Source organism: Heteronotia binoei, chromosome 2 (genome assembly GCF_032191835.1).
Source record: "Heteronotia binoei isolate CCM8104 ecotype False Entrance Well chromosome 2, APGP_CSIRO_Hbin_v1, whole genome shotgun sequence".
NCBI lineage: Eukaryota > Metazoa > Chordata > Lepidosauria > Squamata > Gekkonidae > Heteronotia > Heteronotia binoei.
In genome coordinates, this window is record NC_083224.1 from 173086165 (window position 1) to 174239597 (window position 1153433).

Consider the following 1153433-nt stretch of genomic DNA (forward strand, 5'->3'; position numbering starts at 1 on the left):
GTCCACTAAAATCTCTGCATTCAGATTCCATGCACCTTTGATTGCCAAAATCTGGTTGCAAATGACTGGGAATGGCAGTCTCCATCCCGCTCTGTATATATGCTTCACAAAGGCATTATGAGAATAACAACACTGGACTTGTGTCCTTCCAATATTTACTCATATAGTCGAGTTTTGTTGTTCTTGTATTATTTCAGCAGGAGTTCTTAAGCAAGTCCACAAGTTGAATGTAGTTCACTCCTGGAAACTCTCCGATGTGCGCATGAAAACGCCAATGCAAGAAGAACTGGTTTCAGTTCTACAACCTTCTTCAGCTCATGGCTTCACAGCCCAAATTCTGTAGTATTATTCCTGGGAGCAGCAATCCAGATTAGAGTTGACTGAAGTTTTAACATTCACAAAGCTGATATAGCATTTCCAGCCTTGTGACTGTTAGAACTCATATGTTGCATTGTGGGTTCTTATTGTCGCTCTACTCAGCAGACAGCTATTCAAACAGACAGTTAAATTAGTCATGTCATAAAAAACAATGAACAAAATCTTACCCTTTGGTGTTCAGCTAAGAAGTCTTCAGTGATGCTCATGGCTGCTAGTTGGTTGGTTTGAACCTTTGCACACAAGCAGTTTTGCAAAAGCTTGATGCAAACCTGTTCAGCAAGTATTGCAGCTTCTCAGCATGAATTGAAAAGGCTGATTGATTGACTTGTGTCTTACTGACACCTCCGAACATGATAAATTCAGTTATCAAACACATTTTGTTTGGCAACAAAAGGAATCTTTCCAGTCAGAGTTTTTACTAATACTGTTATTGCTCCCTTGCTTCCTAATATGCAGCATGCAAGTTCTAGCCGCCCTGACTCCACTTCTGGAGTGGGCAGGATATAAATCTAAGGTAAATAAATAAAATAAAATACTATTACCTCAGTTGAGAAGGATCCTGCACCACTATGAACAGTAATGACAACACCACAAACTGAAACCAGTATAAGTACACACAAAGATATTCGGTGTGATAGTGGACCTTCTTATCTTGAGAATGCATTTGAAAAGGACTTAATTAAATCCTTCTTGAGCTTACCAGAAGAGGAGCAATCTGAAATAATAAGAAGTCTGGACTGGTTAAAACTGAGCTTTTAAAAACCAAGGAAGCTGAGGCTCTTCAAACGTTCCCCACCTGTCCAGAAAACAATTCAAAGTCAACAAATTTGGCTACAACACCAGCAAATTCTCCAACTGAGAACATAGAGGACAATTCTAAAGGCCTCCAGAGACAATATTCCAGCCAATCATTGAGGCTGGTGGACCCAATCAATCAAGAGATGGTGATCGAGGCTGAGCTCCATCCTTATATGGCCCCAGGCCAGGATAGTCCTATACAACCTAGCGTGCCTAATTCTAGCCAGCATTTGCCTGGTATAGACTCTGGCTTGAACATCATCAATGGCCACATTAATCTTGATATGATCAAATTCCCTGGATCAGCTATTAGAGATTGATTGACAGTCAAGGAAATCTCACTCTCCAACCATGAAGCTGTTATCATGGAACATAGCGGGATGGGACAATAAGAAAATGGACCAAGATTTCTGCTATTTGAGACAATTTGAGATTGTCTTTCTCCAAAAAAACCTGGACAGACTCCATAATTTCCCTCAATGGTTTCTCAGCACATTCCCTGCCCAGCTTCAAGGGCAATTCCCAGGGCTGTTTCCAAGCTGGCTAAACTCTTTTATTCTCCCGACAGTCTAAATATAAAATGCTAGAATTACCTGCATGCAATCCTATTGCTCATGCCTTTCATTGTAGCTTTCAAGATGCTGGGTTTTTTACTATTTGATGGTAAGAATAATAGGACCCAAACTAAATTCATGCTGCTCATCATTCTCTGCAAGCGCTTCCCATAAGCAGATTTCAAGCAGTTGAAAAATGGCCCCAAGTAAATATTGGTGGTGAAAAGTATTATGTCACAACTAACTTATGGCGACCCCTCATGGGGTTTTCAAGGCAAGAGACGTTTCAGTGATAGTTTGCCATTGCCTGCTTCTATGTAGCAACCTTGGACTTCCTTGGTGGTCTCCCATCCAACTACTAATTAGTGCTGAAACTGTTTAGTTTCTGAGATCTGATGAGATCAGGCTAGTCTGGGCCATCCAGGTCAGGGAATATATTAGCTCCTGAAAAAGGCTGCCTTTAATCTCCCAAGTTATGGAAATGTAAACCTGCCTTTAGGATTGCTTTGTAATTTAATATCAGATGAAGAATCCTGATCAATGACCTGAAAAATTGAAAGGACTCTAGCCTTTGGTGTTGTGAGGATAGGTTTGATAATGTGAAAGCAGTGTCGCCAAAGGCTGCAATGTTCAGAAAGTTGGAACATATGAAGCTGCCTTCTGTTGAACCAGGCCCTCAGTCCAACAAAGTCAGTATTGTCTACTCAGACTGGCAACGGCTCTCCAGGGTCTCAAACTGAGGTTTTTCACGCCTACTTGCCTGGACCCTTTTTAGTTGGAGATGCCGGGTTTCTAAATCTCCTGAGTCCTTGATAGTTACCAGCCTGATTCCTCTAACCCTGCTTGCACCATGAGTCATGGAATTATCATATGGAGCAATGAAGGTATGAAAAGAGGCGAGCAACTGGGAAAGGATCAAGAAGGCTTAGCCAAGAAATCCAATAGAGGAGTCTCTCTTCCTATAAAATGCTGAAGGCAGACTATAAAGATAACAATATGGGCAAGGGGACAAACACGGTAGAAGACCATTCTTGTAGTTGGGGATGAATCAGTAAGGCCAGTTTTGATTTCCCATGTTGTCATTTATATTCTGTTTTTGCAGTACACAGCGTCTATATCTGGGAGAGTCAAACTGACAATTGAAAACATGGCACAGAGGAAGAAAACCAGTGGGAAAATAAAAACTCGCACAGGTTCATTTCTCACAAGGGAGTAATGCAACTGAAATGATAATTGGATTGACCCAGACGTCTTCTGAAATTTGAGCTCATCCATCTGTCTGACCCAGTGTCTGCAACTGCTCTGTGTTAATGAAATTCTGCACAAGTATCTGTGGACATCAAGGCACTTGCGGCTGGCCTTCCCGGCACCTACTTCCATCTGCCTCAAAGCAAAGAGCCAATTCCAGGGTGGTCTTTGTGATTCTGGGGCCCTCAGCAGAAATCCAGGATGGGGACCCAGAATCATTGGCCCCACTGGGGCCACCCCAAGTCCAAACAATGGGTAGCTCTTAGACCAGCTGCTGAGGTAGATGCCCCCCGCTGCCATCAACCTGAGTGTTGAGGGGCAAGTACATGCACTGCTGGTGAGCTGGCTGGCAAGGGAATGCCAGTGACCCTTCTGCCCACTCTCAGAAGCAGCAAGCAAGCATGGTGGTGGCAGCCTACTCTCCAGGGCTGCTGTAGCCAGGATTTTAAAAGTCAGGGGGCACCCTTTCCATCCACTGCAGGGCTTGCTGCTTCTCAGAAGCTTTCTGGGGTAGGGGCAAAAGCTCCAGGCTCTGAAAGTAACCAATTTGAGGCAGCCAGCCCTAAAACTTTGGAGTCAAGAAGGGACTGCACCTTGTGTGCAAGTGGGGGGGGGTTCCTTCCACCTCCCTCTCCCCCACACACTTTGTAGCCAGCAGCTCCATCTGTCCTCTCCCCTTCCCTGGCCTATTCCACGTGGCTTCCTCTGCCTCCTACTCCTCCACCTCTACTCTCTTTGCCTACTGCTTTTGCTGCTGCAGTGCATTATGCCCTGCTAAGCTCTCTCAGCTCTGGCTACCACTGATGATGCTTCAGTGGCTCAGCCACGGGAAAAAAATGGGGGGAAGCAGGCTGCCTTTCAGAGGGTAGTCAGGGGGTCATGTCTGGAAGTCAGGGGGCAGTGCCCCCAAAGCCCCTTTGTAGCTACAGGCCTGCTGCTCTCCCTGTTCTTTCACTCTCTGTTTGGGGGCCAGGACCCTGGGCCTCCCAGCCCAGGACCCATGTCAGTTGCCCCAAATGCCCCACGGCTAAGACCAGCCCTGGACAGAAGCTTGCTTTCTCTGCTCTTTTGCCTTCCATTGATGGGATCGAGCATCGAGGCACTGCTGTTGAAGATGCAGCTGCACTGGGCAGGGCATATTTCTAGGATGGAAAACCACCGCCTTCCCAAGATTGCTCTGTATGGCGAACTTTCCACCGGCCATCGAAATAGAGGGGCACCAAAGAAGAGGTACAAGGACTCCTTGAAGAAATCCCTTGGCACCTGTCGCATCAACCATCACCAGTGGTCTGACCTAGCCTCAGATTGCAAAGCATGGAGGCATACCATCCACCAGGCTGTCTCTTCCTTTGAGAACGCACGCATAGCTGGTCTTGAGGACAAAAGGAGATTGAGGAAGAATCGCACTGCTACAGCACCAACCCCAAATCAGACTTTTCCCTGCAGCCACTGTGGCCGGATCTGCCTGTCCCGCATTGGTCTTGTCAGCCACCAGCAAGCCTGCAGCAGATGTGGACTACTGCACCCTTCTTAAATCTTTGTTCGCGAAGTCAAGCCGAGAGAGAGAGAGAGATGGGACAGGGACACGGGCACTTGGGGCTTTGTCCAACCAAGAGTTTGGGGCACCACTTCCTGCTGCTGGACTCCAGCTATGGTAGAAAGTGACAAGATGGATCCTCTTATTGATCAAAATCATCTACAGCAGCTCAGCAGGCACAGAGATTCGTGATTCTTATTTCATTTGGAATTAAACAAATATTGGGGAAACATCAATGATATTCTATTAGAAAACTGGCTAAAGAAATTGTGGGAAATATTGGTCACGCTTCTGCTAAAAATGATTTTGAACTGAAGAGAATCAAAACGTCAACATATTCTGTCTGAAAAGTATACTTTTGCATTGATTGCTCTTTAGCATTGTAGCAAGAGATGGTTAATTGCATTATTAGCATCCTGTATTACTCCCAGGGCCCTGCATGGCTATGAGATCATGAAAACTGGCAGAATATGATTACAGTCCTATGTGTACTTTCTTGGGAGTAAGTTCCATTAAACCTAGTGGGCCTTACTTTTGAGCAAATATGCACTGCAAAGTGAGGTAACTTCCACAGTGACCAATGTCATATGAGAAAAAATCTTGATGCTCTCTATCTTATTCATGAAATCTTGAATGTTTTGATTGATTGACTGACTCACTGACTGATTAAAACATTCATCTCACCTTTCCTCTTGCTTCAAGGTGGCTTACAATAATATGGTACTTGATACAGCACTAAGGAACTTGCATACTCCACGTTCATTGGAGCTCTTTAGAGGTCCTCTGGACACCCACTCAGCTAGACTCTCATCCTGAACAAAATGCAGTAAGTAACAAATGGTGGTTATGGAAATGTCATTAAAATGGCATTGAGTTTGACCTAGGGTTGCCAACTCTGACTCTGAGTACCTGCATGGTATAGTAGCTAAAAATGGTCAACTCTGATCTGAGAACTGAGTTCCATTCCCCACTCCTCTACAGAAAGCCCGCTGGGCAACCTTGGGCCAGCCACAGTTCCCTCAGAACTCTCTCAGCCCCACCACCTCAAAGGGAGTCTGTGGGAAGGGGAAGGGATGCAAGTGCAAGCTGCTATGAAACTCCTTAGGATAGAAAAAAGTGAGGTATAAAAACTTTCTCTCCTTCTTTGAAAATTCCTGGAGATTTAGGAGTGGTGCATGAGGAAAGCTGAGTTTGGGAAGAGGAGAGAGCTCAGCAGGAATGTGATACCATACACTCTGCACTCCAAAGTTGCCATTTCCTCCAAGGGAATTGATCTTTGGAGTGTGGAAATCAGTTGTAATTCTGGGAGAACACATGGCCTCGTCTGGAAGTTAGTATCCCTAGTTAGACTACAATTAAAATGTTAGAAGAAAACGAAACACAGGACCACCAAGGGGGGTTTTTTTGGAGAGGGGGAGGGAATATAATCTAAATGTCACAACCTGATAACTGCTTTAGATTGATATAGCAGTTACAATAAAGCAGTCAGTATTGTTTGTTATTCATACTTCCAGGATAATGTTTAAGAGGAAAAAGCATTAATAAAATTTCAGCTTAAGAAATATATTGAAAAGTGGGGTCTCTTTGCTATGCACTGAAACACCAGACTACGTGTAGCCCTCTGTGTATGTGCGTGTAAGTAGATAGGTAGGTAGATGATAGAGATAGATGAGACAGATGGAAGGAAGGAAGGAAGGAAGGAAGGAAGGAAGGAAGGAAGGAAGGAAGGAAGGAAGGAAGGAAGGAAGGAAGGAAGGAGATAGATGATGATAGATGATAGATAGAGATGGTATGTCTGTGTGAGAGAGAGATCAGATAACATTTGGTTTGCTGATATGATTATTGTTTGCTCGCAATTTCTGTTTTTAAAAGGGGGGGGGCTAAAAATAAGAAGTCTTTTTATAAAATGTTGCAGTGGCATCAGCATCAATTGCACCTTATTACTGAAAGACTGCTACTTGTGGTGCAATTTTTTGATCCCTTTTGATCCCAACATCTGCAGAGTAAAGTGCTTTTCAGAAGAACAGAGGGCCTAACTCCACCCTGAACATGTGGCCAGACCCCCCTCTGTTCCAGGTGGAAGACAGGCCACAAACCAAGGCTGAGGAACGTTTCCCGCCTGCACTAGGCTCTGCAGCCAGTCTGTGACGGCTGCTTTCGTGCCTTCCTGCTCTTGCTCAAGAAGAGTTCAATAAACATTTCTGCAGAAATATTTGTTTCCGAGTGTCATTTTATCATATGAGTGGCAAAGGCCGAGCCAGGCCTATAAATAGAATCCTTCTCTTTGAACACTTTTTCTTTTGGGGGAGGATTTTATGTCTTCAGTCTCTGGGTCAGTCTGAGACAGTGTGCCAAAGACGTTGCCTGGGAAATTCAAAGATTCCAATAGAAGGCAGCCAGGAGAAATGGCTCTCTCAGACAGGGGATCTGGGGTAGCAATCGAAGCAGAAAAATGAGAAGCAGACCAACCTGACCCGTGGGCATTACCCCCTTGGAAGATCTCCTGGGCAAGCCCCACTGGAATAAGTGGGAGCTGCATTACAGTATTACCATGCTCTTTCATGTTTGTTTCCATTAGGTTTTTGTAGAACTTCTTGGTTAGGGTTGCCAGGTCTGACTCAAGAAGTATTTGGGGACTTTGGAAGTGGAGCCGGGAGCAAGGTTGTGACACACATCATTGAACTCCAAAGGGAGTTCCGGCCATCACATATAAAGAGACCATGTTCTTTTTAAATGCCTTCCCTTCATTTTCTTTTTAAATGCCTTCCCTTCATTGGAAATATTCATTCATTCCTTCAGCTAATTTCTATTGATGCAAATGTGTTCACAACAGCAATGGAGTATCCAGGAGGCAGTTTACACCTTAACACATGAAGCTGCCTTATGCTGAGTTAGACCATCTGTCTGTCAGGTTCAGTATAGTTCTATGATATAAGACTTTCACATCACCTACTATGTGATACTTTTAATTTCGGATACTGGGAATTGAGTGTGGGACCTTTGGTGTGCGAGGCAGAAGTTCTGTCACTGAGACATGGCCTCTCCCTCCATTGATTACTTGTCCTTGGACTTTGGACCATAGGTTGTGATTGATAGCAGCAATCAAGAACCTTATGAAATCAAATCTAAGAAAGACAAACCAGCTCTACTGTTTCTCATGGCAAACTCACCACGCTATAATATAAACAGCTTGTCTTGATACACCTTCCAAATAGTACATGTCAGTGATGTCAAACTGCAGCCAACTTAATGGTCAGTGACCCCCATGGAACATTAAGAAATGGTTTGCCATTGTCTGTCCCTGCATAGCAACCCTTAGTGGGTTTCCATGTACTATCCAGGGCCAACCTTACTTGATTTCTGAGATCTGATTAGACTGGGCTAGCCTTAATGTCTGTTGTCCCCTGCTTACATGAAGATGCTACTCCATTGTAGGCCAATGAAAAAAATCTTGCATTGTTTGAGAACATAACTCCAGCACCATGGTTCTTGGAATAAGCAACCAGATAGCCCTGGCAGGACCCCAAGCAGGGTACAGAAGTCAAAGCGTCTCCCACTAGATGTCCCCTTCTAGCAACATTTAGGGCATGTTTGTAACTAAACATGGAGGTTCTGTTTAGGCACCATAGAGGAACTTGTCCTCAATGAACTTGTCTGATTTGTTATGATTCTTAAATTATTTACATAGATTTTATTCCAACATGCAGAATCACTTGCAATTTTCATTGCTTCTCTCCTGCCAAATGCTGAGAGAGACCTTAGTAACCTCTCATTAGAGATGGAGAATTTGAAGCAGGGAGACAGCAGGCATCTTCCCAAGCACTGATAGAAATGCCTTTCAATTTAGTATGCATCACTTTTGAACTTCAGTGATCCTTTGCAGAAAGCCAGTGGAGAAAACCGACCCAAATGGACATCCTAGCTGCAACAGCTTTTAAAAAACACATTGTAAAGCACTTCCACATGGAGGCACTTCTCTTTCCTGCTGTTTCTGTGAATGAGAGCACAGAGGTTATTTTCTGCCTGAGGTACATTCCAGCCCATTTAGGTTTTACATTCATGTTATGGACACAGAGTGCCCCATTGCGCAGAGTGTAAAGCTGCAGTACTGCAGTCCAAGCTCTCTGCTCACGACCTGAGTTTGATCCCGGTTGACTCAGCCTTCCATCCTTCTGAGGTCAGTAAAATGAGTACCCAGCTTGCTGGGGGGAAAGTGTAGATGACTGGGGAAGGCAATGGCAAACCACCCCGTAAAAAGTCTGCCTTGAAAATGTCATGATGTGACATCACCCCAGAGTCGGAAATGACTGGTGCTTGCACAGGGGACTACCTTTACCTTTTTTTTTAATGGACATAGAGGTACAAAAATGTTGATCAAAGCCTTCCATCTAGAAACGACCTTGTGAAAACAAGAAATGTAGAAGTTGGTTGAACACCGCTCATGGCAGTTGGCATCGCAGGGCTTGAGCCTCCCTGGTTTTTCTTGGGGTGGCAATGCCCCCTCTGGGATGTTAATCAATGCCCCTTGCTTTCTTCTAGCTTGGGCTCCCTGAAAGCACACCAGATGCGATCCCAACATCATTTCCCTTTTGGCCTAGAGCCTTTCATTTCCGCCTTTACTGTGTCCAGTCCAATATGAATAATAGTGTCTCTTCTATGGCATTTGTAAAAAAATATCTGTCTTTAAAAAGGGGGAAACCCTCAAAAACTAGCAACTAATAGAATTTTTAAAAAGAAAAAGGGGAAATATAGAGAGACAAAAATAGAACAGTGGTAGCAGATCTACATATAAGTTTACATAAAAGATTTCCAGCTATCTAAAAATAAGTCCATACATAATTGTCATCTATATTCCATGTGCTAAATAATATATTGAAAGAGTTCGAAGGTCCTCAGTCCAATGATTTACTGGAGGTGGGCATTTATCTTTTTAATGTCATAATATGTCTTAGCCTTCAAGAGATAGGAAGAAAATTTAAAAGTGCATAAGCATCCTCAAAAATCAATGAACATTCTAATATAAAATTGATACAAGTAATTACTTCTTCCCAGAAAAACCAAATGACTGGATGCACCTGAAGCAAAGGTTTAAGGGACATGTCCTATGAGTTTCAATGCCAAAAAGTAAGATGCTTGACTCGGTCCTTTGCTAAAGAGTTGCTGTGGTACCCAGTATACCCTAAATATAATTTATTTTGCCAAATAAGTCACAAATCAATGGAGAGAACAAGTATAAACTTTAAGGCCATATCCCATCACTTGGGCAAAACAGGGCAATCAAGCTCCTTATTCCATTCATTCCTAGGCTCTGCATATCACACTTATTAATTGTGTTTTAACAATTTATTAATAACATATGGTTACAATATTTAATTGTCTTTTTCTATACTAACCCATATGATATTTCCGCCCCCCCTCCCTCCAATTGCATATCACACTTATTAATTGATACCAGATATTTATAGACAAATATTGCAGGTTTCATTTTCTACACTTGAGAGAAAGGGCAGGATATAAATCTAAAAATTAAATTAAATACCAGCATATGCTACAATTGTAAATATTGTCATTTATATGGGGCTTTTTTGTAGCAGGAACTCCTTTGCATGTTAGGCTAGACCCCCCCCCCCCCGATGTAGCCAATCCTCCAAGAGCTTATAGAGCTCTTAGTACAGGGCCTACTGTAAGCTCCAAGAGGACTGGCCACATTAGGAGTGTGTGACCTAATATGCAAAGAGTTCCTGCTACAAAAAAAGCCCTGACAGAGGTTGACAATTCATACTAAGACTTCAGCTGAGAAAATGACAAAGACTCATCATCATAGTCTGTCCATTGGTCCAATGTAAAAATCACCTATCAGTCCAACATTTCTTTCCAGTTTTTAGGCTTGGATTGGCCCATAATATTAATTTGGCATGTGAAAATAGCTCAAATTGATATTGTCATGATATTATGCACCACTGTTCTCCACCTGCAGAAATTGTAGGAGGAATAGTATTTTGCATTAATAGATCCTATGCATTCCATAGAGAGGGGCACCAGGCAGGAAGCCTCCAAAAGTGCTGGAGATGGACTGTCTAATAATTAGACAATAATTGCAAGGAGTAATCCCAAAGTTAACAAGTATGTTTTATGATAAAAACTAAGATCAAGGAAACAAGATCCTACTTCATTGAATGGATTTTGCATCCTTTTTAAAGAAATCCAAGGTGGTAAGGATTAATTTTATGAATATATCTTCAAGCTATATAGAGAAGAATTACACAAAAATATAAATAATGCTAGTTATAATATTAATGTTGACTGTATTTACTTTGTCCCATGGAGGAGGAGGAGGAGGATAAGATTGGATTTATACCCCGCCCTTCACTTGGAGTCTCAACCTCCTTTACAACCTCCTTTCCCTTCCCTGACTGACATAAAGTAACATCAGCAGGTGCATGTGGACGAGTGGGGAATAAAACCCAGTTCTCCCAGATTAGAGTCTGTGCTTCCAGTCACTACAACCAACTGGCTCTGGATGAGTTTAGTTGCCCATCTGTTCCAATCCAAAAATATACCAGCAATTACCTTATTAAAACCTAGCATAATCATATGCATAATGTATCTAGGAATCAGTATTCCAAGACAAGTATTGACGTCTGGGTATTGTTGAAAGTGTCCATAGGCAAATGCACTCCATGATAGATTGTCTCAGTGACATCAACTCGGATTTTGCTCAGTTATTCAAATATGCAAACAAATTCAGACTTCTAAAGCTTTTTTAGGTGCTGAAGACAAATTCAGCATTACAGTAAATGAGACTACCTTTGGCATTTCATTAGCTATAAGAAAATGTATGATTATTTAAAGAGTTGATAGCTGGAAATACAGAAAGCTGCCCCCCTGCTCTCTCTTGAAGGACAGCAGCATAGAGTCTGTCAAGAACCTAGAATGAGGAGATATTAAACTGAAGCAATAATGCCAGAGATATAAGCAGCAGGACAAAAACAGAGATTAAAGTCACCAAGTCACAGGTGAAAATAGATTAAAGGATAAATCTTGCATGGACCAGACAAAATCTTAAGATTACAGGTCTGATTCAGTATACGGCAGTTTCATATGTCCATATGTTCTCTAAGGTAAATAAAAGGAATATGCTACAGGGAGAAGCTCATTTCCTTTATCCTTGGGTACTCACAAGCAACCTTTCAATGCTTGTAAAAAAATACCCTTAACTTCTCATCACATGGAATGTCAACACTAAAGCTTTCATAGTGAAAGAATAGATGCCAAGAAACATGGCCCGTAATCACCTTTTAAATAAATCAGCCACATAGATATGTTCAGTGCAAATACTTAAAGCACCAAAATACCCGGCTATGCATCTCCTATGCATTTTCACATGCTGTTACTGTCATGTGTGCCTGAATACTTGCCTGGGGAATATAGTTTCATCCAGTTTCTTTCCTCATGTGTCACCATTTGCTGGGACTTACCAACAGCAGTGCCAGAATGGTATATTTGCCATATGCCTCAAGGAAATAACATTCCTTTTTCTAATCATTTATGAGAGACCCAGATAATTTCCCCCCTCTTTCAGTGGAAGATAGCATCCTGGAAAGGGTAGCTTCTACAGCTGGACTCGGCAAACTTTTGGTCTTCCCTTTGGCAAGCAGGAGGAGAACCAACATCAAGGAAGGAGAAAGGGGGGCTAAAAGACGGGAACTGAAGGTTCATCTCTCCTAGGTATGAGCCTGTTTGCCAGCTGCAGTCCTTATTTGCTGTGCTGACCCCACAACTGTTTGATAACCCCCAGCAGAATCATGGGATGTGGCATCAGTTCTTTTTTCCAGAGGAGGTACGGAGAACATCTATAATTCTCACTTTCAAAAGGCACTGCAAACTAGATTTCAAAAGGCTCTCCCTTCAATTGACTGATGATTAATTTTACAGCATGAGGAACAGGATATATTCCACCTTCACAGGCATGCTGTCAAGCAAGTCAGCTGACCAGGCCTTGGATTCAGCGGGAGCTCACAGGAGCGCAGCTCCTGAACCTTTCTGAGAGTTTCACCTCCTCCTTTCCACCTTGTCCATTGAATAGCAGGTGCAGCTGCATAACAATTCCTGGATGAGCTCTACCACCTATTTTTCTACAAAACGGCCCCTGCAGCTAACTACAGGCATTGCTCTGACAGGGGACTGGCAGTGGCAACACTGTGGAACTAGCCATAAGAGTATCTCTCTTTCACTTTATCGGTACGCTTTAAAGCAGGGCTGGCCCTAGAATGTCTAGCACCGTAGGCAAGGCTAACTTCCGGCACCCCTCTGCACTGATAACATCACCAAGTCACATGGGGGATGCCTAATTTGGCACCCCCAGAAAGCTGGCACCCAAGGCAATTGCCTAGTTTGTCTAGTGGCAGGGCCAGCCCTGCTTTAAAGCAGGCCAGCTAGCCAAACGGCTCATGACCTGTGGTGCTGGTAGATCAAAGTACTGCAGCCACCAATGGCCGAGGAATTTGAGGCACCCTGCAATCAGCGGGAACACGGTTTGACATACAGGAGACCAGGAACAGACAGAGGGCCCAGGAGGAGACTTTCATTTGAGATCATCCAACAAGATCTCCAAGGGAGATTTTATTCCCTTGTAACCCACCCATGTCAGCAGGCTGCTACTGGAGGCACTGCATTGTATCATGGGCGAGGCTACAAGTAGGTCAGGGGAAGGGATGGCAGTGGTGCTAGATAATCCTTATTTTCTTGGAAGCATATTATACAAATCACCCAACACTTTGTGTAAAACAACAAATTAAGCTTTACCGGAGCACTATTTTACAGAGTGATAACTAATATACTACATGGTACAGCATGTAACAGAAGAAGAAAAGCCAGTTAGCTCACAACCGAAAAGAGAATGCTCAGAGATGCAAATTAGCATCCTCAAACTAACCAATAAATAAACAGTACTTCACCTTCGCTATACCTGATGAGCTGTCAACTTGTAAATCCTAATAAGTGGACAGAGAGAGGTTTAGTGGCAGAAGGAAAACAAGTGAGGGGAAGAAGGGATTGTCAAGTTATGCTCATCACTTCTGGTCCTTCTGTCAACAGTGTGGGGCCCTGGTAACCTTGCTGATCCCCTATCAAGCCTAAAAGTGCTGCTTCTGAAGGCTGGGTCAGTTCAAAATGAAGCATCCCTCATCCAGAATTTAGTATTGGATGGGGAGGCTGACCTGGTGTATATACATCACAGAGACCTGATTGGTGATGAGAGATGGGTGGCTCTCTCAGCTGTGTCTCTCTCCACACACACATGCATTTGTGGGTTTTCTGATACAGCATGGCTCTAGGCTTGGTGAACAGGGAGGGGAAATGGCTGTGGTCTAGCAGGCCTTTCTGGAACTCAGCAGGTGCTTTTTTACCCAGAGCTCCAGTTTTGAGTATATATACTGGCAGGGCTTCCCCCCTTTTTTGTAGAAAAGACCCAGCAGGAACTCATTTGCATATTAGGCCACACCCCCTGATGCTAAGCCAGCTGGAAATGCATTCCTGTGCGTTCCTGCTCAAAAAAGCCCTGTGTACTGGATGGTGGGGAAACCCTGAAAGGATTCTGTTGGTGTACCACCCACCATGCTGCCCAACAGTTTTGCAATCTCAGATTTGATGTTGGACCATGAAGTTTACTGCCTCTGGGGGCTTCAACATTCACGAAGAGGTCAAACTGACAGGAACAGCTCAGGATGTTGTGGCCATCATGATAACCATGGGGCTATAGTAGGACATACTTGATTTGGTTTTCTTTAGGGACGACGTGGCAACACCTGGTAACGGCGGAATTTTACGCTTTGCCTTGTCACAAACCAACCAATATCCAGCGAGTTTTAGACTCAAGGAACTTGGAAACTCCACAAGGAGGGTGCTATCAGGTTTTCTGATGTCTCTTGGTGTTTTTCTAGTCAGCATGGTCAGTGCTCCTGTTATAGCCCTAGATGACCTACAGAATGCACAAATGACTTTGGCTGTAGACTCGACCATGCTTCCCTCCTATGGAATTAAGAAGGTTCCTTGGTTTACTGAGGAGCTCGGGATGATGAAAATGCTGGGCAGACAGAGCACAAGTGGAGGAAAACTCAAAGCAAGTTATCAAACACAGGTGCACCATTATTGTGCTCACACTTATTATGCTTCATGCTCACTTCTCTGTTATCCACCATGATTTGAATGCCACTATTAGCAGAATCCCAGTTCTTTCAGGGGTCTCCCCACCATCGAGTACACAGGGCTTTTTTTAAAAGCAGGAACGCACAGGAACACAGTTCCAGCTGGCTTGGTGTTGGGGGTGTGGCCTAATATGCACATGAGTTCCTACTGGGCTTTTTCTACAATGAAGCCCTCTGTGTGGTACAATGGTGATATCGGGGCTGTGGCCTAATATGCAAATGAGTTCCTGCTGGGCTTTTTCTACAATGAAGCCTTCTGTGTGGTACAATGGTGATATCGGGGTGTGGCCTAATATGCAAATGAGTTCCTGCTGGGCTTTTTCCACAATGAAGCCCTCTGTGTGGTACAATGGTGATACGGGGGGTGGCCTAATATGCAAATGAGTTCCTGCTGGGCTTTTCCTACAAAAATGCCCTGCTATTCCTTAGACACCTTGCCTTTAAATGCAAGCTCCTTGATTTGAGCTGACTTTCCTTCCCAAATAAGTAGGCTGAGAATCTGGTGTTTCTAAAGGCCAAAGTCGATCGGAAGCTTTCAAAGAAAGAAGGTTCTCCCTCAGGGCACCTTGGCCAATGTATTTGTGTGTGTGGCCCTGGATTAGCTGCTCTGGAACTACCCATTCCACTGCTGGGGCTCAGAGCCCCTCCTCATTCTCTGAGGCCCAGATTCAAATCCTTTCTCCTCTTCCCCCAGCTGAAGAAAGTCTCTGTCCTTGCTTGCCCTCCCTTGTAATGTCGTTTCCCCTCCCCTCCTGTTTACCCAAGTCTTTCAATAAAAGTTTACCTGCCCGGAACGGAGTGTGTGTGTGGCAGGGGAATACCAACTTCTTTGCCTCCTTTCACCTCTGAACATTTCCCAGCCTCATCACCCCCTCTTCTCCCTCTCTCTCCCCACCCCAACTTTCCAAAAGAAGGAGGAAAATATCCAGGCAGCGCCTGCTGTGTTTTCTTCAATCCCTTCCCTCCAAGTGGCTGATCTGAAAAGGCTTGTACCCTAGAACGGGCCTCCCAGTCTCGCGCTGGCAACCTTTCTCTTGTCTGATTGCCACAGATAGTGCTTGGGAGGGAAGAAAGAAGGGTGTTTTGCTCCCCCCCCCCTCCCCGAAGTTCACGGTGGAGATTTCAAAACAGATTGTAGGGCCTGTGCAGACCCCCTGGCTGGACCAAGGGCAAGAAAGACCTGGCCTTTTCATAAACAAACAAGTCGTTTTCCCTCAAGTCTCTCTCCCTCTCCCCCCCCCCCTCCTTAAATGGGTTGCTTTTGGCAGAGGCGCTGGTTTTTCGTTTGGCACCACGGGTGGGTTTTCGACGCTTTTCTTTTTCTTTTTAAAAACAAAATACAGTGGAGTGTCTCCTCTCAGGGAGGTGATGTGCGCGGGGTAAGTGTGGGACTGGGGAAAGCCAGAGGGCAGCGTCTGCTTTGAAAAGGATTTGCTTGGGGGAAATTTGGCCGTCGTTTACCATTCCTGTCCCTGTCAAAGAGAAGGGATTGCAGATTTTTTTTTGGGGGGGGGCATTCTGAGGCTGGTGCAGTGGGGAGGGGAGGAAGGGGGGGAGCCTTTTGGCTGGCTGCCTCGGTCAATGTAGCAGAAAGGCCCCGACAGGTTATCGAGAGGGGGCTGTTTTCCCTCCTTTTAGGAAGTCAAGCGGGAAGGTTAGAAAGGAGCGGCGGCGGCGGCGGCGGGGTGTGTGTGTGTGTGTGATGTCACAGCTAGAGCTATGGCGGGAGAGAAACCCCAGGCACTGGCTCAAGCACACACAAAAATACACACACCGATTTACTAAACCGCTGGCTAGGAATGTGTGTAACCCCGGCGTTGCAAAAGCTTTGAACCACCAGGACAGACTCCCCGGATTTGGTCGTCTGTCCTTTGAAATCCAGGGCTGGGGGAATAACAGCTGATCTTGGGACCACTGTTCCCTCTAAGCTGAGTTAGCGTGAGCTAGCTCACAGAGTTTTAGCCTCCAGCTCACACATTTTTTAACTCAGGAAGGATGACCCCAGAGCACACTAATCTATGCAGCAGCTCACAACTTTCATGCCAGTAGCTCACAAAGTGGAATTTTTGCTCACCAGACTCTGCAGCTTAGTGGGAACATTGATGAGGACTCCCCCTGATCTGCTCTATATCTGGCTCCACCTATCCATGAATAAACTAACCGGAGCTGGAGTTTTGGTTTTGCTTCTTCTGAAAAAGCTTTCGTTTTGGAGGGGGAGAGAAACGGCTCCCGTTCGCTTACCTCCTCTCTTCCCACCCCCTCCCAGCTTTTCTGCCGCCTCCAGCCCTGAACCTCCCGGCTCCTTTGAAATGGATCCAGGCTTTGGGCCACCTTGCTGCCTTTGGAAACAGTGAGCCGGATTAAAGGGAAGGGAAGAGAGAGCTCGGTTCCCTAGAATGAAACTGGCTAAGGACAACGCCAGGTCAGAAGCCTCTCTGCGCTTCTCTCTTCCCTAAATGAAGATTAAACCCCAGGGACGCCAGAAAGGCTGCTTCTCGCCCGATAAAGGTTTCTGCGCCACCGGGAAGCGGGCTTTCCTGGTCCGGTTGTCACACTGGCTCTGAAGCAGACAGGGGAAAAGTCCTCCCTGGCCGGGGGGGGGGCACTTTCAGCAATGCGGGTGGTACTAACCCGAGCCTGGAGCCCAGCTTTAGCGGGGCTCAAGTGAGTTTGGCACCCACTGGTGCCTGGTACTTGAATGGCGGAGATACTGCAGGCCAGTGGCGGGAATGGGAATCCGCTGGGCAGTAGAGTGAGGTGAGCTGGTGCGCGCCCGTCGTGCAGGCGAAGGCATTGGTAGGGGCCAAAGGCACGACGATTATTAAGTGCAGTATCTGCCGATTTGCTGTTATTCTGTGCAAACTCCCCCCCCCCCCCCTTTTGCAGCGGTACAACCCAGCTAAAGAGGAATTAGCTGCTTGGCACAGGATCATTCTTGTCAGGGGTCATTTTGTAGAAAAATCGGTGGTGGATCTCATCCAGGAAATGTTATGCAACTGCACCTACTATTCAATGGACACGGTAGGTAGGTGGGGAGGAGGAGGGGGAACCCTCAGAAAGGTTCAGGAGCTGCGCTCCTATGAGCTCTTGCTGAATTCAAGACTCGATTCTTGTTAATGGTCATCGGCGGCTGGATCCTCTTGCATCACAGGCCGCAGCTCCGGGTTCTTATTAGCTTAGATACGCAGGATCCTTCCCTAAACAGAAGAGTAATTCCCAGTTCACACAGAGACAAATCATCAAACGCTGGCGTACTCCACCCGGTTGAACGAAGGGGGTGCTTACAAATCTCACGGGGAATGCAGTGCGAGGGGAGGAAGGGCTTGTCTCCCCCCCCCGCCCCATCTCGAAAATATATTTCCCACCTGCGGGGCAACTAACCGGGGTATTTTGATAGATCCAGGTGGGCAGCCGTGTTGGTCTGAAGCAGCGGAACAAAGCAAGAGTCAATTTACACCTTCAAGACCAACAAAGTTTTATTCAGAATGTAAGCTTCCCTGTGCTAGAAGAAGCACACTTAATCAGACAAAAGTATGGAATGGCAAGCAGCTCTAAATATAGGGAAAGTGGGCAGTGAGTAGCGTGCAAGGGAAATACGACCCAATGCACCTCTCTTCGGCTGCTGAACTAGAACCTAAAGCCACCCTTCCAGAGAGGGCTGCCAGCTCTGGGATGGGGAATACCTGGAGATTTTGGAGACAGAGCCCGAAGAAGGCGGGGCTTGGAGAGGGACCTCAGCACAGTACAACGCCATGGAGTCCAGCCCTCCAAAGCAGGGGAGGAACTGATCTCTTTAGTTTGGAAGCCCCTTGCAACAGCGGGAGCTCTCCATGCCCCACCTGGAGGCTGGCAACCGTATAAGTGGCAGTCTCGGGATCACTGGTTTCAGCACACGGGCTTTTGCAGTTGCACCGCTCGGGGGCTCCGTCCTCCCGCGTCTCTCGCCTGGCTTGGCCCCTTCCGCGCGCGGCGGCGGGTTGTTTTGGCGCGTCTGGCTCCTCGTCCCCGCCCCTGTCTCGAGGATGGTACGAGCCATGTCAATTGCAGCTCTCCGGCGGCTGCTCTCGAAGCCGCCTCCAGCAGCAGCTACAGCAGCAGCCGCCGCCGCTCCGATTCTCTCTCTCCCGCCTCCCACCTGCGCTTGGCACACCCCCCCCTCCGCTTCGCCCCCTGCCATCTTCGGCGAGCCGACCTTTTAAGAGGGTCCAGCGCTTGATCACGATCAAACGCCCGAGACCGGTCCGGAAGCAGCAGCAGCAGCGGCGGCAACAATAGTGAAGCCGTGGTGGGGGTGCAACCGCTCCCCCCCCAAAAAAACCCCCCAACTCCATCCCACCCGCGCTAAAGTGGGGATTTGCCAAGGCGAAGCCAGCAAGGGAGGAAACATGAAAGTTTCACCGACCTGCTCCCAAGTTTTTGTTGTTTTTTTAAAAGATGCCTGCAGAATTTGAGCGGGCTTTGCTCTACGGCGAGCAAGCTCTCAGAGCACTATAGCCTGCCCTTCTCCCCTTGCAGCCGTCTGGCCCACTCCCCCGCCCTCCGCCAACGCCAAAAGCTCCCATTCATTGCAAGGGGTCTGGAACCACATCCTTTCCCAGGAGCTGATTCAAAGGACCCTTCCCTTCGAGTTGTACACCTCGACCTTTATTTGGAAGCGGGGTTTCTCTTCCAAATAAAAGTTGCTGTTCCTATGGAGCCGGAATCGGGAGTAAGCGCTAGGAAAGCTGATTCCCCAGTAAACACGACGGGGCTGCACCTGCGCCAAGGGGCGCCGTTTAAGGATGCTCTCTGTCGAGCGCCGTGAGATTCCTTTCCATCCAGGACACCTTAGCGCCACTGATACGGTGTTAAGACGCCAACAGGCTTTCTTGGGAAGCCGCGTTCCAGCTGAAAGAGGTGGCTTCTTAACACGGGGGGGGGGGGGGGGTGGATCTCGATGGCCGGACTTTGCCAGATCCGAATCCCGACCCATTTCCACGGGGAAAGCCCATCCTGATTTCCGCTCCCCTTCCAGATTAGGTAGCCCGACTGAGATGGGTTTGGACGTTCCCGCGAATACCGTAGGGCTTTCTCCTTCTAAGCAGTTAAGGCTGCGACTCGGCAGGGCGATCTTGGGCAGCGGTAAAGCAGCGATACTGGGAAACCAGGTCCCCCGCCCCCCCGGGGATGGACTGGGCAGCAACACGCCAAGGATTGCAACACGGAAGTATGCCCTACACGATGAGTCTGGTCCCTGACTTCCACCGAAGCGTGGGTGGGGATCGGGCCGCGCAACCACGTCTGCCACCTCCCCCGAAGCGCACGGGGAGGAGAAAGCGCGGCTGGAGGGCGGGGGCGGGGGCCGGGCGGCGGAGTGATGCTCAGAATTTATGAGATCGGGCCTCATCAGCATCAGTCCTCCTCCAATAAAGCCGAGAGGGAGAGCGAAAGGCTCTCCAGACCCATGCCCCTCTGCCTGACCGCCTTCGCTGCTCTTTCTCCTTAGGACTCCACCGGGCGCGAAGGGAAAACCCCGCCACGGGCCGCGCATCACCTGCAAGGAACTTGGAGGCACCTCCAGTGGAGCATACGGAGGCCAAGGAAGGGCGGAGGAAGGAGGCTGAGCGCCGGGCGCTAAGCCGCCCTTGAGCTCCAAAAGCGGCTCTTGGGAAAGGGAGAGGAGGCGTTTGCGCCGAGAGGCAGAGAGATCCAGAACGGACCATGAAAGAGGAGCGGCGTCGATGATGCCCCCAGTTGGCCCAAGTGTGGTTGCATAATCTTGCGCTGGGAAAAGGGCGCCCATCGAAGAACCTCGCCGGCAAGAAGATGCCCAGGCGGGTCATCGCTCCTAGGCGTGCTGGGCAGAAGGTGTGGGCGCGCCGTCTAACGTAAAGCGGCCGAGGGCGACCCAGGAGTCGGGGAGCGATCCATGTGAAAGGGGCCGTCGAGGGATCCGAGAGGAGGCGCTCCGAAGCAGTTGCGCGCCGGAGGATGGCCCGCCCGGGCGTGGCGCCGCTGGCCGCCGCTCTGCTGGTGGTGGCCTTGTGCCTGCTGGGGGCCTCCGACTCCGAGGCGTCGTGGAAGAGACAGAGACAGTCCCGGGCGTCGGGCTCCCTCGGCGGCGAGCGCTGCTGGCTCCGCAAGGCGCGATCGGCGGCCGCGCCCCCGCACCACCCCTACGCCAGCTACCCCAGTCCGGCGGTGGGCGCGGCCCGGGGTCCCAGGCCCTTGCGGCCTAGGCGCACTCGGCGCTCGGATGGCGCCAGCAGCGGCAGCGTGGAGGACACGTGGGAAGAGAGCAACGCCTTCCCGCTGCGCCAGCGCGCCAGGGCCGGCCTGTACGCCCAAGCGCCGGGGACTGCGTTCGGCTCCGTGGCCGCCCTCTACTTCTCTGGCGGGAGGGAGCAGCTGCTCTTGCGCCCGGGAGTCGTCGCCGAGCTGCCCCGCGGGGAATTCACCATCGAGGCTTGGGTGAAACCCGAGGGAGGCCAGAGCAACCCGGCCATCGTCGCAGGTAAACGGATCTGGGGGGGGGGGGGCGGCAGTGGCTTTCAAGGGGGCGGACCCGTTGGCCATCGGCACGAAAGGGGCCGAGGTGGGGGGAAGTAGACCACTGGAAAACTTCGTGGTGGATTTTCGACGTGGGGGAAATCCTCCCTCCGTTTCTCTCGAGAACAGGCAGAGAAGGATTGCCTTTAGGGCCTGTGAAGGGGAGGGAAGGGAGTCCTTTTTATTCGCCGTCGCCTTCCTTGTGTGTCCTTACAATACAAGCCTGTGCAGAGTTTAGGGCTGCCAAGTCCAATTCAAGAAATATCTGGGGACTTTGGGGTGGAGCCAGGAGCAAGGTTATGACAAGCGTAATTGAACTCCAAAGGCAGTTCTGGCCACCACATTTAAAGGGACCGCGGTTATTTGAAATGCCTTCCCTCCATTGGAAATAATGAAGGATAGGGACACCTTCTTTTAGGCCTCATAGAATTGGACCCCGTGGTCAAATCTTTTTGAAACTTGGGAGGTATTTTGGGGAGAGGCACTGGATGCTATGCTGCAAATAATCTGCAAGAATTGATCTGCAAATAGTGCCTCTATTTCAAAACACAGCCCCTCCAGAGCTCCAGGTACCCACAGATCAATTCTCCATTATATCCTATGGGGATCGGACTGCCCAGCAGACATTTCCCTCTGCCCCCCCCCCCGCTTTCTGATGACTCTGAAGCTGGTGGAGGGCCCCCAAACCAGGTGATCCCCTGCCCCCACCTGGGGATTGGCAGCCCTAGCAGAGCTACTCTTATCTATGCTAATTAAATTCTGTGGACTGAGACTGGAAAAACTCTGTTGAGGGTAGCACAGTGCTCTCTGTCCTCTCCCCCCCCCCGGCCTTAACACCCCTCCCCCCCAAATATATTATGTACAGGCATATGTGCGTCTACTGAAAAGTTCTTGTTATGCCATGTGGGGTTTGGTGGTAGGAAGAGTGTGAAACTCTGGTAGGTTACGTTCAGAGGTGTTTGGCTGTTGCCTGGCCTTGTGTTGTGACCTTAGACTTCCTTGGTGGTCTCCCATCCAAATAATGACCGGGGCCAACCCTGCTTAGCTTTCAAGATCTGACGCAACTGGGCTAGCCTGGTTCATCAAGGTCAGGAATTCAGTGGGGTTTCTCCCAGGTATATAGGTGCACAGCAAAACATCCTTTGTGTATTACTTTTTGTAACATCACTGGCAATAGGAAAGAGGTACAATAAATGAAGTTTAAGTAACCTATTTAGGAAATCCTATGGAATATTGAGTAAGAATACATCATGTCAAATACCGTACTTAGATTGTTGTGTGTACAGCCATAGAGAGCTCGGGATAATTCAGGTTGTGGTCGAAAACTGATTTTGGCTACGAGGACCAATCAGTCTTGGGAACCAGTTCTCGCGCAGCACAGTTCAGAATGATAGATCTTGGAATGCTGGCATCTCTTACCAAATGCTTTGTGCTTGCTTTAGAGCTTTGGGTTACTGTAGACAGGTCATGGTGGAAGGGAAAAGAAAAAAGAGACAAATCTCAGAATGGCACAGAACTAGAGTGTGATTCTGGACTGCAAGGAAAATGTGTCCCAAATCTGCTTAGAAATGAATCTCAAAATAAGATTGACATCAGTGGGATCAGTCTACCTGTCACCAAGAACACCTGTCCTAGCCTAGGAGTGATGTTTGGTGCTCTAACGCCTTGCTTTTAAAATATTAACTCCTAAAATATGATAGCACTTCAATTCTGCAGGACATTCTTTATTTATGTGTTCTACTTTTATCCTGCCTTTCCCACAAGCAGCTCAGTGTTGTGTGCAGCATGCTCCCCTCTGTTTTTATCCTCACACCAACCCAATTAGGTAGGTTAGGATAAGAGAGGGTGACTGGCCCGAGTTCACCAGCAAGCTGCATAAAAGAGTAAGGTTTTGAACCTGGATCTCCTCCAGATCCTAGTCTAGTACTCTTTAATTCAAGACCACACTGGTGCATGGAGTACATTGGTCTATGTGCGCCCATTTTTTAATCCAGCCAGATGCTTTTCCTGCTATCTCTAGAGCCACAAGAGAATCCCGGAACTAAGTAGCACAATGAAGTCATTTGCACGTATGGTTTTAGTACCCAGGGTCTCTCTCCAAAACGAGCCTGCAGGTTTCAAGCAAGGCAGTCATATGCAAAACTGATCCAATAAAAGCTCACTGAAATCTATGCTCTTAAACTGGATCAATGCTGTTTAGGATTGCATGCTAAGAGCATAATCTATAAGAGTTAGAAATGTGCATTTTTAAAAAAAAGAAAGCGCCCCACTCCCGGTACTGAATATTGTCCTCAATATTAGATTCCATATCCATTGCGTGTGAAGTGTTTCTGACCTCCAAAACATTATCCTGTTGTTAATTTTGCTCACATCTTGCAAACTGAGGACCAGGGGTGGCCAAGCTTCCTTAATGTGAGAAGAATAAATGTCAGATGTTTGAGAGCCGCAAGACATGAACATCAGATGTTTGAGGGAAGAAAGGAAGGAAAATAGAGGGGGAGGGAAAGAGAGAATGTTAACTTTAAATGCATTCGCCAAGCCACATGAGCCAGTGCTTTAAAGAGACAAATGCCTTCTCTAAGCCAGCCAATGGGCAGTGGGGGCTTTGAGAGCCACAACAATATGTGCGAAAGAATCACATGTGGCTCCTAAGCCGCAGTTTGGCCACCCGTGCTGAGGACTGTGGCTCAGTCCATCCATGAGTCCATTGGGTCTTCCTCTTTTCCTGTTGCCTTAAATTCTTCCTTGTGTTGTTGCCTTTTATGTTGAGTCTTGCCTTCTCATAATGTGCCCAAAGTATGATCAGTCTCAGTTTAGTCATTTCAGCTTCTGGGGAGAGTTCCGGCTTGATTTGATCTAAAAGGCACTGATTTGTCTTTTCAGTGGTCCATGGTAGCTGTAAAACCTCCGACACCACGTTTCAAATGAATCAGCTTTCTTCTGGTCAGCTTTCTTCATTGTCCGACTTTCTTACCCATACATAGTAATGGGGAATACTATGGCATGAATTAAATTGATCTTGGTCATGGGCAGTACACCTTTCCACTTAAAGATCTTGTCTAGCTGCTTCATGGCTAGAGTCCCCAGTCTTCATCTCCTTCTGATTTTGTAGTTGAGGTCTCCCTTTTGGCTGATAATGGATCCAAGGAACAGAAAATCTCAAACAGTTTCAGTTTTTTCACCACCAACGTTAAAGTTGTGTAATTTCCCAGTTGTCATTACTTTTGTCTTTTGCTGCAGTTTTGCTGCAAATCTGCTTTGGCACTTTCTACTCTAACGTTCACCAGGTCTTCACTGTTTTCTGTCAGTAATGTGGTGCCATCTGCATCTCTCAAATGTTCCTTCTGCCAGTTTTCACTCCACCTTCATCTGAGGTTGTGATCACACGCACTAAATAATGCATTTTCAATCCACTTTCAATGTACTTTCCAACTGGATTTTACTGTATGAACTGGCAAAATCCAGTTGGAAAGTGCTTTGCGGGTGTATTGAAAGTGCATTATTTACGGTAAGTTTGTGTGATCACAGCCTGAATCTAATCTAGCTTGTTTTAAGAAGTGTTCTGCATGTAGATTGAAGAGACAGGGATATAGTTACCTAGATTCAAAACACATAGCGCTGTTCAGAAGCTCCTAAAACAAACTCTTCTCTACTGTTTTGATAGCCTTTCATTCCTTTCAAAGGATCAGACTGGTTTTCAGAGTTGCATGTCTTGCTCTGGAAAACTTGCTAAATCCATGTCCCAGTTCCTAGCAAGTTTCTGTGTGTGGGGAAGGAGCCTCATGTGAGATTCTGTAGCTCGCCATCCCAGGGCCATAGCCAGTATTTCATGTTTGGTGGGGCCCACAGCAGGCTTGGTTGTTTGGGGGGGGGACTGGGGGCCACCTGGTTTGGCAGTTCTAGGCTCCCGGCACTGTAACCTGCCTTGAGTTCTACAAGGTAAGCCCCCTTCTCCTGGGCAGTTACAGCAGCTTCGCTCCCTCTACCCCTTTCTTATGTGCCCCCTCTAAGTAAGGTGTTTTCCTAATAGTTCCCAAATTATTCAACCACTCCTGATCTAGATGAACAACAGAATCACCCTTCCTCGGAGGATACTGCCTGTCACATTGCTGCATGAGTCATGGCTTTGGACTTGCGTCTGTCCTATAAGGAGGCATGCCCAGAACAGTGACTCATACAGATATGCAAGGGCGAAGGGTTCTCTGTCTGTTTTCAAGTGAAATGCACCTCTGATTTTAATGGGGATGGGATTTGTCTCGCCTGTCAGAAGTGTGAGAAATATTTGTCTGCTAGTTTCCTTGGAAGTGATCTTATAGTTTTTTTAAAAATAATGGTGGTACTTAATTTGCAAAGAGACCAGCAGCAATGCTACATGTTCAGGGTGGTGATGAGCAAAGGGAACAGATTGGGGGCCCTCCAGTGGAGGGGTCATAAAGTTGGAAGGGGAGGTTTTGAAAGAATGGACCTGGCCCCTATCGGACCCCGCTGTAGCTACGGGCCTGTGCCATCCTATTTGGCACTTTGGGATTCTGTGTGAACTGGCCCCAGTGGTATCCTTTTATATATCCAGCCTGAACAGCCTTCCCCATCTTCTGAAATGCAGACTATTAGCCTGCAGACAGTGGAACAAGCCCCCTCCCCGAGACTGTCAGCAGTCCCTGGCTTGGCTCCATGGAGCATTTCTGTGAACAGAAGGGTTTACACACACACCCAGTTACCACAACCCAAAATGTGCCCTGAAATGCTGTTTTTTGAGGGTATTTTTGGCCTGCAGAAGGGTCAGGCTGGGGGAGTTGTGCTCTGCAGGTAGAAATCATTAGATGTGGGGAAATGCCCCAGTGGATCCAAGCTCCTGTGTGGTCATAGGTGGGGCCTTAGGGCCACCAGTGGATGAGTGACCTGCATGGAGTCGTGTGGCGGTGCCAGTTGTATGAACAAATGTCCGGTCCCTGGATTCAAAGTCTGCCTTGGTAAATCTCAAGAGATCAGAACGTGAATATATACATAAATGCTTTGGACCTTGTCTGATCACTACCAAATGTTAAATCAATTCTGAAGGACCTGGAAAATTAGTGATGCCTTCTTCGTACAATCCCCATGTAGCCGCCCTGAGCCTGCTTCGGCGGGGAGGATGGGATATAAATCTAATAACCATAAAAAAACATTAATAAACCAAGATAGCTTAAGAACATAAGAGGAGCATGCCCGATTGACCACCTAGTCCAGTATGTTGTTTAACTCAGCAGCCAGCCAGTTGCTTTGAAGGGCCCAACAAACTGGGCACAGTGACCAAGGTTGTCCTCTGCAGCTGCCTTCCAGCACTGGTATTCAGAGGTCTGTTGCCTCTGTATATGGAGGCTCCCTTCAGGTGCTGTGGCTATTAGCTGTTGATGGACCTCTTCTCCATGAATCTGAACTTGGGCCAGTCACAACTCTCAGCCTAGCCTACAGAACAGAGTTGATGTGAAAATAAATGGAAGAGAATGAAGTAAGCTGCTTTATAACCCCATTGTGGAGGATAGATGGGGTGTGAATGTGGTTAATAAATATAGCTAAAGATGGAGGCAGGAGAAAGGAGGTTGGTTGAAAGAAGGAAGCAGGGAAGGGTGAGGATGTGTGGGCTACCAGGTGTAGGGAGAAAGGAAATAGCATGGGGGAAAAGTACAGGGAGAACTGAGATGCCCATCACAATTCTGCACCATGTAATTGGACCTGGGCCAGATACCAACAAAGTGCATCTTCGCCAGACTTTTTCCAGGGAGAGGTTGCCAGTGATAGAGAAGGAGGGAAACTGAAACTGGGGACGGCGGGGGGGGGGGGGGTTAGAAAGAAAAGGCTGGCTGGTGGGAGGGAAGAGGAAAAAGAAGCAGGAAAGGGAAGAAGCTGTAGGGACTTTCAGGGAAGAGAAAGAGGAAATGGTAGGTGTGGGGAAAATGCCCCCTGCAAATTGTCATGGGTCTTCTATGTGTATGGATATAATTCTACACCCAGGCAGTGTAGATTCTGTGCCAAGAAAATGCTGCAGCCTGAATAAATTATGCAAGTTGAACAGCTCTGCATACTTCCGTCATTTTCTTGTTTTTGTATAATTTATTTTTATTTTGATCAACCTGGGGTTTGAAGCAGGGCCAGGCACTGACATTGTGCTCCCCATCGCTGGGACTCTTATTTACCTACTCTGACATTTTGATGTTTCAGAAAACATTACCCACAACCCTTCCAACAATACCTTTGTAGGCCTAAGTGTGTGTATACACATACATTAAAACATTATACCCTCTTTTTCATCTTGACTTAAGGTGGCTTATAAGCCATAATTAAAACAGTACAAGTTGAAACCAAATAAAATTTAACCCCCCCTCCCAGATATCTACCTCCCAGATATCTACCCACCCCTGAAAGATTCTTTGTGTTCAATCATAACCCATCAAAACCCCTGGCAATCAAGTAAGCCTTGCTGTGCTTTTTAAAGAGCTCCAGCAAAGGGCTCCCCCAACTTACATTCCATGAAGCAGGAGCTTCAATGAGGACTAGAAACTTCTTTATAATTAAAAAGATAATTCTCTGGAAGCTGAATTATGTAGCTACACCACAGGCAGGGCTTTTCCTCCATGCGTTCTCAGTATATTTCTCTTCCCAGTTTACAGCTCAGCACTGCAGATTCACATCTGGAGTGCTTGAAGATGAAACAGCAGGGTAATGGCTAACTTCGCACATCTAACTGCAGTCTCTTCTATACCAGCTGGGAGTTCTGCCCTAAATACCCAATCACAGAAGTGTATAATGATAACCTAAGACAGGGGTGGCCAGTGGTAGCTCTCCAGATGTTTTTTGCCTACAACTCTCATCAGTCTCAGCCATGGCCATGTTGGCTGGGGCTGATGGGAGTTTATTTATTTATTTACATTAGATTTTTATCCCGCCCTCTCCGCAAGCGGACTCAGGGCAGCTTACAACAGTCGCAAAAAGTTGTAGGCAAAAGAACATCTGGAGAGCTACCACTGGCCACCCCTGGCCTAAGAGCCCATTCCCAGGAGAAGTTGCTACTGGTGGAGGGAATTGGAAGTGGAGAGCTGGTGGTGGGGGCTTAAGGTTCTTTAACCCTTTCTCTGCCTGTTCTTTCTCTCTCTCCAGTAACTTTTTGCTTCACTTGCGACTTGTAATCTGGTTTGGGCTTTCCAAGGGAGTCAAGTTGTCATCGACATGTTAGCATAAGACAGTGCAATGCTCAGGATGATTTTGCTAGATAATTTGTGTCGTGTCATTGCATTGTGCTTGCATTTCATCCTGGGTACTATGCCTAGATCCTGTGGAATTACAGTTCATCCTGTTCTCCTCTTTGAACAGTTCCATGGTTTTTGGATCACAGGCCCAGTTGTGATGGCATGTCGAAACTCTGGCTGGTGTTTTGTAAAGTGGACACACCTGGAAGAGAAGCAATAACTGAAAATGCTGGTCTAGCAACCACTGGGTGGCACCCTTGTAGTAGGCAAAAGTTAACCAGGCAAGGCTTTGCTAGCATAATTAGCACAAAGGCATCTTCTTTGCCTGAATCCTGAACAACAGAATAATGAAAAATGTGCAAGGCACCATCTTTTGCTTTTTGAACCTGTGTCTGTCTGTGCAGCAGTGTACAGCTTCTGGGGTGCTGGAAAGGATCTCCACAAAACTGTTCTTTCTGCTGCATTGCTAGTGTAACAAAATCCATTTAGCCCAGGGCATCCCACCAGCCATGGGCCAGCACCCTCTGCATTTTGCAATCCAACCTAAAACTGAAGATTTGGTTAGCTCTCCTTGGGTCCCTGTAGATGACTGGTGAGCTGCCTTTGCCTTTGTGCGTCAAAAGATTTGCCCATTACACATGAGCTCCTTGGTGTCTTTTTTTCTGTGGAACTCCCTTCTCATTTCCCCTTACAACTAATGCAGGGGTGTCAAACATGCAGTCTGGGGGCTGAATCAAGCCCCTGGAGGACTCCTATCAGGCCCCCGAGCAACTGGCAGTCATCTGCTTCCTCCTCCCTATTTCTTGCTTCCTTCTGCATAACAGTTTGCTTTGCAAGGCTTGCTCAAGTGAACAGGAGCTACAGAGCAAAACCTCTGTTTTCTCCATTGGCTGAGGCTCCTCCCTTGGGGAGGAAGGGGGAAACAGCTTGTTTTTCTGGGCTCTCTCAATCGCGTAGCAGAGCAACTGAGCCAAGCCTCTCTTCCTCCTATTAGCTGAGGCTCCTCCCCCTCCCAGTCCCCTGGGGAAGGAAGGAAAGATCCAGAGCTTCCTTTGGCCAGTTCCCTGGATCCCATGGGAGAAATACAAAGAAAGCACCTCTAAGACCAATGAGTGTAAAGGTTTTAAGCTTTTATATATATACAAATATATATATTTGTGTTTGTCTGTATAATTTTTTTTTATAATCTTAAAATTTATAATCTTAAATAAGTACACACATGGCATGGCCTGACATGGCCCAGCCCAACAAGGTCTCATTTATGTCAGATCTGACCCTCATAACAAATGAGTGATGCTCTGTATTCTTGGTGCTTGGGGGGGGGGCAACAGTAGGAGGGCTTCTAGTGTCCTGGCCCGACTGATGGACCTCCTGATGGCACCTGGGTTTTTTTGACCACTGTGTGACACAGAGTGTTGGACTGGATGGGCCATTGGCCTGATCCAACATGGCTTCTCTTATGTTCTCTTATGAGTTCGACACCCCTAAATTACAGGAATGTGAACACACATGAAGCTGCCTGATAGTGAATCAGACCATCAGTCCATCCAAATCAGGATTTACTCAGACTGGCAGTGCTAGGTAGAGGTCTTTCCCATCTATTACCTGATCTTTTTTTAACTGGCAATGCCAGGGATTGAACCTGGGACCTTCTGCATGTCAAGCAGATATGCTCTACTACTAATCCATGAAACCCTCCTTGCTGGGGTGGGGGGGCACCATGTGAGGTGATGGGAAAATTACTCAGATTTTATTGAGAGGTTTTTTAACCTTCTGTTTTTATTACTCCTTTGTTAGTGATTTCCCCCAGCCGGTGTTTGAGACATCAGAATTAATGCTGTCATTCCTAATGCTGCAATCAAATGCAGCAGTGATGCTCTAGGGAGGAAAGACCTGAGGGTCACATAGTCCAAGTCCTGAATGCACATGAGTGTAGGAAGCTGCTTTATGCCAAGCAGGGCTTTTTTTGTAGCAGGAACTCCTTTGCATATTAGGCCACACACACCTGATATAGCCATTTTTATGGGAAGGGCAGGATACAAATCATAGAATATATATATATATATATATATATATATATATATATATATATATATATATATAGCCAATCCTCCTGGAGCTTACAGTAAGCCCTGTACTAAGAGCCCTGTAAGCTCTTGGAGGATTGGCTACATCAGGGATGTGTGGCCTAATATGTGTCCAAACAATTTTATTAGTAACATATGGCAATATATTCAATTTCTTATATCATTAATAACTACTTTTTTTCTCTATCCCATATATTACTTTCTACCCACCCCTCCCCCCGTTTCTTGACCCCCGCCCATGTACTAAACTTAAAATATTAATATTAAAGGTACATTTAATTACTAAGAACCAAAATTCATATCCTCCTCCCACTTATACTTAACCATTATCAAAAATTGTCCAATGTCCTTTTATTTTCCATTCTTTTTCTACATATCTTCTGAACTTCTTCCACTCCATCTTAAATACTTCTAAATCATAGTCTCTTAAAGTTCTTGTTGACTTATCCATTTCACTCCATGTCATAACTTTTACAATCCAATCCCATTTCTCTGGTATTTTTTTCTTACTTCCACAACTGCGCATAAAATGTCCTAGCAGCTGAGAGCAAGTACCAGATTAAAGTTCTATCTTCTTTTGGAAATTTTTCCATTTGTAATCCCAACAGAAAAGTCTCTGCAACTTTGTTGAATTCATATCCCAAGATCTTAGAAATCTCTTGCTGAATCATCTGCCAAAACATTTTAGCTCTTTCACAAGTCCACCACATATGGTAGAAAGAACCTTCATGCTTTTTACATTTCCACCCGTCCGGCATCTTATTATTCATCTTTGACAGCTTTTTAGGAGTCATATACCATCTATACATCATCTTAAAACAGTTTTCTTTAATACTCTGACATGTTGAAACTTTCATAGAGTTCTTCCACAAATAGGCCCAAGTTTCCATCTGTATTTCTTTGTTTACATTAATTGCCCATTTAATCATTTGAGATTTCACTACCTCATCTTCTGTAGACCATTGTAGAAGTAATTTATATACTTTTGAAATTAATTTATCATTGTCTCCAAGCAGAACTTTTTCCATTTCTGTTTGTTCTTTTCTTATTCCTTCAGTTTTAATGTCATTCTCCACCAAGCTCTTTATTTGTTGCATTTGAAACCAATCATATTTATGGTTCTACTCTTCAGCAGTTTTCAATTCTATTTTGCTACTTTGTATTTTTAATAGTTGATTATATGACAACCATTTTTCTTCACCTATTTCAGCCGTTATTTTTATTACTTCAGCTGGCACTATCCATAATGGTCTTCTCTCATCTCCATATTTCTTTTATTTCATCCACGTATTTAGCAAATTATTTCTTATATAATGGTGAGAGAAAAAACCATCCATCTTCTTTTTTCCATAATCAAATATGCGTGCCAGCCAAATTTATTTCCGTGACCTTCCAGCACTAAGAGTTTTTTGTTTAACAGCGTTATCCATTTTTTTATCCACACTAAATAAACTACTTCCTGATATAATTTTAAATTTGGTAGTTGAAATCCACCTCTCTCTTTTGCATCTGTCAAAATTTTCATTTTAATCCTTGGTTTCTTCCCTGCCCACACAAATTCTGAGATTTTTCTTTGCCATTTATCAGATTGTTTGTTATCCTTCACAATAGGAATAGTCTGAAACAAATATATTATTCGTGTGTGGTCTAATATGCAAAAGAAGTTCCTGCTACAAAAAAAAAGAGCCCTGCTGCCAAGTCATACCCCTGGTCTATCAAGGTCAGTATTGGTTAAAACGGATAAAAGGAAGTACTTCTTCACCCAAAGGGTGATTAACATGTGGAATTCACTGCCACAGGAGGTGATGGCGGCCACAAGCATGGCCACCTTCAAGAGGGGTTTAGATAAAAATATGGAGCAGAGGTCCATCAGTGGCTATTAGCCACAGTGTGTGTGTGTATATATATATATATATAAATTTTTTTTGGCCACTGTGTGACACAGAGTGTTGGACTAGATGGGCCATTGGCCTGATCCAACATGGCTTCTCTTATGTTCTTATGTCTACCTGCAGCCAGTGGCTCTCAAAGGCCTTTGCAAAATTCCACAGGCTCAAAAAAGATGGGGATTGTTCCAATCCAATCGGACAGGAAGCACCATTCAAAAACAACTGCCTCCATCATAGGAGGATGTTTGGCTTGCAATATCTGAACATTTTTTATTGGCCCTGGTATCTCATGGCAGCCATTTTGTACTGGGCTCCAGCCTCCCTGGCAGTCATTTTGTGGTGGTGCCTAGTCCCCATTATTAGAAAGCCGAAGCTCACCAAGATGGAGGACTGCTATCACAGAGAGCGCTCCTGGGGACCCTGGTCATACCAAGGCCTCTGCTGAAGATAGGCAGCCATGGTCTAGTCCTTCTTAGTAACTGTTGAGACAGACATGTGGGGAAACAGCTGGCGCAAAAGCCCCTTGGCAAGCTACTACTCAGGAACCATTTGCAGCAACTTATTGAACTTGTCTGCAAGCGAGCCTTCTGTTTTTCCTCAGCCTCAGGCAGATGACCAGCAAATAAAGCTGCTTGGGAGGGGATTTCAGGTCATTATCTCAAAACTCAGGACTTTGCCAGGAAGTGTAAGGGATATCCATCGGTTGTTCATGTTGTACTTCAAAAATTATTTTAGAAATGAAAAGTGAAATAAAGGCTCAGAGTTGTTTACGCTCAAAACTATTCTTGCAAATCTGTGAATTCTGTAAAAAATTGCTTTTTTCATTATGTTAAAGCAGTCTTTCTCCAAGAAAGGAAATATCACCATCGAACTCATTTGTTATGAGGGCCACTTCTGACATAAATGAGACCTTGTTGAGCCAGGCCATGTTGGACTGGGCCTTGTGTCTGCCTATTTAAGATTAGGTAGCAGAGATATAAACTTTATAAAGGACACAGACAAATGCAATAAAAAAACCCTTAGAACATGCTTAAAACATTAGCACTCATTGATCTTAAAGGTGCTTTCTTTGTATCTCTATCATGGGATCCAAGGAACTGGGCAATGGAAGCTCTGGCTCTTTCCTTCCTTCCCCAGGGGACCAGGAGGGAGAGGAGTCTCAGCTAATAGAAGGAAGAGAGGCTTGGCTCAGTAGCTCTGCTGTACAATTGAGAGAGCCTGGCAAAGCAAGCTTTTCCTCCCCGAGAGAGGAGCCTCAGCCAATGGAGAAAATAGAGGCTTTGCTCTGTAGCTCCTGTGCGATTCAGCAAGCCTTGCAAAGCAAGCTGTGATACAGAAGGAAGCAAAAGGGAGGGAGAAGGAAACAGATGACAGCCAGTTGCTTAGGGGCCTGATAGGAGCCATCTGGGGGCCTGATTTGGCCCCTGGGCTGCATGTTTGACACCCTGATCTATCTACTAATAAAACCCTAATAATACCCAGAGCATCCATGGACATCACTGCTGTTGTGTTTCCTGGCTCCTACTTCTGCCCAAAAGCAAACATCCTGGCTTCAGAAGAGCCTTGGAGGCATCATCTTGGTAGTTCCAGGGAGTACCCACTAAACGACAGTTGCCTCTGCCATGGGAGTATACTTGACTTGGAACCGTCTGAGATTTTGTGATTGGTCATGGCCCTTAGTGCAGCCTTGTGGTGGGGGTGGTGGCACCCACCACTAGTTTCTAATATTCCATAGGCTCAAGAAAGAAGGGAACTCTTTGACCTAATAGTCCAATTCAGTTCAATTAGACGTTGGAATCCATGTACTCAGGAATCAGCTAGGGAGTGCATCCTTGTTTTCAGTTGGTTTTTATACCTCACTTTTCTCTACCTTAAGGAGTCTCAAAGCAGCTTATCTCCTGTTTCTGAGGACTCAAGGCAACTTCATGTGGGTCTCCTACCCACTGATGTATGCAGTAATTCTTTGATCTTCTGTCCTTTTTTAAAGGGAGGAGTGTGGCTCAATGGTAAAGGATGTGCTTTGCATGCCAAAGATCCCAGTATCAACCCCAGCACCTCCAGCTAAATGGATAAATGAGTAGGTGTTGTGAAAAATCTTTTAACCTGAGACCCCGGAGAACTGCTGTGGTTCAGAGAAGGCAGTACTGTCCTAGATAGGTCTGACTGGGTAGATGACATATATATATTAACTACCAAGTATGGAAGAGGCAGTCCACGCATAAGCCACTAGCATATAGCTTTGATCAAGGCCCTATCCATATTTATTTCATGTAGACCTCACCTTTCTCTCCAGTGGGCCCCCAAAGTGACTTATAGTGTTTTCTCCTCCTGTTTTTTTTATCTTCACAACAACCCTGTGAGGTAGCTTAGGCAGAAAGCGTATGACTGGCTGAGGATTACAACCTGCGTGGGGTAGTGGTTAAGAGTGGCAGCATCTAATCTGGGGAACTGGGTTTGATTCCCCCCCTCCTCCTCCACATGAAGCCAGCTGGGTGAGCTTGGACCATTCACAGTTCTCTCAGAATGCCCTCAGCCCCACCTACCTCACAAGATGCCTGTTGTAGGGAGAGGAAGGAAAGGTGATTGTAAACTGCTTTACATTGGGACTCTTTGGGTGATAACTGATGGGTGTTTAAAGCCACCCCAGGGATGGAAGGCAGGCGGACCAAAAAAGCGCATCCACATGCACACATCTGCCTCCTGTCCTACCCCCAAGTCGCCCTGAGTTGCTGGAAGCCAGCTCGAAAAGGCACCACTTTGAAAGAGGTGCCTTTTTACTGGGGCGCCTTTGGAAGAGAGGGAGCCACGGATGGGGCCCATGAGCATTCCAGACATTCCCTGGGAGCCCACGGCCTGCCCTTTTTCCAAGCACCATTGGGATACTCCTGTGCGCTCGATTTCCAGCTGGCTCTTTTGGGGGCAGCTTCATGCTGTCCCAAGCCAGCTATCAGTTAAGATCAAGAAAAGTGGGGTATAAAAACTTCTCTTCTCCTGCTTCTTCTCAGCAAGCTTCCCAGTTCCTAGTCTGATACACCACGCAGGCTCTACAAATGTGTATGAGTTCTGTGGCATTTTAGTTGTTCTGGCCTCTACCCCAAAGAAACCTAGTAACTGAGGCTTATTGAAGGGGTGGAGAATCCAGGTATTTTTCTTCCTTACAGGGATACAATTTCTAGTTATCTGGGAAGGACCATTCAGTCACTGTATGTTTTTTAGTGTAGACATGACGGTTGTTTTTACCATTGAGAATGCTTTTCGAGGTTTTGCATTTATTACATAGTTGCTGGAATGCATTTTTTTTTTAAAAAAATTGTACCAGTTTTACAATGCCTGAATGGTATGTTCATTTCAAAATGAAGACAATTTGGCGAGGATAACCTACTTGGAATGGAGTGTAAATGGCCCAGTTGAAAAACAAAGCAAAACTGGATGATGTGAAAGACCTCTGCCAGAAACCTGGATTAGCTACTCCCAGCCAGAGTAGACAAGACTGACATGGATGGCCAAGAGAAGGGACCATAGAGGTCATGCAATCCAACCACAGATTGAGCACAGAAACTCAAAGTATTCCTGAGAGATGGTTGGTGGGTGCTTTTTAGGTGGTTTGTTGGCACTTTTTGCTGCAAAGTAGATGCAAGAGCATAATTCATTTCAGGAGCTGTTCCCTGGTTTGGAACACACAGAGCTTTTTTTTGAGCAGGAATGCAGTTCCGGCTGGCTTGGTGTCAGGGGGTGTGACCTAATATGCAAATGAGTTCCTGCTGGGCTTTTTCTTTAAAAAAAAAGCCCTGAAGAGAGCAATTCTGAACAGGTCTTATTAGAGCCTTGCTCAGGTCTGTTCCCTTGAGTTTACTTTCAGGAAAGTGTTCTGAGGATTGTACTCAGAATAAGCTTCATGGGTTCCAGCGTTTTTCTGGGTTCTTGTTTTTAGCTAATGCATTTATTTTTAGAGGTAAGTTATTTTGAGCAAGTCTTGTTGCACAATTACTTATGGACTCAATGACACGATGGTGTAATAGTAGAACAATGCCATATTTTGTTTCTTAAAAAACCTTCAACATTAACTAGTAGTGTGCCAATTTCCTCCCATTATTTGTTATAGGATCTTAATTTTTAAGGAGTTTATTGTTTTAATATGACATAGTTTTGTTTGGTGTAGTGGTTAAGTGCGCGGACTCTTATATGGGAGAACCGGGTTTGATTCCCCACTTCTCCACTTGCACCTGCTGAGATGGCCTTGGGTCAGTCATAGCTTTCCTAGAAGCTGTCCTTGAAAGGGCAGCTGCTGTAAAAGCACTCTCAGCCCCACCTACCTCACAGGGTGTTTGTTGTGTGTGGGGGGGAGGTAGAGGAGATTGTGACCGCTCTGAGATTCAATGTATAGTGCAGGATATAAATCCAAAATCTTCTTCTTCCTATCTACAGAAGTACAAGAGAACAACTGAGTGTTGTCATCTTTGCTCTCTCTTCCCTTCCCTTCTGTAGTCTAGATATTTTCCACTCCTCCCCAACAAGAACAGTGCAAACTAAAAACACCCTTCAGTTTAAATTAGACTTTTTAGAAGGAAGTGGATCTAAAATAGTAACTCTCGGAGTCCACCAGAACTTGTCAGCAAATTGGCAAATGCAACTCCTTGGGGGAGAGATTTCCAAAAGAGAGGTTGCCATTTCTAGGAAAGCTGAAAATGTCACTGCCCTTATCTGTTCTTCTATGAGTGAGGGCGCCATGAGCACACAAGGGAATATGTGGAAGGAAGCATTCTTTCCGATATCCTGGTCTCGGGTCATTTAGGGGTGCAAAGGTTAAAAAGCGCCTTGAACAGTGCCCAGAAGTATGCAGGCAACTGATGCAAAATGTTTCAGAGCTGTTGTGTTCCCCACAACCAGTCCCAGTCAAGAGCATTTTGTACCAGCTGCAAGTTGTGAATGTCTTTCAAATGCATGTAGAGTATGTTATAAAGGCTTCTCTTGGAAGCTGCCTTCTTTGTGTTTCACAGAGAATCTAGCAACAGCCCTTAGGATGGTAGGACTCTGCTGGCCAGCTGCAAATGGCTGTCTTGGAGGGGCATTCTCAGGTCTTATAGCAACAAGGGAGTGTGTGATTTGGATCAGGGCCATTGTTCTGGGGAAAACGGCTCTCCTGCTTGTGGGGACATATACAGGCACCATGTGGGTACTTGTATGGGCTTGGATTTTCCAGAGCCTTTCCACTGACAAGCCAACGTTTCCCTGTGGAATGTGTCTTTCTTGCTTCTGCACTCCTCTCTGGGTACAGTTCAAGATGCTCCCCACCCTGTGCTGTACTTTTACTTACAGGCATTTGTAGTCCTGGCAGGGGGGTGGGGAGGCAAGAAGCAAGCAAAATCCATTCTTTCTGCAAGCAGAATCCAATCTCTCTGGAAATGTTCAGTTGACACAAGCTGTGCCCCCCCCATGGGGCAAACAGGAGCTTTGGAACATAAGAACATAAGAGAAGCCATGTTAGAACAGGCCAATGGCCCACTTAGTCCAACACTCTGTGTCACACAGTGGCAAATATATATATATATATATATATATACATATATACACACACACACACACACACACACTGTGGCTGATAGCCACTGATGGACCTCTGCTCCATATTTTTATCTAAACACCTCTTGAAGGTGGCTATGCTTGTGGCCACCACCACCTCCCGTGGCAGTGATTTCCACATGTTAATCACCCTTTGGGTAAAGAAGTACTTCCTTTTATCCGTTTTAACCCGTCTGCTCAGCAATTTCATTGAATGCCCATGAGTTCTTGTATTGTGAGAAAGAGAGAAAAGTACTTCTTTCTCTACTTTCTCCATCCCATGCATTATCTTGTAAACCTCTATCATGTCACCCCGCAGTCGATGTGGAGTGCAGCAAGCTTTTGCACCCTTGAAAAAAGTGTTCCTTCCTCCGTATGCTTCAGCCCAATCTGAATCCCCTTCTCCAAATATACACATGGCTCCTCTGTCATTTAAAAGAAAGCAAGCCATCTCTTTAAGGAGCATCTGCTTCCAAGATGGGTTTTGCTCTTTGTGTGAGGGCCAAGTGGTCACTTTCCTTTCCCTTTGTCCCAAAGTAGCCGACTGGAAAGACCGGTGGTGGCAGAGGCCGACTCCACACACCTTTTCCAAATGTGAGAGCATAGTTGTTCTCTTTAGGTGTGCTGAGTTAACCTTAGGGGATCTTCAGTGGCTGATCCTATCTTCTTCTTGTTTCTCTTCATAGGTCAGGGTACTCTGACTTCCTTTGTGTTAGCCCTCTCAGGCTGTCTGGTGCTCCTGTTTGTGTTCCAGTCTTGATGACTTCACCCACGGACTCCCTGACTTTTGGAATTCCTCACTTTTTCCAATCGGTGATGGACTGGAACTGTCTGATCCCAGCTTCATACACATTCCTGGCTATATTCTCAGTTGCTGGCTGGGCTTTTAAAATGGGGTTTCACACAAAGGTTTTGTCTTCTTGAGAACAGTAGCCATTGTGCCACATACCATGGGGAGGGTGGTTCTATCTGATGCAGTGGGAGAGCCAGTTTGGTGTAGTGGTTGAGTGCGCAGACTCTTATCTGGGAGAACCGAGTTTGATTCCCCACTTCTTTGCATGCAACTGCTGGAGTGACCTTGGGTCAGTCATAACTCTGTGAGAGCTGTTGGACCTGTTCTGGACACCTACCTCACAGGGTGTCTGTTGTGGAGAGGGAAAGGGAAAGGAGATTGTAAGCTGCTCTGAGACGCCAAGTAAAGGGTGGGGTATAAATCCAGTTTCGTCTTCTTCCTCTGCTTCTTCTTTTGCTGCTTCTTCTGCTGCTGCATTTTTATTCTAATCTTGCTCCATGGAGCTCTTGTGTGGCTTACATGCTTCTCTCTCTGTTTGTCTTCACAGCAAGCCTGTGAAGAAAGCAAGGCAGAGACACAGAGAGGGAGAGACATGCAGGCTGGCTCAAAGTCCCCTAGCTGGTTTCCGTGGCAGAGTGGGGATTTAAACCTCTAGTTCTAGTCTGACATTCTAGCCAAACGCTATACTACACCTCTCAGGAGACTTATGAGAATCTTGTTGGGAAAGGATGCCATTAGAACAGAGGCGAGACGCCTTTTATAATAAGAGTCAAACCACGTCAGTGTTCCGTGGAGGAGATCAACAAAGAGCCAGTATAAGACATTCCCATTTGCATTAATGAAAATATAGTGGGAAGTGCTGTTAAGTTGCCGCTGATTTATGGCAAACATGTAGCTTAGGGGTGTCAAACTCATTTGTTATGAGGGCCAGATCTGACATAAATGAGACCTTGTTGGGCCGGGCTATGTTGGGTTGGGCCGAGCCATGTCAGGCCAGGTCATGTGTGTACCTATTTAAGATTAGGTAGCAGAGAGATAAATTTTTATAAATAACACAAACACAAATATATATATTTTTTAAATTAAAACATGCTTAAAACGTTAGCACTCATTGGTCTTAAGGATGTTTTCTTTGTATTTCTCTCATGGGATCCAGGGAACTGGGCAAAGGAAGCTCTGACTTTTTCCTTCCTTCCCCAGGGAACTGGGGAGGGGGAGGGGAGCCTCAACCAATAGAAGGAAGAGAGGTTTGGCTCAGTAGCTCTGCTGTGCAATTGAGAGAGCCTGGCAAAGCAAGCTTTTCTTCCCCCCTTCCTCCCCAAAAGAGGAGCCTCAGCCAATGGAGAAAATAGAGGCTTTGCTCTGTAGCTCTTGTGCAATTGAGCAAGCCTTGCAAAGCAAGCTGTTATACAGAATGAAGCAAGACATAGGGAGGAGGGAGCAGATGACAGCCAGTTGCTCGGGGGCCTGATAGAAGTCCTTCGGGGGCCTGATTCAGCCCCCAAACTGCATGTTTGACACCCCTGCTGTAGGGTTTTTAAGGAATGAGATGAGCAAAGGTAATTTGCCATTGGCTGTCTCTGCATGCCAACCAAGTGCTAACCAGGACTGACCCTGCTTAGCTTCCAAGACCTCACAAGATTGGGCCACTCTGGGCCATCCAGGTCAGGGCAACTCTTAATGTTCCTGATAACTGATGTGTGGATTCTTCCATGATGCATCCATGACCCAAATACTGGTTCCCTGTGAATCCTTTATTGTGAATGGGCATTATCTCCCCGCCTCCCACAGGGAGCTGAATTTGGTTGCCCTAGTTGCAAAATGTGTAGGGCAGGGCATTGATACATTCCCCCCTCTCAGTAAGCAACCTGACAGAATGTGTGTCCTGTAGAACAGACAAGGAATAAGCCTGTTTTGGGATATGTAGACTGTGACCAAGAGTGTCTCTCATCTGGGCCGTCTGCAGTGATGCTTCTCTGGGGGTTTCTGTTGCTCAGTCAGCACCAAACTCTCTGGATAGCTCCTTGAGCAGAGAGCAGGACTGACTGCAGGCTGGACAGGGCAGATTCTCATCCCTGACACCATGTGACAAAGGATACTGTGTGTGTGTTTGTGTGCTGGAGTGTGAGCAGTTTGGGAGTGTGTAGTTGCTCTTGCAGGGCCCGATCCAGCAAGGACTTCTGCACCAGCCCAATCAAAATAGACTCGCCTACAACAGCAGTTCCCAAGTTGTGGCCTGGAAGGAAATTAATTAGTGGGAAGTCAAAAGCACACACTCGCTTCTTGTTGTATCTCTGTATACCTCATTGTGCAGTCCTTACACCTTCCAAAGATGAGGCTTCTTGTTGTGTCCCTGTATGATTCATTGTTCTGGCCTTATGTCTTCCAGACTAGCTCTGAGGCTGTTGTTGACTGCTCCTGGGCCAGACTCAGACTCCTCAGAGGATGAACAGGAGGGGGTAGTGATGACTCAGGGGGGAAGAGCGGGGGTATCTGGGGATGCCCAGCAGCACCTATCTAGGCCCAGACCCAGAGCCCCTGGACTCTGAGTTCTTGGCTGAGGAACCTGCTCTTGAAGTTTTAGCTCAAGAAAACTCTGTCAACTTCCCAGACCCCTACCCAGTGGTTGTAGTTGCCCCTCCCATTTCTCCTCTACCCAGTGGGTTTGGTAGAGACAGCAGACCTGTGAGGAGGCAGCTCACTGTTACAGAAGTGTTAGGCTTACTTCCCATGTGGTGAGTAAAGGGAACCTCCATATTAAGAAGCAGTGAAGCTATGAAACCCGGTGGTTGGAAGCAATATCTAGGTAAGGCCTTGGCCTCTGTGCCCTGTTTTTTTCCCTCCAGGGCAACTGGTTGGCCACTGTGTGAAACACAGTGCTGGACAAGAGGGACTCCTGGTCTGATCCAGCAGGGTTCTTCTCATGTTCTTAAAAGAACATGAGACACCAGAGATTTGTGTTAGTGACACCAGAGATTTGTGTAAAAAAGAAAGAATGTCATTGGGGTTGGATCCAGTGATCCATCAGCAGAAGGCAGTAATGGTTGCAGAGCTTTCTTATGCTCCTTCAGCAGTCCTTGTCAACCCTGATAGAAGAGAGGAAGGGCTGCTGAGATGAGGGCGACATAGGAAAGATACACAATCCCTGAATCAAGTGGTTTTGAAGAGGAACCCTTGTGGATACTGTTCATAGTTTGAATTGCACCAGTCTGGGGTGACATCACATCACGTTTTCTTGGCAGACTTTTTATGGGGTGGTTTGCCATTGCCTCCCCACTTCCCCCACAGCAAGCTATACTTTCCCCCCAGCAAGCTGGGTACTCATTTTACCGACCTTGGAAGGATGGAAGGCTGAGTCAACCTTGAGCTGGCTACTTGATCCCAGCTTCCACTGGGATAGAGCTAAGGTTGTGAGCAGAGCTTGGACTGCAGTACTGCAGTTTACCACTCTGCACCACGGGGTTCCTATAACATACAAGGTGCGCTTTATGAGCTACTTCCATCTCCAAGTGATGTTGTTGCAAACTTGTCATCTGAAGAGGAAAAAGATTCAGGTGATCAGCTGGGTGTGAGTGGAGCTTAGGATTCTGGGGGATGGGTAAGGGAGAGAACTGTTACCCTGTACTTTAGGACCTGGGTGACTGGTGCAGGCTAAAAGTCCATTACATTATAGACAGTTTCTCTGTGCCATTTTATTGATAAAGTAGAAAGTTTTCTTACATGCTTCATGAGGCTGTACAGGTGAGATGGGAGTTATGGGAATGTGTAGGAAAGCTGGGGCAGGGGCTGTATTATATTCAAGTTTATAGTGGGCCCAGAGAAATATTGCTTGGGCTATGTGTGTGTAAGACTGGTGTGGTGGTTAGAGTGTCACACGAGGATCTGGAAAACCCAGGTCCAAATCTCCACTCAACCATGAAAGCTTACTGGGTAACCTTGGGCCAGTCACACACTCTCAGCCCAAGCTATCTGTCAAGGTTGCTGTGAGGATAAAATAGAGAAGGGAAGAACAATCCTGTAAGTGCTTTGGGCCTTTGGAGAGAGAAGCAGTGCATAAATGTCTAAATAAATAATACAATCAAATTGACATGTCAGGTTTGTTGGTAGCTGCACTGAAAAGAGGGTAGGCTGGTTGATACTGTTTGTGGTGCAGAACAAAATTTAATTCTGGGTATAAACTTTCATGTGTGTGCATGACTCAAACTTTGTTCTGTTGCTTCAGACCAACACAGCCACCCACCTGAATCTGTTTGTGGTTCTGTCAGTGAACAACTTGGAGTGAAGACTGTGAAGAAATATTTTTTTGAAGGTTTGAATTGAGCAAAACCTTCATTCTGAATTTTAGAAGCTTTCCCCTCTCTGGGCAGAGAACAGGCGGGGAGTGGAGCCTGTTCAATTGCTTTCCTGACTTACCTCAGTCCACCTCCATACAATTGCTAAAAGGCCTAGACAATGGGGTGGTCAGGCTCTCCCCCTTCCAAGCAGGGAACAGAGACTTGGAGGAATTAAGGGTAGAAAGTCTTCAGGAAGAAATTTCTGGAGATGTCAGGAAGAACTTCCTTGACCTAGCCTGACTGAGGCAGTGGTAGGAGAAAGGGAGAAGATAAAACTGGAAGCAAGGAGGAAGGGCTCTTTTTGGTGCTGAGTCCATCAGAGCAGATAGAACTCTTAATAGAGGTCTGGAGGAGGCGGCCATTAACCATGTGCTGGTCTGAAGAGATAGAGGAAGCTTCAAGGCAATGCTGCTCTTAGATATCTGTAACTTCCTGTTCTATATTTCAACATCTGATAAGGCATGTATAGAGAGAGGAATTGCGTTTTACCCATTTCCTTTGAATCCCTTGCTCAATCTGTTACTGTGCTAAAAGTATGCTTGTGAACATTTTATTTTTAATAAATACTTTATAACTTTTGATGCTGGTAGTGTTTCTCTGTACCACGTAGACACCCACCATCTTGGGTACAATATTTTAAAAGGAGTGCCAGGGGGAAGTTGGCAAATGGGTATTCCTCCAGTGGTGCACAAGGCAGTTAATGGTGTATGTGGTAGCCAGGTGCCAGGCAGTGGGAGACACAGAGGCAAGTCTTGAGAACTTGGAAGGGAAGCCCTGACCTTCGCAGCAGGCAATTCTGTTCAAAGGTGGTGGTGGGTTGAGAGAGGGAAAAATTGCTCCGGGTGTTGGGAAAACATTGGAGGGGAGGATGGAACAGGGCTTGCAGGTCAGAGCAGGCCTGTGCCACCGCAGTGACCAACATAGCATTGAAAGTCTTTTTATTGAAGTTTCCATCTGGCTTTTACTATCTCACAGTTTGTGCTACACATGCATGGTCCGTTAGGCCGAATGCCTCTTCAACAATCAGTCTTGTTTCAGACCTTGCTTAGTTAAAAAAAATGAAATTAAAGAAATACATGTCTACAAGGGATGAGCACGAATGGGGAAAATGGAGATTTGTCCCAGTTCTTGCTTTGTGGGGTCTTATGAACTATGACCTTTCGTGAACCTTCCTGTTTACCGAACCAGTTCATTTTGTGAGGTTCATGATAGAACAGCCTCCCTGCAGGTTGGAGATGTGAAACGTGCAGTGAGTTTCCAGCTGACTTTTCTCTTCTACTCCCCCCCCCCCTTTTCCTTCCAACCCTGTGATCCATGACCTCCGGGCCTCCTGGGATCACCCTTTTTGGCCTGGCCTCATCTGCTGGCCTTCCTCTGACAGCCCCATGGGATGGTTTTTGAGAACTCCCACCACTTCTGTCAAAAGGAGATCCCCCTGCTTTTCTTTCTGAACCTGCAATCCTTGACCTCCAGGCCTCCTGGGGTCCCTCTTTTTGTTCTGGCCTCACCTGCCAGCCTCCCTCTGACTGCCCCATGGGCCAGTTTCCCGAAGTTCTTTTCGCTTCTATGAAAAGGAGATCAACTTCCCCTGTCTCCTTCAAGCCTCAGATCTCTGCCTCCTCTTTCTCCTGTGTTGCCAGCATACATCCCTCCTCCACCTCTCCCTTATCTTTTTCTACCCCCAACTGGGCTCTTTCATGCTTTTCTCATGCTCCTATAAGGGCCACTTTTGATTGGTGTTTGGAGGGCTACTGTTGGAGTTCTCAGGGCTGCAGAAAGGCTACAGAAGTCCATCCCCATTGCTTTGCTTTGATGACTGATTGACTGGTGCCACTGTACCTGCCACACAAACCACTGTCACAAACTGCACAGAAAATCCAAGGAGGTTTGTGGGAAGTTATTTGCAGGTGTGATTACACAACCCTCAGCTCATGAACCATGAACTGGGTGATTTTCGTGATGCATTTAGGTTTGTGACAAGGTTTGTGCCCATCCCTACTTTGTACGTGGTGTCTTTTCTGGAGGAAGGTATCCTAAAAGTAGTTTTGAAGCTGCTCTGAAGATTTATGTGTTGGAGTTTGTTTTTTTATGAAAACTATCTGATTGATACCAGGCTGCAAGAACACTTTTGAATAAAACAGGGCTTACACTGAGTAAACATGCTGAGAATCGCTCCCACAATCTGCAGTTGTCTCCTATTCCCACCCCCACCCCTACTTGTAGAACCAGCATTTTTAGATCTTTAGCCTCTTTTCTTGCTTCATGCAAGGATCCATGAATGATCTGTTGGTAGGCATCTTCCCAATGCCCTTTGTTATGAAGATTGTCTGGTAGCATTTTTGCAGGTACAAATTGCAGCGGAGTTAGAAATGTCATATCATGGAAAGCACAGTGGTGGGCTATATGAATTGGCCCTCAATGATGTATACAAAAAATCAATGTATAATGTGTGTGTGCGGGTGGGGGGGAAGCTTGAAAGGACAAATGTATGTCTGTTCTTGACCTACCAAGAAACCTTTATTCCCTTCCCCCCTCCTCGGGAACTGTAGATTGTAGAAGAGATTTAAGACTTCTCACCAAGGCATTGCAGCATTCTCAGCAAACTATAGTCCCCAGGATCCATAGAGGGATGCCCATGACTTTTTTTTTTTGGTAGAAAAAGCCCAGCTGGAACTCCTTTGCATAAACAGGGGTTCCCAATGGTAGCTCACCAGATGTTTTTTGCCTACAACTCCCATCAGCCCCAGCCATTGGCCATGCTGGCTGGGGCTGATGGGAGTTGTAGGCAAAAAACATCTGGAGAGCTACCGTTGGCCACCCCTGGCATATTAGGTCACACCAGGGCTTTTTTTGTAGCAGGAACTCCTTTGCATATTAGGCTCCACCCCCTGATGTAGTCAGTCCTCCTGGAGCTTGCAGTAGGCCGTCTTCTAGGAGCCCTGTAAGCTCTTGGAGGATTGGCTACATCAGAGTATGTGGCCTAATATGCAAAGGAGTTCCTGCTGCAAAAAAAGCCCTAGGTCACACCCCCTGATGTCACCATTGTTTCACACAGGACATTTTTTGTAGAAAAAGCCCAGAGGGAGTTAATTTGCATTTTAGACTACACCCCCTGATGCCAAGCCAGCTGGAACTGCGTTCCTGCTCAGAATAAGCTGTGGGGGATGTCACAGTAGTTGGTTGGCATTCCATTTGATTTAAATATATGTGGTAGCTGCCCTTTAGGTCTGCTGTATTGTTTTAGCTGCTCCTCTTTCAGCACTGAGAGAAGGTTCCCTCCCACCCCCATCTTACCATGTTGCCCTGTCTGTATTTTGCTGTTTTAAAAATCTTCTTCCTTCCTTGTGCAGGTGTGTTTGACAATTGCTCCCACATTGCCAGTGACAAGGGCTGGACTCTGGGCATCCGTTCGCAGGAGAAGCTTGGGAAGAAAGATGCCCGCTTCTTCTTCTCGCTCCGGACAGACCGGGTTAAGAGATCCTCCGCCATATTGGCACACCACCGCTATCAGCTCAATACCTGGACTCACCTCGCTGCCACCTATGATGGCCACCAGATGCTGCTGTACCTCGATGGGGAACGAGTTGCTCGTAGTTCCCAGCAGTCGGGTGCCTTGCACAGCCTCTTCATGGCCTCTTGTCGCACCCTGATTCTAGGCGGAGACAACTCAGAGGACGGGCACAATTTTCGTGGGCACCTAGCCCTGCTCGCCCTTTGGAGTGTTGCTCTGCCACAACAGAAGCTTCAGCGTTCCTTCTTGAGGAAGATCGAAGATAGAGAATCGGCCGTAGTGCTCAGTGCCAGGTTCAGCCGCACGGAGCAGCAGTGGGTGACTTTTAAGGATGGGGCTTATCCGCTGGGAGAATCCTTTCAAGCCCCAGAGCCTCAGGTTCTGTCCCCACTCCTGCCACCTCCTTGTGGGCAGACTGCCTGTGACAACGTGGAGTTGATCTCCCACTACAACAGCCACTGGCCGTTGAGGAACGAAAAAGTGGTGCGCTACCGCGTGGTCAATATCCACGACAACGATGGGTTGCACCCAACCGTTACCCGGGAGCAGATCGCCCATCAACACCAGGCTCTGAGTAAGGCCTTTGGTCCCTATAACATCACTTGGCAGCTGAACATTCACGAGGTGTATAACTCCTCACTCCGCTACCGAGCAATCCTCGTGAACTGCGAACCCGGCAAGATTGGCAATGAGTACTGTGACCCGGAATGCGAGCACCTACTGACCGGCTACGACGGGGGTGACTGCCGTCGGCTGGCGCGCTGCTATGCCTGGGAGCGTAGAGACGGTGTTTGCAACATGGAGTGCAACAATATGCTGAACGATTTTGATGACGGAGACTGCTGCAACCCCAAAGTGACCAATGTAAGGAAGACTTGCTTTGACCCGGATTCTCCACACCGGTAAGCGGGAAGGTCCCGGGGCCAGTTCAAGGCTTTTGGTCACCCTGAATGAGGCATGCCCATCCCCTCCAGGGCCTGTACCACTGCTGGCTGGGTCCAACAGGTTCCTTAGCAGTGGCATACCTCTTAGCTGCTGTGGAGCAATTGAAGGCCAGGGGCTGTTGCTTTCTATGTTGGGTGTCCTCGAAGAGTCTGACTTGTCTCTCTTGGGAACAGAATGTTGGCCTGGATGGACCTATTGGTCTTATCCTGAAGGGTTCCTTGAATATATTCTTACATTAAATAGATAATACGTCTTTATGACACATGTGGGTGTGTGTGCATGTGAGTGAGTTTGTGTATTGCAGAGAAGGAGCCCACCAAAGGATGCCATACAGTTTCTCCGCACCGTGAGGTGTTACACACTGCCATGGGATTCCTTTCTGTGGCAGATGGACCATCCAATGTCATGGGTGGAAGGCAAGTTTGGTCAGTCTTGCAGCCATGTTCTCCTTGGCAAGTGCTGCATTTTCCCTTGTAAGAAACAAATCATAGCCATTTGCTTCAGAAGGGTCATATCAGTGGGTGCTCTAGGGGACCGTTGTGGTAGCATTCTAGGGGCCAGACTATACAGGGTCGTGTTGCTGTCCTGGCCTGTGGACGTTGCCTGTGCTATTTTAAATACTGTGAGGTGGGCTGAAACAGCTATGAGTTTTCCCTTTCAATGTCAGCTGTGCAATGTGTGTGTCTGTGTGCAACCATTGTGGCACTTGGGAAAGTGCAGGAGGGCTTGACTACGACTGGTGATCTCAGCTATCTAGGTCTCAAACTTGGTCTTACTCACAAAGTCGCACACTAAGTTCTGTTTCTTGGTCAGAACAGTGTGATGAACAAGAGCCTCTGTCTGCTTATCAGATATAATGTGTGTGCGTGAGAGAGAGAGAGAGAGAGAAAGAAAAATTGAAACAATATTTTAAAATGCACGCTCATAACTTCATCACTGAGGAAAGCCCTTGCTGTTCTCATACAGGAGATGGGTGAAGCTCAGAAGTATTCAGTTATGGCCACAGGGAGCTTCCTGCCAGGGCCGGCAGGTCTCCCAAATCCACTTCTTTAACTGCTGGATTAAATGAACAAAGTTCAAGTCCAGCGGCACCCTGATGACCAGCAAAGTGTTATTCAAAGTATCAGCTTTCGTGGATAGGCATGCTTCTTCATATTCAAACAACGGAATAAAATCTCCTCAAGTTCTGCTTACAGGAAAAGAGAGAGTGGGGGTCAGCCATTAGGAAGGACCACTCAGAGCCAAGATGTGCTTGCACATGAAAGCTTATACTTTGAATAAAACTTTGCTGGGCTCAGGGCTTTTTCTATAGCAGGAACTCCTTTGCATATTAGGCCACACACTCCTGATGTAGCCAATCTTGCAATAGCTTACAGGACTCTTCTTACAGGGCCTACTGTAAACTCCAGGAGGATTGGCTAACTCAGGGGGTGTGGCTTAATATGCAAAGGAGTTCCTGCTACAAAAAAAAGCCCTGATTGCTCTGTCTTAAAGGTGCCACTGGGCTCAAACCTTGTCTGCTGCTTCAGACCAACATGGCTACCCACATGGATCTGGCTGGATTAAATGACATTTCTTAATTTACGCAGTTTGCAGGCTGCTGTCCTGTGACCCCTTGGTGACAAAGGCTACCTTTCTGAATGCTCAGTCCGCCTGTCAGAGTGGTCCACACTGCCTTAAAGGAGACCATCTCATGCATTGAGAAAGGTGGAAATTGGCCACATTGTTAGAGGGGATCATTGGTAGTTAAAAAAAAAAAGCCCCCCCAAACCCATGCACGTAGCACATAACATCTTTTGCATCTCATAGAAGTGGCACTGTTGAAAGTCACTTGCATAGGAAATGTGCAGTAGAAGAAATTTAAATGAAAAGTGTTGATTTGAGTGGAATAGTAGCTGTGGGCAAATAATGTGTGTTGGAAGTACGGAGGGGAGGGGGGAAGCATAATTTGTGTGGTGGTGGGTTCCCGTTCCGTCTCCCCCGGTTATGCAGCTGCGCACTCTGGTCCCCATTGATCGAAGGTTATAGATTTCAGCTTGCATTCCTCTTTGCATCTAGAGCTGCATCCCCTAGAGCTGGATCAGATACTCTTAATGGTTTTAGCAACACACATCTGTTTTTATTTATTTTATCATGATGTATCAACTTTCTTTTTGATCCAACAGGTTTTCAAAGCAGTAAATAGATGCCTTGCCCCTTTCTGATAAGACGTCAATTATGCATACTGGAAGGATTGCGTGTAGCAAGTTCTTCCCATGCCTATAGTCAGACATAATGATTGTAAAGGGCTATTCTCAGCAGACATTCTTATTGTATTGTATGGTATGGTATTGTATTTATATGTGTGTGTGTGCACCTGGAAGTCACAGCAACCTCTGATGGCTGGCCCCTATTGGGGGCCTGGAGGATATCAGGGAGGTGGCTGAATAAAGCCTGCCCCTGCCTCCCGACTCCTGGTATTCCAAAGAGGTCTCCCATCGAAGTATTTGTCAGAGTTGACCCTGCCTGGCTTCCGAGATCTGACAAGTTCAGGTCAGGGCTCTTTCAGCAGTCATTATGATCAGGCAGTATGCTCCGTTCCTCTGTCTGGGGGAGCCTCATCTCTGTACTAAGTGTCTGGGGTGGCCTATGAACAGTTAGATCCATGTTTTTTGCCTGGTGTTTGGGGAAACCTGTTTTGTGGGATTTCTCCTTGTCTCTCTCTCTCTCTCTCTCTCCCTCCTTCCCTCTCTCTTTCTGAAAGTGCCTATGTAGATGTCCTATACTTCTTTTTATGTCTACATTAACCATTTTATTTAGTGTGAGTTTTAAAAAGTTAATTAACTGAAGCGTTTGTGTGTGTGTTTATATATATATTTTCCCTTGGGTGCCGGGAAGAAAGCAAGAAAGAGGCTTGAGGGATGTCTTTTAATGAGAGTTCTAGAAAGTGGGAGCACCGTTTGTACCAGCCAATCTCACGTTCATTAATGCGGGAACAAGACCCCTCTATCTTCAATCCAGAGGGGACAAGGAAGAATATGTACAAACCTACTTTGGCTGCCACGCATATTGGCATTACTTGTTCAGGAAACTGGAGAAATACATTTTTAAGGATCAAGTATTCTTGCTATGTAGGAACTTAGAAGAGTGATGACAGACAGGCATCCTCCGTGTGATGTGAGCTGATTGAACGCACAATCTCGGTGCAAAAAACAATGCCTTGGATTGCAGCTAATCTGTGTTGAAGCACCTTCCACTGTTTCTGTGGTGTTAAGTCAGTCTTCACATAAACCCAAGCCATATTCAAGGGCTATGAGAATTTGGAAGGTCATAAAAAAAAAACCTCTGCTGCTGCTGTCTTGCATTGACTGATCTTGGGCTGAATTGCTGTTGAGGAAGGCAGCTTCCCTGCCTCTTCCTTCTGACGGCTTCCTTCTTTGCCCTCTGATATAATAATGGTAGGAAAAGTTGCAGGCAGCAGGAAAAGAGGAGGACCCAACATGAGATCCTACAATGGCTTTCCTCTTTCCTTGATGGTCGGAGACAAAGGGTGGCGATTGGGGATGAACTGTCCCGGAGACACACGCTTGATTGCGGAGTGCCTCAAGGGGCGGTGCTTTCCCCGATGTTGTCGGTTCTTTGCTTGGGTCGTCATGGCCCGGGAGGGGAAATCCCTCTGCCAGTTTTTGACGGGGCACCGTTGACAGCGGCGCACAAGGTCAAGAGTTTGGGGGTACTATTGGAGCCTTCACTGACAATGGAGGCTCAGATAGCAGCCACTGCCAAGTCTGCATTTTTTCATCTTAGGCGGGCGAGGCAGTTGGCTCCTTTCCTGGAGCACGACAATCTAGCAATGGTGATTCATGCCATGGTCACCTTGAGGTTGGACTGCTGTAATGCCCTCTACATGGGGCTGCCCCTGTGCCGAACCCGGAAGTTGCAGTTAGTGCAGAACGCTGATGCCTGGCTGTTATTAGGGCTCCCATGATGGGAGCACATTCGGCCGGGGCTTCGGGATCTGCACTGGCTGCCAATAATATACCGAGTCCGGTACAAGGTGCTGGTCATTACCTTTAAAACTCTATATGGCCTAGGACCTGCCTACCTTAGGGACCGTCTCTCCCCACATGTTCCCCAGAGAGTACTGAGATCGGGTTCTCAAAACCTGCTTGTAATCCCCGGGCCAAAGGAGGCACGTCTGAAATCTACCAGGGACCGGGCCTTTTCGGTAACAGCACCTTGCTGGTGGAACCAGCTGCCGGAAGAGGTGAGGGCCCTGCGGGACCTTGGGCAGTTCCGCAGGGCCTGCAAGACAGTCCTCTTCCGGCTGGCTTATAACTAACTGACATTGGAAACTTTATGGAAGGTTGTAGCGTAACATTTTGACAGATCGCTGTCCTATATGTTTTATTATCTTACTGTTTTAAATTGTTGTAAATTGATGTTTTTTAAAGCTAAACTTATGTTAGATTTTATATGTTGTAAGCTGCCCTGAGCTGCTTTGGTGGGAAGGGCGGGATATAAATTGAAATAAACTGAAACTGAAACTGAGATGGAGTGACTCCATCAAGGAAGCCACGGCCCTCACTTTGCAAGATCTGAGCAAGGCTAGGACATTCTGGAGGACATAAGCTCATGGGGATGGCAGAAGTCAAAAGCCACTTGATGGCACTTAACTTACCCAGAACTATATCCTGTGGATATGGAATCTAGTAGCAAGGGCAATTGTCAATTTAGGTTCAAGGGCAACTTAACACACATGCATTTCACATATGATTCCCTCTCCAAAATAGGAGGAGGAGGAGGAGGAGAAGATTGAATTTATACCTCACCCTTCGCTAACCAAAGGAGTCTCAGAGTGGCTTGCAAATCTCCTTTCTCTTCCTCTCCCTACAACAGACACCCTGTGAGGCAGCTGGGGCTGAGAGAGCTCTCCCAGAACTGCTCTTGAGCAGAATAGCCTTGAGAAAACTTGTAGCTGACCCAAGGTCACATCAGCAGCTGTATGTGGAGGAGTGGGGAATCAAACTTGATTCTCCCAGATAACAGTCCATGCACTTAACCACTACACCAAACTGACTCTCTACACCAAACTGTAGCCTGAACAGAGGTACTGAAATTCCAAGGGGTTATGGGAAGAGGAAACAAGAAACCAGATTTTAAATCTGTAGTGTGACTATCCCCCCCAGTGTTGTTTCAAGTTTCCCCCTCCATAAGACAGTGAATGGGGGCACTTTTGAATGGGCGCACTATTGAAAAAGTGTTCACATCAGTGTCTGTGTGTGATCACACAACCCTTTGTGGCTGTACCTTCCAATGCAGATTGTGTGAGAGAAGGCTCATCGCTTAGATTGTTGCTTCCTTTCCCTGGCCCCCAGAGAGGGCATGTTTCTCCCTCCCCCCCTTTAAATGCTGCTCCAGAAATAAAGATGAGTATTAGCAATTGGTGTTTGTGGAATTCCTTTAGGTCCAGCGGAAAGCCTCTCTGGAAGGATTTAGCTAGCATTTTGGTTGGCATGTCCCATTGCAAACTGTTAACGCTGTTTAAAACGAAGACATTGTTTTTAGTTTGCTTTGGCCTGGGCGAGGCCATTATTTTAGGAAATAGGAATTGTTCCTGTTTGGCGGGAGGGAGGGAGGGAGGCAGGCCGGAGGCTGTGGAACCCGGAGGCTCCAAAGCCCTTCAAACAAGCATAAAAAGAGGCCATGGGAGAGAGAATTCCAAGCACCAGGGAACCTCTGCTGCCAAGGGCAACATTGTGGGAGGAGAATTAGTCTTGGAGTTTTAATTTGCTTTTTAAAAAAATGATACAGAGTTTGAAAATGCAATCTTTACATTGCAGATCTCTCCCAGTAAATTATCCCAAGGACCCTCCTGGGTACAAGAGAAAAGGGTAGACCTCTGAGATGTTGCCCTGCGTATACGTTGTTCCAAACCTGGAATGCCAAGATCCTTGGCTCTAAATAGGTACTGGGATTTATATATTTAGAATCTCATAGAATACGTGAAAGTGTATGGGAGAAAGAGCTTTTGCTGCCAGAGATTGCAGCATCTAAACAGAATCCAGAAACAAAGAGACTCCACTCTTGTAGCGAATTAATCACACTAAAGACCTTAGTGAAGGATATAGGAATTTTTGGCTCTCACAGTCAGGAACCACCGGGACTCAAACCAGGAATTTCCGGGTCTGTGCTCTAATCCCTTGTGGTGAGCCGTTCAGGACTGCAGTGCAGTACGTTCTCCGGGCTTAGGCGCCCTCCCACGCTCCAGGGTAAGGTCACCTCTTCAGGCCTGCTTTTGGTTTCCCCCTGACCTGATGGGCCTCTATAGGCTTTTCAGACAGCCAGTGTTGCTTGCCGGGTCATGAAGCTTGCCTGCTGGCTTCCAGTACCAGGAATTTACGCTTTCTGTCCTGCTGGCTCTGTCAGTTACCTGTGGTCAGTCATCCTCCTAACACTCATCAATTTTGGACATGCTTTATGAGGCTGTATCTCGCTGATCGTTTTACGCCTTTCAGCAGATCTCACGGTTCAGATCTCTGCTGGCTTCATTCTGCTAGGTTTAGTATGAGATACAGTTGGCCAAAAAAGAGAGCAAACCTTGGACAGGGCTAGTCCGCACATAACACAAATATTGATTCTGCCGAGCTGTGCAACTGGCTGTTGACGCTCGCTCCATTTGATCGCTGCCAGAAATCGCACAGTGTGGGGTACTAATGGTGTAAGCTCCCCACTGCTTGGATCTGCATGGGAACTACCAGTGTGGTCCTAAGAAGAGTTATGCTCTTTTAAGTACATTGAAGCGTGTGGGTTCAGAAGGGTGTAGCTGTGCATAGGATTGCAGTGCACTTCATGCGTGTCTGTGGAAGAATAAGTGGAAGAAACTTGCATATTGATTCTCCTAGGGAGATCCACACTTGTAACTGGTGTCTGTGTGTATGTCACATGCTAGAGTGGGGAAGCTTGTGCTGAAGTTTAGTGGTAGATCATCTGTTTTGTGTGCAGAAAGTGCCAGGTTCATTCTCCAGCATCTCCAATTAAAAAAAAAAAGTGTCATATGTGGAAGAATGAAAATCCCTCTTCAGTGTGTGCACGGTATTTAAAAGTCTGGGTTTTTTTTTTATTCTAGGTGATTACTGATAATTTACAAACTCTGGATAACTCTCCCCAGCTATCAAACATTATGGAGAAATAGTCCCCCCTTTTAATGACGTGTTTTGCTGCCTGTAGTTCATTAGAAGATACTTCTTTGGTTTGTGACAGTTTTCACCAGGGGTCGTTTTGTAGAATAATAGGTGGTGGAGCTCATCCAGGGATTGTTATGCAGTTGCACATACTATTAAATGGACAAGGTGGAACTCTCAGAAGAAGGAGGTGGAACTCTCAGAAAGGTTCAGGAGCTGTGTTCCTGTGAGCTCCCACTGAGTCTGAGGCCTGGTTTTCACTGTGGTGTGGTGTCAAACTTATTTGATATGAGGACCGGATCTGACATAAATGAGACCTTGTTGGGCTAGGCCATGTCGGGCCGGGCTGTATGTGTAACTATTTAAGATTAGGTAGCAGAGATATAAACTTTATAAAGGACACAGACAAACACAGATTTTTTTTTTAAAAAAACCCTTAAAATAAAACATGCTTAAAACATTAGCACTCATTGGTCTTAAAGGTGCTTTCTTTGTATCTCTCCCATGGGCAAAGGAAGCTCTGGCTCTTTCCTTCCTTTCCCAGAGGACCAGGAGGTAGAAAAGCCTCAGACAATAGAAGGAAGAGAGGCTTGGCTCGGTAGCTGTGCTGTGCAATTCAGAGAGCCTGGCAAAGCAAGCTCCCCCCACCTTACCCAAGGGAGGAGCTTCAGCCAATGGAAAAGATAGAGACTGTAGCTCCTGTGCAATTGACTAAGCCTGGCAAAGCAAGCTGTGATGCAGAAGGAAGCAAGAGAGAGGGAGAAGGAAGCAGATGACAGCCAATTGCTTGGGGGCCTGATAGAAGCCCTCTGAGGACCTGATTTGGCCCCTGGGCTGCATGTTTGACACCCCTTGTATACATGGTTTGGTTCACAATTTTCAGAAATTTTATATTCCTTTTGCAGTATATTGGTGATTTTGATACATATGTACCTACTTTCTCATATATTTATTTCTGTATTATTTTATTGTTGTAATATAATTCATATGCTGCTGACATTTCAAGAAATCAATAGAGATTTAAAGACTGGAAAAAAAATAGTAAGTGATGTGAAAGACTTCAATCTGAGAGTTTGGAGAGCTGCTGCCAGTCAAGAGTAGATGATACTGACCTTGATAGATTAGTGGTTTGGAGCACTTTAATGCTGCGATGTGCCATTGGGTGCCCTCACAGATGTACCTCTGAGCTAAGAAGCTGTCTGTCCACACTGCATGGTTTTGAATGGAATGTGCATTTTGCTTTGCATTGGAATACACATCCTCAGCCTTATGGAACTAATTGTATCTTAACTCTTTGTTTCCATGTGGTTTGTATTATGTGGTTTATGTTGGATTGAGGTCATGCAGGAACAAGGCCCCTCTGTCTTCAGTACTGAATAGGGAAGGCGGCATGGTGTAGCCCGATCTTGTCAGATCTCGGAAGTTCAGCAGGGCCGGTACTTGGAAGGGAGACCACCAAGGAAGGCTCTGCAGAGCAAGGTGATGGCCAACCACCTCTGCTGCTCACTTGCTTTGAAAGCCTTATGCTGGGCTTGCTGTAAGTCGGCTGTGACTTGACGGCATTTTAAACACCCATCGAGCTCCTCTGTGAAAACTGGGTGAGCAGGATGATGTTATAGTTGCAAGGTAGGAAAACAACTAAATGCAGCTGGGACTAGTGTACAACTTTGGCTCAAATGTGTCATTGCCAAGAAAGTGGAAGCCGCTGTTCTCAGGCTGTGGCTATGCTGACTGCATTTCCCCATGATAGAACACAGGCAGCTGGAGTCCTGTCTACCCTTTATTTAGGGTGGTATCTTTTTAGGATTCTGCTCCCTGCGGTTTTTGCAGCAGTCCGTCATTAAAGAGGAGCTCTTTGGGCAAAGCGGACAGGGTATTACAATTCTGTGTGCAATCACAATGGTACACTTACTCATGAGAAAATGCATGTGTCTAGGTGTGTGTAGCTGTTGATTCCAGGGGCTTGCTGTCTTGTCTGTCCATAAGTAAATGCACTTTGCTAGGGCCTCCCTGCTTACGGCTTGAACTAGCCCCATTTTGACTTGCCATTGTGCTGGTCATCCTTTACGATTAGTCTACCAAGTGTTGCCTTTTCTGGACTGCAGACATGCAAAGAGTGGCACAGAAACAGGCAAGGAACACTGGAGAGAATGAGGGACTAATGGAAAAGACTGTGAAAAAGACAATGTATGGCAACAGGTTGACTTTGTTTTCCTCCTCCTCCTCCAATATTTGATGCAGGCAGGACTGCTTCAAGGTATTTTGTCACTCCAAGCAAAGGTACACCTATCTTCCCTGGAATCTGTGTTGCTTTCACTTAGGTCACACAGACGGGGTGGGGGGTGGGGGTTCCAGCCATCTTTGTTACTGCTGAGAGCTGGGAGCAAGCAGAGCATCAGCAGCTTCTTTATTGCGCTATCAACAGTGGTCGTTCAGTTGGCTTGGATCAAGAGCTGGTCCTAGATGCAGCACTGAATTGATTAAGCAGTGATGAAGAGGGAAAGGAAGGAAATCTGGATTTGTGAAGCCTGAGTGTGTTGGCTGTTTCATGACATTTGGAATTTTAGCTCCTTTGGAACTGGACTGAGTGATACCACCAGGCAGACCACTTGTAAGATCTGTGAGAAGTTCTGTTTGGGATGGAGTTTACAGGCTCCTGGTTTCTGTTCCTTCGGTTGGCTCGCCTCCTTTGTATCTTGGAGCAGGGATCCACGTGTCTTCATTGACCCCTTCCTAGACACTTTTGCAGACATTGTGGCAAGTTGTCCATGTCCACGTGTCATGTCCAGGCTCTTCAGAGGACAACTCACAAGGGTTCAGAAACCATTCTGACCACTGCTGCGGTTGTGCCTAGCCACTGCCTCTTCAGGAGCCTCCCTGATGTGCCATCAATCATTTATAGCTGTAGTGGCTCTACTTATAGGAGCTTCACTGTATTTGCCATCCAAAAAAGCAGCATCCTATCCCTTGCCCCACAGAAGTCACCAGTTGGGTAGGAGGTCTCCCTGTTCCTGAACAAGTAGGGCTTTTTTTGAGCAGGAATGCAGAGGAACGCAGTTCCGACTGACTTGGTATCAGGGTGTGTGGCCTAATATGCAAATGAATTCCTGCTGGGCCTTTTCTACAAAGAAAGTCCTGTGTGAAACAATGGTGACATCAGGGGGTGTGGCCTAATGTGCAAATGAGTTCCTGCTGGGCTTTTTCTACAAAAAAGGGCCTGTCAGAACAAGTATCAGGCCCACATCTTAAGTAATATATGTTTAAACCTGGAGGGTATACTGTCCTCTTCATGGTGCCTTAGATCATGGTGGCCCATGCATAAGGCAGAAGGCATTGTTCTGTTGAGAACAAGGATTAGAGTAGATGTCCCTTCCCAGGGCTTTTTTTGTAGCAGGGACTCCTTTGCATATTGGGCCACACATCCCTGATGTAGCCAATCTGTCAAGAGCTTACAGGGCTCTTACTGCAGGGCTTATTGTAAGTTCTTAGAGGATTGGCTACATCAGGGGTGTGTGGCCCAATATGCAAAAGAGTTCCTGCTACAAAAAAAGCCCTGTCGCTTCCCCAAGTTCATTGATCCTGTGGGCTCATTTGGAAGTTTTGAGAACAGAGAATGGGCATAACACCAAAATGGCTGCTGTAGGGAATGGATCCAGTCACAAAATGGCAGCCAGGAGAGCTGGGTCCAATCACAAGTCATTGTGAGGTTCCATGAGATATTAGGAGGTCCTAAGCTAAGTATAGTCCTATGACAGAGGCAGCTGTTTCAATGAATGGATCCAGTCACAAAATGGCAGCCAGGAGAGCTGGGTCCAATCACAAGTCATTGTGAGGTTCCATGAGATATTAAGAGGTCCTAAGCTAAGTATAGTCCTATGACAGAGGCAGCTGTTTCCAAATGTATGCTCCTTGCTGGCACACGGTGATGCCTCCTGAGTTCTTCTGAAGCTCTTCCTACTCCAGTGTAATCGAACAAAAACAGGACTGGCTCTTTGGGGGAACTTAATTTAGGCAAGTGGGTGCCAGGAACCACAGTGATTGGGACCCTTAGGCATCACAATGGAAATCTCTGCATTAGAAATTCAAGTTCCTGACAATTACACCTGGCCTGGCTAATCCTTATTACTATCAGGGGTCATTTAGTAGAAAAAGAGGTGCTGGAGCTCATTAGCACAACTTATTTGCATAACTCATTTGCATATGCCACACATCCCTGAAGGTGTACTAAATTATATCAGCTCAGCATCTACCATAAAATGCTTCTTGAATTATAATTGTTGTAATTATACTTGTCACCTTACTCCCATCATACTTATAAAATTACTTTTATAAGTAATTTTATTATAGATATGGCCACTGTGGCATGATGAAGATTTCCATCTGTCTGCTTTATATGTTTTGATTATTTTCCCATTTTTTTTGTGGGGAAAAATATTAGAAAGTTTGTCAGATCTTAAGACTTCAGCAAAATTCTCGCAGAGGGCTTGAACAATGGAGCCCAGAAGCAATTATCTTGGGAGGGGGGGTCAGAAAGAAAGAACACAATAAAATTTAGAGGTTCTGGAGCTCCACTCCTGTGAGCTCCTGCCCAAAATGAGGCCTGATCACTACCTGCCGGTGGAGCACATCCTTGGTGCCTGAAGAGGATTCTGCAACCTCGTTTCTTGTCTTTCCTAATAACTGGCTAGCTGAACTTCCATTCTCTTCAGACACTTGGATCCCAGGGTCAAGTCTTAGGCTGCCTGACCCCACTTCAATGGGATTGTGAGTGCCCTGTTTTAGTAGAAGAAGAAGACTGCAGATTTATACCCTGCCCTTCTCTCTGACTCAGAGTGGCTTATAATCTCCTATATCTTCTCCCCCCCGCCACGGACACCCTGTGACTGAGAGGGCTGAGGCTGAGAGGCTGTCTCAGAAGCTGCCCTTTCAAGGACAGCTCTGCCAGAGAGCTATGGCTGACCCAAGGCCATTCCAGCAGCTGCAAGTGGAGGAGTGGGGAATCATACCTGGTTCTCCCAGATAAGAGTCTGCACACTTAACCACTACACCAAACTGGCTCTCTCCCACCGATGCCCTGGCTAAAGACATGATATTAAAAGGGGACGTTTTGATGGGAAGTCCCTTTCTGTTTGAAACTGCCAAACTCTCAGTTTTGAAAAAGGAAACAAAACCCACCATGAGAAGCAACAGCACTGGCAAAGGAGACTGGTGCTTTTATATTGGTTTTTCATGGACGGCTACTATGTCCCTGGCTCTTGTCAGCTCTCCAGGGCCTCCAAGCACAATGTGAATCTTTCATTTTGTCACATTTTCTCATGAGTTTATTCAGCCAGTGTAAACGAGTCCACTGTATACATCCAGATGCTATGAATAGCGCACACCTTGTGAAGGCAGCCAGTTCTTATGTGTTTATTTGGGTCGTACAGCTTGGTTTATAATGAAGAAGAAGAAGAAGAAGAAGAAGAGGAAGAAGAGGAAGAGGAAGAAGAGGAAGGGGAGATTGGATTTCTGCCCTGCTCTTCACTTGGAGTCTCAGAGTGGCTTACAATCTCCCTCCCTTCCTCTCCCCACAACAGACACTCAGAGAGGTAGGTGGGGCTGAGAGAGCTGTGAGAGAACAGCTCTGAGAGAACTGTCTGGCCCAAGGTCATCCAGCAGCTGCATGTGAAGGAGTTGGGAATCAAACCCAGTTCTCCCAGATTAGAGTCCATACACTTAACCATTACACCAAACTGGCTCTCAATATAGTTCTGACCATCACTATAGCAGGGTGTCATGAGGCAAAGGGGTTGCTAGGAGAGTTGCAGTTGTGAGAAGCACCCCTTCCTCATTGCTGGAAGTGCCATCTCAATTCTTTTGTCATAGTGTTAGGCATATCTGAGTGAGGTTCTGAATGGCTGGCTTGCAAGCTTCTCCTTGACCACTTCGACAAGACTGCAGGAGAGCCAGTTTGGTGTAGTGGTTAAGTGCACAGATTCTTGTCTGGGAGAACTGGGTTTGATTCCCCATTCCTCCACATGCACCAGCTGGTGTGACTTTGAGTCTGTCATAAGTTCTTGCATAGCTGTTCCTCTCAAGAACCGTTTCTGTCAGAGCTCTCTCAGCTCCACCTACCTCAGAGGGTGTCTGTGGGGAGAGAAGTGCAAGAAGATTGTAAGCCACTCTGAGACTCCTTTGGGTAGTGAAGGGCTAGATATAAATATAATCTCTTCTCTTCTTCACTTGAATGACAAGTCATGTGGTGTCTTGGATTCCCTCCAGAGCCCATGAAACGACATGTATATTTAGAGCATCCCCCCCCCAACTGGAAAAACCATGAGGTCTAGAAACATTCTTTTAAACAGGAAATCTCCAGTTTGTTACTGCTCTCTAGCAGCTACCAGATTGCTCCTTAAAAGAACTGTGCCTAGAATTATTAAGCACATAGAGGAACAAGATTTGTTCTTTAATCAGTAAAGAGGTGAGTGTAGACTGAAAGTGTGAAAGATGGAGGTAAAAAACCAGTGAGTACAAGGCATAAAATTGTCAGGGCTAGGCTGGGAAATGGCCAGAGATTTTGGGGCTGGGAAATAGCTGGAAATAGCCAGAGGAGGTCAGGGTTTGGGGAGGGAAGGGAAGGGAAGGGACTTAGTGGGGTACAATGCCATAGAACCCACGTTCCAAATCATCGATTTTCTCCAGAGGAACTTGATGGGTTAACTGTTGTAGTTATTCCAGTACCCACTAATCAGTTCAGTGGAATACTTTAAGTTACACATGCAGGAGCATCTTTGCACCGGGTATCCAAGCTTAGTTACAAAGTTACAGAGTCACTTATCAGACTATTTAGGAACTACATTCTAGATAGAAAGCTTAGACATAGGATAGGTATTCTAGTTTAACTTACTATGGACGGCTGCAGATGGTGAGAGGGCCATCTGCATCATGGGGCCAAGACGGGGACAGCATGTCCTCCGTCTTGGTGTGTGCAAGAAGTGTATTGTGAGAGAGGATGAATGGAAGGAGAAGCAGTTTCCCTGAGAGTAGCAGTTTGCATCTCAGAGGGACAGTTGCAAAAGGAGAGTAAACCCAGGGAGAAAAGCTTATCCCTCCCCCCCCCCTCCTTCCTTCCCTGTGTTTCTCTAGTGGTCTTTGCATCCCATTCCTTCCTTTCAACCACTTTACTCCCCCCACCTTCATTTCTCCTCCTGGCAGCCTTTGCTTTTCCCCACCCTCTCTGATACACCCTTTCCTTCTCTACCTTACTTTTTCTTTCCCTTGCCTTATCAGTGTCTTCCCCTCCTGTTTCTCTCTTCCCACCCCATCCCATTACTAATTGATAAAAAAATTTAAAAGTCTATGAAATACTTCAATTTACTTGGTTTTATAATTAGAAATGGAAATGGAAATGTATAATATTTTATACTGTGCCCAAGCTGAATTGTATACCTTGAGGGTTTTTTTTAATGCCACGTTACAATTTTTTTTTCTTTTTTTGGATGGGTCTCTGACAGTATTAAACTTGTCTAAACTTGACTTGACCAAGAAATCCTAGTGATAACCAGTTTGGTGTAGTGGTTATCTGGGAGAACTGGGTTTGATTCCCCACTTCTCCACTTGCAGCTGCTGGAATAGCCTTGGGTTAGCCATAGCTCTCACAGAGCTGTCCTTGAAAGGGTAGCTTCTGGGAGAGCTCTCTCAGCCCCACCTACCTCACAGGGTGTCTGTTGTGGGGGGAGGTAAAGGAGGTTGTAAGCCACTCTGAGACTCAGAGTGCAGGGCGGGGTATAAATCCAATATCTTCTTCTTCTTACTCCATTTGCTTCAGGTGGATAGCCATGTTGGCTGCAGCAGAAGGTCAAAATCTGAGTCCACTAGCACTTTAAGGACCAGCAAGGTTATCAGGTTTTGAGAGACAAAGCTGGTAGAGCTTGTCCCCTGGAAATCTTCTTGTCTTTTAAGGTGCGACTGGACCCTAATCTTGCTCTTCTCTTCCATCTGCGAAGGCTCTGTAGGGCACTTACAGCCTGCCCCAGCTTTCTGGGTGATGTCATCCCCCTCAGCCAAGGCAGGGAAGTGGTTGGCTCCCTGCCGGGTGTTCCATTCAGCGTCTCACTCAGACAGGCATGTGAGGTTCTAATGTAAATAGCAAAGGCTCTAATGCTGGAAACTCTCTGTTGTGTTTTTGGAGTGCCTGCCACTTAAAAGGATTTTTACTACCCCCTCTTTTTTTCCCTTTCGATTGGGGTGCATTCACAAACCGTCTGCTGGCGAATCCGCGTGCCAGACTCGAGCAGCTCCTGGGCCATTAAGGTCTAGCGGGTCAATAAACTGCCTTTTCAAAAAATCTATTAAGTTCCATTTGCAAGGGATTACCGCTTGTGTGATTGATTTCGTCTACCAGCTACCATTAAAAAAAACTCAAAAAACCCCCAAACAAAACAAGCCCCAAGGAGCCGGAGCAATAAGATGTAGACCGAACGAGATATATTTGTGGAGGGGGAAAAAAAAGCGATAGCTCGTTATGCGGTTCCAGCTCCAAAGTTCTCTCTTGATTTTGATATTTGGACACACACAATAATTGTTTATCACATTTCGATCAACCCTTCTTCCAAGAAGTTCAAGCCAATGTTACGTGAGTCTTTTACCCACTTGGTCTCATAACAAACCTGGAAGGGAGGAGGGCAAGTTGAGAGAGAGCAGCTGGCTCAGAGACTTTCTGTTCAGTGAGACCAAGCCGGGATTTGAATCCAGGCCTACCTGGCTCAAACTTAACTCTTTCCTGGTCTTTTACAGTGTGTGACCTACCAAGATGAACGCAGCCATGACTGCGTAAGATGGCTGATGGAGGGCTGAACAAATCACCTGTTTGTCAGCCTGTCTGGGGCTTCTCAGAGACCTGGAAGGCCACAGTTTATAGATGACCGGTTGCATTTGTCACAAGAGGAGGAGGAGGAAGAAAAGAGTTGGATTTACACACTGCCCTTCACTCAGAGTGGCTTACAATTTCTTTACCTTCCTCTCCCCACAACAGACACCCTGTGAGGTAGGTGGGGCTGAGAGAGCTCTGAGAGCACTGCTTTTGAAAGAACAGCTCTGAGAGAACAGTGACTGGCCCAAGGTCACCCAGCAGCTGCATGTGAAGGAATGGGGACTCAAACCCAGTTCTCCAGATTAGAGTCCGCCACTCTTAGCCACTACACCAAACTGGCTCTCAAGTAGTACAGATCGGTATTGTTGACTGTCACTATTCATACAGTCTGCCTTACTGAGTCCCAGTGTGGCGTTGTTAATTAACTATGGTCTGGGTTTGAATCCACTCAGCCCTGGAAGCTCTCTGGGTGGCCTTGGGCCAGTCACACATATTCAAACTAACTTGCTGTAGCTGTGAGGAGAAAAAGGAACAGGAGAGAATCATATTATAAGCCACTTTGAATCTCCATCAGGGACAAAAACAGAGTTTAAATATCTAAATAACAAGAATTGCTTTATTCCCTGTATGTTATACAGATGCATGTTTGAATGCTTTCCCACATCAGTGTGGTCTGCCCAGTTGTGAACTTGTATGTCACTGACAGGATTTGGATCTTGCCTTTTCTTAATATGCTGTTTCTGTTTAACATGCATGGAGGTTTTCTTTTTTATGGCAGAGCACTTAAGTCCACAATCCCGTGCCTGCTATCAGATGAATGCCAGGGATGCCATTGTTTTTCAACAATAAATATTTATTGGATGCATAAAACCAAAGAGCTTTCACCTCTGGGTTCCTTTCCTGTGTGGTGTTTCCTTTTACTCTGTAAGGACTCCTGGCCCCTTCCCACTCCTTTGGGCCCAGCAGATGATCACACTTCAGTATACCTGTTGTGTGAAGTTGTCCAGTCCTGGGAAATATGTTCCAAGGGATTTGTCCACATGTACGGGGGTCCACAAACATGTGTATGTGTGTTAAGTGCTGACAATCTGCTTCTGACTTATGGTGACCCTCTGAATTAATGTCCTCCAGAATGTCCTATTCTTAAGAACCTTGCTTAGGTCCTGCAATTGGAGGGCCATGGCTTCTTTTATGCTATAGAGTAGGGGTAGCCAAACTTGCTTAACATAAGAGCCACATAGAATAGATTGCAGATATTTGAGAGCTGCAAGACATGAATGTCAGAATTTGAGGGGAGGGAGGGGAGGAAGGAAGGATAAATGGGGGAGGGAGATGTGGAAAGAAAACAACTTTAACTTTAAATGCATTCTCCAAGGTGCTGGAGAAGTGATTTAAAGAGACAAATGCCTTCTCCAAGCCAGCCATCAGGATGGTGGGGGCTTTGAGAGCCACACAATATGTGTGAAAGAGCCACAGTTTGACCATCCATCCTGTAGAGTCAATCCATCTCATGCTGGGTCTTTTCCTGCTGTCTTCCTTAGCATTATTGTCTTTTCTAGTGACTCTTTGTCTTCTCATAATGTGACCAAAGTATGATAGCCTCAGTTGATGGCCCTGTGACAGAGCATGATGGCCCTGTGACAGAGCATTTGCTCTGCATGTAGAAAACTCTAGGTTCAGTCCCTAGCATCTGCAATAAAAAGGACTGAGTAGTAAGTGATGTGAAAGGACCTCTTGAGACCTTGAATACTGGCTGCCAAAGTAGGTAATATTGTGACCAGAGCTTTTTTTGTAGCAGGAACTTCTTTGCCACACACCCCTGTTGTAGCCAGTCCTCCTGGAGCTTCCTCTAATTCCAAACTGACTCACTCTTTAGATGAGGGAACTCTCATGACTTTTTCCAGCTCAGCCTTCCCTCCCTGTAGCTAGTCCTTTTATTCTTTCCCCCCTGGTCCCACCCCTCTGGTCTGTGCTGGATAAGTGTTTCCCTCCAAAACTGCTGCCCACACAAATCAGACGGACAGACGGGATCCTGGGAAATGTAGGCCTGTAGCTACTCTGTTACAGGCTTCCCTGGAGCCTGTAGGCCTCACTAGGCCTAAGATTATGACAGCCTGTCAGATGGTGGAGGTAATCAAAGTCAGGCCTCCAAAGATGACTGTAGCTTCAGGACAGTCTTCAAGGGCAGCTCCGCACAGAGTACTGCAGTAATCTAATCTAGATGTTACCAGGGCATGCACCACAGTGGCAATATCTTTTCGGTCCAGGAAACCACAGCTGGCTCCCAAGCACTCCTGGCCAGCATTGCCACAGGAGGTCCACATCCAGGAACACCCCTCAAGCTATGAAACTTTAGGTCGAGTGCAACCCCATCTAGTACAGGAGACTATCCATTTCCTGGACCTCTTCCCCTCACCAACAGTAGCACCTCCGTTTTGTCAGGGTTAAGTTTCATCTTGTTGGCTCTCATCCATTCCAAAACTGCCTCCAAACACCTTTGTACATTCTGTTCCCCAGACAGGAAAACATTCTGATATTTCCACAGATCTTTAATTTCCATTCCTGTTAAACTAACCCTTCTCTTTTACTGTCAGCCTCTAACACTCAACTGTCACAACTGACTAAACCACTTTCTGTCACATCTTAGGCAGGGCTCCAATTGACTGGTTTCAGAGCACTTCTCTTGTTGGCTCTTGTTTTGCTGGGCTCTGTCATTTACGCTGCCCATGCTAGGCCAAGGATTTCACTCAGTATAAGGCAGCTTCATATCTCCAGTTTGGTGTAGTGGTTAAGCTTGCGGACTCTTATCTGGGAGAACTGGGTTTGATTCCCCACTCCTCCCCTTACAGCTACTGGAATGGCCTTGGGTGAGCCATAGCTATCGCAGGAGTTGTCCTTGAAAGGGCAGCTGCTGTGAAAGCCCTCTCAGCCCCACCCACCTCGCAGAGTGTCTGTTGTGGGGGGAGAAGATATAGGAGATTGTAAGTCACTCTGAGTCTCTGATTCAGAGAGAAGGGCAGGGTATAAATCTGCAGTCTTCTTCACTCTTTGCCCAGTGACTCTGGGCTCAGTGACAAGACAGTTCTTCCAGGGAAAAGATGAAGCTTCTGGGATTTCCCCTATGTCAGCAGTAGCGCAGGTTGCCTCAAGGAATCCTGGCATGTCTTCATGCCCTCAAGATCATGTCATTGCCCATGTATAGGCAAATAGAGATAAATGCTGTACAGGATCTCACTTCTCCAAGGAGCATGGAGTGGTGGAGACATCTAACACAGGCTGAGTGACTGACCTTCCCATCTAGTTACTAGTACTAAGGGAGATCAAGTATTCAAACCGTTTTTCTCCCAGATCCTACTCAGACACTGTAGCAAGAGTAGCTCCTTGTGAGCTATTAAATGTGAGCCAGCAATTAAATGTGAGCCAACCAATAAATTAAGTAAATAAATAGATTACGAGGCAGTAAATTAGGAAATTTATTGCTACAGTATGTGCTAATGGCCACTGGTTTAGCCACGAAGTGCTGCATTCACACATTAGGCATTTCCTACCTGGAAAGCAGAATGCGGATTGTTACATACGATAATCCTACGTGTGCATATTTCACAGCATGTACATCCAGTGTACTGTGCTTGGAAGCCACAGCGGATTGTGGCTTTTCAGGATGTTGAATGCACAGCAAATGACATGTATATGGAACTTCACTGTATGCTGTCTTGATGTTTTTTCCTGCACAAAGTGCTATCCATGTAGCAAATACTTAAGTGTTTCACTGTTGGTAGTATGCTGCCTCTGCTGATGAGAGGGTTAGGGTGCAGGGTGCAGGCCACTTGCTAGGTTCAGCCAAAACTGTCTGCATCCCATTCATACATAGGCTAGGTGATTCCTGTGGATACGTAGCCTTGGTCACTTTCATACACATCTCTTTGACGCAACCATATTGCGGTTGCACGCTCCCCGAGGACATGCACTGGTTTTCCTGTGTGCCACCCGCTTGCCTTCTTCTCTGCCTGTCATTCCTGGGTGGCTGGAGTCAAAGGTTCTGTCTCACAGCCTTCCTTCTTGGGCAGCATGTCCGGCTCCATTCAGTCCAAAGCCAGCTTGCTCTCCCGCCCCTCCTGGTTGTAACATGTGGCTTTCTCTAGGGGTCAGTTTTGCAAAACAGTAGAATATGATGAGGTGTTCCTGTGTCTGAAAAGGAATCTGCATCTTGAAGTAGCTTTAAGAGATCGAAAAACTTTTAAAAGGTGAGGACTTTCTTTGCATTTCACCCTTCTGACTCATGGAGAGATTCCTTCCAAATGTAGTCGTCTGAGTAATAAGGCATGCAAGCTGCAATTAGAAGTTCTGATGCTGAACACCGTGTGTGTGTGCCACTGAAATCAACAGTTCTGTGCTACATTTTCTTTACTTCTATCTTTGTAATGTTAAAGTAGATGAGCCCATCATGACATATTGCAAGGGAGATATGACATGGGTATCTGCCTAAATGAGAGGGAAGAATTCGGCAGCACTGGAACCTCTAACTTCTGTAATGAGAGCCAATTTGGATAGTGGTTAAGTGCTTGGACGCTAATCTGGGACAACTGGGTTTGATTCCCCACTCCTTCACATGCAGCTGCTGGGTGATCTTGGGTCAGGCACAGTTCTCACAGAGCTGTTCTCTCAAGAGCAGTTCTCTCTGAGCTCTCTCAGCCTCACCTATCTCACTGGGTGTGTATTATGGTGAGAGGATGGGAAGGAGATTGTAAGCTGCTCTGAGGGATGGGCAAGGGGATAAATCCAACTCTCCTCCTCTACTTCCTCCTTCCTTTTGGATTAAAAAAAAATCCTGAAGAATTAACTTGGTGTAACAAGCATTCACTGGCTCTGCATTTGTAATTTTTCATGAGGATTAGAATACCCACGCTGCTAGTAAACCATGCTTCGAAATAGTGGAGAAATGTCAAATCTTTACTACTAAGCTTGATGTGACTATGAAAGGGTGGATAAAAATTAAGTAGGGACTAATCCGGTGAATGCTTTGTTGTCATGTTGGCTCAGGTCTGAATCCCCCTTTTGTCCAGTGTAGCTTTGCTCTTCTCTCTTTTTCTGGTCTAGTTTTGCTCTTCTTTTCTTGCCTACCCTACCACCCCTGCCTGTTCTCTTTCCTGGCCTGCTTTACGGGCTGCCAGCCTTGGTTACAAACTCTTGCTTAGCTTATTGATTGTGACACTTCCTTGATCCCTGAGCAGCTTCTCACCAGATAGAGCTCCCACACCCATTTTTTGATCTCTGACTCATGCCCATTTGTGCTGCCATGTACTGGCCTAGATCCTGACAGCTGGAGACCTATATTTCAGGAGCCCAGGACTGCAACAAGAGGGACAGGCTGGGAGATGCCATCAATTTGATTTTATTGGAGGGTGGGTAGAAACTACCCTGGACTTAATAGTGGAATTGTTCCGAGATCCAAGCACCTGATGAGCATGTAACGCCATCTGTTCCTCGTAAAATGGATCAAAACGTTGGCACAGGGAAGGGTAAGAAAGAAGATAGTATGGGAAGAGAGGCTTTGAGTTGTGGTGAAAGTCTAAGCACAAAAGAGACTGCAGGACATCATTTGGGTGCTGGTGGAAAAGGTGTTTCCCCTGAAACCAGTTTGCATCTGGGAAAAATGGTACATCCTTTCCCACCTTTTCTGGCTTTCAAAGAGCAACCAAAAATTGTTGCCAAGTACTGAAAGAATGAGGGGAAGGAGGTTCCTGGAAGCTGGCTGCTGGCTGGATCCTTTGCCCTCTGTCTCCAGCAGTCTCTGTTATTGGTTCTCTTTCTTGGCTTCCTATATAACCTTTTTTAGACTTCTAATTTTTGTGCACCTGCCACATTTAATTTGGGAGTGCGTGAGCTCCCGATATGCATGGTCACAATTTTGTGTGGTTGTGGCAATGTGCCTGTGTGCCAGATTTGGTACTTGTGCATGAAATTCCAGATTTTGGAGGGTGTGCATTCTTGCGTACCTTATGGCGGGTGTTGGTGGTGGGGGAGAGTATGTCTCTTCTTATTTAGATTTCTTGGTTAGCCCAGGGCTATGTGAGACCTTTATACATTCATGATTCAACTGTCCCTCTTCAATGGTGTTGCTGGGCCTTCTGCTAAGGATCCTTTTTCCAGATCAGTTATTATGTCCCTGCCACCTCCAGTCAGTGAACTCTCTAGCATTGTCCCTATGTGCTCCAGTTTTTGGCTAAAATGGATTATGTTGTGCCTTGACTGTGCTTCCTCTAGTGACATTAGAGCAACGGGGTCATTTCCACTCAGAGGATTCTGATTCTCACCATTTTGTTGCTCGATTTCTAGAGGTTGCAGAGAAATGTCAAAGGGAGGTGTTTTTAGATATGGGTTTCATTTAAGTTTTTTGGTTTTAAGGTTCACGATCTTGGCCTAAGAACTGGGGAGAAGGGAGGGGAATATACGTTTCCCAGTTCACCCTGTCCATACACACAGGTATTAGGAGGATTGTGGGTAGTGTCTGCTTCTGTTATGTGTGGTTAGCATGCCCAGATCAAACATTTGGAAGAGGCTACAGTGATGGGTAATTAAGGGACAGAAGTGCGTGTGTGTTTGGGAGTGGAAAGGTTGTTATTCTCCCTGCTCAGAGAGCATTAATTGGTTTAGTAAATGCAGTTGTAGGGGCAGGTTGTTTCTTCACTTTAGCACAGTGGCTCCTGAATTGTGTTTCAGGAAGTGAACCTCCTGGAAGTTCTCAGCCCTTTTTCCATAACAGGGAACCATTGGTGTGGATTTTCCAGGAAATTTTACACTGGATTTAAATAGCGTTAGCAAAGCTGTGAGCAAAAGATGGCAGATACATTATATACAAACCTGGGCAATGTGCAAAGACTGGGATTTGTCCATGCTTCATATCCCACATTTAGACCATCTATGAAGTTCAGTTTGTGGCACAACAGCCTTAGCAACCTCATATAAACAGACTATATTTACATATGTGGGATGAAGAATTTTCCTTGGAAAATTTTCTGTGGAAATTTTTCTGGCCCCATGAAGAAGAAAAAGAAGAAGATGATATTGGATTTATATCCCACCATATACCCTAAATCTCAGAGTCTCAGAGCAGTCACAATCTCCTTTATCTTCCTCCCACACAACAGACATCCTGTGAGGTAGGTGGGGCTGAGAGAGCTCTTACAGCAGCTGCCCTTTCAAGGATAACTCCTAGGCCATTTTAGCAGCTGCAAGTGGAGAGTGGGGTATCAAACTCGGTTCTCCCAGATTTATACCCCACCCTTCTCTCTGAATCAGAGACTCAAAGCGGCTTACAATCTCATATATCTTCTCCCCCACAACAGACACCCTGTGAGGTAGGTGGGGCTGAGAGAGCTCTTACAGCAGCTGCCCTTTCAAGGATAACTCCTACAAGAGCTATGGCTGACCCAAGGCCATTTTAGCAGCTGCAAGTGGAGGAGTGGGGTATCAAATTCGGTTCTCCCAGATAAGAGTCCGCACACTTAACACTACACCAAACTGGCTCTCTTGAGAAGAACATACTTCTGTGAAAGTTGACCCTGCTCATCAGTACCACTTCTCTGTTTTAGGATGTGCTTTTAGTTCGCATAAAACAACAGCAAGGCTTAATAGATCTGGCCAAAGTTCTGTGTATGCCCCCTAGAACATGCCATCAATTTCTGGGCGATGCTAAGGGATTTAATGACTCACTTTCGCTAAGTCTTCAGTGTATATGTTGATATGGAAAGTGGGGCCTGAAAAGAGAAAACCTGAGATCCACTGGTTTAACATTCTAGCATTTGAAGGAGTAGCCACCAGAGCTGGGAACCAGTAATCCAGGGGAGGGGAACCTTTTTTCTGCCAAGGGCCATATGGATATTTATAACATCATTTGTGGGCCATAAAAAATTATCAACTTAAAAAACAGTGCTCCACCAAGAGAGAATGATTCAGGTCAGCAAAATTAATGCAAATAATTGTTTTTCTATTTGAAGTAATGTGGGGAGAGCCTAATCTGGCACACACATGGCTCGCTGCTCTAGGCAAATGTATAGGTCCAGGGCTTTTTTGTAGAAAAAGCCCAGCAGGAACTCAGTAGCATATTAGACCACATCCCCTACTATTAGCATATTAGGTCACACACTCATTAGCATATTAGGCCACACCATCTGGGATAATTAAGTGCAAACTGAACAATGACAGTAACTTTTCCAAGCCCTGCAGCAATCCTGGCCGGCCAGGCCCCAGGGAGGCTGCCGCACAGTACATCTGGGCCCTGTGATCCCTGCCTGGCCCTGAGGAGGCTGCTGTACAGCACAGCTGGGCCCCATGATCCTCACTGGCCAATCAGGCCTCAGAGAGGCTGCCACAGGGCTTGGTTTGGTCCAGCAATCCCCGAGGGCCACACCAAGTGACCTCGAGGGCCGTTTATGGCCCTTGGGACGGAGGTTCCCCACCCCTGCAGTAATCCTACACTAGGACTGCATCCCACATGGCAGTTTTGCTCTTGTTTTGTGCACAAACTGGAGTGATTTTTTCCCCTTGAACATCCATGTGATGTCTGCCTTAATCCCTGATTTATACCTACTTTGCTATGATCTTTTCCAAACCTAATTTGGCATGACCTTCTGGGAAAGATCATTGTCAAAATGTGTTTGCATGTTGTATGGATGGGAAGGTTTGCATTTTTTCATGCCTTGCCCACATCAGTGCCATTTATAGGGTTAAGCTATAGCAATATGCCAATTATCCTTTAAAAAAAAGCCCTCCAGCAGCTGGGGATGGGTGGGTGGGGAAGTGGCTCCAAGATCTGTGGCAAGGACAGTTCAGGGGAAAACTGCTGTGTTGATGCTTTGATGCAGCTGCAAATGCAGAAACAAGACATGGAAAATTGGTGTCATGTTGTACAGCCAAGTTGCTGGAAGTGTTGAGTCTTTATTGTTTGGTGCCAGTCCTGCTTCAGGGTTATGTCCTGAAGCAAAGGAGGGCATGACTCCTAATGGTAACAAAAAGGGGAGGGGAGTTTGGGCAGGGACAGTTAGTTGTGCAAGGATGAGAAGATGTGCCCTTGTTGACATTTCCTCCTTCAACACTATTGTTTCATCACACAAAAAGCACTGTGGTCCGTTGCATCTGTTCACCTTGCTTTTGCCTTCTCTGCTGAAACACAAGAGCCAGAATCGGGGCTGGAACTCTGGCAGGGAATGAACCAAAATGTTTGCAGCATACTGGGCATAGCAAAGGGAAGGTTTTATCTGAAGGTTTATCTGCCAGACATGGACTTCAGAGCAAAACATCTGCCTTGGAAGTGTGTGCATGCACACACACATCTTGTTGTTTGGTACAGAGGTGAAGCTTGGCTCAGATTTCCAGAAAGGCACATTGCTAACTAGTTCCAGCTGTTCACTCCCTTATTCCCCGAGACAGAAGTAGTATCTAGTACATTGCTTTTGTCAAAATCAAGATTTGATGAGGAGATAAGTCCCGCCTTCCTGGCTCCCTCCTGGTTCCCTCCTGGTTCCCCCTCCCACCCATCAGGGTCTGTCAGGGGTGGGTGGAGCCATCTTCCTTGGGGCCTGGACTTCTGTGAAGAAGGAGGAGGCAAAATGGCAACTGTTGTTGGTGCAAGCTTTATTTCTGGGGGGAGCTGTGCTTTTGTACAGGAGGGGTTTTGGAAAGTGTCCTTTTGTACAATGTGGGGAAAATGTTTAGTGTTTTCTGCAGCTGTATTTTAAAAGGAGAGAGTAGAAATCACAAATTCCTGCCTCACAGACAGAGCAAATGTTTGCAAGGGCTTACAGCAACAGGAGTTCTCTCTTCCTGCTTGCCCCACAGAGGGGCACAGACATTCTAAGACATGGTGTGTGTTGAGAGAGACAGAGGGTGTGTGTGTGAGAGAGATACCCTTTGCCCCTTCAGCCAGCCATAGAATGCTTCAGATCCATTTTAAAATACACAGTTACCCACAGGTTCCTTCAGGATTTTAGTACTTCCCAGGAAAAAAACCCTCCAGCTTCCTAAAGCAGGAGAGAGAGAGACAGAAACTGTAGAGATAGCAAAGTTTTAAGCTGGCTTTCCCATACATTCCTCTGAAACTGGAATGGAGAGGCTTTAATACAGATCCCCCCTTCCCCCGAAAGAGGGCGAGACCCCCGGCTCTTCTCGCTTTCATAGAGCAGGAAGTTTTTAGCATGCAAAGAGTTTTAAGCCATAAGGCAAAAGCTAGCTGCAAGCTTACCAAGCAGACCATTTTCTCCACCTTTTTTTCTAAAAGAAAGCGAATTCCTTTTCAGCAATGTGTATTTCCCGCCAGACGCCCTGCTTACTGATTGCTAGAGTTTCAACACAGCTCGCCAGGCTGAGGAGGAGGGACTAGATAAGCAGGGCTCCAATCAAGATAGCTTACCAGACAGAATTTATCCCGTCTGAAATTGGGGTTTTAGCCAATCAGAAAGCAGGGAATCATGCGGATCTTTTCAGCCAATGGCTGCTGCACCCTTCAACCAGCATTTCTAACGCTGAAGAGGAACCCCCTCATCTCCTCGTTTGCTGCCGTCTCTGACTTGTTAAAATAAAACACACACACACTTTATAAATAATAAGACTGGATTTATATATTGCCCACCGCACAGAGTCTCAGAGCGGCTCACAGTCTCAATCACCTTCCTCCCCCACAATAAACACTCTGTAAGGCAGGTGTGTGTGAGAGAGCCCTCCTAAAAGCTGCCCTTTCAAGGACAAGCTCTGTGAAAACCACGGCTGACCCATGGTCATTCCAACAGCTGCAAGTCGCAGAGTTGGGGAATCAAACCAAAAAAAACGGGCTCTGGATGAAACAATTAAAAAAAACCACGTTTCATAATTTTAAAAGTTTGCATGGTGGCTGTTAGGGTGTTTTTAAAAATAAAAATTAAAGTCTGCATAGAGTTGTGTGGAAAACATTTGGCACAGCTCCCCTGCAGAGCAGGCACAGGGCTGTCTTGGACTGCATAGATAAGAATGGGCGTGAGACAACCACGAGGATAAGAAGGGGGCTTTCAGACAGTTGCATTTTAAACAAGCCTGCAGTTTTTCAGGATTTCTGTGCAACAAAATTTCAGCATGGACTCCCCAAAGCAGCAGCTCTTTGAGGATTCTGAAGGTATGTGTCATAGCCGTTTCAAAAATTTTTAAATGCAAATGGGTGCCAGAGTTCTTTTATTTCTCAGTCCACTTATATTTTCTGTCTACAGACATTCTAAGAGGAGAAATGAACACACGGGGGCCTGTTCACAACATTGTCTATGCTACAGATGCTTTCCAGTTTTCTGCAGAAGACCTATACATCGCTGAGAATGAGAGTATGTGCAGTGTTGCCATCCTCCAGGCAGAGCCAGGAGATCTCCAGCTTCCCTGGAGAAAAAGGGTAGACTCTATGGCTTAGATTCAAAGGATTAATGTCCTTTCTTTTTAACAGTGGAAATGCCAATTTCAGTGGGCAGTGCCAATCTCGAGCAATAGGCTTCTATACCTGGCACAGCTGACCAACATGTGACAGCCGGTTTTGTTCCAGAACAGCTGTGGAACCTGGTAAGAATTTTAAAAGTTCTTAAACAGTTTGGCCATTGTGGGGTAAAGTCTCATAAGTAATTTTTAACAAAATTGTGGCACTTTTATGCAGAGGTTTTTTTTTTTTTAAATGTGGAGAGTGGGACAAGCAGGGATCTCCAGGCAGACCACCATAGGGTAGACTCTATGGCATGGAGTTCAAAGGATTAATTTCCTTTCTTTTTTAACAGTGGAAATGCCAGTTTCAGTGGGCAGTGCCAATCCCCTGCAGGGGACTTCTATTCCTGCCAGACCCCCACAACTACAGACTGCTCATTTGGCAAGGGTCAATCCCCAACAACCATCAGATACCTTCCAGCAAATGGCTTCTATACCTGGTACAGCTGACCCAACACGACAGCCTGGCCTATTCCTGAACCAACTGTGGAACCGGGTAAGATTTTGAAAAGTTCTTGAACAGCTTGACCATTGTGTTTAGGGTAAATAGCCAATTTTTAACACAATTATTGCACTTTTATGTTCTTAAGAACATAAGAACGTAAGAGAAGCCGTGTTGGATCAGGCCAGTGGCCCATCCAGTCCAACACTCTGTATCACACAGTGGCCAAAAATTTATTTATACACACACACACACACACACACACACTGTGGCTAATAGCCACTGATGGACCTCTGCTTCATATTTTTATCTAACTCCCTCTTGAAGCTGGCTATGCTTGTAGCCGCCTCCACCTCCTGTGGCAGTGAATTCCACATGTTAATCACCCTTTGGGTGAAGAACTACCTCCTTTTATCCGTTCTAACCTGACTGCTCAGCAATTTCATTGAATGCCCACGAGTTCTTGTATTGTGAGAAAGGGAGAAAAGTACTTCTTTCTCTACCTTCTCCATCCCATGCATAATCTTGTCAACCTCTATCATGTCACCCCACAGTCGATGTTTCTTGTGTGTCTGGTGCAACCTAAGGAGTCAACCAAAAATGCAGGAGAGGAATAAATTAAAGTTTGTTAAGAACAGCTATGTAGGATGAGGCCTGCATTCTGTGTCACACAGTGGGGCCAGGATACTGGCTTCAAAGCAAACTCCACATGTTTATTCAGTTTCCTTATGAAGCCTGCCACCAACTCCTGCAGCAGTGAATTTCACAGGTCATTGAGTTCTTGTGAGAAAGGGAGAAAAGTACATCTTTCTCTATCCTGCCACCCTCAAGCATCGTTTCTCCAAGTTATAAAGTCTTTTTTGTGGTGTGGTGACCAAAATTATACCTGCATGTGTAGTTGGAGGGGATAAATTAATTTTAGATTTTTAAACTTCTTAAACAGTGGGTGGAAGGGTAAAGTTTCCACTATATATTAGTAAACACGCTTCCCCCCCCCTCCACAGATGTTGTTCCTGGAACCTCTTCCACGCTGATCAACCACAACCCCCAGAAGTGTCCTTTTCCAGACCGTGCCTGGGAGGGTCCTGATCCGAAAAAGCACAAGGAATTTGGCCAAGTGATCTCTGAGTTCATGATGGAGATAAATAACCACGAGAGCGTGATAGACCGAGAGAGTATTGAATTAAGAAAACACATCCTCATGATGGAAACTGAAAAATTTATTTTGGATGCAAAATACCGGAACTACAACCAATTTGTTGAGAATTGTGTTCCCTAAATGAATGAAAAATCTAAGCACGGGGTCCCCGGCGTGCAGGGTGGTGGTGGTGGGGGGGCGGTTCTGCCAGAGAATGCCACTGAGGCACTAAACACCTCCCCACCACCTCCAGAAGGCTCTGTTAACTCTGATGGAGTGAGGGGAGAGGAGGAGGAGGAGTTGGAAGCAGCCTCCCCACCACCTCCAGAAGTCTCTGCTTGCTCTGACGGGTGGTGGTGGGGAGGGGAGGAGACGGTAGCAGCCTCCCCACCACCTCCAAAAGTCTACGTGGAGTGTGTCAGAGGGTGGCAAAGACCCTATGATAGATTCAGATCCCTGGTAATCAGCGAGGAGTTCCGATTTGTCAATTTAGAACATGCGTTCCTTTGCTCAGGCCATTGACGTGTTAACACATGGGCTTCAGGAGGTTTTGGATGAGATAAACAGACGCATAGAGGAGGGTGATTATGTTCAATTGAGGCTTGAGGGTGGGGAACTACAAAATCCGCTCTTTTCATTTAAAAAAAGAAAAAATCAGCTAATTGCTTCTGATTTTCTGGATTTTGTAGTTAATATGCTCCAAAGGTTCTGAGCAACGATACTCTGCGTTTAATCGTGACCATAGCCAAACTTCCCAGAGGTGGTTGTGGTGCACGCCGTAAAATCAAGTCTATTCCTTACAGTTTAATCGTTGACAAAAAACGCAGGTTTTTGGTAGATTATTCCTATTATGACAACAACCTTTGTTTTGCAACAGGGCTAGTGGGTGTTATGAAAAGAGCAGAGAGTCCTACTAATGCAGACGTCTTAGAGGCTGCTAAGAAATTACACACCGAACTGAAGTGGTCTGATCAGAAACAAGTGGGTCTCAATGACATTTCATTTGTTGAGGAGCATTTAAAAGTGAACATCCAGGTGGTAGTGTGTTCAGAAAAGGGGTGGAGCATATTTAAAACGCAGTCCCTGAAATATCCTGAGACCCATTTTATGCTTTTGTATCAAGATCATTATTTAGGCGTATTGAATGTTCAGGGGTTCATGGGATATTGGGATTTCTGTAAGCACTGTCACACCCTGGACCACCACAAGCATGATTGTTCTTTATTTTGCAGAATGTGTGGGACCTCTGAATGTAAAAACATCAGCGGTACTCCCCCGACTGCTGTTTCTACTGTAGCAGCGAATTTTGCTTAAAACGAGGAGTTGGCAGCCAAGGATGAAATTTCCTGTCCCTCCAGGGTTTGGTGTAATGCAGGTCTTATGTCGACATGAACCACCAATATAAAGAGTGCAGGGGGAGGGTCTGTAGACAATGTGGTGGGGTGCTGGAGGAAGGTGAGGATTTTCATGACCTGTGTTACTTAGAGCTTCTGAAAGAGCCGCCTGTTTCAGCAAAATACATATTTTATGATTTTGAATGCACTCAAGATGGTGGGGAGCACAAGCCCAACTACGTTTTTGCTAAAGCTTTTGACCAAGACAAAGAATGGCGCATAGCCAGTCAAAGTTGGGAATTTATGGGTGAAACGCGTGTGTATGAGTTTCTGAAAACAATTACTTCCAAGAAGCAGTTTAGAGAAATTACCTTTATTGCCCATAACTCCAAGGCCTATGAGTCTTACTTTTATTGTTAAACAGCTGATTGAAGAACGGATGGATCCCGAGCTAGTTGCCATAGGGCGGAAGCTGATGTGTGTTGAGTATTAAAAGCCTGGACATAAAGTTCATTGTCTCTTTGAACCATCTCCCCATGGCCGTCTCTAAGCTGCTGAAAGCTCTCGGGTTTGCCCAGAGTAAGGGGTATTTTCCTCATTTTTTCAACACAGAGGAAAATCAGTCTTATGTGGGACCATTACCAGAGGCCAGATACTACGGGGTAGACCAGATGATGCCCAAAGAAAGGGAGGATTTCTTAAAATGGCATGAGGAAAATCATTTTAATATCTTTGATCTCCAAAAAAAACTAGCTTTTTATTACCAGCAAGATGTGAACATTTTGGAACAAGTTTGTACTCTGTACCGTTCTGAGCTTATGAACATGACATCTTAGGACACTCTCTCCATAGATCCCCTGCAATATCTCATCCTAGCGGGGGTCTGTTTAGCCATGTACAGGTTTAATTTTCTGCAGCCTCTCTCTGTGGCCATTGCCCTTCCCGATGGTTATGACAGGCAAACCAAGAGGTTTTCATCTTCTTCAATTCAGTGGTTCTGCTACTTAGAGCACTCTGAAAAGATCCAAATTTGCCATGCACTGAAGGGGGGTGAATTTAAGGTGGGGAAGTATTCCCTAGATGGGTATGCGGTGGTGGATGGTAAAAGAACGGCCTTTGAATTTAACGGATACTTCTGGCACGGCTGCACCCAATGCTATGATCCTTTCAAAATCAACAAGGCAACTGGGGAACCATTTCAATACCTTTATTGTGCCACCAGGCAGAGGAGTAATGACCTTAAAAGAATGGGATTTGAAGTGAGGAGCATCTGGGAACATGAGTGGAATCACTTAAAAAACTCAAATGAGTTTGTGAAAGCCTATTTTAAATCAGCTCAGTTTTCCAAACCTCTGGTTCCTAGAGATGCCCTATTTCAGGGGTGCACTAATGCCATTACCCTCTACTACAAAGCGGTGGAAGGGGAGGAGATCCACTACTATGATTTCACCAGCCTGTACCCCTTTGTGAATGCTAGGAAAACATACCCTCTAGGCCACCCCGAGATCATCCAGAATAATTTTGCACTTCTGATAGGATATTTTGGATTGGCTAAGATCAAAGTCTATCCCCCAAGAGGGCTTTTCTACCTGGTGTTGCCTTCCAAGGTGGACGGGAAGCTGCTTTTTACACTGTGCAGGGCCTGTGCCGAAACAAAACAGCAGGAAACCTGTACCCATACCAAAGAGGAGAGGTTTCTAGTGGGCACGTGGGTTACAGCAGAATTGCAGAGGGCTGTGGAGAAAGGTTATCAGATTGTGAAATCTTTGAGGTCTGACATTTCAAGGACAAATCCAATCAGTTGTTTTCAAAATACATTAAAAGACATCTCAGACAGAAACAGGAATCTTCAGACTACCCCGACTGGTGTGTGACAGAGGATGATAAAGAGAAATACATTGCAGATTTTATAAAAAGGAGGGGATCCTCCTCTGCCCCGAGCATATCCACCCCAACCCCGCAAAGTGTCAGATTGCTAAACTGTTTCTCAATTCTCTGTGGGGTAAATTTGCACAGAAAACAAACTTGCCAACCACTGAAATTGTGAGAGATCCAGACTGTTATTTTGAGTTGCTATTTTCAAACAATTACAAGGCTGCCATGAGCAGTTTTATCAGTGAGGATGCCGCCTGCATGTCTTGGAAACACGCTAAGGAACGTTTCACATCTCCCGGTTACACTAATGTGTACATAGCGGCTTTCACCACCGCTTATGCGCGATTGGAACTCCATGATCTCTTTGAAAGTTTAGGAGAGAGGTGCTTATACTCAGATACCGATTCCATGATCTTTGTGAGCCGCCCTGGTGACTCGAGCCCACCTATGGGAGATTATCTAGGTCAGATGACGAGGGAGGTTCCCGCGGGGCAGTATATGACATTTTGTTTCAGCGAGTCCTAAGACTTATGGATACAAGCTGTCAGGAGGGGAAGTGTGTCTGAAAGTAAAGGGTGTTACTCTGAATGCCGCTAACAGAGAAAAGATCCATTTTGACAGTTTGAAGGATTTGGTTTTTACACACGTTTCCGACTCTGAGCCGGGCAAGATCACGGTGAGTCACCTGGGCATCGTCAGAGACAAACAGAAATTTGTCATTAGAACAAAATTTCTTTAAAAAACTCAGAAGGTGGTTTACGACAAACGGGTCCTCAGGGAGGATTTTAAGAGTTTGCCCTACAGGTACTGAAATGGATGGTGTCACCCTTTCTCAGCCATCCTGGCAGGTCCCAGCAATTGTGGGAAAAGTTATTTTATTAAAAAAATTACTCTTGAATGCAAAATCTATGCTTTCTCTAATGCCTGAAAATATTGTGTGGTTTTATTCATGCTGGCAACCATTGTATGAGGAATTGCTCAAACGCTATGCTTTTATAAAATTTGTAGAGGGTTTGTCGTCCAACTTGAATGATGATGAACTGTTACCTCCTAATAAAATAAACCTGGTTGTTGTGGACGATCTGATGACCTGTGCTTCTGGTAGTGGGGAAATCAAAAGTGCTTTTGCTAAATATGTCCATCACAGAAAGTACATGGTGTTATTTAAAAACCCCAGAGATAAATTACAAATAGCAACTCTGGCCAGGCAGATGTACTCTGGGAAAGCTGCCTTTTTTTATGGAGGCTTATGAAGATGCCACATCAAAGCCCTTCGGGTACCTGGTGGTGGATTTAAACGCAACCATGCTGGACTTTTACAGACTTTGTACAGACCTGTTCCCCCCTGACCTCCCCATGTGCTACTGCAGGGGGGAATTAAAAGGCGCTGACACTCGACTCCCTGGGGTTTTTAAGGAGAGCCTGCCCAACACTGTGGAAGCATGTCAGCATGTTTAAGAAGAAACGGGCTCTTTTGAAACTAGTCTCCAAATCTCTCCCTTGCCTGAAGAAGGCTATTTTGGCTGCTGCTCCCAACGACCTTATCAAGGCCATTGTGGAGATATCTCTAAACGCGCTGAAAGGTGTCATACCCCTCTCTCCACGACAGAAAACAATCCTGCAAAAAAAAAAAGGTCCGTCATTAAATCTCTTAGCAGCTCTAAGATCCCTCTTACAAGGAAGAAGAAGCTGGTGAGACAACAGGGTGACTTTATAGGCTCTCTGCTGGGTTTTGCATTGCCCCTGATTACCAATTTTCTAACCCCTTCCTGATGGAGCATGCGGAGAAGATGTACCTGGCGCTTACCCAGCAATTAGAATGCCTATCTCACCCACGGCCCCTGGAGGTAAAGCCCATCAGGCACACGGCTGTACACTTTCTAGACAGGGAAATGAAAGCCGTTCTAGAATTCGGGGACTTGACAGAATACGATAAGGCCAAACTCTACGGTTCTCTCCTTCAGAAATATCTAACCGACATCAGAATGGGGGAAGAAGAGAAAACAAAGTTGAATCTATATCTCCCCCAATCCGCATTAGCAGTGGGCACCGATGAAAAAAATCCGATCGTTTTTGAAGAGGTGCTAGAGAATATACCCTCGAGATACAGAAACAATGCCCATGTGCTGCTAAAGAAAATTAACCAAAACAAAGAAACTTTTCTTTACAGAGGGGCGCCAGTTGCTGGAAGCACCTGTTGGACTTGGTGAAGGCTATTACTCAGACTAGGCCTCCCTCTTCTGTCTCCCAGCCTAAAGGCATGGGTGTGTTTATGAGGGCCCTGGCCAAACTCAGTGTCCCCTCTTCAGCGGCTGGCACCCCCGCTGCCAGAAAAATGTTGGAAGACCTGAAAAGCCCTCCGTCTCCAGTTTTAAAGCGCACGCCTGTAATTTCTTCTAAAAAACAAAATGTTTCACCCTCCTTATTTCTTCTAAAAGAAAAAAAACCAAGAGTATCAAGGTGGTTGACTAATGAAGAATAAATTTTTAAAAATCAAACCGTTGTCTCTGTTTTTTTGGAAGAAAGACGCGTTAAGATTTCAATAGCTTTTATTAGGGGTTGCTAGAAACACAGGATTGAGCACGGGTAGGGGTTGGGGGAACACATCTTCACGACGCTGTCAAAGGGGGCACCCCTACATCAGTGGTACAGAAAAAACAGACAGTGGTGACCGCATATTGTGGATGTGGGTCCTTGGAGCCTCCTCCAGTGGAAAAGGGTCTTGTTAGAGTTCTTTTTGCAGGGAGCTGATCGCTGGGGAAGATGCCCAAGAAGCTTTTTCGGGTGAGGATTGTCTAGTCAGGCACATGTTAGCTGGACCGTATCCATGTTACATGTAGTCAAAGAGCACGTTGCGGTTTTAGTTGATCTCAATGACGTTGTCAAACATCCCATACATGATCAAATTGGGGAAGTGCTGCCACAAAGCGTATTTCAGCTCTCAGGTTCCCCGTTTTGATCAGGGAGTAGTGGTCAGCACACGCCTGATTGGGAGAGAGGTCAAAGGCAAACAGAGTGTACCCGTTCCGATACTCGTCACGATCTGTTAGGAGGGGTCTATCCTGAAGATGCTTCGCCGTCGTTTGCACCAAGCTCATGTATTCTCTCACGTTGTTCCCCACACCAAAGTCGGGCTGGAAGGGCTTGGGGGGGGGGGATCTGCTCCCCATCCACATATAAGGCTGCAAAGTTAATGTTGTAATCTTTAAAGTGGAAAGGGTTTTTGATGAAATTGCTGCTGAAAACTTCGTTGTCCACCGGACCCATGACCACCATTTTGGGGAGCTGACCCAAAAACAAGTTGTCTTGGTTACTTACATGGGCGCCTGCTGAGATACTGAACGCTTTCATGCTGACATGATCCACAGGGTATTTTGCAGTGGAGGTCAACAGTGCCTCAGCATGGGCCAGACGGGCACCTGGGGATACCCTCACTTTTTTCACAAAGAGAGAGGCTGAATCCCTCTGAAGCTTAAAGCGTGTCCCATCTTCCACACCGCTTATCAAGCAGAAGGTGTCACTGCTGCGGGTTAGTTTGATTTTCACATCCACTCCATTTAGTAGCAGTTTTTCTTGAAAAAATAGGTCTGCATGGAGATGACCTAAAAAGTCTATCACCCTGCTCTCGGTCGTTAGTTCTGCTCTCTTGGCAAACCCTTTGTTGAGGGGATTTGCTAGGATGGTGGACTCGTGTTGTCCCGCCGTATCCTTATAAAAACCACCAGCTGAAAATTGCGTGGCTAGGGTTTCCCCGCTGTAGTTGAGCAGGGTTTCAATCATTGCCCTATAGGGGTAGCAATTATTGCTCTGACTGATCAGATGATCGCTGATGGTCACGTCCAGTTGACTGAAGATGGATGCGATCGGGTAGTTCACCAGCGCCACTCTGGCATTAGCTGGGAAGTCGGCACTGTCTTCTCGAGTAATTTCACATAGAGGAGAGTATTGTGTAAATCAAGGTAATCTTCTCCATTACCAGCTATGCAGAACTCTAGAGGTGCAGATCCTGTGAGGGCTGATAGGGGTGGGACCTCGATATGCAGACTTTTCTCAATGCAGGTGTGCTCCCCATCCACGTAGAGATCACTTGGCCGAATTCCTTGTGCTTTTGGGTGGCCACCCCCACCACTTCACTAAGAACTGCTTCTGTTTCTTGTTTGTCCGGGTTTTTATAATTTTCTCTATTTTGTATGTTCTGTCTTTCCAGTGAGTTACTTTTTGCAACTCCTCCAGGTAAACCCCCCCCCCAGGATCGATTCACCATCAAAATCTACCAGGTGGTACATAGGCCTCTTGCCCCTTCCACCCACCTCTTATATAATAAAGATTTCTTCAGTGAAATTCTGTTCATAACCTTTTTCAAAAGTTCCCTTTGTTCTAGAGACCCTCACATGGTCCCCTTTTCTAAAGAGAGCTCTTGTTTCTTTTTGGGGGGCCCCCAGGACCACACTATACACATGACTCCACACAGTAGGCACTTGACATTGACAGGCCGTGCCTGAATAGCTTTGTGGTAGCTGTGGTTATAGCTTTTGACCAGATTCTGCAACACATCCGTATACTTAAGAGTGCTATTGGCCGTAAAATACCACCACATCTTGGTCTTTAAAGTTATGTTAAATCTCTCCACCATAGAGGCCTTAACTTCATTGTTGGTGACAAAATGGTGAACTCTGTGTTGTTTTAACAGGGCAGCCATTTTTTTTATTGAGAAACTCTTTGCCCCTGTTTGTTCGTAGCTTCTGAGGGACCCTCCCCGACCCCCTAAAAATGCTTTTAAAAGCGGATGCTACCTCTGCTCCTCCTTTATCTTTTAGAGGCACAGCCCATGCATATTTAGACAGGATGTCTATCATCGTTAGAATGTATTTGTAGCCCCTGTTGTAACTGGAATACTGCATCATGTCGACGGGGTCCCTTTGCCACTGTTCATCAAAATCACCCACAATTACCTTGTTTCTTTTGAAATGCACCCTGGCTTGTTTATGCAGAGCATAAGCATCTTGATCATTCAGCCACTCTTTTACCTCTCTTCTGCCCAATCTATGCCCCCTCTTAGTGACGGCCTGAAAGAGTGCTTCGATGCCCCCCAAGCTCCCAGCCTCACCCAGCCAGGGGTATAATAAATCTCATTTAAAATATCCCGGGACTATTTCTTCATCAACTGCTTCTTCTATGCACAGAACCCAACAGCAACAGAAGAGCTGAACACTTTCCTCTTCCATTTTTTCCGGGGTCTGCAGATTCATTGGCACGCTTAAATGTTTCTGGGACACTCCTGAGAAGACCGGGTGCACCTAGGTCTATCTTGCAGGGTCTGGGCCCAAAAAGTTTTCCTACAGAAATTTAAAAACATGCTGTTTTTCATTAAGCCCTACAAAACTGTGGGTTTTCAGGTTTGGGGGTACCCCCCAGCACCCTAAAAACAATACCACAAGGTTTTCCTCCCCCAGAGGCATGTCTAGAGGTGTCACACGGTAGCCCAACATGAATCATGTCTCTCACCTAAGCCTACCTGTCAGGGCTGTCGTGGCTATCACAGAGCTTGTCCTTGAAAGGGCAGCTTTTAGGAGGGCTCTCTTACACCCACCTGCCTCACAGAGTGTTTATTGTGGGGGAGGAAGCTATTGGAAACTGTGAGCCGCTCTGAGACTCTGTGTGGTGGGCAAAATATAAATCCAGTGTCTTACTATTATTTCTAAAGTGTGTGTGTGTTTTTTTTATTTTAACAAATCAGAGATGGTAGCAAACGGGGTGGGAGGGTGGGGGGATTCCTCTTCAGCATTAGAAATGCTGGTTGAAAGGTGCAGCAGCCATTGGCTGAAAAGATCCACATGATTCCCTGCTTTCTAATTGGCTAAAACCTCCATTTCAGACGGGGTAAATTCTGTCTGGTAAGCTACCTTGATTGGAGCCCCGCTTATCTAGTCCCTCCTCCTCAGCCTGGCGCACTGTGTTGAAACTCTAGCAGTCAGTAAGCAGGGCATCTGGTGGGGAATACACATTGCTGAAAAGGAATTCGCTTTCTTTTAGAAAAAAAGATGGGGGAAATGGTCTGCTTGGTAAGCTTGCAGCTAGCTTTTGCTTTATGGCTTAAAACTTTTTGCATGCTAAAAACTTCCTGCTCTATGAGAGGGAGAAGAGCCGGGGGTCTCTCCCTCTTTTGGAGGGAAGGGGGGTGTCTGTATAAAAGCCTCTCCATTCCAGTTTCAGAGGAATGTATGGGAAAGCCAGCTTAAAACTTTGCTATCTCTGCAGTTTCTCTCTATCTGTCCTGCTTTAGGAAGCTGGAGGGTTTTTTTCCTGGGAAGTGCTAAAATCCTGAAGGAACCTGTGTGTAACTGTGTATTTTAAATGGATCCGAAGCATTCTATGGCTGGCTGAAGGGGCAAAGGGTATCTCACACACACACCCTCTGTCTTTCTCTCAGCACACACCATGTCTTAGAATGTCTGTGGCCCTCTGTGGGGCAAGCAGGAAGAGAGAACTCCTGTTGCTCTAAGTCCCTGCAAACATTTGCTCTGTCTGTGAGGCAGGAATTTGTGATTTCTACTCTTAAAATACAGCTGCAAAAAACACTAAACATTTTCCCCACATTGTACAAAAGCACACTTTCCAAAACCCCTTCTGTACAAAAGCACAGTTCCCCCCAAAAATAAAGCTTGCACCAGCAACAGTTGCCATTTTGCCTCCTCCTTCTTCCCAGAAGTCCAGGCCCAAGGGGGATGGCTCCACCCACCCCTGACAGTCCCTGGTGGGTGGGAGGGGGGAGCCAGGAAGACGGGACTTATCTCCTCATCAAATCTTGATTTTGACAAAAGCAATGTACTAGATACTACTGACAGATGTTTGCACTGCTAGGAAGACCTTCCCAGCTGTGCACGGTGCATCTGGAATTGCTGCCTTCCATCAGGAGAAGCTCCCCACCCAGCCTGGCAACAAGTGTAAGGATTACAATCATGTGGGCTTTTTAAAAAAATTCTAATGGAATTAAAAATCATGGGGTGACTTCATCCTCTTATCTGGGCAGGCACCCTGCTAAGCCACTTTGCCATCCTTCATGAAAATCTTACCCCAGTCTTCTGTCTTGCATTAGGAAAACAGTTGCCAAATAAATCTAAACACCATTTCAGAATGCAGATCCCCATTTCTGTATTTCAGAAGCATTGATAGGATTGCAGTGGTGAGTGTGAGTGTTTTATTAGGGAGGGGGCCGCAGTCTTTCTCTGCTCCAAGATGTCTCTTGATGTTGAAAGACAGAAGGGGCAAACATGTGGCAATATGGGTAGGTATGATTTGCACTGTTCTGCTTGCCCCCAAAGTAGGCTTCCCAACCTTCCTGCCCTGGCGGGGGACCCCAGGATTTACAGCCTCTTCCCCCGCTCTCCAAAAAAACGGAAGCGGGGGGGGGGGGGGAAACAGCGCCAAGGAGCGTGGCGAGCCGCCCCATCTCAGAGGAGCAGTTACGGTGAAGCGGAGAAGAGGCGGCAGCAGCGCAGCGGCATCGCGTGCTCCACTCCGCCTCTGAGGTGAAATCAGAGAAGGGGAGGGTGGAGGGAAGGAAGACATTTAAAAAGGTGTGCCGTCCCTTGAAATGCGATGGCCAAAACTCCCGTTGGGGTTCAGTGATGCTTGTCACACCCTTGCTCCTAGCTCCACCCCCAAATTCTCCTGGCTCCACCCCCAAAGTTCCCAGATATTTCTTGAATTGGACTTGGCAACCCTACCCCAAAGACATTTTATCTTTTGTGGTTTCCTTGGTGTAATTTGTTTCTAAATTAATGCATTTGAGGCCTCCTCGCTGGAAAGGTTCCTCCCCCCGTGTCATCTTCAATAATTAAACTGTCTTATAGCCTAGTTCCACAAAAAAATGGTCAAAGGGAGAGTAGTCTGAAGTGGGTAGTAAAGCAGCTAGGCCTTGTTTCATCACCTTGAACTCTGTAGTCTTGGCCGTGAGACTGTCATGGGTATTTGGGTTCGAGGTTCATCATCTGCAGGAGAAAAGTAGTTCTCTGATATTTTCCCAGAGACATTTGTGAGAATGAAAGGCACCCTGCCGATAGGCCCCTCTCAGAAGCCTAGAGAGTTCTGGGCTATTTCCAGCTTTTGAGACCCTTGGTCATATGAAGATGATGCATGATGTGTATAAAAACAAGTTGTAAAAGTCATCAAAGGCCAACAAATTAAATTTGAGATCTAGACCAAATGGCTCTCCTTCCTCCCCCCCCCCCCCCTTTTGATTGGCCTTGCCAGCAATGGACCTCTTCAGCTGATCCAGAATCTTCATAGTTTTGCAAGCATTTAGCCAACATTTAGCCTGTTAAATTCCAGTACACCCCTCCTGCCATCACTAGTACCTATCCAGTGGACTTTAGGAGAACCTCTCTCCCTTTCCTCTCCCTTTCCTATGATTCTTTCTACTGCCTGCCTTTTTCTTTCCTTTACATTCTCTCTCATTTCTCTGCAAGAGAGGCTCATTGAAACGGCTGTATTGATGACAGAGCCCTGAAGTAAGAATGAAAGCAGAAGTCTCTGTGAGTGTTTGAGTTGCACAGAAGTGGAACACAGAGAACACACATGATTACAGACAATTTTTAAAGCTCAAAAATCATAGGAAAATTATTTCCCTTTCAGTTTGAAAGAGAACGCCACAGCATATGTTAAACCACATTGTTTCTCTGTCACATGCCAAACATTCTAACTGAATTAGTGTTATGGACAGAATACACTTTTCTCACTTTTCTTCTTTTTGTTTTTATGTGTCGATCAGCTGAACAGAGATCTATGAGCGCATAAAGCCATGTTGGTGGTATGATTGGGCAGAAAGGCAGGCTATAAACTATGGTAAATAAATAATTGATAGAAACGGTGATGTGGCTGAGATGGAAATTTTGACAGTCAGGATGCAACAAACATGTTATGACATGTACCCATCTTTCAACCACAAGCAAAGAACCTGTTACCAGTAGAAATACTAAGGAAGCCTGAAGAGAGTTTTGGGGTGACAGAGGCTAGCAGAGGCTTTTATGAGATGAGGCTGAGATACCAGCTACAGTTCTCCCTGGAGAAGTTTGACTCAGCCACGGCTATTCAGTTATTGACTAGTGTAAAGCACTCTGAGAAATTCTTTGAAAAAAATCTTTGAAACTTCAGTTAAATGTTTTGCAGCTCCCCCCACCCCCCCACCATTCTATTTCTGGCAGTCTGAACAAAAACAGCCTGCACCTTTCCCCTTAGATCTTCCTAACAAAAAGGGATGCTGACTTCATTTAAAAAGAAAAGGCAAATGGGGAATTCAAAGGAACTAACATTTGAAATAGAAAAAGATACGTGGCAATAGATTGTTATAATGTTATTGTGATACAGCACAATAGCAATTACCATTTTTTAAACAAAAAAGCTTGCAGAGAGCTCTGTGATAGTGTGGCAGGGAATAATGGTGGGGAAATGGTGCCTGCAAAGGATATTGGATGGAAAAATGGTGTGGATTTGAGCGAGACCTTTCCAGGATGAGAAAATGTGTACCTTTCCTTCCAAATGGTGCGCTAACAGGCCTGGACTGCATTACACTATGGCAACCCTTTACCTTTCCTAAATTGTCAACACAGAAATATTCAATTGCAGATGGTTGCCACGGTAGCACAGTATCCAGCTCCATGTTGACGCAGCCCCAGTATTTCTACAGAGGGGGAAGGCTCAAGGGGATAACATTGAGTTGCTGAGGAAGAGACTCTGTCTAACATTGGCACTGATGCTTGTTTATGACAGATGAAAATACCAGTGGAAACACCAGCAAAAGAAGGAGTCCCAGAGTGTTGTCCATTCCAGACTTATTTTGGTCTCTGTTATTTGTTGCTTGGTCCTGTTGGGTAAGGTTCATTATTGGAAGTTGGCAGTTTGCTTTTCCAATGGAGTTAAGGGGACTGGCCTGGCCATCCCCATCCATATTGAGCTTCTCTTTATGTTTTTGGATCAGTGCAAATCTGCTTGTGCCGACTTAATGAAAGAGTGATTTATAATGAAGAGTTAGAGAGAGAGAGAGAATGCACTTTTACTGGTGTCGTGGGACCCACAGGCGGCAGTGAGAAAAAATGTATCCTCTAAAGAAGCCGCGGGAATATCAATGCAAACTTGACTGACTTTAGCCCATGGAATTTGGATGCTTGCAAAGCTTTGGAAAGGGTTTTTTTCCTCTCTGAGATAGACATACTCATAGGTCAAGAACCCAAGTTTATTTTTAAGATTTGTGTCTCCTGAATATTTCTGGAGTGCTGAATGAGTTTCTGCCTAATGTTTTCTGCTTCTGGGAAATTAGTTTTGCGGTTCCTCAAGAGTGCCTTCTCTCTTTATGCTGTATCTAAGGCTAACACGTGTGTACATTTTCATCCCTTGAAGACGGCAATGCCCAGTAATGGCTTTCTTGTGTCTGTGGAGCCATTACAGGTGTAATTTTCACAAGTGGAACTTGTATATTACTATAAAAGAACAATTATTTCCATTTGAGACATTCCTCACATTCATTTGCACTTAAGACCTCAGGGGCATCATCTAGAACTTGCCTGTGGTATGTTCAGTAGTTCAAACCATATCGTGGGTTCTAAACTATGGTTAATATGAGCAATTGTTTGTTTTGGTGTAAAACAGTGATCCCTGAAGTAGTGCCTTTGAGTAACAGATGTGGATCAGCATCTGTCGATGTGTCCTTAAAAGTCTAAAATTGGCCATAGGTTTAACATGGTTGGGGACCCCAATGGAGGAATTGAACTGTAGGTATGTGTGTGTGATTGTGAGTTTGGGCAGGGATGGAAGCAGGTTTGAACTGTACAATTTGTGTCCCAAGAAGCTGAACACAACATGATGACCTGCCTTATTTTCTGAGGTCAGTCCTGCTTTCTGATATCCTTTGTAGAATGGAAATGCTGCGAGGCCTGATGTCCTTCTGCATGCCATGGATATGACCTGCCCTCTGCAACTTTTTATTAACTTTTTGAGCATAAACATATGTGAAGGATATTCTATCACTGTGCTATTAAAATGTCAGTTTGCTTCTTTTCATTGTTGCTTACCTCTCTGTTCTCTCTACCTCACCATCCCTGCAGTGCATACATGAGTGTGAAGGAGCTCAAGGAGGTGCTACAGCTGAACAGCACTCACTTCCTTAATGTCTACTTTGCCAGCTCTGTTCGGGAGGAGCTAGCGGGGGCTGCTACCTGGCCCTGGGACAAGGATGCCCTCAGCCACCTGGGTAAGCCTGTTCTGGGAAGTATGCTTGCATGATACAAGCCATCTGGCTTGAAAGAAACTTTCAGCTGGACCTGCAAATAGATTTAGTATTTTCCTAAATAAAAATATAGAAGCCCAACGCTTATGATGGAGAATAATTCTTTAGCTTAAGAGGTGTTGATTATTTTATGATTGCTATACCCCTCCCTCCCCTTCCCCTCCTCTCTATATTAGGAGGGTTTAATTTGTGACAGGGCTCTATCTGCCATCTACTGTGGATGTTGTACTCCTTGTGCTGTGTGGAGATTGACCGTGGTTCTCAAATGACGAGGGAAAGGCAAGCTTAGAGGAACACTCCAGGCCTTGGCCCTGATGTTAAGATTTTCCTGTAAAATGTTTCTTCTCCTCATGGACTTGGAAAATGTGTGCACAGTTTTTTCTACGACTGTACCTGCTGGAGGCTCAGATAGAGTTCAGTGGAAGCCATAGACAGAGTTTCCATTGGTCAGTGGCCATCAATATTCTTGGTTCTTGTTCCTGATGTCTTAAAATGGAGCTCTCATGAACAAAGTGGGGCAATTGGTGGAAATCATGACCTCCTCTTAAGAGACGGAAGGGCCCTTAATTTTTCTTCCCTTTGTTTTTGGATCAGGCCATTGTTTTTGCCTACTATGGAGAATGAACTTTCAGTTTTGTGGATTCAAAAATTCAGAGCCACCAATCCATCTTATGAAGTAAATTGTTCACTTAAGTACCTGTAGCCTGCTGGGCTTTTGAGAAGGCCTGAATTACTGTGAGGTAAATTCCGTGTTCCTGAGGTGATGCCAAATAATTGGCCTTTGGGTGCTTAGGATGATTATGAGACTCAGATTTTGTTTTGAAAGACAAGGCCTTTGTGAATGCGGTTCACACTGCTAAAAGTTCATATCAGATGTGAAAGTCCTAACCTTAGTGAGGTCACTTACAGTCAAAAGATTTGGGTCAGAAGCTGATTCATATCAATTCCAAAGGTAGAGGACAGTAGTAAGTTTGGGGAGCCAAAATGATGGAGGAATTGAAATAGTGAGACGTTGCTGAATCTTTTCCTGCAAGAGAAGTTTCTGAATCCATTTGGTTCCACTTTTCTAAAAATCCTGGTTTGGTGTCAGTAATGCTTTTAGCCTTGAGCAATCTGCTGAAACTTTCACAAGGGATCCTTTTTCTCCTCAGAGGAAATTTTGTGTCTTCACTTGGTTTGAAAACAAACTGGCAGTTGTCAGTCTTCAAGAAGGGGGATTAGGCACAACGTCATGGCCTCCTCTTTTTTTTGATCCTCACTTTCTTGCTCATATTTTCTCCAGCAGACAGAGTTTCATGTTTCTCTTTGAAAGCGGGAAGAGCTACCATTTGCAGCTAGTGGTTGACACAGTGGGATTACTGCTGGGCTCGAACATCCCATTACCTTAGCTATTAGCAAGTTTTTCTTTCTTCACTCACTTCCATTCCTCTCCTTTGCTTTCAGCAAGGGAGCCTCCTGCCTCAGACTGGGGTTTGGCTGGGAAATCTGTCTCAGTTTTCTTTGCTGTTTTGTTTGTTGACTAAGGACATTTCCATTCAGTGAATTATACTCTCAGACATGCCATTTTACCATATAAAAGGAACATACTTTCCTTGAAAATACAGGTGGCCTGGTCATGGGAATCAGTCAAAAAGTACTTGTTTAGATGGAGGCACATATCTTATATTCTGATAGTCATGAGTGCCCCAGTTGGCAGATATCTAAATTTGTGGTTCAGGGCCACACAGACTGTCAGCAGATATTTGTGCAAAATTAGGAGACCCCTCAGGTTTGTAGAAAAATCTGAAAACTTTTTGAAAAAGCATTGGGAGGTTTAAATCCCCCCCTCCCCAGAATAAAACAGTGGTATCTGTGCGTGCAGAGCTAGTTTTCTTCTGGAGAGAACTGCTGGTGGCAGCATCTGAGAGCACTATTCTGGGTATGGTACCAGAGCCTGGGAGTATTGGGGTAAAGTTTGGGAAAACCTGGTTTTAATACCCACTATTCAATGGCAGTTTGCAGGGTTACCTTCTGAAGACGAAATGGAAGAAAGGAGAATGATGTTGTAAGTCAGTTTCGGTTCCCACTTGGAAGAAAAGCAGGGTATAAATATAAACAATAATTAATGAGTCCTGGACCCAACCATGCCGTTAAGGAAACTTAAGCGTGATCCACTTGGCCTCCTGAAATATTGTTCTGGGTGTGGTGATGGTGGTCAGCAGACCTTCAGTAGCAACCTAGTGAAGATCTGCAGTCAGTGGAAGGGAGGATTAGCAAAAATCAGCATACCTTAAGAAACTTTGGGCATTAAAATGTTCTTAAATGTCATGGGATCCAGGCCAGGGTGTTTGTCCCATGCACTTCTTTTGTGAGGAGGAGTGTCACTGTCCATAGCTCCTGATTGCCTCTCAGAAAGTTTTGCTACTGCCCACAACTGCAAACAACAGCCAAAGGATTAGCTGTCTTTTGGGAGTAGTTTGTGATGCTGTGATGCTGTTTTTGAAGCTATCTGCTGTGATTTCTCCCCAACCAAAGAACACAGCTTGTTGCTGGGACCCATCTTTGGGAGCACAGCTTACTGGGATCCTTCCTACCATTTCATTTTATAAGACCTTCCTATAATGGATTGACTCACAAGTCAACATCCAAGGTTAGCTGGCTGAGAAGGGCTGTTTCAGGTAGCCAGTGCAAACCCTTCCCTCTGCCTGGATTGCTGACCATGCAAGTTGCAACCTCTTATGAATGTTAGCATTTAAATTAGCACAGGATACTGGATTCCCCTGTCTAGATAATATATATCTGGACAATGATTTTGCTTTTGATTTCAGGAGGAGTGGTCCTCAATCCAACATACTATGGTATGCCAGGACATACAAACACCATGATCCATGAAGTAGGACATGTCTTGGGACTCTACCATGTTTTTAAAGGGGTGAACGAAAGGGAGTCCTGTGATGACCCATGTAGAGAGACAACACCGTCTATGGAGACTGGAGACCTTTGTGCAGACACAGCCCCTACACCCAAAAGCAAGCTCTGTCGAGACCCAGAACCTACCAATGATACCTGTGGCCAGACCCACTTCTCTGGAACTCCATTCAACAATTACATGAGCTACACAGGTAATGAATGGGAAAAAAGGATGATGCTTAGCTGACTTAGTTCAACAGCAGGTGACTGTAGGCCATGTTGTCATCCCTGAGGTGCTGAGAATATCTGCTATAGTGTTTATGAAACTGAGGTTGTCGCTCTTTACACTGGAAAATCATGAGAGAATCTGAGCAATCAAAAGGTGAAGGCTTCACATACATTTCATTTACAAATTGCATGGGTTGTTGACTTAAGTTATTTCTTGTTCAAAGGAGTTAAATGATTTCAGTGTGTTAGGGGGTGCCAGTATCAGGGGTCTTGGTCACATTTGCTTGCGAGAAAGCTCAGCTGGAGAAACAGAAGAACTTGCCCACCGTTAACCTTGTGCTTGCAAATGATTCTGTGTATAGGTAAACATGGAAATTGCTTGCAAATCTAAGACCAATTCTTCACTAGCAGGGAAGAGGAACAGAAAAAAATCTGGAGAGCAAAGAGAGGGTACCAGCCAGGATGGAAGCTGTTGCTGTCCTCAACAGAAAGCCTGGTGGAACATCTCTGCCTTATAGGCCCTGCAGAATTGCATAAGATCCCACAGGGCCCTGATGGTATTTGGCAAAGTTCCACCAGGTTGGGGCCAGGACTGAAAAGGCCCTGGTTGAGAATAGCTGGATATCTTTGGGGCCAGGAACCATTAGCAGATCTCTATCCAAGAAGCATAATTCTCTCCCAGAGACATATAGAGGAGAAGTTCACACATTCTCTCAGCCTAGCTAGCCTTCTCATGGTTGTTACGACTAGGGAAGGAAGAAAAGAGAGCCAGTTTGGTGTAGTGATTAAGTGTGTGGACTCTTATCTGGGAGAACTGGGTTTGATTCCCCACTCCTTCACTTGCTTGGGTCAGCCATAGTTCTCACAGAGCTGTCCTTGAAAGGGCAACTTCTGTGAGAGCTCTCTTCTCACTTACCTCACACGTCTGTTGTGGAGAAGGAAGGTAAAGGAGATTGTTAGCCGCTCTGAGATTCAGAGTGAAGGGTGGGGTATAAATCCAATATCATCTTCTTTTTTATTGGAGGAAGGGAGGAGGAGATACACATGTACTAGAAAGATGAGGAGGACTCCTTCGCTTTGGCCACCTGAAATGTTTTGCTTCTGAAGCTGGGAGATAGAGGCGATGGGCTAATGCCAGACTCTGGAAGCTTATAAAAGACCTGCCTTGTCCTGCTTTTCTCACTTGGTATACAGTTATTGCAAGACTGGAGTGGAGGGACAGTCTAGAGTGCTCCTTCACACTTCCTCCACCTTTCATCAGAGCCCGCTGAGGATATGCAAAAGTCCTACCTCAGTTTTGTACAGTTTTCCTGTGAGGGCTGGAGCAGAAAGCCAGATGCCTGGCTCTCTCTAAGGTGGTTCACTTCTGTCTGAGGGGTACCATTTCAGGCTGGAGACAGGAACCCATATGATTAGATGTTCACCCATGTAAAAAAAGAGCCCCAAAGAAGCTTCCAGTCCTCAGCTGCACTGGGGGGTTGCATTACACTGGAACCTTCTGTGATGTGCATACATTTTGAGGGGAGTTCAAGACTGGTGGATGAGGGATATATGTTATAGAACTCTTTCTGTTCTGAGAGCCAGTTTGATGTAGTGGTCAAGTGTGTGGACTCTTTATCTGGGAGAACCGGGTTTGATTCCCCACTTCACCACTTGCAGCTGCTGGAACGGCCTTGGGTCAGCCATAGCTCTTGCAGAGCTGTCCTTGAAAGGGCAGCTTCTGGGAGAGCTCTCTCAGCCCTACCTACCTCACATGGTGTCTGTTGTGGGGGAGGAAAGGTAAAGGAGATTGTGAGCCACTCTGAGATTCAGAATGAAGGGCGGGATCTTAGAATTCTGCTCCCCCCTCCCCCCAGATTTGGATACAGCCCTGTTCTTGAGTTGTTTCACGAGTTGTCCTTTTCTTTCCCACAGATGATGACTGCACAGACAGTTTCACCCCAAACCAAGTGGCTCGGATGCATTGCTATCTGGATTTGGTGTATCAGCAGTGGAGCCAGGGCAGAAAACCCACCCCTATTCCCATGCCACCCCTTGTCATTGGGCAGAGCCAGGACTCCCTCACCATACACTGGTCACCCCCCATTAGTGGGGTGCTTTATGAAAGGTAAGGAGAAGTTGTGTACGTTTGTGTGGATGTGGCTCGGGGTGATAGTGTGGGATAAGAAAGGGATGTCTCTGAACCCTTTGCTGCCTGATCCCTAACCTGCCTTAGTGATGATAGTGCTTGTATGGAAAGCCAGGGCTTTTTTTGTAGCAGGAACTCCTTTGCATATTAGGCCACACACCCCTGATGTTGCCAATCCTGGAATTTACAGTAGGTCCTGTAATAACAGCCCTGTAAGCTCTTGGAGGATTGGCTACATCGGGTGTGTGGCCTAATATGCAAAGGAGTTCCTGCTACAAAAAAAAAAGCTCCGTAGAAAGCCATGTCTTATGCCTGCACTTAATTCATCTTAAGGAGATAAGAGGGAGTGGAATTGCCCCCAGACTGTCGGTAACAAGGTAGCTGTGCCATCTTCTCAAACTGTCCCCAGCCTTTTTTTTTTGTTTGTTCACTGTCTTTCCCACAATGCGTATTTTATATTTTAGTTTATTTTAAAACATTTCTCTTTATCAGCAGCACTCAAAGTAGCTTTATCTTGGGCTAATAAACAAATGTGAAATCAGAGAAAGATAGAAAAGAAACACACCTCATCCTCACTCACAAGCTATCAAAAGCACATTGGAAAAGCTCAGCTTTCTATAACATCTTTGCATGAGTGAGGACTTTCTCAAGTCCTTGGAAAGCCTATTGTGAAATACAGGGAAGCTCCAGCAGAAACAGGCATCGGTGGCCTGAGCGGAGGAACTCATAACACTTCCTGGTGTGATGCTTTGGAACTGCCTTGTGGGCACATGTAGGTGGAGGAGGTCAAGCAGATGTGAGGGTCCCAGGTCATGAAGGACTTTAAAGGTTAGCACCAGTGCCTTGGAATGAGCATAGAAGACATGTTTGTATTGGGCAGCCCAGTTTCAGAACTGCACTTGGCCATGAAGCATACTGGGTGACCATGGGCCAATCACTTCTATCTCCACCTAGCCTACCTTACAAGATTATTGTGAGGTTAGAATGGGGGAGCGGCAAAACGATGGACACTTTCATGAGGTCTGTGGAGGGCAGGTGGAAGAAGAGTTGGTTTTTATGCTCCACCTTTCACTACCTGAAGGAGTCTCAAAGCGGCTCATAGTTGCCTTCTCTTCCTCTCCCCACAGAAGACACCCTGTGAGGTAGGTGGGGCTAAGAAGGCTCTGAGAGAGCTGCTCTTAAGAGAACAGCTCTGAGAAAATTGTGACTGACTCAAGGTCACCCAGGAGGCATCATGTAGAGGAGGAGTGGGAAATGAAACCTGGTTCTCCAGGTTAGAGTCCGCTGCTGTTAACCACTACACCAGACTGGTGGGATAAAAGTATACTAAAATAAATAAAAAACAGCACTTTGAGTTGTGCCCAGAAACAGATGGCCAGATCTTTCAGTGGAGGAATGACAGGATACCTATATCCAGTTGTTTTATGTTTAACCACTCCCCCCACTCATTGCATTTTGCCCTGACATGGCTAGTTCTATCTGGGGGTGTGCACAAAAACCCGTAAACCCCATATTTTTTGGGTTCGGGTATATTGATCCAATTAACATCAGCTTTTTATTTGGGTTCAGCTATATCAGTAGCCGAATCAGATTCTCTAATCTGATTCTGCTCTACAAAACCTGAAAAATACTGGTAAGGTTTTCTTTTTTTGGGGGGGGGGGGGTGGTTCACTTTAGAAAAACTGAATATGCAACCCTAGCTCTATCTTGTCAGAACATGTAAAGCTAAGAAGGGCGGGGCCTGGTTAGTACTTGGATGGGAGACCATCGAGGAAGTCGGGTTGCTGTGCAGAAGCAGGCAATGGCAAAACCCACCTCTGTTGGTCTTTGTCTAGAAAACCCTACAGGGTTGCCGTATGTCAATTGTGACTTGACAGCACTTTCCTCCACCAATGGAATCAAAAATTTGCTTCCGGAAGGAACTCCTTAGTATGGTTCATAGAAAAGCTTGGTCAGGATCGGTACATCTCTTTGTTATAGCAGGATGCACAGGTTTTTTTTTTTTAATGGTTAAAACAAGTTTTCTTGTCTGGAGCAGCGGTCTGCTGCAGATGCCTTTTGTAGACTTACTTTTGACCTTGCACAGTGTGTGTGTGTGTGTGTGTGTGTATGTGTGTGTGGTATTCCTTCTCCCCTGCCTTCTTCTGCACGTACCTTGCTTCAATGGGAGGGCGTTTCTTTGAACATGCGTACCTTAGGAAAGCTGTACTTGGCCTCCAACCCGGGAATTCCAGAAGGCAAAGAAGATGCTGAAGAAGAGCTGGCAATTCCTCCCAGCTGTTTGCCAGTTGGCAAAACCTTTCCTGGGGCTTTATGTGTGAGTTGAGCTGGGCAGCAAATGGTTTATTTGTACAGCTGCTGGTGGGGGGAAACAATCCCAATCCTGATCCTACAGGATTTAGTTCATTGTAGTGTTGAAATGTATAACTGTAGGTCTGGTGTTCTACACTCTGCCATCAAAATTTCCCCTGTGCTGCCACTACTGAAATAAATGTGTGCTCATTTACTGGTTTTTCATGTTTTAGTTTTTGCCAGTGGAGCCCCCAACTGTTGAAATAACTTGATAAGCTCAGGAAGGCTCCCACAAAGGTAGTGCCCCGTAAACTCTGTTGAGGCACCTTGTGAATTCCATAAATTAAGAAATAAATAAAATCTCCGCAGAAGCATCGATGAAGGCAGAGTATCTCTCCCCCTCTTCTCTTTCTCTTTTTAGGGAATCAGGAAATCTCTGTGGAAACTGCGCTGAAGATGGGACGTTCAGCCAGTATGCACATGAAGCGTCTTCCCCTAGGATCTGCGATTCCTCTGGCTACTGGACTCCAGAGGAAGCAGTAGGTAAAGTTCCCTGTCCTTTCTCCCACAATAGGGCTAAATATGTTCCATCAATGGGGGGAAGTTCTTGTGGATTTCATTCCCCTTTTTATTATTATTATTTGCTTATTTATATTTCGCCCATTCCCCCACTGGGGGCTCGGAGCGGAGTACAGCAAAGAGAAATAAAATCACAATAAAATCATAATAAAACCAATTACAACATTCATCAAAGAGCAGCAAGGTGATTCAGCAAGAGGACATGACAGCAAGGTGGTATAGCACAAAATAGTACCGCAATTCAGCATCACAGTACAGTAGTGCAGTAGAGTTGCAGAGTAGCAGTGGGGAGGCCAACCGATCGATAAATAGATGCCCACTGCCTCATCCAAAGACCTGGCGGAACAGCTCCATTTTGCAGGCTCTACGAAAAAGAAATGCATTTGATACTGCATGGAAGAGTGAGGGCCTTTCGGGCTCCCATGTGTAGACTGTTAAAACCAGAGCACTTGCATTTAAAACTGGCTATAGGTGAGCTTACGCATCATCATTATTACAGAACAGTCTCACCATAGGGAAAACGGATCCAGGTGGGCAGCCATGTTGGTCTGAAGCGATAGAACAAAGTTGGAGTCCAGTGGGACCTTTAAGTTTTATACAGGGTGTGAGCTTTCATGTGCCAAGTACCCTTCCTCAGACAGGATGAAATGGAAACAGAATCGTCTATATCTTACATATAGAGGGTGGGTAGGTAGTAAATTACAGGGCTTTTTTTGTAGCAGGAACTCCTTTGCATATTAGGCCACACACCCCTGATGTAGCCAATCCTCCAAGAGCTTACAGGGCTCTTAGTACAGGGTCTACTGTAAGCTCCAGGAGGACTGGCTACATACAAAGTCATACTGAACATTATATGAGCAGGGCTATTCAAATTAATTCCTGAATTCCCAGTTCCTGCAGTTTTCATACTGAGACTTCGGATTTGGGTTTATCATTTTCATTCCCAAATGCTTAGATAAGTGATGTTGGTCACCACAGGAACCTGGAGCTAGTGTGTGTGTGTGTGTGAATATATGTGTCAGCAGGGCCTTTTTTGTAGCAGGAACTCTTTTGCATATTAAGCCACACATCCCTGATGTAGCCAATCCTCCAAGAGTGTACAGGGTTCTTAGTACAGAGTCTACCGTAAGCTTCAGGAGGATTGGCTACATCAGGGGTGTGTGGTTTAATATGCAAAGGAGTTCCTGCTACAAATGAAGCCCTGGTAAATTAGCATACAGAATAATGAAGATGTTTTTAACAGATTCAAAGAATAATAAGCTTAGTTATATGGCTGTTGCCTGTTAAGGTTCAACTGCGGGGAGAGTCAACATCGCAAGGATAGAAATATGTCAGGATTACCGAGTGTGAAAGACCTCCAAGTGGAACCCTGGAAAACTGCTGCCAGTCTGACTAGACAGCACTGACCTTGATGGACCAAGGGTCTGATTTGGTAGAAGGCAGCTTCTTGTGTGTTCATGTTGCATATGCAGGATATAATAGGATTACCCTGTTAGTGAGTACCATGACTGAGGTGGTATTTGGACCAGTGACGTAGACAAAAATGTGCTCTCAAGCTCTTGGTTGCAAATGTGATTGCGTGTGTGTCAGGAGTTGGTTCACATACAGCAGGGGTGGCCAACGGTAGCTCTCCAGATGTTTTTTTGCCTACAACTCCCATCAGCCCCAGCCATTGGCCATGCTGGCTGGGGCTGATGGGAGTTGTAGGCAAAAAACATCTGGAGAGCTACCGTTGGCCACCCCTGACATACAGGATAGAATATCTTACATGCTTCTTAGAACTTAAAGGTAAATGTACGCCTAAGTAAATGCAAGTCTTGAGTTTTTGTAGCATCCTTACTTAATGGACAGATACATTTATTCACTACTGTTGAGAAGATTGTTCTATGGTCGTTGATTTTCTGCCTTGATGGTTAACACAAACTGTTCCAAAACAGCTGCTGAAAACGGTAGGACCTGTTTGCATCAACATTGTCCACATAGATTTCCTCTTGTGTTGCTTCAGCCACCATTCTCTTTTGACTTGAAGTGATCTCAGTAACTTTGAGTGATTTCACAGCACTGAGTAGCCAATAAGATTTTGTTGTACGGTGTTACTGTGGCAAGGTAATTAAGCCTACTAGAGTGAGAAGGTAATGCTTCCAGTTCTAACTGTGAGGGAACCTTCTAAGGATAGAACAGTTTCTGAGCTAGGATTCTAGGTTTGGAAATTCCTGAAGATTTGAGGGCAGAGCTTGGGGAGCTTGGAGGGTTTGCGGGGGGAGGGAGGGGAGAGATCAGTGAGGTGGCAATATTATTCTAGAATTCCATTTTTCTGCCCTCTGAAGCTGTTTTTCTGCTAGGAGATCTCTGTAGTTGTAAGTCAGTTGTAATTCTGGAAGAACTCCCAAGTCCCACCTGGAAGTTGGTAACTTTATTCTCAGCCCTTTTGCCCTAATACCTGAACAGTCATAGAAAGGGGCTCTCCTTTTGCATTCTGACAAAGCTACACTAGTGGTGTAGCGGCAGTGTTCCCTCTAAGCTGAGTTAGTGAGAGATTTTTAGCCTCCAGCTCACACATTTTTGTCGTAGCTCAGGAAAAATGGCCCCAGAACACAATAATTTATGCAGTGGCTCACGAGTCACAACGTTAATGCCAGTAGTTCACAACTTTAATACCAGTAGCTCACAAAGTAGAATTTTTGCTCACAAGACTCTGCAGTTTACAGGGAACATAAGAGCAGCAGACTCTATAATCTGGAGAAATGGATTTGATTCCCACTGTTTTACATGAAGCCTGCTGAGTGACCTTGGGCCAGTCACAGTTCTCTCAGAGCTCTCTCGGCCCCACTACTGCACAAAGGTGGGGCAAGGAAGGAAATGTGTAAGCCACTTTGAGACTTCTTCAGGTAGAGAAAAGTGGGGCATAAAAGCCTGTTCTTTTCTTCTTCTTTGGGGAATCTGTCCCTTATGTTTTGACTCATTGTTAATCCTTGCAAGTGTTCCTGCATACCGAAAAAGGTGTCTTGTGTCCCGTTGCCTCTGCAGGGCCTCCAGATGTGGATCAGCCCTGTGAGCCCAGCCTGCAGGCCTGGAGCCCTGAGTTCAACCTCTTCAACGTGAGCATGACCACCCCTTGCCCCCAGCCACTTGGCTGCATTTTGGAGCTGCATTTCCTGCATCCCGTCTATCCAGACTCTCTAATGGTGTGGACCACCTACTTCTCTACGGACTCCCCTAGGGCACTATCGGACATTGAGATCCTGACGGAGCAGGGAGACTCTGTACGTCTGGGGCCCATGGACACATATTGTGACATCCCTCTCACCATCAAACTCAGCCTCAACAAGAAGGTCTCCGGGGTGAAGATCTACACATTCGATGAGCAGATGGAGATTGATGCCGCCCTCCTGATTTCCATGCCCCAGAGCCCGCTTTGTTCCAACTGCAAACCAGTGAGGTACAGAGTTCTCCGAGATCCACCATTTCTAGATGGCTCCCCAGCGATGGTGACGCAGCCAGGCCAAAAATTTACCGACATGTGAGTGAAGGGATTGGTGCTTGGGAGGAATGCTAGAGACATGCTTGGGAGGGGTTGCAGGATACCAGTCCCCTTAAAGATACTGCAGCTAGGGTTTGTTAATTCAGGACTGGAAAATCCCCTAGAGATTTGGAGGGGGGTTGGAGCCTGGGGAGGGCAGAGTCTGGGAAGTGGAGGGTTCTCACCAGGATTTATACCAGAGAATCCACTCTCCAAAGCAGAGGTGGCCAAACTTACTTAATGTAAGAGCCACATAGAATAAACATCAGATGTTTGAGAGCCACAAGATGAAGGAAGGAAAATAGATGGGGAGGGAAGGAGAGGTGAAAAGAAAGAAACTTTAACTTTATCCCGCCCTCCCTTGGCGGGGAGGGCGGGATATAAATAAAATTTTATTATTATTATTATTAAATGCATTATCCAAGCTGCTGACTGGCTTGGCTTGGCGAAGTGATTTAAAGAGAGAAATGCCTTCTCCAAGCTGGCTGACTGGGAGTGGGGGGTTTGAGAGCCACACAATATGTGTGAAAGAGCCACAATTTGGCCACCCCTGCTCCAAAGAGTCATTTTCTCCATGGGAAACTTATCTTGTATCATCTGGAGATCAGCTGTAATTCTGGGAGATCTCCAGGCCCCACCTGAAGGTTGGCAACCCTGATTCCCTATCTGCCCAAACAGTTACTGGTTGTGATCCTGCATAGGTGAAGATGTGGTTTCTGTTCCTGTTTCCAGATTGCTTTTCTGGTTTGTAATAGAGCTAATCTGAAAGGACTTGAGAATCTGGGCTGTGGCCCATTTTCTGAATTTTGGAGTTGTAAAATTGAAAGCTTCTTCACTTGCCCGGAAGGAGAACCACCTGACGTGGTAGAGTGACGAGTGCAAAGGCTTTTCTCTTCCACAGGGTGGGGTTGTCTTCTTAGTTTTGTCTGGCTTCCCTCCACCCCCAGAGAAAAGATAGTGCTATATTCCTGGTTCTTAGAGTTCTGTGCCTGAAAGTTTTTCTGGAGGAAAGGTGAACAAAATAGATGACTTCCACTTTGACCATTGTAATGCCTCTGTATAGATCGATGGTGTGGCCACATGTGGAATATTGTATACAGTTCTGGTCTTCGTATCTCAAAAAAGAACATCACAGAGCTGGAGAAATTACAGAAGAGGGCAACCAAAGCGATTAGGGGATTTAAAGCACATTCACTGTGAGGAAAGGCTGAAAAATCTGGGACTTTTCAGTTCAGAGAAGTGACAACTAAGGGGGGAACATGATAAAGGTTTATAACATTATGTATGGGGGTAGAGAGACTTGCAAAGAGAACTTTTTCTCCCTCTCCCAAAATTCCAGAACTTGAGGGCATCCAATGAAGCTGATGGGTGGTAAATTCAGGACAAACAAAATACTTTTTTTTACACAGAGGCTGGGATCCCACGCACTACATAATGCGCTTTCTTTTTTTTAAATACATAATTTTTTATTAATTTTTCAAAAATATACAACACAATTACAACTACTATCTTCTTCACAGTTATTTGTCACAGTGGTAATAAACATTTCACACAGGGCGTTTTCGCACTGACCTAACTCCGGAGCGAGGTCCCTCTTCACCGCGCAGCGTCTGCGCCGATTTCGCACCAATTGCTCCGCAGAACCCGGAAGAACCGTAAAGTCCCGCGGCTTTTGCGTCGCAAATGTAAACTGGTTTTTGGCGGTTTACATTTGCGACGCAAAAGCCGCGGGACTTTGCGGCTCTTCCGGGTTCTGCGGAGCAATTGGTGCGAAATCCGCGCAGACGCTGCGCGGTGAAGAGGGACCTCGCTCCGGAGTTAGGTCAGTGCGAAAACGCCCACAGTAAAATCCAGTTGTAAAGTGCATTGAAAGTGGATTGAAAGTGCATTATTTTTAAAAAATGTTTTAAATAATGCACTTTCAATCCACTTTCAATGCACTTTACAACTGGATTTTACTGTGTGAACTTGCAAAATCCAGTTAGGAAGTAGATTGAAAGTGCATTATTCAGTGTGTGTGATCACAGTCAGAGAGTGATTAAAATGTGGAATTCACTGCCAAAGGATGAAGTAATGGTCACAGGAATAAACAGCTTTAAAAGAGGGTTAGATAGATTCATGGAGGAGAGTTCTGTCAGTGGCTCCAGCCATGGTGGCTGAGAGGAATCTCCATATTCTGAGGCCCTAAACCTCTGAATCCCAGAGCCAAGAGGCAACATCAGGGGAAGCTCTCGACCTCTATGCCTTGTTGTTGGCCCTCGAGAGGAACTGGTTGGCCACTGTGCGAGACAGGATGCTAGACTGGATAGGCCATTGGTTTGATTCAGTAGGGCTCTTCTTATTTTCTTACTATAACCACAATTTCAGATTTTTATTCCATCATTTGCCAGTTTGATTCCAAAGAACAGGAAATACTCTGTAAGTGATTCCAGTGGTTCAAATGTTGTGGGCAAGAAGCATGGAAGCTTTCACATTTTTCAACAGGAACAATGGGAAAAAACAGCTTATTCAAATGTGGACAAAGACAACAAAAGCAGTTACAGAGACAGATATTTTGGGTAACTTGGGAAGGATGGTAGACTGATTGTGATGGTTTCATTTCAAACACATGTTATGCCTTAACCAGGAAAGTTATAGGTTAATTTCACACACGTTGTATAATGCGCTTTCAGTGCACTTTAGCAATTGTTTGCAAGTAGATTTTCCTGTTTTGCGCAGGAAAATCCAGCTGCAAGGGATTGCTAAAGCACATTGAAGCTGCATTATCCAATGTGTGCGATATTAGCCGTAGACTAACTCTAGAATCCAGATTCAGTGTCAGTGGATTTGAGTCAGAGCATTTGGTTGCTCCACAAGGTCATTGTTTTTAATGCTTAAGAAAGTAGGCAAGGGGGTGGGGTGGGGAGAGAGTATATCAAAGATGCTATAAAAGCTCTTTAATAACAGTGAGCCAAAATTATCATTATGCACTAAGGGATTGATCAATATACAAATAAACCATATAGGTTGCTTTGGTGGCTTGGGCTGGGTGGGAAAACCTCTGCTTTGCATGCAGAAGGTCTCAAGTTCAGTCCCTGGCAGATCCAGTGAAAAGGATCAGGTAATGGGAAAGATGCTCTGGAGAGCTGCTGCTCGTCTTAGTAGACGACACTGACCTTAATAGACCAATGGTCTGATTCTGTAGAAGGCAGCTTCATGTGTCCGGGTGCACAGACTGAAGCATTGCCCACTGACTTTTTCTCCCTCTGCCTTTGCTTACCAACTGGAGCAATGCTTTTGGGAGCATTCCCACAGCATCATCCTCAACTTCTCAATTTTCAAGGATTTCTTTGTCCTCAGCATACTTTGTGTCAAACCTGATTTTTCTGTAATCTTTGTTTGAAAGAACACAGTCCAGATGTGTGAGCATGTCATCAGGAGTGGAAGGTGCACATTTTCAAAGATTTCACCCACACAGGTGTAATTTCCTTTCTATTTGCCTCTTGCACCCACCATTTTCCTGCCACCAGAGGGCTTTTTCCCCGTTTTTCCTCAAATCGGTAATTGATATAACCAGTTGCTCATGGCTGTCATTCCTACTTATTAGAGCAACATGATGGCTGTTTGATTTTCTTGTACTTTTCTAGGGAAGTCTCGGCAGGCCAGCTGTATCGGTACCAGGTGCAAGCTGTGGCGGGGGCAGCCGTAGGAGAAGCCTCCCCTCCATTGCTTCACATCCATGGCTCTTCTTATTGTGGAGATGGAAGAGTAAGCATGTGAGTACTGGGATCTAAGCAGACCCTTTAAGTCTTGTTTTGAACGAGCCAGCAATTTAGATCTGGTGCATCAGCCTGCTCCTGCTCTCTGTTCAAGTATAGGAGCACCAAAGTATGGAATAATATTGCATTATTGTGGTTGTGTCGAGCCTGAGTCTTTATTTCTGCTGAGTTTTCTGCTTGTCTGCCTGTGGGTTTCAGACCTCAGTGTCTTGGATATCCTTGTTTTTGGAAACTGCTGCTGTCAAATAAGAGATGTGTCTCAGTTGAGACACTGAGAGCCAGTTTGGTGTAGTGGTTAGGAGTGGTGGACTCTAATCTGGAGAATTGGATATGATTACCCCCAAAGTGTGCCCTGACCTGGATAGCTGAGGCAAGCCTGATCTTGTCAGATCTCGGAAGCAAAATATGGCCAATTCTGGCAAGTACTCGGATGGGAGACCTCCTTGGAATATCATAGCTGGGAGAGTAGGGCAAGCTTTATTTAGCCACCCCTCGGAATATCTTCTAAGCTCCTAGTAGGGGTCAGTCACCAGAGGTCGCCATGACTTCCAGGTGCACACATGCACACAAAAATACAAAAAAACCACCCAAAACCAGAATGCCCCAAAGTGCTATGTCAGTGTTTTTCTCTTAGGAGTCTTGAAGAAGAGTGCGATGATGGAGACCAACTAAATGGGGATGGTTGTTCTAGAACCTGTAAAAAAGAACAAGGATTCCACTGTGTTGGTGAGTCCATAAAAAACCAAACCGAACTGTTCAACTGGCTTTCAACGGTTAAGAGGAGGTGGCTATTATTCTACAGCACCGACAATCTCACTGAAACCAATATAATTGAAACCAGACCATCAGAATAACCTGAACATCGACGTGCCTCTTGGACTTTTAATGACAGTAAAATATATGGAAATGATTCTGTTTTTAATATTTTTTGTTGTTTTTAACTATTGTTAGCCGCCCTGAGCCCATCAGGGGAGGGCAGGATATCAATTTGATAAAATAAATAAATAAAGGCCAGCACCCTCTTTTATTAAATTAAAACTATGAAAATGTTATGGTGTGCTATTTTGCACAAACATTTCAGCAGTACTGGCATGGGGAGGGAGGATCCTGTTCTTTGCTGTAATGACCAACTTCTGTAAATAGCCGTGATCAAGTTATCCATGTACATTTTGCACCATCCATTTTCATGCAGTCTTCTGAGGGCGATATTGGCAAGAAGCAAGGGGAGGTACAGATGGAGGGAAGGACCTGTCCACAAATATCCCACCTCTGAATCAGTGTTAAAGACGGACTCGTAAATGCTTCTGCCCAGAAGCAACCAGAGATGTAGTGCCGATTGACAAACAAGTGGCTTAAACTGCTGTGAAATCTCTTTGCATTTGGCATATCCTGAGTTGGGTTTTTTCCCACGAAGTTTTCTTGACTTATGTTTTAACTTTAAAAGTTTCTTTTTTCTTTTCACAAGGTTGGAACAGTTAGAGTCTCACGCAGCATTTTGGCTAGGGCATTTAAAACATTTTGGGCAAAATCCCATATTCCATTAAAGTCTGTGGCATGATTTTTACTGACCAAAATGTGTGGTGTAGTGGGCTGGACCAGGAAGGGCCTGGCTTCAGATCCTCCCCACGGCCATGATCTCTCTTGGTGGACTTTGGAGAGTAATTTCACCTTCCCTGTGTTCAGATCTTCCCTCAGAAGGTTGAAGATCAGATGGATAATTATCCTAAATCACTGATACTTAAAAATAGCATAGGAATTAAGTATAACAGATGTTAATGGTTCCAAATCACAACCCCCCACCACTTTTACTGTTTGCTTAGGATACCAGCAGTAGTAAAACAATAGTTGAAAATTTTCAGTTGCATTTGAACCAACTGAAATGTTACAGAATAATCACTTTTTTGGGCCTAAATATATATATTACACACACACACACACACACACACACACACACACACACATATATATATATATATATATATATGAAGGGATGAAAAGTGAACAAAGGTATTCTAAATTGTAAAGAAAGAGAAATGTTCTGCCTCAGATGGCAGGTGAAAGAGAATTCCAGTTACATGTTAATGAACTGTCAGAAGTACCAGAGGACTTGGTGTGTTTCGATGTTGAAATTGATTTTTAGTTTGTCACAAAATAGTTCCCAGAAACTATTCAGTTTTCATTTTTTTAAAAAACAACAACAAAACTTTGTAGGTGAACCAAGCCTGTGTTACGTCCATGAAGGAGATGGCCTTTGTGAACCATTTGAGATCACCAACAGCATCGAGGACTGTGGACTCTACACTCCCAAGGAGTACATCGATCAGTGGGCCTCAGAGGCCTATGCTTCCCATCAGGACCAAAAAGCCTGCCCAGTTTCCCTGGTGACTGGAGAACCTCTTGTGAGGGTGAGTGAATTCCCCCCTTCCCCCACTCATCTATGAGCCTTGATGTTATTTTTTAGAAGATATACCAGTCTCAGTTCTTCATGATCTTAGTAAGTCTGCTTTTGCTCTGAATTGGGTTCAACCAAGTTCTGCTTGCACAGTCAGTAGAGAATCTCTCCCCCCCCATTTTTCAGTAAATACCAATTGCTGTGGGAGAACATTAGCTAATGAAATGGCATTTTAGGCTCCTATCTAGGGTAACCAGCCTCTGGGTAGGGCCTGGGATTCTCCTCAGATTGCATCTCCAGATTATGGAGATCATTTCCCCTGGAGGAAATGGCAGCTTTGGAGGTAAGGGTTGCCTGGTCCAATTCAAGAAATATCTGGGGACTTTGGGGGTGGAGCCAGGAGCAAGGTTGTAACAAGCATAACTGAACTCCAAAGGGAATTCTGGCCATCACATTTAAAGGGACCGCGCACCTTTTAAATGCCTTCCCGCCATTGGAAATAGTGAAGATAGGGGCACCTACTTTTGAGGCTCATAGAATTGGACCCCCAGTCCAATCTTTTTGAAACATGGAGGGTGTCTTGAGGAGAGACACTGGATGCTATGCTGAAAATTTGGTGCCTCTATCTCAAAAAACAGCCCCCCCCCAGCCCCAGCTACCCATGGATCAATTCTCCATTATACCTCATGGGAATCAGCCTCCATAGGGAATAATGGAGTGCCCAGCAGACATCTTACCCCCCCCCCCGTTTCTGATGACTCTGAAGTGGGGGGAGGGCCTCCAAACCAGGGGATCCCCTCCCCCACCTGAAGATTGGCAACTCTATTTGGAGGGCCAATTCTATGGCATTACACACCCACTGCGCTCTTTCTCCTCCTAACACTCTGCATTATCCAGCACTATTCCCAAATCTCCAGGAATTTCCCAAGCTGGCATTGGCAGCTCTTTGTCTGGCTTGCACCACACCCTCAAAAAACCTTTAAAACTAGATGTTGGAGGGGGAAGGCAGAGAATTTCCTTTTTTTATATAGAGAAGCATTCAGTTGCATGACGCTACATTTTTCTGCAGTGAAGTGTTTGGTTACGTGACACTACTGTAAAACTCAGATGTGGATCTGAATGATGCTATAAGAGAACTGCTTCCAGGCAGTACTAGGGAAGATTAACTGAAGGCTTATTCAATTAACGCTGCCGATGCTGGGGTACAAGATTCTGGGGGCCACGGAACTAGCCAGGGTGTTGCACCAGCTTGCTTGTCCTGATCAAGCATCCTCTGTGTATTCTTCCAGTAAAGGGACTGAGGGAGGGACGGTGGCTCAGTGGTAGAGCATCTGCTTGGGAAGCAGAAGGTCCCAGGTTCAATCCCCGGCATCTCCAAAAAAGGGTCCAGGCAAATAGGCGTGAAAAAACTCAGCTTGAGACCCTGGAGAGCCGCTGCCAGTCTGAGAAGACAATACTGACTTTGATGGACCAAAGGCAGCTTCATATGTTCATAGAGGGACCCAGAGGGAATCCTTGCTAAGGGGCCATTAGTGCCTCTCAGTAGCCTTGGATTCATTATAAGGGGTTCTTTCTCAGCTGGCTTCCCATGAAGATTTCTGACAACCTGCCCTCATTAGTCATGATTCTGCAATTCATAGCAATCATACAGTTGCAAAAAAACGCCCCCCAAAAATCCTCAATGAGTTTTTGGGAGCAGGACATAGACTTAAGGAAATTTACCTGTATTTTTTTTCCAAAACCTTTTCTGTTAGAACGTAACAGGAGAAGTTTCCTTGTTACTTTCTGATGTTCCTGTTTTCTTTCCCCTTCCAATCTGTTTTGCCGATAACTTACATTTTAAAATCTCTACTTTCTAGGTGTGCAAGCCTCATCTTCAAGATACACTGGAGTATCAGCCTCTTCTGGCTTGGTTCCCTTGTACCATCCACGATGTTCTGCAGGATATTGAGAAGGAGAAAACGCTCTCGGATGATAGGATCTGGCAGAAAGTAAGTGCTCTAGCATCCACAGTAGCAAGAACCCATCTAGGAAGGAGGAGTTGGTACTATGTACCATTTCCCACATGTAGGGACGAGCTGAAAGTTTTAATTCTAGTGATGTTCGAAGTCCCTTTGTATCATTCAAATCATCAAACCTTATGTAAATTTCCCTTTGAAAGTCATACTGAACGTTTTGTGAGCAGGGCTATTAAAACTAATCTCTGAATTCCCAGTTCCTTTAGGTTTCATACTGAGATTTGGGTTTATCATTTTCATTCCCAAATTCTTAGAGCTGACGCGTGGGAGTCAGCAAACTAGGTGATTTGCCTAGGGCACCAGCTCCCAGTAGGGGTGGGCGGTGAGCGCCCCCTTACCGCTTGCACCGTCTCTGAGCCTCCGCTGCTCTTTTTGCTAACTTAGACCTGAGCACTTAATCAATTGTAACGTTATCCCAGGCATCATTGTCTTAAGTTTGTCTGGGACAGGAAAGGTCAATAGCAATTATTATGTAAACAGATTGAAGGACAGAGTTTCCACAAACCTATTCATTCAAGCCATGACCTCTTGGTGCTTGGGTGGGGGAGGCACAATGGGAGGGCATCTAGTGTCCTGGCCCCACTGATGGACCTCCTGATGGCACGTGGTATTTCTGGCCACTGTGTGATACAGAGTGTTGGACTGGATGGGCTGTTGGCCTGATCCAACATGGCTTCTCTTATGTTCTAGAGCAAAACTAATTTATGCAGTAGCTCACAACTTTAATGCCGGTAGTTCACAAAGTAGAATTTCTGCTCACAGAACTCCACAGTTTAGAGGGAGCATTGGTGACATGCCAGCATATATCACTGGGTCTCTTTTTGTCTGGTGGTTCACTTAGAAATAAGAACCAATTAAGGAATTTGCAGATGAGGGCAATAGCCGGAAGACTAGTCCTGTTCTACGCTATATATAGAACTTTGGCAAGGACTGTTGAACCCAGGTATAAAAGAGTGAATAGTGTTTTTCTAAAGAGATGTGTACAAGAAACATGAGGACATTGGGGCGGACTTCTTGCAGCTATATGGTTTGCATGGATTGGTGAATTTTTGTACCCCCCCCCCCTGATGGCCAGAGACAAAGATAGTAAAGGTGGACTTAATGGACCTTTAAGAGTCTTGCCTTGTTTGTTGCTCCCCACCCCCCAGCAGGCACATGACCACTCTAAAGTGGAGGTCTCCACCTTTTTGAGCCTGCAAGCACTTTTGGAATTCTGACATAGTGTTTTGAGTTCAGCCAAAAAAACAACTGCCGCATACTGCCTCTGGCCAGTATGAAACACTGATGAGCAAAAGCCCTACCTGATTCCATCCACTTTCTAAAAAGACCTGATGGGCATCAGGAAAGGTTGGGGGGGGGCACGATGCCCATGGGCACCATGTTAGGGAGCCCTGCTCTAAAGCATCAGGACGGGCACAATCCTCCCCATCTGTTGGGCTGCCCACAAGCCCCTCCCCCCCACAGCCGAGAGGTAGGATGGAGCTGTCTACAAGAAATATGAGGTTGTTTAGTTTGGACTTTTTACAGCTGTATGGCTTGGGCTGATTAGTGTGTTTTTATGCCCCCCTTTAATTTTGGAGTTAGATACTTGTTGGAAATTTATGTTGTTTATACTTTTAATATTTTTTTTTAAATGGGGGAAAAGAAAAAAACAAGGCAAGCTGCAGGTAAAGGAGGACAACTCCCAAGTTGTTAACTGGTTTGAAATGAGAATTCTTTCTGCCTAGGTAGCACTCCCCACCATGGGCTATTGTACTTTTCCTAACATTTTTCTCCTTTGCTGTATCCTGGAGCCCAGGTATGCTTCAGCAGACCCAGCGTGGCTACCTCACTGATCGTTTTTCTGGCTTCTGATGGCACATCGGCTGGGGACCAGCCCAAACCTACCATGAACATTCACTTGGGTGACATCAGTGGCCGCAGCCACTTCCTCGGTGAGTGTGCAAGCCACAAAGTGGATCTTCATATGAACTTCTAAGTACTGTAGGCAGCAGTGTTTGATTCTTCCTTTCTTTACAGCATGCTTCTTATAGAGTTCCATGAAGTTAAGGCAGTCTGCAGGTATATATAGAGGGGTAGATATCAAGGATAGATAGATAGATAGATAGATAGATAGATAGATAGATAGATAGATAGATAGATAGATAGATAGATAGATAGATAGATAGATAGATAGATAGATGATAGATAGATAGATAATATTTTTTTCTCTATAGTGCTGAATATGGTTTGAAAGAAAGGTCGTTGTTTATGGCATGATCATGCTTTAGCCTCTGCTAAACAGAGTTGATAGGGCTTTGTTTTGTCTTACTAGCAGAGTAACACCCTTCTACAGCCATTGATTTAACTGGATTTAAAAGGGTGTAGCTCCATTTAGGACTGCGCTGTTAAAACTCTGTGAAATCTTTGTGACAAGCGGCAATAGCAGAATCAAAGAAGTGTGTGTGCACACCAGTGAGAGCAAAGCTAATCAAGGCTGTGTAAGCAGAAGACCCAGGAGATGTGTCTTTTGCTGAGCTCCACCATATCAGGCTGCAATAGTGACTCAAAAGCTTATCAGTCGATTAAAAACATTTAAACGCCCAGTTGTCTAACCTAAAAAGTTCTCGAGGTGCTTGTGTTAGAAGGCTCCCACTGCCCCAAACACTCTTTGCGCCTTCAAAACTAGCGTATGCAAAAAGAAGTCTAGACTGGAATCTTCTCCATGACACATTAATTTTTATGTGCACACAGTATGTAACATATGGGAACATACAGACATTTGATTCCCTCCCTGCAGTCCCTCCTTTGAGCCAGGAAGTTTCTGTTATCCTGTTTCAGATCGTAATTATTTCCTAGCTGGGAGCAGAAGGATTTTCATAAAGAACCTATTACGCTAGTGGCAACCATATATGATCTCCAGTTCCTTCAAAGCACTGGCTTTTATTTTTTTCTGCCTTTGCAGAACTTTTGGTATGTAGGTTTGTTTGCAGCAGAACCCTCTGAACCTCTGCCAGGGAATTCCTGGTTGCACTACAACCAAGTCAGGTGTGCATTCTCAGTGAGAAAGACAACCTGTCAATGAAGTGCCTTGGCCTGGCTTTTTGGGTCTCACTATCAGTCAATTTAGCTATATCATACTGAATTTTCTTCTGCAGCTCTATGTTACTGAGAAAGTGGTATGCAGATTTCTTTTCAGAGAAGTTTGGCAGCCATCACTGATGAAGGAATAAGCTTCTGAAGAACTCCTGGATTTTCTTTGGGATACATTTTAGAAATTTCCACTTCAGAGGAACCAGCTCATGCTACAGATTCATGGGCACTTCAGCATCACCTAAAAGTTCTCTTTTGTTCCTTAATCGCCTTCAGCAACGTACGAGCTGTCGTGTCAACAGAATCCACTGGTTATCAACATAACTGACAGTTTTGCAGTCCACCAAATCAGCTCAGCTGTGTTCAGCTTTTCCTCTCTTTTTGTGGGCATCTCTGCTGTGGCCCTGCGGACACATTCTTCCTCAGACCCTTCTACCCCAAGCAACTGCCTCCCCGAAAGTGAGGGACGCAGCCACGAGAAATACAGGTAATTGAATGTTTTGGATTCACTCACTTATGTGCAGATACTGCTCCAGCTGAAATAAAATTTGGCAGAATTTAGTGAAAAACAAAACATGGGGTGCTTTCACACAGTGACTGTTTGCAAGTCAGTTTTGCTATTCTTACACAGTAAAATCCAATTGCAAGACTCTTTATTTGTGTGAATGCACCCAAAGTGTAACAAGACAGACAATGTGCTTGTTTCCAATCAAAGTAATGCAAAAAAATTAAGAGTCTAAATGATGCATTCCATTTATTTATTATTTGCTGGATTCTACATCTTCATGGATAACATTCAAACCCTTGAAATGTAGCATAGCTTAGGAACTTGAACAACAAATAGAATGTAATTATTCATAAAGTTAATAGTACAACACCGTTTTTAAAAAAAGTTGCTAAAAACAGTAATGCTTCAAAGGTCTAAGAGGATAAGCATGACTGAGGGCCAACCATGTCAGCTGGCCATCCCTGGAGAGGTTTTTTCAAAGGCATAGAGCCATCCCAGAAGAGGCCTTGTCTCAAGTCCATGCTTGCCTCACTGCAGCTGACAGAAATACCTGCAGTTGAGTATTGTGTCAAGGATGTCCAGACTGTTTAGCATGCTTATGTTTTAGAGCAGGGGTGCCCAACCTTTTTCAGCTTGTGGTAGATGCAGCCCCAAAATGGCTGCCACAGGAGGCGGAGCCAACCACAAAATGTCAGGAAGTAAAACTTTGCATAACTCTAATAGTAACTCTTAAATATTTCAGGCAGAACACCTTTTAAAATGAATGTGTTTAAAAATAGTTCACTTTCGGTAACATGGTGAAGATTTTTTGGTCACTATGTGACACAGAATGTTGGACTGGATGAGCCATTGGCCTAATCCAACATGGCGTCTCTTATGTTCTTAAGCCTCTGACAGAAACACCAGCTTGTGAAACTGTTTCTTAAAGATCACTTTATCAAAGAGGCATCCCACATACACCGCCATTCCACAGACCATACTTTTCCAGCACAATTCATGGAGAATTTTCAGTCCCAAAACCAGGCTAGAGCCCTTATTGAAATGGGCTGAAATAATTAGTATATTTCTGGAAACTCTGGAGCTATGTTGCCTGGGATTGTCCGATGAGGACAAGGGAACAAGGCAACTCATCTCTGTGTTATTTGTACACATGTGTGACAGAAAGTGTGTGTGGAGTGGGAAGGAGAGATCTGTGTTGCCACACTTAAAAACCACAGAAGCTAAATGATTTAAGGAATGCAAAACTTTGCCATTTATTTAAGGAAGCAGATGGAAATACAAACCACTGAAAGAATTTTCAGCTGCTATCCTGAAACCATTTCTCACTTCATAAACATATCTATGTCCAAGGAAAAACAACAACATTTCTTATGGTTCTTGACACTCCCCCTTGTTTGCCCCTTCCTATCTAAAACAAAAACTTCTTAAACATGGATTGTTCCATTATGACGGGCAACTGAGCTTGACCCCATTCTGTGTATGGAGTTTCCTTAGAATGACAGTGTTCTTGTCGCAGTCCTAGATCTATAGAATTAATTGAGGCATTATGTGAAATCCTGCTTTCCAAAAAACATAGCTGGCCATGGACGTTTGATAGCAAATTAAGGACTCAAGTCATAGTCTGAGGTTGTACAGGCAAACTGGTTTAGAGTTGCATTTTTCCATCATCTCAGTATGGAGTCACAGGGCTTTTTTGTAGCAGGAACTCCTTTGCATATTAGGCCACACACACCCCGGATGTAGCCAGTCCTCCTGGAGCTTGCAGTAGGCCCTGTACTAAGAGTCCTGTAAATTCTTAGAGGCCTAATATGCAAAGGAGTTCCTGCTACAAAAAAAAGCCCTGGAGTTTCCTAAGTTCACTCCCACCTCCTTGAAGCAGCAACTTTCATGGGCAGAAGTACTGGCCATAGCTACACATGCCAGTTCAAGTGTTATGCCATACTATGGCTAGCAAAAAGCCGTGGTTTGCAAATCTGTTTCAAGCCATGTTTTTGTTGTTAAAAAAATTTCTGGTTTATTGGCTGATCGCAAACCATGGTTTGCCAGTTCAGACTGCACAGTGAACCATTGTTGGGCTTCCTTCACCAGGTAATGCCTGAGTTGAAACATGGGGTTATAACCTGCTCTGTAATATTTATCTCTCTCACCACGTGTTATGCTCTACCACTGAGCCACCGTCCCTCCCCATCTAGTCACTTTACAGAGGGGGGATGGAATGAGTGTTGGAGGGAAGCATAGAGAGAGGCAGTTTAGTTCAGAACTGCCTCAGGGAGAGCACAGTCATAGCTTGGGTCTGGCTCAGCCAGAGCGTGAAAGGGCGGTTTAACTGTGGAGTACCTGGTTGTGAAGCCTGCCTAGTGATGAGCAGACCTTGTGCCATTTACTCTTGGGAAAGGGCAGGCTGGTGTGGGTGGAAAATCCTGTGTGAGTGAAAGGCAGCTAGTCAGTGAAAGCCTGTTGGTACCTGCAAGCATTAAAGAGAATTCAAATCACACTCTGAAGCCATAACTCTGCTATTCTGTTCTTTAAACCCAACCTGTAAATAAATCTTCTTTGTTATTTTCATATAACCCCTGCCTCAGCGATCTCCATGTCCTTTTAACTCACTACAAAACTTACCTCACAGTAGTTAACCCAAAGCTTTGCTGCCCTAAGTATGTCTTGTAACTGAGGGGAAGGTTAAGTTCAAAACAAACCTGGTTCCCCAAAATCATAAGAGCCTGTGTGGCCCTTCAGTTTTAAGAAAGGTTGTGTCACAGTAGACCTTTGGTGTGATCTACATTCCTATTCTCTTAAAATTCTGGGTCTTCTCTTTGTGACTTTTGTTAATGATAGTTTCTCAAACAGCTAATGGACTGTTGCAATGTCTTCCTTTTCATTTAGAAAATCAGTGGTGCAAATAACATATCTTTACTTTGAGGAAAAGGCTTCATTTGATGATTCCCCTCGGCTTTAACTTTGCCATTTTCCTCCCTTCTCGTATCCCTGATATCTTCACTGTTTGTATTATAGTGCAGTTTTCCCTCATAAATAATGTTTTGCCTTCTTTTCTTCTTGTTTGCCCCCTGCAGTCTCTCTGTCTCTGCATACCTTTGTGAAGCCACAAGAGTTATTCAATTCAGTGATGGGTTTATAATTACTTCTGAATTTTGAGGCATAAGCTTTTTATAGCATTCTTTTTTTTTTCTTATGTCAGTTTCCTAGAGTGAGTGGGGGTGAGCTGGTCTTCTCTTTATGACTTATTAATGAGTGTTCATGGGCTGTTATAATCTCTTGCTTTTCATTCCAAAAGTCAATGGTGCAGATAACATTTCTTCAGGATAGTTTGGGGTAAAAGGCTCACTTGGATCTTTGTGAATAACCCACACTTTTAAGGGATGTATGGCATAGGAGAGGGTTGGGGAGAGGGAACATGCCAAGGATCCATCCAACAAAATTCAGAGAAACAGTTTAGGAAACTGCAAGAGCCTACCAGCCTAAGATTAACCAAAACCATTAAAAGGAAATGTGGATTTTAAAGGAGGCAGGAGAGACATAAATCAGTGGCGTTTGGGCAATGACTCATTAATTTATGGAATGGAGATCTGGATTTTTCACCGTGTGTAGTACCTAAGATGTACAGGCCTGACTTGTGGCCTTGTCAGCTCTCCTAGGCAGACAGGAAGCCCAGGAAGTCTGCTGAGCACCACTGGGTTTCATGGCCAAATTTCCTGTTTTGTGTGGATAAAATGGAGGAAGGGAGAATGATGATGTAGTAAGATCTGGGTCCCCAATGGGAAGAAAAATGGAGTATAAATAAATAAAAATTCACGAAGTCCAATCCAAATCTCAGCTAAGGGTGAGTATGAGGCAGGTGGTGGCAGGTATAGCTGAGGCCAGAGATGTAACTTTCACAAGACCTGGGAGCAAGGCGATAAAAAGTGTGAATCATTCAGATTTCTTCTGCTTCTATAGAACGTGAAAAATGGGCCCACAAGAACTATGCCAGACTTTTTGGGGATCCATGCCAGTCTAGTTGTTAGATCAGCAAAATCAGTGCTAGCTGTGTGGGTCCAGCTATTCTGCAAAATACTGACTGATTCCTTGATCAGGATATTCTTTTTCCTCTACTGCTTCATTACAAAATCGACCATGTCATTAGGCTTGCCAGTTCCCAGGTCTGGGCGAAGGATCCCCTGGTTTTGCAGGCTTCTCAACAACCACCTTTAGATCTCAGGCAGATTCAGAAGCTTGCAACTGCTTGTGTTTTGGAAGGTGTGTGTGTGCCTTTAAATGTCAGCAAGTCTGAAGCTGGGGCGGGGGACACACAGGAAGAGCCACATGTGTGTGTGAGATAGAGGAAGCCATAGAGCCCAATCCTTCAGTTCATTTTGCATTCCTTTAAGAAGCTGTGTAGTAAAAGGGATAGTAAAGAGTTAACTAGGACTTCGAGTATAGGATAGAGGGAAACTCAACCCCCCTAGACCTCTTTCTCCATAAGTTGGTTGAAATGCAGCAGATTGTTACATTCAGCAACTCCGGTGAGTAAAAATATCTACAATTGCCACAGGGAGATCACAAAAGTGTGGGCATGAAAACTGATTATTTTGGCTGCGTTGTAAGTGTGTGTGTAAGAGAGCTCACTTTCATTTTAGTGGAAGTGCAGCTGCTTTGGAATCATTTGAATGCAGAAAAAGAAGAGGAAATGAAGACTACTCAGGAGAACTGCACTGCTGTATTTTTATTTATTTATTTTTAGGGAATGGGAAAGTCTCCTGGGTCCACCTCCAATATCTCCTGACCCCATTCCCCAAATCCCTGATATTTATTGAGTTGGACCTGGCAACCCTAGCTGTCGTTGAGCTCCTGTTTTGCCTTAGCAGAACCACAGCGTAATCTTAATGCAGAGTATAATGCATTATACTTAATGCAGTAATTAATTAAGTATAATGCATTATACTTAATGCAGTATACTTTAGGATGGCATTGTTATTCCTTTAAGTGTCAGTTGTGTTTTGTTATGGTGTTGAACAGAATGGAGTTTCTTCTACAATGTAAGAATTTCCGTTTTAGATTCCCTCCTCTTTTCCCTCTCTTTCCCCTACAGTTGCACGCCAAATACCTGCGGAGAGCAAGGCAGCTGTGTGCTGCCATTTATCCATCATTCCTCAGTGGTCAACTGCACCCCTGGCAACCAGGGGCTCACACAGTGCTTTGTTACTTGTGAAAAGGGATATGTCCTCCATGCCAGCCAGGGTCAAATGCTGCGCCCAGGACAGGTGAGTGGATGGAATTATGACAGTGATGTTTGAGATATGCTCCCACCAGCACATAGCTTTAAACTATTGCATCAGATGGGTCTTTCTAATGTCAGCACAACTTTGTCATGTTGTCTTCCCATTGAATATCTTTATTGTTCAGCACTTAAGGGAATTTGTGGTGGGATCAGGGGTGGAATTTCAGCAGGAGCTCCTTTGCATATTAGGTGTATGATGTAGCCAATCCTCCAAGATTTTACAAGGCTCCTTTTTGTAAGCTCTTGGAGGATTGGCTACATCAAGGGGGTGTGGCCTAATATGCAAAGGAGCTCATGCTAGAATTCCACCCCTGGGTGCGGTGTACTGACTATGGTTATGGCAGCAGCGATGAAACCTCTGGTATATACCTGTTGGCTTACCTGATGAGTTTGCGTGGAATGTTCATGAACATTCTGGCTCCTGAGGGACATTGCTAGTAGGAGTAGAATGGTTTGAGTGGCCCAGCTTTGTGAGCGGGTGCCTGTGAAATGGAGGAAAAGTTGTACATGGGTTTAAAGGCAGAAGCAAGTATGTGCCCAAGGGACTGTGCGGAGGAGACCCTGGGAGGTAAGAGATGGACTGCAGTGTTTGGCGTCCTAGACAGCAAATTTTAAGGGAAGGAAAATTGTTATGCTTTGTGGTTGTGAGGATGTGTTGGAACACATGTACATTGCTTGCCCAAGTAAAGTTTTACCAGTACAAGCCCTTTGAAAGGCATGGACTTGGATTGAAGTAATCTCCACAGGATTGCGCTGGTAGCCACATGTTGTTTGCAAACATTCCAGTATTCATTTGTGTAGCTTTGGTGCCCTGCATAGCCATTGCTTCTTCTCTATCATCTCCATTCTTGATTTCCCTCTGTTCCCCCACTTTCCCCCACACATTTCCTCCAGCTGCCACGTCCTTCCTTGCTGAAAATATTTCAGGGTTTGGCAGACACACACACCCCTCCCCAAAATATGAGGGCTAGAATATGGAACAACTTTTGCAAATGATAACTGTATACTGAATAGATTTGGAATGAAGAAATTGGGTTTTCTTTTGTGCCAGATGAAAACATGAAGCTGCCTTGTACTGAGTCAGATGGTTGGTCTATCAAGGTCAACATGGACTATGATTTACAGCAGCTTTCCAGAGTCTTCGGCAGAGGCCTTTCCCATCATGTACAATCAGATCTTTTTAGCTGGAGATATCAGGGATTCAGTCTGGGACCCTTTTGCATGCAAAACTGATCCTCTACTGCTCAGCCCCAGTCCCATTTCTCAGATCTTAGCTCCTTCAGCACTTTTTTGTAGTAATGCACTAGGCCAGATTAGTTCCTGAAGTAACACTAAGCATGCTAGTGGCCCTCTAGAGGAGCTTAAAGAAGAAGAGTTGGATTTATACCCCGTCCTTCACTTGGAGTCTCAGAGCGGTTTACAATCTCCTTCCCTTCCTCTCCCTACAACAGACCCCCTGTGAGGTAGGTGGGGCTGAGAGAGCTCTTTTGAGAACTGCTCTTGAGAGAACAGCTCTGAGAGAACTTGTGACTGACCCAAGGTCACACCAGCATGTGGAGGAGTGGAGAATCAAACCCAGTTCCTCAAATTAGAGTCCATTGCTCTTAACCACGGCACCAAACTGGATCTTTGTTCACAAGACTTTGCTTTATAACGAGCCATACCATCAGTCTGCCAAGGCCAGTATTGTCTACTCTGAGTGGCAGCAACTCTCCAGGGTCTATTACAGGGATCTTTCACATCACCTACAAGCCAACACTTTTAAATGGAGCTGGAGGGGATTGAACCTGGGACCTTCTGTGTATGAAGCAGATGGGTGTCCTTGGGCCAGTTTCACACTCTCAGCATAATCTACTTCATGGAGCTGTTGTGAGGATGAAATGGAGGAGAAGTGTATGATGTAATCTGCTTTGGGGGACCCCTTGGAGAGAAAAACGGGGTGTAAATTAAAAAAAAAAATTACAGAGCTGCATTCCCTTCCAAGTAGTGTATCACAGTGCCTAGGAGACTAGTCAGCAAATTTTGCTTCTGTCTGGTGGCTTCAGGCAAATGACTATTTTTCTCATAGCTGCACCATCTTAGGATGGTAATAAATGGGCTTTTTTTGTATCGGGAACTCTTTTGCATATTAGGCCACACACCCCTGATGTATCCAATCCTCCAGGAGCTTACAGGGCTCTTCTTACAGGGCCTACTGTAAACTCTAGGAGGATTGGCTACATCAGGGGTGTGTGGCCTAATATGCAAAGGAGTTCCTGATAAAAAAAAGCCCTGGTAATAATTAGCATCATACTTTGCATGGCTGTATTTTCAAGATAACAGGCATGCAGTACTTCTGTAGTGCTGTACAGTTACTATGCTAAGCATTGTTATTGATATAGACAATAGATGACATGACTCCTGGTTGATGCTCTCTCCTGCTCTGCCTTGACTTGTATTCATGTTAACTCACAAGCACTACGGGAATACAACATCAGACAGAGTGTCCCAAGGGTCTGTTATGCTAACTTTTTAAAAAAAATATCCATTCATTAATTATCTTGGCGGGGGGGGGGGGAGTGGAGTTATCAGCAAAATGTCAAAATTGTAATTTATAAAATCACTTGTAGTGGCAGAAGGAAGGCATAAGAACAAGCAAAGGCCAGTTAGGACGAAGGGCTAAGGAAAAGCGACAGAGGGTGGATTTTGAACTCCAGACTTCTGGGAGCAGAACTAAACCCCAGCCTTCTGAGCCAGAACTCCTTTACTGGACTCAAGCAGCAGACGCAAAGAGCTTTGCAAGATGTTACCATATTGTATCACCCCTTCTTCTTCTTCAGGATTGGTTTGCGCTTCCTTTCTCTCTGTTGACCTCTCTTTCCTGTGAATGTTGTGACTTTGCAATGAGCTATTTACAGGTGTACTCAGTCCTTTCTCTACTTCACTGTTTCTGTCCTTCTTGGCTGTGCAAGTCTCTCCCCAGGTCTCACCAGTATTGTTTCTTACTTCTATTCATACCTATCCATCTCCGCTGGGTGTATATCTCTGCCTGTCCTGCAAAATCACTCTTTTGATCAAGATACTTTGGCTCATCATTCCTCACTGGAATCCCTCCCCCAATTTCATGTGAAAGATAATGATATTGGGAATCACATGCATGAAAACCCTAGCCCTCGCCGTGGATCTTATCATTTGTTTCTGCTTGCGCTTTCTTCTGTCCATTCCAAATGGGAAACATGTTGGCAGAAAGGGATGGTCAGCTATGAATCCTGCTGTTCATACACCATGCTGTGGAGGCACTGCTAATCTAACAGAGGGGAGCCAGAGGGCTGGGTAGTTGCAAGTACAGTTGGATATTCCCTACTCAAAATGACACCCAAAGCATCCCGTTTCATTTCGCGTTAGAAATACCTGAAACAAACCAAAACATTCCTGAAATTTCAGGACTGCCAGAAATTCTGCTGGGGATGTTTTGACTCGGGATCCTTGGCCCCCTTGTGATTCCCTTGACGCCCTGGTTGATGCCTGGCAAGACCGGCTATCTGGGGCAATCAACGAGATCGCACCCCGACGTCCTCTGCGCCCTCGTTCAAGGCTGGCTCCTTGGTATACCCTGGAGCTACGCCGGTTGAAACAAGGACTCCGACGACTAGAGAGGCAGTGGCGGCGCACTCGTGGCGAAGCGGCGAGAACATCCTACAGAACGCTTATGAGGTCGTATGAGATGGCAGTCAAGGCCGCAAAGAAGAAGTACTTTGCGGCCAAGATTGCGTCTGCAAATTCGCGCCCGGCACAATTATTCAAAATAATTGGACACTTAACTACTCTGCCCCAAGGCAGACCAAACGTAAGAGAATTAGAAATAGGCTGTGAGGCTTTTGCGAAATTTTTTGCAGACAAAATCACGTCGCTCCGCCAGGACCTGCCCATCACCTTAGATACAGTACATGAGCCCGAGGCCCCTTGCCTGTCTTCTGATTTAACTCTGGATCATTTCGACCCGCTCAGCCTGGAGGAAGTTGACGGAATCCTCTCCTCTGCGCGCCCTACAACTTGCGATCTGGACCCATGCCCCTCCTGGCTAATTAAATCTTGCCTGAGGGAGCTTGAATGTCCTTTACGGGACATCATAAATAGATCCCTCTCAGAGGGGCGTTTTCCATCATCCCTGAAAGAGGCTTTGGTCCGACCCCTCCTGAAAAAAACTACAGCAGATCCGGCCGAATTGGCAAACTACCGACCGGTCTCTAATTTACCGTTTTTAGGTAAAATAATTGAGAGGGCAGTGGCGTCGCAGTTGCAGAGCTTTCTGGATGACGCTTCCATCCTAGACCCTTGCCAGTCCGGCTTTCGCCCGGGCTATGGGACGGAGACAGTACTGGTCGCCCTGGTAGACGATCTCCAACGGCATCTGGATCGGGGCGGTGTGGCGGTGCTGATGTTGTTAGACCTGTCGGCCGCGTTCGACACGGTCGACCATCGGCTACTGACCCGCCGCCTCGCCGATATAGGGGTGAGGGGGTCTGCCTTACAATGGCTCTCCTCCTTCCTCGAGGATCGGGGACAAAGGGTGGCAATTGGTGGCGAGCGGTCCCGGAGGCGCACACTGGACTGTGGAGTGCCTCAGGGGGCAGTTCTCTCACCAATATTATTCAATATCTACATGCGCCCTCTTGCCCAGATTGCCAGGAGATACGGACTTGGGTGCCATCAATATGCAGATGACACCCAACTCTATCTGCTAATGGACGGCCGGCCTGGCTGCGTCCCTGAGAATCTAGACCGGGCCCTGCAGGATATGGCAATGTGGTTGAGGAGGAGCGGGCTGAAATTGAACCCAGCGAAGACAGAAGTCCTTTGTCTGGGTCGGGGCGCCCGGGAAGGGGAAACACCTCTTCCGGTCTTCGACGGGGCGCCGCTGAAAGCGGCGCACCGGGTTAGGAGTCTGGGAGTTTTACTGGAGCCTTCATTATCAATGGAGGCCCAGATTGCAGCCACTGCCAAGTCAGCCTTCTTCCACCTGAGGCGGGCAAGGCAGTTGGCTCCCTTCCTAGAGCGCCAAGATCTGGCAACGGTACTTCACGCAACGGTCACCTCGAGACTGGATTACTGTAATGCCCTCTACATGGGGCTGCCTCTGTACCGAACCCGGAAGCTGCAGCTGGTGCAGAACGCAGCGGCCAGGCTACTGTTGGGGCTCCCTAAATGGGAGCACATACAGCCTGGGCTGCGCGAGCTGCACTGGCTGCCAGTTATATACCGGGTTCGTTACAAAGTGCTGGTCATTACCTTTAAAGCCCTATATGGTCGAGGACCTGTCTACCTCAGGGACCGTCTCTCCCTATATGAACCCCAGAGAGCACTGAGGTCAGCTGGAAAAAACTTGCTGACTATCCCCGGACCAAGAGAGGTGAAGTTGCAATGCACCCGCAATCGGGCCTTCTCCTCTGTGGCCCCGAGCTTATGGAACCAACTTCCAGAGGAAATGCGGGCCCTGCGGGATCTTGAACAATTCCGCAGGGCCTGCAAGACTTTCCTCTTCCGACTGGCTTTCGATGATGTAGAAAATTAAGTACTAATGATACCGCCATCATAATAAAGAACAAATAGCAATAGCATTAGCACTTTTATAACTGTAATTAATTTTAAATCTATTAGAATTTTAATGTTGAATGTAACCTTGTTTTTATACAATGGAATGTTACTGTTACTGTTAGCCGCCCTGAGCCTGCCCCGGCGGGGAGGGCGGGATATAAATAAAATTATCTAATCTAATCTAATCTAATCTTCAGACTTTCCAGCTCGTGGGGAGATAGCTGGAGCCCTGCAGCAGCCACCCTACCTATATGTTCAGGCTCTCTCTGGGCCGTGATGCTGTCACAGCTCTTAAAACTACTGAGTTTGACACCGGTCTGGCAGTGGCTGGAGGTGGGACACAACCATCCCCCACAGTCTCTCTCAGGCACTGAGCCCAGCTCTACTAATGGTGGAAAGGACTGGCAATCTCATGTGCACAAGAAACTGCATGAACGGTTGTGTCCTTCATACAGCTGCCAAACCAGTGCCCAGAGTGGGTGTTCAAAGGGCCATGGCAGCCCAGGTGCACTTTACTCTCTCTTCCTCCTCCCTGTCTTCTCCTGCTGCCTCCGCTACCTGTGAGAGAGAGCAGGAACCTTCAGCCCAGCCAGGGCTCCAGCTGGCGCTCCTCTCTTCTCCACCAGGAAGCTCCCCGGACATAAAAACTTTGCCTGAAACAAATCTTTCATATGGTAGTGTGAAATTTTGTGAAACCGAAAATCATGCCATTTAAACATACAAAATGTAGTTAGAAAAAAACTAAAAATAATACTTAAAAAATTCTCCAGTGGCACTGCAGGAAAAATAAATCCTGGAAAAATGTTGCCTATGAGGGGCAGAAAGTGTGATGGGATCCTTCCTGCTACCCCTGAGACCAGTTTTCTGAAGGAAAATGGCCCTGGGGAGAGGTATTTCTCCCTTTTTGCAACTGCAAGTACGCAGAATCTAAATAACCTGAATCTGATTTGTTAGAAATATGTTGTATATAGTTTGTGAATCCATGGGTGGGGCCAGGGGTGGGATTCTAGCAGGAGCTCCTTTGCATATTAGGCCACACACCCCTGATGTAGCAAATCCTCTAAGAGCTTACAGGGCTCTTTTTTGTACGCTCTTGGAGGATTGGCTACATCAGGGGTGTGTGGCCTAATATGCAAAGGAGCTCCTGCTAGAATTCCACCCCTGGGTGGAGCCAACTTTGCCAATCACTCTTCTCCTGTGCAACTCAGAAGTTCGTCCCCTGTTAAAATTAGTTGCTGGCTGAGGGGTTAAGCAAAGTGCAGTTTTCAGATTGCCACAGCGCTCCCGTTGACAGAAACCGAGAGTCTTTTGTTTTGTTTCTCAGAAAGAAATCCTGCTGACTTGCAATTCTGGGCGTTGGGACAGATCTGTGACTTGTGACCCCGTTGACTGCCAGGTGCCTGACCAGTCGAATGTGCTTTATGCAGAGTTCTCATGCCCTAAAGGGACCACCTACCAGAAGCGATGTTTCTTCTCTTGCATCAAGCCATCTAAGCTTCAAGGTATGTCTCTGGCTTTTGAGGAGGAGGAGTCTTTAAGGGTGACTTTGGAGGGCAGCCCAAGCCCTTGAAAATTACACCTGCATTCTGCATCTTACCTTTACATTTACATTTCTCCTCTGATTACCAGCGTATGAGCTATATACACAAGAGAGCCAGCATGGTGTAGTAGATGGAGTGATGTACTAGATGCTGGACTGGACCTCGGGTTTGAATCCCCCACTTCAGCCATGAGGGGTCACTGGGTGAAGCTGGACCTGTCACACACTCTCAGCCTGACCTACCTCACAGAGTAGTTGTTATAGGAAATAGATGAGGGGAGAAAAATGTTCTGAGTTGGTTGGAGTCCCAACTGGAGAAATGATCAGGATTTAAATAAGTATATGCTGGATCCAGACCAGCAGCCTGGGACAGCAGCCTCCCATCCCAGAGTAAGCCAAGAGAAAGAAGCACCCTGGGGGCAGTCAGACTGCACACGGCCTACTGCTAGGACAGGAACAGGCCGCCTGTGCCCCAGAGGAGTGGTCAGACCTCCCAAGTGCTCGAGTAGCACTTCCCAGGTGCTCCCCAGCTGTTCAGACGTCTGGGAAAGGCGGCAGGGAAGCACAGTGGCGATTTGCCACCACATTTGAAATGGTAGCTTTTTCAGACACTCCAATGGGCGCTGGAGGACAGGGTGAGTATGGGAGTGGGACGGTCTCCAGATCTTCACGTCTGGGCTTGATTTTTTAAATCCATCTGAGGGCCATCCCTGTGTCACCTCAAACTGCTGGCCTGGACCCAGCCTCAGAGAAGAAAGTTCCCTATGTAGAGGGAGGCATGAAACTCTAGGATAATGGAAGCAAAAAAGAATATTTTAAAACAAACCAAAGATATCTTGATGCACAGTGATCTTTCTGTGCTCTCAAAAGCTGGAACAATCTCCTTGTATTCAATGATTACATTTGATCATAAGTGTGATAGAGTAGGTATGTCCATAACTTGGATGTAGGTATTTCCTTTGCCTCTGACCTTCTATTTGGGCAGACAGCCACTTTTCCCAGTGACTGTGGCGACAGCAGCTGGCCACTGTCTTGGATGTGAGGGAGGCTTCCATTTGGGCAGATTCGCCAGCCCCAATACCTTTATCCTAGTGGCCCTTATTAGCTTGGTCAAAGGGAGCCTGGTTTTGACCAGGTTGAAAAATTTCAAAGGCAACCTTGAAGTGAAATCTGTGTGGTGAAGCAGGGCTTCTTGAAGGAAGGGGTTTCAGTAGGTAAGAACTGGTACAGGGTTCTCTACTGATGTGTTACCCATTTCTCATCCCAGACTGTGAATGTACATTGCTTCTTACAAGGGACTAACTATACATCGCATCTCTGTGTCAGGTGAAAAAATGTCTCCTGAAGCTCTGCATTTCTCTGGCTTGCCGGGGCCTGATTAGAATTGGTACTGTGGGGAGAAGAGGCTGATGCCTTTCTCTTCCACTCTGTGCTGTTTTGCTTACCTGAAATGGCCCCAGGAAGCTGCTGGGAAATTATAGTGCGTAGCCCATCAGTACATCTTGAGTCCCCAATAGAAGTAGTAACTGCTCAGGGCCATTGCAGTGCAGGAGAATGGGGAATGCACTGCATCTTCCCAATGCATTGTATCAAACGCACCTGGGAATTCCAGAAGACACCTCTTCACCTGACCTGGGGACACCCCTGAGGGAAACATCATGTACTGTTGGGCCCTCAGTTGTGTGACCTTCTAGGAAAGTAGTGTTGTAGCCCACACTCCCCATCTGGCATGGAGAGTTGGGAAATGCAAGTGTGGATGCAGCCCATGGTGGGGCCACATAATTTTGTTTGAATGGGCTCTGTTTCTTTCTCTCTCTCTCTCTCTTGGAGTTAGGAATGAGTCAGTCGCTGACCTGCCTGGAGGACGGCCTCTGGTCGCTCCCTGAAGCTTACTGCAAGTTAGAGTGTGACACTCCACAGCCAGTCCCCAATGCTAAGCTGCTGCTGCCCCGATGCCTGCAAGGGAATCATGATGTTGGTTCTGTCTGCCGGTACAAATGCAAGCCTGGATACCACGTGGCAGAAACCACCGAGGGGAAGTCCAGGAAGTGAGTAAAACAAGCACTTCATTTTCCTTTCCTGTTTCCTCTTCTTTGTCAGCACAAATTTGCATTAAAAAGATAAAGGTAGTCCCCTGTGCAAGCTCCAGTCGTTTTCGACTCTGAGGTGACATTGCTTTCACAACATTTTCACAACAGACTTTTTATGGGGTGGTTTGCCATTGCCTTCCCCAGTCATCTACACTTTCCCCCCAGCAAGCTGGATACTCATTTTACCAACCTCAGAAGGATGGAAGGCTACAAAATTTACGAGGCTAAGATGCCCTTTTAAAACATCGTATCAGCTGCATTCCTTGGAAGGTACCCGGGATGTATACATTGGAGCAGACTGAGGATTCTGTGTTAATCTAGACAGTCACTCCAGTTTAAAGGTAAAAAGGTAAAAGGTATTCCCCTGTGCAAGCACCAGTTGTTTTTGACTCTGGGGTGATGTTGTTTTCACAACGTTTTCACGGCAGACTTTTTGTGGGGTGGTTTGCCATTGCCTTCCCCAGTCATCTACACTTTCCCCCCAGCAAGCTGGGTACTCATTTTACCAACCTTGGAAGGATGGAAGGCTGAGTCAACCTGGACCCAGCTACCTGAACCAGTACTGCAGCTCTACCACTCTGCACCACAGGACTCCAGTTTAGGACATTGCTAAACATGGGGTACATACCCAGGAGATCCATCTGATGTTGGCAGGCCTTGTTTTGGGCAGGAGCTCATAGGAGTGGAGCTCCAGAATTTCTAAATTTTATTCTCCTCTTTCTTTCTTACCCTTCCCCGCCCCGCCCCCCCAAAAAGCTTGCTTCTGGACTCCATTGTTCAAAACCCTCAGTGAGAATTTTGCTGACCTCTAAGATTTGACAAACTTTCTAATATTTTCCCCCACACCAAATGGGAATGTAACCAAAACATATAAAGCAGACAGATAGAAATCTTTATCATGCCACTGTGGCCACATAGGAGAAAGTGATTTAAAAAGTATGATGGGAGTAAGGTTTTATTATGACAATTATAATTCCAGAAGCATTTTAAAGTACGATGTTGAACTGATATAATTTGGTACACCTTCCGGTGATATCAGGGGTGTGTGGCATATGCAAATGAGTTATGCAAATGAATTCTACAAAAATGACCCATGGATGTTGGACAAGTCACAGAGTGAGTCAAGTTTTGTAACCAAAAGGGTGAGCAAAGTTAGTATCAAAGAGAGCCAGTTCGGTATAGTGGTTAAGTGTGTGAACTCTTATCTGGGAGAACCAGGTTTGATTCCCTGCTCCTCCACTTGCAGCTGCTGGAATGGCCTTGGGTCAGCCATAGCTCTGGCAGAGGTTGTCCTTGAAAGGGTAGCTGCTGTGAGAGCCCTCTCAGCCCCACCCACCTCACAGGGTGACTGTTGTGGGGGGAGAAGATATAGGAGATTGTAAGCCGTTTTGAGTCTCTGATTCGGAGAGAAGGGTGGGGTATAAATCTGCAGTCTTCTTCTAAGGAGTGCTTCAGGAGGGCAAGCAGAGAGAAGTAAGGTCAGCTGATATAGTTTGGGCAGACTTCCTAGTGTGGTGAGATGAATGGTAAAGTAAGGGGAGGGGCTGTGGTTCAGTGGTGGAGCATCTGCCAGGCTTAATCCATGGCATTTCCAGTTAAAAGGAATAGGTAAATAAGTGGATGTGGAAGGTCCCTACTTGAGACCCTGGAGAGAGCCACTGACAGTCGGAGTAGACTATCATACCAACCTTGATTTGATGCAATTTCTCTTTGGCTCCTTTTGTGCATGACCATTCTAATGGCCTTTGGCTGTACACAGTAAATGCTGTCTACCTACCGATCAGCCAGCTGACTATGATAAACCAGCAGTCTGAGGATAGGCAGCTTCATGTGTTTATGCATATGCGTGTATCTGCATTGTTGTAAGCCGTGCTTTAACCAGAATGAGAGATGTAATGACTGGCAGGGCTTTTTCGGTAAAAGGAACTCCTTTGCATATTAGTCCACACACCCCTGATGTAGCAATCCTCCAAGAGTTTACGAGACTCTTAGTACAAGACCTACTGTAAGCTCCAGGAGGATTAGCTACATCAGGGGTGTGTGGCCTGATATGCAAAGGAGTTCCTGCTGCAGAAAAAGCCCTGTTGACTGGCAAATGAACTCATCATAGAATTGAGTTATGGGGTGACTGGAGCTTGAAGCTGTAAATAAGGGATTCCTTTAGAGGCAGAAATTGAAGCTCACGAGGTGCACTCTGACAGCGGTTCTGATAGACTTCCGAATAAGGAGCCAAGACCCAGCTGTTCGTTGAAGTACCTGTGATCTAAGGATTCGTGTTTTATGAGTTGTTAATTGGATATTTTTTTTTTAAAAAAAATTGTTTTGATAGTTATATTTAGAGTTTGTATGTAAGTTCCTGCGGTTTTAAATTGGTTTGTAAACGGCCTTGAGTGCATGTCAGGAATGGGGTAAAAATATGATTCTCTTAAAATAAATAAATGCTCCTAAGATTTCAAAGGTTTACATTTGGTTAGAGATTGTTTAGCAAGGACTTCTCTGCACCCAGAGTTCAAGTTCTTTGGCAAGGAAAGACCAGATTCTGTGTTCAGAAATATTATGGAAATTCAATTTGTGTGTATTCACTTGCATACTTCGTTCTAGACTGGATTCAGTGGAGTATTGCTACAGATGGAAGGGATTTTGCCCCACAGAGTGCGACTTTCTTGTCTCTCCCTTCCTTCCCCCCTTTTGCCCAAAATGCCCCTGAGAATGCTGCTCCTGGGGAATGAGAGACCCCCCCCCCTCCGAAATAGTAATTTGTGTGGCATTTTAAGCAGCAACAGGAGTATGGAGGTGAGAAAGCGGCACCTGAATTTCCTTGCTCTTAAGTAATTTATCTTTGGCAATGAAGGTCTGAAAAGGAAGAATAAATTTTGCCTTTTGGCATCATCATTCCCTTTTTAAAAACAAATCTCACTCCTCCCTGATTATGCCAATCACTCCTCTAAACATTTTACTCCCCCTTATTGTACCTGGGGTTCTCATACAGTCAGAACAGCTTGCCTAGAACCACCTTACTGAGTTCATGGCTGTGCTTTTCTGTGCCTGTTATACTTGATGGAAAGGAGAGACTGAATATAGGGGAAAGTTTGTTGAGATAAAATGTCAAGAAGAAGCTTGTTATCACAAATATGCAGAAGATGTGCATTTCTGATATCACTCTGAATTGCATTGTGAAATGTATCATATTTTTCAAACTCCAGGAAATTGCAATTTAAGGTAAGTAATAGGTTTTTATGCCCCCGTCCCAAATTCACTTCAAAATTCAATTTACAGGAATCAAATAGTAAGGCAAATGACAGTTAAAATTTAATCCAAAATTATTTCTGCAGAAGCTGTAGCCAGCACTGATGGAAAGGTGTCTAGCTGCTTCCAGGAGAGAGCCACCATGATGCAGTGGTTAAAGACAGCAAATTCTGGAGAACGTTTGATTCCCCACTCCTCATCCACATGAAGCCAGCTGGTTGACCTTGAGCCAGTCAAGCTTTCACAGAATTCTCTCAGCCTCACCTACCTCATGAGGTGCCTGTTGTGGGGAGAGGAAGGGAAGGTGATTGGAAGCTGCCTTGGGACTCCCTATGGTAGAGAAAATCAGGGTATAAAAACCATCTCCTCCTCCTCCTCGCATATAGAAAGGAAGCATTCTTAGTTGGAGCCGGACCAAGTCATTATGGAGGGGTGTCTGGTTGTTTCATGAGCTCACTCTGGCCTCACAGATGGCAATTGGAAACTGAAAGAAGAGAGGCTGTCTAGATGGATGTTATGGAAGTCTGAGTAAACAAACATATGATTGGGCTGTGAATATTTATTTAAATATTTGCACTCTCTTTTCTCTCCAATGGGAATCCAAAAGGGCGTACTCTCCTCTCCCCCACAGCATCCTCACAACAGCTTCCACAGGCCTGTGAGGCAAGTTAGGCTGAGAGAGAGGGAGGAGCTTCCACAGGCCTGTGAGGAAGGTTAGGCTGAGAGAGAGGGAGGGTCTCCCGGTTCTTAGTCCAACACACTAACTGTCACGTCACATGAGCCACATTTGAAAGAATAAGAAGTTAAAAAGTGGTCTCTTCTTAGTAGGTGAGAAGTCAGGTGTGTTCTGACATTCAGTGTCACAGAGATCATTCATCCTTGTTGTCTTGGGGTCATTTCCATTTGCACGTAGCTGTTAATCTGCTAATATGTCTCCACAGTCCCATTCCTTCCTTCCCTGCTCTAATCCATGTGAAGAAAAAGTTAACTTTTTAGGAAAACGATCAAAACACAGCGCATAATTTATACAAATTTGCATAATTACACTGTCAGACCTTTTTTAAAAAAATAAAAATGTAGAATTCTAGGCTCCCAGTGGTATTGGATGTTTTTCAAAAAAATATTATTTCTGGATAGAAAAAATTTACCGCAATTGTAAAATAGTTTTGTATGAATAAAATTTGCATTATTTGGCAAGCTTGCAGGATATGGCTTTCTTTGTGACAGAATTTTAGCTTTCCCTTTTGCAGCAAAACTGGCATCCCATCTCTAATCCATTTTCTGGCCTAACATTTCTGAATTTTCAGGGAAAAGGGAACAGTGTATTTTCCTTCCACTTTCATTACTAGACTCAACTGTCTGTCTATCCCAGGTCCTTGGAAGGAGATGAGAGAAGGGTGTTGAGAGATATAAACAGGACTCTTATGGCACCTTAAAGTCTAACAACATTTATTCCAGCGTAAACTGCTGTGAACCAGAGCCCACTTCCTTGGATGCTTTAAGTAGATTCTCACTTGTAGGGAGGGTGTGTGGAAAAAACAGAACACCAGGGTCAAGGGGCCATGAAGTGCAGGAAGTAGTTATGCAAAATTCAAACTGAATCAAGAAAAATATAGAGACTATTTTGTAGTTATGCTAAACTAGTTACCCCTGTACTGGTTGGAGAGTTCCAGGTTTTGTTAAGATAATTAACACCTGTAAATGAGTGGGAAATCTCCAGTTTTGGTTCACAGGAAGGAGAAGTTGAACCTATTGGGGACATTCTAGGACACTGCTGACTAGTGCTTGTTTGGTGTAGTAGTTAAGTGTACGGACTCCTATCTGGGAGAACTGAGTTTGATTCCCCACTCCTCTACTTGCAGCTGCTGGAATGACCTTGGGTTAGCCATAGTTATCGCGCAAGTTGTCCTTGAAAGGGCAGCTTCTGTGGGAGCTCTCTCAGCCCCATCCACCTCACAGGGTGTCTGTTGTGGCGGGGAAAGATATAGGAGATTGTAAGCCACTCTGAGTCTCTGATTCAGAGAGAATGGCGGGATATAAATCTGCAGTCTTCTTCTTTTTGTTCTTGTTCTTCTTCCTTCTTCTTCTTCTTGTTCTTCTTTTTCTTGTCTGCTGTCTTTCAGAGGAGCTGCTGTTGTTTTGCATAATAGACAGCTGAGTGCAGTGGAAAGGAAAGAGGGGTCTGTGTCCACTACTCCCCTCCCCCCATCCCTTTCGTTTGTGACTTCTACTTCCCTATCTCCCCTTGTGTTTGTGACTTTTAAGTAATTCGACAAACCCTCAAATGTTTGGGGTTTTTTGCTTTGGAAGAAAAAAACAACAACAACTTGGGAGGTCCCCTGGTATTCTGACCTGGCTTCAGTGGAACGTCTGTCATCCCCTCTGATAATGTTGATAACATAAAAAACTTCTTCTGTATAGATGAGAGACCAGCTTTGCTATTTTGAAATCCATTTTATAAAGACTTGCCACTTCCTGTGCCCAGTTTTTGTAGAGGAAGCAAGCAGATTGAATTGCATAATCTTCAGTCATTTTTGACTTTAATTATTTCTTGGAAAGTAATTTGTGTGCTCTTCGGAGACTTTGGTCATCAACATTTAGGGCCCATGAAAATAAGGAATAGTAGCTGGTGAACTGCCGAAAGTTCATGGAGATGTTTTCTGTTCTTATTTACCTTTTCTGCAAGCACTTGTACAACCTAAAGTAGCCTATTTTGTCCATGTTTTATGAAAAGCAAGTCCTATTGGTATCAGTAGAAAAGAGCAAGGGTCCAATAACAACTTAAAGACTAACATAATTTGTGGCCGATTCGGGTGGGAAGTGTTGATCTGAAGCGACAGAACAAAATTTGCGTGCAGTGGCACCTTTAAGACCAATAAAGTTTTGTTCATTTGTTTATTTATATTCATTCATTCATTTATATCGTGAATAAAAACATTGTGGGTCTTAAAGGTGCCACTGGACTCAAATTTTGTTCTGTAATTTGTGGCCGGGTATGAGAGTTCACGAATCACTGCTCCCTTCTTCAGATAACAAGAACTGAGCAGTGACTCATGAAAGCTCCTACCCTGCCAGAAATTTTGTTAGTTTTTAAGGTGCTGCTGGACTCTTGCTCTTTTCTGCTGCTACAGATCGACTGTCATGGCTACCCATCTTGATCTATTTTCTGGTATCAACAATACAAGATGATAATATTGCAGCCTTTAGATTTATACATTTTAGAGCTCTCTTTGAGTACCTCATAACAACCCTTGAGGTAGGTCGTCATGATTCCCATTATATGGATGAATAGTGGACTCCATCAACAATTCTTGTCCACAGGAAGATAACCTATAGAGCGTGTCGGTGGATTCGACTTGTAGCCATTCATCAGAGAGAGGCATGCATAGGAATCTGGAAATAGTTTGGTATTCTCTTGTCTGAGAACTCAGAATGCTTTCTACATGGAAGTGCTTTGATTAGTCTTCACTTGGAGTATTGTGTTCAGTTTGGAGCACTGCAGTTTAAGAAGGATGTTGACAAACTGGAAAGTATCCAGAGGAGGGCAACCAAAATGTTGAGGGGTCTGGACACCATGTGAGGTTAGTAAAAGTTGAAGGAGCTGAGTATGTTTAGCCTGGAGAGGAGATGACAAAGAGGTGACATGACAGCCATCTTCAAATATTTGAAGGGTTGTCATATAGAGCAGGGGTGGCCAACGGTAGCTCTGCAGATGTTTTTTGCCTACAACTCCCATCAGCCCCTGCCAGATTGGTCAATGGCTGGGGCTGATGGGAGTTGTAGGCAAAAAACATCTGGAGAGCTACCGTTGGCCACACCTGATATAGAGGATGGAGTGGAGTTGTTTTCTGTTGCTTCAGAAGGTCAGATCAGATTCAGTAGATTAAAATTAAATCAATAGAGTTTTGGGGTAAACGTTAGTAAGAACTGCCTGACAGAGCGATCCTCAGTGGAACAGGCTTCCTTGGGAGGTGGTGGGCTCTCTTTTTTTGGAGGTTTTTACACAGAGGCTAGATGGCCATCTGACAGCAATGCTGATTCTGTGCATTTAGGCAGATCAAAAGAGAAAGAGCAGGAAGGGATGAGTCAGTGCTCAGCTCTCGGGGCCATTTCTTACATGCCCCGGGTAATGCCAATCACCACTTTGGTGGAAGGAATTTTCCTCCAGGCCAATTTGGCCAGGGGTCCTGAAGGCTTTTTGCCTCCTCTGGGCAGGGGTATCACTGGGGGAATGGGGGTGGTAGATGGAAGGTAGTTGTGAATTTCCCACATTGTGCAGGATGATGACCCATGAAGTTACTTTCTGTGTTGCAGATGGGACAGCTAGTGATGAAAAACAGATTGTAATTTGCGCATCAGGTATGGCCTGATGCGCAAATTTGCATATTAGGCCACACCCTCTGATGTAGCCAATCCTCCAAGAGCTACAGGGCTCTTAGACAAGGACTATTGTAAGCTCTTGGAGGATTGGCTACATCAAGGGGGTGTAGCCAAATATGCAAAGGAATTCCTGTTACAAAAAAAGTCCAGGCTGGTACTATCCAAAAGCTGATTCTCAACATCTGTGCTTCAGCCACAGGCTGAAAAAGAGAACAACTGGGGAGGAGGCAGATTTGTGTGTGATAAAGATAGTGGGATTGGAAGATGAGAGTAAAGGAACACAGAGTTCCTTTTCCTCTGTCCTGCCTCCACCAACCATCGTAACCACAATACAATAAAGCCCAGTGGTACCGTTAAGACCAACAAGTTTCGTGGCGCTCTGGGGAAGGAAATATCTCTCCCGGCCTTTGACGGTGCCCCGCTGAAGGCGGCGCAACGGGTAAAGAGCTTGGGTGTTTTACTGGAGCCTTCATTATCAATGGCGGCCCAGATAACAGCCACTGCCAAGTCTGCATTTTTCCATCTGAGGCGGGCGAGGCAGTTGGCCCCTTTCCTAGAGCGTCGGGACCTAGCAACGGTGATCCATGCGACGGTCACCTCAAGACTGGACTACTGTAACGCCCTCTACATGGGGCTGCCTCTGTGCCGGACCCGGAAGTTGCAGCTAGTGCAGAATGCGGCGGCCAGGCTGTTGCTTGGTCTCCCAAGATGGGAGCATATACGGCCGGGGCTACGCGAACTGCACTGGCTGCCGATTGTATACAGGGTCCAGTACAAAGTGCTGGTCATCACCTTTAAAGCCCTATATGGCCGAGGACCGACCTACCTGAGGGACTGTCTCTCCCCATACGAGCCCCAGAGAGCACTGAGGTCAGTAGGGAAAAACAGACTGACCATCCCTGGGCCAAAAGAAGTTAAACTTCGAAATACCCGCACACGGGCCTTTTCTGCTGCGGACCCATACCTTTGGAATCAGCTCCCAGAGGAGGTGCGGGCCCTGCGGAGCCTTGATCAGTTCCGCAGGGCCTGCAAGACTACCCTCTTTAAGTTAGCGTTTATGAACAGCTAAACTATAAGTGTACAACACGCTAAAATGGTCCGGCTCAGGGATCTGCTATTGATATGCCAACCGACAGAGATAGTGTCAAACAATAATGTTGCCGCCAGATGTACTGTTAGATTTAGAATTTTTCTAATTAAGTATTGATTGGTTTTAATGTCTTAATGTCTCTACCACTGTGGCGGGGGAGGGCGGGATACAAATAAAATTTTACTTTACTTTACTTACTTCATTTGAGGTATGAGCTTTCATTCAAGCTACTTCTTCAGATAATATGCAAATTGCTACTTCAGATAGAATGCAATGGAAGAAAACCATTCAAACTTGTATAGACAGGGTCGAAAAGCAAATTACAGTGTCAACAGCTGTATGGATCCAATTAAGGGGGAACAACATTTAAAGCAATAAAGGGTGTAAGAGAATCTTTACTAATTGTGGGAAGTTAACTGAGATTAACTGAATGGTTTTCTTCCACTGCATTTTACCTGAAGCAGTGCTTGCACACAAAAGCTCATACCTTGAATAAAACGTTGTTGGTCTTAAAGGTGCCACTGGATTTTATTCTACTGCTGGACTAGTCTATTGCTTCAGACCAACACAGCTACCTACCTGGATGTATCCATAACACATTTGTGTGTGTGCAGGTATACAGGAATGGGTGTTCCTGCTACAAAGGAGTTCCTACTACAAAAAAAAAGCCCTGGTACCAGCCAAGTTTCCCAGAGTTGGGGCACACATGTGGAGTAGGGAGAGATACATATTCTAGGGATCCCAAGGCAGGTTGAATCCTTCCCTACCACCACCAACTTCCTGGGTAAGTTAAATGTCTACTGGCAGAGCACTGACAACAGTGCCGGCTCACCCACTAGGCAAACTAAGCGGTTGCCTAGGGCACCGGGAGATTGGGGGCAGCAGATTGAGCTCTCCCCACCTCCGGTACCCCAGCCAGGCAACCGCCTAGTTTGGATTTCTTCCTTCCCCCCTCCCCGTGCCACCGCTGCTACCGCAGCCGCCGCTAGCACCCTCCGGCCCACCCCTGCCCCCTACAGCTCCCCACTAGCCCCCTCTGGCCCGCCGACACCGCTCTGCTCATTCGCTCGCCGCCTCTCCCCTCTGCCGCTCAGCGTGACAAAAACTAAGGCCTGCCGACTCCTGGTAGCCCACGCCTGTGCATTTTGTTAAGAGACTCTTATCAAAATGCGCAGGCGTGGGCTGCCAGGAGCCGGCAGGCCTTAGTTTTAGTCGCGCTGAGCGGCGGAGGGGAGGGGCGGCAAGCGAGTGAGCAGAGTGGCAGAGGTGCAGGGACGTCGGTGGGCCAGAGGAGGCAGGCCAGAGGGGGCTAGCAGTGGTGGCGGCGGGGGGGGGGAGGGAGGTAAACGGGAAAGGGAGGGAAAAGGGGTGGTGGAGGAGGCGGGTGGCTGCCGCGCCTTGGCGGGGCACCAGGGGGAGTGGGGGGGGGTGGAGCATGGTGTTGCATTACAGCGCTGCGGGGGGCAGCCTGCCTAGGGCACCAGGCACCCACAGGCCAGTGCTGACTGGCATTTGTGGGAAAGGCTTCATTCCCTCTGCCCCAACATCCTGGCCTAATTTGGAAAAAGGGGGCCCAGAAAAGGTGCTTGCATCACTCTGTGGATAATTCTTTGCATGTGGCTTTAGAAGAGAATCAGGTTCCATGTAGTTAAGGAGAGTTAAGTCACATTACATGGAATACAATGATTCTTTCCCTCTGAGGGTTTAGTTCTGTTTTCATATAGATTGTAGCTGCTTTTGTTGTGTTTTCAGGGAGGACACTGGCATGGTGGGAATTCTCCATGTTAAATACTGGGTCCGATGCATGAGGAGGCTCTTGTGTAGTGATTAAAGTTCTTTATTAGTGATTCAGCATGTTTACTAAGTGACTACAAAAACTACTGCTAGGCACCAGAACATGTGGCAATATATATAATTGGGGCAGGAGAAACCCAGCCCCCAAGAAGCAGAAACTCTTCTGTGATTGCGCCCTTTTTGGATCCTTCATTAGAATATGCATCCTCATTGGGAGATCCTAGGGTCCTCTGATACTGCCTCCCGATTGGCCAGTTTGAATTATGCAGCCAATCAGGCTGCAGATCTTTGGATCCTCTCAGTCTATTGTGTTGTGCCTCTAGCTCAGGACACTACACCCAACATGTCCAGGCATGCCTTCTCATACATAGCACTCCCCTTACACCTTTTGCACACTGAAAGTGTTCATGCCAAATGCTTTTTACTTCTCCGTGGGGGAAACTTATATGTACCCTACAGAATGGATAGAAGCAGCTTTTGAATTAGGGGGTATGAATGCCTAATTTTCAGCAGGAAAATAGGCAGTGTTCAACACACACATACTAGTGGGTTGAATAATTCAATATCTGCTACCCCCACATCCCCTACTGCCCCCCCCCCCGCCTTCACCTTTAAATTGTACTTCTGGGCTGCAGTGTGTTTAAAACAGTGGTACTCTTTCTGCAGCTTGTAGTGAGCTACATTCACAGTTACCATCAACCAAAAGAGCCACATTTAATTTCACCCTGCTTTGCAGCTTACCTGTTCTTCTGGCAGCAACTGCTTCAAGGTGGGAACAACCTCTTGGTCACAAGCCCCCCTGGATAAGGGCTTTGCTCCTGTGTTTCAGGAGCCATATTGGAGAACAGTGCTCAGAAGAGTCAAAAGTGGCATGTGAAAGACACACATGTGGCTCCTGAACCACTGAGTGAATATCGCTGTTCTTTAAAAAAGCGTCAGGACACAGAACTCTACCCAGTGCAGCATAGAATTCCATCTTCAGAAAGATGCTGTTTTATTCTTCTGATACCAGTATTTCAACACTGCCCCAGTCTGCATGTACTCAGAACATTTCCCTGTTCACAACATTACAGGTATTGAGTTGCGGTTGAAGACAGAGGGGCGAGCAGTTTAAAAAAATTAAGAAACACTACATTCAAGGGGAATTGCTCATCAGCTGATGAGATTCAGGGCAGCTCTTCAGAGCGGCTCAGGAGGCAGTTGTCTAGCTGTACAAACTACTAGCCCACAATTTTTTTTTTTACTGGCTTGCTTGCTCACTTTATATATATTTTAGATTTTTTTGTGGCATATTTATGGCCTGAGAAGAATAAAAGAAGACACAAATACTTCCTGACCCGGCTGCTAGATGCAATTCTTACTCATCACAGGCAACCAGATATTTACAGTCTTACAAAAAGATCTCCCCAATGCCTTGGATCAATCAACCCCATTATCTCTCTAGCCATTATTTATTTACTTCATTGAAAGTCCTCGTTTCTTGCTGAAATAGCCTGCTTAGCCCAGCTTGTCAGAATTTGGGAGCTAAGCAGGGTTGGGCACGGACAGTATTTGGATGGGAGGACCACCAAAGAAGACTGGGGTTGCTATGTGGAGGAAGGCAATGACAAACCACCTCCACTTGTCTCTTGCCTGGAAACTCCAGGCGATGGGGTCACCAGGAGTCAGTTGCATCTCTCTCTCTCTCTTTCTCTCTCTTGACTGCTTGCCAGACTAATGAGTGAGTTTCTAATTACATCTTATTATAGCCACCTTCTAGAGGGGTTTAGATAAAAATATGGATTACAGGTCCATCAGTGGCTATTAGCCACAGTGTGTGTGTATATATACATTTTTTTGCCACTGTGACACAGAGTGTTGGACTGGATGGGCCGTTGGCCTGATCCAACATGGCTTCTCTTATGTTCTTATGTTCTTAATCTTCATGAAAGTGAGTTTAATTTAATGAATGAAAAAATGAAAAAAAGTGACTGAGAGAGAGGAGAAAATGTGGGATTGGTTGGGGGAGTGTGTGTGTGTGTATGTGTCTGCATGCCAGGCCTGTAGCTTAACCAGGGTCCCACGGGGCCTGCCCCCCCCACAGTTTTTTGGGGGGCCCTCACCTCCTGCCTCCCTCCTGCTTGGTTTAAATCACATGGGAGTGGCATCCAGGAGCAGCTGCTGCACCTCCCATGCCATTTATAGGGCCCAGAAGAAATCAGCTGACCAGCGGGGTCTAAATTATGCAGGACGGGTGGCAGGAGCAGTCACCAGGGGAGGGACAGTGGCTCAGTGGTAGAGCATCTGCTTGGGAAGCAGAAGGTCCCAGGTTCAATCCCTGGCATCTCCAAAAAAGGGTCCAGGCAAATAGGTGTGAGACCCTGGAGAGCTGCTGCCAGTCTGAGTAGACAATACTGACTTTGATGGACCAAGGGTCTGATTCAGTATAAGGCAGCTTCATATGTCCACCAGTTTTCTGTGCAATTTAAAGGACCCCCTTCCCCACGGCCCCCAATGGCCCTCTTCCCCTGCTGTCCCTAGCTACGGGGCAAGTGCATGCACATGCACGCTCATGAGAGAGACAGTGAGAGAGTGGCCACAGGCTGTTCAATAGCATTTTGAAAAAAATTCTATCTGCATCTCTTCCCTTTTTCTTAGAACCCTCCTCACACTCTCTCCTCCCCTTCCTTGGTGAGATCCGTAAGGATGTCTGATCCTTCCCTGGCCCCACTTCCTTCAGTAAAACCCATGTTTGGATAACAGTGGAGCAGATTGAAGTTAGATCATAAAAAAGGTTAAATGTAGGGGGGGGGGGAGGAAATACTCCTCAGGGTGGGAACTGGAAATGCTTCAGAAAGGCCACCGCGGGTGAATGAGGATAGAGCGAGGATGACCAAGAGTGTAGAGTTTGGCCGCAGGCCATCTAACATTAACTGGAAATGTATACAGCCCTGCTAATATTTGTGCACTAAATGAATTCCAGAGCCTATGCCAAGGAAACCCAGGTTTCCCCCCTCTTTTTTTTTGCTTTTGCCCTGTAAACTAAAAAAAAAGTGCTCCTATTAAATTCTGAAGACCATCTTCATGTATTTTTGTGTTTGTTTTTACAAAATAAACTTGCTCAGTTGGCATGCTTTATTTTGAACATGATTATGGGTTGCCAGCTCACAACACACAGATCCTGTTGATCATTTTAAATGTTACTCAACAGAGGGACAGGGCTCATCCACTGTTCTGTCTCTTCTCTGCCTTCTCAAGCAGACTTCAGTTTTACTCTACAGTAGGGAAACTATAAATGTGTATTGTTTTCAGTTTGTGCAGAGTTTCCAACTTCCACCAGTATGAAACCAGGAGATAAAGCACAGGTAAGCAAGCTGTGAAAGGGAGTGTTTAGCTGTAGAAAGAAATAATTAATTACTTTTTTCCAGGGCTTTTTTCGAGGAAAAGGCCCAACGGGAACTCATTTGCATATTAGGCCACACCCCCTGACATCACCATTGTTTTACACAGGGCTTTTTTGTAGAAAAAGCCCAGCAGGTGCTGATTTGCATATTAGGCCACACCCCGTGACACCAAGCCAGCCAGAACTGCGTTCCTATGCATTCCTGCTAACCCCCCCCCTGCTTTTTTCATTGAGGGGTGTGTAGCTGTAGAAGGATGTAGTTAATTAATTCTTAATTAATTGTCCCTTGAAAGCTCATCAACAGCTAACCTGGATCACAAGTTAACATGAATGCACTGCAGTTTGCCAGTCCACAGTAAGATAATGTCCTCTAGCCAGTTGTACAGTTTAACATATGAAACTGCCTTATACTGAACCAGACCCTCGGTCCATCAAAGTCAGTATTGTCTACTCAGACTGGCAGCGACTCTCCAGGGTTTCAAGCTGAGGTTTTTCACGCCTATTTGCCTGGACCCATTTTAGTTAGAGATGCCAGGGATTGAACCTGGAACCTTCTGCTCACCAAGCAGATGCTGTACCACTGAGCCACCGTCCCTGCTGCCCTAATGGTATGGTGGAACTTTCTCCAACACAAGGCCATTTCTGCTTGTGAAAGAAGAGATGTGTTATTTCTGTACATCCCCCCTGCCACAGCAGACTACTTTGCCCCCTTTGGTGTTCTCAAGAAACAAAAAATTCAGAGGGCTAAGTGGTCTTCAACAGCAGGAGAAGAGAGCCCTCCATGAAATCTGCAGATGGTTGGCTACACCCCAGTGGATCTTGGCCTGCTCACCTGGGCTTGTACTCTGTAAAGTACTTAATCTTGGTTATTTATTTGGCCCCAAATATGCCATTAAATAAGGGAAAGCTGCCTTGCTCCAAAAAGCAATGATCTCTCTTGATAAGTTCTCAGGTTCTTACAAGGAAGAATATAAAGTGTGTGTCTGTCTTTTCCACACCCCCCCCCAATGCTTTTCCTGTTTCTGAGGAAACACAAGAGACAAAGGTGTCCCAGTGACCAGTTTTGTTTTTATCCAGTTTACCAGTAAATACCTCTCCTCCTCTTTCCTGCTTAGACTCCTGGAATCTCCTGTTACTGGCATATAATATGAGCATTGGGGCTAATTTATTGCTGTCTTTCTTGGCAACTCAGTCTGGCCGCTGCTAATAGTCAGTGCTCCCCTCCCCACTATATGGATCGTGAGGCTGTCAAGATTGACATGAAGGCTCGGACATCAAAAGCGGCTCTTGCAGGGCCTCATATGCCTTTTTGTGGCTTTCCAATCCTGCCCTTTATAAATGTTGTTGGTGGTTTTTTCTTCCTCTTCTTCATAAACCTCTTGGGGTTTTTTTTGTTTTGTTTTTGTTTTGGCTCTTCTGTTAATCCTAAATAAATGTCAGTTTTGTAGGATCAGAAGAAATAGTAATGGCTGAGTTACAAAAGGAGGTTTCGTGCTCTCTTCTCCCCCCCCCCTCCCCGGCCCAGTTTCCCCCATCCTTCTCTGGTGCCTCTCAGTAAACTGGCAGCTTAGCTGGCCAGGAAAGCTGCTGTTTGACTCCCCCTCCTCCTTCTGTTTCAGGGTTAGGTAAGGACAAGCTTGTTTTTCAGGCACCTGAGGATTTTACTTGAGAGCAGTCTGCTCCCTGTAGTACAGATGTTAAGATGTCCGCTGGGTAGTGGCTCTTTCTTTGAATTGCCAGGCCCTTATATTTACAAGGTGTTTGCAAATGTCCAATGGAGTAGTTAGAGATGCAAAATGTTGATATAAATAAGATTATATATATATATATATATATATATATATATATATATATATATATATATACACACACACACATATATACACACACACACACACACATATATACACACACACACACACACACACACATATATATATATATATATATATATATATATATATATATATATATATATATATATATATATATATATATATATGCAATCCTTTTTTAAGCTGAAGAAGAAGACTGTAGATTTATACCCCACCCTTCTCTCTGAATCAGAGTCTCAGAGTGGCTTACAATCTCCTTTGTCTTCTTTCCCCACAACAGACACCCTGTGAGGTGGGTGGGGTTGAGAGAACTCTTACAGCAGCTGCCCTTTCAAGGACAACTCCCGTGAGAGCTATGGCTAACCCAAGACCATTCCAGCAGCTGCAAGTGGAGGAGTGGGGAATCAAACCCAGGTCTCCCACATAAGAGTCCACACACTTAACCGCTACACCAAACTGGCTTTTAAACTATCTAAAAATTAAGCTACATATGATGCCTTCTACCACTTTAGCAATATAAAATTCATCGTCTGTAGCTTAGCAATGTAATATTGCACTGTTTGGCATAATTGAGGCATTTGAAAGTCTAAAGGCTGCTAGGTGCTGTTGTAAGCAAAGTTACACACCTATAACCCCACTGACTTCAGTAAACTTTGAAGGGTATAACCTGGTTTGGGATTACACTGTTGAATTTTTTGCATGCAAAATTGTAAATAGACCCCACTGAAGATAGAAGAAAACTGGAAACTGCTGTAGTATACACTACATTGGCAAGTGTATCTTAATTTTTGTCATCTGGAAGAAATGAAAAAATAAGACTGAAGATAGAAAACAGAACTTTTAATAAATAGAGAAGAAAGTGTGCCATGTAGTTCAACACAGTCTCCTATAATAATAAAACTAGCAGAATATTTGCAGATTACATTGAACATTATGATACTGAAAGCACAAAAGAAAAACATATTTTCGGTGCTGGTTTACATTTTGTTGTTTTTAGAATACTAATTGCAGACATTAGTCATATATAAACAATAAATATATGCTTGAAAATGTGTTCTGCATGTCTGAAGTACAATACACATGAATATTCATTATCCAATGTTGCAGACTGTCTTGTGTAAAAATGTTCATGCTTGACATTTGGAATGAGTTAAATCTTATTCTTAAAAGTATTTCATTTATTCCGGAGGAGAATATATTTTGCAGGAGCCTCCCCCTCTTCAAATGTTCCAGTTTTTCCATCAGGAAAAAAAAAGTTGAAAAGTCCTCAGTGGCGAAATGCTTTTCCCCATGAATATTTCTGTTGTCCAGGTCTTCAATTTTCAGAGTGGTAGGCTGCTGGAATGGCCGTGGGTCAGCCACAGCTCTCGTAAGAGTTGTCCTTGAAAGGGCAGCTGCTGCAAGAGCTCTCTTAGCCCCATCTACCTCACAGGGTGTCTGTTGTGGGGGGCAGGGAAGGTAAAGGAGATTGTGACCACTCTAAGACTCTGAGATTCAGAGTGTAAGGTGGGATATAAATCCAATTTCTTCTTCTTCTTGGTGTTACATTAAAGACTTGAGCTGCCTTCATGCTCCCTTCTCCCACTGTATAATTTATGTATTTATTTTTAGTCTGTCCAATTGCAGCCAATTTATGGCAACCCCCTGTGGGGTTTTCAAAGCAAGAGACATTCAGAGGTGGCATCCCATTGCCTGGTTCTATGTAGCAACCCGGATCTGCCATCCAAGCAGGGTTGTCAGGTCTTACCTGGCTGCCAGCAGGGGATGCTTTTGCATTTGGGTAAAAACTCTGTGGCACCGTAGAGTTTTTTATCCAAATGCCAGAGCATCCCCCACACAACGTGCCTGGTGCAGTGATGTCATTTTCAAGTGATGAAGAGCTGCTGCCAGACAGAAGGGACAAGACTGACCATGGTAGGCCAATGGCCTAACTCAGTAGAAGGTAACTTTGTGTGTTGTTCTCAATAATAAGGCAGGCATTGACAGCTTGAGAGTCCAAAAGAGCATCCTGGGTTTAGGTAGAAGGAAAGCTGCAGGTCATAGGCTGATACAGAAGGAAGCAGGAACTGCTGGTGTCCGTTCCCTGCGTATTCTGCCTGTTCTTTAGTGGCTGGTTGTTCCTAATGTCACCCCAGAGTTGGAAATGACTGGTGCTTGCACAGAGGACCTTGCCTTTCCTTTTTCTGTCCCTAGGGTGTGTGAAAGGAGGGCTGTTGATTGCTAAGAAGAGAGAAGATAAACAGAGCTGAACAGCAGACAGACAGACAGGCTGTAGAGTCACTTCCAACATTCTCTGCCTGCTTTCTGCGGGGTGAGCTTGTCAGTTCTCAAGGGCAGGACTGGAGTCTTTTCTCATAATGAAGCCTGGGCTTCAGCCATGTTACAGTTCTTGAGAGGAAGCCACATTAGTTTGTTGCAGCAGAAGCAAACCGAAGCCTCCAGGCTTCTTCGAGAATTAAGGTTTAATCTCAGAATAATTTTTTGTGAACTCAGGCCCACTTCATGAGATGCATATAGCACTACAGTGCATTCTAATGCAGCGAGCTCTAGTCCCTGAAAGCTTATGCTGGGGTAAAATCTTATTCTGCCTTGAAGGCTCCACAAATGGCTCATCTGTGTACTTTCTTAGGGAAGCTATGCTGTCATCAGCTGCTTTGGAAAGAGCAACAGTGCCAGCCAGTGGTTGCACCTGTATTCCTAGGGGAGCTGTTTCAAATACATAGTCTCTTCAATTCTGTTAACTTACATTTTTTAAAGTTAGATTTCCACCACCACCACACCCCCCCCGCCATGAAGCTCCTTTCATGCGACTCTCCATGCCCCCACCTCTGCCTCAATTCTTACCATTCTTGCACAGTGATTCCTTTTCTTTACCAGAGACAGATTGTTAAATTGGACAGAGTTCAGAGAAAAGGCCCAGAAATGATAAGAAAGCTTGTAAAGACTGACTCCGTCCTCGGAGGTCCTTTTGCAGAAGCCCAATTTGTATGCCTCAGTGGTCAGGAGGACAAAGGAAGATTGTCATAGTAACTGGCTGTGAGCTCTCATGAGTTTTGAACTAATAATAAAGGGGGGGTGGGGGTGGTCCTCTGCAGGGAAGGAAGGAAACCAGAATGGTTTCCTTATGGGAACATGATATCCCCCAAAAACACAAGATTTATGCAAAGTGAGCCACCACCAGCACTTCCTGGCAAACATGTCAGCGTCTGGATGTAAACAAAGCTGCTCCATGCTAAGTGGCTCTGATTCTGCATCACCAACCCCTCCCCCCCAAAAAAGAACCCCATGAAGTCTTGGACCTACAGAGATTGTACAAGTTGGTGTTAAATTTGCACTGTCTCTTATTTATTCTGAGTGATTTTTAAAAACTTTTTGTGTACTTCATTCTGCTTTTACTAGACACGGAGAAAGGCAAGGATACTTGTAAATGCTCCAGTGTTAAAGGTGTGAAGCTTTAGTGCCCTGAATGATCAAACACTTACACACGCACACGTGTGTTGTTGCATCCTCCTGTCATTCCCTTCTCCATACACAGTACTGTTACCAACTATTCAACTAGTACAGGCTGTTTGTTTAAAATGTGTTTGTGTGTCTCCAAATTCTTCAGCACTGTTTAAGGAGACTCATCAGAAGCCACTTAAATAAATAAAATATGTACTTTGCATTTCTTCCCAACTGGAGACCCAAAGCAGCTTACAGAATTGTTCTCCCCTCCTCCATTTTACTTCACAACAACCCTGAGATAAAGTAGACTGAGGGACTTCCAGAGGATGCAGTAGCCATTTTACCTCAGGCTTTCTGTTGCTTTAACAAGGCCACAGAGGCCCGATTCCACTCAGCACTATGGTGCAGGAGGAGGTGATCCTTCACTGACGTCAGTGGTCTTAGAAGGTCAGTGGTCTTAGGACAGCGCCGTATCTTTTGGTTTTAGAAAGCTTTGGGGAAATAAGGGTAAAATAAGTTTTGTTGGAGCTGTTGTTCTGTGGCATTGTTTTAATTGAATGCTAATACTCTGGTACTTTCCCTGGAAGCAGTATGTCCAAGTTGTACATTTTGCATTTTTTAAGTTACCATAAGCTTCCTCAAGCACCTGGAGAACAAAGGTAAAAATATTATATAGTGATAGGTTTTGCTGCAGCACCTCTCAAAGCTCCCTGGCCTCGTACGGTACAACTGACCTAGCTACCAGCGAATATGCCAGGGTGGAAATGCCCCAAGAAACCTGATAAAATTGATGGGTGTTAGACCTCAAAAGTTTTTCTTCATGGATGACATCTTTACTTTGTAGAATTTGCTGCTGTAAGATGTGAGGATGGCTGCTAATTGAGATGGCTTTTTAAAAAGGGCTAGACAAATTAATGGACAGACGGGCTGTCCGTATGTCTAATAGCTAAGGGCTGGCTCCCAGGTGGATAGACAATTCCACATATTGGGGCCAGTTGTGGGTACCAATTTTATCCTCCTGCAGTGTGGCACTTTTTAATCTTTTATCCCTTTGGAGATGTAGTGATGTAACCAGTTTTCCTTGTGTTTTCTCAAATCTTTCCCCCTAGAAAGTTCCTGAATATTCACTGTCTGGAAAGTGGCTTCTGGGAGGAAGGCAGCTGTGTTCCTGTGCTGTGTAAGCCACCCCCACCAGTCTTTGAAGGGATGTACAATTGCACCAATGGCTTTCAGCTCGACAGTCAATGTGTACTTAGCTGCAGCCCACAGAGTAAGAAGGTGAGGGCCGTTGATTAGTATGATCAGTTCCTCCAGAGTTCCTCTAAAATGTCTGCTAAAAGAAGGATCTAAGAACATTTGGCAATTTCTGCTTCCATTCTGGCTGCCTGCTTTTACCCAGCTTGCTTTCTGTTGGTTTTGTTGTACAGAAGATGAAACTCAGGCAGCTCTGCCACTGCAGCAGTTGGTGCTGTGCTGTTGCCTCATTTTCTCCTTCAAAGGATGTACTCAGAATCACTGGTTTATGGTGTAGACTTGTAGGAACCATACAGACACACATGCATGCATACATATATACATAGAATTCTATTTTTAGCGACTACATTTAGGATTCAAAACTAGCTTTGCAGCAGTTCTAACGGCAAGTGTTTCCTCTTCCCTTTCGGTTTGTAAAATAGAAGTCTGTTTCCGTAAGTGGTGTCTCTTTCTCAAATCCAACACTACAGTACCTCTAAAAGTAGTAAAATTGGTGTGTGTGGGGGTGGGACTTCACGTAGTACATTTGTCCTGTTTAGCCAAGCCCCATGGTTTTCTTGCTCCGTTGAATCAGGAAGCATTACTTGTAGTGAATCCTGCTACAAAGGAGGAGTCAAGTTGCACCTTTAAGACCAAACAATTTTTATTTAGAACATAAGCTTTCGTGTGCTCTTAAGTACACTTCATCAGATGAGGAATCCAGCACAGTGAGCAAAGCCATATATAGCTAAGCAGAGCCATACATAGCTGGTAGGCAGTGGCTACAAAGAGTGAGTTTGAATTCATTGCTCTTCCTGAAGATTTCTGTTTCTCTTCTGCTCCAGGTCCCTATCCTTTGCACGAAAGATGGCTTATGGACTGATGAATTTAAATTGTGTGAAGATCTGCAAGGGGAATGTTCACCACCGCAAGAACTGAATTCAGTAGAGTATAAGTGCGAGCAAGGTTATGGAATTGGTAAGACTGCTGATCTCTGATATGCTCTTTCTTATTGGAATCATAGAGTTGGAAGGAACCTCCAAGGTCATCTAGTCCAATCCCCTGCACAATGCAGGAAATTCACAAGTACCTCCCCGCTCCCACATGCTCCCAGTGACCCCTTTTCCATGTCCAGAAGATGGCAAAAACCCCTCCAGGATCCCTGGCCAAACTGGCCTGGAGAAAATTGCTTCCTGACCCCAAAACAGTGATCCTTCCACTCCCTCGGAAGAGAATTTTCAAGTTAAGGGCAAATGACTTCTGTTGTTCACCAAGAGGATTAGCTCAGTGGTCAGGAATTATTACATTGATAGCACTCTTCAGATTTCTTTGCTGATTTCTGCTGCCTCTGCTTGAAAACCAACATGCTCTGTGCTATGTATTTGTGTGATTTCTTGTAGTTAGAAATGGAGTAAATATTAGCTGAAGCTATCAGAAGCATTGTGTATGTATGTGTGTGATTTGGAAACAATTTCCCCTGTTCCCCTGTTCTGAAAACCTCAAACCCCCCTTTCCAAAAGTTACCCTTTTGAAGAAAGAAAAGAGGGTCTGATAGCAGGGAAGGAATATTCCAGCAGATGTGGCACTGGATGTTCTAAATAACCAACCAGATCTTGAATAGGAGGGCCCTGCTGCAAGCCATCAATACCTTCCTACTAAGGTCTCCTCAGCAGATAGGGCTATCAAGCCCCTGTTGGGAGCAGGGCATCCCATGCCTCCAGGTCCTGTTGCTCGCCACTGCTTGAAGAAAAATTAAAAAGAAAAATAAGATTGTGTCTGTTTACAGGAAGTTCTTACCATAGAATTTCTGGTGATTCCTAGAGCAACATAGAAATGCCAAACGGTAACTCTAGGCATCTCTGAAAACTCTATGGTAGGAACATTTGGCTTTACCACAGTTTCCAGAGATTCGTAGAGCTACTCTTTGTTTTAAAAATGTTTTAAATACCCATTTGCTTTTAAAAAATATTATAAATAAATAAAATCTTTTTAATTTTATCTCTTTTAACTTAGCTAGGATGATTGGAACATGCTGGTGAGCATTTCCATTTTTAAGATGAAGGCAAATTGTAGTGCAGCATAGAGCAGCAATAAGCGGATTGGGGAACCTCTGCTCTGGATTATTAATTCTCATGCAAAGGTTACTGAACAGTGCAGAGATTTTGGACTGTATATTTTGAGTGCATTTTGGCAGCCTTCTCTCTGGTTTGCCCTTTAAAAATTATCCAGAGGGTAAGCTTTAGAGCAATTAATATCTTTGCATACTGGAAAGCCAAGTCCAGCACTATGTGATTTGCAAAGGGACTTTCAGGCCAGAAAGGGCAATTATCATCCTTCAGTCTGACTCTCTGTGGTTTTTGAACCACAGGAATTGTGAGGGTTTGTCGCTGAAATGCCAAGCATTAACAATTGTACCACCACGGACATAAGCAAGTATATAATGGGTGTAGTCCAACCAAAATTGAATGCTTTAAAGTCCAGTTCATTTCAGTAGGAAAAGTAAGCACTTGCTTAACTCCTTCCAGTTGAAAATCGCGCGGCAATAATGCTAAACTTTTTTTCTTTTGGGATCAAATACAGAGTGTGATTTTCTTGCTTCCCTCTTTCTCCTGCCCCACAGCATTAGGGGGTGGATTCTGGGCTGCAGCGGAAGGGGGGAAGTGAGAAAGCCACATTCCAGGGGCAGAAATAATTACATCCATAGAAACAGTCCATTGGATCCATGCCTGTATGTATTTATTGATGCATGTTTAATCTGTTCAAGATTTATATAAATCTGACTATAAATATAAATAAATCGTAAGTTCTTATGCTTTTATCTGGAGCTGAACTTAGAACAGTTTCAAGGGGTACAAAAAACACAGAGAGTCAGACTGCTTACTATACTTCGAAATGCAAAAACTTGTGTGCTTAGTATTTCTTCCCTACTCCAGGTGCTGTGTGCATCCCTTCCTGTCTAATTCCTCTAAGCGATCCTGTGACACTACCTGAAAATGTCACTGTTGGCAGCATGGACCACAGACTACAACCAGTCCAAATCCAGGTAAAGAGGAAGGGAAACTGTTCAAGGCTGAGATAAAAATGCATTGGTTTTAAACCTGTCTACAGCCTAAGGGCCATACTAAACACGATGACATCTTTGTAGCTGCCATGAGGACGGTACCACCATTTAAAAGAGACTTTAAAATACTGCAAGGGCCTGATGCTGATTGGGCCTGCAGCACAGCACTCTTGCTCCCCCTTGTCCCTTTTCAAAGTTCCAAAATAGTGGGGGGTGGGGGGAACCATGCAGCAAGCCCAGTCAGAATCTGGCCCTTGTGGCCTTTTAAGTCCATTGAAATTAGTGAGCTTAGAAAGGTACATCACTGCTGAGAACTGTTCTGCAAAGTATTAAAGTTGATGAAGGAGGCAGCAGTTAAGGGATATGGGAGAAGAGGAGACTGCTGAGAAAGGAGCATCTGGGCAGGTCGAGGTCTCTTAAAAGTTCTTTGTGTTCCCTTCAGACTGTGATACTTTACTAAGATACTGATATCCCATCGCTTTTCTCCCCATGGAGGAGCCAGAGCAACAAAAAGGGCTAGAGTAGATAGGTATATATATGAAAATAAATTTTATTTTATTGAATCTAATCCAGTACAAGGGGAACATAGAGAACATAGGGATCATAGAGAAAATAAATAACAGAGATATAAATCTAACATACAAGAATCCAATTTAATGAAAGCTTGGGACTGGTCAATTGTAGCACTGGATTGCTATAACACTATTGTATTATAGTCATCTGACAGTTACTGCCTTTTTTAAACAAACACCACAAAATCCCACGGGGTGAAAGTGCAGCCATGGAGAACTGAGGCAAGGAAAGAGCAGATGAAAGTGTTGTGTACATTCTCCACTGCCAATGCATATATCTCTGCATCACAACATTAATGAGAGCCACGTGGAGGACAGTTGCTGTGTGGAATAGCCACAGTGTGATGCTACCAGATCTACAAGATTCCCATTGCCTAGGATCACTTGGAGAGGAAAGATGGTGAGGGGGAGGGGAAGCAAAAGCAGCAACTGAAGGGGAGAAAAGTGGGGAATGAGCCACTGTGAACATTTGCAAACAGTCACAAAGAGGGTAGGCATCTTCGGGGGGGGGGGGCGGTGTTCCTCAAATTTCCTAAAATTCCTAATTTTGCTTTTGAGGCAAAAATTGGCCTTGGAAAATATTTGAATGCAGCAAAGGGTAAAATGAAATGTGGAAAGAGTATCAGCCTGAACGCAGCCTTAGATTCCCTATTTTGCCCTGCTAAATTTCTGTTTTCGTGAGATAAACTGTTCTTGATCTCCATCTATGATTTCCAATTTTGGTGCTAACTCCGAGTTCCTCTCTCCAATGGAATGGCTAAAATACCTCATAGATTATGACTCCTTTGTTTTCCATAAATTGGGCCCATCGAGAATAATATTTCTGAAGAATAAAACAGAAGGATGTTGAAGGCTCTGGGAAAAAGAGCAATCAAAGCAGATGATACCAACAGGAGCCAAAGGGCCTATCCAAGGCAGCCCAGCCCCTCCGGGGAACTTTCAGGAAGTTGAAGTCATGCCTTCAGGGTCTACCAGGCATCAGGTTAAATCAGTCCTGTGGCAGATCACAAGAGACAGCTCAGCAAAGGGAAATGGGGCTCCAGACTCTCTAGTTTAGTCCAGGGTGGTACTTGGTGGGTGGGGTGGAAGTGATAATTCTGAATTTGGAAAAAGACTGTCCTACTGTGGGTTCTCAGTAGAACGTTCCTTCATCCAGCTCCAAATTCTCCTATGAAGTGGAGGCATTCGAAGGGGAAGAGGAAGACAAAAGCAAGAGTGTAACATGGGGAGGAGGGCTTGTTGTTAAGAAACAAAATTCTTCCTCTCTTGCCAAGAGCTGTCACTAAAGCACTTGGTTTTTGAAATTCTTTTCTTCATGTTTTTGCTTTCTCTCTCTCTCTCTCTCTCTGTAAGTTTTTGATTTGTGTCTCCTCCCCGTCTGATTTGTCTGCCAAATGTTGTGGCATCATTGGATCAGATCTGTTCCAAGAGGGGCTTGCTGTGCAGAGAGGGGGGAAAACAGTGGAGGCAACTGAGGCTTCAGAGAAAGCTAAACCGGTTGAAAAAAAAATTGTGCCTGAAGTGTCACTAGACAAGTCCTGCAATTCCTATAGCTGCCCTCAGATTTTAGCTTGGATCTGAAAGAACAGTTCTGCTGATGAGGAATTTCCACCATTGGAGCAGAACTTCTTTGACTCTCCCCATCTCACTGTGGCTGAAAATGCAGCACCCCTCTCCATGCTGCTCTTGTAGGACAGAGTACTCTGGGGAATGAATGGCATGATGGAGGAGTTTAAGGGGGAAATAGAGGGAGGGGGGAATAGGTACAAATAGCTTCCTTCCTTGTATCTGGGAATCCTCTGTGGGATCTAACCCTTTGTGGTTTTTTGGGGAGGTGGGTGTGGACACCAGATAGTTTGTTGAGGCAGAAGTTTTTCAAGAAAGAAATGTTTTTATGCATCTTTTCACCTTTTTGAACCACTGTTGGCATCGTTCCTCCAGCCCCGCAGGTGCTGCTTCCTCCATCACATCGTGTAAGCTAATCAGATTTGGCAGTGTGATCAGTATGAGGGCAATACTGAGGGTAACAAGAACAAATGAGCAAATGTTTTCTCCAGAAGTAATGAATGAAACCTTTCTGGAAACGGGAGGGGGATTTTGTTTGTTTGTTTTCAAGTCTTTATGCACTGCTGATAATATTTGAGATAAGTTTTTGCATACTGTGTTCAATGTTCCCTCTGTTTCCCCCCCCTCCCCACACACACAAACACTGAGCAGAGCAGTTCACATTCTGCTATATATCTTACAGTGGGCAGTGCAAGATTCTGGGTGCTCCAGAATGTTGTTGAGGAGAACTTCCTGTGTTAATTAGCCACTCACATACTCAGCTCAGGGAACACTGATCTGTGACCCTAACCCAACTTATGGCATAAACCTACTGGACAACAATGCCCGAACTAACATTAAGTGATGATAGGTTCCTTTGTTCCCACTGGGGTTCCACTGCCATGGGGTTCCACTGCCATGGTTTGCTGTCCTGTTAGCACCTATCACCCTTTTTTAATGTATAGTCTGGTGTAGTGGTTAAGTGCATGGACTCTTATCTGGAAAAACTGAGTTTGATTCCCCACTCCAGTTGCAGCTGCTGGAATGGCCTTGGGTCAGCCATAGCTCTCATAGGAGTTGTCCTTGAAAGGGCAGCTGCTGTAAGAGCTCTTTCAGCTCCACCTACCTCACAAGGTGTCTGTTGTAGGGAGGTGGGGGAGGTAAAGGAGATTGTGACCGCTCTGAGACTCTGGGATTCAGAGTATAGGGCAGGATATAAATCCAATATCATCTTCTTCTACAATAGGATGACTAGAACTCTCTGTAGCCAGGCCTGCAGGCATCCCTGTTGCCACACTGTAGGTTCTGTGGTTTTTTTTAATTTACTATTTAAAATTACTGATGTTTTTTCTCCCAAGAGAACTCAAATTCTTTGTCAAGAAAGGTTCACCTCTGTGCTCAGAACAATAAGTTCACGAATCAAATGAATCTAATCAAATCAAATCAAACGTGTGGAAATGAGGACATTTTTATATCAACATGCTAACTGTGGGGGAGACTAAATCTAGACTTTTACAAAAATTTGAACAATGATATTAGGACAGGAGAAGAAATGGTCCTGCATAAGGAAAAGAGTAACTCTTGGAGGTCTTTTATGTAAATAGGCAAGTCACAAAGTTCTTCCGTTTTTGCCATTATCAATGTATTTTCAAATATATTTCCTCAAACGTAAAATACTACTAGATTGTGTGTGGACTTAATAATTCTTTATGTCAATTTTCTTTAAAGGTCAGCACTGTAGGACTTAGGTGAATAGTTCTTTGGCCATTTCGGAAAAAACGAATTACTGTGACATTTGCTGATACTATTTTTTTCCCTTTCTCTTTCAGAATATTGTGTGCACTGGAAAATTAGAATGGCACCCAGATCCAAAAGCCATTCATTGCATTGATTCTTGCGAGGTGAGCTCTGTGTATATGTGTTTGTGTCTAGAAAGGGGTATTATGAGCCAGCTTATTCTACTTTTGTTGCTGAGTGTCTGTGACATATCGAGTTGGCAACCTTCTCTAGGGGTGTCCAGGAAGATTCTGTTTCTGAAATCTGACTGTTTGTATTTTGGCTAAACATGTCAGGATCTGGTCATAATCTACCTGTATAATGTTACCTAAGTGTAGTAAAAATATTACAACTCTCAGAGATTGTAGACAGCGATGTTTGATCATCCTCTGGGTTGGCTTGCATCCCTCTTGCATTTTATCATTCAGCAGGCTGTTGGGCTGCATCCAAAAAGTCCAGATGTATCTGTTCTCACAATTACAGACTGCTACTTTATAGCTAAAAGGCACATAGTTATAACACAGGAAAAATCCATTAGAGATATTGAGTTGAGACTTCTACTTGTGCCCCTTTGTGCCTGCTCCTGAAAGAAGATAATTTGCAGTAACTTCTTGCAATCATTTCAAGATGGTAGCCACTGATCTCACAGACTCAGAAACCAGGCAGAGTATCTTCTGTGTAGTTATCTAAAGGATGTGTAAAGAGGAAATGAACTGTGAGTGATCTGTGCCATTTAAGCAGGACACTTTAATGACTGGATCATGAACCCTGGGAATCCATGCTGCTTCTCTGGCAGTTGAGAAGTTTTAATTTGTGGCCTGTGCACACACAATAGCAGCTGCAAACTACAACTTATTTGTTTGTTATCACTGAGGCTAAACTTGACCTTGTAGCACAAGTGACTGCTGTGCAAGTGCAGACTGCACTTTTAATTGTACTGGTAGCATCCCTCCTCCCTGTAACTAGCCAGCCAGGTAATGGGTTGATGGGTAATGTCTCTCTCTGTCTTTACCCCATCTGCTTGAACACCTTACATGCTGTTTCTGCTGTATCTTAGAGCACTCCAGTGGCATCTTGGGAAATGTAGTCCTTAGGGCACTTGGCAGTAAATGTGAACGAGAGATTCTCTTCCCAGCCATTCAGTGGCTGGCCAGGTGTCTGTCTGCCCCAAGCACCAGCAACATGCCTGTAAAATATGTGGTGGGGAAGGAGAAGTGAGGAAGGAGGCATCTTTTGGCTAATTCTGAGGTTGGACTTGCAAAAAAAGGCCAAATGGTTTTCTGATTTCATTCATTCATTTGCAAATTGCTTGGCTTTCCTGAGCACTCTACCAATCAGAGTGAGTGAGAGATAACCCTTTCTCTAGTCTGCTCTGACCTTAACTATGGATAGTCTTAACCAGGGTTTGATGCATACTCTGATTAAGAGGGAAGTGATTAATGTTAACCTTTTTTAAAAAATGCTAGTATTGAAATAACTCTCAGCTGTGATTAAGACCATTAGTCGAAGGGCAGAGGAATTAATAACGTGGAAACAGGAAGATGGGAGCTTTGTGAACTTACAGCTTGTTCCTTATCTCTCTGATCATGATTTGAGATATGCATCTTTATATCTATACCAGACCAAAGACTGTTTATAAACAAGCTGGATACCTGGAAACATAACGGTCATTTGCTGCTATTTGAGTAGAACCAATTTGGTTTTTGGCTCCTTCCATTATGTTTGAGTGAATGGCAGTCATATTTTGGCAGCACAGAATTGTTGAAATGTGCTGTTTAAAAGCAACAGAAGGAGAAATTAAAACATTTGCTTTGGCTGACACTGTTCCCCAGCAAAAATGACTACAGTGCCCTGACCCCTGTGGGAATTGAAACTGGATTTATTATTAAAGCATTCGATGAATTTTCAACACACACATGTAGTTGTATCCTTAAAAACTTTCATCTTCACAGATTGATAAATGTGTGTATTTGTTTGGAGCAGTATGTAGTATATATATACATCTGCACCTACCATACATACATCCATATCTGCAAAGATGCAATTAATGAGACCAGAATTGAGATGATATATAAAAATTTTGGCCACTGTGTGACACAGAGTGTTGGACTGGATGGGCCATTGGCCTGATCCAACATGGCTTCTCTTATGTTCTAAGGTAGATTTTTTAAAATGCTTCTCTGTATAAAACATTTCTTTGTAAGAAGACAGTGGGTACATTGGGGAGAAAAGTTCTGTACCAGCTCACTTTCTACTGCATTATTTTTCTGTTTGCAAGGTGCTTTTGATGAAGCTCCAAAAGCATTTGGTGAAGCCTCCAAGAATTCCACCTGAAATGGAAATGGTGCAGTTAATTGTACTGCCACAAGCTACATTACTTCCTTTATATTTTATTGCATGGTTGATCCAACCTGAAATCCTTGTGTTGAACTTTGGACCAAAACATAAGACAACTTTTCATTATTGTATAGGGGTTAGAATAAGTTACAGGAGGTATGTATATATACAAGCAAGAGAGCAGAGTATGCATGTAGGCAGATAATTTCTTTGTGCTTGTGTGTGTGTGTTATAGATATTAGCAGTATATCAGACTATAGTACAGCATATGGCTCAGCATTCCTCAAATTCTCTTTCTCTATGATGCTGCCGTTGTAATTTCTCTCTGTCATGCTCGTTTTATGTATTCCAAACACAATCCTTATAGCCATATTATTATGCCATGTTAACCATCAAGTAAATATAGCCACAGTTTGGCCCAAATAGCACCCCTGCCTTGGGCAATCCCTTGAAACGACCCAAAGACTAGATGGTATGCCTAGAAGTATTTCTTAAAATAATCATCTTCTGCACTACCTAAAAAAAATGGAAAATTTTGCATGCTAATTTTATGCATACATATCCCAAGACTCTCTAGTTTCTAGATAAACATGACATGTAAGTTCCAAATTGTAAAGTTTATACTCGATAGCAAATTCACAAGAAAGGTCTAAAGCTTGGGCAGATATGCGACTAATAGTCAAAACTTAGGACGAGTAATGAACTTCACAGTAGAGGTCAGCTCTAGGTCAGAGCAAGTTAAACCATGCATGGGATGGAGCCCTAGTGGCTTGGAATTCTGTTGTCTCTCCTCACGCTTGAATCAGTATTGTGGTAGGCAGGGAATGGGGGCTTTTCTGTAGCTTCCAGGAATATGCATCTTGCCTGGTTCACATATGCATCAAGATGAGATTGGAGAATGGGCTTTCCCAATGCAGACTGCAAATGGGGGAAATCACATTTAAAAAAAAAATCATTTATCTAAGAACATCCTGCCAATATAAAATTAATACATCAGGGAGAAATGTCCTGCCTTAGTCCTTTGCAAGCTGTGCTTTTTTTTTTTACAGGGAACGTTTCAGGTTAGAGGAACTTTGAAACATGCAATTTCCCACCTTCAATCTGAAAGGTTATTGAAAAGTACTGGGTTCGATGCATGGGGACACTCAAGAGGTAGTGAATTCAGCTCTTTCTAGAGTGATTACAACACAGTGATAAGGAGAACTGAGTTGGCTCACAGGGCCAAGGGCCCTGCTTATATACATGCAAATAACCCCACCCCAAAACCCAACACACTAAACTATAGGTACACAGCTGGCCTGCAGACTCTTGATTGGCCTCCTCCCAGAATCCAGGTGGCTATTCTCATGGAACTATTTTCAAGCTCAGCCAAGTCTCTGATGGTCCCTAAGGGCAAGTATCAGTTTCAATACATAACAGTTATAGTCTGTCCTACCACCTCAGTCCCTTTGCTCACTGCGTTGCCATCCTATTCTGGTGCATGTGCAGACAAGTTCTGCATGTTTACAGGATGCAAGCTTCAGGTGTATACATTTAATACATGCAGTATGTTGAATGAGCTGTTTTTAGGCAACTGTGGAGAAACCTCTCAGGATGCTATAAAATGCACAATCGAAAAGGCAAAAGTTGGGAACAGGAGCACAATGCTGGGCAAGAGCCTTCATTCCTCATGCCTGAAAGCTCAGCAAGCAGGCAGTTGCCAGACCACATCAGGATCATGTCCATCCGGCCCCTTCATTCTGGTCTCCACTATTCTGGTCCCAGCTGTTTGAGAGGACAGCAGTGTCTCCTGTTAATGCTGCTGTGGGCTGGGGCTGACTTCTGCTCTGAAGGCTTGGGTTTAGAACAGAGTTCAATAAGGAAGGGTTGTTTCCAGCTGGCTCTGCCTTCTGCGGCACTCTCCTCAGTTTGCAGCCAATGGCAGCGCTGAGAGGTTGTTGTCCAAGTGAGGATTTTTTTCCTACACAGGAGTGAAATCTGTGTAGAAGAAGAGCAGGAAAAGAACAGTACTTCCAGATGGATGAAACGCAGCAGATAATGTGTACTGCCTGTGGAAATAACTGTAGTCGATGGCATTTTACAACCACACATAAACATCAACTTTATATAAAATCTACTTAAGGCATATAGCTAAGATGATAAAAAGCCTTTTCTTTCTCTCCCTTGATATTAGAACTTGGGCACACTCAGTGAAGTTGATAGGTAATAGGTACAAGAGAGATACAATAAAATAATTCTTTACACAAAAATTAATTAAGACTGGAGACAAGGCTTCCTTTCTTGGTGTCCCAGCTATACAGTTCATTCCCCAAAGACAGTTGCCCAGTACCAAGCTGTTCAGCTTTAGGTGAAAACGTTCTTGTTCTCCCAAACTTTCTGTTGATTACTATTTTTTCTGTTGACTTTTGCTGCTTAGTATTTGATATATAACCTCTGATTCCCCCTGCTCCATGTCAATGTTATGTTGCATCCTGGAAAGATGGGGGTCTTCCTACTTGTTTAAAGGCTGTTTATCACCACATGGTTTCAGAATTGTTGGGTGGCTGTTATATGCTATTTGATCATTACTGTTACATTGGAAATCATCACTTGAGGATTTAGATAGAAGAGGTTGGATATCGTTTTAAATGTTCTTGTTATTAGAAAGGATCAGCTCCCAGAAGTTCAGTAATCCAACTGCTTAGTAAGCAAGCTGCGTTCTGTTTAGTTCTCATGAAATGGACAACTGTCTGTTGAGCAATAACATTTGGTGCAGCCGAACAATTTAATGCCAATATTTGGATCTGTTGGAACCAACTGTGTATCCTATAATGCTGTATTATCCTTGGCCAGCTGACACAGAAATGCAGCAGAAGGGATGTTGTGTTTGCAAGAAGTCCCCTCATGCCCTGGCAAACTTTGTTCCTTTCAGGTAGTGTCAGGGGTCGTTTTGTAGAAAAATAGGTGGTATAGCTCATTAGCATAACTCATTAGCATATGCCCCCACCCCCCTCAGCCAAAAGCAACCTGATACATGAAAAGAGAGCCCCGGATAAGCGATTACAAGTTTTTAAAGGATGACTGAGCAGCAGCTGCCCATAGACGAGGCCAAGATTTTAGCCTTTGAAACTCCAAAATCCACTGGATTCTGACCTTCTAGCAAAGACACCTTTGTTTTCTCCCTTGGATGAAAAGATGCAATGAGATGTTCTTTGAACAAAAAAATTCCCGCCCCGTTTAGCTTTTTCTTCATGACTTATTTGCTTTGACAGAGTCCCAAATACCCTGACCTGGAGAGCCCAGGCTAGCCCAGTTGCATCAGATCTTTAAAGATGAGCAGGGTCGGCCCTGGCTAGTATTTGGATGGGAGATCTCCAAGGTATACCAGGGGCATGATGCAGAGGTAGGCAATGGCAAATCACCTCTGAACGTCTCTTGCCCTGAAAACCCCATGGACTTCCTTTAAGTCAGCTGTGACGGGACAGCACTTTCCACCACCACAGTTCAAGGGCAATCTTTCCTTCCCCACCACAGTGGTAAGCTCTATTCTGGATGCACCTGCTGCAGTATGTTTTGTGGTCATTATGAGATCAAGTCTAAGATAGCCCAGGGTCACAAATAGCTGGCCCTCAGATAATTTATATAAGCATGATTTAATGCTCAGTGATAGGACTACTGTAGGAGATAGGTCTGGGAGGGGGAGAGTTGGTCCCAACCATGCTGATAGTGGTATCTTTGTTGCCTCATCTGTCTTGTTTTAGCTGTCTTGCTTACAGGCTTTCCCCCCCCCCCCCCATTATGTAGATGTGTTTAAAGTTTAATGAGAGTTTTAATAGCCCATTAGTTTGGCTTGATTTTTTAAAATCACAGACTGTTTTCAACAAAGGAGGTACAGATCAAAATTCCATTTTAATCTTCCCTGGTTTATGTTAAAGATTTGCATTAGCAGTTATTGTACTTTGAATTACTAATATTTGAACACACAAGGGTGCCTTTTAGTGAGTTTGATGCTCAGTCTATCAAAGTAAAAGTCATTGTTCAGGCTCTCAGGTAGAAGTTTTTCCCACCGCCTGCTGTCTGATCCCTTTACTGGAAATGCTAGTCATTGAATTTGGGATCTCTACATGATTTCTGATGTTGATGAACAAAGGGACAGAGTAGGGGCAATGTTTAAGGAAACTCCTGGAACACAGGTGAAAGAAGGGTGATTGAACTTTCCTTAACTTGTTTAAGGTGAACTTAACAAAGATGGAAGCTAGCATCTCGTTCACCACCACCAAGTCTTAAACAGCAAGTAGGAATATTTCTGTTGTTCCATTCATTTAGGGAAATGTAGCTTTATGGATGATGGAAGAGCAAACCAAAAAATATTTCGGTGCTTAAGGTAGCATATCCAAATAGCCTTCCTTCCACTGGTGTTCATTACTGTGAATCACCATCTTCCAGGAAGTTCTCCTTTGCAAACCCCGGTTCAACCCACTGATCTCCATGAAATACTGTTCTTGGAAGATAGGAGACCATGGGGAAGAGATACGAGCAGGGGTTTTTTTGTAGCAGGAACTCCTTTGCATATTAGGCCACATACCCCTGATATAGCCAATCCCCCAATAGCTTACAGGGCTCTTAGTTTAGGGCCTGCTATAAGCTCCAGGAGGATTGGCTACATCAGGGGTGTGTGGCCTAATATACAAAGGAGTTCCTACTACAAAAAAAGCCCTGGATACAAGACAAGCCTGTGGCATTAAGGGGAAATTGGTGGAAATTACCAGTTTAGTCTGGACACAATCCTCTGTGTTTTCCCACAGATCCCATCTGGTTCAAATAGTTTTGTGCAAGTGGGCTTCTTAGTGGATTGTGTCCATCACCCATTCTGCCAGTCTTACTAGTAGCTTCTCAAATCTTGCTGCCTCATTCCACTATGGGGCCATTTCTGAACATTACTTTGTTAGAAGAGGCCCTCAGTAGCAAGATTTCCAGAAACGCACATCATCCAAAAGGCACCTGAGGAATTATTTTAAAAAGCACTGAATGATGGGCACTTTAAAGAGGTTTAGTGTAGCTCAAAACCATGAATCTAGCAAGTGCTTCTGAGATCCCGATGTTATCTTTGTCCCTAGAGAGTTCACTTCAAGATCTGCTGACATGTCCAGTGCTGGGAGTCTTGGCATCACACTAGCGGCCTTCCTTTGTCAGTTTATTCTGAAATTTAAGCATGTTTATTGCCCCTTCGTGCATGTCAAGAGGGAAGTGGGAAGAGAAGGGTAAAATGAGAGGCATTCTGCAACTGTTGAACAGCCAAGAAAAATACTGAATTTGAACAATGAATGTGGTCATTTCCTCCCACAGTCTACATTCCCAGTGCTCTTCCAATGGGCAGTCAGAAGCAGCCAAGAAATGCTGGGCTCAGATTGCCTTGCCAGCTCATATAAATGTGTGTGTGTGTGTGTGTGTGTGTGTGTGAGAGAGAGAGAGAGAGAGAGAGAGATGGACAAACATAGACACAAATACTGTAAAAATTGTATTACTAGCAGTTCCCTCCATTCTCTGCCCCTTTCGTCAAACTTCCACCTATACTTCTCTCAGTTTACCTTTCACTGTCTATTTTCTATTTTACTTCTTCCCTCCAGTCATCTACCTTTTCATCTCCCTACCCCTTAATTTATTTTCTCCTTCAATGTCTTGCCAGTAGTCAGCTTTAGGTGGTCTGTGTGATTGTTATCCCAGCTGAACTGACAACTTTTCCCATCCTTCAGATAATCCATTCTGAAAGGTAGGTTTGTTCTGTGTAGCTGGTATGTTGGTGAAATTGTCATCACACCCATTCACCAATCTCTTTCTAAAGCTCCAGTGTGAAATAGTTAGTTTGGATTTTTGCATTTGCATGTATGAACAATGAATTCCAAACCTTTAGAAGCCTGATGATGATCTGTAAGTGACCTTGGTCACAGAGATAGTGGTTACATGATCTCTTCCTTGCTGTCACTTTTAAAAGCACTTGCTGTGTGAACTGGGGCCATACAAACAATTGGCGACTCAGGTGGTGCTAGTATGCTAAGATTCAACCCATGTGGACTGCAGCGCATGGTAAGTGCAACATGAAGGATTCCATTTGGAATACATAAGTCTTTTTGCTGTTTTTCAGCCCTTCATAGGTTTGCTGAAGTTTCTTTCTGGAGCTGTGAAATTAGAGATAACCACTCTTATATTGTGTTTACACAATCACTTCTCCTGGCATGAAAAAGAGGTGAAGCCCAATTTGTCAAGCTGCCAATGTGGTCCTTTTACCATATCAGTTTTGTATGCTAAATGTTATTTGAATGCACCATCATGTGGCAAGAACTGGTATCTACTGTTCCAGAATGATTCTTGCTTTTCATCAGCCAGGAGCTGAATTTTCACCTTCCAAGTTTCCTTCTTTCAATGCATCTGAGCCAGACAGTTTTTCTTCTGGTGTATGCTCAGGCCATTTACTTGTGACACGTATGCCAATGAGGGCTTTGTTTTTCGGGGGGGGGGGGGGGGGGGATGGCGGGGTTGTAATTGAATTAGGCTGGACTTGTGTCCACAATTTAGAAACATATTGCACAACAGATATGCACATGTCTTCGCAAAGGGCTACCCGCTCAAAGATAACATTAATGCGGATCGTATTGATGAAAGTCACCTCATTGTCTGGTGCTTCCAAACAACCACATTTCTCCTTGAATTTTGAAATTTCCTGCACTTGCTTCTGAAGTGGAAATGATGCATTAGGACTTTTCAGGGCTTTTTTTGTAGCAGGAACTCCTTTGCATATTAGACCACACACACCTGATGTAGCCAATCCTCCAAGAGCTTACAGGGCTCTTATTCCAGGACCTACTGTGAGCTCTTGGAGGATTGGCTACATCAGGGGTATGTGCCCTAATATGCAAAGAAGTTCCTGCTACAAAAAAAAGCCTTGGGAATATCCACTGGTCTGTTTTATATTTTCTAATTTTCTACAAAGTATTTTGCATATATGGTTTGCTGCAATTTTTAGTTCTCCCAATCAATGTGGGTCTCATTCCCCCGTAACTATTACATGCACATTGATAAAACACTGCAAATAGGCAATCCTGGTGTGATCATATATGCAACTGTATTAAGTTTTGTGTAGTATTGTATCAGTGTGTAGGCATCTTTGTGTGTATCATCATAACCACACATTTTTTCGAAGCGTTCATATGCACAAACACCCAGTTGCTTTTTTGCAGTGTTTTATCAAGGCATGTGTGCATCTAAAACGCAGATAAGCAAAATCGTGCGAATGAACTGAAATGGCTTTTGCAGCAAATGCCACAAACTAATTTTCCCCAGTATGCTTTAGGCTCTTCCAGCATTCATTGCAATTAACCAGCCCTTATTTTTCTGTCTTATTTTCTTCCATTCTTGCCCTCAGGATAATTTTTAGAATGAGCTGTCATGTTTCTCCAGGGTTGTCATAGAAGCCTGGTATTTGTTTCAGACTTGGGTATGTTTTTGGCAGTTTGGGGGGGTGGGGGGAGGGAAGGAGCAATTAGTGGTCATTTGTATATAGTGAGGACAAACCTTCTCTGCACGTCAGCACCTCCTGCCTAAAGACACTGGTCTGGAAGTCATTTTGGATGGATGCATCTAGGGCAACGGGTGATTGTTTGTAATAATTACATGGAGACTATATAGGAAGTAGATTTTTGATTTTCCCGGTGAGTCAGAATATGAATGAGAAACAAACCCTCTGCCTCATGGAAGAAAGAAAGAAAGAAAGAAAGAAAGAAAGAAAGAAAGAAAGAAAGAAAGAAAGAAAGAAAGAGAGACTAGATAAGTGATACCATTCTCACAAAGTTGTCAGTGGCAACCTGAAAATCACATTAGCAGTGATAATGAATCCAGATTACAGATGCTTTTGAAATTTTCCTCATTATGAGCTCTTTTCAGAGGTTACAGACTCATAGTCCAGGAGTATGTACACGAAGTATGTGCTATCTGGAAGTCTCCCTGTTGTGCGAAGAGGGGTAACATGCATATTTACCAAAGGTGTACAGCCTCAGTATTTGTGAATGTGAACCAGACAAATCCATGGCCAGGTCACACATACTGGAGCTGTATGCACAAAGTAAGTGTGCACATCATCCTTATTCACACAACATGGCAACTGTACCCAGTGGGATTGATCCATTCACAGTGGATAGGTTCCTGATACATGTGTTTGCAACATCTGAAAAGGGATTGACTTTCACCCTGAGTTTTCCAAATTACCCATTTTTGTCTCCAGAATGAAATGATTGCATTTGGGATCCTCCTTTATTCCATTTTAAAAAGATCTACAGTTTGTATAGAGCACTGTGAATGCTGTCTGTGCTGCAGTGTTCAGCTCTTTGCATTGATTCATGCCTTTTCCTTTTCCTCTTTAGCATCAATGAGCATTTGTGCACTTAAAAAGCAATCTTGATTTGATCATAACATTGCGTTTTATCATGATTCTTTTTCTGTGACATTTCACAAGTGCGCATCAGTAAAACACCATGCAAAATGAATCTTGTTGCTTTCCTGCAGTCACACATATAATTGTATCAAAGTGTGATTTTTGCAGTGTTTTATCAATGTGCTCCTTAGTGATGTAAAGGAAGGGAAAGATGCCAAAAGGAGTATAACTTAGTAAATTATGTGTGCTCCAGAATCAAGTTGAGAAAGTAGAATGGAGTGGAATAATGAAGGAACAGAATGGGGAGAATTTGCTCTTCTCTAGTTTGAACACCCCTTAGGCTCATTTAAATAAAAGCTAGTTCTGTTGTGAGTCAGGTTATGAGAATATTTGTTCATCACTAATTAGAATTATTAAGGGTTGCTACAGCATGATGCTAGGAATGTCTTGGTAGTCTGGAGAGTTCCAGACGTTCTACTGGTGAGGACAATTATCCTCAGGGCTTTTTTTTTTATAGCAGGAACTCCTTTGCATATTAGGCCACACACCCCTGATGTAGCCAATCCTCCTGGAGCTTACAGTAGGCCCTGTACTAAGAGCCCTATAAGCTCTTGGAAGATTGGCTACATCAGGGATGTGTGGCCTAATATGTAAAGGAGCTCCTGCTACAAAAAAAAAAGCCCTGATTATCCCAAATCCTCCTTATGAGATTTTTTTTCTTTCAAGAACAAAATATATTGAGGATTTACATTTATAAATATACAAGCTAGCTTGAGAGGAATGAATGGGGGCTAGTTGTGGAGACAGGGCCAGATAACAAATAGGCCAAGTAGTTACTGGCCTATGGGCCCCCATACCTTTAGGGAGCCCAAGCTGGCTTTTCCCTCCAGTTTTCCCTGGTTGCTAATGTTTGTTTTGTGTAATAAAATTGTTTTATTAAAATTGTTGGTTGCAAAAATTAAAACTTATTAGGAGATAATTTGCAAAGGGGGCCCCAAGATTTCGACTGCCTAGGGGCCTCCACAGGGTTTAATCCATCACTGTGTGGAGGGCCTTGTAGAAACTAGTTGGGAGTTGAATCCTCTCTAAGAAATGTGCATCTGGCAGCTCTCCAAATGTGTATCCCTCTGAAAGCAGCGGAATGGCTCGATGGCATCTAAACTAGGAAATGCGTCGCAGCTAAGGATGCTGACCAGAGTCGTAGCTTGGAGAACAAGTTATTGATAACGGCAGCTTACCTGGAGGTCAAGGAGTAGGTTGTGGCTGTAATTGTCCTGCTCTGTTAGTAAGCTTCTCAGGAGTGTCTGATTGGCTGCTGTTAGAAGTAGAGCGCTGGGTTCAGCAGTTCAATGGTGGCTGAAAGGGTGAGATGAAAGTTGGTGGTCTAAAGGTGCCCTTAACCATTAACTAAACAGGTGCCCTTAAAGAATCTCTCCCCTCCCTTCTGTCTGCTATATAGGGGAGTAGTAGTACTGGGCTACTTCAAAAGGCTACCTGAAGGATAATTATGATTCCTAAAGAATAATACAAATACTTTTGTGAAATACCTGATACAAATCACATAACTCTCGTTTGTGTGCTTGGATCTTTTGAAAAGCTGAGTAATCCTCAAAAACATAGATGGCTGATCATAATCCATATGGCATTTAGCATATATCTTCATCAGATTTGGTCTTTGAGCCTGTGTTAAGCTGAAGAATGACTCCCAAGTTATTATTACTGGTTTTCTTCTGAAGCAAAAGATAACTCTGTGTAGGATTGCACTGTAAGTTTCTTGCAAGGAGTTTGGTGCCTTTGTATTCATTGGCAGTTTGAAGCTGAAGTTTGAACATACTGGAGCTCAATGTGGAGTTTGGTTTTGACAAGGATGTATCCAATATTCATTTGATCACACTGGAAATAAATGTATGTCAATCAATGAACATATGTCCATTAACAGAGGAGACAGCAGCTGATATTGGTGGTAGATCAACATCCTGTTTAATTTGGACGCCTAAATGACAAATGTACCATTTGTCTTCTTCAGAATGAACTTTAAGGATCAGGTTCCATTTTTTAAACAGCTGGTCTTGTTGCCATTTTGGCATTTTGTTCCATGTGCATTTATATTTTCAGATAGCATATACAAATCCAAATAATGCCCTCTCTTTGTTTGTATTGATTCTCATTGTCATTGAAAGTTCTTGATACAGCTGGCATGCTGCACCAAAAGTGTTGTTTTAAGTATCCCAAAGGGACCCATTCTTCTGGCACTTTCTATTCACTGAATACTCTCCTCTCTCTCTCTCTCTTTATAGCCTTTCCTAGCTGATGGCTGGTGTGACACTATCAACAACCGAGCCTATTGTCGGTATGATGGGGGTGATTGCTGCTCCTCCACAGTTTCCTCCAGGAAGGTAGGTGAGGTGCTAACTAAACACACTATTTCACAACAGCTTTACATTTAGAGCAGGATCTTCTGGATTCAGGTTCAGATCTTCTTCACTTGATTACATTCTTACAAAGTACCAAATGAGGAGAGAGGTTGTCGGTTTGTAGGTTGCCAGACACATTTGGTCACAATTGGGAATACAGTAGTGGATACAATAGATCAACCTTGAGTGGTCCAGCAAAGACCAGGCCAGCAAAATCCCAACTCATCAAGGAGAATGCTTAACCTTCTCTCTAATATGCCGTCTTCCTGTCAGCAGGAAATATTCCTAGAGGGTGAGGCATTTACTCATGTGCTTATAGTTATGTTGTAATCTATGAGATAGTCATGGAATGCACTAGGACTCATCTGGTCAGTATCAGCAAGATGCTGTTCTCCTCATGCAGAGCCTCTCAACTAATTACCCAGTTTATTGGTGGTACCACCTGGGTTGTGATTGTTCGTAAGGAAAGTGGCTGCTGCATATTGCTAAAATAACACAACATGGTAGTATACATGTCTCTGTCAGACTGTTAAACTGGAGTACTGCTTGGGAACTGGGATGGAAGAGAATCATTTCCTGACTCTTGTTAACATTAACTGCCTGTTTGGAGGAAGTAGGCATTGTTCTTCCCTTCTCTCACACAGAGTTTTACCTGTAATCTCCTGGTCTAAGATCCTGAAACAATGTTGGGATTACTGTTAGACCTCTTCAGGTGTGAGCTACGCAGTTGTGTTATGGTAGTGTGTAATGAAGGTCTAATGGCCTTCTCTTTTTCACAAAGTATGTGGAAGAGCAGGTGATTTGCCTCAGAAAATAGGCAAGCTATTGCTTAATAGGACCACCAGAATATACATCTTCTGAATAAATAAAGAACAGCAGAGGGGGATGGGGACGATACAGGAAAAATAACTCTAGGATCAACAGTGTGGGAAACAATCTTTAATTCCCAGTGTGTTTTGAAGACCGGTCTGTCCCGGGAAAGATTTCATCACAAACAAATAAGACAGTTGAACATCTGCCTTGCATATATTTTTTCAGATTCTTATCAAGTTAAGGTTTTGATTTTTTTTAAAGTTACAGAACTAATCACTGACAGAACATTAGAACAAAGCAGTAGATAAGTGCACCTTTAAGACCAACTAAGTTTTATTCAGAATGTAAGCTTTCTTATGCTCTTAAGCAGACTTCATCAGACATATGGGAATGGACACAGCAATTCTTAACATAAGTGTGCAGTGTGGAATCATGGGAATGTTTTTAGCAGATTAAAAGAATCACAAATAGGATCTGTGTTTGTTAATGTAGGACAAAATGGCTGAAAAAACACCAGGTGATAAAAAGCGGACTGCTGTTGTAGGTGTGAAGTGCCATAAATCTAGGTGACATTCTGGCTTTGTTAGTTTAAATAGAGGGCATGTTTACTCAAGAGATTATAACATCTATATAGTTTGCCATAGGATGGGTTGGTATATGCAATAAGACAAACAGCCAATATCCCCCTTTTGAGTATGTCAATACAAAACAAAAACAAAAAACCCAAATATTCTGATACACTGTTCTAAAAGAAAAATAATATAGGTTAGCTCTTAGAAAAACAGGGTGCATTAAATTATAGTGGAAGGTGGGTTAGTATATGTAATGAGACAAACAGCCCACATCCCTCATTTGAGCATGTCAACATAAAAAAACATTATTCTGATACACTGTTCTAAAAGAGAAATACATTGGAACACTGTGGATGCACAGCTATATTCAGTGAGAGTTGGTTTAGTATCTGTAATGTGATAAAAAACCAATATCCCTGTTCAGTCCTGGGGAGGTATTTGTTCCAAGTTTCATGATAATTTGTAATTCAGCAATTTCTCTCTCCATTCTGTTCTTGAAGTTCCTTTGCAGTAAAACAGCTACTTTGAGGTCACCGATTAAATGCTCAGGAAGGTTAGATTTGTGTCCATTTATGCTTTGGCGTAGGGCTTGTCCTGTTTGCCTTATGTAGAGAACTATGGGGCATTGTTGGCATTTAATGGCATATATAATGTTGGAAGATGAACAAGTGAATGAGGCTGAGATGGTATAGTTAATGCTGTTAGGCCCAGTGACTGTTGTCTGGGTGTATATGGCAGCAAAGTTGGCTTCTGGGTTTATTGCAAGCTCTGGTCCCAGTGTTCCTGCTCAGATGCGATATTATATTGTGGGTGAGGAGTTGTTTGAGATTGGGGGGCTGTCTGTGTGCAAGGAAAGGTTTACCCCCAGTGCTTTTGAAAGAGAGCTGTCACTATCCAATAGGGTTGTAAGTTGTTGATGATACATTGAACTATTTTCAGTTGAGAGTTGCATGTGACCACTAGTGGTGTTTTGTTATTGTCTCTTCGGGGTTTGTCTTGTAACAGATTTTCTCTGGGTATCATTCTGGCTTTGTTAATCTGTTTCTTGACTTCATCAGGTGGGTACTTTAGCTCCAAAAAGGTTTTTTGTAGATCCCTCAGGTGAGAATCTCTGTCAGTAGGACTGGAGCAAATGCAGCTGTAGCGTAGAGCCTGGCTGGATACAATGGATCATTTGAGATGGTAGCTGAAGGCATGCAGGTATGTTTGTCAGTCAGTAGGTTTCCTGTATAAGGTATTGTCTATGTGTCCCTCATGTGTTTATACAGTGGTGTCCAGAAAATGTATTTCTTGATAGACTGGTTCATTGTCAGGTTGATAGTAGGATGAAAGTCATTGAATGCTTGGTGGACTGTGTTGAATGGAAAAGCAGGTCCTACCGCCTTACTCATTTGTGAAGTAATTTTTCCTTTGAGAGAGACTGGATTTTGAAACGCTTCATGTCTGGAACAGCTGGAAAAGTTGCTGGTTTTCCTGTAAGGGAGTGCTTAACCTTTCTGATGCCAGTCCTTTTCACCCCAAATGCTTCCCTTTCCTGCTGTTGTCCTTTTCTCTTGTTTTTCTAACTCATGCTTGCAAAGTAAACATGAAGCTTGAACTCTGCTGGAATGGAAGTTATGTGTGGGGCTCATGGAGAAAGTGGCTGATTTGGAAAGGAGGGGGAGTAAAAAAAAATTGTCTCTTCTTCACAGACCTGATTTTGGGCAGGAGCTCACAGGAGCGGAGCTCCGGAACCTCTAAATTTTATTGTGCTCTTTCTTTCTTACCCCTCCTCCCCAAAAATACTTGCTTCTGGGAGCAAACAGAAAGCACAAGCTTTGTGATAAATGGCATAAAATACATTCTATTATTTGGCCAGAACAAGGGTTACAAATAATATCTGCACAGGTAGATTAGTTCCAGCTTAATGCTGTCTTCTCTCTTCTGTGGCTGCTGGTTAGAGTGAGCTTAGTTCCTGATGAAACTTTCAGAGTTTTCCTCTGAGGCTTTGGTGCTTTTTCTACCTCACCTTTTCCTGATCTCCCCCCCCTTTCAGCAAGATAGGACAATAAGCTTCTTGTTGCCCAGTCTGTGGCTGTATGTGTCACAGTGGTCTGAGGGAGAGCCGAAAAGGTCATCCGCAAAGGAAGAGTCATGTAAAAAAGACAACCAAAGGCATGCAGCTGTTGGGACGCAGTGGAAGCCCTGCATACTCCCCTCATGAAGTGTAGATATTGTTGTAGGTACAGAAATGCATCTTGAATTTAAGAGCTTGTATATGTCTGCAGCATGTCCATGATGTCTTTCTAGAAGAGACAATATTTCATAGGAGTTTTTTTTTCAGTACTCCTTCAGATTTCTGATTTTGTTTCCATTGGAAAAATGGAGGGAAAGCCTTGGGGGGAAATGGAGGGGAACATCCCCCTTCCCAAAATTTTTTTCTGAGCCTTCACATCTCTAGTAGGAACCATATCGATCTAATCTTGGCCCGTCTGCACTGACTTCCAGTCTGTTTCTGGACACAATTCAAGGTGCTGATGTTGAATTTAAAAACCCTATATCAGGGATGTCAAACTCATTTGTTATGAGGGCCAAATCTGACATAAATGAGACCTTGTTGGGCCGGGCCATGTCGGGTTCGGCCGAGCCATGTCAGGCCAGGCCATGTGTGTGCTTATCAAGATTAGGTAGCAGAGATATAAATTTTTATAAAGAACACAGACAAATACAAATATATTTTGAAAGCACTTAAAACATGGTTAAAACAATAGCGATCATTGGTCTTAAAGAATCTTTCTTTGTATTTCGCCCATGGGATCCAGGGAACTGGGCAAAGGAAGCTATGGCCCTTTTTTTCCTTCCCCAGGGGACTGGGGGGGAGGAGCCGCAGTCAATAGAAGGAAGAGAGGCTTGGCTTAGTAGCTCTTCTGTGTGATTGAGAGAGCCTGGCAAAGCAAGCTGTCTCTCCCCCGCCCCTTTCTCCCCAAGGGAGAAGCCTCACCAATGGAGAAAATAGAGGTTTTGCTCTGTAGCTCCTGTGCAATTGAGCAAGCTTTGCAAAGCAAGCTGTTACTCAGAAGGAAGCAGATGACAGCCAGTTGCTCGGGAGCCTGATAGGAGCCCTCTGGGGCCCTGATTCAGCCCCCGAAATGCATGTTTGACACCCCTGCCCTATATGGTTAATCACAGCCTATTCCCTTATGAGCCCCTCCAAGCAATAAAGTTATCTCCCAAGGCCCTGCTTCAGGTGTTCCTGCCTTCTGATATTAGGTGATGGGCACCATCTTAGTGCCAAAGATCTGGAACTGTCTCCCCATGGAGACTTGTCTGTCCCTTGCTCTTGCCATCTTCAGCTAGTTGGTGAACACTTTTGTTTCACTGGGCATTCCCTCAGTGATCCCTCCTTCCTGCCCAGTGTTTTAGTTGTTGTTGCTATGGTTTTGCATTTGATTTTAGTTCTGCTTTTAATTATTTTAATTATGTGTTTATTAGTTTTAATGATTTTTAAGGTGTGATTTTTATTATATGTGGTTTAATTTGTTAGCCACCTTGATAGCCCTTATGAGAGCAGAATAGTGGAGTATAAATTTTGTAAAATTATCCATTCACGAGGGTTCATCTGTTGATTGCAAAGTCCTGGCATTTGTTGGGGAACAACATCAGGACATGATGGAATTTTGTGCCCCCCAAGATGCCCATCAGCTCTTTTCTGTTTGTGACCACTCAGAAGCAGCCGTACCCCTCACCCTCTCTTGCTGTACTTGTGTTCTCAGACTGCCCAATGGAGCTGCTGTTTGCTCTGCTGTGAAACTTACATGTAGCTCTATAACAAACACTAAGACTATGTAATGTGTAGATGAAGCCTCACTATGACTTTTGCAAGAGAGGAGGGACCCACTGAGACTTTGTGAACATGGGGCTGCAGTGTAAGAATCATAGCATCAATCACAGAGTTGGAATGGGCCATACAGGACATCTAGTCCAACCCCCTGCTCAACGCAGGATCAACCTAGTCCCTGACTAGTGTTTGTCCAGCCAGTGCTCTTAAAGACTGCCGGTGAGGGGGGGGGGGCTCACCGTTTCTGTAGGTAGCTGATTCCACTGTTGAACAATTCTTACTGTAAAAACGTTTTTCCTAAAAAAAGCTTTTCTTGAGCCTGTTCGCAGGGAGGGTAGGATACAAATAGAAACAAACAAACAAATAATATCTAGCTGGTACCTGTCAGCCCTTCATTTAAAACCATTATTGTGAATCTTCTCCCCTGCTGCCAGCAGGAACAGCTCCCTGCCCTCCTCTAAGTGACAGCCCTTCAGACACTTATAGAGAGCAATCATGTTCCTTCTCAACCTCCCCTTCTCCAGGCTGAACATTCCCGCATCCCTCAGCCTTTCCTCAGAGGGTTTGGTCTCCAGGCCCCAGATCATCCTTGTTGCTCCCCTCTACACCCGCTCAATTCTGTCCACATCCCTTTTATGGAGAAAAGATTTTTTATTATAAGAAAAATAGATAAACATAGGCAGAAATAGACACAACAACGAGAAACAAGAATAATAAAAACATATACATACACCAAGACACAATCAAAACACAATAACAGTAATACAACACATTTACCCACTCCCACACACTGGGAGATGGAAAGGATAAAATTACAGGTAAGTTTTTATTGCTCCGAATCAAAACCTTTGCTTTTTGCCCAATTATACACGGGTTTCCATTCCTCCTGACATTTTTGCAAATTACCATCCCTTAATCTTGTAGACATTAGATCAGATTCAGCGGTATCTAACAATTTGTTAATAAATTCCTCCCTGTTAGGAGTATTGTTGGTCTTCCAGTATTTGGCGTACAAAATTCTGTCCACATCCCTTTTAAAGTGACGCCTCCAGAACGGCACACAATACTCCAGGTGTGGCCTGACCAATTCAGTGTACTAGTTGGACTATGACATTTTGTGATGTCGTCCCTTAACAGCTTGTCAACTGCTTCAGTGCAAAGAACCTTGAAATTCCATTGGAAAAGAGCCTGCCCCTGAGAGCTGGTGAAGACACCTTGCTTGATTTTTCCACACCTGATTGCAGCTGATAATTGGCTTGGCAGCTGAACTGTATACACCCGGTGGATTTTAACTGATAATTTGATTTCCATTTAATGCTGTAGTTAGCATTTTGATATTTGAGTATAGTGGTAATTTTTGTGCTTTTAATGTGTCGCCTCTGTGCCCTGAAGATCAATGTTACGGCTTGAAAAGCAGGATATAAATGATCTAGTCAATAACATTTTAAAGTAAATTAACTTGTGAGGATGCCTTCCTACCAAGTCAGCCTCGTGGACCACCTAATTCAGCACTATTCACACTGAATGGCACTGGCTCTCCATATTCCCAGGCAGAGAAGGGTCTTTCCCAACACTTCTTACCTGAGATCCTTCAGTTGACAACACCAGAGATTGGGCTAAGGCCTTCTGCATACAAAGCTCTGCCACTGAGCTGTGTCCCCTGAACTGAAGTAAGAATGAGGAGGTCCCACACATTACACACTCTGGAGCTGTCCTCTAATCACACACTTCATTGACATAATTGAAAAGCACTGTGTTTGAGGCAGTGTGAAAGTTCTGTCTGTGTTGATGGGCCCTTTCCCTTCAAGTCGCATTCGTCAAGTGATGGGCATTCACGTGTGAACTGGACCTATTGCCTTGTATATCTCAGATTTCTTGCTAGCACCAGTGGAGTTTTGCCAGCGGAGTTCTAAGCCCTGAATGTTCCTTGAACTCCCAATGCCTTTAGTGTAGATGGTTTCTGCTGTGCTAGAAAATGCATGGAGCAGATGCCTTGTAATATGCCCCAGGATCCTTTCAATGTGTTAGGATCTTGTGATAGCTATACAAAGGATCCTTAGCAGACCAACTGATGTACTAAGGTTTCATTGAGGATAGAGAGCTTGCAATGCCGATATATGGAATATGACTGCTTTCCCTAAATGTTTGATACGTCACCAATAAATTGGTCAATCCATAGTTGTTGATCAAAACATACACCCCTTTTTGAAAGCACATTGTGGGGGGGGGGGCGTCTTCTGTTATTTTTATACTCCCGGAAACCATACCTGATTGGTCTTTTGGGAGTATGGAACTTCACTGCTTCCTCCTTTTGGATTCTCATTTGTTGCTTTCTCTTGCTCAAACAAGACACACAAAACTATTTCGAAATGCGTGAGTCTAGTTCATTTCTTTCTTCCGATGCCTGTGAATCTTGAACCATTTTTCTTTTCATCACTCCGGGGGAGTGGGGGGGAGAGAGAAAGAGCTTGGGAGTGTGGATTTTGGAAAAGAGCTTGGGTGTTGTTTTCCACCTAAAGCTGGGATAACCTGGAGCCCTGGCTGCCCTGAGAACATGCTGTAGGGTGGAACTCATTAATTCCTTGGCGACGGAGCCAGGGGGTTGCTGCATAGCAGGGAGGGGGGGCAGTGGGGAGACATAGCGATGAGGTATCCTCAGGCCAAACCAAACAGGTGTTAAGAACATGCCATTCCATCTCTGCCGTGTAATTAGGTATCATTGCAGAATCCCTAATCGGCCCCTTTTGTTTATGTCAACTGATCCAGGAGAGAGGAAAGAAAGGTTTTCCCTCCCCTCAAAAACTGATCTGACCCTCTTTCATCAGGTTGGATTAAAAAAAAAAAAAGATCTGAAAAGCCTCCAAGCAAACATTCAGTGTCCTGAGTGTGTTTTGCATGAAACTCTGAGCGGAGGGAGTCCTTTCGAAGCCTACCACCACTAGCAGCTCAGTTGCTTGCTTTGCAGACGCAGGCAAGGATCCTGACCTTTGCCAGCGGTGTTGTATTATATCTCTACTTACGTTGATCATACAACAAAGCTTTATCATACCCAGGGCTGGCCCTAGACTGTCTGGCACCCCAGGCAAGGCTAACTTCTGGCACACACACTGATAGCATCACTGAGTCATATGGGGGGTGCCCAATTCAGCGCCCCAGAAGGCTGGCACCCTAGGCAATCACCTAGTTTGCCTAGTGGCAGGACTGGCCCTGATCATACCGCTGGTGCATGTATCTCGGGACTGTTCCCTCTGAGAGGCAGTGGCTGTCAAAAGTGTCAAGCAGAGAGTCGTCTTCTTGAAATTCTGATCCTTGCTACATGAGACATGAAATGTGAGTTGAGTTGGCTGGTTCCCCTGACCTGATTGGCATTAGACGTCTGACCAGAACTCACTTTAAAAAAGTGTCAAAGGGTCCTGAATTGGCTTTGCAGCATAGCCAAGCAGCAGGACGGGCTTCAGCCTTCCCTCCCACTGGTCCCTCCCTTTCCTGCTATTCTGGTAGGGAAAAAAACTGCTGCCGAGTGTGGCTGTTTGTCTTGCTGTTGGTTCCACATGTGGACAGACACGTGGAAGTGGGACAAACTGCTCCCCTTCCACAGCCCCATGCTCCCCCCTGCAATTTTTAAAGTGCGCCCCAATCAGATGTGGAGAGGAAGTTGTATTGGGGAAGACCCCAACCTGACTCATGTCACATGTTCAATTTCCAATCTGGAAACTTCTGCATGCAAAAACACATTTCTGTCCTGAGCAAGAGGAAGCTGCTTTTCACTGGGGTGAAACACCACTGCTAACCACATGGAACCATGGAATCTATGCCACAGAAGCATTATGTGGGTGCCTTCTGTGTCCAGTTGGTTCAGAAAGATTTATCTGTATAGATATAATATGAGAAGTCAGAAGGGGAGGGTACTTCTGCATGGTGGCTCTCCTTGACCTCCTGCAACCTTCTGACTTGATAAATGTTCCCAATCACACAGCGAGTTTCCCTGCCAGATGTTTTTGGAGGAGCCCATTGCTGGTGTGAAAATTGCCCACGTGATCCTGAGGATGCCCTTGGCAGGCCACACTAGACATTACAGCAGAGGGAGGAACATTCCCCCATGAGAAAACAATTTGCCGTAGGAATAAGATAACAAACAGCAGGAAAACATTTTTTATTTTTCCGCACTTACCTCTGGCTTTTCTCTGACTTCTCAATTTTGTGATGCCAGGAGGCAAGCCAGATGTATGTTTTTCATACCAAGAATACATTGTGATGTCATCCCACACGATACAAGAGTGCGTAAGCTGGAGGGTAATTTATCCTGGCATACAGGTCACTCTTTAAAGCCCATTATTATATATCATCAAGGTAAGGTAAGTCACATTCCTGCTTGCATGGATTTTCAAACAGATACTAAAGTGTTTTAAAAATTTATTCTTAGGCAGAAGGATATAATTGGCTCGCCACTTTTTAAAATATTGTTGCTCGTCTTATGCGAACACTCCTCCACCAATACCAGAACACCGTAGTATGACAATCCAGAATATCGGTATATCTAATTCTCAGTGTTACTTCATCTGTGAATATTTAAATCCGGAGATGGCAGCCAATGACAGACAGTTCAGTTCAGTTCAGTTTGCTTTATTACGGTCCATGACCAAATGCACAGCACAATGCAGGCCAAGACATAGCTTCCTAGAAGTGTGAGAAAAACTAGAAGTTTGTAGAACAATCTGAAATCTAGCAGTAAACTTGAGAAGAAGAGAGATTGGATTTATACCTGCCCTTCACTTGGGGCTTAGGAGCGGCTTAAGATCTTTTTTCCCTTCACCTCCCCACAACAGACACCCTGTGAGGTAGGTGGGGCTGAGAGAGCTCTGACAGAAACTGCTCTTGAGAGAACCTGCTGTGTTACATGGATGCTCTGTTGCTGCTGCGAACAACCCCTGCATTTGAAGTAGCAATGTGGGCTGTGTGGTAGCAGTCTATATATACCCCTCCCGCTTTTTCTGACAACAGGTTAGTGAACCATCAAGAGTTCTCAGCAGGGAGCTGCAGGTCTCCTGCCTGCCTCACAGGAGCCATGTCTGGTCTTTGAGCTGGTTTGGTTTTGTATCTTTGTTGAAGACCTGCATTTGTAAAATAGGCATCATATGTTTTCTGGCTGTACATCATCAGCTTTTAGGGCACAGAGTAATAGGCCAATTATCGAACTGCTCTTTTTTTGGGGGGGGGGCTCCATTAACTTAGCCAGGCCTCCATTCCCTAAACAACCCTCTCATCTAAATCCCTTCAGGTGGTTCCGTTTCCTGACGACTGTGACCAGGACGAGTGCAGCTGCCGGGACCCTGCGGCAGAAGAGAATCAATAACAGCAGCCGGAAACAGCTTGTGCTGTCAAGGCCAGAACCTGGAGGAAAATTCAAGGCTTGTGGGGGAGCACAAATGGGAATGGGGAGGGCTGAGAAAAAGGAGCTGGCGTGATCACCAAGGCCTAGCGCTACGAATTGTGGCCCAGAATGAAAGCCACCGGGGGAGGGGGGGGTAAGGAGAGAGCTGGAGGTGTAAGGGGGCAGAAAGAACGTTCTGAAGACACCCCTCCTCAGTTCAACTTCCTTCTGATCATAACTGAAACCCCAGTCAAGGGCCTCTTCCAGACTCATCAGCTCTCTTAGCAACCAGGCTTTGGGGCAGGCTCCTAGGCCCTTTTCATTCTATTACTGTATTGATGGTTTGCTGCCTCACAACCATTTCTCTTTGCTCTGAATTTTGGCTTCCATTTCCCCACCCCACCCCTTTTTACTATCTAGGGCTTGATTTAGCAAGGGGAGGAGGGGAGGAAGAGAAAAGCGACCTGTCTGCAAATATTTAAGCATAATTTTATGACAAATCTATATTATATTTTTTATTTGCTGTTTATTAAGCTGAAAACGTGCTGCTGTGAAATACTGACCTTTAAGAGAAAACAACCACAGGGGTGGTCATGTGGTGAGAGGAATTTCCAGAGACTGAGGTGATGCTGAGGCCAATGTATACAAACAGCAGGACCATTGAGTTCATGTGCGTTTTCCCTAGATTGTACCGTTTTAGGTGACAGGTGCGAGGAGCGTCTTTTAAAAGTCCTCCACCTGAGAACAAACCCTTCCACCCCACTTTCCATTCACACAGATGGTTAGCATGACGGGATCAGACGATAGTTCCCTCCCCCAGCGTGCTTTCTGTGTGCGGAGGCTGCCAGCTCCAACTGGAAAGTTTTACGGCTTCTTATTGTATATGCTGCCCCAAGAAATGCCCTTCAGTGTAATGGGTGCTGCTGCTTCACAATCCCACTCACCACTAAATCCCAAGCAGTGTCTGACCTATCTGAAGGCCAAGGGCTGCAATAGAAATTCTGCACACTTCCTTTAAAAAAAAAAAAAAAGTTCTGCCTTTTAAAGAAGAACCCACGCTGTTCAACACCAAGAAGCCAGGCATCAAGGTAGCCTTGCAAATAAACCCACTGGTTAAGGTTTAGATTTGTCAGATTTGTTTTACAAGCCTATCCTTCCCATGCATGTTACATAGCAGCTGATTGTGTCTGTAAGGGGGGAAAAAATCAATTCCCATGCTTGGTCACGGGCAGGCAGCAACTGAAAAACTTGCAAAACGGCTACCCAGAGATGTTTTAGTGCTGCTGATTTAACATAGTTTGACATAGAGAGCCAGTTTGGTATAGTGGTGAAGTGCGCAGACTCTTATCTGGGAGAACCAGGGGTGATTCCCCACTCCTCCACTTGCACCTGCTGGAATGGCCTTGGGTCAGCCATAGCTCTGGCAGAGGTTGTCCATGAAAGGGCAGCTGCTGTGAGAGTCCTCTCCAGCCCCACCCACCTCACAGGGTGTTTGTTGTGGGGGAGGAAGGTAAAGGAGATTGTGAGCCGCTCTGAGACTCTGAGATTCAGAGTGGAGGGCGGGATATAAATGCAATATCATCATCATTTTCTTCTTCTTAATTAAGCTAATGTGGATTTTCTCCCTGCTGAACACTAGACTGTCCCTGGAGTGCTCTAGACTGTCCTGAATAGATCCGCTGCTCCAGAATGCTCAAGATGTTACTCCAGAGCAGAGATTTTCAAATTGTTCTGGGGAACCCCAGAGCGGGTCTTCCTCAGTGAGAAGATTGGTGATGAAGTACTAGCTTTCCTGAAGAGCTTTGCCCACTATCCTTGGCCAGTCTCTACAGTGTACAGCTATGGGTAGGATGGAAGGTCATGCTGTCCCCTCACAAAGGGCAACTGTGAGGCTTTCTTAGGCTGTGATCAGACACACAAAATAGTGCACTTTCAGTCCACTTTCCAACTGGATTTTGCCAGTTCTCACAGGAAAATTCAGTTGGAAAGTGTACTGAAAGTGGATTGAAGGTGCATTATTTAATGCGTCCGATCTCAGCCTTAGTGTCACAATGAAAAAATGGTGTTGGGAACCTCATATCTGAACCCATTTTGCCCTCACATGGTCTCCTTTTGAGGTCCATTTGTGATCTATTGCTCCAGCTATTCCAGTACAGGCTGTTCCCCTAGAATGATTGGCTGTGGTTTCACGCTGCGCACCAGAGCACAGATCATGAACGGAGAATGTTCTAGCAGCATCAGGATCTTCTGACGTGAACCGCAACTTCCAAGCACTATTAAACGCATTAGATATGAAACCTACTTCCCAGATATAAATTTCTGGGAAATTTAATCTTCAGTTTTTGTCTTCAGATATTAATATGATTCTTCATTATTTATTGCAGTGTGTGGGGGAGGGGTGGGGGGAAACTTAATAGGGGTTAGAATCAATGCATGTAGGGAGGGACTGCTTGTACCAGGCAGCATCTGGAATTAGAATACAGGCTTGACTCTACGTCCACCTGGTCAGGCCAAAGTGAGCTCCACAGCTCCTGCCACAAGTGTACGCTTTTGGGGTTCTTTGTGGCATCCATACCACATGAACACGTGAAAGTGTAAAGCTGCCTTCTACTGAATCAGGCCACGGGTCTTTCAAGGACAGTGGTGTCTACTCAAACTGGCTGTGGGTCTCCAGGAAGATGTCTTTCACGCCACCTGATCCTTTGAATTGGAGATGCCAGGTATGAATTAAACAAGGGCTTTTTTGCATGCCCAGCGGATGCTGTGTCACCAAGCCACAGATGCTTGCCTACCACAGGTCGGCTCCCCATGGGACTTATTCTGTACCGCCATGACATCATTTCATAAGATTTCAGTTTTTTAAAAAAATCCCATCAATGTGTTTTTAGGGGTATTCCTGTAGTCGTGACGCCTAGAACATAATTTCCTGCTTAAGTAGACTGAATGTGGAAATTCCGAAGGCTGCTCAACATGTTGCATTTTTAGATGTTCAACAATTTTAAAAAGAAAATGCAGTGTGTGAATGAAAGTAATGCATGTTCGGAAGCTCATGCTATACGCTCATCAGGGAGCCAGGACTAACTGTAACTCCTTGTTGTGTGTATGCCTAGCTATGCTCTCCCATGTAGAAAATGGCCCTTGGGATTATATAGAGTCCTATTGAGCCTCCAAGCCAAAAGCAGGCCCCCTTGGGTACCACGTGAAACTAGGAGAGAGGCAGGATTGAAGTATCCTAAAGAAATAAAAACCTCCCCCAGCTGCTTCAAAGTGCAGCCAGTCGAAGCAGCTGACGTAAGAAATGAAGAGCTATGGTGGGGTTATTCGCATGTTGGAATAAAAATTTCTTCCCACACTGCACTGTTGTTGTTTTTCCCCTTTGTCTCTGCTCCGGTTGGTGTGGCCTTTGGTTTTCCTTTGCTTGATCAGAACTGAGTTTCAGTTAGTCCAGCATCCTGACATGGAGTGCAGACTGTGGGGGTGATGGCTGAAGCCCAGTTTTAAACCCAGCATTTCCTTCCAAAGGAGATGCCTGAGAGCTGCAAATGGCCAACTTGTGCTCTTCACTCCGTGGCTTGCGTAAAAAGCAGAGTGGGGGTGGGGGAAGAGAAGCATCAGGATACTGTTGTCTTGTTAATACCACTGAATGGGCTACAGAAGGTGCAAGTCCTTTCTGTTCCTCTGCACCAGTGTTACATCCAAAACAGACCCTCCCTGCCTTCTGTTGCTGGGAACTGTGGAGTCTGCCAGCAAAGAGACAGCTTGTGTGTCTCCCAGATGGAAGATGCTGGAGCGTTCAATTGGGATGTTACTTGTGGAGAACAAGAAGCATCCTTAGGTGGTCCTGTGGCCCCAGGAATGAACTTTACTGGGATTGGAAAGGGGGTGGGGGTAGGAGTGGGGGGGATCAGGAATCCTTGTGTGGACTTTGCATGGTCCTTGTGCTAGATCCAAACCTGCACATTTTTCCTCATCAGATATCCATGTAAGAGTTTTTTTTCCCCTCAGAGCATCTGTGCTTGAGAAATAGCCTATCCATGAGAGAAAATAATTGGTGTTGTATTTAAAAGCAATTTAACTAGATGTGACCCAATAAAAATGTCCTGTGTCTTCAGTCCTGTGGCTTCTTGCACCCACAGAGCAACAGAACACATTATTGGAGATTAATCTTCATTGAATTTTTTTGAGGGAAAAGGGTGAGCCACACATTCACACTTTCAAAAATCTGCCGTCTCTCCAACATGTCAACCAATCCCTTTGTGTGAGGCCTCAGGATGGGTTCTCACACTTGAATTTCAGGCCTCCATGGCTTCAAGTGTTGTCATGGAAATATTTCTCATCCACCTGATTATATGATTGCTGTCTACATTTCCCTCAGACAGATGTTCTAGCATTTAGACCATCTCATTCTCCCGAAGCAGGTGTTGAAGGGTGATGAACTGTCTTTCTGTGGGTATGGTATTATGGCTTGTCTTATGAAAAAAGTCTTGTTCCAGTAGTAGAGCTGAAAGAATGCTGGTGTGTGTGTGTGTGGGGGGGGGAAATGTATTTATCATGAATCACTTAGTTCTTTGGCATGGGCATATGGGATCACCTTTAGCAAACGTGGAACATCTTGTCCCCTTTTTGAAGGAGGGTTTTACTGACAATTGAAGCTGCTGCTATTTTAATTTTGTTTTGTATTTGATAATTATTTTTTATAAAAATCTATTAAAATAAATAATCTACCTATATTTGTGATCTTCCTCCTTCTTCCTGCTCACAAACTCAAATTAGAATTATTGTCTATGGGGGGGAGATACTATCAGCTTGGCAACACTGAGATAGGCTCTAGACAAGGGTGGTCTCTGAGCATGTTTTTCTTTATTGCATATGTGAAAATAAATACATACCTGAAGGTTCATTTTCATTCCAGTATCATTGCTCAGCTGCTATGATGTTTGGGTGTCTACTTTAAAAAAAAAAGTCTGTGCAACTTATGAGAAGCAAACCCTGAAGATGCCAAAATGAAGTCAGGGCAGAATGTGGGCTAGGATGGTGATGAGATTTTCAGGGAAGGAGATTATATCTGGTTCTATAGCTGGGGTATATGAAAAGACCTGTTGGGCACACACACACACAACATGGAGGTACCCAACTTAAATGCTCAGGTCAACTTTCCAGTTAAGCCATGTATCAGTAAAATGTCTATCTAAAAATGTGTGGTCACCCTCACTCTCCAAACTTCTTCCTCCTTCCTGCTTCCCGTCTACATTTAATTCTAGCCAGAGATCTTGGCTGCCAGCACAGCTTAATTTGTACTAGTTGGGAAGCCGCTTTGTATGCAACACATCCAGGACCAGTATTAAAGCCATAAATACACTTCCGGTCTCATCTCATCCTCAGCGAGATTCCCATCCACTTCACCCACATCTAGAGAGAGAGTAGGGTGATTTCTCTGGTTCAGGAAAGTATTGGAGATCAGTCGGATGTGTTTTTCCTAGGTCAAAGCAAGGTGTGGAAGATTGTCCTAACCCTCCCCCAACACCAGCTCAGAACTTGGATATGAGCTTTTCCTCACTGTTTTAATAGACCATGGAGCATCTCCAAAGCTCTTCAGTTGTCCAAGGACCCCTGTCCATTGTCCCTGCAGCAAGATCAGGAGCAAGCACATCTTCTGATTGCTTATTAGCCTGAATGAGTTACCCCTTGTTCATAGCTAATGTAAATGCAATGTAATGTACTGTTGGAACTCTCTGACTGGGGCAAGTGACGCTCTGTATTCTTGGTGCTTGGGAGGGGCAACAGTGGGAGGACTTCTAGTGTCCTGGCCTCACCGATGGACCTCCTGATGGCACCTGGGTATTTTGGCCACTGCGTTGGATTGGATGGGCCACTGGCCTGATCCAACATGGCTTCTCTTATGTTCTTAAATCTATGTTGTCTTGATGGACCTGTGCTAGCTATATTAACGGGTGGTATGGTGAAAAGGACTGTTATACAAAACGAATGGAATACATGTGTCGAGTGGGGTGGTATAGCAACAAGCCTGATCAAGTAACCATGGCTCTGCCTCTGTAATGCAGGTCTTTACATTTTGAATGTGTTATCTATATATGGGGTGCATGGCTTTCACTTGGGGCTCTTGGTTAAAGGCTTGAAAGTTCCTACATTGGTTTTTAAAAGATTTTGACTGTTGGCAGGAGCCAAGTAGGAGGGGGGGGGGGAAGTTAGGTGCTTTCAGAGCATCACGTACCTTAAGAATCACCCTGCCAAAGACCATTGAAACTTTACAAAAGCAACTGGCTCCTGCAGCTAGACAAATAAAATGGCTAGATCACACCTTGGTTGAAATTTAGCACATAGAACATGTCAGAGAATTGGGATTAGGAAGGCTAGAGTGTATCTTACTGGGGCCAACAGGAAAGAAGACTCAACCCACAAGGGACTTGACCAGACAAGAGATTAGTTCTCCTGACATGAGAGATGGTGGTCACTTTTGGAAAAATCCATCATGTCGCACAAGACTCCATCTTGGAGAGCAGTCATTAGATAAACACCAGTAGGGTGTATTTACATACACCTTTTCTTTGTATTCTTTGCTCAATCCACTGCTGTGCAAACTATGTGTGTGCACTTTTTCTTTTTAATACATTACTTCTATTATAAATACGAGTACTCATTTTCTGTACCACATACACCTCCACAGCTCAAACACATTATCCAGAAAAGCTGTGGGGGGAGCATTGGTTCAGTACTCTGCTATTCCCACGGGAGTCTGCAAGTGTGGCGTATCATCCCTGAGGTAGCAGGAGATGTTAGCTGAAGTTTTAAACTTACTAGATTGGGCTTGGAAGCAACTAGTTGGGTGAAGGGAGCCCAGAGTGTCAGCCATCCAGGCAAGCAGTTCCTAAAATTGACCATCTGGTAGCAGTAGAAGAAGAAAGATATTGTATTTATATTCCACCCTATACTCTGAATCTCAGGCTGCAATCACACACACTAATTAATGCACTTTCAACCCACCTTCAATGCACTTTCCAACTGGATTTTGCCAATTCATACAGTAAAATCCAGTTGAAAAGTGTATTGAAAATGGATTGAAAGTGCATTATTTAGTGTGTGTGATCAGAGTGGTCACAATCTCCTCTACCTTCCCCTCCACACACATACACACCAGACACCCTGTGAGGTGGGTGGGGTTGAGAGAACTCTTACAGCAGCTGCCCTTTCAAGGACAACTCCTATGAGAGCTATGGCTGCAAGTGGAGGAGTGGGGAATCAAACCCAGTTCTCCCAGATGAGAGTCCACACACTTTACCACTACACCAAACTGGTACTCAGGGCCTACAGAGAAGAGAGGAAAACCATAGGAGAGTTGGGTGGCCTCCCAAGAGCAGCCAGGTTGCCAAGAAGAGACTTGAGATTGCCACTGAATGCTCAGACCCCTAGCAGGGCAAAATAGAATGGGGCTTATAGATTAGTGGGACTGTTCCCCTACTTTTTGGATGAAATTACTCTGCCTCCACACACAACTTTTGGCTGCAGTCCTGCGCATACTTCGTAGTAAATCCCAGTGTGTTTTGGGTTTAATCTTAAGTTAGCTGCAAATGAGTTGCTTGGTTTGATAGATGAAGGCATTTCTTCATTATGGGGAACTAGGGCCCTATGTGAACATCCAGGGCTATGCACCTGTCACTCTTGGGGGGAGGGATCTGAAATCCTACTGGTTAGCCGTTTGACACAAAGAGTGCTTCCTCTTCTTGCCACACATCAAGTGTGATCTTGGCTCTTAAAAGGGGGCTACATTTAATAAGGACTGGGAGTCATGAGTTGAGCTCCTCCCCTGGTTCTGCGCCTTTACTATAGCTGAGCAGCAGAATACAGGCTTTTAAAAAGGGGGCTAAATATGTGGCAACCCTGGATGTTGGACCAGGCTGGGGAATTGCAGACAGAGCATATATTTTCTATGTGGTTTCCCATGCCTCTAGAGCTATATACAGCTGCCAAAAAGCAGGGGTCTAAGGACTACAGGGGCCCTGGCTACTCTAGGGGCCCATGAATCTGGACAATAATTGCATTTCATTATCCTAAAATATTTTGGTTGCATCTGGGTGTGGTCACCCCAGAGCAAATCCTTGTTTGGGGGCTCACTGTGGCTCTTAGTGGACCAGGTATGGAGAAGTGCACGGAGTGGCTGACCTGAGGTGGCAATATGCAGAATGAGAACGCTGGCTTCTTAAAGGGGGGGGGGGAGGGGGGCAGTGAAGGATTTGCTTAACAATCTTGTGAGATGAGGAACTGGAGTTCGCAAGCCAAGCGAGCTACACCCGAAGCATTTTGTATGTCCCTAAGAAGAGGGGGAAAGATGACGTCAGTTGGTCTGAAAATATAAACAAACACTGCAATTTCCCAGCCTCGCAAATTACTAACAGTGCCATTTAATATTCTGTTAAATGGTCATCTGGATTTTACAGAGTGTTACAATTACTTTGAAACCTTTTAAAAAAGAATAAAGAATACTGTTCCCCCCTCCATCTTCGCCGCCAGTCCTGCCCATCGTCTCTCTGCAGTAGCCAAAACGCTGCATTTTAATTTTACGAGTACAGTTAGGAACAAAGAGTAATTAAGCCAGCTGAGGAAAGCAATATATATCGGCCCAACCATCAACAGCACTGTAGTAAATAAACTCACAAATGTGTAAAAAGTAACCATGCTCATTTAACACTACAGCATCTTCAAGGAAAAAAAACAAGAAAGAAGTTCTTCACAGGGCCAAACTAGACATGTTCCAGTCAGGATTTCTTGGACCCCAACTTGGGTTCCCCACAGCCATACACCAGCTGTAAGGAATAGGGGGTTTTTTGGTGGGTGAGAGGTCAGGGCTTTTTGGGTAGAAAAAGCCCAGCATGAACTCATTTGCATATTAGGCCACACCCCCTAATGCCAAGCCAGCCAGAACTGTGTTCCTCCTCAAAAAAAGGAGGGGGTTATTAAAAAAAATACCTCAGTGTGGAATATTATGTGCATGTGGAGCAGCAAAAATGGGAAAATAACTCAACCCCCTCCCCGGCTCACAGCTGGTGAGGAAGGCAGGAGCCTCCCTCCACAGTGGCAGTCCCAGCCCAAATAGGCAGTCCTTTACTTTGAAAAGCTATTCCCCACTAGGGTTGCTAATACCCAGGTGGGGGCAGGGGATCCCCCCAGTTTGGAGGCCACCCCCCCCCCCGCTTCAGGGTCATCAGAAAGGGGGGGGGATGTCTTCTGGGCACTCCATTATTCCCTATGGAGACCAATTCCCATGGGATATAATGAAGAATTGGTCTATGAGTATTCATTATTTCCAATGGAGGGAAAACATTTAAAAGGTGTGTGGTCCCTTTAAATGTGATGGCCAGAACTCCCTTTGAAGTTCAATTATTCTTGTCACAACCTTTCTTCTGGCTCCACCCCCAAAGTCCGCAGATATTTCTTGAATTGGACTTGGCAACCTTATTCCCCACAGCTGCTATGTGGCTGTGGGAAACCCTAGTCAGGTCTTTAAAAACAAACACATCTAGTTTGGCCCATTGTCCCCCCCCCCCCGCCCCACACACACACAATTGCAATGTAAGAGAAGTCAGATAATGGACAAATACACCCCCCCCCCCCAAAAAAAAGACCTATGCCCAACATTACTTTGTTTTACAATACAGCCAATGTAAACTTCTAAGACGTGGTTGTCGGTTGCCATGGCATTTTGTTGCTAATGCAATAAAGATTGATTGAACTTTTAAGGGATAATAACCTAAGACTCATTTGTTACAAAAATTCAGTGCAAAAAATCAGTGTTGGACATTCTCATTCCAACAAATCTTTTTGGGCGAATGCCACCTTTCTGAGCTGTGTTGAACATGCTCATTGGCACAGCCCATGCTTGTGCAAAGAAATCCCGTATGACAGGCCTCATAACTAAGATGGTGGAACTCATGGCTGTCACTCTAAGAAAGGCTTAAGAATGATGCTTGGCTCTGAACTGCTTTCCTAGACATGTGCAGAGAAAGCTCAGTGGCTGTAGTCAGAGGACAGGACGAATAAATGATGGAGCTGGTCTGTGAGAGGGAGGAATGGGGTTGGGAGAGAGTGTAAAGAAGCTGTAGTGTGTGCATCCATGTGTTTGAGGGGCAGTTTGTGGCTGGAAACTCAAGAACCCATAGCACTGAAGATTCAAGATGTTCCAAGGAAAGAAAGTCGCTTTCTTGGTGATGACTGTGGACCCTCAGTTCCATGATAATGGCTGAGTGTTGCTTTTAGGAAGGAAGGCCAGGCCTCTTTTCAGCAATTTGCAGTCTAAGAAACCACGGCATTTGAAAATGAGCTATACAATCCAGTGTGAACTCACCAAAAGAGGACTAAAAATATAGAGGAGTGTGACCGCTTCTTGTTTTGAGGTTCCAAGAAGGTTTCAGAAGGCTTATAAAACATAAGCCAGGCTGGAATACTTTTGAGTGGCAACAGACACAGGATGTAGGGCCTGCTTTTGGACCAAGAACGTTATAAAAGTTCAGCTTCTGCTCAATAAGATAATCGAGCTTGAAAAATCTGGCAAATGGGACCCGCAGTTAGTAACAACAAGAAAAACAACCACATTGGAAATATTCCACCAGCTCAAAGAAGGATCTTTGTATCTTTGAATTCTACATTGAGAGGGTAGGTGGGATTAGATTTCCAAACCTCTACAACCAGGAATTTGATACAAATGAAGTTGTGGGGGGATGTACATTGATCACTCCACTTGGGAGAATAGCCTTGCCAATTTAGGGACAGGGATTCAGGCAGTGAACTACAAAAGAGAAAGCCATAACTCTGGCAGAGGTTGTCCTTGAAAGGGCAACTGCTGTGAGAGCCCTCTCAGCCCCACCCAACTCACAGGGTGTCTGGTGTGGGAAGAGGATAAAGGAGATTGTGAGCTGCTCAGAGTGGAGGGCGGAATATAAATCCAATGTCGTCTTCTTCATAAATGTTTTTTTTTTAAAAAAAATACAAATAAAATGTGCTTAAAAGATTAGCACTCTACAAAGGAAATGTGCTGGGTGAACTTGGTCTGGATACATACTCTCAGCCTAATCCACCTCAGTGGTTTGTTGTTATCCTTATCTAAATAGTTCACATTGCTTTCCTACTGAGAAAGACTGGATCATGAATGCATGAATACAGTGAAAAGAGAGAGGCAAATCCAGTTGTACCTAGAAGAACCCTGGCATAATGAGACAACAAAACACACACACTATCTTTCTCCCTATCTGTAGCAAAGCTCATACCTTGAATAAAACATTGTTGGCCTTAAAGGTGCTTTGTATCCCATGTGATCGAGGGAACTGGGCAAAGGAGACTCCGATTCTCTCCCTCCCTCCCCAGGGTACAAGGAGGGGAAGGAGCCTCAGCCAATAGAGGGAAGAGAGGCTTGGCGCAGTAGCTCTGCCATGTGATTGAGATAGCAGCCCTGGATTGCTCTCCCCCCTTCCTCCCCAAGGGAGGAGCCTTAGCTGATGGAGAAAATAGAGGCTTTGCTCTGTAGCTCCTGTGTGATTGAGCAAGCCTGGCAAAGCACGCTGTGATGCAGAAGGAAGCAAGAGAGAAGGAAAAGGGAGCAGACTTGCTCACAGGCCTGATAGGAGACCTCTGGGGGCCTGATTCAGCTCCTGGGCTGTATGTTTGACACCTCTGCTTTAGAGTGAAAACGAAGGTACTCTGAGCAAACAGTAGAGTTTAAAAAAAAATTATCAATTATTTTTACCACATGCTCATATAAAATCCACATCAACCACTATCTTACAAGAGGCATTTCTTTTCTCTTCCAAAGAAAGGGATGCCTCTTTTAATACAGCACCTGTTGTGAGAAGTACTTGTATTACCTAATCACAAATAATTGTTTCCTTCCAGAACCATTGTTTAATTCATTAGGATAAGCATAAACACTGTAATTGATTCAAACTCACAGAAGTAATAATATCTTTAACTGAGCAAAAAAAAAAAATTCAGAAACTTCTGGGAAGTTTCTCTCCTTGGGCCATGGAATGAATATGACAACAACATAAAAGGCCTCTGCCTTTTTGGCTCAAGCATCTACATGCCACCTTCACCTTTTTGGGCTTTCGAGCCCTGTTTGTTGCACACATTGCTCTGTGCTGACTTTTTCCAGTATCAGGTGCACACACAGAAGACCATGAGCACTCATACACAAGCATTGTTGAGATGACTTATGGAAAAAGCCTTAATTCACATGGGACACAGATTTTGCCATTTTTCCAACTCCTGACCTTGGTGAGACACAGCGGAAATTAGCCCAGGTAGCCAAATGGATCAGAAGAAGATATTGCATTTATATCCCGCCCTATACTTTGAATCTCAAGAGTCTCAGAGTGGTCACAGGTAGCCAAATGGAACAGAAGAAGAAGAAGATATTGCATTTATATCCCGCCCTATAGTTTGAATCTCAAGAGTCTCAGAGTGGTCACAATCTCCTTTACCTCCCCACCCCCAACAGACACCCTGTGAGGTGAGTGGGGCTGAGAGAGCTCTTCCAGAAGCTGCCCTTTCAAGGACAACTGCTGCGAGAGCGATGGCTGACCCAAGGCCATTCCAGCAGCTGCAAGTGGAGGAGTGGGGAATCAAACCCGGTTCTCCCAGATAAGAGTCTGTGCACTTAACCACTACACCAAACTGGCCCACAAACATCATTGTGTACCAGTTGCTTGGGGGGGGGTGGATAGACAATGTAAAAGGCCCTTGCCTTTATATGCTATTTGCAGGTTTTTCTAGAAGCATCTGGAAGCTTTTCTAGAAGCCACTGCAGGAAAGAGAATGCTGGCTTGGAAGAATCATTTGATCCCATCTAGCAGGGCTTCCCTTACAGTTACAGCAAAAGTATGAAGAGCTCAGCAGAAGCTCGGCACACGCCATTATTCCTTTCAGGTGCCCTTTTCTCTCTAAGTTCACTGATCCCAAATTAGTCATCACGCCACACAACAAATCCATCTCCTAACGCTTTTTGTAAAATGCAAAGCCATAGAAACAGAGGGCTGCCCAGGAAGAGAGGATGTTTTCCTCTCTTCCTGCTTTTCCCACTCAAAGTGTTTTTGTCCAAGCCGCTTCTCCACATACAGGGTGGGGTTGGGGAGATGCGGTTCCTGTAATTAATGTTCGTGAAATACAATGCCTTCTCACAATTTGACTGAATCCGATGGCTGAAATCTGAACTGGCAGCTGTGGTGTTGGGTCCTTCTTCTTAACGTGTTTTCTGTGGCAATGCATTGGCAGCACACACATCTCTAGGAAACTGCCTTCTGTGCCCAAAACCATTTTAAAAGAGAATCAATGGATTCTGTTGCTGGAAAAAAAAAGAATCCAGTGTTTTGTCACAAGGTCTCCATATAATTGAATTCCTCTCCCATTCATACCAGATCAAAAGCTTAGCTTACCGGCTGACAAGGGAGAAGCGGCTTCAGTGGCTCAGATGTCTTGCGCAGTTGGAGTTCTGGCCTCCTGCCAGTTCTCATTTCATCACCAGCCAATCAGAAGCCAGGATGAGCCAAAACTGAGCTGAACTCAGCCTTTCCCTGGCAAGAAGAGTTTTAAAGATCTAAAAAGTTTGTTGAAATCAGTAGATAGGTAGAGGCCGAGGGGGGGGGGGATATTTTCTGAGAAGGGGGGAGGGATATGGTGTTTTGCGATGACTTTTTTCTGATGGAAAAACTGGGAAGTGCTGGAAAAAATCATCTTGGGAAAGTTTTCATTTTTTGGAATGAGTGAACGATTTTAAAGACATAAACTTGAGAACCAGCTTTGAGAAATATAGTTCCTTTTCACAATCTACCTGAATGAAATGGCTGAAATCTGAACTGGCATCTGTGGCATTAGGTACTACTACCTTTTTACTCACTCAAAATGTATTATAGGAAACATGTTGGCCTGGGATCTGCTTACCTTCGGGATTGGCTCTCCCCACATGTGCCCCAGAGAGCACTCCGTCTGGGGTCTCAAAACCTCCTTAAGATCCCTGGACCGAAAAAAGAGGCTCGACTCTCCAGCACCAGAGCCAGAGAGTTCTCAGTAATAGTCCCCGCTTTGTGGAACGCCCTCCTCGAAAACATCAGGGCCCTGTGGGACCTGCCACAGTTCAGCAGGGCTTGTAAGACCGAACTATATTAACTTGCTTTTAATGACTGAAGGGAAGTAGCTATTACTCCACGGCACTGATAATCCCACTGGATTATTATAACTGAAGCAAGATCAGAGAAATTAGAAATGCACATCTTGGTTTTAGGACTGTGAATGGTATGAATGATTTTATTGTGTATTTTGCTTTTAAAGTTTATGTGGTTTAATTTGTTGTTGTTAGCTGCCCTGAGCCCGTCAGGGGAGGGCGGGATATAAATTTGATAAAACAAAATAAAATAAAAGTTATGTAGTACAATCAATACCATTGTGGGCGTATAAAGTACTGTCAAGTTGACCCCATAGGGTGAGTGAGAAGCAGAGGTGGTTTGTCATTGCTCCTATGGCAAACCTAGGCAGTAGGTATACCAACAAAAGTCTGTATGGTCAAAGTGATGGTATTCCCAGTGGTAATGTATGGTTGTGAGAGTTGGACCATAAGGAAGGCCGAGTGCAGAAGAATAGATGCTTTCGAGCTGTGGTGCTGGAGAAGAATCTTGAGAGTCCCTTGGACTGCAAGAAGATCAAATCAGTCAGTCTTAAGGGAAATCAACCCTGACTGTTCCCTGGAAGGTCAGATGTTGAAGCTGAAGCTCAAATACTTTGGCCACCAAATGAGAAGGGAGCACTCACTGGAGGAGACCCTGATGCTGGGAAAGACAGAAGGCAAAAGAAGAAGGGGACAGCAGAAGATGAGATGGCTGGATAGCGTTACTGATACAACTAACATGAATTTGAGCAGACTTCAGAGGATGGTGGAAGACAGGAGGGCCTGGCATGACTTGGTCCTTGGGGTCGCAAAGAGTTGGACTTGACCTCTGCAGAGTCCTCCTTGGGGGTCACCCTTCCAAGTATCAACCCTGCTTAGCTTCCAAGATGTGATGAGATCGTGCTCCTGCCTTCCCTCCCCATAAACACCATTAGCTAATGATAAATTCCCATTGAAAATATGAAGGGCAGCAAAACTGTCGAAAAACTGGAAGATAAAACTACCCCTCCTTTCTTCCCAAGGACTTTGAAAAGAATTTTTCTATTGGAAATACTGGGAAACCTGGAGAACGCTGGTGAAGAGGAAACAGAAAATTTGCTATAGGTAAAATGCCTTTTTGGGACAAAGTTTTTGCACACTCAGAATGTGTTGCATGATGATTATATGTAAGCTACAGACATATGCAGAATATTTCCATGGATATGTTTGCAGCTAACATAAGAATTCTGCTATGTGTTTGACAATATATTATTAAAGAATTCAGATTTATAAAGTTTAACTTGATATTCAAATATGTAGTGAGTCTTATTGGGATTGTATGAGACTAGTTCTGCCCCTATTATACACTTTGTTTCAAAGTGTGGTTTTTTTTTCAATTTAACATTAAGTTTTTCCTACCTCTCAGATGAAAACAAATTTAGGAAATACATGCTATGGTAGTATTGTCTGCGACAGTTTGTTGCACTCTCTAAAAGTCCTGATTATACTTGCAATTTTGCATTTCTACTTTAAAACATTTCACCCTTTTAACTTCCATAAATGCGAGCAATAATAATAATAATCTAATAAAATATACCAACTAAATTATGAATGGCAAATTATAAATGCTTCATACTGCATTGTAAAATCGATAACACGAGTTTCAGTTGGATAAGAATGTAAGCATTGCACGCATTTCAATTTGTCACAAAACTTCTAGTAACACCCCCCCCCCCAACACAAAACTCTGGCGGGGGGGGGGCATGAGCAGAGGTTTCTAGCAACATCCCTCTCTAGCTTCATCTCTAGTTGGCCTGCAATGTCCGGTAGCACCTTAAAGACCAGCAAGATTTGCAGGGGATAAGCTTATGAGAATCAAAGCTGCTTTCATCAGATACCAATCCTTGTGTCTGATGAAAGGAGCTTTGACCCTCTTTACATCTCTACACATCAGTAAAAACAGAGATGTAGCTGAATGGGGAGAGAGAGCACAAAGAGAGTCAAACAAGTTCTGCTTTCACGAATCAGAAAATGGGAGAAGAGACAAAACTTTCCCTCTCAAGAGACCATGAGCAACACAATACATGAAAGGGGCTATGAGGGTCCGGTACCCTATGAGAGCTCTGACTCGTGCAGTCAAATTCTTCTTGTCGATGAGTCAAAGGGGCAAGACACCACAGGAGAAATAATTATTGTTCCATTGCTAGTGCGATGGGGAGGGAGATCTGCTGCTCAATAAAACTGAACTGATATATTCGCAAATGAACTACAAGAATGGTGCCTAGAAGTGGTAGAGACTGTAAGGGGGTGGGGGCAGAACCTTCTGATGAAGACACTTACGGGAAGATAGACCGAAGGAGGCACCTGGCTGTGTCTCCTACCCTGGGGGGGGGGTGAAGCTTGCTGGGCATGGGAGTGGAGCTGATAACAGCCTGTCCCTTTCATCTTGGCCTTTCAACTGGAAAACCAGAGATTAAAACCCTGGAATTTGGGGTTAAATCCTGAAATCTGGCAACCTGTAGGAGAAAAAAAAACCCACATTCTTTGATACAGACACTGTAAGCTCTGTAGTGTGGACCTTGGTGATCGCCCTGAAAGCCAAGTCTCAGATTTCCCAATCTCTCCATGCTCAGCCACTTTACATTTCCATGGTTGCACAGGGGCTGCGGTTGTGCAGGCCCACCTGCTTCTCAGCCCTGAATTCACCACGCTGATCAGTTGTGACGTAATGTCTGTATAGATGTCGTACCGTTATTGTCTCGTACACCTTCTGAAAAGGTAAGGGACTGTTGCCTGTTTTCTTTCTCTCGGGAGGCTCACTCAAGCAAGATGCTCGTTCCTCTGCTCCACCCACTCCTGAATGGTGAGCTCACACCATTGCAGCAAACTCCAAATCTGTAAATCCAATACTGTTAGGAGATGCTAACATTTTTTATAGAATCTTGACCATTTGTGATGGAAGGTACCTCCAGGCTCATTTAATCCAGCCTCCTACACAATGCAGGAAAATCACAAATACCTCTCCACCTCCCCCCCAGTGACCCCTGTTCCATGCCCAGAAGATGGCAGAAACCTCCAGGATCTCTGACAAAACTGGCCTGGAGAAAATATTGATTCCTGACACAAAGTGGTGATTGGCATTTCTTTGGGTGTGTGAGAAAGGACCACAAAAATTAAGTACTGATGCAACCCACCCTGGCGTCCCTCTCATGATCTGCTAAGTTCACAGAATCAGCATTGTTGTCAGATGGCCTACTGAATGTTCTGTTTGGCCTTTGGCATAAATGGTACAGAGATTTCAGGATTGCACTCCATATCCATATGGGTAGAAATGTTCTTTAGGGTTAAGTTCACAACATAAATGACAGGCATTTTGCTAATATAATAGTTACCCAATGCATTCATTGAAGGTATTAGGGTAGAACAGCAATTTTCTACAAGCAGAAGGGGAGCTTAAAGGATGTGGACTTTGGGCGAGGAGTAATTTAAGCTGGGAATGGCAGAAAGCAAAATGCAGCTGAACTCAAATGAAATGGACATGAGAATGCCAAGAGAGGACCAGCACAAAACAAAATGCACCTGGAAATGGCGCATTTCATCATCATCATCATCAGAGTTACATTCTGCTAATACTTCTGCTGTCAATTGTCTGGGACGGGTGTAACCAGGGCTTTTTTTGAGCGCTTAGTTTTGAGCAAACTGTCAAACTAAGACTTGTATGATTTATTCTACTGGCATGTGCAGGTAGCAGAATTCACTTTTGTTAGGTGTGGAGGCCAATGGGCCTGGTTGTGTCCATTCACCACGCCGTGGTCTTTGAAACCAGGCGGGTTCCTAGGCCGTATTGTGGATCCTGCCACTCTGTGAGCCCCTGCACTGTTGCAGCAGATCCTGGGGCATCTCAAGGAGGTAATTTTGAGATGCAGGCCATACAGGATGGACGAAGCAGGGCTCGTCCCAATGTCCTCCTATAAATTCTCTCTGCAGTGGCATATGGAGACGGCAGCGCCAGGCAAAAGCTGACACTGTAACAATGTATGAATTCTCTGTGCGAATTCAGAGATTTAGCTAACAGAAACTATTTTAGCATTCCTTTTGAACCTGCCTCTTTTGTTCCTTCTTCCTGTCGCAGAACTGCTCAATTCCAAAAATGAGTATTTTCCTCTTTCCTTGGCGTTAAGTATTCTTTTCTCTTTTGATTTTTACCTGGATATGTGAGGGAGAGCAGCTTGCCACTCTTCCATCCCGTTCTAAAGGAGGATTTTCTTCACGCACACATACACACACACTCACTCACACATAGGCAAATACACCTGTGCCTCTCTGCACAAAGCGAGAGAACTCCTTGGCAACATTGAGAGTGCACTCCCCCTCCCCCATTAACAAATAGCACCTTCCCCCCGCCCGGATCCCACAAACTGTAGAAGGCTGATAGCCACGTTGGGTTATCCATTACAAAGGATACCCTCTTCTTTCCTGGGCGTCTTCAGCCATCTTGAAGAGGAGGCCCCAAAGATCCATGTACAAAACCCCACCCCACCCACACCTACAAACTCCCTCCCCCAATTCTGAGGAAATCCCTGGGGCTTCCTTCCTTCCTTTTGCAAGCCCTCTCAGTTGTCCTTGTCCCCATAGTCGTTGTAGAGGACACTCAGGGTCTGCTCCTCGCACGTCTTCCTGAGGTCCCGACTCAGCTCTGACCAGCTGAACCCGTACGGCTTGATCTCACTGTAGCGGCAGGCGAGGAATTTGAGAGAGGTGCGGTGGAGGCCGATCTTGGGCTCCTGCAAGAGGCCATGACACCAGGTGCTGAGGTCTCCGAGCTGAGAGAGGATGAGGCCGGCTTTTCTGGAGAGGGTGGGAAGGGGCAACGGAAGAGGAGTGGAGAAAAGTCAGAGAGATGGCCAGGTGGATCAAAGCAAAGGTGGAAGACAACACAGGAAAACAGGCTGTTCCTTTCCTTCCTTTTCACCTTCTGCCTCTCCTTTCCTTCCTGCCTGCCTTCCCCCTTCCCTCCTCCCACTCCAATAATAATAAGCAGGCTTTGAATTCAGCAGGAGCTCCTGAATCTTTCTGATGGCCCCCCCTCCTCCTCCCCACCTTGTCCATTGAATAGTAGGTACAGCTGCATAACGATCTCTGGATGAGCTCCACCGCCTATTTTTCTACAAAACGACCCCTGCGAATAACTAATAAATGAGAACTCTTAAGGGAGTGGACTCTTTTTGATCAATGATCATTTTTAACTGGCCGCTCCAGGTAATGTCTTCCCACGCCAGACTTTCTGTTGTTTGTAACTCACTATAAAAAAGCTATTCTTCGGATGAACACTCCCTGCATCAGAAGAAGTGAGCTGTGACTCACAAGAGCTGATGCTGGAATAAATTCTATTAGTCTTTAAGCTGCCACTGGGCTCCACTTTGACTTTGCTGCAATGGACAGACGTGACTGTGTGGTTGTGGTGGGAGTGGTGGAATGCGCGGGAGCACCACAGCCCACTTATGATGACCCCTTGGGATTTTTCAAACAAGAGACAGTCATAGGTGGTTTGCCATTGCCTGCCTCTATGTACCAACCCTGGGCTTCCTTGGTAGTCTCCTGTCATGCCCTGGGGTGCAGGCAGGGAACGAGACCCAGTACCAGACAGGGTATGAGTTGAAGAGCAAAGGGAGCACCTCCAGGGTAAGTCCAAAGCACAGAGTCTAAAGCCAGTCCGAGGTCAGAGCCAACAGAGCAGAGCAGGATAGGAACCAATACAGAACAACATCCAAAACACACAACCAATAGCCAAGTCGTCCGTAGCCAGGAGTTCAGGAGCCAAAGGATCAGATTTCAAAGCCAGCCGGGGTGGATGCACATCACAAGATTAGACACGTTGCTTCCACAGAGAGATCCGCCCAGAGCAGGGGGATAAATGGCTTGCTGCTGCTGTTTCCAATAAATGAGCGGCCAGGCTCCTGTTAGAACTCTCGGCTGAGGGAGCGCCTAGCTCTTGACTGCGCTTCTCGGCACTCAGTGGCCCAATCCTGCTGAAGCCTCTCTCGAAGACGAGTCATCCACAGGGTTCAGTCGGGGGGGGGGGGCTCTGTGCTTGTGGCCACTCAGCTGCAGGGAATGAGGGCGGCAGTGGCCAACTGTCAGTTTTTTCTGAGGGATTGGCTGCTTCCCTTCATCATCGCCCATGACATTTCCCATCCTGGGCATTTCTTTGTATATTAGGCTACACCCCCCCTGATGTAACCAATCCTCCAAGAGCTTACAGTAGGCCTTGTAAGAAGAGCCCAGTAAGCTCTTGGAAGATTGGCTACATCAAGGGGATGTAGCTTAATATGCAAAGGAGTTCCTGCTACAAAAAAAAGCCCTGCTCCCATCCAAGTACTATCTAGGACTGACCCTGCTTAACTTCCAAGATCTGATGTGCCAGCCAGGTCAGTGTCAGAACTTGTAACTTTCCTGTATGCTGTTAGCCTAACTGACTCCATGTTGGAAACAAATACTAACCCAGCACGCTCCATGCCAGGCCACTAACTAAGACAGTATACATTCCAAGCAGCCTGTGATCACTGAAGGGTGGCAGATAGCCTCTGGTCAACATCTGCAGGTGGCCTTTGAAGCCAGCCGCTTAGGACAGCTCAGCAGGGCTCCATCCTCCCTAGCTGATAACAGACCCTGAGAAACAGACAGTTGTCTCTGACAGTGTGAAAGATCGTTTTATTGTTGCTGCTACAACCGCATAAAATGTAACCAATGCTTGCTTCGTTATCAGTGTTATCCTGTACCTTCAGCACTATAGTTCTCAATAAATGCCTATACTTTTGCAACAAAGTCTTGGGCCTCGCTTGAAGTTCTTCCAGTTCTGACAGTCAGGGCCAAAATGGCTACGCATTGAGAATGATTAGAAACACAATCTGTTTCCCTAATCTGCTTCGCATGCTCGTCTGTTTTTCAGGCTTGGAAGTACTTGCTTTACGCCATTCTGTTTGATATTCTAGGTTTTTCTATTATCTGTTTTATAAGGTATTTTGGGGGGAAAACAGAAGTCAGGACTAAACTGGTCTGCCTTGCAGCTCAAACGGTCCTGCTGGGAAATAGCTAATTTTGTGATGCCAGCTCAGGGATCCCCTCTAAGAGACTCTTACCTGGGTCCAAGTTCATCCTCACATCGCCAGGTGAACTCCCCAAAGCTCTCATAGTGCTGGTTGTAGTGATAAAGGACTCGGTGGAGACTCGGAGAGCCCAGGTCCAGCAGTGTGTTGTAGGCAGTTTGCTGTTCCTTCCCGCTAGTGTAGCCGTTGAAGAGGTTGTAGATCTTGTCTGCAATTTCTGGATTTAAAAATAAAATCAGAACACGTGAAATGACTTGCGGGCATGCATGGCAAAGGATATTTTACAGCAGTAATCTTCACTCTTTGCAACATGGGGACCTTTCTTAAATCTTCCTCATTTATTTATATGGTGGTAATTCTGCTGGCATCCTCATGGTCAGCTGGTGATCTAGGGATGTACTGTTGGATATCTGAGAATCCAGATGTAGTTCAAACCACACCCCATTTACTTCATTTCTAGCGCTTTGCTGTCTGGTTTTGTGTCCTCAGGTAATAAGAAGCAGGAGAGATTGAGTTAGTCATGTACATGAAACCCTCTTTTGCCCAATGCTCATACCACCATGGTTACCTTGGGCCTTCACATCATCCACCACTGGACAAGGGGTCTTCACTGTCACGTCACTTGAGCGGGAACGTCTGCCTGTGTTGTCTACACCCCAAAGTGTGAACCTGGTGAGAGAAGAGGGAATAATGTCAGATATGTATGGGGAACCAATACACAAGAGGAAACCGTGCTAGTTAGCAACTCGGCAGACTGGTACTCCAAAGCTGTTTCTCAATGGAGCTTTGTCAGGTGCATACGTGGTATTGACGCAGACTCCAGCGTTTCTTGCATGACGAGGTAAGTCTGGCTGAGCATTCTTCAGATGCCGGCATTTCTTACATGATTCCAAGTAAGCCTGTGATTGTATCATTTGTCTCAATACCACGCAAGTACCTGACAAAGCTCCATTGAGAAATGGCTTTGGAGTACGGTCTGCCGTTGCACTTTTCTTCTACTGGGACATTTGGACTGGGTCCTATATAACTCCATGTGAGCAAAAGAAGATAGAGCTACGTCCTCATGTATTTAAATGAGCTCTTATATGGACTATTCTAAGCTATAGATAGTGTGTATAGTGATATGAACTGCATTGGGGCTCGTTTTTTCAAGTTTGCATATAGTGAATTTAGACTGTCAATGTATAGTGTAGTTATGTGTCTTGGAGAAATTTTATTTTACTGATAGCACTTTACGGAATATTTTCATAAATATATAACACATTTTGCAATATTCAGCCATGAGCTTTGGCTTTTGTTCGAGATATGTATGGGGGGCATCTCCTAGCCAGTTTGGTTCCTGTTGCAAAGTTCAGCCAGACAGTTTGGCTTCCCCTGATTGGCTGATTGCTTTGCAACAACTTCCAAGTCTTACAGAGTTGGGGAGAATTTATTGGCGCTCCCAAGTTTAGTCAATGGATGATTTGGACTAATCAGGTAGCAAATTTTTCTGTAGAATTAAAATTATATTTATTATATTTATAAAAATACAGATGGCAGGTAGCATCATAGTGTTGGAAGAGAAGGACCAGATGCTGACTCTTCGGGTATGTTCACACTACACTAAATAATGCATTTTGCCGCTGGATTTTTGCTATTCTTACACAGTAAAAATCTAGTTGCAAAACACATTATTTGGTGTAGTATGAACATACCCTTAAGCCTCAGCCTCCGGAGAGGGGTCACAAGACAGTCAGACAGATAGACAGCAAAATGTGGGTTTCCTTCCTGTTTACCCTTCTGCCTCTGTCCCTTTGATGCGTAGACCAATACTTCTTAGGGAAACTGCCTTTCTTCTGCTTATTTTTCTCTCTCATACATCTGAAGGAGGAGCACATTTGCTCTCCATATTTGGCATCATGGGTGCAGGATGCATCTGGAGCATCCTAGGTATTTAAAATAGCAAGATCCTGTCTCTCTCATATTTACTGTCTAGAATAGAGTTCCCTAAATAAAGCTTTTTGACTAGTTATGTGTGCATACACATCAGACATGTGCAAAGGTGCATGTGTTTCAACATGCATGAACCCAGGGTATGCCTGCTTTACAACTCTGGTTTTACATTAGTTTAACTATCACAGCTCTCCTCAGGGAATCCTGGGGGTTATAGTCCTGTTTGGATACTGAGCATTCTTTGCCATAGCTTCATTCCCTCCTCACAAAACTGCATTCCCAAGGAGAAAAACTGCATTATATGTGTCAGATGCCTATATGTTGAAAACTGAAGTGAGACAGAAGCAGGGCATTTTTTTGTAGCAGGAACTCCTTTGCATATTAGGCCACACACCCCTTTTCTAGCCAATCCTCCTGGAGCTTACAGTAGGCCCTGTACTAAGAGCCCTGTAAGCTCCAGGAGGATTGGCTGCATCAGGGTATGTGGCAACAAACGTGGTGGTGTAATGACAAGGAGTATTATTGAATGTGAAGAGTTAAACAATATAATGGTTTGAAATTGTAGCTTGGAGAAAGCAGTAATGCGAAACAGGAAGTTTAGACCGGTTATGCTGGTAAGTTGATGGTATTGGAAGAAATTGAGTTACCGGTGCATACAGAGACCTAATCCGGAATTGTTACAAATGGAATATGAATTTTTGATATAAGTAAAGAAATTGAATTTTTCATATTTATTGATGAGAGTATCTTTATTGGACATTTGTGAACATTATTCATTGGAGAAGAGGTATTCTTTACATGGAGCCTGTACTTTTTTGCAAACCTCCTGTCCGTGTGACTTTTTTTCTGCTTTATATTCCCAACCTGGTGGAATCAGCTCCCTATTGAGATCCGGGCCCTACCTGGCTTATTAGCCTTCCGTAGGGCCTGTAAAACGGAGCTGTTCCGCCAGGCTTTTAGCTGAGGCTGCGGGCGTCTATTCTTGATCTGTTGGCCTCTCCGGCCAGCACCGTCATCTGTGCTAGAAATTGGAATAAAAACTGCCATCCCTATGAGATATCATGATGTGAGATGGCTAGGCTGGGCAATATGTGATGTCATGGTAATCTGAGTGCCGTTGAGTTGTCTGTTTTAAAATGTTTTTATTGTATTTTATTGTTTTATTATATGTTGTACTGCACCCTGAGGCCTACGGGGAATGGGCAGAATAGAAATTTACTAAAATAAAAATAAATAAATAAAAAAGCCCTGGATAGAAGGATGCTGTTTTATCAGATAGGGAATGTACCATCATTACTCATTTGTAGTTTCAAGGGATCTTTATCTTTCCCCAGTGAAATCATGAATGCTGTATGGATTGGGGTTTGGAGGAGTGTCATTGCCAACAACTGGCAGGACTGAGTGGATACCTGATTCTGAAGTCGCTTGAAATTTGCACTTCCCAGGAATATGTGACTTGGAACATCTCGCAGACATTACTTAAACATTCAAATGGTTTATTTAAACATAACTAAAATATTTAAATAATCTCTGCAAAATTTTAAGTGATGCGAGCAAAAGATGGCAAACGCACCACGCAAAACCCTGGACCGCGTCCAAGTACTGGGGTTTGTCCCTGCTTCATATCTCACAATTAATCCACCTAACATGATTTAATTGCAGCACAGCAGCCCTGATATAAATAAACACAGGTTACCTTCACATATGTGGGATGGGAAGTTTTCCATGGGGAAAAAAAATACAGCATTGAAAATTTCCTAGGAAACGTCCACTTTGGGAAATTTTCTGCAGAAAATATCCCACTTCCCACCCAACCCCATCAGTACAAACTCCAGTTGCAAGTGCCTCCACCTGGTGGATTTTGCAAGGACTTTTCCCCGTTCCATCTTAACAGAGGCTGCCGACAAAGACACACGGGCTGGGTACAGACAGGCAGCTTTGCACGCACCGGAGGCATCCCAAACTGTGCTGCCCCAAAATAGAGCGGCCAAATCCCGATCAGACGTTCCCATGTGATGCACCGATATATCTCACGGGGGGCGCTTTGGTACATTCACATGGTTGTTGCGCACCATCCCCTTAGCGCAGTTTGGGTTTCTTTTTTCCCTTGCATTTTCATTAGCCGTGTGCACATGTGCTCTGCGAAGTTATTTTTTTAAAAGAATACCAGTGACTGCCTAGAGCAGACTGGCGGGTTCACACTGCCACTCCACCATGCTTGAGTGCTCTCGCGTTCAGACTCCCCAGAAAGACGGATGGAATGAGGCAGTGGTAGCTATTCAATATGTCTCAGAGGCGTCAGAGGACGGGGCGAGTGCAAGAGCGGGGCGGGCAGCAGCTGTGCCTGTCTGACCTTGCCTTTCTCATCTGCCTGGTGGCTGTGCCTACATTGGCTCGAATTGGCTGTCTGAATTCAGCTAGGGTTTACCAACTTGCCTCTGCTCAGAAACATACTCTTTGAATATATAGCTGAAAAGAACATTCGGTGCAATTTGAAAGTGTGCACAATTGCACTGCCCTCACTGTTTGGTCCTAATGAAGTCATCCTCCTACTGGTTAGGTGAGTGCCACAGAATCAGCTGCTGCCACTCACATGTAGGTGGTGTCTGGCTCCAAGCAGCGGATGATCAAGGAGATGGTCATGGAGAGCTTGTCGGGCACCTGGGCTGGCATTGCACAGGGTGACTTGGCCCCAGAGATGATGTCATCCACAAAGCTCAGCACTGTCTCTAGGGAAACAGGAGAGACAGCCGTTATCTGATGATACAGATGGGAGAAGAGCAAGAGAAGCAAGAAGAAAGGGGAAACATGAACCTGAAGCAGAGGTTCTGCATTGGATAAGTGCCTGGATAACACCAGGAATACTAGTGCAAAGAAAAAAGGAAATGGAGGTAGGGATGGGTGAACACCTTGAGAACACCTGATGCTGTCATCAAAACTTCTTTGAGCTTTCCAATTCAACTTCAAATGTGACTTTACATGATAAACCATGAAATGTGTTGGATTCCACGCCCAACCTGAGAATTCCACAACTCCACAAGACATGGGAGATCAGCCAACAGAGCTCTCACCAGGAATATTTTTTTTTTGGGGGGGGGGGAATCATGCACATGGAAGGTCCAGTTTGGATCAGTACTGTAGCACTCATGTGTGTGTTTGTGCAGTTTAGCTTCTGCATCATTTTCCTGACCTGAAAGAGCTCTGTGCTGATATCTGCCCTGCTTAGCCAAACATACTAGTACTGATGGGGGCCCTCGTATATTTGGCCCAGGAGGCAAATAGTGGAATCCTGGAGCAGTTACAGGTTGGGACTGTGATGCAGGGGGAAGGCTTAACCAAGCTTTTTCTCATACCATGGCCCTTATAAGCTGACTCATAAAAGGTAGTAAAGGTAGTCCTCTGTGCAAGCACTGAGTTGTTATCGACCCATGGGGTGACACCACATCAGGACATTTTCTTGGCAGACTTTTTACGTGGCGGTTTGCCATTGCCTTCCCCAGTCATCTACACTTTCCCCCCAGCAAGCTGGGGACTCATTTTACTGACCTCGGAAGAATGGAAGGCTGAGTCAATCTGGGGCTGGCTACCTGAACCCAGCTTCCACCGGGATCGAACTCAGGTCGTGAGCAGAGCTTGGACTGCAGTACTGCAGCTTCCCACTCTGCACCACGGAGCTCTTCCCAAGCTGACTCATAAGAGTTTTTTTTTAAAAAAAAAAATGCCAGGAGCTCTCTTTGTCAAATACCCAGCATCTTGTATAATTTTGCTCTGAGAGTGCCATGTGCGACAATTAAACTATTTGGTCACCCTGACCTGATTAGCCCAGGCAAGCCCAATCTCATTGGATCTTGGCAGCTAAGCAGGGCTGACCCTAGAAAGTACTCGAAAGGGAAACCTCCTTGGAATACCAGCAGTTGGGAGGCGGGGCAGACTTTATTCAGCCACCTCCAGGCTCCCAATAGGGGTCAGTCACTAGAGGCTGCCATTACCGCCAGCTACACACACACACTCACATATGCACATATACATACAAAAATGCCAAAAAAGAAAGAAACTATTAGTCTTACATCTTTACACAGATTGTTTACCAGGAAGTCCATAGAACACACTGAGAAGAGGCACAGGTCCTCTGCCACCTTACAACAGTTCCACCATATTAGAATCAACAGCACTCCTGGTTATCCAGTTGAACAGGACTGGTGAAAAGTAATCAGGAATTGGGGTATTCTTTTCTCTCCCTGCATGGCTTGGAAGGAACTGGGCCTTCAGGTGGCTGCCAGATGTTTATACATCTCTTAGAGAAATATAATAGCTGAAGAGCATTGGGTTCACGATCAGACGAAAGATGCATTTGGTGGAACTGCCCCCAGATCAAAACCTTTTTTGAAAGAAATATTACAAGTGATCTATGTTGTGATGGAATATAATTTACCAGAACGTCTACAAGCCATTGTGTTGTGAGATATTCATCAGGTAGTAAGACAAGAGTGATTTTATTATTATGGAGAGCAAAGATTTGGATGGTGAAACTTTGGAAGGATATTAAAGTTGCTGAGATCGAGTCCCGTGTGAGAAAGCTATGGAAGAATGTCTTTCGGAATGCTTTTTCCAGCGATTATAGGCTTGGATCCTAAACAGTGTGAGCAGAATTGTGTCAGTAAAAGGTACCTCTTCTCAAAGCCTCCTTTGCCTGTCAAAATCTGGCTCTGGATCAGTTGACCAGAAATTATAGCATGCAGGCATTTTAGTAATACTGCACATTGAGATTTGATTTTCCTTATCTATTTTTGTAAAAATTATTAGGGCCATCTTGAGTGGGGGGGGGGAAACAAACAAACGAATGGACTCACCAGTTTCCACCTTGGAATGGTCCAAGCGGTCAGTGACTTTCTCCTGGCGAATGAGGTAATCAACAATCTGCACCCCAATGGGGGGCTCCGAATGCTCCCACTCCAGCACCACCAGTGAGCTGCTGGGCTCATGAACGGTGGACAACCTCAGCCTGCACAAAGAGAGACAGAACCAAAAAAGATGTCGGGCTGAGGGTGACCCTCAGAACTCTGAGTTATGTGCTAGATAGGAACAGAGGCCACCCTGTGCTGATTTACCCTAGTTGAAGCCTACTGATCTCAGTGCATTTGGACTGGACCAACTTGATACAGGACTGCAGTGCAAGAGGTAGATTTTCACAATTATCTATTTCCTTTGCAATCTGGACCCAGCCTAATCCAATGGAACACCTCGTAATATTTTTTTTTTGGGGGGGGGGAGAGGCAGGTTTAGCCCAGAGTCTTGTAAACAGGGCTTTTTTTGTGTGTAGCAGGAGCTCCTTTGCATATTAGGCCACACGCCCCTGATGTAGCCAATCCTCCAAGAGCTTATAATAGGCCCTGTAATAAGAGCCCTGTGAGCTCTTGGAGGGTTGGCTACATCAGGGGTGCATGGCCTAACATGCAAGGGAGTTTCTGCTACAAAAAAACAGCCCTGCTTATAAATGGTAGTCTATGAAGCTTACTGGATGACCTTGGGCCACTCATGAACTGTCCATTGATTCTACCTCACAGGGGCTGCCTGTGGCGTGACTCTGGCAAGGGCAGAGGTGCAAGCCCCGGGAGGGCGCTACAATGGCTGTCCCATCCTTTCCTCCGTGGCAAGGGAAATACTGGTGAAAGTGGCTGTGGGGGAGCCGCACACCTGTGCTGCAGAGCCCACCGCAGGGCTGGCTGTCACTCTGCCAGCTGCATCAGATGCAGGGGTGGAGCTAGGGCAGCCTCATAGCGCACTCTGTGGCAAAGGCACGCGGCTGCTCCTCGCCACTTTCGGAGGGGGCGGGGTGCCCTGCCTAGGGTGTTGTTCTGCCTCGAGCTGTTGCTGGGTGGAGCTTGGGGAGGGGGAGGTTTGGGGGAGGAAGGGTCTCAGTAGGGCATAATGCCATAGAACAGGGATGTCAAACATGCAGTCTGGGGGCTGAATCAGGCCCCTGGAGGGCTTCTATTAGGCCCCTGAGCAACTGGCGGTCATCTGCTTCCTTCTCCCTTGTCTTGCTTCCTTCTGCATAACAGTTTATTTTGCAAAGCTTGCTCAATTGAACAGGAGCTGCAGAGTAAAACCTCTATTTTCTCCATTGGCTGAGGCTCCTCCCTTGGGGAGGAAGGGGGGAAGCAGCTTGTTTTTCTGGGCTCTCTCAATCGCACAGCAGAGCCACTAAGCCAAGCCTCTCTTCCTTCTATTAGCTGAGGCTCCTCCCCCTTCCAGTCCCTTGGGGAAGGATGGAAAGAGCCAGAGCTTCCTTTGCCCAGTTCCCTGGATCCCATGGGGGAAATACAAAGAAAGCACCTCCAAGACCGCCTGCTAAGGTTTTAAGCATGTTTTAAGCTTTTATATATATATATATATATATATATTTGTGTTTGTCTGTGTCCTTTATAAAGTTTGTATCTCCGCTACCTAATCTTAAATAGGTACACACATGGCGTGGCCTTACATTGCCAGGCCCAACAAGGTCTCATTTATGTCAGATCTGGCCCTCATAACAAATGAGTTCGACACCCCTACCATAGAGCCCAATCTCCAAAGCAGCCATTTTTCCCTCAGGGAAACTCATCTTGGTTGTACTAAGGAGATCAACTGTAATAGTAGGAGATCTCCAGGTGCCACCTGGAGGCTGGCAACCCTACAAGGCTTTCTCCAGCTCAAGTGGCTGTCCCATGCAAGAAGCCTTCTGCTGATGAATGACCCACTTCCACTGTTGGAAATCGCCTCGGGCTGGACGAGGGCTTCAAATTTTGCTGAGCAGAGGCAGTGAGATCTAGACCCAGGGTGACTAACAGGTAAATATCTCCCCCCCACAACACACACAAACCTTGGTATTACATTAGGTTTCCAGGCTTACTGTTTACTTATAATAAATGTTCCCCCTTTTGTGGGTGGTGGTATCTGCAGTCTTTTTCATTGTGACATTGCTGCAATATTTATTTTATTGATCCATTTGTTTAATTTGAACATGTGTAGTCGACCTTTCTGCCTGCCAAAGCCCTCAAGGTGGCTTTTGTGGAACGCAGTATCCATAAAACATGCTCATAAAATACCATAAAACCCCATAAAAAGGTCAGCAGTAAAAGTACATTACATAATATAGTCAGCAACAGAGATCCAGAATAACGCTGGGTATGTCCGCCCCCAAAAGGCCTGGTATGACTAAGAAAGATTAGCGGGGCCTTCAAGGGCCCCTGCAGGACTGGAGATAGCACAGCAGTGGACTAAATTCTTCTTTCATGAAAGAAACAGAATGTTCCCAATTTCCTCTCTCCTGATGAAGCTTGCTGATCTCCCTGAAATGCCATTTCCGGGAAGGGTTGCCAGACCCCCCCAGCGGAGGTGCAGCCCCACCCCACTGCTGGGTTCTGCCTCCCAGCCACCAATGAGTTGGCCAATGGGAAGACTTACCTGGAGAAAGAGAAACGCTCAGGCCTCACTGTCCATGTCACATAGGAAGTGACATCATCTCACCAGAGACATCCAGGCAACACTCTGGCATTTGGGCAAAAAACTTTACGGTAGAAAGTTCACCATAGAGTTTTTGCCCACATATCAGAGCATCATGGTGATAGCACAGCATGATGATGTCATTTCCTGTGTGATTTCTGGAAACTACCTCACCCATTCTATGAGTGGAAAGTTTAGCCTGCATCCTACCCAAGGACTGGAGCTGAGCCTCTTCAAGGGACCCGAAATGAGACAGAGTCTGCTTCTAGTCTCAGAAAGGGATGTACAAACCTATTCCTTTAATTCAGTGAAGCATTCTGCTTTTCCATCCCTGGACTTAGATATCCTCAGAAACTCCACGAAGGGCTCAGAGTGCTTCCATGGATTGTGGAGACTAACTGGATGTGCACTGATATGTGCACAGGGTTGCCATCCTCCAGTTGGGGGCTGGAGATCTCCTGGAATGACACCTGGCTACATAAATCACTTATTTGTTTCTTTATTTAAAACATATAGTCCACTTTTTCTGGAGAAAATGGCTGCTCTGGAAGGTGGATTGAATGGCATTATACTCTACTAAGGTCCCTCTCCTCCCTAATCTGCCTATATCTGAACCCAGAGTTGGCAACCTTAATGCACTTCTGAGAAATTTACCACTTTCAGCAGGGTGCTCATTTTGACATTCCATGCACAACCAGAGGTGTAAGCTCTTGGAGGACTGGCTACATCAGGGGTGTGTGGCCTAATATGCAAGGAGCTCCTGCTAGAATTCTACTCCTGGGCACAACTCTTTGTGCTTCTTAACCCTCCCTCCAGTAGCTGATGCAATAATAAAGCATGAAAACTCTCCTTTGCCTAGCTTGCCAAAGAATGTGCACATGCAGCCACCTTGCTGACTTTTCCATGCTGGGAATCACACATTATAAAGTTGGGGATAACTGCCTGCATTAGGGCAGCTACAAAACATGGGGCAGAAGCAGTAGCAACAGTAATAGTAGAAGAAAAGAAGAAGTGCGGAGTCCTACTGTAAGATGGTGTGTGCACTGAAGAGACATTCAGCAAAATCTTAGTTCTGCAAGGAGAAGAGGGGAGGGAGGGACACGTACACGGGGTGTGGGAGGGGTGCACAGGCCGGGAGGCCGTCAGCACCGAAGGCACTTGAGTCGCACCGACACCAGTCCTCGATAACATCCCCACTGCCCGAGCACCACAGGGAACTCATGGTAGCCTCTTGCAAGAGCTGAGAATCAGAGAGAGAGAGAGAGAAAGCACAGCAGGAGTGTCAGGAGCACATAGAAAGGCTGAACCAAAAGACTCCCTGCCTCACCCCCATTTGCGGGCTTATTTGTGGGACCCCTTCCTCTTTCATGGAGAGGAGCTTCCAATAGGGAGAGGTCCATCTGGTGGCCCTCATGGTTGCCCTCGTGGCAGAGGGGACCGTGGTCCCTGCTGCTACTCAGAGCCAGTGTTCCCTCTAAGTCTTGTGAGCGAAAACTCTACTTTGTGAGCTGCTGGCATGAAAGTTGTGAGCGACGGTATAAATCAGTTTGCTCTGGGGCCCTTTTTCCTGAGCTAAGACAAAAATATGTTTAGGAAGGGAATTGAAAACAAATCAGCCAGTATCATAATGCCCCTGTATAAATCGATGGTGCGGTCGCTTTTGGAATACTGTGTACAATTCTGGTCACCGCACCTCAAAAAAGGATATTATAGCACTGGAAGAAGTCCAGAAAAGGGCAACTAGAATGATTAAAGGGCTGGAACACTTTCCCTATGAAGAAAGGTTAAAATGCTCGGAGCTCTTTTGCTTGGAGAAACGTCGACTGCGGGGTGACATGATAGAGGTTTACAAGATTATGCATGAGATGGAGAAAGTAGAGAAAGAAGTACTTTTCTCCCTTTCTCACAATACAAGAACTCGTGGGCATTCACTGAAATTGCTGAGCAGTCAGATTAGAACAGATAAAAGGAAGTATTTCTTCACCCAAAGGGTGATTAACATGTGGAATTCACTGCCACAGGAGGTGGCGGTGGCTACAAGCATAGAGAGCTTCAAGAGGGGATTGGATAAAAACATGGAGAAGAGGTCCGTCAGTGGCTATTAGCCACAGTATATTATCGGAACTCTCTGTCTGGGGCAGTGATGCTCTGTATTCCTGGTGCTTGGGGCGGGGCAAAGTGGAAGGACTTCTAGACCCATGTGAACCTTCTGATGGCACTTGGGAGGTTTTTTTTGGGCCACTGTGTGACACAGAGTGTTGAACTGGATGGGCCACTGGCCTGATCCAACATGGCTTCTCTTATGTAAGCCAGAGGCTAACAAACTGTGACCTAGCTCACACTAGCTCAGCTTAGAGAGAACACTGCTCAGAGTCCAGTTTTTTTCAGTCATCACACCACAGCAGCAGTTCCCCCACAGAGAAGCTTCGAAGGGAGATTACAATGCAAGGTTGTGGAACTTGGATTCCTTAACAAGTTCCATGCTCACACTCTGTCCTCCAGAGCTGAATAGGGACATACCATTCTTATCACATTGCAGGTGTTCGTTTTCTGAACCCTCCACTTCTACATAGTATCTCCCAGCTCTAATCAAGCTAGTTATGTTTGGCATTGCACCTCTGCATCCTCACACCAACTGGCCTTTCCTGGCAACTTCATCTCACCTTTACACCTGGATATAAATACTGATGGATCTGCAGTCTTACCTGTATCAGACCTGTATATGATTTGATTCATGAAAACTTATATTTGAGAAAATGCTGTTGGTCTGTATGGCACTACTGGACACACATTTTGCTTTACTACTCTAGACTAACACACCCAAATCCATACCAGAGTAGGAGCAGAAATCATTGCCCTCGCTCAGGTTTGGCTTAAGAACATAAGAGAAGCCATGTTGGAGCAGGCCAATGGCCCCTCCAGTCCAACACTCAGGGTCACACAGTGGCCAAAAAACCCAGGTGCCATCAGGAGGTCCATCAGTAGGGCCAGAACAAGAGAAGTCCTCACACTGTTGTCCCTCCCAAGCCCCAGGGCTTCAAGGGGATGCCATGCAGCTGCATGAAAATGGTGTGCAACCAAAGTCAGAGGGAGTGGCATTGCCGTGCCACCCCAGAAGAGAGAGAAACAGTGCAGAGCAGTGGCAATTTAGGCTGCCGCTGCAAGAACTGTGGATAGGAAGCACAGAAAAAGCATGCAAGGAGCCTTCCGCAGTTCCTGTCATCCTGCCAGCCTGCCTTCACCCCTGGAATCCTTTCCTTTAGAGCCTTGGGCCCAGTCTTGCTCCTTCCCCAGACTACTTGAGGAAGACTTAGATGTGAAATATTACTCAAGGACAGTCAGGCAGCTCTGCCCTGTCTACTAACCTGAAGCTAATCATCACTCATCCCATGCCTTGGCCTCTAGTCACATCTGCTGAGATTCTGTATTTATAGCTGCCCTCTTGGGGTCAGGAAGTGATTTTCTCCAGGCCAGTTTGGCCAGGGGTCCTGGACAGTTGGTTTTTTTGTTTTGTCTTTGGCCATCATCTGGGCACAGAGCAGGATTGACTGGGGGTCTGCAGGCCGGCACATATTTTCTGGAGGAGGCACCGGGAGGGATGCTAATTTAATTTGAGACACTAATTTAATTTGAGACACCATTAATTAAATTAAGGGAGCTGGAAGAAGCAGCAAGGTTCGGCATACAGGCAGTGCAAAAAAGGGGGAAAAGAAGACATGGGAAAGGAAAAAGAAGAAGAGAGAAGTGGCAGCCACTGGGTGGGAAGGAAGGTGAGCATGAGAACCACTGCCGTCGCCATCAGCCTCCTTCTCCATCCCCAGTGTTGTGGCCCAGGAGGAGGGACCTAGAGGAAATGGCTTTGAGCCATGGCAGGTGAGTGGGTGGTGTGGCGATCCGAGCAGCTGATCCAGTCACTCACCATGCCCACAGGTTGCTTGCCCACAGGGTCTTGGGCTGCTTGGCCAAGCAAGAGGGCAGTGCTGTGATGGCGCAGGGGCTGCCTTCCTTCCTTGGGGAATTGGTGGTGATCTGCCTTGGCATAAATAATTGCCTGACCGGGCTCAGCTCTCCCACACTTCTTGTCCCTTCCCTCCTCCTCCTGAGGTGCTGCTGCCACAGCTGCCTGCCTCCCATTTAAGGGCTTGCTAGAGCAGCTGGAGGAGTCATTCAAGCTGGCGGGCAGTGGGGGTGAGGGGGGGCCAGGGACCAGGAGAGTGTGGCAAATTTGAAAGGGGGTGCTTCCCCCACCTCCCCAGCCTAGTTACAGCCCTGTGTGTGTGGGGGGGGGGGAGGTATTTGTGAATTTCCTGCATTGTGCAGTGGGTTGGACTAGGTGACCCTTCCAACTCTATGATGCTTATTTGCATGTTGTACTGTTTAATATAGTGTTTCTTGTTTACTCTTCCTGAGTCCTCCACACCTCATATTCAGATATCCATCAGGGCATGCTCTGACTGAATAGGGGGTTGTCTGGGCTACAGGGAGGGTGCTTTGGCTTCTCTCCAGTAATGCCCTAGAACCAAAGCCGTGGCAGCCAGTTAAGGCCTTGGCCTGCTCCAGGGCTTAAGGGGGCAGGAAGAAAAGAGGGTATGTGTGGAAGGGATGTCTCATCTGTGGCCATCCTTGAATGGTCCCACCCCTTTCCATGACAGTCTTCAATCCATGGGTCCAGTGGAACTGACAGCGCATTTTCTGAAAATCAGGGAAGCTCCTCTCTATTTCTGAACAGATCAAAGCAGCTTGTGGATTAAAAAAAAATCATTTGTTAACATGGGCTGTTTACAAACTGTTGTATGAGCAGGCAATGCAGATTTGGCTGCTAATTCACTTTGTGGTGTTTTGAGATTCCTGGATCTGTCTTGAGCAAGACACGCATATTCCAAATGTACAGGTATTCTGCAGAAATGTGTTATAAATACCCAGAGATCTCTGCAGAATTACGGAACACCAGCTGTCCCCTTTCAAGTTCGTTCTGTGAGTTGGCTCTACCCTGTGTTCTGTTTTATCAGCCTTCCCATTTAACTTGGGAAATTTCTAAAATTAACTTTGCAATGTCTATGTGTGCAGTTCACTGTAGCTTCAGTTCTTTTCTGTTTTGTTTTACAGAGAAGGCACATAACTCTTCCCCCTGCACTGTCTTCCCTACACAAAATGGCTTCAAGGAGCCCCTATTTGCCCTGTTAGAGAAATTTGTGCATAGCCTCCAGGTCAGGAAGACAGCATACGTGCATGCAAAGGGCTTAAGACCCCTCTACCTGTGTACCATAGTCCCAATCCGAATTGGGCTCCTGGAAATGAAGCTCAACACATGGAATTCCCTGAACATATCCATCAAATAGACATGAGTAGATCTTGAGGACTCTGTAGTCTGTGAATTGTCCCTGAAACTGTGGCAAATGCACAAGCGCAGCAGTCTGAATGAAGGGTAGGCCTTTAGAAAAGCACATTAGTGTCATTTTTCCAAGTCAGGGAATGTGTGGACTCAGAATCCAGGGAGACATTTTTTCTAGGGAGAATTTTATAGACATCCCTCCACAGAATGTAGCATCCAGAATTTGCGGTTTGTTTGTTTTTTTAAAAACCCTCTGTTCCTAGCCCTCATGTTTTAAGAACAAAGCCTGAGAATGTTTCCAATGTCTCCCTACATGCCTCTCCCCTCTTTGCCACACTCAGGCCTTCTCCACAAAATAATCCTGGTTGTATGAAAACCTGTATTATTAAGGAGACATCAGAGTGAGAAAACCTTTTTAGGAGCTCTGACTGATGCTGAAGGTAGAAGCCACCACCACCCCCCAGCTCATTAGCCACTTACCCTCTGGGTCTGATTGTTGGTGACCAGCTCATAGATGGGTGCTGCTTTGGTGACCTCCAGGAGGATGGGCTCAGTGGGAGAATCGGGGCTAGAGGTCACATGGCACAAGGGGCAGGAGGAAGGGCAGCGGCCCCTGCTTTGGCACTCCATGCGCACGCCGGCTGCCATGCGTTTGGTGCCTGATTCAGACAGGCTGGCAATGTATTCGGGGAAAGTGAGGACCCGGGGGTCTCTGTCGCGCTCCTCAGACTCATCCGAGGGGGAATTACCTGCAAGAAGAACAATGGGGAGAATCAATGCACTGGAATGTCATTACCTGACATCTTGGAAAACAGGAATATAAAATGGAAATTGCAACATCTACGAAATCCAATGTGCATTTCAGTTTGGAGCATAATTAATCTACCAGATTGCTTTTATACTGACTTATCTGTCCCAGATTTCCTAGAAATAATTCTGAGATCTGGGAAGGCTCTTCAGCAAATCTCTACTCTCTCTCTCTCTTTTTTTTTTTTTGCCATCAAGTCAAGTTGACTTCTCGTGACCCCTAGTGGGGCTTGGAGGCAAAGGGATGTTCAGAGGTGGCTTTCCATTCCCTGCCTCTGTGTCATGACCCTGGTCTCCCATCCAAATAGTAGCCGGGGCTGGCCCTGCTTAACTTCCAAGATCTGATGAGATCAGGCTTGCCTGGCCTATCCAGGTCAGGGCCCCTACCCTCCTTTTTTGATACCCTTTTACAAAATGTGGAAAACATCAGCCTTATTTTCCTCTTACTTAAAACCCCCCTGTAAACACAACATGTCCAGCTCTTTAACCCCCCTCCGGCACACCCTGCCCGTCAAAGCCTTCTACAACCTAGATTTTTGCAGAGTAACTGTCTTCTTGATATCTTTCCTGGAATGCTACATTTGAAACTCAACCCACTATTACCAACCATTACCAACGCTATTACCAACCAACCAATAATCCATCCTGATAGCCATACAACTCCTTTTCCTTTCAAGCCTTGGTAACTACTCTTCTGTCAATAAAACCTAAAAACAGAACTGGGCTTTCCCATCACACAGTCACATGGTCGGCAAACTGTCTACTGGAACAAAAGAGTGATCTGCCATGAGCACAAACGGGGCTGGTTCAATACATTTTGTCACTTTGAGTGAGGGGCGCCTTTCCCCTTTCTGGCCTGAACCATGGCCAGCCAAGTCTAAGCCTGGTGGTGGTGCAGGCCCCGTAGATGATACCAGCAGGGGTGGACTTTTAGCAGGAGCTTCTTTGCATATTAGGCCACATCCCTCTGATGCAGCCTATCCTCCAAGAGCTTACAAGGCTTTTTTTTGTAAGTTCTTGGAGGATTGGCTACATCAGGGGTGTGTGGCCTAATATGCAAAGGAGCTCCTGGTAGAATTCCACCCCTGGATACCGGTAACTATTCATGCCACTGGTGCCTGGGACATCTGAGCCCGTGAAGCATTGGCATCATCTTCCCTGTCTCACTACAAGCACTCATTTGGATGATTTGGTAGAGAACCAGCCCCGACTAGAATATTCTATGAGCAAAAACCAACCCAAGTACACCTTGCGGTGGATACCTGGCTAAGGATGCTCAAATATCCTTGAATCTTGCTTTTATTCCTCACGCTCTCAGAATATATTTGCCTACACAGATAAAGATCCAAAAGAGGCAGCAAAGTCACTAAATGTCAAATTTGCAGGGATAATGGTTTGGAAAGAGTGGCTTCGGTTTGGCATTTGAAACAAGGTGATTCTGAATGGAGAAATGAAGCCCAAGGGACGCATAACGAGAGTTTGGTTCTGCATTTATAAAGACTGAATGGGGAACAATGTTGAGTTTCAGCAATTATACAAGAATTGTTTGGGTCAGCATTCGGGAAGATGGACCCTGATTAAAGTCACATGGATTCATGTAACACTCTTATCCCCAAGTCAGGCTCCTGGCCTCTCAAGATCAGTCTCTGCCTACTTCAAAATGCCGAGGCTCTCCTGGATCTCAGGCTGAGGTCTTTTGCATCATCTGGTGGTGGGAAGTGCTGTCAAGTCACAGCTAGCTTATGGCAACTCCACAAGGTTTTCAAGGCAAGAGACAAACAGGTGGCTTGCCATTGCCTGCCTCTGCATAGCATCCCTGGACTTCCTTGGTGGTCACCCACTCAAATGCTAACCAGGGCAGATCCAACTTTGCTTCCAAGATCTGATGAGGTTGGGCTAGCCTGGTCAACCAAGTAAAGCCTTCACATCATCTACTTTTAACCGGAGATTCTGGGGTCTAAACCTGGGGCCTTCTGCGCACAAAGCAGATGCTCTGCAGCTAAGCTACAGCCCCTAACTAAGTACCACAGAAATTGATTAAACAAGTCAATTATGAAGAGCAGCTTACTATGGGAGTCAGGGATGATCAGCTTTAGCTGGACTGAGGCTGTGGTGATTCTGAATAAGGAACGATGGGCAACTGTGGCATTTCTTCATGGAATTGTAAGTAACAAATGATGGTTTCTTCATGAAAGGGACAATACTCCCAAAATTCAATTGGTGCTCAAGGAGGAGGAATATAAATAAACCAAGAAATGAAATGGGAATAATACTGCCTATAATCAGGAAACCACTAGATGGTGGTATGGAATCATGGATTGTGACAGGTCAGTGAGTCTGAAATCTCTGACACAGGCCAGATGGGACAATTTTGCTTTTGTCCTCAGTGGCCGTAATGATGTGCCTGTGCATATATCAGAACCCCAAGGTGGATGTGCTGTAGACATGGTTTTCAGACAGCAAAAGAAGGGTGTTCAAATTGGGTCAAATCTCTGGTAACAACAGTGCTTTCTATTATTCCTTCAGTGTTATTTAGCCTAGTCAAATAATACCACATACAGAGTTGTGGTTTTATTTGACAAGATTATTAAACATTGAAGGAGTAATAGAATCTGTCCCTTTAATAACAATATCCCAAACCTGTTCCTTTAATAGCAATACTACAGACAGAAAGGAGGGACGGTGGCTCAGTGATAGAGCAACTGCTTGGTAAGCAGAAGGTCCCAGGTTCAATCCCCGGCATCTCCAACTAAAAAGGGTCCAGGCAAATAGGCATGAAAAACCTCAGCTTGAGACCCTGGAGAGCCGCTGCCTGAGTAGACAATACTGATTTTTGATGGACCGAGGATCTGATTCAGTATAAGGCAGCTTCATATGTTCATATGAAGGGCAGAATCAGGAAAAGGGGAACAAAGGATGACAAAACTGGCCATGACTGAGCTCATTAGCACCTGAATCAAGCCCCTAACCCAGCTGCCTCAGCGTTGTTGCTTAAAGCTTGGCTGGAACACCATATTGCAGGGATGGTCAATAGTAGCTCTCCAGATGCTTTTTGCCTACAACTTCCATCAGCCCCAGCCAGCATGGCCAATGGCTGGGGCTGATGGGAGTTGTAGGCAAAAAACATCTGGAGAGTTACCATTGGCCACCCCTGCCATATTGCATCTGCTTGGTAACCAGTGGTAGTACAAGGACATAGCCAGGCTGTGCTTTGGCAAACAAGCTGCCAACTTTTCAACTGGTCCCTCTAGCTGTCCCTTCAATATCAGTTTGATTTGTGGTAATTGTCAGCTTATTTAGCTGCATGCTGTAAAAAAGCTTTAGCTGCCCATTTCTGCACATTAAGCTTCTATTAAAGGGACAGTGCATCCCACCCCCCCTCCTGGCATGTTGGGAAACCCAATTGTGATGTCCAAATAGCCCTGCAGCAAGCTGAGCTGAGATGTTTGGCTGGGTGGGCCTGTACCTATTCTCAGTACTGCTGCATCTGAAATTGGAGTTGAGTGGCCATTTTGGCCCTGTCAGCACATCAGGGGCTGCTTGTCTCACCTTGTTCCTGGCCTTCAGTGGCTGCCGGGACAGGAAATCCCCCTGAAAGACAAAGAGCCAGTCTGCCCTAGTCAATGGGAGAAACTAGTTGAGAGAAAAGAGGGTAGGAGCTCTCTGGACAAAGTTGTTGGGCACAGGCTTCTGTCCAAGTAAGCCTGACAGTGATCTTGGGGAGACCACTGCTCAGTGCTAGAGCATCTGCCTTGTATGCAGAAGATCCTGGGTTCAGTCCCCGGAATCTCCAGTTAAAGGGATCTGGTAGGATGCAATGTGAAAAACGTCAGCCTGAGACCCTGGATAGCTGCTTCCAGCCAAAGCGGACTGTGCTCAGGGCTTTTTTTTTCTTTCTCGTCTCTGGCCGGCCCAATCCAGCATGCAGCAGCCACATGGCTCCCAGGCCAGGCGGTGTGGCCTAATATGCAAATGAGCTCCCGCTGGGCTTTTTCTACAAAAAAGAGAGCACTGACTGCGCTGACCTTGATTGACCAAGGGCCCAATTCGTCAAACAAACAAAACCAGTGGGCTGCCACTGTCGTGAAATCTGTGACCGCAATCAAACCGCAGGTGGTCGATTGACATCCTCCGACTTTATCTCCCAGCTCTGCCGCTGCATCCTGCAGGGACAGCACTGATTGCCAGCCCCATCCCCCTGCTTAGCTAGTGCCCTTCGCTCATCACATTTCCGTCTTTGCAAAACCGTGCAGTACGCAAAGTCCCACCTATGAGATCCAGGAGGTGGCATGCAAACCAAGCAAATTTCCATTTAAAAAAAATGAACGTATTTACATAATCTTATTAAGTGGGGCAATGTATTTGAAATACGTAAGTTGAGGCTCCCCCGTTTGTAGGCTCTCCCCAGTGCCTATTTTGGCTGGGGCAGAATGTTCACAGGTCCCCTCGAAATCTTCTGAGCCACCCTGTTTGACCCGCCTCCTCCTCATTAATACAAATTGCCTGGCTGAGAGGTCAACGCAGTCTCCGACAGCAGTCTCCAGATACGACTGCTTGGAAATACTTTTGCTGGGCTTCCGAAACAATATTTAAACTTCCCTTGCGATAGCTGGAGGTCATGTGCTTTTTTTTAAAAACACTTAGATTCTTGCTATCCTGAGCATATGTTCTCTTATGTTCGCTTGTTATCTTTTAATTGGTTTCTATTCTAAATTTAATGGCAACTGTTCCCGCTGGCGGTGACGGCGGCTGCAGCTACAGAAGCTAGGATGGTGCCGTGTCAACTTCGGGCCGATGTGTGTGAAGCCTGCATCCCTCTTCCCATTTTCCTCTCTGCTTCCCGACCACTTGCCGGGCCACTTAGGAAGCTCTCCCCACTGCCCCCCTCCCGCTGCCCCCCATCTGGCTAGTTCTTGCCTTTCTATAGTTTTGTAGATCTGTGGAAGTAAAGCTCCCGGAAGAATCTGATTGCACAATAATAGTGGACAACAGGGCTTTTTTTGTAGCAGGAACTCCTTTGCATATTAGGCCACACACCCCTGATAGAGCCAATCCTTCTGGAGCTTACAGGAGACCCTGGATGAAGAGCCCTGTATATCATTTATCCTTCTGGTCTGGAATTAAAGAGGCAGCAGGCTAGCCAGATCTTGTCAGATTTCAGGCGCTAAGCAGGGTCAGTGCAGGTTAGTATGTGGGTGGGGAACCGCCAAGGCTGGGGTTGCTAAGCAGAAACAGGCAATGGCAAAACCCACCTCTGAATGTCTCTTGCCTTGAAAACTTACGAGGTACATTGGATAAAATGATTACCCTGGAGAAGGAAACCTGAGGCCAAATCCCCATTCACAGACAAAGTTCATATGGTGGCCTTGAGACAGATGTCATTCCGTTGCTTGTAGCAGTACTGTGAGAATATAATGTCATGGCCTTACATGTAGCAGGGTTTCACATGCAATGAAAGATAAGAAACCATGGAGCCGGGGTTGGAAGAAGCTCAATTGAAGCTATGCCCTTTTCCAAATCTGTAAGATCCACCTTGATGGGCATTCACAAACAGAAACTTCAACGCTCTGGATGAATAATCCCTGAATTTATCCCCTGTTCTTTTGCTGCTCACAGCAACTGGGTGGTCTTTAACCCTGCATGACTTAAACACAAAATATTGGAAAACTTGCACCAGATTCCTTTTCCTTCTGCATCAAAGCTCCTTGTGCCAGAGGAAAGCAGATCCACAGAATCGGACTTTAGGTAATTAAGGAAAGACCACATTTGCAGCAACTTAACCCTCCAACAACCCTGCAGTTGGTTAACTCAGCTTCCAAATTCAAGCAAATGTCATATGGAATGAATCTCACCCGTTAGAGCCTGCTTGCTAGCCTGAAAAGATGTACGAATACCATGGACGAATCGAGTGCTGCGTTTAGCCACACACAGAGGTTTTTTGTAGTAGGAGCTCCTTTGCATATTAGGCCACACACCCCTGATGTAGCCAATCCTCCAAGAGCTTACAGTAGGCCCTGCTCTAAAAGCCCTGTAAGCTCCAGGAGGATTGGCTCTATCAGGGGTGTGTGGCCTAATATGCAAAAGAGTTCCTGCTACAAAAAAAGCCCTGGTCACACACCTTTCAGTTTGCTCTCTGCCTTTCAGGATTGCAGGGGGCGGGGCTCAGTGGAGTCAAGGGTGGGGCTTGGTGAGCTCAAGAAGACAAAGCAAGGGTAGCCTAGTTCCCTCGTTAGCTTTGAGTCCTGCCCTCCCCACCATCATCCATGTAGCATTACACAAGAAAGGCAGTGCTTGGTGCCTGATCCATCAGCGGCGTGCTTGATTTTCTTCTCTGGCTTTGAACTGGGAGTCTGGCAGATTACTTTCAGCTTTCCAGAGGAAAATGCACCGATGTCGCGGAGTTAGGAGTTTCCTGAATGCTCACACAGCGGGGCACCCTCTCCTCTGCAGGAGAGAAACAGCCATTGTATCCAAGATGAAAAAGGGAAGCTCCGCTTGTCAGTTCTGAGCCTCCAAGCTGCCAGCCACTTTCAACGGAGAAGAGTGGGGAAAATTCTCATTTCAGACGTAGAGCTCTGCTTGCAAATCTGCACAGCGAAGGGATGGCCACTTTGAAGGCTTTTTGTGCATTTGTTTAGGCTGCGGCTGATGGAGGCTCCAGGCAGCTTCTCGCTGTTGCAAACACCTGGCCGTAGTCCTTTTCTTGCTCTCTTAAGGTGTGCAACAGCTGCTCTGCCCTCAGCAATCGCTGAATCGGTAGCTTCCCCCTTGACAACACGGTTACAGAAAGGTCTATGACAGACCATCCCAAGCTCTATAGGCTGCATCCTGCCGCTTCCTAGAGCAGGGGCCACCCACACTGTTCCGCTGCCATATTATTCTTTGCCTTACAAGCAACAGTACAGGGTAGCCCTTTTCTCTGTTGACGTTCATGTATTCTCTGTGTATGAGTTTCTATAAAGGGGCTGATATGGCATTCAGTGTAAGAGCAGCATCATAATCTGGCAAGTCTGATTTCCGATGCAGATGTCACAGGCCCGCTGGCACGCATGTCACCCCTGAACCCTCGTTATTCTTTTCTGCAGGGGGACAAACGTATTGGTGGCTAGATGAGCAAACTCTTGTGCAAGCAATCTGGGATTTAAGAATGACAGTTCTTAAATGTTCATACAGCCAAAAGCGATGGAAGGCACAGGCAGCAATATTCCACCACATGACCATCAGCTTGCAATCTATGGTGGGGAGAAAAGCAGGGTATAAATATCTAAATTAAGTAAATAAATTCCCTGATCTTGATGACCCAGGCTAGCCTGGTCTCATTGGCTGCTAACAGACCAGCACTTTGGGCAAACTCAGAGACGTCTCAGAAATTGACTAGAAAAATCCTTCCAAACACAAACATCTGCCCCCCCACCTCCATCCCGTACTCACCCTGTCCTCCGCCAACCTGAGAGTGCCTCAAAAAGCTACCACTTTTGAAGTGGTAGCTAATTTTTGAGCCGCACGCCAGCTGCCTCCTTGGCGTCTGAAAGTGGAAGGGCACAAGCGAAGTGCCTTGGCAGTGTTAAACCACCAAGCTGCCCCAGGTCACACCCAGCTTTTTTTAAACAAAAAACTGTTTGGAGCGCATTAGCACGTACGTGCACACATTAGTGCATGTGTGCATGCATGCGCATGACCACTAAAAATGTATGGAGGGAAAAAACCAAACTGAGCGACAGGAATGACGTGCAACAGCTGTCTGATCATGCCACGTCACCCCATGGACGGGATGGGGATGACCTTCGGGGGAGTGTGTGGAGTGTTCAGGACGGTTCTCTTTGGATTTGGAACGCCTCCTATCCGCCCCTAAATGCCGATCTGTTATCAGCCATCATATCTTAGAAGCTAAGCAAGGTGGGGTCCTGGTTAGTACTTAGATGGGAGACCACTGAGGAAGTGCAGGGTTGCTATGCAGAGTCAGGCAATGGAAAACCAACTCTGAACAATCACCATAAGTCAGCTGTGGCTTGACAGCCCATTCCACCACTGCCAAGTAAAATAAATACAGTCCAGACAAAGCACTGCCTCCTTGGTGAGAACTAGGTCTTTAGAGATCCATCTGCCCTTTAGAACGGGCTGAAGACTGTTTTAACCTTGGTTAAAGGAAAATTATGACCGGCGCAGTTTTATAAATCTGGACTCCCAATAGGAGATCTCATCTTTGAAGGCAATCTACCACACATGGAGATCTCCTAGCTCAAGAGAAGAAAATATGCCTTGAATTGTAGAAGGATCTGCATTGAATTCTTGCCCTGGCAACTGCTAACAAGATTTCAAGGAGAACTGGCAGCAATTTCTCTTGTGACCTTGGAGAACCACTGCTGGCCAGTGTGGTTCTGAGTTGGACAAACTGATACCTTCATGTATGAGTTCTGGTTTCAGTTTTTTGTTGCTTTTTTTACAGGGGCCACAAGGCCAGACAAACACATAAGCAGCCCAAACACTCTGTTTGGGGCTTGAGTTCCTATGATCAAATCCAACACTCGTGGTATTACACTACAGTTAATTGTCCTAGAAAAACTGACAGAAGAATTTCATGCTAAGGCTACTATCTGCCTGGCTTGACATGACAGTATAACAGCCAGCCGAGATGCCACTTCCCAAGGCACTTTGTGGAACAAGGAGTTGAACAAAGACATAAGGGGCTGACTCACGAATTTTGCTAGTTCAGATTTCATCGCGAGGCTTGTTTTCAGGTGCTTGACAACCACATTTCACCTTCCCCATATACTCCCCTCATGCAGGATGCTGAATAATGGCTCTGCTCCCAAACAAGTCATGGTGATCACTTTCCAGATGAATCTTTACAGAAGTGGGCCTTGTATCAGAAGGCCCAACCGGCACCTTGCAGGCTTCATTTTGGCTTCTGCTGCCCTGATTTTTTCTAGTTCACACTGTATCACACGCTCCTCACAAGAGATTTAAAGGGTATCAGAGGCTTTTACCTGGCAGCTGCCTCAATGTGAGCCAATCTAGAAAGGAGAGAAGTGGGAAAGGGCCTGGAAAGAACTGTGTGTTGCTGCTTAAGATGGCTGTCTCTTTGGGAAACAAGAAGCTGTCCTAGATGATACTGAAAGGAAAGGATGAGAGAAGAAATTGACGCTCCCTGCTTTTGACCTAGTTAAAGCCTGCACAGCAACTAGTGATGACCTAGGACAAAGCATTGTCTGTAAGGCCCTTGTAGAGTAGTGGTTAGAGCCTTTTTGAGCCTGTAGGCACCTCTGGAATTTTGAAAAGGTGTGATGAGTTCCACCTTAAAATGGATGCAGCGGGAGGTGCAACCAAGCAAAAAATGGCTGCTGTGGGAGGCAAAGCCAAACACAATTCCTAACTCCTCACTTTGCAAAAGAATCATAGAAAGGGAATAAAAACAAATGAAAGAAAGCCTGAGGGGAGGAAGGGAGAGGGGAGAAAGAAATTGGGGAATAAAAGAAACAAAGAAAAGCCCAAAGAGGATGAAGGGGGAAAGAGGAAGGATTTTTTAAAAAGGAAAGCCTGAAGAGGGAAGGCTTACCAGTCTTCCTGATACTCCAATGGCCGCTATTGCAGCTGTGGCAAACTCTTCCATTTGAATAGGGGCCACCTGCCTTACAATGGCCCTGCCCACTTTCTTAAAAGCTTGGTGGGTACAAGGAAGTACTGGCTGGCACCATGGCACCCATGGGCACCATGCTGGGGAACCCTTGAGTGACCCTATGAAAGTGTCTTATATTGAGTCAGACCATCAGTCTGCTAAGGTCAGTATTGTCTACTAGGGATGGGCACAGACCCAAAGGTTTTGGGTTCAGTCTGGGATTCAGTCCGGGACTGTCTGGCTTGTGAGCCCTGGACTGGACCAGGATTTTCCAGCCTGTACCCATCACTATTGTCTACTCTTAACTAGAAGCAGCAGGGTCTCAGGCCTTCCTATTACCTATTACCTGATCCTTTCAACTGGGGATGCTGGGAACTGAACCTGGGACCTTCTGCATGTAAAGCCGATGCTCTGCCAGTGAGTTACGGCGCCTCATTTAAGCTGCCCAAGACCACTGTTCTATCAAGGTCAGTACTGTTTATTTTAACCAGAAGTGATTTGTGATTGGAAAGATCCTGTGGTACTTAATAACACTGACTGTGCCAATTATCTCTGTAAACATCTAACCCCACGATCGAAAAGTCTGCAGAAACAAATCGTCTTAAGGACAGTCGAGAGACAAAACCTTTGTGTATAAGTTAATAAGTCCATTTCCCACACAATTTCTGCTGTCCGTGTTTTACAGAGAATGTTTTACAGAGAATACGCAGGTGTGGGTGTCTCAGCTAAGAAACATCCTCAAAGAAAACAAGGTTGTTAAAGGAGGAAGAAGGCACCAAGAAGAGACAGGGCATTTCTTAGCTTCCCCATTGAGATGGAAATGGACCACTTTGGGATGGCTTTGAATTGCTGCTTAGCAGGCTCAGGGGGAAGAAAGCCTCAGCGACAGAGAATCATTTGTCTCTGGCAATTTTTCAATCGATATTAAGCTCTTGACGTGCACTAAAGCTGAGGGGTGGGGGGGAGAAAAGAGAACGAAGCAGAGAACATAGCAGGTGACAGGACGAAAGAGAAGTCAAAAATGAGAGACACGGTGAGAAGAAAAGAGAAAATGCGAGATCTGAAGAAAGACAGAAGTTCTGAATGGTGTTTCCTGAGACATGAAAAAGAGAAAATGCTGGGGTTCAGAAAATGTGTTGCAGCGGCGCTGGAAAGTTTTAATTTTTTTTAAAAGGACAAAGGCAGTTGCTGAATGAATTCTAGCATCCTGTCAAAATTAATTAGGAAGGGATTACAGGCCAAGCTACACCTTACTCTATGGCCACCTGCAATGATTGCCCAAAGGGCAGACCACTGACAAAGGAAGAAGGGGGAAACCAGAGTGTCTGTGATGTCCAGTCCTTTCCCCAAGCCTCTAGAAGAATACATGAAGTTGCCTTATATGGAATCATACTGATGCTCTGTCAGAGTCAGTATTGTCTACACTGACTGGCAAGAGCTCTCCAAGGTTTTGGGGAGAGGTCTTTCCTATCATCTACTATTTGGTCCTTTGAACTGGAGATACTGGAAACTGAAACTGGAACACTGTGCCTACAAAGCAGATGCTCTGTCACTGAAGCTAAATAAAATAAGATGAGGTATCACTGAAGCTAAATAAAACAATAAGGCCAGTGGCACCTTAAAGACTAGCAACACTTATTTCCGGGGCTTTTTTTTCCTGAGGGAATGTGATGGAATGGAATACCAGAACCTCTTAATGGAAACAAAATTTGTGGAAACAACATTCTCAGTGAGGGGCACCTGTGTGTTTCTCCTTAATTTCCCTCTTGAGAGTTCCAGCACTCCTTCACACACACACACCCCTCAAAAAAAAAAAAGGCTCTGCTTATTTCACTATGAGCTTTTGTGGGTTATTCATAGCTAATTTCTTCAGATATGTGAAGAGGGATCATACTCTGAATTCTTCTTTTGGGAAAGATTACAAGGGTAGAGGAAAGAGGATTTGAGGCAGAGAGGTCTGGTGTGAATTCCATCATGAATCTTTCAAGTGTAAATTCTCTTCAAGCTGCCTTATGAAGAGTCAGGCTATTCATCTAGCAAGGTTCTAGCAGAAGACACACAGGGTCTCAGGTAGAGATCATTCACATTATTGGCAACTTGATCCTTTTAACTGGAGATGCCGGGAATCGATCCTGGGACCTCCTGCCTATAAAGCAGAGGTTCTACCACTGAGCCATGCTCTGATCCCAAACATTCTGGTTGCTGACAATTGCATTTTCTCAGAGCCAATGACCAGGCCAGGGAAACAGTGTTCCCACCACATGAAAGACACTGAACTAACCCTTCCAATACTAGATACTGATCTTCTTTAGAGGTCACAGCCTCTCCTTACCTAGTTATCACTGTCAATATGGTCCATGTTCTGTCCCGCAGCTACAAAGAAATTGGAGTGTGTAGGGTGCAAACAGAACAAAGGGAGGGGACTTTCATTCACTTGAACAGAAAGGAAGGTAAGGAGCTACAGTCAGCACATGAGATCAGTTACACCCACTATGCACATTTAAAATGAGTCTCGTGGCACTCTTAAAAACTAACAGGGCTTTACTCTATCATAAGCTTTTATGGCATAGGAGACTAATCTTGTTAGTCTTTATGGTGCCACAGGATTTCTGTTTATCCACCCACCCACCCACATATGTAGCCAAGGGTGGAATTCTAGAAGGAGTTCCTTTGCATATTAGGCCACACACCCCTGATGTAGCTAATCCTCCAAGAGCGTACAAAAAAGAGCCCTGTAAGCTCTTGGAGGATTGGCTACATCAAGGGTATGTGGCCTAATATGCAAAGGAGCTCCTGTTAGAATTCCACCCCTGCATTTAGCTGCCTATAAAGTAGGGCCATCCATCCATATTTGCTAGGTGGGTTAGTAATATTTCTAAGTGGACTGTTGAAGAAACACATGGACAATCAGTGGATGCTTTCACACAGCGATTGTTTGCAAGTGGATTTTGGTATTATTACCAGGGGTCAGTTCATAGAACAAGAGGTGCTAGAGCTCATTAGCACAACTTGTTTGTGTAGCTCACACACTCCTGACATCACCGGAAGATGTACTAATTATATCAGCTCAATATCTACCTTAAAATGCTTCTTGAATTATAATTGTCATAATAAAACCTTACTCCCATCATACTTTTAAAATTACTTTCTCCTAGATGGCCACAGTGGCATGATGAAGATTTCCATTTGTCTGCTTTATACATTTTGGTTATTTTCCCTTTTCGTGTGTGTGGAAAAATATTAGAAAGTTTGTCAAATCTTAAGAGTTCAGCAAAATTCTCACCGGGGGTTTGAACAATGGAGCCCAGAAGCAAATATTTGCAGGGGGGTGGAGTAAGAAAGAGCACAATAAAATTTTGAGGTGCTGGAGCTCCACTCCTGTAAGCTCCTGCCCAAAATGAGGCCTGATTCTTACACAGTAAAAACTCAGTGTGTGTGAATGCGCCCAGCGACAATCAAGAGAAGCATCTGTAATGTTCTTGTGAAGCCCAAGTGCCTTGATTTAATTTTACTTTCATTTTAAGATTTATATTCTGCCCTATCCTGCAAGCGGGCTCAGGGTGTCTTACAATAATAAAACAACAGGGTTAAAATAATATCATAAAAACAGACGTGTATTGATGTGTTTTTATGCCCAACAATTACTCCTTTCAGAAACAAGAAGCTGAATTATAACAGTTCAGGAGCTTCTGTGAAACCTTTTCACAGAGGTGTTTTTCTAACACGAGGAACAAAGGAAAATAATGTATAGGCAATCTGCATATAATGCATATATATCTTTAAAAATTATGTTCCTTTTATCGACGTATAAGGAATGCTTGTCATGAGGGAACCTGTTGCTTTCATAAAGGATGAAACAATCACGGATATCACCCAAAACATGAGTTTTTTAGTAACATCATAAAATCTAATGGAGAGCCAGTTTGGTGTAGTGGTTAAGTGTGAGGACTCTTATCTGAGAGAACCGGGTTTGATTCCCCACTCCTGCACTTGCAGCTGCTGGAATGGCCTTGGGTCAGCCATAGCTCTGGCAGAGATTGTCCTTGAAAGGGCAGCTGCTGTGAGAGCCCTCTCAGCCCCACCCACCTCACAGGGTGTTTGTTGTGGGGGAGGAAGATAAAGGAGATTGTGAGCCGCTCTGAGATTCGGAGTGGAGGGTGGGATATAAATCCAATATCATCATCTTCTTCTACACAATGAACGTCCTTTTGAATTAGGTTCACACCTTCTTTAAAATGTATCTTTTGCCCCTTTAAGTGTCCTGCCTGAATAGTGTTATAGTAGTGAAGGGGAGATTTGTTTCCAGGAGTTCTTCAACAGATGGGTGACCATAATCTTGAAAAATCCATCTTGATCAAGAGGGAATTATGAGCAGCATGACCAAATGGTGGACTTGAGTACATTATAGGTTAGGTGAAGGCATACAGTGGCACTATTTTTGAAAAAAAATATCCTTCCTCCTTGTGGTAATTTCTTCCATGTTATCCTCGCACAGTGCCGGACAGCTCGAGATTTCTCTTGCTGCCCTTCCAAGCACCTCTGTTCTAATAACAAGCTCTCATTCTATGAAGTTTTCAGAGCATAAACCAGAATGTCTATGAATTGGCCCCATCCTGGCTAGTCTTGTCTACAGGGTTAGGCTGGTCTTGGATCTCTACTGTATTTATTTTACTAATGCCCAGAAGTGGAAATGGTGGATCAAATAAAGCTTTAGCAGTGCTGAGGCCAGCGGCAGTACACTTCCCGAGTCTAAGATGGATGATGCTTCTGTTAATAAATTTAGAATGGCACTTTGCCACGGTATCATATTGTTGAATCATGTTCAATTTGTTAGCTGCTATAACCCCTTAAATCCTTCTTGGCAATGCTACTGCCTAACTAGTTCCTCCCCCAGCCCCCCTCCCTTCTGCCTACATGTAATGCTTTACATTGATTTGTCCTTGTTCCAGGATGTCCCTGTGACATCCAGACTCATTGCAATAAGAGGCGTACGGGGGGGGGGGGATAACTCATCAAATCCACCTCGGTAAAGGATGGGATCACTCTCTTTTTCCTCTGCAGCTAAGCCAGAAATCAATCGGATTTACAAAGTCATTGGGAAAATGGGATTTATATCTATATCAAAAAGGTACGAAGGAAGAGAGTAAGCCAAGATATTTCCTCAGGCTGAATAAGATTTCAGCCGCTCGATTGGAAAATGTTAGGCCAGGCGCAATCCGCTGTGGAAACAGCCTTGAACTGAACAAGATCTTGCTTAGTTCCCCTTTCATTTAAGGGATCTGATGCAGGGAGACAGCTCTGCTGTTGGCACACCTGAGGCCCACTCCTGTAGAACTCCTGCTCTTTATCCTGAATCTTCTCAGGAAGCTTTTGTACGAATAATGCACAACTATATACCTCCCCGGAGATTTGTGACTGCTTCCGAATAAGAGACTGATCGGATTCAAGTCTGACACCTTTTTCGTTAATCATAACTTAAATTATAAAGGTGAGAGATTCTTATCCTCCTTGTGTTTCACCCTTTCATGACTTTAGAGGTTCTTGAACTTGTATCCTTCCTCCTTGTGATAATTTCTTCCATGTTATCCTCGCATAGTGCCGGACAGCTCGAGATTTCTCTTGCTGCCCTTCCAAGCACCTCAGCTTTCATTTAAGAACAAAAAAAATTTGGCTCTCAAGTCTGTAAGCTGCCACAGCAGATGGAAAAGGAGAAGACTTTAAAAATAAAAAGGCAGGTGAAAAGGAATCTCAGATTCACTGTGTTCTTTAAATCACAGGGATGGATCCAGACTACAGAAGCTTCCTCTTCCTGCCGCAAACCACTGATTTGTCCCTCATGCCATTCCTGAGGGTCCTCTATCCCCCAAGAGCAACAGTTTAGGGAGATTAATAAACTGCTATGTGAGGAGGAGGCGGCGGCGGCAGAGTTGTGTTCCACTGATAGAAGTGTCTTCCCTTAACTTAGTCTGAACCCAACCGATATTATTTCAAAGCATGTATTATCAATATATGGAAGAGTTGACTGGTCAGGTTGGGGTTGTCTTAGTGATTCTGGGGACCTGGGCAAAAGTTGAGGATGGGGCCACTACATGGGAATGGGGCCACCACATGGCCACCACATTGAGGATGGGGCCATCACCACCATTATTCCCTCCCAGCTTACTCTGAAAAAGAACAGAGGACCCAATTTTCACAGACCAGTATATGTCCCTTCAAAAGTGTGGCTTCATCTTCATTTCACTCCTGCTTCTGTCTTTCCCTTGGCTGTGTGGCTTTCATTAATGCTCCCTTAATTAACGCTGGGCTTTGTTGCTAAATTAAGACTATGGGGCTCAGCAGGGGTTTTTTTTGTAGGGGGAACCCTTTGCATATTAGGCCACTCCCCCTGATATAACCAATCCTCCTGGAGTTTACAGTAGGCCCAGTACTAAGAGCCCTGTAAGCTCTTGGAGGATTGGCTACATCAGGGGTGCATGGCATAACAGGCAAAGGAGGTACAAAAAAAAGCCTTGGGGCTCAGGTTTTTTGTTCCTCCTACCCCATCCTTGTCTCCAGGGTTCTTTGGGCAGTAGAGCTGAAGTCCTAGGTACAGGAGTTAAAACCTATCTGTCTCTTCAGGGCTGCAGCCACTGACTGCAGCGACAAGCAGAGGGATCCATGTCATAGTGGATGGAAGGCAGGCAACACTGTTTCATCTGGGGAACCAGATCTTGCATTTTCTTCTTTTCTTACTTCCTAATCTTTGAGGTGTGTATTTGGGGCAAGGTTTTCTCATGTGGATCTTGTCAGCGTGAGTGACTGCAAGGCTGAAGCAAAGAACTGTAAAGGTGACACCAGTTGGGGAGGGGAGGAACAGGTTGCCCAAGGCTGGAGCTGTTGATGGTGGAAAGCGCAATCAAGTCACAGCCTGCTTAGGTGACCCCATAGGGTTTTCAAGGGGTCAGGCAGGCAACGGCATACCTCTTCTGTCCTTCTCTTGCCTTGAAAACCCTTATGGTGTTACCATAAGTTGGCTGCAACTTGATGGCAAAGATCTTAGGTTAATATGCAATTAAAGGGCCAAACATTAAAAACAAAGTGTGAAATAAATCATAAACCAACATACATGTATTTATTGTAGAAAGTTGAAACCATTTAAGGGCCCATCATAAGCCTCTATCCTCTGTACAATCAGAAAACCACAATGGGAACCCACTCAACTTGACCTGACGCATTTCGACCTAGACTGGTCTTCTTCAGAGGTTAGAAAGTTAACTACACATACTGGCTCATAATACAGAATAGAATAAAACAATAGAACAATGCTGGACCACAAGGAAATGTAATGAAGTGACAAAGGCTTAGAGATATTCTTGAGGCCTCTTATTCTACAGCCTTATGTCTTAATCAAGGGCATACATATTGCATCCAGTGTCTTATTGTATGCCACATGGTCCAGAATTGATCAAGATAGGTGTAAGGTCAGAACCTATGTGCCAAGAGTTATGTGTGGTTCCCATTGTGGTTTTATGATTGTGCACAGGATAGAGGCCTATGATAGGCCTTTAAATGGTTTTAGCTTTCTACAATAAAAACATGTATGTTGGTTTATGATTTATTTTACACTTTGTTTTTAATGTTTGGCCCTTTAATTGCATATTAACCTTTCAGGTTTCTTACTCCAGTTTTTGGGTTAAGCTTCTTTCCCTTCTTTGTTTCTCCTTGGCAAAGATCTTAGGACAGCACTGTCATCTCTTCTGAGATCTGTCGGTATTTCTTGAGTCAACGTACAACAGAGAACCTTGTCTTTGGCAAAACCATTTGGAGAATCATCACTTTTAAATTTAAAGAAAAACTGCTGGTGCAAATTTACAGGCTAGAATCTGCAAGCTTGCAAACATGATGGTTTCCCCACCAGAAAATACTCTGCTTTAATTGCTACTTAATGTGGAGCCAAGGAAGCAGACTGCTGCATACCAGGAAGAACTACAAGCATCCCAAAGGACTGCAGCTATGGAGAGGAAAACTGAGACATCAACTGAAACTGATCGTTTGATCAGAAGCCAAGCTATACATCTTAAGATCAATATATCAAAGAATTTCAGGTACTTCTGTATCTTACACAGCTCTCTCCCTTTTCTCCCCCACCGCCCTGAATTTTCAACCCTTCAATGCCATGCCTTCATTTTATGCCCTTTCTAAAAAAAAATGGCAAAAGCACAAACGCTGCAAAAATCAGACTTCATTATGCAGGCTAGGCAACTTTTTTCCTTTCTTTCTTTTCTTTTTTTGCAAATAATGTTACATGCATAATTTATTCTGAGTGCAGAATTTTCTTGGCAACAGAAAATTGTCAGCCCTGTCTTATTGCATCTCGAAACTATTGGGTTCTGTCTTCTTCCAGAACTGGCTTTTCTCTCCCTTCCACCTTCTCAAAAATAGAGAAAATCAGCTGTGAACCCTACCTTTGCTGATATCTTCATATTCCAGCCAGAGCTGCCTTTGGACCTGCTTGTTGGGATACCAGATGGAGCAGGACTCCTCAAAGCCGTAGACTGCTTCCTGGATGTAGTGGTTCCCAAACTGGTCCAGCAGAGCCACAAAATCTCCTCGAGATGTGGCTCCATCCAGAGAATGGAGAGCATTGCCAAAAGCTGCAGAGGACAGGGGCACAGCATCAAAGAAAAGAGAAAAGACCCACCTTAAAAACATAGAAACTGTCTTTCCAGATCAGAACGGAGTCCAAACAGCCCAGTGTTCTTTTTCCAAAAGGGATGAATTATTCCTTCTGGAAATTCACAAAGGCAATGCTTCTTCACCAACATTAATGAATGGATAAAAGTAGTTCCCAGTGGCCCGAGGACAACTGCCCTTACTAAGCCTCAGAACAAACTATTATCTCTCTTGCATTTAACCTAAAGTTATGGGAAAATGTTTAAATGACACATACCCAAAAGAAATTATCCTGCAATTGTCTTTGATACCCACTTTTCAGCCCCACCCTATTTACACTAGTAGTTGGGATCAATACTGCATTTACCTGATAAGAAGAAGACCCCAAATGTAATACAATGCCTTAAAGAAATGGTACAGACACAAAAAATATTTTTAGATATAATTATAATTTGCAAGTAAATGTAAGATGACAACCACCTTTTTTATGGCATACCTGTGAGAAAAGCCTAGCCTTGCATTTGAGAAAATATTGTAAATGTGCATTGAAAAAAGGGCAGCAGAGACCTCAAGGAATCTAGAATGGCAAATGTTAGGGGTTGTCGGGCCAAAGAAATCAGTCTGCCTCTGGGCTTGCCAGGTCTTGGGTTTGAAATGAAGCCTCTGGGTTCTAAACTCCTTCTCTGGGTCTCCAGAAGATCATTCTGCAGGTATGATGCCAAAAGTGGAGGGGAAAAGCAATTATCACCATGGCCCATTCCCTCCCCCCACTATGTTTATATCCCCATCTTTCCCCCAATATTCTTTTCTTTTTTTCCGTGTGATGCAGCAGCAGGCATCAATACACATCTGGTGAAAGAAACATGGGAAAGGGGTAAGGATCCTCCGCTTCAGACCAGTTAAGAGCAGGGGTGGAATTCTAGCAGGAGCTCTTTTGCATATTAGGCCACACACCACTGATGTAGCCAATCTTCCAAGAGCTTACAAGGCTCTTTTTTTGAAAGCTCTTGGAGGATTGGCTACATGAGGGGTGTGTGGCCTAATATGCAAAGGAGCTCCTGCTAGAATTCCACCCCTGGTTAAGAGGGCTCCCGGGCTCCACCCCCATCTCTAACAGGCTCCAACCAGGAGTTCTCAGGCCCTGCCTCTTGATTCTCAATGTCTGAGCCTCAAGCCATCTTAAAAGCACCCCTGTTGTATGGGTCGGCATCACTTACACTGGGAGATAGTCAGCTGGCTGAGCCTGACGTGGTACATGACGGAGCGCACCTTCCAGTGTTGCAGTAGAGGATACCCAGACACCTCACTGAAGTTCACCATCCCTGTGGCAGAAAGGTCAGGGGGAGGAATTAGTTCAGCAAAAATGTACCTTTCCATAGACACCCTGTTGTGTATAGTGCACTTTTATCCCACCCTTTCTCCAAAGAGATCAGGACACCCCATGTCAGGGATGTCGAACTCTTTTGTTACGAGGGCTGGATCTGACATAAATAGGACTTTGTGGGGCCGGGCCACGTGTGTCATAAAATGTAATGCCAGGTAGCAGAGATATAAACTTTATAAAGGACACAAACACAATTAAAGATTTAAAAAAAACCACAACAACATAGAACATGCTTAAAACATTAGCACTCTTGCAATATTTTGTTTATTAAACAGTCTCTGATAACTGACAACTCTTGTTCTGAGGAGCCTCGGCCAACAGATGGAAGAGAGGCTTGTCTCCGTAGTTCTGCTGTGCAATTGAAAGAGCCTGAAAAAGCAAGCTCTCCCTCCCCAAGGGAGGAACCTGGGAAAAGAGAGGCTTTGCTCTTTAGCTCCTGTGTGATTGAGCAAGCCTGGCAAAGCAAGCTGTGATGCAGAAGGAAGCAAGAGAGAGGGAGAAGGAAGCAGATACAGCCAGTTGCTCGTGGGCCTGATAGGACTCTTCCAGGGACCTGATCAGGCCCTCAGGCTGCATGTTTGACACCCCCGCCATATGTGGTTCTCCTCTCCTCCATTCTGTCCTCACAACAGCCTTGTGAGGTAAGCAAGGGTGAGAGAGAATGACTGCACAAGGTTACTCATTAAGTTTGATGGTGAGTGGGAATCTGAACCTAAGTTCTTATCCAATGTTTTAACTACTCTCCCAGACTGGCTCTCTACAAATGCTTGTTCATCTAGAATAGCCAAATTCTTTAACCTTTGGTTTCATTACTGTGGAAGGCAATGGAAATCAGCACTGAGACACGACATACTTCTAGCATGTTTAGCATTTGACTTGAGATATGTTCAACCAGATCTGACAGCTAGAAGAAGAGAACACTGTTGCAAACCACTTTGCGTCCTCATTAATTAATTAATAAACATTAATTACTAAACTGTACAGCTATTTTTGGAATGTGCTTATTCAGGTTGCTGGTCAATAGATGCAGTTTAATTTATATTGTATCCTGACGATCACTTCACCGTACAAAGCAGGGGCATTCCAGTCTAGCACACTGAAAGAGAAGCTTATTTTTATGTAAAAGAGATTTTTTTTTGAGGGGGGGGAATGAGTGACTGGCTTCCTGCATCCCACCCTTGAGTCTGTCAAAAATGTAAACTGGCCCTCATTTAGAAACATTTTAGGGCCAATCCAGTCCGTATTCACATCATTTCGTGTAAAAAGTTTTAAGATCTGGACACACCTGCTAATGTTGTATGTAAAGTGCTGCCGAGGGCACAGGACCTATTCCAAGATGATCCTTTCTCATACTGTACTTGTTCTTTGCTATTGTGGATTTCTCTTGGATGCTAACAGACACCTGCTTACTTCTCTCCCTGCAGTGGGTGTGCTGAAGAAGGAATTATACAGACTTTCAGTCAGGAGCTGTCTTGTTCTAACCTGGAACATGTCTTTAATGCCATCAAGCAATTGACACTTTTGCCAATCAAACATAAAGTCTGGCTTTCAGTAGGCAGTGTTAATTACTTTAGTCTGACAAGAATGGCAGGAATTAACCCTCAAATTGAAATGGGATTCACACCCTCTCTGCCTTTCCCAGATCTGTTAATTGCTTTAAGTTCACACTGTCCAATAGAACCTGTGAATTAGAGGTGATCCAAAATTTGCAGTCAGTCCACTTAGTGGTGGGCCAAGCATCATCCATGTGACGGGAAAACCCCTCTCTCATTAGAGCTTTTTTAGATGTTACAATAACGCATTCCGATATGCTTACCAGTAGGGATGGCCATGAACCAGCTCACAAACTAAAGTTCATGACAAATTTTGTCTGGTTTGTGGTTCACCAAGTGAAGTTCATAGCAGGTCAGTTGGCACAAACTTTCCAAGAACTTTCAAGCTGTTTGTGGCAGTTTGTGAATAGATACATTTCCAGATAGACTGTTTCCACTCATTCTAAATGCTTACCAAACTTCAGAACAACAGTGGGGCAGACCTTGGAGGGAGTATAGAGGGAACTTTGCTACATCTTTGATGTGTCTAGCTTACCCAGGATCTGTTCTACAGATTCCTGAACCTCCTGAAACTGTGCCTGCAGGCCCTATTCCACTCTGCCCTCCAAGGTTTTCACAACACCTGGAGAGGCCTTGATCTCTTTCTGGTAACCTGCCACCAAGGGCTTTTTTTGTAGCAGGAACTCCTTTGCATATTAGGCCACCCCCCCCCCCAATGTAGCTAATCCTCCAAGAGCTTACAGGGATCTTAGTACGGGGCCTACTGTAAGCTCCAGGAGGATTGGCTACATCAGGGGTGTGTGGCCTAATATGCAAAGAAGTTCCTGCTACAAAAAAGTCCTGCTGCAGCCACCACCTGACCTTTGTAGGAATTTCCCACTGGGAAGCTCAGGATTCCCAGCTTCCAAGTTCTGAGGCTTTGCCTCTGTGTCTCCCACTGTCCAGCATCTGGCCACCATGGGAACCATTTATTGCCTTGTGTACCCCTAGAGGAACAGCCACTTGCCAACTGCCTACCTTCTCCCTGGTGCTCCTTTTAAAATAGCATGTCTAAGATGGTGGAGATCTATGTGGCACAGAGGACCACTACCACCATCTAAAGTTATAAAGTATTTATTAAGAGGAAAATGTTCACAAGCATACTTTTAGCACAACACCAGACTGAACAAGGGATTCAAAAGAAATGGGTAAAACACAATTCCTCTGTCCCTCTCTCTGTACATGCCCTATCAAATGTTAAAATATAGGACAGGAAGATACAGATCTCAACAGAGCACCATTACAGATCTCAACAGAGCTTCCTCCATCTCTTCAGGCCAGCACATGGTCAATAGCTGCCTCCTCTAGACCTCAGTTAACAGTTCTGTCTCCTCAGATGGACTCAGCCAAAAAGAACTCTTCCTTGTTGCTTCCAGGAGTTCAATCTTCTCCCTTCTCCTTCTCAAGATTTTTATTTTCTCCATCTCTTCAAGCCAGGTCAAGGATGCTTTTCCTGATAACTCCAGAAATTTCCTTCCTGAAGTTCTTCTAGTATTTAATTCCTCCAAATCTTTGTTCCCTGCTTGGACCATCCTGTTGTCTAGACCTATTAGCATTTGTATGAAGGTGGCCTGAGGTAAGTCTGAAAAGCAATTGAACTGACTTCCCCACTTCCTACCTGTTCTCTGCTTAGAGAGAGAAAAGAAACTTTAAAAACTCAGAGCAAAGATTTTGCTTATTTCAAACCTCCAAAGGGGAAAAAAATGCATTTATTCTAATGGGGAATTGGTGGTATCATTGTGCAATTGGTATGTGTTCTATTGTAATGTCTAAAAAGCATGGAAGCACCTTAACAGGAGGGCAGCACCTCCCGCACACACCCCAGACACTATGTAAATTTTGTATCCCACTTTCTAAACATTCAAACCGGCTTATGAGCAGAACTAAAAAATCTACAGAAAACTGATAAAATAAAAAACAACCTTTTTTTAAAAAAAAGTTCTTAACAAATTCCAGAATTGTTTGCAGCCAGAAGCAAGCCCAAGCCAAAAATGCACTGGATTTGATTTGAGACTCCACCAAGAAAAGCACAAAAGAACAAGACTGATTTACACCATTTATTAAACTTAACTAGGGCATCCTGGGCACAACCTCAGATGCCTGATGCAATAAATGAGTTAACTAGGACTGACTAATTAAAACTTACCTGCGCCACTTATTAATCTTACACCCCTCCTCTTACGGTGAGTTCTCTAAAAGGCTGCCCAACTGAATTTGCCATGCCTTGTTTTTTTCCTTGCATCAGATTTTGCACACGATGCCCATCAGGTATTCAATGTAAGGATTCCAGTGATGATCACAAGCCTTTGGACCATTCAGCTGCAAATAGCTACCTTGGGTATCTTCGGATATCTCAGGATGCCTGACCACTTTCCCACTTTTTTTTTTTTTTTTGCAGAGTTAAGGAGATTTGGAAGGCTACCTGGAGAGCCATTCAGCGCTGGCTGAAGGATCTGTTAACCTGTTCCAGGGATCATCTCCTTCCCTGATAAATACCCCTATCTTTCCTGTCACTGTGGCTTCCTCTATCCTTGGGAACAAACTGGAAGGTTACTGGATTATCTCAGTGACCTCGATTAGTCCCATAGCATCATTTTGGAAACTTGCTTCCTGTTCCTAGATTTTTCTCAAGTCGTGTCTCAGACAGTTCATGTAAGACAATAGTAGGGCTTTTTTTTTAATAACAGGAACTCCTCTGCACATTAGGCCATACCCCCCTGATGTAGCCAATCCACCAAGATCTTACAGTAGGCCCTGTAATAAAAGCTGCAGTACTGTAGTATGAACTGTCTGCTCACGACCTGAGTTTGATCCCAGCAGAAGCTGGCTCAAGGTTGACTCAGCCTTCCATCCTTCGGAGCTCAGTAAAATGAGTACCCATCTTGCTGGGGGGGAAGTGTAGATGACTGGGGAAGGCAATGGCAAACCACCCCATAGAAAAGTCTGCCGTGAAAATGTTGTGATGCGATGTCACCCCAAAGTCGGAAATGACTGGTGTTTGCACAGGTGACTATCTTTACCTTTTTTAAGCTCTTGGAGGATTGGCTACATCAGGGGTGTGATACCTAATATGCAAAGGAGGTCCTGCTACAAAAAGAGCCCTGGACAATACCATTCTCAGGGATCTGAATTGTGTGGCCAGAAGTAACCACATTTGATGGGCTGGGTTTTCTCTTTGCGTTGTCATGGAATGAACATGCATTGACCTTATTCTGCTTTTTGGGGGGGGGGGGGTGTAAGATCACAGTTACTCAAAATCTTCTCCTCCTTGGTTATTTCTTATGACTTTTCCTGCAACACCTCTGGGAATGTACACCCCTCTTGGGCTTTGCAAATGTTGGTTTCCGACCAAGGAAAGCAATTGTGTGCTACTTAACAGCTGCTTACCCTCATCCAATTTCCCGGGCAATGCCCAGCTTGGATTGCTTTAAAGCGGCCACACTAGCCAACATATTTAATTGAAGAAGACGCCTAATTAAATGATGCCTCCGACAGCAAGAAATGCGGAGATGGAGATGGGAGGAGACAGGGGGATGAGGGGAGGCGGTGAGGAAGGCTGGGGTGGGGAGTGGGAAGAAGGGAAAGACTAATTACACCAAAGGAAGATCGGTGGGTCAGCAACTCTTTGGTAATTAAAGTACAACTTGAAAGGAGTTTGCTTCTGCTTGTTTCTTTCCCTCAGCCCAGGCCCCGCTTCTGAAGATAACAAGACCCTCCCTTGATTTTTTGCCGCAAGGCCAGTCCCCAAGGCACAGCCCTGCTGCGTTAATTTCTCCACTAATTATATTTTTAATGAGCTGTCCTGTGTGCACAGCAGGCAGAGCATTTCGAGATGCGTTCCTGTGGGGAAGCTTTGGCCTCAGCCCACGCCAAGGGGTGTGAATGCAGGCACTAAAGAGGCTGGGGGGCACTCTGGATTTGTGAATGCCAGCTGCAGGGGAGGAGGGCACAGGGTGGTCAGAAATGGAGAAATACAGAAAAAGTCCAGGGGCAGCTCTGTACTTACTCCACAGAGGTCCCCCCCACTCCATGCTTCAGACATTCAAGGCTCACTAGCATTTCGAAACCTGAATCCTATAATCCTAAGGCAGCAGGATGGTAAAAGACTATCTGGGGTCACCAGGTAGGGTTGCCAGGTTGTCACAATGCATCAGCAGGAGGAAAAAAACTATGTCATTGACTCCATGATGTCATTTCCAGGCAAATCCCGGAAGTGACATCACACCCAGCCAGTGGCATTCTAGGAAACTCATACATCTCTATATTTAGTTTTTTCTTCCTGTCATTGCACTGATCAGCTGTGGGCAATTGGGTGCAGTGGTGGTGGATTGCCCCTGCCACCTGGAAACAGGCAATGCTAAGTTTGGGCTCTCTGCAGACTTATTCAAGGTTTACCATACACGTGGTACAGAATGAGGTGGGAACGCAGCAGCAGAGACCATGAGACTGGAGTTTGTCACTTCAGACAGCTGGGCAATCACAGAGAACGAATGTAACATCAAGCTGGGAGGGCTAGAGCTGCTCTCCTTCTTGTGCTACTTTCATTTTGTGTAGCCCATTGCTACATATAAGATTCTCCAGGAGGCAAATAAGGAGCTCTCTGGGGCTGTATCAGGCCAGGAAAACAGTGTGGGAAGGTTGGCTCTCCCTGTGTACCATGGTCCCTATCTAAATCAGACCAACATCTATCTGGAAACTAGATTTTGAGTACAGAATTTGAAGAGCAGATATGTCAACAGGACCCAGAGTGGGCACAAGGGCTAAGCAGCATGTCAATCAGCCCTAAGGCATCCATTTCCTAAAAATAAGCATTAAGTACAACCTCCATTTTGCTGTCTTGATGTCTTTTAAAAATGACTTTTTGTTTCCAGCCTTCCAGTGACTAAAGAAACTAGAGATGGTTGACTTCTTTATTCTTTGGAGCTATTCTGTTCTCCAGACATGCTCTTGATGCCAGAAGAGTTTGAGTCTGCTTAGCTGGAGAGGAGATGACTGAGAGGTGATATGATCACCATCTTCAAGTACTTGAAGTGCTGTCATATAGAGGATGGTGCAGAGCTGTTTTCTGTTGCCCCAGAAGATCCAACTAGAACCATGTGAAACATGAGGAAGAACTTCCTGACAGTTAGAGCAGTTCCTCAGTGGAAAAGGCTTTCTCGGGAGGTGGTGGACTCTCCTTCTTTGGAGGTTTTTAAACAGAGGCTAGATGGTCATCTGACAGCAATGCTGATTCTATGAACTTAAGCAGATCATGAGAAGGAGGGCAGGAAGGGTTGCATCACTGCTTAGTTCTTGTAGCCCTTTCTTACACACCCAGGGAAATTCTGATTTCCACTTTGGGGTCAGGCAGCCATTTTTTCCCGGACCAGTTTGGCCAGAGATCCTGGAGGTTTTTTGCTACCTTCTGGGCATGGAACAGGGGACACTGCCTATTTGTGTGAGTGTGTGAATTGCCTGCATTGTGCAGGGAATTGGTCTAGATGACCCTGAAGGTCCCTTCCAACTCTATGATTCTATGACCCCATCGCAAATCGTCAAGATTCTATAAAAATGTTAGCATCTCCTACCAGCATTGGCTTTAGAGTTTGCAGAGATGGTACAAGCTCACCATTCAGGAAGTGGGTGGAGCACAGGAATGAGCATCTTGCCTGAATGAGCCTCCCAAGAGAGAGTGAAAACAGGTAGCGGTCCCTTACCTTCCCAAAAGGTGTACCAGACAATAACGGTACGACATCTATACAGACACAACGTCTCAAGTTTTCTTTTCCTTGAAATTAAATGGTGAGTGCTCATCTTTTAATCTCACCTTGATTAAAATTTGCTAGGATTACCAAAGGGGTGTTATGCGCTTATGTGTTTCACAAATTAAAGTGCTTCGGGGACAGCTACATTACACAAGCCACCAGTTGATCGAGTCTGCTGCAAGCAATTGCTTTCTGTGCAATTATCAGGCACGCTCCTTGAGGAGTGTGATCTTTCATTCATCAAGGTATGAGGTTGATGCAGCTCTTCATCCCCCCCCCCCCCCAGCAGCTTGTTTGGGAGAACACAAGAGACCACGGTCCCTTTGAATTGCATTTACTTCAATGCGCTCAGCAACCAATCCCTTTAAAGTGCATCTTTCTTCTTCAAAAGTGATTATGGGGGAAAAACCAGAACCTCTTTGCTCAGCATTTCTGCTTCTCCCCAAGAGTAATGCCTGATCTGCTTATTTTGGTGAATAAAATCAAGCTTTTATAGCTTTTTTTTTTTAAACAAAAAAAAAATTACAGTCTTCTGGGAGGAGCTAGCAAAGCACAAGGAGAATAAATTGGCCGACTTCCTTTCTCACGCATCACTGGCAGAACGGTTGCTTTTAATTATTTAAATGTTATTTCATTCTCGTCCCATCTGTGTCACCCTAATGTTGAATCCAAATAACCTTCCTCGAGAGAAAGGTGTCCGAGGGACAAATGGCAATTGAATCGCATTCCTCAGAAGACACTTCCTAGCACAGCTTATTAAATTTCTTGGCCACCTTCCAGTGTGTACCCTCCTCAGAACTGCTGCAGTAGTCAAACTTCACCTGGTTTGCTAAAGTCATTTGCATTCCTGCGCTGGGTAGCTATGATAGTGGACCACAAGCTGGAGCCTGTAATGGCTCAGAAGGCTCACCGGTTAAGAAATCTGGGTCAGGAGTGGGCTCCGAAAGTTCTTCTTGACACTGGTTCTCAAGCGGGACAGTGGCCAACACTAGCCCATCTGGAAGCTGCTGCTCCAAACCACGGGCAAAGTTATTCTGCCTGAACAAACCCAGAGATAGAGAGAGAGAGAAATGTGAATGTAAGTCAAAGAGAAAAGGGGAAGGTTCAAAATACAGAGCTGAGATAAAGCAATCTGCCTGAAAGCAACTTTCTACCATGTCATTAGCAGCTTAACATCCCAGATTAGCCTGATCTCACCATAGTTTGGAAGCTAAGAAGGTTGGGACCAATGTTCCCTCTAAGCTGCAGAGTCTTGTGAGCAAAAATTCGACTTTGTGAGTTACTGTTATTAAAGTTGAGAGCTACTGGCATTAAAGTTGTGAGCTACTGCACAAATTACTGTGCTCTGGGGCCATTTTTCCTGAGCTAAGACAAAAATGTGTGAGCTGAAGGCTAAAAATCTGGGAGCTAGCTCACGCTAACTCATCTCAGAGGGAACACTGGTTGGGACTTGGATGGGTAGACCGCGAAGGAAGAATGAGGGTGGCTATGCAGAGGAAAGCAATAGCAAGCCACCTCTGCCAACCTTTTGCCTTAAAACCGCTCTGGTCCTGGGGTCACAATGAGTTGGCTGCAACCTGACAGCACACCATTATTTTTAACTCTGTATGCAAGCTCCATGCTGCTGCTCTCTCCTGGCCTTCTGATTCTTACAGATGTAGAGAATTAACAGATGGAAGAAGGAGAGGAGGAGGAGGAGGAAATGGATTCATACCCTGCCCTCATCTTGCAGTGGCTCCTTTTTTGCTGTTGGTAGCTTTATGGGTTGTTTTAATATTGATGGTTTTTGTGACTGCTGTTTTTATGATGGAAGAAGAAGAAGAAGAAGAAGAAGAAAAAGAAGAAGAATTGAAGATTTATACCCCGTCCTTCTCTCTGAATTAGAGACTCAGAGTGCCTTACAATCTCCTTTACCTTCTCCCCCCACAACAAATACACTGTGAGGTGGGTGGGCCTGAGAGGGCTCTCACAGCAGCCCCAAGGCCATTCCAGCAGCTGCAAGTGGAGGAGTGGGGAATCAAACCCGGTTCTCTCAGATAAGAGTCCATGCACTTAATCACTACACCAAACTGCTTACTGTTTGTTGCTTTAAATCTAAGCTGCTTCAAGCAGGTCTCCAAAGAGGTGGCATACAGATGTTCTAAATAAATACATCTTTGGGTTGAAATCTATGACATTTACATTCATATGTTTGTCTTGCATTTGCATTCTTGTCAGCGTTTCACTATAGACTATGTTTCTCCCCATGTTTATTGTAAACCATTTTCCTCCTTTGGCAAATGCAGCTTCCAGGATTGCTTTGTCAGAAACAATGGTGTGTATTGGGAGGGGGGGGGGTGTTAACTCCTTTCTCCCCTATCATTTCTTCTGGAAAAAGCATTTCTACACTGTTTTAACTGCAACTGTAGAAAAGTTATGGGTACCCATATTATTTTTTCTACAACAGGAGTAAAAGAGCTCAGGGGTAGAGTTTTCCAGCAAGAAAATGGCAGAAGGGATAATATTTCTCACGTCATTCTTCTCCTTGATAAACCATCCTGAAGGCTGCATTTGCAAAAGGAAAAAAAAATGATTTAAAATAAAACATGGAATAAACCATAACACTGAACCCTCTGTCACCCACTGTGGTAAAAGTTTGCCCTAATTAGTTTTCTCCAATCATTCTCCAAAGCCTAAATGTCCCTGACTCATACATCCTGAGGAAAAACCCACCCCTCTGAGGAAAGGAGGAAAGAGAAAAATCAGAATTCTGCACAGGTCTGTATAACCAGAGTTGCCCATATTCATCTCTACCCCAGCTTCTCCCATTCCCCTCTTCTCTCTCCATTGTGACAATTCAGAATATAACTTCCTCAGGGCAAGGTATTGCCTAATTTACTTCTGCCATTAACACACCAAGAACTCTGTACAAATCATAAACAACCAGTGGCCTGGAAACCAAGTGGAAAGGATAAATCCCTCACCTGAATGTCCCTTTCAGCACCTGCCCAGGTGCCACCTCATGGGTTTGATTGTTGTAACCGTAAAACATCTCCCCGAAGAGAGTTTGGTTCATCGGCTGCTCTCGGCTCTCATCGCAATCCCCGCCCTCTGGACAAGACTCGGAGATTAACTGGCACGATCGGCCATCCACACCAAGTTTGTAATCCTCGATGCACCTGCCAAAGGAAGACCATTATGGCTTATTGTGATGCCTGGCCTTGGAGGAGGCTCCTGCACATTCAAAGGAGCAAAGTGGGGAAAGAAAAACAACCTCCACTTCACAGCTGCAAAAGACACAGGAACTCTTTGGTGCCATAAGTAATAAAAACCAGGCTGTTCAGCATGAGGGAAGGGAGAAAAAGGGGGGTTCAGCCCACTTCATGCGATTCAAACTTTCATCTTTCAGGAAATCCTTTCCTCATGGATTTGTCCACAGAGGAGCTCCCATGTGTTGCAGAGGATTCTGGGGCATGAGCTATGGTCTTATGGTACAATCTGAACCTCATCATTGCCTCAAGTGAACTGACAGCGCCCCCTAGGATGTACCCCAAACTCCCTCACAATTGCACATGCATGAGGGAAGACTGGTCGTGTTGAGCAAGCTGCTTTGCTGGGAAGCTTCTCTACCATTAATAATCTACTAACTGAAAAATCGCCGTTCAGCTTCCAAGCAGCTCTAGGGTCCCCCAGAGCAGAATTTGGAAATCAGCGGTCTCCGTTACATGGGAGGGAGCCTACAACAAGAGGCAGCATCTCAGGGTTTCTGCAGCCGTCTCCCATGGCTAAAACCAAACGCTGTGGAAACAACCATTTTGCCGAGGTGACTTTTTAGCAAAACATTGAGCTCTTCTATGCCACCCATGTCATCTGAAATTGCACTGATTTCTTCACTCGTTTTTACGGGCCATCCAGGTGACACTGGATGAGACAGTGCACTTCAGTAATACAGTGCATTTCAGTAATTTTGTGACACAGAGACAGGCAATGGCAAGCCACCTCTGAACATCTCTTGCCTTGAAACCTCCACAGGATTGCCACAAGTCAGATGTGATGGCAACCTTGATGGCAAACCCCCCCCCCCCATGTAGCAGGATCTTACATGTGGGAATGGATTATTTTGGGGCACACAGCACTTCTGTAAGCACCATGTAGAACCTCTATTTCAATTTTGCTAGCAACTGAATGCTAAAAACAAATGAATGAGCCATGCAAAAGGATGATTAATATAGAACCAACCTTTTCCCAGATTCAGTCAAGTCCTGTCAATCACTTGGCCATCTCGCGTAAGCAGCTACAAGTCCACCTTGCTTAATCTATTACAGGTAAGGACACTTCCAAAAAGTTCTCAATCTGAATTTCTCCCTAAATCATCAGATTTTGAAATACCTGATTTTGTTTCCAAGGCAACCCCAAATGGGGTTCAACAAAAGATGCTCCATTCCCCAGCACTGGCACTCACCCACAGAACATCAGAATATTATACAGAGTCGCGTCTTCGGGGAGAGGCACCATCTGCTGCAGGCAGAGTTGCTCGCAGCCACCATTGAATCCATCAGAGCAGTCCACACCGATGTGGCGATCATAGCAGCCTGTGCCGTCTTTCATGGGACTGAGACTGGTGGGGCACTGGCAGGGCAGAAAGCAAGAAGCACGTGGTCGGTTAGCCACTGGTCCAGCATGAATGATTTCACCTACCTATTTATTTCATTTATATCCTGCCTTCCTCTCCCATAGAGACACAAAGGCTGTGGTCAGACAAGCAGTTTGATCTGATGTAGTTGCTGTTATCTTCCGGATTTAAAGTGCACAATCAGACAGCAACCTCTGCCTCTCGTTCTCCAGTCGTGGGAAATCCCTTCTACCCCATCTTCGAATCAGAGTTATTAGGTACCAGGGAAAGTCCAGTCTTTAAGGATATCAGCGCTTTCGCCCCACATTTCTGGATGTCTCAACTCCGCTGTTGTGATCTCAAGCCAACAGAAGTATGAACCATCCAGTCAGGGGTCGTTTTGTAGAAAAATAGATGGTGGAGCTCATTAGCATAACTCATTAGCATATGCCACCCCCCACACCAGCCAAAAGCAACCTGACACAAAAAAGGAGAGCCTCGGGCGAGTGAGGCCTGCTTAGGCTGGCTAGAGATCCAGCCAGCCCAAGCAGGCCTCGCTCACCTGGGGCTCTCCTTGGTCACCCCCGCCAAAAGGCTCGCAAGACACCGCCACCCAAAATCACTTAAGAAGTGGAGAAAGGGTGGCATGGGCTTCTCCAAGTGTTAATGAGGATTACTGGGAGTGTAGCAAAGCTTCTGGTGGCTGACTGGCTGGCTGCCCACTCTCTTAATCCAGGGATTGTTGTGCAGCTGCACCTACTATTCAATTGACAAGGTAGGTGGGGAGGAGGGGGTGTCAGAAAGCTTCAAGAGCTGCACTCTTGTGAGCTTCTGCTGAATTCAAGACCTGCTTCCAGTCCATTTCCACACATACCCCCTTTTGATCAGGTAGCAATGTGTGCATAAGTGCATAATTGCCCCTGGGCCATCAATCGCTGCTTGTGTGTTTAATTTTTTTTTTTTACAGATTACAGACATTCTCTGTCTTTCTCTCTCTCTCTCTCCTCAAGACTGTGTTTTTCTTAAGAAAACCTTCAAAGAAGTTTCAAAAAACACTTTCCCCATGCTACACTACATATCCCAGCAGCCTCCTCCAGCAATCCCATTGGCTACCAGCCGCCTCCATCCTGCCAGGAATTTGTGATTTTAGAAGTTTTATTAGTTTCAAGGAATTAGGAATAGGGAGTAGGAAGGAATAAGAAATAAAGATTACAAATCAATCTTAATCTGCATAAAAATACTTTCAAAGAATACTACATCTGCAATACTTTCTTAAAATACATAAATTGTCACATATTGTTGTCCCTAAACTATGCATCATCAACATTTTGATATTTTATATTATAAATCTTTTTGTTAAAATATCTATTAAAATTGACATTTCCCATAAAGGCAATCTTGTAATGCAGAATACAGGGAAAAGGAGATATACGTTCACACCAGAGAATCTTTGAAAGCAGGAATTTGAACTGCTTTCTGTATGTGCTTATGGTCCCAGGTCTCTCAGCAAGCTTCCATAGCAAGAACTGAGATTTGAACCTGGGTCCTGCAGGTCCTTGCCCAACATTCTTGCCACTCTACCATGCTGGATTCTTTGGTGCTTTGCTGATTCACGCAACACTGATCCCAACGCACAGTGGCACGATCATACCTCCACAGCTTGCCGGCTTGTGGCACCAAACCTCACTGCGTCTTCAGGCCAGGCAGTTCAAGTTTGCCAAGAAAAGCCCCAACTAGAACCCCACCCTTTCTTCCTCAGAATCATCAATCAGATCTTGGTTGCCTCCTTTGCAATTTCCTGCATCTCAGCTTGGGGAAAACTCACCTCACCTTTCCTCCTCCTCCACATTCCTGCGATCGATCGATCGTTCCCTGGCTCAAGCTCATAACCTTGCAGCTATCTCTTTCTCTCTATGTATGTATTCAACGGCCAAATCTCAGTTTACCTTCTTTCACCCTCGCAATGCTCTCGTTATTTCTCACGCCTAGCACTCTGTCGTGTTTCTGCTCACTCTTCTTGCAGTTCCCCCCAAACCTGGATGCCACGCCTCCCTTTGGAGGCGTTCACCCACACTCATTTCATCTTTTCAGGTACCAGGGCTGGCCCTAGACTATCTGGCACCCAAGGCATGGCTCACTTCTGCCTCCCCCCGCACTGATAATGTCACCGAGTCACATGAGGGGTGCCCAATTTGGTGCCCCCAGAAGGCCAGCGTCCTAGGCAATTGTCTAGTTAGCCTAGTGGCAGGGCCAGCCCTGTCCAGCTTGCATGGTTGGAGCGGTCACTTCATCGGTTTAGCATGCAGAAGGCCCCAAGGTCAATCCCCAGCATCTCCTGTTTAAAGGATCCGGCAGTGAGTGATATGAAAGACCTCTACCAGAGACCTGCTGCTGGTCACAGCGGAGACCATAACAGACTACTGGGTCTCAGTATAATGCTGTTTCATCCGCCTGTTGCTTTATAGTGATCTAGGGACCATCTGTGATTTCTGGCAATACGTGGAAGAGGTTGTGTGTCTATGTGGGCAGTTGGCTCCTCGATGCAGGATAGCAGACTAGAACACCGCAGGGGTATTCCAGAGCAATTGCTCTGCATCAATACATTGGCTAATAGTTCTGAGCATGGATACGCAGTTGCCAATCCATTTGGTTTGTGTCCTCCTCATGCACAGCGATCACAGGAGTCAAACTGCGACAGAGTGATCTGAACCGCTCAAATAACTTGGACTTCTTTCTTCCTTTTTTGGGTGTTCTGCAACCACCTTCTCCTTGCCATCAAGTCTTAAAAGGTACATTTTAAAAAGGCAAACAAAAAGGCTGTCGGCATTATATGGACACATTTCTTTGCTGTCTGTGCACTTTACTATTAGTTGTTGTATTCTATTTACTTGATTTAGAGCACACCTTTCCCCCCGGTGGGGACATAAAGTGATTTATGTTGTTCTCCTCTTCACTTTTATTTTACCCTCACAACAATCCTGTGAAGTAGGTTAGGCAGAGAGAGTGCGAGTGGCCCAAAGTCACCCAGAAAGGTTCCATGGCAGAGTGAGGATTCAACCGTGTGTCTCCAAGATCTCAGTCAGACATTCTAACCACTACACCGCACTATGACACTGGAACTCACTGAATGGCTATCCATATCCAGATCAATTTGTACACATGCATGTTATGCATAGTCTCATGGGAGTAGGGTTGCCAACCTCCAGGTGGCACCTGGAGATCTCCAGCTAGTACAATTGCTTTCCAGATGACCAAGATCAGTTCCCCTGCAGAAAATGGCTGCTTTGGAAGATGGATTCTATGGCATTATGTCCTGCTGAGGTCCCTCCCCTCCTCCAACCCCACCCTGCATAATCACCAAAGGGTCCCTCCTCCAACCCCAACCCCACCCTGCATAATCACCAAAGGGTGATTAACATGTGGAATTCACTGCCACAGGAGGTGGTGGCGGCCACAAGTATAGCCACCTTCAAGAAGGGTTTAGATAAAAATATGGAGCACAGGTCCATCAGTGGCTATTAGCCACAGTGTATGTGTGTATATAAAATTTTTTGCCACTGTGTGACACAGAGTGTTGGACTTGATGGGCCGTTGGCCTGATCCAACATGGCTTCTCTTATGTTCTTATGCTTCACTCCAAACATCTCCAGATGTTTCCCAACCTGGATCTGGCAACGCTACATGGGAGTTACAGTTTCTTTCCCTTCCCAGGTTAAAAAAAAAAGGTATTAAACCATCAACTAAAAGACATACATCTCAGGACTTGCTGTAGCACAATGTTCATGGTTCATGGTGTCACCGCTGGCTTCTAAAAGAAATGGCACAGGCAAGCCATGAGCCCATAGCGCTGCGCAACGGTAAAGCTGCTTGCCGTTGTGGTTGAGCCAATATAAACGGAAGAATTCTGTGCATCTAAATATAAAAGAAATCTAATAACTCTTCATTATTTTATACACAACTATTTCCATGTAGTTCTTGAAATTTATAAGCTTCCGCCATCAAATTACTGTTAGTAATTTGATGGTGGAAGCTTATGAATTTCAAGAGCTACATGGAAACAACTGTGTATAAAATAATGAGGAGTTATTGTATTTCTTTAATATTTAGATGCACAGAATTCTTCCATTTATATTAGTTGGGTTATACAGTGTTCCCCCTTTCTCTTGTGCAACTGTGTTCGAGCCAGACATCAAATAGCAATATAATCCAGCATGTGGTTCACTTCACATGTAACGGAGGGGGTGTGATCAATGCATGCTGATCACCTTTACATCAAAGTTCTCACCATCCTTAGTTCTGAGAATTTCAGGTGTTTTACAAGTGCTTTCCTTGCATCCTTCTTAGCTCACTGCAGTGGGCTTAGAAGCACTGCTTAGGATTGCAATCTTAGCCATGCCTCTACTATCTCCAGTTATTCTCAGGTGAAACAGCATGCCTGCAGTGAACTTGGAACACAAAAACCGTACATAAGAAAATGGCTGCACTTTCGTTTAGGCAGTCAGTCACCAAAAAGATGGTGCAAAAACTGGATTGTTCAAGGCTTGTTTCCTTCCCATCTTTCTACCTTCTACTACCTTTGAATAATAGTATAAAGACGTCACTTAAGAATACTGAATATACTGCTGATAATACAGCCTCCAAAGTGCTGATTGTTTGAGAGTGGGTTTCACGGATCCATTTTGCTAGTAAGGGTGCTTTCTTCTAGGGAAGGCTCCTTTCAGTAAAGGAAAGGGCCTCTGCTAGACTGCTAGCGGAATGGTCCTGCGGGATCCAACCCTGTGCTTTCAACTGGATCTCTTTGCCGCACAAAGTGGAAACGACCTGCAGATTGTCCTCCCACCCCCGTCTTGTGCTCATGCAGTGTTAACAGAGGATCTGTTTTCTGAAATGCATTTTCCCTCTCGCTGTTCTGGTGACTGACGCTCACACAACAGGACACAGGTTGTGTGCTGACATTAATTCGGCAATTTCCAAAACAAACAGCCCCCTGCGGACTCACTAGGTTCTCATCCTGCCCCGAGTTGCACTCCCCCTCCAGCACCAGCTGGAATGCCAGAGCGCAAGAACACTGTAGGTGTTTTTATGATGCTGCCACTCAACGCGCAGGCCCAGATGTTTGGGATGATAGCAAACAGGCAAATGAGGTGCCTGGGGATCCCGCCCAGCACCCATCCCCATCACATCGGCTCACCTTCTGTTTGCCCAGATGCGCTAGCAAGTTAGGGGTGGGTGCGGGAGGTGAGCGTGCACATTCCTGATCGATTTGACAGCCTGGTAGCTGGAGGAAGTCTGACTCAGGGTTAGAGAATCACGGAGCTGAACCGGATCGCTCAGCAGTCATGCTTGGCAGTAGCGCCAGTTCGATGCGACTTGTGCAGGACAATTTCCTACTAGTGTGCGCTTTCAGTTTGCTGAGGTTACTCTGCTCTTTTGATGACTTTCATATGAGGATTCACCCCCCGCCCCTCCATGGGGGAGGGAGTTCCAGGTTTTGAGGAGCCCTGGGCAGAGAGTTCCCAGCCCCCCCCCTTCTCTTTCCTCTACCAGGCACTCATGCCCTCTTTTCTTCCCACCCCCTTGCATACCTCCCATCTGCGTTTGTGTCCTTTCCTTGTTGGCTCACACACATTCCCATTGCTCATAGATCCAAGTGGGCAGCCGTGTTGGTCTGAAGCAGTAGAACAAAGTAGGAGTCACGTTGCACCATAAAGACCAATGAAGTTTTATTCCGAATGTAAGCTTCGTGTGCTCTAAGCACATTTCATCAGACAAGGAATCAGGTACAATGAGCAGAGAGGAGAGGAGTGGTATGCTGTTGGATGGACTGATATTGATGGACTGTGTAACTGACTATTCTTTTGGACTGTGTGTACCTGTACTGTTGAACTGGCTGGACTGACTGAGAAGCAGCTCAGCTTGGCATTTTCCAACCCCGGAAGCTTTCAGAAGCTTTCCCCCTCCCCCTCCACAATTTCCCTGCTGAGGTGTGCTATAATGCTATAGTGTGGTTTGGCAGGCAAGGGGAAGTGAGGGGTGAGGGTGACATCCCTTAGTGCTAGACAGCTAGTACATTATAGTAGCTTGAGTGCTAGATTTAGGTGGATTTGAAAGGCCTGTGTTCAAATCCCCAATCTGCCATGAGAAGAAAGAGTTGGTTTTATACAGGGTTTTATACCCTGTCCTTCACTACCATTCATTACCTGAAGGAGTCTCAGAGCAGCTTATAATCACTTGCCCTTTCTCTCCCCACAACAGACATCTTGTGAGGTAGGTGGGGCTGAGAGAGCTCTAAGAGAACTGCTTTTGAGAGAACTGCGACTGACCCAAGGTCACCCAGCTGGCTGCATGTAAAGGAGTGGGGAATCAAACCTGGTTCCCCAGATTAGAGTCCACCCTCTTCAATCACTACACCACAGGTGAGGCTTGCTGGGTGCCCTTGGGCCAGTCACTGTCTTTCTCAGCTTAAATCTACCTCACAGCATTGTTGTGAAGATAAAATGGAGGAGGAAAGCACCTTGGAAATAGGGTGGGATAAAAATGTACTAGGCTGAAGTCCCAAACCTTGGAGGTAGGGTAGGATAAAAACGTAATAGGCCGAAGCCCCAAACCTTGGTAACCCTTACTCACTGAGAGACATTGAGCGTTTTCGCACTGACCTTTTACTGGCGCGACCACCCTCTTCACACCGGAGGATCTGCGCGGATTTCGCACAAGAAGCGCCGGCGCACCCAAAAGAGCCGGCAACTTCCGTCGCGAAACCCGCTCAAACGGAAACCGCCAAGAAGCAGGAAAACGTTTGAGCGGCTTTTGCGACGGAAGTCGCCGGCTCTTTTGGGTGCGCCGGCGCTTCTTGTGCGAAATCCGCGCAGATCCTCCGGTGTGAAGAGGGTGGTCGCGCCAGTAAAAGGTCAGTGCGAAAACGCTCATTGTCTGGCATCTTCTCAGAGAGGAAACAGGATGGTTAGACACCCCCTTCCCCTTGGCCTATTTCTGTTTTCACATGCCAATGGCAATGAGCTATGAGGAGATGAGGGAAACAGAGGCCTTAGGGGGAGGGCAAGTCAACTGCTCCCTTCACAGCCTTCTCTGAGGCTCAAGGAATTCTTGGGGCTTGTGACTTCTCTCTTCATTGGCTTATTCTCTGAGACAGTGCTCCTCTGCTGCTATGTCTAAGGATGCTTTTGTGTTGCCTCATTCTGGTGCCTGCCAATATCGCTAGCTATATTGGAAGATGTTCAAGAAAATGCTGCTTTAACATTCCACAGAGCACACGTCAAATGCTCATAAAGGGAAACTATAAGAATACCTCTCCCAATGATTTTCTGAGGCCATTAAATCTAGATTACTGTCCCACAGATGGGGTAAACACTGACCGCTGAAGACAGCCGCATACTTCTGGTGAGCAGGAAGGAGAGACAAGCACTGTCATCTAACTGAAAAGAATCTCAGTCAGGGCAACGGAGCTGTTGATTGTTCAGTTACTTAGTCTATGTAAAACTGTGAACATGATTAAAGCGATCATTTTAAAGGCGCCAACCCCTCCAATTCTTTCTTTGGTTTTCAGGCAGTGAGCATGTATCAAAACCATCATCTTAAAACTGGTGCTGTCGATTACAGACGTTACAGTCTGCTAATTCTTTAAAGAACTTCCTCCTCTCCCAATTTTTAAGGTTTTCATTACAATTCATGACCTCTGGACCTTCCCCTAACCCTTTGCCTGGCATCAAATGTGGACTTCTTCTTTTCAGCATCAGGTCAAAACCCCTTTTCTCCCTTCAGGCATGCAGAATTCAGCTCCTCCAATTCTCCTGAATTTGCTGCTTGTTTCTTTTCAAAATGCTGCTGCCCTTTTATGCTTTTATGGTCTTAACCTTTTAGCACTGGTTAGGCCACTTTTATTGTTTCATTACTTTTAATGCCTAGCTTGTTCTTATTTGGGAACCGGCTTTGGCAAAAATGTTTTGCATGCAGTCCAAACTCTCCTCGTGACCTGAGTTCAATCCTGGCAGAAGCTGGGTTCAGGTAGCCAGCTCAAGGTTGACTCAGCCTACCATCCTTCCAAGGTCGGTAAAAGGAGTACCCAGCTTGCTGGGGGGAAAGTGTAGATGACTGGGGAAGGCAATGGCAAACCACCCTGTAGAAAAGTCTGCCGTGAAAATGTCATGATGTGATGTCACCCCCGAGTCGGAAGTGACTGGTGCTTGCACAGGGGACTACCTTTACCTTTAAGTAATCCTTGGGGTGGGAAGACAGCACAGTACAGCCTGATCTCCTGAGATCTCGGAAACCAAGTAAGGTCAGTACTTGGAAAGGAGAACAGTGTTCCCTCAAAGATGAGCTGGTGTGAGCTAGCTTCTAGTTTTTTAGCCTCCAGTTCACACATTTTCGTCTCAGCTCAGGAAAGATGGCCTCAGAGCAAACTAATGGATGCAGCAGCTCACAACTTTAATGCCAGTAGTAGAATTTTTCCTCACAAGACTCCACAGCTTAGAGGGATTATTGGAGGCCACCAAGGAAGACTTTGCAGAGAAAGGCAATGGCCAGCCACCTCTTCTTCTCCCCCTTGCTGGGCTCGCCATCAGTGCGCTGCAACGTGAAGCGGCTTTACACATACAAAAGTAATCCACGAATAAATGATTCCCTCCTTTTGTGAAAGCGAGGGAGTATGCTTCTTGTGGGATGGCACTTGCCATCTGCGGGGCTTTCTAATATAAAACCATACTTGCATTTAAAAAGCAATAGGTCCTTTAAAATATTATTATTGCCCAATTAACCAAGGGCACATTTTGAGTCAACCCAAAGGTCTGAAATTGATTAAAGACTCCAGAAATATTTAATTCAGGAACTGCAAAATTACTGTTTCCTAATTTTGACAAAAAAAAGAGGCAAAATAAGTACAGGCAGATTTGTTTGTTTCTCTCTTTCTTTTCCCAAAGCATTCCTTATTCTCTCCCAAAGGCACATGCGACTGCTGTTTGCACGCCCTCCCCCCTCCCTTGGCAGCCACTCCAGAGGTCTCTGTGCAGAAAAGGTTCCACCTGCTGATTGCCTGCTAATTCCTCACACCTCCGTTCTTCACCAGAACGCCTCTCCCTGCACAGGGCAGGTGTAGAAGGAGCGTGTGAGCTATGAGACAAGCTCAGCAGCTTCACAGTCAGAGTTGGAAGCAGATGGATAGCTTTCCACCCATCTCTCACACATGCCCTTCTGCGAAAGGATGCAGGGAGATGGGCTGTGGGAAGAGGGGGTGAGGGGTGGGCCAGAGAGGAGGAAGAAGGGAACATCTGCCACAGAGCAGCAAGCACGCATTCCCTACCAAACAATGGAGGGTGGTGCAAAGGACTGGAGATAAATCCTTCAAGTCTGGATTCCTCCTCCAACTATAAAAATAAGCTTGATTCCCCCACTCATTATGCCTACAGGGATGCCAGGGCCTACGTCTGTACAGATCCCCACCCATTGCAGTCTAACCCACAAGCCCTCCCCAAGATAGAACCCAACCTTTTCCTTGCAAAGCTGCAAGCATTCACACAGCCCTCTGAAACTTTTCCAATCCCAGCCGAATACACTGAGCCTATCTATGAAGGTCAGAAGGAGAGGGGTGCTGCCCTGCCCTGAATCCAGACGCTGCAGCTTCCAAAGACATAGAATTGCACTTCTGAGCAGAACTGAACTTGCTGAATTTCTTTCATACTGCCAGTTTTTTTTCTTTTTAGCAGGAATGCACAGAAACACAGTTCTGGCTGGTTTGGCATCAGCGGGTGTGGCCTAATATGCAAATGAGTTCCTGCTGGGCTTTTTCTACCAAAAAGCCCTGTGTGAAACAATGATGATGTCAGAGGATGTGGCCTAATATGCAAATGAATTCCTGCTGGGTTTTTTTTCTACAGAAAAAGCCCTGCAGACTGCTATGTAATGATTACAGCTGTGCCCTGACCTAGATGACCCAAGCTAGCCTGACTTGGTCAGATCACAGAAGCTGAAGAGAGTCGGCCCTGGTTAGTACTAGGATGGGAGACCACGAAGGAGAAGGAAGGACCAAGAAGCTATGCAGAGGCAGGCAGTGGCCAACCACTTCCGAATGTCTCTTGCCATGAAAACCCCATACGGGGTTCTCATAAGTCAGCTGCAACTTGCCAGTTCACAAACACACACACACCATTTCTGAGTGTGCAGAGTGCTATATATACCTTATCTCAGTAATCCTGACAACTGTCAAGTATAGTAGGTCAGCACTGCTTTCCCCGCATTGTGGATACAGGGATGAAGGATGCCAGAGAAAAGGTTTAAACTAGGGGCTTTGGGGGTACATAGTCTTACTAACCAAATGACAATCTCTCCGCATTGTGAGGTTAGAAGGTGACAATTTGAGAGACAATGAGGAGTAGTGATAAGAATGTCAGGGTAGGACCTAGAACGGGTGACCAACAGTAGCCCTCCAGATGTTTTTTGCCTACAACTCCCATCAGCCCCAGCCAGCATGGCCAATGGTTGGGGCTGATGGGAGTTGTAGGCAAAAACATCTGGAGAGCTACCATTGGCCACCACTGACCTAGAAGATCCAGATGCACATTCCCCACCCAGCCATGAAGCTCTATGGGTGACCGCAAGCTAATCATTCTTCCTCAGCCTTAATTAACTTCATAGGATTGTTGTGAGGAGAAAATGAAGAAAGGACCATTTCCACCACCCTGAGCTCTTTGGCAGGTGGGTTAAAAGTTGATAGATATTTTCCCTACCCAGGGCTATTTTTTGTAGCAGGAATTCCTTTGCATAGTAGGCCACACACCCCTGATGTAGCCAATCCTCCTGGAGCTTTGCAGCAGGCCCTGTACTAACTCCTGTAAGCTCTTGGAGGATTGGCTACATCAGGGGTGTGTGGCCTGATATGCAAAGGAGTTCCTGCTACAAAAAAAGCCCTGTCCCTACCTTCCACTTTAAGGCTGACCAGTTGAGGACTATAGAATCCATTCACTAAATCTGGACAAAGATGGAAGCAAGCCCGATCTTGTCAAATCTTGAAAGCTAATCAGTGTTGGCCCTGGCTAGTATTTGGATGGGAAACCGCCAAGGAATGCCAGGGTCATGACACAGAGACAGGCAATGGCAAGCCACCTCCAAACATCCCTTGCCTCCAAGCCCCACTAGGGGTCATCAGAAATCAGCTTGACTTGATGGGGAGGGAGAGAGAAAGAGGCTATGAATAATAATTTCTGGACTCCATTCTTTTGGAGGTTTACAAAACCTCAAACCTGAACCTCTTTGAAGAGAGGCAATAACTGTTATCCCATTCAGTAACCAAGACTGCAGGAAGGAAGGCATCATGGTATGTGTCGATCCTATCAGATCTTGGAAGTTAAGCAGGGTTGGAACTGGGAAGGTCTGGAAGGCAATGGCAAACCATTCTGCATCTCACTTGCCTTGAAAGCCCCTTGCTGGGGTGGCCGGGGATTGAACCTGGGACCTTCTGCATGCCAAGCAGATGTCCTATCACAGAGTCACAACCCCTCCCCTTTCCTTTGGGTGTTAACATCACATGGGCTAAGCCTGAGACTTCCCAACTTGCACTATGCATACTCAAGGAATTAGCACAAACTGTACAAGGATGCTCCATAGATTAAAAGTACAGCATCCTAAATCAGCTCACTAGAGTCACAGAAATCTCCCCATGCAGATGCATGGTTCTCATGCTCCCTCTCCCAAGTAGCAACTACATGTATCTGAAGAAAAGAACCCCACACGAACCATGCAACCAGTAGAATCCAGTTTCCTGTCTGCAATGCAGCGGAAATTTTTACTGCAGCCTCCGTTGTCCTTGGTGCAATCCCGAACAGGTCCAAATGAATCCAGAAGAACCTCCAGGCTGTCAAAGGAGGAGGAAGTCATCAGTTCTTCCCTGCCATGAGGGAAAAAAACACACCCAGAACTGTTATTACAACTTTGCCGGAGACTGTACATATAAAACAAAGATTCATGTCTCTGCCCTGAGACGCTTCCAATATATTTATTTAAAACGTCGATATCTGGGCCATTCCACAGAGCTCAAGACAAATAACCACCTAAGCAAAATTCATTTTAAAAAGACTGGGCTGAATTTAGCAGGCCATAAACAAAGCGAAGCAGGCTACCTGTCCCCGAATGAGAGCCACATGAAGGAACCATGAAATCAGAAGAGTCCAAAATCCAATGAACAGTACAGCAGAAAAGCCCCCCTCCACTGCCTGCTGTCCCCTGAATGCAAGGGACTAGTGGTCTAAAACCCAGGACTCCAGGCTCCAAGGCACAGTGTGCCCCCAACAGTCCCAGGCAAGTCTGAAACTGAAGGATGCCACAGCATCAGGCTGCAAGTGGTTACTCTGTGAACTGCAGCCTAGGCTGGCCTAGAAGAAGAAGATTTTGGATTTATATCCTGTCCTCCACTCCGAATCTCAGAGCAGCTCACAATCTCCATTACCTTCCTCCCCCACAACAGACACTCTGTGAGGAGGGTGGGGCTGAGAGGGCTCTCACAGCAGCTGCCCTTTCAAGGACAATTCCTAGGAAAGCTATGGCTGACCCAAGGCCATTCCAGCAGGTGGAAGTGGAGGAGTGAGGAGTTAAACCCGGTTCTCCCAGGTAAGAGTCCACACACTTAACCACTACACCAAACTGGCTCTCTAGCAGGCACAGGTGACTGACAAACAGAGCCAAAGAGAGCAGGATGCAGGCCTATAGCCATGGGGTTACATTTGGTTGCAATGCACCCCACAGATGATCCAAGCCTTGCCCCACCCCAGGAGGATGCCAGACCCCCATCCACCCATCCCAGTGCACTCCTTACTCCTGCCTGCTGCAACCTTGCTGGCTCTTCCTGCTGCTTCCTGCTGTAACTGAGAAAGAGGGGAGGGAGAGGGGCAGCCTCGCCAGGTCTTCCTGCTTCTGCAGTAAGCTTCTTGATTGCAGCTGGAATCAGGGAGCAGCAGGAAGACCCAGCAAAGTCACATGGTGACTACCCACTGGGGCAAGGAGCTGCTCCTCCTCTCCCTCCCCTCCTGCTGAACAGCAGCAGGAAGCAGAAGTAGAAAGGAAGCAGTAGAGGTGGTGGTGGCAGTAAGGAGGTTAGAGCAGAAGAGGCAGCAATGGTGATTGTCAGGGGGTTTTTGGTAGCTGGAACGCCTTTGCATATTAGGCTACCTCCAAGAGCTTACAGGACTCTTAGTACAGGGCCTACTGTAAGCTCCAGGAGGATTGGCTACGTGAGGGGTAGGTGGTCTAATATGCAAAGAAGCTCCTGCTACAAAAAGCCCTGGTAATTGGGCTGAAAAAGTAAAGACAGGTTGCTTACCTGTAACTGTAGATCTTCGAGTGGTCATCTATACATTCACACTCATGGGATATAGCGCCTGCGTCAATCCCCGAATCAGTACCTAAAAAGCCCAGAATTTTTTCGCGCTCGGCACCAGTGTGCATGTGCAAGAGTCCCAGTACGCATGCTCACTGGAGCCAGCACGAGGATCCCGCCAGTTCCTTCTTGACCGCTGGAAGCCCCTAACATAGGGAGACCGTCAGCAGTGGGGAAGGAGCGTGAGTAGTGTGAATGCACAGATGACCACTCAAAGATCTACAGTTACAGGTAAGCAACCTGTCTATCTTCTTCGTGGTCTCTGTGCTTTACACTCATGGGAGATTAGCAAGCCAGACATACCTGGAGGTGGGAAGACGGTCAACCAGAAGAAACAGCTTGCAGCACCGCAGCTCCCATATGAGTCCTCTGCTGGGCACGGACATCCAAAGCGTAATGCTTCATGAAAGCATGAGGAGAGGACCAAGTGGCGGCCTTACAGACATCCGTCAAGGAAACACCCTTCAGGAACACCACTGACGTCGCCATCGCTCTAGTAGAGTGTCCACAAATGGGTCGAGGCAACGGCTTCTTGGCCAGCAAGTAGCGCAGTTTAATAGTCTCAGTAAGGCACCTTGAAAGCTGCTGAGACGAAATTCTTAAACCCAGCCGCAGAGCAGCATACAAAACAAAAAGATGCTGGTCCTGCCGAAAAGTCTTAGAACGATTCAAATAGAAAAGCAACGCACGTTTGACATCTAAAGTGTGCCACAGATACATCCACAATGTGCTTTGCTGCAGCCAGTTGTTGCTTAGCCACAGCAAAGCCCTCTTTTTACAGCTTCTTGAATGAAGATCTTTTTTCTTCACTCAAGGAAGACATTAGTGGTGTGAGCTGCTCCCAGATCGAATATTGGTAGCGAGCCATACACGCAGAATAATTTGAGATCTTCACTCCCAATGCTTCAGCTGAATAAAACTGTCTACCCGCATTGTCTATCTTCTTGCCCTCCTTGTCAGGTGGAGAAGAATGAGTCTTGCGGGCCTTTGAGGACGAGGAGACCACCACCGAGTTGGGTTTAGGGTGGGAGAACAAAAACTCAGCACCAGCCTCCTGAACACGATACATATGGTCCAGTCTTCGTGTAGAGATTGGTGTAGATGCCGGCTTTGCCCAGGGCTCCTTCACCGCCTGCAGGATGACCTTGGTCACTGGAAGGGCCACAGCCATCGATGTGTCTCTCTGCATTATGTCAAAGACGGTGTCATCGATGACTGGCTGCAGTTGAACCACTGTGAGGGAGAGAGAGTGAGCCATCCGCTTCACTAGGTCCCCATAAGACTTCAGATCTTCCGATGGAGATATGGGAAGGTCCTCAGCAATATGGGACTCTGGGGAAGGTTCTGCTGACTTGTCCAAATCATTGGTACTGACCTCGGAGTCTGATGACTAAGAATCTCTTCTCACCAAGTGCTCAGATAGTATCGGGGTCGAAGCACATTCGGGTGACCAAAGCGATACCAACGGGTGAGCCTGCACTTCTTCCGACCGCTCTCTGCATCTCTCGGGAGGGATCAACGCCGATGCACGATGTGTAGAGTGATGTGAAACCCTCGAGAAATGCGAGGCTTCCAACCGCTGATCCCATTCTGGAAAGTCACGCAGGGAGTGCCACTGGTATGGCGATGGGTACGGATACCCATAGGAACACGGCCACTGATGTTGATCCCACGTTGGCGGGAAACGTCGAACCACAGCAGCCGGCTCAAGCTCTCTCCGTCCCATAGTCGGCAGAAGTGGTGCCAAGGGTTCAATCGGTGCCGAAGCCTCGACCTCCGATGCCGAACCACTGTCACTCCAACAACGCAACCCCGATCTTGACGAATGGGTGTACTGGGTCAGGTCTATCTCCTGCTCAGATCCCGACAGATGGATTGGCTGCAAGCCCCTGCTTCTCAACACCGAAGGACTTCGTGGACGTGGAAACGCCAGAATCCTCCAGGGTTAAGCAGCTTGAGTCAACATCAACTCCAACGAAGCATCCTGAGAAGGAGAAGGAGTGTGGGAAAGCCTGTCCTTGTTCTGCTTCTCCTTCGATTTATACTTCTTCGGGAGGGACGATCGGGTCCCCGAATTGTCCCGGCGTTTCTTGGCCGGAGTCACCACTAACCCTTCAGAGGGTCGTTTCGTGGGTCAGCCTCTCTCAGTTGGCACGCTAGTTTGCACCGGTGGCGATGGATCGACTGATGCAGCCGTCGGGGCCTGGGTAGCTTCCCCCATCGATACCGACAGACCCGTTGCCATTTTCGGTGGACGAAGAGCCGATTCTACAAGTGCTGCCAATAGTCTTGCCGCCCGGTTTTTGCAGGTTTGCTTCGAGAAACTCGAGCAATGCAGGCACGAATTGACTCGGTGTCCCTCGCCCAGACACAATAAGCAGAGGGACTGACCGTCAGGAGGTGCAATCTTGCTACCACACTTGAGGCAACGTTTGAAAAACCCCCAATGCCTTTCCATAGGCACCGGAACCCGCACAGAAAGATTTCTGAGGGGATGGGGGAAAAATAAAGCCCCAAGGGGCGAAAGTCCAAAACAAAGTCTTTTTTTTTCAAACAATTAACTACAACACTTAACTACTAACTAAGAAAACAACAAACGGGCTAATAACAGGGAAGAAAATCCAAAGGATTACCAGGCACCAACCGGAGCAGTCAAAAGGAGATCCTATCAACGCGGCGGATAAAAAGGAACTGGCGGGATCCTGGTGAGTGGGACGCCTGCGCGTGCCCACTGGTGCTGAGTGCAAAAAAATCCCGGGCTTTTTAGGTACCGATTCGGGGATCAACACAGGCGCTATATCCCATGAGTGTGAAGCACAGAGACCACGAAGAAGATCTAGGGCAGAGCCATCTCCAGGGCCAAGAAAAGTGAAGGTGAGGATTCTCTCCATCTGGACACCACTTCCAGGTGACACCAGGGGCATGTGCCAACCCTTGACCTCCCCCCCCCCAAAAAAAAACCTGACTATGGGGCTGGCAGGATCTACAGCTATAAAAGCACTGTCCTTGCCTTGGCTCCTTAATCTTGGCTCCTTAATTCTAGAAACTGGTTCATTGTGAAAGGACCTAGCTCTATTTGCTGACTGGACCTTTATCTCTTGCCTGCCACAACTATGCCTTTTCCCCTAGCCCCACTGCTTTGCTTCTTGGACTCAACATTCTGTCTACAATGACCATATGAAGGGCCATCTTCTCCCATATGCCCCTGCACAGGAATTAAGATCACAGGGAGAGGCCCTCCTGACCATCTCACCAGTCAAAGAAGCTTGTCTGCTGGGTACATGAGAGGGTCTTTTCAGTGGCAGTCCCATGATTATGGACAGGGCTTTTTCTGTAGCAGGAACTCCTTTGCATATTAGGCCACACACCCCTGATGTAGCTAATCCTCCTGGAGCTTACAGAAGGCCCTGTACTAACAGCCCTGTAAGCTCTTGGAGGATTGGCTATATCAGGGGTGTGTGGCCTAATATGCAAAGGAGTTCCTGCTACAAAAAAGCCCTGATTATGGAGCATCCTCCCCAGGGAGGTCACCTGGCCACCTCATTTTTGATTATTTCACTGGCAGCCCTGAATTGTAATTTTAAATTCTGCTTTTTATGCATTGTATGTATTTCATTTTAGATATTTTATCCATAAGGCAGAAAGGTGACTAACATGTGTTTTAAACTAACAAACATTCCCTGCCTTTGGCTTCACTGGCTACTTATTGCTCATAACCTTAAGTTAGCAGACAGCTCTCTTCCCCAACCATTTCAGCTTCCTGCCCAGGAAAGCTGTTCTAAGCAGAATCAGTCAGGCTGACCCTGACAGTGAATTTCATAAAACTGCATTCTTGAGGAGCAGTAGACCTTCACAAAAAGTACATGGGAGGGCAAAGTGGAGGTCTGCAGTGAGAGGGGGAAATAAAAAAAAAACCCTCCCCCCTCCTCCACTACCAGAAGTACCGCTCTGATAGCATAAGTGCCATTACCCTCATGGAACAGCTCTTCTGGATTCCATCCAGTAAACATAGAGCTATATAAATATGTCACCGACTATTAAGAAGGATCAGCACAGCAAGAGTAAAGGTCACTAAATCAACTCAAAGCTACGTCAGACGGATTATGAGTGCACCAATCCTGGCCAGCACATCATCAGAGCACTCTGTGGGAAAGACACCCCTTCCTGATAGCGGACAACGAAGGTGCCCTTTGCACTTCTTCAGACAGGTTGTGCTACCTGGGGGAAGGTTCAACTGTGAGCAGCTGGTGCGTGAAGAAGGGACAAGAAGCAGGGATTCCTATAATAAGGGTGGAGGCTACAGAGGTTCTTAAAGGGCAGGATTCCTCAGTCTTGTTGAGCCTGTGGGCAGTTTTAGAATGGGGGGAAATGGAGAACTGGCATGCCACAAACGGGGGGGGCCACAGGGAAGATGGCCCTACCAGTCACAAAGGTTTGGGAGGTTGCCAGTCAAGCCTTCTCCTACGATGAAGGTTGCTGTTTCTGAATGGTCCTTTCAGCTACAAAGGCGATGCCTCCTAGGTTTTCCTGAAGTAATGAAGTGGAGAACAGCGGGGGGGGGGGGGGGGGCGGGCTTTGATGTCAATTCACAGCTGATTTATGGAAACCTCTGGTAGAATTTTCAAGGCAAGAAACATTCAGAGGTGGTTTGTTATCGCTTGCCTAAGCAAGGTTGTCCCTGTTTGTATTTGGATGGGAGAACTCCAAGGAATACCAGGGTTGTGATGCAAGTTTAGAAAGAGAAGCTGCACTCAAAGCAACAGGGAGTAACAAATCGCCAGGAGTAGATGGGATATCACTAGAGCTACTTCAAGCCACAGAAATGAAGCCCATTAAAATCTTAACAAGAACATGCCAACAAATATGGAAAACAAAACAATGCGCCACAGACTGGAAAGACTCAACCTACACTCCAATTCCGAAAAAAGGAGACCTCAAAGACTGCAGGAACCACTGCATTAATGATGCTCAAAATCTTACAACAAAGATTGTTACCATATATGGAACAAGAAATTCCAGATGCTCAAGCTGGATTCAGAAAAAAAAGAGGCAGCAGAGGTCATACTACACATTTATGGTGGTTACCAGAACATACAAGAGAATTTCAGAAGAAAATTTTCTAAAATTGCATCACAACCCTGGTATTCCTTGGAGTTTCCCCATCCAAATACAAACAGCGACAACCTTGCTTAGCTTCTGAGATATGATGGGCTCAGGGTAACCTGCCTTGGGCTAACCAGTTCAGGGCTGAGAATATCAAGGACTGCCTATTTGCTTTGAGGAAGAAGCAAGTGGTTGCCAGGAGACAACACTGGCAGATGCCATAATGCCCGCCCCTATTTAGGGAAAGGCAGTCTTTTCAGTCTGAAGAACCAGGTGGGTGAGTGAGAGGTGGGAAAGACCAAATGTACAGGGTAGGGGAAGAGCAGTCAAAGCAGGACAGAGAGGAGAAATGGAATTTCCTGATTAATTTCTGTGCTGCCTTTTCAGAGGACTTGCTTGAGACAGTTTACAAAGTTAATTGCGAGGAAAAAACCAAAATACATCATAAAAATTATCATGGTTCTGGAGAGGTGGCATATAAATTTCCCAAACAAACAAATAAATAACATTTGATAGAGGGGAGTGCAAAGGTACCGGGGGAAGAACATGCATCCAGTTCAATTATATCTAATCAGGCTGCTTCAGACCAGGTGATAACTAAAGGGTAGAGAAAAGGGCTTCCCTAGGCAAAGTTAACTTCTGGCACACACACACACCCTGCACTGATAATGTCACCGAGTCATATGGGGGTTGCCCAATTTGGTGCCCCTAGAAGCCCAGCGCCCTAGGCAATCACCTAACTTGCCTAGTGGCAGGGCTGGTCCTGGTTCCAGGTATCAAAAGCATGATGGGAGGAAGGGTTTTCATTAATAATAATAATACAATTTATTTATATCCCGCCCTCCCCGCCGAAGCAGGCTCAGGGCAGCTCACAACACGTAAAAATTACAGTTCACAATATAAAACATCAATACAATTCAATACATAATTCATTAAATAAAACCATCATAACTAAAACCATCATTTACAATTTAAATTAACATTTGCGGTGCTACATATCAGATTTTCCTCAGTGGGTTTGGTGGCTGGATATAGTAGATTATGTCTACAGCAGGTCTACATTACGTCTACATTTAAGCGAAGGCCATTGTAAAAAGAGTAGTCTTGCAGGCCCTACGGAATTGGTTGAGACTCCGCAGGGCCCGCACTTCATCCGGTAGTTGATTCCACCAGTGTGGAGCTACAATCGAGAAGGCCCGTTCTCGCGTGCTCTTCAGTTTGGCCTCCTTCGGCCCAGGGATTGTCAACCAGTTCTTTCCCCCTGATCTCAGTACTCTCTGGGGCACATATGGGGAGAGATGATCCCTAAGGTAGGTAGGCCCTCAACCATATAGGGCTTTAAAGGTAATGACCAGCACTTTGTAGCGAACCCGGTATACAACTGGCAGCCAGTGCAGCTCGCGCAGCCCCGGCTGTATCTGCTCCCACTTCGGGAGTCCTAATAACAGCCTAGCCGCCGCATTCTGCACTAGCTGCAGCTTCCGGGTTCGGCACAAAGGCAGCCCCATTTAGAGGGCATTACAGTAATCCAGTCTCGAGGTGACCGTTGCCAAGTCATGACACTCCAGGAAGGGGGCCAGCTGCCTCGCCTGTCTAAGATGGAAAAACGCAGATTTGGCAGCGGCTACTATCTGGGCCTCCATTGACAAGGAAGGCTCCAGTAGAACCCCCAAGCTTTTGACCCTGTGCGCCTAGAGTGCCACGACCCAAGCAAAGGACCTCCGTCTTCATTGGATTCAGCTTCAACCTACTCAACCTGAGTCAGCCTGTCACGGCTTGCAATGCCAGGTCCAGATTTTTTGGGACACAGTCAGGCCGACCATCCATTAGTAGAGCTGGGTGTCATCTGCATATTAGTGACACCCAAGCCCATACCTCCAGGCAATCTGAGCAAGGGGCGCTTGTAGATGTTAAATAGCATCGGAGAGAGCACTGCCCCTTGCGGCACCCCACAATCTAGTGAGTGCCTCTGGGACAACTCTCCCCCAATTGCCACCCTTTGTCCCCGTCCATCAAGGAAGGAGGAGAGCCACTATAAGGCCAACCCCCGAATCCCTGCAGGTAGAAGGTTAACTTGCTCCATGAAACCCAGTCAATCTCATTTTCACCTGCAGCTTCTCGTTCACCAGAGCTCTCGGGAGGCACCTACCTGACTTCCACAGCATCTTCCATCACAGTCATGTCTGTCTTGCACTTTGCTGAGGGGTTGATTGCCAGTTCAGCAGGTGGGATCACAAAGCTCTTGCTCAGGGGTAGCCACATCCCTTCTCCAAGTGTGTACGTAAATCTGGAAGCAGAGGAGGAAGGAGAGCCATGCAACATATATTGGAAATAACCATCCAATTTGATGGGGTACTTTCCATTTATTTAATTTCATTTTTTCATTTTATTTAGTTTATATCCCGCCCTTCCCACCAAAGCGGCTCAGGGTGGCTCACAACACAAAAGTTCTAACATAGGATTAAGTTTTAAAATACATCAATTTACAACATTTAAACAATAAACCAGTAAAAACAGTAAAACAGTAAAACAAAGCCATTTACCAAAGTACCATACTACAACCTTCTATTCGAAATTTTCAAGTACCGATCAGTTGTATGCCAACCAGAAGAGGACTGTCTTATAGGCCCTGCGGAACTGCCCAAGGTCCCGCAGGGCCCTCACCTCTTCCAGTAGCTGGTTCCACCAGCAAGGGGCTGTGATTGAAAAGGCCCTGTCTCTGGTCGGGCCTCCTTTGGCCCGGGGATTGCAAGCAGGTTTTGAGAACTCGATCTCAGCATATGGGGAGAGACGGTCCCTAAGGTAGGCAGGTCCTAGGCCATATAGGGCTTTAAAGGTAATAACCAGCACCTTGTACCGAACTCGGTATATTATTGGCAGCCAGTGCAGTCCCCGGAACCCCGGCTGGATGTGCTCCCATCTAGGAACCCCTAATAGCAGCCGGGCAGCAGCATTCTGCACAAGCTGTAACTTCCGAGTTCGGCACAGGGGCAGCCCCATGTAGAGGGCATTACAGTAGTCCAACCTCGAGGTGACCGTTGCGTGGATCACCGTTGCCAGATCGTCATGCTCCAGGAAAGGGGCCAACTGCCTCGCCCACCTAAGATGAAAGAATGCGGACTTGGCAGTGGCTGCTATTTGAGCCTCCATTGTCAAGGAAGGCTCCAATAGTACCCTCAAGCTCCTGACCTTGTGCGCCGTTGTCAGTGGCACACCGTCAAAGGCTGGTAAGGGGAATTCCCTTCCCGGGCCACGACGACCCAGGCAAAGGACCTCTGTCTTGGCTGGGTTTAGCTTCAGTCCACTCAGTGTGAGCCATTTAGCCATGGCTTGCAACGCCAGGTCCACGTTTTCTGGGACACAGGCAGGCTGGCCATCCATAAGTAGATAGAGCTGGGTATCATCAGCATACTGATGGCAGCCCAACCCATACCTTCGGGCAATCTGGGCAAGGGTGCGCATATAGATGTTGAACAACATCGGGGAGAGCACCGCCCCCTGAGGCACCCCGCAATCAAGCGTGTGTCTCTGGGACAGTTCACCCCCAATTGCCACCCTTTGTCCCTGATCTTCAAGGAAAGAGGAAAGCCATTGTAAGGCCAGCCCCTGAATCCCCACGTCGGCGAGACGGCAAGTCAGCAACCGATGGTCGACCGTATCGAACACTGCCAATAGGTCTAACAACATCAGTACCGCCTAGCCACCTCGGGCTTACTTGGGAGAGCATGCCCATATTCAGTTCACCTTGACCTAGTCTGCCACTGTGTCCCATCTCTTTCTGAATATCCTCCCTGCCTTATGACTGTCAAGCTATTTTTACTGGGCACGAAATGCAATTAATGTGTACAAATGTTTGAGTTCTACAGAATAAAGGACGTTGAAGAATGCCCCTGCCAGTTAGTGATGTGCCCCCAGGAGATTCTGTTCTACACTGTTCCCAAAAAGATGTGAACTCTGCCCTTGCCTAGAAAAGATTTTTTCCACCATTGACCAGCCACAGAAAAGACATCCTGGAAGTACAACATTATGACCAATTATGCACAGTTAGAAGCTATGCAATCCCATGCACAACTCAATAAAGGAGGAATCCCAGAGATAAGCCCAACCAGGGTGTAAAAGGAGTGCTTGGCAATCAACCAGATCACTTGAACCGGAGACCACCATACAAGTTTTGAATGGATGCCAATAATGGTCAACTTCTTCAAACCTAAGAGCCGCTGAGTTACAAGCCAGTGATATCCAAGTCACATGACAGAACAAGGGAGAGTCAGAGGTATGACCTCACTGACATCAAAGCCAGAACTCTAGGCAGCAGAAAAAACAGAACAGGGGACAGGAAATGCAAGCTGCGTACCAGTGATGTGCCATCTTGAGGAACAAGCCAAGGGTAACAGCCATGGCAGAATCCTCTCCACAGCTAAGTGACCTCATGTGCTCTCCCTCTTAGCATGTGTGCATACAGAAGCAGCAGTCATATTGTCAGTATTCACTAGTGGCAGGTCCTCCCAAAAGCTGCAAAAACATCAGGGTCCCAAGCCATGGGCCTGAAGACGCATTGGGCTAGAATGAGAGATACTGGTTGACCCAACTGAGTTCCATGGCTAAATGAGAACTTCTATCCACTATGGATCTTATTTATTTGTTTGTTTACACAGGATACTTCTATGCAGGGCTTTTCTTGTAGAAAAAGCCCAGCAGGAACTCATTTGCATATTAGGTCACACCTCCTTATGCCTAGCCAGCCGGAACTGTGTTCCTGTTTGTTCCTGCTCAAAAAAAGACCTGCTTCTATGCTGCCTCCTGAGTCCTGCACGAGGTCCAGGGATACTGTGACAGGCCTCTCCTACCAACTGAGGGTACTCACACAGCCTCCTAGGATTTTGGGGACTCAGGTTTGTTCAAACTGTATCCCTTCCCCTCAGTTGCTGGGTGTTCTTAAGGTAGCAAGTGCATAGGAATGGGTTCACTGCCGTGAGGTAGGTTTTGTGGTGTACAAGTAGAACATGGAGATGACAGAGGCATGGTTTAAGCTACTTTATGGTTTCAGAGTGTGGTTTGAATTTTCTTTAATGCTTACCAGTGCAAACAGGCTTTTTCTGACTAGCTGCTAGGTTGGATCCTCGCAAACACACAGAGGATTCCACCCACACCAGCCTGCCCTTTCCCAAGAGCCAGGCTAAATGGTACACGGTCTGCTCATTACCAGTGAGCTGGCCTAACAACTGGATACTCTATTCTCTTTCAGTTAGAGCTAAATTACTGTGCCAAACTACCAGGCAGGCAGAGCTACCCTTCTATCTGTTCTTTCGCTGAGTGAGATTTGAGCTATCTCTGTCTGCCTCTGAGGCAGATCTCAACTCCTGCTGTGCTTCCCTCCAATTTTCATCCTTCTCCTGAAAGGTGATTGGATGCTGGAGCAGCACTTCCATAGGCTCAGCTGTTTTCCCTTTCAGGGGCAGGGCAGCCTCCTGTCCATCACAGATGCCTCTTCAGGCGGGCTCTCATAACTACTTATTTCAAAGCAAATGGAACTACACCCTCTTGCAGAGAGGCTTTTATTACCTGCTGGATCCAGTCAACCAGCCACGATACTATTAGCTATGAGGGGCAAGACTGGATATGGTGGGCTATTCAGTTGCCCACTTCATCAGACCTCGCCAACTCAAAGTCACCTACACAACTAGTACCAAACTGTTCTCCAATAACATCCTGAGACTGAGCCAGGCCAACTGTGGTTTCAGTTATGACCAGGGCTTTTTTTGAGCAGGGACTCACAGGAACACAGTTCCGGCTGGCTTGGCCTCAGGGGGTGTGGCCTACTAAGCAAATGAGTTCCTGCTGGGCCTTTTCTACAAAAAAGTCCCATGTGAAACAATGATGCTGTCAGGGGTGTGTGGCCTAATATGCAAATGAGTTCTGCTACAGCCTCTCTGATTTTCCACTTGAACTAGTGGGGATCATCACATGATACTATTGCCATGTGGTTATCAGGTCTCAAGGGCAATGCATCAGCGCACCCAAGATATTTAGAACATCATTGCCAGGCTACCTTCAGTGGGAATGAAGAAAGTCAGTTTCTTCTTCCTTTCCATCTCTGTTTACTCATTCTTTCGCTTTCATTTATTTTATTCTATTTATTTTCAAGATTTATACTCCATCTTTCAACCCAATTAGGGCCACCAAGGTCGCTAACTCTAGAAACAGAGATGTATAAAACACATCATAAAACAATTTTTTTTAAAAAAACCCTAAAATGCACACACGCATACAGAAAATAAATATCAATAAAAACAAAGCAGGAAGGAGGGATTATTGGGAGAATGCAAGACACAACAACAATCATCACTTGCTTACAGAATACAGAGACAGAAGATAAATATCATTAAGGAGGTCACTGGGATTATGAATGAAGAAGGGAGACGAGAGATTTCAGACCCCTCCTCCCCCACCCAATCTCTTTCCTCTTGCACTGAAAATACAAACCTCCACACAACCTATTGCTGTTATAATTCCAGGGGGATAGCCATGCTAGCCTACTGTAACAAAACAAAACAGAAGACACTTTAAAGTACTGCAGCAACACAACAAAAAAGACACTTTAAGACTAACAACATTTATTCCTACAGGAACTGTCCTGAGTCAAGGGCTGCGATCGCACACGAGTTTCAATCCACTTTAAATGCACTTTCCAACTGGATTGTGCCTGTTCGCACAGTAAAATCCAATTGGAAAGTGGGTTGAAAGTAGATTGAAAGTGCGTTATTTAGTGTGTGTGTTATCACAGCCAAAGGTTTCTTCATCTGAAGAAGTGAGATCTGATTCATAAAAACTCATGATGGAATAAATGTTGTTAATCTTTAAGATGCCACTGGACTTCTCTTTTGTTCTATTCCTGTTATAGCAATGGAAGAATTTGGGGGAAACCAATACAGGAAGTCAGTGGACCAGGAGAAGGTAAGTTAATGTAAGTGGCAGTCACTCTACCTGCTTTAAAGCTTACCTGAAAATCTTGTCAGAAGGTTGTTCGCCCAACACCAAATCAAATCCACGCTGAAATATGGTATATGGCCATGGCCTAGAGAGAAAAGGTATCACATCCTCTGTAAAAATCATTGAAGTTTCTATATGCAAAAGTAAGATTATGACCACTGGAAATTCCACACTTTACTATTCCATGAGGACTTATTAGCAAAAGAAATGACACAACAGGTTGGATCCTGCCAGCTTTTTCACTTCAACTCACCAAATTCCCCTCCTTACTCTAGCCCCCATCCCGCATGACTTTTGTACATGGAGGCCCTGTGATGCCCAGTATAACTTTTTTTAAAATGGGACTCCTTCCTTTTTCATCAGAAAAAGGTTGGCTCTAAGTCGTACTTTGGGTCCCCTCTCAGGTCAACAGTGATCTAACCAAATCACACTGGAACTGGAACTCAAAGGGACAGGAGATCAGCAAGTGTGAAAGATGCTGGAGTGAAAGAGAAATCGCAACCCAAAATAGAACAGAGTTTATAATGTGGAACACTCTCTTAACCTTTTTAGAGCAGAAAAGAGTTTGGAAATAAGTTGTCAAAGTTGTTGTTAAGGATCGTCACACATGAAGCATGTAAGAAATTACTCCCTCAAATAAAAAGAGATGCTGGATGAATTGAAATACTGCTCAAGATCTCTGAGCGGTTCAGAACAGAATTGTGGATTACAAAATCACTCCACTGAGCCAATGGAGGCCTATGGACCTCTTAACAGAGAGGAAAAGAGAGCTTCTGTCAGAGAAACTTCTTAAACAGGATCGGGACCTTTTAGTTTAAAGATGTCAGAAGGAAATGTACCCCACTTCATGTGGGAATCAAATACCCAAATGAATCTGAAACCCCACAATGTGCCTCCATTTTGAAAATTTCTAGACTGAGGGATTCATATATGATAGAGCACTGCAATGCACTGCCCACAGCTCAGATGAAGGGCTGTTTCCTTAGGACGCCTCCAGAAGAGTGCTTTTGTCACTGTCCTTTGTTGGCAGTTGATTCATTATCACATTTTCTTCTACTGTCCAAAACCTGCTGCAGCTATGGAGAAATTCCTTGTAAAGTGGCTTTCACCATTTCAGACATTCATAAATTAAGATTATTTTTAAGTAATTACAGCAAAACTTGTACAATTTATATAGCGAGATTCGGGTTTGCTGTTATTTATAATTCCTAAATGTTCTCTGGCATATGGCCTACGGCTATTAAGCCTGAATAAAGTCCAAGGGAAGAAGAGTTTTAAAAGGAGACTCTTTGGGAGATTTTAGCAATCTGAAGAACTCTGGTTTACCTTCTGTAAATAAATTATTGCAGAATTGTCAAGTTTTAACTTTTACACAAATGACAGAAGCTACTGGCTGGGAGAGGGAGAGGAGTTGAGACCTCTGCTATTTCAGTCCTTGCAAATCAGGAATATTGTAACAAATCTGTTGAGAAAATCTCACTCCATAAGGAATAAATCTGTTGACTCTGAAGTATCACGTGAATGTAACGGTATGAGAGTTGATTAGTGTGCTATACAAAATTTCAGCAGAACTAGAGGGAACCCTGGGATAGACATAGGGCTGCCAGGTCTGTGTTGGAAAATACTTGGAGACTTTGGGGTGGATCTGGGAGAGGGTGGGGTTGGGGGGAGGGGCTTCAGCAAGGTATAATGCCATAGAGTTCACCCTTCAACACAGTCATTTTCTCCAGGAAAGCTGATCTCTGCCAGCTGAAGATCAGTTGTAAAAGAAGGCAGGATTGTATTCTAGGGTGACAGCTGACTAACTCTCCTAGAATTATTCCTGGACATCAAAATGAGGTCTTGGCTGGAGGTATCTCAGATGCTTCCTTCTGGGGAGATGCCAGGACCTCATTTGAATCTTCTTCATCATCTGTTGAGGAGTTCCATGACAGGTTCAATTCCCCACTCCCCCATGGAGTTTGCTAGGTAACTTCAGAATAGTCGTCCTCTCTCAGCTTCAGGCCTTGGATTCAGCGGGAGCTCACAGGAGCACAGCTTCTGAACCTTTCTGACAGTTCCACCTCCTCCTTCCCACCTTGTTCATTGAATAGTAGGTGCAGCTGCATAAGAATTCCTGGATGAGCTCCACCATCTTTTTTTCTACAAAACGACCCCTGCTCAGCTTAATCTACCTCATAGGATTGTTGTGAGGAAAAATGGGGGAAGGGTAAACCATATATGCCACTCTTGAGGAAGGTCTGGATAAAAAAATACACTTGACAGGTAGCGAAAGTTAGAGGTAGTCACGTAAACCATAATGAGCCTGCCCAGGCGGGGAGGGTGGGATACAAATAAAATTTAATAATAATAATAATAATGATTTTGTTAAGAGAAAATATCAAATTAACAATGAAAACTGTAAATAGATGGAGAGAGGAAAAGAGAGCTAAAGGTACCGAGAAGCAAATGTGAGCAAATAATGTGCATGTTATATAATTAGGCATCATTTTTGTTAGGGGTGTGGAATACAGATCATTTCCTGATATGGAAGAGGGCCCAGCCAGTTTGGTGTAGTGGTTAAGTGTGCGCCTGCTAGCATGGCCACTTGCACCTGCTAGCATGGCCTTGGGTCAGCCATAGCTCTGGCAGAGGTTGTCCTTGAAAGGACAGCTGCTGTGAGAGCCCTCTCCAGCCCCACCCACCTCACAGGGTGTCTGTTGTGGGGGAGGAAGATAAAGGAGATTGTGAGCTGCTCTGAGACTCTTCGGAGTGGAGGGCGGGATATAAATCCAATATCTTCTTCTTCTTCTTCTGTTGCTGGGGCATACAAGGCACCTTCATTTCTCGCCCTGGCCTCATTTTGGGCAGGTGCTCACAGGAGCAGAGTTCCAGAAGCTCTAAATTTTATTGTGCTCTTTCTTTCTTACCCCTGTCCCAACACTTGTTTCTGGGCTCCATTGTTCAACCCCCCTGTGAGAATTTTGCTGAACTCTAAGATCTGACAAATTTTCTAATACCCCCCCCCCCCCACACACACACACAAAATAGGAAAATAGCTAAAACATATAAAGCAGACAGATGGAAATCTTCATCATGCCAGTCACTGGGGCCACATAGAAGAAAGTATTTTTAAAAGTATGATGGGAGTAAGGTTTTATTATGACAATTGTCATTCAAGAAGCATTTTATGATAGATGTTGAGCTGATATAATTGAGTGCACCTTCCGCTGATGTCAGGGGTGTGTGTGGCATATGCAAATTAGTTATGCCAATGAGTTGTGCTAATGAGCTCCAACACCTCTTTTTCTACAAAATAACCCCTGGTCTCACCCAACAATGTTTTAGACCCAGAACTCACAGAGGAATGATTGCAATATTACATATTTTGGTGTTCTTTTAGAATATGAATATGATTGTACTTTTCTTCCCTGTTGTTCAGATCGATGGCGGAAATGGGACAGTTTTTATCTGTGCCAGATAATGGGGGTCTTCTCAAATGAGGTAAGATTTCCAAAAAGCTAAACAGGCAGATTTTGTGGAGCTCAATGATACTTTTCCATACTCCTGCTCGGCAGGCCTTCAGTGAGCAAGGAACAAAAGATTAGTCAGCCCATTGCTCCACAGAGACACCAAGCAGAGGTGCTCCTGTTTGGGTGCTGAATTCAGCATTGGTGAAAGGTGACAAATTGACAGCTCTTTAGGGCCAAATTTCAGTAATTATGCACAACAATAAAGGCTCACCTATCGCTCATTGCCCACAGTCACTTCTTGCCAGAAGAAGTACATTAGCAGAAAGTATTACTGGAGGCCAGTGAAAGTTCCATCCATTTTGGAGAACAAAGAAGGAATAGAGAGTCCCAGCCCTTTCCTCAGACTCTCTCTCAACATGTCTTCTATCACTGAGAGATACTTGCTTTAGGCAGATCAGGAGCAGAGCCCTAGCATCTTTTTCTAAAGCTACTTCTATCCCCTTATTCCCTCAATGTATGCATCCACCCAGGCCTTAAGGAGGTGAGAGTAAACTTCTCAGTACGGACACAGTATTGGGAGTGTGGTATTGTCCTTCCTCTTACAACCAAATACCTTGTTTCCCTTGGAGGAACTTCAGAAATGCATTACCCTCCTCCCGTGCCTTCAGAAGGGAAGCAAGGATAGTGCTCTTTCCCCTCACGGTGTCCCTCTGAGGGCTTATCTAAATGCTATTGATAAGAGCACCCTCTGGCATGATGCATAGGGGGACTCACCTTTTCAAAGCACTCTGCCAATCAGTATGGCTTTGAGAGCTACAAAAATGAAAGAGGGGCTGTGTGAGGTTCTGTTCCCCTTTCTGGGGCTCTACGGAAAAAATACCCAAATGAGAGGAAAAGCTTAAACTGACGAGAGACATGGCTTTTTCGGTGGTGGCACTTCACTCACAGAATGTTCTCATCTTTGAGTTTGTATGGCACCTACCCTATTCTCTCTTAGGCCACAACATTTTTCTATCTTTACCCAGGCTTTTAAAGTAGAGGCATGATGGTTTTGACTGTTTTTATAATCTGTTTCTATCCTGAAAACTATTGTTAGCGGGGGGTTTTGGTTGCTACATTTTTAGGTTTTCTATGTTTTAATGATTTTTTTTTCATCCTTTCAGGCTCTGAAATTTTTATGCTCCTTTGTGTTGTAGATTTTTACTGACTGGGTTTCTAATGCTTTGATTTTTTTTTTAAAATAAAAATGTTTGATCCTGTTTTATTTTGTAAGCCGCCTCAAGCAAGTCTCTGAAGAAGTGGCATATCTTATCTATTTATAAATACATAAACACACAGTAAATACAAAGAAAACTGAGGAAATCCAACTAAAATAATATTGTCATGACTGGTCCTAGAACTAAAATACACAATAAATATTTTTGCAGAGTCCCAGTCTAACACAGCAAAATTCAAACAGTTTCTCTGGCATCTCTGACCAAATACTCCCAAACATGGCAGTTGATTAAGGGCTCCAACATCTTCCACGATTGTGTAGAAAGGCAGATCTGGCAAGGACAGCTTGTCATGGGGAGGGGAGGAGGAAGCTACACCCACTGAAATTTCCTCTACCACATAACAATTAATGATGCAACTGTCCTCTCAGTGTTGTACAGGTGATTGTGACTTTCAGACAGCTTGCACTAAAGAAAGGCTGCAAAGCAGTCCTCAAGTTCTTACAACATTTCTAAGCTCAATAACTTAAATGGAGTAAAATAGGCCTGCCAGTCCTCAGGTCCCAGCTGGGCATCCCCCAGTTTTTCAGACTCCTCCCCACCGCCAGCCAGATGGCTAGTGGTAGGGGGAAACTCCACCCCAAAAGCCACATATGCCTTTAAACCTCAGCAGGCTTAGAAGAGGCTTGCAACTGTTTGTGTTTCTGAATGTGTGTGTGCCTTTAAATCTGGCAAGAGGAAAGCTGCAGGGGGACAGGGCAAGCACACAGAACCAGGTGGCTCTCAGTCCCTCTGTTTGTTTGGAGGAAAACTCCACCCCCTCAGTTACTATTTTGCAGCAACGGACTAACACGGCTAACTCCTCTGTATCCACCTCCTAGGCTGTTCTTTCATTTTCCTGAAGACGTTGGTTGAAATACAGCAGATGGTTACATTCAGTAACATGAGGTCACAAAAGTGTGTTCTTGCTGTGTTTATTTTGGCTGCTTTGTGAGAGTGTATGAGGGTGTGTTCACTTTCATTTAGTAAAAGCGTAGCTGCTGGGTGCTGAGAAAATGAAGGCTGTATTAAGGTGAACTGCACAGCTGTATTTTTATTTACAGTATTTATTTCAGGGAATGGGAAAGTCTCCCAGCTCCACCCCCAAAGTCCACAGATATTTTCTGAGTTGGACCTGGCAACCCTAGGCAAGAAGGATGTAACTCAGCTAAGGAGAGTTCCCTCTTACTCCCTGAACTGAACCATTTTGAATTGTTGTCATTCATGAGAGAGTGACACCCATATTCCAGAAAACCAGTTACACAATGACTGCACAAACACACACAGGATTAGGATTGCCAACTCCAACTCAGAAAATTTCTGGATACTTGGGAGGTGATACCTGGGAAGGTTACAATGATGCCATGGAGTCTCCCATTAGAAGCAGCCATTCCCCCCCCCCCAAGGAAATTGACCTCTGTAGTCTAGTAGAGATGTAATTCTGGGAGATCTTTAGCCCTACCAAGGATGCAATTGTATCTGTGATGACAATCCTCCAACCGGTATGTTGTACTTGTCAGGGAAGCAAAGAAACCCCAAGAAACTTTGTGATCCTTATAGCCCACCTAGATGTGACATAGTTCCTTGTCTCTTCTCCTGAATTTTTTCTTTAATCTAAAAGCATCCTTGAAAGGATGTCACCATAAGCAGAAGAGTAGTAAATGACTGTACTTTTCCTTCTTAAGGAGAGGAAGGCAACTGGGAAAGAGTATTTTCTAGCAAACATTTTAAAAAAAATTTCTCATAGTACTCTGGCAGTTCTCTTATTCCACAGTTTAGGAAGTGCTGACATACCACGAACTCTCACTCCCCGCATCAGAAGCCTGTTTTCAATAGGAAACTCCTTGCACTGAGGGGAAGGGTGAAGTGGCAGCCTGGTTTAGCTAATCTACAGCTCTGCAAGAGGCCTAGTGTCTACCCATTTTTGTGAGGAGATCTGCCACACACTGATTTCAGTGCCCTGGGATGAGACGTCTGGAAAGGAAAACGGAAGAACCAAAGCAAGACCATATGGATATAACAGGTTTCTTTTGTGCAGCTACTCAAATGGCTGAAAGTGCCTTTTGCTCCACTGAGGCCTTTCTCTTCTCATAATTTCTGCTGCAGTCCCCAAGGAAGCCATTGGCTTTTCTCCCTGTGCACAAAGAAAACTCCGGAAGACTTACTTGGCACCTAGGAGGAGTAATGGACAGAAGATCGTTCTCAGCTTGTCCTACCTTTTCAGTTGATATCTTTTTTGCTCCCTGAAGTTTAAATTGTTTTGTTTTGCTCCCTTCTCTCCCTCTCCCCTCTGGTGCCTTTTCCCACTTCTTTAATGTTCCCTGCAGATGTTATGATTCCATAACTCTTGGGTGGAGATTTCACGTAAACCAGGTCTGATCAAACGCAGCTCACTGCCTGATGTGACTGGATGAGGCCTGATGGAAAGGACAGACTTTATATTTCAACTCTGTCTTCTAAACGGGTTGTAAATTCAATCCTCATAAAAGTCAGCGACAAGCGGGGGCTGAGATGAAATAAACAGAAACAGGCCTGGGTGTGCATCTGTCTTTGGGTTCGCAGTGCATGTGTGTGGGATCTGTTACTCTGTGAAGAACTGAAAATCCTCAGAACTGCAGTTCCTTATTAGTCTGGTTTTTAGCCCTTGTGACGTGGAAATATAAAGAGGATGTCTGGTAAATGAAAAGACTCCAGAGTGTTCAGATAGTATCTAGGGTGGATCCAGGCTAAATTCCCAATGGCAGAATGGAAATTTCCCGCCTCCCCTCCCCTCACTGTATCCCACAGATCTCTATGAAATGCTGCTCCTAGGAGATAGGGGATCCTGAGGAATGTCATGAGGGGGGTCTCCACAAGGTCAGGGGAATTAGTACAAACGCTAATTTAGTCTGGATCCTGCCCTTTGTCTAGTCCATTTTTATCTGAATTTCCCTTCAAATAGTTGAGGGTAGAACACATGGGTCTTCCTCCCCCTACCATTTCCTCCTCACAGGAGCCCTGAATAAAGTTAGTGTGAGAAAGAGCAATTGGCCCAATTCACCCAGCCACTTCCATGGCAGTGTTGGGATGTGAACATTTGTCTTCCCGTTCCTAGTCTTACACTTTAAGCATTACTACACTATACTGGCTGTCTAGCAGACCACAGTATCTTATCCTGCGCCTTAGCTCTCTTCCTTCACTAGCCTCACTGCCTCCACAGTTGACCACAGTTGAACATTTCCATGCTCTCCCACTTCTGATAATCATGGTAAACATCTTGGAAATCTGAGAGCCAATTCAAACTGCATTTCTGAATGAGAAAGATTGCCATGAGGTGATTCCTCCCCTGCAGTGTGACAAAGGTCTTACAAAAGTGTAGTACAAGTGCAAAATATGACATTCTGAAAAATCAACAGGATTTTCTCAGCAGGATATGGACATTTCTGACATCACCATGAAGAATCACAGTTTAAGAAGATTCTGTTGCATATAAACAGAAGATTATCACCCTAACAATAACTGTGAGAACAGAATCCTAATCATATCAACATACCTTAAGGACCACCTCCTTTCATATAGCTACCTCCATACTCTAGTCATCTTTGGAAGCACTGGTTCGGCTGTCCCTGCCATCTGATACTAGCTCCAGATACTAGCTAGATACTACTCAAGAAAGGGCCTTCTCTGTTGTGGAACCAAAACTTTGGAACTCCTTCCTTAGGAAGATAATTTATCTGTTTCTCTCTATTGATCTTTTGCCAGCAGGTGAGGACTTTTTTGTTTCATCTAGCATACCCCCAATAATGGTTACTGGCCCTCCTTCTAGCATTGCTTATATGTCTTTTAGAATTTTATACTTTTAATTATTTTAATGTTTTTATGTTTGCTGCCTTGCGTACCTTGATTGGGTAGAACAGTGACATAAAAATGTTTTAAATAATAATAACAGTAAGAACAAGAAGGTGACCAACACATCAGTTGTCATCAGAGCCCCTGGAGCAGTGCCTCAGTTTTGGTGGTCAAAGGGGAACCTTTCCTCCCTTCGGGGAGGGACAGTGGCTCAGTGGTAGAGCATCTGCTTAGGAAGCAGAAGGTCCCAGGTTCAATCCCTGGCATCTCCAAAAAAAAAAAGGGTCCAGGCAAATAGGTGTGAAAAACCTCAGCTTGAGACCCTGGAGAGCCACTGCCAGTCTGAGAAGACAATACTAACTTTGATGGACCAAGGGTCTGATTCAGTATAAGGCAGCTTCATATGTTCATATTGTTCATATGTTCATCACTAGCAGAAAACCTGGTTGAATCCAACTCATTGTGTTTTCTTGGCACAGTATTTCTACTTTACAGCTGCATAATATGAGCAGTGGTTAGTGCCCCTACACATACCCACATCTTCTTGGTGGCAGGTTTTGTACATATCCACAGCTTCATGGGGGCTGATTTTCAAATAGGAAACCACATATGGCTGGACATTGCCTCCAAATGTCATGATCACATGAATAGAGCAGATCACATTGGACACTGCCACAATGTTTGTTTATAACTCTTCACATGGATTACATTAAGGAGCAGAGAACTGAAGTAATTGTGGTGGGCCCAATCCTTTGAAATGGCCTTCCCAACTGAGTACGGAGAGTGCCTAGAAGATTGTTTTAGCAGACTGGTCTGTGCTTGCTCTAATTCTGTATTGTTGTTTTAATCCTGAGGATTTTTTTTTAAAAGTTGAATGCTTTTTAATTTGAAATTTGAGCATTTTAATCTTGGTAACTGCACTGGTAAACTTTGGTATACTTTCTGTCTTCACAACCTGAAGAAGGAAGGAAGGAAGGAAGGAAGGAAGGAAGGAAGGAAGGAAGGAAGGAAGGAAGGAAGGAAGGAAGGAAGAAAGAAAGAAAGAAAGAAAGAAAGAAAGAAAGAAAGAAAGAAAGAAAGAAAGAAAGAAAGAAAGAAAGAAAGAAAACTCCCTGACAGCCTGAAGAAGAGCTCAGCATGGGAAATTCAGAAAATCTTTCCCGGCTTTATTATTTGCTCACATAAATGTCACGCTCAAGTTATGGTGTACCAAGAAAAAGAGTCCAGAGTGCACATTTCATCTTCTGCCTTCATCTTTTTTTATATTCATTACCTATCAGCCTAGTTTAGCCACCCACCTCATGGTGGGAGATGCTGCACACCTGACAAATGCTAAAAGAAATTAAAATCCAGGTCAGTTCTTGTACATGAGCATTCTGAATTCGGCCATCTCCCGGATTTTATGAAAGTCAGAAGGGATGCACTGCTGGCTGAGGAGGTTAGGCTGAATTCAAAAATCCCTGCTGAAGTGGATGAGCTGTGTTCCCACAAAAAAACGTCCTCACATTTCAGTTTAGGGCCAAACTGTGCATGCTGCTGCAGATCTGTTTCTGGATCCCTCCATGTGCAATTCAGCATCAAAAAGAAGTCACAGAAGGTGCTGGTATGGATCAGAATTCTTCCTCCACATACCACTTCACTGATGAAAATCACTCCCCCCCCCCCCCAAAAAAAAAACACCTGGGCTGTTTTCACCCATGTTAAGAGGGAAATTATACAGGCACAAGACAAATAACTTCATTTCTTCCTAGCAGCTTATAAAGAGAAAAATAGTAAAATCATGCTTTTGTATGAGGTAAAAACAACCAAAAGTTCTAAAAACCCCTTCAAAGTTAGTATCTTGTGCAGCATTTAAAAAAAAAAACCTTTAAAATGCTGTTTCCTAAATAACTAGTTTTGAAAAAAAAAATTGTTTGCTTCTGTTGCAAAATGGCTACACTTTAGCTAGTATCCTCAGATTCCTCACCAGCAGTTGCTCTGCCCCCAAGCTTCTGATTTCCCTGGATCAAGCAATTAATTCCCCACCAGTTGCCGCGCGGGTGCATTTTGATCTGTGGCTGTCTCCAATTTCCCTCACAACTTCCAGATCTCTAAAAAACAAGAGCAGGAAGCCGCAAGGGAAATTGGAGGGAGCCATGGATCAAAATTCACCAGCACAGCAACTGTTGGGGAACTGACTGCTTGAGCTGGGGAAAACAGAAGTCTGGGGGTGGAGCAACTGCTAGTGAGGAATCGGTGTCAGAGACATTAACCACTGGAGAGCCAGCACAGTGTAGTAGTTAAGAATGGCAGCCTCTAATCTGGAGAACCAGGTTTGATTCCCCACTCCTCCACCTTGAGCCATTCACAGTTCTCCCAGAACTCTCTCAGCTCCACTTACAAAGTGACTGTTGCAGGGAGAGGAAGAAAAAGTGATTGTAAGCCATTTTGAGATTCCTTAAGGTAGAGAAAAGAGTGGTATAAAAGCCAAGTCTTCATCTTCTAAAAAAAGAGAATGTCCTAGTGTCCACAGTTACTGAGGAAACTGAGAAGAGCATTCTCTCTTTACTTGTTGGCTTCTGATCCACAGAGTTCCACAAACAGTGCCCAGGCTGCTGCTCCTATTAGCGACTGGGGAGTGAGAGTTCAATTCAAAGCTCTGCAGGCGCTCTAACGTACGTATCTCACCCAAGTTTTTTCATTCACCGTATCATACATCAACTCCTGCTCCAAATGCAACGTCTATATACACTGAACTGTTGGTGACTCTGCAGTGAGAGGGAAAAACTTCACATGCAGGGACGGGTTCATGCTCAAAGCAGCTGCTGCTTTCAACCCCAAGGGTTGTTTTTAGAAAATCTCTGCTGCAGAGAGACAGGTTATGATGTCGGTTGACTTCAGCAAGGTTTGTGATGAGGCCCTGCAGGGCATACTTTCAGCCAGACGCCTCTGGGAATCTCCTAAGCACCAGCACAAACACAGAGGAGGGCCTCCCCTTTATTGCTAGCATCTGGCATTCATATGCTATCTCTGCACATATAAGGGCCATTTATTTAACATGCCTGGGTATTGGATATTCGTATTGAAAAATATTATTTAGCAGAGTTAGAAACGAGTAGCACAGCAGAGAAATATGCAGAGATCATTTGTGTGTTTAAAAGAATATGATTGCTTTACTTAAAACTACAAGGGAAGGGTAAACCGGGAGTAAAATAACAGACACCAACTCCTACATCTTTACATCCTGAGAACAAAGCAAGGGATGGCTCCTCTTCTCCAAACTTAGACAAAGGGAGGAAGAGATGCCATAAAATGCAGAATAGGCGATACGTTGATTTCCAATCACAGCACTCAATTACTGGTCATGTAACTAAGACCTCCTACACACTTTCGCGGGCTTTCTCTCTAGCTAAACAGATAGGTTACAGTAAACACATGGGACTTCCTGTTCAGTAACAGCAAGGCTAACTCTATAATTACTGAAGTGTTGCAGACTTGCAAATCCCAACACTGGGAGAGGCCATGGGTTAGTGGTAAACCATGTTAGGGATGCCACCCTCCAGGTGGGACCTGGGGATCCCCCCCCCCCCCCGAATTACAACTCATCTCCAGACAACAGAAATCAGTTCCCCTGAAGAAAATGGATGCTTTGGTTGGTGGACTCTATGGCATTGTACCCCACTGAGTTCCCTGTCCTCCCCAGGTTCCATCCCCAAATCTCCAGGAGTTTCTCAACCTGGATCTGAAAGACCTATCCCCCCACCGCCTGACAGTGGCCGAGGGGGGAGGGATCTGGCAACCTTAATTGCTTTGCAGCAGAAGGCCCCGGGTTAAGTCCCTGCTAGTTAAAAGGATCAGGTAGAAAATGCTCAATTAAGCACTCAGTGCTGGCAACGCTGTGGGAACCTTGGCAACTATATGCATTGCTGGTGAGACTGCATCCACATCCAGGCCTTCTGGCAAGAAGTTGCAGGGGTTATAAGCAAAATTGTCACTCAAGAAATGCCCAGAACACCGCAATTGATGTTTCGGGGCTTACGGATGGAATCAAATCTGGAACACTCCCAACAAGAACTAATTTCCATCTTATTGGCCTCAGCACACCTTACAATTGCATCTAATTAGAAAGGATGCAAACCTCCCTCAACAGCCCTCTGGTACAAGAAAGCCTGAGACCAATTCACTATGTGTAAGCTTTCTAACTTGATAAATCATACATAAACAGCTAAATCATACACCAATGTTGAAATTAACTTGGTTCACGGTTCTTCAGTATATGGCGGATAATGTGATTTTGCTGACCAACTTGCTTTGCAGGAAGCGGCTGTTGTTTTAACAAAGAGATGTAAGAAAATCATTTTGGTTCCCTGATGTTGAAGGCATAAGCTGAGATTTGCCTTCCCTTTTAATTGCTTTATATTTATTTCTTCGTTTTTAAGAACTGAACTAACACCACGGAGATAAATTTTTAAACTTAAAATAACATTTTAAAAAGGATCAGGTCGTAGGTGATGCGAAAGACCTCTGTCTTAACACCTTGCACTGCTACTGCCAGTGACAGTAGACAATCCTAGCATTGCTACTGACTCAGTATAATGCAGCTTCTTGCATAAACATGGCTATGATGGACAAGCTGGGTTCTGCCTCTGTCTCTGAGCAACCAATGAGAGCTAATAGAATGTTGAGAGAAGGAGACTTAAAAACAGCAGCTGACAGCTTAAGGGTTGAGGAGAAAGGGGGTTTTCTAACTGAGGAGAACTGTGTAGAAAAGCTACTTGGAACATGCTGTCCATAGTAAATTGGTAACTAAAGAATTCCAGTTGTAGATATAGGAACTCAGTTCAAAAATTCAAAGTATGTGAAATGTTTTTTTCTTAGACTTTACTTTCTTCCAGGAAAAAGCGATGCCAGAGGGAAATGAAGGAGAAACACATGGGTGCCCCTCCACTTTTAAGAGAGCCAGTTTGGTGTAGTGGTTAAGTGTGCAGACTCTTATCTGGGAGAACCGGGTTTGATTCCCCACTCCTCCACTTGCACCTGCTGGAATGGCCTTGGGTCAGCCATAGCTCTGGCAGAGGTTGTCCTTGAAAGGGCAGCAGCTGTGAGAGCCCTCTCCAGCCCCACCCACCTCACAGGGTGTTTGTTGTGGGGGAGGAAGGTAAAGGAGATTGTGAGCCGCTCTGAGACTCTTCGGAGTGGAGGGCGGGATATAAATCCAATATCTTCTTCTTCTTCTTCTTCTTAAACATTTTTTGAGAATTTTGTTTTCACAAAGAGGTTCCGGAACTCCATTCTCCAGGGGGGAAAAAAGCCCTGCTTTCTTCAATGTTTTATTCTTATAATTTTTTTTTTGTTTTGATTAACCCTGTGCAGGGGTGGAATTCTAGCAGGAGCTCCTTTGCATATTAGGCCACACAGCCCTGATGTAGCCAATCCTCCAAGAGCTCACAAGGCTCTTTTTTGTAAGCTCTTGGAGGACTGGCTACATCAGGAGTGTGTGGCCTAACATGCAAAGGTGCTCCTGCTAGAATTCCACCCGTGACCCTGTCTGTGGATGTTTTGGGAGTGAGGTAGAGGACCTGAGCTGTGAGATGGTCATGACTCTCTGTAAATTTTTAAAAGTGACAAGAAGGGTTACAAGTGTGACATCATGCCCCATAACCTGAAGAAGAGAGGTTGCAGAGGGCACTAGGCACTCTGTGTGAGTAGAGAAGGGATGTCACAACGGCCAGTAATCAAGGTCAGAGTTAGTAATCTCTTTCAAAACCATCTATGCTAAGTGGTTAAGATAATCTAGAACTGAGTGAAGTTAATTATTCGTGGTATGAAAATGCTTGTTCATAATTCTGGAATTCTGCAGCTCAAATCAGACACCACACAAAAGAATGACTTATTTTAACCATAATTAACAAACCATGACACCAGGATTCAGCTTGAAGATGATCACTCAACCTTCACAAATTCTGGTTTTATATTCTACCAGCCAGGATGAAACCAGGGTGACTACATCTTCCAGTCTTGGCTTTACTTGGCTTCTGGTTTGATAGAACCTAATTAACTATAGTGAATGGAGAGGCTTGCATACCCACAATCACACTAAGTACAGTTAAGTTTAATTAAAACCATGGTTTCACACTATGTGAACTGAGCTAATGTCAATTAATTTCACTGGGGTATGCTGAATTCTAGTGACACAGATCCATCTGACCTCCAAGGACTCTTCCTCCAACTTAAGTGACTTTTCACCCAACAAAGGCTGAATTCAGATGGCCAGTTTGGGCCAGCACAGGAACAGCCCACATACAGATTTAAATGGCACGTTCAAACATGCATATTTGGGTACCACCTCACTTCTGCCCTTACCTCATCCTCCACCATCTCTCTTCTGCCTCAAAAAGTTACCAAGCAGTGAGTGGCAGCAAATTGCTGAAGTACTTCCAGGGTGCCTTTCCCAGCCATCTGAACAGCTTGGGAGCACCAGGGAAGTGTCGCTCATGCGCTTGAGCGGTGGGACTGCTCCTCCAGGGTGCACACAGTCCATCATAAGAACATAAGAGAAGCCATGTTGGATCAGGTCAATGGCCCATCCAGTCCAACACTCTGTGTCACACAGTGGCCAAAAAACCCACGTCCTATCAAGAGGTCCACCAGTGGGGCTAGAAGCCCTTCCACTGTGCCCCCCCCCACCCAAGCACAAGAATACAGAGCATCACTGCCCCCAAACAGAGAGTTCCAACAATAAGCTCCATATGCTTATCCATTCCCCTCTTGAAGCTGTCTATGCTTGTAGCCGCCGCCACCTCCTGTGGCAGTGAATTCCACATGTTAATCACCCTTTGGGTGAAGAAGTACTTCCTTTTATCTGTTCTAACCCGACTGCTCAGCAATTTCATTGAATGCCCACGACTTCTTGTATTGTGAGAGAGGGAGAAAAGTACTTCTTTCTCTACCTTCTCTATCCCATGCATAATCTTGTAAACCTCTCTCATGTCACCCCGCAGTCGATGTTTCTCCAAGCTAAAGAACCCCAAGCGTTTTAACCTTTCTTCACAGGGAAAGTGTTCCAACTCTTTAATCATTCTAGTTGTCCGTTTCTGCACTTTTTCCAATGCTATAATCTGACCACCCTCGGGGTGCTTTCCACTAAACCAGCATACTTCTAAGATGGGAGGATGCTACCCCAAGTTGCCTGTCTGCACCTAGCCAAAGAGAGCCTCCTAAGACTTGAAGCAAGGCTTCAAACTTTGCTCAGTGAAATGGAAGGAATAAGGATAGGATCTCACCACAATATTATGGTACTCCAAGGCTAGCTGCATTAGTAAATTCACTCAAGAATGTCAAGAATGGTGCTGATGAAGAGTCATGTATACCCTGAAAACTTGCATATTATTCTGCCACCAAATGCTAGTGTCTTCATGCCTATTTCTTCTTTGCCTTGACCTGGATGGCCCTGGCTAGCCCAGTCTCCTCAGATCATGCAAACTGAGGGGATTGGCTCTGGGTAGCATTGGGAAGGGAGACCACAAAGGAAGTCCAGGATTACTGTGCAGCAGCAGGCAATGGTCAGTCAGTCAGTTTATTGCAATCCAAGATCAGAAATCGACTCTTCAGGAAACATACCATTTAGATGAATATCTCACATATGCCTTGTAAAATGCACTGATTCAATAAAATTTGTTGAAATGATATTTTCTTCTGATTGAACATCCCAAAGCACAAAATCTGGTTACTTTCAAAGTAATTCCATTGCACTGATCACTGAGCAGAAGAGAAATAGAAAATTGGCTAGATCTACCAGGGTGATGCTAAGGAGCCCTGTGGCACAGAGTGGTAAGCTGCAGTACTGCAGTCCAAGCTCTGCTCATGACCTGAGTTCAATCTCGGCAGAAGCTGGGTTCAGGTAGCCGGCTCCAGGTTGACTCAGCCTTCCATCCTTCCGAGGTCGGTAAAATGAGTACCCAGCTTGCTGGGGGGGAAAGTGTAAAAGATTGGGGAAGGCAATGCCAAACCACCCCATAAAAAGTCTGCCAAGAAACATTGTGATGTGACATCACCCCAGAGTCAGAAACGACACGGTGTTTGTGCAGGGACTACCTTTACCTTTTTACCTGGATGACTGAACATAATTTGGATTAATTTGCATATTCTGAATGTTCTGGTAAAACCAACAATAAAAGAGGATGTGCTCAATTGCCTCTCACTTACCCACCTGGAGCAGGCAAAGGCAAGCCACCCCTGAATGTCTCCTGCCTTGAAAATCCTACAGGGGCCTCCATACGTTAGCTGTGACTTGATGGCACTTTCCACCATCATTTCACCTCTAGCACTTACGCATCAGCAAATGGTCCATTTTAAAAATTAATTGAGTGAAAGGGTTGCAGTGTGCCAAAGCAATCGTTTTGAAAAAGAGAGACACTCTTTCATGAGGTGCTCTAAAAAGCAGCACCCAGAAGCAAAAAAAAAAAAAAGTTTGTGAAAATTGACATGAAACCCATTCTCTGAATTCTTTTAAAATGTTAAAAAGGAATGTTTATTATGCTGCTCCCATACGATCTGTTTACTAACCTTGCACATGAAAGGATCCCACTTCCTAAGATGATGTGATCTCTTCAGGGCTGGCTAGAAGCAGTTTGAATGCAAATTGTCCTAGGTTTGATCCTACAGCTTCACGCTCGCTTGAACTGGAGCCATTCCTGATGAAAATTTACGGGAGTAAATCAGAGATTCTGGATAGAGCCTGGCTTCTCAAAAGAAGAGGCAAACCTCCCTCAAGGAGGGAACCAGCAGTTCTGATGGGAGGCAGTGATCTCTGACAGAACAGAAGGGCAGAAAAGGTGAACAGAGAAGAGAGAAAACCGCCGGGACAGGACTAAAACAGTGAATGTTTTTAGAAAGCACTGAATCTTAAACGCTCCCCACCTCGGAAGAAAGGCCTTGTAATATGGTGTGTGAAAAGGAGGAACATCCTTTCATGAGGCGGTCTAATAAGTTGCTGTTCTGGTGAAAGAACAAGGAATTTTAGTCATAATCAAGAATGGCATTTTTAAAGCTACGCCATATGTTAGAGCAGTGATTCCCAAATGCCTGGCAGACATGGAACAGTAGTTGCCAAGGAACTATCTGAGGAACTCTTTATTCTTAGTGCTAATAGTGTTGAAGAATTACACGCCCTCTGAAGAGCACACTCACTGTGTCTATGTATGAGTTACTACGCCAGATCTTGGCTGTGGCGTCAAAACTCTAGAACTCTCTGTTGCTCTCTTTTGGCAACTGGTGAAGACTCTGTTGTTTGTTTGGCATTTCCTCATGGATCCCTCCTTCCTAACTGATGTTTTAATTGCTGTTTTTTATTTTTTGCATGTAATTTAATTCTTTTTAACTGTTTTAATGGTGTGTGTTGTGGGGTTTGGTTTTAATGGTTTTAACATGTGATTTTGCCATGGTGGCTCCTTGGGAGGGATGAAAGATGGGACACCATTTTGTAAACAATATTAATAATAATAATCTGTGTGCCAGATGCTGAGGTGCAAGGCCATTCAGACGAGAGTAAGGAAGTCCAAGTCAGAGGGAAGATAACCAGAAGATCAAAAGGAGAAACAACACTGGTTCAAGTCGGAAGTCAAGGTCCATGAGAGCCAGTCGAGAGTAAAGCTGGTCAAGACCAAGGAAGGAAACAGGATCACTAAGACAATCCAAAGAGAAAGGCAGGAGGTCAAACACAGGCAGAAGTCCTGTAGCAGTACCACATTATTTACATTACCAGCACTATGTTTGTCCAGATTGATGGGCTCAAGGACCCATCAATCAATTTCCAGGACCAATTTCCAGGACCCAAATCACATCAGTCAACCGATCTCAGAAGCTATCACCAGATTCTTCTAGACAGGGATGTGGTTCTTCTGCGGGCCACTTTGAGAGAGAGGCATTGTGGTGTGGAAAAGAGTGCATCAATCACTCTTCCTGCAAGCAGGCAGCTCACACATCTGACCAAGCAAGTCTCTGGAACCCTTGGACATGGTTCTGGGTTTGGGCAACCACAGCGCCTGACAGGATGGTTCCTGGTTAGAAGAAGGCAAACCCAAAACCCTTTCTGATTGCAAATAATTCCATTGTCTCTCTGGAGCAGGAGTAGTTGAAGGATTCAGGGTGGAGGAACCCAGCTAGATTGCTTAAAAGGGGCCAAAGGGCTGTGAAGCACACCAGCCAGGTCTCTCTCTCTCTCCCTGTATGTGTAAAGTGCTGTCAAGTCACTTATGGAGACCCCAGTAAGGGGCTTTCAAGGCAAGTGAGAAGCAGAGGTGGTTTGCCATTGCATTCCTTTGCAGTCTTCCTCTGAGGTCTCCCATCCAAGTACTTACCAGGGCTGACCCTACATGGTTTCTGAGATCTGATGCCATCAGGCTATACTATGCTGCCTTCCTTCCATCCACAGTATGAGCTACCCTGAATATGCCACCTCAGCTAAAGGAGCCTCATTCCTTACATCTTGATACAGGAGATTCGAAGAGTGTTCCTCGCAAAACTCAAAAGTTGCAAGAGGTGCAAGGGCATATTTATGGAATTGTAACCTAATCAGGGAGGAGCCACTAGAGAACATTACAGCCAAATCAAGACTCCCTCCTCGGAAGTAGAAGGAACCTGAGTATACCTTTAACACCAGCATAATGTAGTGGTTAGACTGTCAGACTAGGGTCCATGAGAACCAAGGTCAAACTTCCACTCCACCACGGAAACTTTCTCAGTGATCTTGGACCAGTCACATGACACATGAAGCTGCCTTATACTGAATCAGTCCCTTGTTCCATCAAAGTCAGTATTGTCTACTCAGACAGGGAGTGGCACTCCAGGGTTTCAGGCAGAGGATATTCACATCACCTATTGCCACATCCTACAACTCGAGATGCTGGGGATTGAGGCTGGGACCTTCTGCATGCCAAGCAGATGCTCTGCCATTGAGCTAGGACACTCTCTTTCAGCTTAACCTAACTCATCTCACAGAGCTGTTGTGAAGATAAAGTACAGGAGAGTGGGGGATGATGAAAGCCACTTTCGGTGCCCCCTGGGAAGGAAAAAATAGGGTATAAAAGAAGCAAAGAAGTAAATATATAAACCCTCTCTCCCTAATACTTAGGGTAATAGTGACAGTGCCTAGAAAGTCAGGAAAAGACTGACTGAAAAACCTAGCTAGCCCATAATCTCTTCCAGTGAATATGCACCCCCTTGATGGAAAAAAAGAATATCTGATCATTTATACAGAGATGCAGCTGAATGTCTCTCTGGATGGAGGCAAGGCCAGTACAGTAACTCATTCAGTGATGCAGTGGGCAACCTCCTTGGTGAGTAGGTGCTTTAGAGGTCACCGAAGACTTCAGTTATTTAATTTATCATTTACATTGCACTGTCTCAGGAATTGTTGCCGAGCACCACAGTAAGACTGGGGAACATCCAGCACTAAACCCAGGAGTGATAAAGCCAGGGACTCCTGCCCTGGTGCAGCTAGGACAGACATACAACGTGGGCTATATTATATACTGTGCAGGAATGGGCTTGCAAGCCCTTCCCTGTTCATGCTGATTGGACCATGGGAGATTAGAAGAACCTCATGGCCACCCCAAGTGGAGGGACGGTGGCTCAGTGGTAGAGCATCTGCTTGGGAAGCAGAAGGTCCCAGGTTCAATCCCCAGCATCTCCACTAAAAAAGGGTCAAGGCAAATAGGTGTGAAAAACCTGAGCTTGAGACCCTGGAGAGCCGCTGCCAGTCTGAGAAGACAATACTGACTTTGATGGACCGAGGGTCTGATTCAGTATAAGGCAGCTTCTTATGTTCATATATGTTCAAGTCTCTGCTGCCCTGTCCCAAAGGTGCCAACCTAAACCTGAATAACCGCTTACTGTCACCAGGAGTATCTTCTGCCAGTCAAAGTCATAAATCTATCATTCCACATCTATATTACCATTTATAGGCCCTGTCTAGTTGCTGCCCCCCTTCCACTACCCTTCTACAAGCAAGCATGAGGACCCACATTGAAGCTGCCTTAGCTTGAATCAGACCATTGGTCCATCAAGGGCAGTATTGTCTACTCAAGATTGGCAGTGGGTTTCCTGGGTCACAGTCAGAGGCCATTCACATATTTACTTCCTGGTATTTTTTTTAACTGGAAATGCTGGGGATTGAACCTGTGACCCTCTGCATACAAAGCAGAGGCTCTTCCACTGAGCCACAGGCTTTCCTCTAATCCAAAGTTTCCCAAACCCTTCCCCTTCATGGCCTGGTTCCTTCCCTATGGTCTGGGCGGAGGATGCTCAGGGAGTGATACAGAGACTGCACACAGGCCAGGAGATTTCTCTGCCCTCTCTGATGTTTTCGAACATCAGAGGGGGACAAGGGAGGGCTTCTGGCCAGTGCACAGTGTCTGTAGCGCTCTCTGAGTGCTACAGGTGGTGGCATGAGGGGCAGAGGCTGGAATGCAGTGTGGTGCGGCATGCAGTGCTGAAGATAAATAGAGAGGGGAAAGTGATCTGATATTGAGGCTTCTGTGACCCGGTGCTGGGTTGTGACCCTGCAAATGAGAAACACTGCTCTAATCTATTTCACACTTTAGAGCTACTGCACTCCAGTGATAGAGAGCATCTCTGCTGTCCCTCCCTGTTACCACTTGTCAGGCAGCACGACAAACAGGTGTGCTGAGTTTATACAGATCAAACTCAGAGGGTTCAAGATATAAAGAACTTTAATACATTGATTGATTGATTATTATGGTCAATGACCAAGAGAAATAAACCCAACAAACATTAAAATAAAAAATGCAATACCACAAATCTATATACAAAGAGCCTTGTCACAACATTAACATTTAAAAAGTGCAATGTCTATTCTGTATCTCCGATGAGGCTCAGGAAGATCTTGCTTTAGTGCAATACTTTGCAACTTTCACTGTAGTCTGATGTGATTTATCTATACGGAGAGCAGTAAAGTGAAAATTTTCACCTTTTCCCAGGAATTTTCAAAATAATGGTGATAAAAGATCATCACACGTTTTTGTAAAAAGGACAGTATAAAAGGACATGCCCTATTGATTCAGTCTCTCAGAAATCAGGATTTCATTCAGGACACAAGCTTTGAAAATATCTTCCTGTTAAACGTATTCAAAAGAGAATATTAAAATGACCTGGGACAAAGCTGACCTTAGTTTTGATACTGTGAGATTTCCTAGATAATTTGCTAAATGTACTAAAGGTAATTCCTGTTTTTGATATAGGACAGACAAGCTTTATTTGAAGTCGCATTAAGTTAGAGTTCTTAATTACCTCAGATCTCCAAGTTGGGACTCCTCTCTGTCTATCAAGGGAAGGTGTGCAGCTGAATAAATCTGGCATTACTAGGGCTTTTTTTGTAGCAGGAACTCCTTTGCACATTAGGCCACACCCCCTGATGTAGCCAATCCTCCTGGAGCTTACAATAGGCCCTTTACTAAGAGTCCTATAAGCTCTTGAAGGATTGGCTATGTCAGGGGTGTGTTGCCTAATATGCAAAGGAGTTCCTGCTACAAAAAAGCCCTGAGCAATACCAATTATTTCCTGAATTCCAATATTGTACAAATACTGTGATTTGGGAATATCAGTATATACCAATATTTTCCGGTTTTGGTATTCACAAACCCCCCAAATACTGGGTGTTTTTTGTGCACACCCCTAACTACTGCCTTATCCCCTGCCAGTAAATCACACCTGGAACTATAAAGCTGGGAAGAATAAAGTTTCAGAAGAAAAACTCTTCCTCTGAGACAGGAAGGCCATCCCCAAAGGTGGGGAGAAGAAAGAGAGGTTATTAAAACTCTGAGCATAAGAAAGAGGGGGTCAATATGGGAGAATCCACCCCTGTAAATCGCCTGTTTCTTTTTTGCTTGCAGTGAGCACCTCTTTCAGATTATGGTTCCTTACAGCATCCAATTGTCAAGGAGCTGGTCATCTGCCATTCAGTCTCTTTCTTCCTTCAGCCGCCTCCCTGCTGTCACCACCCAGCTAGGCATTCATGGGGGGGAAAGTGCATGCCTATACTTTTCTCCATGGGATATCTCAGAGTGACAAAAAAGTATGGGGGAGGCCTGGGGAGGAAAGGAGGAGGCAGCAGGGCAGTCTGGGGAAAGGCTGGTTGAAGAGGAGAAAAGAACCTTTTCATCTCACCGTCCTCCAGTTTTGTAAAGGCGAGGCGCACAGCAGGATGGGGTGCAGGTTTGAAAAGAAGCAGCTATAAATATTGAGGTAGGTCGCTTGGAGGAGTGGTGGTGATGGATGTGAACAGAGAGAAAAACACAAAGCTGTCTTAACCTCACCTGGTCCTCAGCCACCCTAGGAGGCTGGATACCGACTGCTTCGGAGGCCAAGGGTAAATTTTGTAAAAGAGAAAGGAACAGAATGGGTGGAAAGGCGGTGCCAAAAGAGGACCAGAGGGAAAGCCAAAAAGGAAACACAGGAACTATAAAGCTATCTGCTCAGCAAAATGTGAAGCCTTTCACCAGCCTCTGACCCACTTCCATCGGTGGAAGGCTTCAGAGTGGAAGGATGCAAACTATAGGGCTGGTGTAAGTGACTCATATTTGCCTACTTTGGTGCGCCACCTCAACCTCCGTCCCACTAGAGAACCAAGCTCGACTGGAGCAGTGTCACATGGTGTTCACAGTGGGTAATAAAACCATCTGTTGATTGGCTTCACACCCAGCGCCATCTCTGTGCTTGTTTTAACACAGGCACGCGTTTGTGAGTCAGCTGTGACAATGCACAACCGCCACACAAAATCTGTTCAGCTCTGCAGGCAGCTCTTTTCCCATCTGCCGTCTTCCTTGGCTTGCTGAAAAGGTTGCCCGATGCTGGGCCTGGGTTGTGTGGCAAAGCTCCTGCCTTCTCTAACCCTGGCATCATCCTCTTGGTTTCCCTTGCCACTGTTGCTATCCTACATGCTGTCAACAAAACGAGCAGAAATAATCACCCTGTGACATTATGGTCTGGCTGGTAAGCAGCAGGGCAGCTGACAACTCAGGTCTCAAGAGAACCATCTTCCTTCTAATTAAAGACTTCCTGAAAATAGATAACGAGGTTGAAGGAAGAATAAATATAACACTCTGGTCCCTGGGGAAAAGATGGATGGATGCAGGACAGAAGAGGGAAAACCTTCTAAGCAATGATGAGTAATCTTTTTATGTTCCTCCTTTCTTGGTGCAACTACCCCCGAGAATCTGATTTTTAACATGTTTCGGGCAAGAGAAGCATTTTCTCATGGATCAATTCAGGAGAGGGATAGAACAACAGTCTACCCCTAGCAGGAATGAGAAGAAAGAGCTGCCGGAATGAGAGGTGAAGATCTTGATTGAAGAACATAACACTAACATATAATTCTGTTACTGATTCCATCTCTGACTTCCAAGTGGCACGGGAGTATTTATCTGCTCCCAAGCTCGGTTCTATTTTATTTCCATAGTTCCGTTCTTCTAGAAGTAATGCTTTCCTCTAGTGCAAGCAGCCTTCCTCTGATGAAAAATGCTCTTTCACATCAGGGAAGAACTCTGTGCAAGGGGTGAGAGCACAATCACTAGTGGTGCAGATCCAAAGGGACCAAAGTGAAGGCACAAACCATTTGCTACAGGTTTTTTTTAGTTTGCATCTTTTTTTTTTCTTACAAGTTTTGCTTTCATCAAGATGGATACACGCTGATTAAAATTACTATGCAAAGCAGAATCTTCATACAATTGTGCAATCACATAAAGTTGCATTTTGCATGATAATTTAATAATTGCACATATGTGCCTTGATAGCCTGTATGGGAGGAAATGTAACTGAAAACTGCCATAAACAGTGCATATGCCCAATTCCCAAAAGAATTTTATATATTCTCCAAAGTAAATCACAAGGGAAGGGGCTATGGCATAGTGGTAGAGAATTTACTTCACGTGCAAAAGGTCCCAGGCCAACATTTCCAGGGGCAGGTGATGCGAAATCTGAGATTCTGGGCAACAGCTGCCAGATAATACTGACAGACCAAGAGTCTAAATCAGTATAAGGCAGTTCATTGGGGGGGGGGTTGTAGAAAAAGCCCAGCAGGAACTCATTTGCATATTAGGCCACACTCCCTGACACAAAGTCAGCTGGAACTGCGTTCCTGTGCATTCCTGCTCAAAAAAAGCCCAAAGGCAATTTAACAAGTTCATCCATGTGTGTTCAAGAGAGCTGGAGCAGAACATAGGCCCAAACAAATCCATGGGATGGGAAGAAAACAAAATGGAGGACATTAACTGTTTTTCATTAGAGATTCTAATGAGGAAGCTCAGAGCTGGTATTAAGAAATAATCACAAAGAATGCAATTACCTGCTCCAACTGAGCACTGTGGCTTGGACAGAAAGCTCCTTCACAGACACTCTGCACGTGTACACTCGCACACACATACAGTTTATGGGCACTAGTATTTGCCAAGACTACACTGCGTTTTTCAATTCTATGTGAATACAGACACAAATCACTGCCCCCACACTGAAGAACATACACTAAGAGACCTCACTGGCTTCTCAGTGTTTGCCCACTGCAAGCTTAGAGATGTGTCCTTCCCCCTTACGCATCAGAGCTTGGGAAACCTGCATAGCCTTGACAAACACAACAATCACGTAAAGTATGAAGGAAGGCTGAGAAGTGCTTCTATATAAGCTTTTGCACTGTATTTCCCACTGGTATGGGGAGGAAGAGGTATAGCCTCAGATCTCAGAAGCTAAGCAAGGTTGGTACTTGGAAGGGAGACGGCAAAGAAAAACTGCAGAGGAAGGCAATGACAAACCACCTCTGCTTCTCACTTGTCTTGAAAGCCCATTGTTAGGGTTGCCAGGGAAGAAGGAATTCTTAGGAGGCTGAATAAATATTGCTAATTAACAACCTCCCAACATGACTAATGGATTTTTAAAATGAAACAAATGGAACCCAATGACAATCCACAGGGTCCTTTTGTTTTCTTCCAGAAAATGTACTGGGGTCACGTTCACCACATGTAGAATGCTAGCCTGAGCTTTACCACTGCAATAACTAAGGAGTCTTTCTCCAAATTCTTTCAAGTTGGAAGAAGGTTTCTTAGCTAGGAAAAGCATCCTCCAGCCTATGGCAGGATTCCACTGACCTTTTTCCACACTGTCAATTGTCACAATCAGTTCTGAGCTAACTCAAATAAGGGAAACAGTCCATGTGTTCTGCAGGTTCAAGTGTTGTGCTAGGACTGGGGAATATGCATTCTGTTAGAAAAGTGTACCTCTCTCTCTCTCTCTCTCTCTCTCTCTCTCTCCCTCTCTCTCCCTGGCTAGCCTATTACATAGGTTCTTGTGAGGAAAAGGGGGAAATAATGTTGTAAGTAAGCATCTTGATAAGTAGAGTATAGATATCTTTAAAAATACATAATTAGGACAGAAATCTTGAGTAGGTTAGCTGATCAAAGTCAAATTTCAAAAGTGCCCCCAATTATTGTGTGCAAGTAATTATAAAAAAAAACAAAACAAGGGTGGCATGTACCTCCTGAGAAGAGGAATTCCTTTTGTCTTCCACACAGGAGAGAATTCCACTTTTAAAGGGGGGGGGGGTTGATGCAAGGTGTGCCGGTGTTATCTCAAAGCAAAGGAAGTGTGCTCTCCCCCCCCCTTTTTTTTGTTACTATTGTTGTGTTAGCATGCTAATGAAAGTAAATTCAACTACTTAATTAAAAAGCAGTTAATTGACTACTACTTCCTTTTAATTGGGTTACAGCTTTATTAATAATGCACATTGTGCTTTGTGGTCTACACTGTCATCCTGCCCATGGTGTCTTTGTTCCATTCTGCTGTAAACCCAAGACCTAATAGTCAAGGGTAGAGAGTGGCAGGCTCAGTAAGAGGGTTTTCTGGACAGATGCCATGGAACCTGAAAGACTGATTCCCAAATGAGAACAAAGTTTGAGTCCACTGGCACCTTTAAGATAAAGTTTAATTTTGGACATAAGCTTCTGTGTGCATGCACACGACCTAATGAAGTGCACATGCAGACGAAAGCTACTGTAGCTTACAGCAGTGATCGTTGCTGCATAGTACTACAACTTGAGTGGCAGTGGTTCTCCAAGGAGTTCTCCCCTCCTCGGAACCACTAGCTGAACTTTTCAACAAGAGATACCAATGGCAGAAACTGCCATCTTCTGCACTCGCTCCTTTTTGGGTGGCACGGGAAGGGGGGAAACTGGATTCTTTTGAGTGCTCAGAATTCTTCATCAAGCGGAATAGAAAGGGGACCATTTCTCAGCTCCACAGAGAACAGAGCTGGCTATCAATGAAGTATTACAGACAGAGTGGTTTTAATCACCAAGCTTCCTTTCATTTTAAAGCACCTACTGGCCAGCAGGAACACAAAGAAATTTGGCTTCTTGGGTCATTCGAACAAGCCTGTCGTGCGGCCCCATGCTGGTCAACGGAGTCCATCAGGAGGCCTTGTTCTCATGACAATCTCTTGCTACTTCCAAGCAGAACGGCAACACAAAGAAAATGCATGCGGACCCCAATTGGCTCTCTGAAAACAAAATTGCCATTCCCCCCCACCCCACCCCACCCCGTGAGCTGTTTCTTTGAGCAGAAGGAAATTGGCTAAAACCGAATTGGACCTGAAAGCCGCTGGGATTCCCACTACGGAAACCATTGTGCGAAGCAAAACCTGGACTTCAGAAACAGAGGGTAGAACTGCAACGGTACTCATTAAATGTGAAATGTGGGGCCGGTAATGAGCTACTCATACAGCTGACTCGCTTTCAAGTGTACCTATAAATAGTGAAAGCTTCGGGAGGGGGGAAAAAGAGAGAGAGAGGAACCTGAATTAAATATTACTCTACCGCTACCCGCTTCTGGATTGAAATCAGAAAACTTCAAAGGACAAGCCGAAAATGACCCCCCCCCCCTTTAACTTACAGAGACTCAAGAGACTCAGCGAGGATGGGTGCTTACTGGAATGGGTAAGGTACATGCAAGCTTTATGTTCTGCTAAGAAGGAGTGGGCTGGGGGTCAGTAACAGAGCATCTGCTTTGCACATAGAAGGTCCAGGGTTCAATCCCTGAGGCCTCCACTGAAAAGCAGCTGGTAGCAGGTGAAGGGAAGGAGCTCTATCTGAGACCCAGATGCCAACTATGAAAGACCAAGAGTCTGGCTCAGGATAAGGTAGCATCATGTGTTCAGAGATGAAATTGCTGAATATTTACCATAAAGAATGAGAGATACTTAGCCCAGAGGGAAGAGAGATTAAAGACAGGTGGACATAGAAAAATTCTTCTGGGTCTTGAAAAGTTTGCTTAAAAAAGAAGATAGAGAGCCGTCTCCTGCTGCTAGTAGGAATGAACATATGTATATGAACATATGAAACTGCCTTATACTGAATCAGACCCTTGGTCCATCAAAGTCAGTATTGTCTGCTCAGACTGGCAGCGGCTCTCCAGGATATCAAGCTGAGGTTTTTCACACCTATTTGCCTGGACCCTTTTTATGCTGGGGATTGAACCTGGGACCTTCTGCTTACCAAGCAGATGCTCTACCACTGAGCCACCATCCCTCCAGGAACTGTACAGAATCTGCAGTAGCACATGAATCAATGGAACGTTAGTCTGCACAGATAATGGAATTACTTTTTTGTGAGTTGAAGGCACTTTAAAAGGGGGCTTGCTAAACATTCGCCTCTGGTCGAGGAGGTTCTGCAGGGTGGCCTAGTGGATACAGCATGACCCTGTGCTTGGGGAGACCCCGGTTCAAATTTTTGCTTAGCCAAAAAGTTTACTGGCCAACACTGTGGGAGTCGCTATCTTTCAACATAACCTGCCTCTCAGATTGTTGGACAAATTTTGAGTCCTTTCAGGTTTATTCAAGATATGAGCTTTCATGTGCATGCACAATTCCTCAGATACATTGAGACGGAAGCTAACAGTTCATGTATAGAGAAAGAAGCCTCTACCTGGATCTCTCCAATTGTTGTAAGCATAGAAAAGAGAACAGCTGACAGAGCCGGATTAAACTCTGTGGAGGCCCCTAGGCAGTCAAAATCTTGGGGACCTCTCACAAATTATCTCAAAGACGGGGCACCTGCCCTGCCTCCCGCGGTCCCTGCTGCAGCCTGCAGGTACCTTCTCAAAAGCCTCTTTGACAAAGCTGTGGGGGAAAGGCAGAGAGAGGCAAACTGCACCAGGCAAGTCAGGAATAGAGTGGCTCAGCTGTTGGCTGTGTGTGCAGGCTGAGAGGGCTGCAAGCAGGGGGGAAACCAAGGGAGGGGGGAGCCAGCTCAGGGCCCCTTAAGGCATGGGGGCCTATAAGGCCAGTGCCTACTCGGCCTAATTGTTAATCCAGCCCTGACAGCTGATGTGAATGCGTTCCTTGGACAAATCTTCAGTTAGGCAACGTGGCAAGCCCTTTTTTAAATTAGAGACAACTGGACAAAATGAGATGGTTCATTGGTTCAGGGAAAAAATGTTGCCCGTTTCCAGTCTTAGAACAGCCCTTCCCTCCCAATCCTAAACCACTTTCTCTCTCACATGAGTCAATGGGCCTTTTTAAACATGACGGAGTAGCAAAACTTGGCCTTTCACCTTCTGTACGAGTCAAAGAAATGCAGCCATTCCAGGCTCCCTGACAGAAATGCCTTTATGGTTCCAGGCTCCCTGATAGATGTGCCCATATGATGCAGGGAGTGTTGCATTCACATCACAGATTCTGAGGAGCACTAAAATCACTTTCACTGAACACTTAAAATTGTAATGTGCGAAGTGGCCCTACTTGTGTGAACACAGGACTACTTGAGCTGATTGCTCACAGATTTCAGGACTCATTTCATCTTTTATGCAGTCAGTCATATATATATGCATAGATGGTAAACATCCCCAGTTGTTAATTCCAGTATTAATCTGTAGCTGTGAAATACAAAAGGAGTCCTGTGAAACCTTAAAGACTCATGCAATTCCAACTCACGAAAAGCTTACAGTGGAATAAATTCAGTTACTTTTTAAATGCCACTGGACTCCTGTATTAATGTCCTAATTATGAAGCAGGGATGCAGCTTTAGAAATGTCAAGAAACATTACCCAGGCTGCAAAGGACCACACTAATTCCTTGGTGTTTGCCCACTGCACGTGTACAAAGATGTGCTTTGCCACTCCCTATCAGACACAATTTACAACTACAAACATTGGAGGACACAATCCAGGTGCCAGATGGTAAGTCTCTTTGAATTGTCTCTGGAAAATCTGCAGTTACAAGACTGTAGGTTTCAGCTCCATAGTTCATTTTGGAAAATGCACAAGTTATAATGTGGTGGCCACATTCAAATGGCAATCTTGTTCTTTATCATATTTAAAGTTTTCCATGCCATATGTAAGAACGCATGCAGTATACCTGCTGTGGCTTTCAGACTGAAGAATCTGTCTATGAACCTTAAATGATGTTAGAACGATAATGTTTTAAAGAACTATTTCAAAGAAATATTTTTATTAGGGTTTGTAGAATCTTTCGGGATCAAGTGCCATGTTCTACTGGTGAAAGTTTTCCTTCCAGACGTTTCGTTCTCAGCTGCGGAGAACATCCTCAGTGGCGTTGCAGCCGGAGCAGGCGCTCAGACCTTCTTGGCTGCTGTGCATTGAGTGCACTGGTAGGAAACGTCTGGTAGGAAAACTTTCTCCAGTAGAACACGGCACTTGATCCCGAAAGATTCTACAAACCCTAATGATGTTACCAGCCGTGAAAACCTGAAATCTTTGATAATATTTTTATTGTTAGCATTTAATATTCACATTCTCCCTTTGGGTGCCATCGCTGGTGTCAAAGCCTGCCAATGCTGAAGAAACTAACGCTAAAGACACCGAAACACATTCAAATGAATCAGTGAATCCACTCAGGGAGAGGGCAGATGGCTGGGAGACATACCCTGCAGACTGGTCATTGTGTATTCTGTGTCAGGCTCTCAATGGTAGTGGTCTGCCCCGCTCTGCAAATAATGCTAATGAGACATCCCATAATTCAGGCAATGCATCGCCTTAGCCAACCATCTCAGAGGATTGGAAAAAACTGATGCGTTGCCATGCTTCTTGATGCTCTCAATGACTGTGCTATGGAGCAGATGGTCTCAGAACCTACCAGAGGTGGGGCGATCCTGGATCTGGTCCTAAGTAATGCCCAAGACTTGGTGAGAGACGTAAAAGTGATTGCGCCGCTTGGGAACAGTGACCATAATGTTATTGATTTCACCGTTTGTATAAATAGGGAGTTGCCCAAAAAGACCGCCACAACCACATTTAACTTTAAAAGGGGTAAATTCTCTGAGATGAGGAGGCATGTGAGGAGGAAACTGAAAGGAAAGGTAAATACGGTCAAAACCCTTGGGGAAGCTTGGAGACTATTTAAAACTATAATCTTAGAAGCTCAGATAAAATACATACCACAAGTTAGGAAAGGCACAAACAGGTATAAGAAGAGGCCAGCGTGGTTAACAAACAAAGTAATGGAAGCTGTAAAAGGTAAGAAGGACTCCTTTAAGCGGTGGAAAACCAGTCCAAGTGAGATTAATAAAAGGGAACACAGGCAGTGGCAAATCAAATGCAAGACTGTGATCAGGCAGGCAAAAAGGGACTATGAGGAGCATATTGCAAAAAACATAAAGACCAACAATAAAAATTTCTTCAAATATATTAGAAGTAGGAAACCAGCCAGGGAAGCAGTGGGGCCCTTGGATGACCATGGGGTAAAAGGATTACTGAAGGAGGATGGGGAAATGGCTGAGAAGCTGAATGCATTTTTTGCCTCCGTCTTCACCGTGGAAGATGAGAAGTGTTTGCCCGCCCCAGAACCACTAATATTGGAAGGGGTGTTGAAAGACCTGAGTCAGATTGAGGTGACAAAAGAGGAGGTCCTACAACTAATAGACAAATTAAAAATTAATAAGTCACTGGGTCCAGATGGCATACATCCGAGAGTTCTGAAAGAACTCAAAGTTGAACTTGTGGATCTTCTAACAAAAATCTGTAATCTTTCATTGAAATCTGCCTCTGTTCCTGAGGACTGGAAGGTAGCAAATGTCACCCCCATCTTTAAAAAGGGTTCCAGAGGGGATCCAGGAAATTACAGGCCAGTCAGTCTGACTTCAATACCGGGAAAGTTGGTAGAAACCATTATCAAGGACAGAATGAGTAGGCACATTGATGAACACGGGTTATTGAGGAAGACTCAGCATGGGTTCTGTAAGGGAAGATCTTGCCTCACTAACCTGTTACATTTCTTTGAGGGGGTAAACAAACTTGTGGACAAAGGAGACCCGATAGATGTTGTTTACCTTGACTTCCAGAAAGCTTTTGATAAAGTTCCTCATCAAAGACTCCTTAGAAAGCTTGAGAGTCATGGAGTAAAAGGACAGGTCCTCTTGTGGATCAAAAACTGGCTGAGTAATAGGAAGCAGAGAGTGAGTATAAATGGGCAGTCTTCGCAGTGGAGGACGGTAAGCAGTGGGGTGCCGCAGGGCTCGGTACTGGGTCCCATGCTCTTTAACTTGTTAATAAATGATTTAGAGTTGGGAGTGAGCAGTGAAGTGGCCAAATTTGCGGATGACACTAAATTGTTCAGGGTGGTGAGAACCAGAGAGGATTGTGAGGAACTCCAAAGGGATCTGTTGAGGCTGGGTGAGTGGGCGTCAACGTGGCAGATGCGGTTCAATGTGGCCAAGTGCAAAGTAATGCACATTGGGGCCAAGAATCCCAGCTACAAATACAAGTTGATGGGGTGTGAACTGGCAGAGACTGACCAAGAGAGAGATCTTGGGGTCGTGGTAGATAATTCACTGAAAATGTCAAGACAGTGTGCGTTTGCAATAAAAAAGGCCAATGCCATGCTGGGAATTATTAGGAAGGGAATTGAAAACAAATCAGCCAGTATCATAATGCCCCTGTATAAATCGATGGTGCGGTCTCATTTGGAGTACTGTGTGCAGTTCTGGTCGCCGCACCTCAAAAAGGATATTATAGCATTGGAGAAAGTTCAGAAAAGGGCAACTAGAATGATTAAAGGGCTGGAACACCTTCCCTATGAAGAAAGGTTGAAACGCTTAGGGCTCTTTAGCTTGGAGAAACGTCGACTGCGGGGTGACATGATAGAGGTTTACAAGATAATGCACGGGATGGAGAAAGTAGAGAAAGAAGTACTTTTCTCCCTTTCTCACAATACGAGAACTCGTGGGCATTCGATGAAATTGCTGAGCAGACAGGTTAAAACGGATAAAAGGAAGTACTTCTTCACCCAAAGGGTGATTAACATGTGGAATTCACTGCCACAGGAGGTGGTGGCGGCCACAAGCATGGCCACCTTCAAGAGGGGGTTAGATAAAAATATGGAGCAGAGGTCCATCAGTGGCTATTAGCCACAGTGTGTATGTGTGTGTGTGTGTGTGTATGTATATATATATATATATATATATATATATATATATATATATATATATATATATATATATATATTTGGCCGCTGTGTGACACAGAATGTTGGACTGGATGGGCCATTGGCCTGATCTAACATGGCTTCTCTTATGTTCTTATGTTCTTATGCCACAAAAATCGATCGGCAGAATTTTTACAAAAGCGATGGCAGCGCAGAAGAAGCCTTGATTCAAAGGCAAGCTAAGCGGGACAAAAAACATGCACTGCAGTATATCGGAGTCACTCTGGACAAGGGAACAGTCTTGGTCTTGGGACCAAGGTGGCTGAACGAAAGGACATTCCAAGCCACAATACAGAAGTCTGAGAGTTACGAGAGGTGCATCGTATTTATATGGGGGAAGGGGTAATCTTGCTAATATTTCATCTTATAAACAATAAAAGAGGGAGCAGCAAACTGTCTCTGCTTCAGCTCTTCAGTCAATCATAAATAGTAGCCAACTGTAGAGAGAGGCAGTGCAAGTGAAGGAAACAGGGAAATGACTAATTGTGCCAGGAGAGATGTTTGAATACAGGGAGCTGTGAAGTATGTTGGTTGAGCCATGTCTTATCTGCAGAAAAACCACATGTGGCTCATATGCAATGGATTAGCTACTCCCGGCCTAAGAGATTTAAGTCACATCCAAAACATTCTACAGCATCCATAAAGGAAGACTGTAAGCCTAAGAATATTAGCCTGGAAGTAAATGTGACTGTAACAAACACGAATTTGAGCAGACTTCGGAGGATGGTGGAAGACAGGAGGGCCTAGCATGACTATCCATGGGGTGGCAAAGAGTTGGACTTGACTGTGCGACTGAACAACAACAACAACAACAACAACAACAACGGAGAAAAAAATGAGGACTCAACTACATGTATGTTTTTGTTTTTCTTTTGCTAATGCAGCCTCCACAATCATTGCATCAAGAAAAATGAATGGAGGAGGGGTTAAAACTTTCTTCTCTGCCACTTTCTTGCCAGAAAAAGGTGACACCTACTTTTACTGGGGAAAACGTTTGTGTACTTTTATCCCCTCTACCACCACTATCCCCACACCTGTGTTCTTGGTCAAATAATTCTGGAGGTTGTGTTCACAAAAGGAAGAAAAGGCATTTGAAATAAATATGGGATTGGATTCTGCTGATCATTCCCATTAACAAACAGAGGTGATTTTCATTGACTTCTTCCCTCCCAGTGCAGATCTCTGATTTACTCCTCATGGTCTTCTTGGGAGATCTGTGGACTATAGAGGGAGATAGGAGGGAGGAAAGTTCTGTGTGGTTTGTGTGCCTTCTATTTCTGAAAATGAGCACTGGGATCTAACCCATGGCACGAAAGGAAACATATAGTTGACCCCATGGTTCCAAAGAAACTTTGTTAAGGGGCTGTATTTTAGGCAAACCATGGTTTGGCCACTAAATGAACAGGCCTCACCTTATTATCTGGGGGAATCCTCAGGCACCGGTACTTCCTTCCACATTCACACCACACAAGGCAGCTCAACAAGACTTCCACATTTATGGTCAACCATAATAATTTTGGTTTCATCCAAACCCTACACTTTGATTTGAGCTGTTCAGTACAAACCAAGATTTAATTTGGAATCTTCATGGTGCAAATGTAACAGGAACCTCAGGTGTGCCATGAATTCAGACATCTTTCAGGAACTGGTCACAAGCAAGTGGAAGAGGGAGGGAGAAAGGAAAGAAAGATGGATGCAGGACCAAGAATCCTCCCCAGGCTCATTCCTGTAAGATGGTTTGTTTTTATATTTGAACGATGCCACTTTGAGATTCCATTTCCCATCTGTTTGGGGATACGGAATTCCCAAATCAAGCGGCTGTTGTGCAATCAAAGGGAAGCATTCTCCTCCATCATTCTATCATTATGGTGTGCTGAGCAGTGTGATGTAGTGATTAGAATGTCTGACTAGGAACTGGGAAACCAGATGCAAATTTGCACTCTGCCATAGATGCTTACTAGGTGACTTGGGTCAGCCACTAACAGAAGCCAAAGATTTCTGGACTATCTCAGTCCTTCAAGCCTCCCTTAATTAGGCCGATTCCACATAAGAAGGTGGGAACATAAGAGAAGCCATGTTAGATCAGGCCAATGGCCCATCCACTCCAACACTCTGTGTCACACAGTGGCAAAAAATGTATTTGTATATATAAATTTTTTTTGCCACTGTGCGACACAGAGTGTTGGACTGGATGGGCCATTGGCCTGATCTAACATGGCTTCTCTTATGTTCCCCCCATGGTGGTCATGTTGTCAGTGAGATTACTGCTCAATTTGTACTTGCAACAGAGATGCCACATGGCCCAACATAACCCAGTTTTTCATCACTGTTACCTTTAGTTTCCTTTCCACACCAGATTTGAGTTGCTGTCATGTTTCTTTTAAGTATTTTTTGGTTCATACATAGTACTGCTCAAGAATAGCACAATACTGTACTTAAAATATGCATTTGCATAGAGCTGTTCTGGAATAACACTATACTTGAAGCTTTTGGTAATGCAAATTGCTGGAAGGTACTTGGTGTCCCCCAGCGGTCATCTACGTCGAAAAAACTACTTGGCCACCTACTGGGAGAGAGCACTTCAAGATCTTCTCCAATGCTAATCAGGAGAGCAGAAGGAAAAAAAAATGGTCCTTGTATTCTCATCATTTAGGAACAGCATTATGACATTGCCCCAATCCCCACAATATATTTTTTAAAAAATATCAATTACACGGGAATTATCAATGGCACCATGACATTTCACTATGAAAATGCAGAGGAAGGGGGCATTTCCTTTCATTCAGACACAAGGGGCGACATGAGCGCTATCAGTCGGCTGTCGCACACCATTCCTATCACTCGGTTTGTCCCCCCCCCCCATACCTTTTAGTGGTCATGTGCATGCGCTCTGAACAGTTTTTTTGTTAAAAAGAGCTGGATGTGGCTTGGCAGTTTCACACTGCCAAGGCATCTTGCTTGCGCCCTTCTGCTTCCAGACAGCAAGAAGGCGACTGGAGTTCAGCTCAAAAATTTGCTACCACTTCGGAAGTGGTATCTTTCTGAGTCACACTGCAGAGGCCAGAGGACGGGGTGAGTATGGGATGAGGACAGGTGGCAGATGTCTGTGTGTGGAAGGATTTTTCTGGTCAATCCCTAAGGCATCTCTGAATCGGCCCAAAGTGCCGGTCTGTAAGCAGCCAAGGTGTACCTTCCCTTCTAGACACATGTAAAAAGATCATCTCATGCATGGAAACAGTTTTTTAAAAACACGTGGGCTTTAGCAGGTAAAAATGAGCTGATCACAATTTGTGCAGGAACAGAAGAAGGTTGATTCATTTGAAACGTGGTGTTGTTGGAGGGTTTGTATACCATGGGCTACCAAAAAAGACAAATAAGCGGGTTCTAGATGAAATCAAGGATCTCCAAGAAGCTAAAGTGACTAAACTACAGCTATTGTGCTTTGATCACATTATGCGGAGACAGGAGCCACTAGAAAATGCAGTCATGCTAGGAAAAGCTGAAGGCAGCGGGAAAAGAGGAAGACCCAACATTAGATGGATTGATTCAATCAAGGCAGCCACAGCTCTCGGTCTGCAAAACCTAAGCAAGACTGTTAACGATAGGATGTTTTGGAGGTCATTAATTCATAGGGTCACTGCAACTTGATGGCACTTAACACACATGCAGAGGACGTGAGGAAACAACAAAAAAGCATACTACTAGAGTTGCTGGAATGGAGGGGGAAAACCCGTATTGCATCAGCTGCACAGCTTCCCATGCTGCACAACCTCCCATCTCTAGGCCCTCTAGACCCTATCCTTCTTTTAATTCATGGCTCCAGGACTTTTTTATAGCAGGGACTGCTTTGCATATTAAGCCACATACCCTTGATGTAGCCAATCCTCCAAGAGCTTATAGGGCTCTTAGTACAGCACCTACTATAAGCTCCAGGAGGATTGGCTACATCAGGTGTGTGTGGCCTAATATGCAAAGTTGCTCCTGCTACAAAAAAAACCCCTGCATGGCTCTATCTCCCACTGTGCTCTCAAGTCCCTGGTTTTTGAACGGCTGCTGAATCAGTCTTCCTAGTTTTCCTCTCTTCCTTCCGTACCTTATATAGCCTCCACCATCTTGTTTTGTGATGCTCTTTCAAGGCTCCCTCTCTCATTAGCCATTTCTCTATCCCCCATATTCTACCTTTCCTTCCTTCAAATCCCTTTCTCTCAGTCCACTGCCTGCTCTGCAACTCTTCCAACAACCTCCTTTCCCTCCATCCCAGGACCTCTTTGAAGTCTCAACCAAACTGCTAACTTCCCCTTCCCTCAAATATGCTAAACAGCAAACTGTCAGGTTTCCTTGACTAACTGAACATTCCAAGCCACTCCACCACCTCAGCCAATCAGTGTCAAGGGCTTCAGAATACAGCATAGATGATTACCTTCAGCTGGCTTAATTGCTCGTCATCTCCCCTATTCAAAAGCATAGGCATCTCTCTAAGCAAATGAATGCTGGTCTTTCTGATTGGAGTTGCACAATACATATGCGGTTGGCTTCATTATGAAATTGCACGCACATTGAGAGACTGCCTCAGGATGTGCGAAACCATCTTGACAAATTCTGCTAACGGTAGCAAAACTCTTGTGGATTTCCCATAAAATTGCTCAGGTGGTTTGCCTGAAAAGAACCCCCTCCCCCCACCCAGATTGCTTTGCCAGAAATGCTGGTGGTAACTTTTCAAACAGCAAGTACAAAGGAATGTCAGCTAGGATTTTTATTGGGTTTATCACATATGTCGGCTGAGACTCGATGGCATTTCTCTCTGTCACATCACCTGATAGCCTCGCAGATCTGATCCGTACTACTCCAGGATTCAGCTGGGCATTCATAGATCCAGCAGAGTTTATCGCCTCTTGGGGGCTTTCAGTGACAAAATACTCCACAATCAGCACAATTCTACACATGTCAGTATTTACCCACAATCCTTGGCCTGTATCTTGCTGATGTCCTGCACTGCCTTTAATTGCCAAATTGGCTTTAAAATGAAACTCTCCGAGAGGAGTCTGGAGATAGAGAGTCAGCAGCCCTCTCCCCAGGCCCCAGTTCAAAGAAATCTCTCCTCGGGGCCGGAGGAGGGAACGGCGGGCTATGTTAGCGCGCTCTCTCGGCAATCCTCTAGCACATAGCGGCACAGCAGGGAGTGCTGGGAAACAGAGTCTTTGATGATCTTCTCTTCCCGCTGCGAAGACTAATGACTTCAAAAAGGGCAGCTTGCCAAGGATAGGGTTGCGCTGGAAGTGTAATTAGGCAAGAGAAATAAAGTTTTTGTTCACTACTCTAAAAGAAATAACCTTTTCGGTAAGAAAATACTTCGTAGGAGAACTGGGCAGGGGGGTATATGGTAAGGAAAAGGGAAGGTCCCCTGTGCAGGCACCAGTCGTTTCCGACTCTGGGGTGACATTGCTTTCACAAGGTTTTCACGGCAGACTTTTTTACTGGGTGGTTTGCCGTTGCCTTCCCCAGTCTTTTACACTCCCCCCCCCCCCCCCCCCCCAGCAAGCTGGGTACTCATTTTACCAACCTCGGAAGGATGGAAGGCTGAGTCAACCTTGGGCCGGCTACCTGAATCCAGCTTCCACCAGAATTGAACTCAGGTCGTGAGCAGAGAGTTCAGACCACGGTACTGCAGTACCTCTGCTTTACCACTCTGTGCCACAGGGCCATGGTAAGACTCAATAGCAAATGTAAGACTCTTAGGCAGGGATCTAATTCACGCCTGAAAGGGGGAACAAATGGCACCTGGATCTCCTTCTCTTCTCTGGCTCAGCTTCCAGACAACCACTCAGGTTCACAGGGAAATCTCAGCCTGGCTGCTTCATATCCTTAATGCTGCCTCCCAGTTAACTTTTCACACCTCCTCCTCCAGTTCCCTCCCGACTGCCATTGCCTGTGAGGCTAAGGGATATGCCTCTGTTGCCTAGCAACAAGGCTAGTGCCCCTCTCTTGGCTTTGGGCCTACTCTTGCTCAAGTAGGAATAAAAGGGACTGGTGATTGGCTATCATGGCAAACATCATGGCAACACGTAGGGAATAGTGAGTGGCAGTCAGACCTTGGAAGGATTGCCTCAGGACCAACAAAGACAATATTTTGCTCCTTTGTTTAAAATAGAGAAGAAGGACGAGGGAAAGCTGCCCCAGCTGGCATGAGCCAAACAAGCCCAACAATCTGCTGGGAGGAGAAGACAAGGAAAGAGGGGATGAGGAAGAAGGGACAATAAGAAATGCAGGCATAAGCCCTACTTGATTTTCCCACTACAGAGGCTGGGGACTGCCATATCCTCCTTCATTCTACAACAATAAATAGATCGGGGTCCTTGTTGACCTTGTAGGCAGTTTTGGAATTATGAGAAAGGGTCAAAGAAGCCACCACAACAACATGGCTGCCACCGGGAGGGGGGGCAGGATCACCTTTGTTTTGCAGAAGAGATGGTATTTTATTTCAGTTTTCTCCACAGTAAAAAGGAGGATTTGCTTCCCATATGGCCACACAAACCAGACTGTCTTGGGACATAACAAAGGCTGTGACTATGGCCAAATTGAGATGGCACAGATGTGACCAATATTTGTGCTGCATTTTGCTAGTCAATCAGCTAGGAAGGGGTGGTCTGACACTCTCTGATGTTTTATTCTTCTCCATTCAAAATGTTTTTAATTTTATCTTCAAGATTCAAGAAAAAAATGAGTACCAGGAAACACAAGGCACCCACAGGTGCAATGGCACCCTTGAATATTAGAGTGGTGCCAGGAAACACAACTGAGGATGCCATGCCAATCATCCTTGAGCCCTAGACTGGAGATTGTTGGGTTAAAATCAAGACATTTCTGAGCTGTTCAGAACAGACCCTGCTTTCCTGCACCCTCCACCTGTGGAGTCTGCTGCCAGACAGGTGAGAAATGAGAGGTCCTTATTCTGTCTGCAGTTGAACACAGGCGGCAGGGCAGGTTAACAGAGCTACACATTTTGTGTGGCTTTCTTCCCCAACAAAACAGTCAGCCAGCCCTGCCATAGGCATCAGATTTTGGGCGCCAGTTATATATAGTGGGAGAGTTATATACTAGAGTTTAACTCTCTTCTCTTGCAACTATTAAGGACAAAAGCCCTTTTTCGACATTGCACATTCTGGGATCCTACCAAACATACATATCAGGAGTGCGTGGTACTCTTGATCCTCCCAATGTACATTATCACCATGTTGTAGGAACACAGGAAATGTATGCAATTACCATGCAAGTACAGCAGTTTGCATGAATGTCCAGTCATTAGTTCATACATAACAGATCTGCTGCATGAACATGCATGTGCTGCCCCTATACACACATCATGGTGACTATGCATACTGGGAGGATGCAGTTGGTAGGCTTGTAACATCTGAAAAGGGCTATAGAAGTACTCCACTTTGGCTGCCAGGTAACCATTAGTGATGGAGAAGGAAAGAAATCACAATTCTGAACCTCTGTCTCAAGTACTAAAATTACTTGGGTTGTGCCTGCAAAGCACAAACATTTATTCTGATTTCCCCAGATCCTTAATACTTACTACAACCTTGCTTAGGATATGGCTTAGATCCACCCGTGTCTCCCAAGGATAGCATTTTAAGGGACATTTTAGGCTGCAACAGGATGGGGGAAGCAAGAAAATCAGGATCTGCAAGTGGAAATTGATCCATCAGTGGATGTGGATCCAAGCCTAAAAGAGTACGACTGGCCCAAGGCCACTCAATGAACTTCACTGCTGAGTGAGGACTTGAACTCCGATCTCTGTGATCCAAGGCAACACAGGATACCACAGCAGCTCCCTGTCAGAAAGGTAAGTTACCTAAGAGAAGGTCTTAGGTAAACCTCCTCATCTCAGATGAGGAAAACTCAAATTGCCACTGGCCCCATCAATCCTTCTCTCCAGCAGGAACCAAAAAGAACTTACACTGTTCTCTCTTCCATTTTACGCTTACAACACCCCTGTGACATAAGCTAGGCTTAGACTGTGTGACTTGCCCAAGGGGACTCCAGTAATCCTCCAGTGCAGAGCAAGGATTTGAACCTGAGATTCCCAGATCGTAGTCTGGCCTCTAACCACTACACCATGCTGGTGATGAGAAAAGGAAGGAAGAACAAGGAGGAACAAATGAGCCAAAGAATTAGAAGAGGGCATCTGAAAGTAATTATGTCTCCTGGGGACCAGCAAGCGCAAAAAAGGAAGGAGAGGAGGAGAACACTAATTGGAGGATAATCTCATTTGCACGCAGAACAGTGATGACAAGGTCTTAATGCAATCTTGAGTTGCTGGGCAAGTTTGAAGAGAAGCTTCCCTACGGACCAGCAAGCACACACTGAGCCTGGCTTGCCCTTTCTTTCCAGAAGATTTGTGAGCAGAGCAAAGGGGGAGGGGAGGGAGAATCAGCTACAAGTTGATGAAACGAGACTCCAAATAGGAGCCCACAAGAGGACAATGAGCCAACAGAAGACCTAGAATGAGCAGTGTGACTCCATTAGAAATGGAAACCACAAGGCAGCAAATGGGCAGAGGGAATGGGGAGAAAGTTAGAGGGCTCCGGGGTGGGGGGGAGATGAGAGACCGCTCATTACACTCAGGAAGTCTTAAGGATGGTCTGATCAGAGCATTGATCACCAAAGACAAATTCTACAATTCCTTTTTTTTTAAAGGAGATTTCTCATTCCTCACCACAAAAACAAGAAATTGCTAATGCTCTGTTGGTCTTTCAAAGGCTTTACCCATACGGCAAAAAGAACAGGAGGCCTACAATGGCAAACCAACTCTCTTGGTCACTTGCCTTGAAAACCCAATGTGTACCGGTTTCAGCCAGTACACTAACAGCGCAGTCCTACGCAGAACTACTCCTGTCTAAGCTCACTGATGGATTGTCCAGGCTAGCCCAATCTTGCCAGATCTCAGAACCTAACTGGGTCAGCCCTGGTTAGCATCTGGATGGGAGACCACCAAGAAAGTCCAGGGTGGCTACACAGAGGCAGGCAATGGCAAACCATCTCTGAATGTCTCTTGCTTTGTAAACCCTACAGGGATGTTGATGGCACTTTCTGGTACCCAAAGGTGCCACTGTATGAGTACTTCCCTGGCATAAGACTCATTGAATTCTTCTCTGTCTCCCTTTCATTTTGTATTGTTAAGTGTGGGTGTGTGTGTGTACCTGGAAGTCATAGCAACCTTTGGTGACTGACCCCTACTGGAAGCTTGAAGAATATTCAGAGAGGTGGCTGAATAAAGCCTGCCCCTGCCCCCTGACTGGTGGTATTTCAAGTTCTCCCATCCAAGTATTTGTCAGAGTTGACCCTGTTCAGCTTCTGAGACAGGACAAGATCAGGCTTGCCTGTTCTATCCAGGTCAGGGATAGACTGAATTAACTGAATTCTGTGGAATTGACTCCCAGAGGAATTAGCATTGCTATTTGTATTCTGCAAGTCTAGGCAAATGCAGGAGGGAAGCCATCACAGGATATGATACTGGGCACCAAAATTCCCTAAATATTCCTTGAAAGGGGTCATTTCTAGCCTTGCGGTGGCTAAGATCAGAAGTCTGTAGGTACCCCCAGCAAAATGACAGCCGAAACATATGCTTGGAAATTCTAAGAACCACCTACTCTGATCATTTCCAAAGACTGAACTTCTATGGAGGGCTTTATTTGCATGTCTTCAGCAGCAATGAGGGTGTCCCCAGAGAACATGGCTTTTCTGCCATTGTGCCCAGATTTCATAATGCCTCTCCCAGTTGCGCTTGTCAAACTGACTCATTATTAGTTTTAGACCCCAATTTAAAACTTGTTTGCTCAAGCTCCTGGGGGCATTAAATTGCTCTCATACTCACTGCTGAATATTATTTTAATTGTGTAATCATTTTTAATTGTCTGAATGGATTGCTTTTTACCATGCTGCTCGCCATCCAAAGGCCTACCTCAGTGAGAATGTTGGGCTATAAAGAGTTCAAAAACAATGGTTCTCAAACTGCAGACCTGGTGGTGGGTCACAACGTGTAGGGTTGCCAGCCTCCAGGTGGTGCCTGGAGATCTCCTGCTTTTGGAACTGATCTCCAGGCTGCAAGTATATGTTCTTCTGGAGAAAATGGCTTCAGTGGAGGGTGGGCTCTATGGCATTGTACCCTGCTGAGGTCCCTCCCTTCCTCAAATCCCACACTCTCTGGGCTCCACCCCCCCCCCCCAAAAAAAAACCCTTCACCAGTCCAGAGCTGGCAACCCTAACAATGAGTCACTTGCAGGTGGGTCAAGAGACCAGCAGGCAGGAGGGAGAACAGGGTGAGTTGGACATAAGAGCGTAAGAAGTCAGACCAGATGGTTCATCTAGCCCAGCATCCTGTCTCACACAGTGGCCAACCAGTTCCTCTGGAGGGTCAACAACAGGGCATAGAGGCTGAGACCTTCCCCTGATGTTGCTTCCTGGCTCTGGGATTCAGAGGGTTAGTGCTTCTGAATGTGAAGGATCCCCTCAGTCACCATGGCGAGTAGCCTTTTAAAGTTGTTTATCCCTGTGGCCATCACTACATCCTCTGACAGCGAATTTCACATTTTAATCACTTTCTGTGTAAAGAAGTTGGACAGCGAATCTGGGTTTGCTTCTGCCTAATGTGTGCAATGGCCGTATAATACCACCTGTTGCCCGGTCACGTTCTGCATTTATAAAGATTATAAGTGAAAAAGCAAAACTTAAAGCATCTTCACTGTTAACCGATGCAAGATTCTTGCATTTGAGGTTGGGGGAAAGGAAAGTAGCATGGAGTTAGTTTGCAAAAAGGCCCTGATATGCAGAATACCAAGAGCAGTGGGTCACGCTTCAAAGAACTTGAGAGCCACTGGTCGAAATGAACGCAATTGTAAGCCCTTTGTTGCATTTCCCCATCAACCTCGGCAGCTAGCAATCCAAGTTCTAGGAAACAATAGCTTCAATGAATGGCAATGCCACTGAGAGGGAGAAAGGGGAAGAGAGGAGGATTTAGATTCCTCTCTGCACTGCTTGTCCAATGCCACATGTGCAAGATCACACTCATGAACCGCACATTAATTTAATTAAACTTGCTGGTTCACTTCTTGCATTAATTAACATGGATTAGAATCCCCACTCCAGCCATAAACATGTCCTGCAAGCGGGAGGAGGGAGCGGGGGGGGGGGGGGGAGGGGAGAATCTGATTTTGCCCTCTTTTGACACTCTTTAAGCATCATGATTGCGATTATGACAGTGTGGTTAAAGAGGGTGAAGGGGTAATTAATCCACACTTGGTGTTCTTATGTACATTAGTGGGAGGGGACCCCCTTTCCCCGCCGGCACGCAGGCCATCGCAATGATTAGAGTCTAATTTCAGCAATTTTCCACACACTTAGGCAGCTCTTGTGCTCTCCCGGTAATTCCGCAATGCTGGGAGCTGTTGGTTCAGCAACAAACAAACAAAGGGGAGGGAAGGTTACTCTGCAAACACCCCACACCCCCATCTCAAAATATAAAAGCATTAACATATGCAGGCATTTGCAAACCCTGGATCTATTGGCTGGCCAACAGGATCTCAAAAGTACCAAAGAGACACAGAGCATGATGCATCTAGGGTGACTTGGGGAATACCTGGAGATATGGGGGTAGTGCTGGAGAGGGTGGACTTTGAGGAGGTAAGGAAGGTCAGTGAGGATGTGTGGCTATGGAGACCACCTCGCTGAAGATGCCATTTCCTCCAGGGAAACATCTCTTTAGTCTGGAGATCAGTCATAAGCTGGAGAGCTCTGGGTTTCACCCAGAGACAAAATTAAGCATTTCACAGAATCAAAGAGTTGGAAGGGACCTCCAGGGTCATCTAGTCCAATTCCCTGCACAATGCAGGAAATTCACAAATAACTTCACCATGCACATACATCCCCAGTATGTGATATACTGGTATACTTGTTATACTGTTATATATTTGTTATACTGCTTTTGTTATACAGGGTTTTGTATATATATATATATATATACTGTTCTGTTTTTCATTGCTATCTGCCTTGCTGCCCTGATTGGGCTAAAAGGTGGGAGATAAATCTTTCAAATAAAATAACTACTCAGTTATAAATTTCTAAGTTCACTGATGTCAATGGGAGAAAGGGAAGCTCATGTCTATTGTCCCAGGGAACCCAATGGGATTTAAACATACTTGGACGTTGGCTGGATCATACTCATAGGAAAAGAGTATTTAAAAAAAAATAGCAATATAGCCTAGATCTGGGTAGGACAGGCAAGCCCAATCCTGTCAGATCCTGGAAGCTAAGCAGGGTCGACTGTGGTTAGTGCTTGGATGGGAGACTGTCCTTGAAATACCAACTCAAGAGGACATGGGCAGGCTTTATTCAGCCACCTCTACCCTCCTGGCCCCCAGTAGGAGTCAGTCACCAGAGGCTGACATGATTTCCAGGTGCAGATACACACACACAAACATACAACCCCCCCCCCTAATAGCAATATATGTACAACATCAAAGTTCATGCTGTGTGGAAGTACAATCACACCATGACCAATTCCTCCATGACCTGTACTTCCTCCACTCCCAGGCGTCTGCTTTCATCAGATCAAGCAATTGATTCCCAACCAGTTGCTGGATGGGTGCATTTTGACCCATGGCTCTCTCCAATTTCCCTTGTGTCTACTTGAGCATTAAAAAACAAGAGGGGCGATGGGGAGGGGCAGTGGCTAGGTGGTAGAGCATCTGCGTGGTAAGCAGAAGGTCCCAGGCTCAATTCCTGGCATCTCCAATTAAAAAGGGTCCAGGCAAATAGGCATGAAAAACCTCAGCTTGAGACGCTGGAGAACCGCTGCCAGTCTGAGTAGATAATACTGATGGACCGAGGGTCTGATTCAGTATAAGGCAGCTTCATATGTTCATGGGAAATTGGAGGGAGCCGTGGGTCAAAATGTGGCCACGCGGCAACTGGTGGGGAATCGATCGCTTGATCCGAAAAAAGCAGAAGCCCAGAGGTGGAGCAACGGTGACTGCAGAATCGGTCCATGTGTATTATCATAATGTAAAATGGTTATAAACAGGGGTGTCCCTGCCACTAGGCAAACTAGATGATTGCCTAGGGTGCCAAACTTCTGGGGGTGACAAATTGGGCACCCCCATGTGACTCAGTGACGTTATCAGTGCAAGAAATTAGCCTTGCCTAGGGTGCCAGGCAGTCTAGGGCTGGCCCTGGCTAAGAATGCAGCAGGAGGACGGTCAGCTCCCTCGTTTCAAGCACAAATGTGTTCACCGAGATGCCACACCTCATGGCATAGTCGGGTTTTTTTTTACAATTAATACATTAAAAATGGGACCCTATGCAGAAATATTAAGTCCGCTGGTTTCAAAGGGCTTGGAGGTGGGAAGTGCCGTCATGCCACAGCCGACTTACGGTGACCCCATTGGGTTTTCAAGGCAAGAGATGTTCAGAAGTGGTTTGCCACCGACTGCTGGTGAATGCGAGCGAACGTATTTAATACATTTCTTTCTTTCTTTTCAAAAAAAGGGGGAGGGGGGGGAGACTGAATCCACAGCACCATCCTGAGATTCCATTAGCAGCATCCTTCAAAATCCGATTCAGGCACTTCAGACCTCATTTGTTACTTCACAAGTGGCTCTTTGGGGTCTCTGCAGCGAAAGGCCTCCCTTCTCCAATTAATTTTAGTCACAGCTTATCCAGACTGGAAACGGTTTTGGATCCTTTTTTACAAGGGGCGGTATGTTTTGTGCTCCCCATTCCCTCAGAGACTGCCTTTCCCGCAGCCCTCAGAGTCTGCAAGGGGAACAAAGGTACCACTCGCTTCCTTCGCTATAGAGTAGGCCAGAAAGCCGGCAGGGGGGCAGCTAGAAGAGGAGGCAAACTGGTCTGATATCTATGCCCCTGTGTGTGTGTGTGTGTGTGTGTGTGTGTGTGTGTACCTGGAAGCCATAGTGGCCTCTGGGCACTGACCCCTACTTCGGGCCTGGAGGATATTCAGAGCAATGTTCCCTCTGAACTGAGTTAGCTTGCGCTAGCTCACAGATTTTTAACCTCCAGCTCACACATTGTTGTCTTAGCTCAGGAAGGATGATCCCAGAGCACAATAATTTATGCAGTAGCTCACAACTTTAATGCCAGCGGCTCACAACTTTAATACCTGTAGCTCACGAAGTAGAATTTTTGCTCACAAGATTCTACAGCTTAGAGGGAACATTGATTCAGAGAGGTGGCTGAATAAAGCCTGCCCCTGTCTTCTCAGCTATGGTATTTCAAGGAGGTTTCCCATCCAAGCTCTTACCACAATTGGCCCTGTTTAGCTTCTGAGATTAGATGAGATCAGGCTTGCCTGGGATCTCTAGGTCAGGGTATCTAGGCCCCCTTAAAGTGCCCTCTTATGAGCAAGTGCACATCAATCTGGTCCTTAACTAGGATTGCCAGTGTCGCTTTGGGGAATTCCTTGAGGTTTGAGAGTAGAGCCAGGGATGGGCCAGGTTTGGGGAGGGGAGGGAGCTCAGCAGGGTCTAAAGCCATGGAATCCACCCTCCAAAACTGCTGCTTTCTCCAAGGGAACTAATCTCTGCAGTCTGAAGAGAAGCTGTAATTCTAGGAGATCCCTGGGCTTCATCTGAAAGTTGACAACCCTATTGTCAACTGCCAACCGGGAACTGTGGTAGAAAAGTGAAGCCTCTAAGACAGTCCCATAAACTTGGGCCCTTGAGCATAGGTCACACTGCTGTAAAGGCAGGCAGAACTGCATCCAAGTACCCTCATGCAGGCCCGGCTCTTCCATTGAGCAATAGTAGGTGGCTGCCTGGAGTGCCGAGCTGGGGAGAGGGCACCCATTTGGGCCCTGCCTGCCACCCATGCTTCTAAGCAGACTGAAATAGTCCACTTAGAAGCAACAGTGAGAGTCCCGGACGGTGTCAGCATGCATGCTGCCGCTGCCCACCATTGCTCTGCCTCTCGTGTCACAGATGCAAGAGACAGAGCAATGGTGGGCAGTGACAGCGTACATGCTGACACCAAGAACCTCGCTGCAGCTGCACTTGCCATTGCTAGTGTTGGTGTTGGGGTGGCGCTGGTGCCCTGCCTGGGGAGCTGGCCTCAGGCTGGCGTCCTAGAGCTACTGCTGCCCTCATTTCTGATATTGCTATCTGATCTTTACACATTAAAGCAGCAGACCAGCAGACAACCCTCTGTTGGATAGGAAACACCTCCAAGGATTTGCTTCAGGCATGGTCCGGATATACACAAGCAGAATGAGGTGGCAGAGTCCAGAGGTGGCAGCATGGGCCGTACCACTTCAGACTGCAGGTGAGGGAGCATATGTTTCAAACCTACCGGGGAAATTAAAAAATGGTAAGTCTCCAGGTCCTGATGCCATATATCAGAGAGTACTTAAGGAACTCAGATGTGCAATCGCTGATCTACTAGCCCATATATGTAACCTATCACTAAATTCAGCTGCTGTACCAGAAGCCTGGAGAGTAGTAATTGTGACACCAATTTTTAAAAAGGGACTCAGAGGGGAAACACTGAACCAGGAAATTGCAGGCTGGTCGGCCTAATGTCAATCCCAGGCAAATCAATATAAACAGTAATCAAAGACAGAATTGTTAGGCATACAGAGGGACAAAGCCTGCTGAGGAGAAATCAGCATGGCTTCTTCAACAGGAAGTCCTGCCTCACCAATTTTTTGGAGTTCATTGAGAAACTGAACAAGCATGTAGACAATGGTGACTTGGACTTTCAAAAGGCTTTTGACAAGGTACCTCACCAAAGACTCCTGAGTAAACTTAGCAGTCATAGGATAAGAGGATGGATTTTCTTATGGGTTAAAAACTGGATAAATGGCAGGAGCAATGAAGAGTTCAGTGGAGGGAAGTAAGCAGTAGGGTCCCAATAGGATCAGTATCAGAGCTGGTACTACTTACTTAACGTATTCATAAATGATCTGGAACTAGAGATGAGTAGTATAGTATTCAGGATGGTGAAAACCAAGTATTAGGCTAATGAGGTCTGAATTTGCTGAGACTGAGAGGGGAAATGATCTTGGGGTTGTAGTGGACAGCTCAATGAAAGAGTCAACCCAGTGTGCTGCAGCAGTGAAAAGGCAGACTCTGTGTTAGGGATTTAGAATAAAAATGCCTAATGCCCCTGTATAGACGTATGGTGTGGTCTCATTTGGAATACTGTGTACAGTTATGGTTACCGTTACCTCCAAAAGGACATTACTCTGGACAAAGTACATAAAAGAGCAACCAAGATGAATAGGGAATTGGAGCACCTTCCCTATTAGGCAAGGCTGAAGAGTCCAGGACTTTTCAGTTTAGAAAAGAGACAAGCAAGGGAGGACATGAAAGAGGAAGAAGTTAGATTTATACTCCGCCCTTCACTTGGAGTCTCAGAGCAACGTACAAACTCCCCATAAGAGAAACCCTGTGAGGTAGGTGGGGCTGAGAGAGCTCTGACAGAAACTGCTCTTGAAAGAACAGCTGTGAGAGAACTTGTGACTGACTCAAGGTCACATCAAGCAGGTGCATGTGGAAGAGTGGGGAATCAAACCCGGTTCTCCCAGATAAGAGCCCACACACTTAATCACTACACCAAACTGGCCCTCCATATAAAATTATGCATGGGGTGGAGAGAGTTGACAAAGCTCCCAAAATCCTAAAATTCAAGGGCATCCAATGAAGCTGATGGACAGGCTCAGGATGGACGAAAGGAAATACTTCTTTACACAGAGAGTGATTACAATGTGGAATTCACTGCCGGAAGATGTCGGCCACAGAAACAAACAGCTTCAGAGGGGGATCAGATTCATGGCGAATAGGCCTATCAGTGAGTCCTAGCCATGGTGTCTGAGGGGAACCTCCACATTCAGAGGCACAAAATCTCTGAACCCCAGAGCCAGGAGGCAACATAAGAGGAAGGTCTCAGCCTCCATGCCCTGTTGTTGGCCATCCAGAGGAACTGGCTTGCCACTGTGTGAGACTGGATGGAGCACTGATCTGATCCAGCAGGGCTCTTCTTACATTGTTATGTTTCAATTCTTATAGGTATGGTATTTTTTTTAAAAAACCATGATCTGCAGTCGATCTCATGGTCTCCATGGTCTGGGGGGAGAGTGCTTGCCCACACTGCTATTTTCAGCATGAGCAGCGCTTTTACACAACTCCGCGAGGCACACTCAATTCGTTTCACGCCCCTGCAACAGTCAATCGATATGTCAAATGTGGACTTCACTAATCACCATGTCTTAGGTGGATGACGCCTCTAGAGGCAGCTCTGTGTAACAGCAGCCTAGTGGCTTCCTGCCTCCTTGGAACAAAGATAGGGATAAGCTTGCCCATCTTCGGCAAGCCTATGTCCATTTTCAGCACCACTGGTGAGCGGTCTGGAGTGGCCCCAGGGTGCTGCCAGTGCACACTAAGTTTGCTCCAAGAATGTCCTGCCACCTCAATCCACCCTTGCCATGCAGAACGAACCCAAGCCTCACCAGGGAGCTTTCAAGGTAAAACTTGCTTTAGAAACCTCCTCTGCTGCTCTCTCTGCACAGCGTTCAGTCCTAGACCCATCTTGTTCTGTCCTCTTTCTCCCCCGCTCTCCGTTTCATTGATCTTCATTCCCTCCTGTGGTTTTCCCTGTGGCTTCTAGTCCCATTTGAAAAGCCTCCAAATGGTTACTGCTTCCTTGACCTCGTACAGTTGCCAGGTCGTGAGGCGGAGATGAAGAGACGCGGCTGCTTCCCATCTGTCCCCAGTACAGTCTGTTCTGATCAACCTCAGCTTCACAGCAGAGGTCTTTTTCCAGAGATCTTTTGTAACTGGAGATATCTGAGACTGGACTGGAATGGGGTGGGGGCTCTATAAGCAAAAGAGGAGCTACACTCCTTCCAGCTGGATGATCTTGGGTCAGTCCCAGTTCTCTCGTAGCTCCCTCTGCCCCACCTACCTCACAGGGTGTCTGTTGTGGGGAGAGGAAGGGAAGGAGATTGTAAGCTGCTTTGAGACTCTGGGTAGTGAAGGGCAGGGCATAAAACCAACCCCTCCTCCTAGGGTTGCCAGACTCCCCAGTCCCCTCAGGGGATCCCCCTATCTTTCAGGCTCCAATCCTCCATCAGTCAGCTGGTCCGTGGGGAAAACCCCACCCCCAAACAGAGATGTCACTGTGCAATGCCCCTGATGGATCACTCAGAAGCAATGACGCTCTGGTTCAGGGGCAAACTCTATGGTTTTGTAGCCAAAAAAATAAAGCCTTTGTGCAAAACCTAGAGTGTCCTGTGTGATGTTGGCAACACAATGACGTCACTTCCAAGTGACGTCATTGCACCACGCATACTTCAAGTGCACAGCAGAAGAGTCCCAGAGCGGCTCCGGGAACCCCCCACCGGAAGCAAGGTAGGACCCGGCAACCCTACCTTCCCCTCTTCCTTCCCAGTGTTTTCCATGCTTGAAGGCAGAGGAAGCAATCTCTATTTCTCCCACCTAATCCCCTTTCCTTTAGTAGTCCCCTTGTCTATGCTCCTGTGGGAGCCAAAAGGATTCCCCTGTTGGGAAGAGGCTGTGGTTCAGTAGCAGTGCATTTGCTAGGGATGCAGAAGGCCCCAGGTTCAATTCCCAGCGTTTCCAGTTAAAGGGATCAGGTAGGAGGTGATCTGACAGAGACCTTTGCCCGACACTCTGGAGACCCACCGCCAGTCTGGGTAGAAAATAACTGATCTTGATGGACCTGGTTGGAGTCAGTATAAAGCAAGTGTCCACTGTGTCCCTCAGTTAGACAAAGAATAGTAGAGGCTTAGGACACAAGGCACCCATTTCTCGCTTTTTGGCGGCTGCTCTTGTAAGTGTTGTTGCTATATGAGATTTCATTTTGAAGACTGGTTATGATTGTTCTTGATTACTAATCTTACATGGTGGGAGGGAATCAAATGACTAAATACTGACTAAAAACTGCTGTAGCTCGGTAGATTTTACATCCACTGCTCCACTTTTGTAGAAAAATCAAAGAAATAAAGAATTTCTTGTGTGAAGGCATTTTACACACAGAAGAAAGCTCTCCGGGCCATGTCCCACCTTTACATCACTTTGGACGGCTCAGGTTGTGAATCCAAATGCCTTGATGCCTGCACAGGTTGCCCCTGAACACTAGGTGGCAGTGTGGTCATATACACAGATACACACAGGTCTATAGGAAGCAAGCACATATTACATTTAGAACACTTCTGGAAGGAAGAGAAGTAATCATATATTTTGCTCTACATGGGCAAAGGCCTAGCAATGCTAGTCTTCAGAAATGTAACGCCTTGGAATTCTGATCAGCGGACAGGCTTAACTAATTCCTTGCAGACAAGTTCTGGCATCACAAGGCAAGAGAAGAGAGATCTGATCCCATGAATTCTGTAGTCAGGACAGGATTCTAGAATAAAGCCTAAACAGAGCCGCTCTGAAGAGCCGTCCGCCTCTCGTCCCGTCACCCAAGGCAGCATCTACAGTACTGAACTTGTGCTTGGACATGCTCGAGCTCTCCTCCAAAATCTGATTTCTGTACCAAGATTGAATCCTGCAATATGATGATGATAATGAGAATAACAACTGTTCAGAAAGAGATGTGACCCTGAGCACGTGCAGAGTTCATCTCCCACACTGCCCTCTTAGAACTGCTGAGGAAGGCTTCAAAGGGCAGGAGGCACAATTCCCAGTCTGCCTTTTGCTGGAATCTCTTTTTACCGTGCCCTCACAGACCTGGAACTACTGGAACTTTTCTCAGGATCAGTTATCTTTCAGCATAGCTAGACTACTGCCTGCTTGATTGTTCAGGGTCCTTCCCAAAGGGTTCCTGTCCCAACTCACTCTGGTTTCTTTCTTACTATTTTTCATGCCATTTTTAACTCTGTCTCCCTGCCTCTTATTGGCTTCCTTCGACCCTGGTACCTGCACACTGGTTCAACCAAAGAACAAACCTCCCAGAATTCATCCTCAGATGCAGGACTGTGCGTCCTTTACTGGTTGTCTCTGCCCTTGAAATACTGGAAAAGTCCTCTTCGCTCAAGTAATGCAATGACCCTGAAAATCTGAAAGCGTCTCTATGATGATTTCAGCTTCCCTCACAGGATTTTTCTTTATCTTTTTTTTTTTTTTGGCTGAGCAGCCCCTTCCCCCTTTTTCTTCTTTGTTTTTGGTTTGGCTTTCCCAGTCATTTGAATGTATACTGTTAAGATACTGACTTAGCCCTATGGAATCGAGGGGCAGACTAAAATCCTTTGTATGTCCTGTTTTGAAAATGGCAGACAAGAGGCTGATGGTAATTCAAAAATATCAAACTTTGAAAGGAAATGGTCAGGTATAAATCAAGTATAGGACTTATAAGGTGAACAGGCAGCAGGGATAAGGTAACTTTGTATAAAAATAAATGCCAGATGATTTGTCACGAACAAGTAACTGTTTCTGTTTTTCAGACAGGTCTCTAAAACTTGAGGAGAGAAATGTCTTGGCAGTCTCTGCTTCATTACACAAGCATAAATTTCTTTGTCTCACAGATACTTAAGCTGGAGGAAGCGGGAACTTAAAATGAATTCCAATGTCCTTCCTCATCCATATGCTATGGATCACACCCTTCTTTTAAGAACTGTTTCCTTTAGATTGGATAGAATCACCACACACCTTTTCTAGGAGCTGTTTCCCTCAGCTTGAATGAGGACCTTTCTTGATCCTCTCACTCCCTTAGCCTTTCTTCCCAGTCAACTGTCAGTTCTTCACTGTCACTCCTGACTCTCTCAACTGAAAAATTCCATTTCAATCCCCTGCCACTCAAGGGTTTCAGACCAAGTTATAGCATTAAACATTTACTGTCCATCACAGTCACCTACCCTTGGTTTGTGCCCCACTCATTCCTGATGCAGAGGTGTTTGTGCACCGGGTCCTTCATGTAACCTTCATAGCACAGGCACTCGCCTATGAGGGGAAAAACAAACAGAAATGGAAATCATGAATGATATCCCAGATATCCCAGAAAAAGATTGCTGGCTTGTGGCAGCCCTTTCAACACAACACACAGCCTCAATCACAAGGTCAAATTCTGTGAAAACAAAAAATAAAAATGGCCAGTAGTTGAGTTTATGTCAGTCTGTGGTCTTGCTGAAGCTGCATTCATAACACTCTGTCTTTGTTTAGCCATGCCAACCTTTCACCCATGCCAGCTTCCCAATTTGAAGCTGGCCCAGGCAATTTGCAAGCCAAAAAGTACTGATCCAGGTTTTGTGTTTACCCGAACACTAGTCCCTGAGGCCATTTCAGGTCAGGAAAAGGGTATTTGAAAGACTCAACCTGGTCTTCCTTTGTGCCAAGGTCCCCATCCATATTAAGCTCCATTCACAGAACTCTAAGCATCACACACAGTTGAGCCATGAGCAGAAGACATGATGGATGTGGAGAAAGTAGACTAAAAGGAATTTTTTCTCTCCGTCTCGTACCACTAGGACTCCGAAGCAGTGGATTAAATGGATGGGCGGTGGGTCTGGGAGTGGGACACAAAAGAACTTCACTGCTGCAGTGCAGGGTGATGGTTATTGGTTTAGGTGGCTTCCAAACAGACACATCCATGGGGAAAAACTGGTCTACAGTTGGGCTACTGGCCTCCATGTGCAGATATATCATGAGCACCTTCAGTCTTATCCAGTAGGGGGTCTTTCTACATTGCTATGGTTTTAAATAATATAATAAATGCAGTTTATTATATTAAATAAATGTTGTATGGTTCTTGCCTCTCCCACTGGAGAAGAGAAGAGAAGAAGACATTGGATTTATACCCCGCCCTTCATTAGCCAAAGGAGTCTCAGAGTAGCTTATAAATCTCCTTTCCCTTTCCCTCCCTACAACAGACACCCTGTGAGGTAGGTGGGGCTGAGAGAGCTCTTTCAAGAATTGCTCTTGAGAGAGCTCTGAGAGAACTTGTGGCTGACCCAAGGTCACATCAGCAGGTGTATGTGGAGGAGTGGGGAATCAAACCCTGTTCTTCCAGATAAGAGTCAGCCCACTTAACCACTGCACCAAACTGGAGGAAACCAGATCATATACCTAAAGTGTTTATGCTAAACCCACAGAGAACCTCCAGCAGAATGGGTGTACTCTCACCCTGAAATAGCATTCAGATGTCATGAATTTTAATTACGAACTGTATTTTATGTTTAGTATACTTTTAGATTTTATGACATGTATTCAATGTCTATGCCTGTTGATGATTCTGATTCTGGCTTCTGATCTTGGATCGTGATACACATTGATGGATTGAATGGGCTTCTGTTAGTGCACCATGGACACAAACACGGCTTACTGCCAAATTAACATGTTCCTTACCACCTTCCTCCAGGATCAGAAGGAGATCCAAGGCTTCCTGGTTTCAGAAGCCTTCATTCAAACTCTGGTCAGCTGTGATGTCCCCTAACCACAGTGCCTGGGCAAACTAGAGTTTGTTTCCTCTCTAGAAGCTGAGATTGTAAACTGGAATCCACCCGTAGTTTAGAATCCAAGTTGCATCGAGAAACTGTGGCGAACTGGAGATTTGAGTCCTGCTTCTGAAACCAGTTTGCCTTCAATTGCATTCTGCATGTGGGGCGGGGGGGAGAGCTGCCCGGTACCATGGCAGCTAGCTGAGTTTGTACCTGTTGCAAATAAGCACCAATTTCGTTTGTGACATCTAAGTGCAGCCAACAAGAGGTGATGTGGTCACACATACCCGGTCTTTTCCCCTCTGCTTTTTAGAGCAGTTTGGAATGCAGACATTTCAAACGTGAGACTTTTTGCCAGCATGGCGTCGCACCTCTACTTAATTTCTGTGTGTCAGGCTGCTCCTAAGGGCACAGGAGGAAGGCTGAAAAACAACCGGCAACCTTACATGACACTGTCAACGAGACAGACTAAGCACCAGGGTCTGAGTACTGTTTTCTCTTGCAAGAGAGCAGAAAGTGAGGTGAGCCTGATACATGTGGAGGCTGATGTGTGTGGGGGGGTGATACAATAAGAAAAAGGCCAAAGGTTTCTAAGGTGACCTATTACTCAGAACAACAGCAGACCTTGAGGAAGGAAGCCAGAGATAATTCCTTCTTCTTGATCTTTGGACTCCCTAATTAGAAGGGCTCTTCAGAGAAATGGTTCTCAAGAGCAGTCCCTTGTTTTCTTCCCCACCCCTGCCTGCTAAGATGTGTGTGGGACCGACTGTCTGCTAGCCCAGAATCCTCAGTGATCCTCAAATGAGATTTGGAGGGGGAGACCAGGCCTTGAATTCAGCAGGGGCTCATAGTAGTAGAGTTCATGAACCTTTCTGAGGGTTCCCCCTCTTTTTCCTCACCTACCTTGCCCATTGAATAGTAGGTGCAGCTGCATAACAATCCCTGGATTAGGAGAGCAGCCAGCCAGCCAGCCAGCCACCAGGGGCTTTGCCACGCCCCCAGCAGCCCTCATTAACCCCTGGAGAAGCCCACAGCTGAGACCCTTTCTACACTTATGTGATTTTGGGTGACGAGTGGCTTGCTGGCCTTTTGACCGGTGGGGGAGGGGCAGCCCAGGAGAGCCCCAGGCGAGCGAGGTCTGCTTGGGCTGACTGGATCTCTAGCCAGCCCAAGCAGGCCTCACTCATCCGGGGCTCTCCTTTCTTGCATCAGGTTGCTTTTGGCTGGGGGGGTGGCATATGCTAATGAGTTATGTTAATGAGCTCCACCACCTATTTTTCTACAAAATGACCCCTGGGGGAGACTATTAATTCTGTTCACCCAAGTTGTGGAGGTCAGCCTTTAACTCCCTTCATGAGCTGGGACCCATGTATGGGTGGAGCGGCTTCCGCCAATATGCGCCCCACAAGGCAGTTCTGAGCATCAGACCAAGGGTCCCCTCAGGTTACTGAGGTCTGTTTCTGCTCAGGCTCGCTCAGGTATGCTCCAGTTTCATCTAACCAACTTCCCTGGGATGTGAGGAAAGCCCCAAAGATTTCAGAGGTTCTGTAAAATGGAACCTTTTCAATACACTTTTGATGGCTCACAAGCAAAGGTTATGGTCTGCTTCTTTTTTTATTTATATTTCTATTGCTTTGTATGTGGGCTCAAGTGAGGACTGAACTGGGTATTCCTGCCTGGCTCACTGGAGCCATACGGATGGAGCTTGGGGACTTGGGAACAATGGGCAGCAGGATCCTAATGCCTGCTGCCCTGCACCAATCACAAGCCCCTGCTGGTTTGAATGATCCAATAGCGTTCTTTCGCGGGAACCCTGAGGTGTATATAGTTGGCCCCGTTGGCCCAGTTCTCCAGTCTTTTAGTGCAGCCTCATACCATGCTGTATCTAATAAAGAGCTGATTATCACTACCACCTCGCTCCTTCAATGCATCGAACCCACTATATATATCTATGAACTGAGATTGTAGCTGGTTTCAAGGATGCATGATTCGGTCTCCCAAATAAGCATTTCCGAGGAGGGCTTAAACTATGGTGAGAAGCCATAGCTCAAGGTGAGGCGGCAGTATCTACCCATTAGATCATTTGGCCTCCCTTACTGTACTATCTTGCTGTACCCCTGCTACACTATCGCATCATACTGTTCTGCCAGGCTATTTTGTTCTATTGAATACTGAAATTAACTTTTATTACTATATGATTTTACTGTAATTTTATTATGTTGTGCTCCACCCTGAGCCCCTAAGGGGGATTGGGTGAAATATAAATAAACTAATAATAGTAATAATAATAATAGGTGAGGGACCGTAGCTCAGCATTTGCTTGGCATACAGTAGAAAGGGTCAGCTTATAGATGATCTGAAAGACCTCAGCCCGAGACCCAGAGAGACACTGTCAGAATGAGGAAACAATACTGAGGCCAATTTCTCACTAGCATTGCTCCACCCCCAGGCTTCTGTTGTCCACAGTGCAAACGATCAATTTCCCACCATTTGCTTCACAGGCACATTTTGACGTACAGCTCCCTCCAGTTCCTCTTCCAGCTTTGTGATGCTGTCTTTTAATGATTAAGAAACCATGAGGGGAACTGGAGGGAGCCGCATGTCAAAATACACCCACAGAGCACCTGGTGAAAAATCGATCACTTGCACTGGGGGGAAACAGAAGCCTGGGAGCAGAGAAACGCTAGTGAGAAATTGGTATGACTTTGATGGGAGAAGTGTCTGATTCAGTATAGGGCAGTCTCTTGTATTCATTTAACTAGGAATTTTCCAGTGAAACTGACTTCTTAGTATCTTGTCTCTATAGCTGGTCATGGGTTGATTTGGACCAGTTTGTACCAGTTTCAAGGTCACTTATTGTTGCAGTCACAGCACATCCCGTTTAGCCCACGTAATTTCTTCATCCAGCTCTAATGGAGACTTCAGCAGACTTAACCTGCCTGAAAGCAGGCAAAGATTAATTTTTCCTCTACAGATTCATGTTAAAAAATGGGATATAAGTATTACTAAGAACATGTGAACTCATGAAGCTGCCTTGTACTGAATCAGACCATTGGTCCATCCAAGTCAGTATTGTTTACTCACATTGGCAGCAGCTGTCCAAGGTCTCTAGCTGAGGGAGTGGCTCAGTGGTAGAGCACCTGCTTGAACATAAGAGAAGCCATATTGGATCAGGCCAGTGGCCCATACAGTCCAATAATCTGTGTCACACAGTGGCCAAAACACAGAAGGAGGATGAGATTGGGTTTATAACTTGCCCTTCACTTGGAGACTCAGAGTGGCTTACGATCTCCTTCCCCTTCCCCTCCGCACAACAGACACCCTCTGTGAGGTAGGTGGGACTGAGAGAGCTCTAAGAGAACTGTGGCTTGCCCAAGGTCGCTCAGTAACTGTATGTGGAGGAGTGGGGAATCAAACCTGGTTCTCCCAGATGAGAGTCCACACACTTATCCACTACACCAAATTGGCTCTCCACCAGCAGAGATCCATCAGAACTCCAGAAGCCTTCCCACAGTGGCCTCCTAATTTTGGCATGTATTCATGTGTCCTGCACATCACCTACAACCTGATCCTTATTGGAGATGCCAGGAATTGAACCTTGGACCTTCTGCATGCCAAACAGATACTCTACCACTGAGCCACGCTCTCTCCCAAGTGCCCACACATGAAACTGCCTTATACTGAAACAGATCATTGGTACATCAAGGTCAGACTTATCAACTCAGAATGGCAGTGGCTCTCCAGGGCCTACAGCTGAGGTCTTTCACATCACCTTGCTCCTTCTAACTGGAGTTGCCAGAGATTGAACCTGGGATGTTCTACATGCAAAGCAGAGGCTCTTCCACTCAGCCACAGCCCCTCCCCACTTTAAATGATCCCATACCCCATCACTGCAACCTGATTTAGGAAAACTTCCTACTCTGTCTTTAGGGTGACTGGTATTCTTGGCCAAGTCTGAAGCCTTCCTATGGCCTCTTGGGCCAGAGAAAGGCTTCCAGTTTGACAAGTAGGATAGAAACCAGTGCTAACGTGGAGGTGGTTTCAAGAAGGGAGAGAGCCATCGCGTTCATGTCCCCTTTCTAGCATCAGTGTTGGATTAGAGCAGGGGTGGCCAAACTTGTTTAATGTAAGAGCCACATAGAAAAAATGTCAGATGTTTGAGAGCCACAAGACATGAACATCAGATGTTTTGAGAGAAGGAAGGAAGGAAGGCAAAAAGATGGGAGGAAAAGGTGGAAAGAAAGCAACTTTAGATGCATTCTCCAAGCCGCCAACTGTCTTGGCAAAGTGATTTAAAGAGAGAAATGCTTTCTCCTATCTGGCCAATAGGGCAGTGGGGGCTTTGAGAGCCACACAATATGTATGAAAAAGCCACATGTGATTCCTGAGCCACAGTTTAGCCACCCCCGGATTACAGCCTCAATCTGCAGACTTTTGCACAAAATAGTGGGCCGCGCAAGGATTTCTTCTGGTCTGCGATGGAAGAGATGATTGGTGGGGAGGGGCCCTGAAGGCAGAATGAATCTTGGAAGGAGTCCAAAGCCATCCACATTTTTGAAAACACAGCTCAGAGGTTTCTGTCTGGCTTCAAAAGCCTCTCGAGCCCTTCTCCCCCTCCATCCATCCCCTCCCAAAAGCTGTCTTGGCACAGCAAGGGGTCAGAAAACGGTGCCTGGCTCCTGATTAAGGCCGGGAGGGCAGCACACAGCCATCAGTTTCCTCCTGGATAACAGTACAGAGAACCAGGCACTGCCTTAGTACGTGGGAGATCTGGCCCTGCGCTCTGGGGTGTGGCTCAACCTTGCAGGGTTCGACTTTGCTGAAAACATGTTGGGGGCCATGCGAAAAAGCAAGGAAGAAAAGCAAGTCAGAACGCAGCCAAAAAACACAAAAGGCACAACAGAAGCTCTCGCAGAAAAACAAAAAACAAGCTCACGGATTTTGCTTCCCCCCTCCCCCCACACACACACCCTTCCCACAGTGCTGACAAAAACCTGTGAAGTTGGAAAGGGCCCTCCCTCCCCCCATGAGGGTGCTGAATGCCCTCCCCTTCTGCGAGGCCTGCTGGGGCTGACAGCTGCCGCGGCAGATGGTCCTGCGTTACAGTTCCACAGTGGAATGAGGACCTGAGTGAAGAAGTGAGTCACAGTTGCAAAGGGAGGATTAGATGCCCATGGAGATGTGCTGGGAGAGCACAAGACTCCGGACTCCTGAAGAGCAATTCCCGTTACCCCAACGCTGCGCTTGGTAAAGGAGGATGCAGTGATTTTTTAAAAAGACACCTCCAGGCTCTAACTCAGTTCATTTGTTTGCTTGTTTGTTTGTTGGCATGCATGCATAAAATCCTGGGTTCTATCCCAGTCAAAGGACGTGATGTGCTAAAGCAGATGACAGGAATGCCCATTGGGAACAATGGGTGATACCTGAAGGCCTGCTGAATGTAACGGGAGTCAGGAACAGCTATTGACTTGCACAAGCGCCACTGAATTACATTGCAGTGCACTAAAGTTGCAAGGAAAAGGTGGAATGTATTAAAGAGAAACCTGTCCTAGGCCTCGAATGACAGCCCATGGGGGTGAATTAGTGTTTCGGGACTGGAATGACAGCCTCCAGAATACTGGTTCCAGTCCTAAGGACAGGTTTCTCGGAATCCATTTCACATTTTCATTGCGAGGGTGCCATATTTCAGCTGAACCTATGCAAGTCAATTAGTACCTACCATTATATCCAAATATAGCCTTGAGCCCCCTCGTTCTCAACAGATATTCCTGTCGCTTGCTTTAGTACATCCCTCAAGCAGGGACTGCAGACAGCATGTGAGATACTGGACAAAAAGGACCAATGGCCTGAGTCTATATAAGACTACTTCACAGGCTCTGTGCTCTTACCCCCTGGACGGGAATCAAGAGAGGAACTGAGAGACCTGAAAAAGTCCTCTGCACAACAGGGTTTCCCATCAACACCTGTGTCAAGTGCTGCACAAACCCCATCAATGACAGTCTCTATGATGGTGAATCATATAAGGTTTAATCAATCAATGAAGACATTACAGAGCCAAGACTGTATCTTGGTAGGACTGAGTCCCTCAGGTACAGACAGTCAATTATACTATAGGGTCCAGATCATAACAAGTTTGAAGCAATGAGCACCTTTTTCCCTACCAGTGAAGCATCTCCTTCCCTTGTTATCATTTCCAGCTAAAGCAAGTTACTTCAAAAGTGAAAGCCTCCAAGTGTGGCTGACCTTGATGCCTAGGTGTACCACATACCTCAGGGTGGGAAAAGGTGACTTGTAAGTTTTACAGAAAAAACACATTTGATTAGCAAGCAAGCAAATATAGCAACATGGCAGTGAGGTTACAAAACTCTGGACCAAGATGGAAGTACTCAGGGGTGGAATTCTAGCAGGAGCTCCTTTGCATATTAGGCCACACACCCCTGATGTAGCCAATCCTCCTGGAGCTTACAGTAGGCCCTGTACTAAGACCCCTGTAAGCTCTTGGAGGATTGGCTACATCAGGGGTGTGTGGCCTAATATGCAAAGGAGTTCCTCCTACAAAAAAAGTCTCCATGAGTTTAGGATTGGCTACATCAGGGGTGTGTGGCCTAATATGCAAAGGAGCTCCTGCTAGAATTCCACCCCTGGAAGTACTCATGGCAAGAAGAATTCTTGACAACCTGTACAAGACTTGGATGGATTTCTCCCGATTGCCCCATATGCAGAAACGATCCCTCTCGTCCCACTGGGATAGGGTGACCCTTCCTCCTACGCCCACCTACCGGTTTCAGGGTCACACTCATGTTCGCAGGGGTCAAGAAGCCGTCGGGCGCACAGGTCCAAGGCCCAGGGGCCGCTGGAGTTTTGCTGGGAGAAAAGGACCACCTGGGCAGGGTTCAGCCAGTCGCTGGCATCCAACTGACTTCCCTCCAGCAGGATAAATCGACTGCCTGCACAATAAACAAAATGTAACATTTGGGGGTGGGGAGGGGGAAGTCCTGTTATGCAGGAAGCTTCCGTGTGTGAAGCCTCAATTATCTCTGATTGCCCTTGTCGCTATTTATGTGAATGTCTGATCATTGTAAATGCAGAAGAGGAAGCAGAAGAACATAGCAGGTTTCTCATTCAGGACAACCACTTTAACTAACTTGTGTGACTGAAAACACTCTTGACAGTGCAATCCTGAGCACAGTTACACCCTTCTAAGTCCACTGACTTCAATACACTTTGAAGGGCATAACTCTGCTCAGGATCACACAGTTGAAGGCTTCTGTGCTCCAAACCACTTCAAAACCCATTATTTTCCTCTCAAGGACATTATTTGTTCTTTGAATTTTCTGCAAAATAAAGCACGTTCACAAATTCTCTTTTGGAAGACTTTCTATCAGTGTGGAAGTTGTACGGTGTCATTATCTGGTGTTTTGGAAAAATCCAGCTCGCTGCATGAACTGGCATTAAAGAGACAATGGGATTGTTTTGTGGATTAGGAGTAAGTACTTTGTCCCATTGTACAGAAAACAGCCAAATGACAAAGAAATATTGCATCCCTTTCACCATCTCATCCCTCTCTTTTCTCCAAAGAGTTCAGGACAGCATATACACATCTCCACCCCCACTCCCGCCCCACCCCTCTATTTTATCCTCACAACAATCTGTGAGGTAGACTAGGCAGAAAGAGTGGAATGATCTAAAATCACCAGTGAGCTTCTTGACTAAGTGGAGATCTGACCTCTGGGTCTCTCAGAACTTAGCCCAGCTGTCTGGCTGTCTAGGCAACAATCTGATTAGAGCCTAGGCTCCTCCCTGGAAGTGAAAGTGAGAAAAGCACTTCCCATGATCCTGTGGGTAGGGTGACACCAGAGTAGCTCTGGGGTAACCACAGTGGAGTTGGAACCTCCAAGGAATGGAAATATGCCAAGAAAGCTGTCATAGGAGAGCTGGGATTCTCAGTCACTTCAAATTCTAACTTGCTCACTAACTTTTCCTTTCTAATCAATTCCAGTTGTCATAGGAGAGAACTGAGATTCTCAAAGTCACTTCAAATTCTAACTCTCTCGCTCACTAACTTTTCCTTTCTAATCAATTCCAGTTTCCGTAAGTCTGCTGTTCATCAGTAGATTCCACCTTCCTGTGCACCGCCCCAGATAACCAAACCACTGTTCTCAGGAAACCTCTCGCTCCCCTTACTGGCCTAATTCTCATTGAGATGGAAACCTGTTTCTTGTCTGTATCATGCCAGACAGCAAGTGGCTGCTTATGAAAAAGACTGTTCCTCCATGCCAAATAATTCCCTGCACTTAGAAAGCTAGCATGCCCAGGAGAAATCAAGGTTAGGCATTTTTCCACTTATGTCTACCTTTTTTTTGTTCTACTGTGGAGAGGACATGTACATATGTAGAGCAGCAGCTAACCATTTCAGCTTCCTCACTTGTGGAACAAACAAGTTTCTTTTACCTCAGAAATGCCAATACTGGGTTACTTTTACCTCAGAAATTCCATTATTGGGTTCCTCAGCTGACATCCTTGCAGACTGTTCACTGATGAGGTAACTCGAGTGTGTTTTGTGTTACCAAGCCTCTTCTCTGCCTACCCCTCTGCAAACAGAAGGTGAGGGGGCCCAGGCTTGGCAGAGGTACAGGCACATGGCCCAGTATTTTCAAAGGAAAGCATTTGTTCTTGCAGTCTGGAAAGCCAGAGGCTGCATTAAAATAGGAATCCAAGGGGTCTCTGACCCATAAGCCGTACTCTCTCCTCAGCAAACACCTTAGCACAGAGGAGGCTGCTATCCTGGGACTGAAAATCTGCACTTTTTATTCTGACTTATCCTGAAGTAATCAGACTTTCAAATCCTGACTGACTAAAGAAGTTGTGGAAGATGTTAAAGGAACCCCAAATAATAATAATGAGTAGGTTTTTATACCCTGCTTTTTGCTACCTGAAAGAATCTCAAAGCAGTTTACAGTTGCTGTCTCTTCTTCTCCCCACAACAGGTATCTTATGAGGTAGGTGGGGCTGAGAGAATTCTGAGAGAGCTGTGAGTGGCCCAAGATCATCTAGAAGGCTTCACATGGAGGAGTGGGTAATCAAACCCGGTTCTTCAGACTAGAGTCTGCTGCTGCTAACCAATACACCCTGCTGGCTCAGGGGTAACAACAACAAGAGGGTTTTTTCTTATACCCAGCTTTTCTCTACCTTAAGGAAACTCAAAGCTGCTTACAAAGACCTTCCCTTCCTCTCCCCACTACAGTCACCTTGTAAGGTAGGTGGGACTGAGAGAGTTCTATGAGAACTGTGACTGGCCCAAGGTTACATCATATGTAGGAGTGGGGAATCAAACCTGGTTCTCCAGATTAGAGTCCGCTGCTCTTAACCACTACACCACACTAGCAACCTCTGCACAGAACACAATACTTAGGAGCTTATAGACTGCCTTTGTACATTCAATGGGCTACATACATAATCAAGCAGGTGGGTTTTAACAAAAAATGGGGGAGATGTATCTAAAAGGCCTCACAAATGAGGATGTGAGCTACATGATATGCCTGAGGATCCCAACCAGTGTTCCCTCTAAGCTGAGTTAGCGTGAGCTAGCTCACAGATTTTTAGCCTCCAGCTCATACATTTATGTCTTGGTTCAGGAAAAATGGCCCCAGAGCACAATAATTTATCCAGTAGCTAACAACTTTCATGCCAGTAGCTCACAACCTTAATGCCAGTTGCTCGCAAAGTAGAATTTTTGCTCACAAGACTCTGTAGCTTAGAGGGAACATTGCTCCAAACTCATCAGTGAAATATTATTGATTGGTCAATGGGGGGTTCAGTCACATTTGTGGACTGCTCTGTTCTCTGGCCCCAGTCCTTCCTGAACAACACATAAACACTAGGTTTCAAGTATGCCAATTGACTCAAGAGGAAACTGCCCATGCCCAACTATTCTTCGCCCCCCCCCCCAGTACAGTGGCTGACCCCAGAGGAGATAAGGCAGGGTGATACATAAAGCGTTCACTTACCATCAGCAATCAAGTGCTCTGGAACATGCAATGTTATCTTGACCACCAGCGGGCAGTTCACGTGGGAAGCGCATACCAGGCCAATGACACAGCTAGTGATGCTAATGAGGGTCAGGGTGGTCTTGCTAACTGGACTCCTCGGTGAGCCAACTGCAAGGCAAAGCAAACAAGTGTTGAAGACCAATCAGAAGGAACTCAAAGGTCATCTCTCTCAGTCCTGGGCCACAACACTGGGTGTAGGATCAACAGCAACATGGAATCATAGAGTTGGAAAAGACCTCCAGGGTAATCTAGTCCAACCCCCTGCACAATGCAGGAAACTCACAAATACCTCCCCCTAAATTCACAGGATCTCCATTGCTGTCAGATGGCCATCTGGCTTCTGTTTAAAAACCTCCAAGGAAGGAGAACCCACCACCTCCCGAGAAAGCCTATTCCATTGAGGAACGGCTTTAACGGTCAGGAAGTTCTTCCTAACGTTGAGCTGGAAACTCTTTTAATTTCAACCCATTGGTTCTGATCCTGTCTTCTGGGGCCACAGAAAACAATTCCACACCATCCTCTATATGACAGCCCTTTAAGTATTTGAAGATGGTGATCATAACACCTCTCAGCTGCCTCCTCTCCAGGCTAAACATGCCCAGCTCCTTCAACCTTTCTTCACAGGACTTGGTCTCCAGACCCCCCACCATCTTTGTTGCCCTCCTCTGGACCCATGCCAGCTTCTCTAATCAAACCTAGGAAAATAAGCCAGGTATTCTATAAGCGACCTGCTTTAAGGACAAATGGAAGAAAACCAAATGAAGTTTTCTGGGCAGGGGGAATAGCTGAGCCTCTCAGCAGATCAATGAAACGAGATCCTACAGGAACTCAGAGCATTCCACACTCCTTTACCCCAACACATTGGACTCTGGAAAGTATAGTCACCGATTGTGGGTCATAACTGGTTTATACTGAAGGACATGATTGCATACCATTCCAAGAGAAAGGCAAGATGGTGGCATTGGCTCTTGATTGGTGGGATCATTTATCTACTTGTGCCAATGAGCCATCAGATGTGTGAGATTTAGAGAAGCTGCACAGGCTGTGTGTCCAAAAAGGGAGAGGTGGATGTGGACAAGATGTCCTACACGTAAATGGGGAAGAAACTGGGTATATTTAGCCTGGGAAAGAGAAGACTATGGGAAGACTTGACAAACAGTGGAAGAGCTGTTACATGGAAAAGGGGAAATTGAAGCTGCCTTCTATTGAATCAGACCATTGGCCAATCAAGGTCATTATTGTCTACTCAGATTGGCAGCAGCTCTCAGGGGTCTCAGGTAGCTCTTTCACATCACCTGCTTGCTGATCGTTTTAACTGGAGGTCCTGGGGATTGAACCTGGGACCTTCTGTTTGCCAAGCAGATGTTTTAGCACTGAGCCATGGCCTGAACCCATGCTGTTCTCTGTTGCTGGAGAAGGCAAGACAAAGGCTGGCTTCAGACAGGCAGTTTAAGCCACCCTAGGGATGGCAGACAAGCGCACAAAAAAAGCATGTCCAAACACGCACATCTGCCTGTCGTCCCACTCCCGCCCCTGACCTGTCCTGGAATCACCTGGAGCTGGCTCAAAAAGGAAGCACTTGCAAAGTGGTACCTAATTGCTGGGGTGTCTCTGAGGCACCACCCTGGCCATCCAGACGGCTGGGAGACACCCAGAATGTGCTCGGGGAGCAGTGGATGGGGCACGTGACACTCTGGATGCTCCCCTGGGGCACCCGCAGCCTCTCGCTGTTCTTCAGGCTGTCTGGATGCTCCAGGGCTCTCAGGTTTCCTCCAGCTCACTTCTGGGTCAGCACGCTGCCACCCTGAGCTAGTGGTCTGGATTCAGCCTGTATGTTGTTCTAGTTGAGCAGACTCCAGTTGAACATGATAAGAAACTTCCTAATGCCAAGAAGAGTCACACAGTGGAACCAGTGACCTAGAGTGGAAGCAGGAGGCTTTCCCTTGCTGGAGGTTTTTAAGCAAAGGCTGGACAGTTGTTGGGGAGGCTCTAGTTTTGGCTTTCCTGCACTGAGCAGTTAGACTGGGTGATCCACAATGACCCTTCCCGATTTAGGGCTGTATGCCTTTCACAGTGTTCTCCAAAGCAGAGTTATGCCCTTCTAAGCCCAAATGGACTTAGAAGTCACCCTCTGCGTTTATAGAGGCAATACGTGAGTATGCTGAACCATCCTCAGGAAAGGATCCTGGCTTCTTGACATTTGTGTCTAGATTGGAGCAGCAGCAAGGTCAGTTCAGTTATGACTATCTCATTGCAGAGGAGGGGTGATTATCTAAGTCACCGCTTCCCTCGTCCTCCTATCTAGTCCCTCTAAGGTGGGAGCTTATCAGGGATGCGTTCTTGGCCATGCTCCTTCTGGCTTCTGAGAGATGTTCTGTGCCAACTCTCTTCCCTAATTGGAAACCTTACAAAAATTCAGGTCACCTTTAATCTTTGCAGCAGCCCCATCGGAGCCACTTCCCTGTGATTTCCTTGCACAATATCATTGTGTCTTTTAAGGGTTGGCAACCACATTGACATGCCCAATTGTGTGCATGAGGGGAGCATCTTCTTTGTGAAGATGGATGCCATCCTTTTACCCAGAAAACACTGCAATTGCGCCTTATGTTGCTCCGCTGTTGTAATTATCTGTTTGCGACTCTCTCTCCGGCTCCTGGTGAGATCCATTCCCTATCCAGAGGGGTCATGAAACCCAGGGCTTTTTTTGTAACAGGAACTCCTTTGCATATCAGGCCACACACCCCTGATGTAGCCAATCCTCCTGGAGCTTACAGTAGGCCCTGTACTAAGACCCCTGTAAGCTCTTGGAGGATTGGCTACATCAGGGGTGTGTGGCCTAATATGCAAAGGAGTTCCTCCTACAAAAAAAGTCCTGGTGAAACCTACAGTCTAGGATCAAATAAATGTCCAGGTGGTAGACATTAGCAGGAAGTGGACTGTGTAGTTAAATGAAGAGCTGTGGGAGGGAGAAGAGAAGGGCACGGTATGAGAATTCCCAAGATCTTGGACACACTGTGTTTAATCTCATTTGGGAATAAAGATAACACAGGCTTGTCCTTTTTGCATCTGATTTAGGACTAGGTTGGATGGTAGTTTCCAGAAACAGCATCAAGAAGAGGAAATGTAGCTGCAAAGAGAAGCGTTCCTCATGACCAGCACCAAAGGTCAGAGACATCCAACTTCCCAGGGTAATTAACAGCACTCCACCGCAGAGCACTTCACTCCACCCAGTCCTTCTCCCCTGGATCCATCACTGTCTCAGACCCAGACTCCTGAGTGGCTGCCTCTATCCACGTCCCCTGGGCATCAAGGCATCTTGCTGGCTCCTATCTCTGACAGCTGGTATGATGTCCCAGCAGGGCAGAAGGCAAATCTCAGATATGCAGGGGAGGGGAGCACAGTCAAACCTGAAGTTATTAAGTGCTTAGTAGCTTACCTACCCTGCCTGGGGCCCTGAGAGAGGTGTGTGTAGGGGGAGGGGATGTTTATCTGTGCAGTTTCCTTGACGTCACTTTAGAAAGCTGAGTTTTAAAGCAAATGGGAAAAAATGAGGTGCACAGACAGAACTTCAGGATTAGCTCATGGGTTAGATCCAATGCAACTTTTCCACAGATGCAAGGACTCCCACCTGCAGAGCACAATTTTCTTGGATCCTCCACTCCTGCAGAAACCTGAAATGCTAGCCCCGCCCCAAATCAGGGACAGGGGAGGGGGAGGGAGCCAAGAAATTGGCACTTTGCAAGTGGAAGTCCTTACAACAGCAGAAATGATGTACTAGATCAAACTCAACAGGTTCTGCCACCTCAGCCTCCATCTTTGCATACGGATGATGTTGATTACATATTTATATCTCCCCCCCTCTCCTCCAAGGAACCCAGGACTATCCCCTCTGTCTTATCCCACTGTTTTGTATCCTTCCAACAACCACTTGAGATAAGTTAAACTGGAACAATTGTAACATCTACTTGAGACAATGCTTGATGTGCCAGGAAACAAACTAGGTATGAAAGACAAAACAGGGTTGGAAGCCAAGCACCAGCAGCACTGCCAGCATTTGCAGAAACCACCTTGGACTTGGCTGCTGGCTGTGCAGGTCTGGCAGCCGATGCTGGGTATAAGCCATGTTTGCTGCCTTCTCCTGCACTGTCGGCCCCAGCAGTGCTACCAGTGCCTCAGTTGCTTGCAGAGAGATCAAGCCATGGATGTCATGCAGAATGACCAGAGATGCGCGTCAGGAGTTGCCTACTCCTGGTGGTTTGAGGGGTCATGGGACAAGTCATATCAGCAGAGATTACTTTTCCTGCAACTTATGGTGATACCATATCGGTTGGACTACTGTAATGTGCTCTACCTTGGCCTGCCCTTTAAAACAACCTGGAAATCGCAGCTTGTCCAAAATGATTGTTGCTATGGTCTTGCATAGTTTAAAAGAGCTTCACGGACTGCCACTTGATTTCCAAGTTCAATTCAAGATCCTGGTTTTGACTTCTAATACCCTTCACAGCTTGGGACCAGCTTATTTATTTTTTTTATTTCATTTACTTCTCGCCTTCCTCCCCAACGGGGACACAAGGCGGTTTATGTCCTCCATTTTATCTTCATAACAACCCTGTTAATAGGTGGGGCTGAGAGAGCTCTGAAAGAACAGCTCTGAGAGAACTGTGACTGACCAAAGGTCACCCAGCAGCTGCATGTGGCGGAGTGGGGAATCAAACCTAGTTCTCCAGATTAAAGTCCACAGCTTCAAACCACTACATCAAACCAGCTCTCTATTATATTGGGGGTGGTGAACTGGGGCTTGATTGTAACTTGGATATTGTTATGTACTATAAAGCCACCATGAATCATAGAGAATGGCGAGGCATAAATGCTCAGACAAGCAAAGACATAGCGTGCAACTTCAGAACAGCAGAAATATTAAACAGGGCAATCTGACAGCAGTTCTAGAGAAGCTGCCCCCACCCCTGGGCTTTATTTTGCAGTCCTCCAGAAAGCTACTTGTTGAAACTGAAGAGTGCAGATGTTGGCTTGATGCCTAGGTGGCACGTTCCAATCTGACAAGCTGTGCAAACTGCACCACGAACCATCCCTTCTTCCCTGAAACAGATTCAGTTCTGAAAGGCAGCTTGGCATCCAGATGGATGGACCGTGAGCTGCCATGCAGTCGGAGTGGCGCATCTTGTGGGCCAAATGCAGGCAATTCACTGTCGGCCCTCTCCTAAAATATGCACACTCTTGCTAACAGCAGTATTAGTGGGAAATCATGATGACTCCAGTGCAGTGTAGCTGCTCCTCATTACAACAATAAGATATGATCTCTTTTTATTTGCCATGTATTTGAAGGTCTGGGTTTGTGTGTGTGTGTGTGTGTGCGTGTTTCTTTTAAAAGGCTTCTACTAACAGGTATGATAGGATTGCCAGCTCCAGGTTGGGAAGTTCTTGGCGATCTTGGAGGTGGAGTCTGCAGAGGATGGGGCTTGGGGAGAGGAGGGACTTCAGCATGATATAATGCCATGGAGTCCACCTTCCACAGCAGCCATTTTCTCCAGGAGAACTGATTCTCTATCGCCTGGAGATCATTTAATCCCAGGAGATCTCCAGTCACCGCTTGAAGAGTGGCAACCAATGCCCACTCTAAGCTGTGGAGTCTTGTGAGTGAGGATTCTACTTTATGAGCTACTGGCATTAAAGTTGTGAGTGAGCTATTTGGCTGCTGCATAAATTAGTTTGCTCTGGGGCCATCCTTCCTGAGCTAAGACAAAAATGTGTGAGCCAGAGGCTAAAAACTGTGAGCTGGCTCACACTAACTCAGCTTAGAGGGAACACTGATAGCAACCCTAATGCATGTCCAACTATTCCATGTACAGTATATAGGATTACTCTGACTTTTAGGAAATTGCTTTCTTGGCTGACTTAGAATACAAGCAATTTAGCTACCAAGATACAAAAATAGCAGGGATGCCATCTACTGAAGGTAGGTAGAGCCAGTTTGGTCTAGTGGTTAAATGTGTGGACTCTTTATCTGGAGAACCAGGTTTGATTCCCCACTTCTCCACATGCACCTTCTGGAATGGCCTTGGATCAGCCATAGCTTTCGCAGAGGTTGTCCTTGAAAGGGCAGCTTCTGAGAGAGATCTCTCAGCACCACCCACCTCACAAGGTGTCTGTTGTGGTGCGGGGGGTGGGGGAGGTAGTGGAGATTGTAACCAAAGGTCACCCAGCAGCTCTGAGACTCTGAGATTCAGAGTACAGGGCAGGATATAAACTCAATATCTTCTTTTCTTCTTATATCCACAACCAGCTCAGTCAGCAGTAAGTCTTGCATACAGCTAAGCAAGCTTAAGTACCTGGTATACGTATGTGCCTGGTATATTTTTATTACCAATGGGGGGAGAGAAGGGAGAATACCTGATCTGTACTGATAATGTTGCCACAGATAATAACAAAATACAAAAGAGTTGTCAAAACTAGGGTCGGTAATCCTGCTATGGTGAGAGACCTACTGCAGGCAACCCTCTCTTCACATGGCCACTCCAAGGCAGAAAAAAAAATCACCATCAGAGAATACTTGGAAGTTGACAGCAGTCTTCTCTAGGAATCATGATTCCTAGGGTGGCATGATGTCACTTCCAGGTTTTCCCCTGAAGCAAATTACACCATTGTCAACAGCGGCTTCTGCCTTCTCTGGACTCCTGCCGACTTCAGGCCAAGCCTGGCAACCTGAACCAAAATAAATGTCCTAAAAATGTACTGCTTTTCTGCAATGTGATCTGAATTCACTAGATAACTTTAGGCAAGCCAAAGAGTGGCTCTGAGCCTGCTGCTAGGGTCCCCAGGCCTGACAGGAAATATCTGGGGACTTTGGGGGTGGAGCCAGGTTGTGACAAGCATGATTGAACTCTGACGGGAGTTCTGGCCATCACATTTAAAAGGACCACATCCCTTTTAAATGTCTTCCCTCCTTTGGAAATAATGGAGCATGGGGACACCTTTTTTCGGGACTCATAGAATTGGACCCCCTAGTCCAATCTTTTTGAAACTTGGAACGTTTTTTGAAGAGAGGCACTAGATACTATGCTAAAAATTTGGTGCCTCTACTTCTACTTCAAAAAACAGAACCCCAGATACCCACGGATAGATTCTCCATTATACCCTATGGGGACCAGTGTCACAGGGGGCCATAGGAAGTGCCCAAAGGATATTTCCTCCCCAGCCTGCCTTCTGATAACCCTGACGCAGAGGAGAGTCTCCAAACCAGGGGATCCCCTGGCCCCAACAGGGGAATGGCAACTCTTGCTTGCTCCCACCCACAGAATGGGGGACAACAATATTTATAGAGCTCCCAGCGATAATGTACGGGAAGTGTTTTAAACCTTTCAAAATCCTTTGTCAGGAGTCCCCAACTCTGATGAGACTGCAGGCACTTTTGAAATTTTGAAAAACAATAGTAGACATCACCATAAGATGGTTCCCAGGGGAGATGGGACTATTCAGAAAATGGCTGCCACAGGAAGCAATTACAAAGGATTCAGAAATGGGTACAACACAAACTAAGCATCCTTCTAGGACAGGGGCAATTTCTGAATGGGCACCCCAAAAAACTTAATGGTGATTTCTCCTTGGTCCAGCTGGTCAGCGGGGTCTTTCAATCACACAGGGAGGCTGGCCAGAGCCAGCTGCTTCTGCTGGTCCTCCTGCATGATTTAAACTACTAGTGGAGGCAGCTCTCAAGTCACAATGGAGGCCATGGCTTAGAGGGTGCCCCCTCACCTAAAAATCCTAGCTACAGCCCTGGGTCAAAGGCACAGTCAGTGCATGAGCTAAGAGAAAGCTGCAGCTCACAATTCAGCACCCTGTGTGAAGCACTTTGAGAACAGCTTGGTTATCACTAACATCACCAGCTGCTCAGTTGGAGAGCCATGCCAAAGATGGAGATTTCTTGGGGTCGAGTGGAGAAATCTAACTGGCCCCCTTGTGTCACCAGGCACCTGCTCAATGAGGAACTGAAGAAATTTACTGCCTGGAGTGCCCTCTGGCCACTTAAGTGCAGCAGCAGCAAACTAGATAATTTTTTAAAACCCTGGAACAAATTGAGCTAAGCTGGCCCTGAAGTGCAGACAGTGTCCCAGAGGTCAGAGGCCTTGGACCTAGGCTGTGAGGATGATAGCAAAGAGTGCTACTTCACTCGATTGTCTCTATGGGCTGGTTCCAAGCTGAGCAGCTTCCGCAGTGTGCTCTGTAGGATCACTTGACTCAGCTTGCTCCCGTCTGCCTCCAAGACAACAGTCACCAGGAACATTCCCAAGTTCTGGTGAAATATTAGTAGGAATTTGGAGAGACATCAAAATAATTTTAGTATGATTTGGGACATTTATCACAAGGGACTTCTGTATCACTGGATTGAAAAAGCCTCAAATATCAGGATGCAAGAAGTTAGGCCCCCTCCAGTGACTGCTGTCAATTTACCATAATCCCACCTTGTTCCATGTGCCATTTAATGGTGAAGTGTGGTGGTATGTCTGTATATAATCTTCTGACTATATTTCTATTGCTTTCTGTTAAGAAGAAGAAGAAGATGATGATGATATTGGAGTTATAACCTGCCTTTCACTCTGAATCTCAGAGTGGCTTACAACCTCCTTCACCTTCCTCCCCCACAACAGACATCCTGTGAGGTAGGCGGGGCTGAGAGAGCTCTCCCAGAAGCTGCCCTTTCAAGGACAACTCTGCAAGAGCTATGACTGACCCAAGGCCATTCCAGCAGCTGCAAATGGAGGAGTGGGGAATCAGACCTGGTTCTCCTAATTAATATTCCATGCACTTAACCACTACACCAAACTGGCTCTCAAGATAATAATAAATAGGTAGGCTGGATCTACCCTTTAAAATAACAAGGCAGGCCGGGCTCATCCTGAACTCTACTCCTGCTTGAAACAGTTGCCACACCATGAGAAGGAGGCCTCACTACCTACCTTCAAAAGATATCAGTATAAAGACCACCTCATTTGAGGTATTTAACTCTTCCTCTGCCACCAGCCCCAGCACCACCAGTCCTACCCGTGGGTTGGCTTCTCCATGACAACCATCTCAACATAGCCAACTTGGGTGCCTTAGGGATTGGCAACGTGTGAGCAGAACAGACAGGGGCTTGGGTTTCCAAGATCTCATTCAGACAGCTCATGCAGAGAGAAATCTATCATAGCAATGTGTTTATCAGCCTGGAAAAGATGATGGATTGTGTCGGCTCTGCTGGGAGCCCTTCTTTAAGGGAGGGCTTCAGATAATTTAAGCTTTGCATTCCAATTTTTTATCTATAGCTGCATTTATCTAGAGAGCAGTGGCTCTCAAACTCTTCTGCTCTGAGAAAACTCTTCCCCAATCAGCTCCGCAGCAGAGGGAAGGGCTTGGTGGCATCTCACAGTTCCACTCAGTCATTTGGGCAGAGTGTAAAATTAAAACCGTAAATTAAAGAAAAAATCCTATAACTTTCTTGTGCTCATTTGGTGAGATTGCTGGGAAATAGGGTTGCCAATTCCCTGGTGGAGGCAAAGGATCCCCCGGTTCAGAGGCCCTCCCCCCACTTCAGGCTCATCAGAAAGTGGGGGGAGGGAAGGGAAATATCTGCTGGGCACTCCATTATTCCCTATGGAGACTGATTCCCATAGGGTATAATGGATAATCAATCTGCGGGTATCTGGAGCTCTGTGAGGGTTGGGTTTTTTTAGATAGAGGCACCAAATTTGCAGCATAGTATCTGCCTCTCCTTAAAACACCCTCCAAGTTTCAAAAAGATTGGACAAGGGGGTTCAATTCTATGAACCCCAAAAGAAGATTGGATGAGGGGGTTCAATTCTATAAGCCCCAAAAGAAGGTGCCCCTATCCTTCATTATTTCCAGAGGAGGGAAGCATTTAAAGGAATGTGGTCCCTTTAAATGTGATCACCAGATCTCTCTTTGGAGTTCAATTATGCTTGTTGCAACCTTGCTCCTGGCTCCACCCCAAAGTATCCTGGCTCCACCCTCAAAGTCCCCAGATATTTCTTGAATTGGACCTGGCAACACTACTGGGAAAAGAAGTTTTCAGGAGCATCCAAGAGAGAAGATGCCCCAGAACACCAATACCAGAACAGGGGGAGGCAAGAAGATCTGGTACAAATGGAGCGATATTTTTTCACACCTAAGCATGTGTTGAGTGGCTCTCTCTTGGCATTTGGCAAGTACAACACACAGAATCCCAGATGCATAAAAGCTGTCTACAGCTCTTCAGCAGGATTTGGATGGAAGGCAAGCAAGGAATGCCAGGGTCACGATGCAGAGACAGGCAACGGGCAAACCACTTTGGAATGTCTCTTGCCTTGAAAAACCCTACAAGGTTGCCATGAATAGGCTACTTGATGAGGGGAAAAAGAGCTCTCCAGCAGCAGAGGGAAAAAAATGCTGTAGCTGAAATCTGAGAGGCAGAGAAAAAGCGGGGGTGGGAAGGAAAAAGAAGCATAAAATGGAGGAGCAAAGTGCTGGCGACTGGAGCTTGACAGAGACGCTGGCAGGGGGGTATGATATCAATTGGAACCATGACACTGGAGAAGGGAGTTTAACCCCCTCGCCAAGTTTCCATGAAAAAGGCAAAATATGAATGAAGTAAGCTAGGAAAGAAATAAATATCCCTGATCCCAAATGCCCCCAGCTTGGCAGGTTAGCTCTTAGCTCTACTAGAGCTTAAAGCATCCAGAAGTGGATATTTTTATTAGGGAAAATGGCACAGGGTAAGACTTCCAGACTCCCTTCAGCCTGGCAGCTAGGGTCTCATTACACGACAGAACTCTAGCTTCACTTTTCGTTTGGCCTGAAGGCTAAAAAGCATAAATTTGCACTGCAGTTGCTTCAGTGGTAGCTTTTTGAGATGTGACTGGGACACCTTCAGACAGGTTGAGGGCAGGAGTGGGACGGGAGGCAGCTGCGAGCATTTGGTCACGCTTTTTTGGTCCACCCGCATCCTGTCCCTGTGCCGGCTCAAAATGCTCATCTGGACCCAGCCCGTGTCTCCTTTCAATCTACCTCCCAAACCCTCCTCTTCTTTGATGTCTTTGATTTCAGTCAGTGGTATTTATTTCATGGGTTGAGGAGAGACACATGCTCAGTTATTATCAACCCAAAGAGCCATATGTCCTTCCGTCCCTTGCCTGAGGCCTGCATTTCCAGGACACTCACAGCTGTTCCATTCCTCAAGTGGCAGCTGTTTCAAAGAGGGAAACAACTGCTGGCCACAGTTCCCACTGGACAAGGCCTTATCCACTTTTCCTGAACCATAAAGAAGGTGCCACTTTGGAGAACTGTGCTCAGAAGAGCTCACAAGTGGCATGTCCAAGAGCCAGTTGTGACTCCTGAGTGTATCACTGGCTTAGCCCTTTAGACCTCAAACGTAAGTGAAACGACCACATAGTACATATTCAGCCTGCTTGCCTGCTATTTTCCTGTATTGAAAAAACTGATTGTAAGCTCTCTAGGGCAGAGTTCTCTCTCTTCCCTCTATCGCTGTGTTACTTATGTTGTTGTCTAAAGCACCCCACATGCGCACACACAAAAACTGAAAGTTTGAAAGCCAACACCTTGAAAGTTGACGCTGCTAGTGTAGCCCCACCAGACTCTGTGGGTAAAGAGAAGAGGGGGAAAGTCCCTCATCCTCCAACTGAGGGCTTCTGGTGCTCCACTGATGGACTTCCTGATGGCACCTGTTGTTGTTTTTTGTGTGTGTGATCCAGAGTGTTGGACTGGATGGGCCATTGGCCTGATCCAACATAGCTTCTCTTATGTCCTTATGTTCAGAGGGGAGTGGAAGTAAACACCAGGGACTAGGGGGAGCAGAGGAAGGGATATATTTTGAGACGGGGTTGTGGCTCAGTGGAAGAGCCTTGGCTTTGTATGTGGAAAGTCCCAGGTTCAATCCCTGACATTTCCAGTTAAAAGAGTTGCGGCCAGCCAGAGTAGACAACACTGATCATGACAGACCAAGCCTCTGCCTCGGTATGAGGGAGGCCAATGCACTGTGTAGTACCTGATTCCTCTTCTGCTGCTGCAGCGCTGTCAGATATGACCTCGCGGTTCCAACCTGGCAACCCTACCCATGACATTTGTTCAAAATGGTTTCTCTCTCAGAGCTCACTAGTTTGTAAGAACTGGACCAAACTGACATGACTATATAAGTCGAAGGGACTGCAGAACTAAGGAACTGGTACATTCAAATGAGCTTTTCCAAAAGTATCTCCTCTCCCACCTTGTGGTACCACTCACATACCCCGACTTCGCCTCCTGCTCCGTGACGGGTCTGTGTAAAAGGTCAACTGAGGGTCATTGTCTGCTTCAGTCCCAGAATCTCCTTCAGGGTTTAGAAACGCAGAGCCAGCTAAATCGAAAAATAGGGGGGGGGGGGAATAAAACAATTGCTTTAAAATATTGCTAACAACAGCTGTTAAAAGTTAAAAGCTTACGTTCCACTCCCCAGTCCCTTGACTGAACAGCAAAGAGAAGGGTTGTCTTATTGTGCATATCAAGGGTTCCTGCTGAGATGAAAAGGTAGACTCTTTTACATTTTTCTCAGGTGTAGACGTCAAGGAGATCTTTTGCTTGCCAAACTACACATTACACACAGATCTGGGTTTCTTTTCCGCTTACCCTTTCTCCAGTCACACCTGCAGATTGCTTCCCATCAAGGGAGGGGGGGGAACACACAAAAGAAAATGAACAGCTCCCTCTAAGGTGCAGTTTGAACCTCAAGCTCTCACCCCAGCACAGACCTTTGGCTCTTGGGGAAAAAGCTACAGCAGGGTGAAAGAGCTAGAACATCAGGATCAGAGGTGTGCCTGAAGGCCCACAGAGGTGGATGCACTCCAGAGATTATGACTCATTCTCACAAAATGTAGATCACAATCAGGGGCACTGTTTTCTATATGGGCACAGTATAGCCAATGGTATTAAATAACAAGACGTCTGTCATTATGATAGGCAGGGGACCCAGGGATTAATATGTATGGTGAGAAGGCTTATATGCTGCAATTGATCCCTGATATGGAGGGTGTGGGTACACTGAAGACACTCCAAGGCACCAGTCAATGGTGGAAGAGCCACCACTGTTAAGAGGTCTTGACACCCTCCAGTAAAGCTCTTTATTCCCCCACCCCCATATCTATGAATAGCAGATACTTATGCAGAAAATGGGAAGCAAACAATCAAAACGCCTTCAAGTCTTTGAAGGCACTAGGTGGGTGAGCAGCAGGACTTTTTTGTGGGAAAACCTCAGCAGGAACTCATTTGCATATTAAGTCACACCCCCTGACATCACCATTGTTTCACACAGGATCATTTTTGCAGAAAAAAGCCCAGCGGGAACTCATTTGCATATTAGGCCACACCCAAACCAGCTGGAACTGCATCACTGCTCAAAAAAAGCCATGGTGAACAGACTTCTCCAGTTTTATTCTTTTGATCATGCTGAAGCTTTACTCTGCACTGACTGCCTTTCTTCCTGAATTCCATCTTAACTGGGGAAATTTCTAAAATTAATCCTGAAACTCAAGCACAGTTCAATTTGACCCATTTCCTCTGTTAATCAGCATCTTTCTTTCTTTGTGGAAGGGGAAAATACATGCAAAAAAAACCCTGGGATGACTGCATGTCTGATGCATCACCTTTGCTTTTTTGCAGTGTTTTCTCCAGGGCTTTTATTGAGCAGGAATGCACAGGAATGCAGCTTTGGCTGGCTTGGTGTCAGGGGGTGTGGCCTAATATGCAAATGAGTTCCTGCTGGGCTTTTTCTACAAAAAAACCCATGAGCTCAACAATGGTGATGCCAAGGGGTGTGGCCTAATATGCAAATGATTTCCTGCTCATTTCCTGCACACAAGCATCAGTAAAATATCACACCAAAGGAATTTTGATATAATCATATGAACAATCAAAGCAAGAAAAAGCTGAGAAGGTGATGGCAGCTAACCCATGTAAACACCATTTGCATGCTGCTAAACAGGGGTGGCATGACCTGGATAGCCCAGGTTAGCCTGATCTTGTCACAGCTCAGAAGCTAAGCAGGGTCAGCCCTGGCTAGTATTTGGATGGGAGACCACCAAGGAAGTCCAGGGTTACTATGCCAGAGGCAGGCAATGGCAAACCACCTCCATTCGTCTCTTGCCATGAAAACTCTACACGGTTGCAGTAAGTCAGTGAAGACCCGATGGCTCTGCCCACCACCAAATGAAGATGTTTGATCACTCTCAGTTTAGACTGCATTTGGATCGCAAAATGTTAGCAGCACCATCAAACAATCAAGCATTCTCCCAATCCATGGAGAGCCCTGAAAACGCTCCACTCATGTACATTCTCACATTGTTTCCCCCTCTCCATCCTCCCAACATCTTTGGGTTGCAAAAGATCAACAAAAGTAAGCAACAAAAGTGAATGTTTAGCTCCTACTGAGAGGCAGCACACCTTTGTGGCCTGTCTTTGTCCCCTAGCTCGGCCCATGTTGCCTGAATTGATTCAGTGTTCATTGGTTCTGGAATGCAACTTTTTTTGTTTGTCATGGCTGCAGGGTCGGCCGTAGACCTTCTGGCAGCCCCCCCCCCTGCACTGATAATGTCACTGAGTCACATGGGGGTGCCCAATTTGGCATTCCCAGAAGGCTGGCACCCTAGCAATCACCTAGTTTGCCTACTAGCAGAGCCGGTCCTGCATGGTTATCTCCCCGCCCCACCCCCCGCCATGATCTGTTCACACAGGACACCTGTTTCCTTGGTGGTCTAGATCCTCTTGAGCAGAGAGAGGAGGAAAGCTACATGGCTTGTCTCTTAAGGGTTCCAGGGCACACTTTGCCCCCTCCCTCATCTGTGTTAATTGCATTTACACATTCTCACACTGCTGCCTGGGAACTGGAGTTCAAGCCAGTCAATTCCGGGCATGCACCAGCGGAATAAATCATTATTAATATTATTATTATTATTATTATTATTAATAGTTTATTTATATTCCACCCATTCCCCCGCGGGGGCCCAGGGCGGAGCACACCATAAATAAAATCACATTACAATCATATATTAATAAATGCAATTACAATTATTCCATAAACAAATAGCTCAGCAGAACAATTTTGATGAGCTGGTGCAGCTGGACAGTGCAGTGAGTCAGTGCAGTAGGATATACAGTAGGGGAGGCCAACTGATCTAGTGGACAGATGCCCGCCGCCTCACCCGAAGACCTGACGGAACAGCTCCGTTTTACAGGACCTACGAAAGGCTAGTAAGTCAGGTAGGGCCCGGATCTCTATAGGGAGCTGATTCCACCAGGTTGGGGCCAGGACCAAAAAGGACATGGCCCTGGCAGAGGCAAGACGGGCATCTTTTGGGCTGGGGACAGTCAGCCTATCTTGGGAGGCCGAACGAAGCGACCTCTGGGGCATATACGGGAAGAGACGGTCTCGGAGGTATGCTGGACCCAGGCCACGTAAGGCTTTAAAAGTCACTGCCTAATAAATGCCACCAACTGCACAGCTGCAATGGTGCATGGCCTGCCTATGATGGTGGCCCAGGGGACACATGTAAGCCAAGAAAGTAAATAACAGCGAGCATGCGTCAATGCCCAGCCAGCCTCCATGCCGAACATTGCCTCTGCGCAGACAGAAAATGACAAGCAATACCGTTCACTGTGAGCTGCAAACGAAATGTCTTTGAGTTGCTCAAATGAGGTGCCTGACTCAGCAGAGAAATGGGCCTTGCAAACAAGGTACGTTTGAATGTCAATTGCCGTTTTTTGTGTGAGAGAAAGGCACACCATTAAATGAATTGCTAAGTTTACCGAGAACGGTTTGCAAAGACATCGGTAATCAAAACAGCTAATGGAGTTTTCCCAAGATATTTTCCTCTGCATCAGCAAAGGAAGAGAGGGAGAAAAAACAAACAAACAAACTTTGTTCATGTCTTTCAAAACATTTAACTTTATAGATGGGAAAATGGGGTTGAAAGATAAAGAGATGCATCCAAAGTCACCAGGTGAATATGAGGAAGTGCTGAACCAAACTCAGAATTTCTATTTTGTCTCAAAAACAGTAATTTCAGTGAACACCCCACACAAAAAAATTCCTTAATCTTTTTTTTGGGGGGGGAGGGGGTGTTTTGTCCTGCTGCTTTGGCAGCCATTTTTGTCTTCTCATTAATTCCTTCTTGAATGATTCCAGCCAATGAGGGATTCCATACAGGATATGATGCCGCGATGTTATGTAGCCTATAAGATTTAGCTACGTGCTGAAAGGGCAAAGGAAGCCCAATGAGAGTGAGGTCAACAAGTGAAATCGTGACCACACTTGCACAGATGATCCTAGCCAATCAGAGATCCTGTATGAATTTAATAATCCTTTTGTAGGTTTTGGGGGAGGGAATCACCATAAGGTGATTAGCACACAGCTAAATCTGATAGGCTACATAACATTGTGACATCATATCCTATATGGGATCCCTCATTGGCTGGGATCATAAGGTGATGAATTTTGATTCTGAAAAGCATTTCCACCAATTGCCCTACCTTCAATTTCAGGCCAGTGAAAGTCTGTAGCAACAATGAGCCTTACAGTTATTCCTTCCGGGATCCAAATCCAGTACACTGTTTAACAGACCACAATACCACTCTATTGGCTTCCTCAGGGTCGTCATTCTCACCTGAGCTACACCAATGTCATTACACAAAAGTGGGAAATGTTGACAACAATACATTTGCATGACAATGACGCTCACACAGCAGTGTCTCCTGAGCCTCTTCAGAAAAGGATAGCGGCACAATGCAGTATGGGTTAAGAGAGAGCAGCGACCCGTGTCCCCCTCTTCCTGAAGAATTAACAATGCCAATTTGGAACTCGGTTCCCCAAGCAACACAAAGCATCTGTGGATGTGGTTTACAAGTTATGCCTCCCCTTCATAGAGAGGGATTTTAATTTATAAGGCGGAGGGTTAGTACAAATTCATGCCAGATAGGTGTGTTGACAGGAATTAGCTATTTTTAATACCAGCCTCCAGGTGGGACCTAGGGATTCCCAGAATTACAGCTCATCTTCAGACTGCAGAGATCACTTTCCTTGGAGCAAATGGATGCTTTGAAGAGAGGACTCTATGACATTCTATCCCAGTGAAGTCCCTGTCCTCCCCAGGCTCCATCTCCAAATGTTTCCAGCCTGGATCTGGAAACTCTATCTCCCTATCCCCCACCAGTGGCCAAAGGGTGGGGGATCAGCAACCTTAAATGCTGGGGAGCACCAACAAGGGAGGGCTGTTGCTATTGTACCCTTTGTGGGCTTCCTGACTGGCCACTCTGAAAGCAGAGTGGTGAGGCAGATGCATTCTCAGTCTGACCTAGTAGGCCTCTTTTCAGGATGCCCAACCGTGGCACTTCCCCTCAGCCGATCCCGTTCCCACCCTGTTCCCACCAAGGGAAGTTCCAGGTGGTACCTCTTGACTTGTTATTGATCCGCTTGCGCTGGCTACTAGAGGTGTGAGAGAGCAGCGTAGCCTGTTGATGGTTGGAGTCCACAGGGCTGGTGGCGATGATATTATCCTTGTACTTGTTCATCAAGGACAGCTTGGCATTGTCAACTTCCTGAACAGGAAGAATTTAAGGCAAAAACTTTGAGAAAAGGAGACAAAAAAAGGAGAAAGGGAAAGAGAAGGAGGAGAAGGGAAGAAAGAGAAAGTATTCATTTCCAGCTATCCAAGCATAGCATGAGCAGCAGCTGTAGGAGGAGGAGACCAGACAGCAACAGGGTTTGAGAAGGTCCCCTTGGCATTCATAGGCCAAGCATGGATTCCTGGTTCTCCCCTTCCTTCACCAGGAACCAGCAGCAACAAATTCAGAGGCTCATCGATCCAGATATAAACCTGATGCTGTGTTATCCCTGGACAGCCTCTCTGAGGAGAAGTGAGTGAGAACATCAGAACATCAAAGATCTGTTGAGGACTTTTGTTGAAATCTCTCCATGTTGTCACTGGTACAAAGAAGTGGGGGGGGGGGGGGATGGAATCTACAGAAGCTTGACAGAGTCACATGTCCATCTCCTCCTACCCCACTACAATAAAATGCTAAAAAATTACATCCTTTGCTGGCTCAGGTGCATGCCAAAAGTCATTGTGCAGTTTTTATAGTGCCACTCTGCAAAATGGCTGCCCTCACTAAGTTCCCCAGTAAACAGTTCTCCAGCTTTTCATCTGCTATCTTGGAAAAATTCTTAAGCATTCTATAAGGAAAAGAAAACAATAATGATGATAATAACAATGATGGTAATTCCACATTAATTTTAATATACTACAGACTTCTCGGCTCATTTTGTACCCCTAGTCTGCTTCACCCTAGCTACATTACTATGAGATCCCTTTTAGTGTTTAGTATTTTTCTTGGTTTTATATATATATATATATATATATATATATATATATATATATATATATATAAATAAAACCCAAGAAAAATTGTGAAGAAAAACATAACAAATTAAAAGTAACAGATAATCTGGCATCCCACGATATATATGCATCTTAATCATTCAAGAGAGCAAAAAAGATATATGCACGTGTGTGTGTGTGTGTGAGAGAGAGAGAGAGAGAGAAGACGAAGACAAAGAAGAAGAAGATATTGGATTTATATCCCACCCTCCACTCCGAATGTCAAAGTCTCAGAGCAGCTCACAATCATCTTTATCTTCCTCCCCCACAACAGACACCCTGTGAGGTGGGTGGGGTTGAGAGGGCTCTCACAGCAGCTGCCCTTTCAAGGACAACTCCTACGAAAGCTATAGCTGACCCACGGCCATTCCAGCAGCTGCAAGTGGAGGAGTGGGAAATCAAATCCGGTTCTCCCAGATAAGAGTCTGTACACTTAATCACTACACCAAACTGGCTGAGAGAGAGAGAGACAGAGAGAGAGAGAAAGATAGACAGGCAGGCAGAGAGACAGAAAGAGAGACACAGAGCGACAGAGAGGCTGTGATCACACATGCTAAATAATGCAGTTTCAATCCACTTTCAATGCTCTTTCCCACTGGATTTTACTGTGTAAACTGACAGAACCCAGTTTGAAAGTGGATTTAAAGTGGGTTGAAACTGCATTATTTAGCATGTGTGATTGCAGCCAGAGAGAGACATTCTGGATTAGTCCATTTATTTAGATAATTTATAAGTTGCCCATCTCCCCAATGGGGATCCTAAGCAGCTTGCAATATTGTCCTCTCCTCCTTCATGTAGGCTGAGAAAGAGTGGCTGGTCCAAAGTCGCACAGAGAGCTTCCATGGTGGAGTGAGGATCTGAAGTTGGGTCTCCCACATACTAGTCTGGCACTCTAACTGCTATATCAGAATGACTATTTTAACTAAGTTGTTAAAAGCTGAGCCCTGAAAAGCCTGAAAAGTTTGAAGAACATGGACCTACATCTATGCTTGGCATGACGACACTCATCCAACTGAACACATTAGAGGCAGTTAGGTACAGACATGATAAGATGATGCTCCCACCTGGTGTGAGATCCATGCTCGACTTCTCATTGCAGCCTTGCAGGGAGTCCAGGGTTCTGGTGACCTGGCTAGCAAAGTCCTCCCCACCATTCATGCATTCCCGCTGCAGGTGATGACGCAAGTCGGTGATGTCATATTCATAGCCATCTAAAATAGGGGTCTCCCGGATGCTGAGGGTCCCACTGGAGTTGTGGCCTTGCACCCGGGCATTCCGCAGGCTCTCCCGGCCGTGGCCCCCGATGAGCACAGAGGGAATGTAGTGGATCTCGTTGGCCGCCTCTGCACTGGCACTCTTCTGGGGCTGCGGCACCCGGCGGCGCTTGCACCAACGCCGACGGGTGTAGAGGATCATCACCAGGCACAGGATGGAAAGCAGCAAGGCTATCATGCCCCCCTGTGGGAACCAAAATGGAACAGGCTTCAGCTGAGCTGTGAGGTGCAAAGTTAACATGGCTCCTGAGCCACATGCTCTGCACTCCTTCCCAAAGACCAGTCTACTCTCACAAAGGATTTTATCAATATGCCTCCTAGTCCAATTGAAGGAAGGTAATAACATTTCACTTTATTATCAGAATAACTACACCCCTATGAAAAGTTTTTGGCACTCCTGCCTCTCATATGAGGACAGTATTCTATGTTCAATAGCTGTGCAATATGCCTCCCATACTAGAACAGGATACTATGTGAAATAGGTGTCAAATAGGCTCCCATACTAGGACAGCATACTGTGTATGACAGGTGTACACTATGCCTTGCATACTAGAACAGTATACTATGTGCAATATACGTGGACACCATTTTGTGTGAATAGGGCAATGCATATATTTTGTAGTTTTGGTACTTTCTTTTTTTAAAAAACTGTATTTCCAATCATGTGTGCCAAATCTCAAAAATATACCTATTGCCGTAGTCACACAAAATACCAATCTCACATAACAAGAGGATCACAAGTAGCATGCTTCGCGGTAAGTAAGGCAGGAGCCTCAAAAATGTCATTAACTAAAAGGAGTATTTTAAAAATTTCATTTATACCCTGCCTTTCCCCTCTATGGGGACCCAAAGCAGTTTACTTCATTTTCCTCTCCTTCATTTATCCTCACAACAACACTATGAGGTAGGTTAGGCTAAGAGTGCAACTTGCCCAAGGTCAACCAGCAAGCTCCTGTTTGAACTTGAGTCGCCCAGATCCTAGTCTAACAATCTAACTGCTGCTCCAAACTGGCACTCTATATTATGCAATTGTCTTGCTACCAGACTATTGAGATGTGGCTAAACATCAGAAAACAGAACAAAACAAATAGAGCCCTCAGCAATGTAGAGAACGTAACCCAAATATCTTTTATGTCATTGATATCCAATCTGGCACTCATCAGAACCATGGTGTTACTGACATATTTCCTGGTGCCCAAAGAGCCTCTTCCTCAAAGCAGAGAAGTCCAAGAGGCATCACCTTTGGGTCTGCAGGGAATACCCATTCAGAAACACTTGCCATCATCATAGTTTTAGAACATCCCAGTATTTTGTGATTATCCCCTCAGGGTAGCCATTTTATGATTGGTCCCGCATCCCATGGCAGTCATTTTGAGATAATGCCACTGCCTATGACTCCTTCTAAAGATTCCAAGTTCTCACAGGCTCAACCAAGTTCGGAGGCAATGCCCTTTTTGTTGTTGTTGCTACCATCAAGTAATACCTAACTTACGGTGACCCTGTTGGGTTTTCAAGGCAAGAGGCATTCAGAGGCAGTTTGTCATTGCCTGCCTCCATGTCATGACTCTGGTATTCCTTGGTGGTCTTCCAAATACTAGCCAGAGCCAACATTGTTTAGCTTCCAACATTTGATCAGACCAGCCTGAGCTATCCAGGTCATATATCTACACAAAATTTTTAATCTTGGCATTACTGTGGGACCAAAGGGTGGGGAAACATTTGTCACCGTGAACAAAGGCCTGGTTTGGCATGGGGCAGTGTTGTGGGGAGAGAAAGCCCTTCCTCATGTGCTGTTTCCACAAGCTCCACAACACACACCCATCTGGTCTGAGAAAACATCATGGAGGGGGAGAAGCCTCTCTTCCCCCCAAGTTGAGTTCCCACACTGAACTGGGCCCTCTTGGGTGCTGTTTCCATCTGTAACTCCACACCTCCAAAATGCCAATGAATCCCTTTGGCAAGCTCAGGGAGCAGTTCGGCCTTCAGCTAACCAGGATACCAAGGCAGTTTCTGACAAACGTCCTACTGAAAAACAGTGCAGTGGGGACAAAGGAAAATTGACACTGCATCACTTTCAAAGAGACGTGTTACTACACCTGACCAGAGCTGGAACAGCACCATCCTCTTGTCCAGCAGCAGTGGTGGGCAATGAAACCACCAGGTGTGAATATTGAGGTGTACAGCACTGGCCTGGTTGCCTGAGCAACAGGATGCACCCCTCCAAAAAAGAACAGCACAATGAACGGGGTGGGGGGTGGGGGGAGCTGGACACAAAGATGTACACAAATATGTGGGAAGGGGCAAAGGGTAGAAAAGCCTGGGGCCATTTTAGCATCCCCGAAGCAGTAATTTGCACCCCCTCCACCCAGCAAATCAAACCTCCCCTCAAACCTAACTTGTGCTAATCGGCACCCTGAAGCTTGCAGTTACCAGTCGAGAAGCAAGAGCTAGCCTCCCGGCTCGTCTTCCTTTCAAATCTTGCAAGACGGAGGAATAGAAAATATATAAATAAATGAAAAGCAGATCACCAGCTAACAGCTTCATCTCTATTCTGGGCCACGTTCCCGTTCCCTCTCTGTGCAATGGGTGATCTCGATAAAAATAAAATAATAACCATCATCTGCTCCATTAGGACAAAACATTTAAGCGGGAGCCGCTAAATGGGCAGGAGAAGCGGCAGCTGGCAAAGTCTTTTCTAATGGCCATCCTGCTCCAGCCTCTCCCCTCGTTCCCCCCCCCCCCCAAACCCACCCCCTCCACATTCTCAGCCTAATGGAAACAGAATGCTCCAGCCTGTCCTCCAGGAAAAACACCAGCAGATAAAGCAGAAAGGCAAAGACTGCAGACAGCCCTGAGCACGGTTTAGCACGGTGGCCGGCAACGATCCCAGAGCCGGCTCTTTCAAGTGCCTCAGCTTAAAGCCTTTGACACTTATTAAAATGTTGCCGGATCGCTGAAGCGGCAGCCCTTTGGAAAAGGAGAAACATAGCAGCAAAAGCTGAAAATGAGTATGACTGTAGTCGGGCTTATACCGACCTTTCTCTTAGCGTATCAACTTAAATTAATCTCTGGTGTTGTTGAGACAATGAACGCTAGACTTCCTCCCCCACCGCTCTTGGCCTTTCAAGGAACCTGAGTGTTCCATTTTCATATCACAGACATTTTTTATCAACTCTTAGTTATGTTTTCTAATTGGATAGCTTCAGTCTCCCTGCCCCTAGCCACTCTTTCTGCCCACTGAAGTCAGCAAAGCAGACTTTGCTGACCCTGATGAAGAGGCCTCAAGATAGAATTGCCAATCCCAGTTTGGGAAATTCCTGGAGATTTGGGGGGGTGGAACCTGCAGAGCGTGGGGCTTGGGGAGGGAAGGGGCCTCAGTTAGGGATGCCAGGTCCCCCTTGGTAACCAGCGGGGGATGGGAGGAGGACCTACTGGTTGAAAGGGAAAGGTCCAATCCACGTTGCTGGTGTCGCATAGGAAGAGACGTCATCACACCAGCAACTTCCAGGTGATGCTCTTGTATTTGGGCAAAAACTCTATGGTAAAACCAGATTCTACTACAGAGTTCTTGCCCAAATACCAGAGCATCACCAAGAAGTTGCTGGCATGATGATGTCACTTCCTGTGTGGCACTGGCAATGTGGCCTGGGGCTTTCTCTTTCTCCTGGTAAGTCCCCTTGCCGGCCAATTGATGAGAGACTGTGGGGGCAGGCCCCGGTGGCAGGGGACCCCTACCTCCACCCGGGGGTCTAGCAACCCTAATCTCAGTATAGTCTAATGCCATAGATTTCACCTTCCAAAGCAATTTTTTTCTCCAGGGGAACTGATCTCTGTTGTCTGGAGAGTAATTTGTAATTCCAGGAGATCTCAAGGTATCATCAGGAGGTTGGCAACCCTACCTCAAGATCATGCCCACATCCCAACACCCAACCTGATGAAGATTTCCACAGAACTGAAATGCTGGCTCACACTGTTGTTTTATTTTGGCTGGTCTTAATCAGGGCCATTGCCAGATTTCAAGGAGCCCTGGACAGAGAATGTCAGGGGCTGCTTCCTTTCCACTGTCCACCACCAGGACCCTTTCTCACATCTTCATTTCTTCTCCCACCACCCACACTCTGCCCTCATCCACCACCACACTCACAGCTATCTTTGTGCCTTTCCCTCAACAGCAGTTTGTGCAGCTAGGAGTGCCACTGCTGTGACCATCAGCAGTACTGCTTGCACGACTTGCACGCTCTTCTCTGGTGGTGCTGGGCAGCCTGGGCAGGTGGCCAGGATCACAGGAAATTTATTGCTTGTGAGAGGCTGAGGGAAGGGTGCTCAGGCAAGTGGAAGAGGGGGCATGTTGGTGGGGTCAGTAGCAGTGGGCTTGGGCAGAAGCCCTGGGCCCTGGTAGATTCCCCACCTTGGAGTATGCTGATGCCACCCTTGGACTTAATCAAAGGTATCACATTACTTTTGTTTTATCATTCTCATGTGCCCCATGGAAATTGGCATCCACCTAAAGCAAGTAAGAATTAGAGAAGAACATAAGAACAGCGGAGAGGAAGGCAAGGAGACTAAGCCACTCTGAGACTACAAGTGAAGGGTGGGGTATAAATCCTTCTCCTCTGAATTAGATGCTAGTCCAGCATTCTGTTTTACACAGTGGCTGCCTCTGGAAGGTTCACATACACACCAAGGAGGACAGAGCCTTAGTTCTCAAGACTAAGGCTCTGTCCATTAATGGCTCCTCTGGCAGACCAAAGGTCCCAGGCTCACAACTGAACTAGAGGACAAGGACAAGCAAGGCAGCTAGAGGGCTCACCAGGCCTGAAGTGGGCCATTATCCCATTGGAAAAGTGGGGTCAGGAACACCAACGGCAGAAAGAGGATGGCTGATCTGCTCCACAGCTGTTCAAGAAGAGAGTATAAAACTAGGGTTAAGAGCCACAGAGGAAGGGAGGGCTGGGTAGACCACATCTGGGGGAAGGGGACATGGTCAACTGCTGGGGGAAGCAGTTAAGCTTCAGAGGAGTTGAAAGGTGGTCCAAGATTGAGAGGAACTCAGGGGCCCAGCAGTCCAGAAGTGGAGTGAACTCCAGAGCATGTGTGACCAGGAGTAGCAAGGGTAGAGATGCCAGCCTCGAGCTGGGACCTGGGGATCCCCCAGAATAACACCAAATCTCCAGACTACAGAGATAGTTCCCCTGGAGAAAATGGATGCTTTGGAGGGTGGACTCTGAAACCCACCAAGGTCCCTGTCCTCCCCAGCCTCCATCCCCAAAGCTCCAGGATATTCCCAAACTGGTTCTAGCAACCCTACCCCACCGTCCCCCAACAGTGGGCTGCGGAGACCTGGCAAGCCTAAGGAAAAGTGAACTTAACTCTCAAACCATATGCAAGATGGCTGTTGTGGAACTGGATACGACAATATAATGTCTCCAGAACTACTGAAGGACTTGTTGACTCTTTTATTTGAATGGAACCTCACCCCAAGACCAGCCTGCTGCAAGCCTCTGCCCTGTCCGGCTCCCTGTGCAGCAGCTTGCCGTAGGCCTGTTTTAAAACCAACAAACCAGTGGCCATAACAACATTCCACAGTAGTGCATTCTACAATAAATACTCTTGAGTGAAGAAGTATTTCCTTTCCAGCAACTTCAATGGGTGCCCATAAGTTGTACTATTATAGAGGATGGAGAAGTTATTTTTGTCCATTTCCTAAATAATTTTATAAACCACTGTTATTCTCCCCTTACATCACTTGTAAACAAACACGCATACCTTAAACTCCTTAGCCTTTTTCCATGTCTGAAAAGTGTTCCCATCTTTTAATCACTTTGCCCTTTTCTGGTAAGTTTTCTAGCTTAACTTCCAAGATCTGGTGAGATTGGGCCATCCAAGTCAGGGTTGGTGTCACATTACAATGTATTTTACAAATTTCCTCTCCGCTTAAAACTGATGCATGTATTTGTGTGGTGCTTGAAATTCAAAGCCGAGAATGCCATTAAAAACGTTTCACTGTGAAATCACAGTGTTGAAGAGCGATGCCTCGTTGTGGTGGGGTTTCTAGTTCTCCTGCTCATCCTCTAGAGGCAGATGCAGAGGTTGAGGGAAATTTTGAACTTGAAACCTGCATTTTGGATGCACGCGCTGACTTTCATTCCGATATTTCATTCTTCCCAGAGTATGTTGTGTTGCAACTAGGGATGGGCACAAACCAACAAACGAATCATGACTCGTGCATGAATTGCGCCAATTTGTGCTTTGTTTTGAACCAATTCGTGGAATTGCGTCATCCCTGATCCAAAAATGAAACACATTTAATTTGCAATATATTGTTTGTTTCATTTTTGCAATTCATTTGCAAGACTGCCTGGCACCAATTCAGTCAATTCCTATGCAACACTCGGGATAGACTTCCAGAAGCCCTAGAAACACCCATAGCAGTTATCCATGGCTTGACTGGCAGCTCTGGGAGTCCATCATAGAGCTCCCAGTCTGCTTTATGGGAGCAGACACTCTGACTCAGTTGCTTCCACTTTGTACCACAAAAAGAGAAGAGTTGGTTGTCATGAGAGCTGAAGCTGAGTTTTCCTGGGGGCACCTGCTTTGGGGGTGCTTTAATGTGGGTAATCCAGATCCAATCTTTGCCAAACTTGGAGGGCAGGTGGAGGAGAGCCTGCTGAAGATTCCTGGTGAGTTTGGCATCTCTAATGCACGAGGGGGGCTGTTCTACACCTCCTGAACCAAATCAACCACAACCAGTTTGGGAAATCAAATGAACCATGAACCAACACAAACCACCATTTCCCCGGTTTGTGCCCATCCCTAGTTGCGATGTATTTTTTGACACTGCTCTTCTTTGAAAACAGGGGCAGTGGTGGTGCTGATGCTTTAAAATGAGGTGTAGAATGGAGTCCTGACTGTATGGACCAACTTTCATTGCAAACATTGCTACATTCAAGGGAGATTCCAGGGCACTCCCATCACAGACAAACAGGGAAAGTCAACTAGGGAAATTAAGCCCACAGTCTGTTTACTTCGAGAATTACTATCTGCAATTTTTATTTTAAAAAAAGAGAAAACAAAGCTTCTCTGCTGCTACTCATCTGTGGCCACTGCTGTCAGGATGATCAACAAATTCTAGGTATCCTTTGAAAATATTGGCGAAATGGAGTCAGAATGCACTGTTTTCCTTCTCCTGAAATTGCAGTGTGATCCAGAAGCGAGAATCAAGCACTAAAAGGTCATCTTAGGTGCCCTTCTGTTTTACCGAAGAAGCACGCCCACACAAACTTTCATTTGTTGATTGGCATAAGTCACAGTGGCTGGACACCATCACCTAGCAACAGCTCATTACACTTCTAAAAATGCAAATTTGCTCTTACAAATGCCACACATTTATTTTGGACCGAGATTAGCCACCCACATAATACCAGTTTGAAAACCAGCCACATCATCTCACTAGTAACCTGCAAGAACCGGTGTGGGCGGTTTCATTGATACATCCTGAAATATGATCACAAGCCTGTAGTCTTTGTGAAGAAGACCAAGTGACTTGCATGGACGGCAGATAATGATGCTGCAGAAAGGAAGGGGAAGCAAGAAAGACACCTGAGGCTTAGTCTTCATTCAGCTGGTAAACCAGGGCTCAGCCATTTCAGACTGCAAGTGGTGTATCACACAGTTCATGTGGGGGAAAGAAAACCTTTCTTCACATAAAAATCTAGGTATCAAAGAGGATACCTTCCTTCCTAACTTGCTAATTTCTTATTAAGAAAGGTGCATTTTGTATGGAAAAATACATTCAAGCTTCAAAGCAGCCTGAAGTGGTTCAGCTCAAGTGCAGGTTTATCACCCCACCAAAGACTACGTCAGAATGTATGATTATTTAAGAGAACAAAAGAGGAGAGACTCAGAGAAGCTTAATGTGAAGTCAGGTGGGTGAAGTTTAGATACGTTGGCATGGTAATGTACAGGAGTGGCAGGGGTGGAATTCTAGCAGGAGCTCCTTTACATATTAGGCCACACACCCCTGATGTAGCCAATCCTCCAAGAGCATACAAAAAAGAGCCTTGTAAGCTCTTGGAGGATTGGCTACATGAGGGGTGTGTGGCCTAATATGCAAAGGAGCTCCTGCTAGAATTCCACCCCTGAGGAGCAGTAACATGGGGAAGGGAATCCAACAAAGGAGGAAAAAAAACTTCACTGAATTCCAGCCTTTACTGGCATCTGAGGGCAAATGTTACACTTGACCATTTTCACCAAAATGGCAGCTTTGTGTCATATTCATTTATTTATTTCCAGCAACATTTAGGCACCATTCCCTATATGTGGTAATATCATATGTTCCCCCCAAATGGGAGTGTAAATCTGCACTGCCAAAATGAAAACAGTGGCAGAGGAACTTCCTGAGACAAGACTGAGAAGAGATAACAGAAATAAGCAGCTTTGCCAGTAGAGAAATCATGAAGACTTCTCTCTCCAGAGCGGCCATCTAAAATTAGGTATTTATTCAGTGTCGTTGTCCCCCCCCCGCCCACACACACAAAAAAACATAGTTATATGCTTCAAAGCCCACTGACTTCCATGGACCCAGAAAGGAGTAACTCTAGTTAGGACAGCACTGCCAAACATTGACCTTACAGGTATAAAAGCATATCATATCAAACGCCGGATTATTGGAGACCGTTTTATTGCTTCGGTCCTTCGGAGCACCGGAGGCACTCCAGCCCCGTAGCCGTGGGCTGCCTTTCTCTGTAATGATTCCCATAGGTTATAATGGAGAATGGAAAAACATCCAAATGTTTTCCCCATGAAGAGTATTCCCTTCATTGTGATATGAAAAATACATCTTTCCCAACCCTAAACCAAACCCCAATTTCAACCCGAACATAAGTGTGTCCTGAACTCTAACCCTAACCCTATGTGCCCATTCACTGTAATGAACACCATACGCTATAATAGAGAATGGGAAAAAATCCCAAAAATTCTCCCCCTCAAGATTATACCTTTCAGTATGATATGAAAGGTACTTCTCACCCAAACCTAAACCTAACCCAATCGTTAACCAGAACCTATCTATCACTCAAACCCTAACAGTAACCCTATGGGCCCATTCACTCTCATGAGTCTCATAGGCTATAATGGAGACTTTCAAAACTTTTCCCTATCGATACTCAACACAGAAAATGACAGCATTTTGCAGACCGTTGCATTCCTTCGATCGTGGGCGTCGCAGAAGAGCCCTCATGATCGCAGCGGTGGGCTGCCTTTCCCGGGTGTGCCAAAAATGCTCAAAGCAGTAGATTCCAATTTTCTCCTGAAATCCAACGTTTTAAGGGTTAAGTTACCCTTCAGGGTTACTTATCCCTTAAAACGCCGGATTATTGGAGACCGTTTTATTGCTTCGGTCCTTCGGAGCACCGGAGGCACTCCAGCCCCGTAGCCGTGGGCTGCCTTTCTCTGTCATGATTCCCATAGGTTATAATGGAGAATGGAAAAACATCCACATTTTCTCCCCATGAAGAGTATTCCCTTCAGTGTGATATGAAAAATACATCTTTCCCAACCCTAAACCAAACCCCAATTTTAACCCGAACATAAGTGTGTCCTGAACTCTAACCCTAACCCTAACCCTATGTGCCCATTCACTATAATGAACACCATTCGCTATAATAGAGAATGGGAAAAAATCCCAAATATTCTCCCCCTCAGGATTATACCTTTCAGTATGATATGAAAGGTACTTCTCACCCAAACCTAAACCTAACCCAATCGTTAACCAGAACCTATCTATGACTCAAACCCTAACCTCAACCCTATGGGCCCATTCACTCTCATGAATCTCATAGGCTATAATGGAGAATGGAGAGACTTTCAAAACATTTCCCTATCGACAGTATACCTTTCAGTACGATACTTTCAGGATTACTCAACACAGAAAATGACAGCATTTTGCAGACCCTCGCATTCCTTCGATCGTGGGCGTCGCAGAAGAGCCCTCATGACCGCAGCGGTGGGCTGCCTTTCCCGGTTGTGCCAAAAAAGCTCAAAGCAGTGGATTCCAATTTTCTCCTGAAATCCAACTTTTTAAGGGTTAAGTTACCCTTCAGGGTTACTTAACCCTTATAACGCCGGATTATTGGAGACTGTTTTATTGCTTCGGTCCTTCGGAGCACAGGAGGCACTCCATCCCCGTAGCCGTGGGCTGCTTTTCTCTGCCTTTCTCTCTCCAGGAGCTTACAAAAAAGAGCCTTGTAAACTCTTGGAGGATCAGCTACATCAGGAGTGTGCGGCCTAATAAGCAAAGAAGCTCCTGCTAGAATTCCTCCCCTGCATCACAGTGATGCTCCCTGGTAGGCTTTAAAAAAAAATGCTGTCCAGTGACAGCTGGCTTATGGCAACCGCATGGGTATTCAAGGCAAGAGATGTTCAGAGGTGTTCTGCTATTGCTTGCCTCTGCATAGCAACCAACCCTGGGTTTTCTTGGAGGTCTCCCTTTCAAGTACTAGCTGGAGCCAATCCTCACTTATCATCTGAGAACTGATGAGATCAGGCTAATTTATGCCACCCAAGTCAGGGCAACAGCAAACAGAGAGCCGGTTTGGTGTAGTGGTTAAGTGCACAGACTCTTATCTGGGAGAACCGGGTTTGATTCCCCACTCCTCCACTTGCAGCTGCTGCAATGGCCTTGGGTTAGCCATAGCTCTCGTAGAGTTGTCCTTGAAGGGGCAGCTTCCGTGAGAGCTCTCTCAGCCCCACCCACCTCACAGGGTGTCTGTTGTGGGGGAAGGAGATAAAGAAGATTGTAACCCGCTCTGAGACTCTGATTCAGAGAGAAGGGCGGGGTATAAATCAGCAGTCTTCTTCTTCATAATAATATATGCAATTGCCTATCCTAGACCCAAATATCTTCCACCAGTACATATTATTAGTAGCTTGGTGCTGGAAAGTACTGTCAAGTCACAGCCAATTTATGGCAACCCCACAGGGTCTTCACAACAAGAGACGTTCAGAGGTGGTTTGCCATTGCCTGCTTCTGCATTGTGACCCTGGTCCATGGACTTTCTTATTGGTCTCCTGTACAAATACTGACCAGGGCTAACACTGCTCAGTTTCCAAGATCAGGCTAGCCTGGTAAACTAGATTAGCATTATTATAATCAGGGGGCTTTTTGTAGCAGTAACTCCTTTGCGTATTAGGCCACACGCCCCTGATGTAACCAATCCTCCTGGAGCTTGCAGTAGGCCTCGTACTAAGAGCCCTGTAAGCTCTTGGAGCATTGACTACATCAAGGAGATGCAACCTAATATGCAAAGGAGCTCCTGCTACAAAAAAACCCCACATGATTATCACCCCCATTTTAATGCTGTGGGAAATAAAGTACATCTGAGGCCTAGAGAAAAGTACCTAATTGCAGGGGATCAGAGGAAAGTCAGGTAGTTGGTAAACTTCTGGAACCAGCGCAATTCAGTGCTGCAGCACAAAGAGCTTTTCTCTGTTTACTCGAGCAAAGGATCCGGCCCCCAACTCGACAGCGAATACGCAGCCTCTGGAGCAAGGAGGCTCTCGGCGCTGTTTGCAGTACTGTTTATGCTGTTGACTAATTTTTTTTTTCTCCAGGACTAATCAAAAACAAAACATGAAGGGAGAGCTGCAGCCCCCGGCAGCAATCGGGGAGAGATATTGACATTCTCATTAAGACAGGCTTCATTAAACAGCCCTGTCCTCGGTATCAGCGCGGCCCAACGACACATTGTCTCCAGCTAATTATCTTCCACGGGCAAAAGGAACTGTAGGAGCATCACTTCAAGACGAAAACCCTGCCTCTCCCAAGACTGCTCTTTTGTTTCTTTTCCTCCTTCGGCACTCGCTGCATTTTCTTCCTGTCTGTCTGTCTCTCCCTCCCCTTTCTTGTAAAAAGTTTCTGGAGAGAGAAGATCCTGGAGAGGAGGAGAATTACAGGGAGAGATTTGTCTTGCAATAATAAGGTTGCATCAGCGAGGCACCTGGCTGTAGATATTTAAGAAAGCCCGAATCAAAGCCGCTGGTGGGGCTTTGTTGGAGGGATGGGAGGCATTGATGTGGGTAAAAAGAATTAGAAGTAGGGGAGGGTGGAATCTTAATGGCATCTCTCATGACACCAAAGTACAGAATTGGGTGGGAGAATTTGGAAATGAACTTCCTCCGTTCTGACATCCCTGAGCTTATGATCTCTGAGCCCAAACCCTCTCCAACATTTGTAGGGATGTGCCACTGAACCAGCCCTGGTCTTTCATTTTTTATTTCATTTTTACCCTTGACTTTCTCCCCAACGGGGACTTGAAGAAACCTCATTCTCCTCCCCTCCAGGGCTTTTCTTTTTGTAGCAGGAACTCCTTTGCATATTAGGCTACTCCCCACCAATGTAACCAATCCTCCTGGAGCTTACAGTAGGCCCTGTAAGAAAAGCCCTGTAAACTCTTGGAGGATTGGCTACATCAGGGGAGTGTGGCCTAATATGCAAAAGAGTTCCTCCTACAAAAAAGCCCTTCATTTTACCCTCACAACAACCCTGTGACATAGATCAGGTGTGTGACTGGCCCAAGGTGACCCAGAACGCTTCTGTGCTAGACTGGGGATTGGAACCTGCGTTTCTGAGATCCTAGCCCAGTATTGTAACCACTACGCCATGGTGGCTCTCGCTTCCAGCTTTCCCTTTCCCCAAAGTTGCAAAATATGGGAAGGGTGATAGCATTGGCAGAGATCTCAACTTTAAGACCTGTTTGTTTATGCCACCATCCATTGATGTCAGAAACTTTGGGAAATGTGGTCTTCCTGGTGCAAAGAACTGAACATGCAGGACCTTGGAACTACATTTCCCATGTTCCCTGGTAGTAATGCATGCTGCTGAGCTCAGCCCAAGTATTTTTTTTCATTCCATACACTTAAAAACATTATCCGGACATCCCTAGATATATTTATTTTATTTATTTCATTCGATTTATATCCCACCCTACCCCACCGAAGCGGGCTCAGGGCGGCTCACAACACAAAATTCTAACAATAAAAACAAAATTTAAAATACATTAATAAATTACATAATAAAATAAACACAATTGCCAGCATGCTATGCTACAGTCTTCCTTAAAATTCAGATATTCAGGTATTCAGATATACAGATGCCCGTCAGTTGTATGCCAATCAGAAGAGGACTGTCTTACAGGCCCTGCGGAACTGCCCAAGGTTCCGCAGGGCCCTCACCTCCTCCGGCAGTTGGTTGCACCAGCAAGGGGCTGTGATCAAAAAGCCCTGTTTCTAGCTGACTTCAGACGGGCCTCCTTTGGCCCGGGGATTGTAAGGAGATTCTGAGAACCTGATCTCAGCACTCTCTGGGGAACATATCGGGAGAGACGGTCCCTAAGGTAAGCAGGTCCTAGGCCATATAGGGCTTTAAAGGTAATAACCAGCACCTTGTACCGAACTCGGTATATTATCAGCAGCCAGTGCAGTCCCCAAAGCCCCTGCTGAATGTGCTCCCATCTAGGGAGCCCTAATAACAATCAGGCGGCGCCGTTCTGCACTAGCTGCAACTTCCGGGTTCGGCACAGGGGCAGCCTCATGTAAAGGGCATTACAGTAATCCAACCTTGACCGTTGCATGGATCACTGTTGCCAGATCGCCATTTTCCAGGAAAGGGTCCAACTGCCTTGCCCGCCTAAGATGAAAAAATGCAGACTTGGCAGTGGCTACTATTTGGGCCTCCATAGTTAGGGCAGGCTCCAATAGTACCCCCAAACTCCTGACCCTGTGTGCCACTGTCAGAGGCACACTGTCAAGGGCTGGTAAGGGAATCCCCCCCCCCCCCAAGCAAAGGACCTCTGTCTTTGCTGGATTTAGTTTCAATCCGCTCAGCCTGAGCCATCTAGACACGGCTTGTAATGCCAGGTCCAGATTTTCTGGGACACAGGCAGGCCGGCCGTTCATAAGTAGATAGAGCTGGGTGTCATCAGCGTACTGGTGGCAACCCAGCCCATACCTCTGGGCAATCTGAGCAAGGGGGCGCATGTAGATGTTGAACAACGCCGGGGAGAGCACTGCCCCCTGAGGCACCCCGCAATCAAGCAGGCGCCTCCATTACAATTCACTCCCAATTGCCACCCTTTGTCCCCGACCATCAAGGAAAGAGGAAAGCCATTGTAAGGCCAACCCCTGAATCCCCGCGTCGACGAGACAGCAGGTCAGTAGCTGATGGTCGACCTTATCGAACACTGCCGATAGGTCTAACAACATCAGTACCGCCGAGCCGCCTCGATCCAGATGCCACTGAAGATCATCCACCAGAGCAACCAGCACTGTCTCCGTCCTGTGACCCGGACGAAAGCCTGACTGATGGGGATCGAGAACGGAAGCATCCTCCAGGAAACTCTGTAACTGCAACGCCACTGCCCTCTCAATAAGTTTACCCAAAAAGGGTAAATTCGAGACCGGCCGATAATGTGCCAATTTGGCCGGATCTAACGTTGTTTTTTTCAAGAGGGGGTGGACCACCGCCTCTTTAAGAGGTGCTGGAAAATGCCCTTCCATCAGGGATCTATTTATGATATCCTGTACAAGACATCTAAGCTCCCTCTGGCAGGTTTTAATGAGCCAGGAGGGGCAAGGGTCCAAATTACAAGTTGTAGGGCGTGCAGACAAGAGGATCCTGTCAACTTCCTCCAGACTGAGAGCACTGAAACCATCCAGAACACAATCCAAAGACAGGCACGGGAGCCTCAGGTTCACATACAATCTCCAATGTGGTGGGGATGTCGCAGCAGAGCGATGTGACCTTATCTGCAAAAAAATTCGCAAAAGCCTCACAGCCATAGATATAGTGAAGATTTGCAGTCAATGGGGAAACCCCTTATTTGCTACTGCAGGTAAGTGACCCAAAAAGGCAACAGGATTGAAAATAGGCACTCAGTAAGTTTCAATTATTTCTTTGTATCCTATCATAGTTTCAGTATTCGGTAATTGGAGGCCACCGCTGGTATTTGTTGAAGCCACTCTTGACTACTGACTTCAACAATAGCTTAATAGCCAATGGAATATAATGGCAGCCACTGGATGCATCAGATAATGTGCAAAAGTCAATTGCTGGTCATAAAGCAAAAGCAACATGCAGCTGAGTGTTAAATTTACATTATACTGCTTGAAGGGGGGGGGGGAGTCTGTTTTTTTGAACATGGAATGTGATGCTCAGTTAATAGTAGACAATAATGCTACACAACAATTATTCAAATCTGTGTGGTGAAAAAGAAAGTCCCTCTGCCCCTTCTCATGGTACCAGAAGTTCTGAAGGTCACCTTTGCAAAAAAAGGATAACATAAATTTGTAACAGCAAAATTCTAGCAGCAGCTAAAAATTGAATGCTCAGAACTAAGACATCTCTCATTATGGTGATAGAGAACGGCCAGCTTCATTAAGCCCAGTGTGGACTATGCTCTGAACCAAAAATGTCAAAATTCTGCACCCACAGAAGCTGAATTTTACATCTTACATACATTATGTAAATTAAGTGAACATGTTGGCTTATTTTTGCATAATTGCTGCAGTTCTGACCTTCACAGTGATGGCGAAGAAGCTATGCCGGGCACTGGAGACCACTGAACACATGAGGCTGCCTTATACTAAATCAGAACTTTTGTCTATTGAGGTCAGCATTGACTCGTATGACTAGCATCAGTTCTCCAAGGTCTCCAAGGGTCTCACATCACTCACTATCTCATGCAGACTGAGACACTAGGCTTGAACCCAGGACTGTCTTCATGTAAAGCAGGTGCACTACCAGTGGCTCCCATCTTTTGAGGTGGGGTGGTGGAGACATGGCTCAGGACTGAGGGGGTGTAGCTCCAAAATGCCCCATCACGGCTACTTGAGTCACAGCCCTTTCCCAAACACAGTGCTCATTCCCCAAACACCCGTTATCTCACTCAGTTCTCCTTGGGTTTTACTAATTTCACAAGGAATTGCTCACATACTTTCAGACCTATCTTTGCAGCCTCAAGGATTAGAATCCTGGTTTTCTTTAAAATAAAATGAAATCTGAGGTTCTTAGCACATCGAACGGTGCTCCTACTACCAAACTGTCTTTTTTCTTCCTTGGTGCAGCACTGCTAAAGACACCCCCACCCTGATGATACCCTATTTGTGAGTTTCATAGGTGGATCTGTTGCAAGGTAGGAAGTTGGGCTTGGTTAATCTCCTGCCCCAATTAACTGTGATGGGCGACCAGCACTGTCACCATGGGAACCAGCCTCTGCTTATTAGCTGTCAAAAAGTAGGAACTCAAGATTCCCCTACACTGTGGCAACTTGCATCATGACTTCATATTTTAAGACTCATGATCTTAACATAGTACTTTTTAAAAAGACAAACACTTTGGCTAAAAAGCATCTTGGCCAATGTAAGAGGGGATGATTCTAACCGTGATCACATTCATATAAGAGAAGGTGTTGCTACCTATGGCAAATATGTACCAGCTTATGAATCAGTGTTCACAACAGACAAATACGGCTGTGTGGGAAGGCAGGGATACGCAAGAGCCTGTTAAGCCACTGCCCTAGCAGCTAGCTTATCAGGATGCTTTTGGCAGCTCCTGAAATCTTGCAGATATTTTGACTGAGAGCATAACTACGTGATGCATTGCATTCATGCCCCTCCCCCCCATATTCATACCATTGAACATGCACACACTGGGAGTTCCTTTGTTCAAAATTTAATTTCCAGGCTTGCAGGGGCCCAATTCAGAGTCAGACCATGGCCCACTAGGGCGGGGGGAGCTTAAGTCTCCCCTGAGCTTTTTCTTCAATGAAGAAGAAGAACTGCAGCTTTATACCCCGCCCTTCTCTCTGAATCAGAGACTCAGAGCAACTTACAATCTCCTTTATCTTCTTCCCCCACAACAGACACCCTGTGAGGTGGGTGGGGCTGAGAGAGCTCTTACAGCAGCTGCCCTTTCAAGGACAACCTCTGTGATAGTTATGGCTGACCCAAGGCCATTCCAGCAGCTGCAAGTGAAGGAATAGGGAATCAAACCCGGTTCTCCCAGATAAGAGTCCACGCACTTAACCACTACACCAAACTGGCTCCTGATCTGAACACCCCCCCCCCCAAAGAGTTGCTATTTGCCCCACTGGGGAGACATCTGTACTGATGAGCTCTACACAAATCTCCCAATAGGGCAAAGAGCAGCTGCTTATGGTCATTTCAAGTAAGTTAGAAAAACTGTGTGGTCAGGGCTGGCCCTGCCACTAGGCAAACTAGGCAATTGGCTAGGGCACCGGCCTTCTAGGGGCACTGAATTGAATGTCCCCCTTGTGATTCAGTGACGTTATAAATGCAGGGGGGAGGGCGCCAGAAGTTAGCCTTGCCTAGGATGCCAGACGGTCTAGGGCTGGCCCTGGGTGTGAGGGGACACTTAAGAACCCCACTTTCAGTACATCATGACCTGAATCAAGCCTTGCAGGTAGCTGGACATTCAGTTCTATGCATGTAACTCCCAGAGAATGTCTGGCTGACAGGAGTGAGGACATATATGGGGGCAGGCACAGGGATAGCCTATCTATGAAGTAACCTCCTGAGGAAACATCTTCAAATCTGCATTTAACTCCTCTTCGGGTGAAATCTTGTATTTTGAGAGAAACAAAAAGAGCTTTAGTATGGCCCAGGCAATTTTGCTGATCTTACTAAAGTTCTTTCTGTTTCTCTTAAAATACTTCAAATGATGAATATTCCCTTCCAGTTTTCCTGTAAGTAATATTTTAGTGACAAACCCTGTGGTAGTTTTTAATTCACCCTTTCTGTTCAAAACATGCCCTCTTGACAACAGACCCATACCCAGAATCACTGATAACAGCATAAAGGGCAGCAGTACCACATCTTCATTTCAAGGCAATCTGGGTACTCACCATTACAGAGATATGAAGGATCCTTAGCTCTTCTTCTGCTGACTCACTCTGAGGTTCTTCTGTAGGTTCCAAACCAGGAAGGTTGGGGGTGCCATCTTGGTGGTGAATATGGAAGAGCAAGGTGCCATTTTCCAACCACTGCTGTCTCCAACGCACCAATGGGATGTCTTCTGTGTTACCTGAAATCTCTGTGAATAAAGGAAGAAGACTGATACAACCCTTGGAGGATACCATACATCCCACCTTCCCAACCTGAGAAAATTCATAGGCATCTTTCTACAGCAGCGGTTCTCGACCATTTCAAGGTGGGATCCGCCTCTAAACTGATGTTACTTTTGGGGGCTGACTTGAAAAGCAACTCCACACTACCACTTCCCCCAACTCTTTACACTAGAAGTGTGAATATATTAGCGGACACTCAACAGAGAGACTTTATATGTTGTTCTGAAATCCTGGGATGCAAATAGCTAAAATAAACCAGAATCAATAACCTAAATCAGGGGTGTCAGACTCATTTGTTACAAGGGCCAGATCAGACATAAATGGGACTTTGTGGGGCCAGGCCATGCATATCATAAAATGTAATGCCACGTAGTGGAGATATAAACTTTATAAAGGATACAGAGAAACACAATGAAAGATATTATTTTTACTTAAAATACAAACTCTTGTGATGTTTTGTTTAAAATGGAAAGGTGGGGGAATAGTGGGATTTTGCAATGCGATTTTAAAAATAAAACATCAAGAAAAAGCACAAGGATCACAGCAGAAACTAAAAAATATAAACCAAAAATATAAAATGCTCTGGACTTAGGAAAACATGAAATGGCTGGTCATTGCAAGCTTCTCCTCCTGCTCCCAGGTCTACTCAGATTGGCAATGGTTCTTCAGTGTAATATCCCCCTTTACCTGTGGGTTCCCAGGTTAGAGTACCCACTAGGTACCAGTTCTGAGGTCCGTTCAATAGACATGCTAGCTCAAAGCAGCAACCCTTTATTTGCAAGGTCACACAACTCCAACAAAGAACAGCTTCTAACTGGCCATATAAACGCTGAAAAGTGAAACTGAGCTCCACTCCACTGAAATGCATTGCAGCACAGACAAAGATGCAAGGAAAACACAGAATGGATTTTCCATTAAGGTCTCTGTGCCCAGATAGACTACTCCCAGACCCCTTATTGGAAAGTCCATTCTGCATTTTCTTTGCAGCTTTGCAAGCCCAGAATTGTTTCCTGCTTCAGGCTGCAAAGACAAGGAAGAAGGCGTTTCAAAGGGTGAGGAGGCGGAAGGGGAAGAAAAGAGCCCCATGGGCCTGATTAAAGCCCTGGGCAGGCCAGTTCTAGCCCACAGGCCAGACAGTTGACACTCCTGTCCTAGATGGCTGAAGCAACAAACAGAGACCAGCATTGTGGAGCAAAGTGAGGCCAAGGCCAAGAAATGGAAAGAGATGCAAAGATGCTGACTGGAGATAATTTGTTGAACATCTGTAACCCCTGGAACCTGTTTGCTTCTGTCAGTTAACAAACCTGATTAGATGCAACATTTTACATGGGAGCAGGGCTTTCTTTTGTAGCAGGAACTCCTTTGCATATTAGGCCACACACCCCTGATGTAACCAATCATCCTGGGGTTTACAGTAGACCCTGTAATAACAGCTTTATAAGCTCTTGGAGGATTGACAACATAAGAGGGGTGAAGCCTAATATGAAAAGGAGTTCCTGCTACAAAAAAAAAGCCCTGAATGGGAGTATCACTTGAGCCTCTGTGGCCTTCTGCTCTAAGTATGCTAGTGGATCTGGTCTTCTTTGGCCCCTGCTGGATGATACCACACTGCATTAAATCCCCACCGGACATCAATATGGTCCCCACTTCAACCCATGCTGTGTGTCTGAGGCCCCATGAGAACCAAAATATGGGAAATCCATCCTTAACACAAGATCTTCAATATGAGTATAAGCGAGGCTTTTTTTCTAGCAGGAACTCCTTTTGTAGCAGGAAATCCCTACCTGAATTACTGCCATTTCGTAGGGCCTGGAAGATAAAGCTGTTCTGCCAGGCCTATGGTTGAGGCAGCGGGCGTCCTATTATTCCATCATTTGGCCTCCCTTGTGGTGACATCATGTTTTATTACAGTGCTATCCTATTGTTATTACCATAGTTTAAGATGGGCCTACAACTGGTTATTGCTATGCTGTGCCCTGTCCACCAGTGGTGCGTTTTATTTATTGTTTTACTGTTAATTTTAATTTGGTGTTTTAACTTTGATATGTAGGTTTTTATTGTTATTTTTATATATTGTGATCCACCTTGAGCCCATTTATAGGAAAAGGCAGAATATAAGCCTATTAAATAAATACATATTAGGCTGTACCCCCTTGATGTAGCCAATCCTCCAAGAGCTTACAGTAGGCCTGTAAGAAGAGCCCTGTAAGCTCTTGGAGGATGAGCTACATCAGGGGGGTGTAGTCTAATATGCAAATGAGTTTCTGCTAAAAAAAAGCCCTACATATGAGGGCCTGCAGTTAAACATGTGAGTAAGAACACACATGTCTAGATGGTCTAGACCAGGAGTGTCAAACATGTGGCCCGGGGGCTGAATCAGGCCTCCAGAGGACTCTTATCAGGCCCCTGAGCAACTGACTCTTGTCTGTTTCCTTCTTCCTCTCTCTTGCTTCCTTCTGAATCACAGATTGCTTTGCCAGGCTTGCTCAATAGCACAGGAGCTGCAGAGCAGAGCCTCTGTTTTCTCCATTGGCTGAGGCTCCTCCCTTGGGGAGGAAGGGGGGAAGGCAGAGCTTGCTTTGCCAGGCTCTCTCAGTAGAACAGATGACCTACTGTGCCTCCTGCCCCTCCTAGGTAAGGAAGGAAAGAGCCAGAGCTTCTTTTGCCTGGTTCCTTGGATCCCATGGGAGAAATACAAAGAAAGCACCTTTAAGACCGAGTGCTAATGTTTTAAGCATGTTTTAAGGTTGTTTTTTTTTTAAAAAATATCTAATTGTGTTTGTCTGTCTGCTTTATAAAGTTTGTATTTCTGCTACCTAATATTAAATAGGTACACATATGTCCTGGATCAACATGGCCCAACCCAACCAGGTCAGATTTGGCCCACATAACAAATGAGTTAGACACCCCTGGTCTAGACTGAACCAGAGAATCATGTTGTGCAATGCAGGGGTTGTTTTGTAGAAAAATAGTGGAGCTCCTTAGCATTACTCATTAGCATATGCTGCCCCCCACCAGCTAAAAGCAACCCGACCAAGAAAGGAGAGCTCTGAATGAGCGAGGCCTGCTTGAGCTGGCTAGAGATCCAGCCAGCCCAAGCAAGCCTAGTTCGCCTGGGGCTCTCCTGGGCTGCTCCTCAGTCAAAAGGCCAGCAAGCCACCCACCACTCAAAATCACATAAGAAGTGGAAAAAGGGTGGCACAGGCTTCTCTGGGGGTTAATGAGGGCTGCTGGGGGTGCGGCAAAGCTCTTGGTGGCTGGCTGGCTGCTCTCCTAATCCAGGGATTGTTATGCAGCTGCAAGGTAGGTAGGTGGGGAGGCAGAGGTGGAACCCTAAAAAAGGTTCAGGAGCTGCGCTTCTGTGAGCTCCTGCTGAATTCAAGGTCTGATGCCATGGCTTTTGCCAGTTTCAGTTTAACAAAGCAAAAAACGATGGCTGGGAAGTTGATATATATATATAAAGTTCCAGAGTAACTGGAGCTTTATCAGCCATTTCTCAAAGGAACGCAGGATACCTGGTTCTCCAATCTCCCGTTATAAGGTAAACCAGAACAAGCAATTCTGTCTCTTCTGCCCTTCCCATTTAAGTGTCACCCAAATCCTGTTAATGGGGTTAGACTGGGGTTAGGATGAAAAGAGAAAGATGGGCTCAAGATCATCTAGCAAGCTTTAGGACTTAGAGGGAATGGAACCAAGGTCTGCCCAGCCCTGGTTTAACACTCTAACCATTATCTATGTAATTCATCTCTCCCTTGCCTTTCTGATCAGTGGAGAAGAGTACATTGTTCTCCTCATCTATTATATCCTCACAACCACCTTATGAGGCTGAGAGTGTGTGAGGCTGAGATTAGGCTGAGAGTGTGTGACTGGCCCAAGCTCACCCAGAAAGATTCCATAGCAGAGTGAGGATTCAAACCTGGGTCTCCTGGATCCTAATCTGATGCTCTAACCAGACTGGCTTACATTATACTATGCTGGGCTTTCTTTACTCTAGTGCCTAAAGTCATTGGGTGCAATCCTGCACTCATAGATAGCAGGGTGAACAACTCCTATACAGCACTAATCTCCAGCACCAGCTGCCTCCTTCTGCACTACACCACATCTCTTGCCCATCTCAGCAGCACTTCACTCCTTGCTCTTCTGCACAGCCTCAATTCAAAGTGTGCTCCCAGCACAGCCAACACCCTGTGCAGAGTGGCTGAGGTTAGGATGTGGCAGGCAGGCCTGGGAGCTACTCAGCTGCTACTGAAGAGCTCCACCCAATTGCAGATGACTCAAAAGAGCCACAGGTTAGAATAGAATCCTATGGAAGCCATAGAAGAGGAGGAGGAGGAGAAGGAGGATTTATACCTCACCCTTCATTTGGAGTCTCAGACAAGCTTACAGTCTCCTTTCCCTTCCCCTCCCCCACAATATACAGCCTGTGAGGTATGTGGGGCTGAGAGAGCTCTGAGAGAACTGCTCTGACTGACCCAAGATAACTTCAGCAGCTGTATGTGGTGGAGTGGGGAATCAAACACAGTTCTCCCACATTAGTGTCCACACTCTTAACCACTACACCAAACTGGCTCTCTTTGAGGACTGCACACTTATAATATCTCAGGCTTCCATAGTCTGCTTGTTTCTTTCCATCTTTCACTTCTCAGTTGGCCTCCTTGCTTAGCATCTGCTGGCCATTAGGACTATCGAAATCAGGCTTGGGAAGAGAGTCCTCCAATACGCTCTAAGGACTCGGGTTACATCTGACACTGCCATACGCCATGTTCTGAAGGATAATGAGCGTTTTCCTTTAGCATTATTAACCCCTGGCTCCAGATGGCTTTTTTTTTTAAAAAACGAAGGTGTTAGAAGTTAATACCAGTGTTAATGGCTTCCCATCCAAGGCCTTAATGGAAGCCACATGGGGGAAGCAGAACCCCCATCAATATCTTTCAAAACTCTGAACTTGAAATCTGTGCTTTTCAGCTCTTTCCTTCGCTGGCCCTGAATCTGATGTCCCATCATATAGATTCATGAGCTGTATCCTTTGTTCAGGGTAATGTAACACGTTCATGCTCACGTAATTTAACATTCCAAGGGCATGTGTCGTCAGTCCTTGGAGAAGGGGGATGTGGATAGGCAGCCACTGGGCAGAGAATCATTGTCCTTCCAAGGTCACTATCAATGTTGTTCTTCATCAGGAGCCACTTTAAACTGTTGTCCTTGGCACAAAATGAACAAGGAGTGAGCGGTGTAGTGTTGCTGAAGGACTTCGGTACCTGCAGACCTAAGTCACGTTACTAGCAGAGATAGCTGCTAAAGGGAGTGGAACACAGATGCCATTGGGCTAGATCTAAACCATGAGAGATTGAAACCTTGGCATTATCCACCAATAATTTCTCCAGAGGAGGAAGAGCAGGAGGAGGGAGAAGGAGAAGGAAAATAAGGAGGAGCAGCAGGAGGAGATTGGATTCATATCCCACCCTTCACTTGGCATCTCAGCATGGTTTCAATTACCTTCCCTTCCTCTCCCCACAGTAGACACCACAACAGGTGGGGCTGAGAGAGCTCTGAGAGAATTATGACTGACCCAAGGTCACTCCAGCAGTTGTGTGTGGAGAAGTAGGGAATCAAACCTGGTTCTCCAGATCTGATCACTGAAGCCTGTAAAATCGAGGAAACATTATCTCTGATCATCCCTCTAACACCACAAGCTATATTACTAAACTACTGGAATGTGAAATGTAATGAGGATTCAAAAAAGGAAATTACTACTGCACTCTTGTCCATAGCAAAAACTTCAGTAGCATTGAAGTGGAAAGATTCAAAAATGCCTACTATTGACCAATGGAAGAACAAACTGTGGGATTACTTTATTTTAAGTTAATTGGCTTCTACTACTTCTAACTGCTCTCTTGCATTATATGATAGAAAAGTGATAAGACCATGATACTCTATAGTTTGCTATCTGTTACAAACTGATAACTTACCTGCTAATGTAGTATACCAGAAATTGGTTGGTTTTTTAAAATTATTTTATTTGGTTGATTTATATTCTGCCCTTTTCCATACGGGCTCAGGGCGGATCACAGTCATGGTAGAACAGTTAAAATGCAGTAAGTTAATAATGTATGAATAAAACATAACTCAAAAACTCAGAAATATACACAGGCAGGCACATATTTCAGGTGAAAGCATAATTTTTCGACTCATTGTAGCTTTTCAGCCCATTTTTAGAATACTTTAAATATTTTTTTTACTGTTTTCATTCAACGCACATTGTATATCTGCACTACTTTGTACAGCCATACATGACTGTGAGGAGAAATAAGATTGAACACACCAGTGTGGTAGAGTAGTTATGGATGGTGTACAACTAGATTTAGTAGTTATGGATGGTGTACCACTAGATTGGGGAGACCCAGGTTTCTGTCACTACTTAACCATGCAGCTTGCTAGATGCCCTCAGCTCGGTCATTCTCACTCAGACTAGCCTGTCTCACAGGTTAGTTGTGAAGATAAAACAGAAACGAGGTGAGCTAGGGACGATGCTTGGGAATCAGGCAGGGTTAAAATGTGACAGAGAGACACAAAGTGCCCCCTGCTCTCAGGTTTGAGTCTGGAAAACTGGCACATGCTCTCCAGAATTAACCTGCCAACCCCACCTCAAATCCATTTTTAAAGTGTGATGATGTTACATGTGTTTTTCAAAACCCACAGAAGCAAAGAGTTATAAATCAAAATCACTTATGCTTACACAGCCATTGGGACTTATCATCAAGCATCTAAAAATTTATGATTAAAATTAGGCCATCCTTGATTAAGAATGATCTGCACCTCTCTCCTCTTTTTGAATTTTTAGATCCCTTTCTCTTAGGTTCTGTGCTTAGCGCTTTGTTTTGCCTTCTCTGTTACAGATTTGTTTCATTGATCCAAACTCTTTCTTCAAGTAAGCTTTATACCTCTGTATTAAAAAGCCATCTCTCATGGACTTGCTGCAGGTCCTCACAGGGAGAGGAATGCACGATTGTTCATTTCCAAACACCCTCTGCTCTACTCTCTTTACAAACAGACTGCAAGACCTCCTCTCTCTCTCTCGACCAGGCAGAGCACTTAAGAAGAGGAATTCAATGTTACTGTACACAGTGCTATCTTGTGCCCCGTTAGCATGGTCCCCTCCATGACATGTATGTGTTGTGGTCCTATAAGCAAGCCATAACATGACCACAAAGGCATATTGTTCATGACAATCAGGTTTGTTTTGGTGAGATGGAAATTAAGAGAACAGTGGCACAGCGAGATTTCAAAGTGCAAACAAAAAGCTGGATCCTGTGATCCACAGAAGCAGGGTTGCAGGATCATACCCACTCTTTCTTCCCCTTGTAGCCATTTGCAATTCTTGCAAAGTTTACTTCCAGGGTCAAGGGACTAACAGCTGCACTGGTTAGCTGGCTATAGTGAGCAGAGGGAAGGGGCAAAAATCACTCACAATTCCTTCCGTTCCTTAAACAGATTACTGCTCGAGCAAGAGGCAGAAAGGGCACTTATCCCTTTCTCCTGCCCCACTAATGCCACCTGGCCATTGCAGCTATTGGTGCGTGTTGAGTCCCTCAACCTCAAGAATCAACTTTCTTGGGATTGGGAGTGGCTATGGGGGGAAGAGAGTGAAGATTCTGGACTTCCAGTGCTTTCTTGTGGTGATTCACGAGATCCACAAAAATAACACTTGGCAAGTGAGAGCAGATTCAAGGGAGAAATTCAGCTGCAAAGAAATTCAGAATCATCAAGTTGATTAGGGGACTGGAGCATCTTCCCTATGAAGAAAGGCTGAAGAGCTGAAACTTTCAGTTTAGAAAAGGAACAACTAAGAGGCGACAAGATAGAGGTTTATAAAATTCTGCACAGGGTGGATGGAGAGAGTTGACAAAGAGAACTTTTTGGCCCTCTTCCCAAATACTAGGACAGGGGAGCATCCAATGAAGTTGATGGGTAGTAAATTCAGGATGGACAAAAGGAAACACTCCTTTACACAATGAGTGTTTAAAATGTAGAACGTGCAGCCAGAGGATGGCAATGAACAGAGGCAAAAGGGGATTAAACAAATGAAAGAAACTCAGCTCTATCAGTAGTTACTAGCCATGGTGACTAAAGGAAACCCACATTCAGAAGCAGTCAACTTCTGAATCCCAGTGCCGGGAGGCAACATTAGGGGAAGGCCCTCCAGAGGAACTGGTTGGCCACTGTGTGAGACAGGATGCTGGACTAGGTTGAATGTAAGAACATAAGAGACACCAAGGCTTTTTTTGTAGCTGGAACTCCTTTGCATATAGGCCACACACCCCTGATGCAGCCAGTCCTCCAGGAGCTTACAGTGGGCCCTGTACTAAGAGTCCTGTAAGCTCTTGGAGAATTGGCTACATGAAAGGGGTGTGGCCTAATATGCAAAGGAGTTCCTGCTACAAATAAAGCTCTGATAGATGCCATGTTGAATCGGGCCAAGGACGCATCCAGTCCAGCACTCTGTGACACACAGTGATCAAATCCCAGGTGCCATCAGGAGGTCCACCAGCAGAGCCAGTTCACTGGTCTGATCCAGCAGGGCTCTTCTTATGTTCTTATTCCTATATGTGACCAACACTGCAATCCCTTTTGGCATGTCAAGGCCCAAACTTAAAAGGGACTCAATTTCCTATTGGAAAAAGGGGGCAGAGTGGCTTGAAAAAGATGGAGGTTCCTATAAATTACAGCTTCTGGGAGCAACAGATTTCAAATGTAAGTTAGCTTAAGGCTGAATACTTGAGCTGGGATGTAGGGAGGAATGACTCTTTCGCAGCTGCAGACTGGGAGCAGGGATGAGGAGAGGCAGAAGTGGAAATATTTTCCACCCAACACCCACTAGCAATCAAAATGCTGGAGAAATTCATCCCCCTTCCTCTGTAACTTATGTGGTAGTGAAGCACAAGGAGAAAGACATCTGAAAGTCCACTTCCATTCTGCTTGGATATGAAATGAATCTGGCTCTCCTATACCAGTTTAACTCTGTACTGTGTATGCACAAACCTTTAGAAAAGGCAACTGACTGGTTCAAGATTAACCCAGATAAGAAACCTAAGAGAAGCCATGTTGGATCAGGCCAATGGCACATTCAGTCCAACACTCTGGATCACATATTGGTCAAAGACCAAGTGCTATCAGGAGGTCCACCAGCAGGGCTAGCACGCCAGATATTCAAGGGAGATAGTAAGAATATCTCTTCAGATATGTGCCAGCCATTCTCACCTAACTAATTTGCAAGCATCGGAGAAGGGGGATTATCTCAATGATCAAGAAGAGCAGGGCCATTTTAAACAAAATTAAACTCCTGATGAGTTTGTACGTTTGCGCTATTTACTGTTGAACAACTAAGTATTTTTCTGTTTGAAGATCAGCAGTCTTGTCGTTCATCATTTTTATAGTGCCTCTGGTGGGCAAAGACTTTTTTACAATCCTTACCCAATTCATCCTTATGACAGCCCTACGGAGCCAAGTTGGTTGTCACGTGTTCTAATGTCTTCTACAAATCTGCGACGGTAAAGTCTCACCATTTAAACTAGCAGCGCAGGAGGCCAGGCTGTCTCTGCCACACACAGTAACTTACAGTGGCACAGTAGCACATTCAATACATCTTTTCACCTCTGCCCATTTAATCCCATGTGCCACAGACTCCAGGAGAGTTCTGGTGAAGCAGCAGCAGTGATTGCTACCATGTTTTCATAAGGCAAGTGAGTGACTCATTGGAGTTGGGTTATTGGTGAGGTTATTGCTGCATTTCTGTTCCCTCAGACTAAGAAAATTATTAGAGAAAGGTTGCAGCTCAATGGAAGAGCCTCTGCTTTGGACACAGAAAGCCCCAGGTTTAATCCCCAACATCTCTAGTTGGAAAGGAGAAGGCAGCAGGTGATGTGAAAGACTTCTGATTGAGACCCTGGAGAGCTGCTGCCAGTCTGAGTAGACAACAGCGAGTAGACAACAGACAATGGATCAATGATATGACTCAGTATAAGGCAGGTTCATCTGTGTTTAAGAATAAGAACAAGTTTTTGCAATGGCTGCTTAGACTTGGAGGCAAGCGGCGGCAGAAATTGTGATTATCAGTAAAGGTGGCCTTAGGTCTCTAACATTATACAAATAAAGAACAGTAGGGAGGTGTTTTTGCCTCCAAACTATTCACAGAATATTGAAATGTCTTTCCCTGTTTGGACATCAACTCTAGGAAGGGAGTACAAGAGAACTTGGAAGCCCTGTAGTCATACAGCTCTGCAGAAAAGTGGGATATGGACTCCAGTTCTGAACCAATGCAGCAGCTGAGGCCCCATGTACTGCTTGCTCAATCCAACCAAGCTGGAAGCCCTTCAGAAACTGCTGTATCACAGCAATCCCTCTGCCCATCTTACTAAAGGTGCCAAAGGATACTCCGGGAAATTACAAGACAACAAGGAAGCATAAGACTCCAGGCTAGAATACTGACTCTTTTTAGAATTTATTTATTTATTCGATTTATATCCCGCCCTCCCCACCGAGGCGGGCTCAGGGTGGCCAGAGAGGGGGCTGGGCATGAGATAAGCAGTAGAAGATGTAAGCAGTAGAAGAGTAAGGGCAGGAGATGTAAGGTGTGAAGATGTAGATGAAAGTAGACGATGGGAGGGTTCCATTTGGCAGTCAAATGCACTGAAGCAACTGAGAGCTGTCCTTGGTCCTGCAGACTCCAATCTTTTTTCTGCTTTCTGATCCTACGTGTGGATTCATATAGACCATCTCCTTGCTCCTCAGGTTATTATCTTGATTAAAGTACAATGGCCCTCTGCCTCCCTATCACTTCCCGGGTGAGCTCTGCTCCCCCGAATACCTTAAGGTCACGCCATCTAAGTGAGGACAGTATGAAGTCAGCTCTCTCTAATTCAACTGTCTGCACTGGATCCACAAAAGTAAGCAATCCTGTTTTCCTTGGTTCAGAGAGGTGGTTTATTTTAATTACTATACAAAATGTAAGGATTTTAGTTCTGTTGTAATAATGGTTCTTCTGTGAATTCCTAAAACAGAAACGATTCCCAAAGGTCTTGAAGTGTATGCTCAGAATGAAATAATATCTATTTTAAAAGAAGAGAAACAAAACTGAAAAATACAAGACAAGACTACAGACGAATGGATTTTCAGACTCAAGAGTGCGGCAGCATTCCAACAGCAGCATTTTGGGGTGAGGAATCAAATTTTGCTTTAAAAAAAATGCAACCATAACGTACATCTTTAAAAGTCTATCTCAGAAGCCCTGTTTTGAAGAATTTTAATGCAATTAGGTTAATCATAAAATTGCCAAATCCAATACTTTCATAACCACGTCCCCCTCCCGTCAAAATTAAAATGATCCAAGCGCTCGAGATCCCAATGGGAGACTCATTGAATTTTCGATGTCGTTAAAACTAGTTCAGACACACACAAAACCCACACACATCCTATAAATCATTTAAAATAATTGATGTATGATCTAGCGGCATGATTGCATTTAAATACACATTAAACAGGTCTCTTTATAGATGATTAGACAGCAAGAAAATTCACTGTTTGGTTAAGAAGATCTCCAGTTTGAAGATGGAGGCTACGAGCCCCCTCTGTGTAGCAAATAGACCCACCCAGCTTTCTGCACTGGGCTCCTCTGATGGCTGATCTGGACATCCCAAGGAGTTATTTTGTAGCCTTCTTTTCTTTAAATCCAAATCAGCCTGTGCAGGCAGGCCAATCAAACAAAGGAAAGACTTTTCAGTACAAAATTGCCCTTCTTGGGTTTGGGGTTTTTTTTTCACCTATGGGCAGTGGGGGGTTTTTGCAGCAGGAACTTCTTTGCATATTATGCCACACCCCTGGGATGTAGCCAATCCTCCTGGAGCTTACAGTAGGCCCTGTACTAAAAGCCCTGTAAGCTCTTGGAGGATTGGCTACATCAGAGGGGGTGTGGCCTAATATGCAAAGGAGTTCCTGTTACAAAATAAAGCCTTGCCCATGGGGAGAAAAAAGATGAGGTATGTGTATTTTTGTAGGTGAATGAAAACACAGATGGGGGGCCTTTTTAAAAAAATTGCATTTATCCTAATAATTGTTCTTATTGCTTGTGTCCAAAGTCCAACTTTTGTTTTAGTGGTGGGGGAGGCAATACGTCATAACGTTTCCTGGACTACCTTCCTTCCACCAGACAGCGAGGAATGTTTGTATGGAGGCAATTAATAGCCGTTAAAGTCTGACAGTCAAGGTAATGGCCATCTATTCTAAACCATCTGCCAGGCACTTGGCACACCATTGAAACATATTCACGAAGGCTAGGTCAGACAGACGATTGTGGCGGGATGGAGGGATGCATTATAGAGATGAGGTGGACTGAAACCTCAGCCTGCTCTGGTGGGCTAATTTGTTTAAGTGCTCATTACAGCGAGGGCCAAAAGGGCAATGGGAATCAGATATTATTTTAGCAAATTCAGGCTTGCTGCGTGGAACAATGGCGGCTGGCTATTCATCATCACTCCAAAGGTGAGAATGCATTCATAGCTAAAGGCTGGCCTTGAGCGTGCACCGATATATTCAAAGGGAGCTTGTGATCTGAGCATGTTCTGCAATTCCCTATGATCACAGTCCTGTAAGAAAATACGGTGCCTAGAACCATAAACGCTTTGCTTGTTCATCTGCTTTAAAACAAGGGTTGGATCCCTTCCTTTTCCCAGGGCTTCACTTCATAAATCCTGACAATACTCATCATCAACCTCGCTCTGCCTTTCAGAAGCAAAATTCTGCATTCAAACAGCATTGAAAATAAAGCATGAGTATTAAGCCAAACAGGCATGTTTTGCATAAATATAGATTTACAACACAGTATTCGGTGATTAGAATTTTTTTAGCCTTCTTCTCCATCATGGAATCTGTTGGAAAGCATAAACAGCTTTGCCAATGAACAGCAAATGAAGATTAAAACTATTTGTAAGCTCAGCTCCACCGCTGCATCTGGCTAAGATCAGACACGGGGAGTGGAGGACAACAGGAAAAGTTGTCATTTTTTTTAAAAGAGCTGCATTCAGACATAAAATAAACTATGGTTTGATTTAACCCCAATTGGTTGTGGCATCTGATCACAGGCATTGCAACAAACCTGGTTTTATCGGCTGGCATCAAACTGGGATTTTGTGCTAGAGTGTGTAGCTTATTTGTTATTTGGTGGCTAAAAAGGCAAATACAATATTGGGCTGTATTAACAGGAGTATAGTGTCCAGATCACGTGAAGTGATGGGATCACTTTACTCTGCTCTGGTAAGACCTCACCTGGAGTATTGTGTTCAGTTTTGGACACCACATTTTAAGAAGGATGTAGACAAGCTGGAACAGGTCCAGAGGAGAGCAACGAAGGTGGTGAGATGTCTGGAGACCAAGTCCTACAAAAAAAGGTTGAAGGAGCTGGCCATGTTTAGCCTGGAGAGGAGGAGACTGAGAGGAGGAGATCTTCAAGTACTTGAAGGGCTGTCATATAGAGGATGGTGCAGAATTGTTTTCTGTGGCCCCAGAAGATAGGACCAGAACCAATGGCTTGAAATTAAATCAAAAGAGTTTCTGGTTCAACATTAGGAAGCACATCCTGACAGAGCAGTTCCTCAGTGGAACAGGCTTCCTCAGGAGGTGGTGGGCTCTCCTTCTTTGGAGGTTTTTAAACAGAGGCTAGATGGCCACCTGACAGCAATGCGGTGAATTTAGGGGGGGGGGGGAGTATTTGTTAATTTCCTGCATTATGCAGGGGGTTAGAATAGATGACCCTGGAGGTCCCTTCCAACTTTACGATTCTATGCTTCTAACCATGCACTGGGGTCATTCCATAGAAAAAGAGGTGCTGGAGCTCATTAGCACAATTCATTTGCAGAACTCATTTGCATATGCCACACACCCCTGACATCACCAGAAGGTGTACTAAATTATATCAGCTCAGCATCCACCTTAAAATGCTTCTTGAATTATAACTGTCATAATAAAACCTTACTCCCATCATACTTTTTAAATTACTTTCTCCTATGTGGCCACAATGGCATGATGAAGATTTCCATCTGTCTGCTTTATATATTTTGGTTATTTTCCCATTTTTTGTGGGCAAAAATATTGGAAAGTGTCAAATCTTAGAGTTCAGCAGAATTCTCACAGAAGGTTTGAACAATGGAGCCCAGAAGCAAGTATTGGGGGGAGGGGTTTAAGAAAGAAAGAGCACAATAACATTTAAAGGTTTCGAAGTTCTGCTCCTGTGAGCTCCTAACCATGCATCATCCTAACTATGGCTTGTCGTCACCTGGATAGGTATATGACCGCATAGAGAGGTTTTTCTCCCTGTTTTAGGTGTTATAGTCTGGGGTATTTTAACAGGGAAAGGAATCATGGGGAACAGTCTGTCACCTGTAGAACATCACAGCTGAGTTTCTGTTTCCCTTTCTGTTTCAGTTATTAAAAACTGGGCAGGGCCAAGGCAGCAAGCCTTTGAGTACAAGTTAAAGAGCTAGAGGGGCCCTTGGTTCTTCACCTGTGGCCTTGAGAGAGTCCTGGAGATATACTTGATTTTTCTTCCTCTGCTGACTGTTGCTTTGCTTGTTTATCTCTGTGAGAGAGAGCTGTACATACAGTATATAAAATCAGATTTATATCCTGCCCTCCCCTGACAGCCTCATGCACAGTATAAATAAATATACAAAATGCCGGCTTCACTCCTGTTTCTCTGTAAACTTGGATAGCACTGCCAGAGAACAAGACAGGATTAAACAAAGATTAAGCCACAATATCTGCTTTCAAACATCATGCAAAACCACTGTTGAGACAAACTGTGGTTAATAAACCAGCTTGAGACCCTAATTTGACAGAACCAAAATAACCACAGTTAATGGAGTAGGATGCTTTCAATCACAGTAACCCTGGTGAATTTAATTATGCCCTGGTTTTCCTTAGTGTCTGAACATGGTATGTGTTCATAGCTGAATGAAGATTACAGGGCTCTCCAGTTCTGTTCTGCTATTCCATTTATTATATCATGCTGGCTCTCAGCTGCTTGCTCAGGGGCCAGTTCTAAAATGACTATTATCACCATCAACGATACTTGATATTTGAGTTTGCACCATCTTCTTTAGAGAAAAGGAATATGAAAACTCTAAATCTGTCCAGTAATTCATGCATACAAAATCTGTCTCCTCCCAACGTTCACACAAAGTTCAAACATCCCATTGTCAAATTCCAAAAATCTAGTTTTTATTATTCATGTGTTTATGCCTTTTAAAAATCCTGTGCAACATGCATCCCTTTCCTCTCTCCCAAAATCACTGCATGCCATACATACAAGACTGAAGCAAGAGCAGCTGTCAAACAGACCAGTATGCTAAATAAAAAGAAAAATGGAAAGAAGACCTAGCTGGCTATACCTCATTAATTTATTTTTTTTTCTTCCTGAAGAAAGGATCTATCAAAGGGGTCCAAAGACCAGCAGAGCTGAGCGACTGATCAGTATAAAGGGCTTTTGGGCCTAATCAAGCGTGTTTCAGAGTTACAAGGATTGGATCAAACCATAAATCTGTCTGTGGCTCAAGGAAATAGGGGGACAATTAAGCCTGCAGGTGTGTATAATTGTCAAATTGATGATCTATATAAATCAGCCTGGTCTTGAATACTGCGAGCACGAGACTGATTGGAACAGGCTCCTTCCACGAGGCTCTGAAACAGCAGGAGGTCACTCGCCTGTGGAAAGCAAAGCACCAAGAGAAATCCGTTTCACCTTCACTGAGCCGCCTCCTTTCGCGCTCATCACAATCCGTCTCTCAGCGACAAGTTATGTCAGGGACTTCAAGGAACTGGCAGGAAGAAATGACAGATGTATTTCTTAGGGGCTAGTTAGGTCTGCCCTGATTGTCTGCGATCTTCTGCTTCCAGTGTGAAAACCGTTCAGCCATTGTGGCAGATAACGGTCCACAGCAAGTAGCGACTTTGAGATTATTGCTACCTTAAAAAAAAAAAATTAGCAGCAACGGGATGCACAATTAAATCCACTGAGCATGCAGTATAAAAAACAGCGTTTTGGATCTGCATTATACGATTTAGACAGTTCCTGCTTCTGAATGGGCAGCCTCATGCACAGTTAATCCTATTGTGTATAATAATGCAAATACAATGAAAAACAGCTGTTTACATCTATGCTGGAAAGTTTGAGGGGTGCTTAGGAACTTCCTTGCTTTTGAATGAGCAAAATGATGCACAGTTAAGTCTATTGTTCATAATAACGGTGATGTGATGAGCAACAGTGATTTGGATGTACACTCTAAAAATTGCCAGTCTGCCTTTGCACCTACAAGTCTTGAAAACACAGTGTTATCACATATGAAAAAGCAGAAGGGATGTCTGACAAATGAAGGGGTCGAATTTGAACGTCCCTACTTACAGGCTGGTTTTCAAAGTTTCATATACAACTTCCTTCCTTATATAAGTTCCCATATCCATTATTTACCATGTTTTATATATGGGTCAAGAGATTGATCCTATAAATCTTTTTCCAATCTGATCATATCGGAAAAATAACAGCATATAAATGCAGCCTTGCAGAGGAGAACCAAAAGGCTAACAACTGACCCCAAAATAAATCCTTGATCACATATATTTAGTTCCAGGGTGACTTATGCTCTGCGTCTGGCAATCTGCTCACTATCTGGGCAGCGGTGGAATACTAGCAGGAGCTCCTTTACATATTAGGCCACACACCCCTGCTATAGCCAATCCTCCATGAGCTTACAAGGCTCTTTTTGTAAGCTTTTGGAGGATTGGCTGCATCAGGGGTGTGGGGCTCTTTTTTTGTAAGCTCTTGGAGGACTGGCTGCATCAGGAGTGTGTGGCCTAATATGCAAAGGAGCTCCTGCTAGAATCCCACATCTCGAATGGGCATATGGATGTTGCCACCAGGAGGCGCACCAGTAGAACCTGAACTCCAGAAGCCTTCTCATTGTTGCCTCTCAAGAATACAGAGCATCGCTGCCCTCAAAATAGTGTTCCATGTATATCTCGTGGCTAATAGCCACTGATGGACCTCTGCTTCATACATTTATACAATTCCCTCTTGAAGCTTAGTTTTCTATGCTTGTAGCTGCCACCACTTCCTGCATCACTTAGACAAGGTTTAAAAACACTTTAAGGGAGCTTTTTTGGTTGGTTTTGAAGGAGGGGGGAGTTTACAGCCCATCTCTTACAAAACCCACAAAATGGGTCACATTTTCATCTGCCTGTTGAGTGAGAATCGGTGCTCGGGGTTGCTTCCAGTGCTCATTAAAATCAGCTGAAATATCCCCACCGACTTCAATGGATAATATATATATATTTACCCATTCAAGCTCCCATGAACATCAGTTCCCAGAGATTCAGCAGAATTGGATTCAGCCCCAGCCTTCCCTTTGATAGAACCAAGCTTTGAAATTTCAACAGAACAAAACTCAGGAGCATTTCTGGAGACCTGCTCTGAAGTTCTCAGAAGAAGCGGGTGACCAGGTTGCAAATTGGTTATCTGACTGAATTATCTGCTTAAATTCATTCCTCCTTTTGTTGCCTAATCTAATCTTGATTTTTTTTCTAATTTCCCTCCCTTTGTCTCTTTTGAAAGGAAATCTAGGGGCCTAAGCTTTCTCAGCGTGCTTCTTTGGTCAGCCAAGCAAAGACCGCCAGAACAATTGATTCTGCTTCAGCCAATTTCTCAGCAAGTTTGCTTTCAACAAACACATGGGGGGAAAGCACTGCCTAAAGAAGAACTCCTCAGGAATCAAACACAGGCATTGTCTTCTGCCAGCAGCAGTTAAGTCAAATAAAAGCCACCAACCTCCTGCTGTGGATTTCTCATGCTCTGCCCTTCATCTCCCACCTCTCTATTCCCTTCTCATGCATTGGCCTTCTTGGTGCTGTTCCAAAGACCTAAAACTCTGTCATTCTGTCAAGCAGCCAACACTTCCTGTCTCCAGAGTCACCTCTCCCAAATATCAGAGCTTTCTGCTTACTGCTAATCCTCTCTGCTCTTCTATCACACAAGGTCCTCCTCTGAATTTCTTAGTTGTTGCCATCATTACACCTTTATCTTATCCCACCACTTCAGCAACGACCGTAAGGATTAAGCCTCAGAAGCTGAGGCTATACCAAATACCAGATAAACATGACACAGTCATGACATCCTTGAAAATGTACTTGTCCAGCACTGGGCTGGAGTCCAGGGTTGTCTCCTTTTCCAGGGTTCCTTTAGTAGTAGGGCTTGGCCTGTGGGAAGAGCCTCAGGAAAAAGGGAAGTTACAGCCCCCATTTCCACTCCTGTCAGTAACCTCTCCTTATTTGCCTTAGGTTAGGGCTTTTTTTGTAGCAGGAACTCCTTTGCATATGAAGCCACACACCCCTAATGTGGCCAGTCCTCCTGAAGCTTACAGTAGGCCCTGAAAGTAGAGCCCTGTAAGCTCTTGGAGGATTGGCTACATCAGAGGGGTGTGGCCTAATATGCAAAAGAGTTCCTGCTACAAAAAAGAAATCCTGCTAGGTCAGGATTTCCTTTCTTCCTGGTTCTCCTTTCTTCCTGGTTCTCCTAGTGTGTGCATTTAAGGATTGCCTAGGGTAAAAACAACTGTGGCCTCACCTCCTCCCTCTATCCTGGGGGATGGGCCCATGGGAGTGATGGGTCCCAGGGCCAATGAGCAGCATTTCCCCTGCCTCTCTCCCATGGGAAACCACATAAGACTTCTCCTCTGGCACTTTTTGGCCTAAGGAGGTCACTGCAGCTAGTTTCCTCTCCCACCCTTTCAAAGAAGCTCTGGCTTCCACAACAGATAAAGAAATGGCCATTGTTTATGGGAGGTTCTGCTGTTCTTCTGCCACCCTTATTGCCCTATATCTCTGCTGCTGGCCCCTGGGAGTGTGCAACAGGAAGAAGACACACGGATTGAAGACCAGGAGAAAAAGCAACAGCTCCACGTTCAATGTGCCTCTGTATGAATGGTTCCTTAAACAGCTTAAATAAAGAATGCTTCACAAGTAAATTTTGTCCAACCTCTTTATTGAAAGCAAGAAACCATTTCATCCGGGTTTGCTCTATGCAGGCAATGATAACTTCAACAGCAGTTCAAAGTACCAGCACCAGCAACAGGCATAACCGGTCTATATTCCTGTTTTGCATAAGGCTTTATCCAAGCTACAATTTATAACCAATATTTTGCATCACTCTTCACATTCACTAGCCTTGTTCAACAAATCTTATCACACTCAATACAGAATTCAATGGTATATTGTTTAAGCTGTTAAAGGAACCATTCATACAGAGGCACACTGAACACGGAGCTGTTGCTTTTTCTCCTGGGTTCCCGGGAGTGAGCTGCTGGCTAGCCACTGATGTTTCCAGGCCTCCTAGAGAGCAGGGGAGCTGTTCCAACACCATCACATTGGGTTTCTGCAGCTCTCCTCAGATGGTTTTCTTGGCAAGGCCTGGAGGCCTCTGTCTCCTTGGAGGTAAGTGAAGGGGAGGGGAAGTCTGACCCTGGACAGTACTATAACAAGGAAGTTCCATTTTGCCTGTAACTAGAAAGAAGGGTTGGCCTGACCCTCTAGACCAGTGGTTCCCCAAGTGGATGGTACTACCTCCTGGGGGTGGGTGAGATTACCCAGAGGGGCACTAAGAAATAAGAAGACAGCAGGAGGGCGGTACTCGAGGTGAGCTCTTTTGGCTGTGTTGTTCACTTCTTTACAATTGACCAGACTATGGTTCCATGCTGGAAAATGGCACTCCAAGTTTCTGTCTCTGCATAGTGCTGAAATTTGGTGGGAAACTATTGGAATTGTTAATAAATACATCACCAGAGTTCTAATCAGACCAGTACACTGCGTTCAGAGGAACTATCAATACCTTGTGTGTTTTTGTCTCTTTTTCATCTTCCAAGTTATGCTAGTAAGTCCTGAGAGACTAATTCCTCTCAGCAAAAAACTCAGCACAAAGAAACATCATTGAAATGGCTGAAAATGTGGAAGATACATTGTGCAGCATACTAAGGGCAACAGAAATTGGCATTACAGCTGGATGAGTCAACCTTGCCAGGCAATGAATCTTTGCTTCTCGCTTATGTTCGCTTCATAAAGGATGAAAGTTTGGCTCAAGAGTTGTTATTGGCAAGGCAACTAAAAGAAGAGATACTAAAGGGGAGTCAATATTTTGTGTTGTTGAGCACTTCTTCAAAGGAAATTCCAGTTACTAACATCCTTTCTTCTGCAACTAATAGAGCACCATCAATAACTGGTGGCTACTGTGGTTGTGTTACTTAACAGAAGAAGAGCAGTGCCAAATGTCTTTACCGTTCATTGTGTCATTCATCGCCAACATCTGGTTGCAAGAAACTCCAGTGGTTGCCTGCACAGTTCATTGCACACTATCATTACTACAGTGAATAAAATGAAAACCCATACTCTCAATTCCAGGAACTCTGTGTTCAAAACGATGAAGATTCAGAATGTTTGCTGCTTCCTACTGAAGTTTGTTGGCTTTTTGACACTCTTGTGGAGTTTTCCGAAGACATGAATGCTTTGTTCAGAGATTAACTCAAAGAGATCAGGCACAACACTACTTATTGATCAGAACTATTTACAAAGTTCAATGAAATGACTTTGCAGTTGCAAGGGAATGAGATCAAGCTTAAAGGTAAAGGTAGTCCTCTGTGCAAGCACCAGCCATTTTTGACTCTGGGGTTTGTCGCATCACAACGTTTTCACGGCAGACTTTTTGCAGGGTGGTTTGCCATTGCCTTCCCCAGTCATCTTCTCTTTCCCCACAGCAAGCTGGGTACTCATTTTACCGACCCTGGAAGGATGCTTACCCAGGCCAAATCTGACTTTATTCAAATGCAATATATGCCGTCACAAGCTGTGCTGGTTTCCAACACCGTCTGAGCTAGAAGAGAAAGGTGGGATCCAAGATGAGATGATGACCTGCAAGGGGGTTTTTTTGGTGATCATTTGGATAAGCTGCATGAAGATATGTAAGAGAGATCTGAGGATCGTCTTCTGATGGAAATTCCAGAAGGAGTGATAGATACTGAGAAAGTTGGAGTAGTGGAGGAAAGAACTAATTGAACTACAAAATGACTTCTCTCCAGGCAAAGAAATCAACTCTAGATTACTAAATGTGGTGATTTAAGACTCCTGCTATGTGACTTTCAACCAGACATTAGGAAACTGGTATCACTTCATCAAGCTCATCCATCGCATTAAGAATTTACTGAACAGTGAAGCAGTTATTAGATGGGGTATCTAAGGTTCTTGCTAAACGACTATCAGACTTTGAAAAGCTGGTACCACTGGATCAAGTTAATAAAATTTGTTGGATAAATTAAACTAAAAAGTTTTAATTGGATTCTGAATAAATGTGCAATTAATTCTTACTGTTTGGAATTTTATTGCTCTTATCTTCTTTAGTGTGTTGTGCTCATCGCTATTGTGAGTAACGCTTTTTGTATGGTAGAGTGGAGGCACTGAGGATGAGTTTTTATTTATTTATTTATTTATTTTATTTCTAGTTATAATTTACCCTCTCCACAACTGGGCTCGGGGGGGGGGGGGGTAACAGCATATAAAACTACAATCAAAAAGGTGCCGTAATATGAGATATCAATTAAAACCATCAGATAAAACTAATTAAAATACAAGAAGGGTGACATTAGAAACATCCTATTTGTGGCTCCACAACTGGGCGAAAGCAATTCAGATGTTAGTAATCTTACGGGCCAAAGCTGGGGCCATCTAAAGGAACATTTATGGAACAAAGGGGGTACTTTATGCCCCGTTTATGGAAGAAAGGAGGCAGTGGACTGAAAGAGTTTGGGAAGCACTGATCTAGACAAACCAGGGGGTAACTCAGGGCTCTAGGCTTCTGGGGCACCAAATAAGACAGAGATCAGTGTTTATTTATTTGCCTTCCTCCCCAATGGGGACCCAAAATGGATTCCATCATTCTCATATCCTCCATTTTATGCTTACATAACCCTGGGTGGTGGGTTAAGCTGCAAGTATATGGCTGGTCCAAGATGAATCAGTGAGCTTCCATAGCTCACTGTAAATATTATTTGGTTTTAATGCAAGGGGGCAAGCAGTTGAAGATTGTTGCATCCTCTAGTGACTATCAATCAAGCAGTCTTTATTAAAACAGTCCTCGATCAGCACAGAATAAAACAGGTTCATATTCTCCAATTTTAAAAGACTATTAATAATTATAATAATTAAAACATAATGCCATATTTAAAACTGTCTAAAAGTACAATTTTAACATTTCTTAAACCTTCTTTATCTGCCGAATTCTAGCTATCAAGCACTTTTTTAAAAATCCTGCCTTCAATGCAAGAAGCTGAGGCAAGCATTCGGAAAGCATGCTACTCCATTTTATCCTCACAACATCTCTGTGAGGTAAGCTGGGTGGAGAGCGCACAACCAGCCCGAGCTCACCCAGGAAGCTTCCACGGCAGTGTGGAATTTGTACCTGGTTCTTTCGGATTCTAATACACTTGGAATCACGACACCACACTAGCTCCAGTGCCTGCCACCTACTCCCCCAGAGTCTCTCTCCACAAGAGCCTTCTGTCTAGTTGACATCATTTCCAGTACTGGTGCTCAGTTGAAGAGAAAGGTACCCAAGGACACAGAATGAGGAGTGGGTGAGCTCCATACATCTTTTGCCCACCCCTTGTACTTTAAAAACTGGATTCCTTCTGCTCCCTAATTTATATACAGCTGGGTCATTCCATTTTTATGTACATGAAATTGCTACTGTCATGTTTAATTGTGTTCTGGGTGTAGGGTTGCCAATCCCCAGGTGGGGGTAGGGGATCCACCAGTTTGGAGACCTCTCCCACACTTTAGGGTTATCAGAAAGTGAGGGGGGAGGAGGGAAATTTCTGCTGGGCTGTCCATTATTCCCTATGGAGACTGATTTCCATATGGTATAATGGAGAATTATTCTGTGGATATCTGGGGCTTGTGGGGGGGGGGCTGGTTTTTGAGGTTGAGACACCAAATATTCAGCATAGCATCCAATGCCTCTCCTCAAATGTCCCTCCAAGTTTCAAAAAGATTGGAACCAGGGAGGTCCAATTCCATAAGCCCCCCAAAAGGTGCCCCTATCCATTATTTCCAATGGAGGGAAGGCATTTCAAAGGTCCCTTTAAATGTGCGGTCCCTTTAAATGTGATGGCCAGAGCTCCCTTTGGAGTTCAATTGTGCTTGTCACAACCTTGTTCTTGGCTCCACCCCCAAAGTCTCCTGGCTCCACCCCCAAAGTCCCCAGGTATATCTTGAATTGGACTTGGCAACCCTATCCAATTGATTGTATTTTACTGCACTGTAAACAGTCTTGGGGACTTCCTGGTTGAAAGGGGATCTATAAATAAACTAACATTTGCCCTGTGGGCTCCCTGGAGTCTAAGCAGCAGTGTTAAATGAATGTGAGGGGAGCAAGAGAACTTGCCACACTTTAGAAGCAGCAAGGAAGGGGGGGGTTTGGTGAAGAGGGGAAATGCATGTACCTATAATAATAATAATACTTTTTATTTATATCCCGCCCTCCCCGCCGAGGCAGGCTCAGGGCGGCTCACAACATATAAATACAATGTACAGTAAAACCATAATACACGATAATTACAATTATATAAAACCATCATTAAATCGACTTGTATTAAAATTAACATTATGGTGCTATGACTCAGATCTTCTATAAAATTCAGTGGCTAAAACATTTCCAGCGAATCTATCTTGGCTCGGCATTAAGTGAAGGCTATTTTAAAGAGGTAGGTCTTGCAGGCCCTGCGGAATTGGTCTTGAGATCTGGACCCATGTCCCTCCTGGCTAATTAAGGCCTGCCAAGAGGAACTAAGGTGTCCTATATGGGACATCATAAATCGATCCCTTTCAGAGGGTACTTTTCCAACACCCCTGAAAGAGGCAGTGGTCCGCCCTCTCTTGAAAAAAGCTACATCAGACCCGGCCGAATTGGCACATTATCGACCGGTCTCAAATCTGCCCTTTTTGGGCAAAATTATCGAGAGGGCTGTGGCGTTACAGTTACAAGATTTTCTGGAGGACGCTTCCGTCCTGGACCCGTGCCAGTCCGGCTTTCGCCCGGGCCATGGGACAGAAACAGTCTTGGTCGCCCTCATGGATGACCTCCGGCGGCAACTGGATCGAGGCGGCTCGGCAGTATTGCTGCTGCTAGACCTATCGGCTGCGTTCGATATGGTCGACCATCGGCTGCTGTCCCGCCGCCTCGCCGACGCAGGAATTCGGGGGCTAGCCTTACAGTGGCTCTCCTCCTTCCTTGAAGGTCGGGGACAAAGGGTGGCAATCGGGGGGGAGCTGTCCCAGAGACACCCACTTCACTGTGGGGTGCCTCAGGGGGCAGTTCTCTCCCCGATGTTGTTCAACATCTTTATGCGCCCCCTTGCCCAGATTGCACGGAGGTACGGGCTTGGCTGTCATCAGTACGCTGATGATACCCAGCTCTATCTATTGATGGACGGCCGGACTGGTGATGTCCCTATAAATCTGGACCGAGCGTTACAAGCCATGGCTGACTGGCTCAGGCTGAGTGGGCTGAAGTTGAATCCGGCGAAGACTGAGGTCCTTTGCGTGGGCCGCGGCGGACCAGGAGGGGAGATTACCCTACCGGCTTTTGACGGTGCGCCACTGATGCCAGTGCGCAGGGTCAGGAGCCTGGGAGTGCTACTGGAATCCTCCTTATCAATGGAGGCCCAGATAGCTGCCACTGCTAGAGCCGCCTTCTTCCACCTCAAGAGGGCGAGGCAGTTGGCTCCCTTCCTGGAACGCGGCGACCTAGCAACTGTGATCCACACAACGGTCACCTCGAGATTAGACTACTGCAATGCCCTCTACATGGGGCTGCCCTTATACTGAACACGGAAACTCCAGGTAGTGCAGAACGCGGCGGCCAGGCTGCTGGTGGGACTACCTCGGTGGGAACACGTACGGCCTGGGCTGCGGGACCTGCACTGGCTGCCGGTTATGTACCGTGTTCGCTATAAGGTGCTGGTTATTACCTTTAAAGCCCTATATGGCCGAGGACTTGCCTACCTTAGGGACCGCCTCTCCCCATATGTCCCCCAGAGAGCACTGAGATCTAGCTCTCAAAATCTTTTAAAAATCCCTGGGCCAAGAGAAGCTAGACTGAAGACAACCAGGGAGCAAGCTTTTTCAGTAATGGCCCCTCGATGGTGGAATCAACTTCCAGAGACGATGCAAGCCCTGTGGGACCTGAATCAATTCCGCAGGGCTTGCAAAACTTTTCTCTTCCAGCTTGCTTTTAAGATAGAACCTGGCTAAACCAAAATTGGAACTGATCTGTAACCATCTAGCCATCTTATGTATGATTGTGACCTATAGCACCTTATAGTACTTGTTTTTATCTATTTTAACTAATTTATGTAACTGAATTGTATTTTAAAATTCTTGTTTACACTGTATTTTATTTAAATCATGGTTTCCATGTCTGTGAGCCGCCCTGAGCCTGCCTTTGGCGGGGGAGGGCGGGATATAAAAATAAATTTGACTTGACTTGACTTGACTAAGCACCGCAGGGCCCGCACCTCCTCCGGGAGTTGGTTCCACAGTAGTGGAGCTGCAATAGAGAAGGCCCGATCCCGAGTAGTCTTCAATCTGGCCTCCCTTGGCCCAGGAATATTCAGCTGGTTCTTTCCAGCTGACCTCAGCGCTCTCTGGGGTTCGTATGGGGAGAGACGGTCCCTCAAGTAGGCAGGTCCTCGGCCATATAGGGCTTTAAAGGTAATAACCAGCACTTTGTAACAAACTCGGTACACCACTGGCAGCCAGAGCAGTCCACGCAGCCCCAGCCGTATGTGCTCCCACCTTGGGAGCCCCAACAACAGCCTAGCCGCCCCGTTCTGCACTAGCTGCAGCCGCCAGGTTTGGCACAAGGACAGCCCCATGTAGAGGGCGTTACAGTAGTCCAGTCTTGAGGTGACCGTTGCATGGATCACTGTTGCTAGGTCCCGGCACCCAAGGAAGGGGGCCAACTGCTTCGCCCGTCGAAGATGAAAAAACGCAGACTTGGCAGTGGCCGCTATCTGTGCCTCCATTGATAATGAAGGCTCCAGAAGAACCCCCAAGCTCTTGACCCTATGGGCCACTTTCAGCGGCACACCATCAAAAACCAGAAGAGGGATTTCCCTTCCCGGGGTACCGTGGCCCAAGCAAAGGACCTCTGTCTTCGTTGGATTCAACTTCAACCCACTCGGCCTGAGCCAACCTGCCATGGCCTGCAATGCTAGGTCCAGGTTTTCTGGGACGCAGTCAGGCCAGCCATACATTAGTAGATAGAGCTGGGTGTCATCTGCATATTGGTGGCACCCAAGCCCAAACCTCTGAGCAATCTGGGCAAGGGGGCGAACGTAGATGTTAAATAACATCGGAGAGAGAACTGCACCTTGTGGCACCCCACACACTAGTGAGTGCCTCCGGGACAGCTCTCCCCCAATTGCCACCCTTTGTCCCCGTCCATCAAGGAAGGAGGAAAGCCACTGTAAGGCTGACCCCCTAATCCCTGCGTCGGCAAGCCGGCGGGTCAGTAGCCGATGGTCGACCGTGTTGAACGCAGCCGACAGATCTAACAACATCAGTGCCGCCACGCCGCCTCGATCCAGATGCCGCTGGAGGTCATCCACCGAGGCGACCAGCACTGTCTCCGTCCCATGACCCGGATGAAAGCCGGACTGGTGGGAATCTAAAATGGAAATACCTAAAAATGCACGCCAGAAAAGGATCCCCTCTGATTGTTAAGCTGTTTCTGTTGCCAGTTCCCAAGACTGCATGCCCTTGTTCTTTACATGCCAGACACTCTGCCCAACTCTCATAATTTCTTGTAAACACTTTGCAACCCGCACTCCGCTACCTACCTATACCCCTGTCTCTCGCTCCAGCCATAGCTCTTGAAATTGCTAAAGGAGTTTGTCATGTGCAAAAGCTCTGCTGCCAGGGGTAAAAGAAAACACATCACTTTAGCAGATTAGGTCATTAAGCTGTGGTTTTTGCATGCATGCTGAGCAAGTATCAGTTGGAACAAAAAATTAATTTGGCGACAGGATTCCCCATTCCCTTGAGACGGATTTAGCTTTTCCCCCCTCCCCTCCAAATCACAGAGTACAAATGCTTCTGTCGCTTCAGTCCACATATCCACCTGCACATGAGCTCCACTGGAGAAAGAAGGCAAATCTTCTACTGACCCCTTCAACCTTGTCCTAATCTGCCAACATTCCCTCGGGCTTCGTATTTTTTTAAATAATAAAATGGTGAGAGAAGGTGCGAAAGGTAGCAGGGAAGTCTCTTCACATGAAATGAAACAAAAAATGCCTTCACTGGGGGGCTCACACCAGAGTAGTGGTCTAGGATCCTAGAGAGAAAGCAGTCCTTCTACAGAAAGAAAGATACGGCAAGACTGAGCAGTGTTTTGCTTCTCTCGCTCAAGTCCAGGGTGGTCCAATTGCTTTAAAAATGTCTGAAAAGGGACTTAAATAGTCCTCACCCCAAATGAGGGACCTGATATGTCCCAGTTTGGTGTAGTGGTTAAGTGTGCAGACTCTTGTCTGGGAGAACCGGATTTGATACCCCACACCTCCACTTGCACCCGCTGGAATAGCCTTGGGTTAGCCATAGCTATCGCAGGACTTGTCCTTGAAAGGGCAGCTGCTGTGAGACCCCTCTCAGGCCCACCCACCTCACAGGGTATCTTTTGTGGGGGGAGAAGACATAGGAGATTGTAAGCCGCTCTGAGTCTCTGATTCAGGGAGAAAGGTGGGGTATAAATCGGCAATTCTGTTCTTCTTCTTCTCTTCCCCCAGTGCTTCTTTCCATGCTTAAAAAAGCTCCATGTAAGTTGGTTCCTTTGAAATGTGGTGTTAGAGGAGAGTTTTCCAGATACTGTTGACCACCCAAAAGACAAATAAGTGGGTTCTAGATCAAATTAAGTCTGAACTCTTCCTAGAACCTAAAATAGCTGAACCTGAAATGGCTAAACTGAGGCTTTTGGACTTTGGTCACATTATGAGAAGACAGGAGTCACTGGGAAACACTCTCATGCTAGGAAAAGCTGAAGGCAGCGGGAAACGAGGAAGAGCCGACATGAGATGGATTGACTCCATCAAGGATGGTGGCAAGACTTGAGAATGGCTACTGCCAATAGGCCATTTTGGAGGATATCAATTCACAGAGTTGCCATAAATTGGAAGCGAGTTGACGGCACTGAACACCCACACACAAGTTCTGCAGGTTGCACAGCTGTTGTGAGGATGTCCTTATCAAGCAGAAGACAGGAAAACTTTTAACCGATCCTCAGAAGGGCTGTTGAGGCTGGACCTTGGGACAGAAGTCTATAGCCCTTTGCAGGGCTTTTTTTTTGTAGCAGGAACTCTTTTGCATATGAGGCCACACGCCCCTGATGTAGCCAGTCCTCCTGAAGCTTACAGTAGGCCCTGTACTAAGAGCCCTCTAAGCTCTTGGAGGATTGGCTACATCAGGGGTGTGTGGCCTAATATGCAAAGGAGTTCCTGCTACAAAAAAGCCCTGGCACTTTGCCTCTCGAGTCCCATCACAGCAAGAGGGGGTAGAAATAAAAGTGGGCTAAAGAAATATACATTAACACCCCCCCCCAAGACTATTAAATCCACAATCTAAAACAATCTATTTGCCCTTTGCTCTCCTACAGTTTCTCATTGGAAGCCGTCCCTACATTTTCCCCAGGTACACACAAACTTCTGCAGCAGGAATAGAAGCAATCTGGGATTGCAGTGGCTTTTTCCAGTGAGAAAATGGCAGGGGATGAAAGGGTTAATATGTCTCTCCTTCTTTCCCTCCCACCAATGATACAATCCCTGCGGTTGCAATTGCAAAAGTGGGGGGGGGGGGGAAAGCAAGACATTTAAATATATGGGAAAAAGAAGTGGTCACAAAGGGCTGTCTACTATCCAACTTTCCCCTGCAATGTGGAGAAGCCACCCCCACCCCACCCCATGTTCTTGGAAACATTTTCAGTTCACGTGAGTCCATGGTGAATCCACCCCCATGGCTGGGCCATTGCTTATGGGAACAGAACGTGTGCCCTAGGGCAGATTTCAGAACCTTTTGCAATGTGTTCCAGTTCTACGGCAGACTTACATGGGCAGCTCGGCAGAGGAGTCCATGCCCAACTGGTTCCTTGAAGGCAGAAAGTGGGAGAAACAGCAAATAAGGCATAAAGAAGGATTTGCTTCAGCTGCAAACTTTTTAACATTTCTTCCCTGCCTATGTGCAATTGCTTTGACGGCATTTCACCACTCCTATTTGCAAAGGCTGCCGCCTGCCCTGAGCCCCTGGGGACGGACAAGGTTATCCATCTAAGTAAATAAAATAAAATACAATAAAAATTTGTCAGTCCAGCATTTAAAAGGGCTGCGGGCTATATTGCTTTCTACCAGAGCCAATGCGTTCTTTATGATAATTATTCTAACTCAAGAGATATCACCTGCAAAAGCTCATACATCGAGATGACGGATATAAGTGAATGTTGAAATCAAAATCCCTATAACAGAGGCTTGATTCCTGCTAGAAGAATCCATTTCTTTTCTGGCTCCTGCCCAATCTTGCTTCCGGCAACAGTCAGATTGCCTAGAAGTACTATGCGATATCCGCATTCATGCTGAGCCTTCCCATCTACTTTACTGACCTGGACATGCACAAGAAAAGCTTGTACCTATTCTGCTGTCTTGCCCTGAACTGGATGGCCCACGGTAATCTGATGGCATCATATCTCAGAAGTGAAGCAGGGTAGGCCTGGTTAATACTTGGGTGGAAGACCACCAAAGAAGTCCAGGGTTGATATGGAGAGATAGGCAATGGTAAACCACCTCTGTTAAACTCTTGTCTTCAAAACCCTATGTGATCATCGTAAATCACTGGCAACTTGGTAGCACTTTCCACCAAAATTCTGCTCTCTGCATTTGGATCTTCCAGTTTGCTGATGGCTTCAACGATGGGTATTTTCTCCCTCATCACATGACACAGAGCCGGGGTGTTTAAATGGGGAGGGAAGCTGTGGGGCTTGCCTTTGCTGCTGCCCACCTTGCAATCTGCCTCCCCACCACCACCATTTAAACATCCCGGTGGGAGCCACAGGGCTGCTTTTGCTGCCTCTCCACCTCTCTCACTCCAACCCACTCCAGGGAAGGGCATCCAATTCAGTGCCCACCCCCCCCCCCCAGCAGCACCCTGGTCTAGTGCCCCCTCTGCCCCCCTAGATCTGGCCCTGATATGACAGAAGAACAGAAGCCATGTTCCCAGTGACAAAGACATTTACAATACAAAACATAATGATCACAATTTCCTTCTGTGCAAGCATCGGCTCAAGGAAGAATATGGACTACTGACCAAAAAATAGGGGTAATTTGTTGTGTTTCATAAGATAGTTTCCATGGATTGATTCCTAGGACTTTGCTCAGTTAAGCATGAAGCTTTCATTTGACCCACCAAACCTTCCTCCTGTGGATAAGATTCTTTGGGGGTATAGCACTGAGACACACCCAGATTTTGCTCTTGCTTGCTACTATCCCCTCGTTCCACCCCTCCCCTGATTGGATAGCCCAAGCTAGCCCGATCTTGTCAGATCATGGATGCCAAACAAGGTCGGGTGTGGCTAGGAACTGGAAGGGTGACATCCAAGGAATACCAGAGCCATGACATAGAGGCAGGCAACTGCAAACCACCTCTGGATCGTCTCTTGCCACCTAGTGATGCATAACGGTAAAGAGCTAGAACTTCTGGCTGCCAGACAATTTTAGGATCTCCTGGCTATACTACACACACTGCCATATGATAAGTAATTAATTAACCCCTTTAACCCTTGCAGTCCCAAATGCCCTCCTTCGGTTTCCCTTTCTTTGCTGAGCCATTTTGTAGTATTACAACATGGCTTGATTGGTGTGTAAAGTGGCACCGAGTCGCAGACGGATTATGGTGACCTCCTTAGGATTTTCAAGGTAAGAGACAAAAAGAGGGGCTTTGCCACTGCCTTCCTCACTGTAGCATCTCTGGACTTCCTTGGGAGGTCTCCCATCCAAGTACTAAGCAGGGCCAACCCTCCTAAGCTTCTAGGATCTGATGCGATGGGGTTAGCTTGGACCATCCAGGTCAGAGTACAGCCCCACACAGACCTCACTGTTGTAGTGTCACCTAGACGTCATCATGTAGATTGACACCAGCTGGGCAGGAAGGGACTGGTGCTGGAACTGGTGGCAATAAGGAAATGTCTGTTAGCAAGTCTCAGCTGACTTCTAGCAATCCCATAGGGCTTTCAAGGCAAGAGACATTCAGAGGTGGTTTGCCATTGCCTGCCTCTGCACTTCCTTGGTGATCTCCAATCCAAACAGGGCTGCTTAGCTTCTGAGATTGGATGATTTCAGGCCATCCAATCAGGACACAGGTTGGTAAGGAAAGGGGAAAAGCCCTTAAAAGGGTGGAGGGGGAAGAGCACACAGTAAGTGCCACCCTGTGCCATTTTGAAACCAGAGCTTAACTACAGCTCTCCACAGTGATGACAGTGGATGTGCCCACATGGACATTTCTCCGTACCCTCTCCCAAAATTCCCTTTACATCAGAAAAAAGAGGTCTATTTCTTTCCCTAGATTAAAGTAGAAAGCCTCAGAAATACCACGTCAGACTTTTTTTTTTAAGCAGGAACGCATAGGAACACAGTTTTAGTTGGTTTGGCATCCGGGGGTGGGGGGGTTGGCCTAATATGCAAATGAGTTCCTACTGGGCTTTTTATTTTCAAAAGCCCTGTGTGAAACAATGGTGATGTCAGGGAGTGTGGCCTAATATGCAAATGAGTTCCTGATGGGCTTTTTCTACAAAAAAGGCCGTGTGTGAAACAATGGTGATGTCAGGGGTGTGGCCTAATATGCAAATGAGTTCCTGCTGGGCTTTTTCTACAAAAAAAAGCCCTGTGTGAAACAATGGAGATACCAAGGCATGTGGGCTAATATGTAAATGAGTTCCCGCTGGGCTTTTTTGACAAAAAAAAAAGCCATGGCCACAAGTCATACTTGAAATGAGCCTAATGTTATGTGGAATTCCCAGGAGGTCTCACCTCTAGCCTGGTTCCCCTTTAGTCTTGGGCCTTCTTGCTTTCTGCATGAGGAAGAATCCCAGAACAACCAATGACAATCTGAAGTAGCAGGAATCATCCTCTGCATATCAACTGCTTGAGAATAAACCATCCAGCACCGGGATCCATTTCAAGGCCTCCTGCTGAATTTCCCAAGACATCGCACCGCCTTCTGTGGGAAGTCGCGTCTTGGACTAGATTGACCTCGGTCTGATCCAGCAAGGCAATTTATACACTTTTATATGTTATGTCCAATATTTAATGACAAAGATTGCTTTTGGTTGCTGGAGAACTCCCTCCAGAATATAAAAGCAAATTTCAGTTCAGAAATCGAAAGCAAAGCCATGCTCAGGTATGCACAGTGCCTGGCAGGAACCTCCCGGGGATCCAACAGAAGCTGCCTTGAGTTCAACAGTAGAAGAAAAGCAGGCAAAAAAAAAATGTTTAAAAATGTAACAAATAAAGGATGGGTCTCTTTCTGTCTCAACTTGGACCTGCTTTCACTTGTCTCGTTCTCTCCCTTGTACTCTCCCATGTGCTTTTGTCACAAGGCCGCTTCCACATGGAGGTTTTGCGCCGCATCCCCTCCCCAAAAACCTGCAGAATACAAGCATCAACATGACAGCATTGTGCAGTCATCCATTTTCCTAATTTTCCTCTGCTTCATTACCTCCCCCCCACAATTAAATCCCTGCTTTGGGACAATTATCCCTGAAAGACTGTATGGACAGCAAGCTTGGTTACCATGCAAACGGGGAAGTGCAGGTTTTCAGATCTTCCCGCGCCCATCCAGCAGCGTTTCCCCGCCATCTTCTCTCATGCCAGCAATTCCATGACCCACCTCTTGCCCAAGCAGGCTTTTGCTAATTTCTAAAGAGGTCGGTAGTAGGCATATCACTATAGTTGCAACAAAAGCACAACAGGGAAATGACCCTTGCATATTAGGAAAAAACCAATTTGCATGTATCCAGGGGTGGAGTTCTAGCAGGAGCTCCTTTGCATATTTGGCCACACCACCCTGATGTAGCTAGTCCTCCAAGAGCTTACAGGGCTCTTCTTACAGAGCCTACTGTAAGCTCTTGGAGGACTGGCTACAGCAGGGTTGTGTGGCCTAATAATGCAAAGGAGCTCCTGCTAGAATTCCACCCCTGTATACCAGGGGTGGCCAACGGTAGCTCTTCAGTTGTTTTTTTGTCTACAACTCCCATCAGCCCCAGCCAGCATGGCCAATGGCTGGGGCTGATGGGAGTTGTAGGCAAAAAACATCTGGAGAACTACTGTTGGCCACCCCTGCTGTATACACGCAAATTGTTTTTTTCTGCTAAATAGCACTGCCAATAATATTATTGAAAGTGGCAAAGTTCCTCCAAGCAGCTCTACTTATACGTAGTACTGTGGTAAATTAAGCTATTTTATGATAATTTAACTCATAACTTATTTTAGAATGGAATTGAAATATGGAAATATAGGGGTTTTTACACATATATGTTTCATTTCTGCATTTCTTTTTATCTTGTTCTTATCTATGCTAATACCTTTTTATAATGCCAATAAAGGAAACTGTTGTGTGTATGTCTTGGATTCTGCTTAAACCTAGTGAAAAGCAGTAGAGGTCAAATGCTATGGGGATTCCAGCATAGCTCTTTTATTAGCGAAAACCCAACTGAAAACACACGCAGCTAGCTGCAACTATCTACACATAGCAAGATGCAGCAGGGTCAATTTGCACGAGCAAAGCTGTATTCTGGGTGCAGGGTTGCCCATTGTCATCGCTGCTCCTTCTGGGCCCCTGCACACCACCCAGATCCAAATGCAGCATCCTAAGGAAATGAAGGGCTGTCATACAGAGGATGGTGTGGAATTGTTTTCTGCGGCCCCGGATGGTAGGACCAGAACCAACAGGTTGAAATTAAATCAAAAGAGTTTCCAGCTCAACATTAGGAAGAACTTCCTGACGCTTAGAACAGTTCCTCAGTAGAACAGGCTTCCTCAGGAGGTGGTGGGCTCTCCTTCCTTGGAGGTTTTTAAACAGAGGCTAGATGGCCATCTGACAGCAATGAGGATCTTGTGAATTTAGGGGGAGGTGTTTGTGAGTTTCCTGCATTGTGCAGGGGGTTGGACTAGATGATCCTGAAGGTCCCTTCCAACTCTATGATTCTATGAGTCCCATGACAGCATCCCAAAGTCTTATCAGAACAGCCCTAATCTCAGAAGTGAAGGTGGGGAGGAGAAAGAGAGGAACAAAACATCAATGTATCTATCTCGCTCCTCACATTAGGAAGTCCACTACTCAGGTTAAAGCCCACCACTCCCTGCCAATTCAACATGCCTAAAACCCCTTGCATATGAACTAAAATTGCAAATATCTGTAACAACCCATCAGAACATGATCCGGGTGCAACAAAATTGCATTTTATTTTGGCTCTTTAATAAGCAAAACCAGGTCTGAACTCTGAAAAATAGATTTCAGGTATTATTGGTTCAACTGAGCCATAGACCCGTCTATGGCTATTCTGCCTTTGAAAGTACAAATCCCCGCAGCAATTTGTACCTGCCTCTTACCTAGTAAGCAGAGGACATGTACCTCCCCGCCAAATGCAAAAGCCCGTCTGTAGAAACATCTAATTTGACAAGATGCTGAACGTGCCACCAAAAATTAATCTCCAGCTTTGCTAGTTAAGAAGAACCAGTGTTCTGTTGGGTTTTTTTTGTTTGCTTCTATGCTGTTTTTACAAGAGATTTGTGTGATCCAATTAGCACTCGAGGCAGATCCAAATTCCTGCTGGCTCGCGTATTTACAAACAGAGAACAACTATGGTTTTATCACCCAGGCATACTTTGGTATAACACGACATCTTTTTGCTGCAAGTATAATTAATCTCATGCAGGCTGTAAACCAGGACACCCTTATCTGGGAGGAAGCCCCATGGAATACTGGGAGGCTTACTTTGAGTAAATATACATATGATTATTCTGTAACCTCTCCATTCTGGTTTAAACTGCAGGTGCAGGCTACGGCTTTTATATCAAGACTTGTAATATCCCCCCCTCACTTGTATTGCTAGAAGTTGGCTCTCCTTTCCCTCCCACCTTGGAGCAGGAAAGATTCTATACAATTTGTCAGCTACAGGTTATGTCCTTCCAAGGGGACTACCATTTTGCAAGACAGAATGTGACTCTAGAGCAGGGCCGGATTAACAATAGGCTGAGTGGGCACCGGCCTATGGGCCCCCATGCCTTTTGAGGCCCCAGGCCAGCTTTCTTCCCTGTTTCCCCTCTGGTTATTAATGTTTGTTTTTTGTGATAAAATTGGTTTATTACAATTGTTGGTTGGTAAAATTCAAAACGTATTAGGAGATAATGTGTGAGCCCCCCCCCCCCCCCGGATATTTTGACTGCCTAAGGGCCTCCATAGGGTTTAATCCGGCACTGCTCTAGAGTCTTTTGTTTTGAAAAGAAGTTGCTTTTCTTGCTGCTAACTGAAGGGGACAGAATCTTACTCCTTAATGTCACAAACAGACACACAGGCGCAGACACACATAGAACTAAGGACTTCTCTCCTCCTTGTTGAAGAGAAACAACAAGCAGGTTGCTTAGCGATGAAAGACTGGCCAAATTCCAGCTCTGCCCTGGGGATCCCAGTCTGACTTAGGGGGGGGGGGCAGGAACTTTGTTCACCATGCTCCCTCCTTTAAGCAGCCCAGTCCATATGGGACACAAATACCATATGCATTGCTTCAGACTGGCCAAAGAAATGATGCTCTCGGCCAATGGTTCTCCAACTAGAACCTGGGAATGCTGGGGTATCTGAAAGAACTCTAGGGGGGTCCATAGGTCCTGTCTCTGTCATGGTCAGTTTGGAAGAACAGGAACTATCCCAGATGAAGGGGGCAGAATCACATCCCTCCTCTTTTAAAGGGCAGGAGCTCATACAGCCTACCGTTACTTAGTTTCACAATGGAATCAGAGCACTAACCAGAAAAACAAACATTGGCTGCTGAGATCCAAGGGGCGGAAGAAGACAGACAAGGGGAGGAATGGTACAAACAAGACTAGCTCTCAAGGACAAAAATATGCTCTCTGAAGTGACTTTGGGAATTACTGCACTGATTTCTGAAACAGTGACATCCCCCCCCCTCATCTGGCCAACTGGGAATGGCATCATGGGTGCAGACCGTTACAGGCATCATGGGAATTTGAGTTCTTCATCATGTTCTCTTCCAGCACTTGCTTGGACTGTGCCCTTCCCCCATTCTTTTTTTCACAGCTGCCTCCCACTGAGAAGGAAAGAGAAAAGTTGTCTCCTTTTTCTCCACATGGGAGTCAGAAGAGGCAGTCAGCTTGGAGGGGGTGAATGAGGTGGGGCAGGCAAAGTAGATCCCCCAAGTGAGAAGGAGAAAGGGAGAGAAAAAAAAACACACACACAAACACATGAACAAAAGGTACCTGCCTACTTTGAAGCACTGAGGAGAGTCCCCCTCACACATGGACAATAAAACTGTACTCACCCTTTTCAGGAAGAGGAGAAACCACTCTGTTGCTGGCTCTCTCTTCTCTTCCTCTCAGGTGGGGAAGGATGAAATGTTCATACTCACTATACCAGACTAGCCTCCACAACCAAGCCCCAGTGTTCGATTTATTTTTTTTGCTCCTCTCTCTATTCCTTTCTATTTCAACCCTTGAAACCCCCTCCCTTTGTTGGAACTCTTAATTAGAAAATACTGGACATTCATATGTCTGATCAAGGTCGGCCCAGCCACTAGGCAGACTAGGCAATTGCCTAGGGCACCAGCCTTTTGGGGGTGCCAAATTGGGCACCCCCCCCCATGTGACTTGGTGACATTATCAGTGCTGGGAGAGGGGTCACCAGAAGCTAGCCTTGCCTAGGGTGCCAGAGAGTCTAGGGCCAGCCCTGTGTCCAGTCTTTTCTTAATTTTTTCCTGGACAGCAAGCAGAAGCACCGAACTGTCCAGTTCAAAGCCAGACACCTGGCAATCCTTTCAGCTCATTTTGCAGATCTAAGATGCGTCAGGCAGGTTCCCTAGAAAGGAGGCATGACTTTTTAAAACAAACAAACATACAAATTTTCTAAATAAATTGCTGGCCATGAACAACTGCTATGAACTTTTTTCCAATGCAGCTGGTAAGGGTCTCAGGATGGTCCCAAATAGCCCGATCTTGTCTGATCTCAGAAACTGAGCAGGGTCAGCCCTGGTTAGTATTTGGGTGGGATATTCCCAAGGAAGTCCAGGGTTATTATGCAGAGGCAGGCAATGGCAACCCACCTCTGAATGTCTCTTGCCTTGAAAACCCTACAGCGTCACCATCAGACAGCTGCGACTTGATGCCACTTTCCATCAACAAGTGTCTCACTGTATTGTCTGAAGATGGAAGTGCCTATGGAACGTATGTGACTTGCCACACAGTCTTTGAAAACAGGCTGTCTGCTACTGGCATGGGAGGAGGGCATGTGAGGGGGGGGGACCATGAAACGTTGTAAAAATCAAAATGGGGTACTTGGATTGCTAAAGTTCAAGAACTGCTGCCCCAGGCTGTTTCTTCGATTGGCAAGATCAATTTTCAACACACAAGTGCAAATGATTGCTTACTTCCAGACAATGCAAACCTCTTCTGACCACAAGATGGGACAATCAGGAACACCAGTAGGCCACATCTCCAGCTGCAAAGTGCACTAAACCCACCTTGCACAGGGCTTTTTTTTTTAGGCGTCTGCATCAGACCACAGTTTCAAAAGAATGTACAATCCACACATGGACAAGGCAGGCAGAAGCAAAGGAAAAGAAATGCTTTAGTGTGCATCACACAAATACGCATGAAACCAAACTGTTCTGTCTCACAGGGCACAGCCACTGCAGGCGATAATCAAACATTTTTTTAAAAAAGGAGCTGAAAAGGTGAGAGAAAACTGCCTCCTTAGAAGATCTTGCCTCCCCTAGAGAGAAATGGAATTTCTGAAAATAAGAGCCAATTTGAGCTGCCTGGATAAATCGATAAGCATTTTCTTTGCAGAGTTAGAGCTCGTTCTTTTCTCCCCCACCCCAAACTGTTTTGCTTGGTAGCAACTCCAGATACAGGGTAAGGAAATTAAACTGATGTACCTTTATGTTCATTATTGGAGCAAGCGGTAAGATGCTAGTATTCATTTTCTCGTCTCTCCCAACAGGACAAAGAAAATTACCACCCGGCGAGAAATCATCTATAATTTATTCCTAATGTTATTAACCACTCAGAAGTATTTGATTGAGCTATATTATGTTGTTTGATTGTGCTGTTTATATTGCGACTTCAAAGGCAATTTGGAAAGGTACCTATTATATCTGGTGCGCGTGCCAAGCAAAAAGCCAGCCCTGTCTTTGTGTCAATAAGTTATTTCAATAATTTAAATAAGATTTCCAGGGCCTCTGTTGCTTAATGACTTTGGATTCTGTCTCCTCCAATTTTAATTCCTTCTTATGATCGCCCTTCGCTCTGTTGAGCATTCTCCTATTCACTTAATATGAGCTGCTCCTACCAAGACCAGTCTTTCTGGTGAACCCTCACTGACCTTCAAGAAGCCACTCCCTCTCAGCCCTGGTCCGGCCAGGTTTTTTTTTTTTTGTAGCAGGAACTCCTTTGCATATTAAGCCATATTAAGCCACAAACCCCTGATGTAGCCCATCCTCCAAGAGTTTATAGGACTCTTCTTACAGAGCCTACTGTAAGCTCTTAGAGGATTGACTACACCAGGGGTGTGTGGCCTCATATGCAAATGAGTTCCAGCTACAAAAAAAAGCCCTGCCGGTCTCCAATCTGCAATGCTGATATTGCTCATCTGCATTCGAGGGCTACTGTAAGAATTACAGCTGTGTAATTTATATAAGAACCAGTGTGGTGTAGGGCTTACTGTAAGGAAAGCCCCCTACTTTTCATACATATGGACATCGTGATTACCAGTATGGTTGCCAGGGTGCCTGGAGATTTCACTCTCATACATCTGCTCTAAGAAGTGGACTTTGCCCACAGCTTCTAAGGCTTATGTGGCAGCTTTGCATTCTACACCTCTGGATGCGTGTTAGCCAGAACTCTGCTCCTTGTGTGCCCAGTCTTGGCCGCAGCAGTGGAAGAAGCCAGGCCACCATGTTTCCAGCCTGTTTCCATGAACCAAAGGCTAACACCACCAGAATCCATCTTGCTTTCCTGATTCCATCTCCAGGATCTGCTTCAGCTTTTGCATAAGGCGATCAAGCTTATCCAAGCATACCCTGCCAGACCACTCAAGCCTTTTGTCTAACGAAACCCAGAACAAAGACGGCTGCTCAGAAGATGATGAGAAAAGAGGAAGAACATCTCCTGTCACAACTAAGTCTTTTGTCCACACCGGGGATACCTAGGTCAATATTTGATTCCCTATTGTCACCTTCCCAGATAAGCCCACTTAATCCCAAGTACCTAGCCATTTCCATACTGACACCCTTGGAGCCGCCCCAGGCCTTGTCGCAACCTGGAAGTTTCCAGGTTGCCCAGGACGAAGGTGAAGTTCATTGGTCAAAGCAAACATCCAATTGGGTGTCACCACGGGACTCGCCATTGGCTCTGCTAATGTCCAGCCTTCATGGTCATCACAGAGCCTCCCATCTCTCCTCCCCGTCACCTCCCATCCCCTAAAGGGTCTAAGGGAGTCTATTTAACCTCTGACCCAACTCCACTCATGTGTGCATCTAACAGTATCCCAGTTCCGCTGTCTAGATCCATCCCCAATTCTGGCCACAGTTTTGGGTCCATTTCCCCTGTCCTCTTATGTTGCCATTGGAACCTTCCTCGAAGACTATTACCCTGTCTGTTTACCCTTATATGTTCCCCTATCAATCTATCTGTGTTTCTTAGGCCTGTGTGAATGTGTGATTGTATTGTATTTTTATCTTGTGTGGAAGAACTATTATTCTAAATAAATCACAATTGGTTTTATTAAATTAGAGTCCTTTTATTGAGCATTACCCTCTGGATGGTTGAGCCTGGTATATATTGGTAAAAAGATTCCTAGTGAGCCAGGTGCCCACCTAACTAATTCCCCAACCTCGTTTTGAGGGCATTTTGGCTAACATTACAGTGTCAGACTTGGGTCCAGATGACACCCAGGTTCAAATCCCCATTCTGCTACAGAAGCTTGCTACTGAGCCAGTCACACACTCTCCAACCAACTGACCTCACAGGGCTGCCGTGAGGAAAGAATGGAGAAGAGAATGAGGTAAGTCACTTTGGGTCCCTACTGGGGGTATAAATGCATAAATAAAGGAAGCACTATTAACAATGGTATGTGTCCTACCCAGGGCTTTTTAAATAGGAGAATCTCCTTTGCATATTAGGCCACACACCCCTGATACAGCCAATCCTCCAAGAGCTTACAAGCCTCTTAGTACCGAGCCTACTGTAAGCTCCAGGAGGACTGGCTACATCAGGGGTGTGTGGCCTAATATGCAAAGGAGTTCCTACTACACACAAAAAAAGCCCCGGCCATACCACTTTGCTCAGTGAAGTGCGGCATGGCCAGACACATGCCACTGAAAATATTATATAAAATAGAAAGAAGTATGATATTCATGTTATTTCAAAAACCACTTCTGAAATAATTTCTTATATTCATATTATTTCACCCACAAACTGTTTCTGAAATAAATTATTACTGTGCAACATTTGGCGGGGGAGGGCGGGATATAAAAATAAATTTATCTTATCTTATCTTATCTAAATAAAACAATCGTCTGAAATGCAACGCTATGGACCAGGAAGGCATCAGAAATGATGGCCACATCTGGAAACTTTTGAAATCAACTAAGCATTCCACACAAGAGATATAGACAGAGAGTCCTCAGCAGTGTTCCCTCTAACCTGAGTTAGCCTCTGGCTCACACATTTCTGTCTTTGCTCAAGAAAAATGGGCCCAGAGCAAGCTAATTTATGCAGCCGCTCACAACTTTAATGCCAGTCACAAAGTCAAATTTTTGCTCACAAGATCACACAGCTTAGAGGGAGTATTGGTCCTTAGCACCATGGTCTGAAAGATGTGTCCTTCTTCTCCCCACACCCCACATCTTTAAGTATTTTTAAAAACATCCAGCTTGATGAAGCATTCTGGGAAACTCAAAAGCATTCACACTATCTTGTGTCATTCTGGATGGTTTTAATGGAAAAAATTCTACCAAGATTTTGTTTCTGGTATGCCCAGGACTTTTTTTTTGTAGCAGGAACTCCTTTGCATATTAGGCCACACATCCCTGATGTAGCCAATCCTCCAAGAGCTTACAGGGCCAACTGTAAACTCTTCGAGAATTGACTACATCAGGGGTGTGTGGCCTAATAGGCAAAGGAGTCCCTGCTACAAAAAAAAAGCCCTGGCTACCCCCAACTTTAAGAATCCTTTGAGAACAAGGATTCTAGTACTGGTACATCACCAATTTTGACAACAGCTACAAACGCTCAAAAACAAGTGAGCTTTTCATCAAGCATTCTAAACCAGCTCCCGTTCTGAGCAAATGCCTGTTCTTGCACTGCTCCTTGGGAACTGTAGTACGAGTTCAGGAAGAAGGCAATATAGTGACTCGGGCTACCCTATCACGCACCATCCCCTTCCGAGTACGTAATGCACCACTGGGATATCTCACGCAATGTTACCATGAAGAGAAGGAGGGAGAGGAGGAGGTTGCAGGAGCTCTGGAGCCACTGACGATGAAATTGGCAATTTTTTTGAATCAACTTAGTAACTCATCAGGACCAAGTCGGGGGTGACAGACTTCAGAATGTGGGTTACAGCATCTACAAGACTCAGCTGCCTGCCAGTGCTATTCTTAGCAGAGTTATCCCCTCTAAAGGTTCATAGAGAAGAGGTCTTTCTCAATACCACTGCTGGGAGTCAGCATCAAGCCTTGGCCTCTATGTCTCATTTGTTTGGCCCTCCAGGGCAACTAGCTGGCCATGTTTGAAAGAGGATGCTGGACCAGATGGACCACTGGTCTGTTCCAGCAGGGCTTATCTTAGGTTCTTATGCACCTGCAACCTCCCCAGTCCCCTGCAACTGACCACAGGGACTCTGCATGGGAGAGTGCCCATTAGGTCCAGTTTCTGACAGAGCCAGACATGGCCTGGTGCAGATGATTGGCAGGGTTGGAGTAAGGATGTTCAGCCCTTCAAAGCCACTCTTTGGCTTTTGTACTGGTCCCATTCATTTTGCAGGGAGCTTGAGAGAGCCAGTTTGGTGTAGTGGTGAAGTGCGCAGGCTCTTATCTGGGCGAACTAGGTTTGATTCCCCCCTCCTCCACTTGCAGCTGCTGGAATGGTCTTGGGTCAGCCATAGCTCTCATAGGAGTTGTCCTCAAAAGGGCAGCTGCTATAAGAGCTCTCTCAGCCCCACCTACCTCACAGGGTATCTGTTGTGGGGGGAGAAGGTAAAGGATATTGTGACCACTCTGAGATTCAGAATATAGGGCGGGATATAAATCCAATATCATCATCATCTTCTGCTGTTGCTGCTGGACAACTTCCTAATGGGCTGTGCCCCAAAACTGACGTGAACATCTGCTTCCAAGCATCAGCCCCCCCCCCCAACTTTATTGTAATGTGGTATCTAGTTCTTTTATAGCTTTTGGCCTGGTCATCTCCGTGTCTGCTGACAAGGTTGGTTGAAGTCTTCCTACAAATTACTACCTTATGTTTACACCTTGCTCAGCCTCTGTGCAGGGAATTAATGAAGCTTCAAAAGGGACTGGGGGAAGAGTGCGTTTGTGACACAAACAACAGCTGCCAAAAGGAACTCTCTACCTTCCCTACCCCCTCCCATACAGCTGGCTGGGATTGTGCTGTGTATTCAAGCTGGGTGAGGAGAGCACTGAGAAACCTCCAGAGTCTTCTAGGCACACCTGTACAACGTTTGTGCCACTGCTTGGATTAAAAAAAAAGACTTTGAAGCCACTTGTAAGACAGAAGGACAAACTAAAGAAGATGGCAGTTGAAATTACATTTGGGAAACCACACAAAAGCTCAGAAAAGGGGGGCTGGGACCAGGGCCCCATGCTGAACATTGTAAATGAGCTAATAATCACAACCACATGAGGATGTGCCGGTGTTTCCTTCCAAAGGCACACACATGAGCGTAGAGCTGAATGTTTATTTTGATCTCAAAAGTAAGAAGTAGTGAGAGGAAGGGTTCAAGCCTCCACCTTCCAAAAAGTCCTTCATCCTCTTTTTTGAGCTAAACAAGTGTTTGTAACCATGACTTCCTGGCAGTTTCCTCCCCTCTCCTTCCTTCATTGGCTATTTTTTTTCTTACTACTGGAGTAAAACAGGCAATCAGGGAGCAAATACTGCAAGTGATGCCATAGTAATAGCACATACAGTACTGCCCATTAGCTGAGAAGGGTGTCACTCTTCTCTGGATTGTACTAGTGATCAGTTAGATTTCGCCAGGGCTTTTTTTTTTGAGCAGAAATGCACAGGAATGCAATTCCAGCTGGCTTGGTGTCAGGGGGCGTGGCTTAATATGCAAAGGAGTTCATGCTGGGCTTTTTCTACAAAACAAGCCCTAGGTTTTGCTGTGTGCTGGTGTCACTCTGGGCAAACCAAGGTCCCAAGTTCAAATCTCACCTCTCCTATAAGCTGTTGTTCTCTCTAACCACGGCTCTTTTGTAGCAGGAACTCCTTTGCATATTAGGTCACATATTCCTGATGTAGCCAGTCCCCCTAAAGCTTTCAGTATGCCTTGTACTAAGAGCCCTGTAAGCTCCAGGAGGATTGGTTACATCAGAGGTGGGTGGCCTAATATGCGAAAAAAAGCCCTGTCTCTAACCTTTTAACCCTATTTCCCAAATTACAACGTGAGGATGATAACAACAGTCTTCTTTACAGAGTTGTCATATGAAGTTGCCATATGATAAGTGTAACATGAGAGCCTTCCAAGCGTTACACAGATTGCTAGTATTATTACTGCTTCTTTATTTTTATTTATTTGATTCGATTTATAGCCCTTCCTTCCTGCAAAGCGTGTTCCATCAGAAGATCATACAATCAAGAAGTTAAAACTGTAATAAACAGCTAAAAGATACAGTCTAGGCTTAAAACCCCACTATGACAAACTCTGGCTCAACAGGGATGACCTATCGATCCAGGTCTATTGGATCCCAGAGCTTTGAGATGGAAGGGGGCAGGTCTAGTAAAAGATGACAACCTGTTGCCTCAACTGAAGGCCTGGCAAAAGATCTCTGTTTTAATGGCCCTGTGCAGCTGAAGCAAGTCCTGCAGGGCCCGGATCTCCAGAGGGAGCTCATTCCACCAGGTAGGGACCAGACCCAAGAAGGCCCTGGCCCTTGTTGAGACAAGTCGGGCATCTCTGAGACTAGAGACCACCAGAAGGTGTTGGGTCACCTTAAGTACCTGAGGGGCTCATATGGGGAGAGGAGGTTCCAAAGGTATGCTGGCCCCTTGCTGTATTCTCGCTGATTGTTGGGAACATGCATTCTACTTCATTCTGTTGCAACTTCCACAAGTGGGATAGGTCTGAGAGTACAGCCTAGGCATGTGCGGGCTCACGAGTTCTGTTACTTGAGAGAGAGAAAGAGACCTCCAGGGCAGCTGATTTGGTGGATGGATTTATTACATGGGAGAGGCATCTTTTTGCGCTAGCATCTACCTCTGTTTCACCAAACCTGTGTGGACTTATTCCATAGGAAAAAGAAGAAGAAATTCGATTTATATCTTACCCTATACTCTGAATCTCAGCGTCTCAGAGCGGTCACAATCTCCATTACCTTCCCCCCCACAACAGACAACTTCAAGATAGGTGGCGCTGAGAGAGCTCTTGCAGCAGCTGCCCTTTCAAGGACAACTCCTACGAGAGCCATGGCTGACCCAAGGCCATTCCAGCAGGTGCAAGTGGAGGAGTGGGGAATCAAACCTGGTTCTCTCAAATAAGAGTCTGCGCACTTAACCACTACACCAAACTGGCTCAGTGCAAAAAGCCTCTGCTTTGCATGAAGAAGGTCCCAAAGTTCAATCCCCGGCATCTCCAATTAAAAAGACCATGCAGTGGGTGATGTGAAAGACCTCTGCCTGAGACCCTGGAGAGCCACTGCTAGTCTTTAGACAATACTGACTTTGATTGACCAATAGTCTGATTCCATATAAGGCAGCTACCACATAGAATAAATCTTTTCCATGCTACCATCACAAAACCCCAAGTGCGTTTTATTCGCCTTCCACCTCCCTTATGCTTGAGGACAGCAGGAAGTAAGAGACTCTACTTTGCAGGCAAAGAACGTCCCTACCAGCTTAATCAATAAATGGATAATCACCCTGCAGATAGCCCAAACGGTACCTGCCTTCTTTCTTCGCCACTTCCCCTCCTTCCCTTCGTTTGCTGCTTCTCCCACACATCTGTCGCCTCTCCAGCTCGCAACAAGCTGTCCCTCAACCCTGCTCTGTCAGAGCGAAGGGCCACGCACAGCAGCCACAAAAAAACCGAAACCGACTCCCGTCACCACAATGAGTCTCCCCGAGCAGGTGGCTGCCGTGAAATCACAATCTCCCAGTTGCTGGGGCTGTCAGCTGTCTGGCTGCCTTGGGCATGTAGACAAACAAAGGGCCTGAATGCAAAGGTAAGGAGCGGGCAAGGTGAGGACACTTGAGACTGGGAGGGGGTGCATGCATAAAGCCACAGCATTTTACGCTGGAGTAAATGGAGCTGGCCTATCAGCATTAACAGGATTCCATACCTGCATTATCCGTTTGCAAGAAGATATGTATATATCAAGCTTCTTTATACCACAGTTTCAGATCCTGGGTCTATCAATCAGTATTATCTACTCTGAGTAGCAGCAGCTCTCCAGGGTCCAGGCAGTGGCCTTTTCCACCACCTACTACCAGGGTTGTCAGTGGGTTGGGAAATATCTGGTTGATTTGGGCGGGGGAGGGGGGTGGAGCCTGAGGAAGACAGGGTATGAGGAAGAAGAAGGGGAAGAAGAAGAAGATGATGATATTGGATTTTTATCCCGCCCTATACTCTGAATCTCAGAGTCTCAGACCAGTTACAATCTCCTTTACCTCTCCCCCCACCACAACAGACACCCTGTGAAGTGGGTGGGGCTGAGAGAGCTCTTACAGCAGCTGCCCTTTCAAGGACAACTCCTACGAGAGCTATGGATGGGCCAAGGCCATTCCAGCAGCTGCAAGTGGAGGAGTGGGGAATCAAACTCGTTTCTCCCAGATATCAGTCCACGTACTTAATCACTACACCAAACTGGCTCTCAGCAGGGAGACCTCAGCAGGGTATAATGCCACAGAGCCCTCCCTCCAAAACAGGCATTTTTTCAGGGGATCTGATCTTGGTCATCTGGAAATAACTATAATCGCGGGAGATCTGCAGGTGCCACCTGGAGGTTGGCAACTCTACCTGCTACCTCAGGCCTTGACAAATTTGCTTTTGCTCTAGAAGCCAGTCCCAAAATTGAGGTGCCAGATTCATTATTCAGCTCTCGTTTTGTTTTAAAGGCCGTATTTTCTCATTATTGCTACCACAAAACCCTACTGCGGTTTCTCGAAATTTTCTTCAAACTATAAGATGGCAAAAGTGTTGCAGTGTGTAAATAAATAAAAAAACAGAGGTAACCCCGGCTGTCATCCTAATAAAAACCCTATGATAAAATCATTGTTGAAGATACTAGGTGCCGCAATAAAATTTCTAGGCACCATGCCAACCAGGCGCCTGGGATTTGTTGAGCCCTGTACTACTCAATCCTTTTAGATGGAGAGCAGGGACTGAAAGTGCAGCCTTCTGCGTGCCAAGCAGATACTCAGCCACTGAGGAACAGGGCAAACAAGGGTGGGGGTGGAAGGGAATGCCTTGGCCTCCCCAAAGTACTACCTTTCACACACAAACACACACCCCTCCAGAATCAAAGTATTAGTCATGTGAGAGCGAATCAAGACAGAGAGGGAATTAATTGCCCTAGTAATTGGCAGGCAGGCCCCTGTTTAAAAATGCAACCTTTGTACAGCGGCTTGGGGTTTTAGTTGCATTATAAATAATACAAAGCAATTAAGACAATGCAAAACCCCCCACACCTTTGTTCTGATTAATAAACTTGGAAGAGCCTTCTGCTTCCTCCTGTGTTTGATTTTATTTATCAGCAATTATGCTTAATGATGGTTTTAATACCTTGCCACAAGCATGTACTCTTTTGTTATGGCCAGTGGACATAATTTTTTTTTAAAAAGCCAAAATCTAAATATGAATCTGAGATAACTGCACATGCAAACCTTACATCTGTGAACGTGTACAGGATTCCAATGGCATATTTATCACCTCTAATGACGATTTAAAATAGTTCCTCCAGACATTACCGTATGTTGGAAAGAGAAAGAAAACCTACTTCTTAAGCATCCTGATTGTGTGAACAAAAGGAATGTCAAATTAATTTGTCTTAGATGATACTGACTAAAGTATCTTAGGAGGGGCAGCCAGCAATTTGAGGGCATGGGAATGAATTTTTTTTAAATGTATGTAAACTGTCTCAATCCTCAGAGGTAGGGTTTTTTTGTTTTTAATTCTCCGCTTTCTCCTCATCTGCACCCTTGACATAGCAAGAGTGATCGCACCAATTTAATTCCACCAATTTAGCCCACAGATTAATTCAAAATCATATTTAAATTGACTTAATACCAAGCCTATTTAACCCAATCCCCTGGAGAGCTATGCTGCTGACCCCAGATCTTTCAAATGCAAACAGAAATTCTGAGCAGCTTCTTCCCTTTCAGGGGATTTTTAAAAAGTGTTGGGGTTCCCAGCTTGCTTGTAGGGCCTGGAGTTCTCCCAGAATTCCATTTGGTCTCCAGAGAATAAACATCAGTTCCCCTGGAGAAAATGGCTGCTTTGGAGGATAAATTCAATGGCATTCCACCCTGTTGAACCCTAACCCTAATCCCCACCATTCCCAGGCTTCACCCCCAAATCTCCAGGTATTTCTAGGGTTGCCAGATCTGACTCAAGAAATATCTAGGGACTTTGGGTGCAGAGCCAGGAGACTTTGGGGGTGGGGCCAGGAGCAAGGGTGTGACAATCATGATTGAATTCAAAGGGAGTTCTGGCAATCACATTTAAAAGGACAGCACTCTATTTAAATGCCTCCTTTCCATCGGAAATAATGAATGAAAGGGGCACCTTCTTTTGGGGCTCATAGAATTGGACCCCCCTGGTCCAATCTTTTTCAAACGTGGAGGGTGTTTTGAGGAGAGACCCCCCCGATGCTATGCTGAAATTTTTGTGCCTCTACTTCAAAACAACAGCCCCCCAGAGCCCCAGATGCCCACAGATCAATTCTCCATTATACTATGGGAAACTGTCTCCATAGGGAATAATGGAGTGCCCAGCAGACATTTCCCTGCCCCCCCTGCTGTCTGATAACCCTGAAGTGGGGGGAGGGCCTTCAAACCAAGGGATCCCCTGCCCCCACCTGGGGATTGGCAACCCTAGGTATTCCCCAACCACAAGCTGGCAACCCTAGCTGGGGCTTAAGCCTACACGGAAACCACGTTGTTTGATCTCCAGCCCTTCTGCCTTAAACCCAGGGTAAGTAGAAATGGGGTTGTTGTTACCCAGTGGACTAGAAATGGAATTCTGGTTGCATCTACTCAGTGTTGGCTACTGCATTATTGTTGTGTTATAGTAATAATTCACAACTGGATCTTCCTGGACCACCTGATCCAGTTGCTGAAGCCTGCTATAGCACAACGGTAGCACAACAGCCATGAATGTGTGGGTGCAGCCTTGTTGATATATTTATTTGCAAAATTTGTACACCGTCTACCCAGGGAACCTGCCGAAGTAGCTTACAACATATAACAAAAGCATTCAACACCATAAAAGGGGTTAAAACTCACCATTCAGAAAAACAGCAGAGCGCATAACACAGAAAACATGAAGCTATTCAAACCATTTCTCAGGCTAAAACCAGATTCCTGTACAATATTAGAAAGATCGGCCTTTAGTTAAAAGCCTGAGTAAACAGAAATGTTTTGGCATGATACCTAAAAGAAAGTAGCGCAGGTCTCAGGAGAGAAGTAAGTCTCAAGGGGACAGACATTTACAGGCCCATCAGAGGATGTTTTTATTATTCCTTGGCATTTCCCATACTGAGTTGTACCACCGGAAAAGACTGCAGAGCTCAGCAAGCCCAAATTTATATTAATTTTTAGTTTTTAAGCAGAAACTCGTCGTTTTGTCCTTTTTACCCTCACAACAAGGGGTTGGCCCCCTTCCTGGAATGCGATGATCTAGCAACAGTGATCCATGCCACGGTCACCTCGAGGTTGGACTACTGTAATGCTCTCTACATGGGGCTGCCTTTGTGCCGAACCCGAAAGCTGCAGCTAGTGCAGAATGCCGCGGCCCGGCTGTTGCTAGGGCTCCCAAGAAGGGAGCACATCCGGACGGGACTCCGGGATCTGCACTGGCTGCCGATAGCTTACCGAGTCCGGTACAAGGTGCTGGTTATTACCTTTAAAGCCCTATATGGCCTAGGACCTGCCTACCTGAAGGACCATCTCTCCCCACATGTTCCCCAGAGAGTACTGAGATCAGGAACTCAAAATCTCCTGGTTATCCCTGGGCCAAAGGAAGCCCGCTTAAAATCTACAAGGGACCGGGCCTTTTCTATTACGGCCCCCTCCTGGTGGAACCAGCTGCCGGAAGAGGTGAGGGCCCTGCGGGACCTTGCCCAGTTCCGCAGGGCCTGTAAGACAACCCTCTTCCGGCTGACCTAAGACTAGCTGATACAAGATACTGAGCGTAGTTACATTAGATGTCTGCTATCCCCAAGGTTCTAAATGTTTTAAATGGTTTAATGTTTAAAATTTAAGTTTTTATGCTTAAAATGTATTTATGTCAGATTCTTGTGTTGTGAGCCGCCATGAGCCACTTGTTGGGAAGGGCGGGATATAAGTCGTAAAATAAATAAAGAAACAAACAATGGCATTAAGAGACTTAATGACTTAAGAGATAGAGTGACTGGCCCTACATCACCCATTGATATTCAAGGCAAAGTGAATATTCATTCATTCATTCATCATTTTATTTGTATCCCGCCCTCCCTGCCAAAGCAGGCTCAGGGCGGCTAACAACATTAAATTAATACATTGAGTACAATAATGTTCGAAGCAATAACTAATTTAACAAATTAATTAAAATTCTAAAATTAATAAAATTAGTAAAATTAATAAAATTGACATCCTGGTGCTATTAAACCGATGGTAAGTTTTTATTTTCCTTAGCAGTCTCTCTCTTTAATCGATGTAGGCCATCCTAAAAAGGATGGTCTTGCAGGCCCTGCAGAACTGTTCAGTCCCGCAGGGCCCGCGTTTCTTCAGGGAGCTGGTTCCATAGGTGTGAAGCCACTACAGAGAAAGCCCGAGTGCGGGTACTCTGTAGTTTTACCTCTTTTGGCCCGGGGATAGTCAGCAGGTTCTTCCCTGCTGACCTCAGTGCTCTCTGAGTTTCATATGGGGAAAGACGGTCCCTCGGGTAGGCGGGTCCTCGGCCATATAGGGCTTTAAAGGTAATAACCAGCACTTTGTAACGAATCCGGTATGTAACTGGCAGCCAGTGCAATATCTGAACCTCCATCGCCCCAAGACAAATCTTCTTCACTAATATGTCATGCTGGGGCTGAAAAGAGATGGCCAGCTCAGGGCGGCATCAAGCCACCCCAGAAGAGAGCTGGCTGGAAGCCTCCAGATGGCACGTGGCCCACCCCCACCCCCCAACAGGGATGAGCTGCATGCACCCCAGAGGAGCTTCCAGAGCGCTCATGTGCCTGTCAGCCACTTCCCAGGTGCTTCCTGGCCATCCAGACAGCAGGGAAGCACTTCAAAGCTGCTTCAGAATTTAGGTACCACTTTGACAGTGGTGCCTTTCTGAGGCGGTTTTGATCCAGCCCCGGACAGGCTGCATGCGGGACGGGGATGGCAGGCAGATGTGCATGTGCGTACGTGTTTTTTTGATCCTCCTGCCTCCCATCTCCAGGGTGGCTTATCAGCAAGGCTATCTCTTAAACCCAGTGCTAGTCTGTAAGGTCAAGATCTGTTTCATATTTTGGAGAACTGGAATGAATGAAATTAGCTCAGATTTCTCAAGTACTAGTGTAATGTAGACAGGTTCAAAGAGAAGAGGCCTATCAATGGCTACTTGCCGTGGTGACTTAAGGGAAATGCCACATTCAGAGGCAGCTAATCACTGAACACTTGTGCTCAAAGGCAACCTTGGGGGAAGCCTTGGCCTTGTTGGTTGGCCCTCCAGGTCTACTGGTTGGGCCACTAGGCATGTGCAGTATTTTTTTTTCAGATGTAGATATATTAAAGCTGGAAAAAAAATCAGTATTTCAAGTTTCTGAATACCAGTATGGTATTTAAGGGGGGAAGGGGCCTCTGAAATTTTTAATTCCATTGTTCCCTATGGGGAATTTTTTGGGGGGTGGGATGAGGGTGCTTTTAATGGTACTGGCACCAAAACAACAGGGAGTTGCTGGTGCCTATTCTTTAAATAACCCCTGAATTTCAAGTCAATTGGATCAGAGGAACCAGTCCTATAGGCCTTGAACAAGGTGCCCTCAGCTGTCATCCATTGCTTCCTATGGAGGAAAAAATACCCATGAAATGTAAAACCCAAGAATCTCCCACCATAAGGAACATTGTGGCAAGCCACTGCTAAACCAAATCAATGTAAAATGCAAGAATCTGAGCCTATGTAAAACCCAAGAGTCTCAATATATGTAAAATCCAAGAATCTCAATGTAAAACACAAGAAGGCACCCGTCCCTCCAAAATCCAAAACCCTGAGCACCCAACACAAACCAACTCCAGCAAAGAACAACTTGTGAAACACAACAAAAACCCTATAAACGGATGAAAACTTACTTAAAGCAATCTGGAAAGCTGATACCAAGTCCTGGGAGACACACAAACATTGGGGAGGAGGAAGAAAAAGAAGAAAATATTTGGAGCCTGTAAACACTGACTTCTGATATTCCCATTTAATTGCGAATATTTCTGGGATTTTCTAGGACCCATTTTTCAGTATCCTGAAAAATCCTAGATATCTCCGAGAGACCCAAATATACTCAGAAAATAAGGTATTTCTGGATATATATCTGGCTCAGTTGTATCTGAGCACACAACCTTATGGACCATTGTGTGAAATAGGATGCTAAACTAGACGGACCATTGGTCTAATCTAGCAAAGCTTATATTACATTCTTGTTAACACGATACAGGACTGGCTTTTCCCTCAAGCTTGCAGAAATTTGCTCTCCTCAGAGTTCGACCCAGCAGAGAATTAGGTATGTTTGACTGGAATTCAGGCGAGGGCACTCCTAGATGGCTCCGCAGCGTTAACAATATTACATCTGTCTTCACCTTTTCCATTATGCCAGAGATTCACTGACTACAAGTCTGTTATGAATCAATGTGTGTAAACAGAGCCCTGATCTGTTAAAGGATGGCCTAGTCCCAGCATGCACTGGGATTTAATGGAACGGCAAAGAGACGACAGAGCAAGCCGCTGTCATTCACCTCGGAGGCGCAGGCTGCCTGTCACTTAATGCTAACAAATGTGACTGTCACTGACAGATCACATCAGGGTGGGTTGGGGGAGGGGCAGCAAAATATCAATCTGCTCCGGGTCAGTTGAGCGTTGTCGGAAGATGAGCGGCTTGTCCCCTACCACCCATATCTCATCATGGAGAAGGCTGAGGGACGGGATAGGAGCTATTCCTTCTTGGAGTAACACAGGCAACAGACTCAAGATGCAGGTGCAGAATGTTGAAACATCACACTGTAGCTGATTTTTTTTTTTCAGCTGGGCTAGACTTCAAAGCCTGTTCATAGTCACACCAAGGTTCCCTTGAAGATTACTCGCTGAAATGTAGAAATAATTCCATGTTCCTGACTTGAAAAACAACTTTGTGCATTTCAATTTTTTAGGGGTGCATCAAAGAGGCAGTTGGGTGTGTGTGTTTTAAGTACACAGCTAAAAATATCTCATCCTAATGACAGAACACATAGCCCTGATATAAACATTTCAAAGGGCCTTCATTATCCTCTTGTTCTCCTGACAGTTACCAAGTCAGGCATGTCGATATTATTATCCTCAAGAGGCTGAGTGGCTCAGGACTGGAAAGCACAGGTCAGACTCAACCTGGGGATTTCTGGGCCAAGCCGCCCTGAGCCCACTTCGGTGGGGTAGGGCGGGATATAAATCAAATAAATAAATAAGCCACTAGGCCACATCAGTTGGGTAGGAGTGACTACAGCACCATGTGGCTACACCACCCTCAGCCTTGTATCAGAAACACAAAACAACCAGGGATACATGTCAGGCACTCAGAACCACAAGGGCAAAAAGGGATACACTGGATCCTTGGAAAGTGTTTTAAGGGTGCAACCGTCAGGGCAGGAAAACCAAACCTTCTGAGGAAAGGCTGAAAGACGAAATGTTCAGTCTGGAGAAGAAGAGACTGAGGGGGGGGGACATGATTGCTCTCTTGAAGTATTTGAAGAGCTGTTACTTAGAGGAGGGCAGGGAGCTGTTCCTATTGGAAGCAGAGGACAGGACTTGCAATGATATGTTGAAATTAAGGGTAGGAAGGTACCAGCTGGATATTAGGAAAAAACGTTTTTACAGTCAGAGTTGTTCAACAGTGGAATCAGCTACCTAGGGAGGCGGTGAGCTCCCCCTCACTGGCAGTCTTTAAGCAGCAGCTGGACAAATCCTTGTCAGGGATGCTCTAGGTTGATGCTGCATTGAGTGTGGGGTTGGACTAGATGGCCTGTAGGGCCCCTTCCATGATTCTATGAAAATTCATGGAACATTCCTCTAGCGCCTGATCTTGACTTGCTGCCTCTGACTCGGCCTCTAGGAAAACTGATCCAACAGAGGCCTGTCTCAAAATAAATGGAACAAGCACCAGCTTAACTAGAATCTTGTAATTCCTTTGTTCACAAGAGGATTTCTCAATCCTGGAATCAAAGATTTCTGAAGTGTCACCATTTTGCCAGCAGTTGCCAGCAAAGCTGAGCAAAGATTGTTGTGGAGGGAAGGGGTGATTTTTTTTCATTTATTTTTAGATAACCAGAAAATATTGGATCCCCTCTCTTTTTCTGGGTCACCATTATCATCTCCAGAGCCCCGTTGACATAGCCAAGGCAGAATGGGGACTGTGTTGCTAGGGTAACAGGCTACTGGAGAAAAAGAAGCCCATTTACATACAGCCTTCCCAACCTTTCCTGTCAGGAAGAACTCATGGCTCTGTTTTTAAAAAGACGGAAGGCTGCAAAGCAGGGGGGGGGGGATGTGCCACTGGCAAGGAGTCCATTCTGTGATGGGGGAGTATGGTGTGGGGCTCAAGTGTCAATCACTCAATCAGATTTGTTCAGCTATTAACAAGTACAAATCACAGGATAACAGACAAAAGAAGAAAACTCATACAAAGAGGTCGAACATAACTAATTTACAAAAACTATATCAAATTATAAAATTAGCTACAATTTCAGTTGTACACAAGATTTCCTGGCGGATTTCACAGGCCATTGCTGCATCTTGGAAGCTGTACTTTGAACCTCTGGAACTGATCACATCTGTATTCCACCCTCCTTTTAATTCAGCCTCAAAAGAACACTGAATGGCGAATTAAGATAAGGGGTAAATTTACTCTATGGCCCCACCATGGCACCCTACAGAAACCTTCAAGGCAGTAGGAGCTCAGTCTAGTATCCCAAGCTCATGGTTTGACCTGAATTAAATTGCTGAACAGTTGGTTAGAATGGATAAAACGAAGTACTTTCTCACCCAAAGGGTGATTAACACATGGAATTCATTGTCACAGGAGGTGGCAGCAGCTACAGGCATAGACAGCTTCAAGAGGGGATTGGATAAACATATGGAGCAGAGGTCCATCAGTGGCTATTAGCCACAAAGTGTAGATGGTATTCTTTGTCTGGAGCAGTGATGCTCTATATTCTTGGTGCTTGGGGGGTGGGGGTGGGAAGTAACAGTGAGAGTGCTTCTAGTGTCCTGGTCCTACTGATGGACCTCCTGATAGCACCTGGTTTTTTGGCCACCATGTTACACAGAGTGTTGGACTGGATGGGCCACTGGCCTGATCCAACATGGCTTCTCTTATGTTGAACTTCCAAACAGCTTTTGAGGTTTTCCAATGGAAGGACCAAGGGTAAGGGGACAGAACCAAGGGGGCAGACTAATTTCTACTAGGCTTTGGTATTTCCGCCATGCCACCCCGAAGTTCATCCAGTTCCACTCTGAGCCACTAAACACAGCCAAACTCTGACCTCATCCTCTGAAGCTCCACCCCATCCCACTAAGCTCCACCTATGACCTGTTAGGCACTGCCCCTCTAGGACAGGCTCCACCCAATGATTTCTAGACTATACAGTGATGTCATCAAAACATTCCAGGGGCTTGGGTCCTCATCCCCAAATCCAGTTACACCAAATAAACAGTGCAGCATGCTAGGTCTTGGACCATGCAGCTCGATGCATCACAGTGGTCACAACAAATAACTCATCCGGGCATCACCTGCCTTTGCTTCCGGTTAGATATAAGAGCACTCAACTAAAAATATCACAAGTGTTGTAGGATGAAACAGACACCTTTGTGAAGGAAATTTATAGAACCACAGAATCACAGAGTTGGAAGGCACCATACAGGCCATCTAGTCCAACCCCCTGCTCAATGCAGAATCAGCCTAGAGCATCCCTGACTATTCACTTTTATTCCCATTTGACAGAAGGAAACACTAAGGTTGTGGATTGCTTGCCCAAGGCCATAGGACAGATCTGGGTTTGAAGAGTTAACTTGCTCTTGTGTCCAGCACCACTGACTGACTTGCAGTTTCTCTCACTGCATTTGCTGCTTCAAGAAACCATGCAATTCTGTTGAAAGACAGCAAGAGCTCCAGAAGTAATGACTGGGGTTAAGACAAATTCCCTCTTTTAGATGCTGTCAAGGGATGCGATTTTCAAAAGAGTGTGAAGAAGGAGAGACAAGGAGACCCTTTAACCTGGGCACTAAACAGTTATGTGCCAGGTTTGGGGTTTTTTTTCTTTTCACAAATGACCAGTCTTCCTGAAACCTGCCATGCTGTGTTTGGGGTAGAGAATGTAGTGGGCAATGTCTGCTTCACCCCACTGACCTGATATAGCCAGGGACTGTAGGGTGTGTTTGCCTACCGCCCACCAATTAGTCTTGGACAGTTATCTTGGACACATCTTTACCGACCCACAGAAGCATGACAAGTCTATGTTTATGGGTCAACTTGGGTTTGATTATTTATTGTATACTGATTGAAAGTTTTATTTATTTTAACTGTTTTTATCTGTGTTTTAATTGCTATGAGCTGCCCTGAGCCCTGGAAAGAAAGAAAGAAAGAAAGAAAGAAAGAAAGAAAGAAAGAAAGAAAGAAAGAAAGAAAGAAAGAAAGAAAGAAAGAAAGAAAGAAAGAAAGAAAGAAAGAAAGAAAGAAAGAAAGAAAGAAAGAAAGAAAGAAAGAAAGAAATCTTCTGGTATTCCTAACCTGGAACCTCAGTAAATTAAACTTATTTTTTTTTGCCCACACAAAACCACTGACCTTTTTTTTTTTTGCCATCTTGATTAAAATTCAACAGGGTCCTCAGGATCTAGTCAAACTGCTCTATGGTTCTGTGCCAGGCTGTCAGCTCACTATCCCTAAGAAGCAACACTTTTTGTGAATGCACAAAAAGAAGCCACTTCTTTGTTCCTTTCTGCTGTCCTGGCTTTTACACACACCCATGGCTAATCTCTGCCAATTTCTCCAGCTGGGGGACAGGACAGTCCTCCTTCCCACACTCAACAGATGCCGGCCAGCTCCAGAATTCCAATTTTCAAGATTCTTTGCAATTAGAAACACCACTCTGGGCTCCCTCCTCCTAAATGTCAGAAACCATCTTGTCTCTCCCGGTGTATGGTCAGACTATTACCCCACTCATTGTGCCAGAAGATGGAGGTGGTTGGTGGAACAGAGGGCTTAGCAAGAAGCTTCCGGGTGTCAGCTTAACATACACACACACGCTAGTGTGGCTAATTTTAGGGCAGCAGCAACTGCCACCATAGCACAAGGATCTGCACTATGTGACCAAAGTTAAGCTGCAGCAACCATTTTGTGGCTGCCTCCGCCTCCTGTGGCACCCATTTTGTGGCAGCCATTTTCCTGCTGTGACTACCATGTCATGTCAGAATTCCAAATGTGCCCCCAGGCTCAAAAAGGTTGGGGAGGGGACCCCTTTGTTAGAAGCACTGGAACAGAACTAGAATCTCTTGGCAAGAATCCATTCAGAAGCCCTACCAAGTAGATCCAACTAAAATGCCCATGCATGCACAAAAGAGCACATACATGTTTCTTTCAGCTGGGCTTGGGGAGATGTTCCATTACCCTTCCATTTTAAAATATCTGAACATTGCTACAATTCACAAGGCGAAGTTGCTTTATGTAAAGTGGGAAACCCTGCTCAGTCTGGCCAGAGTATTGTCTTTCTGCCCAGCAAAGGTTGTTTAAGACCTTGGGCAGAGTCTTCCTCTTTTACAGATTTCAAACTGGAGGTGTCAGGAATTGGACCTGAAACTTTGTGCACAAGCTCAGCCAATGAGCTGGGACCCTGCTTCCCTACTTCACTGCATTTTGGCAGTGGCATTCCCACCCCAACCCCCCAATCGCCAAAGAACCACCATGTTATTTAAAGCTGCATCCTATAGAGGGATGGAATTCTAGCAGGAGCTCCTTTGCACATCAGGCCACACACCCCTAATGTAGCCAATCCTCCAAGAGCTTACAAAAAAGAGCCTTGTAAGCTCTTGAAGGATTGGCTACATCAGGGGTGTGCGACTTAATACGCAAAGGAGCTCCTGCTAGAATTCCACCCCGATCCTATATATTGCCAGTATAACAGTTAATGGGGAGATGTTGATCATCTTCGATAGTCTGAGGTTGCAATCCTCAAATGCCCAGTGGTAAAGCATATCTGCTTTGCATCGGGAAGGTCCCAGGCTTAATCTCCAGCATCTCCAATTGAAAGGATCAGGTAGTAGCAGTTGTGAAAGACCCTGAGACCCTGGAGACCCTGGAGAGGCACTGCCAATCTGCTTAGACAATACTGATTCTGATGAACCCATGAGCTGTGTCAGTGTAAGGCAACTCCATATGTCCATATTACACTGTCCTGGGAATACATATGAACATATGAAGCTGCCTTATACTGAATCAGATCCTTGGTCCATCAAAGTTAGTATTGTCTTCTCAGACTGGCAGCAGCTCTCCAGGGTCTCAAGCTGAGGTTTTTCACACCTATTTGCCTGGACCCTTTTTTGGAGATGCCAGGGATTGAACCTGGGACCTTCTGCTTCCCAAGCAGATGCTCTACCACTGAGCAACCGTCCCTCCCCAATACATACCCAATACATACCCCAATACACCCTATTGAATAAAATGGGACTTACTTCCGAACAAACCATTAGGAGTGTCCCTGGTTCATACTGTTCAGAGAAGCTGACAAGACTTAAATGTGTGTGAGAGAGGGCACGAATGCAATTGTACATGCATGTGAGAGGTATTACCGGCCCGTGCACACCTTGTGATCTGCTGAGATACAGTCACAAACTGCTATATGGCCAAGGACCTGCCTACCTTAGGGACCGTCTCTCCCCACATGTTCCCCAGAGGGTAGTTAGGTCAGGAACACAAAACTTATTATCGATCTCCAGGCCAAGGGAGGCAAGACTGAAAATGACTCAAGAAAGAGCCTTCTTAATCATCGCCCCTCATCGGTGGAACCAACTCCCTGAGAAGGTCAGAGCCCTGAAGGACCTTGCCCAGCTCCACAAGGCCTGCAAGACGGTTTTGTTCCAGCTAGCATTTAACTAAACCACCGCCGAGGCATTAAATCTTAATGGATGCTTAAGACTACTGAATGCCATCTTTAAATTATACTGATATTAGCACCAAATTGTTTTAATTTAATGTTTCAATTCAAATGTTTTTATTGCTGTTCTATCGTAAATTGTGAGCCGCCCTGAGCCTGTTTCAGCGGGAAGGGCGGGATATAAATCAAATAAACATAAACTAAGGGCGGCCTATTAGGTCCTTGACATGCCGCTCCCCATTTATTTATTTATTTTAGCCCAAGGAAGATAATGAAAACAGGAGCTTTTCCAAGTCCCAGCTGAGCTGTCATATAGAGCCAGCGGTCGTTGGCTTGGTGAGTCATACATATAAACCACAGTGATATAATTTAAATTGCTAGGTCTCACCATCTCAGGCTTTGAACAGGTGACAAAATAATAAAGATGTAATTCCCATTAAAAATTATATTAACTTTCCTGCTGGCTTTTCCACGCACACACTTCCAGATTGGCTCCACTATTCATAGCTCAGTTTCTTTCAATTAAAACTATACAAAATTCTACCGAGCGATTCATTAAATGGAGCATGAGCATAAGATATACGAATGGTGCACATACCCGTTTGCTATTTAAAGCCAGGCCAAATAAAGGAGCCGTGCACTTCCAAAACTGTTGAGGTTAGATGAGATAAACACCTAAGATGCCAATTCTTCCCTCCAATTAGGCACCTGCAAAAGGCACTGGAGGCACCAGCAAGCCTTCGGGGAAACTGGGCAGCCAGTGAGAGAGAGGTACTCCATTCTTCTGTGATGCCTGGAGGGTATTCATTATCAAGGATATTATCTTCTCAGCTAACTGTAGGGATCCCCAGCAGACACACAGAGAAAACCTGAGGGCAGCTCACGCATCAGCGCTGGTGAATGCAACACTGAGAAGACCTGCACGCGTCAAGAAGACCATCACATAGACTGGTTCCACCAACTTCCACATGAGAGCCAGTTTGGTGTAGTGATTGTACAGCAATCAAATAATGTCTACGCAATTAAATCAAGTGATGTACCAGCACATGAGCATTCCTCTACCTTTATCTTCCATTCAGTGAAGTCTGAAGCCTTTCCCTATCTTCAGCCTAAGAAGAAGAAATTTGATTTATATCCTGCCCTTAACTCGGAGTCTCAAAGCTGCTTACAATCTCATTCCTTTCCTCTCCCCACAACAGACACCCTGTGAGATAGGTGGGGCTGAGAGAGTTCTTTTGAGAACAGCTCTTGAGAGAACAGCGCTGAGTGAACTGTGACTGACCCAAATTCACCCAGCTGGCTGCATGGGGAGGAGTGGGGAATCAAACCAGGATCTCCAGGTCTGCCGCTCCTAACCATGATGCCAAACTGGCTTTCTAAGTCTTCCTCTAAGTTAACTGGCTTTTTCTCTAGTAGGGGAGGGGTTTGTAGCAGGAACTCCTTTGCATATTAGGCCACACATCCCTGATGTAGCCAATCCTCCAAGAGCTTACAGGGCTCTTAGTACAGGGCCTACTGTAAGCTCCACGAGGATTGGCTACATCATGCAAATAAGTTCCTGCTACAAAAAAAAAGCCCTGGCACATGACACAAAGGTAAACCATTTCAATGGCTCACAGAGGAGTGCTTAGCTGGACCCATGCACACAGTCACAAAACATGTGTGTGGCCTCCAGTGATGTGTCTTCCCTGCAATGGTTCTTCTGACTACAGAACCTTCCTCTGCAAAGGCAAATGAAGAACAGATCACTTTGATGGCTGCAGAAATGCTCCCGCTGACCCCTATACGTTTTGTGGTACCTCCTGCCTGGAGAGCTGTATGGAAGGTCCCAAGAACTTGGGGTGCAAACCCCCTGATAGCTGGGGAACAAGGGAGACAAACTAGAGCAATGATCCCCAACATTTCATCCAGGAGGTGCCATGCCACTCACCAGTGCATTTCCTGGTGCCCACTTGCTCCTTTAATTAGGCAGGTGTGTCACAGCCTACAGAAGAAAAAAAAGGGTTGGTTTCATCTCCCACTTTTCTCTACTTTAAGTATCAAAGAGGCTTATAATCGCTCCTCTCCTTCCTCTCTCCACAAGTCACCTGCAGGGCTGGGAAAATTCTGAGAGAACTGTGACTGACCCAAGATCTCCCAGCAGGCTTCATGTAAGGAATAGGAAATCAAATCCAGTTCTCCAGATTAGAGCCTGCCACTCTTAACCAGACTCTAATCACTGATGTAGACTTTTATGTGACTCTGGGCTTCAAAACCTCTCTGGGACTGTGCAGACAGCAAGCCCTCCCTTTTATTTGAAAACTCTGTCTCCTCCCCAAAACAAAGGCCCAGTGCTGGTTGTCTCTAACACATGAAGCTTCCTTCTATTCATCAAAGTCAATATTGCTCTACCCCTGAACCAGATCCCCTCCCTATTCTTCCAGTAAGCATCAGAAGAACCCAAGAGGCAGCAGCTTTGCCCTTGGAGCAAATGTCCCTCCCCCTTCAAAAGCAGCTAAGCAATACTTGGCTTAGAACAACCCAACATTTTGTGATGGGGCAGCCATTTTGTGTTGGCACTCACTACCATGACTAAAAAAAAAACTCCAAAAAGTGCCCCCAGGCTCAGCACTGTCAAAGAGCTCTCAGCTGGAAGAAGGACTCTCTGTATTTTTCATTGCTAACTGCTGATGCTTTTGACTCTGTCGGTTTTGACAGCGTTGGCCCCAGCTGTTTCCTGGCTAAATGTTCCAAAGCCCATTTCAATTCCAGCAGGGAAACCTTTCTGCAGTCGCCTAGCCAGTTTCCAGTTCAAGCAACCAAAGCCACAATCCAAGCCAAGTTCAATTAATTTCTCTAATAAGAATTTTGCAAGCCATTATTTTGGAGGGTTTACCGAAGTCCAGATATGTCTCCGGCTTTCCATTAGTCGTGCTCATTTAGTAATTCAATCAGTCAAAAAAAAAAGCTATTAAGTTCCTCCAGCATAATTTGGGCTCTATTAGTCTCCGGGTCCTCCAAGATTTTCATCATGTTTGTGCCATTATGTTAGCTATCAGACAATGACAACTATTTGCAGGCACAAATAGAACTTGCATAAATTGATGTCATGAACTCCGGCAGTGAAGGTAGCGACCTAGAAGATGTAGCAACTGTCTTACATTCCAGGCAAAGGACTATACCGAAGCAACTTTGATTATGATTCAGCCAATTCCTAGAATTGCAATTGCATTATTGCTGAAATTGAGCCTTGCTATGAAGGGGAGAAAAGAGGGGCATAGCAACAGCAATACATTGCATACACATGAAGCTGCCTTGTAGAGTCAGAGCACGGGTCTGCCAAGATCAGTTGTCACTCTCGCTAGCAGTAGCTCTTCAAGCTTTCAAGTGCAAGTCTTCCACATCACCTACTACCTTATACTTTTAGCTGAAGACACTGAACCTGACATGCAAAACAAGATCATTCAGCGATAAACACACAATTGCACTTAACTTCTGCCAAAAATGCACAACGGGTTCAAACACTCTAGTGAGAGAACAAAGTGTTAAAACAATTTTATTTGGTAACATATGGTAACAAATTATATTTCTTGCATCATTAATAACTTCTTTTATCTTTTATATTGCTTTCTACACACCCCTCCCCCCATTACTTTACCCCCGCCGGTGTTATTTACTTAAAGTACTAATGTTTAAAGGTACCCTTAACTAATAAAACCAAAAATTAATATTCTTATTTTTTCTAAGACTTAATCATTATCAAAAATTGTCCAATGTCCTTTTATTTTCCACTCTTTTTCTACGTATCTTCTGAACTTTTTCCACTCCATCTTTAAAACTTCTAAATCACAGTCTCTTAACATTCTTGTTAATTTGTCCATTTCATTCCATGTCATAACTTTTACACTCCAATCCCATTTCTCTGGTATTTTTTCTTGCTTCTATAACTGCACATATAATGTCCTAGCCGCTGAAAGCAAGTACCAAATTATAGTGCTATCTTCTTTTGGAAATTTTTCCATTTGTAATCCCAACAGAAAAGTCTCTGCAACTTTCTTAAATTCATATCCCAAGATCCTAGAAATTTCTTGTTGAATCATCTGCCAATACTTTTTTGCTCTTTCACAAGTCCACCACATATGGTAGAAAGAACCTTCATGTTTTTTACATTTCCAACACCTGTCTGGCATCTTATTATCCATCTTTGCCAATTTCTTAGGAGTCATATACCATCTATACATCATTTTAAAACAGTTCTGTTTAATACTATGACACGTCAAAAGCTTCATAGAGTTCTTCCACAAATATTCCCAAGTTTCCATCTGTATTTCTTTATTTACATTAATTGCCCACTTAATCATTTGAGATTTCACTACTTCATCTTCCGTAGACCATTTTAAAAGTAATTTATATAATTTTGAAATTAATTTTTCATTGTCTCCTAGCAGAACTTTTTCCATTTCTGTTTGCTCTTTTCTTATTCCTTCAGTTTTAATGTCATTCTCCACCAAGCTCTTTATTTGTTGCATTTGAAACCAATCATATTTATTATTCAGCTCTTCAGCAGTTTTCAATTCTATTTTGCAACTTTGTATTTTTAATAGTTGATTATATGACAACCACTTTTCTTCACCTGTCTCAGCTGTTATTTTTATCACTTCTGCTGGCACTATCCATAATGGTTTTCTCTCATCTCCATATTTCTTATATTTCATCCAAGTATTTAGCAAGCTGTTTCTTATATAATGGTGAGAGAAAAAGCCGTCTACCTTTTCCCCCCCATAATACATATAAGCGTGCCAGCCAAATTTATTTCCAAAAAGAGTTTTTTGTTTAACAACATTATCCATTCTTTTATCCATACTAAGCAAACTGCTTCATGATATAATTTTAAGTCTGGTAATTGAAATCCACCTCTCTCTTTTGCATCTGTTAAAATTTTCATTTTAATTCTTGGTTTCTTCCCCGCCCATACAAACTCTGAAATTTTTCTGTGCCATCTATTAAATTGTTTACTGTCTTTCACAATTGGCTACAATATTTACAACAATTCTGATATTATTTCTTATTTGCCTTTTGGGAAAAAACCCCGCTTGATCTTCCTTTATAAAGTTTATCAAATATTGTTTAAACCGTTCTGCCAAGATTCTTGTATATATTTTATAGTCATTATTTAATAATGAAATTGGTCTATAATCTTTTATGTTTGTAAAATCTCTATCTTCCTTTGGAATCAACGAAATAACAGCTTCCTTCCACGTATTTGGTATTTTCCCTTTTGTTTTTATATTCATCAATTTCTGAAGTTTCGGGATTAACTCCTCTTTGAGGGTTTTAAAAAATTTAGTTGTATATCCATCTAGCCCAGGTGCTTTTCCATTTTCCATTGCATTAATTGCTGCTTCAATTTCTATTTTTTCAATTGGATCGTTCAAAACTTTTTGCATATTTTCTGCTAAGGGTGCTATTTTTATATTTTGTAAGTACTCATCCATCTTTTCTTTCCTTATTTTAACACCTTTAAATAACTTGGCATAATACTTAAAGAATTATCTTTTTATTCCTTCTTGATCTACCACCTCTCTTCCATCCACCACAATTTTATTAATAATTTTACTTTCTCTCTTTTTCTTCAGTTGCCAGGCCAAATATTTTCCGGGTTTGTTTGCTCCCTCGAAAGATTTCTGCTGTAATCTTTTCTGATTCCATTCCAGTTCTTTATTTAACAAATGTCTCATTTGTGTTTGTAATCTCACTTATAATTTTCTTTTTCCCTGGCCTTTTTCTCAATTCTTCTTTTTTCTTTATTTCATTTTGAATGTCCAACATCTGTTTTTCTTTTGCCCTCTTATCTTTGTTATTCAATGTAATCAATATGCCTCTCATTACTGCTTTATAAGCATCCCAGACCGTCTGAAATTCTATATCCTCTTTATTGTTTATTTGGAAGAAAGCTTTAGTGTCATTTTCTAGAGATGTCACTATTTCTTTATTCTGTAGTAAATCTTCATTCAATCTCCATCTTCTCAACTTCTTAGACAATTTTGTAATCCACATTATTGGGTTATGGTCAGCCCCAATTTTAGGTAAAATCTCTATTTCCTTTGTTATAAGGCCTAAGTCTTTAGTGCCCCACAACATGTCAATTCTGGAAAAAGTTTTATGTCCTGCTGAAAAAAAGGTATAGTCCCGCACTTCAGGATTAAATTTTCTCCATATATCCTCCAAATTTTCTTGTTTGACGAATTCAAAAAAAGACATTGGCAATTTTCCTTCCTTATTATTTTTTTCCCCAGACCTATCCAGTGTGTTCTTAATTGTTCCATTAAAGTCCCCCATTATCAAAACTTGGTCATAAGTCAGTTCATCAAATTGTTGTATAATGTCTTTAAAAATATATCCTTTGCACCATTTGGTGCATACAGTCCCAATAACAATGGTTTTTCTGCATTTAATATTATTTCTACCATTTCAAATCTTCCATTTTTATCTTTAAACACTAATTTCGGCTCCAATTCTTGTTTAATATAGAAAATCACTCCCCTTTTCTTCTGTTCAGCCAATGAATAAAATTCTAGTCCCAGTTGTTTATTCCATAAAAATATGTAATCCTTTTGTTTGATATGCACTTCTTGTAAACAAACTATATTACAATTTTGCTTTTTAATCCAATGAAACGTTGCCTTTCTTTTTTTGTGGTGAATTTAGTCCATTTACATTCCAAGGTAATAATTTGTAATCCATCATGGTGCAAATTCTTTATGTTCTTCATAAAACCTACGCAGTTCCTGTGTGCTTGTAATTGTAATCCTTTTTCCTTGCAGCTCAAAGCTCAGACCTTCAGGTATTATCCATCTATACCTCATTTCATTGTTATGTAGTATTTCTGTCAATTTTTTGTATGCTTTTCTGTCACTTATCACTTTTCTTGGCAATTCTTTCATGATTCTTACTCTACTGCCTCCCACTATCAATGTCTTTTCAAAATTTTTATTCAAGATTTTTTCCACCATTTCTTTTGTCATATATCTTATAACCACATCTCTTGGTAGATTATTTTTCTTGGCATATAGTGAATTCACTCTATACATATAGTCATACATGCTTCTAGTTCCTTCAGGATCTTCCTCCAAAATTCTGCAATTATTCTTATTATATATCCTTTCAAATCAGTCTCTTCATCCTCAGGTACTCCTCTCAGACGTATCTGGGTTTCCATCAATTTGCAGTCATGAATTGCCACCTTTTCTTGCATTTTTAGCAAGGTGGAATCATGTACTTTCACTCTCTCTTCCACCTCTTGCACTTTCTTTGATGTTACCACAGTCTCATTTCTGAGATCTTCTATATCTTTCCTTAGCTCTTCAATGCCTTTTCTAATTTCTTTTTTAGAAGCAGTTATCATGTCTCTCACCCCTTTCATCATCCTGGCTTGCATTGCTTCTAATTGCTCTTGCATTTTCTCCATTGAGGCAATCCTTGCACGGGTTAACTTATGCTCTGACATTTAAAAAAACACAGAAAATTTTGACCTCTCCAAATTAAACTTATACTATCAGGTTTGATAGAGTAAGGCTTGCCTTTTTCAATAAGCCTAATTTCGCTGTCCTCAGAGCCTCCTGGGTTCAGATATTAATTTTTAAAGTTTTTATTTCTTCCAAAATGGCGGTCGCGACTTTCTGCTTCTCTTTAAAAAAAATTTCCTTCAAAAGGCTTCTAAAATAATTATCAGCAATAATGTCCAATAGTATTTACCTTATAATTGTCACCTCTGTCAGCTTCACCAATTTTTAATGTCCCGAACACTTTAAAAACTTTGTTTAAATTTTGATCTCCTAGCAATGGCCGCCAATGTTTTTCTATGATATTATAGTCCTGGAGTAGGCTAGCTGCTTCAATGATTTCCCTCTTCCATCCGACACTTCCTCCTTTTCTTGCCACCAAATCCCATTTTCACTAGTAAAAAGATCTCGCGATGTTTGACATATTTCCTGTGTTGACTGTGAGAGCTGCAAATCTGTGACGATGGGGCTTTTTCACCAAAACCTCAAGTAGACAAAACAATAAATTCCTTTCCACTTTTTAGCACTGTCCTTTAAATTTACAAAGTTCAAATTTCGCCCCTTTCCCCCTTCTTCCAAGCTTTCTGAATCTCTATTTCCCACCTTCTGATTTTATTTTGTTTAACTTTAAATAGTCCCGGAACGAAGATAGTCATCAGTACCTTTTTCTGCAGTTATCCAGATTCAACACCGGTCTTGTATAGCTTTAGATGTTTAGCAGTCTCAAAGAAGGTTAGGATACTGTTGAGCTTATGTCAAATAAATGACCCTGGAAACTTCTGCAGATGATGAATATGCAACTCGTCTCCGGAGACCCCTCAAACCCTCAAAGGAGCCCCCCCCCGGGACTCCTTTTTAGCCAAGGTAAATCTCAGGTTTCCTGTGCATATCTTGGACTGATCTCTGACTGAGAAAAGTAGGCAGTAGGCATTAAATTGCCCTCCACTACCCCAAACAGAAGCCCCAACCTGCTCCCCTTCTGAGAAGCAATTGAGCTCGGCATTTTCCAACCCCGGAACTCCATTCCCCTCTAGTGAGAGAACTAAGGAAGGGCACAAATCACATTTTTGTGGTTCAGTTCATGGTTGAACCACAAACTGAACCATGAACCAATAGAGGGTGAAATGGCCTTTGGCAGTAAGCAGGGGGTTAAATGGCCCAGAGCCATTTAAACCAAACAGCTGAGCCCTCCCTGCTGCTTAGCTGTTTCTTGTGAAGAGCAGAAAGCAGCGGTTTAAATGACTTGGGGCAATTTATACCCCTGCTTTCTGCTCTTCATGAACCACCACAAACTGCATCAAAATTTGTGGAAGTTTGTGGTAACTCTTCAGTTCATGAGCAAAGCTTTGCAAACCACAAAATTCATGACAAACTTTAGCTCATGACCCGGCTAGTGCCCATTCCTAAAGAGAACTAGTCCTTCTCCACAGCCTGTAGAAAGATGGTGGCTCTCCCTCACATCACACTCAGTCTTGGAACAATTCAGAAAGCAGCAAAACAGCTAGCTTCAGAGAGCAGCCATGTTGGTCTGCAACAGAACAGCTAAATCAGGGGTGGCCAAACTGCGTCTTGGGAGCCTCATGTTGCTCTTTCAAATATATTGTATGGCTCTCAAAGCCTCCACCACCCCATGGGCCATTTGTCTCTTTAAATCATTTATCCATTTATTTTCATTTATGGAAAATATATTTAAAGTTGCTTTCTTTCCATCTCTCCCTCCCCCATCTATTTTCCTTCCTTCCTTCCTTCCTTCCTTCCTTCCTTCCTTCCTTCCTTCCTTCCTTCCTTCCTTCCTTCCTTCCTTCCTTCCTTCCTTCCTTCCTTCCTTCCTATGTCTATCTATGTCTATCTATGTGGCTCTTTCATTAAGCAAGTTTGGCCATCCCTGATCTAGATTGAGTCCAGTAGCACCTAAGAGACCAACAAGATATATATATTTTAGTAAGCTTTCAAGAGTTTTGACTCTCACAAGCTTATATCCCAAAAATCTTGTTGGTCCTTAAGGATTTACTGGAGTCAAATCCAGCTGTTCTTTCAAAACATCTCCATTCCTTCTGTGATAGGGATAACCCTATACTTCAGATAGAATGACTGACTCTGTGGGTGCTCTGACCATGGAAGTGGTCCATGTATACAACAAGCATAACAAGAATGCTATCCCAACACCCTTCCCAGCTCCAGAACAGGAGAATGGTGGGACCACACCTCTCTGTAGTAGTGCAGGGACTTGGAGACTAAGGCTGCCAGCTCTGGGTTGGAAAACATCCTGAGATTTTGGGGGTAGAGCTTGGAGAGAGCAGGGTTTTGGAAGGGATCTCAGTGTGATACAACACCATGGAGTCCACCTGCCAAAGCAGCCATTTGCTCCAGAGGTATTTGTCTTCATGGCCTGGAATTAGTTGTAAAGCAGAAGATCTCCAGATCCCACCTGGAGTTTAGCAACACTACTGGAGACATTTTTCAGAGCTCACAATGACCTTGATCATGGTCTTGAGCAAGTCCACTTGGCATACTACAGACATCGTAGGCCTCTGCATGAGGGGAAATAACCATAGGGAGGGAGGGAGGGAGGGAGGGATGAAACCTTTGCTACCTTATGGCAAGCAGCCAGTCTTCAGAGCATTAAGAAGCAGTCTCTTTTATCTTAGCCTTACAGAAATCCCTGGCCCTGACTGAAACCACACAGTTACGAGACAGCTCTGACTTCTCTGGTTTTCACTCCCACCTTCCTTCTAAGGGAGTTGCATCTCACTCCTAGGCAAGTTGCCAACAATCTCCTAATAAATGTGTTGGGCTTTGAGGAATCCCTAAATTCCAGGCTGTTTTTCTTTCCTGCTATGTTTTCATGGGAATACAAACTGGTACTCTTCCTAGAGCATATCTCTGGTCTGGTTTCTAACTCCTCCAACTTGCATTCTCCGGTTTCCCCACGCAACACAAGTGATCACAGCAGAGACAAAAAAGAGGCAGCATAAAATCAGAATGTATAAACGAGAATGACACATTGCTAGTTCCATTACGGTGAGGCCAGGCCCATCAGAAAAGGTCAGGGAACAGGAAGGCACCTCTGTGCCTATTTTGGAAAGCAACAAAAAGAGCCTGGCTTCCCAGAGGAATTCCAGATGGTTATAATGATCCCATTTGTACAGGGAGCACTTCCACCTCTCGCCACTGCCCTTTACTCTGCAAATGCAAATTTCTCGTCCTATTATCTTCACCACAGCCCAGCAGCCTCCTCGCTGCCACACTGATCTCCCTTTCCCTTGAAGCAATTTCCCCCTCAGCACTGACTGCTTCCAGAGAAGCATCTGGGGTGCTGTTAATGGCAGCTCAATTGGAGACAGGTAGGACACAGAGCGTTCAGGTCATCCAGGACAACTCCTGGGTCGCTCCTACTCATTTCAAGGAAGCCTCTGCAGAAGAAGTTCCCAGTGGACTGAAGCCAAAAGGAAGGACAGCCACCTGGATTTTTTTTTTTACCTGCAACTCGAAAACTTCTTATTTTCCCCCTAGTGGCTCCAGGGGCACTCATTCATCACATTTCCCATAGCAGAGAATGTTCAAGCACAATGACTTCCCAGAGGGGCCACGACTTCCCAGCTCCCATCAAAGCAACAACATGATCAACAGCTCTTGGTCCCAGAGACCCTCAGAGCCCAGAAGTCAGAACATCTTGTACAAGACTTGCAGGTGTCCCCCCCTTTTAGCCTCCTCACCAGCTCCTTCTCCAGTGCCTCTTCCCCTCTTTCTGTCACAGGTACCTGGGAACCAGTGCTCCATAAGATACAACACTGTGTAACATGTCAATTACTCAAGATGGCACTGTAGGTTCTTGAGTACAGTGCAGTCTTGAGTAATTGACCGGTTACATGGTGTTGTATCTTATGGAGCACTGGTTCCAGGTTTAGTACTTACCAGACCATGGCAAATTGGCCGCTAAAGAGAACTGTTGCCTTGCGAAATTGACACACATACATAATGAATTGAGCTGTGGTTCCAGAAAAATTAAAATTTTTTGTCGGACAAAGAATCACCATCAAAACATGCCTACTTTACCAGAAGCGTGTCACAAATTGTATTTTCTGGAAAAGAAACTCTGGCACCTTGTGTATATTTTGTGCACAAATTGTCACTCCTGTGTCAGTGGACCTTGAATTGAATTTATTCTACTTTATGTTGTCCAAATGAATTTCTGCATGTTTATATAGTTATATCGTGTATGTCCATAAAGAAGTATCAGTAAATTGTTTAACTCTATGATATAATTAGGTATTTAGTAATACTTTTGAGGAACGGTAATTAGTGATACAGCTTTAACACTACAAGCATGGTTTTCTCTTAGTCTTCAACCTTCCGTGCTCCCCCCCCCCCTTTTTGGCTACCCACCTGGACGCTGGCAACCCTCCTTCAGATCAGCATAGCTGTCCCCCTGGATATCTCTCTCTCTCATACACACACACCAGCCTCACCCCTTACTTACAATCTACATGCTGTGCACATATGTACCTGACAATACTGGAAATGGTATGGTAGCTACTGGCAGTGCACCACTGGCTACTTCATCCCCTGCTCAGTGTGAGCATGCCAACAGCGCAGTGCCCAGGGCACTAAATCACTGCAGCCAAGTAAAAGGTCTGGCAGCTAAGAGGAGGGCTTTAGATGCTGCTGTAGAATGATAACTCTGGAATAACTTAAAAAAAAAAAACCATGGCTGCAGTTTCTGGCAAAACTTGGGTTTAAGCAGTTCAGATGCTGCCAACTATGGTACCATTCTTGGAAATAACGAAAGGGGACAGATACTGTGGTGAATGCAGACACAGAGCAAGGCAATACGGGGGGGGGGGGGTTGTAGCAGGTACTCCTTTGCATATTAGGCCACACACCAATTCTCCAAGAGCTTACAGGGCTCTTCATACAGGGCCTACTGTAAGCTCTTGGAGGATTGGCTACATCAGGGGTGTGTGGCCTAATATGCAAAGGAGCTCCTGCTACAAAAAAATGCCCTGCAAACCTTTAAAAGGTACAGTCAAGAAGCAGTCAGAGCAAATCTGCTTCTGTGTTTAATGCTTCTGGTAGGCTAGGCTGCATCAACTTCAAGCTTTATAGGCAAAGAAATGTTAAAGAGGAGCAGAGACGTTCATCACTTTTCAACGTTGGAGCCAAAGAGATTGTGGGATGCTGGTATCAGGACCTGCAGGGATATGGACCAGAAGCTCCTGAACCAGCTGATCTGCTGTCCCACAAGAAGAGCCACTGAAGCTGCAGAGTGAATCAGCTCCAGGACTGTAAGGAGCTCAGAGAGGCTCCATCCCTGAACATAGCCTGTTGGCTTCCTCAAAAGTTCAGGCTTGGCTTCCCTGTCTGGTCAGCAGTCATTATCAGTCCTGCCTTCCTGAACTTTGTTTTCCCTGTGTCTTATGGTTGCCAGCTCTGGGTTGGGAAATACCTAGAGATTTTGGGGGTGCAGCTTGAGGACCGCAAGGTTTGGAGAAGGGAGGGGTATAATGCCATAAAGTCCAACTTCCAAAGCGACCATTTTCTCCAGGTGAACTGACTTCTGTTGACTGGAATTCAGTGATAATAGTGGGAGATCTCCATCACCTGGAATATGGCAAACCTATTGTGACTTCAGCTCATGGCTTATGGTTTGGTTAATTTCAGCTTCTGATCTTCTTATGCCTGATCTCAGGACTCTGCTACCTCAGTGCCTGGCTTGTGATTCAGTACAGTCTTGACCTCTCATCTGCTAGCTTCTCACCCTTGACTTCTCCAGATTCCCGATCCTGGGCTCTGCCTAGTTGCTGTTTACAATCCTGGCTCTAAGGGCTGCCTACTATTGCTGGCAGAATCTAAAGGGAATGCACACCATCTGACCCAACCCACTTCTACATGAAGCAATGCATGATCATGCCTCTATTCACACTGTGATTGCAGCTGGCACCTTTGAACACCTGAAAAAAAATGTTCAGTTCTTTTTGAGAGTTCAAAATTGTTTAGAACTGGAATTGCAAATTCTTTGCTCATGCTGGGGCTCAGTGGCAGAGCATCTGCTTGACATGTAGAAGGTCCCAGGTTCAGTCCTTGGCATCTCCAGTTAAGTGATCTGTCAGTAGGTGATGTGAAAGACCTCTGCCTGAGACCCTGGAGAGCTGCTGCGTCTGAGTAAACAATACTGACTTTCAGGACTTGGATTCAGCGGGAGCTCACAGGAGCACAGCTCCTGAACCTTTCTGAGAGTTCCTCCTCCTCCTTCTGAGAGTTCCACCTCCTTGTCCATTGAATAGTATGTGCAGCTGCATAACAATCCCTGGATGAGCTCCACCACCTATTTTTTCTGCAAAATGACCCCTGCTGACTTTGATGGACTAACGGTCTGATTCAGTAAAAACAACTTCATGTGTGTTCATGTTCTTGCAATGCTTTCTCCCATTGGGACTATGTTTCTTCTTCTTGGCTCTACATTAAAAAAAAAAAAAAGAACCATGCTTGGGAAGGCTAAACAGTATGGCTTTTCTCTCTGCAGTAGTTTGCAAATACTCTGCACATGCATGTTCTCACATTGCTTTGCCATGCCCTAACCAATGTTCTCTCTGAGCTGTGATGTCTTGTGAGCCAAAATTTTACTTTGCGAGCTACTGGCATTAAAGTTGTGAGCGAGCGATTTGGCTACTGCATAAATTAGTCTGCTCTGGGGCCACCCTTCCTGAGCTAAGACAAAAATGTGTGAGCCAAAGGCTAAAAAACTGTGAGCTAACTCACACTAACTCCACTTAGAGGGAACACTGGTTCTAACCATCCAAAGCACCCAACGGCTTAGTAGAGGTCTTTCCATTCCAATCTTGGCCATCCTGCCTGCCAGACTACCAATGTCAAATGTGTTTGGCTGCGAAAAATTTATGCATTCTTGTGCTGCCATTTGGAATCCTGTAAGTTCTGAGCTTGTGACAGTTTGATGAATACCACCAACAGGTGCAAAGTCGACGCATACATGCTAATAGAGCTGATTTATTTTAAAGGGCACATGGTGACCTGGAGATTCATGTATTGCAAGCAAATCATGAACATGAGGCTACGGAGGCTACTCAGCCAGAAGCCGTGCTGAATGACACCACTGTGCAAATTCAAAACAGCTTGAAATACTCTGTGCTTTGAATGTGAAGCAAGTCACTGAGGTAGCCATATTGGTAACAGGCAGGGGTGGCCAAACTTACGTAATGTAAGAGCCACACAGAATACATGTCAGATGTTTGAGAGCCACCAGACATAAACATCAGGACTGATTCCTCACGGGCATTTGCTCTGCTTCCGCATTTTTCCCTACACCGGCTCAAGCGATGGATTCTCCACTAGTTGCTCTGTGGGTGCCTCTTATATTGCGGCGCCTTCCTATTACCGTCGCAGCAACAGGATGCTGGTTTTTTGGAGTTCTGGTTGCTGTAAGGGGAATGGGAAGCAGCCCCAAAGCAAGAGGCACCACGGAGTGACTGGTGGGGAATCGATGGCTTGAGCCGATGCTGGGAGAAGTGCGGGGGCAGAGCAAATGCCAGTGAGGAATCAGCGCAGATTCCAGTACTTCTAGGGAGGGGAAGGTATGACAGTGGGAACAGACATTGTTATAAGGGAAGGAGACAGAGACATGGAGGTGCTCAGCCCCCTTCCAGTCTGTGTCCCATCCTGACGGTGGCAGGTAGTGGGATAGAGGTTGAATTACTCACCTCCGTCGTTGGTGTTATGCAATGCCAGGTCCATAAAAAGACCTAAGTCCTCCGAGAGTTTCTACTCAAGCAGGACATGGACCTGGCTTGCGCGACTGAGACCTGGGTGCGAGATGGAGAGACTGTAGCTCTCTCCCAAACGGCTCCCCGGGGATACTCAGTCTTTCACCAATCACAGACTAGTGGGCAGTGGGGGAGGGGTGGCTCTATTTGTATGAGAGGCTTACTCCTTTCGGGTGCTCCCAGCCCCAGAGATCAATAGCATTGAATGTGTCGGTCTGGCGTGGGATGTGGGGGAGGGGTTGGCAATATGGCTGGTGTACCGTCCGCCTAATGCACTGGCCAGCGCCTCACCATCCCTGATGGAGGCTGTAGCAGGCTGTGCATTGGAGTACCCAAGGCTAGTGATCCTGGATGACTTCAATGTCCATGCTGACGACACGGCCTCCAGCCAGGCGATGGACCTAGTGTCATTCATGGTGACACTGGGACTCTCCTAATTTGTTACGTTGCCCACCCACCAGGCGGGGAACATGTTAGACTTGATCTTTGCAGCAGGGGTTTTGGTGGACGATATTATTGCGGAAGCAGTGCCATGGTCGGACCACCTTGCCCTTAAGGCTCGTATGGATGTCCCACCCCAAGCCTGTTTAGGCGGCGAGCATATTTTGGCTCGCCCGCGGAGCCTGATGGACCCTGAGTGGTTCCAGATGGCTCTACGGGATCCCTGGCCACCTGGCAATTCTCTCAATGACCTGGCTGAGTCCTGGCATGTCCGGCTCTCTAGAGCCATCGATGAGATCACACCTCTGTGCCCTCATGTTAAGCTGGCACTGTAGTACACCCCAGAATTGCGGCAGCTGAAACGAGGGCTCAGACGGCTAGAGAGGCAATGGCGGCATACTCGAGATGAAGAGACTAGAACATCTTATAGAGAGTCTATGAGATGGCAGTCAAAGCCACAAAGAAAACTTCCTTTGCGGCCTAATATGCAAAGGAGTTTCCACTACAAAAAAACCCCTCTTGTTTTAGGATATTTCATTCCTAACCATTTCCTCTGGCACAGATCTGCATACTTCAGTACAAGATATGCCCAGTGCTATTCAGCTTGTTGAGGAACCATCTCTATACAGCAACATCACTGACTTAAGATTCAGAACAGAAGATGTGGGGAAGGCTGAGGTGGGGGAGGGAGGGTTGGTTACTGATGTTCCTGACATAAAAATGAGAAAGGAATTGTTCCCAGTAGGCCCTCCGTGTCTGACCCCCGCTGGAAACAGGAATCTGATTTGTCATTTAGCTGCCAAAGCCCACCTCATCTCCCAAATCCATAAACACGGGGTCTGAGCGAACGACAAAAATCTCATGCCGACGTTAGCCCGGAATCTGCCTCGATCCATCATTTCCAACGCGCCTGTAAGGTTTGCAAAGGCCACACTTGCTGTGCTCTTTGGATTGTTGTACGTACATAGAAATTCGATGGCCACAAACGCTGTTTCCTTTCTGAAAGCCAGCTGCCTCCTTGGCTTAAGCACATTGTTTTTCTGCCCAGTCCATCAGTTTATTAAACAGCTCTCTATTTTAGAAGCGACGTCTGCAAGACTGATGAGCCAGTCATTTGCAGCATCTTTCTGACTGCCTTTTCTACATTAAGAGATACCATTACACAGAATCCCCAGCCTATGGGCAATCCACCAGCGTTATTTATGCAATATGGAGCAATAATCACAACGGAATTAATTAAAGCATGCAGAGGAAACAGAAGTTACGGCAGTTGCCAGGGATCTTGCCACAGGGAAAGAATTAGACGTGGCCATGTCAACAGTTATGCTAGGATGTTTATGGGATGACGTGGCTAAAGAAAATTTAAAATCGGCAAATTATTATCATGGTATTCATTTCAATAACACATAACTTGCATATGTATAGGAAGAACTAGAAGCTTCAACTAAAACTGAAGTGCAGTGGAAAGCATAGGATGAAGTGGTTAATCTGACATCTGTCGGGAATTAGCAATGATAAACTGACAACTTTTCTGAAACTAAATGGCCCACTGTTCTATTAATTTTTGGAATAGATTCACAGAACGCCACGAAACATCCCTCTGTTTTCTTGGAAGCTCCATGACTGCTGTAAAAGTAGAGGTTTTCAGGTAAAAGGTAAAGGCAGTCCCAGGGGTGGAATTCTAGCAGCAGCTCCTTTGCATATGAGGCCACACACCCCTGATCCAGCCAATCCTCCAAGAGCTTACAAGGCTCTTTTTATAAGCTCTTGGAGGATTGGCTACATCAGAGGGGTGTGGCCTAATATGCAAAGAAGCTCCTGCTAGAATTCCACCCCTGGGTAGTCCCCTGTTCAAGCACCGGGTCATTACGACCCATGGGGTGACATCGTATCAGTTTTCACAGCAGACTTTTTTACCATGTGGTTTGCGTTTGCCTTCCTCAGTCATCTACACTTTACCCCCAGCAAGCTGGGTACTGATTTTACCGACTCATTTTACCGAAGGATGGAAGGCTGAGTCAACCTTGAACCAGCTATCTGAACCCAGCTTCTGCTGAGATTGAACTCAGATCGTAAGCAGAGTTTGGACTGCAGTACTGCAGCTTACCACTCTGCGCCATGGGGCTCCTGGTTATTAGGTACCCAAGTACAAGTCAAAGACACACTGTGGGGTCTGAATCAATGTTCAGATGTCTGCGGTTTAGTGTGCAATATTTGTTTTTCAGTCTTCTCTCCAGATGACTTTTTGTAATCAGATGTAAAAAAAAACCAAAATGCAACCAACTGTTATTAGTTGGGGAAGGGGGAAGCTGGTGAAAACAGGTTGGCAAGGTACAAGAATAAAGTCTGCGCAAAAGGGGTACCTTGAATAACCAAAGGGTTAAACAAGAAGTAGCTGGAATGGCCGTGGGCTCCTGCCAACTCCGGTTTGCAACGCCGGCAAATTGGATCCAGAGATGGGAACACAACCCACAGCGATCCCCGGTCCCACGACAGAGTTAACCGAGATGACGGAGGAGGTGGAGCGGAAGGGTGATGGGGATGAAAGCTGACGCGTGTCTCCCCTCGCCGCTCCCTGCAGAAGGAGAGCTCGACGCAGCCCGAAAGGAGACCCAGAGAGTGTAAATGCCTTTGCTGCCTGTCAGGAGGATTAGCAGCCGCAAACAGGGCTGAAAGGGTTGAGGAGCGACAGGTTAGCAAGTCCGGCGGATCAGGAGCCGGGCCTGTCACTCCTACGGCCTGCAGCTCTCCTCCTGCACGGCTCTTCCATACAGAGCTGCCATATACCACACCGGTTCATCTCACCTATCCTGATTGGCATGACCTCTGAGTTCTTTGTTTCTCTCCGGTAGAGAAAACTAAAGTCCCAGAGCAATTATCCGCAAGGAAAGCCAGCTCCCTAAAAACAAAGGGGAGCAGCTTAAGGTATGTCTCATCAGGAGATCTCTACAGGACAGGTCCCTCCTTTTAAGAGCTGCCACCAGAATTTTGCCCTGGACCAAAATGAGCAGTGGACCTGGAGGGTCATCCTCAAGCAAAACATCTAAAGACTATGAAAGTCAAAAGATGCTTGGGCAACATGCAAGATCTCCTGGAAGTCCATCTCTGCAAGAGCCAGAAAGGCACCAAGTGGGGAAGCACAGGCTTGGTCCAACGGGAAAGAGAAGGGAAGCTGGTACCAACAGGTGGTAGCAGAGAGAGGAAGAGGTCAGTGCTTGGTTGGTCCTGCCTTCTGCAACCACTAATCACCACATAAGCCAGTAGCAGATGGGAGAGGGTAGCCTTTGTTTTTCATAGGGCCCATCACAAGCGTCATGCAAAGCATAAGCAACAAAGCCTCTCCCACATGTCTACCTCCCAGATCTCATTCCAGCTGAAAAAGCCCAACAGAAGGGAGAGGAATTCCCCCTCTTTTCTTCCACTGAGAATCTGGAGGCAGAAAGGATGGGTGCTTTCTTCGCCTTTTTGCTGGGCAAAGCATGAGCAACATGGAGATGCTGTAGCCTGTAAAAGAATCAGTGCATGTGAGAAAAACAAACTGAAGTATTTAGTGGTAACTACAAATCCTGTGTCCCTTGCCAAAAATTTGCATTTTCCTATTAATTTAGTAAAATTGCATTGCCAAGGATTTTGCAAGATATCCTTGAACATGCCGATGAGAGAGAGAGAGAGAGAGAGAAAGAAAGAAAGAAAGGAAGGAAGGAAGGAAGGAGAAAGGAAGGAGAAAGGAAGGAGAAAGGAAGGAAGGAAGGAAGGAAGGAAGGAAGGAAGGAAGGAAGGAAGGGAGGGAGGGAGGGAGGGAGGGAGGAAGGAAGGAAGGAAGGAAGGAAGGAAGGAAGGAAGGAAGGAAGGAAGGAAGGAAGGAAGGAAGGAAGGAAGGAAGGAAGGAAGGAAGGAAGGAAGGAAGGAAGGAAGGAAGGAAGAAGCCTGCCCAGGTGTTTTTCAATACATGGGACAGCAGAGAGTTCACAAAAAAGAGATCCACTTTCAAAATCCATCCCACATTTCACACGCCCCTATGTGACTGAAATGCCTTAGCAACCCACAGTCATAGGCAGGGAACTGTAGGTTTGAAAGGGTGTTAAAAGTCTGTTAGAACAGCGGCCACACATCCCCCTCTAGGGTGATTCATTTCTCATGTTCCTCAAACATAATACAAGACCGCATCCCAATGCAAAGGGGTTGTTAAAAGGAAGTTAGACAGATTCGTGGAAGATCAGTCCATCAATAGCTACTAACCATGGTGAGCCAAAGTAACCTCTGAATACTAGTGCTAAGAGGCAACATCAGGGAAGGCCTTGGACTCTATGCCCTATTTGCTGGCTCTCAAGAGCAACTGGTATGAAAGAGGATGCTGGATGAGGTGGACCACTGTTCTGATATTCTAATGAATTCCCCAGCAGGGCAAACCTTAGTTAACATGGAACACAATTGCACCATCTGACTTCCTTTGCAAAATGTATTCCAGTTACAATTTAGGTAGTTGCAGCATTTGGGAATAAAAGAGCAGAACCACTCCAAATAGGGAGTCCTAAAAAGGCAAATAAATAAATAAATCGGCAAGCACATTAATACGCAAAAGTATATTCTGAATTCTATAGCATTAAAAAGCATTTCATGTTTTGTTTTTTAAAAAATGGTTAGTTTATGTGAAAGCAATTCGAGAGGTCCACCGGAGTTGATCATCCTGCCAGATAAGACCCACCGGATTTGGACCCATTGAATTTAACATCACTAGGGATAAAAGCTAAAGAGACAGCATGCTCACCTCCCTCCATTTGTCACTTAGACTACCACTGGAAGTTCTCTAGAAGAATAGTGGAAAGGGTGTTATTAGCACAGGAGATGGGCATCCCGATCTCTCATCCTTACCAAATGATTGAGAGTTCATTATGATTGCAGAAGGTGTTTCAAATCAAGTTCCAGAATGCTTGGTTTTGCCCCCTGAAGAGTCTTCCCTCTCCACCCCTGCTTGTGTGCTATTCTGCTGTGCTGCCCTGCTTGTTTCTTTCCTCATTCCCATCTCTGGGGGTTTTGTTGTCTGCCTGCAACTTTGCATTGTGTGCCCTTTTGTGAGACTTTTGCGAGTTTTTTTGCAGATAAGGTTTCATCCCTCCAACGTGACCTTCCTGCCATAATTGATACAGTGAAAGAACTTGGGGCACCGAGCGCGTCTTCTGGTCCAATTCTAGATTCCTTCAATCCACTCAGCCTGGAGGAAGTCAACAGGATCCTTTTTGCTGTATGTACTACAACCTGTGGGTTGGACCCGTGCCCATCCTGGCTTATAAAAGCTAGCCAGGCATTGCTACGTGAGCCACTACAAGGTATTGTCAACAGATCCCTGGTAGAAGGGATCTTTCCCACATCTCTTAAAGAGGCTGTGGTCTGTCCCCTCTTGAAGAAACCATCTGCAGATCCGGCCATATTGGCGAACTATCAGCCGGTATCAAACCTTCCCTTTTTGGGTAAGGTTATAGAGTGGGCAGTGACAACTCAGCTACAGTGATTCCTGGATGACACTTCTGCACTGGATCCATTCCAGTTTGGCTTTCAACCAGGTCATGGGATGGAGATGGTTCTGGTCGCCCTCATAGACGACCTCATGCAACATCTGGATCGGTGCGGCTCAGCAGTGCTGTTATTATTAGATCTGTCAGCCGCATTTGATACTGTTGACCATCAGCTACTGACTAGCCGCCTTGCTGATGTGGGGATTCAGGAGTCCACCTTACAGTGGTTGGCCTCCTTTCTCCAAGATTGGGGACAGAGGGTGGTGATAGGGGAGGAATCATCCCAAAGGCACACACTTATATGTGGTGTGCCACAGGGTGCGGTTCTGTCCCCAATGTTATTTAACATCTATATGCGCCCCCTTGCCCAGTTTGTCAGGAGGTATGGGCTGGGATGTCACCAATATGTGGATGACACCCAGCTCTATCTATTGATGGGTGGCCAGTCCGACTGCACCCCAGAAAATCTAGACCTGGTTCTTCAAGCCGTAGCATCTTGGCTCAGGCTGAGTCGGCTGAAGCTGAATCCAACAAAGACGGAGATTTTCTACCTGAGCCGGGGTGGTCCGGGGGGGGGGGGGAGATCCGTCTGCCGGCTCACTAATACCGGCCCCTAAGGTCAAGAGCTTGCGTGTGCTCCTTGAGTCCTCTCTTACAATGGAGGCCCAGGTAGCAGCCACTACTAGATCCGCCTATTTTCATCTTCGGTGAGTGCAGCAGTTGGCCCCCTTCCTGGAGCATGACGACTTAGCAATGGTGATCCATGCCACGGTCACCTCAAGAATAGATCACTGTAATGCTCTCTAAATGGGGCTACCCTTGACGCTGACTCGTAAACTACAGCTACTGAAGAATGCTGTGGCATGGCTGTTAATGGGATCACATTCAGCCAGTGCTGAAAAAGCTGCACTGGCTACCTATTGTGTTCAGAGTCTGTTTCAAGGTGTTGGTATTGACCTTTAAAGCCCTTTATGGTCAGGGGCCTGTCTATCTGCAGGACTGCCTTTCTCCACATGTTCCCCAGAGAGCACTGCGTTCAGGGACAAAAAAATCTATTGTCCATCCCTGGACCAAAGGAGGCTAGGCTGCATTCGACGTGAGCTAGGGCCTTCTCAGTGGCAGCACCAGAATTGTGGAATGCTCTCCCGAAGGCTGTAAGGGCCCTGCGGGATCTTTCCACTTTCCGCAGGGCCTGTAAGACCGAACTGTTCTGACAGGCCTTTGATATCTAAGTGGGAGAGAACTGCCACCCGACATCATATAGAGTACTAGGTGATCACCATCAGAAAAGAAGAACTCGCTCTTATTGTAATGATACAGCACCACGAAATGTTTTTAAAATCTTAAATTGTAATTATGTTTTATTGGTTTTTATTGGTTTTAACTTGTGAATATGAATGTTCTCAGCTGCCCTGAGTCCGCTTGCAGAGAGGGCGGGATAGAAATTTAAATAAATAAATAAATAAATAAGTTGCCCTGAAGAAGAATCCAGCTTAAAAACAGGCAAGCTGGTAACAAGAAATACAGGGTTGGATTCAGGGTCAGATTCAGAAAAAGTAAACTTCAGAGTGAGTCCCAGTTCGAAAACTTTTTCAAGCACAGCTCTATAGGAATACAAACACCCGCATACCAGATCCTGGCAACAGGGCAGTTAGATGACATACCCAGGATCTCCTTTCACAGAAATGTGTGCATTTTGGGTGTGCGTACCGTTGTTTCAGTAGATATATGCGCTCAGCGCAAGGTGCTCTTTGCTAAAGGGCTCTGATGGAATGCCTGAGCCCTGAATGCATTCTCTCCCTCTGGAGAGTATCTGCGGATGAGCTTATGCATGAGAGAACTGGGAGAGGAGGAGGAGAGAACCAAGTGGAATCTCTTTGCTCTGCATGCTTGGAATTTGCTATTTTGTTGAACAATAGTAACGGCTACGGGGGGAGGGGGGAGCATTAAGTAAAGGAAGGTTGATATGGCACAGACTCCTCCCGCTGCACTCTGTCTGCAAAGGAAGAACCAACCTGCAGCTGGAGGCTTGCCTCAGGGGACCATCAAGTGTCAGAGAGACCCCGTGGCAGCCCCCACATGCTGCCAAGGGGAATCAGCATCACCTCCAGGGGAGACTCTCCTCTCTTCTCCAATTTAACCAGCAGAGGTACAACAAGATCCGTCCTGCCAGGCGAATTCAGGCTCTGAAGGAGAGAGATGGGGGAGAGGAGCTTGGAAAGGGAGAACACCTTTCCCCGCCACCCTGCTCTGTGCATGCCTTCCCCCCTGTCTTTACATGTGCATCAGGACAGCAGTTCCCAACATTCTGAGTATGATGCCCCAGCACTACCAATTTACTTGGTATGGTGACCCATCCAAGGCTGGCCCAAGGTTTTGGGACCTTGGACCATAGACAAACAATGACCATGGCATTCTCTATAATGGCTAACCAAATGAGCTTGTAGCTGCCACAGGAAGTGGTGACAGCTACAAGCATAAATGGCTTCAAGAGGGGATTGGGTAAACCTATGGAGCAGGGGTCCATCAGTGGCTATGAGCCACAAGGTATTGATGGAACACTCGGTCTGAGCAAGTGATGCTATGTATTCTTGGTGCTTGTGGGGACAGTAGTGGAAGGGCTTCTAGAGTCCTGGCCCCACTGGTAGACCTCCTGATAGCACCTGTTTTTTGGCCACTGTGTGACAGAGTGTTGAACTGGAGGCCATTGGCCTGATCCAACATGGCTTCTCTTATGTTCTTATGCTCTTTTATGTTTTTGAGAAACCAACAAACATCCCACATCTGTCCCTGCTATGAATCCTAAGCAAGCAGCCTTCTGACATATGAGGCATTTGCATATGAGGTCTTCAAGCAGCAGCTGAACAAACCCTTTTTAGGGATGCTCTATGTTGATCCTGCATTGAGCCGGGGGATGGTTTAGATGGTATGTATGGCCCCTTCCAACTCTACGATTCTGAGGTTAGATTACAACCTTTGACCACCCTCTCCTTCTCCAATACACCCTCTAATCTCCCCAGTGCTTTTTTTGTAGCAGGAACTCCTTTGCATATTAGGCTACACACACACACACACACACACCAATGTAGCCAATCCTCCTGGAGCTTACTGGGCTCTTCTTACAGGGCCTACTGTAAGTTCTTGGAAGATTGGCTACATCGGGGGGGGGGGGTGTAGCCTAATGTGCAAAGGAGTTCTTGCCACAAAAAAGCCCTGATCTCCCCAAAGATTCTAAGACCTTCCGTCTAGTAACCATCAGATGCTTTACCTGATCAACATGTACATGCAGTAAAGAAAAGAATACCAACTTACGTATGACATGGAAAATACTGCTTCCAGGGTCAGATTTTGGTTTCCAAAATACAAAAGAGAGCAATGGAAACAACAGGGTCGACCATTACGGAGGGCTGGCCAGGACCCCTTGGCAGAGGCGACTGGGTCTGGACTCAAAGGTTGCACTCAATGGTCAACAAGAGGAAAAGATCTGCTCCAGGCCCATCTGACACCAAATTATCTAAGGGCACTGAAGCATGGGAGAGCCTCTACAATTCTGCCCAATGGGTCTGCGACCAGGATATTTCCAAACAGAAATAACAAACTCATATTCAATGACTGGTGGGTAGGGATACCGTAACCCTCACAGTGGGGCGGTTTGGTAGAGGAGTATGCTGTGCTTCAAAGCCAAGACTGCCAAAAGAACCATTGATCCTCGCCCCACCACAAACACACATCTCCACACTAAAGGATGATACTAATGCAGAGAAACCAGGCTGTTACCGTGTACCTGCATTCTTGCCTTCGCAGGCAAGCTGGCAGCCCATAGCAACAAAAAGCTGACCTTTGCCACCCAGATCCTTGCCCGGAGGTGGGCACCAAACTCCTCCACAGGTTGCACTCTGGGAGTCCTTCGATCTGTGGTTTGACCCCCGAGCTGCCCCACTCTGGTGAGTAATAAGCACTTGTTGATTGCCTGCATGCTAGATTAATTCTCTTCCCAAAATAAATTATATGGGAGAAAATGACAAGACACCAAAGGGCTCCCTTGCAGAACAAAAAAGTTCTCCCGCTCGGCAGGGAAGGAAAAATAATGAGAGACCAAGCAACACACTCAACGAATGCCTCTTGGCCTTTCCATTCAGAGATCAGAGCTCTGGCAATGATGAATCAGCAGCCAGTAATTTGAGATATCAGTACAATCTCCAATTGTACTTTTCCGGTACATTAATGGGCAAATTTGCAATTGCTTTGCTTTCTGGCAACCAGAACTTTGTCGATGAGAATCCTGTCATCTTTCCACAATGTGGACAAGGCAGCAGATTGCATCCTAAGGCAGAAGGCTGATATTGCATTCTTAGAGCAGAGAGTCTAGTTTGGAAGCACTGTCACCCTTATTCAGTACAAATGTATCTTTGGAGAGCAAAAACTGAAAAGAAAAAGTTTTGCAAGTTGCGCTGGCTGGGGAAGGACCAATTGGACAGCACCCGTGCAGTCACCCACCATGTGCCTTTACTCCCTGGAGTAGCTTTTGCAACTGTTATCAAATTGTTTGCAGACGCGGACATTAAAATTTTTTAAAAGATGAAGCAGGGCTTTTTTTGTAGCAAGAACTCCTTTGCATGAGAGCTAGTTTGGTGTAGTGGTTAAGTGTGCGGACTCTTATCTAGGAGAACCGGGCTTAATTCCCAACTCCTCCACTTACAGCTGCTGGAATGGCCTTGGGCTAGCCATAGCTATTGCAGGAGTTGTCCTTGAAAGGGCAGCTGCTGTGAGAGCCCTCTCAGCCCCACCCACCTCACAGGGGAGAAGATATAGGAGACTGTAAGCCGCTCTGAGTCTCTGATTCAGAGAGAAGGGCAGGGTATAAATCTGCAGTCTTCTTCTTCATATTATGCCACACTTCCCTTATGTAGCCAATCCTCCAAGAGCTTACAGGGCTCTTCTTGCAGGGCCTACTGTAAGCTCCTGGATGAGTGGCTACATCAGGGGGCGGGGGGGGCGGTATAGCTTAATATGCAAAGTAGTTCCTGCTACAAACAATGCCCCGGATGAGCGTATACATTGAAGGTCATGAATGTGATACTGTATTGTTTTTTTAAAGAGTCAATCTGAAACATGAAAGCAAGGATAACTGAACCACCATAAACTTAGTAGTATGTCTGTCATGAGCTTGTAAGAGCTCTGTTGTACTAGACCAGTAGTCCATGCAGTCCAGCATCCTGTTTCACACTAGTTGCTCTCAATGGGAATCAAACAGAGAACTAGAGGGCAAGGCCTTCACCAGCGTCTCCTCCCAGCACTGCCTCTTCATAGTCATCATTTATTTTATTTTATTCATGTTATTTATAGTCCAACTTTCTCACTGAGACTCAAGGAGGATTACCCTATTCCCCTCAACACAATCAACTGGATGAGACCTCTAATCAGCAGCAAAATAGGACTGGGACTGCAGAAATCTGAACAGACAGAAATCTGAACAAAGCTTAAGGAATTTTAAGCTACGGCATTTTAAACAAGCAGAAATACACAATGCACTGGGGACAATGCATATAGCAACACATAACACAGCAGTAGAATCACAGAATCAGAATTGAAAGGGACCTCCAGGGTCATCTAGTCCAACCCCCTGCACAATGCAGAAACTCACAAATACCTTCCCCCCGAAAGTCCACAGATTCATTCCCTTCCTTGAAACATCTCCTGAACTATTCTCTTGCAATATTCCCTTTATAACAATGCCCTCCTGAACAGAATTGTATGGTGCATTTTACACTGAGGAATGCAGACGTGTGGAATATTCCTTAATTCCTGAGGCAGGGCATTCCACGAGGTGGGGTTCTCACTACACAGAACACACAGCCATCGCGAGTAGCTAGCAATGGACCTCTCCTCCCTGAACCTGTCTATTCCCTTTTAAAGCCTTCTGTGCTCATGCCCATTACCAGGGCTTTTTTTTGTAGCAGGAGCTCCTTTGCATATTAGGCCACACACCCCTGATGTAGCCAATCCTCCAAGAGCTTACAGGGCTCTTAGTACAGGATCTACTGTAAGCTCCAGGAGGATTGGCTACATCAGGGGTGTGTGGCCTAATATGCCAAGGAGTTCCTGCTACAAAAAAAGCCCTGCCCATCACCACACCCCCAGACAGCGCATACAACAATGTATTTATTTGTTAAGTAAAGAACTACTTCCTTTTGTCCATCCCGAATCCATTGCTCATCAGTCTCACTGGGTACCCCCAGGTTCTAGTAACACAGGAGAGGCTTACACCGTGTGAAAGCAAAACACAGTAACCCCTCCTTACAATGTACATATCCACTCTGTCGCCACATGACAGTAAAGCAGTTGGGGAACTTCGGCTGGTACAGGAACACGTCTAATTGTAACACAAAACGCACCAGCCGCGATCCAACACTGAGCAAGGGGATCGGCTTAATTTTCATCCCATTTTAGCAGCCGTCCAAGCCACAAAAGTTATGCTTTTCCTCGCCACTTAAGCTCTGCGCCAAGAAAAGCTTCGCTCCAATTTACAGGAGTCGTTGCTGTTCAAAGGAGCTGGGCCAGAGCCATTAGAAAGGTGCCAACCCTCACTACAAAACAAGAGCTGAAACCTGGTAAATTTTTACAAGGTCAGATGAAGGAGGATTTTTCTCTGGACATCTGCATGTATTATTCCTTTTCTTCCCTCCCCCCTATCCTACTGTCACTTTAGTGAACACTCCGAGGACAGGTTAATTCCTCATGTCACCTCCTCGCTTGGCCATCACAGAGTCGCAGACAAGCCCTGTCACCCTTGTCAAGTGCGCTCAGTTCATTGTCGTTCTGCCAGCCAGCTGGTTCTTCTTAGCCCCAAGGAGCTGGACTTGTGGGAGCCAAACCCTCAGAGAAGGAGTGGCAGAGAGCAATGCCGAAGCAAGCCCAGCTCATTACAAGTAGCCGGTGAAGGTAGGAGATAATGAAATCCAGGCCACCGCAAATTAGGGTCTTCTTCTCCTGAGGCGGATGGGGGTTGGTGTTCTTTCACTGTGGATACAGAATTCCTCTTTCCCATTTAGAGAGCAAGCAGCAAAGGATTTCGAGCTACACCAGCAGAAGTCTGACTTCTGTAATGATAATATATCAGGTCCTTCCCCTTTTTCACCCACAACAACTGCCCCTGCACCAGAGTAATCCCAAATTTTGAAACCCACTCTTTGCACTTGATTACTTGTTTCATTGTAGACCCAGGAGGGATCCCAGAATACTGCAAGGGCTACCCTGGTTCTCCCTGGAAGGGTATCAACAGAATGGGCTGCCTCAGTTCCCCTTTCTCTCAAACCATTGTCTGTTTGCCTTGACATTCTGCTACATCCCACCACCATTGGGATTAATGCTTTCAATTGCAAGTACATCATTCAACTGATTATTTTATCAAGAAGCTAAAGGGAATGGGGAGCAGTTTGAGAATGTTCCCCTTGGAAAGCCACAGACAACACAAGCAAACAATGGGGCAGCAACGTCCATAAACAAACATGTCAAATGATCTTTTGCTGTTCAAAGCAACCACTAGGGATGCTAGCCACCAGGTGGGACCGGGGGATCCCCCAGAATTACAGCTGATCTTCAGACTACAGAGATCAGTTCCTCTGGAGAAAAGGGATGCTTTGGAGGGTGTTCTCAATGGCATTGTACCACAGTGGGGTCCCCTGTCCATCCCCAAATTTCCAGGAGTTTCCCAACCTGGATCTGGCAACCCTAACCCCCACCCCATGCCAGTGGCCAGGAGGATCTGGCAATACTAGCAACTGCATGCCTGCAGGCTATTTCCTGGTCTGGCAATTCCAGTCTTTTACAGTGCAAACCTAAACAGAATTGTACCCTTCTAATGAACTCAGAAGAGTGTAACTCTTCTTAGGATTGCACTGATAACTGCTTTCTGCCCCGCCCCACCCCACCCCCCCAAAAAAGCTGAGAATTGCAGTTTTCACTTGGGGACCCTGTGGTATTTTATGCTCCAAACTGCATGGTGACCTGCTTCCTACCAGAAAAAAAACTGTATGTAAGAACATGAGAAGATGTGCTCAGCTGGATCAGACGAGTGGCCCATCTAATCCAGCATTTTACTTTACACAGTAGCCAACCAGTGGCCATGGAGGGCCAATAAATCAAGCACTGAGCTCAAGGCCTTCCCTTGAAACAAAGCTATGCAAAAATAACATGCATAAATCTGCAGGTTGTACCCATCCTTTCCCCCTTCTGTGTCTAATGGACACGTGGGATGGTGGTGGCTTTTATTAGTGAAACCACACAATGCAGGGCAGGGCTGTACCACCTCTCCTTCACACTGTGGCTCCAGAATCTGCAATTTACCTGCAGAAAGCAAAGTTGCTAGCCTCCATAACTGAAAAGAACTTTTCCCGCTGCCACCCTTACACAAAAAAATATTTTTTTCAGATTTCTCTGCATTATCCACTGACAGGTCAGTTTGTTCTTTGCTCGCGACCGTGAATTTTACACAGAATCTGAAACCTTGCAGATAATCTAGTTTATTACAATCCCAGCTATTTGTTTTTAAAGCAAATGTCCTCCCCTTGAGGTTGTGGGAATAAACTGGAGGCCAAGCAGCCACCTTTTGAGTTGTGTTAAAATTGTTTGTCTCTTGTTTATGGATTCGACAAGTTCCCTCTTCCCCATCTATTTTCCCTGCCCCTCCCTCCCATACATCCCCCACTGGAAAAATGCCAACTTCTACAAAAACAAGCATATCAGATTCCTCACAAAGAATGCAAGTTGAGCTGGCCTATAAACATTTGCCAAACAAGTTTTGAGGACAGCATTTGACCGTCTTTGGCACAGGTTTTGGATTTATTTGTTCTTATGAACAAGAGAGCCAGCATGGTGTAGTGTTTAAGAGCAGTGGACTCTACTCTGGAGAACCAAGTTTGAGTCCCCTCTCCTCCACAGGAAGCCTGCTGAGTGACCTTGGGCCAGTCACAGATTTCTCTAAACTCCTTCAGCCCCATCTGCCTCATAAGGTGCCTGCTGTGAGGAGAGGAAGGCAAGGAGCATTTTGAGACTCCTTAGGGTAGAGAAAAGGCAGATATAAAACCAGCTCTTCTTCTTCTATAGAACTTTTCATGAGATTGCATCTACCAGTAACTTTTTAGAGATCAACTCTGCAAAGCAGTTTTAAAGGGGGGAGGGGGGGCTAATGCACACTGACTATAGCCTTGAACTTTGCTGTCCCTGGTTCTACGTACAGCCAATGCCAGGTACAGCTTGCCACTAAGATACCTCACTCATGATCCACTAATTGTGGCTGTCGCTTCCCAGTTCTGCATGAAAAACAGCGCTCGGGACAGTGTTTCTCTTCCTATGCTTTGCTGGTTCTTTGTTATAGGCCAAAACTGGAGCCCTGTTCGCTGCGACAGGAGTACAGGCAGGGCAGGAAACACAATTAAATCTTATTTATCTGACTTGGAGTTGATAATGCAACACAGCAATCTGCCTGTTGTTAGCACAGACAAGAGTGACTGAAGACCCAGCAAAGGCTGCCCGGTGCCAGTGTCATAAACTACCAGGAGGGGCCATGGGTCAGCAGCAGAGCATCTGCTGGACATGCCAATGGTTCCAGGATCTATCCTCAGCTTCTGCAGAGAAGAAGAAGACCGCAGATTTATACCCCACCCTTGTCTCTGAATCAGAGTCTCAGAGCGGCTTACAATCTCCTTTATCTTCTTCCCCCACAACAGACACCCTGTGAGGTAGGTGGGGCTGAGAGAGCTCTTACAGCAGTTGCCCATTCAAGGACAACTCCTACAAGAGCTATGGCTGACTCAAGGCCATTCCAGCAGGTGCAGGTGGAGGAATGCGGAATCAAACCCAGTTCTCCCAGATAAGAGTCCGCACACTTAACCACTGCACCAAAGGGTCCAGATTATTTGAAAGACCGGTGCCTGAGACCCCAGAGATCTTCTGTCAGTCAGAGCAGACAATACTAACCTCAGTCCACCAATGGCAGTACTGCCTACTTCAGGGGTGGCCAAACTTGCTTAACTTAAGAGCCACATAGAATAAATGTCAGATGTTGGAGAGCCTCAAAACATGAACATCAGATGTTGGAGAGCCACAAGACAGGAAGGCAGGCAGGAAGAAAGGCAAGCAGGCAGGCAAACAGATAGGGGAGGAGGGAGGGAGGTGGAGGTGGAAAGAAAGCAACTTTAACTTTAAATGCCTTCTCCAAGCCACTGGCTGGCTTGGCTTGGAGAAGTGATTTAAAGAGAGAAATGCCTTCTCCAAGCTGGCTGAAAGGACTGTGGGGGCTTCAAGAGCCACACAATATTTGTGAAAGAGCCAAACGTGGTTCCCAAGCTGTAGTTTGGCCACCCCGGCCTACTCAGACCAGCAGCAGCTCTCCAGGGTCTCAGCTCGTGGTCTTTCATGTCACCTAATGCCTTTTAACTGAAGATGCTAAGGACTGAACCTGGGACCTTTGGGTCTGCTTGATCCTCTTCCTTCCTGCTGCTTGTCGACTCAAAACTGACCCATCATTCTGTACTGGCAAACTGCTTTCCCACACACAGGAGGAATAATACACAGCATCCTTTCCCTTTTATGATAAGAAAAACAGCCTGCAGCCAAAAAATAAGCTAGAGGAAAAGCATGCAGCAGCCATCTCCCCCACATGCCTTTCCCCTGTTCAGAAGAGCACCTGCTTGAGCTGTTCAGTCGGATTGTTTTAAAATGGTGAGCAAAATAACCTGGATTTCCATGTAAATTTGGTCCTGAGGTACCTTTCCAAGAGCTGGGAAGCAACAAGCTCTATGGTTCTAAACTGGAACACTCCTTGTACGCAGTGCAACCCTCACTTTAACTGCCAGTGAGGACAGTTTGGCCAACTCTCTTTACAGGAGAAGAAAAAGTTTCCTTTCTATACGCTAAATTTATTTTCCTATCATTGCTTCTCTTTGTATAGAATACACAACTCATCCATTGGCCTCAGGCTACAACTGTGGACTCAGATGGTCGCAGAGCCAATTAAGCTGGCCTCTTCCTAGAGGAACTTAACAACCTCACACATCCCAACCCTCCTTCCATCTCCATGGGCAGACAGTCCATCACAGACACCAAAGGCCTGTGACTGCGCAGATGGTCAGGCCCTGAGCCCATGCCAACCAAGCAACCAACTAGTTTCACAGCATCAAGGCTGCGCCACCTTGTTTCTGTCAGATGGGGAGAGCAGAGTGAAATAAATTAAAACAGCTTTCACACACTGCTGCTCTCAGCTACTTAATCTTCTGCTCAGTGGCTGGACCACAAACAACCGACAACAATGGACTGGCAACCCAAAACTACTACTGCCCTCTGTTGACAGCTGTTTTCAGCACCAGAGTTCAGCCCTGGAACAAATGGGGGAAATAGTACAAACAAGAGTTCCTCTGAGCATGTCTCGTTGTTGCATTCTGCATCGGCTTCTTTTAGTTCCCTGATGAGCAATAGCCAAAGTGCATGCCAAGGCAGATTAGCAAACCATGAAAAACAAATCAGTAAAAAAAAACAGTGAGTTAAGCTCATACAGGAGTCTGCTTGCTGCATTTCTGCATAATATAATGATCTGATCAGCCTCTGCTGAGAAGGGCAGTTCTCCAGCTCTCATCTCTACCTTAGTGCAAATGGATGCCAATGATGGAGGCACAGTTCAATTATCTGCTCTTGGAGGAGGCTGCTTGTCGTGTCTCTGCTCTGGGCTTGTCTCCTTCTGATCTAGAGGCATTTCCAGAACAGTGGCTCATCTGTAAACACAGGCTTCTCTGAGGAGAAATAAGCTAAAAATATAGGGAATAAAAATGAAGTCCACTCCATTTTTAACTCCTTGAAAAGTATGCTGTTAGATATCCAATGTTTGGAGAACAAGGTCCTCTTAATCTTCTATTTAGGGCTTTCTGCCTCTGGCTATGTCTCCTTACTCATCCCTGTTGCTCCCCCACCCAAACTCTTCTTTCTTCCTTTCACACCACAGCATCTTGTCCCATGCTTTGGAGCAGTGTCGGCTGGCCCATCCAGATGCCTCCCTCTCCTCCTGCTCCGAATGCCTTCTCAAATCTTCCCTGCTCTGCGCTTTCAATTACCCAGTTAATCCTTTCCGCCTCCTCCACATCTCCTCAGCTCTTGCGTGGAAAGCCGTCCTCTCCCTTCGACCTGGCTCTCTTTATCTTTTTTACATTGTAATCCCTCTGGGCCAGGACCCTGTCACGTTTGCGTGAAACAGCAGCAAATAAACACCACACGCAGTCCTGAATCAAAGCCATTCTCAGTACACACTATCAGCACACCAAAAGGCTTTATACAAGCAAGCAGAGGCCAGGTCTTGCCACATCCTGTTTTACTTTGTTCCTTGCCCCCACCTAAGCCTGTAAGGGTCCCAAAAATTACAAGTGGTTTTGGGGGTTGGGAGAGGCCTAAGCTGTAAAGAATGTCAGGATTCTGGTTTACCCCATGATATCTTTCTGCGGAGGCCAGCGCTAAGGACCTATGGGTTGGCATGGTGTGTGGGAAAACAGTGGCCAGCACAGGCCTCTGCTGTGAGTTACCATGGCAACTGCACTGGGCCTTTTCTGCTGCGGAGGCCGCAGCATGTTCTGCTGAGGTGGTGCCTGATTTGCTGCCTGCCTGTTTCTGCAACTGAGCCGAATAGACGCAAGCTTCTGGCATGGGAATCTCAAGGCATATTATTATATTGAATGGGGAGGGGTTTGGGCAAGGGAAGGGAGTCACGGAGAAGGGACAATATTACCCCCCTGCACTAACAAATACATGAAACTGCCTTGGGCTGAGTCAGATCACTGGTCTGTCAAGTCTATTCTGACTGGCATTGGCTGTGCAGGGTATCCAGAGGAGGTCTTTCGCATCATCTTGTACCTGATCCTTTAACTAGAGATGCTGGGGATTGAACCAGGTTCTCCACCATTGAGCCACAGCCCTGGCTAACTCTGCATGTGAGACAGTCAACACAATATTGAACCAGAGGCATTTCTTACCTCAGGTTTTTCTCATAATGCCCCACATACCGAGCGCTAAAGCACACATTTCATAGACCTCCAAGGGTCTAGATGCACCTCAGGTAGGGTTGCCAAGTCCCCCCGACTGCTGGCAGGGGAGGGGGGTGGGGTAGAGTTATCAGATCCAGGTTGGGAAACTCCTAGAAATGTGGGGATGGAGCCTGGGGAGGACAGAGCCCTCAGTTGGATACAATGCCATAAAGTCCACCCTCCAAAGCAGCCGTTTTCTCCAGGGGATCTGATCTCTATAGGCTGGAGATGAGATGTAATTCCAGGTGATCCCCAGGTCCCACCTGGAGTCTGGCCTCCATACCACCTGCCTACTTTTTAACTTATTCACTTATTTAGATGTTTATAGCTTCCAACTTCCTCCTCCCTCCATTTTGTCCTCTCACCAACCACCCTTTGAGATGGCTAGTTACATCTGTCTGCAAAGAGAAGCCACGCAAACACAGCAATTTAGCTACCTCAGCTGCTTTAATAATCTGGGCTGCCAACATATTAGAGAACTTTGAGTTATTTCATTATCTGCCCATTTAAACAATGCATTAATGAAATATAATTAATAAGCCAGCATAAAATTGCAAAGCATATAGAGAAATGTTGCGCGGACTGACTCCTCTATAAGTATGGCATTCCTTTCCACAGACTTCCATCAATGTCTGAACTAGTACCGTATACTTTTCATGAGAGATTATAAATCTTCCCTCTTGGGGCAGATGTCCAACAGGCAGGAAAAGGATGAAGGAACTTTAATTGAATGTTTATGAGGCATAAATGTATGCTTTAATTTTAACTATTTTGTTACACTCTCTGAGCTCCTGAGATGGAGTGGGATAGAAACGGAGCCTAAATTAGGGTTTCCAGCTCTGGGTTGGGAAATACCTGGAGATTTGGGGGTTGGACCGTGAGAAGGGTGGGGTTTGGGACTTCAGTGGGATATAACAGCATAGAGTCCACCTCCCAAGTGGCCATTTTCTCCAGGTGAACTGATCTCTGTCACCTGGAGATCATTTGTAATAGCCGGAGATCTCCAGCCACCATCTGGAGGTTGGCAGCCCTGAGTCCTAAATAAATCTAAAGAGAAGGAGGAAGAGATTGAATTTATACCCTACACCCTTCATTCAGAGTCTCAGAGCACTTTACAGTCTCCTTTCCCTTCCCCTCCCCACAACAAACACCCTGTGAGGTAGGTGGAGTTGAAAGAGCTCTTTTGAGAACTGCTCTTGAGAGAACAGCTCTGAGAGAACTTGTGACTGGCCCAAGGCTACACCAGCAGTTGCATGTGAAGAAGTGGGGAAATCAAACCCAGTCCTCCCAGATTAGAGTTCACGCTGTTAACCATTACATCAAACTGGCTCTAAAACCTGGTATAGGGATTCTGAAAGAAATGAAAAAGACTAGAAGGAGGCTAACAGCAGTTTGTAAAACTTCAAATGGTACTGAGTGGATAAAAAGATTTGTTTTCTTCCTAACTTTAAAACTGGAGTGCGAGGTCAACCAGTGAAGCTGACTGACAGTACATTCAGGACAGCAAAGGAAACTAACTTTTGATACAATGTATGCTTATTTATGGAATCCAACCTCACAAAATGCAAAGCGATGATCACTGCCTTGTAAGATTTTAAAGGGAGATTAGACTAATTCAAGGGTGTCAAACATGGGGGGTGAATCAGGTTCCCTGGAGGGCTCTTCTCAGGCCCCCAGAGGGCTCCTATCAGGCCCCCAAACAACTGGCTGTCATCTGCTTCCTTCTCCCTGCCTCTTGCTTCCTTCTGCGTAACAGCTTACTTTACAAGGATTGCTCAATTGCACAGAAGCTACAGAGCAAAACCTCTATTTTCTCTGCTGGCTGTGGCCCCTCCCTCTCCTGGTCCCCTGGGGAAGGAAAGAAAGAGCCAGAGCTTCCTTTGATCAGTTCTCTGGATTGCACAGGAGAGATACAAAGAAAGCACATTTAAGTCCAAGAAGTGCTAATGTTTTAAATTTTTTAAAATAAATATTTAATTATGTTTGTCTGTGTCCTTTATAAAGTTTATATCTCTGCTACCTAATCTTAAAATAGGTACACAGATCGCCCAGCCGGACCTGGCCCTGCCCTACAAGGTCTCATGTATGTCAGATCCGGCCCTCATAACAAATAAGTCTGACATCCCATAGAGAAAGGTCTGTTAGAGGCTATTAACCATGATAGCTAAATGTAACCTCCTTGTTCACAGGAAGTACACCTCTGGAGAGGTAAATGATGGGTGAGAAAAGTTTCCCATGAGCATCTGGTTAGCCACTGTGAGAAAAGGGATATCAAATTAGACAGTCCCTACTTGGCCATGAAACTCCGAGTAACCTTTCATTAGCGGAGTTCAGATGAAATACAAAACCACGGTTTAATTAAACTACAGTTAACGTGACTGTCTGAATGCAGGCCACTCCACTAACTATGGTAAGGAAGGCTCCAACAAACCAGGATCTGAAGTCATGGCTTGAAGCTGGCTTATCGGCCCTGGTCAAGCTTAACTGGTTTTGCGTGATGTATGAATGCAGCCAGTCAGGCTTAATCCCATCTTACTTCCTGACCTCTTTCTCATGCACTCTCTAGCTACAAATTCCTGGCCAAAGCAAAGGTAATGAAATCATCATTTGCCAAGGCATACCACAATTTGAGTGACAGTCTGAGAATTTCACAAGCTAACTATGCAATCCTACAAATGGGCAAGATCAACAACTGCCTGTGTACATGCCTTCTCCATTGTGGCCCCCATCTTACGGCATGGCCTGCCTGAGGAGCTCGGGAAGGCTCCCACCCTCCTGGCTTTGCACAAACTATGCAAAACTGAATTATTTTCAGAGGGCTTTACTATTCAGGCAACAAAATTGCAGTGTACTAAATGATTCACAAAGTTACCTGGATAAATGACTATAGGCTGTGGTCTATGCTGCCATGTATAGCTTGTGAAACTAGGATCCTACTATGAAATTTTTGCATCATTTAATGTCTCAATATTTATGCTTTGCTTCAGTTCTGTTTTAGACTTCTGGTTGGCCCTTCAACCCTAATCCTATTGCATTGTCTATTGAATGTCTCATGCTGTTGATCGTATTGATGCACTCAGTATAATCTACCCTGAGTCCAAGTGAGAAACGCAGACTATAAATAATGTAAAATAAATAAATAAATAAAATGCAGTTACTCTATTCTGAGCCCACTAAAATCACTGAGCTTCAACTGCAGTAACTCTACGCCAGATTGTCTGCCACTGCCAGTGTAATTAAAATAAACTACGATTTTGAGTTAGGCCTAAACCAAGCCTTATCTCATTGAGGAGGGCTCTTTTTGTGTTCTTATTGTAACCACTCTTTCCCCCCACCAATCTTAACTGGAGGTAGAACTATTGTTATTGGAGTCCATAAATGGATGGGGATACTCAAAGGGCTGCCACACAAGCCCACCATGTAGCCAGATGTCTGGTGGCAATGGGAGATCCTCTGCTGTCACTCCCTGACTCCTGCTGGTGTAGAATGGAGTAGCAAGGGGGAAGTGATGTCATCACGTTATGTGATGCTCTGGAATCTCCCCTCAATCTCTAGTTTTTCCATAAAGTTTATGGGAAATCCTAGAGTAGCATGCGACATGGTAGAACAAAGTTTGAGTCCAGTGGCACCTTTAAGACCAACAAAGTTTTATTCAGGGTATAAGCTTTTGCGTGCAAGCACTCTTCTTCAGATACAGTGAAATAGAATATCCACCTAGTATAACTTCAGGTTACATGTGGTGTTATAACTTCTGGTTACACAACCAGAAGTGACATCACAGCATTACACAATCCTGTCTAACTAAGTCTCTGCCCCTCCCAGTCTCCAGCGCTGCTCTGACAACGCTAATAGCATTTAATACCATTCACACAGGAAGTGGATGGAAACCCCTAGCTAAATAATTTTACTGTTCTTTTACTATTTTCAGGGCTTTTTTTGTAGCAGAAACTCCTTTGCATATTAGGCCACACACTCCTGATGTAGCCGATCCTCCAAGAGTTTACAGTAGGCCCTGTAAGAAGAGCCCTGTAAGCTCATGGAGGATTGGCTACAGGGGGAGGGGTGTGGCCTAATATGCAAAGGAGTTCCTGCAAACCAAAAAAGCCCTGACTATTTTATTCTTAACTTCCAGAAACAAAAATAACAGGATTAAAAAAAAAAACCGGGAAGGGCAAAAAGCATAAGCACAATATAAATAAAGAACAGGAAAAAAACTAAGAGCTGCCAAGTATGAGGTCAATTACGAGTGGATATGAATTAGTCGCTTCTTGGAGCCGACAGTAAGATGGCAATTAGACTCATATCCTCCACTGTTTCCCAGCGGAAAAAAATAGAGACAGTCGTGTATTTATAACACCTGTTCTGATGCCACCTGAGAGCCATCTCCTCTTCTTGGCCTGTCACGGTTTATCGTGATCGACTTCACAACAGCCTGTTCTTCATTGGCTTCCAAAGCAAAGGGAATAAGTAAGCTCCCCTAACAGCCTTAGAAAAGAGAGAGAGGCACTGCTCCTTTTCCCCCAGGTATGGCTGAAAGGCCTATATGCTCTCAGGAAGTAAAAAAGAGAAAGCTGCACCAGAAACCCTCAACCTTTGGCTCCTTAAAAGACCAGAAAGTGCAGCCGTTTCTCACATTTTATCTTTTGTATATTTTTGAGGGGGTTGCTTAAACTCTCCCGGGTGCACTGGCCGGATGAGACTACATAAATGCAGTAAGTGAATAAAGCAAACTTAATAATGTTTGATCTCACTTACGGAAGTGCTGCAACCCCAATCCACTTAGCCAGCTTTAATCTCTGGGTTGGCAGTCAATTGCGGGGGAGGATGCCTTGGCATTTTGGGTCCCTGCAGCTCACGCATTTATGCTGATCATTACTGGAGTTAAGACACAATTGTCACTGCTCAGAGATTCCAGATGTTGAGAGGCAAAAATAACCCGGTTTGGTGTAGTGGTTAAGTGTTCAGACTCTTATCTGGGAGAACCGGGTTTGATCCTTCACTCCTCCACTTGCACCTGCTGGAATGGCCTTGGGTCAGCCATAGCTATAGCAGGAGTTGTCCTTGAAAGGGCAGCTGCTATGAGAGCTCTCTTAGCCCCACCCACCTCACAGGGTGTCTGTTGTAGGGGAGGAAGGTAAAGGAGATTGTGAGCTGCTCTGAGACTCTGAGATTCAGAGTGGAGGGCGGGATATAAATCCAATATCATCATCATCATCAACCCCTAGAACAGCGATTGTACTTCATGTGCCAAATATATTGCCAGAAAGTATAGTGATCAGGTTTTGGTTTTTGTTTGTTTTCTTAAAGGAGAAAAACAAATAGATGGGATCATAGGGTAAATTACATACTAAATACAAGGAACAATCACTGTGATATATAGGTTACTATACTTTCTGATAAAATTTTGTGATAAAACTATTATCATTAACACAGAGAAATAACCAGGGCTTTTCTGGTAGAAAAATCACAGCAGGAACTTATTTGCATATTAGGCCACATACCCTGATGCCACCACTGTTTCACATAGGGCTTTTTGTATGGAAAAAGCCCAGCAGAAACTTATTTGCATATTAGACCACACCCCCTGCTCCTAAGCCAACTGGAATTGTATTCCTGCTCCAACCCCCCCCCCCCCGGAAATAACAATTACAACCCTTACAATAATCTTACATTGCCATTTTCAACAGGACTCATGTTTATGTTATTATAAAACAATAAAAACAAGACAAGTAGCTAACTGTAGACTCATTTTGTGTTACAACTTCTTCAGACGTGTTCATTCTTCATTAGTCATCTTATTCTTATTGCTCTGAGTTATTGTAGCAATTCAACTTTTGTAGCAATTCAACTTTTACATAAGGACCAAGACAGTCCCTTTGGAGAAGCAACTAAAAACCTTCAGTTCAATTGCTGGCAAAACGCTCTTCCAAAGTGCAAGCAACTGAGCCTTCATGAAAGAACCTCCCCTATTTGCAATTAAAGTTTCCTATTAGGAGCAAGCCAGTCCCTTTTCTTAAGCAGGTACCAAACCTTCTGTTCCATAGCTGGCACAACACTCTCCAAAGATACAAGCCCCTGTGTCTTTGTGAAGGAAAACGTTTCTCTAATTTTTATAAAGAGCACGCCAGTCTAATTTCTTAAGCAGGAGCAAAACCTTCTGTTCTAGGGCTTGCAAAGCAAGTCTTGTTTTATAACAACATAAGCCCTGTTGAAAATGGTGATATAAGATTATTTTAAGGTTGTTATTGTTATCTCTCTCTGTTCATGATAACTGTGAAATTCAGATATAGTTTTATCAAATAAAGTACAGTAGCCTATATATCACAGTGATTGTTCCTTGTATTGAGTATATTTTCTTAAAGAAGCAGGTACAGGAAAACAAGAAGATTATCCCTGGTAAATTGGGGCAAGTGGAGTACATGCCCGAAGGCATCCACGAAAAAGCAGCCTCAATTATGAAAAAATTAACAAATTTATACAAGTTACTTCCTACATAAGCAGACAATACTTCTTATAAATACAAATACAATATAGCCCGAACCCAAAGTCCTTTCATTCAATGCCAAAGTTCATTTCTTTGTGGTGGAAGTCCGGGGAAGACTTTAAACAAACCATGAAGTAGGAGTTTGATGCTCAGACAGTCCTTTTCAGTAAAGACAGGTGTAAAGACAATAAGCAGCATAGCGCAATTTCACAACAGGGAAGCGCATATTGCCTTGTTTCACACGAGGCTTTACCTGTTTCACCAATCTTGAATAATTCATGCATAGCAATAGCGTAACTTTTTTCCTGCAGATTAGAACGGCCATGTGCTGTGCTGCTTATAATCTTTACACCTGTCTTTGCTGAAAAGAACTGTCTAAGCATCAGAGTCCTACTTCACGGTTTGTTTAAGGTCTTCCCCAGACTTCCACCACAAAGAAATGAACTTTGGTATTGAATGAAAGGACTTTGGGTTCGGGCTATATTGTATTTGTATTTATAAGAAGTATCGTCTGCTTATGTAGGAAGTAACTTGTATAAATTTGTTAATTTTTTAATAATTGAGGCTGGTTTTTCATGGATGCCTTTGGGCTTTGTTCCTGCTCCACCTGGGGATTGGCAACCCTATGGTGGAAAGTGCCATCAAGTCGCAGCCAGAAAGAACTAGGCCTATGTTTCCCAGCGATTCAGCATGGACAATGATAAGGAAAGGTGCAGTGGTACTCAAGAGAGGTGAGAGTGCAAGTTCTCCCAGCAGTTGTTTGTGGCACTTGCCGGAAGACAAGAGGAGGGAAGGAGACACAGTGGCATATGAGGTAAGAAGAACGGGAAGAAGACAGTTTGACAAGGCCCAGCCCTGCAGATCTTTCTACCATTTGCATGCAGGAGACAAGGCGCAAGTAGAGGGACTGCGCAACACCGGCCACACTGAAGTTTTGATGGATGGCTGAGGCTTGGAAGCAGGAGGCGATCTGAATATAGATGATCAGAAGGGATTGTAATGTCATAATTATTTGGGGAGGGGGGAATGAAAAAACTAACAGTGAGAGTATGTGATACAGTAGCAACTACAGAAGCCTGCGCACCACGTTCCTTGAAAGGCTGACAATCAATTTTTTACCTCAGGAAACATACAATTGTCGCTCAGTAGTTCGGGAGGGGTATGTGTGTGCATGGAGCCATACACCCACCTTCAAATACTGCTTCTTTTGTGAGGCTCTCGCATTTCCACAGCACACAAAGAGCATATGAGCCACCATAGAATGCAGATGCTCTTCATTTGGGCGTGAAATGCAAATCTCAATCCCAGCCAGGAGGCCTAACCACACACTACATTTTCCCCTGTACTTCTAAGTATCAGGTCGCAGATGTATTCTGGGAGCTCCAGGCTTCTGAGATCTGTGGCACACAGGAGAGGGGTACTTACAGCATTCCCACTACTTCTGTTTTCCCGACCTGAAAGGGAACTGCTGTGTTCCCAACACGGCTCTACTCTCTGACTGACATGGCTATATGTCACTTTTCCCAAAGGAGCTACTAGCTCTCTCAGGCCTTTCAGCTGAGAAACATGGTAGAGCAGGTGGGCGGTCTACAACCCTTCTCCCCACACCCTGTGAACCCAGTCCAAGTTGGCTTCATGCATACCCATGGCCCTACTTGTGAAAAACATAATGTACAGTTATGAAAATATCAAAGCTCACTAAGACGACCTCAGGAAAGTCATTAGCTCTCCATCTAATCTTTCACAGGGGATCATTTTTAGGTTAGACTGCTGTTCTGACCGCCTCAGAGAAAATATAATATGATGTCAGTGGAGAAACTGTTATTCTTCCCTCAGAAAGGACACCCACACACCTATCTTCCAATTTGTCTTTTACCTCACCCTTCTTCCCAGAAGCTTTGAGCAGCATGCGCAGTTCTCCCCCTCCTCAGCTTCATTCTCACAACAGCCCTGTGAGGCAGTTTAAGTAAGTAGCTAATAACTGCCCTGACGTCACCAAGCAGATTTCATGGCTGCCTGAGGAGCTGAACCAGCCTTCATCCAGCTCTCCAATCACTGCTCTGTTTGGCTCTCAGACTGGCTTTCAGGTAGCTGGGATTTTGGCATATTGAGGCTGACACAATCCTTACAGTAGTTTGTACTATTTTTAAGGAAACTACATATATCATGGGGCTTGAACAAGCAAATGCTGCAGGTGTGAAGGAAGAAGAAACTGCACAGAGAGGGGAGACGTTTAGTAGGGGGGGAAATGATGGAGGGAGATGTGACATCTCCTGTTTCTATCTGGGTTTGCATAGGCAGACGGCAACCTCGGCCAGATGCACTGTATGTAAAGAACCAGTTCTCAGTGCTGTAGATAGTTTGGTCCTGGTAAGGGTAACTGTGCAGATCCATGGGCTGTATCATGGCAGAAATCCACTGCTGCAGTGCCCTGCCGGAAAGGGCTGAGCAGCTGCTGTGGCTCCCCCTTTTGCTGGCTGGGCAAGGTAGGCGTGCAGGAGATGCCCCTGCTGCCAGATGGCACTAAGGTGGCCACCTACCTCACCAACTCGGTTGCACCGGCCCTGCTCCCAGTCTTGTGTTTAGTTTGGCCATACTGCAAATGCTCTCACAAGACAGAAACCAGAGCCAAACACCAAAATTCCCTCCACGTAGAAAACTCAGTATCAGAGAGAAAATTTTGGGAGTAGCCTTCTTACTGAAGTGCCTGCTTTCAATACGTTCAGGGCTTTTTTTGAGCAGGAACATACAGGAAAGCAGTTCTAGCTGGCTTGGAATCAGGAGTCTGGCCTAATATGCAAATGAGTTCCTGCTGGGCTTTTTCCTACAAAAAAAAGCCCTGAATATTTTCATCATTACAGCATGAAAACTTAGTTCAATTCTCCAAAAAGTAACATAATTTAAGTAGGAGATGATGCATTAAAAGCAATTTGATGCTCAATGCAATAGACTTCAATCTGATGTCCTTACAAAAGTGTCTTCTTTGGTTGTTCCACTATGCTACAGTTCTACATCTGTATAGCCCTCGCCTGGATGGCCTAACCCAGCCTGATCTTGTCAGATCTCAGAAGCTAAATAGGCTCAGCGCTGGTTAGTATTTGGATGGGAGACCACAAAGGAAATTCAGCATTGCTACGCAGAGGTAGGCAAAGGCAAACCGCATCTGTTCACCTCTGCCTTTGAAAATCCCATGCTCCTGGGGTCATCATGTGTCAATTGCACCTTGATGGCACTTTCCACCTCAATTAAACTGGTATAACTACTGGTACAGAACAACAGTCATGTCCAAAGCAATGCAGAGGACAGTCAAAGACAATCTGTCTTGAATTTGGCAAAGGTCCTTATGTATCAGTGGTTAGTTGTCCGACTGGAGTTCCAAGGAACCCTTTGCACAACAACTTGCCTACTAAGGAACTCCTGCACATTCCGGACTCTTCCGAAGTATGTTTTACATGCAGTTCAATTCATGGAGAGTGCTAGCCAGCCTGCAGGACTTCTCCAACGACCGTGCATGAACTGAGAATGCCATTCTTAGAGCACACTCAAAACATCCCAGTGGCTGCACATTCCAAGGGAAGTTTTCTTTCATGTAACACAAGTCTACCATTAATCAACTCCAGGTGCAGATATCTGGTCACTACAGGCAAGGTATGCCTGTCATCTCCTCCCATAGCAGTGGCAGCTGGAGCAATCTAAGCCCCAGAGAAGCTGTGGCTTGCATCCAGCTGGGAACACTGTGGGTATGAGAAGCAACATTCATTGCTTAAGAACATAAGAGCAGCCGTGTTGGGTCAGGTCAATGGCCCATCCTGTCCAACACTGTCACACGGTAGCCAAAAAAACCAGGTGCCATCAGGAGGTCCACTATTGGAGCCAGGACACTAGAAGCCCTCCCACTGCTGCCCCTCCCAAGCACCAAGAATACAGAGCATCACTTGCCCAAGACAGAGAGTCCCATTTATACTGTGTGGCTAATAGCCACTGATGGACCTCTGCTCCATATGTTTACCCAATTCCCTCTTGACGCATGTAGCTGCCACCACCTCCTGTGGTAGTGAATTCCATTTGTTAATCACCCATTGCTGATCTTCTCACTGAAGAATCACTGATAACCTTCCAGAGAACCCCCAGATTCTCTAGCACACAGTTTAAAAATAATATGTGTGGATTTGTAGATCCAAGAGACTTCAGGATTAGTTTTGCCCCCAACCTGAACCCATGAAATGAAAGGAAGGGGAAGAGTGGACTGAAACTCTTGGTTTCCAGATATCGAGAGAGAAACCTCCACAAGGACAGGCATATGGTTCATTAGCAAAACACAGCTATGTCAATGAGCAGCAGCAACACGTCTGTGGGGCCATTCATGTGCAATTTGGATAGGTGATTGCAAATTAATGACGAGGCTCCTGGTGAGCAAAAGGAGAACACAGGCGCATAGGGAACAGTTTTAAAGGATGTGCAAAGTTTGCATAAGGATACACATTGCGGAGGAGAGCCAAGGAGACGCAGGTTTTAATTAAGGAAATACGAAGTGAGACCCGTACAAATATTTCTGTTTGCACTTTCCTGGATGGGAGGGGAAATAAAAAAGCAACGTGCAATGAGCATAGATCTGTGGAGAGAGATGAATGTGCCACAGAGGGCTGCCAGAGTACAAAGGAGAGGCCTGCAGAAGGGAGTGGACAAGAGATGTACAGAGACAGAGTTAAGCAGAGTTACATCTTTCTAAGTCTACGGCACTCAATGGACTCAGAAGGATGCCACTCTGATTTGGATGGCACTGGTAGCTTCTAGAGTGTCATGATTATTATCGAGCTCCGGAGGAAAGCAAAAGTGTGCCATTAAGAGTAATGAACAGAGGTTTGGGATCAATCATTGCCCAGTCATAAAGGTTACAGATAATCTTGGGCCAGTGCGGCTCTCTACTATCCTGTGCTCCATAGAAGAGCGGGCTACAAAATGGAATACGTTCAATACAGGCCCGGGACTCCTCTAGTAAGTGTGGTTAGTCACTACTGCTCTGTAAGCACACCCCACACTGCTCTGTAAGCACACCCCACAGCAAGCAGCTGATGGGATGCAAGCAGTGTAGGTGGCAACCTAGCAATAAGTGGTTGATGCACCCCAGGAATATTGTGCATGAGGATGCAGGGAATGACTGAAAACAGGAGTTTTTGGAGGGAAGAAGGATGAGGCATGTAGGGAGAGTGAGCCATGATGCTTTCAACTGCTCTCTGTGTGTGTATGTGAGAAAGTGTTGTCAAGTCACAGTCAACTTAAAGCAACCCCAGCAAGGAGGTTTCAGGGCAAATGAGAAGCAAAGTTCGTTTGCTATTGCCTTCCTCTATTCAGTTGCTATCCCAAGGGGAAAATATATGGGTGCATGGCATGGATTCATCCCTGCTGCAAATAGCACATGCCATGCACCTGGCTGTTTAGGAAGTGCATGAGCAGCTGTGGCATGCATGATGAAGCATGAGCTGGTGTACAGGGCAGCCTACGGAAGTGCTGTCGAGTCACAGCCGACTTACAGCAACCCTGTAGGCAGGGCTTTTGGGTAGAAAACGCCCAGCAAGAACTCATTTGCATATTAGGCCACACACCCTGATGTCACCATTGTTTCACGCAGGGCTTTTTTTGTAGGGAAAGCCCAGCGGGGACTCATTTGCATATTAGGCCACACACCCCAACGCCAAGCCAGCCAGAACTGCATTCCTGTGTGTTCCTGCTAAAAAAAAAAAGCCCTGCCTGTAGGGTTTGCAAGGCAAGAAACACTCAAAGGTGTTTTGCCATTGCCTGCCTCTGCATAGCAAACCTGGACTTCCTTGATGGTCTCCCATGCAAGTACTAACCAGGCCCACAGCTACAGTGAGGCATCTTGGGGCCTGGCCCCTCAACTTACCGCCAAAGTCCCCTGGGGAGAAGGGAGACTAATTCCAACTCCTCATGTCCCTATTGGGGAAACTGATGGGGTAGAAATCAAATAAAGAGAACCAGTTTGATGTAGTGGTTAAGTGTGCAGACTCTTATCTGGGAGAACTGGGTTTGATTCCCCACTCCTCCACTTACAGCTGCTGGAATGGCCTTGGGTCAGCCATAGCTTTCACAGAGGTTGTCCTTGAAAAGGCAGCTGCTGTGAGAGTCCTCTCAGCCCCACCCACCTCACAGGGTGTCTGTTGTGGCAGAGGAAGATAAAGGAGATTTTGAGCTGCTCTAAGACTCTGAGATTCAGAGTGGAGGGTGGGATATAGATCCAATACCTTCTTCTTCTAAAACAGCTAGGCTGGGCTCTGCCTTTTATCTTATAGAATGTTTTATTGAGTGATAAATGACTTGTCTTTGTTATTTATTTATTAACTACGAGCATAATGGATGCCCCACGAGGAAAAAAAATTCCCCACAAACCAAAAAATCCTGGCTAGGACCCTGCTGACTGCTTAGCTTCTGAGATACAATAACAGGGTCTTTGACCGTATTAACCTATACTACTACAATAAGACTGGGCTAGGCTGGGCCTTCCAGGTCAGGGAAAGGGTGGGATAAAATACCATAAATAAATAAATACCTGATCACACAGGTAGAAAAGGACACACATTGCTGCTGACTTCAGGAAATACTTTTGCACGTTCCTACCATGTGTAAGAACAGGCCTCATTTTGGGCAGGAGCTCACAGGAGCAGAGCTCCGGAATCTCTACATTTTATTGTGCTCTTTCTTTCTTACCTCCCCCCACCCCAATACTTGCTTCTGGGCTCCATTGTTCAAACCCGCTGTGAGAATTTTGCTGAACTCTAAGATCTGACAAACTTTCTAATATTTTTCCCCCACAAAAAATGGGAAAATAACCAAAACATATCAAACAGACAGATGAAAATCTTCATCACACCGTTGTGGCCACATAGGAGAAAGTCATTTTAAAAGTATGATGAGAGTAAGGTTTTATTATGACAATTATAGTTCAAGAAGCATTTTAAGGTAGATGCTAAACTGATATAATGTAGTACACCTTCCAGTGATGTCAGGGGTGTGTCACACATGCAAATAAGAACATAAGAACATAAGAGAAGCCATGTTAGATCAGGCCAATGGCCCATCCAGTCCAACATTCTGTGTCACACAGCGGCCAAATATATATACACACACACACACACACACACACACACTGTGGCTAATAGCCACTGATGGACCTCTGCTCCATATTTTTATCTAACCCCTTCTTGAAGGTGGCTATGCTTGTGGACGCCACCACCTCCTGTGGCAGTGAATTCCACATGTTAATCACCCTTTGGGTGAAGAAGTACTTCCATAAGTTATGGAAGTTAAGTAAGTAAATAAGTTATGCTAATGAGTTATGCTAATGAGCTATGGCACTTCTTTTTCTATGAAATGACCCCTGCATAAAAGGCCTCTCTGTACATGTCATCTACTACTGGTTACAGTGGTATGGGTACTGCAGCCACCACAGGTTAGATGCACACCTACTGTGTGGAGAGCAAGCCACGCGTGGTAGGCCCAGTGGGTACAGAGTGAAGGCCTGCTGAGAACAGGAAGTGGTGATATATAACCCAAACATTCATGGCAAGTACAAGCAGAAGTGAAGACCTGAAAGAGCATGGCAAGAGAACGGGATCTGCCTGCAGGTGAAGGCATGTACAAAGGTTCCAAGGTTGGAAAACACAGAATCACCAAGTTGGATGGGACCTCCAGGTCAGAACACAGGAAATTCAAAATACCTCCCCCCCCCACACACCCACAGAAGGGAACACGCCAACCTGTCAAGTCTCCTGAGGCTCATATCTACAGGAGGCAGGAGAGTCTAGGAAACAGAGGATGAAGGCCGACAGCCAGCTATAATAGTTAGAGCTGAACTAGGATCTGGAAGACCCAGGTTCAAATTCCCTATCACGGAACCTCATTGGGTGACCTTTGGTCAGTCGTTCTGTCTCAGCCTAACCTCCCTCACAGGACTGTTGTGAGAGCAACAGAAACTGCTTTCGGTCGCCACTGGGGAGAAAGGCAAGGAATAAACAAAGAGATAAGTGTATAATAAAGCTTGGTGCTGGAAGACCGGGGACAAGATCCAGGTAAAGCCAGAGTGGAGCTTGATGTCATTTTGTGAAGACAGGTCAAGGGAAGAATATGTGACATGGAGATGGAAACCAACAGATGTGAGGACAGAGTGACCAACAAAACCTCTTATCATACTTCACCGAAAATCACCTGTCCCTCTGCCCCTCTGCCCACAGTGTTCACTAGCTGCATTTCCGAAGATGGCAGTGACAACTCAGGAACCTCAGGCCAAAACCCTGAAATCTGGCGGCCTAAACAACACCTTAACCAGGTCTATTCCATGGGGCTTATTCCCAGGAAAGGGTTCTTAGGGCTGCACTGCCAGCCCCAACCTCAGCTGCTCTGTGCAGGGCTACTGCATCCAGGAAGTTCCTGCTAAGGGAACCCCCGGGGGTCCTGCGTGCAGAGAAGGGCTTCCTTGGGCCTGGGTTGTCCAGCTTCCGGCTGGAAAGAAGGCCACGCGAGCCGGGGCGAAACAAGGGACCCGGCTAGCGCAGGTCGCAGAAACGGCGCTGGAAAGATGCAATCGCTAAGGGCACTGCCTGCAGCAAGGCTCAGGTGCTCGAGGCGTGCCAAGGGGGTGCATTCTTGCAGGCAAGGCAACGAAGCGCCTCGATGCAGGGGGGAAATCCGCCCAGAGGAGGCTGCTGCTGGGGAAGGAAGGAAGGGGCTGCAGCAGAGGAGGCCTCGATCCTTGCAAGGAGGCCCGGCCGGCGGGGCTGGGGAGGGGGGGCACGAGAGGCCCAGCGGGACTCACCCAACACGAAGTAGGGCAGCTCGGTGTTCTCCAGGTCGTCGACCACCACCATCTCGCCGGGGAAGTCGTTGCGCACGGAGAAGAGGAGCTTGGGCTCGGAGGCCGAGGGGCTGTGCATGATGCTCAGGTCGTTCTCCCGCAGGAAGGGCAGCGCCGACACCGTGATGCTCTTGAGCTTGCACTCCATCTCCTTGGCAGGGTCGCCGTCCCCCCCTTCGGCCGGCCCGGAGGCTGCCCCGCCGCCCGCTGCCGCCGCCGCCGCCGCTGCTGCCGCGGCGCCCGTAGCCAGGGCGGCGGGCAGGAGGCGAGAGCAGCCGCAGCAGCAGGCAGCCAGCAGGACGCACCAGGCAGGCAAAGCCATCTTGAGAGCCCGAGAGCCGCCTCGCCTGCCAGGCGCCGAGGAACTGGCCCGGGAGGAGGAGGAGGAGGAGGAGACGGAGGGGGCGGGGAAGAAAAGCCGGCAGCCAGGCAGGCAAGCGAGGGGGGGCTTTCGCTGGCTATTGCGGCGGAGCCGGGCGATGCAAGCCGGCGGTGGAGAGAGACGGGCGCTTTGTCTGCGAAGGAGGCGAGGGGGGGGGGGGGAATCAGAGCGGCGGGCCGGCCTCCCAGCCCCTCGCTGCTCGCCTCCTTTGCATCTTCTGCTCGCTCCCACGCGCGCTCCTCCCAGGCTGCCGCCTTGCAAGTTGCACCGCCTCGGTGGGCACCAGGCGAGCGGCGGCGTGGATTTGGGCGTGCAAGTCAGGGCTTTTGTTTTTAAACCGGAACGTGCAGGAACGCAGTTCTGGCTGGTTTTGCTGCTAGGGGTGTGGCCTAATATGCAAATGAGTCCCTGCTAGGCCTTTTTCCACCAAAACCCTTATGTGAGATAATGGTGATGCCAGGGGGTGTGGCCTAATGTGCAAATGAGTCCCTGCTAGGCCTTTTTCTACCCAAACCCCTGTGTGAGATAATGGTGATGCCAGGGGGTGTGGCCTAATGTGCAAACGAGCCCCTGCTGGGCCTTTTTCTGCCCAAACCCCTGTGTGAAATAATGGTGATGTCAGGGGTGTGGCCTACTATGCAAATGAGTCCCTGCTGGGCTTTTTTTCACCAAAAACCCTGTGTGGGATAATGGTGATGCCAGGGGGTGTGGCCTACTTTGCAAATGAGTCCCTGCTGGGCTTTTCCTACCCAAAACCCTGTGTGGAGTAATGGTACTGTCAGGGGTGTGGCCTAATATGAAAATGAGTCCCTGCTGGGCCTTTTTCCACTGAAAACCCTGTGTGGGATAATGGTGGTGCCGGAGGATGTGGCCTAATATGCAAATGAGTTCCTGCTGGGCTTTTCCTACTGAAAAATGCCCTGGGCATGCTCATGCAGCAGGAAGGCTTGTTGGCTTCAGCACGGATGCCTTCCCTCCGAAGGGAGTTTGGGACTGCAGGATCGGGAAGGAGCAGGCCATGTCCTGGTCCAGGAAACTCTCAGGGCCCTGCTGGGACCATCAAAAGGGACTGTGGAGTAGTCCAGTGTGGTGGTAGTCTCGCTGAGGCATGAGTATTGATGGGACTCTCTTTCTGGGGCAGTGATGCTCTGTATTCCTGGTGCTGGGGAGAGGCACAGTGGGAAGGCTTCTAGTGTCCTGGACCCACTGATGGATCTCCTGATGGCGCCTGGGTTTTTTGGCCACTGTGTGACACAGAGTGTTGGACTGGATGGGCCACTGGCCTGATCCAACATGGCTTCTCTTATGTTCTTATACTCTCTCGGGAAACCCATGAGCAGAATGTGGAGGCAAAGGTACAGTGCCGCTGAAGGTGGAAGTTCCACTGAACAATCCTCTGGGGATGTGGCTTTCAAAGGCAAGCACCAGCTAAGCCAGTGGCCCTTTATAAGGGCACCAAGGGTATTTTACATCACTGCCCTTCTAGTCCTGTGTGGAAACATTTTACTTTGAAGCAAAAATTCCAACTAAAACATGCAGTTGTCCAGTGATGCCTTCAAAAAATCCTGTTTATTTATATCCCACCTTTCTCCCCATTGGGGACCTGGGCATTGTTTTCCTTTTTTTTCCATTTTATCCTCACAAAAACCCTGTGAGGTAGGTGAGGCTGAAGGGGTGTAGACTGGCCCAAGGTTACCCAACAAGTTTCTATGGCTGAATGGGGATTTGAACCTGAGTTTCCCGGATCCTCATCCAGTGCTGTAACCACTACACTATGCTGGCAGAATCATAAGAGAGCATAAGAGAAGCCATGTTGGATCAGACCAGTGGCCCATCTAATCCAACACTCTGTGCCACACAGTGGCCAAAAAAGCCAGGCGCCATCAGGAGGTCCATCAGTGGGGCCAGGACACTAGAAGCCCTTCCACTGTTGCCCCCCCACCCCAGCACCAAGAATACAGAGCATCACTGTCCCAGACAGAGAGTTCCATCAATATGCTGTGGCTAATAGCCACTGGAGGACCTCTGCTCCATATTCCAGCAACCAAAAAGAGTAACGTGAAAATGTAGAGCAGGAAAAAAAGCCGGAAGGGCATCCACGTCAAACCAGCCTCCAATTTAGAAATTCAATATTTTATATATAGAAAAATATTCATAGAAAAATATTCATAGTGTTGTACAAGGTGCAAAAGGAAACCACACCCGAAGAGACCATTCATGTACTTATAGTCAACAGTCCGTTCCTTAAAGCTGGGATCTCGGGAAGTGGTGTGATGCGCCATGAAAATAGAGTCCAAAGTTCCAAATCTTCTTTTAGCCAGTATAAAGATTGAATGCAGCAAGGCACAGGATCGCAACAGGGATGCGCCTAATGCCCTGTTTCACACGAGGCTTCAACGAGCTTCAAAACAAACTGAAACAATTCATATGGAAGACCAACGCTCCTACATTCTGCAGATAGACAACGGCATATTCCAGCAGCAGCTTTCATGAGTCAACACTCACTTCGTCAGATGCACGGAGTGTTCATCCAGTACACTCCATGCGAGGGCTGACTCATGGGAAATTTATGCTGGAATAAATGCTGTTAGTCTTTAAACTGCCACTGGACTCCTGATTAATCTCAAAGCAATAAAGCTGCATTGACTTGAAAGGGGAAGAAAGAGGCTCTGCAACTGCTTTACAGCGTGTTTTGATCAGGCTGAGAGATAGAAAATGCCGTCTCTTTTGAATGGGGTTGCATTCTGTCTATTTAATGAGAAATATTGATTCACTAGCAAAGATCTGAAATCTTGGATAGTGTCCCCACTCCCCAGTCGGAGAAGCAATGCCAGGTTAGACTGAGCCAATGGTCTGACTTCATGCATTTGTATACCTATTTATACTCCGACTTAGACCTTTATGGTGCTCTCACTGAAGCAAACATCAGCTGGAATGTTTTTGTATTTTTTAGAAAATGCAAATAGTGACATCGATATTCCAGTTTCCCTTCGTGCAGATCAGGGTAGCATACATGGTTTCCCCCCAGTCTGCATTTTATCATCCATTTGAACTGAGTAACAGTCAGTGGCCCAAGATCAGGGGTGTCGAACTCATGAGGGTCAGATCTGACATATCGGGTTGGGCCATATCCGGCCATATCGGGTTGGGCCAGGCCGTGGTGGGCCAAGCCATGTTGGACTGGGCCATATCTGTACCTATTTAAGATTAGGTAGCAGAGATATAAACTTTATAAAGGACACATACAAACACAATTATTATTTTTTTTTTTTTAAAAACCCTTAAAACATGCTTAAAAGTTTAGCACTCATTGGTCTTAAAGGTCTTTCTTTGCATTTCTCTCATGGGATCCAGGGAACTAGGAAAAAAGAAGCTGTGGCTCTTTCCTTCTTTCCCCAGGGGGTGGGGTGGAGAAGGAGTCTCAGCCAATAGAGGGGAGAGAGGCTTGGCTCAGTAGCTCTGCTGTGCAACTGAGAGAGCCCCACAAAGCAAGCTCTGCCTTCCCCTTTTCTTCCCCAAGGGAGGAGCCTTAGCCAATGGAGAAAATAGAGCTTTTGCTTTGTATCTCCTGTGCTATTGAGCAAGCCTTGCAAATCAAGCTGTTATGCAAAATGAAGCAAGAGAGAGGGAGAAGGAACCAGATGACAACCAGTTGCTTGGGGGGTCTGATTTGGCCCCCGGGCTGTATGTTTGATGCCCCTGACCTAGTGTGTTAGCTTTATGGCTGAATTAAGCCTAACTGCATGTTACAAAGTTCTCAGGCTGTGTTTTCAGTCAGATCTGTATTGCATGTTCCCTCCTGGGAACACAGTTCCTAGGCATGTGTAAAATGTGTGCATGTCTAAAAGGCCATCAAGTCACAGCCAACTTATGCAAACTATGTAGAACAGGGGTCATCAACCTTTCAGAGGCTGCCACAAAATGGCAGCCTCAGAATCACTACAGAAGAGGGGCAAAGCCAGCAGCTTAATAGAATCACAGAGTTGGAAGGAACCTCCAAAGTCATCTAGTCCAACCCCTTGCACAATGCAGGAAAATAAGGAAATTCATAATTACCTCCCCCCCCCACAAACGCCCAGTGACTCCTGCTCCATGCCTAAAGGCAACCCCCCCTTAGTAGCACTGATGCAACCCTTCCTGCTCTCCCTGTCTGCCCAAGTTCACAGAGTCAACATTGCTATCGGATGGCCATTTAGCCTCTGTTTTAAAACCTCCAAAGAAGAAGAGCCCACCACCTCCCAAGGAAGCCTGCTCCACTGAGGAACCGCTCTAACTGTCATGAAGTTCTTCCTAATGTTTAGCTGAAAACTTTTTTGATTTAACTTCAACCCATTGGTTCTGGTCTAACCTTCTGGGGCAACAGAAAAAAACTGTGCACCATCTAGGCTTGCGAATCCCCAGGTCCCAGCAGGGGTTCTTCCACTTTCCCAGGCTACTTCCCGCCCCCAGTCAGCTGGCCAGCAGTGGGGGGGAAGCCCCGCCCCCAGAGGGCCATGTGGGTTTCCAGCTCTGGAGGCTTCAGTCTCCGATTGAAAGGCTTCCTCTTGGGATGGAGTGTCTGTGTTACTTTGAAGAAGGCTTCCTCTTGGGATGGAGTGTCCGTGTTACTTTGAAGAAGTTGGCAGCAACTCGTGAGGCCAATCCCTCCTTCAGTTGCCAGAAACGGGGGGGAGGGAGGGAGAGGGAGGGAAACGTCTGCTAAGCACTTCATTATTCCCTATGTGGAGATCAATTCTCATAGGGTATAATGGGGAATTAATCTGGATGTTTCGGGGGCTCTGGGGGAGCTGTTTTTTGAGATAGAGGCACCAAATTTTCAGAATAGTATCTAGTGCCTCTCCCCAAAGTACCCCCCCAAGTTTCAAAACGATTGGACCAGGGGGTCCAATTCTATGAGCCCCAAAAGAAAGTGCCTCTATCCTTCATTATTTCCTATGGAAGGAAGACATTTAAAAAGGTGTGCTGTCCCTTTAAATGTGATGGCCAGAACTCCCTTGGAGTTCAATTATGCTTGCCACACCCTTGTTCCTGGCTCCGCCCCCAATGTCTCCTGGCTCCACCCCCAAAGTCCCCAGATATTTCTTGAATTGGACTTAGCAACCCTAGCACCATCCTCTATATGACAGCCCTCCAAATACTTGAAGATGGTGATCATATCACCTCTCTGTCATTTCCTCTCCAGGCTAAACATACCCAACTTCCTCAGTCTTTCTTGATGGGACTTGGTCACCAGACTTTCAGTAATACCGTGCCAACACTAGCTTGTGATGGAAGCTGCTAAATGATATTTTTGAAAATCTATACATCCAATCGAATCTCTAGTGGCCAATAAGAAGCCTTGCTGGGCAAAAGCCTCACCTGGCTCCACCCATTTCCCAAAAACATTGGCAGGTGCCAGGAAAGAAGAAGAAAATATTGGATTTATATCTCACCCTATACTCTGAGTCTCAGAGTGACTTACCATTTCTTTTACCTTCCTCCCCCACAACAGACTCCCTCAGATGGGGCTGAGAGATCTCTCCCGGAAGCTGCCCTTTCAAAGGACAACTCTGTGAGAGTTATGGCTGACCCAAGGCCACTCCAGCAGGTGCAAGTGGAGAAGTGGGGAATCAAACCCGGTTCTCCCAGATAAGAGTCTGCGCACTTAACCACTACACCAAACTGGCACCTTTGTTTAGAATGCTGCATGTGTTCACTTTGCTGTAGTTGGAATTTTATGTCAGCAAGTGCCATGGCACCCATGGGTACCATATTGGGGTCCCCTGACCTAGAGTTTTCAAGGGAAGAGACTAACAGATGTGGTTTGCCACTGCCTTACTCTGCATAGCAGGGGCCAATTCAGATAGGGACCATGATGCCCAGGGAAAAGCTTGTCTCAGTTTAAATACTATGCAAAACTTTGGTTCCATCAAGCTAGCTATTGTTTGGGGTTTGGTCTGGTTGCAGGCCATTTCACTAACTGTCATCTTTCAGAACGAATGAATGTAGAAATCCAGGGTCACTCTCATGGTTTAATTCTGGGTTGATCCCTGGCAGTGCTCTCCTAGCTTACAGAGAAAAGGGGATGCAACCAGCATTTGTCAAATCAAACCAAAATTTAAGGGATTGTCTGTGATCTGAATACAGATTTTACAGATCAGCCACAGTTAGAATGAATCATGGGTTTGTGTAACCTCTGAACAGTTTGTGTCCATGAACTTTGAACATTGTGTCCGTGTCATGTTAAAATACAGGTGTGCAGAGTAAATTGGGCATTTTTTCATTTATTTATAAACTTTTCCTTTTAAAATATTAACGGTTCTCAAAGTTTACAGACAGGGTTTGTTTGTTTGTTTTTTTAGCAGGAACGCAGTGGCAACCCCATATAAATAATGTCAGTCCCCAATACAGTACCCATAAGTCCCCAATATGGTACCCATGAGTGCCATGGCACATGCTGACACAAACTTATGACAACCTTATATATATAATGTGAAGGTAGCTGATTAAAGTTCCCCTTCACACTAACCCCATTGTTCAGGAAAAACAAGCCCAGGAGCTAGCCTTATATCTAATTCTTTGCTTATTCCCAAAAGGAAGGGAAGAGGAAGGGAAGAAAAGGGAAGGGACGGTGGCTCAGTGGCAGAGAATCTGCTTGGTAAGCAGAAGGTCCCAGGTTCAATCCCGGGCATCTCCAACTAAAAAGAGTCCAGGCAAGCAGGCATGAAAAACCTCACCTTGAAACCCTGGAGAGCTGCTGCCAGTCTGAGTAGACAATACTGACTTTGATGAACCGAGGGTCTGATTCAGTATAAGGCAGCTTCATATGTTAAGAAGAAGGTATCTCAAAGTGGCTTACGATTACCTTCCCTTCCTCTCGCCACAACAGGCACCTTGTGAGGCATGTGGGGCTAAGAGAGCTTTGAGAGGACCAGGGCTATTTTTGAGCAGGAACACTGCTCAAAATGGCTGGCTTGGCATCAAGGGGTGTGGCATAATATGCAAATGAGTTTGTGCTATGCTTTTTCTACAAAAAAACCCCTGTGTGAAACAATGGTGAAAACAAGGGGCATGGCCTAATATGCAAATGAATTCCTTCTGGGCTTTTCCTACAAAAAAAGCTTTGTTTACAGATATTTCAGAAGTACATACAAAATAAATATATGGCAGAATACCAGATTTAGATTTAGATTTTCCAGTTTGAGTTAAACAAGTTTCCTATAGTTTTGATCCATGGGGTTCACTCTGTCCTGTGTTCAGCTCCAACTTCTGCCTGGTTAATGGGGAAGACTTCTAAGATTGATTTTGGAATTTCCACTCACATCTTTGTTCCTTATAATTTACTGCTCTGCGCCAGCACCTATGTGCATGGATTAAATCACAGCACAAAAACAGGGATCTTGATATGACTGTACAATCACATTAACATTCATTTTTGTACACTAGCAATCTGTGCAAAGGGGGAACAAAGTCACAAAATTCAAGCTACAGCTAAGTGAACACATGCAGCATTCTAAACAAAGTCCAGCCCAAAGTGGCAGATCCCTAACACACACCTGCCCCTCTAGAAACAAGGTTAGATAATTCAGTGTCCCCAAAATTCAGAGTGCAATTCTGATATGGACAATTTAGTAGGTATCTTCATAGGACAGGTTAACACTGACCATTAGTTTGAGCCTGTTGCTTCTTTGGAATGGCTGTAGGAATGCAAACTAAGGGCGCATTCACAAACACTAAATAATTCACTTTCAATCCACTTTCAGTGAACTTTGCAACTGGATTTTACTGTGTGAAATGGCAAAATCCACTTTCAAACAATCTGTTATGAAGAGGAAGGCCAACCTATGTGGGTTGACTTCAGACTTACACAGTTCTACTTGTTTTTGTTTAATGTAGAAAAACTCCCATGGTCCATTAATTGGTTTTCAATTTGCAAAGAAAAGTGAATCTTCAAGATACTTTTACACTAAGCGATAAATGATCAGCGTTCAGTAACCCCAATTTATACTTGCTTATGAAGCACTTTGCAGGACTAGGCCAAGGTCCACTTAGTCCAGCATTCCTGAGTCCATAGGCTGCTGTGTACTTCAAGAAGAAGATGATGATGATATTGGATTTATATCCCGCCCTCCACTCCAAAGAGTCTCAGAGCGGCTCACAATCTCCTTTACCTTCCTTCCCCACAACAGACACCCTGTGAGGTGGGTGGGGCTGGAGAGGGCTCTCACAGCAGCTGCCCTTTCAAGGACAACCTCTGCCAGAGCTCTGGCTGACCCAAGACCATTCCAGCAGGTGCAAGTGGAGGAGTGGGGAATCAAACCCGGTTCTCCCAGAGAAGAGTCCGCGTACTTAACCACTACACCAAACTGGCTCTCCAACTGCAGGGGTTTTGATGAAGTGGATTGAAACTGCATTATTTGGCATATGTGAAAGTCTCTTCAGAAGGAAAAAATGCATTCCAACAAGGCGACACAATATTTCGAATAGCCTGCAAGACATTGTACAGAAAGCTTCTGCACTCTCTTCCTTTCCAGAGAAGATGCCAAGCAGAATTATTTTGATGCACTTGTAGCGGAAGTAATTAAGTAATGGCTCTGGCAACTGGCAGTGACAATGTTCAAACCTGACATATTTTAACGTACATGTCTTATAACTGTGTTTTATAATGGTGTATGTCTAAATTTTGTAACCTGCCTTGGCCCTTGCGGAAAGGTGGGATATAAATATCTTTTAAATAAAGCCCATCTATCACATTTCTAACCTCCTTTTTTTTCTTCTCATCTGTGGAGCTGACAATGGTATAGATCAGGGGTGGCCAACGGTAGCTCTCCAGATGTTTTTTGCCTACAACTCCCATCAACCCCAGCCAGCATGGCCAATGGCTGAGGCTGATGGGAGTTGTAAACAAAAAACATCTGGAGAGCTACCGTTGGCCACCCCTGGTATAGATCGGGGTGGCCAAACGGCGGCTCAGGAGCCACATGTGACTCTGTGGCTCTTGAAGCCCTCGCTGCCCCACCAGCCAGCTTGGAAAAGACATTTCTCTCTTTATATCACTTCTCCAAGCCAAGCTGGCTAGCAGCTTGGAGAATGCATTTGAAGTTAAAGTTGCTTTCTTTCCACCTCTCCCTCCCCATCTATTTCCTTCCTTCCTTCATCTCTCAAATATCTGACATATATTCTATGTGGCTCTTATGTTATGCAAATGTTGGTAAAATAATTTTTCTTAGTAACATATGGTAATAAATCTATATATCTTACATCTTTAAAAATTTATTTTATCTACCCCATATATTACTTTCCACCCATCCCTCCCCCCGTTACTTGACCCCTGCCAGTGTTATTTACTTAAAAATATATTAAAGGTACACTTAAGTATTAAAAGAAAAAATTATATTCTTCTTATGTTATGCAAATTTGACCATCCCTGATATAGATAGTTCTCCCCTCTTTCATTTTATGCCCACACAACATCCCTGAGAGGCAGGATTGGCTGAGAGGGAGTGACTGGTCTAAAGTCACCCCAGAGAGATTGTAGCTGTTTTTAGGAATCCCCCTTCCCCTTTCTGAGAGTTGGAAGTGGCTGAGCTTCTAGGAACTACCCTAATAGTACAATTTCAGGCCATAAACATAGACAACTCCCAGGATTCCTGGACATGTTAGAAGAGAAGAAGAGCACAGAGACTTTGCTGGGTCCAGTTTGAAATCAGACAGAGGCATGGTATTGGGTTAGAGGGCTGGGCTAGAATCTGGAAAACACAGGTTTGAATCCCCAGTCTGCCATGGAAGGCTGCTCCAATCACTCTCTCACTTGACCTAATATACCTCACAAATGTATAGTGAGGATACAGTGGAGAAGGGGACAGTTATGTTGGAAGCTGCTTGGGTCCCATTGGGAAGTTGCGTAGGCCATGGAGTGTAAAGAAGTAGACACTGAATGGATGTTTTCCAGATCAATCCAGTTTAATTCAGCAACTTCCCGGGGAGGAAAATGCCGAGCTGAGCTGCTTCTCATAACGGGAGCAGGCTGGAACTTCTGTTCGGGGTAGTGGAAGGCAAATTAATGCCTATTGCCTACTTTTCTCAGTTAGAGATTAGTCCAAGATATGCACAGGAAACTTTGAGGAGATTTACCTTGGCTAAAAGGGAGTCCTGGGGGCAGGGCTCCTTTGAGGGGTCTCCGGAGAAGAGTTGCATTTTCATCATCTGCAGAAGTTCTCAGAGTCATTTATTTGACATAAGCTCGACAGAATCCTAACCTTCTTGGACTTTGCTAAACATCTAAAGCTACACAAGACTGATGTGGATCTGGATAATTGGCAGAAAAGGTAAAGATTACTATCTTTCATTCCGGGACTATTTACAGTTAAACAGAATAAATTCAGAAGATGAGAAATGGAAATCTAGAAAGCTTGGAAGAAGGGAGGAAGAGGTGAAATTTGGACTTTGTAAATTTAAAGGACACTGCTAAAAAGTGGAAAGGAATTTATTGTTTGGTCTACTTGCGGTTTTGAAAAAAGAGCACCATCGTCACAGGAAGTACGTCAAGCATCGTGAGATCTCTTTACCAGTGAAAACAAGATTTTGTGACAAGTAAAGCAGGAAGTAGTAGATGAAAAGCCTACTCTAGGACTATAATACCATTGAGAAACATCAGTGGCCGTTGCTTGGAGGTCAAAATTAAAATAATGTTTTTAAAGTGTTCAGGACATTAAAAATTGTTGGAATTAATTGAGATGCTGACAAGAAGATAAATACTATTGTACATATTGTTTGTAATGGACTTTAGAAGCCTTTAAAAGAAAAAGGGAAAAAAGTTGCATAGAAGCAAAAAGTCATGACCGCCATTTTGAAGGATTTAAAAAATTAATATCTCGGCCTGGGAAGCTCTGAGGATGGCGAAATTAGGCTTGTTATAAAAAGCAAGCTCTAATCTTTTGAATCTTATAGTTAAATTTGAAATTGGTGAGATCAAAATTTTCTGTGTTTTTAAATGTCAGAACACAAGCAAACCCGTACAAGGGCTACTTCATTTGAGAAAATGCAGGATCAATTAGAGGCAATGGAGGCCAGAATGATGAAAGGCATGAGAGAGATGATAACTGCATCAAAAAAAAATAAATTATAGAAGAGATTAAAAAAGATATGGAAGATCTCAGAAAAGAAACAGAGGAAACATCTAAGAAAGTGCAGGAGGTAGAAGGGAGAATGAAAGTACATGTTTCCACCTTATTTATTTATTTATTCTATTATTTGTATTCCGCCCTTCCCATAAAAATGGCTCAGGGCGGCTCACAACAGACGATAAAACAGAATTTAAATTGATATTTACATATATAAACATTTAAAAAGTCAGAACATTTAAAACCTAAAAACCTTAAAACCTTAACATCAAATGCAATATAATTAACAGGAGTTGATTAACCTTGTTGAAAATGCAAGAAAAAGTGACAATCCATGACTGCAAATTGATGGAGACTCAGATACGTCTGAGAGGAGTACCTGAAAAGGAAGATGGTGACTTGAAAGAATATATAATAAAAATAATTGCAGAATTTTTAGAGGAAGATCCTGAAGAGACTAAAAATATGTATGACTATATGTATAGAGTGAACTCACTCTATGCCAAGAAAAATAATTTACCAAGAGATGTTGTCATAAGATACATGACAAAAGAAATGGTGGGAAAGATCATGAATAAAAACTTTGAAAAGACATTGATAGTGGGAGGCAGCAGAGTAAGAATTATGAAGGCAAGTGATAAATGATAGAAAAACATAAAAAACTGAGAAAAATTACGGGACAATAAAATGAGGTTTAGATGGATAATACCTGAAGGTTAGAGCTTTGAACTTCAGGGGAAAAGAATCACAATTACAAATGCACAGGAACTGTGTAATATAGTTGGTTTACAAAAAGTGCATATAAAACAAAAGGATTACAAATTTTTATGGAATAAACAATTGGGGTTAGAATTTTTTTCATTGGCTGAACAGAAGAAAAGCGGAGTGATTTTTTATATTAAACAAAAATTGGAGTCAAAATTAGTGTTTAAAGATAAAGATGGCAGATTTGTAGCAGTAGAAATAATATTAAATGCAAAAACCCCCATTGTTATTGGGACTGTATGTGCCTAATGGTGCAAAGGATGCTTTTAAAAAAGACATTATACAACAACTTGATGAACTGACTTATGACCAAGTTTTGATAATGGGAGATTTTAATGGAACAATTAAGAACTCATTGGATAGGACTGGGGGAAAAAAATAATAACAAAGAAGGAAAATTGCCAAAGTCTTTTTTTAAATCAAACAAGAAAATTTGGAAGATATATGGAGGAAATTTAACCCTGAAGTGCGGGACTATACTTTTTTTTCAGCAAGACATAAAAATTTTTCCAGAATTGATTTGTTGTGGGGCACTAAAGATTTAGGTCTTATAACAAGGAAAATAGAGATTTTACCTAAAATTGGGGCTAACCATAACCCAATAATGTGGATTACAAAACTGTCTAAGAAGTTGAGAAGATGGAGATTGAATGAAGATTTGCTACAGAATAAAGAAATAGTGACATACCTAGAAAATGAAACTAAAGCTTTCTTTCAAATGAGGATATAGAATTTCAGATGGTCTGGGATGCCTATAAAGCAGTAATGAGAGGAATATTGATTACTCTGAATAATAAAGATAAGAGAGCAAAAGAAAAACAGTTGTTGGACATTCAAAATGAAATAAAGAAACAAGAAGGGGAGTTGAGAAAAAGGCCAGGGAAAAAGAAAATTATAAGGGAAATTACAATATTACAAATGCCAATGAGACTTTTGTTAAATAAAGAATTGGAATGGAATTTGAAAAGACTGCAGCAGAAATCTTTTGAGGGAGCAAATAAACCTGGAAAGTATTTGGCTTGGCAACTGAAGAAAAAGAGAGAAAATAAAATTATTAATAAAATTGTGGTAGATGGAAGAGAGGTGGTTACCCAAGAGGGAATAAAAAGAGAATTTTTAAAGTACTATGCCAAGTTGTTTAAAGGTGTTAAAATAAATAAAGAAAAGATGGATGAGTATTTACAAAAGATAGAAATAGAACCCTTAACTGAAAATATGCAAAAAGTTTTGAATGATCCAATTGAAAAAATAGAAATTGCAGCAGCAATTAATGCAATGAAAAATGGAAAAGCACCTGGGCCAGATGGTTATACAGCTAAATATTTTAAAACCTTTAAAGATGAGTTAATACCGAAATTGCAGAAGTTGATGAACATGATAAGAATAAAAGGGAAAATACCAAACACATGGAAGGAAGCTGTTATTTCGTTGATACCTAAGGAAGATAGAGATGTCATGAATGTATAAAATTACAGACCAATTTCGCTATTAAATAATGAATATAAAATATATACAAGAATCTTGGCAGAACGGCTTAAACAACATTTGATAAATTTTATAAAGGAAGATCAAGCGGGGTTTCTTCCCAAAAGGCAAATAAGAGACAATATCAGAATTGTTGTAAATATTGTAGAATATTATGAAAGACATCCAGAAAAGGAAGTAGCATTATTCTTTACGGATGCAGAGAAAGCATATGACAATTTAAACTGGGACTTTATGTTTGCAGTAATGGAGAAAATGGAGCTGGGAGAAAGCTTTATAAGAATGATAAAAGCAATATACACTGAACAACATGCAAGGCTATGTATAAATGCAGATCTTACAGAAGATATGATAATTAGCAAAGGTACAAGACAAGGTTGTCCGCTTTCCCCATTGTTGTTTATAATGACTCTTGAAATATTACTGATGCAAATCCAAGAAGAAAAAGAAATAGAAGGATTAAAAATAAAAGGATTTACTTACAAATATAGAGCATTTGCAGATGATATAATGTTTATAAATGAAAACCCCATACAAGTCACACCTTTATTGTTAGCCAAAATACAATAATATGGGGAGTTGGTGGGACTTTGTATTAATAAAGAAAAATCAAAACTTCGATGTAAAAATATGCAAATAAATAAGCAACAAGAAGTGCAGAGACTAACGGGCTGTGAAGTCACTTTCAAGGTAAAAGTTTAGAAGATATGTAGAAAAAGAGTGGAAAATAAAAGGACATTGGAAAATTTTTGATAATGATTAAGTTTTAAAAAGAAGAATATAAATTTTTGTTTTAATAGTTAAGGGTACCTTTAAATTTTGCATTTTAAGTAAATAACACCAGCGGGGGTCAAGTAATGGGGGGAGGGGTGGGTAGAAAGTAATATGTGGGGTAGATAAAAGAAGTTATTAAAGATGTAAGAAATAGAGTTATTACCATATGTTACCAATAAAATTGTTTTAACCAAATCCAGTTTAATTCAGCCATTCATGATTTATTCCCATGGGGACCAGTGGCGTCTCCTATACACTCTGACACAAAGCATATTATTAACAGGGAGCTGGAAGAAATTATGGCTCTTTGATTTACCTGCGCAGTACGTCCATTTGCAAGCAGATTTATCTCATTCACACTCTCCATTTTTAGGGATGAGCTGGACTGACTCAGTTTAGGAAGCCAGGGCTCTCAGTTTGCAAGCCGGGAGCAGGGCTGTTAAGGATAGGATGTTTGGGAGGTCATTCATTCATAGGGTTGCTGTAACCCAAGAACATGCACACCTGTACACAAGTACCATCAACTTTTGTCAAAGGGAAAATTTACATATATGGAGCCCCAGGGATTTTTGTGTAGAAAAAGCCCAGCAGGAACTCATTTGCATATTAGGCCACACACCCTGATGCCAAGCTAGCTGGAACCGCATTCCTGTGCATTCCTGCTCAAAAAAAAGCCTTGTGGAGCACCATGGTAAAAAGTCAAGACTAAAGAATCACAATACCACAGAAACAATCTATCAATTAAGTACAACTATAGTAATCAAATGTTCAAAGCATAATTTATAAATATATCACATAGAAACCATTGATATCAAATAATAACAATTCTTCGACAATCCAAGTATAGAAAATCACATGTATGAGAATTAAATTCCAAAGTCCATTCCAAACATGTCATAAGTATAATCAAAAAGTCCCAGAGTGTGCATCCAGTGTAGTATAGAGCCTTTATAGTGTGGTTCTTTTATAGTAGAAAGGTTTACTCCCTTCGGACTTCACTCTGAGCAGAAAGCTTGTAGCACCACAAGGATCCAAGACCCCAACAAACTATCAATACAAGTTGTTTTGAAGACCCTCTTTTTCAAGCGCTTGTGATCCTTAAAGAATTAATCTCATACATGCGATTTTCTATACTTGGATTGTGGAAGAATTGTTATTATTTGATATTAATAATAATATATACAACAACAGCAGTAATATTTAGAAATTACACTCAGGATATTTGATTACAATAGTTGTACTTTATTGATATGTTGTTGTTGTTGTTGTTCAGACTTGTGAATTGCCCAGTCCTGCTGCTGCAGGGCTCTGGGTGACACACGACATGTTAAAAACATCAGACATGTGAAAGGATATATAAAGTCTAATACCATAAATCTAAAAGAATCAGACGGCAGATGTTTCCATGGTATTGTGATTCTCGGGGCTTTTTTGTAGAAAAAAACAGCAGGGGTTTATATGCATATTAGGCCACACCCCCTGATGTCACCATTGTTTCCCACAGAGCTTTTTGAAAGAAAAGGCCCAGCAGGAACTCATTTGCATATTAGGCCACCCCCTGATACCAAGCCAGCCAGAACTGCATTCTTGTCCGATCCTGCTAAAAAAAAAAGCCCTGGTGAGTCTTAAGGGGAAATTTATGCCAAATTTCCCTTAAAATAGCCACATTTCCCAAGCTGGTTTTATACACCTCTCACACACTGCCATTTATAGCCTTCTTTGTATCTCTGCATATTGGGATCATTGCAATATTGGGACCATTGCAATATGCAATCCCTGCATATTGGGAGTGTGGTTCCAATATGTACCATCATCATTTTGTGCGAAGAAGGCAATGTGTAGATTTTCTGTGTACATCCAGTTTTTTGTGCAAGCTGCACAAAACTGTCAAAGCCAGGTGGCCACTTGGTGCGTGTCAGAGTTTAATGTGCATAGAGAATCCACACATTGCTGTCTTCATGCATGTGCATTGGTAGGATCTATGCATAGTTGGGAGGATTCCAGCAGGCATACACCTCTCACACACTGCCACTGCATTTGCATCTAGTTCCTCTTCCCAAAATACCCCCCAAGTTTCAAAACGATTGGCCAATTCTATGAGCCCCAAAAGAAGGTGCCCCTATCCTTCATTATTTCCTGTGGAAGGAAGGCATTTAAAAAGGTGTGCTGTCCCTTTCAATGTGATGGCCAGAACTCCCTTGGAGTTCAATTATGCTTGTCACACCCTTGCTCCTGGCTCCTCCCCCAATGACTCCTGGTGCCACCCCCAAAGTCCCCAGATATTTCTTGAATTGGACTTGGCAACCCTATCCTCCACACACACCTGCTGATGTGACCTTGGGTCAGACACAAGTTCCCTCAGAGCTATTCTGCTCAAGAGCAGTTCTGGGAGAGCTTTCTCAGCTCCCCCTATCTCACAGGGTGTCTATTGTGGGGAGAGGGGCAAGGGAAAGGAGATTGTAAGCCGCTCTGAAACTCCTTCGGGTAGTAAAGAGTGGGGTATAAATCTAATCTCTTCTTCATCATCTCAAAGGGGTTCATGTCTACTTTAAACATCCTTTTTATTTAATATATTTACTATTTTGGGGGGGGGGAGATATTCTAATCTAGATAGAATACGGTATGTATTTATTTATTTCCAGGGCCTTTTTTGTCGCAGGAACTCTTTGCATATCAGGCCACACACCCCTGATATAGCCATTCCTTCAAGAGCATACAGGGCCAACTGTAAGCTCCAGGAGGATTGGATACATCAGAGGTGTGTGGCCTAATATGCAAAGGAGTCCTTGCTACAAAAAAAGCCCTGTTTATTTCTATTTATATTTCACCCTCCCCGCAAGCGGGCTCAGGAAGAATTAATGTGTGACACGCACACCCACACTCAGGTTTCAACTCAGTTCTTCAGGGCAAATAAAAAGGTAAAGGTAGTCCGCTGTGCAAACACCAGTCGTTTCCGACTCTGGGATGACGTTGCTTTCACAACGTTTTCACGGCAGATTTTTTTACGGGGTGGTTTGCCATTGCCTTCTCCAGTCATCTACACTTTCCCCTCAACAAGCTGGGTACTCATTTTACCGACCTTGGAAGGATGGAAGGCTGAGTCAACCTGGAGCTGGCTACCTGAACCCAGCTTCCACCAGGATTGAACTCAGGTCGTGAGCAGAGCTTAGGACTGCAGTACTGCAGCTTTACCACTCTGTGCCACAGGGCTCTTTTAGGGCAAATACTGATATGAAATTCAGGGATATGCACAGATGGAAACTGCCTCCAGTGCAAGAGTTGGAGGTAAAACAAGCAGCGCGTAATACTGCAAATGGAAGAAGGTACTGTTAAACAACCCACACTACTTGTCCAGCTTCTACAAATGCTTTTAGAAGTATCAAAGGGCTGCTCCAACTTCTATTACAGTCAGCAGGGAAATTTCCTCTTGCCACAATGAGAATCAAAGTGGACCTTGATTTCCTCAGGAGGTTGGAAGCTATCTTAATTTAGCCAGACAGCTGCAGAATGAATACACTTAGGCAAGTGATACTTACTGTGTGCAACTAATGCATTAATCAATTAATCTCCTGATGGAGGCTATTAATGCATCCAGCCATAGTTCAAAACTACATTTGGGACATTTTCTGATGTTCTGAATGACTCCTAATAATTGCAGTGAATTAAAACGTTTGGAGCAATTTTGAGTTTTTCATTTTGTTAATGCACAGTTCATAATTTGTGACTTTGGAGCAAAAAAAAAAAGCCCACTACAATTGGCTCAAGCTGGCTTACAGTTTCTGGATATATGTTAATAGATATATTAACGGTGGTGTAAAACTCCCACTGATTTGAATGGACTCAAAGCCGCTGAAGGCTCTGTACTGTGTCTAGTTCTGGGCAGTGCACTTTAAAAGAATGAAGACAAATTGGAATGAGTTCAGAGGAGGGCAAGGAGGCCTGCAAAACTAATCCTATAATGAAAGGTCGAAGGAATCGGATATGTGCAGCCTGGAGAAGAGAAGACTAGGGGGAGACATGACCAAACTCTTCAAATATCTGATAGGCTGTTCTATGGAAGAGGGCAAAGATTTGTTCTCTGCTGCTCCAGACAAGGCGAGATCTAATGGATTTATGTTACAGGAAGAGAGATTTCAGTTAAACATGAAGAGAAGCTTCCTAATGCTGAGATCAGTTGGACAACAGAACTGGCTAATGAGGTGTGTGGAGGAGGAAGAAGAAGAGGAGGAGGAGGAGTTTGTTTTTATACCCTACTTTTCTCTACCCTAAGGTGTCTCAAGGCAGCTTCTAATCACCTTTCCTTCCTCTCCCTATAACAAGCAACTTGGGAGCAATGGTCCCTCTAAGCTGCAGAGTCTTGTGAGCAAAAATTCTACTTTGTGAGCTACTGGTATTAAAGTTGTGAGCTACAGCATAAATTATTGTGCTCTGAGGTCATCCTTCCTGAGCTAAGACAAAAATGTGTGAGCTGGGGCTAAAAATCTGAGCTAGCTCACACTAACTCAGCTTAGAGGGAACACTGCTTGTTAGGTAGGTGGAGCTTGAAAGAGAGTTCTGAGAGAACTGTGATTGATCCAAGGCCACCCAACAGGCTTCATGTGGAGGAATGGGGAATCAAAGCCAGTTCTCCAGATTAGAGTCTGTTTCATAAAAAGTTAATTTTTTCCTTCCACGTAATCATTCCCAAGAAGAATTTCCCCATGGCTAAAATAGCCCTTGGATCTCCCTCCTTTGATGAAAATTGTACAGTCTTAGTTCTATCAACTGACACTACATTCCTCAGGATTGGAGCCAGCCATTTTACTCTACATAAATCATAAAGGGGAGGGGACCATGGGGCTTCTGAGGGGAGAATCCCCTTGCTGAGCTGACCCGGCTCTAGGGCCCACTAACCAACACTGAGGTTTGGGGCTCATAGAATTGGACCTGTCAGTTCAATCCTGTTGAAACTTGGAGGGGCTTTTGAGGAGAGGTGTTGGATGTTATGGTGCAAATTTGGTGCCTCTATCTCAAACACCAGTCCCCCCCCCCCCCAGCCCCAGATACCCATGGATCCATTTTCCATTATTCCCTATGGGAATTGATCTCCATAGGGAGTAATGACTGCCCAGGAGACGTTTCCCTCCCCCCCCCCCGCTTTCTGATGACCCTGCAGCAGGGGGAGGGGCTTCAAACGAGGGGATTCCCTGCTCCACCTGGGGATTGGCAATCCTATTCTGAAATGTAATCTTCATATAGCAGCCCCGCAGAATGGCTGATGGGAGTGCATTCATCCTAGCTAGGAAAAAAGGGACGATTATAGGTGGGAATTTTTAGAAACTTCAAATAGGCTGGCAGGGCAGATGGAAGCTGGAGACCAACTGAAGATAAAGAGGAAATCTCTGTCTCTAGTGGATACTTATTCTATCATGAAGCACCTGAAGACCATTAGAACATCTGGATATAATTTCTAGAACTGATATACAGACGATTGGTCATTCCTCGCCACCATTAGTATTAACATATTCATAGCTTATAGCACTGTATTGTTTTAGAGAGGATATTGCGTATAAATGTTTTTTTATGTTACAAATTGCCATTTGGCCTGTAAGCCGCCCTGAGTCCACTTCGGCAGGGAGGGTGGGGTATAAATCTAATAAATAATATCTAACTCTACTAATCTCTTTTTCAGAAAGGGGATCATTGCAACTTTACCTAGCTCCTGCAGGTTTCTATTTCTATTCCTAACATTCTTGGGGGGTTTTTTATCAATTAGTTGGAATCATTCACTTTCATAATGATCTTGCTTTACTCTTTCTAATAGCCTAAAGTCTTCTGTAGAAAAGAGAATGTCCATTCTCATATTCATAGCTTGCAGCCAGGCACGTGCCGCTAATGATCCCAAAACAAGCTCTTCCCTCCAAGCAGTACCGGAATTGCAGTTTGGAGCCCCCAGCATCCTTTTTACAAAGTGGGTGGAGGGTGCTGCTAAATGGTGCTAATGAGCTCCGGCTCCTCTTTTTCTATTATATGACCCCTGTTTCTTTGTATTGTATGAATTTTTCTTATCCTGTTTTGTTATGTAGTGTAGAAGGTTCCTTTCTATGTTTGCTTTTGTCTAGTTTGTAGAGTGGTGGTTATTCCTTTTATCTCCTCCCCCTTTTTGTATTTCATTTAAAACGAATAACTTTTTTTAAAAAAAATATGTCTGTAAGTGCCACCAAGTCACCACTAACTTTTGGTGACCCCAGCAAGGGGCTTTCCAGGCAAGTGAGAAGCAGAGGTTGTTTGCCAGTGTCTTTTTTTTTTGCAGTCTTCCTTGGAGGTCTCCCATCTAGTACTTAAGCATGGTTGATCCTGCTTAGCTTCTGAGATCTGATGAGATAAGGTTATATACCATATTGCCTTCCCTCACATATGATGGTTTTAAATATTATGAATCGTTGCTACACTGCAATGCAATACTGAATACAGAGCTAATTTATGTCTGAATCTGTACTTTGTAAATCATATGGGTTCCCAATATTCATAGGACTGGTCTTTAAATTCTCTTTTCTCTTAGAATTTGATAAAAGCGGATGGCATTTGGTGACTGAGGGTACCAAGCCTAGTTACGTCGGGTTCTTCAAGACAGCACCCTGATGCTGTGGGTGTAGGAAGATACAAGTCAAGGGAAAAAATGCCCAGCCATTCTTTTCAGCTCATCATGACTTTTTACTCCTCCTGGAGACTTTAACATTCATGCCAGACCTAAACCCTGAGAATTTGAATCCATCAAATTTGATAGTTACATGTTTTGATTTCACAATCCTCAGCCTTATTACATATGGACTGCCTCCCTCATAAGGTCCGTCCAGGCAACTAGATAAGAGCTAAAGGAGCCAGCCCGATGTAGTGGTTAAGTGTGGCAGACTCTAATCTGGAGACCTGGGGTGATTCCCCCACTCCCCCACCTGCTGGGTGGCCTTGGGTCAGCCACAGTTCTCCCTCTCTCTCAGAACTCCCTCAGCCTCACCTACTTCACAAAGTGCCTATTGTAGGGAGAGGAAGGGAAGGCAACTGTAAGCTGCTTTGTGGTAGAGTAAACTGGGGTATACAAACCTTCTCTTCTACTGCCTTCAGAGGCAAGACAGGTAGTGACGGGGCTGCTGGCCAGGCCTGGACTGGCCACCAACAGTAGGTCTCTCCTGACCACCAGCAGGGAATGGGGGTGGGGTAGAGTGGCCAGATCCAGGTTGAGAGATGGAGCATAGGGAAGACAGAGACCTAAGTAGAATGCAAACCTATAGAGTCCACCCTCCAAAGCATCCATTTTCTCCAGGGGAACTGATCTCTGTAGTCTGAGATGAACTGTAATTCCTGGGGATCTCCTCGTTAGCAACCAGAGATAGGGTTTTTTTCTGGCAGTGGATCCCCACCTGTAAAATGCCCTTCTCCTTAAGGCTCACCTGGTGCTTACCTGACAAAATGTTAGGCATCAGGCCCAAATATTTCCAAGCTTTCCTTTAAAGGGTTGATCTTCAAACATCACTTTTGTAGTCTGCTTTTTAGCCCAAGAATTATTTTAAGAATGCAGATTGTTGTTTTATGCTGTTTTTATTCCCTTGGCTGCCTTTTTAATAGTAAGGTTAACTCTTATTGTGCTGTTTTTAAGACAGACAGATAGATAACATTGTGTAAGCTCCCTTGATTGTGTACTCTGGAGAGGCAGCATAGAAATTTTCTAAGTAAATAAATATTGCAAAAGTGATCAGCATTGGCAGTGTTTTATGTCTAACAGTTGTATTATTACATTAACATTTATGATCCAATTAACTTTTTTAAAATTATAATTTTGCAGGGATCTTTATTTCTTACTTCTTTCTAAAAAGACACAACATTAGAATTCATCTATCTATATCACAAAATTGGGTACATGGTGTCCACTTTAAGGAATAATTTCTGGACTTTTTTAAACCTTATTTTTTTTCTTCTTGATGCATATGTAGGTGGCTAATTTTGATGCAAAAGCGTATCCCCATATTTTGTTTAATCATTCTTTAATAACTGGAATCTTACCAACATCTTGTATATGCAGTCCTAACATCTGTCACAGTGTATATGATGCCAATTCTTTGTCTTTATGATGGATGCATCTTTGATAAATGACAAGGTCCACCATGCCATTTTATTCCATATGATTTTTGCTTCCCCCTTCCCCCCCCGTGTTTGTTTCAACTGGGAAAAGAAATGTCCCTTTTCTCCTTTTGACATTGCTAACATTTAGAACCGTCATTCTTGTTTATTTTGCTTAATATATGTAGAATAATGCAAGCAAACAGGGCCAGCCGTAGACTATCTGGCACCCTAGAAAAGACTAACTTCTGGCACACACACACCCCACACTGATAACCAATTTTCAAACCCCCAATTTGTTTCCCCAAGAAGGCCAGCGCCCTAGGCAATCATCTAGTTTGCCTAATGGCAGGGTTGGCCTTACAAGCAAAGGTCCCACAATATTTGCTGAGGAAGGAAATCTCATCTCCACCCCTTCCCTCAAATTCTCCCTTCTTCTACCCCTTTTCTCCTCAGCTCAATAGCCACTTTCCTCCTTTCCCACTCTCCAATGGACACTTTCCTTTCTAACCCTCTTACTGCTCAGGTCTCCAGTCAGCGAAGCAGCGGTGGGAACAGTGGAGAGAGTCAAAGACTAAAGCACATCTCCTGCACCTTTTTTTCCTTAGGCTTCTTATTGTTGCCCCACCTGCTTCTGGAGCAGGGATTGATTCTCTCAGAATACCAACTGTGATCTCACAATATTTCAGTCAGGATCTCTTAACTGGAGTTAAACCTATTTTGTGGTGTTTTGTTTTTTTTAAATCAAATTTTGCGGGGGAGGGGGGACTTTCAGATTTTTCTGCAAAGCTAAGTGGCTCTCCTGAGTTTGTAAAAGAATCCCCCTTTTCTATACATGGCCTCATTTTGTGGATTTTTAATGCACATTTTGTGGACCCATTCAAAATTAGAAGAAGACTGTATATTTATACCCCACCCTTCTCACAAGAAAACTAACTGTGTAAATGGCTACTTGCTGAAAAAGCTGCAATCAGGGGAAATGGGGGGAGGAGGAGAATAAGAATTTGGATTTATACCCATCCTTCACTCTGAATCTCAGAGTGGCTTACAATCTCCTTTATCTTTCCCCCCCACAACAGACACCCTGTGAGGTGGGTAGGGCTGAGAGAGCTCACCCAGAAGTCCATGCACTTAACCTCTACACCAAACTGGCTCTCTATTGATACCACTGGGACAAGGTTTTGATGCGTTTTTCTTGTATGATATGTTTTCCATAGATATTCTTGTACAGATATTGGCATATTCACCTTCAAAATCTCTCCTGACAATGTTCTCTTTAGCGTTACAGATGTTATGTGATACCATCATAAAACTATTGTCTTGAATATTGCTGTTTTAGTCCAGGCCCCAGTAATAATGGTTGGGCCTTTTCCAGTAGTACAGAGAAGATTGCTACTAGTGTAATAGGCACCTACTGCAGGGGTGGCCAACGGTAGCTCTCCAGATGTTTTTTGCCTACAACGCCCAGCCAGCATGGTCAATGGCTGTGGCTGATGGGAGTTGTAGGCAAAAAAAAAAAATCTGGTGAGCTACCGTTGGCCACCCCTGACCTATTGGATGGTGCCTATACTGCCAACACAAAGTATCAGGTCTCCCAGGTCCTCTCACATGCCATTTTGAATTACCTATATCTCAAATACATGTTTCTACAATAATAATAATAATAGATTTTATTTGTATCCCGCCCTCCCCGCCTAGGCGGCTCAGGGCGGCTAACAACATTTTATACATTTACAATTAATAGATAAAAACTTTGAATTTAACAATTAAAAATTAAACATATAAAAACCAGTTAATAGATTTAAAATACATCATTTAAGTTAATTTAAATTTAAATTTATCTAGCAGTAGTAATGGTTAATTCTGTGACGCTGATTCTGCCAGTTTAAATAGTTCGATAGTAATGTAGATGGCGGATCCTTTATTCACAGCAGTTCAGCAGTCGATGTCGATATACGCTTGTTTGAAAAGGACGGTCTTGCAGGCCCTGCGGAACTGGTCAAGGTTCCACAGGGCCCGCACTTCCTCCGGAAGCTGATTCCACAGAGCAGGGGCCGCAGCTGAAAAGGCCCGAGCTCTGGTGTTTTGGAGCTTGACCTCTCTCGGCCCAGGGATCGCCATTTTATTTTTTCCCACTGACCTCAGTGCCCTCTGGGGTTCATATGGGGAGAGACGGTCCCTTAGGTAGGCTGGTCCTCGGCCATATAAGGCTTTAAAGGTAATGACCAACACTTTGTACCGGACTCGGTATGTAATTGGCAGCCAGTGCAGTCCGCGCAGCCCCAGCTGTATGTGCTCCCATTTTGAGAGCCCCAACAATAGCCTGGCCGACGCGTTCTGCACTAGCTGCAACTTCCGGGTCCGGCACAAAGGTAGCCCCAAGTAGAGGGCATTACAGTAGTCCAATCTTGAGGTGACCGTTGCATGGATCACTGTTGCGAGGTCGCGACGTTCCAGGAAGGGGGCCAGCTGCCTTGCCTGCTTCAGGTAGAAGAATGCTGACTTGGCAGTGGCTGCTATCTGGGCCTCCATTGATAATGAAGGCTCCAGTAAAACACCCAAACTCTTTATCTGGCGCGCTGATTTCAATGGTGCGCGTCGAAGGTTGGGAGAGCTATTTCCCCTCCTAGAGCGCCGCGACCCATACAAAGGACCTCTGTCTTCACTGGGTTCAGCTTCAGCCCACTCAATCTGAGCCACGTCGCTACAGCCTGTAAAGCCCGATCCAGGTTCCCCGGGGTGGAGCTGGGCCGGCCATCCATTAGTAAATAGAGCTGGGTGGCATCTGCATATTGATGGCAACCCAGCCCAAACCTCCAGACAATCTGGGCAAGGGGGCGCATATAAATGTTAAACAGCATTGGGGAGAGAACTGCTCCCTGAGGCACCCCACAATTTAGTGTGTGTCTCTGGGATCGCTCACCCCCAATAGCCACCCTTTGTCCCTGACCTGAGAGGAAGGAGGAAAGCCATTGCAAGGCCAACCCCCCAACTCCAATGTCGGCGAGGCGGCGCTTTAGCAGCTGATGGTCGACTGTATTAAATGCCGCCGACAGGTCTAATAACATCAGTACCGCAGCGCCACCCCGATCCAGTTGCCGCTGAAGGTCATCCACCAAGGCGACCAGCACCGTCTCCGTCCCATGGCCCGGTCGGAAACCAGACTGGCACGGGTCAAGAACGGAAGTGTCATCTAGGAACCTCTGTAGCTGCAACGCCACTGCCCTCTCAATAATTTTACCTAAAAATGGTAAATTAGACACAGGACGGTAATTCGCCAATTCGGCCGGGTCTGCTGTACATTTTTTTAAGAGAGGGCGGACCAACGCCTCTTTCAGAGGCATTGGGAAATGCCCCTCTCTGAGGGATCTATTTATGATGTCCCGTAAAGGACATCTAAGCTCCCTCTGGCAAGATTTAATCAGCCAAGAGGGGCAAGGATCCAAATCGCATGTTGTTGGGCAAGCAGCGGCGAGGATCCCATCGACTTCCTCCAGGTTGAGTGGGTCGAAGCGATCCAGTGCCAAACCCGAACACAGGCACGGAGCCTCAATTTCGCTCACTGTTTCTAAGGTGGTAGGCAGGTCTTGGCGGAGCAATGAGATTTTATCTGCAAAATATTTCGCAAATGCCTCACAGCCGATCTCCAATTCTCTAATATTTGGTTTGCCTTGTGGCAATGTTATAAGGTCCCCAATTATTCTAAACAATTGTGCTGGGCGCGAGTTTGCAGATGCAATCTTGGTTGCAAAGTAGTTCTTCTTTGCAGCCTTGACTGCCATCTCGTAAGACTTCATAAACGTTCTGTAGGATGTTCTCATTGCTTCGTCCCGAGTATGTCTCCACTGCCTCTCTAGTCGTCTGAGCCCTTGTTTCAGCTGGTGCAATTCCAAGGTGTACCATGGGGCCAGCCTCATACGAGGGCGCAGAGGGCGCCAGGGTGCTATTTCGTCGATGGCCCTGGTTAGCCGGTCTTGCCAGGTCTCCACAAGGCCATTGAGGGAATTGCTAGTGGGCCAAGGATCCCTCAGGGCCATTTGGAACCGTTCTGGATCCATCAGGCCCCGGGGGCGAGCCAAAATAGGCTCTCCGCCCATACAGGGTTGGGGTGGCGTCCCCACATGGGCCTTAAGGGCTAGGTGATCCGACCATGGTACCGCTTCTACAGCGATTGCTGTCTTTTGAATTTTGGAGATTGTGCTCAGTTTCTTGAGTACTTTGTGTACACATCCAGCTATTAAGAAAAAGATAATTACCACTGGGGTCAGAATATTCCCTAGTAGCCAAGACAGCTGCACCCCTTTCCATAACAGGAGGTTATCCACTGGAGATCCCCCACTTTGGTGTAGTGGTTAAGTGTGCGGATTCTTATTTGGGAGAATCGGGTTTGATTCCCCACTCCTCCACTTGCAGCTGCTGGAATGGCCTTGGGTCAGCCATAACTCCCACAGTTGTCCTTGAAAGGGCAGCTTCTGGGAGAGATCTCTCAGCCCCACCTACCTCACAGCGAGTCTGTTGTGGGAGAGGAAGGCAAAGGAAATGGTAAGCCACTCTGAGATTCAGAGTGAAGTGTGGGGTATAAATCCAAATTCTTATTCTTATTCTCCTCCTCTCCCCACCCCCCACCCCATTTCTCCTGCAGCTTTTTCAGCGAGTAGCCATTTACACAGTTCGTTTCCTTGTGAGGACTGAATAATGGAAACTTAAAGTGTTCTCTATTACTCTAAGAGGAGCTGGCAGGTACCCAGAGAACTAATGCCAGTCTGTGCCGAAACATGTATATCAGTGTCCATCCAATCTGGTTGTGGGTTTTTTTGGCCAGACTTCTGCAAAACTCAGTTCTCTTCTGCTGACTCAAGGACTCTTTCCCTCCAGTCCTTCACCGAGCAAGTGGGGGTGTCAAACAGCTTGTATCCACAAACCATCCAACACCATCAGCACTTCTGTAAGCAACCCTTTGGTCACTGAAGAAACACCTTTACCTTGAGGGGAAATGCAATAACAGGCCAGTGAGCAATATTTTAAGAGGTGGTTCTTTTTAGCAGGGCCGGATCTGGGGGGGGGGGCAGAGGGGGGTGTTTGTCCTGGTGCTGTCGGAGGGGGGGCACCAAATTGAGTATGGAGTCCATTGTATTCTATGGGACCATAAGATAGAATGGCCTATAAGGGGGCATCATTTTTTAATGTTGCCCCCCCCCCAAAAAAAAAATATGTAGATCTGGTACTGCTTTTTAGAATTGAAAATATTTTGTAATTCCCTGAACATATTTCCATTGCAAAAGCAAAAAAAAAATGAATGCACTTCTGCAATAGTATTTTTCCTCCCCGGTTACAAGCAATTGTTTTTCCAGGGTATTGCCAATTGGAAGCCCGATCAATTTTTTAGCGTACAAAAATTAGTTAGTAGTTTGCACACACCTGCCACTACTCTCGCCTGCCAATTATTGTCCTTTTACAACCAAATGCTGCCTTAGGAAAAAAAACTGCTTCTCTCCCTCGTTGCTATGTGAATGCAAAGTTATAAGGAAACTGATAGCTGTCAACACGGTAAAATGTCACAATATGGCTCATGCAAACTCCCTGTCTTTCCCAGTACTGCCAGAGTTGCAACGTGTCATATACTTGGTTCCCCTGATCTATATAGGGAAAAGGAGCCTTAAATGTTTTATCATCATCTAGATCAAAGTTTCCAGTGAATCCCCAGGAAGCATTCATGACAGCCCTGATGCTCTCTGAAATCAGTACAGCCGGACTACCACAGGACTGCTGAGAATTCACTGTAACCCATTCTTTATTCATTCATTTCCTTCTTTCCTAGTCCACCTTTCTCTTTGAGATTCAGGATTACAAAATGTAAAAAGCAGTTCAATCAGACAGCAAAAGACATCCACTAACCATGCAATAGCACTATAAAGAGTTATAGTAATTAGGAAACAGTGGACGCAGAAAACTGTTAAGGCATGGCATATAGGGTTACCAATCCCCAGGTGGGAGCAGGGGATCCCCCGGTTTGGAGGCCCTCCCCCTGCTTCAGGGTCGTCAGAAAGCGGGGGGAGGGGAGGGAAATGTCTGCTGGGAACTCTATTATTCCCTATGGAGATTTATTCCCATAGAAAATCATGGAGAATTGATCCACGGGTATCTGGGGCTCTGAGGGGGCTGTTATTTGGGGTAGAGGCACCAAATTTTCAGTATAGCATCTAGTGCCTCTCCCCAAAATACCCCCCAAGTTTCAAAAAGATTGGACCAGGGGGTCCAATTCTATGAGCCCCAAAAGAAGGTGCCCCATCCTTCATTATTTCCTATGGAAGGAAGGCATTGAAAAGGTGTGCCGTCCCTTTAAATATGATGGCCAGAACTCCCTTAGAGTTCAATTATGCTTGTCACAGCCTTGATCTTGGCTCCACCCACTGATAACGGTGGATCCAACAGATCCCCAGAAATAAGCTCGACCGGGAAAAGCATGATAAAAAAGCTCAGCTTTACAGGCCCTGCAGATACTAGGGAGGTCCCACAGGGCTAGGCTTCCCAACCCTCCCGCTCTGGCGGGAGTCCCCTGGGTTTGCAGCCTCATCTCCCGGTCTTCAAGAAGTGAGAAGCGGGGGGTGGGGGGTGGAGGAGGGGGAGAACATACCTGTAGGCTTCATTATAGAGCTCCTGAGCCGTTTGTAAAATGTCTGCCGCTTTAAGGCTGGGCAGGGAGCAGGAAGGGCTTGGGAGAACAGCCCCGCCCTTTCTTTTGCTTTCACTTTCACAGCAAGAGTTCTCCGGAAGAAGATCTGGTAAGTGTGTGTGTGTGTGTGTGTGTGTGAGGGAGGGGGCAGGGGATTCCCTGGTTTGGAGGCCCTCCCCCCTTTTAGAAAGCGTGGGGGGGGGAGGGAAATGTCTACTGGGCATTCTATTATTCCCTATGGAGAACGATTCCCATAGGGAATAATAGGGAATTCATCCGTTGGTATTGGGGGCTCTGGGGGGGCTATTTTTTGAGGTAGAGGCACCAAATTTTTAGTATAACATCTAGTGCCTCTCCCCAAAATACCCCCCAAGTTTCAAAACGATTGGACCAGAGGGTCCAATTCTATGAGCCCCAAAAGATGGTGCCCCTATACTTCATTATTTCCTATGGAAGAAAGGAATTTTAAAAGGTGTGCTGTCCCTTTAAATGTGATGGCCAGAACTCCCTTGGAGTTCAATTATGCTTGTCACATCCTTGTTCTTGGCTCCACCCCCAATGTCTCCTGGCTCCACCCCCAAAGTCCCCAGATTTTTCTTTAATTGGACTTGGCAACCCTACACAGGGCCTGGTTCTCATCTGAGAGGACATTCCAGCAGGATGGGACTATTAGGGCTGCCAGCCTCCAGGTGGGGCCTGGAGATCCCCTGCTTTAACAACTGATCTCTGACTCCAGCTGACAGAAACCAGTTTTCCTGGAGAAAATGGCTGCTTTGAAAGGCAGACTCTATGGCACTGTACCACATTGAGGACCCTCCGGCCAAACTTCACCCTCTCCTGGATCCATCCGCAAAGTCTCCAGGTATTTTCCAACACAGACCTGGCGGCCCTAGGGGCTGCAGTTGAAAAAGTCCTCACAGTGGTAGATGTCAAATATGGACCTGAAACCCCAGCACCACCAGTAGGTGAGATGACAACCACAGCCACTGAGGGGGGTCATAAGGGGCGAGGTGGTCCCTCAGATATGATGGTCCCAGGCCATTTAGGGCTTTAAAAGTCAAACCCAACACCTTGAATTTCAACCTGGAAACCAATAAGTAGTCAATGAAGCTGTATATGTAAACCACAGGCTATATATGTAAAGATCAAGATGTTCTGATTAGAAGCCTGGCAGCTGCGTTTTGGACAACATGAAATCTCTGAAGCATCTTCAAGTAGGGTTGCCAAGTCTGATTCAAGAAATATCTGGGGACTTTGGTAGTGGAGCCAGGAGACTTTGGGGGTAGAGCCAGGAGCAAGGTTGTGACAAGTATAATTGAACTCCAAAGGGAGTTCTGGCCATCACTTTTAAAGGAACCACATACCTTTTAAATGCCTTCTCTCTATTGGAAATAATGAAGGATGGGGCACCTTCTTTGGGGGCTCATAGAATCGGACCCCGTGGTCAATTCTTTTTGAATCTTGGAGGGTATTTTGGGGAGAGGCACTGGATGCTATGCTGAAAATTTGGTGCCTCTATCTCAAAACACAGCCCCTCAAGAGCCCGGGATATCTGTGGATCAATTCTCCATTATACCCAATGGGAGTCATCTCCATCGGGAATAATGGAGTGCCCACAGACATTTCCCTCCCCCCCTTGCTTTCTGATGACCGTGAAGTGGGGGGAGGGCCTCCAAACTGGGGGATCCCCTGCCCCCACCTGGGGATTGGCAACCCTACCTTCAAGAAGTGTGGGACCTCCCTTACTTCCTTAGGCAGAGTGTTCCATGTGTACAGGTAGCACAACCGAGTGTACATGTGTACAGGTAGTTGCTGATCTAACCTGTTTACAGGGTGGTACCCTCAGAAGACTTTGCTAAGATGACCGAAACTGTTGTGGCAGAAAACAGTGGGAGAGGTGGACTAAGAACACTGAGGGCTTTGTAGGCGATAATCAATACCTTAAATTGAACCCAGTAACCGATCAGTAACTAATGGAGTGACTGGAGAATGGATGTGATACTCATGCTTTGCCTAGCTCCAGAAAGTAACATACAAGTTGCAGCATTCTGTACTGCATGGAGTTTCTATTAAAAGACTGTGCAATATTGTGAGAGTGGAAGCCAGAATGGTACAATGCTTAGAGCAGGGGTGTCAAACAAGTGGCCCTGGAGCCAAATCAGGCCCCTGGAGGGCTTCTATCAGCCCCCTGAGCTGTCATCTGCTTCCTCCTTCTTCTCTTTTGCTTCCTTCTGCATCACAGCTTACTTTTCAAGGCTTGCTCAATCACACAGGAGCTACAGAGCAAAGCCTCTATTTTCTCCACTGGCTGAGGCTCCTTCCTTGGGGAAGAAGTGGGAGAGGAAAAGCTTGCTTTGCCGGGCTCTCTCAATAGCACAGCAGAGCTACTGAGCCAAGCCCCTCTTCCTTCTATTGGCTGACGCTCCTCCCCCTCCTGGTCCCCTGGGGAAGGAAGGAAAGAGCCAGAGCTTCCTTGGCCCGGTTCCTTGGATTCCATGGGAGAGATACAAAGAAAGTACCTTTAAGGCCAATGAGTACTAATGTTTTAAGCATGTTTTATTTTAAGCTTTTTTTAAAAAAAAAAATCTTTAATTGTGTTTGTCTGTATGCTTTATAAAATTTATATCTCTGCTAACTGGCATTACATTTTATGACACACATGGTCTGGCCTGACAAGGTCTCATTTATGTCAGGTCTGGCCCTCATAACAAATAAATTCAACCCCCCTGGATTAGAGTGTTGGACTAGGATCTGGAAAGTCCAGGGCTTTTTTTGTAGCAAGAATTCCTTTGCATATTAGCAGGGTTTTTTTGAGCAGAAATGCACAGGAATACAGTTCCAGCTGGCTTGGTGTCAGAGGTGTGGCCTAATAAGCAAATGAGTTCCTGCTGGGCTTTTTCTACCCCCAAAACCCTGCATATTAGACTACACCCCCCGATGTAACCAATCCTTCAAGAGTTTACAGGGCTGTTAGTACAGGGCCTACTGTAAGCTCCAGGAGGATTGATTACATTGGGGGGTGGGTGGCCTAATATGCAAAGGAGTTCCTGCTACAAAAAAAGCCCTGAAACCCATGTTGGAATCCCCATTTTGCCATGGTTTTGGTTAACCCTGTGTCGTACATACAAGAAAGATCCCCTGTGGACAGATTATTCTGCCACAGCTCAGCGATCTGATGCAATTGAATCATTCATGTCAGATACACAAATGCAGCAGCATTGCTCATGAGTAAAGGGGGCTGCCCATTGTGTCTCTGCATGAGTCATCCTTCTGGGTTTGCCTCCTTCCAATTTGACACCAAGTCCTGATTCATGACTCACATAGAAATGTGGTGTGTAGGCACCCCCCAGAGTTGAATAATTCTCGTATGTTCTAAGATGTAACATTTTAAAGGCGTCAAAGTGAAATGTGTCTTCAGCTGAAGACAGGAAAAATCCTGTTGTGGCAATCTGTATTGTTTTAATGTTTATATTTGTTTTAATGGTTTTATGTACTGTTGCCTATTGGCCTGTCAGCCGCCCTGAGCCTACTTCTGCAGGGAGGGCGGGATATAAATCTAATAAATAAATAAATAAATCTAAAGTTTGAAAAACACCAGTGTAAGGGTTCTTCTTTAGTAGCAAACGAATTGTAGCCCCTAAGGTCTAATTGTATTAGCATTCTTTCAGACTGCAAAAAAAAAAAAGGGTTTCTTAAAAAAAATAATAATTTGTGCAACTAAGTGGATGCACTTGGTTTCATTTCAGTGATTAATTGGGAAATGCACATGGCCAATGAGCAAAGTTTCTGGCAAGTGCCTTTGGGAGTTCAGTAGGTGCAACTCGAAGCAGGTTGGTAATTAGGCTGTTCCCCCTTTTATTTATTTGCATGCATTATTTATGCCCTTTTACCAAGTCTACTGTTCCATTCTTTTAATATACTACCGTGCATTAAAGGGACGGCCATTTGAAATCTAATCAATTAGGAGACCTGAGTTAAAAGTCATTTGAAGTGCTACATCTCTCACTGGGAATCCGTCCCTTCCCCAACCCATTTTTTTAAAGGTTTTGTTCCTTCCTGTACACCAGGGATGCCAGCCTCTGGGTGGGACCTGGGGATCCCCTGGAATTACAGTTCGTCTCCAGATTGCAGAGATCAGTTTCCCTTGGAGAAAATGGATGCTTTGGAGAGTGGACTCTATGGCATTATACCCAGGGCCAGCCCTAAACTGTCTGGCACCAGAGGCAAGGCTAACTTCTGGCACCAACACACACCCTGCACTGATAATGTCACTGAGTCACATCGGGGCACCCAATTTGGTGCCCCCAGAAGGCCGGCACCCTATGCAACCACCTAGTTTGCCTAGTGACAGGGCTGGCCCTGATTATACCCCACTGAGGACCCTGTTCTCCCCAGACTCCACCTTCAAATCTCCAGAGGTTTCCAAACTTGAGCTGGCAATCCTAAAAAGGTAAAGGTCGTCCCCTATGCAAGTGCCAGTCATTTCTGACTCTGGGGTGATGTTGCATTCACAACATTTTCACAACAGACTTTTTACGGGGTGGTTTGCCATCGCCTTCCCCAGTCATCTACAGTTTTCCCCCCAGCAAGCTGGGTACTCATTTGACCGACCTTGGAAGGATGAAAGGCTGAGTCAACCTCAAGCCGGCTACCTGAACCCAGCTTCCACCAGGACTGAACTCAGGTCATGAGCAGAGCTTAGAACTGCAGTACTGCAGCTTTACCACTCTGCCCCACAGGGGCAACCCTACCCCCCCTCCCATTCCACCACCAGTGGCCGGGGGGGGGGCCTGGCAACCCTACTGCACACCTACCCAATGATCACCATGTTTAGCTGGGGCATATTATGCAAGCACTCCCACCCAGAGACTCACTTTTAAGCGCATGTCCAATCCACATGATTAATGACTTGCTTTTCACTTTGGCCCTAAACACCTTTGCTGGAAGGAATTCTCATTGATTCAAATGGAACTTTCATTCACACAATTGTGCTTGAAATCAATTGAAAGTAATCATTTTCGGCGCTCAAGGGGGAAAAAATGGTTGATCATACAAAGAGGGCCAGGTACTGCAGAGCTAATACAAGAAGTCCTGACAACTGAGGACATTTCCTCATTGCTACCGCATAACCAGATCACTAAATCACTAGTGGCATGAACTAAAGAACAGTAGACATGATCCAGGTAAACTTGTGTGTGAGGGAGTCATAGAGTACCATAGAGTTTTCCCTCCCAAATGGCTAGAGCGTCCGAGAGTTTTCCCAGAAATGCCTAGAGCGGCCCCTCACAGGCACCGCCATTTTGATTACATCACTTCCGGGTGATGTCATCACACCAGCGATGTAGGGAGAGGTTCCTGGGCGGGGTATTCCCCACCTGGACGGGGGCTTGGCAGCTGTACTTAAAGCAGACAATTCCCATTGTCTTCTACCTGATCCTTTTAACTGGAAATGCCAGGTATTGAACCTAGGACCTTCTGCATGCCAAGCAGATGCTCTGAGACTCTGAGATTCAGAGTATAGGGCAGGATATAAATCTAATATCTCTACCACTGAGCAGTTATATATAATAGTACATTAAGCAAATGCTACCGTAAAAAAGTCTGCCATGAAAATGTTGTGAAAGCAATGTCACCCCAGAGTTGGAAATGATTGGTGCTTGCACAGGGGATTACCTTTACCTTTTTACCAAAAATGCCATACACTTCCAGTACTTTCACCTGCAAATAAAACCAACCCAGATAAAAAACTATTATTGGAACTTCTCAATGTGTTGGTAAGCTGGGAGCACAAAACAATGCAATTTTTATTTTGCAACTGACCTTGCATAGAAGCTTGACTCAGTATTAAAGCATCCCCTGACACACAAATACACGTACTGACACACACATAAATACACACGGAAGAAAGAGAGAGAAATCTGAAATGAAATCCCCAGCCGTTAAGTTCCATTGATTTCAATGGAAGGGAGCTAAGTATATGCTTAATTCTCCCTCTAAAATCAATGTAGCATAAAAGTGCTTGACTGCAGCTGGATCATATACAGTATGTCTAACCAACAGTAATAAACAAGTTGAGCACTATGTATAAGAAATATGGTCTCCTCTCCATGCACATTTGTTGGAACTAAAACCATAGGTGTTTCCCATACAAAGATGGCCATGGGTGGTTTCTCTGTTGCAACTGCATCTGCAAATATGGTGCAGCAGCAGTTTGGCTTCCACGTGGCAGGGTCATCCACATTTCCCCACAGCTATGGCCATTCCTTTGCCTTCCCACAACCATTTTCTCTTTAAATTTATTTATTTATTTTATGATTTATATCCCGCCCTTCCCAGCGAGTGGCTCAGGGCGGCTTACAACATGGAATCTAACATAAATAAGGTTTAAACATTTAAGCAGTAAAGTAGTTAAAACATTTAAAACATTAAGAACAGCAGAAGTCTAGTAAAACCACACTTAGTTTCTTGTGCCAGTTAGTCATAGGCCAGCCGGAAGAGGGTTGTCTTACAGGCCCTGTGGAACTGAGCAAGGTCCCGCAGGGCCCTCACCTCTTCCGGCAGCTGGTTCCACCAGGAAGGGGCCATAACAGAAAAGGCCCGGTCCCTGGTAGATTTTAAACAGGCTTCTTTTGGCCTGGGGATAACCAGGAGGTTTTGAGTTCCCGATCTCAGTACTCTGTGGGGAACATGTGGGGAGAGACTGTCCTTCAGGTAGGCAGGTCCTTGGCCATATAGGGCTTTAAAGGTAATAACCAGCACCTTGTACCGGACTCGGTAAGTTATTGGCAGCCAGTGCAGGTCCCGGAGCCCCGGCCGGATGTGCTCCCTTCTTGGGAGCCCTAGCAGCAGCCGGGCCGCGGCATTCTGCACTAGCTGCAGCTTTCGAGTTTGACACAAAGGCAGCCCCATGTAGAGAGCATTGCAATAGTCCAACCTTGAGGTGACTGTGGCATGGATCACTGTTGCCAGATCGTCGCGCTCCAGGAAGGGGGCCAACTGCCTTGCCCGCCTAAGATGAAAAAATGCGGACTTGGCAGTGGCTGCTATCTGAGCCTCCATCGTTAAGGAGGACTCCAATAGTACCCCCAGGCTTTTGACCCTGTTCGCCGCTATCAGCGGCGCACCGTCAAAAGCTGGCAGGGGGATTTCCCTCCCCGGACCCCGACGACCCAAGCAAAGGACCTCTGTCTTCGCTGGATTTAGCCTCAGCCCGCTCAGTCTGAGCCACCCAGCCACTTCCTGTGGCGCCCGATCTAGATTTTCTGGGGTGGAGACCGGTCAGCCGCCCATAAGCAGATAGAGCTGGGTATCATCAGCATACTGGTGGCAACCCAGCCCATACCTTCGGGCGATCTGGGCAAGGGGACGCATATAGATGTTGAATAACATCAGGGAGAGAACCGCCCCCTGAGGCACTCCGCAGTCAAGCATGTGCCTCCGGGATAGCTCACCCCCAATCGTGACCCTTTGTCCCCGACCTTCGAGGAAAGAGGAAAGCCACTGTAAAGCTAACCCCTGGATCCCCGCGTCAGCAAGGCAGCAGGTCAGTAACTGATGGTCGACCGTATCGAATGCAGCCAATAGGTCCAACAACATCAGCACCGCCGAGCCGCCCCGATCCAGATGCCGTTGAAGGTCATCTACCAGGGCGACCAACACCGTCTCCGTCCCATGGCCCGGGCGAAAGCCGGACTGGAGTGGGTCGAGGACAGAAGCGTCCTCCAGGAAAGTCTGTAGCTGCATCGCCACTGCCCTCTCGATAAGCTTGCCCAAAAAGGGCAAGTTTGAGACTGGCCGGTAATGCGCCAATTGGGCCGGGTCTAAGGTTGTTTTTTTCAAGAGGGGGCGGACCACTGCCTCTTTGACCGGCGTTGGAAAATGCCCTTCCATCAGGGATCTATTTATGATATCCTGTACAGGATATCTAAGCTCCTTCTGGCAAGATTTAATAAGCCAGGAGGGGCAAGGGTCCAGATTACAGGTTGTTGGGCGTGCAGATAAGAGAATCCTGTCAACTTCCTCCAGACTGAGAGGACCGAAGCCATCCAAAACACGATCCGAAGACAGGCCCAGAGCCTCGGTTTCACTAGCTGCCTCAAATATGGCCGGGGGGTCGAGGCGGAGTGACGTGATCTTGTCCGCAAAAAATTCTGCAAAAGCCTCACAGCCAATCTCCAATTCAATAGAATTTGGTCTGCCTTGTGGCAGCGTCGTAAGACTCCGAATTATATCAAACAATTGTGCTGGGCGCGAAGTTGCGGACGCAATCTTAGTCGCAAAGTATATTTTCTTTGCGGCCTTGATTGCCATCTCATAGGATTTCAAACTCTCTCTATAGGATGTTCGAATCGCTTCGTCTCGAGTACGCCGCCATTGTCTCTCTAGCCATCTGAGTCCACGTTTTTGTTGCCGCAGCCCCTGGTTAAACCAAGGCATCGGCTTCAGACGGGGACGCAGAGGGCGCCTAGGTGCGACCTCCTCAATGGCCCTAGAGAGTCCATCATTCCAGGACTGAAATCAACAACTGAACACTGTTATAATGTTATAATAATCTATCACCTTCTCTGAATCCTCATATAACACACCTCTTCCACTTCCCTCCCTCAGAGTCTAGATTTTCCCTACATTTATCTGTTCCCTCACTGACTGAGCAGCCCTGGTAACATGTTTTCTTTTCCCCTGAAGAAACTATCTGCTTAGGCCAGGAATGTGAGGGACGGGATAGGATTGCCCTCTAACTTAAACCCTTGAAAATGGCACTTGAGGCACTTTTAAAATTCAAAAATAACAAAAGACATTATTAACATCTAAGGGAAAGATCATGTGAAATCAGGGGTTGAAATTACTAAGGTAAAACTAATGCAAGCACACACTTTTGATCTTATAATCAGGCTAATGGGATGTTCTTAATTTATTCAGTTACTTAGATGTTTATATTGAGAGTTTTTTGTTCCAGTGTTTACCCAAACACTTTGAGTAATCTTTTGGTGCCCAGAAGGCTGGCATCCCTTTCTAAGTACTCAAAATCCTTCTCTTAGAATACCAGTAAGCTTGAGTTGTTCACTGACTTTTAAGGTCTCTACAGGCAGTTTCTAATCACACCAGACCAAGGATCTCTGTACTCCTCAGAGATAACCCTCTGGTATGACTGTGTAAGGAATCTTCTTCTCTCTCTAAAAGATCTATCCCCTTTCTCTTGGCCTGAATGGAAGTCTTCTCTACTACCTGAACTTCCTTGTCAAACTTTCCCTCAGTTCTGCATCTGTGTTCAAACTGCTAATGCTCCATCTGTGTTCAAACTGCTAATGCTGAATTCAGATTGCATTCAGTTAAGGTACAAATCTGACTCTGTCAGCACTAGACTCTTTTTCTGGTTATTCTTAGACAGCATCAGTATATGTTTCTTCTCAGTTAAGGCAGGAATCTGACTCATCAGTCCATTTGGCCTCCAGGTGCTTTCACACATGCTAAATAACGTAGTTTCAATCCACTTCAGCAACTGTTTGCAGGTGGATTTTGCCATTTCACAGAATAAAAGTTGCAAAGTGCACTGAATGTGGATTGAAAGTTTGTTTTTTAATGTGTGTGAAAGTGCCCCAGCTCTCTCAAGACTTTTTCTTTTTGCTCAGCTGATACTAACCAATTGCATTGCTTAGAGCAGCTTGTCACTCAAGGCTCTCTGGTTTGGTGACCTTTAGTTGTTGGCATAGACCTTTAGTTGTTGGCATAGCACTTCTAAAAAGTGAAATCCATCACACCTCTGTTTTCATTTTTTAAAATAAGTATTTATCCCCTTTGCTTGGAGAGATAAAAGGTTCAGCTCCACACCAGGAATGGGAACTCCTTTGATAGCGTCTTGTGTTCAGAAGGAATCATGGTAGCCATCATGACCATGTCTGTCACTGTGAGACAAGGCTACGGTGAAGCACCCTGTGTTAAATAGACATTGTTATTAGTGGAAGCTTCAACTAGTAGAGGATGTATTGATCCATCTGCAGTGAGGGTGAGGATCCACATGTTCCACCATGGTCATAGTCATACAACAACAAAATTCAGCCTAAGGCTGGTATTACAATTAAGTAGCATGAAGCTGCAGAGCAAGGTGGTAGTTTTTAGAAGGGGGCTATTTTCTTGATGGGAGGGAAGGTGGCATGGTATAGCCCAGTCTCATCAGATCTCAGAAGTGAAGCAAGGTCAGCACTTGGATGAGAGATCTCCAAGGTAGACTGCAAAGGAAGGCAATGGCAAACCACCAAGGAAGACTGCAAAGGAAGGCAATGGCAAACCACCTCTGCTTCTCACTTGCCTTGAAAGGTCCTTGATTGGCTCATCATCATTTGGCTGCAACTTGATGACCCTTTAAACACACACATGTGTCTGTTCCCATTTGTATTTTTTCCCAAAACAAGAGCTGCAGTCTAAAGTGGGGAGGGTACTAGTGAGAATCAACAGCTTAGAGATATTTTACAGTGTTAAGGAACTGATGATTTATGGACTTGTAGAACACAACATAGAGACTGCTGTACAATATGTTTTATTTGCTCTTCGTATTAAAGATGTTTTATGTTGAGGGTGGGGGGATAGAGTTGCCAAATCCAGGTTGGGAAACTTCTGAAGATTTAGGGATGGAGCCTGAAGAGGACAAGGACCTCAGCAGTAGGGTTGCCAACCCCCAGGTGGGGGTAGGGGATCCCCCAGTTTGGAGGCCCTTCCCCTGCTTCAGGGTTATCAGAAAGCAGGGGAGGAGGGAAATGTCTGCTGGGCACTCCATGATTCCCTATGGAGACCGATGCCCATAGGGTATAATGGAGAATTGATTCGTATCTGGGGCTCTGGGGGCCCTGTTTTTTGAGGTAGAGGCACCACATTTTCAGCATACCATCTGATGCCTCTTCCCAAAATGCCCTCCAATTTTATGAGTCCCAAATGAAGGTGTTATTTCCAATGGAGGAAAGCATTTAAAAGGTGTGCGTTCCCTTTAAATGTAGTGGCCAAAATTCCCTTTGGAGTTCAATTATGCTTGTCACAACCTTGCTCCTGGCTCCATCCCCAGTGTCTCCAGGCTCCACCCCCAAAGTCCCCAGATATTTCTTGAATTGGACTTGGCAACGCTACTCAGCAGGGTACAATACCACAGAGTTCACCTTCCAAAGCATCCATTTTCTCCAGGGGAACTGATCTCTGTAGTCTGGAGAAGAGCTGTAATTCTGGGGGATCACCAGGTCCCACCTGGAGTCTGGCATCCTGATTCAGCTCAGCTCAGGAGGCATCACTTTTGGGTCTGCAGTGCCCTGCATTCCAAAATAGCTGTCTCCATCATCAGAGGATACTTGGTCTGGAACCTCTCAACATTTAAAAAATCCCCCTTATATCAGCCATTTTGGGCGGTATCCACTACCTGTTCTCAAAATTCCAGAAAGGCTCACAGGTTTAACAAGGGTGGAGACTCCTACCACGGTTCAGCCTCCAACCATGTGTGGCTACAGCTTCTGCTTGGCACTGAAATATTACATTTACCACTTCTTTGGTGCGGCCTTCGGTGTAATTGAGCCTGTTTTCTTCATTTTGTTTCAACCTGCTACACCCTTTTTCTGCCGGGATAGACATTCAGATGATTTTTAAGTGGTCACCTTGCCGTAATACAATGCAACGTTTATGATATTTGAAGACCTAATGATTGGTAAAAAGCACCTATTTGAAATGGTGTAAGTGAACCAACCTCCTACTGCGTTTCGTAGCTGCGGAAACTGTGCAACTGTGGAGTTAATGTCAAGCATTAGTGTTTTTGCATTGTTTGACGGACAGCATTTAACACAGATGTTTTATACATTAGTCACTGTTGAAGTTTTAAGATACATTTGGGTGGGGTTGCAGTATATTGGCACAGGTGGGGGTCTATCCTTTCCCATGTTTGTATTTTCAGTTTGGGGGTGGGGGAAGGAAACTCATAGCTCCAACGGTGCAATCATTTGTCCAGTTTTCTTACAATCAGGGCCTTTTTTTTTAGCAGAAACACGCAGGAACTCAATTATGGCTGGCTTGGCATCAGGGGGTGTGACCTAATATGCAAATGAGCCCATGCTGGGCTTTTCCCACAAAAAGCCCTGTGTGAAACAATGGTGAGGTCAGGAGGGTGGCCTAATATGCAAATGAGTCCCTGCTGGGCCTTTTCTACAAAAAAAGAAGCCCTGCTTACAGTGTTTTCAACAAAATAGTGTGGGAAACCCAGTGAATGGCTAAGGGCTTTTAAAATTGTTTCATGTCTGAGGAAGGTTAAAAGCTCAGAGTAAAGGGCTGAGCACCAGGGAAAAAAAACACTTGAACTTGCCTCTCAAACCATGAGCGAGACTGGAACAGCACAATGGGACTGGGCCAGCTCCAAGGTCACTGCGTATCTCTGGCCCAGCAAACAGAAGTTGCTCTCTTAACAATTGGTCATCCCCTTTTCTGCTGCCTGAAAATGTCACTTAACCAAGGTCGTCCACTCAGCTACGTAAGTCATCTTCTTCGCCAAATAAGGAGAAGCCCTGTAGGTGCTGTAGGCGCCTGGTGAATGAGGAATGTCTGTTCAATTGCAGTCATAAAGAAAAATCTATCTCTTGACATCTCTGCCTCCTGACTCTCCTCTTTTATCCTCTAGGAATATTTTATGTTATAAATTCATTTCTCTCATATTAACTGGCGAGAGCCCACGGTGCCTGTCACTCCAATCCTCTTGACGGCTCGTCTATGAGGAATTCATACAGGATTGGATCAGTTCCTTTGGAAGATTTGGTGCAAATGAGAGTCAACATGTTTGATGAATTTGAGATCTGACTCTCTCTCTTGTAATTTAGGTTTCAGAGGGAGCATATCCAAACACAGGGTGCAGTCACATCACACTAAAGAATGTGTTTTGCAACTGGATTTTTGCTATTACACAGTAAAAATCCAGTTGCAAAATGCATTATTTAGTGTAGTGTGAATGCACCCACAGACTCACTGTTCCATTGTGGTGGTGACTGCTTTTTTCAAGGCAGTGGGACACTGGAAAGCTTCTGGTTGTGTTGCAGCTAAAACTACTCCTCCAAATTTGGAATGTGGGGTTTCTAAGGAGGCCACAGGAACAATCATCTTTAAAAGGAGCTTAGATAGATTCATGGAGGACAGGTCTATCAGTGGCCAGGTTTTTTTTCTGAGCAGGAACGCAGTTCCGGCTGGCTTGGCATCAGGAGGTGTCGCCTAATATGCAAATGAGTTCTTGCTGGGCCTTTTCTTTTAAAATCCCTGTGTGAAACAATGGTGATCTCAAGGGGTGTAGCCTAGTATGCAGATATGTAAATGAGAACAGGTCTATCAGTGGCCAGGGTTTTTTCCGAGCAGGAACACAGTTCTGGCTGGCTTGGCATTAGGTGTGGTCTAATATGCAAATGAGTTCCTGCTGGGCTTTTTCTACAAAAAAGCCCTGTCAGTGGCTACTAGGTGACTGAGGGGAACCTCCACATTCAGAGGCACTAAACCCCTGAATCCTAGAGCCAGGAGACAACATCAAGTGAAGATCTGACCTTTGTGCTCTATTGTTGGCCCTCTGGAGGAACTCAGTGGCCACTGTGTGAGACAGGATGCTGGACTGGATGGACCATTGGTCTGATCCAGCAGCACTCTTATGTTCTTAAGATATTTTGGAAAGGTGGGATGAAAACCTTCCAAATAAATAAATATACAAATAAAGAGGAATCCTAAAGTAAGATGCACCTCTGGTTTCCAATGTGATTTTTGGAAGTCCATCTGTCTCTACCTGATCTGCCAGCTGGATGGGACTAGTCCTGCGCTCGGCATGCAAAGCATGGCACAATATGGTGGATGGGACCAGCCATGATGGCTGATGCATGCCATAAACTTAATGGCCACCATCCTCCCATTCTGTCCAGCAAAGCCTGAATCCTTCTGTGATGTCATCTGGGGGCAAGAGAACATGATACCTGAGGTCCATGGGATCTTGAAAGCACCAGCTCAGTCTCTGCTTCCTTGCATAGATTTTTCTTTTTCTTTTCAGCTGACAGCTCCATGTACCTGAAGGTGTGATTATCTTCACCCACCTCAGGGTTACAATACATTTCAAAGCAGAAGAGCCACAATACTGCAACCTGCCTTTTTGCCTTCTTGTGACGGTCCTTCTCCTTTTTTTGCTTCTTCTTCTTCTTCTTCTTCTTCTTCTTCTTCTTCTTCTTCTTCTTCTTCTTCTTCTTCTTCTTCTTCTTCTTCTTCTTCTTCTTCCCCCTTTCCCCCCTTGCTGGCTTGGCTTTTCTTTCTGCTCCTGTACCTTCTCTCTCTAGCCAGCAGCCTCCCATGTCCTTTTCATTTCTTTTATAGCCCAAATTTCACACCTGGCCCTTGAGCTATGCTTCACCCTTTCCTTCTCTCTTCTCTGCTCCGCATAGCCACACCCTGCCCCTCACCAGCTTCTGATATTGAGATGTACACCCTCTTTCTGAAACGAGGGGGGGGGTCCATTTAGCTATCGTGAGCAATGTGGCTTGAAACATGTAAGTTATTTGTTGGCCGGCAGTGGAACAGCTAGATTCAAGTCCAATAGAACCTCAGAGACCAACAAGACTATTGGGGTATGAGCTTTCCAGACTCAAAACTCCCTTCCTCAGATTTCAGAGAACCAGTTTGGTGTAGTGGTTTGGTGTAGTGGTTAAGAGCGGCGGACTTATGTGGATTTCCTACTCCTCCACATAAAGCCAGCTGGGTGACTTTGGGTCAGTCACAGTTCTCTCAGAGCTGTTCTCTAAAGAGCAGTTCTCTCAGAGTTCAGCCCCACCTACCCCATAGGGTGTCTGATGTGAGGAGGGGAAGAGAAGGTGATTGTAAGCCATTCTGAGACTCTGAGTGAAGGACGAGGTATAAATCCAATCTCCTCCTGCCTTCCAGAGGAAGGTAGCTTTGATTGAATTGAACTGAATACCTGGGACAGTGTTATAGTAATACTCTGTGCCATCTGATCTGCTGAACTGTAAATGCCTGGAAATGCTGGAATTGTTTTTAAACTGGTTTGTTTTAATTGCATTCTAATTTTGTTATTACATGTTGTGACCCACTCTGAGCCCCGCCATACTAGGGATACAAATCAAATGAACAAACAAACAAATAAATAAAACCATATACCCCCAAAATCTTGTTGGTTTCTAAGGTGTGACTGAATTCCAATCAAGTTATTGTTTAGTCTGGGCTAAAGGAAAAAAAAAACACAACATTTTATCCACCCGTCTAGCAGTGAAGAAAGCTGAAATCTTTAACCAGAACTAGCAAATTCCCATGACTTGAGTTTCCTTATTTCGATCTGCAATTGTTATTGGTTTATATAATTCTTCCTTTGTATAATTATGGGGAGGGGCAAGGAGCTGAGATTTATCAGCAATCTCTTGGATTGCTGCCTTGACGGGGCGAGAGGGCTTGCACAGTTCAATGAGGCTGTGGGCTATGCCATGCAGGGCCACCCAAGATGGACAGGACACAGCTGAGAACCCAGACAAAATGCGATCCACTGGAGAAGGAAATGGCAAACCACTCCAGTATCCTTGCCAAGAAAACCCCATGGACAGTAACAAAAGGCTAAAAGATATGGCACTGAAGGATGAGCCCCTCTGGTCTGAAGGTGCCAAATATGCTACTGGGGAAGAGCGGAGGGCAAGTCCAAGTAACCACAGAAAGAGTGAAGTGGCTGGGCCAAAGCCGAAAGGACACTCAATTGTGGATATGTCTGATGGTTAAAGAACAGTCCAATGCTGCAAAGAACAATACTGCATTGGAACGTGGAATGTAAGATCTATGAATCAAGGTAAGCTGGATGTAGTCAAACAAGAGATGGCAAGACTGAACATTGACATCTTGGGAATCAGCGAACTAAAATGGACGGGAATGGGTGAATTTAACTCAGGGGATCACTACATTTATTATTGTGGGCAAGAGTCCCATAGAAGAAATGGTGTGGCCTTTATAGCTAACAAGAGAGTGAGGAAGGCAATAATGGGATACAATCTCAAAAATGATAGAATGATCTTGGTCTGTATCCAAGGCAAACCATTCAATATCACAGTAATACAAGTCTATGCCCCAACCACTGATGCAGAAGAGGCCAAAGTGGACCAGTTCTATGAAGATCTACAACACCTTCTAGAATTAACACCAAAAAAAAGATGTCCTCCTCGTCATAGGGGACTGGAATGCCAAAGTAGGAAGTCAAAAGGCAACCGGAAGAACGACAAGTTTAACCTTGGAGAACAAAGTGAAGCCGGGCAAAGGCTAGTAAAATTTTGTTAAGAGAACAAACTGGTCATAGCGAACACCCTCTTCCAACAACCTAAAAGGCAACTCTACACATGGACATCACCTGATGGGCAACACAGAAATCAGATTGATTATATACTCTGCAGTCAAAGATGGAGAAGCTCCTTGCAGTCAGCAAGAACAAGACCTGGAGCTGACTGTGGCTCAGATCATGAGCTACTCATTGCAAAATTCAGGCTTAAGCTTAAGAAAACTGGGGAAGCCATTAGACCATTCAGATTTGACCTTGATCATATCCTTTATGAATATACAGTGGAGGTGAAGAATAGGTTTAAGAAACTACAGTTGATAGAGTGCCGGAAGAACTATGGACGGAGGTTTGTGACATTGTACAGAAGACAGCAATCAGTACTGTCCCAAAGAAAAAGAAATGCAAGAAAGCAAAGTGGCTGTCTGATGAGGCTTTACAAATAGCTGAGGAAATAAGGAAAGCGAAAGGCAAAGGTGAAAAGGAAAAATTCACCCGACTGAATGCAGATTTTCAGAGAACAGCAAGGAGAGATAAGGAGGCCTTCCTGAAAGAAAAATGCAAAGTAATAGAGGAAACTAATAGAATGGAAAGGACAAGAGCTCCCTTCAAGAAAATTGGAGAAATCAAGGGAACGTCTCATGCAAAGATGGCCATGATAAAGGACAAAAACAGTAGAGACCTAACAGAAGCAGTAGAGATCAGGAAGAGGTGGCAAGAACACACTGAAGAATTATACAAGGACCTCAATGTCCTTGACAAACATGACTGTGAAATCGCTGACCTTGAGCCGGACATTCTGGAGTGTGAAGTCAAATGGGCCTTAGAAAGCATTACTAACAACAAAGCGAGTGGAGATGATGGTATCCCAGTTGAGCTATTCAAAGTCCTAAAAGATGATGCTGTTAAAGTGATGTACACATTATGTCAACAAATTTGGAAAACGCAACAGTGGCCACAGGATTGGAAAAGGTCAGTTTATATCCCAATTCCAAAGAAGGGTAATGCCAAGGAATGTTCAAACTATCGCACCATTGTACTTATTTCACATGCCAGCAAGGTCATGTTAAAGATCCTACAAGCTAGGCTTCCGCAGTATGTAGATTGGGAACTACCAGAAGTTCAAGCTGGGTTTTGAAGAGGTAGAGGCACTAGAGATCAAATTGCCAACATTCGCTGGAGTATGGAGACAGCACAAGAGTATCAGAAAAACATCTATTTCTGTTTCATTGACTATGCTAAAGCCTTTGATTGTGTGGATCACAACAAACAGTGGCAAGTCCTTAAAGAGATGGGAGTACCAGACCACCTCACATGTCTCCTGAGAAACCTGTATAAGGGTCAAGAAGCAATGGTCAGAACGGGATATGGAACAACTGATTGGTTTAGAATAGGAAAACGAGTTTGACAAGGAAGTATATTGTCACCCTGCTAATTTAATTTATATGCAGAGTACATCATGCGGAATGCTGGCCTGGATGAAGCAGAAGCCGGAATTAAGATTGCCAGGGAAAACATCAACAATCTCAGATATGCAGATGATACCACTCTAATGGCAGAAAGTGAAGAGGACCTAAAGAACCTCTTGTTGAGGGTGAAAGAGGAAAGCACAAAAGTAGGCTTGAAACTCAACATAAAAAAAACTAAGATCATGGCATCCGGCCCCATCACACACCATGGCAAATAGAAGGGAAAGATATGGAAGTAGTGACAGACATCACATTTCTGGGATCCAAGATCACTGCAGATGGTGACTGTAGCCATGAAATTAAAAGACATTTGCTCCTTGGGAGAACAACTGTGGCAAACGTGGGTAGTATAATAAAAAGTAGAGACATCATCCTGCCAACAAAAGTCCGTATAGTCAAAGCGATGGTATTCCCCGTAGTAATGTATGGCTGTGAGAGCTGGACCATAAGGAAGGCCAAGCGCAGAAGAATAGATGCTTTTGAGCTGTGGTGCCAGAGAAGAATCTTGAGAGTTCCTTGGACTGCAAGAAGATCAAATCAGTCAGTCCTAAGGGAAATCAACCCAGACTGTTCCCTGGAAGGTCAGATGCTGAAGCTGAAGCTCAAATACTTTGGCCACCAAATGAAAAGGGAGCACTCCCTGGAGAAGATCCTGATGCTAGGAAAGACAGAAGGCAAAAGAAGGGGACAGCAAAAGGTGAGATGGCTGGGCAGTGTTACTGATGTAACAAACACGAATTTGAGCAGACTTCGGAGGATGGTGGAAGACAGGAGGGCCTGGTGTGACTTTGTCCATGGGGTCGCAAAGAGTCAGACTTGACTGTGTGACTGAACAACAACATTGCTCGTACATTTTCATATGTAGCTTTTGCAGCTCCAAAGGCTAAGAAGTTCCTTTTGTAAAAATGATGGAAACTGACGTTCTTTGGGGTGGGGAGTTGATCCAACATACCATGTTAAGGACTTCTCTGCCCTGGAATAGAGTAGTAGAATGCATGCCACTTGGTTTGCTATTTCATTTTGCTTTTTCCTTTTACCACAGTATCTGACTTGGCTTTCTTACCAAGGCCAGTGCAAGGATTTCACCACCCCAAGCATTGCTCATCCACCCATTCCTGGTCCCAGACTGACTGCATTTAAACCAAGCCTCTGTGGAGAGGCCATGGGAGTCTGGCTTGCAAATGGTCAACAGTGGCAGATACCCCATCCAAAGTGCTTCACTTTCAGCTAATCCATGCCCCCTCTCTCTCCCTGCTACCAACTTCCAGGCAATGTTCCCTCTAAGCTGCAGCGTCTTGTGAGCAAAAATTCTCCTTTGTGAGCTACTGACATTAAAGTTGTGAGCTACTGCATAAATTAGTATGCTCTGGGGCCATCCTTCCTGAGCTAAGACAAAAATGTGTGAGCTGGAGGCTAAAAATCTGTGAGCTAGCTCGCATGAACTCAGCTTAGAGGGAACACTGCTTCCAGGTGGGGTCTGCACATCTGGAATTAAAACTAATCTCCAGATTACAAAGATCAATTCCCCTAGAGGAAACGGTAGCTTTGGAGGGTGGACTCTGACATTATCTCTGTGGCATCCTCCCCCCATCCTCCCCAGTCACTACCTCAAATCTCCAGGCATTTCCCAAGCTGGGGTTGGCAACCCTAGTTTGACTCAAAATTCAATAAAATAAATCATTTCCAGAGTCTCTGTCTGCTTCCTGCCCTCAGCTAGAGGTAAATCACCTCTATAAACTCTCTTGGTGCCTCATTCAAAAACACAGAGAGCTTCCCAGCTATCAAGAAACCCACAGATAAAACATCAGCAAAACATTCCAACCAATTAACTGGCAGCCCACTTAACAAAGAAATGGTTGGCCAGCAGGCAGCTGTAGCCATAGCTTTCCACCTAAGAACTACAAGCAATATGAGAGTGTCAACTGAAACAAATCCTGATATCTGGGACAGCCAAATACCTGGCCAACAAACCCTTCAGTACAAAGAAACCCTAAAAGCCAACATAAGCAGGCAAGGCGTGAAAACATGGCACTTCCTGGGAGAAATCTGTGGCATCGTGTTATTTAGATCTGAGGAATGCATTGTGCAGTGTAGGATAAAAACATGTTGGAATGCCCATACTGTGAATTCCATCCCTCACACTTAACACCAATATTTGTGTTTGTGGTATGTGTAATCACATCTGCTATAGTCAAAGATTGGGCATATGTCATGTGGGAAGCCAGAGAAAACTAAGAACCCAGCAGCTCAGTGAACGTGGTTGTAAGCCCATCTGTTTCAGCGGCAAGGAAAAATGGAGACGCAGAATGAACCCTGGGATTTCTGTAATACTGATGGGTTTTGGACTTTTCGATTTTTAAATCCGCCGGAGAGTCTAATTATAACAGGCAATGTTCTCATATCTCCAGAATAGCAGAAGAAGATAATTAACGGTGACCTTTCTTTCCAGTAATCAGAGGGTAGTTTTTGTTGATTAAAATTATCTTAAACTCTCCCTTTCCATCTATTTAGGTTTTACATTGTGCACTGTATTTCAGTGTAATTGAAGAATTCCTTGAGGAAGCAATCAAGTGACAAAAACGTTTAATAATCCTATGCGCATTCTCTGGAAGCGTGGCTATCACTTCAAAATGAGCAGGCGTTGCACTAGATTGTAAAATTTTATATCTAATCTACCTATAATCTATCTATTTATCTCAGTTGATACTCTCTGTTGCATTCCTGGAGAAAGCTGGGGTGTAAATAAGTAATTGTCCAACTAATTACAGCCTTCTAAGCACTATTTAAACTCCAGCCAAGATAGGTATACCTGAAGTGACAGGGTGCCCAGCATGGAACTATATTAGCTCCATGTTGTCAACACTGTGAGATGCTGGTCATGGAAACTCCACAACAAGGGAGCATTTTGCACCACCTGTCAAGAAAGAGAACAAGTGGTCACATATGTCTATGCTCAGCCCCACATACGGGGCTTTTTTTGAGCAGGAACGCACAGGAACACAGTTCTGGCTGGCTTGGCCAGGGCTCCAGCTCAAAAAAAGGTCTCCGTCAGAGGGAAGGCACTAGGCAGCCATGCACTCCCAGACTGCACTCTCTGCCCTCTCTGCTGCCTCCAACAGGCTTGTGAAGAGGACAAGAGACACAGAGCCACCCATGAGTGCCCCCCTACTGGGATAAGCTGGGTCTGCTGTTGCGTGCTCTGCTGCACATGGCTCTATCTCTCCAGCCTTGTTGAGGAGGGTGAAACAAGGTCTCTCATTGGGCTGCATGAGAACATACATCCACGAAATGCAGCTGATGGCACTGTACTGTTCTGTGTCAATATATGGAAAGTAACGTACGAAACAGGTAATTTCACCTCCAGTGATGTCAGGAGATTTGGTCTAATATGCGGATTAGTTCCTGCTGGGCTTTTTCTACAAAAAAAAGCCCTGCGCCATATATATAGAACTTGGAAGGGGAACCTTCAACGAGGAAGTCACTGGCCAACCACTCCCGCTTCTCACTTGCCTTGGAGACCCATGCTGGAGTGGTCATAAGTCAGCTGCAACTTGATGGCACTTTACATGCACACACACACCTCTCCAATGATACCTTCTGTTGCTGCAAGCTCTCCCACTCTAATGGAACATGGGGGAAAGGACTTTTGGTTCTGGGCCGAGCTGGGAGTACTGGGTTGCTCGGTCCAAAGAGGGAAACAGGCTTGCCTTCCTGGAAGATTCTGTCCCAGTTATAGAATGAAGTGCCTGTCTTCCTTGCTGAGAAAGCTTGTGCATGATCCGGCTTGCTAGAATCCGGCCTGCTAACCCACATCTTTCCACTCTGTGGAGTCTGTTATGAAAATATAATTTGCAGGGAAGTCAACTCAAAGGGAGAAGATCATGTGCAGTTACTGCTGCAGAAAATTTCAAAATGAAAGGATCGCATCCTAGTAGGGTTGTCAGCCTCCAGGAGGAACCTGGAGATCTCCTGCCTTTAAAACTGGCAGAGATCTGCTCCCCTGGAGAAAATGGACGGTTTGAAGTGTGGACTCTATGGCATTGTACCACGCTGAGGCCCCTTCACTCCCCAAATCCCACCCTCTCCTGGTTCCACCCCCAAAGCCTCCAGGTATTTTCCAACACAGACCTGGCAACCCTACATCCTGGTTTGCTTTCTCCATTTCTTAGCTACAAAATGACAGGGTGGGGGGGACTCTCCTGAAATCAGGGACCTTCCCGTTCTCTTTTTGAACATTTCATGTGGTGGTTCTTCTCCCCCCCTCCCTTGCAAAAGACCTGGCTACCTTCTCTCTCCCCACCACCGTTGTTTGCAGATCTCTCTTAGCCTGAGTGGGCAGTTTTGCTTTCCCAGAGCCAAGGTCAGTGGCAAAGGGAGGGAAGCGTGAAGTTGTGTAGACAAAACTTTCTGTCTGCTTCCCGATGCTGGGAACATCTGGCTCCCCTGAGACCCTTGGCTAATCCTGATGTCTAATTCTTTGATGTCCCTTTAATCTCCGAATCCCTTCTGTTCCCAAGACTTTTCAAAGCCTTACTCTCCAAGGCTGCTTTTCATTCTTCCCACCTCCCCCTTCCCAAACTGATTTCTGGCCTTCTTCCTCGTCTTTGAAGGAGAAACAGAAGCAGGAGGGACTTTTTGGTGTGCCGGGCCAGCCTAAAACCTTGGTCGCTGAGGAGATTTCGATGGAGGAGCAAGTGTAGTGAAGCCCACCTATCCAAGTATAGTGGTTCAGATTGGAGCTGAAGAAGTCCCACCGTTACAAGCCTTGCTGGATAATCTTAAAACAATCACTCTGTTTCTCACCCTACCTACCTCACAGGGGTATTTTAAGGATAAAATGGAGAGGGAGAGAACCATGTAAGCTTCCCTGAATGCCTTAGAATCATAGAATCATACCGTTGGAAGGGGCTTCCAGGGTCAACTAGTCTAACTCCCTCCACAATGAAGGAAATTCACAAATATCTCTCCCCCTCACACACACCTATGACCCCTGCTCCACGCCCAGAAGAGGGCAAAAACCTCCAGGATCCCTGACCTTGGAGGAACAGGGACAGAACTAGGGTTGTCAGCTCCAGGTTGGGAAATATCTGGAGATTTAGGGAGCAGAGCCTGAGGAGGGAGGGGTTTGGGGAGTGACTTCAATGGGGTATAATGCTGTAGAGTGCATCTTCCAAAGAGGCCATTTTCTCCAGTTGAACTGATTTGTGTTGCCTGGAGATCAGTTGTAATCCCAGGAGACCTCCAGTTACCACCTAAGATGGAGGTGAGGAGGAATGGTCTTGAGCCTCGACACCCACCCACCTCAGCCTGACAACAAGTGCTATTACCCTACAGAACATTTTCTCCTCAGTTGTTTTGCCTCTGAATTGACAGATGAGCAGCCAGCTATTTATGTGTGTGTGTGTGGGAGGGAGGGAGATGGGGCCAATGGGCCACCAATTGCTAAATGACCCCTGTCTGAAGATAATTATGACATCTCATATTTGTCACTGTTTGATTTCTTGGCATGACTGAACTTCCACAATTCCATTCTAATAAGGCCAAAAGCCTATGAACCAGTGATTCCAGACCACAGGAGTAGCTGTTTATGTGTGTTTCATCATGTCTTTCTGTTTTGATATCTCTTGCTTTCTCTGAAGAGATCACAGTGGCTTGTGTGGTTCTCCTCCCCACTGAGAGACAGCACAGTGTAGTAGTCAGAGTGCTGGGTATGGATGATGGATCTAGGCAGGACTTTTTTGTAGCAGGAACTCATTTGCATATTAGGCCACACCCATGACTCACCATTGTTTCACACAGGGCTTTATTTGTAGAAAAAGCCCAGGAGGAATTCATTTGCATATTAGGCCACACCCCCTGACATCAAGCCAGCTGGAACTGCATTCCTGCTCAGAAAAAGCCCTGGATCTAGGAGACCCAGGTTTGAATTCCCACTCTGCCATGGAAGCTTGCTGGGTGATCTGGGACCAGTCATATCTCCTTAACCTAACCCATCTCAGACAGTGGTTGTGAGGACAAAAGGAGAATGAGGTAAGTCTTTTTGGGAGAAAAGTGGAGTATAAATGAGGTAAATAAATATTATACTCACAACATCAAAGTTATATTAGGCTGTCAGAGAACAGCTGACAGAAGGTCACTCGGAGAGCTTTAGAGCACAGTAAGGATTTTTCAGTAGGGTCTTTTCAGTTCGACACTCTAGTCTGTACTAGCTCCTATAGTTCATACTACAGAACCAGTTTGCTGTACTGGTTAAGAGTGCAGACTCTAATCTGGGAGAACAGGGTTTGATTTCCCCCCCTCCTCCACACATAGCTGCTGGGTGACCTTGGACAAGCCACAATTCTCTCAGAGCTGTCCTCTCAAGAGCCATTCTCTCAGAGCTCCCTCAGTCCCACCTACCTCTCAGGGTGTCTGTTGTGGGGAGAGGAAGAAAAGGAGACTGTAAGCCACTCTGTGACTCCAAGTGAAGGGCAGAGTATAAATTCAATCTCCTCCTCCTCTTCCCTCTAGCTCTGAGGTAATGCCATTATTCATTTGAAAAATAGTGTTCACTTGTTCTTTATTTCAGAAATATAGAGATTACACATAGTGGACTGAAGAGTATTGTTAAAACTCTTTCTGCTCATGTAATTGGTGTTTCTGGTAAATACATACAGAGCCCAGGCAGTCTAAGGGACAGAACACTGAATCAGTGAGGCCTGTGTTTGAATCCCTGCTTAGCTATGAGGTCTGCTGGGTCATACAGCCTCATAACCTTAACCTACCTTATTGGGTGATTGTGAGGGGCACTATTCCATTTATGCTCCCCCCCCCTGGGTTCCTTGAGGAATACAAGAATTATAATAATATATAGATAAACCCTGAATAAAGAGTTTTGAAAGCAACCTTGGGTATTCTGTATTTGCATAAACCAGAATATAATGCATCCATTACGCCACTGGGCCTCTCTTGCCTTGACGCTCTCTGTCTCCCAGTAGGATTTTGCTATTTAAAAGCACAGGCAGCCAGAGCCTTGAAAATCCCCTTCAAAAATTAAAGGATTGAATTAATATAGAAAATTCCAATTTGGGAAAGAAGCCGGCTTTTCCTCCTAGCAAAAGGGCCATTCCTCCAACTGTAAAAAGGGGCTTATGATTTTTCTCCAGTTAAAGAGCTATAGATACCACTTCTTGCTGCCTGCAAACTTTGAATTTTTTATCTCTGGCAGAGAAATAAATCCCATTTTGTCCACCCCCCCCAATCCTCCCCTCCATATCATATTCTCAACAGTGCTGCTTTCTGCTTGTTATTGTTCTCTTGTGGCCTTTTCTGTTATTGGGGATTGGCAGTATGGGGGTGATGGTGGTGGAACAATGCAGTCAAGTCACAGCTGAACAGCAACTCCCCCCAATTCCTCTCTCTCTCTCTCTCCACAGGTGGGCAGCTGTGTTGGTTTGAAGCAGTAGAATTTTGAGTCCAGGGGCACCTTTAAGACCAACAAAAATTTATTCAGGGTATTCAAGTTTATTCAAGATAATATATTTCAAGGTTTGATCTTTTGTGTGTATGCACACTTCTTCAGATACACAAAAATAGAGTTAACATTTCGTGTATATAGGCAGATGCTTCTACATAGGTGAACAGCAAATTAGCATACAACTTAATGAAGATTTGTGTGTGTGTGGGGGGGGGGGGAGAGGTATTTGTAAACAGGTTGATGACCCTGGAGGTCCCTGATTCTATGCTTTGCCATACGCAAAGACTAAATAGCAAAATCCAGCAAAGTGTATAGGTTTATAAACTTTGTTGGTCTTAAAGGTACCACTGGACTAAAAATTCTCTCTGTGTGGGCATGGCAACTGTGACTTCGTCCTCAAAAGGAACGGTGTTAGGCCTGATTTACCCAGAAAGCTGGTGCAATAGAACAGACTTCCACAGTATTAATGTGTAGACAGAGAATCTGAGAATGTTCCCACATGTTAATAAAAACTCCCCTAAGATAGAAAGCTAGCACAGTAAGCAAAGAGAGGTGGGTAGAAGCTACCTTTTGTGGTGCTAAGTTTCTGTCTCCAGGAATTTGGGTTTCTTTTTAAATGGAAAGACACAATCTGAACTGGAGTCCACTTCCTGCTGTGATGCAGCCCATTCTACTATTCTGGCAAAAGCAAACCAGAAGTTGGAATGGAGCTGGCAGACAGAAGAAAGCAGGAGGGAAAGAAGAGCATCTTGACAGTTTTGCAGGTGTGCATGGCAGTTGGTTTGCTCAATGTGTGTGGTGGTGTATGCATGCAAGATATTGTTGGCCAGTCAGCACCATTGTTTGAGTTCAGGTCTGTGTTTGAGGGAGCTGGAGACAGGATGCGAATGAGAGTCTATTCATCCCACAGCTGTATTATTTATTCACTTGGAGCATTTCGATACTGCCACTCCAGGGAACCTGCCGGAGGTGGCTTATAAAATAAAACATCATAAAAAACAGAAAACACAATGAGTTATTCATTAAAGCCCAGTGTTAAAAACCCAGCCAGAGCAGGAAAAAAAAAATAACATAAAACATGGAGTGGTTAAAATGAATCTCAAGCAGTTCTCGGGCTAAAAGTACACTCTAAAAATGATGCTAAAACTCAGCCCTTTATCAAAAGCCTGTGTTCATGTTAACTCTTCATGGGGATTTTTTTTTTTTTTTAGGTAACTGATGAATAGTTATCCCTGGATTATGGCACACTTCACCATTGGCTGGGGAATGTGTGACCTCTCTGATTTGGAAAGCATTCCCTTTATAGTTCTGGGTGCTGCTTTGTTCCCATGTGCAAGCCATTCCCTGGAATCATAGAGCTGGAAGAGACCTCCAGGGTCCATCCCCCTGCACAATGCAGGAAACTCACAAATATTTCCCAACACACACCCAGTGGACCCCTGCTCCATGCTCAGAAGATGGTACAAAACCTCCAGGATCCCTGGCCTTGGAGGAACAGGGTTGCCAGCTCCAGTTTGGGAAATACCTGGACATTCAGGGAGTGGAACTTGAGGGGCTCCTGACCCCAAACTGGCAATCAGCATTTCCATGGGTGTGTAAGAAAAGGCCACAAGAATTGAGCACTGCTGCAGCCCTTCCTGCCCTCCTTCTCATGATCTACCTAAATTCACAGAATCAGCATTGCTGTCAGATGGCCATCTAGTCTCTGTTTAAAAACCTCCAAAGAAGATGAGACCACCACCTCCCAAGGAAGCCTGTTCCAGGGAGGAACCACTCTGTCAGGAAGTTCTTCCTAACATTTAACTGAAAACTTGTTTGATTTAATTTCAACATGTTGGTTCTGGTCCAACCTTCCAGGGCAACAAGAAACAACTCTGCACCATCCTCTATATGACATCGCTTTTGGTACTTGAAGATGGTGGTTGTATTATCTCTGTCATCTCCTCTCTAGGCTAAACATACCAAGCTCCTTTGGCCTTTCCTCATAGGACTTGGTCTCCAGATCCCTCACTGTCTTCATTGCCCTCCCCTGGACATGTTCCAGCTTGTCTTAAATCCTTCTTAAAATGTCGTGCCCAAAACTGGACCCAATGCTCTAGGTAAGGTCTAATCAGAGCAAAGCAATACTGATGATCAAGTGAGGAAAGTGCTTATATGTATGGTACTATGAGTGCGAGGTCCCTTGCGTGTTACTAAGTTGCTAGCAGGTGTGCAAGAGACTGGTTGTGTGTGTATGTTTGTGTGTGCACAGATATGTACCTGGTTTCTGCCAGGCAAAACATTGAGTTTCTGCATTTCAGGACTGGGAACAAGACTGGAATCCACCTGTTGCTAGCCTTTTGAGGTCAGAAAGTGGAAGAATAAGTGAGAGCATTCTATGTATTCCTGGTGGAAAGTGCCATCAAGTCGCAGATGACTTGTGGGACACTGTAGGGCAGGGGTGGCCAGACTTACCATAAGAGCCACACAGAATAAATGTCAGATGTTTGAGAGCTGTAAGACATGAATGTCAGATACTTGAGAGCTGCAACACAGGAAGGAAGGAAGGAAGGAAGGAAGGAAGGAAGGAAGGAAGGAAGGAAGGAAGGAAGGAAGGAAGGAAGGAAGGAAGGAAGGAAGGAAGGAAGGAAGGAAGGAAGGAAGGAAGGAAGGCAATAGATGGTGAGGGGTGGAAAGAAACCAACTAATTTTAAATTCATTCTCTAGGCTGTTGGCTGTCTTGGAGAAGTGATTTAAAGAGAGAAATGCCTTCTCCGAGCTGACTGACAGGGCAGTGGTGTCTCCGAGAGCCACACAATACGTGTGAAAGAGCCACATGTGGCTCCTGAGCCACAGTTTGGCCACCCCTGCTGTAGGGGTTTGCAAGGCACGAGATGTTCAGAGGTGGCTTGCTGTTGTCTGTCTCTCCATAGAGACCTTGGTGGTCTCCCATCCAAGTCCCAGGGTTGACCTTGCTTAGCTTCTGAGATTTGACAAGACCAGGCCAGCTTCAGCCATCCAGGTCAGGGCTTCCAGTTCCATCCATTATATTCTTTTTCAACATGTCAAGAAGCAAAAGACACACTGCCTGGTTCTTTTGGTTTGGTGTAGTGGTTAAGTGTGCGGACTCTTATCTGGGAGAACCGGGTTTGATTCCCCACTCCTCCACTTGCACCTGATGGCATGGCCTTGGGTCAGCCATAGCTCTGGCAGAGGTTGTCCTTGAAAGGGCAGCTGCTGTGAGAGCCCTCTCCAGCCCCACCCACCTCACAGGGTGTCTGTTGTGGGGGAGGAAGGTAAAGGAGATTGTGAGCCGCTCTGACACTCTTCAGAGTGGAGGGCGGGATATAAATCCAATATCTTCTTCTTTTCTCTTCCATTTTATCCTCACAACTACCCAGCAAAGTAGGTTCCGCTGAGAGTTAGGTGACTGGCACAAGGTTACCCAGCGCATCCCAAAGCCAAGTTGGTATCTGCACTTGGGTCTTCCAGTTAACCCTTGCAGGACCCTAGCTTTCACTATTGTCCTCCAGGGTCCCAGCAAGATGGGTGGGGGAAGTCACACCGGAGGGGAAACGTACTGAGTTCATAGCCCAGAGAGGGAAAATTCGAATCAGGGGCTGAAGGGAGCTCTCCATTCAGCCACGATCAGGTGACATCTAACACAGGGTGGGGGCAGTAAAGTGTGAAGACCACCGAGAAGGCTGCCTGTCAGTGCGCGACGATAAGGGACGGGGACTTTGACTGTGGTGCATTTCGCCCTCCGCAGCCAGGAGCCAGGCTCTCTCAAGACCAATATTCCCTCTAACCTGTGAAGTCTGAGCAAAAATCCTACTTTGCGAGCTACTGGCATGAAAGCTGTGAGCTCTGGGGCCATTTTTCCTGAGTTAAGACAGAAAGGTGTGAGCCAGAGGCTAAAAAAACTGCAAGCTAGCTCATACTAACTCAGCTTAGAGGCAACACTGCTCAAGACCAGTGTTCGCTCTAAGCTGAGTTAGCGTGAGCTAGCTCACAGATTTTCAGCCTCCAGCTCACACATTTTTGTCTTAGCTCAAGGATGACCCCAAAGCACATTAGCAGTGCAATCCTAAGAGCACTTTCCTGAGAGTAAGCCCCATTGAATAGACTTTAGTAGAATTCAGAGTAGACCTGCTTAGGATTGCTCTCTAATTTACGCAGTAGCTCTAAGCTTTAAGGTCAGTAGCTCACAAAGTAGAATTTTTGCTCCCAGGGCTCTGCAGCTTAGAGAGTACACTGCTCAAGATCCTTCCCTCCTTGAAATCTGGCCCGTCCAGGGGACTTTCCCTCCTTCCGCGGATCTAGCTCTACACCCCCCCCCCCCAACTTGGCTTTCCACCCGTCTGTTTTCTTGCTGCTTGTGTCTTTCGCCCCCCCCCCCCCTTATATATTTCAGGAGCGAGAGGTTACCATACGGCGATCAGCCGCAGAGCTCTCCGCCTTCCCCCGGCTCGCCCTCCCCAAATCTTACCCCCTCCCCGCACTTTCGCCTGCTCTGTTCTGCACGAGGCTTAACCCTTCCGGCGCCCTCCCAGTCCCTCAACCCGGGGCCCGGGAGTTGTTGGCCCCCGATCAGCCGCGGGGCAAGGGGGCGACCGAGGGCTGGAGAAGTTCTCGCCGGAGCTTCTGGCGACTGGAGAGCCGCTCAGCCGGAGCCAAAGGAGACCTCCAGCCCACCTCTCGCCCCTCCCCTCCGCCCCTCTGAGCCAGCCTCCTGGGCCAATCAGGGACTCTCAGGGAGCGTGGCCGAGGCGCTCATTGGCCAGGAGATCTGCATGCATCAAGGCGAGGCGGCGGGCGAGGGAAGGAGGCGAGCGGCACTCTGAGCCTGGCGGCACTTGGAGTCCGGCAGAGCGGCGGGCAGGTGACTTTGGGAGTGACTCCGGCTTCGGGAGGGTCCCCGGGCGGGAGCTGCGGCGCCCCAGGTACGATCTGCTTCTCCCGGCATGGCACGTGGAAGAGCGGCCGGGGTTCCTCAGGGGCTGTGACCGCTAGGCTCTGCCAGGCTCTTCAGGGCAGAAGCGAGGCCATGCCCCCCAAAGGGGGCGCTTCCCCGACTCCGCTCTCTCGCGGCCCTCCTGCGCGGGGAAGCGACCGCTAGGGCAGCCCGTCGCCGCCCTAGACCCCGTTCTCGGCAAGAGGCAGTGCGATTTGGACCCCCGAAGGAAATCGTCGAGGGGAATCGGAGCCGGCAGGATGGTGAGCCGCGTCCCTCCGTCCGAGCAGCGGGTGGCCCGTCCGTGGCTGTGCGGGCAAGAAGGAGGAGTCTGGGTGGCGCCGCTCCAGGGAGCCCGTTTCCTCGCCCAGCCGTTGCAGGGAACTTCTCCGGACGGGCCTTAAGAAGAAGAGCCGGGAAGGAAGGGCGGGGCGGGGGCAGCAGGGCACGACGACCGGTGGGAGATCCGCGCTTGCCTCTGGAGGAGGCCTGGCGGCTGGATCGCTCCGGGGACTCGCCCGGGTTGCCTGGCGCCGCCTTCCCCATTCCGCCGGCGTTGGGGGGTAAGTCTCCAAAGTTGCCTCCGAACTCTCCTCGGCAGCTGCTCTTTGGACCTATTGGCGCGGCGGAGGAGGGAGGGGGACTGCTTGGGCATTGCGGGCAACGAGAGGCGCCCTGCTGCCAGATGCCATCTGTAGAGAGAAACCCCGAGGGAGAGGCCGGACGGATTGGGCTCGAAACCGCGGAGTGGCTCTTTGCACAGCCTGGTGGATCGGGTCCTGGGGGGGGGGGGCACGGCCTCAGTTGGCAAGTGAAGGGGGGCAGTTTAATGGGCACCAGGACAGAGCGCGGATTCCCTTGCTGATCCTTCCAATCGATTAAGTGGGGTCCCACCCCTATTTGCAAGGCATAGCTGGGTGGGGTGGGGAGAGGCACTCAACGGGAAGGCTCTGTCTTCTCCCCCCCCTTTTTTTTTTTGCTCCCCGATCTTTCATTTCCCGTGCCCTGGCCAGAAGCCAAGGAGGGCTCAAGGACCAGGACTCCCCTTCAGCCTGGGCTGAGTCCTGGAGGAATACAAAATAATAAAAAAGAGCACTTTGGAGCATGTGCAGAGGGCATTTCCTTCCCTGAGTCAACCAGTTCCCCATACTATCTGGGATTGGGGGGCAGGATGGGTAGCCCCCCTTGGGGGTTTGCTCTAGTCTTGGCACTTTTTGAAACCAGCCAACCCCTGGCAGTTCTTTTCAGGTGTGGATGGCTAAAGGGATCATAACTTAAGGGCTGGTTGTGTCCGCGGAGGTTTTTCAGCAGTGTGTGTGTTAGAAATGAAATTATGGTTCCATTCATAGTTCTTGAGCAAGATTAAAGCAACCATTTTAATGTATAGATAATCCCAGGCGTCTGAGTTATGTATTCTGAGTTGCGGGGGTTGCGTGTGCCACTGTCTCCTTAGCATTCCAAAACCCCTGTGTCACTCACCTTCGCTCCTTTGCATTTCCACCCAAAAGGAAAAAGCCCAATCACCACCCCTGCAGTATTCTATGCTGCCTGCATAACTGGGAACTGGACAGATCTCTGCCCTCCGTCTTAATTGGAACTCTCTGCCATTCTCCTCGGTTGCCCTTCATGGTCTTTGGGGTGCATCTGTTAAGAAAGCTGAGCAGTTTGCTTGCTGGAACCCCTGCTTCATTGGGCGGGAAGACCAGCCACCCTGCTTTGCTGAAGCCCTCTGTCTAAATGGATTAATCGCTGTAGACATCGACTATCCTTAGTATGGCAGCCTTTTGACAGCCCCGGATACGGGGACGATAATAATTCATTCCGTGGAGTGCCAGCCAGTGTAGTTTAGAAACGATTTGGCTGCCACACTTTTGAAATGTGCATCCAATAACTGCTGGTGAATTTGTACCCGACAGTGGCGCTTAAATCTGCTTGCTAGCTGCAGGGAGAGGAGGATTGACTTCTTCTCTTAAAACTTTGTCGCTGTTTCATATCTTGAAATCTGGAACCCATTTGTATGTCGGAGCTGCCAGTATTTGTTTTATTTAAATGTGCAAAGAATGACATCCAAGCGAACAGGAGAACTATAGAAGGCCGGGGGATGTCTGTTATTAGGTTGATGTTCTAAATATTCCTTGGCAGAATGTGCCATTAAATGCCCGTTAGCATCTTGCTTATCCGGGTTGCCTGCTACCAGGAAAGGAGCTCAGGTGTCGTTCCATATAAAGGTTATTTTTCCTGTTTACACAGAGGCAAAGCTGAGTAGGGAGTTGTAGCCAATCAGGGATCCCTAATGCGTGTACTTGTAGCAGGGTGTGTGTGTCTGTACTTTAGGTGCACGAAAATACCTTCGATGTACATTTGAACATGTCGTGTGTGAAGTGGCCGTTCAAGTGTACCAATTTTGTAGAGCAATTCATACTTGAAACAGCAGGACCTCAGTGTTGTCTGTGGTGGGGGTTGTGTTTTGTCTTCTTCCCCTGGAAGGGCCGAGCTTGAAAGGAGACTGAACTGCTCCCAAAGGGTGTTTTCCTAGTCCTAAATAAGGATGAGTATTTGCAGTGGTTTTGAAGGGTTATATATCCTCCCCACCAGTCCATGCCTTCTGTTCAGTGGGCGTGTAAAGGAACTAAGAGCAAGTGAGGTGGCTGGTTTATAAAGATCTCTTGAATCCCCATAAACCTTGATTTCCCAGTGCAGGAGGTCTGAAACCCTGTATTCGAGGGCTCCAGGCACAGGCGTGGAGCTAGTGGGTGAGGCCAGAGAGGAGTTTCAGCTGTTTATTTCTCTGGCTATGCAAGCGTGTGGCAGAAAGCAGCAATGGAAGAACAGGTTGCTTTTTGCCAAGGTTTGGGAATTTTTTAAGAGCTGCATGGAAGGCAGAATTTCAACAGGTGTTGCTTTCTAAGCACAGAGCTGCTATGAGTGGAAGAGGCTTCAGTTATTGAACTTCTGCCTGTTAAGGCAGGAATGATAGGCATAGGAGCTCTTCTGGAGGTTCAAAAAAAAGGCAAATGGAAATCAGGAATTTAGGTAGATTCTAGCCATATACATAGTGTGCAAACATATAATATTGGGGAAGACCGGGAGCTTGAACCTCTTAAAACAGATGGCAGTATATTTGAGTTGAAACCCCTACTGCACATATTAACAGATGAACCTTTCTAGTGTGGAGTGCTCTATGGGTGGGCTGGGTTCAAATTCTGCCTTTGCGGACAACAAACCCCGGGGTGCTTTGAGGAAAGTCTTCTCAGCTCCTGTTCTTTAAGGAGAGCGTCAGTTCCTTAACTGGTCATTTTGCAGGGTTGTTTTGTGGATAAACTAAGGCTTGTAAGTGGGATTAACCAACAGGCCTACAGAAAAATGTCTTGTCCCTAAATAGAGGCTTAATGTGTGAAAATGGACAGCTGGAGCATTTTGTGGCATGGTAATAAAAAAAAAAACATCATCTGGTAAATAACATCCCACTGAGTTTCTGTTAAGGGGCTGGACGTTTTTTCTCTCCAGGCTTGTCAGCAACGCTACATGTAAGGCCACCTGTCCATGAAAACTGGTGATTGTTTCTCATAGGTTTGGACAGGTGTGATAGAACAAAGCTGTTCTCTCTGTGTCAGTGAAGAACCAGGAACGCATGCTGCTTTTGTTATTGGTTCTGGGGGCAAAAGCAGAGTCTGCCTGTAACTGATTCAAGATTTCCTTGAACATTGTTACCTACAGTCTTAGGCGCAGAAGCACTGTGTGGTTACCTCAATTGCACAAGACTGGGTACTAAAATTCTGTGTGTTCCTTTCTTATTCTTTTCAAGGACCTTCTTCTGGGTCCATTCAGCTCCTACCTGCTGGTCTTGGAAACTGCTTGCTGATCCTGCACTTGGGGCAAATGTTCCATATACCCGATACATGTTGCCTAACCTCACTTCTGTTATTGTCGGGTGAGGTTAGGCAACATGCTCCATCCCAAAGGCCACATCAGATATGTTTACCATCACAAAATCACCTCTGCAACCAGGAAGGCTAGGCATTTAAAGCAGTCCCCCCCCCCCTACAAAGGAAGCTAGGAGTTTCAGAACTCTTGCAAGAGAATGCAAACCAGAATTCAAATTGTCTACCAGTATTAGAAATAGCACAAACAGAGGGTGGGGCACCAGTGTCTAGTTGTTACATAGAGGAAGAGAGTTTTTCTGGTGCGTGGTTCTATCTTGTGGCTCTGTCTTCTGTGTGAAAAGCCTTTTCCGATAATTAAAGGTACAAGAGCATTTCCCTAAATGTCATTCTAATTCAGCAGTTCCCAGATTGTGCACAGGGGCACACTGTTGTGCTGTGAGAGAATTGGTAATGCACTGTGAGATTTTTTTTTTCATTAAAAATCCCATGAACCCCAAATATCCATCGTCAGAGGAGGCTGCCAGCTGCATCTCTGAGTGATGTGTTGTTCTGGCCTTGCAACCTTCCAATCAGGTTTCCTTAAAAAAAAGAAAAAGCTTCAGAAACAAAGAACACAGTTTGTGCTTGTATTTTTGATATCGCTCGTACTTTATTAGTATATCATTAAAATTGCTTTGGGCTGTCACGGTACACGAGAATTTAAGCAACAGTTCCTTGAAATAAGGGATGAGTGGCAAGCTGGATGTCTGCCTTGAGTGGTGGTGTTTTTTGGGGGCATTTTGGATGCGGACACACTGCACTGTTCTTCCCATCATAAAAGGAAGTTGCCCATCATGACTCTGTTCTGGGCATGTCTCCTTTCTATCAGAAGAAATTGCAAAAACAGTGACTCATGCAGAACTTCAGCAAGTAGGCTTCAATGAAAGCAGTTAATTTTTATTCTTGCACATTCTACAAATGTTAACCGTTACAGAAAGAGTAATGTGTAGCTTTAATGAGTGCTTTTAATGGGGGGGGGGGGGGGAGTCAGGGGCAGCATGCCTTGGCTATCCAGGGTATAGGAAGCACTGTTCCAGTGTCTCTGAAATGTCTGTTGCCCTAATAACAAGTCAAGCTCACCACCTGCAGGTGCATAATTCTAAAAGACCTAGAGCTTCTGGCTGCCAGACAATCTTAGGATCTCCTGGCTATACGACACACACTGCCATATGATGATGATAATAATAATTTTAGTTCTACTGATTCATGCACAGGCTTAGATAGCTTGCTCCTCTGAAATATAATATGGTGGTTTCCTTTTGGTTGTAAAGACGAAAGCTGGGCATTGCCAGGTGCCACTGCAGTCTTCAGGAATGTCACAGGGGGTGCAAGACTAACAAAGACAAATTGCACAGCTAGTGCATGGGCTAGGACCAGCATTCCCTCTAAACTGAGTTAGTGTGAGCTAGCTCACAGATTTTTAGCCTCTAGCTCACGCATTTTTGTCTTAGCTCAGGAAAATTGACTCCAGAGCACAATAATTTATGCAGAAGCTCACAAGTTTAATGCCAGTAGCTCACAAAGTAGATTTTTTGCTCACAAGACTCTGCAGTTTAGAGGGAACACTGGCTAGGACCCCATATTGTTATGGGCACTTGGCAAGTGGCACCAGCATGTGGACCAGAGATCACTCACAGTAGATAATAACGTGGTCTGCAGTTCAGACAGGGAAGGGAAGACCACGTGTGCCCTTATGGCTCTTTTAAGCAAAATGTGATGTGTTCTCCTGCTTTGTGATAGTTTAAAAAGCAATCATTCCTTGTCAGTCTTAACAAGCCGGGCTCCTTGGCTGTGAAAGGTGTGTGATGGGATAATAATAGGACAAGGTTGTCTAAAAGTCACAACTAGAGTGGCAGCCTACAATGTTAATAATAGTATGTCATTAGGTATATATATGTATATGTAGGGTTGGGTCCCACAGAAAATTTGATCTGAAAGATCAAGGTGTGTGTGGGAGTTTCTTTTTGCTGCATCTCCCCCCCCCCCTCAGTGTTCCTGAGGGTCCCTTCTCTCCCAGAACCACCATTTCAGGGATGCAGTCAGAGAAATACCTCCAGCCAGTCAAAATTTTGTGTTGTAGCGAACGCATATTTTTTTACGCATGTGTACAGGGAGTTCTGCTAAAGAAGTCGTCTTCAAGTCTGTGAGAACATCACATGAGAACCTTTATGGATTAAATGGGGACTTATTTATTTAGCACATTTTAATACACCTTTACCTTACTCCCAGGAGCTTAGGTCTCCGTACATCATTTTCCCCTCTTCCATTTTGTCTTCGTATCATTCCTGTGAGGTAGTTTAGGTGGAGAGAGCGTGTGGCTGACCCAAGATCACTGCGATGCCTTCTGAGGGCAGGGAACATTATTTCTTGAGGTCTTGAAAACACCCGCCTAATTACTGTTTTCTTAAACAGTTTATTTTATTCCAAATGGATGATTCCAAGCCCCTGAAAGTCTCTCAGAGCTCTCTCAGCCTCACCTCAGGGTTAGAATGCATTACAAGGGAAGAGAAGCCACAATATTGTAGCCTGACTCTTTGCCTTGGAACTTCCCCAAGACAACTTCTCTTCTTATAGAATCATAGAGTTGGAAGGGACCTCTAGGGTCATCTAGCCCAACCCGCTGCACAATGCAGGAAACTCACAAACACCTCCCCCCAAATTCACAGGTTCTTCATTGCTGTCAGATGGCCATCTAGCCTCTGTTTAAAAACCTCCAAGGAAGGAGAGCCTGCCACCTCCCAAGGAAGCTTGTTCCACTGAGGAATCGCTCTAACGGTCAGGAAGTTCTTCCTAATGTTGAGCTGGAAACTCTTTTGATTTAATTTCAACTCATTGGTTCTGGTCCTACCTTCCGGGGCCACAGAAAACAATTCCACACCAGTGTCTATATGACAGCCCTTCAAGTACTTGAAGATGGTGATCATATCACCTCTCAGTCGCCTTCTCTCCAGGCTAAACATCCCCAACTCCTTCAACCTTTCCTCATAGGACTTGGTCTCCAGACCCCTCAGCATCTTCGTCGCCCTCTTCTGGACCCGTTCCAGCTTGTCTATATCCTTCTTAAAATGTGGTGCCCGAAACTGAACACAATACTCCAGGTGAGGTCTTACCAGAGCAGAGTAAAGCAATACCATCACATCACGTGATCTGGACACTATACTTTTGTTGATACAGCCCAAAATTGTGTTTGCCTTTTTAGCCACCGCACCACACTGTTGACTAATGTTCAGTGTATGATCCACTAATACCCCTAGATCCTTTTCGCACATACTACCGCTAAGACAAGTCTGCCCATTCTATAACCATGCATTGGATTTTCCCTACCTAAATGCAGAACTTTACAATTATCCCTGTTAAAATTCATTTTATTGATTTTAAACCTGTTTAAAATCAATAAAATGCCTGTCCAGCCTGTCAGGGTCATACTGTATCCTGTTTCTGTCTTCTTCTGTGTTTACAACCCCTCCCAATTTAGTATCATCTGCAAATTTAATAAGCATTCCTTCTATTCCTTCATCCAAATCATTGATAAAGATGTTGAACAAAACAGGTCCCAGGACAGATCCTTGAGGCACTCCAATTGTCACTCCTCTCCAAGAGGAACCATTCACGAGCACTCTTTGGGTGCAATCTGTCAACCAGTTGCAGATCCACCTTAACAGTAACAGGATCCAAACCACATTTTAGCAACTTGTCAGCAAGGATAGTATGTGGAACCTTATCACAAGCCTTACTGAAATCAAGATAAATGATGTCTACAGCATTCCCCTGATCCAGCAAGGTAGTCACTTTCTCAAAAAAAAAAAAGAGATCAGGTTAGTCTGACATGACTTGTTCTTGAGAAACCCATGCTGGCTCTTAGTAATCACATCCATTCTTTCTAAATGTTCCAGGACCAACTGTTTGATGATTTGTTCTAAAACTTTTCCAGGTATAGACATCAAACTGACAGGTTGGTAGTTACCTGGATCGTCTTTTCCCCCCTTCTTGCTGGTGGCACCTTTTTCTCCTGGCTAGCCTGGCTTCCCTTTCTCCTCTGTGACTTTCTCCCTCCAGCCCTTTTCTCCTCCTGAATATTTATAGCCCCAACTCCAAGCTTGATTATTGTGTTAAGCTCCACCCTCTTCTTTTTGGTGTAGTGGTTAAGTGCATGGATTCTTATCTGGGAAAACTGGGTTTGATTCCCTACACCTCCACATGCAACTGTGGGAGTGACCCTAGGTCAGTCATAATTCTGTCAGAAGTAGTTCCACTCAAGAGCAGTTTTTGTCAGAGCTCTTAGCCCCATCTACCTCACAGTCTGTTAGGGGAAGGGGAAGGAGATTATAAATTGCTCTGAGATTCCTTTCAGTAGTGAAGGGTGGTGTACAAATACAATTTCTTCTTTTCTGTTCCCTGTTCTTTAGGCAGCTCCTGCTGGCTATAGCCACACTCTGACTTAAACCCCCTGGGCTAGGGTTGCCAGCTCCAGATTGCAAAAATACCTGGAGATTTGGGGTGGTGGAGCCTGAGGCGGGCAGGGTGTGGGGAGGGGCTGCAGTGGGGTATGATGCCATAGAGTCCACCTTCCAAGGCAGCCATTTTCTCCAGGGGAACTGACCTCTGTCACCTGAAGATTCAGTTGTAATCCCAGGAGATTTCCAGCCACAATCTGGAGGTTCGTGATCCTAACCAGGGCTCAGATAGCCATTGCTCCTTTACCGCAGCCAACATACTATAGTGCAAGGATGGCCAAACTGTGGCTCAGGAGCCGCATGTGGCTCTTTCATACATATTATGTGGCTCTTGAAGCCCCTCCCACCCCATTGGCCAATTTGGGGAAGGCACTTCTCTCTTTAAATCACTTCTCCAAGCCAAGCCAGACAGCGGCTTGGAAAATGCATTTGAAGTTAGTTGCTTTCTTTCCACCTCCCTCCTCTCATCTATTTTCCTCCCTCCCTCCCATCTTGTGGCTCTCAAACATCTGATGTTCATGTCTTGTGGCTTTCCAACATCTAACTTTTATTCTATGTGGCTCTTATGTTAAGCAAGTTTGACCACCCCTGGTAAAGTGGTTAACAGCGGTGGGCTCTAAACTGGAGAGCCCCACTCCTCCATACACAGTCAGCTGGGTGACCTTGGACCAGTCGGAGTTTTCTCAGAGCTCTCTCAGCCCCACATTCCTCACATGATGTCTGCTATGGGAAGAGGGAAGGAGATTGCAAGCTGTTCTAAGACTCCTTCAGATAGTGAAAAGTGGGGTATAAAAACCAGCTCCTCTTCTGCCCAGGCTTACCTGCTACCTTCACACCTATTGAGCTTCCCTGGGGCAGACTGCCAAAGCTGCCCCATTGCTGAGGCTACCCTGGCTGAACCCCCCTGCCGTAGTCCCATCCTGCTCCACCCAGCTGAGTATTGCTGCTCGGCCCAGGGGTGCATCTTGCCCTGCCAGGCAAGTTGTTGCCAGGTAGCCCACCGCAGTCACCCAAGCAAGCTTTGTGAGGCATAGGGTTTGGACCCTGAGTCTCCCGCAGCCCAATCCCACGCCCTCATTTTTTCATCACACTGGATGACTTGGATGGGGGAGCTTCCTGGTAAGCTGTGCTCTCAGTAGATGGCTGTAAGATAAGTAGACAGGAAGAAACTCTGTAGAGATGGTAAAATAATGGCCTACGGACCTGTCTGTTTGTATCTTGCACCTTCTTCTCTCAACTTAAATCACACATGAAGGGAAATAAAATTCTCAGAAGTGACATAAACCAGTCCATTTTCTGTGTCTTTAGCAGCCTTGCACAAAGTTGCTTAATTCATTCCATAACACCCCCCCTCCCGTATTGTAACAGTTTGAGCCAGAAGACTAGGGTAGCAAATGGCAAAATGTACATAAGCCTTGGGCTGAAGCAGTTTTATAGAATAATGGAAATACGATGTTGGACAGAAGGCTGCAGAGAAGCACAGGAAGGTGCCCCTCGAGCACTGGAGCCTTTTGAGGAACTTTTTATGTTTCCAAAATGTGTTCCCCAGAAGCACGAGGACTAGAATCTTGCTTTTAAAAAATAATAATATATTTTATATAAACAAGCATAAAAAACAAATATAGAAAACAAACATAGAAAAAGGTAGGATGAGATAGAAATACCACGATGGTTCACTTATACATAAAGATATTTTGGCCAACAAAAACATAAAAATCGGTAAGTGAGAAAAGCCATCAGTATTATCTAATAAATTGTAACTGATAATGTTTCCCCATCTATAAAATTGCTGGGAGATCTTACTTTGTTAAGTGCAAGTTACTTAGGAACTTTTGATTTTGGTCTGGACTGCATATAAATACATTTACAGTCCTAACATTCTTGACAAAAAATTTTTTTAATTTTTTCAAAAGTTTATTGAAATTTCAACAAACTGAATAAGGTCAAATTTTGGAAATGTGCCGATGGATAGTATATAAGTAACAAAGCAGATCTCAATAAATAAATGTTAAATACTCTCACACACATACAAAAAAAAGAATGATCTAATACTGCTATACGATTAACGGACCTATTGAAGGGAATCAGACAAGAAATAAAATGGAGACCCATTACAATCATTAAGCACTGTAAATTATTGACAATTCTAGCGTTCCTGAGGTAATGCAAGACACAAGGGATGCCCAGCTGCCCTTAATATTCTGCACACAGGCTGCTGGTAGTATTTCCGAGCTGGGCTTCTCTAGCTGTACCTTTAAGAAATGCCTCTGAGGTACTCTCTCCGTGGCCCTGCCTTCATAACAAGATGTTTACAGAGCTATGCCGGAGGGCACCAGAAGATGGTTTCCTGCGTCATCTGACGCCTTCCGGGCTCTCACTGGAGGCACTAGCAATTCACTGTGGAAGCCAAACTGTCCCCTTGAGGGAGGAAGCCCAGGAAGCCGATGGCTGCTAGGCACGCAAACAAGAGCAAGGTTGCTAGAGCTCAAGGCCAGCCAGGCCAATTTGGATCACTCAATCCCTGGCAGAGACCCAAGACGACAGGATGTAGGCCTCTAGAGCCCAACAGAGCTCTGAGGCAAGGAGTTATCATTCCTTTCCTTCATTTGTAGTCTGGAACTGTGCACATTTAAGCATCAGATTTGTTTTGAAATCTGTTACCAGGATGCCAAAAAAGCAACTATGTGGGAGTCCCTCTGCCCACTGTGGAATGTAGTCTGGGGAACAAAGAGGCTAAGTCGCCTTTCTGAGTGATTTCTCTGATCAAATATGTGCTTCTTCTGGCTGCTTTAAACCCTGGTGGGCAACAGGAAGGCATAATGAGGGTGCTTTTCTTTTTTTTTTTCCAAACTGGGTTTAAAGCAGCAAGGGAGGACATTTCCAGGGGGCAAAATGGTATAGAGGGAAGAGCTAATTCACCCTTCCTCAGTTAGGTCCCTCTCCCTAAACCTTTCCCTCCCTGGGCTCTACCCCCCAAATCTCCAAGAATTCCCCAACCTAGAGTTGGCAACCTCAGATTTTCCCCTAACATCACATGTGCTTTGGATTGCAGTCCAGTTTCTCAACAAACCCGAAATGCAGCTCCTTGCAATATTATTCCCATTTTACAGATGAAGAACTGAGACTGGAAGAGCAGTGGTTGGTAAAACTATGGCCAAACTGAGTTTTGGACCTAGATCTGATACCACAAACGCAGGTTTCTCTCCTTGTACTTTGCATTGGTGATGCTGAACCTGGTCTTGTCTCTACTGGCATCCCCACCCCCAGCAAGTGTAACCTTTTCACAGCATGGGAAGAAACATTTTTACCTGCTTATGTCTGCACATCAAAGTTATGGCCACAGTGGCTGGCGGAACAGTGGGGCATAAGCATGCATTAATGGTTTTAAAAAGCACAAATTAAATAAATAGTGCTAAGTAATTGCTAGTGCACGTTAAGAAACCATGGTGCCTTTTGGTGGCGCCTTCTTGCTTCTTGAATCTTGAGGATAAAATCTACAGTAGTCTTGAAATGGAATCGGAAAGAAAAATCTTGGAAGCAACTGGTTGTCTTCAGCTTGCTGACTGAGAAGAAAGTGCTAAGCCCATCCCAAGTGGGTGGGTCGCAGCTGCTTTGTGCCTTCGGCTCGGATATCAAATAGACTTTCTTATATCTCTGGGCTTGGAAATCCCCCCTCCCCTACGGTTGTCCATGGAGCAAACCCTCCCCTTCACTTTCAGATGGAAACCAGACAGCGATTCTTTCCCAGAGCAAAGAGCCCAGGCCTGCTCTCCTCCATCTCTTTGCTAGAAGAGGCCTTTGCATCTGCTGGGAGTGCCTTTTGGGAAGTAGCTGCTTCTGTTATTGGAGGATGCTCAACTTGGAATCTTCCCAAAGTGTTGTGATTGGCCCTTCCCTCTTGGGCATTTATTTTTTGGGGGGCAACCCCCACTACAATTTCTCATTGCAGGCTCAGTGAGCTTGGGGACTCCTGTGTTGCCAAGTGTGAGTGGTTAATCCCTTATGAAGACGACATTGGATTTATAGTCTACACTCCACTCTGAGTCTCAGAACGGCTCACAACCTCCTTTACTTTCCTCCCCCACAACAGACACCCTGTGAGGTAGGTGGGGCTAAGAGGGCTCTCCCAGAAGCTGCCCTTTCAAGGGAAAGCACTACAAGAGCTATGACTGACCAAGGCCATTCCAGCAGCTGCAAGTGGAGGAGTGGGGAAACAAACCTGGTTCTCCCAGCTAAGAGCCCGCACACTTAACCACTACACCAAACTGGCTCTCAGAAGCAAGGAAAAGGAGCTGGCTCAGTTGGTGGTGGTGGGAGGACACATAGTTTTGACGATCTGTGATTGGCTCTCCTACTTTCCCCAAGGGGTTGGCCTGAGCTTCCCATTTGTTCAGAGCAGTGATGCTAGGGTGCTGTTCCCCAGTTCTTCCCCCTCCCTCTGAGAGTTATGAGGTATGATTTGTTTTTGCTACTTCTCTCTTTCTTTTAATGCTGTCAAGCTGCAACCAACTTGTGGTAACCCCATTGGCCTTTCAGGGTAAGGTATTAACAGAGATTGTTTGCTGTTGCCTACCTCTGTGTAGCAACCCATGGTCTTCCTTGGTAGTCTCCCATCCAAATACTAACCATGGATGACCCTGCTTAGCTTCTGAGATATGATGAGAACAGACTAGCTGGGTCAGGGCTAGAGGCTGTGATCCTGTAGTATAGCAGTATCTTGCAAAGGACTTTTCACAGTTGGTGGAAATCCCCACCCCAGTTTAAATTATCAAGGTGAACAGAGGAGTTGTGTCCAGGAGATGATGAAGTGGCTACTGAAAGGGAGGAGGAGAAGATTGGGTTTATACCCTGACCTTCAGTCTCTGAAGGAGTCTCCTTTCCCTTCCCCACAAAAGACACTCTGTGGGGTAGGCAGAGCTGAAAGAGCTCTGTCAGAAGTTTCTCTTGAGAGGAACAGCTCTGCAAGAACTTGTGACTGACTCAAGGTCACATCAGCAGGTATAAGTGGAGAAGTGGGGAATCAAACCTGTTTTCCCCAGATAAGAGTCCACGCACTTAACCACTACACCAATCCATCACTGCCCTTAGCAGTTGAAAATGCGAGGACTGAGTTTGCAAGCCCTCAGTGAAGCAGAGGCAAACTGCTAATCCCTAGATTAGAGCCGGTTTGGTGTAGTGGTTAAGTGTGCGGACTCTTATCTGGGAGAACCGGGTTTGATTCCCCACTCCTCCACTTGCACCTGCTAGCATGGTCTTGGGTCAGCCATAGCTCTGGCAGAGGTTGCCCTTGAAAGGGCAGCTGCTGTGAGAGCCCTCTCCAGCCCCACCCACCTCACAGGATGACTGTTGTGGGGGAGGAAGGTAAAGGAGATTGTGAGCCGCTCTGAGACTCTTCGGAGTGGAGGGCGGGATATAGATCCAATATCTTCTTCTTCTTCTAGATCCATTGTTGCCAGTATGAGGATGTTGTTCTTGTTATTTATTGCATTTTTTGAATTGCCTAATTGCCTCTATTGTGGGGCTCTAGGCAATGCCCTGTGGCACAGAATTGTAAAGTTGCAGTACTGCAGCCTGAACTCTCTGCTCACAACCTGAGTTCGATCCCGGCGGAAGCTGGTTTCAGGTAGCCGGCTCAGGTTGACTCAGCCTTCCATCCTTCTGAGGTCGATAAAATGAGTACCCAGCTTGCTTGGGGGAAAGTGTAGGCAATGGCAAACCACCCCGTAAAAAGTCTGCTGTAAAAATTTGTGAAAACAACGTCACCCCAGAGTCTGAAACGACTGGTGCTTGCACAGGGGACTACCTTTACCTTTAGGCAATGCACAGAATTGTAAAAACAATAAAACCATAAAACAATATCAAGTCATGTAGTACATTAATTTAAGATCAAGAGGTGAAATTTACAGGGTCTGTGGGTGCTTTGTGAATATGACAGGTGGGGGGGGGAGGGATTAAATCATTAGAGGGGACAGAGAACAGAGGAGGGTGCCAGCCATGATATGAACCGTCGCTGCCCTCAACAGAATTGCATAACTAATACCTGTCTCTGTCTGCCTTGCAAGGTTGTTGGGACAATCACTGATGTACTATACGTCAAGTACTTTTTTGTGCATTTCCTAACTGCTATCAGAAAAACTCCGAAGTTTTAGAAGGACAAGAATGAGGTGGTGCTGGAAAGTGTGGTCAAGTTACATCTGACTTAGGGCAATCCTTGCCCTCCCCCACCCAGTAGGGTTTTCAAGACAAGAGGTGTTCAGAGGGGGTTTGCCGTTGCCTGCCTCCATGTCACAACCCTGGTGTTCCCGGGTGGTTTCCCATGCATATACTAGCCAGAGCCGACCCTGCTTAGCTTCCAGGATCTGATAAGCAATTAGGAAATGCACGAAAAAGTACTTGATGTATATTACTTCAGTGATTGTCACAACAAAATCAGGTTAGCGTGGCCTAACCACGTCGAGGCCCAAGAACTGAGGGAAAGGTAATATAGAAGAGAGACAGTGAGCCATAGAATTCCTGGATTGGATGAAGCCTTTGCCATTTTGGTTGGGCCTGTCAAAGGTACTATGTGGCCATGGGGTAGATAGGGAGAGAGTTAAGAGATGGGATTTGCAGTAGCTGCTTCAGATGGTGTCCACAGACCTGCTATCTGAAGGCTTCTCAAAGTGCCGCCTGCTAATTAGAGCCGGATGAGAACAGGCCAATACGCAGACACTAACGTGTGGGTTGGTTGCTGGAGCATGCAAATAGACATTGGTAGCAATCCGGGTTCAGGCAGATGCCATTTTTTCTGCACCCCCTGGTTTCAAACCAGTTGCACAGGCTGCTTTGGTCTTTGGACTGCATAAGCTTGTTTGGGCATCGTTATCCTACTGGGGGAAATTAACAGGTGTGTGGAAATGAGTGGGTTGCGTGGTCCACTTCTAGGCCTCACTTCTGAATTCTCCGAACCTCGAACATGCCTTTTCTCCACCGCTGTTTCTCTGCAGTGAATGAAATAGCCCAAACTTTCCCACACCTTTTCTGATTGCGGAACTTCTGCCGTCCGGATTGCCAAATGAGCTGCCCTGGCGTGTAACCCCTCTCTTCCTTTTAATAATACATATGAGCTGTTCTGTCTGGGCAGGAAAGAAATTAATGCATCTATCACATTACAGGGCACATTGCATGGCCTGAAGCTATGAGTCTAGCTAACTGTGTTAGGAAGAAGCTGGAGCTGCTGCAGGAAGGCATGCCCTCTGCCAGCCAGCAGGGGTCAGTCTGCCCTCTCAGTGTGGGCTGCGTTTTGCTGTATCTGTCCAAGCATTTTGTTATACCAGGAGGATGCTGGGCAATTGATGGCTTCTGGAAGAGGCAGGAGCTGGAGGTCCACAGAGAAATAAAGCCAGTCTTCAGCCTTAAGCCAGAAGCTGGCAGCTGCCAATCCATTGCTTTCTCTCACTCCCTTCTGTTCCTCCTTTCTTAAGACAATGCTTCTGAGATGTTGATGCAGAAATCCTACCAGAGCCTTAGGCTTCCAAATGTATCTGAGCCTCCCTAACCGCATCTAGGTCTTAATTGGAGCCCGTGGTTATCCTATCAATAAATAGCTGTGTAAGGCGTTCAGAGGACTTGCTGTTTTCTAGTCGATTAATCCAGGTGGGCAGCCATGTTGGTCTGAAGCACTAGAACAAAGTAGGAGCGCAGTACCACTTTTAAGACCAACGAAGTTTTATTCAGAATGTCAGCTTTCGTATGCATGCAGACTTCATCAGACAATGGAATAGGGTACAGTGAGCACAGCTATATATAGCTAATGGGCAGCAGTTAAGAAGGCAAAGTGGCACAGAGTTAGAATCCAGTGGCAAAATAGTGAAATTAGCAAACTGAAAGAGCATTTGGTCTGGATAGCATTTGCGTGGGAAACCAATAGAACAGTGACATGTCAGAATGGGAGAACGATGGTGAGATTGTCATAAGGCAACAAATGGAGTCTGTTAGTTGCTCTATTGCAGGGATGACCAAACTTGCTTAATGTAAGAGCCACATAGAATAAACAACAGAGGAAGGAAGGAAGGAAGGAAGGAAGGAAGGAAGGAAGGAAGGAAGGAAGGAAGGAAGGAAAGAGAAAGAAAGAAAGAAAGAAAGAGAAAGAAAGAAAGAAAGAAAGAAAGAAAGAAAGAAAGAAAGAAAGAAAGAAAGAAAGAAAGAAATAGATGGTGGGGAGGGAGGGGGGGAGAGAGATGTGGAAAGCAAGCAAGTTCATCTTTAAATGCATTCTCCAAGCTGCCATAGGCTTGGCTTGAAGAAGTAATTTAAAGAGAGAAATGCCTTCTCCAAGCTGGCTGACAGGGCAGTGGGGGATTCAAGAGCTGCACCATATGTGTAAAAGAACCAGATGTGGCTCCCAAGCTGCAGTTTGGCCACCCCTGCTTGCAAGTCTGTATCTTGTTACAGTTCCTACAACCACCACGTGAGCGGATTTCCCCATCTGGCACATGGGAGAGAGGTCTGGTGGGGAGAGGCTTCCTTAATGGCCTCTCTTTGGAAAGATGATATTTGAACAGGGGATCTCCTGATGCAGAGCTCAGTCTCTTAGCCATGACACTGCACCTGCCCTCGTTTTCCCGGACTCACTCCTGATCACTTCTTCTAATGCTGGAATTCATCACCAGGTAGAGGCCACTTCAAAATCACTTGTTTGCGTGGAGCAATTAGTGTGGAGCCCTTCACGGCTCCTTCTCGCCAGCCAGCTGCCGAAAAATCAGAGGAAGCTGCAAAAAGGCAGACCTAAAGATGGGGAAGCTGCATTCAAATTACCCAGCTGTTTCTCCTTGGAGGGTTCCTCTCTTCTTCCCACAAAACTTAACCTTGATTTTTTAGCCCCCACCCTGGCTTGGTACTTGCAATCTGCAAACTCCAGTCATGTTAGACTGCCAGGGCTATCAATTCTGAGCCATAGAGCAAGCCTAAAGAGATGTTTGTCAACCTATAGTGCATTTTTATTTGATCCAGGAAGCTGAGGGCAGTTCACTGATTTTATCCTTGCAATGTCCTTTTGATTTTGGCGGCAATGATCTCTGCTCTGATCGTATCCAGGTTAGATTTCTGAAACACGCTTTGCTTGGGGCTGCCTTTGAAAACATTGGAAGCATCACTTGGTCCAAAATGTAGCAGCCAGGTTATTGTTGGAGGCTGGATTCAGGGATCATATTACCCCTGGAGTGAAAAATCTCCACTGGTTGCCCGTCTGTTTCTAGGCACAATTCCAAGTGTTGGTTTTTACCATTAAAGCTCTGAACAGCATGGGGGCAAGGTACTTGAAGAGCTGCCTTCACCTGTATTGTCCAGCCTGCCACTGAAGATCTCCTTCTGAAGTCCTGCTTTTGTGCCCCACCTTCAGAGACAAAGCAGGTGGTAACAAAAGAGGATGGGAAGCTCTTAAGAAGGTTTTGTTGGGAGGAGGGTGAAAAAGGAAAGGAGATGGCAGAAAAGCTGGAGTGGATTCCTGTAGAAGGGAATGGGCTGCTTTTTGACAGGGTTGCCAACCCACAGATGACCTGAAAAGCTCCTCAGAATTACGACAGTTTCTGATTCTATGGCATTTTGCCCCACTGAGATCCCTCCCTTTCCTGGTTACTTGTGACAGGGCCTTTTCAGTGGTGGTGCCTTGCCCTTGGAATGCCCTCCCCCATGAAGCTTTCCTGGATCCTATTTAACCTGTAGGTTCCAGGCTAAACTATTTCTTTTTACTCAGGTTTTTGCTTAAGATCTTTCTTTCTTTCTTTCTTTCTTTCTTTCTTTCTTTCTTTCTTTCTTTCTTTCTTTCTTTCTTTCTTTCTTTCTTTCTTTCTTTCTTTCTTTCTTTCTTTCTTTCTTTCTTTCTTTCTTTCTTTCTTTCTTTCTTTCTTTCTTTCTTTCTTTCTCTTCTGGCTGGAGGGTCATTTTATCTGCCTCATTTTAGGCCACTCAGTGTGTGTGTTATGCTGCTATTATGCCTCAATGGCTGTTAGTTTGTGTTCCTGTGTCGGTGGCACCAGGAGAAAGGGCCTTTACTTCCCACCCTTGTTATACCACCAAAGTTTTCAGTTCCCAAGCAGGCAGCTGAGTAGGTCAAAGCAGGGCTACTATTAGGGCATGGCTGTCCAGGACAGTGCACTTTCCAACTGGATTTTGCCAGCTCACAGTGAAATCCAGTTGGGAAGTGCATTGAAAGTGGATTGAAATTGCATTACTTAGTGTGTGTATTTGCAGCCTGAGTGTCTCTAATTGTCAAACTTTACAGTGGAACCACCTCTTGTAGCAAAACCTTGGGCTGTAAATCGGTGGCTGGGTGTGCATAGCAAACTACCTCGTGTTGCAGAGGTAGATGAAATACTTCCAGAAAGAGTGGCAGTGAGGAACATTATAATGATTGTACATCGTTGCGTGTTGGCAGCTGACCTTGCTCCACCCCAGAGGACCAACTGGGGGTACAGGCTGTCTTCCACCTTCAAGTTCATCGTTGGGGGCTGAGCAGATCAACTAATTATCGGATGGATGAATTCCCAGCTGAGCAAGGCCTGGTCTCTTAATTACCGTGCATGGAGTTCCTAGCAGCAAGTCAGATTAACGGTTCCTCGACTGAAGGCTCTTCCTTGGGAGATGGTGTATCTGAGACATGCCAAGCAATAAAGGAGAGTTAACTAGTGATTCATTTTCTGGGAGTGGGAAGAATTTGAAACTGGAGAGCCAAAATAAATACCAGAAAACAAGGATGCAAGAAATCTGGGCTACTGAGGGAATTTAGAAGTGAGGGTCTGCAGTTGGCACCAAGCCAGGCAGAGGAGCAGGGCTTTTTTTGAGCAGGAACACACAGGAATGCAGTTCTGGCTGGCTTGCCATCAGGGGGTGTGGACTAATACGCAAATGAGCTCCTGCTGGGATTTTTTTTTTAGAGAATCAGTTTGGTGTAGTGGTTAAGTGCACGGACTCTTATCTGGGAGAACCGTGTTTGATTCCCCACTCCTCCACTTGCACCTGCTGGAATGGCCTTGGATTCGCCATAGCTCTGACAGAGGTTGTCCTTGAAAGGGCAGCTGCTGTGAGAGTCCTCTCAGCCCCATCCACCTCACAGGGTGTCTGTTGTGGGGGGAGAAGATATATGGGAAATTATAAGCCGCTCTGAGTCTCTGATTCAGAGAGAAGGGCGGGGTATAAATCTGCAGTCCTTCTACAAAAAAGCCCCGTGGAGGAGAACTTGCAGACACATCTCCCAACAACATCAGTTGAATAGGTTCAATAGAGAAGTTCTCACTGAATTTACAAGTTTTTTTGGGAGGGTGTGGCCACATTCTAGAAAATACAAGATCACCCTGATTGGGGGTGGGAAGGAGAGCCGCAAACAGCACAGCTAGCGTGAGGAAGGAAGAGGTGGCATAGCAGGTTTTGGGGGTGGGGAAGTGCACAACCATGAGGCACGGTTCTTCTGATAAAGCGTGTGTGTGTAATGATATGCTTTTCTTGGTAACTGGAAAAAAGCCCACTGGGAAAAAGCTCACAGAAAAAACCCCACAGTCATAAATGCCCACATGGAAATAAGCCCACATGGAAAAATATAATGTAAAGCACCGTATATATTTATAATTGTGGATAACCATTTACCTCCACATGAGAATGAACAGGTATTACCTATATTTGATGTTGTTATTGTAGGATTTAAATATGTCCTACTCACATGCAACAATTTGTGTTGTGATTTTATCAAGTATAATTAAATAATACTTTTGCTGAGTTGTTTGTCTATTTGAAGGACTCCGGAGGGACCAGGCTTGCCCATGGATGGTGTGTGGGAGTCGGTGAGGTAGGCAGTGGCCTGGGGTGATGCCTCACTTATGGGGTGCACTAGGTGCCCCCTCCCCCCCCCCGCCACTCTCAGCTTCCTGGGTCACAGACCCGGGAAGCTGAGAGTGTCTGGATAGCACATTGGTGGGGCTCTCCTCTGAGCCTGGCTTCCCTTGCAAGAGAAGCCAGACTCAGAGGAGAATGTGCCCTGCCCGGCTGCTCTCGCCTTGAAAGTGAGAGCAGCCAAGCAGGGCACATTCTTCTCCTCTGAGCTCGGCTTCTCTTGCAAGGGAAGCCAAGCACAGAGAAGAACAGTGTGCCAGGTCCTGCCCAGCCAAGTGGGGTGCCTTCTTCTCAGCTTCCCTTGCAAGGGAAGCTGAGCTTGGAGGAGAATGCCTGCAAGTGCGCTCTTGGAGGTGGTCCAAAACTTCCCTAAGAAGGGCAGTCTTGGATTGCTTCTGAGAGCATGGGTGCAACTCACCCAGAGTCCTCCCTGCACTCCCTTGCCGCACCACTGTGCCTGCCCTCCCCATGGGATGCAGCAGCAGGGCAGGCGTGGGCTTCTTTCCACGTGGGCTTCTTTCCCCATGTAGGCTTTTCCCCATGTGGGCTTTTTTCTCTGTGAGCATTTATGATTGTGGGGTTTTTCCTGTGAGCATTTTTCTTGTGGACTTTTTTCATGGAACCGTTTTTCTTTCAGTGATGCTCTGCACTGCAAACAGGGGAGCCAATATTTCTTTCAAGATACAGGCTTTAGTAGTTGAGGTCAGGGAAGCTAGAGCCAGGGGTGAATCTGGTGAGTTATAACTGGATCCTGAAGGTAATCTGGTGGGTCGAGGGCAAAATGAGGTCAGAATCTGTTATAGACTGTAAGCTTGTTGGGGCAGGAAACTGGCTTTTATTGTTACTTTGAAAAGCACTGTGCATCCTAATGGCCCTCTTTAACACTCATTACCATCACCATCAAATAATCTAGAATTCAACATGAATGTGGCAGCTTTGCCGCCTTAGGGAAGCTAGCTGGGACTGGGCATTGCAAAATTTTGTTTTATACCTGGTTGCTTTCCTTACATTATTCCTACTGAGGCCGCTAGTATAGAATCACAGAATTGGAAGGGGCCATACTACAGGCCATCTAGTCCAACCTTCTGCTCAATGCAGGATCAGCCTAGAGCATTCCTGACAAGGGTTTGTTCAGCTGCTGCTTAGACTGCCAGTGAGGGGGAGCTCACTGCCACCCTTGGTAACTGATTCCACTGCTGAACGACTGTAAAAAAAGTTTTTCCTAATATCCAGCCAGTACCTTCCCACCTGTTAATTCAAACCCATTATTGCCAAGTCCTCTCCTCTGCTGCAAACAGGAACAGCTCCCTGCCCTCGTCTAAGGGACAGCCCTTCAAATACTTCAAGAGAGCAATCATTCATGTCCCTCCTCAACCTCCTCTTCTCCAGACTGAACCTTCCCAAGTCCCTCAGCCTTTCTTCATAGGGCTTGGTCTGGGCCCCTGATCCCCCTCCTCACTCTCCTCTGCACCCACTCCATTCTGTCTGCATCCTCCTTGAAGTGAGGCCTCCAGAGCTTCACACAATACTCCAGGCGCATCTTTTTGTCTAAACTGGGGGTCCCCAATCCTGTGGAGCCCATTTACAGAATTTTGAGAATAACTAATGGGCACAGCTACAAAATGGCAGCCTTGGGGAGGGGGCAATCACAAAGCATGGGAAGTTTCCAGAAGATGTTAGGAGGTTCCTGGCTAAGCATCCTTCTCTCATGTAGCCGGCTGTTTCAAATGGATGTTCTGCAGACACAAATATGCCAGTGAACTGGAGAAAAGTCAGGGCAGGCTCTTTGCTCTAGGGGAGAAGTGCTTTGGGAAGAAGCCATTAGGTGGCAGGAAACACATTGGTAGGTATCACAGTGCTCATGGGCACCACACTGGAGAGAACTTTGTCTAAGCATCAAGTCTGGAGCCAGTGCATACATTTTAAAAATACGAATGCGACACTTGGTGCCCTACAGTCATTTACAACAGTGGGATGTGTTACCATTCTCTTCTGTCTTTACCACTGTCTCACCAAGCATTTTTATCAGGGTTTTTAGCGATTCTTAAACTGCTGTCACTCTTAGAGTGACAATTCTTAGAGTGGACTAGGTTTTCTTGGAAGTGACATAATGCAGTTGCACCAATGGTGATTTAATGTTTTTTCATGCCCACAGGGAACCTGGCATCCCTTATCTCAGGATGGACACCATAAGGGGTGGCAGCATGTAAGACAACTTGAGGGCCAGTTTACTTAGTGAATCTCTGATGTATTTTAATTGGGGCCTGATGCACAAGAACTTCTCACAGGATTGAGCCCCATACTAATCAGTATGTGTCTATGTGCATGCCAAATTCTCTTGTTCACTTCAGACATGTTTGAAAAATCTTGGGCCTAACCTGTGAGGAGACTCTTAAATTACCTCAGAACTTTACTTGAGTGTAATTTAGAGGCACCTTCACAGATGAGCAGAACTCTGTTTATTTGCTTGAAATCCCTTGAATTGTACAGGCGCAAACACCTCCAATTTACCTCAGATTTTTGCTTTCAGTAAGATTAGTGTTCTTGTATAGCGCCAGACTGTATCTTTCCAAAGGCTAGGCCTAACTCTGATTCCTTCCCAAAGGTAATGGCATTGATGTCCCTGGGGATGTACAGTAATACCACGACACTGCCTGCATTTCCAATTATTATAGCATTAGGTAATTGTCAGGGCGATTAGCATTGATTTTTGTCAAGCTACATCCATTTCCTGAATCAGCATTTGCAGTCAATTAAGAATACTTTAACCGGGAGCTAGACACCTTGTTGGACATGCAATGAGCTGGAAACCCAACTTGCAAGGAGAAGGGAAATGCAAGGGAGATGTGTGCCACTGACTTTAATCCATCAGGATGAATTTATATTGGCTCGCTCAATGGTTTTAGCTCTTTAGGGGTGATGCTCTGTCTTTGTATTGGTACTGTGAATTCCAAAGCACATGGAGCCTTGGTTTGAACTGGGACCATGGTGTGTATGTGTGGGAGAAGGGTTTCTGCTGCCTCCTTGTGCCATTCTCCAGATCTGAAGAGCAACATGTGCAGTCCCAAGAAGCCCAATTGCACCTTCTCAGACTGTTCAGGGTTGGGGAAATGATAAAGGGAATGGTGAAATAGTGAAGTCCCTTCTTCCCCTTGCTCCATGGTTTCAATTTGAATGAGGGCTCCATGTAGTCATATGTCAATCATAACAAGCCTACCTCCAGCCACTCAGTTTCCCTTCCAACTAGCTTGCACTAGTAGTTTATACATAATCCCCCACTCCAGAATAATAATCTCGAATCTGATGGGATAATTGTTGATATAATTAGAACATAACCCAGGTCAGAAACCGAACCTGAATTCTAGTACCAAGAACTTCCAAATCCACTTCCCCGTTGATAGAATGCAAAGGGCTTCTTCAGATCTACTTCAAAAAATTAGAATGGAAGCTTTAAGGCACTCCCTTAAATGCCCTGGGCAGTGTTTCATAAAGTCTCAGGGCTTTTTTTGTAGCAGGAACTCCTTCGCATATTAGGCCACACACCCCTGACGTAGCCAGTCCTCCTGGAGCTTACTGGGCTCTTCTTACAGGGCCTACTGTAAGCTCTTGGAGGATTGGCTACATCAGGGGTGTGTGGCCTAACATGCGAAGGAGTTCCTGCAACAAAAAAAGCCCAGCCTCCAGCGTATGAACTATCCTTATCTCCTCTGGGAGTCTGTTCCATGAAGCAGGAGCTACTATCGAAGTTGAACAATCTCTGGTGGATTGCAGATGGGCAGCTCTGAATGGGAAAACAGCCTGAAGGAGATGGTAGAATAAGCACAGTTGGTGTACAGGTACACATGGAAAGAGGTGGTCCTTTGATAGGTGGGACTCAGGCCATGAAAGGCTTTAAAGGTAGCAACCAGCTCTTGAACTGAATTTTGAAATGGTAGCTAATATGAAGACCAGCAAGATATGTTCCTGCCACCTAACCTGTAACAATAATTGAGTTGCTGCATTCTGTCCCAGTTGTGGTTTCCAAGTTGTCTTCATTCAAGGGCATTACAGTAAGCCACTCGGGGGTTACAAAGCATGGATCTGCATGGCCATGTCAGCTGCATTTAACTGTGGAGAGAGCTGGCAAATGTCATGTTGTTCAAAAAGTGTGTAGGGCCATCTTAAAGCAGGACTTGTTATTGGCTGCCCTTATTCAGAGGAAGAGATTTTCTGCTGGAGGATCAGGATGAGTGAGCACTTGGGCTTTCCCTGGTCAACTTGTGGTTCTTTTCCCCCTTCAGGCTTTCCTTCTTCACAGGAAGTATGCGGAGGAAGGGAGTCTTTTTGGCTCCACCTTCTGAAGCTGTGGCTGTCAGTTTGGGATGGTGCTCAGCACGTGTCTCTGTATTTCAAAGTTGATATCAGGCTTTTAAAGGTTGGGGACCCCTAGTCTATGCAGACACGAAGAGGGAGCTTTCCGTGCTCTCTCGATCATTGACAGGGAGAGGGCTTTTTTTTGTCGCAGGAACTCCTTTGCATATTGGGCCACACACCCCTGATGTAGCCAATCCTCTAAGAGCTTACAGTAAACCCTGTAAGAAGAGCCCTGTAAGCTCCTGGAGGATTGGCTACATCGGGAGGGGGGTGGCCTAGTATGCTACAAAAAAAGCCCTGGAGGAAAGGCAGGCTTGGTTCTGCGCTTTGGGGGAAGGTGAAAGTGAATGCTGGGAAGAACCTTGCCAAGCACCATGTTGCCACCATGCTGAAGATCCCTGTTCTATGCAGATACTAAAGGAGTCGGTCCTCCTCTGCAGCTGGGCATCGTCGTTAAATGAACAAAGCTACCCCAGCTTCTTGTGGATTCTCTCCTGAGGATCTGGGTTCTAGTTTTGTAAGGGAGGCAATCTCTGGAACAGTGTTCATACATACATATATATATATAATTTATTTCTACGGTCATTGACCAAATACATAAAAGAGGAGTAAAAGATCTCATATCAGCTGGTACACCATCAAAATTAATACAGACATTATCAGTCAGTAAAACATCAAAAGTAAACTATTATTAAATAATTAAAATAATTAAAATCTCTGTTTAGGCTGACTAACTGTTGATAGCTTGTTTCCGGATTTTAATGGTGTGTTCCACTTTTCTTGGCTACATCTTCAGAAACAAACCACCTGCTTTGATTTGTATGTGTGTATGTGTGTGTGTGTGTGTGACCTGAGTTATCAGTTGCCATGGCAAATTTAAATGAACCCCGCAAGTTGCTGAGACAAACTTTTTGTCCAAGGTTGCCGCACACCCAAAGGAGACCATTCAAGTACTTTCTTGAGGGGTGATTCAGGATCTTTGATTGTTAACACAGCGTAGGCTGAAAAGCCTTCCCCTCGCTGTGCGGAGATGCTGAACTGTAAGGTGTGTGCGATTTGAGCCCCTCGTGAGTCAGTTTTCCTGCTGCCGCTCTCTGATATTGGTGTTCTCCCTTCCCACCTCTGTTGCCTCGGGAAGCACAGTGATTTCGGTTAGCTTATTTGGCTGACAACACATAACCCGCTTGGCTGCACAAGGTTCCTTTCTATATAAATAAATATATAAACTGTCTTGAAGCTGGGATTTAATTAGTAGCTGCTGGGGAGGAAGAAAAGCACACAGCTGGAGAAGCGCTTGATAATTCAGGTCTGCAGGACTCAGCAGTTTGACATTCTAATTCCACTATTTCTCACCTTTCAACCGAACCAAGACTGAAACGAGGCTCCTTTTATTGTTCTGCAGCGGCTGCATTCCCCCAGCCTGGGCTCTCCACTGAATAGCGTGGGATGGAGGAATATTTATCAGAACAGCTCCATCCCTTGCCTGCTTGGTTATGTTGAGGCATGCTGAGAATGCTGTTGTGAACATGCTCGGCAGGCAGACGTCACTCTTTCGTCAGCCACAGTCACCCGTGAACCTTGGTGCAGTTTGTCTGTGGTCTCTGCAGCTGACACAAGTGTCGTGCTGAGGACCCAGGATTGCTGGTGATATGATGATATTGGATTTATACCCCGCCCTTCACTCTGAATTTCAGCGTCTCAGAGCATCTCACAATCTCCTTTACCTTCACAACCTGTGAGGTAGGTGGGGCTGAGGGAGCTCACACAGAAGTTGCCCTTTCAAGGACAGCTCTGTGAGAGCTATGGCTGACTCAAGGCCATTCCAGCAGCTGCAAGTGGAGGAGTGGGGAATCAAACCTGGTTCTCCCAGGTAAGAGTCCATGCACTTAACCACTACACCAGACAAGCTCTCCAATCCAATCCACCTTGATGGCTACTGGACCCTGTACTTAATCCATAGGCGCTGCATTTAGCTAAGACAGTAAGGTTTTATGGCATGTCTCTTTGAGGCAGAAAGCCTTGGGAACTGACTATGGCATAGAGATAGGTCTGCATTAGGGTTGCCAGTTTGTGGTTGGCAACTGGTGGTGAACGGTAGATTATTGCCCAGTGCGATGACCACTTCTGGGTCATGCTGGAAGTGATGTCATGGTGTCAAGTAATGCTGCTCATCCAGCCGTCTGCTCAGCATTTTCCTTCTGCCACCCTGCAGAGTGGCAGAAAGAAGAGCCATTGGAGCAGAGGACCTTGTCTCTCTAAACGGCATGCCTGCTTTGCTTGTTGTTGTGCTTCTGCCTCCTCCCTGGCTCACTGGACTGGAGCAGAAAGATCCAGGTGAGCAGCTGTGTCGGCTTGAAGCAATAGAACTAAGTTGGAGTCCTTTAAGACCACTTACAATTGCCTTGCCTTCCTCTCCCAGAGGGGCTGCAGTCGCACAAATATATATTCCAGTGTTGGCTTTCTTTCCCCACCAAAACAAAAGGCCTTTACTGCTTTTGTCTACTTTGCTGGCATAGGAAGAGCTTCAGAAGAGCCCAGGAGGCTCCACCTTTGTGTCTGCAAGGAACACTTTTTTGGAAATAGCTGCCCCAGAGTAAATGGGGACTTGCTGCCCCAGAGTAAATGGGGACTTCCTAGCCTTTAATAGAACCATCCAATATTTTTGTGTCTTGACCCAGACTCTGTGCCAACCATTTTGCAGTTGGTCCCATCGCCATGTAGGGTTGCCAGGTCCAATGATTGTGCCAACAGGGGATGGAAGGGAACTTTCCGGGAGTGAGGTGGAGTGGTTTGACGCACTGATGCCAAACAGGAATGATGTTATTGCACTGGATTTGTTGTGTAGCAGCATGCTGGGTTTTTTGGCAAAACTCTATGCTAAAATTGGTATCATGCCATAGAGTTTTGCCCCAAAACTGGAGCATCACTGACTCAATGGCATCAATTCTGTGTGATGTCAGTGTGTCAGGGATGTCACCCTGTGACATTGCTGTTTGGGGTTGGGGTTTCCAGCTGGCTAGCAGCAGGTAACAGCCCCCCAAACCAGGGGATTCCCCACTCCAAACTGGGGAATGGCAACCCTATCCCCATGGCCGCCATTTTGTATCTGTCCAGTTATATGCCCCCTTGCTTTGTCTCCTCCTCCTCCTTGCAGCATCTCTGTGAGGTAATTTGGACTAAGAGGGTATGACTGACCCCCACCAAATCAATGTGGGATGGGGAGGAGCTTCCTGAACTGAAGAAGGTATTGAAGATATTGGATTTATATCCTGCCCTATACTCTGAATCTCAGAGTGGTCACAATCTCCTCTACATCCTCCCCCCGCAACAGACACCCTGTGAGGTAGGTGGGGCTGAGAGAACTTTTTACAGCAGCTGCCCTTTCTAGGACAACTCCTGTGGAAGCTATGGCTGACCAAAGGCCACTCCAGCAGGTGCAAGTGGAGAAGTGGGGAATCAAACAGGTTCTCCCAGATAAGAGTCTGCGCACTTAACCACTACACCAAACTGGCACTGAACAACGCACTAAAATTACCTATTTTCATCTAGTAGAATTAGCTCAAGGCTCATTGGTATAAAGACTGGTCATTCTGTGCTTGTTTTCTGGAACAAATGTCAGATTAATTTTTTAAAAATGGTGCCATATCCAGGGTGAATTCTTCCGAGTTCTCATTGCTTTGTGGAAGAGGCATCTTGTCAAACTCTAGTAGGGGAGGTAAAGAGATTGCAGAGGTTTGGAGCATGGTTTCAAAATCTGCTCGTGGATACAGTCGAGATTAAACTGAACAAAGAAAGAAAGAAAAAGTAGTGTATATTGAAGAGCATTTGTTGTAATTACTTTGTCAAACCTCATAACAGCCACAGACTTCATTGTGTTGTGGAACAGCAGATGCAATTTGAGGCACCTCTGGGCTCAACCGGGAGCTATTTGTTTAGGAAAGCTTTCTGTGAGATAAAAGGACCAAAACGCTTATCTTTGTGGCCTAGCTCCTCCCGGGTCCTTTAGATGAAAGCAAGACAGCTACAGCTTGGAAACAATTTGTACAATTGGTAGGCCCACGGTGACTCATGCAGAATAGAACAGCCCATGCCTCTACTTCCCCCCTCTTGCTCTCTCCCACCATCACTGCTTTCTCTTTCCCCCTTACTGCTTTCACTCTCTTTCCCCACTCTGCTGTTGCTTTGAGCTTCTTGTTGCTGCCACCTAGGTGCTTTCCCCTCTAGCACACTTCCATCATCAGGCTAACAGCAGCAACTTGGATTATCAAGGGTGTTGGACATGCTTTCCATTCTAAGCCTGAGTAGGTTTGGAGCAGAGAAAGGACATCCTTCCTATTCTGTTCCATGCCTCTTGCCAGCTGATGAAGTTGCGTTGGAGAGCAAAGCACTTGTGAGTCAGATAACCCCATCAGCTAGGTTAGGGGTGGCCAAACTTGCTGAATGTAAGAGCCACACAGAATAAATGTCATGTTTGAGAGTTGAAATACATGAATGTCAGATGTTGGTTGGTTGGTTGGTTGGTTGGAAGGAAGGAAGGAAGGAAGGAAGGAAGGAAGGAAGGAAGGAAGGAAGGAAGGAAGGAAGGAAGGAAGGACAATAGATGGGGGAGGAGGGAGGGAGAGGTGAAAAGAAAGTAACTTTAACTTTAAATGCATTCTCCAAGGTGGGCAACTGGACAGTGGGGCTTTGAGAGCCACACAATATGTGTAAAAGAGCCACATGTGGCTCCTGAGCCACAGTTTGGCCACCCCTGAAGGCAGCGTGATGGTTGCTGTCTTCAGGGAATGGAGAACATCTAGGAGGATGAGGCAGAACTTTCTTCCTCCCTTGGGTATCTCATTCCTCCCTTGTCATCTTCCTCTCTATTTCACAGCTGCAGGTTCTCCCGCCTCACCGCCTTGGTCCTTGTCTCATTGCAGCCGGCTGCCAGCATCATGAACAGGAATTGCTCATCAACTTTCATAATGGCAGTTGAGATCTCACAATGTTACATTGCGAAATCTCATTTTTCTTTAAATGTGGGGGCTTTAAACCCCCGTCAACTTTTCTTCTTAGTGTTTAGTTTTTCTGCAAACCCAGGCCACAGGTTTGTTGGAAAGTTCCCTGTCTGTAAATGGCCCTATTGTGCGGATTTTTCGATCTGCGCTAGTCTGGAGCCGTGTTCAGAATAAGATTCTTCTGTATCGTTCTGCAGCCAAACTATTGTGAAGCTGTTCAGAATAAGATTCTTCTATATTGTTCTGTCGCCAGACTACTTAAAGCTGTTTGAAGTCAGCAGTATTTGAAGCGTTCTGCCATGCAACATATTGTTGAAAAATGTAATAAGATGGAAAGGACAGTCACCTCCCCCACCCAAGCAAAGGGGAAATGCCTTTTGCCTGGCTTTATGGGGTCTCTCAAGCAAACCACTTGTAGCAATAGCTGTGCAGTGTACCTAACCAGACAGTTAGCCAGAAATGTTGATGCTCGTAATGAATATTCCTCTGTTATCTTAAAGACAAGGAAGGCAGGGACCCCTTTCTGTATGACATTTGTGGATTACTTCTGTCTAACACATTGGGATGTATTCTCACAGCTTCCTAGGCTGATCTCTTTTCCTAATGCAAATATAATGTGGTAAATTATGGGCAGTTCGGCTTTTTGCCATATGCAACAGTAAGGAAAAGCTCTTTTCTCATTACCCTTTTTTTCCATTTAGAAAACAGATGTTTTCTGCTTTGTATGAATTAGTGCTCCGGTCTCCTTGATCCAGGGGAAATTCCCTATCTGGCATCAAAACAACATCATCATCATGATAGTAGGAGAAGGCAGCGCAGTGACAGAAGATGCATCCTTTCACAGGGTGTTTCAGCATACCTAATTTATCAACTGAGGCTTGTCATTCATGTGATGTTTGCTGTCATCCATTTGGGATACTTTAAAAAAAAAAGTGGGCAACATCTGTGCCTAATACGCTTTCAGTTTATTATGGGCAAAACTGCCGCACTCTTGACAGTCCATTAAAAATTACAAACACATGGCAACCCTAAATAGAGAAGACCTCCCATCTCATGTTAGCAAATGAGGGTGGGAAACAAAGCGGCAGGCTTCCAAGATGATATTCCAGACGGATTGGTGTGGTAAAATCTGCAGAAGCAGACTAAAATGGGAGTCCACTAAGCCCATAAGGACAAACCAAATTTTATTCTAGAATAAACTTGTGTGAGTCAGAGCTCACTTAATCAGATTCATTGGAGTGTAAAGCCAGAAAGTCAATTTATATATACAAAAAATATGTGCGTCAGTATTACAAAGAGAGGCCGGTTCAAGCAAGATGCATTCCAAAGAGTAATCAGATTTGCTCAGACGAGCCAGCTGTCGGTAGATAGGCAAAATGAAAAACCTTGATTAGAATGAAATGAGATAAGCAGGTACAACAGGAAGTTACACAGGTATAGCTGAAGTAATTAACATCTACATGGAGTTGAGAAATATATGAGCACCCGTAGAGAGTTGGGAGTCCCAGGCCCTGTTTAAGCCTTTGGGGAGACTGAATTGTCTTGAAACTGAACAAGTTTGAGTCCAGTGGCACCTTTAAGAGCAATGCCATTTTATTCTGGGTACAATAGTTTTAGTGTGGATGCACATGAAAGATATACTCAGAGTAAAAGTTTGTTGGCCTTAAAGGTGCCACTGGACAGTTGCTTCAGACCAACACAGCTACCCACCTGAATCTGTCTTGAAACTATTAATGAATTCTAATTTAGGAATTTCACATTGGATTCTCCCGTTGAAATTCCCTTGTAAGAGAACTGTAACTTTTAGATCAACAACGGAATACCTTGGAAGACTAAAATGTTCCCCTGCTGGTTTCTGTGGGGCCGTATTGCAAACCATATTGTGGTTTTCTTAAATAAATATTGTTTTTCTTGAGCTTTAAAGAATTTCCCATTCTGCCCCAAAGAAGGCATTCTTTGGACTTCCTGCGTCTGCAACAATTGCGGTTTGTTTCTTGTTTTTCTTTTGAGCAGGTATCTTTATAGACTTCACTGGGAATCAGGGGCACCCACCAAGGGTGGATGAATATTAAATTGCTGAGTGCTTGAGAAGTGGATCTGGTGCAACCTTCGCCTGTCAGGTGGCTCTGCACATTTTCTTTCAGAACAGGCCAACTGTGAGGCTGAGGGGGCTTCTAATCCCTCACGCCTCTGTGCTCTGTGGTCTGTATTGCAGTCTCTCAACCGCCAGCACAGTGGGTGACATGGATGGAGAATCTGTGCTGCCCACTGAGAGGCAGGAAGCGTTTTGCTGTGAGCTGGAATCATACAACAGATGTCTAGTACTTAGGGCCCAGTTAGATCATTGTGGAGAAATGCACGAACAGTTTCCTGATGGCTTTGTGTTTAATACTGAAGATTGGCTTAAGTAGGCTGTTGATTTTGGAGAAAGCGGGGGAAGGGGAAGAACTCTCTCCTTGCCTGCTTTTAGATGGGTGTTTGTAGGTCAATGACTTATTTCTTCAGAAGTACATAACCTGCTTTCTTCCTGGATTGAGATCCAAACCAGATTCTGACACCACTCTCCCCTGCTCCATTTTATCGTCATGACAACAACCCCATGAGCTGGGTTAGGCTGAGAGGATGTGACTGGGTCAACATCATCCGGTGACCTTCTAGGGCAGAGCAGGGATTTGAAACCGGGTCTCCCATGGTCAGATGCTCTTAGCCACTACACCACACACAGTGGTTCTCTCTGTGATGAAGCATCATTCTGCAACAGGGGTGGCCAAACTTTGGCTCTTTCACAATTATAGTGTGACTCCTGAAGCCCTCACTGCCCTTCTGGCCAGCCTGGAGAAGGCATTTGTCTCTTTAAATCACTTCTTCAAGCCAAGCCATCCAGAAGCTTGGAGAATGCATTTAAAGTTGCTGTCTTTCCTTCCTTCCTTCTCTCAAAAATCTGATGTTCATGTTGTGCAGCTCTCAAACATCTGACTTTTATTCTATCTGACTCTTAGGTTAAGCAAGTGTGGCCACCCCTGTTCTACAGGGTCAGGCCATTGGTGCATCTAGCTGAGCCTTATTTCCTCACCCTGCTGGCAGCTCTCCCAGACCTCATGTGCACGTAAAGTGCTGTCAAGTCACAGCTGACTTACGGCCATCCCACAAGGAGCTTTGAAGGCAAGGGAGAAATGGCTGTGGTTTGCAATTGCCTTCCTCTGCGAGTCTTCCAAATCCTGTCCCTGCTTAGATCTGATGAGACTGGGCTATAACATTCAGCCTTCCCTCCCCCAGGGTGCCATACCAAAATCTTTACACAGTCTTGTGACTTGGGATGCTTCTTGTTGGGAAGACCTGAGGTCACCTGAACGCAAAACCTGAACTCTGTTGCCGAGTTTCAGGCTTTCGTTCTTGCAGTGCTTCTCCTCCCTCTGTTCCTGCTCAGGCTGTTTCCTTTCTCTTGACTCTGCCTCTGCCAGTCATTGGGGAGCTCTCCAGCCATTTCTGTGCCATCTGCCAGGCTTGGCATCTCTTTGCACTCTCCCTTTTGCTTCCCCGCGACAGAGAAGGACGCGTCCCTCCGGGTAAAGGCCAGTGTTTGCTGTTCTCGTCTCATCCCGGGGATTCTCAAGTGGCCAAGCAGCCTCCCTCATGATGCTGGAAAGGTTTCCAAAGCCTATTTCTGGAAGAACAGATGGGTATCTTGCTGTGGCAAAGCAAAAAGTGCAGATGGGCATGCACAATATATATGATATCTAAAAAGTAGCAAAGGAAAAAAACGATGCAATGCAGAGAGCAGATAGGCAGGATCCTGGACAGACCTTTTCCCTTCTTTGATTTTGATCCAAGGAGGCTAATCAAGGGCTTCTGGAGATTTCTGGCGGGACTGTGGGGAAAGAGGGACACGGTTAAAAAACCCAAAAAACTATGCCATACTAATGGGTTGAAATTAAGGAAGGGAAATACATAAAACAGCTATCAGGAGACATTTAATGGCGGTCTGAGCCACTTGACCGTAGGATTAGCTCCCTGGGGAAGCGAATGGAGCCCCATTGTTGGAATTGCTTAGAGCCGGACAAGACAAAGCACCACAAAACAGCCCATAGGAAACAATCTTGCATTAGCCGCAGGAAAAAAAGTTGGGAAAGAGAAACCCAAATAAGTTTTTCCAACTCTAATTTTGACTCTCCTCCCTCCTGCTACCTTCTATTAGTCTGAACTGAGATAAACACATTAACCAACAGAATGGCATGCCACCGTATGGAAGGACTGGGGTGAGGGGCTTTTGGGTCAGAAAGTAATGCATAATTGGCGCCCTGGTGAGTAACCTGAGGTACAAGATCCAAAGGCCCAGGTTGGAATCTTTGTTCTGCTTTGAACTCACTCGGTGGCCTTAGACAGCCTCTCCTAACATAGAGGGACAATAATGCAGTCTGCTTAATTGGTGCTTTTCTGTGTTGTCTTGCCCCTCAGAGGGACCTGAAGCGTTGTACAGACGTTTTCAGCATGTAAAAACAACAAATTTAAAACAATGTAATTTATATTAAAAACCCAAGTACATCCTAAGCATGTGCTGATCCACTGGACTGTCTAACACAGGTCCGAGATCGCAAGCTGTGGGTTAAGACCCAAGGGCCAATTGGCCTCATGTCTCTGGCACTGCCCAGCAGAGGAGAAAACAAAGTCATCCCTGATGGTGTTTTAGGTGCTGCTAGGAAGCTCAGAGGATTTCCCTATCTTCCTTGCCTTCTTGTCACTGCAAGGATTGCAATAACAGAGTGCTTCGAATGCTCTAAAGAGCTGTATGGCTGCTGAGCAGTGTTCCCTCTAAGCTGTTAGCTTGACCTAGCTCACAGATTTTTAGCCTCCAGCTCACACATTTTTGTCTTTGCTCAGGAAAAATGGCCCCAGAGCACATTAATTTAGGCAGTAGCTCCCAACTTTAATGCCAGTAGCTCACAAAGTAGAATTTTTGCTCACAAGACTGCAGCTTAGAGGGAACATTGCTGCTGAGTATTGTTATTTCAAAAGCATTAGAATGATGGAGGGGTGAACACTAGGCCAAGTATTTTTCATTCAGTTTTCAGTACAAGGAGTTCAGTTTGGGTTCTGTGGTTCTTCTGTCTCCAGTTTGACCTCCAAACAACCGTACAAGGTAGATTAGGTGGACAGAGAGTGATGGGTCCAAGGCTAACTAGTGACCTTGCAGCTACAAAAAAAGCTGTCTTCCAACTTCATCAAGGCTGAAAGATGGCTCCCTACCTTGACTTAACTGAGTTAGCCACCTGAATCCATGCAACATTAAGATCGAGACTGGACTATTGCAGTGCTCTCTAAGGCTGAGAACAGACGGGCATTCTGGGGCGGAACCTCTGCATGCCCCCTGCATCCCGTCCGTGAGGCGGCTGGGCACCTCTGCACGGGAAGGTGCCTCAGAATTCACTGCTATGTCCCCCCCCCCCCCAATGGGTTGCGCTCTCCTTTGCTCATGCGCACAAGCGCTCCCACCAGACTGCAAAGGAAAAAAAAAGCTGGAAGTGGCTCGGGGCTGCTTGGTGCTCCCACACTGCCAAGTCACCTCCTGTGTGCCCTTCCGTTTCCGGATGACGTTGTGACGTCTGGCGGTTGGCCCAAAAATTTGCTACCACTTCCAAAGTGGTAGCTTTTTGAGCCGGGTGGAGTGGCCTGGAGGACAAGGTGAGTGCGGGCTGGGGATGGGCGGCAGATGTTGCCGTCTGCAGGGATTTTTGGGGCCGTCTTCAGAGGCGTCTCTGAGTCAGTCGGCCCAAAGTGCCGGACTGTAATCAGCCTCAGTGGATCTGCTCTTGAAGTCCAAATTCCAAATACCTTTATTGGCATAGAAATAAAAAGTGCCGCATAGCATACATGGAATTTCAGCTATAAAAACCAGTCAGACATCAAGAAAGGGAGCTAGTCTTTTGCTCCCTGATTGTTATGGCAGCCAAAAGGTACTTTGCAACCAGGCTTATGATATGGGAACATTGGTCAGATAGTACAAAAAAACCCTAACTTTGCTTGAGGTAATCCATAAAAATTGGACAGAATAGGTTTGATTATACAGTCCCGCACTTCCCCATAGAAATCACAATGAAGTAAAACATGGGGGACTGTTTCAAGGTGCCTTCCATTACATGAACAGACTCTATCCTGATAAGGGATATTGGCAAACCTCCCAGACAGTACCGCTGAGGGTAGAACATTGAGTCTTGCTAACATAAAGGAGCGACGTAACTGGGGTGAAGTAATCTGAGAAAGGCAGGCAGCAGGCTCTTGAAGTCAAACTAGAGACTTCAGTTGATATCTGGAACTAGGCACGGTGGAGGGACGGGGAGGGACGGTGGCTCAGTGGTAGAGCATCTGCTTGGGAAGCAGAAGGTCCCAGGTTCAATCCCTGGCATCTCCAAAAAAGGGTCCAGGCAAAGTGGTGTGAGAAAACTCAGCTTGAGACCCCGGAGAGCCGCTGCCAGTCTGAGAAGACAATACTGACTTTGATGGACCAAAGGTCTGATTCAGTATAAGGCAGCTTCATATGTTCAAGGCAGTAGAACAAAGTTAGAGTCCAGTGGCACTTTCAGGGCCAACAAAGCACACTTATCAGCAGGACTTTTTTTCTGGGAGAACGCAGTGGAACAGAGTTCCAGAAACAAAATTATTGAAAAATGTTTAAAAGTTCATGATGGGCACCTATGTGCCTCTCCTTCATTTCCCTCTTGAGAGTTCCAGCACCTCTTTTTCCAGAAAAAAGCCCTGTTTTATCAGAATATGACATGGAATGAGAAAAGCACCTGTACATTCCAGGATGTTTTTTAACAGGTGGAATGCTCACACCTTGAATAAAAAATTGTTGGTTTTATCCAAATTGTTGGAGAGCCAGTTTGGTGTAGTCGTTAAGTGTGCGAACTCTTATCTGGGAGAACCGGGTTTGATTCCTCACTCCTCCACTTCCATCTGCTGGAATGGCCTTGGGTCAGCCATAGCTCTGGCAGAGGTTGTCCTTGAAAGGGCAGCTGCTGTGAGAGCCCTCTCAGCCCCACCCACCTCACAGGGTGTCTTTTGTGGGGAAGGTAAAGGAGATTGTGAGCCACTCTGAGACTCTTCGGAGCGGAGGGCGGGATATAAATCCAATATCTTATCTTATCTTAAAAACGCCACTGGATTCTAACTTTGTTCAGTTGTTTCAAACCAACATGGCTGCCCACTTTGAAGGAACTAAGCAAAACATGCATATTACACCTGCTCTGCTGTCACTCTATTGGCTGCCCCTCAGCTACCAGGTTCAGTTCAAGGCACTGACTATCAAGTACAAAGCCCTCCACGGTCTTGGATACTTATATCTGTAGAATCAGCTGCCTTCTATGTTCTTCCGCGACTGCACTCCTCATTTTGTCAGGGCCCTTCTGCAGATGCCACCCTACAAATGCCCAATATCAACAGTTTCTTGTCCTGCCTTGAAAGGAAGGCTCTCATGTTCCTGTCATTCCACAAATAATGTAAGATGGAGTTTGTTCAGGGGAGCTTTTACTGTGAAGGTAATAGAACTGTACTATCACTGAATGGTTCAGGAAAGGTGCTTTGTGAAGGGAAAGGATTGCAGGACATATTGTCAGTTTGCTGCACGCATTACCTTGTTATCGCTTCATTGTTTTCTACTGACGTAATGCCATTTTTCTTCATTATATCTACACTCTGTATGATGCCCCCCACTCCACTCAATAGAGAGAAAAGTGAGAAGTTCTGAAATGGATGTTTTATGTACCAGGAATTCAGAACAAACAATGTAAAAAAAGAAAAATTGACAATCTCTTCAAAAGCCTTCTGCATTCCATAATGGCAGCTATAGAAAGCCAGAGCAAACCGATGCAGAGTTGTAGAAGCCCATGAATGTCAAGGTTCCTTCAAACTCAGGGCCGGCTCGCCCACTAGGCAAACTAGGCGGTTTGTCTAGGGTGCCAGTAGGGCGGGGGTGCTGAATTCGGTCTCCCCCCCCCTTTCCCCTAGGCAAACACCTAGTTTGCTGCTCCTCAGTCTCCTCCTCCCTCCCTTCCCCACCCCAGGGTCTATCTGTAAGCGGTTTTTTATTTTATTTATTTGAGATTTATATCCCGCCCTTCCCACGAATGGCTCAGGGCGGTTGAGCGCCGCTCCTGGGCTAACTAAAGGTGGTTAAAACAGCATAGCGCTTACTATGTGTGAGTGCTGGGGCAGGCCAGCAGCAGCACAAAGCAACCGCATCCTGAAAGGGCACCTCTGCTGCTCCCTCTTCCCCACTTCCTGGATGGGAAGGAAGTGGGGAGGAGGGAGCAGTGGCAGCGCCCTTTCAGGATGCAGTTCCTTCGTGCTTCTGCTGACCTGCCCTGGCACTCACACACAGTGTGCACTGTGCTGTTTTACCCATCGATCAGCTGATAGGCAGGGGGGCGTCTTTAGATAGCCCAGGAGTGGAGCTCAACCGCCCTTCCAGGCATTGAAATAGACCTGGGGTGGGGAAGGGAGGAAGGAGAGGGCTGAGGAGCGGGCAAACTAGGTGGGAAGGGGGGATGGCCGAATTCAGCATCCCCACCCTACTGGCACCCTAGACAGCCACCTAGTTTGCCTAGTGGGCGAGCTGGCCCTGGGCTCGAAGGAACCTTGACATTCATGGGTTTCTACAACTCCACAACGGTTTGCTCTGGCCTCCTATAGCGGCCATTATGGAACGCAGAAGGCTTTTGAAGAGATTATCTATTTTTCTTTTTTTACATGTTTGTTTTGAATTCCTGGTACATAAAACATCCATTTCAGAACTTCTCACTTTTCTCTCTATTGAGTGGAGTGGGGGGAGGCGTGCCATCACTGCACAGTGGGTGATGGGCTGGCAGTCTGCCTAGGGTGCCATGTGCCCTTGGGCCAGTGCTATTCAAGTCAGTAAGTGGAGGCTCCTCTTGGTTTTGGACACCCAGGGCCAGCCCTACCATGAGGCAAACTAGTTGGTTGCCTAGGGCGCTAGCCTTCTGGGGGCACCCAATTGGGTGCCCCCCCCCCATGTGACTCGGTGATGTTATCAGTGCAGGGTGAGATGCCAGAAGTTAGCCTTGCCTGGGGCGCCAGACAGTCTAGGGACACCCCTCAAAATCTGATGCCTAAGGGTTGGGCTGTCCTTCAGCATGACAAAGAGTCAGTGACCCTGGAAGAAATGGCCTTGCCTAGATTGATCGGTTGACTAATACTAACAAGGCTTCCTGGAACTGTATGCATGTGGGTTTTACTAGTCAAAAGTGGAAATATCTACAGCTCAGTAATGCAACACTGATTTAGGAGGAATAAAACTCCAAGGGTTCTCTGAAAGCCAAATTCAAAGCATATGTGAAGGCTCCCGGTTGGATATAACTTCTAAGGAGTTTGGGTGGAAACAAAACATTTTGATACCGTGCCAAAAACGTTACTGAGAGCAGTGTTCCCTCTAAGCTGAATTAGTAGCTAATTCAGCTTAGCCTCCGACTCACACATTTTTGTCTTAGCTCAGGAAGAAGGGCCCAAGAGGAAGCAGATTTATGCAGTAGCTCACAACTTTAATGCCAGTAGCTCACAAAGCAGAATTTTTGCTCACAAGACTCTACAGCTTAGAGGGAGTATTAACTGAGAGGTGTGCGCACATTACTTCCTTTGACAAAGTGCGGTTATACTGATGCGCTTTGGAGTTGCTGAAGTGCAGAGGCTGCAGTGGAGCAGGTCTTTTTGAAATGGACAACCAGACACAAAGTGGGCATTTCTGGGAGGAAATGGACAGTTCCTAAAGACTGCTTATGCAGTTCAAAAAAGGCGTGTCTTCAGCAAGGCAGCTGAGAAATTCCTAGTCCCGGGGGTTCTGTGTGTATCCAGGTGATTCTAAGAAGCAAAACGTGTTTGCACACAAGTAAAACAGGTGTGTTGCAGTGGTGTGCATGACTTGTGCAAATTGCAAGGCTGTTGCAAAAAGATAACATGTGTTGTGTGATTTGACACTTGAATGTGATATACAAATGCTAAGAATTGCTATTATTATTGTCTTGTTATGAATGAAGGCAAGAGAGAAGGCCAGTCTTCTAATTTCCCCCTCTCTGCACTTTTGAATTATTTAAAAATGGCATGTTCATACATCACCATTTCTGAGTTCTTTGAAATGCTTTTTCTGGTGTGGAAGCGGAGCTGTTTCTTTATGGCAAGGGTAATGTTCAGTAAGTGATAAACCGCAAGGAGATAAAGAGTACTCATCTGAAATCTAATCGTTCCCTCCATTTTCGGGAAGGGTCGTTCATGTTAAATATGGCTTCCCAGTTTTCCTGCCCCCATTGCATGCTGTGAAAAGAATATTCTAAAATGGAAGGTGAAACAGTTTTATAAAATTGCTTGTAAGAAATGCCTGGAGGATCTCTGAGATGTTTTGACAGATCTGTTCCTTGAATCCAGGTTAGTGTTTTGACTGCCCTAGTCCGCTCTAGGACATAATGCAGGAGTGTCAAACTCATTTGTTAGGGCCGGATCTGACATAATTGAGACCTTGTTGGGCTGGGCCATGTTGGGTTGGGCCAAGCCATGTCGGGCCGGGCCATGTGTTTACCTATTTAAGATTAGGTAGCGGAGATATAAATTTTATAAAGAACACAAACACAAATATTTTTTGTAAAATAATCCTTAAAACATGCTTAAAACATTAGCACTCATTGGTCTTAAAAGTGCTTTCTTTGTATTTCTCCCATGGGATCCAGGGAACTGGGCAAAGGAAGCTCTGGCTCGTTCCTTTCTTCTCCGGGGTCTGCGGGGGGAGCCTCAGCCAACAGAAGGAAGAGAGGCTTGGCTCAGTAGCTCTGCTGTGCAATTGAGAGAGCCTGGCAAAGCAAGTTATTCCTCCCCCCTTCCTCCCCAAGGGAAGATCCTGATGACAGCCAGTTGCTTGGGGGCCAGATAGGAGCCCTCCAGGGGCCTGATTCAGCCCCTGAACTGCATGTTTGACACCCCTGACGTAGTGTATGCAGGAACAGGGAAAATAGGCCTTGTAGCTCCAGACAAGAAAAGAACTGGGCTTGTTAAACTGTTTGAAACCATCCTGCCTCTTCATTTTGATGTCTAGCATTAAGAACACAATCCAGATGATCCTGTTAGTAATCCATGTAATAGAAAGTCTGACACTGGGGTGGCCAAACTTGCATAACATAAGAACCACATAGAATAAATGTCAGATGTTTGAGAGCTGCAAGACGAGAGGGAGGGAGGAAGGAAGGAAATAGATGGGGAGGGAAAAGTGGAAAGAAAGCAACTATAAATGCATTATTCAAGCCGTTGGCCAGCATAGCTTGGAGAAGTGATATAAAGAGAGAAATGCCCTTTCCAAACTGGCTGATGGGGCAATGGGGGCTTCAAGAGCCACACAATTTGTGTGAAAGTGCCACATGTGGCTCATGAGCCACAGTTTGGCCACCCCATCAGACTCTAATGTTTAAGCTGTTTTGGGACAATGTAGAAACCAACCAATTGGTCCTTCTAGGAACCATAGGATCCATGGTGGCTTCTACACAGAGGAGTTCTCCGCCCTGCCCTGGCTGGTTCTCAAACTGGAGCTGGGTTTTTAGATGACATTTTTCAGAAGTTCTCCTTCCATTATTTCCTTTGGTTTGCCACAACGTTTCCCAAATTTCCAAATCTGCCGCCCACAGTCAGGTTTAATTTCCCCTGAGTATTACCTTTCATGCCTGCCATTTTCTTCCTGTGAATGTCAGGCTTATTGTGTGCGTGTAAAGTGCCATCAAGTCGCAGCTGATTTACAGTGACCCCAGCAAGGGGCTTTTAAGGCAAGTGAGAAGCAGAGGTGGTTTGCCAGTGTCTTTTTTTGCCGTCTTCCTTGGAGGTCTCCCATCTAGTACTTAAACAGGGCCGATCCTGCTTAGCTTCTGAGATCTGACGAGAGCAGGCTATGCCATGCCACCTTCTTTTCCAGTCAGGCTTATCACTATTTTTTTTTTTAAAAAAAAATCAGTAGTAGGTATATTGCTACAGTGTTAAACTGTTAGAATGATCTATCTATGACTCAGTTGGTTTTTAAGAGCCAGCAAAAAGCACTGTCACACTGAGGTGAGGATTGGCGGGCGGGCAAGAAGGAAAATCATGGTGAATATGCCCTTGTGGACTCTCTATCATCACTGGAAATACTTCCATATTCACATCAGCAATGAGACCGTGACAGGGAAATGCCCCGGGGAGGAAAAAAAAATTATTTTAAGGTAGGGCTGGCAAGCTGAGTAAGATGGTGGAAGGTACGAGGCATACTCACAATTATCTCCTCACCCTTGACTGGTCCTTTGATGAGCTAGTAGCCCACAAGCCCTTGAGCTATATCCTGGGCTTTGAAAAGCTAAGTTTCCCGGTTAATGAGCTTCTGAGTGAGTGGTACCCCCAGCTGAGCAGTTCTGATCCCTCGTGTTAAACAAAACAACAGCACAGTCTTTGAGGTGCTGTCTGGCTGCTTTCCAGGAGTCTATATGCATAATATCTTGTCTCTCTTTGTGTGTGTACAGTTGTGAGGAAAGGAAGAATGGCCTGTCAAACTGATGAGTCCATGAGCCGTAAACAAGGTGGGGGGGATGGAGAGCTAATATGCAGCAGTTAGAGGGTCGTTCTGGGACCAGCGAGATCCAGGTTCAAATTCAACCACTTATGGGGTGACCCTGGGCTAGTTGCTCTCTCTCACAGCCCACCTTGCAGGGTTGTTGTAAGGATAATAGGGAAGAGAGAAGAAAAAGGAAATCTGCCTTGAACTCCTTTGGAACACAGAAATAAATGTGTCTTAGGGTAGTATTGCCAGCTCTGGATTGGGAAATACCTGGAGATTTTAGGGGTGGAACCTGAGGGGAGTGGAGGTTGGGGAGGAGAGGGACATCAATGAGGTATAATGCCATAGAGTCCACCTTCCAAAGCAGCCATTTTCTCCAGGTGAATGGATCTCTGGAGATCAATCGTAATCCTGGGAGATCAGTCTCCACCTGGAGGTTGGTAATCCTATTTTAAGAACACTCCATCCATTGTATGAAATATGGTCTCTGGTCTGAACCGCAAGTGAGAAGCCGTTTGAGATTTTATTCTGGATGGCCAAGAGATACAAGTGGAGGGGGAATTCACATTCAGGTTCAAGGTCCACTCTTGGATTTTTTGTTGTTGTTCAGTCTCACAGTCGAGTTCGACTCTTTGCGACTCCATGGACAAAGTCACGCCAGGCCCTCCTGTCTTCCACCATCCTCTGAAGTCTGCTCAAATCCGTGTTTGTTACATCAGTAACGCTGTCCAGCCATCTCATCTTTTGCCATCCCCTTCTTCTTTTGCCTTTTGTCTTTCCCAGCATCAGGATCTTCTCCAGTGTGTGCTCCCTTCTCATTTGGAGGCCAAAGTTTTTGAGTTTCAACTTCAGCATCTGACCTTCCAGGGAACAGTCAGGGTTGATTTCCCTTAGGACTGGCTGATTTGGTCTTCTTGCAGTCCAAAGGACTCTCAAGGTTCTTCTCCAGCACCACATCTCAAAAGCATCTATTCTTCTGTTCTCAGCCTTCCTTATGGTCCAGCTCTCACAGCCATACATTACGGGGAATACCATTGGTTTGACTATACGGATTTTTGTTGTCAGGGTGATGTCTCTACTTTTTATTATACTACCCAAGTTCACCATAGCTATCCTCCCAAGGAGCAAACGTCTTTTAATTTCATGGCTACAGTCACCATCTGCAGTGATCTTGGATTCCAGAAATGTGAAGTCTGTCACTACTTCCATGTCTTCTCCTTTTATTTGCCAAGGTGTGATGGGGCCAGATGCCATGATCTTAGTTTTTTTGATGTTGAGTTTCAAGCCTACTTTTGTGCTCCCCTCTTTCACCCTCAACAAGAGGTTCTTTAGGTCCTTATCACTTTCTGCCATTAGAGTGGTGTCATCTGTATATCTGAGGTTGTTGATGTTTTTCCCGACAGTCTTAATTCCAGTTTGTGCTTCATCCAGACCAGCATTCCGCATGATGTGCTCTGCATATAAATTAAATAAGCAGGGTGACAATATGCATCCTTGTCGAACTCCTTTTCCTATTCTAAACCAATCAGTTGTTCCATATCCAGTTCTGACAGTTGCTTCTTGATCCTTATACAGCTTTCTCAGGAGACGTGAGGTGGTCTGGTACTCCCATCTCTTTAAGGACTTGCCACTGTTTGTTGTGAGTCACACAATCAAAGGCTTTAGCATAATCAATGAAACAGAAATAGATGTTTTTCTGATACTCTCGTGCTGTCTCCATAATCCAGCGAATGTTGGCAATTTGATGTCTAGTTCCTCTACCTCTCCGAAACCCAGCTTGAACTTCTGGTAGTTCCCGATCTACATACTGCTGAAGCGTAGCTTGTAGGATCTTTAACATGAATTTGCTGATATAGCAGAGATTAAATGCTCTTCCCCTGCCCCTGGACTGTATTTAAAAAACATTTCTTGTGGTTACTTTCGTGCATTTCATATTAGTACCAGCATCTCATATTAGTACCATTATAAGTACGTCAAACATGCACCTCTCTCTCTCTCTCTCTCTCTCTCACACACACACACACACACACACACACACACGCTTGGTAGGGAGCTCAGCAGAGATGTGGTGCCATGCAACTCGCCCTCCAAAGCTGCCTTTTCTTCAAAGCTGGGAATTGATCTCTGTAGTCTGGAAAAAGAGTTGTGATTCTGGAGAAATCCAGATCCCTCTTGGAGCCCTAGGCTTCCCAACCCTCCCGCTCTGGCGGGAGTCCCCTGGGTTTGCAGCCAAATCTCCCGGTCTTCAAGAAGTGGGAAGCGGGGGGGTGGGGGGTGGAGGGGGGGAGAACATACCTGTAGGCTTCATTATAGAGCTCCTGAGCCGTTTGTAAAATGTCTGCCCCTTTAAGGCTGGGCAGGGAGCAGGAAGGGCTTGGGAAGAAGAAGAAGAAGAAGAAGAAGAAGAAGAAGAAGAAGAAGAAGAAGAAGAAGAAGAAGAAGAAGAAGAAGAAGATATTGGATTTATATCCCGCCCTCCACTCTGAAGAGTCTCAGAGCGGCTCACAATCTCCTTTATCTCCCTCCCTCACAACAGACACCCTGTGAGGTGGGTGGGGCTGAGAGGGCTCTTACAGCAGGTGCCCTTTCAAGGACAACTTCTGCCAGAGCTATGGCTGACCCAAGGCCATGCCAGCAGGTGCAAGTGGAGGAGTGGGGAATCAAACCTGGTACTCCCAGATAAGAGTCCACACACTTAACCACTACACCAAACTGGGAGAACAGCCCCGCCCTTTCTTTTGCTTTCGCTTTCACAGCAAGAGTTCTCTGGAAGAAGATCTGGTAAGAGTGTGTGTGTGTGTGTGTGTGTGTGAGAGAGAGGGAGGGGGCAGGAGATTCCCTGGTTTGGAGGCCCTCCCCCCTTTTAGAAAGCGTGGGGGGGGGAGGGAAATGTCTACTGGGCATTCTATTATTCCCTATGGAGAACGATTCCCATAGGGAATAATAGGGTATTCATCCGTTGGTATTGGGGGATCTGGGGGGGCTATTTTTTGAGGTAGAGGCACCAAATTTTTAGTATAACATCTAGTGCCTCTCCCCAAAATACCCCCCAAGTTTCAAAACGATTGGACCAGAGGGTCCAATTCTATGAGCCCCAAAAGATGGTGCCCCTATACTTCATTATTTCCTATGGAAGAAAGGAATTTTAAAAGGTGTGCTGTCCCTTTAAATGTGATGGCCAGAACTCCCTTGGAGTTCAATTATGCTTGTCACATCCTTGTTCTTGGCTCCACCCCCAATGTCTCCTGGCTCCACCCCCAAAGTCTCCTGGCTCCGCCCCCAAAGTCCCCAGATTTGTCTTTAATTGGACTTGGCAACCCTATGGAGCCCAGTGACGCTCCTTCATACTGTCCTCACAAAAGCCCTGTGAGGAAGATTAGGCTGAGGGAGTGCCTCAAGTTCACCCACTGAGCTGCTATGACAGAGTAGGGATTTGAACCTGGGTCTCCCTGATCCTAGTCTGACAAATCTAACCACCATGTCAAACTGCCTTTCTGTGGAAAGACGAATGGGCCAGGTTCCTGAAGTAAGAACCGAAAGAAGTCTGACTTTGAGGGTTCAATTGTATACCTCAACATAAAAGTCAATATGATCAACTATATGAAAATACACACATTTATTACAAATAAGATAAAAACAATTATAGGCCCAATAATACCCTCAAATCAGATTAAAATCACAAAATCATATCAAACATGGACCTTATGTGACCCTGACCATATGAATTTCGGTTGAATGGATTTCTTCAGTGGTCACCGGAAATTGAAACAACTGTGGTAGAGACACTAAAACAATATTTACTACTATATAGCCTGTCATATATAATTTCTTCAACAGCAATTCATCATCAACAGTTATTCAACGTGTATATATCAAACACTGTACACTGAATGAAATTCTCAATCTGCAATGACAATTGACAGCCGCTCCAACATGGACCCAAACCAGTTTTATTGGAATGTTTGTTGATTGTCATTACAGATTGATTATTCTAATAATTCCATGAGGAGTTGGATTGTAAGTGTATATTGTCCTTTTCAATAGAGAAATTTGTCTGATGAAAATCATGAAACGATGGCATGATCCAGAAGCCAAATCCTAGCATACAAGAGGAAGATCTTCTGGGATGTAAGACTTTCATTTGCCTTCATTGCCATACATGAGAAGATTTTTGAGTTTAAAGGAATTTGAACTCACCTTCAGCAGTTACATATTTTAGACTCTTCTTTACATATGATTACTTTTACATTTATTGCTTAGAAGTGTTATACGGCCGTGAATATTTTCTAGACTGTGTTGTTGTGTATTTCATTTAAGGTGTGGTGTTCGATGTATACATGTTGAATAACTGATGAATATCTGTTGATGAATCGCTGTTGAAGAAATTATATATAGCTGACTGTGTAGTAATAAATATTGTTTTTAGCATCTATATCACATTTATTTCTATTTTTGGTTACTTCTAGATAACTGCATTCTTCAGTGAGCAAGTATAATTATTACACAATACACATTCGCCCCCAGACATCACAATAACAGTACAATAAAAATAGAACCAAATTGCATTTATTTTATTATCAATATCTGTGTCTCAAGGCAGAGATGTGATTTAAGAGGCCTCATTTTAAATAATCTTCTGCCGTGGTAGGATATATGTATCTTAAATAGTAATCCAATTGTGTACCTTCCTATTCTAGTCCAAAATACAGTTTGGAGTCAATAGTATGTAGAAATAACTCTTGATCATCTAGTCATAATAACTGCAGCTATTTTACTGAGATAACTGGTTTTTAAAAATTTATATAATCCAGTCATAGTTATATGATGTGTGTTGTGCCACAGTTTCTAATTTTTTTCCACATATGTGATGGTCAGTGCTCTGGCCTCAGGCCTACAAAGCAATTTTCTCTGGCTCTACCACATTCTAATTAAGGTGCAGTAAAAATGTTGACCAGTCTCACGTCTAGAAGAGAAAATGGCTTTCAAAATGTGTTTGAGGGACGATAGTTTTTCACAGCTTCTCTTTCTGAGTTTTGGGGGGTAATGATCAGTGTATGTGCTCCATAGTAACAGTGAGCCTTTCTCTGTTAGGTGAGTACACGTTTATTACACAAATAACCCTGGGAAAAGATTCTGAGTAACATTTGCTACTGCAAAGTTCATAAAACAATGTCACAGAGACTGGTGAATGGATGGAGGTAGGGCCTGGAGATCTTCCACTATTACAACTGATCTCTGGACAATACAGATAATTTCCCTTGGAGAAAATGGCTGCTTTGGAGGGTGGAGGCTCTATGGCAGGGGTGTCAAACTCATTTGTCACGAGGGCCAGATCTGACATAATTGAGACTTTGTCAGGCCAGGTCATGTGTGCCATAAAATGTTATGTCAGGCAGTGGAGATATACACTTTATAAAGGACAGAGACAAACACAAAGATTTTTTTTAAAACTTAAAACATGCTTAAAACATTAGCACTCTTGTTTATTAAACAGTCTCTGTTAACTGACAACTCTTGCTCTAAGCCAATAGAAAGAAGAGAAGCCTGGCTCAGTAGAGAGTCTGGCAAAGCAAGCTTTCCCTTCTCAAGGGAGGAGCCTCAACCAATGGAGAAAGTGGAGGCTTTGTTCCATAGCTCCTGTGTGATTGAGCAAGCCTGGCAAAGCAAGCTGTGATTCAGAAGGAAGCAGATGACAGCCGGTTGCTTGGGGGCCTGATAGAAGCTCTCTGGGGGCCTGATATGGCCCTTGGGCCACATGTTTGACACCCCTGATCTACGGCATTATTTCCTGCTGAGGTCCTTCCCCTCCCCTCTGCAGGCTCCACCCCTCCAATTTCCAGGTATCTCCCAAACTAGACCTTGCGATCCTAAGAATGGAACAAACTATATAAAATAACCGGTCTCAAAATGGCCACTGCCTAATGAGGTTTCGGCCCTAAAGGTAGTGGTCTTCCCTTTTGGAAACAACTGAGCGGGCCTACAGTCCTCCTACTGTGAGTACAGACTGTATGGCAAAATACCAAGCTAGGGGAAAGTTATCATGGTAATGTTGTTCTTCTTGAGCTCAGCGCTTCTAAGCAAACAGGTTACATATAGATCCTGAGTTGACAGTTCTGCTGAGGAGACAGGGTGATGGTGATGGGCAAAATTTCAAATGACATAGGAATTAAATAGAAAGTATCCTAATGGCTTTACTGTTCCATGCAATAAATATCAGGCAGTTGCAAGGTTGAGAACCTTCAGATGGTGCCTGGATCTCCTGGAATTACAGCTGCCCTACAGACAACAGAGAGCAGTTCCTGTGGAGAAAATGGTTGCTTTTGGAAGGTGAGCTCTATGGTGTTATACCCTGCTGAGCTCTCTCAGGTAGGGTTGCCAGCCTCCAGGTGGGACCTGGGGATTCCCCAGAATTACAGTTCATCTCTAAATTACAGAGATCAGTTCCCTGGGAGAAAATGGATGCTTTGGAGAGTAGACTCTATGGCATTGTCCTCACTGAGGTCCCTGTCCTCCCTGGGCAACCTTACCCCCCACCCCTTGCTGTTGACCAGGGGGGACCTGGCAAATCTACCCTGGCAACCAGTGGGAGTGGGGGAGACTCACTGGCAGCAAAGAGAAGCCTAGGCCAGCATTGCCAGAAAGGTCACTTACTGATTTCATTGTGTCTTTGGTGACCTGAGGGCACTCGTATTTGGGCAAAAACTCTATTATAGAAGACATTTCTTTTACCATAGAGGATTTGCCCAAATACCAGAGTATCCTGTTTGCCAGTGATACAGTGACATCACTTCTGGTGCACACTGAAAGTGTCATTGCCACATTGCCGGCAACATTGACCTAGGCCTCGTTTTGCTTCTGGTAAGTCCCCCCCCATCAGTCAACAGATTGGTGATAGAGGGAGGCGCATTGGGGAGGAAGCCTGCTGACCCTGCCCTCCCCATTTTCCGCACACCCCACCTCAAAATTGGCAACCCCAGCTAGTTGTTTTGCACTTTCTAAGGATATTGGCCCTGTAGTAATGGTCTGAGGTGTGGTAGATAGGGCTGAACTTACCTATCCTGCTTCAGGTCCCCGTTGAGGCCTGCTCTGTGGCCAGCACAAAGGAGATAGGTAGCTTCACCAACAGGTCTCTTTATTACTTCCAGCTGGGGGAAGGAACACTTACAGATGGTGAACACCGCTATACATGCAGCTGGGAGACTGCAAAAACAAGAGCTAAGAGAACTTCTGCCACACAGTCCTTGAAGGGGAAACAGACACAAGATGGCTCACTTTAAAGTGTACACACACATCATAGGGAGCTTTTTCTTAAACACAGAATTTTACACCTGAGGTTTCATTGCCTCCTGCTGCTGCTCCATCGCAATAGAATTTCAGAGGAAGGGTCTCCAGAACTGCTGCAGGACTGTTGTCAGGTTTAATATTGAATGGGAGAACCCTGGACCTGCCTTATGCAGATTCCAGATGTACAACTGCCCATGGATGTCACAAAGGCTTGCCAACTCTAGCTTGGGCCATTCCTGGAGATTTGGGGACAGTGCATGCTGAAGAGTCTGGGAAGCGGAGGAAGCTCAGTAGGGATATGACTGCATTGAGGCCACCCTGTCCTCCCTGGGCAACCCTACCCCCCACTGGTGATCAAGGGAACCTGGCAGTTTGGTGTAGTGGTTAAGTGTGTGGCTTCTTATCTGGGAGAACTGGGTTTGATTCCCCACTCTTCCACTTTCAGCTGCTGAAATAGCCTTGGGTCAGCCATAACTCCCACAGAGTTGTCCTTGAAAGGGCAGCTTCTGTGAGAGCTCTCTCAGCCCTACCCACCTCACAGGGTGTCTGCTGTGGGGAAGGAGATTGTGAACCGCTCTGGGACTCTGATTCAGAGAGAAGGGCGGGGTATAAATCTACGGTCTTTTCCTCCTCCGAAGCTGCCATTTTCTCCAGGGGAAATGACCTCTGTAGTCTGGAGATTTGCTGTGATTCTGAGAGTTCTCCAGGTTAGCACCCTATCCACACTGTGAGGTTTGGCTGAAAACATTCTTCACTGTGCCAGGCACATCCATTACTGGGCAGAATGAGATCGGGCCAAGCCAGTTCTTTGCTGGATGTGAGAGCCCTGGCTGGCTGCATCCTTCACCATGTGAGGGGGGTGAGCAAACCCAGATTAAGTTAATCCCTTGTTGGGTGGGATGAGGCTGGGCTGGGCCTGATTTGTGCTGGGCAGGGCAAGACTTGGTTGGCTTCCTTCATCCCCCACATCTAATGGGGTAAGGGTGCTGGTCTGTAGTGCAATGCTCCCACCCCTCACTTGAATCTGGGGTGGCCCCAGTGGGGCAGGAACCCCAGTATGGCCCTGGGGAGGCAGGTTTCAATGGCCCCAAGCCATTGGTCTGATGGCTTTCCTGATGACTTTAATGTTGATCTTAATCCCACCCCCCTTGAGCAGGAGTTTTGCTCAACAGTTTGTGAGCCCAAACATTCTGTCTGAGCAACTAGAGCAGTGGGTTGGATCCAAAGAACTTTTGGTTTTTTTGGCTGTGTCTTGCCTGATTTTCCATCTCCCCTGGGTTTTATCCGTATAGGTCCTATGATCCCCGGATAGTGTTGCCAGGCCTGAAAATCAGCGGAAGACCAGGTGGGGTAGGACATTGGGAGGGGGGTTATCCATGATGAGGTGACACCTGGAACATCCAGAAATTATTCCAATCTGCTAGGGACTGCTGGAAACTACATAGTTTTACCATAGAGTTTTGGTGATTCCGAAAGAGGTATGACATCACTTCTGGATTTTCCCAGAAGTGATGTTACACCATCACTGACGGCCATTTTAAAAAAAAAATCACCTGCCAGCCACTGGGTACTGGTGGACAAGGCCGGTTGGGTTGGAAGATTTCTTTCTCTCAACAAGCACATGGCAACCCTTATCCTTAGTGGTCAAAGCAGACTTTCTCCTTCCTTTTTCACCAGTGGCTTAATGCAACCCATTGGATTTCAGCAGCATAATGGTGGTTAAAAGTCTATAACAGGGGGTGCGCCAGACTGTGGCTCAGGAGCCACATGTGGCTGTTTCACATATATTGTGCGGCTCTCAGCCCCCCGCCCCCCTCCACTGCCCTGTTAGCCAACTTGGAGAAGGCATTTGTCTTGCCAATCCAAGCCAGCAAGCGGCTTGGAGAATGCATTTGAGGTTAAAGTTCTTTTCTTCCTTCCTTCCTTCCTTCCTTCCTTCCTTCCTTCCTTCCTTCCTTCCTTCCTTCCTTCCTTCCTTCCTTCCTTCCTTCCTTCCTTCCTTCCTTCCTTCCTTCCTGCCTGCCTGCCTGCCTGCCTGCCTGCAGCTCTCAAACGTCTGGTGTTTATTCTGTATGGCTCTTACGTTAAGCAAGTTTGGCCACCTCAGGTCTATAACTTCCCTGATGCTGGCTTGTGGGAGGTATCAAATAAACAGGGAGTCTGCCCTGGATGTAGCAATGATTAGGTGCAGTAGCAAATTGTTGCTGGGAAACCAAACAAAATGCTTGTGGTGATCCAGTAGAATTCTTGAACAGTGCTTGGAACAACAGACCCCCGGGGTACAGTGCGAACACTCCTCAGCTTCAAAATTTGCCACACAGCGTAGAGGAAGCGGCTACTCTTCAAGGAAATCAAGGCTAGCATCACCCCTCCACCTGGCTCATTTTCATTCATCTTTCAAACACGGTCCTGGCTTGCGTTTCAACCCTCTATGTGGGGGATATACATACGTGGACCACAAGGGGGTCCTTGAGCAGCATACGTTTTTATTGTTCCTTGTGTGCCGTTCCTCCTGCGGTGCTGGCAATGTGTAAATGTTAAACATTAAAATTTGCGAACGGATCTACAGTTGGGTTTCCGTGCCTAACGCTGCCAATTGTTCAGCAAGTTATAAATAGTGATAACCAACAGACTACTGAACAAAAGCCCAATTTTTCTTCCTTAGGGCCAGATTTTCAACTTCCCATTAAGTTGCCAAAAATCAATGGCCGGATTATCAAATTGTTCACTGGGTTGTAAATCATCTGTTTAAATGAAATAGATTGGGTGGGGGGGGGGGAAGCGACTTCCTGTTCTTGGGCCCTGACTGCGATGAAGATGACGGTTGCTATTTATTAGACTGAAAAACACCAGTAAGGAAGAGCGGTTCCTTCTGTAAGGAAAGTGCAAGAACCACGACTCTGTGAAGGGGGAGAGTGATGAATTTGGGCAATTGCCCATACAGAGCCTACAATGGAGACAAATGGAGGAGATTAAAACAATAAACATTAATGATGCAAAATAATTAGGTTGGCGTGTAAAAATGAGGTATAAGGCACCAGTGTGAGATAAAATAATATATGAGAAAAAGCAAAGTTAATCGTTTAGCTTAATTACACATAATTCATACTTACGCATCCACTGTGTCCGCCTCAGTACCCAAAGTGAGTGGCTTTCTTGTATTCTGGATGTGGGCGCGGGTGTTGTGTTATGTGCTATCATGTTGCTTCTGACCTTTGGTGACCCCCAGGGTCTTTTTTTTGTAGCAGGAACTCCTCTGCATATTAGGCCACATACCCCTTATGTAGCCAGTCCTCTAAGAGCTCACAGTAGGCCCTGTAAGAAGAGCCCTGTAAGCTCTTGGAGGATTGGCTACCTCAGGGGTGTGTGGCCTTATATGCAAAGGAGTTCCTGCTACAAAAAAAGCCCTGGTGACCCTATAAATTGGTGACCTCCAACTAGGGTTGCCAGCTTCATGTTTGGAAATTACTGGAGATTTGGGGAGGAAACTCAGCAGGGGATAATGCCATAGAGTACAGAACCCAAAACAATCATTTTCTCCAGGAGAACTGATCTCTGTAGCCTGGAAACCACTTGTAATTCCTGGAGGTGTCCAGAGGTTGGCAACCCTGTCTCCAAAATGCCATTAACAGCCTTGTTCAGGTTGTGCAAATGGAAGCCTAGGGCTTCCTTTATTGGGTCAGTCCATTGCATGTTGCGGGGTGGGGAACACTTCTTAAATTACCACCAGTGGAAGTGGGTCAAAGGCAGTTGCAGCTCTCTCATCATGGCTCTTCCCTCCATCCCTCCCATGGTCCTGTCACTCACTTCCCCTGTCTTCCTGTTTATCCATATGTGAAGAACAATGAAGAAGGAGGCTAAGGGAATGCTGGGGTCTCTGAGAGAATAGTTAGGAGGATCTGTGGCTGCCCCCCCCCCCCAATCTAGACATCTAAAAAGCAACAACACTTAAAAGGGGAAAATCCAAACTCCCTGTCTGTTGGTCCCCCCTCATAGAATCACAAAGTTGGAAGGGGCCATACAGGCCATCTAGTCCAGTCCAACCCCCTGCTCAATGCCAGACCAGCCGAAAGAATCCCTGGCAAGTGTTTGTCGACCTGCTGCTTAAAACCTTGCCAGTGAGGCAGCCGAGTCCCTATCTTTAGTTTGTCCCTTCTTTGGAGAAGACTTTGGGATGCCTCTTTATAATTTTGCTGGTGAGAGTTGCTCCAGTTGCAAAATGCAATAAAGCAATAATTCATAGCAATTAAGTATGAAAGAACAAACAGAGAGCTGTATAAATATAGACATATAAATCTTTAAAAAACGAAGCCTCTTCCCCAAAGCAGAGAGCTAGAACACAAAAAGCCAGTGTTGGCTTTTTTGTACCTCCTTGGCACAAGAAGTGATTCAAAACAACCCAAGTGTCACTTTAGGGTCTGTAGGGAGTGCCTATTCAGATGTTTGACTTGGATCCTGCCAACATCTGTTTTAAAACCTCCTGGCATTATGTGGCTGGGCCCAGTACTGTGATAGCCATTTCTTGATTGACTTAGGGCTGCCAGTTTAGGGGAAAAAACAAACAAAAAAACCCACTGTTAGGTGATGACATGACCACTTCTGGGGAAAACCCAGAAGTGACATCAGTCCACTGTGGAAATTGCTAGAAACTCTGGTTTATTCATAGCTTCCTATTATTCCTAGAGAGGCAAATCTCTGGAAGTGATGCTATGTCATTGCCTGATGGCACCTCCTCATGTTCCTGCCCCTTGAACTCCTACTGGTTGCCAGGCCATACCATAGACTGGCAGCCATTTTATAGTGTTGGCCACTATCATGTCTAGGGTTGCCAGGTCCCTCCTGGCAATTGGTGGGGGATCAGGGGGGACTTAACAGGAGAAAGAGAAAGGTGCAGACCATGTTGCTGGCATCACCTACAAAGTGATGTCATCATTCCAGCAAATTCTGGGAGGTGCTCTGTCTTTTGGGCAAAAACTTTATAGTAAAACCAGCTTCTGCCATAGAGTTTTTGCCCATATACTAGAGCATCACCCAGAAATCATTGACTTGATGATGTCACTTCTGGTCCTATGCTGGTGACGTGATCTGGGCGTTCCTCTTTCTACAGGTAAATCCCCTCATCAGCCAGCTGATCGGTGGTTGGTCTCCACAGTGTGTGTGTGTGTCTATCAATCCTAATCCTGTCTCAGAGTTCCTGAAGTTTCCAAAGGCTCAACAAAGTCGAGCAGTGTGCTTTACTCTAGCCCAAGGCCTATAAAGCACCACCTCTTGCCAGACCTTGCTTCCAAGCCCTCCAACCTGCATCGCCTTCCATCTTGCCATCAAAGGGAATATCTTAGCCAAACTTTCAGTGACAAGGATCCCTGAAGTGCTGCAGCAAGAAGAAGTTGCTCCATTCTTTCTTTCATTCTAATGAGATTGGCCCATGGGCTCAGAGGGACTTGGAATAAGAGAGCAAAGACTGTTCTCCAAAGGGAAAAAAAAGGAGCGTGCTTCAGATCCTTCTATGGAGAGTCACGAGGTCAAGCCTAGGAAGACTGCAATCCTTTCATCTTGGTCTTGTGGTAATTACAGAGATCCTGATCCGTGAGCTCCATTTTGTGCTTCAAGTTCCAAGCAGCCTCTGCTTAGGAAAGATTTTTTCACCTTGCAATTTCAGTGCTTAAAAAAAGGCACAGGGAAATCTCTTGGAATTTATGAGCAAATCCGCTAATCACCCTGAGCCAGAAATTTAAATAAAAACTGAGCCTTTTGAGATTGTCTAGCAACTGTGTCACACTCCTGCAGACTTTCCTTGTCATTAAAATTATGTGGGAAAGGGTTGTTCAGATGCATACCAAAAGTCTGTCCAAAATTAGTTGATCTGTGCCCAGAGTCATTCAGTGTGCTGAAAACAAACTCTGCTCTTCAGTATACTCCATGTAGAGACTGATACATATATGCTTAGTTGCATTTGTTTTTTTAAAAAATATATATGTATTATCAAGCTTATGCCAGACGCTCAGCAACATTTTTTTTTATTATTAAAAAGATTTAAAGGGTTTACACTGCGGCAGGGCAAATAACGGGTTTTGCCCGCGCAGAATGCCGGTGCAGAGCAACTGGTGCGAAATCTCTAGTTTGCTCTGCCCAGAAATGGAAGCCTGCCCCTGAGAAAGGTGAGTGGGGAATCGGCCTGTGTCTGACTGGCCCAAGGTCACCCAGCGAGCTTCCATGGCAGAATACAGATTCAAACCTGGGTCTCCTAGGTTTGGTGTAGTGGTTAAGTGTGCGCACTCTTATTTGGGAGAGCCAGGTTTGATTCCCCACTCCTCCACTTGCACCTGCTGAGATGGCCTTGAGTCAGCCATAGCTCTGGCAGAGGTTGTCCTTGAAAGGGCAGCTGCTGTGAGAGCCCTCTCCAGCCCCACCCACCTCACAGGGTGTCTGTTGTGGGGGAGGAAGGTAAAGGAGATTGTGAGCCGCTCTGAGACTCTTCGGAGTGGAGGGCGGGATATAAATCCAATATCATTATCATTATCACTACTAGTCTGACATTTTTAACCACTATACCACACAGCACATTTGCCGACATGATGACATCTAGGGTCGCCAACTTTGGGTTGGGAAACTGCTGGTGATTTGAGGGTGGAGCCTAGAGAGGGCAGGGTCTGGGGGAGGCAGGACCATCAAGTCCACCCTCCAGAGCAGTTCAGGGGAACCAGGGTCAGGTACTTCCAGAAGGGGTGTGTGCCAAATTAGGTATGGAGTCCATTCTATTCTATGGGTCCAAAAGATAGAATGGGCCCATAAAGGGGTATCATTTTTTTAATTTTGCACACCCCCCCCCCCCCCCTCAAAAACATGTAGATCTGGTCCTGAGGGGAACTGATCTCTGTTATCTGGAGATTAACTGTAATTCCAGGAGATCGCCGGGCCTCACCAGGAAGTTTTCAGAACTACATTTCCATGTGTTTTCAATACATTCCCAGTGATTGTTAGAGAATTAGTCCAAAATTCATTCAAATATTCCATTCTCATCCAATCTCTCCGTGGAATAAAGTGCTTGTAATAAGAAGAAATAGTTCAAAATCTTTAATTTTAAAAAAGTTATGTCTGTGGATCATAGACAGGACACTCCTGTTCCACCTCTGATGGGGCCTGCTGGCCTGTGAATCTGTTTCTTCCAGACTTTCTTTGAAAATTTTGCACATAAGATTGTTGACAACTTCGGAGAGAAGAGATTGGATTTTTACCCCACCCTTCACTTGGAGTCTCGGAGTGGTTTACAATCTCCTTTCCCTTCCTCTCCCCACAACAGACACCCTGTGAGGTATGTGGGGATGAGAGACTCTTTTAAGGACTGCTCTTGAGAGAGCAGCTCTTTCAAGAACTGTGACTGACCCAAGGTCACGCCAGCAGTTGCATGTGGAGTAGTGGGGAATCAAACCCAGTTCTCCCAGATTAGAGTCCGTGCTCTTAACCACTACACCAAACTGGCTTGTAAGACAAGGGCAATGTTCTGTTGCCTGATTGAGAAAGTCTGAAAGAACAGATTCACAGCCTAGGCCTAGGATCATGGCAGCCTGGCAGTTAAGTTTGGTGGCCCCCTCAGAAATTCATTGTGGCCCCCTAGAGAGATGGCACTTATTGTGCCCCCCTTAGAAATATGCCATGCCCCCCTGGGGGAAATATGGCCCATGTTGAGAACCACTGGATTACAGGATCTGGAGTCAATGCAATACAAACCAATATAAAAATACAACAGTCCAATTAAAAACAGTGTAATAATATCACAAACCATGTAAAAGCAATAACAACCCTGAATTAGAAAATGGTGTAATAAAAAGAGCTTATTAATATGACAAACAGCACAATAATGAAAGAAAAATGACTAATTTTTTTTTTTTTTACAAACGTTAAAGTTAGCGTCCTGTTCATTTTCTAAAAATTCCCTCCTGACCAATATAAAGACCTCCATCCATGCATTTCAGATTCTTGGTGTTTTTACATCCTTCCCTGTAAATGTGAGAGGAAGCAAACTGCATGAGTAGGAGACTTTCACTTGACATTTAGTTATTTGTGCCCCTGCTTTCCCACAAAATGGGTATGCAAAACAAATTACAACATCATTCCCCACACCCCACTCAGTTTTATTTCTCACAGCAACAACACATCCACAGAGACGGCTGCAGCTGTGCTGAGAAAGGTATGTGTTAAGTGGTGGAGCGGTTATTCTGTGCTAGAAATAGATCCCCTCTCCATTCATTTAAGTAATGATAATGAATATATCCACCGGATCAGCTTCTCTTACAATAGCCTTACGCTGAGAAAGGGAGAAAAGAATAGGGAGAATGGGCTGAGCAAGCACTTTTGGGTCCTTTGAGTTGCTAGGCGGCCAGACCTTGCGGTCTCATCCTTCCGTTTGAAGGATTGGCCAAAATGCCGGCAGCCTTGGGGTGAAGGCATTCATGGTGATCAAAGTGACGGAGTGGTTTTGTCCCATGTCTGGCCCTACAGCATATGATACAGATGTTCTAGCTGTGCACTGCTAAAGCTGCCATCTTTCTGTCTGACAGTTTCTGTACCTTGGACACTTGTGGAACAAGCAGGAATCCATCCCATAAGACTTGAAGCTCCAATTACAGGTTGTATGCAAAGGCTGAGGTGTAAGAATGTAAGAGCCCCGCTGGATCAGAGCAGTAATTCATCTCCAGTATCTTTTCTCCCACACTGGCCAGCCAGTTCCTTTGGAAAGCCACCAATAGAGCACAGAGGCTGATTGATGCCTTCCCCTGATATTGCCTCCTGGCACTGGGATTCATCTGTGTCTTGCCTCTGAATGTAGAAATTCCCTTTAGTCACCGTGGCTAGTCACCTCTTCTCTGTGAATCTAATCCCCCTTTAAGGCTTTCTATACCTGTGGCTATCACTACATCCTCTGTCCCCAAATTCCACATTTTAATCGCCTTTGGGATTGTGTCTATGCAGATGAAATTTTACAGCCAGCTCGTTTGATTTCACCGTCTGCCTCTGCTTTGCATGTTCAGCGCACTGTTTTTCATGATGACAGCCTGTTCTTGGTCTGTTTCACATTACCTGTATTTGCCCAGACGGCCAGCCAATGCCAGTGGCTGACGGTTGGCATTTCCTGATGCTTGGAGTCACCCAGGAAAGCTGATTGCCAAACAGAAGAAAGTACTTATTAAACGGACAGGTAATGTAGGGAATCTGTTACTGCAAGATATAGCGCTGGCCTATATGTGATGGCATATACAAATAGAGGAAAAATGTCAGCTCAGCGATGGGGAAATAAAGGTAGCCATCACTTCCCACATCTGGCTGGCGGCTGATGAATACTGGTCTGATTCAACGGCACTCTTCTGTTTAGTGCAACACAAGCAATTAGTCCCCTGTATTGTAGAGTTGGCACCCCTGTTTTCACCAGACATAGGTGGAAGGGTACAGCTTTCTAGGGTTGGCCCCTTGTAACTTGGTCACGTGCAGACAGTCCAGCCTTTCCTCTTGTCAGCCAAGCCGAATGAGTCCAGCTTCCGGAGGTTTATTGTGACCTAATTCAGTAATTACTATCTACTAAGATCATTTTAATTATTAAATGCTGGGTTGGAAGGCAGGTCAATAATGCGTAATGATTACTGTGGCCTCTGGTTACCCTTCACAGCATTTCAGATTTCAGGGTGGAAACAGCTAACAAAATACCACAAGCCGGCATTGTGTTTCTGTTTATTCCTCTTGCCTCCCTCCAGAAGGTCCTTTTCTCCCTCTCAGTCGCATTATGAACAGCCGTGATCGATTGGAAAGGCAGCCCAGCAACATTTTCATAAATAAATGAATGAAAATTGTTGTTGAAGTCAATAACAGTTGACATTTGTTCAGAGGTGCCTTCTGAGAAAACAACAACAACAATCTTTTGCATAGTGATGCTTAAATATTTTGATGTCGGCCCCAATATCTAAACTGGTTCTACTTTTTGGGGCTTGCTTGCAAAGCAACGTCAGACTGTTTCCCCTTTCCCTGAAATAAAATGCAAGATCCTTGCATCAGTTAACACTGAATCAGTCTTAAAAAGGTAAAGGTAGTCCCCTGTGCAAGCACAGAGTCGTTACCGACCCATGGGGTGACATCACATCATGATGTTTTCTTGGCAGACTTTTTATGAGGCAGTTTGCCATTGCCTTCCCCGGTCATCTACAAGCTGGGTACTCATTTTACCGATCTTGGAAGGATGGAAGGCTGAGTCAACCTTGATCCGGCTACCTGGACCCAGCTTCTGCTGGGATTGAACTCAGGTTGTGAACAGAGCTTGGACTGCAGTACTGCAGCTTACCACTCTGTGCCATGGGACTCCTGAATCATATCAGACATATTTTTAATGTTTAACATTTATAATTGCATCATGTTATAAAGCAACAGGCTACTGTCTTTCATGACTGTTTTGCACATTATGCAGTTGCAAACCCACATTTGCCATTGAGCCCCCCAAAGCCTCCTTCCCAGCTCACCCTATTCCTTCCCTTCCCTCTATACCTTGCAAGTACATACAAGAGACTCACAACCCCTGAGTTTAAGAACCACCACCAAAGTATTTCTATAACACCATATAGTGATCAGGCATTACTGAGATGTAATCCTCACAACAACCAACCCTGAATAAAACTTTGTTGGTCTTAAAGGTGAAACTTAACTCCTGGTTTGTTCTTCTGCTTCAGACCAACACGGCTGCCCACCTGGATCTAAGAACCAACCCTGCAAAGCTGAGTGTGGTCATCCCTAGGATTGCCAGATTTGGCTTGGGAAATTCCTGGTGATTTGGGGACAGGGCCTGGGGAAAGTGGAATTTGGAGACGGGAGGAAGCTCAGCAGGGATGTAATGTCACTTTAGGACTTCCATTTCTCCTAGATTCTGTGGTGTACCATAGACTCTGCCCTCTAGAAGCTGCTGGAAAACTGATTTCAGGGGAACTGATCTTTGTAGACTGGAGATCAGTTGTAGTGCCAGGACAGATCCTATCTGGTAGTTGGTAATCTTGCTTACCTCTGTATTGCAGACAGGAAGACTGTGGGCTGTCTGAGGCCACCTGGTAGATCTCTGGATAGTGCGCTGTAGTGATTACAGTGCTGGATCAGGGGAGGCCTAGTTTCCAATCTCACCTCTGCCATGATACTCAGTGGATGTCCTTAGTTTGACATGTTTCACAGGTGGGGCCTGGAGATCTCCTGGAATTACATCTGATCTCCAGATGTCAAAAATCAATTCCCCAGGAGAAAACAGTTGCTTTGGTGAACTCTGAGACTGTGACTTGCTGAGGTTCCTTCCTTCCCCTAATCCCACCCTTTCCAGGTTCCGTACCCTAAAATCTCCAGGAATTTCCCAACTCAGAGTTGGCAACTCTTTCACAGGAGTGTTGTAAGGATAAAACAGAGGAAGAGATAACCAGGTATGGTGCCTCAGATTCCTTAGGGAAAGATAGTGTGTGTGTGTGGTGGTGGTGGTGGTGGTAGGATAAAAATATGAGATAGTAGATGGGGCTCTTTAGCTTGGCTTGAGGCTCTGTAGCTTGGAGAAACATTGACTGAGGGGTGACATGATAGAGGTTTACAAGATTATGCATGGGATAGAGAAGGTAGAGAGAGAAGTACTTTTCTCGCTTTCTCACAATACGAGAACGAATGGACATTCAATGAAATTGTTGAGCAGTCGGGTTAGAACAGATAAAAGGAAGTATTTCTTCACTCAAAGGGTGATGAACACATGGAATTCAGCGCCACAGGAGGTGGTGGCAGCTACAAGAATAGATAGCTTCAGGAGGGGATTGGATAAATGTATGGTGCAGAGGTCCATCAGTGGCTATTAGCCACAGCATATTGTTGGAACTCTCTGTCTGGGGCAGTGATGCTCTGTATTCTTGGTGCTTGGGGGGCACAGTGGGAGGGCTTCTAGTAGTCCTGGCCCCACTGGTGAACCTCCTGATGGCACTTGTGGGGTTTTTTTGGCCACTGTGTGACAGAATGTTGGACTGGGTGGGCCATTGGCCTGATCCAACATGGCTTCTCTTATGTTCTTATGTTCAGATGGTTCAAACTCAGTATGGTAGAGCAGTTAAACAGCAGCAGACTCTACTCCAGAGAACCAGGTTTGATTCCCCACTCCTCCTCTACATGAAGCTTGCTGGATGACCTTAGTCTGGTCACAGTTCGCTCTCTCCCTCAGCCTCATCTACCTCACGAGGTGCCTGATATGGGGAGAGGAAGGGAAGAAAGATGGTAATTTGCTCTAAGACTTCTCAAGGTCAAGAAAAGCAGGTTATAAAAACCAACTCTTCTTCAAAGTGGAGGCTTCCCAAATTTTGCAGCACTGACCCTTAAACCCACTACACTAGAATAGCTTCTGTGCCATGTTTTCTAATTATTATGGGGAGAGCACTCCCAATAAGGACAATCTATAAAAAATTCTGAATGGGGGTCATCATGCCCATGACTTTCTCATTGGGCCAAGAACAGAAAAAGAGAACAGAAGAAGAAGAGATTTGCTAGCCAAAGGCTTACAAATCTCTTTTCCCCTCCTCTCTCCCCACAACAGACACCCTGTGAGGTAGGTGGGGCTGAGAGAACTCTCCCAGAGCTGCTGCTGAGCAGAACAGCCTTGAGAGAACTTGTAGCTGACCCAAGGTCACATCAGTAGGTGTATGTGGAGGAGTGGAGAATCAAACCCTGTTTAATGTGTTCTTCTGAGGCCCAGGTAGGCCTGCTCAGGTATCAGTGGCTAACGCCATGAAGCCATAATGGTTATTTCCTGTTCTTCTGTTCCGTCGCTGCTGAGGCCCTTGGGGAGAGATGATTGCTTCTGTGTTGAATTGTTTGTCACATTTTCCATTCGGCTGCTTCGGAGTCCCTGGGGAGCTCAGTGCACTGGGGCCCACAGGAGGTGATAACTGTCCCCTTTTGCATGTGACGGCAGTGGAAAAGCAGCAGGGTGAAGTTTCAGCTTCAAATGAGCTTGTCTCCCACAGACAGGCTGTGCACTTGTGCTCACAGTGAGGGTTGCTGCCTGCAGCGTAAAACGCTCCTCTGTTGGCAGTGACTGGGTGACAGGCCCTCTGTGGGAAAAGGTCCCCAGGCACTGGCTTTAAAAAAGGCGGCGGAACCCTTGACGGCAGTTGCCGTGTGACAGAAACAGGTGGTAATTGAGGTATGAGGAAAAGACTGGGGGTGGATGTACAAGTCTTTAAGGTACCATGAGCAAGGCTGTCAGGCCCGCTTGGTTCTTGTTTTTATGTTTTACAAAAAAGCCAGAGGAAAGTCTAAATTTACCAGAACAGTGCAGGAGGAAGAGACATTGTTAGCTCTTTTCCATGGTCTATTTTTCCATTCCATTTAATCTCTCTCTCTCACACACACACACCCCACACACTCCACTCCCCTCACCCCCCCCCCACACACACACGGAAAAAGTGTGGGATCCAAATACTTTTCCTGTTAGGAGGTTGGGGGGATTTAGTGGAGTATAATGCCATCCTACAACAAAATAGTTGATTGCACCTTTAAGACCAACTTAGTTTTATTCAGAACGTAAGCTGTCGTGTGCATGCACACTTCTGAAGAAGTTGGTCTTAAAGGCCATACAGTTCACTTTCCAAAGCAGCCATTTTCTCCAGTGAAGTAATCTCTGTGGCATGGAGATCAGTTGTAATCCCAGGATATCTCCAGCTACCACCTGGAGGTTAGCAACTTTATGCAGGAGGGAAATTGTGACAGGAAAACCAGCCATAGAGTTAAGCACCCCCTTTCCCTCTTCTGATCCTCGGTGGTTGCTTTCAAGCGGGGGGAAGATTCCCTTCCAGAGACACTTCACGGATCTTATACCAAGTTTGGCCTAAACATTTTGGAGCCGAATTCTGATTGTATAGATTTGTGCAAAAAGATGTGTCTAAAGCTGTGGGACTCACTTTCCATGGGATGAAATAAGAAATATCTCTGGCAGGTTCTGTTAGCTTCACCTCTCCTTATTTCCCCCCATCTCATCTTTAGCCACACTCCTTCTTTTAACATACAGATATGAAGCAGCATCTCCTCTTTCTTTTGGTTGCTTCCCGCTGCCAACCAACAGGGACCAATTACAGCCTGAGGATCCCCAAGTTTGTTCGCTCTGCTTTAGATGGATAAGATATGAGCCAGCCTAGCGCAGTGGTTGGTTTGTTGAACAAAGAACAGGGGAGACCAAGTTTATAGCTCCCTCTGCCATGAAGTTCAGTGGACCAGTTGCTCTCTCTCTCTCTCTCTCTCAGCTTAACCTACTTTACAGGGTTGTTGTGAGCAGTGTGCTCTCTGAGCTGAGTTAGTGTGAGCTAGCTCACAGCTTTTTAGCCTTCAGCTTACACATTTTTGTCTTAGCTCAGGAAAAATGGCCCCAGAGCAAACCAGTTTATGCAGTAGCTCACAGCTTGCATACTAGTAGCTCATGAAGTAGAATTTTTACTCACAGCTTAGAGGGAGTATTGGTCGTGAGAATAAATGAGAAAAGAATTTTGCAGGCAATGTTTCCTTTAAGCTGAGTTCGTGTTAGCTAACTCACAGTTTTTTAGCCTCTGGCTCACATATTTTTGTCTTAGCGCAGCCTGCTCAGGAAGGATGGCCCCTGAGCACACTCATTTATGCAATAGCTCACAACTTTAATGCCCTTAGCTCACACAGTACAATTTTTGCTTAGAAGGCTCCACAGCCTAGAGGGAACATTGCTTGCAGGCTGCCCTATACGCTTGGAGGAAGGGCAGAATATTTTTTTTTAAAATAAAAGGTGATAGGATGTTTTCTCTGAATTAAGGAAGAAACTTTAAAAAAAAAAAGATGCAGAAAGAAAAATTCAAAAAAGAGTAGCCGTGTTCGCCCATTGATGTAGAATCAACAAAGGACAGTGAGGCACTTCAAAGGCTTATCGGAGATATTGGGACTGATAGAGTCCACTTCATAGGGCTGCCAATTCTGACTTGGAAAATACCTGGATATTTTGGAGGGCGGAGCCTGGGGAGGGTAGGAGAGGAGAGGCCCTCAGCAGGGGCCACCCTCCAAAGCAGCCATTTGCTCCAGAGGAACTGATCTCTGTAGCCCAGAGATCAGTTGCAATTCTAGGAGATCTCCAGCTCCTACCTGGGTACTGGGGACCCTACTTCGTTCAGCTGGAGAGTGTCTATGTATATATGACCCAAGTTTTCTAGTTCATTGATATGTTGCATTGCATTGCAGAATAAAATCCAGTCAAAAAGATTCCCACTTAGAATGAGGAGTGCAAAACACTCCCGGCTGCGGATTAAAACCGCAAAGCAGGATGAATCAGAACAGCGTACATAAAACAACCACGAGGGACAATTAATTTCCTACTGGTTAGCTCACCGAAGAAAAGCGCGAACCTCTTTCTGGTCCTCCCGTTGGGTTATACAAAGGGAACGACGGCTCTCCCTGGCCCCTGAAGACAGGATAATGAATGTCCTCTCTGGAAATGCACCTTTAGATTAAATATTAGGAAGGGCTTTGCAATTAAAAGAGCAGCTCAGGGTGGGAAATCAGGTGCTCAGGGATGCTGTCCAATTTGTCTTTCCCTCTTCCACTTCTTTTCTGATTCATGATCAGGAAACAAAAGGACTTGAAGAGCTCCCTGCCTGTGCTTTATGGGAAGCAACCCCCCCCCCCACACACACACAATTCACCGATGTGGGTTCGTTCATCTTCAGACTTGTTCATCTAACGCAACTGTGAGCGGATGCCAATTTCATATAGTCTACTTTTTTTAAAAGCTCCCTAGAATTCCCATAGTCCATTAATCTGTGTCCCATTTACAAAGCACGGCTGCATAGGACCTCTTTAATCATGAAGGCATGACTAATCTGTGTTTAGTGATCAGAGTCTGGGCTCTTGTTTATGAACATAAGGGTGGTTTCCACACGGGGAGGGGCTTGTGTGGTTTTCCCATTGCTGGTGCAACTGCAGATAAAAGCACAGCTGCAGTGGGGCTCCCACTCTCCCTTCCTTGAGTCACCAAATTTTTCTTAAATATTTGCAATTCTTAAATATTGATATACCAATGTGATGATAGATGCGGCAAGTTCTGTGAATGCCTAGCTTTTGTTTTTTATAAACAGGTCTCCAGGGCTTTTTTTGTAAAGGAGCTCCTTTGCATATTAGGGCACATACCCCTGATGTAGCCAATCCTCCTGGAGCTTACAGTAGGCTCTGTACTAAGAGAGGCGTGGGCCTGATATGCAAAGGAGTTCCTGCTACAAAAAAAGCCCTGCAGGTCTCTAACCTAGTGGCAGGGGGCACTGCAGTTCTCGCCAGCACCTTTCCTGGGGTCCGCTAGGGGTTTTAGAAAATTGGTGGGGGTCAGGTGGGGTTCCTAATTGGCCTTTGGAGATCTGATAGGCTGTGCAGGTTAAAATAATTCAGTTTTGGTGGCAGGTTGCCATCACGGCATTAATTTTATTCTCTCTCACACTTCTATTTCCAGTGAATGCTAGCACTGTAAAGATTATATTTTTATCTTTTGCGGTGAGCTGCTCTGAGCTTACTGGAAGATCAGGATGTGACTGTTTCTAATCAGTAATAGTCTCAAGCATAATTGTCCTTCTCCCCGCCCCCCACCTCCATAGGATACCAAAAGCTGTTCTTTTGCCAGTTGGAATACTGTGACCACAGACCCTGCTGGATAAACAACAGTTCAGCCCATGGACCTACCTGGGCCTGGCCAGCCTCTGTGTTGTTCTGTGCCAGTGGGAAGCCTGTTTCTGAACAGTCTCAGAAATTGCTCCAAAAAGCCATACATTACGAAACCTTTCCTTTCAGCCTGATCACCACCTCTGGGGGCCGGAATAGGCAGTGTTAGGGGGCGTCAGCCAAGTGGTCAAGAGTGACTCACGGTGGAGAAGAGCCGGAGTGGTGGCAGACCCCGCTAATAAAACGCAGTCGCAAGCTGTAATTTTGTCCGTGTGCAGGAAGAGGCCTAGCGGCAGGGGGCGATTCAGGTCAAGATGGAGATTCGACGGAGAATCCACGTGGGGATCCTGGAGCCAAAACAGCAGGGAAGTTATTGAAAGTGCCAATTGACGTGCATTAGTAGAGCCCAGGATGGCCGTGGCAGGAGGAGGAAAGGGCTGGGAGGTCGCGAACGACATTCATTAGTGGAACCATTTGAGGTCTTTTGAAACAGAACAGTGGGGCCATTCCCAGCCATGGCCCCAAGCCTATTATTAGAGCTTCAGGGGAGCCCACGACTGGCATTTTCCGGTGGGCTTTCGGGCCAGGGCTAAACTGCGCAGCCAGGATCATCTGTGTGAGATGTGCATCCTCAGCATGGCTCAGGTGCAGAGCTGATCGAACATGCGGAAGAGTTGCAGTGTCCTCATCCAGGTGTCTTGGGTGGTAAATATATTGTGGGCTGGAAGGGTTTGTTGTCAGGCTTGGAAGGCCATGATGCTCAGCTTGATAAGAAGAATATATTAGACTCTCAGAGTCTTAGAGCAGCTTACAATCTCCTTTACCTTCTCCCCCCAAAACAGACGCCCTGTGAACTAGGTGGGGCTGAGAGAGCTCTCAGAGAAGCTGCCCTTTCAAGGACAGCTCTGCAATAGATGGATGGATAGATAGGTATTTCTCTCCAAGTTTCCTCCTGACCACTCCTATACTCCCCCCCCTAAAAAAATTAAGCCACTTCCTTTTTAAACAGGCAAGCTGTGATTAATATTCTCAATATGCAGGACTGTTATGTACTTAGTAAAAAGGTAAAAAAGGTAGTCCCCTGTGCAAGCACCAGTTGTTTCAGACTCTGTGGTGACGTCATAGCACGATGTTTTCATAGCAGATTTTTTACGGGATGGTTTGCCATTGCCTTCCCCAGTCATCTACACTTTTCCCCCAGCAAGTTGGGTACCCATTTTACCAACCTCAGAAGGATGGAAGGCTCAGTCAACCTCGAGCCGGCTACCTGAAAACCCAGCTTCCGCCAAGGATTGAACTCAGGTCGTGAGCAGAGCTTAGGATGGCAGTACTGCAGCTTTACCACTCTGCGTCACAGTAGGCATACCCAGCCCCTATTAAGTGCCAATCAGCTGGGCAGCAGGGGATTCACTGGCAGCAAAAGAAGGTCTAGGCTTATGTTGCTGGCAATGCGGTGATATCATTTCCAGTGCAGTGTCTTCACATCACTGGCAGTGCAAGGGCACTCTGGTATTTAGGCAAAAACCCTATGGTAAAAATGACTTCTAGTTTTGAGTTTTTGCTCAAATACCTGAACAAGTACCAAATATTCATATTGTTGGTAAGGTGATGATGATGAGTGATGTCGCTTTGTTACCAGCAAGACTGGCCTAGGCCCCTCTTTTCTCCTGGTATATACCCCCACTGATTTGAGAGCCACAAGACATGAACATTAGCGGTTTGAAAACCAGAAGGAAGGAAGGGAAGGAAGGCAAATAGATGGAGAAGGGAGGGAGAGGTGGAAAGAAGGCAACTTTAACTTTATGTACATTCACCAAGTTGCTGGCTGGCTTGGCTTGGAGAAATGATTTAGAGACATATGCCTTCTCCAAGCTGGCTGATGCAGGGGTGGGTGCTTTGAGAACCACACAATATGTGTGAAAGAGCCACATGTGGTGCAGTTTGGCCACCCCTGTTTTAGAGTATTCGTACATCTTTTTTATCTTATGCATTTTATACTCCTCCAAGAAGCTCAGGGTGGCATAGATCCTCACAACTCCGTGAGATACATGAGGGATGAGAATGTGCGACTGGCCTGTGGTTGCCCAGCAAACTCCATGGCAGAGGAGGGACTTGAACCCAGGGCTGCACCCACAGGCCGTTTTCGCACTTAGCGTTTGCTCCCCTTTTTCCGCGGCGCAATTATGTCCGGATCATTTTTCTCGTTTTCCCACTAGTGACTCTTTGCGGAGTCGCCTTCCCTGAAGCCCCGGCTCAAATCGTTTTCCCACTGGCATCGGCTTGAGTTCGATGCCCTGTCAATCATTTTTTTTTTAAGCGCAAGTCTGGTTGCGTAATGACGTACTAACGTACTAACGTAACATCGAGCTGTTCCCTCCCCTTCTTTTCTTGGACAAACCGCATCACGTGTGCTGCTGCTGCTTATGGATTGGCTGCAGCTGTAGAATCCTCCACAGCCCTTTATGTATTAACGGAAGCATTCACAGTGGAGAATCCTAGCACTAGATTCCCCCCCCCCAAATTCTGAAGCACTAGATCCCCCCCCCAAATTTCCTCCGCTCTCTTTCCCCTCCCCGGCTGGCGCTTGCAACGGGGACCTGACTGATTCCTGCTGCCAGAGCTCCCCCCCCCCCCGCTCCATTCTCTCCTTCCCCTTCTATGGCGCGTGTGAAGAGCGAGGTCGCGTCTATTTTCTAACCGAGCGGAATGTAGCCAGGGAGAAGAATGCAGGACTCCAACTTCCCATTTTATACATGGCGATTTTGTGCAGGTCCAGAAATCCTGGTGGCACAGCTGAGGGAGGCATTCCCTTTTTAAAACACACACACATGAACGCTTTGGCCCGCACCGGCACTAGATTCCCCCCCCCCCCCAACAATGGTCGTTTTCGCATTATCGAGATAACGCAACAGCGAAATAACGCAACTAAAGTCAATAATAATAAAAAAAATTCTAACGAAACCAATTGAAGTGGCAATTGAGGCTATTCCAGGAGGGTTTTTTTTTCCTATTTGTTAATTTCGAAATATCGCTATTACGCAAAACTGTGAAGTTTTTTTAAAAAAATGGCCGTGCCGGCACTTTGGGGAAGCGCCGCGAAAGGCTGATGATTGGCCAAGCAGGTGGATGGGGTGGGAGGACGGAAAGGGAGAGGGTGACGCCCACAAAGCAGTCGATCCGGCGTGGATGGATTTCGCACAGCAAACTCCGCTGAGTGGATCCGGAGTGGATCCGGAGGTTTTCGGAAACTCCGGCAACATGCTGAAAAACATACTCTGGTGTAAAATCCCTGAAGCGCCGGAGCAAAGCGCAGCGCCGGAGCAACATGTGCGAAATCCAAGAGAAGATCCGGAGGTAAATGGGGCGCTACGCCGGAGCAAACGCTAGTGCGAAAACGGCCACAGAGCAACATTCCCTGTTTTGCAGTCTTTGCTGCTGCGAATGCAAAGCAGACACAGGGTATTCACAGGTTTATTCTGCACATTCTTCAGTCATCCCATTGCAGATGCCACCCCCGTTCATCTCACCAGAGGGCTTTGTAGAAAATATTGATAGTTTCTGTGTTGCTATACCAGAAACTGTTACATATTGCTATAGCAACCACTGACTTTTTCAAAGCCCACTGGTGGTGTGGGGAATGGGAAATGGCAGGTGAAAGGGGATGACAGGGAGGGACGGTGGCTCAGTGGTAGAGCATCTGCTTGGGAAGCAGAAGGTCCCAGGTTCAATCCCTGGCATCTCCAAAAAAGGGTCCAGGCAAATAGGTGTGAAAAACCTCAGCTTGAGACCCTGGAGAGCCGCTGCCAGTCTGAGAAGACAATACTGACTTTGATGGACCAAAGGTCTGATTCAGTATAAGGCAGCTTCATATGTTCATATGACAGCAATTAAAAGTTATCCATGTGGACAGAAGTTTTGAAAAGGTACACCATCCCATTCACATGGCATGCAAGCAGTGGGACCAAAGCGGAACATTAAAATAAGGTGTCTGTCTTTAACTAGGCTTTTTGTGCTTCCTAGTAAGAAACAGAAATGCTTAGGCAAAGAATCACAGGGAAGGCATAAGGTCAAAATGGGAAGGAGCTGGGATCAACCAAATTGATAGGGACTTCATAAAAGAGACAAGTTCCTGAGACTGACTGAAAGTGCCATTGAAGAGGCACTGCTTTGTATCTCCCGGCTGGATCTTTTTCTTTTTTGGTGTGTGAGTGTGTATATATGTGTGCATGCATGCCTAGAAGATATGACTGACTTTTGGTGACCCCTAGTGGGGCTTGGACTTTTCAGAGAGGGTGGCTTGCTAGTTCCTGCCTCTGTGTCCCAGCTCTCTGATATTCCTTGGAGGTCTCCCATCCAAGTACTTGCCAGGGTTGGTCCTGCTTAGCTTCTGAGATCTGATGAGATTGGGGTTGCCTGGGCTATCTAGGTCAGGCACTTTTCAGCTGGAACTGATTGGATGCTGTAGTCAGCCGTTCCCTACAGCTGCTGGGCCTCTCCACTAAAGGTGGACAAGAGAGAGCAATTTGTAATATCAGTACGACTTGGTAGCGTGCCGCTGCAGATAAGCTGTGAGGCAAGTACTTGAAGGCACTTCAGGTCTAGCATTTCTATTATCAACCCTCGTGGAGTCCAACAACTGCAGTGGTTTGTAGTTAAGAGCAACAAGAGCTTTGATGAGTTAGGTAAATAGGGGAACTTTGCCCATGAAGGGGTGCAAATAGGGCTTGCAGGCACCTCTCTTAGCAACCCTCTTTTTTTGCCAAATTGGTCCTCTCTAGGAACCATGAAAAACTATGTTTTTATCATAGAGTTTCTGTCATTTCCTGGAGAGATGTGACATCCCAGAAGTGTTGTCCCTCCATTGCTAATAGAGCCCCCGTGTCCCTGCCCCCAGCCTGGCAACCCTATGTGGAAAATAGGTTTGATGCTTGCCCTCTGTTGGTAGGCAATCTGATGTTGTTGGATCTATCTGCTGCGTTTGATACAGTTGACCATCGGTTGCTGATCCGCTGCCTTGCTGATGCAGGGATTCGGGGGTTGGCCTTGCAATGGCTTTCCTCTTTCCTTGATGGTTGGGGACAAAGGGTGGCGATTGGGGGAGAACTGTCCCAGAGGCACTCACTAGATTGTGGGGTGCCACAGGGGGCAGTGCTCTCTCCAATGTTGTTTAACATCTACATGCGCCCCCTTGCTCAGATTGCCCGGAGGTATGGGCTTGGGTGTCATCAATATGCTGATGACACCCAGCTCTATCTACTAATGGATGGTCGGCCTGACTGCGTCCCAAAAAATCTGGACCTGGCGCTGCAAGCCGTGGCAGGTTGGCTCAGGCTGAGTAGGTTGAAGTTGAATCCAATGAAGACAGAGGTCCTTTGCCTGAGTCGTGGGAAGGAAAATCCCCTTTCCAGTTTTTGATGGTGCACCATTGAAAGTGGCGTGCAAGGTCAAGAGCTTGGGGGTGCTACTGGAGCCTTCCTTGTTAATGGAGGCCCAGATAGCAGCCACTGCTAAATCTGCTTTTTTTTCACTTTAGGCGGGCGAGGCAGCTGGCTCCCTTCCTAGAGTGTGACGACTTGGAAACTGATCCATGCAACGGTCACCTCGAAATTGGATTACTGTAATGCCCTCTATATGGGACTGCCCTTGTGCCAAACCCGGAAGCTGCAGCTAGTGTAGAATGCGGTGGCCAGGCTGTTACTAGGGCTCCCGAAGTGGGAGCTCCCGAAGTGGGAGCACATACAGCCGAGGCTGCGCGAACTGCACTGGCTGCCAATTGTATACTGGATTCATTACAAAGTGCTGGTTATTACCTTTAAAGCCCTATATGGCTGAGGACCTGCCTACCTTAGAGACCATCTCTTCCCATATGTGCCCCAGAGAGTACTGAGATCAGGTGCACAAAATCTTTTGACAATCCCTGGGCCGAAGGAGGCCAAATTGAAGATTACGAGATTGAAAAAGGCCTTTTCGATCGCAGCTCCACACTGGTGGAACCAATTACCAGATGAGGTGTGAGCCCTGCGGAGTCTTGTTCAATTCCATAGGGCCTGCAAGACTACTCTCTTTCAGCTGACCTTCTCTTAATGTGGATCCTAGCCTATTATATACAGTCATTACAAATTACAAGAGGAGAACATCTAGAATATAGCACCTGAAAATGTTAGAATTTAATTAATTTATGGTTTTAATTATAATGTTTTAAATGTAATAGCAAATGTTATGAATTGTATATTGTATGATATAATGTTTTATTATTGTAACCTTGCATTTATGCCATATTTTGTGAGCCGCCCTGAGCCTGCTGCGGCGGGGAGGGCGGAATATAAATAAAATATTATTATTATTTCTCTCTTAGACCACCTTTTCCCTTTTCCCTCTTTTCTAACCTCTCTGTCCTCCTCTCTCACCTTCAGGAGAAAGGTAATTTTTTTCTTACCTCAGAGGCTGCTGGGGGAGAAAGCCCCTCAGAAATTCCATTACAGCTGACTTCAGTGGGTGGGTTTGAGCCCTCTACCAGTAACCCACTGATTGACTTCTACCCTTCCCCAGCTCCTTTTCCCCTTAAGAAAAATATAATAAAAACTGGCTCTTGAGCATATCAAGTGATATCACTTCCAGGGAAAATGATGTCATACCTCTCTAACAATCACCAGAAACTGTCTGGTAGAACCAAAGAGTTTTACCATAAACACTTCTATTTATTTAGCACTTTTCCTTCCCATTCTTCCTTCTTCAAAAAAGCCCAGGGCAATATACATCATTCTGTCATTCCATTGTGTTCTCACTACAATTGTTTGAGATAGGTTAGGCTGACAGGAATGGTTAACTCAAGTTCCCCCAGCCAGGCTTGCTGTTTATTGCAGCAGGAAAATGTGGAGGGGCAGACCTTGAAGTGACATCATTTTGAGGCAGTCCTCTAGGAACCCTCGAAATCCCTGTGGCAAAGACCATAGAGACTTGGAGGGATTCCTAGAGCATCACCTGCCTCTTCTGCATTTGGACAGAATTCCTCCTGTACTTTCCTGTACTATGACAATAAGCACTGATGGGCAAATAAGTGGATTAACAGGCAGATAACTGCTGGGGTTGGATAGATACCAACTCTAGCATCACATAGTGGTAGGGTTACCAGACATTAGCTAGCAACCTTTGGGGACGGCAGAAATTGGCATTGTGCATTGGTATGATGTCACTTCCGAGTACATACCTGGAAGTGATGTCACAGTGTTGCACAATGCTGATTTCCTCCCTGTTTTTGCTCTTGCCACTCCATGGAACAGCAATGGGAACTGGGAGCTGAGGGTGAGAGGTTGCCTGCTTCCCTGCATAACTGGAGCTGTGCGAAGAAATGATGTTATTTTCAGTTTTGTGTCTTGAAGTAGTGCCATGATACTGGTGATGGTCTAGAAATTTCCCTAATTTGTATGGCCTTTACTGTAAAACTCCTAAAGCACCCGCCCCTTTGCTTTGGTTCAGGGGTGGCCAGCGGTAGCTCTCCAGATGTTTTTTGCCTACAACTCCCATCAGCCCCAGCCATTGGCCATACTGGCTGGGGCTGATGGGAGTTGTAGGCAAACAACATCTGGAGAGCTACCGTTGGCCACCCCTGCTTTAGTTGATCTATCCAGCAACAGCAGGAACATTAACCCCGATGGATGGCAGCCCTAGGATTCTATTTCTTGAGAAAGACAGGTGTGTATTCATACTGTGCCCACTGCACATATCATTGTACATTGATATAGGCCCCCCAAGCCAGCCTTACAGCAAGAGTTTACCAACAAAAAAGCAGCAGTCGATGGGGATGGCACATTTGTTAGATTTGCATTAGAATTACAGGCCACATGCTGCAATTGGCATGCCTGGTTTCTTGCGTGTGGAGGCAAGTGTGCAAGTTTTGCATCCCCTCTTCTGGCAGAGAAGAGTTTGCCTACCTGGGGTGATGTTTCTTGCTCTGTGGGGATCCTGCTTCTGTCGATGCACTCATGAGGGTTAGTGGGCTGTTTGAAAGCCCGGGATGCAGCGTGTGAATCAATTAGGACTGATTGAAATATTTTCCCTGCTGCAACAAAGTGGCTGGGGAAAGATAAAGAAGCTTTGTCTGGGAGCAAGAAGTCAATTGTCTTTAAAACATCTTGATTTGCACTCCCCCTCACTGAATAAAGAAGGAAGATTTCTGTTCATAATGATGTTTACCTGATCCGGTTATATGCACAGAAGGGGATACAGTCGAGGGGGGTTTTTTGTAACAGGAACTCCTTTTCATATTAGGCCACACCCTCCTGATGTAGCCAATCCTCCTGGATCTTACAGTAGGCCTTCTACTAAGAGCCCTGTAAGCTCTTGGAGGATTGGCTACATCAGGGGTGTGTGGCCTAATATGCAAAGGAGTTCCTGCCACAAAAAATGCCCTGATACAGTCTAATGCAGGGTTTAAAAAAGAATGTATTCAGTTTTAAGTATGCTTAATTCTGTGAGGTTTATAGCCTGGATTGTGGGTGCATAGGTGGCATTTGGTGCAAGCAAAATGTGCCAATATTCACAGAGTTCGCTTTGTGCAGTGGGAGTGAGCTACAGTTGCTAAACTCCAGGTGGTGGCTGGAGGTCTCCTGGAATTACAGCTGATCCCCAGGCAACAGAGATCAGTTCCCCTGCTTTAGAAGGTAGCCGCTATGACAGGGGTGTTAGGAGGGCTGGATCTAACCCAAATGGGACTTTGTGGGGCCGGGTCATGTGTGACATAAAATATAATGTGAGGTAGCGGAGATATAAACTTTGTAAAGGACACAGACAAACACAATTAAAGATATTATTATTTTCTTTAATACAAACATGCTTAAAACTCTTGCAAGATTTTGTTTAAAATGGAAAGGTGGGGAAATAGTGGGAAAAAATGGAAAGGTGGGAAGAAAGTGTCCTCAAGAGTGACAACTTACGATGACCCCTGGTGGGGGGTTTGAGCCAAGAGACTTTTAGAGGTGGTTTGCCATTGCCTGCCACTGTGTAGCTACCCTGGGTTTCCTTGGTGGTCTATCCAAATACTGACCCAGGCTGACCCTGCGTAGCTTCCAAGATGAGATCGGGCTATAGCCTTGGCTATCCATGTCAGGGCCCCCCTACATGCTTAGCAATATTTGAATAAGTTATTCAGTCCATTCAGTCTGCCTGCATTGGCAGATGAATGAAAGCAATCGTTTTGAAGAAAAGAAGCATGCTTTGTTTTTAGATTATCCATACTCGTCTCTCAGCAGGCGTCATAGAAAAGGCATCTCTTCCTGTGGAAAGGAGGGGGAGGAACGTCTTGTCTAAGATGGCAACAGCCTCCCACAGTTTTTGTACACTCTGGTATTATAAACAATTGCAAGTTTTAATAAACAACATTGTTGCATTATGGGGGTTTGTTTGCCTTTTTTGTGGTCAAAGTAATTATTAATGCAGCCAGTTAATCAACTATTTGCTTTGGTTTGTTTGAAATTGCTGTTTTATGTTCCTCTTAGATGCCTGGCCCCGTGGCGCAGAGTGGTAAAGCAGCAGTACTGCAGTACTGTGGTCTGAACTCTCTGTTCACGACCTGAGTTTGATTCCGGCGGAAGCTGGATCCAGGTAGCTGGCCCAAGGTTGACTCAGCCTTCCAACCTTCTGAGGTCGGTAAAAGGAGTACCCAGCTTGCTGGGGGAAAAGTGTAAAAGACTGGGGAACGCAATGGCAAACCACCCTGTAAAAAGCCTGCCGTGAAAATGTGAAGCAACATCACCCCAGATTCGGAAACGACTGGTGCTTGCACAGGGGACCTTTCCTTTCCTAGATGCCTGGAAGGCTTTTTAGCAGAATGGGAATCTTATAAATAAAGGTTGCAGTTCTTCTGGGGTGTTTGGTGACCCCGTCTATTGAGAATCAAGCTTTCGCCTTCTTCAGTAGGTCTCTCTCTTCATCCCAGATTCTCTTTGCTGATGATATTAGAGTCTGATAGCATGTCTGGAATTAGATCTGATTTATTTAAGAGTGCCTGCAGCTCTTTCTGTTCTCTTGATTCATTTTATGTTCTAATCAATTTGGGTTCATAGGTAGGGTTGCCTGGTCCAACTTGGAAAATATCTGCGGACTTTGAAGGTGGAGCCAGGAGACTTTCCCATCCCCCAAAATAAATAAGTAAAAATACAGCAGTGCAGTTCCTCTGAATACAGTCATCGTTTCCTTGTTCCTCAGCAGCTGGCTGCAATTCCACTAAATGAAACTGAACACACACAAAATAAACATAGTTTTTACAAGCCCACACTTTTGTGATCTCACTGGGGCAGTTCACTCACGAGAGTTGTTGAATGTAACCAGGGCTTTCTTTGGTAGAAAATCATTTGCATATTAGGCCACACACCCTGATGTCACCAGAAGTAGCGTCAGCCATTCAGTAGGTTGCTTTTCGTATATTGACACAGAACAGTACAGTGCTATCAGCTGCATTTTACAGATATGTGTTCTCACACAGCTCAGTGAGAGACCTCGCTTTGTCCTCCCCACATGACCAGAGAGAAAGAGCCATGTGTGGTGGAGTGGGCAGCGGCAGGCCCAGCTTCTCCCAGGAGGGGATGCTTGTGAGTGGCTCCCATCTATTGCTCTCTTTGCAAGCCTGTTGGAGACTGGAGAAGGCAGAGAGGACAGAGCATGCGGTCTGGGAATGCATGGCTGCCTAGTGCCTTCCTTCTGCCAGAGATCTTTTGTGCTAGAGACCTGGCCAAGCTGGCCAGAGCTGCATTCCTGTGCATTCCTGCTCAAAAAAAGCCCTGAGTGTAACCATCTGCTGTAATTCAACCAAGTTCTTCAGACTAACCCTGGGGAATGAAAGGTTCTAGTTTACTCATTAGTATCTATTTTACTGTGCAAACAACTTCTGAAATGAATGCAGGACGAACAGAGGGACTGGGCTTCTTCCTTTCTCACAGCTTCTCAGACTCACCAGGAAGACCCACATCACTCTGCCTGCAACCGTCACCCCCATAAAGCTTCCTCTAGCTGAGATTTAAAGGCACACACACTTTCCAAAACACAAAGAGTTTCCAAGCTTCTTCTAAGCCTTTGAAGGTGGAAAGACACATGGTGGCTGTTGGGGCAGTGCTTCCCCCACCGCCCAGGTAGGTGGTTGTATGATCTTGAGGCAGTCATCCTCTGTCAGCTTGACCTGCCTCACAGGGTTACTGTTGTGAGAATAAAATAGAAAGAGAAGAATAATGTAAGCTGCTTTGGGACCCCATTGGAGAGAAAGTTGTTGTATGAAAGAAGTAACTAGAAGATTGACATTAGTAAACCACATGCCCGAGAAGGCATTTAACACAACACAAAGCCTGGTCTCTGCCCCAGTGAGCTTACAGTCTAAAATGGGTGACACTGAGAAAATGGAGGAAGAGAAGGTGAGTGGAATTTGAAGTAAGACCCATTAGAGGGAGTACCAGATTTGAAATAGGGGGACCTGCAGGGGCTCACAAAGGAGCTAGCCTTTGCTTCTCCCTCTGCCTGTACTTTCCTTTTACCGACAGAGCCAAGCTTGGAATACTGTGGTTGCCTAGCAACAGCCACTGTGGGAATCTGTTGCTTAAAGCTACAGATTCTCCTTTTATCATTTTTTTGATTTTGAAAGCTGCCCCCCCCCTTTTTTTTAAAGATTTCACATTTTTGCCAATCTATGGCCCTTTTTAGGTTAGTGGAAAGATCTGTCTTTCCCATTCACCATTCCGGTCACTGGATTTAATTATCCAAAGATATCTGAACTTTACTATTAGAATATAAAATTATTGTGAGAAGCTAATAGGATCATGGGAAACCGTGGTTCCAGAGAACAGACTTTCTAATCCTTCTGCTCCGAGATTTACATGTGAATGTATCACACCAAGCTCCGTGGAAAATCAGAACATTTATTTAGATTCTTAAATGGAGGCTGAGTTTGGCAGGAGGGGGGAAAAAATCCTGTCCATGACTGAAGTGATAGCTCTCTGAGCTGTTTGCTTGTTTGTGTATTTGCTTTGTCTGTCTGGGATTTCTCCCCCTTCATTTGTCTAGCTGGTTTGACAATAGGTGCCGTGATCCTGACAAATTATTCTTGTCACTGTCACTCAGCATTCTGTTGCCTTGCCAGCCTTTAAAACAAAACAAAAGAAACCCCATCATTTTAGTTGGGTGATATTAATTCTGCGTCCTCTTTTTTTTCATGAGGAGAAAAGACTGGTTTCTGGGGTGGAGCTGACAGCTGGGGTTAGCACAGGGGTCCTCGTGTGAAATGGGCAGTGTCTATAGCTCTGCCATAGCTGAAAATCCCCGGATTCAGATTTTAAAATTAGTTGGGAGTATTCCGAGCTGATCTGGCCAGAGGCAGTGCAGGCAAAGGCTGCGGCTGAGCCTTGGCTCAGTAAGTTCCTGGCTGTATGGGACCCTTCACGAGAACAGCCTTTCAGGGATTTTCCTAGTCGGTTAAAGAGCCAGCCAACCCATCTCAGGACAAAATTGTCTAGTACTGGACAAGATTGAGCCTAGTCATGCTGGAGAAATGTCAGTGAAGTTTGAGTGATAGAAACTAGATTATTGTGTGCTGAAAGTGAGCCATACATTCATTTGGTGGCCTTTGGCGTGTCACTTTTTTGGCTTGGGTTCAGCCTTCACATCTGTAAGAGGATGTTTGCGGGACTATTGTAATTGGGACTGAGATCTTTTTAAGCAGCCATGGGAGCTGTGCCTTTTAGCAGATGTTCACAGATGCATATCTCCATGTCATATAAAGCTTCACATGCTGCTTTCTATAAAGCAAACACCTGTTTGGAGGCAGAAGACCAGGCCAGACTTGTAGGGGGTACATTCAGGTCATCTGTGGGTCTTAGTTTTGAACACTTGCGCTGTGTAAATACTGCTGTTGCCAGGTCTGCCTTTTATCATCTTCAGCAGGTCAGGCAGTTGATTCCATATTTCTCCACCCAAGACCTGGTCACAATGACCCATGCAATGGCCACTTCCAGGTTAGATTACTGTAACTCACTCTATGTGGGCACTTACCCTTGAATCTGACTCGGAAACTCTGGCTGGTGCAAAATGCGACAACTCGCCTGCTGATTGCGATGCCTATGTGGGCACATATTCAGCTGGTGCTACACCAGTTGCACTGAGGGCCAGTTAAGTAGTGGATCTGTTTCAAGGTATTTATATTAACCTTTGAAGCCGTGAGCGGCCTGGAACCGGCATATCTAAGGGGTTGTCTCTCCTCATATACTCCCCAGAGAGCCTTGTGCTCCGCTGATCAACATCTACTGGTTTTCCCTGGCCCAAAAGATGTCTACAGCCTCAACCGGGGCCAGGGCCTTCTGTGTCCTGGCCCCTAGCTTGTGGAACATGCTCCCATCTGAGATCAGGGACTCGTAGAACTTACTGCAATTCTGCAGGGCCTGTAAATGCAGCTCTTCCACCAGGCTTTTGGTTGAGGCGGTAGACACCCAACTAGTTGGCCTCCCTGCACAGAAGCTGCCCTGTCCATCTGGAATCCTGGTTCTATATGTCTTGTATGACTTGTGTTACCATCTGTCCAAATATGGGGGAATTCTGAAATGTGATGCATATTTCATCATCTTCTTTTAATTGTTTCATTGTTTTACTTGTTTTGTAAGAATTTATTGTATCAGCTGGTTTTTAAAGTCTATCTAATCTAATGTTACCTGCCCTGAGCCCACTTTGGGAAGGATGGGATATAAGATAAATAAATTAATACATAAATAAATATTAGTATTATTTCATAAATTGTATTCAGTAATCCATGTCATTGATATTGGAGTACCATAGCTTTTTAGACAGAACATGTTCTTGGTATGTGGAGATGTCCTATGAACATGAAAAGGTTCTCTGTTGTACAACTAGGAATGATCTGTTTCTGAGATCTTGGGGAGCCCCTGATTCTTAGGGTAGATCAGCTGGCTTAGATAGATCAGTGGGCTGTCTTAGTGTAAACAGTTTGGTGTGTTCACCAAGTCTCTCCTTCAGTTGCTTTGTATATGCACTTGCTGCTTAAAAGCTCCAGCATATGAATTTTGTTTGGGGAACAGAGTGGGGTTACATGCACCATTCTCTTCCTCTGGCATTTAACTACACAGAGTCCAGGACACACAGCAGTGTGGACAATAGGACAGCAAAGCAGTGTGGATGAGCAGGGTAACCACTCCACTTGGACTTTTTCTCAGTTTGTTGTAATGGTTAGGAGTGCAGACTCTCATCTGGGAGAGCCAGGTTTGATTCCCCAATCCTCCACATGCACCTGCTGAGGTGGTCTTGGGTCAGTCACAAGTTCTCTCAGAGCTGTTCTCTCAAGAGCAGGTTCTCTAAAGAACTCTCTCAGCTCCACCTACCTCATGGGGTGTCTGTTGTGGAGAAGGGAAGGGAGAGGAAAGGAGATTGTAAGCTGCTCTGAGACTCCTGAGTGAAGAGCGGGGTATAAATCCAATCTCCTCCTTCTCCTCCCAGATATATGCTCCAAACCCCTATTCAAATGGGTCAGTCAGTGAGGCTGCGTTGAGAGACTGTTTCCAAAGCAAAAGACTGGAAGATTGTCCTGGTAGCAGTGGGATCTTGGGTCCACCCTACCAGTAAGAAAACCAGCAGGGTGCGGTGGTCAGAGTGGCAGACTAGGATCTGAGAAACCCCACTTCAGATCCCTCATTCTGCCATTGAAGCTTGCTGGGAAACCACAAGACAATCTTTCAGCCTAACCTACCTGTTAGGGTAAAACAGAAGAGCAAATGACGTAAGCTACTCTCGGTCGCTGCTGGAAGAAAAGCTCTGTATCAATAAATAAATAAACAGAAGCAAACAGGTGGCAGATTTTGGAGAGCTGTAAAAAGGGCAGCAAATTGTCAATTAAGTTATGATTTTTTTTTTTGTCACCATGGAGACATGAACATGCGTGAAGCTGTCTTATACTCAATCACACCAGTGGTCCAGCAAGGTCAGTACTGTCTGCTCAGACCGGCAGTGGCTCTCTAGGGTCTCAGGCAGAGATCTTTCACATTGCCCGCTGCCTGATTTTCTTTAATTGGAGATGTCAGGGCTTGAACCTAGGAGCTTCTGTGTGCAAAGCAGAGGCTCTTCCGCTGAGCCACAGCCCCTCCAATCATATTAGATTATTTGGCTAAGGCACCAGAATGCATTGAAACCCAGTTAATGTATTCAATATTCTACCTCACTTTACTTTCCCTCCTCTCCCCAAAAGAAAGTTCAAGGTGACTCCCAAAAATAAAATGACTAAAACCCCATGAAAATGGAAATTGTAGGCCAACAATAAAAATTCAAATCGCCTTCGTAGTTAACCACAGTCCCCCTGAAATAAAAGGTCTTTATGTGCTCACCTGAAGACCGGCAATACTAAGGTGGTACTCCGTTTATTTCCAACAGAGGCCTATTCCATAGGGTTAGCTATTGCTGAAAAAGATGAGAGGGCTGAACTGGTTGTGACCTTCCTGAGGGTTGGGATATGGAGGAAATACTGCTCTGGGGAGCACAACTGGTATATGGGTTCATACCAGGGAAGAGACAGTCCTTGGCATGAGGCTCACTTCTCTGGAGTACTGGCCCTAGACTGGGCTTTCTCAGGTGCAGAGATGCCAACTCCAGTTTGGGAAATCCCTGGAGATTTGGTGGTGCTGCTTGGGAAGGCCAAGGTTTTGGGAGGGGTGAGAGCTCAGGTATGATGACATACAGCTTATCCTCTGAAACTGCTAGTTCTTCTAGGGGAATTGAAATGTGTCATTTGGATAGCAGTTATTGTTCTGGTAGAAGTCCAGGTCCCACCAGTAACAATCAGGTGTAGCCATCAAAACCTGCTGTTCTCTGCCATCAGCCCGTCATGCCTCCATTCTCCCAGCCTTTGCCAAAAACCTCCTTATTCCAAAAATGTATTGGGTTTTTATGTGTTCTGATTTGCTGCTGTTTTAACCGGTGATACTTGTTTTAACATTGGTCATTTCAAACGGGGGCTCTAACATCATGCATCCCCTTAGAAAGCCTTGGGAAAAAATCACAAAGAGTTGCTGTAGGCTTTTCTTTAGGAAAAAAAACCCTAAGTTTTTATTTAATAGGCTTTTCCTCTGTGCTGCTTAGCTGAGAGCTTCATTTGCAGAGCTCTTCCTATTCCACATTTCAGGGCAGAACAAAACTTGGTAAAATATTACCGGGTATTAATCATTACTCAAAAGCAGCTCTCATTAAAGACAAGATTGGTGTATCTTGTTTTAAATTTTTTAATGACTATTCTGTGGCTGCTTTTAGATACTCTCACTGATTGCCTTTTAAAAAAAGATTTCCTCTTTTTTCCTGGGTGACAATTGCATTCTTTTAAAAAAATTCAACATCATGTTTTAAGCTGCCCTTTTTGAAGCAGATTAAAAGATAGAACCTGGAACTGTAATCCGGTGCAGATTCACCCCAGTCTATACCCATAGATTTCAATGAGTTTAGGCTTGAGTAACTGTGCATAGGACTGCACTCTAAATTTTCTAAGGAGATGCATGCATGTCTATATAGGGCTTTTTTTGGTAAAAATAACCCAGCAGGAACTCATTTGCACATTGGACCCCACCCACTAACATCATTATTGTTTTGCACAGGACTTTTTGGCAGGAAAAAGCCCAGCAGGAACTCATTTTCATGTTGGGCCACACCCTCTGTCACCGAACCAACCAGAACTGTGTTCCTGTGCATTACCTGCAGGCCTCATTTTGGGCAGAAGCTCACAGGAGCAAGCTCTAGAACTTCTAAATTTTATTGTGCTCTTTCTTTCTTGACCCCCCCCACCCCCAATACTTGCTTCTGGGCTCCATTGTTCAAACCTCCTGCGGGAATTTTGCTGAACTATGACAAACTTTCTGAGATTTTCCTCACAAAAAATGGGGAAATAACCAAAACAGAGGGTGTTTTCGCACTCACGTTTTACTGGCGCCACGACCCTCCTCACGCCGGCGAATCTGCATGGATTTCGCACCAGAAGCGCCAGCGCACCCAGAAGCGCCGGCTACTTCCGTCGCTAAGCCAGCGCAAACGTTTTCCTGCATCTTTGCGATTTCCGTTTGCGCTGGCTTAGCGACGGAAGTAGCCAGCGCTTCTGGGTGCGCCGGCGCTTCTGGTGCGAAATCCATGCAGATTCGCCGGCGTGAGGAGGGTCGTGGCGCCAGTAAAACGTGAGTGCGAAAACGGCCATATAAAGTAGACAGATGGAAATCTCCATCATGCCACTGTGGTCACATAGGAGAAAGTAACTTAAAAACTATGATGGGAGTAAGGTTTGATTATGACAATTATAATTCAAGAAGCATTTTAAGGTAGATGCTGAGCTGATATAATTTAGTACACCTTCTGGTGTTGTCAGGGGTGTGTGGCATATGCAGAGTTATGCAAATAAGTTGTGCTAATGAGCTCTGGCACCTCTTTTTCTACGAAACGACCGCCTGCTTATCTGTCTTTTCTGTGTCTTCCCCAGTGTAGGAAATCCTGAAGGAGCACCGAGAGGGAAGGAGTGGTGAGAGAATGAAGAAGCCAACTGAGCGGGAGAAGCATGAGGTGGCAGTGGGTAGCTCGATTTAACGGGCTCTGGCTGATGGTCTCATGGGCGCCATCGATATTGGTGCTGACTTTGGGGTGCTGGGGGTTGGCTACCGCAGTCGCCACGCCGCACGAACAGCATGCCTCCACGGGTGCCGCCGCCGCCACCATCACCTCCAGCCAAGTGCCCCTGGACTGGCTGCTCACTGACAGAGGACCGTTTCACCGAGCCCCAGAGTATGCTGACTTCGTGGAGCGCTATCGGCAGGGTTTCACCACCAGGTACAGGATCTACAGGTGAGTCCCGAGAGGCAGAAGAAGGATTGACTCCTAGAAGCATGCCAGGCTGCTTTGGAAATTCCTCACCACTGGATGTCTGTGAGGAAGGGTTGCCATTTCCATGGTTGGGGTAGAGGAATTCCTGCCCCACCCTCCAGTGGCTGTCTTCACTCTGCCGAACAGTACTTGAGAAATGTGGGAACCAGAATGGTTTCTTGCAACATCATGATATCATTTCCAGCCACAGAACTGGAAGTGATGTCATGGCATAGCATTTTGAGTAGATTTTAGGGTATCCAGTCATACGCTTACAACACTTTTGGTTACGTGGCTGGAAATGACATCACAAAGTTGCGGGATGCTGTTCTGAGAGTGCCTACGGAATGGTACAGCTTCCGTACTTAACAGCTAGCTGAATGGTCATGCCCTTCATTATTGGAATGGGAGATCCCTCTTCCTTTCCACAGATATCTGCATGGGTTTCAGGAAAGAGGAGTACATTTGATCTGGACGTCAGCTCAGTGAAAAGATTTCTACTCAGGATGGTAGCTTTGGGTGGCAGCTCAAATGAATACTGTGTTTGGCTAATGTTCTGCTAAGGAGGTCTGGCTATTGTGGTACTGGACAGGAAACAGCAGCTGCTTTCCTGGAGATCTATACTTACATTAGGCCAAAGATCTCTCTTAGAGAATTCTTGGCAACTTGCTTTACTAGAGTTCCCAGGGTTCTTTGGGAGAAGCAAGTACAGTGAGTGACACAAAAGCAGTATATCTTTGCCATGTAGATCCGTGCGGTACAACTGTTTGTGTCTACGGCTGGCTGAGAGGCCCAAGCATGAGGCAAAGCAGCAGGCTTGGAGCAGCATCAAAGATGATGGACTGGGAGACGCGCAAATGTCACCCATGGGGCTCAGTCCGCTGCAAAATTTCCCTGCATCAAAATAAATAACAAAGTGTTCAAGAAAACCACTTGGATGGTAGGCAGCTTCCTTTTATTTCAGGGCAGGTTGTGCAAAAGAATTTCCTAGTGGCTTTGTGCCCTGCCCTGGTCTGTGCACATGTATAGGAGGCATTTGACTCTGGTGAATTATTACAGGATGAGGCCATGGCTTGAAGGCACAGCAGGCTAAAGCTAAAAGTCTGATTGATGGGTGAATAGAAGACCACTTGGGTATCCCATGTGCCATGAGCACCCTGGAGGAAAGATGGCATGTTGGCATAATAAATGTACAGTGGAACCAGTGTTTCCTCTAAGCTGCGTTAGCGTGAGCTGGCTCACAGATTTTTAGCCATCAGCTCACACATTTTTGTCTTAGCTCAGGAAGGATGACCCCAGAGCACAATAATTTATGCAGCAACTCACAACTTTAATGCCAACGGCTCACAAATTAGAATTTTTGCTCACAAGACTGCAGCTTAGAGGGAACACTGAATGGAATGATAAAGATTGCCTACTAGCTATGTATATTACAGTGAATGCACGTACAACCTGTGTGCACTTGATTTTTCTTTGTCCATGCATTGAGTAATTCTTAGATTACATTCAATGCGTGAGCAGCTGAACTGTCATTTGACACCTAATTATCTAGGTCCTGGGTCGTCCATCTCAGCATCAGACCATCTGTTCCACAGATAAGCATGCAGAGATCCTTGTTCACAATATGCAAGGATTTTGGGTTTGGGGATGGTGGGAGCTCAGCTTCTGAGAAGGAGCAGTGGCTCAGGGGTAGAACATCTGCTTGGCATACGGACGATCCCAAGTTCACTGCCTCCAGCCAAAAAAAAAAATATGCATGGGGTATCATAAGAACAAAACGGCAGTCTTTGAAGGGGAATGATGAGGAGCCACTCCCCTTGCAAATCCAGCACGTATCAGTGAGGTTGCTCTGCCATGTGGCATTCAGTCCACCCAGCTCTGGGCTTGGTGAGCAAGCTAGGCATCACCTACTTCAAGATCCTATCCCTCCCTGAAAACTGGCATACACACCTGACCAGGTGCCTCACATCCCCTCCAAGGGGGTCTTTCGTAGAGTCTGAGAACCACTGGCGTAGTGAACAAAAGGAACAGAAGAGGCAGTCATTGAAGGTGCTTGGGAACAGAGCAATGTCCATTGTGCATGCGATGGAAGGGGGGAAATTTCAATCTGGCCCATAGAACATCACATCAGGAGGGATATTTGCCAGTCTCTAATTTAGTATCAAGAGAGCCCCGTGGCGCAGAGTGTTAAAGCTGCAGTACTGCAGTCCTAAGCTCTGCTCATGACCTGAGTTCGATCCTCAGCGGAAGCTGGGTTTTCAGTTAGCCGGCTTGAAGTTGACTCAGCCTTCCATCCTTCCGAGGTGGGTAAAATGAGTACCCAGCTTGCTGGGGGGAAAGTGTAGATGACTGGGAAAGGCAATGGCAAACCACCCCGTAAAAAGTCTGCCATGAAAACGTTGTGAAAGCAACATCACCCCAGAGTTGAAAACGACTGGTGCTTGCACAGGGGACCTTTCCTTCCCTTTCCTTTTCCAATTTAGTATAACCCTGACCTGGATAGCCCAGGCTAACCTGATTTCATCCGATCTTGGAAGCTAAGCAGGGTTGGCCCTGGGCTAATATTTGAATGGGAGACCACCGAGGAATACCAGGGTCACTCATAATGCGGAGGCAGGCAATGGCCTTGAACTTCTCTTGCCTTGAAAACCCCGCGGAGTCTCCATAAGTCAGCTGCAACTTGAAAGCACTTTTCACTGCCAATTGACTAGAAGGAAGTTCTGGAATACAGCTGGATCAGGGGTTGCCTTGAGTAGACTTCAAGCTACTTAGCTATGAAGAATCATCGTAAATATTTCAATAGCTCTTGTCAGAGTAAATGAGCAAAGCCTGCTTTATGAGGCGGGATCAGCGTTTCATTTCTTTCTTTTAAAAAAAACCCCCAAACCCCGCTGTAGTTGTTTGCTTACTTACTCACTGGCTTGCTTGCCTTGGCACGCTGAAACAGAGCTGCTCACGCATCCAAATGGGATTGGGAAAGCAGACAGTTTAGATTGTCAAACCCAGTGAGGATGGAGAGAAGCTGGCAGTTGCACTCAGATTATCATTTCCCTCCAAGGAGGGATTTGAGAATTCACTATTACTCCGGTGTCATTCTCACTTCTGTGATATTTATTGCGATGGTTGTTTTCGGAGCTGGCTTCTTCTGCCAGCTCCCCAAAGGACACCAGTCCTGGAAAGGCTTCATCTGAAATCAGCATCAGTGTGCGATTCCCCCCTCCCCTGCTAAACTTTCTTAGGGTTCCTTCAAAGGAGTGATGCTCTCAGCCTGAGTTAGCACCAGAAGGGGATGATGCTATGGAAAGCTAGCACCAGAAGGGGATGATGCTATGGTTGGGCATAATTACAACATATTGTCAAGCTAGAAGCAAAGTAGTTCACACAGCAGTAGACATGAATGACATGTGGTTTTTTAATCCTTTTTACTAACTTTTAACATTAAATATATTGGAGTTGCTGGGATTGCAGATTTTTTTGGTATGGGAGGAGGAATATAGGGTAGAGTTGTCAGGCCTGGTCTTGCAGCTAGGAGAGTGGGAAGTCTAAGAAATTCTAGGAAATCCTGGGATTCTAAGAAATCATTAAAACCCTTTGTTTGCGTATGTAAGATTATTGTACAAGGAAGGCTGATAGTAAGTCAAAACAAACGGACTGCTTCATTTCACTTCTGTGGAGAAATGGGTAGGGAGGTATCAGGTTAGGAACTTGGCTGGGGAACAGGCAACAGGAATGAAGTAACTTTGTATAATTATAAACAATAGTTTATCATAAATTAAATAGCTTTTGTTGTACAAACAGGTCTTTAAAACTGGAGAGCGATCTCTCAGCAGCCACTGCTTAAATGAACAGGCATAAGCTTCTTTGTCTCAAAATTTCTTAAGTCTTTGAAAGTAGGAACACACACTCAAGTTCCAATTTTCTTTCTTAAACTCTTGGTTGGGATCACCACCTCTTACTAGGAGCTATTTCCCTTGGAGAAGGACTACTGATCCCACTTCCCTGATTCAGGATCCTCTCTTGATCCTTCATTCTTCTTAATTGTTCAAACTGCCACCTTCAACTGTCACTCTTAAATGTAGAATTCCATTGGAATTCCTTGTCACTCAAAGTTCTCAGACTGGGTTAACTCTTAACCATTTGCTGTCTGTTAAACGCTGCTAATGAGAGTAGACAGCATGGACCTCCACAGACCGATGCCCTGACTCAGTATCGAGCAGTTTCATGGGTTCAATTCAAGCTAGAGGCAGTCAAAACACAAACAGGTAAGAATCACTTTTGTAAGCAGAACCAATGCCAGGTCGAACACAATTACTTTTAAAAATTACCGAGGTTTTTCAGAGAGCTTTGAAATGTGTTCTGTTTATAGGCTTTGGCTTTTAAATGCAGGATAAATTTTAAAAGGGTATTGTATTTTTCCTCTCTTGGAGAGGACACAGTATAGCCGTGACCAGCCTGAGGTTGAAGCAGCAGGAGTGGGCCAGACAGCCGGAGTGGTTTTGATGAAGCTCACAGTGGGTTTTATGGGCAGCAGGAAGGATTGTCATTAGGCAGACGACACTTTACATTTCGATAGCCTTCCCGTCAGGGAGTTACCAAGGGCTTCTGGGAGCATTAGGCACCTTGCTTCTTTGCTGGCAGCAAGATAAGAGTTTATTAATGGGTGATTTTCATGCCAAGTGGTGTCCATTTAACTGATTATTCTATCATTGAATCAGTAAATCTTAATAATACAGGTTCTTTGTGTGCCGAAGGAGGCTTCTCCAGTAGGTAAGATGTGAACTGCCCTTATCGAGGGGAAGAAAAATCCATTCTAATTCTGTCAAGTGGAGCATGGGGTAGGAGATATTCTGTTCATTACGCAGAATGAGGTGGGAGACAAAGGGGGTTGAATTCTTGACTTCAGGATGCAGGTGTGTGTGTGTATGGGGGGGAAATTACATCTTTGAATGCTCCTCGATGTCTGAGGCATTTTGCATGTAGTAAACTACTGCATCAGCAGGAGGGATACATTAAACCTGTCTTCCTGCTGTGCTAGCTTATTGTACTTAAGGAGTCTTTTAAACACGGATTTTGAGCATTCAAAAATATGATCCCCCTCCACTTGCTACCTGAAATGGTGCAGTCCAGAATTCATCTCACTCTTAATTCGGCATAATGTGTCAATCACTCGCATGTATGACCAGCCGTTAAATGTGTTAACAGCTTCCCACTGAAGAGCATTGTGCTTGAGATAATGCGGGATGACATAAGAACACAAGAAGAGAACTGAGGCCTACTTATCAGATGGCCTTTTTCATGGGGACTGTCCCAGTTTTCTAATACTTTTTCCTGTTTCTTTCACTGGGAGTTGTTAAACATTTTAGAGTGAGTTGCTAGAGCTGTCATTCTTCACGATTCAGTTCCCTCCCTGATACTGTAGGGCTCAGTTCAGGGTTCTCACAAAACTGTGATTTAATTATGGTTAGTGTGATTGTCTGACTATGGTTGACTCCATTAACTATGGTTAGTTAAGGTCTGTCAAACCAGGAGCTGTTGCTGGCTAATTAACAACAGTTAGTCTTAATTATGGTTTCATGTGTGATGTTTAAATTCAGACATCTTGGCTTAATCCTGGTTTAATATTGCTCTGTTTTCTGCAGAAACCCTCTCAGGAAGGTAATGAAACTAGCACTTATCAAGGCATACCAGGATGTATGTGGCTTCACATGATTTCTGGACGAAGCTTAGGAAAAGTCTTGGTGGTGGTGGAAGAACCATATCACTGATTTTTCGATAAATATATGGAGCAGAGGTCCATCAGTGGCTATTAGCTACGGGGTATAGATGGAACCCTCTGTCTGGGGCAGTAATGCTTTGTATTCCTGGTGCTTGGGGGGCAACAGTGGGAGGGCTTCTAGTGTCCTGGTCCCACTAGTGGACCTCCTGATGGCACCTGGTTTTTTGGCCACTGTGTGATAGAGTGTTGGACTGGATGAGCCATTGGCAGGAGCTCCTTTACATAGCTCCTTTGCATATTAGGCCACACACCCCTGATGTAGCCAGTCCTCCAAGAGCTTACAAAAAAGAGCCTTGTAAGCTCTTGGAGAATTGGCTACATCAGGGGTGTGTGGCCTAATATGAAAAGGAGCTCCTACTAGAATTCCATCCCTGGGCCTGATCCAACATGGCTTCTCTTACGTTCTTAATCATCAGTGTGTTCCTGTTTGGTTTCATTGGTTCTAGTGAGAAACCCACTTCTGGCTGTCACTGCCTTCCATTCAGCTGTGACAAAAAAATTTCCAGAACTGTATCCCCTTCTGCCCTTTTCCCAAGGGATTTCCCCAAACCAAATTTTAGACAGGTCAGCATCCCTGATTGATAGACAGTTAACGTTCCCATTTACAGAAAGAAGATATTGGCAACCCAGAAAGTGGATTAGCACAAATAATATATAACAATGGGGGAACCCTGACCTCAAACAGCTCCCCGAAGATACTATTTGTGCTATTGATGAAAGGGGACAGATAGGTTGCCCATATGGTGCATGGTATTTCCCCTCTCCCCAACAGGGAAAACAAGATGGGGAAATCAATGTGGAAGAAGTGTTAACCCCTTCACCCCACAGTTCTGATTGGAATAGGTTTTCATGCTACTGAGGAATAAAAATGCATAGGTCTTCCAGTGTCTTCTCTAATGTGACCCATAAAAGCCAATTATTTTCTAGTAATAGCAGTTCAGCAGCACTCCTCTGGGCTAATTCCATGGGATGTGATAGAAATGATGTGTGTTGCTTATGCTATTGTGTTGCATTCTGGAGCAGGGAACAGAACAACGGGGAGCTAAAGGGTGCCATCTGCCATATGTGCTCCAGGCATCAGACTCATAGAAGAGGGGAGAGTTGTACCCAGGTCTGGGTTGAAGGCCCTGAATTTCCTGTTCAGTCTCTCCACAGCTATTCTGAAGCTCCTTTGAGTCGGCTGGCACTTGAGACCAGAATTGTGATCCAGCATCTACCCCACAGGGATTATTGGGAAAGTTCTTGAGGCCCAGCTCTGTCCCCTTGAGTCCTTGAGGGGGATTGCAGCTAGACTCCATAGAGAGCACTGGGTTCTTGTCTCAGGGCTCCCACTTAGGTGTCCAGTTGAGAGAAGGGCATGGGACAATACCTGGCCTTCCCTTCCCAAATTGAGCTTTCATGAACTCAGCCAAGCTCTGGAGAAATCCTCCAGGTCTAGCTGCCTCCTGGACAATGTGCACTTCCTCCTTGGATCCCTCCTTGGGTTGCCAATCTCCAGTTGGGGGCAGGGGATCCCCCAGTTTGGAGGCCCTCCCTCCTCTTCAAGGTTATCAGAAAGTGTGGGGGGATATCTTCTGGGCACTCAGTTATACACTATGGAGACTGATTCCCACATAGTATAATGGAAAATTGTGGGTGTCTTGGGCTCTGGGGGAGCTGTTTTTTGAAGTTCAGGTGCCACACTCTCAGCATAGCATCCAGTGCCTCTCCTCAAAATACCCCCCAAGTTTCAAAAAGTTTGGACTGGGAGTTCAATTCTCTGAGCCCCCAAAGAACGTGCCCCTATCCTCCATTATTTCCTATGGAAGGAAGGCACTTAAAAGGAGCCTGGTCCCTTTAAATGTGATGGCCAGAATTCCCTTTGGAGTTCAGTCATGCTTGTCACACCCTTGCTCCTGGCTTCACCCCCAAAGTCCCCAGATATTTCTTAAATTGGATTTGGCAACCCTAATCCCTCCAATTTGGTGTAGTGGTTAAGTATGCGGACTCTTATCTGGGAGAACCGGGTTTGATTCTCCACTCCTCCTGGAATAGCCTTGGGTCAGCCATAGCTCTTGTAGGAGTTGTCCTTGAAAGGGCAGCTTCTGTGAGAGCCCTCTCAGCCCCACTTACCTCACAGGGTGTCTGTTGTGGGGGGGAGGTAAAGGAGATTGTGACCACTCTGAGATTCAGAGTATAGGACAGGATATAATTCCAATACCATCATAATCATAATCATCATCATCATCATCATCTTCTTCTTCTTCTTCCTCTGATGATGGAACCAGTAACTCTCTGATGTCATTTCCTGTGACAGGCAGAGCTGTGGCAATGGAGGTCAGTCAGCTTCTGCTGCATCCCTACCCTGTCTTGATCCCAAGGCTAACCCCACATTAATCTTTTATTTTTCTTCTCTCTCTCTTCCTCTTTGTCCCAGTTCTTCTTCTTTCCCTTTTCCCTCCAGCTTAGTCTCTTCCCTGTTTCCCTCTCTTTCACTGCCTTGGTAATTAGCATAACACCTGGTGTGTAGCACAGGGGCACTTAGGACTAACATTTCAGTGAATCATACCTGTACACATGTGTGGATGCAGGCTTCAATAAAGCACTGATTTGGAATTAATCCTTCTCTTCCACTTCCAGAGCCCCTAAAACTGCTGTGCTTCACTTCGTGAAAATCCTGAGGGGGTTTTCTTGATGCTCCAAAGATGAAAGGGGCAAAGCCCATTGCTTTCCAAAGATTTAATTTTATAGCTATGCTGCCTGTTGGAAACCTGGGCTGCCAATAAAATGCAGATTAGGAGGAGAGCTTAATTAAGTGTGCAAATACTTATAAGGATGCAGAGATATTGCTCTGGACGTCTGGAGGGATTTGCTTTTGTCTACAATAAGGCAAAATAAGAATAAGCAATTCTTAGTTGTATGGCAGAATTTGTCAGTATTTGGGAGAATGGAGGCGATGGTAGAAAGGAGACATGTCTCACCTGGATTCCCATTGTCCCTATTTATTAGAGCAGTCCCTTTCCTCAGGAACATCTACCCAATAAGTCACTCTCCTATTTTAATTCTGTTTTTGCCTTTTGGAGGTGTCTTTTCTCCAGTTTTGTTAAGTGTCTTAAAAGCTAGCATTCTTCAGGGTTTGGTTCCATCCCCAGGATTAAATTACCTTAAATTATTTATTTTATCATTATTACCTTAAATTTCTATCTTGCCCTCTCCGCAAGCGGACTCAGGGCAGCTAACATGTCTGAGTGGGGTGGTAATCTCTGGTGCGTATACATGGAAATGCATGTGCACGAACTGTTTCATGAAGAAGGCGGCATTGGATTTCTATCCTGCCCTTCATGCTGAATCTCAGAGTCTCAGAGCAGCTCACAATCTCCTTTACCTTTCTCCCCCACAACAAACGCCCTGTGAGGTAGATGGTGCTGAGAGAGCTCTCCCAGAAGCTGCCCTTTCAAGGACAACTCTGCAAGTGGAGGATTAAATCTCTGAGTCGGGTGGTGATCTCTGGAGCATATGCATAGAAATGCATGTGTATGAGCTAGCCATATCATGAAGGTACTGTCATTTCATGACCCTGCAGCTGCTATGGATCATACATATGGCCAGGGCTTTATGCAAAGGAGTTCCTGCTACAAAAAAGCCCTGCATACAACAGGGTCTAAGGAAGCAAGAAAAAGGTGTCATGTGGAAGCTTGGTGTGATCTGACTTGGATTAGTAGTATGTGGGAGGTCAATTCCCTGGGAACCAGACGATAAATACTCTGAACTGTTGTAGTTCTGTTTCCAGCACACCTTTTACAGAAAGAACAAGCAACATTTCAGTTTTACATCAGTTTTGGGGTAGGGAAGGTTATTAAAGAGTACCTGAATGCAGTAGGCAGAATAGTAGAACCTTCATCCATGTGCAAGAATAGCGGACTTGGCATGGGGCTGCATCAGTGATCCTTGTGGAAATGAAGAGGTCTCGAGCATGTCCTTTTCTTTTGTGAAATGTCAGAGTGTGATACAGAAACTGTGAAGACAACAGTGGAGGGAAAGGACCTCTTTACCCATATCAGGAGCCCATTTGCAAACGTAGATGGTTTCCCTCAAATCTGAAACTTTTCTTTTTGAACTTGAATACATGGGCAGAGAATTCAAGTTGGAGTTAATTGCATCCTTTTGCTGGGTGAGCTGGTTGCTTTCAAGCAGCCGGGTGTTCAGTGTGAATTAGAGTCCTGCAATTCCATCTTCAGATAGATAATTTCAGGGAAATGGGAACTCATGGGGGGAAAAACCCACTCTTCAGGGCAGGGAACAGACCTTTTGTGGGGGGAGATGAAAATATATGCAATTCAAGATGTCAAACCAGAATTTTATTTATTTGCTTCATTTATTTGCTCCTTTCTCTCTCAATGTGGAGCCAAAGGGAATTACATCCTCTTCCTGTCTTCTGTTTCGTGTCACAACACCCCTGGGAGGTAGGTGAGGCTGAGTATGTGTGATTGGTCCAAGGTAACCCAGCAAGCTTTCCTAGTGGAGTAGGTTGCCCAGAGTTTAGTCTTACATTGAAACCACTGTACCACACAGTCTCTCCATCTGCTTTAAATGCCCGGAAGCCCAGTTTGCATACCTGGACCAAAGTACGTGAAGATTTCATTCATTTCATTTTATTCGATTTACTGTATATCCCGCCCTCCTCACCGAGGCGGCTGACAACATAAAATTCTAACAATAAGATTAATGAATATTAAAATACATTAAATAGTTTACAGCAATTAAAACAAGAAAACGATCTATCATTGTGCTATCCTACAACCTTCCTTTGGGGTTTTTCAGGTACCGGTCAGTTATATGCCAACTGGAAGAGGACTGTCTTACAGGCCCTGTGGAACTGCCCAAGGTCCCGCAGGGCCCTCACCCCTTCCGGTAGCTGGTTCCACCAGCAAGGGGCTGTAATCGAAAAGGCCCTGTCCCTGGTTGACTTCAGACGGGCCTCCTTTGGCCTGGGGATTGTCAGTTTTGAGAACCAGATCTAAGCACCCTCTGGGGAACATGTGGGGAGAGATGGTCCCTAAGGTAGGCAGGTCCTAGGCCATATAGGGCTTTAAAGGTAATAACCAGCACCTTGTAACGAACCCGGTATATTATTGGCAGCCAGTGCAGTCCCCGGAGCCCCGGCTGAATGTGCACCCACCTGGGGAGCCCTAATAACAGCCGGGTGGCGGCATTCTGCACTAGCTGCAATTTCCGGGTTTGGCACAGGGGCAGCCCCATGTAGAGGGCATTACAGTAGTACAACCTTGAGGTGACCGTTGCATGGATCACTGTTGCCAGATCGTCGTGTTCCAGGAAAGGGGCCAGCTGCCTTGCCCGCCTAAGATGAAAGAATGCAGACTTAGCAGTGGCTGCTATTTGGGCCTCCATTGTCAGGGCAGGCTCCAATAGTACCCCCAAGCTCCTGACCCTGTGTGCCATTGTCAGTGGCACACCGTCAATGGCTGGTAGGGGAATTTCCCTTCCCAGACCACGTCGACCCAAGCAAAGGACCTCTGTCTTCGCTGGGTTTAGTTTCAATCTACTCATCCTGAGCCATCTAGCCACGGCTTGTAACTCCAGGACCAAATTTTCTGGGGCACAGTCAGGCTGGCCATCCATGAGTAGATAGAGCTGGGTATCATCAGCATATTGGTGACAACCCAACCCGTACCTCCGGGCAATCTGGGCAAGGGGGTGCATGTAGATGTTGAACAACATTGGGGGAAGCACCCCCCCCTGAGGCACCCTGCAATCAAGCGTGTGCCTCCGGGACAGTTCACCCCCAATCGCCATCCTTTGTCCCCGACCATCGAGGAAAGAGGAAAGCCATTGTAAGGCCAGCCCCTGAATCCCCGCGTCGGCGAGACGGCAAGTCAGCAACGGATGGTCGACCGTATCGAACGCTGCCAATAGGTCTAACAACATCAGTACTGCCGAGCCGCCTCGGTCCAGATGCCGCTGAAGGCCATCCACCAGAGCAGCCAGCACTGTCTCTGTCCTGTGACCCAGGCGAAAGCCGGACTGATGGGGATCAAGAACGGAAGCATCCTCCAGAAAACTCTGTAACTGCAATGCCACTGCCCTCTCAGTGAGTTTACTCAAAAAGGGTAAATTCGAGACCGGCCGATAGTGTACCAATTCAGCCGCATCTAGCGTTGATTTTTTCAGGAGAGGGCGGACCACCGCCTCTTTAAGAGGTGCTGGAAAATGCCCTTCCATCAGGGATCTATTCATGATATCCCGTACATGATATCTGAGCTCCCTCTGGCAAGCTTTAATAAGCCAGGAGGGGCAAGGGTCCAGATCACAAGTTGTAGGGCGTGCAGACAAGAGGATCCTGTCAACTTCCTCCAGGCTGAGAACATTGCAACAGTCTAGAACACAATCTGAAGACAGGCATGGAGCCTCGGGTTCGCATACTGTCTCCAGTGTGACGGGGAGGTCGCGGCGGAGCGACGCGATCTTATCTGCATAGAAATTTGCAAAAGCCTCACAGCTGATCTCCAATTCCTTAGAATTTGGTCTGCCTTGTGGCAGCGTTGTAAGAATCCGAATTGTATTGAACAATTGTGCCGGGCGCGAAATTGCAGACGCAATCTTAGCCGCAAAGTATGTTTTCTTTGCGGCTTTGACTGCCATCTCATAGGACTTCATAAACTCTCTATAAGATGTTCTAGTCGCTTCGTCTTGAGTACGCCGCCATTGCCTCTCTAGTCGTCTGAGTCCTCGCTTTAATTGCCGCAACTCCTGGTTGTACCAAGGTGCCGGCTTTGGACGAGGGCGCAGAGGACGCCTAGGTGCGATTTCATCGATGGCTCTGGAGAGTCTGTCATTCCAAGGAATCGCCAGGAGACCAGGGATCCCGTAGAGCCGTCTGGAACCGTTCCGGGTCCATCTGACTTCGTGGGCGAGCTAAAATACGCTCCCCACCTAAACGGGCTTGGGGTGGGACATCCACACGAGCCTTAAGGGCATAGTGGTCCAACCATGGCACTGCTTCAGCAGTAATATCGTCCACTAAAACTCCCGCCGCGAAGACCAAGTCTAACATGTGCCCCGCCTGGTGAGTGGGTGTTGTAACAATTTGGGAGAGTCCTGGTGTCGCCATGGATGACACTAGGTCCATCGCCTGACTGGAGGTCGCTTCATCGGCATGGACATTGAAGTCACCCAGGATCAAAAGCCTCGGGTACTCCAATGCCCAGCCTGTTGCGGCCTCTACCAGGGACGGTAAGGCACCAGCTGGTACGTTAGGTGGTCGGTACACCAGCCAGATTGCCAACCCCTCCCCAACGTCCCATGCCAGACCGGCACATTCAATGCCCTTGATCTCCGGGGCCGGGAGAGCCCAGAAGAAGTAAGCCTCTCGTATGAATAAAGCCACCCCTCCCCCTCCGCCTGCTTGTCCGGGACTGGTGAAAGACCGAGTATCCTGGGGGGCCATCTGGGAGAGAGCTACGGTCTCCCCATCGCTCACCCAGGTCTCAGTCACACATTCCAGGTCCATATCCTGCTCAAGCAGGAACTCCCGAAGGGTAGAGGTCTTATTATTTATGGACCTGGCATTGCATAACACCAGTGACGGAGGTGAGTAATTTAACCTGGCCCCACTACCTACCACCATCGGGATAAGACACAGGCTGGAAGGGGGTCGAGCAATGTCATGTCTCAGCCTCCTTCCCTTATAATTCTGCCTGTTCCCACCGTCATACCTTCCCCTCCCCAGGAGTACTGGAATCCCCAGGCCAGTCATCTCCTGCTGGTGTCCACCAGAACTTCAGACCGGTGAAATAGCTGAACCTACTCCCTCCTCAACCCTCCCTTCTCTAGCCAATCTATCAATTATGCTAACCTGCCAATAGTGTCTAATGGTTATTTAATTAAAAACCCCACCCCAAATCTTCCCATTAATTCATTAGCTAAAAAATAATTAATTAATTCTCCATTGGCTCCTTAAGTATAAAACCCACCCAATCAATTACTGTTCCCCAATTAATTTGCCACAGATACAGTTTCCTCAACTTAGCCAATTAATGAAACAGTAATCTAATTTCAATAACCAATAAATTAATTTAAATAACCAATAAATTATCATCAGCAATCCAATTCTGTTAATATTGGCAGTTAAGATCAACTAGAGTTAAAAGGAGTTAAAAGGGGTTTAAAAGAACTAAATAAAGCGCTGCTGTATTTCAAGTGTCGGTGTCTGAAAAATGGCTTGAAAAATCTTTCCAACCACTGAACTGCTGCAGTTGTTCTGTTTCGAGCACATCTTTTACACAAAAAACAAGCAACATTTTAGTTTTACCAGTCTTTCTAAGACTTCACTGTGTCACTTGCTTTGCAGTCAAGTCAAACGGCAACAGGAACTCTGGGATCTTCTTGGATCTAACGGTTTTACAGCAATGAGAATTGTCTGCACTGCTGTTGGTTTAGGCATGGTTTTTTTTTAAAAAAAAAAATCTATTGCGTTCATCATTATGAAAGAGAACATATCTCCTAAGAGGATTTTTCAGATTTTCCTAAAACCTATCATTGTTTTTCAGCTCTTAATGGGGCGTGGTTGGGGAGCGAAGGGCCATGGCTCAACCCCATAGCATCTACTTTGTGTGTTGTCTGGAGACTGGTTGTAATTCTGGGAGATCTCCAAACCCTACTTGAAGGTTGACAACCCTATTTGAATAACTCCAGCACGCAAAGGCCCAATTTGTACGATCCCCCTCTTTATTTTCTGAGAAGAATCACATGAATCAGGTCATCTTGCATGTTGCCTTGCTCCTTCCTGGTGTTTTGTGTATGGACAGTCTGCTGCTCTACCTGAAGAGGATCACCACTCAGTAGGTGTATGAACCAGTTCATTGTCCCCCCCACCCCACCCTGGTCCACCCCTCAGTCACCTGCCTAATGAGATGGCCATCAATGAAGTCATACTCCATCAGGCTTGGGTGGTTGGCAGTTCTCCAAATGGCCATTCATTCAGCCTGCCAAGAGTTCCTTCTTGGCTCCTGGCTTCCCCCCATTCGCGTTTGTGTGGGCGGATGTGATTTGGCATCCTTCGTTGTTTTCTAGCGGGTGGGTAGGTGGATGAAGGGAGGCGCCACAGGTCATGATGGACGAGCTTCGGCAGAGTTTGAAGCTTGGCAGTTTTTCACGCTCCTTGCTTGCAAGCTGCCTCGTTCTAATCAGCGCTGTCAATTTCTCACTTTAATGAGCATCATCAAAGCCCACCTAATTATTCCTGAAAGAATTGTGTGCTGTATTCCCCCCTCCCTATACAGCCAAGGGGTGGGTTGGGGAAATACGCACAGGAACGAAAACACTGTTAAACAGACACCCTGTCTGACAGCAAACAGCATCTCTGGCGCCAGGGCCTGTGCTCCGTCTCTTGTTCTTTCCAGCTTTGGGCCTTGAGAGAGTTGGTTTCCGCTTCCATCTGCTTTTCCACACGTGGCTGCCTTTCCACTGTGGGACTCCCTGTTCCCTCAAGGTGTTTCTGGTGACGGAGGTGGGACAGAAAGAGGGAACCCTGTGGGAGAAAGGGCAGTTTCAATCTTTCCACCTCACTGAGGTAAGCTAAGTGACTGCAGTTCCTTTGAAAGCAATGCTGGTAAATGAAACTTCGGCCTACCTCAACCCACTGCAGATTTACTTACTTATTTTGTGAAACTTTTCCTGCCCTGAACAGTTGTAACATGCCAAAGTCCTTGGCAGTCTTTACCTTTTCTCACTCTTTTCCCCATGACATGATATTGATTTCCACCTTAGTGCTGTCTGGATTTCCACAGTGGTAAGCATATCCAGAGGCTAAAAACACAGATAGTGAGTAGTCTATGGATGAGCCAATTTTGTGTGTGTGTGTTTCTGGGGGAGTTTTTGGTCAACATTTTATGTATTTATTTATTTAGAATGTTTTTCTGCCATCACTTCACCCAGTCAGGGTCCACAAGGCAGTGAACATTAAAACATTTAAAGTCCAGCTAAAATATAAAAAATCAATTAAAATTTGCATGTTAGACTGGTGTCCTGCTGAATCCACTTAAAGACCCATTTGGTCCAGCAATCTGCTCCCAACATATATTCGGGGCCACCTCTCTCCATATGCCCCCAAAAGTGTGCTACGCTCAGGCACACAAAAAAAATCTTCTGGGGGTCCTCACTCCTCACCTGAGAGAAATCTGGCTTTCCTCAATGAGGCCCAGGGCCTTTTCGACCCTGGCACCTGCCTGGTGAAACTCTCTGGCTAAGAATATCCTTGTCTTGCAGGATCTACTACATTTCTACAGGGCATGTAAGGCAGAGATGTTCTGCCAGGCTTTCAGTTGAGGACAGAGATGGGACAGCAAGTAGTTTGGTGCTCCTGGACTTCCCACCCCCCCTTTACCTGCCTTCTAGATGTTTTGGGGAGTTGCAATTTGGATCTAAATTCTTTGCTATCTGGAACTGGTTTTATTTTGGGAATCTGTATTATGCTTTTTATTATTAACAATTTTAATTAATGCAGATTGTTGTGTTTTTACTTTGATGTAAGCTGCCCTGAGCCCTGCTTGCTGGGAAGGGCAGCCTAAGAGTTTAAATAATAAACAAACAGCTGGGCGCCTCCAGAAAGCTTCCAAGCAGGACATGGAAGCAATTGCCTTCTCCTGTTGTTTGTCCTCTATCAACTAATATTCAGAGAGATGCTGCCTCTGAAGCAGGCTTGCAGGGTCTCCCATTTCATCAGGAGACCTCCTGCCCCACCCCATTGCCCCTTCTGGCGGCTACTCAGCTGTGTGGCAGGAGAAGAGCGGAGGGGGGCAAATGTGGCCATTGTTTTCATCAGGGGTGGAATTCTAGCAGGAGCTCCTTTGCATGTTAGGCCACACACCCCTGATGTAGCCAATCCTCCAAGAGCTTATAAGGCTCTTTTTTGTAAGCTCTTGGAGGACTGGCTACATCAGGGGTGTGTGGTCTAATATGCAAAGGAGCTCCTGCTAGAATTCCACCCCTGGTTTTCAGGGATGTGATGACATTGCTTCCAGGACAGCTGGGTTAAACCATAGTGTTTTGACTGAATGCTAGAGAGCATTCAGTGTTGACATCACTTCTGGCTGCCCCAGAAATGACATCAGCACTGATGACATCACTGCATTGCCAGCAAAGCCCCACCATTTTGGGTGAGTCTTCTGCTGGCTTGTACTGGCAACTCTGCCCTGCACTTGGAGGCAACAAACAGCCATCGTCACTGAACATTTCACCAATGACGACTCTTCTGTCGTCCTTCCTCTCACCAACCTCATCCCATACCCAGTGGTTTCTTGATTACATAAAATAAACTGCTGGTTGCAGCAACCTGACGGCTTTTAGGGCATCATGTGGGACTTTTGGAACCTCAGCTTGAGAGGAGGAGGGGCTTCTTTTTCAACCCAGCTCCTCCCACCTGTTCCCTCTCTTTATTTATTAGAATAAATAAACCTTCTGGAATGAGCTTCCATTAGAGATCAGGGCCTTGTGGGACCTACTACAGTTTTGCAGGGCCTGTAAAAAGGAGCGCTTCTGCCTGGCCTTTTGTTGAGGCAAGATATGGGAGAAGGTTATGTAGTAAGCAGTGACAAAAAATATCCAAGGTATTTGTAACCAAATAACTAGAATGTCAGTGTATACTTCATTCCCCCCCCCCCCCCCCTAATATCAGTATGTGCACACATGTTCCATAAGTGACTTGGAATAGACATGGAGCTACTCTTTTCATTTATAAGGAGAAATTTCTGCTTGAGGGAATTTGTGTGTTAAGATTTGTAACTATATATATGGGCTATTGTGTGTTGAGACTTGATTAAAAGGTTTTCACTGACAATTTGTGATATTGTGTGTAAATATTGATATTAGGAAATTTTTGAAGTATATGCTGACATTCTGGTTGTTTGGTTACAAATACCTTGGGTATCTTTTTTTTTTTTTTGTCACAGGCCTTTAGTTGAGACAGTGGGTGTTCACTTTATATCTGGCCTCCCCTCCAATGACCCCAGGTCCGACTGAGCCCTTGGGTGCAATTAGGTGGATATCTGTTGAGGCACTGGTTTGTTTTATGTTGATAGGTCAGATTATTTAAGATATTTTTTAATTATTTAATGGTATTAGTGTGCGGTTTTATGATGGAACCCTCCCTGAACCTGCTTGCGGGGAGGGCAGGATAGAAATTAAATAAATATCTCTGTCCCACCCAGGGCTCTTTTTCTAGCAGGAGCTCCTCTGCATATTAGGCCACGCCCCCCTGATGTAGCCACTCCTCCAAGAGCTTAGAGGGCTCAGTACAGGGCCTACTGTAAGCTCCAGGAGGATTGGCTACATCAGGGGTGTGTGGCCTAATATGCAAAGGAGTTCCTGCTAGAAAAACAGCCCTGATCCCACCTTCTCTTCCAGTCAAGGAAGTTTAAAGCAGATCTCACCTAAAATAAGCATAGCACATAGTTTAAAAACAAGCAAACAAGAGAGCAGCAATTAAACGGCCTGAGCTTCTAAGCCCTGTTATATACCCATACACCAAAAAGATCATCTTCTTTCAAGGATCCTTCTAGACAGTACTTTGTAATGCTTCCTGAAGGTTGTCAGATGGATGTCCTCTTGACCTATTTCACAGCGGTGGTGCCACCTCTGAAGAAGCCCATGATAGGTAATTAGTTCCACAGCCCTCTGGATTCTGACAGCATTGATTGGAGTCGCCAATAATCCCGTGAATGCAAAACGGACTTTCTCTGTGGGCACTCCTGGAAGCTGAGTTTTAAATGCCCCCCAGGGACTGCCCATCCCTTCCCATCCTTGCAAGGTCTTTCCCCTGGGCCAGCCTGGTCCATTCCACCTTGCAACTGGTGTAACGCTCTGACCCAAGCTGTTGATGTTTGTAAGGGCCATGTTGACTGCCGAGGTGATGACTGGCACCATGAGGATGCCAGCGGCATTGGGCTTTTACCCCCGGCTCACCTTGGCACCACCTCACTTCCATCACCGTGTCCAGGGGTGGAATTCTTGCAGGAGCTCCTTTGCATATTAGGCCACACCCCCTGATGTAGCCAATCCTCCAAGAGCTTACAAGGCTCTTTTTTGTAAGCTCTTGGGCGTTTGGCTATATCAGGGGTGTGTGGCCTAATATGCAAAGGAGCTCCTGCTAGAATTCCACCCCTGACCATGTCATTTGTTGTGTGTGGTTCGGAGGCTGTAGCGTGGCTTCCTGGTAAGGTTGTCTACTGTCGTCTGGAAATGTAGACGAACTGGACGTGGGACAGAAAATCTCAAAAGGCAATGAAGAATATTGACAGTCACCTGAATTACCCTGTCAGTATTTTCTGGTGAGCGCTATTCAAAAAGCAAGGAAATATATATTGTCTGATATTCGCAACATTAGTTTGGGATTCTTATCAGCGCTCACACACAAATTTTCTACACGTGGGACAAAATGCAGCGGAGAATGTTGACAGTCATCTGAATTGCATTGTCAGTTATGTTCTGATGAGCGTTATTCAAAAAGCAGGGAAATATATATTGTCAGACGTTCACAATGTTAGTTTGGGATTCTCATCAACACTCTCACACAACGTCAGCAGGCCTCAGATTGTGGCCATTCACTGTAACATACGTAAAAATAGGGATGTTTATTCAATTAGTTCCATTGTTAGAAGAAGAAGAAGAAATTGGATTTATATCCCACCCTCCACTCCGAATCTCAGAGTCTCAGAGTGGCTCACAATCTCCTTTATCTTCCTCCCCTGCAACAGACACCCTGTGAGGTGGGTGGGGCTGAGAGAGCTCTTACAGCAGCTGCCCTTTCAAGGACAACTCCTACAAGAGCTATGGTTGACCAAGCAGGTGCAATTGAGGAGTGGGGAATCAAACCCGGTTCTCCCAGATAAGAGTCTGTGCACTTAACCACTTCACCAAACTGGCTAGATGGATAGGGGGGTGGGAGGTGGAAAGGAAGCAACTTTAATACATTCTCCAAGCTGTGGAGGCTTTGAGAGCCACACAGTATGTGTGAAGGAGCCACATGTGGCTTCCAAGCCGCAGTTTGGCCATCCCTGAACTGGCCCAAGGTCACCCAGAAAGCTTGTATGGTGGAGTGGGGATTCAAACCCAGGTCTCCCACATCCTAGCCTGACATTCTAACCACTACCCCATCAAGGGACTCAGACCTACAGTCTGAAATGGGGCAGCCCAGACACAAGCTGGTCATCTCAGAGGGAGCTGGGCTGAAGAGGGAGCATTTGTGGTGGATCTTAAGGATCTGACAAAAGGAAGGGGCCTCGAAGCTCCTGTCAGCCATTTTCCACAATGAAAAACAGAAGAGGGGAACAGAAACAGAAGAGAAAGAGGGAAGGGGAAAGGCTGAGGATACGTAATACTCATGAGGATTTAACAACTTTCCGACATTGATAAAGTCATTACAAGTTGATATTGCTTTGAAAAGCTGTCATTCATCATAGAATGACAAGGATTTTTCTTCTTACCCAAATGTGGGAAATACCAATTTTCACCACAAGAGGGCACATTATCCACCACTCAAAATTATCTGGAAGGGAATTTTGCGCAGCAAAAATGAACCTGGCAGTAGATTTGATTTTGTCCCAACAATTCCGTCACGTCCATTGTTGGCTTAAAGTATTTGGGACATCTTAGTTAAAGAGGTCAGTTGAGATGGTGTAGAATTTTATAACATTATGCATGGTGCAGAGAATATGAATAGAGTGAAATGTTTCCCCTTGTTGAATAGCACTAGAATTCAGGGTCACCTAATTAAATTGATGGACAGTAGATTTCAGGAGAGAAATTGGGGGGGGGGGGGGCTCAAAGCAATTCTTCACTCAATACATAATTAAATAGTATTTGAGCTGTCGCTAGCTTCAGATGGCTTGAAAAGAGAAACAGAACCATTCTCAGTGGATGGAGTTAGGAACACCTAGCAGCCCAACGGCACCTTCCTGTTTAGAGGCAGTGAACTTCTGAATGCTAGTTGCTTGAGCCAAATGATTATGGTATACCGTTGTTTTTATAACTTGTGTATGGGAAAGCTCCTGTCTGGCCCCTCTTGGAAATGGGACTCAATAGCCATTAGCTATGATCAACCCCAAGTTCTTTGTAGGTAGGAGAAGGGGAGGGGAGTGTCTTTTGTTCTTCAGAGGATCGATACTCCCTCTAAGCTGTGGAGCCTTGTGAGCAAAATCTCTGCACTGTGAACTGCTGGCATTAAAGTTGGAAGCTGCTGCATAAATTAGTTTGCTCTGGGGCCATCCTTCCTGAGCTAAGTGAAAAAATGTGTGAGCTGTAGGCTAAAAAACTGTGAGCTAGCTCACACTAAGCTTAGAAGGAACACTGGCCAGGGCTTTTCTTAGCTGGAGATGGAAATGGTGCTGGAAAGTGCCATCAGGTCACAGCTGACTTATCGCTATCCCTCATGGGAAAAGACTAACAGGTGATTTGCCATTGTCTGCATAGCAACCCTAGAGTTCCTTGGTGGTCTCCTATCCAAGTACTAGCTGGGGCAACCCTGCTTCGCTTCAAGATCTGACCATCCAGGTCAAGGCAGAGATGGAAATAGCTCTTAGGAAGTACAAACTGAAAAGCCATGGTCAGGATCACGTGGGGTTCTGCATGCTATGGGGTCTCTTGAAGTTCATAGAATCAGAGAGTTGGAAGGGACCTCTGGGGTCATCTAGTCCAACCCCTTGCACAATGCAGGAAACTCACAAACACCTCCCCCCAAACTCACAGGATCTTCATTGCTGTCAGATGGCCATCTAGCCTCTGTTTAAAAACCTCCAAGGAAGGAGAGCCCACCATCTCCCGAGGAAGCCTGTTTCACTGAGGAACGGTCTAATGGTTAGGAAGTTCTTCCTAATGTTGAGCCGGAAACTCTTTTGATTTAATTTCAACCCATTGGTTCTGGTCCTACCTTCCAGGGCCACAGAAAACAATTCCACACCAGTGTCTATATGACAGCCCTTCAAGTTCTTGAAGATGGTGATCATATCACCTCTCCGCCGCCTCCTCTCCAGGCTAAACATCCCCAGCTCCTTCAGCCTTTCCTCATAGGACTTGGTCTCCAGACCCCTCACCATCTTCGTTGCCCTCCTTTAGACCCGTTCCAGCTTGTCTATATCCTTCTTAAAATGTGGTGCCCAAAACTGAACACAATACTCCAGGTGAGGTCTTACCAGAGCAGAGTAAAGCGATACCATCACATCACGTGATCTGGACACTATACTTCTGTTGATACAGCCCAAAATTGCATTTGCCTTTTTAGTCCACCGCATCACACTGTTGACTCATGTTCAGCGTATGATCCACTAAGACCCTAGATCCTTTTCGCACATACTACTGCTAAGACAAGTCTCCCCCATCCTATAACCATGCATTGGATTTTCCCTGCCTAAATGCAGAACTTTACATTTATCCCTGTTAAAATTCATTTTATTGGTTTTAGCCCAGTTTTCCAGCCTGTCAAGGTCATCCTGTATCCTGTTTCTGTCTTCTTCTGTGTTTGTGACCCCTCCCAATTTAGTATCATCTGCAAATTTAATAAACATTCCCTCTATTCCTTCATCCAAATCATTGGTAAAGATGTTGAACAAAACAGGTCCCAGAAGGGATCCTTGAGGCACTCCAGTTGTGGAGTTGGGCCAGCCATTGTACTGGAGAGCTTCGTACCATCCTTTGCCAGCTCACTCATGGTTCCATAGCTCCAACTTGCCCCCAGCAGCCCCTTGGCTCTCTTTGATGTGACCTGTCTAGCTACAAATGCTTCCAGGTCCTGCTTGGCTGGATGGAGGTAGCTGCGTGACATACATTATGAGATGCTTTTTGATAGAGGTTTGCAGCTGCTGCGCCGTATGAGTCTCAGCGCTTTGCAGCTGCTGTACCTTATGAACCTCAGCACTGCCCAGGAAATGTTTGACCCAGGGGCTCTGTTTATGGATAATGGCACTGCCTCCGAGCTTGCATATTTGCAAGCTTGGCTCTGCCTCTTTTGTCCAGGGCTTAATGTGGACTGCTGTTGTATGCTTTGGAGAGTTGAGTGTGTATCTGAATTATGAACGTATGAAGCTGCCTTATACTAAATCAGACCCTCGGTCCATCAAAGTCAGTATTGTCTACTCAGACTGGCAGCGGCTCTCAAGCTGAGGTTTTCCACACCTATTTGCCCCTTTTAGTTGGAGATGCCAAGGATTGAACCTGGGACCTTCTGCTTACCAAGCAGATGCTCTGCCACTGAGACACCAGTATGTGTGTATGTGCCTGTGTGTGTGTGTGTGGGGGGGGCAGACTAGCTATGTGCGGATTTACTGGTGGGGAAGGGGCATCTACGCAAGCATAGAGTTCTGGAACAAATTGGAGTCAGAGATTCTTCAGAGACAAGATTCCCTGCAGAACAGAGAAGATCAGGCCTAGGAATTGAGATGCTCAAACAAACAAATTAAAAACAGCACCTCCCTATTCTCAGACACTTATCAACAGACAGTGGTTGAATACATGAAGCTGCATTATTTCAAATCAGGCTGTTCAAAGTCAGTATTGTCTACTCGGCCGATGGTAGCTGTCCAGGGGTCTCTCAGGCAGAGGTCTTCTGGATCATCTGCTACCAGGGGTCCTCAAACTTTTAAAATAGGGGGCCAGTTCACTGTCCCTCAGACTGTTGGAGGGCTGGACTGCCGTTACTGTACAAGGCCGTGGGCCGTCAGTTCTCCGTCTTCTGCATCTCTCTCCCTTCCCCACACCACACACCCCGGCCTGGGAACTCACCTCACCTCGGTATCACCTCACACTCTGTCTCCGCCACCTCAGCCAAGTGCCGGAAGTGTGCGTTGCTAACGCGAGTTTAGGTCAAACGTCAATTCCGGTCTGATTTTGCCATAACCCGGCGGGCCGCATAAACGTCCTCAGCGGGCCGCATCTGGCCCGCGGGCCGTAGTTTGAAGACCCCTGTGCTACCAGATCCTAACTGGAGATGCTGAGGATTGAACCAGAAATCTTCCATCAGTGAACCACAGCCTTCTTTATCAATACTTTATCCATGAATCACAGCTTTCCCAAATAAAGTGAGAAAGAGCAAGGTTTTTCTGCATGCATAACTCTCTAGGAGACTCAGCTGTCTTATTTTGAGTCTGATGTTTGGTCTGGGAAGGGCAGGACTGCCTAGGATAACTGGCAATGGCTCTCCAGGGTCTCGAGTGGGGGAATTCTTTCCCATCACCTCCTATTTGATCCTTTGGAGATCCTGGGGACTGAAGGAGGAAAAGCGGCATGGCATAGCTGATCCCATTAGGTCTCGGAAGCTAAGTAGGGTTGGTGCTTGTAGGGGGGACCACCAAAGAAGGCTCTGCAGAGGAAGGCAAAGGCAAAGCACCTCCGCTTCTCATTTGCCTAGAAAGCCCCTTTCTGGAGTCACCATAAGTTGGTTGCGATTTGACAGCACATACCTGCATGCCAGGGATTGAACCCGGGGCATTCTGCCTGCAAAGCAGCTATTCTGCTTCTGAGTATTGTCTACTCAGACTCTCCCAAGTTCGCTCTCCCAAGTTCTCAGGAAGAGGTCTTTCGCATCGCTTCCTGTCTGAGGTTTTTACCCAGAGATGTTGGAGTTTGAACCCGGGGCCTTCTTTACACAAATCAGATATGCTACCGCCAATACTCCCTCTAAGCTGCGGAGTCTTGTGAGCAAAAATTCTACTTTGTGAGCTCCTGGCATGAAAGTACTGAGCTGCTGCATAGATTGGTTTGCTTTGGGGCCATTTTTGCTAAGTTATGACAAAGATGTGTGAGCTGGAGGCTAAAAAAAAACCTGAGCTAGCTCACGCCAACTCAACTTGGAGGGAACACTGGCTACCACTCCATAGCCATCTGACCTATGGAGAAGTGTGGGGGGGGAGGGGAAGAAGTGCCCATCCTTCTTGAGGATGGTGGATTGTTGTGAGATGGGAGGGAGAGATACATGGCTCAAGACGTACAGCTGGCCCTACAGTTCCAAGAGCTGGGCAAGCAGAGCCAGGGAAGAATCCCTCTGGGTTCAGCAAGGAGAGCCAGACCGGAGGCAGGAAAAAAGCCCTTTTGCCTTCAAAGGTGCTGCTGAAGCAGGAGATAAAGCCCACGGCAGCATTCCTCCTGATAGCCTTGCAGCCCTTCTTGTTAAGCCGCATTCCCTGCCTGCTGCTGCAGCGATCGAGATTCTGTAAGGTTCTCAAGGAAACAGCGGTCTAAAGGCAGTTTGCCATGGCTTGCCTTGGCATAGCAGTCCTGGACTTTCTTAGAAGCTTCCCTGCTTAGCTTCCAAGGTCTAATAAGATCAGGCTAGCCGGGGCCATCCAGGTCTGCTGCTGATCGGGGGGCGAGAAAACACAGTCTAATGACTGCAAGATACAGGATAAGCTATGCTACATATCCTGATGGGATCAGGAAAAGGGATTCAAAATGGTAGCTGAGCAGGAATCATAGAGTTGGAAGGGACAACCAAGGTCATCTAGCCCAACCCCCTGCAACGTACACAGTCCTCCAGTGACCTCTGCTCCAAGCCTAGAAGATAGCAAACAACAACAATACAAACTCTTCTGGATCTTTGGCAAAACTGGGCTGGAGGAAAATTGCTGCTTGACCCCAAAGTGGCAAACTTTTCCCGGGCATGTAAGAAGGGGCCATGTTTAAGGAAATACTGAATGCGTTCTAAAAGTCCCTTCCCTGACCAGGGGAGCTATCAATGTAGCCCAGAGGTGGCCAGACTTGCTTCATATAAGAGACACATAGAATAAATGTCAGATGTTTGAGAGAAGGAAGGAAGGAAGGAATGGAAAGCAAAGCAAATAGTTGGTGGAGGGGGGGAGAGGTGGAAAGACAGCACCTGTTGGCTGGCTTGGCTTGGAGACAAATGCCTTCTCCAAGCTGGCCGATGGGGCAGTGGGGACTTCAAGAGCCACACAGTATGTGTGGAAAAAGCCACATGTGGCTCCTGAGCCACAGTTTGGCCATCCCTGATCTAGCCAAACCTGAGCTCAGAGTAGGTGAGAAGGAAATAAAACATTCCAAAAAACATGTTTGTTTGTTTGTTTTAACAGAAGTGTATTCTTTGGTTTTCCATAGAAGGGTCACACTAGCAACAGCTGGATCCCAGTGAAAGTTTCCATGCGCACAAGAGGGATTTTTGCTGATTCCCCCCCTATATATCCACAGTATTCCAATGCATTTCTCTTTTAGAATCCTGTATCAGAATAATGTTTTTTGTATTGACATTCTCAAATAAGGGATATTGGCTGTTTATCTCATTACATATACTAAACTCATCTTGCCCTATATTTTAATGGGTTCTTTTTTTCTAATGGCAAACGAGAATGATGCTTATGATGTATATTACATGTTAAAAGTAAATTAGGTGGACAGGAACACCTCTGGGAAAGACATGTCCTCAGTTTAACCCAGACTTACAAGCAATAGAGCAATTAACAGACAACATTTATTGCCTCATTCTCCCATTCTGACAGGTTACTGTTTTATTGGTTTCCCGCGCAAATGCTATCCAGACCAAATGCTCTTTCAGTTAATTTCACTATTTTGCCATTGGATTCTAACTCTGTACCACTTTGCATTCTTAACCACTGCCCACCAGCTATATATAGCTCTGTTTACTGTACCCCATTCCATTGTATGATGAAGTGTGCATGCATATGAAAGCTTAACATTCTGAAGAAAACTTCGTTGGACTCCCTACTGTCTTCTCTTGCTTCAGACCAACACGGCTGCCTGCCTGGATCTATCCCCTCTCCTGAGGCAGAATTTTGATACCCATCAAAATGGAGGAGCCTGTGAGGGGGGCATTTTGGGCTGCAGCAGAAGAAGGGATGGAGGTGTGGGATTCTCTGGGCTTGGTAGTGCCAGAGAACTGGCAGAGAGCTCAAGGCTTTAATGCAGCAAAGCTGGGACTAGGTGTGACAACAGATTGACAGTTACATGGAGTCAGCAATCGGATCTGTCTCCGTGGTGCCAGATGAGAGACCACGCACCCTCCTTGCGTGTGTGCGAGACAGCAGAAACAGAGGAAATTGCCCTTAAGAGTGGCATTCTACTTCAAAGGAAAAAATCAGATAGCAGGAAGGAAAGGATGCTTGACCTTTCTGTCTAAACCCTTTGATGCCATCTCTCAGGTCGGAGACAGGAGACAGCTCAAAGCCCTCCACTCCCAACAACAGGAAAGTGCTGCAGATGGGAATCCTGCCATTTGCAGAGATTCTAGGTGGAATCTGAGCCCAGCCCTTTTAGCCCCTTGCTTGCGTTTCCTTTTCTTTCCTCTCTCTTGGGTATAAAAAGCGCCTGCTGACGGAGGAGTCGCTCCACAGCAAGGGCTTACAGGGCCACCAAAGCCTATGCTCCAAGAAATGTGCCAATCCTCACAGCGCTGTTCTTTTGCTTTTATGTTCTTGGAGTGAAAGCCTTTTGGGGCCAAGAATAAATGTCTCCAGTTACGGTATCGCTCAGGGGAGAGAAAAAAATTTAAAAGGTGTGGTGCCATGAACAGAAATTTAAGAAAGGCCAGTGTCGGGTTTATTTTTGCAGTCTTGCAACGAATACACCCTCTAACAGTCTTGCAACGAATACACCCCCCCCCAAAACAGACACCCTGTGAGGTAGGTGGGGCTGAGAGAACTCTTACAGAAGCTGCCCTTTCAAGGACAAGTCCTAAGAAAGCTATGGCTGACTCAAGGCCATTCCAGCAGGCGCAAGTGGAGGAGTGGGGAATCAAACCCGGTTCTCCCAGATAAGAGTCCGCGCACTTAACCGCTACACCAAACTGGCTCTTAGAGGGAACACTGCTTTCAGCTGAGCCTCGACTCCGCTTTCCCTGCTTTGTTTCACGTTTAGCCTGGTCTAAAAGCCAGCCTGGCCGTCACGTGTGTGGCCTGTGTGTGTTCCACTTGGAACTCTCCGCCTCGCGGCAGTTTTTTGCCAGCCCTCATCCACTGCTCCCCAGCTTCTCCTCCGTCTTTCCCAATCAAACTTAATTAAAGTGTTTGCAAGCCACAGCCTGGTTTTAATTACAGCAAAATTGTCAAGATTAGAATGAAATTGGCCAATCATTGTTTACAGGGGCATTGTTAGGGGGGAACTCAGCAGGCTGCTGGAAATCGTTTCCATGCCAGGCTTGTTGCGAAGGAAGCATTGCAGCGCGGGCGGAATGCGCGAGCCCTGTTACATGAGGGGTCTCGTTGGCACACACCAAATGGCTGACTTCTCCGGCGGCAGATGTTAAGCGTGTATAAAATACCCGTGTGCCAACAGATGCCTGCCAACCTGTTTATTCATGGGTTATCCAACTCGGTACAAAGGCTGCCCTGGTGGGTGCCCAACAATGTGGGCTAATATTATTAACAGTTTTTTGCTTCCCCTCTTTGTATGCTCACAAAAATCCCGTGATATAGGTTAAGCCAGGAGTGGCCAAACTGTGGCTCAGGAGCCACATGTGGCTCTTTCACAAGCATTGCGTGGCTCTCAAAGCCCCCACCACCCTGTTGGCTGGATTGGAGAAGACATTTGTCTCTTTAAATCCCTTTTCCAAGGCAAGCCAGCTGGTAGCTTGGATATTGCATTTAAAGTTAAAGCTGCTTTCTGTCTACCTCTCCTCCCTCCATCTGTCTGTCTGTCTATCTATCTATATCTGTCTATCTAATCTACCTTTCTTCTTTCCTTCCTTGTGGCTCTCAACCATCTGGCATTTATTCTTTGTGACTCTTAAGTTAAGCAAGTTTGGCCACTCCTGGGTTAAGCTGTGCAATTGCACTCCTGGCCCAAGAGCACTGATCCACACATTCCTGGCCCACGAGCCACTGATCCGCACAGTCCAGAATATATGCAGCGTGGGCCTGGGGTCTGCTCTCCACTGACTTGTATGTAATATTAGAGCATGAATAGTCGGTTTGCCTCAACTCTTTATGTCTGTGATACCTGGTTAGATATTGAGTCTGGTGTGTGGAGGAGGGGACTTCAGCCTCTCTTTCCCCACCATTTTCTCCATTGGCACTGGTTCCAGGGATGTGCTGTTTGGCCTCTTAGGAGAAACTCATATGTACAGCCGGGGCTTTTTTTGTAGCAGGAGCTGCTTTGCATATTAGGCCACACAGCCCTGATATAGCCAATCCCCCTAGAACTTACAGTAGGCCCTGTCCTAAGAGCCCTGTAAGCTCTTGGAGGATTGGCCTAATATGCAAATGAGCTCCTGCTACAAAAAAAAGCCCTGTGTATAGTTGTAGGTCTTCCCAGCAGGCTCCTGCCCCAGGACCACTTTTCAGGTCTGTTAAGTGGTTCAGGAGAATGCTGAAGGCCTTGCTGAAAGCCCACCTCGCTCACAATCCAAATTGCCCATAGGAAGAAAGAAGCACCTGCAACTTGTGTGCCCTGCTATACAGGACGCAAGGTGAGAATGCCGAGTCCAGCTTGTGTACTCTGTGATATGCGAGGAGGGCCTTGAACTCTCTGCTCCTTGATCAACTTTGCCATTTAGTATAGGAAGAGCCATTTATGTACGTGGGGCAAGGTGCAAAGGACAGGTAGGTCTCCATTCCTTAGAGCTGGAAGGGACCCCCCAGGGTCGTCTAGTCCAACCCCCTGCACAATGCAGGAAATTCACAAATACCTCCCCCTAACTTCACAGGATCTTCATTGCTGTCAGATGGCCATCTAACCTCCATTTAAAAAACCTCCAAGGAAGGAGAGCTCACCACCCCCCAAGGAAGCCTGTTGCATGGTCAGGAAGTTCTTCCTAATATTGAGCCGGAAACTCTTCTGATTTAAATTGTTGAGCATAATGTTGCTGCAGTTTTGTTGGGTTACATGATCAGTGATATCCCAGGTCACCTTAGCAAAGGAGTGGTTCCCTCTTTAATTGTACTTTAATTCCTCATTAATCAACTGCAAAGAAAAAGGCAAACGAACCCAAACAGACCCTCCCGATGGCATGATGGTGAAATCAGCGTGCTCCCAGAGGTGTGGGATGGTGTGGGCAATGGAGAGTCATTTAAAGAAGGTCAGAGGGAGGTGGGGAAAGTGGTCTGCTTGAGCCCCTCCAGATTGTGAGGATCCTGAGGAAGTCCACCTGGTAACGAAGGACAACAGGAAGGTGATTGCACAAATCACTGTACTTTGGAAAAGCAGGCAATAAAAGAAATGTCTATCTTCTCTCTCTCGTCAGTCATCTGCTTTCCTTGTACGGCTCCTATCCTACCAGATGACTAATTTTTTTTTGTTTACCATTTGATCTTGGTTTTTTTTTTTAAACTTTATCTTTAGCTGCTTTGAGTGAGTCTCTGGAGATGTGGCCTACTAATCGTCTAAATATGGTTATATTTAAAAGGGGGAAAGGTTGTATATATGTATCCTACCACAAAGCCCCTATTGACTCAGAAGTAAAATAGGTGTAAATGTGAGGATCTTGTGTCCATGTTTGACTGTGAAAATATACAGTACCAAACAGGTGTGATGCATTCACTTGTCCAATTCTTTGTGAGTTCCAGGAATCTCAGCCTATGTCTAATAGTCAGCCGCTCTTTTGGGTTCCTTCTTAGTTGTCATGAGGATAACATGGAGGAGGTGAATGACATAAGCTGTGTTGGGCTCCATGGAAGATAAAAATGTATTATTTATGTATGTATTTTAAAATCATCAGATTATATCTTTGCTAGGACTGCTGAAGTGTCAGAAGCTAGCTGTTTACTTTGAATAAGCTCGCTTCATTATTGGTCAAACTTGTTTGCAGGTTAATGACATTCTGGTCCCCTGCCATCCATTCCCACGCGGCGGGAGTGAAAAGGATGCTCAGCGGTTGCTAGGCAACTGCCAATTGCCTCCTCCTCTCCCCAGAACAAAACAACCTGCACTGGGCATGGTTGGCAGATTGCAACTTGGAGCTGTTAGATAACCCCACCTCATATTTCAAAGTAGTGTGATTGTGGGAGGTGACGCAGCTGTAGCTTCTGCCACCACCAGTGTTCTCACTGGCCCTGCCTGTGGAACAGAAGTGGACTTGTCCCTGGTGGGGAGGAGAAGGCTGATAGAGGAGACACTGCAGGCATATTTTAGAAGGAGAGCCCACCACCTCCCAAGGAAGCCTGTTCCACTGAGGAACCACTCCAACTGCCAGGAAGTTCTTCCTAATGTTTAGCTGAAAACTCCTCTGATTTAATTTCAAATCTGGTCCAGCCTTCTGGAGCAACAGCAGGGCTTTTTATGTAGCAGGAACTCTCTTGCATATTAGGCCACACAACCCTGATGTAGCCAGTCCTCCAAAAGCTTACAGGGCCTACTGTAAGCTCCAGGAGGATTGGCTACATCAGGGGTGTGTGGCCTAATATGCAAAGGAGTTCCTCCTACAAAAAAAAAAAGCCCTGGGCAACAGAAAACAATTCCATTTGGGATTATTCACTACCAGAGCAAGAGTGATGCAGTGGTTATACTATCAGACTAGAATTGAGGAGACTTGAGTATGAATCCCCATTCTGCCATAGCAGCTTGCTGAGTGGATAACTTAAGTCAGTTTGTCACAAGCTCTTAGCTTTACCTGCCTTACAAGGTTCTTGTTGTGAAGACAAAATGGGGGAGGAGATAAGCCACACTGGGGAAGACATGCAAAATAAATAAATAAATAAGTAAAATAAAACTAAACAGATATACTGACCGATTTCCCATTAGCCTCACGCCGCTCTTACACTCCTCTTCTCCACGGGGCTCCTGTCAAATTTCACACTTTCTATCCTGGGGCTGCAACTCGCTTTGCCTTTTTCGCGTGGCAAAGAAATAACTGGTTTTTAGAGGATCTTGTTTGCTGCGTGAGAGGCGGAGCGAGTTGAAGCCCCGGGGCAGATAGTGTGAAATCCTACAGAATCCTGCAGAGAAGAAGAGCGTGAGAGCGGAATAAGGCTAGTGGGAAATCGGTCCAAGTGTCACTCGCTATGGAAGTGCTAGCCATGAATATGAAGTCTTCCTGAGAAAAAACTACAACATCTTGCCTGATGGGAAATTTCATTGTGAGTTTGGAGACTAGTCGATTGGATGATGTCCTGAACGCACACACATCTCACTGAATGGTGCAGTCCTTTGCAGACTATGCAATCTAAGACCATTACCTTCAGAGCAGGGCAACTCTGCATAGGATGAACATATGAACATATGCAGACCTTTGGTCCATCAAAGTCAGTATTGTCTTCTCAGACTGGCAGCGGCTCTCCAGGGTCTCAAGCTGAGGTTTTTCACACCTATTTGCCTGGACCCTTTTTTGGAGATGCCAGGGATTGAACCTGGGACCTTCTGCTTCCTAAACAGATGCTCTACCACTGAGCCACTGTCCCTCCCCTGTTGTCCCTGTTAGAGAGAGGAATGGCTGATAATTGGATAGGTATGATAGATTGACAGTATGATCCAAGAGGGCAGATGGGGTAGAAGTGTTTTCATAAAATGAAACGTAAATTAAATGCTGCGAAATCCTTGCCCAGATCTTGCTTCCTCTGCAAACAAGACTAGCCTTGCAAGAGGGCATCTGCACACCTCTTAAGATTAGAACGTTCTGAACAAAAGCAGAATGATCATTTCAGCACTGCTGATGTCAAGCAGTCGGCTGGGTGGGGCACATGCCGAGGCCCTGCTGAGAAATAATTGTGTGTGTGTGTTTCCTCGTTGCAAACTTTACACCGTAGTAATGTGGAGAATGGCGTCTTTTTGACTTTATGGCAAAATTAGAGTCCAGTGGCACCTTTAAGACCAACAAATTTTTATTCAGGGTATGAGCTTTCATGTGCGTGCATGCTAAGCTCTCTCCACGGTGCCAAGCAGGGCTTTTTTTTGTATCAGGAACTCCTTTGCATATTAGGCTCCTACATCGGGGGGCCCCGATGTAGCTAATCCCCCAAGAGCTTACAGTAGCTCCTGTAAGAAAAACCCTGTGAGCTCTTGGAAGACTGGCTACATCAGGGGGGTGTAGCCTAACATGCAAAGCAGTTTCTGCTACAAAAAAGTCCTGGTGCCAAGGAACAATTTGCTTACATGTACTCCCCCTTTCTTTGTTAATAGCAAATCAGTGCCATCAAGGAATTTAAACAAACAAACAGACTTGCATGTCCCAGATATAACTGGAAAAGGTCTCGCAAGTCTTATATCGAACAGGGTGAGCTAAGAGTATGGATTGTTGGTATCTAATATTTGTGACCAGTGTTATGATAATAGTGTCGAAGGAGAACAAGCCATTGTTCTGCAAAGATGGATGGATGGATGGACGGACAGACGGACAGACAGACAGACAGACAGACAGACAGACAGACAGACAGACAGACAGACAGACAGACAGACAGACAGATAGATAGATAGATAGATAGATAGATAGATAGATAGATAGATAGATAGATAGATAGATAGATAGAGACACACACACCAATCATCTATTGGTGCATTCTGGAGACATTTCTGGAGAGACAAAGGATACTTTTTGTAATATCCCATTGCACATATTCGTTTTTTTTTCCTGGAATAACAAAATGCTGGGAAGTGGCTTTACAGTGTTTGCCAAAACTGACCTTAAAAGCTCCGTCTCAAGACATCTTAGAGTGCTACATGTCGGATTAGATGCTGACAAATTTGCTTTGCTGCAATTAACACAACTGGCTGATCCATTAGAGGCTTTTTCTAATGGTACACATCTTGTATACCACACCAGTACACACACACAGGCAAAAAATGTATAATTTGCCATCTTTGTACCAAATTAGAGCCCTCAAGGCAACAGCTTTTTAACAAAATATATAGTAAATAATTGTATAAAACAATATGTATGTGTAAAACCAACAATTAAAAGTTTTGGATTGTAATTTTTTGGAGGATTATATTAGCAGCATCAAAGATGTAACTCTTGTTTAAAGAAATCAAGTGATGAATGTATCATTATTGAAAATAACTTTTGCTCTTGTATTAGCTGTGGCTCCTTTGATTCTATGTTGAGTGATAAAGTTAGGTTCCCTTCTCTCTATTGGATGGTTCAAATGAAAATCTTCAATATGCTGGGTTTATTCAGTCGCTTATGCATTTTGGGGGGGTATAATTGGCCTCTTTCAGTGGTGAGAGCAGAGAATTTTTTTCCTGCAGTCGCTTAAACCAAGGCTTTTCCGGAACAGTATTTGTATGGCTTTTATGGAGTGATGCCAATTTTATTGAATAGTGCTCCAAACAAAATCATGGAAGGCATATTTTCTTCCTTTTGGTATAATACAAAGTAATGAAAATAGTTAAGAAAGTGAAATTGTGTATGCCCTCTTTACCAGGTTAAACACCTTGAAATGGAAAGGGGAGTGGCTGGGGGGGGGGGGGGAGGCAGAGTCAAAGGGGAGGGATCCAATAGAAGGGATGAGGAAAATGGGGCTGGACTGAAGGCGAAAGGGGCCCGGTTATATTCTATTGCCCGGGGCCCACTCATCCCTGATTTAAGCCCTTTTTCACCAGGGCTTTTAGCTAATTTCGCACAGATTCTGTCATTCACAGAATGACAGTATTAATGTACCTCTGTTTAAGCCACATGCAACCAAGGAATTACCTTTTTGTACTAATGAACTAGAGATGCAAAACAGCACATTGCGATAGGGCTTGTGTTGAGAGAAGGTCTTGGTGGATTGTGCCCTTATGTCATGCCCTTGAAGATTGGCTATCAATCAAAATACAAGTCCAGACTCCTGTCCATCAAAGGGAGATATGTCACGTTCAGTTACTTTCTGCTGTACCTCTCTACTTCAGAATGGTGCAAATTAAGATCTGTTTTAAATCCAAAGTATTCCGAATGTTTAACAGACCCTGCCAGCTTCCCACATCTTTACTCCTGAGGGCTAGAAACATGCGCTCTTTAATTTAACACACAAATCTTAGAATGTGCTTTATGTTGCTGTTTCTCGGCTTCCCCTGCAGAGAATTTGCTCGCTGGAAGGTGAACAACTTGGTACTGGAAAGGAAAGATTTCTTCAGCTTGCCTCTGCCTCTGGCTCCAGAATTCATCCGCAACATTCGCCTCCTGGGGCGGCGGCCCAGCCTCCAACAGCTCACTGAGACCCTGATCAAGAAATATGGGACCCATTTCCTGCTCTCCGCCACTCTGGGAGGTGAGTGCGTAGCCTTCCCTCACTGCGAGTTTGCTTAGTCGAACTCAAAACGCACACACACCCTATCCCCAGCTGGCATCTCCTAGCCCCAAGCTGCGTAGCTGAGCGTTCTGATGAGGTGTTTTATTTTTATACATACATCTATCATATTTTTTTCCCTGGGTATGACCAACATCTGGAAGCTTGATGGAATGGGGACTGACTTGCTGGTGTGACAGCTGTGAGACCGCAGGCTGTCTGGTGAAGTCGGTCCTTGCTTATGGGACGCCTGTGCTGCGGGGGAATGGTTACAGCCAAGCCATAAGCACACTTCCAGGAATGTCAGAAGGGTTGCCAACAGTGTTCCCTCTAAGCTGAGTTAGCATGAGCTAGCTCATAGATTTTTAGCCTCCAGCTCACACAGTTTTGTCGTAGCTCAAGAAGGATGAACCCAGAGCACAATAATTCATGCAGTAGCTCAGAACTTTAATGCCAGTAGCTCACAAAGTGGGATTTTTGCTCACAAGTCTCTGCAGCATTGGTTGCCAATGGGCCTGGAGGAAAACATCCTGTCCCTTTTAATAGAGCTTTTAATACCTGCTGTTACTTAGCAGGTGGGGAGGGAAGGTGGCATGGTATAGCCCTGTCTTGTCAGATCTTGGAAGCTGAGCAGGGCTGGTACTTGGAAGGGAGACCACCAAGGTAGGCTCTGCTGAGGAAGGCAGAGGTTCATCATACGAAGGGACTGTGCTGAGCTACAGCTAGAAAAGGATCCCATTTTTCTGTCTGCCACATTTTTATCTCACTCCTTCCTCTAAGGAGCTGAGGACAACATACCTGGTTCTCTCTTCCTACATTTTAGCTTCACAGTGATTCTGCAGGGTATGACTGGCCTGTAGTCTCTCAGTGATCTTCCATAGTGAAGTGAGGGTTTGAACCCGGGTCTCCAACATCCGTGGTGCTAGAAGAAGAAGAACTGCAGATTTATACCCAGCCATTCTCTCTGAATCAGAGACTCAGAGTGGCTTACAATCTCCTATATCTTCTCCCCCCACAACAGACACCCTGTGAGGTGGGTTGGGCTGAGAGGGCTCTCACAGCAGCTGTCCTTTCAAGGACAACCTCTGCCAGAGCTATGGCTGACCCAAGGCCATTCCAGCAGGTGCAAGTGGAGGAGTGGGGAATCAAACCCGGTTCTCCCAGATAAGAGCCCACGCACTTTACCACTGCACCAAACTGGCTCTCTTTACACTGCTACACTGCACTAAACAATTCTCAAGATGGTAATGGAGGTGAAGGCCCACCAATCATGGCATTTCATGCTGGGAACTGGCATGGCAGTGTGTTGGTATCATTGCCTCAGTACCAGTCATGGATCCACGCCCCCGTCACACCCTTTAGCAGCCTTACTAAAAAAGCACCAATCCTCAGACAGCAAGCCTACCTCTGTATTGCTGGTAATGGCCAACCCATTCCTATCAGCCAGTGCTTCCCATTCATTCTTTAACCATTTCCCCCTTCTGCCTTCCCTCAATGCAACAAAATTCACCCTCTCTCCTCTAGTTATCTATATGAGCATTTCATTGGTTGCCTAGGAGAAAGCCACTGGATGAACAAAATAATAATGGAAGCAAATGTAACATTAAAAATGTCAGTTTTCAGAATCCAGGCAAGGGGACTTACAGTCTCACCAGGCAGCTTTTCACCGTTCTCCAACTAAAGTCCCCAACTTAATTTTACAACTAAAGAATTTTGAAGGAAAATTCCAGAGTGAAATTGCTGGATTGGGATTCAGATTTAACAAGGATCTGAGGTTCCTCAGTCATTCCAGGCATAAACCACCTTATCAAAACAAGGCGAATTATATTACAACTGGCCATTGCTATTGTAAATGGGGTCTGTACTTACGCACAAGGACCCACTCTGTGCATTTGACGAAGGCTTTTTCTAGGACAAAATCTTATTCATCTTTAAGTTGTCAAAAGACTCTTGGCTCTTTTTGCGGGGAGGGGTGTTGCTGCAAAAGATTAACATAGCTACCCTCACCTAAAATCTAACTAGTTTGGAAGTAAACAATGAGAGGGCAAGCACGAATAGACAGACTAAGGTAGATGAATACATGCAAATGTAATGATGCCCATGTAGTTCTTCATACCAGTTGGGGGTGAGGATCAGAGTCTACCAACTTGCTACCTCGTGCAAACAGCTGGAAGGGTGCCGGACCATCTTTCCTCAGAGTTCTCAAAAACCTGGCACAGTGCTTATCATACCAGTAATAATTGGTTTGGAGGATGTGTTGCTATTGATTAAAGCCATAGATCAAGGCAAGACTTCAAGTAGCAGTATGGATTTTTTTTTAAACCCGTGAGTCATGTCTGCTAACAGCAACAAAGCAAGCTTTGCTGGGCACCCAAAGACAAATGGTGACATTTCATTGCACGAGTGACCGATTGCTTAAAAGATTGCCTTCCTACTTGCTGGGCTCCTTCCTTTTCCAATTAATTCAGATGCCTTCTTTAGGCTTTTTTTGTTTGTTTGTTTTTAGTTAATTAGAGTTAATGGAATGTTAAAAGATTATTCCAGTATATATGCGGGGGAAAGGCAGTGGCTCAACGGCAGAGCATTTACTTTGCATGCGGAAGCTCACAGGTTCAATCCTAGGCATCTCCAGTTAAAAGAATCATATAGTAGGTGATATGAAAGACTGAGATTCTGAAGAGGGGCTGCTAGTCAGTGTTGACAATACTGACATCGATACACCAATGAGAAGCTTAAACAAGGAGTCCTGTCTTGGGGGTAGAGCACCTGTTTTGCATGCAAAAGGTCCCAGGTACTGTTCCCTGGCACCTGCAGTTAAAACTTGACCAGGTGGTAGGTGAGGTGAAGGTCCTAAGATCCTAGAGAGCTGCTGCCAGTCAGAGTTGGCAATGGTGACCTTGATAGATGAATGGTCTCTCTTGATATAAGACAGGTTCACGACGTGCTCATACTTTATTTATGTTGGATTGTGGACTGTTCTCTGAAGCATAGAGATACTCCACGCTCCATGCTGCTTTCCCTAGTGGCCCTAGTGTGTAAGATGCTGGTTATCTTAACGACAAAGGGGTGACACGTGTGTTAGGTATCCTTTCCTGTACTCTGATCTGGAATACTACAACAGGGCCTTTTTTTGTAGCAGGAACTCCTTTGCATATTAGGCCACACCCCCTGATGTAGCCAATCATCCTGAAGCTTCCAGTAGGCCCTGTAAGAAGTGCCCTGTAAGCTCTTGGAGGATTGGCTACATCAAGGGGGTGTAGCCTAATATGCAAAGGAAGTTCCTGCTACAAAAAAAAAGTTGTGTATTACAAGTTCATTGGGAAGACATTCTGGCCATTTCCCACTAGCAAATGAATCTGGTTGTGCTATCAAGGTAAGAAGGATAGGAGGATAACCTTGGTTCACTGTTTTTCATCTACAGCTGGATTTGCCAGTGGGGGCGTGGGGAGACTAACAGGCACACTTATTTGGCAAACAATGGCAACAGATAGGTAGAGGATCCACGTAAACATATTGGCCCAAAGAAAGAGCCAGCTAAATATACTCTAATCCAGCAAAACAGTGTGTGAGCTCTTAAGTTGTGCAGCAATATTATATTTGTTTTATATCCCATTTTTCTCCTTACTGGGGGCTGAAAGCAGCTAAAAAATACAACAAAAGCTGTCCTGACCTGGATAGCCCAGGCAAGCCTCATCGCATCTGATCTCGGAAGCTAAGGAAGGTTGACTCTGGCAAGTACTTGGATGGGAGACCTCCTTGGAATACCAGCAGTTGGGAGGCAGGGGCAGGATTTATTCAGTCACCTCTCTGAATAGCCTCCAGGCCCCCAGTAGGGGTTAGTCACCAGAAGTCACCATAACTTCCAGGTGCAGACATATGCATACATAAAATAAAAATACCCCCCCCCCCAAAACAAATGAGAAAGAGCAGGGCTTTTTTTTGTAGCAGGAACTCTTTTGCACATTAGGCCACACACCCATGATGTAGCCAATCCTCCCAGAGCTTACAGGGCTCTTAGTGCAGGGCCTACTGTAAGCTCCAGGAGGATTGGCTGCATCGGGGTGTGTGACCTAATATGCAAAGGAGCTCCTGCTAGAATTCCAGCCCTGGTGATAGTCGTCATTGCAGCGAAACTGGAGAAGATGGGCTATATCCTCTGAGTCTGCACCAAGGCTTCCTTCAACAAGGACAGACGTTTCTCCACCAGAGGAAGCCCTTCTTCATGGGACAAGGGAAGAGTCCAAATCTCTCTCCCTTGAAGGAAGACTTAGCAGAAGAGAGTCATAAGATCCAACTTCCTAGGGGGGAATCACAGGATCTGCCCCTATGTTTAGGTGATGTGCTAGGGACAGGAGTCAATGGAAACATGTCACATGGGACTCAGATCAGGAACCCCAGCGGCCAGACGTTGGTTGCATGCTTTCTGTGATGCCAGAGCTGATGGTCTGAGGAAGGAAGTGCTGGCTGTTCGAGCCAGTTGGGTGTAGCGGTTAAGAGTGGCAAACTCTAATCTGGAGAACTGGGTTTGATTCCCCCACTCCTCCACATGCAGTCAACTGGGTGACCTTGGGTCAATCACAGTTCTCTCAGAGCAGTTCTCTCAGTGTTCTCTCAGCCCCACCTACCTCATAGGGTGCTTGCTGTGGGGAGAGGAAGGGAAAGAGATCGTAAGCTGTTGTGAGGCTCTGAGTGAAAGGTGGGGTATAAATCTCTCCTCCTCCTCCTCCTCTTGTTCAGAGTAAATGCAACATCTCATTTCTTTGCAGGAGAAGAGTCCCTGACAATTTTCGTGGACAAGCGGAAGCTCAGTCGGAAAGCGGAAGCTGGCAGCCCTGGAGGAAGCGGAGGGACCAACACCACCGTCTCCTTGGAAACGCTGCACCAGCTGGCAGCCTCCTACTTCATTGACCGTGAGAGCACGCTACGGCGGCTCCACCACATCCAGATAGCGACAGCAGCCATAAAGGTAACCCTGTAGGCAAGTGACAGACTGTTTTCTGCCCCACCCACTGTCAAGTTGGGGGGGGGGCACGTGCACAAGTGAGAGGACTTGCCCAACTCACTCCCCCTCCTCCTGCTATATGGGGTAGTTGCCACCCCAAAGCACTGCCCATTTCATTGATTATCTCACATCCTAACCCAGCCAGGATTCTGTTGCTTTTCCATGGGAAAAATGGCCAGGCATGAGGGTGAAAATCTTTGAACACAGACTGAACTCTTAAAAAAAGAAAAACTTCATTAACTACAACCCAAACTTTTAATGCTGGAACACAAGTACACAGGAGGAGTATCTCACAGCCTTACAGAAAAATAAAACATGTGAGGTTAATCTAAATTTTGTAGTCCCTGTTATCTTGGCACCCACTCTTTGGGGTGGACACCAACTTGCTGGAACCTCCAAAAAGAGAAGCTGATCAAGACAGACTCCACTCTGTTCCCTCCCTTAAGAACATAAGAGAAGCCATGTTGGATCAGGTCAGTGGCCCATCCAGTCCAACACTCTGTGTCACACAGTGGCCAAAAAAACAGGTGCCCTCAGGAGGTCCATCAGTGGGGCCAGAACACTAGAAGCCCTCTCATTGCGCCCCCCCCCCCAACTCAAGCACCAAGAATACAGAGCATCACTGCCCCAGACAGAGAGTTCCTGTTGGGTATCTGATGCAATATCACTTCCTGTTGTCATGAGTTAATTAAATGTTTGTATATGCATGCTGATGTTTAGTCAGTGAGTAGGTAGAGCCAATGAGAATGTCTGCACGTACTTCCCGCCAAGGCTAGGTGTCAATATGCATAGTAACCATTCAGGGAGAGCCCTAATAGGCTAATCCATATATTTGGGTGGTGGTCTAGGAGAAAACATTTGGTTAGTTTTATTGCTCTTTGTGTAAAGCCCTTAGATCTCCATGCAGTTGAAGTTAGGACTCCAGAGAGTCGAGATGTAGCCTAGAAGCTAGAAAGGATATTGAATCCTTTGTTTTTCTAGAAATCCCAGTCATACCTTTTCCTCATTAGAAAAGTAAACTACTTTTATTCTTAAGCTAAACTGTGTGCCTGGCTGTTATTTGTGGTTATCTCCACGTTACTCTGCTAATAGTATATCTAAACCCCAACAGTTCCAACAATACGCTGTGGCTAATAGCCACTCATGGACCTTTGCTCCATATGTTTATCCAATATGTTTATTCCTGGTCCTGGCTGAAGCAATCTGACAGAGTGTCCAGATCCTATAACCCTTCCTGTGCCAGTTTCCCCTATATCCTGTCTTGAACTTGGAAGTAAAATGCAACAGGGATTGCTCTGCATCCTCTTCTCCAATCAGTCCATCTCAAGCCTTTATGGCCCAACTCAGGCTGCCCAACTCAGGGGATTTCTTTGTAGCAGGAACTCCTTTGGTTATTCGGCCACACGCCCCTGATGTAGCCAGGCCTTCAGGAGCTTACAGTAGGCCTTGTACTAAGAGCCCTGCAAGCTCCAGGAAGATTGGCTACATCAGGGGTGTGTGGCCTAATATGCAAAGGAGTTCCTGCTACAAAAAACCCCCTGGACCAAAGAGTCATCCATCTTGCTTCTTTCTGGCATTTAGGCAGGTGAGGAAACTCATTACCACTCATACCCTGTTTATGGCCTGGTTCCCCTCCTCAGAGAAATATCCCTTCTCTCTGATAGTGGGCCTCCTAAGTGTAACAAAAGGCACGTTGCATATTTCTGTCACAACACCCGCAACCTCCTGTTGATCTCTGAGAAGGGTTTAGGAAGTCTGGACTGCAGTAACATATCCACATGGAAAACCTAGAGCCCTTTTTAGTAAGTCCATCTGCTGAAAAGGCTGCCTCCCTCGCTCTTGGGTTTCTGGTGTTTGGTCTAAAAGTGCTATGGGGGCAAAGAACCTGAAGTTCTGAGTACAGTGGTGGATCGTAGAACATCTGTGGGCTGCAACATGAGTGATCAGCAGATCCAGTACTGGTTCCCTGTGCTCTGGTGTAATATAATACGTATGTTTTGGAACGGGGACTACATATCAGACTGAAGTCTCCAATTTCTTCTCACCCAAAGATTCTATGTAATGGTGATAGAAAACACTATCAAGTCATAGTCAACTTAAAGGGACCCCCATAGGGTTTTCAACACGAGGGGCAAACAAAGGTGATTTGCCATTGCCTGCCTCTGTGTAGCAGCCCTGAACTTCCTTGGTGGTTTGCCATCTAAGTATGAACCAGGGGTGACTCTGCTGAGCTTCTGAGATCTGACCAGATCAAGCCTGGAGCATCTGTGTAATACATTTAGAAGAAGAAGACGACATTGGATTTATATCCCGCCCTCCACTCCGAATCTCAGAGTCTCAGAGTGGCTCACAATCTCCTTTATCTTCCTCCCCCACAACAGACACCCTGTGAGGTGGGTGGGGCTGAGAGGACTCTCACAGCAGCTGCCCTTTTCAAAGACAACCTCTGCCGGAGCTATGGCTGACCCAAGACCATTCCAGCAGGTGCAAGTGGAGGAGTGGGGAATCAAACCCAGTTCTCCCAGATAAGAGTCCACGCACTTAACCACTAAACCAAACTGGCTCTGACTTTGTCTGCTTCCGTGACAGCAGTTGTCCACCTCTAGTGTGAAATCAGAAATGAACAGTGCTCTTTATTGGAGCAGGGAGCTCAGAAAAATGTACGAGGCATCACCATTGTGTGTGCAGGGAGCGCCCATTGAGAAACTGCTGCCTCCCTTGTAGGAGAATGTTTGGCTCGGGACTTCCAACATTTTGTGATGGGCTCCCCACCCCCTTGGCAGCCATTTTGAGTTAGTGTGAGCTACCTCACAGTTTTTTAGCCTCTGACACACATATTTTTGTCTTAGGTGAGGAAAAATGGCCCCAGAGCAAACTAATATATGCAGTAGCTCACAACTTTAACGCCAGTCGCTCACGAAGCAGAATTTTTGCTCACAAGACTCCACTGCTTAGAAGGGAGTATCGGCACCCAGTACCTGTTCCAAAAAATGCCCATAGGGTCACAAGTTTGGGCACTTCTGGTCTGCTGGGCCTGGCAGTGGTTCTCCAGGGTCTCCAGCAGGGGTCATTCCTGGCCAGGGATTCTTTTCGTCAGAGGAAAGGAACAGGGCCCTAGATGCAAAGCAGATGCCCAACCCCTGCGAGATAGCCCTGCTTTTTGGGGGAGCGATAAATCCCAGAGTTCCCTTCCCTTTCCCCGGAGGCCAGAATGTTCATCAGAATTGGAACCAGAAAAGAGATTTTGTTTTCCTAAGTCTCCTTGCTTTCCTAGAGCATACCCTGGTTTTATTCCCCCCGCCCCCCCCCCCCATATGTCTGGATTTTAATTTGCAGGTTGCTTCAGCGAGGCTGCCGTCCTGGGGGACTGCTACCCGAGCTCTGCAATTATAAACCCATCTCTGGAGTCAGCTTCCTTCCCCACCTGCACTGCTTCCCCCTCTCCCCCCCACCAAGGAAACAGGAGGGGGGGGCCTCACGCTGGGAGTTCAGACAAGGAGTGGAGCCTTTGTGCTATTTATGGGAAATTGGCTGTGCTAATGATGCGGCGCTTTTTATCAAGGGCTGGAGGCAGGGCTGTTCTCTGTCAGCAGGCCAATTACCACACAATTATCCCCCCCCCCATTTTTTTTTAAGAGCTAGTGCGGTCTGGTCTTTTGCATTGTCTCAGGATTGAAGCGCTTTGCTTTTGCACACAGAACAACGCGTCCTCTGGTCCTGCCATTCCAACACCTTCTTTCGTTTTGTGGCATTTCATTTCACTGTGTGAGATTTCATTGCACGTCTGCCCCCCCTCCCCCGCCCATTTTGAGGTTGGAAAGGATATTTTTGAGTGGAAGCCAGGCAAAAATGCAGTTTGGCGCTTGGAGGGTGAAAAAGCTAAACAGCTCCCTCCTTCCTGCTACTGTGTAGCGATTAAGAGTGGGGGGCTCTAATCTAGAGAAGAAGACGAATTGGTTTGTACACCCTGCTTTTCTTTAACCTAAAAAGTGGCTTACGGTTGCCTTCCCTTGCTCTCCCCACAGCAGGCACCTTGTGAGGTAGGTGGGGCTCAGAGACTTCTGAGAGACCTGTGACTGGTCCAAAGTCACCCAGCAGGCTTCATTTGGGGAATCAAACCCGGTTCTCTAAATTAGAGTTGGCTGCTCTTAACCACTACACCTTGGTGGCTCTGGAGAATAGGTTTTGATTTTCCCCCAGTCCTTCACATGAAACCTGCTGGGTGATCTTCGGCCAGTCACAGTTCTCTCAGAACTCCTTCAGCTCCAACTACCTCACAAGGTGATTGTTGTGGGGAGGGGAAGGGAAGGTGATTGTAAACTGCTTTGAGACTCCTCAAGGTAGAGAAGAGCGAGGTATAAAAACCTCCTCCTTCTATGAGGCACTATCATAGCACTGGCTACTGTGGTGTGGTTGCACAGCTTCCATTTGCATTGATGAGGCTTGGAGACGAGAACTTCGCCTCATGGTGGATTGGACCCTGTGGCTCAGCTCACTGACTCCTGCTCTGTCACCCTTGCAGGCTTGACTTTGTGGACTTAGAATAAGGGCATGCCTCTGCTGAGGATCACACTGTCAGTTTTCAGCTGGACCCTGAATCACGTTAGAGCCGCCTCTTGTGTGTAAATTTTTGGAGTAAATCCATATGAAAATGTAAATCAGCATATTCAGAGAATCTCTATATGTGTTTTAACCCTTGCCTGCTCCAAGCCAGCATAAATAGACAAGGGTTTCACAGCACAGCTGGATACATTTCTGAAGTGAGTGTGTGTGGAAGTGGAGATATATATATATATATATATATATATATATATATATATATATATATATATATATATATATATATATATATATATATCCCTTTAAGTGGAATCAAACATTGACATTCATAGATCCAGAACTAACTTTCTTTCTTTCTTTCTTTCTTTCTTTCTTTCTTTCTTTCTTTCTTTCTTTCTTTCTTTCTTTCTTTCTTTCTTTCTTTCTTTCTTTCTTTCTTTTCTCTCTCTCCCTGCCTTCCTCCCTCCCTCCCTCCCCATGGGGGCCTTAAGAAGCTGCTATGAGTGGTAAGCAGAATTGTGTTGCTGCTTGAAGCTCAATTAGAGTTTCTCTTGGAGAAGCTTTATTTTTGTTGCATAAAGCTTAGCTCCCCATTCCTTTTACACCCCCCAAGTTTTCACTTAGAATACATTATGCCACCTGTTCACTTTTGCATGCAGGTGTGTTATTTGCATATTCCAATTGCTGCCACTTTCAGGACTAATTGTGGCAAAAAAAAAAAGAAACGAAATGAGGCGGAAGGAAGGAAGAAAAGGAAAGGAAGGCAGAGTGGAAAATCAGATAGAGAAGGATTGACAAGGAAGTCAAGATGTGCTTTTGTATGCAGAGGGCACAAAGAAGGGCAAGACGTACAGCAAGTTTCAAAGACCTGCTCTTGGGTGCAGCTGAGATGAAAGTGAAAAACAACAGCAGTAGTGGGTCTTAAGAGCATTCTCTGGGATTCTTTTTTATACCTTTCTGGCACACTCCTCCTTTTCCCACCTCAGAGCCAGTTTGATTAAGTGTGTGGTGTAGTGGTTAAGTGTGTGGATTCTTATCTGGGAGAACCCAGTTTGATTCCCCACTCCTCCACTTACAGCCACTGGAATGTCCTTAGGTCAGCCATAGCTCTCGCAGAGGTTGTCCTTGAAAGGGCAGCTTCTGGGAGAGCTCTCTCCGCCCCACCCACCTCACAGGGTGTCTGTTCTGGGGGAAGAAGATAAAGGAGATTGTAAGCTGCTCTGAGACTGATTCAGAGAGATGGGTGGGGTATAAATCTATAGTCTTCTTCTTCTTCAGGCCTAGTTTACATCTGCACGAGAATGAGAGGGTCTGACCCTGAGATGGTAGCGTGAAAAGTATCCTTTCAGAGTGTAGGAAAGGCTGCTTTCTGTTTCACACACACACACACACACACAGCTGTGCGATTGAGAGAGCCTGACAAAGCAAGCTCTGCTTCCCCCCTTCCTCCCCAAGGAAGGAGCCTCAGCCAATGGAGAAAATAGAGGTTTTGCTCTGTATCTCCTGTGCGATTGAGCAAACCTTGCACAGCAAGCTGTGATGCAGAGAGAGAGAGGGAGAAGGAAGCAGATGACAGCCAGTTGCTCATGGGCTTGATAGGAGCCCTCTGGGGGCCTAATTCGGCCCCCAGGCCACATGTTCATCACCTCTGCTTTAAGTCATCATGGTGCTAGTAGCCATTAATACTCTCCATATCCTCGTCTATGTGGTACTGTACTTTTCATAAGTTTACAGTCAGACCAACTTGGTCAGAAGTACATGGTTGGAGTGAAAGAAACAGTGTTTCCAGCACCAGCACAGCGTTACCCCAGCACATGCATCCTTTGAAGATGTCTTCTCCAGGACTGAATAGAGGAGACTTGCTGTTAAAGCAAGAAAATGGGCAAGCAGCTCAGGGAAAGACCCAGAGATTTCCCAGAGGGGTGCCACATAGACAGGATTGGGCAAGGGAAGGAGGTGGGTGATCTTGAAAGTTTGAACACCCCACCCCTGCCTTAGTGACATAATTTTTTGTCCCAACACTATGCTGTGGTTGAAGCCTTCCTCCAGTCTGTGTAGCCATCTTCCAACTTTAATGGCTCTTCTGTGGAGAGAACAACCACTTAGGTTAGAGGAAGGCATCAGAATAGGTGGAGCAGAGTGGTAGGCGACAAGCCAATAGGTACAGGCAGGTAGCTAGAGGAAGGAGAGAGAAAAAGCATCGATATGAATTTTTCACTTCATTTGTTATGACTGCTAAAGTGCACTGCCTGCTTGCTATAAAAGGAGAACCTCTTTGTCTCCCTTAGGTCACCGAGACCAGGACGGGACCGCTTGGATGCAGTAACTATGACAATCTGGATTCCGTGAGCTCTGTCCTTGTCCAGAGCCCTGAGAACAAAGTTCAGCTCCTTGGTAAGTTTAGGCTCTTATCTCTTTTGCTGGCCCATGAATGTATCCCTAGAAATCATTTGACGCTGATTATCAGAGCCCATCTTCTAAGTCAGGGGGCTTTGGGGGACAAGGTAGGAAATGCAATTCTAATATATTGTTGGAGAGAAGTTGATGTCATGATGGGAGGTGCTTATTCCTCTCCCATCTCCCCTTTCTTCCGGCTCAAATGCTTCCTCTCCCTTCTTGGTAGCTGGATAGAACCACACCTCAGAAAGGGAGTCCCATCACATCATTGGCATCTGATCAAAATCAAGGCAGAACTCCCCCTAGAAGCAAAAATGACCAAACTAAGGCTGTGGTTCTTTGGTCACATTGTGAGCAGACAAGAATCACCAGGAAAGAAAATAATGCTAGGAAACGTTGAAGGCATCAGGAAAAGAGGAAGATCCAACATGAGATGGATTAATTCAGTCAAGGAAGCTATAGTCTTTGTTCTGCAAGACCTGAGCAAGGCTGTTAACAACAGGACGTTTTGGGAGTCATTCATTGATAAGGTCACCGTAAGCTGGAATGAAGGCTTAGGTCTAGCTATTGACCTTATCCCTGAGACAGCTTTGCCCATTGATCAGACTCAAAGCCAATCCAGAGGATCTTTCTGTTGTAACTCAGGTGACCAGGTCATGTGAGCCACCTGTAGGACAGCCAACCACAACTGCATCACATAGGATGAAAAATGTTACTTGAGCCTATGTATTATTTCATGGCCAGTGTATACGCTATTCAAGGATCTATTTGGATGGATGTGAGCCAACTGGTAATGTACATCAATCAGTCTGTGGCAGGGCTGCCATGGATCCCTAGTCAAAGATTCCCTCTAGGCCCACCCTTCACACCATTTAGATCCAACCCAAGAATTATATGAAAACAAATCACAGGACTTTCTCTGCTCCGCAGTCCCCTGTGTGAGTCTGGGCCCCTGAGCTTTGCTCCCTCTCATTGTCCCTGGTGACTGTCTGCCATCATGCAAAGCTGTGGAAATGCAGAAATGCAGAGCATCTGTCAGGGATTTTGCACATTGCCAACTTTGTGTGGATAGTTACTGAGAAAAGCTGCAGCATGTGGGAGCAATCCTAAGCAAATCTTAGAAGGAAGTCCCATTTTATTCTAAGGGGCTTCCGCCCAAGGAAGTGCTTTTAGGATTGCAGCTTGTGTCTTGTTTATTGCACACTGGATGGGTTTGCATGCAGAAAGCTCCAGGTTCAATCCCTGACATCTCATAAGAACATAAGAGAAGCCATGTTGGATCAGGCCAATGGCCCATCCAGTCCAACACTCTGTGTCACACAGTGGCCAAAAAAACAGGTGCCATCAGGAGGTCCACTAGTGGGGCCAGGACACATGAAGTCTTCCCACTGCGCCCGCCCCCCAAGCACCAAGAATAAAGAGCATCGCATGCTCCAGACAGAGAGCTCCATCTATACCCTATGGCTAATAGCCACTGATGGACCACTGCTCCATATCTTTATCCAGTCCCCTCTTGAAGCCATCTATGCATGTAGCTGCCACCAGCACCAGTGGCAGTGAATTCCATGTGTTAATCACCTTTTGGGTGAAGAAGTTAAACTCTCCAGTTGAAAGTACCTGGTGGCTGGTGATGTGAAAGACTTCAGCCTGAGACCCTGGAGAGCTGCTGCCAGCCTGAGTAGGCAATGCTGGCTTTGATGGACTGATAGCCTGATTCAGTATAAGGCAGCTTCCTGTGTGTTCATGTATACTCTGGAAAAATTTGTTTGTAAGATGCTACAGGAGCGGAGTGGGATTACTTTGCAGTGTCTCTAAAGACTCGGCTCCCCAAAGGAACCATTATTGCAAAAAGATGATAGACCAGGAAGATCTGTTATGGAAAGGAGTTCTGTTCTGCTGGTCCCCATTATTCCAACCGCAGGGGGCCTATATTTTATTATTGTGCTTTACTATTTGTTTAATTTTGTTTTCATTACCCTTTTCATTACATCAACCGCAAGGTTATTAACCACCTCACTATCAAAGCACAATCAATAAAACCAATAGAACCAATGATAAACAGCGTAAAGCCAGTAAAACAGTGGCAATTAAATGACTGTAAAATTTCAAAAAGCAGCTGGTGAATAAAATTTTGAATTAGAGATATACAGCAATAGTAAAATTCAGCAGTAACCAGGACGTTTTTTGTAGCAGGAACTCCTTTGCATATTAGGCCACACACCCCTGATGTAGCCAGTCCTCCTGGAGCTTACAGTAGGCCCTCTACCAAGAGCCCTGTAAGCTCTTGGAGGATTGGCTACATCAGGGGTGTGTGGCCTAATATGCAAAGGAGTTCCTGCTTAAAAAAAGAAAAAAAGTCCTGGCAATAACACCATAACTCAGTTAAGTATGGATAAAACCAATGCAGGGCCAAGAATCAAAAACCAAAGCCATCCATTCCCATGATAAAACTAAACATTAAAAGCTGGAGAGTACATTAACATTCTTAATACAAATTAAGGGTTGTTAAGTCACAACTATCTTATACTACCCTCATGCGGTTTGCAAGGCGAGAGATGAGCAGAGGTGGGTGCTGTTACTTTCCTCTGCATAGCAATCCCATCTTTCTTGGTGGTCTCCCAAGTATCTTGGCCAACCCTCTTTACCTTCCAACCCTTCACAAGCTCAGGCTAGATTGGGCTATTCCTATTGCTACAAGAATGTTTTTACCTGTTGGTTAAAGCTAAAGAATGAAGATGGCACAGGTGGATTGTAGGATAAAGGGGCTGTGTCGTGCTGATGCTGGTGAGGATACCCAGTCCGGATCCATTTAGGCATTTAAAGGTAAAGACCAGCACTTGGAATTGTGTTTGGAGATGAGTCATCCACCAGCGCAGCTCCTTCAAAGCTGGCAAGATGCATTCTTGTGCAGGTGAGTGTGTCAGAGCAGCTGGATTCTAAACTGACTGAAGTCGCTCAACCCTCTTCAAAGGCAGCCCCACGTACAGCGGTAATTGAGTCTCGCTGTGATCAGAGCGTGGATAATTGTGACCAGCAGTGTTGTTCCCCTTTTTTGTACAGGCCTGCAGGCTCTGTTGCCTGAGTACCTGAGGGAACGCTTTGTGGCTGCTGCCCTCAGCTACATTACCTGCAATTCAGAGGGGGAGCTGATCTGCCGAGAGAATGATTGCTGGTGTCAGTGTGGGCTTAGTTTCCCACAATGCAACTGCCCCGAGGGTGACATCCAAGCTATGGAAGAGAGTCTCCTCCAGATCCGGGAAGCTTGGGACAGTCACCACCAACAGTTTGAAGAATCGGGTGAGTTTGGGAAACATGCATTGTGACTCCCCCCACAATCATTCTGCCCCCACCGTTACCGTTTCCCAATACAGGTTTAGGAACACCCCCAGGACAGAGCAGGCACAATTCACTACACATCTGGTCTCCTTTTACTAGATAGAGAGCCCTGGTCACTTTCCAAACACTAGGTCCTCTTTCCCGGAGATGTCTTCAGACAGAGCATCCCAGTTCCCTTTATTATCCACCTTTCCCCCAGCTACCACAGGGGGCTGTTGGAGCCAGGGAACCTGATACTTTCCCCTCTTATTTGCTGCCACCGTGTCATTAATTAAATTCACGTGCCATGGCCATTATGTTTTGCTTGTGTGTGTAGTCTTTTTCCTGAGACACTAGGCATCAATAGGGTTCAAACAGAGGAGGAAAAAAAGAGTTGTTCCTCGTATTTGAACTTATGACCCCAGGCTGCTCCTTTCATTGACCCGGGCCCTTTTTTTGTCAAGCTGACTGTTCTCTCTCTCTCTCTCTCCCTCTTCCCCCCTTGCTAACTGCCTGTCTTTGACTGCCTGCTTCCATCAGCATTCTGTCAACTCCCATGGAAAAATACTTCCATTTCCCCTAAACCAGTATTTCCCAGCATTCTGATAGCTGAAACATACTTAAATTCCTGAATTAAAATTGGGTGCGGATTTCACACTCACATCTTAAAATAATTACTTTTACTGAGGAAGCTATCCCGAGAGGTGCATGTGAGTCATTGATCTGAGCTTGCCACCTTCTCCTTGGCAGGGTATCCTTCTGCTTGGTCTCTGCTTTAGGATTAAGCAAGCGATCTGTCCACGACCAAGGCAGAGATGTGGCAAAATTATTCTGTCCCCACAGCAAAGATGAGTGCTAGAAGAGAAAGATCAGAACGGGGACTCACTCAGAGTCGCAGTGGATAGCCTCCCTTGTGAGTGTTTGCTTTGGAACATCCCATCAATTTACTTCTGATTGCGTACATTTCTTAAGTGACTGTACTAACCTCTGCTATTGGAAGAGAAAGTTATTATTAGTGGGAAATCTGAATGACAAAATTTGAACATTTCTAATTAAAAATCTTTTCACTCTGCATTGTAATCTATATAATGCTGCCAGGGTGCCTGACGCTTTGCAGGGTAACATTCAAGAAGGCACAGACCTGCCCCAAGGAGTTTACAGGCTAAAGTAGGGGAGGCTCTGAACGGATGACAGAGAGATGGAATTGAGGGTTACCAGGGGAAGAATGCACATTCAGATCAGTTGCTCACATTTGGGTTTCAGTAGGGGATGTTTATTCATCTTCAATACGAGTTCATATGAAAACAAGCCTGGTCAATCCAATTATATCCAACATTGGGATACTTAACAGGGTTTATAACATGTATACAAGCAACATAGCCCCTGAATCAAGACACAAAGTATTGGATTCATCTTTGATAACATTTATCTTGCTCAAATTGTTTTTCCAATAATTTATTTCCCAGTACAGTGTGCATTGCTGAAAATGACAAGTTGTGTGTGTTAATGTATTGAATTCTTCCCTTCCCTAAATCTAATATGGTGTGTCAGCTTCAATAAATCTATGAAGAGCCAGCGCTTATTTATCCACTGCTGAACTGGAAATGGAAATGGAAATTGAAGCTGCTGCCGTGTCTCAGTGCCCAGGAATGTCCCTGCTGCCCCCAACCGCCTCCCCCCCACAAGGCCTCGGGGTAATTAGCTACTAAAGGAAAGAGAACAGTTCAGAAGCCAGCAGCTCTGGCTTCTCTGTCTACCCAAGATTCCCTGCTACATTTTTCCTGCCTGTTGATTTCCAATGGAGCCTTCAAAACTCCCAGCAGTCACACAGCTACTTCCAACATGTCAAATGTGACTAGGCTACAGGCTCTGATATTTAGTTCCCAGATGGGAGGAGACCAGCCATTGTCTCACTTTTCCTCTCACCGCTACCGTTCTGAGTAAAATTCAGCCCTTGTCTCTCATCATGATGATGATGATATTGGATTTATACCCCGCCCTTTGCTCAGAATCTCAGAGCAGCTTACAATCTCCTTTACCTTCCTCCCCCACAACAGACACCCCCTGTGAGGTAGGTGGGGCTGAGAGAGCTCTCCCAGAAACTGCCATTTCAAGAACAGCTCTGTGAGAGCTATGACTGACCCAAGGCCGTGCCAGCAGCTGCAAGTGGAAGAGTGGGGAATCAAATCTGGTTCTCCCAGATAAGAGTCTGCACACTTAACAGCTACACCAAACTGGCTCTCATGAGATTGCCCAACATCGAAGGGGAGTATTTCTGTTCCTCTTCCCCACAAGGTGGCTGAGCAGTCCAGAATGGGAAGTAATGTATAGTTCACCATTGGGTTCTTCTGAATCCCTTGTCTTAGTGTTGTTTATGTATTTTATTTCCTATGTTTTTATTAAACGTTGTACATCGCCCAGAGCCCTGCTACTGCAATTCAGATTGGGCAATTAAGAAATTAACAACGACAACAATAACAATAATATCACTGTAGCATGCCAAGTAGCTAAGACAGGTGGATAAGGAAGTGTGCAGACTCTCTCTAATTAAACAACTTTATCTCTCCAAGGCACAAATCCACCGAAATACGAGAACAGATCTAGGTGCAGCAAGCAAAATATACAAAAAGAAAGTTATTAACTAGGTACTTACATCTATGGCATATCTGTTGCTTGCACAATGCACCCTCCCCGGGCCAGGTGTACCTTCAAGTATCTTTAACATCATTCCCTTTGGTCATCCTTCACGGCCAATGCACACTGGTGAGTTGGCCCCCAAAAGAATCTCCCAACAGCTCACTCTAACCAACCCCAAACAAAGGAACAGTTGAACAGTGAGATGTAGACTATGCTATCATGGCAAAATGTGTACAAACCCTTTCAGGTTTTTATCTCCCAGATTTGTCACTGGAGAGAAAATATGAATTTTTACCAAAGCAGAATTTCAGAATGTAATTATTGATACCATTGAGATTTTGGAAGTTAAAATGTGAGAAATGTGTAGGAAGAAGGTTAAGGCAAATCACCTCCCTGCCCTTCTGCTTATCTAGGCTCATGAGCTTTTTTGTCATGAGGGAACATTCAAACGTACCTCTCCCTCACACACATCAAATAAGAACCATCCAGGAAAAGGTCTACTGCCTACTGTGTATAACACCATATAATGTGCCAGTCTGACCTTCTGACCGATGCACTCTTTTTCTCTGACAGAGGAATTGCAGGCCCTGGTGAAGAAGTTCCCAGTGGATCGTTTTTGGAACATCACGGCAATCTCTCAGTATTGGGCCATGGACCTCGACATTCAGCATCGCTATCAGAAGCTGAGCACTGCCTTGAAGATGCTCTCCAAGAAGACCCATCGGATCATCCGGCGCCTCTTCAACCTAGCCAAACGCTGTCGCAGGCAACCTCGGTTCCGACTTCTGAAGGAGAGGTCTGGTGCTCTTGGGCCTCATTCCAGTTCAGGACTAGATGGCCCGTTAGCCCCACTGGCTTCACTGGGCATAAGCATGCCTAACCTGTGTTGGGTTGTGGCCTTTTGCGGTTCTGTCTGGGGGAACATTTTTCGCAAGGAGTCTGGTATCTAATGCCGGATTTGGAAGCCACAGAATGTTACAATGCAACCCTAAGCGTAGTCAAACCCCTCTAAGCCCATTGACTTCAGTGGACATTGAAGAGTCCACTTCTGCTAAGGGTTGCACCGCCAAGACTGTTCTGTGTGTTATGCGGAATGAGATGGCCGAGTTCTAGGCTGCAGCCGCACCTAGTTGAATATTGCATTATTGGTGTTTGGTAGCGATCATTTCCAACTGGATTGTGTGGCACAGACAAATGAACGCTCTCACATTTACCAAATAATGCCAGCATATTCACTTGGTATTCGGTGTGTGATTAACACCCGATAATTTGTTTTCAGTGTCTTGATATTTAACAGTGGATAACAGAATTCACATTTCAGATAGGGATTTTCACATTCTGTGCTGCCAGGTGTCAAATAAAAGTAAATATTCCTTTTAACATGAATCAGGTCTGTGTGGAAAGTAAGCAAGCGTGGATTAATTTTAGCTCGCTCACATGGTTTTCTAGTCAAGGCAATGTATTTGAGCAATATTGAGTCTTCCTTTTAGAGACTGGGGAAGAAACAGAGAATATGAACACACCTGGGTGTGTTTTGGCTTTATTGAAACTGAGTTTCCTTTTCTCTTTCCTTTCGTAGACCTTTGACCTATTGGTGGAACCACATGCAGTCCCTCCTGTACTGCAGTGAGACTGCTGCGCCAGGGACTTTTGTGGAGGAAAGTCATAGCTGCAGCTGCCGTCATGACCAGCTCTCCTGCCAGGGGATCATCCCATGTGCCTTGGGTGATGGGCCAGAATGTGCTGCCTGTGCAGAGGACAACGCCACCCAGTGCGGGGCCTGCAACCCCGGCTATGTGCTCACCGTAGGGCTGTGCCGGCCCGAGGTGGCCGAGTCCCTAGAGCACTATTTAGGGCTGGAGACAGACCTTCAGGATCTGGAGCTCAAGTACCTTCTGCAGAAGCGGGACAGCCGGATTGAGGTTCACTCCATCTTTATCAGCAACGACATGCGCCTTGGGAGCTGGTTTGACCCGTCCTGGAGGAAAAGGATGCTGGTGACCTTGAAGAGCAACAAGTATAAACCAGGCTTGGTCCACCTCATGCTTGCGCTCTCCCTCCAGATCTGCCTCACCAAGAACAGCACCCTGGAGCCAGTGATGGCCATCTACGTCAACCCCTTTGGGGGTAGCCATTCAGAGAGCTGGTTCATGCCCACCAACGAGACTGGCTTTCCTGACTGGGAAAGGACTAATGTGGATGCTTCTGGGCAGTGCCAAAATTGGACGCTCTCTTTAGGCAACAAGTGGAAGACCTTCTTTGAGACAGTCCATGTTTACCTGAGGAGCCGCATCAAGTCTCTCAATGACAGCTCCAATGAGACCATCTTTTATGAGCCCTTGGAAATGGACCCCTCTAAGAACTTGGGGTACATGAGGATCAATAGCTTACAGGTCTTTGGCTACAGCCTACCCTTTGAATCGGATGCGATCCGGGACCTCGTCCTTCAGCTGGATTACCCGTATACCCAAGGTTCTCAAGACTCTGCCATACTGCAGTTGATTGAAATTCGGGACCGAGTCAACCGTCTCTCCCCACCTGGGAAAACCCGCCTTGATCTTTTCTCCTGCTTGCTCCGGCACAGGCTCAAGTTGGCCAACAATGAGGTGAGTCGGATCCAGTCTACCCTGCAGGCCTTCAACGCCAAACTGCCAAACCCTGTGGAGTACGAGACTGGCAAACTGTGCAGCTAGCAACCGGGGGGGTGGGGCAGGGCTAGTGTTGTGTAACCCTAGAGGGCAGGACTGAGGGAACGGTGGTGGGGACTTCTAAAGGCCTTACTTTCATGCCAGCTGTGCGATTCTGGGGGGCAGACCTTGGCCGGCCTCCAAGACTTTGGCATTCAGAGGCTGCAGGGCACCAAGTCCAGGCATGAGATGTGGCACAAATCTACAGGATGATGGGCCAGGGCTACAGCATCATGCTGAAGTGGCTGAACGGGCTGCATCGTTTCCCTTGCCTGCAGGCTACTGTTGGGGAGCATGGCTGAAGATGTACAGGCGCACGTCAGCGTACCAGTCCGTGGTGACACAGAGTGGGGAGAGAGAGGTGACTGATGGGAAATTGGTGGGAGTGGCAATTTAAGACCTGGCTTTTGTGATCTAGCCTTTTAGCTAGTAAGTCTTTCAAGAAGTGAAAAGAGGGGTCGGACAAAACTGATTCAAGTGCTTTGAAAATGTTCACTGAGGAGGATTTCTCTGTGGCCCTCCACCTCCCGCAGTGCAGTTCACTTTTGTATTGTTTTTATGACTGTTTCTAACAATGTCATCGCCTTTTATGTTCTCTGTGCTGCTTTTTCTAAGGCTGCAACACCCCCTCCCCCCAAGCACATTTTCTTAGAAGTTGGCTCTGTGGATTATCTGTGGGAGTCACTCCTCCTAGGGAAAATGTGATGATTAAGAACAGGGTGTCAAATCTTTTCTTTTCTTTTTTTTTAAATTTCAGCTGCCTTTCCACTGCACAAGTCTGCTTGGCACTCTAATCCCATTCTTTTTGGGATGAGATGTTTTGGGTACTAAATGAACAGGGGTCTATGGGACAAGCCAGGTGTGGCTCAGTTGTCCCTTTCTCCCATCCGTATCGCAAAAGAAACACATCTCCCTCCCCTGCACCATATATGTCCCAGGATCCTATCACATTCAACTAACTTCACCAGGGGACAAAAGGCATCCCCCCACACACACACCCTGAGCATCTCTCGTGAAACATGGGCCGTTCAGGTTAAAAGTATATTTGGAACCTTTGGGGAGATGGGCCTTCGAAACATTTCTTTACTTATGCATTGATTTAATTGATTGACTTTTCTTTTTTTAAAAAAAACCCCTTTCGCATTTTTTAAAATCTTTGGAGTGGAATGCTTATTGCCAGTTGATTGCTCCAGCCGAATTATATCTTAGCCAAATGTCTTTGTTCTAATATATTTTGTAAGGAGGGGTGGGTTATAACCTTTTTTTTTTTTTGAGAAAAAAGGAAAGAAGTAAATGATCAAAAGCCTTTTCATGACTTCCTTAATAAACGCTGTGTGTGTGTGTGTGCGCGCGCGCGAGTGTGTGCACACGTGTAGAGACCCTGTGGGTGCAAAGAAATACGAGTATCGTTTACGTTCACATTCTCCAATGGTGATAGAATTCTCCAACAGTTGCTTTAGTGGTGATGTATTTCACTTCCTTCTCAACTGATAGTGAGGACAGCACAGAAGTGAATTTCTTACTACTGCTGTTGTTTTCTGAGAAATGCCAATGGCCAAGGAAGGAATCTAGAGAGATGTGTGTTTGTGTGCCCAGGCAAGAGATGTCAAAATGGTAAAGATATCAGATAAAACCGAGTCTCCCTCCTTTTTTCCAACCAGCCCACATCGGGTACAATTGAGAGACGGAGACTTAAGAACATAAAAGCAGTTGCGCTGGATCAGACCAATGGCTCTTCTGGTTTAGTGTTCTGTTTCACACAGCGGCCAACCAGATGCAAGCCTACCTCATCCTGTTTTGCCACCCCAATCCCCATTGCAGCCCATCCTGGATCTGAGCAACATCGTCATGAGATCTGGAAGTGAAGTGATGAAGTGATGCCAGGTGTAAGACGGCATAGCCATGGCTTCCTTTAATGTTGCTGCTCTCCTTAAGTTGGTGCTCAGAGTGGCCATTTGGTTGGTGAACCAGTTCTGACTGCATACCCCTGCAAGACCTCCCCTTCTCCCCTACCCCCAACTCTGTTATTCAAAGGCCTCTTAATATGTTGATTCCCTTTAGTCATCATAGCTAATAGCTGGTGTGACGGTCCTCCCCTCCCCCCAACAGTGTCGGATTAAACCCTGTGGAGGCCCCTAGGTAGTCAAAATCTTGGGGGGCCTCTCACAAATTACCTCAGAGTCTGAGCCCCACCCCGCTGCCCATAGCCCCTACTGCAGTCTGCAGGCACCTTCTTAAAAGCCCCTTTTACTAAGCTGTGGGGGAGAGGCAGAGAGAGGCAAACTTGGCAACGATGCCAGCGGTAGCCACACCAGACAAGTCAGGCAAAGAGTGGCTCAGTTGCTGGCTGTGTGTGTTCTGGGCGGGCTGCAAGTAGGGGGAATCTATGGGGGGAAGCAGGCTCGGGTCCCCTAAAGGCATGGGGTCCCATAGGCCAGTGCCTACTTGGCCTAATAGTTAATCCAGTTCTGCCCCCCAACACCCTTTAAAACCAACTGAACCGATGGCCATCAGCACTTCCTGCAGCAGCTGATTCCACAAGAGAGCCACCCCTTGATTGAAGCAGGACTTCTTTTTATCTGTCTCCTCACAACTAGCCAGTGACTTCCCCCCACAAGGAAGGAAAGTGTTTAACAGCCTTCTCAAAGCAATGGCATGGTGCACTCCGGGATCAGACATGAACTGTGGGCTCATGACGCAGCTCTTCTGACCTTCTAGTTCTGGCACAGCATCTTTCTTAGCTCCAGCGGGCTCTCCTGTTCCTCTCTCTCTCCTTATTCAGCCTCACCAACTGCGCTTTGTCCCTGTTAGCTTATCTCCATCCCAATCGATGCTCACTCCACTATGCCCAGCCCCCTTCCCTTGGAGCTCATTAACAGTTTCTTAGGCATCCCCTCGGACCACTCTTGTGGCCTTAGCTTTCCACGTTTTCCTTTCCTCCCCGCATCTCCTGATTCAACTGAATAAAATTCTCTAACACAATATGTTGACGTAGGGGGAGGATCTGTTTGCTGATGCAGTAAAATCAGTTCTGCCTTTTTCATCTGTCACCCCCGCTTCCACACACACACCCAATCCTTGCCTAGAAAACTGTCTAGGATTGCTAACCCTTCCATAATTAGTAGCCACACTACCTAGATGGAGCCTCGGTGGCCAGAGATAGTGTATCTCTGAACGCCAGATGACAGGGCAGATGAGTGCTGGAGGGCTGTTACCTGTGTGCCCTTCTTACGCATTCTATAAAGGCACTGTTTTGCCTTGGTGAGGAACAGGTTGCTGGATTTTGAGATTTCCCCCCCCCCTTGTGTTCTTTTTGAAAGATTTTTTTTTTTCAAATCAAGAAATAGGATGCTGGACGCACTGGGTCCTTGGTCTGATCCAGTGGGGTTGCTTTTCTGTACGTCTAAGTGGAAATTTAACTTTGTATAGAAGGCTAATTTGCCTGCTCTGGGCATACCTGTCCATCGCAGTACACAGAGGCATGTAGAGTTTGATCCAAGGCTGCTCGGCACTCAGCTTTCTTCCTGCAAGCTAAACATCACCTTTCCTGAACTACGCTTTGAAATCCTTGCGAGATGCTGAGATTAGCAATTACGCCAAGCCCTCATCTGACGCCGGAGGTCCTAAGCATCTCGCAGGAGAACACACCTGCTGGCTTACTGCATAGTCTGCTTATCCCCTCTCTCGTGCACACCTGCTACAGTCCGTGTGCCAAGAACTACCCGCTACGGTGACTCCGCCAGGCAGCTGCACACTCCGGCTGTATCCTTGTAATACACACTTGCCGCTTGTTCCAGCTACACCCAAGAGGACTCACCTGCCTGCCATGAAATTGAACACAGCACTGTATCCAATTAAAATTCTCTGTGAATGTCTAGGAAGAAAAAGAATATGCTTATTGTGTCAGTGAAGGAAGTTGCCCGCATTAACAATCCGGGGTCATCCAGCAGAACACAGAAATAAGAAGGGAATTCCCATAGATCATTTGAGGCAGATCCCTTTAAACCCAGGGATCCATCATAATTAGCCTGACAGATACCTGGCCTTTTCTCGAGAACCATCAAGAGGGGGAAAGGCTACATCGTCTTTTAATTGCTCTCCTGATCTTTTAGCCCAGCAGTGGATTCTTGGCCACATCTGGCTCACTACTCAGATTCAATCCAGACCCTCCAGTTGCTACACTAGGCTCACATCTGCACGTGGTTGGATATTGCACTGTCCTCCTGTTACAGCAATCGTTTGCAAGTGGATTGGCTTGGCCACACAGGATAAGCTAGTTGTGAAGGACTGCTGTAGCCCAGCAATAGAGCAAGATTCAACAATGTGTAGATACTGGCCAGCGTGGAAGCACAAGGTTCCTTTCCTTGGTGCAAAAACCAAAAATTGTCTTTGGAATGCCTTCAGATTCCCTGCTTGGAAATCAGGAGTTGTTTGCCATACTGGTGCACTGATAATAGATCACCAGGGCTTTTTTTTGGGGGGGGGGGGGGGTAGCAGGAACTCCTTTGCATGTTAGGCCACACACCCCTGATATAGCCAGTTCTCCTGGAGCTTACAGTAGGCCCTGTAAGAAGAGCACTGTAAGCTCTTGGAGGATTGGCTACATCAGGGGTGCGTGGCCTAATATGCAAAGGAGTTTCTGCTACAAAAAAAAGTCCTGTGGATCACTGCAAAGGGGTCTTCCCAGTGAAATGTGCCTGCACTGGAGCCTTGCACTTAGATGCTGTATAGCTGTCTCTTGAGAGCCCCTTGTCTTCTCTGCTACAAACTCACGGGCGCTTGAAGGCCCTTGTGCTCTGCATCTGAGCATGGCATAGCCCCAGCCTCAGGAACAGCATCAATGAAATTGCCCTGAGCTGCTCTTCAGGGCTCAGGGAGAGGTTCTTCACATTGCCTACTATCTGGTCTTTGTAACTGAAGATGCTGGGGGTTGAACCTGGGACCTTTTGCAAGGCAAGCAAATGTTCTGCCACTGAGCCACATCCCCTTATTTAAGGTGCCGGTTAATTTAACAAAGTCACTATGGTCTGCTGTGACTGGCAGTGGCTCTTCATGGTCTCTAGAAGAGGTCTCTCTCATCACCTGTTACCTGCTCTTTTTAATTTAATGTATTATTTATTTTAGTATATTTCTATTCTGCCCATTCCCTGTAGGGCTCAGGGCAGAGTACACCATATAATAAAACAATAAAATACAGTAAAAACTTTTAAAAAACAGACAATTCAACAGCATTCAGAGGAGTTTGCTGTATGTTATTGCTGGGGACCTCTGCATGCAAGACAGATGCTCTACCACTGCATCCTAGATGTCTTCTGTTGGGTGGCCTTCAGGTGCTGTTTCTTTGTCTGGGCTCTGTGGAATTCCATGAGCAGTCAACCACTGACCCACATCCATAGAGCCCCCTTCTGCCTAACTAGCACTCCTCTAAGCATTTCATACTGTTCAGTACTTAATCAAATGGACTGTTTCTGCTAGCTTTTCAAATACCGTGAATCATTTTATCTCATCTTGTCATTGGCATCTCTACAGTTATGTCCAAGTCACAGTGAATCCTAAAACACAAATGTTACTACATTTTGCAGCTGCTATGCTGCTTTCATTGTGCTGGATCTTGAATTACCATCTGGGTTTCTGTTAACATATTTCATTGCCCTACTTAAAGCAAGGTATATAGCTATGTAGGTTTGAACCTTGCCCTGTACCAAGTTCTTGTTTTATTTTTATTTTTGTCTGTAAGCATACACACACCTACAAGTGAAAGTATCTCTGTTTTACACAGCCAGCAATGTTTTAAACACTCTTAGATGGAACAACACAAGATATCATTGCTCTGTTTTTATCTTGCCCAGGGAAAGAAAATGGTTTTGGTATGGGATGGATCAGATTATATCTATCAAGATACATTTATTTAAGATGCCAAATTCTGATTCCAAAAGTTTGGAGTTTTGATAAAGAGAAATGTAGCAGTAAGGGAAAGAGGGAAAAGGAAGGAGAGAATGAATCAGGATGACGAATAAGGGGAATAAAGCAGGGATCAACTTGCACCTTTAAGACCAACCAATTTTTATTCAGAATGTAAACTTTTGTGCACTCTCTTAAGCACACTTCATCAGACAAGGAGATTAGGTATTGTGAGCTGAAATACAAGCAGTCTGGCAAACTAACTGGTCACATAAAACAGTGTGGCTAGGCCATTTGGTCTGGATAGCCATAAAAGGCAATAAAATTCTCTGCCAAGTGGTGTTTTTGCAAATCTAGGTGAATCACAAAAGGACATGTATATCCAACTTGTAGTTCACCCAATCAATTTATCGACATCAATCTATACATCATTTTAGTCTGCCATTAGAAAACAAGAATACATAAATCGAAAATGGGTTGAGCATATGTAATGAGATAAATAGCCAATATCCCTTATTTGAGTATGTCGATATAAAACATTCTGATACACTATTATAAAAGAGAAATACGTTGGAATACTGTGAATGTATAGCTATACTCACTGAGAGTGGGTTTAGCATATGTAATGAGATAAAAAAAACTAATGTCCCTGTTCAGTCCTGGAGAGGTGTTTCTTCCAAGTTTCATAATAATTTGTAATTCAGCAATTTCTCTCTCCATTCTGTTCTTGAAGTTCCTTTGCAGTAAAACAGCAACATTGAGGTCACCCATTGAATGTTTTGGAAGGTTAAAGTGTTCTCCCACAGATTTCTTAGTTCTGTAATTCCTAATGTCAGATTTGTGTCCATTTATCCTTCGGTGTAGGGTTTGTCCTGTTTGCCCTATGTAGAGAACTTAAGGGCATTGTTGGCATTTAATGGCATATATAAAGTTGGAAGATGAACAAGTGAATGAGCCTGAGATCGTGTAGTTAATGCTGTTAGGCCCAGTGATTGTGTTATCTGGGTGTACGTGGCAGCAAAGTTGGCACTTGGGTTTATTGCAAGCTTTGGTCCCAGTGTCCATGCTCAGATGAGATGCTGTATTGTTATGGGTGAGGAGTTGTTTGAGATAAGGTGGCTATCTGTGTGCAAGAAAAGGTTTACCCCCCAGTACTTTTGAAAGAGCGTTGTCACTGTCCAATAGAGGTTGTAAGTTGTTAATGATACGTTGAACTGTTTTAAGTTGAGAATTGTGGGTGACCAGAATTGGTGTTCTGTTATTATCTCTTTTGGGTCTGTCTAGTAACAGATTTTCTCTGGGTATCATTCTGGCTTTGTTAATCTGTGTCCTGACTTCATCAGGTGGGTACTTAAAGTTCCAAAAAGGTTTGTTGTAGATCCTTCAGGTGAGAATCTCTGTCAGCAGGACTGGAGCAAATGCGGCTGTAGCGTAAATCCTGACTGTATACAATGGATCATTTGGTATGTTTGGGATGGTAGCTGGAGGCATGCAGATATGTTTGTTGGTCAGTAGGTTTCCGGTATTAGGTGGTGTCAATGCATCCATTGTTTATTTTTACAGTGGTGTCCAGAAAATGTATTTCTTTCATAGACTGGTTCATTGTCAGGTTGATGGTGGGGTGAAAGTCATTGAAAGCCTGGTAGAATGCATCCAGGGCTTCTTTACCATATGTCCATACCATAAAGATGTCATCAATGTAACTCAAGTATAAGGTAGGTAAGAGTGGATGGGAGTCTAGGAAACGCTGCTCCAAGTCAGCTATAAAGATGTTAGCATATTGTGGGGCCATGTGGGTACCCATGGCTGTACCATTGATTTGTAGGAAAAGTTCATTGCCAAATCTGAAGTAGTTATGGGTGAGAACAAAATGGCACAGTTTCGTGGCAAAGTCAGCTATGTTTTTATCAGAGATTATATTATTTACAGCTTGTAATCCATCTCGATGTGGGATGTTGGTGTACAAAGATTCCACATTCATGGTGGCTAAGATAGTATTCTCTGGAAGGCTGTTCAAAGATTGTATTTTCCTCAGAAAATTTGTAGTGTCACGAACATAACTAGGGCACTGGTGGCATAGGGTCTTAGAATAGAGTCCATATATTCAGATACCCCCTCAGTGATAGTGCCTGTCCCCGACACTATGGGACGTCCCAGGTTGCCTGGTTTGTGTATTTTGGGTAGAAGATAAAAAGTATCCCGTCGAGGTTCCTGTGATGTGTCTGACAGGATCTGTTCCTGAATGCTCAGTGGTAATTCCTTAGTAATCTTGTTTAGTTCTTTTTTATATTCCTGTGTGGGGTCTGAGTCCAGTGGTTTGTAAAATGAAGTATTTGAGAGTTGTCTTTGAGCCTCCTTGATGTAGTCTGATGTGTTCATGATGACAACAACTCCTCCTTTGTCTGCCTCTTTAATTGTAATATCCACATTGTTCCTGAGACTGTCTATGGCCTTCCTTTCAGCATGGTTGAGATTCTGCTGTGCGCGGTGTTGTTTGTTGATCACATCAGTTTGAACTCTCTGGCGAAAGCACTCAGCGTAGTGATCCAGTGTGGCATTGCGACCCTCAAGTGGAGTCCATGTGGAGTTTTTTTCTTGTAATGTTGTTTTGTTAGTATGGTGTGGCAGGTATCCTGTTCATTGTTGGGTTGGAGGGGTGTTAAGTGTTCTCCAGTGGAGTGTGTGATGATATGTTGTGAAGATGTAGCATGTTCTTCCTTGTAAGGTTGATGGAGTTCCATCCCATGCGGCTTAATGTGGTGCATTCCATGTATAAGGGGAATGAAACTGAAGAGGGGAGCTGTTCTTGGTGCTGAAAGTCCACATTGTAAGCTGGGGGCAGAGGGAATAGGAGATTTGAGTAACCAGGAGGGAAGACAGGGAGGCTATGGAAGGACCTGTGGTTGAAGGACCATTTCTAGGAGTTCATGAAGAGGCAAGGAGGTGGAAGAACAGTGTGAAAAAAATCCCCCCCTCAAACTCTGAAGCTTCTGGAAAAATCAAGAAGAATGCTTAGTTTCTCTCTGATGAAGGTCATGATCACAGTGCAAATCCCACTTTAGTATCAATTTATGTAATGACATTCGGCCTGTATCTGTCTGTCTGTCCTTCCTTCCTGCCTCCCTCAGTAAAAGTTCCTCATTTCTGAAATGGAAATAACATTCACCTGACCACTCCCAGAAGGAACAGAAAGGTAACGACTGTAAAGCACTTTGTAAATACAAATGACACCCGTGATATTTTTGTCCTGCTGTGCTTTCCTGTCAAAAAGAGCTATTCATATTCTGTGCTAGAATTATCAGAACAGTTTCCATGGACAAATACCAGTGCTTTGAACAAAGATATCTAGCCATTCATCTCATCATCTCTCTTTCTTAATACTGTTTGTAAGATTACACAATTAGTGTACCTTATAAGGTTCAATAAGTCTGTGACGTGAAGAGTAAATTCAGGGGACCAACCTAAAATATTAAAATGTTGCACCAAGGCTATTCCATCTCTGCTAGAAAGCAGAATTCTCTAGCTAGCCTGTAAACATTTATGCAAATTGATCACACTGTCACACTCTTATTTTACATAACTATTCTGAAACTTTTGCTGGTTTGCATTTTCTTCCATGTTTTCCAGACCTGCTGAAGAGGTTCAGGCACTGGAACTTTGTGCACCATCACTAGAAATCTTGCCCCTGCTTTCTGGCTTCTGAGAGATCAGCAAGCGTTCATAATGCTTTCAAAACCAGAGTTGCTTACATAAGGCCTAGAAACTTGGCTTTTAAAAAAAACACCCTGGAAGTTGAATCCCAGCTGCTGTTTTTCCTGCACTCCTCAGGAATCAATGTATAGATATAGCCTTGGGTAGATACAGGCTGCCCATTTTCAAGCCACAAAACAGGGAAAGACTTCACTTCATCAGCCCAAATTATGTTGCCAATATAAAAATGTGCCAGGTGCACTCCTTAAACCTAGAAGTAGTTTTGAGCATTTCTCTGTAGAAATAAGGGCTAGAAACCTACTGGTTCTTGTGCATACAAGAGCTTTTTTTTTGTTTGCAAATCCAAATGCAAACCTCTGCAAGGCAATAATTTGACAAGAATGTTGAAATTCATAAAATAACCAAGAAGAGCCTTGACTGAGGGAATAGAGGGTGAGCGTGGTGGATGTAGAAGGGCATCAGATCATCTCAGACTTCAAGGAGTGGTTGGGAGAACCAGATAGTAGCTCAATAAAGCCTATTTCCATCGCTTCAGCAGGCAATCTTATAGAGGAGCAAGACCAGGTAAAGGATCTACTCTTTGCCATGGGATATCACAGTTCCATAGAATCATGCCTGTGATAAATATAACCTCAGAAAACTGACTGCTATAGTGTAGGGTACAAAACAAAGGGTTGGATCCAGACAAGATTTTCCAATGCCAGAAAGGAACTTTACTGCCTCCCCTCTCCCACTGCTGCCCACTGATCTCTGTAAAGTGCTGCTCCTAGGGGATAGGGGACCCTGAGGAATGTCATGGGTAGGGGACAATACTCCCTCTAAGTTGTGGAGTCTTGTGAGCAAAAAAATCTACTTCCTGGCATAAAAGTTGTCAGCTACTGCATGAATTAATTTGCTCTTGGGCCATTTTTCCTGAGCTAAGACAAAAATGTGTGAGCCATAGGCTAAAACACTGTGAGCTAGCTCACACCAACTCAGCCTAGAGGGAACACTGGTGGAGGATCAGCAGCAGGGAAGATGAATCAGCAGAAATTGCCAATTTAGAAGAAGACTTGGTTTTTATGCCTTGTTTTTCTTTACGCTGAGGAGTCTCAAAGCATGAACAATAATAAAACAGAACACAGTAGAAAATTTAAACCAAACAACAAAGCAACTGTGTGGCCAAACGAGTCACTTAATATCTTGCACAAATTTACTTCAATAAGTTTCTATACAAAAGTATCTTATGCAATACAAAGTGCCACAAGGCAATACATAAATAATCTCAAAGTCCGAAGAGTCTTGTAAAAAACCACTTAAGGTGTGGTCAAACCAAGATAGTTCCAAACATGAACGGAGCAGTGAAAATATGTTCAGAGGATGACTGTAGCTCTCATATTCATCGCTTCTATATTCATCGTCGCCCTCAGAAGGTGGAGAGGGGAGAGAAGGGCTGTGCTACAGTCATCCTCTGAACATATTTTCACCGCTCCGTTCATCTTTGGAACTATCTTGGTTTGACCACACCTTAAGTGGTTTTTTACAAGACTCTTTGGACTTTGAGATTATTTATGTATTGCCTTGTGGCACTTTGTATTGCATAAGATACTTTTGTATAGAAACTTATTGAAGTGAATTTGTTCAAGATATTAAGTGACTCGTTTGGCCACACGGTTGCTTTGTTGTTTGGTTTGAGGAGTCTCAAAGCAGCTTCCAATTGCCTTCCCTTCCTCTTCCCACAACAGGCACCTTGTGAGGTAGATGTGGCTGAGAGAGTTCTGAGAGAACTGTGACTGGCTCAAGGTCACCCAGCAGGCTGCATGTGGAGGAGGGGGGTATCAAACCCTGTTTTCCAGATTAGAGGCCACTGCTCTAAACCGCTACACCAGGCTGGCTCTGGATCCCCTTCAAGGTTTGGCAGCACTTGGGTGCCATCATCAACAGTGCACCCCCCCTTAATGCTCGCAAGCAGCTATGGTCAGGGAGACCTCCCTGCCCTTTTCTGCCTGCCTCTGCTCCTGTAATGGCAGCCCCAGCATCCAGAAATCTTCGCAGGGGAAGTTTCTCCCCATCATTTCCCTTGATGCCAGGACAAGCTCCGTTCCCTTTGCGTCTCAACCTCATCATTCAGCTGGGTGCACAAACACAGGGCGAAGCAGCACGCGCCATCGCTCCTGCTCCTTCGAGTTGCCATTTTGCGATGACTTCACTTGCTCCCATGCTGCTAAGCCTTGGCTTAGTTAACAGTTCGCAGCAGGTGAGGCGAGAGACCCCCGGTGAGGGTTTAATGACTCTCCAAATGGGCAGCGGTTGTTCAAACTCAGCAAATCTGCCTTCAAAGGGGATGGGCAATTAAACTGCGAGTGCTGATTAGAGAGCAGGAGAAGCGATGCCCATTCGTTGACCCAAGTAGGAGAGTAAAGTAACGGTACCAAGAAGAGCAAGCGGAGGAAACCCAGGCAGTTGGCAAAGCAAGTTTCAAGATGTTCTCTTTGCCAGTTGGCCGTAGGGCACCAAACATCTTCCCCTCTTTCTTCAGTGAGGTTTGCTCTGTCCAATTAAGGAAACAGAAAGGACCTGTCACTTTGGCCGCAGCCATCATTCATCAAGACAGATGATTAAGTCTCCATCAACCCTTCCGAAGAGCTGACGATCCTTGGCTTACAGAATTGCCAGAGCACAGCAAGAATCGTCCCATATGCCAACTGGGAAATAAACCCACAGCTTTATTCCTCCAAGCCATGGAGTGGATTGCAACTTTCTCCCACTGCCGTTTCTCCCTCCCTCTCTTCCCCAGTGTGCAGCTTTAATATTTCCAGGAATGCATCAAATTGTAGCAGAAATAGGCCCCTGATGGTAAGAGTTCAGCTTACAGCTGGAACCTCGTTTTAAAAATTCAGACATGGGAGTTGGGTGGTAGATCTGTGTGCGAGTACAGTGCCCCCTTCTTCAGTGAAAGGATCATGAAATACTTTCCACCAGGGCTTTTTTTGAGCAGGGAAGCACAGGAACACAGTTCCAGCTGGCTTGGCGTCAGGGGTGTGTGTCCTAATATGCAAATGAGTTCCTGCTGATCTTTTCTACAAAAAAGCATTGTAGGAAACACTGGTGATGTCAGGGTGTGTGGCGAAATATGCAAATGAGTTCCTGCTGATCTTTTCTACAAAAAAGCCCTCTGGGAAACACTGGCAATGTCAGGGGGTGTGGCCCAGTATGCAAATGAGTTCCTGCTGATCTTTTCTACAAAAAAAGCCATGGGAAACACTGGTGATGTCAGGGGGGTTGTCCTAATATGCAAATGACTTCCTGCTGATCTTTTCTACAAAAAAGCCCTGTGGGAAACACTGGTGATGTCAGGGGGTGTGACCCAATATGCAAATAAGTTCCAGCTGGGCTTTTTCTACAAAAAAAGCCCTGCTTTCTACACACAGAAAACCAGATATCCAGGAAAAGGCAGCCCTTGTGTCTGGCATACTAGCTCTCTACACACAGGATTTTGGGTTGGCATCCCGTTCTTTGAGCCCCCATGCTCAGTCTGAAGTGGTACAGCTCAAACACAGGTGCACTGCTTTTGTGAGAACTAGGCTTTTGAAATGCCTGCCTTCTAGCTAAGTTTCCTTTAAATTAAGGGTATGAATATCCCTTATATGTCAAACAGCAATCTATGAAAATGCAGCAGTTCTCAGTTGACATCTGGAGCTGCCAAGTTGTGCAACTCAAATCCGTAGAACAAAGCCTTCTGCACAGCTGGTTTATTGCCAAGGAAAAATAGTTCCACACTAGGGGAATTTTGAGCAGAGACATAGCAAATGTTTATCCTCAAAACATCTGGAACCCCACAGGAGGAAATGCATTGGGAGGGTCAGTTGGGTGTGGGAACTAGGCAACCAGGGAAGGGTAAAACACACCTCCCTCCTTGGCTTTTCCACTCAAAACTGCTCCTTCCTTCCTAAAAACAAAGCCAGCTGTTGGCAGAGCTGGCACAAATGCTACTAGGTAATTGCCGAGGGCACCAGAACTGGAGGGAGCACCAAAAAAAGGGCCTCAGGCACCCCAAGGGGTACATGTCAGAAAGGGAGCCAAACCACTGTTCCTCCTGTGCCTGCCTACCATGCCTACTCAAAAGTAAGTCCCATTATGTTTAAAGGGTAGGTTCAGGTGGGGTAGCCATGTTGCTCTGAAGCAGCAAAACAAAGTTTGAGTCTGGGGACAACCTTTAAGACCAACAAAGGTTTATTTGTGGTCTAAGCCTGCATGTGCAAGCACACTTCATCAGACATGTCATCGTATCTGACAAAATGTGCTCACACACAAAAAGCGTATACTGTGAATAAAACTTAAAGATGCCGGGTGGCCAAACTTGCTTAATGTAAGAGCCACACAGAATAAACGTCAGACGTTTGAGAGCCACAAGACCTGAACATCAGATGTTTAGAGGTAGAAAGAAAACAGCTTTTAATGTTAAATGCATTCTCCAAGTTGCCAGCTGGCTTGGCTTGGAGAAGTGCTTTAAAGAGAGAAATGCCTTCTCCAAGCTGGCTGATGGAGTGGTGGGGGCTTCAAGAGCCACACAATACGTGTGAAAGAGCCGCATGTGGCTCCTGAGCTGTAGTTTGGCCATCCCTGTGCTAGACTCAAACTTGGTTGTGTTTAAAGAGATTTACTCCCATGTAAGTATGCTTAGGAGTGTAGCTCTTGGAATGAGCCGGTTGATGTTTCATTAGATTTGTGTCTGTAGGTTGATGATATGACGTTTAGGTCATTCATTCACAAGGTCACCATCAGCTGGAAAGTCATTAATACACATACATGAATGTTGGAAGGGGGGGCTCACACTGACGTCAAAGTTCACCTAGAGCACCAAAACCCTTAGCTTAGCCCCTGGCTGTTGGTATTTCATGATGTCTCTTGACTTGTAACCTTGAGCTCAATCCTTACACTAGCACAGCACTGTTCACATGCTGCAAAATCTCAGAGTGGAAGACCAAGCAGTTACCTGGTCCTCCTGCACATTCCTTCCCAGTTCTGCTCTCTGCCTCCCCTCCCTCACTTGCTGCACAGCACACCTGGAAGAGGAGTGAACTGCAGGATGAAGAGAAGTTGCAGCAAGCTTATCCTCCTTGATCAGGTGATGTCTGGGTATGGAAAACAGTGCTTGGGTCATGGCGGGAGGGGCTGTGGCTCAGTGGAAGAGCATCTTCACATGCAGAAGATCCTAGTTTCAAACTTGTGACATCTCCAGTTAAAAGGAGAAGGTAAGTGGTGATGTGAGAGACCTGTGCTGGAGATCCTGGAGAGCTGCTGCCAGCCTGAGTAGACAATACTTCCCCTCAATGGACCAATGGCCTGTTTCAGTATATGGCAGCTTCATGTGTTCAAAGTGCCACCTACCTTGGAATGGATCTGGGCCTTCCATGTAAACATAATATTAGTGGTGTTGGATTCGCTGGTTCTGTACAGCCAGGAATCTCCATCAATGTAGCAGTGTGCACTAGGCTAACCAAGCAGCAAAGCTTTGGTACTGTGTGCCAAAATCCGTATAAAGCTACACAGAGCCAGTGGTCAGATTTAATAAGAGTTTTTTATTATATGGAACTCCATTCTAGACAGTATAGATGAGAGAGAGAGATAGAATCTATTCTAACTACCTAGGATGGATGTGAATACAGTGAAGAGTGCCTCCTGCCTCTATTGTTCAAAGTCAGAGAGTGAGTGTGTGTGAGTGAAAAGGTCACAAGAGAGAAGAGATTGGATTTATACCCCTCCCTTCACCCTAAGGAGTCTCAGAGCATCTTACAATCTCCTTTCCCTTCCCCTCCCCATGGCAGACACCCTTTGAGGTAGGTGGGGCTGAGACAGTTCCGAGAGAACTGCTCTTGAGAAAGCAGCTGTTTCAAGAACTGTGACTGACCCAAAGTCGCTCAGCTGGTGCAAGTGGAGGAGTGGGGAATCAAACCTGGTACTCCCAGATAAGAGTCCACACACTTAACCACTACACCAAACTGTCCCTTAGGGACAGAGGCAGAAGTGTAAACAGGATGAATGCCCCACAGTATCTGACTTTCTTGCAGGGCCAGCCCTGCCACTAGGCCAACTAGGCGATTGCCTAGGGCACCGCCCCCCACATATGACTCAGTGTTGTTATTAGTGGGGGGAGGAACCAGAAGTTAGCCTTGCCCAGGGTGCCAGACAGACTAGGGCCAGCCCTGCTCTCTTGTAACCTTTTCTGGAGGCTGAGGCAAAATGACAGCACCAAGTCCTTCTCTTCCACCAAGGGGTCACCAACGTTTTTGAGTCTGCAGACACCTTTGGAATTCTGACACAGCACGGTGGGTACCCTCCAAAATGGCTGCTACAGGACGTGGAGCCAGCCACAAAATGGCTGCCATTGCTTACCTTCAGTCACACAGTGAAAATCCATGTGCTGTGGTGGTAGTTGCTGCCAAAGCAACATTTTTAAAAATCTGTACCACCAATCGAATCTCCCATGGTGCATCAGAAACCCTCACTGAGCAAATGCCCCACCTGGACTTGCACATTCCCCAAAAGGGCACCAGGAAAGGTGTTGGCAGGTGCCACAGTGTCCATGCAGCCATGTTGGAGACCCCTGTGATATATGACTTCTCCCACAAAGCCATTCCACTAAAATCCCAAATGCAAACAGATCTGATTAAACAAAGAAGATTTGTTGAACGTTAGTGCTAAGGTGATGCTGGCTTTGCAACCATCCCTGCAAAAGCCCAAGCATCAGGATATTTCATATAGCCAACATTTTAAAGCCAAAATATAACTCCAAAAATTGTAGGAGATAGATCACAGTTTTTTAGCCTCCGGCTCACACATTTTTGACTTAGCTCTGGAAAGATGACTCCAGAGCAAGCTAATTTATGCAGTGTCTCACAACTTTAATGCCAGTCACTCATGAAGTAGAATTTTTGCTCACAAGACTCCACAGCTTAGAGGAACACCTTATGCCTCCCTGTAGATGAAACACCCATCTGCATTGCAGGCACAGGAAAATGTACAGTGCCCTTTTAGGAGTTACGCCCTTCTGAGCAAATTGACTCCGACAGGCTTAGAAAGGGGCAACTCTGTTTAGGATGACACTGGTAACTTTGGGCATTAAATCTCAGACTACATGAATGAGAATAAACACTTTTTAAAAACTTAAGTGGTTTTTTTTTTCTAAGGCCTTTCTTGGCAGACTACAGCATGGCAAGAAGGATCTAATGAAAAGCAGAAAGAAACAAATGGCATGCTATTAAAGCAGTATTATAAACTCTTGTGACAGTGTAATGCCAGGCTCCACCACAATGCCTAGGCAGAAAAGATTGCTGAGTTCTTCTTTGCATCCTGGGTATAGATCAGGTTGCTATAACTCAACAAGGCAGGGCTAGAGAGAGTGCCGAAGAAGGCAAGCCACGGGCTGGAGTACTGTCCCTTGGAGAAAAGGCTGATGAATCTCGAGGGCATTTCTCCAAGGAAAGGTACTCAGATAAAGAGCCAGCATGGTTTAGTGGTTAAGAGTGGTGGCCTCTAACCTGGAGAACTGGGTTTGATTCCCCCCCCTCCTCCACATGAAGCCTGCTGGGTGGCCTTGGGTCAGTCACAGTTCTCTCAGAACTCTCTCAGCCCCACCTCCCTCACAAAGTGCCTGTTGTGAGGAGAGAAAGATAAGGCTATTGTAAGCTGCTTTGAGACTCCTTAAGGTAGAGAAATGTGGAGTATAAAAACCCAGTCTTTTTTCTTTTCAGGTTTTAAAAAGAGACAAAAGGAAGAGAGGCTTATAAAATAATGCCTGGGGGGGTGGCGGTCAAGAACATGGGTAGAAAGAACTTCCCCTCTCTCTTCTAAAGTACTAGGATTTGGGGGCTTCCAATACAGATGATCGTTAAGAGGTCCAGGATAGATAAGAAAGAATATTTCATCACTTTATGAGTAACAACTCTGGAATTCACTGCGAGGGGAGAGAATGATGGCCATTAACACAAGAAGCTTCAGAAGGGAATTTTTATCTAGCTGCTCATATAACCCACTCCTCTTCACAATGCAGATTTAAGGAGGTTTATAGTCTCAGACCCCACCCCATCTTGCACAGCAACAGCAAGAAATCATCAAATTTCACCAATTTGTAGACAAGAACTATGCAACAGCTAGCATAGTTGCCACCAACAGACTAATTCACAAGGAGATGGGAGTGGAGTAGCATTGGCCTATCCTTGACAGGAAACGTCTCTCATCTGGCAAGAACTCCCTTTGTTCCCAGAGGCAGCTTCCCTTATGCTCCAGAGACTGGAGGGGAGGTTGCAGAGCAGGTGATGATAAGTGCCTGACAGTCACTTTGGTGTAGTGGTCAAGTGCACAGACTCTTATCTGGGAAAACCGGGTTTGATTCTCCACTTCTCCACATTCAGCTGCTGGAATGGCCTTGGGTCAGTCACAAATTCTCTGAGCTGTTTGGCTTAAGAGTAGTTTCTGTCAGAGCTCTCTCAACCCCACCTACCTCACAGGGTGTTTGTTGTGGGGAGGGAAAGGGAAAGGAGATTGTAAGCCACTCTGGGACTCCTTAGGGTAGTGAAGGGCAGGTTATAAATCCAATCTCCTCCCCCTCCTCCTCACAGCCTCTCTTGGGCAGGCAGGTGTTTATTAAACTCATGACAGAGATGTCAGTCAGTGGCTGGCAAGCAGAGATTTTTATAGAATCAAGTTGGAAGGAACTTCCAGGATCATCCACTCCAACCCCCTGCACAGTGCAGGAAATTCACAAGCATCTCCCCACCCCCCCACCCCGCCCCACACACACACCGGCCCCTGCTTCAAGCAGGATTGTCTCTATGGCATCACATCTCTGTCAAGTTCACTCCTTCCCCAGATACCATCCTTGCTGGGCTCTGCCTCCAAATCTCCAGGAATTTCCCAGCTGAGAGGTAAAAACCCTAAATGGCATCCTAGAATTGCTAGGTCCCCCCTAGCCACCAGTAGGGGATAGGGTTGCCTTATCCAGGTTGGGAAACTCTTGGTGATTTGGGGATGGAACCTGAAGAGGACAGGGAGCTCAGTGGGGTACAGTGCCACAGAGGCCCCCTCAAAAGCATCTATTTTCTCTGGGGGAACTGATCTCTGTAGTCTGGAGAGGAGCCGTAATTCTGCGGGATCCCCAGGTCCCACTTGGAGGCTGGCATCCCTAACCGGAATTCTGAAACACAATGCTGGAGTATACAGACCATTGGCCTAACCTGACAGGCTGTCTTTATGTTGCTTTTTTTATCTGGGTGACAACGCAGCGCTTAAACATTCCTGTCATCAGAGCACTGAAATCGGAAGGTACGCAAAGGTGACACTCAAGGATTGTGCAGAGATAACACTCACCCCTCCTAAGCTTTCCATTGCAGTTTTCAGAACTAAAGTGCAATTGCCACGTATTACAACATCTTCTTGAAAGGAAAAGCTCCGGAGCAAGGCCAGAAAAACAACAAGAAGAACCAGCAATTCTTGTCTCAGAGAGAATAGCAACCCAAAAGGTACCAAAGCGGGCTTAGCAGTTGGGAGGGGAGGTGGCTGAAAGCCAACCACCAAAGTGGCAAACCTCCATTTTGCTCAAAGTGACGTTTTTCGCCTGTTCCTTTTATTCAGCCTTGGCATGTGCATTTCACTGTGTGGGTCACCTTGAGCAAAAGCAGGCCGAGTTGGCAAAAGCCATCCCCCCCACCCCCCGTATAAATAATAATGAAAAAGATGTTCTGCCCTCACCAACTACCTTGCTCGCTTTCTGCATTGGCAGGGGTGGGTGGCGGGAAGGAATGGAATTGACTGAGACCGGCAAAGCGACACTGGCAGGGCACCCAGAGGCTCCCTTTCCCACCAAGAAAGGACTGCAAATGTGCAAAAGGAAAATCTGTCTGAACTCTCCAATTGTTTTGTGACCCGTCAAGCCTCCTTCCCCAGGCGCCGTCTGACCCAGCCAATCCAGGAGACCCTTTCAAGTCTACCACGGCACAGCGGGAGGCAGGGTGCTTTGGTCGGCTGGGAGAATTTATTATTCATCCACTTAGCTTTGGTCTCCTGCTGCACATTTTAACACGCGAAGCTCGTTAAGCCAGCCGGAGCCGGCACAGCTGCAGCTGGCTGATATGATCCCTCTTGTGGTCACGGTTGGAGCTCATACTTGCTGGCTCCCCAGAGCATCAGAATAATTTTCAGGGGGTGGACCACTGGGACTGATTTAGGGACCAAAGGCAGCAGAGTGAGAGTCAGATGTGCCTGGCTCATGGGAGACAAGCCCCACTGTTGTAAGCAAAAATGCCCTCAAAACGAGGTTGGGGAATTTACAGGTGGGCACCTGGCTTAAAAAGGATCTTTTTCATCTATGTATACAGGATTCACGTCCAGAAATTATTGCTTAAATTTACCAAGGACACTAATTAAGTAAAACAATTAAAATTTATTCCAGAAAAATATAAAACACACATACAAGGTAATGAATACATACAACACACATACAGTCCTAATAGAGAGACATTCAGAGATAACACAAGGATGTACAAACAGGGTGGTAATTACCAATCGTAGTCTTCAAGAAAGGCTCCAATGGCAGAAAAATGAGGACTAGGGGGAAAGGGACCCTCAACTTGGCCAAGAATCGAGGGTGGATCTAAACAGGGATAGGGATACTGCTAGATGCACACGTGTAAAAAGTTGGGTCAGAGGTTATAAGGCTTCCCCTGAGCCCTTAGGGGATGGGAGGTACAGGGGCAGATGACAGGTGGTCAGCTGGTGCATGACCTCAGAAAAAGGGGCGGCTCTGCAGTGACCATAAGGGCTGGACTTATGCAGTAGCCAATAGCCAATTAATTGGCAACCCCTGGTTGGATGCTCATAGCTAACCAATGAGCAGACTTGGCCTTAATTATCTGATTGGACTTCCAGGCAACAAAGGGCCAAGGTGGGAGGCTCCAAGGTAACCATCAAAGGAAAGAATGTGTGACATTCCTGGGGTGGGGGTAACTGAAAGCTATTAAACATACCAAAAAGGTGTCACTAGATGGCCAAATTGCTACCTAAGGTGGCACCCAATCTATACAAAGACACTTGGCTCTGTATGATGCTGTTCTTCCTCTTCTTTATTCCTCTGCTGGTGCCATCTTTTGTCTTGGTTCCGAGGAACAAAGGCTGAGGCAGTCTGGCAGATTCCCCTCCTGGGGTGAGTTTGATTGCCTTATGCACAGGTGACATCTATTGTGTACGTGAGCATCCTGCTTTGCTATCATGGAGTCTTGTGAGGCAGAACGATAGTGGCTAGTGGTGCTAGCCTTCCCATAGGGATTCCATGGTCAAAGGCTGGAAACCGCTTTTCTGGACAGTCCCTGACAGCGCACCTTCTCCTGCTGCAATGGCTGAGATGGCTATCGCATGGAGTGACTGGAAACCCATCTTTCTTCTTGGTCAGCACTCTTCCAGAGACGCTGAGTGCTTGCTGCAACGTTATTAGTGCTCACATAAGTCCCTTATATTTAGGTAGACAAAACCCCACATTTCTTGGCAGATGTGTGTGAGTTGTATCTCCAGGCAGCCTGGCAACCGTACTGGTGATCACGATGTCCATGTGTATGAAAAGTAGGGGGCTTTTTGCTCACACTGTGGGATGCTTGCGGTCAATACTCCCTCTAAGCTGTGGAGTTTTGTCAGCAAAAAATTCTACTTTGTGAGCTACAAGAGCCAGTTTGGTGTAGTGGTTAAGTGCACAGACTCTTATCTGGGACAACAGGGTTTGATTCCCCACTCCTCCACTTGCAGCTGCTGGAATGGCCTTGGGTCAGCCATAGTTTTCGTAGGAGTTGTCCTTGAAAGGGCAGCTGCTGTAACAGCTCTCTTAGCCCCACCTACCTCACAGGGTGTCTGTTGTGGGGGGGGGGAGGTAAAGGAGATTGTGAGCTGCTCTGAGACTCTGAGATTCAGAGTATAGGGTGGGATATAAATCCAATATCAACATCATCTTCTTCTAAGTTGTGAGTGAGCAATTTGGCTACTGTATAAACTAGTTTGCCCTGGGACCATTCTTCCTGAGCTAAGACAAAAATGTATGAGTTGGAGGCTGAAAAATGGTGAGCTAGCTCACACTAACTCAGCTTAGAGGGGACACTGCTTGTGGTCGTTAAAAGCTGCAATGAAACTCCCCCGTAAAATGTTACATGTTGGGTTTTCCATTTCGGAAACGGAGGTAAAAATGCAAAGTTTGGACTTGATTTGTTTTGGGTTTTTTAAAAAAAATCCCTTCAAGAGGAAGTTGCTGGAGCAGTCAATAAATGAAATCAGTAAAAAAAAGAAAAGATAAGAAAATGTCACTTGCAATTACATGCCAGCATCAGATCCTAGCAGCTGCTTCTGACAAATCACTGGATGTTTGAAGCTGATCTGGAACATCAAATATTCACACACAGAAAAAAGAATATTTGGACAGCATTTGTCATCCATTTTATTTTATTTTATTTTATTTAAATGCGTCTATCCTGCTTTTCTCCCCAGTAGGGACTCAAAGCTGCTCTCAAAGGAACATAAAAATATAATTTAGACAACGAAAAAATGTACAAGAAAATTCCAACTCCTGGACGGTCTTGGATCCACCGGGCTGGCTCGCTCAGAGTAGGGGTGCCAACTCTGGGTTAAGATATTGCTGGAGATTTTGGGAGGATCCTGGGAAGTGCAGAGTTTGGGAATGGGAGGGACCTCAGTGTGCTATAATACCATAGAGTCCGTCCTCCGAAACAGCCATTTTTCTCCAGGGAAATTGATCTGTGTAGTCTGGAGATCAGTTGTGATTCTGGGATAGCTCCAGGCCCCACCTGGAAGTTGGCATCCCTAACTCAAGGCTACAGGCTACAACACATGGACATGAGAGCCGAGAGCCCTTTGGCTCTCCCCGTCTGGCCGCACTGATAATTAAGGATCTGTAATATGGGAGGTGCACAGTAACTCAGACCAAATCTCAGTCAGCTGGCAGACTTTTTCAAAAGATTTCCTCCTCCCTTTTAGAAAAAGAAGAAGAGTTGGGTTTTATACCCCTGCTTTTCTCTACCTTAAGGAGTCTTAAAGCATTTTCCAATCACCTTCTCTTCCTCTCTCCACAACAGGCACCTTGTGAGGTAGGTGGGACTGAGCAGGGCTTTTTTGGGTAGAAAAAGCCCAGCAGGAACTCATTTCCATATTAGGCCACACCCCCTGATGGCACCATTGTTTCCCACAGGGCTTTTTTGTAGAAAAAGCCCAGCAGGAACTCATTTGCATATCAGGCCACACACCCTGACACCAAGCCAGTCAGAACTGCGTTCCTGTGCATTCCTGCTCAAAAAAAGCTCTGGGGCTGAGAGAACTGTGACTGGCCCAAGGTCTCCCAGCAGGCTTCAAGTGAAGGAGTGGGGAATCAAACCTGATTCTCCAGATTAGAGTCCGCTGCTCTTAACCACTACACCGATCTGGCTCTAGAAGAGCCCCTGATCACTCCAAGGCTCAAAGACCTGCAACAGGAAGGGAAACAGCAGTCTGATCCAGATCTGACTAGCTGGCAGACATTTCCGCAAGACTCCTTTCCATTGCAAGAAGGCCATCGCCCACATTCAAGCTTAAATTCTTCTACCCAAGAATCTCCCTCCTCTGCTGTCAAAACACACGGAACAGAACCCAGAGAGGGAAATTCTTTCATGCGGATGAATGGGATTGGATGGTGTATCCGTGGGTGGATGCTGTTCAGGTTTTCCACTTCAGACACACGAATGCCTTGGGCTGACTCCAATTATAGAATGTTATTGGGAAACAGGTTTCCGCTTCCATTAATGGCATATACGGCTGATATGATACTACCCCTGGTAACTAATATGAGAAATGGCCATCTTTGTGCCCTGAGAGGGCAGCTCTTGCCCAATCAAGGTCTGATTAGACTCTGTGAGACAAGAAGCAGAACTGATTGACATCTTACAGCTTATGATTCACAAAATTATGAATTTATTTTCTTATATCTTTTGCAAGCCAGGGTAAGTACCCAATTAACACTCGCCCTTATGTAATAGGGCAGTGAATCCTGGGTTTTGCTACATGACCAAAGAACAGAGCCCAGAGAAGAAAGAGTTTTATGGGACCCAGCAACCAGGTGATTTGGGATACGACTGAGGAAAAGTCTAAAACCTGGGATCATTCATTAATAGTCTGTTTAACTGACTTCCCAATATTTATTTATTTTTAGGGTTTGTAGAATCTTTCGGGATCAAGTGCCGTGTTCTACTGGAGAAAGTTTTCCTTCCAGACGTTTCGTTCTCAGCTGCGGAGAACATCCTCAGTGGCGTTGCAGCCGGAGCAGGTGCTCAGACCTTCTTGGCTGCTGTGCATTGAGTGGGGCCAGGGCTGCTGGAGAGCTGCTATTTGTAGGCTGGAGGGGGTGTGATGAAAGGGCACCCTACAGACTATGAATTGCAGAAAGTCTCAGAACAACCAGCAAATTCCACAGAACAATCAGCACAGTCAACAACCATCTTCCTTATCTTCAAACCCCTTCCAACCTTCCCAGCAATTAACACAGAACAATGGTCACATTCAACAGCCAGTTTCCTTATCACTACCCTTCCAGGAAGCCCCACCAAACAATGGGCACATCCACAAACCAATTGCCCTTTCATCACACCCCCTCCAGCCTACAAATAGCAGCTCTCCAGCAGCCCTGGCCCCACTCAATGCACAGCAGCCAAGAAGGTCTGAGCGCCTGCTCCGGCTGCAATGCCACTGAGGATGTTCTCCGCAGCTGAGAACGAAACGTCTGGAAGGAAAACTTTCTCCAGTAGAACATGGCACTTGATCCCGAAAGATTCTACAAACCCTAATGATGTTACCAGCCGTGAAAACCTGAAATCTTTGATTGATTGATTGATTGATTTAATTATTTATTTATTACCTTAAATTTCTATCCCGCCCTTTCCACAAGTGGTCCCAGGACGGCTAACAGTTCAAATATCTATAATACAATTTAAAACCAATAAAATACCATTTAAAACATTTTGTGGTGCTGTACAATTTCAATATCAGTGGGATCTTTCTTTTTCTGTTAGTGATCCTATAATGTTCATAGCTCCTCAGTGGTGTAAGGTGGCAGTTCTCTCCTGGTTTAGGTGTTGAAGGCCTGTCAAAATAGTTCAGTTTTGCAGGCCCTGTGGAATTGAGAAAGATCCAGCAGGGCCCTTATGGTCTCCCGGAGAGCATTCCACATTTCTGGTGCTGCCACCGAGAAGTCCCTAACCTGTGTAGAACACAGCCTGTCCTCCTTTGGTTTGGGGATGGACAGTAGGTTTTGTGTCCCTGAATGCAGTGCTCTCTGGGGAACATGCAGAGAAAGACGGTCCCATAGATAGGCAGGCCCCCGACCATATAGGGCTTTAAAGGTCAAAACCAACTCCTTGAAGTGGACTTGGAACACAAAGGCAGCAAGTGCAGCTGTTTCAGCACTGGGCAAATGTGCACTAAAGGGTATCCCTTTATTGTCTTCATTGCAAGTCAACAACTTCCTTTCACTCCTATGGGGTACAGAAACTTTGTATGCAAGGACATTTCAGGGGGAGCCGGGAGGCATAACCAATTCATCCTTTCTGACTCTGGGAGCCATCGTGGTGTAGTAGTTAAGGGCAATGGATTGTAATCTGGAAACCAGGGTTGATTCCCAACTCCTCCTCCACACAAAGCCGGCTGGATGACCTTAGATGGTTTCACACAGGAGTTTTGCTCCAACCTAGACCGCCTCCCATTCAGATTAAAAGCGTGCGATCACACAAGCGCATCTCCCCTCCGAGTGGCACCTGTATGCACCCCATCTCCAGATGCCTCCTATCCACATCAAAAAGCTACCTGGATTTCCCCAGTATCATTCCCCTGAATCAGATGTAGGTTGGATAATCGGCTGCTGTCTGAATGCCCCAGAGCGACTCATAAGAGGAAGAGCTGTGTGATCGCATCAAGCCATTTCCAGCTCGTTTTTTTTTTTTTAACCTAACCCCTCTCCAAGGTGTGCTTGTGTGCTTCTCAGCTTGAACGCACACACTGGAGACTTTTTTTTAAAAAAGCAACCCTTTCTGCAGTGGGTCCATGGTTGAGCTGTACTAGCAGTGTGAATGGACAACCACAGACCACTGCTGGGATCCTTCCGCTTCATAAGAACATAAGAACATAAGAGAAGCCATGTTAGATCAGGCCAATGGCCCATCCAGTCCAACATTCTGTGTCACACAGCGGCCAAATATATATATATATATATACACACACACACACACACACACACACACTGTGGCTAATAGCCACTGATGGACCTCTGCTCCATATTTTTATCTAACCCCTTCTTGAAGGTGGCTATGCTTGTGGACGCCACCACCTCCTGTGGCAGCGAATTCCACAGGTTAATCACCCTTTGGGTGAAGAAGTACTTCCTCTTATCCGTTTTAACCTGTCTGCTCAGCAATTTCATCGAATGCCCACGAGTTCTTGTATTGTGAGAAAGGGAGAAAAGTACTTCTTTCTCTACTTTCTCCATCCCATGCATTATCTTGTAAACTTCTATCAAGTCACCCCTCAGTCGACGTTTCTCCAAGCTAAAGAGCCCTAAGCGTTTCAACCTTTCTTCATAGGGAAGGTGTTCCAGCCCTTTAATCATTTTAGTTGCCCTTTTCTGAACTTTCTCCAATGCTATAATATCCTTTTTGAGGTGCGGCGACCAGAACTGCACACAGTACTCCAAATGAGACCGCACCATCGATTTATACAGAGGCATTATGATACTGGCTGATTTGTTTTCAATTCCCTTCCTAATAATTCCCAGCATGGCGTTGGCCTTTTTTATTGCAAACGCACACTGTCTTGACATTTTCAGTGAATTATCTACCATGACCCCAATATCTCTCTCTTCGGCAGTCTCTGCCAGTTCACACCCCATCAACTTGTATTTGTAGCTGGGATTCTTGGCCCCAATGTGCATTAATGTGCATTTGTGCATTAATGTGTGCTTCAGCTTGGGGAGGGGCGGTGGCTCAGTGGTAGAGCATCTGCTTGGTAAGCAGAAGGTCCCAGGTTCAATCCCCGGCATCTCCAACTAAAAAGGGTCCAGGCAAAGAGGCGTGAAAAACCTCAGCTTGAGACCCTGGAGAGCCGCTGCCAGTCTGAGTAGACAATACTGACTTTGATGGACCGAGGGTCTGATTCAGTATAAGGCAGCTTCATGTATTCATATATATTCATATTCAACAGCGGCTGTCTGATAGCTCGGAAATGGATCAAACTGAAGTGTTTTTTTTCCCCCAATGGGATAATATCGCACCAATTTCACAGTGTGAAACCAGCCCTAGTGTCAGTCACAGTTCAGTCAGAGCTGTTCTCTCAGGAGCGGTTCTCAAAAGAGCTCTCTCAGCCCCTCCTACCTCACAGGGGAGAGGAAGGGAAGGCAATTGTAAGCCACTCTGGGACTCCTTCACATAGGGCGTTTTCGCACTTACCTTTTACTGGCGCGACCACCCTCCTCACGCCGGCGGATCTGCAGGGATTTCGCACCAGAAGCGCCGGCGCAGCCAAAAGAGCCGGCAACTTCCGTCGCGGAGCCAGCTCAAACGTTTTCCTGCTTCTTGGCGGTTTCCGTTTGAGCTGGCTCCGCGACGGAAGTTGCCGGCTCTTTTGGCTGCGCCGGCGCTTCTGGTGCGAAATCCCTGCAGATCCGCCGGCGTGAGGAGGGTGGTCGCGCCAGTAAAAGGTAAGTGCGAAAACGCCCATAGTGAAGGGCAGGGCATAAAACCACCACCTCCTCCTTCTCCTTCTAAAAATCCCATAATTTTAAAGAGCTCCAGGAAGCATGTAGGTTCTTGTCTCTCCATGTTATCCTCACAATAACCCTGTGAGGTAGGTTAAATGGCTGAAAGAGAGCTACTGGCTCCTTACGACTCTTCTATGTTGCATGGAAGGTTTGGGGGTAAGGAGGGGCAGGTTTCCATGTGTGCCTTGGGCTTATTCCATTCCAGGGCAATGGGATTTTGTCAGGGTTTTTTTTTTTGCCATCAAGTTGCAGCTGCTTTATGGCAACCCTGTAGGGTATTCAAGGCAAGAGATGTTAAGAGGTGGTTCAACATTCTTTGCCTCTGTGTGGCAGTTTTGGATTTCCTGGGGGGGCTCCCATTCAAATGCTAGCCAGAGCTAACCCTGTTTAGCTTCTGAGATCTGATGAGATTAGGCTTGCCTGGACTATTCAGCTCAGGGCTATACAATAGTCTAATTCAAAGTTACATCTGTATTTGGAATATTGGGAGTGGGGGAGGAGTATTGTACCTTGACTTAAGAATGGCAGCATTTGCAAAATGTTCCCTTTTTTTTTGCTTCCTTCCCATATAAGCTGCTCTGAGTTTCTAATGAAAGCAAGGGACAGAAATATGAATAAGTAAATACACAAGCCTCGCTCAAGTGTTTCAGAGGGCCATCAACTGTTATAGATATTTGGAACTTTAATTGGATTGCTAACTCCAGCTTTGAATATTTCCTGAAAATTTAGGGGATGGTGACTGCAGAGGGGAGAGTTTGGGGAAGGGATGGAGTGTAGCAGGGATGTAATGCCAGTCCCACCCCCCTCTTAATCTCAAAGTAGCCTCTTCCCTTTAGTATCTTTACAGCCAAAAATCACTTTCTCCTAGTCTCTGTGACATATCATAGAGTTTCTGTGGTATACTATAGGAGAAATGGAAGTCCTTGAACATTCATGCTCTGTAGCCACTCTAGGATTTACATTTGTCTTTGACTCTGTGATATACTATACAATTTGCCCTCCAATACTGCCAGAGAAAGTTATCTATCTATCTATCTATCTATCTATCTATCTATCTATCTATCTATCTATCTATCTATCTATCTATCTATCTATCTATCTATCTATCTATCTATCTATCGTCTGTCTGATTTTAATCACCCTCCCCTGCCAAGGTGGGGCTCAGGGCAGTGTACAACATTAAAATTAATACAATATCATTATAATAGGACTTAAAACCATAAATCAGAAACTGCTAAAAGATGGCGATAAAAAAACAGGAAAGCCAATTACTCGCAGGGGGTGGGGGGATGGAAGATGGGAGTGCCAGAGGATACAGCCATTGCAGTTACATCTTTGCCTTACAGGCCCTGCAGAACTGCTTCACATTCACAGGGCCCAGATGTTATTTGGCAGAGAGTTCCAACAGGTTGGAGCCAGGGCAGAACAATCTGGCTGTGGTCAAGGGCAGCTGGATATCCCTTGCGCCAGGGATCACAAGTAGATTTTGTTCTACCAAGCATAATGCTCTTCAGAGAGCTAGTTTGGTGTAGTGGTTAAGTGTGCGGACTCTTATCTGGGAGAAGTGGGTTTGATTCCCCACTCCTCCCCTTACAGCTACCGGAATGGCCTTGGGTTAGCCATAACTCTTGCAGGGTTGTCCTTGAAAGGGCAGCTGCTGTGAGATCCCTCTTGGCCCCACCCACCTCACAGGGTGTCTGTTGTGGGGGGAGAAGATATAAGAGATTGTAAGCCGCTCTGAGTCTCTGATTCAGAGAGAAGGGCGGGGTATAAATCTACAGTCCACTTCTTCTTCTTCTTAAGAACATAAGAGAAGCCATGTTAGATCAGGCCAATGGCCCATCCAGTCCAACATTCTGTGTCACACAGCGGCCAAATATATATATATATATACACACACACACACACTGTGGCTAATAGCCACCGATGGACCTCTGCTCCATATTTTTATCTAACCCCTTCTTGAAGGTGGCTATGCTTGTGGATGCCACCACCTCCTGTGGCAGTGAATTCCACATGTTAATCACCCTTTGGGTGAAGAAGTACTTCCTTTTATCCGTTTTAACCTGTCTGCTCAGCAATTTCATCGAATGCCCACGAGTTCTTGTATTGTGAGAAAGGGAGAAAAGTACTTCTTTCTCTACTTTCTCCATCCCATGCATTATCTTGTAAACTTCTATCATGTCACCCCTCAGTCGACGTTTCTCCAAGCTAAAGAGCCCTAAGCGTTTCAACCTTTCTTCATAGGGAAGGTGCTCCAGCCCTTTAATCATTTTAGTTGCCCTTTTCTGAACTTTCTCCAATGCTATAATATCCTTTTTGAGGTGCGGCGACCAGAACTGCACACAGTACTCCAAATGAGACCGCACCATCGATTTATACAGAGGCATTATGATACTGGCTGATTTGTTTTCAATTCCCTTCCTAATAATTCCCAGCATGGCGTTGGCCTTTTTTATTGCAAACGCACACTGTCTTGACATTTTCAGTGAATTATCTACCATGACCCCAAGATCTCTCTCTTGGTCTGTCTCTGCCAGTTCACACCCCATCAACTTGTATTTGTAGCTGGGATTCTTGGCCCCAATGTGCATTACTTTGCACTTGGCCACATTGAACCGCATCTGCCACGTTGACGCCCACTCACCCAGCCTCAACAGATCCCTTTGGAGTTCCTCACAATCCTCTCTGGTTCTCACCACCCTGAACAGTTTAGTGTCATCCGCAAATTTGGCCACTTCACTGCTCACTCCCAACTCTAAATCATTTATGAACAAGTTAAAGAGCATGGGACCCAGTACCGAGCCCTGCGGCACCCCACTGCTTACCGTCCTCCACTGCGAAGACTGCCCATTTATACTCACTCTCTGCTTCCTATTACTCAGCCAGTTTTTGATCCACAAGAGGACCTGTCCTTTTACTCCATGACTCTCAAGCTTTCTAAGGAGCCTTTGATGAGGAACTTTATCAAAAGCTTTCTGGAAGTCAAGGTAAACAACATCTATCGGGTCTCCTTTGTCCACATGTTTGTTCACCCCCTCAAAGAAATGTAACAGGTTAGTGAGGCAAGATCTTCCCTTGCAGAACCCATGCTGAGTCTTCCTCAATAACCCGTGTTCATCAATGTGCCTACTCATTCTGTCCTTGATAATGGTTTCTACCAACTTTCCCGGTATTGAAGTCAGACTGACTGGCCTGTAATTTCCCGGATCTCCTCTGGAACCCTTTTTAAAGATGGGGGTGACATTTGCTACCTTCCAGTCCTCAGGAACGGAGGCAGATTTCAATGAAAGATTACAGATTTTTGTTAGAAGATCCACAAGTTCAACTTTGAGTTCTTTCAGAACTCTCGGATGTATGCCATCCGGACCCGGTGACTTATTAGTTTTTAATTTGTTTATCAGTTGTAGGACCTCCTCTTTTGTCACCTCAATCTGACTCAGGTCTTTCAACACCCCTTCCAATATTAGTGGTTCTGGGGCGGGCAAACACTTCTCATCTTCCACGGTGAAGACGGAGGCAAAAAATGCATTCAGCTTCTCAGCCATTTCCCCATCCTCCTTCAGTACTCCTTTTACCCCATGGTCATCCAAGGGCCCCACTGCTTCCCTGGCTGGTTTCCTACTTCTAATATATTTGAAGAAATTTTTATTGTTGGTCTTTATGTTTTTTGCAATATGCTCCTCATAGTCCCTTTTTGCCTGCCTAATCACAGTCTTGCATTTGATTTGCCACTGCCTGTGTTCCCTTTTATTAATCTCACTTGGACTGGTTTTCCACCGCTTAAAGGAGTCCTTCTTACCTTCTACAGCTTCCATTACTTTGTTTGTTAACCATGCTGGCCTCTTCTTATACCTGTTTGTGCCTTTCCTAACTTGTGGTATGTATTTTATCTGAGCTTCTAGGATTATAGTTTTAAATAGTCTCCAAGCTTCCCCAAGGGTTTTGACCGTATTTACCTTTCCTTTCAGTTTCCTCCTCACATGCCTCCTCATCTCAGAGAATTTACCCCTTTTAAAGTTAAATGTGGTTGTGGCGGTCTTTTTGGGCAACTCCCTATTTATACAAATGGTGAAATCAATAACATTATGGTCACTGTTCCCAAGCGGCGCAATCACTTTTACATCTCTCACCAAGTCTTGGGCATTACTTAGGACCAGATCCAGGATCGCCCCACCCCTGGTAGGTTCTGAGACCATCTGCTCCATAGCACAGTCATTGAGAGCATCAAGAAACTCAATCTCTTTCTCTCGACCAGAACACATATTGACCCAATCAATCTGCGGGTAGTTAAAATCACCTATTACGACACAGTTTTTACGTTTAGCCGCTATCTTTAATCCCTCCATCATATTATAATCGTCCTCTCTCTTTTGATTTGGTGGGCGATAACAAACTCCCATAGTTAAATTTCCTTTTGGGCCCTCTATTTCAACCCAAAGCATTTCTAAAAGGGAATCTAATTCTCTGACCTCAGTCTTACTGGACCGTATATCCTCTCTGACATACAGAGCCACCCCACCTCCAACCCTTCCCTCTCTATCCTTCCGATATAACTTATATCCAGGAATCACCGTGTCCCACTGATTCTCCTCATTCCACCAAGTTTCTGAAATTCCCACAATGTCTATGTTTTCTCCCAACACTAAACATTCCAATTCACCAATTTTACTTCGGACACTTCTAGCATTTGCATACAAACATTTATAATTTCCCAAGCAAGCTAGGCCGGCCACCTCTCTCCTGCCGCCTCGAGACTCTAGCAGACAGTCCATACTGTTTGTCACCATCACAGTGGACAACTCTGATCCGTTACTCGGTAGAAAAATAGAAGCCAACCCTTCATCTCTTTGAGACGAGTCCTCCCGAACCAGAGACATTCCATCTCCTGTCGGCTTTCCCCCAAGATTTAGTTTAAAAACTGCTCTGCCACCTTTTTGATTTTAAGCGCCAGCAGCCTGGTTCCATCCGGAGACAAGTGGAGACCGTCACTTTTGTACAGCTCCGGCTTGTTCCAGAAAGCATCCCAGTGCCTAACAAACTTAAACCCTTCCTCCTTACACCATCGTCTCATCCACACATTGAGACTTCTAATTTGCGCCTGTCTCTCCTGCCCTGCACGTGGAACAGGTAGCACTTCCGAGAAGGCCACCTTGGAGGTCCTGGCCTTAAGTCTCCGACCTAGCAGCCTAAATTTCTCCTCCAGGACCTCACGACTGCATTTCCCCACATCGTTGGTGCCAACATGCACCACGACCACAGGCTCCTCCCCAGCACTGTCTATCAGCCTATCTACTACACGCGTAATGTCCGCTACCTTTGCACCAGGCAGGCAAGTCACCATACGGTCAATACGCGGTTTTGCCACCCAGCTGTCTACTTGCCTAAGGATCGAATCACCAACTACCAAGACCCCCCCTCTCCCCCTGCCCAGGGATGGTTCCTTGGCGCGAAAGGATACCCGCTCACCAACCGAGCTAGTATACCAGGAGAGGCAGTCCTAAAGATGTGTGAGTTCCAGACCATTAAGGGCTTTAAAAGTCCTTGATGTAAATAGGCCAAGCAAGCCCAATCTTGTCAGATCTCAGAAACTAAGCAGGGTTGACTCTGGCATGTACTTGGATGCGAGACCTCCTTGGAATATCAGCCATCGGGAGGCAGGCTTTATTCAGCCGTAGGCTCGCCAATCCCCAGGTCCCAGCGGGGGTTCTTCTGCTTTCCCAGACTCCTTCCCGCCCCCAGTCAGCTGGCCGGCGGGGGGAAGCCCTACCCCCAGAGGACCATGTGCCTTTCTACCTCTGGAGGCTTCAGTCTTGGATTGAAAGGCTTCCTCTTTGGATGGTGTGTCTGTGTTACTTTGAAGAAGCTGGCAGTAACTTAGAGAGGCCAGTCCCTCACTTCAGAGTCACCAGAAGGGGGGGGAGGGAAACGTCTGCTGAGCACTTCATTATTCGCTATGTGGAGATTGATTCTCATAGGGTATAATGGGAAATTGATCTGGAGGTTTCGGGGGCTCTGGGGGAGCTGTTTTTTGAAGTAGAAACACCAAATTTTCAGTATAGTATCTAGTGCCTCTCCCCAAAGTACCCCCCAAGTTTCAAAACGATTGGACCAGGGGGTCCAATTCTATGATCCCCAAAAGAAGGTGCCCCTATCCTTCATTATTTCCCATGGAAGGAAGACATTTAAAAAGGTGTGCTGTCCCTTTAAATGTGATGGCCAGAACTCCCTTGGAGTTCTATTATGCTTGTCACACCCTTGTTCCTGGCTCTGCCCCCAATATCTCCTGGCTCCACTCCCAAAGTCTCCTGGCTCCACCCCCAAAGTCCCCAGATATTTCTTGAATTGGACTTGGCAACCCTATTCAGCCGCCATTCTGAATATGCTCCAGGCCTCCAATAGGGGTCAGTCACCAGAGGTCGCCATGACTTCCAGGTTTAAACACACACACACAAGTGCATGCACACACACGTGCACATATGAAAATACAAAACAAAAAAACAAAACAAAAGGGGAGGCATCAAAGGTCAGACCAGAACCTTGAACTGGGTTTGGTACTCCACTGGTTGAATGTGGGCTGTACGCGGGGTCCCCATAAGAACCTGTGCCACTGCATTCTGCACCACTAGGAGTTTCCAGGTTAGCCTCAAGGGTGGACCCATGTAGAGTGAGTTACAGTAATCCAGCCTGGAGGAGATTGTTCCATGGATTACCATGGCTAGATCTAGGCAAGACAGATAAGGAGCTAATAGCCTGGCCTGGCACAGTAGAAAAAATGCCAGCCTGGCAACATTTGCAACCTGGACCTCCATTCACAGGGAGGCATCCAGGAGCCCAGGCTCTTGAAGGTTGATGCCAATCTCAAAGGTGCACCATCAAGAGCCAAGAGCTGAATCCCCATGGCCCAGCCCAGAACCTCCATTTTACAAGGATTCAGTCTCAACTGGCAGGACTTTTTTGTAGCAGAAACTCCTTTGCATATTAAGCCACACAACCTTGATGTAGCCAGTCCTCCTGGAGCTTACAATAAGTCCTGTACTAAAAGTCCTGTAAGCTCTTGGAGGATTGGCTACATCAAGGGTGTGTGGCCTAATAATAATAATAATAATAATAATAATAATAATAATAATAACTTTTATTTCTATCCCGCCCTCCCCGCCTAGGCGGCTCAGGGCGGCTAACAACAACTTAGACATTAACATAAATAATAAAACTTTAAATTTAACAATTAAAATTAAGCATAAAAACCAGTCAGTTAAGTTAAAATACATGATTTTCGTTAGCCTAGATATATATGAGTGTATCTGGCAGCGATTGAGCTGTTATGGCGCTGGTTCTGCCAGTTTAGGTAGTCTTATAGATGGCGGTTCTTACACCAGGCAACTCAGCAGTCAGTGTCGTTATAAGCTTGCCTAAAAAGGGCGGTCTTGCAGGCCCTGCGGAACTGGCCGAGGTCCCGCAGGGCCCGCACCTCCTCCGGAAGCTGGTTCCACAATGCCGGTGCAGCCGCTGAAAAGGCCCGTACTCTAGTATGTTGGAGTTTGACCTCTCTCGGCCCAGGGATGGTCATTTTGTTTTTACCCACTGACCTCAGTGCCCTCTGGGGTTCATATGGGGAGAGACGGTCCCTTAGGTAGGCTGGTCCTCGGCCATATAGGGCTTTAAAGGTGATAACCAACACTTTGTACTGGACTCGGTAGATAATTGGTAGCCAGTGCAGTCCGCGCAGCCCCGGCCGTATGTGCTCCCATTTCGAGAGCCCTAACAGTAGCCTGGCCGACGCGTTCTGCACCAGCTGTAGCTTCCGAGTCCGGCACAGAGGTAGCCCCAAGTAGAGGGCATTACAGTAGTCCAATCTTGAGGTGACCGTTGCATGGATCACTGTTGCGAGGTCCCGGCGCTCCAGGAAGGGGGCCAACTGCCTTGCCCGCTTCAGATGGAAGAATGCTGACTTGGCAGTGGCTGCTATCTGGGCCTCCATTGATAATGAAGGCTCCAGTAAAACACCCAAACTTTTTACCTGGCGCGCTGGTTCCAATGGTGCGCCATCGAAAGTTGGGAGAGCTATTTCCCCTCCCCGAGCGCCACGACCCACACAAAGGACCTCTGTCTTCGCTGGATTCAACTTCAATCCACTCAATCTGAGCCACGTCGCCACAGCCTGTAAGGCCCGATCCAGGTTCCCCGGGGCGGAGCCAGGCCGGCCATCCATTAGCAGATAGAGCTGGGTGTCATCCGCATATTGATGGCAACCCAGCCCAAACCTCCGGACAATCTGGGCAAGGGGGCGCATATAGATGTTGAACAACATTGGGGAGAGAACTGCTCCCTGAGGCACCCCACAGTCAAGTGTGCGCCTCTGGGATCGCTCACCCCCAATGGCCACCCTTTGTCCCCGATCAGAGAGGAAGGAGGAAAGCCATTGTAGGGCCAACCCCCCAACCCCTATGTCGGCGAGGCGACGCTTTAGCAACTGGTGGTCGACTGTATCAAATGCCGCCGACAGGTCTAATAACATCAGTACCGCGGCGCCGCCCCGATCCAGATGCCGCTGGAGGTCATCTACCAAGGCGACCAGCACTGTCTCCGTCCCATGGCCCGGTCGGAACCCAGACTGGCACGGGTCAAGAACGGAAGCGTCATCTAGGAACCTCTGTAGCTGCAACGCCACTGCCCTCTCAATAATTTTACCTAAAAATGGTAAGTTAGACACCGGACGGTAGTTTGCCAATTCGGCCGGGTCTGCTGTACTTTTTTTTAGGAGAGGGCGAACCAACGCCTCTTTCAAAGGCGTTGGGAAGTGCCCCTCTACGAGGGATCTATTTATGATGTCCCGTAAAGGACATCTAAGCTCCCTCTGGCAAGATTTAATCAGCCAAGAGGGGCAAGGATCCAAATCGCATGTTGTTGGGCGAGCAGCGGAGAGGATCCCATCGACTTCCTCCAGGTTGAGCGGATTGAAGTGATCCAGGGCCAAGCCCGAAGACAGGCACGGAGCCTCAATTTCACTCACTGTTTCCAAGGTGGTAGGCAGGTCTTGGCGGAGCAGTGAGATTTTATCCGCAAAATATTTCGCAAATGCCTCACAGCCGATCTCCAATTCCCTAATGTTTGGTTTGCCTTGTGGCAATGTTATAAGATCCCCAATTATTCTAAACAATTGTGCTGGGCGCGAATCTGCGGATGCAATCTTGGTTGCAAAGTAATTTTTCTTTGCAACCTTGACTGCCATCTCATAAGACTTCATAAACGTTCTGTAGGATGTTCTCACTGCTTCGTCCCGAGTATGTCTCCACTGCCTCTCTAGTCGTCTGAGCCCTTGTTTGAGCTGGCGCAGTTCTGAGGTGTACCATGGTGCCAGTCTCGTACGAGGGCGCAGAGGGCGCCGGGGTGCTATTTCGTCGATGGCCCTGGTTAGTCGGTCTTGCCAGATTTCCACAAGGCCATCGAGGGAATTGCTAGTGGGCCAAGGATCCCCCAGGGCCGTTTGGAACCGTTCCGGGTCCATCAGGCCCCGGGGGCGAGCCAAAATAGGCTCTCCGCCCATACAGGGTTGGAGTGGCGTCCCCACACGGGCCTTAAGGGCTAGGTGATCCGACCATGGTACCGCTTCTACCGCGATATCGCTCACCGAAATCCCGGACGCAAAGATCAGGTCTAGTGTGTGACCAGCTTGATGCGTGGGAGTCGTAACAAGTTGAGAGAGCCCCAGTGTCGCCATGGAAGACACTAGGTCCATCGCCTGAGTGGAGGCCGTGTCATCGGCGTGGACGTTGAAGTCACCCAGGACCATAAGCCTCGGGAACCTCAACGCCCAGCCCGCCACTGCCTCCAATAGTGATGGTAAGGCGCTGGTTGGTGCGTTAGGCGGACGGTACACCAACCAGACTGCCAACCCCTCTCCGGCATCCTAATACGCAAAGGAGTTCCTGTTACAAAAAACCCCCAACCTGGCTCTATTTTAGCTATCCCATCACAGCTCCTGGTCCCCCAGCCAAATTTGCCAGGGTGATATCTGGCCAGCCACCCATCAAAAGATAGAGCTGGGTGTCATCAGCATACTAGTGATAACCCAGTCTGAAACTCCACACCAGCTGGGCAAGGGGGTGCATTTAGATGTTGAACAACACTGTGGAGAGGGAAATCCCACACATTAGGGGGTACTAGATAATACCCTTTCACCCAGCCCCACCCTCTGTCACTGACCGTGGAAAAAGGAAGTAAGCCACTTCAAGGCTACTCCTGGACTCCTATGTTGGTGAGGCAGTGGGTCAAAAGATCATGGTCAACAATGTCAACTGTTTCCAACCTCTTTGGAATGGTGACCCACAAGTCCAAATTTACTTGGAATGGTGACCCATTCAGGGCCACCCTGAGGTTTTTTTTAGCAGCCTAGGCAACCTATGATTTTGGCACCCATCTAATTCAGCTTTTTCTATAAAAAAGCCCAGCAGAAACTAATTTGCATATTAGGCCACACACCCTGATGTCACCGTTGTTTCACAAAAATCAGCAGGGACTCATTTGCGTATTAGAAGAAGAAGAATTGTAGATTTATACCCTGCCCTTCTCTCTGAATCAGAGACTCAGAGCGGCTTACAATCTCCTATATATCTTCTCCCCCCACAACAGATACCCTGTGAGGTGGGTGGGGCTGAGAGGGCTGTCACAGCAGCTGCCCTTTCAAAGACAACCTCTGCCAGAGCTATGGCTGACCCAAGGCTATTCCAGCAAGTGCATGTGGAAGAGTGGGGGATCAAACCCGGTTCTCCCAGATAAGAGTCTGTGCACTTAAGCACTACACCAAACTGGCTCTCACCCCCTGATGCCTAGCCATCCGGAACTGCATTCCTATGTGTTGCTGCTCAAAAAAAATGCCCTATATTCAGCATTCCATTTTCTACAGTGGCTAACCAGATGTTTTTGTAAAAAACTAACAAACATCACACAAAGGTCACAGTTGCCCCCACTATGAAGCCCAAGTAGGTGGCATTCCAAAACACACAGCCTTTACACATGGAGATTACATTCCACTCCTTGACCACCCTCTCCTTCTCCATTATTCCCTCTAACTCCATCCCCCATGATTCTAAGAAACTCCCTCTAGTAACCATCAGGACATCTTTTATTTAATCAGCATATATATGCAGTGAAGAAAAATATATCAGCTAAGATAAGACATGGAAGAGACTGTTTCCAGGGTCAGATCTTGGTTTCCAAAGTACCCTATGGGTTGGGTGAGGGGGGCATTAGAGAGGTCTGGCCCACTTTCAGAGGCTTCATGACCCACTTATGGGTCCTCGTGACCCACAGGTCGGGAAACACTGCTCTATGTAGTATGGAGATCAGTTGTATTTCTGGGAGAATTCCAGGCCCCATTGAAGCAGGGATGGGCAGATTAGTTGCTATAACTGTAAGAGAGGGCATCTAGATGAGAAATAAACAACATGGATGATAGTTACCAGGTGCATTTTAATGGTTTTTAAACAGTATCTAAGCAGCAGTGGATAATTCAGATCTGAGTAAACATTATTTGGATATCCAACAAGACCTGTGCTCTGAAAATGGTATCTCACCATTTTTTCCCTCACTGTAGGAAGCAGACATCATCCAAATCAATACAAAAAAGTATAGCTAATTCCAGAGCTTACAGCATATTTTTATCCAGCCCTTTTTCCCAGATGCACATGGCAACATCCATGGTTCTCCCTTCCCTGGTTTATCCTCCCAATAAGTCTCTGAGATCAGTTAGACCAAGAGGGAGTAACTGGCCTAGCAAGCTACATGGTGACTTGAGTGGGGTCTACCAAATCCCAGTCAGATCCCATCCCATCCCATGTGCATGACAGCATTTCTAAAATCAAGTCCTCTCAGACTGTAGATGAAGCAGTACCATGGCTAGATAAAGTCATGCTGAGGCCTAAACCAAGGGGGTTTTTGTAGCAAAAGCCCAGCAGGACCTCATTTGCATATTTAGCCACACCCCTGACACCAAACCAGCCAGAACTACATTCCTGTGCATTCCTGCTCAAAAAAAGCCCTGCTAAAAACTATGTTACATTTGAGTAACCCCATAGCATATGATAATTTAGTACATTTTTAGTATTTTGAGAGGGCCTTAGTAACTTGTGGCCCTAAATTGTAGTTATGCATAAATGGTTAAAACTGTGCAGACTATAGTGCTTTAAACTGCATGTGGGCACACACCTGTCTGGATACTTTTACAGATACCACACAGGGGAAACGAGTAAGTAGGGTTGCCAGGTTCCCCCTCGGCCACCAGTGGGGCATAGGGAGGGTAGGGCTGTTTCTGGATCTAGATTGGGAAACTCCTGGCATTTGTGGGTGGACCCAGGGAAGAGAAGAACTTCAGTGGGGTACAGTGCCATATGGTCCATCCTCCAAAGCATCCATTTTCTCCAAGAGAACAGATCTCTGTAGTCTGGAGATGGGTTGAGATTCAAGGGGATCCCCAGGTCTCAACTGGAGGCTGGCATGCCTACTAGTAAGTCAAGGTGGTAAGCTAGACTAGAATACTCCTCCATCGCACCTAGTTTTCTAATTGCAAATGCTTCCACACACACCAAATGAAGTACTTTCAATCCACTTTCCATGCACTTTGCAACCGGGTTTTACTTAGGGAAATGGCAAAATCCACTTGCGAACGGTGGCTGAAATGGATTGAAAGTGCATTGTTCAGTGTGTGTGAAAGCACCCTAGATGAGAGAGAGAGAGAGAGTGAGAGGTTCAGTCATGTCCATCCCCTCCTCTTTTCATTGTGCATTGATTCAGCCTTTCCAGGCAGGGCTGGCCCTAGGCTGTCTGACACCCTAGGCAAGGGTAATATCACTTGGGGGGCAATCAATTTGGTGCATCCAGAAGTTAGGCACCCTAGACAATTGCCTAGTTTGCCTAGTGGCTGGACAGCTCTGTTCCCAAACCCCACCTCCAGGCTCCACCCCCAAATCTCTAGGTATTTCCCTACCCGGGGCTGGCAACCCTACCACTGGTCCATCTAGTTTCCTGCAGTGACCCAACAGGTGTGCTTGGGGGTGGGTCACCAGGTCCTACCTTGCAGCCAGTGGCATGACGATGTCACAAGTCTGGTGTAGTGGTTAAGTGTGTGGACTCTTATCTGGGAGAACCAGGTTTGATTCCCCACTCCTCCACATGCAACCGCTGGAGTGACCTTGGGTCAGTCATAAGTCTGTTCTTTCAAGAGCAATTTCCGTTAGAGCTCTCTCTTTTCCACCTACCTCACAGGGTGTCTGTTGTAGGGAGTGGAAGGGAAAGGAGATTGTAAGCTGCTCTGAGACTCCTTTGGGTAGTGAAGGGTATAAATCCAATCTCTTCTTCTTCAACCACATCACCAACATTGGGGGTGACGCTCTAGTTTTTAGGCAAACTTTATGGTTTGTAGCTGAGTTGCCCCATAGAGTTTTGCCCCAAAATGAGAACTTCAGTGTGCGATGTTGGTGACATGATGATGTCACTTCCGGGGGACATCATCACATTTCCTTTCAAGTCGGTTGAGGGTGGGATTTCCCCCATTGGTCATTTGGCCAGCAGCAGGGAAGTGCCCCACAAAAGCAGGAGTCCCTCCCTCCTCGCCCCCCCGCAGGTGTCTGGAAGCCCTATCCTGTGTTATAGAGACCAAGTCCTTCTCTTGATGCGGCCTCCTAGCACTAATATTCAGAGGTCTGAAGCTTTTAGAGCTGGGGGCTCCCTTTAGTCACATAGCTAGCAGCCATTGATGCTTCTGCTCTACTTTGGGTCCTCAGCGGCTGCCTGATTTAACAGATGTGACTGTTCCTATAACTGAGATTTTAAAAAATGGTTTGCCAATCTATTTCTGCCTATCAGGCTGCTTGTTAGAAGCACAGGAGCAAAGCCATGGGGGGGAGGGGAGGAAGTGATGTGATTGGGACATTACAGCCATTTATCCATCTCTGTTCCATCTCTTGTGGGGGTGGTATGAAGGGGACAGGAATCAAAAGCAACTTTTGAAGGAACTGACTGGCTGATTAGCCGTGCCACCTGCCTGACAGGCCGGAGAGCCTGAGGCGGGAGAGATCAAGAAGGCGGATTAGCCACCCCTCTCCCTCAGGAGGGGGTCTTGACAGCCCTGTCAGTGGAAAGAAACCTGCAGGTTGACAGCTTGCAGGAGTGCCTGGAGAGTTTCAGCTATTCCACCCCACCCCCCCCCCACCCCGCCATCTTCTTCTTGTTATTGTAGGTGTCAGCACCTGACTGGAATGTTAAGGAGCCCTGCGCTGCGAAGCTTCGGAAGTTGCATTCCTACTGAGAACTTTCACTCTAGGCTGTCTCTCCACTGTCAGCTGCCTCAGCACTTAGGTTAGAAGAAGCCATGCATCAAAGCAGGCTGAGGGCCGTGTGTGAAATATGGAGTTCACCGCAGATCTCTTGGCAGCAGTATTGCTGCTGCGAAGGAGGGCAGTTGCCCCCAGCGAGGATTGCTGGATCATCACCTTTAAAATCCCCGTGCCTGGAAATTTGCCCTTGAAGTGGGAGATGACCCAGCTCCAGTTCCTTCTGCTTGCCATGAAGAATAGCTTCTATTGATTAAGTATGGTTTCTCATGGATAGTTATTTGAAGCTATCCTCTAGCCTCCAGCTGCAGAGCCACAGGATAAGAACTCTGCATGGGTGTCTCTTGAAGGTACGCCAGCATCAGAAAGCTGAGGCTGAGATAACATCACTATTTACTTATTTGCTTTTCTCATCAATGTGGATTAAAAGAGCCTTACAACATCGGTCTCATCCCCTCATTTATCACCCCCACCACAACAAAAAGGGTATTAAGTAGGTAAGGCTGAGAATGAGTGGTCACTCCATGCAAGAGTATAGATTTAAACCTGGGTCTCTGATACTCTAAATCATGGAACTAGTGGAACAGTAGACAGTAGTAATGTTGGCACAACTCCACCTGCAGAGAGACAGAATTTGGTAGTGTTGGGAGCATGGCAGCAAGAAGAAGAGGTTGGATTAATACCCTACCCTTCACTCGGAGTCTCAGAGAGGCTTACGGTCTCCTTTCTCTTCCTCTCTCCACAACAGATACCCTGTGAGGTATCAAGTTGATGTGAATTCTCTCTGTCCCTTAGTAACTTAGTAACTGTTGTTGAGAACACCTGAGAGAATTCTTTCAAGCACTGTGATTGACCCAATGTCATCCAACAGGTGCACATGAAGGAGTGGGGAATCAAACTCAGTTCTGCCAGACTTGAGTCCATGCACTTAACCACGACACCAAAATGCCTCTCCAAGAATAATATGCTGGCAAGGACAGATGGGATGGTGAAAGGTGAACTGCTCTCATTGAACTCAGCCACCCAAAAAATCATGCCTTGTCACTGCCATGCAGCCAAATTCATCCTTTCAATGGTCACCATTAGGTGTACTACATTTCTTGCTTCTGTGCCTTGCATGGCCTGTGCCATCATTTCATAAATTAACCACAAAAGCTTATCACAGACTTAGCTAGCTTTGTAATGTCCCCTTTGGCTGTGAGTTCCCAGGTTAGTGTACTCACTCAGGCACCCATTCTCAGGTCCATTCAGCAGAGACAAGCTGGCTTAAAACATCGACCATTTATTTGCAAAGAGACAATTCCAACAACCAACAACTTCAGCTAACACACGGAACTGAAAACTGAAGCAAGAGCTCCACCCAACAGGATCAAACTAAATCACACAGATATTAGGGGAGGAGCAGACACACACACACAAGCTTAGCTAGATTCAAGTTGATGCAAATTCTGATAGAATGATGTATAGTGTAGTGGATGAAGTGTCAGACTAGAATCCGAGAGGACCATGTTTGAATCCCCACTTGTGCTGTGGAAATTTGTTGAGTGACTTTGGGGAAAACACACTCTTTTCCTAACCTACCCCACAGGGCTGTTGTTTTTGATGACAACATGGAGAAGAGTTATATAAGCCAGCTTGTGTTCCCATCGGAGAGAGAGGTAGGGTATAAATAAATAAATACATAAAGTAAACTAAATAAAAGTGTGTCCCTATTTCCAACTATGAAACGTTGGATATTATCTACATAGTTCCAACACGTATTCCAAAAGAAGACTACGCTTTAGTCACAGTGTATTTCTCTCTGTCTCTTAGTAACTGTTGATAAAAAGCCCAGCAGATGCTCATTTGCATATTAGGCCACACCACCTGGAATGGGAGCACGTGGCTGCCTCATGGAGGGTTGGGTCAGCCAGAGTGCTGGCCAGCTCAGGCGGAGCTGTGCTCCTGTGGGTTCCGGCAGAAAAAAAATGCCCTGGTTGATAACACCTGGTAACTACTCACCTTGAACTGAGAGAAAGTTCTAGAAGAAAGGATGCAGACCTCTGCTGAGTTACACTGGCCATTTTTGTACCTATTTTGTGTTTTTAGAATTACCGGTCTCCAGGTGAGTCCTTAAATTCTGGAATTACAGCTGGTCTTCAGACGTCAGATTCCCTGGAGGAAATGGCAACTTTGGAGGGCAGACTCTATGGCATCATATCCCTGTTGAGTTCCCTTCCCTTCATAAGCTCCACCTTCTTCCAACACTGCCCCAAATCTCCAGGAATTTTCTGAGCCAGACTCAGCAACACTGTGTTGTTTAAGATGAATAGTGTACTAGAATAACTTTATATGAGCAAGGAAGGATAATTTGTACACAAAAGGGAGAGCCTTATGCACTTGGAAAGAAATTCAATTGAGATAACCAACAAATCTTGAAGTGGAAGCACAGAAGCATTTAGGAAGGAATCCTTTGCCAAGTGGAATAAGCTTTTCTTGCTTGTGAATATATGCCACTTAAGTGCAAACAGAGGCAGATATGCAGGAGAACTAGAACATCTCCCTTCCCAGTGTAAGAGTCCATCTCCTATCTCCAGTGACCTTGGAAAGTGCTGCATTGTTTCATTCTACCTCACTTTCTCAAAGAGAGAGAGAAAGCCCATAACTTTTTAAGGTAGGAATGATTAATTCTGCTTCCACTCAGAAGATGACCTACCTGTGAAGGGCAATGTCCACAGTCACTGGGTGTTTTTTAAAAAAGAATATTTGCCTAGAGACACACCTACCATAGGCAATGGTGGGGGCAGAAGAGAACTTTCAACATGGAGACCACCTGGCAGCCACACCATCACAGCAAGAATTTCTACCCGTCCCAGGAATGCATTTATTTTATTTTATTTTTGCTAAAGGCAGCTTTGCCAAGAGATGCACAGAGTGTCACGTCCAGCCACTGTCCATTAACAACTTCCTGTTCCTGCCTTTAATAGACTTATTTTGTCTCTAATGCTATTCCTTAACCTCTGACCAGTATATTTTTCAGCCGGCCTCCAAGCCATAAGAAACACAGTATCCTGATTCTTTTTTTTTTTTTTTTTGCTTCTACTTTCAACTGTAGATTACTCATGCATTGGGGGGGTTTTTTGTATTAAAAAAAAAATCTCATGTATTTTGTAGCTAAGAGCAGGGGAATACCCAGATTTCCACAGATCCCAAAGTCAGTTTTGCTATGATTAAAAGCACATAAGCCAGTTGGACTGATCCACATAGTACCGTCGATGAGTCCTAACATCAGAAGGGACTTCATTTTATTTATTTAAATCCTACTACCCAAAGAGAAGTTTGGTACCCGAAGAAGAAAGGGGTATGATCACTAAGCATAGAGTCGGAAGGGTTGCAGGGTTTTCTGATCTCCCAGAACTAAAAGGAAACAGAGCTAACAGGTCCACTCCTTCGCACATTCAAACAATGAATTAATAACCGAGTAGCCCAATTATGGCTTGAAGGTCTTGTGGCCTGCTGATCCCTTTGTAATGATGGGACATGCTGACTCAGTATTCAAGTAGCTTGAACAATGATTCTCCCTGGCCCAAGAGAAATCTGGCTGTCTTCAACTAGGGGCAGGGCTTTTTTGACCCTGGCCCCTGCCTGGTGAAACTCTCTGCTGGAGAATATCCATGCCTTGTAGGATTTATTACCTTTCCACAGGGCATGCAAGGCTCAGATGTTCTGCCAGGCATTTGGATGAGGACAGCAACTGGACAATATAAAATCTGGCACTCTCATCTCCACCTTCTGCAACTCCTCCCCACAGGTGGCCCTGCGGAAGCTAAAATTTTTTCCCCCTCCATCTTGGGAAGTGTACTGCTTTATTTACTGGTATGTGTTAGGCAGGGCTTTTTTTGAGCAGGAATGCAGTTCCGGCTGGCTTGGTGTCAGGAGGTGTGGCCTAATATGCAAATGAGTTCATGTTGGGCTTTTTCTGCATAAAAAGCTCTGGTGTTAGGTATTTTAATGCTGGGTTTTAACTTGATTTTTTTGTATTTGTTCTGTTGTGAGCCATGCTGAGCCCCACCTGCAGGGAAGGGTGACCTGATAAATCTGATTAAATAAATAAAATAAAGTATTGCCATTGAGGACATGCTTATCTTGCTGGTGGGCCCAGGTATACAGCTCGTGAAGTAGGAGTTAAAAACTTTCCTACTTTGCCTTGGAGATGGCCAAGTACAGGGAAGATCATGACAGGGCCAGTGTCAACTCAGCACACTCCAAAGTGAGGCAATTGCCAGAGCCCACTGGGCCCACTTCCATGGTTCTCCTGCCCTTACATATTTCCTTGCTTAAAGGCCTCCTTCCATCCACACTGCTAGCCATATGCATTCCCCAGAACTGTTGGGGCAAGGGTGTCTGTGTGATAGGGAGCACAAGTGATGGAAGAAATTGAGAACAAGCTGTTGGGGAAAGACACGTGGGTAGGTGGTAGGGTAAATTTTGATTCTTTGTCACAGCTCTCATCCCTGCTTCCTGCTCCATCCATGAACCACCACAAACCACATGACCTGCTCTAAATGTTCATGGAAGTTCATGACGGTAGGCCCACCATGAATTTCTGTTTGCGAACCACTTACAGGGCAAAATCCATGATGAATTTTTCTTTTTGGTTCGGTTTCTGCCTATTCCTAGACTGGACATCAGAGCTCTTTGATGCTAACGGCACATTGCTGCAATCTGCGAGGACGCACACTGAGGCTCATGCTTTCAAAGAAGTAATTTTTCCTCTGAATGCCAATCAGCCAAAGTTGCTCACTCCGCAGTGTAAGAACAGCTTTATGGAGACATGAACTCTCATCTCCATGTTCTCCTCTGTGGTTATGAGGCTGAACTCACCACTTCACCGTGGAGTTCCAGGGTTGTTATTTCATATTATGTTAATGCAGGATCTTACAATATTGACGGCTAAGAGCTTCACAAAAGCCTGCACACCACTGGGAAATTCTTCTCGCTGTGAAAGAGAGAGACACAGAGAGAGACAGAGACTTCGCTCTTTTTGATACATTGCAGATTCTTTTGTTCCAGGAGTGACCCTGGCTTAATCACTCCTTACTTCATGGAGACCCCGTGGATGTTTCCTGTCAGTAAAACAGGCAGGTGATACCGTCAAAGCTTTAGACTGGGATCTGCATTAAGCAAAGGGGAGAGCCGAGGCTGTTCATTTTTAATTGTAAAAAATGAAAGGAAACAAGAAGCATTCAAGTGGTGGTGGGGAAAGGATGCTGTCAGTTGGTGTTAAGTGTATTCACATGTTCACTTTCCCCCCAGAAAATTAATTCTGACATAGTTCTCACATGCTATTCTCCTGTTTCATCCACATACACCCAGAATGTATTTTGACGGTTTATTAATAGGAACGTTTCTGAAATTTTCTTTGTCCATATTTTGGAGTTGGGAGTTTCGAATTATTTGTTCCTAAAGTGGAACCAATGCATCAGGAATCCATCACTGTAGCATTTTTTAAGTTTCTAGAGATTGTATAGAACTCGATGTATGCACATCCTCCCACAGTTTTTGATTCATCTCTATCTTTCCCCCTCTCTACAGTCTAGTCTAGGGATAGGAGAGCCAGTTTGGTGTAGTGGTTAAGTGTACAGACTCTTATCTGGGAGAACCGGGTTTGATTCCCCAGTTCTCCACTTGCAGCTGCTGGAATGGCCTTGGGTCAGCCATGGCTCTCGCAGAGCTGTCCTTGAAAGGGCAGCTGCTGTAAGAGCTCTCTCAGCCCCACCTACCTCACAGGGTGTCTGTTGTGAGGGAGGAAGGTAAATAAGATTGTAAGCCACTCTGAGGCTTTGAGATTCAGAATGAAGGACAGGGTATAAATTCAACTTCTCCTCCTCCTCCTTCTGATATGTCTAAGTGCTGAAAACAAAGGCAGAAAAAGCCACAGAGAGATCCTGCCCACAGCCTTCATCAAGGGTGCCCCCAGATGCAAACACAGTTACACAGGTGTGTCAGAAGTGACAGAGCCAGCGATGCCAGGAAGCTGATGTCTGTAGATGATGTCCTGACAGAAACTGGGCAGGAGTTGTCCAGGACAGCAGGCTGAGAGAACACAGATGCATAAAATGCTGCCAGTTGCATTGTTCTGCATTGTTTGGATGCATAGAAAGTAACCCTCTGAACATGTTTGAGCTGCTTATGAGCAGTCAAACTGCTTGAGAACCAATTGGTACCCAATGTGTGATCAGTGACCATATTGTGAGTTGAACCAATGGATGTTCAAGTATCTGTAATTAGAATAAGGGCTAATCCCACTGCTTCCCACACTAACAGGGGCCGAGGGTAGCACAACTTCTGAGCCCTAGTGCTAACCAGAAATGGGGAGGGGGGGGGGACATGGATCTACCATGGGCATTCTTGATGTGACTACATTGCATCAGGATTACTTTTGTGTGGTGTTTTTCCTCAATGCGAAAGATTTATGCAATCTGAAGGGAAACCAGAGTTCCTCAATGCACAGGAATACTCATGTATATCAGTAAAACAGTTTTTAAAATCTTGCTGCAATCTTGCTTACAAGCCTATCAAAAATGCTTTCTTGTGGGGTTTGATTGTATTGGTAAAATAACAAAACAATTGCTAATGAACTGAGGGAGCTTTGGGGGGGGCGGGGGAGAAAGAATTCACAATCTAATTAAAATTTAATTTACATGTTTTATTTACTGTCTTTACTGTTTTTGCAGCCAGAGTCATAAACAGCAATTTTTTTTAGAAATTCTCCTAGTTGAACTGGAATTAAGGGTGCAGAGAGAAATTCTAGAACAGCAGAGGAATGGAACAAATAAAATCTGACTGCCGCTATGCATTGCTGCTCCATTCATAGAGGTGTTACCTGCAGATGAAATAATATACTGGCTCTGTGATAATCTTGATGTCACACATACTTTCTGGGTGCAATTCAAATTATTGGTTTAAAAATTTAGAAAGAAGAAACACAGAAACAAGAGAGTCTCACATTAGGAAGAGAATACCAGTATTATGCAAAAATTCCTATTATTTAGGGAAAGAAAAGGTCCCCTGTGCAAGCACCAGTCGTTTCCGACTCTGGGGTGACGTTGCTTTCACAACGTTTTCATGGCAGACTTTTTTATAGGGCGGCTTGCCATTGCCTTCCCCAATCATCTACACTTTCCCTCCAGTAAGCTGGGTACTCATTTTACCAACCTCGGAAGGATGGAAGGCTCAGTCAACCTCGAGCCGGCTACCTGAAAACCCAGCTTCCGCTGGGATCAAACTCAGGTCGTGAGCAGAGCTTAGGACTGCAGTACTGCAGCTTTAACACTCTGCGCCACAGGGCTCTTCCTGTTATTTAACACCTGTGCTATTTCAAACAAACCCATGTTCCATGGCACAAACACACTGCAAAGGGTGGAAGGCAGTTGCAAAAAGCAGGTTGTGTTATGGCATGGAAGAAAGAGGTTAGCTGTATCAAGGGGGACTTTAAAAAGTTAGAAATCCCCCGGGGCACATCTAAGTAGTTCTTTGGATTGCAGCCACGAATGTATACGTCTACCTAATAATTGATCCCCATGGATGCAAGAACTGCCATGCTGGATCAGACCAATTATCTGTTTAGTACAGGGTTCCATCTACCATTAGCCAGATGCTCCAGGGAAGGGCGCAAATGGAATGCAAAATCTACACCCATCTCTTCTTGCTATCTCCAGTGACTCATCCTCAGGGCCATTTCTGAGATTACGGCTCTGATCAGCAGTTTGAACATGCATGTTGGGAAGGGGGACAATGTAGATAGTTGGGCCCACAAAAAAAAACAAAACTCCCATCAACATTTTTGCCTAGATTTTGGGGTGCTGAAACATCTGACCTTATTTCTGAATCTGCTCCAAATGCTCTCATGCTGATTTTGATTTCCTGGTCACTGAGCACTCAATGCTGTGCCCAAGTTTTCCGTTTATTGATTTAGTAAAAACATATCCTGCCCTTTGCCCAAAGGCTCAGGTTGTTGTACACGATTCTCCCTCCTTCCATTTTCTCTTCACAACAACCCTGTGAGATAGGTCAGGCTGAGGGAAAGTGACAGGGCCAAGGTCACACAGCAAGCTTCAATGGCAGAGATCTCCAGGACACCTGAAGTACTACACCACATTGTTTTATGTTTCCTCTTATGGGTGAGCATAGGTGCACATGGATTCTGAGATGACCTGGGTAGCCCAGGCAAGCCTAGTCTTGCCAGATCTCAGAAGCTTAAGCATGGTTGACTCTGGTTAGGACTTGGATGGGAGACCTTCTTGAAATACCAGCAGTCAGGAGGACAGGGGCAGGCTTTATTCAGCCACCTCCCTGAATATCCTCCATGCCCCCAGTAAGGGTCAGCCACCAGAGGCTGACATGACTTCCAGGTGCAGACACACACACAAATACCAAACAAAAACCTGAAATATGCTTTGTACAACGTTTTAATCCACGCATTCATGCCTATGCCCTTGTAAAGGCATGTAACTTGTTAAGAAAAAGATATCCAGGGACAGAGTGTCACTTCAGAAAATGTTCTACATCTAATCATTCGTGTCGGAATTTCTGAGCGTGCGAGCATGCAATGATAGGTCTCATCTACCAATCAAGAACAGACAGCGCTGCAACCAGCAAGCATACAAAGGGCTGCATACAAAAAGTACTCCATGCAAAATTTTGGAAATTTGAAAGGAATCAATCAGTGGAGCATTCTTAACAGATCAGTTCTGCTTTAGAAGCAAAAACAGGTAATTAAGATCCCAAAATCCACAAAGAAATTCAGAAGCAGAGAAGTTTAGAAGCATCTCTCCTGCCCTGTTTCCAATGGGTCTGGAACCAGAGGCTCTGACATCTAGATTTAGGGAATCTCTGGACAACCACAGCAATTTGTCAGAAGCAGAAGGTGTTGGCCTTTGCTCTGTGATGCTTGGGTGCCACCTGTTCTGCTTTCCATAGAGTTGTGTTGCTGCTCAAAATTGCTTTTTTGTAAAGTTTTAGCAGTGCATGTCATGCTGGGTTGCTAAAGCCTCCAGAGACTCCATAAACCGTTTTTCTGGTTTGATGCCTCAGTTAGAGATACCAGCTCTGGGTTGGGAAATTTCTGGAAATGTTGGGGTGGAGTGTGCAAAGGGCAGTGTCTGGGGAGGGGAGGGACTTCCATGGTTTATAATGCCATAAAGTCCACCTTCCAAAGCAGCCATTTTCTCCAGGGGGAACCGATTTCTGTCACCCGGAGATCAGCTGTAATCCTAGGAGATTTCCAGCCACTACTTGGAGTTTGGCAGTCTATCCTCTGTATGTGTAACATGTTATTTAGCATCTCCTTTGGATTCAGAAGGTCCCAAGTTCAATCCCCAGCATCTCCTGTTAAAAGGATCGGGCAAAGATGATGGGCAAGCATGCAGAGATGCTGCCAGTCAAATTAGACTATATGAACCTTGATAGGTCAAGGGGCTAACTCACTGTAAAGCAGCTTTATGTATTCAAATTGGGGAGGTTTTTTGTGCATTCATGATCTCCTTCCCACCCCCACTGAACCGCTCTTCAAATCTAGCCCCACTGAAATTGCCTTTGAAAAACTTACAGGGAGACTCATTTCGGCAGCTTCCCAGATCACACAAACCTGCAAGGTTTCTGAATTGGCATTCACACTTCTCAGATTGGTCTCTCTCTCTCTCTCTTTCTCTCCCTGCAGATCTGTGCTGATAACACATTTCTTATTAAGCCCTGCAGTGGACCCGATGTATTCTCTACAAAATACACGAAAGGGCAGTTCATTGATCGGGATAATTCTGGCTGCTGCACGGAGGCAGACTCGATAGCAACGGCAGCGGCCTCAGGCAGTGGGGTCCATTCATTATGTGCAGGGTTGAAATGGCTCCTTTTTTTATATAGCTGCAGGGGAAATTTCCCCATGATAAATCACAATGTACTTAGGTAGCTCCTCTGAGTGGAAAATCAAATTGTTGCTAGCAACCAGGTATGGAAGAAAAGGATGCAGACAAAAATAGGAACTCATCCAAAGCTTATTGTTTGCATTTTACCTCTGGATGCAAAGGGGTGGTGGCAGCAGGAGGTGAAAAACCGTCTTCTCTCCTGATCCAGAGTGTTAACACCCCCGCGGAGCATGTGTGATTTGGGCATGTAATTCGATTACAGTGCTAAAAAAAGATAACAAGTGAGAAAGCAAAAGAAACCTTCCACCTGCCTTGTTAGAGGCCCTTGAATCAACTCTAAGCATGTACCAAGAAGTAAATCCCATTGAGTTCAATGAGATATACTCCCAAGTAAGTGATCTTCAGATTGCAGTCCCTGCCTTTGACAATTTCTTGTCGTGAATAATGGGTAACAGCAGTGGCTGTGATAGTAGACAGAATTCACAGGCTCTCTTTTACCGAATGTTGAGTTCAGGAGATGGGAATTGGGAGAGGAATCCTCATCAGTAACGGCAAGCACCAGAGGCAACAGCAGTGCTGGAACTGGGAGGGGTGTATGTGTGTCTTTTGCTAGGAATGGAAAAGCAGTTCTTGGGTTTGCAGCTCAGCTTGATCTGAGCAGGGGTTTTTTTTTTTAATTGTCACAGATATTCAACTATCAAAGGAGTTCAGTTCCCTAAATGAAGTTCAACACATAAGCAAATCCTGGTACACAGGGCTTTTCTTGGAGAAAAAGCCCAGCATGAGCTCCCCCATGCCTTCTCCAGTGCGGGAGGTGTTTCCTCTCTGTGCCTTCCAGGAGAGCCAGTTTGGTGTAGTGGTTAAGTGTGTGGACTCTTATCTGGGAGAACCAAGTTTGATTCCCCACTCCTCCACTTGCACCTGCTGGGATGGCCTTGGGTCAGCCATAGCTCTGGCAGAGGTTGTCTTTGAAACGGCAGCTGCTGTAAGAGTCCTCTCAGCCCCACCCACCTCACAGGGTGTCTGTTGTGAGGGAGGAAGATAAAGGAGATTGTGAGCCACTCTGAGATTTGGAATGGAGGGCAAGATATAAATCCAATATCTTCTTCTTCCCCAGCATGCCAGCTGGAGCTCTGGCCAACCCAGGTGGAGCTCCACTCCTGTGCGCTCTTGCCCAAATAAAGCCCTGCTGGTACAATGATCAAAATGGATTTATTTCATCATCTTTTTAGTACCTTACAAGATGGCGGTGGCGGTAGAAGCCTTGTGCTAGGGCTCCCGCAGACCGATAACAACTCAATCATAACAGCTGTTACAATAGCTGTTATATAACTATAGCAATTACCAACAACAACGAGCGAACAAAACAACAACAAATCACCATAGAACCGAGGTCCAGGCGGCGGCTGTCGGCTGCTGGTAGAGTTGGAGACGTGAGCGGCGGGCTGCAAACAGGGCCGGGACGCAGCCGCGAGCTGGCGTCCAGTGGAGGCCGGGAGGGACTGAGCCGGCGCCGGGGAGGAGAGCGCGGAGGTGCGAGGAGAGCGGAGGCCGTGGCGGAGCTTTTGCTTGCTTCAACTTGCGGGGCTTTTGCTCGGTTTTACTGAGTGCTGGAAAGGAGCGCGGCTGTTCCGAGCCGCTGAAACATCACTGCCGCCGGGCGACGCCGAGACTGGGAAGGAGTGGGTGCGGCCATAGGCGAGTAGCTGGAGCAGCCCTTCGCCAAGAGGACTGGGGCGCGGAACTGGCGTAACGAGGAGGGAGAGGGGTGAGTCGAGTGAGTGGGGTAGCTGTGGAGGGTGACGGAGCTGAGAGGGTGTGAGCGAGCGGAGGAGTGGACTGCCCCCCGGGACGTAGGTCTCGGCGGACACCCCGGTCTCTGACCTCGCCCCCCCTTTCTTCCTCTTGTTCTTCCTCCTTGCTCCCCTCTTGCCCCCCCCCCGCTCCCGTATTCTTCTGCCCCCACCCCCCTCACCCGAGGCAGGGCCATCAGCCAAGAAGCTCTCCCACCCATGCTTCAAAAGATCATACTAAGAACAGCACCCAAAAACTGTCTCTATACTAGAAAACAGCACCTGCACTTTAAAGCCGCCACGAAGCGCCGAAGACGCCTAAAACCTGGACATTCATTTTTAAAAGACTTCACACCAACTAACAGCACTTTAAGAACTACACCCTACCTCACCTCCTTAATTTATCTTTGCTGTCTAATGAACTACTGATCACCTATTAGAATTATTAGCAATGAACTAATTTAATTTGATTAGAAATTGGATTAGAAATTTTAAATTGATTAGAAATTGGATTATTACTGTGTATTTTATGTATTTAAATGCATATTGGATTAATTAATTTAACTGATTATTTATTCATGTTAGCACTTTAAATTTTAGGAATTAGGTTTTAGTACTGTGCTAAGTAAGAATTATTATTTACTAATCAATTAGGAACGATTTTAGTGATCTGGATAATTGGGAACCAAGGACGGGGGTGGGCTGGGGATCTGTGCTGTTTATGTAAATTAGTCAGTTGAACTTAACAATAACCATCAAAGAATAGGCTTGGGATGACCGGTCAGGGGATTTCAGTGCTCCTGGGGAGGGGAAGATATGACGGTGGGAATGGACAGAGATATGAGAGAAGGAGACAGAGACAAAATAGTGCTCGGCCCCCTTCTAGTCTACTTCCCATCCCAACGGTGACAAGTAGGGGGACCAAGAGAATTTGCCCGCGTCCGACACTGGTGTTATGCAACGCCAGGTCTATAAATAATAAGACCGAGACCATCAAGGACTTCCTGCTTCGGCAGGATGCAGACCTGGCTTGCGTGACCGAGACCTGGGTTCAAGAGGGAGAGACAACGGCACTCTCCCAGATGACTCCCCCGGATTACTCGGTCTTCCACCAGTCGCGGATTAGCGGGCGGGGGGGCGGGGTGGCGGTATTCATGCGGGAGGCTTACTCCTTCCGGGCCCTCCCGGCCCCAAAGATCGATGGTGTTGAATGTGTCGGCCTTGTGTTGGATGTCGGGGAGAGGTTGGCGATCTGGCTGGTGTACCGTCCGCCTAACGCACCGGCCAGCGCCTTACCATCCCTGATGGAGGCGGTGTCCGGCTGGGCGTTGGAGTACCCAGGGCTTCTGGTCCTGGGTGACTTCAATGTCCACGCCGATGACGCGGCGTCCACTCAGGCGATGGACCTAGTGTCTTCCATGGCGACACTGGGACTCTCCCAATTTGTTACGACTCCCACACATCAGGCTGGGCACACATTAGATCTGATCTTTGCGGCCGGGATTAAAGTGAACGAAATTGCGACGGAGGCGATACCATGGTCGGATCACTTAGCCCTCAAGGCTCGTATGGAGACGCTACCACAACCCTGTAAGGGCGGAGAGCCTATTTTGGCTCGCCCGCGGAGCCTGATGGACCCGGAACGGTTCCAAACAGGTCTTCGGGATCCTTGGCCCCCTTGCGATTCCCTTGATGCCCTGGTTGATGCCTGGCAAGACCGGCTATCTGGGGCAATCAACGAGATCGCACCCCGACGTCCTCTGCGCCCTCGTTCAAGGCTGGCTCCCTGGTATACCCTGGAGCTACGCCGGTTGAAACAAGGACTCCGACGACTAGAGAGGCAGTGGCGGCGCACTCGTGGCGAAGCGGCGAGAACATCCTACAGAACGTTTATGAGGTCGTATGAGATGGCAGTCAAGACCGCGAAGAAGAAGTACTTCGCGGCCAAGATTGCGTCTGCAAATTCGCGCCCGGCACAATTGTTTAAAATAATTGGACATTTAACTACACTGCCCCAGGGCAGACCAAATGTCAGAGAATTAGAAATAGGCTGTGAGGCTTTTGCGAAATTTTTTGCAGACAAAATCACGTCGCTCCGCCAGGACCTGCCCATCACCTTAGATACAGCACATGAGCCCGAGGCCCCTTGCCTGTCTTCTGATTTAACTCTGGATCATTTCGACCCGCTCAGCCTGGAGGAAGTTGACGGAATTCTCTCCTCTGCGCGCCCCACAACTTGTGATTTGGACCCATGCCCCTCCTGGCTAATTAAATCCTGCCTGAGGGAGCTTGAATGTCCTCTACGGGACATCATAAATAGATCCCTCTCGGAGGGGCGCTTTCCATCATCCCTGAAAGAGGCTTTGGTCCGACCCCTCTTGAAAAAAAGTACAGCAGACCCGGCCGAATTGGCAAACAACCGACCGGTCTCTAATTTACCGTTTTTAGGTAAAATGATAGAGAGGGCAGTGGCGTCGCAGTTGCAGAGCTTTCTGGATGACGCTTCCATCCTAGACCCTTGCCAGTCCGGCTTTCGCCCGGGTCATGGGACGGAGACAGTGCTGGTCGCCCTGGTAGATGATCTCCAACGGCATCTGGATCGGGGCGGTGTGGCGGTGCTGATGCTGTTAGATCTGTCAGCCGCGTTCGACACGGTCGACCATCGGCTACTGACCCGCCGCCTCGCCGATATAGGGGTGAGGGGGTCTGCCTTACAATGGCTCTCCTCCTTCCTCGAGGATCGGGGACAAAGGGTGGCAATTGGTGGCGAGCGGTCCCGGAGGCGCACACTGGATTGTGGAGTGCCTCAAGGGGCAGTCCTCTCACTAATGTTATTCAATATCTATATGCGCCCTCTTGCCCAGATTGCCAGGAGATATGGACTTGGGTGCCACCAATATGCAGATGACACCCAACTCTATCTGCTGATGGACGGCCGGCCTGGCTGCGTCCCTGAAAATTTAGACCGGGCCTTGCAGGATATGGCAATGTGGTTGAGGGGGAGCGGGCTGAAATTGAATCCAGCGAAGACAGAAGTCCTTTGTCTGGGTCGGGGCGCTCGGGAAGGGGAAATACCTCTTCCGGTCTTCGACGGGGCGCCGCTGAAAGCGGCGCACCGGGTTAGGAGTCTGGGAGTCTTACTGGAGCCTTCTTTATCAATGGAGGCCCAGATTGCAGCCACTTCCAAGTCAGCCTTTTTTCACCTGAGGCGGGCAAGGCAGTTGGCTCCCTTCCTAGAGTGCCAGGACCTGGCAACGGTACTTCACGCAACGGTCACCTCGAGACTGGACTACTGTAATGCCCTCTACATGGGGCTGCCTCTGTACCGAACCCGGAAGCTGCAGCTGGTGCAGAACGCAGCGGCCAGACTGTTGTTGGGGCTCCCTAAATGGGAGCACATACAGCCTGGGCTGCGCGAGCTGCACTGGCTGCCAGTTATATACCGGATTCGTTACAAAGTGCTGGTCATCACCTTTAAAGCCCTATATGGTCGAGGACCTGTCTACCTTAGGGACCGTCTCTCCCCATACGAACCCCAGAGAGCACTGAGGTCAGCTGGAAAAAACTTGTTGACCACCCCCGGACCGAAAGAGGTGAAGCTGCAATGCACCCGTAACTGGGCCTTCTCCTCTGTAGCCCCGAACCTATGGAACCAACTTCCAGAGGAAATGCGGGCCCTGCGGGACCTTGAACAATTCCGCAGGGCCTGCAAAACCTTCCTCTTCCGACTGGCTTTCGCTGACGAAGAAAGAAATTGCTAATGATTACCGCCATTATAAAAGCACAATTAGCATTAGCACTTTTATCAATTTAATTAAGTGATTTTAAACTTATCAGAATTTTTTAATGTTTAATGTTAATGTAACCTTGTCTTTTGTATAAGGGAAATTGAATGATGTTGTTAGCCGCCCTGGGCCTGCTCCGGCGGGGAGGGCGGGATATAAATAAAATTATCTAATCTAATCTAATCTAATCTAATCTAATCTACCTTTCCACAATCACACTCATGTAGCTATCAACAGCTGATTTACTGTTATTTTCATGGATATTATGGATGGGATCCTGAGACAGATCTCCACTGATGGAAGACATTTCTATCTATGCAGCACAATTGAAGACTGGGAAGCCCAAAGGGCTCTGGTAAAGGGTGGCCCCCTTGCCCCTCTTGGTGGAAGACTGGATAAATGAAGCCAAGGCAGGATAAGGTCCCATTCATCAGCCAGGAGAGAGGGGGAGCCATAGCAGAGCCAGCTGGAGGGGAAGGGGGCCTGTTGCTTCTCAGTCATCACCTTGACAACTCTCTGAAAAGCTCCTAGCTGAAGAAGAGGCAAAGGCCTATGTGTTTGGCAGGTCCCAGTGCTTCTGCCTCTGGAAACACTTTGCTCCTGGCAACCATGTAGCCATGTCTGTTCCTCAATCCGTTGTCCGGACAATCTGTAGAGGGCCCCCTTCTGCCCCAGCCAGCTCTTCATCTATGATGGGTAAGGGTGGTGAATCTCCTCCTTGCTCCTGTCTTGTTTCCTTCAGGAGGGGCTCCACATTGCAGTTGGCCTAGGAGAGCAGTCTCTGAGTTAGGCAGCTGCACACTGTTCCTGTCCCAGTGGACCTAAGAAGATGGTGCCTCTGAAAGCCAAGGCTCCTTATCCCACTGGGGCTGGGTGATGATGAGCTAGGGCTGCCAGATCTGGGTGGGAAATTCCTGAAGAATTTGGGAGTGGAGCCTGGGAAGGATGGGACTTGTGGGGGGGAGGGACCTCAGCATCGGGTTGCCTGGTAGCCAGCAGGGGATTCCTTGGTCTTCTCTGGGATCTTCTGCTGTGCATGTGAAGTATGTGGGGTGCGATGATGTCACCCAGAAATGATGTCATTATGTCATCATCATCAGGGGTGATGCTCTAGTTTTGGAGCAAAAATCTATGGTTTGTAGCCAATTCATCATAGAGCTTTGCCTCAAAACTAGAGGATTGCCATGTCACTTTTGGGTGACAACATGTTGCCTTTCAGGATAGCTGGGGCCACAATAGAGTTGTGATTCCAGAGTTCTCCAGGCCACACCTGCAGTATGGCAACCCTAAGATGAGCAATGGTGCCGGAGGGTGGGGAGGGCTGCTGCAGCTGGGCACCTGGCATCCATCCCCAAAGTGTGAAGTTGTCAAAGTGAGATAGATTGTCCAGCACTAGTTAATATGAACAAAGCAGGAGATGAGGCAGCTGAGCAGAGCCTCTATATGACACTGTAGTACAAATCCTTACATCAGGAGATCTGTTGGTAGAAGTTCTAACTACCCAGAGAGAAGCAGAAAAACCCCTCTGGGAGCAAGGGAAAAGGGAATGGCAAGTTCATCACTTGGTGGAGATCTAGGATGACTGTGGAACTCTCTGTGCTCCCAGAGTCTGAAGGCACTTGGCTTACAAGCCCATTTGCTCACAGAGAAGCAAAGCTTGCCTGGTAAACTAAAAGAGAAAGTTGACTAACAATTTCACTATTTTGTCATTAGATTCTTTGTACTATTTTGTGTGCTTAACCACTGCCCACTAGCTATATGTTGCACTGCTCACTGTACCCCTGGCCATTTCATTGTCTGATGAAGTGTGCATGCACATGAAAGCTTTCATTCTGAATAAAACTGAGTTGGTCTTAAAGGAGCCACTAGACTCCAACTTTATTCAGTTGCGATGTAGACAAGCCACATTTTCAGAAACAAGCCAGCTTCTCTTATATAGTAGATAAGGAATTAAATTAGAATGCAGGTTAAGATTGAGAGAGCTCTGCTAATACTCTTTTCATTGGTTCCATCTCTTGCATATTGTTGGATATTGCACCAATCACTCATCTCTTGGAATGTCTTGTCCACTGAGACAGATCCAGTTAGGAATGATTGAACAATATGAATGAGTGAGCAATAATGGCATCATATCCAGTGGTGTGTGGATGCAGCCAGACATCCTTTTTCTTTTGTTCAGTCACCTCTTTCTAATAAAGAAGGGCTGTTCTTTTGCAGGGGGCAATGGGAAAGGCCAAGTCTAATTCTACTGAGGCTTTCAAGGCAGGATAAGAACATAAGAACATAAGAGAAGCCATGTTAGATCAGGCCAATGGCCCACCCAGTCCAACATTCTGTGTCACACAGCGGCCAAATATATATATATATATATATATATATATATATATATATATATATATATATATATATATATATACATACACATACACACACACTGTGGCTAATAGCCACTGATGGACCTCTGCTCCATATTTTTATCTAACCCCTTCTTGAAGGTGGCTATGCTTGTGGACGCCACCACCTCCTGTGGCAGTGAATTCCACATGTTAATCACCCTTTGGGTGAAAAAGTACTTCCTTTTATCCGTTTTAACCTGTCTGCTCAGCAATTTCATCGAATGCCCACGAGTTCTTGTATTGTGAGAAAGGGAGAAAAGTACTTCTTTCTCTACTTTCTCCATCCCATGCATTATCTTGTAAACTTCTATCATGTCACCCCTCAGTCGACGTTTTTCCAAGCTAAAGAGCCCTAAGCGTTTCAACCTTTCTTCATAGGGAAGGTGTTCCAGCCCTTTAATCATTTTAGTTGCCCTTTTCTGAACTTTCTCCAATGCTATAATATCCTTTTTGAGGTGTGGCGACCAGAACTGCACACAGTACTCCAAATGAGACCGCACCATCGATTTATACAGAGGCATTATGATACTGGCTGATTTGTTTTCAATTCCCTTCCTAATAATTCCCAGGATAAGGTTCCTGAGGAACCCAAGTCGCAGTCGGGCATAGTGGTTAAGTGTGCAGACTCTTATCTGGGAGAACCGGGTTTGATTCCCCACTGCTTCACTTGCAGCTTCTAGAATGGCCTTGGGTCAGCCATAGCTCTCATAGGAGTTGTCCTTGAAAGGGTGGCTTCTGTGATAGCTCTCTCAGCCCCACCTACCTCACAGGGTGTCTGTTGTGGTGCGAGGGGAAGGTGAAAGAGATTTTGACCGTTCTGAGATTCAGAGTATAGCGCAGGATATAAATCCAATATCTTCTTCTTCTTTGTGTTTCTGGAGTCAATTCAAAGGGATTGTTCTTATACTAAATAATTTGGGGCTAAGGTGCTTGAAGGACTGCATCCTCCCATACTATCTAGCCTCTCAGTTAAGTTCCCCTGCCCAAGTCCTGCTGCCTGGCCCTGCAGAGATGAGGTGAGTGACTGGCAGCTAACTCTAGGTTGAGAAATTGCCAGAGATTTGAGTGTGGAGCCCAGGGAGGGCAGGGTTTGAGAATGGAAGAAAACTCAACAAGGATGTGATGCCATGGAGTCCACCTAGGGTTGCCAATCTCTATTGAGGGGGCAGCGGATCCCCCAATAGGGAGCCCCTCTCCCCACTTCAGAGCTATCAGAAAGCAAGGGAAAATGGCCATGGGGTTCTCCTCTCTGCATTGGGAATCACTCCCCTCCCCCCAAACAGGTAAGAAGCAGGAAATAAATGTGACATACCTACGAATCCAGGAAGTGATGTAGGCACATTGGTGATGCTCTGGTTTTTGGGTTTCCAGAGTTTTTTTTGAGCAGGAATGCAGTTCCAGCTGACTTGGTGTCAGCAAGTGTGGCCCAACAGGCAAATGAGTTCCTGCTGGGCTTTTTCTACAAAAAAGCCCCATGTGAAACAATGGTGATGTCAGGGTGTGTGGCCTTCTATGAAAATGAGTCTTTGGTGGGCTTTTTCTACAAAGAAGCCCTGCAGACCCTATGGTAGAATTAGCTTCAAAATTATAAGAGTTTTGCTCCAAAACCAGAACATCCCACACACACACACACACACATCACTTCCTGGTTGTAAGTATATCACATTTATTCCTGCTTCTCCCTCCTTACTTCTGGAAAGGTAAGCCCCATCTCCTGCCCACTGATCTGACCGACCTGTCAGCTCTTAGTCTGCCCTCTAAAGCAGTCTTTTTTTCCAGGGAAACTGATCTCTGTAGTTTGGAGACCACTTGTAATTCTGGGAGATCTCCATGTCTCACCTGGAGGTCAGGAGCCCTAGATTAATAGTGATGAGAAACAGAGGTTTTTTGGTGGTGGCACCTTGTCTTTGAGATACTTTCTCCCCACTTTCCTTCTGGCACCCGGCCAAGACGTTTCATTTCACCCAGGCTTGTAACTAGGGAATTCCACCTTTTAAATATGTTTTTATGGTCTGCTTCTAACCTGAGGCTGCTTATTGTGTTGGGCTGCTGAATGTTGTTTCATGCAGTTTTTATGCGCCTCACTTGTTTTAATGGCTTGTTTGAATACTGATCATTCTTATGATTCTATGCGGCTGTATAAACATTTGTCAGGGATGCTCTAGGCTGATCCTGCATTGAGCAGGGGGTTAGATTAGATGGCCTGTATGGCCTTTTCCAGCTCTGTGATTCTATGACGTGGACATTGTAATGCTTCCACTGTATTGTCTCCAGAGAGGCAGCATCTGAACTAGGGTTGCCAATCCCCAGGTCCCAGTGGAGGTTCTTCTGCTTTCCCAGGATCCTTCCCACCCCCAGTCAGCTGGCAGTCCTTCCCACCCCCAGTCAGCTGGCAGCTGGCACACTTGAAAGAGAAAAAAACAGCCAGAATGTGACTTTCCCCCTCTGAAGGCTCCAGTCTGTCAGAACTTGTATCTTTGCTGCTGGTCCTCTATAATGTGACCAATGCTGTATGGTAGTTTTATTGTGGCTTGGAGCTGTATTGTTACTGAACCAAACTGACTCCATGTTGTAACCTCTGCTTAACCCAGAGTGCCTGAATAGTAATTAACCTTGCCCCACTGGTATCCAAAATATTTGGGGCTGTAGAATGAATTATGTCTTGTCTCTGCACATTCTCACACTGGGACCCTTTGAAGCCGAACAGCATGGCCTTCGGAGTAGGGAGGCATCCTCTCTACTGATAGTGATGGTGAGAAGACAGCTGCGCCCTACAATGTGAATTGTGGCTTTGTGAGATGTTTGCTTTACGTGTATAAAATCAAGCTGATGCTGGCTCTCGCCATTACTGTTATCTTGCCTTTTCCAGCACCTAGTTCTCCTCAATAAAATCCTAGCTTTGTAACTAAGTATGGGATCCGTTTGAAGTTCTTGAGTTCTGACATTATAACAGTAATCCCATTGTTCGTGGCTTATCTGTACTGGAGGCTTGGCTCGATGGCGGCAAAAGTACCAGACGACGGAGAGCCCACCACCCCATCGGAGGACCCGCCGCTCGACCCAAACGTGACGGGGGTCCGACGCAAAATTAAGGTTCCAGCGCCCTTCTCGGTCGACGCCGCCTTCCCGGCCCCGCGAACCTGGAGCCCGCGGAAGTCCACGGCAGCAATCGACGCCGCGGAGCAGCGGTATCGAAGCATGTTGGGCGAAGGAGGGGCAGGAGACGACGACGAGGGCCAGGCGGAGGGCACGGAGCCCCGAGGGGGGGAAGACCCGATCCGGACCCTCCGCAACGAACTATTCGATTGGGTGCGGGAAATCCACGGCGATGTGCACCGTTCCCGCGTGACGATGGCCGAGGAGATGCAGCAGAACCTGGGCGCTATCCACGACCAGCTCCGCACTTTGCAAACCGCGGTCCGGGGGATACCGTATGGAGTGTTGCCACTGGGGCAACCGCCTGTCGCCCCGCCGGCCCCCGCCCCGCAGGCTCCAGCTGCCCCGGCGCCGCCGGCCCCAGCGGCCCCAGCGGCCCCGGCACCTCCGGCTCCGCCGGCTCCGGCCGCCCCGGCACCGCCGGCGCCGCCCGCACCAGGGGCCCCGGCCGCCCCGGCGCCGCCTGCACTACCCGGTCCGATCCCGCCGGCCCTACCGGGCCCAGCACCGCCGCCTGGGGCGCCGCGAGCGCCAGGAGGGGCCGAGGGACGGGGAAGAGAGCTGAAGATTACGTTCGATGGGAATCCGGAGGACGTGGAATACTTTACTATTCAGTGCGACACGTTTTTCACCCACTGGGGCGCCGACTACCCTACCGAGGCCAGCCGAGTGTACCACATCGCGTCTCGACTGAGAGGGGCGGCCCGCAAATGGTATGTGGGGCTTTTCATGGGAAGAAAGCCCGAATTAGCTACCGTGGCAGGGTTCCTGCACGCGATGCTCCGCCAGTATGGAGATCCCTTGCGGGAGGAGAAGGCGGTCGCTGCCCTCCAACGCATCGAACAGGGCAACCGCTCCACCCGCGAGTACGCCACCGAATTCCTGGGGTACTGTGCGGCAGCGAGGGGATGGAACGAGGTCATGAAATACACCGCGTTCATCAACGGGTTGAATCCGAGCATCCTCGACCGCTGTTACAGTCAGGGAAGGCCCGACACGCTGGTCGGCTGGATCCAACTGGCCGGGGAAGTGGAGACCAACCTCCAACACGTGGGGATGAGGAGACAGCAACTAGCGAGGAAGGGAGCCAAACACACCCCAACTAAATCCGAAGGGAAGAAGGCTCCGACGACCTCCACCCCGTCTCCCGCCCGCAAGTGCTTCCAATGCGGGGACCCAAATCATCTTGCTGCTAACTGCCCTGGGAAAGCGGGATCCACACCACCCACGGCGCGGCCAACCACCCCGGGCCCGAAGAAGAAGAAGAGCAGCCGATCGAAGGAGCCCAGTCGGGGCTCCGTCGCCACTTCCTTGGCGACTGACGAGGATTTTACCACCAGCCTGGCGGCAGTCGAAGAATCGACCGAGGAGTTGGACGATACCGAGTCGGCGGGAAACGACAGCGACCTGCTTTAATGGGTGCCGCAAAGCAGGTCCAACAACAGCCGGCACTCCTCACGGTGAGAGCAACTGGGGGTTTACTTTTTATGGCCGTCACCCTCCTTAACCCGAACCTTAAGAGATTCATGCACGCCCGAGCGCTAATCGACTCAGGGTGTAACAGGGACTTGATCACCCCCCGCCTAGTTGAGGCGCTGGGATTAGCCACTTCGCCCCTGCCGCAACCGATGCAGTTCCAGCAAATGGACGGGGGGCCCATGAGAGGGGAACCATGTACTTTAGAAACTCAGGCGGTCCCGGTAGGGACTGAGGAGCATTGGGGAATTGAGACTTTCGTAATCGCCCCCTCCTGCTCTTTCGACGTGGTAGTAGGCTCAGCTTGGCTCGCCCGCCACCAACCCGACATAAGGTGGGAGGAACAGCTCGTCCGGTTCCCGGATTGGAGGTGCGAGCATCACCACTGGCGCCCCGAGTGGGGGCCGCACGCTCCCCCCCAAAACATGCGGGCGTGCCTCACACTCGAGGAAGTCGCCTCCATCCCCAAGGAGTACCGAGACTTAAAGCTGGCATTTAGCGAGAAGGAAGCGGATGAGCTACCACCCCACCGCCCTACAGACTGTGCCATTGAGCTAATCCCAGGGCAGCAGCTTCCCAAAGCGAAACTGTACTCCATGGGTTGGGCGGAGAAAGCTGAACTCCGAAAGTTTTTGGACAAAAATCTAAAGCGTGGCTTTATTCGACCCGCCACAGCTCCCCATGCCGCCCCTGTCCTGTTCCGAAAGAAGAAGGACGGGTCGCTTAGGCTTTGCACAGATTTTCGTGCGATAAACGGGATTTCCATGTCCAACGCCTACCCGATCCCGTTGATAAAGGACTTATTAAACACCGTAGCAAAGGGGAAAGTATTTACCAAACTCGACCTCCGAGACGCTTACTTCCGCGTCCGCATCAAAGAGGGGGACGAGTGGAAGACAGCCTTCAACACCCCACTGGGACAATTTGAGTACCTTGTCATGCCGTTTGGGCTACAGGGAGCCCCGGGTGTTTTTATGAACTTTATTAATGAAGTGCTGCGGGACTTCCTGTTCAAGGGGGTGGTGGTGTACCTTGATGACATCATTATCTATTCACAAGATCTAAAGTCTCATGTGCCTTTGGTCAGAAAAGTGTTAAGCACCCTTTGTAAACACAAACTGTATGCCAAATTGTCAAAATGTGAATTCCACAAGACCGAACTGGATTACTTGGGCTTCCGGGTGTCGGGGGAGGGATTGTCCATGGACCCCGCAAAGGTCCAAGCGGTGTTAGACTGGGAACCCCCTCGAACCCGCAAGCAGTTACAAAGTTTTATCGGGTTCGCTAACTTTTACCGCGACTTCATAAAGGGGTTCGCCACGGTCATGCTCCCTCTTACAGAACTCCTCAAAACGAAAGGGAAGGGCGACGAGGCTAAAAAACCCGGCGCACGCCTAACGTGGACGCCTGACTGTCAAAAAGCTTTCACTGAGCTAAAACGCCTCTTCACCTCCGAACCCGTGCTGGCTCATCCTGACGAACTTAAGCCCTTTGTGGTCCAATGCGACGCCTCCGACGCCGCTGTAGGAGCCATATTAATGCAGAGGGGAGAAAATGGGGTGCTCCGACCCTGTGCCTATATTTCCAGGAAATTTTCCAATGAACAAAGAAACTGGTCGGTCTGGGACAAAGAGGCATTTGCAGTCATGTTTGCCTTAAAAACCTGGCGCTCCTGGCTTGAAGGAGCGAGAGTCCCCTTCGAAATCTGGACCGATCACAAAAACCTGGAAGCCCTCACGGGGCGTCGCAAAATGACTGCAAAACAGATCCGGTGGGCAGGCTTCTTTGCTAAGTTTGATTTTGTGTTGAAACACATTCCGGGCTCAAAAAACTTTTTAGCGGACGCCCTTTCCCGCCTGCCCCAACACGACAGTCTCAGGGAGGAGGTGGTGGACTCACTAATTTCCCCCTCAGCCATCGCGGGGGGGGGTCACCACCCGCTCCGGTAAACAGACCAACCCACCGGACTTAGAGTTACTTTCTCGGTTCCTCTCAGAGTACAAACAAGGAACTGACCGCCCCCCCAACTTGGTCAAGGCCGAGAACGGGCTCTGGTTACATAACGAAAAAATCTATGTGCCCGATCCCCTCAGGAAGGAGGTTTTGGACCACTGCCACTCAAGCCGCTTGGCCGGCCACTTTGGTTATGTCAAAACACTCAACTTGCTCACCCGCCAATTTTGGTGGCCGAAAATGAAAAAAGATGTTTCAGAATTTGTACTCTCATGTCCCACTTGCCTCATGGCAAAACGAAGGGGGGGCAAACCTCCGGGCCACCTGGTTCCCCTCCCTACAGCCACCCGACCTTGGTCGGTAGTCTCCATGGACTTCATTGTAGAGCTCCCGCCCTCACAGGGCAAAACAGTCATCTTGGTCGTAGTCGACACCTTTTCGAAGCAGGCTCACTTCATTCCTTGCAAACAGTTACCTACAGCCAAAAAACTTGCCCAGCTCTTTTTCACTCACATTGTACGCCTACACTCATTCCCAGACAAGGTCATTAGTGACCGCGGAACGCAGTTCGTTGCCAACTTCTGGCGGGAGTTCTGCAAACTAGCTGGCATTGAGCAAGGACTGAGTTCTGCCTACCACCCCCAGTCGGACGGACAGACGGAGAGGGTTAATGGCCTTCTAGAACAATACCTCCGCTGTTTCATTAATTTCCAACAGTCCAACTGGGTGGATCTCCTCCCTTTTGCAGAATACGGCTACAACAATAGCCTCCATAGCTCAACCAAAACCTCCCCTTTTCAAATCATCAATGGTTACGAGGGCAAGCCGTTCCCTACGCTCGCCCTCCCAGCCAGCCCATCCCAGCCAACATCATGCCAACAATGGTGGGAGGGACTTCGTGAAGGCTGGAAGGGAATTCAGGAAAACCTGGAGGAAGCGAAAAAAGCCTACAAAAAACAGTTTGACAAAAAACACTCTCCGGAGTGGGATCTGAAGGTGGGGGATACAGTTTTCCTGTCGACAAAGAACCTTCCCCTTCCCCAGTCCTGCCGCAAACTTGCACTGAAGTTCCTAGGACCTTTCAAAATCAAAAGGGTGATAAATAAAGTAACGGTAGAACTCGAACTACCCAAATCACTAAGTAAGATCCATCCTGTTTTTCATTGCAGCTTGCTTCGGAAAGACCCTGGTGCTACGTCCTTCCATCCCAGGGCCCCACCGCCCCCTCCGACGACAGTGAGGGGTCAGAGTCACCATGAAGTCCAGGAGATCCTGGACTCCAGAGTCAAACGGGGGAAACTGTATTATTTGATCAGGTGGAAACACTTCCCCCCGAGCTGTGACGAGTGGGTCGAGTCTCAGAATGTAGTGGCACCGCAACTGCTGAAAAAGTTTCACCTACTGTACCCGCACAAGCCCAAGGTCGGCCCCGCGGGAGGGGGCGCTTAGGGGGGGCAGTATGTCAGAACTTGTATCTTTGCTGCTGGTCCTCTATAATGTGACCAATGCTGTATGGTAGTTTTATTGTGGCTTGGAGCTGTATTGTTACTGAACCAAACTGACTCCATGTTGTAACCTCTGCTTAACCCAGAGTGCCTGAATAGTAATTAACCTTGCCCCACTGGTATCCAAAATATTTGGGGCTGTAGAATGAATTATGTCTTGTCTCTGCACATTCTCACACTGGGACCCTTTGAAGCCGAACAGCATGGCCTTCGGAGTAGGGAGGCATCCTCTCTACTGATAGTGATGGTGAGAAGACAGCTGCGCCCTACAATGTGAATTGTGGCTTTGTGAGATGTTTGCTTTACGTGTATAAAATCAAGCTGATGCTGGCTCTCGCCATTACTGTTATCTTGCCTTTTCCAGCACCTAGTTCTCCTCAATAAAATCCTAGCTTTGTAACTAAGTATGGGATCCGTTTGAAGTTCTTGAGTTCTGACACAGTCTCCAATTGAAAGGCTTCCTCTTGGGATGGGGTGTCTGTGTTTCTTGGAAGAAGTTGGCTGCAACTCATGAGTAGAGAGGCCAATCCCTCACTTCAGAGTCGCCAGAAATGGGGTGGGGTTGGGGGGAGGGAAACGTCTGCTGAGCACTTCATTATTCCCTAGGTGGAGAACGATTCTCATAGGGTATAATGGGGAATTGATCTGGAGGTTTCAGGGGCTCTGGGGGAGCTGTTTTTTGAGGTAGAGGCACCAAATTTTCAGTATAGTATCTAGTGCCTCTCCCTAAAGTACCTCCCAAGATACAAAACGATTGGACCAGGGGGTCCAATTCTATGATCCCCAAAAGAAGGTGCCCCTATCCTTCATCATTTCCTATGGAAGGAAGACATTTAAAAAGGTGTGCTGTCCCTTTAAATGTGATGGCCAGAACTCCCTTGGAGTTCAATTATGCTTGTCACACCCTTGTTTGTGGCTCCACCCCCAATGTCTCCTGGCTCCACCCCCAAAGTCCCCAGATATTTCTTGAATTGGACTTGGCAACGCTAATCTGAACTCATTAAATCAACAAGTGAAACAAAAACACATTACACTCAGAGGCGTCTTACTTGCCTTTTGCCAAGGATGCTGGTCCCCCATAGACCACGGAGGTTGCCTTTTTTCTCTTGGCCCTGAAAAGATGCGTGAAAACTCCTAGAAGTGAGAGAAGCAGATTAGAGAAATACCTCAGTGACAGAAAGGGAAGGCACACTTGAAAGAGAAAAAAACAGCCAGAATGATTCAGCACAACAGTCGAGAGATCAAGAGCAAGAGAGAGCCAGAGGGACACAATGTAAAATGGGTTACATGGAAAAAAAAACTCCCCCCCCCCTCTATATCTGAGTCTTGACTGACTCTTAATTGGTAGCAAAGACCTCTAGCAGCAGCTCTGGAATGGCAAATGAGGCAGGCCTGCAGTTCTGGTTTCGGTGATGATATTCATTTGATAGAGACCGAGAACCATCTTTGCCTCACTTCTGGTTAAAACACACACACAAGCATGCACATACTGCTGTGGAAATGAGATTTTATATGTATTGCTAAACTGGTTAATTTTTTTTTTCCTGAGAGCAATCAATAACATTCTTATGTACCAGACCATTACACTCTTAGCTGGCAGCAGACATTTCCCACTGAGAACTTGTATTTTCTTATCTGCATGTCTGCTTTCAAACCAAACACACCTGACTTAAGAGTATATGGAAGGAACAGTCCAAAGGAGGAACCATGATTGGTAGGTTTATTATCTGAAGCTGGTGTGGCCTGTAGACTCATCTAGAGAACGTAAGACTCCCTCGCTCTCTGGTCCCCCATACAATGCTTTTTACTTTAAGTGAGATGGGTCAGGTGCACTGTCTGGCTAATAATAATACACGATCCAGTTGCATTGGACTCATGATGACCTCAGGATCATGGGCAAGAGATGAGCAGAGGTAGTTTGCCATTGCCTTTCTCTGCATAGCAACTCCCGTCTTCCTTTGTGGTCTCTATCCAAGTATGAACCATGGCTGACCCTGCTTAGATTCCAAGTGCTGGCAAGATGTTGGAATATGCAAGTGTCTCCACTTGTGTCATGAAAGAGTTAATCCATTTTTTGTGTTTGAAATTAGTGGTTCTTGGGCCACAGGGCAGAGGTGGCCAAACTTGCTTAACATAACAGCCACGTAGAATAAGCATTAGATGTTTGAGAGCCGCGAGACATGAATGTCAGATGTTTGAGAAAAGGGAGGGAGGGAGGAAAATAGATGGGGAAGTAGAGGTGGAAAGAAAGGAACTTTAGCTTTAAATACATTCTTCAAGCTGCCAGCTGGCTTGGCTTGGAGAAGTTTTAAAGAGACAAATGCCTTCTCTAAGCTGGCTGATGAACATATGAAGCTGCCTTCTATTGAATCAGACCCTGGGTCCATCAAAGTCAGTATTGTCTACTCAGACTGGCAGCAGCTCTCCAGGGTCTCAAGCTGAGGTTTTTCACACCTATTTGCCTGGACCCTTTTTAGTTGGAGATGCTGGGGATTGAACCTGGGACCTTCTGCTTACCAAGCAGATGCTCTACCACTGAGCCACCATCCTTCCCCAAAATGGAGAAGGGTGGGGGCTTCAAGAGCCTCACAAAATGTGTGAAAGAGCCACATGTGGCTCTCACGACACAGTTTGGCCACCCTGGCATAGGGCCAATTAGGCTTCATGTAAACGTTCCTGCTAGAGAAGTTGGAGGTAGTAGACTTAACGAGGTGATCTAAATTTCCCTATTGGCTAATCAATAATTTAAAGACAGTTATCTACTTGTCATGCTTGCAGGAACTTCCAATTTCTAGAGAAGAGTTTCAGCCAACATGGGCTGAATTCAGATGGCCAATTCGGGCTAGTACAGTAATGGCCCACATCCAGATTTAAATGGCATGTTCAAACATGCACATCTGGGTACCACCTTCCACCTTACCTCATCCTCTGCTATCACTCAGTTGCTTCAAAAAGCTACCAGGTAGGAAGTGGTAGCAAATCATTGAAGTGCTTCCAGGGCACCTTTCCCGGCCATCTGAACATCTGGGGAGCACCAGGGAAACATTGCTTATGAACTTGAGTTGTGTGACCACTCCACCAGGGAATGCACAACACATCCCTGTTCCAGCAGTGGGCCACATGCTGTCTGACTGCCTCTGGGGTGCTTTGCACTAAACCAGCTTTCTTCTGAGATGGGAGGCCTCAAGCTACCCATCTGTACCCAGATCAGGAGAAGATGGTTACGCTGTTTAAACTTTATTATTTTCCATTCCAATGTACCCTTCCATCTTTTAGTAATGTTTTCTTTTTACTCAGACACACAAGGCTATGTGTTGCCTTTCTTCTGCTGTGTTTTTAAAGGGCTCTGTGTAAGATCAGACTAGAGGGAACTATTCAGATTGCTTGACTTTGCTGATGCCATGAACCATGATGTCAGCTTGGTGTAGTGGTTAAAGAGAGGCAGCCTCTAATCTGGTGAACCAGGTATGACCCTCCACTCCTCCTCCATATGAAGCCTGCTGGGTGACCTTGGACAAGTCACAGTTCTCTCGGAACTCGCTTTCAAACCCCACCTCCCTCACAAGGTGACTGTTGTAGGGAGAAGTCAAGGCCATTGTAAGCCACTTGGAGACTCCTTAAGGTAGAGAAAAGCAGGGTATAAATACTAACTCTTCTTCTATTACATATTTATTGCGAAATGAAAACGGGGCCATGGTCATTGAACTGTCATTGCAGAATAGCAGTGATTCACAAATGGATTGCCTGGTTCACACAGGAAAAAAAATCCCATCTGCGTATGCAACAAAGTTGAAATCAGTGACAGTAGCTCAGCTCCAGTGAGACTGACTGGGGGGTGACCTGATTTTTAGTTTAGATAACTTCTAGGGCACCTTCCAGCTGAAAAGTTCTTAACACAGTTCACAATACAATAAAATCAATGACAACCCATTGAAACAATAAAAATACAGTACCACAAGTCAATGAAATGGAGTAAATATCAACTGAAGTCCACTCTGCAGCAGTTTCATTCCCCCTGACTCATTATTTCTTATTGTTCTCTCTCAAAGGCCCTCTGGAAAAGGCAGTCTCAAACCTATCAGGGAGACGGTTAGTGAAACAGCCATTCTTATCTTCAGACAGAAGGATTTCCAAAATCAAAGTTCTCCCCACATCCCTCTTCACTGAATGTCTGCTAAAACTGGTTCTTGGAGGAAAGTTCCCCAGGCCAACATCTCATTTTGAGTTGGCTGATATCCAATTCTTGCTTTAGATATTTTAATTCTTCTGCTTCAGGTCTGAGTCCAAGGACAGGAGAGAAGGGAGTCTCCTGGATTGTCCTCTGTGTGTGGGACTTAAATAGCCCAACAGACTCTTTTCCCTCCTCATTCAATGTTCTTAATGCTTAGGGCATGCATTGACCCAGACACATTAAGCACCGCTCAGCTTTGCATTTCAGATTCCTGCGAATCTATTAAAAAGTCAACAAAAGAAATGTCAGCCTTGTATGCATTTTTAAGACCCGTAATCAACACAAACTCTCCAACAATTTTGCATAATGCATGGGGCGTCTATCCATTAAACATGACTTCTGAGGAGGGAAACAAGCAAGAGAAGAGAGGCATTGTGTAGCAGAAAGGGAGGTAGTAGCCTCAGGGAAGAGGTCATCTAGGAGATGCTGGAAAGGAGAAGACAAAAGGACCAATCAAAGAAGAATGAGGAGAAAAATAGATTTAAACAGTACAAGTGTTGCCACTGAATTTTGCCTACAGACATTTTTCAAGAGGAATTGGGGAGAGTCTCTGTTTGGGAGAGAAAGATGATTAATTTTGTGGGAAATCAGCTCAGTCTCTAAATAAGGAGTAGGGGTACCCCCAGCATGTGTGGCAAACATCTGTCCATAAGCCCATTCATCATGGCATGCGGGACCAGCTTGCCTCTCAAGTTACCAAGATCCCTAAAGCAGTGACATGGGAGAAGTCAATGGGGTGTGGCTTATGGTTGTTTTTCCTTCATAGTTTGTGACACTGCAAACCAGTTCTTAGGCACTGACAGCTCTGTTGGGGCCAGGGATTTTTTGCATCAGCAATTCCTTTGCATATTAGGCTACACACTCTGATTTAGTCAATCCTCCAAGAGCTTATAGGGCTTTTAGTACAGGGCCTACTGTAAGCTCCAGGAGGACTGGCTACATCAGGGGTGTGTGGCCTAATATGCAAAGGAGTTCCTGCTACAAAAAAAGTCCTGATTTGGGCAGCTTTATGTGTCTTCAGCACTTTCTGTGGGCCACCTATCAGCCTTCAGGTCTCGTAAATACTGAATACTATTGCATACCAGTAGCCAGGGCTTTTTTTTTTTTGAAGAAAAAGCCCAGCAGGAACTTATTTGCATATCAGGCTACATCCCCTGATGCCAAGCCAGACAGAACTGCGTTCTTGTACATTCCTGCTCAGAAAAAGCCCTGGTAGCACATCTGGAGAATGGTTCTATTAGACCTGTAAATTATCTTAGTAAGTGAAGGGCCTGCCTGTATGTACAATAAACACGGATGTGAATGCAGGCTGAGGAGACTGAGAAGATTTCACAGACTGGTCAATGATAGAATGGGCAATTTTGACGGATTGGGGAATTTGTTAGACTGGGTGCATAACCCAGTTGTTAGATAATTCTTATATTCTGGGAAGCATACAAATCACCCAACACTCTGTGTAAAACAAGCTAAACTTTACTGGAGAACTGTTTTGCAGAGTGATAACTAATGTACTGCATGGTACAGTATAAAACAGAAGAATAGAAGCAATTGGCTCACAACTGAAAAAGAATGCTCAGATATGCAAATTAGCATCCTCAAACTAACCACTGAACAAACAGCACTTCACCTTCACATTACCTGATGTGCTGCCAACTTGTAAATCCTAACACTAACCTACCTGGCAGGGTTGTTGTGAGAACAAAATGGAGGAGAGGAAAACTATATAAGTTGCTTTGAGTCCCCACTGGGGAGAATGGTGGGTATAAATGGAGTACATAAATAAATAAAGATTCATTGTGCATCAATAAATTGGTGTTATACATGACACAGGTGTTATATGTATGTGTGATGACCTTGTATGTATAAATACAGAGCTCTAACTTGCCTCTCCCCTCAATTCCAAGCCTTTTGTGGTAGAGGCAGGCTGCTTTTGGTGGAGGAAGTTTCATCCATTAGCTGAATGACGAGGCAGAATGCAACCCACTGTATACACTGGGATAAGCACAAGCATATAATTTGCATACACAGTGCAAAACCACTTACAAAACTGAAGGCAAAACAAGAACTGAAATGGTTGACAGAAAGCTAAAAAAAAACTAAAGAAACATAAAAATTATCTAAATAGTGAATATTTTGCTAGCAAGATTACCTGGAGAATTTTACCTTGAGTGAAAATTTTCAGATTAATTTAAAGGTTCCTGCTTAGAAGAAATGGGAGGAACTTCAAGCAAAGTAAACACAAGTTTTATAAGTTGAGGTTTAATTTTCTATCTTGTACTTGACATCTATTTGCATTCAACTCACCTTTTTTGTTCTTGTCAACAATTCTTTTTTATACCACTTTTTACATACATGCCACTTGAATACTATTTATGTGCAGCTGATGTAAACAATAATGTTGGGGAATCTGCTCTAACAGAGTGATCGGAATAATTTGAAGGAATTGTTGCAAAGATACTCACAGAAGTTCACTTTTCACAAGGGAGAAACAAAATTGAAAAATGGCTATTCAGATCAAACTAGATTAAGGGTGCTTGAACACCCACTGGTTGGGCTCCTCAGCTGTTTGCCACTTATAAACAGGAAGGCTAAGATACAACTAAAATCTACTATCTTGTAATTGATATAGTCTTGCCCTCCGGAACATCAGATAACAGTCTTTCTCTTCTTCCATGTGACAGCTCCTAAGGTATTTGAAGATCTTGATGATTTCCCCCCTCTTTCCCACAGGTTCAATAATACCCAGTGACTTCTGCTTTTTCTCACATCTTGTTTTTCAAACTCTCAGCTAGGGGCAATGGTAATTAAATAAATACGATAAAGGTTCTACAAGCGTTGTGGGTACACTGCACCCACCAGCTCCGCCTCTCTACATATCCCTGGAAGTGTTTATTCCTCATTATGCTGAAGGGCTGTCATTTTTCTGAGTGTGTATTATTTCTGCAGAAGACCCAAGCAACATAACTATGACCTTTTCTGAGAGAAGTAATGAAGTATAAACTGAGTGCCTGCTACACTTTACCATGTATCTTAACAAATGTAACTCTGTGTCAGACAAATCCCCCAGAGACAGTTAGAGAAAGCTGGATGGTATCATAGAGGCCCTGAGCACCTTTTTCTATGTGCTGGTTACCTGTGCTTACTTTGTCTGCTGTTTCCAGAAGTCCATCAGAAGACTTCACTGTTAAAGCCCAGTGCAAAAGTGACTATTTTTTACTCTGCAAGTGTAATATGTACACAGGATTCTGAAACATGGATCCAGGTTATAGAAGACAGATGCTATTCTGTGTTTCAGACATTTAGTAAAAGTCACAAACTCAAATAGATTCAGCAAAGTAGTTAGGATGCGATCAGGGTTCAAATCCTCACTCTGCCGAGAAGTTCATTAGGTGACATGGGCCATTTTCTCAGTTCCCTCTGTGAGAAGAAGCCCCCTTTTTGAACATTATGTTTACCAAGCATGGGAGCCAGTACACCGGGAGAAGGTGATTCACGCTCTTCTGGCCAAGGAGTGTGAGCGCATCTATCCAGGAAAATAAAGGACTTGTGTTGTACAAAGAGCCGTGAGTTAACTAGACATTCTAAACCGGTGTAGAGTGTCCATAAGCAAAAGAACGTCTTCCCATCGCTCAGAGTATCAGCCATGGAGCGGAAGAAAACTGCGCAGCCAGGGAGCTGTCCAGGCGAATGGTTATGAAGCACTGACCATGGAATCCACCGTGGAGGGCTAATACCACATGCAGACATCTTCCCAACAGGCTTACTTCCATTTTAGCAGGACTAAAGGCTCACGTACACACCGAATATCTCCTCTGGTTGACCCATCAACCTAAAAGACTGCTTAAATGTTCAGCAGTCGCTTCCTTTGATCAACGGAACCCAGAACAAAGGCTGGTGCCAAGGAGGAGGACTGGAGAAGAGGACTACCATCTCCAGCCAGTGCCATAGCTTTTGTCTAAACCGGGTGTTACCTAGGCACTAATTCTTCTTCCATTCTTCTACCTCGAAGCCTCCCCTGGGTGAGTTTTAATATGAAAGACTCCCCAGGTGCCAACCAACCCAGCAAGTTCGTTGGTCAGCCCCAACGTCCAATAAGGAGCCACCGATCAACTCCCCATTGGCTATTGCATAAAGCCAGCCCTTATGGTCATTGCAGAGCCTCCCCTTTCTCCTCCCATCCTCTGAGGGTCAGTAATAGTTTATTTAACCTCTGACCCAGCTTTACTAGTGTGTACATCTAGCAGTAACCCAGTTCCACTGTATAGATCCATCCCCGATTCCTGATCAGTTTCGGGCCCCTTACCCCCACCCTCGTCGCCATTGGAGCCTTCCTTGGAAGCTACGATAGGTAAATATTACCCTGTATGTATACCCTTTATGTTCCCCTATCGATCTATCTATATTTCCTAGGACTGTATGTATGAGTGTATGAACATTTTGTCTTGTATGGAAGTCTATATATATCTTTTCCAATAAATACAATTGATTTCACTAAATTAGAGTCCCAAATATTTAAGCATCACTTTTCTGGACGTGTATTCTTGTATACATTGGTAAAAGATCCCTAGTGAGCCAGGTGCCCACCTGATAATTCCCCAACCTCTTTTTGAGGGCATTTTGGCTTACACCTCTACCTCACTAGGTCGTTGGGGAAAGGAGAACCATGTACCCCTGAGGTGGGTGGAATAAACATGGACAAGGCAGACAGACATTTTACCTCAGCATGCCTTTCGGCAACCTTGTCAAGTGTGCCAGTACTGTTAGGTCCTATTTCAGATAAAAGTCTGAGGCTGAGAAGTAGTATGACTAGGCTGTTTGAATCCAACTGGGCAATTCTGATCTTTTAGTCCTTTACCATGGTTTGGCTATGTCTAGCTGTCCCAGTAAAAAAAATAAAATCATATGACATTGTCTTTGAACAGTTTGGGAAAGTACAGAAACTGTGAGTGTGCTCACACTACACTAAATAATGCATTTTGCATCTGGATTTTTGCTATTCTTATACAGTAAAAATCTAGTTGCATTATTTAGTGTAGTGTGAACACACCCTGTATTTGGAATGTATTCACTGTCACTAGCCAAATTCTGGTATTTCCTGGAGTAAAAAAATATATCAATACAAAAATCTCAGTTTGCATTGGCAGAATAAGCAGGTTCCACAAAATCCAGAGTCTAGATACATACTTAGATTTGAGGTTGGGTTGGTGGACGTTGCATCTCCTTTCACATCAGTTTGGTTCCTTTACTGTTGTTACCTTACAATTATTTGAATCTAAGATACTATAAAACCAGCCTAAACTCTCACAAATGCTGAGGGAAACTGATGTTGATATTTGGGGTTATTTTTATTCCTCAAGCACTTTTTGGTAGTGGTGAGGTAAATGTTCTCCAGTGAAAGCTTTTACCTGTGACAAAGTACTTTTACCTGTGTCAAAGTGCTGACAACCATAATATTTCATGTGAATTAGAGTTGCCAATCTCCAGGTAAGGACTGGATCTCTCCTGGAATTACAATTGATCTCTAGATGACAGAAATCAATTATTGATCAACTGTTTGAATTTTAATGCAGGAAGAAGAAGCTTGGAAACATGTTTTCCTGCACAGAGACCAAAACTGAGCTACTGTTTCCTTCTCTTGTTTAGGTGCTTAAGCCTGGTCTCTTTTAGCAGGAAGGGGAATTGGAGTGCATGTCTGTTTGCTATAAAAGATTAAGGTTTAATTTATGTTATGCTTAACCAGGGCCTTTTTTTGAAACAGGATTTCCTTTGCATATTGGGCCACACACCCCGATGCAGCCAATCCTACTGGAGTTTACAGTAGGCCCTGTAAGTTCTTGGAGGATTGGCTACATTAGGGGTGTGTGACCTAATATGCAAAGGAGTTCCTGCTACAAAAAAGTCCTGTGCTAAACACTGGTTGTGCTTAACTGATGGTCCCTGGTCCTAAAGATACCTGGCTGTCCTCAACTAGAGCCAGGGATATTTTGAACCTGGCTCTGACCTGGTGGGACTTTCTGCCAAATACAACCAGGGTCCTGAGGAACGCGATGCAATTCCACAGGACCTGTAAGGCAGAGATGTTCTGCCAGCCCTTTGGCTGAGGACAGCAACAGTTCCATCACAGCCAACAGCCTCCTCTTGCCTTCTAATCCTCCTTCATCTTTGCTTCAGCCCACTCCTCATTTGCCTGCAAGTATATGGCGCAGTCCAGTATGGGGTAGTAAATATTTGATACCATCAGAAATAACATAGTTGCTCTCTTGGTTTTGTTTTTACCTCTTTTTATTGGTTGTGAATCACCTAGAGCCTTTCACCAGTAGGGAACAGGCAATTAACAAATTGAATGAATGAATGAATGAATGAATGAATGAATGTTTCCCTTCTTTACTTCAGGTGTTGAAGCCTGGATGGGGCTGAGGTTTCAGCCAAAGGGAAAGAGCCAAAGCAGTTTTGGTCCTTGGTTCTTATCCTATGACTCACAGCCTTAACTTAATAAGCCTAGTTAGATTCTAGACCAGCTCTCACACCGTGTTGAATTTCCTTTTTGTTGCTGGTTGTCTGTTTGTCTTATCATATTTGGTTTTTTTAAAAAATCTGCTTTGGGTTCCCAGAGGTAGAATGGCAGGATATAAAAATTTAAATAAAAGAAAGTAAAGAAAATAAATTCTAATAGATATTTTATGTTTTAAAAACAAAACAAAACCTCAACGCTTCTCAGATGAATATAGCAATGCAGCAGGGAGTAAGGAAGAATAAATATTCAAGTGTGCTGAAAATAAATACATTGCATAAAGCTGCAGAATGGGATTCACTATAGCATAGTGGTCAGAATCATAGGGTCGCCATTCCCCAGTCTGAAACCCTTCCCCCTTTTTCAGGGTTATTAGAAAGCAGGGGGGAAATGGCTGCTGGGTTCTCCATTATATTCTATGGAGACCAGTCCCCATGGGATGTAATGGAGAATCAATCTCTGTGTATTTTGGGAGCTGAGGAGCCTGATTTTTGAGGTACCTGCACCAAATTTTCAGCATAGCTGCTGCTGCCTTTCCTCAAATCCTACAACAAATTTCAAAAAGATTGGACTAGGTAGTCCAATTATATGAGCCCCAAAAACAGGTGCCCTCATCCTCCATTATTTCTGATGGAGGGAAGGCATTTAAAAGGAATGCAGGCTTTTTAAATGTAACGGCAGCTTGCCAGGAACAAGCTTTGGAGTTCAAACATGCTACTTTCCTCCCCTTTCTCGGAGTCTCCTGGTAAGTCCCCCACTGGCTTGTCAGCCTCAACTGGCAACCCTATCAGAATGTTAGCCTAGAACCAAGAAGACAAGTGTTCAAATCCCCACTCTGCCACAGGAGTTGTCTGGTGACCATGGCCAAGTCACTTTCTCTCAGCCTAACCTACCTCACAGAATTGTTGTGAGAATAAGATGAGGAAAACATGAGGAAAACATGTGTTCTACCCTTGGGTTCTTGGAGAAGGACAAAAATTTAATAGAATTCAAGAAATTCAGGGATAAGGTGTTTGGAAATTATACTAAAGATTGTAACAGATGCTTACTAATGTGAGCACAGCTTTCAAAGGGGAAGAAATAACGGTAGTTAGGAGAAATCATCACAACTTTATCCAGTCCCTAAAATCCAACAGTTTGTTACTTTCCTTCTTTTTAAGAATTTGGAGTAAGCTTCTGATCAATTCTGTTCTGATCAAAAAGAAATTCAAAGAGAGAAGGGGGCAAGAACAGGTTTTCAGAATTTCACTCAGTAAATGCTCCAAGACAGGCAATGCCTTCCCAAACCTTCCCATCCTCCCATCAGAATACCACCTTGTAGTGTTTAAACGAAAAACAACTGCAAGGTTTGAAGTTATAAAAGGTGCACTGATTTTTTTCTTCAAAGAGAAATGAAAGAGGAATCTCTCTTTTAAAAAAGAGGGAAAAAAAGAGTAAGAGGAATCAATGGCTGTAAATAAGAAAGTGAATTTTGGAAAACCAAATCCCCCTTTCCATAATAACACTAGAAGAAATCAACTTGTATGGGGAAAGGCAAGCTGCCTGAAGAATACTTGCTGACTGGCCAGTTTAGCAAGGGATCCTAGAAGTTTTTGCCATCTTCTGGGCATGGAGCACAAGATCTTCTTCGTGGTCTCTGTGCATCACACTTGTGGGATACTGCGCCTGCGCGGGTCCCCGATCGGTATCTGTAAGAGAGCCCGGGAATTTTCCGCGGTCGGCGCCACTGGGCATGTGCAGGCGTCCCATTGCGCACGCCCAACGGCGCCATCGCGGTAATCCCGCCAGTTCCTTTCTGACCGCTGCGCGAAGAAGCTGCGTTTTCCTCGTGTTCCCGGTGAGCTTCGGGTTTTACCCTTTTCCCCCCTAGCCTCTGTAAATATTAGCCTGTTTGTTGTTTTCCTTAGAGTAGTAGTTAGTTCTTAGTTAGTTAGTTGGTTTAAAAAAAAAGTCGTTGTTTTTCCGGGTGCGTGTTGCGGCGGGTCGTCCTCCGGGACCCCCCCCCCCCCGTTGCTCCCTAGTTTCTCCCCTCTCAGAGGACTCTGAGAGGGCCTTCCCAGCGACTGCTGTCTATGGACAGTCGCTGGGGTTTTTTTAAGAAGTGCCAGGCCTGCGGGAAGAAGATTGCCCCTCCCGACGGCCATTCCCTGTGTCTTCTCTGCTTGGGTGAAGCGCACCGTGTGGAGGCCTGCCCACACTGCCTCCGCTTCTCCAAACAAACCAGGAAGAACAGGGCGGCAAGGCTCTCGGCCGCACTAACTGCCTCGGCACTTCGTCCTCCAAAACCAACGGCGGGCCCTTCGGCATCGGTACCGAAAATGGCGACCGCCCAACCCCCGACGGGCCCATCGGCCGATGCGCCCTCAGTCGACGCGGACGCTCCGAGGGAGCAGCAGCCTGCGAAACGGGCCCTCGAACTGTCGGTCGAGAGGCTCGCGAAGAAGCGACAGGAGGAAGCGGGGCGCGAATCCTCCAAGAAGGCGAAGAGTAAGGAGAAGCGAAAGCGACCACGCTCCACTCCGCCTTCTCCTGACGTGCCGGCGCCGATCGCCACCGAGCCGCTGAGAAGGGTCCCTCCCTCTCCGCTCCGCAGCCCCCCGACTCCAGGGGTCGGCGCGCGTCGGCCGCACAGCCCTCCAACGCCAAGGGCTAGCGTCCATCCGCCACACAGCCCTCCGACTCCAAGGGCTAGCGCTCATTGGCATCGCAGCTCGCCTATCCCCGGGCCCAGCACTCATCGGCCGCAACCTCCAGCATTGGAAGTGGAGATCGACCTAACCCGTCGATCCCCATCGGTGGCATCTCGTCGGCGCAGCATCGACTCGGCATCGGACGTCGAAGCACTGGCGCCGACCGACGCGGCGACGCCTGCAGCGCCCAAACGCGTGAGACGAAGGGAGCCGTCGGTCGAACCTCGCCACTTCCCACCGATACCCCCCTGGGAACAGCATTGATGGCAGTCAACACACCCCTGCTGCCCGCAGTACCACTGGTACCAGCCACCGGAGCACCACGACTGGGAGCATCGGTCCGAAATGTCCTCGTTCTCCAGGACATTGCATCGATCCAGGCAACCATCGGCATCGGTCTCGATCCCACCGGAGCGACGCGCCGCACCGACAGAGCCCCCGCACTGACCCAGTCGCCACGGAGGGAGCCAACACCACACCTGTCGGACCGCTCAGACCACGGAGAGTCCTCGCCATTGGGGTCGGAGAGCGACGAGGAGAGAACATGAGAACCCTCACTGGATCCCAACACAGCTGAGGACCTCCCAGTCTCGCCTTCCAAAGACCTGCGCTCCTATGCAGAGATGGTCAAAAGGATGGCAACCACCATCTCCCTACCCATCTCACAACCCAAGCCAGTTGTGGACGATAGCGTTTTCGTTATCGTCCAACGGGACACAGTTGCTCCAGAGACAAGGGTGGGGCACAGTAAAACAGCTGTAGCCCTGCCAATGACCAGGGTCATGCTCCAGGCACTCAAGGACCCGTGGAAGAAGCCATCCTCGGCACCGGTGTCCTCGATGAAGCTGGACCATATGTACAAGGTCCAGGAGGCGGGGGCTGAGTTTCTATTTACGCACCCCAAACCAAACTCAGCCATCGTCTCGTCTTCCTCGAGGTTGCGCAGGGTGCATTCTGCCCCCCCTGACAAGGAGGGGAAGAAATTAGACTCCATGGGCAGGAAGATCTACTCGGCGGGATCCCTGGGCACCAAGGTATCGAACTATACGGCCTGCATGGCGAGATACCAATACGCCATGTGGGAACAACTGTCCCCCCTCCTGTCCTCCTTACCCGAGGACAAGAAAACGACTGCCAAGAGACTGCAACATGAAGGCCTGAAGGTCGCCAAGCAGCAATTAACGGCAGCAAAACACCTGGTGGACGTGTTTGCCTCGAACATCATGTCCACCGTCTCCATTCGCAGGCACTCCTGGCTCAGGTCTACCGCCCTGCAGCAGGACACCAGGGCGCTCATCGAGGACTTGCCCTTTGAAGGGGATGGACTCTTTAGTTCCACCACAGATAACGCCCTGCAGGAACTAGACAAAAACTTAAAGATCTCCAGGAGCCTGGGGGTGCAGGCACCCTCCAGACAACCCAGAGCCAGACAGTGGAGCAGGTCCTGGACTAGGAAACCCCCCCACAAGCTGTCCTCAGACCAACAGTGGCACCCATGTCCCTCGCAGCCTGACAAGCAGGCCTACTCGGGCAACAACAGAGGTCGCTACAGCACCCAGCCTTCTGGCAAATCTAAGGGTGCCCGCCCCTCCAAGCAGGGACTTTGACTTTTCTGTCCCACGCATCGTCGCCCCCACCCACCTCACTATCCGCCTCCGCCCTTTCCTACCTGCCTGGGAGCGGGTCTCCTCAGACAGGTGGGCTCTCTCCATCATCAAAGAGGGCTACAAAATAGACTTTGCTCAGATTCCAAACCAGTCCGTAGTGATTACCACTCCTCCCTCCCCACCTCTGCTGGCAGAGGTGACCACCCTCCTACAGAAACAAGCCATAGAGAAAGTACCAGCAGGGGACAGAACCGGTGGGTTCTATTCCCGCTACTTCCTGGTTCCCAAGAGGGATGGAGGGCTGAGACCCATCATGGACCTTCGGAATCTGAACAAATTCATCCTGTACCAGAAGTTCAGGATGTCCACACTGCAATCTATCCTGCCCCTCATCAACCAAGGGGATTGGATGGCCACCCTAGATCTCAAGGATGCCTACTTCCACATCAGCATCCACCAGGAGTTCAGAAGGTTTCTAAGGTTTGCGGTAGGCCCACAGCACTTCCAGTTCACGGCCCTACCATTTGGACTCTCCACAGCACCCAGGGTGTTTACAAAAATGATGAGCGTAGTGGCTGCCCACCTCTGGCTGCAAGGGGTGATAGTCTTCCCATATATAGACGACTGGCTCCTGGTAGCCAGCTCAAGGGAAAGCCTGTCTGCCCACATCACAACCACACTACGCCTTCTCGATGCCCTGGGTCTGCAGGTCAACCTAGAGAAATCAAAACTCACTCCATCAAGGACAGTGCAGTTCATAGGGGCTGTACTGGACACAAACCTACATCGAGCGTTTCTGCCCGCCCAGAGGGCAGAAGACATCACCAACACTGTACAGTTGCTCCAGAGACAAGGGTGGGGCACAGTAAAACAGCTTCAGCGGATGCTGGGGCTGATGGCGGCGACGACAAGCGTGCTTCTCTTCGCGAAACTGAGGATGAGAGACCTGCAGCTATGGTTTCTCCGTCAGTTCCGCCCAACCAAGGACTCACCTCGAAAGAGGTTCACTATTCCTCCCACGACGCTCCAATCCCTCCAGTGGTGGGAGTCGAAGGACAATATCTGCCAAGGAGCGCCCTTCCACCTCCCGGCCCCCACAGCGACCGTCACCACGGACGCCTCCCAGTGGGGTTGGGGCGCCCACATGGACGGACTGTGCGTGGGGTGCCAGTGGCCTCCCAAGCTGGCCTTGCCCCACATAAATTACCTGGAACTGCTGGCGGTCCACTTTGCCCTTCGTTCGTTCCGCCTGAAGCTGGCGGGAAAGACGGTGGCACTGCTCACAGACAACACCACCGCCCTGGCGTACATCAACAGACAAGGTGGGACGGTGTCCCGTCGCCTCTGTGCACTGGCGATGGACTTGTGGACGGAATGCATCCAGCATGACGTCTTCGTGAAGGCCGCTCATCTCCCAGGGGTCCTCAACATACAGGCGGACTCCCTGAGCAGAGGGGAGGCCTCACCACACGAGTGGGAGCTCCAGTGGCGTTTCCTGCAACCAGTTTTCCAGCTCTGGGGATACCCACAGCTGGATGCCTTTGCCACAGCAGACAACAAGAAATGCCCCATGTTCTGCTCCAGAGGGGGTGCCGACCCAGCATCCCTGGGGGACGGGCTCCTCATCCCCTGGGAGGGCCATTTCCTCTACCTGTTCCCGCCCCTCCCCCTATTGACGAGAGTAATCAACAAGACAGCAACGGAGAGGCCACGTTGCATCCTGGTGACCCCTTGGTGGCCTCGCCAGAACTGGTTCTCCTCCCTACTACACCTGTCGGGGGGGAACTTTTACCACTTCCCAGTGGAACCAGACCTCCTGTCGTCTCAGGGGGGCCTGGTGCTACACCACAACGCACCACACCTGAAACTGACGGCGTGGCTCATAGACCCTTAGAGTTCTCTGGCAGGGTCCAGGAGGTTCTACTGAATAGCAGAAAACCCTCCACCAGGGCATCCTACGATAGGAAGTGGAGGAAGTTCTCGAACTTTATGGCTAGCCGGCCAGGCGCACCAAGGGAGGCAGGCCTGCCGGCAATCTTTGACTTTCTGCTGTCCCTAGTAGACTCAGGCCTGGTCTTCTACTCCATTAAGGTCTACCTGGCAGCCATATCGGCCTTTCACGAACCTGTGGGTGGATACTCAGTTTTCGCCCACCCCCAGTCCAAAAAGTTTATGAGGGGGCTATTTAGACTGCATCCACCATCTAAGCCTCCCCCTCAGTTGTGGGACTTGACACTAGTCCTAGACATGCTAACCAGGCGTCCCTTCGAGCCTATGGCCACATGCTCCCTGCAGCTCCTGTCCTGGAAGACTGCCTTTTTGGTGGCCATCACCTCTGCTCGTCGTGTGGGGGAGCTCACGGCGATGCGTTGTGACTACCCTTACCTAGCCTTTAGAGAATCTGGTGTCTCCCTCGCCCCAGATATCAACTTCCTCCCTAAGGTGCCCTCCCAATTCCACCTCAATCTAGAGGTTTGGCTACCCGCCTTTTCCCCTGACCCCACCTCGGACGAGGAGCGGAGATTGCACTCCTTAGACGTCAGGCGTGCCCTACTTTTTTACCTCAAGCGCTCTAAAGCCTTTCGCAGGGACCAGCAGCTATTCGTCTCATACACGGTGCCCAGACTGGGCTCCAGGATCTCTTCACAGAGGTTCTCGAAGTGGCTGACGGAGACCATCAAGATCTGCTACCTCCTAGCAAAGAGGCCGCTGCCGGGACCTGTTCGTGGGCACTCCACAAGAGCAATGGCGACATCGGTGGCGTTCCTGAAGGGCGTGCCCTTGGCGGATGTCTGCAAAGCTGCTACCTGGTCTTCCCCGCATGCCTTCATGAAGCACTACGCGCTGGACGTGCATGCTCAACAGAGGACTCGGTTGGGGACTGCGGTTCTGCAATCTGTTATCTCCGGTTGACCGTCTTCCCACCTCCAGGTATGCCTTGCTTGCTAATCTCCCACAAGTGTGATGCACAGAGACCACGAAGAAGATAGACAGGTTGCTTACCTGTAACTGTAGATCTTCGAGTGGTCATCTGTGCATTCACACTACCTGCCCTCCTTCCCCACTGCTGACGGTCTCCCTTCTATAGGGGCTTTCAGCGGTCATGAAGGAACTGGCAGGATCACCGCGATGGCGCCGTTGGGCGTGCGCAATGGGACGCCTGCGCATGCCCAGTGGCGCCGACCACGGAAAATTCCCGGGCTCTCTTACAGATACCGATTGGGGACTCGCGCAGGCGCAGTATCCCACAAGTGTGAATGCACAGATGACCACTCGAAGATCTACAGTTACAGGTAAGCAACCTGTCTTTACTCGGTGTGTGTGGAGGGGAGAGGTATTTGTGAATTCCCTGCATTGTGCAGGGGGTTAGACTAGACAGCCAGTTTGGTGTAGTGGTTAAGTATGCAGATTCTTATCTTGGAGAAACTGGTTTGATTTCCCACTTTTCCACTTGCAGCTGCTGGAATGTCCTTGGGTCAACTATAGCTCTCACAGAGCTGTCCTTGAAAGGGCAGCTTCTGTGAGAGCTCTCTCAGCCCCACCCACCTCACAGGATGCCTGTTCTGGGGGAGGAAGATAAAGGAGATTTTGAGCTGCTCTGAGATTTGGGGTGGAGGGTGGGATATAAATCCAATATCTTCTCTTTCTAGATGACCTGGAGGTCCTTTCCAACTCTATGATTCTATGCAGTGGAGTTAACATGTCTACAAAGGACACAGAGCAGAAACTCAGTATGCATTCCGGGTTCGATGGTCTTGCCTACAGCAACACCAATATCTATGTGAGAGATTTGCTTGTTTGTAGGATTCTGGGCTCTGACCAAAGTTATTTGTGCACCCAGCATTCCCAGCTCAAACCCAACTTGCAAAACTGTCAGGTTTTTTTCCTGAATCAAAGACACAGAGCTCTCAGCATTTGAATTTTTACTTCCCTGGAAAAAGCTTTGCAAGTTGCAAGAAGGTTTCTGACAGTGCTCTGATCTCCTTTGGCGTGGCTTTAAAAAAACTGTTTCTTTTTGCAATGCCAAGTTTTAGACACATAGATCCAGAGGTGGGTTGACACTAACTGAAACTATTAATCATTTCCCATAAACATTTCCAACAGTGTCAAGAAATGTCACCTCTTTCTAGAATTCTTTGATCACTCTTTGCAAATATGTTTGCTTATTTGTGGAAATTGCCCATCGCTTGTCCTTGCTTTCAGTTGCCCACATTTGCCCTTAGTAACAAACGATGATTTTCTTAAATGATATTTTACTGACAAATGGTGACATTATCACTTAAAGCATGACTGCATGATCTATGCAAGATGACCTGTGGCTGAGTGGAGCTATCCATGTGCCTGACTCGGAAAGAGAAAAAGAATCAGCAAGAGTTTAGAGTCAAGCAAAGGAGTCCCAGCTTTGCATCTTCAAATGTTTCCCTAGTAAAAATTTTTTTAAAATAAATATTTGGGACCCAAAAGATGATAGGAGTCCAGTGGCAAAGTTTATTCCAACATAAGCTTTCATGTGCCAGATCTGGCTTCATCAGATGCATGATCAGATCTAACATCCAAGGAGCTAATGAGAAATAGCCGTCCTCAGCTTAAGTCCATGTTTCTAACTAGTCAAACACAATAGAAAGAAGAAAATGGGAACTTGCCAGATGTCAGAAATTATTGTGTTTAGTTGTGGGGGGAAAATCCCAAACAATTTGAATAGTAAAAATGCTTTCCATGGGTTGGGAAATGGTAACCACATGTTCTTTGTGAGGTGGACCAATTAAAGCTTTGCAATCATAGAGATCAGGGCTAGCCCCAGACTGTCTGGCACCCTAGGCAAGGCTAACTTTTGGTGCCCCCCCCTTGATAATGTCACCAAGTCACATGGGACATCCAGTTTGGTGCCCCTAGAAGGCTGGCACCCTAGGCAATTTGCCTAGTGCAATATGCCTAGTGGCAGAGCCAGCCCTGGATCTCATGAGGTTGAGTTTCATGGACTGGGCGCTGATTCTCCTTGTGGGGAGAGGAAGAATCTGAAGAGTCTGATCAAGAGGAGGCTTGATCCTAGAACCACCTCAGGAAGCAATATGTCCGGGAAGAATCCTGAGATCCCAGGACATCTCTCTCACCATGTTGCAGCATCCATTGCCATAACAACACCTTTAACTGTTAGCAGCCTGTTCCAAAGAGGCAAGGTTTGAACATACTTTTCTATGCAGAGCCACTTAAATTGTGACTGTTTTGTTCCATTGGTTAAAAAGATGGTACGCAGTTCTGTGTGAAGAGCTCCCAGGTAACTTTTGGATAGGCTTTTTTTAAGGTACATGCGGCTGGGGTTGCCAGACCACAGCTGGTAACCCTTGGTAGAATATAAGGGGCAAAGACTGGCATGCTGGCATTGTGCTTGGGCTCTGACATAATTTCTAATGAAAAGTAGAAGTGATATTATGGGATGCACTAGGATTTGTAAAAATGCTTTTGCTTTACCATAGAGTTTTTTGTAAATCCTAGAAAGTCCTGTGATGTCACTTCTGATTTTCACCAGAAGTGATATCAGCACACTGGCACAATGCCAGCATGTATCCCTCATACCCCCCTGCCAATGCTTCCAGTGTTGGTGAGCTAAATACTGGGTTGGTGGGAGGTCTCCCTCTATAGCAAAATTTATTTGCATTGGAACCACAGAATGAAGGAGAGGAGATCATAAGCCTTCTCCATAATGTTTTCTTGATCTAAAGCGGCCTTGTGAAGTACTAGTTATCTCATTAGGAAAACATGCATATACCTATACCAGTTGTGCCTATTTTTATTATCAGAGAGCTTTCTCACACAATTACAGGGCTATCTTAAACAAAGTTATACCCTCCTAAGCCAGCTTACTTCAATGAACTTAGAAGGGTATAACCTTGCTTTTGAGGGGACAGCTGGACTGCTTCCTCACAGCTGATATCCACATTCCTGCTACCACCTCTAATGGTTAACAGGCACATAATTAAAGGGGAGGAAGAGATTTTTTTTTAAAGATGAGATCTACTACTTCAATTTCCTTATGTGCCTGTTAACCTAGCTGTGATTGCAGATACAGGCTGCTGACTGTGCAGATGCAAAAAAGCATGTTATCTATGCAGTGTTCAGTCATTTGAAGGATGTTTTCAAATTATAAAGAGAGGCAGTGAGGGTACAAATTGCAGTTTGGTAGTAACCCAGCCATGACCTGGGAGGTATGTGCTTCTTCTCCAGTAATTGCAAAGTTTGTTTTTTGATACTTAAAGATTAACAAGGTGCAACCTGGCTCTGTAGCATGTGTGGATAATAGATTCATCTCGTCTGTAATCAAGGAACTGTGATCCAAGTAAGTTTGCTTGGTAATTTAGTGTTAAAGTTTTCAGCATGCATACCAAACAGAAGTTACAACATTGCCCAACTTTTACACCAGTTTTGAAATCCATCCAATTGCACTCATTACTTTCTGAATAAGAACTGGGCTAGTCCAACCTTCATCATTTGTTTCACCTTCTGAGAAACATCTAGGCATAAGCAGATGAAACAGACAATCTCAGTGCCTTTCCAAAGCACAGCAGAGATGGACTCTCTCTAAGGTGTGGCAGACAGATATAGATTTCAGTCAACTTAACTCCCCCTCCCCTGATATGCCTTCTGCACTGGCAAAACCTTCCAATTTTTGCAGGCATAGCTTCCACCAAATAAAAAGTCAAATATATAAGGAGGTTTTTCTCTTCTGCTGTTGAGATTTTTCTCTCTCCCCCCCCCCCCATGAATTGCATTGCCTGACACATCCTGTGAAGCTATGTGCCAAGATGAAGGGCTTGGTGGTTTCTTTTTCCCTCCCTTCCCCTTCCCCCGACAGACTCTGAAGTGCGGTACAGGTGGCAAATTAGCCCCAGTTCCTTGTTAATTGGCAGGCATGAGTGTTTTCCTGCTGTTCAGGTTGTCATAAGTGACTTCAGCACATTTTCAGTTGTATATATGCATGTGTGTGTATGTTTGTGCATGGGGCTTTTTTGTGTGTGTGTCTTTAAGAAAAGTTCTTGAGGGTTCTTACCCAACAACCCTTTCATTCCTCGGGGACTTCTTGTGTTTGATGGAGACAGGGAGCCTGAAACAGCCAGCCCCTGTAAGAGCAGAGCTGTGATTAACCATCATGGCTCAAAACACCCTTTTGCTCCCAGCACTGCCCCCTTTCCTTTGTCCTTTGGGCTCTTGAGCGAGTCATGGAGGAAAAGAGAGCCCCAAGTGACTTGCCACAAAGCAAGGAGGCAGGCAGGACTTGAAGAAGGCTGAATTTAATCAACAGCAATAAAAGGCAACCCTCTTATAAGAGTCGGTGGAGTGGTAGGGTAAAGAATCAACAACAACCCACTTTGCCTTCAAGTAAGACCCCTGAATTCTTAACATATGCAGGAAATAAAGAATCAGCTACATACAGCATGCTATTAAAACAGCTTCTGGATTTATGTACATATGAAAGTAAATGAAAAAGAAGGAGGGGGAGGAGAAAGAGAAGGAGGAGAAGAAGAAGATGATGACATTGGATTTGTATCCTGCCGTCCACTCTGAATCTCAGGCTGTTTTCACACTGTGAAATTGACACGATTCTATCCCATTGTGAAAAAAATCCGCTTAAGTTTGAACCATTTCTGGACTATCAGAAAGCTGCTGCTGAAGCAGCAGGATCCTGACAGTGGTCCGTGGTTGCCCATTCACACTGCTAGCCCAACTCAATTTCAGAGCCACTGCAGAAAGGGTTCTTTTTTTATAAAAAGGCCCCAGTTTGTGCTCTTAACCACCTCGGTGAGTGGTTAGGAGGGGGGGGGGACCCCCCAACCTTGCCTGAAACGGCTTGGTGCGATCACACAGCTCTTCTGCTGATAAGTCGTCCCAGGGCATTCAGACTGCAGCTGATTATGCGACCTACATCTGATTCAGGGGGATGGTACTGGGAAAATCCAGGTAGCTTTTTGATGCAGATAGGAGGTGTTTGGAGACAGGGTGAGTGCAGGTGGGGCTCGGAGGGCAGATGTACCTGTGTGATCGTGCACTTTTAATCTGAATGGGAGGTGGGGCTAGGTTGGGGCACATCTCCTGTGTGAAACCACCCTCAGAGTCTCAGAACAACTCACCATCTCCTTTACCTTCCTCCCCCACAACAAACACCCTGTGAGGTAGGTGGGGCTGAAAGAGCTCTCACAGAAGCAGCCCTTTAAAGGACAGCTCTGCGAGAGTTATGGCTGACCCAAGGCCATTCCAGCAGCTGCAAGTGGAGGAGGGGGGAATCAAACCTGGTTCTCCCAGATAAGAATCCACACGCTTAACCACTACACCAAACTGGCTCTTTACCTTTACTCAGATGGCCCCGAATGTAAGGTGACCTTCTTAAAAAATATTATACACATCAGTCATATCTTGTATGCACTTATAAGATGACCCCCTCTTTTTTCTGGATGGCAAACCTGGGGGAGGGAGGAACCTAGTCTTGCATTTGAGTAAATACTGTAATTGCAGCTGGAACAAGGGCAATCCTCTGCAGACTGAGTCCGATCTAAGTCCATTGCTTCCAGTACATCCTTGCTTCATTCTGCTGCATGCGTAGATCCAGCTGTTTCCCCAGGTACAAAGCACCTCATTCAGTGTTGGGCAAATGAAACGTCCTTGAGACAGAAGCAGAACCTGGAGGGGAAATGTCTGGCCACGGCATAACAAACGGGCAACACCATTGGCTTTTACTGTGCTCAAAATGGATTGTCTGGAGGGGCTCTTAAGAAGATGAAAGCAATACCTCCTCTGACAGGGAGGCAGTTAAAACACAAAAGATCTTAAAGAATCTCAAGAGACTTTCCTAGGCAAAGCTTCTGTTTTACATGTCGGCACTTCCTCCGCACAGAACCTGGGAGAAAGAACAATATTGTAAATATAGGTTTATGAAGCCTCCTTTTTCTTGTTAGTAGTTTTAAACACTCTTCTGAGATGTCTGCTTAGTTCATTTGGTTTTCCTCTCCAGAGACGGTGCTATTGAGAAATTCACAAGCTTTGAAAAGGAACTAAAGAATAGAGACTTTTGATGGACATTTTGTTCAAAGCCTATTTGAGGCAGATTTTGAAATGCTGAATTTCTTCCTCTTCTCCTAAGAGAGAAAGTTATGTCCAGCTTATGCAAACTTTTTTGAATTTAGAATCTGACTGTGTAACTAATGTACCCAGAGTGTCAGACTAGCACCTGGGAGACCCAAGTTCAGTTTCCCACTTTGTCACGGAAGCTTTCTAGGTGATCTTGGGCCAATCTACCTCACGGGATAAAACAGAGAAGAGGAGAATTATGTAAGCCACTTTGAATCCCCATTCAGGAAAAAGTTGTGATATATATGAAGTAAACAAGAATCCAACACAGGGTTAGGAATAACCAGTGCTTGAAGCTGAATCAACTTAGAGGGATCTAAAACCAGGAAGTGATGTCACCAATGCTTTTGGATTTTGCTGATCTCTATGGTGAAAATCATAGAGATCAGCAAAATCCTAGAGTGTCAGAGACGCCATTTCCAGGTTTTAGCTAGAAATGACATCAGTCTGTTGATGACATCCTTCCCCCCTCCCTCCATTTTCTCCCACCACTTATATGAATACTAGCAGAAACTGGGAGTGCTTCAGTGTGTGGGTTGCCCATCAAAAGTGGACAAATCTCACCCTTACTCACTGGCTGGTGTGTGTTTAATGTAACTGGCATGGCAACCTTAGTAAACTGGAAGATAACCAGCTAATGTTAGCCCAGTGGGACTGTTGTCTGGTGTGCCAATGTCCAATGAAGGACACAACAGGGAGATTTCAGAAGCAGACAGAGCTTTATTGCAATAAAGGAGACCCTAGGCAGCAAGCAGCCAAGAAGTCTGTGCTCAGCTCTGGCATACACTTCTTATCCAATGAAGTGTCATTTATGCACAGAACCCTGTTATAACATAGGTCTTTTGTTTCCTTTATGCCTATTAAGGAACACCTTTGCCAAGCAGACATATGAACAGACATATAGTTTCTCCTCATAAGAACTTTTTGCCCTCTGGATTCAGCAGTTTGGGACTTTCTAGTCCTGAAATATGCTCAAGTGGGATGTTCTAGCCTCAAAATACACACACACATACACACACAAGTCTTATCTCTTATCCTTGCTGCCAGACGTTTGTTTGGCCTGGAACTTTCTGACCCACTGCCTCTTTACTCGTTAGTCACTTATGCTGACAAGAACTTGCTTTGCTGATTCTGCTTCATTCTGCTGCATGCTCAAGCTGCAAAATATATGAAGGTAACATATATTAGCTTTTTAAACAGAAAGTGGCGTTAGCCTTGCTACCTTAGCATTTACCTGAAATATAAGCATTGTTACTTTGCTCAGCACTAAGTTCATTGTATAAACATGTCTGATTAGCAAAGTCATGGCCCATAGTTTAATACATTTATGGCATCTAGTGCTATCATTCCAAGACTTTTTTGGGGGGAACACCTGAGGTTTCATTAGCTTTGCCTTATCGCCACATTTTTCAATACCTCTCGGGATAAGAAGAGAAAAGGAATGCAAGAGGTTACTTGGACTGTGGCTCATCTGAGGCTTTTTTTTTGAGAGGGAACTCATAGGAACGCAGTTCCGGCCGGCTTGGCATCAGGGTGTGTGGCCTAATATGCAAATGAGTTCCTGCTGGGCCTTTTCCTGCCCAAAAAGCCCTGTCATCTTTGTTATAATGGGAACAGAGGAAGATCCTCTGAGTTTCACGCAGATCTAATCCCAGGTGCTTGTGAAGGAACATATGACATTCCTCCTGGTCAAGGCTGCATTGCCTTTGCTCCACAGTGATCTTCCCTGTGGTGGAGGACTTGCAAGGCGGAGAGGAGAGTTGATTGCACCCCCTTGTTCCTCTGCCTTTATGTCCCCTCTGCTGTCCCATGCTGCCTGAGCAAGAATGCTTCATCTTCCCTGGCCTGTTGCAGATTCTCCTTAAATAGGCCACCCTTCTAATCCCTTCCCTGGCTTGCTCCTGATCTCTATCCCTTCACCAGTGCTTGGGTTGCCAATCCCCAGTTGGAGGCAGGGGATTCCCTGGTTTGGAGGCCCTCCTCTTGCTTCAGGGTTAGCAGAAAGTGGAGGAGGGGGATGGCCACTGGGCTCTCCATTATACCCTATGCCTGGAGACTGGTCCCCATAGGGTATAATGAAGAATTGATTTGTGGGTATCTGGGGCTCTGCAGGGGCTATTTTTAAAGACAGAGGCACCAAATTGTCAGCATAGCTGCTGGTGCCTCTCCTCAAAAACACCCCAAATTTCAAAAAGATTGGATCACGGGGTCCAATTCTATGAGCCTCAAAAGAAGGTGCTCTGATCTATTATTTCCAGTAGAAGGAAGACATTTAAAAGGAATATGGTCCCTTTCTATGTGACGACTAGAACTCACATTGGAGTTCAATCATGTTTCTTCCATTCCTTCTCCAGGAGCCTCCTTCCTGTTTCCTGGAGCCTCCTAGTAAGTCCCCTGCCTCAGCTGGCAACCCTACCTGAAGCCCTGTCTCAGCTGCAGCTCTCTCCCAGGTTGCTCCCTTTCCCAGGCAAGGATTGATGATGTGACTGGCACCACTTGTGCTGCCAAATTCTATTTCTGTACCTAGAGCAGGGGTGTCAAACTCATTTGTTTCGAGGGCTGGATCTGACATAAATGAGACTTCCTTGGGTTGGGCCATCTGTGTCATAAAAAGTAATGCCAGGTAGCAGATATATAAACTTTATAAAGGACCCAGACATACACAAAGGGCGTTTTTGCACTTACCTTAAGCCGGAGCGACGTCCCTCTTCACCGCGCAGCGTCTGCACGGTTTTCGCACTAATTGCTCCGGAGCACCTGGAAGAGCCGCAAAGTCCCGCGGCTTTTGCGTCGCAAATGTAAACCGGTTTTTGGCGGTTTACATTTGCGCCACAAAAGCCGCAGGACTTTGCGGCTCTTCCAGCTGCTCCGGAGCAATTAGTGCGAAAACCGTGCAGACGCTGCGCGGTGAAGAGGGACGTCGCTCCAGCTTAATGTAAGTGCAAAAACGCCCAAAGATTTTTTAAAAAAATATTTAAATAAAATATGCTTAAAAGATTAGCACTTTTGCAATATTTTGATTATTTATCAGTCTCTGATAACTGACACCTTTTGCTCTGAATTATTGCATCAAAATCTGGAGACAATGTCTGTGCTGTAGCAAGCTTGAGTATGCTGTTCAGGTGTTGTTCAGGTGTGTATCTGTAAGTTGCAAACCTTCTTTTGATTTACTGACATTCATTACAGAAATCTCATGGTCAATGATTTGAGCCTAAGACCCAGAGGAAAACATGAAACAGCTGGGCATTGTGAGCTTTTGTACATAAGTTGCTTCATGTGCTGGTCAGCTAATGGAGAAAAAAGAGGCTTTGCTCTGTAGCTTGGTTGAGCAAGTCTGGCAAAGCAAACTGTGATGCAAAAGGAAGCAAGAGAGGGAGAAAGAAGCAGTGAGTTGCTTGCGGGCCTGATAGGAGCCCTCCAGGGGCCTGATCCAGCCCACATGTTTGACACCCTTGACCTAGAGTCTGCAGCCACACTCTTCCTGTTCTGGGCACCTTCCGGTCTGGCTGCTGCCACTACCAGTTCTGTATGTGTTGTCTCAGCCTAGATGAGTTGCTTCTGCAAGTCCAGGGCAGGTCCAATCACTGGACAATGCAACTTGAGTCTAAAGCTGCAACAGCTTTGGCAACCAACTTAATAACAATGCTTCTTCTTCCCAGACACCACCAGAAGGCAAATGGCCACTCCTCCAACATTCAATCCTTTTTAAATTGCACCATCCTATTCAACTAGGATTGCCAGCAGAGAGCTGGCATCTCTCAATAGGTGCAGATGGGAATATGAGGGGGCACTGTTGTTGCAGGCAACGTGACATCACTTCTGGAGAAAACTGGAAGTGACATCACTTTGCTCTAGGAATTCCCAGAAACTCTATGGTAAAGTATGATAATTAAAAAAAAAAACTTCTTTCATTGCCTGAAGGAGTGGAAATGGGAAACACAGGTTGCTAGGTGGCAACTCTGCCTTTACTATTGTCTTGTAAGTAACACAGTTCCCATTTTTTTCTACCTTTGTTAATCATTTTCAAGAGCTGACATTTCAATCTTTTTTAAACAAGGTAGTAGTTCAGTCATTTTCAGAGAAACCCTCTCTGCACAGTAAAAATGTAAGGAAATTTCTGCCGGCCTCTTCTTAACCTTTCATTTTGGAGAAAGAGTGGATGGAATGGGTGGTTGCTATGCAACCTCTGACTGAAACTGATTTTCTTGATCCATTCCAGTCAGCCTTCTGACCTGGTCCAGGGGGTGAGGGTGATTTAGTTGAGGCAGATGCTCTTCATTTGCAGACCAAAAAGAAGAAAAGCAACATGATTACTTCTTCTGGGCCTTAACAGCTATTGATAATGATCAGCCAGTAAATTTTCCTGGAACGGCTGAGAAATGGTGGCACTATCTTAAAATGCTTCCTTTTCATTCATTTATTTATTTATTTATTTAAGATTCATTTAAGATATTTATATTCTGGCCAGGATCCAAGGTGAGTAACAACTTCAGCCCTGTTCACAAGTTATTGAGAACGCAGATACAATTTGTGTACAGTGAATACTTGATTTTTCTTTTATATGTAAGTTGAGTAATTCTCATGTTACATTCATCACAAGTACAGCTAAACATGTAATTGAAACCCCACATTTATCCAAGTTCTGGTTTCTGGTTCCATTTGTAAAGGGACTGCAAGTTGGCTGTTTCTTATAACTGAGGTATGCAGGGACACACAGGAGGTACACGCTTTCACTGTAACTTGTGAACAGGGCTTGCTTAAAAGCAATATAAATGAACAGAATGAAGCATTAAAAACAATTGCAATCACACACACTCAACAGTGTACTTTCCAACTGGATTTTACTGTGTGAACTGGCAAAATCCGGTTGGAAAGTGTATTGAATATGAACTGAAAGTGCATCATTTAGATAGAGTGTGTGATCTTAACCAAAAATGAAAACAACGTATGCCTCAGTCAGCAGAGAATTCCGTGTTAGTCAAGGTCCAGGCATTCTTGAACAGCTGTTTTACAGACTCTCTGGAAAGCCAGAAGTGTAGGAGCCCCCTTGACTGCTTCCAGGGGGCTGTTCCAGAGGCATGAGGCCACCATGTAAAAAACCCCAAGCTCATACCATAATAAAACATACCTTAGTTCGGGGCGGCCAAACTTGCTTAATGTAAGAGCCACGTAGAACAAATGTTAGATGTTTGAGAGCTGCAAGACATGAATGGCAGATGTTTGAGAGCCACAAGACAGGAAGAAAGGCAAATGGAGCAAGGGAGAGGTGGAAAGAAAGCAACTTTAACTTTAAATGCATTCTCCAAGCTTCCGGCTGGCTTGGCTTGGAATAGTGATTTAAAGAGAGAAATGCCTTCTCCAAGCTGTCAAACAGGGCAAGAGGGGCTTTGAGAGCCACACAATATGTGTGAAAGAGCCACATGTAGTTCCAGAGCGACCATTTGGCCACCCCTGCCTTAGATCAAGGGTGCCCGGAGTGGTGCCCATCAGTTTCATGACACCTGCCAACACCTTCCCTGGTGCTCATCAACTTGTTTTTGGAAATGGGTGGGGCCAGATGGGGCTTTTGCCTAGCAAGGCTCCTGTTTGGCCATTGGAGGTTTGATTGGCTGTGCAGATTTTTTTTTTTAAAAAAAAAAACCATTGTTTTGGAAGTAGCTGTCACCACAGCACAAGGATCTTTGCTGTGGGACTGAAGGTAAGCTGCAGTAGCTATTTAATGGTTTGCTCCGCCTCCTTTGGCCACCATTTTGTATCTCTGCTATGTCAGAATTCCAAAGGTGCTCATGACTCAAAAAGGTTGGAATAATAGACTTCTGCCTTAGACAATGGGGGGACTGATAATGAACCTTGCTGGAAAGCTTGGAGCTGCCACATAGAAACCTGTAGGGAGAGGTGATCTGCATGGCCAGATCAAACATCACTGCCAATGGAGGGCCAGCTTCCTAAATAGGTGTAGCTGGAAGAAATACTTTTGTTGTTATGCGCATGTGTTCCTCTGAAAGGAGACCAGAATCCAGCAAGACTCCCAAGCTCTTAAGAGAGTCTTTCAGCAAAAGCTGCACGCCATTGAAGTTGGGAAGAACAATCTCATTGAAAGCCATGGCCAATCCAACCACATCACCTCCATCTTATCTGGATTTGACTTCAAGTTATTCTCCCTCAGTCACTCAATTACCACATTCAGACACCAGGCCAGGACAGAAACAGTGGCAGTTCATAAGTTCATAGCTTATTCAGGGTAATATCTAGCTGGGTGTTACCAGCATACTGATTGCCACTGCGGATGCTTTCACTAAGGGACCTTACTTAAATATTAAATAACATGGTGTTGAAAGGCTTTTGGAAAATGGTGCATGAAATGTTACAGAAGATTATGAAAACACAGATTCATTTCAAACCAGAACTATTTTTATTGAACATATTTCCTGAGGACTATTCCAAAGAAATGAGACATCTGTCAGCACGTTTTAACACAACAGCTAGGATTCTTTCAGCGCAGAGATGGAAATCTCAGGAAATTCCCACGAAAATGGACTTGGTGGGGAAAGTTCTGGAAACAGCAGAGCTGGACTTTCTATCTCAGCTGTTAGCTGGGAAATCTAAAGAAGAATCAAGAAAATATTGGATGAAATTTTATGCCTAGTTAGACATTCAAGACTCTTAAGATTCTCTGGTGTGAACTTATTTCTTCTTTATTTCCTGTGTTTTACCTTATAAAATTACCTTTTCTGGAATTGTCAAAACTATTAGATAATTTTAACAAAAGATTTATACTATAAAATTTTAAAATGGATGATGTTTAGTTTAGACAAAATAATATGGGACAATTTATGTAAAGAAAGTATTGTAGAATTAAGCTTGTATTCTCTGAAAGTATTTTAATGTAAAATAAGGCCAGAATGTATTGTGCTTTCTATTCCTCCTTATCCCCTACCCTTACTTTTTCTGAAACTAATAAAACTTTTGAAAACTGGTAACTATTAAATAACATGGAAGATAATACAAAGCCTTATGGCTTTGTCATGCCTCTCCCTCAGGGGATGATTGAGCATCTTCCTCTGCAACCTTTTGTGAGAGGTCAGATAGAAAACGTCATTATCTTCTCAGCATCTTGTATACACCTTAAAATGTTCCAAGTCTTTCAATGTGAACTCAAAAGACGTATTTTGTGACTCCGAGACTGAATGAGCTATGTTACTATGAGCAGGGTATATGACCTAAGGAGGGACGTTTCTTCTCTATGTCCATGTTCAAAATCTAGGGCTTGCTCCTGGATAAATAGTAGCAATGGCCAGAAATCAGGGCTGGATTAACAATTAGGCAAAGTAGGCACAGGCCTATGGGCCCCCATGCCTTTAGGGGCCCCGGGCGGGCTTTCCCTCCCATTTCCCCCCTGCTACCATCCCTCCCAGCATGTATACACAGCCAGCAACTGAGCTGCTCTTTGCCCGACTTGCCTGGTGTGGCTGCTGGTGTCATCTTCAAGTTTGCCTCTCTCTACTTCTCCCCCACAGCTTTGTTAAAGGGGCTTTTGAGAAGGTGCCTGCAGGCTGCAGAAGGGGCCGCGGGCAGCAGGGCAAGTGCTCCAACTCTGAAATAATTTGTGAGGGGGCCCCTCAAGATTTCGACTATCTAGGGGCCTCCACAGGATTTAATCCAGCACTGCCAGAAATGTATTTTGTCAGTTGCACTTGATGCCACCACAACATTCTTCTCCAGCAATTTTTTAAAGAAGGATTTTTTTGTAGCAGGAACTCCTTTGCATATTAGGCCACACACCCCTGATGTAGCCAATTCTCCGGAGCTTACAGTAGGCTCTGTACTAAGAGCCCTGTAAGGTCTTAGAGGATTGGCTACATCAGGGGTATGTGGCCTAATAGGAATTCCTGTTACAAGAAAAGCCCTGTTTTTAAGGAATGGAAAAAATAACTGCCTCTTTTAGCAACTGAGAAAATATGTACTGAGTTAGTAAGTGGTTTACAATGGGCATCAAAGGCTCACTGATCTGCTCTTAATAAGATTGATTTTCACAGCCTCCAAGATCTTGACAACATTCATCAGAATAACCAAGCCCAAATGATCCATCAATAGACTGGGCAGTGCTTTAGAAACTTGTACAGCCTGAAGTGTATTACAACCAGTATCCAAACTGGAGCATATTTTAAAGGTTTTCTCAGGGTGGGGAAAGTCTTTGCAAAAGTATCACAGCTGATCCTAAGAATTTAGGAACCCAGCCTAGGAGTTTAGCAGGTGCCAAATATGTGAATGAATGCCTAACAAAGCTGGCAATTACCTGCACGTGCTGGGCAAGATACAGTAGTAGGACCAGAATTAATTGAGTTGTGAAACTCAGTTATGAATTCAATGCTAAAAGTGGAGTGAAAATCTGGACAGCTCACATTTTGCACATAATGCCATGCATCTTTACAAGTATATCCCACTATGTCCAACAGGCCTTGCTCCTAGATAACTGTGTATAGTGTAGCAGTATAACCTTAGTCATGATAGACTTTTGCTGGATTGGCATTTATCAAAGTGTTCTCTTAAAGGAAAGTTTCCTAAAATATAGGTTATAGAAATAGCAAACTTGGGGGTGAAGGGTCGCCGGCGATCATGGCGGACTCGTGAGAGGAGAGCTCTAACTCCCACGGCCCTATTTCCCTCCCGTTCCAGCGCCGGATTGTTCTCTTACAGCCCTAAACGATGCAAAAAGCTGGGGGAACAACCTCGCCTTCCCCCAAGAAGACAGAACGACTGGCTAAAGCCTCTCCCCGGGGAGAAAATCCTCACAGAGTAATGACTGCAGCACAAGTGATTAAAACAAATGGCAGCTTCCCCTGACGACAGGGAAGGGAGTGCAGCCTACAACGAGGCCTCTGTGGAGGAATTCTTTCAAGCCACCTTACAAACATCTCTTCAGGCCATGGAGATGTCTCTATTAGATAAACTTTCTGCACAAATGGCTGGGTTATTGAAGCCCATTAATGATCAGCTACAGGACTTTACTATATCTCTGTCACAAACTGCTCAGACTGCAGACACGGCCTTGAACTTAGGCATGGCTTTACAGGATGAACACCTTCAGCAAAATGATCGTATTCTTCAGCTTGATGCCACGGTAAGACAAAAATAACCTTAAACTGCGTGGTTTTGCAGAGGGGGTGGAAGCTTCTAATGATCCAATCACCACCAAACTGCAGCAGGCCAACATAAAATACAGATGGACAATGCTGTACAAATTACAAGTGCAACACCTTAGCTAACATACGTAGCCAAGGATCTAGCCTCTGGAATTACTATGTTGAAGGCCCTACGCTTGGAAGTCCCTGCAGACTTACTGAAGAAAACAGCTAAGAGGAAGCTCTCACTTATCCCAGGGAAGAAATGCAAGATTCCCATCCTGGAAAACCTATGAACCTATGAAACTTAAACCTATGAACTGAACATTTGCTGCCGACTTTCAAATTGAAGATGTGGAAGCTGTCAGAACTGATTTCTATGAAGAATACCTGATTTATGAGTATAAGGGGGGGGGGGAATGGGGCTGGGGGAGGGGGGTTATGATCTTTTCTTGCCTTCTTTGCTGTGTTAATAATGTTATAACTGCTGTTTTATTTTGTTGGTTAGAGTAGGTATAAGTGTGGAACTTAAGTGAAGCTTAGTATAAGAACTTACCAGTTAAGATTTCAATAACAGGAATTAGATAGATATTTTTGAAGTTAAATTTAATAGTATAGTCTTAGAGTTTTACTTTGGGTAATTGATGACCTTAATACTTACAGGATACGATAGCACATTTCTAGAATTTTGTGACTAAATTATTAGCATATATAGAGTGTTTAACTTGCAAAATGAATCCTTTAAAAGTTATGACTTATAAGGTATGTGGCTTAAACAACAAAATCAAACAAAAACATGTATTCTCTCAGATTATGAAAGATAATCCTGACATTTTGTTCCTACAGGAGACATATCTGAAATCTAAAGATCACCCATTCTTGAAATCTCCCTGGTTTGCTACTCAACTCCTTGCCCCTGGGAACTCAAAATCGAGGGGAGTAGCCATTTTACTTGCCAAGCACATCCGCTTTGAACTACAAGACACCATCTCTGATCCTCAAGGTAGATTCCTTTTTGGGAAAGGCAGTTTGGAAGGCTTTCCTCTAACACTAGCAACCTTATATGTTCCAAATATGAATCAGAATTTCTAAATCAGTCATTATTGCAGCTACAAGCCTTCCAAACTGATGTTACACTAGGAGGGGACTTCAATCTGATAGCCAATAAGGCTTTAGACAGAATACATAGGCAGCCCAACCCTCGAAACTTATGTAACACAGATACAGGTTTATCTTCCCTTCTTGAAAGCTATGGTCTATATCCCTGGTGGCGAACTTATGGCATGGGTGCCAGAGGCAGCACTCGGAGCCCTCTCTGTGGGCATACACGCTCCCTTGCCCCCCCCCCCACGCATAAGGCTCTGGAGTCAACTCCTCCTCTCCCCAAACTCAAGCTCCTTTCCCCAAATCTCCAGGTATTTTCCAACCCAAACCTGACAACCCTAACTGGGCCTCCTTCAGAGAGACAACAGGCACTTCAATCTTTTTGAGCTCATGGGCACCTTTGGAATTCTGATGTTTGGGGGTGCAACCACAATGCAGCCCCCAAGTACAACACACAGAGGAAAATTCCTTGCAGGTGTTCTGCAGTTTTAGGGAGGGGGTTAGATGGGACCCACTAGAGCAGGAGTTGCCAAACTTGCTTAACATAAGAGCCACATAGAATAAATGTCAGATGTGTGAGAGCCACCAGACATGAACATCAGATGTCTGAGAGAAGGAAGGAAGGAAAATAAGTGGGGAGGGAGAGAGAGAGGTGGAAAGAAAGCAACTTGAACTTTAAATGCATTCTTCAAACCACTGGCTGGCTTGGCTTGAAGAAGTGGTTTAAAGAGACAAATGCCTTCTCTGGTGGGGGCTTCAAGAGCCACACAATGTTTGTGAAAGAGCCACATGTGGCTCCTGAGCCACAGTTTGGCCACCCCTGCACTAGAGAGATGGGTATAAGGCAGCTTCACATTTTCATGTGGGCAAGACCTGGTTGTGTGTCATATTTCAAAACTGTTGTGGCATGGTTCAAGCCGAAGGGAGGAAGAGAGCATCGGTGTGTGGGGATGGGGGGGGGGAGGAGAGATAAGGACCTTGAATCAAGCATGTTTTTTTGAAGAGATATGGGTTTATTTCAGGAAATGTTGGATCCCACTAATCTGACAGAAAAAGTGCCCGGGATCGCCTCTGGTTTAGGAGTGGAAAGGAAGGAACTGCAGGCTTCCTTGCTTTCCAATGCGATGCTTCTGATAGCAGTATCTTAGCAGAGCTCTTTCAAGCTACATGGACCATAAATTGTTGATAAGCTGTTTTTGAACTGTTACATTGCTGTTCTGGTTTCTCAGAGCATCCCTGAAAAATATTTGCCCAGCTGCTGCTTAAAGTCTGCCAGTGAGGGGGTTGATTGCATTGTTGAACAACTCTTACTGTTAAAAAGTTTTTCCTATGCCAGTCCTCTCCTCTCCTGCGAGCAGGAACAGCTCCCTGCCCTACTCTAAGTGGCAGCCCTTCTAATACTTCAAAAGAACTATCATGTCTCCCCCCTCAATCTCCTCTTCTCCAGACTGAATATCCCCAAGTCCTTTAGCCTTTCCTCATTGGGCTTGCTCTCCATGGTTACTCAGAAATAATCTACAGTGAGCACTGTGGCACCTACTCTCTACACATGTACAGGATTGCAGTTTTAGTTTAAAGAAAAAAGAAGATATTGGATTTATATCCCGCCCTTCCCTCTAAATCTCAGGGTCTCAGAACAGCGCACAATCTCCTTTATCTTCCACCCCTACAACAGACACCCTGTGAGGTAGATGGGGCTGAGAGAAGCTCTCCCAGAAGCTGGTCTTTCAAGGACAGCTCCATGATAGCTATGGCTGACCCAAGGCCATTCCAGTAGCTGAAAGTGGAGGAGTGGGGAATCAAACCCGGTTCTCCCAGATAAGAGTCCACGCACTTAACCTCGACACCAAACTGGCCCTCCTTTCTCACATCAGACTTTCTAGTTAATACAATTCAGACTATCTCTGGAGTTTCCAAGGGTAGCCATGCTGGTCCATAGTAGAACAACTAGATTCGAGCCCAGGAGCACCTTAGAGACCAACAAGATTTGGGGGAGGGGGCACAAGCTTTCCCAGCATTAGAGCTCCCTTGCTTAGATAAAAGGAGCTTTGACTCTCAAAAATCTTGTTCTCTAAGGTGCTGCTGGACTCATATTTGGCCATATAAATCAGTGGACTCCTTTCATCAACTTAATTTGTTAACTAACATCATGTATCCCCTGCCTTCCTCCCCCAAAAGGACACTGAAGTGGTTTGACACACTCTCCCCTTCTCTTTTATCCTCACAACGAACCTATGAGGCGGGTTAACTCAGAGTATATTACTGGTCCAAGGTTTCCCAGCAAGCTGCCAGGGCAGAGTGGGCATATGAATCAGGACCTCCCAGATCTGATTTGGACACCCTAACCACCAGCTGCTACTAAACACACTATATTGTAATGTATTCTTTTTCCCTAATGGCAAATTAAAATGATGTTTATAATATATGTTCCATGTTCAAAAGTAAATCAGGTGGACAGAAACACCTCTGGGAAAGGCATATTCTCAGTTTAACCCAGACCTGCAAGCAACAGAGCAATGAACAGCCTCCATTTATTGCCTTATGACACTCTCACCATCATTCTCCCATTCCGACATGTTACTATTTTGTTGGTTTCCTAAACAAATGCTATCCAGACCAAATGTTCTTTCAGTTTGTTAATTTCACTATGAGTTGTTTTTTCTAAACTAAAACCTCAGTATTCAGGTTAAATTGCCGTGTTGGCACTTTGTGATAAATAAGTGGGTTTTGGGTTGCAGTTTGGGCACTCAGTCTCTAAAAGATTCTCCATCACTGGTCTATATGATGTATGGCGTCATTCCCACCAAAATGAGAGAGATTATACATATTACTCAGCAAGACATAACATTTACACACGAATTGATTGCATAATTCTATCACAATCCTTAATGAATTTTTTATCAGACATACAAATTGGCATTCATAGAATCATAGAGTTGGAAGGGACCTCTAGGGCCATCTAGTCCAACACCCTGCACAATGCAGGAAACTCACAAACACCTCCCCCTAAATTCACAGAATCTTCATTGCTGTCAGATGGCCATCTAGCCTCTGTCTAAAAACTTCCAAGGAAGGAGAGCCCACCACCTCCTGAGAAAGCCTGTTCCACTGAGGAATCGCTCTAACAGTCAGGAAGTTCTTCCTAATGTTGAGCCGGAAACTCTTTTTATTTAATTTAAACCTATTGGTTCTGGTCCTACCTTCCGGGGCCACAGAAAACAACTCCACACCATCCTCTATATGACAGCCTTTCAAGTACTTGAAGATGGTGATCATATCACCTCTGAGCCGCCTCCTCTCCAGGCTAAACATCCCCAGTTCCTTCAGCCTTTCCTCATAGAACTTGGTCTCCAGACCCCTCACTATCTTCATCTTCATTGAGTCCAGTTTTCCAGCCTGTCAGGGTCATCCTGTATCCTTTCTGTCTTCTTCTGTGTTTGCAACCCCTCCCAATTTAGTATCATCTGCAAATTTAATAAGCATTCCCTCTATTCCTTCATCCAAATCATTGATAAAGACGTTGAACAAAACAGGTCCCAGGACATATCCCTGAGACACTCCACTTGTCACTCCTCTCCAAGAGGATGAGGAACCATTCACAAGTACTCTTTGGGTGCGATCTGTCAACCAGTTACAGATCCACCTAACGGTAACAAGATCCAAACCACATTTTACCAACTTGTCAACAAGGATAGTATGTGGAACCTTATAAAAAGCCTTACTGAAATCAAGATAAACAATGTCTACAGCATTAATAATTGGTCAGACCATACACCAATCCTTTGTACATTAAAACCATTTAGACAAATACAAACAGAAAGGCACTGGGAATTTGAGGAAAAAAAATTATTGTATGACACCATGAAAGAACGAATTGCCCAAGGCATACAAAACTATCTTAAAGAAAATAACACAGATGACTGTCAAAGTCTGCTTTAACTCTGGTCAAGCCTGCACTCAATCTTTGGTTCAGGAGAGAAGCATCCTGGGTAAAGCCATACTGTATGCCAATGCTGCTAGCTTGAACTCTCCTCACCCCTCTCTTTTCCTTTGTTATGTAGCTGTGCTTTGAAATGGGAATATGTGAAAGAGATAATTGGGCCTTCTCAGGCTGGGCGCCGGGGGAGGCTGGAGTCAAGAAGGTGCTCAAGGCCAAAACCGGCCTGAGAACGAATTTGTAACATCAATGCGTGAATGTGCCCTGCATAGTACCCCTCCCTCAAGAATCCCTTTGAAGTATACCTTATATGCTTGCATGCTACTGTATGATCTTTAGTCTTTCAATCTCCTTGTAGTCGAGAACTATGATATCAATAAACTAGCTACTTTGTTATCAACAAAGCCTCGTTATTGAATCAGCCGACTTGACAATGACATCTCATTAAATGCATTATGGGATGCATCTAAAGCAGTTGTTAGAGGCTTGGTATCTTTTATGGCAATACACCTGAAAAAAGAACACAAACAATTAATATTGGAAACACAAGAAAAAATTAAACATTTGGAACTACTCCATAAACAAAATCAGATATATATCCAATTAATATGTCAAACTTTAATATCCAAAATATTAAACAATTTTTCCCTTACAATTGGGTTTCGAAAAATTGGAAGTATTTAGGGGTGACTAGACCTGTAAACCTGTCGCAGTTATTTTTTGCCAATTTCAGCACCTTGCAGACAGAAATTAGAAATTCAATTAAAAACTGGAATGTCTCTATATTGGATGGATATGTTGGAAATATGTATCTGTTTTGTATGCCCTTTGCAATGTTCTAAAGTTCCAGTTATTATAGGGTTAACACTGTGTCTGATTCCCTATTGTCTGCATGACCTGGGAAGAAGATACTGACTGCTGTCAATCAAGGTCTAGAAGCGGGAAAACCTGTTTTGTCTGTTTGGTCAGTTAGTCAGATGACTTCCTTTGTTCAGGCAGAGAGGTCAAGAAGAAGGAGGAAGTAGTCTTCCATTAAGCATGTGGTTTTAGTGTGATGATGTAGTTCTTTAATGTTTGTTATTTTCACCTCCAGTACCCTTTCCCTGTAGAAATAAATATATAAACAAATATATGTTTTTGCTTTTTCATGTTAAATGCCTCTCAATGATTATTTGATCCAGTGATCCATCGCACCGTTTGAGATAAAGAAATAGAATTTCAAACAAAATTTCCTAACAGGATAGACTAGATCTTATCAGACACTTTATCCTCCCCAAATTTCTTTACTTTTTTCAGACCATCCCAATTGAGATCCCTAGGAAATGCCTATACCTTTGGCAAAAAGAACTTTTACAATTTTTATGGGCAAAAAAAAAAGACCACACACTAACCAAAAGGCTCTTTACAGATCAATTCAGTATGGAGGTCTTGAAATACCAAATCTTGCACTGTACTATGAGTCATCCAATTTAGTCTCCTTATTGAGAGCTTTAGCTTCTCCCACCTTAGCTTGGGTACAAATAGAAACACATGATATTCGGTCTCTAAATTTATTTGACTATATATGGAACCTTCCTGCTAACAAGTTGAAACCAAAAGCTTCTCTTACAAAAAGCTACTTACATACTGCCATTAAAATCTGGAACAAATATAGAAATAGAATCACCCCTTTTCTATGCATTCAATCCTCATTCTTGAACCAAGAATGGTCACCCACACATACAGCAGATATTCTGATATCTTGCTATAAAGCAGGACTTACACGAATTATAGACTTCTTCAGCAAAGGAAAGCTTTTAGGAAAGAACAAATCAGAACAAAAAAATGGTCTTAAGTTATTTTGGCTACATTATTTTCAAATCAGAAGTTTTGTCTCCATACCACTAATACAGAATGCCCTAGCCAGACCTCAAACAGAGTTTGAAAATATATTACATACACTAGCTACTGACAATTCTAAACTCAAAGATCTTCTTCGTGGTCTCTGTGCAGTCCCACACATGGGTTTTCCCGTCAGGACGAACCCTACCTCGGAGATTTTAAAAGCTAGCCTAGGCGTTATTTTTGGCGCGCACTCCCTTCCGTCCTGGGGAGCAGGCATCCACCGCGCATGCCTGGAACGGGAGGGAGGCGCCCCACCCAGCCAGTTTCTTTCCAACCGTCGCCCGGGATAGTCTTACCTCGTTGCGCTCCTCTTTTACCTCAGAACCTAGCCTTCGCTTCTTCGTCGTTTCCTCTCTTTTATTCCGTTTTCCTTCTTATATTCTTATACTCTTCATTACTCTTCAAAAAAAAAAAAAAAGAAAAAGAAAAAAATATCTTTCCTGCTTTTACCTCAGACCTCCCTTCTCCTACCCCCCCTCCCCCCCCGGGCGTATGGAAGGAAGGGATAGTAGAATAACCTTTAAAAGGTGTTCGCGTTGTAGAGCAAAAATCCCTACATCGGACGGACATTCACTTTGTTTATTTTGCCTGGGAGAAGCCCATAAAGTAGACGCCTGTGCGCATTGCCTTCAATTCGGCAAACAGGCGCGGAAAAACAGGGCCGCTAGACTGAGAAGTCATCTTATGGAGTCTGTGCTTCACCCTGAAATGTCGCAATCCTCTACTACAAGTAAGTCGCCTCCCCTTCTGTCTCCCCAAGGGGACGGCGCAAGGTCGGCAGCTTCAGTGGCCACTGTTCCCAGCAAGCATAAGCCCGGCGATGCCGCGAAAACCGGCGACGGCGCGAAGACGTCACAACAAACGGTCGCGCCTATTAAATTGAAAACTGGGAAGCACACCAAGAAACACAAGCACTCCGATCCGAAGGGCCCGAAGGATTCGAGAAAACCTACCGACCCGAAGGAACCGAAAAAATCTACCGACCCGAAGGACTCGAAAAAACCTACCGCTCCGAACAAACCTTCGGAACAACACGAGTCTGACAGACATTGTGATCCGTCCACACCCGGATCCGATACCCAGGAAGCGGCCACTCCGCTTACGGACTCACCGCATCAGCAGACGGAGGAAGTTATCCCGGTTCCGTCCCGATCCCCTTCTTTGCAAGGATCCATACCAGACCCTTCGCTGGAGAAGATCCGAGACCCGCTGCAGTGGACTCAACAACACATCAACCCCAGATCGTTCCGCGATATGTCGAATCCCATCCAATATAGACACGATGCTCATCGCTACTTTGATACTCATCGATTCCCAGCCAGATCTCCGAGCATCGAGAGACATCGGTACCATCATACACGTTTCCCGGAGAGATCCCCTAGCAGGGGGAGGGACCGCTATCGCTACAACCCGAGATCTCGGTCTCCATCCATGTCCCCGAGAAGACGCTACTACACCTCGAGGTCTCCATCAATGGATTCCCATCAATGCTGCGGTTACCACCACTCTCGGTACCGTGCAGATCACCACAGGAACCAATCCAAGGAAGCAACTCCCGTCCAACGGAGTAAGCAGCCAACGAAACAGCCATCTCCGACTCCTTCCACTTCGACCTCTAAACCTAAGAACACGAGTCCAACCAGACCGGACCCGCAAGCACCCGAACCTGACAACTCCGATGTCGAATCCGACGCGTCATCGGACTCGATGCAATCGATGTCCTCTCCTGGATCCCCAGCTTCGGATATTGCAAAGCCTGCAGATTTGTCACCATCCGACGGAGCCAAAACATATCTGGACTTGGTCGCAAACATGGCTTCTGCTCTCAATGTAAAGCTGACATCGGACGCGCCCAAGGTCACGGATGTAGTTCACGATTTGGTCCATTCGGACCTACCTGCTGGTTCCTTTCTGCCAATGCTTCCGGTGCATCTAGATGCCATTAAAGAAGCCTGGGACAAGCCGGCATCTATTCCTCCCACGTCAAAGCGCATCGAATCCCTATACAAGATCCAAGCTACGGAGTCGAAGTTTCTTTTCAGTCACCCGGCTCCGAACTCGATGATAGTCCACTCTTCCTCCAAATCGAAGCAGACTCGTCATCCTGTACCCCCGGAGAAGGAGGGCAGGAAATTGGACACACTGGGAAGGAAGATGTATTCCATCTCCACAGCAAACGCCAAAATCAATAATTTTTTGGCATATTTTGCTGCTTACTCCCACAATCTGTCCTCCCAACTGGGCACGCTTGTCTCGGCTCTACCAGAACCTGCTCAAAAACAGGCATGCACATTATTACAGGAGCTCAATAGAGTCTCCAAACAACAGATAAATACCATTCGTCACTCCGTGGGATGCACCTCCAAGGCGATGGCTGCCTCCATTGCCTTGAGAAGGCACGCCTGGCTTCGCTCCTCTTCCCTACAACCCGACATTAAATTCAAAATCGAAGATCTCCCTTTCGACGGCCAAGGCCTTTTTAATGCCACGACAGACGACATACTCACCACAGTCGACGACAGCCGCAAACGGGCAAAAAGACTTGGTGTGACCCAACAGCAACAGCAGGGCTACAAAGCCAGACCATGGAAGCCAATGCCATTCAAACGCTCCAGGTCCCCTCGACAATCGGAATACTGGAAGCGTAAGGCTCCACCATCTAAGCAACCTTTTAACCAGCGGCAGCAAAGACCACAACAACCTAAAAAGACTGCAACTGCATCCAAGCAGTCTCTTTGACTCTCCACCTCTGCCACCTCACAACACTTCCAGACTCCTACCGTTCTACGAGAACTGGAAGTTAATTACCACAGACAAATGGGTCCTGAATATCATTTTAAGAGGTTATTCAATAGAGTTTCATTCTCCCCCTGCAAGACACCACTTTGTTGCAACCCCTCCATCCCCTCCCCTCCAAGAAGAGATCATCACTCTTATGGCCAAGGCGGCCATAGAACCTGTCCCAGATCAGTACCATCGGACAGGCTTCTACTCCCGGTACTTTCTAGTCCCCAAGAGGGATGGAGGTCAGCGCCCGATTTTGGACCTCAGGGCTCTCAACAAGTTCATCCACCACAGGAAATTCAGGATGGTCACCCTCCAATCCATTTTGCCCCTAATCCCTCAAAATGCTTGGATGGCGCTGGTAGACTTACAGGATGCCTATTTTCACCTAACAATCCATCAAGGCCACAGAAAGTTCCTGAGATTTGCCGTGGGAAACAGACATTATCAGTTTCGAGCGCTTCCGTTCGGACTCTCCACAGCACCCAGGACTTTTACAAAGTGTATGGCGGTGGTCGCTGCATACCTCAGACAGCGCGGAATTGCAACTTACCCATACATAGACGATTGGCTCCTTGTGGGGCCTTCAAGGCCACAACTGGAAAAAGACATTGCTATAACCCTTGCACTCTTAGCAGACCTGGGTCTCCAAGTCAACCAGCAAAAATCGAATTTAATCCCCTCACAGGACATTCAATTCATAGGGGCTCGCCTCTGCACCACGGACCACAGGGCGTACCTCCCAACAGACAGAATAGCCTCTATTCACACACTAGCCACAGAAATAATGCAACAGCCAAAACAGACAGCTTTCACCATTCAACGCATGTTAGGACTCATGGCAGCGACAACGGCGGTCCTACCACATGCAAGACTCCGTATGAGGCCCCTACAAATCTGGTTTGTTCGTGCATATCGTCCCCAACACCAATCTCAACAAACCCTCCTAACTGTCCCAAACAACATCCTTCCCTCTCTGGGATGGTGGACAGTTCGAAATCATTTGCTGACAGGCATGCCATTCTTAAGACCAAGCCCGTCAGCGGTAGTCACAACAGATGCATCAAGGTGGGGCTGGGGAGCCCATCTAAACACCCTCTCAGTCCAGGGGCAATGGACGCCATACGAACAGTCGCTCCATATCAACTGCCTGGAGCTCTTAGCCGTCCACAGAGCTCTGAAATCATTCCTGCCAACTCTTCACGGCCGTCACGTTCAAATAGCGTCCGACAACGTGGCGACTGTGTTCTATATAAACAGGCAAGGAGGGACTGCATCTACCCGTCTTTGCAAGCGAGCAATGCACCTCTGGCACTGGAGTATCGCGCATCAGATCCATCTCACTGCAGTACATCTCCCCGGTGCCCAGAACACACAAGCGGACACATTGAGCAGGTACCTCATCAACGACCACGAGTGGTCACTCCACAGACAATACCTCCTACCAGTGTTCCAGAAATTCGGAACACCATCAATAGATGTGTTTGCTGCACCAGACAATGCACAATGTGCTCTCTTCTTTATGAGAGGTCCGCCCTCACCACAATCTGCAGGGGATGCCTTCATTCAGAGATGGACAGGTCCATTACATTTCCTCTTCCCACCGTTTCCACTGATAACACGATCAATACAGAAAATTCAACTGGACAATACAAATTGTATTCTAATCACACCGTGGTGGCCTCGCCAACCATGGTTCACAACGCTCCTTTTCCTATCGGACAATACTTACCATCACTTCCCCCGGGCCAAGAATCTCCTCTCACAACAGAACGGCAGGGTTCTTCATCACGACCCGGACAGACTCCGCTTGACAGCTTGGAGGATACTTTCTCAGAATTCCCTGAGGGAGTGAGAAACGTCCTATTAAATGCACGAAAACCATCAACGAGAAAGTCATATTCCATGAAATGGAAAAGATTTTCCATCTACGCAACCAAGCATAACTTTAAACCTTTGTCTGCCTCTATGCCTCAAATCTTGGCCTATACATTGTCATTATCTGAAAAGGGGCTAACTCATTCGTCTTTAAAGGTGCACCTGGCAGCAATCTCAGCTTTTCACCCTCACATACAAGGACGGTCTGTATTTTCACACCCCGCTGCGAAATCCTTCTTGAAAGGAATTTTACACCTGCATCCACCATCACGACAACTGTACCCCAGTTGGAGTTTATCTCTAGTATTAAGCCAGCTAATGAAACCACCTTTTGAACCCATGGCTTCAATCCCTTTGCATTTCCTCTCGTGGAAAACGGCGCTGCTAGTCGCACTTACCTCCGCTAAAAGAGCCAGCGATATTTGTGCGTTTAGAGCAGACACGCCTTACACCATTTTTCATCACGATAGGGTAGTGTTACGACCAGATCCTACCTTCTTGCCTAAGGTAGTATCCACGTTTCACCTCCACAGGATCACAACTCTACCCGCTTTCTTTCAACGTCCTACGGATAAGGGCCAAGAAGCCCTACACTGCCTAGATGTTAGACGGGCACTCGCCTATTACATAGATAGAACAGCATCATTCAGGAAGGACTCCAGACTCTTTGTGGCCTATGGACGGCACAATAAAGGGCAAAAGATATCTACGCAGAGACTTTCGAAATGGTTGGTTGCTGCTATAAAGCTGTGTTACAGACTAGCAAAGCAGCCGGTTCCAACTGCACTACGAGCTCACTCTACAAGAGCTTTGTCAACATCATCTGCCTTAGCCAGAGGGGTCTCCATGGAAGACGTCTGCGCTGCCGCCGCCTGGTCTTCCACCTCGACCTTTGCTATGCACTACGCTCTGGACGTTCGTGCTAGGCAAGATGCCTCCTTTGGACAGGCAGTACTCCGCTCTATCTTCGACTAAGATACGATCTGGATCCGGTAAGTACCAACTTACCTTGGAGTCCAATACTTGCTTGACTGATTTGCATTAACATTGCATTAATTTTTCTCTCCTACTCTAGTGCCAGCACCCACCACCGTGCAGTTCAGCTTATCAGTCACCCATGTGTGGGACTGCACAGAGACCACGAAGAAGATAAACAGGTTACTCACCTGTAATTGATGATCTTCGAGTGGTCATCTGTGCAGTCACACACGCCCGCCCAACCATCCCCGCTGCTGGCCACTGGTACTCTGCAACCGCTCATCTACTATGTCGGCGGCGGGGAAAGAAACTGGCTGGGTGGGGCGCCTCCCTCCCGTTCCAGGCATGCGCGGTGGATGCCTGCTCCCCAGGACGGAAGGGAGTGCGCGCCAAAAATAACGCCTAGGCTAGCTTTTAAAATCTCCGAGGTAGGGTTCGTCCTGACGGGAAAACCCATGTGTGTGACTGCACAGATGACCACTCGAAGATCATCAATTACAGGTGAGTAACCTGTTTTTTTGCTCAACTTAGACCATACCCCATCCTTAAAATATCAAAGATTACGGCAAACTGATTGTAACACAAAATTTTCTGACAACGACTGGAAAGAAATATGGTCTTCCCCATCTTATACCTCTAAAATTTCCACCATTAGGCTACAATCCTATAAACTGCTAATGCGTTGGTACTTACCTCCAAAAATACTTCACCACAGGCACAATAGCATAAGTTCAAACTGTATAAAACAGTGTGGGGAAATAGGCAACTATTTTCATTGCTGGTGGTCATGCAAGCACATACAGAACTTCTGGGAAAACATCATTCAACATATAGCACTTATTACAAGTACAAACTTACCTTTAAAACCTGAAGTCTTCCTTCTTGGCAAATGGACTGACCCTGGAAAAAATAAGACAAATTCAGAAAGAGTACATACATTAATATCTGCTGCACACACCATCCTGGCGGCACACTGGATTGATAAAAAATCCCCCATCTATCCTAGTTTGACAACAAAGATGGAATATTTCATAATGTCTAAGATTTCTGCTCAGACTCAAACCCCTTTGACGGAAAATTATGAAACATTTTTTATTGCTGTATGGTACCTGGTGATAACTTACTTATCTGAACAAATCATTTTGTCACGTCTAATGCTGTATAGAAAGATGTTATATTTTTAGTCCTATTCAGTGTAAACTCTTTTACTTTAGCTATTCCAGAAAGGTTAAAACAAAAAATAATATAGATAATAATAATGGAAATACCCATTGTGCTTTAATTTTAATTATTGACAGCAATAATTGTTCTTTTTTTCCTCTTGTTTTGTTTCTATTTCTGAAAGGAATATGTAATTATAACTGTAACAAGAATTGTAGCTATTTCTGCTATGATTATTAGCTTTGAATATTGTAACCAAACTTTAAAGTTAAAATAAAGTTTATGCTGTTGAAAGAAAAAAAAAGAAATAGCAAACTTAACAGAGATTTATAAATAGAGAAGGGAAGAAAGGAAAGGAACCTTCGAATCAAATCAGTTGCCATTTGTTATTGTTTTGCAAACATGTAGATCATCATGAGAATTTGAGTATATATGTGTTCTGTTCTTAATTCGGGTTTGATCTCTGTTCTTATTAAACATATGCTTCATTTTCTTTCAGTACGACTTCCTATCTTTATGTCAAAACATTTTTCCTAATGAGTCTATTCATTCTAGTACAGTTAAATGATAGTTCTTAATTTTAAAAGAGTAATGTCCCCCCCTTTCATGCGAGTAAGGTGATGCTCAAAATTTTACAAGAAAGGCTGGTACTGTGTATAGAAGGAGAAATGCCAGATGTTCAAACTGTGTTCAGAAAAGCAAGAGGCACTAGAGATCACATTGCAAATTAATGTTGGTTACAGGAGCATATGAGAAAACTTCACAAGAAAATCAGTTTGTATTTCATAAATTACTGCAAAGCTTTTTACTTTAGATCATGAAAAGCTATGGTTGGGTTTAAAAGAAATGGGTGTGCCACAGCATCTAGCTGTTTTGATGCACAGCCTGTACTCTGCAGAAGAGGCCACTGCTAGGACAGAATATGGCAAAACAGAATGGTTTCCAGTTGGCAAAGGTGTCAGACAAGGATGTATTTTATCTCCCTGTCTGTTCAGTCTGTATGCAGAACATATCCGTAAGGAGAGCTGACTTAGATTCAGATAGAATGAAATTGATGGAAAGAACATTAACAATCTGAGATAAGACAGATGGCATCACATTACTAGCAGAAAACAGTGAAAACTTGAAACAACTGTTGGAGGTTAAAGCAGAAGGTGCCAAAACAGGATTGCAACTAAACATCAAGCAGACAAAAGCAATGACTACTGAGGAATTACACAACTTTAAGGACACCAATGAAGAAATGGGAATTGTTCAAGATTTTCTATTCCTTGGCTCTATCGTCAACCAAAAAGGAGACTGCAACCAAAAAATTAGTAGGAGATTGACACTGGGAATGGCAGCCATGATGGAGCTAGAAAAGATTCTGTCTGGGGCAATGATCCGCTCTGTATTCTTGGTGCTTGGTGGGGGGAAGCAGTGGGAGGGCTTCTAGTGTCCTGGCCCCACTGATGGACCCAGACTGTTCACTGGAAGGTCAGATGCTGAAGCTGAAGCTCAGATACTTTGGCCACCAAATGAGAAGGGAGCACTTCCTGGAGAAGATCCTGATGCTAGGAAAGACAGAAGTCAAAAGAAGAAGGGGACGGCAAAAGATGAGATGGCTGGACAGTGTTACTGATGTAACAAACACAAATTTGAGCAGACTTTGGAGGATGGTGGAAGACAGGAGGGCCTGGCGTGACTTTGTCCATGGGGTTGCAAAGAGTCGGACTCAACTATGTGACTGAACAACAACAACACAGAGTGTTTGACTGGATGGGCCATTGGCCTGATTCAACATGGCTTCTCTTATGTTCTTAAGAGTAAGGATTTGTCACTGGGGCAGACAAGATCAAGATAATTTATTCCACGCTATTACCCAACTATTTGTGGGTGTGAAAGTTGGACAATAAAGAAAGCTGACTAGAAGAAAGTTGACTCCTTTGAAATGTGGTGAAGGCAGCAGGAAAAGAGGAAGACCCAATATGACATGGATTGCCTCATTCAAGGAAGCCATAATCCTCAATTTGCAAAGTCTGAGCAAGGCTGTGAATAATAGGGCATTTTGGAGGTCATTAATTCACCCCATTAATTCACAGAAGTGCCATAAGTAAAAAGCAATGCGACGACACTTAACGCACACACAATTTCTTTCCAGGAGCAGACCCAACTTGTATCCAAAGTATAAACTGCTGTAATGTTTAGTTGAGGGGGAGGCTGCATAGGTTTTTTTGCTTTTTCATCCCATCTTAGACTCCCCCCTCTTCTGCTGTCACAAATTCACAGCAATCTAGAGAACATAAAACTTTGAAGGGCCAGTTTGTAAAGAAATGAAGCTAGAGACAGGGCCAGAGACCAAGAGAGAGAGTGAGGGAGAGTGGGAGAGAGAGGAGGACTGTCTTTTATATATACAGCTATCAATATTAAACAGATGTAATTGGTGCCTTTGGGATACCAACCTTCCTCACACTCAAGGAGTTTCTAATGATTAATGCATGCCCGGGGTGCTGTTACCGCAGTGTGGATTCACTGACATGCCTGGGTGTCCAAATTGGAGCTTATTAATTATTCTTTTTATTACAGACCAAAGTTAAGGAAAAGGTACACAAAAATGCATGTTGTTTGTGTACGTGCGTGTTTCTTGTCAGAAAGGGAACCTCTGTCACTCTGCTGTTTGCTGTGATGTTGCAGGAATCTCGAAGCTGCTGCATTGTGACAGGGCTTGTTCCACATTCATAGTCAATGCCACAGTTTCTGTAAGAACAAATTGCACACACGCACACCTCAGTCAAGGATCTTCTGGTTGGCCAATATGAGGTGATTTGTCTGCTCAGTAATGAAATCCATTTCTTGATTATGTCAGAAGACATTTTATCATATGAGGAGGAATCCAGATGCATAGGTAGATATTATATGAGTGCATGGTAGGGGGGTAGTAAGTTTACTAGCCTCAAATAAGGCTGAAACCATTGAAGTGTTGGCAAATGTCCTTTACTGTGCTTATAAGAGGAGAAGTCTGTTTAGAATGTTTAATTAACCACTTTTTCCCTGCTTCCTTGATTTGATACCATTGTTGTTATGCCAATAAAGGTTCTGTGACTGTGAGTGCATGGTAGGGTTGACAAGTCCAATTCAAGAAATATCTGGGGACTTTGGGGGTGGAGCCAGGAGCTTTGGGGGTGGAACCAGGAGCAAGGTTGTGACAAGCAGAATTGAACTCCAAAGGGAGGTCTGGCCCTCACATTTAAAGGGACCGCACACCTTTTAAATGCCTTCCCTCCATTGGAAATAATGGATAGGGTGCCTTCTTTTGGGGCTCATAAAATTGGACCCCCTGGTTCAATCTTTTTGAAACTTGGAGGGTGTTTTGAAGACAGGCACTGCATGTTATGCAGAAAATTTGGTGCCTCTACCTAAAAAAAACAGCCCTCCTGAGCCCCAGATACCCACAGAGCAATTCACCATTATACCCTATGGGAATCAGTCTCCATGGGGAATAATGGCATGCCCAGCAGACACATCCTTCCCTCCCCCCCCACTTTCTGATGACCCTAGAACTTCTGGCTGCCAGACAGTCATAGAATCTCCTGGCTGCACTACACACATGGAAACAATCAACCAAGCAACAGTCCTCAGGACTACTTAACGAAGGGTATAGGAGACTACATTCAAATAAGCCAAATGAATATTGAGAGTATAAGCAAGTCTACAAGCCGATACTTGTTGCGAATCTTACTGGCCAATAAAATAGATTTAGCTCTTGTTCAAGAAACTCATCTTGAGAATGAAAATCAAGCCCACCACAGAGCAAAAATGACAGGATATGATGTTATTGGTATCACATCCCATCATGCCTATGGCATAGTGACTTATGACCGAAGCACCATTGAAAATGTGAAGCTGGTATTGACCAGTGTCCACAATGACATCCACTCAATCATAGTAAAAGTTGGGGAAGGACATGTTGTCAATGTTGGCATCCCTCCTGCAGTTTCATGGTTTCAAGTCTCATGGTTCTGTATATGCCAGTGACTTTCACAGCCGCCATGGAAATTGGAGATACATGGTTAATGATAAGAACGTTGAGGCACTTGTCAACTGGGGCTGAAGAACATGGCCTGCATCTCATCTTGGATGCTAAAGACAGAGGCACCTTCTGATCAGCGGCATGGAACAGAGTCCAGGGTCATGCAACTCTTAACATCAGCTACATTTCAAGTGCACGTTCTGCCTTTTGAGCATGTGCAGTAGGGGCGTTCATTATGTTGGTGCTTGCACTTACCTGACTGAACCACAGTGCAACTATATAGAAATGCAAGAATAGCTTTCATACAACTCCAAATACTTCATTAAAAGGGACATATTCTCTCCAGTTTTTCAGCATTGCTTGGCTTCCAAAGCAAAGCTGGAATATTTTAGAAACAAGCAGGCTAGCCTCCCCACCCCTCTCCGCAGGATCCAGACAACCAAGCATCTAGCAATCACCCATTGGCTCAGCTCAAATTTTCCCTGCTGGTCACAGTCATGGAACCAATCCTCCACTAAGTAGACAGGCTTAGTGTTACTGATTTGCATTGGACTGGGTCCTAAAGCTTGAGTTAATCCACCAGTTAAATTGCTTAAATGTAAACCCCTAATTATGATAAACTGACGCCATGCCGATTATCACAGTGGAGGATGGGGGAGGATACAGGCACCCTGGTTCCAAAAGTGTCCCCCCCACAATATCTAACCTATGGATGCAGAAGAATGAGATCACAGAATTGCAAAGGGGTAGAATGGACTGCAGTGCTTCAGACTGTAGACAGGGTATTGCATGTGAAATGACCGTTGATTAAAAAAAAATCCCTGAGTAGAAATGTCAGTCAAAATTGCTCAATTTATTTGTGTGGTGCAGAAGCTGAAGAAACTGGGCTGTCTAGGCTAGGCTTCCCAATCCCCAGATCCCAGCGGGGGATCCCCCGTTTTTACAGGCTTCCCCCCTCCCCCAGCCAGCTGGCTCGCGGGGGAAGCCCCGCCCCCACAGTCATCATATAGTTTTAGAGCTCCTGCGGGTTTAGAAACCTGCAAACAGGTCCCTTTTTAAAATGTGTGCCTTTAAGGCTGAGTAGGAAACCGGAACAGGAAGGGCTTCATGGCAAAGGGTCAGTAGAGTTGGAGAAGGGCCCCTCCCTTTGTTTTGCTTTCGTTTTCAGAGGAAGTAAAGTTCTGCAGGAACAAGACCCAGTAAGTATTTGTGTGTGTGAGAGAGGGAGGGGGCAGGGGATTCCCTGGTTTGGAGGCCCTCCACCCCCCACTTTAGAAAGCGTGGTGTGGGGAGGGAAATGTCTACTGAGCACTCTATTATTTCCTATGGAGAACGATTCCCATAGGGAATAATGGGGAATTGATCTGCGGGCATTGGGGGCTCTGGGGGCCTATTTTTTGAGGTAGATGACCAAATTTTTAGTATAGCATCTAGTGCCTCTCCCCAAAATACCCCCCAAGTTTCAAAGCGATTGGACCAGGGGGTCCAATTCTATGAGCCCAAAAAGATGGTGCCCCTATCCTTCATTATTTCTTACGGAAGAAAGGCATTTAAAAAGGTGTGCTGTCCCTTTAAATGTGATGGCCAGAACTCCCTTGGAGTTCAATTATGCTTGTCACACCCTTGTTCCTGGCTCCACCCCCAATGTCTCCTAGCTCCACCCCCAAAATCTCCTGGCTCCGCCTCCAAAGTCCCCAGATATTTCTTGAATTGGACTTGGCAACCCTAGTCTAGCTCCCACCCCCCCCCACACATGACTCTGGCCTTTTTTTAAGCAAGGCCATATGATTGCCAGTTCTGACCTGGGAAATTCCTGGAGATTTGTGGGCAGGGTCTGTAGTGGAGGCAATTCGGAGGAGAGAATTCACCTAGAATCTATGGTATACCATAGAGTTTGCCCTCTGAACATCACAAGATGTCATAGTTCCGCTGTACACTGCATTGGTCAGGCCATACCTGAAGTACTGTGTGCAGTTCTGGAGGCCTCACTTTAAGAAGGATATGGACAGAATGGAGTGGGTGCAGAGAAGAGGTTGATCAGGGGCCTGGAGACCAAGCCCTGTGAGGAAAAGCTGAAGGACTTGGGAATGCTCAGTCTGGAGAAGAGAAGATTGAGGGGGGACATGATTGCTCTCGAAGTATTAGAAAAGGGTGGGGAGCTGTTTCCAGGGCTGGCCCATGGATCCCTGGCGCCCTAGGCAGGTGCCCCCCACTGCCCCTTGTGGCAAAGCGTCCACCCGCCTCCTCCCTCCCCCCTTCCCTTCCCATTTGCTGCATGCATCCCTCCCCTCTGCCGCTGCTGCGGCCGCTGCTAGCCCCCTCTGGCCTGCCCCCGCGCCCTCCAGCTGGCTGCCGCTGAGCTCTGCTTGCTCTCCCTCCCTCCCATGCCGCTTGCCGCTTGCAAAACTAAGGCCTGTCAGCTACTTACAGCCCGCACCTGTGCGTTTTGACTCAACAAAATGCGCAGGCGTGGGCTGCAAGGAGCCAGCAAGCCTTAGTTTGGCAAGCAGCGAGCAGCACGGGAGGGAGGGAGAGCGAGTAAAACTCGGCAACCGACTGGAGGGTGCAGGGGGTGGCAGCAGCGGGCTGGAGGGGCGGCGGTGGGCCAGAGGGGGATAGTGGCTGTGGCCACAGCAGCAGTGGCAGCATGGGGGAGGGGAAAGGAAGGCAAACTAAGTGCTTGCTTGGGGCTCCCGGGGGGGCAATTTGCCGCCCCCTGCCTCCCAGCACCCTAGGCAACCGCCTAGTTTACCTAGCGGCAGGGCTGGCCCGGGCTGTTCCTATTGGCAGTAGAGGACTTGCAACAATGGGTTTAAATTAAGGGTGGGAACATACCAGCTGTATATTATGAAATACTTTTTTTACAGTCAGAGTTGTTCAACAGTGGAATTGGCTACCGAGGGAGATGGTGGGCACCCTCTCATTGGCAGTCTTTAAGAAGCGGCTGGACAAACCCTTTTCAGGGATGCTCTAGGCTGATCCTGCATTGAGCAGGGGGTTGGACTAGATGACCTGTATGGCCCCTTCCAACTCTGTGATTCTACCATTCTATGAACTGATGTCTGTTGTCTGGAGAACTCCAAGCCACATGGCCCTGCCTCAGAACCATCCCTCAACCACTGCTGCAACTGCTGAAAGAAGAGAGAAGGAAGGACCCTACTTCAGCCAGGAAAGCTCCCTTTCTTTCTCTCCCTGAGCCACGTTCAGATCCTTCAGAGAGAGCTCTCCAGTGGTATTCAGGGACTGACAGTTAACATGCTGTGATATGTGGCATTTAACAATATTTAATCACTTATACAATTTTGTATTTGACACCTGCCAAAATCAAAGCAACAAACGGATGCCAATGACTGAAAAGCACTGCAAGGTTTCATTTCAAGGCAAGTTTCATATGCAAACTTATATGCCAACTCTTGATTTAATATATCACCCCCACACACATACGTTTTCCTGGTTTTCTAGAGCTCATAAAGAATGAAGTCAGAATCAATTGAGGGTGTCAGAGATGCAATATACGTAGGAGTTTGACTCCAGATTCATTCAGGTGGATGTGAGTGTATAATTTGTGACGTGGGGGTACCTTATAAGCTTTGACCGCAGCTGCTCTGCTTTTAGGTTTCTCTGGCTCAAGATGCCTTAAGATGCTTCCGAGTTGAATATTGCATGCACAAAATGAAATTTGATTATATTCAGGGCTTTTTTTGTAGCAGCAACTCCTTTGCATTTTAGGCCAGATCTCCCTGATGTAGTCAATCCTACTTGAGCTTACAGTAGGCCCTGTACTAAAAGCCCTGTAAGCTCTTGGAGAATTGGCTACATCAGGGGTGTGTGGCCTAATATGCAAAAGACTTCCTGCTACAAAAAAAAACAACACCCTGGTGATGTTAGAATTCTAGCTGTTTCAAAAGCCATCATGGGGTAGTGGTTAGATGATGACTAGGATCTGGGAGACCTGAGTTTGAATCCCCACTCTGGAAACTTGCTAGGTGATCTTGGGCTAGGGTTGCCAAGTCCAATTTAAGAAATATCTGGGGACTTTGGGGGTGGAGCCAGGAGACTTTGGGGGTGGAGCCAGGAGACATTAGGGGTGGAGCCAAGATCAAGGCTGTGACAAGCATAATTGAACTCCAAAGGGAGTTCTGGCCATCACATTTAAAGGGACCTTTTCTTTAAATGGCACACTTTTTCAATGCCTTCCTTCCATAGGAAATAATGAAGGATATGGGCACCTTCTTTTGGGGCTCATAGAATTGGACCCCCTGGTCCAATATTTTTGAAACTTGGGGGGTATTTTGGGGAGAGGCACTAGAAGCTGTGTTTAAAATTTGGTGCCTCTACCCCAAAAAACAGCCCCCCCACAGCCCCAGATACCTGCAGATCAATTCTCCATGATTTTCTATGGGAATAAATCTCCCTAGGGAATAACAGAGTTCCCAGCAGACATTTCCCTCCCCCCCCACCCGTTTTCTGATGACCCTGAAGCGGGGGGAGGGCCTCCAAACCGGGGGATCCCCTGCCCCCACCTGGGGATTGGCAACCCTATCTTGGGCCAGTCTGTCTCAGCCTCACCTGCCCCATGGAGCTACTTGTCTTTTTTTGAGCAGGAACACACCGGAACACAGTTCCGGCTGGCTTGGTGTCAGGGAGTGTGGCCTAATATGCAAATAGGATCCTGCTGGGCTTTTTCTACAAAAAAAGAGCCCTGTGTGAAACAATGGTGATGTCAGGGGTGTGGCCTGATATGCAACTGAGTTCCTGCTGAGCTTTTTTCTACAAAAAAGCCCCGGGACTACTATTGTGAAGATGCAATGGAAAAGGAGAGACTGATATTGTAAGCTGCTTTGGTTTCCTTATATAAATATCCAGGGCTTTTATTGTAGAAAAAGTCCGGCAGGAACTCATTTGCTTATTAGGCCACACCCCCTGCCAGACCCATTGTTTCGCGCAGGGCTTTTTTGTAGGAAAAAACCAACAGAAACTCATTTGCATATTAGGCCACACCCTCTGACACCAAGTCAGCCAGAACTGCGTTCTTATGCGCTCCTGTTCAAAAAAAGCCCTGTAAATATCTAAATAAAATAACGTAAAGAGGGTTCTCCTTGAAACAAGAAGATTACCAGATTCCTATCAATATTACACTATAATACATGTTACAACTTTTATGGAAAATCATTGTATTTTGAACTTCATATCAAATCTCTTTCTCTCTCCCCCTGACCTGAATAGCCAGGCAAGCCTAAGATCTCAGAAGCAAATCAGGGCTGATCCTGACTAGTATTTGGAAATCTGGAGATGAATTGCAATTCTGGGGACTTGGGGGCAGGAGATCCCTCGGTTTGGAGGCCCTCCCCCCATTTCAGGTTATTAGAAAGTGGTGGGGAGATATCTGCTGGGCACTCCATTATTTCCTATGAAGATCGATTCCCACAGGGTATAATGGAGAATTGATCCACGGGTATCTGGGGCTCTGGGGAGGCTGTTTTTTGAGGTAAAGACATCAAAGTTTCAGCACAGCATCCAGTGCCTCTCCTCAAAATACCCTCCACGTTTCAAAAAGATTGGACCAGGGAGTCCAATCTATGAACCCTCCCAAAAGGTGCCCCTATCCTTCATTATTTCCATAGGAGGGAAGGCACTTAAAAGGTGTGCGTTCCCTTTAAATGTGATGACTAGAGCTCTCTTTGCAGTTCAATTATGCTTGTCACAACCTTGCTCCTGGCTCCACCCCCAATATCTCCTGGCTGCATCCCCAAGTCCCGAGATATTTCTTGAATTGGACTTGGCAACCCTATCCAGGCCCCACCTGGAAGTTGGCAGCACTACCACCTCTGTTATATTTTGTATCATACACTGTTGTTCCTTTTTCATTGAAATCGGTAATTTGTAGGCAAAGCGGTCGTTTGAAGTTCAAACGGGGATGCTGCAGAATCATGATTTTCCTTCTGCAAACTTTTGCTTTGGTTCCCATCGTAACCTATGCCTGCTGGGCACAGAGTTTGAAAGCAGCTGGCTTCTTGACACTTGGCAAAAGTTTCCCTCAGCCTCGTGGACAAAAAGAACTGCGGTCAGCTGAAACAGATCAATCTGGGCGGTAATCCAAAGACTCCCCAAGAAACAGTCTCCGAGTTAATGGACTAGGCCCAGGTCCTGGTTTGGCAGCTCACCGTGGATGCTCAGTTCTGTGTGCGAACAAAAGGTTTATGTTTACTCTCTGCAAAATTGTGTGCTTTTTGCTGAGGCCAAGGAACAGAGTTGGTGAGAGGAGTGTATTGTGTGCTGACTCATACAGTGAGATAGACTGGGGCTCCATAGGGTTGCCAGGTCTGGGTTGGAAAATACCTGGAGACTTTGGAGGTGGAAAGGGTATGGTTTAGGGAGAGGAGGGAACTCAGCAGGCTTGTAGCTACAGTGGGACCCGGGGGGGAGCAGGTCCATCATTTCAACCCCCCTCCCAACTCTGTGGCCCCTCCATTGGAGGGCCCCCAATCTGTTTCCTTTGCTCACCACCACTCTGAACAAGTAGTAGCATTGCTGCTGATATTTTCGCTATTTTCTCCCCACTTCCCTAACGCAGCAGGCAGAGCAAGGGGGGAGGCTTCTTGCAGCCAGCCTTCCCATCACCCAACTTCAGTTCAAAAGGTCTCTGTCTCTTTGAGAGAGGGGTGCATAAGAAAGGGGTGGGGAAGTGGAGCTGCTGTGCCTGCTCAGGTGAAGGGGGGTTAGCTTGTGGAACTCAAGGCAGCTTACAGTGCCTAGAGCCCAGGGCCACCAAACTGGGTGGTCCCCCGGCCCCCCCAAACAACAAATCCTACTGTGGGCTCCACCAAACATGAAATCCTGGCTACAGCCCTTGAACTCAGCATGGTACAATGCCATAAAGGCCACTCTTCCAAGCAGTTATTTTCTCCAGGGGAGCTGATCTCCGTCAGTTGGAGATCAGTTTTAAAAGCAGGAGATTTCCAGGCACCATCTGGAGGCTGGCAACCTGGAGGCTGGCTATATAGGGTTGCCAATCCCCAGGTGGAGCAGGAGGAGAAAGCCACACAGGCATTCACGTTAAATCAACCTCAAATCCTTAGAAATTCAATCATTTGTATAGCAAATTATTCAAAGAAAATACAGTGCATCACAAAGTGCAAAGAAAAACTGCTCTCGAAACAACCATTCCTATATTGATAGCCGACAGTCTGTTCCTTGAAATTGGAGTCGGGAAGTAGTGTGCAATGCTGTGGAAACAGAGTCCAATGCTCCAATTCTTCTCTGTTAGCCAATATCTGGATAGAATGCAGCAAGGCAATAAGACACAACAGGGATGCGCTAAATGCCCTGTTTCACGTGAGGCTTCAACGAGCCCAGACAGAGAGTTCCAACGATAAGTTGTGGCTAATAGCTACTGATTGACCTCTGCTCCAGATGTTTCTCGCTGCAGCGAATGGTGCAACGCACAGGTTGATGAACTGCCAGAATTCCTCCAGATAGCAAGCTTCAAGAGGGGACTGGAGAAACATCTGGAGCAGAGGTCGATCAGTGGCTATTAGCCACAACTTATCGTTGGAACTCTCTGTCTGGGCTCGTTGAAGCCTCGTGTGAAACAGGGCATTTAGCGCATCCCTGTTGCGTCTTATTGCCTTGCTGCATTATATACAGATATTGGCTAACAGAGAAGAATTGGAGCATTGGACTCTTTTTCCACGGCATTGCATACTACTTCCCGACTCCAATTTCAAGGAACAGACTGTCGGATATCAATATAGCAATGGTTGTTTCAGGAGTAGTTTTTCTTTGCACTTCGTGATACACTGTATTTTCTATGAATAATTTGCTATATAAATAATTGAATTTCTAAGAATTTGAGGCTGATTTAACGTGAATGCCTGTGTGGCTTTCTCCTCCTGCTCTACCTTTTCACGTTACTCTGTTTGGTTGCTAAATTCCCAGGTGGACGCAAGGGATCTTCTGATTTGGAGGCCTTCCACCCACTTCAGGGTCATCAGAAAGTGGGGGGGAGGGGAGGGAAATGTCTACTGGGCACTCTATTTCCTTTGGCGCTCGATTCCTATAGGGTATAAGGGAGAAATGAGCTGCAGTTATCTGGGGCTCTGTGGGGGTTATTTTTTGAGGTATCAGCAAAGTTTCAGCACAGCATCCAGTGCCTCTTTCCAAAAGACCCTCCAAGTTTCAAAAAGATTGAACCATGGGGTCCAATTCTATGAGCCCCAAAAGAAGGTGCCCCTATCCTTCATTATTTCCAGTTGAGGGAAGGCATTTAAAAGGTGTGCGGTCCCTTTAAATGTGATGGCCAGAATTCCCTTTGGTGTTCTATGATGCTTGTCACACCCTTGCTCCTGGCTGCACCCCAATATCTCCTGGCTCCATTCCCAAAGTCTCCTGGCTCCACCCCCAAAGTCCCCAGATATTTCTTGAATTGGACTTGGCAACCCTAACCCTAGGACTCCATCAACTATCCAGGGGTGGCCGGTAGCTCTCCAGATGTTTTTTGTCTACAACTCCCATCAGCCTCAGCCATTGGCCATGCTGGCTGGGGCTGATGGGAGTTGTAGGCAAAAACATCTGGAGAGCTACCGTTGGCCACCCCTGATTCCACTGTCATGTCCCAGCCTAGGGATGCCAGGCCCCCGCCAGAGATGGGGGGGGGGATCCCCTGCTCTGAGGCCTGCCCTTCTTGTGCCAATCAGTTGGCCAGTGGGGGTCTGGGGGATTAAAGGGCTAATGCAGCAATGTCACTTCTGGGTGCACTTAAAGGGATGTCATCACTTCAGTGGCAATGCAGAAATGTTCTGTTATTTGAGGGAAAACTTGATGGTAAAAATGACTTCAACTGTTGAGTTTTTGCCCAAATAGCAGCGTTTCCCCATGTTGCTGATGATGTAATGACATCAGGCTGTGCACACCAAAAGTGGTGTCATGTTGTCAGCTTAAATTACCACATGAGGGCAATTTGCTGTGAGGTTATGAGTCAGGGGAATCATGGAAGCCCTCCCTGAGTTCTTTGGTGGAAAATGGTATAACAGTGTATGAAGTGGAGCTACATGTCAGATTATCCATTACTGCTATACGCCAGTACGCTGTTAATGTTAATGATTTCAGCAGTCAAATATTGTAAAATACTGAGTGCTACAGATACTGTTGTCAATGCCAGCCGTCTGGTGCTTCTACTTATAAAATACTGATCGAAATATCTGTCAAATATTTGTCAAATATTGTCAAAAAACCTGATAGTTCTTTCCAATCTTCTGCTAAATCTTAGAACATTAAATGCTTGTGCCAACTGCCATTTAAAGAGTATACAGAGAAAGACTATGCTCACCTCCTGAAGATCATTTTATGGGGCAAATAAGATTTGCATCTATTGGTTCACTTTTAGGGTTCCCAGCCCCGGGGGTTGGAGAAAGGGATTTGTGATGGGCTGCTTGGCCATTTAGGAACAGTTTGAGCTGGTTTCATGGGTTCCTGAACATTTATGTCCCTTCTTGACTCTAGGGTTGGCTGCCTTGACTTGGCCACTTTCAGAGCTTCCAGCTTTTGCCCCTCCCCCCAGAAAGCTTATGATAAGGGGCAAGCCCTGCAGTGGGTGGGAAAGGGTGCCCTCAACTTTTTAAATAACCCCCCAACTTTTAAAATCCTGGCTATGCCCCTGCTTTTACATAGAGAAATACAGAGATCAGCATACACATAAAATGTGCACGTCTAGCTCAATTGCTACATGGTTCTTGAAGATAAAACTGGACTACAGAATGAATGAATCAAGGTGACATCAGAAACCTGGGAGGCAGGTGACTCCTCTTCACTGAGATCTGCTGCAGCTGTGAGTCATGTCAGCCTCCTGCCAAATTCCAGATGAGGAATTCCAGAGAGGAACATTTCAGGCAAGTGACAAAGTGGGTTTCAGCCCATAAAAGTTTCTGCCACAACAAATCTTTTCATTTATCTGACACCACAAGAGTTGATGTTGTTCTGCAAGCCTAAGGTTAATTTTGAAGATTTCCCCTAATGATGGACAAAAAAATGTCCACTTAGCTGGTTTGTCCAAACAATTCTCTCCTTAATTCTGACAAGGCGAATAAGATGGGGGTAGCCGTTACCCAGAGGACTGTCTGTCTCAGAATTGTCATTCATGTCGAGATGCAGGAGAGGCAGAGGGTATTGCATCTTCATGCCCTTCCAAGACTGAACTGCACAGACTCTCCTTGAACTCATTTATTTATCAATTATGATATTTATACCCTGGTGACTCAAGGCAGCTTGGTGGTCGGAAGTGCCTTCAGGCTCCAGCCATGCCATGGTCGCCTTGTAGGGTTTTCATGGCAAGAGATGCTCAGAGGTGGTTTGCCATTGCCTGCCTCTGCGTAGCAACCCAGATATTCCTTGGTGTTCTCCCATCCAAATACTGACCAGGGTCAACCCTGCTTGACTTTCAAGATCTGATGAGACTGGGCTAGTCTGGACTATCCAGGTCAGGGCCAAGGCAGCTTATGATTCCACAGACAAACAAATATCAGGATACTTGGGTGAGTGGATTTATCCCAGGGAAGTTGGCTATCTGGAAAGGCTCCATTCCCCCCACATGCAGCTGCTGGTGTGACCTTGGTTCAATCACAAGTTCTCCCAGAGCTGTTATCTCAAAAGCAATTCTCCCAGAGCTTTATCACCTACTTCACAGAGTGTCTTTTGTGGAGAGGGGAAGGAGATTGCGGGGAAGGGAAAATAAAATAAAAAATAAAATACAATTTGATAAATAAAATAAATTGTAAACTGTTCTCCTCCTCCCTCCCTCCCTTCCTCCCATCTTCCTCCTCCTTCTTCTCTTCTACTCCTCCTCTTCCTCCTCTTCCTCCCCCTCCTCCTTCTCCTTCTCACCTTGGTTCAGTTACAAGTTCTCCCAAAGTTGTTATCTCAAGAGCAGTTCTCTCAGAGCTTTATCACCTACTTCAAAGTGTGTCTGTTGTGGAGAGGGGAAGGAGATTGTAAACTGCTCTCCTCCTCCTCCCCCCTCTTCCTCCCTCCTCCTCCTTCTCTCTTCCCTCTCCCTCTTTTCCTCCTCCCAGGTGGAGAATTTCTTTTATTATCTCTTACTTGCAGACATGCAGCATAATGCACAGAAAATGATCTTCAGCTCCCACTGATTAGGACTGCTAACTCTAGGTTGAGAAATTTCTGCAGATTTGAGAATGAAGCATGGAGATAATGGGATTTGGGGAGGGCAAGGGTGTCAGCAAGGTATAATACCATAGTGTGAGCAGATGGTGGTGCACAGCCTCTAAAGGAGTAAGTTTGTAGTTTGGAGGTGCTCCTGGACCCAGATCTCCTGTTACTTAAACAGATGGCAGTGGTCATCAGGGGTGCCTTTCACAGCTTTGGTTGGCAAGCCAGCTGCAGCGTTTCCTAGGTAGGAAGGATCTTGCCACTGTGGCACATGTCCTGGTAACATCTCGATCAGATTACTGCATTGCTCTCTACATGAGGCTGCCCTTGAAGATTGTATGGAAGCTGCAGTTGGTGCAGGATGCTGCAGCCAGAGTATTGACTGAAGTGTGTTGTAAACAGCAAATTACTCCTGTCTTGTTCCATCTACACTATCTTACAATTTGCTTCTGGGCTCAATTCAAGGTACTAGTATTGACCTTTAAAGTACCGGGGCAGTCTAGGACCAACATACCTTAAGGACTGACCTCTCCCATATGAACCTACCCACTCACTCTGGTCATCCTCAGAGGCCCTGCTAGATGGATGGTGACCTGAGAAAGAGCTCTCTTGGTTGTGGCAACAAAACTTTGGAACTCCCTCTCCTGGGAGGTTAATCTGTCTCCCTCTATTGCTGTCTTCTGTCAGGTGAAGATTTTTGTGTGTGTTTCATTTGGCATACCCACAGTAACAATTTTTGGTTCTAGTGTCTTTTATGTGTTTTTATTGAATTATGTTATAATTTTAATCTTGGTTTTAATTGTTCTAATTTTTGATGTGTGTACCTTAAGGATCCTGATTGGGTAGAGAGGTGGGATAAAATATGTTTTAAATAAATAATAATGGCCACTATCCAAGCAGCTTTTCTCCCAGGAACTGATCTTTGTGATCAGGAGATCAATTATAATTCTGGCATATCTCCAGGCCTCACCTGGAGGTTGGCAACTCTATTGCTCATGCAGCAGGAAACAATCATGAACGAGGTGACAGAATTATGAAACAAGGCAGAGAGATCACATTTTTAAATGTTTTGATGCATAAAAAATCTTGCAAGGGGACAATTGGTACAGCAAGCAGAGCAATGTCACCTCTTGTATCTGCAAGTGACATCGAGATGCTTTAGGAATTCCCTGATTTCTGTGCTAAAACTGCAGAGATTCTAGGGGGGTTCCTAGAGTATTGTGGCATCACTTCTGGTTGCAACTGGAAGTGATGTCATGATGTTGTGTGACATCACTTCCAATCCCATTTTTGCTCCCATTTAAGAAAAGAGAGGCAGCAAGTGGTGGATGCTGGGGCTGGGAGACTGCTCATACAGGCAATCTGGGAAACCTAGAGAGAACTCTAAGTCCTCTGTTGTGGTTTTACCCCCTCCAGTAGCCCTCCTTCTCCCTGATAAATGCTTAGTGAGGCAAAATGTACAACAGAATGCGACCACATTATAATTTCCACCACTCTCACAAAGAAACAAAACAGAGGCCGGGAAACCCACAATGCAACAGTGTCAGACTTTTTGCATTACTAAATGTCATGGGGGAGAGAAAGCACAATAAGGCTTGGAGCCACTGCTGTAATGTGTTTCTCCAGTCAGAGAGACACAAAGATTTCACCATGGATTATTCTCCAACTTTCTTTTAGCCTAGTATCCCTCCCTCGTGTTCCTTTGACTCTTCTGTCTGAAAAATTTAACTCACTCTAGATTACATAATGGGCTCCTGTGGGGGGGACAGTGGATTCATCTGGTCGGTTTTTGAGTGTGGAACAAGCTGCCAAAATGAAATAATAATGGCTGGTGTACACAAAAACCCAATTAAAGGGGAACGGCAGTTAGCAAAGAGAAGTACAGTCAGTTCCACTTCCTGGCTGGACAAATTTCTATTCCTGTCAGACATCGACTAGGTGCTCCCTTTCCAGAGTCAGCTTTCATTCCAATCAAGAGAAATCCCACCACCAGAATTCAGCTAACCGCAAATATATGTATTTTTAAATGAGTTCATTGGAGATTTATTTTCTACTCCCCAAGGCCTTGCCGGAAGTCATCTATAAATCAACTGAGATTAGAAATATAGAGCAGAACTGAAGAGGAAAAGATCACACATGGGGCATATATCTAAGACACAATATTCTGGTATCCAGGGGTCATTTTGTAGAAAAAGAGGTGTTGGAGCTCATTAGCACAGCTCATTTGCATATGTCACACACCCCTGACATCACCAGAAGATGTACTAAATTATATCAGCTCAGCATCTGCCTTAAAATGCTTCTTGAACTATAATTGCCATAATAAAACCCTACTCCCATCACAGTTTTTCAATTACTTTCTCCTATGTGACCACAGTGGCCTGATAAAGATTTCCATCTGTCTGCTTTACACATTTTGGTAATTTTCTCATTTTTTTATGAGGAAAAATATTAGGCAGTTTGTCAAATCTTAGAGTTCTTACAGGGAATTTGAACAATCGAGCTCAGAAGCAAGTATTTGGGGTGGGGGTAAGAAAGACAGCACAATAAAATTTAGAGGTTCCAGAGCTCAACTCCTGTGAGCTCCTGCCCAAAATGAGGCCTGCTGGTATCGCTGCAATCCATGCTGTTGTTTTAAAGTAGGTTCCAGAAGTCTTGAGAGAAGAACCTTCAGTGGGTGCCAGGAGTGAAAAGAAGGTGGTCTTATCCAGAAAAAGGGGGGCAATAGCTCAACCCCCTCTTCCCCCCCCCCTTCTTCCCCAGTCAGAATAGTATAGAGGCAATGGAGGAATCATAATAGAAGGGTTGTGCTAGACAGTTTGAACCTCCTCATGATGGATCAGAGTGAATCACAAAACTCATTCCAGCTTCCATTCAAGGTGAATAAACTCATTCCACTGTCTACTGAAACTCAGTGAGGCAGAACCTGGTGGTTTCGCCCAAAGCAAGAGGATGCCTTCTCAGTGTATTTAAAAAAAATAAATTAACACTTGGAATGTGATTGAAATGCTTTCAGAATGGAAATGGCATGAATCAGTTTATTTACTTCTGTTTGTACCCTGCCTCTGTCGATTCTCCTCAAAGACCTCCTCCATGAACAGCAAGGTGAGATATTTGCCAAATGTTTGAATATTCCTCAGGTATTGGATAAATAAAATATATAGCCATCTCTGTTATCATTGACAGAGCTAGTGCAGTGGTTAGAATGCAGAGTTAGGAACAGGGAGACCCAAGAAAAAAAATCCCTGTTCAATCACTGGATGATCTTCTGTCAACCACTCTCTTTCAGCCTAACCTACCTCATGGGGTTGTTCTGAGGAGAAAACAGAGCAAGAGTGAATTATATCTTTTGTCCATAGCTCCTTTATAGACCCCTGGTGTTGGATAGCATTGCTTCTGGCTTGGATCCAACTGAAATGTACCTCAGGTGTATTTCAGCCTGTGGAATACAACTTTTTTGCCTCCCTTGATTGGCAGCCTCACAAAAATGTTATTCCTGAGGGATACCAGACCTCCAGAAAGAGCACAAGGAGAGAACTGAGAGGAGAAAATCCCTTCTCTATTACATGTGTGGGTTTGTCCAGCAGGGGATCTGACCCCCTGCTGGCAAATTTATCATCTGTTGGAGTTCTCACTAGAGTAAAAGATGTGAGGAGCTTTGTGGGAAAACAAAGCCCTCTTCCATGCAATGAGGTGAAGGGAGAACAGAAACATTGACCCCACTTCTTCCTACACACAACCACAGGGTAGTGATTGCACAGTGACTACATGCATATGACATATACAGTATGTGTGAAGGTTCCATTTCCAAGATTGGTAATGTTGCTTTTTCGAACGTTCCCTGTCTCAGGGATGAAATCTATCCTCATACGCTATGCTGGACGCTGCATAGTCGACAACGTTCCACTTTTCATCCGCACCAAGCCTCAAGTTCCTGGCTGTTTTGCAGAGGGAGGAATAAGCAGGAGTACTATTAATTTGCCTTCTCCCTCTGGATTAATAAAAGCGATAATGAATTTAATCCTAGACTCCCAAGTCATTTTAATTTTTCCTTGACTGGACAGTTATGTGCCTAATGGAGCAGAACAATCACCAGACAAAGGAAGAGAGAGGCACAGTCTGGCCTGCCGGGATTGTGTGTTCCATCACAAGCGGCAGCCCCAGTGCAGAAGCTGCCACTTCGGCCTTAATTACTGAGCTCGCATTTAATTATGCCTGAACCAACAGTTGACAGGCCAACGCACAGATTTAGGTTTCAGGCCCAACTGTGCCCACAGCGCTGTAGAAGAACACACTTCCTCTCCTGCCAGTATTTCAGAGGATAACATAAGTCTGCCTACCTCCAGGTGAAGAACTGCTGAAATTACAACCAATCTCCAGAATATAGAGATCAGTTCCCCTGGAGAAAAATGGATGCTTTGGGTGGTGGAAGCATCAGTCGCTACCTGAACCCAGCTTCTGCCGGGATCGAACTCAGGTTGTGAGCAGAGCTTGGATTGCAGTACTTCAGCTTTACCACTCTGCACCACGGGGCTCTTTACTAGGAAGTACCCGGTAGTTATTTAATCATGGCCAAGCCTGTCCTAATATGACGTAAGGGCGGGTGGGACTTGGGAGGCAGATGTGTGTGTGTGATCATGCACATTAAATCTGGAGGGGAGGTGCGGCTAGGTCAGGCCAAATCTCTTGTGTGATCACACCCACTGACAGTGCAATCCTGTTCAGAGTTACTGCAGTGATATCAGTGGACTTTGGCTGGAGCAGTAGTATTTACCTCCTCACACTGAGAGAGACAAATTCACATTCCCACCAACCCAAAGAGCCGCATGACAACTGATTTTGAATGAAGTGTGGTAGGATTTTATGTAGGTAATTAATTTAATATTAATTTTTAAAATCTGTTTTACTCTGCTTCTGTGCCATCTGTGGGCTTTAATAAAGACTGCCTGACTGGGGACTACTGGATTCCCTGTATGCCATGCCCTCAAATATATACAGTAAGCAGAAAAGACATCTCACTGAGAACAAAATAGGTGTAAACACGTGGTATACTCAAAGGTACACAAGAATGGCAGAACCACATGTTATTTGCAAGCAGAGCTTTTTTTGTAGCAGGAACTCCTTTGCATATTAGGTGACACCCCCCCCCCGATGTAGCCAATCCTCCTGGATCTTATAGTAGGTCCTGTAAGAAGAGCTCTGTAAGCTCTTGGAGGATTGGCTACATCAGGGGGGTGTAGCCTAATATGCAAAGGCGTTCCTGCTACAAAAAAAGCCCTGTTTGCTAGCAATAAGACGTTTTGGGGGGGGAATGAAGAAAAAGCAAATAGGCCCTGTTTAAGATCCTTGAAAAAGGGGTTCTGGGAGCCAATCTATGGTCCCGAGTTTTACTAATGTTTTTCATAGCTTGGTGGCTGCATGTTCCAATCACTTTGGGACTGAAATGTGCCCCACCATTTCCACTTGCAGTTTGTGCTTTGCTAACTATGGACTGAGATTGGGGCACTTGGCAAAGACATTTTCCCTTTGCAGAGATCTGGATCAGTCCTTCTTGCTGTTGCTGAAAGTCTCCAGTCACCAGGCAGTCTGGCATTTTCAAGCAGACAGATTTTTTTTTTTAAATGTTCCTCAATGCTTTTTTCCTCTGCCACGCATACCTAGAAGACAGCATCTCCCTCCCCCTCTGTTATTCCCAGACCACATGGGGTGTTGTGTGAGTATGTGAGCCCATTTGAACATAATGGGCATTTGATCTGTTTGTGTACCTTGGAACGCAGGCTCCAATGTGCTCAGTGTGCGTGCGTTTAGCCTGCTGCACTTGGCATCTTTAAACACAAAAACAAAACAAAAAAGCTGAGGAGCACGGCATAAATGAGGCGAGCTGAAAGAAAGAGATTACATTAACCCATCATTTCAACCCATTGTGTTGCTTGAATGGTGAGTCAATTTTTAGAACTGTTTCCCAGCCTCGGGGCAGCCAGCCTGAAGCATTAGCAATCGGCAGTCCCCCAAAACACAAGCGTGGCACAAATGAGGGGGCTTGGCAAACCCTGTTAATCTTTTACTCCATTACTGTTAATTCTCTTGTGTTTGTGCATTTTTCTTGTTTATCCCTTTTTCACAGTTGCTCTTTCTTACGGATTCCCAGAAGCCCTGCTGCCAGGCTTGGTTTGCTAGGAGCGAGGGCTGATTATTTCCTAAAGGGCAACTGAGGCAGGATCCTCTACAGCTTCCTTGAGAGTTGGCAGGTTGCTGTCCAACAGTCCTCTCTCGATAAAACTAAGTTGGTCTTAAAGGTGCAATTGACTCCTATTTTGTTCTACTACTTCAGACCAACACAGCTGCCTCCTTGGATCTAAGCTCCTAATTTGTTTGTGGATGGGAAACCATGCGGTCTCAGCATCTCCTGTTCATTTGTCCCCTGCTCCCCTTGCCTGACTGCTTTCGCCTGACTGCTGCAGCAGGCATAACTCCATGAATATCGTACTGCAACTACACTTTCCTAGCTGACTGGAGGATGACAATGGTGTGTCTCTCAGTTCTAGTGAAATGGCATCATCCAGTAGCTGTTTTACAACATCTGCACACATCTGTGGAGTCAGCTTTCTATTTCCCTTCTGGGAAGAGAAACTGGTCCCCCTCCCACCTGCGCAACTTGAAGTGCAATCGTGGCTCAGTGATCCTGCCACAGCACAGGGAAAGAATGTGTGTCTAGGCACTGCTGGTGGTGAAGATTTAGAAGTGCCACTCTGAGAATGTTACATCTGTGCACAGCTGGGCTGCTGCAAGCCAAAAAAAGGAACTCTCTGCACATTCTGAAAGAACTAAGCCACGTGCGCCTTTTCCTGTGATGGGGTTTTGATGAGAAAAGAAGGGTGCTGATAGCAGGCCACTGTGGATCTGCTCAGCCGGAGGGGTTGTCAGTTCCAAATGGGAAATTCCCCAGGCTTTGGGATTGGTGCCTGGGGAGCTCAGAAGAAGAAGAAGAATTGCAGATTTATACCCTGCCCTTCTCTCTGAATCAGAAACTCAGAGCGGCCTACAATCTCCTTTATCTTCTTCTCCAGCAACAGACACCCTGAGGGTGGGGCTGAGAGAGCTCTTGCAGCAGCTGCCCTTTCAAGGACAACTTCTACGAGAGCTATGGCTAACCCAAGACTATTCCAGCAGCTGCAAGTGGAAGAGTGGGGAATCAAACCCAGTTCTCCCAGATAAGAGTCCATGCAGTTAACCACTACACCAAACTGGCTCTACACCAAGCAAGGATGTGATGCTACAGAGCTTACTCTTTGAAGCTGCCACTGTCCTCCAGTGGAACTGATCCCTCTAGTTTGGAGAGATCAGACTGAGTTTAGACTCAGAGGCTGAACTCCTAGCAGGGTCACTCAAGGTGGAATGGTCACAGCTGAGACACTAAACTACAATGCATCCACCCCCTTCTGGGATGAACAGCAATATCAAAATGAGAGAATGGATATTTCTGGTGGTGATGTGGATGGAGGAATCCTTGAAGGGTAGCTCCTAGGGATGTGTGCTCGGTATAAACCGAGCCAAAAAAATACCCAATATGGGCATTTATTGGGTATTTCCTCAGGTGGCTACCAAGTGGGCTAATTCGACTATCTGAAAATGGCCACTTGAAAAGTTTTTTCCTACCATGCATACCTCAATGGCAGCATCTCCCTCCCCCGCCCAGACTACACTGGATGTGTGTGAGTGTGTGAGCTGTTCCTTTCAGGCCGCCAAATAGCCACAGTCATAAAATAGCCACAGTCATAAAACATTGAAAGGGCTCTCAGTCCCTTTAAATGCCTTTGGAGTGAACTTTAGGAGAAGGCGTTTAAAAGGAGTGCAAGCCTTCAGAGTTCACTCACTGCAGAGTTGGAGAAGGCATTTAAAGGGACCTTGCAATCCCTTTAAATGCTTTCCCTCTCTCCACTGGAAACAATGGAAGATGGGGGCACCATCTTCTGGGGTCCATAGTGTTGGACCCCATGGTTCAATCTTTTTGAGACTTGGTTTGTTTTTGTTTGGTTTTTTGAAGAGAGGCACTAGTAGCTATGCTACAAATTTGGTGCCTCTACCTTAAAAATAGCCCTCAGACCCCAGATATCCCTGTATTGATTCTCTATTATACCCTATGGGGACCATTATAGTGAATGGCCCCCATAGGCTATAATGGAGGGGGAAAAAATTGCAATCCCAAATGCCACACCACCATAGGGATTCAGGAATATCTGTAAATACCAATAATAATAATAATAATAATAATAATAATAATAATAATAATAATAATAATAATAATAATAATAATAATAATAATAAATTTTATTTATATCCTGCCCTCCCCACCTCGGCAGGCTCAGGGCGGCTAACAACATTTTATAAAAACATACAGTAGTAGATAAAAACCTTAGATTTAACAATATAAACATTAAAACATTAAACTTAATAACATTAAAACCAATCCAAAAGTACAGTTATTCAGCGGTATAGGTCTTCAAACCACGTTGGCGGATCTTTAATTACCGATCTTCTTAGCAGTCCAAGTGTCCAAGTTTAAAAAGGGTGGTCTTGCAGGCCCTGCGGAACTGATCAAGGTTCCGCAGGGCCCGCACCTCCTCGGGGAGTCGATTCCATAGGGTAGGGGCCACGATTGAAAATGCCCGTGCTCTAGTATTCTGATATTTAATTAATATATTTCAAGTTCAATATAACCAAATTAAAAAAACCCAATATGATAGATAGATAGATAGATAGATAGATAGATAGATAGATAGATAGATAGATAGATAGATAGATAATTTTATTTATATCCCGCCCTCCCCGCCGGAGCAGGCTCAGGGCGGCTAACAACATCATTCAATTTCCCTTATACAAAAGACAAGGTTACATTAACATTAAACATTAAAAATTCTGATAAGTTTAAAATCACTTAATTAAGTTGATAAAAGTGCTAATGCTAATTGTGCTTTTATAATGGCGGTAATCATTAGCAATTTCTTTCTTCGTCAGCGAAAGCCAGTCAGAAGAGGAAGGTCTTGCAGGCCCTGCGGAATTGTTCAAGGTCCCGCAGGGCCCGCATTTCCTCTGGAAGTTGGTTCCATAGGTTCGGGGCTGCAGAGGAGAAGGCCCGGTTACGGGTGCATTGCAGCTTCACCTCTTTCGGTCCGGGGGTGGTCAACAAGTTTTTTCCAGCTGACCTCAGTGCTCTCTGGGGTTCGTATGGGGAGAGACGGTCCCTAAGGTAGACAGGTCCTCGACCATATAGGGCTTTAAAGGTAATGACCAGCACTTTGTAACGAATCCGGTATGTAACTGGCAGCCAGTGCAGCTCGCGCAGCCCAGGCTGTATGTGCTCCCATTTAGGGAGCCCCAACAACAGTCTGGCCGCTGCGTTCTGCACCAGCTGCAGCTTCCGGGTTCGGTACAGAGGCAGCCCCATGTAGAGGGCATTACAGTAATCCAGTCTCGAGGTGACCGTTGCGTGAAGTACCGTTGCCAGGTCTTGGCGCTCTAGGAAGGGAGCCAACTGCCTTGCCCGCCTCAGGTGAAAAAAGGCTGACTTGGAAGTGGCTGCAATCTGGGCCTCCATTGATAAAGAAGGCTCCAGTAAAACTCCCAGACTCCTAACCCGGTGCGTCGCTTTCAGCGGCGCCCCGTCGAAGACCGGGAGAGGTATTTCCCCTTCCCGGGCGCCCCGACCCAGACAAAGGACTTCTGTCTTCGCTGGATTCAATTTCAGCCCGCTCTCCCTCAACCACATTGCCATATCCTGCAAGGCCCGGTCTAAATTTTCAGGGACGCAGCCAGGCCGGCCGTCCATCAGCAGATAGAGTTGGGTGTCATCTGCATATTGGTGGCACCCAAGTCCATATCTCCTGGCAATCTGGGCAAGAGGGCGCATATAGATATTGAATAATATTGGTGAGAGAACTGCCCCTTGAGGCACTCCACAATCCAGTGTGCGCCTCCGGGACCGCTCGCCACCAATTGCCACCCTTTGTCCCCGATCCTCGAGGAAGGAGGAGAGCCATTGTAAGGCAGACCCCCTCACCCCTATATCGGCGAGGCGGCGGGTCAGTAGCCGATGGTCGACCGTGTCGAACGCGGCCGACAGATCTAACAGCATCAGCACCGCCACACCGCCCCGATCCAGATGCCGTTGGAGATCATCTACCAGGGCGACCAGTACTGTCTCCGTCCCATGACCCGGGCGAAAGCCGGACTGGCAAGGGTCTAGGATGGAAGCGTCATCCAGAAAACTCTGCAACTGCGACGCCACTGCCCTCTCTATCATTTTACCTAAAAACGGTAAATTAGAGACCGGTCGGTAGTTTGCCAATTCGGCCGGGTCTGCTGTACTTTTTTTCAAGAGGGGTCGGACCAAAGCTTCAAGTTCAATATAACCAAATTAAAAAAAAAATTACCAATACTGGGTAGCAAAAATAGTGGAAAGTGACACTGGCAGAAGATCCAGGGCTTTTTAAATAGCAGGAACTCCTTTGAATATTAGGCCACACCCCTCTTCTTACAGGGCCTACTGTAAGCTCTTGGAGGATTGGCTACATCGGGGAAGTGTGGTCAAATATGCAAAGGAGTTCTTGCTACAAAAAAAGCCCTGAAAAGATCAATCATAAACAATGGAAATACCATTTCAGTCAACCCTGGTTAGTAGTGTGCAGAAGAAAATAGCGATGCACCACATCTGATCATCTCTTACCTTGAAAACTCTATGATGAGACAATCCAAAATTTTAAAAAAAGATATAGTGCTGGAAGATGGAGCCCCCAGGTTGAATGACAGTCAATCAGCTACTGGGGAAGAGCTGAGGACAACTAAGAATAGCTGTGTTCTTAATGAGAGACTGGGCTGAAGCCAAAAGGACGTTCAGTTGTTGACATGACTGGATGCAAAAAGGAAAGTCCAAAGCTGTTAAATGGATACAATAGGAACATGGAAAGTGTGATGTATCAATCAAGGTAAACTTCAGATTGTAAAATGAGAAACAGAATGTTTAGACATTGCAGTCCTGGGAAAGAGTGAAGTGGACTGGATTGAGACATTTTCAGTCAGAAAATTTAAAAAGTGTTTTAATTGGGAAATGACAAATACAGAAGAAAGAGATGCTCTTACAGTGAGGTGAGAAAAAGCACGAGCAGTCAGGGCCTATAGTGCAAAGTCTGACCAAATAAGTATCAGTCAGACTTCATGAAAAGCATATCAGCATAACCGTCATTCAGATTTATGCCCCAGCTACAGATGGGGAAATTGGAAGGTTTAATGCAAGAGTCCAGGAAGAAATTGATTGCATACCTGAACAGGGATGTGCTGGTAATCATAGATAATTAGAACACAAAAGTAGAAAACAAAGCAGAATCAAATACTGTTGTAAGATTTGGGCTAGAAGCATGAAATTAAGCAGGAGAGCAACTCATAGAATTCTGTGAAGATGACAATTTGTTCATTACAAACACATTACAGGCAACCACACAGTCATTGGATGGCCAATACAGGAGTCAAATAGATTACATAATCCAAAGGACATCATTGGAGGGCTAATACAGAAATCAAATAGATGACATAATCCAAAGCAGAACATGAAGAAGCTCTATTCTCTGTGTTAAAACAAGATCTGGACAGATTGTGGTACAGGTCATGAACTGTTAGCAGGGCTGGTGCATCCATAAGGCAGCATTTGGTGGCTGCCCGGGGTGCAGGCCTGGGAGAGGGTGGTGGTTTTGATCCTCCCACCTGCCCGTGTGCCTGAGTTCTTTGAAATACACTGCAAAGCAGCGTGTCCCAAGTCTGCATCCTGGCCAGCAAACGTGGCTCTGCTTCATACGTCTTTGCTTCCAACACAGACAGGAAGTGGAGCCTCGCTGGCTGGGCTGCTGCTCTCATGCTTGTGCTCAGGCTCATACATGGGAGAGGGGTGGCGGAGCCTTGCCTAGGGTGCGGGCTTTGTGCCGGCATCTTAGCACCAGTGCTGATTTTTAGTACTGAGAATAAAGCTGAAGAAAAACACCAAAACATTTATAGTCCTAAAATACCATCTAAACAACATTCCTTAAGAGTTTAAAGATCAGATAAAGAACAGATTAGCATTACTAAATTTAAGTAAACATGAACCAGAAGAACTATGTGTTGAAACCAGAGTTATTATCAAGGAAGAGTGTGCAAAGACTATTCCTGTAGCCAAAAGAAAGGAGAATTCTTGATGGATGACTGATGAAACTCTTAAAATGGCTAAGGACAGATGAGGAGCAAAAGCAAAAAGTGATAGAAATAGGAGGAAAAGTCTAAGTGTGCAGCATTCCAGCAGCTGGCACATAGAGACAAGGAGAACTATTATAATAACCAGTGCAAAGAAATAGAAGAGAACAACAAAAAAGGAAGAAGAGATCTGTTCCACAAGATCCAAGCAATCAGAGGGAAATTTAAAGCACTGCTAGACATGCTGAAAGATCAACATAAAACTATTTGAACTGAACAGGATAAAATAAAGATCGGAACAATCCATTGGAGAACTATACAGAAGAGCTGAAAGAGTGACAGATTCCTTCCAAGAAGAAACTTTTGAAGAAAAACCTACAGTTTTAGAAAGTGAAGTGAAAGCTGCACTGAGGAATCATGAGAAACAAATCACCAGGAGTAGATGGGATATCAGTAGAGCTATTCTAAGCTACACATGGGAGTCCATCAAAATATTAACGAAAATATGGCAGCATATATGGAAAACAAAACAATGGGTCACAAACTGGAAAAGCTCAATTTACATTCCAGTTCTGAAAAACTGAGATGTCAGAGACTGCTGCAACTCTCAAACCATTGCATTTATTTCTCATGGGGATACAGTCATGCTCAAAATCTCACAACATAGATTGTTATCATCTGTAGAACAAGAAGTGCCAGGCATTCAAGCTGCATTCAGAAAAAGAAGAGGCGCTAGAGATGATATTGCAAATTTACATAGATTACTGGTGCACACATGAGAATTTCAGAAGAAAATCAACTTGTGTTTCATAAATTACAGGAAAGCTTTTGACTGTGTGGATCATGAAATGCTATTATTTATTTTTAAAGAACGTTAAAGAACACAACATGTACTCTGGGCAAGAGGCTACTGTTAGGACAGAATATGGAGAAGCATAATGGTTTCCAGTCAGCAAAGGTGTGAGACAAGATGTATTTTATTTCCCTGTCTGTTCAGTCTGTATGCAGAACATATCATAAGGATGATATCTGAAGAAGTGAGCAATGGTGCATGAAAGCTCATACCCTGCCACACGTTTTGTTAGTCTTTAAGGTGCTACTGGAGTCTTGCTCTTTTCTATACCTCAAGGAAAGCTGGCTTAGATTTAGATGAAGGTGAAGTGAAAATTTGTGAAAGGAACATTAATAATCTGAGAGAGGCAGATGACATCACATTACTGGCAGACAACAGTGAAGACCTGAAACAGCTCTGGATGAAGGTTAAAGCAGAAAGTGCCAAAGCAGGATTACAGCTGAACATCAGGAAGACAAAAGTACTAGTTAGCAGTCAGACCCCTCTTCTTACTGGAGGGTTAGTTTACAGCTAGAAAACCATAAATACCCTTCCTAATATATATCAGCTCAAATATCATAAACTGCAATGCACTAAAATGAAATGGCTGCCCACCAGGGACAAGTCTGGGCATATAGTTTAGGGTAAGTCAGAGTGGCTGGCCAGCTAACAACCTCCTCCCCACCCAAAAGAGATCCATAATTTAGAATAATGGGTCTCCCAAGAACCTGCTGCCTTCATCTTGGACTAATCACTTCAAGATCCAGCCTCACTTCCTCCGTACCCTCATGTAGCAACACTTAACACTATTCTCAAAACCTGGTAGCTTTTCCTATCAGTGCTTAGAGGGTCATCAAGAACCATTAGTATCTATAGTCCACCTCAGAAAATCTCATCAAGCTTCTCCCAAATCATTGTCCTACTCTGAAAAATCCATCATGTCACTATTATTTTTTTTTGGGGGGGTGAATATTTCAATTTGCCCCAGGGAGCATTTTGTCCTATAAATTATGGCATCCTGCTCCTTAGCAGGTGTGTGTTCTAGGACCCATAAATACACCCCCACTTGCATGTGTTCTGGGACCCGTAAATACACCCCCACTTGCATGTGGGCCTTCACTTCTCTCTTTGAAATGCTGGTCATTTTGCTGCTGCCTCTGTGGGCCTTACTCTTTGAGACTGGCAACTGTATAGCCTTCCCCCAAAATGTTTTCTCCTCCCTAGTTTCCTCTTAGCTAATTTGTGTTTTCCATGTATTTGTATGTGCGTGTTTTGATCTTTTATTCCTATTTCAATAAAAATCCTTTCCAGTTGAAATTCAGCCTGGTTTATTTTGGGAGTTCTTTTAAGAGAAAGATCCCCACATATACGGGTGGAGAATTCCAGTGCTGCCCTCTCACTTTGTCTACTTTAAGCTAATTCTCCCAACTAACTAGGAGACTGGGTGCATACTGACTGCTAGAGAACTGCACAACTTTAAGGTTGATGAAGAGGAAATGGAAATTGTGTCACTGGGGCAGCCAAGATCAAGGCAATGCATGCCACAGTATTATCCAGGGCTTCTTTATAGCAGGATCTCCTTTGCATATTAGGCCATAAACCTCTGATGTAGCCAATCCTCCTGGAGCTTATAGCAGGCCCTGTACTAAAAGCCCTGTAAGCTGCTGGAGGATTGGCTACATTAGGGGTGTGTGACCTATAGGCTTGCCAATCCCCAAGTCCCAACAGGGATTCTCCCGCTTTCCCAGGCTCCTTACTGCTCCCAGTCAGCTGGCCGGTGGGGGAAGCCCCACCCCCACAGCCCCCATGTGCCTTTCCACCTCCAGAGGCTTCAGACTCCACTGGAAAGGCTTCCTCTTGGGATGGTGCGTCTGTGTCTTTAAGGCTAAAGGGGGGCGGGGGAGCAGGCAGAATAGCATGACTGTGAAAGCAGCCCAGACTCTCCATTGGTTGCACAATCTTTGCAGAGGTCGTTTGCAGTCCAGACCCTTCGTTGGTCATGTAATCTTTTCAGAGGTCGGTAGGTAGCTCTGCGTTACTTTGAAGAAGTTGGAAGTTCAGCAACTCATGAGTAGAGATGCCAATTCCCAGGTGGAAGCAGGCCCTCCCCCATTTCAGAGTCATCAGAAACGGGGGGGGGAGGGGGGAGGAATATCTGCTGGGCACTTCTGTCAAGCATGCATATTTCTAAGTGCCATGATGGTTTCTTAGACAGAGAGCAGGCCACTAGTATCCACTGCCCCCCTCCTCTTTACAACGGTTGGGCAAGCAGTAAATCTAGCCCAAGGATGTTTATGCTATCGCCTGGCTGGCAAAGCTGTGAGGTGCCTCTTCCCCAGATTCACACAGACAGTTCTTATCAGGTCTGGAGAAGTGTGAGAAAGGGAGATGTTTTTAATAGCCTAAATTCCTTAGTAATAAAAGAGATACCGTGTAGGAACCTTTGAACCCGTGACTCAAATTGCATCTTTATACTATCCTTTGAAGTAATCCTATATAGCAACTATGTACCCATGTATACGTCATTACTTCCGAGGATTCTGTCCTTGGTAAAACTTTTGAGTTTCTACAATAAAGCAACTTTTGATTTAACAATGAAAGTGGTTATTGAGAAATATCGATGCTTGACAACTTCATTATTTCCTATGGAGATCAATTCCCATACGGAATAATGGAGAATTGATATGGGGGTATCTGGGGTTCTGGAAGGGCTGTGTTTTGAAGTAGAGGCACTGAATTTTCAGCATAGCATCTAATGACTCTCCTCAAAATGTGCTCCACGTTTCAAATAGATTGGACCAGGGGGTCCAATTCTATGAGCCCCAAAAGAAGGTGCCCCTATCCATTATTTCTAATGTAGGGAAGGCATTTAAAAGGTGTGCAGTTCCTTTAAATGTGATGTCCAGAACTCTCTTTGGAGTTCAGTTGTGCTTGTCACAACTTTGCTTATGGCCCCACCCCCATTGTCTCCTGCCTCGACTCCCAAAATCCCCAGATATTTCTTGAATTGGACTTGACAACCCTATGGCCTAATAAGCAAAGGAGTTCCTGAATTAAAAAAAACCCTGGTATTATCCATTACTACTTTTGGTTGTGAAAACTGGACAGTGAAGAAAGCTGATGAGAAGAAAGTTGATTTATTTGACATGTGGTGTTGGAGAAGAGTTTTATGAGTACCACGAACCACCCAAAAGACAAATCAGTGGGTTCAAGATCAAATCAAGCCTTAACTCCTCCTAAAAGTGAAAATGACTTAACTGATCAATTTTATCTCTTCCCAGTGGGTTCAATCAGATATCAAGTAAAATAAAAACTGTTATCGTATAAAACTTAATAAAACCAACAATACAACACATTATGTTCTAATGTCTGTGGGAAGAATAAACAGTTCATTATGGTCTTTATTGTATCATACTGTTTGGATTGCACTGGACTTTTTTTACATTTTTGTAAACCAGTTTGTGTCTCAGCATGGATGGTGGACTATAAATTTTTTTTTAATAAACCAATAAAGAACAAATGACAGCTTTTCTGCAATTAGTAATGCAGGCTGTTGGATGGCAGCTCAAAGTGGAGAAGTTCATAAGCTGTATAGCAAGCATGCAGGTGGGCATATCTAAGACAGGATCCACCAATATGCAAAAATGAGACCAATCTCCTGTAAAGTTGTTGGCTCTGGGTGGGGAAACACCTGGAGATATGGGTAGGATGAGGTGGGGTTTGGGAAGGGGAGGGACCACACTGGGGTATAATGCTGTAGTGTTCACTTTCTAAAGCAGCCATTTTCTCTAGGGGAACTGATCTCTGTAATTCTGGGAGATCTCTGCCACCACCTGGCATCCCTAGCCTCCTACCATTTAAAAAAACTCAAAAATAGTTGTAGGGTTTCAGCAAATCATCCATAATGAAAAGTCTGCTTGGCTAGTGTGGTGTAATAGTTAACTGCAGACTCTTATCTGGAGAACCAGGTTTGATTCCCCACTTCTCTTCCACATGAAGTCAGCTGGGTGACCTTGGGTCAGTCAGAGTTCTCAGTGGAGAGCCAGTTTGGTGTAGTGGTTAAGTGTGCAGACTCTTATTTGGGAGAACCGGGTTTGATTCCCCACTCCTCCACTTGCACCTGCTAGCATGGTCTTGGGTCAGTCATAGCTCTGGCAGAGGTTGTCCTTGAAAGCACAGCTGCTGTGAGAGCCCTCTCCAGCCCCACCCACCTCACAGGGTGACTGTTGTGGGGGAGGAAGGTAAAGGAGATTGTGAGCCGCTCTGAGACTCTTCAGAGTGGAGGGCGGGATATAAATCCAATATCATCTTTCATCATCTTCTTCTTCTTCTCTCAGAGCTCTCTGAGCCCCACCTACCTCACAGGCTATCTGTTGTGGAGAGAGGAAAAGAGGGAGATTGTAAGCCGCTCTGAGATTCTGAGTGAAGGGCGGGGTATAATATCCATTCTTCTTTTTCTTTCTCCACCTCCTTCACCCTCTCCCACTATGGGGGGATCATGGCACAGTGGTAGAACATCTGCCTGGCATGCACAAGGACTCAGGTTCAGTCCCTGGTATCTCCAGTTAAAGAAAGATCAGGTAGCCAGTGATGCAAAAAGTCTTTAATCGGAATCCTGGATAATCACTGTCTGTCTGAGTAAGCACACACACTGATGTTGATAGATCAACAGTCTGACTCATGCCAGCTTCATTTGCGTCTGTGTTCATTTGTCGGTTCCAAAGACAAGAATTAAGCAATATCCTGCCACTCCCTGTGGCTCAAGCCTCTTTACAGTTTAAAAATAATTAATAAAATCAGGAGACAGCTCTTTACAGTTTAAAAATAATTAATAAAATCAGGAGATAGCTCGTGCATCTTTCACATGAGGATTAATTTGGCCCCAAGGGCAGGGAGATCTACAGTTTTGAGGGGGAAAGCTCTGATAGCTTTGCAAGAGTGTGAACATATTCTGTTTGTTGACCTAATTTTTGCATTGATGTGCGACAGTTGTTTAAAACGGGATTTCAGAGTAAATAACCCACAGGTATTTTTTTCACTTCGTTCTGACGAGAGCTATTTTGTACACAGTGGGGTACTCTTTGTTCATTGTAAGCTACAGTTTGAATTCTCATGAAACACACGCACACACTTACTTACATACTAGTTCTGTGGTTCAAGGTGTTTGCAATTAATCTTCCATTGCACTCGGCTTTCCTTTAACCTGAACAAACTCATGTATAAATCCATCAAGGTGCTTATTTATTTAAGGAAGATGTTCATTATAAGCAGTTAAAAGCTTCGGAACTTAAAAATAGCTGTCCTCATCCCACTTGTCCGCTTCTCGCTAACGTTGCGTTGACTTTCAAATATGCAGAGAAAAATCGGTCTTATTGAGATAACGAATTTCTATAGTTTCTGGGGATGTTGGGATGTGGAATGGGATGGGCATAACCCAACCTTGTCAGATCTTGGAAGCTAAGCAGGGTTGCTACTTGGATGGGGGGTCACCAAGGAAGACTTAGCTGGAGAAGGCAAGGGCAAACCACTTCCGCCTCTCACTTGTCTTCAAAGCACCTGTGACTTGGTGGCACATACATACGTATGAAAACATCACTTTTTGCCATTTGTTTTTTGAAGTCCAACTTGGAAATTTGATGCTCTGCCTAGCAAGGATAGCTACAGCTCATCTTTGAAGAGATACTTGAGCTCTGTCTCAGATATGAAGTAAGGTTCTCACTTTGTTGTTTTTTTAAAATGTGCCCCCATCTGGTCCTTTCTTGTGCATTCTCTCCCCCCTGTCTCTCCATTTTACCTTTGTTAAAGAGCTCAGCTGTAGAGCAACAGCTGCTGCAGTTTGTTTGTTTGCTTTTCAGGTTGTGTTTTTTTCCTGCCTACTTCATTGTCTGGATTGACCCAGGTGTTGAAGGACTAGGCTGGCTGATAAAATATCAGACAGGTGGCACAAACACCATGGAGGTTCTCTGCTCATATGTTGAACTTCTGCTGTGCAACAACAAAATTTAAAATTACACTGATGGGAAGAGGGTTCCAGGTTCAATCCCCACCATCTCCAGTTTTTTTTTTTTAAAGGTAGTAGGTAATGGCTCGCAGGGCTTTTTTTGCAGCAGGAACTCCTTTGCATATTAGGCCACACACCCCTGATGTAGCCAATCCTTCAAGAGTTTACAGGGCTCTTCTTACAAGGCCTACTGTAAGCTCCAGGAGGATTGGCTGCATCAGGGGTGAGTGGCCTAATTTGCAAAGGAATCCCTGCAGCAAAAAAAAAAGTCTTGGTAATGGGAAACTCTGCCTAAGAGCATGGAAAGCTGCTGCCCACCAGGATAGGCAATGCTGACCTTGATAGACCAACAATAGTCTGAGTCAGTATAAGGCAGCTTCATATGTTCAGGTGTTTAGGCTTTTAATGGAGTAGGTGCTGCAGACAATGCAGTTTCCTGCACTGATGATCCAGGTTGCCACCATCTAGAAGTACAAGGACTATTCTTGTTCCTGTGGGTCAATATTCTTTCCTTTACCTTGATGATGAGGCTGATGCAGGTTTCCAATGAGCTCAGTGCCAGAGGCAAGAACAGGAACCAGGTAGTTCCTATGCTGTAGTCAAATCTATTGGTTCCTAGACCTCAAATCAAGGGATCAAAGCTAATAATTCCACAAGGCAGTCAGTCCAAGTGACTGGGGGGAGCTCAATGGGGAGGGCTTCAATGGACCACCGGGACCCAGCCTGCTCCCAGCCATCAGCAGCACAGTAGATGGCTATCATCCTTTGACAAGTCCATGAAGCCAATGGCTGGGTCCAACTCAAGTCCCTGTAGCAATGCCACAGGGGCTTAGCTTAGTGTTTGGCAGCAGCGGCTAAGCCCAGGAAGAGGTAGGTATACTTTGTTCAGGGCACCTAATTAAGTTAAATTAGCTAGAGTTGGTAAGTCCAGTTTGGGAAATTTGAGGGTGGAGTCTGGTGGGTCTTGGGGAAGGGAAGGACCTTAGCAGGATATTATGTCAGAGAGTCCACCCTCTAAAGCAGCCATTTTCAGTTGTAATTCTGGGAGACCATCAGGCCCCACCTGGAAGTTGACATTCATAGAACCACCCTTGCAGATAGTTCCTTCCAGCTGAATAACATCTCTTTGAGTCTGCATCCCTGTCTGCACAGATGTATTTGAGGCTCAGAAGTCAAGCTCAAGACTTGTGGTCCTAATCTTTCTAAGATTAAAAATTGAGATTGAAAAATTGTGTTCCTGAAGCTCCTCTTGTGGACCACTACACAAGGCTAAAACATCCTCCTGATTCTCTGAGATTTTTTTTATCCTAGAAAGATTAATACTTGCTAACTCATGGGCATGCGATGAAACTGCTGAGCAGTCAGATTAAAACGGATAAAAGGAAGTACTTCTTCACCCAAAGAGTGATTAACATGTGGAATTCACTGCCACAGGAGGTGGCGGCGGCTACAAGCATAGACAGTTTCAAGAGGGGGTTAGATAAAAATATGGAGCAGAGGTCCATCAGTGGCTATTAGCCACAGTGTGTGTGTATGTGTGTATATATATATATAATTTTTTGCCCACTGTGTGACACAGTGTTGGACTGGATGGGCCATTGGCCTGATCCAACATGGCTTCTCTTATGTTCAACAGGAAGTAAGCTATTGCTGGGATAAAGCATTGGAGCGAAACAGGAAGTTTAACCATTTAATCCTGCTGCCAAGAATTTATATACAGTATGCAGCTAAGGAAGAAGAATGGTTTTTGTGGATGAATTGCACATGGTTATCTTTAAATCCGCACTTGTCTAAGGCTTGTTGCCTCAAATAATAAATTGGAGTCGATTCATAGTCTTGTCCAACTTGACTTTATTGAGGAAATACAACCATTTTTGGAAAAGCATCTTTTTAGGCTGTTCATACATGGAGCTTTGCGCTTTTTCTCCCTACTCCACTTACCGTGTGACTCTTTTGTTTGCTTAACCTCCAGGTGGATCCTAGAGATCTCCTGGTATTACAGTTGCTCTCCAGATGGTAGTGATCACTTCCCCTGGGAGAAATGGCTGCTTTGGAAGGTAGACTCTATGGCATAACCTGGTGAGGTCTCTCCCCTCCCTAGGCACCACCTCCTCCCAAATCTCCAGGAATTTCCCAATCTAGAGCTTGCAACCCTACCAATATGAGAATAGGAAGAAAACTGGGGGGAGGGGGTGGTCAGAATAGATTTGCTAGCTCCAGGTTGGGAAACTCCTGGAGATTTGAGGTTGGAGCCTGGGGAGAACAGGGACCTCAGTGCCATAGAGCCCACCCTCCAAAGCAGCCATTTTCTCTGGGGGAACTGGTTTCTGCAATCTGGCCACGAGCTATAATTCCAGGTCCCAACTGGAAGCTGGCATCCCAAGGTCAGAAAGACCACCTGCCTTCGACCAAGCCTTCCAAACCAGCAGGGACAAGGGGCTGCGTACACATATAGGTGCCTTGCCGAGGACCTATGCATGTGTGAGCCCTCTGAGAAGTTTGGAATTTAAACCACCCTTACAGTGAGCTGGAAGAGATCTGAGATAGGGAGCAATGGTGTGCAGCTAAAATTCTGGGACACCATTCTTTTGCAAGTAAAAAAGAATGCTATTTGCATATTCCCAGTTGTGGGCACAAAGCACCCCTTAAGTTAATGATGCTCAGAACCCCCTCCCCCAACCAATCCTTAATTCATTTTAATTAATCTTTTAAAAACAGATTAGTTAAGAGAGCATCTGCTCAGTGAACATTAATCCCTCATTTCCAGCTTTGTTAAGGATTTGCAGTGGCCCTTTGCATGCCAGTGATGTTATTGTTCTCAATTGCTGTTTCCTGTTGGAGCACAAAATGGTGCTCGAAATTGTGACCTCGCTGTGTTCCATCTTGGCCATTTCTACTAAAGTGTCGTATGCATAGATGATCCCCCCCCCCCCCCCCGTTCTGCACATGCACACCACTTGTTTCCCAACTTAGCTGTTATTGCTAACGGAGGCCATCTAAACTTATATCCTATAGAAGTATCAGGGCCCGGCCAGTTGAATGAGGTTCCATCAATCTTGGACCAAATGCAGGAGCTTTGACTGTTTAGCCAATACCAGGCCAAACAGTCTGCTGAGCTAAATTGCGGCATCTTTCATTCAGCAGTACCAGGCTGACGATCACCGGCTGATGATTCGGCTGCCTCCCCTCCCCCTGGGAATTGGCTCTACCTTGACAAGCAGCAGCAACAGACGCTTCTGGACGGTGATCTCAGTGACCGAACTGAAGATTACCCCAATTAGATTCTGCTAACATTTATCCACCAATTTCAGTTCTGCCAAGTACTAAAAGCTGTTTAATGATCAAGGGACTGGGAGAAAGCACTTTAATGTTCTCTCCATTTAACACTTATATATCTTTCCCACCATCACTCCCTCCATACATGAGTGAAAGTTTCTTTTCTTTTCTTTTTTTTTAAAAAAGAAGAAATCTATTGGACCCTCCCTTGATGTTTTCATCTACTTCTTTGTGGTCTCTGTTCAGCTGATTACCAGAATTCAAGGGCCAAAAGGGTCAATAATGATGCGGAGAAAGTTGTCGGCTTTGATCTTTGATGCAACAAATCCAGTTTTATGCGGATTTAGGTCTGTCCATGCATTGCTGAGCTTAAACAAGAGCTTTTTTTTTTTTTTGCAAATATTTTTGGCAGTGCCCCTCAAAGGACCTCTTTTCTGTGCCCTTTGCAAAGATGCTTGCCTACTTATTAACATTGACCTCACGTGCTTGCCCTCCATTGTCCTTATTTGCCCTCGGTGATGTCGTAATACAGTCAAATCTGGCTGTAGTCTATGTTATCATTGGCGTCACGTCCATGGCCTGATCTCTGATTGAGCGGGATCACCATGTGATTCATCAAGGGAGGAGAACAAAGCAGCTTCCAGGAGCTTCAATGACACCAAAAACAGGAGAAGGAAAAGATGAATATTCATACAATCAGTGTGTTGGGGAGAAATATTTCTGCTGTGTTGAAATCACTAGGTTTTGCTTGAAAAATCAAAACTGGGGCATATTTGATATAGTTTTAAACTCCATCAGACTGGATATTTCAAAATGTCCAAGTATGTTGGGGGAATGTGAGAGCTGACACCCACTTCAGTGTTTGAGAGTTTACAAATATCACCTTGTTGAGTGAACAGCTGAGAGAACAGTATGGCAACGAATGGCCCAGGTCCATAGGATTGCGTCCAAAGAGCTTTTGAAATATGAGAGAGTAGGAGGAGGAGGAGTTGGTTTTTATTCCCCACATTTCTCAACCCCAAGTAGTTAGTTTCAAAGTGGCTTACCATCTCTTTCCCTTGCCCTCCCCACCACAGAAACCTTGTGAGGTAGATGGGGCTGAGAGAGTTCTGAGAGAACTGTGATTGGCCCAAGGTCACCCAGCAGGCTTCCTGTGGAGGGGGAGAGTGGAATCAAACCCACTTCTCTATATTAGAGGCTACAGCTCTTAACCACTAAACCATGCTGACTCTTCCATGAGCTTTGGAAGATTACATAGACACTTAGAGTGTTGATTGACATGTTCAAAATTCTCATGTCCCTCCACATGTTCCTTTTGGCTAGGCATACTCTGGAAGGTATGTGCCCTGAACATAATTCCCAGGTGCACGTGAGCCCAGTTTGGATATGGACCACACCTGACAAGAAGAGAGGGCTTAAGCCTTATCCTGTGTTGTTTTCCTGACCTGAAATAACCCCAGGGAGCATTATAGTCCCTATTTGAGTAGCCTACGAGTAGCGCATTAGTAGCTGTAAGTTTCCCAGTTGGGCAAATAGAGGCTGCATGGGGCTATTCATGAAAATGATGCAGGGGAAAGGCTTAAGCTCCCTTTTCCCTGTGTGCTGCAGTCCTGATCTGAATTAGATTCACATATCCTTGGGAATTAAATTCTTTGGGGTTTTTTTTTATTTTGTGTGTGTATCCACCTTGAAGTCTTGGTGACTTCTAGTGACTGGTCCTTACTGAGGACCTGGAGGATATTCAGAGAGGTGGCTGAGTGAAGCCTGACTCGTCCTCCTGACTGCTGGTATTCCAAGGAGGTCTCCCATCCAAGTACTTATCAGAGTTGGCCCTGTTTAGCTTCTGAGATCTGACGAGATTGGGCTTGCCTGGGCTATCCAGGACAGGGCTTGGGCATTAATTTCTGAGCACCGAACTCCCAGAATGTATCTGGCCAACAGGACCCAGAATGGGCAAATGAGTATCCATGAGGACTTAGTAACATGTGAATATATATTTCCTTAGAATCCAAAATGTATATATCATGATGATATTCATTTTCCATCCTATAATCTTATTCCGTGAACTGTAAAAGCTCTACAGTTTTCAAAATCCACTGCATACTAGAAACACAATGAGGGTCTGTTCTGAAGATCGACTCGCATATGTCATCTGTAAAGGCACAGTTAGCAGCTAAGCTTCAGCATTAAATAAAGATCAGTGTGCAGGCACAGAATAACCTGAGCATTGATTTTGTGTTCTGTATTTTGATAATTTTTTTTTTAAAAGAGAAAGGCTGAAATTGTTCTTTCTTGCCTTTTGCATTAGTGGAGCTCCCCTGATGGGAGAGGAAGAAGGGAGTAGCATTGCCCCCTTTCCCTTTCTCAGGCTGAAATCGCACACACTAAATAATGCACTTTCAGTTCACCTTCAGTGCACTTTCCAACTGGAATTTGCCAACTCACACAGTAAAATCCAGTTGGAAAGTGCACTGAAAGTGGATCGAAAGTGCATTATTTAGTGTGTGTGTGTGACCATAGGCCCACTGTGGCGTCCCATCCTACGTGGCAGTAATTCCACATGGGACCTGCAACCCCAGGAATAGCCCATCTGGGCTTGAATAGCCTTGGATAGTCTGCAAAATGGCTGGCGGAGAGAGGAGAATGTTTGAAAGACTAGGGCCACGGTCACACTCACCATTAAATCCATCCCTAACCCGTCGCTATTATACCCCGCAGCTTTTTTACAACAAATTTCCTGATCAGACAACCCTCCATCCTTCAGTTCTAAGCAGAGTTGGTCCCGTCGTTGGTTGATCAGAGGTCTCAACCGGACCTCATTTTTTGAGATGGCATTCCACACTCGTGCAAGCACAGTACTGTGAGATATCGTGCATGGCTTTAAAAAAAAAAAAAGTGCCAGCAAAAGTGGGCGATCTGCCCACCCCCACCCCCCCCCAATTTAAACACCCGACCAGGGAGGGGAAGCCTGGGAGTTCTCTTTCCTGTCTCTCTGCCTGGCGGGGAGACGGCAAAGGTGGGTCATCTTCCTCTCCCCCCCCCCATTTAAATGGGACAGGGTAAAAGCCGGAATGGGCTGGAACAGGCCGGAATGGGCATCAAACAACGTAGACTGTCACAAAAAATGAACACCCCGCCAGGGTGTTTAAATGGGGGGGGAGCACAGGAACTCTCTTTGCCATCTCTCCACCTGGTGAGGAGACCACAAAGGTGGGTCATCTTCCTCTCCCTCCATTTAAACACCCCACTGGGTGTTTAAATGGGGGGGGGAGCATGGGCGGTCTCTTTGCCATCTCTCTGCCTGGTGGGGAGAAGGCAAAGGTGGGCGATCTGCCTTTTCCTCACATTTAAACACCCCACCTGGGTGTTTAAAGGGGGGGGGGGAAGCCAGGGAACTGCCTTTGCCATCTCTCTGCCTGGCAGGGAGATGGCAAAGGTGGGCAATCTGCCTCCCTCCCCCATTTAGGAAAGGTCGCCTGTGCAAGCACCAGTCATTTTTGACTCTGGGGTGACGCTGCTTTCACAAAGTTTGCCATTGCCTTCTCTGGTCATTACACTTTCCCCCCAGCAAGCTAGGTACTCATTTTACTGACCTCGGAAGGTTGGAAGGCTGAGTCAACAACTGCTGGCGCAATGATATCATTTGGAGTGGGCTCTCACAGGGAAGCAGATGTGCGCTTGCGATGAGTCGGCTACAATGGAGGGTTCAAACATAGAAAGTATACGCGGGAGTCGTCAGGAGCATTCTTGGTCTGGATTTAATGTACTATCAAAAAAGTCCGTGTCCCAGTCATGGCAGTGCGGGACACGAACGAGCCAACGACCATTGCCAGATGCTGACGTTTGGACAACCGCATAAAATCCGACATGCAACTGGCTTTCATCCATGCCCATCTCGTCTGTTTATGTGCGTCTGACCTTAGCCTAGGGGTCTTTAAGTGAACCTCATAGGGTCTTTGCATAGGGTCCAACTCAGTGTGTTCCATCTGACTGTTATTCTGCGGAAGTGAAGACAGAAGCTTCTAGTTTTCAGTTGTTGCTGAGTCTACCAATGTCTGAGGTAAAATTCTGACCTACCGGCATCATGATCTTGCAGATTTTTGGTGGGCTAGTTCTAGCTTTTGCCATGATTATTGCTCCTTTTCATCACTGTACATGGGCAGAGTACACATCCATGAAGCTACGAAGCTACCTTTGAATCAGGCAGACCACTGGTCTATCTAGGTGAGTGGTGTCTAGTCTGGCTGGCATTCTCTTCCCAGCATCTCAGGTACAGATCTTTCATTTCACATGTTTCATGGTCTCTTTAACTGAAGATACTAGGAACTGAACCTGGGACTTACTTTGCCACTAAGCCACCTTTAAGAAACTTGCAAAGGTGTAGTCCTGGCCTCCAAACACCTTGCCTGGAATTTACTCCACTGTGTTCCTGGAAGGAACATGACAGAAGGGAGGAAAGAAGAGAGAAAAGAAGCAGACAGGGGTGGCCCTGTCTGATATTTGGGATTAAAACCTATCCCTTGCTCATGGCTACCAACTCTGGTTAAGGAATTCCAGGAGATTTCAAGGTGGGGCCTGGGGAGGAAACTCAGCAGGGTAAAATGCCATAGACTCCGCCCTCCAAAGTTGCCATTTTCTCTAATAGAATCTGGAGATCAGTTGTAATTCTGGGAGATCTCCAGCTTACTGTTCTAAGTGTACATATTCACTTGGCCTTGGTGATATTCTTCTTCGCAGGAAGCTACCACTGAAACCCCAAGAAAGGGGGCGGATCTACAATGCCTGCTGCTTCCAAAGAAGGACCCAGTTGGCTCAGCTCCTCCTGGGCCATTCAGTTATATTTCCCCCTCCCTCTTTTGGACTATTGGTGTGTTCCAGCACTGTTCTCTCCCCCCCCCCCGCCCCAGCTGTGGTTCTGCCAGATCTTCCTCTCCTGGTTCCTCCTCCTGGTTCCTCAACTCCCTGTAGATCATCCCTATGGGAGGCAAGGGCCTCAGGTAGGGTTGCCAACCTCCAGGTGGCACCTGGAGATCTCCCGCTATTGCAGTTGATCTCCAGACAGCCAAGATCTGTTCCCCAGGAGAAAATGGCTGCTTGGGAAGGAGGATCCTGTGTCATTTGGGAGAGGTCCCTCCCCCCCCCCCCGAAAACCTGCATTTTCCAGGCTTCACCCCCAAAATCTCCAGGTATTTCCCAAACCCAGTCCCAAGCGATGGAAATGGCAAGTGGGTGGGTGGGTAGCATTTGTATGCATGTCTTGTTTGATGATTCTTTCTTTCTTTCTTTGAGAGTGAAATGTAGATTCAATGGCTACAAGGTTTCTTTTCATTGTATAGGATTTTTTAAGGGACCCTCTCTAAAGGAGCCAGTTGCTGTGGCAACAGAGAATGTGGGTGCAGGAATACAGCCATCACAACACAAGGTACCAGCATCTGTCAAACAGGATGATTGCCAGAGGGGTAAAGGGACACTCTGGGAAAAGGCAGGTATAATGAGGCTCCTTCAGCATTAATGGATGTCTGTCTCTAGAGGAGAAACAGAATAAACCACTACTGGAAAGTGATGTGGGTGGGATGAGCTACCACTAAGTCCTCTGGTACAGATTAATCAATATCGTCTGCTTTGTGGATCTGAAACGTTAACAGTGTGCCTACTTCCAACAGTAAAGCAAAGATGCTACTGAATGTGAAAGCCCACATTTGCTCAAGACATCACACAAAACTGGGGTTCAATTAAACTGAACTATAGTTAGTGCCCCTTCTACTACCTTTGCCCTGACGTGAATAGCCCAGGCTAGCCTGATCTCGTCAGATCTCAGAGGCCCAGGAGGGTCAGCCCTGCTAGTATTTGGATGGGAGACCTCCAAAGAATGCCACCAGGGTTGTGACATGGAGGCAGGCAATGGCAAATCCCCTCGGAATGTCTCTTGTCTTGAATAAAACTCCATCTGAATTAGGGTTGCCAAGTCCAATTTAAGAAATATCTGGGGACTTTGGGGGTGGAGCCAGGAGACTTTGGGGGTGGAGCCAGGAGACATTGGGGTGGAGCCAAGAGACTTTGGGGTGGAGCCAGGAGACATTGGGGTGTTGCCAAGATCAAGGCTGTGACAAGCCCTCATGAAACCACTTTACATTGACTCAGTCTCAGACCATGGGTCAAATTAAACAACGGAAGCTTCATCTGCTAATCGAGGGGGTGGGGAGGAGATTCTAACACAGTGGACGCATTAAGAGGTCCCGTTTTCTTGTGAAGGGGTAAAATAAAGTAAGCCAAGCCAGATCCTGCACCTCAAAATTAATCCCCTCAGAGAAGGGGGGAGGGGAAATGAACTGACCAGGTAGGAGAAATATACACCCAAATCTATTAAACGAAAGTACAGTCTGAAAAGCCCACATTAAAGACACCCTGTAGTTAAAAACAACACTCCTCTCAAAAGGCAACGGAAAGGAAGAAGCAGTGATATGGCAGAGAAGAGCCTCTCTGATTTTGCATGACATTCCTCAAAGAGAGAGAAAAAAACTTGATTAGTTATTTCTCACCACACTGCTGCTGCCCCACACATGGCGGTGATCACATGGAAACCGGAAGTGAAGGTTTAAGGTGGGGTTTGTCGCTACGGTGGATGGTCATAGTTTTGCGTGTGTGACTGGACGCCGTGTAGAAAGGCGGATGGTGTGTTTTGTAGTTTCAATGCCGGGATTTGCAGAAGAGCGTCGTATTGAAGCAGACCCAGTATATTAACCAAGGTAGAAGCTGTCTGGATTTTTACTGCTGCAAATTGAGCCTGCTGTAGTTAGTTACTACAGCTTGTTAACTGAGAATATGTCAGCAGAAGTCTCTCGAATCTAATACCGATCCCAGTGATGGTCTGAAGCAATAGAACAAAGCAGTAGACAAGTCACCTTTAAGACCAACTAAGTTTTATTCAGAATGTAACCTTTTGTGTGCTCTAAGCAGACTTCTGTTCATCTTAAAGGTGCAACTTGCCTACTGCTTGAATCTAATACCGTTCTCTTTCTGTTCTCAGATTAAGCCGCGACCTCTCTGATTTTACCTCAGAGGGGAGTGGAGCGGGCCACGCCGCTGTGCTGCTGCCGCCTCTTCTCTCCTTCACCTTAGCTAAGTTAGCTGCCGCGAGTCTGAGTCCTGGCCTGCCTCCACCCTCCCCTTCTCTGATTTTACTTCAGAGGAGAGGGGAGCGGAGCAGGCCACGCCGCTGCGCTGCTGCCGCCTCTTCTCTCCTTCACCTTAGCTGCTGCTCCTCCAAGACGGGCTCAGCAGCCTCCAAAGGACCCGGACTCGTGGCTCACCATGCTCCTTGGTGCCGTTCCCCCCTCCCCTCCCCCGGCTTCCATTTTTTTGGATAGTGGGGGAAGAGGCTGCAAATTCGGGGGTCCCCCGCGAGGGCAGGAGGGTTGGGAAGCCTAATCTGAATGTCTCTTGCCATAAATCAACTGCGACTTGATGGCAAAAAACAGCAGTGGTGGTTACTGTGATTGTCTAACTTTGGGCTGCTCCATTAACTATGGCTGGTTAGGCTTTGTCAAACCGGGATCTTAACTATGGCTTTGTGTGATGTCTGAAGGCAGGCATCCTGGCTTAATCCTGGTTTAATCTTGGTTTCTTCTCTGATCAGGGCCGGCCCTAGACTGTCCAGCACCCTAGGCAAGGCTATCTTCTGGTGCTCCCCCCCTCGCACTGATAACATCACTGAGTCACATGGGGGTGCCTAATTTGGTGCCCCCAGAAGGCCAGCGCCCTAGGCAAGCACCTACTTTGCCTAGTGGTAGGACCAGCCCTGACTGTGATGGTGCCCTCCATGGCTGTCGAGCGAAGTCAATGGAACCAGCATCTGTCAAAGGGAAGCAGGATCTGACCAATTATTCTGGGCTGAATCCTGGTTTCACATTTGTTTATTTACTAAAATATGTAGACCTTTCCTTTCCTTTGTGGCTCTAGGTGGCTTAAAGTGTCAAAATAATAAAATGGGCACAATACAATCAAACTTCGTTAATTTGCCTATTCCCCGAGAGAGAAAAATGTCAGCAGCTTAAACCCCATGAGAAGCCCTGTCAAATAGACCAGCCCATAAACTTCCAAAAGTTGGCATTCCTTCCACATTCTCACTCTACAGCCATGGATGGCACCATCAGAGACAGGGCTGGCCCTACCACTAGGCAAAGAAGGTGATTCCACAAGGTGGAAGCCACTAAAAAGAAGAAACGGGCTCAAATAGATGCTAAGCAGGCCTCTTTAAGGAGGGGAACGTCTAGAGGGGGCCAAACAGAAGACTGCAGATGGCAACACAAAATGGAACTTCAAGAGCAGAATGGAGAAGGAAATTGCTGAATTACAAACACCTCCCCAGGACTGAACAGGGATATTGGTTTTTTATCTCATTACATATACTAAACCCATTTTCACCAGGTATAGCTATATACCCACAGTATTCCAATGTATTCCTCTTTTAGAATAGTGTATCAGAATAATGTTCTTTGTATGGACATACTCAAATAGGGATATTGGCTGTTTATCTCATTACATATTCTAACCCATCTTCCACTATATTTTAATGTATTCTTTTTTCTAATGGCAAACTAGAATTACGTTTATATGTGTGTTTTACATGTTTAAATCAAACTTCTGAGAAACCTATTCCCTCATTTTAACCCAAAGACTGAACAACAAAAACATTACAACAGATTCTCATTTATTGCACTTCACACCCAGGATAACTAATGGGTTTAGTACATGGACATCAATCCGCTTTATATTACCTTTCATTGTTGTTTCAGCCCAGTTAACACTAACTAACAAACACCAGACCCCAACTTGTGATTCTTTTAATCTGCTAAAAAAACATTTTCATGGCTCTGCATACTAACTCACTGCCCACTTTCTCTATATTTAGGATTGCTTGCCATTCCACACTATTGTCTGATGAAGTGTGCGTAGAGCACATGAAAGCTTACATTCTGAATAAAACTTAGTTGGTCTTAAAGGTGCGACTTGACTCTTGCTTTGTTCTGCTGCTTCAGATCAACACGGCTGCCCGCCTGGAAACATCTTGGTATAGATCTTGAATTACTGGTTGCCTGTCACAACACGATACCCTGTTGATTGCTTGGGGGAAGGATACAGAGCAGATCAAACCAACCGTTGTCATTGTGCGGTCTCCTAATTGCCACTATTCCTTCTTTCATGGGGCTTATTTCATACAAACATCCTTGACTCATTTTGTTATTCATTTATTTCACTGGACATCTAGCCTGCAGTTTCAAAATTGCTGAAAAGATCATTCACGAAAATCATGTTGGACTTGGAACAAGTGCTAAAACAACCCATTTATTCAGTGCTTGACCCCGGTCGCTAATGCCAGCCCTAATAAAAAATGTCTTCCAACTCAACTGAAAGATATTCTGAGCAATGCATAACATACATTTTGATGCTTTTGTGATGGCAGCTGCTGCCGCATTTGAGCTTCTAGCTCATACGCTGAGCTGTTCTCAGTCCATGCAAGTAATGGAAGAGAATGTCTTTATATTTAAAAAGTTAAGTTTCTTTAAAATGTCAGGAGCAGAGGGGTTTTGTTGGTTTGTTTGTTTGTCTTTTGTCTGAGCAGTCACTGGCATGGCCTTTGGATAGTCTAGCTATATACCAGTGATATGGTTGTCAACCTCCTGGTAGTGGCCAGAGATCTCCCAGAATAGCACCTAGTTTCCAGACAATAAGAGTTCTGTTTCCTTGGAGAAAGTGACTACTTTGGAAAATGGACTTTATAGCACTGCTGAGGTCTTTCCCTTCCCCAAACCCCAGGCTCCACTCCCCCAATCTTCAGATAATTCCTAACTCAGGCCAGGCAACCTTAGGTAGTAATAAGAAGATATTGGATTTATATCCCACTTTCCACTCAGAATCTCAGAGTCCCAGAGCAGCTCACAATCTCCTTTATCTTTCTCCTCCACAAGGAGTGGGGCTGAGAGGGCTCTCACAGCAGCTGCCCTTTCAAGGACAACCTCTGTGAGAGCTATGGCTGACGTGATGGGAGTACATCCAGGAAGGACGTGGTTCAGATCCCCATGCTGCTATGGAGCTTGGGGCAGTCACTTTCTCACATCACAAAGTTGCTGTGAGGATTTTTAAAAATGGTATTGGGAGGTATATGCTCAGGGCTTTTTTTTTTTTTTTTAGCAGAAATGCATAGTTCTGGCTGGCTTGGTGTTGGGGGTGTGGCAAATGAGTTCCTGCTGGGCTTTTCCCACAAAAAAAATCCCTGCGCAAAGCAATGGTTATGTCAGGGGTGTGGCCTAATATGCAAATGAGTTCCTGCCATACTATTTCTACAAAAAAGAACCTGAAAAGAAGAGAAAGGAAAATAATAGTGACTTTTTGCAGAAGTCCATCCTACAGAATGAGACAGTCTGCACAACAGCTTAATTCAGTTATACACAGTTCTCTTATTTTGTCTGGGAAAGGCTGCAAAGCTCATTTGCATGGGGAGAAATGTGCAGATAAAACCACTGTGCCTTTCGAAAGAGCAGCAACATTCGACGATGCTCAGATGTGAAATAACAGCCGGTAAAATGACAAGTCACAAAAACCATATAGCCATTCCTACAGATAAAGTATCCTGAACACAGACAGCCGCTGTTGGGCAAAGCGGAAATGTCCATGGAACTAACCAGGAATAACAACAATTTGCTTCTGTAATCAGTTGCTGCTACCTGTGACCAAGGCACGCCCGAACTCATTGCTATGCTCATCCGCTTCTTGGGATTCTGGGCACTGTAATTATGAAGCTATTACTCACTTCATTGAATGAAATTGCACCCACTGATTACCATCGACTGCAGATTCAGATGGGCTTGATGGCACTGTAAAAGGCTATTAGAATTATAACTGGAAATGATCTCAGAGGTTACCAGGCCCAACTGTCAAAGCCAGACGCAAGAAACTCTGTGCTACAAATACTCCTCACAGATTCCAATCCTGTCTTTTTTCTCAAGCATCTCCCAAGAAATGCGATTCAACAGGAAATGCTGCCATTGTGTGAGTATTCTTCTGTGCTTGCATAACATTTAACATAAAATTGTATTCCTTACAGCCACCAAAAGCTTGTGATGGATCATTGTTGCTCTTGAAATTTTTCTTGAATGTCGTACAGAATCAGTTAAACCCCGTGCTTAAAAATAGATTTGCATAAAAACAGATTCATTGCAAGCCACTTTGAATATTTAAAGGGTCTATGAATGTTTTTTTAAAAATAAACCCACTGGCAAAGGAGCCCTTGCCTTTACCACCTCTTGGCGCCATCCATCATCGCACATAGCCAGCTCTGACTGGTTGTGATACTGTCCGCTGATGGCTGGGGATGTCTGACAGAGCAGCTCTAGGATTGTGACTCTATCATCTTCATTACACGATCCCATCAGTTGGTGGAATGCCTCGTGGGCAGGGCTTTTTTAGTGGCAGGAACTCCTTTGCATATTAGGCCACACACCCCTGATGTAGCCAATCCTCCCGGAGTTTACAGTAGGCTTTGTACTAACAGCCTTGTAAGCTCTTGGAGGATTGGCTACATCAGGGGTGTGTGGCCTAATATGCAAAGGACTTCCTGCTATAAAAAAGCCCTACTGTGTGGATAATTGAGGAAGGGTAAGAAGTAGCAGCTAAGGAGGAGAGCAGTACCTGTAGGAGTATTCATAATTCTGCCCCAGAGTATTTGCTTTGCAGGAATATGGGATCAGGTTCAACCCCTAGCAACAACCAGCAAAAGGATCTCATACAGCAGGATGGCAAAAGTCCTCTGCTTAAGACTTTGCTGTTGGCAACCAGAGTAGAGAGTACTAAGCTACAGAGATAAATGATTTCTCTCAGTATAATGCAGCTTTAAATGATCACAGAAGCACCAACAGCCATATGGATGCAATAGCACCAAACATGATCGGAGGGGGGAAAGTGAATATTTGACACAGGTCCAGCCCTAAACTGTCCAGCACCCTAGACAAGGCCTCCCTGCCCCGCACTGATAATGTCAATGAGTCAATTCTGTGCCCCCAGAAGGCTAGCACCCTAGGCAATCACCTAGTTTGTCTAGTGGCAGGACCAGCCCTGCATACGTGACACACAAAGCTGTCTTGCACTGAATCAGACTACAGGTCCATCAAAGTCCTTATTGTCTACTTGGACTGGAAGTGGTTCTCCAGGGTTTCAGGCAGAGGTCTTTCACATCACCCTCAGCCTGGTCCTTCAAAAAACCGGAGATGCCAGGGATTGAACCTGGGACTTTTGCGTGCAAAACAGAGGCTCTTCTACTAAGCCATAGTTCCTCCCATATTTTTACAAGCTCTGTACAATCCAAGAGGAGAAAGGGGCTGAGAGAAATGTCCACCCCATCCAAATAGAAACAGACAAACATTCCGCGTTGCCCTGCTGGATAGAATAAGTTTTTATTACATTATTTACCTTATTTGTAACGTTACTAAAGGCGATCATCGTACAGAGTTTTCCCCTGCTTTTTGCCACTGCAGGGGCTTGTACAGGGAAGAAAAGGTTTCTTTGCAAAACTGCTGGGAACTGGGCCGCCACGAAAAAGAAGTATTTAGAAGTTTCCAGCGAGAGCAGAAAAAGAAATACACCCAGACACATCCAGTCCATAAAACTGCAGTCTGTTTCCCCTCTAATTGGTAATAAATGTAAATGTTTAGTTATGCCTGGCTGGGGAGCGATGAACAACACATCTGTCTGGCTGTTTTCTCTGTCTTCACAAGGACTGCAGCGTTTACACCATCTGTAGCTTGAGGTATGGAAAGCAGTCGTGGGGGGGGTGGGCGGGGGGGAGGGGGGAGAACCTGGGCATCTCTGCTCGAAAGAGAGGAAAATCTTCATTCGGAAAGGAGAAGAGGGAGTGGAAGGGGTGAGATAAACAGCTCAGTGGGAAGTACAAGGAGCAAGAGATGGGTAGGAGGAGAAGAATGGGGAGAAGGAAAAAAGAATGGGAAAGGAGGAAGCCAAGAGGCAGGAGAGGAAAGAGCAGCATAATGCTCCGAAGATGGAGCAAAAGAGAAATGGCATGCTAAGAGCCCAGGTGAGAAGGAAAACTGGAGTCCATTAATCCAACCTGTTGATGGAATCCAAGCATGAAAAGTCTCCAAATGAAGTGGGGAAATTGTTTTTGCTGCTCAGGGTTCAGGGAAGATCTCGGCAAAGTGAGTCCAACAATGGCATAGAGGAACTTCTCTGCACAAGAGAGACACTGGCTAGAAATAAATGCATTAGTATAAATATTTATATCTCACTTTTCTCCCCAAAAAAGGAGCTCAAAGCAACAGGATAGTGGAAAGTGCCATCAAGTTGTTGCAGACTTACAACAACCAATGTTCCCTCTAAGCTGCAGAGCCTTGTGAGCAAAAATTCTACTTTGTGAGCTACTGGCATTACAGCTGTGAGCTACTGCATAAATTATTGTGCTCTGGGGGTCAGTTTTCCTAATACAAAAATGTGTGAGCTGGAGGCTAAGAATCTGTGAGCTAGCTCACACTAACTCGGCTTAGAGGGAACACTGACAACAACCCTGTAGGGTTTTCAAGGCAAAAGTCGTTCAGAGGTGGTTTGTCATTACCTGCCCCCGCATAGCAACCCTGGACTTCCTTGGTGGTCTCCCATCCAGGGCTGGCCTAGAATGCCTAGAATGCTGGCCTTCTGGGGGTACCAAATTGGGTTCCCCCATGTGACTCAGTGATGTTATCAGTGCAGGGGGCAGGGGCCAGAAGTTAACCTTGTCTAGGGTGCCAGACAGTCTAAGGCCGGCACTGCTCCCATCCAAGTACTAACTAGGGCCAACCTTGCTTAGCTTCTGAGATCTGATGAGACTGGGCCAGCCTGGCCCATCTAAGGCCGTGCCAAAGCAACATACACCAATGAAAAAGAAAACACAATATAAATAATGCAACCAGCCAATAAATGACATCTTGGATTAGTCCTGGATTCAGTGACTGGCTCATCCAAAAAAAAAAGTGGGCTGCAAAAGACAGGCTAAAAGCCAGTGGGCCATGAGCCTTTGGCTCTTGCCCTTCAGTTTGCACTGCTAATGGCTCATGCATCTGGCCGTGTCCAAGCTTTATGCTTCTGAAAGGAAAGGAAAATCAAATGTTCCAAGCATCCAAGACCCAGGTACTTTTATGAAAAGCTGCCATATAAAGTGGTTTTCAAAGTGTGAAGTGTGCTACAATTATAAATTCACTAAGCAAGGGCTGTCCTTTGAAAGGAAAGAAATCTGGTTGGCAGTAACCGCAGTTCCTAGTGCAGGATTCCTTGGCTAATTAGACACGTGTGAGTGCATGTGTGTGTCAATCCTGTTGAAGCCATTGGCTCTGTGTCTTATATCTAATTCAGAATGTGGTTTCCAGCATGCAGATTTCAGAAGTTACACAGTGGACCTAGATTAGGCTTGGCAGCTCTGGGTTGGGAAAGAGAAATACCTGGGGTGTTTTCGCACTTACGTTTTACTGGCGCGAAGACCCTCCTCACGCCGGCGGATCTGCAGTGATTTCGCACTAGAAGCGCCGGCGCAGCCCAAAGAGCCGGCTACTTCCGTTGCTAAGCCAGCGCAAACGTTTTCCTGCTTCTTGGCGGTTTCCGTTTGCGCTGGCTTAGCGATGGAAGTAGCCGGCGCAATGGGCTGCGCCGGCGCTTCTAGTGCGAAATCACTGCAGATCCGCCGGCGTGAGGAGGGTCTTCGCGCCAGTAAAACGTAAGTGCGAAAACACCCCTGGAGATTTTGAGGTGTGGAGCTTGGGGAGGGGGGGTTGAGGAGGGGAGGGACTGCAACAGGGTACACTGCCATAGGGTTCACCCTCCAAAGCAGCCATTTTCTCCAGGAAAACTGATCTTACTCATCTGCAGATCAAGTGTAACAGTGGGAGATCTCCAGGTGCCACCCAAAGGCCTAGATATAAACCTGGCCATGCCCAGGTCTCCAGAACAATCATCAATCACAAAAGGGGGTGGGTGAATCAGCAATGCTAATGGGGTACCCTGGCTGTCAAATAGAAGGCAAGTCCTGCAAACCACAGGGTTTCTCAGGTCATAGTCCAACACCAAAGCCCGGATGACAGAATCCAAATGCAAGGATCTGGGAGGTTCTAACCAAGAGGCGCTGCCTAACTTATGGAAGCACCCCAACCTCAATGGGGTCCCCAATATTTGTACCTGAACCAGAGATCCTACAAAACAGACCAAGTGAGTGAGGACACATTGCTTAGGCCTGGAAATTCACCCATGCTTGTCCAAAAGGTCTCAGTGTAAGGTCGCCAACAGTGTCCTCAAGGCTAGTTCCAGTCTCTTGCTCCCTCCCCCTCCTACAATGGAATGTAGGAAGATTATGGATTCTACTCAAGCACAGTATCTACATATCTTAACCTTGGCTAGCAACTGCTGGCTAACTCTTTACTTGTCTCTGTGCCCCCACCCTAGCACCCTTTTGTGTTACCCTATGCTAATGTGCATAACCTATTGCACAAACCCCCTCTTCTCTTCCTGCCTCTTTCCCCAGAGTACCAAGGTAGTTTAAAACATTAAACTATATGCCTTTTCCTGACAACCATCAGGAACACACCCCCACCTGTTGTGCCAAATGGAGCATCTCTTCATCTCACCCTGGAAAGCCCATCTTCTGGCTTCATTCTCCGAGCAAACAGAATGTTACACTTTTTGTCTAACACCTGGGAGAACTCAGACCTTGCTTTTGTCAAGATCTCCAAAAACTGCAGAGTTATTGTTTAAACCACTTTACACACCCAGCCATACCTCCAGGTTATGTTTTTGCCTATTTAAGGAGAGACTCTGGACATACTCAGTGTGTCTTGTCTTGCCAGTGACTTGCACCCTCAAGCACTGTTTGGGTCACTTCCATATTCACATCCTCTGCTTCATGGATCCCTGGACCACACCTGGATAGCTGTCACCTCTGTAACAATCCCTAACAATCTCTATTCCTCACCTCGATCTCCTTAGCCTCTTGTGTGTATTGTGAATGTTTATGTGTGATTGTATTCCTACATATTTTTCTAGTAAAACATTTTAAACTATTTTAAAACTGGAGTCTTCTTTTTGATGCTGGACCTCCGTATTATTGGTGAGAGAACCCTGCTCCAAAACAGCTCTACCCAAGTTTATCTCTTGCTAATTCCCCCATCAAAAAGAGGTAAAGGTAGTCCTCTGTGCAAGCACCAGTCGTTTCCGACTCTGGGGTGACGTTGCTTTCACATTTTCACAGCAGACTTTTTACGGGGTTGTTTGCCATTGCCTTCCCCAGTCATCTACACTTCCCCCCCAGCAAGCTGGGTACTCATTTTACCGATCTTGGAAGGATGGAAGGCTGAGTCAACCTCGAGCCGCCTACCTGAACCCAGCTTCCACTGGAATTGAACTCAGGTCATGAACAGAGCTTAGTACTGCAGTACTGCAGCTTTACCACTCTGTGCCACGGGGCCCTTTTTCAAAAAGAGGAGACCCCAGCAATTCTAGTAGCAAGGAAAAAGGCTGACTGAAGTTAATATGTTCACAATATGTTGAATGTACCTGCATGGATATGTCTGTTTTTGTAAGTAAATTTATTTCTCTTGTTACCATTGGAGTTAGATCATTTTTCAGTTTGCTTGAACAGCAGTTTCCCTTAACTTGTAACTTAAATGTGGAGGATCAAGGATACAACATAATGCTTCTGTGCTTCCAAGTCAAATGATTCCTCCCTATTTGACCCAATAGTTGGCTCAGAGGGTGGTTGCTGGTGCAACTTAGGGTCCCTTTGGGGAGGCCCTGAGACGCTGGACTCACAGGGAGAGTCTGCTAAAACAGGATTTGGAGATGGGTTGTCCTCCTCCTCCTCTTGATGTCTTCAAGAAAAAATTCTGATGCAAATACGTTAATAACTTGTACCCCAAGAACAAGCCCTGATGTGAAAATTGATACTGATAAAGTCTGGCTACCCTCTGCCAAGAACATGCCATGAACATCTGTGATTTTTCCATTCCCAGCACAAAAAGCCGTGTATATTTGCTGTTGCGGATAACTGTCATGTACACACAGCTAGATTGAGAATATTATTTGTCAGATCTTCAAGAAGAACCCCACTGATGTATGAGGTAATGTGAACTTAACTATGTATCCAATGCATATTAATGATTCTGCACTGTACTCTTGAGAGGAGTGTCAGTGCTTTTGCATTAGGAACATGATGCACGGCGAAGCGAGCCAACTACATCCTGGGTGGTGCCCCATTATGACTTGGATGTGCACTGCAAAAGCAACAGGACCACTTTTGCAGTGAGACAAAATAGACAACGTATGTAATGCCAGAATGCCGGGAAATGGAAATATCTGCAGAAATAGAGGGAGTGTGCGTGAGTGCACGAACTCTTAGTCTTGATTTTAGGAACACTTCAACAGCCAGTTGGGTTAATAGGCAATGGTAATGTAATGCTGTAGAAACATGAACATAAGGTGAAACGTGTCGGCCAAGGGACAAAAACGCAATTGCTTTTTGCAAGTCGCTGTGCTGGGGGGTATGAATGGAAAGATGGAGAGATACAGGTCATTATTTATCCGTGTCGTTGTCCATGCGGCTGAGGACTTCATTCCACCCTTCCTGATTTCTCCAATTGTTTTATGCACATGGCTCCACTTCATGCCTCGTCTTTTAAGCACATCTTGGCCATTTCTTGGCGGTTCGACTCGTTGGCACGTAACCCTTCTCGCTGAGAAATTTCACCCTGCATCTGATGCGCCACTCTTATTCTGGCTCTGCTTCCTCTCACTTTGAAGGATAGGCGGATTCTTCCTTGTAGTGCTCTCCGTGAATGTCTTTCCTTCATCGAGGCTCAGTCTGAAATCCAAACCTGTATCGATCCAGACAGGTTTTTGGAGTTGTGATGTTGACTTGTAAGAAAGTGTAGCAGCCGTTTGGGGACCTTGTCAGGAAGGGGATGGGGAGGCAGCCTCAGGAATTGCTCCGCAGAAAAGTTCTATATAAAAAAAAGAATGGTGGTTGCAATTATTCCAGCCAGCAGAGAGTTCAGGGGTGATCAATCCTCCTGCCTCAGAACATAAAAAAGACCCCTGCTGAGGCCAGGACCGAAACATTCCCAGTGGGAGACAGCAGCGGCTGCCGGTTCATTACGAGGAGAGTGGTTGTGCCTTCTGTCGTGGCATCTGGCACCAGTCACTTCGAAAGCAGACCACCAGCCAAGCCGGTGTGGAAAAAAGGTCTTTCTTAATGAGTGCCCTTGATAGCTTTAAGCTGGAGGTTCCAAAGCATCTTCTAGGGGCATTCCAACGTTACATGGCAGTAATGCAGAATTTACCACACAAAAACAACAGCTTTAAGAGATTTCATAGAGAAAGAAATGGGGATTGCGCTAGCAGAAGATTGTCAACGGAGATGCTTTGTTTTTTAAAAATGAGAAAGCTGGAGGCCGGACTGGCAAAGAAAGCCCCACCATCTGCTCTTTTATTCTAACAGTGATGGGGCAAGCTGCCGTTGCTCAGTTGTAAGGAAAATGCACTTAGAACATGCTCAGTTGTCCTTTCTGATGGAGCTAGACATCAATAATAGATAAAGATGAGGCATGGCCTTATATGGGAGAGAGTAATACTAATGGTGAAAAGAGAAAGAGGAGGGAGGCTGACAAGAGCTTCCAGAGCTGGATTTATGCATGAGATAAGCAAACAACACTTTCAGCCCTCAGATTATAAGAGGTCCTAAATACATTTTTTTAAAACTAAATTATCGTTTTTCTGGAAATGGTTCTAGGCTCCTTAATCTTGACATAGATTAGGGCTTTAGCATGTCCTAGTGGGGCCCTGAGAGCCCCACAGCTGATTAAGGGCTTCATTAAATTTTTAGTTAGTACTCACAGAACTGTTCTTTCCTCTCCCCAAACTTTAATATGTGTATAGCTGTATGTGTAACCTTTGTCTTATGTTTTTTTGTATATTTTTTCCTAAAATATAAAATTAGGTTTATAAAATTATTCAATGTTTTTTAAAATGCACAACTAAAGTGTAAATGCAGCAAACATGTTAGTCCTTTTCTGTTGTTCCATTTTTGGCACATGAACCACACATAAAGGGAACCCACTAGCTGTGGTCTTCCCAATATATGCGGTCTCCATTTTGTTTCAACAGGGAAACACACATTCTGTGCAGAGTTTTTTTTTGTAACAGGAACTCTTTTGCATATTAGGCCACATACCCCTGATGTAGCCAATCCTCCTGGAGCTTACAGTAGGCTCTGTACTAAGAGCTCTGAAAGCTCTTGGAGGATTGGCTACATCAGGGGGGTGTAGCCTAATATGCAAAGGAGTTCTTGCTACAAAGAAAGCCCTGGTTCTGTGCACATATCACTTTGGTATGAGCATATTGTCAAGCTCTTGCATATATTTTTCTCTTAGAAGCTGAATGGTGTTATTTACTACCTAATAGCCACAGCCATCTGGCTAGGGAGTGTTTATATTCTCACAAGCACTGTTTTGTCTCAGGAGTGTGAGAAGGAATGCTCTGGTAACTTCAAAGTTCTTATCTTCTTGATATGTGGTTCTTTCTCCTTTTTTTGTTTATTATGGTAACATTTGACCCTTAAGATATAAGTGCCCGCCAAAATTAGTAATGGTTGTGAACCCCTATTATATACCTCTATGTGTGGTTTGATTCTTCAATTCTTTCCGTTACCTGTCTTGTAAGCATCTCTATGTCTTAATAAATGAATCTATTTGAAATAAACAAAGGATGTCATTATTGGGACTATTGGAGCTTGACACATATGCTCAAAAAATCCAGTGTTCCACTCACAAATTTCTAAACTGGAAAATATATACAGTACCTTTGTGGAGAAATGCCACCCTACCCTAGAATTCACCCCAATAATTTAGACATTGGGAGTGCATTTTGTCTATAAACAGTTAGATAGGAGTTCTTCCTCTTGAGCTGGGAGGATCCCAGGACTGACCACAGAGGCGGGTGGACTCTAAAAGGAGATATTATAAGTGCTCAGTACATGAGGAAAAAGCTTGCTTTTCTCTCATCTTTCTGGCTCATACCTCCCTGTGGCCGGGGAGGTTCGAGCCGCAAAGTACTAAACTTTGGCTGGGAAATCCATCTTGACCACATATGAAGGGACATTGGAAAGAAGCCCATTTCTGAAAATTAAAGTAATTAAGAACTTTTAAATACTGCTCCAAGAAGATCATAATTAAACAACATTTAGGATAAGCTTAGGATTGCATGTTTCACTTTTTCTTTATATCCTTGTTCTGCCAGATGTTGTCAAGATCATGTATGCTCTTTTATCTGTTTATTAAACTGTCTTAAACTCTGTGATTGAAGCCTGATCTCTGTAAAGACACCATGCCTATTCAGTGGCAAAAGGAGGTGACAGCAGCTGGTTCCACCATCCCTGGAGAACAGATTGAAAGTGCAAATGTGTGATAGATCATTCCCATACTAACCAGGAGAAGTGAAACAGAAGATATGGTGACTAGGCAGAGCCTTTAAAGCAGGGGTGTCAAATGTGCAGCCCGGGGGGCCGCATCAGGCTCCCAGAGAGTTCCTATCAGGCCTGCGAGCAAGTCTGCTTTCTTTTCTCTCTCTCTTGCTTCTTTCTGTGTCACAGCTTGCTTTGCCAGGATTTCTCAATTGTACAGAGCAAAGCCTCTATTTTCTCCACTGGCTGAGGCTTCTCTCTTGGGGATGAAATGGGGGGGGGGGAGAACTTGCTTTGATACTGACCACAATATTTAAAGAGTGCTAATCTTTTAAGCATGTTTTATTTTAAGGTGTTTTTAAAAATCTTTATAAAGGACACAGACAAACACAACTGAAGTTTATATCTCCATTACCTGGCACTACATTTTATGTCACACATGACCCAGCCCAACAAGGTCTCATTTATGTCAGATCCAGCCATCATAACAAATTAGTTTGACACCCCTGCTTTAAAGGCTGCATAGCTACAGGGCACTAGATGTACACATCTATCCAGATGGAGATATTCTATCAGAGGGTTTTTTTTTGGGGGGGGGGGGCAGGAGTTACTACCAAGGAGAAGGAAGAGGTTGCATCACTGGATAGACAGCTGGGATGGCCATGGGGCTTTTTCAGGCTCTCGGGATTCCAGGGAATGGGACTTGTGAGACCACCATTCACAATTCTAATCACCCAAAATGACAACCTTGCATATTGAGAGGATTGCAGGTAGTGTGCATTCCCATTGCACATAGTTGATGCACCAGAATTGATTGTCTGAAAAAAGATGTGTTTACAAACATATGCACCATACAGGGTTAGATTTCAAGAAGCTGTGAGTGGCGGCGATTTCCTTTTCCATTAGATTTGGAAGTCGAGGGGTTAAGTCTTGAGGTGAGAGGAGAAATTCCAAAATTCTATTAAGGATGCACTTTTTTCATTTTCAAGGGGTTTAGTCTTAAATAAATGGCAAGTTCATTTTTAAAAAAATAAAGTCACTAATACATTGCTTATTATTATTCATGTTGCTCTTTATTATATTTGCTATTTGGCTCCATTTACATCAATGCGAAACACATTTCTGGCCATTGCTACTTTCCCCAGCTCAATTGGAATTCAATGATCAAGGATACATCCCAAGGGATTTCCCCATGACAAATTACAGACAGGTTACAAAAAAACCTATTCCTGTTAACAGCTAATTAAAATTCCCTCTTGCAGAGCTGGCAGAATTAGCTATTGACAACATGGATAGCAATTGGCACAAATAATATAAAATGAAAGGGGATTCTGACATCAAACAGCCCCTCCCAAAGATGCTTTTTGTACCAGTGGTGGAAGGAGATATACTGGTGGCCAAATCTGTAGGATACTTCCCCTCCTCCCAGCATGGCAAACTTGGAGTGGATATTACCAATTTTTCCAATGACGAGAGAGCAAGGCCCCTGTCACAATTCAAACAGCCTCAGATCAGGGAGCCCTGCATGCAGTCCAGGGACTCCCCCCCCCCACTAGTTCCTTACAGGTTGCCTTATACAAACACACCCCAAAAAGCCTGCCGCAAATCTCTGAAGTCTTAAGACCTCCGTGCCTTCTATTACTCCACCAACCAGGCCCTCCCTGATAGTTCCCTGCACCCCATGTCTCTGCAGAGTCCTTTAAACCCCTTGAATCCTGCCCCCAAAGCCCTAACAACTCCTTACTCAAGTCCAGATCCTTCAGATTTGGTCTCTGTCTGACTTGAAACATTGCCAACCCCAGCAACTCTGTTCCTAGGGTTGGAGGGTCCAATTCAAGAAATGTCTGGGGACTTTGGGGGTGGAGCCAGGAGACTTTGGGGTGGAGCCAGGAGACTTTGGGGGTGGAGCCAGGAGCAAGGTTGTGACAGGCACAATTGAACTCCAAAGAAAATTCTGGTCATCACATTTAAAGGGACCGGATGCCTCTTAAATGCCTTTCCTCTATTAGAAATAATGAAGGATAGGGGGTCCTTCTTTTGGGGCTCATAAAATTGGACTCCCTTGAAACTTGGAGGGTGTTTTGAGGAGAGACACCGGATGCTATGCTGCAAATTTGGTGCCTCTTCCTCAGAAAACAGCTCCCCCAAGCCCCTGATATCCGTGGCAACCCTATCTGTTCCGCCCTCCCCATTCACTCTTCCCAGCTTCCTGCACATGGGCACAACTTCTCCTTTGCCCTCCCCCCCCCCCCCCCACAGCAGACCGAAGCTTCCCTGCCATTTTCTTTCTCTCCACTGCCTCACTGCCTATGGTCCCCTCTGGCATATTCCCTTCCCCAGCCTCTTCCACATTTGCCCGTTCAGATGCCTCTTTGGTCTCCTCTGCTCCTCCCTCTGCCTTCAGCTTTCCAACATTCAGTCCCGACCAATGTTCTCTCTAAGCTGCAGAGTCTTGTGAGCAAAAATTCTATTTTGTGAGCTACTGCATTAAAGTTGTGAGCTACTGCATACATTAGTTTGCTCTAGAGACATTTTTCCTGAGCTGAGACAAAAATGTGTGTGCTGGAGGCTAAAAAATTGTGAACTAGCTCACACTAACTCAAAAGGAACACTGGTCCCGACTCCTGCTGCCTCTCACTCTTACTTAAGGGACCTGACTGCCCGTTTGGACCAGGCTCTTTTGCTGGCTGTGTGAGCTTCTTTACCTCCTTTCCTGGTGTGGGAGAGACCCAGCTGCCGAGTGTTCCCGTCGGGATTCAGCCCCCTTTGACCACTAAAAAGCCTACTCTGGAGACTGCGGGACCTATGTGGACAGAAGCCAAATGAGATGGAGGAGGTTGCAGTGAGCAGAGAAATGGGTCTTGATTAAAATGGGGGGTGGGGGAAGAGAGAGACTGGCAGGATCCAGCACACTAACACCAGGAGGCTATTTGAAATGGGGAGAAAATTCCATGTGGAGGGAACAGGTAATCCCATTACACCGTAGACATGATCAGCACTGGTTCCCATGTGACTAGTCTTTAAGAGTAAAAAATTCACAGGTCTTCCAGCATCTTGTCTGACACGACCCTTAAACAGCCAATTATTTTATAGTAAGAGTAGCTGTGCACTTCTCTGGGCTAGTCCCCTGGGATGTAATAAACACAATATGTGTGTCGCTATTTGTTGATAATTTCCAGCACAGGGAAGAGAACAATGGGTAGTTAAAGGGTGCATTCTGCCATATGTGCTTCAGGCGCAAGCCTCGCTGAAATGAATACTTTTCCATGAGAGCATTGCTTGGGGGAACTGAACGTTATGTGCATACGTTCCAGGTATTCCTCAGCACTGCAGCCGCAGCAGCAGCTGGTTTCAAGCCCTCTTTATCTAATTCAATCAAAATGAGACAGCTGAGTGAATGAAGATAATTTAATAATGAATGGCTCCAACTTATCGGGGAAGCTCTCCCTTCCTTTCCAACAGCCGCTGCTCTCTAAGTGCAATTTAATAAGGGACTTGCTGTCACTTGGCATGGGGGGGAAATGTTTGCGGCAAGGAGGAAGCCCCAGCCTATCCCCTGCAAGCCAATGCCGTTTCCGAAGAAGTATGCAAAGACTGGTGTGTAGGCTGGGAAAACAAAAAGGAAAGCCAGCATCAGCAACTGCCTCCTCAATCACTGATACATAATTAAAAGAAGCATTGAGAAACAGAATAACTCATAACAAACAGAGCCAGTGTCTGCATATGCAGGCGAGTGTCTGAATATTTGCAAATAGCCTCAAAATGGCCATGGTCCGGCAAGAAATTTCATCTCAGTGAGGCGCTTTCACACACACTCAACAACATACTTCCAACCCGGGGTCATTTTGTAGAAAAAGAGGTGCCAGAGCTCATTAGCACAACTCATTTGCATAACTTATTTGCATGTGCCACACACCCCTGACATCACCAAAAGGTGTAATAAATTATTTCAACTCAGCATCTACCTTAAAATGCTTCTTGAATTAGAATTGTCCTAATAAAACCTTACTCCCATCATACTTTTCAAATTCCTTTCTCCTATGGGGCCATAGTGGCATGAGGAAGATTTCCAGCTGTCTGCTTTATATGTTTTGGTTATTTCCCCATTTTTTTGTGGGGGAAAATATTAGCAAGTTTGTCAAATCTTATCGTTCAGCAAAATTTTCCCAGGGGGTTTGAACAACGGAGCCCAGAAGCAAGTTTTTTTGGGGTGTGGGGTAAAAAGAAAGAGCTCCTGCCCCAAATGGGGCCTGTTTCCAACCCACTTTTGATGCACTTTGCAACTGGGGTTTATTGTGTGAAATGGCAAAACCCACTTGCAAATGGTCGCTGAAGTGGACCGAAACGGTATCATTTGCCATGTATGAAACTGCACTTAAAATTGGTATAATTGTTTTAATGGCTTTGTAGAACCTTGGGGATGACCTGTTCTGAACCTGCTTGCAGGGAGGGTGGGACATAAATCAAAATAAAGCTAATTAAAAAAAATGGGACTTCTTTAATACTTTGTGCTGGCAGGATGCGGTTCAAGGCTTTGTGCTGTTGTCCCTGTAGAAGGAAGGGCAGTTATAGATGTGACTCTGCCTTCAGACAAGCAGCTGGTGCTGATGGCACCCCTGCTAGCTTCTAGGCTGATTTTTCCATGTATGTATTGCCTTCCTTCCTTCACGTATAGTTCACCTTTCTTGGTGAGGCTCAAAGGATTACACAATACAAAACAATGCAATAGGTACTCTATAAGACGCACACGAAGCAATGCAATAAAAACTGGATTACAAAATCAGAGAATGCACTAGCAAAATGTAGACTATGCGCTGTAAATCAGGATTACAACACTGGGGAACAATGGAACAGAAACACTATAACATATACAATGAACGATGCCACTAAGTCATCCTCTCCTCGGTAGCATCTGCACTATATAGCGTAATTCCAAAACATTGGCATAGGTGCTTCCTAGAGATGCTGGGAGTGAGGTGAGGGGAAGGGAGTGATGACTTACAATTCAGTAAAAAAAAATCCACCTCTCATTGTCCCCAAATAGGGCATTTTTAGTATTTTCCCTTTCATTCTGTGCTATAGTAACACACTGTGAAGAACGGTACTGGACTGATGTGAAGAATCTTTAAATTCCCAGAGCGCCTGCCATGTTCCTATAAATCCAAGCATACCTCAGAAGTCCTGCCATCCACTCTGTGGATGTTAATCATCTCCCAATCTGACACAATAATTTTAGCACAGTCCGCCCTTAACAGATGCCAATTCTGCTAAAACCTATGGCCACAAGCATAGGTGGCTTTAAAAGAGGGTTTGATGGATTTGTGGAGGAGAGGTCTATCAGTGGCTGCTAGCCATGGTGACTAAAGGGAGCTCCACATTCAGAGGGAGTAAACTCCAGAATACCAGTGCCAGGAGGAAACACTGGGGAAGGACATGGTCTCTATGCCCTATCGTTTTAACTTGGCCTCCAAAGTAACTGGTTAGCCACTGTGAAACAGGATGCTGGATGGGCCACAGGTCTGATCCAGCAGGGCTCTTTTTATTCTTAACCTTATATGGTCTCTATACTTTCCTCATTGTGTCTGCCTATTTGGCTACTACAACACCACAGTTTCCTAGATTATATCTCAGAATGCCACAAACTTCATAAGAACATAAGAAAATGGGTTCAGGAGGTGAAGATACCATATTCAACAGCCACAATCACTCATGAGCCAAACCTTAAGCGTCCAGCTTGAGCAGCTGCCAAACACTTTTACAGTAGCATAGCAGCTGTGGGGTTTCAGTTTCATTTCTTTCTGCCCTGTAAAGCACTTTTGCTGGATCATGGACTACCATCAGGCTATGTAAGAAAATGCATTTGTGGAATACTGCTTATTGCCCTGTTCTGTACAGTATAGATAAAAGCAGGGGGGGGGGGGTTGTAGCAGGAACTCTTTTGCATATTAGGTCACACACCCCTGATGTAGCCAATCTCCCAAGAGCTTACAGGGCTCTTAGTAGAGGGCCTACTGTAAGCTCCAGGAGGATTGGCTACATCAGGGGTGTGTGGCCTAATATGCAAAGGAGTTCCTGCTACAAAAAAAAACATCCTGGATATATGTCCAGGAACCCGTGAAAGAAACTCAGACCATTCCTAAATGGCCAAGAAGCCCATCACAAATTCTGTGATTCTCAAGTTCTGTTTGCGACTGGCAAGCAGAACTTGAGGTGATGTTCAAACGTCTCTAATTTGATCTGATTTTATGTTACTTATACTTAGAATACCTGTCAGCTGTTGGGAGTGGTCATCACCTACTCCAAATGAATTGTTTACTGTTTTGTTTAGAACCCGTGTTTGGCTGGCCTTTCTTTGTAATATCTTTTCCCCACCAGCTTTTTTGTTGTTATTTGTAATTGATGAGATAAGGTCAACACATGAAATTTTATGCTGCAGTACGTTTTATTAGTCTTTAAGGTGCCAGAAGACTCCTGTTTAAGGCAGGAATTAAACCTCTCTAAAGACATTTAATTATAAAACAAGTTAACACCCCAGTAATACTTACAAAACACACCTAGTACATGCGGGCCAAAGGTAGACATTGGGTAAGTATGGGGTATTCTAAAAAATCCTGACAACAGAATTACAATTCGTGGTTTTTTTTCTTTTTTAAAATTATATTGTTCTGGGAAAATGAAAACTAGCCAATCAGGATTGATTGGGGAGCTTGTCTTCACCTGTGATGGAACTGTTATGGAACAGTACTTAGATCTGGAACCCAAAACCTATTAGTGATCCCTGGGCTGAGGGAGGCAAAACTAAAATCCACCAGAGAGAAGGCCTCTTGGTAGCAGCCCCCTACTGGTGGAACCAACTGCCAGAGGACGTGAGGGCCTTGTGGGACCTCGCCCAGTTCTGCAAGGCCTGTAAAACCACACTCTTCCGGTTGGGTTTTAACTGACTTGGAGTTACCATTATGGTAGGAGAAAATGTAAGAACACTGAGCCATTGGAAGTGAAACAACTACATATCACGTTAGCACCAGATTGTTTTTAATTACTGAATTTTAAATTGATGTATTAATGCTATGAAATTTTAATTGATTGTTGTGATTTTATTGCTGTGAGGCACTCTGAGCCTGCTTCGGCGGGGAGGGCGGGATATAAATCAAATAAAGGAAAGTAAAGTTCCCCTCAGGGCTGGCCCTAGACTCTCTGGCACCCTAGGCAAGACTAACTTATGGCACCCTCCCCCTGCACTGATAATGTCACCGAGTCACATGGGGGGTGCTTAATTTGGCCACCCAGAAGGCTATACCCTAGGTAATCGCCTAGTTTACCTAGTGGCAGGGCTGGCCCTGGTCTCCCTGACACATGAGCCCCATTCTGGATTAGCCCTTTGAGGCATCTAGGCACTCAGTGGGCATCCCTAGTCTCTAACCTATGTCACATTGCTCTCCTGTGTCTAACCCGATTTTTGGAGGGATTTTCCTACTTCTTTCTGGTATTTCCACTGCCACCAGCTGGTCAGTGAGAACATTACTTGCTAAGAGGGCCGGTTCTCCTAAAACTCTACCCCAATGACATTTAAAGGCTCTGCCTGGTGTTTGTTTCTCCTGCTAACCAACAAAGGTTACCACAGGGATGGCTTACTGCATTTGTGCATTCCAGGGGTGTAAAATGCTAGACAGCGCCTCATTCTGTGAAAGACAGAAAGAAAAAAAAGACTCACCCAGGGGAGGGTCAGAGAGAGGTAACATGTTTCAACCTCAGAACAAAGTTTAAAAAATCTTCTAGGTAAACTAGAATTAAGGAGCAGCGAAACATAGTACAGAGACAACCAGAAATTCTGGACAATATTTGCATGGGTCTTTCCTGACTGAGACGTCTAGATACTGCATGTATCTTTTTCTCCAGTGTACCTTAGTTTACCTCTTCCCTATCATTTTCTGCTGGGGAAGGCAATGGCAAATCAGTAAAAACTCTGCCAAGAAAACACCATGATGTGACATCACCCCATGGGTCGGTAACAACTTCTGCATCTGTCAGTTTGTTTATACTGTAAACCTACAGGCAGGGCTCTTTTTGGCTGCCATTGTTCGTTCTCTCTCTCTCTCTCTCTCTCTCTCTCTCTCTCTCTCTCTATCTATTGTGTTATATTGTAGTACCTTGGATTTGTTTCAGGCATATTGACAAAAGCAGCCTCAACAACAGCAATGCATTAGGCAACTGAGCAATATTGCAGCTATAATCCAGAAGATTCTGGATATACCACATCTCCTTTATGAACCTGGAAAAATGTTTGGCAGAATCTCAGGAGCGGCAGATGTGGAAGTGATGTGTATGTATGTCTTGGGGGAATGATATCTCCTTCACTCTGGATAGATCTCTACGGAGGCCCTGTAAGAAGTCCATATTGCAAACACAGTTACTTGTCTACATGGCTATCCTCTACTGATCACAAACAGAATTGTTCCAAAGTATGTCACATGCCATAGACAGATTGTGGGGAAATATCACAAAACCCCCCAGAAAAACACACAAGTCTGATGAATATGCTATTATATAGAACACAAATTAGTCTATAACTATCTATACCAAGTGTACCAAATTCAAATAACAAGCATGTGATATATAATGTCAAAAATGCAAAGCCAATAAGAGAAGAAGAGACTGGATTTATACCTGAAGGCTTACAATCTCCTTTCCCATCCCATTCCCACAACAGGCACCCTGTGATGTAGGTGGGGCTGAGAGAGCTCTAGCAAAAACTGCTCTTGAGAGAGCAGCTCTGAGATAACTTGTGGCTGATCCAAGATCACATCAGCAGGTGCATGTGGAATGTGGGGAATCAAACTTGGTTCTCCCAGATAAGAGTCTGTGCATTTAACCACTACATCAAACTGGCATGCAAAAAATACAGAGTCCACCAATGAATGAAACAGCAGTCCTCAAAATGTCAAGGTACAAAGTATATAATAATCATGAAGAATGGATATTCTCTCACAGAATTTGATTATAAAATTGACCAGTTTCGGTATCAAAGACCTTTCTCAAGAGTAACAGGAAAATAAGTCACTTAAGCATTTCTGAATCCACAACAGGTATAGTGAAAACGGAGTTCCAAAGGCCTAAAAAATAATACACATCATAGTACTATGCAGTCCTATGGGCCAAGAATTGGTACAGATGGTGGCTAGTCTTCCTTCGGTGGGCAGTAAAGCATTTTCCTGAGCCATCAGTATCTATGAGGTGTCAATAATGTGCAATGGCTTGGAAATCAAAGGTGAAATCTAAGGTGATACACGTTGATACTCTTCATGTGCACATAGTTTCATAAATAAAACTTTATAGACTGTGAATCCTCAAGGGAGGGCACATGCTTTGCATGCAGAAGGTCCCATACTTAGTCCCCAATATCTTCAGTGAAAGGAAATTGAGAAGTAAGGGTGAGAAGCAACTTGGTGATCTGCCATGGCTCAGAATGCACCACACTGGACCAGTGATCTGATTCGTATGTTTACAGAAGCCCAGAAGGGCCACAGACATAACTAAACCTGGCTTATTTCAGCTAAGAGTGGAACAATAACAAATCAGATATGTCAGTGCTGTGGGGCTGTGATACAGGGCAGATTGGTCATTAAGGCAATCAGGAAATATCACTGTGGGCCAATGTCCTGGAGGGCTGCCCTCTGCACTGGGTCCACCCTTTGGAGTTCAGTCATGCTTGTCACACCCTTGTTCCTGGCTCCACCCCTAATGTTTGCTGGCTCCACCCCCAAAGTCCCCAGATATTTCTTGAGTCAGACCTGGCGACCCTAGCAGCTCCCTTGGACAGCTTGTTCGTTCATATTTAGCAGCTCCTTTAGGCTAGGCTTGCCAATCCCCAGGTCCCAGCGGGAGTTCTTCCGCTTTCCCAGGCTCCTTCCCGCCCCCAGTCAGCTGGCCGGCGAGGGGAAGCCCCGCCCCCAGAGGACCATGTACCTTTGCACCTCTGGAGGCTTCAGTCTCCGATTGAAAGGCTTCTTCTTGGGATGGTGTGTCTGTGTTGCTGTGAAGAAGTTGGCAGCAACTCGTGAGTAGAGAGGCCAATCCCCTGCTTCAGAGTCGCCAGAAACGGTGGGGGGGGGGAAGGAAACATCTGCTGAGCACTTCATTACTCCCTATGTGGAGATTGATTCTCATAGGGTATACTGGGGAATTGATCTGGAGGTTTCGGGGGCTCTGGGGGAGCTGTTGTTTGAGGTAGAGGCACCAAATTTTCTCTAGTGCCTCTCCCCAAAGTACCCTCCAAGTTTCAAAATGATTGGACCAGGAGGTCCAATTCTATGAGCCCCAAAAGAAGGTGCCCCTATCCTTCATTATTTCCTATAGAAGGAAGACATTTAAAAAGGTGTGCTATCCCTTTAAATGTGATGGCCAGAACTCTCTTGGAGTTCAATTATGCTTGTCACACCCTTGTTCCTGACTCTGCCCCCAATGTCTCCTGGCTCCACTCCCAAAGTCCCCAGATATTTTTTGAATTGGACTTGGCAACCCTACTTTAGGCAGCTTCCTCACTAGCTTGCCATGCATGGCCTACAGTCACCTGCTTTTTCCTCCTTGGCCCACCTTCTGGTGGGAGGGGCCTTTTCCAGGGCCATTTTTGCCTCCCATTTCACCCTGAGAGCCAGTTTGGTGTCGTGGTTAAGTGTGTGGACTTTTATCTGGGAGAACCAGGTTTGATTCCCTACACCTCCACTTGCAGCTGCTGGAATGGCCTTGGGTCACCCATAAATCTTGTAGGAGTTGTCCTTGAAAGGGCAGCTGCTGCAAGAGCTCTCTCAGCCCCACCCATCTCACAGGGTGTCTGTTGTGTGTGTGTGTGGGGGAAGGTAAAGGAGATTGTGACCGTTCTGAGATTCAGAGTATAGGGCAGGATATAAATCCAATATCTTCATCTTCTTCTGCTGCTGCTGTTAAGTTACACAATTCTTTGACCCAATCAGTGTTTTCAAATAACAGTGATTTAGATCTGAACCAGAGAAACTTTAGTCTTCCACAGCCATACATAGGCTTGAGCAAGTCACAGGCCGCATCCTTGTATCCCTGGATACTGTGCTGTCATTGCACTCTAACAATCATTCACCTCTAAGCTGAGTTAGTGTTCCCTCTAAGCTGAGTTAGTTTGTGCTAGCTCACAGTTTTTTAGCCCCCGGCTCACACATTTTTGTCTTAGCTCAGGAAAAATGGCCCCAGAGCAAACTGATTGATGCAGTAGCTCACAACTTTAATGCTAGTAGCTCACCAAGTAGAATTTCTGCTCACAAGACTCCACAGCTTAGAGGGGACATTGTTCACCTCCTAGGTCATCTTGTCCGTGCAGGAGAATCCAGTTGCAAGTGACTGCTATTGCACAGCAATTGTACAATACTGAACAATCTGTGGATGCAGTGCATGGCTCGCCTAAGGATATCTATACCGTTGTGTTACAGCAATCATTTAATTTGAGTAATACCCAGTGATGTGCAGATGCAGCCTTACTGTGCCTTCCTAGGCTGCGCTGCGCCCATCTAAGCCTATGACCTTTAGGGGTCAAAGGCCTGCTAAAGAAAACTACCATGATAAGGATTGTAAAGCACTAGAGCAGGGGTGGCCAAACTGTGGCTCAATAGCCACATGTGGCTTTTTCACACATATTGTGTGGCTCTCGAAGCTCCCACCGCCCTGTTGTCCAGCTTGGAGAAGGTATTTGTCTCTTTAAATCACTTCTCCAAGCCAAGCCAGCTAGTGGCTTGGAGAATGAATTTAAAGTTGCTTTCTTTCCACCTCTCTTTGCCTCCTCCCTTCCCTATCTACTTCCCTCCCTGCCTTCCTGCTTTCCAGCTCTCAAACCTCTGATATTCATGCATTGTGGCTCTCAGACATCTGACATCTATTTTACGTGGCTCTTACGTTAAATAAGTTTGGCCACCCCTGCACTAGAGTAAGTTCTGCAAGGAGTGCCCACTCAGAAATTGCTGCCTCATCACAGAAGGATGCTTGACTCACAACCATTCAACATTTTGTAATTTGCCTTCCATGGCAGCCATTTTGACATTGGTACCAACTACTTCAGAGGGTAGGCATGTTTGCTACAGGGGGAAAGCTAGTTTTCAGTCCAGCAGCATCTTAGAGACCAACATGGTTTGGGAGAGTATCAAATTTTGGGATGTAAGCTGAAAATCTGGTTGGTCTCTAAGGTGCTACTAAATTTGAATCCAACTATAGGAAGTAATCAGCCCAACCTGGATAGCCCAATGTCATCAGATCTCAGAAGCTAAGCAGGATCAGCCCCGGTTAGGGAGACCACCAAGGGTCATGATGCAGAGGCAGCCAATGGCAAACCATCTCTGAATGTCTCTTGCCTTGAAACCCCATGGAGTCACCATAAGTCAGCTGTGACCTGATGGTCAGAAAAAAAGAGTAAGTCATGATAATAACAATATGCATACATAGATCCAAGTGGGTAGCTATGTTGGTCTGAAGCAACAGAGTAAAGTGAGAGTCCAGTAGTGCCTTGAAGTCCAACACAGTTTTATTCAAGGTAAAAGCTTTTGTGTGTGCATTCAACATGCGTCCATGTTGAATTTGATGCCTGAATGAGAATGTTGCAGGAGGCTTGGATATGCTTCTGTAACAGCTTGTCAAACAGCCACAGTGTCCCTTTAAAGAAACTGCAATTTGATCGGGTTCAGCTCAGAGAGGGTTATTCCCCATATTTGTTGTCAAGATGACAGACTTCAATTTAAAGCATTTCAAATTAGCTGAAGAATCCTACTGACTTCAAATATCTGTATGCATATTAACAAGTCTTGTCTTCTTGAGCCAGATCACTGTCCTTTCTAGCCCAGAATGACTAGCAATAGCTTGCCAGGCTCTCAGATTGAGAGGGTTTTCCTCCCATCATCTAATGATGCAACTCTGAGCAGAGTGACACCTTTCTAAACCCATTGACTCCATTAGTCTTGGAAGGGTTTAAATGGCACTGCCAGGTTCTTTGAACTGGAGATGCCAGCCAGGAATTGAATTGCCTGGAGCATAATTTATGGAAAGTGGCCTCTAATTGCCCTCAAAATGAACAAATCCTGGAACCTTTTCTATGCAGATTCTGTGTTCTGTCACTGACTCATGGACCCTCCTCTTCCTGAACTCTACATTGAATTGAGTTGTCCCTGTGCTCAGTAATGAAGGTTTTGTCCTCCTTGTCCTCAAGGAGAGTTCATGTGAAAAACTGGATGTGAATCCCAACCATTTGAACCTAAAGCTCGTGGAAAGCATAAAAATTCTAACGAGAAGTGTAACCTGCCAATAGGTAAAGATGATAAAAGGTAGGGAAACATTTCTGGGTCATAGATATCTTGCTGAGAATGTTATGCCTTTGTCACCTCTGCCTTTCCCACACCTCGATTCTTCATGCAGAACGGACAGGGTTGTTTCTCTAAGAAGGCCACCCAAACAACTGCTTGGGACAGAATGATGAGGAGAGCACTATGCCTTTACAGGGGCTCAGTTTGCTCCCAGCTGTTGGTGGCACAGGGAGGTGCCTGGCATGGTATCACCTTCTGGGGCTACACCTAGGGTTGAGGACAGGAGATCCCCTGGTTTTGAGGCCCTCCCCCCTCTTCAGGATTATCAAAACATGGGGGAGGGGGAGGGAAATGCCTGCTGGGCACTCCATTATACCCTAGACCGATTCCTATAGGGTATGATAGAAAATTGATCCATAGGTATCTGGGGCTCTGGGGAGGCTGTTTTTTGAGGTAGAGGCACAAACTTTTCAGCATCACATCCAGTGCCTCTCCTCAAAATACCTTCCAAGTTTCAAAAAGATTGGACCAGGGAGTCCAATTCAATGAGCCCTAAAAGAAGGTACCCCAGGCATGCGGTCACTTTAAATGTGATGGCCCGAACTCCCTTCAGAGTTCAATCATACTTGCCACACCCTTGCTCCTGGCTCCACCCTCAAAGTCTCCTGGCTCCACCCTCAAAGTCCCCAGGTATTTCTTGAGTTGGATCTGGCAACCCTAGCTACACCAGGTTCAAACCAAGCAGGATAGCCAGGCCAGAACCTGCAACCCACCTCCCCAAGAGCAATTGGGGGTGGGTGGGACTTGGCAGAGTGGTGTTGGTGCTCCATATCATTTCCAGTTTGAACTGTACTTCCAGTTTGAACACAGAGGGATGCTCTAGCATTTAGGGGAAAACAAATCCTCCTATGGTAAAACCACAGAGTTTTTGTAGAAAGCAACAGTATCCCATGTAATTTCTGGGAGGCCTGACTTCACACCATTTTCTTCCTTGTCCAAGCCACAAACCCATCAATATATGATTGCTATAACTGCCAACATGAAACCCACCAATTTGATTCCTGAGGCCTATGACCATCTTTCCCAAAACATATCTTTTCCAAAGCAAAGAGCCATCCCTCACTTTCATTGGCTTCACTGGAATGTTTCAGAAGACTTTATGAGACCTCATGAAGCATTAGCTTTAGTTCTGCGAGGAGTGCCCACTCAAAAATAGCTGCCTCATCCAAGAAGAATGCTTGACTCACAGCCATTCAACATTTTGCAATTTGCCGTCCGTGGCAGCCATTTTGTCATTGGTGCCAACTACTTTTCCCTCAAAATTTCAAAAGTACTTATGGTTGAGGACCACTGACACTATGTATATAATTCTGAATTATGTGAAGGCACATGATGTAATCTCATTGTGAAGATGGGCCAGAGATTAATGGGCAGCTATATATAAGTTCCTCAGAAAACAAAGCTGCATCAAAATAGAAATAACTGGCTTTCTCTTTGCCCAAAACATAACGGATTCTCTAACCGTAAGTTTGGGGTTGGAAGAGCTATCATTTTTATAAGTGTTATAAATTGGCTCACATCTTGGCGTATGTATTCTTGCAATATCACTTGAGCATTATAGTATAAGGCAGTTATAGTCCATGAGATGTTTTGTGTTGTGTTGATGTGCTTTAGCTGGTTGTCATGAAAACCTTTATAACTAGTCTGTTCAGAAATTTTTAATTGGGTTGTTATTCTCACATAATACTTCCCCCCCCCCTTTAAAAAAGGACACTGATGTTTTCTCCTACAACTGGACTCTGATTTGCTTATTTAAAAGGTCATATTTATATTATGTATGCTGTGTCCCTGGGGCGTAGGCAATCTCTGCTAAACTACTGCTCTGCTTAGGAGCCAGGGTATTGTTTTGTAAATGATGTTGCCATTTTAAATACTTCTGATCAATTTCAGCCATGAAGAACAGTTTCATCCGGGCTAAATAAGTAATACGCTAAAAGTAATAAACTTCCAGTTTATAGGCACATAAGCTCATATTATAGCACCATTTTAATAACGATGGGAGTAAAATTTAGGGCAAGGGAGCTCATCCTTTGAGCCCACTATTTTTCAGTTTCGTGTCAAATCCAGGCTCATCAGTTTCACTGCTGTTTTTCTCCACCTATTGGTGGGTCTCTGAAGCAGAAGTCTTTCTAGTCCTGCTACCCGAGATTGTAGGACGTCCATGGTACATTCACTCCCACCGAGCTATGGCCCTTTCCAGGGCTTAAAAAAAAAAAAAGCAGGAACGCAGTTCCGGCTGGCTTGGTGTCAGGGGGTGTGGCCTAATATGCAAATGAGTTCCTGCTAGACCTTTTTCTGCAGAAAAAGCCCTGGCCCTTCCTTTCCTGATAAGAGCTGGGAACAAATCTTGAATGCTGACATTTTGTGTAAAACAAAATGTTGAGATAAATCTGGAAGACCCTGCTTGGGAGTATCAAGGGAGGAGTTTCAAAGGAAGCTGATAGAGAAATGCCTCCCACTGTAAAGATCTCACTGATATTTCAATAAATGGGACTTCACTCTGTCCATGTACTGAAGCCCAACTGCAACATAATAGAAGAAGAAGAAGAAGAAGAAGAAGAAGAAGAAGAAGAAGAAGAAGAAGAAGAAGAAGAAGAAGAAGAAGAAGAAGAAGAAGAAGAAGAAGATATTGGATTTATATCCCGCCCTCCACTCCGAAGAGTCTCAGAGCGGCTCACAATCTCCTTTACCTTCCTCCCCCACAACAGACACCCTGTGAGGTGGGTGGGGCTGAGAGGGCTCTCACAGCAGCTGCCCTTTCAAGGACAATCTCTGCCAGAGCTGTGGCTGACCCAGGGCCATGCCAGCAGGTGCAAGTGGAGGAGTGGGGAATCAAACCCGGTTCTCCCAGATAAGAGTTCGCACACTTAACCACTACACCAAACTGGCAAAGAGGAAAGTTACAGAGGGATGCGTTGCCAGTCCTCCAAGCACCAAGCACCAGTGCTTAGAAATGTAATTGGCTCTGGCCAGACTCAGGCAAAAGAGGTATAGTCACACATGCTAAATAATAGTTTCAATCCATTTCAGAAACTCTTTGCAAGTTGATTTTGCCATTTCACACAGTAAAATCCAGTTGCAAAGTGCACTGAAAGTGGGTTGAAAGTGCATTATTTAGTGTGTGTGATTACACCCGATGTTTACCAGGCAAGATCTCTTCTACATTGAGTGTGATCACATGAGAGATGAGGTCTGCCTCTGCATTAAACAGGCATGATCACATGCACTCATCTGCCCCCACATCCCAGCTGTCCTTAACTTGCCGTAGGATGGACTGGGAGCAGATTAAACAGCCACCAGGAACTTCCCAGTAGCAAATCTCCAAAACTCATGCATGGTGCATTTCCTGGCTGTCTGAACAGCTGGGGCACATAATGCACGTGCCCCACACATGCAGGAGTGGTCTGAATGCTCCTCTTGTGCACAGGGTTGGCTCACCCACTAGGCAAACTAGGCAGTTGCCTAGGCGCTGGGAAAGTGGGGGTGCCAAATTGGGCTCCTCACTCCCTCCCGGTGCCCCAGGCAAGCACCTAGTTTGTCTGCCTGCTCTGCCCACTGGATGCTACTGCCGTCTGCTGCCCACCACCACCACCACCACTGCTGTCACAGCCCACCCCCTTCCCTTTGCCTCCCCCCTGCTGCCGCCCCTCCTTTCCCTTCCCTGCCCCGCCACTTTCCGGAAAAGGAGGGAACCCAAGCCTTCATTTCAGCCTCGTCATTCTAAATATAAGATTTACACCGCGTCAGGCTGTGAACGTGCACGGGGGGGGGGGGGGAGCGAAGGGAAAGGGGTACCACTGCCTCGCCGCACAGCATGGGGGGTGGGGGTGTGATGGAGTGCCACACACAGCTTGGACTGGTGCTGCTTGTGTGTGTGCACCCTGTGCCTCTCCTGGCAGTAGGGTGGTGGTGGGTGTGTGATTGCCATAGCACTCATCAAAGAGCACTAGCTTTTTCAAAGCTGAGAGACAGCCATGACAAATTCCAAGTATGATCGCACCCATGTCACACCTCAAAGACAGAGGCTGAGTAAGATATAAGGCTAGATTATATTTCTTCCACTTGGATTAGGCAGATCAGGATTGCCCCTAGAGGGGAATGGACTCCAAGGACTGACTATAAAGGAGTGATTATAAAATCTTGGAACACAAAGAAGAAACTTTCACTCTCTCTTACACTTTCTTATCTCTTCTGTTCTTCTGGTGTCAAGCTATGAAGGACTTACCCTTTTCAAAGGAGTCCACCTTGACCATGTGTTGATAGATAATAGGCAGAAATCCCAAACTCTGAGAAATAAGGTAATGGAGGATTTAAATGCTGCAACATTAAGATATACTGGCCTATCCTAATATAACATCATCTAAGGATACAGTTAGAGTTTAGAGGACTGTGTGTTTAAACTGGTTTTTTTTTTTAATCCTTGCTCAACCAGATGCTTTTACAGACCATGTGTACCCTTTTGAGCCATTTATTAAACTTTCTTATATTTGGAATTCTCAAAGGCTTATCTCTACAATCATAGATACCATGCCAGATTCAGTCAGAGTTTCCAGACATCAGAAAAGGGGAGGGAAAGCAGTTGAGTTCTTCATCCTTGCAGCTCAAAAGCAATAAAATTCCAAAAGTGCAATAGATTGTCCCCACACTAGCTTGTGATAGTGGAGTGGGAGACACAACTAGGCAGAGCCTTCAACAGCAAAACAGCTGAGCATTCTAGAAATACAAATCCTTTTAGCAGTCTTTCAGATTTTGAGCAGACTTTGGAGGATGGTGGAAGACAGGAGGGCCTGGTGCGACTTTGCCCATGGGGGTCGCAAACAGTTGGACTTGACTGTGCAACTGAACAACTCTTTCAGATGTGTTGGTGGCAGCAGTTACTACATGGAGGAAAAGTAGTAGGGAAGTAAGGGCAGCCTCACTGGATGGAGACATAACATGGCCACAGGATTTTCCCTGACTCCTTGACCAAGAGGGAATGGGGCTTGCGCACCTGTTTCCTCACAGAAGAGAAAAAAAGACTTTTTGATGTAATCACAGACATTTCTGAGGTGTTTCCATACATTTTTATTTAGGAATCATTAAAAGGATGGATTCTCTGAGAATTAAACTGTGCTTTTCTGTGCTATTTATCTCTCTCACCTATACCATTATGTCCAGTTGGGAGATCAAGGCTACTGGCTAAACTCTCCAAATGGTGAGCAAAGCAGAGAAAAGCAGGGAGTAGAGTTGGACGTCATTTTCTGATGATTCCCAAATCAAAGAATTTTGTAAATGTACACCTGTGGCACTTTTATTAAAACTCCCCAGGTGTCTGAAGACACATGAAGCACACACATACTTTTACCAAGAAAGAGCCTTGCAGAGTGATCCTAACCAGATCTACTCAGAATCCAATTCAAATCTATGGGGCTTAGTAATCAGAAAGCGTTTGTCTATCAAGGTTGGTATTGCTACTCTGCCTGGCAGAAGCCCTTCAGGATCTCTGCTCAGTGCCTGCCTCCTTCTCTTTGGGGGTGACGATATTATGGTGGTGCTGAATGAAGGCCCTCTTTCCTGAAATCATGGGATTTCAAAAGTGCATACTTATGGCCAGGGTTTTTCTTGTAGCAGGAGCTTCTTTGCATATTAGGCCACATACCCCTGAGATAGCCAATGCTCCTGGATCTTACAGTAGGCCCTGTAAGAGTCCTGTAAGCACTTGGAAGATTGGCTACATCAGGGAGTTATGGCCTAATATGCAAAGGAGTTCCTGCTACAAAAAAAGCCCTGATGGCAGTTTTTAAAAAGTTGCCCAGTGTCTTTATGCATATGAAGCTGCCTTATAGTTCGTTGGACTCTTGGTCTATCAAGGTCAACAGTGCCTACTGTGACTGGCAGAATCTCTCCCAAGTTCCTTGGTGGATGTCATTCGTTTCATATACTACTTGATCCTACTACATGGAGATTGGACCTGTGACCTTCCTTCTGCATGAAAAGCAGATGCACCCCCAATGAGCCATGGCTACCTTTTGACCTTTGTGGAGACAGGGGAGAAAGTGGGGTGAGGATGGGTATGGACTTGGCCAGGGTGCTCATCAGAAGTTCCATAGGTTCAGGGCTTTTTTTGTAGCAGGAACTCCTTTGCATATTAGGCCACATACCCCTGATGTAGCCAATCCTCCAAGACCTTACGGGGATCTTAGTACAAGGCCTACTGTAAGCTCCAGGAGGATTGGCTACATCAGGTATGTGAGGCCTAGTATGAAAAGGAGTTCCTGCCTACAAAAAACGCCCTGCATAACTCAGGTTTCAAATTGATGTGCCATCTGAAGGTTGTTGAGTACCCATACTTCATAATCATTTCTTGTTTGGAGCATCCTGAGTTGCACATATATCATTCTCTGTATTGCACAAAATTTTCATCAATAATCTAATTGATACCTTTCATGAAATGCTGGGTGCTAAATGGCCCAACATTAACTCCAGGGTGAGATCTGGCCATATTAGTGCAATTGTATTCCACGATGAACAACAAGCAGCTTCTGCTCATCCATCTGAAAATAGCACTTGCCCTTTTGGATTAGCATTGTATTGTTGGCTCACATTAAATTTATAGTCTCTCGGATGTTTTTTGGCAGGGTGCCGGCTTAGAGAGTTACTCCATATCTTTGTGCAATTTGGCCTAGGTAGATGGGTCTGCCAACTATCCTGATTCTGCCACAAGCATCCAGAGGCACTCAGAAAATTACCAGCATGCCCTGAATCAAGGACCAGTCCTTTGAGCAACAAAGGCATATCTCATTTGTAACAAGGATGCATGACAAAAAAAGAAATAATGATCAGTTGGCTTATTAAGAATGAACGATTTGCTGCTCTGGAATGCTACCCAAAAACTGGCTGCTTAAAAGCAATCAATTTTATCTCATAATGAGGCCAGACCCTCATTGAGCTCCTAGGGGTAGTAAAGTAGAAAAGGTCATGGCGTAGCCAAAGGAGTAGACCTTCAGATCACCTCTTTTCTTTACTGCTCACTAAATTAAGGCTCTGATCAGATGGGTATTTTGGCCTGATATAGTTGTTTTTCCCTAATGGGTTAAATGGGCTCAGTCACATGCCACATCTGGCAGCTGTTCCCCAGTCACACTCATCTCATCATAAGACTAGTTGGAGACAGAGTAAATAGACAGTAGTTGAATTCCAGTGCTAACAGATCCCTGTGTATTCATCCAGCATTTCTAGATGTCTGAACTCCCCTGATGTATGATCAAACCAGTTTGGAAGCGTGAACCTTTAGTTCTATTTTTTAAATTGAGAAAAAGAAGAAGAGATCAGATTATATTTATACCCCACCCTTCACTACACAAAGGAGTCACAGAGTGGCTTACAATCTCCTTTCCCTTCTCCTCTCCACAACAGACACCCTGTGAGGTAGGTGAGGCTGAGAGAGCTCCCCCAGAACTGCCCTTGAGTAGAACAGCTCTGAGAGAACTTGTGGCTGACCCCAAGTCACATCAGCAGGTGCATGTGGAGGAGTAGGGAATCAAACCCAGTTCTCCCAGAGAAGAGTCTACACACTTAACCATTACACCAAACTGGTCACACATGCAGTCCCACAAAACATGCTCAAAAAAATTCAAACCTGTTGTTTCTTTTTTTAAAAGACCAGACCACACACTCTGTGGCTGACACGCAGCATTAATGTGAAAGGTCAACCACGGAAGAAGTGTGCAGTTCAGCTGGATCAGGCTGGGAGTCTGATGGAAAATCTGTCGCAAAATGTGACAAAGTAATTAGGGGCACACCCAAGCCATGCCAACCTGCCAGTTTGACCGCAGCCTTCCTGTGTTTCTAAATGAGGCTGTACTGCAGCTATTGCTAATTGCAGGGGTTCCCAGGGCTTTTTTGTAGCAGGATGCTTGGTTGCAGCCTACCAACATTTTGAGACTGGCGCCGGTATTCCAGGGCAACCATTTGTGATTGCTTGCTCTGGCAACCATTTTGTGGTGGCACTCATTTCCCATTCTCAAAATTCTACACATGCCCATAGGTTCAGCAAGATTGGGGAACCCCAGGGCTTTTTTATGTAGCAGGAACTGCTTTGCATATTAGGCCACACACCCCTGATGTAGCCAATCCTCCTGCTGTTTACAGCAGGCCCTATACTAAGAGCCCTATAGGCTCTTGGAGGATAGGCTACATCAGGGGTGTATGGCCTAATATGCAAAGCAGTTCCTGCTACATAAAAAAGCCCTGGGGTTCCTCAATCTTGCTGAACCTATGGGCATGTCTAGAATTTTGAGAATGGGAAATGAGTACCACCACAAAATGGTTGCCAGAGCAAGCAATCACAAATGGTTGCCCTGGAATACCGGCGCCAGTCTCAAAATGTTGGTAGGCTGCAACCAAGCATCCTACTAGGAAGGATCTGTTTTTGAATGAGTGCTCCCTATTAACACAAAGTGATGCCTTCTGGGTTCTTCTAAAGCACCATCTATTTCAATGAAGTTTTTTTTTTTTAAAAAAAAGCTAAGATTATTCTTCACTTTGGAATTGCTTTGCTGAAGATGCAAATGGAATCAGGAAATCCACAGGTAGACACCGCATTGGAAATCACTATCGTGCAGCAATACCTTAGAACATCTCTAAACATCTGCCGCAAGTAAGTCAAAGCAAACACAAAACGGCTTCTAACAGATGGGCATGTTGGAGTGCAGTGGAGGCACCCCAAATCAGGCAGGCTTGAAAAGAGCCGTCCTGAAGCCTCCACACACTCCTCAGTGAGGCAGCCCCATCCCATCCGCTAGGCAGCCAGGCACCTCCAGACGAGGAGGTGCCTCAGAAGCTGGACTCCTCTCCCCGCCCCCCCAAACAGGTCAAGTGCTCATGCGCTCAAGCATTCTGGCTGGTTTCTTTTTATATAAAAAAAGAAAAGACGGAAGCCACTTGGGGCGGCTTGGCATGGACACACAGCCAATTCACCTCACTTGCGCCCTTCCATATCCACATGGTGAGGAGGCAACTGGCGGTCGGCTCAAATATTTGCTACCACTTTGAAAGTGGTAGCTTTTTGAGCTGCTCTCAGGAGCCTGGAGGACGAGGTGAGTACAGGATGAGGATGGGCGGCAGATGTTATCATCTGGAGGGAATTTTTGGGTTGATTTCAGAGGCGTCTCTGAGTTGACCCAAAGTGCCGGTCTGTAATCACCCAATGTGTTTAAGATTTCTAACATATAATATGAACATCCACTTTGTCTTCAGGGAATCCAAACTACACACTAGCTAGCTCTGTTACAAAGACAGACAATGCATGGGAGAGATTTGCTAACAACCTGCTGCAGCCCAGGTTCAGAGCTCTTTGGATCATGCTTGTATTGCCATGTGGATTTGGCAAATTGGAGTTCTCTCAGTGGACTGTGGAGGTTAAAGAAAAGCTATTAGCTAAATGAGAAATTGGTCACATAGGCAGATTGGAAAGGACTGACTCAATGATTTCTGTTGTGGTGGGGGGGAATGTTGTGTCCTGTAAGACTGATTTTAACTTGTTCAGACTTGTTGGTACAGTGGCTGTATCAGAAAAAACAAGTTACTATAAGAATGCATTTGGTGATTTGAATTGGCTGAGCAAATAGAAAAACCATTATGGGACATAGTAACAACCAAATCCAATTAGTTTTCATTTCTAACCATTGCCTCTACAGTAGCAATACAAAAGCTTGTATTAAGGTGTGTCTTCCTTTGTTTGGGGGATAGGGCTCATGCCACTGTACATTTTTTTCCTTTTCCTTTTTAATAAGTAAACCAACACAATGCTTCAGATTGTGGTTCCTGAACTTTCTCATATTTTTGTCACAACATCATGTACCAAGAAGGCTCTCAAGAAGTGACAAGTGTCTCTCCACAGATAGCCAATGGCAAAGTTCCGTCCAGGGTCTTTTTTTGTAGAAAAAGCCCAGCAGGAACTCATTTGCGTATTAGGCTACACCCCCTGACTTCACCATTGTTTTACACAGGGCTTTTTGTACAAAAAGCCCAGCAAGAACTCATTTACATTTTAAGCCACACCCCCTGATGCCAAGCCAGTCTGAACTGCATTCCTGTGTGTTCCTGCTCAAAAAAGCCCTGGTTCTGTCCCTGGGACCAGTGACAGATGAAATGGAGGCGAAAGTGGTACATTATCATAATATCTCACCTTTCTGCCCCGGTGAGCTCTCCGAAATGGCTTAAAACATTGTTCTCCCCTTCTCTGTTTTCTCCCAATGATCACAGCTGGACTGTAGGAGTATGCCAAAGAGGCAGCTGCCTCAGGTGCCACCTGGCCTAAGGGGTGCTGTGAGGTGCCTCCTCTCCCCACACCTAGGCTCCAAGGAGCGCACAGGGCACCAGGCCACTTTTGTATTCCCTGGATCTCTACAGACCCCAGGAATGCAAAACTTGGCAGCGCCTGTGCAGCTCGCTTCTCGAAGTCAAGGCTCCTTAGACCACAGTGTGCAGGCACCACCCAGCCGCTTTCACATTCCCCAGGTCTGTAAGACCTAGTGAATGAAAAGGCAGCCAACCCCCCCCCCCCCCGCCCCTTGCCCAGTCTTCCCAGGCTTGGGGGCTGGCTCTGAACAAGCCCACTGCTGCCCTGACCCCACCCAGGCTTCCCAGGTTTTGGGAAGGCTGGGTGGGGGTGGCGTGGCATTGGGTGCGCTCAGAGCCAGGCTCCAAGTGCACCTGCTGCAGCCATGACCATGTTCAGCCCTCCTGGGACCCAGGAAGCCCGAGAACAGTTGAGGGGGGGCAGTAGCAGTGAGCGTGCTCTGAGCCATGCTCTGAGCAGCCCACTGTCGTGACTCCCCCTTGGAAGTTGGGGGCAGAGCTCTGCCTGGGGCAGCAGAACCCCCCGCTCCGGTGCTGTCAATGACAACTTTGTGAAGTAGTTTTGGTTGAATTTATGTGATAGGCCCAAAGTTAATGAGCAAGCGGCTATGGATTCAAATCTGAGTCTTCCAGGTTCCTAGTCCAGGATTTCATTCACAATGCCATACCAACTCCTAGCAATAGAAGACTTCTTCTCCATGGTAAGGATATAAAAAGGCAAAGGTAGCCCCCCTGTGCAAGCACCAGTCATTTCCGATTCTGGGGTGACATTGCTTTCACAATGTTTTCACGGCAGACTTTTTATGGGATGGTTTGCCATTGCCTTCCCCAGTCTTTTACACTTAGCAAGCTGGGTCCTCATTTTACCGACCTCGGAAGGATGGAAGGCTGGGTCAACCTGAGCCGGCTACCTGAACCCAGCTTCCGCTGGGATCAAACTCAGGTCATGAGCAGAGAGTTCAGACTGCAGTACTGCAGCTTTACCACTCTGCGCCACGGGGCTCTTGGTAAGGATATACTCTACTCCATTTACAGGATTTTTGTTGTTGCTGCTACAAAACCAGTTTGACCTGTGTAACACAAGGACAAAAGAAACCAGTGTCCATATCACAGGAGAATTGCCTCTGATAATCTCTTTAGGTCTCTTCAAAACCGAGCTAGATCCCCCCCTGTGCAGAATGTATAATGCACAGACCATGAGATAAGTGAAGATATGCTCCGAGTTGAGGATTCTTTCTTGCTTTTTTCCACACACCTCATCTCCCACATACAAATCTGGAACATGGATATAATTCCACAAATTAGACTTACTTAGAAATGCACTTTTTACATCCAGGTTCTCCTATAAGTGCCTCCCCCCCCCCCCCATTTTGCTTCACAGTATGATTTGCTGCTTCTGATTTGAAAAGTCTGTCTCCTTTTTTCTATGATGAATCAGAGATTCGGGGAGGGGGGTGGAAATCACAAGCTCTTCACCTTGCCCAGAGCAAGGGGATTGGAAGGAACTGTCAACAGCAACACCAAAAGGATGGACTGAAAGTATTGAGCCCTAAAGTAATAATATGAAAGGCAGCAGAGTGTAGGTGTGGAGAAAATGCAGACAAATTTGGATTCTCTCACAAAACACGAGAATTCAGGATCAGCCAGAGAAACTCAATAACAGTGGATGCAGTGCAGACAAAAGAAAGTTCTCCATAGAGGGCATAAATAAATTACACAGGGCCGTAGCCAGAAATTTAAAGGGGGGAGGGCTTTTTAAAAATTCAGGGGCACCTGAATTTTTCAAAAATGCCCTCACTCAACAATGTAATCATTATCCACCACCACACACACCCCCCCGCCACCCGGTGATTCAGATTGCTTTGGAAGTGCAGCAGAAGCAGCCACCGGCCTCCAGGAGCAATTTAAAGACTGGCAGGGTCTTTAAATCGCTCCCAGAGGCAGGTATCTGTTTCTGCTGCATCTCTGGAGAAATCTGAACTGTCAGGAGGAGGGAGGAAGCCACCAAGCCACAGAGATGGCCACAAGCCACCCACTTCATGATTCAAATCACTCCAGAGCAATACTCTCTCTAAGCTGCGGAATCTTGTGAGCAAAAATTCTACTTTGTGAACTATTGGCATTAAAGTTTTGAGCTACTGCATAAATCGTTTTGTCCTGGGGCCATTTTTTCTGAGCTAAGATAAAAATGTGTGAGGTAGAGCCTGAAAAACTGTGAGCCAGCTCACACTCACTCAGCTTAGAGGGATTCAGGTGGGCAGCCGTGTTGGTCTGAAGCAGTTGAACAAAGCAGGAGTCAAGTTTCACCTTTAAGACCAACCAAGTTTTATTTAGAATGTAAGTTCTCGTGTGCTCTCTAAGCACACTTCATCAGACGATGAAGTGTGCTTAGAGAGCACATGAAAACTTACATTCTAAATAAAACTTGGTTGGTCTTAAAGGTGAAACTTGACTCCTGCTTTGTTCATCAGCTTAGAGGGAACACTGCTCCGGAACGTCTGCAGCACTGCCTCCCTGGATGATTTAGACCTCATGGATCAGCTGGTCAGCGGGGTCTTTAAATCACTCGTGAAGGCCAGCGGCTACTCCTGCTGCTCCTTCGGCACAATTTAAATCACAGAAGGAGCAAGACGGCAGAGGCCCTGCAGCTGATTCAGGGCCCCCACCCAGAAGTTGGGAGTAGGGCCCCCACTGCCCCCTCCCCCGTAGCTATGGGCCTGAAAATATGGGTTTTGTTTTCACAAGGTGTAGTGATGATCATTGGCTTAAGGGACCAGTCAAGACATATGAGAACCAAACCCAGAGGCAGTTTTTGGAAGGACAAAGCATTTGCCTTCCTGCCCAGCATCTGGGCTTCCCTCTGAATGACCACACAGGAAAGCAAGATTTGAGACTAGATAAATACCATTCTCATTTGATATTGCTCTAGTTATGTTTTTAGGTATAGACTGTGTGGCAGGGTTGGAAATAACAGAGAGGAACCAGATTAATTTTAATTTTTTTCAGATGTCTAGAAAACTAATCCAGACCCTAGACTGGGCTCATATCAGACTTTTAAGACTTCAGGAGTCCAATCCAAATTGGATCTGTGGAGATCTAGGGTTACCAGACTCCAGATGGGACTCAGGGATCCCCTGGAATTACAACTCTTCTCCAGACCACAGGTATTAGTTTCCCCGGAGACTGGTGCTTTGGAGGGTGGACTCTATGGAATTGTACTCCACTGAGGTTCCTGTCCTTCCCAGGCTTCATCCCCAAATTTCCAGGAGATTCCCAATCTGGAGCTAGCGATTCAATGGAGAACAGATTGTTCAAATATAGAGTCCAGCTCAGATTCTAATAGAGACAAGGGGGGAGGGATCATAAATGCCTAGGAGAAGAGGTCCATCAGTGGCTGTTAGCCACAATGTATGGGACACTATGTCTGGGGCAGTGATGCTCTGTATTCTTGGTGGTTGGAGGGTGACAACAGTGGGATGGTTTCTGGAGTTCTGGCCTTGCTGGTGGACTTCCTGATGTCACCTGGGTTTTGGCCACTATGTGACATAGAGGGTTGGACTGGATGGGCCACTGGCCTAATCCAACATGACTTCTCTTATGTTCTTAATGAAACAGAATTTAGGGAAATCAATAATTCTTTATCACTTGGTCTGGGGGTTACAGAGGAGCTCACACTGAAAAGCAGAAGATGCTGGGACATGCAATAATAGCATGTGCCATTTTGGAATGTATCACCAGAAGCATAACTGCAATGTGCTTGAACACCCTTTTGAAATATGCAGTTAATAAGAATGCATAAACAATGAAGTCTTTCATTAAAAACACACAAGAAAGCATGTCCCAGCATCTTCTGCTTTTCAGTGTGAGCTCCTCCGTAACCCCCAGACCAAGTGATAAAGAATTATTGATTTCCCTAAATTCTGTTTCATTAAGAACATAAGAGAAGTCATGTTGGATTAGGCCAGTGGCCCATCCAGTCCAACCCTCTGTGTCACATGGTGGCCAAAACCCAGGTGACATCAGGAAGTCCACCAGCAAGGCCAGAACTCCAGAAACCTTCCCACTGTGCATTCCCTACACAATTCCTCAGTGTTCATGCACATGCACTGGTATGATAGTGTTTTTGACAAGATGTCACACACTCAAATACACACACACACACACACACATGCACACACAAAGGGTTCATTTCCAGTGAAGCAGGACAGTAATGAACAGCAATGCTACTGCATACGGGCACTTTTTAATAGTTATTTCAAACATTTCCCTAACAGGCAAAATGGAGAGACCATTTTTCCAAAGATTGTTCCTGGTAAATCTATACTGTTGAAGCATGCACAATGGGTCTGAAAGTTAAACACATGCTTAATTCTCTCTCATTTCAAGTTTGGGCTAGATTATGTCTGTATTGTATAGCTTGAGATACCTAACACTGTCACTGTTGCTACACTTATCTATAGAAAGGATGCAGTAACGGTTCCTTTTTAAGGTTCTTCCCCGCCTCATGATACTGTATACAGCTGATGATGCACTGCAAGCTTATAATTATTAGGCACATAGCCTCTCATTAAAGTCTCAATAAAAGTTTATATAAGGAAAAGCATTGTGAAGCTCTCACCAAATGCATTGTGAAGCTCTCTCCAATCAATGCCAGTTCAAGACTGCATCCTTAAGGACACGTTCTTAGGAGCAGGGCTTTTTTCTTGTAGCAGGAGCTCCTTTGCATATTAGTCCACACACCCCTGAGGAAGCCAATCCTCCTGGAGCTTACAGTAGACCCTGTACTAAGAGCCCTGTAAGCTCTTGGAGGATTGGCTACATCAGAGGGGTGTGGCCTAATATGCAAAGGCGTTCCTGCTACAAAAAAAGTCCTGGTTAGGAGTAAGCCCCACTGAATAACCATTCTACCTAGGACGGCTCCCTAAGTTTTCTACTCTTTGGGGGGCGAGTTTTAATGTTGGTGGTTTTTCCCACCAGACCTATTAAATCAGATACAGCAGCATCTCCATAGAACTGCTTGAAGTAAGTCACACTCAAGAACCCACCAGTTTGGCTCATGTCAGGAGCGTGTGTTGCAGTCATGGGAGCTGAACATTTTTTCTGAGCTGTTGAGGTCAGTTATGAACAGCTCAAACCTGTCCCGCAGGGAATTACCACATCTGCACACATGCAGAAAAGCAATCATTCCCTCCCCATTAGGAATGCATGCTGCCAGTTGTTTAAATAAATTATAAAAGTCACCTTTGAAATAAAGAAGTGTATAGAAAAAAGCCTGTCGCACTTACTGTCTGCGTCCAACTCTGAACATTTGAACTTAAAAACTGTTGAACATTTTGGATTCTGAGCACTTTGCATGTGCACATTCGCACATAGCCTCATAGGAGTTGATGTCTATCCCCCTGCATAATTTAAAATGGCCTTTAACATTTTTTTAAACAATAAGGTGATGTCTTTAATGTGGAGCAAGAACAATTTAAATAAAAGCATCCAAACTCCCCTAATTGGGGATAAATTCTTCCACGATCCCTGCCTCCTAGGAATTTTCTGCAGAAACCTCAGTCTTCATTGGGCAACTGATTATATCATAATCAAGAGCTGCTCTGATTGGTTGCCTTCACATCTGTGTGTTATTGTAGGGAGGAAATGGAGAAGAAAGGTGGTGATGAGTCTTTCAATCAATACATACCACCAGCTTCTAGTGTTGCTAACTCCCAGGTGGGGGCAGGGTGTCCCTTGCCCCAAGTTGGCATTTCTTGTTGCTTTGAGAAGCAGCAGGAGAAAATATAAACTAATGGCCAATGGTGTGATATCACACCTTTCTAGGAATTGGCCCAAACTCTATGGTTTTATCATAGAGTTTGGGCCAATTCCTAGAGAGACATCATTCTCTGAAGTGCCATCATGCTGTTGGATGAGAGCCAGTCCCATGTCTCTGCCCTGGGTTTCCTGACAATTTCATAATTGCCAGTCAATAGCAGGCGAAGTATCTAATGCAAAGAGGAGGTAAACTGAGCACTCTGTGCAATTTAATGGCCTGACAATGATGGGGGAGGGGGAGAGGAGGTTTACTGATTTCCCTGCTGCACAAGTGCAAAAGTGTCGAAATGAAACTTAAAGCCTGGTGTTTGAGTGGGATGGTGTACAGTAAGAAAACGATGAGCCACTCAGCTGTAAGATGTGGAGGCAGAGGATGATGCTTTTCACAATCTTCTTCACCACTAAGTATATTTAATTAATACTAGTTTGCAGGGGTTGTTTTGTAGAAAAATAGGTGGTGGAGCTCATTAACATAACTCATTAGCATATGCCGCCCCCCCTCAGCCAAAAGCAACCCAATGCAAGAAAGGAGAGCCCCAGGCAAGTGAGGCCTGCATGGGCTGGCTAGAGATCCAGCCAGCCCAAGCAGGCCTCGCTCACCTGAGGGTCTCCTTGGCCGCTGCCCCCCCCCCCCCACAGTCAAAAGGCCAGTAAGCCACCTGCCATCCAAAAACACATAAGTAGAGAGCTCTCAGAACTTCAAGGACAGAATGGAGAGGGGGATTGCTGAATTACAAACTATTATGAAACTTGGAACAAACTAGGGTTGCCAAGTCCAATTCAAGAAATATCTGGGGACTTTGGGGGTGGAGCCAGGAGACTTTGGGGGTGGACCAGGAGACATTGGGGCGGAGCCAGGAACAAGAGTGTGACAAGCATAACTGAACTCCAAGAGAGTTCTGGCCATCACATTTAAAGGGACAGCACACCTTTTTAAATGTCTTCCTTCCATAAGAAATAATGAAGGATAAGGGCACCTTCTTTGGGGGCTCATAGAATTGGACCCACTGGTCCAATCGTTTTGAAATTTGGGGGATACTTTGGGGAGAGGCACTAGATACTATATTGAAAATTTGGTGCCTCTACCTCAAAAAACAGCTCCCCCAGAGCCCCCGAAACCTCCAGATCAATTCCCCATTATACCCTATGAGAAGACGTTTCCCTCTCCACCCCCTCCCCCCCCCGTTTCTGGGAAATCTGATGCAGGGGACAGAACTCACTCACCTCCGGAGGTGCAAAGGCACATGGTCCTTTGGGGGCGTGGCTGGGCTCCCCTCCCTTCACCGGCCAGCTGACTGGGGGCGGGAAGCAGCCTGAGAAAACGGAAGAGCTCTGGCTGCCGTTCTCCTCCCTCCCCTCCCCCCGCTTTCCCTTTTATGGCCAGCGGGGGGAGGAGGCTCCAAATCTGGAGTCTCCAGGCCTAGCGGGGGATTTGGGAACCCTAGAACAAACACCTTCCCAGGACTGAACAGAGATGTTGCTTTGTTTTTATATCTCATTACATATGTTAAACCCACTTTCACTAAGTATGGCGATATATCCACAGTATTCCAATGTATTTCTCTTTTAGGATAGTGTATCAGAATAATGCTTTTGTATTGACATACTCAAACAAGGGATATTGACTGTTTATCTCATTACATATACTAAACCCATCTTTCCCTATATTTTAATGTATTTTTTCCTAATGGCAAACTAGAATGATGTATATATTTATGTTACATGTTAAAAGGTAAATTAGTTGGACAGGAAAAACTTCTGGGAAACAAATGCTCTCTTTTTGACCCAGACAATAAAGTAATTAACAGGCATTCTCACATTCTGATGTTACTGTTTTATGGTTTCCCACGCTAATGCAACCCAGATCAAAGTTTTCCTGAATTTGTTAATTTTACTATTCTGCTATTGGATTTTAACTTTGTCCCACTTGGCATTCCAAACCCCACCAGCTATATGTGGCTCTGCTTACTGTACCTCATTCCTCGTCTGAAGAAGTGTGCATGCACACGAAAGCTTACGTCCTGAATAAAACTAAGTTGGTCTTAAAGGTGCAATCGACTCCTATTTTGTTCTACTACTTCAGACCAACACGGCTGCCTGTTTGGATCTAATCCAGGGATTGTTATGGCGCTGCAATTACTATCCAATGGACAAGGTAGGTAGCTGGGGAGGAGGAGGAGGGAGGCCATCAGAAAGGTTCAGGAGCTGAGCTCCTGTGAGCTCCTGCTGAATTCAAGACCTGCTAGTCTGAGCCAAGTCAATGTTGAATTCAGTTGGAAAGCAACAAAATGCCATTACAAGCAGAAGCGCACGTATGAAACATGTTCCTGCTAATTGCCATTTTTTCTGCGCACATTGAAGTAGCTAGGCAGTAATCAAGGCCAGTCTCACATAGAATACATTACAATAATCTAACCTTACAGCTTCAAAGGCATGAATAATGATCAGTAAGTCCTTAGCAGAAGAGCAAATGTCAGGACAGGTAGTGTATGCCATGCTAATGTCAGGCATACCTACCTGAGTCCCAAATATATATTTGGGCACAAATCCCTGAAGACTGCCACTGGGTACAGTTGAAAGTAAATCTTCCTTCTCCCTCCTCCCGAATGAATGGTCACGCTGTATGTGGAGCTGCTTTTCATTGTAAGTGGAGAGATTTCAGGTGTTAAGGTTACATGAGTTTGCATTTTAAACCTTCTCCCAAGAGTTTTTGATCAGCCGTGCTGAATTTTATTAACAGGGGTACAGCTTCCTTTTAATGAAGTGCAGCCCTTATATCCTCTTTATATTGTGTAATCATATCTGCAGCTCTTTATCCAAATGAAGCATAAAGCATTTACAGCTGTATTCTCCATCACGCCATCCGGGGAATGCATTCATTTGCAGTAACATGACATTCAATGGAGTAGAAAATAAGCTCCGAAAATTGCCCTCTCCGTGAAGCTCTATCAATAAATAGGAGAAGCCCATTTAGATTCAACTGACCAATCTCTTTGCAATGACCAAAATTAATGTGGCCAGCCATCAGAACCGAGTTGGCACAGCAGAAGGCTGCCTCTCCGAGTTGCAGCCAGCGCCTCGCTCATCCCTGCCGGGAGGATCTGGGTTGTAAAACTTGAAGAATTGTGACAAACATTCTCCAGTTGTGATACTGTCTTCAAAATTAGCATATTTCAGAGCTAAACTAATGATCAAAACTGCACATCTTGTCAAATGTTTGTGTGATTTATTTCTAATTCTTTTTAATTCCCATTTGCACCCCTGGTTGCTGTTTCTTCTTCTTGTTCTCCTCCTCCTCTCCTCTCCTCCTCCTCTTCTTCTCTTTCTCAGTTTCCCAGACTTCATTTGCCCTCACTAGCCGGGATAGTGGGCTGCAGTGACTGATATGATTTGGTTTGTTGATATCTGTGACATTAGCAACTACAGAGCTGTGACATATTGAAAAAACACACCCCTTACTTCCTCCACTTCCCCCAAGCTACTCTGTGCATGCCTCACCCTCAACATTCACTGATGCAGCGCCAAGCTTGTGTTGCTGCAGTGGTGGTTAGTTGGCAACAGCAGCAAGCAGGTGGGCAGGAGGAGAGAAGAGTCTTCCTCTATGTGTATCCTTCCTTTCTCCCCCTTCTCAAATCCTTGGATGATGTTTTAACAGTTTCCTTCCAATGGATGGCCAAGGCTATCCCAATCTTGTAAGCTCTCGGAAGCTAAGCAGGGTCAGCCCTGCTTATTTGGTATTTGGATGGGAGGTATTTGGATTTGGTATTTGGATGGAAGGCCATCAAGAAGTTCTAGGTCACTATGCAGAGGAAGACCATGGCAAACCACCTCTGAATGTGCTTTGCCTTGAAACCAGTACAGAGCTGCCATAAATCAGCTGTAACTTGACAACACATTCCACCACCAATAGGAGTATTGGGAAGAGGCAGCTGGAAAAGAGAAATTAGAGGAGCAGTTGGGAGTTGGAAGCAGGGAAGCACCACCACCACCACCAGGAGCAAAAGAAGAAAAAGAAGAGGAGGAGAAGGAGTTGGATTTATACTCTGTTCTTCACTTGGAGTCTGAGTGGTTTACAATCTTCTTCCTTTCCTCTCCCCACAACAGACACCTTGTGAGGTAGGTGGGGCTGAAAGAACTCTTTCAAGGACTGCTCTTGGGACAACAGCTCTGAAAGAACTGTGACTGACCCAGAGTCACACCAGCAACTGCATGTGGAGGAGTGGGGGATCAAACCTGGTTCTCCCAGATTAGAGTCCATGCATTTAAGCACTATTACCAAACTGGCTCTCAGGGAGCAAAGAGTGTGTCTGGCTGAGGGAAACTGTGGAGAAGAGCTGCTTAGAGCTGGCTGAAAATAGTCAATTTGTAGGGCCTGAGTTGCCCAGGCCCAACTTGAGTTCTCCACAGCCACACAATAGCTGAGGGAAATTGCTTCTAAAAACCTGGGGGAGGAAAACCCAAAGGGACTCAGAACAACAGAGGGAGGAAGGGCTCCTGCATCCTCTGCAAGTTGTTTTCCCATACATGCTTGGGCATAGCTATTTCCCCAATCCTGCTGCTTCAGAAGCTGACCAAACAAAGATAAGACCAGACTAGTAAATCACACAGAGACACCATAGGCACATTGTGTGGGACTTTGATGCTAACAAGGCCATTCATTTATTTAGTTTTATAGGATGCTTTTATAATTCTCTCAAAGCATACAGTTTAGGGATTCCTGGACCTGACAGTGACAGACCAGGGGACCCAATGACCGGACTCATTAGAAAACCGCTTCATATATTCCTATCTATGAAGCTGTGGCTTTAATTCATTTAGATTATTTTGTGTGTTTTTTTAAACACTGTAAGCTCTCAGGAAAAACAAGGTCACAAATCTGAATAAATAACAGCGATGATACATACATTGGTTTTAGTAAAGTTTTACAGCCAGCTGGTCTCTTGCTATTAATTAATACAATGTTGCTGTTATACTTTGGATGATACTTGGGTTTATTAGGTAGAAATTTATTTTAAGCTCAGAAAACAGGCCATAAAGCTGGAAATATGTTTTCAAGTTTGAAGCTAATTGCTGTAAGGATCCCTCAGGGATCCATCGGGAGTCCATACTGTTTTTTTTCCTTCATTTGCTCCATTCCTTAATGATATGCATATGTGTTATAAAACAGTAATTGTGCCATTATAGGCAAATTATTTTTGGCTTTCCACTCTTGTGTTGGTGCATCATATGCTGGGCAGATTTAGCACTGCCTAATAATGGAGGCATGGTTTTGATCATGAGTTTATAATGCTGTAAAAATGCAAGGTGGTCTTTGGCAGTGAAGAGATGGGATCTGAAAATGAGGAGGGATGCCAAGAACTTTGACACAAATGCAATCGCTTGCCAAACTTACCTTGATTGAGCTCCCTCATGTCACTGTCCAAGGGGAGCTCCTGTTTGGGTTGTCTCAGTAGCTTCCACAGAAATTCATATCAAGCACAATGTCAACCAGCAATGTGCTTCTGCATTACTCCCTTATGACCCAGGGCTTGGCTGTGTTTTGCTAATAAGTACCAATTTAATATGGCTTGTGACTTTTACACTTACACAGACTGTTGCCTAAATCTCCTTGATCATTGGAGAACATGCATTTTGCAGGATCATGGCCAGGACATTAAAAAGGCCTACTTATCAAGCACAGTATCAGTTACTTTCTGCCCCCTCCCCACATACACAGTCAGATGCATCCTTGAAATAACCCTACAGAGGACACAGCATCTGCTTTTGGCACCTGAACAGTCAGCAGCATCTATCATGAAGAAATTTCAAGACTTGATGGCAAGATTTGTAAGCTTAGGTTCACGGACTGACAGTGTCAATAGCCAAACTGAGTTACCTAAGTAGGGGGACTCCCTGGGGAGCTGAGTGCACCGGGGCCCACAGGAGGTGATAACTGTCCCCTACGATCAGACAGCAACATCTGCCTCCCGGTATTAACTTGTAGTAGCCCCCCCCCCCAATCCTTCTCGGAACCGGAGTATTTTGTTACCTGCTCCTTTGCGGTGTTTTTTTTCTCTGGTTTCACCTCATAGTATCCCCATCTGGATAATTCTCGACCAACTTCCGGATGTCTGAAGGCTGTCCCGGAGCAAAAGGAGTCTCAGACATCCGGTTTACGGTTGCCATTTTTTTTTAACTACTTAGCGATATGCGCATAACTGCATAACCACATAATATTTTAACCTATGTGCACGTGCGCAAATGCACATGTGCACAGGTGCATAATGTGCATAAAATTGGAGGAAAAAAGAACTGCATGGTGCTGTTGTGTGGACGGCAGAAGACAGTTTCACCGTGGAGTGAATCGAATTGCAGTATGGCAGTCTGATCGATAATATCCGGAACAAAGATATTCGGAACAGAACCGGGTCAGTTTAACACGGACTCAACACACTGTGTGAACAGGGCCAGAAATTCTAAGGTGGTAAGAGTCCGCTGTGGTGAAAAATACCAAGAGCACTGGGGATGGGCCATTGGATGAGTCATTGGAAGGAATATAGTAGAGCAGTGTTCTTCAGCCCAAGGACTGGGACCCTCAGATGAGTAATGGAGTCCCATTTATAGGGTCTTGAGCACATAATTGGGCTGTTTTTGGAGAGTTTGCTATGTAGGCTGGAGTTAGGGGAGGGAGCTCAACAGGGATGTGATGTCACTCTAGGACTTCCATTCCTCCTAGACTCTATGGTATACCATACAATCTGACCTTTGAAGCTGCCATTTTATCCAGGGGAAATGATCCATGGAGTCTGGAGACCAGTTGCAGTTCTTCAGGCCCTATCTTGAGATTGGCAGTCCGGATAGAAAGAGACTGTAGCATTCACTCGAGTCATCTGGTTTTTCTTTACAGAGATTATTATTGTTGGCATGAGATTGGGCCAGAGAGAAGCAGCTCCCACAGTGCTCCAGTAAAATACAGTTCCTAAAGAAGATACTAGACTCTTGTTAGAATTACATCTGCAAAAATGGTCTCTGGGGCCTGCCAGCAATGCCTAGTTAGCAGAAGGTGCTCTGGTTTCATGACTTTGCAGAGGGGAGAGCAGAGAACTATAGGTCACCCAGATGCACTGGAAGATTAATCTGACCTAGATTTCTTTTGACCCGCTGCCCATTCATCTTCTCTGAGTTTTATTGGGCATGGATTAAATGCAAAGCTTAAAAGGAAAACGTTACAGAGAACACTGCTGGAGCTGCTGCTTTCATTATACCAGGGTAGCTGGAGAGTTTCGTTTTTCATTTGCTTTTCCTGTCGATTCACATCAGTGTCGTCCTTAACCAGCTCCAGCATGTGAAACACAAACATGTTCATGTAAAGGATTTCCAAACATATGCATTAAAGCTGAGATGCACCCACCTCTTTCCAACACCCATAATCCATAGGGTTTTAAAAAATAAAAAGAGGGGCAGGGAACAAAATATGAAGTTTGCCAATCCATCAGTATATGTGCTCATGTCAATATCCAGAAATGGAATAGAGGTGCTGTTTAGCCAGCATTTTTGACTACTGGCTATGCCCCCCTTTGGGTGTGGCTGCAAACAGGGATAAAAATGCTGCTTCTTCCCTGATACCCATTTGGTGTCAAAGAGCAAAGATTGCTGTCCACATTTGAAAGTAAAACACTGCTGGTCTGGATATTCTTTACTCAATAGAGCACAGTGGGGGTAAAACCAGCAGCTTCTTATAACTGATACTTCTTGCTGTTCTACTTTTCTAAAAAGTAGAGCACGGCTCCTGAACCTTTCTGATAGTTCCCCCTCCTCCTCCCCACCTACCGTGCCCATTGAACAGAAGGTGCAGCTGCATAACAATCCCTGGATTAGGAGAGCAGGAAGCCAGCCAGCCACCAGGGGCTCTGCCACATCCCCATCAGCCCTCATTAACCCCTGGAGAAGCCTGCACCACCCTTTCTCCACTTCTTATGTGAATTTGGGTGGTGTGTGGCGTGCTGGCGTTTTGACTGGGTGGGGGCGGCCAAGAAGAGTCCCAGGATCTCTAGCCAGCCCAAGCAGGCTTTGCTTGCCTGGAGCTCTCCTTTCTTGCGTTGGGTTGCTTTTGGCTGGTGTGGGGGCAGCATATGCTAATTAGTTATGCTAATGAGCCCCACCACCTATTTTTCTACAAAATGACCCCTGCTTACCCCCAGCCTCCAAATTAGGGTGGTCAGGATGCCATTCCACAACCTGGGAGATTTGGGAGCGAGCAAAGGGTGGAAAAGACATCACACGACTCGTTGACTTCATATCTGGGCAAAAACCCAGGCATGTTAGCAGCCCAGTGTGTTAGGCTACAGGTGGCACCCAGAGATATCCCACTACTACAATTGATCTTCAGGGGACAAAGACCAGTTCCTCTGGAGCAGGCAAATGGCAAGGCAGAAAGGAAACCCAATTCCTGAGCTTCAAACATCAGCCTTCTTTGTAGGTGCTTCCCAACTCTTCCGTGCTGGTTGGATACCAGAATGAGGGAAAGAAGGAGGGAGAGATTAAGGATAAACCCCGAGAAGAAATTCGTATAAGGGAACAGAACAAGGAAACGGCTTTGGGGCCAGCTTCTCAGTAGGCTTACATCAGTCCTGGATGTGAGGAATTATTGTAGTTTATACCAGACAAGAAGGCAGCCCATGGTGGCCTGTAAAAGCAGGAAAGCAGACAGGAACCACAAGAGAAGGTTTTAAAAGACCAATGGAATTTGAGGGCTGCCCAGATCCCAATAAACTTCTGGATTTAGATGGCCAGAACATGTAACCAGAGCAATTTCCTTGGCCTTTTACAACTCGAGTAAATAATTTATGGAAGCAGTCTTCCTCCCCCTCCCTAATTCTATAAAAGAGCCATAAAAATATATTTATCATAAAAGAGCTGTGCTCTTACCAACAAGCTGCAAACTTGTGTATACTACGGCTCCCATAAAGCAACTGATGGGCTCTGACAGCTTGAAGCTTTCAAACAGCTCCCTTTCTCTCTTCCAAATTTTCCAGGGGTTTGGAAGGCAGGAGTGGGGCTGAAACGGAGGAATTGGCCTTCGGTTTTCATCGCATGCGGGAACTTCATGGATTACTAACTTCCCCATTAACAGACTTGCATCCTTCCAAATGAAACCCCACCTTCTTGTGATCGCTGTGCTGATTAATTAAGTTTAGAACTCCGTCGGCAGCCCTGAGGGCACTGAATGGAAAACCGCAGTTTTGGAGATGCCAGTTCAGGATGAGGCTCAGTCCCAGGGCTTCAGAAATGAGCTGTTGATCAGCCTTGCATCCAAGTCTCTTTCTTAAGGCTGCCACTTTCCAGCCTAGCTAATTCTGATGAACCATCCGGCTGTTATGTACTCTGCATCTACTGCATTTTTATTCCATCCTTTCTCCAAGGAGCTCAGAGCAGCAAATACAGGGTTGGATCCTCTGGGTTGAGGGTGTGTGTGTGTGTGGGGGGGGGGGGGGTGAAGCCTCTGGAGAGCCTTGCTTGGGGAGGGATGGGAGCTCAGTGTGGTATAATGCCTATACAGTCTACTCTCCAAAGCAGCCATTTTCTCAAGGGAAACTGTTCTCTACAATCTGGAATTCAGTTATAATTTCAGGAGATCTCCAGCCTTCATCAGGAGTTTGACAGCTTTAGGTGTGTGTGGTTCTCTCTGCTCCTCTTTTGAATCTCATTTGAGGTAAGTTTTGCTGGAAAAGGATGGCTGGCCCAAAGTAACCAAGAGAGTCACCTTTGGCAGAATGGTATTTTTAACCTGGGCCTCCCAACTCCTAGTTCAACACAGTAACCCAGGAGTCCTCAACGTGACACCCATGGGCACCACGGTACCCATCAATACCTTTCCTGGCACCCACCAAGTGTTTTTAGAAAGTGAGAGGCAACTGGGGCTCCCGGCCCGTAAGGTTTCTGGTTGGTCCTTAAAGATTTGATTGGCTGTGGAGATTAAAATAATGTTTGGGTGGCAGCTGTCACCACAGTGTAGGTTTTATTCTCGCTCTGTCACTCCTTTTCCCCAGTTCATTTTAAAAATTATTCCTCTTGTCCCCAGAACTTGGACTTCCTTTTTGTGTGTCTCCACTACCTGGCCTTATGACTGGCCCTATCTTTCTGGAGGCCATTTTGTGTAGGGTTGCCAAGTACCCCACGGCCTCCGTGGGGGACTTTTTTCACACACACAATGAGCATGCGGTGCGATGATGTCACCCAGAAGTGACATCATTGCTTTGGCAATGCCATGCGCCGACCACTCTAGGCCTTTCTGGGAAAACTCTATGGTTTTCCTGGATGCTCTAGTAATTTGGGAGGGAAAAACTCTATGGTACCTATTGTACCATAGAGTTTTCCCTCCCAAATTGCTAGAGCATCCAGGAAAACCATAGAATCTTCCCAGAAACATCTAGAGCGGGCGGCGCATGGCAGCGGTGTGATGACGTCACTTCTGGGTGATGTCATCACACCGGCGACGTTGGGGGAGGTTCCCCACACTGGCGCAATGTCGGCAGGCGGGTTGGGAATCTCCAGGGCAGGAGAATCCCCGCCTGGCCTGGGGCCTTGGCAGCCCTAATTTTGTGGCTTTGCCCACTACCCTGCATCAGAATTCTAAAGGTGCCCACAGGCTCAAAAAAGTTGGGGACCCCTGCTAAGCCACAGTGGTTCTAGTTCACCTTATCCCTAAAACAAACAAAGTTGTCAAGAGACTTACTGTGACCAAGCTATCATGACTATCTTGTCATGCATTATTTAAATTATTAACCATAACAAGTGGGAATATATTAATCCTTCACTGGTGGTGTTGGGAGAGGGGGGGGGCAAAATGATAGGTCTGCACTTTCTCCCACAAGATAACACCAACTGCTGTCTCATGAATGTACACCATGCAGTTGGTGAAAGAGATGAGGAAGAAGGGGAAACGGTTCAGAGACCCATTAGTGCAGGGGTGTCGAACTCTTCTGTTATGTGGGCCGGATCTGATATAAATGGGACTTTGTGAGGCCAAGCCACACATGTCATAAAATGTAATGCCAGGCAGCAGAGATATAAACTTTATAAAGGATACAGACAAACACAATTAAAGATATTATTTTTTAACTTAAAACTCTTGTGATATTTTGTTTAAAAAGGAAAGGCAGGGGAATACTGGGATTTGGCAATGCAATTTTTAAAAATAAAACATCAAGAAAAAGTACAAGGATCACAGCAGAAACTGAAAATATAAAATGCTCTGAGCCTAGGAAAACATAAAATGGCTAGGCATTGCAAGCTTCTCCACCCCGCCCCCCCTGGGTCTACTCAGATTGGCAGTAGCTCTCCAGTGTAATATCCCTTTTGACTGTGGATTCTCAGGTTACAGTACTCACTAGCCACCAGTTCTGTTGTCCATTCAGCAGAGACAAGCTGGCTCAAAGCATCAAGCCTTTATTTGCAAGAAGACAACTCCAGCAAGCAACAGCTTCAAGTGGCCATACAAATGCTGGAAAGTGAAATGAGCTCCACTCCACTGAAATACAATTGCAAGGAAAATGTGAAATGGATTTTCCATTAAGATCCTAGAGTAGTCTATCTGGGTGCAAAGACCGTAATGGAAACCCATGCCACATTTTCGTTGCAGTTTTGCAAGCCCAGAAGAGCTTCCTGCTGAAGCTGGCAAAGACAAGGCAGAAGGAGCTGGAAACATCAGCAGCCTTGGAGTTTCAAAAGGTGAGGACAGGAGGGGAAAGATGGAAAAGAGCTGCAGGCATGATTAAAACCCTTGTGGGCCAGGTTCATCCCATGAGCTGCACTCAGGGGTGGCCCGACACCCCATGGGGCCCTAGACCAACTGCCTGGCACCTCCCCACTCTGCAGCCCCCCTCCCTCTGTTCCTCCTCCCTCCCTTCCCCACAGCATGTTAATTTAAAAGCTGGAACAGGCTCTAGTGCCACATTCCGGCTTCCTAAAGCTCCCTCCCACCTCCTTCTCCTCCCTCCCTTCCCTACTGCATGTTAATTTCAAAGCCCCCCCCCCCCCCAGCGATCAGAAAAACCGTGCTGTGGGGCTGTGCTCCCATTCTGTCAGGAGCAGCATCCTGAAAGGGTGGTCCTGCGGCTGCTGAGCTGACTCCTCTCAATCCAGGAAGTGGGGAGGGGAGGAATCAGCAGTCGCAGGACCGCCCTCTCAGGACGCTGCTCCTGACAGACTGGGAGTGCGGCCCCGCGATGCGATTTTTCCGATCGCTGGGGGGGGGGCTTTGAAATTAACATGCAGTGAGGAAGGGAGGGTTGAGAAGGAGGCGGGAGGGGGCCTTAGATAGTTGGAATGTGTCACTAGAGCCCGTTCTTCTTTGAAATTAACATGCTGTGGAGAAGGGAGGGGGGAGGAGGATGCGCGGGGGGGGAACTAGGCGGTTGCAGGGGGAGGCCAGTTTTGCTGCCCCTGCCCTGCCGGTGCCCTAGGCAACCGCCTAGTTTGCCTAGCAGGGGAGCCAGCCCTGGCTGCACTTTGACATCCCTACACTAGTGGTTTATGTAGCCGCATGGGTCAGAGAAACCTAAATACAGTGAACTATATCAGCTTGTTTTTGTTAGTAATTTTTATTTTGAAACATACTTGGTGTTTCTCAAAGCCAAAAGCAGGACTTATACAAGTTGGCTCAGGATCTACCGTTTTGCCTTCCCTTTCCTCCATATGAACAGCCTAGTAACGTTTTAGGGGGTGGGTGGGAATAAATGATAGCTAGATGTTTGTATCGATAATATAGTGGGTTCAATGCATGGAAGACACGCGGTTGCAGTGATCATAGCTCTCTTTATTCAATTACAGCATGGTACGACTGAACTAGAAGACTGCCTAACTGGGCCAACAGGGCCAACAATACATAGTCCTGGGTTCCTGCGCTAGAATGCCATTGGATCGTTTGAACCAACAGGGGGCTTCTGGTTGGGCCAGGGCAGCAGGGATTTGGATCCTACTGCCCATTGTTCTAGAGTCCCCAAGCTCAGTCCTACAGGCTCCAATGAGCCAGGAGGGAACAGTAGTGAAGAACACACACACGAGTCCAGATACACAACAGTATCCTACCACTCTGCTTGGCCAGGTCTGAAGTTTTCCTGTAGTCCAAGGAGTCTCCATCCAATGGTTGGAAGTAGGGGCAGACTGGGAAGAAAAAATGGCCCTTGAAGACCCCTTGGAACCTCCCCCCCAGTGGTTTGATTTGGGTTTAAAAATATGGATCTCGGTTTAAGGTGTAGTTTGAGCCCACCAATCCTTATACAATTCGGGAATATCTCTATGGAGCTTGTGGAGTTCAATATTTAAATATACACTCAAACTTTTAAAGGAAAATTGAGTAAATATTTTGAACATTTTTTGCTGTGCATAGCCTATGGCTGAAACAAATTACTGCTGCTGGCAGGCATGATGGCCTTTTTCATCTTGCTAATGACTTTCAGTCAATTCCAGAAGGATTAAGAACATAAAAAGAGCCCAAATGGAATGGCATGGAAGGACCATCCACTGTGTTTCCAGCAGTGGTCCGTCGAATGCCTCTGGGAAGCCTTCAAAGAGGTAGTCGGGCAGCCTTTTCCTGTAAGCAGTTTCATGAGAACACTGATGGATGGATTTGGGCAAATAAGTTGTCCCCGTTGTGTAAGCATCCTATAAAATTCCCATCAGAAAATGAAATCACCAGTAGCCATGCTGTCATTAAGCAAAGCTGCCAATTTCCAGGTGGGGCCAGAGCTTTTTTTGGAGCAGGAACTCCTTTGCATATTAGGCCACACACCCCAATATAGCCAATCCTCCTGGAGCTTACAGTAGTAGTAGAAGAAGCAGATATTGGATTTATATCCCATCCTATACTCCCCATGGTGCAGAGTGTTAAAAGTTGCAGTACTGCTGTCCTAAGCTCTGCTCACGACCTGAGTTCGATCCCCAGTAGAAGCTGGGTTTTCAGGTAGCCAGCTCAAGGTTGACTCAGCCTTCCATCACTACTTCCATGTCTTCCCCTTCTATTTGCCAAGGTGTGATGGGGCCGGATGCCATGATCTTAAGTTTTTTTTTATGTTGAGTTTCAAGCCTACTTTTGTGCTCTCCTCTTTCACCCTCAACAAGAGGTTCTTTAGGTCCTCCTCACTTTCTGCCATTAGAGTGGTATAATCTGCATATCTGAGGTTGCTGATGTTTTTCCCTGGCAGTCTTAATTCCAGTTTGTGCTTCATCCAGGCCAGCATTCCACATTATGTGCTCTGCATATAAATTAAATAAGCAAGGTTTATACTGCCATTATACTGAAACTTTGTCCCAGGAGTATAAACTATATTGTTAAGAACTTACAGTGCAATCCTAAGGACACTTTCCTGGGAGTAATCCCCATTGAACAGGCTGTAGTAGAATTCAGAGTTGACCTCTTTAGGATTGCTCTCAAACTGGCAAGCTTTAGACTCTGGCCAAATTTTAGAAAAATCTGAATTGTATTTATTTGGAATGTTTATCTCCCTTGCTTTTCTCCCTACACAGTTAGTACCTAAAGCATGTAACAACAATAGAAATAGTACAAAAGTACCCATCTGTTATTTGAAATATTTTATTTGATGTATTTCTATGTTTGTACCAGTTTAGCTGGCATTAGAAAAGGACTCAAGAAGTTCATGTATAGATCAACTGGTGGCTCTTAGCCATGATGGTCAAATGAAACCTCCACGTCCACAGGCAATATACCTCTAAACCACAGTTGCTGGGGTGGGGCAGCAGCTTGGGAAGATTATTGCTTTGCCTGCATATGGGCTTTTCAGAAGCATCTTATTGGCATATTGTGGGGAATAGGATGCTGGCTGCAAGACTAGAAGGACCTTTTGTTGGATTTAGCAGGGATCTTCTTTTAGACTGATTTCGCACTCACCTTACGCTGCTCTCACGTTTGTCTTCTCAGTGCGGCTTTCTTCCGATTTCCCACTATCTGCCTCGGGGCTGCAGCAAGGATCGTTGTTTTCCTGCAGCAAACAGAAACTGGGTTTTAGAGATTTCTGTTTGCTGTGCAAAAACGACGATCCCTGCTGCAGCCCCAGGATAAATAGTGGGAAATCGGAAGAAAGCCTTCCTACTACGGTCCTTGTCTTACATAGATTTTGTACATGCAGATCCCATGATTCCCAACATACTCTTTGTTTTACTAGTCAAAAGGAACCCATTCTTCATTTTCCATCAGGAAAAAGGATGGATAGATGCATGCAACCAGTTATATGTACAAATACAGCACATTTTACATGTTATGTATTGTGATGTACTGGGGTCTTGTTGCCTGAGCTTGAGACAGGCACTCCTTGCAAACCAGGATCCTGAAGCCTAGAAGAACTGGCCAATCAGGATGCTAGGCATGTAACAGCTTGTAACAAAGAGATGAAAATGAAGGATTCTGATATGAAATTTTTATTTTCAAGAAAAAAAGGGGGGAAGGGAAAATGGAAATAGAAAAGTAATGATACATCTGTATAGAAAACTAAAATACATTCTGCATGTTGCTGTAGAATTCAAATAAAAGAAAATTTCATCGTACTGTTACATGTTTAGCCTCTTATCACAATAGTCATATAGAATTATATAGTAAGTTCCCATTTAGGTTATCAAATTAGTATGTATTTTAACCATATAAATTGAAGAATATTAACCACAGTTCACACCAAAGCAATTTACCGTAAGTGTCTAGTCATACATATAACTTCTCCCAGTATTCTCTTGCTTCTTCCCTGGATTTCCCAGCAAGCAATAGCGATAAATACTCCATCTCTGCTGCTTCCAGTATTTTCTTGATTAGTTACTGTTTCGTGGGTAGTTCTAGGAGCTTCCCTTTCTGAGCAAACAAAATCCTAGCTGCAGTATTAATATGTGCCATTAAATGTCTTGTCTCTTTTGTATAATCACTAGGATACATATTCAGCAAAAACAGTTCTGGTTTAAGAGGAATCTGCATCTTCAACATTTTCTCCAATAGTTCTTGTAATATCTTCCAATAGTCTTCCGCCTTCTCACAAGTCCACCACATATGATAAAACGATCCCACCTGTTTTGTACATTTCCAACATTTGTTAGTCATATTAGAAAGCTTTTGAGGAGTTACATACCATCTGTAAACATCTTATACAAATTTTCCTTAAAAGATACTGATCTGGTTAATTTATCATTGACTTTCCAAAGGGTTTCCCATTCATCTGGCGTAATACTACACCCTATATTCTTAGCCCATTGTACCATACAGTCCTTCACAATCTCATCTTACATCTTCATCTGTAGTAGATAAGAATATATTTTCGAGATCAGTTTTTCCTGAGGACCCAGGAAAATTTCATCAAACAGATATTGATCGACATTAAACCCTACTATCTTATCTTTAAGATATCTGGACAGTATTTGCATTCTGAACCATCAACTCATATTAATGTTCTTACTCCCTAGTTCTTCCTTGGTTTTCAATTGATTATCTTGTTGCAGCATTTCCTCATATTTATAACATTGATCTGGTTTTAAAAGTTTTGGTGGTGTAAATGCTTCAACCAGAGATATCCATCTCGGAATTCTTTTACAGGTTTTCGGTTTTAACCATATCCATGTATAATAGAGAGACTTCTGTAGTTTTTAATGGTTTTTAAAATAAGAATGTCCTTCTAGACTTTGGTACCATAGATACGCATGCCAGCCCTGGGTAAGTTCATGGCCCTCCAGAGACAACCATCTTCTATCTTACAATAAGACCCAACCTCTTAGCCATGTCAATACCGAGACCCTATAATAGAGTTGCCAATCTGGAAGGCCCAGACCTGCTCTTTCTTTACAGTCTTGTAGCGCTTTAAGTTTAATTCTTGGCTTTTTTCCCCTGCCAGATATATACAGATATCATCTTGTTCAACTATTGAAAAAAAAGCATTAGTTAGGAGTACCGGAATAGTTTGAAATAAAAATAACAATCTTGGTAATATATTCATTTTTATCGAAGCAATTCTTCCCATTAATGATATAGTCAAGTCCCGCCATTTTTCCAAGTCTCTTTTAATCTCTTTAAGCAGTTTGTCATAATTATACGCCTTTAAAGTACTACATTTGTTTGAAATATAAATACCCAAGTATTTCACTTTCTTCTCATAAGAAAATCTGGACTTTTCTTGAAAAGAAAGGATTCTGGAGTGAGCCATTAGGAGTAACTATTGCCTGCTAGGGGGGCATGGTTAACCATGGCCAGAGTGTATATAATGAGTGAAGTGCCTGTGCTGTTTGTAACTGTTTCTTCTTGCAATGAAGTGTTCTTGTTTGATTCAGAGCTGGCTAAATTAACTTTACAATAATACATATAAATCATATGTAATTGTATTCTTATTACAAACGAATTTACAGTCTACAAGACCAATATCAAAAAGTAGGGATTTGAAACTATTGACAAAAATCTAAACAAATGTAAAGGGGAACAACATGGGGACCATTTGCTCATTCCCAGCTAATATTTAACCACTGAAATAGCAGAATAAAAAATGGATTTTCTTCCAAGGCTTCCTGACTTTGGAAACTGACAAGTACCTTAAATTGCTTCAAAAGACACCAACATTCCATCCTCAGATGTTTCATTCCCTCACCAAAAAAACCTGCTGTTCTACAGCCTCTTTTCTGGTTCCAAAGCTCTTGCTGATGCCGTAAATTTTTTAACAATCACACTTTTATAACCGTACTCTGTACTATGCCACTCTGTTCTTTTTCTTTGGTGTTATCCCCCAAATACCTCATCAGGCACTCAGGCCACAGAAGCTGGTTTTTAATACCTGTCTGAAATAATAAAAAAAGGTTCCCTGGTTTATACCAGCTTGGAGGTTTTGATCATGTTCCCTGTAATATTTAATCTCTGCCAGAGCTGCTTATTTTATGGCCGGAAAAATTCCAGTGAGCCCACAAAACTCCCAAATCGGGGAGTGCGCTGAATACAGCAACAGGAAGACAGTCTCTACAGCTAGACAAGCTCGGGGGGAGGGGGGGTTATTTGATGTTTTCAGACTTGCAGCCCATTCCACTATTGAGAGCTGCCTCATAGATAAGAGGAGTGATTGCAGAGCGGGGAAATATCTTGAAATCTCAACTTCATCACAAACTCATCAGGTGGCTCTTCCAGATGGATATGCATGTTAGTCCACAGCAGTGATATAGAAGTGGCATCATAAAGACTCACTCACTAGGTGGATGAAGGCAAGCAGTGATCCCCAGCATGGTGAGCCACCCGTTGTGGTCCCTCTAAGCTGAGTTAGTGTGAGCAACCTCAGTTTTTTAACCAGCTCACACACTTTGGTCTTAGCTCAGGAAGGATGGCCCCAGAGCAAACTAATTTATGCAGTGGCTCACAACTTTAATGCCAGTAGCTCACAAAGTTGAATTTTTGCTCACGAGACTCCACAACTTAGAAGGAGTATTGCCTGCCACCCATTTGTTTCTCCCCCAAAGTATCTCCTTTCCAAACTCCTTCCAGTCCTAGCTTTCCTTCAGTGGACCAGAAGCTGCTTCACAAGAACCCAGGAGACATCACCTTTGTGTCTTCTGGGACTTGCCTTTCAGACACAGCTGCTTCCTTCACAGAAGGATGCTTGGCTTGCGACAACTGAACATTTTTGTGATTGGCCCCAGCATCCCATGGGAGCCATTTTGTAACTGGTCCTGGCAGCTATGGACACCATTCTATTGCGATGCCCTCTCACCATGCTCAAAACTCCACAAGGAATTTCACAGGTTTAACAAGACTGGATGCCCCTGCACTATCCTTTCAGCCTCTCTAATTCCACCAGCAGTATGGCCATAATAAGGCCGACCAACTTAGCAAGTTGTTACAAATATAACCAAGGCTTGAGTCACATAAGCTTTACTATACATCAAATGACTTGCAGCCAAGTGCATGGACTGGCTTTATTAAGACAGATGTCTTTGGTGCCTTGATTTGCCAGGCTGCAACTTGAGGATGGATGCTCTGTGCCTTTAAGTTCCCTGACAAAATGAGAAACTCAGCAGCCAGACTTGTCCCACGCAATTCCCAGTGCTCACCGCTTCTTTGTTTGCTATAGTAATGAGAACTCCAAGGGTCCCACTTGATGGTGACCCTAGGCAAGTCACACACTCTCAGCCTAACCTACCTCATTGTTGTGAGGATAAAATGGAGGAGAGGAGAAGAATGTAAGCCACTTTGAGTCCCTGATGGAGAGAAAAGCTGGATATAAATGAAATAAATAATGAGCAAGGTAAAATGGCGAGAGAGAAATGTAGCTGGTGAGTCTCCCACTCCACCAGGGAATCTGATATCTTCAGTCTCCAGCTTGCAGTTGGGCAATCCTGCTGCTATCAAACAACATGTGATACACGTGAAAATATGTACATATTTTCAACAGTATTCATGCATCTATGAATCAGCAATATAATAAATATGCGTGTCTGGGACATACGTGGCATACATAAATTGAATACAAAAATGACACGCAACATTCATGCACAATTACAAAGTTTCAAAACTATCAGTGAGAGAGGGCCCAAAATATTCAGCAAAATATGGAAATAAAATTTAGTAACAATTCCTCACCACTAGACCCCTGAGGATAAGGGATTTATTTCTCCTATTGTACCTGAAGAAGTGAGCTTTCTCTCATGAAAACTCATACCCAAATAAATGTTTCTTTAAGCACCTTTAAGGTGCTGCTGGACTTTTGTTTTAAGTAACTGACCAGCTAAGATCAACCTGGCTAAGTAAGGACTGGGCCTTGGATAGAGAGACTTACTAAATGGTCATAAGCAACGCACTATCTCTATGCCTACCTTGTATTCTTACTGAGTTTAAGCAAGAATAAAAGGAGACAACCAGGGCTTTTTCTGTAGCAGGAACTCCTTTGCATATTAGGCCACACACCCCTGATGTATCCAATCCTCCAAGAGTTTACAAGGCTCTTAGTACAGTGCCTAATGTAGGCTCATGCTGGAAATAAATTGGTGTAATATTGAGCCAACCACTAAAGGAAGTCAAATATGCTATACAGGAAACAGACCCCCCCCCCTCTCCCCTGAAATAGGAATTTACAAGCAAGGAAACTGAGAATGCAGAAAAGCCCTGTGTATAGTTCCCTAAAGTTCTGCAAAAGCATTTACCTCAGCAATCCTAAAACAAACCTATTAAGCAGGTCAGCATTATGACTATTTCCAGAGTGGGGATGCAGGGGCTCAAATGAGTTAATGGCAGAAGCAAGGTGGAAACTAGTCGCTTCTCAGTTGGTCAGGGCTTTTTTTGTAGCAGGAACTCCTTTGCATATTAGGCCACACCCTCTGATGTAGCCAAATCCTCTAAGAGTTTACAGTAGGCCCTATAATAAGAGCACTATAAGATCTTAGAGCAGGGGTATCAAACATGCAGCCCGGGAGCTAAATCAGGCCCTTGGAGGGCTTCTATCAGGCCCCCCAAGCAACTGGCTGTTGTCTGCTTCCTTCTGCCGCTCTGCTTCCTCCTGCTTTACAGTTTGCTTTCCCAGGCTTGCTCAATTGCACAGAAGCTACACAGCGTAAAGCCTCTTTTTTCTTCATTGCTGACCAGCACATAGAGCAACTTGCGTACAAAAGTTCATAATGCCCAGCCATTTCATTTTTCCCCTTGGTCTTAGGCTCAAAGCATTGACTATCTGTAATGAATGTTAATAAATCAAAAGCAGGTTTGCAACTTACACACATCCACACACCTGAACAACCCCTGAACAGCATATTCAAGATTGGTACAACACATACATTGTATCCAGATTTTCATGCAATAATTCAGAGAAAGAGATGTCAATTATTGCAAGAGTACTAATCTTTAAGCATGTTTTATTTAAAGTTTTTTTTTAAAAAAAAATCCTTAATTGTGTTTGTCTGTGTCCTTTATAACTTTATAACTCTGCTACCTGGCATTACATTTTATGACACACATGGCCCGGCCCAACAAGGTCTCATTTACATAAGAACATAAGAGAAGCCATGTTGGATGAGGCCAACGGCCCATCCAGTCCAACACTCTGTGTCACACAGTGGCAAAAAATTTTATATATACAAACACACTGTGGCTAATAGCCACAGATGGACCTGTGCTCCATATTTTTATCTAAACCCCTCTTGAAGGTGGCTATACTTGTGGCCGCCACCACCTCCTGTGGCAGTGAATTCCACATGTTAATCACCCTTTGGGTGAAGAAGTACTTCCTTTTATCCGTTTTAACCTGTCTGCTCAGCAATTTCATCGAATGCCCACGAGTTCTTGTATTGTGAGAAAGGGAGAAAAGTACTTCTTTCTCTACTTTCTCCATCCCATGCATTATTTTGTAAACCTCTATCATGTCACCCCGCAGTCGACGTTTCTCCAAGCTAAAGAGTCCCAAGCGTTTTAACCTTTCTTCATAGGGAAAGTGCTCCAGCCCTTTAATCATTCTAGTTGCCCTTTTCTGGACTTTCTCCAATACTATAATATCCATTTTTAGGTGCGGCGACCAGAACTGCACACAGTACTCCAAATGAGACCGCACCATCGATTTATACAGGGGCATTATGATACTGGCTGATTTGTTTTCAATTCCCTTCCTAATAATTCCCAGCATGGCGTTGGCCTTTTTTATTGCAAACGCACACTGTCTTGACATTTTCAGTGAGTTATCTACCACGACCCCGAGATCTCTCTCTTGGTCAGTCTCTGCCAGTTCACACCCCATCAACTTGTATTTGTAGCTGGGATTCTTGGCCCCAATGTGCATTACTTTGCACTTGGCCACATTGAACCGCATCTGCCACGTTGACGCCCACTCACCCAGTCTCAACAGATCCCTTTGGAGTTCCTCACAATCCTCTCTGGTTCTCACCACCCTGAACAATTTAGTGTCATCCGCAAACTTGGCCACTTCACTGCTCACTCCCAACTCTAAATCATTTATGAACAAGTTAAAGAGCATGAGACCCAGTACCAAGCCCTGCGGCACCCCACTGCTTACCGTCCTCCACTGCGAAGACTGCCCATTTATACTCACTCTCTGCTTCCTATTACTCAGCCAGTTTTTGATCCACAAGAGGACCTGTCCTTTTACTCCATGACTCTCAAGCTTTCTAAGGAGCCTTTGATGAGGAACTTTATCAAAAGCTTTCTGGAAGTCAAGGTAAACAACATCTATCGGGTCTCCTTTGTCCACATGTTTGTTCACCCCCTCAAAGAAATGTAACAGGTTAGTGAGGCAAGATCTTCCCTTGCAGAACCCATGCTGAGTCTTCCTCAATAACTTGTGTTCATCCATGTGCCTACTCATTCTGTCCTTGATAATGCATTTATATCAGATCTGGCTCTCATGACAAATGAGTTCAACACCCAGCTTAGAGGACTGGCTACATCAGGGGTGTGGGGCCTAATATGTAAGGAGTTCCTTCCTGCTACAAAAAAAAAAGCCCTGCAGCTCATCCTTTTGGCTAACTACCACCAATATGGTTGCAATTGCTTTGAGTTATTGTTTTCCATCTAACTGCAGTTTGACTGGTAGAGAGACTAGTGAGTGAGGATGTTTCTGTTCAGCCCATGAAAGGATTGCTGTTTCTTGCATAGAAAGCTGCTTGTAAAGGCACAGGAGCAAACCAGTTTGTTTTATGTTTCCCTTGACTTAAAAGCAGTGGTGTGCCAGGTTACAGGAACACCACTTTGGGTGCCTCCTGGGATAATAGATGACTTTTCCATTTGCAAAATGTAGTTCCTGATTTGAAGAACTGCATCTTTTAGTTTTACCAGGTAAGCTTTCAAATAAGGCTCCAAGCAATAATTGATTTAATGCTTCATTTTTGCATTCAGGCTGCAATGAACCCATTGAAGCTTGGACTGCATACTTAAAAAGCATCTTGGTTTATCAGGAATGTCACTTGCCTGCTGGAAGATTCTTAAGTAGCAATACCATATTCCCAAATTTGTGCTTGGTGCTTTGAACAAAAAGATACGGAGTCTACTGAGGTCAGTTTCATCGTCAAGAAACTCGGTTTGCGGATTTTGAAGCCAGACCTTGCCACAGGAAATTAAGAGTGACTCAGGGGATTATTTTAAAAATTAATCTTTATTACCTTCCACTCCCAGGTTGCTAATAAAAAAACCCTGTTTCTATAGCCTCTATAAAAACATTTCTACAAAGCAGGATGGAAGAGAGCAGATATTAAAGAAGACTTGGAACAGTGGACTGCAAGAGCTGTGTAATTGGAGGACACTGCAAAATGAAATGAAATTTTTGCATGCACTTGAAACCTGGCCAGTTTTGACAGCCAGATGCTTACCAAATCACCCTCTAATTGCTAACCTATCCCTGCTCTTCATCTGAAAGAAGGGCTGAAGCTATTATTCAAGTGTATTTTCACCAGGAATTGTTGTTACTTAGAAGTACTTCAATCAGGGTTTTTTTGGTAGAAAAACTCAGCAGGAACTTGTTTGTGTATTAGGCCACACCCCCTGATGTCACCATTGTTTCACACAGGGCTTTTTGGAGAAAAGGCCCAGCAGGAACTCATTTGCATATTAGGCCACACACACCCCCTGATAGCAAACCAGCCAGAACTGCGTTCCTGTGCATTCCTGCTCAAAAAAAGCCCTGACTTCAATATCATATTACAGTTTGAAAAGGTAGTTTTTAGATGAAGAAAAAATTTACATGGAATTGTCAAATTTCACTATAAAACCTTGAAAGCTGATGGTCATCACAACATTTTGTGGTGTTACATTCCATAGGCTGATTATTGTGCTTTGGAAAGAAGTGATTTCTTTTTATCATTGGTTGACCTTGATGCCTATTATTTTGTGCAAGAAGGAAGATATTTTCTCTCCATCAGGGTCGATATCCACATAAAAACCTGCCTACCAAATTTCATTGGATCCCTTCCACTTTCTCTAGTAATTCTGATTTTCCCTTTTGTCGCCTATATTTTGTATAACCCCTGTTACATTTCCACAAGACTGCCCTTCTGTGATCCATGGAATAATATAGTATAATCATGTGCTTCTTTTTATGGAACAGAAAGTATGTCTGCACTTTGTGTAAAGTACCCAATGAATTATATCTCATTACTAGGAGAGCGGTACCTACAGATGTAAACACAACAGCCATTATACACTCAGCAATAGTTCATGTTACAAAAAAGTGGCTTTGTACAAGGACAGAAAGTCACTGAGGGTCTACTTCAATGTACCCTGTGAGAATCAGTTGCCATCTCAACAGTCTGGGTAGAGAGAACCATCGACCTAATCTTTTAATTTAAGCAGGGAACACACAGAATTTCTCCCCATGGTTAAGATGTATTGAAGTCTCAGTGCCTCCAAGATGACTTCACACAAGTTTTCTTTGCTTAAGTCCCCTGATTCATTAAATGGGGATAATTGCTAGCAGTCGAACCCTTCCTCCCACTGAGGGGCAGCTTAAGGAAAAGCACCTCGCTGTATATCACCCTAAAGTGATATACCTGAATGATATATCTGAGTACTGAATCAGGTTCAAGGTCTTGGTGCCAACCTTTAAGGCCCTTAATGGCCAGGGATCCACGTACCTTCAGGACTTTCCCTATCAGTATACCCGCAAAGGAGCCTTGCACTCTAGTGACCAACATCTGCTGGTGATCCCTGGCCCAAGAGATATCTGACTATCCTGGGCCTTTTCTGCCCAGGCCCCAACTTGGTTGAACTCGGCCAAATTCCATCTGAGCCCTGCAGGACCTATTACCATTCAACACCACCAGGATTCTGGTGCCATCTTTTCTGGGGACTGAGAATTTTGCAGTAGCCTGGCTATCGGGAAGGGTGGTCAAAAATCCAAATAAATAAATAAAGCCTTAAGTGCAGGGCACTGCTTCGGCCAAACTGAGCCAAAATGAATACCAGTCAGCCAGTGTCCTGGGGAAAAAGTTTCAAAGCATGAGTAAGAGAGGCTGGTTGACTACTTTCCCCTCCTAATCCTGGAGATAGGCATGGGTCAGACAATAGGTCAGCCAGGATTTATTTGATATGCCCAGGAATAATCCTCACAGCACCCAAGCCCAACTTCCCCTACACCCATTATCCTTGTTTAAGTGCTGCTCAAGCAACACTTAAGTCTATTCATCTTCTCCATCACCCTTTCTGCCTGGTGGCTGTAGGGCCATCAAACCTCTCCCATCCCTTTGTCTACCTCCAACAGAACAGTCAGTTCATTGTCCTCATATAGGCTGTCTTTGTTCCCTTCTTTAGAATGAGATGTGTTTGTTTTTAGGAATGCAAATAGGTTTGAGATGGAATCAGGGACTGTAATGGCTACAAATATAAAAAAAGAAAATAATGGCACCTTAAAGAAACAATGTTTAATTGTGCACTTGGTGAACAGCCATTTGAGTGGGTCTTACTCAGGTGAAGGCTTGCAGGTTCCCCCAAGAACAATTTGACCATTTTCGCACACAGCTTACCTCGCAGTCACAATCCTGTTCCCTCCGCAGCGTCTGGTCAGATTTCCCACCATCTGCGCCGAAGTTACAGGAAGTACTGCAGCTATTGCATAGCAAACGTAAACCGCTAAAACCCAGTTTACGTTTACGACGCAAAAGCCACGGCACTTCCTGTAACTCTGCCGCAGATGATGGGAAATCCGACAGATGCTGCGGACGGAACAGGATTATGACTGCGAAGTAAGCTGTGTGCGAAAATGGTCTTTATTTCCTTCTCTCAGCTTTCTAACAATGGTTCTTCTACCCATACAGGTCCAGTAGAAGACAGCCCACAGATGTGGGAGATACTATAGGAGAAGTACAATAAAGATACCTAAAGCACTTTGCACACTAAAACCGTAATTTAAAAAGTTAGTCTGTCTGCTTTCTCACCACAGTACAGCTGAGTTCACACATGCAAGCATATCACTTATGAGTGAAGCAGACAGCACAGGTTAAGTATCACATTCAGACCCTGGAATTGTTCTCATTACCTCAAATTGAATGCTTTTCAGTGGAGGCCAACCCCTTTATTTTCCCCTCTAAGGAGATCTTGAGTGATATGTTATCAAGGGAATGTGTAGAAATCCTCCCTTTACAAGCCTTCAAGTCCATTTCAAGTGTGGCTGCCACCCCTGATTCTCACACAGGCTCTGTGGGCCGAATAACTAGATTTTTTTTGTGCGGTGCAGGTTCTTCTTTTTTTTTAAAAAAATGAAATGCTGCAAATATTATTGAAACATCAGCAAGGGGAAGGGATGCTTAACTGTGTCCCCACTAGGGATGGGCTGAACCACAAACTGAACCACAAACTTATATGAACAAATATGCCTGTTTGGAAACCAAACTGGTTTGTATAGATTCATGCGCCATTTGAAGTTTAAACCCGCTTTCTGCTTGCCACAAAAAACAGGGAGCAGAAAGTAACACTGATTGAAACTGCTCAGAGCCAAGGGGGTTTTTTTGAGCTGGAATGCACTGGAATGCTGTTCCAACTGGCTTGGTCAGGGCTCCGGCTCAAAAAATAAAACTCTCCTGGCAGAGGGAAGGCAGCTATGTGCTCCCAGACCAGGGCATTTTACTTATGGCATAGCTGCGAAGAAACAAACTACTTCCTTTTCAAGCCCAGGAAGGTGGGGCTTGTTGCATGATGAGGCTGTGGTGAGCAACAGTAGCAGTGGCAGGGAGGTCAAGCAGTCCAAGCCTCCGGGCTCCCACTCGCCCCCGTGCCTGAAGAAGGCCACAGCGAGCGGTAGCAGCAGGGAGGTTGATTGGTCCAAGCCTGCAGGCTCCTGCTCTCCCCTGCACCTGAAGAAGGCCTCTAAGAAGTTGGCTGGCAAGGCGGCTGGTAGGAAAGACATGACTGGATGCCACTTGAAAGACAAAGGGCCAGCGAGCCCTCATGGTGAGCCTGTTCCAGTGCTGGAGGGGCAACCAGGGGGAAAAGCCTGATGGAGGAGCACCAGCACTGGCTCCAGGGTCAGGATTAGGGCCTTGGGTGGGTTTGGGGGCACCTGGGATCTGGGGGCAGGCTAGTCATCTTCCCCAAGGGCAAGAGCAGTGATGGGAAGCAATGAGCCGCCTACTGCACTTGTGATCTTTTGCAGGAGTTTGTAGGAGTTGTGTGCATGGCAGGGGCAGAGAGGATTGGGAGAGGATGAAGAGCTCGATAGGTTTCATTGCAGTGCACGGGGGTCAGTACAGCAGTAACATCAGCAGCAACAGCATGAGTAGCAATGGCAAGACACTTTGCCATACCACTTTGCCCCCCTCAAAAATGCACCCACCCTTGTTCTGTGGCCAGAGTGTCTCTTGGCTATCTGTATGTGGGGGGTGGGGGGTGGGTTGCATGGCAGAAGGAAAAAGGAGAAGGGTTAACTCAGATCTGCCTTGAAAGCACCGTTCTTTTGCTACCTTTTAAAATTAATTTTAAAAGAACAGGAACCAGAAATAAAGATGGGGGGAGTGATTTCCCTCCATTACAGTCATGATTTGCTGTTTGAATCCAGTGTGCAGCCTTCCATGCAGTGGCCATCCATCCTGCAAGCAGGTATTCCTGCCATGGCTTCCCCAGAGCCCTTAAGGTGCTGGGAAGGAAACAGGCCTTTGTTTTATTTATGACCATTCTTTATATTGGCACCTTGATTTGTTAACTAGCTTCCTTTTTAAAAAAGTCATGTAGGAGAATTCTTCCAATGACATCAAGGGGTGTGGCCTAATATGCAAATTAGTTCCTGCTGGGCGCTTTTTAAAAAGGCCCTGCTCAGAGCCATTTAAACCCTGTTTTCTGCTCCCTGTGGGGGAAAAAAAAGATATATGGAGAGCTGAAAGCAGGGTTTAAATGGCTTTGAGTTATTTAAAGCAAACCGCTGAACATTGCAGAGCTCCTAGCCACTCAGCTGTTGCTCTTCATGAAGTGCCATGAGCTCCCAAGAATTTTGCCAAAATTTGTCAAAGTTTGTTGCAGTTCTTCAGTTCACGAACTTCAGTTCATAAACCACAAACAGCCAAAAATTTGTGACAAACTTTTTTCAACTGGTTCATGCCCATCCCAGTTCCCACAGGCCATTTCTCCAAACAAAATTGCCGTCCAGACCATTGACTTTGCCATCCATGAGGGAAAGATACAGAATTCCATGGCTTCCATCCTAAGTGATGGGAAAGAAGCATGCTAGAGGAAGGTAACTTTCCTACCAATCTCCTCACTGCAACCTTCTCTGACCCTCAGAACTGTGCTCCTGTTGTTGAGGGGGGACATGGCTCAGCATCTAGTAGTTCAGGAGGGGTCATGGAAGAGCATCTTCTCAGCATATGGAAGGTCAGTTTAATCCTTGACATCTCTAGTTAAAAAGTTTCTGTCTGAAACCTGGAGAGCCACTGCTAGTCTGAGCAGACAATACTTACTTAGATGGACCAATAGTCTGATTCAGTATAAGGCAGCTTCATGTATGTTATATCTAGGGGTAGAATTCTAGCAGGAGCTCCTTTGCATATTAGGCCACACACCCCTGATATAGCCAATCCTCCAAGAACTTACAGGGCTCTTCTTACAGGGCCTACTGTAAGCTCTTGGAGGATTGGCTATATCAGGGTGTGTGGCCTAATATGCAAAGGAGCTCCTGCTAGAATTCCACCCCTGGTTATATGAGTATGAGTGTCAGTGGACCATAAGAAACAGTGTTTAGGGGGGGACAGGCAAATTGGGGGTCTGCTGTAGGAGAAAGAGGCACATTGTTAAAAATTGACTTCTCTGCAAATAAAAAAAAGCTCTTTCCATCAGAGGATCTGCTGCTGTGCCAATGGAATGACACCGTTGGATCCATGCCTAACTGTTTTCCCATGCAAAGAGAAACCTGCTTGGGAAAGGCAATTTTGTTTGAGATACTACCCCATGGGGAAAGGTCTAAGAATCCCACCCCCTCCAAGCCTGATCACATTTGCAACTTCCTTTGATAACATTAGGGTTTCCAGATTCCCCCCAGGCTACTGACAGGGGGTGGTCTGGGATACAGTTGCCAGATCCAGCCTGGAAACTCCTGGATATTTGGGGATGGAGCCTGGGGATGACCAAGATCTCAGTGGGTTACAATGTGTGTAGAGTCCAGCCTCCGTAGCATCCATTTTCTCCAGGGGAACTGATCTCTGTAGTCTGGAGATGAACCGTGATTCCAGAGGATCCCCAAGTTCCACCTGAAGCCTGGCATCCTTAGATGACATTGCAGTCAGAAAAATTAAATAAGGTGTATGCATCTCTTTCATCATGGCTGAATTGGTTATTACATCTTGGCGAAAGGGACATGTAGCGGTGAAAGAGACTGGATCTGTTGACTTTTTTCCTGCCACACAATTCTGAAAGACACGGAGGTTCTTCAGGGCCAGTGAAAAGACAAAAAGTATCTTAAAAAAAGTTGCACCTGTGAGCTTCTTCTTTTGCCTGTGCTAGGTGTGTTCACAGTAAGGCAGCTGCGGAATTTAAAATAGCAGGGATCTATTTAAGGACATAAATGCAGTGCATAAACTAAGCACTGAGTTTGCCTGCCTGGATCTGACAACCATATGCCCCATCCCCTATCAGCGATCGGGGTTGGGGGAGGACCTGGCAACCCTAGCAGGTGTAGACTTTTCCATTTTGTCTGACATACTCTTACTGATCCTTCTTCTTGTTTGTTTTGTTGTTGTTTTTATTTCTATGTACTGTTTTTAAAAGTGGGTTTTCGTTGTCTTTAATTGATCACCGTAGAATGCTGGGTCAAAAGACAGCATCCAAATGTTTAAGATCAATACATAAAATAAATACTTTACTCTTGTCCTCCTTTGTGTGGGAGAGGACTTAAGATAGAAGAAAAAGAAGAAGAAGAAGAAGAAGAAGAAGATGATGATGATGATGATGATGATGATGGTATTGGATTTATTCCCTGCCCTTCACTCTGAATCTCAAAGTCTCAGAGCAGTTTACAATCTCCTTTTTCTTCCTCCCCATCAACAGACACCCTGTGAGGTGGGTGGGGCTGAGAGAGCTCTCACAGAAGCTGTCGCTTCAAGGACAACTCTGCAAGAGCTATGGCTTTACCCAAGGCCATTCCAGCAGCTGTAAGTGGAGGAGTGGAGAATCAAACTCAGTTCTCCCAGATAAGAGTCTGTGCACTTAATTTCTACATCAAACTGGCTCTTTAAGCATGTTAGAACACATAAAGCATTAAAAAACTGGGTCAAATTTGTGATGGAGGAAGCATGCCATTCATAACAATCTCTATGGTACTTAAGTAATTGAATGTACATACATTTTCAGTAGCAAAGAAAAGCAACATGGAGAATTGCTGCCATGTGGATGCAAGTTGATTCAGAAATGATCCTCTTCCCCAGTGGCTTCACCACTAACTGATTACTCAGATGTGCCAATAGACCATTACAGAAATGATTGACAAATCTTCTCAAATCAGCTCAAATGCCACACTTCATCATGGAACCCATTCTGTTGCATATTCATAGTACTCAAAGAAAACAAAAGTGACATCCTCACAAGTGTGAATCAGGCCAAACACATAGCTGCAACTTGTAACTTCCTACTGCCTTCTAGTGGGTTATTTGAACCTCTGAGCAATTTCTCACTAGCATTGCTCTGCCCCTAGGCTTCTGTTTTCCCCTGGCGCAAATGATAGATTTCCCACCAGTTGCTCTGTAGGCACAATTTTATGTGGGCTCCTTCCAATTTCCCATGTGGCATCGTAATCCTTAAAAGACAGCATCACAAAACTGTGTGGGGAACTGGAGGGAGCCCTGCATCAAAATCCACCTGCAGAGCACCTGGTGGGAAATTGATTACTTGAGCCGGGGGGGGGGGGGGGAACAGAAGCCTGGGGGCAGATCAATGCTAGTGAGAAATTGATCTGTGTATCAGTAGCCAGGTCCACCCCCCCATGCCACCAGCAGTATATGAGGCTATAGGGTTGCCAGCTCCAGGTTGGAAAATTCCAGGAGATTTAGGGTTGAGGAAGACAGGGATAATGCCATAGAGTCCACCTTCATTTTCTCCAGTAAAACTGATCTGTCATCAATGAGCTGTAATTCTGGGAGATCCCTGGGTCCCACTTGGAGGCTGGCATCCCAATGTGAAGGAGCCCCCATGATTGCAAAATCCCCTTAAAACAGAGTAAACCACAGCCGTTCCATTACAATTAAAGTCCAGCTTGAATAAACTCCGTTGAACTATGGCGGGTGTTATCACAAGATGGGCATTACCTCCAAGACTATTCCATCTTCTGCCTTCATCTTGATTCCATGCCATCATGAAAGAAAATGGAGTATTTGGGTGGGCATTAGTTATTGCTAAACTTATGCTTGGGAAGAATAGACCCCATCCATATAGGACTTCAGCTACACAGAGCCACCTGTTTCCCAAAGCTGAGATCATATATAGGAGGGGGAGGAAAGAAGCCTGTCTGAGTCCCTGCTGATTTTGATTGATGGCTCTGTGCTGGATTGTCACTGAGGTAGAAAATTAGAAGGAGATGGTTTCTGATAGGGACCCATCCAGGCTGTTTGTCGTGTCCATAAACACACGCTGCTCACCTCTCTGGGGACTCTCTCTCTCCAGTCTGTAATCTCATTACTCAAGGCTGGGAAAAACGGAGAAAAAAAAACCAACCTCCTTTTTTCAATTTGTATATATATTTAAAATCATCGAAAGGGTTTTCACAGGTTTCTTGACTAACTGGGAAAATGCATTTCTCACCTAAGACACAAGTGATATCTGACATCCTTTGGCTTATCAAAAGGGCCACATGGATATGACCCTTGTGAATGCGCGCGCTGGTGTGTTAAGTGCCATGAAGTCACTTCTGATTTGTGGCAACCCTATGAATTAATGTCCTCCAAAACATTCTCCTATTGTTAACGGCTTTGTGCAGGTTTTGCAAACTGAGGGTTGTGGCTTCCTGGATTAAGTCCATCCATCTTGGGTTGGGTTTTCCTCTTTTCCTGCTGCCTTCATCTTTCTTTAGCAGCCCCATGGGGCAGAGTGGTAAAGCAGCAGTACTGCAGTCCGAGCTCTCTGCTCACGACCTGAGTTCAATCCCAGCGTAAGCTGGATTCAGGTAGCTGGCTCGACTCAGCCATCCATCCGAGGTCGGTAAAATGAGTGCCCAGCTTGCTGGGAGAAGGTGTAGATGACTGAGGAAGGCAATGACAAACCACTCTGTTAAAAGTCTGCTGTGAAAACGTCGTGATGTCACCCCAGAGATGGAAATGACTGGTGCTTGCACAGGGGACTACTTTTACCTTTTTTCATCTTTCTTTAGCATTGTTGTCTTTTCCAGTGATGCTTGTCTTCTCATAATTTGACCAAGTTTGCAGTGGCCAAGCTTGCAGGTGAAACTAAATTGTTCAGGGTGATGAGAACCAGAGAGGATTGTAAGGCACTCCAAAGGGATCTGTTGAGGCTGGTTGAGTGGGTGTCAATGTGGCAGATGAACATAAGAGAAGCCATGTTGGATCAGGCCAATGGCTCATCCAGTCCAACACTCTGTGTCACACTGTGACCAAATTTTTTTATATATATATACACATATATATACACACTGTGGCTAATAGCCACTGATGGACCTCTGCTCCATATTTTTATCTAACCCCCTCTTGAAGCTGGCTATGCTTGTAGCTGCTACCACCTCCTGTGGCAGTGAATTCCACAACAATCTCATTGAATGCCCACAAGTTCTTGTATTATGAGAAAGGGAGAAAAGTACTTCTTTCTCTACCATCTCCATCCCATGCATAATCTTGTAAACCTCTATCATGTCACCCCGCAGTCGACGTTTCTCCAAGCTAAAGAGCCCCAAGCGTTTTAACCTTTCTTCATAGGGAAAGTGTTCCAAACCTTTAATCATTCTAGTTGCCCTTTTCTGCACTTTTTCCAATGCTATAATATCCTTTTTGAGGTGTGGTGACCGGAATTGCACACAGGATTCCAAATGAGAACACACCATCGATTTATACAGGAGCATTATGATACTGGCTGATTTGTTTTCAATTCCCTTCCTAATAATTCCCAGCATGGCGTTGGCCTTTTTTATTGCAATCGCACACTGTCTTGACATTTTCAGTGAGTTATCTACCACGACCCCAAGATCTCTCTCTTGGTCAGTCTCTGCCAGTTCACACCCCATCAATTTGTATTTGTAGCTGGGATTCTTGGCCCCAATGTGCACTTGGCCACACTGAACCTCATTTGGCACGTTGACGCCCACTCACCCAGCCTCAACAGATCCCTTTGGAGTGCCTCACAATCCTCTCTGGTTCTCACCACCCTGAACAATTTAGTGTCATCTGCAAACTTGGCCACTTCACTGCTTACTCTCAACTCCAAATCATTTATGAACAAGTTAAGGAGCATGGGACCCAGTACTGAGCCCTGCGGCACTCCACTGCTTACCGTCCTCCACTGTGAAGACTGCCCATTTATACTCACTCTCTGCTTCCTATTAATTAGCCAGTTTTTGATCCACAAGAGGGCTTGTCCTTTTACTCCATGACTCTCGAGCGTACTAAGGAGCCTTTGATGAAGAACTTTATCAAAAGCTTTCTGGAGGTCAAGGTAAACAATATCTATCAGGTCTCCTTTATCCACATGATTGTTCATCCCCTCAAAGAAATGTAACAGGTTAGTGAGGCAAGATCTTCCCTTACAGAACCCATGCTGAGTCTTCCTCAATAACTCGTGTTCATCAATGTGCCTACTCATTCTGTCCTTGATAATGGTTTCTACCAACTTTCCCGGTATTGAAGTCAGACTGACTGGCCTGTAGTTTCCCAGATCTCCTCTGGAACCCTTTTTAAAGATGGGGTGACATTTGCTACCTTCCAGTCCTTAGGAACGGAGGCAGATTTCAATGAAAGATTACGTATTTTTGTCAGAAGATCCACAAGTTCAACTTTGAGTTCTTTCAGAACTCTTGGATGTATGCCATCCGGATGTATGCCATGAGGTTCAATGTGGCCAAGTGCAAAATGCAAAGTAATGCACATTGGGGCCAAGAATCCCAGCTACAAATACAAGTTGATGGGGTGTGAACTGGCAGAGACTGACCAAGAGAGATATCTTGGGGTCATGGTAGATAACTCACTGAAAATGTCAAGACAGTGTGTGATTGCAATAGAAAAGGCCAACACCATGCTGGGAATTATTAGGAAAGGAATTGAAAACAAATCAGCCAGTATCATAATGCCCCTGTATAAATCGATGGTGCGGTCTCTTTTGGAATACTGTGTACAATTCTGGTCACCGCACCTCAAAAAGGATATTATAGCATTGGAAAAAGTGCAGAAAAGGGCAACTGGAAGGATTAAAGGTTTGGAACACTTTCCCTATGAAGAAAGGTTAAAACATTTGGGGCTCTTTAGCTTGGAGAAGCGTCAACTGCGGGGTGACATGATAGAGGTTTACAAGATTATGCATGGGACAGAAGGTAGAGAAAGAAGTACTTTTCTCCCTCTCTCACAATACAAGAACTCGTGGGCATTCAATGAAATTGCTAGAGCTTATATATATATTTGGCCACTGCATGACACAGAGTGTTGGACTGGATGAGCCATTGGCCTGATCCATCATGGCTTCTCTTATGTTCTTAAAATATGAGAGCCTCAGTTTAGTCATTATAGCTTCTAGGGAGACTTCACACTTGTTTTCATCTAGAACCCACTGATTTGACTTTTTGGTGACCCATGGCATCCATAACACTCTTCTCCTACACCATATTCCAAATTAATTCACTTTCTTCCTGCCAGCATACTTTCTTGTCCAACTTTTATACTCATACGTCATACCAGGGAGCACAATGGCATGAATTAACTTGACCTTGGTCACCAGCAACGCATTCCCCATGAATATCTGAATATATTTCCTACACAAAAGCCACAAACTCACTGTGGTGAGGCAACAGTTTCAAACAAGGATCAGATTCTAGAGTTAATTGTCATCAGATACACCAGCACACACAAATGGCTACTGGATGTACAAGGCAATGCCCATTTAAACCACTTGCGGATAATAAAACACATGCCAGAAAAACAATTCTTGGTTCCATATTGGAAAGATTATGAGCTCTGGAATGGGGAATCTGATGCACAATTAAGCCCCCCGCTGTTAATAGCACACAAATAGGACACACAAATTATTGAGAATTTGCATGCTAAATGCTGTGTATCTATTCTTGCTAAAGTGCCCTCCCTTCACATTGCAGTGGGTGGTATAATACCTTCTGAAGATAAGGGGCAGATTCCACACATTCTTGTACAGGTGGTTTCCCTAGAAAATTATTGTCCTATTTATTTAGTTTTTAAAGACCAGACCTGGAAATAGTGGGATTCTGTCATTAGCACCAACTGCACTTCAATTAGTAGTAATTAAAATGTCAAGGAGAGGGAGAGATTCACAAGAGGCAACTGTCAAATGCTCTCCCCCCCCTTTCTCTTATCAGTGTGATTGCCTGTCTGTCTTGCTGTCATTTGCTACAGCACACGATTTGGTACGTTGGGAAGCAGTCTGTGTAGATTACTGCTGATTTAAATAAGTATATATGAGAAGAATTGCTAGGGAAAAGTAATTGCTTTTGAAGGCAGTTCTTAGGGTTATCAACCTCAAGGTGTGGCTCAGAGTTCTCCTGGAACTACGGCTCATGTCCAGACTACAGAGATCAATTCTGCAGCTTTGGAGGACAGATTATGGCTTCATGTTCCCCAGGGTCCTTCCCTTCCCCTAACTCTGCCCTCGCAGGTACCACCCCCAAATCTCCAGGAATTTTCCAAGCTGTAGTTGGCAGCCCAAAGTGCTCTTCAGAAATGACCCAGAATTTAAAAACATATTTAAAAACATAATTTAAAAACATATTTATACTCCATCTTTCTCACGGATATTCAAGACAGATAGTAGGTTAATACAACCAACAGGATGGCACATCCAACAAGCTCCCAGTGGAGCACAAGATCAGATTCAAGATTATGGTATTAACCCTCAACAGTCTGGAACCCATGTACCTTGAGAACTGCATTTTTTGGTATACCCCCAGAAAAGCCTTATGCTTAGGAGATAAGAACTTACTGGTGGTCTCCAGCCTGAGAGATATCTGGCTGTCCACAACCTGGACCAGGGCTTCTTCTGCCCTAGTTCTTACCTGGCAGAATTCTCTGCCGAACAACATTCGTACCTTGTTGGACTTGTTGTCATTCCACAGGGCATGTAAGGCAGAGATGTTCTACCAGGCATTTGGTTGAAAACAGCAATGGTTCCCCATGCAGTCTGGCACTCCTCCTCCACCTCTCTCCGCCATGAGGCAATAACACTTTCTTGGACTTATCACCATCAGATTGGTTTAAGTTCCTATTAAATGTATTTTATGGGTTATTTTAACTTCGAAAATCTGAAAATTTTTATCACTGTTGTACACCACCCTAAGCCCTGCTTTTCGGGGGGGGGGGCAGTTTAAAGTTGAGATAGATAGATAGATGATAGATAGATAGATGATAGATAGATAGATAGATAGATAGATAGATAGATAGATAGATAGATAGATAGATAGATAGATAGATAGATAATGTAATAGGAACAGGATTGCAGAAATCTGAAACAGAACTGAAGCAACGCATAAGAATTCATATGGTCTGTAACACAATGCAGAAATTACATGGTAGAATCATACAGCAAAGACTGTATGTAGTATACACTGTGGTATAGTCCACAGTTTGTATCCTTTTAATAAAATATCTTATTGAAACATTCCATTGCAGTACAGCTCCACAATCTATATAAAGATACCCTCCTGAATAATTCAATTTTGCATAGTTTGTAGAATGCCAGGAGTTAGGGACTCTTCCTGACTTCATCAGATAGGCCACTCCATAAGGTGGGGCTATAACAGAGAACACACATATATGGGCAGTGGTCGATCTTGTCTGTTTGTAGAGTGGCATCTGCAGAAGACCCTGATCAGACGAGCAAAGCTGTCTTGGTGGAGCACGGGGAGAGGTAGCCTGCAGAGATGAGGGTCCAAGGCCATAATGGGCTTTATGATAGTCAACATCTTGAATTGTGCCTGGCAACTGATGGGCAGCCAATGTAGATTCAGAGTAATGTGTATGCTCCGCCTAGCTCCTGAAAATAACCAAGCCGCGGCATTCTGTACCGTCTGGTGTCTCCAAGTTGACTCCAAGGGAAGACCAATGTTCAGTGCATCATAGTGGCCATGTGGCTCTTCCCTCTAAGTGTGTGAAGCTGTTAGAAAGGAAGAGAGCACAGTCCATGGCAAAAGACTCATAGGGGTAGGACAAATTTCACGTTCATTTAGTGAAAGTGCAGCTGCTGGGGAAGTCTTTGAAGGTAAAAAAAAGAGGGTGAGAAGATGAAGACTGTATTCACGGGAACTGCACTGCTGTATTTTTATTTATTTAAGGGATGGGAAAGTCTCCTGGCTCCACCCCCAAAGTCCCCAGGTTTTTCCTGACCTGGCAACCCTATATGCCACCTTTCCAGAAACCATCATGAGGCAGTTTACTAGTATGTATATGGTTGGTAGTATATGATTCCTGCTGGGCTCATTGGAGCCAGGAGAGCAGAGCTTGGGGACTTGGGAACAATGGACAGTAGGATCCAAATACCTGCTGCTCTACACCAATCACAGGCCCCCTGCCTGTTTGAATGAACCAATGGCATCCTTGCGTGGGAACCTGGCGTTGCATATAGGGCCCATTCACCAGCCTTGTTAGTGCAGCCACCTGCCATGCTGCCTCTCATAAAGGGTTGTTATCACTGTTGCTTCATCTCCTCAATGCTTTGAACATTTTACATTTACAAAAAAATAATAATAAAATGAATGGTTAAAAGATATTAATTAAAATCTAGCATTTTAAAACCCTCAGCCCAGCATAAAAACATGGATCATGAAAATACTCTGGACAGATTAAAATAACAATTTCCAGACTACAATTGTACTTTGAAGAACAATCCTTTAGTTAAAAGTCTGGGAGAACAGAGACATTTTGGCATGGCATGAAGAATTAGAAGAGGAATTAGGAGGAGGAGGAGATTGGATTTATACCCCACCCTCACCCTTCACTCAGAGTGGCTTACGATTTCTTTTCCTTTCCCCTCCTCACAGCAGACACCCTGTGAGGTAGGTGGGGCTGAGAGAGCTCTGACAGAAACTGCTCTTGAGACAACAGCTCTGGAAGAACTTGTGACTGAACCAAGGTCACACCAGCTGGATGCATATGGAGGAGTGGGGGATCAAACCTGGTTCTCCAGATTAGAATCTGCCACTCTTAACTGGCTCATAGATACAAGGTGAGCCACAAAGGGAAGCGTATTCCATGGGCAAGGTGCCACTACTGAAAAAGCCTTGCCCCTGGTTGCCACCTGCCTCCCCTCTGAAGGTGCAGGCACAGAGAGCAAGGCTTGGGAGGCAGGTCTTCATGGGGGTGGGTGGGTTGGACAATATGGGAGGAGGTGAATTATGCAACAGATGAATTATTCAAGAAAACTGAAGAGTTGGACTACCACTTCTCCATTAATCACTTTGCTCAAAAAGGGCAGATTACAGACCAGGTGATAATTGACCACACAAAGCTGCCCTGAGCCTGCTTTGGCAGGGAGGTCGGGATATAAATCCAATAAACTAAACTAAACATTTTTCTGTAGGGTTTTTTTTAAAAAATAGTGGATGAAAAACCACCTCTTTGAACAGTATAGCCAGCTTCAAGAGGGGGTTAGATAAAAATATGGAGCAGAGGTCCATCAGTGGCTATTAGCCACAGTGTGTGTGTGTGTGTATGTATTTTGGTCACTGTGTGATACAGAGTGTTGGACTGGATGGGCCATTGGCCTGATCCAACATGGCTTCTCTTATGTTCTTATGTTCTTAAGCTGAAGGAAGCAGTCCTGGGATAAGGGCTGAGATATGATAGAAACCAAACTGTTGTGAGCGTGTGGAAAACTAATTTAGCCTATACACTGGATCCATATTGTGCTTCTAGGTCCTGGCTTGAGCGGTGATATTACATCTTCCCTGTTCCTCAGTCTCTTTGGGTTCACTGCCCTTGCAAGGCAGGTTGAAAGACTTCAGTTCCTGCTTTAGCCTTTAATCAAGCCATGTAGAAAACCTTCACCATCACTGCCGATAAGTAATTCAAGCGGGGTGGCAGGGAGGGCTTCTACCGAAAAATCTCCTGGATTTGGGGGGGGGGGGGGCGGTGTCAGTCCATTTAATCAGACTAGCCTCATATTTTAAGACCAAACAATCATTCTTAAACAGTCTGTTTGATATAGTGCATGTCTCAGGTAGGGATGCTCGAACACCCACTGTTTGGCTCGCATTGTGAACCGAGACCTGGTTTTTCAACAATTCACTTGATAATTCCTTGATGTATCTGCAGATGTTCAGTGGGTTGTTTTGTTGTATTCCTTATGAACCATGCTGCTGCAGACTACAATTGCCTCATTTTCACTCAGCCTGATAGAGTTATTCTTCCCTCCGCCCCTTTGCAAAACTGCCCCACTCAGCTGGCGATTATGGAAACAGATAATTCGATCGCTCACAAATCCTATAAACCAGTCATTAAGGAATGCTGTGTTTCAATAAGATCCTGCCCTTTGGTGTCCATCAAAGCAGTCCTTAGCAGCACTAATGGTTGCAGATCGGTTTGAATCGGCAGCATCTTTGCAGATGTGCAGTTTTGGGAAACGCAAAGTAGTCTGGCAGGCATTCGTGGCTGCTTGGCACAAGCCAAACAGGCTGAGGGATTGGCTCATATCTCATTGCCTCCTTCAAACATGGTTACTCTGACAGGCTAACATATTTGTGAAGGATTCCTAGTCTCATGCAGAATTCAGAATATTGATTCCCCATCACACAGACAGGCTGAGAACCGCACACCCTTAATATATAAGAGTTTTGACAATCGTTTGCTTGCGGCCTGACAATTGGCGAGGGTTTCAGTCCTTTCTCTCATTTGCTAAAAAGGCATTCTGTCCACCATGTGCTTCCAATCCCAGCACATGGATGCAGAAAATTTAAAAGAGACGCTTTTGTCAGAGCCAGAGGGCTTCGCAGAGGGATATGGGCTTTTTATCTCATTACATATTCTAACCCACCTCCCACTATATTTTAAGGTACCCTTTTTTTTTTTTCTAATGGCAAACTAGAATATATTTCTCTTTTAGAACAGTGTATCAGAATATTTTGGGTTTTTATATTGATATACTCAAATAAGGGATATGGGCTGTTTATCTCATTACAAATACTAACCCATCTCCCACTAAATTTTAATGTACCCTTTTTTCTAATGGCAAACTAGAATGTATTTCTCTTTCAGAATGGTGTATCAGAATATTTTGGTTTTTTGTATTGACATACTCAAATAGGGATATTGGCTGTTTATCTTATTACATATACTAACCCATCTTCCACTATATTTTAATGTATTCTTTTTTTCTAATGGCAAACTATAACGATGCTATAACCTCTTGAGATACTAATGCCCTCCATTTAAACCCACAGCTAAGGAAGCCAGAATGACACCCAGATTTATGGCACTTCACCCCTATGACATGTCTGCTTTTTATCACCCTCCACTGTCGGTACAGCCCACGTTAACAATACTAACAAACACAGACCCAAATTTGTGATTCTTTTAATCTGCTAAAAAGATTCCCATGACTCTACATACCAACTCACTGCCCACTTTCTCTATATTTAAAGATGGCTTGCCATTCCAATTTTGTCTGATGAAGTCTGCTTAGAGCATATGAAAGCTTACATTCTGAATAAAACTTAGTTGATCTTAAAGGTGCGACTTGTCTACTGCTTTGTTCTATTGCTTCAGACCAACACGGCTGCCCAGTTGGATGTATTTGCAGAAGGCAGTCAGCTGCCCACCAGCCAGATGCCTAGATAGGCACAGGCAGAGCTTTTTTTTTTTTTTAGCAGGAACGCACAGGAACCAATTCTGGATGGCTTGGCATCAGGGGATGTGGCCTAATATGCAAATAAGTTCCTGCCAGGCTTGTTCTACCAAAAAAAGACCTGGACATAGGTCCCATTCAACGTATTTTACCACCCAAGCAAACAGTGCCTCCTTAAAATGGCAGTGTGAATCTGGGAGGCAGTGAGGGATGTAAGGCAATCTGCTTAGGAGATGGTTTTTTTCCAATGAGAAAATGGCAGGGAAAGAAAAAGTTAATGCTCCCCCTCTCTCCCCCCTCTGTCTCTCCCCACATCATTCTCCTTCTTGGTTAAAGCAACGCCAGTGACTGCATTTGCAAAGGGGGCAGGAGTTGTTTAGAATAAACATGGAAGAGGCCATAAGTGTATAGCTGAACATTTAGGTGGTAAATCAGGGAGCTAAATCCTGTGGAAAATTGCTGTTGATGGGGAGGTGTGATTTTTCACCAATCCCCCCCACTGCAGACCTTTACCTGTCCCCCATAGCATCCCCGGGGTGTGTGTGTTTGTCCCTGTTCCCAGGTGCATCATTTTGGAACAACATTTGAACTGCAATGAGAGTGGTGATGCCAACCTCAAGGTGGGACCTGAGGACCCCAGGAATTACAGCTCATCTCCAGACTAAAGAGATCAAATCCCTTGGAGAAAATGTCTGGTTTGGAGGGTGGACTCTATTACATTGTACCCCACTGAAGTCTTGATCTTCCCCAGGCTCCATGCCCAAATCCCCAGGAGTTTCCAAACCTGGAGCTGGTAACCTCCCCCACATCCCTTGTTAGAGGCCGGGGGTGGGGGGCACCTAGCGACTCTAAGTGGGAGAGAGGCAGGGAGGTGGTCTCATTCTGTGGAAAGAAATTCCTTGTGTCAGTGAGATTTAGAACAGGATCCGTTCTCCTCAGAGTCTGGGCTGGACCATGTGACAGGCTCACAAAATTGAACACTCCTCCACACTAAACAAAATTATCTGAAAATAATATGATCACACATTAGAGAGGGAGGCTAGCTTTGAGCCCTTTCTCTGAGTGTGGGAACCCAGGAGGACGGCAGAATTCAGTCATTCTATTGTCAATCATTCTTATGTCAAATGTACAGTCCAGCCATGACAGTGAGGAAGAGGCCTTGGTCAGAGCGCTGAAGAGCTAGCAGAGCTGACCTCTTCATCCACCACCTGCAGATTCCATGGGGGACCATGACTCTTGAGTGCAAACTATAGGTAACCTCGGTGTCTGATGGAGACACACTGTGGTGATGTGTTCCCTCCAATCCTCCCTTTAAGTTGTAAAGTCTTGTGAGCAAAAATGCTACTTTGTGGGCTACTGGCATTAAAGTTGTGAGCTACTGTATAAATTAGTTTGCTCTGAGGCCAATTTACCTGAGCTAAGATGAAAATGTGTGAGCCGGCTAAAAACCTGTGAACTAGTTCACACTAACTCAGCTTAGAGGGAATTTCCCTCATACTTCCCCCTGAAATTAGCCCTCCTTCTAGGAAAAATTTTTCTTAGAACATTTCTTCTCCACTTTCCTCCCCTACGTGGCTTACAAGAATTTTTATTTAAAAAATCAAAATATAATTTAAATGAAAGAAACAAAACCTGTAATGAGCTATGTTATGTATTGCATCTCACATGGTTCTTGTTGCCTGAGCTTGAGACAGGCACTCCTTACAAACCAGGATCCTGAAGCCTGGAAGAACTGGCCAATCAGGATGCTATAGGGTTGCCAATCCCCAGGTGGGGGCAGGGGATCCCCCGGTTTGGAGGCCCTCCCCCCGCTTCAGGGTCGTCAGAAAGCGGGGGGAGGGGAGGGAAATGTCTGCTGGGAACTCTGTTATTCCCTATGGAGATTTATTCCCATAGAAAATCATGGAGAATTGATCCACGGGTATCTGGGGCTCTGGGGGGGGCTGTTTTTTGGGGTATAGGCACCAAATTTTCAGTATAGCATCTAGTGCCTCTCCCCAAAACACTCCCCAAATTTCAAAAAGATTGGACCAGGGGATCCAATTCTGTGAGTCCCAAAAGAAGGTGCCCCTATCCTTCATTATTTCCTATGGAAGGAAGGAATTGAAAAGGTGTGCCGTCCCTTTCAATGTGATGGCCAGAACTCCCTTTGGAGTTCAATTATGCTTGTCACAGCCTTGATCTTGGCTCCACCCCCAAAGTCTCCTGGCTCCACCCCCAAAGTCTCCTGGCTCCACCCCCAAAGTCTCCTGGCTCCACCCCCAAAGTCCCCAGATATTTCTTGAATTGGACTTGGCAACCCTAGGATGCTAGGCATGTAACAACTTGTAACAAAGAGATGCAAATGAAGGATTCTGGAGTAAGCTAATAGGAGTAAATGTTGCCTGCTAGGGGGGCATGGTTAGCCATGGCCAGAGTGTATATAATGAGTGAAGTGCCTGTGCTGTGTGTGACTGTTTCTTCTTGCAATAAAGTGTTCTTGGTTAATTCAGAGCTAGCTGAACTCACTTTTACTGATTTCGCACTAGGGCTTGTTCCTAGTGAAGAGCCCTTTTGCCCCTGGCACTTCTCTCCACTTTCGCACAAACTGCCACAGAGCTGCAAGTTGGCGTGCCACTCTCCTGTGGCAAGCAGAAACCGCTTGTAAGAGGATCTTGCTTGCCGTGGGAAAGCGGCACGCCACCTCACAGTTCCGTAGCAGCTTGTGCAAAAACAGAGAGAAGTGCCGCAAACAAAAGAGCTCTCCACCTGGAACAAGCCTAGTGCGAAGTCAATCTTTATTTCAAGCTATATCTTTGAGCCATTCATGGATCCAGTGAGGCTACTTGCCCAAGGCCATGAACTATGGGCTGAGAGTCAAGGGTCATGAGTCTTCTGCCTCGGGCCCTTTGGTTTGTGCCCAATGGCTCATACCTCTAACCATGCCCGGATTTTATATCTGAGACAAGGAGTGCAAATAAAACATGACTGTATCATATCTGGCAGCAATGTGCTCTCCTTGCACTCAGCTAGAAAGTGCACTTGTTTAGCATTTGCTATGTTGACAGCCATTTTATCCATCGCACCTCTCCCCATCAACGAGAGAAAAGAGTGAAAAGAACTGCTTGGCTTTTACCCTTGTTTACATCCACATAGTTCCCCATTCTGAGGAGTTATTCAAAAAGAGAAAAGAACAGGATCAAAGAAAGACCCCTGAAAGGCATCTTGGCATTTGAAGGGAGGGGTGGAAATGAAGGAAGAGGGAGACAGATGAATATACAGGGCCAGCACAGCATGCTGGGTTGCTTGAATCAATCAGACAGAATGGAAATCTATGGCATAAAGCTTGCAATTACACACATATCCCTTTCAGGAACATTTGTTATGGCTGCTTTTAGTGTCAGCACTACCACTTGGAGGAGAGACGAGGGGATCATTAGCAAAGAGCTGCCAGCAGAAATGCTTCCCTGGCCAACCCTTAGGCTCTGTTGTTCCTCAGAGCTCAGCCTTCAGGAGTGCCCCAGCTGTGACTGAATGGCATTTGCCAGGAGAGGTAAATCTTTGGTGGTGGCTAAGCATGGTGCTGAATCTCAAAATGAGGTGGCGGAAAAGGGGAGGATTTGACTGCGGAAAAAAGAACCCAAATGTTTGTCTCTCCTTAGCTCCTGCCTTGGCCTTCCAAAATTCAGACCTGATTTGGGAGAAAGCTTTTTTTGGCGTGGGGAGGGGGGGGGGAATGAAATGAAAGCACAGCCATTTTTACAGTTGCCAATTCTTTTGGGAAATTCCCATAGATTTGGAGAAGGAGCCTGAAATAGGTGCTACTCCCTGGAATTCCTCACCTTCTCCTTGAAATGCTATTGTGGTAAGTGCAGAAAGATCGAGGATGTGAGAAGTATTCAGTTACTCTTCAGTTTGAAGTAGGGTTTCCAAGTCTCTCATGGCCTTCAAAGGAATGTGGGGGCAATACATAGGGTTGCCAGATCCCTCCTAGCAACCAGAGGATGATGGGGAATGACATACAAGTCACAGGAAGGAGGCCTAGGCAATGTCAGCAGAGATGTGGCAACGTTATTTCCCGCATGTACCAGAAGTGGTGTCATCACACTGTGACACTGGGGTGACACTTTGGTATTTGGGCAATACCTCTCAGGTAAATGGCTTCTACCATAAGAGTTTTTGCCAAATTACAAGAGTGTCATCCAGCCATCACCAACATGATGATGTCACTTCTGATGCACACTAGAAATAATGTTACCATGTTGCTGGCAACATAGCCTGGGCCTTCCTCTCTATCCTGATTAGTGGTGAGGCTAGCGACCTCAAAAGTACAAGTCTCAAAGGATTACATATTTGTGAATTTTATTTTTTTTCCCAAAAAGAAATTTTAAAAGTTGGGGTACAGAAGGGGGGGGGAGGGGAAGGGGGGGGAATTCATCAATAATTTTCAAATATTATTTTCTCTCAGGGAACTGTTCTCTGTAGTCTGGTGATCAGTTATTCTTCTGCCATCTCAGTACTCAGCTGCCTCATTACTACCTCATCCGGCTGCATGGCAAGACCAGACCTGCATTTCCGTCATCGCAAAATTCAAAGCTGGTTTTGAAGGGTGCAGCTCATCTGATGGTATTGTAGGAATGTCAAGGAAAATTGAAGAATGAAAATAAAGACAGGAAAAATTCCTTATACACACGTGTGCCTGTGAGTGAGGGAGAGGAAAGGTGCTATTTATTTATTTAGATACTTATAACCTGTTTTTCCCCTCAATGAGAATGCAAGACAGCTCACAACATTCTCTTTTCTACAGGTTATCATCTCAACAAACTTGGTAGATAAGTTGGGCTAACAGACACTGACTGGTCCAAGGTTACCCAGTTAGGTTCCATGGACAAGTGGGGATTCGAACCTGAGTCACCCAGAACCTAGTGTGACACTCAAACCATTAAGCTACTCTAGTTTTTCTCTCTGACACTTGTCATGGATTCATGCTAAGGCTTCCAGACCCCTTGGTGAGCAGGGGTCCTCCACCACCAGGTGCTGCCCCCCCAACCACTGGAGAACACCACTGATGAGGGAACTTACCAGTAGAATGAGGAAGACCTAGGCCACATTGCTGGTGTCACACAGTAAATGATATAATCACACCAGTTACCTCTGGGTGATGCTCTGGTATTTGGGCAAAAACTCTATTGTAGAAGCTGGTTTTACCAGAGTTTTTGTTCAAATACAAGAGCATTGCCCAGAAGTTGCTGGAATGATGGCATCACTTCCTGTGTGACACTGGCAACATGGCCTGGACCTTTCTCTTTCTCCTGATAAGTCCCCCCACTGGTTGCCCGGAAGGACCTGACAACCCTAATTTGAGCCCTGATTGGGCAAAACTTCAGGAGAAAAATGTGGATGATGTTGATAATAATAATAATAATTATTGTTGTTGTTATTAGTAGTAGTATTAGCATTATTTCAGGAGATGATTCCAAACACCTTTCCATATTGCATTATTTTAGATATCCAGTGTATAACTAAATTTGGAAAGAGTTATTAATGTGTCAGCTGCATTAGACTCATGGTTGGTCAATGATATTGAAGCTTTTTTACTCCCTGAGTATGACAAATATCTCAATTTTGTTTAAGGAACACATTATGTTTTTGCGGCTGCTGAAGTTAGACCTGAATTTATACCAGGATATGCAGTCATTTGCAAAAGGAGGACTTTTGATTGCAGGTGCATTGGCTTTTACTATTTTTATATATTGTTTGCATTGCTTTTAATGGCTATGTTGTTTATGGATTTTTATGCACTTGTGAATTTTCTTTATTATTTTGGTTATGACTTTCTCTGTTGAAGGAATAAACTTCAACCCGCATATTGTGTGTCACGGTGCATTTCCCCATCGCATGCAGGCTGGCTCAGGGCAACTAGATGTTTCCCCAAATGGTTCCTTCTTAATGCCTTCTCTAAATCAGGGAAAGATCAGGAATGGGCCACAAACTTACTCTCCCCTTTTGCTGGGTGATTTGTATTCAGCGCCAGCCATTGGGGGAGGGGGGTAGAGGCTTCAGTCCAATAGCACATTTGTATATTCACTGAGGCGTACTCCTAGCTCTGCAGACTCTTGACAGCTGCAGATAGCAACCCCATTTTTCATGAGGTGAATAGGAAAGGAGGAAAGTAAGCGTGAGAGGGACAAAGTTTTTTAAAAGACGGAGTCAAATGTGGCCTGGAAATGAAAGCGACGTCCGAGGAGGATCACGGGGTGAATGTATGGGAAGAAACAAGAGGGGAATTAGTCCTTGGATCATTAAATATACATTGTGAACTAGGCTTCTGCATTAGGAAAGTCACTCATGGAAAAAAAATGAGCTGAACACATCCTGTTTGTTAAGCTCACAAGGATAATTAACTCAAAGGAAATGTCCTCCAACTTTCAGATCTGTACCGTCTAAGCCAGTTGTGGTTGTGTTTCTGGTGGTGCCACGATGTCTGCAGCATGCAGTTTCCATTTCTCTCTGCTGGCTTAATTATCTGTTTCCTTGGTACAGTGTGAAACAGAGAAGAGACAGTGATGAGAGAATAAGCTGCCATCCTCCAAGTGAGGCCTGGAGATCTGGAATTCCAACTTATCTCGAGACAATAGGCATCAGTTCCCCTGAAGAAAATGTAGGGCTGCCAGATCCCCTATCCATCGTGGAAATTTGGAGGACTGTTCTAGGGATGGGCAGAACATCATGTGTGATGTCCCCAATGCGATGATATCACCCAGAAGTGATGTCATAGCATCAGCGACATCACACATGATGCTCTGGCTTTTGGGCAAAACTCTATGGGTTTTCTGCCTTCAGAACCATAGAGTTTGCCCCAAAACCAGAGCATCACTGTGCTACTTCCCTGGCATGATGATGTCACCCAGAAGTATGTCATCACCACTGTTTGGGGTAGGGTTTCCTCCACCAGCCAGCTGGCATGGTGGATTGAAGTCCCCAAAAGTGGGTGGGGGGAACCCTGCTGGATCCTGGAGATGGCAACCCTAAGAAAACAGCTACTTTCCCAAGTGGACTATATAGCATCATACTCTGTTGAAATCCCTTCCATCCCCAAACTCCACCTTCCCCATGCTGCACCCCCAGATCTCCAGGAATTTTCCAGCCTGGAGCTCTATGGCTTGATAGGCCAAACAGGCCTAACTCTTAGGTAAAGATGCCAGTTGCCCACTCACACTGGGCAATCTTCTGCTCTCACATACTCCCACCTGCTCTCAGGTAGTTGAATGGCAGGAGACAATGGAGGAGATGACATCGTGGACACGGTGATGTCACTTCTGGTCACTGTGACCACAACACTCTAAGAATATCCCCAGTTTCTATTGTCTTTACCATAAAGACTGAGGAAATTTGTGGCATGTCACAACACTTCCCCTTCCATGCTCTACCGCCCTCCCCACAAGTTCTTGAAGGTTGCTGTCAATGGGGCTGGCAACCCTATTCTTTGCACTGCATAGGCTTCCCAACCCCCCCGCTTTGGCGGGAGACTTCTGGGTTCGCAGCTTCATCCCCCGGTCTCCAGAAATCAGGAAGCGGGGGGGTGGGGGGTGAGAACATACCTGTAGGGTTCATGTTGGTGTAGCAGTTTGTAAAATGTCTGTCCTGAGCAGTTTGTAAAATGTCTGCCCCTTTAAGGCTGGGCAGGAAGGGCTTCGGAGAACGGCCCCTCCCTTTCTTTGCTTTCGTTTTCACAGCAGGCAGAGGGAAGAAGACCAAGTAAGTATTTGTGTGTGTGTGAGAGAGAGAGGGAGGGTCAGGGAGGGGGGATTCCCTGGTATGGAGGCCCTCCCCCCCTTTAGAAAGTGTGTGGGGGGGAGGGAAATGTCTACTAGGCACTCTATTATTCCCTATGGAGAACAATTCCCATAGGGAATAATAGGGAATTGATCCGTGGGTATTGGGGGATCTGGGGGGGCTATTTTTTGAGGTAGAGGCACCAAATTTTTAGTATAGCATCTAGTGCCTCTCCCCAAAATACCCCCCAAGTTTAAAAACGATTGGACCAGAGGGTCCAATTCTATGAGCCCCAAAAGATGGTGCCCCTATCCTTAATTATTTCCTATGGAAGAAAGGCATTTAAAAAGGTGAGCTGTCCCTTTAAATGTGATGGCCAGAACTCCCTTGGAGTTCAATTATGTTTGTCACATCCTTGTTCCTGGCTCCACCCCCAAAGTCTCCTGGCTCCACCCCCAAAGTCTCCTGGCTCCACCCCAAAGTCCCCAGATTTTTCTTTAATTGGACTTGGCAACCCTAGCACTGCACCTGACGGGCATTTCTACGTACAGTGTATCTAAGCCTCCTCGATCTTCTCCCAGAGTGGTCTTTAGCTTCTACTGGCCATCCTCTTATGAATCTGTTCCTAAATCTGGTCTGGGGTTGGTGGTCTTGACCAGGCCTTTTTTTTAGCAGGAACTCCTTTGCATATTAGGCCACACACCCCTGATGTAGCCAATCCTCCCAGAGCTTACAGTAGGCCCTGTAAAAAGAGCCCTGTAAGCTCTTGGAAGACTGGCTACATCAGGGATGTGAGGCCTAATATGCAAAGGAGTTCCTTCTACAAAAAAAGTCCCGGCTCTTGACACTATCTTTTAGGTATTAAGGTGAGAAGTGAACAAATGCCTCATATGAAGCTGAGGGCATTAAGACAGAAGGTGGGCTGAGAGCAAATACAGGCCAAATTATTTTGGAACGGGGCAAGCCCTACCCAAATTACTAGTTTTGAACACAAAAGTCAAAAGTGGCAACTATTCCACTCAGCCCTACAAAAGTGATGTAACATCCCCAAACAGCCTAAATCAAGATGTGCTTTACTGAGATACAATTTAACTCACAGTAACTTTAATTACTTTTTATTTGCAATATGACCCTAAGCAAGTTAATCCTGAAGTGAGGCTCATTCCATTCTAAGATGGAAGTAAGTTTGCTTAGAGTGCCACTTTCTCTCTCGTAATCTTGGATTTATTGATGTTTAATGTATTTTGGGAAGGCTGAAGAATTGTTCTTTTCTGAAGCCTGGCATCCTCTCCAAACGTACACCATGAACTATCAACCCACACAATAAATCAACGTGAGAGAAAATGATAGCTTTTGCACTAAACTCTGTGAAACATGCGATCAGAATACCAGTAATCCGTGACGGGCATTTATTGGGTCAAATCGTCAGTCAGTCAACAGTTGGGATGCAGGAAGTATTTTTTCTGCTTTAATTTTTTGAATCTACTTTTTAAAAAAACCATTTAGATGAATTCCATGCAGCTGCAAGTACTGAACTAAAAAAAAAGTTAGTGGAGGGTGTGTAGCCCAAAAAGGCACCTTATCACAAATGCCATGTGGCGGGAGAGATTTTAGCTAGAGGGCCTCTTAATAGATTCCAGATGCAGGGAGCAGCTTCCAGTTCCATGTGTCAAGAGAGCCAATGAAGATAAACTATGAGAATATGTGTACAGACAATTAATGCACATACTAAGGCTGATTTAAATGAAATGAAACAATGGTGCATAGTTCAACACTGATCGACCTAGGTCTCCATTTCTTCTTGGGCCTCCATTTCTTCTTGCATCAACAATACAGTGAGAACCTTTTATTGACACATTCCTGAACTCAGGGCTTTTTTTGCAGCAGGAACTCCTTTGCATATTAGGCCACACATCCCTGATGTAGCCAATCCTCCATGAGCTTACAGGGCTGTTCTTACAGGACCTACTGTAAACACATGGAGGACTGGCTACATCAGGGGTGTGTGGCCTAATATGCAAAGGGGTTCCTGCTATTAAAAAATCCCTGCCTGAACTCAGCTCCTTTTTGCCTTGCTGTTTTCTCTCCAGTTCTGAGCCTTCAGATCCTTGAAATGTTTGCTTAGTCCTAGTTAGGGCTGCTGCCCGGTCTGGGCGGGGTTTCCCCCACCTGGGAGGTTCCCAACCCACTGGCCCACATTGGGCTGGCAGGGGGAACTTCCCCTTACATCACAGGCACAATGACGTCACCCGGAAGAGACGCTGCACACGGCCACTCTAGACATTTCCGGGAAAACTCTATGGTTTTTCTGGATGCTCTAGCCATTTGGGAGGGAAAACTCTATGATACAATAGGTACCATAGAGTTTTTTCCCTCCCAAATGGCTAGAGCATCCAGGAAAACCATAGAGTTTCCCCAGAAACGCCTAGAGCAGCCGTGCACAGTGTCGCCAGCATGATGACATCACTTCCAGGTGACATCATTGCATTGTGCATGCGCGGGACAAAGAGGACTTTGCAACCCTATTCCTAGTTCCTATCTGAGGAAATGAGTCTACCTACTTCCTGTACTGAAGGTCATTTCCTCAGCCTGACCCTGAAATATAGGGGGATCCTCCAGTGGGCCTCAGCTTGGAATAGAACAGCAAGGCAGAAAGTTCTGGATATTTTGTTTTTCTGAGGCTTTCATAGCCAACACTAACATTGTTCTTGAACTGCTAGGATGGTTCTTCATATCAGTACCTTGCTAAGAAATGAGAGTTGACAGTCAGACAGGGTTGGAGTCTAGAGAACACCCCTGACATGGCACCTCATGCGGAGAGTTCAGTCAGATGTAGGGAGAGGGAAATGTCCTGTTGAGTTTATCAAGCCTTCTTCTGTTCCGGGACTGCCTGTGAAGCAAAAGACATTTCCTCCCCTGAACTGTGATGGTTTTAAAAAAGTGTTTCATTCTGTATATTTCATTTTGTCTCTGGAGATGTTTGCAGTTAGTATTCAAAGAACTTTTGTGGAATTAATTGTCAGTTGAAATCACCGCTTAACCTCTCAGGGTTGTTTCAAGTGCCCTTTCACTGAGATTAATAATCATACACCAAAATGAAAGCTGAAGCCCAAGCCTGAAAATTCACAGGCAAAATTCATTGGCACATGGTCATATGGGTTAGTTTCCTGAAGGGCAGAACATTCTTTTTCCTCCAGGCATACACATGTGGGAGGGCTGCCAGAGCACATGACCATGAAGTCTGAAAAGGTCTTACACGAGTTGCTCAAACTGAAGAGCTGACTGCAGAATCAGACAATGAAATGGTAATATCCCCATTGTCATCCAATCCTAACTGAGCTGATAGCTACCCTGCCACCCTCAGGCCATCTATAGTACTGCAATGCCAACAGAAAACAAACTAGCAGCATCCTCTTCCAGCAAGCCACCCCAGGGGCACCAACTCAGGGACCTAACCTTACCTTACATTACCTTACGGCCCCAAGACACAGCTACAGCTAGGAGGAGAAGAAGACTGCAGATTAATACCTCGCCCTCAGAGCAGCTTACAATCTCCTTTATCTCCATCCCCCACAACAGATACCCTGTGAGGTGCCTGGGGCTGAGAGAGCTCTTACAGCAGCTGCCCTTTCAAGGATAACTCCCACAAGAGCTATGGCTAACCCAAGGCAATTCCAGCAGGTGCAAGTGGAGGAGTGGGGAATCAAACCCGGTTCTCCCAGAAAAGAATCTGTGCACTTAACCACTACACCAAACTGGCTCTCACATAGGAAAGAAGTCTTGTGAACATTTACCTGCTATGAAATGCACTCCTCACTTTTCAGTGATTTGACACAACTCTTGATGTCTATTTACATTTGTAGCTTGTCCTTCCTTGAAGAAGTTCAAGGCAGCATGCATGGTTCACCTCTCCTTAGCTGTATCTTCACAGCAACTTTGTGTGATAGGTTAGAGAGAAACATTGGTCCAAAGTCACCCAGGGAGCTTCATGGCCAACCTGGGTTTTACTAATCCTAGTCCAGAACTTTATCTATTCTACTATACTCAGGGCTGGCCCTTCCACTAGGCAATTGCCTAAGATGCTGGCCTTCCGGGGGCACTCCATGTGACTCGGTGACATTATCAGTGCAGGAGGGGTGAAGTGGTTTAGTAAATATGGCTCGTTTCACACTGTGAAACTGACACAATTTTACCCCATTGGGGAAAAAAAAACGCTTGAGATTGATCCATTTCAAGGTTATCAGACAGCCGCCATTGAAGTGGCAGGATCCCAGCAGCAGTCGGTGGTTGCCCATTCACACTGTTAGCATGGCTCAACCACAGACCTGCTGTGGAAAGGTTTGGGGTTTTTTAAAAAAAAATCTGGTGTGTACGCTCAAGCAGAGCTTTGGGACATGTGCACCTCGGAGGGGGGAGGGTGGGGCGGAAATGACAGTGCTGGAAACAGTTTGCCACAATCACACAGCTCTTCCACTTATGAGTCACTCTGGGGCACTCAGACAGCAGCCAGTTATGCAACTTACATTTGATTCAGGGGGATACTGCTGGGAAAATCCAGGTAGCTTTTTAATGAGGATACGAGGCGTCAGGAGAGGGGGTGAGAACGGATGCAGCTCAGAGGGCAGATCTGCTTGTGTGATCGTGTGCCTTTTAATCCGAATGGGAGGCAGGGCTAGGTTGGGCCAAATCTCCTGTGTGAAACCACCCTATGTAACCAAGCCACTTGACGTCACTTTTGTACTTTCCCATCTGGGAACTAAATAATGTCTATCATCAGAGAAGAGGGCTGTAGCTCCTGGAATCATGGTCAAGTGATTACTCTACTTGTCGAACACAGAACTGGCCACAGTTCAACACTTTTTGTGTGTGTGCAGTCAGATGCATGCTGTAAACACAAGGGCTGGATACAGATGGGCAGCTTGGGGTGGCAGCCTCTCATCTCAGACTAAAGCTGGCATAGTGGAAAGTGTCCCTGGGGTGGTCATACAGCATGCAGCCCGCTGCTGGAACAGGGACGGGCTGCACATGCCCTGGTCACACTGCTCAAGCACTTGAACAACACTTCCCTAGCATTCAGATGGCCAGGAAAGGCGCCCTGGAAGAGTTTCAGTGATTTGCTACTACTTCTTACCTGGTAGCTTTTTGAAGCAGCAGAGTGATGGTGGAGGACAAGGTAAGGGCGGGCGTGAGGTGGGACCCAGATTGTGCTTTTGAATGCATCTTTTCAATCTGGACATAGGCTATTCCTGTGTCGGCCCAAATTGGCCAACTGAATTCAGCCAAGATTACTCATCTAGATTCATGGGCAGACATGAAATTCTACTGTTAAATAGCACTCAGAGTCGTAAATCTCAAACTTTAAAATCTCAAATGTTATTTTTTTAAAAAAATCCTGTGCCTTAAATAATTGGAGGTGATGATCGGGATGGATGACGGCTCTGAGAAGGCAGTATGTGGTTGTACAAATGGAATCATCTGGGCTGTTCTGGTGCAGCCATTTGACTAAAAGATCAATTCTCTGATCATGATTGCCAAGAGGGGTGTAAGCTGAATGGTGAGTAATGAAGAATCTCAACTTATACCATTCATCTGTCTAATTCAGCATTGTTCACTACAACTGGCATCAGCTCTCTGACAGCAAAAGGTCTTTCGCAGCATTGGCTAACCATGACTTGGGTCTGGAACAAGGATCTTCTGTTCCACAAAGTGTGCTAATACTACTGAGAGACATTCCTGAAATTATTTAAGATTTTAATTAAGACAGAAAGACAGAGGAAGGAAGGAAGGAAGGAAGGAAGGAAGGAAGGAAGGAAGGAAGGAAGGAAGGAAGGAAGGAAGGAAGGAAGGAAGGAAGAAAGAAAGAAAGAAAGAAAGAAAGAAAGAAAGAAAGAAAGAAAGAAAGAAAGAAAGAAAGAAAGAAAGAAAGAAAGAAAGAAAGAAAGAAAGAAAGAAAGAAAGAAAATCAATTTTTAGAATCCAACTCAGGTAGTGCACAGCATTCTACATGCAAAAAAACGCCAAAAACCACCACCAGACAATGAACTTCCCTAGCCTTTCAGAATGAAAGATGTCTGTGCTATAAATTATTATGTCTAAGTGACAGGCAAGGTGGAATAAAACAAGGAAAGTAAGAAGAATGGAGGGTAACAAAAAGAAAAAGCCATAAAATGTGAATGAGGGGAAAGGAGAGAGATAAAATAAAAGCAAGGGTGGAGGGGAAGGCACCCAGAAGAGTAGGGAATATTCAGGGGTACATGCCGGTCTCTAGCTCCCCTTCATAGCTCTCTTGGTAAGCAGATGAACTGATGCTGTGCAAACAAGACCCAGTGGAGGAAGAGGAGATGTTAATGGACACTCTAAGGGAGCTAAAAATACTAAAGTGGTCAAAGTTTTCCAAAGGGATGTTATGCTCAGGTGAGAAGCTGGGAAGGACTTCACTTTGCAGTATGCCAATCAAAAGGGTCTAGTTGAAAGGAAAACAGGAGGCCCCTGCTGGTGTGAGAATGACTGGAAGGACTAAGTTTTTTTAAAATGGCAGAGCTTTCTACATAACTACTAAAGGACTCACCTAGCCAATCAAGTGAAGGATGTCCTGATTCCTAATGCAGAGGCCCAAGGATCAGCAGGGTCCTAAATTATTTAGGCCACCCTCTTCTTTTCCACAAGGCATCAACTTAACTCTATTAGCTTGCAAGCAACAAAACAAAAACAAAACAGGAGAGGCGAATGAATGTTAGGGTTTTTTTTTAAGCTGCTTCCACCGGACTACAAAGTGCTAGTGCTTTCCTTCCCAGCTGTTCCTCGCATCTGGTCATGTCAAGCACTTAAGCTTCTCCATCTGACAGTGTTTCCTTGGTTAGCAGCTTCACACTTCTGTTCACATCTGTCTCAGCAGGGTCTGGGCTGGCACAGCCCATATGGGTGTGCAGCATGCTTCATCTCTGTCAAAGTCTTCCAGCTAATGAAAATATTTCTCCAGAGTGTCCCCAAGAAACCGGTCGTTTCAGTCCCGGCCTATCTGTGATTGAGGGCTGAACTCCTTGGAAGTTCTTTGGATACAAACTTAATAGCCTGCCGAGATTAGGATGATAAATGTTGCATTCCCCAGAGCTTGACAGTTAATGGTTCCAAAAAGAAACCTCTAGATGTTTTCCGATTCAAAATAAATTCTCTTTTTGCAGCTGAAGCATTGAAGACCTGGAAATCCATTTCACCTCCATGTGCGCTCCATTCAGTCAGGGAATTGAGGATTCGTTTCCCATAATTCAGCTCTTTCTGCACTAACCAGGCCATCATGCATCGCCTAGTCTTGCCTAATGCTCAAGTTACCAACATCCTGCTCTCCGTGTCCACGACCAATTAGAGGGAACAAATGGCTCTGAATGAGCACAGGTGGCAGACAACCTCCTGCTGTTGGGTGTATGAGAACTGGCTCCCTGTCAAGATGGAGCGCAGGTGCTTGGCGGTTCATTATCATTAAGAAGCAAAGGTAGGGGAGGCAGTGGATTGAGACCGTAAAAGGAACCAGAGCCCTTGGCTGGATAGGAGTTGCCAAGTAGGAAGGAGAAGTTTTATTTCCCACTTAAGAAAATTGCCTTCATTATGCCTATGAGCTCTGAAATGTTCTGTGGACCCAAAGGCAAATAGTTGACAAAGGGGAGGCTGGGGAAAATGGGGTGATAACTTGGTGCCACATGTGAGCATGATGTGTTAGGGTTAGACATGAAAGCTCAAAGTTTTCTTAATCTATGAACCTCAATGGACATGCCTTTACATACTGTGAAGGGGGAAGACTCTAGAATGAAAAACGATTGTAACAAAAGTAACAGTAAGAAATACAGTAGCAACAATAATGACAGCAACAACGAACAACCCAGATGTGCCATTAAATCAGGCTATCCTGGCTCACTGATCAATTGGATGTGTATGAAGCTGATGCTCAGAGTGAAAATAGCTTAGATTTCTTGCTGGTGCTCTCTTTCTCAGAAGGTTCAGACGAGCCAAGGTTCTCAGAAGGTTCAGTACCACACCAGTTGTTTCCCTACCAGTTAATGCAGATGCAAAAAAGGGCTTTCTTCCAACTCAATCTATCCAAAAAATGGCCCCTTACCTGATCTGGCCACCTGGATTCATACCACTAGACAACTGCAATGCATTGCGCATTGGTCTCCCCCCAAAATCAATTTGGAGAAGAATCGAGAGCTATTTCTCCCATCCTGCAGCCACTTCACTGGCTGCCCATCAGTTACCAGGCTCCATCTAAGGTATTGACCATCAAAGCTCTCCAGGGCCTTGGACCCTCTTATCCGTGAGACCATCTTCCCCCCTATACTCTATCATGACAGCTTCACTCACTGGACTTCTACTTTTAGACCTCTGGTTGGTTCCACAATCCTAATCCTACTGCACGTTTTATTGAATGTCCCATCTGTTGATTGTGTTAACTCTGTAATTTGCCAGGAGTCTATGAGAAAGGCCAATTATAAAATAATGTAAATAAATAAATAAGTTCTATATCGACCTGTACCAGCTTACTTTATCTGCTACTTCAGTTGTCTTGGGCAAGTCAACAGGATAGATTCTACCCCTACCATACCACTTCACACTAAGTCTGAAATCTTCCTCCACCCTAAGGAGCCTTCAACCTAAGCAGCTCTGGAAAAGCCATTTAATTTGAGAGAAGGCTTCTTAGGCTGGAAAAAGAGTCCTGGGAGGATGGTTGTATCTAAAAAGAGATGCCAGTGGATGAACTGCTGGGGTCCTACAAGCACTTCTTACAACTTGTTTTTCAGCATTCATAGCTTATGCAGATCCCTGGATCCCCAGTGTGAGAAGTAAAAGGTGTCGGGTTGGGTTGCCATGGTATGGAATGCCCCTGTTTGCTAGTCTTCAACCTTTTCAGCTCCCAACTTGTTAGATAAGCCCGCTTTCAATTTTTGAACACACAAAGGCATCTATGTTTCTTTTTCTCAGTGTGTATTTTTCTCCTTTTCTCTCCTCACCAACTTCCTTCTCTTAAATTTTTGTAATGAGAATGAAAACAGCGGTAAGGTGGGATAGCCCTCTGTAAGTGTTATTGTTCTTTGTGGAGCAGACAACATGGATGGAACACTTTTAAAATTCGGAGCAGTATGTATAATGATCTGTGCTGGCCATAGACCGTAAGAAATAAATTGAATTGAATTGAACATAGATTGTGCAGATGGATGATGGGAGAAGTCCCTGCAAGTGGCTGGATTGCTGGATCATTGCCCGTAGCTGGTCCCTGAAGAAGAAGAATTGCAGATTTATACCCCGCCCTTCTCTCTGAATCAGAGACTCAGAGCGGCTTACAATCTCCTATATCTTCTCCCCCCACAACAGACACCCTGTGAGGTAGGTGCGGCTGAGAGAGCACTTAGAGCAGCTGCCCTTTCAAGGACAACTCCTACAAGAGCTATGGCTGACCCAAGGCCATTCCAGCAGGTACAAGTGGAGGAGTGGTGAATCAAACCCGATTCTCCCAGATAAGAGTCCATACACTTAACCACTACACCAAACTGGCTCTCCTTTGGCCATGGATTGCCTTTAAAACAATGTGCATGCCAGCTTCCCAGAGTGCTTTGTATGCTCTTGTAAGTTGCAGAGGTCACCCCAACCTGAATGCATCTCTCTTTATTGCATTTTATTCCCACTGCGGCTAATAATTGTAATGAGTTTGGAAACCACATCTGTGCATCAGGGAAAGATTTGGGTGATCCTTAGGAAAGCCCTGTAGAAAAGCTTCTCTTGACAGTCCATACCTCAAGGAAAGAAAGATATTAAGGAAACAGGAGGAGTGGAAGAAGGTTTCCAATTACAGGTAATTAACTCTAATTAATGCTCACATACTGTGCATGGCACTCCAATGGCTATCATTCTGGTAGTGGAGAAGAGAAGGCATTTCGGTTACTTTGCAGCTTTATGTTTCAACTAAAGAGCTAGAACCTCTGGCAGCCAGACAACCGTAGGCTACACTACACACATGGCTGTTTTCCTAGAGCACATCTCCTTTGGCAACCATGAACCAAATTAACTCACCTTCCAAGAAAATGAACTTCTAAAGGGATAGGACAAAAAAAAATTCCCTTTTTTCAAACATTATGCTCCTCTGACAGAATGACTGGCCGGTATCACTGAGGTTCCTTTGATCCCTAGAAAATTTAACATGAGTCTTTAAATGATTAGCTTAGTTTTAAAATGATTCTGGTTATTTCAGGTTTACTAATGAGTTACAGATCCCTATGCCATGAATTAAGGGAGGGAGCACATTTTTGGGAGCCATGATGATTGACAAGAGTGGGGGACAGACAGATCTGACTCATACCATGCAAACTACTGAGAATATTTGCTGAGCAAGTCCCTTTAAAAGGACATTGAGATAAGTCTGTTAATGGCTACTACCCATGGTGACTGAGGGGAACCTCCACATTCGGAAGCACTAATTAATTCTCTAATCCTCTGAACCCTAGAGCCCGGAGCAGGTCTCAGATTCAGTGGGAGCACACAGGAGTGCAGCTTCTGAACCTTTCTGAAAGTTCCACCTCCTTGTCCATTGAATAGTATGTGCAGCTGCATAACAATCCCTGGATGAGCTCCACCACCTATTTTTCTACAAAACGACCCCTGGCCAGAAGGCAACCTCAGGGAAAGGCCTCAGCCTCTATGCCCTGTTGTTAGCTATCCAGAGGAACTGGTTGGCCATTGTATGAGATAGGATGCTGGACTAGATGGCCTATTGGTCTGAACCAACAGAGGCCGGCACCTTCCCGCCCGTGCCGTCGTTAGTCGGCTTAGGGCGGGGGCCGTGTTTTGCCTCCCCGGATGGAGCGAGGCAAACGGTCCCCGCCCATCCGGGCACTTTGCAGGGCGCGGTCGGGGCTTTATAAGCCCGATCGCGCCTGAGAGCACGCACTTTGCAGCGTCGTTGGCCCTCCCTCCCTCCCTATAATAATACAGGTTTGTCCGGTCGCCGGTTTTCGGGGCCAGGTAGGAATTTTTTCATCCCAACTGATTGGCCATGGTTGGGATGTTTTTCGCCTACCTTGTACTATTCTTATGTTAGGTTGGGTTTTGTTGGTAACTTTATTGGCGGGTGTATTAGTAGGTTATAGGTTTCGGTGAGCACCCACGGTTTTCCCTGATTTAGGGAAGTAGCGGAATGGGACAGTAGCTGGGTTTAACGGCCCTCTACGGTCTGGCCCGCTATCGGGTTGCCTCTTCTGGCAGGCCGTTCCTGGGTGGGCGGCCGTGCCGTTGGGCATACCTGGCCTTCGCCGGCCTGGCAGCAGCCGGCGCTAGCTGGCTGCTGCCGGGGGCAGGGTGGCTCGCCCATCCAGACAGGGTAGGGTCCTGGGTGTTTCCCTTGGCCTGTCCGGGTACAGTTTAGTTTGCCCCATGCTGTTTTTGCTCAATAAAGTTGCCCTGTTTTCATCCAATTACCGTGTTGTCTCGTTCTTCCGACTGGGGGGGCAAATCTTCTTATGCCATGTACTGGATAACTTTCTGGGGAATGGTGGATGGGAGAGAGGGGAATACCACAATGTTTGGGGCCAGTTCTGATGACCACGAGAGTCTAATCCTCTAACAGTGAGAGAGATCATCCTATCTGCTTGGCCCTCAGAAAGACTCCATTCTGGAGAATGCTGGTTTTGTTGGTCAAAGGTGTGGAGAACTGTGCATAATACAATTTGCTTGGATTTGTTACAAAGTTAGAGTCCAGTAGCACCTTTAAGTCGAACAAAGTTTCATTCAGGCTGTGAGCTTTTGTGTGCATGCATGCTTTGTCAAACAGTAACAAAGAGTTCATGCACACAAAAGCTCACAGCCTGAATAAAACTTAGTTGCTCTTAAAGATGCTATTGGGCTCTAATTTTGTAACATTGCTTCAGACCAACACGGCTACTCACCTGGATCTCTCTGCTTGGATTTGTGTAACTGTTGAATACAACATTACTATAACCTTTTTCAGTCCAGTGTTTCTGTGTAAAGCTGTCTTGAGTCTTCAAAGGAAAGTGAGGTAGAAATGATTGAATACTGAAAGAAAAAAAAGCTTCCTCAGAAGACAGTTGATCCATCCATGGTGGATCATGGCAAAACATAAGAGCTTCATCCTCAGGGCCACAGTCCAATGAAGCAGCCTTAGAGCAGGGGTGTCAAAAATGTGGCCTGGGGGCCGATCAGGCCCTTGGAGGGCTCCTATCAGGCCTCTAAGCAACTGGCTGTCATCTGCTTCCTTCTCTCTATCTCTTACTTCCTTCTGCATAACAGCTTGCTTTGCAAGGCTTGCTCAATCACACAGGAACTACAGAAAAAAGTCTCTATTTTCTCCATTGGCTGAGACTCCTCCCTTGGGGAGGAAGGGGAGAGGGAGAGCTTGCTTTGCCAGACTCTCTCAATTGCACAGCAGAGCTACTGAGTCAAGCCTCTCTTCCTTCTATTGGCTGAGGCTCCTCCACCTCCTGGCCCCCTGGGGAAGGACGGAAAGATCCAGAGCTTCCTTTGTCCAGCCCCCTGAATCCCATGGGAGAGATAAAAAGAAAACACCTTTAAGTCCAATGAATGCTAATGTTTTAAACATTTTTTATTTTAAGTTTTTTTAAAAAAAAAATCTTTAATTGTGTTTGTCTGTGTCCTTTATAAAGTTTATATCTCTGCTACCTAATCTTAAATAGGTACACGCACGGCCCGGCCCAACATGGCTCAGCCCGACAAGGTCTCATTTATGTCAGATCCAGCTCTCATGACAAATGAGTTCATTTAGGCCAGCCTTGCAGTTCACCAAGGGTAGTGGTGGTGACACTCAACAGTTCCCCACACGAATGACTAAGTCCACACCCTCAAACTAGGGTTGCCAAGTCCAATTCAAGAAATATCTGGGGACTTTGGGGGTGGAGCCAGGAGACATTGGGGCGGAGCCAGGAACAAGGGTGTGACAAGCATAATTGAACTCCAAGGGAGTTCTGGTCATCACATTTAAAGGGACAGCACACCTTTTTAAATGTCTTTCTTCCATAGGAAATAATGAAGGATAGGGGCACCTTCTTTTGGGGCTCATAGAACTGGACCCCCTGGTCCAATCGTTTTGAAACATGGAGGGTATTTTGGGGAGAGGCACGATACTATACTGAAAATTTGGTGCCTCTACCTCAAAAAATAGCTCCCCCAGAGCCCCCGAAACCTCCAGATCAATTCCCCATTATACCCTATGAGAAATATTTCACATAGGGAATAATGACGCCGTTTCCCTCTCCTCCACACACTCCCCTTCTCGCAAATCTGATGTAGGGGATTGGCTCTCTACTCACCAGCCAGCTTCTTCACAGCAACAAAGACACAGACACAAACACAGAAAGTTGAAGCCTTTCACCACCTCCGGAGGTGCAAAGGCACATGGTCCTTTGGGGCGAGGCAGGAAGCAGCCTGGGAAAGCTCTGTGCAAAGGCACATGGTCCTTTGGGGCGGGGCAGGAAGCAGCCTGGGAAAGCTCCGGCTGCTGTGATGGAGCTGGGTGGGTGGGAAGGGGAGGGGCAAGGAGAAGCTGCTGTGATCGGAGGTGAGAAGGGAAGGGAAGGGAGGAGGAGAAGCATCAGGGATCGGTGGGAAGGGGAGAGGAGAAGCTGCTGGGTTCTAGGCTGAGTGGGAAGGACTGCCATTCCTCCCGCTTTCTGGATTTTTGCCAAGCGGGGGGAGGAGGCTCCAAATCGGGGGTCCCCCGCCCAGGCGGGGGATTTGGGAAGCCTACCTCAAACACGCCTCAGACTCCTCAATGCTCAGGTTTCCTTGCAGTCCAGTCAAAAGTGAGAAGTGTCCCGTGAAGGCTGACATTTGGAAAACCGGGATATAATACAGTACATCAACTATCGGCACTTTTAAATAATAGAAACCACTGCATGGCAGCTATCAAATATTCAGAAACCATTTGGCAAAGATTTAGTTCTCTGGAAAAGAGAATTCATTTGAGAGGGAGCTTTTCATTATTTTTAAAAAAGGAGAATTTGGAAGGATCAATTCATTTCAGCTCTTATTTGAAACAATTCTCCTACCCGTCCTCTGGGCTTGAGCCAGTACTTCCTTCCAGCTGTGTTGCCTCAGGATCTGATATGTTGCGGTGGAATTGCTGGTCTATACAGCCCTTAATTGATGCAAGAGGCTAGCAGTTCAGATCACGAGCCTATTAGGGTACCTTTAATGCAGAAAGTAGAGGCTGAAATTTGGGTCCGGGCAGTCTAATTCTCTCAAGCTACTGTCTCACCACCACCAGTATATATTTGTTCATTAGATGGCCAGAGGTAAGCGTCTGTGGCTGAAAGATGCTTTCACTCAGGAGACAGTTACCATGGGACTTATTAGGAGAGCAATAAATGGAATGTATGACCTCAGAGACAACCTCAGCCTACAGCAATGCAGCATTTTGTCCCTCACACACAACAGCTCCGCATGCAAACTGTGAGCTCTGAGTAAGGCTATTTTCCCCCCCTTTCGCCTCATTACGAATTTTCTGCCAGACAATTTACCCGGCACTGCAATGTAGGGTAGTTTTATTTATTTATTTCCACGTTAGGTTTAATCTGTGTCCTGCAGAATGTTATGATTACCGAGATGCAATACCTTCTTGTGTGGGGTGAGATCATTATTGCTGTGGGGTTTCTCGTTTCAGCTGCCTGCATCAGATGCCAAAGACATTGGTCACTACAGTTCTTCAAAGCCAGGGTGTTTGTTTGGTTTTTTTTTGTAGCAGGAACTCCTTTGCATATTAGGCAACACCCCCTAATGCAGCCAATCCTCCTGGAGCTTACAGTAGGCCCTGAACTAAGAGCCCTGTAAGCTTGTGCAGGATTGGCTACAGCAGGGGGCATGGCCTAATATGCAAAGGAGTTCCTGCTACAAAAATAGCTCTGGGTTCTGCTTTGCTAAGCTTTGGCATAGTGGCAAGCCCTTTTGAGATGTTATATCCACATGTAGTGGAAACCCAATATAACCCCACCTGATACACATGGTGACCATGTAGTGTAAACAGGGGCAACACACACATTTTTCATGAGCTTTGGGACATGCGAAGCAGAATCTTGAAAAATAAAACAGCGGCTAGTTTGCACATAATGAAGTTGTACATGCAAGCAAAATGTGCGCGTCTTCCTTTTTCATGCAACACAGTAACCATGCATATCAGGAGATTCAGGAGTGGCACATATGTTGCCACTCCTGCGTCCACACCCTCAAACATAGCTCGTATGTGGGATTGTTGGGCTCCTGGTACACACAGGATGTGCAAAAAGGGTTGCAGTACCAGCTCAATCCACAGTGGCACTTGAGGCCACTCACTGCAACTGCCACCTCCATCTGCCACCTGCCGCAGCAGGCAACTTCCTGACCCGGCTGCTCCATCCCCACCTTTGCTCAGTGGAGCAGTGGGAACAAAACTGGGGTTTTACCTTTCCCCCTAGTCTTCACCCCCCCTGTAAGGAAAGCCCCCTACTTTTCATACATATGGACATCGTGATCACCAGTATGGTTGCCAGGGTGCCTGGAGTTTTGACTCTCACACATCTGCTCTAAGAAGTGGACTTTGCTTACAGTTTCTAAGGCTTATGTGGATACTATAAGGCTCAGCTTTGCAGCAGCATTCTGCTCCTTGTGTGCCCAGTCTTGGCCGCTGCAGTAAAGGAAGCCATGCCACCATGAACTGTACAAGCAAACAGTTTCCAGCCTGTTTCCATGAACCAAGGGCTAACACCACCAGAATCCATCTTGCTTTCCTGATTCCATCTCCAGCATATGCTTCATTTTTTGCATAAGCTTACCCAAGCATACCCTGCCAGGCTGGACTCCAGTCCTTCTTAGTGGGAAGCTCACGTACATACCCTGTGTCACCCTTGGCCCGCAAGCAACCCATCTGCCCTATGAATGGATTAACAGCTCAACTGATGTTCCTGATTGTCTGGCAAAGCCCTAGACAAAGGCCCCTGCCCAGAAGATGATGGGAAAAGAGGAATAACATCTCCTGTCTCAACCAAGTCTTTTGTCTAACCCGGGTGATACCTAGGCCAGTATTTGATTCCCTATTGTCACATTCCCAGATAAGCCCATTTAATCTTAAGTATCTAGCCATTCCCATTCTTCTCCCAGATTACACCGTTGGAGCCGCCTTAGGCTCTGTTGCAACCTGGAAATTTCCAGGTACACAGGACCAAGGCGAAGTTCATTGGTCAAAAGCAGACACCCAATTAGGTGTCACCAAGGAACTCGCCATTGGCTCTGCTAATGTCCAGCCTTCATGGTCATCACAGAGCCTCCCCTTTCTCCTCCCTGATACCTCCCACCTCCTGAGAGCTCAAGAGAGTCCTTATAACCTGTGGACTAGCTACCCACAGGTGTGCATCTAACAGTATCCCAGTTCCGCTGTCTAGATCCATCCCCAATTCTGGCCACAGTTTTGGGTCCATTTCCCCTGTCCTCTTATGTCGCCATTGGAGCCTTCCTTGAAGACTGCGATAGGTAATATCACCCTGTGTGTCTACCCTTATATGTTTCCCTATCCATCTATCTATATTTCCTAGGACTGTGTGAATGTGTGATTGTATATGTGTTGTTATCTTGTATGGAAGACTACATTTTTCTCAATAAATTGTAATTGGTTTTACTAAATTAGAATCCCAAATATTTAAGCATCACTTTTCTGGACGTGTATTCTTGTATACATTGGTAAAAGATTCCTAGTGAGCCAGGTGCCCACCTAACTAATTCCCCAACCTCGTTTGGAGGTCATTTAGGCTAACATCCCCCCCCCTAAAAAATGCTCCTGCCCCTAACCTCACAGTTGGCAACCCTAACCTCCCCCACTCCTGTTGCCTCTGCTACCACTTCTGTGCCTGGGAACCACAACACCTAGACCTCCTTATTCTCTCCCCACCCCCTTTAAAAATAGTGCAGTAAACCATATGGTGCCCCATAGGTCTTCCTGAACAACTAAAAAGATTCCATCCTTCCTCTTGCAAGAATTTGGCTGCTATTTGGGGTTGCCTGCTCCTAAGGCAATTAAAATGGCTGCCAAATGCTTGAAAGAGGGAGGAATCTCTTAAGAGCTTTGATGTTTCTGAAAGGCAGTGGCAGTTTACCATGCTTTTTCCCCCAAAGGCAAGAAAGTTAGTTACTCTGGTTCATCTTGGAGGCATGGGAATTAGGCAGCAGTAGAGTTGAGGAGGTGGTGGCAGAAAACATGTCAGGATATGACAGAAGGTTGGACAGTTGGCCTCATTATACAGCAGGCCCTGCAGAGAAGGGAATGATTTTATTCCATGCAAGGAGAAGTCCAAAGCATCACATGATTCACTCAGATCTAGTACAAAGATGTTTGTATGCAAGGAGGCCTTGTACAATCCAGAAGCTGCCCTAGACCCCCCTGAAGTTAAGAGTCAAAGGTCTAATCCAGCAAGCTATTTTAAATAATTACCATCATAGTATTTCAGAGCTTTGGATATGGTGGGAAACCTCCATATTCCCAGATGGGAACCTTCAGATCTAGTGAAGGGAAGATGAAAAACTTCCTTTGGTGCATCAGAGCTCTTTGCCTTAGCCCAAGTACTTAGCAGGTAAGCTTCTGAAATTTTCCTATTAATTTCCCCCTGGAGTAGGCAGTTCAGAAATATATTCTCTTTTTTCCAAAGTAGAATCTCTGCATTATAAATTCGCCACTGATTTTTTTTTTCATTTCTGAATTTCATATAACCTGTGGTGCATGATGCAGCTTTCAGTTCCTTCAGTTTAGTGATCTAATTTTACCTCCTCTACATTACTAATATGTTTGTGCACATTAAACAATATCATAAAGAGACCAAGTATGGTCAAATAAGCCCTTTCTGCATGGTTATTTGCTGTGCAGTCAATGTGATGTAGATGAGCCCCATGGTGCAGAGTGGAAAAGTTACAGTACTGCAGTCCAAGCTCTGCTCGTGACCTGAGTTCGATCCCTGCAGAAGCTAGGTTCAGGTAGCCAGCTCAAGGTTGACTCAGTCTTCCATCCTTCCGAGGTCGGTAAAATGAGTACCCAGCTTGCTGGGGGTAAAGCGTAGATGACTGGGGAAGGCAATGGCATACCATCCCATAAAAAGTCTGCTATGAAAACGTCATGATGTGACATCACCCCATGAGTCAGTAACGACTTGGTGCTTGCTCAGGGGACTACCTTTACCTTTACAATGTGATGTGATTAATGTATATGATTGTATCAAGATTCTTTTGGTATGGTATTTTGCCTTTGCCCAGGAGTGGATAACACACTGCACAAAAAAATCCATGATGTAATCTTATATAGGATCAGATCAAGACACACACACACCAGTGTATTATCAATATGTGTGAGCACTTTGGCAACATAGAGGAGGAAACCAACTGAAGAAAGTGAAACAAGTACAAAATAAATATAGTCCGCACTGCTGCTGAATTTAATTTTAAAAATTGTCCTGGTTTTAAACAGGAATTAAGGAGGATGGGAACTCACAGAGTGAACTTCCAGAACAGAGACACCAAACTCACAGGGGATCTCCATCTGACTCTCCTTTACTTGCCTTCCAAATTTGATGAGGATTAGGCTTATGGAATGTGGGTTATGCCCCCCAAAGAAGATGTCCCCATCCTCCATTGTTACCAGTGGAGGGGAAAAACAGCAAAAAGAACAAAAAACCCAAGGACAATAGAAGCCCAGCAAAACAGAATAAAAGTCCCAGAGAATCTCTGCAGCAGAAACTGAAGGGGGGGGGCATTTTTGCAAGTCCAGCAGAACCAGTGCAATGTATCCAGCAGAACCAGTGCCACTGTGGCAGTGCACACCCAACAGGACTAAGGTCAAGCCAGAGAATCTCCAGTAGAAACTGAAGAGGGATTTTTTTACAAACCCAGCAGCACCAGTGCAAAGTACAGAGTGCCCAGCAGAATCCAGTGTAATTGTGGCAATACCAGCTCAACAGGACTGATGTGAGGTACAGATACATGATCCAAGCTGGGAGAGGGGGGTTGCAAGCCCAGCACAACCAGTTTAGTGTATAGAATGCTTAGCATAACCAAGTGCCACAGTAGCAATGAAAATAAAAGAGAACTAATGTCAACCCAGAGAATCCCTGCAGTATAAACTGAGGTGGAGGACATTTTTTCAAGCCCGGCACAACCAGTTCAGTGTACAGAATACCCTGCAAAACCCAGTGACATTGTGGCACTGCAAGCTTGAAAGGATCGATCTCAAAGAAGAGTCACAAGAAATCCAAGCAAAGGGGGGATTTGGCAAAGCCAACACAACCAGTTACGATGTGCAGAATGTCCAGCAGAACCCAATGCCCTCTGCCATTGCAAGATTAAAAGAACTGTTCTCAAAGCAGAGTCACAAGAAATCCAAGGAAGAAAGGAGATTTTTTTTTCAAGCCCAGCACAACCACTTACGATGTTCAGAATGCCCAGCAGAAGCCATTGCAAGCCTGAAAGGACTGATCTCAAAACACAGAGTCACAAATCCAGGCAAGAGAGGTGGGATTTTGTAAGCTGAAAGGGTGGGGGAACCCTCTTGAAACTGACATGACAGGTTTGAAACTGACAACAGTGTTTCCAAGGCTGGAGATTTTGCCACTCCCTGTTGCTTTGAAGTTTGGTGAACATTTTGTTTGAACAGTCAAAGTCAGTCTGGAAGTGTATCCATTCACCAGCCAGCATAAACCTCCACAAACTGCTTGAAAGTTCATTGAAAGTTCATGCTGCTTGACCTGCTATGAACTTCCATTCACAGACCATGAACCAGACAAAATCCATCACAAACTTTAGTTTGTAAGCCAGTTCGTGCCAATCCCTATTCAAAGGTCACAGAGAGAACTAACAGGATATGAAAACAAAAAAGAAGGGTAAGGCCAAGACTGTAGTTTGGTGAGCTAGTTTGGTGTAGTGGTTAAGTGTGTGAACTCTTATCTGGGAGAACCAGGTTTGATTCCCCACTCCTCCATTTGCAGCTGCTGGAATGGCTTTGGGTTACCCATAGCTATTGCAGAAGTTGTCCTTGAAAGGGCAGATGCTGTGAGAGCCCTCTCAGCCCCACCTACCTCACAGAGTGTCTGTTGTGGGGGGAGAAGATAAAGGAGATTGTAAGCCGCTCTGAGTCTCTGATTCAGAGAGAAGGGCGGGGTATAAATCTGCAGTCTTCTTCTTCTTTAGTTAGCTTTAAGGGTCTGTGCTGGGTATTTCTCATGAAGGAAGGGGCTGTAGTTCAGTAGCAGAGCATCTGCTCAGCATGCAGAAGGTCCTAGGCTCAATCCCAGCATTTCTACTTAAAAGGACCAATGAGGAGATTATGTGAAAGCTCTTAGTTTGAGACCATAGAGAGCAGCTGCCAGTCTGAGTAGGCAATACTGTCTCTGATGGACCCATGGTCTGTTTCAGTATAAGGCAGCTTCCTTTGTCATATGTTCATGTGAAAGGGGAAATCTTGACACCCCCCCCCCCTTCACCTGTTCGTTTTAGAAATTAAGTCTGCTCATCCTATTCAATCCAATTTGTTGCCTGCCACATTACACCAAAGGGAAGCATTTCATCTGAAATTATGCCAGGGGAGTGAATGAAAGGTTAATGCAGCAATTAAAAACACTATGAATATTGCAGTGCTTTGTTTGGCTCCCTATCTAGAGAACAAGTCTAATTCAATGTAGGCCTGTTAAATGTAAGTCGGTAATGAGTTCAGCTAACTGAGTGTATGTGGAGTGAGTCAGCAAACCACAAATATCCTTCCAAAGCTGCATACTGAAATAGTGCACACGTTTGCTTGGTCCCTCCTGGTCAGGAACAGGGATAGGGGGTGAAGTTAGGATTAAAGCAGTTCTGTTGCACAGTTAACAGTGCGTACAGCCTTGGGGAAAGGTTTTCCTAATGGTAAATGGCATGAAATGTGACCATTGGCTTCTGCCAATCCAGGAAGAATGAACCTGATGCTATCTATATTCAGGATGTATAAAATATTTACCTTATTGTGAGTGTGCCAAACAAAATCTCTACTGATTCCCCCCCCCAAAAAAAAAACCCGCCCTGTAAAAAGTCTGCTGTGAGAATGTTGCGAAAGCAACGTCACCTTCGAGTTGGAAATGACTCGTGCTTGCACAGGGGACTACCTTTACCTTTACCCTTTTTTTTAGTGCAGCTTTACCGCCCTGCACCATGGGGCTGATTATAGAAATATAAAAGTACAAACAGAAATGATATTGGCATAACTAAACAAAAACATAACAGCAGTAGGTTTCAAAAGCATATATGGTATAGTAATTTAGCTACCAACTATTACACATTAGGGACATCTCCACTGATCTCCATTGATGAGAGGCAAGCTACAAACCTACACAGGCTTCAATGTGGAGATGGTGCTTGGCCCACAAATTTGGGTGAACACTGGCTTTTTAAAAAAGGAAACTTAATTTCTTCTGGGAATATGGCACATTGAGATAGTTGTGACAACTATGATCGTCTTCTGATCTGGCCACAGTTAACCATGCACTGATGACGTGCAGGATGGACTACTGCAATGTGGTCTACGTGGGTTTGTCTTTGAACACTGCTAAGAAGTTTCAGCTGACTCAAAGCACAGCAGCAAGGTTACTTGAATTATAGAAATTATAATCATTCCAATTTTTAAAGATCTGAGCTGGTTACCAGTTTGCTTCCCAGCACAATTCAAAGTCCTGCTTATCACCTCTGAAGTCAATCAGAGCACTTGAAAGGTCATCTTTTCCTATATCAGCCTGCCCACCAACTAAGAGGTTATTTTTTGGTGTGACCCCATGGGCAGAAATAAGAGGGCAAGCTCCAAAGACAGGGACTTTTCTGTTGTAGCAAGAACATTTACTCGACTGTTCATGACTATATTATAGTGTTTCGGTGGGTCTCTTTTCTGCCCTAACTGATTGCTGAAAGTTTTATTGCCTTGATACTCAGTCTGTTAAGGTTTTGTCTGTCAGTCTTTTATGTGTTTTATCTGCCAACTACTAGGTGCCTTTGTGACTAGGGTTACGAGGTCTCTCCTGGCAACTAGCAGGGGATCAGGGGCAATGTTCCCACTAAGCTTCAGAGTCTTGTGAGCAAAAATTCCACTTTGAGAGCCACTGGCATGAAAGTTGTGAGCTACTGCATAAATTAGTGTGCTCTGGGGTCATCCTTACTGAGCGAAGACAAAAATCTGTGAGCTGGAGGCTAAAAATCTGTAAACTAGCTTACACTAAGCCAGTTTAGAGGGAAGAAGAATTGCAGATTTATATCCCGCCCTTCTCTCTGAATCAGAGACTCAGAGCGGCTTACAATCTCCTATATCTTCTCCCCCCACAACAGACACCCTGTGAGGTGGGTAGGGCTGAGAGGGCTCTCACAGCAGCTGCCCTTTCAAGGACAACCTCTGCCAGAGCTCTGGCTGACCCAAGGCCATTCCAGAAGGTGCAAGTGGAGGAGTGGGGAATCAAACCTGGTTCTCCCAGATAAGAGTCCATGCACTTAACCACTACACCAAACTGGGAACACTGATAAGGGGGGCTTACCAGTAGAAAAAAGGCAGCCTAGGCTATGTTGTTGGCATCACATAGGAAGTGATGTCATCATGCTAGTGACTTCAGGTTGACACTGTGGTATTTGGGTAAAAACTCTATGGTAAAACTGGCTTCTGCCATAGAGTTTCTGCCCAAATACCAGAGCATTGCCTGGAAGCCACTGGTGTGATTATATCACTTCTTGTGTGATGCCAGCAATGTGGCCAAGTCCCCTCACTAGACAGCTGATCAACTATTGGGGGAGCAAGACCTGATGATGGGGGGGGGGTTGTTCCATGAGGGGGTCTGGCAACCCTATTTATGGCTACTGTTTTATAACTGAAGCTTCTTTGTGTCTTTTAAAATAAAATTTAAAAAAACCTTTGTAAGAGTTCATTATTTTAGACTGCTGGGTTATGTTGCTTTTGTGTTATTAATCAGTACAGCAATCAGTTAAACTGCCTAGTGTGTGCTTTAGCTAGAAAGGTGGGTAGGAATGTTTTAAATAAACAGAAATGAAAAAAATAAAATGCTAGAATTACAGAAAATGCACACTGATAACAATGTGATAGGGTTATTTAGAGGCTATTGACTACTCATTTCTATGGATTCTGCCTCATGTGTTGGCCAGGTTCCCTTGTACATGCTAAGATATGTTCCAGAATCTTCTGTTCTATAGCTATTATGCAATGAGTGTCAAGTCAGCTGATTCAATAACGAGACCTTTTGATAAAAAGTTTCTAGTTTATTGAAATCATTGTATCCAACAGCTAAGAGATTGCGAGACTGAGGAACATACAGTAAGGTTAATCATATAAGGTATTCTTCAAAGGAATTCTTTAGGGAGGGAGTACTATGCAGGGCACATTCACACATTGATGTTACAAATCGTTCTCAGGCCGGCTGGCCTTGGGCAAGGCGCCTCTCCCCCATTGCCCAGTCTGAGAAGGCACCATTATCTCTTTCACATGCTTCCATTGCAGAGCAAAACTACAAAACAAAAGACAGGAAGGGGGGAGGAGGAAAGTAGAGCTAGCAGCATTGGCATACAGTATGGCTTTTACCCAGAATGCTTTCCCCTGAACCAAAGATGACATACAGGCTTGACCAGAGCTGAAGCAGACTTGACAATGAGTCCCTGACAAACAAATCGATATGAAAAGTATGCCCTGAACATGGAAAGTTTGGAATCCACTATCATAAATGGATATCGCTATTAGTCATGACAGCTGTGTAACCTCCCTTTCCAGCATCTCCATCTAAAGTAAGCTGTCCAACTATTAAGTGGGTCCCTCTAACTGTCTCGTTAACATCAGTTTGATCTGCAGCAGTTACCAAGCGATGCTGTTTAGCTCCATGCCATGAAAACCTTCAACTGCCCATTTCTGTCTATTATACCTCTTTTAAGGGTCAGGACAGTTTTTTTCTGGCCAGCTGGCAACCTTAGGTACTGAGAATTCATGACAAGAGATGGATATTGCTATGGTACTGGGCTTGTGACACTTTATCTGCCCAAATGTGCTTGTGATTATGGTTGATAGAAAGAAAACTGCAGCTTCAACACAGCACAGCACTTTCTTCTAAGGTACCCACAAATACACTGATACAATCCAGGAACCGGCAAGGATTTGGGGGGCATCTCAAACCGCCCCTCTCCTAATTTCTTCTTTCTCTTCTCTGAAAACCCCCTATGATGGCTTGTCCACTTCCCTCCCTCAGGGGTAAGATTTTCCCTCTGTTTTTCTTTTTCTTTACTGACTGAGCCACCTTGGTGATGTGTGTTTTTCTTTGAAGAACTCTGGATGTCCCACCCTGATACAGTACAATATTTTGGCTGTTGGCTCAGACCAGGAACCTGAGGGAAGGGTCAGGAGCCCGCTTAAACTTAAACAACTTAAATGGCACTCAAGGCATTTTGAAATTCAAAAATAACAAAGTATTTTATTTAACATAGAGGGGAAAGGTCAGGTGAAATCGGGGCTGGAATTTCATAGATAAAACCATAGATATTATAGCATTGGAAAAAGTCCAGAAAAGGGCAACTAGAATGATTAAAGGTTTGGAACACTTTCCCTATGAAGGTTTGGAACACTTTCCCTATGAAGAAAGGTTAAAACACTTGGGGCTCTTTAGCTTGGAGAAACGTCAACTGTGGGGTGACATGATAGAGGTTTACAAGATTATGCATGGGATGGAGAAAGTAGAGAAATAAGTAGTTTTCTCCCTTTCTCACAATACAAGAACTTGTGGGCATTCAATGAAATCGCTGAGCAGTCAGGTTAAAACGGATAAAAGGAAGTACTTCTTCACCCAAAGGGTGATTAACATGTGGAATTCACTGCCACATGAGGTGGTGGCAGCTACAAGCATAGCCTGCTTTAAGTGGGGGTTAGATAAAAATATGGAGCAGAGGTACATCAGTGGCTATTAGCCACAGTGTATATATATATGTGTGTGTGTGTATGTGTTTATATGTTTGTGTGTGTGTACACACACACATATATTGGCCACTGTGTGACACACAGGGCGTTTTCGCACTGACCTTCAAGTAGCGCGACCACCCTCTTCACACCGGAGGATCTGCCCGGATTTCGCACAAGAAGCGCCAGCGCACCCAAAAGAGCCGGCTACTTCCGTCACGAAACCCGCTCAAACGGAAACCGCCAAGAAGCAGGAAAACGTTTGAGCGGGTTTCGCGATGGAAGTAGCCGGCTCTTTTGGGTGCGCCGGCGCTTCTTGTGCGAAATCCGGGCAGATCCTCCAGTGTGAAGAGGGTGGTCGCGCCACTTGAAGGTCAGTGCGAAAACGCCCATTGTGTTGGACCATTGGCCTGATCCAACATGGCTTCTCTTATGTTCGTATGTTCTTATGTTTAGTTCTTATGTTTCACTTATGTATGAGAATTTCTTAAGCTTTTCAGAGTGACTTAAATCTTTATGTAGAGAGGCTTTTGTTCCAGAGTTTTCCGAAGCACTTTCTTTGAGTATTATCTGACTCTTTTGTTTCTGTGACCCAAAACTCTTCTTTTGAAACACCAGTACTTATCTGGAGTTTTTAACTGACTCTTAAAGTTTCTAAGGCAGTTTCTAATAACATCAGACCAGGGGTCTCTGCAGTCTTCAGAGCTAACTCCCATGGTGACTGGGTAAGGAATTTTCTTCTCTCTCTAGAAGATTGATCCCCTTTTCCTTGGCCCAAATGGGAGTCTTTGCCTACTTCCCAAGCTTCCTTGACAAGTTTCTCCCAGTTCTTTTGTCTGTGTTAAACTGCTCTCAGTCAGGGCTGAATTGAAACTGTCAGTACTCAACTCTTTTCAGCTATGGCTGAAATCAAACTATATTCAACTCACTCAAGGCAGAAATCTGACTGAATGTCTCCTCATCATGCAGCTTTCAAGTCTTTCTCTGCTCAGCTGATGCTAACCAGTCAGATTGCTTGGAGCAGCCTGTCACTCAAGGCTCTCTGTGTCTGTGAAGAATTAATCCTTCACAGTTCTTTACTCTGAAAACCCCCTATGATGGCTCATCCACTTCCCTTTCTCAGGCTTGTAGAAAGATTTGTCTTGGCTTTTTTATGGCCCCAGTCTCCAGATTTAAGTATCCACAGGTCTGACCACTTTGAAAATTAGATAACTTGACTGAAAGAATATGCATTTTCTTGGCATGTGTGTCCAATGAGATCTTCAGCTCTGGAAGCGGGGAAATTAGAGGTATGCTTAGGGTAGGTTCATTTTCCACTGGTACATCAGGTGCCAGCAGGATGAAATGGAGGGGGATTCACACAGGCATCGCACCAGCACACCTACATCACTTCCAGTAAAAAATGGAAGTGACATGGAGACACTCTAGCATTTTACAAAACCTCTGTTGTAAACCACAGCATTTTAATGAATCCTAGAGCACCTAAAAATGTCACTTCTGGTTTTTATTGTCCCTCACTTCCTCCTGGAGGTTGCCTGCTCTAGGTGCTTGATCTCAGCCTTTACCACACTTCACTGGTTCATACCAATATTATATAAAAAGACCTAGTTGCATATGACCTTTCCATCCCCCCCTTTCAAAACTACCACTTGCTTCCTCAACTGTGCCTGTTTGTCTCTTTAGATCATTTCTATCTCTCCTTTCTGCCCTTACAGATTCCCAAGGCAGTAATCAATCTAAGCATGTAACATAAATAACATTAGTAATGAAACTTATGTTAAAACAATTATCAATTAAAGCCCTATATGGCCTGGGACCTGCCTACCTGAGGGACCGTCTCTCCCCATACGTTCCCCAGAGAGCACTGAGGTCAGGAACACAAAATCTCCTCTCTATCCCCGGGCCAAAAGAAGCCCGCCTGAAAGTCACTCGAGATAGGGCTTTCTCCGTTATGGCCCCCACTTGGTGGAATCAGCTGCCGGAAGAGGTGAGGGCCCTGCGGGACTTGGCTCAATTCCGCAGGGCCTGTAAGACGACCCTCTTCCGGCTAGCCTACACCTAGCCGGGATGGAACCTGACGTAACTGGCCTGCCATCTGTTTATATAAAATGATATGTTATTGGTTTTAAGCTGCATTGTTTTTATGAATTGAAATGTATTGGTTTTAATGTTTAAATGTGAAGTATTTAATTGTTTATATTTAAATTGTTAAATTGTTATTGTTGGAAGCCGCCCTGAGCCACTCGTGGGAAGGGCGGGATACAAATCCCGAATAAATAAATAAAAAAAAATTAAAACAAAACACATCAAACATTCATAAAACAGATTGATGCACTTGCACTGATGGATCATAATGATGTTAGTGTTGCCATAGGATGGCATCATGTACTTCCTATGTCTACTGGCCATGGAGAGTGACCACCAAAATGGTGCATTTGTTGAACAGATGGATATCAGCTTCAGATGGATATCAGCTTCAGAACTTTTATGAGTATCATTTGCATGAGCATTTTCATCTCGGCTTGGCTGCCAGTTCAGAGCAAAATGGTGGCATTTATATGGCTAGCAGATGTCACCTTCTTGACTCCTATAAATATAATTTGTTTCAGCTTCTTCATCTTGGATTATCTACTAGCTATACTAGCAGTGTTCAGTGCTGTCAAAGAAGAAGCACATTCATCAGGGTCTTTCTGAATTCTGAGAAAGATATGGTCTGATAGGCTTAGTACAGATGGAATTCATTAAGTGGTTTCAAATTGTATCTAATATAGGTCTGTGAAACTTGTAAATACAGCCTGGCAACCAAATATTTTGGCTGACCACATTTCTGAAAACCTCCCTGTTTCTGTAAGATGAAAATCTGGGACATATTGTGCCCCTGGTAGACCATAACACATGGCTGGTGGTTCAGAAGTTGTAAAGACCTGAAGTAGCACCATCCTATCTGATAGAGAAGGGATCAGGGAGGATACCTGAGGCACATCTCCATGTGGCGAAAGGAATCTGACCCTTTCTTTTTGTTTCAGTCAAAGCTGCCCTGTAGAAAGTCTTTGTGGTGCCCTGTGTAAACTTTGTTCCTGAGGCAAAACCCTTTTGCTGCTCATTTTCTCTTGCCCAGTGCCAGGGCTTTTTTTTTGTAGCAGGAACTCCTTTGCATATTAGGCCACACACTCCTAATGTAGCCAATTTTTCTGGAGCTTACAGTAGGCCTTGCACTAAGAGCCCTGTAAGCTCTTGGAGGATTGGCTACATCAGGGGGTATGGGCTAATATACAAAGGAGTTCCTGTTACTAAAAAAAAACCCTGCCCAGTGCACACAACAGAGTCAGGCGTTCACTGACTGTACAAGAAGGAAGAGAGGGAGCACACTGACTTGCCTCCTGCCTCCCTGCGATTGCCTGGCTGTCTGCAGAGGTGACCATGTGAAGGAGGTGGACACACACACAGGCGCCATTATGCTGGTATTTCTTGGAGGCCTCCTTCCCAAATACTAGCCAGGGCCAACTCTGCTTAGCGTCCATGATCTAATGAGATCAGGCTAGCCTGGGCTATCTAAGTCAGGGCACACACAAGAAAACTAACCAACATGTCTCTTGCCTTCCTTCAACAGTCTAATCCACAGGTTGGGGAGAGCTGGTGATAACAGTTCTGCCCTTAAGGGAAACAGTATTTCCCCAGGCAGATCCTCCCTCTCCTCTTTCCTGAAAGCAGCTTCTCTTTATACTTCAAGGGGATAGGAGAAAGGGAAGGGCCAGCAGCTAGGGGGGGGGGGGGTTTGTAGCAGGAACTCCTTTGCATATTAGGCCACACAACCCTGATGTAGCCAATTCTCCAAGAGCTTACAGGGCTCTTAATACAGGGCCTACTGTAAGCTCCAGGAGGATTGGCTACATCAGGGGAGTGGGGGAGGTAAGACCTGATATGCAAAGGAGTTCTTGCTACAAAAAACCCCCTGGTCAACAGTATCTAAAACATCCCGTCCTTCTGGTCCGTGCTAAACAACTCCGCACTGAGAAAATAAAAGTCCGTTGAGAATAGGTGCCACCAAGGAAATTACACTTTTGGGGGTGGGGTGGGGGGAAATACCGCTCATACTACTTAAAGGTTGAAGGGGAAACAGGCAATGACATCATCTGCTTTCTGGCCACCATCAGGAGCCTTTCATCATAAGACGTCTCCCATGCTTTCTGTTTCACTCACTCATTTATATACGCACCCACTTCCATTTTTTTCCCCTTTCATGCAACGCCTTGCCTCTGTAAAGTGTCTGCTCTGCAGTCTATAGCAATAAACATGCCAGAGTAATTAATGTCTTTACAACTTATTACAATCCTCAGATAATTAATCACAAAAGCTAAACATGCGGTCTCACCCTCCTAATGTGTTAATGCTCTAATTATTATGCCTCAATTAAAGGGAAGTCAGTGCTCCTTGCATAGAAGTGCATGTTTAATAAAGGCACTTGAGTGCAGGCAGACTGAAGGAGGAGGAAGAAAAGGAGGAGCTGGAGAAGGGGTGATGGAGAGGGAGATGGAGACCATTCTTAATGAGGTTTCATGTGTGGCTTTAGGCAAAGAACTGACAGCCCGATCTTGAATCTCACACTTGGCTGCGTGTGGAACTCGACGCCATCTGCAGTGCCTTTGCACTCTGTCTCCTGCCAGGATATTTTTAGGAGTGATGACATGTGCGTGCCAGGAAGGTGGAGCCTGTCAGAGAAGAGCCGTGAAAGCTCTAGAAGGGCTGGGATTCAGAAGAGTTGGTTGGTTTGTCCAAGCTCAGGGTCCAGTCAGTGTTACGTAGGAACGAGTGGCTTAACATCTCTTATCCAACATATTGCTACACACCACACATGCTTACTAGGGTTGGTGCCTCCAATGGGCAGCCTTTCTTCTCTCAGACACAGGGAGGGACCTAGCCAAAACAGATTGGACGGTGTGTGAGTTTCAGTCATTGGATGTTTCAGTTTCAGTGTGTCAGTTTCAGTCATTGGATGTTTCATTGGATAATGCCCAGTGGTTTCAGAACACATGAATCTGAAGGAACACACATAACTGCAAAGCAGATGCTCTACCTCTTGACCGCACTCCTATATACAGCGGATAATATGGTGCAAGTTATAGCCCCGAGTTATAGTGTTTGATATTACTAATGTCTGGGATTTCCCTGACAGTTGCCATTTTAAAAGCACAAAACTCCTCTTTAGAAGAAAGGAATAGCCTGGCTCTGTAATCTAGATAATCTCTCGCTCACACACACACACACACACACACACACCCCTATCTAGTTAGCTAGCTATTCTTCTTCCTTTGTTTTAGACAGTATCTGAGCCATTCTTGCTAGACTGTAGCCACAGCCCCATCTCTCCACTGTATTCCCAAGGGACTTATGAATAAATGTTACCTGGTGAAGGTATGCAAGCTCGCTTCTGCACTTGCTCTCATACAGGACTGTTATTAGCCTGTCATACTACAGGTGTGCATGCCTGACCTGTTTTACCCGAGTAGGAGATTTTATGTTTTAGTAGAAAGCAGAACATGGATGTTAAGAGAGTTTGTGTGCTGGTATTTACTTAGGACTCATCTAAAATACTTCCAGATCAAGGGGAGCTGAGTGACCAAAAGGCTGACTCTGAACCTTGAACAGACTGGTAAAGTTGGCTAGATCATCATTTTGTGTCTCTGTCTTTTAAACTGGGGATTCTCTATTTGTAAATTCTAGTTCTTAGAGTAGGGGTGGCCAACAGTAGCTCTCCAGATGTTTTTTGCCTACAACTCCCATCAGCCAAAGCCAGCATGGCTAATGGCTGGGGCTGATGGGAGTTGTAGGCAAAAAACATCTGGAGAACTACTATTGGCCACCCCTGTTTGTGGAGCCCTGTTTCATTCCTTTTTTTCATTCATTCTTTTTCCAATAATCCAAAATCAGGTGATTCCTCTATACTACTATTATGTTAATTTTATCATGTTTTTGACAGCTATTTTTTAGCCATCTGCTTTAAGAAGCCCTTTTAAAATCCACTGAAGGGCATAAAAACAAAAACTTTTGGACCTTCCAACCTTTTGAATGGTTTGACATGATTGCCTATGACTTTGGTTTCCCTCTCTATGGAAAAGTAAGAAATCAAAGTTAATGTCTCTTTTGTACATCAATGATCCTTCTTTTGCTCTACTCCATTGCAAAGTAAGCTTCCTCTTCTCATGCAGAATGAATGTTTGCATGCCATTCTTCTCTGGTTCTGTTAAAACAAATCAACCCATTTCTTTTAGGCACCAAAATGTTTTAAACTGAGTAATGTGACCAGATCACATTATGATTTAAACAACAGTCATAGCAGTTGCCCTTCCTTCTTCTTCTTTTTGCATTCTCTCTTTTTAATTAAACTTTTAAAAATGATATACAACAAGTGCAGTCAAGTATTCACAAAATCTTAACGCTTTAAATCCCACCTGCCCCAGACAAAAACCTATAAGACATCTATACTTTTCTCCTAGGATCAGATTCAGACAGGCGAGGTTCAAGAGGTAGATACAAGACATATGATCAAGAAAAAGCTGCAAAATAAACTCCCTACATAAAGAATACATAGTGATGAATTCAAAAGAGTTCAGCTTATAGAATGCATGGAATGCACAGGGTGAACTAACTTCCCAGAAAAGGAAGGTATAAGGAAAGTCATGCACCTTCTTAAAAGATCAGCTCCTCCAAGCTCCCATGAGCATTTAACAGAAACATCAGAGTACTCTCTCTCAATTAGCACCCATTCAGAAAATATGAGCAAAGAATTCTGAGCCACTGAAGACATTATCTGAGACAATGAAGGAACCATCAGAAACACTGATAGCGATACTGTTAATACTGCAATATGATTGCAGAAATATTGTTATTGATTTATAATGGGACACATGGTATATGAGTCTCTGAAGAAATACATTCCACAGAGGTCTATAAGGACATCCCAAGTCACAAAAGAAAAAAAAATAGTGAATGATTTTTTTAAGACAACAAAAAGAGGAGAATGATTTAAAAAACTGATAAGCGCAATAAAAATGCAATAGAAATAAACTACTGATCACACTTCAACAAGCAACTGAGCATGTTTGGTTGTGCTTTCTCTGTACTGCAAGTCATACACACTCCCCCCCAAATTCAAAACATAAGGGTTTGAACTGAGCAGATAAACCTTAAAAATTCTTTTGCACTTCTTTTACATCTGGCCAGTGTTTGCTATTGTTCCTTGTAAGTCGACAAGGAGATATGCTGGAACTGACGCAATATGGGTTAATAAATCATATAATATCCATGTATTATGGAATGATGCAGACATAAGCTGATACTAAACATTTCAGCACTGGGTTGCAAAAAAATAAATTGTAAGCTACTCGTAAACAAGTTGTAAATTACAAACACAAACAAATACTTCCAAGACACCAGCAAAAAAAAAGTGAAAACGGACTCCAATCTCTGCAGATGATAAAATCTCATTTGAAAACGTGTCAATGGTAAAACTGCAATGAAACTTTGCAAAAATGTTCATATGCCATGAATTTTAAAATGTAAAATGTTGCATATTGCTATTAAAAATACATCTTTGCACCTGACATAAAAATTCCAAAATTCAAACATCACATCAAAATGCTTGTGGTTTTGTTGACTCAATAAATGAAAGGAATATACTTTTAAAAACATTTTTTAATTTTTTCATAACATTCTTCAGTATAGGTTGACAAAAGACAATTACATCCTGGATGTCACAATAGGGTGTCATAGAGCGACATGAGATTAAACATTTCAGCAGGCAGTCAAACACAGCAAGAAATTGCTAACATGACAATACATAGTTTATACCACTACATTCTACTGCAAGTCAACAATTAGATGTTGTCTATGACTGATGGCTGCATTTTTGATCCTGCCAGAAAAACTGGGATCATTAGAGGTTCTGCCCCGTGCACCCCCACCTTCAGATGCATGGTGGATGGCTTCCACAAGTTCTGTTGCACCACCTTGGCTTCAGAATTCCTGATTATAGCAAGTTATCTGGGTCCAAGCTTACTGAGCATCAGGAAGCAGGCAAAAGCATTTTAATATCCCCAGGCTTTTAATTGCAATTTTGGCTTTAATACTTTTTATTGTTGATATTGGTGTTCTGTTGCTAACTTTAGTGATTTTATTGCTGTTTTTTCACATTGCATTGCTCTTTTATGATGATTTTGCTTTGTTGTAGTTTCCCATTTTGTTTCTATTCTACATAGTTGTGCTTTATTGGTATTTGTTTTATTGTTTTTGATGATCGTTCGTAATAATAAACTGCTGTTCACTGAGGATGCTAAATATAATTCCGTTTAAATGAACAAAACCATTCGGTCAAATGTTAATACTCACTGCATGTTTCCTGTAAATGTTTTGTTAAATGTTAACAAAATACTGGCTGCTGCTTCATGCGACTTGTAATAGAAAATATGATGACTGTGTGTTAGATACTTTGAGTTCATTCTGGCCTCTGCTGGCCTTGGGATATTTAGTAGAAAATCTTGTACTCTGATTTTCAATAGGTGGGTCATGGATGTTTTTCAAGGATATTCTCCACACAGAGGAAAAGATACAGGGAGAGAGGCTGCAATCATGCATGCTGAACAGTTTCAATCCACTTTTGATGCACTGGATTGTACTATGTGAACTGGCAAAATCCATTTTGAAAGTGCATTGAACGTGGATTGAAACTGCATTATTTAGCATGTGTGATTGCAGCCAATGAGAGAACATAAGAGAAGCCATGTTGGATCAGGCCAATGGCCCATCCAGTCCAACACTCTGTGTCACACAGTGGCCCAAAAAAATTATTTTTATTTTTATATATATATATATATATATATATATATATATATATATATATATATATATATATATATATATATATATATATACACACACACACACACACACACACACACTGTGGCTAATAGCCACTGATGGACCTCTGCTCCATATTTTTATCTAACTCCCTCTTGAAGCTGTCTATGCTTGTAGCCGCCACCACCTCCTGTGGCAGTGAATTCCACATGTTAATCACCCTTTGGGTGAAGAAGTACTTCCTTTTATCTGTTTTAACCTGACTGTTCAGCAATTTCATCGAATGCCCACGAGTTCTTGTATTGTGCAAAAAGGAGAAAAGTACTTCTTTCTCTACTTTCTCCATCCCATGCATTATCTTGTAAACCTCTATCTTGTCACCCCGCAGGCAACGTTTCTCCAAGCTAAAGAGCCCCAAGCGTTTTAACCTTTCTTCATAGGGAAAGTGTTCCAAACCTTTAATCATTCTAGTTGACCTTTTCTGGACTTTCTCCAATGCTATAATATCCTTTTTGAGGTGCAGCGATCAGAACTGCACACAGTATTCCAAATGAGAACACACCATCGATTTATACAGGGCATTATGATACTGGCTGATTTGTTTTCAATTCCCTTCCTAATAATTCCCAGCATGGCGTTGGCCTTTTTTATTGCAATCGCACACTGTCTTGACATTTTCAGTGAGTTATCTACCACGACCCCAAGATCTCTCTCTTGGTCAGTCTCTGCCAGTTCACACCCCATCAACTTGTATTTGTAGCTGGGATTCTTGGCCCCAATGTGCATTACTTTGCACTTGGCCACATTTGAGAGAGAAGGACAGAGAAAAGGGGATACAAAAGGAAAAAATGGAGAGAGAACATAGATAAAGATTTAAAATAACATTAAAACATTTTTAAATGGTTTCAAGGTTAGAGTTAAGCTGGGGACTTTGGAGGTGGAGCCAGGAGACTTTGGAGTGGAGCCAGGAGCAAGGGTGTGACAAGCACGATTGAACTACAAAGGGAGTTCTGGCCATCATATTTAAAGGGAACCGCATTTCTTTTAAATGTCTTCCCTCGCCTGGAAATAATGGGGGATAGGGGCACTTTTGGAGCTCATAGGGTTGGAACCCTTAGTCCAATATTTTTGAAACAGGTGGGGGTGGGGTAAGGAGAGGCAGCAGGTGCTATTCTTAAAATTTGGTTCCTTTACCTTTTAAAAAAAAGCACTCCCAGAGCTCCAGATACCTGTAAATTGATTCTCCATAGGGTATAATGGAGTGCCCAGCAAACATTTGCTCATCACCACTTTCAAATAACCCTGAAGTGGGGGGAGGGCCTCCAAACCTGGGCATCCCCTGGCCCCAACTGGGGATTGGCAATTTTGGCTGGGCCCATCATTCAGTAAAACTGAATGCTACTGTAAAAGAGTACTCACTCATAGGGTGCGTTCACACTATGCTAAATAATGTGTCTTGCAACTGGATTTTTACAGTGTAAGAACAGCAAAAACCCAATTCCAAAAAGCATTATTTAGTGCAGTGTGAACGCACTCAGAAAAAAGTTGAGCAGAGTAGAGGTGGCAGCGGCGTGGCGGCCTCTCCGCTCGCCGTGGCTGCTCCTCCGAGATGGGCTCAGCCTGAGCCCATCTCGGAGGAGCAGCCACGGCGAGCAGAGAAGAGGCCGCTGCACCGCTGCCACCTCGCCCGCTCCGCCTCTGGGGTGGAAGCGGGGGGGGGTGGAGGCGGGCCGGGAGCGTGGTGAGCCGCAAGTCCGGGTCCTAGAAGGGCCTGGATTCGCGGCTCGCCATGCTCCTGGCCTGCCTCGCCCTCCCCTGCGCTGCTGCCGCCTCTTGGCTGCTCCTCCGAGATGGGCTCAGCCTGGGCCCATCTCGGAGGAAAAACTGCAGTGGGCGGGGAGGGGGCGGCAGCGGCATGGTGGCCTCGCCGGCTCCAGGATTCGACGGCTCAGCGCCGTTTCCCCCCTCTGCCACCTCTTGGCTGCTCCTCCGAGATGGGCTCAGCCTGGGCCCATCTCGGAGGAAAAACTGCAGTGGGCGGGGAGGGGGCGGCAGCGGCATGGTGGCCTCGCCGGCTCCAGGATTCGACGGCTCGGCGCCGTTTCCCCCCTCTCCCCCCGCTTCCATTTTTTGGGGGAGCGGGGGAAGAGGGTGGAAATCCTGGGGTCCCCCGTCAGGGCGGGAGGGTTGGGAAGCCTAGACAGATGGGTGAACTTTTCTAACCAGGAATCCTCAGATGACTAGAATGCTGCCATAATGCGATGCAGCCAATTAGATTTGGTGGCAAGATGACACCATCAGGGCTTTTCTTTGTAGCAGGAGCTCTTTTGCATATTAGACCACACACCCCTAATGGAGCCAATCCTCCAAGAGCTTATACTACGCCCTTTAAGAAAAACCCTGTAAGCTCTTGGAGGACTGGTTTCATCAGGGGTGTGTGGCCTACTATACAAAGGAGCTCCTGCTACAAAAAAAGCCCTGATGACATCACTTACACCAAGTGAGCTCTAAGAAAGCACATATTTAGTTAATTTCAACCAAAATAAAACAAGGAGTGCTGAAAAGCTGACAAAAAAAAGGGAGGGCATTTGGGGGTCGCACTGCATGAAAAGTTCACAACGCACAGCGAGTCATTTTGGCTCAGCCCCTCTTCTTTCTTCAGCTTTTTAATTTTATGTGTTCAAATGGTGAGCCTTGGCATGGAAAAAAGCTCTTTTTGCCTGGGCCCTGCTGAACCTTGGCTTGCATAAAATCCTGCGGGAAACTCTACAAGGCAGCAGGTGGAATGGTAAAATTAAAACAAGTGGGGATGTATTTGCCCCCAGGTTACAAGTGAAGGTCATATCTTCAAATACCTCTACCAAGCTTTCTGGGCTTAGCCCCAACTTTCGTGATTTGTTTGCTGTGGCTTCCTATGATACGGCTTTGACTGTGACTTTGTATGACTCAAAAGGAACAGGATAGGCTATTTTAGACATTTTGCTTAGCTACTTGGCTCAGCTTCATTAGCCGTTTTGTTTCCAAAAGCACAAAGAGGAGCTCAAGTTGCAAAATTCAAACCAGAGAAGAAGGTTGGTATTCATAGGCCACGTGAAGCCACTAAATTTGATAGAAATCAATTAGCTATAGGTATTTGATGTCGCTCCAGGTAACAAAGGAAAGCGGAGTGTGGAACCTGGAGATAGCATTAACTAACAGAAGGTTGTGTGGAAATGAAAGATTCTCTCTCTCTCTCTCTCTCTCTCTCCATGTGTGTGTGTAAGCTATATTAAGATGTTATGTGACTACAGTATTGGCTAAGATTTTAGCTTGCATCCTGAGCTAGCCAATATCTAGTGCTACCTTTTGAAGGAACACAACAATGGCTCCAGTCCCCAAAGATGGGATGTTTTCCAAGGATTCTGATCTGCCCACTCATCCCATCTCGTGGCACAACTGAAGTCTGCGTGACCTTTTTTTCAAACCTGGAAAGAATCTTTTTGTTTTGAACTTGGATGCTCCCCTTCTACAACTTGAGTAAGAACCTGCCTACAGTGTGTGCTTCTGATGACTTTACTCTTTGCATTGCTACAAAAGTTTCCAGTTACCTGAACCCTTCACGGATTGGTAGCCCTAGCCAGCTAGGGTTGCCGTGCTCCAAGCAGGAACTTCCAGAATTAAAACTGATCTCCAGAAAACAGAGATTAGTTCCTTTGGAGAAAATGGCTGTTTTGGAAGGGGGACTATATGGCATTACACCCAACTGGGGTCCCTCCCCTCCCTGAACCCCACTGCCCACAGGCTCCACCCCTGAATCTCCAGGATTTTCCTAACCCTGAGTCGGTAGCCTTATAGCCAGCTATATTCTCACTGATGCTTCTTTGCCTCCCATCTCCCCTCTAGAATAATGTGTACAATGTTTGAATGCTTGGAGTGACTGGCTCCTGATGTGGGCTTTGAGTATTGGGTGTAATAACTGTGAATACTTGATATTATTTTGACTGCTTGAGATTGCTGTTTCTCCAGACCAGCTACTTGCATCATTCCACACAATAAACTTTATTTCTGTTTCCACTCTGTCTGTATTTTCTGCATTCCTGCTGAGCTTGTAGAGGCACCTTGCGGCTTCATCAAAGGTTCTTCCCAACCTCTTGTTTTACATCACGCCCCAGATTGGGGGTGCCCTTTAATCTAGGTGTAAAATTTATGCCAGACAATTTATACGAGTGAGAGGCAGCTGAAGAACAATATTCTCATTGATCCACAGGCTACTTGGTGCAGATTTGGGCTTGAACTGAAAATTGGGCCACATTCACACTGACACGTGTCCTCAGTGCATGTGTCTGCACACAACATATGGCCATTCAGTGTCCACTCTCTCTTTATACTTTTCTCATTGCCAGAGTAATGAGAAGTTCCAGGGGCAGCACGGCCAGGTTAACAGAGCTGCCCTATGCAGAGTTACACCCTTCTAAACCCATTGGCTTCAAAGGGTTCAATTTTACTTCAAAGTTACAACTCTGTTTAGGAAGACAATGGCTGTGATCACACATGCTAAATAAGGCAAATTCGATCCACTTTCAATGCATTTTCCAACTGGGTTTTACTGTGTGAACTGGCAAGATCCAGTTGGAAAGTGCGTTGAAATGGATTGAAAGTGCATTATTGTGTGCGATCACAGGCAATGTTAATTTCTGGTAGCCAAAAGAACTTACTTACAAAATGGACCAAGCCTTGTAACATTTAATGTATCTAAAAGTATAGAAGTAGAGGCAGAGAAGCACTCTTACAAGAAGGAGGTCTACTATCCCATATCAGATCTCTAGTAAAGTTGCCAGTTGGGGTAGGGTTGCCAATTCCAGGTTGAAGAACTTCTGGAGATTTGGAGGTGGAGCCTGGGTGGAGGGACAGGGACCTCAGAGGGTAAAAAGCCATAGAGTCTACCCTCCAAAACATTCAAGTGAACTGATCTCTGTAGTCTGGAGATGAGCTGGAATTTTTTTTTGGGGGGGGGGGATTCACAATTCCCATCAGGAGATGGGCATCCCTAATCTCTAGAGAGAGACCTGGCCTCCCAAAAGACCTCATTTTCAGACAACACACACGCACCTCAGCAGCAAGTGTTACATGTTCTCCAAAGGATGAGGGGTATCTCCACTACATCTGGTAGTGGTAAAGATGAGGTTGAGCAGGCTTTAGGTATAACCAGGGCCTTTTTTGTAGCAGGAGCTCCTTTGCATATTGGGCCGCACCCCCATTATGTAGCCAATCATCCAAGAGCTTACAGTAGGCCCTGTAAGAAGAGCCTTGTAAGCTCTTGGAGGATTGGCTACATAAGAGGGGTGTAACCTAATATGAAAAAGAGTTTCTGATACAAAAAAAGCCCTGGGTATAACTAGTTTATTCACTCAAAACCAACCAACAACAGAGAATAGAAGCTCCCACCCATTTCAGCCACTTCCCCAAAACTACAATGGTTGAAGAGGTCCTGACAACCCCAAATGAAAGGCACAGTTCTCTGCTGACATACATAATTTTATTCAAGAACCTAGATTTAGGAGGTCATTTCCTTCCAATTACCTCATATTCGGGAGGGGGGGATCCACTTCCCTTTTAAAAACAAAACAGTAAAAAGCCAGAGGCTTCTATGTGGTTTTTTCCCCTACTTGCCCAATTTCTTTTTCCACCAAGTATCCAAAGAGTCCCCAGATCTTTTTATGGCTCTGTACAGCCTTAAAAATTAAAGCTTTGGGAATGGTTACTTGGCCCCATCAAAACTATGTTTCATATCAAGAACTCGAACCAGCAATAGATTTAAACTGAAGGTATGGTCTGCATTTCTGTAGAAGCTCTTTTTATATTATTGGCCATTTAGAACTCTTGGGGGGCATAAATTGAGGGTTTTCCCCCTCCCAGTGGTCTCCAACAATGCTTGTTAACTACTGACCGAATTCTGAACTGAACCAAGGGGAGTCAATCATAGTGTATGCGTGCTCTCATGCGCACACAGAGAGAGGAAAAGAGAATTGGTACACTCTGCACCAATGAGCTTTGTGACTTAAATACATCATGCAAGCCAATCAGTTTGGTGAAAATTCTTTTAATTTACATCATTTATTTTGCAACAGCAGGGGGGAAGGCAGCATGATATAACCTCATCTCGTCAAATATTAGAAGCTAAGCAGGGTCGGTACTTGGAAGAAAGACCACCCAGGAAGATTCTGCAGAGGAAGGCGATGGCAAACCACCTCTGCTTCTCGCTTGCCTTGAAAGCCCCTTGCTGGGGTGGCCGTAAGTCAGACCCACATGCATTTTGCAATAATTGATAGAAAGGAATATAGAATTATATTGGGCACTGAAGGCTCACCCTGATTCTTAAAAATGTTACTCAGAAACTCAACAGGCTTTTGATTTTAGTTAACAGAAAAGCCAATAATCTGCAATGTGAAATTAAAACTTTATTCCATTTGTGAATCACAAATTCACATTAAAGAATCGGAATGGGTTCTTGGGCACAGTCTTCCAAAAGAGCTCTGAATCTCAAAAAAGTGCACCCAAGGACCTTGTAAAAAAATTCTGTGATTCCCATGCCTAAAGGGCACTGGGGAATGTTTGGGAAGCCAAGGGGATGCTTTTGCCATGATCTCTAACTCACAGGATCAAGAAAGTGCCTTTTAAAAAAGCCCAGTGCTAGTAATTTCTCTACAGACAAAACCTTGACCTCAGCTACGAACATGTTCTCCATCAGGTATCGCATTTTATAAGAGATGTTGCTAACAGCACAGGAAACCAGCAAAGGTGAGGAACGGCTGACCTACCAAAGGGACAGATTGAAGAAGATGTTTTTAAAAAGGAAAAGTCAGGTGTTCACAGGCCTGTGCTTCAGAATAGTTTTCCCTGTTCTCTTGTGGTCTAGAATCATAGAATCATGGAGTTGAAAAGGACCTCCAGGGTCATCTAATCCAACCCCCTGCGCAATGCAGGAAATTCACAAATACCTCCACACACACACACACACATGCATCTCCAGTGACCCCTGCTCCATGTCCAGAAGATGGCAAAAACCTCTTGCCAATCTGCCCTAGAGAAAAATTGCTGACTAACCCGAAGTGTCAATCAGTATTTCTCTGGGTCTGTAAGAAGGGGCCACAAGAACTAAGCACTGATGCAACCCTTCCTGCCTGCCTTCTCATGATCTGCCTAATCACAGAATAAGCACTGTTGTCAGATGTCCATCTAGCCTCTGTTTTAAAACCTTCAAGGAAGGAGAGCCCACCACCTCCTGAGAAAGCCTGTCCCACTGAGAAACTACTCTGTCAGGAAGTTCTCCTTAATGTTTAGCTGCAAACCATTTTGACTTGAACATATGAAGCTGCCTTATACTGAATCAGACCCTCGGTCCATCAAAGTCAGTATTGTCTACTCAGACTGGCAGCAGCTCTCCAGGGTCTCAAGCTGAGGTTTTCCACACCTATTTACTTGAACCCTTTTTAGTTGGAGATGCCAGGGATTGAACCTGGGACCTTCTGCTTGCCAAGCAAATGCTCTGCCATTGAGCCACCGTCCCTACCCTTAATTTCAACCCACTGGTTCTGGTCTGACCTTCTGGTCTAACCTTCTGCACCATTCTCTATATGACAGCCCTTCAAGTACTTGAAGATGGTGATCATATCACCTCTCAGTCGCCTCCTCTCCAGGCTAAACATACCCAGCTCCTTTAACCTTTCCTCATAGGACTTGGTCTCCAGACCCCTCACCATCTTCATTGCCCTCCTCTGGGCAGCTTGTCTATATCCTTCTTAAATTGTAGTGCCCAAAACTGAACATAATACTTTAGGTGAGGTCTACCCAGAGCAGAGTAAAGTGATACCATCACTTCACATGATCTGGACACTATACTTCTGTTGATAAACCAAAAATTGGATTTGCTTTTTTAGGTACCACATCACACTGCTTACTCACATTCACTGTACAGTCCATTAAGACCCCTAAAGCCTTTTTGCACATACTACTGCCAAGGCAAGTCTCCCCATCCAATAATGATGCATTTGGTTTTTCTTACCTAAATGCAGAACTTTACATTTATCCTGGTTAAAAATTCATTTTATTTGTTTTAGGGCCCCAAACCCGCCATCACGGAGCAGGCCACTGGGGGGATCCCAGTTCCCAAACAGCCCCATCATGCTCAGTGATGTGCAGCATGATGACGTCACCCAGAAGTGACGTATCACCCCAGGCACATTGTGCAGGAACACTCTAGGAATTGGGAGGGGGGGCTTTGTGGTTTTGTGCAGGGACACTCTAGCAATTTGGGAGAAACTCTATGACACCATAGAGTTTCCCCAAAAATTGCTAGAGCATCCCTGCAAATGGAGAAGGGAAGAACAATATTGTAAACCACTTTTAGAGAGTGTCCAATGGAGGAGAAAAGTGGGGTATCAATAAAATAAAGGAAGAGAACAGTGCAGTGCTAGGACATATCATGCTGTAAATTTGGAATGACTTATACAGCCAGAACTATGTCCTGGAATGCAACAAGTTCCACAAACATTACTCTTTCCAGCATAGTCAAATCAATTTTCAACCTGCAGGGAGAGAAAAGTTAGCCTGATACTGTCAGGAACTAAACCTGGTTCATACTTGGATGGGGTCACTATGCAGAAGCAGGCAATGCCCAACCACCTCTGAACATCTCTTATCTTTGAAAACCCTATGGGGTCAACTTAAGTCAGTAGAGATTTGATGGCACTTTCCACCACCACCAGTGCAGATAGTCACAGGGCAGGTTTGCACCCCAGTTTGTACCATAATTCTGAGATCCAGTTGGCATGAAAGCAGTTCTGTAGTGGATCCAAAAGTTGTACATTCTGGCAGATCCCGGACCAACAATGGCATGCATAAAGCAGGTACCCCAGATGAAAAGTAGCATAAACTAGGCATAGGGAACATCCTCAAGCTATTCTATTCCCATCTTGCATACCCAGATGTTTCAAAGTGCACTGACAAAGCTTGACACAACTTCATTACTTGTGACATTTTGTATCGTTTGAGAACCTCTTTTCAACAATATCATAGCTTATCTCTAGCTACAAATTTCTTTGTGCGCTTGCAGATAAGGAAGAAGGAAGCATTCTACTGACTGCTCAGCTATCATACAGTTATTTCTGTATCCTAGAAAGGCTCCAAATCCCTGCACACACACACACTAAGAACCATCACTAGATGCTACAAATATAGCTGTATACATTTAGCCACCCTGCTGCTAGCATTCCAAATCTTCACTCCTAGAAGCTGTGGTGCAGACAAAACCCTGCCCAATGCCACATTTCCAACTTCCCCTTTCCCTACAAGCAGTATTCAATGGCTGAATGTGTTTTACAACATCTGGTTGTGGGCACAGAATGAAAGGGAAGCTGTGACAATGTCGTTCTGCCCAGTCTGCTGCCCTCACTAAGCCTCTGCGCAAGGTGATCTGACTTTTCATTGACGCTCTTATTAAATATCTCCATATTGCATTTTCAAAAGTTTAAATTACTTTCTAGTATATCACACAACACTCATTTTGCACTTTGGGCCAGATTACATCCAGGGCAGATAATCCTATCACCCCCATCTTGATTCCCTTCTGGTAAAACAAAGCATAGGATACCACAGGATCCCAAGAAATGCCTATTATGTACTTTCCCCCTAGATTATAGAGATTTAAATTCTTTTCTTCTATCACAAAAAAAAGGCTACATGCAGTACAGTGACAGCTGTGAAGCCTTCTCCAGCTACACCATTAATTTTATCCTTGTTTACCGGAATTAATTTTAATACCCTTCTTGGGCACGAGCAGTCCCCCATACCAGTTGGAGCAAAGGCGTGTTCCGTCTGCCTTCTGGAGGGCTGTTGGGTAATTATTTTGTTTGCTGTCCCCCGGCACAGATTTATGCCTTGGCCTTTATCATGTGCTTTGCCCATGCCAGGCTGAAAAGTTCTGCCAAGGCTGTAACTGCAATAATGTAGTACAACGCTGCCTGAGAATTTTGGCTTCCTATTGATTATTTATTGCCTGCAGAAAGAATTTTGTTCAGTGTTAGATTAGAGCACCTTTACACCATACTTGTCCTGTTCCCATGCTTCAGTGAATGCACATATATCCTGCATGTAAGAAGAAGCCAATACACATTCACTTTGCAAATGATTTCAGGAACCAGTACCTGGACAAACATGGGTTTTAAGTAATAATAATAATAACAACAACAACAAAAAGAAGAAGCAGAAGAAGAGGAAGAAGAAGAGGAGGAGGAGACAACGACTGTAGTTTTATACCCCATTTTTCTCTCTGAATCAGAGTCACAGAGTGGCTGACAATCTTTGTTATCTTCTTCCCCCTCAACAGACACCTTGTGAGGTAGGTGGGGCTGAAAGAGCTCTTACAGCAGCTGCCCTTTGAAGGACAGCTCTGCAAGAGCTATGGCTAACCCAAGGCCATTCCAGTAACTGCAAGTGGAGGTGTGGGGAATCAAGCCTGGTTCTCCCAGATAAGAGTCTGCACACTTAACTACTACACCAAACTGGAACATGTGTTGGGATCCTGGAGATGATGCCTGGGGATGGTGGAAAGGAGAGATAAAATGCCACAGAGTCCACCTTCCAAAACTGTCCCTTCCTGCATGGGAACAGATTTGTGTACTTTGGAGATCAGTTGTAATTTTATTTATTTATTATTTCAATCTGTATTCCGCTCCTCCTCTACAAAGTGGGGCTCAGAGCAGTTCACAACAGCATTAAAACAGATATAATAAATATAGTGAAACAGTATAATATATAGAGTATAAAAAGCAAACTGTTTACAGCAGTGAGTCCAGAATTTAGTTCCCAAAAGACGCAACAGGGAAAGGCCTGATGGAAAACTCCAGCCTTACAGGCCTTGTGGAAACTAGAAGGTTCCACAGTGCCCAGCTCTCATCTGAGAAAGTATTCCACCAGGACAGGGTTACACAATTGAAAGATCCTCACCCTGGTAGAATGCCCTCTCAGTATGGCACCATCAGTAGGCCATGGGATGATGACCTCAGCTGCTGAGGGGGATTGTAAAGGAATAGGTGCTCCCTCAGGTATGATGGTCCCAGACTGTTGGGCTTTAAAGGGCAAAACCAGCATCTTGAATTTGACCCAGAAACCAATAGCCAGCCGATGCAGCTGCTTCAAGACAGGCTCTATATATGTGAAGACCAAGCTGTTCTGATCGGGAGTCTGGCAGCTGTATTTTGGACAACCTGAAATCTCTGAAGTACCTTCAAGGTAGCCCTACATAGAGTGAATTGCAGTAGTCTAGTCTGGAAGTGACTGTGGCATGAATCACTGTGGCCAGGTCTGGCTGGGATGGATAGGGGGCCAGCTAATGAGCCTGGCATATATAGAAGAAAGCCTGCCCTGCAACTGTGGACACCTGCTTGTCTATGGTAAGAGATCCCCAAACTCTTTAAGGAGTCCACTACTGAGAGCTGGACCCTATTCAGAGTCAGACGCTGCAATCCCCCCACAGTCTTACTCAGCTGCATGACTTCAATCTTGGATGGATTAAGTTTCAACCAGCTCCACCTCAACCATTCAGCCACAACATCCAAGCACTGGGTTGTTTATCCAACAGAAGGAGGAGTTGGGTGTCATCATGATACTGCTGGCTACCAAACCCCAACCTCCTGATGAGCTCTGCTAGGGGGCAGATATAGATGTTAAACAACACTGGGGACAGGACCAATCCTTGGGGTACCCCAGAGACCAAGGACTAATCAGAAGACACCCTGCTACCAAAGAACATCCTCTGACCGTGTTCCTGGAAAAATGAGGCAAACCAAAATAAGGCTGTGCCATGAATGCTGAGGGAGACCAAATGGTGGGCCAAAATCAAGTGGCCAAATGGTGGACCAAAACCTAACAAAAGGACCGGATGCTGTTCATCAACTGCTCTTTCTATCACAGGGGTGTCAAACTCATTTGTTATGAGGGCTGGATCTGACATAAATGAGACCTTGTTGGGCCGGGCCATGTTGGGTTGGACCGAGCTATGTCAGGCCAGGCCATGTGTGTACCTAAGATTAGGTAGCAGAGATATAAACTTCATAAAAGACATGGACAAACACATGCTTAAAACGTTAGCACTTGGTCTTAGACGTGCTTTTTTTTGTATTTCTCCCATAGGATCCAGGGTACTGGGCAAAGGAAACTCTGGTGCTTTCTTTCCTTCCCCAGGGGTCTGGGAGGAGGAGCTTGGCTCAGTAGCTCTGCTGCGTAATTGAGAAAGCCTGGAAAAACAAGCTCTGCCCCTTTCCTCCTCCCCAAGGGAGGAGCCTCAGCCAATAGAGAAAATAGAAGTTTTGCTCTGTAGCTCCTGTGCAATTGAGCAAGCCTTGCAAAGCAAGCTGTTATGCAGAAGGAAGCAAGATATAGAGGGAAGGAAGCAGATGACAGCCAGTTGCTCAGGGGCCTGCTAGGAGCCCTCTGGAGGCCTGATTCAGCCCCTGGACAACACATTTGATACCCCTGCTCTATCACCTTTCTCAGGAATGGTAAATTTGACACTGGGCAGTAATTGGCTAGTTCCTTTTTATCTAAGGAAGGCTTTCTCAACAATAGTCTAAGTAGACCTCCTTTAAGGAACTAGGGAAGCAACCTGGAGAGAGAGAGAAATTAATTATCTTTCTCAGGGTGCTTCCTTTCATCTTCTAGCTAAATTTAATCAGCCAAGACAGGTAGGGATCCAAAGAGCAGGTTGTTGCTTTCACAGCATTAAGACCTTGTCCACTTCCAACATTGAGAGATGGCTGAACTGGTCCAGAAGAGGACCAGATAACGCCAGCAGAGCATCCACATCACTAATTGCATTCAAACTGGAGGCAAGGTCCTGGAAGAGCTTTGAGACTTTATTGAGCGGGGGGTGGGGAAGCTTGCAAATAAGTTACCGCTAAGATTAGCCAACTAATATCTGGGGGTTCTCCCCTTGGGGAAGTCAGTTGCCACACTACCCTAAATAACTGTGCCGAATGTGAGCTAATAGACTTGATGGAAGCAGAAAAGAAAGCCTTCTTAGCTGTCTTCGCTGCCATTTCATAGGTTCTCGTTGGGCTCTATAAAGTGTACTTTCATGAATTCACTGCCATGATTGCTCTAGATGTTTAAGTATCCTCTTTAGGCCTCTAAGCTCCTTCGTGTACCAGAGAGTGTAAGAGGCATGAGGATGCATAGGGTGTTAGAAAGCAATTTGGTTGATGGCCTTCCAAAAATTCCTATTCCAGGCCTCAGTAAGCCCATTGAGGGAACTGCTGACAGGTCCTGGGAGATCCATAAGTCTCCGCAGACAAGCATAAATCTGCTCACTACCCTTACAGAGAGCAGTCATAAATCTCAGTCGACCTTCAGGAGGAAATTATCTAACATGACACTGGCTCTTAACTACAGTGTCCAGATCAACACCTGCACAGAAAATTAAATCCAGAATGTGGCCCGCTTCCTCTGTGAGGGCTGAAACAACTTGGTAAAGTCCCAGTGCTGCCATGGAAGACATAAAGCTTGAGGTGGCGCCTGACCAAGCGGTGTCTATGTGACACTGAAACCATCTAGGACCACCAGATGTGGGAACTTCAACGCCCACTCAGAAACTATTTCTGCCTCACCAGGGTATCTTCTGGTTGTTCAATGGTAGAACACTTACTTGGCATGCAGAAGGCCCCAGGTTCAATCCCCAGCATCTCTAGTCAAGGATCAGGTAGGTGACGTGAACAACCTCTGTCTGAAACCCTAGAGAACAGCTGTCGTCTGAGTAGACAATACTGATTTTGAGAGACTGATGGTTTGATTCAATGTTAGGCAACTGGTCCATGTGTGTTCTCTGTATTCTCCTCAACAACTTTTTATTTATTTATTTATTTATTTATATTAAGATTTATACCCCGCCCTTCTCACCTAAGTGTCTCAGGGCGGCTTTTTGAGGTAGGTTAGGCTGAGAGTGGATGTCTGGCCCATTGGAGGGGTTTGCACAACCGCAGGAGCCAGTATCATAATGCCCCTGTATAAATCGATGGTGCGGTCTCATTTGGAGTACTGTGTGCAGTTCTGGTCACCGCACCTCAAAAAGGATATTATAGCATTGGAGAAAGTCCAGAAAAGGGCAACTAGAATGATTAAAGGGTTGGAACACTTTCCCTATGAAGAAAGGTTGAAACGCTTGGGGTTCTTTAGCTTGGAGAAACATCGCCTGCAGGGTGACATGATAGAGGTTTACAAGATAATGCATGGGATGGAGAAAGTAGATAAATAAGTCCTTTTCTCCCTTTATCACAATACAAGAACTTGTGGGCATTCAATGAAATTGCTGAGCAGTCAGGTTAAAATGGATAAAAGGAAGTACTTCTTCACCCAAAGGGTGATTAACATGTGGAATTCACTGCCACAGGAGGTGGTGGCGGCTACAAGCATAGACAGCTTCAAGAGGGGATTAGATAAAAATATGGAGCAGAGGTCCATCAGTGGCTATTAGCCACAGTGTGTATGTGTGTGTATATATAATAAATATATAATATTTTTGGCCACTGTGTGACACAGAGATGGGCCATTGGCCTGATCCAACATGGCTTCTCTTATGTTCTTAGGAGGAGAAGAAACTTCAGCCTTGTGTAACTCAGGCAGTGATCTTTGGTGTTAAAAGCTGGTGGAGGGGCCATTGTTCAGTGGTAGAGCACATACTTTTGTGTGTCAAATATCTTAGTGTTGCATATCAAAACAAAGTATGAGTCCCATGGCACCTTTAAGAGCGATAAAGTTGTACTCACTGCATGAGCTTTTGTGTGCATGCTCACTTCTTCAGACACAATGAAATGAAAATTCCCAGTCCATACATATAGACAGAGGTTGCGCAGTAAATTAGAATGCAACATAATGAAGAAATTTATCTGATTCAGAAATAATAAACTTGGTTTATATGCTCACCATTTAACATAATGAAGATATTTTAACAGATGCAAAGACCGTAGCCATGCACAGAAGAAGATGATGATGATATGGGATTTATATCCTGCCCTCCACTCCAAATCTTAGAGTCTCAGAGTGGCTCACAACCTCCTTTATCTTCCTCCCCCACAACAGATACTCTATAAGGTGGGTGGGGCTGAGAGGACTCTCACAGCAGCTGCGCTTTCAAGCACAACTCTGCCAGAGCTATGGCTGACTCAACGCCATTCCAGCAGGTGCAAGTAGAGGAGTGGGGAATCAAACCCGGTTCTCCCAGATAAGAGTCCACACACTTAACCACTACACCAAACTGGTTCTCCCATGTTGCTCTGCTGGATGGGATTAAGCACTCTTTCCCCAAACAACTAGCTAGATGCCTCTAGGAGCAGAGTTTAGGGGTGAAGGCTGCCTCCTGTTCATTCTCAGTGTCCACTATTTAGAAGCGTTCTGCCTATCTACAAAGGGTTGCCATTGAGTTGTTGTTGCCTAAGTAAGTTTCCATGCCACAAGTCAATGGTTGTACAATTCCCGCTACAATCATACAGCCAGGATTTACAAGCTTTTGCAAAGCTGCCCAGCCCACCAACTTAACCTATTGTGCTTTGTTGCTCATGAATTAAATATAGATCTTGTGAGTTTCAGAGTCATTATTTATAACGGGGTGAAGATCTCACTGGTTATAGTATTTTCTATCAATCGATTTTCCTACAGATAGGAGGAGAATCCGCTTAACCTTTAATACATTTTGCTGAACTTCACACACAGTTACATGGGATATTAGTTCATCTGTGTCTAGAAAATATCTATTGCTGTCCACGGTGTTGCCTGGGGAAGAGTTGGAAAGGCACTAACAACCAATGGCTGGGTGAATTGGTCATAGCAAATAAAGTCATGGATTTACCCTCCTTTCCTGTGTGTGAATTTTCTTCAAGTAGCTCCCAAATTTCTTGGGCAGAATGTGGTCGAAAAAGCCGGAGCTGTGGTTGAATTAGATAGATAGATAGAGATGTACTATACCGGTAGAGATGTACTGGTAGAGATGGAGAGCCGGTTTGGTGTAATGGTTAAGTGTGCAGACTCTTATCTGGGAGAACCGGGTTTGATTCCCCACTCCTCCACTTGCACCTGCTAGCATGGCCATGGGTCAGCCATAGCTCTGGCAGAAGTTATCCTTGAAAGGGCAGCTGCTGTGAGAGTCCTCTCCAGCCCCACCCACCTCACAGGGTGACTGTTGTGGGGGAGGAAGGTAAAGGAGATTGTGAGCCGCTCTGAGACTCATCGGAGTGAAGGGCGGGATATAAATCCAATATCTTCTTCTTCTACTACTACTATAAAAATAGAGGTAGGTGGCAGAAGAAAGCATTAGGTTGGATCCACCCAGTTTTTTACTGGTGAAAAAGGAAGGAAGGTTCTATCTAACCACACAAAAAAACCTATATTGGCAATTGTGGGGTCTGTATGTTCTAATGTGGGATCAGGGCTATAGTAAAGAAAGAAAATACATGATTGTGTGGGTTGAATCCAGCCTTCTCATTTTGTGCAGCTGATAAAAGTGTTATAGCTGATTAATAGTCTTCTGATTGACAGGTTAATACATTAATTTACAAAGTACCAAACCATTGTATCTGCCTTTCATGAGATAGCAAAGGAAATACGTCATAATTTAATAAACGAGATCCACCTCTCAATATTAAATGCAAATACAACCTCGGATATCATCTTTTGTATTCCCAGTTATGGTAAGCCCAGGACAATGTAGTTTTTTTAAAATGTGTTGTTTTGTAGCCTCACTGATGAAATGAAATTAGATCATGTGAATGAAATTTGCTGCCCATCAATTACTCATTTTTAATAGATTAATCTACAGATGATGCTGATTAAAGTTGCAGGGAAAGAATGGAACTTATGGGGAACTTGGAAGCAATTTTTATGGCTACCGATGCCAAAGAAGACCTATTAGGAGATATACAAGCTTTTTTTTTCATTTCTTTCTAATTTTCTCAAGCTCTGGGTTTTTTCCATTACATTCAGTTTCATTATCCAAGTAAATGGGAATAACTAGCCTTCATCCTCCTCCTCCTCTTTTTCCTTCCCCTCTGCCTTCCCAGAGCACACCTCAGCACAGCTCTTTGGCACATCTGAAATTCTGCACACAGTGTAGGGTAGGGTTGTCAATCTCCATGGGGTAGCTGGAAATCTGGTGTTACAATTGATCTCCAGTTGACAGAGATCAGTTCACCTGAAGAAAATGGCTGCTTTGGATGCTATGGAATTATTACCCCCTTAAAGTCCAAACCCTCCCCCTCCTCAGGCTCTACCCCTCAAATCTCCAGGTATTTCCCAACCTGGAGCTGGCAGCCCTAGTTTAGGGGTAGGTGTGTGTGTTGGTGAGTGATAGAGAGAATGCTTTTCACACATGTCAATCAGCTCCAGGGCTATTTTAAGACATGCTGAAGCCCTAAGTAATGTCAGGCTCAAGAAGCCCCATAGCCAGGGCTTTTTTTGGTAGAGGAACACCTTTGCATATTACACTCCCCTGATGTAGCCAATCTGCCAAGAGCTTATAGGGCTCTTTTTACAGGGCCTACTGTAAGCTACAGAAGGATTGGCTACATCGGGAGAAGGGGCCACTGTTCCCCACCCCTGCCATAGACCAACTACTGTTCTGAGTCATTTCCAAGGGCAACTTCATACTGAGTGCATTACAGTAGTCTAGTTAGGGGAATCCAAACATATGTTGGACTGTGGTGCTAATGTAAAAACCTAGGTCTATCTGGAAACTTGGTGCTTCCCCAGCTAGAACCTGTATGTTTGCAAATGAGCAGGTGTCACAAAAATGACATGTCTCCTACATTCTCTCCTCCAGATGAAACCAACCCCTTTAAAATGTTCCCACAGGGCATGAAAAACCTAACCTGGATAGCCTGGACTAGCCTGATCTTGTCAGATCTTGGAAGCCAAGCAGGGTAAGCCCTGGCTAGTATTTGGATGGGAGACCTCCAAAGAACACCAGGATTATGACCAGGAAGTAGGCAAATGTCTCTTGCCTTGAACACCTACAGGGTCACCATAAGCCAGCAGTGATTTGATGGCAAAAACCAACAACGAGCAGGGCATGAAACAAACTTTGCTGATACTGATGGATTCCTCACAGGTCACTTGGTTTAACCATAACCGTACCAGACAGAGCTGAGAGGGTTTTCTGCAGGGCTTTTTTTGTGGAAAAAGCCCAGTAGGAACTCATTTGCATATTAGGCCACATTCCCTGGTGCCAAACCAACCGGAACTGCATTCCTGTGCATTCCTGCTAAAAAAAAAAAAAGCCCTGGTTTTCTGTCTCCTTTGTTCCATGTCCTGCCCCAGTGTTGAACATCCTAGCATGATGAAGAAACAGACCCCAGAATAGGACTGTTCCATTTGATCTCTGCTTAATAGCAGAGATCTCCAGAGAAGCAGAGAACAAGTTCAGGCCACATCACATCTCTCCTCTATAAGAGAACAGCTGTCTGTCTTTCACTTGTACAAGGGAAATTAAAGTTCCACACTTGGGGTCATTCCTGCAAAGAGGCCAGATATCACCCTGACAGCAGTATTGGTCCTAAGAACATACATACCATTCATCCCAACATGTCTTCCCCATCATAATGATGAGCATTTTGCTAGTTTCCTTATAAATCTCCGGCATCTTTGTTAATTATAGCTCAGCGATGGCCCAGGTTATTAGTTCTGGGTGATAACTTCATTAATTCCTCCCATTAAATCTTTATTTCAGTAGGATTTAGCTCAGCATCACTCCATTAGCTGCCAACTGGTGCCCTGATCCTAAACATTAGTGTCAGTGTAAGTGCCAGCAATGCGGGCGAGCAGGCTGTGCTATCTCATGTTGCAAAGGCATCCTTACTGCTGAGGACTTTGAGAAAGGCTTGTAAGGGTCTGAACTGCTGGGATAGGGTATGCTATAAAAGCCAAAACAGTGTAACTGGTGGAAATGAGGTCTTAAATTCCTGCTCGCACAAGGTACAGCAGCCCCAAGTTGTATATATCATAAACTTCCTTTGAAAAGTAGCAACAGAAGGGACTTTCTATTGTCAATACATGCTTTACAAAGGGCCTTTCTTTTCTTGTATACTGTAATGTGCCATATACATTGCTGCAGGGCTTTTTTATAGCAGGAACTCCTTTGCATATTAGGCCACAGCCCCCTGATGTAGCCAATCCTCCAAAAGCTTACAGGGCTCTTAGTACAGGGCCTTCTGTAAGCACCAGGAAGATTAGCTACATCACGGGACTGTGGCCTAATATGCAAAGGAGTCCCTGCTCTGTAAACACTGCTGCTGCTGTTGCTAGTAATAGCAGTAGTAATAGTAGTGGTGATGGTAATAATAATACTGCATTTTCCCTTTCACATCAGGGTCACTATTTCATATTTCAGCATGAAGGAGGGGGAAAGAGGTAGATGCAAGTTTCAGCAAGATCCAAAGACCAGCTCTTAATAATATGCAATAGAACTATGTGTGTCAATTGCTGTTATTTCCCTTTTCTCCCCGCTAATGCATCAGAATAACTACATCAGGTTAATTCAGACTGGACCATCATACACATACCACAAGAACACGTGCTTTCAGCCTGCATCCCTAAGACACTGGCCCATTTTAGAGTTAAGAAGTCTGCTCTGCAAAATTCTCACTTTTTTGCTTGGTTAATGGAACATTGGCATATTTTCTGAATATTCACATCTGTATTTGACAACCTGTGGTATTTGATTTTAGTATTTCATACATGACAGATGGCTATTGGCATGCAATTGTATTCAGTATTTACAAGTCCTGAGGGCTGATTGGTGGCCCACAGAATGTGTTGAAGATACACAAAGCAGTTCTCCTGCCCTCTGCCTCAAGACCTCTAGCAATGAAGACCCCACTATTCCCATAGGTCATTGATTTTATTATTGAACCGCTCTTATTGTTGAGAGCTTCTCCCCGCATTCAAGCAAAATCTGTCATCCTGTAACATAAGCTCATTAGATCTAGCCTTGCCCTCTGGAGTAACAGAGAACAACACAATGTTCTCTTCCATTGATCAGTCCTTCAGATATTCAAAGAGTGTGATAACTTGTCCCCTCAGTCTTCTTTTCTCCAGGCTAAACATACCCTGTTCACTGAAACTGTTTTCATAGAACTTATCTTCCAGACCCCTGGCCAATTTTGTTGCCCTCCTTTGAACCCATTACAGCTTGTTTACATGCTCCTTGAGTCATATCAATGTGTCACAGTGGCTAAGCTGTGGATTTAGATTGGGGAGACCAGTGTTCGAATTTCCATCAGCTATGAATCTCTCCAAGCAAGTCACTGTCTCACTCTGCCTAACCTAATCCATGAGGCTGTTTTGAAAACAGAAGAAGAGGCAGGATAGAGGCATGTATGTTTTTAGTGTGACCAATAGAGGATGCCTGAGTGAAAAAGCATTTAAATTTAAATATAATTCAAACAGATTGTTTTAATAATAGTGCAATAACTCTCTTAATTAAGATATTAGGTGAATTTTAAAAAATAATTAATGTGTATGTTCCTTGTTTAAAACCCTTAGTTCTTATTACAAAATTGTGGTTAACTTTTGATAAATATGTCGAAAATTTGGTTGGTTGTCAGATATTCAATAGCAGAAATTATTCTCATGGGTGATATGAATGCAACGGTGCTAGTAATGCAGATTTTCTGAAATTTACATTTGGAGAGGGTTTGGTCTCCTCTAAACTGTGTAACGGTAGAGTAAATTTGAATAGGGACATCAGCATTGCTGGCACCTATTTGTTGAATTTAACAGCAAAATTTAATTTGGAAATTTTAATGGCCACCAGGAATTAATGTCCTCTGATCAGACAGCTAACTTTACTTATATCCCCATCCAAGGAGCCAGTGTTTTAGACTATAATCTTGTAGCAGGTGAATTACTTCCAAGAATAGCTAAATCTTTTGTAGGGTTAGGGTCTTTTGTAGGGTTTTGTATTGATCATCTCCCTATAACATTTGAATTAAAAGTATGTTCCAATTCTTATCAGATTGGTGGCCCACTATATCACAGGTTTAATAGAACCCTTGTATTGCTGATAAAGCTAGGAAGATGATGAATCAGGAAACTATAAATAACAAAAGAGAAATTATCAATCATACAACAGGACAAAACTTAATTGTATGTCTTTGTTTTTTCTCATGCAAAAGCCTTCTATAAACTTATTTATGAGAAATAAAACCTGAGAGATGATGGTGCATACAGTTCATATAGTTAAATTATTGGGAGTATTTAAAACCTTATTTTTAAGAAATCTTGCAACTCTAAGAAGGGTGGGAAAGATGGAATGGTTTAATAGTGAATGGCTGAATACAGATGGCCTATTTGGGCTGACACCAGGACCAATTTCCCACTAGGCTTGTTCTGGTGTTGGAGCCCTCCCCCCCCCCCCGACACTTCCATCTGATTTTACATAAGCTGCCTCGGGGCTGCAACTTGCCTTGCCTCTTTCCTGCAGCAAGCAAGATCCTCTAAAAACCAGTTTCTGCTTGCTGTGGGAAAGAGGCAGGCCAAGCCACAGCCACAGAGCAGCTTGTGTGAAATTAGATGGAAGTGCCGGGGGAAAATAGCTCCGATGCCGGTACAAGCTGAAAGGGGAATTGGTCAGGAACTCCCCACAGCCAGATTTAAATTGCACATTCAAGCATGCACAACTGGGTCCTACCTCACTCCCATCCTTATGTTGTCCTCCAGCTCCTCCCTGCCGCCTTAAATCATCAAAGCACATCCCTGTCGCCTTTCCCAGCCATCTGAACAGTCAGGGAGCACCAGGGAAGTGCCTCCCATGCACTTGAGCAGTCTGACTGCTCATTTGGAGTGCACACAACCCATCCTTCTTCCAGCAGCAGGGCACACACTGTCTGACTGCCCTGGGGCACCTCAGACTGTGCTGGCTTTTTTTCTGAGCTGGGAGGCTGCTGCCCTAAGCTACTTGTCTAGACCCAGCCAATGTCAGACTAAATCAAAGCTCAAGGGGAACTACTGAAGAATGAAAGCTTGCTGTACGCACCACCATCTCTCAGGTTTTATTTCTCAGAAATGAATTTATAAAAGGCTATTGCATGAGAAAAAAACAAAGACATGCAAGGTTGATGTGTCTAAAACTGGATGACTGTGCCCAATCAAAACACTCTCCATTGTTTTGGAAAACAATGATTTAAATAGGCAACAGAGAAACCTTGACAGTAAAGAGGAAACCTCTCCAGAAATCCAAGTGGACTATTTTCTATGAGAAAGTGGAGGTATTGAGGCCAGTGCTAGCATCTCTGAGTTGAAACATTGCTTAGCCAGGGTTACAAAAATATGGAAGGAAGTTGAACCTGATGAGGTTCTTAGGCTGATTTATCACATCAAACCTAGCAAGGCTGCAGGTCCAGATGGCATTCCCTCTGAACTGTTCCTCTTAAGTTCCACTCGGTGGGCTTTGCTGCTGGCTGTTTTTTTCACCGCATTAGATCAAACAGGTGAAATCCCTGCAGTTTGGCAGTCATCAACTATGGTGCCCATCTACAAAAATAAAGGTACTCGCTTACAGTCTGTAAATTACAGGCCCATTAGTTTGCTTTCAGTGCCAGGCAAATTATATCCAATGCATTTGGAACTCAAACGGAAGTCTTGGATGGACAATTGTAATATTTTGAGACTTGGACAACTTGGCTTCAGGAAGGGCTATTCTATAATACATACGGAATAATCTTGCCACATTTGGCTGAGAAATATTTATAGACAAATGGACTATATGCCACCTTTTAAAACTTAAAATCAAACCAATTTTGCACTTGCCCTTATGCCACTCTCACGCCCGTCTTCTCAGCACGGCATCCTCTTGATTTCCCACTATTTGTGCCAGGGCTGCAGTAAACATTGCGGTTTTTGCACAGCAAACAGAAACCGCTAAAAACCCATTCACGTTTGTTGTGTGAAAACCGCAATGTTTGCTGCAGCCCCAATGCAAATAGTGGGAAATCAGGAGGACGCCACACTGAGAAGACGGACGTGAGAGGGGCATAAGGTGAGTGCAAAATTGGCCTCAGTGTTTGATATTGTAAGTAAAGAAAATTTGTGAGCCAAGCTATAAAAGTTTGCAGCTTCGCAATGTTTATGGTATTTGATTCAATTACTGTACACTAGTACAACTCTACAGGTCAGGTGGTCGAGGAAGGGTCTTTTAACAGATAGTGTACCTGTGGTAAAAGGAGTGTGGCAGGGTTGCATTTTGGCTCTAACACTTTCTGAACTCTACTTAAATCACCTGAGTCCCTTCTTGTCAAAAGTGAATGTAATGGCTCCATCATTAGAGGGGCATCAAATTAATACAATGCTTTATTATGCTGATAATAATAATAAATTGATATATTTGGTTTCTTAAGTCCTGTCTAGTCAATGATAATAGTAATTATCATTGACTAGACAGGACTTAAGAAACCAAATATATCAATTTATTAATTGTTATGAAATGGAGCAACTTTGGAGCCAAAGTAAATCTAAAATATTGCTGTTTGGAGACCCTAGGAAGACAGGGACTAATTCCCCGCTAGGTTTGTTCTGGTGTCGGAGCTCTTTTCCCCCCAACACTTCCGTCCAATTTAGCACAAGCTGCCCCGGGGCTGTGACTTGACTTGCCTCTTTCCCACGGCGAGCAAGATCCTCTAAAAGTCGGTTTCTGCTTGCCAAGGGAAAGAGGTGGGGCGAGTCACAGCCTCGCGGCAGCTTGTACATAATCAGACGGAAGCATCAAGGAAAAAGATCTTCAGCGACAGAGCCAGTTTGGTATAGTGGTTTAGTGTGCGAACTCTTATCTGGGAGAACTGGTTTTGATCCCCTAGTCCTCCACTTGCAGCTGCTGGAATGGCCTTGGGTTAGCCATAGCTCTGGCAGAGGTTGTCCTTGAAAGGGCAGCTGCTGTGAAAGCCCTCTCAGCCCCACCCACCGCACAGCGTGTCTGTTGTGGGGGGACAATATATAGGAGACTATAAGCCGCTTTGAGTCTCTGGTTCAGAGAGAAGGGTGGGGTATAAATCTGCAGTTTTCGTCTTCTTCAGAATAAGCCTTGTGGGGAATCGGTCAGGGTGTCCTTGGAGGATGCAAGGAATGGAGTTTGAACAAGTTAATTCTTGCAAATATCTGTGCATCTCTTGACATTTTAACAGCATGGAAAAGTCATTTAAAACATATCATAAGTAGCTTTCAGATTCTGTCCATATCCTTGAAGAAATTTTATTTTACAAAAGGTGGACAGTCTTTTCCAGCATTGCTCAGATCAGGGCTTTTTTTTTTTTAGCAGGAATGCACAGGAACACAGTTTTGGCTGGCTTGACATCAGGTTGTGTGGCCTAATATGCACATAAGTTCCTGCTGGGCTTTTTGCCCTGTGTGCAACAATGGTGACATCAGGGGGTGTGGCCTAATACCAGGGGGGTGAGTTTCTGCTGGGCTTTTTCCACAAAAGAAGCCTTGGGTCAGATTATACAACTCCAAGATCTTACCTGCAACCTTATATGGGGCATCATTATGGCAGCATGTAATTGCGAAGGATCTTGAGAGGCTGCAAGATAGCTTCATCTGAACCATCTTGGGGATTCCCAATTGTGTCTCCAACTCAGTAATTAAATTAGAAATCAGACTGTGCCCCTTACAATCAGTCACATGGGAATATGCCATTAAGATGTGATTGAAATTATTCTTATTAGAACCGAGTCAACTAATACATCTAATGAGGCAAGACTGATTTTTATCATCAAGTGCAAAATGCTTTCTTTGACAAATGGCGTGAACTGGGATTTTCATTAGATGGTAACCTATTTAATTACTATTTAGATCACCTATTGAAAACTATAGCAGAAGCAATTGTGTCACATGAGTGGTTTGGGTTACTTACTGATTCATACAGGAAGTGTTCTCCTTTGAATTATGGCTGTATCCCTTCAACTTCCTTTACAGTTGCTAATTATTTAGTTACTATATTAAAAAAAAATCCCAAACACAGATGTTTAATTCTTTTGGCAAGACGTAATTCACTCCCAGCAGCCGAATAAACAGGAAGGCTTAAAGGTATTCCCTGGACTGAAAGAAATTGTTCGTGTGCATCTAGAGTAAGAGAGACCATCTCACATGTGCTTTACACTGTCCTTTGTTTACTGAAGCTTGGCATGATATATTGGGATCTCTTGTCAACTCTGACGTTCAGTGTTCTAGTAATTATATTATTCTGAAACTGTCATTCTCAAATGATGTGGGCTGGCTGGTAGCTGTTGCTAGCTTTCTTGCACATGTTTTAAAATGATCTTAGTATTTATTGTTTTATTGATTTGCTTTGTGTTCATTTTATTCATAATCCCAGCATCCTAGGGCTGAAGGGATCAAAAATGAAATAAAGAAAGGTATCTCTGATCAAAAAATGCCTTAGCTGAGAAAGCAACACCCCTCTAGGACAGGGGTGTCAAACATGCAGTCCAAAGGCTGGATCAGGCTCCCAGAGGGCTTCTATCAGGCCCCCGAGCAAGTCTGCTTCCTTCCTCTCTCTTGCTTCCTTCTGTGTGACACCTTACTTTGCAAGGCTTGCTCAATCACACAGGAGCTACAGAGCAAAGCCTCTATTTTCTCTTTTGGCTGAGGCCCTTCCCTTGGGGAGGAAGGTAGGGAGAGCTTGCTTTGCCAGGCTCGCTCAATCACACAGCAGAGCTACTGAGCCAAGCCTCTCTTCCTTCTATTGGCTGAGGCTCCATCTCCTCCTCATTCAGAAGGAAAAGAGCCAGAGCTTACTTTGCCCAGTTCCCTTGAACCCACAGGAGAGATACAAAGAAAGCACCTTTTTTAAAGAAGAAGAAAGTAAGTACCTCTGTGTCCTTTATAAAGTTTGTATTTCCACTTCCTGTCATTACATTTTATGACACGCATGGCCTCGACAAGGTCTCGTTTAGATCAGATCCGGCCCTTGTAATGAATGAGTTCAGCACCCCTGCTCTAGGACCTTAGAGAGATACTGCCAAACAGTACCAGTTTAGATGGACTACTAGTAAACCTTGATGTAAAATGGCATCCCATGTTCAGCCAGTCAAACACACAGAGAGGAAATCCCAAGCCATTCTGACTCTGTCAACATCTTGCTGGGTCAGCAAATAAGGCCACTGTCAATGGCTTTGAGACTGGCAGCCTCAATTTTCATCCGTCTTTGCCATTGCCTACACAACAGGGGGAAGAAAACCTTTCCTGAGCTAGCCTATTCAGTTCCTGTCTCAAGAGTCAGTTAATAAGTTCTCATTAAGCCAAAACAAACATGATGACCACCTTGACAGAGACATAACTTACAACAGGGAACAGTTTCCACAGGTACTAACTCCTTCAAGCCAAAGTTATATATCTCCCACGTGGACTGCAGCTATTCTTGTATACTTGAATGTGCCAATTTTACCTTTGTGAATTGGCAGGCTACCATTTTCCAATTTGCCTTCCTGTCCCTTTTCAATCTCCTCTTTCTGCCATGAGGTTTACTATTTTGGTCATTTATTTGCATTCAGTCCTAACTAGACTTACTTAGAAAGAAGGCTCACAGATTTCAGCACATTTTTTTCTTTCCAAGCAGGCATACTAAGGATTTCAGTCTGACAGCCTCATCTTTCTCATGTTTACTGGGACACAGGGCCAACCCTGCCACTAGGCAAACTAAACAATTGCCTAGGGAGATGGACTTCTAGGGGTGCCAAATTGGGTGCCCCCCCATGTGACCCGTTCATATTATCAGTGCGGGGGGGGGGGGGTGCCAGAAGTTAGCCTTGTCTAGGGCCGGCCCTGCTGGGACCTAGATATGGTATTTGCTTTAAAGCAAGTATGCCATTTACACTGAAGTAAGCTGAGTGAACAGAGAAGTGAGAGTGGCCCTGGAACCAGTCAAGTTGAGCAGTCCCGGTTGTGCTATCATCCAGCATTGCATAGGCATCCAGCTCAATGGGGCCGACAACAGGCATTACTGCACCCTCTGCATCATCCCCCCAACTGGAAGCAGTGCAGGAGGGGTCAGTTAGTGAGCTGACCCCAGCTAACACTGCTGATGACAGGTTTGGGCCAAGTAGCTTCTGAGACTTGGGCAGAGTCGCTGGGGATTGTCTCTGCTGTCTCCTTGCCCCCAGTGACCCTCTGCAAGTTAAATGGTTAATCCCTCCCTGAAAGCAAGCCTTCAGGGTGACAGTCCTAATAAAAAATGTATGGTTTGTCCCTGAAAGTTTCAGCGATGACAGTACCAGGGCTTTTTTTGAGCAGGAACGCAGTCCCAGCTGGCTTGGTGGCAGGGGGTGTGGCCTAATATGCAAATAAATTCCTGCTGGGCCTTTTCTACCCAAAAAGTTTGGTGTGAAACAATGGTGACATCAGGGGTGTGGCCTAATATGCAAATGAGTTCCTGCTGGGCTTTGTCTACAAAAAAAATGCCCTGGACACTACTATCATCAGAGCTGGCACTAGACTGTCCGGCATGGCTAACTTCTGGCACCACCCCGCACTGATAATGTCACTGAGTCACGGACGGGGGCACCCAATTCAGCACACCCAGAAGGCCGGCACCCTAGGCAATCATCTAGTTTGCCCTGTGGCAGGGCTGGCCCTGACTATCATTCATACTGGTTTGCCATCTTTCCTCCAAGGAGTTTGGAGCAGTGTATTTGTCCACTCCGTTTATCCTCATAATAACAGGGTTTACGCCCAAGTCATCCAGTGAGTTTTGTGGGTGATTGAACCCTGGTCTTCCCATACAAAGTCCATCTTTCCAGCCATCACTCATAGGGACAGCCTTGCTGAATCAGAGTCAGTCCTCGTTTTGTCCAGGATCCTGTTTCCAATAGTGGCCAGCTAAGAGCTTCTGGGAATCCCCCCAAGAAGTATATGAAGACCACAGGCCTCCCCAGCTGTTGCTCCCTAGCATGTCAGATTCAGTGGCATGCTGCTCCTGAACCTGGAAGGTCCATTCAGCTATCACGGCTAATGGATGTTGATGGGTTTCCACGTTCTCCATTAATTTATCTAACTCCATCCAAACCAATGGTCATAGCCATCTTGTGCTAGCAAATTCCGCATGTTAGTGATATCTTATGTGAAGAAGTCTTTCCTTTTGTTTGCCTTGAATGTACCACTGGACAAAATATTAGGTGACCTAGAGAGGATCTCTCAAGTTTATAAGACTCTCAAGTTTATTTCCCTCCTTAATCATCTTTCCTCCAAAAAAGCCCTAAACACCTTGGCCTTTTCTCACAGAGAAGAGCTCTAACTCTCTGATTGTTTTGATTGCTCTTTCCCTTTCTTGCAATACATATATTTTTTGAAAGAGCTGGAGCAACCAGATCTGTACTCAGTATTCCAAATGAGGCTGCATCACAGATTTATATGAAGGCATGACAATTCTGGCTCTCCTATTTTCAATCCATTGCTTAGCACGGAATTTGCCTTTTTCACTGCCACTAAGTTGGCATTTTCATTGAGCTATCCATCACAATCCCACAGCCATCTAATATTGGCCGTTAGGATGAAGTATGGTAATTTTTTTAAAAAACAGCAGAGCTACTAATCCAAATATCTTCCAAAGTGAAAATTCGAAGTGATCGTAATGGTTCCTGTTTATGCAAAACATCCAAAGGATTTGAAAGAAGCCAAAAGACTTTCAGGAAGACCAGTAAAGATTCTGAAGAGACTTCCATACACTTTTAGCTTAAGTGCAACATCATCAGAATTCTTTGCGACAGATCAGCCGTTCGTTGATTTTTTAGCGATGAAAACAAACTTTGACTTGCAGTAACCTCCAAGGGTTGATTCACAAATTATATGGTGGGAATACACTAAAGTCATTTTAAGGGTATACTAGAAAATATTATGTAAACAACAAGTGGAGATAAGTTTCAGTTTACAAACATCACTATCAAAATAACTTGCTCCTTAAATATCAAAAGACATGCCATTGCTAAAGATGTTAGAGAAGGAAGAGGTGTAACATCACACTTTCTCTCTCTCTCTCGGCTTGACTTCGCGAACGAAGATTTAAGAAGGGTGCAGTAGTCCACGTCTGCTGCAGGCTCGCTGGTGGCTGACAAGACCAATGCAGGACAGGCAGATCCGGCCACAGTGGCTGCAGGGAAAAGTCTGATTTGGGGTTGGTGCTGTAGCAGTGCGATTCTTCCTCAATCTCCTTTTGTCCTCAAGACCAGCTATGCGTGCGTTCTCAAAGGAAGAGACAGCCTGGTGGATGGAGTGCCTCCATGTTTTGCGATCTGAGGCTAGGTCAGACCACTGGTGATGGTTGATGTGACAGGTGCCAAGGGATTTCTTCAAGGAGTCCTTGTACCTCTTCTTTGGTGCCCCTCTATTTCGATGGCCGGTGGAAAGTTCGCCATACAGAGCAATCTTGGGAAGGCAGTGGTTTTCCATCCTAGAAATATGCCCTGCCCAGCGCAGCTGTGTCTTCAACAGCAGTGCTTCGATGCTTGTAACCTCCGCCCTCTTGAGGACTTCAGTGTTGGTCACAAAGTCACTCCAGTGGATGTTGAGGATGGTGCGAAGGCAGCGCTGATGAAAGCGCTCAAGGAGTCGCAGGTGATGACGGTATAAAACCCACGATTCGGAGCCGTAGATGAGGGTTGTCAACACAACCGCTTTGTAAACATTGATCTTTGTGCCTTTTTTCAGATGCTTGTTGCTCCATACTCTTTTGTGCAGTCAGCCAAATGCACGGTTTGCCTTTGCCAGCCTGTTGTCGATCTCCTTGTCAATCTTGGCATCTGAGGAGATGATGCACCCCAGGTAGCTGAACTGCTGGACTGTCTTCAGTACTGATTCACCCACAGTGATGCAGGGAGGGTGATAATCTTCCTGGGGTGCAGGCTGGTGGAGAACTTCTGTCTTCTTCAGACTAACTTCTAGGCCGAATAGCTTGGCAGCCTCTGCAAAGCAAGACGTCATATGCTGCAGAGCTGATACCGAGTGGGAGACGAGTGCAGCATCATCAGCAAACAGTAGCTCTCGGATGAGTTTTTCCATTGTCTTGGAGTGAGCCTTTAGTCGCCTCAGGTTGAACAGGCTGCCATCAGTGCGATAGCGGATGTAGACACCATCATCATCATCTAGATCTACTGTGGCTCTTTGAAGCATCATGCTAAAGAAGATCGTAAAGAGAGTTGGCGCGAGAACGCAGCCTTGCTTTACACCTGTGCCTATTGGGAAGGGCTCCGAGAGGTCGTTGCAGTGTCTGACTTGGCCTCGCTGGTCTTCATGTAGCTGGATGATCATGCTGAGGAATCTCGGGGGACATCCTAAACGTTCCAAGATTTGCCACAGGCCTTTCCTGCTAACGGTATCGAAAGCTTTGGTAAGGTCGACAAAAGTCACATATAGACCCTTGTTCTGTTCCCTGCATTTCTCTTGGAGCTGCCTGAGAACAAATATCATGTCGGTGGTGCTCCTGTTAGCTCTGAAGCCGCACTGACTCTCTGGGAGTAGTTCTTCTGCAATGGTGGGCACCAGTCTGTTCAGAAGTATTCTGGCAAGGATTTTGCCTGCGATGGAGAGCAGGGTTATCCCCCGGTAGTTGGAGCAGTCTGACTTTTCTCCTTTGTTCTTGTATAGAGTGATGATGATTGCATCGCGAAAGTCCTGTGGTAGTTTGCCTTGTTCCCAGCAGGTGACAAGTACTTTGTGAAGTGTGCTATGTAGTACTGTGCCCCCATGCTTCCAGATCTCTGGTGGGATTCCATCAACTCCCGCTGCCTTGCCACTTTTCAGTTGCTTGATGGCTTTAACAGTCTCTTCTAGGGTGGGGATGTCATCCAACTCTGTTTTCACTGGTTGAAGTGGGGTGAGGTGGATTGCTGAATCTTGAACTACGCGGTTGGCACTGAAGAGAGCCTGAAAATACTCCGACCACCGGTTCAGTATGGATGCCTTGTCTGTGAGGAGCACTTGGCCGTCTGCACTACGCAAGGGACTCTGAGCCTGATTTGATGGGCCATATACTGCCTTCAGGGCTTCGTAGAACCCTCTTAAATCACCAGTGTCTGCACACAGCTGGGTTCCCCCCACATCACACTTTAATGATGTAGAAATTAAACATGCCAACCCACCACTAGGATGTCCTTTAGCAACAGAGGAAGTGGCATTAAGTGAGTGGGTAAGAAATCCATTTAACATTAATTTTGATGTTAACCAGGACTCTTGAACAAAGATGATATCATAACTTCTCATAAATTGGAGAAAGGAAGGATCTTGAATTTTATTAGCCCAACCTGACACATTCCATGAGATGCACTTTAAGTAATGTTTGCTCTGGGCCTCTAGTTGTCAATTTACCATCTCTATTTTATCATTAAAATCCATTTGGATTGATCCATTTTTATGCATGTGGGCTATTACTAATTTAGAGGATTCTACAGGACCAATAGGAAGACGGCCCGTTGTACCAATCTCATGTTCATCCAAGTAGCAGTTAAAATGTTCTCCTATGAGTAAATCAGACTTTATTTGAGGCCGAAGAGGGACTTAATCTGAACTTACAAATAACAAGTCACTAGTAGAAGTAGCCTTTGGACTAGCAGATTCTACTGTTGGACATGACTGGCATGGCACCTTTGTTTTAGCCAAAACAACTGTTGGAGAGAGTGGAACAGGATCCTGAGGCTGATCATCTATCTCCAATAATCTAGTCCTCAACTGCTCAAGCCTGTCAGTAGTAGACTTTTTCTCCATTGATGGAAGCGCCCTATAAGAATTTATTAGGCTCGACTCCATATAATGGATAGATGGCAGCTCACCTATTCTAGGCTCCAATTGGTCAGGAGTTTCAATCCAGTTAATCAGATCACGCTCCATACAGCTATCTAAATCTCGAGATTTATCCTTTGATATTAGCTCTCATTTATACACTAATGGCTCAGGCCTAACAAGGGGGGTACATAGAGTATTATGAAAAACTCTAGAAGGAAAGATACCATGAGAATTCAAAAAGTTTTTCTTTTTCATAATCAGTGTTGGAATAGTTGGACCATCAAATGATAACAATAATCTTCTTGTTCTATGTGGGCTATATAAAGTTTCAGGAGATTTCAAGACAACAGAAGATCCTTTAACCCTTAATTGAGCTTTTAAAAACTGAACCATAGCAAAACAAGTCCTACTATTCAGAAAACTAGTCCTACTATTCTGCAGAACATTAAGACAAATCTTGTGGGATAATAACACCAGTTGACTAACATTTGGTACTGCTAAAGGCTGTAACTGCCATTCATCTGAGGTACAATGCGGTGATGCTATAGACTCCATTGAAGCAGGCTTATCACTACTAGATTTATCAACTACCTCAATGAGTTGGTCCAGTCTGGTGATCAAAAGTCCATTGAAGACCTAATGCTATATTTTATTGCATAAAACATGAAGCTGAACGAAGTAGGTTTTTATGTCCCATTATATCTCACCTCTCTAAAAAAACAGACCAAGAGAAATTGGTCATTCTACTGTCAGATAGGGTAAAATATTTCAGTAACCAAGTGGCTAAATTTGCCGCAGCTGTTGTAGGAAAAGTGGAGAAAAAGAAAAAATGATTAATGCGACATTTAACCTGCTTCTGGTTAATTTTTTAATTTTTTTTTAAAACATTACAATTTCATTACAATTTCATCATTGATGTATAAATTTTACTGATGTAAGGATGCTTATACTTGTATTCTACGTTTTTGGAATTACCCAATTTTTAATTGTTTTGCTGGTTTGATTATTATCCTCTTTTACTTTTAAGTTTACTTGCTATGGCTCTTATTGCTAATGCAATAAAGTTTATGTATATGTAAACATATGTGTGTAGGTGTGAGTGAAAAATGCCATCAAGTCGCAGCTAATTTATGGCAACCCCAGCAAGGGTCTTTCAAGGCAAGTGAGAAGTAGAGATAGTTTGCCGTTGCCTTTCTCTGCAGAATCTTCCTTGGTGTTTTCCATTCCAAGTACTTGATCTGCTTAGCTTCTGAGATTGGGCTGTATCGATTGGCCTTCCCTCACAAGCATATGTACAATACACATATCCTCATTAGAGAATCTGGATTGGCAGTGGTAAATGAAATAAATAGAGAAGTGCACTTCATCTACCACCGTGCAGCGTGTGAATGATCCTGACTGGTGTAAAGCTTCTGAGATTGAGCTACACCATGCTGTCTTCCCTCACAAACATATATACAATACACATATTCTCATCAGAGAATCTGGATCAGCAGTGGTAAATGAAATAAACAGAGAAGTGCACTTCATCTACCACCATGCAATGTGTGAATGATCCTGATTGGTGTAAAGATGCTTCTAGACTTTTCCTCATTTATATTTATCCCTCATTTTGGAAGTTCTGAATTACCAAGTGTTATTTCCAAAGGGGAACTGAAGCATTAGTGATTCTTCCTTGTTTTGTTTGTTATTTACATATTTCATGCAAATTCTGCATTATGTGCATGCAGTTTCCTGCAGCTTTCAGTGCCTTCAGTTCTTCTGCATCTTTACATCCCTTCTGCATTAGCAATGTATACATGTGCATTTACTCTGCAGAAAGGGCAATTCTGAGATGGCCATGCACACAGCTGTATCAAATTCTTTTCAATGCGGTGCTTTCTTCGGTGCGGGAGCATCTGTCCATATCAGCAAAATAATTAAGTACAAAAGTCTTGATGCAGTTCTAAATATAATCACATCCGAGTTGCTTTTGTGCAGTTTTTCATTCAGTGCACATGTGTGCATTGCATACATGTTCAGAACACAGATTAGGCTGTGGGCTATAACCAATGAGCCATTGCAAGGGCACTGAAAAATATGAAAGCTATGGGAAACTATGCAGGATTTGATTCCGGAACTTAAACTGAGTTAAGAAGCAGAAGAATGCAGCACACAGAGAAATTCTGGATCCACAGAGGAACAAAATAAGGGAAATAGATTTAACCTCTACTGATAATCCTTTTTGGTTCAGGTTCACATAGCTGTTTTTCTTGTTAAAATGGATTGGTCTGAAAAGATGCTCAAAATTTTAGAGGGAAATAGAGAAGAGGCTAAAACTGGCCAGGTTAATTCAATCTCGCCCTCCTTCCGGACCTGACAGCACAAGCAAACTCAATAAATATAATTATGAGGGATCAAGAACCTCTCAAACTGTGATAAAACCCAAGCCATTCTGAAGTGTGTTAAATAGCCTCCTTCACAACAAAACAAGGGAGGGAAAGGACATCACTATAAATGCAGGGCAATAGGAAGCATGAGAGAGATAGGTAAGCCACCTGCTAAGTGACGTCAGAAGTGAAATATCAATATTGGCTTCTGTGCCTTGTAAGTCTCAAGCTAATAAGGCTGCACTGTCAGAGGTAAGTTTTAATAAAGGCTATGAAGGAGTAATTGGAAGTGTAACCAGCTGGTGTCCACAATCAGATATAAATTAAACTCTCTCCATTGTCCTATGCCCACATGCCCAGTGCTGAAATCCTCCAGTATTAGGTACAAAGGGGAATCGGTAACAGTGTATCTCATTGAAAGTGCACAGTAGGGCTGGATTAATCATTATGCTTAGTATGCTATAGAGTAGGATCCCAGCCAAACTGGGAATACTGCTGTAGAACGTAATAAGTTGAAAATGCCAGTGATTGCACTTGGTGTGAGGCTCCTTTGAAGATGTGTGCACGAGCATGGTGGTTGCTCCCTTCTCAGCTATAGGGAAACTTAGATATGTTTCAATCGCAGAACAGAACCACCACATACACAAAACCATAGGGTAATAATTTCCAAACTAGCAGTGAGAGAGCTGCTAGTTCGCTATAACAAGAAAAAAAAATAGTTAACAGTTTCTGTGAGCCCAAAGTAGAGAGTCGCACTGAGGCTGCCTGTTATCTCTGCATGAGTCAGTGGTCTGGCCCTGCATCCTTGTAGTTAGATTCTTTAAGGGCAGGTGCTTCTACTTGACCCAACATGAAGTATATTTGGATCATTCAATCTTTTCCAATGCAAATGCCCTTAGAAGAAGCTGCCCATTATATAGCTGCATGAGTCACTGTGCTGGCTTTGCCTGAATTCCTCTCAGAAGGCATATGTGGAGCAGTGATTCATGCTCTAAGAATGAACAATGTTTACATCCAGGGCTTTTTTTTTTAAGCGGGATTACACAGGAATACAGTTCCAGCTGGCTTGGTGTCAGGGGGTGTGGTCTAATATGCAGATGATTCCTGCTGGGCTTTTTCTACAAAAAAACCCTGTGTAGAACAATGGCAACATCAGGAGTGTGGCCTAATATGCAAATGAATTCCTGCTGGGCTTTTTCTACAAAAAAAACCCCCTTGCTTACTTCCGTGTATTCTAGAAGAAAATATTTTATGAAGAAAGAATTTATTCATTTATTTTATTGGATTTATATCCCGCCCTCCCCACCGAAACAGGCTCAGGGCAGCTCACAACAGTAAAAACATGTACAAATAGCAAACATTAATTAAAATCTTAATAATATAACAAAACATTTTAAAAACAATTTGGTGCTAATAATACATTCCAGTTGTTTCAGTTCACTCTTCTTGGGCATCCTCATATGTGGCTATTGATAAAAAGCAAGTTGAAATAAAGCTGTCTTGCAAGCCTTGCAGAGGCTCTTGCTTCTTCTGGAAGTTGGTTCCACCAATAGGGGGCCGCTAAAGAGAAGGCTCTCTCTCGAGTGATCTTCAGTCTTGCCTCCCTCGGCCCAGAGATCGATAACAGGTTCTGTGTCCCTGATCTGAGTACCCTCTGGGGAACATATGGGAAGAGACGGTCCCTAAGGTAGACAGGTCCTTGGCCATATAGGGCATAAAGGTAATAACCAGCACCTTGCCGTGAATCCAGTACACTATCGGCAGCCAGTGCAGTTCCCGCAGGCCAGGCTGTATGTACTCCCTCATGGGAAGCCCCAATAACAGCCTAGCCACTGCATTCTGAACCAGCTGCAGTCTCCGGATTTGAGACAAGAGCAGCCCCATGTAGAGGGCGTTACAGTAATCCAATCTTGAGGTGACCGTAGCGTGGATCACAGTTGCCAGGTTGCTGCAGTCGAGGAAAGGGACCAACTGCCTTGCCTGCCTAAGATGGAAAAAGGCGAATTTGGCAGTGGCTGCTATTTGGGCCTCCATTGTCAATGAAGGTTCCAGTAGCACCCCCAAGCTTCTGACCTTGGATGCCATTTCAAGAGGTGTACCATCAAAAGCTGGTAGGGGAATTCCCTTCCTGGGCCACTGCAGCTCAGGCAAAGGTCATCTGTCTTTGTCAGATTTAGCTTCAATCAACTCAGCTTAAGCCACCCTGCCACGGCCTTCAGCAGCAGATCCAGATTTTCTGGGGTACAGGCAGACCGGCCCTCCATCAGTAGCTAGAGCTGGGTGTCATCAGCGTACTGATGGCAACCCAACCCATACCTCCTGGCAATCTGGGCAAGGGGGCGCATATAGATGTTAAACAGCATCGGGAGAGAATACCACCCCCTGAGGCACACTACAATTAAGTGGGTGTCTCTGGGATGACTGTCTCCCAATCGCCACCCTTTGTGCCCGACCATGGAGAAAAGAGGAGAGCCACTGTAAGGCCAACCCCTGAATCCCTGCATCGGCAAGACAGTGAATCAGCAACTGATGGTCGACCATGTCAAACACAGCCAACAGGTCCCACATCAGTATCGCTGAACTGCCTCGGTCCAGATGCCTCTGGAGATCATCCACCAGGGTGACCAGTACTGTCTCCCTCCCATGACCTGGGCGAAAGTCGGACTGATGGGGGTCCAGGGCGGAAGCGTCCTCCAGAAAACTCTGTAACTGTTGTGCTACTGCCCTCTCAATAATTTTGCCCCAAAAGGGCAAATTCAAGACCGGCCAATAGTGAGCCAATTCAAGTTCCTATTTACTGTTTCAACAGTGGCAGGGAGGTCGTTGCGGAGCGATGAGATCTTATCTGCGAAATAAGTCGCAAAAGCCTCACAGCCTATATCCAATTCCCTACAGTTTGGTCTGCCTTGTGGCAGAGTTGTAAGATTCTGAATGATACTAAATAATTGTGCTGGGCACAAATTTGCAGATGCAATCTTAGCCGCGAAGTAAGCTTTCTTCGTGGCTTTGACTGTCATCTCATAGGACCTCATAAACTCTCTATAAGATGTTCTGGTTGCTTCGTCTCAAGTATGCCGCCACCGCCTCTCTAGCTGTCTGAGCCTTCTTTCATCAGCCACAGCTCTGGATTATACCACAGAGCCAACTTAGAACGAGGGCGCAGAGGGTGCTGTGGAGCGATCTCATCGATGGCCATGGTGAGCCGACCTTGCCAGGTCTCAACCAGGTCATCAAGAGAATTGCTGGGGGGCCAGGAGTCCTGCAGAGCCATCTGGAACCACACTAGGTCCATCAGGTTCCGCGGGCGAGCTAAAATATGCTCGCTGCCTAAACAGGTTTGGGATGTTGTAACAAATTGGGTGTTGTAACAAATTGGGAGAGTCCTAGTGGATGACACCAGGTCCGCTGCCTGACTAGAGTTCGTGTCATCGGCATGGACATTGAAATCACTCAGGACCAAAAGCCTTGGGTGCTCCAATGGCCAGCCTGTTATGGACTTCATCAGGGATGGTAAGGCACTGGCCAGGGAGTTAGGCATTCGGTACACCAGCTAGACCGCCAAACCCTCCCCAACATCCCATACCAGACCAGCACATTATATACCATCTGGGGATGTTTAGCCTGGAGAGGAGGTGGCTGAGAGGTGATATGATCACCATTTTCAAGTAGTTGAAGGGCTGTCATATAGACACTGGTGTGGAATTGTTTTCTGTGGCTCCAGAAGGTAAGACCAGAACCAATGGGCTGAAATTAAATCAAAAGAGTTTCCGGCTCAACATTAGGAAGAACTTTCTGACCATTAGAGCAATACCTCAGTGGAACAGGCTTCCTCGGGAGGTGGTGGGCTCTCCTTCCTTGGAGGTTTTTAAGCAGAGGCTAGATGGCCATCTGACAGCAATGAAGATCCTGTGAATTTAGGGGGAAGTGTTTGTGAGTTTCCTACATTGTTCAGGGGGTTGGACTAGATGACCATAAAGGTCCCTTCCAAGTCTATGATTCTATGTTTCTAATACTAAACTGGTTGCTGACAAGGAGGCCTTCTCACGATTCCAATGAAAATTTATATGGAAATGGCCTCTCTCTTCCAGCTCAGTCTCAAAACTCATAGGGTTTCCAAGGCAAGAGACGTTCAGAGATGCTTTGCCATTGCCTGCCTCTGTGTCAGGACCCTAGCATTCCTTGGGGGTCTCTCTTCCAAATATTAACCAGGGCCATCCCTGCTTAGCTTCCATGATGTGATGAAATTGATCTAGTCTGAACTATCCAAGGTCAGGTCAACAGTAGTGCATCATTTCAGGAATTTATATTTTTCCCTTGGGGTGTCTAGATTCAGGTGTCAGACTCCTCAGAATAGGGACCTGTCTCTTCCCCCTCTTTTCCTTCTCTTGTTAGTCTATTAAGTGATATGAACAGCAATGAAAGTAACTATATACTATTAGCCACCTGTGGCCCCCCTCTGCGGATAACTATATCTGTGAATCAGGGCCACAGAGAGATGAAACATATTTTCAGCAAACTTGGGATACTCCCCGGGTTTGCAGAAAAATCTGAAATATTTAAAAAGTACACAGGGGGTTAAATCCCTTCCCCCAAGTAAAGTAATATTCTCTGCACAAGCACAGAGAATGCTATTTCCTTCTTACTTCAGTGTGGTAGTGCCTGTGAGTAGGGCCTAGTGATAGCCACGGTGGTGGTGGTGGCCAAAAATCCTAACTATAAATACAAGTTAATGGGGTGTTAACTGGTGGAGACTGACCAAGAGAGAGTTCTTGGGGTCATGGTAGATAACTCTGAAAATGTCGAGATAGTGTGTGACTGCAATAAAAAAGGCCAACACTATGCTGGGAATTATTAGGAAGGGAATCGAAAACAAATTAGCCAGTATCATAATGCCCCTGTATAAATTGATGGTGCGGCCTCATTTGGAGTACTGTGTACAATTCTGGTCACCACACCTTAAAAAAGATGTTATAGCTTTGGAAAAAGTGCAGAAAAGGGCAACTAGAATGATTAAAGAGTTGGAACACTTTCCTTATGAAGAAAGGTTAAAATGCTTGGGGCTCTTTAGCTTGGAGAAACGTCGACTGAGGGGAGACATGATAGAGGTTTACAATAGATAGAGGTTTACATGGGATAGAGAAAAAAGTACTTTTCTCCCTTTCTCACAATACTAGAACTCGTGGACACTCAATGAAATTGCTGAGCAGTCAGGATAGAATGGATAAAAGGAAGTATTTCTTCACCCAAAGGGTGATTAACATGTGGAATTCACTGCCACAGGAGGTGGTGGCAGCTACAACCATAGCCAGCTTCAAGAGGGGATTGGATAAACATATGCAGCAGAGATCCATCAGTGGCTATTAGCCACAGCATATTGTTGGAACTCTCTGACCGATTTCTCACTCACCCTACGCTGCTGTGACGTTCCTCTTTTCAGCGCGGTGTCCTTCCAATTTCCCACTATCTGCCCCAGGGCTTCATCTTGCGTCGGCATTTTTGTGTGGCAACAAGAAACTGGTTTTTAGCGGTTTCTGTTTACTGTGCAAAAACAGTGACGCAAGCTGAAGCCTTGGGGAAGATAGTGAGAAATCAGAAGGATGCTGTGCTGAAAAGAGAAATGTTACAGCAGCGTAGGGTGAGTGGGAAATTAACCTCTGTCTGGGGCAAGTGATGCTCTGTATTCTTGGTGCTTGGGAGGGGCAACAGGCTGAGGGCTTCTGGTGTCTTGGCCCCACTGATGGACCTCCTGATGGCATCTGGGTTTTTTGGCCACTGTGTGACACAGAGTGTTGGACTGGATGGGCCATTGGCCTGATCCAACATGGCTTCTCATATGTTCTTATGTGAAGCAGCTCACAGTCCATGCAGGGCAGTGACTGCCAGTGATAGGGTTGCCAATCCCCAGGTGGGGGCAGGGGATCCCCCAGTTTGGAGACCCTCTCCCCGCTTTAGGGTCGTCAGAAAGCGGGGGGAGGGAAATGTCTGCTGGGAACTCTACTATTCCCTATGGAGATTTATTCCCATAAAAAATCATGGAGAATTGATCCACGGATATCTGGGGCTCTGGGGGGGCTGTTTTTTGGGGTAGAGGCACCAAATTTTTAGTGTAGTATCTAGTGCCTCTCCCCAAAATACCCCCCAAGTTTCAAAAATATTGGACAAGGGGGTCCAATTCTATGAGCCCCAAAAGAAGGTACCCCTATTCTTTATTATTTCCTATGGAAGGAAGGAAATTAAAAGGTGTGCCGTCCCTTTAAATGTGATGGCCAGAACTCCCTTGGAGTTCAATTATGCTTGTCACAGCCTTGATCTTGGCTCTACCCCTAATGTCTCCTGGCTACACCCCCAAAGTCCCCAGATATTTCTTGAATTGGACTTGGCAACCCTAGCCAGTGAGCCTGGGGGTTGTGGCAGCAACGAAACAGTCCAGGGGCTAGGCAGGGAAGTGGGGTGGGTTGGAGGACCTGGGGACCACAGCAGTGAAGAAACACCCTTGGAGCTGTGCCAGGCTTGGCAGTGGCTGCTGGAAAGTCTGGCAACCATGCCAGGTCCTGTGGCAGCAGCCAAAGAGCCTGGTGGCACAACAAGGATGAAGCAATCTGGGAGCTGCATTGTTGCCTACAAGTCTTGTGGGCCCTCCACTTGTTGTGCATAATGATGACAGGAAATACATGGAAAATGAAATTCATGCCCACTACAGGAGACGTAAACACACTTCCAAAATTCTCGTATGGTAATTTCAAAGTCAGTTATTCTTTAAATATTTTTCTGCAGATGAAAATATTTGCTGAGCATTTACACACAAGTAATACCTGTTCGCAACACCTGTTATTTAATAGCTGACTTCCATCTTGTTGATAGTGGACAAGATGGGCTTGTTCACATCTGACGGAATCTGATGGTCTGTATGAATTGTTAATTAATACGTGCCAGTCCTTCATAGCTGAGATGCAACAGTAGTTTGTATTTGACAGTATTTCATAGTTCATGTGCAATGATAATTACTGTCTGGTAATGGCTGATCAATGACATGCAGAAGTACTAGTTTTTGACAGCTGACATACTATGTTATTTTATGTCTGGCAACTGACAGCCTGTTTGATGCTAATTGTATTGTATTAATTTTCTTTTAAAAATTAATATCCTCACTAGAATATAATAAAATATAACAGTGTACCATATCGAAAATCTCAGCAATTAAATGCTATATTAACAAAGAAAAAAAAAGAAATGGATCAGAAAGAACCCTACAAACCCAGGCTCCTGAAATCGTAACAAATAACAGGGCTATCAGTCAAATGTTGGCAACCCATGAGAGGTGACAGAAACATGTAAATATGTGGTGGTACAATGCTATGTTGTCACTTCTGGAAGTGACATCATGTAATCAGTGCAGCACTATAGGATTCCCCCCAAATTCTGTGGCTTTACCATAGAGTTTTCAAGGTGTCCTGGAGCATTGTGCCAACATGATGATGTCACTTCCAGGTAAGGTTGCCAAGTCCCCAGTGTTGCCCAGCAGGGGACTTTCGCACGCGTGCTGCAATGACGTTGCCTGGAAGTGACGTCATCGCGCTGGCCGCTCTAGGCATTTTCAAGAAAACTCTATGGTTTTCCTGGATACTCTAGCCATTTGGGAGGTAAAAACCCTATGGTACCTATTGTATCATAGAGTCCCCCCCCAAAATGGGTAGAGCATCTGGGAAAACCATAGAGTTTTCCCAGAAACACCTAGAGTGGCCGCCGTGTGACCGCAATGACATCACTTCTCGGTGATGTCATCGCACCAACAACGTCAAAGGAGGTTCCCCTTGAGCCGGCGGGTTGGGAACCTCCCAGGTGGGGGAACCCCTGCCCAGACCAGGGGCTTGGCAGTCCTACTTCCAAGGTCATGCCAGAAATGAAGTCACAGCATCAGAACACTGTGTATTTCCTCCTCCCTGCTCCAGTTAGCAGCAGTGGGCAGCATGGATTGCAGGAGGTATGATGGAAGACCTGGCAGCCTTACAAATAAGATTGATATGCCAAAGAATCACTGTAAACTTCTCTGTATCATATCAAACTGTGCGGTCCAAGTTTAAAACGAAAACTACTACACTGTGAAGGTGAAAAGGTCACACATTGCTTTGATCTTCACTATTGCAATATAGTTATTACATTCAACACAGACATGAGGATCAATAAAAAGCAGCTTGAAAGTTTCATGCGCATGGCCTTCATTTAATTCTCAGATCTTCTCTTCCTCTTTCCTTAAAATGTTATCTTTGTAATTAAGACTTCTGCCAAATCAGAATCAAGAGATGCCACTGAATTTAACAGTACAACCCTATGCAAAGTTAAACCAGTTTGAATCCCCTGGCATCAACACATGCCCTAATCTACACTGGCTGCTTCTATGTCTTTGTCTGAAAGGAAGCAGTGAAGGAGCTGTCACGTGGGACAGGATTGTGTGGGGCTTCAGAAAGAACATTGCTGAGAACACAGTGCCCTGGCCAATCAGGCCAACACTGGGGCTGAGATCAATTTCCTTGCTCTCTCACTGTTTTAACCTATTTTCTTTGCCACTGATTAAGCCCCTTCCTACAGGGAAGCCAAAGGCCCCAGTATCTTTGAAATAACTCAAGGATTAGTTTCACCTCCTGCAATTACTCTGCTGTTTGTTTGTTTGTTTGTTTGTTTTTTTAAATAGAGGGTAGGAACAAATCTGATCACAGGGGAGTATTGCCATGGTCCAATACTATAATCTTAATTACATTATCAGATTGGTTAGCTGATAAAATTTGGAGAGACTTCCAGCTTTTCCTGAGGTCTCTCTTGATCAACCATTTCCTTTATATGATTAACTTTACCTGTTTTGACCGCTGATCCTCGGATCGGTGTAAATATTTGACAGGGTTAGGCAGTAGTGATAGCATTTATTTGTATTTTGCCATAGGCCATTACAAACCAAAGATAAGATCGATATAACATTGCTGTATAAAATTGTGATAAAATATAAAATAAAATAAAGCCATGTATCCATTACTGAGTCCGAGTAAAACATGAGAAAACATCAGAAAATAACATCAAGAATCAGTGTTAGTAGGTTAGGCAGAACAATATATCTCACAGCACGTTTGGGGGTGAGCAGACCCGGCCTTGGTTTGGGGAACCGGAATTGGGTTGGGAATCAACCAAAGTCGGCTCTGCCGCTAGGCAAACTAGGCAATTGCCTAGGGTATCAGCCTTCTGGGGGCACCGAACTGGGTGCCCCCCGTGTGACTTGGTGACGTTATCGTGGGGGTTGGTGCCAGAAGTTAGCCTTGCCTAGGGTGCTAGACAACCTAAACCCGGCCCTGGAATCAACTAGTAAGATGAGGGAGGACGTGGGCCTATAGAGACATCTGGACACTTATAATTTTGTTTAGGTCTGATGTATTTGTTGATATTTATTCAGGGCTTTTCTTTTTTTGAGAAAAGCTCAGCAGGAGCTCCTTTGCATATTAGGCCACACATCCCTGACATCACCATTGGTTTGCACAGATTTTTTGTTTAAAAAAACCCAGTGGGGACTCATTTGCATATTAGGCCACACCCCCTGACTGTGTTCATGCTTTTAAAAAAAGCCCTGTATTTATTCCTCACTTTTCTCCCCAGTGGATATCCAAAGCAGTTTACAAGATTGTTCCTCCATTTTATCCTCACCAAAACAACCCTGTGAGGTAGGTTAGGCAGATTTGTTGCATTCAATGGATGGTTGTTTTCTCATATTCCAGGGGTAGCCGAACTTGCTTAACATAAGATCCACACAGAATAAATGTCAGATGTTTGAGAGAAGGAAGGAAGGAAAATAGATGGAGGAGGGAGAGATGGAAAGAAAACAACTTCAAATGCATTATCCAAGCTGCCTGCTGGTTTGGCTTCAATAAGTGATTTAAAGAGACAAATGCCTTCTTCAAGCCAGCTAAGGGGGTGGTGGGGGATTTGTGAAAGAGCCACATGAGGCTCCTGAGCCGCAGTTTGGCCACCCCTGTCATAGTCTAAGCTGCTTTGGGTCTACATGCAGTGGAGTAAAAGTATCCAAATAAAAACAAATAAATAGAGAGCGACTGGCCCAAGGATGCCCAGTGAGCTCCAATAATGGTGCAGAGATTTGAACCTAAGTCTCTAAGACCCAATTCAACACTTGGACCACTACACTACACTGGCTGTCAAGAAGCTGCAGCTATTCACAAGTGAATGATGGGAAACTGGAACTGGATATAGATGGGAAGACACAAAAAGTCAGAGAAAGACAGAGACCAAGGAGAGCCAGGGATGCAGAAAAACAAAAGGCATACTTGTCAATCTCTGACTTTCCATCTGAAGACACAAGGAACTGTTGCAAGAATCAGACAGCTAGATTACAGGCATATCCCCTGTGTCAAGTTTCTGTTCCCTTCTCAGTATAATCACAACCAGTTGCTTTGTGCTGGATCATCAAGTCATCTTGGGATGCCAAACTGGAACCACCTTGGCAAGAGGCACTAAACTTCTGAAGCTCAGAGTCAGGAGTCAACTTCAGGGGAAGGCGTCGGCCTCTATGCCCTGTTGCTGGCCCTCCAGAGGAACTGGTTGGCCACTAGGACTGCCAAGTTCCTGGGCCGGGCGGGGTTTTTCCTGCCCTGGAGGTTCCCAACCCACTGGCTCATATAGTTTTCCCTCCCAAATTGCTAGAGCGTCCGGGAAAACTATAGAGTTTTCCCAGAAGCTCCTAGAGCAGCGGCGCACAATGTCGCCAGCACAATGATGTCACTTTTGAGTGACGTCGTTGTGCCGCGCGTGCGAAAACAGTCCCCCGCCAGGCCACGGGGGACTTGGCAACCCTATTGGCCACTGTGTGAGACAGATTGCTGGACTGGATGGATCACTGATCTGATTCAGCAGAGCTCATCTTATGTTCATATGTGGGTAGAGATCTCCCGCTACTACATTAATCTCCAGGTGACAGAGATCAGTTCACCTGGATAAAATGACCACTTTGGAAGATGGACTCTATGGAATTATGCAACACTGAAGTCCCTCCCCTCCCTAAACCCCACCCCCAAAATTTCCTGGTATTTCCCAACCTCAGCCGGCAACCCTAGTTCATTGACTTGCAGTTCCATCCTAAACAGAATTAAAGGCCAGTAAATCCATTCTGCTGGTTCCACTCCTTGCCCTCATAGGTTTTGTCCACCCACTATTGGCAGAGGAGTCACATGGGCTGGGAGGAGAGGGTTAAAGAGCCCATAGCTTCATTGCTTGTCTCCTAGGAAGTAATGTTTGTGTCTCAGACGTAGATGAAAAAAATAGAAAAACAGCTTTGAATTTTGCATAATTTACATAACCATTCAATGGGGGAGAAAAATCCTGCCTTGTCAAATATGCAGATTTTGACAGGTGAAGAAAAACTTGCCCAAATTCAGTCCAGCCCTTTTCCACAGAAGCTGAGGAAAGGTGGGGGGGAGATTGCAGGGCCAATCAATCATGTAGTGTTTGCGCGGCATGAGCCTGCTCCTCTTTTCCAGAACCTTCCAGTGAAGACAATGAAGGCTGAATGGAGACCTGATTCTAAAATAATTTCAGTTTGGGGGCGTCATGAGCCTTGCTGCGTGTGAGGGTGGTTTTTTTTTTTTAAATAATAAAAAGAGAAGTACTGGTGCTCAAATGTCGCTTTTATGAAAGATGCTCCTCAGAAGCATCTCTCTTCATTGAGGTAACATCTGTCATCCCATCTTTATGTCAGGCGAACGTAATGCAAAATGCATCTTGAAATGAATATTACGGTGAGGTGAGAGATTCTGTTTTAATTGCTTTTAGGGAAAGGAGGGCTTACGTAAGGTATTTGTGCAAGATCCATGCTTCATTTGCGCTGAGCCATGCTAAGATTCGACAGCAGATGCTCTTTCAACACACTAGAACCTAATCTCTCCAGCTGCACAGTTTATTGGGCCTGAGGGGGGTTTTTTATCTGCACCTCTAGTTTGCTGACTTCTTCAGTTTATATCCCAGGTCCACTGGCAACTGGTCTATCAGTTAGAGCACCAGATTAGGATCTGGGAGGACCAGGCTGGAATTCCCATTCTGCCGTGGAGTTGCCATAAGCAGACTGCGATTTGACAGCACTTTACACATATGTATCCACCGTGACTAGCTACCATAAGTCCTGGATGCCTCCTGTTTAGGAAAGCATCAGGTGAATCCACATTTGATGTCCACTATTAGTACAGTCAGAAATTAGAGGCTGTGTCAGTTGCACCCTTTTCACGTGAAACCAGGGCTTTTTTTGTAGCAAGAACTTCTTTGCATGTTAGGCCACACACCCCTGATGTAGTCAATCCTCCAAGAGCTTACAGTAGGCTCTGTACTAAGAGCCCTGCAAGCTCTTGGAGGATTGGCTACATCGGGGGGGGGGGGGGGAGAATGCGACCTAATATGCAAAGGAGTTTCTGCTACAAAAAAAGCCCTGCGTGAAACAATATGTTACAGTGTTGGACAAGGAGCTGGTAGATTGGGGTTCAAATCCCCACACTGCTATGGGACTAACTGGGAAACCTTGGGACAGCCCTTTCTCTTAGCCTGGCCTATCTCACAGGGCTTTTGCAAATACAAAATGGGGAAAAGAAATCCATGTACATCATTCTGCATTTCTTGGAGGAAGAGTAGGATAAAGATGGATAGATGGGTGGAGGTGATGGATGGATGGATGAGTGAATGGGTGGATGGATTTTGAATGACACACAGACAAATGATTCTTTGACCCTTAACTTCTTCACTCTTCCAACATCATTTTCTGGATGCATGCTGAACTTGTCCTGTCCCACCTCTTTCCTGGAAATAAATGGTTGATATTTTCTTAGGCCCTTTGCTAGCCAAAGGAGCCTCAGAGCAGCTCACAATCTCCATTCCCTCCCCCTCCCCACAACAGACACCCTGTGAGGTAGGTGGAGCTGAGAGAGAACTTGTGGCTGATCCAAGGTCACATCAGCAGGTGTATGTGGAGGAGTGGGGAATCAAACCCAGTTCTCCCAGATAAGAGTCCATGCACTTAACCACTACACCAAACTGGCTCTCTAGTGAGGGAAACAGTAGTGAAGGAAAACAGTACAAAAGGTGCTAAGTATTATAAAGAAGGATAGCTGGAGAACCAAAAATCTAACAAACGACATCAAATCAATGCAAATGTTGGTCAAGTGGAATATTTTAAATGGCTGCAAAAATGTGCTCATTTGTAAATGAATATTGAAATTAGACTTTGTTTGCCACGGATAGAGGCTGACGCTAGGTATTTGTCACTCTGTTACCTCCAAGCTCAAAACTGTCCTTCAAATTAAGCCCTTAAACTTTTCACTCAACATCAGAAGGTCCCCACAGCTATACAGAATTTTAAGGTTGGCAGAGCAACCTTCCCTGTCTCGATAGAGAACTCTTCAAGATCTGTAGCATCTTTCTTCTCTCTCCCACTGAGTCAAAAGAGCTGGGGTTTGTGGAAAATTCAGTCTCAGGACAGGGGCAGTGCGATCTTTTTGAAACGCTTCCTTCTTTAGAAGGTTGTGTGTGTGTGTGTGCGTGCGCGTGTTTCCTTTTTCGCAGCGGCAGCTAACTTCAGTCTGCACTGAACTGCCATCTCTCGATCCTTGAGTCCTCCTTTCAAGAGCTCTGCTCCTTAATGCGGAAAACTCACAGCTGCCCCTGTTGTATTTAATGTTCATCCTTGGATTATTTTATACTTAATATCTTGTCTCCTTGCTTGTATTCAGTCATCTGACGGTAATCCAAAATCCCCTCGGCAAGACAGAATAATCTTCTTCTCATTTTAATCAGCAAAACGAACTGTATCCCTTGGCTGGTTTGAATCTGTTTACCTCCTTTCAGGGTGCAAACGTTTTTAGCCATGCCTGTTTGGGGCTGGCTGAAGATCAAGTGCGATGCTTTTCTTGTTTTAAATAAAAGGAACTCATTTGTAATATACATCAAAAAGCAGAAGAAACAAAACGCTCCTGCAAAGGCCTCCTGTTGAATCAAATGACTAAGCAAGCCTGTCTCCCCCTGTCATCTTGAATCAAAATCCGTTGCATAGAAATGAACTGCGCGTTAATCCCACATGTATGTGTTTAAAGCTCCTTCCCTAAACTGGGGAGGATGTTCAACACAGAATTAAAAGAGCCCTTTTGGAGAGAGAGAAAAATCAAATCTGATCCACCTCCTCTGCATTTTTACTGGAGCCAGCTCGACATGGTTTTACCGAGAAGAAAGGATTATGCTTTTGAACTTGGTCTTTGCCATCAACAGCGGTGCAGAGAATCAGACGGCTGGAAGGAAGTGGGTGATTATCTGGCCTAATCCTGGCCCATAAACCAGGATCCCCGATGTGTTAAGGCACATTTACACGGTGCATCAAATCTCTTAACTCTGCTTTCCTTGACTTCTGGTGGCCACAGAGAGGACAAGAGCTCTACAGGTGCCATTAAGAGATGCATAGCTAAACATAAGGTGGGGTTGGTGTGAGTTTAGTCAGCCAGGCCTGACATCAGAGGTTATCATGATCAGGCAGCTTCCAGGGCCATACTGAAGTTGAGGGCCCAACACTGTCCAAGTCTGAGGTTCCGGAAATGTGGCTAGACACTACAGGGATGGATTGGGCCACTAAACTGACCCAGGAGCAAGCCTTACAGCCCCAGAAACTGCCTCATCTTGTGTCACTAACAACCAGATCTAATTCAAGCAATGCTAGAGGGGGACACTCAGTTTAGATTTGGCTGGCAGTGGCATCAAAGAAGGCAACGAGTGATAGGGTTGCCAATTCCCAGGTGAGGGCAGGGGAACCCCTGGTTTGGAGGCCCTCCTCCCGCTTCAGGGTCATCAGAAAGTGGTGGGGGGAGAAATGTCTGCTGAGCACTCCTTTATTCCCTATGGAGGCCGATTCCCTAAAGGTATAATGGAGAATTGATACATGGGTATCTGGGGTTCTGAGGACTGTTGTTTGAGGTAAAGGCACCAAATTTGTACATAGCATCTGATGCCTCTCCTCAAAACACCCTCCAAGTTTCAAAAGGATTGGACCAGGGGGTCCAATTCTATGAGCCCCAAAAGAAGGTGCCCCTATTCTTCATTATTTCCAATGGATGGAAGGGATTTAAAAGGTGTGCAGTCCCTTTACATGTGATGGCCAAAACTCCCATGTGAGAGTCTACATGTGAGACCCAGTTTTGTGTAGTGGTTAAGTCCGCGGACTCTTATCTGGGAGAACCGGGTTTGATTCCCCACTCTTCCACTTGCATCTGCTGAGATGGCCTTGGGTCAGCCATAGCTTTCATAGAAGCTGTCCTTGAAAGGGCAGCTGCTGTAAAAACACTCTCAGCCCCACCTACCTCACATGGTGTTTGTTGTGGTAGAGGAGATTGTGACCACTCTGAGACTCAGAGTATAGGGCAGGATATAAATCCAAAATATTCTTCTTCTTCTTCCCTTTGGAGTTCAATTATGCTTGTCACAACCTTGCTCCTGGCTCCACTCCCATGTCTCCTGGCTCCACCCCCAAAGTCCCCAAATATTTATTGAATTGGACTTGGCAACCCTAACAAGCGAGCCTACACTTCTCATCATCATGGGCCACTTCTGTGTTGACATGGTTCCAGTGGCTCTATCTAGTGCTAGTAGGGCTCAGCTTGGCGTCTTCCTGGCTGCCAGTTTCCTTCCACAACAGCATCTCACTTGGAACTTTCCAGAAAGTTTACCTCCTCCCTGGATACTGCCATTTTGCTTTGCCCTCACACTCACTCCAGCATCAATGGAGCTATTCTCATGAGACCCCTGACTACCTGACTGCCATTCTGGGTTTATCAGGATGGCAGCAGTGAAGAGAAGGAGAAGCAGAGTGCCATCAGAGGCAATCGTTGAGTGACAGTGCAGAGCAGTAGGCACAGACCTGCTGATTCACGGTGAATTCTCCTGGGTTTGACTTGGAATTGAGCTCTTTAAACCAACTTCCTTGAAAACTAGCTCATTGTTTCAGAGTCCAGGTCCAAACTTTCAAAACCAAATGCTCCCTTCCTTGACTCGCACTAGTTCTTTGCACAAGCCCCCCAAAAAACCTTGCCTGCTAATCCTTTTCCCCTTCATTCATCTAGCCCGGGGCAACTACAGCAAATACAGAAACAACGGAAGACAGATCGTTAAGGAGGCATCACTCTTACTTAGCACCTGGAATATGAGTGTAGGTTTTTCAGCAGTAAGTTACATCTTAATAATAATAATAATAACTTTATTTTTATATCCCGCCCTCCCCCGCCGATCTCTTCCAAGATCCCTAACTCTAAAGAGCAAGACACCAGGGCATAGGAAGAGATACCTGGTGGAACTCCATATTTCCTTCTCTGCTGCTATCATTGCAGTTGTCACTCAGCTAATAAGTCCACAAATTTCCAATGAAGGGGCAAATGATAAAGCGTTCATTCAGCCTTCACAAGACGCCCATTCCAGATATTCCAAGACGTTTCAATTACGGTAATATCTTCCTCAGTTTTTAGGCTATTAAACAGAACCTGATTTCAGTTTCTTCAAACACAGACACGAAGTTCATAGCTTCTGAGATGAAGGCTGAATGAACTCTTTGTCTTTTTGCCCTTCATTGGAAATTTGTGGACTTATTAGCAATCTTGTACTATGGATGAAATGATGTGTTGAAGCATTTGTACAACTGGTTTATTGTTACATTTCTGATGTATACCATTAATGACTTCTATATATCTCTCTGAATTTTGATATTGAATATACTTATATATGATCACGGCTTTTTTGTAGCATATTAGGCCACACACCCGTGATGTAGCCAATCCTCCAAGAGCTTACAGAGCTCTTCTTACAGGGTCTACTGTAAGCTCTTGGAGGACTGCCTGCATCAGGGGTGTGTGGCCTAATCTGCAAAGGAGCTCCTGCTACAAAAAAACCCCTGATTAAAATCAAGAAAAATTTGATATGTATTTGTATTATATTTTGAAACTTGGCTGGTACCACTGGGGTTGGCAGCTCTGGGTTGAGAAATATCCAGAGATTTTGAGGGAAGAGCCTGAGGACAGCAGAGTTTGGGGAGGGAAGAGACTTCAATGGGGTATAAACCTATAGAGTCCACCATCCAAAGTGGCCATTTTCTCCAGGTGAACTGATCTCTGTTGCCTGGAGATCAAGTGTAATAACAGCAGCCAACCTCCCCAGCCTGGAGACTGTCAATGTCAACCCTAGGTACCATTGAGCTATGCCTTCTTCTCCTCCTCATCCTCCTCCACCTCCTCCCCACCAGACACACACCCAGCTGTGCTCTTTCAGTCAATTGCTGTTCCCTCACCAGCAAGAAAAGACAATCCCGGATGAGCAGGGATGGAGAAAAGGGCGCACAGAAAAATGCAATGATGTTATTCTGCTCAATTGCCAGAAACCAACAATTTACAAGAGGGAACTGTCTTTTCTACATGGATGCCCTGGATATTTGCCTGCATGCCTGGGTAGACATGGGCATTTTAAAATGTTGCGGAGCTCAAGTCAAAGCGCCTGTTTACCTCATAGTTAGGAAGAATATATTTAACCCCCTCAGCTGTTTGCCCATTTCTAGCTATGATAAGGACAATGTTTAAAAGGGGACAGAAATTATATTACCAAACACATCACAGGCCCAAGACATGAAGCTATGATTATATTTTATCAACATCCGCAAAGTGACATTTTCAGCTATTTGTATGCTAACTTACAACATATCTTCTATATCTCACTATAACTTTGTGAGTGACTGTGATCCAGCAATACCAAAGCCACAGCTAATGACAGGGCCTAAAAAGGTTGGGTGAACAAGCCTTACCAGAACAAGTGAAGGCATCAGAATCTGTAATTGCCCAATTCACAGCAGGAGCCTATGTAGAATTACTCCAGTGCAGGGGTGGCCAAACTGTGGCTTGAGAGCCACGTGGCTCTTTCACACATATTGTGTGGCTGTTGAAGCTGCTACCTCACCTGGCTTGGAGAAGGCATTAGTCTCTTTAAATCACTTCTCCAAGCCAAGACAGCTAGCAGCTTGGAGAAAGCATTTAAATTTAAAGTTGCTTTCTTTCCACCTCTCCCTTCCCATCTATTTCCTCCTTCCCTCCCTCAAACATCTGACATTCATGTCTTGCAGCTCTCATCTGGGGGTGGTGGTGGTTTCTATGTGGCTCTTACATTAAGCAAGTTTGGCCACCCTTGCTCCAGTTCAAGCCCATTTAAATCAATGGGCTTAGACTCGACCGACTATCTACAGGATTGCTGAAATAACTATCTACAGGATTGCTAGTATACAAATTCACCCAGCGCATCATGCTTAACTGCATTTTGAACTAAGCATCGTGTCCTCCAAAAGGTCTCCACAGGCTAAGAAATGGTGAATTGAGTTACCCAGCTTGCCACCTAGGAAATGCAATGGAGTCTTCTAATGTTTTAAATGTGTACTGAAGTGTTGCAACAGAAAAGGCCGTGGCTAGTTTGGAAACACCCTTGAGGTTACCACTGGTCCAGCCCTAGTTACGGACTTACTCTGTTGCTATGGAGGGGACAAGCTACCCACCCTTCCATGAATTGCTGCAGTGTTTTGTCACTGCCTCCAAGTTCTTTGTTTAGAGGAGATTGCTGGCACGGAGGTTAAAATAAGCCCCTCTTGTAAATAATTTAAACCATCAAGACAACGTTCGGCGCATGCATTCTTCAGTAAAGTGGATACCACCTTATTTATTTCAGGGTCCATTGTGCACAAGCATGACCCATCTTCACTGCATGAAAAGGAAACAAGGGGAACTGCTCCAAAGTTTGCTTTATACCCATCAAAATTAAATGTGTGCATATGCAAGTGTATGTCCCCACACACACCAATCCTCTTCGCACATAACACAAACAAGCTGATCTTTCGAGAAGCCACAAACAATAATGTGACAACTACAATTTAGACTTTTCCAAGCACATAATACACAGTATTGTTCAACCCGGAAGCCCTGGAGGAAAAGCAGAGAAGGTAAACTGATCAACAAAAGCTCTCTCTAGCCATGAAAGTCTACAGCTCAGCAGGATAACTTCTCCACTTGGGGTCACCAGTTGTGGATTACTGAGGGCGGAATCAGAGGAAGGAACGCAGATTTTGACCACCCCCTACTCCCATCAGCAATTCCTTCCAGCTCCCAATAAACTGAACTCACAGGATTCATGTGGACGAGCATCCATGTGCAGCTCTGTTGTTGTGACCCTTCCTCTGCCTCACTGCAGCCCACCCCTAACACACTTAGCCCCTTGGATCCAAGCCCCAATGCAAGAAAGCTGTTCCGCTTGGTAATCGCCCTAATCTCCATCACACATGAGAATGCACGGCAGTAAAACAGACAAGCAATTTATATGCTAGGAAACCCTGCAAGGTGGTGTGCTGGTCTCTGTTAACTCATTGTTAAGCTAGCTTCTGTGCATTGTGATCAAGCATTTGGGGAGCCTAGAGCTGCTCTTCTGACCCCGTGTGCTAAGATTCCCTAATCACAACACTCCAGGAGTCACTTGGCGAAATTCTTATTTGATTTTTATCCCATCCGTTCTCCAAAGTGCTCAGGATGGCAACTAATTTTTTTTTAAGCACCCAGGATACTAAAGCAAGACACCTTTAGAATTTTAAGAACAGGAGGAGAGCGCCACCCCAAAATGGCTGCCACAGGAGGCGGAGCCAAACACAGTACTCCCTTCCTCACTTTGCAAAAGAAATCACAGGATGGGAATAAAAAGAAAAGAAGGAAATACTGGAGAGGGAGGGAGAAAAAGAAGGGGGGATGGAAAGAAGGAAAGCCTGAAGGGGAATTGGAACCACAAGCTTGGATGGCTACCTGTGTTCCCTCGAAGCTGAAGAGTCTTGTGAGCAAAAATTCTACTTTGTGAGCTACTGGTATTAAAGTTGTGAGCTACTGGCATTCAAGATATGAACTACTGCATAAATATTGTGCTCTGGGGTCATTTTTCCTGAGCTAAGACAAAAATGTGTGAGCTGGAGGCAAAAATCTGTGAGCTAATTCACACTAACTCAGTTTAGAGGGAACACTGATGGCTACTGGTCTTCCTGATCCTTCAGTGGTAGCTGCGGTGGCAGTGCCTGCTGCTGCTATTGCATCTCTGGAAACCCCTTTCATTTGAAACAGGGTAGTCAATAAAGAAGCTGTGTCATACAAAGCAATGTTCTCTCTAAGCTGGAGATTCTTGTAAGCAAAAATTCCACTATGTGAGCTACTAGCATTCAAGTTGTGAGCAAGCCTACATTTGACTATCCTGTAAACCTAGCCTAAAGGAAGCATCTGTGTGCTTAGACTAAAAAGCTGTGAGCAGATCAGTGAAAATCTGTGCATATTTGCTCACGTTCTCACACTAAAGGGAACCTTACAAAGGACCTGCCCACTTTTTTAAAAATTCTGCGGGCACCAGGGGCAGGGCTTTTTCTTGTAGCAGGAACTCCTTTGCATATTAGGCTACACCCTCTGATGTAGCCAATCCTCCAAGAGCTTACAAGGTTCTTATTGCAGGGCCTACTGTAAGCTCCAGGAGAACTGGCTACATCAGGGGGTGTGGCCTAATATGCAAAGGAGTTCTTGCTACAAAAAAAGCCATGACCAGGGGAAGTATTGGAGGGTACTAGGGAGTTCCACAGGCAGCTCTTTGGGGAACCCCATACTGGACTTCAGAAGCCATAAAACATCTTGAACTATTCAGAATTACGGGTATTAATAAGCACTGTCTCAGGTTTATCGCTCAAGGTCATTCCTGGTATGATCAACAAAACGTAAAGGAGGCCTCAGTGAGAGGAATGAAAGCCACAGAGAGCAGCACGCCCAAGAGGAACTTTCTATTCAAGGGCTACTTGAAAAGTGTGAGCCAAAGGAACTCATAACTCAGCAACCCAGCAGTCACGGGAGAGTTATAGACTCTTTTGGAGAGATGGCATGCAGGAAATGGATAGCCCGATGCCATTGGATGCAGAATTAATTTCCAGCTCATCATAAAAAATGCAGGGCAGGCACTGCTTACGGATGCATTTACAAACCTTTAATTTTGATAAGGGATGCGGCTGGAAGGAAGAGCGATTCTTTTGTTGAACTGCTGTTTGGAAGAGAGTAAGAAGTCGGGGGAGGAGGGATTGCTGGGCTGAGGGGAACAAGGTGTATGGTGGATAGAATGTTAAAATATGAGCCAACAGCTGAAAGTTGATTCAAAGCCCAGCCGCAGAGTATATGGGAAGCTCTCTTGCAAGGATCAACGTTGAACTTGTGGATCTTCTGACAAAAATATGTAATCTTTCATTGATATCTGCCTTCGTTCCTGAGGACTGGAAGGTAGCAAATGTCACCCCCATCTTTAAAAAGGGTTCCAGAGGAGATCCAGGAAATTACAGGCCAGTCAGTCTGACTTCAATACCGGGAAAGTTGGTAGAAACCATTATCAAGGACAGAATGAGTAGGCACATAGATGAACACAGGTTATTGAGGAAGCCTCAGCATGGGTTGTGTAAGGGAAGATCTTGCCTCACTAACCTGTTACATTTCTTTGAGGGGGTGAACAAACATGTGGACAAAGAAGACCCAATAGATGTTGTTTACCTAGACTTCAAGAAAGCTTTTGATAAAGTTCCTCATCAAAGGCTCCTTAGAAAGCTCGAGAGTCATGGAGCAAAAGGACAGGTCCTCTTGTGGATCAAAAACTGGCTACTTAATAGGAAGCAGAGAGTGAGTATAAATGGGCAGTCTTCACAGTGGAGGACGGTAAGCAGTGGGGTGCCAAAGGGCTCAGTACTGGGTCTCATGCTCTTTAACTTGTTCATAAATGATTTGGAGTTGTGAGTGAGCAGTGAAGTGGCCAAGTTTGCAGATGACACTAAATTGTTCAGGGTGGTGAGAACCAGAGAGGATTGTGAGGCACTCCAAAGGGATCTGTTGAGGCTGGGTGAGTGGGTGTCAACATGGCAGATGAGGTTCAATGTGGCCAAGTGCAAAGTAATGCACATTGGGGCCAAGAATCCCAGCTACAAAGGGGCTTCTGGGATTAGGGAAATGGCGAGCTGACCTGTCTCTTTAACGGGGACAGACTGAAGCCTCTGTTTGGGGTAGGAAAAGGCTCTTTCTGGTCTTCTACCTACATCTCTCAGCTAGATATTTGTCCAAGATACGCACCAGAACTCAGGGGGTTTACCTTGGCTGATAGAGGGTTCCGTTGGGGGCTCTTTTGAGGCTTTGAGGGGCCCCTGGAGAAGAGTGGCATTTTTATCCTCTACAGAGGCTTTCAGAGCCATTCAATTGCATAAGCTTGACAAGATCCTAATCTTCTTTGGGACTGGTGAACATCTGATAGTTGGAAAGATCGATGTTAAGCTGGATATCAGCGGAGAGGTACCAATTACAATCTTTTGCTCCGGAACTTTTTAAAAGCAAATAAAATAATTTTAGAAGGTGGGAAGGAGTGATTTAGAGAGAGGGGAAGAAGAAGAAAAGCAAGATTGAATTTTGGACTTTGTTAAAAGAAGGATATTGCTAAAAACTGGGAAAGAAGTTATTGTTTGGATTACTTGCAGTCACTGAAAAATGTATCATCGTCACAGCTTTGCATTTCCTACAAGCAAAACAGGAAGTACATCAAAGATTGTGAGATTTGGATATCATTGAGAACGGGACTTGGTGCCTAGCAAAGTAGGAAGTAATAAGGGAAGAGAGACTAACAAAGATTTGGATACCATTGAAAATGTGATTTTGTTCCTAGCAAAGAAGGAAGTAATAAGAGAAGAGAGAAGAGAGACAAACAAGAAGAAGGCCTACACTAGGATTTTTTACTACAGAGAAATTGTGTTCACCATTTTGAAAAAAAATAAAACTTTTAAAAAGAATATTTGAGCCTAGGAAGATCAAAGAACAGCGAAATTAGGTTCATTTAAAAGGGCAAGTATTAAGCTATTGAATCTGATATTTGGATTTTGATTTTAAGACGTGTAAATTTTCATGGGTTATTTTAATGTCAGAATCAAAAGCAACACGCGCAAGAGCTCTTTCCTTGGGAAAAATGCAAGACCAACTAGAAGCAATGGAAGCTAGGATAATGAAAGGAGTTGAGAAGATGTTAACGGCTTATAAAAAAGAACTTTAACAAGACATTGAAGACCTTAAAAAGGAAATGGAAGACTTTAAAAATGAGGTGGTGGTGGTTAAGGAAAAAGTCCAGGATGTAACGTTAAAGTGTATGCTTCTACCTTGTTAAAGCTGCAAGAGAAGGTGACAATCCATGACTGCAGACTGATGGAAAACCAAATTTGTCTGAGAGGAGTACCTGAGGAGGAAGGAACTGACTTAAAGGGAAATATTGTGAAAATAATTGCTGACTTCTTGGAGGAAGATCCTGAAGGGACTAGAAATATGTATGACTTTATGTATAGAGTCAACTCATCATATGCCAAGAACAAAAAACTGCCAAGAGATGTAGTCATAAGATTTATGACAAAAGAAATGGTAGGGAAAATCTTGAACCAAAGTTTTCAAAAGATTATGACAGTAGGAGAGAGTAGAGTTAGAATAATGAAAGAGTTGCTAAGACAAGTGATAAATGACAGGAAATCTTACAAGAAACTGACAGAGAAACTGCGTGTTAATGGAACAAGATACAGATGGATAATACCTGAAGGTTTGAGTTTTGAGCTACATGGAAGAAGGATTACAATTACGAATGCACATGAGCTGTGTAGTTTCTATGAACAGAATAAAGACTTTGCACCATAATGGATTACAAATTATTATCTTGGAATGTAAATGGACTAAATTCACCACAAAAAAAGGAAAGCACCATTTCATTGGATTAAAAAGCAAAATTGTAATATAATTTGTTTACAAGAAATCCATATACAACAAAAGGATTACAAATATTTATGGAATAAACAATTAGGATTGGAATTTTTTTCATTGGTGGAACAAAAGAAAAGGGGCGTGATTTTTTATATTAACCAACAATTAGAGCCAAAATTAATATTTAAAGACAAGGATGGAAGATATGTGACAGTAGAAATAATTATAAATGCAAAGAAAACATTGTTATTAGGACTGTATACATCAAATGACGCAAAAGATGCTTTTTTCAAAGACATTACCCGACAGCTTGATGAAGTGACTTATGACCAGATATTGATGATGGGAGACTTTAACAGAACAATACAGAACAAAATGGATAGATCTGGACAAAAAAGTAACAAGGAAGGGAAACTGCCAAAATCTTTTTTTTGAACTGGTTAAACAAGAAAATTTGAAAGATATCTGGAGAAAATTCAACCCGGAAGTAAGAGACTATAACCTTTTTTCAGCAAGACGTAACACTTATTCCAGAATTGACATGTTATGGGGTACTAAAGATTTTGGCCTCATAACTAAAAAAGTAGAGATTTTACCAAAGATAAGTGCTGATCATAACCCAATATTATGGATTACAAAATTGCAAAAAAAAAATCAAGAAGATGGAGATTAAATGAAGATTTACTACAGAATAAAGAAATAGTGACATCTCTAGAAAACAAAACTAAAGCTTTCTTCCAAATAAATGATAAAGGAGATATAGAATTTCAGATGGTATGGGATGCTTATAAAGCAGTAATGAGAGGAATATTGATTACTTTGAATAATAAAGACAAGAGGGCAAAAGAAAAACAGATGTTGGACATTCAAAATGAAATAAAGAAAAAAGAAGGGGAACTGAGAAAAAGGCCAGGGGAAAAGAAAATTATAAGGGAGATTACTATATTACAAACTCAAATGAGACATTTTCTGAATAAAGAAATTGAATGTAATTTGAAAAAATTGCAACAGAAATCTTTTGAGGGTGGAAATAAGCCTGGAAAGTATTTAGCTTGGCAAGTGAAGAAAAAGAGAGAAAGTAAAACTATTAGTAAAATTGTGATTGGTGGAAGAGAGATAGTAGATCAAGAAGGAATAAAAAGAGAATTTTTTAAGTATTATGCCAACTTATTTAAGGGTGTGAAAATAAAAAAAGAAAAGACTGAAGAGTACTTGCAAAATGTTAAAATAGCACCCTTAACGGAAAATATGAAGAAAATTGTGAATGATCCAATTAAAAAAATTGAAATTGAAGCAGCAATTAATGCAATGAAAATTGGTAAAGCGCCTGGGCCAAATGGATATACGGCTAAATTTTTAAAAAATTTTAATGAAGAATTAGTACCAAAATTACAAAAATTGATGAATATGATAAGAATAAAAGGGAAAATAACAAATACCTGGAAAGAAGCTGTAATTTCATTGATACCTAAAGAAGATAGAGATGTCACGAATGTACAGAACTATAGACCAATTTCATTATTAAATATTGATTATAAGATATACACAAGAATCCTGGCAGAATGACTTAAACAATATTTGATGGACTTTATAAAGGAAGATCAAGCAGGATTTCTCCCTAAAAGACAAATAAGAGACAACATAAGAACAGTTGTTAATATTGTAGAATATTATTAAAAACATCCAGAAAAAGAAATTGCATTATTCTTTGCGGATGGAGAGAAAGCTTTTGATAATTTGAACTGGGACTTTATGTTTGCAGTTATGGAAGAAGAAGAAGAAGAAGAAGATATTGGATTTATATCCCGCCCTCCACTCCAAAGAGTCTCAGAGCGGCTCACAATCTCCTTTACCTTCCTCCCCCACAACAGACACCCTGTGAGGTGGGTGGGGCTAAGAGAGCTCTTACAGCAGCTGCCCTTTCAAGGACAACCTCTGCCAGGGCTACGGCTGACCCAAGGCCATTCCAGCAGGTGCAAGTGGAGGAGTGGGGAATCAAACCCGGTTCTCCCAGATAAGAGTCCACACACTTAACCACTACACCAAACTGGCTCTGGAAAAGATAGAACTTGGAGAGCACTTTATAAGAATGATAAAAGCAATATATACGGAACAGAGGGCAAAGTTGTGTATAAATGCAGACCTTACAGATAATATGATGATTAGTAAAGGTACAAGACAAGGTTGCCCGCTTTCACCACTGTTGTTTATTATGACTCTTGAAATTTTACTGATACAAGTACAAGATGATAAAGACATAGAAGGGCTAAAAATCAGAGGATCTATTTACAAATATAGAGCATTTGCTGATGATATAATGTTTATAACTGAAAATCCTGTACAAGTAACACCTTTGTTGTTAACTAAGATATAAGAATATGGTGAATTGGTGGGATTTTATGTTAATAAAGAAAAGTCAAAAACACATATATGTAAAAATATACAAGCAAACAAACAAAAGGAATTGCAGAGATTGACAGGATGCTTCCAAAGTAAAATATTTGGGCTTGGAGATAACAATGAAGAATATTGATTTGTTTAAAAATAACTATGAAAAGCTATGACTTAAGATGGATGAAGACTTGATGAAATGGAATAAACTTAATTTGACATTGTTGGGTAGAATAGCTGCAATTAAAATGAACATTTTGCCGAGAATAATGTATTTTTTTCAAACTATTCCGATTGTGAAAGATAGTAAACAATTCAATAAATGGCAAAGGAAGTTTTCAGAATTTGTCTGGGCTGGAAAGAAACCAAGGATTAAAATGAAAATTTTAACAGATGCTAAAGAGAGAGGAGGATTCCAGCTACTAGACTTAAGAATATATCATGATGCAGTTTGCTTAGTATGGATAAAAGATTGGGTGACGCTGTCAAAAAACTTTTAATGTTGGAAGGTCATGGAAATAAATTCGGCTGGCACACTTACATGTACTATGGGAAGAAAAAAATGGATGGTTTTTTCTTTCACCATTATATAAGAAATAATTTGTTAAATACATGTATGAAGTATAAGAAGTATGGCAATGAGAGGAAGCCAATATGAATAGTGCCAGAAGAAGTGATAAAAATAACAGCTAAGACCGATGAAGAAAGAGGGTTGTCATACAACCATTAAAAATACAAAGTGGTAAAATAGAAGTGAAATCTGCGGAGGAGTTGAATAACAAATATGATTGGTTTCAAATGCTTGGAGATAATGAGAAATTAATTTCAAAAATATGTATGTTACTCTTAAAATGGTCTACAGAAGATGAAGTAGTAAAATCTCAAATGATTAAATGGGCAATCAATGTAAATAAAGAAATACAGATGGATACATGGGAATATCTTTGGAAGAACTCTATGAAACGTTCAACATGTCAGAGTATTAAAGAGAACTGTTTTAAAATGATGTACAGATGGTATATGACCCTTAAAAAGTTGGCAAAGATGAACAATTAGATGCCAGATAGATGTTGGAAATGTAAAAAACATGAAGGTTCTTTCTACCATATGTGGTGGATTTGTGAAAGAGCAAAAAAGTATTGGCAGATGATTCAACAAGAAATCTCTAAGATCTTGGGATATGAATTTAAGAAAGTAGAAGAAACATTTCTGTTAGGATTACAATGGAAACATTTCCAAAAGAAGATAGAACTTTGATTTGGTACTTGCTTTCAGTGGCTAGGACATTGTATGCGCAGTTATGGAAGAAAGAAAAAATACCAGAAAAATGGGATTGGATTACAAAAGTAATAACATGGAGTGAGATGGATAAACTAACAAGAATCTTAAGAGACTATGATGTGGAAGTTTATAGAAAAGAGTGGAAAAGTTTAGAGGTTATGTAGAAAAACAATGGAAAATAAAAGGACATTGGACAATTTTTTAATAATGATTAAGTATTAGAAAAAAGAAGAATATGAATCTAGGCTTATATGGTTCATATGGTTTAAGGGTACCGTTAAGTGTTAACATTTTAAGTTTATAACATCGGCGGGAGTCAAGTAATGGGGGGAGGGAGATTTAGAAAATAGCATATGGGGAAGATAAAAAAAAGTTATTAATGGATAATGTTACCATATGTTATTAATAAAATAACTCACTGAAAATGTCAAGACAGTGTGCGATTGCAATAAAAAAGGCCAATGCCATGCTGGGAATTATTAGGAAGGGAACTGAAAACAAATCAGCCAGTATCATAATGCCCCTGTATAAATCGATGGTGCGGTCTCATTTGGAATACTGTGTGTAATTCTGGTCACCGCACCTCAAAAAGGATATTATAGCATTGGAAAAAGTCCAGAAAATGGCAACTAGAATGATTAAAGGGTTGGAACACTTTCCCTATGAAGAAAGGTTAAAACACTTGGGGCTCTTTAGCTTGGAGAAACGTCGACTGAGGGGTGACATGATAGAGGTTTACAAGATAATGCATGGGATGGAGAAAGAGAAAGAAGTACTTTTCTCCCTTTCTCACAATACAAGAACTCATGGGCATTCAATGAAATTGCTGAGCAGTCAGGTTAAAATGGATAAAAGGAAGTACTTCTTCACCCAAAGGGTGATTAACATGTGGAATTCACTGCCACAGGAGGTGGCGGCGGCTACAAGCATAGACAGCTTCAAGAGGGGGTTAGATAAAAATATGGAGCAGAGGCCATTGTGTGACACTGAGTGTTGGACTGGATGGGCCATTGGCCTGATCCAACATGGCTTCTCTTATGTTCTTATGATCAGACAAAGAAGTCTAGAATACTGAATTAATTCCCAGAGTTCCAAGAACTTGGTCACAGGGTCATTGTTAGGATAAAAGGGAGGAGAGGAAAATGATGTAATCTACATTGTGCTTCCATTGGAGAGAAATGTGAGATATAAACAGGGCTTTTTTTTTAGAAAAAGCCGCAGGAATCATTTGCATATTGGGCCACACCCCCTGATGTCACCATTGTTTCATACAGGGCTTTTTTGTAGAAAAAACCAGCAGGAACTCGTTTGCATAATAGTCCACACACCCCTGACACCAAGCCAGCTGGAACTGTGTTCCTGTGCATTCCTACTAAAAAAAAAGCCCTGGGTATAAATGAAGTAAACAAAGAAGCACATTTCTCAGATTTTCAAATACGGGTTCCTACATACAGATTTCAACGCTCCAAAGCACCAGATTTAAAATGCACACATGGAAACCCACTTTTCAAAATCCATCTTTTGAGTTTTTACCTTCCCAAAAGAGCAAGTGCAGTGCAGTGGTTAAAGCATCGGACTAGACACTGGGAGAACTAGGTTCAAATCCTTACTTGCTGGATGATCTTGGGCAAGTCATTTTCTCAACCTAGACTACCTCACAGGGATGTTGTGAGAATAAAATGGAGGGAAGAAGCAAAAAAATGGAAAAATACCCTATCAGTATATTTCAGATATTATTTCAGTCAGATTTTTTTTGGGGGGGGGGGGCATTTTTTGGCTATCCAAAATGTCAGAGGCCATACAATCCTGAAAATATTCAGGATTTTTCCAGGCTGCTGGATAGTCAAATTTGTATGGTATTTAAAGAGATCACAGCCTCTTTAAAAACCTTCCAGATGCATTCACCCAATGGAGATGTTTAAGGGATTGCTAGCTCTTTAAACACCTTTGGAGTTTACTTGCAGGCTGTAGTACTGGTCCTAGGATTCAGAAATATTTGAAAATACTGATTTTTTTTCAGGTTCAATATACCCAAACCAAAAAAAATGCCCTTTTTTTGCATACCCAAGCCCCAATGCCATGAAATCACTTCCTGAACGAACCCAGATTGGAGCGATGCTCTAGGATTCATCCAAAACCACAGTTTGGGGTGAATCCTAGACCATTGCCCCAAATTACGTCATTTCCATACTGGCATTGAAACTTATGCTGTGGCAGAGGCTTAATGCCAGTTTTCCCCGATTTCGTTCCTGCTCCTCAGTGGCAGAAGTCTACTGCACTGTAGGCCAGGCCTCAGAAAGCCACAATGCCGTAGATTGATGATCAGTTTGGTGCAGTGGTTAAAAGCAGCAGACTCTAATCTGCAAAACCTCTCCATCAGTGGGGCCAGGACACTAGAAGCCCTCCCACCGTTGCCCCCCTCCCCCAGCACCAAGAATACAGAGCATCACTGCCCCAGACAGAGAGTTCCAACAACCTATGAGAGACCTCTCTCAGCCCCACCTACCTCACAGGGTGTCTGTTGTGGGGAGGGGAGAAGAATGTAAGATGATTGTAAGCCACTCAGACTCTGAATAAAGGGCAGGGTATAAATCCAACGCTTCTTCTGGCAAGATGTCACAGTCTACTGTCCACTGCATTGGTCAGGCCACACTTGGAGTATTGTGTGCAGTTCTGGAGGCCTCAGTTCAAGAGGGATGTGGACAGAATGGATGATCAGGGGCCTGGAGACCAAGCCCTATGAGGAAAGGTTGAGGGACTTGGGACGGTTCAGTCTGCAGAAGAGGAGGCTGAGGTGGGATATGATTGCTCTCTGTAAGTATTTGAAGCACTGTCACTTACAGGAGGGGAAGGAGCTGTTTCTGTTGGCAGCAGAGGAGAGGACTCACAATAATGGGTTAACGTTAAGGGTGGGGAGGGAAGGTATTAGCTGGATGTTAGGAAAAAAATTTTTACAGTAAGAGTTGTTCAGCAGTGGAAAAAGCTAACGAGGGAGGTGAGCTCCTCCTCACTGGCAGTGTTTAAGCAGTGGCTGGAGAAACACTTGTCAGGGATGCTCTAGACCAGAGGTGGCCAAACTGCAGCTCAGGAGTCACAGTTGGCTCTTTCACACATATTGTGTGGCTCTCAAAGCCCCTACCATCCTGTCAGCCAGCTGGGAGAAGGCATTTAAAGTTAAAATTGCTGTCTTTCCACCTCTCTCTCCCTCCCCCATCTACTTGTCTTCCTTCCAGCTCTCAAACATCTGACGTTCATGTCTTGTGGCTCTCAAACATCTGACATTCATGCCTTGCAGCTCTCAAACATCTGACATTTATTCTATGTGGCTCTTATGTTAAGCAAGTTTGGCCACCCCTGCTCTAGGCTGATCCTGTGCTGAGTAGGGGGGTTGGACTAGATGGCTGTATGGCCCCCTTCAACTCCGTGATTCTATGATTATCCTCCTCCTCCATCATGTAGGAGAGAGTCATGTGTTCCCACCACTTGTTCTGGTGAGTAACTAGAGCTCAGTATAGCCAAGCCTGTTTATATGCGGCAGCTCTGCAGAAGAAACAAGAGGTGAATAGCGGATCTCAGCAGGAATGTTTTGAGTTCTTAAGGTTGCAAAGATGTGCTTGAAAATATGTTGGCAGTGCCTGCTGAACCCTCAGACAGTAGAGGGGTGGGTGAAAAGATTTTCAATGATTGAAGAGGCAACTTCAGCATTATTCCTAGTTAGGACTTTTTTGGAAGAAAAAGCCCACCAGGAACTCATTTGCATATTAGGCCACAGCCCCTGACATCACCACTGTTTTGTACAGGAATTTTTAAAAGAAAAAGCCTGGCAAGAGCTCATCTGCACATTAGGCCACACCCCCTGACACCAAGCCAGCCAGAACGGCATCCCTGTGCGTTCCTGCTCAAAAAACAGCCCTGCTCCTGGTCCTCCACGCTGGCTGTTATGACTGCTTCCACATACACTCCTCTCCCCATCTTTGCTTCCAAACAGGAGTTCTGTTTTCAGGGGCGCACCCATACAACATTGTCCTCTAGTCATCCACTTCCCAGGTTTGGCCCATCCTCAGCATGCTCGTTCTCAAAGTTGGTTTGCTACAAACTGTTTTGCCTGCAGTACAAGCCTGTTAGCATGTTGTCTGGTTGGGAAAAGATGCATTTTCAAACGTCTTACCCACATTGGCACCATATGCCATCTGTCAGCCCCTCGCAGTTGCCATTTTGCCATTGCAGCACTGGAGTGTTTTTGAGAGCTATAAAAAACAACAACCCAGAGACTGCTATAGTGCTGTAAGATTGCAATGCTATAGTACTTGCTAACTTCTTTTGTAGAGTGCCCTCAAAATGCATTCAGTTGGCATAGGAGAGGAAATGGTGGCCGACAAAGAATAGTGCATGGAAAAGTCCTGTGTTGATATTCTGCTCTGCTGCCAATGTGAATGCCACTGTATTCGCAGTGACAGTGAACGCCTAAAGGAAAATTCGTGCTGGCTGGATGCAGCCGACATCAGAATAAGTTAAGCTAAATAAGAAAAGTTATGCATGTTTGCTCAGTTTGTGTTATATGTGCATCGCAGTTTCCTGACTATTCCAGGACTTACTTTCCAAGTGTCTCTGTCTTTGGAAAGTGCTGTAATGAAGTTCCATTTTGCTCCATTGTCAGCAGAAAGCATTTTTACCTATTTAGCTATTTACCAGCTCTATCATACATTATCTCTTTATCATCCCCCTGAAAAAAAAAATCTATATTTCCCTAAAACCTTTGCAACCTAAGGTATCTTGCAGACTATTCTCAGCTATGCTTTTGTTCTTGTTTTGCTTATGAAAAATCTGGATGATTTATGGGGATGAGAATGAATTACGGAAAAGCATACAAACATGTTTTAGTGTTCCGGCTGATGAGTGCCCAAGACCCGTGGACATCTGGAGGAATTATTTGCCGAAAATTAACACAATTTGTCTTTTGCTTGATTGACTCCAGTAACAGAAATGAATTGTGGGAAGGAGCCATTGAGGGGCTGTTTGCTCTTCCTTGTTGAGCAAAGCCTCATATCTCTATCCAGTGGTAAGATGGCCAGGGTTGTGTGCAGCTGGAAGGAGTAGCCTTGTGTGCTTTGGGCTTCCAATGAGCCAACTAGCAATGAGAGCAGTCCCTTGTGTGTCATTTAGAGAAATTTATAACAGTGGTCTGTTTATGATGGCTACACTGTGGGATATGTTTCACTCAGCTGTTTAACTGCGACAGGCTATCCAATGTAACTCTTTCCTCACCCGAGTGAAGCCTTCTCAGAGAACGTGGACAATTATCTGATGAAGTCTGCTTAGAGCATACGAAAGCTTACATTCTGAATAAAACTTAGTTGGTCTTAAAGGTGCACTTGCCTACTGCTTTGGACAAAAGCAAGGATTGCAAGTAGCCACTTTGGTCCAAACTGTGCAACACCCTTTACGAAGACCAATCAAAATTACACAAAACAGTGCGCAAGATTTTAAGTTATTCAGAAGTTGAACTATTCATCAGGCTAGATTTAGAAAATAAAGAAGGGAGGAGGGAGACAAACATAAGAACACTTTCATTCAAGCTGCGAAGTCCCTGGTGGGGGCAGAGCATCCTCCGTCCCCATCTCCTGTTTGGTATAGTGGTTAAGTGAGCAGACTCTTATCTGGAATCCAATTTTATTCCCCACTCCTCCACATGCACCTGCTGATATGACCTGCTGACAATCACAAGTTCTCTCAGAGCTGTTATCCCAAGATCAGTTTCTGTCAGAGTTCTCTCAGCCCCACCTACCTCACAGGGAGTCTGGTATGGGGACGGGAAGGGGAAGGAGACTGTAAGCTCCTCTGAGACTATTGCAGGTAGTGAAGGGAGGGGTATAAATCCAATCTCCTCCTCTTCCTCCTTCTGTTGCCTGCCACCACTCAGAGTGGCAGTGGGAGGAGAGAAAAAAACAGCAACATCACATGCCGAGCTCCATCACTCTGGTAAAAACCCAGGTGGCATCGTGTCGCTCTAGGAATCACCATAAACTCTATGGTTTTGCTGAGTTTTTACTGGAAGTGACATAATGCTGTGGCCAGAATCATCGCCCCCTCTCCATTTCCCTCCCTACATCCTTCTGCAAATTGCCAGGCAGGGCACAGTGCTAAAGTCTTTTTGCATCCTACAATCCTTAACTGAATTTAATAGGCACAAGGCATGGCCAGCTGGAATCAGACTATACCTTCACATGCTAGGAAAAAAACCCAAAAATGGAGACATCCAGTTGATGAAAAGGCAACAATCAGTAGATGGTCAAATGTCTCTCTAGCAATAGAAAGGACAAACAGACCCCTTAGGAGGCTGCAAACAAGGGAAGAACATAGTAGTCCTTGTATTAACAATACTAGAAGTTAATTTCAGTTTGTGGAGAAGGTAAAGAATCAGCAGGAGCCAAATTGGTTAGCATTACCTTGTGCTGTGCAGAAAACCCATAAATACCATAGCCTCTCCCTGGTACATTTTGCTCCCTATGACAAATCCCTCTCTTTATCAGCAGAATCCAGGTACTCTACAAGTAGAAAGAGGTTGCAGGTAATCACATTAGTCCAAAGCAAAATTCAAAAACAAAAGCCATCTAATGCCTTTACGTGGATAAGCTGATAAATTCCTGCATCTGCCAGAATGGGCGGACCAGATGCCAAGAAGGTGGAGCTTTAGCTTTCATTGGCCAAGGTCAGACGCACATAAACTGATGAGATGGGCATGGATGAAAGCCAGATGCATGTCGGATTTTATGCGGTTGTCCAAACATCAGCATCTGGCAATGGTCGTTGGCTCGTTCGTGTCCCGAACTGCCACGACTGAGATATGGACTTTTTTGATAGTACATTAAATCCAGAATAAGAATGCTTCCGACGACTCCCGCGCATACTTTCTATGTTTGAATGCTCCATTGTAGCCGACTTGTCACAAGCGCACATCCGCTTCCCTGCGAGAGCCCACTCCAAATGATATCATTGTGCCAGCAATTGTTGACTCAGCCTTCGAACCTTCCGAGGTCGGTAAAATATGCACCCAGCTTGCTGGGGGGGAAGTATAGATGACTGGGGAAAGCCATGGCAAACCACCCTGTAAAAGGTCTGCCATGAAAACTCTGTGAAAGCAGCGTCACCCCAGAGTCGAAAATGACTGGTGCTTGCACAGGGGGCCTTTCCTAAAGGGGGGGGGCAGATCGCCCACCTTTGCTGTCTCCATGCCAGGGGAGGAAGATGACCCACCTTTGCCGTCTCCCCGCCAGTCGGAGAGACAGCAAAGAGAGTTGCCGTGCTCCCCCCCCATTTAAACACCACGTCGGGGTGTTTAAATGGGGGGGAGGAAGATCCCCCACCTTTGCTGTCTCCCCGCCAGGCGGAGAGACAGCAAAGAGAGTTGCTGTGCTCCCCAGCCCATTTAAACACCACGTTGGGGTGTTTAAATGTGGGGGGGGGAGGAAGATCCCCCACCTTTGCTGTCTCCCCGCCAGGCAGAGAGACAGCAAAGAGAGTTGCCGTGCTCCCCCCCTCATTTAAATACCACGGTGGGGTGTTTAAATGGGGGGGGGAGATCACTCACCTTTGCTGTCTCCCTGCCAGGCGGAGAGACAGCAAAGAGAACTCCTGGGCTTCCCCTTCCTTTCTAAGTGTTTAAATGGGGGGGGGGGGCAGATCGCCCACCTTTTCTGGCACCTTTAAAAAAAAAAAGCCAAGCACGATATCCCACGGTACTGCACTTGCGCAAGTGTGGAATGCCATCTCAAAAAATGAGGTCCGGTTGAGACCTCTGATCAACCAACGACGGGACCAACGCTGCTTAGAACTGAAGGATGGAGGGATGTCTGATCTGGAAATTCATTGTAAAAAAGCTGCGGAGAATAATAGCGATGGGTTAGGGATGGATTTAATGGTGAGTGTGACCACGGCCATTGTGTTTTAAAGCTTTAGCCATGCTCACCTGTGTGAGTCTGCAGAGCTATTCAGATTCTGGGCAGGGGAACCATTCCACGTTTCAAAGCGATTTCTGTGGAGGCAGGAACCAAGATAGCCAGCAAAGCTGAAAAGCCAATTTTGGTTATAGTCAAAACCAAATTACGAAAACAAAATCATGTAGTTACGACCATTGTGAGAGATTGTCTGGTCCAGGAGCAACCCAGTTGGCAACCAGGCAGAGGCGGAGTTTCAGCCTGGCTTTTCCAGTAGCTGATCTGCCACTACAGAGAGAGCCAGTTTGGTGTAGTGGTTAAGTGTGTGGACTCTTATCTGGGAGAACCGGGTTTGATTCCCCACTCCTCCACTTGCACCTGCTGGCATGGTCTTGGGTCAGCCATAGCCCTGGCAGAGGTTGTCCTTGAAAGGGCAGCTGCTGTGAGAGCCCTCTCCAGCCCCACGCACCTCACAGGGTGTCTGTTGTGGGGGAGGAAGGTAAAGGAGATTGTGAGCCGCTCTGAGACTCTTCGGAGTGGAGGGTGGGATATAAATCCAATATCTTCTTCTTCTTCTACACCACCCTGATGCTGTTTTGTATATGGTTCCTCCCCCTACAAGAAGTCCTGACCTGGATAGCCCAGGTTAGATCATCCAGGGGTGGAATTCTAGCAGGAGCTCCTTTGTATATTAGGCCACACACCCCTGACGTTGCCAGTCCTCCAAGAGCTTACAAAAAAGAGCCTTGTAATGAAGCAAAGATGAAAAGCAAATATGCCATTAAAAGGTCAAGTGTTACTGACATGCACCACGCAGAAAGACAGGTGATAGATAGAAGGCAGCAGAGTCTCCATGACGTGCCATGACCCATTTGCTGAAATGGAAACAGTAACTGCAAAAGTTAGAAAACAGGAAACATGTTAGGTATGCTATCCTTGAGTGCTAAAAGGTGGTACATTAACAGAAAATACTAGAAGCCAGCCACCTGCGTGTGGAAACTGTAAAAGTTAGACAGTGAGATAAGAAGCTGCTTTAAGCTACCCATGCTATTGCTGAACGTACAGCCCTCAGATGGGGGCTTGGCTACTTTGGACCCTGAGGTCCAGCCAACTGCTTTGGTGCCGATAAAACAGTCTGCTTCAACCTAACCTCTATGGTCCCGGTCTGTGGTAATTTTCCTGCAACGGTAAGCAGGCTCATAGTGCCCTATGGAGCCAAGAGGGCCCAGCCTCCTTGTGGATTGTATGGGCCCCCTCACCAAGCCTTGGCTCCCCCTCCCCCTAGGGACTCCAAACAGTAAGTTCTTGGGTGAGTGGAAGGAGAGGCCCCTAGATTGCACAGGCTGCAAGGGCAGCTAGAGTCCTTTCAGGGTGGGGAGGGAGGAAGGGAAGAGGGCAGCCAGGACATGTCTCCCCAGCCAGTGTGTACAACCCACGCACATTCCCTGTTGCTCCCGGTTGGGGAAGGGCATAGGAAAGCAGGGAAATGGGGGAGGGAGCGCAGAGATACAAATCAGCCTTCTTTTGAACTTTGGAATTGGAAGTTGATCACTGCAGGCTGAGCTCCAGGAAAGGCAGAAGGGGTATCAGAGCTTACATGCAATTTAAATCACACTGGAGGGGGGAGGGAGAGGGGTGACCCCCAGCCTCCCCAGCTTCTTGCTCTCAGCCCATGGCCCCCCTTTTACGGCCCCCTGTGGCCCCCTTCCCCTGTGACTCTTAGCTACAGGGCTACTTGTAAGCTCTTGGAGGATTGGCTACATCGGGGTGTGTGGCCTAATATGCAAAGGAGCTCCTGCTAGAATTCCACCCCTGGACCAGTCTTAGCCAGAAGAAAGCCAGAGTCAGCCCTGGTTAATAGTTGAATGGAAGACCACCAAGAAACCCCAAGGGTGCCTTGCCACACAGAGGCAGGCAATGGCAAACTGTCCCTGAATGTCGCTTGCCTCAAAAACCCTACAAGGTCAGCAGAAGTCAGCTGCAACTTGACAGCACTTTCCACCACCACAAGAAATCAGTTGATTCAAGGTTACTGAAACACAAAGATAAATGTTAAAAACAGATTTTATGACACCCTGAGCCCAACTGATGCAAATAAAAACTACCCAGTTTGATTGTCTTGCTTTATAGCTATTTCTGACCTTCAGCAGATTTTTTTTTAAAGTGGGAAACCTTCAGTCTTCAGCCTTTGAAGACCCAGAACCCACTTTTTAATCTCAGCCTCCATCACAGAACCTAATTTTGATACACAAAGCTGCATTCTTCCCACCAATAATTTCTCTGTGTTCCCTTCTAGAACTTGTTCCAGGCCATTTGGGGTCGTTGCCCTGATGCTTTTGAATCTCTCTCATCCTTATTGTCCTTCTTCTTCCTCGGAACACAGAGCTCCCAACATCTCACCTTATTTGACCAATTATTTCCCCTGATGGTGGCAACTATCATTTCTCCAAGGCTGCTGCTTCCAGGATTTGCCACATGGCAAGTCTAGCCAATCAGGGATCCTATGGGTAAGGGTAAGCTTGGTTGAAGAATGCGATTTCAATAAATCAACAAACATTTTCTCAAGAAATGCCCCCAGAGGTATTTCTATCCAGAGTTCAAAATGTTTGTGCTATGGGTAGCATTTTCACATATGCTGAATAACGTACTTTCAGGTTGATTTCAATGCACTTTATGATCTTTCACAAGTGGGTTTTGCCATTTCACACAGTAAAGTCCAGTTCCAAAGTGCATGAAAACTTAATTGAAAGTGCATTATTCACTGTATGGGGAAGTCTTAAGTTTGCTGTTTTATTTTCTAACCCTCTTTTTGAAATACAGAAACATTCAGCTCGCTCAGCTAAAGAGAGATGCTAAAGCATCTCTTTCCCAAACCCAGCAAAAACTATCACTGGACTGCAATAGCTGCAATTCTTTCTTCCCTTACAGGACATTCCCTGCTAGAGACAGAAACACCAAACTCCAAGTTGGGGGTTGGGAGGCATCTCTGTAGCATGTCTACCATTTGCTAATCCCCTTAGCCAAAGCAACATCTATTGATCCTGATTGCCTGGAATTGCACTTCAAAAGGCCTAGGTGACATTTTCAAGGAGAGATAAGATACTTTCAAGTCAATTAGAGGCATCAGAAGATTTGTGTAAATGAGACACGCTCACCTTAAAGGAATGTCAGCGGAAGCGAAGAGATGAATTAAGCCTCTTTTATACGCTAGGAAACAAATCCCTTAATTGACCAATGCATCTCGGGGGACACCGTGGGTCACCAAAAGCACACTGGGAGTATCTGGATCAAGGAAATTTGTTTCACTGTATCCCCTTGAGAATGGCGAAATCCCTGAACACGTTTCTGCTTCATAGCAGTTTGCATCTAAAGAAAGCAGAAAGGAGCAGTTTAGTGGTGCTCCATGTCTCTAATTTCCAGCAAAAGAAATGCCAGGGCTCTGGTCTAGCAGTGCATAAACAGATCTGACCAGGAAACTGTACCCTGAAATCTCAGATATGAGGAAGCTCTTTCACTGCAGTTCAAAACAGAGTTACACCCTTCTAAGCCCACTGAGTTCAATTAATATAGGGGGGGCTATAACTCTAAACTGGATGGCTCAGGCTAGCCTGGTTTTATCAGATCTCTGAAGCTGAGCAGCCTGGTTAGTACTTGGATAGGAGACCACCAAGAAGGTCCAGGGATTCTACATAGAGGCAGCCAATGATAAACCAACTCGGTCCATCTCTTTCCTTGAAAACCCTATGGGACTGCCATAAATCTGTTGGGATATGGCACTGTCCACCACCATTATTCTGGTTAGGATAGCAGATTGACTCAGCCATGAGCAAAACAGCAGTCTGTGTGTGCCCTTTTGTCTATTGTTAGCATACGGGTTGTAGACCCAAGCTTGGTGTTAGATAGCATTTGAGGCTGAGTATGGGTGAATTCTTGGCATAAATTAAGCCCTAGGGGATTTTTTTAAAAACAAGCACACTGGGATGTTTTTCATGTGGAGAAATTCTTGTGCAGTTTTTCCATTGCCGCTACAGCTGCTAATACAGGGAAGCGGCAACAAGATTTCCACATAGTAGGTTTCCCTGCCAGTTGTTGGGTTTTTGAGGTGGAAGAGATTGAATAGCATTATATCAATATATTATTATACCAGTCTCCGGTTCTCTAAATTACCAGCTTGCAATCTGGTTATGGTTTTAGTCTCTAGCAGCCCTTTCCATGTAGACATATATTGTTTTCCTTAAAAGCAATGAAAAGGCCTATTAGTATCTTGTAACATGTAGGTACAATGTATACACTGGCATAAAGCTATAGAACTATTTAGTCATTCATCTTTTTTATTTTTAAATGTTTGACATGTTTTTAATAAAAATATTTAATTAATGTATAAAATACAATAAAGATAAATCAGTGAGTTCAAATTAATAACAAATAAAATGCAGCCTTGTAACACAATGAATCAAAACAATACAGGAAAAGTGCAGGGACAAAGATGTTAATATAGTGCTAAACAATGACATTTACTAAGCCAGTTTCTAGCATATTTATGGTGTTCTATATATTGAAAAAAAGGAAGCCATTCTTCTAGAAAATAGGACTGATAACAAAGGATTTTCAGCAGTATTAATATGACCAGAAATCTTGTTCATGGCTAGAAACTCGCAGATCTTTTGAAGCCATGGTTTCAATCAAGAAGTACTTGGAGATTTCCAGTGATGAGCTAACAATGCTTTGGCTGCTACAGTTATTCATTTTTTAAAAGAAAAAAAACCTGTCAGTGACAGAAGAAATTGCTGTTGTGGAGTAAATGACTGCTCTTGAGTGTGACCAGGAAAATCTGAACTTTCCCATCCACACAAGCAGCCATCCAGGTTTTGCTGTGATCTCTTCCAAAAATCAAACCAAAGCAAGTTTGGGAAAATTTCTTTGACCCCCCCCCCCCCAAGGCAAATTAAACTGATACCAAACTAAGTCCCATCAGCAGGGAATAAAGGTAACAGCCACCCCAAAACTGTTGCCCCCAAAAAACTGGCATTCTAGAGTATACTGCCCCTGAAGATGGAGGTTGTTTGGTCATCATAGCTAATGGCCACTCACGAAACTTTCCACTTCCATGAATCTCATAGTTACTCAGTCAATTAATTAATAATGCAGCATGTGATATAATAGCCCAGGCTAGCGCAATCTCATCAGATCTTGGAAGTTAAAAAAGTTCCACCCTGGTAATTTTTGGAAATTTTTGGTAATTTTTGGCACCACCGAGGAATGCCAGAGTTATGATGCAGAGGCAGGCAATGGGAAACTAATATCTCATGTCTTGAAAACTCCACTGGGTCAGCTGTGACTTGATGGCTAAAAAAAAGGTGATATAAACTAAAGCCAGACATCCACTAGAGCCAGTTTGGTGTAGTGGTTAAGTGTGCGGACTCTTATCTGGGAGAACCAGGTTTGATTCCCCACTCCTCCACTTGCAGCTGCTGGAATGGCCTTAGTTTGGCTATACCTGCTAAAGAATATAAACCAGGTTAAACTACATGACATGAGATTAAGGTCCAAAATCCAGAAAAGAATTAATGAACACAATTTACACTCACATGTGAACTCTCCCTCTTTCTCTGAAGTGGGCAGCACGGAGAACAGGGTCACACGCCAGCTCTCCTGAGTCCCAGAGTGACCAGCCTTCCAGTTTGGCTTCCAGACAAAGGCATTGTCTTATTGATTTGGCGACTCACACCAGCACTGTAAACAGAACTTTTGCTGGCACATATCCTGCATGAGGCTGCATGGATTAAGCAGCAGCTGCAGCTGAGGACCTGGCTGAGGGCTTGTTTTCATGAGCAGCTTAAACTTTTGGAGGAAACAAGGATGTGTTTTTGGATCAGAATTGTCTGGTGTTTAGGATGAAACCTTGCTGTCTCCTCAACTTTCTCTCTTCCCACCATCATTTTTACCTCAGAAAAGGGCACTAAAATGGTGCTTTCATTTATGTGGCTGGCAAATAAATAAATTATCATTTATTTCTGTAATTAGCACATATAGCACATATAGATCTGGATCAATGATTGCAATGCGAAGGTAAGAATGCCAGCTTTGGGTGGCACTGTGTAAGAACATTTGCTTAGAAGAATGGAAATTAATAGGTTTGACTTTCAATGAACACGTTTATCAAGGTGATCTCATCCAAAGCACAGTGGGTTTTAGTTACTGCAGAAAACTAAGGGCAATGTTAAACATTTGGTAATAAAGCCACTGACAACACATTGGGGTCCCCTACATAAAATTAGCTATGGCTACTGTGATTGACTGCAGACCATTCTACGGGCTGTGGTTAACTATGGTCCATCATAGGCTTGCCAATCCCCAGGTTCCGTGCAGGATCCCTTGGTTTTGCAGGCTCCTTCTCACACACAGTCAGCTGGCCAGTGCGGGAAGCCCCGCCCCCACAGCCACCAATTCAGAAGGCTTAGAAGACTTGAAAAAGGCTTGCTTTTTCAAAGGTATGTGTGCCTTTAAATCTCCAAAGCTAGGCTGAGCCTGCAGAACATGGCTGTTGTGAGAAAGGGAAGGGAACCTCACTTTGCTTTACAGCCCCTTCAGAAGTCGTTTGCACCGTAAAATAGTGAAGAACTTGGTTGTGTATATAGCATTCAACAATTCCCAAGCCAGTCTCATCTACACCCAAAGCCTGGGATTGCTCCTCACCACAATTTAAACTTGTCAGCCCAGATCTCTGACCCATCCTGAAGACTCTGCTTTGATAGATCCAAGTGGACAACCATTTTTGATCTGAGGCAGTAGAGCAAATTTTGAGTCAAGTGGCACCTTTAAGACCTAAGGTTGCCAATCCCCAGTTGGGGGCAGGGGGTCCCCTGGTTTGGAGGCCCTCCCCTGCTTCAGGGTCATCAGAGAGGGGGGGGGGAATTGCTGCTGGGCACGCCATTATTCCCTATGGAGACTGATTCCTATAGGGTATAATGGAGAATTGATCTGCGGGTATCTAGGAGAGGAGCTGTTGTTTTAGATAGAGGCACCAAAATTTCAGCATAACATCTGGTGTCTCTCCTCAAAACACCCTCCAAGTTTCAAAAGGATTGCACCTGGGGGTCCAATTCTATGAGCCCCAAAGAAGGTGTTCTTATCCTCCATTATTTCCTATGGAAGGGAGGCATTTAAAAGGAGCACGGTCTCTTTAAATATGATTTCCAGAACTCCTTTGGAACCCTTGCTCCAGGCTCCACCTCCAATGTCTCCTGGCTTCGCCACCAAAGGCCCCAGATATTTCTTGAGTTGGAATTGGCAACCCTATTAAGACCACCAATGGTTGATTCGAGGTATGAACCTTCGTGTGCACACACACTGAGGACTCTACTCTGAAGATACCCATGGTCAAGGTACTCTATAGATATGAATAGGCATGGCTTTCCTAATGAATGTAGGCCAATGAGATTTGTTGGCCCTGGGATTTGTTTTTTTGCTGCAATACCCGTTTTACAGGCACTTGCCTGTAACTGAGATCTTGATCTGCAATCCTCAGAATCCATGACTAGGCTTGGATATCATAGCAGGGTCAAGAAGACAGCCTCAACATGGAGTTTATATGGAACCGTTCTTTGCTTGCTTGCTTCGTCACTTTAAGAGTTTGACATGAAGTGCCTAGCTTTTCTTGACAGTTTTACTGAATATGAAAATTAAAAGATCTCCAACTCCAGCCCACCATTTTGTGCCACCCAGGCTCCTTCAGACAGCTACAAGTTCCCCCTTCAACTGCAGTCTTGATCTTCATTCATCTGCCCCTCCACCCCAAGCTGTGATTTCATTTATTGTTGTTTCTATGCTAAGGTCCCACAGAGAGGAAGAGACATAAACCAGCCTTTAGACTCTATGGAAATCAAACAGTTATTGTTGTTTTAACTCAGCTGAAGAAGAAGTCAAGCTTATATTTATAAGCCTGGAGGCTGTTCGTGAACTAAATAATTCTTTTAATGCAGACCCTTTAGGCAGATGGCCTTGAATCCCCTCAGGGGCTTGAAAAGTAGAAGTTTCTATCAGAATTTTAAGAAAACAATTTCCCTGCAGAGATTTGAGAGATTCTAGATACTTCCCACACAGCAAGCATTGCAGCAAATGGTGGCAGTTCTGTTGACCACTAAGTACCAGTCAACACTTTGAGATTTTGGACATATTTATACCACTAATTTAAACTAATTTATAATTCCTTCAGCTCCATGAAACTTGGGAAATGTTAATTCTGCTGGTGGGGCTGGGATCTCTAACCAAGGGGTAGACTGGTCATTTAACTTACAGGGAAATTTCCCTGTGAGCCGCTGATGTAGAGAGCCACTAGAAGCCCCTGTAACTTTGGCTGAACTTCACAGGCCACTGGATTCAGATCTAGGGCTGCCATGCCTATGGTCATAGCTGGGGATCTCCAGCTCCCTGCTCTAATTGCTTACCACTGCAGAGAGTTACAGTAGGAGGGGGGAAATGCAACAGCACAATATTTCTGGTAGAAAATCAGAAGTGACACAGGGTACCTCTAAGAATACCTGGAAAACTCAACGGAGTTTGCAGTGATTTCTATGCCACATTCTCTCTCTCTCTCTCTCTTTACTGGAAATGATGCTGCAGTCTGTATCACACCCCTCAACCGGAAACTCTCCCTATTCAAATCACTGGCAATGGTAATCAGTGTCAGTTTGCCCACTGTCTCCTGTAGTGGTGTTAGTTTGAAAGAAGAAGCAGTAGATGAGATAATGCCCATTGCTTGCAATGTTCCCTCTAAGCTACAGAGTTTTTTGAGCAAACATTCTACTTCACGAGCTACTGGCATTAAAGTTGTGAGCAACTGTGTAAATTAGTGGGTTGTGGGGTCACCCTTCCGCAGCTAAAACAAAAATGTGTGAGCTGGGGGCTAAAAAAACCTGTGAGCTAGCTCACGCTAATTCAGTTTAGAGGGAACACTGATTGCTTGAACGGCTGGGCTGCTGCTGCTGCTGCTCCAGTTTATTCTTTATTAGATTAGACTTTTAAGCTGCCCTCCCCTGGGAAATGGAGCTCAGGGTGACACACAACACTAATAAAGAATTACAAAGATCTCAAGTTAAAATAAAACATTAAAATACATTTAACAGCAGAGCCCTCTGCTCATGACCTGAGTTTGATCCCAGCAAAAGCTGGTTCAGGTAGCTGGCTCCAGGTCGACTCAGCCTTCCATCCTTCTGAGGTCGGTAAAATGTGTACCCAGCTTGCGGGGGGGGGGGTGTAGATGACTGAGGAAGGCAATGGCAAACCACCCCATAAAGTCTGCCGTGAAAACGTTGTGAAAGCAACGTCACCCCAGAGTTGAAAACAACTAGCGCTTGCACAGGGGACTACCTTTACCTTTTTTTAATCCAGTCTGATGGCAATAGTTCCAAGAAGGTGCTATTGCCTCATAAAGGAGGGAAGAGGAGGAGGAAGAGGAGTGCCAGACTATATGGGAAATCATCCTCAGGGCTTTTTTTTGTAGCAGGATCTCCTTTGCATATTAGACTACACACCCTGATGTAGCCAAGAGCTTACAGTAGGCCCTGTAAGAAGAGCCCTGTAAGCTCTTGAAGGATTAGCTACATAAAAGGGGCATGGCCTAATATGCAAAGGAGTTCCTGCTACAAAAAAACCCTGGCTGTCCTCAACCAAACGCCTGGCAGAGCATCTCTGCCTTACATGCCCTTAGGAACTGCAATGAGTCTCACAGGGCATGGATGTCATTTGGCAGAGAGTTCCACCAGGTAGTGGCCAGGGCAGAAAAAGTTCTGGTCAAGTTTGTATTGCCACAAGGGCCACTCCCTTGGTTTGTTACAGGGTCATTTTTGCTTCCTGGTCCACTCCGTCTACAGTTCCCAGGATACTTTTGGGAGAAACCATGACAGTTAAACTCTTATAAAACAGAAGTACATTTAGTAGACCTTTAAAGTTTACATGCAGACTGGACAAAATGCAAAAATTATACAAATTCAGAAACCCCCCTCTTTAGTTTTGCATACAAACACTGGGAATTGAAATGCATGACTTATAAGACAACCACTTTAAAAGATTGCACACTTTGGCTTGAAGAAAGTACTCCTCAGAATTCATATTTTACCAAACACCGATTCACCAGCAGTTGCTCCACCCTTGGGCTTCTGCTTGAGCCAGCTCAAGCAATGGATTCCCCACCAGTTGCTGCATGGGTGCCTTTTGATCTGCGGCTACCTCCCATTCCCCTTGCAGCAACTGGATCTGGGGTTTTTGGAGATCCGGTGGCCATGAGGGGAATGGGAGGTAGCCGCAGATCAAAAGGCACCCATGCAGCAACTTGTGGGGAATTGATAGCTTGAGCTGGCTCAAACAGAAGCCTGGGGGTAGAGCAGCTGCCAGTGAGGAATCAGCCAAAGTTATAGTTCCTTATAGTTTTTATACGTATATATCATTTTAGGAATTTTAGAATTTCAAAATCCATCTCGAAGTTCTGTTGTAATACACAACTTGCTAGAGTGGCAGATGAATTGTTCATAATCCGAAGAAGGGCTGGTCTGAAAGTGTGCTCTCCCCCCCAAAAAATTATTATTTCATTAAAGCATCCATATTGTCCACATTTTTATAAGCAAGTTGTTAACTATCGGACAGAGACTTTTTAAAAGTGAAAACTTGTCTCTGTGAGATGTGAGCATACTTGTACACATCACAGAAGGTCAGAACTTTGAGGCATTGCTGTAGTGCAGGGGCGGCCAACGGTAGCTCTCCAGATGTTTTTTGCCTACAACTCCCATCAGCCCCAGCCATTGGCCATGCTGGCTGGGGCTGATGAGAGTTGTAGGCAAAAAACATCTGGAGAGCTACTGTTGGCCACCGCTGCTGCAGTATATCTTGAATACCTGTATTCAATACAGGTATGTAGTATACCTGATCCCCTCGTCTGATGAAGTGTGCTTAAAGAGCACAGGAAAGCTTACATTCAGAATAAAACTTGGTTGATCTTAAAGGTGCAACGTGACTCCTGCTTTGTTCAACGGCTTCAGACCAACACGGCTATATCTTGAAGTGATGCTTGGTGCCTATCATCAGACCATAAATGAAGGGAGAAACTGATAAGCACCATCTTGATTGCTCCCTGGTGATGACCACTGTGGAATTCTCACTGTAGTCTGGGCAGGACCGATTTCCCACTCGCCTTATGCCGCTCTCACGCTCCTCTTCTGTGGGGCTTCCATTGGATTTCACACTATCTGCCCCGGGGCTGCAACCACCTTCGCCTTTTTCACACAGCAAACAGAAACTGGTTTTTAGAGGATCTTGTTTGCTGCGTGAAAGAGGCGGTGCGAGTTGCAGCCTTGTGGCAGCTTGTGCAAAATCCAACTGAGAGGAGGAGAATGAGAGCGAGGTAAGGATAGTGGGAAATCGGTCTGACAGTGGCAGGGCTTTTTTGTAGAAAAAGCCCAGCAGGAACTCATTTGCATAGTAGGCCACACCCCTCATGTCACCATTGTTTCACACATAGCTTTTATATAGAAAAACTCCAGCAGGGAGTTGCATATTAAATCACTCCCCGTGATGCCAAGCCAGCCGGAACTGCGTTCCTGCTTTGAAAAAAAAAGCCCTGTTGATGACTGACTGATGACTGTAAAAGAGCTCCAGGCTGCTGCACCCACTGCTGCTCAGATTCTTGAATACTGCTGTACAGAAGCCCCCCCCCCCGCCCTCAATTCCATGGCTGACCTCTAGATCATGCTGGCAGGCTAGCGGCAACCACTGCCTCCATCTCCAGTCCTCAGCCAGTTCATTAAGCGGGCAGCAGTCTAACCTCCCTGTCATCAGCTATATGATCTTGTTTGAATCCCCAGAACTGTCAGGCAGTCTGATTGGTATCCAGAATGTGTGTCTCCCTCCTGTTGTACAGGAACTAGTCTGGGCAACCCTGACATCACGACGCTGTTTCTCTCCACAGAGCCCACATTCAAAGGCCAGTGATAAGGTTAATACAACCTGCTCGGAGAGAATGCTGAGCTGCTGCCAAGGGGGCAAATGCTGAACAAGGAATAGGCAGGAGTTCTCGCAACCGTCCAGCGCAATTGCCACAGGAAATAAAGACATCCATCAAATGCAAGAAGGTTGCCACGCCTGGTGAGAAAGAACACTTCCAGCACCCAGCAAGAGTTTTTGAGCTCATATGTATGGGAGAGGGAGTTATTTTCCTTTTTGTCATTTTCTTTCTTTTCTTTTTTTAAGCATCCTCTTTTCAGTGATTTTCCGAGGGATTGGATTTCTTGTTTTCTTTTTTTCCTTTCTTTCTATGCAGGAACATTATAGAAACCAAGTTCTCCCTTGTCATATATTTTGGCAGCAGCTCTGGACTTTTTTTGAGCAGGAACGCACAAGGACACAGTTCCGGCTGGCTTAGCATCAGAGGGTGTGGCCTAATATGAAAATGAGTCCCTGCTGGGCTTTTCCTATAAAAAGCCCTCTGTGAGACAAGGATTATATCCGGGGGTGTGGCCTAATATGAAAATGAGTCCCTGCTGGGCTTTTCCTATAAAAAGCCCTCTGTGAGACAAGGATTATATCAGGGGGTGTGGCCTAATATGCAAATGAGTTCCTGCTGGGCTTTTTCTACAAAAAAGGCCTGCAGCGGCTCATACCCGGACAGGTCTCTGGAGAGGTGGTGTCTACATTTTCTAAATAAATAAATAATGCCCATTACTCTTATTGGAATAAAACAAGGATCCTCCAATACCTTAAAAGCTAACAAAACCCAGCATAACCCTTTATGGTTCATGGCTCACTTTTTAGATGCATATAGCACACAGCAAGGGGGTTTAAGCCATCCTTACATGCTGCTTTTGAGAACTGAAACAGCCCAAAGATCCTATACGTGCCCCATTGATCCAATTAGGTTATTTCCAGTCAGGAAAATGAGGATAAGTCAAAGGCTGAATCTCTTTTCCCCATGTGTCATGATCCTAATCTGAATCAGGGTCCCCTGCACCTGAAAAATAAGTTGGGGTGAGTGGGAATGCCAAGGAAATTTTGATATGGACCTGTCAGTATGCACCTGGTTTAGTTCTATTGCCTAATATTGAATAAGGAGCTACTGTAGGCTCTGCCTCCTTAACTCTAACTGGGCCATGATAACTATTAACTAAGGCAACTATTAGGAATTTGCTACAAAACTGACCACTCACCAACCTGTCCTTTTTCTTTAAAAAAAAATCAGGTTATCTCATTGGTACAAGAAGTGACTGATTGTGCTGTTGGTGGCCCAGGGACCCTGGAGGGTTTTTTTGCCTTCCTCTGGGCATGGAGCAGGCGTCACTAGGGGTGTAGTGGGGATAGCTGTGAATTTCCTGCATGGTGCAGGGGGTTGGACTAGATAACGCTTGGGGTCCTTTCCAGCTCGAGCCCATTGAAGTCCCTTCCCAAACCCCGCCCTCCACAGGCTCCACCCACAAAATCTGCAGGCATTTCCCAGTGCAGAGCAGGCAACCCTATTGGGGGAAGGCTGGAACAAGGCTGCCTTTGGCTGAGCTGGTTAGGCCAAGTTTCCTGGGAATGGTAGCAATAGCAGAGTTTTGGGGTGGGTGGGGGGAGAAGGCAGGAGTCTGAATGGGGAAAGAAAATTATTAGGAAAGGTTATTTGGGAAAGGGAGAGGCCCAGAGGAATGAGAGAATGGCTAGAGGAAGGGAACCTTGAATGAGAGGAAAGGGTCAGATGGCCTGGATCTGGAGAGTCAGATCAGCCTATTATGAAAGAGATAAGAGTCGAACTGCATGTTAACACTCAACATGGGGCTGCCACTGAAAATGACATCTCCATGCTGAGTTCTCCATTGGAACGTTTACCTATACTTAGCCATGGCATAGCCTGCCGTTGAATGTCCCACCCTTTTCATTACAAGGGGAAACGCCTGGGGCTCTTAACTTGGAAAAACGTCGACTGAGAGGTGACATGATAGAAGTTTACAAGATTATGCATGAGATGGAGAAAGTAGAGAAAGAAGTACTTTTCTCCCTTTCTCACAATACAAGAACTCGTGGGCATTCAATGAAATTGCTGAGCAGTCAGGTTAAAATGGATAGAAGGAAATACTTCTTCACCCAAAGGGTGATTAACATGTGGAATTCACTGCCACAGGAGGTGGTGGCGGCTACAAGCATAGCCAGCTTCAAGAGGGAGTTAGATAAAAATATGGAGCAGAGGTCCATCAGTGGCTATTAGCAACAGTGTGTGTGTGTGTGTGTGTGTGTGTGTGTATTTTGCCACTGTGTGACACAGAGTGTTGGACTGGATGGGCCATTGGCCTGATCCAACATGGCTTCTCTTATGTTCTTAGAGTCAAAGGAGAACTGTATTTCACAGATTTATAATAAGCAGGGCTTTTTTTGTAGAAAAAGCCCAGCAGGAACTCATTTGGTTATTAGGCCACACACCCTGATGCCAAGCCAGCCGGAACTGCATTCCTGCTCAAAAAAAGCCCTTATAATACTGAAGAAAACCACTGACTTACGGCCTTTTGTTTCAATTGCCAGGTTTCTCTGGAGGGGATATGCATAAGGGACTGGACTAGCCCCAAGTCATTAGAATGGTGTGAGATAATCGTTTATTTAAATGAGCAAATACTTAAAAATGAAATTCAGCGGCCCTCCTAAAGCAAGAGCTCCATTTCCTCCTAGATTACAGACATTCTACAGTGAGGTAGATTTATGCTCCTGGCAGGTACTTCGCACCAAACAAAGCAGGAAGAAGCATCAAAGGCCTCAGCTAACCCTGAAGAATCAGCAGATCATCAATTAGATAAAAGCCACATGATTAAAGATGGGACCAGTCTTTGCTACTGGGAGCTCCTGTCTGCTGATAACAGAATGCACCCTTGAGATGAATTCCTTATCTCGACATAATTAGATCAGCCTATTATGAAAGAGATAAGAGTCGAACTGCATGTTAACACTCAACATGGGGCTGCCACTGAAAATGGCATCTCCATGCTGAGTTCTCCACTGCAACGTTTACCTATACTTAACCATGGCATAGCCTGCTGTTGAATGTCCCACCCTTTGCATTACTAGGGGAAGCAGAAAAACGCACCATGTGATGCCATGGTGTAAGCGTGCCTATATGTTGCAGGGAATTCAGAGGCAACAAGTGTAAGGTACGAGGGTCATTTTGTAGAAAAATAGGTGGTGGAGCTCATTAGCATAACTCATTAGTATATGCCCCACCCAGCTAAAACCAACCCGATGCAAGAAAGGAGAGCCCCAGGCAAGTGAATTCTACTTAGCTGCCCGCCCCCCAGTCAAAAGGCCAGCAAGCCACTCGCCACCCAAAATCACATAAGAAGTGGAGAAGGGGTGGTGTGGGCTTCTCCAGGGGTTAATGAGGGCTGCTGGGGGCGTGGCAAAGCCCCTGGTGGTGTGGCAGGCGTTAATTAAGGATCAAAATAAAAATTGGCTATTCATAGGTGAGAGTGAACTGGTTGGGCCAAAGAGGAGCAAATACACTTGCTTGAAGGGCGGTGTAAAAGGCACTTCAAGTGATGTGAAATATATCTGTTGTGTTGCAAAAAGCTGGCCTTGCTTGGAAAGTCCCAAAGGGCCCCAGGAAATGAGACTGTGGTTAGCTAGCTAGCAAACTGATGTTACAACATGCAGCTTGATGAAACATGAGTATATGTAATTGCACCCCAGGAGATGATTCCTGGAGAATCCCAAGGACAGTTGTTTACTAAACTGGAAAGCTGCGGTTTAGTTTGTCTTATGACTGCACATAATGCTGCCATGTATGGAAAGTACCGAAAAGACCCAATTGTGTCCCGCCTATGTCTTGACGTATTTCCAGTTTGCTTGATTTTACTGATGTATCAGTTTAAGCAGTATAAAGCAGTGTTCTTTCTGTAATTGGGGTCAGACCCATACCTTCTGGCATGAGCCACATGGTCCTGATCCATGCGCATGTTATTTCAATAAAGAGAAAGCTGTTTTCCTGATCCTGCCTCAGGCCTCATCTGTCACTGAACCAACCATCAATTGCCTACTGGCAGGCTGGCTGCCTGCCCATCCTCCTAATCCAGGGATTGTTATGCAGCTGCAACTACTATTCAATGGATAAGGTAGGTGGGGAGGAGGAGGGGGAACCCACAGAAAGGTACAGGAGCTGTGCTTCTGTGAGCTCCTGCTGAATCTGAGGCCTGGTAAGGTACATAAGGAATCAATGCAAAGAGAGCCGGAGTGGCGTAGTGGGGAAAAGCGGCGGTTTCGGATCTGGCGTGATCAACCGGGTTCGAATCCCCGTCTCCTACTCCACGAAACCTGCTGGGTGACCACGGGCCAGTCACGTTCTCTCAGCCCCACCTACCTCACAGGGTGCTTGTTGTGGGGAGAGGAGGGGGAGGTGGTTGTGACCCGCTTTGAGGCTCCTATCGGCGGCGAAAGGCGGGAAACAAGCGCCGACCCTTCTTCTAAAAGCCGCCCTGAGCCATTCGTGGGAAGGGCGGGATATAAATCCCAAATAAAATAAATAAATAAATCTATTTGGGGATGAACCGATTGGTTTGTCATACTTCAATATCCCACCTTGGCTTCAGGGAACCCAAAATGGGATTCCCAAGCAGTTCCCCATCCAAGCACTGACCAGACATGAGCATTCTTCACTACAACAAAGGTTCCACATAATGTGCTTCAGAGCATGCCTGGCCTGACTGAACACTCTGACTTCGCAGTGTGTCCCTGGCATCTCCAGAAGGTTACTTCAGCATTAGCTTTCAAGAGCATGGGAGAGACCTATAATATTTTAATGAGAATAAAAAGAGGGAAGTGCCTTTGAGCATACCCAGAGCATCCTTTCACTTTCCTTGGAACAATCACAGCCTGCCTCTGCTTAGTACCAAAATTCGGGTTGGATCTATTGGAATATTTCCATGCGCACACACATTTTTGCCCAAACAAAAGTGGTAAAATTCCTCCTTGTGGTACATGGCAGTGATTGTACCTCTATTATCTTTTTTCGCATGCACAAGACATACGAACATAAGAAGAGCCCTGTTGGTTCAGATCAGTGGTTCATCTAGTCCAGCATCCTTCCGCACACCATGTGATATGCACAATGCACCATGCGATACCACAATGCAAGTGTTGTACAATACCACAATGCCTAAATGCTGCAGGGAATTCAAGGCTAACCAGTTCCTCTACATGGCCAACAACAGGGCATAGAGGCTCTCTGGTGATGTTACCTCTTAGCTCTGGAGGTTCCCCTTAGCCAACATGGCTAGTCGCCACTGATACACCTGTCCTCTATGAACCTGTCTGATCTCTTTTTAAAGCTGTCTATTCCTGTGGCCATCACTGCATTCTCTGGCAGTGAATTCCATCTTTTCATCACTCGCTGTGTAAAGAAATATTTCGTTTTGTCTGTCCTGGCACAAAGTGTTCCTTCTGGTACCCGTTCCAAAACAAACAAAATCAGACTAGCCATCCTTTGCACATTCCATCATTCCATAGGCACAATTTCTTTGTAAAAAAACCTGATATTGTACTGCTACGTGTTGCTGCAGTCTTTCAGCAGTTGCTTGCATGAACCGAATGGCATTCAACATATTTTCCTTTCCACTCAGGCATCGTAAGAGCCAAGTCTTTGCAAGCAGTCTTACCTTTTTAAAAAAGGAATAAATTAGCTGTTGTTTGGAACCACGATTTCACAGTGGCTTGAATCCACCAGCTGGCTTTCTACATCTGATCTCAAAGATACAGCTTGGGCAGTTCTTTCCTTCCCTCCTTCCTTCCTGTCTCTCCATGATGCCTTTAGGAAGAATCACACGTGCAAACAGCAGGAGAAAAACACTAAGCAAGCAAACGTTATCAACCGGCAAAGTTTCCCGAGGCACACACAATGTCTTTAGCTCACCTGATTAGCTGACTGGAATGAAGATATAAAATGCAATTGCTTCTTCTTTCTTTCTCCTTTCCTCCCCCAGCATCTTATTTTGGGAGGTGGGGGGCAGGAAGATACTACAAATGTCAAGCATGATTTACTCTGAGACATCATTCGACTCCCGGCAGGTATAAATCTTCTATGTCAAACACAATCATGTTAAGGGTTTAAAACACACACACACACAAACAACCTGGCCAAACTTATGTGCGTGTTTACAGAGAGGGAGAACTGCTCAAGCATCCATCTTGCAAATTCAGATGCATTAGGCCCAATAATATCATCTTCTGGCCTCTGAGTTGCTTTCAAAGATGGATTAAAAGAAGGCAGCAGATGCTGCTTGGTTGGGTGGATTGTTGGGGGGGGGGGTGTCCATCTATCAGTTCTTCATATATATGTAATTTGAACCTATCTTGCATTCACCTGTGTTGATTTGTGGGGCCATTCCCAAGCATTGCCACAACCTGCCCATCGCCAATTGCATCACAGCTCATTTTCAACATTAGATATTTCAGGATTAACTTTTCGTTCCCCTGTCTTTCCAAGGGGAAAAGGTTGCTGTACACAGTTGTGAAAACTCTGGTGGACAGTGAATGACAGGGAAGGGCAGTATGCAGAATATGACCGCAGCTGGGTACTGTGGAAAATAGAAGGAGGGGGGGAAATCTACCAGCTGTAGCAGAAACTTACTGGACAAGGCCATCCAGGACAAACTGGGGTTGTTGCTCTGGCTTGGCTCTCCGTATCCTCCAATAGCTCACTTTCCAAGGTTCCTGTGCTTTGCTCCAGATTTTACCAAACCTGGTCCACTATGATCTTTCTGCAAACATTACAATCCAAGTAGGTTTGCACATAGTGGGTGGGAAGATGCACATCATTTTTTATTTCAAACAATTCTATTAGTAACATATGGTAGTAAATTTCAATTTCTTACATCATTAATAATTACTTTTTTTTAATCTATCCCATATATTACTTTCTACCCACTCCTCCCCCCGTTACTTGACCCCCACTGGTGTTATATACTTAAAATCTTAATATTAAAGGTACCCTTAATTAATAAGAACCAAAATTATTATCCTCCTCCCTCTTATACTTAGTCATTATCAAAAATTGTCCAATGTCCTTTTATTTTCCACTCTTTTTCTACGTATCTTCTGAACTTTTTCCACTCCATCTTAAATACTTCTAAATCATAGTCTCTTAAGGTTCTTGCTAACTTGTCCATTTCACTCCGTGTCATAACTTTTACAATCCAATCCCATTTCTCTGGTATTTTTTCTTGCTTCCACAACTGCTCATACAATGTCCTAGCAGCTGAGAGCAAGTACCAGATTAAAGTTCTATCTTCTTTTGGAAATTTTTCCATTTGTATTCCCAACAGAAAAGTCTCTGCAACTTTATTAAATTCATATCCCAAGATCTTAGAAATCTCTTGTTGAATCATCTGCCAATACTTTTTCGCTCTTTCACAAGTCCACCACATATGGTAGAAAGAACCATGTTTTTTACATTTCCAACATCTATCTGGCATCTTATTGTTCATCTTTGTCAACTTTTTAGGAGTCATATACCATCTGTACATCACCTTAAAACAATTTTCTTTAATACTCTGACATGTTGAGAGTTTCATAGAGTTCGTCCACAAATATTCCCATGTGTCCATCTGTATTTCTTTATCTACTTTAATTGCCGACTTAATCATTTGAGATTTCACTACTTCATCTTCCGTAGACATTGTCACGTAATTTTTCTGTCAGTTTTTTATATGCCTTCCTATCAGTTAGCACTTGTCTTGGCAGTTCTTTCATAATTCTTACTCTACAGCCTCCCACTATCAATGACTTTTCAAAGTTTTTATTCATGATCTTTCCCACCATTTCTTTTGTCATAAATCTTATGACCTCATCTCTTGGTAGATTGTTCTTTTTTGCATAGAGTGAATTTACTCTATACATATAGTCATACATATTTCTATTCCATTCAGGATCTTCCTCCAAAAATTCTGCAATTATTTTTATTATGTATTCTTTCAGGTCTGATTCTTCATCTTCAGGTACACCTCTCAGACGGATCTGAGTTTCCATCAGTTTGCAGACATTAATTGTCACTTTTTCTTGTAATTTTAACAAGGTGGAGTCATGAGTTTTCACTCTCTCTTCCACTTCTTGTACTTTCTTTGTTATTACCACAATGTCATTTCTGAGATTCTCTATTTCTTTTTTTAATTCTTTTTTTGAGTCCTCAATATTTTTTCTTATTTCTTTTTTAGAGGCAGTTATCATTTCTTTCACCCCCTTCATTATCCTAGCTTCCATTGCATCTAACTGGGCTTTCATTTTCTCTATTGAAGCAGACTTAGCACGAGTTTGTTTCGGGTCTGACATGTAAAAAAAGATCAAAAATTTTGATCTCACCAAATTAAATTTGAACCATCAGGTTTGATAAAGTGAAGCTTGTCCTTTCCAATGCACCCAATTTCGCTGTCCTCTGAGCCTCCCAGGCTCAGATATTAATGTTTAAAGCTTTTATTTCTCCCAAAATGGCGGTCGCAACTTTTGCTTCACTTTAAAAAAAAATTCTTTTTTCCCTTTTACCAGTTCAAGTCTTCTTATCTACTATCCAACAGTAGTAATTTTTTAATTGCCAAATCTGTTAACTCCACCAATTTTTAATGTCCCAGTCACTTTAAAAAAGATGTTAAAACTCAGTCCTCCCAACAACAATGGCCACCGATGTTTCTCTCTGGTATTATAATCCTAGAGTAGGCTGTTTACTTCGTTGACTTCCTTCTTCTTCCTCCAATACTTCCTGCTTTTCTTGCCTTCAAATCTCGTTTCACTGGTAGAGAAATCTCAAGATATCGGACGTATTTCCTGTGTTGACTGTGAACGCTACAGATCTGTAATGATGGGGCTGCCTCCTCAACCACAGATAGACTAAACAATAAATTCCTTTCTTCTTTTAACACTGTCTTTTAAGTTTACAAAGTTCAAATTTAGCCCCTTATCTTCTTCTCCTTTCAGGCTTTCAGTATTTCCAACTCCCACCTTTTACTTTTGTATTGTTTAACTTGAATTAGTCCCGGAATGAAGAGATAGCAATCAGTACCTTTTTTCCGTAGTTTAACCAAATCAACACCAGTCCTTTGTAGATTAGATGTTTAAAATTGTAAAAGAAGGTTTGGATCCTGTCGAGCATATGCCAAATTGATGACTCTGGAAACTTCTGCAGACGATGAATATGCAACTTCTCTCTGGAGATCTCTCAAAACCTCAAAGGAGCCCCCCCCCCCGGGATTCCCTTTCAGCCAAGGTAAGTCTCCTCAAACTATCTGTGCATATCTTGGACAATTCTCTAGCTGAGAAATGTAGGCAGAAGGCATTAATTTGCCTTTTACTACCCTGAACAGAAGTGCCAGCCTGCCCCCGTTAGGGAAAGCAACTCAGCTCGCCATTTTCCAACCCCGGAAGTTGGAAGATGCACATCATTGATCCTCCTACCGACACTGCTGCCATTTTCATTTTTCTCAACTTCTAGTGCAGGGGTGGCCAAACTTGCTTAATGTAAGAGCCACATAGAATAAATGTCAGATGCAAGACATGAATGTCAGAGCTGCAAGACATGGATGCCAGATTGCCATATTTTGGGAGAAGGAAGGCAGGCAAATAGATGGGTGGAAGGAGGATGGAGGGAGAGGTGGAAAGAAAGCAACGTTAACTTTAAATGCATTCTCCAAGCTGGCTGATGCAGTGGTGGGGGCTTCAAGAGCCACACAAAACATGTGAAAGTGCCACCTGTGGCTCCCAAGTCCCAGTTTGGCCACCCATGCTCTAGTGCCTAACATTTATCCCACCCCACCTGCAGAAGACTTTTGCTAGTTATTTAAAGCCCCCTAGTGGCACTGGAGGGGAATAGCAACCACAGCAGAAGAAAGTCCAAAGTAAACTTCCACTTGGACACCCCATTGCCCCTACAAATGCCTTTGCATTTGCACCAGCAATGAATCCACAACTGAGAATCATTGCTGTATGGATATAGTCTAGGATATCAATGGCATCTCTGAAAGAACTTTAACCAGTCCTGCTTGTTCTCTCCCATCCCCTCTTCCTTTCCAAATACTACATTAAATATGAATAAATGTTTTTGTTTTGCAGGATGTTTTGGATGCATAATGAAAAAAATTGGATGGGAATAATCCCTGGCCTTTAGCTGAGCTAGTGTGGTGGCCTGGAATGTTCAAAAACATTGTAATTGTTCCAATAGAATGTCAGTGATGATAGGATTTTAACCAATGGTGTAGCTTCAATGAGGGAAGTCAATATATACCGTACTTGTCTGGGTGAAATCATCATATGCAGCAAGAGGATGGGCTGTGGGTGCAAACTGTCACTAAGGAGGAATAGGAACTTTAAGTAATAAGTCCATAATTAGGGATGGGCACAAATGAACTCACGAACTAAAGTCCATGATAAATTTTGGCTGGTTTGTTGTTCACGAACTGAAGTTCGTGGTATGTCAGTTGGGCACAAACTTTCAAGCAATTTGTGTAGGTTCCTGCAGGTTTACAAATTGATACCTTTCCAGACAAAGGGCCTCTGCTCAAATAAAATGTTTATCAAACTTCAAAGCAACAGGGAGCAGTATTCTGTAGCCTTGGAAACACTGTCGTCAGTTTCAAACTAATCATGTCAATTTTGAGGGGGGGTTCCTACCCCTCCTTTGCTGGTGTTCCATTCCCATTTTCTTGCAGAGCTTGCAAAATCCCACCCCCCACCTCCCTTGCATGGATTTGTGACTTTGTGAACATTCCAAGTCACCACATTTTGAGATCAGTCCTTTTAAGCCTGCTCTACCAGTGGTACTGAGTTTTGTTGGGCACTCTGTGATTGCAATGGTACTGCTGGGCACTCTGTACACAGTACGGGTTCTGCTGGCCTTGCAAAAATGCCCCGCATTGGCACTGGATTTTGCTGGCACAAATACATTGCATTGATTGTGCCCCCTTTGCTTGGAGTGTTTCTATGTTAGACATCAATTCTGTTGAGCTGGTATCATCACAATACCACTGGGTTTTGCTGGACTTTAAAAAATGACCTTGCAAAACCTTCACTTTTTACTGCAGAGATTCTCCAGCTTGACCTTAGTCCTGATGGGTTGCACTGCCACGGTGGCACTGGTTCTACTGGGCACATTGCAGTGGTTCTGCTGGGCTTGCAAAAATGCCCCTACCTTCAGTTCCTACCTCAGAGATTCTTTGAGACTTTGATTCTGTTCTGTTGGGCTTCTATTGCCCTTGCTTTGTTCCTCCTTTGGAAACAATAGGGGATGGGAGCATCTTCTTTGGGGGGCTGTAACTCATCCAACCCTCACCAAACCTGATGGGCGGGTATAGGAGAGTCAGATGGAGAACCCCTGCAAGTTTGGGATCTCTAGCATGGGGGGGGGGCGCATTCTACTGCATCACAAACTGAACCAGTTCATAACTCTTAAAAGTTTGTGATGGTTCATGGCTCACAAACCAGGCATGCCACAAAACATTAACTGAAACAAACTACATTTTCCTGGTTCGTGCTCATCCCTACCATAGTCCTGGTGCATGAATTGACAGCTTTGCTCCCCCCCCCCAAAAAAAAAAACTTTTTAAAAGTCTTCCTGTTGAACACATGAAAAAATCTCAAGGTTTTTTTTTTAACGAGCACTCACCAGAAACAATTGTAAACCAAAATGGGTAAACTACAGAGATGCTTGATAGTCCACCAGTCTTGTTCACATCCTGCTCAACAATTGCTGTCAGAGAGCCAACAATCTGCAAGCTGTTTGGATGGATACAACTGAATTTACACAACTCTTTACACAACTACCCTTTCTTACAGTTGCTGTCCCCTTTCTGTTTGCCACTACTACCTCCTCCATTTGTCAAAATGCATATAGTTAAAAGCTGGGGATCATTTCAAGCTTTTTTTTAGTTGAGACTTATTACTTAGGTGTTTCTGTATGCCTTCTACATCTGCCCATGAATTTAGCTTTTTTTTTTTTTTACAATAACTTCAGGATAGATGCCAAAGACAACACTTATACAAAAAGCAGGGAGTGTATCCTCTGTAGGGTTACTGGAAGGACGTATTCCCCTGCACAGGTACAAAATAATTCTGAGTTTGATGGGTCACTTTAATAATCCAGCTTTGGAAAATACATGGCTCTTCTCCAGATTTATTTTGTGGGCTGTGCAAGCACAAAAATGGCTGTAGTCTTCAACTCAAATTTGTTACCTAAAACACTACTAAGCACATGCAAAGTTGCTCAGTATAGTGCTCAATTAATTTCAACCCAAAACATTGAGGCAATTTGATTAGGAGTTTACCTCATTGTATACGCAAGGGCGTTTGATCAAGGTAAGTGCGCCTGGCCATCATGTTTCTATCGAAGTTCTCAATATCCCTTGAGGATTGTGACCCTATTCTTTTCCAGCTACTGTCCTGTCAAAACACATGAAGTTGCACAATTGCAAATGAGAACTAACTAACAGAGGGGAGCTTGTTAGACAAAGGAGAGGCCTTACAGATCAATTCTGCTGACCACAGTTTCCTGTTGGGAACATTAGGATTTATAGTTTTCTTTCCATCTTGAACTGAGCTGAGAGAAATAGAAAATTAAAAAATTCATAATCCCTGGCAGGAAATGATGGCCAGGAGTATGTGATTTGTATGGGCAGTTAAGGAGATGCCCCACGTGAGGCCTCTCATGTGTCTATCAAACTCTCCCCATGGAGGAAGTCTGGCTCAGGAGAGAAACACAAGCTTCATTTCAAGCTGGGCTCCGACTGGAATGACTCTTGGCCTGGCCTAAATGTGACAAAGCTTTCTGAGGTGGAGAGATTCACATTATAAGTCCCATCCCGCCATTTAAAATTTGGCAGTTCTGAGACAGGAGTTGCAGCGCTGCTCCCATTTCGATGCCTGAAGGCCTACTTCACATTCAGATTTACTGTTTCAGCTGTACACTTTAATATTTATGTCAGAAAAGAGATGCACACAGTGAGGTGAAGAAAAAGCGAAATGAGTGTCTGTCTGATTTCAAGTATGCATAGCAGGAAGCCCATTCAGGCACTACCTCATGATGGGTGCACTCAGAACCACTTGCACATGATGTACAGTATTTTCCCAATGCAAGCATTAACATTTAAATCTGGAGAAGTAATGTATAAAAGCATCCCCAAATGAGGGAATGTCACATTGATACCTAAGAATCAGGAGAGGACTGGGAAGGAAGTGAAAATGGCCCCAGAGCAAGCTCACCTGAGGGGAACCTGCGATGCTAACAAACCAGGATTGCAGGGATTTGCAGGACCAAAAACACAGGCACCCACTAATCCATAGCTTCTGGACAAATGGTCCCTGAGGCTCAGGTAGAGCTGCTGGTGCTGGACTCACCTTGCTTTTGGCCACCAGAGGCTCACTAGAGTAGTGGGTCACTGGGAAACTCCTGCAAGTTAAATGGGGCAGTCCAGTCCTGCTAAGCATAATTCATAAATCTCGTGCAGCAGAAATTACTTATTCCTTTTTTTAAAAAAAATGCAAGGGCTAAAAGGGCTGAGGCATATTTTGTAGTTTCAGGGTTTTTTTGTAGCAGGAACTCCTTTGCATATTAGGCCACACACCCCTGATGTAGCCAATCATCTTGGTGCAGACAGTAGGCCCTGTACTAAGAGCCCTGTTAGCTCTTGAAGGATTGGCTACATCAGGGGTGTGTGGCCTAATGCACAAAGGAGTTCCTGCTACAAAAAAAACACCCCTGGTTAAGGTAAATTTAGGATCCTTATTGCTAAGCAAAAGAGCCAGCGTTTCTGGAGTATAAGGGAATTGTTGGTTAATTAAAGGCTTAATATAATGATCAAAACATGAGGCAAACAGGAGCAATCTCAAAGCTGCCTATATAGGGTTGCCAAGTCCAATTCAAGAAATATTTGGGGACTTTGGGGGTGGAGCCAGAAGACATTGGGAGTGGAGCCATAAGCAAAGTTGTGACAAGCACAATTGAATTCCAAAGGGAGTTCTGGCCATCACATTTAAAGGAACTGCACACCTTTTAAATGCCTTCCCTACAGTAGAAATACGGATAGGGGCACCTTCTTTTGGGGCTCATAGAATTGGACCCCTGGTCCAATCTATTTGAAACTTGGAGCACATTTTGAGGAGAATCATTAGTTGCTATGCTGAAAATTTGGTGCCTCTACTAGAAAAAACAGCCTCTCCAGAGCCCCAGACACCCCCAGATCAATTCTCCATTATTTCCTATGGGAATTGATCTCCATAGGGAATAATGAAGTGCCCAGCAGACATTTCCCTCCCCCCACCCGTTTCTGACGACTCTGAAGTGGGGGAAGGCCTGCTCCCACCTGGGGATTGGCATCTCTACTCACAAGTTGCTGAACTTCAAACTTCTTCAAAGTAACACAGAGCAATTGACCTTTGAAAAGATTATGAGACCAATGAAGGGTCTGGGCTGCAACTGACCTCTGCAAAGATTGCGTAACCAATGGAGGGTCTGGGCTGCTTTCACAGCCATCTTATTCTGCCTGCTCCCCCGCCCCCCTTTCAGCCTTAAAGACGCAGATGCAGCATCCCAACTTCACTTTCCAGTGGAGTCTGAAGCCTCCAGAGGTGGAAAGGCACATGGTGGCTGTGGGGGCGTGGCTTCCCTCCCCCCCCGCCAGCCAGCTGACTGGGAGCAGGAAGGAGCCTGGGAAAGTGGAAGAACCCCTGCTGGAACCTGGGGATTGGCAAGCCTATGTCTATAGTGTGGTGATTTCTTACACCAACTACATCATCCGCCACAATCTCTGCCTGGCTTTCTGACCACTGGTGGCTTCTGAGCAGTTGCACCATGGAAGAAGTCTGGTTGCTGTTGCATTTCTCATCCCTTCAGGTTCAACTCTTTTTTAAAATCCCCATTTTGATTTTCCTTCTTCCTTAGTGCCATCTTCCATTTCCTCGTGACAAATTTCCCCACCTTGTGCCTCGCTCACAGCACCAGTTCTTGTTGACTGTTCTTCCAGTTCTTCCTGACAGCCTGGCTTTCACTGTGGAAGATGTGTTTTACGTGAGGCAGTCTTCAAATGTCTGACACAACCCCGCCCAAAGTGGGAAATGGTACAGCCTGGGTATAACGCAAGACACCACTTATCACATATTAGGGTTTACCAGCCTCCATGTGGGGCCAGGAGGTCTCACGGAATTACAGCTCCAGATTACAGAATAATGTCATCTTCAGAGGGTGAACCCATGGGATTACATCCCTGCTAAACTCACTCCCCTCCTCAAATTTCATTGGACCCAGTCCCAGCCACCTCACCCCCCAAATCTCCAGAAATCTGCTGAAGTGGAGTTGGCAACTCACATTGCTTCTTGGTTTACCACTGCAGCAGGATACGTTCCCTACTGACTGTTTCCCCATCCTTTCCCTTCTTTCACAGCTCTCATAATTAATCTTCCTCAGCACTTTGTCCTTATTTTAGCCATTACCACAGTTTTATGGGTTCATTTTAATGTTTTGTTATTGTTGTCTTTGTTGTATCTTATTTGTGATGATACTTGGAAGAAAACAATGCAACATTCTCTTTTGTTGAGATGCATTACTATAAAGCATTCTAATTCAAACCAATATGGTTTTGGCTACAATCCTATGAACGCTTCCTTGGGTATAAACCTCACTAAATAGACTTGAATAGGATTGAGTAGATCTGCTTAGAATTAGTCTCACTAGATCTGGCAAGACAAATACAAACTGATGGTATGGCAAGCAAAACAAAAATTTTGCTAAAAACATTCAGGCAACAATAAACTGTTTTTTTAAAATATATCAGAAATAGGAAATTAGCCAGCATAGTTTTTATGCCAGGGGTAGCCAAACTGAGGCTAGGGAGCTACATGTGGCTCTTTCACACATGTTGTGCAGCTCTCAAAGCCCCCACCCTCCCATTGGCCGGCTTGGAGAAGACATTTCTCTCTTTAAATCACTTTTCTAAGCCAAGCCAGCTGGTGGCTTGGAGAATGCATTTAAAGTTGCTTTCTTCCCCCCTCCCCCTATCTATTTGCCTGCCTTCCTTCTTGTCTTGAGGCTCTCAAACAACTGACATTTAATCTATGTGGCTCTTATGTTAAGCAAGCTTGGCCTTGTTTAGGCTACTGGATGACAGAGGAGTGAAAGGATCACTCAAGGAAACCAGGGAGACTCATACAACCCCACCCAAAATGTGGGTATTTCTTTTCCTTATTTGGGCAAGAATTCTATTTAAATACTTAAAAAAAAATTGTTTTCAGATCATCAGCATTGGAAAAGAAAAAAACAAGAAATAAAAGACATTAATATTACCCATTATTTTGCCGGGGTATTTGTGAGACACAAGTACATGGCAGCAAAAATACTACAGAAGTTTATAGAGAATCTTTGTTAAATCAGAAAATCAATGGACTGATAATAAGGGAGCATTAACATATGGAAATGAATGTAGGATTACTGAGGTTTATTTACATTTGCGTTGTTTTCTATTTATTATAAAAAGAGATACCATTTTTCTAAATAACCTTTTGATAGTTTCCCCCTCAATATATCTGTCTGCGTGTATTCTTATCGTGTCAATGATTAATTCATCCCATACTTTGCTGAGTCATTATACTATGGATGGGTGTTTAAGATTTCAATTTTTTTAAAGGAAGCCCTTCTGTCTTTTACAGCTCCTTCCCCTTTGCTCGTTAACCAAGCCAGCATCTCAGATCCTGAATCAGCAGTTCTCTCTTGCAGAGAGAAATGACTGTATCCTTCATCAACGCTCCTCTTTTTCACAGCTCTTAAGTACGTGTGAGAGAATGAGAAAGCAAGAAAAAGTGCTTTACCTCTGCTACTACAGAGGGAAACCTTAAACCTCTAAGAATCCACTGGACTGGCCATATGAGTTGCCTACTGTTGCATGGGAGCAAATCCTGGTCCTCTGTCTCTATCCTCTTCAATACCTTCAAGGCTTGCAAGCCAATCAGCATATACAATGTGTTTGTTCCCTACAGGGCTGTTGGCTGCTTTTTGTGGGGTGAGGGGAAGCTTGAAACCTGTGTCTCCGTTCCTCCCCAGATTCTGCAGAGAAGCTGCTTTACCATGGGGAGCAAGTTGTAGAGTCTGTCCTTTATTTGACTGTGACTGCCTGCCAGCAGATACAAGCAAAGGCTTTGCCACTGTGTGGCAGGTGCATCCCTCGAGAGCTCATATACATACAAGACTCATGCTTAAATAGAATCTGTCCTGCTTGAGGCCTCTGCACCTGGAGCTAACATGGTATTATGGATACTGTTCCAGAAGCAAAGGCTGAAGGTGAAATGAGGCCTTAAATACTATTTCAAGAAAGCGAAGATACAAGCTCCTCCCCTGCAAGAACAGGCTGCCAGTAGTTAAAGGTGCCATGCCAGTTATGGTAGGAAGCACTGCGACAGTGTTGAGGTGGATCAGGGCTTTGAGAGCTTGAAGGATCAGTGGAGAAGAGACTTTTCGTTCAGCAGCAAGCTTCAAGGTGGAGGGTTCGGGGTCCAATTCCAAATCACAGGGTGAGCAGGCTGACTTAGAATCGTGGGGCTCATCCAGCACATCAGAGGCAGCTCCTGAAGAAGGGGAGAGCCAATTTGGTGTAGTGGTTAGGATTCTAATTTGGAGAACCAGGATTGATTTCCAACTCCTCTACATGCAGCAGCTGGGTGATCTTGGGTCAGCCACTGTTGTCTCAGAGCTGTTCTCTCAAGAGCAGTTCTCTCAAAGCTCTCTCAACCCCACCTACTTCACAGGGTGTCTGCTACGGGGAGAGGGAAGGAGACTGTAAGCTGCTCTGAGACTCCAAGTGAAGGGTGTGGTATAAATCCAATTATCCTCCTCCTCCTCCTCCTCCTGTGGTGATGTTAGGTGCCTAGCTAAATCCATCCTTGTCCTGGGGGTCTTGATCCTCTTCACCTGATAAGGAAAAGACCTTACTCTGATCCATGACAGAATTGAAATCTCCCCCAAAGTAATGAAAAGTAGAAAGACTGCAAGAAACGTCAGTTAAGGTTATTCTGTTCAATGAAGAGATCATGTATCTATTCTGGTTGTGCAGTTTCCCATTCACGCTCTCCCGTGACTGCCCATGCCACTTCCTTCTGTCCAGGGAAACAGAATGAGAGCAACATGCCAACATAGCTATCAGATCAGAAGGCTTCCAGCCTCTCCCAAATGTCAGAAATAAATTTGTCCAGATTCAGAATATTACAGTACTTACAAATGGGCATAGTTCAGGTTGGATGCTGATTAGTAAACAGTTGACTGAACATCTGTAAGATTTATTCATTTTTGTCTAAACTTATTCCAGCATAATACAGTTAATTTTGTCTGTTGAATAAAAAGACGATAGAGACAGCAAGAGCTAATTAAACTCACTTTTTAAAGAATCATTTTCAACACCGGGGGAAAACACTTGCTTATTAATTCCCATACTCTTCACCAGCCTTTAGCAGAGAAATTGGATAGTCAGATCTGTTGTGTTGTGACATCATTTGGTTTTTAAGTCATCCTCGAGCAGGTAAGGTAAGAACTTCCATGTGGCTTATGCAGGAAGAGCAAGACAGCAGCCACTAAGGGGTGGGGGTGGGGAGAGAATAGTATCAACACAGCAGCAATCACTGTAAGTGAAAAAGGGAAATATTTGTACAGTTCAGGTGTCTTTTCACAAAAAATGTCCCCCTCCCTAAAACTACTAGTGTCTACTTGAATGTCAGAACAGGGGGGAATATTCAGGGTAGTGGAAAATCTAAAATGTGAGGACTAGGAGCTTGAAATTGACAAGGAACAGTGACAAGGCACCCGTGCAGGGTGATAAAAAAAGATAGAATAGTAAGAACAACATCTTCTATATAGTTTACGAAGTTGGATCCCAGAAGGAAGGGTGATTTTTGCCTATTCCTCCCTCTATTCCTCCAGTTTGGTATAGCGGTTAAGTGTGCGGACTCTTATCTGGGAGAACCGGGTTTGATTCCCCACTCCTCCACTTGCAGCTGCTGGAATGGCCTTGGGTCAGCCATAGCTCTCATAGGAGTTGTCCTTGAAAGGGCAGCCTCTGTCAGAGCTCTCTCAGTCCTACCCACCTCACAGGGTGTCTGTTGTGGGGGAGGAAGATAAAGGAGATTGTGAGCCGCTCTGAGATTCAGAGTGGAGGACAGGATATAAATCCAGTTTCTTCTTCTTCTCTTGCGGTAGACCTCTTGACTCCTCCATAACGGTCCCCTGCCTCACAGGATTAGCATTTGGGGGGCATTTGGAGCTGATGCATTTCCCTTCCATTGGCAGAACTGTTCCGTAGGATCCAACCCACTGCCTCCCGCCTTCATATCACAGTCCTTTTCTAAACAGCATCAGAACCGCTGCCAGGCTTAGAAATCTGGTTTCCCTCCCGCTGTCCAACAAAAAGCAAGAGAGAAATTAACACGAGCACTTAAGACGCTGCCATCCTGCAAGATGCTTTGGTAGCTTGCACTTTGGCCCTTCCTCTAACCCATACATTATTTAAGGACGAGAAATGCATAAATGAGGCTGAGGAGGCAGAACAATATGTAAGAAAGGGAAGAGAGTGAATGTGTGGGTGCACATGGGTGTGTGGGTGGGTGTAATTTTTTTCACTCAGATCTGGGCCCACTAGTTTTGTTTCTTATTTAGGATGTGGCATTAATCATGTTAATATTTTACAGCCCAGCTTCACACTTTAGTCATTACTTTAATCAAAGCCATCAGTGTAGGAAAGAACACGCTACCAGGTGGGAATAGTAGCTGTCGCTCGCTGTTAATTACTTTGCATTTTACAGCAATCAGCAGCAGGGGCTGAGATCATAATAAATTCATGACTTATGGGCCCATAAAATCATTACCGTAGGAAAATATGTTTTATCAGGGATTCGTTGGGCTACAGCTCAGAGAGAGATTTCTGGAAGGAAATGACACCCATGAAATTAAACCGATCCTTGCAGTCAGCAGAAATGCAAATGTCGGTACAAACAGAGCCAGGGCGGGTTTGTGCATTAGGGGTTTGGGGAGGGGTTGTGTGGATGGAGCAGAAACAGCTGGGAACAATGGGGAGATATGGCTGGATGCCAAGACACACACAGCATCGAGCACAGAAGCAGGCAAATGAAGAAAGGAAGGAAGGATGGGGCACTGGTAAGAGAAGAAATAGCATATATCATGGGCAGAGAGACTTCAAACAAGGGTTAAGATATATGTAACGTCTTCCACAGCGGTGGAGAAGGTTTCATTGCTCCCTGAGTGAATATATACTTTTATGTTCCAGGGCAAGCTCTAAAAACACACAGTTCTGCATGTTTTCAGCATCTTGACTGAGAACAATTGGACCTTGGAAGGTATCTATTGGCTAGCATCCATGAAATCACCAAACAGCCCCCTCTGTTAAAATTCTCTAGATCTATTTTTAGCTTTAAAAAACTGTTAATTTTGCAAGATTATATCTATCTATATATAGATGTAAAAGTGTGTGTGCATGTAAAACAAAATTGTTTAACAATTCTTGTAAAAACTGTTTCATTTATCTAATTTTGAGGTCAAATATCCCAGAAGTCATAATTTTAAAAAGACAGAGATTTAACAGACACTAATCCATATGTTTAAACATGCAAATATATTAAGGGTTACTGTTTATAATGCAGGCGTACAACTATATTGGGAGGGTACTTGACACGAGCGCCTGCATTTATGGAAATGCTGCTTGGGAAATTCAAACATTGCACGTACCTGTCTGTGAACAGATGAGTCAATTTCCCTTCTGTTTATTGTTTCACGGGTTCACTGTGTTCCCTGTTCCACTCCTCTTTAATTGTAGCCTAACTGGGATAATTTCTAAAATTAATTTAGAGGCTAGAAGAAAAACCAGAGAGACTGAGGAAGAAAACAAGGAGTAAATTTTTGCAAGGGGTGGAACAGAATATGTGTTCTGTTTGTATAAATCTGTTGGCAGTCACCTTGTACATTCTGCTCCTGAATTTTAAACTCAGAGGGAGGAGATCAGCTATAGTTGTCCATTAACATTCTGTACAAAAGAGAACTCTGGCTACACTATAGGGCACACTTCCTCCCACTTCAACATAACTTCTCATTCCTGCCTTCCTCCAGTGCACTTCCAATTCTCCTTTTTTCTCATTCTTGGACATTTCCTTGCTCCATTTACTCATTTACCATGTTCGTCCTCCACTCATCTTCCTCCTTTGGGAGAAGGTGGTTTACTGGGGCTTTTTATTCCCTTCTGTTTAACTAGCTGGCCAATTTTTATTGCTAAATACAAAAGAGGAAGCCATGTATACAGTCCTGGAATACAAAAGCAAAAGCTCACGGCTAATTGCTGCAAATACTTATAGATTGAAGCCAAACATGAAAAATACACTTATTCAGTAACAAAATACATTTTCAATGCACACACAGTTGCAAAAACAATTCTGACCTGAGCAAAACAGTTCTCCTGAAAGGTGCATGTCTCTCCATATTTAAAGAGTAAGTGCTCAAGTTGCAGCACCTGCTTTTGTGTAAAATGCGGTGCAACACGATGAAATTTTCTTGGAGATGGACATCATGTTCCAAAAGTCCCAAACTTGGAAGTCCAAAAGCAATGGCAGACCGGTAAAACTGACTATTTCCATAAGCGGCAGCATTTTGCATCTGACTCGAAAAAAAATTGTTATCGCATCAATTGTCCCAATATCCCGTCTTTGCCTGACGAAGCATTCTGGGAAATGGTCAGTTTTACCGGTCTACCGTTGCGTTTGGACTTCCAAGTTTGGGGCTTTTGGAACATGATGTCCATCTCCAAGAAAATTTCATCATTTTGCACTGCATTCTACACAAACGCAGGAGCTGCAATTTGAGCGCTTGCTCTTTAAATACAGAGAGACGTGCACCTTTCAAGAGAACTGTTTTGTTCGGGTCAGAATTGTTTTTGCAACTGTGTGTGCATCGAAATTGTATTTTGTTACTGAATAGGTGTATTTTTCATGTTTGGCTTCAATCTATAAGTATTTGCAGCAATTAGCTGTGAGCTTTTGCTTTTATATTTCACAATTTTTATCACTGGCAATACAAAAAAACACACACTGTGATGCACTGGCTAACAAACAACGTTTAGTAAAACCATTTAAAAGAGTCATATAATCTTTCTGTACACTTTATAATGAAGTACAATATTACAAGAAAGATCCATCCAATGAGCATCCGGATATAGGCTCATTTCATCAAAAAACTTCCTCAGGAGCAGGGGCGGAATTCTAGCAGGAACTCCTTTGATATTAGGCCACACTCCCATGATGTTGCCAGTCTTCCAAGAGTGTACAAAAAAGAGCCTTGTAAGCTCTTGGAGGATTGGCTACATAAGGGGTGTGTGGTCTAATATGCAAAGGAGCTCCTGCTAGAATTCCACCCCTGCTCAGGAGTATTCCTTTTTCCTTCAGGGTCATCAGTCTCTTGTACAGTTCAGTGTTACTGCTGTCTGCAACATCTTTATTTTCTTCAAAATCTCTCATCTTGGAATAAACCATGGTAATTACAACGAGATACAACACAAAGCTGCATGGAAGTGGATAATTCTTAATTTTTTTTATTGCTGACAGCAAATAAGCAAATAAAGTTTTTTTCCTATTTTTGTTAGTTCTGATAAAAGGTCCACAGAGCATAACATTTTTCAACAACGTATGATTGTGATGTGTGGTACAAGTTGAAAATCTTGACATTAATAGGTACCCATGCAGCAACTGTGCTGATTATTTGGCAATTACAGACACCCTTATCTGGGAATAAGACCTATTGAAGGTGGGCAAATGTTGTCCCCATCTTCAAGAAGGGGAAAAAAGATGATCAGGGTAACTACCAACCCGTCAGCTTGACGTCTATACCTGGAAAAGTTTTAGAACAAATCATCAAACAGTCGGTCCTGGAACATTTAGAAAGGATGGCTGTAATTACTAAGAGCCAGCACGGGTTTCTCAAGAACAAGTCATGTCAGACTAACCTGATCTCTTTTTTTGAGAAAGTGACTACCTTGCTGGATCAGGGGAATGCTGTAGACATTGTTTATCTTGATTTCAGTAAGGCTTTTGATAAGGTTCCACATACTGTCCTTGTTGACAAGTTGGTAAAATGTGGTTTGGATCCTGTTACCATTCAGTAGGTACCGTTAGAAAGGATGGCTGTGATTACTAAGCGCCAACATGGGTTTCTCAAGAACAAGTCATGTCAGACTAACCTGATCTCTTTTTTTGAGAAAGTGACTACCTTGCTGGATCAGGGGAATGCTGTAGACATCATTTATCTTGATTTCAGTAAGGCTTTTGATAAGGTTCTACATACTATCCTTACTGACAAGTTACTAAAATGAGATTTCCTGCTAGGTGGATCTGTAACTAGTTGACAGATTGCACCCAAAGAGCGCTTGTGAATGGTTCCTCATCCTCTTGGAGAGGAGTGACAAGCGGAGTGCCTCAACGATCTGTCCTGGGACCTGTTTTGTTCAACATCTTTATCAATGATTTGGATGAAGGAATAGAGGGAATGCTTATAAAATCTGAAGATGATACTAAATTGGGAGGGGTTGCAAACACAGAAGACAGAAACAGGACACAGGATGACCTCGACAGGCTGGAAAACTGGACTAAAATCAATAAAATGAATTTTAACAGGGATAAATGTAAAGTTCTGCATTTAGGTAGGAAAAATCCAATGCATGGTTATAGGATGGGGGAGACTTGTCTTAGCAGTAGTATGTGCAAAAAGGATCTAGGGGTCTTAGTGGATCATACGCTGAACATGAGTCAACAGTGTGATGTGTTGGCTAAAAACGCAAATGCAATTTTGGGCCGTATCAACAGAAGTATAGTGTCCAGATCACGTGATGTGATGGTATCGCTTTACGCTGCTCTGGTAAGACCTCACCTGGAGTCTTGTGTTCAGTTTTGGGCACCACACTTTAAGAAGGATATAGAAAAGTTGGAATAGGTCCAGAGGAGGGCGATGAAGATGGTGAGGGATCTATGAGGAAAGGTTGAAGGAGCTGGGGATGTTTAGCCTGGAGAGGAGATGGCTGAGAGGTGATATGATCACCCATCTTCAAGTACTTGAAGGGCTGTCATATAGAGGATGGTATGGAATTGTTTTCTGTGGCCCCGGAAGGTAGGACCAGAAGCAATGGGTTGAAATTAAATCAAAAGAGTTTCCGGCTCAACATTAGGAAAAACTTCCTGACCGTTAGAGCGATTCCTCAGTGGAACAGGCTTCTTCAGGAGGTGGTGGGCTCTCCTTCCTTGGAGGTTTTTAAACAGAGGCTAGATGGCCATCTGACAGCGATGAAGATCCTGTGAATTTTGGGGGAGGTGTTTGTGAGTTTCCTGCATTGTGCAGGGGGTTGGACTAGATGACCCTGGAGGTCCATTCCAACTCTATGATTCTATGAAGTCAGTGAGATTTACTGCTAAGAAAACATGCATAAGGTCCAGCTCTTACTCTGGGTTTCTTATTGAAGTATCAGAGTTAAGACTGTACTCATATATGGGCTAGATTCATATATGGGCTAAAATCTTCTATGTAGGTACTTGCCCAATCCATGGAAACTTAACTTTTGTATGTCTCTGGGCCTCAGTATTCCCCAGCTATACAATATATACTTAACAGAATTCTGACACAAGTCACTGTTGCTCAAAAACTGTGCATAAAAATAGTTCTTCACAGGGCTTTTTTTGTAGCAGGAGCTCCTTTGCATATCAGGCCACACACCCCTGATGTAGCCAATCCTTCAAGAGACTACAGGGCTCTTAGTACAGGGCCTACTATAAGCTCCAGGAGAACTGGCTACATCAGGGGTGTGTGGCCTAATATGCGAAGGAGTTCCTGCTTTAAAAAAAGCCCTTAAAAAAAGCTTAAAACAAAAAAAAAAGTTGAGAGTCTGTCCTTGGGCTAATGACTTATGATTAAGCACATGCAAAAACAAGAGTTGAAAAGTGCACCTCTGTAATGGACAAAGAGGAATACAAGGCTACAGCATTCCCTCTAGGGCTAACAGCCTCCAGTTGGTGACTGGAAATCTCCTGGAATTACAGCTAATCTCCAGTCAAAAGAGAGCAGCTCACTTGCAGAAAATGGTTCCTTTCAAAGGTGGATTCAATGGCATTATTATACCCCACTGAAGTCCCTCTACGAATTCCACTCTCTTCTGGATCCACTCCCAAAATCTCCAGGTATTTCCCAACCCAGACCTGGCGTGGCAACCCTAGTCCCCCCCTGATTTCTTTTTGGATTTCTCCAAGGCTAGTTTGGTATTTTTACAGGTGTTTAACTTTTTAAATGACATTAACAATGACAAACGATATGTGAGTAGCCCCGTCATCTGCTATTCTTATTATCCAATTACTCTCATTGTTCACACTCAGAGTCATGTCCGTCATTTCATCAGCTATTAGAAAATTAGTTCCTACTCTGAAAAGTATGTTTTATCCCTGGGGCTCTAAGAATATAGTGCAAAGGGCGGGGGGGGGGGGCAGGTCTTCCCTTTGGAAGAAATGGCACTGGAGTTCTATGGCATTTTTGTAATATTTACTTTTTCTTAGAAACGTAGAACACAATTCAGCACAGTCTCTGTCTGCCTCTGACTATTCGGCTGGAAAGGGTCACCTTTTCAAAATTCATGCCTAACAAAGATAGCAGAGGATTTTCCGCCTGACTATTGACACCTATTAAGGAGCTGTCAACCAGCTACTCTGACAGTAGAATCCTTAAAAGATTAACACCCTTCTAAATCCTTTGAAGTCAAGAGTGTAATTCTGTTTAGGGCTGCATTGTGAGTAACTAACATGACAAAGGTACAGTCAGCCAACCAGTTGAAACATTAGGGGCAGAAGCTGTTTTTAATCCCCAAGCCATGAACAACAGATGTCAGTATACCTAGTGAAGTTACTTCATTTGGCAAACTAGATTACCTATGTCCAGCACTGGTGCTGGGGGTTCTGCTGCCCCAAGCAAAGCCCTGCCCCCTCTGCCTCCACCTTCCAGTAAGGCGGGGAGGTGTCCCAGCAGGCTGCTCGGAGCTTGGCTCCGAGTGTGCTCACTGCTATTGCGGCCGCCCCCCGCCCCGACCTAGCTCAGTCTTCCTGGGTCCCAGGAGGGCTGAGCATGGTCATGGCTGCAGCAGGCACACTCGGAGCCAGGCTCCCAGCGCACTCACTCCTGAGGCACCCCGCCGACCCCACTCAGCCTTCCCGGGTCAGGAGGACTGGGTGGGGGGCGGCCGCTTTTGCATCCCCCGGGTCTGTGCTACAGACCCAGGGAATGCAAAAGCAGCCAGGCGATGCCTGTGCTCTGTAGTCTTCAGAGCCTGCAAGGCTCCAAGGAGCACACTGCACAGATGCCGCCCACTTTCGCATTCTCCAAGTCTGTACAAACCTAGGGAAAGTGAAAGTGGCCTGGTGGCGTGTGCACTCTATGAAGCTTGCTTTCTGTTAGGGAAAGCAGGCTTCAAGGAGCACACACACAGCGCATGGGGAGATGGGGCGCCTTGTGGCGCCCCTTAAGCGAGGTGGCACCCAAGACAGCCACCTACTTTGCCTACTCCTATGTGCCAGGCATGCTTATGTCTATTATTAGAACCGGTAACATTACAACATTGCGATAAAGTCCTTCATTTTGCAGTTAACACAGATCTAGATTGCTCCCAGCAATGTTGTGTAAACAACAAAATACATATCTAGATCTGTGTTAACTGCAGAAGGAAGGGCTTTATCTCAGTGTTGTATATACAACAAAATAGGAGCCCCATGGTGCAGAGGGGTAAAGCTGCAGTAATGCAGTCCAAGCTCTCTGTTCATCACCTGAGTCCAATCCCGGCAGAAGCTGGGTTCAAGGTAGCCGGCTCAAGGTTGACTCAGCCTTCCATTCTTCTGAGGTTGGTAAAATGAGTACCAAGCTTGCTAAGGGAAAAGTGTAGATGACTGGGGAAGGCAATGGCAAACCACCTCATAAAAGGCTGCCATGAAAACGTCATGATGCGACGTCACCCTAGAGTCAGAAACGACTGATGCTTGCACAGGGGACTACCTTTACCTTATACAACAAAATATAGGCTGTGTCCTGACCTAAATAGCAGGGTTGGCCCCGGTTAGTATTTGGATGGGAGAACATCCCAGGAAGCCCACGGTCACAATAAAGAGGCAGGTGATGGCAATCCAGTTCTGAACATCTCTTGCATTGAAAACCCTACAAGGCCACCATAAATTGACTGCCACTTGACAGTACTTTCCACCACATAATATAGGCCACACTTTTGTAGGGCTGATAGGGTCCAACAGGTAATTTATTTCATTCCATGAACCACTGTTCGCATGTCCTTGTAAAAAGCAAAGCAAATCCAGAAGTCTGCTACTTATGAAGTAGGGGGGTAGAGGAACGGATAAGGAGCTGGAAGCAATGCACATGCAAACCACTCCGTACAAAATTCAGCAGCTAAAGAGAAGAGAACAATGGAAGATTCCTAATATAGTGGTGTTAGGCACTGAAGCATATAGCTGGTTGGGCAGGAGAAGAAAAATCATGAGTCAAGCCAGAGGCTAGGGGGTCAGAGACTCATAACAGGTCTGTGGGGCACAGCAGGATCAAAGTCAGAGTGAGGTCAGAAGTCAAGATTCATGGGGAGGCAGGCTGAGGTTAGGCAGAAGCATCGGTCCAAGTGAGGCAAGAGGTCAGGATCCACTATGCAGTCCAGGGCAGAGGTGAGACATCAGGTCAAAACAGCCGGGTAGCAAGAATCAGGGTGAACAGAGATAGCATCCCTTTTCACGCAGTACAAGCAAGTGGCTCAGACAGAAGGGCTTAGCCTAGAGTAGGGGGTGACCAAACTTGCTTAATGAAAGAGCCACATAGAATAAATGTCAGATGTTTGAGAACCACAAGACAGGAAGGAAGGGAGCAAGGGAGGGAGGGAGGGAGAGAGGAAGGAAGGGAGGGAGGGAGGGAGGGAGGAAGGAAGGAAGGAAGGAAGGAAGGAAGGAAGGAAGGAAGGAAGGAAGGAAGGAAGGAAGGAAGGAAGGAAGGAAGGAAGGAAGGAAGGAAGGAAGGAAGGAAGGAAGGAAGGAAGGACAATAGATAATGGGAAGGTAGAGGGTGGAAAGAAAGGTGGGCAGAAAGCAACGTCAAGTTTAAATGGATTCTCCAAGTGGCTGGCTGGTTTGGCTTGGATAAATGATTTAATGAGAGAAATCCCTTCTCCAAGCTGGCCAACGGGACGGTGGGGGCTTCAGGAGCCAAAGGATATGTGTGAAAGAGCCACATGTGGCTCCTGAGCCACAGTTTGGCCACCCTGGCCTAGAGGGAGGACCTTGCTAGAACTTATTGGCCCCTTTGGTCAGCAGTTCCCTTAGTGCTCTCATTGTGTCCCTCCAGACAGGGACCGTTTCCGCACACAGCTTACCACGCTCTCACGTCCCTGTTCTCTCCGCAGCATCCGTTGGTTTTCCCACCATCTGCGCCGAAGTTACAGGAAGTGCCGCGGCTTTTGCGTAGCAAACATAAACCGCTAAAACCCAGTTTACGTTTGCTACGCAAAAGCCGCGGCACTTCCTGTAACTCCGGCGCAGATGGTGGGAAATCCAACAGACGCTGCGGAGAGAACAGGGACGTGAGAGCGTGGTAAGCTGCGTACAAAAACGGTAAGGGTGATTTTAGGCTCGCCATCTTGAGGAGTGAGCTGTTTTACAGAATCCCAGGATGAAGAAAAATTGGGCTACTCCCAGCAATATACCAAGAGAATAAAAAGAGTGAAAGGCCTGGTGGTAGATGACTGATACATTATATCTGCTATGCAGATTTCATCAGAGGGAATCAGAACATTCACCTAGTGCTGGAACTGACCTACTGTGGACAGTTCCAGCTCTAGGTGAATGACGAAGCCTGCACAGTGAAATGTTCTGGGATTTTGTATAATAAATTAGTCCTCTAGGGTGGCCAATTGGGGAGGAAGAACCCCTCCCATAAACAGGGACGTCACTGTGTGATGTCCCTGACATGAGGACATCACCTGGAAGTGCCATCATGGCATCGGGGATGTTCTGGTTTTGGGGCAAACTCTATGGTTTATGCCTAGAGCTGCCAATCCCCAGGTAGGTAAGCAACCAAAGTGAAACACAGATAAGGGTGGCAGAGATACAAAGCAACATTTCCGTGTATAAATTAGTCTCAATTGTGCTTCCGAAAGCTAACACAAATAAAGTTACTCTAACAAAAAATATATAACTGGCCTTATCAAAATATATTTATAGCAAGCTGTGGAGCAAGTAGGACAAAGGACCACCTTAAGAACACCAAGGGGAAGCGGGTGAACGTCAGCTGGTCAATGTAGATTCTTACACTTGCAGAAAATTTCTATTTTTACGGCATAAGAGCTAAATGAGGTATCTGGAAATTCAGAACCCATTTTCACCTTCCAGGCTTTCTCTAAGCTCCAATCATGACAAGGCACTTCTCACTAAGATCCATAGCTTCAGTTTTTTTACAGTTCCAGATAGGTCTTGAAGGGCTCAACAGTTGCTTTAAAAAGTTTATCTGCAAGCTCCAGCTATTATTTAGGAAATGTCCATGAGCCAAATCATGTCTATGGTTCTAATGTTGCTTTACCCTCCAACTAGAGTTGCCAGCCTGTAGTTCTCCAGTGGAAAATGGCTGCTTTGGAGGGTGGGCATCTGTAGCATTATACCCCACTGAGGACCCAACCAATACTCCCTCTAAGCTGTGGTCTTGTGAGCAGAAATTCTACTTCATGAACTACTGGTACTAAAGTTGTTAGCCACTGCATAAATTAGCTTGCTCTGGGGCCATTTTTCCTGACCAAAGACAAAAAAGTGTGACCCAGAAGCTAAAAAAACTGTGAGCTAGCTCACACTAACTCAGCTTAGAGGGAACACCTGTCCCAACCCTTCCCAAACCCTGCTGTCCTTTTGAATGCCCAGGAATTTTCCAAACCTGGAATTGGCAACTCTACCCCCAGCCCTTCAAGGGGAGAAATATGTATCTTAGGATAGTTTCATAGACAGCAGATACTTCCAACTAGTAGGGGTGGAATTCCAGCCGGAGCTCCTTTGCATATTAGGCCACACACCCCTGATGTAGCCAGTCCTCCAAGAGCTTACAAGGCTCTTTTTTTGTAAACTCTTGGAGGATTGGCTACATCAGGAGGGTGTGGCCTATTATGCAAAGGAGCTCCAGCTAGAATTCCACCCATGCCAACTAGTATACCTTATTGTAACAGCTGGGCACCATCTGGTGGGAAGTTGTAGACTGATTGAAGCAGAGATCCCTCAGTGGGATCCCTTGAAGCAATTTTGAGGTCAGCAAAGAAGTAGTGCAACTTTCTTCATGTTGGGCCAGGGCAGGTTCAACTTGCTTTTAGGCATCTCTGGGAAGACAGTGCCCAGAGGCCCCCATCTGCTTACCACCAGCCCCTGCCCTCCTTCTACTTGCTTGACATCCACCAGCGCATCCTTCTTGTGAGCCCTCCCACTACCCATCCTGATTGCCTGCACATCCCTTCACACAACATCACTGGCTGGGAATGCTGCAGCCATGGCCACCAGGAGCATTGCAACTGTACACGACCCCCGTGCCCTTTGAGAGCCAGTTTGATGTAGTGGTGAAGTGTGCGGACTCTTATCTGGGAGAACTGGGTTTGATTCCCCACTCCTCCACTTGCAGCTGCTGGAATGGCTTTGGGTCAGCCATAACTCTCGCAAGAGTTGTCCTTGAAAGGGCAGATTCTGTGAGAGCCCTCTCAGCCCCACCTACCTCTGTCGTAGGGGAGGAAGATAAAGGAGATTGTGAGCAACTCTGAGATTCAGAATGGAGGGCAGGATATAAGCCCAATATCTTCTGCTTCTTCCCCAGTTTGAATTCAGTGGCACCTTTAAGGCCAACAGAGCTCTCTTCAAGGTCTGCTGTGTTCTACTGCTTCAAACCAACATGGCTGCCCACCTGGAACTATGCCCTTCCTCAGTAATGCTGGGCAGGTGGAAGCACAGGTGGCAGAGCAATCCAAGCAAGCAGAAGGGAAAGGGCATGCAGACTAGTGGCAAGAGTGGTGTTCCCTCTAAGCTGTGGAGCCTTGTGAGCAAAAATTCTTCTTCACGAGCTACTGATATTAAAGTTGTGAGCTGCTGCCTAAATTAGTTTGCTCTCGGGCCATCTTTCCTGAGCTAAGACAAAAATGTGTGAGCTGGAGGCTAGAAAACTGTGAGCTAGCCCACATTAACTCAGCTCAGAGGGAACACTGGTGGGGAGTGGATGGGAATCAGCAGCACTGGACCCCACCCAAAGCGCAGGGCCCCGGCAGCTGCCCCAATGCAGGGTATGCTGATGCCAGCCCCAAACTGGATTTCTTCATGCTAAATTGAGTCAGAGTCGTCAAGTCATAAAGTGTTGCTTGTATCATTGTATCGGGAGTATACAGCCACTCCTGCTTTTCGAGCAACATCATATTTTCCTACTCACATAGAAGAGGTTCCTCAGTTCATTAACCTCCGATATGAATTTTTATATCTTTTCATCTGTGCCCTGTTTGGTGTTAAAATAAAGCATACGGGGTTGTTGAATCATAAGGACAGCTGGATTAATGTCAATGATTTGACTGCTTCTTTGGAATTTCTGTGCATCGCTGAGCATGGTCTTGGGGGAGAGGGGATGCGTAAATCGTTATGCCAATAACCCCCTTTCGGAATTTCTGCCTGGTGCCGCCTTTCCACTGTTTGGAAGTCTGAAAGGAGCCTTGATTCCATCCACGTGGTGCCTTAGCTCGTGTGATCAGCAGGCTTTCTTTAGACTTTTTTTTTTAAAGTGTTACACATGTACACACTAGCTGTAGATTTAGGTTGAGGAAATGTTCACCAGGGTGGATTGCCCATTATGGCACTATGAATTTTCCTGTTGGGTTGATGGATTGTCCCCTCACCTAGAAGAGGCTAGCCCACTGCCAAAAGGGTCATGCCTGGCCCGGGGTGGTGCATGTGGCCAGGGCTGGCCCCAGACCGGGGGGGCCAAACATGCGGCCTAGGGACTGAATTAGGCCCCCAGAGGGCTCCTATCAGGCCCCTGAGCAGTTGGCTGACATCTGCTTCCTTCTCCCTCTCTCTTGCTTCCTTCTGCATCACAGCTTGCTTTGCCAGACTTGCTCAATAGCACAGGAGCTACAGAGCAAAACCTGTATTTTCTCCATTGGCTGAGGTTCCTCCCTAGGGGAGGAAGAGGGGGAGGGAGAGCTTGCTTTGCCAGGCTCTCCCAATCGCACAGTAGAGCTGCTGAACCAAGCCTCTCTTCCATCTATTGGCTGAGGCTCCTCCTCCTCTTGGTCCCCTGGGGAAGGAAGAAAAGAGCCAGAGCTTCCTTTGCCTAGTTCCCTGGGATCTATGGGAGAAATACAAAGAAAGCCCCTTTAAGACCGAGTGCTAATATTTTAAGGATGTTTTAAGGGTTTTTAAAAAATCTTTGTGTTTTGTGTCCTTTATAAAGTTTATATCTCTGCTACCTAATCATAAATAGGTACACACATGGCCCGGCCCAACCCGACACAGCCCAGCCCAACAAGGTCTCATTTATATCAGATTCAGCCCTCATAACAAATGAGTTCGACAACCCTGCCCTAGACTGTCTGGTATCCTAGGCTAACTTCTGGCACCCCCCCCCCCCCACTGATAACATCACCGAATCACATGGAGGTGCCCAATTAGAAGAAGAAGAAGTAGAAGAAGAAGAAGAAGAAGAAGAAGAAGAAGAAGAAGAAGAAGAAGAAGAAGAAGAAGAAGATGATGATGATGATGATGATGATGATGATGATGATGATGATGATGATGATGATGATGATGATGATGATGATGATGATTGATGATATTGCATTTATACCCCACCCTATACGATGAATCTCACAGTGGCTTACGACCTCCTTTACCTTCCCCCCACACCCAAGACAGACACCCTGTGAGGGAGGTGTGGCTGAGAGAGCTTTCCTAGAAACTGCTCTTTCAAGGACAGCTCTGCGATAGCTATGGCTGACCCAAGGCCATTCCAGCAGCTGCAAGTGAACGAGTGGGGAATCAAACCCGGTTCTCCCAGATAAGAGTCTGCACACTTAACCACTACACCAAACTAGGCAGTTGCCTAGTTTGCCTAGTGGCAGGGCCAGCCAAGCATGTGGCACTAGGCTATAACACCCCATACAGTGCAGGGGAGGTAGCACCCAGCCTGCAGAACACCCCACGAGAAAGCAACCCCGCCATACCATGTGGGAAAGGCAACACACAACTACCTGCACTTTATGGGGAAGGTGGTGCCTGACTCTCCCAAGCCCAACGCAGCTTGGGGAAGGAAGAGTCCGGCCTGGTCAAGCTATGAGTGAAGATGGTTGATCAAGCTGGCAGACTCGCTTTCCCCCCTCTCTCCTCCCTGCCTCCTGTGGGGCTGAGGGGGCTGAGGGGGAGGGAACTTTCTAGAGCCATTCTTCCCTCCCAGACCACTTCCATTCACAACCTATTATATAGTGGGTTTAGACGAGATACAGTGATAACAGCTCTTTATTAGAGGCAGCAGGGTAATGGCTGCTTCCAGCAACACTGACAAAGGGCCTGCGGCCCAAACCTATATACAACTCCAATCTTCTGCACTAGCTTGCCATTGGTTCATTCAAACAGGCAGGGGTCTGTGATTGGTGTAGGGCAGCAGGTATTTGGATCCCACTCTCCATTGTTCTCCAGTCCCCAAGCTCTGCTCTCCTGGCTCCAATGAGCCAGCAGGAATCACCTATCTTTAGGGCTGCCAATCCCCAGGTGGGGGCAGGGGATCCCCAGTTTGGAGACCCTCCCCCCACTTCAGGGTCATCAGAAAGCGGGGGGAGGGGAGGGAAGTGTCTGCTGGGAACTCTATTATTCCCTATTTATTCCCATAGAAAATAATGGAGAATTGATCCGCGGGTATCTGGGGCTCTGGGGGGGGCTGTTTTTTGCGGTAGAGGCACCAAACTTTCAGAACAGCATCTAGTGCCTCTCCCCAAAATACCCCCCAAGTTTCAAAAAGATTGGACCAGGGGGTCCAATTTTATGAGCCCCAAAAGAAGGTGCCCCTATCCTTCATTATTTCCTATGGAAGGAAGGCATTGAATAGGTGTGCCGTCCCTTTAAATGTGATGGCCAGAACTCCCTTCGGAGTTCAATTATGCTTGTCACAGCCTTGATCTTGGCTCCACCTCCAAAGTCTCCTGGCTCCACCCCCAAAGTCCCCAGATATTTCTTAAATTGGACTTGGCAACGCTACCTATCTTAAAGCACATGCATAACACAACCACAGCTCCCCATCCAGCTAGGGATACATCCAGCACACTGCAGTCTGCTTCTGTGCACAGACGGGTGCATGCTGTTGTGTACATACGATCCCAGCTGGATTAGAGCAAATTATCTTCATTATCTTTTCCTTGTTTGTTTTTTTCCTGTCTTTTTCCCTCCAGGCAACATTGGGGAAGGAATCTTAGCTTTCTTTGGCTTACGCATGGGGTGAAAAAAGTTAACAAATCATGCTGTGTGCTCTGTGTTCTATGTGTGTGTGTGTAAAAATTAGATTTTTTCTGATTTTTGTAAGCCACATTGAGTCCCCAGTGAGAAGAAACATGATATAGAAATAAATAATTATTTTTTTCAAATAATTATTTATTAAAAAATAATTATGTCATTCGAAGTGTGATGCTGCTGCTGGTATGATTAATAGAAAAAAATACATCAAATATTATATAAAAGTATATGATATTTTTCCTTGACAAAGATGGAGGTCTTCCCTTGGCTTGGCATCCATATTTTAAGTAAAGGTAAAGGTAGTCCCCTGTGCAAGCACTAGTCGTTTCCAACTCTGGGGTGACATCGCATCATGACGTTTTCATGGCAGACTTTTTACGGGGCGGGTTGCCATTGCCTTCCCCAGTCATCTACACTTTTCCCCCAGCAAACTGGGTACTCATTTTACCAACCTCGGAAGGCTGAGTCAACCTTGAGCCAGCTACCTGAACCCAGCTTCCACTGGGATTGAACTCAGGTTGTCAGCAGAGCTTGGACTGCAGTAATGCAGCATACCACTCTGCGCCACGGGGTTTATATATATACATGCTAAGTAGATTACCCTATTTGCAGGACTTTTTTTTTTTTGTAGCAGAAACTCCTTTCCATATTAGACCACACATCCCTGATATAGCCAATCCTTCTGGAGTTTACAGTAGCCCTGTTCTAAGAGCCCTGTAAGCTCTTGGAGGATTGGTTACATCAGGGGTGTGTGGCCTAATATGCAAAAGAGTTCCTGCTACCAAAAAAAGCCCTGGCTATTTGCAAGTGTGATTGAAAAGGTTACCTGTCAGTTCTCTGGCATTTGAGGCTATCAGTGAAAATCAAGGCCTGATGACTTGCCTGGCTAGCTCTTCTCATCCAATTACGCGGTGCAAACACGGGCATTATTTAGTGCTATTTAAGCATGAAATTATAACAGATCGCTTGGAAATCGCCAAAGAAGAAGGAGGAGGAGGTTCTAAAAATAAACTGGCAGCTCCAGTTGGAGCTCCTTATTAGCGTCTGCCGATCCCCAGCAAAGCTGAGTTGGCACAGACATCCCAGGCAGCCTGACTGAGAATCTTGATGAACAAAGGAAGGAAAGGAAACCATTCAAGTCCATAAAGCCAAGTTTCAACTTGTATGTTGAGAGAACAAAGCAGTAGACAAGTTGCACCTTTAAGACCAACTAAGTTTTATTCAGACTATAAGCTTTCGTATGCTCTAAGCAGACTTCATCAGACAAAAAGGTGTAGCTTGTCTACTGCTTTGTTCTATTGCTTCAGACCAACACGGCTGCCCAGTTGTATTTTGAAAGTGTGATGGGGGAGCTAATTCGCGCACGTGTGTTCATGGCTTGCGGGCTGCAACATCAACAATAGCCCACATATGGGAATGGGGCATCACACATACAGCAACCTACAGGCTGAAAGTTATGCACTGAGAGTTCTGGCCACAGCCAAGCTTGAATACCTGCAAGCAGAGGAGAAACAGACTGTGCCCAAGAGCTTATTCAGCAGCTGCTAAGATAGCAGGATGTTTCCATCTTCCTTCCTTGCTGCTGATATCATTATCAGCTCACCCCCACACTTGATAAACGTATTATATAAAACACTATTATAAATGCATTCAGTGCTTTCTTAGAATTCAGAGATGACATTTATTCATTTTTTTTTTCAAAAATTGTTCAAAAATTTATACCACACTGGGTTTGCTCAAGCCAGTTAACAATAAAAATCAAGATAAAGAAACAGTAGATTGGGGGCGGAGTGGGTGGGTGGAATTAACAATACACCCAAAGACCAAAAACCAGCATAATCCTAACAAAGAAATAACACCTTGCTCTCCAAAAACTCTTTGAAAAAATGACCGCTTTATATACACATTGGAATGGCAGAAGAGAGCAGGGAAAACAAATTTCCTCTAGAAAGCTATTCTGAACAGTGGGGTCCATCACCAAAAAGGCACAAGCATTAAACTTATGGTCTGCTCAGCATCCTACTGAAGTTTTTACTCCTGGGAAAACCCCTTTTTAAAAAGTGCCAAGCAACTTCACACCTGCAGCATATCTACTTGTGGTACATGCCCAGATCACACCTAGGTAAGTAACAAAGAAATGGTCACTTTTGCACTTGCCCATTCCACAACTAAATGTTTTTTCCCCAGTTGTGGGTAAAAAGGGGCACATGCCCCACAGTCATGGTCAGAGAGCCAGTTTGGTGTAGTAGTTAAGTGTGCGGATTCTTATCTGGGAGAACCGGGTTTGATTCCCCATTCCTCCACTTGCAACTGCTGGAATCGCCTTGGGTCAGCCATAGCTCTGGCAGAGGTTGTCCTTGAAAGGGCAGCTGCTGTGAGAGCCCTCTCAGCCCCACCCACCTCACAGGGTGTCTGTTGTGGGGGAGGAAGATAAAGGAGATTGTGAGCTGCTCTGAGACTCTGGAAATTCGGAGTGGAGGGCAGGATAGGAATCCAACATCATCATAGTTCAGGTGTATCTAATAAATGACTAACATTGAAAACACTGCCTCTTTTTCTTTCCCTTTTTGCACCTGTGCAAATGAGCAGCATGAAATTACTGCAGGATTAATTAGGCTGATGGGTAGACTCTGAAGGCACAGAGATACTGAAGTTGTCAGTCTCAAATCAAAACCATCAAGCCCTCCCTGCCTCTGCTCTTTGTTGATGTTGCCCTTGATTGTATAGGTTTTGGTTTTGTGAATATTACTGTTGAAGTTTGCTCCACATCCTGGAAAGTATTGGTTCCCCCCCCCCACTTTCCTTTTTTGTGGTGTGATGTGTGCATAACGTATAAATATATAATAAAAATAAAAGGAAAAAAAACTCTCAAGCAACATTTTTATCTTTAAATATAGCATCTCCTTAACAATTAGGGGCAGCAGCAAATGAGTAACAGGTTGGCAGGACCTGTGAGACAGCGGTCTCATCACACATGAAAGAAGCTGAATTCTACAAACAGAAGCATCAGAATTTATTTGCATGCATCCAGCTGCTCAGCAAATGACCATTTCCCTCATAATAAATGAGATGATCAAGCATCCTGGGAGGGGGATGAAGCCATAAATTTAAGCTGGCCATTGTCTGGTTGATACGATGTTGTGTTGCAAATGGCAAATGCCATTTCAGGTTGCACTTGGAGAAACGAGGTACTGAAGATGGAGGGATAAGATAATACCGTTCAGCTCAGCACTGATGAATATTCTGTTCAGTTTCCAGCCCTACATTTCAAGAAAGACAGTGACATACTATAAAGCACTTAGAGATCAGCTATAAGAATGATAAATGGCCTAGAAGGCAAGTCTTGGGCTTGGAGGGGAAAAGAGAGAGAGATGCGGAGGACTTTAAAAGCCAACTTTGACTCCTGTACAGAAGATTAGACAGGAGCAAGAGGTTGCAGGGCAGTTTTCTAAGAAAAGCACAAACAGGGAAGCAAGAAGAGCATACTGGTGAAACAGAGGCTGGTCAAGGAAGGCTGAAAGGTAGGGCCAAATGATAGGACAGGCTGATTGCCACCAGCATCCAAATACCTTCCTTTTGGGACCCTGCTGGCCTTGCCACAAAGAACACAAAGCAACCCAGCAATTGCCCCAGGCTCCCATAGGTGAAATTACATATGGATGTCCAAAAGAAGTCAAGCACCCAATGTTTGGTCAAGGGCGGAAGAGACTATGGTTAGGATAAAGAGAGGAAGGTGTTCTGATCCTACCATAGAGTGATGGTCAGAACCACAGGGAAAGTGTTGGGGGTCTGTAGTCTCCAATCAAGTCCTGGGACTCACTTCTACAGTGCAAGGAATGCCACACCAATCCAAGAAAGCTATCTTAAAAGAAGTGACTTGGCTAGGAACCAGAGCTTCCCATTTTACCCCTTTTTCTCCCTCTCTCTCTCTCTATTCTCCATGAAGTCACCTAATCCATTTCTAAAGGCAGTGACAATCCTTAACACATCTTGAGCCAATGAATTCCATAAGTGAATCACACATCACTGTTGTGATTTTGTGCACTGAGCATTGCATGATGTTACCAGAGTGGCATGGAACAAATTCATGCTCCCATGCTGTTGCGGCTGGTAACATTTGAACTGGGCCTCCCGCCCTGAACACACATTGATTGGAACAGAGGAAGGAAATCTGGAACTGTGGAGAGTTCTGCCCCAAGTGGAAACTCAGTTAGAATCCAGGTTTGATTGAGATGGTAGACTAAGGTCTGTCATGTCCCAGGCCCCTTCCACTGATCATCTGGTGAAGGGTGCTATGGTAGCACAGTCTGGTCCTTGCTACATTAATGATTTTCAGCCGGTGAAGGTGGATGGAGCAGAGAAGCCGCTCAGCACATCTAGGTTGCCCTTAATTGATGATAATATCAAGGTGAGCTGGGTTGGTTAAGTGGATCCAGTGAGTAATAAATGGCCTCTCTCTAAGTAGTCATCCAGCTACTTTCAAAGAGGCAGTTGTAAGACCCCTCTTGAAGATGGCATTCCAGGATTACCTAAATAATACAGCCCATTGATCAACATCCCATTCTTGGGTAAAGTGCTTGAGCATATCATAGGTCAAGGGTGGCCAAATCTGCTTAATGTAAGAGCCACACAGAATAAATGTCAGATGTTTGGGAGCCACAAGACATTAATGTCAGATGTTTCAGAGCAGGCAGGCAGGCAGGCAGGCAGGAAGGAAGGAAGGAAGATGGGGAGGGAGAGGTGGAAAGAAAGCAACTTTAAATGCATTTTCCAAGCCACTGGCTGCCTTGACTTGAAGAACTGATTTAAAGAGACAAATACCTTCTCCAAGCTGGCTGATAGGGCTTCAGGAGCCACACAATATATGTGAAAGAGCCACATGTGGCTCCCGAGCTACAGTTTGGCCACCCCCATAGTAGTTACACAATTGCAAATTCTTTTAACTGCTGTTTGCTTAGTTATATTTTACTGTTTTATTTGTAAGCCATCCGAGCAGGTCTGGAAAGGCAGAATACAAATCTTCTAAATGCATTAACAAAGGATCTCATGCATCCTGGCCTTTTTAGTGTACACGTGAAGCTACCTTCAAGTGAATCAAACCATTGCTCCATCAGGGTCAGTCTTGTCTACTCAGATTGGCAGCAGCTCTCCAGAGTCTCAGGCTGAGGTCTTTCACATCACCTATAACCTGATCCTTACTGGGAATGCCAGGGTTTAAACCTGGGACTTTCTGCATGCCAAGCAGATGCTCTATCACTGAGCCTCAACCCACCTTATATGTGTTCTGATATCTCTGTTGTGTCAGTAGCCTTCAGGAATGTAAGGTTTACAGTGCCATGCTAAGGAGAGTTATGCCTTTGTAACTCCACTGAAGTCAACAATCTTAAAAGAGTTCAGTTTGGCTTAGGATGGCACTGTTAACATGGTATAGCAATGCTTGCTACAACTCAGCCTCCCATTCCTGGCGCCACTATCTATAGCAAGGGGGCTTCACCACAAGCAAGCCTCAAAGCATCCCCGAAGAAACCGAGCCATTCTTGACCACTCTGCACATGCCTGGAGCAAGTTGCAGAATGCATTTCGGATTCCACAGTCTGTTCCAAAGTTTGAGCAAAGCGGAATGAACTTGTGATGGGCTTTGCCAACATTTTGGGGAATGAAATCAGCCACTTCACCCTTTTATCACCTCCTTTTATTAATAAAAAGGGTTTTTTTTAAAAAAAAATGTCTAAAGCAATAGCTAACCTGTGTTTGGTGATCCCAAGATCCTACCAAAATGTCATTCAGGCTCTGAGTGCCTCCCTTTCTTCATGAACCTGCTGGGACTGCTGATATTACAAGGAACTCTAAGCCACTTTGGAATGTGGATGGATGGTTTATAGTTTATGATTCTGCAAGGACTATAAATATATTTTCTCCCATTTCTGTGGGGTGAAAGTATGTCTAACACACACACATATATATGAAGTGGCATGACAAGCTAGTAAGAAAAGAATTGCAGTTTAAATGTCAGCTGAAACAATCTCACTCTCTTTTTATAATTTGCAAAGCTCTCCGAACTACTGGAGTGAGCTGCTCGCCTGTTTGAAGTTCATCCAGAAAATCCTTTTGCAAAATATTTGCTGAAGCACAGTAATGTGGGGAGTCAGAGGGGATTAAAAGCATCTCTGCCCTTCCCTTAAGGACCCTCTTTCTTAAGCAGGGTGGTTGGGGTTTTTTTGGCAGATAGGAAAGTGGAGGTCCTCCTTTGCACCTGGCAACTGCGATGCAAGGACATAAAAGAACATTCACTGCAGAAGACTTGGCCTCGCTCCTGTATCATTGAAATACCTCATTTGACATTTTGACTGTTTCAATGAGGGAACAAAGGATGCTACAGTTAATCCAAAAGGCAGGGTGAGGAGCCCAGTCTTTCCCTGCTCTGCTCTTGGCAGCTCCAGAACACAACGCTTGCCTCATCAGGGGACACCAGTCTGTTTGTGTTATATCCACCCTGTGCACTACCTGGCTGAGTTGTAGGGCTCAAGATGATGGAAGTCTTAAGGGCTGGTCTGAAGCCTGCTGAAAGCCATGAGAAATCCTAGGCGTGGAATAAGTTTATCATATGCAGAGCACTCAGCAATAGAGCTCAACCTAAAGAAGGAGGGCTTAATTGTGAAGCTCTTCATCAGAATGAAAAAAACCCGCTCTACTGGATGATCATTTATATGGTTGCCAGCCTCCAGGTAGTAGCTGGAGATCTCCTGAGGTTGCAACTGGTCTCCAGGTGACAGAGATCAGTTCACCTGGAGAAAATGGCCACTTTGGAAGGTGGACTCTTCAGCATTATACCCCACTGGTCCCTCCTCTCCCCAAATTGTGCTGTCTTCAGGCTCCACCCACAAAATATCTAAATATTAACCAGTCCAGAGCTAGCAACCCTACAAGTGATCAGGAATCACTGTAAAAGGAGTATAGAAATATTCATTCTGTTATTCTGGATCATTTGTGTTTCCAGATAGAGATGAGCGAGGCAAACTTCCCAATCTAGAAACAACCCAACACCAGTGTTCCCTCTAAGCTGACTTAGTGTGAGCTAGCTCACAATTTTTTAGCCTCCAGCTCATACATTTTTGTCTAGAGCCATTTATGCAGTTGCTCACAGCTTCAATGCCAGAAGCTCACAAAGTAGAATTTTTGCTCACAAGACTCCACAGCTTAGCGGGAACTTTGGCCAGCACTTACAAAGAACACTGCCAAAATCTCATGGGTTTGTAATTCTTAGGGCTGCCCCCCACCCCCGAAACTCTCTCTACTTCTCTCCAGCATCCCAATGCCATTTTTCTTGTGGCTCTTGAAGCAATGGCTACTTTGGCTACTGGGCAGCGGCAGCAACCAGGCAACAGGTGAGTTGTCAAAAAACCTGTCTGACAGCAGTTTGATCAATGACGATGATGAAGGGTACAACCAAAAAAAGGCCTTGTTAAAAGGAAGTCCTCCCAGTATACCTGGCAGGTATACATTTATGTCAGAAAGTGTGACAGAAAAAGGCTACTCGTCTATTAGGCAATTGTGACAAGGAGAATGTTTTGTCAATGTAAGCAGTGGAAAATACCGGCACTGGCTAAGGCTGACAAATATTTGCTGGAACTCTGCTCTGCTGCTCTGTGTGATGAATTAAAAGGCCTCAGTTCACTGGGACTGGGAGGGGGAGGAGGAGGAGGAGACGACTACTGGATTTATACCCTGTCCTTCAGTCGGAGTCTCAGAACACCTTACAGTCACCTTTCCCTTCCCCTCCCCACAACAGACACCCTGTGAGGTAGGTGGGGCTGAGAGAGCTCTTTTGAGAACTACTTTTGAGAGAACAGCTTTGAGAGAACTTATTTATTTATTTACTTTGGATTTACCGTATATGCCACCCACTCCACAAGTGGACTCTGGGCGGCTAACAGTCATAATAAAACATTAAAATGCGATTGGCCCAAGGTTATGCCAGCAGCTGCATGTAGAGGAGTGTGGAATCAAACCCGGTTCTCCCACATTACAGTCCGCGCTCCTAACCACTACACCAAATTGAGTCTCCAAGACAGGGATGCAAGCCTCCATGGGGGACCTAGGGATCCCTTAGAATTACAATTAATCTCCAGACTGCAGAGATAAATTCCCTTGACTCCTGGAGAAAATGGATGCTTTGGAGAGTAGACTCTCTGCCAGGCTCCATCCCTAAGTCTCCAGGAATTTCTCAACCTGGATATGGCAACCCAATGTCCCCCTATCCCCCAACTGTGGCCAAGGGGAACTGACTGATTCCAGAAGGTGGTGCTACTCCAGGACAATGCCATCTACTCAGGTAGTGCATTTGGGTCACCCTGACCCAGAAAAGCAATAAGACGTTGCAGTTTAAGCTAGGAAAAGGGCTGCTGAGAGCCACGGACAAAAATTTTGGTCCCCAGGACAAAAATTCTGTCTGCTTTGAGAGGCATTTGGCTAAAGGTTGCTTTGCTTGCTCTTGTGTCTTCGGCTGTTCTTTGTCCTGGAACAAGCATGGGATACACACACACCCATAGGAAACAATGGAAGGTGGCTGGGTACTTTGTTCAGGGGTCCATAGAATTGGACCTGTAGGTCCAATTTAATTGAAACTTGGGAGCCATTTGATGGACATGCATCAGCAGCTCTGCTACAATTTTGGTGCAATTTGCTCAAAAACAGCTCCTCCAGAAAGATTCCCATAGGGAATAATAGAGCAGAATAATATCAAAATCCACCCCACCCCCCAAAAACCCAACAACTCAGATCGGAATACCAAAATAGTATTTGGAACCTGGATAACCAGGAATACAGATGTGTGGTTTTGCTCGCTGAAATTCAGATTCAAAAAAAGTTTTGAAATGCACATCCCTAATGCAGTGGTTCTAAGGACCACTCCACCACCACCGCCCCCACCCCCCCAGCTTTCAAATCAGTCCACATGACACAAAATGGATCTGGGACAGTGGACTCTGGAGATGCAGTATCTTTGAAGGGTGCTTCACACACAACTGTGCACTTTCAATCCACAGGTATTTCTCAGATTTGAGTATATTGAAGCAAAAATGAATGTATTTTCTGATATTCTCAAATTCCAATACTGGCATGGTATTTGAATTCAGGAAATATTCAGGAAACATGAATTTTTTGGCTCCATTATGCTCTATGATCCTCATAGGGTATAATGGAGAATCGACCTGGGAGTATCTGAGGAGAGCTGTTTTTTTGGAGGCAGAGACACAATATCTGTAGCATAGCCACTAGTGTCTTTTCTCAATCCTGCCCCCCCCCCCCAAATTTTCAAAAAGATTGGACCAGGGAGCCTAACTCTATGGGCCCCCAAAGAAGGTGCTCCTATGATCCATTGCTTTTACTGGAGAGGGAAAAGGTGTTTAAAAGGTTCATGGTTCCTTTAAATGCCTTCTCCAAGCCATGCAATTCCATGTTGTGTGAACTCTGAAGGCATTTAAACACTTTCTATAGCAGTGAGTTCACCCAGAAGGCATTTCAAGGGACTTTAAATGCCTTTGGAACTCACTTGCCGTAGAGTCATGCAGCTTGGAGAAGACATTTAAAGGGACCATAATTCCTTCAAATGCCCTTTAAATTTGCCTATCTAGTTGTCCCAAAAATTCCAAATATTTGTGGGATTTGGGGGGCTTGGCCATTTCAGACAGTCAAACAATAACCCAAATCTATACCCAGCTGAAACAATGTCTGGAAAATACTGATATTTTCCAGATTTCCCCCCCCCCTCCGATTTAGCTGAATGGACGCCCCTAGTTTTGCCACCACCCCATTATTTTTGATGATTCTCAGTAATACAGAAACAGCCTGTGCTTTGCTTTTATGTTTGCCCTGCAAACAATTCTTGAAAGTGTTCTTGCACAGGTCAATTGCTGCTCACTGCCTTCTGGACGACACAAACATTGCGACTTTCCCTCTTCAAAACAGCTTAGACACTCCCTGCCGAAAGCATTTGATCTGTATGCATCTGCATCCAAAGAATCGATTGTGCATTCATTGTAACTCGCACATGACATGCAGATTTGTTTTGAAGTCCTTTTGGTGTAGACTTCCTGCTGGCTCTGTTTTAAAAACAAGCAGATGTATAGTGCGTTTCTAGCCTAATGATAAATAAAACATTTTTCAACTGAATAGTCCCAAGGACACCAGCTTTTACAGCAACCGGCTTGCCTTCTCTTCATTAGCTGTTGCAGCGCGAAACACATTTAAGTGATCACTTGACTGTACTTTTCAAATACCCAAACCATGGCTTCTCACAACAAGGGTCAGTTGAAGAATGGCAAGGAAGATGTTCTCCCTCACACTGCATTGTCAGACCTTTCAGAAAGCGTCTCCCATGCCACCGTGTTGTCTTAAAACTCTGTTTCATCCGAGTTCTTCTTATTATACCCACTCCATTCACTCAGTTAAAGGCACTATACAAGCACTCTTTCTCCTAAGAAGAAGAGGTGTTGGTTTTTATACCCTGCTTTTCTCTACTCCAAGGGGTCTCAAAGTGGCTTACAATCGCCTTGCCTTCCTCTCCCCACAACAGACACCCTGTGAGGTAGGTGGGGCTGAGGGAGCTTGGAGAGAACTGTGACTGACCCAACGTCACCCAGCTGGCTTCATGTGGAGAAGTGAAGAATCAAACACTTTCCCTATGAAGAAAGGTTGAAACGCTTAGGGCTCTTTAGCTTGAAGAAACATCGATTGCGGGGTGACATGATAGAGGTTTACAAGATAATGCATGGGATGGAGAAAGTAGAGAAAGAAATACTTTTCTCCCTTTCTCACAATACAAGAACCCGTGGGCATTCCATGAAATTGCTGAGCAGAAAGGTTAAAATGGATAAAAGAAAGTACTTCTTCACCCAAAGGGTGATTAACATGTGGAATTCACTGCCACAGGAGGTGGTGGCGGCCACAAGCATAGCCACCAAGAGGAGGTTAGATAAAAATATGGAGCAGAGGTCCATCAGTGGCTATTAGCCACAGTGTGTGTGTGTGTGTGTGTGTGTGTGTGTGTATATATATATATATATATATATATATATATATGAGGACCATCATGATAAAACAGGTACACTGTTTAACCATACTCAGGGCTTTTGTTGTAGCAGTAACTCCTTTGCATATGAGGCCACACTCCCCTGATGTAGGCAGTCCTTCAAGAGCTTAGAGGAGGCCCTGTAATAAGAGCCCTGTAAGCTCTTGAAGGATTAGCTACATAAGAGGGGTGTGGCCTAATATGCAAAGGAGAACCTGTTACAAAAAAAATTGTGAGCATACTTAATTGATGTGTTGGGCATCTTCAGGCTGCACAAGCTGAAATTAAGCAGCTTCCCTGAATATTGTTAAGGATGCACTTTAAAAATTTCTCACAAGAAATATTTGTTTTTAAACTACATTTTTGGGTGCATTTTTGCAGTTTAATGGAAGTTTTAAACATCTGGAGCTCAAAGTTATTTACAAAAGCAAAGTCTGTGTCAGGGGCAAAGGTGGGGAACAGCATGCTTCTCTCAGTTTCAGAAGCACTCTTTAACCAGCCGAGCGAATTATGCACACTTTAAAGAGGCAAGTGTTGAAGGTTTTCCTTACAACAGCTGGCGTTTGACTTGTACTCCAAGTCTGAAGTTTTCAGTTTAATGCACTGGAACATGAACTCCCTCACAAAACCAATGCCTGCCCTTCTTCCAACCTTCTCACATACACAGATGGAAAAAACTGCACTAGGGAATACTGTTGCTAGGAGGGTTTTCATCAGGCTCGTTTCCAGGGATATATCTTACAAAATGCTGATGTCTCTTTACGGCTGTGGTCACACAAGCAGTTTTATCTGGTATCATTCCTGTTTCCTTACAGATTTAAAGTGCATGATCAGACAGCGACATCTGCCTCCCATTCTCCAGTCATTGGGACTCCATTCTGACCCACCTTCAAAGTGGAGTTATTAAGTGCCAGGGAATGCCCAGTGTTTAAGGATGTCTGTGCTTTCACTCCACATTTCCAGCAGTCTGAACTCCACTGTTGCAAAGTCAAGCCATTTGGAAAGTCTGAACCTTTCCTTCCATTTTTTGCCTGCTTTTTTCAAGAAGAAGAGAGATTGATTTAAACCCTGCCCTTTACTCAGAGTCTTAGATCAATTTACAATCTTCTTTCCTTTCTCCTCCCCACAACAGATGCCCTGTGAGGTAGGTGGGGTTGAGAGAGCTCTTTTGAGAACTGCTCTTGAGGGAACAGCTCTGAGGGAACTTGTGATTGACCCTAGATCACACCAGCAGATGCATGTAGAGGACTGGGGAATCAAACCTGGTTCTCCCAGATTAGAGTCTGTGTTCTTAACCACTACACCAAATTGGCTCTCTTGATCAGGTAGTGATGTGTGCATAACTGCTCCGGGCGCTGTCAATCACTGCTTGTATGTCCAAATGATCATGTAGTCAATCTGGATCAGGAGCCCCTGAGGGAGTTGTTTTTGAGTGACAAATCCCGCCCCCCTCCAAAAAAAACCCCTTTTCTCCTATTTCTCCATCACATCTTCAGGTTGCACAAGCTGAAATGTATTCACAAAAATAGGATAAGCCGGAGCCCTGGGAACTTCCAGGACCACATCTGCAATTTATTTGGCATCTAAGCCAGAATGAATAATCTGCAAAGCTCTTAGCAGTTTAGACATTGTGGGCCACAAAGGAATCCCTCAACTCCCCCTGCAAGCCATGATGTAAAGGCCACTTAATAGCGACACACAGATATAGTGGTACAGCTAATTCTGCTGGAGTACAAGTCTGTAGGATGTGAACAGGGCAGAATATGATGGAAGAACAGGGAAACCATTGCTATAACTCACCAGATACATATTTAAGTGCCATCAAGTCACAATTGACTATAGTGATTCCAGCCAGGGGCTTTCAAGGCAAGTGAGAAGCAGAGGAAGTTTTCCATTGCCTTCCTCAGCAGAGTCTTCCATGGTGGTCCCTTGTCCAAGCGCTGACCCTGCATTCTGATGTGATTGGGCAATACCATACCACTTCACAACCACAGTGAAAACAATATACAGAACATAATTTGCATCAGAAAATCCAGTGGGACAGACAGAAAGAACTGTGCTTTGTGCTCATTTGTGGTGTTCCACAAGGCAATTCTGTCGGGAACATGCAGTTGAGGAATTACTCTGAAGCAAGGCTCTTTTTTTGTACCAGGAACTCCTTTGCATATTAGGCTACACCCCCCTGATGTAGCCAATCCTCCTGGAGCTTACAGAAGGCCCTATACTAAGAGCTCTGTAAGCTCTTGGAGGATTGGCTACATCAGGGGGTGTGGCCTAATATGCAAATTAGTTCCTGCTACAAAAAATCCTGCACTGAAGCATGGTACAAGCACTGAGAATTCTGAGTAGAATTCAGCCCTCTCATCCTCTTCCATTAGAAGAAGATGAAGATGAAGATATTGGATTTATATCCCGCCCTCCACTCTGAAGAGTCTCAGAGCGGCTCACAATCTCCTTTACCTTCCTCCCCCACAACAGACACCCTGTGAGGTGGGTGGGGCTGGAGAGGGCTCTCACAGCAGCTGCCCTTTCAAGGACAACCTCTGCCAGAGCTATGGCTGACCCAAGGCCATGCTAGCAGGTGCAAGTGGAGGAGTGGAGAATCAAACCCGGTTCTCCCAGATAAGAATCCGCACACTTAACCACTACACCAAACTTGCTCTCCATCGCTCATGACCTTCCACCAGTTAAAGCCAGCAGTCCTTCTTCTGTTTCGATTAAGCAAAACACTCCCCCTATGCACTGATGCCAACTTCATGTACTGAAGAGAACTTGATTTCATTTTATTGTTTGCTTATACTGAGACTGATATCAGCACATTCACACCTTGATCTAACAAACACAGACAGCATGCAATTTTGCGGGGGGGGGGGGGGGAATACCATGGGCAGGCTGGGGTCTGGCATTGGGGCTGTCATCTTCCCAAATTCTGCAGGGCCTGTAAGACCGTGCTCTTCCACCAAGCCTTCGATTGCTAAGACTGGAGACTGCCACATTAAGGGAACTGACCACCTCGATGCACAGACTTGATTCTATGTCTCTACAAAACATTTGGATTAAACAGTTGGAAATATAGACATGCTGCTTGTGTCATCACTAAATCATTTCTAGATTGTCGACACAGCACCTGCAATTGTTTTAACATTTTTACTATGTTACTGTCCATATTTGTTTTAAGTGGTTTTATGTAATAGTCTTATTGATATGAAAGCCACTCTGAGCCTGCTTCGGTGGGAAGGGTGGGGTATAAATCAAATGAATGAATGAGTGAGTGAATGAATGAATGAATGAATGAATGAATGAATGAATGATGGGGGCTAGAGTTCTCCTGGAATTACAACTGATCTCCAGACTACAGCGAGCAGAGAGAAATGGCAGTTTCAGATGGTGGGCTTTATGGCATCACATCCCTCCTGAGGTCCCTCCCTTTCCCATGCTCCACCCTTTCCAGTCTCCACCCCCAAATCTCCAAGAGTTTCCCGATCCACAGTGGCAACCTTCTGGAACGTTTCTGGCTCCTATACCGTTATGTCTTATGGAACACAGGAATGAAATTAGCCTGAGGATATCTAGAGCAGCTCCCCTGGGCCCCAGGCTGTGTGGAGGGACTGTGCTGCTGCCGCCACCACCACCATGCAGCAATCTGCCCCAACTACTGCTCTGAGGCCCCTTTGGCCACAGAGTTGCCATTGATCCCCTTGCTGCCTGACTCAGGCAGGGGGAGGGTAACCGGTTGTTGGGAGCTCAGGCAGCCCCCACTGCCCTATGGCCAACTGCCCTCCCCTTGCCCTGCCCAAGTGATTCAGACCCCTCCACAAGCTTTGCCCATGACCTCAGAATCACTAAGGCTGTCCCCTATTGAGACAGTCAGACTGCTACATCATTTTCTATGGTGTGACCACGGGTGGAGCCGAAGCTCCCTTGCATATTAGGCCACATACCTCTAGTGTAGCCAATCCTCCAAGAGCTTACAAAAGAGAACCTTTTAAGCTCTTGGAGGATTGGCTACATCAGGGGTGTGTGGCCTAATATGAAAAGGAGCTCCTGCTAGAATTCCACCCCGGAGTGTGACAATCTTCGGGAATACAACTAGTTAGCAGAGGTGATAATAGTAAGAAAGCGCACTTCACGTCATTCTATTCAGCCCCTCTGCTGCCTCACCTGTGTTAGGGCTGCCAGCCTCCAGGTGGGACCTGAGGATCCCCCAGAATTACAGCTCATCTCCAGACTACAGAGCTCAGTAGAAAATGGATGTCTTTACAAGTGAACTCTATGGCATTGTACCCCACTGGAGTCCCCAGGCTCCATCCCCAAATCTCCAGGAGTTCTCCAATCTGGATCTGGCAGCCCTAACCCCCCATCTCTTGTCAGTGGCCAGTAGGGACCTGGCAACCCTACCTAAAATCATAGAGTTGGAAGTGGCCATATAGGCCATCTAGTCCAACCCACCCACTCCCCTCAATGCAGGATCAGCCTAGGCCCTAGAGCATCCCTGACAAGGGTTTGTCCAGCTGCTGCTTAAAGACTGCTAGTGAAGGGGAGCTCACCACCTCCCTCAGTATCTGATTCCACTGCTGAACAACTCTGACTGTAAAAAAGTGTTCCCTAATATCCAGTCAATGCCTTCCCACCCTTAATTTAAACCCATGATTGCAAGTCCTCTCCTCTGCTGCCAACAGGAACATCTCCCTGCCCTCCTCTAAGAGGTAAAGGTAAAGGTAGTCAAGCAGCAGTCGTTATCGACTCTGGGGTGACGTTGCTTTCACAACGTTTTCACAGCAGACTTTTTACGGGGTGGTTTGCCATTGCCTTCCCCAGTCACCTACGCTTTCCCTACAGCAAGCTGGGTACTCATTTGACCGACTTCAGAAGGATGGAAGGCTGAGTCAACCTGGAGCCGGCTACCTGAACTAGCTTCCACTGGGATCGAACTCAGGTCGTGAGCAGAGGGCTCCGACTGCAGTACTGCAGCTTTACCACTCTGCGCCACAGGTCTCTTCATCCTCTAAGAGACAGCCTTTCAAATACTTAGAGACAGCAATCATGTGTCGTCGTCCCCCCTTCAACCTCCTCTTCTCCAGACTGAACATTCCCAAGTCCCTCAGTCTTTCCTCAGCCTATACCCGTGAGTTTTATAGTGGAATCCTAAACAGAGGGGCATATACTTCTAAGCCTGACAGCTTCAATGGACTTAGAAGGGAGAACCTTTGCATAGGCTAGGCTCAGAGGATAGCCGTATTGATCTACAGTAAAACAGCTAGATTCAAATCCAGTTGCACCTTAGAGACCAACAAGGTTTTCAGAGTACAAGCTTTCGGAAGTCAGAGCTCCCTTCATCTAATGCTCAAAAGCTTCTCTCCCCCAAAATCCTGTTGCTCTCTATGGTGCTGCTCAAATCTAACGGTTCTGCATAGGATAAGTTACTTTCCCCAATGCAAGAGAAGAATGAAATGCATCGATGCTGCATCAGCCATGTGTTTCACAGTGCTGCAAACCTCTTGTTTTGCAGAAACGACTCCATTTGCAAGATTGCTATCGGAATGTAACATGCAAGCTGTGATCTTCAATTATGGATACATGGTATCAGAACAGAACCATCAAGTGGAGAAAATACATTGGCTTCAATTCAGCCCTACAAAGCCTTTTCTTCTTTTTGTTAAGGGAAGAAGAAGTTAAAAGGGGATGTACTGAATGTTCTGTTAATTGAAATGTTTGGTGCAGCCTAAGACATGCTGGGAACCGTTGGAAGCGTACAGCTGGCATGAGCTGATGCAAACAGCACTGCGGCGAAGTCTGTAAGACTCCAGCACTTGTTAAATACAGGCAGGCAAAACTGTCTTGAGCACAGCTTCTCCCTAAGGTAGGATGAAAGCTAGTGGCTAAACCAGGGGTGGCCAAACTTGCTTAATGTAGGAGCCACATAGAATAAACATCAGATGTTTGAGAGCTGCAAGACATGAATGTCAGATGAAAGGAAGGAACCACAAGAAAAGAAGGAAGGAAAATACATGAGGGTGAAGAGAAAGGTGGAAAGAAAGCAACTTTAAATGCTTTCGGCTGGCTTGGAGAAGTGATTTAAAGAGAGAAATGCCATCCCCAAGCCAGCCAATAGGGCGGTGGAGTCTTCAAGAGCCACACAATATGTGTGAAAGAGCCACATGCGGCTCCCAAGCAACAGTTGGGCTAAACTGAGAGCCTTTCAGCTTCATTCAGTGACCCTGAGCTGAAGAAAAGAAGCCCTGCAATCCCTTCTTTGGCTATCTGCACAATGCAGAGTTGTGAAACAGCAGGGTTGTTTCATTAGAATTTTTTTAGTACTTGATGTACCTATTACAGGGCCTACCTGTGGACAATGGGGAACTTACACATCCCTCCAAATGTACAGTTCAACATTTGCCACGAATGATGCAAGCTTAAGTTCATTCTAGAGACAGAAAGGTCTAGCCTGGTTGGCTCAGGCTAGCCTGGTCTCATCAGATACTGGAAGCTAAGCAAGGCCAGCCCTGGTCAGTATTTGCATGGGAGAGCACCAAAGAATACCAAGGTGGCTATGGAGAGGCAGGCAATGGAGAACCACCTCTTAATGTCTCTTGCCTTGAAAACCCCTACAGGGTCATCATAAACTAGTTGTGATGTGGTGGTGATCAAAAGGAACAATCAAATCATGGGAATGGAGACATATGCCCTGACCTGGATAGCCCCAAGTTAGCCTAATCTCATCAGATCTCAGAAGCTAAGCAAGGTCAGCCCCAACTAGTATTTGGATGGGAGCCCACCAAGGAATACCAGGCTCATGGCACAGAGGCAAGCAATAAGAACATAAGAGAAGCCATGTTGGATCAGGCCAATGGCTTATCCAGTCCAACACTCTGTGTCACACAATGGCCTATATATATATTGCCACGAAGGGTTGCCACGAATCAACTGTGACTTGATCGCAAAAATGAAAAATGGGGACAAATGCATCTGGGCATACCAGCCTTACATACAGAATTTTCTACCAGTTTCACTGTCTTGTTATTCCCTCAGAGAACCGTGGGAAAGGTAGTACAATGAGAGTGTTAAAAACTATGTTAGAAATCCCTGAAGGTTTCCAAAACCAGATGTGTGCTGTTACAATGAGAAATTTGTACAATTCTCAATCAGAAGCCCAGGGATTACCAACTACAATGAGCCTGTGGGCACTTCTGGAATGTTGAGAAGGCAGACACCACCACAAAATGGCTGCCATACTAGGTAGAACCAGTCACAAAACAATTATAAAACACACATCAGGTGGCTCAGTGGCAAGGTTCTGAGCTACAGTAGTGTCCAAAGCTGTGCAGTGTTCAGATCAAACAGGTGACCTGGAGACAGGGGTAGCTATGAATATTCACTGGGAGAGAGATAGCTGTGTCCAAAACTGTGTGTGAGAGTACACACACACATAAGAAATATGCAAGAAATATGCACAATATAGACTCCCTGCCTTCCCCTATACCGCAAACTCCAAAATTCACCAGCCGTCCCTATACAATTCTGATTTTTGAAACCCTCTGAGAAATGCTAGCTGCTACCACCACCTCACTCCTTATTAAATTATTCTGTTTCGCCAGGAAACCCTAGAAAATTGCATATCTCTGAGAGAGGATGGTGCCTAGGGTTCTCTATCAGTGGGCTTGGTAACTCGGCCAAACTAATTTTATCTGTGTATTGGAGACACACCTGCTAGATGCCACTTAGTGCTCCTATCACCATGTATGATCACCATGTGCATAGAATTACCAGGTTAGTATGTTTTCCTCAACCCCTGAAAATGTGCATCTGCAGCAGCTTATTTTGCACCCCCAAAATACATTGCTCTCACTCGGGTCATTTTGTAGAAAAATAGGTGGTGGAGCTCATCCACGGATTGTTATGCAGCTGCACATACTATTCAATGGACAAGGAGGTGGAACTCTCAGAAGGAGGAGGTGGAACTCTCAGAAGGAGGAGGAGGAACTCTCAGAAAGGTTCAGGAGATGCGTTCCTGTGAGCTCCCACTGAATCTGAGGCCTGCTCTCACTGATGGAGATAGGATGCACACGTGGGCTGCAATCCTGTGCACACTTCAGAATATGCCCCACTGAAACTGGTAGGTTTACTTCTGTGTAAACAGTGAGATATGTGATCCTATACAGCCACACTCTTCTAAATCCTTTAACATTGTCTTTTCTCTGTCCTCCCAAGTTAATTCTTTAATTTCAAGGTAAGAAGACTGTTGGGCTGTTTATTTCTATGGATTAAACTTGCCCCAGCTGTACTCTAAACAAATTTTTACAGTCTGGCAGTGATCTTTGCCTATTAAGCATTTCTGGCTTCAGAGGAACGCTATTGATTTATTCCACTTTTATAGCTGGAGATATTTATTCCGATTTTCTTTTTTGCTTCTTCATAGGGATCGGGAGGGGGAACCAACCAACAATCAAACAACAGAAGAGGGTGGAGGCAATGAAAACTGATGATTCGTGGCTTTCTAGCTGGAAGGAAGGATGAGGGCAAGACAGGGCAGTTCAGGTGGGATATAAAGATGTCAGTACTTTATTCTCAGGTTGGAATATGGAGCAGTCATCTCTCTCTCTTTTCCTGGAATCAAACAAATAAGCAATGCTCAGACAGAGATCCTTTTCCACTGTGGACCCAATCCACCAAGCCCTGCCACTACATATACTCCACACTAGACATGATACTGGATCTACTTCTTCATACTGCATGGAATCAGCTCGTGCAATTCACAGCCATCAAAATGGGGGAGGCCATTTGCTTAAAATGGCCTTTTGAAAGACAAGTTTATTTGAAAAGTTATTAGAAAAATGGAGGGTATTGGCCACAATTCTAAGAGGTTCTAAGAGCCAGTTTGGTGTAGTGATGAAGTGCGTGAACTCCTACCTGGGAGAACCGGGTTTGATTCCCCACTCTTCCACTTGCAGCTGCTGGAATGGCCTTGAGTCAGCCATAGCTCTCAGAAGAGTTGTCGTTGAAAGGGCAACTTCTGTGAGAGCTCTCTCAGCCCCACCTACCTCACAGGGTGTCTGTCATTGGGAGGGGGCGGGGAAGGTAAAGGAGATTGTGACTGCTCTGAGACTCTGAGATTCAGGCTGATTTCGTACTCACCTTACATCACTCTCACGTCTGTCTTCTCAGCACAGTGTCCTCCCGATTTCCCACTATTTGCATCTGGGTTACAGCAAACATCGTGGTTTTCATGCAGCAAACAGAAACTGGCTTTTAGTGGTTTCCATTTGCTGCGCGAAAACCACGATATTTGCTGCAGCCCCGGCACAAATAGTGGGGAATCGGGAGGACGCCATGCTGAGAAGATGGACGTGAGAACGGCGTAAGGGTAAGTGCAAAATCGGTTTCAGAGTATAGGGTGCGATATAAATCCAATATCATCTTCTTCTCTTATGGTACACTCCTATAGGGAGTTTTTCTTGGGGGGGGGGGTTGTATTTTTATATTCATGTGTGCATGTGGCCTCTGGTGACTGACCCCTACTGGGGGCCTGGAGGATATTCAGAGAGGTGGCTGAGTAAAGCCTGTCCCTGTTTCCCAACTGCTGGTATTCCAAGGAGGCCTCCCACCCAAGTACCTGCCAGAGTCAACCCTGCTTAGCTTCTGAGATCTTATAAGATCAGGTTTGCCTGGACTATCCAGGTCAAAGGAACACTCCTATGTTTTGTTTTGTTTTTTGAGGGGCGAAAACATGCCAAATACATGTGAGTCAGCTGAACTACAAAGTCCATTCTACTAAAATGAGTGAAGTATCCCAGATCCGGGAAGGAGGAAATCAGTATACAGTTGCCACACTTGGACATCTGTCAACAAGACCTGACACGTGTTAATGGGGAAAGGGATCAGTGGAGAATTTCCTCTGGTCTGACACCCATGCAGCCAGACTACATCGTTGCACTCTTCACAATAGGTCATATGTGCGAGAGAGAGAGGTGTCCTGTGGAAATAATTAATTGGCAGAATTCTCTTTCTGACTGGGCCAAGAAAAACTCCCTGCTTTTGAGGGACCCCCTTGAAAATATGGGTACTAAGGAACTGATAATTCCTCTGCCACACCCTCCTCTAGATGCTTGCTATGGGAAAAGCAATCCGTCTCTGAAGCACTGTGACAAAGTTAGAGTCCAGCGGCACTTTTAAGACCAACACAGCTTTATTCAAGACGTGAGCATTTGTTTGCATGCACACTTTGTCAAACAAAATAGAACTTTTGGATGGATAGATGGATGGATAGACAGATGGCTTTTTTTGAGTAGGAACGCACAGGAACGCAGTTCTGGCTGGCTTGGCATCAGGGGGTGTGACCTAAAATGCAAATGAATTCCTGCTGGGCTTTTGCTACAAAAAGCCCTATGTGAAACAATGGTGACATCAGTGGGTGTGGCCTAATATGTATATAAATTCCTGCTGGGCTTTTTCTACAAAAGAAAATCCCTGGATAGACAGGCAATTCTGATAATCTGATTCCATCCTGTTTGACAAAGTGTGCATGAACATGAAAGCTCACATCCTGACTAAAACTTTATTGGTCCTAAAGGTGTTATTGGATTCTAACTTTGTCACATTGCTTCAGACCAACACAGCCACCCACCTGCATCTGTCTCTGAAGGAGAAATCTTGTAAGCATTTAGTAGCAAGAAACTTGCCTTTTATTTTTACTTTCTGTACACATTTCTCCATTAGCTTACATGGGTGTGCATAGAATATAACCTTCTTTCCTTTAATCTTCTCTTTGATTCTGACAAACTCTCTGGAATACTTTTTCCCCTCAAAAGTCTTCCGATCAAGCACATACTACCAAATAAAGGAGTAAAGAAAGAGAGGTGGGATCCTTTCCACAATCTCACACATGCACACAGGGTGCATTCAAGAGCAAAATGGCTGGCTAGCCAAGAACACATTAGAAATGCTGTGATGCTCAACAATATGATGCAGAAAGATGCTCAACAAACTTAGCAAGTTCAAGGGTGTCAGTCAGATGGGAGTCAGTTATTCTGTTCATGTTGAACAGCCACAAAGCCTACTGAACACATATGCAGTTGGGTTTTTGCAAAACTGCATATGCGCAGATGCTGTAGATTCAAACTGTTGGGCAGTCATTAGCATCACTAGGAACTAGTCAAATGAATACTGATGGGTAGGATTTTATTAAAACATGACATTTATTTTGGACCAATGTGTGTGATTTGTGAATGGACAAAATGCCCATTCAAATAAGTGCCTGCTGAATGCAGCAGTTATGCAGCAAGGGGGGGTGGGAGCGCAGCAGAAAGGCTATGGGAGAACACGCATCTGCAAGATGCCAATTGCCTTGTACTTCAGGGTTACAAACAGGGCTTTTTTTGTTTGTAGCAGGAAGTCCTTTGCATATTAGGCCACACACCCCTGATGTAGCCACTAGCCAGTCCTCCTGGAGCTTACAGTAGGACCTGTACTAAGGCCCTGTAAGCTCTTGGAGGACGGCTACATCAGGGATGTGTGGCCTAATATGCAAAGGACTTCCTGCTACAAAAAACTTGCAATACAGTGAAGGAATAATTCCGTTTGCAACCATAGAACTGGAGGGGAGCCAGACATATGAACACCCTTAATTTATACACTTCAGATCTCTGAGTGCTGCCTGAAAGTACTACATGGTATTTAGTCCTACTGGGTTGGGCTGCCCTCATAACAGCTAAGTCATACCAAGCATTAAATGGAGGAGAAGAGAACAATCAGGGCTTTGTTTGAGCAGGAACACACAGGAATGCAGTTCTGGTTGGCTTGGCATAAGGGGTGTGGCCTAATATGCAAATGAGTTCCTGTGCGAAACAATCGTGATGTCAGGGTGTCGACTAATATGCAAATCAGTTCCTGTGGGGCTTTTTCTACCAAAAAAGCCCTAAGAACAATATGTCACTTTGGATCCCCATTGGGGAGAAAAGTGAGGCACAGATGAATTAAAGAAACATATCCACAAAACTAGTAACCCAGAGTCCCAAACCAAAGAGGAGAATGAGGGAAGCAAAGAGCTATAGACTTAGGCCAAACATGGAAGTAGAAAAATGACTGGGTAACAGTGAAAAAAAACATATATATATAGTGGACGGGGGGGATTGGACAATCAACAGTTTTTACATGAATCATGACAGCTAGGAGCCTCCTAATCTTCTGCAAACACATAGGGCAATCCTAATCAGGTCTACTCAGAAGTAAATCAAATTTTACTCCATGGGGCTTATTCCCTAGAAAATGCTCTAGGATGGCACTGACAGAATCACAGGTAGCCTCTGTTTGCTTGGTTCAAAACTGGATTCCTAAAAATGACCACAAAAAATCCTATTACAAGCTAAACAAACATCTAACTCTCAATGTTATGAAGGTCCATGAGAGGAGGAAACAGAGAAAATGTTTCCAGAATGCATCGGCATAAAACTTTTGTCCTTGCATTATTTTCTGTCCATCCACCCTTCAATGTTTTCTCCTACCTACCTGCCCTTCAATTATGCCTCATCCACCCAGGCTTCACGTCCTGCCATTAGACTGACTTCTTAAGTACATAATAAGAAGACATGTTGGATCAAGCCAATGGCTCATCCAGTCCAACACTCTGTGTCACACAGTAGCCAAAAAAACCCAGGTGCCACCAGGAGGTCCATCAGTGGGACCAGGACACTAGAAGCCCTCCCACTGTGCCCCCCCGCCAAGGACCAAGAATTCTGCCCCAGACAGAGAGTTCCAGCAATACACTGTGGCTAATATCCACTGATGGACCTCTGCTCCATATGTTTATCCAATCCCCTCTAGAAGCTGTCTATCCATTATTTCCAAAGGAGGGAAGGCATTTAAAAAGATGCCTTCCCCTAAGCACCAAGCACCAAGAATACAAAGCATCACTGTCTTCTGCAACAAAGTCAAATTCTAACAAAATATATCATCATCAGCATTCTCAATGAGAAAATCTGCTAGTTCATAAAGTCTGAATACAGAAACTGGAGGAAAGGGGAATGGCAATGAAATGGTGGGATTATTACAATATACAGATTATCCTGACCAGGGCTAGTGTCAGCACCCCCTAAAATGGGCAGCCGCCAGGGCCCACTGCTGCTGACCCATACACCTCCCCTGCCATCTGTCTGTACCCATGCTCCCAAATGCCCAGAGTCATTAAGGAAGGGAATATGGGAGGTGCACAGAGGTGGCATTCCTCATAGCAATGGCAGCAGCACTCCCAGGTGCAGATATGGGTCAGTGGTGTTAGGGACAGGGCATGCAGGTAGAGCAGGTAACTAAGCATGGATGGTACAAGGATTTGCAAATGGGGAAGGATACATCGGCAGGTGTGCGACATGCACTGCTTGCCCTAGGGAGATAACTCAGTGGGGTGCAATGCCATAGAGTTGACCCCTCCAAAGCACCCATTTTCTCCAGGGGAACTGATCTCTGTAGTCTGGAGATGAGATGTGATTCTGGGGGATCCCCAGGTCCCACCTGGAGGCTGGCATTCCTATTTTGGCAGGAGGAGGAGGAGATTGGATTTATACCACACCCTTCACTCAGACTGATTTCCCACTTACCTTACACTGCTCTCATGTTCCTCTTCTCATTGGGGCTTCCTTCCGGTTTCACACTATCTGCCCCAGGGCTACAGGTAGCATCGGCTTTTTCACACAGCAAACAGAAACTGGTTTTTAGAGGTTTCTGCTTGCTGTAGAAGATGAAGATATTGGATTTATATCCCGCCATCCACTCCGAAGAAGCTCAGAGCGGTTCACAATCTCCTTTATCTCCCTCCCCCACAACAGACACCTTGTGAGGTGGGTGGGGCTGGAGAGGGCTCTCACAGCAGCTGCCCTTTCAAGGACAACCTCTGCCAGAGCTATGACTGACCCAAGGCCATGCCAGCAGGTGCAAGTGGAGGAGTCGGGAATCAAACCCGGTTCTCCCAGATAAGAGTCTGCACACTTAACCACTACACCAAACTGGCTCTCCGTACAAAAAAGCCGACACTAGCTGCAGCCCCAGGGCAGATAATGTGAAACCGGAAGGAAGCCCCGCTGAGAAGAGGAACGTGAGAGCGGCGTAAGGTGAGTGGGAAATAGGTCTCAGAGTAGCTTACTATCTACTTTCCCTTCCCCTCACCACAACAGACACCCTGTGAGGTAGGTGAGGCTGAGAGAGTTCTTTCAAGAACTGCTCTTGAGGGGACAGCTCTAAGAGAACTTGTGACTGACTCAAGGTCACACCAGCAGCTGCATGCGGAGGAGTGGAGAATGAAACCCACTTCTCCCAGATTAGAGCCCGCACTCTTAACCACTGCACCAAACTGGCTCATATCCACGTTACCATTAGATGTATTGAACAATTAAGATAATGCTGCTCCGCTTCATATAGAATAGCATTAAGGTTGGCATAAATGTCTGTACATCTCCATAGAGGTTTTTTCCATTTCTGACATTCTCAGAAACTGTACAGTATGTCTTAGGTATTCTTGGTTTAGGGAGTACCCACATTGGAAATCGAACCTGCCAGATTACCACAGCATCCATAAACAATGCCATTTCTCTGCCATTGGTTTTAAGAGACCCGCTAGTTTTATTGCAGTTAGTGCTTGGCTCAATTTGCACTTTGTTTTTGTATCTGTGACAGGCAAAGCCTGGCCTAGGTGTAATTATTAATACATTGTGCAAAACCCAAAGCAGTTCCGTAAATGATAGTGCCATAGCCATGGCCTGCTCCGGCTCCAGGGAGGAGAGGCCTTATCATCAATTCTTTCAAGATCCTTTCCCCTTTCAAGATGGCCTGAGTTGCCTGATGGTTTTAAAACCTGCAATAAAACAAAAATCTAAACCCCATAAACAAACTGGGAAAGGTGGCTCTGGCTTCTGTGGGGGCACAGTAATGAAACTGCAGGGCAAGGGCTAAATCAGTTTGCACAGCAGAAGCAGAAACTTACCATAACAGGGATTTCATTCAAAGCATTGTTAAAGCAGGGATAAAGCGGCATAAAGACCTACAGACTATACACAGCCACTGGGAGGTTTGTGTATATCCAACGAGATGGTGGCAAATTCCATCAAACCTAACCCAAAGGTTTAAAGTCAGATGGATTGAATGCAATCTCTAGAAAGCCTTCTAGGATCCAAGAGCATAAAGCTGGGTCTGGTGCTCTATGAATTAGGATCAGGCTATCTGAGGTCTCCAGGCCAGAGCTGAGGTGGAAAGTGCCGTCAAATCATAGCTGAAGTATGGTGACCCTGTAGATCAGGGGTGTCAAACATGTGGCCCAGGGGCTGAATCAGGCCCCTGGAGAGCTCCAATCAGGTCCTTGAGCAACTCACTGTCATCTGTGTCCTTCTCCTTCTCTTGCCTCCTTCTGCTTGATTTGCCAGGCTTGGTTTGCCAGGCTTGCTCAATTGCACAGGAGCTACAGCCGGTGGCTTGGAGAATGCATTTAAAGTTAAAATTGCTTTATTCCCATCTCTCCTTCCCTCCTCCATCTATTTGCCTGCCTGCCTGCCTTCCTTTCATCCTTCCAGTTTGGTGTAGTGGTTAGGTGTGCAGACTCTAATCTGGGCTGGAACACCTTCCCTATGAAGAAAGGTTGAAATGCTTAGGGCTCTTTAGCTTGGAGAAACGTCGACTGAGGGGTGACATGATAGAAGTTTACAAGATAATGCATGGGATGGAGAAAGTAGAGAAAGAAGTACTTTTCTCCCTTTCTCACAATACAAGAACTCGTGGGCATTTGATGAAATTGCTGAGCAGACAGGTTAAAACAGATAAAAGGAAGTACTTCTTCACCCAAAGGGTGATTAACATGTGGAATTCACTGCCACAGGAGGTGGTGGCGTCCACAAGCATAGCCACCTTCAAGAAGGGGTTAGATAAAAATATGGAGCAGAGGTCCATCAGTGGCTATTAGCCACAGTGTGTGTGTGTGTGTGTGTGTGTGTATATATATATATATATATATATATATTTGGCCGCTGTGTGACACAGAATGTTGGACTGGATGGGCCATTGGCCTGATCTAACATGGCTTCTCTTATGTTCTTATGTTCTTATGTAACTGGATTTGATTCCCCACTCCTCCACTTGCACCTGCTGGAATGGCCTTGGGTTAGCCATAGCTCTTGTAGGAGTTGTCCTTTAAAGGAAGAGCTCTCTCACCCCCACCCACCTCACAGTGTGTCTGTTGGGGGAAGGAGATAAAGGAAAGTGTAAGCCACTCTGAGACTCTGATTCATAGAAAAGGGTGGGGTATAAATCTGTGTCCTTCCTTCCTTTCCTTCCTGTGTTGCAGCTCTCAAAAATCTGATATTTGTCCTATGTGGCCCTTATGCTAAGTAAGTCTGGTCACCCCTGCACTGCACCAAACTGGCTCTTAAACACTACACCAAACTGACTGGTTCCTCTGGAGAAAATGGCCGCTTTGGAAGTCGGACTCTATAGCATTGTACCCCTCCTCAAACCCTGGTCTCCCTAGGCTCCATTCCCGGAATTTCACAATCCAGAGCTGGATGCATGGACACAGTGACATCAGCACTGTTGTGTATGAGAACTCAAGTGAAGACTTATATGGGTGTTCCTACCTGGCTCATTGTAGCCATAAAAATGGAGTTTGAGGACTTGGGAACAATGGGTAGCAGGATCCAAATCCCTGCTGCCCTGCTCCAAACCCAGGCCTCCAGAGCAGACTGCATTTGGAAGAAGGGCTATAAAATCAAGCCAGAGTGAATGACAGAGGATAAGCTCAAAGGCAGAACCCTGGAAAAGATCCCCATCAACAGTCAGCAATGAGATAGCAGACAGAACTAACACTAGGGTGAGTTATACTTTTATTTAAATTTCAGTGGTTGTTTGTAAATCAACATATGCAAATGTTAGTTTTTTAATCATCTTTGGAGAGCCACTTTGGTGTAGTGGTTAGTGTGCGGACTCTTATCTGGAAGAACCAGGTTTGATTCCCCACTCCTCCACTTGCAGCTGCTGGAATGGCCTTGGGTCAGCCATCGCTCTTGCAGAGCTGCCCTTGAAATAGGCTTGCCAATCCCCAGGTCCCAGCAGGGGTTCTTCCGCTTTCCCAGGCTCCTTTCCGCCCCCAGTCAGCTGGCCAGCGGGGAGAAGCCCCACCCCCAGAGGACCATATGCCTTTCCACCTCCAGAGGCTTCAGTCTCCACTTGAAAGGCTTCCTCTTGGGATAGTGTGTCTGTGTTACTTTGAAGAAGTTGGCAGCAACTCGTGAGTAGAGAGGCCAATCCCTCACTTCAGAGTCGCCAGAAAGTAGGGGGGGGGGGGAATGTCTGCTGAGCACTTCATTATTCCCTATGTGGAGATGGATTCTCATAGGGTATAATGGGGAATTGATCTGGAGGTTTCAGGGGCTCTGGGGGAGCTGTTTTTTGAGGTAGAAGCACCAGATTTTCAGTATAGTATCTAGTGCCTCTCCCCAAAGTTCCCCCCAAGTTTCAAAACTATTGGACCAGGGGGTCCAATTCTATGAGCCCCAAAAGAAGGTGCCCCAATCCTTCATTATTTCCTATGGAAGGAAGACATTTAAAAAGGTGTGCTGTCCTTTTAAATGTGTTGGCCAGAACTCCCTTGGAGTTCAATTATGCTTGTCACACCCTTGTTCCTGACTCCACCCTGAATGTCTCCTGGCTCCACCCCAAAGTCTCCTGGCTCTACCCCCAAAGTCCCCAGATATTTCTTGAATTGGACTTGGCAACCCTACCTTGAAAGGACAGCTTCTGAGAGAGCTCTCTCGGCCCCACCTACCTCACAGGGTGTCTGTTGTGAAGATTGTAAGCCACTCTGAGATTCAGAGCGAAGGGCAGGGTATAAATCCAATATCATCATCATTTTTCTCGTTTGGCCACCCATTGATGACCACCACCCTACTAACCTCATGCCTCTTGATGTGTTGGCCCTTCATTACACGACCCCAAGCAGGTGGCTTGGCCAAAGAACCAGCTCTTTTTCAAGTCACTGAAAGGTGAGTTTAGAGGTCTCAGGTGAATGGGGACTTCCCCAGTGTAGCCTCTACAGACACATATTCCAGGGGACAAACTGCCTATTTGGGCTTTCTTCAAAAATACAAACATGTTGTTTGGTCCCAAATTTGTTATCTGAGGAAGAGCAGTTGAAAATAAAATTTCATCAAGGACTAAAGTCACAAAGCCTGCTTCAAACATTTACACTATCCAGTAAAGCTGGAAGTTATGACAAGTATTTTTTAAAGGATGGGTGGAGAGGTCTCCTCCTTCCTAGTCAGAATTTGTTAGCATTTCCATAATTCAAATGCACTGTAGCCTTCATGGTGCAGAATAAAACTGTATTTATGCAAAAGGAAGCAACTCCGAATGTAAAACAATGGTCCTAAAAATGTTATATACTAGAAACATTTTTTTAAAACTGGACATAACTAAAACTTGCATGACAATGTAAGATGCAGGACTCTTTTTTTTAGCAAGGAACTCCTTTGCATATAAGGCCCCACACCTCTGATGTAGCCAATCCTCCTGGAGCTGACAGCAGGCCCTGTACTAGGACCCCTGTAAACTCTTGGAGGATTGGCCAAATCAGGGTGTGTGGCCTAATATGCAAAGGAGTTCCTGCTACAAAAAAGCCCAGGTGTTAATACTACTCCAGGCTCATTGAATGCTACACTGGTAGCCCCTCTTTCACCACACATGAACAAACACACAAAGCTGCCTTATACTGAATCAGACCATTGGTCAGCAAAATTGGTATTGTACCACTCAGACTGGTAGTGGTTCTCCATGCTCTCAAACAGGAATCTTTCACGTCACCTACTGCCAGATCCTTTAACTAGAAATGCCAGGAACTGAACCCAGGGTCTTCTGCATGCCAAGCGGATGCTCTATCAGCCATGTCCACTGTCCACTGGCATACTTGGAGAGAAACCCTAGTCTTGCACTGCAGTAAATGCTGTAGTTCAATGCAATAGAGCTCAGAAATTAAGGATGCAAGCCAGTCCTATTAGAAAAATCTGAAAATGGGGAAGCGGTATACTTCTCCCTTGAAATGCATAAAAGTGCTAGTTAATAATAAATTACTATTTTGGAGCACCAGATTGAAGTTCTACCTGTCTTGGTTTTTTGCTTTTTAAAAAGTATTCCCAGGTAACCTAGAAAGCTGAAATTTGGCACGCATATAGTGCAAGATACTCTTTTTACTAGAAATCTCTGAAAAGGAAACCTCTGTGGGGCAACAAGGTGTATACTTCAAAATCTGTTATACCCTGAAATTCCTGTTGGTATCTGTGGTGCTACTTAGGGTTGCCAAGTCTAATTCAGAAAATATCTGGGGACTTTGGGGGTGAAGCCAGGAGACTGTGGGGGTGGAGCTAGGAGACTATGAGATGGAGCCAGACTTTCCCATTTCCACAAAAATGCATAAAAATACAGTAGAGCAGCTCACCTGAATAATCATCATTTCCTCATCCTCCAACAGCTGCAATTCTAGTAAATGAAAGTGCAAACACACAAAAAGCAGCCAAAATGCACAAAGTTTGCAAGCTCACATTTTTGTGATCTCCCTGGGGCCTTACAGGAACTGCTGTTCTTCAGGCTAACATAGGCAAATAAAGAGAGAGAGGTGGAGTTTTCCTCCATCCCATAAACAGGCTCCTATACAAAGACTCTGAAAACAATGCAAAACAAGCACATAGAAACACACACACTATTATTGCCTCCCCTACAAAGACTTCTGAAAAGTACACACACTGTCTCTCACACACACTGGGTCTGGTTCCTCCACAATGACATCTGAAAATTACAGGGGCTATGCTTCTCTCTCTCTCTCTCTCACATGCACACACACTTTTACTTGCTCTGAAACAAAAGCAAAACAAACGGAGTGACTGTGTTCCCAGAGGCTGCTGCTGACTCTTCCCCATGAATTGTTTCCTGCTTAACTTTAAAGGCACACACACACACACACACATTTTAAAACCGGACTTGTTTCTAAACCTGCAGGGGATCTAGAGGTACTGGTGGCTATGGGGGCGGGGCTTCCCCCGCCAACCAGCTGGCTGGGGGTGGAGAGAAGCCTGTAAAACTGGGGGATCCCTGCTGGAACCTGGGAATTGGGAAGTCTAGACTGCTACTGGACTTGAATTTAGTTCCTCAAAATCGTGATGGAGTTGATCTCAAAAGGGGGGGGGGCTCAAGAGAATTTATTTTGGTCTGTCCCCCCCCATCCCCACAAAATCTCAATACTTTTATTCTCTTTTGGTCCCCAAGGCCCCCAATGTCTGCCCAAAACAAAGCAAAATGTGGTGGGGCCTCAATTAGCCAAGCCAACCTCCAGGTGACACTTGGACATCTCCTTCTATTACAGTTGATCGCCAGACAACCAAAATCAGTTCCCCTGGAGAAAATGGCTGCTTTGGAGGGTGGTGCCCAGGGCTTTTTTGCAGCAGGAACTCCTTTGCATATTAGGCCATACACCCCTGATGTAATCAATCCTCCTGGAGCTTACAGTAGGCCCTGTTCTAAGAGCCCTGTCAGCTCTTGGAGGATTGGCTACATCAGGGGTGTGTGGCCTAATATGCAAAGGAGTTTCTGCTACAAAAGAAGCCCTAGTGGTGCCTATAGCATTATCACCTGCTGAAGTCCCACACCTCCTCAAATGCCAACCTCCACAGGCCCCACCCTCAAAATATTCAGGTATTTCCCAATCTAGAGCTGGCAACCCTAGCCTCAAAAGACACAGTGTGGCCTAATAGAAGCTGCCACAAGCATGGACAACAGACTCCAGGTGCACCAGAAAGCAGGACAAATGTTCCCTTGTGTAGGAATGCCACTTTTCCACTAGGCTTATTCAATGGGACATGATAATTTGCATCCAGGACTCAAAGCACGCTGATTACCAGAGAGTCTCAAAAGTGCATTGGTGTTACAATAGGTTAGGTATGTACAGACAGACAGCATACTTCTGGGATAGGGGAAGAAGACTTGTGTATGTGTCTGTGTGTGCACGCATGCATATGTGTGCACGTGGGTGTGAAGAACCATCTCCTCCCATGCTATCCAGCTCAGAAATGGAAAAGGACACGATTATTAAAGAATAGATTTTACATCACATCATTCAGTAGTTTATCAGCCTTTATATTTATATAGTTTACATATCTATATGCCCTGACCTAGATGGCCCAATGGAATGCTTCACAAATTTGCATGTTATCCTTATGCAAGGGCCATGCTAATCTCCTCTAAATTTCAATTTTAGTGTATGTGCCACCAACGAATACTAAATTCCAATTTTAGTATATGTGCTGCCAATGAAAGCTAACCCAATCTCCAGCTAGAAGAAGAGATTGGCGCAGCATGTTAAAGCTGCAGTACTGCAGTCCTAAGCTCTGCTCACAACCTGAGTTTGATCCCAGCAGAAGCTGGGTTCAGGTAGCTGGCTTGAGGTTAGCCTTCCATCCTTCCAAGGTCAGTAAAATGAGTACCCAGCTTGCTGGGGGAAAAGTGTAGATGACTGGGGAAGGCAATGGCAAACCACCCCGTAAAAAGTCTGCCATGAAAACATGAAAGCAACGTCACCCCAGAGTCAGAAACGATTGGTGCTTGCACAGGCGACCTTTCCTCCTTTTCTTTCCTTTATGACCTGAAGGAATCTCAGAGTGGCTTACAATCTCCTTTCCCTTCCCTTTCCCACAACAGACAACCTGTGAGTTGGTGAGGAGGTGAAGCTGAGAGAGCTCTGACAGAAACTGCTCTTGAGAGAAACAGCTCTGTGAGAGCTTGTGACTGACTGAAGGTCACATCAGCAGGTTCATGTGGAGAAATCTCATCAGATCTTGGAAGCTTAAACAAAGTTGGTCCTCATTAGTATTTGGATGGGAGACCAGGGAATATCAAGGGCATGATGCAGAGGCAGCCAATGCCAAACCGCCTCTGAATGTCTCTTGCTTTGAAAACCCAGCATGGTCACCATAAGTCAGCTGTGAATGGATGTTTATCTGTCTGTGTGTATACACACACACACTATTGGAAAAAACGGTTTTAAAAATGTACAACAGATTGAAAACTTTCATTGCAATGTGCGTTCATTTCGCTAACGGAGGAAACAATAGATCAAAATGATTGGAACAAACCATTAACGTGTTTGGCTAGATTGTTAGTAGTCTGACAACAGAGACCTTAAGATATACAACCAATATCTAAATTACTTAAATTGCTTGCAATTTCATATGACTAATTTCTCACAATATTTTCTGTACATACGTTTTCATTTGTGTTGGTGAGGCAGAGGGAAAGGAGGTCAAGGGTAGGCAGAGCCAACTAATTCAGGTTTGTCTGTCGGCCAATCCCCAGTTGGGGGCAGGGGATTCCCTGGTTTGGAGACACTTCTCCTACTTCAGGGTTATCAGAAAGCGAGGGGGGGCAGTTTGAACGCCCACTGGACACTCCACTATACCATATGGAGACTGGTCCCCATAGAGTATAATAGATAATCAATCTGTGAGTATCTGGGGCTCTGAGGGAGTTGTTTTTTGAGGTAGAGACACCAAATTTTCCGTATAGCATCTGGTGCCCCTCCCAAAAACCCCCACCAAGTTTCAAAAATATTGGACCAAGGGGGTTCAATCCTATGAGCCCCAAAAGAAAATGCCCCTATTCTCCATTATTTCCAGAGAAGAGAAGGCATTTAAAAGGAGCGTAGTCCCTTTAAATGTGATGGCCAGAACACCGTTCAAAGTTCAATCATACTTGTTACAACCTTGCTTCTGGCTCCACCCACAGTCTCTTGGCTCCACCTGCGAAGTCCCCAGATATTTCCTGACTCAGAACTGGCAACCCTATTTCTCCCTGTCCTCCTCCCTTGCAATGCCATTCTAGAAATGTGTCTTCAGTTGTGCGAAAGAGGCATAGCATCAATCCTCATGCAGGTACCAACCTAAGCCAGCACCTTTTGCTACTGTGTTTGAAATCATAATGAGCATATCCAATGCAAAGAAGAACCCCTCCCAAATTTGCCACCATCTTAAAACTAACAAATAAGAAAAACAATTACCTAAAATTCTACTTTGAGGACTTCCGTCCCATATAGATGTTGAAGGCATTCCCTCAGTATCAGATCATTAAGTACATACAACTACCTCATACCGGATAATGGCAGAGTTAATTACCAGACCAAGCTTAGCAACTGTCAAAATAGTTGAGATTGAAAACATGGGGGGATGCTGGCATTGCATATGCCATGACATCACTGCTGGGGCGGGGGTGGAGTCTAGAAAAACACAGAGTCTCTGGCATTAGCTCTAGACTGAATACCAAATCAGATTCAAGGTTCTGATGCATACCTTCAAAGCCCTTCACAGTCTGAGATACAGTGAGATACAGGCCCTGCGGGACTTGGTTCAGTTCAGCAGGGCCCATAAAACTGAGGTGTTTCACCAGGCATATGGTTGAGGAAAGTGACAGTTAGAAAGAGCAGTGGCATCCTGGGTTCTTTCCCTTCTTCATCATCCTCTGTTGTTTAAGAGCCCTCCATATGTGTAGATTGTATACCATCCACCCAGCAGTAAAAAGGCAAAGGTAATCCCCTGAGCAAGCACCAGTCATTTCTGACTCTGGGGTGACGTCACATCACATTTTCACAGCAGACTTTTTATGGGGTGGTTTGCCATTGCCTTCCCAATCATCTACACTTTCCCCCCCAGCAAGCTACCTGAAACCAGCTTCCACCGGGATCGAACTCAGGTCATGAGCAGAGCTTAGGCCTGCAGTACTGCAGCTTTATGGTGCCATCTGGTAGATTAATTTGCTGAACAGTGTTGGACTTTAACTGTATTTTATATATTTTATTATGTATTTGTCATAGATTACATATTATAAGCTGCCCAGAGTCCTGCTTGCAGGAAACGCAGTGGGATAGAAATCAACTAAACTAAACTGAACAAGTTGCCAATCCAGTTTGGGAAATTCCTGCATCTTTTGGGGATGGTGCTTGGGAAGAGTGTTCAGACAAGATGTGAAACCATAAAACCACAACCCTGACACTAAACACTAACCCAAACCCCTAACCTCTAACCATAACCATAACCCTAACACCTACCCCTAACCCCAAGGGCCATTTTTGCTTCTGTCTGCTCCTGCTTGCTGACTGCAAGGATGGGGCAGCTGCAGGTCAGAGGCTGGAGACAATCATCTGCAAGGTGATTAGAGCAAAAGCCTGCACTGCCTTACAGATGGTTGCCACTACTGCTGCCCTGGAGATGCTACTCCAGACATGGCAGAGAGATGGCAGTAGTGGTGCTATGGCAGCTGTTTTGGTGGGGTGCTCTCTAGCATGCCCCCCCCAGCTCAGAGCCTAGGGCAACTGTCTCAATTGCCCAATTGTTAAGATCACTCCTACTTGCGGCACCAAAATACTTTGAAGCCACCTTGGAAGACACCTATCCTTTGATAGGGTTCCCAATCTCCAGGTGGGGGCAGGGGATCCCCTGGTTTGGAGGCCCTCCCCCCACTTCAGAGTCATCAGAAAGTAGGGGGGGGGGGTCTGCTGGGCACTCCGTTATTCCCTATGGAGAATGATTCCCATAGGGAATAATGGAAAATTGATCTGTAGCTCTGGGGAGGCTGTGTTTTGAGGTAGAGGCACTAAATTTGCAGCATGGCATCTGATGCCTCCCCGCAAAACACCCTCCAAGTTTCAAAAGGATTGAACCAGGGGGTCCAATTCTGTGAGCCCAAAATGCAGGTGCCCCTATCCTTCATTATTTCCAGTGGAGAGAAGGCATTTAAAAGGTGTGTGATCTCTTTACATGTGATGGCCAGAACTCCCTTCGGAGTTCAATGATGCTTGTCACAACCTTGCTCCTGGCTCCACCCCCAAAGTCCCCAGATATTTCTTGGACTTGGCAACCCTATCATTTGGCCTGAGAACTTTGGGCCTCACTGATTCTAAGAGCAATCCTCAAGCATGCAACTCAAAACATCCTTTGCAACATGCATGAGTTTGATGATAAGTATGCCCCCATGGCAGGCCAGACACTGCTGTAAAGATTCCTCGAAGGTGAACAATATGAAAGCCACTGCTGTTACCTGTTTCCAAGGCAAGAACCTGTGCATACAAATGAATACATGTTGTATGGGTGTTTGGGGGCCAAGGTGGCAGAAGAACTGCTTTTGATTTCCTTTAAGGAAACCATGTGCAAAAGACTAATCACAGCACAACCCTCTCCTTTGTGCTGCCAGTGCCTTGAGGGGCAGTGGATCACGCAGTTCAGCAGGCACAGATGGGGTTCGGCCCGTCGTGTGAGTGGCACTTCCATCTCAGTTGGGGCCACTTCCACAAATCAATTAAAGGAATATATTAGCAATGGAAATTGTTTGTTGTCTAATTAAGATCTCACCATGTGTCAGATGCAACAGTAAAAATGAATTAAGCCATGTTTTAAGGAGCTTTTTTTATTTTTAGCGTGTTTGCTTGAGATGAGTTAATTATTTTTATTGTGTATTTATATATTACAGCTTGCACCTGGTGATTCCAACAAAAGCAGAAAGCCTTCCCTCACTGGGCTCGGTCTCGAAATGCATTTGTTTTGCTTCTTACAAATGGCAAACTGCCTGAACTGGTCCAAAGGCTAAAACTCTGAGTGCTCTTCCCTGGGGTAAAAATACAAGCAAAGATTTTTAAAAGCTGGCAATTTGCTGCCCTTTAATGACACCCCGCATCTCGCCATCTCCTGCCTAAGCCTGTCACTTCACTCTATTCCTGGTAGGGCCAACCCAGCTACAGGAACACTGAGACAATAATCATCATTGAGGGGATAGAGCAGATGAAGCAGCAGGCAGGGAAGGGTGAAGAAATACCCCCTACATTTCAACTGTTCGTTCCCTGCTTGTTGGTTTGAAAGAAAACCCAAGTTAAATGCAAAGTCTGCAAGCTGATGGAAGAAGAAGATACTGGATTTATGTCCTGCCCTATACTCTGAATTTCAGGCTGCAATCACACACACTAAATAATGCACTTTCAATCCACTTTCAATGCAATTTCCAACTAGATTTTCCGAGTAAACACAGTAAAATCCATATGAACATATGAAGCTGCCTTATACCGAATCAGACCCTCGGTCCATCAAAGTCAGTATTGTCTACTCAGACTGGCAGCAGCTCTCCAGGGTCTCAAGCTGAGGTTTTTCACACCGATTTGCCTGGACCCTTTTTTGGAGATGCCAGGGATTGAACCTGGGACCTTCTGCTTACCAAGCAAATGCTCTACCACTGAGCTACCGTCCCTCCCCAATCCAGTTGGGAAGTGCATTAAAAATGGATTGAAAGTGCATTATTTAGTGTGTATGATTGCAGTCTCAGAGTGGTCACAATCTCCTTTTACCTCCCCCCACAACAGACACCCTGTGAGGTAGGTAGGGCTGAGAGACCTCTTACAGCAGCTGCCCTTTCAAGGACAACTCCTGCAAGAGCTATGGCTCACCCAAGGCCATTCCTGCTGCTGCAAGTGGAGGAGTGGAGAATCAAACTCGGTTCTCCCAGATAAGAGTCTGCACACTTAACCACTACACCAAACTGGCTCTCAAAGCCTCCCTGATTCTGAGAGCAATCCTCAAGCATGCCAATTCAAAAAAAGCTCCATTTCAGCTTACTCCAAGAAAGTTGTTTTTAAAATTATAACAGGGATGCCAGCCTCTAGGTGGGGCCTGGGGATCCCCCAGAATTGCAGCTCATCTCCAGATTACAGAGACCAGTTCCCTTGGGAAAAAATGGATGCTTTGGAGGGTGGACTCTATGGCATTGTATCCCACTGAGGTCCCTGTCCTCTCCAGACTCCATCCCCAAATCTTTAGAAGTTTCCAAACCTGGATCTGTCCATCCTCCCGCAGTATCCCTTCCAAGTCACCTGGAAGACCTGGTGTCACATTTGGGGCAAAGCCTGGCTCTGTTACTCTACCCGGGGTTTCTGGGATACACAAATACAATAGCAGTAAGTAAAGCAAGACACAGGAGCAAGGTCTACAAACCATTCCAGAGTAAGAGATCCAAAGGTCCAGTCCAGGGGTCAGGGGAAGCAAAGTCCAGGGCGTGGGAACTGTTGTAGGATTCTAGATCTCAAGCTGTAGGAGTAAGCAAGGTTAACAGCTTTTAAGGCAAGTCAATGTGTAGCTCTGTTCACTAAGCAGGACAGTTCACAGAGGAGTGTGATATGCAATGTGGCTTCCACACCAAACCTTGCTCTGCATGTCCCTTTTATCGGCCTTTTTTTGCTAACTCAATCCTACTGAGTGAACAGGTGGTCACTTCAACTTCTCTCTAGAGCTGGTTCAGGAGAAACCAGCAGCAATTGAGACCCTAGCTTCTGTGTTATCTCTTTCTTCTACCAGAATAAGCAGCCTGGAAATAGCTGGGAAGTGTTTTTGCTTTCTCGTTAGGTCTGCTTCTTAACCAACTGCTCAGGTGGGTATTCCAGCAGTGCAGGGCCCAGTTCTTCCAGTTCCAAAGAGGAGGAGGTGGTGGTGGCAGCTGGCTGGTCCATATCACCATTCTCCCTCAGGCCCTCTCCCACTGAGTCCAGAGGTCCAGGCTTTCCAGAGTAGGACCAGAGGAACTGTTGCACCATGTTGGGGGCATGCAGATTGCTTGCCAGGTCCTAAGATCTGTCCTTGGGCCAGTACCCCTTTCATTCCACCAGGTACTAAAGCTGTCCCCACCATCAGCAAGAGTCCAGCAGCCAAGCCACCTTGTATTCCTCCTGGCTCTCCAACAGCACTGGGGAGGGAGGAGCTGGGGCAGGTAGGCATAATGCATGTGTGGGTGCCACAGCCACGAGCAGGGACTGATGGAACACCAGGTGGATGTGCATCATCTACTGGAGTTCCAGGTGGTACAGCCCTGGGTTTATCTTCTCCACAACTGGATAGGAGCCAATAAACCAGGTGTCCAGTGTATGTGAGGGTTGCTGACTCTGAATGTACTTAGTGGAGAGCCAGACTGAATCCCCTACCCTCAAGTTTTCTCCTGCCCATCATCGTCTGTCTGCAACCATCTTGTACACCTGCTTTGCACACTCCAACTGTTCCCAGAATACCTGGTGAATAGCCCACAGTCTGTGGACAAGGTCATTTGTGGACCGCACAGAGGAGTCTGAAATAGTCTGTGGGGTGGCATCCATAGGTGGCCACAGGGCTTAACATGCCATTCAATCTGGACTTCAAACAGAAACACTGAAGCAATCCTTTGAACAGTTCTTGTAAGCATCTCTAGGTCTTAATAAATGAATCTATTTGAAGTAAACAAAGGATCTCATGATTGAGACTATTGGAACTTGACAGTTTGTCACAAATCTTGGCTGGTTTGTGGTTCGCAAAGCAATGTTCATGAACTGAAGAGCTATCACAACTTCCATGGATTTTAAAGAAGTTCATGGGGATCATGAAGATCAGAAAGCTCTGAGAAATGGCTCAGAGCCATTTAAGGGCCTGCTTTCTGCTCCCTGCCAAAAGTGGCAGTCAGCTGAAAGCAGAGGATCACAAACTGGTTTGGTTTGCAAACCAATGTATTGCTTTGTGGTTCGGTTCATAGTTCAGCAAAAATCGGTACATACAAGTTGATTCTCAGGGCATCATAAAACTATGGCAAGGTGAGAGGACTGTCACCAGCAAAACAGTAAAATAGAAGCTGTTGATCTGCCTGTGCAGCTCTAGAGTTGTCATCCCAGTAACAGCCAATGACCATTAAATGCTGTTTTGCTTTACATTAAAATATTAATTGCACTTCCAACTGCACAGATGGATTGCCATATTTTGGCATTCCTGCAAACCAACATCTTGGTAACTGTACAGAAAAGGCTGTTGATTCTCTTATACGTATCTTTTTCCATTGTCCTAAATATGAAACTGAGAGAGGGAAATTTTGGACAAGACGAATGCTGAAATTTTCAACCTTTTCTAAATCCACAAAACTGAGATTTTTGTTAAGCAGCTTCTGCCACAACTGTATAACAAATGTGGCAACCTTTTGTTTTACTGTAATTTCTAATTGTAAATTTTTATCCTAATTTTATTTTATTGTAACTTTTTAAATCTATCTATACTACTGTTGGTATATGGCCTATGAGCTTTTAAACCAAATAAATGACTGGCTGACAATTAAAATATTAATATTCCTGGTTTCACAGTGACACACACAGTTAATTCCTCATTGTCGTTACTTTTTCTTTCTCCCCCTTCCTTTCGCCATTTCCACCCTTTTCCCTCACTGTATGTTTAGTGGTTTGAGGACCTATTTTTAGCTGAACTAACTTTACAATGGCCTTCTTTCATATCCCATCCTTAATAGCGGGTCTATAGTTCCGTTTTCTTAATAAAATCGGTATGTTGTCTTAAGAATTCCTGGTATTTTTCTAGGATGTTCTAATTATGCCATGTGCCTTCTAAAGCATTACTAGGTGACTTTTATAAAAATTCAGGGGAGGCTTAAGGAATTTATGAGCTTAGGGCTCAAGGTGCCGAGTTAGCTTGCATGTTCTTTCTTAATGAGTGAGCAGGCATAACCAAGTACTCCTCTGCCTGAAATGGCCTCTGGTTCTAATATTCAATGCCATCCACAATGACTAGACAGGGCTGAAACATCCTTTTCCAGCCCATACTTTGGCTCCATGAAGCAAGGAAAAGGAGAACCCTGGCAACAATTGTATACGCAGTCTTGCAAAGATGTATATCCTAGATATATGTAATTAATTTCAGGTTTGTTTGTATTCAGCTCTGGGTTAGGACATGCCTGGTGATTTTGGGGGTGGAGCCTGAAGAGGGTGGGGTTTGCAGAGGGGAGGGAGTTCAATGGGCTATAATGTTAGAAAGCCAGTTTGGTATAGTGGTTAAGTGTGCGGACTCTTATCTGGGAGAACTGGGTTTGATTCTGCACTCCTCCACTTCTGGAATGGCCTTGGGTCAGTCATAGTTCTCACAGAGTTGTCCTTGAAAGGGCAGCTTCTGTGAGAGCTCTCTCACCCCCACCCACCTCACAGGGTGTCTGTTGTGGGGGGGAGGGGAAGTTAAAGGAGATTGTAAGCCACTCTGAGATTCAGAGTATAGAGTGCGGTATAAATCCAATTTCTTCTTGTTGTTGTTCTTTAGAATTTACCTTCCAAAGCAACCATTTTCTTGAACTGACCTCTGACACCCTGAGATCAGATGTAATAATGGGAGATCTCTAGCTGCTACCTGGAGGCTGGCAACCTTCATTCAGCCTTTCATTCAGCCTTTCTACAAGGAAGTTTTCTTCCAGGGAACTCTTGATGAATATAATTGAATACAAAACTCAGATCCACAACCAGAAGCAGTTAAATGATGAAAAGGGAAGAATTGTAAAATCAGGTGGCAAAACGTAAAGTCCTTGCAATCCCAGTGTTTTTATAAATTGTAAAAAGGATGTGGCTCTAGTATTATCTCCTTTGAGAAGGAATTCCACAACTGAGGGACCATCAGCAGCAACAATAACAAAAGCTCTGGGGCTCACTACATTTATCTCAGTCTGAAGAAAGGATTGGTCTTCTCATCTTAAAACTAGCAGGAGACACACACATGGGAGAATTCACTCCTTCCAGGCTGTTTAAGGCTTTACAGATCAACAACAGCAAACTAGCTGGTAACCAGCAGGACTCTTTTCAAACCTGTGCACTGCATTCGATGAAGCCAAGGTAAATTGCAACCAAACAACATATGCTACAGGCATGATTCCCTAAAGCTGCCCGAGTATTTAGCTTCAGAAATTCCAGCAGCATCGTGCCCAAGTTGAATTATTTGTGTAAATGCAGAGGGGAAGCAATTCCCAAGATTAGCGCAGGTGCATTTCTTTTTTCTGCAGGTAACATTACCTGCAGATGTATATTGGTTCTTTTTTTACCTGTTTGTGTAGGCAGCTCTGTTGACATTTGTTATCAGCTGGAAGTCTCAGTGGAAAGATTTCCAGAATTGTTCACTCATTATCTTGGCTCTTCTTGCTTTGAGTCATATTTGCAACAGCAACAAAAAAAAAAGAGGAAATGTTGGTGGAGTCTTGGAAGAAGCACCAAACCCACGCCCAGTAAATGCAGAACAAACAAAAAGAGTGAAAGCTTTAATTTGCTCACTGTCAATTGCCTCATCAACACATCGGCCTTCATTTTTAGAGCGCCTTTTATCAACGAGGCTCCTGCGGATACAAATCTGATGCGCAGCAAGCAAATGAGTTGGACATGTGGCCCTCAGTTTCAACCCTTTTGCTCTGTTGGGGGAGATTCATTGTAAGAAGTAGTTGCCACAAACTTTTAATAATAATTAATTGCTGTCACGGCGCAAGGAGGAGGAATGGGGAATCAAATCCAGTTCGTCCACTTAGAATCCATCACTCTTAACCACTACACCATGCTGACTTTCAAGGGGTTTTCAAGGTGAGACGTTCAGAGGTGGTTTGCCATTATCTGAGGAACACTCCTGGACTTCCTTGGTAGTCTCTCCTCCAGGTACTAAAAAGGAAGCTTTGTTTCCGAGCTCTGATGAGCTTGGGCTAGCGTGGGCTAATCCAGCTGTTTTGACCGTTTTACAGAGTGGACATTTATCCACCATCTTAATGTGTAGGAAGTACCATGCAGCAGCCACCATTCTCTTCCTGCAAACTGGAGAAGAACTGGGAAATGGGCAGATAAGCAACAGGGAACACCACATTTATCTACTTGTTTAGATATCTATACCTTGCTTCCCCACCCCCCACCCCATGGGAATACAAATCAGCTTACAACAGCATTCACTTGTAGGAATGCAAGCCTCATGATGGGGTTTGGGGATCACCTAGAATTACAGCTCATCTCCAGACTGAAAAGATCAGTTCCCTTGGAGAAAATGGATGCTTTGGAGGGTGGACTCTATGGCTTTGTGCCCAACTGAGATAACTGTCCTCCCCAGGCTCCATCCCAACATCTCCAGGACTTTACCAACCAGGATCTGGCAACCCTACTCACCATCCCCACTAGTAGCCGGGGGGGATGTGAGATAGAAAAAAGTTGCCATTAGGAAAACTACAGCTATAAAAGCACAGGAGGGTACATAATCTCTGTCTGTACACCAGCTGTTTTCCCCTCACACCCAAACCTACTTAGGCTACACTCAGCATCTTATCAATGGACACAGAGAAAAGATCCTGAAAAGAAAACAGCTGCCTTGAAACAAAACAAAGCAGAATCCAAAGCAGCATGTCCAAAAAACCAGATAGCAGATAATAAAAGTGAAAAAGAAAACATAGATTTTTACAGAGCACAAAAGACCACCACCACTCAGCCAGCTGGATTCAGAAGTCAAGAGCAGTATATAACATTGTTTGCTTGTCCTCCATGTTAACTTCATGACAACAGCCCTGTGAGGTCGGTTAGGTTGACGATTTGTGGCAAAACAGAAGCCACCCCCCCCCCAACTATAATGATGTTATTTAAGAAGCTTTTCTACCTGTGACGTTGCCACTTCCATTTAATTAATGAGAAGTTGTTTTGAGAATAGGTACATCTCTAATTTTCAACTCCTATGACTGTGAATAGAGGAAAGTGTTTAAATGGGGCACAAGGTGATTGAAGGCATCTCTTATTTTTTTAAGGAAGCTGCTGTGTAGTAAAAAGGATGTGAACTTAAAACTTTAACAGTTTTGACCCAGTATATGTATTTCAGGCATGAGAACTCTTTGAAATCAAAACGTACATAGACATCTGGCCTTGCCAAAGGGATTGCAGACATTTATGAGGAACCCACTTGTTTTCTAGGTGGGTAGCTGCATTGGTCTGAAGCAATAGAACAAAGTAAGAGTCCAGCTGCATGTTTAAAACCAACATATTTTTATTCAACTTTGGCACACAAAAGCTCATACCCTGAATAAAACTTGGTTGGTCTTAAAGGTGCCGTTGGACTCTAACTTTGTTCCATTTGTTTTCCACCTGGAAATGTGGTAGTGCCACCTAGAGAGGGGTACACAGTCTTGGGCTTAGACACTAGGATCTGGTGCTGCTGAAGCACAAATGCTGGCAGGTTAGGAAAACAAAGCCGATGTTCCAAGCTTGCCCAGCAGGCCAGTCAACCATGCAAAGGATTTTATTTGCCTCTCTTGGCTCACAGAACTGAAACTGTCCTCAAAGATGAGAGTGGAGGCTGGATACATGAAGCCCAAGGGGGCAGTAACACATCTGTCTGAGCCATCGCACAGATGTTTATAAACGTGTTGGAGTTTTTTGCTCCCCCTCCCCCTTCTCTGCAAGGAAAGAACTCTGCTGATGTGATGTTTTACTACTGAAGGCTCCTAGATCTCTCTTGGGGAGAAAACAAAATGGGAGTTTTGCCTCATTTAAAGTGGGTGCACAATGCTGAGCCCTGCAAAGCTCAGAATTAGAGACTTTGTTGATGGCATCAACAAGATAACTTTCTTCTTTCTTATGAACTCCTTTGCAGTCTTTCCTTTGCAGCAAACACCTATTACCTATGGAAACACCCTTCCCCTACCCCTAGCAATCCAGGTATCAAACCTGAAAGCAAAGTGTAGCTGAGAAAAGAATGCCATTATTTTGTGTTAATCAGGGCTTTTTCTGTAGCAGGAACTCCTTTGCATATTAGGCCACACACCCCTGATGTAGCCAATCCTTCTGGAATTTACAGTAGGCCCTGTACTAAGAGCCCTGTAAGCTCTTGGAGGATTGGCTACATCAGGGGTGTGTGGCCTAATATGCAAAGGAGTCCCTGCTACAAAAAAAGCCCTGATGTTCATACTACTCTGAGCTTACTGGATGCTACACTGAGCCAGTTGAGGGTTGCCTGGACAAATCTGGTAGCTTCCCAGTCATCACACATGAACAGACACATGAAGCTGCCTTATACTGCCTTATACTGAATCAGACCATTGGACACCAAAGTTGGTATTATGCCACTCAGACTGGCAGTGGTTCTCCATGCTTTCAAGCAGAGGTCTTGTCACCCACTGCCAGATCCTTTAACTAGAAATGCCAGGGATTGAACCTGGGATCTTCTGCATGTCAAGCAGATGCTCTATCACTGAGCCATGTCCACTGTCCATTAAAACAGCATGAGATTATATCTCCCTACCACCTGGCGTATGTCCTTATTTCTACAAGCGCAGAGTAGAGAATGAATGGGGAGAAATGCAAAATAATTTCTTAATCAGACGAGAAGGTGGCATGGTACAGACCGATCTTGTCAGATGTCAGGATCCAAGCAGGTTCAGTGCTTGGATGGGAGCCTACCAAGGAAGGCCGTGCAGAATAAGGCAATGGGAAACCACCTCAGCTTCTCACTTGCCTTGCTGGGGCCAGCAAAGATCAGCTGCAACTTGACTGCACATACATATGTAATTTCTTAACCCTATTAGTTATAATTTCTTCCCTCCTCTCAACACATCCCACCAAAATGTAACATGGTGAGAAAGGATCTATGGCAGACAGGAAGCTGTCCCGCCCATGGGGAAAAACAGCCACTCAGCTGAGCCTATGGGGATGCTCTTACAGCATCCAATCACCTTTCATAGGGGGATGGATTATTGGAGGGAAGCAAGTCTTTTTTGGTAGAAAAAGTCCAGCAGGAACTCATTTGCATATTAGACCACACACCCCTGACATCACCATTGTTTCACACAGGACTTTTTGTAGGAAAATCCCAGCGGGAACTCATTTACATATTAAGCCACACCCCCTGGTGTCACTGATGTTTCACACACGGCTTTTTTTAAAAAAAAGCTCAGCGGGCATTCATTTGCATATTAGGCCACATCCCTTGATGCCAAGCCAGCCGAGACTCCATTCCTGGGTGCTCCTGCTCAAAAAAAAAAGCTGGGAATGGAAGTATGGCAGGGAGAGTTCAAAGCTGCCTCAGGAAAAGTGCAGTGATAGTTCTGGCTCTGCCTCAGCTGAAGAGCAGACAGTTTGAAGGGTAGCTTTGCTTGGTAGTATAGCAAGGTGGTTTAGCTCTACTTCTGGTAAAGAATAGGGTACTCAGTAGTTTGGCCTGTCCGTGGCACTTAGCAATTTTGGAAAGGTCAGGATGGTATGGGTCGAATCCCATGTGTGAGAGAATCTGACCTAGAGGCTAGTCAGTAAAAGCCTGTTTGTATCTGAAAGCTTTAAAGAAAAATTCAAATCACACTCTGAAACTATAACTAGCTTAAACTTCTATTCCTCGGCCGGGTTTTTCCTTTGACTGTCTGGAGACTTCTGCTGCTGATCTGTTCTTTGAAACCAACCTGTAAATAAATAAATCTTCTTCGTTATTTATATACAAGCCCTGCCTCAGCAATCTCCATGTTCTACTTGCTCACCACAAAACTTGCCTCACGGCAACGAACCCAAAGCCTCTGCACTTTGCTGCCTTAAGAACATCTGGTAAGGTAACTGAGGGGAAGGTTTACAGTTTTTAACAAACTTGGCCCCCTAGAATCACAGGAGGGTGTGTTGGTCCCCTCAGTTGATAGAAAAAGTCTGTCATAAGATCCAAGAGTCTTTGTCTCTTTTTTTAAACATACAGACTGTAAACCCATCACTCACCATCTAGCCATAGGTATGTGTAATTAGACATAGGGAACAACTGTTAGCTGCAGATACTATCCATTAGCAGCAGGAAGGGATGAAGAGAGAGGAAGTTCTGGCCTCTGACTGTCTAGACTCAAGTGTGTTCAGCCCAGTTTCCTAGAATAATAATTATTACTATTATCGAATAGGATTGCATGTGGTATAGCCAGGAGATCCTAAGATTGTCTGGCAGCTGGAACTTCTAGTTCTTTAGCATTATGCACTACTAGGTGGCGAGATAGACATAATTTCCTAGGAAATTATTAGCCTAGGAAATTATAATTCATTTGCATATTAGGCCACATCCTAATTTCCTAGGAAATTATTAGCCATAAAAAGGCATAGCACTCTGAAGCTGACTTACAATGAGCCCATAACCTTGGTCTATACCTTTCCACAAGGCATGTAAGGCAGAGATGTTTCACCAGGCATTTGGTTGAGGTCAGCAATGGGACAGTGTACAGTCTGGCATTCTCATGCTCCCCCCCACCTCCTGAACCCCAGGAGGTTCAGGAACTATAACCTTTTTTCTGCCATCTTGTAATGGGAACTGCTTTTTTACCAGATTTGATTGTGACATTGGTTTTAATTCTGCAGCTAGTGCAGAACGCAGCAGTCAGACTGTTATTGGGGCTCCCTAAGTGGGAGCACATACAGTTAAGGCTGTGGGGACTGCACTGGCTGCCAATTGTGTACTGGATTCATTACAAGGTGCTGGTTATTACCTTTAAAGCCCTATATGGCCGAGGACCTGCCTACCTTAGGGACCGTCTCTCCCCTTATGTTCCCCAAAGGGTACTGAGATCTGGTTCGCAAAATCTATTGACAATCCCTGAGCCAAAGGAGGCCAAACTGAAAGCTACCAAAGAAAGGGCCTTTTCGATCACAGCTCCCCACTGGTGGAACCAATTACCAGAAGAGGTGCGGGCCCTGCGGAACCTTGCCCAGTTCCGCAGGGTCTGCAGGAATACCCTTTTTCAGCTGGCTTTTTCTTAATATGGAACCTATTGTACCGTCGTCATGTAAAATTGTAAGATGAGTAACATCAAGACTGTAGCACCAAACTAATTTGCTGGAACTGAATTTGATGGTTTTAATTAGATGGTTTTAACGTAACAGTATATATAAGTGAATTGAAAATGTAATATGTTGTATGAACAGTGTGCTTTTATTATTGTAATGTTTGTATTTTATTATGTTTGTATTATGCTATGTGAGCCACCCTGAGCCTGTTCTGGCGGGGAAGGCGGGATACAAATTAAATATTATTATTATTATTATTATTATTAATAATAATAATAATAATAATAATAATAATAATTTAAATTATGTATTGTATATATTGTTGTAAGCTGCCCTGAGCCCTGTTTGCAGGGAAGGGCAGCTAAGTAGAGACAGTTTGGTGTAATGGTTAAGTGTGCAGGCTCTGATCTGGGAGAACCAGGTTTGATTCCCCACTTCTCCACTTGCAGCTGCTGGAATGGCCTTGGGTCAGCCATAGCTCTTGCAGACTTGTCCTTGAAAGGGCAGCTTCTGTGAGAGCTCTCTCAGCCCCACCTACTTCACAGGGTATCTGTTGGGGGGAAGGTAAAGGAGATTGTGACTGCTCTGAGACTCAGGGTATAAGGTGGGATATAAATCCAATATCTTCTTCTTCTATTAAATCAAAACTAATGAATAAAAATAAAATAAATAAATATCAATAACAGCATTGCGTCCTCTGACTGGCAGTGACTCCCCAGGGTCTCGGGTGCAAGTCTTTCCCATCACCTACTAACTAATCCTTTTAAGTGGAGATGCTGGGGATTGAACCTGGGACCTTCAGCTTATATCACCACTGATTCTCCACCACCGATCCATGGCTCCTTCTGTCCTGCCAGAACCAGGTGATGAGTTTAATAACGTTTACTGCTGTATTGGAGCACAGAAACCATGAGATTGCGTCAATGTTGAATAGTAACCTGTACCTGACAATAACAGCTAACAAGTGAAAAATCACAGACATTGACAAATGAATATGAAAGATTATTATAATCACTGAAAGGAGGAAATGAATTTAAATAACCCCATATGCTGATGATTACAAGTGAATAATGAATTGATAATAATATAAAGGTTACACTTTGAGAACAAGAAAATGGTTGCCATTTTAGAATTTAAAAGATTGGTTTCAATCTTGTCTTAGTTGGCAAGACAGAGACAGGCAAGGCTTACTGGCTCTGTTGCACAGATAGAAGACCCAGGCAATTACTTTCAGAGTAACTACCCAGAGTTCTATTTATTGGACTAACAGTGCAATCCTACGTAGAACTACTCCAGCCTAAACCTACTGAAATTGAGGGGTTTAGACTGAAGTAACTGTGCATAGGATTGCAGTATAAAATATAAAAGCCTTATGTTCTTAGCAGCCCCCTGAGCAGAGGTGGACTGGTCACTTAAGGGAAATTTCCTGGTGGGCTGCTTCCCTAGAGCGTTCCTAGTGGCCAGGAAAAACAAAATCCAGCGATGTGCCGGCATCTCAGGAATCGAAATCTCAGTCGTAGATCCTTCAGCACCAGTAATGGTCAGTGTCTATGCACCAGCTACCTCCTCCCACGCTGGCACCAGTTTTCAAGAAAAAGCAATGGGAGAGCTAATGCCCATTGCTGGTACTACTTTGTTGAATAGTTCGTAAGATTACAGGGGCCACTCAGCTTGACTTGTTCCACAGTCATTCTAACTTCCCAGTCTGCTTCTAATCCTAGTCAAGTTATGTGATATGATCAAGCAACTCATATGATGAAAAGGTCAACATTCAGTTTGACTAAACCTATGTTTGGGTCCATACATAATTGTGGACTGATTAAATGTGCCAACTTAATATTACCCTTCCTTGGAATTAATAGATCAACCACAGCTGCAAGCTTCACCCGTCTGATCTTGAAACCATCACATGGGTTTTTCTCTTGCTGTGACTCATCTCTCTTGGACTTCCATATTCAGTGTCTCAAAATCCTCCAAAGGGACTGCTCGCCTAAGGCAACAATGCCTCATTTGCATCCAAGGAGCATCATAATGTGAATGAGAAAATGCATCCAGATGAGACTCCGCATCAGCAATACTCCATGTTCCATACACATTGGAATTTCTCTTGCTGGGTCAGGATGATTTTTTAAAGAAGCAACTCCTACTAATTTAAATAGTGCTTAGAGCTACTCAGGTGAGCCAGTTTGGTGTAGTGGTTAAGTGTGCAGACTCTTATCTGGGAGAACCAGGTTTGATTCCCCACTCCTCCACATGCACCTGCTGAAATGGCCTTAGGTCAGCCATAGCTCTGGCAGAAGTCCTTGAAATGGCAGCTGCTGTGAGAGCCCTCTCAGTCCCACCCACCTCACAGGGTGTCTGTTGTTGGGGGGAGAAGATATAGGAGATTGTAAGCCGCTCTGAGTTTCTGATTCAAAGAAAAGGGTGGGGTATAAATCTGCAATTCTTCTTCTCTATATAAATATCATGCCATATAATACCAATTTCGTACTAGACCATTAATCCTGGTTTAGCCCTGCCCCCAAGGTGACATTTCACGCTAGAATCAGAGAATCAGAGAAACCAACTCTACGACTCTTTGATTCTATTATTTTAGTGCAGAATGTCAGCTTTGGGACGGGGCTAAGCTAGGATTGAAAGTCGAGTGTAAAAAAAAATCTCTTCCCAACTATACCATTTCAGACAACAATGGGTAAATGTTTTGCACCACAAGGTTAAATGCTTCTGCTTAATATTTTATTTAGTATATGTGCAATCTACTCTTCCCAGTGCAGACTGCTTTGAGTCACCAGAGGTGTCCCCATGAAAATAAGTAATAGGATGATCAATGAAGGAGCAAGGCAGATTTGTGGCAGAGTAAGCTTTGTCTTGCCCTGATCTGGATGGCCCAGACTGGCCTGATCTTGTCAGATCTTTAGAGCTAAGCAGAATCAGTCCTGGTTAGTATTCGGATCGGTGACCAGCAACAGGGTGCTTTTTTTTGTAGAAAAAGCCCAGTAGAAACTCATTTGCATATTAGGCCACACCCCCTGACATCACTGGAAGTATAAACAATAGAACAATAAATGCTCTCATCCATGGGCTCAGGGCTTTATGAACAAAATGTCTTCAGGTCTGAGTATAGCCCACCTTGGGTATGACACTTGGGAAACCTATTTAAAGGGTGGGGGTGAAGGGAGTGGTTTGTGTGTATGTGAAATAGGCCTCTGGATCCACAGAACAATTTGGCCAGACTAATCGGTGGAGATCCTCCTTGGAGACAATCAAGGTGGTTATTTCATCTAAGTAAACTTTTCACCCAGGGCTGTTTTCACGTGGACACTTTTATCACTTGCTTTGTCCACACAGTGAGAGCCAGTTTGGTGTAGTGGTTAAGCATGTGGACTCTTATCTGGGAGAACCGGGTTTGATTCCCCACTCCTCCACTTGCAACTGCTGGAATGGCCTTGGGTTAGCCATAGCTCTCGCAGAGCTGTCCTTGAAAGGGCAGCTGCTGTGAGAGCTCTCTCAGCCCCATCCACTTCACAGGGTGTCTGTTGTGGGGCAAGAAGATAAAGGAGATTGTAAGCCGCTCTGAGTCTCTGATTCAGAGAGGAGGGCGGCGTATAAATCTGCAGTTCTTCTACTGCCCACTTGATAACCAGTAGCACCTCAGAGTCTAACCAGTAGCACTGCAGAGTCTGAGAACAACAAGATTTTGGGGATATAAGCTGTCAAAGGTCTGATCTTCCTTCATCAGATACCTGATATTAGTATCTGATCAAGGGAGCTTTGTCTCTCAAAACCTTATACCCTGAGGCACATTTCTGTGCATTAATCAGATCTCTAAGGTGCTACTGGCCTTGAACCTAGCAATTTCATTTCGGGAAATTCTTAAGAAGTCCCAAATGGCACAGGGCTCTTTGTCACAAACAAAATGGGGATTCTTATTGTCCAGGGTGGTATTTCACAGCTAGCACGAATTGTATTTTCTTTTGACCTTTGTAACTATATTCGCTTTGAAATGTGTGATCTTTTGTGATCACTGATACATCTTCCCGGTCGCTTGTTCCCAGGATAATTCTCATCCTGAGAACAACTCTGTCTAATATTCCTAATTACAAAATACTGAACTGAAGCTGCATTAAAGCAGTTTCAAAAACAGGCAGAGGAAAAGACTGGTGAGGAAGCTCAAAACACTGAGAGTAGGGTGGGGAAATGAAGATTAGCCTCAGAAAGTGTAAATGGGGTGTCATCTTTGGAAGATACATAATTTTAAAGTTGCCACCATCATCATACTGCAAGTTAGTATTTGGACAGTGCTTGTAAGACCTATGGAAACTGCAAGCCTCACCCACCTCCACAGACCTGCCAGACTGTTGTAGCAGTCAACCTCAATGCTCTCCAGCAGCCTCCTCTGCTCGTCTGGCCACGCTGCCGCCGGAGGTGGCAGAGGTGGCCTCATCGTGGCACTCCCCCTGGGCCTGCTCATCTGGCTCTGCAGCACCAGCTGCCTAGTTCCTGCCCCGTGCAGCCCCCACCACCCCCACTGCTGCCCAGGGGGCAGTGTTTGTCACCCACTCCCTCTCCTTCCTTGTGAGACGGCTCAAAAGGCAGCACAGCCTCCTGGCTTGATGGGGCTGGTGCCATCCCTTGGTTCAGCTGGGCTGCTGGCTCCCATTCTCTGGCTCCAATTATACAAAATGGAGTGATGGTATCATAATTATATAATGAAAAAACCTGACACTAGGCTTCCAAGAATAATTCCACGTCGTCAGTAGATTCTGTCACTCAATCCCAGACGGAGACCCTGGGTTCTTTATTACTCCGTTTCAAATTTAATTTCTTCAGCGGTACAAACTATAACAGAGCAACAATAATTCATTCATTCGTTTTATGCAATTATCAAAATAATTGTTAACTATTAATATTTATTTATTTATGCTGACCTTCAATCAATTTTATTCCGGACGCAGGGCAATGTCGTTCAGTTGCAATGCCTTTCAGTCAATACCTCCAGTCGGAATCTAAATAATGAAATAATTGATCAATCAAAAAGATTTTTTAACCATGCGTAATATTATTTATAAAAATAAATGAATTATTATTAACTTTAAGTATTTTGTCAATTTCTTTATATTGTTCATGTACTAAAAAGTAATCATCATCATCATAATGTATTATGCAATATATTTACATGATTCATTACTAATTACACAAAAGTCCTCATATAAATCAAGCTTACCAAATTTATTTTAGCGGACTCAAGCCTACTATGTCATCAAATGCATCTTAGAGTGCATAATAATTCATTTATTTTTATAAATAATTACGCATGGTTAAAAAACCTTTTTGATTGATCAATTATTTCATTATTTAGATTCCGACTGGAGGTATTGACTGAAAGGCATTGCAACTGAACGACATTGCCCTGCGTCCGGAATAAAATTGATTGAAGGTCAGCATAAATAAATAAATATTAATAGTTAACAATTATTTTGATAATTGCATAAAACGAATGAATGAATTATTGTTGCTCTGTTATAGTTTGTACCGCTGAAGAAATTAAATTTGAAACGGAGTAATAAAGAACCCAGGGTCTCCGTCTGGGATTGAGTGACAGAATCTACTGACGACGTGGAATTATTCTTGGAAGCCTAGTGTCAGGTTTTTTCATTATATAATCCCATTCTCTGGCAGCTAGAAGAGTGTTGTCACCTTCTGCAACCTGCAGGACATATGACTGGCTCCCCTGTTGGGTGATAATGGGGCAGGCAATAACTCAGAAGAAGCTGCTGCCTGCAAAGAGGTGGGCAGGGAGGGTGAGACGAGGAGGGAAGCCCCCAGGCTGGGTTTGTGGAGGGAGGGAAATTTATTAGGTGATGCAGGCAAAAAAGAGAGAAACAGACACACACACACAAAAACCGACCCCCCCACACACACACCTTAAAGCAGGGGTGTCAAACATATGGCCCGGGGGCCAAATCAGGCCTCAAAGGGCTTCCATCAGGCCTCCGAGCAACTGGCTCTTGTCTGCTTCCTCCTCACTCTCTCTTGCTTCCTTCTGCATCTCAGCTTGCTTTACAAGGCTTGCTCAAACAAGCAGGAGCTACAAAGCAAAACCTTGATTTTCTCCATTGGTTGGGGCTCCTCCTCTTCCCAGCCCCCTGGGGAGGGAGGGAAAGAGCCAGAGCTTCCTTCACCCAGTTCCCTGGATCCCATGGGAGAAATACAAAGAAAGCACCTTTACGACCAACAAGTGCTAATGTTTTAAGTTTTTAAAAAATATTTAGTTGTGTTTTTCTGTGTCCTTTAAAAAGTTTATATCTCTGCTCCCTAATCTTACATAGGTATACATATGGTCTGGCCTGATATAGCCCAGTCCAGCCCAACAAGGCCTCATTTATGTCAGATCTGAACCTCATAACAAATGAGTTCGACACACCTGCCTTACAGGGCTTTTTTTTAAGCCAGCCAGAACAGTGCTCCGGTGCGTTCCGGCTCAAAAAAATCCCTGACCAGGGGTGCTGAACAGAGGCAGGCAATGGCAAGCCACCTCTCTTTGTCTCGTGTCCTGAAAACCTTCTGGGGTCACCATAAGTTGGCTGCAACTTGATGGCACTTTCCATCACCAAGCAGTCCCTTGCATAGTGCAATTTTCCCAAACTCTTTATTTTAATATCCACATTAATTATGTTGTATATTCTCTTATACCCCAACTAAAAGTGACAAATTTCTATTTCAGAACCATGGAAGACATTACAGTTTCCAACATTGAAATGTTTCCCTTTGGGTAATAACTAATTACGTTTGAATACTTGTCAGTTCAGTTCATGTCTGGCTCACTGGTGCTGAGTAGGGCACCAATAATTCAGCAAGCTGTTTGAATTCATCAAAGAAAACCTGGATGCTTTTGATTTGCAGTTGCTGTTTTCCAACACAATAAGACTGCTTTCTTGCAGCAGTCACTGCCTCTTGTTACTGATCTTCAACTTTAAACAGCTCACAGAAAATCTTTATGAGATTTTTGAGTTGAGACTTACTATTTAGGTGTCTCACTGTAATTTCAGTGTCTACTCATGGACCGAGCTAATCTTACTATTAGTTCTTGCATTCACATCTCAAAAAGATACTGCTAACTCCACAGGCACACACAAAAAAAAAACCCCAATGCATGGATTCAAGTCAAGATTATCATCATTAAAATAATGCATCCAATAGCACAAGAACAACAAGTGAATGAAGCCAAGTGATTTCACACATTATATAAATCTGGCAATGCCATGGTGCAAATGACCACAAGTCTGGGAGATACAGCCTCTTCTCCAATAAAGGAGATGGTTTCATTCTTGGGCTGGGCAAAAGCAGTTACAAACTACAATGACCCAAAAGCTACCATGAAGGTGCTAAGCTGCTCAGTGTGGCACTCAAGATGAATTTTGCCAGAGAATGTAGAGGTGAATTGATCATGTGATACTGTAGAAGTTCACACAAGGTATTGTCACTGCAGATTTAGCAATAAGAAGTAATTCAGATTTTCGCATGTAGAAAATTATACATATCCTACACATTGAACATATGAACATATGAAGCTGCCTTATACTGAATCAGACCTTTGGTCCATCAAAGTCAGTATTGTCTTCTCAGACTGGCAGCGGCTCTCCAGGGTCTCAAGCTGAGGTTTTTCACACCTATTTGCCTGGACCCTTTTTTGGAGATGCCAGGGATTGAACCTGGGACCTTCAGCTTCCCAAGCAGATGCTCTACCACTGAGCCACCGTCCCTCCCCATTAGTAGAAGGTGTAGCACATTCCTGTTTTGCTCCTTTTCTTTGCACCTTATGATATTTCCCAGGGGCATATGCTGAACTGAGGCAAGAGAGGAAGGATCAACAATCCAGGATCTGCCCAGTCCCTCATTTCAGGTCAACACGGAGGCAAAGGGCTCTTTAAGCCCTTCCTCCCTAGCATGAATAGGAACAGAGGTTCTGGCAGACTTCTGTCCTTAGCTGCTGATTTGGCTTTGATCAGTTCATCTTAGAGAAAGCAGCTAGATTGCACAGGTTGGGAGATAGTGCTTTCACATCAGGAGAAACACAAGGCTTGTATTGTGTCCATGAACCACTTTTACTAGTCGCCTGTGCTTTGTCAATGCAGTGTTGTTTTTTACGTGGACAAGCAGAACTGAATACATACATGAGGCAAGCAGGGCTTGTTGAGTTTCTCTGCTGGTGTTGCCCTTGACACCACAGCTGTTTTAAAGCACATAGCAGGGTGGAGCCTGCAGGACGCTGTCCATAGGTCTGGGTGCTGAATGATGTTAATATTTCCAGGACTTCAGAAAGTAAATTAGATGCCATCATCAGCTTCTGCTCCACTCTAGCTCCTTCTGAACAGTAACACTGCCACCTAGAGGCTTGATGCTAAATTAGCATAATGAAAGGGCTCATAAGCATGGCTCGTTTTTATTCCCTGCTATATAAGCAGGATGTGCAATAGGTAGACTTGTGATCAAGACTGTTTAATGTGGATTCTAAATTCCAGAGGGGCAGCCAAATTACATGTGATGGAAATGGGCTCTAGTCCACCACAGCTTGTGCCAAATAAATCTGTTCATCTTTAAGGTGACACAATTTTTACTGTGGATTTCTTGCATGTTTATAATCACTTTTTCATGCTCTTAGAACTGGGGGTGGCAGAGTATCCGCTTTGCATACAATCCTTCACTCCTTTCTCCTTACACTCATGCATAGATATATACCATCTACCTACCTCTCTGGGATCAACATGGCAGAGTTAAAAGAAATCAGACTGTTGCTACTCCTCTGAGTCCTCTCCTCTGTCTAACACTGAATCAGACCACTGGTGCATCGAAGTCTGTACTGTCTACTCAGACTGGGTCTCAGGGTCTCATGCAGAAGTCTTTAAAATTGAACCTGGGACCTTCTACATGCTAAGCAGATGTTCTACAACTGTGTCATGGACCCTCTTTATCCAGTACCTCCCTAACTAGGAAAGAGAAGATTGCCCCAGAAACCTTTCAGCTCACATTTCCTGGTGTGAAAGATGCATTAGAACATAAGAGAAGCCATGTTGGATCAGGGTAGTGTTCCATCTAGTTCAACACTCTGTGTCACACAGTGGCCAAAACCCAGATGCCACGAGGAGGTCCACCAGCAGGGCTAGAACTCCAGAAGCCCTCTCACTGTTGCCACCCCAAGCACCAAGAATACAGAGCAATGCTTGGAGGAGACAGTGTCACGTAGCCCTGTCATGTATGTGTGGCTTTCTTTCTGCTCTGCCTTCCATCGGGAAATGGGAGATTGTCCCAAAGAAGTTCCCAAGATCATTACCCCATTTCCCAATGCAAGGGATGCAAGAGCAGCAAGAAAGCTGTGCTTGCATGAGAGAGCTATGTTCCACAGTCTCTTCTATGCATCCCTCCCACCAAGAAATGGGAGATTGTCCCAGGAGCTACTGAAAGATCACTGTCTCCCATTTCTCAGTGGTAACAGATGGGCTACCCATCTCTACCCAGTGTGAGACCTTCAGCTTTGCTATGAGCCTCAGCAAGTCTATTCCCTGCTATATAAGCAGGATGTGCAATAGGTAGACTTGTGATCAAGACTGTTTAATGTGGATTCTAAATTCCAGAGGGGCAGCCAAATTACATGTGATGGAAATGGGCTCTAGTGTTGATATCTGATGCCAGCCCAATGTCCCAACCAAACTCACAATGCTATCTTAAGTAGAGTTACACTTTCCAAGCTGATTGGGTTGGAATCAGGCTGAATTTTCCATGGAAGAATGGAACATTCCTGCCTCCCCGACCTCAAATACACACTTCAGCCCACAAATATCCAACAAAATTGGATTGCAAGAGTAGAAAACAGTGCAATAAAAACAGTATAATGCTTGCTTGACCAATCTCATGAAATAAAAACCGCCTAACCCTATTGCCCCCCCAGTCGGAATGACGAGACAGACACAGAAGTGGAATAAAGGGCCACTTTATTAACTTAAACAGCAAGGGAAAAAGCCATGGGGACAGATCAAGCCAGGGGTCAAGCCAGACCACCTCCTTGACCTGAAAACGGGCGAGCCCCCTAAGCCCTGGGTGTGAGCCAACACTACGGCTCAGACCCGGCCGGCCCGGCAACATGATCCCGCTCACAAAAGCTCCACCATCCCTAAAGCCGTGCAGCCCGGAATGTGGACACTCTCCATGTGATGGGATCCCCCAGCCTCCCCGGAGCTGACCTTGGGCCGTACAGCTTAACGATCGCCCAGGGAGGCCATTCACCAAAATGGTGGTGCCATGGGAGCTCACCAAACCCCAACATATTCCCAACAAAAACAGCCAGTGACCAACTAATTAAACGGCACCGCCAATCCAATTGCCAGCACCCACTACCCGCCGTACAGGGTAGGCAAAAACACTCCCCAGAACTGGCCAATTGTCAGGGAGCGAAAAATTCCTACCCGGCCCCTGAAATAGGCAACCAGCCTTTACCTGCACTGCATGACGGGTGGGTGCGCAGGCCGAGAAACTTTTCAAACTGCGTTGCAGGGAACGGGGCCGGCCTTTTAAGGCTGCGCCTCGCCCCCTCCCCTCTGGAATGTCCCAACTGTCTCCCTCCGTCCGGGGAGGCAAAGAACGGCCCCCAGCCTCAGCGGCGAACACCGCTCGGCTGGGAGGGGGCCGAATTCTCGTCATAAATGTGTCCTCCCAAACCATTCCATTCAACTGCAACATATAACAAGTACCCTCCTGAACATTTCTATTTTATACATTCTGTGAAGCATGGAAACCTTCCTGACTTCCCCAGGCAGGCCATTCCATCAGGTGGGAACCACAAACGAGAATCATTGGGTACCAGCAACAGTTGATCTTACCCCTTTGAACGGAGGAGGAGGAAGAAGATGATGATGATATTGGATTTATATCCTGCCCTATACTCTGAATCTCAGAGTCCCAGAGTGGCTCACAATCTCCTTTACCTCCCACACCCCACAACAGACATGCGGTGAGGTAGGTGGGGCTGAGAGAGCTTTTTACAGCAGCTGCCCTTTCAAGGACTACAAAAGCTATGGCTGACCCAAGGCCATCCCAGCAGCTGCAAGTGGAGGAGTGGGGAATCAAACCCGGTTCTCCCAGATAAGAGTCCAGACACTTAACCACTACACCAAACTGGCTCTCTGGGTGACTGAGGAGAGATTGGATCTATACCCCACCTCTTATCATGAAGTCTCAGAGCAGCTTATAACTTCCTTTCCTTTACCTCCCCCTCCCCACAACAGACACCCTGTGAAGCAGGTGGAGCTGAAAGAGCTCTTTTGAGAACTGCTCGAGAGAACAGTCTGAAAGAACTTGTGACTGACTCAGAGTCACACCAGCAAGTACACACGGAGGAGTGGGGAATCAAACCTGGTTCTCCCAGATTAGAGTCCGTGTTCCTAACCACTACACCAAACTGGTTCCACTCAGATTTAGTTCATTCTGGAGTCTCTTTCTCGCTCACCCTGGATTGTGATAGGGTATATTGGGCCCCCTGCCTTCTGTAGAAATGAGTGACATCCATTCTGGGGTAAGCCAAGGCCTCCGCCTCATTTGTCAAAGGAGAAGAGCATCTGAGTCTTCCTCGTCTGTCTCAGAGAGTCTTGCTGCAGCCTCATCTGTGTCATCCCGTGTGCCTGCAGCACATCCTGTCAAGCATGACAGAGAGCAGATAGACGCCAGCCAGCTCAGAAAGGCTTCAAGCCAGCAGAGGGAATGGCAGACAAAGTCTCAGGTCGCTGCCACTCCAGAAAGAGGTTAGGCAGGAGATGGACGCAGATCAAACATAACCGCAGGAACTTCCCCACAGCTGCTCAGATCTGTCAATTTCCAAGGTCAAACAGTAGACAAGAAGCCACTGGACTTGCACATGGATGCACAGAGGAGTAGCACTAGGCAGGAAGGACTCCCTAGAGGGTGCTGCGACGTGTCCTTCATTTGTATCTCAAGCCAGATGCAATTATTCTTCTGGAACATTTCTGTGGTTACTGATAAATAACCAAACCATACTTCTCATTTGCTCTGTCCTGGCAATTTCATTTGGAATATATTCAAGAGCAGGCCTTTGAACCTGGCTATTAATCTGAAACAAGTGTGGGCCACGAGACTGGCAGGGGGAATTCCACCCCACTTTCTCAACAGGCCTGCCTTGCTTCCTGGACTCTGCTGCTGCCACCATCATCAGGCCCAGTGTGGCCTCTGGGATTTGCTGGCGCCACCTGGCCCAGTATAGCTCCCAGGCTCTACCACCATTGCCAGGCATAGTGCAATTTCTGGGCTCCAATGCAGACCATGCCAGAAGTAGGTGTATCTCCTGAGATTGCACAAAGAAGAATCTGTTGTTGTTGTTGTTGTTGTTGTTGTTGTTGTTGTTGTTGTTATTATTGAGAGGGTGAATTTAACTCCCAATGTATTTTTTAAGATGTCAGCTTTTCCTGCAAGCCGGGGGGGGGGGGGGGTGGATCCCTCAGGCATTATTTGTGAGACATTGTTTTTTTGAGAATTCTTGGAGAACAGGCAGGGCTTTTTTTGTAGCAGGAACTCCTTTGCATATTAGGCCACACAACTCTGATGTAGCTAATCCTCCAAGAGTTTACAGTAGGCCCTGCAATAACAGCCCTGTAAGCTCTTGGCAAGAGCCCTGTGGCGCAGAGTGGTAAAGCTGCAGTACTGCAGTCCTAAGCTCTGCTCACGACCTGAGTTCGATCCCAGTGGAAACTGGGTTCAGGTAGCTCAAGGCTCAAAGTTGACTCAGCCTTCCATCCTTCCGAGGTCAGTAAAATGAGTACCCAGCCTGCTGGGGGGGGGGAGAGTGTAGATGACTGGGGAAGGCAATGGCAAACCACTCCGTTAAAAAGTCTGCCATGAAAACACTGTGAAAGTAACGTCACCCCAGAGTCGGAAACGACTGGTGCTTGCACAGGGGACTACCTTTACTTTTAAGCTCTTGGAGGATTGGCTACATAAGAGGAGTGTGGCCTAATATGCAAAGGAGTTCCTGCTACAAAAAAAGCCCTGATGGTCATATAGAGGATGGTGCAGAGTTGTTTTCTGTTGCCTCAGAAGATCAGACCAAAATTAAATCAAGAGTTTTCAGCTAAACATTAGGAAGAACTTCCTGAAGAGCAGTTCCTAAGTAGAACAGGCTTCCTCAGGAGGTGGTGGGCTCTCCTTATTTGGAGGTTTTTAAATAGAGGCTAGATGACTATCTGACAGCAATGCTGATTCTGTGAACTTAGGCAGATTATGGGAAGGAGGGCAAGAAGGGTTGCATCAGTGCTTAGTTCTCGTGGCCCTTTCTTAGATGTCCATGGAAATGTAAGTCAGAGGAATTGGGGTCAGTCAGCAGTTTTTCTCCAGATCAGTTTGGCCAGGGATCCTGGAGGTTTTTTGCCATGGAGCAGAGGTCACTGGGGGCCTGGGGGGGAGGTATTTATGGATTCCCTGCATTGTGGGGGGTGGACTAGATGACCCTGGAGATCCCTTCCAAATCTATGATTCTATGAAAAGATCATAAGCTAGAAGTGTCCATTTCAGTTTTCTGAAAATTGGGAGACTTCTCTGAGATTGGTCAAGCAAGCTCAAGGACGCAATAGGTCATGACTTCTCAGACTCATGAGCTTCCTTGGGCTGTGACACATGGATCAATAGCACGAATATTGCACATTTTCTTGGAGTCTTAAAAACTTACTGGGGGAGGGACAGTAGTGTCCAATACTTGATGGGGGAGACAGCTGGAAGCACACCACAAACAATGGAGGCGATGTTCAGCAAGAACAAAAGTGGAAAGCAAACCAAAGAAGGCAAATCAGTTCAGCCTTCCTTTTAATTCCATCCCCTTTGAGATGCTGGGGAATTCAGAAATTAGAAATGGGATCCTGAAGTGTGCAGGGAGAGAGATATCTGACGGTCATTCTTGCATTAATCAGATGCAAAGAGCCTGACCTGAACATCTCAATTTCATCAGAACTAGAGTAGCCCCAATCTGTAGCCATCTCCAGAGAATGGTTCTTGCTTGCAATGTAACCCTTGAAGTTCATGAAGGCTGCATTAATCAAAACTCACATTCCTTTCACCAACCTACCTGTCAGATGGGGTAATGTCCACAGGGGTGGTACAATAGAACATTCCTTTCTGGAGCTCTGAATGCCGCATGAGATTTATGCCCTTCCTATATCAGACAACCATTCACACAGGCTGGCAGGATTTCACACTGTGCCTCTTGGCAAGGTATTTCGGAGCACTGCCTTCTATCTCAAAAGCTCTGAGATAAAATATCACCAAAGCATCCACATAAAGGGAAACTTCACAATCAAAGGCAATGAACTTCTGAACACCAGTACCGAGAGGCAACATCAGGGAAAGGCCTCATACCCTATTCACTCTTCTTGGCTCTCAAAAGTAACTGGTTTGATGTTGCGTGAGACAGAATGTTGGACTCAATGGACCACTGGTCTGATCCAGCAGGACTCTTCTTGGGGTTGCTAGGTCCCCCCTGGCCACCTGCAGGGGATGGGGGAGCAGGAGATTTGGGGATGGAGCCTGGGGAAGACAGGGGCCTCAGTAGGGTACAATGCCATAGAGTCCACCCTCCCAAGCATCCATTTTCTCCAGGGGAACTGATCTCTGTAGCCTGGAGATGAGCTGTAATTCCAGGGGATCCCAGGTCACATTTGAAGACTGGCATCCCTTCTTAAAGCCAGGACATCTATTATGCAGCCCATGATCCGAATGTAGCCCACCTGATCTCAAGTTGCAGCTCACTTGGCTCTTTGAAAGTACATTCTCTTTCATGAAACTGCTGAAATCGAAGGCGAAACCTACCATCCATGGCATTAACTTGGCGTCAGAATTTAGATGTGCCCAAACTGAATACACTCCGCAGTTCTTGAAGATAGTTCAAGTCTGTTAAATACTAGTAGTCCCATTGTCTTCATCAAAAACAATCTATGACTAACACAAAGTCTATAACTGTGCCCTTTTGTACAATTAATGTTGTGTTTGTTTTTTACTGCCTTGGTATGATACAAAAAAAAAATCCATATTTTTAAGAGCTAGCAGGCGATACTTCAACAGTTTTATCAATTTAAAAAAAAACATGTCTCCTGCTTACATATGGATTTCTAATTATGCAGGCCACGTTGGAAAAAAAATGGGTGCCACTGGTTCTAGATTAAACGCTTTTCAGAGGATAGGTCAGCAAGAAATCTAATTATTCTCCTTGATATTTTAGTTTTCTAAACTGCACCAAATACTTCTTTCCATGGGGGGTCCTTTGGACATGCAATCTGGTCCAAACCAGGACAGGCTGCATCATGTGATGCCGCTTCAGAGAGGTAGCTTGAGAGTGACAACACCTAGGAGACTGGCAAAGATGACCTACCCGGACAAGGATCTTCCAATGCTGTGATGTCACTTCCAGCTATGTAGCCAGAAGTGACGTCACTAGTTTGGGCAGGCAAAGGCAGCCCTAATTCCACTGCATGTGGAAGCTGGCTCTGGAACCAATTTAAATATTCAACTGGAAGTTAGACAAAAAGGATTGCCTTTGGGGCATTCCTCATGCCTATATGTATATGGAATGCTGTGAGGTATGGTTCCAGGTACCCCATGGCCACCAGCTGGGGAGGGTTGCCAAATCCAGGATGGGAAACTCCTAGAGATTTGGAGATGGAGCCTAGGCAGGAGAGAGACCTTAGCGGGGTCCAGTGTTCCCTCTAAACCGAGTTAGTGTGAGCTAGCTCACAGTTTTTTAGCCTTTGGTTCACACATTTTTGTGTTTGCTCAGAAAAACTGGCCCCAAAGCAAACTAATGTATGCAATAGCCAAATTACTTGCTCACAACTTTATTGCCAGTAGCTCACAAAGTAGAATTTTTGCTCATAGGACTCCACAACTTAGAGGGAACATTGGTGGGGCCCACCCTCCAAAGCATCCATTTCCCTCAGGGGAACTGATCTCTGTAGTCTGGAGAGATGAGCTGTAATTCTGGTGGATCCCCAAGTCCCACCTGGAGGCTGGCATCCCTACATGAGACCAAGATACTTAAAGATCTGCTTTCTCCCATCAGTTCCTTTGAAACAATTCAGATCTTCAGGATAGGCCCTTCAATGCGTGCCCCCCACCTTCTGAAGCAAGGTGGGTAGCTACAAAATAGAATGTCTCATCTCCCCCCCCCCCTGAACTATTGAATCTGTTGTCTGTGAAGGTGCAAAAACTAGTCTGGCTGCAGTATTTAAGCACCAAGTAAAACAGTTTTGTTCTGTCCAGGCTTTTAGTTGAGTGTCTTTCCTCTTCACTTCCCCACCCCACCTTTCTCTTCCTGTGAAGTTTTAAATGATGGCAGTTGATCTCAGAGCTGGCAGGCAGCTGTTATTGCCTTTTATGAGATTTTATGGCTGTTCCATTGTATTGCTTTATTGTTTTTATGAATTTTATACCGTTATTGTGTTTTACGGTTCCTAAGATTGATGAAAGCCGCCTCGTGAACCCATACGGGTTAAGAAAGGTTGCTGGGTGCAAATCTAGGAAATAAATAGTTTGACTGAGCCCTCTCGGGTGCATTTCTGCAGCATTAGCACACTAGCCCACAGGCCACGCAGTCTATAGATCTCTCCCATGCCAATGCTCCATAACTAGCTGAGACAACCTGACCTAAAATGGGATGCCATCCAAATACAATGCTGCATCAAACTGACTTTTAAAAAAAAACACTTGTCCAGCATCATATTTAGAAGAAGACATTGGATTTATATCCCGCCCTCCACTCCGAAGAGTCTCAGAGCGGCTCACAATCTCCTTTACCTTCCTCCCCCACAACAGTCACCCTGTGAGGTGGGTGGGGCTGGAGAGGGCTCTCACAGCAGCTGCCCTTTCAAGGACAACCTCTGCCAGAGCTATGGCTGACCCAAGGCCATGCTAGCAGCTGCAAGTGGAGGAGTGGGGAATCAAACCCGGTTCTCCCAGATAAGAGTCTGCACACTTTAACCACTACACCAAACCGGCTAGGCTGAGATGGAACTCAGAAACCGTTCTGCAAGTGGTGCCCCCATCCGAAATTAGATTTCTTTGTCCTCGCTGATGTTACCCAATAGCTATATCTCATTGGCAGTCCGATTAAATCAACATTACTAGGAAGAGGAAGGGATTTTTTTTTTTCCAAACGAAAAATGGCACTGAAGCTGCAGCCACTTGATCAGGGCTACTATCAGCAGAAAACCTGTGCAGGAAATGTACAAACTAGGTTAATTAAAGAGCTGAAGTAATAGATCCAGTCTTCAGCGCGGAGCTTCATCTTAACACACAATAGCCATCTGAATTCTAAACATGTGCTTTCTTTTATCGAGCTGACCTTGTTAATGGATGGTCCAAAATACACCGGTAAAGAACAAGGTTTGATAGAACCTTGTTGTATTTGTATTCTGCATATTTCTTGGTCTCCTTGAAAATGGATGTGTTGGGCTGAAAAAGTGTTCAGGTATATAATTATAATTATTGATATATTATATATCTTATGATTATATATAAACCTCAAGTGTCACTGGGATGTCTGACAGCTCAATGGAGATATTGTGCGCATTTAGGCAACCTGCAGGAGATCATGGGGTGTAGGGACTTACCTTTATTGCATTGTGCTGGTGCCATAATGCCACTTCCAGTGTGACCCAGAAGTGACATCACACTGACACTCCAGCGCGGGGCGGGGGGGGGGGAGGAAAACTTGCTTAACATAAGAGCCACATAGAATAAACATCGGATGTTTGAGAGCCACAAAACATGAATGTCAGATTTTTGACAGCTACAAAAAGACGGAGGAAGAAATAACTTGAAATGTATTCTCCAAGCTACTGGCTGGCTTGGCTTGGAGAAGTGATTCAAAGAGACAAATGCCTTCTCCAAGCTGGCCAGCAGAGTGGTGGGGGCCTTGAGAGCCACACAATATTGTTCAAAAGAGCCACTTGTGGCTCCCAAGTTGCAGTTTCGCCACCCCTGCTCAAGCATTTGCCCAGCCCTCTATGGTTTAATCACATTGTTTTGAGGTGAATGCTAGAGCAATGTTTGATGCAATGAAATCACTTCCAGGTTGTGTGGGAAGTGATGTCATGGCATCAGCACAACACTGATTGTGTCCCCCACACACACACATTTTCCTCCAGCATCTGCCCACCCCCACCAAGTTGATTGGTGGCAGGCTGTTCAGGTGGACCACGGGAGATCTCTTCCAGAGCGGCAGTCCTAGCCTTCCTACGTTCTTACATAGTGATACACATCTTTCCTAGGCACTCTCCCACAAAAAAGATGCGGAAATTTACACCTGAAACATCAAACCACATCCTTGAATGTGTATACCAAATATCATTCTGATCATTCCATACTCACAGGAATTGTCGTGTTACAAACAAGCCCACCTATGCCCAAACACAATGCCAAACAGGCTATTTTAACAAGAAATCTCATTTCACTCAGCCATTAAAACATGTGCTATAAAGAAATTGACTAAGAGTACTTTCTGTTTTCAGAGGCCACCCAGTTTCCAGAAATAACAATGTTTTGGTTTATTTGGATCTAAGGAGCTGCCTTATACTGAGCAAGTTTCATGGTCTATACATCACACCACTACTGTCTATCACAACAGTTCACACATTACAGAGCACACAGGATAAGCCCGGAGACATCCCTTCCTGCATCAATTTAGGGTTGCCAGCTCCAGGTTGGGAAATACCTGGAGATTTTCAGGGTGGAGGGAGCTTGAGAAGAGCAGTATTTGGGGAGAGGAGTGGCTTCAATAGAATATAATGCCACAGAGTCCCCCTTCAAAAGTGGCCATTTTCTCCAGGTGAACTGAAATCTCTGTTGCCTGGAGATCAGTTGAAATCCCAGAAGATATCCAGGCAACACCTGGAGGTTAAGCAACTCAATGAACAACACAGTGTGGAGAAAAAGAGGGCAAGGCTCCATGCCAAAAATAGTCTCAAACACACAATTACAAAAATATTCCAAAGTTTATCCAAAATTTTTGAAAATTTACATCACTGTGCACTTCAAATGCAAATTCTTCTTCCACATGGATATTCACAAACCAGAGAATCCACACACATCCAAATGGTAAGTCTCTTTAATGTGCACCCAGTCACTTTTGATATGTGCAGCTGGGAAATCTCCAGTACAACCTCAGTGCAATAATCAATATTAGTCCATCTTCAAAAATCAGCTTCAGCTATGTAGCTTCAGATTATGAGAGAAACTGGCTTACACAATCTGATTTCGCTGTCCGCTTTATCTCAGCTTTATCAAATAGTAGAAATTAATCACAAAACTAGAATGTCTTCAATACTGCTATCTTCCATTTTGTTACAATCTTCAGACCAGGAGTGGCCAAACTTGCTTAATGTAAGAGCCACAAAGAACAAACATCAGATGTTTGAGAGTCATGAGACATGAGCATCAGATGTTTGAGTGGGGGAGGAAGGCAAATAGATGGAAGGAGGAAAAGGTGGAAAGAAAGCAACTTCAAATGCATTCTCCAAGCCGCTGGCTGGCTTGGAGAAGTGATTTAAACAGAGAAATGCCTTTTCCAAGTCAGCTGATGGGGCAATGGGGCTTCGAGA

The 1153433-nt window shown here is 45.4% G+C and overlaps 3 protein-coding genes, 1 non-coding gene and 1 pseudogene across 5 annotated transcripts; 3 read left to right on the forward strand and 2 right to left on the reverse strand.

Moving 5' to 3' along the window:
• Nucleotides 1-20623: 20623 nt before the first annotated feature.
• Nucleotides 20624-180240, forward strand: PAPPA2 (pappalysin 2). Of its 2 annotated transcripts, XM_060232479.1 has the most exons (22): nt 20624-21213; nt 46484-47546; nt 90979-91124; nt 93968-94261; nt 96192-96384; nt 99119-99240; nt 102304-102796; nt 106423-106551; nt 107189-107280; nt 108766-108959; nt 110806-110937; nt 112763-112898; nt 114313-114523; nt 119631-119802; nt 126718-126895; nt 128768-128981; nt 149304-149472; nt 150273-150405; nt 152361-152470; nt 156435-156506; nt 169420-169518; nt 180017-180240. In XM_060232479.1, exons 1-22 carry the CDS (start codon nt 20691-20693, stop codon nt 180089-180091), a joined length of 4950 nt encoding a protein of 1649 aa, XP_060088462.1. In that variant the 5' UTR covers nt 20624-20690; the 3' UTR covers nt 180092-180240. The 2 variants fall into 2 exon arrangements, with proteins under 2 accessions (XP_060088462.1, XP_060088463.1); XM_060232480.1 differs by lacking the exons at nt 150273-150405; nt 152361-152470; nt 156435-156506; nt 169420-169518; nt 180017-180240 and having other exon boundaries at nt 149308-149416.
• An 18504-nt stretch (nt 180241-198744) lies between these two features.
• Nucleotides 198745-486574, reverse strand: ASTN1 (astrotactin 1). The gene is given in 24 exon segments (XM_060233049.1): nt 198745-199097; nt 201389-201572; nt 201924-202024; nt 205881-206016; nt 208138-208289; nt 211879-212012; nt 216585-216853; nt 234972-235160; nt 236397-236501; nt 244810-244937; nt 246863-247057; nt 248341-248507; nt 260236-260386; nt 269124-269261; nt 273975-274049; nt 327860-327944; nt 336217-336384; nt 339445-339594; nt 351779-351886; nt 356967-357108; nt 357110-357141; nt 359018-359411; nt 377146-377333; nt 486214-486574. Coding segments are annotated over 24 exon segments (3987 nt in total). The 3' UTR covers nt 198745-198862.
• Nucleotides 282699-282769, forward strand: TRNAP-AGG (transfer RNA proline (anticodon AGG)). The gene has a single exon. It is a non-coding gene; the product is annotated as a tRNA-Pro (tRNA).
• A 142745-nt stretch (nt 486575-629319) lies between the features above and the next one.
• On the forward strand, nt 629320-686516 carry BRINP2 (BMP/retinoic acid inducible neural specific 2). Its single transcript, XM_060232481.1, has 7 exons — nt 629320-629674; nt 664404-664594; nt 669379-669578; nt 676463-676568; nt 679632-679868; nt 683097-683319; nt 684103-686516. The coding sequence occupies exons 1-7, from the start codon at nt 629391-629393 to the stop codon at nt 685214-685216; spliced, it is 2355 nt and encodes a 784-aa protein (XP_060088464.1). The 5' UTR covers nt 629320-629390; the 3' UTR covers nt 685217-686516.
• Nucleotides 686517-1118364: 431848 nt separating this feature from the next.
• LOC132567865 (U6 spliceosomal RNA) lies at nt 1118365-1118461 on the reverse strand (annotated as a pseudogene).
• Nucleotides 1118462-1153433: the final 34972 nt, after the last annotated feature.

What these genes read in the sequence shown, in the direction of transcription:
- PAPPA2 (XM_060232479.1), top strand. Translation starts at nt 20,691, where the DNA reads ATGGCCCGCCCGGGCGTGGCGCCGCTGGCCGCCGCTCTGCTGGTGGTG. An exon ending in ACAAGGATTCCACTGTGTTG is followed by an intron (nt 107,281 to 108,765) that starts GTGAGTCCATAA and finishes AAAACTTTGTAG; the next exon opens with GTGAACCAAGCCTGTGTTAC. An exon ending in ACCGAGGGGAAGTCCAGGAA is followed by an intron (nt 128,982 to 149,303) that starts GTGAGTAAAACA and finishes CTTTCCCCCTAG; the next exon opens with AAAGTTCCTGAATATTCACT.
- BRINP2 (XM_060232481.1), top strand. Translation starts at nt 629,391, where the DNA reads ATGAGGTGGCAGTGGGTAGCTCGATTTAACGGGCTCTGGCTGATGGTC. An exon ending in TAGCGACAGCAGCCATAAAG is followed by an intron (nt 669,579 to 676,462) that starts GTAACCCTGTAG and finishes TGTCTCCCTTAG; the next exon opens with GTCACCGAGACCAGGACGGG. An exon ending in CCAACAGTTTGAAGAATCGG is followed by an intron (nt 679,869 to 683,096) that starts GTGAGTTTGGGA and finishes TTTCTCTGACAG; the next exon opens with AGGAATTGCAGGCCCTGGTG.